Source organism: Miniopterus natalensis, chromosome 10 (assembly GCF_054644295.1).
Source record: "Miniopterus natalensis isolate mMinNat1 chromosome 10, mMinNat1.hap1, whole genome shotgun sequence".
In the NCBI taxonomy this organism is placed as follows: Eukaryota; Metazoa; Chordata; class Mammalia; order Chiroptera; family Miniopteridae; genus Miniopterus; species Miniopterus natalensis.
In genome coordinates, this window is record NC_142090.1 from 33,514,820 (window position 1) to 34,668,252 (window position 1,153,433).

Here is a 1,153,433-nt window from a genome sequence, read left to right on the forward strand (position 1 = left end):
AGAAAGCAGAAAAGAAGGGCATTTTGCAGTGAATTTCAGACGGGCATGTACAAAAAGTCATTTCTATCGGTTGCAGAGTGCAAAAGCGTGATTGCCTTCATGCTCTCGATGAAACCCTTACATTTCCAAGTACCTCAATTAGGACTTTCCCAAAAAGATGTGTTTGAGTGTCTGTTGTGAAAGGAGCTCTAACTTGTGTATTCAGTGCTGGAGAGTGACACACTCTACACAGGCTACAAGGCGTTTTGAGAGCACCAACATGCTTCACACTGAAACTGCTACAAGGTGTGTGTAGCATGCTGAATGAAGGCTTGTCATTTCAAAGAAAGAAGAGGAAACCAAACTCCAGGTAGTGAAACGAGCACACCAGTATGGGAGATGTGCATGTGTACAGTTTCAAGCAGCACCTCTTTGTGGACACTTGGAAACAGCGCTGTGAAAAAATTTCGTACGAAGCGGGATTTGGCCAAAGTTGAAAGACCTTCCAAAACCAACCCTAAAGAACTTAGCCAAACAATGAATGTTGCAATAAGCTCCTCCAGGAAAGGTGCCTCTATGACACAACCCCCGAGCAGGTAGCTACATTCTGCACAGTACAAAAGGCATATGAATTCCAGGCTGAAAACTCACTCCAGAAGGATGAAATGCATGTGTTTCTCTCTGAAAGAACACTCAGCCAGCAGGCTTTTGCTTGCTTCTTCAAGGTCTTTGTAGAAACGTGTGTTTTCACTGTTGGAATACATTTTGGGATGCATTGTTTCTATCTCTTGCAAGCCTCATGTTGTTTCTTACACAATGTGGGAAAACAAGGAGTATGTTTCCCAAATCACTTGAAATCCAGGAAAACACACACTGCATCTCTCTTGCTCAAACACGCTCTCTCAACTAATGCGTTGAGAACATTCAAGAAAGCAGAAAAGAAGGGCATTTTGCAGTGAATTTCAGAGGGGCATGTACAAAAAGTCATTTCTATCGTTTGCAGAGTGCAAAAGCGTGATTGCCTTCATGCTCTCGATGAAACCCTTACATTTCCAAGTACCTCAATTAGGACTTTCCCAAAAAGATGTGTTTGAGTGTCTGTTGTGAAAGGAGCTCTAACTTGTGTATTCAGTGCTGGAGAGTGACACACTCTACACAGGCTACAGGGCGTTTTGAGAGCACCAACATGCTTCACACTGAAACTGCTACAAGGTGTGTGTAGCATGCTGAATGAAGGCTTGTCATTTCAAAGAAAGAAGAGGAAACCAAACTCCAGGTAGTGAAACGAGCACACCAGTATGGGAGATGTGCATGTGTACAGTTTCAAGCAGCACCTCTTTGTGGACACTTGGAAACAGCGCTGTGAAAAATTTCGTACGAAGCGGGATTTGGCCAAAGTTGAAAGACCTTCCAAAACCAACCCTAAAGAACTTAGCCAAACAATGAATGTTGCAATAAGCTCCTCCAGGAAAGGTGCCTCTATGACACAACCCCCGAGCAGGTAGCTACATTCTGCACAGTACAAAAGGCATATGAATTCCAGGCTGAAAACTCACTCCAGAAGGATGAAATGCATGTGTTTCTCTCTGAAAGAACACTCAGCCACCAGGCTTTTGCTTGCTCCTTCAAGGTCTTTCTAGAAACATGTGTTTTCATTGCTGGAATACGTTTTGGGATGCATTGTTTCTATCTCTTGCAAGCCTCATGTTGTTTCCTACACAATGTGGGAAAACAAGGAGTATGTTTCCCAAATCACTTGAAATCCAGGAAACCACACAGTGCATCTTTCTTGCCCAAACACGCTCTCTCACCTAATGCGTTGAGAACATTGAAGAAAGCAGAAAAGAAGGGCATTTAGCACTGAATTTCAGACGGGCATGTACAAAAAGTCATTTCTATTGGTTGCAGAGTGCAAAAGCGTGATTGCCTTCATGCTCTCGATGAAACCCTTACATTTCCAAGTACCTCAATTAGGACTTTCCCAAAAAGATGTGTTTGAGTGTCTGTTGTGAAAGGAGCTCTAACTTGTGTATTCAGTGCTGGAGAGTGACACACTCTACACAGGCTACAGGGCGTTTTGAGAGCACCAACATGCTTCACACTGAAACTGCTACAAGGTGTGTGTAGCATGCTGAATGAAGGCTTGTCATTTCAAAGAAAGAAGAGGAAACCAAACTCCAGGTAGTGAAACGAGCACACCAGTATGGGAGATGTGCATGTGTACAGTTTCAAGCAGCACCTCTTTGTGGACACTTGGAAACAGCGCTGTGAAAAAATTTCGTACGAAGCGGGATTTGGCCAAAGTTGAAAGACCTTCCAAAACCAACCCTAAAGAACTTAGCCAAACAATGAATGTTGCAATAAGCTCCTCCAGGAAAGGTGCCTCTATGACACAACCCCCGAGCAGGTAGCTACATTCTGCACAGTACAAAAGGCATATGAATTCCATCCTGAAAACTCACTCCAGAAGGATGAAATGCATGTGTTTCTCTCTGAAAGAACACTCAGCCACCAGGCTTTTGCTTGCTCCTTCAAGGTCTTTCTAGAAACGTGTGTTTTCATTGCTGGAATACGTTTTGGGATGCATTGTTTCTATCTCTTGCAAGCCTCATGTTGTTTCTTACACAATGTGGGAAAACAAGGATTATGTTTCCCAAATCACTAGAAATTCAGGAAAACACACAGTGCATCTCTCTTGCCCAAACACGCTCTCTCACCTAATGCGTTGAGAACATTCAAGAAAGCAGAAAAGAAGGGCATTTTGCAGTGAATTTCAGACGGGCATGTACAAAAAGTCATTTCTATCGGTTGCAGAGTGCAAAAGCGTGATTGCCTTCATGCTCTCGATGAAACCCTTACATTTCCAAGTACCTCAATTAGGACTTTCCCAAAAAGATGTGTTTGAGTGTCTGTTGTGAAAGGAGCTCTATCTTGTATATTCAGTGCTGGAGAGTGACACACTCTACACAGGCTACAAGGCGTTTTGAGAGCACCAACATGCTTCACACTGAAACTGCTACAAGGTGTGTGTAGCATGCTGAATGAAGGCTTGTCATTTCAAAGAAAGAAGAGGAAACCAAACTCCAGGTAGTGAAACGAGCACACCAGTATGGGAGATGTGCATGTGTACAGTTTCAAGCAGCACCTCTTTGTGGACACTTGGAAACAGCGCTGTGAAAAAATTTCGTACGAAGCGGGATTTGGCCAAAGTTGAAAGACCTTCCAAAACCAACCCTAAAGAACTTAGCCAAACAATGAATGTTGCAATAAGCTCCTCCAGGAAAGGTGCCTCTATGACACAACCCCCGAGCAGGTAGCTACATTCTGCACAGTACAAAAGGCATAGGAATTCCAGGCTGAAAACTCACTCCAGAAGGATGAAATGCATGTGTTTCTCTCTGAAAGAACACTCAGCCACCAGGCTTTTGCTTGCTCCTTCAAGGTCTTTCTAGAAACGTGTGTTTTCATTGCTGGAATACGTTTTGGGATGCATTGTTTCTATCTCTTGCAAGCCTCATGTTGTTTCTTACACAATGTGGGAAAACAAGGACTATGTTTCCCAAATCACTTGAAATTCAGGAAAACACACACTGCATCTCTCTTGCTCAAACACGCTCTCTCAACTAATGCGTTGAGAACATTCAAGAAAGCAGAAAAGAAGGGCATTTTGCAGTGAATTTCAGACGGGCATGTACAAAAAGTCATTTCTATCGGTTGCAGAGTGCAAAAGCGTGATTGCCTTCATGCTCTCGATGAAACCCTTACATTTCCAAGTACCTCAATTAGGACTTTCCCAAAAAGATGTGTTTGAGTGTCTGTTGTGAAAGGAGCTCTAACTTGTGTATTCAGTGCTGGAGAGTGACACACTCTACACAGGCTACAAGGCGTTTTGAGAGCACCAACATGCTTCACACTGAAACTGCTACAAGGTGTGTGTAGCATGCTGAATGAAGGCTTGTCATTTCAAAGAAAGAAGAGGAAACCAAACTCCAGGTAGTGAAACGAGCACACCAGTATGGGAGATGTGCATGTGTACAGTTTCAAGCAGCACCTCTTTGTGGACACTTGGAAACAGCGCTGTGAAAAAATTTCGTACGAAGCGGGATTTGGCCAAAGTTGAAAGACCTTCCAAAACCAACCCTAAAGAACTTAGCCAAACAATGAATGTTGCAATAAGCTCCTCCAGGAAAGGTGCCTCTATGACACAACCCCCGAGCAGGTAGCTACATTCTGCACAGTACAAAAGGCATATGAATTCCAGGCTGAAAACTCACTCCAGAAGGATGAAATGCATGTGTTTCTCTCTGAAAGAACACTCAGCCAGCAGGCTTTTGCTTGCTTCTTCAAGGTCTTTGTAGAAACGTGTGTTTTCACTGTTGGAATACATTTTGGGATGCATTGTTTCTATCTCTTGCAAGCCTCATGTTGTTTCTTACACAATGTGGGAAAACAAGGAGTATGTTTCCCAAATCACTTGAAATCCAGGAAAACACACACTGCATCTCTCTTGCTCAAACACGCTCTCTCAACTAATGCGTTGAGAACATTCAAGAAAGCAGAAAAGAAGGGCATTTTGCAGTGAATTTCAGAGGGGCATGTACAAAAAGTCATTTCTATCGTTTGCAGAGTGCAAAAGCGTGATTGCCTTCATGCTCTCGATGAAACCCTTACATTTCCAAGTACCTCAATTAGGACTTTCCCAAAAAGATGTGTTTGAGTGTCTGTTGTGAAAGGAGCTCTAACTTGTGTATTCAGTGCTGGAGAGTGACACACTCTACACAGGCTACAGGGCGTTTTGAGAGCACCAACATGCTTCACACTGAAACTGCTACAAGGTGTGTGTAGCATGCTGAATGAAGGCTTGTCATTTCAAAGAAAGAAGAGGAAACCAAACTCCAGGTAGTGAAACGAGCACACCAGTATGGGAGATGTGCATGTGTACAGTTTCAAGCAGCACCTCTTTGTGGACACTTGGAAACAGCGCTGTGAAAAATTTCGTACGAAGCGGGATTTGGCCAAAGTTGAAAGACCTTCCAAAACCAACCCTAAAGAACTTAGCCAAACAATGAATGTTGCAATAAGCTCCTCCAGGAAAGGTGCCTCTATGACACAACCCCCGAGCAGGTAGCTACATTCTGCACAGTACAAAAGGCATATGAATTCCAGGCTGAAAACTCACTCCAGAAGGATGAAATGCATGTGTTTCTCTCTGAAAGAACACTCAGCCACCAGGCTTTTGCTTGCTCCTTCAAGGTCTTTCTAGAAACATGTGTTTTCATTGCTGGAATACGTTTTGGGATGCATTGTTTCTATCTCTTGCAAGCCTCATGTTGTTTCCTACACAATGTGGGAAAACAAGGAGTATGTTTCCCAAATCACTTGAAATCCAGGAAACCACACAGTGCATCTTTCTTGCCCAAACACGCTCTCTCACCTAATGCGTTGAGAACATTGAAGAAAGCAGAAAAGAAGGGCATTTAGCACTGAATTTCAGACGGGCATGTACAAAAAGTCATTTCTATTGGTTGCAGAGTGCAAAAGCGTGATTGCCTTCATGCTCTCGATGAAACCCTTACATTTCCAAGTACCTCAATTAGGACTTTCCCAAAAAGATGTGTTTGAGTGTCTGTTGTGAAAGGAGCTCTAACTTGTGTATTCAGTGCTGGAGAGTGACACACTCTACACAGGCTACAGGGCGTTTTGAGAGCACCAACATGCTTCACACTGAAACTGCTACAAGGTGTGTGTAGCATGCTGAATGAAGGCTTGTCATTTCAAAGAAAGAAGAGGAAACCAAACTCCAGGTAGTGAAACGAGCACACCAGTATGGGAGATGTGCATGTGTACAGTTTCAAGCAGCACCTCTTTGTGGACACTTGGAAACAGCGCTGTGAAAAAATTTCGTACGAAGCGGGATTTGGCCAAAGTTGAAAGACCTTCCAAAACCAACCCTAAAGAACTTAGCCAAACAATGAATGTTGCAATAAGCTCCTCCAGGAAAGGTGCCTCTATGACACAACCCCCGAGCAGGTAGCTACATTCTGCACAGTACAAAAGGCATATGAATTCCAGGCTGAAAACTCACTCCAGAAGGATGAAATGCATGTGTTTCTCTCTGAAAGAACACTCAGCCACCAGGCTTTTGCTTGCTCCTTCAAGGTCTTTCTAGAAACGTGTGTTTTCACTGCTGGAATACGTTTTGGGATGCATTGTTTCTATCTCTTACAAGCCTCATGTTGTTTCTTACACAATGTGGGAAAACAAGGAGTATGTTTCCCAAATCACTTGAAATCCAGGAAAACACACAGTGCATCTCTCTTGCCCAAACACGCTCTCTCACCTAATGCGTTGAGAACATTGAAGAAAGCAGAAAAGAAGGGCATTTAGCACTGAATTTCAGACGGTCATGTACAAAAAGTCGTTTCTATTGGTTGCAGAGTGCAAAAGCGTGATTGCCTTCATGCTCTCGATGAAACCCTTACATTTCCAAGTACCTCAATTAGGACTTTCCCAAAAAGATGTGTTTGAGTGTCTGTTGTGAAAGGAGCTCTAACTTGTGTATTCAGTGCTGGAGAGTGACACACTCTACACAGGCTACAGGGCGTTTTGAGAGCACCAACATGCTTCACACTGAAACTGCTACAAGGTGTGTGTAGCATGCTGAATGAAGGCTTGTCATTTCAAAGAAAGAAGAGGAAACCAAACTCCAGGTAGTGAAACGAGCACACCAGTATGGGAGATGTGCATGTGTACAGTTTCAAGCAGCACCTCTTTGTGGACACTTGGAAACAGCGCTGTGAAAAAATTTCGTACGAAGCGGGATTTGGCCAAAGTTGAAAGACCTTCCAAAACCAACCCTAAAGAACTTAGCCAAACAATGAATGTTGCAATAAGCTCCTCCAGGAAAGGTGCCTCTATGACACAACCCCCGAGCAGGTAGCTACATTCTGCACAGTACAAAAGGCATATGAATTCCAGGCTGAAAACTCACTCCAGAAGGATGAAATGCATGTGTTTCTCTCTGAAAGAACACTCAGCCACCAGGCTTTTGCTTGCTCCTTCAAGGTCTTTGTAGAAACGTGTGTTTTCACTGCTGGAATACGTTTTGGGATGCATTGTTTCTATCTCTTGCAAGCCTCATGTTGTTTCTTACACAATGTGGGAAAACAAGGAGTATGTTTCCCAAATCACTTGAAATCCAGGAAAACACACAGTGCATCTCTCTTGCCCAAACACGCTCTCTCACCTAATGCGTTGAGAACATTCAAGAAAGCAGAAAAGAAGGGCATTTTTCACTGAATTTCAGACGGGCATGTACAAAAAGTCATTTCTATCGGTTGCAGAGTGCAAAAGCGTGATTGCCTTCATGCTCTCGATGAAACCCTTACATTTCCAAGTACCTCAATTAGGACTTTCCCAAAAAGATGTGTTTGAGTGTCTGTTGTGAAAGGAGCTCTAACTTGTATATTCAGTGCTGGAGAGTGACACACTCTACACAGGCTACAAGGCGTTTTGAGAGCACCAACATGCTTCACACTGAAACTGCTACAAGGTGTGTGTAGCATGCTGAATGAAGGCTTGTCATTTCAAAGAAAGAAGAGGAAACCAAACTCCAGGTAGTGAAACGAGCACACCAGTATGGGAGATGTGCATGTGTACAGTTTCAAGCAGCACCTCTTTGTGGACACTTGGAAACAGCGCTGTGAAAAAATTTCGTACGAAGCGGGATTTGGCCAAAGTTGAAAGACCTTCCAAAACCAACCCTAAAGAACTTAGCCAAACAATGAATGTTGCAATAAGCTCCTCCAGGAAAGGTGCCTCTATGACACAACCCCCGAGCAGGTAGCTACATTCTGCACAGTACAAAAGGCATATGAATTCCAGGCTGAAAACTCACTCCAGAAGGATGAAATGCATGTGTTTCTCTCTGAAAGAACACTCAGCCACCAGGCTTTTGCTTGCTCCTTCAAGGTCTTTCTAGAAACGTGTGTTTTCACTGCTGGAATACGTTTTGGGATGCATTGTTTCTATCTCTTGCAAGCCTCATGTTGTTTCTTACACAATGTGGGAAAACAAGGAGTATGTTTCCCAAATCACTTGAAATCCAGGAAAACACACACTGCATCTCTCTTGCTCAAACACGCTCTCTCAGCTAATGCGTTGAGAACATTCAAGAAAGCAGAAAAGAAGGGCATTTTGCAGTGAATTTCAGACGGGCATGTACAAAAAGTCATTTCTATCGGTTGCAGAGTGCAAAAGCGTGATTGCCTTCATGCTCTCGATGAAACCCTTACATTTCCAAGTACCTCAATTAGGACTTTCCCAAAAAGATGTGTTTGAGTGTCTGTTGTGAAAGGAGCTCTAACTTGTGTATTCAGTGCTGGAGAGTGACACACTCTACACAGGCTACAAGGCGTTTTGAGAGCACCAACATGCTTCACACTGAAACTGCTACAAGGTGTGTATAGCATGCTGAAGGAAGGCTTGTCATTTCAAAGAAAGAAGAGGTAACCAAACTCCAGGTAGTGAAACGAGCACACCAGTATGGGAGATGTGCATGTGTACAGTTTCAAGCAGCATCTCTTTGTGGACACTTGGAAACAGCGCTGTGAAAAATTTCGTACGAAGCGGGATTTGGCCAAAGTTGAAAGACCTTCCAAAACCAACCCTAAAGAACTTAGCCAAACAATGAATGTTGCAATAAGCTCCTCCAGGAAAGGTGCCTCTATGACACAACCCCCGAGCAGGTAGCTACATTCTGCACAGTACAAAAGGCATATGAATTCCAGGCTGAAAACTCACTCCAGAAGGATGAAATGCATGTGTTTCTCTCTGAAAGAACACTCAGCCACCAGGCTTTTGCTTGCTCCTTCAAGGTCTTTCTAGAAACATGTGTTTTCATTGCTGGAATACGTTTTGGGATGCATTGTTTCTATCTCTTGCAAGCCTCATGTTGTTTCTTACACAATGTGGGAAAACAAGGAGTATGTTTCCCAAATCACTTGAAATCCAGGAAAACACACAGTGCATCTCTCTTGCCCAAACACGCTCTCTCACCTAATGCGTTGAGAACATTGAAGAAAGCAGAAAAGAAGGGCATTTAGCACTGAATTTCAGACGGGCATGTACAAAAAGTCATTTCTATTGGTTGCAGAGTGCAAAAGCGTGATTGCCTTCATGCTCTCTATGAAACCCTTACATTTCCAAGTACCTCAATTAGGACTTTCCCAAAAAGATGTGTTTGAGTGTCTGTTGTGAAAGGAGCTCTAACTTGTGTATTCAGTGCTGGAGAGTGACACACTCTACACAGGCTACAGGGCGTTTTGAGAGCACCAACATGCTTCACACTGAAACTGCTACAAGGTGTGTGTAGCATGCTGAATGAAGGCTTGTCATTTCAAAGAAAGAAGAGGAAACCAAACTCCAGGTAGTGAAACGAGCACACCAGTATGGGAGATGTGCATGTGTACAGTTTCAAGCAGCACCTCTTTGTGGACACTTGGAAACAGCGCTGTGAAAAAATTTCGTACGAAGCGGGATTTGGCCAAAGTTGAAAGACCTTCCAAAACCAACCCTAAAGAACTTAGCCAAACAATGAATGTTGCAATAAGCTCCTCCAGGAAAGGTGCCTCTATGACACAACCCCCGAGCAGGTAGCTACATTCTGCACAGTACAAAAGGCATATGAATTCCAGGCTGAAAGCTCACTCCAGAAGGATGAAATGCATGTGTTTCTCTCTGAAAGAACACTCAGCCACCAGGCTTTTGCTTGCTCCTTCAAGGTCTTTCTAGAAACGTGTGTTTTCACTGCTGGAATACGTTTTGGGATGCATTGTTTCTATCTCTTGCAAGCCTCATGTTGTTTCTTACACAATGTGGGAAAACAAGGAGTATGTTTCCCAAATCACTTGAAATCCAGGAAAACAGACACTGCATCTCTCTTGCCCAAACACGCTCTCTCAACTAATGCGTTGAGAACATTCAAGAAAGCAGAAAAGAAGGGCATTTTGCAGTGAATTTCAGACGGGCATGTACAAAAAGTCATTTCTATCGGTTGCAGAGTGCAAAAGCGTGATTGCCTTCATGCTCTCGATGAAACCCTTACATTTCCAAGTACCTCAATTAGGACTTTCCCAAAAAGATGTGTTTGAGTGTCTGTTGTGAAAGGAGCTCTAACTTGTGTATTCAGTGCTGGAGAGTGACACACTCTACACAGGCTACAAGGCGTTTTGAGAGCACCAACATGCTTCACACTGAAACTGCTACAAGGTGTGTGTAGCATGCTGAATGAAGGCTTGTCATTTCAAAGAAAGAAGAGGAAACCAAACTCCAGGTAGTGAAACGAGCACACCAGTATGGGAGATGTGCATGTGTACAGTTTCAAGCAGCACCTCTTTGTGGACACTTGGAAACAGCGCTGTGAAAAAATTTCGTACGAAGCGGGATTTGGCCAAAGTTGAAAGACCTTCCAAAACCAACCCTAAAGAACTTAGCCAAACAATGAATGTTGCAATAAGCTCCTCCAGGAAAGGTGCCTCTATGACACAACCCCCGAGCAGGTAGCTACATTCTGCACAGTACAAAAGGCATATGAATTCCAGGCTGAAAACTCACTCCAGAAGGATGAAATGCATGTGTTTCTCTCTGAAAGAACACTCAGCCACCAGGCTTTTGCTTGCTCCTTCAAGGTCTTTCTAGAAACGTGTGTTTTCATTGCTGGAATACGTTTTGGGATGCATTGTTTCTATCTCTTGCAAGCCTCATGTTGTTTCTTACACAATGTGGGAAAACAAGGAGTATGTTTCCCAAATCACTTGATATCCAGGAAAACACACAGTGCATCTCTCTTGCCCAAACACGCTCTCTCACCTAATGCGTTGAGAACATTGAAGAAAGCAGAAAAGAAGGGCATTTAGCACTGAATTTCAGACGGGCATGTACAAAAAGTCATTTCTATTGGTTGCAGAGTGCAAAAGCGTGATTGCCTTCATGCTCTCGATGAAACCCTTACATTTCCAAGTACCTCAATTAGGACTTTCCCAAAAAGATGTGTTTGAGTGTCTGTTGTGAAAGGAGCTCTAACTTGTGTATTCAGTGCTGGAGAGTGACACACTCTACACAGGCTACAGGGCGTTTTGAGAGCACCAACATGCTTCACACTGAAACTGCTACAAGGTGTGTGTAGCATGCTGAATGAAGGCTTGTCATTTCAAAGAAAGAAGAGGAAACCAAACTCCAGGTAGTGAAACGAGCACACCAGTATGGGAGATGTGCATGTGTACAGTTTCAAGCAGCATCTCTTTGTGGACACTTGGAAACAGCGCTGTGAAAAATTTCGTACGAAGCGGGATTTGGCCAAAGTTGAAAGACCTTCCAAAACCAACCCTAAAGAACTTAGCCAAACAATGAATGTTGCAATAAGCTCCTCCAGGAAAGGTGCCTCTATGACACAACCCCCGAGCAGGTAGCTACATTCTGCACAGTACAAAAGGCATATGAATTCCAGGCTGAAAACTCACTCCAGAAGGATGAAATGCATGTGTTTCTCTCTGAAAGAACACTCAGCCACCAGGCTTTTGCTTGCTCCTTCAAGGTCTTTCTAGAAACGTGTGTTTTCATTGCTGGAATACGTTTTGGGATGCATTGTTTCTATCTCTTGCAAGCCTCATGTTGTTTCTTACACAATGTGGGAAAACAAGGAGTATGTTTCCCAAATCACTTGAAATCCAGGAAAACACACAGTGCATCTCTCTTGCCCAAACACGCTCTCTCACCTAATGCGTTGAGAACATTGAAGAAAGCAGAAAAGAAGGGCATTTAGCACTGAATTTCAGACGGGCATGTACAAAAAGTCATTTCTATTGGTTGCAGAGTGCAAAAGCGTGATTGCCTTCATGCTCTCGATGAAACCCTTACATTTCCAAGTACCTCAATTAGGACTTTCCCAAAAAGATGTGTTTGAGTGTCTGTTGTGAAAGGAGCTCTAACTTGTGTATTCAGTGCTGGAGAGTGACACACTCTACACAGGCTACAGGGCGTTTTGAGAGCACCAACATGCTTCACACTGAAACTGCTACAAGGTGTGTGTAGCATGCTGAATGAAGGCTTGTCATTTCAAAGAAAGAAGAGGAAACCAAACTCCAGGTAGTGAAACGAGCACACCAGTATGGGAGATGTGCATGTGTACAGTTTCAAGCAGCACCTCTTTGTGGACACTTGGAAACAGCGCTGTGAAAAAATTTCGTACGAAGCGGGATTTGGCCAAAGTTGAAAGACCTTCCAAAACCAACCCTAAAGAACTTAGCCAAACAATGAATGTTGCAATAAGCTCCTCCAGGAAAGGTGCCTCTATGACACAACCCCCGAGCAGGTAGCTACATTCTGCACAGTACAAAAGGCATAGGAATTCCAGGCTGAAAACTCACTCCAGAAGGATGAAATGCATGTGTTTCTCTCTGAAAGAACACTCAGCCACCAGGCTTTTGCTTGCTCCTTCAAGGTCTTTGTAGAAACGTGTGTTTTCATTGCTGGAATACGTTTTGGGATGCATTGTTTCTATCTCTTGCAAGCCTCATGTTGTTTCTTACACAATGTGGGAAAACAAGGAGTATGTTTCCCAAATCACTTGAAATCCAGGAAAACACACAGTGCATCTCTCTTGCCCAAACACGCTCTCTCACCTAATGCGTTGAGAACATTGAAGAAAGCAGAAAAGAAGGGCATTTAGCACTGAATTTCAGACGGGCATGTACAAAAAGTCATTTCTATTGGTTGCAGAGTGCAAAAGCGTGATTGCCTTCATGCTCTCGATGAAACCCTTACATTTCCAAGTACCTCAATTAGGACTTTCCCAAAAAGATGTGTTTGAGTGTCTCTTGTGAAAGGAGCTCTAACTTGTGTATTCAGTGCTGGAGAGTGACACACTCTACACAGGCTACAAGGCGTTTTGAGAGCACCAACATGCTTCACACTGAAACTGCTACAAGGTGTGTGTAGCATGCTGAATGAAGGCTTGTCATTTCAAAGAAAGAAGAGGAAACCAAACTCCAGGTAGTGAAACGAGCACACCAGTATGGGAGATGTGCATGTGTACAGTTTCAAGCAGCACCTCTTTGTGGACACTTGGAAACAGCGCTGTGAAAAAATTTCGTACGAAGCGGGATTTGGCCAAAGTTGAAAGACCTTCCAAAACCAACCCTAAAGAACTTAGCCAAACAATGAATGTTGCAATAAGCTCCTCCAGGAAAGGTGCCTCTATGACACAACCCCCGAGCAGGTAGCTACATTCTGCACAGTACAAAAGGCATATGAATTCCAGGCTGAAAACTCACTCCAGAAGGATGAAATGCATGTGTTTCTCTCTGAAAGAACACTCAGCCACCAGGCTTTTGCTTGCTCCTTCAAGGTCTTTCTAGAAACGTGTGTTTTCATTGCTGGAATACGTTTTGGGATGCATTGTTTCTATCTCTTGCAAGCCTCATGTTGTTTCTTACACAATGTGGGAAAACAAGGAGTATGTTTCCCAAATCACTTGAAATCCAGGAAAACACACAGTGCATCTCTCTTGCCCAAACACGCTCTCTCACCTAATGCGTTGAGAACATTGAAGAAAGCAGAAAAGAAGGGCATTTAGCACTGAATTTCAGACGGGCATGTACAAAAAGTCATTTCTATTGGTTGCAGAGTGCAAAAGCGTGATTGCCTTCATGCTCTCGGTGAAACCCTTACATTTCCAAGTACCTCAATTAGGACTTTCCCAAAAAGATGTGTTTGAGTGTCTGTTGTGAAAGGAGCTCTAACTTGTGTATTCAGTGCTGGAGAGTGACACACTCTACACAGGCTACAGGGCGTTTTGAGAGCACCAACATGCTTCACACTGAAACTGCTACAAGGTGTGTGTAGCATGCTGAATGAAGGGTTGTCATTTCAAAGAAAGAAGAGGAAACCAAACTCCAGGTAGTGAAACGAGCACACCAGTATGGGAGATGTGCATGTGTACAGTTTCAAGCAGCACCTCTTTGTGGACACTTGGAAACAGCGCTGTGAAAAAATTTCGTACGAAGCGGGATTTGGCCAAAGTTGAAAGACCTTCCAAAACCAACCCTAAAGAACTTAGCCAAACAATGAATGTTGCAATAAGCTCCTCCAGGAAAGGTGCCTCTATGACACAACCCCCGAGCAGGTAGCTACATTCTGCACAGTACAAAAGGCATATGAATTCCAGGCTGAAAACTCACTCCAGAAGGATGAAATGCATGTGTTTCTCTCTGAAAGAACACTCAGCCACCAGGCTTTTGCTTGCTCCTTCAAGGTCTTTCTAGAAACGTGTGTTTTCACTGCTGGAATACGTTTTGGGATGCATTGTTTCTATCTCTTGCAAGCCTCATGTTGTTTCTTACACAATGTGGGAAAACAAGGAGTATGTTTCCCAAATCACTTGAAATCCAGGAAAACACACACTGCATCTCTCTTGCTCAAACACGCTCTCTTAACTAATGCGTTGAGAACATTCAAGAAAGCAGAAAAGAAGGGCATTTTGCAGTGAATTTCAGACGGGCATGTACAAAAAGTCATTTCTATCGGTTGCAGAGTGCAAAAGCGTGATTGCCTTCATGCTCTCGATGAAACCCTTACATTTCCAAGTACCTCAATTAGGACTTTCCCAAAAAGATGTGTTTGAGTGTCTGTTGTGAAAGGAGCTCTAACTTGTGTATTCAGTGCTGGAGAGTGACACACTCTACACAGGCTACAAGGCGTTTTGAGAGCACCAACATGCTTCACACTGAAACTGCTACAAGGTGTGTGTAGCATGCTGAATGAAGGCTTGTCATTTCAAAGAAAGAAGAGGAAACCAAACTCCAGGTAGTGAAACGAGCACACCAGTATGGGAGATGTGCATGTGTACAGTTTCAAGCAGCACCTCTTTGTGGACACTTGGAAACAGCGCTGTGAAAAAATTTCGTACGAAGCGGGATTTGGCCAAAGTTGAAAGACCTTCCAAAACCAACCCTAAAGAACTTAGCCAAACAATGAATGTTGCAATAAGCTCCTCCAGGAAAGGTGCCTCTATGACACAACCCCCGAGCAGGTAGCTACATTCTGCACAGTACAAAAGGCATATGAATTCCAGGCTGAAAACTCACTCCAGAAGGATGAAATGCATGTGTTTCTCTCTGAAAGAACACTCAGCCACCAGGCTTTTGCTTGCTCCTTCAAGGTCTTTGTAGAAACGTGTGTTTTCACTGTTGGAATACGTTTTGGGATGCATTGTTTCTATCTCTTGCAAGCCTCATGTTGTTTCTTACACAATGTGGGAAAACAAGGAGTATGTTTCCCAAATCACTTGAAATCCAGGAAAACACACAGTGCATCTCTCTTGCCCAAACACGCTCTCTCACCTAATGCGTTGAGAACATTGAAGAAAGCAGAAAAGAAGGGCATTTAGCACTGAATTTCAGACGGGCATGTACAAAAAGTCATTTCTATTGGTTGCAGAGTGCAAAAGCGTGATTGCCTTCATGCTCTCGATGAAACCCTTACATTTCCAAGTACCTCAATTAGGACTTTCCCAAAAAGATGTGTTTGAGTGTCTGTTGTGAAAGGAGCTCTAACTTGTGTATTCAGTGCTGGAGAGTGACACACTCTACACAGGCTACAAGGCGTTTTGAGAGCACCAACATGCTTCACACTGAAACTGCTACAAGGTGTGTGTAGCATGCTGAATGAAGGCTTGTCATTTCAAAGAAAGAAGAGGAAACCAAACTCCAGGTAGTGAAACGAGCACACCAGTATGGGAGATGTGCATGTGTACAGTTTCAAGCAGCACCTCTTTGTGGACACTTGGAAACAGCGCTGTGAAAAAATTTCGTACGAAGCGGGATTTGGCCAAAGTTGAAAGACCTTCCAAAACCAACCCTAAAGAACTTAGCCAAACAATGAATGTTGCAATAAGCTCCTCCAGGAAAGGTGCCTCTATGACACAACCCCCGAGCAGGTAGCTACATTCTGCACAGTACAAAAGGCATATGAATTCCAGGCTGAAAACTCACTCCAGAAGGATGAAATGCATGTGTTTCTCTCTGAAAGAACACTCAGCCACCAGGCTTTTGCTTGCTCCTTCAAGGTCTTTCTAGAAACGTGTGTTTTCACTGCTGGAATACGTTTTGGGATGCATTGTTTCTTTCTCTTGCAAGCCTCATGTTGTTTCTTACACAATGTGGGAAAACAAGGAGTTTGTTTCCCAAATCACTTGAAATCCAGGAAAACACACACTGCATCTCTCTTGCCCAAACACGCTCTCTCACCTAATGCGTTTTGAACATTCAAGAAAGCAGAAAAGAAGGGCATTTTTCACTGAATTTCAGACGGGCATGTACAAAAAGTCATTTCTATCGGTTGCAGAGTGCAAAAGCGTGATTGCCTTCATGCTCTCGATGAAACCCTTACATTTCCAAGTACCTCAATTAGGACTTTCCCAAAAAGATGTGTTTGAGTGTCTGTTGTGAAAGGAGCTCTAACTTGTATATTCAGTGCTGGAGAGTGACACACTCTGCACAGGCTACAAGGCGTTTTGAGAGCACCAACATGCTTCACACTGAAACTGCTACAAGGTGTGTGTAGCATGCTGAATGAAGGCTTGTCATTTCAAAGAAAGAAGAGGAAACCAAACTCCAGGTAGTGAAACGAGCACACCAGTATGGGAGATGTGCATGTGTACAGTTTCAAGCAGCACCTCTTTGTGGACACTTGGAAACAGCGCTGTGAAAAAATTTCGTACGAAGCGGGATTTGGCCAAAGTTGAAAGGCCTTCCAAAACCAACCCTAAAGAACTTAGACAAACAATGAATGTTGCAATAAGCTCCTCCAGGAAAGGTGCCTCTATGACACAACCCCCGAGCAGGTAGCTACATTCTGCACAGTACAAAAGGCATATGAATTCCAGGCTGAAAACTCACTCCAGAAGGATGAAATGCATGTGTTTCTCTCTGAAAGAACACTCAGCCACCAGGCTTTTGCTTGCTCCTTCAAGGTCTTTGTAGAAACGTGTGTTTTCACTGTTGGAATACGTTTTGGGATGCATTGTTTCTATCTCTTGCAAGCCTCATGTTGTTTCTTACACAATGTGGGAAAACAAAGAGTATGTTTCCCAAATCACTAGAAATTCAGGAAAACACACAGTGCATCTCTCTTGCCCAAACACGCTCTCTCACCTAATGCGTTGAGAACATTCAAGAAAGCAGAAAAGAAGGGCATTTTGCAGTGAATTTCAGACGGGCATGTACAAAAAGTCATTTCTATCGGTTGCAGAGTGCAAAAGCGTGATTGCCTTCATGCTCTCGATGAAACCCTCACATTTCCAAGTACCTCAATTAGGACTTTCCCAAAAAGATGTGTTTGAGTGTCTGTTGTGAAAGGAGCTCTATCTTGTGTATTCAGTGCTGGAGAGTGACACACTCTACACAGGCTACAAGGCGTTTTGAGAGCACCAACATGCTTCACACTGAAACTGCTACAAGGTGTGTGTAGCATGCTGAATGAAGGCTTGTCATTTCAAAGAAAGAAGAGGAAACCAAACTCCAGGTAGTGAAACGAGCACACCAGTATGGGAGATGTGCATGTGTACAGTTTCAAGCAGCACCTCTTTGTGGACACTTGGAAACAGCGCTGTGAAAAAATTTCGTACGAAGCGGGATTTGGCCAAAGTTGAAAGACCTTCCAAAACCAACCCTAAAGAACTTAGCCAAACAATGAATGTTGCAATAAGCTCCTCCAGGAAAGGTGCCTCTATGACACAACCCCCGAGCAGGTAGCTACATTCTGCACAGTACAAAAGGCATATGAATTCCAGGCTGAAAACTCACTCCAGAAGGATGAAATGCATGTGTTTCTCTCTGAAAGAACACTCAGCCACCAGGCTTTTGCTTGCTCCTTCAAGGTCTTTCTAGAAACGTGTGTTTTCATTGCTGGAATACGTTTTGGGATGCATTGTTTCTATCTCTTGCAAGCCTCATGTTGTTTCTTACACAATGTGGGAAAACAAGGACTATGTTTCCCAAATCACTTGAAATTCAGGAAAACACACACTGCATCTCTCTTGCTCAAACACGCTCTCTCAACTAATGCGTTGAGAACATTCAAGAAAGCAGAAAAGAAGGGCATTTTGCAGTGAATTTCAGACGGGCATGTACAAAAAGTCATTTCTATCGGTTGCAGAGTGCAAAAGCGTGATTGCCTTCATGCTCTCGATGAAACCCTTACATTTCCAAGTACCTCAATTAGGACTTTCCCAAAAAGATGTGTTTGAGTGTCTGTTGTGAAAGGAGCTCTAACTTGTGTATTCAGTGCTGGAGAGTGACACACTCTACACAGGCTACAAGGCGTTTTGAGAGCACCAACATGCTTCACACTGAAACTGCTACAAGGTGTGTGTAGCATGCTGAATGAAGGCTTGTCATTTCAAAGAAAGAAGAGGAAACCAAACTCCAGGTAGTGAAACGAGCACACCAGTATGGGAGATGTGCATGTGTACAGTTTCAAGCAGCACCTCTTTGTGGACACTTGGAAACAGCGCTGTGAAAAAATTTCGTACGAAGCGGGATTTGGCCAAAGTTGAAAGACCTTCCAAAACCAACCCTAAAGAACTTAGCCAAACAATGAATGTTGCAATAAGCTCCTCCAGGAAAGGTGCCTCTATGACACAACCCCCGAGCAGGTAGCTACATTCTGCACAGTACAAAAGGCATATGAATTCCAGGCTGAAAACTCACTCCAGAAGGATGAAATGCATGTGTTTCTCTCTGAAAGAACACTCAGCCACCAGGCTTTTGCTTGCTGCTTCAAGGTATTTCTAGAAACGTGTGTTTTCATTGCTGGAATACGTTTTGGGATGCATTGTTTCTATCTCTTGCATGCCTCATGTTGTTTCTTACACAATGTGGGAAAACAAGGAGTATGTTTCCCAAATCACTAGAAATTCAGGAAAACACACAGTGCATCTCTCTTGCCCAAACACGCTCTCTCACCTAATGCGTTGAGAACATTCAAGAAAGCAGAAAAGAAGGGCATTTTGCAGTGAATTTCAGACGGGCATGTACAAAAAGTCATTTCTATCGGTTGCAGAGTGCAAAAGCGTGATTGCCTTCATGCTCTCGATGAAACCCTTACATTTCCAAGTACCTCAATTAGGACTTTCCCAAAAAGATGTGTTTGAGTGTCTGTTGTGAAAGGAGCTCTAACTTGTGTATTCAGTGCTGGAGAGTGACACACTCTACACAGGCTACAAGGCGTTTTGAGAGCACCAACATGCTTCACACTGAAACTGCTACAAGGTGTGTGTAGCATGCTGAATGAAGGCTTGTCATTTCAAAGAAAGAAGAGGAAACCAAACTCCAGGTAGTGAAACGAGCACACCAGTATGGGAGATGTGCATGTGTACAGTTTCAAGCAGCACCTCTTTGTGGACACTTGGAAACAGCGCTGTGAAAAAATTTCTTACGAAGCGGGATTTGGCCAAAGTTGAAAGACCTTCCAAAACCAACCCTAAAGAACTTAGCCAAACAATGAATGTTGCAATAAGCTCCTCCAGGAAAGGTGCCTCTATGACACAACCCCCGAGCAGGTAGCTACATTCTGCACAGTACAAAAGGCATATGAATTCCAGGCTGAAAACTCACTCCAGAAGGATGAAATGCATGTGTTTCTCTCTGAAAGAACACTCAGCCACCAGGCTTTTGCTTGCTTCTTCCAGGTCTTTGTAGAAACGTGTGTTTTCACTGTTGGAATACGTTTTAGGATGCATTGTTTCTATCTCTTGCAAGCCTCATGTTGTTTCTTACACAATGTGGGAAAACAAGGACTATGTTTCCCAAATCACTTGAAATCCAGGAAAACACACACTGCATCTCTCTTGCTCAAACGCTCTCTCAACTAATGCGTTGAGAACATTCAAGAAAGCAGAAAAGAAGGGCATTTTGCAGTGAATTTCAGACGGGCATGTACAAAAAGTCATTTCTATCGGTTGCAGAGTGCAAAAGCGTGATTGCCTTCATGCTCTCGATGAAACCCTTACATTTCCAAGTACCTCAATTAGGACTTTCCCAAAAAGATGTGTTTGAGTGTCTGATGTGAAAGGAGCTCTAACTTGTGTATTCAGTGCTGGAGAGTGACACACTCTACACAGGCTACAAGGCGTTTTGAGAGCACCAACATGCTTCACACTGAAACTGCTACAAGGTGTGTGTAGCATGCTGAATGAAGGCTTGTCATTTCAAAGAAAGAAGAGGAAACCAAACTCCAGGTAGTGAAACGAGCACACCAGTATGGGAGATGTGCATGTGTACAGTTTCAAGCAGCACCTCTTTGTGGACACTTGGAAACAGCGCTGTGAATAAATTTCGTACGAAGCGGGATTTGGCCAAAGTTGAAAGACCTTCCAAAACCAACCCTAAAGAACTTAGCCAAACAATGAATGTTGCAATAAGCTCCTCCAGGAAAGGTGCCTCTATGACACAACCCCCGAGCAGGTAGCTACATTCTGCACAGTACAAAAGGCATATGAATTCCAGGCTGAAAACTCACTCCAGAAGGATGAAATGCATGTGTTTCTCTCTGAAAGAACACTCAGCCACCAGGCTTTTGCTTGCTGCTTCAAGGTCTTTCTAGAAACGTGTGTTTTCATTGCTGGAATACGTTTTGGGATGCATTGTTTCTATCTCTTGCATGCCTCATGTTGTTTCTTACACAATGTGGGAAAACAAGGAGTATGTTTCCCAAATCACTTGAAATTCAGGAAAACACACAGTGCATCTCTCTTGCCCAAACACGCTCTCTCACCTAATGCGTTGAGAACATTCAAGAAAGCAGAAAAGAAGGGCATTTTGCAGTGAATTTCAGACGGGCATGTACAAAAAGTCATTTCTATCGGTTGCAGAGTGCAAAAGCGTGATTGCCTTCATGCTCTCGATGAAACCCTTACATTTCCAAGTACCTCAATTAGGACTTTCCCAAAAAGATGTGTTTGAGTGTCTGTTGTGAAAGGAGCTCTATCTTGTATATTCAGTGCTGGAGAGTGACACACTATACACAGGCTACAAGGCGTTTTGAGAGCACCAACATGCTTCACACTGAAACTGCTACAAGGTGTGTGTAGCATGCTGAATGAAGGCTTGTCATTTCAAAGAAAGAAGAGGAAACCAAACTCCAGGTAGTGAAACGAGCACACCAGTATGGGAGATGTGCATGTGTACAGTTTCAAGCAGCACCTCTTTGTGGACACTTGGAAACAGCGCTGTGAAAAAATTTCGTACGAAGCGGGATTTGGCCAAAGTTGAAAGACCTTCCAAAACCAACCCTAAAGAACTTAGCCAAACAATGAATGTTGCAATAAGCTCCTCCAGGAAAGGTGCCTCTATGACACAACCCCCGAGCAGGTAGCTACATTCTGCACAGTACAAAAGGCATATGAATTCCAGGCTGAAAACTCACTCTAGAAGGATGAAATGCATGTGTTTCTCTCTGAAAGAACACTCAGCCACCAGGCTTTTGCTTGCTCCTTCAAGGTCTTTGTAGAAACGTGTGTTTTCACTGTTGGAATACGTTTTGGGATGCATTGTTTCTATCTCTTGCAAGCCTCATGTTGTTTCTTACACAATGTGGGAAAACAAGGAGTATGTTTCCCAAATCACTTGAAATCCAGGAAAACACACAGTGCATCTCTCTTGCCCAAACACGCTCTCTCAACTAATGCGTTGAGAACATTCAAGAAAGCAGAAAAGAAGGGCATTTTGCAGTGAATTTCAGACGGGCATGTACAAAAAGTCATTTCTATCGGTTGCAGAGTGCAAAAGCGTGATTGCCTTCATGCTCTAGATGAAACCCTTACATTTCCAAGTACCTCAATTAGGACTTTCCCAAAAAGATGTGTTTGAGTGTCTGTTGTGAAAGGAGCTCTAACTTGTGTATTCAGTGCTGGAGAGTGACACACTCTACACAGGCTACAAGGCGTTTCGAGAGCACCAACATGCTTCACACTGAAACTGCTACAAGGTGTGTGTAGCATGCTGAATGAAGACTTGTCATTTCAAAGAAAGAAGAGGAAACCAAACTCCAGGTAGTGAAACGAGCACACCAGAATGGGAGATGTGCATGTGTACAGTTTCAAGCAGCACCTCTTTGTGGACCTTGGAAACAGCGCTGTGAAAAAATTTCGTACGAAGCGGGATTTGGCCAAAGTTGAAAGACCTTCCAAAACCAACCCTAAAGAACTTAGCCAAACAATGAATGTTGCAATAAGCTCCTCCAGGAAAGGTGCCTCTATGACACAACCCCCGAGCAGGTAGCTACATTCTGCACAGTACAAAAGGCATATGAATTCCAGGCTGAAAACTCACTCCAGAAGGATGAAATGCATGTGTTTCTCTCTGAAAGAACACTCAGCCACCAGGCTTTTGCTTGCTCCTTCAAGGTCTTTGTAGAAACGTGTGTTTTCACTGCTGGAATACGTTTTGGGATGCATTGTTTCTATCTCTTGCAAGCCTCATGTTGTTTCTTACACAATGTGGGAAAACAAGGAGTATGTTTCCCAAATCACTAGAAATTCAGGAAAACACACACTGCCTCTCTCTTGCCCAAACACGCTCTCTCACCTAATGCGTTGAGAACATTCAAGAAAGCAGAAAAGAAGGGCATTTTGCAGTGAGTTTCAGACGGGCATGTACAAAAAGTCACTTCTATCGGTTGCAGAATGCAAAAGCGTGATTGCCTTCATGCTCTCGATGAAACCCTTACATTTCCAAGTACCTCAATTAGGACTTTCCCAAAAAGATGTGTTTGTGTGTCTGTGGCGAAAGGAGCTCTATCTTGTATATTCAGTGCTGGAGAGTGACACACTCTACACAGGCTACAAGGCGTTTTGAGAGCACCAACATGCTTCACACTGAAACTGCTACAAGGTGTGTGTAGCATGCTGAATGAAGGCTTGTCATTTCAAAGAAAGAAGAGGAAACCAAACTCCAGGTAGTGAAACGAGCACACCAGTATGGGAGATGTGCATGTGTACAGTTTCAAGCAGCACCTCTTTGTGGACACTTGGAAACAGCGCTTTGAAAAAATTTCGTACGAAGCGGGATTTGGCCAAAGTTGAAAGACCTTCCAAAACCAACCCTAAAGAACTTAGCCAAACAATGAATGTTGCAATAAGCTCCTCCAGGAAAGGTGCCTCTATGACACAACCCCCGAGCAGGTAGCTACATTCTGCACAGTACAAAAGGCATATGAATTCCAGGCTGAAAACTCACTCCAGAAGGATGAAATGCATGTGTTTCTCTCTGAAAGAACACTCAGCCACCAGGCTTTTGCTTGCTCCTTCAAGGTCTTTGTAGAAACGTGTGTTTTCACTGTTGGAATACGTTTTGGGATGCATTGTTTCTATCTCTTGCAAGCCTCATGTTGTTTCTTACACAATGTGGGAAAACAAGGAGTATGTTTCCCAAATCACTTGAAATTCAGGAAAACACACAGTGCATCTCTCTTGCCCAAACACGCTCTCTCACCTAATGCGTTGAGAACATTCAAGAAAGCAGAAAAGAAGGGCATTTTGCAGTGAATTTCAGACGGGCATGTACAAAAAGTCATTTCTATCGGTTGCAGAGTGCAAAAGCGTGATTGCCTTCATGCTCTCGATGAAACCCTTACATTTCCAAGTACCTCAATTAGGACTTTCCCAAAAAGATGTGTTTGAGTGTCTGATGTGAAAGGAGCTCTAACTTGTGTATTCAGTGCTGGAGAGTGACACACTCTACACAGGCTACAAGGCGTTTTGAGAGCACCAACATGCTTCACACTGAAACTGCTACAAGGTGTGTGTAGCATGCTGAATGAAGGCTTGTCATTTCAAAGAAAGAAGAGGAAACCAAACTCCAGGTAGTGAAACGAGCACACCAGTATGGGAGATGTGCATGTGTACAGTTTCAAGCAGCACCTCTTTGTGGACACTTGGAAACAGCGCTGTGAAAAAATTTCGTACGAAGCGGGATTTGGCCAAAGTTGAAAGACCTTCCAAAACCAACCCTAAAGAACTTAGCCAAACAATGAATGTTGCAATAAGCTCCTCCAGGAAAGGTGCCTCTATGACACAACCCCCGAGCAGGTAGCTACATTCTGCACAGTACAAAAGGCATATGAATTCCAGGCTGAAAACTCACTCCAGAAGGATGAAATGCATGTGTTTCTCTCTGAAAGAACACTCAGCCACCAGGCTTTTGCTTGCTCCTTCAAGGTCTTTCTAGAAACGTGTGTTTTCATTGCTGGAATACGTTTTGGGATGCATTGTTTCTATCTCTTGCAAGCCTCATGTTGTTTCTTACACAATGTGGGAAAACAAGGACTATGTTTCCCAAATCACTTGAAATTCAGGAAAACACACACTGCATCTCTCTTGCTCAAACACGCTCTCTTAACTAATGCGTTGAGAACATTCAAGAAAGCAGAAAAGAAGGGCATTTTGCAGTGAATTTCAGACGGGCATGTACAAAAAGTCATTTCTATCGGTTGCAGAGTGCAAAAGCGTGATTGCCTTCATGCTCTCGATGAAACCCTTACATTTCCAAGTACCTCAATTAGGACTTTCCCAAAAAGATGTGTTTGAGTGTCTGTTGTGAAAGGAGCTCTAACTTGTGTATTCAGTGCTGGAGAGTGACACACTCTACACAGGCTACAAGGCGTTTTGAGAGCACCAACATGCTTCACACTGAAACTGCTACAAGGTGTGTGTAGCATGCTGAATGAAGGCTTGTCATTTCAAAGAAAGAAGAGGAAACCAAACTCCAGGTAGTGAAACGAGCACACCAGTATGGGAGATGTGCATGTGTACAGTTTCAAGCAGCACCTCTTTGTGGACACTTGGAAACAGCGCTGTGAAAAAATTTCGTACGAAGCGGGATTTGGCCAAAGTTGAAAGACCTTCCAAAACCAACCCTAAAGAACTTAGCCAAACAATGAATGTTGCAATAAGCTCCTCCAGGAAAGGTGCCTCTATGACACAACCCCCGAGCAGGTAGCTACATTCTGCACAGTACAAAAGGCATATGAATTCCAGGCTGAAAACTCACTCCAGAAGGATGAAATGCATGTGTTTCTCTCTGAAAGAACACTCAGCCACCAGGCTTTTGCTTGCTGCTTCAAGGTCTTTCTAGAAACGTGTGTTTTCATTGCTGGAATACGTTTTGGGATGCATTGTTTCTATCTCTTGCATGCCTCATGTTGTTTCTTACACAATGTGGGAAAACAAGGAGTATGTTTCCCAAATCACTAGAAATTCAGGAAAACACACAGTGCATCTCTCTTGCCCAAACACGCTCTCTCACCTAATGCGTTGAGAACATTCAAGAAAGCAGAAAAGAAGGGCATTTTGCAGTGAATTTCAGACGGGCATGTACAAAAAGTCATTTCTATCGGTTGCAGAGTGCAAAAGCGTGATTGCCTTCATGCTCTCGATGAAACCCTTACATTTCCAAGTACCTCAATTAGGACTTTCCCAAAAAGATGTGTTTGAGTGTCTGTTGTGAAAGGAGCTCTAACTTGTGTATTCAGTGCTGGAGAGTGACACACTCTACACAGGCTACAAGGCGTTTTGAGAGCACCAACATGCTTCACACTGAAACTGCTACAAGGTGTGTGTAGCATGCTGAATGAAGGCTTGTCATTTCAAAGAAAGAAGAGGAAACCAAACTCCAGGTAGTGAAACGAGCACACCAGTATGGGAGATGTGCATGTGTACAGTTTCAAGCAGCACCTCTTTGTGGACACTTGGAAACAGCGCTGTGAAAAAATTTCTTACGAAGCGGGATTTGGCCAAAGTTGAAAGACCTTCCAAAACCAACCCTAAAGAACTTAGCCAAACAATGAATGTTGCAATAAGCTCCTCCAGGAAAGGTGCCTCTATGACACAACCCCCGAGCAGGTAGCTAAATTCTGCACAGTACAAAAGGCATATGAATTCCAGGCTGAAAACTCACTCCAGAAGGATGAAATGCATGTGTTTCTCTCTGAAAGAACACTCAGCCACCAGGCTTTTGCTTGCTTCTTCCAGGTCTTTGTAGAAACGTGTGTTTTCACTGTTGGAATACGTTTTAGGATGCATTGTTTCTATCTCTTGCAAGCCTCATGTTGTTTCTTACACAATGTGGGAAAACAAGGACTATGTTTCCCAAATCACTTGAAATCCAGGAAAACACACACTGCATCTCTCTTGCTCAAACGCTCTCTCAACTAATGCGTTGAGAACATTCAAGAAAGCAGAAAAGAAGGGCATTTTGCAGTGAATTTCAGACGGGCATGTACAAAAAGTCATTTCTATCGGTTGCAGAGTGCAAAAGCGTGATTGCCTTCATGCTCTCGATGAAACCCTTACATTTCCAAGTACCTCAATTAGGACTTTCCCAAAAAGATGTGTTTGAGTGTCTGATGTGAAAGGAGCTCTAACTTGTGTATTCAGTGCTGGAGAGTGACACACTCTACACAGGCTACAAGGCGTTTTGAGAGCACCAACATGCTTCACACTGAAACTGCTACAAGGTGTGTGTAGCATGCTGAATGAAGGCTTGTCATTTCAAAGAAAGAAGAGGAAACCAAACTCCAGGTAGTGAAACGAGCACACCAGTATGGGAGATGTGCATGTGTACAGTTTCAAGCAGCACCTCTTTGTGGACACTTGGAAACAGCGCTGTGAAAAAATTTCGTACGAAGCGGGATTTGGCCAAAGTTGAAAGACCTTCCAAAACCAACCCTAAAGAACTTAGCCAAACAATGAATGTTGCAATAAGCTCCTCCAGGAAAGGTGCCTCTATGACACAACCCCCGAGCAGGTAGCTACATTCTGCACAGTACAAAAGGCATATGAATTCCAGGCTGAAAACTCACTCCAGAAGGATGAAATGCATGTGTTTCTCTCTGAAAGAACACTCAGCCACCAGGCTTTTGCTTGCTGCTTCAAGGTCTTTCTAGAAACGTGTGTTTTCATTGCTGGAATACGTTTTGGGATGCATTGTTTCTATCTCTTGCATGCCTCATGTTGTTTCTTACACAATGTGGGAAAACAAGGAGTATGTTTCCCAAATCACTTGAAATTCAGGAAAACACACAGTGCATCTCTCTTGCCCAAACACGCTCTCTCACCTAATGCGTTGAGAACATTCAAGAAAGCAGAAAAGAAGGGCATTTTGCAGTGAATTTCAGACGGGCATGTACAAAAAGTCATTTCTATCGGTTGCAGAGTGCAAAAGCGTGATTGCCTTCATGCTCTCGATGAAACCCTTACATTTCCAAGTACCTCAATTAGGACTTTCCCAAAAAGATGTGTTTGAGTGTCTGTTGTGAAAGGAGCTCTAACTTGTGTATTCAGTGCTGGAGAGTGACACACTCTACACAGGCTACAAGGCGTTTTGAGAGCACCAACATGCTTCACACTGAAACTGCTACAAGGTGTGTGTAGCATGCTGAATGAAGGCTTGTCATTTCAAAGAAAGAAGAGGAAACCAAACTCCAGGTAGTGAAACGAGCACACCAGTATGGGAGATGTGCATGTGTACAGTTTCAAGCAGCACCTCTTTGTGGACACTTGGAAACAGCGCTGTGAAAAAATTTCTTACGAAGCGGGATTTGGCCAAAGTTGAAAGACCTTCCAAAACCAACCCTAAAGAACTTAGCCAAACAATGAATGTTGCAATAAGCTCCTCCAGGAAAGGTGCCTCTATGACACAACCCCCGAGCAGGTAGCTACATTCTGCACAGTACAAAAGGCATATGAATTCCAGGCTGAAAACTCACTCCAGAAGGATGAAATGCATGTGTTTCTCTCTGAAAGAACACTCAGCCACCAGGCTTTTGCTTGCTTCTTCCAGGTCTTTGTAGAAACGTGTGTTTTCACTGTTGGAATACGTTTTAGGATGCATTGTTTCTATCTCTTGCAAGCCTCATGTTGTTTCTTACACAATGTGGGAAAACAAGGACTATGTTTCCCAAATCACTTGAAATCCAGGAAAACACACACTGCATCTCTCTTGCTCAAACGCTCTCTCAACTAATGCGTTGAGAACATTCAAGAAAGCAGAAAAGAAGGGCATTTTGCAGTGAATTTCAGACGGGCATGTACAAAAAGTCATTTCTATCAGTTGCAGAGTGCAAAAGCGTGATTGCCTTCATGCTCTCGATGAAACCCTTACATTTCCAAGTACCTCAATTAGGACTTTCCCAAAAAGATGTGTTTGAGTGTCTGATGTGAAAGGAGCTCTAACTTGTGTATTCAGTGCTGGAGAGTGACACACTCTACACAGGCTACAAGGCGTTTTGAGAGCACCAACATGCTTCACACTGAAACTGCTACAAGGTGTGTGTAGCATGCTGAATGAAGGCTTGTCATTTCAAAGAAAGAAGAGGAAACCAAACTCCAGGTAGTGAAACGAGCACACCAGTATGGGAGATGTGCATGTGTACAGTTTCAAGCAGCACCTCTTTGTGGACACTTGGAAACAGCGCTGTGAAAAAATTTCGTACGAAGCGGGATTTGGCCAAAGTTGAAAGACCTTCCAAAACCAACCCTAAAGAACTTAGCCAAACAATGAATGTTGCAATAAGCTCCTCCAGGAAAGGTGCCTCTATGACACAACCCCCGAGCAGGTAGCTACATTCTGCACAGTACAAAAGGCATATGAATTCCAGGCTGAAAACTCACTCCAGAAGGATGAAATGCATGTGTTTCTCTCTGAAAGAACACTCAGCCACCAGGCTTTTGCTTGCTGCTTCAAGGTCTTTCTAGAAACGTGTGTTTTCATTGCTGGAATACGTTTTGGGATGCATTGTTTCTATCTCTTGCATGCCTCATGTTGTTTCTTACACAATGTGGGAAAACAAGGAGTATGTTTCCCAAATCACTTGAAATTCAGGAAAACACACAGTGCATCTCTCTTGCCCAAACACGCTCTCTCACCTAATGCGTTGAGAACATTCAAGAAAGCAGAAAAGAAGGGCATTTTGCAGTGAATTTCAGACGGGCATGTACAAAAAGTCATTTCTATCGGTTGCAGAGTGCAAAAGCGTGATTGCCTTCATGCTCTCGATGAAACCCTTACATTTCCAAGTACCTCAATTAGGACTTTCCCAAAAAGATGTGTTTGAGTGTCTGTTGTGAAAGGAGCTCTATCTTGTATATTCAGTGCTGGAGAGTGACACACTATACACAGGCTACAAGGCGTTTTGAGAGCACCAACATGCTTCACACTGAAACTGCTACAAGGTGTGTGTAGCATGCTGAATGAAGGCTTGTCATTTCAAAGAAAGAAGAGGAAACCAAACTCCAGGTAGTGAAACGAGCACACCAGTATGGGAGATGTGCATGTGTACAGTTTCAAGCAGCACCTCTTTGTGGACACTTGGAAACAGCGCTGTGAAAAAATTTCGTACGAAGCGGGATTTGGCCAAAGTTGAAAGACCTTCCAAAACCAACCCTAAAGAACTTAGCCAAACAATGAATGTTGCAATAAGCTCCTCCAGGAAAGGTGCCTCTATGACACAACCCCCGAGCAGGTAGCTACATTCTGCACAGTACAAAAGGCATATGAATTCCAGGCTGAAAACTCACTCTAGAAGGATGAAATGCATGTGTTTCTCTCTGAAAGAACACTCAGCCACCAGGCTTTTGCTTGCTCCTTCAAGGTCTTTGTAGAAACGTGTGTTTTCACTGTTGGAATACGTTTTGGGATGCATTGTTTCTATCTCTTGCAAGCCTCATGTTGTTTCTTACACAATGTGGGAAAACAAGGAGTATGTTTCCCAAATCACTTGAAATCCAGGAAAACACACAGTGCATCTCTCTTGCCCAAACACGCTCTCTCAACTAATGCGTTGAGAACATTCAAGAAAGCAGAAAAGAAGGGCATTTCGCAGTGAATTTCAGACGGTCATGTACAAAAAGTCATTTCTATCGGTTGCAGAGTGCAAAAGCGTGATTGCCTTCATGCTCTCGATGAAACCCTTACATTTCCAAGTACCTCAATTAGGACTTTCCCAAAAAGATGTGTTTGAGTGTCTGTTGTGAAAGGAGCTCTAACTTGTGTATTCAGTGCTGGAGAGTGACACACTCTACACAGGCTACAAGGCGTTTTGAGAGCACCAACATGCTTCACACTGAAACTGCTACAAGGTGTGTGTAGCATGCTGAATGAAGGCTTGTCATTTCAAAGAAAGAAGAGGAAACCAAACTCCAGGTAGTGAAACGAGCACACCAGAATGGGAGATGTGCATGTGTACAGTTTCAAGCAGCACCTCTTTGTGGACCTTGGAAACAGCGCTGTGAAAAAATTTCGTACGAAGCGGGATTTGGCCAAAGTTGAAAGACCTTCCAAAACCAACCCTAAAGAACTTAGCCAAACAATGAATGTTGCAATAAGCTCCTCCAGGAAAGGTGCCTCTATGACACAACCCCCGAGCAGGTAGCTACATTCTGCACAGTACAAAAGGCATATGAATTCCAGGCTGAAAACTCACTCCAGAAGGATGAAATGCATGTGTTTCTCTCTGAAAGAACACTCAGCCACCAGGCTTTTGCTTGCTCCTTCAAGGTCTTTGTAGAAACGTGTGTTTTCACTGCTAGAATACGTTTTGGGATGCATTGTTTCTATCTCTTGCAAGCCTCATGTTGTTTCTTACACAATGTGGGAAAACAAGGAGTATGTTTCCCAAATCACTAGAAATTCAGGAAAACACACACTGCATCTCTCTTGCCCAAACACGCTCTCTCACCTAATGCGTTGAGAACATTCAAGAAAGCAGAAAAGAAGGGCATTTTGCAGTGAATTTCAGACGGGCATGTACAAAAAGTCATTTCTATCGGTTGCAGAGTGCAAAAGCGTGATTGCCTTCATGCTCTCGATGAAACCCTTACATTTCCAAGTACCTCAATTAGGACTTTCCCAAAAAGATGTGTTTGAGTGTCTGTTGTGAAAGGAGCTCTAACTTGTGTATTCAGTGCTGGAGAGTGACACACTCTACACAGGCTACAAGGCGTTTTGAGAGCACCAACATGCTTCACACTGAAACTGCTACAAGGTGTGTGTAGCATGCTGAATGAAGGCTTGTCATTTCAAAGAAAGAAGAGGAAACCAAACTCCAGGTAGTGAAACGAGCACACCAGTATGGGAGATGTGCATGTGTACAGTTTCAAGCAGCACCTCTTTGTGGACACTTGGAAACAGCGCTGTGAAAAAATTTCGTACGAAGCGGGATTTGGCCAAAGTTGAAAGACCTTCCAAAACCAACCCTAAAGAACTTAGCCAAACAATGAATGTTGCAATAAGCTCCTCCAGGAAAGGTGCCTCTATGACACAACCCCCGAGCAGGTAGCTACATTCTGCACAGTACAAAAGGCATATGAATTCCAGGCTGAAAACTCACTCCAGAAGGATGAAATGCATGTGTTTCTCTCTGAAAGAACACTCAGCCACCAGGCTTTTGCTTGCTCCTTCAAGGTCTTTGTAGAAACGTGTGTTTTCACTGCTGGAATACGTTTTGGGATGCATTGTTTCTATCTCTTGCAAGCCTCATGTTGTTTCTTACACAATGTGGGAAAACAAGGAGTATGTTTCCCAAATCACTAGAAATTCAGGAAAACACACACTGCCTCTCTCTTGCCCAAACACGCTCTCTCACCTAATGCGTTGAGAACATTCAAGAAAGCAGAAAAGAAGGGCATTTTGCAGTGAGTTTCAGACGGGCATGTACAAAAAGTCACTTCTATCGGTTGCAGAATGCAAAAGCGTGATTGCCTTCATGCTCTCGATGAAACCCTTACATTTCCAAGTACCTCAATTAGGACTTTCCCAAAAAGATGTGTTTGTGTGTCTGTGGCGAAAGGAGCTCTATCTTGTATATTCAGTGCTGGAGAGTGACACACTCTACACAGGCTACAAGGCGTTTTGAGAGCACCAACATGCTTCACACTGAAACTGCTACAAGGTGTGTGTAGCATGCTGAATGAAGGCTTGTCATTTCAAAGAAAGAAGAGGAAACCAAACTCCAGGTAGTGAAACGAGCACACCAGTATGGGAGATGTGCATGTGTACAGTTTCAAGCAGCACCTCTTTGTGGACACTTGGAAACAGCGCTGTGAAAAAATTTCGTACGAAGCGGGATTTGGCCAAAGTTGAAAGACCTTCCAAAACCAACCCTAAAGAACTTAGCCAAACAATGAATGTTGCAATAAGCTCCTCCAGGAAAGATGCCTCTATGACACAACCCCCGAGCAGGTAGCTACATTCTGCACAGTACAAAAGGCATATGAATTCCAGGCTGAAAACTCACTCCAGAAGGATGAAATGCATGTGTTTCTCTCTGAAAGAACACTCAGCCACCAGGCTTTTGCTTGCTCCTTCAAGGTCTTTGTAGAAACGTGTGTTTTCATTGCTGGAATACGTTTTGGGATGCATTGTTTCTATCTCTTGCAAGCCTCATGTTGTTTCTTACACAATGTGGGAAAACAAGGAGTATGTTTCCCAAATCACTAGAAATTCAGGAAAACACACAGTGCATCTCTCTTGCCCAAACACGCTCTCTCACCTAATGCGTTGAGAACATTCAAGAAAGCAGAAAAGAAGGGCATTTTGCAGTGAATTTCAGACGGGCATGTACAAAAAGTCATTTCTATCGGTTGCAGAGTGCAAAAGCGTGATTGCCTTCATGCTCTCGATGAAACCCTTACATTTCCAAGTACCTCAATTAGGACTTTCCCAAAAAGATGTGTTTGTGTGTCTGTGGCGAAAGGAGCTCTATCTTGTATATTCAGTGCTGGAGAGTGACACACTCTACACAGGCTACAAGGCGTTTTGAGAGCACCAACATGCTTCACACTGAAACTGCTACAAGGTGTGTGTAGCATGCTGAATGAAGGCTTGTCATTTCAAAGAAAGAAGAGGAAACCAAACTCCAGGTAGTGAAACGAGCACACCAGTATGGGAGATGTGCATGTGTACAGTTTCAAGCAGCACCTCTTTGTGGACACTTGGAAACAGCGCTTTGAAAAAATTTCGTACGAAGCGGGATTTGGCCAAAGTTGAAAGACCTTCCAAAACCAACCCTAAAGAACTTAGCCAAACAATGAATGTTGCAATAAGCTCCTCCAGGAAAGGTGCCTCTATGACACAACCCCCGAGCAGGTAGCTACATTCTGCACAGTACAAAAGGCATATGAATTCCAGGCTGAAAACTCACTCCAGAAGGATGAAATGCATGTGTTTCTCTCTGAAAGAACACTCAGCCACCAGGCTTTTGCTTGCTCCTTCAAGGTCTTTGTAGAAACGTGTGTTTTCACTGTTGGAATACGTTTTGGGATGCATTGTTTCTATCTCTTGCAAGCCTCATGTTGTTTCTTACACAATGTGGGAAAACAAGGAGTATGTTTCCCAAATCACTTGAAATCCAGGAAAACACACACTGCATCTCTCTTGCCCAAACACGCTCTCTCAACTAATGCGTTGAGAACATTCAAGAAAGCAGAAAAGAAGGGCATTTTGCAGTGAATTTCAGACGGGCATGTACAAAAAGTCATTTCTATCGGTTGCAGAGTGCAAAAGCGTGATTGCCTTCATGCTCTCGATGAAACCCTTACATTTCCAAGTACCTCAATTAGGACTTTCCCAAAAAGATGTGTTTGAGTGTCTGTTGTGAAAGGAGCTCTAACTTGTGTATTCAGTGCTGGAGAGTGACACACTCTACACAGGCTACAAGGCGTTTTGAGAGCACCAACATGCTTCACACTGAAACTGCTACAAGGTGTGTGTAGCATGCTGAATGAAGGCTTGTCATTTCAAAGAAAGAAGAGGAAACCAAACTCCAGGTAGTGAAACGAGCACACCAGTATGGGAGATGTGCATGTGTACAGTTTCAAGCAGCACCTCTTTGTGGACACTTGGAAACAGCGCTGTGAAAAAATTTCGTACGAAGCGGGATTTGGCCAAAGTTGAAAGACCTTCCAAAACCAACCCTAAAGAACTTAGCCAAACAATGAATGTTGCAATAAGCTCCTCCAGGAAAGATGCCTCTATGACACAACCCCCGAGCAGGTAGCTACATTCTGCACAGTACAAAAGGCATATGATTTCCAGGCTGAAAACTCACTCCAGAAGGATGAAATGCATGTGTTTCTCTCTGAAAGAACACTCAGCCACCAGGCTTTTGCTTGCTCCTTCAAGGTCTTTGTAGAAACGTGTGTTTTCATTGCTGGAATACGTTTTGGGATGCATTGTTTCTATCTCTTGCAAGCCTCATGTTGTTTCTTACACAATGTGGGAAAACAAGGAGTACGTTTCCCAAATCACTAGAAATTCAGGAAAACACACACTGCATCTCTCTTGCCCAAACACGCTCTCTCACCTAATGCGTTGAGAACATTCAAGAAAGCAGAAAAGAAGGGCATTTTGCAGTGAATTTCAGACGGGCATGTACAAAAAGTCATTTCTATCGGTTGCAGAGTGCAAAAGCGTGATTGCCTTCATGCTCTCGATGAAACCCTTACATTTCCAAGTACCTCAATTAGGACTTTCCCAAAAAGATGTGTTTGAGTGTCTGTTGTGAAAGGAGCTCTAACTTGTGTATTCAGTGCTGGAGAGTGACACACTCTACACAGGCTACAAGGCGTTTTGAGAGCACCAACATGCTTCACACTGAAACTGCTACAAGGTGTGTGTAGCATGCTGAATGAAGGCTTGTCATTTCAAAGAAAGAAGAGGAAACCAAACTCCAGGTAGTGAAACGAGCACACCAGTATGGGAGATGTGCATGTGTACAGTTTCAAGCAGCACCTCTTTGTGGACACTTGGAAACAGCGCTGTGAAAAAATTTCGTACGAAGCGGGATTTGGCCAAAGTTGAAAGACCTTCCAAAACCAACCCTAAAGAACTTAGCCAAACAATGAATGTTGCAATAAGCTCCTCCAGGAAAGGTGCCTCTATGACACAACCCCCGAGCAGGTAGCTACATTCTGCACAGTACAAAAGGCATATGAATTCCAGGCTGAAAACTCACTCCAGAAGGATGAAATGCATGTGTTTCTCTCTGAAAGAACACTCAGCCACCAGGCTTTTGCTTGCTGCTTCAAGGTCTTTCTAGAAACGTGTGTTTTCATTGCTGGAATACGTTTTGTGATGCATTGTTTCTATCTCTTGCATGCCTCATATTGTTTCTTACACAATGTGGGAAAACAAGGAGTATGTTTCCCAAATCACTAGAAATTCAGGAAAACACACAGTGCATCTCTCTTGCCCAAACACGCTCTCTCACCTAATGCGTTGAGAACATTCAAGAAAGCAGAAAAGAAGGGCATTTTGCACTGAGTTTCAGACGGGCATGTACAAAAAGTCATTTCTATCGGTTGCAGAGTGCAAAAGCGTGATTGCCTTCATGCTCTCGATGAAACCCTTACATTTCCAAGTACCTCAATTAGGACTTTCCCAAAAAGATGTGTTTGAGTGTCTGTTGTGAAAGGAGCTCTAACTTGTGTATTCAGTGCTGGAGAGTGACACACTCTACACAGGCTACAAGGCGTTTTGAGAGCACCAACATGCTTCACACTGAAACTGCTACAAGGTGTGTGTAGCATGCTGAATGAAGGCTTGTCATTTCAAAGAAAGAAGAGGAAACCAAACTCCAGGTAGTGAAACGAGCACACCAGTATGGGAGATGTGCATGTGTACAGTTTCAAGCAGCACCTCTTTGTGGACACTTGGAAACAGCGCTGTGAAAAAATTTCGTACGAAGCGGGATTTGGCCAAAGTTGAAAGACCTTCCAAAACCAACCCTAAAGAACTTAGCCAAACAATGAATGTTGCAATAAGCTCCTCCAGGAAAGGTGCCTCTATGACACAACCCCCGAGCAGGTAGCTACATTCTGCACAGTACAAAAGGCATATGAATTCCATCCTGAAAACTCACTCCAGAAGGATGAAATGCATGTGTTTCTCTCTGAAAGAACACTCAGCCACCAGGCTTTTGCTTGCTCCTTCAAGGTCTTTGTAGAAACGTGTGTTTTCACTGCTGGAATACGTTTTGGGATGCATTGTTTCTATCTCTTGCAAGCCTCATGTTGTTTCTTACACAATGTGGGAAAACAAGGAGTATGTTTCCCAAATCACTAGACTTTCAGGAAAACACACACTGCCTCTCTCTTGCCCAAACACGCTCTCTCACCTAATGCGTTGAGAACATTCAAGAAAGCAGAAAAGAAGGGCATTTTGCAGTGAGTTTCAGACGGGCATGTACAAAAAGTCACTTCTATCGGTTGCAGAATGCAAAAGCGTGATTGCCTTCATGCTCTCGATGAAACCCTTACATTTCCAAGTACCTCAATTAGGACTTTCCCAAAAAGATGTGTTTGTGTGTCTGTGGCGAAAGGAGCTCTATCTTGTATATTCAGTGCTGGAGAGTGACACACTCTACACAGGCTACAAGGCGTTTTGAGAGCACCAACATGCTTCACACTGAAACTGCTACAAGGTGTGTGTAGCATGCTGAATGAAGGCTTGTCATTTCAAAGAAAGAAGAGGAAACCAAACTCCAGGTAGTGAAACGAGCACACCAGTATGGGAGATGTGCATGTGTACAGTTTCAAGCAGCACCTCTTTGTGGACACTTGGAAACAGCGCTGTGAAAAAATTTCGTACGAAGCGGGATTTGGCCAAAGTTGAAAGACCTTCCAAAACCAACCCTAAAGAACTTAGCCAAACAATGAATGTTGCAATAAGCTCCTCCAGGAAAGATGCCTCTATGACACAACCCCCGAGCAGGTAGCTACATTCTGCACAGTACAAAAGGCATATGAATTCCAGGCTGAAAACTCACTCCAGAAGGATGAAATGCATGTGTTTCTCTCTGAAAGAACACTCAGCCACCAGGCTTTTGCTTGCTCCTTCAAGGTCTTTGTAGAAACGTGTGTTTTCATTGCTGGAATACGTTTTGGGATGCATTGTTTCTATCTCTTGCAAGCCTCATGTTGTTTCTTACACAATGTGGGAAAACAAGGAGTATGTTTCCCAAATCACTAGAAATTCAGGAAAACACACAGTGCATCTCTCTTGCCCAAACACGCTCTCTCACCTAATGCGTTGAGAACATTCAAGAAAGCAGAAAAGAAGGGCATTTTGCAGTGAATTTCAGACGGGCATGTACAAAAAGTCATTTCTATCGGTTGCAGAGTGCAAAAGCGTGATTGCCTTCATGCTCTCGATGAAACCCTTACATTTCCAAGTACCTCAATTAGGACTTTCCCAAAAAGATGTGTTTGTGTGTCTGTGGCGAAAGGAGCTCTATCTTGTATATTCAGTGCTGGAGAGTGACACACTCTACACAGGCTACAAGGCGTTTTGAGAGCACCAACATGCTTCACACTGAAACTGCTACAAGGTGTGTGTAGCATGCTGAATGAAGGCTTGTCATTTCAAAGAAAGAAGAGGAAACCAAACTCCAGGTAGTGAAACGAGCACACCAGTATGGGAGATGTGCATGTGTACAGTTTCAAGCAGCACCTCTTTGTGGACACTTGGAAACAGCTCTTTGAAAAAATTTCGTACGAAGCGGGATTTGGCCAAAGTTGAAAGACCTTCCAAAACCAACCCTAAAGAACTTAGCCAAACAATGAATGTTGCAATAAGCTCCTCCAGGAAAGGTGCCTCTATGACACAACCCCCGAGCAGGTAGCTACATTCTGCACAGTACAAAAGGCATATGAATTCCAGGCTGAAAACTCACTCCAGAAGGATGAAATGCATGTGTTTCTCTCTGAAAGAACACTCAGCCACCAGGCTTTTGCTTGCTCCTTCAAGGTCTTTGTAGAAACGTGTGTTTTCACTGTTGGAATACGTTTTGGGATGCATTGTTTCTATCTCTTGCAAGCCTCATGTTGTTTCTTACACAATGTGGGAAAACAAGGAGTATGTTTCCCAAATCACTTGAAATCCAGGAAAACACACACTGCATCTCTCTTGCCCAAACACGCTCTCTCAACTAATGCGTTGAGAACATTCAAGAAAGCAGAAAAGAAGGGCATTTTGCAGTGAATTTCAGACGGGCATGTACAAAAAGTCATTTCTATCGGTTGCAGAGTGCAAAAGCGTGATTGCCTTCATGCTCTCGATGAAACCCTTACATTTCCAAGTACCTCAATTAGGACTTTCCCAAAAAGATGTGTTTGAGTGTCTGTTGTGAAAGGAGCTCTAACTTGTGTATTCAGTGCTGGAGAGTGACACACTCTACACAGGCTACAAGGCGTTTTGAGAGCACCAACATGCTTCACACTGAAACTGCTACAAGGTGTGTGTAGCATGCTGAATGAAGGCTTGTCATTTCAAAGAAAGAAGAGGAAACCAAACTCCAGGTAGTGAAACGAGCACACCAGTATGGGAGATGTGCATGTGTACAGTTTCAAGCAGCACCTCTTTGTGGACACTTGGAAACAGCGCTGTGAAAAAATTTCGTACGAAGCGGGATTTGGCCAAAGTTGAAAGACCTTCCAAAACCAACCCTAAAGAACTTAGCCAAACAATGAATGTTGCAATAAGCTCCTCCAGGAAAGATGCCTCTATGACACAACCCCCGAGCAGGTAGCTACATTCTGCACAGTACAAAAGGCATATGATTTCCAGGCTGAAAACTCACTCCAGAAGGATGAAATGCATGTGTTTCTCTCTGAAAGAACACTCAGCCACCAGGCTTTTGCTTGCTCCTTCAAGGTCTTTGTAGAAACGTGTGTTTTCATTGCTGGAATACGTTTTGGGATGCATTGTTTCTATCTCTTGCAAGCCTCATGTTGTTTCTTACACAATGTGGGAAAACAAGGAGTATGTTTCCCAAATCACTAGAAATTCAGGAAAACACACACTGCATCTCTCTTGCCCAAACACGCTCTCTCACCTAATGCGTTGAGAACATTCAAGAAAGCAGAAAAGAAGGGCATTTTGCAGTGAATTTCAGACGGGCATGTACAAAAAGTCATTTCTATCGGTTGCAGAGTGCAAAAGCGTGATTGCCTTCATGCTCTCGATGAAACCCTTACATTTCCAAGTACCTCAATTAGGACTTTCCCAAAAAGATGTGTTTGAGTGTCTGTTGTGAAAGGAGCTCTAACTTGTGTATTCAGTGCTGGAGAGTGACACACTCTACACAGGCTACAAGGCGTTTTGAGAGCACCAACATGCTTCACACTGAAACTGCTACAAGGTGTGTGTAGCATGCTGAATGAAGGCTTGTCATTTCAAAGAAAGAAGAGGAAACCAAACTCCAGGTAGTGAAACGAGCACACCAGTATGGGAGATGTGCATGTGTACAGTTTCAAGCAGCACCTCTTTGTGGACACTTGGAAACAGCGCTGTGAAAAAATTTCGTACGAAGCGGGATTTGGCCAAAGTTGAAAGACCTTCCAAAACCAACCCTAAAGAACTTAGCCAAACAATGAATGTTGCAATAAGCTCCTCCAGGAAAGGTGCCTCTATGACACAACCCCCGAGCAGGTAGCTACATTCTGCACAGTACAAAAGGCATATGAATTCCAGGCTGAAAACTCACTCCAGAAGGATGAAATGCATGTGTTTCTCTCTGAAAGAACACTCAGCCACCAGGCTTTTGCTTGCTGCTTCAAGGTCTTTCTAGAAACGTGTGTTTTCATTGCTGGAATACGTTTTGTGATGCATTGTTTCTATCTCTTGCATGCCTCATATTGTTTCTTACACAATGTGGGAAAACAAGGAGTATGTTTCCCAAATCACTAGAAATTCAGGAAAACACACAGTGCATCTCTCTTGCCCAAACACGCTCTCTCACCTAATGCGTTGAGAACATTCAAGAAAGCAGAAAAGAAGGGCATTTTGCACTGAGTTTCAGACGGGCATGTACAAAAAGTAATTTCTATCGGTTGCAGAGTGCAAAAGCGTGATTGCCTTCATGCTCTCGATGAAACCCTTACATTTCCAAGTACCTCAATTAGGACTTTCCCAAAAAGATGTGTTTGAGTGTCTGTTGTGAAAGGAGCTCTATCTTGTGTATTCAGTGCTGGAGAGTGACACACTCTACACAGGCTACAAGGCGTTTGGAGAGCACCAACATGCTTCACACTGAAACTGCTACAAGGTGTGTGTAGCATGCTGAATGAAGGCTTGTCATTTCAAAGAAAGAAGAGGAAACCAAACTCCAGGTAGTGAAACGAGCACACCAGTATGGGAGATGTGCATGTGTACAGTTTCAAGCAGCACCTCTTTGTGGACACTTGGAAACAGCGCTGTGAAAAAATTTCGTACGAAGCGGGATTTGGCCAAAGTTGAAAGACCTTCCAAAACCAACCCTAAAGAACTTAGCCAAACAATGAATGTTGCAATAAGCTCCTCCAGGAAAGGTGCCTCTATGACACAACCCCCGAGCAGGTAGCTACATTCTGCACAGTACAAAAGGCATATGAATTCCATCCTGAAAACTCACTCCAGAAGGATGAAATGCATGTGTTTCTCTCTGAAAGAACACTCAGCCACCAGGCTTTTGCTTGCTCCTTCAAGGTCTTTCTAGAAACGTGTGTTTTCACTGCTGGAATACGTTTTGGGATGCATTGTTTCTATCTCTTGCAAGCCTCATGTTGTTTCTTACACAATGTGGGAAAACAAGGATTATGTTTCCCAAATCACTAGAAATTCAGGAAAACACACAGTGCATCTCTCTTGCCCAAACACGCTCTCTCACCTAATGCGTTGAGAACATTCAAGAAAGCAGAAAAGAAGGGCATTTTGCAGTGAATTTCAGACGGGCATGTACAAAAAGTCATTTCTATCGGTTGCAGAGTGCAAAAGCGTGATTGCCTTCATGCTCTCGATGAAACCCTTACATTTCCAAGTACCTCAATTAGGACTTTCCCAAAAAGATGTGTTTGAGTGTCTGTTGTGAAAGGAGCTCTATCTTGTATATTCAGTGCTGGAGAGTGACACACTCTACACAGGCTACAAGGCGTTTTGAGAGCACCAACATGCTTCACACTGAAACTGCTACAAGGTGTGTGTAGCATGCTGAATGAAGGCTTGTCATTTCAAAGAAAGAAGAGGAAACCAAACTCCAGGTAGTGAAACGAGCACACCAGTATGGGAGATGTGCATGTGTACAGTTTCAAGCAGCACCTCTTTGTGGACACTTGGAAACAGCGCTGTGAAAAAATTTCGTACGAAGCGGGATTTGGCCAAAGTTGAAAGACCTTCCAAAACCAACCCTAAAGAACTTAGCCAAACAATGAATGTTGCAATAAGCTCCTCCAGGAAAGGTGCCTCTATGACACAACCCCCGAGCAGGTAGCTACATTCTGCACAGTACAAAAGGCATATGAATTCCAGGCTGAAAACTCACTCCAGAAGGATGAAATGCATGTGTTTCTCTCTGAAAGAACACTCAGCCACCAGGCTTTTGCTTGCTCCTTCAAGGTCTTTCTAGAAACGTGTGTTTTCATTGCTGGAATACGTTTTGGGATGCATTGTTTCTATCTCTTGCAAGCCTCATGTTGTTTCTTACACAATGTGGGAAAACAAGGACTATGTTTCCCAAATCACTTGAAATTCAGGAAAACACACACTGCATCTCTCTTGCTCAAACACGCTCTCTTAACTAATGCGTTGAGAACATTCAAGAAAGCAGAAAAGAAGGGCATTTTGCAGTGAATTTCAGACGGGCATGTACAAAAAGTCATTTCTATCGGTTGCAGAGTGCAAAAGCGTGATTGCCTTCATGCTCTCGATGAAACCCTTACATTTCCAAGTACCTCAATTAGGACTTTCCCAAAAAGATGTGTTTGAGTGTCTGTTGTGAAAGGAGCTCTAACTTGTGTATTCAGTGCTGGAGAGTGACACACTCTACACAGGCTACAAGGCGTTTTGAGAGCACCAACATGCTTCACACTGAAACTGCTACAAGGTGTGTGTAGCATGCTGAATGAAGGCTTGTCATTTCAAAGAAAGAAGAGGAAACCAAACTCCAGGTAGTGAAACGAGCACACCAGTATGGGAGATGTGCATGTGTACAGTTTCAAGCAGCACCTCTTTGTGGACACTTGGAAACAGCGCTGTGAAAAAATTTCGTACGAAGCGGGATTTGGCCAAAGTTGAAAGACCTTCCAAAACCAACCCTAAAGAACTTAGCCAAACAATGAATGTTGCAATAAGCTCCTCCAGGAAAGGTGCCTCTATGACACAACCCCCGAGCAGGTAGCTACATTCTGCACAGTACAAAAGGCATATGAATTCCAGGCTGAAAACTCACTCCAGAAGGATGAAATGCATGTGTTTCTCTCTGAAAGAACACTCAGCCAGCAGGCTTTTGCTTGCTGCTTCAAGGTCTTTCTAGAAACGTGTGTTTTCATTGCTGGAATACGTTTTGGGATGCATTGTTTCTATCTCTTGCATGCCTCATATTGTTTCTTACACAATGTGGGAAAACAAGGAGTATGTTTCCCAAATCACTAGAAATTCAGGAAAACACACAGTGCATCTCTCTTGCCCAAACAAGCTCTCTCACCTAATGCGTTGAGAACATTCAAGAAAGCAGAAAAGAAGGGCATTTTGCACTGAGTTTCAGACGGGCATGTACAAAAAGTCATTTCTATCGGTTGCAGAGTGCAAAAGCGTGATTGCCTTCATGCTCTCGATGAAACCCTTACATTTCCAAGTACCTCAATTAGGACTTTCCCAAAAAGATGTGTTTGAGTGTCTGTTGTGAAAGGAGCTCTAACTTGTGTATTCAGTGTTGGAGAGTGACACACTCTACACAGGCTACAAGGCGTTTTGAGAGCACCAACATGCTTCACACTGAAACTGCTACAAGGTGTGTGTAGCATGCTGAATGAAGGCTTGTCATTTCAAAGAAAGAAGAGGAAACCAAACTCTAGGTAGTGAAACGAGCACACCAGTATGGGAGATGTGCATGTGTACAGTTTCAAGCAGCACCTCTTTGTGGACACTTGGAAACAGCGCTGTGAAAAAATTTCGTACGAAGCGGGATTTGGCCAAAGTTGAAAGACCTTCCAAAACCAACCCTAAAGAACTTAGCCAAACAATGAATGTTGCAATAAGCTCCTCCAGGAAAGGTGCCTCTATGACACAACCCCTGAGCAGGTAGCTACATTCTGCACAGTACAAAAGGCATATGAATTCCAGGCTGAAAACTCACTCCAGAAGGATGAAATGCATGTGTTTCTCTCTGAAAGAACACTCAGCCACCAGGCTTTTGCTTGCTCCTTCAAGGTCTTTCTAGAAACGTGTGTTTTCATTGCTGGAATACGTTTTGGGATGCATTGTTTCTATCTCTTGCAAGCCTCATGTTGTTTCTTACACAATGTGGGAAAACAAGGACTATGTTTCCCAAATCACTTGAAATTCAGGAAAACACACACTGCATCTCTCTTGCTCAAACACGCTCTCTTAACTAATGCGTTGAGAACATTCAAGAAAGCAGAAAAGAAGGGCATTTTGCAGTGAATTTCAGACGGGCATGTACAAAAAGTCATTTCTATCGGTTGCAGAGTGCAAAAGCGTGATTGCCTTCATGCTCTCGATGAAACCCTTACATTTCCAAGTACCTCAATTAGGACTTTCCCAAAAAGATGTGTTTGAGTGTCTGTTGTGAAAGGAGCTCTAACTTGTGTATTCAGTGCTGGAGAGTGACACACTCTACACAGGCTACAAGGCGTTTTGAGAGCACCAACATGCTTCACACTGAAACTGCTACAAGGTGTGTGTAGCATGCTGAATGAAGGCTTGTCATTTCAAAGAAAGAAGAGGAAACCAAACTCCAGGTAGTGAAACGAGCACACCAGTATGGGAGATGTGCATGTGTACAGTTTCAAGCAGCACCTCTTTGTGGACACTTGGAAACAGCGCTGTGAAAAAATTTCGTACGAAGCGGGATTTGGCCAAAGTTGAAAGACCTTCCAAAACCAACCCTAAAGAACTTAGCCAAACAATGAATGTTGCAATAAGCTCCTCCAGGAAAGGTGCCTCTATGACACAACCCCCGAGCAGGTAGCTACATTCTGCACAGTACAAAAGGCATATGAATTCCAGGCTGAAAACTCACTCCAGAAGGATGAAATGCATGTGTTTCTCTCTGAAAGAACACTCAGCCAGCAGGCTTTTGCTTGCTTCTTCAAGGTCTTTGTAGAAACGTGTGTTTTCACTGTTGGAATACATTTTGGGATGCATTGTTTCTATCTCTTGCAAGCCTCATGTTGTTTCTTACACAATGTGGGAAAACAAGGAGTATGTTTCCCAAATCACTTGAAATCCAGGAAAACACACACTGCATCTCTCTTGCTCAAACACGCTCTCTCAACTAATGCGTTGAGAACATTCAAGAAAGCAGAAAAGAAGGGCATTTTGCAGTGAATTTCAGACGGGCATGTACAAAAAGTCATTTCTATCGGTTGCAGAGTGCAAAAGCGTGATTGCCTTCATGCTCTCGATGAAACCCTTACATTTCCAAGTACCTCAATTAGGACTTTCCCAAAAAGATGTGTTTGAGTGTCTGTTGTGAAAGGAGCTCTAACTTGTGTATTCAGTGCTGGAGAGTGACACACTCTACACAGGCTACAGGGCGTTTTGAGAGCACCAACATGCTTCACACTGAAACTGCTACAAGGTGTGTGTAGCATGCTGAATGAAGGCTTGTCATTTCAAAGAAAGAAGAGGAAACCAAACTCCAGGTAGTGAAACGAGCACACCAGTATGGGAGATGTGCATGTGTACAGTTTCAAGCAGCACCTCTTTGTGGACACTTGGAAACAGCGCTGTGAAAAATTTCGTACGAAGCGGGATTTGGCCAAAGTTGAAAGACCTTCCAAAACCAACCCTAAAGAACTTAGCCAAACAATGAATGTTGCAATAAGCTCCTCCAGGAAAGGTGCCTCTATGACACAACCCCCGAGCAGGTAGCTACATTCTGCACAGTACAAAAGGCATATGAATTCCAGGCTGAAAACTCACTCCAGAAGGATGAAATGCATGTGTTTCTCTCTGAAAGAACACTCAGCCACCAGGCTTTTGCTTGCTCCTTCAAGGTCTTTCTAGAAACATGTGTTTTCATTGCTGGAATACGTTTTGGGATGCATTGTTTCTATCTCTTGCAAGCCTCATGTTGTTTCTTACACAATGTGGGAAAACAAGGAGTATGTTTCCCAAATCACTTGAAATCCAGGAAAACACACAGTGCATCTCTCTTGCCCAAACACGCTCTCTCACCTAATGCGTTGAGAACATTGAAGAAAGCAGAAAAGAAGGGCATTTAGCACTGAATTTCAGACGGGCATGTACAAAAAGTCATTTCTATTGGTTGCAGAGTGCAAAAGCGTGATTGCCTTCATGCTCTCGATGAAACCCTTACTTTTCCAAGTACCTCAATTAGGACTTTCCCAAAAAGATGTGTTTGAGTGTCTGTTGTGAAAGGAGCTCTAACTTGTGTATTCAGTGCTGGAGAGTGACACACTCTACACAGGCTACAGGGCGTTTTGAGAGCACCAACATGCTTCACACTGAAACTGCTACAAGGTGTGTGTAGCATGCTGAATGAAGGCTTGTCATTTCAAAGAAAGAAGAGGAAACCAAACTCCAGGTAGTGAAACGAGCACACCAGTATGGGAGATGTGCATGTGTACAGTTTCAAGCAGCACCTCTTTGTGGACACTTGGAAACAGCGCTGTGAAAAAATTTCGTACGAAGCGGGATTTGGCCAAAGTTGAAAGACCTTCCAAAACCAACCCTAAAGAACTTAGCCAAACAATGAATGTTGCAATAAGCTCCTCCAGGAAAGGTGCCTCTATGACACAACCCCCGAGCAGGTAGCTACATTCTGCACAGTACAAAAGGCATATGAATTCCAGGCTGAAAACTCACTCCAGAAGGATGAAATGCATGTGTTTCTCTCTGAAAGAACACTCAGCCACCAGGCTTTTGCTTGCTCCTTCAAGGTCTTTCTAGAAACGTGTGTTTTCACTGCTGGAATACGTTTTGGGATGCATTGTTTCTATCTCTTGCAAGCCTCATGTTGTTTCTTACACAATGTGGGAAAACAAGGAGTATGTTTCCCAAATCACTTGAAATCCAGGAAAACACACACTGCATCTCTCTTGCTCAAACACGCTCTCTCAACTAATGCGTTGAGAACATTCAAGAAAGCAGAAAAGAAGGGCATTTTGCAGTGAATTTCAGACGGGCATGTACAAAAAGTCATTTCTATCGGTTGCAGAGTGCAAAAGCGTGATTGCCTTCATGCTCTCGATGAAACCCTTACATTTCCAAGTACCTCAATTAGGACTTTCCCAAAAAGATGTGTTTGAGTGTCTGTTGTGAAAGGAGCTCTATCTTGTATATTCAGTGCTGGAGAGTGACACACTCTACACAGGCTACAAGGCGTTTTGAGAGCACCAACATGCTTCACACTGAAACTGCTACAAGGTGTGTGTAGCATGCTGAATGAAGGCTTGTCATTTCAAAGAAAGAAGAGGAAACCAAACTCCAGGTAGTGAAACGAGCACACCAGTATGGGAGATGTGCATGTGTACAGTTTCAAGCAGCACCTCTTTGTGGACACTTGGAAACAGCGCTGTGAAAAAATTTCGTACGAAGCGGGATTTGGCCAAAGTTGAAAGACCTTCCAAAACCAACCCTAAAGAACTTAGCCAAACAATGAATGTTGCAATAAGCTCCTCCAGGAAAGGTGCCTCTATGACACAACCCCCGAGCAGGTAGCTACATTCTGCACAGTACAAAAGGCATATGAATTCCAGGCTGAAAACTCACTCCAGAAGGATGAAATGCATGTGTTTCTCTCTGAAAGAACACTCAGCCACCAGGCTTTTGCTTGCTCCTTCAAGGTCTTTCTAGAAACGTGTGTTTTCATTGCTGGAATACGTTTTGGGATGCATTGTTTCTATCTCTTGCAAGCCTCATGTTGTTTCTTACACAATGTGGGAAAACAAGGACTATGTTTCCCAAATCACTTGAAATTCAGGAAAAAACACACTGCATCTCTCTTGCTCAAACACGCTCTCTTAACTAATGCGTTGAGAACATTCAAGAAAGCAGAAAAGAAGGGCATTTTGCAGTGAATTTCAGACGGGCATGTACAAAAAGTCATTTCTATCGGTTGCAGAGTGCAAAAGCGTGATTGCCTTCATGCTCTCGATGAAACCCTTACATTTCCAAGTACCTCAATTAGGACTTTCCCAAAAAGATGTGTTTGAGTGTCTGTTGTGAAAGGAGCTCTAACTTGTGTATTCAGTGCTGGAGAGTGACACACTCTACACAGGCTACAAGGCGTTTTGAGAGCACCAACATGCTTCACACTGAAACTGCTACAAGGTGTGTGTAGCATGCTGAATGAAGGCTTGTCATTTCAAAGAAAGAAGAGGAAACCAAACTCCAGGTAGTGAAACGAGCACACCAGTATGGGAGATGTGCATGTGTACAGTTTCAAGCAGCACCTCTTTGTGGACACTTGGAAACAGCGCTGTGAAAAAATTTCGTACGAAGCGGGATTTGGCCAAAGTTGAAAGACCTTCCAAAACCAACCCTAAAGAACTTAGCCAAACAATGAATGTTGCAATAAGCTCCTCCAGGAAAGGTGCCTCTATGACACAACCCCCGAGCAGGTAGCTACATTCTGCACAGTACAAAAGGCATATGAATTCCAGGCTGAAAACTCACTCCAGAAGGATGAAATGCATGTGTTTCTCTCTGAAAGAACACTCAGCCACCAGGCTTTTGCTTGCTGCTTCAAGGTCTTTCTAGAAACGTGTGTTTTCATTGCTGGAATACGTTTTGGGATGCATTGTTTCTATCTCTTGCATGCCTCATATTGTTTCTTACACAATGTGGGAAAACAAGGAGTATGTTTCCCAAATCACTAGAAATTCAGGAAAACACACAGTGCATCTCTCTTGCCCAAACACGCTCTCTCACCTAATGCGTTGAGAACATTCAAGAAAGCAGAAAAGAAGGGCATTTTGCACTGAGTTTCAGACGGGCATGTACAAAAAGTCATTTCTATCGGTTGCAGAGTGCAAAAGCGTGATTGCCTTCATGCTCTCGATGAAACCCTTACATTTCCAAGTACCTCAATTAGGACTTTCCCAAAAAGATGTGTTTGTGTGTCTGTGGCGAAAGGAGCTCTATCTTGTATATTCAGTGCTGGAGAGTGACACACTCTACACAGGCTACAAGGCGTTTTGAGAGCACCAACATGCTTCACACTGAAACTGCTACAAGGTGTGTGTAGCATGCTGAATGAAGGCTTGTCATTTCAAAGAAAGAAGAGGAAACCAAACTCCAGGTAGTGAAACGAGCACACCAGTATGGGAGATGTGCATGTGTACAGTTTCAAGCAGCACCTCTTTGTGGACACTTGGAAACAGCGCTTTGAAAAAATTTCGTACGAAGCGGGATTTGGCCAAAGTTGAAAGACCTTCCAAAACCAACCCTAAAGAACTTAGCCAAACAATGAATGTTGCAATAAGCTCCTCCAGGAAAGGTGCCTCTATGACACAACCCCCGAGCAGGTAGCTACATTCTGCACAGTACAAAAGGCATATGAATTCCAGGCTGAAAACTCACTCCAGAAGGATGAAATGCATGTGTTTCTCTCTGAAAGAACACTCAGCCACCAGGCTTTTGCTTGCTCCTTCAAGGTCTTTGTAGAAACGTGTGTTTTCACTGTTGGAATACGTTTTGGGATGCATTGTTTCTATCTCTTGCAAGCCTCATGTTGTTTCTTACACAATGTGGGAAAACAAGGAGTATGTTTCCCAAATCACTTGAAATCCAGGAAAACACACACTGCATCTCTCTTGCCCAAACACGCTCTCTCAACTAATGCGTTGAGAACATTCAAGAAAGCAGAAAAGAAGGGCATTTTGCAGTGAATTTCAGACGGGCATGTACAAAAAGTCATTTCTATCGGTTGCAGAGTGCAAAAGCGTGATTGCCTTCATGCTCTCGATGAAACCCTTACATTTCCAAGTACCTCAATTAGGACTTTCCCAAAAAGATGTGTTTGAGTGTCTGTTGTGAAAGGAGCTCTAACTTGTGTATTCAGTGCTGGAGAGTGACACACTCTACACAGGCTACAAGGCGTTTTGAGAGCACCAACATGCTTCACACTGAAACTGCTACAAGGTGTGTGTAGCATGCTGAATGAAGGCTTGTCATTTCAAAGAAAGAAGAGGAAACCAAACTCCAGGTAGTGAAACGAGCACACCAGTATGGGAGATGTGCATGTGTACAGTTTCAAGCAGCACCTCTTTGTGGACACTTGGAAACAGCGCTGTGAAAAAATTTCGTACGAAGCGGGATTTGGCCAAAGTTGAAAGACCTTCCAAAACCAACCCTAAAGAACTTAGCCAAACAATGAATGTTGCAATAAGCTCCTCCAGGAAAGATGCCTCTATGACACAACCCCCGAGCAGGTAGCTACATTCTGCACAGTACAAAAGGCATATGATTTCCAGGCTGAAAACTCACTCCAGAAGGATGAAATGCATGTGTTTCTCTCTGAAAGAACACTCAGCCACCAGGCTTTTGCTTGCTCCTTCAAGGTCTTTGTAGAAACGTGTTTTCATTGCTGGAATACGTTTTGGGATGCATTGTTTCTATCTCTTGCAAGCCTCATGTTGTTTCTTACACAATGTGGGAAAACAAGGAGTATGTTTCCCAAATCACTAGAAATTCAGGAAAACACACACTGCATCTCTCTTGCCCAAACACGCTCTCTCACCTAATGCGTTGAGAACATTCAAGAAAGCAGAAAAGAAGGGCATTTTGCAGTGAATTTCAGACGGGCATGTACAAAAAGTCATTTCTATCGGTTGCAGAGTGCAAAAGCGTGATTGCCTTCATGCTCTCGATGAAACCCTTACATTTCCAAGTACCTCAATTAGGACTTTCCCAAAAAGATGTGTTTGAGTGTCTGTTGTGAAAGGAGCTCTAACTTGTGTATTCAGTGCTGGAGAGTGACACACTCTACACAGGCTACAAGGCGTTTTGAGAGCACCAACATGCTTCACACTGAAACTGCTACAAGGTGTGTGTAGCATGCTGAATGAAGGCTTGTCATTTCAAAGAAAGAAGAGGAAACCAAACTCCAGGTAGTGAAACGAGCACACCAGTATGGGAGATGTGCATGTGTACAGTTTCAAGCAGCACCTCTTTGTGGACACTTGGAAACAGCGCTGTGAAAAAATTTCGTACGAAGCGGGATTTGGCCAAAGTTGAAAGACCTTCCAAAACCAACCCTAAAGAACTTAGCCAAACAATGAATGTTGCAATAAGCTCCTCCAGGAAAGGTGCCTCTATGACACAACCCCCGAGCAGGTAGCTACATTCTGCACAGTACAAAAGGCATATGAATTCCAGGCTGAAAACTCACTCCAGAAGGATGAAATGCATGTGTTTCTCTCTGAAAGAACACTCAGCCACCAGGCTTTTGCTTGCTGCTTCAAGGTCTTTCTAGAAACGTGTGTTTTCATTGCTGGAATACGTTTTGTGATGCATTGTTTCTATCTCTTGCATGCCTCATATTGTTTCTTACACAATGTGGGAAAACAAGGAGTATGTTTCCCAAATCACTAGAAATTCAGGAAAACACACAGTGCATCTCTCTTGCCCAAACACGCTCTCTCACCTAATGCGTTGAGAACATTCAAGAAAGCAGAAAAGAAGGGCATTTTGCACTGAGTTTCAGACGGGCATGTACAAAAAGTCATTTCTATCGGTTGCAGAGTGCAAAAGCGTGATTGCCTTCATGCTCTCGATGAAACCCTTACATTTCCAAGTACCTCAATTAGGACTTTCCCAAAAAGATGTGTTTGAGTGTCTGTTGTGAAAGGAGCTCTAACTTGTGTATTCAGTGCTGGAGAGTGACACACTCTACACAGGCTACAAGGCGTTTTGAGAGCACCAACATGCTTCACACTGAAACTGCTACAAGGTGTGTGTAGCATGCTGAATGAAGGCTTGTCATTTCAAAGAAAGAAGAGGAAACCAAACTCCAGGTAGTGAAACGAGCACACCAGTATGGGAGATGTGCATGTGTACAGTTTCAAGCAGCACCTCTTTGTGGACACTTGGAAACAGCGCTGTGAAAAAATTTCGTACGAAGCGGGATTTGGCCAAAGTTGAAAGACCTTCCAAAACCAACCCTAAAGAACTTAGCCAAACAATGAATGTTGCAATAAGCTCCTCCAGGAAAGGTGCCTCTATGACACAACCCCCGAGCAGGTAGCTACATTCTGCACAGTACAAAAGGCATATGAATTCCATCCTGAAAACTCACTTCAGAAGGATGAAATGCATGTGTTTCTCTCTGAAAGAACACTCAGCCACCAGGCTTTTGCTTGCTCCTTCAAGGTCTTTGTAGAAACGTGTGTTTTCACTGCTGGAATACGTTTTGGGATGCATTGTTTCTATCTCTTGCAAGCCTCATGTTGTTTCTTACACAATGTGGGAAAACAAGGAGTATGTTTCCCAAATCACTAGAAATTCAGGAAAACACACACTGCCTCTCTCTTGCCCAAACACGCTCTCTCACCTAATGCGTTGAGAACATTCAAGAAAGCAGAAAAGAAGGGCATTTTGCAGTGAGTTTCAGACGGGCATGTACAAAAAGTCACTTCTATCGGTTGCAGAATGCAAAAGCGTGATTGCCTTCATGCTCTCGATGAAACCCTTACATTTCCAAGTACCTCAATTAGGACTTTCCCAAAAAGATGTGTTTGTGTGTCTGTGGCGAAAGGAGCTCTATCTTGTATATTCAGTGCTGGAGAGTGACACACTCTACACAGGCTACAAGGCGTTTTGAGAGCACCAACATGCTTCACACTGAAACTGCTACAAGGTGTGTGTAGCATGCTGAATGAAGGCTTGTCATTTCAAAGAAAGAAGAGGAAACCAAACTCCAGGTAGTGAAACGAGCACACCAGTATGGGAGATGTGCATGTGTACAGTTTCAAGCAGCACCTCTTTGTGGACACTTGGAAACAGCGCTGTGAAAAAATTTCGTACGAAGCGGGATTTGGCCAAAGTTGAAAGACCTTCCAAAACCAACCCTAAAGAACTTAGCCAAACAATGAATGTTGCAATAAGCTCCTCCAGGAAAGATGCCTCTATGACACAACCCCCGAGCAGGTAGCTACATTCTGCACAGTACAAAAGGCATATGAATTCCAGGCTGAAAACTCACTCCAGAAGGATGAAATGCATGTGTTTCTCTCTGAAAGAACACTCAGCCACCAGGCTTTTGCTTGCTCCTTCAAGGTCTTTGTAGAAACGTGTGTTTTCATTGCTGGAATACGTTTTGGGATGCATTGTTTCTATCTCTTGCAAGCCTCATGTTGTTTCTTACACAATGTGGGAAAACAAGGAGTATGTTTCCCAAATCACTAGAAATTCAGGAAAACACACAGTGCATCTCTCTTGCCCAAACACGCTCTCTCACCTAATGCGTTGAGAACATTCAAGAAAGCAGAAAAGAAGGGCATTTTGCAGTGAATTTCAGACGGGCATGTACAAAAAGTCATTTCTATCGGTTGCAGAGTGCAAAAGCGTGATTGCCTTCATGCTCTCGATGAAACCCTTACATTTCCAAGTACCTCAATTAGGACTTTCCCAAAAAGATGTGTTTGTGTGTCTGTGGCGAAAGGAGCTCTATCTTGTATATTCAGTGCTGGAGAGTGACACACTCTACACAGGCTACAAGGCGTTTTGAGAGCACCAACATGCTTCACACTGAAACTGCTACAAGGTGTGTGTAGCATGCTGAATGAAGGCTTGTCATTTCAAAGAAAGAAGAGGAAACCAAACTCCAGGTAGTGAAACGAGCACACCAGTATGGGAGATGTGCATGTGTACAGTTTCAAGCAGCACCTCTTTGTGGACACTTGGAAACAGCGCTTTGAAAAAATTTCGTACGAAGCGGGATTTGGCCAAAGTTGAAAGACCTTCCAAAACCAACCCTAAAGAACTTAGCCAAACAATGAATGTTGCAATAAGCTCCTCCAGGAAAGGTGCCTCTATGACACAACCCCCGAGCAGGTAGCTACATTCTGCACAGTACAAAAGGCATATGAATTCCAGGCTGAAAACTCACTCCAGAAGGATGAAATGCATGTGTTTCTCTCTGAAAGAACACTCAGCCACCAGGCTTTTGCTTGCTCCTTCAAGGTCTTTGTAGAAACGTGTGTTTTCACTGTTGGAATACGTTTTGGGATGCATTGTTTCTATCTCTTGCAAGCCTCATGTTGTTTCTTACACAATGTGGGAAAACAAGGAGTATGTTTCCCAAATCACTTGAAATCCAGGAAAACACACACTGCATCTCTCTTGCCCAAACACGCTCTCTCAACTAATGCGTTGAGAACATTCAAGAAAGCAGAAAAGAAGGGCATTTTGCAGTGAATTTCAGACAGGCATGTACAAAAAGTCATTTCTATCGGTTGCAGAGTGCAAAAGCGTGATTGCCTTCATGCTCTCGATGAAACCCTTACATTTCCAAGTACCTCAATTAGGACTTTCCCAAAAAGATGTGTTTGAGTGTCTGTTGTGAAAGGAGCTCTAACTTGTGTATTCAGTGCTGGAGAGTGACACACTCTACACAGGCTACAAGGCGTTTTGAGAGCACCAACATGCTTCACACTGAAACTGCTACAAGGTGTGTGTAGCATGCTGAATGAAGGCTTGTCATTTCAAAGAAAGAAGAGGAAACCAAACTCCAGGTAGTGAAACGAGCACACCAGTATGGGAGATGTGCATGTGTACAGTTTCAAGCAGCACCTCTTTGTGGACACTTGGAAACAGCGCTGTGAAAAAATTTCGTACGAAGCGGGATTTGGCCAAAGTTGAAAGACCTTCCAAAACCAACCCTAAAGGACTTAGCCAAACAATGAATGTTGCAATAAGCTCCTCCAGGAAAGATGCCTCTATGACACAACCCCCGAGCAGGTAGCTACATTCTGCACAGTACAAAAGGCATATGATTTCCAGGCTGAAAACTCACTCCAGAAGGATGAAATGCATGTGTTTCTCTCTGAAAGAACACTCAGCCACCAGGCTTTTGCTTGCTCCTTCAAGGTCTTTCTAGAAACGTGTGTTTTCACTGCTGGAATACGTTTTGGGATGCATTGTTTCTATCTCTTGCAAGCCTCATGTTGTTTCTTACACAATGTGGGAAAACAAGGAGTATGTTTCCCAAATCACTTGAAATCCAGGAAAACACACACTGCATCTCTCTTGCTCAAACACGCTCTCTCAACTAATGCGTTGAGAACATTCAAGAAAGCAGAAAAGAAGGGCATTTTGCAGTGAATTTCAGACGGGCATGTACAAAAAGTCATTTCTATCGGTTGCAGAGTGCAAAAGCGTGATTGCCTTCATGCTCTCGATGAAACCCTTACATTTCCAAGTACCTCAATTAGGACTTTCCCAAAAAGATGTGTTTGCGTGTCTGTTGTGAAAGGAGCTCTAACTTGTGTATTCAGTGCTGGAGAGTGACACACTCTACACAGGCTACAAGGCGTTTTGAGAGCACCAACATGCTTCACACTGAAACTGCTACAAGGTGTGTATAGCATGCTGAAGGAAGGCTTGTCATTTCAAAGAAAGAAGAGGTAACCAAAATCCAGGTAGTGAAACGAGCACACCAGTATGGGAGATGTGCATGTGTACAGTTTCAAGCAGCATCTCTTTGTGGACACTTGGAAACAGCGCTGTGAAAAATTTCGTACGAAGCGGGATTTGGCCAAAGTTGAAAGACCTTCCAAAACCAACCCTAAAGAACTTAGCCAAACAATGAATGTTGCAATAAGCTCCTCCAGGAAAGGTGCCTCTATGACACAACCCCCGAGCAGGTAGCTACATTCTGCACAGTACAAAAGGCATATGAATTCCAGGCTGAAAACTCACTCCAGAAGGATGAAATGCATGTGTTTCTCTCTGAAAGAACACTCAGCCACCAGGCTTTTGCTTGCTCCTTCAAGGTCTTTCTAGAAACGTGTGTTTTCACTGCTGGAATACGTTTTGGGATGCATTGTTTCTATCTCTTGCAAGCCTCATGTTGTTTCTTACACAATGTGGGAAAACAAGGATTATGTTTCCCAAATCACTAGAAATTCAGGAAAACACACAGTGCATCTCTCTTGCCCAAACACGCTCTCTCACCTAATGCGTTGAGAACATTCAAGAAAGCAGAAAAGAAGGGCATTTTGCAGTGAATTTCAGACGGGCATGTACAAAAAGTCATTTCTATCGGTTGCAGAGTGCAAAAGCGTGATTGCCTTCATGCTCTCGATGAAACCCTTACATTTCCAAGTACCTCAATTAGGACTTTCCCAAAAAGATGTGTTTGAGTGTCTGTTGTGAAAGGAGCTCTATCTTGTATATTCAGTGCTGGAGAGTGACACACTCTACACAGGCTACAAGGCGTTTTGAGAGCACCAACATGCTTCACACTGAAACTGCTACAAGGTGTGTGTAGCATGCTGAATGAAGGCTTGTCATTTCAAAGAAAGAAGAGGAAACCAAACTCCAGGTAGTGAAACGAGCACACCAGTATGGGAGATGTGCATGTGTACAGTTTCAAGCAGCACCTCTTTGTGGACACTTGGAAACAGCGCTGTGAAAAAATTTCGTACGAAGCGGGATTTGGCCAAAGTTGAAAGACCTTCCAAAACCAACCCTAAAGAACTTAGCCAAACAATGAATGTTGCAATAAGCTCCTCCAGGAAAGGTGCCTCTATGACACAACCCCCGAGCAGGTAGCTACATTCTGCACAGTACAAAAGGCATATGAATTCCAGGCTGAAAACTCACTCCAGAAGGATGAAATGCATGTGTTTCTCTCTGAAAGAACACTCAGCCACCAGGCTTTTGCTTGCTCCTTCAAGGTCTTTCTAGAAACGTGTGTTTTCATTGCTGGAATACGTTTTGGGATGCATTGTTTCTATCTCTTGCAAGCCTCATGTTGTTTCTTACACAATGTGGGAAAACAAGGACTATGTTTCCCAAATCACTTGAAATTCAGGAAAAAACACACTGCATCTCTCTTGCTCAAACACGCTCTCTTAACTAATGCGTTGAGAACATTCAAGAAAGCAGAAAAGAAGGGCATTTTGCAGTGAATTTCAGACGGGCATGTACAAAAAGTCATTTCTATCGGTTGCAGAGTGCAAAAGCGTGATTGCCTTCATGCTCTCGATGAAACCCTTACATTTCCAAGTACCTCAATTAGGACTTTCCCAAAAAGATGTGTTTGAGTGTCTGTTGTGAAAGGAGCTCTAACTTGTGTATTCAGTGCTGGAGAGTGACACACTCTACACAGGCTACAAGGCGTTTTGAGAGCACCAACATGCTTCACACTGAAACTGCTACAAGGTGTGTGTAGCATGCTGAATGAAGGCTTGTCATTTCAAAGAAAGAAGAGGAAACCAAACTCCAGGTAGTGAAACGAGCACACCAGTATGGGAGATGTGCATGTGTACAGTTTCAAGCAGCACCTCTTTGTGGACACTTGGAAACAACGCTGTGAAAAAATTTCGTACGAAGCGGGATTTGGCCAAAGTTGAAAGACCTTCCAAAACCAACCCTAAAGAACTTAGCCAAACAATGAATGTTGCAATAAGCTCCTCCAGGAAAGGTGCCTCTATGACACAACCCCCGAGCAGGTAGCTACATTCTGCACAGTACAAAAGGCATATGAATTCCAGGCTGAAAACTCACTCCAGAAGGATGAAATGCATGTGTTTCTCTCTGAAAGAACACTCAGCCACCAGGCTTTTGCTTGCTGCTTCAAGGTCTTTCTAGAAACGTGTGTTTTCATTGCTGGAATACGTTTTGGGATGCATTGTTTCTATCTCTTGCATGCCTCATATTGTTTCTTACACAATGTGGGAAAACAAGGAGTATGTTTCCCAAATCACTAGAAATTCAGGAAAACACACAGTGCATCTCTCTTGCCCAAACACGCTCTCTCACCTAATGCGTTGAGAACATTCAAGAAAGCAGAAAAGAAGGGCATTTTGCACTGAGTTTCAGACGGGCATGTACAAAAAGTCATTTCTATCGGTTGCAGAGTGCAAAAGCGTGATTGCCTTCATGCTCTCGATGAAACCCTTACATTTCCAAGTACCTCAATTAGGACTTTCCCAAAAAGATGTGTTTGAGTGTCTGTTGTGAAAGGAGCTCTATCTTGTATATTCAGTGCTGGAGAGTGACACACTCTACACAGGCTACAAGGCGTTTTGAGAGCACCAACATGCTTCACACTGAAACTGCTACAAGGTGTGTGTAGCATGCTGAATGAAGGCTTGTCATTTCAAAGAAAGAAGAGGAAACCAAACTCCAGGTAGTGAAACGAGCACACCAGTATGGGAGATGTGCATGTGTACAGTTTCAAGCAGCACCTCTTTGTGGACACTTGGAAACAGCGCTGTGAAAAAATTTCGTACGAAGCGGGATTTGGCCAAAGTTGAAAGACCTTCCAAAACCAACCCTAAAGAACTTAGCCAAACAATGAATGTTGCAATAAGCTCCTCCAGGAAAGGTGCCTCTATGACACAACCCCCGAGCAGGTAGCTACATTCTGCACAGTACAAAAGGCATATGAATTCCAGGCTGAAAACTCACTCCAGAAGGATGAAATGCATGTGTTTCTCTCTGAAAGAACACTCAGCCACCAGGCTTTTGCTTGCTGCTTCAAGGTCTTTCTAGAAACGTGTGTTTTCATTGCTGGAATACGTTTTGGGATGCATTGTTTCTATCTCTTGCAAGCCTCATGTTGTTTCTTACACAATGTGGGAAAACAAGGACTATGTTTCCCAAATCACTTGAAATTCAGGAAAAAACACACTGCATCTCTCTTGCTCAAACACGCTCTCTTAACTAATGCGTTGAGAACATTCAAGAAAGCAGAAAAGAAGGGCATTTTGCAGTGAATTTCAGACGGGCATGTACAAAAAGTCATTTCTATCGGTTGCAGAGTGCAAAAGCGTGATTGCCTTCATGCTCTCGATGAAACCCTTACATTTCCAAGTACCTCAATTAGGACTTTCCCAAAAAGATGTGTTTGAGTGTCTGTTGTGAAAGGAGCTCTAACTTGTGTATTCAGTGCTGGAGAGTGACACACTCTACACAGGCTACAAGGCGTTTTGAGAGCACCAACATGCTTCACACTGAAACTGCTACAAGGTGTGTGTAGCATGCTGAATGAAGGCTTGTCATTTCAAAGAAAGAAGAGGAAACCAAACTCCAGGTAGTGAAACGAGCACACCAGTATGGGAGATGTGCATGTGTACAGTTTCAAGCAGCACCTCTTTGTGGACACTTGGAAACAGCGCTGTGAAAAAATTTCGTACGAAGCGGGATTTGGCCAAAGTTGAAAGACCTTCCAAAACCAACCCTAAAGAACTTAGCCAAACAATGAATGTTGCAATAAGCTCCTCCAGGAAAGGTGCCTCTATGACACAACCCCCGAGCAGGTAGCTACATTCTGCACAGTACAAAAGGCATATGAATTCCAGGCTGAAAACTCACTCCAGAAGGATGAAATGCATGTGTTTCTCTCTGAAAGAACACTCAGCCACCAGGCTTTTGCTTGCTGCTTCAAGGTCTTTCTAGAAACGTGTGTTTTCATTGCTGGAATACGTTTTGGGATGCATTGTTTCTATCTCTTGCATGCCTCATATTGTTTCTTACACAATGTGGGAAAACAAGGAGTATGTTTCCCAAATCACTAGAAATTCAGGAAAACACACAGTGCATCTCTCTTGCCCAAACACGCTCTCTCACCTAATGCGTTGAGAACATTCAAGAAAGCAGAAAAGAAGGGCATTTTGCACTGAGTTTCAGACGGGCATGTACAAAAAGTCATTTCTATCGGTTGCAGAGTGCAAAAGCGTGATTGCCTTCATGCTCTCGATGAAACCCTTACATTTCCAAGTACCTCAATTAGGACTTTCCCAAAAAGATGTGTTTGTGTGTCTGTGGCGAAAGGAGCTCTATCTTGTATATTCAGTGCTGGAGAGTGACACACTCTACACAGGCTACAAGGCGTTTTGAGAGCACCAACATGCTTCACACTGAAACTGCTACAAGGTGTGTGTAGCATGCTGAATGAAGGCTTGTCATTTCAAAGAAAGAAGAGGAAACCAAACTCCAGGTAGTGAAACGAGCACACCAGTATGGGAGATGTGCATGTGTACAGTTTCAAGCAGCACCTCTTTGTGGACACTTGGAAACAGCGCTTTGAAAAAATTTCGTACGAAGCGGGATTTGGCCAAAGTTGAAAGACCTTCCAAAACCAACCCTAAAGAACTTAGCCAAACAATGAATGTTGCAATAAGCTCCTCCAGGAAAGGTGCCTCTATGACACAACCCCCGAGCAGGTAGCTACATTCTGCACAGTACAAAAGGCATATGAATTCCAGGCTGAAAACTCACTCCAGAAGGATGAAATGCATGTGTTTCTCTCTGAAAGAACACTCAGCCACCAGGCTTTTGCTTGCTCCTTCAAGGTCTTTCTAGAAACGTGTGTTTTCATTGCTGGAATACGTTTTGGGATGCATTGTTTCTATCTCTTGCAAGCCTCATGTTGTTTCTTACACAATGTGGGAAAACAAGGACTATGTTTCCCAAATCACTTGAAATTCAGGAAAAAACACACTGCATCTCTCTTGCTCAAACACGCTCTCTTAACTAATGCGTTGAGAACATTCAAGAAAGCAGAAAAGAAGGGCATTTTGCAGTGAATTTCAGACGGGCATGTACAAAAAGTCATTTCTATCGGTTGCAGAGTGCAAAAGCGTGATTGCCTTCATGCTCTCGATGAAACCCTTACATTTCCAAGTACCTCAATTAGGACTTTCCCAAAAAGATGTGTTTGAGTGTCTGTTGTGAAAGGAGCTCTAACTTGTGTATTCAGTGCTGGAGAGTGACACACTCTACACAGGCTACAAGGCGTTTTGAGAGCACCAACATGCTTCACACTGAAACTGCTACAAGGTGTGTGTAGCATGCTGAATGAAGGCTTGTCATTTCAAAGAAAGAAGAGGAAACCAAACTCCAGGTAGTGAAACGAGCACACCAGTATGGGAGATGTGCATGTGTACAGTTTCAAGCAGCACCTCTTTGTGGACACTTGGAAACAGCGCTGTGAAAAAATTTCGTACGAAGCGGGATTTGGCCAAAGTTGAAAGACCTTCCAAAACCAACCCTAAAGAACTTAGCCAAACAATGAATGTTGCAATAAGCTCCTCCAGGAAAGATGCCTCTATGACACAACCCCCGAGCAGGTAGCTACATTCTGCACAGTACAAAAGGCATATGATTTCCAGGCTGAAAACTCACTCCAGAAGGATGAAATGCATGTGTTTCTCTCTGAAAGAACACTCAGCCACCAGGCTTTTGCTTGCTCCTTCAAGGTCTTTCTAGAAACGTGTGTTTTCACTGCTGGAATACGTTTTGGGATGCATTGTTTCTATCTCTTGCAAGCCTCATGTTGTTTCTTACACAATGTGGGAAAACAAGGAGTATGTTTCCCAAATCACTTGAAATCCAGGAAAACACACACTGCATCTCTCTTGCTCAAACACGCTCTCTCAACTAATGCGTTGAGAACATTCAAGAAAGCAGAAAAGAAGGGCATTTTGCAGTGAATTTCAGACGGGCATGTACAAAAAGTCATTTCTATCGGTTGCAGAGTGCAAAAGCGTGATTGCCTTCATGCTCTCGATGAAACCCTTATATTTCCAAGTACCTCAATTAGGACTTTCCCAAAAAGATGTGTTTGCGTGTCTGTTGTGAAAGGAGCTCTAACTTGTGTATTCAGTGCTGGAGAGTGACACACTCTACACAGGCTACAAGGCGTTTTGAGAGCACCAACATGCTTCACACTGAAACTGCTACAAGGTGTGTATAGCATGCTGAAGGAAGGCTTGTCATTTCAAAGAAAGAAGAGGTAACCAAAATCCAGGTAGTGAAACGAGCACACCAGTATGGGAGATGTGCATGTGTACAGTTTCAAGCAGCATCTCTTTGTGGACACTTGGAAACAGCGCTGTGAAAAATTTCGTACGAAGCGGGATTTGGCCAAAGTTGAAAGACCTTCCAAAACCAACCCTAAAGAACTTAGCCAAACAATGAATGTTGCAATAAGCTCCTCCAGGAAAGGTGCCTCTATGACACAACCCCCGAGCAGGTAGCTACATTCTGCACAGTACAAAAGGCATATGAATTCCAGGCTGAAAACTCACTCCAGAAGGATGAAATGCATGTGTTTCTCTCTGAAAGAACACTCAGCCACCAGGCTTTTGCTTGCTCCTTCAAGGTCTTTCTAGAAACGTGTGTTTTCACTGCTGGAATACGTTTTGGGATGCATTGTTTCTATCTCTTGCAAGCCTCATGTTGTTTCTTACACAATGTGGGAAAACAAGGATTATGTTTCCCAAATCACTAGAAATTCAGGAAAACACACAGTGCATCTCTCTTGCCCAAACACGCTCTCTCACCTAATGCGTTGAGAACATTCAAGAAAGCAGAAAAGAAGGGCATTTTGCAGTGAATTTCAGACGGGCATGTACAAAAAGTCATTTCTATCGGTTGCAGAGTGCAAAAGCGTGATTGCCTTCATGCTCTCGATGAAACCCTTACATTTCCAAGTACCTCAATTAGGACTTTCCCAAAAAGATGTGTTTGAGTGTCTGTTGTGAAAGGAGCTCTATCTTGTATATTCAGTGCTGGAGAGTGACACACTCTACACAGGCTACAAGGCGTTTTGAGAGCACCAACATGCTTCACACTGAAACTGCTACAAGGTGTGTGTAGCATGCTGAATGAAGGCTTGTCATTTCAAAGAAAGAAGAGGAAACCAAACTCCAGGTAGTGAAACGAGCACACCAGTATGGGAGATGTGCATGTGTACAGTTTCAAGCAGCACCTCTTTGTGGACACTTGGAAACAGCGCTGTGAAAAAATTTCGTACGAAGCGGGATTTGGCCAAAGTTGAAAGACCTTCCAAAACCAACCCTAAAGAACTTAGCCAAACAATGAATGTTGCAATAAGCTCCTCCAGGAAAGGTGCCTCTATGACACAACCCCCGAGCAGGTAGCTACATTCTGCACAGTACAAAAGGCATATGAATTCCAGGCTGAAAACTCACTCCAGAAGGATGAAATGCATGTGTTTCTCTCTGAAAGAACACTCAGCCACCAGGCTTTTGCTTGCTCCTTCAAGGTCTTTCTAGAAACGTGTGTTTTCATTGCTGGAATACGTTTTGGGATGCATTGTTTCTATCTCTTGCAAGCCTCATGTTGTTTCTTACACAATGTGGGAAAACAAGGACTATGTTTCCCAAATCACTTGAAATTCAGGAAAAAACACACTGCATCTCTCTTGCTCAAACACGCTCTCTCACCTAATGCGTTGAGAACATTCAAGAAAGCAGAAAAGAAGGGCATTTTGCAGTGAATTTCAGACGGGCATGTACAAAAAGTCATTTCTATCGGTTGCAGAGTGCAAAAGCGTGATTGCCTTCATGCTCTCGATGAAACCCTTACATTTCCAAGTACCTCAATTAGGACTTTCCCAAAAAGATGTGTTTGAGTGTCTGTTGTGAAAGGAGCTCTAACTTGTGTATTCAGTGCTGGAGAGTGACACACTCTACACAGGCTACAAGGCGTTTTGAGAGCACCAACATGCTTCACACTGAAACTGCTACAAGGTGTGTGTAGCATGCTGAATGAAGGCTTGTCATTTCAAAGAAAGAAGAGGAAACCAAACTCCAGGTAGTGAAACGAGCACACCAGTATGGGAGATGTGCATGTGTACAGTTTCAAGCAGCACCTCTTTGTGGACACTTGGAAACAGCGCTGTGAAAAAATTTCGTACGAAGCGGGATTTGGCCAAAGTTGAAAGACCTTCCAAAACCAACCCTAAAGAACTTAGCCAAACAATGAATGTTGCAATAAGCTCCTCCAGGAAAGGTGCCTCTATGACACAACCCCCGAGCAGGTAGCTACATTCTGCACAGTACAAAAGGCATATGAATTCCAGGCTGAAAACTCACTCCAGAAGGATGAAATGCATGTGTTTCTCTCTGAAAGAACACTCAGCCACCAGGCTTTTGCTTGCTGCTTCAAGGTCTTTCTAGAAACGTGTGTTTTCATTGCTGGAATACGTTTTGGGATGCATTGTTTCTATCTCTTGCATGCCTCATATTGTTTCTTACACAATGTGGGAAAACAAGGAGTATGTTTCCCAAATCACTAGAAATTCAGGAAAACACACAGTGCATCTCTCTTGCCCAAACACGCTCTCTCACCTAATGCGTTGAGAACATTCAAGAAAGCAGAAAAGAAGGGCATTTTGCACTGAGTTTCAGACGGGCATGTACAAAAAGTCATTTCTATCGGTTGCAGAGTGCAAAAGCGTGATTGCCTTCATGCTCTCGATGAAACCCTTACATTTCCAAGTACCTCAATTAGGACTTTCCCAAAAAGATGTGTTTGAGTGTCTGTTGTGAAAGGAGCTCTATCTTGTATATTCAGTGCTGGAGAGTGACACACTCTACACAGGCTACAAGGCGTTTTGAGAGCACCAACATGCTTCACACTGAAACTGCTACAAGGTGTGTGTAGCATGCTGAATGAAGGCTTGTCATTTCAAAGAAAGAAGAGGAAACCAAACTCCAGGTAGTGAAACGAGCACACCAGTATGGGAGATGTGCATGTGTACAGTTTCAAGCAGCACCTCTTTGTGGACACTTGGAAACAGCGCTGTGAAAAAATTTCGTACGAAGCGGGATTTGGCCAAAGTTGAAAGACCTTCCAAAACCAACCCTAAAGAACTTAGCCAAACAATGAATGTTGCAATAAGCTCCTCCAGGAAAGGTGCCTCTATGACACAACCCCCGAGCAGGTAGCTACATTCTGCACAGTACAAAAGGCATATGAATTCCAGGCTGAAAACTCACTCCAGAAGGATGAAATGCATGTGTTTCTCTCTGAAAGAACACTCAGCCACCAGGCTTTTGCTTGCTCCTTCAAGGTCTTTCTAGAAACGTGTGTTTTCATTGCTGGAATACGTTTTGGGATGCATTGTTTCTATCTCTTGCAAGCCTCATGTTGTTTCTTACACAATGTGGGAAAACAAGGACTATGTTTCCCAAATCACTTGAAATTCAGGAAAAAACACACTGCATCTCTCTTGCTCAAACACGCTCTCTTAACTAATGCGTTGAGAACATTCAAGAAAGCAGAAAAGAAGGGCATTTTGCAGTGAATTTCAGACGGGCATGTACAAAAAGTCATTTCTATCGGTTGCAGAGTGCAAAAGCGTGATTGCCTTCATGCTCTCGATGAAACCCTTACATTTCCAAGTACCTCAATTAGGACTTTCCCAAAAAGATGTGTTTGAGTGTCTGTTGTGAAAGGAGCTCTAACTTGTGTATTCAGTGCTGGAGAGTGACACACTCTACACAGGCTACAAGGCGTTTTGAGAGCACCAACATGCTTCACACTGAAACTGCTACAAGGTGTGTGTAGCATGCTGAATGAAGGCTTGTCATTTCAAAGAAAGAAGAGGAAACCAAACTCCAGGTAGTGAAACGAGCACACCAGTATGGGAGATGTGCATGTGTACAGTTTCAAGCAGCACCTCTTTGTGGACACTTGGAAACAGCGCTGTGAAAAAATTTCGTACGAAGCGGGATTTGGCCAAAGTTGAAAGACCTTCCAAAACCAACCCTAAAGAACTTAGCCAAACAATGAATGTTGCAATAAGCTCCTCCAGGAAAGGTGCCTCTATGACACAACCCCTGAGCAGGTAGCTACATTCTGCACAGTACAAAAGGCATATGAATTCCAGGCTGAAAACTCACTCCAGAAGGATGAAATGCATGTGTTTCTCTCTGAAAGAACACTCAGCCACCAGGCTTTTGCTTGCTCCTTCAAGGTCTTTCTAGAAACGTGTGTTTTCATTGCTGGAATACGTTTTGGGATGCATTGTTTCTATCTCTTGCAAGCCTCATGTTGTTTCTTACACAATGTGGGAAAACAAGGACTATGTTTCCCAAATCACTTGAAATTCAGGAAAACACACACTGCATCTCTCTTGCTCAAACACGCTCTCTTAACTAATGCGTTGAGAACATTCAAGAAAGCAGAAAAGAAGGGCATTTTGCAGTGAATTTCAGACGGGCATGTACAAAAAGTCATTTCTATCGGTTGCAGAGTGCAAAAGCGTGATTGCCTTCATGCTCTCGATGAAACCCTTACATTTCCAAGTACCTCAATTAGGACTTTCCCAAAAAGATGTGTTTGAGTGTCTGTTGTGAAAGGAGCTCTAACTTGTGTATTCAGTGCTGGAGAGTGACACACTCTACACAGGCTACAAGGCGTTTTGAGAGCACCAACATGCTTCACACTGAAACTGCTACAAGGTGTGTGTAGCATGCTGAATGAAGGCTTGTCATTTCAAAGAAAGAAGAGGAAACCAAACTCCAGGTAGTGAAACGAGCACACCAGTATGGGAGATGTGCATGTGTACAGTTTCAAGCAGCACCTCTTTGTGGACACTTGGAAACAGCGCTGTGAAAAAATTTCGTACGAAGCGGGATTTGGCCAAAGTTGAAAGACCTTCCAAAACCAACCCTAAAGAACTTAGCCAAACAATGAATGTTGCAATAAGCTCCTCCAGGAAAGGTGCCTCTATGACACAACCCCCGAGCAGGTAGCTACATTCTGCACAGTACAAAAGGCATATGAATTCCAGGCTGAAAACTCACTCCAGAAGGATGAAATGCATGTGTTTCTCTCTGAAAGAACACTCAGCCAGCAGGCTTTTGCTTGCTTCTTCAAGGTCTTTGTAGAAACGTGTGTTTTCACTGTTGGAATACATTTTGGGATGCATTGTTTCTATCTCTTGCAAGCCTCATGTTGTTTCTTACACAATGTGGGAAAACAAGGAGTATGTTTCCCAAATCACTTGAAATCCAGGAAAACACACACTGCATCTCTCTTGCTCAAACACGCTCTCTCAACTAATGTGTTGAGAACATTCAAGAAAGCAGAAAAGAAGGGCATTTTGCAGTGAATTTCAGACGGGCATGTACAAAAAGTCATTTCTATCGGTTGCAGAGTGCAAAAGCGTGATTGCCTTCATGCTCTCGATGAAACCCTTACATTTCCAAGTACCTCAATTAGGACTTTCCCAAAAAGATGTGTTTGAGTGTCTGTTGTGAAAGGAGCTCTAACTTGTGTATTCAGTGCTGGAGAGTGACACACTCTACACAGGCTACAGGGCGTTTTGAGAGCACCAACATGCTTCACACTGAAACTGCTACAAGGTGTGTGTAGCATGCTGAATGAAGGCTTGTCATTTCAAAGAAAGAAGAGGAAACCAAACTCCAGGTAGTGAAACGAGCACACCAGTATGGGAGATGTGCATGTGTACAGTTTCAAGCAGCACCTCTTTGTGGACACTTGGAAACAGCGCTGTGAAAAATTTCGTACGAAGCGGGATTTGGCCAAAGTTGAAAGACCTTCCAAAACCAACCCTAAAGAACTTAGCCAAACAATGAATGTTGCAATAAGCTCCTCCAGGAAAGGTGCCTCTATGACACAACCCCCGAGCAGGTAGCTACATTCTGCACAGTACAAAAGGCATATGAATTCCAGGCTGAAAACTCACTCCAGAAGGATGAAATGCATGTGTTTCTCTCTGAAAGAACACTCAGCCACCAGGCTTTTGCTTGCTCCTTCAAGGTCTTTCTAGAAACGTGTGTTTTCACTGCTGGAATACGTTTTGGGATGCATTGTTTCTATCTCTTACAAGACTCATGTTGTTTCTTACACAATGTGGGAAAACAAGGAGTATGTTTCCCAAATCACTTGAAATCCAGGAAAACACACAGTGCATCTCTCTTGCCCAAACACGCTCTCTCACCTAATGAGTTGAGAACATTGAAGAAAGCAGAAAAGAAGGGCATTTAGCACTGAATTTCAGACGGGCATGTACAAAAAGTCATTTCTATCGGTTGCAGAGTGCAAAAGCGTGATTGCCTTCATGCTCTCGATGAAACCCTTACATTTCCAAGTACCTCAATTAGGACTTTCCCAAAAAGATGTGTTTGAGTGTCTGTTGTGAAAGGAGCTCTAACTTGTATATTCAGTGCTGGAGAGTGACACACTCTACACAGGCTACAAGGCGTTTTGAGAGCACCAACATGCTTCACACTGAAACTGCTACAAGGTGTGTGTAGCATGCTGAATGAAGGCTTGTCATTTCAAAGAAAGAAGAGGAAACCAAACTCCAGGTAGTGAAACGAGCACACCAGTATGGGAGATGTGCATGTGTACAGTTTCAAGCAGCACCTCTTTGTGGACACTTGGAAACAGCGCTGTGAAAAAATTTCGTACGAAGCGGGATTTGGCCAAAGTTGAAAGACCTTCCAAAACCAACCCTAAAGAACTTAGCCAAACAATGAATGTTGCAATAAGCTCCTCCAGGAAAGGTGCCTCTATGACACAACCCCCGAGCAGGTAGCTACATTCTGCACAGTACAAAAGGCATATGAATTCCAGGCTGAAAACTCACTCCAGAAGGATGAAATGCATGTGTTTCTCTCTGAAAGAACACTCAGCCACCAGGCTTTTGCTTGCTCCTTCAAGGTCTTTCTAGAAACGTGTGTTTTCACTGCTGGAATACGTTTTGGGATGCATTGTTTCTATCTCTTGCAAGCCTCATGTTGTTTCTTACACAATGTGGGAAAACAAGGAGTATGTTTCCCAAATCACTTGAAATCCAGGAAAACACACACTGCATCTCTCTTGCTCAAACACGCTCTCTCAGCTAATGCGTTGAGAACATTCAAGAAAGCAGAAAAGAAGGGCATTTTGCAGTGAATTTCAGACGGGCATGTACAAAAAGTCATTTCTATCGGTTGCAGAGTGCAAAAGCGTGATTGCCTTCATGCTCTCGATGAAACCCTTACATTTCCAAGTACCTCAATTAGGACTTTCCCAAAAAGATGTGTTTGAGTGTCTGTTGTGAAAGGAGCTCTAACTTGTGTATTCAGTGCTGGAGAGTGACACACTCTACACAGGCTACAAGGCGTTTTGAGAGCACCAACATGCTTCACACTGAAACTGCTACAAGGTGTGTATAGCATGCTGAAGGAAGGCTTGTCATTTCAAAGAAAGAAGAGGTAACCAAACTCCAGGTAGTGAAACGAGCACACCAGTATGGGAGATGTGCATGTGTACAGTTTCAAGCAGCATCTCTTTGTGGACACTTGGAAACAGCGCTGTGAAAAATTTCGTACGAAGCGGGATTTGGCCAAAGTTGAAAGACCTTCCAAAACCAACCCTAAAGAACTTAGCCAAACAATGAATGTTGCAATAAGCTCCTCCAGGAAAGGTGCCTCTATGACACAACCCCCGAGCAGGTAGCTACATTCTGCACAGTACAAAAGGCATATGAATTCCAGGCTGAAAACTCACTCCAGAAGGATGAAATGCATGTGTTTCTCTCTGAAAGAACACTCAGCCACCAGGCTTTTGCTTGCTCCTTCAAGGTCTTTCTAGAAACGTGTGTTTTCATTGCTGGAATACGTTTTGGGATGCATTGTTTCTATCTCTTGCAAGCCTCATGTTGTTTCTTACACAATGTGGGAAAACAAGGAGTATGTTTCCCAAATCACTTGAAATCCAGGAAAACACACAGTGCATCTCTCTTGCCCAAACACGCTCTCTCACCTAATGCGTTGAGAACATTGAAGAAAGCAGAAAAGAAGGGCATTTAGCACTGAATTTCAGACGGGCATGTACAAAAAGTCATTTCTATTGGTTGCAGAGTGCAAAAGCGTGATTGCCTTCATGCTCTCGATGAAACCCTTACATTTCCAAGTACCTCAATTAGGACTTTCCCAAAAAGATGTGTTTGAGTGTCTGTTGTGAAAGGAGCTCTAACTTGTGTATTCAGTGCTGGAGAGTGACACACTCTACACAGGCTACAGGGCGTTTTGAGAGCACCAACATGCTTCACACTGAAACTGCTACAAGGTGTGTGTAGCATGCTGAATGAAGGCTTGTCATTTCAAAGAAAGAAGAGGAAACCAAACTCCAGGTAGTGAAACGAGCACACCAGTATGGGAGATGTGCATGTGTACAGTTTCAAGCAGCACCTCTTTGTGGACACTTGGAAACAGCGCTGTGAAAAAATTTCGTACGAAGCGGGATTTGGCCAAAGTTGAAAGACCTTCCAAAACCAACCCTAAAGAACTTAGCCAAACAATGAATGTTGCAATAAGCTCCTCCAGGAAAGGTGCCTCTATGACACAACCCCCGAGCAGGTAGCTACATTCTGCACAGTACAAAAGGCATATGAATTCCAGGCTGAAAACTCACTCCAGAAGGATGAAATGCATGTGTTTCTCTCTGAAAGAACACTCAGCCACCAGGCTTTTGCTTGCTCCTTCAAGGTCTTTCTAGAAACGTGTGTTTTCATTGCTGGAATACGTTTTGGGATGCATTGTTTCTATCTCTTGCAAGCCTCATGTTGTTTCTTACACAATGTGGGAAAACAAGGAGTATGTTTCCCAAATCACTTGTAATCCAGGAAAACACACAGTGCATCTCTCTTGCCCAAACACGCTCTCTCACCTAATGCATTGAGAACATTCAAGAAAGCAGAAAAGAAGGGCATTTTTCACTGAATTTCAGACGGGCATGTACAAAAAGTCATTTCTATCGGTTGCAGAGTGCAAAAGCTTGATTGCCTTCATGCTCTCGATGAAACCCTTACATTTCCAAGTACCTCAATTAGGACTTTCCCAAAAAGATGTGTTTGAGTGTCTGTTGTGAAAGGAGCTCTAACTTGTATATTCAGTGCTGGAGAGTGACACACTCTACACAGGCTACAAGGCGTTTTGAGAGCACCAACATGCTTCACACTGAAACTGCTACAAGGTGTGTGTAGCATGCTGAATGAAGGCTTGTCATTTCAAAGAAAGAAGAGGAAACCAAACTCCAGGTAGTGAAACGAGCACACCAGTATGGGAGATGTGCATGTGTACAGTTTCAAGCAGCACCTCTTTGTGGACACTTGGAAACAGCGCTGTGAAAAAATTTCGTACGAAGCGGGATTTGGCCAAAGTTGAAAGACCTTCCAAAACCAACCCTAAAGAACTTAGCCAAACAATGAATGTTGCAATAAGCTCCTCCAGGAAAGGTGCCTCTATGACACAACCCCCGAGCAGGTAGCTACATTCTGCACAGTACAAAAGGCATATGAATTCCAGGCTGAAAACTCACTCCAGAAGGATGAAATGCATGTGTTTCTCTCTGAAAGAACACTCAGCCACCAGGCTTTTGCTTGCTCCTTCAAGGTCTTTCTAGAAACGTGTGTTTTCACTGCTGGAATACGTTTTGGGATGCATTGTTTCTATCTCTTGCAAGCCTCATGTTGTTTCTTACACAATGTGGGAAAACAAGGAGTATGTTTCCCAAATCACTTGAAATCCAGGAAAACACACACTGCATCTCTCTTGCTCAAACACGCTCTCTCAGCTAATGCGTTGAGAACATTCAAGAAAGCAGAAAAGAAGGGCATTTTGCAGTGAATTTCAGACGGGCATGTACAAAAAGTCATTTCTATCGGTTGCAGAGTGCAAAAGCGTGATTGCCTTCATGCTCTCGATGAAACCCTTACATTTCCAAGTACCTCAATTAGGACTTTCCCAAAAAGATGTGTTTGAGTGTCTGTTGTGAAAGGAGCTCTAACTTGTGTATTCAGTGCTGGAGAGTGACACACTCTACACAGGCTACAAGGCGTTTTGAGAGCACCAACATGCTTCACACTGAAACTGCTACAAGGTGTGTGTAGCATGCTGAAGGAAGGCTTGTCATTTCAAAGAAAGAAGAGGAAACCAAACTCCAGGTAGTGAAACGAGCACACCAGTATGGGAGATGTGCATGTGTACAGTTTCAAGCAGCATCTCTTTGTGGACACTTGGAAACAGCGCTGTGAAAAATTTCGTACGAAGCGGGATTTGGCCAAAGTTGAAAGACCTTCCAAAACCAACCCTAAAGAACTTAGCCAAACAATGAATGTTGCAATAAGCTCCTCCAGGAAAGGTGCCTCTATGACACAACCCCCGAGCAGGTAGCTACATTCTGCACAGTACAAAAGGCATATGAATTCCAGGCTGAAAACTCACTCCAGAAGGATGAAATGCATGTGTTTCTCTCTGAAAGAACACTCAGCCACCAGGCTTTTGCTTGCTCCTTCAAGGTCTTTCTAGAAACGTGTGTTTTCATTGCTGGAATACGTTTTGGGATGCATTGTTTCTATCTCTTGCAAGCCTCATGTTGTTTCTTACACAATGTGGGAAAACAAGGAGTATGTTTCCCAAATCACTTGAAATCCAGGAAAACACACAGTGCATCTCTCTTGCCCAAACACGCTCTCTCACCTAATGCGTTGAGAACATTGAAGAAAGCAGAAAAGAAGGGCATTTAGCACTGAATTTCAGACGGGCATGTACAAAAAGTCATTTCTATTGGTTGCAGAGTGCAAAAGCGTGATTGCCTTCATGCTCTCGATGAAACCCTTACATTTCCAAGTACCTCAATTAGGACTTTCCCAAAAAGATGTGTTTGAGTGTCTGTTGTGAAAGGAGCTCTAACTTGTGTATTCAGTGCTGGAGAGTGACACACTCTACACAGGCTACAGGGCGTTTTGAGAGCACCAACATGCTTCACACTGAAACTGCTACAAGGTGTGTGTAGCATGCTGAATGAAGGCTTGTCATTTCAAAGAAAGAAGAGGAAACCAAACTCCAGGTAGTGAAACGAGCACACCAGTATGGGAGATGTGCATGTGTACAGTTTCAAGCAGCACCTCTTTGTGGACACTTGGAAACAGCGCTGTGAAAAAATTTCGTACGAAGCGGGATTTGGCCAAAGTTGAAAGACCTTCCAAAACCAACCCTAAAGAACTTAGCCAAACAATGAATGTTGCAATAAGCTCCTCCAGGAAAGGTGCCTCTATGACACAACCCCCGAGCAGGTAGCTACATTCTGCACAGTACAAAAGGCATATGAATTCCAGGCTGAAAACTCACTCCAGAAGGATGAAATGCATGTGTTTCTCTCTGAAAGAACACTCAGCCACCAGGCTTTTGCTTGCTCCTTCAAGGTCTTTCTAGAAACGTGTGTTTTCACTGCTGGAATACGTTTTGGGATGCATTGTTTCTATCTCTTGCAAGCCTCATGTTGTTTCTTACACAATGTGGGAAAACAAGGAGTATGTTTCCCAAATCACTTGAAATCCAGGAAAACACACAGTGCATCTCTCTTGCCCAAACACGCTCTCTCACCTAATGCGTTGAGAACATTCAAGAAAGCAGAAAAGAAGGGCATTTTTCACTGAATTTCAGACGGGCATGTACAAAAAGTCATTTCTATCGGTTGCAGAGTGCAAAAGCGTGATTGCCTTCATGCTCTCGATGAAACCCTTACATTTCCAAGTACCTCAATTAGGACTTTCCCAAAAAGATGTGTTTGAGTGTCTGTTGTGAAAGGAGCTCTAACTTGTATATTCAGTGCTGGAGAGTGACACACTCTACACAGGCTACAAGGCGTTTTGAGAGCACCAACATGCTTCACACTGAAACTGCTACAAGGTGTGTGTAGCATGCTGAATGAAGGCTTGTCATTTCAAAGAAAGAAGAGGAAACCAAACTCCAGGTAGTGAAACGAGCACACCAGTATGGGAGATGTGCATGTGTACAGTTTCAAGCAGCACCTCTTTGTGGACACTTGGAAACAGCGCTGTGAAAAAATTTCGTATGAAGCGGGATTTGGCCAAAGTTGAAAGGCCTTCCAAAACCAACCCTAAAGAACTTAGCCAAACAATGAATGTTGCAATAAGCTCCTCCAGGAAAGGTGCCTCTATGACACAACCCCCGAGCAGGTAGCTACATTCTGCACAGTACAAAAGGCATATGAATTCCAGGCTGAAAACTCACTCCAGAAGGATGAAATGCATGTGTTTCTCTCTGAAAGAACACTCAGCCACCAGGCTTTTGCTTGCTCCTTCAAGGTCTTTCTAGAAACGTGTGTTTTCACTGCTGGAATACGTTTTGGGATGCATTGTTTCTATCTCTTGCAAGCCTCATGTTGTTTCTTACACAATGTGGGAAAACAAGGAGTATGTTTCCCAAATCACTTGAAATCCAGGAAAACACACACTGCATCTCTCTTGCCCAAACACGCTCTCTCAACTAATGCGTTGAGAACATTCAAGAAAGCAGAAAAGAAGGGCATTTTGCAGTGAATTTCAGACGGGCATGTACAAAAAGTCATTTCTATCGGTTGCAGAGTGCAAAAGCGTGATTGCCTTCATGCTCTCGATGAAACCCTTACATTTCCAAGTACCTCAATTAGGACTTTCCCAAAAAGATGTGTTTGAGTGTCTGTTGTGAAAGGAGCTCTAACTTGTGTATTCAGTGCTGGAGAGTGACACACTCTACACAGGCTACAAGGCGTTTTGAGAGCACCAACATGCTTCACACTGAAACTGCTACAAGGTGTGTGTAGCATGCTGAATGAAGGCTTGTCATTTCAAAGAAAGAAGAGGAAACCAAACTCCAGGTAGTGAAACGAGCACACCAGTATGGGAGATGTGCATGTGTACAGTTTCAAGCAGCACCTCTTTGTGGACACTTGGAAACAGCGCTGTGAAAAAATTTCGTACGAAGCGGGATTTGGCCAAAGTTGAAAGACCTTCCAAAACCAACCCTAAAGAACTTAGCCAAACAATGAATGTTGCAATAAGCTCCTCCAGGAAAGGTGCCTCTATGACACAACCCCCGAGCAGGTAGCTACATTCTGCACAGTACAAAAGGCATATGAATTCCAGGCTGAAAACTCACTCCAGAAGGATGAAATGCATGTGTTTCTCTCTGAAAGAACACTCAGCCACCAGGCTTTTGCTTGCTTCTTCAAGGTCTTTGTAGAAACGTGTGTTTTCACTGCTGGAATACGTTTTGGGATGCATTGTTTCTATCTCTTGCAAGCCTCATGTTGTTTCTTACACAATGTGGGAAAACAAGGAGTATGTTTCCCAAATCACTTGAAATCCAGGAAAACACACACTGCATCTCTCTTGCTCAAACACGCTCTCTCAACTAATGCGTTGAGAACATTCAAGAAAGCAGAAAAGAAGGGCATTTTGCACTGAATTTCAGACGGGCATGTACAAAAAGTCATTTCTATCGGTTGCAGAGTGCAAAAGCGTGATTGCCTTCATGCTCTCGATGAAACCCTTACATTTCCAAGTACCTCAATTAGGACTTTCCCAAAAAGATGTGTTTGAGTGTCTGTTGTGAAAGGAGCTCTAACTTGTGTATTCAGTGCTGGAGAGTGACACACTCTACACAGGCTACAAGGCGTTTTGAGAGCACCAACATGCTTCACACTGAAACTGCTACAAGGTGTGTGTAGCATGCTGAATGAAGGCTTGTCATTTCAAAGAAAGAAGAGGAAACCAAACTCCAGGTAGTGAAACGAGCACACCAGTATGGGAGATGTGCATGTGTACAGTTTCAAGCAGCACCTCTTTGTGGACACTTGGAAACAGCGCTGTGAAAAAATTTCTTTCGAAGCGGGATTTGGCCAAAGTTGAAAGACCTTCCAAAACCAACCCTAAAGAACTTAGCCAAACAATGAATGTTGCAATAAGCTCCTCCAGGAAAGGTGCCTCTATGACACAACCCCCGAGCAGGTAGCTACATTCTGCACAGTACAAAAGGCATATGAATTCCAGGCTGAAAACTCACTCCAGAAGGATGAAATGCATGTGTTTCTCTCTGAAAGAACACTCAGCCACCAGGCTTTTGCTTGCTCCTTCAAGGTCTTTCTAGAAACGTGTGTTTTCATTGCTGGAATACGTTTTGGGATGCATTGTTTCTATCTCTTGCAAGCCTCATGTTGTTTCTTACACAATGTGGGAAAACAAGGAGTATGTTTCCCAAATCACTTGATATCCAGGAAAACACACACTGTCTCTCTCTTGCCCAAACACGCTCTCTCACCTAATGCGTTGAGAACATTGAAGAAAGCAGAAAAGAAGGGCATTTAGCACTGAATTTCAGACGGGCATGTACAAAAAGTCATTTCTATTGGTTGCAGAGTGCAAAAGCGTGATTGCCTTCATGCTCTCGATGAAACCCTTACATTTCCAAGTACCTCAATTAGGACTTTCCCAAAAAGATGTGTTTGAGTGTCTGTTGTGAAAGGAGCTCTAACTTGTGTATTCAGTGCTGGAGAGTGACACACTCTACACAGGCTACAGGGCGTTTTGAGAGCACCAACATGCTTCACACTGAAACTGCTACAAGGTGTGTGTAGCATGCTGAATGAAGGCTTGTCATTTCAAAGAAAGAAGAGGAAACCAAACTCCAGGTAGTGAAACGAGCACACCAGTATGGGAGATGTGCATGTGTACAGTTTCAAGCAGCACCTCTTTGTGGACACTTGGAAACAGCGCTGTGAAAAAATTTCGTACGAAGCGGGATTTGGCCAAAGTTGAAAGACCTTCCAAAACCAACCCTAAAGAACTTAGCCAAACAATGAATGTTGCAATAAGCTCCTCCAGGAAAGGTGCCTCTATGACACAACCCCCGAGCAGGTAGCTACATTCTGCACAGTACAAAAGGCATATGAATTCCAGGCTGAAAACTCACTCCAGAAGGATGAAATGCATGTGTTTCTCTCTGAAAGAACACTCAGCCACCAGGCTTTTGCTTGCTCCTTCAAGGTCTTTCTAGAAACGTGTGTTTTCACTGCTGGAATACGTTTTGGGATGCATTGTTTCTATCTCTTGCAAGCCTCATGTTGTTTCTTACACAATGTGGGAAAACAAGGAGTATGTTTCCCAAATCACTTGAAATCCAGGAAAACACACACTGCATCTCTCTTGCTCAAACACGCTCTCTCAACTAATGCGTTGAGAACATTCAAGAAAGCAGAAAAGAAGGGCAGTTTGCAGTGAATTTCAGACGGGCATGTACAAAAAGTCATTTCTATCGGTTGCAGAGTGCAAAAGCGTGATTGCCTTCATGCTCTCGACGAAACCCTTACATTTCCAAGTACCTCAATTAGGACTTTCCCAAAAAGATGTGTTTGAGTTTCTGTTGTGAAAGGAGCTCTAACTTGTGTATTCAGTGCTGGAGAGTGACACACTCTACACAGGCTACAAGGCGTTTTGAGAGCACCAACATGCTTCACACTGAAACTGCTACAAGGTGTGTGTAGCATGCTGAATGAAGGCTTGTCATTTCAAAGAAAGAAGAGGAAACCAAATTCCAGGTAGTGAAACGAGCACACCAGTATGGGAGATGTGCATGTGTACAGTTTCAAGCAGCACCTCTTTGTGGACACTTGGAAACAGCGCTGTGAAATAATTTCGTACGAAGCGGGATTTGGCCAAAGTTGAAAGACCTTCCAAAACCAACCCTAAAGAACTTAGCCAAACAATGAATGTTGCAATAAGCTCCTCCAGGAAAGGTGCCTCTATGACACAACCCCCGAGCAGGTAGCTACATTCTGCACAGTACAAAAGGCATATGAATTCCAGGCTGAAAACTCACTCCAGAAGGATGAAATGCATGTGTTTCTCTCTGAAAGAACACTCAGCCACCAGGCTTTTGCTTGCTCCTTCAAGGTCTTTCTAGAAACGTGTGTTTTCATTGCTGGAATACGTTTTGGGATGCATTGTTTCTATCTCTTGCAAGCCTCATGTTGTTTCTTACACAATGTGGGAAAACAAGGAGTATGTTTCCCAAATCACTTGAAATCCAGGAAAACACACAGTGCATCTCTCTTGCCCAAACACGCTCTCTCACCTAATGCGTTGAGAACATTGAAGAAAGCAGAAAAGAAGGGCATTTAGCACTGAATTTCAGACGGGCATGTACAAAAAGTCATTTCTATTGGTTGCAGAGTGCAAAAGCGTGATTGCCTTCATGCTCTCGATGAAACCCTTACATTTCCAAGTACCTCAATTAGGACTTTCCCAAAAAGATGTGTTTGAGTGTCTGTTGTGAAAGGAGCTCTAACTTGTGTATTCAGTGCTGGAGAGTGACACACTCTACACAGGCTACAGGGCGTTTTGAGAGCACCAACATGCTTCACACTGAAACTGCTACAAGGTGTGTGTAGCATGCTGAATGAAGGCTTGTCATTTCAAAGAAAGAAGAGGAAACCAAACTCCAGGTAGTGAAACGAGCACACCAGTATGGGAGATGTGCATGTGTACAGTTTCAAGCAGCACCTCTTTGTGGACACTTGGAAACAGCGCTGTGAAAAAATTTCGTACGAAGCGGGATTTGGCCAAAGTTGAAAGACCTTCCAAAACCAACCCTAAAGAACTTAGCCAAACAATGAATGTTGCAATAAGCTCCTCCAGGAAAGGTGCCTCTATGACACAACCCCCGAGCAGGTAGCTACATTCTGCACAGTACAAAAGGCATATGAATTCCAGGCTGAAAACTCACTCCAGAAGGATGAAATGCATGTGTTTCTCTCTGAAAGAACACTCAGCCACCAGGCTTTTGCTTGCTCCTTCAAGGTCTTTCTAGAAACGTGTGTTTTCATTGCTGGAATACGTTTTGGGATGCATTGTTTCTATCTCTTGCAAGCCTCATGTTGTTTCTTACACAATGTGGGAAAACAAGGAGTATGTTTCCCAAATCACTTGAAATCCAGGAAAACACACAGTGCATCTCTCTTGCCCAAACACGCTCTCTCACCTAATGCGTTGAGAACATTGAAGAAAGCAGAAAAGAAGGGCATTTAGCACTGAATTTCAGACGGGCATGTACAAAAAGTCATTTCTATTGGTTGCAGAGTGCAAAAGCGTGATTGCCTTCATGCTCTCGATGAAACCCTTACATTTCCAAGTACCTCAATTAGGACTTTCCCAAAAAGATGTGTTTGAGTGTCTGTTGTGAAAGGAGCTCTAACTTGTGTATTCAGTGCTGGAGAGTGACACACTCTACACAGGCTACAAGGCGTTTTGAGAGCACCAACATGCTTCACACTGAAACTGCTACAAGGTGTGTGTAGCATGCTGAATGAAGGGTTGTCATTTCAAAGAAAGAAGAGGAAACCAAACTCCAGGTAGTGAAACGAGCACACCAGTATGGGAGATGTGCATGTGTACAGTTTCAAGCAGCACCTCTTTGTGGACACTTGGAAACAGCGCTGTGAAAAAATTTCGTACGAAGCGGGATTTGGCCAAAGTTGAAAGACCTTCCAAAACCAACCCTAAAGAACTTAGCCAAACAATGAATGTTGCAATAAGCTCCTCCAGGAAAGGTGCCTCTATGACACAACCCCCGAGCAGGTAGCTACATTCTGCACAGTACAAAAGGCATATGAATTCCAGGCTGAAAACTCACTCCAGAAGGATGAAATGCATGTGTTTCTCTCTGAAAGAACACTCAGCCACCAGGCTTTTGCTTGCTTCTTCAAGGTCTTTGTAGAAACGTGTGTTTTCACTGTTGGAATACATTTTGGGATGCATTGTTTCTATCTCTTGCAAGCCTAATGTTGTTTCTTACACAATGTGGGAAAACAAGGAGTATGTTACCCAAATCACTTGAAATCCAAGAAAACACACACTGCATCTCTCTTGCTCAAACACGCTCTCTCAACTAATGCGTTGAGAACATTCAAGAAAGCAGAAAAGAAGGGCATTTTGCAGTGAATTTCAGACGGGCATGTACAAAAAGTCATTTCTATCGGTTGCAGAGTGCAAAAGCGTGATTGCCTTCATGCTCTCGATGAAACCCTTACATTTCCAAGTACCTCAATTAGGACTTTCCCAAAAAGATGTGTTTGAGTGTCTGTTGTGAAAGGAGCTCTAACTTGTGTATTCAGTGCTGGAGAGTGACACACTCTACACAGGCTACAAGGCGTTTTGAGAGCACCAACATGCTTCACACTGAAACTGCTACAAGGTGTGTGTAGCATGCTGAATGAAGGCTTGTCATTTCAAAGAAAGAAGAGGAAACCAAACTCCAGGTAGTGAAACGAGCACACCAGTATGGGAGATGTGCATGTGTACAGTTTCAAGCAGCACCTCTTTGTGGACACTTGGAAACAGCGCTGTGAAAAAATTTCGTACGAAGCGGGATTTGGCCAAAGTTGAAAGACCTTCCAAAACCAACCCTAAAGAACTTAGCCAAACAATGAATGTTGCAATAAGCTCCTCCAGGAAAGGTGCCTCTATGACACAACCCCCGAGCAGGTAGCTACATTCTGCACAGTACAAAAGGCATATGAATTCCAGGCTGAAAACTCACTCCAGAAGGATGAAATGCATGTGTTTCTCTCTGAAAGAACACTCAGCCACCAGGCTTTTGCTTGCTCCTTCAAGGTCTTTCTAGAAACGTGTGTGTTCACTGCTGGAATACGTTTTGGGATGCATTGTTTCTATCTCTTGCAAGCCTCATGTTGTTTCTTACACAATGTGGGAAAACAAGGAGTATGTTTCCCAAATCACTTGAAATCCAGGAAAACACACACTGCATCTCTCTTGCTCAAACACGCTCTCTCAACTAATGCGTTGAGAACATTCAAGAAAGCAGAAAAGAAGGGCATTTTGCAGTGAATTTCAGACGGGCATGTACAAAAAGTCATTTCTATCTGTTGCAGAGTGCAAAAGCGTGATTGCCTTCATGCTCTCGATGAAACCCTTACATTTCCAAGTACCTCAATTAGGACTTTCCGAAAAAGATGTGTTTGAGTGTCTGTTGTGAAAGGAGCTCTAACTTGTGTATTCAGTGCTGGAGAGTGACACACTCTACACAGGCTACAAGGCGTTTTGAGAGCACCAACATGCTTCACACTGAAACTGCTACAAGGTGTGTGTAGCATGCTGAATGAAGGCTTGTCATTTCAAAGAAAGAAGAGGAAACCAAACTCCAGGTAGTGAAACGAGCACACCAGTATGGGAGATGTGCATGTGTACAGTTTCAAGCAGCACCTCTTTGTGGACACTTGGAAACAGCGCTGTGAAAAAATTTCGTACGAAGCGGGATTTGGCCAAAGTTGAAAGACCTTCCAAAACCAACCCTAAAGAACTTAGCCAAACAATGAATGTTGCAGTAAGCTCCTCCAGGAAAGGTGCCTCTATGACACAACCCCCGAGCAGGTAGCTACATTCTGCACAGTACAAAAGGCATATGAATTCCAGGCTGAAAACTCACTCCAGAAGGATGAAATGCATGTGTTTCTCTCTGAAAGAACACTCAGCCACCAGGCTTTTGCTTGCTCCTTCAAGGTCTTTCTAGAAACGTGTGTTTTCATTGCTGGAATACGTTTTGGGATGCATTGTTTCTATCTCTTGCAAGCCTCATGTTGTTTCTTACACAATGTGGGAAAACAAGGAGTATGTTTCCCAAATCACTTGAAATCCAGGAAAACACACAGTGCATCTCTCTTGCCCAAACACGCTCTCTCACCTAATGCGTTGAGAACATTCAAGAAAGCAGAAAAGAAGGGCATTTTGCAGTGAATTTCAGACGGGCATGTACAAAAAGTCATTTCTATCGGTTGCAGAGTGCAAAAGCGTGATTGCCTTCATGCTCTCGATGAAACCCTTACATTTCCAAGTACCTCAATTAGGACTTTCCGAAAAAGATGTGTTTGAGTGTCTGTTGTGAAAGGAGCTCTAACTTGTGTATTCAGTGCTGGAGAGTGACACACTCTACACAGGCTACAAGGCGTTTTGAGAGCACCAACATGCTTCACACTGAAACTGCTACAAGGTGTGTGTAGCATGCTGAATGAAGGCTTGTCATTTCAAAGAAAGAAGAGGAAACCAAACTCCAGGTAGTGAAACGAGCACACCAGTATGGGAGATGTGCATGTGTACAGTTTCAAGCAGCACGTCTTTGTGGACACTTGGAAACAGCGCTGTGAAAAAATTTCGTACGAAGCGGGATTTGGCCAAAGTTGAAAGACCTTCCAAAACCAACCCTAAAGAACTTAGCCAAACAATGAATGTTGCAGTAAGCTCCTCCAGGAAAGGTGCCTCTATGACACAACCCCCGAGCAGGTAGCTACATTCTGCACAGTACAAAAGGCATATGAATTCCAGGCTGAAAACTCACTCCAGAAGGATGAAATGCATGTGTTTCTCTCTGAAAGAACACTCAGCCACCAGGCTTTTGCTTGCTCCTTCAAGGTCTTTGTAGAAACGTGTGTTTTCACTGCTGGAATACGTTTTGGGATGCATTGTTTCTATCTCTTGCAAGCCTCATGTTGTTTCTTACACAATGTGGGAAAACAAGGAGTATGTTTCCCAAATCACTTGAAATCCAGGAAAACACACACTGCATCTCTCTTGCTCAAACACGCTCTCTCAACTAATGCGTTGAGAACATTCAAGAAAGCAGAAAAGAAGGGCATTTTGCAGTGAATTTCAGACGGGCATGTACAAAAAGTCATTTCTATCGGTTGCAGAGTGCAAAAGCGTGATTGCCTTCATGCTCTCGATGAAACCCTTACATTTCCAAGTACCTCAATTAGGACTTTCCGAAAAAGATGTGTTTGAGTGTCTGTTGTGAAAGGAGCTCTAACTTGTGTATTCAGTGCTGGAGAGTGACACACTCTACACAGGCTACAAGGCGTTTTGAGAGCACCAACATGCTTCACACTGAAACTGCTACAAGGTGTGTGTAGCATGCTGAATGAAGGCTTGTCATTTCAAAGAAAGAAGAGGAAACCAAACTCCAGGTAGTGAAACGAGCACACCAGTATGGGAGATGTGCATGTGTACAGTTTCAAGCAGCACCTCTTTGTGGACACTTGGAAACAGCGCTGTGAAAAAATTTCGTACGAAGCGGGATTTGGCCAAAGTTGAAAGACCTTCCAAAACCAACCCTAAAGAACTTAGCCAAACAATGAATGTTGCAGTAAGCTCCTCCAGGAAAGGTGCCTCTATGACACAACCCCCGAGCAGGTAGCTACATTCTGCACAGTACAAAAGGCATATGAATTCCAGGCTGAAAACTCACTCCAGAAGGATGAAATGCATGTGTTTCTCTCTGAAAGAACACTCAGCCACCAGGCTTTTGCTTGCTCCTTCAAGGTCTTTCTAGAAACGTGTGTTTTCATTGCTGGAATACGTTTTGGGATGCATTGTTTCTATCTCTTGCAAGCCTCATGTTGTTTCTTACACAATGTGGGAAAACAAGGAGTATGTTTCCCAAATCACTTGAAATCCAGGAAAACACACAGTGCATCTCTCTTGCCCAAACACGCTCTCTCACCTAATGCGTTGAGAACATTCAAGAAAGCAGAAAAGAAGGGCATTTTGCAGTGAATTTCAGACGGGCATGTACAAAAAGTCATTTCTATCGGTTGCAGAGTGCAAAAGCGTGATTGCCTTCATGCTCTCGATGAAACCCTTACATTTCCAAGTACCTCAATTAGGACTTTCCCAAAAAGATGTGTTTGAGTGTCTGTTGTGAAAGGAGCTCTAACTTGTATATTCAGTGCTGGAGAGGGACACACTCTACACAGGCTACAAGGCGTTTTGAGAGCACCAACATGCTTCACACTGAAACTGCTACAAGGTGTGTGTAGCATGCTGAATGAAGGCTTGTCATTTCAAAGAAAGAAGAGGAAACCAAACTCCAGGTAGTGAAACGAGCACACCAGTATGGGAGATGTGCATGTGTACAGTTTCAAGCAGCACCTCTTTGTGGACACTTGGAAACAGCGCTGTGAAAAAATTTCGTACGAAGCGGGATTTGGCCAAAGTTGAAAGACCTTCCAAAACCAACCCTAAAGAACTTAGCCAAACAATGAATGTTGCAGTAAGCTCCTCCAGGAAAGGTGCCTCTATGACACAACCCCCGAGCAGGTAGCTACATTCTGCACAGTACAAAAGGCATATGAATTCCAGGCTGAAAACTCACTCCAGAAGGATGAAATGCATGTGTTTCTCTCTGAAAGAACACTCAGCCACCAGGCTTTTGCTTGCTCCTTCAAGGTCTTTCTAGAAACGTGTGTTTTCATTGCTGGAATACGTTTTGGGATGCATTGTTTCTATCTCTTGCAAGCCTCATGTTGTTTCTTACACAATGTGGGAAAACAAGGAGTATGTTTCCCAAATCACTTGAAATCCAGGAAAACACACACTGCATCTCTCTTGCCCAAACACGCTCTCTCAACTAATGCGTTGAGAACATTCAAGAAAGCAGAAAAGAAGGGCATTTTGCAGTGAATTTCAGACGGGCATGTACAAAAAGTCATTTCTATCGGTTGCAGAGTGCAAAAGCGTGATTGCCTTCATGCTCTCGATGAAACCCTTACATTTCCAAGTACCTCAATTAGGACTTTCCCAAAAAGATGTGTTTGAGTGTCTGTTGTGAAAGGAGCTCTAACTTGTGTATTCAGTGCTGGAGAGTGACACACTCTACACAGGCTACAAGGCGTTTTGAGAGCACCAACATGCTTCACACTGAAACTGCTACAAGGTGTGTGTAGCATGCTGAATGAAGGCTTGTCATTTCAAAGAAAGAAGAGGAAACCAAACTCCAGGTAGTGAAACGAGCACACCAGTATGGGAGATGTGCATGTGTACAGTTTCAAGCAGCACCTCTTTGTGGACACTTGGAAACAGCGCTGTGAAAAAATTTCGTACGAAGCGGGATTTGGCCAAAGTTGAAAGACCTTCCAAAACCAACCCTAAAGAACTTAGCCAAACAATGAATGTTGCAGTAAGCTCCTCCAGGAAAGGTGCCTCTATGACACAACCCCCGAGCAGGTAGCTACATTCTGCACAGTACAAAAGGCATATGAATTCCAGGCTGAAAACTCACTCCAGAAGGATGAAATGCATGTGTTTCTCTCTGAAAGAACACTCAGCCACCAGGCTTTTGCTTGCTCCTTCAAGGTCTTTCTAGAAACGTGTGTTTTCATTGCTGGAATACGTTTTGGGATGCATTGTTTCTATCTCTTGCAAGCCTCATGTTGTTTCTTACACAATGTGGGAAAACAAGGAGTATGTTTCCCAAATCACTTGAAATCCAGGAAAACACACAGTGCATCTCTCTTGCCCAAACACGCTCTCTCACCTAATGCGTTGAGAACATTCAAGAAAGCAGAAAAGAAGGGCATTTTGCAGTGAATTTCAGACGGGCATGTACAAAAAGTCATTTCTATCGGTTGCAGAGTGCAAAAGCGTGATTGCCTTCATGCTCTCGATGAAACCCTTACATTTCCAAGTACCTCAATTAGGACTTTCCCAAAAAGATGTGTTTGAGTGTCTGTTGTGAAAGGAGCTCTAACTTGTATATTCAGTGCTGGAGAGGGACACACTCTACACAGGCTACAAGGCGTTTTGAGAGCACCAACATGCTTCACACTGAAACTGCTACAAGGTGTGTGTAGCATGCCGAATGAAGGCTTGTCATTTCAAAGAAAGAAGAGGAAACCAAACTCCAGGTAGTGAAACGAGCACACCAGTATGGGAGATGTGCATGTGTACAGTTTCAAGCAGCACCTCTTTGTGGACACTTGGAAACAGCGCTGTGAAAAAATTTCGTACGAAGCGGGATTTGGCCAAAGTTGAAAGACCTTCCAAAACCAACCCTAAAGAACTTAGCCAAACAATGAATGTTGCAGTAAGCTCCTCCAGGAAAGGTGCCTCTATGACACAACCCCCGAGCAGGTAGCTACATTCTGCACAGTACAAAAGGCATATGAATTCCAGGCTGAAAACTCACTCCAGAAGGATGAAATGCATGTGTTTCTCTCTGAAAGAACACTCAGCCACCAGGCTTTTGCTTGCTCCTTCAAGGTCTTTCTAGAAACGTGTGTTTTCATTGCTGGAATACGTTTTGGGATGCATTGTTTCTATCTCTTGCAAGCCTCATGTTGTTTCTTACACAATGTGGGAAAACAAGGAGTATGTTTCCCAAATCACTTGAAATCCAGGAAAACACACACTGCATCTCTCTTGCCCAAACACGCTCTCTCAACTAATGCGTTGAGAACATTCAAGAAAGCAGAAAAGAAGGGCATTTTGCAGTGAATTTCAGACGGGCATGTACAAAAAGTCATTTCTATCGGTTGCAGAGTGCAAAAGCGTGATTGCCTTCATGCTCTCGATGAAACCCTTACATTTCCAAGTACCTCAATTAGGACTTTCCGAAAAAGATGTGTTTGAGTGTCTGTTGTGAAAGGAGCTCTAACTTGTGTATTCAGTGCTGGAGAGTGACACACTCTACACAGGCTACAAGGCGTTTTGAGAGCACCAACATGCTTCACACTGAAACTGCTACAAGGTGTGTGTAGCATGCTGAATGAAGGCTTGTCATTTCAAAGAAAGAAGAGGAAACCAAACTCCAGGTAGTGAAACGAGCACACCAGTATGGGAGATGTGCATGTGTACAGTTTCAAGCAGCACCTCTTTGTGGACACTTGGAAACAGCGCTGTGAAAAAATTTCGTACGAAGCGGGATTTGGCCAAAGTTGAAAGACCTTCCAAAACCAACCCTAAAGAACTTAGCCAAACAATGAATGTTGCAGTAAGCTCCTCCAGGAAAGGTGCCTCTATGACACAACCCCCGAGCAGGTAGCTACATTCTGCACAGTACAAAAGGCATATGAATTCCAGGCTGAAAACTCACTCCAGAAGGATGAAATGCATGTGTTTCTCTCTGAAAGAACACTCAGCCACCAGGCTTTTGCTTGCTCCTTCAAGGTCTTTCTAGAAACGTGTGTTTTCATTGCTGGAATACGTTTTGGGATGCATTGTTTCTATCTCTTGCAAGCCTCATGTTGTTTCTTACACAATGTGGGAAAACAAGGAGTATGTTTCCCAAATCACTTGAAATCCAGGAAAACACACACTGCATCTCTCTTGCCCAAACACGCTCTCTCAACTAATGCGTTGAGAACATTCAAGAAAGCAGAAAAGAAGGGCATTTTGCAGTGAATTTCAGACGGGCATGTACAAAAAGTCATTTCTATCGGTTGCAGAGTGCAAAAGCGTGATTGCCTTCATGCTCTCGATGAAACCCTTACATTTCCAAGTACCTCAATTAGGACTTTCCCAAAAAGATGTGTTTGAGTGTCTGTTGTGAAAGGAGCTCTAACTTGTGTATTCAGTGCTGGAGAGTGACACACTCTACACAGGCTACAAGGCGTTTTGAGAGCACCAACATGCTTCACACTGAAACTGCTACAAGGTGTGTGTAGCATGCTGAATGAAGGGTTGTCATTTCAAAGAAAGAAGAGGAAACCAAACTCCAGGTAGTGAAACGAGCACACCAGTATGGGAGATGTGCATGTGTACAGTTTCAAGCAGCACCTCTTTGTGGACACTTGGAAACAGCGCTGTGAAAAAATTTCGTACGAAGCGGGATTTGGCCAAAGTTGAAAGACCTTCCAAAACCAACCCTAAAGAACTTAGCCAAACAATGAATGTTGCAATAAGCTCCTCCAGGAAAGGTGCCTCTATGACACAACCCCCGAGCAGGTAGCTACATTCTGCACAGTACAAAAGGCATATGAATTCCAGGCTGAAAACTCACTCCAGAAGGATGAAATGCATGTGTTTCTCTCTGAAAGAACACTCAGCCACCAGGCTTTTGCTTGCTTCTTCAAGGTCTTTGTAGAAACGTGTGTTTTCACTGTTGGAATACATTTTGGGATGCATTGTTTCTATCTCTTGCAAGCCTAATGTTGTTTCTTACAGAATGTGGGAAAACAAGGAGTATGTTACCCAAATCACTTGAAATCCAGGAAAACACACACTGCATCTCTCTTGCTCAAACACGCTCTCTCAACTAATGCGTTGAGAACATTCAAGAAAGCAGAGAAGAAGGGCATTTTGCAGTGAATTTCAGACGGGCATGTACAAAAAGTCATTTCTATCGGTTGCAGAGTGCAAAAGCGTGATTGCCTTCATGCTCTCGATGAAACCCTTACATTTCCAAGTACCTCAATTAGGACTTTCCCAAAAAGATGTGTTTGAGTGTCTGTTGTGAAAGGAGCTCTAACTTGTGTATTCAGTGCTGGAGAGTGACACACTCTACACAGGCTACAAGGCGTTTTGAGAGCACCAACATGCTTCACACTGAAACTGCTACAAGGTGTGTGTAGCATGCTGAATGAAGGCTTGTCATTTCAAAGAAAGAAGAGGAAACCAAACTCCAGGTAGTGAAACGAGCACACCAGTATGGGAGATGTGCATGTGTACAGTTTCAAGCAGCACCTCTTTGTGGACACTTGGAAACAGCCCTGTGAAAAAATTTCGTACGAAGCGGGATTTGGCCAAAGTTGAAAGACCTTCCAAAACCAACCCTAAAGAACTTAGCCAAACAATGAATGTTGCAATAAGCTCCTCCAGGAAAGGTGCCTCTATGACACAACCCCCGAGCAGGTAGCTACATTCTGCACAGTACAAAAGGCATATGAATTCCAGGCTGAAAACTCACTCCAGAAGGATGAAATGCATGTGTTTCTCTCTGAAAGAACACTCAGCCACCAGGCTTTTGCTTGCTCCTTCAAGGTCTTTGTAGAAACGTGTGTTTTCACTGCTGGAATACGTTTTGGGATGCATTGTTTCTATCTCTTGCAAGCCTCATGTTGTTTCTTACACAATGTGGGAAAACAAGGAGTATGTTTCCCAAATCACTTGAAATCCAGGAAAACACACAGTGCATCTCTCTTGCCCAAACACGCTCTCTCAACTAATGCGTTGAGAACATTCAAGAAAGCAGAAAAGAAGGGCATTTTGCAGTGAATTTCAGACGGGCATGTACAAAAAGTCATTTCTATCGGTTGCAGAGTGCAAAAGCGTGATTGCCTTCATGCTCTCGATGAAACCCTTACATTTCCAAGTACCTCAATTAGGACTTTCCCAAAAAGATGTGTTTGAGTGTCTGTTGTGAAAGGAGCTCTAACTTGTATATTCAGTGCTGGAGAGGGACACACTCTACACAGGCTACAAGGCGTTTTGAGAGCACCAACATGCTTCACACTGAAACTGCTACAAGGTGTGTGTAGCATGCTGAATGAAGGCTTGTCATTTCAAAGAAAGAAGAGGAAACCAAACTCCAGGTAGTGAAACGAGCACACCAGTATGGGAGATGTGCATGTGTACAGTTTCAAGCAGCACCTCTTTGTGGACACTGGGAAACAGCGCTGTGAAAAAATTTCGTACGAAGCGGGATTTGGCCAAAGTTGAAAGACCTTCCAAAACCAACCCTAAAGAACTTAGCCAAACAATGAATGTTGCAGTAAGCTCCTCCAGGAAAGGTGCCTCTATGACACAACCCCCGAGCAGGTAGCTACATTCTGCACAGTACAAAAGGCATATGAATTCCAGGCTGAAAACTCACTCCAGAAGGATGAAATGCATGTGTTTCTCTCTGAAAGAACACTCAGCCACCAGGCTTTTGCTTGCTCCTTCAAGGTCTTTCTAGAAACGTGTGTTTTCATTGCTGGAATACGTTTTGGGATGCATTGTTTCTATCTCTTGCAAGCCTCATGTTGTTTCTTACACAATGTGGGAAAACAAGGAGTATGTTTCCCAAATCACTTGAAATTCAGGAAAACACACAGTGCATCTCTCTTGCCCAAACAAGCTCTCTCACCTAATGCGTTGAGAACATTCAAGAAAGCAGAAAAGAAGGGCATTTTGCAGTGAATTTCAGACGGGCATGTACAAAAAGTCATTTCTATCGGTTGCAGAGTGCAAAAGCGTGATTGCCTTCATGCTCTCGATGAAACCCTTACATTTCCAAGTACCTCAATTAGGACTTTCTCAAAAAGATGTGTTTGAGTGTCTGTTGTGAAAGGAGCTCTAACTTGTATATTCAGTGCTGGAGAGGGACACACTCTACACAGGCTACAAGGCGTTTTGAGAGCACCAACATGCTTCACACTGAAACTGCTACAAGGTGTGTGTAGCATGCTGAATGAAGGCTTGTCATTTCAAAGAAAGAAGAGGAAACCAAACTCCAGGTAGTGAAACGAGCACACCAGTATGGGAGATGTGCATGTGTACAGTTTCAAGCAGCACCTCTTTGTGGACACTTGGAAACAGCGCTGTGAAAAAATTTCGTACGAAGCGGGATTTGGCCAAAGTTGAAAGACCTTCCAAAACCAACCCTAAAGAACTTAGCCAAACAATGAATGTTGCAATAAGCTCCTCCAGGAAAGATGCCTCTATGACACAACCCCCGAGCAGGTAGCTACATTCTGCACAGTACAAAAGGCATATGAATTCCAGGCTGAAAACTCACTCCAGAAGGATGAAATGCATGTGTTTCTCTCTGAAAGAACACTCAGCCACCAAGTTTTTGCTTGCTCCTTCAAGGTCTTTGTAGAAACGTGTGTTTTCACTGTTGGAATACGTTTTGGGATGCATTGTTTCTATCTCTTGCAAGCCTCATGTTGTTTCTTACACAATGTGGGAAAACAAGGAGTATGTTTCCCAAATCACTTGAAATCCAGGAAAACACACACTGCATCTCTCTTGCCCAAACACGCTCTCTCAACTAATGCGTTGAGAACATTCAAGAAAGCAGAAAAGAAGGGCATTTTGCAGTGAATTTCAGACGGGCATGTACAAAAAGTCATTTCTATCGGTTGCAGAGTGCAAAAGCGTGATTGCCTTCATGCTCTCGATGAAACCCTTACATTTCCAAGTACCTCAATTAGGACTTTCCCAAAAAGATGTGTTTGAGTGTCTGTTGTGAAAGGAGCTCTAACTTGTGTATTCAGTGCTGGAGAGTGACACACTCTACACAGGCTACAAGGCGTTTTGAGAGCACCAACATGCTTCACACTGAAACTGCTACAAGGTGTGTGTAGCATGCTGAATGAAGGCTTGTCATTTCAAAGAAAGAAGAGGAAACCAAACTCCAGGTAGTGAAACGAGCACACCAGTATGGGAGATGTGCATGTGTACAGTTTCAAGCAGCACCTCTTTGTGGACACTTGGAAACAGCGCTGTGAAAAAATTTCGTACGAAGCGGGATTTGGCCAAAGTTGAAAGACCTTCCAAAACCAACCCTAAAGAACTTAGCCAAACAATGAATGTTGCAGTAAGCTCCTCCAGGAAAGGTGCCTCTATGACACAACCCCCGAGCAGGTAGCTACATTCTGCACAGTACAAAAGGCATATGAATTCCAGGCTGAAAACTCACTCCAGAAGGATGAAATGCATGTGTTTCTCTCTGAAAGAACACTCAGCCACCAGGCTTTTGCTTGCTCCTTCAAGGTCTTTGTAGAAACGTGTGTTTTCACTGCTGGTATACGTTTTGGGATGCATTGTTTCTATCTCTTGCAAGCCTCATGTTGTTTCTTACACAATGTGGGAAAACAAGGAGTATGTTTCCCAAATCACTTGAAATCCAGGAAAACACACAGTGCATCTCTCTTGCCCAAACACGCTCTCTCACCTAATGCGTTGAGAACATTCAAGAAAGCAGAAAAGAAGGGCATTTTGCAGTGAATTTCAGACGGGCATGTACAAAAAGTCATTTCTATCGGTTGCAGAGTGCAAAAGCGTGATTGCCTTCATGCTCTCGATGAAACCCTTACATTTCCAAGTACCTCAATTAGGACTTTCCCAAAAAGATGTGTTTGAGTGTCTGTTATGAAAGGAGCTCTAACTTGTATATTCAGTGCTGGAGAGGGACACACTCTACACAGGCTACAAGGCGTTTTGAGAGCACCAACATGCTTCACACTGAAACTGCTACAAGGTGTGTGTAGCATGCTGAATGAAGGCTTGTCATTTCAAAGAAAGAAGAGGAAACCAAACTCCAGGTAGTGAAACGAGCACACCAGTATGGGAGATGTGCATGTGTACAGTTTCAAGCAGCACCTCTTTGTGGACACTTGGAAACAGCGCTGTGAAAAAATTTCGTACGAAGCGGGATTTGGCCAAAGTTGAAAGACCTTCCAAAACCAACCCTAAAGAACTTAGCCAAACAATGAATGTTGCAGTAAGCTCCTCCAGGAAAGGTGCCTCTATGACACAACCCCCGAGCAGGCAGCTACATTCTGCACAGTACAAAAGGCATATGAATTCCAGGCTGAAAACTCACTCCAGAAGGATGAAATGCATGTGTTTCTCTCTGAAAGAACACTCAGCCACCAGGCTTTTGCTTGCTCCTTCAAGGTCTTTCTAGAAACGTGTGTTTTCATTGCTGGAATACGTTTTGGGATGCATTGTTTCTATCTCTTGCAAGCCTCATGTTGTTTCTTACACAATGTGGGAAAACAAGGAGTATGTTTCCCAAATCACTTGAAATTCAGGAAAACACACAGTGCATCTCTCTTGCCCAAACAAGCTCTCTCACCTAATGCGTTGAGAACATTCAAGAAAGCAGAAAAGAAGGGCATTTTGCAGTGAATTTCAGACGGGCATGTACAAAAAGTCATTTCTATCGGTTGCAGAGTGCAAAAGCGTGATTGCCTTCATGCTCTCGATGAAACCCTTACATTTCCAAGTACCTCAATTAGGACTTTCCCAAAAAGATGTGTTTGAGTGTCTGTTGTGAAAGGAGCTCTAACTTGTATATTCAGTGCTGGAGAGGGACACACTCTACACAGGCTACAAGGCGTTTTGAGAGCACCAACATGCTTCACACTGAAACTGCTACAAGGTGTGTGTAGCATGCTGAATGAAGGGTTGTCATTTCAAAGAAAGAAGAGGAAACCAAACTCCAGGTAGTGAAACGAGCACACCAGTATGGGAGATGTGCATGTGTACAGTTTCAAGCAGCACCTCTTTGTGGACACTTGGAAACAGCGCTGTGAAAAAATTTCGTACGAAGCGGGATTTGGCCAAAGTTGAAAGACCTTCCAAAACCAACCCTAAAGAACTTAGCCAAACAATGAATGTTGCAATAAGCTCCTCCAGGAAAGGTGCCTCTATGACACAACCCCCGAGCAGGTAGCTACATTCTGCACAGTACAAAAGGCATATGAATTCCAGGCTGAAAACTCACTCCAGAAGGATGAAATGCATGTGTTTCTCTCTGAAAGAACAATCAGCCACCAAGTTTTTGCTTGCTCCTTCAAGGTCTTTGTAGAAACGTGTGTTTTCACTGTTGGAATACGTTTTGGGATGCATTGTTTCTATCTCTTGCAAGCCTCATGTTGTTTCTTACACAATGTGGGAAAACAAGGAGTATGTTTCCCAAATCACTTGAAATCCAGGAAAACACACACTGCATCTCTCTTGCCCAAACACGCTCTCTCAACTAATGCGTTGAGAACATTCAAGAAAGCAGAAAAGAAGGGCATTTTGCAGTGAATTTCAGACGGGCATGTACAAAAAGTCATTTCTATCGGTTGCAGAGTGCAAAAGCGTGATTGCCTTCATGCTCTCGATGAAACCCTTACATTTCCAAGTACCTCAATTAGGACTTTCCCAAAAAGATGTGTTTGAGTGTCTGTTGTGAAAGGAGCTCTAACTTGTGTATTCAGTGCTGGAGAGTGACACACTCTACACAGGCTACAAGGCGTTTTGAGAGCACCAACATGCTTCACACTGAAACTGCTACAAGGTGTGTGTAGCATGCTGAATGAAGGGTTGTCATTTCAAAGAAAGAAGAGGAAACCAAACTCCAGGTAGTGAAACGAGCACACCAGTATGGGAGATGTGCATGTGTACAGTTTCAAGCAGCACCTCTTTGTGGACACTTGGAAACAGCGCTGTGAAAAAATTTCGTACGAAGCGGGATTTGGCCAAAGTTGAAAGACCTTCCAAAACCAACCCTAAAGAACTTAGCCAAACAATGAATGTTGCAATAAGCTCCTCCAGGAAAGGTGCCTCTATGACACAACCCCCGAGCAGGTAGCTACATTCTGCACAGTACAAAAGGCATATGAATTCCAGGCTGAAAACTCACTCCAGAAGGATGAAATGCATGTGTTTCTCTCTGAAAGAACACTCAGCCACCAGGCTTTTGCTTGCTCCTTCAAGGTCTTTGTAGAAACGTGTGTTTTCACTGCTGGAATACGTTTTGGGATGCATTGTTTCTATCTCTTGCAAGCCTCATGTTGTTTCTTACACAATGTGGGAAAACAAGGAGTATGTTTCCCAAATCAATTGAAATCCAGGAAAACACACAGTGCATCTCTCTTGCTCAAACACGCTCTCTCAACTAATGCGTTGAGAACATTCAAGAAAGCAGAAAAGAAGGGCATTTTGCAGTGAATTTCAGACGGGCATGTACAAAAAGTCATTTCTATCGGTTGCAGAGTGCAAAAGCGTGATTGCCTTCATGCTCTCGATGAAACCCTTACATTTCCAAGTACCTCAATTAGGACTTTCCCAAAAAGATGTGTTTGAGTGTCTGTTGTGAAAGGAGCTCTAACTTGTATATTCAGTGCTGGAGAGGGACACACTCTACACAGGCTACAAGGCGTTTTGAGAGCACCAACATGCTTCACACTGAAACTGCTACAAGGTGTGTGTAGCATGCTGAATGAAGGCTTGTCATTTCAAAGAAAGAAGAGGAAACCAAACTCCAGGTAGTGAAACGAGCACACCAGTATGGGAGATGTGCATGTGTACAGCTTCAAGCAGCACCTCTTTGTGGACACTTGGAAACAGCGCTGTGAAAAAATTTCGTACGAAGCGGGATTTGGCCAAAGTTGAAAGACCTTCCAAAACCAACCCTAAAGAACTTAGCCAAACAATGAATGTTGCAATAAGCTCCTCCAGGAAAGATGCCTCTATGACACAACCCCCGAGCAGGTAGCTACATTCTGCACAGTACAAAAGGCATATGAATTCCAGGCTGAAAACTCACTCCAGAAGGATGAAATGCATGTGTTTCTCTCTGAAAGAACAATCAGCCACCAAGTTTTTGCTTGCTCCTTCAAGGTCTTTGTAGAAACGTGTGTTTTCACTGTTGGAATACGTTTTGGGATGCATTGTTTCTATCTCTTGCAAGCCTCATGTTGTTTCTTACACAATGTGGGAAAACAAGGAGTATGTTTCCCAAATCACTTGAAATCCAGGAAAACACACACTGCATCTCTCTTGCCCAAACACGCACTCTCAACTAATGCGTTGAGAACATTCAAGAAAGCAGAAAAGAAGGGCATTTTGCAGTGAATTTCAGACGGGCATGTACAAAAAGTCATTTCTATCGGTTGCAGAGTGCAAAAGCGTGATTGCCTTCATGCTCTCGATGAAACCCTTACATTTCCAAGTACCTCAATTAGGACTTTCCCAAAAAGATGTGTTTGAGTGTCTGTTGTGAAAGGAGCTCTAACTTGTGTATTCAGTGCTGGAGAGTGACACACTCTACACAGGCTACAAGGCGTTTTGAGAGCACCAACATGCTTCACACTGAAACTGCTACAAGGTGTGTGTAGCATGCTGAATGAAGGCTTGTCATTTCAAAGAAAGAAGAGGAAACCAAACTCCAGGTAGTGAAACGAGCACACCAGTATGGGAGATGTGCATGTGTACAGTTTCAAGCAGCACCTCTTTGTGGACACTTGGAAACAGCGCTGTGAAAAAATTTCGTACGAAGCGGGATTTGGCCAAAGTTGAAAGACCTTCCAAAACCAACCCTAAAGAACTTAGCCAAACAATGAATGTTGCAATAAGCTCCTCCAGGAAAGGTGCCTCTATGACACAACCCCCGAGCAGGTAGCTACATTCTGCACAGTACAAAAGGCATATGAATTCCAGGCTGAAAACTCACTCCAGAAGGATGAAATGCATGTGTTTCTCTCTGAAAGAACACTCAGCCACCAGGCTTTTGCTTGCTTCTTCAAGGTCTTTGTAGAAACGTGTGTTTTCACTGCTGGAATACGTTTTGGGATGCATTGTTTCTATCTCTTGCAAGCCTCATGTTGTTTCTTACACAATGTGGGAAAACAAGGAGTATGTATCCCAAATCACTTGAAATCCAGGAAAACACACACTGCATCTCTCTTGCTCAAACACGCTCTCTCAACTAATGCGTTGAGAACATTCAAGAAAGCAGAAAAGAAGGGCATTTTGCAGTGAATTTCAGACGGGCATGTACAAAAAGTCATTTCTATCGGTTGCAGAGTGCAAAAGCGTGATTGCCTTCATGCTCTCGATGAAACCCTTACATTTCCAAGTACCTCAATTAGGACTTTCCCAAAAAGATGTGTTTGAGTGTCTGTTGTGAAAGGAGCTCTAACTTGTATATTCAGTGCTGGAGAGTGACACACTCTACACAGGCTACAAGGCGTTTTGAGAGCACCAACATGCTTCACACTGAAACTGCTACAAGGTGTGTGTAGCATGCTGAATGAAGGCTTATCATTTCAAAGAAAGAAGAGGAAACCAAACTCCAGGTAGTGAAACGAGCACACCAGTATGGGAGATGTGCATGTGTACAGTTTCAAGCAGCACCTCTTTGTGGACACTTGGAAACAGCGCTGTGAAAAAATTTCGTACGAAGCTGGATTTGGCCAAAGTTGAAAGACCTTCCAAAACCAACCCTAAAGAACTTAGCCAAACAATGAATGTTGCAATAAGCTCCTCCAGGAAAGGTGCCTCTATGACACAACCCCCGAGCAGGTAGCTACATTCTGCACAGTACAAAAGGCATATGAATTCCAGGCTGAAAACTCACTCCAGAAGGATGAAATGCATGTGTTTCTCTCTGAAAGAACACTCAGCCACCAGGCTTTTGCTTGCTTCTTCAAGGTCTTTGTAGAAACGTGTGTTTTCACTGTTGGAATAGGTTTTGGGATGCATTGTTTCTATCTCTTGCAAGCCTAATGTTGTTTCTTACACAATGAGGGAAAACAAGGAGTATGTTTCCCAAATCACTTGAAATCCAGGAAAACACACACTGCATCTCTCTTGCTCAAACACGCTCTCTCAACTAATGCGTTGAGAACATTCAAGAAAGCAGAAAAGAAGGGCATTTTGCAGTGAATTTCAGACGGGCATGTACAAAAAGTCATTTCTATCGGTTGCAGAGTGCAAAAGCGTGATTGCCTTCATGCTCTCGATGAAACCCTTACATTTCCAAGTACCTCAATTAGGACTTTCCCAAAAAGATGTGTTTGAGTGTCTGTTGTGAAAGGAGCTCTAACTTGTGTATTCAGTGCTGGAGAGTGACACACTCTACACAGGCTACAAGGCGTTTTGAGAGCACCAACATGCTTCACACTGAAACTGCTACAAGGTGTGTGTAGCATGCTGAATGAAGGCTTGTCATTTCAAAGAAAGAAGAGGAAACCAAACTCCAGGTAGTGAAACGAGCACACCAGTATGGGAGATGTGCATGTGTACAGTTTCAAGCAGCACCTCTTTGTGGACACTTGGAAACAGCGCTGTGAAAAAATTTCGTACGAAGCGGGATTTGGCCAAAGTTGAAAGACCTTCCAAAACCAACCCTAAAGAACTTAGCCAAACAATGAATGTTGCAATAAGCTCCTCCAGGAAAGGTGCCTCTATGACACAACCCCCGAGCAGGTAGCTACATTCTGCACAGTACAAAAGGCATATGAATTCCAGGCTGAAAACTCACTCCAGAAGGATGAAATGCATGTGTTTCTCTCTGAAAGAACACTCAGCCACCAGGCTTTTGCTTGCTCCTTCAAGGTCTTTCTAGAAACGTGTGTTTTCACTGTTGGAATACGTTTTGGGATGCATTGTTTCTATCTCTTGCAAGCCTCATGTTGTTTCTTACACAATGTGGGAAAACAAGGAGTATGTTTCCCAAATCACTTGAAATCCAGGAAAACACACACTGCATCTCTCTTGCCCAAACACGCTCTCTCAACTATTGCGTTGAGAACATTCAAGAAAGCATAAAAGAAGGGCATTTTGCAGTGAATTTCAGACGGGCATGTACAAAAAGTCATTTCTATCGGTTGCAGAGTGCAAAAGCGTGATTGCCTTCATGCTCTCGATGAAACCCTTACATTTCCAAGTACCTCAATTAGGACTTTCCCAAAAAGATGTGTTTGAGTGTCTGTTGTGAAAGGAGCTCTAACTTGTGTATTCAGTGCTGGAGAGTGACACACTCTACACAGGCTACAAGGCGTTTTGAGAGCACCAACATGCTTCACACTGAAACTGCTACAAGGTGTGTGTAGCATGCTGAATGAAGGCTTGTCATTTCAAAGAAAGAAGAGGAAACCAAACTCCAGGTAGTGAAACGAGCACACCAGTATGGGAGATGTGCATGTGTACAGTTTCAAGCAGCACCTCTTTGTGGACACTTGGAAACAGCGCTGTGAAAAAATTTCGTACGAAGCGGGATTTGGCCAAAGTTGAAAGACCTTCCAAAACCAACCCTAAAGAACTTAGCCAAACAATGAATGTTGCAATAAGCTCCTCCAGGAAAGGTGCCTCTATGACACAACCCCCGAGCAGGTAGCTACATTCTGCACAGTACAAAAGGCATATGAATTCCAGGCTGAAAACTCACTCCAGAAGGATGAAATGCATGTGTTTCTCTCTGAAAGAACACTCAGCCACCAGGCTTTTGCTTGCTCCTTCAAGGTCTTTGTAGAAACGTGTGTTTTCACTGCTGGAATACGTTTTGGGATGCATTGTTTCTATCTCTTGCAAGCCTCATGTTGTTTCTTACACAATGTGGGAAAACAAGGAGTATGTTTCCCAAATCACTTGAAATCCAGGAAAACACACAGTGCATCTCTCTTGCTCAAACACGCTCTCTCAACTAATGCGTTGAGAACATTCAAGAAAGCAGAAAAGAAGGGCATTTTGCAGTGAATTTCAGACGGGCATGTACAAAAAGTCATTTCTATCGGTTGCAGAGTGCAAAAGCGTGATTGCCTTCATGCTCTCGATGAAACCCTTACATTTCCAAGTACCTCAATTAGGACTTTCCCAAAAAGATGTGTTTGAGTGTCTGTTGTGAAAGGAGCTCTAACTTGTATATTCAGTGCTGGAGAGGGACACACTCTACACAGGCTACAAGGCGTTTTGAGAGCACCAACATGCTTCACACTGAAACTGCTACAAGGTGTGTGTAGCATGCTGAATGAAGGCTTGTCATTTCAAAGAAAGAAGAGGAAACCAAACTCCAGGTAGTGAAACGAGCACACCAGTATGGGAGATGTGCATGTGTACAGCTTCAAGCAGCACCTCTTTGTGGACACTTGGAAACAGCGCTGTGAAAAAATTTCGTACGAAGCGGGATTTGGCCAAAGTTGAAAGACCTTCCAAAACCAACCCTAAAGAACTTAGCCAAACAATGAATGTTGCAATAAGCTCCTCCAGGAAAGATGCCTCTATGACACAACCCCCGAGCAGGTAGCTACATTCTGCACAGTACAAAAGGCATATGAATTCCAGGCTGAAAACTCACTCCAGAAGGATGAAATGCATGTGTTTCTCTCTGAAAGAACACTCAGCCACCAGGCTTTTGCTTGCTCCTTCAAGGTCTTTGTAGAAACGTGTGTTTTCACTGTTGGAATACGTTTTGGGATGCATTGTTTCTATCTCTTGCAAGCCTCATGTTGTTTCTTACACAATGTGGGAAAACAAGGAGTATGTTTCCCAAATCACTTGAAATCCAGGAAAACACACACTGCATCTCTCTTGCCCAAACACGCACTCTCAACTAATGCGTTGAGAACATTCAAGAAAGCAGAAAAGAAGGGCATTTTGCAGTGAATTTCAGACGGGCATGTACAAAAAGTCATTTCTATCGGTTGCAGAGTGCAAAAGCGTGATTGCCTTCATGCTCTCGATGAAACCCTTACATTTCCAAGTACCTCAATTAGGACTTTCCCAAAAAGATGTGTTTGAGTGTCTGTTGTGAAAGGAGCTCTAACTTGTGTATTCAGTGCTGGAGAGTGACACACTCTACACAGGCTACAAGGCGTTTTGAGAGCACCAACATGCTTCACACTGAAACTGCTACAAGGTGTGTGTAGCATGCTGAATGAAGGCTTGTCATTTCAAAGAAAGAAGAGGAAACCAAACTCCAGGTAGTGAAACGAGCACACCAGTATGGGAGATGTGCATGTGTACAGTTTCAAGCAGCACCTCTTTGTGGACACTTGGAAACAGCGCTGTGAAAAAATTTCGTACGAAGCGGGATTTGGCCAAAGTTGAAAGACCTTCCAAAACCAACCCTAAAGAACTTAGCCAAACAATGAATGTTGCAATAAGCTCCTCCAGGAAAGGTGCCTCTATGACACAACCCCCGAGCAGGTAGCTACATTCTGCACAGTACAAAAGGCATATGAATTCCAGGCTGAAAACTCACTCCAGAAGGATGAAATGCATGTGTTTCTCTCTGAAAGAACACTCAGCCACCAGGCTTTTGCTTGCTTCTTCAAGGTCTTTGTAGAAACGTGTGTTTTCACTGTTGGAATACGTTTTGGGATGCATTGTTTCTATCTCTTGCAAGCCTAATGTTGTTTCTTACACAATGAGGGAAAACAAGGAGTATGTTTCCCAAATCACTTGAAATCCAGGAAAACACACACTGCATCTCTCTTGCTCAAACACGCTCTCTCAACTAATGCGTTGAGAACATTCAAGAAAGCAGAAAAGAAGGGCATTTTGCAGTGAATTTCAGACGGGCATGTATAAAAAGTCATTTCTATCGGTTGCAGAGTGCAAAAGCGTGATTGCCTTCATGCTCTCGATGAAACCCTTACATTTCCAAGTACCTCAATTAGGACTTTCCCAAAAAGATGTGTTTGAGTGTCTGTTGTGAAAGGAGCTCTAACTTGTGTATTCAGTGCTGGAGAGTGACACACTCTACACAGGCTACAAGGCGTTTTGAGAGCACCAACATGCTTCACACTGAAACTGCTACAAGGTGTGTGTAGCATGCTGAATGAAGGCTTGTCATTTCAAAGAAAGAAGAGGAAACCAAACTCCAGGTAGTGAAACGAGCACACCAGTATGGGAGATGTGCATGTGTACAGTTTCAAGCAGCACCTCTTTGTGGACACTTGGAAACAGCGCTGTGAAAAAATTTCGTACGAAGCGGGATTTGGCCAAAGTTGAAAGACCTTCCAAAACCAACCCTAAAGAACTTAGCCAAACAATGAATGTTGCAATAAGCTCCTCCAGGAAAGGTGCCTCTATGACACAACCCCCGAGCAGGTAGCTACATTCTGCACAGTACAAAAGGCATATGAATTCCAGGCTGAAAACTCACTCCAGAAGGATGAAATGCATGTGTTTCTCTCTGAAAGAACACTCAGCCACCAGGCTTTTGCTTGCTTCTTCAAGGTCTTTGTAGAAACGTGTGTTTTCACTGCTGGAATACGTTTTGGGATGCATTGTTTCTATCTCTTGCAAGCCTCATGTTGTTTCTTACACAATGTGGGAAAACAAGGAGTATGTATCCCAAATCACTTGAAATCCAGGAAAACACACACTGCATCTCTCTTGCTCAAACACGCTCTCTCAACTAATGCGTTGAGAACATTCAAGAAAGCAGAAAAGAAGGGCATTTTGCAGTGAATTTCAGACGGGCATGTACAAAAAGTCATTTCTATCGGTTGCAGAGTGCAAAAGCGTGATTGCCTTCATGCTCTCGATGAAACCCTTACATTTCCAAGTACCTCAATTAGGACTTTCCCAAAAAGATGTGTTTGAGTGTCTGTTGTGAAAGGAGCTCTAACTTGTATATTCAGTGCTGGAGAGTGACACACTCTACACAGGCTACAAGGCGTTTTGAGAGCACCAACATGCTTCACACTGAAACTGCTACAAGGTGTGTGTAGCATGCTGAATGAAGGCTTATCATTTCAAAGAAAGAAGAGGAAACCAAACTCCAGGTAGTGAAACGAGCACACCAGTATGGGAGATGTGCATGTGTACAGTTTCAAGCAGCACCTCTTTGTGGACACTTGGAAACAGCGCTGTGAAAAAATTTCGTACGAAGCTGGATTTGGCCAAAGTTGAAAGACCTTCCAAAACCAACCCTAAAGAACTTAGCCAAACAATGAATGTTGCAATAAGCTCCTCCAGGAAAGGTGCCTCTATGACACAACCCCCGAGCAGGTAGCTACATTCTGCACAGTACAAAAGGCATATGAATTCCAGGCTGAAAACTCACTCCAGAAGGATGAAATGCATGTGTTTCTCTCTGAAAGAACACTCAGCCACCAGGCTTTTGCTTGCTTCTTCAAGGTCTTTGTAGAAACGTGTGTTTTCACTGTTGGAATAGGTTTTGGGATGCATTGTTTCTATCTCTTGCAAGCCTAATGTTGTTTCTTACACAATGAGGGAAAACAAGGAGTATGTTTCCCAAATCACTTGAAATCCAGGAAAACACACACTGCATCTCTCTTGCTCAAACACGCTCTCTCAACTAATGCGTTGAGAACATTCAAGAAAGCAGAAAAGAAGGGCATTTTGCAGTGAATTTCAGACGGGCATGTACAAAAAGTCATTTCTATCGGTTGCAGAGTGCAAAAGCGTGATTGCCTTCATGCTCTCGATGAAACCCTTACATTTCCAAGTACCTCAATTAGGACTTTCCCAAAAAGATGTGTTTGAGTGTCTGTTGTGAAAGGAGCTCTAACTTGTGTATTCAGTGCTGGAGAGTGACACACTCTACACAGGCTACAAGGCGTTTTGAGAGCACCAACATGCTTCACACTGAAACTGCTACAAGGTGTGTGTAGCATGCTGAATGAAGGCTTGTCATTTCAAAGAAAGAAGAGGAAACCAAACTCCAGGTAGTGAAACGAGCACACCAGTATGGGAGATGTGCATGTGTACAGTTTCAAGCAGCACCTCTTTGTGGACACTTGGAAACAGCGCTGTGAAAAAATTTCGTACGAAGCTGGATTTGGCCAAAGTTGAAAGACCTTCCAAAACCAACCCTAAAGAACTTAGCCAAACAATGAATGTTGCAATAAGCTCCTCCAGGAAAGGTGCCTCTATGACACAACCCCCGAGCAGGTAGCTACATTCTGCACAGTACAAAAGGCATATGAATTCCAGGCTGAAAACTCACTCCAGAAGGATGAAATGCATGTGTTTCTCTCTGAAAGAACACTCAGCCACCAGGCTTTTGCTTGCTCCTTCAAGGTCTTTCTAGAAACGTGTGTTTTCACTGTTGGAATACGTTTTGGGATGCATTGTTTCTATCTCTTGCAAGCCTCATGTTGTTTCTTACACAATGTGGGAAAACAAGGAGTATGTTTCCCAAATCACTTGAAATCCAGGAAAACACACACTGCATCTCTCTTGCCCAAACACGCTCTCTCAACTATTGCGTTGAGAACATTCAAGAAAGCATAAAAGAAGGGCATTTTGCAGTGAATTTCAGACGGGCATGTACAAAAAGTCATTTCTATCGGTTGCAGAGTGCAAAAGCGTGATTGCCTTCATGCTCTCGATGAAACCCTTACATTTCCAAGTACCTCAATTAGGACTTTCCCAAAAAGATGTGTTTGAGTGTCTGTTGTGAAAGGAGCTCTAACTTGTGTATTCAGTGCTGGAGAGTGACACACTCTACACAGGCTACAAGGCGTTTTGAGAGCACCAACATGCTTCACACTGAAACTGCTACAAGGTGTGTGTAGCATGCTGAATGAAGGCTTGTCATTTCAAAGAAAGAAGAGGAAACCAAACTCCAGGTAGTGAAACGAGCACACCAGTATGGGAGATGTGCATGTGTACAGTTTCAAGCAGCACCTCTTTGTGGACACTTGGAAACAGCGCTGTGAAAAAATTTCGTACGAAGCGGGATTTGGCCAAAGTTGAAAGACCTTCCAAAACCAACCCTAAAGAACTTAGCCAAACAATGAATGTTGCAATAAGCTCCTCCAGGAAAGGTGCCTCTATGACACAACCCCCGAGCAGGTAGCTACATTCTGCACAGTACAAAAGGCATATGAATTCCAGGCTGAAAACTCACTCCAGAAGGATGAAATGCATGTGTTTCTCTCTGAAAGAACACTCAGCCACCAGGCTTTTGCTTGCTCCTTCAAGGTCTTTGTAGAAACGTGTGTTTTCACTGCTGGAATACGTTTTGGGATGCATTGTTTCTATCTCTTGCAAGCCTCATGTTGTTTCTTACACAATGTGGGAAAACAAGGAGTATGTTTCCCAAATCACTTGAAATCCAGGAAAACACACAGTGCATCTCTCTTGCTCAAACACGCTCTCTCAACTAATGCGTTGAGAACATTCAAGAAAGCAGAAAAGAAGGGCATTTTGCAGTGAATTTCAGACGGGCATGTACAAAAAGTCATTTCTATCGGTTGCAGAGTGCAAAAGCGTGATTGCCTTCATGCTCTCGATGAAACCCTTACATTTCCAAGTACCTCAATTAGGACTTTCCCAAAAAGATGTGTTTGAGTGTCTGTTGTGAAAGGAGCTCTAACTTGTATATTCAGTGCTGGAGAGGGACACACTCTACACAGGCTACAAGGCGTTTTGAGAGCACCAACATGCTTCACACTGAAACTGCTACAAGGTGTGTGTAGCATGCTGAATGAAGGCTTGTCATTTCAAAGAAAGAAGAGGAAACCAAACTCCAGGTAGTGAAACGAGCACACCAGTATGGGAGATGTGCATGTGTACAGCTTCAAGCAGCACCTCTTTGTGGACACTTGGAAACAGCGCTGTGAAAAAATTTCGTACGAAGCGGGATTTGGCCAAAGTTGAAAGACCTTCCAAAACCAACCCTAAAGAACTTAGCCAAACAATGAATGTTGCAATAAGCTCCTCCAGGAAAGATGCCTCTATGACACAACCCCCGAGCAGGTAGCTACATTCTGCACAGTACAAAAGGCATATGAATTCCAGGCTGAAAACTCACTCCAGAAGGATGAAATGCATGTGTTTCTCTCTGAAAGAACACTCAGCCACCAAGTTTTTGCTTGCTCCTTCAAGGTCTTTGTAGAAACGTGTGTTTTCACTGTTGGAATACGTTTTGGGATGCATTGTTTCTATCTCTTGCAAGCCTCATGTTGTTTCTTACACAATGTGGGAAAACAAGGAGTATGTTTCCCAAATCACTTGAAATCCAGGAAAACACACACTGCATCTCTCTTGCCCAAACACGCTCTCTCAACTAATGCGTTGAGAACATTCAAGAAAGCAGAAAAGAAGGGCATTTTGCAGTGAATTTCAGACGGGCATGTACAAAAAGTCATTTCTATCGGTTGCAGAGTGCAAAAGCGTGATTGCCTTCATGCTCTCGATGAAACCCTTACATTTCCAAGTACCTCAATTAGGACTTTCCCAAAAAGATGTGTTTGAGTGTCTGTTGTGAAAGGAGATCTAACTTGTGTATTCAGTGCTGGAGAGTGACACACTCTACACAGGCTACAAGGCGTTTTGAGAGCACCAACATGCTTCACACTGAAACTGCTACAAGGTGTGTGTAGCATGCTGAATGAAGGCTTGTCATTTCAAAGAAAGAAGAGGAAACCAAACTCCAGGTAGTGAAACGAGCACACCAGTATGGGAGATGTGCATGTGTACAGTTTCAAGCAGCACCTCTTTGTGGACACTTGGAAACAGCGCTGTGAAAAAATTTCGTACGAAGCGGGATTTGGCCAAAGTTGAAAGACCTTCCAAAACCAACCCTAAAGAACTTAGCCAAACAATGAATGTTGCAGTAAGCTCCTCCAGGAAAGGTGCCTCTATGACACAACCCCCGAGCAGGTAGCTACATTCTGCACAGTACAAAAGGCATATGAATTCCAGGCTGAAAACTCACTCCAGAAGGATGAAATGCATGTGTTTCTCTCTGAAAGAACACTCAGCCACCAGGCTTTTGCTTGCTCCTTCAAGGTCTTTCTAGAAACGTGTGTTTTCATTGCTGGAATACGTTTTGGGATGCATTGTTTCTATCTCTTGCAAGCCTCATGTTGTTTCTTACACAATGTGGGAAAACAAGGAGTATGTTTCCCAAATCACTTGAAATCCAGGAAAACACACACTGCATCTCTCTTGCCCAAACACGCTCTCTCAACTAATGCGTTGAGAACATTCAAGAAAGCAGAAAAGAAGGGCATTTTGCAGTGAATTTCAGACGGGCATGTACAAAAAGTCATTTCTATCGGTTGCAGAGTGCAAAAGCGTGATTGCCTTCATGCTCTCGATGAAACCCTTACATTTCCAAGTACCTCAATTAGGACTTTCCCAAAAAGATGTGTTTGAGTGTCTGTTGTGAAAGGAGCTCTAACTTGTATATTCAGTGCTGGAGAGGGACACACTCTACACAGGCTACAAGGCGTTTTGAGAGCACCAACATGCTTCACACTGAAACTGCTACAAGGTGTGTGTAGCATGCTGAATGAAGGCTTGTCATTTCAAAGAAAGAAGAGGAAACCAAACTCCAGGTAGTGAAACGAGCACACCAGTATGGGAGATGTGCATGTGTACAGCTTCAAACAGCACCTCTTTGTGGACACTTGGAAACAGCGCTGTGAAAAAATTTCGTACGAAGCGGGATTTGGCCAAAGTTGAAAGACCTTCCAAAACCAACCCTAAAGAACTTAGCCAAACAATGAATGTTGCAATAAGCTCCTCCAGGAAAGATGCCTCTATGACACAACCCCCGAGCAGGTAGCTACATTCTGCACAGTACAAAAGGCATATGAATTCCAGGCTGAAAACTCACTCCAGAAGGATGAAATGCATGTGTTTCTCTCTGAAAGAACACTCAGCCACCAAGTTTTTGCTTGCTCCTTCAAGGTCTTTGTAGAAACGTGTGTTTTCACTGTTGGAATACGTTTTGGGATGCATTGTTTCTATCTCTTGCAAGCCTCATGTTGTTTCTTACACAATGTGGGAAAACAAGGAGTATGTTTCCCAAATCACTTGAAATCCAGGAAAACACACACTGCATCTCTCTTGCCCAAACACGCTCTCTCAACTAATGCGTTGAGAACATTCAAGAAAGCAGAAAAGAAGGGCATTTTGCAGTGAATTTCAGACGGGCATGTACAAAAAGTCATTTCTATCGGTTGCAGAGTGCAAAAGCGTGATTGCCTTCATGCTCTCGATGAAACCCTTACATTTCCAAGTACCTCAATTAGGACTTTCCCAAAAAGATGTGTTTGAGTGTCTGTTGTGAAAGGAGATCTAACTTGTGTATTCAGTGCTGGAGAGTGACACACTCTACACAGGCTACAAGGCGTTTTGAGAGCACCAACATGCTTCACACTGAAACTGCTACAAGGTGTGTGTAGCATGCTGAATGAAGGCTTGTCATTTCAAAGAAAGAAGAGGAAACCAAACTCCAGGTAGTGAAACGAGCACACCAGTATGGGAGATGTGCATGTGTACAGTTTCAAGCAGCACCTCTTTGTGGACACTTGGAAACAGCGCTGTGAAAAAATTTCGTACGAAGCGGGATTTGGCCAAAGTTGAAAGACCTTCCAAAACCAACCCTAAAGAACTTAGCCAAACAATGAATGTTGCAGTAAGCTCCTCCAGGAAAGGTGCCTCTATGACACAACCCCCGAGCAGGTAGCTACATTCTGCACAGTACAAAAGGCATATGAATTCCAGGCTGAAAACTCACTCCAGAAGGATGAAATGCATGTGTTTCTCTCTGAAAGAACACTCAGCCACCAGGCTTTTGCTTGCTCCTTCAAGGTCTTTCTAGAAACGTGTGTTTTCATTGCTGGAATACGTTTTGGGATGCATTGTTTCTATCTCTTGCAAGCCTCATGTTGTTTCTTACACAATGTGGGAAAACAAGGAGTATGTTTCCCAAATCACTTGAAATCCAGGAAAACACACACTGCATCTCTCTTGCTCAAACACGCTCTCTCAACTAATGCGTTGAGAACATTCAAGAAAGCAGAAAAGAAGGGCATTTTGCAGTGAATTTCAGACGGGCATGTACAAAAAGTCATTTCTATCGGTTGCAGAGTGCAAAAGCGTGATTGCCTTCATGCTCTCGATGAAACCCTTACATTTCCAAGTACCTCAATTAGGACTTTCCCAAAAAGATGTGTTTGAGTGTCTCTTGTGAAAGGAGCTCTAACTTGTATATTCAGTGCTGGAGAGTGACACACTCTACACAGGCTACAAGGCGTTTTGAGAGCACCAACATGCTTCACACTGAAACTGCTACAAGGTGTGTGTAGCATGCTGAATGAAGGCTTGTCATTTCAAAGAAAGAAGAGGAAACCAAACTCCAGGTAGTGAAACGAGCACACCAGTATGGGAGATGTGCATGTGTACAGTTTCAAGCAGCACCTCTTTGTGGACACTTGGAAACAGCGCTGTGAAAAAATTTCGTACGAAGCTGGATTTGGCCAAAGTTGAAAGACCTTCCAAAACCAACCCTAAAGAACTTAGCCAAACAATGAATGTTGCAATAAGCTCCTCCAGGAAAGGTGCCTCTATGACACAACCCCCGAGCAGGTAGCTACATTCTGCACAGTACAAAAGGCATATGAATTCCAGGCTGAAAACTCACTCCAGAAGGATGAAATGCATGTGTTTCTCTCTGAAAGAACACTCAGCCACCAGGCTTTTGCTTGCTCCTTCAAGGTCTTTGTAGAAACGTGTGTTTTCACTGTTGGAATACGTTTTGGGATGCATTGTTTCTATCTCCTGCAAGCCTAATGTTGTTTCTTACACAATGTGGGAAAACAAGGAGTATGTTTCCCAAATCACTTGAAATCCAGGAAAACACACACTGCATCTCTCTTGCCCAAACACGCTCTCTCAACTAATGCGTTGAGAACATTCAAGAAAGCAGAAAAGAAGGGCATTTTGCAGTGAATTTCAGACGGGCATGTACAAAAAGTCATTTCTATCGGTTGCAGAGTGCAAAAGCGTGATTGCCTTCATGCTCTCGATGAAACCCTTACATTTCCAAGTACCTCAATTAGGACTTTCCCAAAAAGATGTGTTTGAGTGTCTGTTGTGAAAGGAGCTCTAACTTGTGTATTCAGTGCTGGAGAGTGACACACTCTACACAGGCTACAAGGCGTTTTGAGAGCACCAACATGCTTCACACTGAAACTGCTACAAGGTGTGTGTAGCATGCTGAATGAAGGCTTGTCATTTCAAAGAAAGAAGAGGAAACCAAACTCCAGGTAGTGAAACGAGCACACCAGTATGGGAGATGTGCATGTGTACAGTTTCAAGCAGCACCTCTTTGTGGACACTTGGAAACAGCGCTGTGAAAAAATTTCGTACGAAGCGGGATTTGGCCAAAGTTGAAAGACCTTCCAAAACCAACCCTAAAGAACTTAGCCAAACAATGAATGTTGCAATAAGCTCCTCCAGGAAAGGTGCCTCTATGACACAACCCCCGAGCAGGTAGCTACATTCTGCACAGTACAAAAGGCATATGAATTCCAGGCTGAAAACTCACTCCAGAAGGATGAAATGCATGTGTTTCTCTCTGAAAGAACACTCAGCCACCAGGCTTTTGCTTGCTTCTTCAAGGTCTTTGTAGAAACGTGTGTTTTCACTGCTGGAATACGTTTTGGGATGCATTGTTTCTATCTCTTGCAAGCCTCATGTTGTTTCTTACACAATGTGGGAAAACAAGGAGTATGTTTCCCAAATCACTTGAAATCCAGGAAAACACACACTGCATCTCTCTTGCTCAAACACGCTCTCTCAACTAATGCGTTGAGAACATTCAAGAAAGCAGAAAAGAAGGGCATTTTGCAGTGAATTTCAGACGGGCATGTACAAAAAGTCATTTCTATCGGTTGCAGAGTGCAAAAGCGTGATTGCCTTCATGCTCTCGATGAAACCCTTACATTTCCAAGTACCTCAATTAGGACTTTCCCAAAAAGATGTGTTTGAGTGTCTGTTGTGAAAGGAGATCTAACTTGTGTATTCAGTGCTGGAGAGTGACACACTCTACACAGGCTACAAGGCGTTTTGAGAGCACCAACATGCTTCACACTGAAACTGCTACAAGGTGTGTGTAGCATGCTGAATGAAGGCTTGTCATTTCAAAGAAAGAAGAGGAAACCAAACTCCAGGTAGTGAAACGAGCACACCAGTATGGGAGATGTGCATGTGTACAGTTTCAAGCAGCACCTCTTTGTGGACACTTGGAAACAGCGCTGTGAAAAAATTTCGTACGAAGCGGGATTTGGCCAAAGTTGAAAGACCTTCCAAAACCAACCCTAAAGAACTTAGCCAAACAATGAATGTTGCAGTAAGCTCCTCCAGGAAAGGTGCCTCTATGACACAACCCCCGAGCAGGTAGCTACATTCTGCACAGTACAAAAGGCATATGAATTCCAGGCTGAAAACTCACTCCAGAAGGATGAAATGCATGTGTTTCTCTCTGAAAGAACACTCAGCCACCAGGCTTTTGCTTGCTCCTTCAAGGTCTTTCTAGAAACGTGTGTTTTCATTGCTGGAATACGTTTTGGGATGCATTGTTTCTATCTCTTGCAAGCCTCATGTTGTTTCTTACACAATGTGGGAAAACAAGGAGTATGTTTCCCAAATCACTTGAAATCCAGGAAAACACACACTGCATCTCTCTTGCCCAAACACGCTCTCTCAACTAATGCGTTGAGAACATTCAAGAAAGCAGAAAAGAAGGGCATTTTGCAGTGAATTTCAGACGGGCATGTACAAAAAGTCATTTCTATCGGTTGCAGAGTGCAAAAGCGTGATTGCCTTCATGCTCTCGATGAAACCCTTACATTTCCAAGTACCTCAATTAGGACTTTCCCAAAAAGATGTGTTTGAGTGTCTGTTGTGAAAGGAGCTCTAACTTGTATATTCAGTGCTGGAGAGGGACACACTCTACACAGGCTACAAGGCGTTTTGAGAGCACCAACATGCTTCACACTGAAACTGCTACAAGGTGTGTGTAGCATGCTGAATGAAGGCTTGTCATTTCAAAGAAAGAAGAGGAAACCAAACTCCAGGTAGTGAAACGAGCACACCAGTATGGGAGATGTGCATGTGTACAGCTTCAAGCAGCACCTCTTTGTGGACACTTGGAAACAGCGCTGTGAAAAAATTTCGTACGAAGCGGGATTTGGCCAAAGTTGAAAGACCTTCCAAAACCAACCCTAAAGAACTTAGCCAAACAATGAATGTTGCAATAAGCTCCTCCAGGAAAGATGCCTCTATGACACAACCCCCGAGCAGGTAGCTACATTCTGCACAGTACAAAAGGCATATGAATTCCAGGCTGAAAACTCACTCCAGAAGGATGAAATGCATGTGTTTCTCTCTGAAAGAACACTCAGCCACCAAGTTTTTGCTTGCTCCTTCAAGGTCTTTGTAGAAACGTGTGTTTTCACTGTTGGAATACGTTTTGGGATGCATTGTTTCTATCTCTTGCAAGCCTCATGTTGTTTCTTACACAATGTGGGAAAACAAGGAGTATGTTTCCCAAATCACTTGAAATCCAGGAAAACACACACTGCATCTCTCTTGCCCAAACACGCTCTCTCAACTAATGCGTTGAGAACATTCAAGAAAGCAGAAAAGAAGGGCATTTTGCAGTGAATTTCAGACGGGCATGTACAAAAAGTCATTTCTATCGGTTGCAGAGTGCAAAAGCGTGATTGCCTTCATGCTCTCGATGAAACCCTTACATTTCCAAGTACCTCAATTAGGACTTTCCCAAAAAGATGTGTTTGAGTGTCTGTTGTGAAAGGAGATCTAACTTGTGTATTCAGTGCTGGAGAGTGACACACTCTACACAGGCTACAAGGCGTTTTGAGAGCACCAACATGCTTCACACTGAAACTGCTACAAGGTGTGTGTAGCATGCTGAATGAAGGCTTGTCATTTCAAAGAAAGAAGAGGAAACCAAACTCCAGGTAGTGAAACGAGCACACCAGTATGGGAGATGTGCATGTGTACAGTTTCAAGCAGCACCTCTTTGTGGACACTTGGAAACAGCGCTGTGAAAAAATTTCGTACGAAGCTGGATTTGGCCAAAGTTGAAAGACCTTCCAAAACCAACCCTAAAGAACTTAGCCAAACAATGAATGTTGCAATAAGCTCCTCCAGGAAAGGTGCCTCTATGACACAACCCCCGAGCAGGTAGCTACATTCTGCACAGTACAAAAGGCATATGAATTCCAGGCTGAAAACTCACTCCAGAAGGATGAAATGCATGTGTTTCTCTCTGAAAGAACACTCAGCCACCAGGCTTTTGCTTGCTCCTTCAAGGTCTTTGTAGAAACGTGTGTTTTCACTGTTGGAATACGTTTTGGGATGCATTGTTTCTATCTCCTGCAAGCCTAATGTTGTTTCTTACACAATGTGGGAAAACAAGGAGTATGTTTCCCAAATCACTTGAAATCCAGGAAAACACACACTGCATCTCTCTTGCCCAAACACGCTCTCTCAACTAATGCGTTGAGAACATTCAAGAAAGCAGAAAAGAAGGGCATTTTGCAGTGAATTTCAGACGGGCATGTACAAAAAGTCATTTCTATCGGTTGCAGAGTGCAAAAGCGTGATTGCCTTCATGCTCTCGATGAAACCCTTACATTTCCAAGTACCTCAATTAGGACTTTCCCAAAAAGATGTGTTTGAGTGTCTGTTGTGAAAGGAGCTCTAACTTGTGTATTCAGTGCTGGAGAGTGACACACTCTACACAGGCTACAAGGCGTTTTGAGAGCACCAACATGCTTCACACTGAAACTGCTACAAGGTGTGTGTAGCATGCTGAATGAAGGCTTGTCATTTCAAAGAAAGAAGAGGAAACCAAACTCCAGGTAGTGAAACGAGCACACCAGTATGGGAGATGTGCATGTGTACAGTTTCAAGCAGCACCTCTTTGTGGACACTTGGAAACAGCGCTGTGAAAAAATTTCGTACGAAGCGGGATTTGGCCAAAGTTGAAAGACCTTCCAAAACCAACCCTAAAGAACTTAGCCAAACAATGAATGTTGCAATAAGCTCCTCCAGGAAAGGTGCCTCTATGACAAAACCCCCGAGCAGGTAGCTACATTCTGCACAGTACAAAAGGCATATGAATTCCAGGCTGAAAACTCACTCCAGAAGGATGAAATGCATGTGTTTCTCTCTGAAAGAACACTCAGCCACCAGGCTTTTGCTTGCTTCTTCAAGGTCTTTGTAGAAACGTGTGTTTTCACTGCTGGAATACGTTTTGGGATGCATTGTTTCTATCTCTTGCAAGCCTCATGTTGTTTCTTACACAATGTGGGAAAACAAGGAGTATGTTTCCCAAATCACTTGAAATCCAGGAAAACACACACTGCATCTCTCTTGCTCAAACACGCTCTCTCAACTAATGCGTTGAGAACATTCAAGAAAGCAGAAAAGAAGGGCATTTTGCAGTGAATTTCAGACGGGCATGTACAAAAAGTCATTTCTATCGGTTGCAGAGTGCAAAAGCGTGATTGCCTTCATGCTCTCGATGAAACCCTTACATTTCCAAGTACCTCAATTAGGACTTTCCCAAAAAGATGTGTTTGAGTGTCTGTTGTGAAAGGAGCTCTAACTTGTATATTCAGTGCTGGAGAGTGACACACTCTACACAGGCTACAAGGCGTTTTGAGAGCACCAACATGCTTCACACTGAAACTGCTACAAGGTGTGTGTAGCATGCTGAATGAAGGCTTGTCATTTCAAAGAAAGAAGAGGAAACCAAACTCCAGGTAGTGAAACGAGCACACCAGTATGGGAGATGTGCATGTGTACAGTTTCAAGCAGCATCTCTTTGTGGACACTTGGAAACAGCGCTGTGAAAAATTTCGTACGAAGCGGGATTTGGCCAAAGTTGAAAGACCTTCCAAAACCAACCCTAAAGAACTTAGCCAAACAATGAATGTTGCAATAAGCTCCTCCAGGAAAGGTGCCTCTATGACACAACCCCCGAGCAGGTAGCTACATTCTGCACAGTACAAAAGGCATATGAATTCCAGGCTGAAAACTCACTCCAGAAGGATGAAATGCATGTGTTTCTCTCTGAAAGAACACTCAGCCACCAGGCTTTTGCTTGCTCCTTCAAGGTCTTTCTAGAAACGTGTGTTTTCATTGCTGGAATATGTTTTGGGATGCATTGTTTCTATCTCTTGCAAGCCTCATGTTGTTTCTTACACAATGTGGGAAAACAAGGAGTATGTTTCCCAAATCACTTGAAATCCAGGAAAACACACACTGCATCTCTCTTGCTCAAACACGCTCTCTCAACTAATGCGTTGAGAACATTCAAGAAAGCAGAAAAGAAGGGCATTTTGCAGTGAATTTCAGACGGGCATGTACAAAAAGTCATTTCTATCGGTTGCAGAGTGCAAAAGCGTGATTGCCTTCATGCTCTCGATGAAACCCTTACATTTCCAAGTACCTCAATTAGGACTTTCCCAAAAAGATGTGTTTGAGTGTCTGTTGTGAAAGGAGCTCTAACTTGTATATTCAGTGCTGGAGAGTGACACACTCTACACAGGCTACAAGGCGTTTTGAGAGCACCAACATGCTTCACACTGAAACTGCTACAAGGTGTGTGTAGCATGCTGAATGAAGGCTTGTCATTTCAAAGAAAGAAGAGGAAACCAAACTCCAGGTAGTGAAACGAGCACACCAGTATGGGAGATGTGCATGTGTACAGTTTCAAGCAGCACCTCTTTGTGGACACTTGGAAACAGCGCTGTGAAAAAATTTCGTACGAAGCTGGATTTGGCCAAAGTTGAAAGACCTTCCAAAACCAACCCTAAAGAACTTAGCCAAACAATGAATGTTGCAATAAGCTCCTCCAGGAAAGGTGCCTCTATGACACAACCCCCGAGCAGGTAGCTACATTCTGCACAGTACAAAAGGCATATGAATTCCAGGCTGAAAACTCACTCCAGAAGGATGAAATGCATGTGTTTCTCTCTGAAAGAACACTCAGCCACCAGGCTTTTGCTTGCTCCTTCAAGGTCTTTGTAGAAACGTGTGTTTTCACTGTTGGAATACGTTTTGGGATGCATTGTTTCTATCTCCTGCAAGCCTAATGTTGTTTCTTACACAATGTGGGAAAACAAGGAGTATGTTTCCCAAATCACTTGAAATCCAGGAAAACACACACTGCATCTCTCTTGCCCAAACACGCTCTCTCAACTAATGCGTTGAGAACATTCAAGAAAGCAGAAAAGAAGGGCATTTTGCAGTGAATTTCAGACGGGCATGTACAAAAAGTCATTTCTATCGGTTGCAGAGTGCAAAAGCGTGATTGCCTTCATGCTCTCGATGAAACCCTTACATTTCCAAGTACCTCAATTAGGACTTTCCCAAAAAGATGTGTTTGAGTGTCTGTTGTGAAAGGAGCTCTAACTTGTGTATTCAGTGCTGGAGAGTGACACACTCTACACAGGCTACAAGGCGTTTTGAGAGCACCAACATGCTTCACACTGAAACTGCTACAAGGTGTGTGTAGCATGCTGAATGAAGGCTTGTCATTTCAAAGAAAGAAGAGGAAACCAAACTCCAGGTAGTGAAACGAGCACACCAGTATGGGAGATGTGCATGTGTACAGTTTCAAGCAGCACCTCTTTGTGGACACTTGGAAACAGCGCTGTGAAAAAATTTCGTACGAAGCGGGATTTGGCCAAAGTTGAAAGACCTTCCAAAACCAACCCTAAAGAACTTAGCCAAACAATGAATGTTGCAATAAGCTCCTCCAGGAAAGGTGCCTCTATGACACAACCCCCGAGCAGGTAGCTACATTCTGCACAGTACAAAAGGCATATGAATTCCAGGCTGAAAACTCACTCCAGAAGGATGAAATGCATGTGTTTCTCTCTGAAAGAACACTCAGCCACCAGGCTTTTGCTTGCTTCTTCAAGGTCTTTGTAGAAACGTGTGTTTTCACTGCTGGAATACGTTTTGGGATGCATTGTTTCTATCTCTTGCAAGCCTCATGTTGTTTCTTACACAATGTGGGAAAACAAGGAGTATGTTTCCCAAATCACTTGAAATCCAGGAAAACACACACTGCATCTCTCTTGCTCAAACACGCTCTCTCAACTAATGCGTTGAGAACATTCAAGAAAGCAGAAAAGAAGGGCATTTTGCAGTGAATTTCAGACGGGCATGTACAAAAAGTCATTTCTATCGGTTGCAGAGTGCAAAAGCGTGATTGCCTTCATGCTCTCGATGAAACCCTTACATTTCCAAGTACCTCAATTAGGACTTTCCCAAAAAGATGTGTTTGAGTGTCTGTTGTGAAAGGAGCTCTAACTTGTGTATTCAGTGCTGGAGAGTGACACACTCTACACAGGCTACAAGGCGTTTTGAGAGCACCAACATGCTTCACACTGAAACTGCTACAAGGTGTGTGTAGCATGCTGAATGAAGGCTTGTCATTTCAAAGAAAGAAGAGGAAACCAAACTCCAGGTAGTGAAACGAGCACACCAGTATGGGAGATGTGCATGTGTACAGTTTCAAGCAGCACCTCTTTGTGGACACTTGGAAACAGCGCTGTGAAAAAATTTCGTACGAAGCGGGATTTGGCCAAAGTTGAAAGACCTTCCAAAACCAACCCTAAAGAACTTAGCCAAACAATGAATGTTGCAGTAAGCTCCTCCAGGAAAGGTGCCTCTATGACACAACCCCCGAGCAGGTAGCTACATTCTGCACAGTACAAAAGGCATATGAATTCCAGGCTGAAAACTCACTCCAGAAGGATGAAATGCATGTGTTTCTCTCTGAAAGAACACTCAGCCACCAGGCTTTTGCTTGCTCCTTCAAGGTCTTTCTATAAACGTGTGTTTTCACTGTTGTAATACGTTTTGGGATGCATTGTTTCTATCTCTTGCAAGCCTCATGTTGTTTCTTACACAATGTGGGAAAACAAGGAGTATGTTTCCCAAATCACTTGAAATCCAGGAAAACACACACTGCATCTCTCTTGCCCAAACACGCTCTCTCAACTAATGCGTTGAGAACATTCAAGACAGCAGAAAAGAAGGGCATTTTGCAGTGAATTTCAGACGGGCATGTACAAAAAGTCATTTCTATCGGTTGCAGAGTGCAAAAGCGTGATTGCCTTCATGCTCTCGATGAAACCCTTACATTTCCAAGTACCTCAATTAGGACTTTCCCAAAAAGATGTGTTTGAGTGTCTGTTGTGAAAGGAGCTCTAACTTGTGTATTCAGTGCTGGAGAGTGACACACTCTACACAGGCTACAAGGCGTTTTGAGAGCACCAACATGCTTCACACTGAAACTGCTACAAGGTGTGTGTAGCATGCTGAATGAAGGCTTGTCATTTCAAAGAAAGAAGAGGAAACCAAACTCCAGGTAGTGAAACGAGCACACCAGTATGGGAGATGTGCATGTGTACAGTTTCAAGCAGCACCTCTTTGTGGACACTTGGAAACAGCGCTGTGAAAAAATTTCGTACGAAGCGGGATTTGGCCAAAGTTGAAAGACCTTCCAAAACCAACCCTAAAGAACTTAGCCAAACAATGAATGTTGCAATAAGCTCCTCCAGGAAAGGTGCCTCTATGACACAACCCCCGAGCAGCTAGCTACATTCTGCACAGTACAAAAGGCATATGAATTCCAGGCTGAAAACTCACTCCAGAAGGATGAAATGCATGTGTTTCTCTCTGAAAGAACACTCAGCCACCAGGCTTTTGCTTGCTCCTTCAAGGTCTTTCTAGAAACGTGTGTTTTCAGTGTTGGAATACGTTTTGGGATGCATTGTTTCTATCTCTTGCAAGCCTCATGTTGTTTCTTACACAATGTGGGAAAACAAGGAGTATGTTTCCCAAATCACTTGAAATCCAGGAAAACACACAGTGCATCTCTCTTGCCCAAACACGCTCTCTCACCTAATGCGTTGAGAACATTCAAGAAAGCAGAAAAGAAGGGCATTTAGCACTGAATTTCAGACGGGCATGTACAAAAAGTCATTTCTATCGGTTGCAGAGTGCAAAAGCGTGATTGCCTTCATGCTCTCGATGAAACCCTTACATTTCCAAGTACCTCAATTAGGACTTTCCCAAAAAGATGTGTTTGAGTGTCTGTTGTGAAAGGAGCTCTAACTTGTGTATTCAGTGCTGGAGAGTGACACACTCTACACAGGCTACAAGGTGTTTTGAGAGCACCAACATGCTTCACACTGAAACTGCTACAAGGTGTGTGTAGCATGCTGAATGAAGGCTTGTCATTTCAAAGAAAGAAGAGGAAACCAAACTCCAGGTAGTGAAACGAGCACACCAGTATGGGAGATGTGCATGTGTACAGTTTCAAGCAGCACCTCTTTGTGGACACTTGGAAACAGCGCTGTGAAAAAATTTCGTACGAAGCGGGATTTGGCCAAAGTTGAAAGACCTTCCAAAACCAACCCTAAAGAACTTAGCCAAACAATGAATGTTGCAATAAGCTCCTCCAGGAAAGGTGCCTCTATGACACAACCCCCGAGCAGCTAGCTACATTCTGCACAGTACAAAAGGCATATGAATTCCAGGCTGAAAACTCACTCCAGAAGGATGAAATGCATGTGTTTCTCTCTGAAAGAACACTCAGCCACCAGGCTTTTGCTTGCTTCTTCAAGGTCTTTGTAGAAACGTGTGTTTTCACTGTTGTAATACGTTTTGGGATGCATTGTTTCTATCTCTTGCAAGCCTCATGTTGTTTCTTACACAATGTGGGAAAACAAGGAGTATGTTTCCCAAATCACTTGAAATCCAGGAAAACACACACTGCATCTCTCTTGCTCAAACACGCTCTCTCAACTAATGCGTTGAGAACATTCAAGAAAGCAGAAAAGAAGGGCATTTTGCAGTGAATTTCAGACGGGCATGTACAAAAAGTCATTTCTATCGGTTGCAGAGTGCAAAAGCGTGATTGCCTTCATGCTCTCGATGAAACCCTTACATTTCCAAGTACCTCAATTAGGACTTTCCCAAAAAGATGTGTTTGAGTGTCTGTTGTGAAAGGAGCTCTAACTTGTGTATTCAGTGCTGGAGAGTGACACACTCTACACAGGCTACAAGGCGTTTTGAGAGCACCAACATGCTTCACACTGAAACTGCTACAAGGTGTGTGTAGCATGCTGAATGAAGGCTTGTCATTTCAAAGAAAGAAGAGGAAACCAAACTCCAGGTAGTGAAACGAGCACACCAGTATGGGAGATGTGCATGTGTACAGTTTCAAGCAGCACCTCTTTGTGGACACTTGGAAACAGCGCTGTGAAAAAATTTCGTACGAAGCGGGATTTGGCCAAAGTTGAAAGACCTTCCAAAACCAACCCTAAAGAACTTAGCCAAACAATGAATGTTGCAATAAGCTCCTCCAGGAAAGGTGCCTCTATGACACAACCCCCGAGCAGGTAGCTACATTCTGCACAGTACAAAAGGCATATGAATTCCAGGCTGAAAACTCACTCCAGAAGGATGAAATGCATGTGTTTCTCTCTGAAAGAACACTCAGCCACCAGGCTTTTGCTTGCTCCTTCAAGGTCTTTGTAGAAACGTGTGTTTTCACTGCTGGAATACGTTTTGGGATGCATTGTTTCTATCTCTTGCAAGCCTCATGCTGTTTCTTACACAATGTGGGAAAACAAGGAGTATGTTTCCCAAATCACTTGAAATCCAGGAAAACACACACTGCATCTCTCTTGCTCAAACACGCTCTCTCAACTAATGCGTTGAGAACATTCAAGAAAGCAGAAAAGAAGGGCATTTTGCAGTGAATTTCAGACGGGCATGTACAAAAAGTCATTTCTATCGGTTGCAGAGTGCAAAAGCGTGATTGCCTTCATGCTCTCGATGAAACCCTTACATTTCCAAGTACCTCAATTAGGACTTTCCCAAAAAGATGTGTTTGAGTGTCTGTTGTGAAAGGAGCTCTAACTTGTGTATTCAGTGCTGGAGAGTGACACACTCTACACAGGCTACAAGGCGTTTTGAGAGCACCAACATGCTTCACACTGAACCTGCTACAAGGTGTGTGTAGCATGCTGAATGAAGGCTTGCCATTTCAAAGAAAGAAGAGGAAACCAAACTCCAGGTAGTGAAACGAGCACACCAGTATGGGAGATGTGCATGTGTACAGTTTCAAGCAGCACCTCTTTGTGGACACTTGGAAACAGCGCTGTGAAAAAATTTCTTTCGAAGCGGGATTTGGCCAAAGTTGAAAGACCTTCCAAAACCAACCCTAAAGAACTTAGCCAAACAATGAATGTTGCAATAAGCTCCTCCAGGAAAGGTGCCTCTATGACACAACCCCCGAGCAGGTAGCTACATTCTGCACAGTACAAAAGGCATATGAATTCCAGGCTGAAAACTCACTCCAGAAGGATGAAATGCATGTGTTTCTCTCTGAAAGAACACTCAGCCACCAGGCTTTTGCTTGCTCCTTCAAGGTCTTTCTAGAAACGTGTGTTTTCACTGTTGGAATACGTTTTGGGATGCATTGTTTCTATCTCTTGCAAGCCTCATGTTGTTTCTTACACAATGTGGGAAAACAAGGAGTATGTTTCCCAAATCACTTGAAATCCAGGAAAACACACAGTGCATCTCTCTTGCCCAAACACGCTCTCTCAACTAATGCGTTGAGAACATTCAAGAAAGCAGAAAAGAAGGGCATTTTGCAGTGAATTTCAGACGGGCATGTATAAAAAGTCATTTCTATCGGTTGCAGAGTGCAAAAGCGTGATTGCCTTCATGCTCTCGATGAAACCCTTACATTTCCAAGTACCTCAATTAGGACTTTCCCAAAAAGATGTGTTTGAGTGTCTGTTGTGAAAGGAGCTCTAACTTGTGTATTCAGTGCTGGAGAGTGACACACTCTACACAGGCTACAAGGCGTTTTGAGAGCACCAACATGCTTCACACTGAAACTGCTACATGGTGTGTGTAGCATGCTGAATGAAGGCTTGTCATTTCAAAGAAAGAAGAGGAAACCAAACTCCAGGTAGTGAAACGAGCACACCAGTATGGGAGATGTGCATGTGTACAGTTTCAAGCAGCACCTCTTTGTGGACACTTGGAAACAGCGCTGTGAAAAAATTTCGTACGAAGCGGGATTTGGCCAAAGTTGAAAGACCTTCCAAAACCAACCCTAAAGAACTTAGCCAAACAATGAATGTTGCAATAAGCTCCTCCAGGAAAGGTGCCTCTATGACACAACCCCCGAGCAGGTAGCTACATTCTGCACAGTACAAAAGGCATATGAATTCCAGGCTGAAAACTCACTCCAGAAGGATGAAATGCATGTGTTTCTCTCTGAAAGAACACTCAGCCACCAGGCTTTTGCTTGCTTCTTCAAGGTCTTTGTAGAAACGTGTGTTTTCACTGTTGGAATACGTTTTGGGATGCATTGTTTCTATCTCTTGCAAGCCTCATGTTGTTTCTTACACAATGTGGGAAAACAAGGAGTATGTTTCCCAAATCACTTGAAATCCAGGAAAACACACAGTGCATCTCTCTTGCCCAAACACGCTCTCTCACCTAATGCGTTGACAACATTGAAGAAAGCAGAAAAGAAGGGCATTTAGCACTGAATTTCAGACGGGCATGTACAAAAAGTCATTTCTATTGGTTGCAGAGTGCAAAAGCGTGATTGCCTTCATGCTCTCGATGAAACCCTTACATTTCCAAGTACCTCAATTAGGACTTTCCCAAAAAGATGTGTTTGAGTGTCTGTTGTGAAAGGAGCTCTAACTTGTGTATTCAGTGCTGGAGAGTGACACACTCTACACAGGCTACAGGGCGTTTTGAGAGCACCAACATGCTTCACACTGAACCTGCTACAAGGTGTGTGTAGCATGCTGAATGAAGGGTTGTCATTTCAAAGAAAGAAGAGGAAACCAAACTCCAGGTAGTGAAACGAGCACACCAGTATGGGAGATGTGCATGTGTACAGTTTCAAGCAGCACCTCTTTGTGGACACTTGGAAACAGCGCTGTGAAAAAATTTCGTACGAAGCGGGATTTGGCCAAAGTTGAAAGACCTTCCAAAACCAACCCTAAAGAACTTAGCCAAACAATGAATGTTGCAATAAGCTCCTCCAGGAAAGGTGCCTCTATGACACAACCCCCGAGCAGGTAGCTACATTCTGCACAGTACAAAAGGCATATGAATTCCAGGCTGAAAACTCACTCCAGAAGGATGAAATGCATGTGTTTCTCTCTGAAAGAACACTCAGCCACCAGGCTTTTGCTTGCTCCTTCAAGGTCTTTGTAGAAACGTGTGTTTTCACTGTTGTAATACGTTTTGGGATGCATTGTTTCTATCTCTTGCAAGCCTCATGTTGTTTCTTACACAATGTGGGAAAACATGGAGTATGTTTCCCAAATCACTTGAAATCCAGGAAAACACACAGTGCATCTCTCTTGCCCAAAAGCGCTCTCTCACCTAATGCGTTGAGAACATTGAAGAAAGCAGAAAAGAAGGGCATTTAGCACTGAATTTCAGACGGGCATGTACAAAAAGTCATTTCTATTGGTTGCAGAGTGCAAAAGCGTGATTGCCTTCATGCTCTCGATGAAACCCTTACATTTCCAAGTACCTCAATTAGGACTTTCCCAAAAAGATGTGTTTGAGTGTCTGTTGTGAAAGGAGCTCTAACTTGTGTATTCAGTGCTGGAGAGTGACACACTCTACACAGGCTACAGGGCGTTTTGAGAGCACCAACATGCTTCACACTGAAACTGCTACAAGGTGTGTGTAGCATGCTGAATGAAGGCTTGTCATTTCAAAGAAAGAAGAGGAAACCAAACTCCAGGTAGTGAACCGAGCACACCAGTATGGGAGATGTGCATCTGTACAGTTTCAAGCAGCACCTCTTTGTGGACACTTGGAAACAGCGCTGTGAAAAAATTTCGTACGAAGCGGGATTTGGCCAAAGTTGAAAGACCTTCCAAAACCAACCCTAAAGAACTTAGCCAAACAATGAATGTTGCAATAAGCTCCTCCAGGAAAGGTGCCTCTATGACACAACCCCCGAGCAGGTAGCTACATTCTGCACAGTACAAAAGGCATATGAATTCCAGGCTGAAAACTCACTCCAGAGGGATGATATGCATGTGTTTCTCTCTGAAAGAACACTCAGCCACCAGGCTTTTGCTTGCTCCTTCAAGGTCTTTCTAGAAACGTGTGTTTTCATTGCTGGAATATGTTTTGGGATGCATTGTTTCTATCTCTTGCAAGCCTCATGTTGTTTCTTACACAATGTGGGAAAACAAGGAGTATGTTTCCCAAATCACTTGAAATCCAGGAAAACACACAGTGCATCTCTCTTGCCCAAACACGCTCTCTCACCTAATGCGTTGAGAACATTGAAGAAAGCAGAAAAGAAGGGCATTTAGCACTGAATTTCAGATGGGCATGTACAAAAAGTCATTTCTATCGGTTGCAGAGTGCAAAAGCGTGATTGCCTTCATGCTCTCGATGAAACCCTTACATTTCCAAGTACCTCAATTAGGACTTTCCCAAAAAGATGTGTTTGAGTGTCTGTTGTGAAAGGAGCTCTAACTTGTGTATTCAGTGCTGGAGAGTGACACACTCTACACAGGCTACAAGGCGTTTTGAGAGCACCAACATGCTTCACACTGAAACTGCTACAAGGTGTGTGTAGCATGCTGAATGAAGGCTTGTCATTTCAAAGAAAGAAGAGGAAACCAAACTCCAGGTAGTGAAACGAGCACACCAGTATGGGAGATGTCCATGTGTACAGTTTCAAGCAGCATCTCTTTGTGGACACTTGGAAACAGCGCTGTGAAAAAATTTCGTACGAAGCGGGATTTGGCCAAAGTTGAAAGACCTTCCAAAACCAACCCTAAAGAACTTAGCCAAACAATGAATGTTGCAATAAGCTCCTCCAGGAAAGGTGCCTCTATGACACAACCCCCGAGCAGGTAGCTACATTCTGCACAGTACAAAAGGCATATGAATTCCAGGCTGAAAACTCACTCCAGAAGGATGAAATGCATGTGTTTCTCTCTGAAAGAACACTCAGCCACCAGGCTTTTGCTTGCTTCTTCAAGGTCTTTGTAGAAACGTGTGTTTTCACTGTTGGAATACGTTTTGGGATGCATTGTTTCTATCTCTTGCAAGCCTCATGTTGTTTCTTACACAATGTGGGAAAACAAGGAGTATGTTTCCCAAATCACTTGAAATCCAGGAAAACACACACTGCATCTCTCTTGCCCAAACACGCTCTCTCAACTAATGCGTTGAGAACATTCAAGAAAGCAGAAAAGAAGGGCATTTTGCAGTGAATTTCAGACGGGCATGTACAAAAAGTCATTTCTATTGGTTGCAGAGTGCAAAAGCGTGATTGCCTTCATGCTCTCGATGAAACCCTTACATTTCCAAGTACCTCAATTAGGACTTTCCCAAAAAGATGTGTTTGAGTGTCTGTTGTGAAAGGAGCTCTAACTTGTGTATTCAGTGCTGGAGAGTGACACACTCTACACAGGCTACAGGGCGTTTTGAGAGCACCAACATGCTTCACACTGAAACTGCTACAAGGTGTGTGTAGCATGCTGAATGAAGGCTTGTCATTTCAAAGAAAGAAGAGGAAACCAAACTCCAGGTAGTGAAACGAGCACACCAGTATGGGAGATGTGCATGTGTACAGTTTCAAGCAGCACCTCTTTGTGGACACTTGGAAACAGCGCTGTGAAAAAATTTCGTACGAAGCGGGATTTGGCCAAAGTTGAAAGACCTTCCAAAACCAACCCTAAAGAACTTAGCCAAACAATGAATGTTGCAATAAGCTCCTCCAGGAAAGGTGCCTCTATGACACAACCCCCGAGCAGGTAGCTACATTCTGCACAGTACAAAAGGCATATGAATTCCAGGCTGAAAACTCACTCCAGAAGGATGAAATGCATGTGTTTCTCTCTGAAAGAACACTCAGCCACCAGGCTTTTGCTTGCTTCTTCAAGGTCTTTCTAGAAACGTGTGTTTTCACTGCTGGAATACGTTTTGGGATGCATTGTTTCTATCTCTTGCAAGCCTCATGTTGTTTCTTACACAATGTGGGAAAACAAGGAGTATGTTTCCCAAATCACTTGAAATCCAGGAAAACACACACTGCATCTCTCTTGCTCAAACACGCTCTCTCAACTAATGCGTTGAGAACATTCAAGAAAGCAGAAAAGAAGGGCATTTTGCAGTGAATTTCAGACGGGCATGTACAAAAAGTCATTTCTATCGGTTGCAGAGTGCAAAAGCGTGATTGCCTTCATGCTCTCGATGAAACCCTTACATTTCCAAGTACCTCAATTAGGACTTTCCCAAAAAGATGTGTTTGAGTGTCTGTTGTGAAAGGAGCTCTAACTTGTGTATTCAGTGCTGGAGAGTGACACACTCTACACAGGCTACAAGGCGTTTTGAGAGCACCAACATGCTTCACACTGAAACTGCTACAAGGTGTGTGTAGCATGCTGAATGAAGGCTTGTCATTTCAAAGAAAGAAGAGGAAACCAAACTCCAGGTAGTGAAACGAGCACACCAGTATGGGAGATGTGCATGTGTACAGTTTTAAGCAGCACCTCTTTGTGGACACTTGGAAACAGCGCTGTGAAAAAATTTCGTACGAAGTGGGATTTGGCCAAAGTTGAAAGACCTTCCAAAACCAACCCTAAAGAACTTAGCCAAACAATGAATGTTTCAATAAGCTCCTCCAGGAAAGGTGCCTCTATGACACAACCCCCGAGCAGGTAGCTACATTCTGCACAGTACAAAAGGCATAGGAATTCCAGGCTGAAAACTCACTCCAGAAGGATGAAATGCATGTGTTTCTCTCTGAAAGAACACTCAGCCACCAGGCTTTTGCTTGCTTCTTCAAGGTCTTTGTAGAAACGTGTGTTTTCACTGTTGGAATACGTTTTGGGATGCATTGTTTCTATCTCTTGCAAGCCTCATGTTGTTTCTTACACAATGTGGGAAAACAAGGAGTATGTTTCCCAAATCACTTGAAATCCAGGAAAACACACAGTGCATCTCTCTTGCCCAAACACGCTCTCTCACCTAATGCGTTGAGAACATTGAAGAAAGCAGAAAAGAAGGGCATTTAGCACTGAATTTCAGACGGGCATGTACAAAAAGTCATTTCTATCGGTTGCAGAGTGCAAAAGCGTGATTGCCTTCATGCTCTCGATGAAACCCTTACATTTCCAAGTACCTCAATTAGGACTTTCCCAAAAAGATGTGTTTGAGTGTCTGTTGTGAAAGGAGCTCTAACTTGTGTATTCAGTGCTGGAGAGTGACACACTCTACACAGGCTACAAGGCGTTTTGAGAGCACCAACATGCTTCACACTGAAACTGCTACAAGGTGTGTGTAGCATGCTGAATGAAGGCTTGTCATTTCAAAGAAAGAAGAGGAAACCAAACTCCAGGTAGTGAAACGAGCACACCAGTATGGGAGATGTCCATGTGTACAGTTTCAAGCAGCATCTCTTTGTGGACACTTGGAAACAGCGCTGTGAAAAAATTTCGTACGAAGCGGGATTTGGCCAAAGTTGAAAGACCTTCCAAAACCAACCCTAAAGAACTTAGCCAAACAATGAATGTTGCAATAAGCTCCTCCAGGAAAGGTGCCTCTATGACACAACCCCCGAGCAGGTAGCTACATTCTGCACAGTACAAAAGGCATATGAATTCCAGGCTGAAAACTCACTCCAGAAGGATGAAATGCATGTGTTTCTCTCTGAAAGAACACTCAGCCACCAGGCTTTTGCTTGCTTCTTCAAGGTCTTTGTAGAAACGTGTGTTTTCACTGTTGGAATACGTTTTGGGATGCATTGTTTCTATCTCTTGCAAGCCTCATGTTGTTTCTTACACAATGTGGGAAAACAAGGAGTATGTTTCCCAAATCACTTGAAATCCAGGAAAACACACACTGCATCTCTCTTGCCCAAACACGCTCTCTCAACTAATGCGTTGAGAACATTCAAGAAAGCAGAAAAGAAGGGCATTTTGCAGTGAATTTCAGACGGGCATGTACAAAAAGTCATTTCTATTGGTTGCAGAGTGCAAAAGCGTGATTGCCTTCATGCTCTCGATGAAACCCTTACATTTCCAAGTACCTCAATTAGGACTTTTCCAAAAAGATGTGTTTGAGTGTCTGTTGTGAAAGGAGCTCTAACTTGTGTATTCAGTGCTGGAGAGTGACACACTCTACACAGGCTACAGGGCGTTTTGAGAGCACCAACATGCTTCACACTGAAACTGCTACAAGGTGTGTGTAGCATGCTGAATGAAGGCTTGTCATTTCAAAGAAAGAAGAGGAAACCAAACTCCAGGTAGTGAAACGAGCACACCAGTATGGGAGATGTGCATGTGTACAGTTTCAAGCAGCACCTCTTTGTGGACACTTGGAAACAGCGCTGTGAAAAAATTTCGTACAAAGCGGGATTTGGCCAAAGTTGAAAGACCTTCCAAAACCAACCCTAAAGAACTTAGCCAAACAATGAATGTTGCAATAAGCTCCTCCAGGAAAGGTGCCTCTATGACACAACCCCCGAGCAGGTAGCTACATTCTGCACAGTACAAAAGGCATATGAATTCCAGGCTGAAAACTCACTCCAGAAGGATGAAATGCATGTGTTTCTCTCTGAAAGAACACTCAGCCACCAGGCTTTTGCTTGCTTCTTCAAGGTCTTTCTAGAAACGTGTGTTTTCACTGCTGGAATACGTTTTGGGATGCATTGTTTCTATCTCTTGCAAGCCTCATGTTGTTTCTTACACAATGTGGGAAAACAAGGAGTATGTTTCCCAAATCACTTGAAATCCAGGAAAACACACACTGCATCTCTCTTGCTCAAACACGCTCTCTCAACTAATGCGTTGAGAACATTCAAGAAAGCAGAAAAGAAGGGCATTTTGCAGTGAATTTCAGACGGGCATGTACAAAAAGTCATTTCTATCGGTTGCAGAGTGCAAAAGCGTGATTGCCTTCATGCTCTCGATGAAACCCTTACATTTCCAAGTACCTCAATTAGGACTTTCCCAAAAAGATGTGTTTGAGTGTCTGTTGTGAAAGGAGCTCTAACTTGTGTATTCAGTGCTGGAGAGTGACACACTCTACACAGGCTACAAGGCGTTTTGAGAGCACCAACATGCTTCACACTGAAACTGCTACAAGGTGTGTGTAGCATGCTGAATGAAGGCTTGTCATTTCAAAGAAAGAAGAGGAAACCAAACTCCAGGTAGTGAAACGAGCACACCAGTATGGGAGATGTGCATGTGTACAGTTTTAAGCAGCACCTCTTTGTGGACACTTGGAAACAGCGCTGTGAAAAAATTTCGTACGAAGTGGGATTAGGCCAAAGTTGAAAGACCTTCCAAAACCAACCCTAAAGAACTTAGCCAAACAATGAATGTTTCAATAAGCTCCTCCAGGAAAGGTGCCTCTATGACACAACCCCCGAGCAGGTAGCTACATTCTGCACAGTACAAAAGGCATAGGAATTCCAGGCTGAAAACTCACTCCAGAAGGATGAAATGCATGTGTTTCTCTCTGAAAGAACACTCAGCCACCAGGCTTTTGCTTGCTTCTTCAAGGTCTTTGTAGAAACGTGTGTTTTCACTGTTGGAATACGTTTTGGGATGCATTGTTTCTATCTCTTGCAAGCCTCATGTTGTTTCTTACACAATGTGGGAAAACAAGGAGTATGTTTCCCAAATCACTTGAAATCCAGGAAAACACACAGTGCATCTCTCTTGCCCAAACACGCTCTCTCACCTAATGCGTTGAGAACATTGAAGAAAGCAGAAAAGAAGGGCATTTAGCACTGAATTTCAGACGGGCATGTACAAAAAGTCATTTCTATCGGTTGCAGAGTGCAAAAGCGTGATTGCCTTCATGCTCTCGATGAAACCCTTACATTTCCAAGTACCTCAATTAGGACTTTCCCAAAAAGATGTGTTTGAGTGTCTGTTGTGAAAGGAGCTCTAACTTGTGTATTCAGTGCTGGAGAGTGACACACTCTACACAGGCTACAGGGCGTTTTGAGAGCACCAACATGCTTCACACTGAAACTGCTACAAGGTGTGTGTAGCATGCTGAATGAAGGCTTGTCATTTCAAAGAAAGAAGAGGAAACCAAACTCCAGGTAGTGAAACGAGCACACCAGTATGGGAGATGTGCATGTGTACAGTTTCAAGCAGCACCTCTTTGTGGACACTTGGAAACAGCGCTGTGAAAAAATTTCGTACGAAGCGGGATTTGGCCAAAGTTGAAAGACCTTCCAAAACCAACCCTAAAGAACTTAGCCAAACAATGAATGTTGCAATAAGCTCCTCCAGGAAAGGTGCCTCTATGACACAACCCCCGAGCAGGTAGCTACATTCTGCACAGTACAAAAGGCATAGGAATTCCAGGCTGAAAACTCACTCCAGAAGGATGAAATGCATGTGTTTCTCTCTGAAAGAACACTCAGCCACCAGGCTTTTGCTTGCTCCTTCAAGGTCTTTCTAGAAACGTGTGTTTTCACTGCTGGAATAAGTTTTGGGATGCATTGTTTCTATCTCTTGCAAGCCTCATGTTGTTTCTTACACAATGTGGGAAAACAAGGAGTATGTTTCCCAAATCACTTGAAATCCAGGAAAACACACAGTGCATCTCTCTTGCCCAAACACGCTCTCTCACCTAATGCGATGAGAACATTGAAGAAAGCAGAAAAGAAGGGCATTTAGCACTGAATTTCAGACGGGCATGTACAAAAAGTCATTTCTATCGGTTGCAGAGTGCAAAAGCGTGATTGCCTTCATGCTCTCGATGAAACCCTTACATTTCCAAGTACCTCAATTAGGAGTTTCCCAAAAAGATGTGTTTGAGTGTCTGTTGTGAAAGGAGCTCTAACTTGTGTATTCAGTGCTGGAGAGTGACACACTCTACACAGGCTACACGGCGTTTTGAGAGCACCAACATGCTTCACACTGAAACTGCTACAAGGTGTGTGTAGCATGCTGAATGAAGGCTTGTCATTTCAAAGAAAGAAGAGGAAACCAAACTCCAGGTAGTGAAACGAGCACACCAGTATGGGAGATGTGCATGTGTACAGTTTCAAGCAGCACCTCTTTGTGGACACTTGGAAACAGCGCTGTGAAAAAATTTCGTACGAAGCGGGATTTGGCCAAAGTTGAAAGACCTTCCAAAACCAACCCTAAAGAACTTAGCCAAACAATGAATGTTGCAATAAGCTCCTCCAGGAAAGGTGCCTCTATGACACAACCCCCGAGCAGGTAGCTACATTCTGCACAGTACAAAAGGCATATGAATTCCAGCCTGAAAACTCACTCCAGAAGGATGAAATGCATGTGTTTCTCTCTGAAAGAACACTCAGCCACCAGGCTTTTGCTTGCTCCTTCAAGGTCTTTCTAGAAACGTGTGTTTTCATTGCTGGAATACGTTTTGGGATGCATTGTTTCTATCTCTTGCAAGCCTCATGTTGTTTCTTACACAATGTGGGAAAACAAGGAGTATGTTTCCCAAATCACTTGAAATCCAGGAAAACACACAGTGCATCTCTCTTGCCCAAACACGCTCTCTCACCTAATGCGTTGAGAACATTCAAGAAAGCAGAAAAGAAGGGCATTTTGCAGTGAATTTCAGACGGGCATGTACAAAAAGTCATTTCTATCGGTTGCAGAGTGCAAAAGCGTGATTGCCTTCATGCTCTCGATGAAACCCTTACATTTCCAAGTACCTCAATTAGGACTTTCCCAAAAAGATGTGTTTGAGTGTCTGTTGTGAAAGGAGCTCTAACTTGTGTATTCAGTGCTGGAGAGTGACACACTCTACACAGGCTACAAGGCGTTTTGAGAGCACCAACATGCTTCACACTGAAACTGCTACAAGGTGTGTGTAGCATGCTGAATGAAGGCTTGTCATTTCAAAGAAAGAAGAGGAAACCAAACTCCAGGTAGTGAAACGAGCACACCAGTATGGGAGATGTGCATGTGTACAGTTTCAAGCAGCACCTCTTTGTGGACACTTGGAAACAGCGCTGTGAAAAAATTTCGTACGAAGCGGGATTTGGCCAAAGTTGAAAGACCTTCCAAAACCAACCCTAAAGAACTTAGCCAAACAATGAATGTTGCAATAAGCTCCTCCAGGAAAGGTGCCTCTATGACACAACCCCCGAGCAGGTAGCTACATTTTGCACAGTACAAAAGGCATATGAATTCCAGGCTGAAAACTCACTCCAGAAGGATGAAATGCATGTGTTTCTCTCTGAAAGAACACTCAGCCACCAGGCTTTTGCTTGCTCCTTCAAGGTCTTTCTAGAAACGTGTGTTCTCATTGCTGGAATACGTTTTGGGATGCATTGTTTCTATCTATTGCAAGCCTCATGTTGTTTCTTACACAATGTGGGAAAACAAGGAGTATGTTTCCCAAATCACTTGAAATCCAGGAAAACACACACTGCATCTCTCTTGCTCAAACACGCTCTCTCAACTAATGCGTTGAGAACATTCAAGAAAGCAGAAAAGAAGGGCATTTTGCAGTGAATTTCAGACGGGCATGTACAAAAAGTCATTTCTATCGGTTGCAGAGTGCAAAAGCGTGATTGCCTTCATGCTCTCGATGAAACCCTTACATTTCCAAGTACCTCAATTAGGACTTTCCCAAAAAGATGTGTTTGAGTGTCTGTTGTGAAAGGAGCTCTAACTTGTGTATTCAGTGCTGGAGAGTGACACACTCTACACAGGCTACAAGGCGTTTTGAGAGCACCAACATGCTTCACACTGAAACTGCTACAAGGTGTGTGTAGCATGCTGAATGAAGGCTTGTCATTTCAAAGAAAGAAGAGGAAACCAAACTCCAGGTAGTGAAACGAGCACACCAGTATGGGAGATGTGCATGTGTACAGTTTCAAGCAGCACCTCTTTGTGGACACTTGGAAACAGCGCTGTGAAAAAATTTCGTACGAAGCGGGATTTGGCCAAAGTTGAAAGACCTTCCAAAACCAACCCTAAAGAACTTAGCCAAACAATGAATGTTGCAATAAGCTCCTCCAGGAAAGGTGCCTCTATGACACCACCCCCGAGCAGGTAGCTACATTCTGCACAGTACAAAAGGCATAGGAATTCCAGGCTGAAAACTCACTCCAGAAGGATGAAATGCATGTGTTTCTCTCTGAAAGAACACTCAGCCACCAGGCTTTTGCTTGCTCCTTCAAGGTCTTTCTAGAAACTTGTGTTTTCACTGCTGGAATAAGTTTTGGGATGCATTGTTTCTATCTCTTGCAAGCCTCATGTTGTTTCTTACACAATGTGGGAAAACAAGGAGTATGTTTCCCAAATCACTTGAAATCCAGGAAAACACACAGTGCATCTCTCTTGCCCAAACACGCTCTCTCACCTAATGCGTTGAGAACATTCAAGAAAGCAGAAAAGAAGGGCATTTTGCAGTGAATTTCAGACGGGCATGTACAAAAAGTCATTTCTATCGGTTGCAGAGTGCAAAAGCGTGATTCCCTTCATGCTCTCGATGAAACCCTTACATTTCCAAGTACCTCAATTAGGACTTTCCCAAAAAGATGTGTTTGAGTGTCTGTTGTGAAAGGAGCTCTAACTTGTGTATTCAGTGCTGGAGAGTGACACACTCTACACAGGCTACAAGGCGTTTTGAGAGCACCAACATGCTTCACACTGAAACTGCTACAAGGTGTGTGTAGCATGCTGAATGAAGGCTTGTCATTTCAAAGAAAGAAGAGGAAACCAAACTCCAGGTAGTGAAACGAGCACACCAGTATGGGAGATGTGCATGTGTACAGTTTCAAGCAGCACCTCTTTGTGGACACTTGGAAACAGCGCTGTGAAAAAATTTCGTACGAAGCGGGATTTGGCCAAAGTTGAAAGACCTTCCAAAACCAACCCTAAAGAACTTAGCCAAACAATGAATGTTGCAATAAGCTCCTCCAGGAAAGGTGCCTCTATGACACAACCCCCGAGCAGGTAGCTACATTCTGCACAGTACAAAAGGCATATGAATTCCAGGCTGAAAACTCACTCCAGAAGGATGAAATGCATGTGTTTCTCTCTGAAAGAACACTCAGCCACCAGGCTTTTGCTTGCTTCTTCAAGGTCTTTGTAGAAACGTGTGTTTTCACTGTTGGAATACGTTTTGGGATGCATTGTTTCTATCTCTTGCAAGCCTCATGTTGTTTCTTACACAATGTGGGAAAACAAGGAGTATGTTTCCCAAATCACTTGAAATCCAGGAAAACACACAGTGCATCTCTCTTGCCCAAACACGCTCTCTCACCTAATGCGTTGAGAACATTGAAGAAAGCAGAAAAGAAGGGCATTTAGCACTGAATTTCAGACGGGCATGTACAAAAAGTCATTTCTATCGGTTGCAGAGTGCAAAAGCGTGATTGCCTTCATGCTCTCGATGAAACCCTTACATTTCCAAGTACCTCAATTAGGACTTTCCCAAAAAGATGTGTTTGAGTGTCTGTTGTGAAAGGAGCTCTAACTTGTGTATTCAGTGCTGGAGAGTGACACACTCTACACAGGCTACAAGGCGTTTTGAGAGCACCAACATGCTTCACACTGAAACTGCTACAAGGTGTGTGTAGCATGCTGAATGAAGGCTTGTCATTTCAAAGAAAGAAGAGGAAACCAAACTCCAGGTAGTGAAACGAGCACACCAGTATGGGAGATGTCCATGTGTACAGTTTCAAGCAGCATCTCTTTGTGGACACTTGGAAACAGCGCTGTGAAAAAATTTCGTACGAAGCGGGATTTGGCCAAAGTTGAAAGACCTTCCAAAACCAACCCTAAAGAACTTAGCCAAACAATGAATGTTGCAATAAGCTCCTCCAGGAAAGGTGCCTCTATGACACAACCCCCGAGCAGGTAGCTACATTCTGCACAGTACAAAAGGCATATGAATTCCAGGCTGAAAACTCACTCCAGAAGGATGAAATGCATGTGTTTCTCTCTGAAAGAACACTCAGCCACCAGGCTTTTGCTTGCTTCTTCAAGGTCTTTGTAGAAACGTGTGTTTTCACTGTTGGAATACGTTTTGGGATGCATTGTTTCTATCTCTTGCAAGCCTCATGTTGTTTCTTACACAATGTGGGAAAACAAGGAGTATGTTTCCCAAATCACTTGAAATCCAGGAAAACACACACTGCATCTCTCTTGCCCAAACACGCTCTCTCAACTAATGCGTTGAGAACATTCAAGAAAGCAGAAAAGAAGGGCATTTTGCAGTGAATTTCAGACGGGCATGTACAAAAAGTCATTTCTATTGGTTGCAGAGTGCAAAAGCGTGATTGCCTTCATGCTCTCGATGAAACCCTTACATTTCCAAGTACCTCAATTAGGACTTTTCCAAAAAGATGTGTTTGAGTGTCTGTTGTGAAAGGAGCTCTAACTTGTGTATTCAGTGCTGGAGAGTGACACACTCTACACAGGCTACAGGGCGTTTTGAGAGCACCAACATGCTTCACACTGAAACTGCTACAAGGTGTGTGTAGCATGCTGAATGAAGGCTTGTCATTTCAAAGAAAGAAGAGGAAACCAAACTCCAGGTAGTGAAACGAGCACACCAGTATGGGAGATGTGCATGTGTACAGTTTCAAGCAGCACCTCTTTGTGGACACTTGGAAACAGCGCTGTGAAAAAATTTCGTACAAAGCGGGATTTGGCCAAAGTTGAAAGACCTTCCAAAACCAACCCTAAAGAACTTAGCCAAACAATGAATGTTGCAATAAGCTCCTCCAGGAAAGGTGCCTCTATGACACAACCCCCGAGCAGGTAGCTACATTCTGCACAGTACAAAAGGCATATGAATTCCAGGCTGAAAACTCACTCCAGAAGGATGAAATGCATGTGTTTCTCTCTGAAAGAACACTCAGCCACCAGGCTTTTGCTTGCTTCTTCAAGGTCTTTCTAGAAACGTGTGTTTTCACTGCTGGAATACGTTTTGGGATGCATTGTTTCTATCTCTTGCAAGCCTCATGTTGTTTCTTACACAATGTGGGAAAACAAGGAGTATGTTTCCCAAATCACTTGAAATCCAGGAAAACACACACTGCATCTCTCTTGCTCAAACACGCTCTCTCAACTAATGCGTTGAGAACATTCAAGAAAGCAGAAAAGAAGGGCATTTTGCAGTGAATTTCAGACGGGCATGTACAAAAAGTCATTTCTATCGGTTGCAGAGTGCAAAAGCGTGATTGCCTTCATGCTCTCGATGAAACCCTTACATTTCCAAGTACCTCAATTAGGACTTTCCCAAAAAGATGTGTTTGAGTGTCTGTTGTGAAAGGAGCTCTAACTTGTGTATTCAGTGCTGGAGAGTGACACACTCTACACAGGCTACAAGGCGTTTTGAGAGCACCAACATGCTTCACACTGAAACTGCTACAAGGTGTGTGTAGCATGCTGAATGAAGGCTTGTCATTTCAAAGAAAGAAGAGGAAACCAAACTCCAGGTAGTGAAACGAGCACACCAGTATGGGAGATGTGCATGTGTACAGTTTTAAGCAGCACCTCTTTGTGGACACTTGGAAACAGCGCTGTGAAAAAATTTCGTACAAAGTGGGATTAGGCCAAAGTTGAAAGACCTTCCAAAACCAACCCTAAAGAACTTAGCCAAACAATGAATGTTTCAATAAGCTCCTCCAGGAAAGGTGCCTCTATGACACAACCCCCGAGCAGGTAGCTACATTCTGCACAGTACAAAAGGCATAGGAATTCCAGGCTGAAAACTCACTCCAGAAGGATGAAATGCATGTGTTTCTCTCTGAAAGAACACTCAGCCACCAGGCTTTTGCTTGCTTCTTCAAGGTCTTTGTAGAAACGTGTGTTTTCACTGTTGGAATACGTTTTGGGATGCATTGTTTCTATCTCTTGCAAGCCTCATGTTGTTTCTTACACAATGTGGGAAAACAAGGAGTATGTTTCCCAAATCACTTGAAATCCAGGAAAACACACACTGCATCTCTCTTGCCCAAACACGCTCTCTCACCTAATGCGTTGAGAACATTGAAGAAAGCAGAAAAGAAGGGCATTTAGCACTGAATTTCAGACGGGCATGTACAAAAAGTCATTTCTATCGGTTGCAGAGTGCAAAAGCGTGATTGCCTTCATGCTCTCGATGAAACCCTTACATTTCCAAGTACCTCAATTAGGACTTTCCCAAAAAGATGTGTTTGAGTGTCTGTTGTGAAAGGAGCTCTAACTTGTGTATTCAGTGCTGGAGAGTGACACACTCTACACAGGCTACAGGGCGTTTTGAGAGCACCAACATGCTTCACACTGAAACTGCTACAAGGTGTGTGTAGCATGCTGAATGAAGGCTTGTCATTTCAAAGAAAGAAGAGGAAACCAAACTCCAGGTAGTGAAACGAGCACACCAGTATGGGAGATGTGCATGTGTACAGTTTCAAGCAGCACCTCTTTGTGGACACTTGGAAACAGCGCTGTGAAAAAATTTCGTACGAAGCGGGATTTGGCCAAAGTTGAAAGACCTTCCAAAACCAACCCTAAAGAACTTAGCCAAACAATGAATGTTGCAATAAGCTCCTCCAGGAAAGGTGCCTCTATGACACAACCCCCGAGCAGGTAGCTACATTCTGCACAGTACAAAAGGCATAGGAATTCCAGGCTGAAAACTCACTCCAGAAGGATGAAATGCATGTGTTTCTCTCTGAAAGAACACTCAGCCACCAGGCTTTTGCTTGCTCCTTCAAGGTCTTTCTAGAAACGTGTGTTTTCACTGCTGGAATAAGTTTTGGGATGCATTGTTTCTATCTCTTGCAAGCCTCATGTTGTTTCTTACACAATGTGGGAAAACAAGGAGTATGTTTCCCAAATCACTTGAAATCCAGGAAAACACACAGTGCATCTCTCTTGCCCAAACACGCTCTCTCACCTAATGCGATGAGAACATTGAAGAAAGCAGAAAAGAAGGGCATTTAGCACTGAATTTCAGACGGGCATGTACAAAAAGTCATTTCTATCGGTTGCAGAGTGCAAAAGCGTGATTGCCTTCATGCTCTCGATGAAACCCTTACATTTCCAAGTACCTCAATTAGGACTTTCCCAAAAAGATGTGTTTGAGTGTCTGTTGTGAAAGGAGCTCTAACTTGTGTATTCAGTGCTGGAGAGTGACACACTCTACACAGGCTACACGGCGTTTTGAGAGCACCAACATGCTTCACACTGAAACTGCTACAAGGTGTGTGTAGCATGCTGAATGAAGGCTTGTCATTTCAAAGAAAGAAGAGGAAACCAAACTCCAGGTAGTGAAACGAGCACACCAGTATGGGAGATGTGCATGTGTACAGTTTCAAGCAGCACCTCTTTGTGGACACTTGGAAACAGCGCTGTGAAAAAATTTCGTACGAAGCGGGATTTGGCCAAAGTTGAAAGACCTTCCAAAACCAACCCTAAAGAACTTAGCCAAACAATGAATGTTGCAATAAGCTCCTCCAGGAAAGGTGCCTCTATGACACAACCCCCGAGCAGGTAGCTACATTCTGCACAGTACAAAAGGCATATGAATTCCAGGCTGAAAACTCACTCCAGAAGGATGAAATGCATGTGTTTCTCTCTGAAAGAACACTCAGCCACCAGGCTTTTGCTTGCTCCTTCAAGGTCTTTCTAGAAACGTGTGTTTTCATTGCTGGAATACGTTTTGGGATGCATTGTTTCTATCTCTTGCAAGCCTCATGTTGTTTCTTACACAATGTGGGAAAACAAGGAGTATGTTTCCCAAATCACTTGAAATCCAGGAAAACACACAGTGCATCTCTCTTGCCCAAACACGCTCTCTCACCTAATGCGTTGAGAACATTCAAGAAAGCAGAAAAGAAGGGCATTTTGCAGTGAATTTCAGACGGGCATGTACAAAAAGTCATTTCTATCGGTTGCAGAGTGCAAAAGCGTGATTGCCTTCATGCTCTCGATGAAACCCTTACATTTCCAAGTACCTCAATTAGGACTTTCCCAAAAAGATGTGTTTGAGTGTCTGTTGTGAAAGGAGCTCTAACTTGTGTATTCAGTGCTGGAGAGTGACACACTCTACACAGGCTACAAGGCGTTTTGAGAGCACCAACATGCTTCACACTGAAACTGCTACAAGGTGTGTGTAGCATGCTGAATGAAGGCTTGTCATTTCAAAGAAAGAAGAGGAAACCAAACTCCAGGTAGTGAAACGAGCACACCAGTATGGGAGATGTGCATGTGTACAGTTTCAAGCAGCACCTCTTTGTGGACACTTGGAAACAGCGCTGTGAAAAAATTTCGTACGAAGCGGGATTTGGCCAAAGTTGAAAGACCTTCCAAAACCAACCCTAAAGAACTTAGCCAAACAATGAATGTTGCAATAAGCTCCTCCAGGAAAGGTGCCTCTATGACACAACCCCCGAGCAGGTAGCTACATTCTGCACAGTACAAAAGGCATATGAATTCCAGGCTGAAAACTCACTCCAGAAGGATGAAATGCATGTGTTTCTCTCTGAAAGAACACTCAGCCACCAGGCTTTTGCTTGCTCCTTCAAGGTCTTTCTAGAAACGTGTGTTCTCATTGCTGGAATACGTTTTGGGATGCATTGTTTCTATCTATTGCAAGCCTCATGTTGTTTCTTACACAATGTGGGAAAACAAGGAGTATGTTTCCCAAATCACTTGAAATCCAGGAAAACACACACTGCATCTCTCTTGCTCAAACACGCTCTCTCAACTAATGCGTTGAGAACATTCAAGAAAGCAGAAAAGAAGGGCATTTTGCAGTGAATTTCAGACGGGCATGTACAAAAAGTCATTTCTATCGGTTGCAGAGTGCAAAAGCGTGATTGCCTTCATGCTCTCGATGAAACCCTTACATTTCCAAGTACCTCAATTAGGACTTTCCCAAAAAGATGTGTTTGAGTGTCTGTTGTGAAAGGAGCTCTAATTTGTGTATTCAGTGCTGGAGAGTGACACACTCTACACAGGCTACAAGGCGTTTTGAGAGCACCAACATGCTTCACACTGAAACTGCTACAAGGTGTGTGTAGCATGCTGAATGAAGGCTTGTCATTTCAAAGAAAGAAGAGGAAACCAAACTCCAGGTAGTGAAACGAGCACACCAGTATGGGAGATGTGCATGTGTACAGTTTCAAGCAGCACCTCTTTGTGGACACTTGGAAACAGCGCTGTGAAAAAATTTCGTACGAAGCGGGATTTGGCCAAAGTTGAAAGACCTTCCAAAACCAACCCTAAAGAACTTAGCCAAACAATGAATGTTGCAATAAGCTCCTCCAGGAAAGGTGCCTCTATGACACCACCCCCGAGCAGGTAGCTACATTCTGCACAGTACAAAAGGCATAGGAATTCCAGGCTGAAAACTCACTCCAGAAGGATGAAATGCATGTGTTTCTCTCTGAAAGAACACTCAGCCACCAGGCTTTTGCTTGCTCCTTCAAGGTCTTTCTAGAAACTTGTGTTTTCACTGCTGGAATAAGTTTTGGGATGCATTGTTTCTATCTCTTGCAAGCCTCATGTTGTTTCTTACACAATGTGGGAAAACAAGGAGTATGTTTCCCAAATCACTTGAAATCCAGGAAAACACACAGTGCATCTCTCTTGCCCAAACACGCTCTCTCACCTAATGCGATGAGAACATTGAAGAAAGCAGAAAAGAAGGGCATTTAGCACTGAATTTCAGACGGGCATGTACAAAAAGTCATTTCTATCGGTTGCAGAGTGCAAAAGCGTGATTGCCTTCATGCTCTCGATGAAACCCTTACATTTCCAAGTACCTCAATTAGGACTTTCCCAAAAAGATGTGTTTGAGTGTCTGTTGTGAAAGGAGCTCTAACTTGTGTATTCAGTGCTGGAGAGTGACACACTCTACACAGGCTACAGGGCGTTTTGAGAGCACCAACATGCTTCACACTGAAACTGCTACAAGGTGTGTGTAGCATGCTGAATGAAGGCTTGTCATTTCAAAGAAAGAAGAGGAAACCAAACTCCAGGTAGTGAAACGAGCACACCAGTATGGGAGATGTGCATGTGTACAGTTTCAAGCAGCACCTCTTTGTGGACACTTGGAAACAGCGCTGTGAAAAAATTTCGTACGAAGCGGGATTTGGCCAAAGTTGAAAGACCTTCCAAAACCAACCCTAAAGAACTTAGCCAAACAATGAATGTTGCAATAAGCTCCTCCAGGAAAGGTGCCTCTATGACACAACCCCCGAGCAGGTAGCTACATTCTGCACAGTACAAAAGGCATATGAATTCCAGGCTGAAAACTCACTCCAGAAGGATGAAATGCATGTGTTTCTCTCTGAAAGAACACTCAGCCACCAGGCTTTTGCTTGCTCCTTCAAGGTCTTTCTAGAAACGTGTGTTTTCATTGCTGGAATACGTTTTGGGATGCATTGTTTCTATCTCTTGCAAGCCTCATGTTGTTTCTTACACAATGTGGGAAAACAAGGAGTATGTTTCCCAAATCACTTGAAATCCAGGAAAACACACAGTGCATCTCTCTTGCCCAAACACGCTCTCTCACCTAATGCGTTGAGAACATTCAAGAAAGCAGAAAAGAAGGGCATTTTGCAGTGAATTTCAGACGGGCATGTACAAAAAGTCATTTCTATCGGTTGCAGAGTGCAAAAGCGTGATTCCCTTCATGCTCTCGATGAAACCCTTACATTTCCAAGTACCTCAATTAGGACTTTCCCAAAAAGATGTGTTTGAGTGTCTGTTGTGAAAGGAGCTCTAACTTGTGTATTCAGTGCTGGAGAGTGACACACTCTACACAGGCTACAAGGCGTTTTGAGAGCACCAACATGCTTCACACTGAAACTGCTACAAGGTGTGTGTAGCATGCTGAATGAAGGCTTGTCATTTCAAAGAAAGAAGAGGAAACCAAACTCCAGGTAGTGAAACGAGCACACCAGTATGGGAGATGTGCATGTGTACAGTTTCAAGCAGCACCTCTTTGTGGACACTTGGAAACAGCGCTGTGAAAAAATTTCGTACGAAGCGGGATTTGGCCAAAGTTGAAAGACCTTCCAAAACCAACCCTAAAGAACTTAGCCAAACAATGAATGTTGCAATAAGCTCCTCCAGGAAAGGTGCCTCTATGACACAACCCCCGAGCAGGTAGCTACATTCTGCACAGTACAAAAGGCATATGAATTCCAGGCTGAAAACTCACTCCAGAAGGATGAAATGCATGTGTTTCTCTCTGAAAGAACACTCAGCCACCAGGCTTTTGCTTGCTTCTTCAAGGTCTTTGTAGAAACGTGTGTTTTCACTGTTGGAATACGTTTTGGGATGCATTGTTTCTATCTCTTGCAAGCCTCATGTTGTTTCTTACACAATGTGGGAAAACAAGGAGTATGTTTCCCAAATCACTTGAAATCCAGGAAAACACACAGTGCATCTCTCTTGCCCAAACACGCTCTCTCACCTAATGCGTTGACAACATTGAAGAAAGCAGAAAAGAAGGGCATTTAGCACTGAATTTCAGACGGGCATGTACAAAAAGTCATTTCTATCGGTTGCAGAGTGCAAAAGCGTGATTGCCTTCATGCTCTCGATGAAACCCTTACATTTCCAAGTACCTCAATTAGGACTTTCCCAAAAAGATGTGTTTGAGTGTCTGTTGTGAAAGGAGCTCTAACTTGTGTATTCAGTGCTGGAGAGTGACACACTCTACACAGGCTACAGGGCGTTTTGAGAGCACCAACATGCTTCACACTGAACCTGCTACAAGGTGTGTGTAGCATGCTGAATGAAGGGTTGTCATTTCAAAGAAAGAAGAGGAAACCAAACTCCAGGTAGTGAAACGAGCACACCAGTATGGGAGATGTGCATGTGTACAGTTTCAAGCAGCACCTCTTTGTGGACACTTGGAAACAGCGCTGTGAAAAAATTTCGTACGAAGCGGGATTTGGCCAAAGTTGAAAGACCTTCCAAAACCAACCCTAAAGAACTTAGCCAAACAATGAATGTTGCAATAAGCTCCTCCAGGAAAGGTGCCTCTATGACACAACCCCCGAGCAGGTAGCTACATTCTGCACAGTACAAAAGGCATATGAATTCCAGGCTGAAAACTCACTCCAGAAGGATGAAATGCATGTGTTTCTCTCTGAAAGAACACTCAGCCACCAGGCTTTTGCTTGCTCCTTCAAGGTCTTTCTAGAAACGTGTGTTTTCACTGTTGGAATACGTTTTGGGATGCATTGTTTCTATCTCTTGCAAGCCTCATGTTGTTTCTTACACAATGTGGGAAAACAAGGAGTATGTTTCCCAAATCACTTGAAATCCAGGAAAACACACAGTGCATCTCTCTTGCCCAAACACGCTCTCTCAACTAATGCGTTGAGAACATTCAAGAAAGCAGAAAAGAAGGGCATTTTGCAGTGAATTTCAGACGGGCATGTATAAAAAGTCATTTCTATCAGTTGCAGAGTGCAAAAGCGTGATTGCCTTCATGCTCTCGATGAAACCCTTACATTTCCAAGTACCTCAATTAGGACTTTCCCAAAAAGATGTGTTTGAGTGTCTGTTGTGAAAGGAGCTCTAACTTGTGTATTCAGTGCTGGAGAGTGACACACTCTACACAGGCTACAGGGCGTTTTGAGAGCACCAACATGCTTCACACTGAAACTGCTACAAGGTGTGTGTAGCATGCTGAATGAAGGCTTGTCATTTCAAAGAAAGAAGAGGAAACCAAACTCCAGGTAGTGAAACGAGCACACCAGTATGGGAGATGTGCATGTGTACAGTTTCAAGCAGCACCTCTTTGTGGACACTTGGAAACAGCGCTGTGAAAAAATTTCGTACGAAGCGGGATTTGGCCAAAGTTGAAAGACCTTCCAAAACCAACCCTAAAGAACTTAGCCAAACAATGAATGTTGCAATAAGCTCCTCCAGGAAAGGTGCCTCTATGACACAACCCCCGAGCAGGTAGCTACATTCTGCACAGTACAAAAGGCATATGAATTCCAGGCTGAAAACTCACTCCAGAAGGATGAAATGCATGTGTTTCTCTCTGAAAGAACACTCAGCCACCAGGCTTTTGCTTGCTCCTTCAAGGTCTTTCTAGAAACGTGTGTTTTCATTGCTGGAATACGTTTTGGGATGCATTGTTTCTATCTCTTGCAAGCCTCATGTTGTTTCTTACACAATGTGGGAAAACAAGGAGTATGTTTCCCAAATCACTTGAAATCCAGGAAAACACACAGTGCATCTCTCTTGCCCAAACACGCTCTCTCACCTAATGCGTTGAGAACATTCAAGAAAGCAGAAAAGAAGGGCATTTTGCAGTGAATTTCAGACGGGCATGTACAAAAAGTCATTTCTATCGGTTGCAGAGTGCAAAAGCGTGATTCCCTTCATGCTCTCGATGAAACCCTTACATTTCCAAGTACCTCAATTAGGACTTTCCCAAAAAGATGTGTTTGAGTGTCTGTTGTGAAAGGAGCTCTAACTTGTGTATTCAGTGCTGGAGAGTGACACACTCTACACAGGCTACAAGGCGTTTTGAGAGCACCAACATGCTTCACACTGAAACTGCTACAAGGTGTGTGTAGCATGCTGAATGAAGGCTTGTCATTTCAAAGAAAGAAGAGGAAACCAAACTCCAGGTAGTGAAACGAGCACACCAGTATGGGAGATGTGCATGTGTACAGTTTCAAGCAGCACCTCTTTGTGGACACTTGGAAACAGCGCTGTGAAAAAATTTCGTACGAAGCGGGATTTGGCCAAAGTTGAAAGACCTTCCAAAACCAACCCTAAAGAACTTAGCCAAACAATGAATGTTGCAATAAGCTCCTCCAGGAAAGGTGCCTCTATGACACAACCCCCGAGCAGGTAGCTACATTCTGCACAGTACAAAAGGCATATGAATTCCAGGCTGAAAACTCACTCCAGAAGGATGAAATGCATGTGTTTCTCTCTGAAAGAACACTCAGCCACCAGGCTTTTGCTTGCTTCTTCAAGGTCTTTGTAGAAACGTGTGTTTTCACTGTTGGAATACGTTTTGGGATGCATTGTTTCTATCTCTTGCAAGCCTCATGTTGTTTCTTACACAATGTGGGAAAACAAGGAGTATGTTTCCCAAATCACTTGAAATCCAGGAAAACACACAGTGCATCTCTCTTGCCCAAACACGCTCTCTCACCTAATGCGTTGACAACATTGAAGAAAGCAGAAAAGAAGGGCATTTAGCACTGAATTTCAGACGGGCATGTACAAAAAGTCATTTCTATCGGTTGCAGAGTGCAAAAGCGTGATTGCCTTCATGCTCTCGATGAAACCCTTACATTTCCAAGTACCTCAATTAGGACTTTCCCAAAAAGATGTGTTTGAGTGTCTGTTGTGAAAGGAGCTCTAACTTGTGTATTCAGTGCTGGAGAGTGACACACTCTACACAGGCTACAGGGCGTTTTGAGAGCACCAACATGCTTCACACTGAACCTGCTACAAGGTGTGTGTAGCATGCTGAATGAAGGGTTGTCATTTCAAAGAAAGAAGAGGAAACCAAACTCCAGGTAGTGAAACGAGCACACCAGTATGGGAGATGTGCATGTGTACAGTTTCAAGCAGCACCTCTTTGTGGACACTTGGAAACAGCGCTGTGAAAAAATTTCGTACGAAGCGGGATTTGGCCAAAGTTGAAAGACCTTCCAAAACCAACCCTAAAGAACTTAGCCAAACAATGAATGTTGCAATAAGCTCCTCCAGGAAAGGTGCCTCTATGACACAACCCCCGAGCAGGTAGCTACATTCTGCACAGTACAAAAGGCATATGAATTCCAGGCTGAAAACTCACTCCAGAAGGATGAAATGCATGTGTTTCTCTCTGAAAGAACACTCAGCCACCAGGCTTTTGCTTGCTCCTTCAAGGTCTTTCTAGAAACGTGTGTTTTCACTGTTGGAATACGTTTTGGGATGCATTGTTTCTATCTCTTGCAAGCCTCATGTTGTTTCTTACACAATGTGGGAAAACAAGGAGTATGTTTCCCAAATCACTTGAAATCCAGGAAAACACACAGTGCATCTCTCTTGCCCAAACACGCTCTCTCAACTAATGCGTTGAGAACATTCAAGAAAGCAGAAAAGAAGGGCATTTTGCAGTGAATTTCAGACGGGCATGTATAAAAAGTCATTTCTATCAGTTGCAGAGTGCAAAAGCGTGATTGCCTTCATGCTCTCGATGAAACCCTTACATTTCCAAGTACCTCAATTAGGACTTTCCCAAAAAGATGTGTTTGAGTGTCTGTTGTGAAAGGAGCTCTAACTTGTGTATTCAGTGCTGGAGAGTGACACACTCTACACAGGCTAGAAGGCGTTTTGAGAGCACCAACATGCTTCACACTGAAACTGCTACAAGGTGTGTGTAGCATGCTGAATGAAGGCTTGTCATTTCAAAGAAAGAAGAGGAAACCAAACTCCAGGTAGTGAAACGAGCACACCAGTATGGGAGATGTGCATGTGTACAGTTTCAAGCAGCACCTCTTTGTGGACACTTGGAAACAGCGCTGTGAAAAAATTTCGTACGAAGCGGGATTTGTCCAAAGTTGAAAGACCTTCCAAAACCAACCCTAAAGAACTTAGCCAAACAATGAATGTTGCAATAAGCTCCTCCAGGAAAGGTGCCTCTATGACACAACCCCCGAGCAGGTAGCTACATTCTGCACAGTACAAAAGGCATATGAATTCCAGGCTGAAAACTCACTCCAGAAGGATGAAATGCATGTGTTTCTCTCTGAAAGAACACTCAGCCACCAGGCTTTTGCTTGCTTCTTCAAGGTCTTTGTAGAAACGTGTGTTTTCACTGTTGGAATATGTTTTGGGATGCATTGTTTCTATCTCTTGCAAGCCTCATGTTGTTTCTTACACAATGTGGGAAAACAAGGAGTATGTTTCCCAAATCACTTGAAATCCAGGAAAACACACAGTGCATCTCTCTTGCCCAAACACGCTCTCTCACCTAATGCGTTGACAACATTGAAGAAAGCAGAAAAGAAGGGCATTTTGCACTGAATTTCAGACGGGCATGTACAAAAAGTCATTTCTATTGGTTGCAGAGTGCAAAAGCGTGATTGCCTTCATGCTCTCGATGAAACCCTTACATTTCCAAGTACCTCAATTAGGACTTTCCCAAAAAGATGTGTTTGAGTGTCTGTTGTGAAAGGAGCTCTAACTTGTGTATTCAGTGCTGGAGAGTGACACACTCTACACAGGCTACAGGGCGTTTTGAGAGCACCAACATGCTTCACACTGAACCTGCTACAAGGTGTGTGTAGCATGCTGAATGAAGGGTTGTCATTTCAAAGAAAGAAGAGGAAACCAAACTCCAGGTAGTGAAACGAGCACACCAGTATGGGAGATGTGCATGTGTACAGTTTCAAGCAGCACCTCTTTTTGGACACTTGGAAACAGCGCTGTGAAAAAATTTCGTACGAAGCGGGATTTGGCCAAAGTTGAAAGACCTTCCAAAACCAACCCTAAAGAACTTAGCCAAACAATGAATGTTGCAATAAGCTCCTCCAGGAAAGGTGCCTCTATGACACAACCCCCGAGCAGGTAGCTACATTCTGCACAGTACAAAAGGCATATGAATTCCAGGCTGAAAACTCACTCCAGAAGGATGAAATGCATGTGTTTCTCTCTGAAAGAACACTCAGCCACCAGGCTTTTGCTTGCTCCTTCAAGGTCTTTCTAGAAACGTGTGTTTTCATTGCTGGAATATGTTTTGGGATGCATTGTTTCTATCTCTTGCAAGCCTCATGTTGTTTCTTACACAATGTGGGAAAACAAGGAGTATGTTTCCCAAATCACTTGAAATCCAGGAAAACACACAGTGCATCTCTCTTGCCCAAAAGCGCTCTCTCACCTAATGCGTTGAGAACATTGAAGAAAGCAGAAAAGAAGGGCATTTAGCACTGAATTTCAGACGGGCATGTACAAAAAGTCATTTCTATTGGTTGCAGAGTGCAAAAGCGTGATTGCCTTCATGCTCTCGATGAAACCCTTACATTTCCAAGTACCTCAATTAGGACTTTCCCAAAAAGATGTGTTTGAGTGTCTGTTGTGAAAGGAGCTCTAACTTGTGTATTCAGTGCTGGAGAGTGACACACTCTACACAGGCTACAGGGCGTTTTGAGAGCACCAACATGCTTCACACTGAAACTGCTACAAGGTGTGTGTAGCATGCTGAATGAAGGCTTGTCATTTCAAAGAAAGAAGAGGAAACCAAACTCCAGGTAGTGAAACGAGCACACCAGTATGGGAGATGTGCATGTGTACAGTTTCAAGCAGCACCTCTTTGTGGACACTTGGAAACAGCGCTGTGAAAAAATTTCGTACGAAGCGGGATTTGGCCAAAGTTGAAAGACCTTCCAAAACCAACCCTAAAGAACTTAGCCAAACAATGAATGTTGCAATAAGCTCCTCCAGGAAAGGTGCCTCTATGACACAACCCCCGAGCAGGTAGCTACATTCTGCACAGTACAAAAGGCATATGAATTCCAGGCTGAAAACTCACTCCAGAAGGATGATATGCATGTGTTTCTCTCTGAAAGAACACTCAGCCACCAGGCTTTTGCTTGCTCCTTCAAGGTCTTTCTAGAAACGTGTGTTTTCATTGCTGGAATATGTTTTGGGATGCATTGTTTCTATCTCTTGCAAGCCTCATGTTGTTTCTTACACAATGTGGGAAAACAAGGAGTATGTTTCCCAAATCACTTGAAATCCAGGAAAACACACAGTGCATCTCTCTTGCCCAAACACGCTCTCTCACCTAATGCGTTGAGAACATTGAAGAAAGCAGAAAAGAAGGGCATTTAGCACTGAATTTCAGATGGGCATGTACAAAAAGTCATTTCTATCGGTTGCAGAGTGCAAAAGCGTGATTGCCTTCATGCTCTCGATGAAACCCTTACATTTCCAAGTACCTCAATTAGGACTTTCCCAAAAAGATGTGTTTGAGTGTCTGTTGTGAAAGGAGCTCTAACTTGTGTATTCAGTGCTGGAGAGTGACACACTCTACACAGGCTACAAGGCGTTTTGAGAGCACCAACATGCTTCACACTGAAACTGCTACAAGGTGTGTGTAGCATGCTGAATGAAGGCTTGTCATTTCAAAGAAAGAAGAGGAAACCAAACTCCAGGTAGTGAAACGAGCACACCAGTATGGGAGATGTCCATGTGTACAGTTTCAAGCAGCATCTCTTTGTGGACACTTGGAAACAGCGCTGTGAAAAAATTTCGTACGAAGCGGGATTTGGCCAAAGTTGAAAGACCTTCCAAAACCAACCCTAAAGAACTTAGCCAAACAATGAATGTTGCAATAAGCTCCTCCAGGAAAGGTGCCTCTATGACACAACCCCCGAGCAGGTAGCTACATTCTGCACAGTACAAAAGGCATATGAATTCCAGGCTGAAAACTCACTCCAGAAGGATGAAATGCATGTGTTTCTCTCTGAAAGAACACTCAGCCACCAGGCTTTTGCTTGCTTCTTCAAGGTCTTTGTAGAAACGTGTGTTTTCACTGTTGGAATACGTTTTGGGATGCATTGTTTCTATCTCTTGCAAGCCTCATGTTGTTTCTTACACAATGTGGGAAAACAAGGAGTATGTTTCCCAAATCACTTGAAATCCAGGAAAACACACACTGCATCTCTCTTGCCCAAACACGCTCTCTCAACTAATGCGTTGAGAACATTCAAGAAAGCAGAAAAGAAGGGCATTTTGCAGTGAATTTCAGACGGGCATGTACAAAAAGTCATTTCTATTGGTTGCAGAGTGCAAAAGCGTGATTGCCTTCATGCTCTCGATGAAACCCTTACATTTCCAAGTACCTCAATTAGGACTTTCCCAAAAAGATGTGTTTGAGTGTCTGTTGTGAAAGGAGCTCTAACTTGTGTATTCAGTGTTGGAGAGTGACACACTCTACACAGGCTACAGGGCGTTTTGAGAGCACCAACATGCTTCACACTGAAACTGCTACAAGGTGTGTGTAGCATGCTGAATGAAGGCTTGTCATTTCAAAGAAAGAAGAGGAAACCAAACTCCAGGTAGTGAAACGAGCACACCAGTATGGGAGATGTGCATGTGTACAGTTTCAAGCAGCACCTCTTTGTGGACACTTGGAAACAGCGCTGTGAAAAAATTTCGTACGAAGCGGGATTTGGCCAAAGTTGAAAGACCTTCCAAAACCAACCCTAAAGAACTTAGCCAAACAATGAATGTTGCAATAAGCTCCTCCAGGAAAGGTGCCTCTATGACACAACCCCCGAGCAGGTAGCTACATTCTGCACAGTACAAAAGGCATATGAATTCCAGGCTGAAAACTCACTCCAGAAGGATGAAATGCATGTGTTTCTCTCTGAAAGAACACTCAGCCACCAGGCTTTTGCTTGCTTCTTCAAGGTCTTTCTAGAAACGTGTGTTTTCACTGCTGGAATACGTTTTGGGATGCATTGTTTCTATCTCTTGCAAGCCTCATGTTGTTTCTTACACAATGTGGGAAAACAAGGAGTATGTTTCCCAAATCACTTGAAATCCAGGAAAACACACACTGCATCTCTCTTGCTCAAACACGCTCTCTCAACTAATGCGTTGAGAACATTCAAGAAAGCAGAAAAGAAGGGCATTTTGCAGTGAATTTCAGACGGGCATGTACAAAAAGTCATTTCTATCGGTTGCAGAGTGCAAAAGCGTGATTGCCTTCATGCTCTCGATGAAACCCTTACATTTCCAAGTACCTCAATTAGGACTTTCCCAAAAAGATGTGTTTGAGTGTCTGTTGTGAAAGGAGCTCTAACTTGTGTATTCAGTGCTGGAGAGTGACACACTCTACACAGGCTACAAGGCGTTTTGAGAGCACCAACATGCTTCACACTGAAACTGCTACAAGGTGTGTGTAGCATGCTGAATGAAGGCTTGTCATTTCAAAGAAAGAAGAGGAAACCAAACTCCAGGTAGTGAAACGAGCACACCAGTATGGGAGATGTGCATGTGTACAGTTTTAAGCAGCACCTCTTTGTGGACACTTGGAAACAGCGCTGTGAAAAAATTTCGTACGAAGTGGGATTTGGCCAAAGTTGAAAGACCTTCCAAAACCAACCCTAAAGAACTTAGCCAAACAATGAATGTTTCAATAAGCTCCTCCAGGAAAGGTGCCTCTATGACACAACCCCCGAGCAGTTAGCTACATTCTGCACAGTACAAAAGGCATAGGAATTCCAGGCTGAAAACTCACTCCAGAAGGATGAAATGCATGTGTTTCTCTCTGAAAGAACACTCAGCCACCAGGCTTTTGCTTGCTTCTTCAAGGTCTTTGTAGAAACGTGTGTTTTCACTGTTGGAATACGTTTTGGGATGCATTGTTTCTATCTCTTGCAAGCCTCATGTTGTTTCTTACACAATGTGGGAAAACAAGGAGTATGTTTCCCAAATCACTTGAAATCCAGGAAAACACACAGTGCATCTCTCTTGCCCAAACACGCTCTCTCACCTAATGCGTTGAGAACATTGAAGAAAGCAGAAAAGAAGGGCATTTAGCACTGAATTTCAGACGGGCATGTACAAAAAGTCATTTCTATCGGTTGCAGAGTGCAAAAGCGTGATTGCCTTTATGCTCTCGATGAAACCCTTACATTTCCAAGTACCTCAATTAGGACTTTCCCAAAAAGATGTGTTTGAGTGTCTGTTGTGAAAGGAGCTCTAACTTGTGTATTCAGTGCTGGAGAGTGACACACTCTACACAGGCTACAAGGCGTTTTGAGAGCACCAACATGCTTCACACTGAAACTGCTACAAGGTGTGTGTAGCATGCTGAATGAAGGCTTGTCATTTCAAAGAAAGAAGAGGAAACCAAACTCCAGGTAGTGAAACGAGCACACCAGTATGGGAGATGTCCATGTGTACAGTTTCAAGCAGCATCTCTTTGTGGACACTTGGAAACAGCGCTGTGAAAAAATTTCGTACGAAGCGGGATTTGGCCAAAGTTGAAAGACCTTCCAAAACCAACCCTAAAGAACTTAGCCAAACAATGAATGTTGCAATAAGCTCCTCCAGGAAAGGTGCCTCTATGACACAACCCCCGAGCAGGTAGCTACATTCTGCACAGTACAAAAGGCATATGAATTCCAGGCTGAAAACTCACTCCAGAAGGATGAAATGCATGTGTTTCTCTCTGAAAGAACACTCAGCCACCAGGCTTTTGCTTGCTTCTTCAAGGTCTTTCTAGAAACGTGTGTTTTCACTGCTGGAATACGTTTTGGGATGCATTGTTTCTATCTCTTGCAAGCCTCATGTTGTTTCTTACACAATGTGGGAAAACAAGGAGTATGTTTCCCAAATCACTTGAAATCCAGGAAAACACACACTGCATCTCTCTTGCTCAAACACGCTCTCTCAACTAATGCGTTGAGAACATTCAAGAAAGCAGAAAAGAAGGGCATTTTGCAGTGAATTTCAGACGGGCATGTACAAAAAGTCATTTCTATCGGTTGCAGAGTGCAAAAGCGTGATTGCCTTCATGCTCTCGATGAAACCCTTACATTTCCAAGTACCTCAATTAGGACTTTCCCAAAAAGATGTGTTTGAGTGTCTGTTGTGAAAGGAGCTCTAACTTGTGTATTCAGTGCTGGAGAGTGACACACTCTACACAGGCTACAAGGCGTTTTGAGAGCACCAACATGCTTCACACTGAAACTGCTACAAGGTGTGTGTAGCATGCTGAATGAAGGCTTGTCATTTCAAAGAAAGAAGAGGAAACCAAACTCCAGGTAGTGAAACGAGCACACCAGTATGGGAGATGTGCATGTGTACAGTTTTAAGCAGCACCTCTTTGTGGACACTTGGAAACAGCGCTGTGAAAAAATTTCGTACGAAGTGGGATTAGGCCAAAGTTGAAAGACCTTCCAAAACCAACCCTAAAGAACTTAGCCAAACAATGAATGTTTCAATAAGCTCCTCCAGGAAAGGTGCCTCTATGACACAACCCCCGAGCAGGTAGCTACATTCTGCACAGTACAAAAGGCATAGGAATTCCAGGCTGAAAACTCACTCCAGAAGGATGAAATGCATGTGTTTCTCTCTGAAAGAACACTCAGCCACCAGGCTTTTGCTTGCTTCTTCAAGGTCTTTGTAGAAACGTGTGTTTTCACTGTTGGAATACGTTTTGGGATGCATTGTTTCTATCTCTTGCAAGCCTCATGTTGTTTCTTACACAATGTGGGAAAACAAGGAGTATGTTTCCCAAATCACTTGAAATCCAGGAAAACACACAGTGCATCTCTCTTGCCCAAACACGCTCTCTCACCTAATGCGTTGAGAACATTGAAGAAAGCAGAAAAGAAGGGCATTTAGCACTGAATTTCAGACGGGCATGTACAAAAAGTCATTTCTATCGGTTGCAGAGTGCAAAAGCGTGATTGCCTTCATGCTCTCGATGAAACCCTTACATTTCCAAGTACCTCAATTAGGACTTTCCCAAAAAGATGTGTTTGAGTGTCTGTTGTGAAAGGAGCTCTAACTTGTGTATTCAGTGCTGGAGAGTGACACACTCTACACAGGCTACAGGGCGTTTTGAGAGCACCAACATGCTTCACACTGAAACTGCTACAAGGTGTGTGTAGCATGCTGAATGAAGGCTTGTCATTTCAAAGAAAGAAGAGGAAACCAAACTCCAGGTAGTGAAACGAGCACACCAGTATGGGAGATGTGCATGTGTACAGTTTCAAGCAGCACCTCTTTGTGGACACTTGGAAACAGCGCTGTGAAAAAATTTCGTACGAAGCGGGATTTGGCCAAAGTTGAAAGACCTTCCAAAACCAACCCTAAAGAACTTAGCCAAACAATGAATGTTGCAATAAGCTCCTCCAGGAAAGGTGCCTCTATGACACAACCCCCGAGCAGGTAGCTACATTCTGCACAGTACAAAAGGCATAGGAATTCCAGGCTGAAAACTCACTCCAGAAGGATGAAATGCATGTGTTTCTCTCTGAAAGAACACTCAGCCACCAGGCTTTTGCTTGCTCCTTCAAGGTCTTTCTAGAAACGTGTGTTTTCACTGCTGGAATAAGTTTTGGGATGCATTGTTTCTATCTCTTGCAAGCCTCATGTTGTTTCTTACACAATGTGGGAAAACAAGGAGTATGTTTCCCAAATCACTTGAAATCCAGGAAAACACACAGTGCATCTCTCTTGCCCAAACACGCTCTCTCACCTAATGCGATGAGAACATTGAAGAAAGCAGAAAAGAAGGGCATTTAGCACTGAATTTCAGACGGGCATGTACAAAAAGTCATTTCTATCGGTTGCAGAGTGCAAAAGCGTGATTGCCTTCATGCTCTCGATGAAACCCTTACATTTCCAAGTACCTCAATTAGGACTTTCCCAAAAAGATGTGTTTGAGTGTCTGTTGTGAAAGGAGCTCTAACTTGTGTATTCAGTGCTGGAGAGTGACACACTCTACACAGGCTACACGGCGTTTTGAGAGCACCAACATGCTTCACACTGAAACTGCTACAAGGTGTGTGTAGCATGCTGAATGAAGGCTTGTCATTTCAAAGAAAGAAGAGGAAACCAAACTCCAGGTAGTGAAACGAGCACACCAGTATGGGAGATGTGCATGTGTACAGTTTCAAGCAGCACCTCTCTGTGGACACTTGGAAACAGCGCTGTGAAAAAATTTCGTACGAAGCGGGATTTGGCCAAAGTTGAAAGACCTTCCAAAACCAACCCTAAAGAACTTAGCCAAACAATGAATGTTGCAATAAGCTCCTCCAGGAAAGGTGCCTCTATGACACAACCCCCGAGCAGGTAGCTACATTCTGCACAGTACAAAAGGCATATGAATTCCAGGCTGAAAACTCACTCCAGAAGGATGAAATGCATGTGTTTCTCTCTGAAAGAACACTCAGCCACCAGGCTTTTGCTTGCTCCTTCAAGGTCTTTCTAGAAACGTGTGTTTTCATTGCTGGAATACGTTTTGGGATGCATTGTTTCTATCTCTTGCAAGCCTCATGTTGTTTCTTACACAATGTGGGAAAACAAGGAGTATGTTTCCCAAATCACTTGAAATCCAGGAAAACACACAGTGCATCTCTCTTGCCCAAACACGCTCTCTCACCTAATGCGTTGAGAACATTCAAGAAAGCAGAAAAGAAGGGCATTTTGCAGTGAATTTCAGACGGGCATGTACAAAAAGTCATTTCTATCGGTTGCAGAGTGCAAAAGCGTGATTGCCTTCATGCTCTCGATGAAACCCTTACATTTCCAAGTACCTCAATTAGGACTTTCCCAAAAAGATGTGTTTGAGTGTCTGTTGTGAAAGGAGCTCTAACTTGTGTATTCAGTGCTGGAGAGTGACACACTCTACACAGGCTACAAGGCGTTTTGAGAGCACCAACATGCTTCACACTGAAACTGCTACAAGGTGTGTGTAGCATGCTGAATGAAGGCTTGTCATTTCAAAGAAAGAAGAGGAAACCAAACTCCAGGTAGTGAAACGAGCACACCAGTATGGGAGATGTGCATGTGTACAGTTTCAAGCAGCACCTCTTTGTGGACACTTGGAAACAGCGCTGTGAAAAAATTTCGTACGAAGCGGGATTTGGCCAAAGTTGAAAGACCTTCCAAAACCAACCCTAAAGAACTTAGCCAAACAATGAATGTTGCAATAAGCTCCTCCAGGAAAGGTGCCTCTATGACACAACCCCCGAGCAGGTAGCCACATTCTGCACAGTACAAAAGGCATATGAATTCCAGGCTGAAAACTCACTCCAGAAGGATGAAATGCATGTGTTTCTCTCTGAAAGAACACTCAGCCACCAGGCTTTTGCTTGCTCCTTCAAGGTCTTTCTAGAAACGTGTGTTCTCATTGCTGGAATACGTTTTGGGATGCATTGTTTCTATCTATTGGAAGCCTCATGTTGTTTCTTACACAATGTGGGAAAACAAGGAGTATGTTTCCCAAATCACTTGAAATCCAGGAAAACACACACTGCATCTCTCTTGCTCAAACACGCTCTCTCAACTAATGCGTTGAGAACATTCAAGAAAGCAGAAAAGAAGGGCATTTTGCAGTGAATTTCAGACGGGCATGTACAAAAAGTCATTTCTATCGGTTGCAGAGTGCAAAAGCGTGATTGCCTTCATGCTCTCGATGAAACCCTTACATTTCCAAGTACCTCAATTAGGACTTTCCCAAAAAGATGTGTTTGAGTGTCTGTTGTGAAAGGAGCTCTAACTTGTGTATTCAGTGCTGGAGAGTGACACACTCTACACAGGCTACAAGGCGTTTTGAGAGCACCAACATGCTTCACACTGAAACTGCTACAAGGTGTGTGTAGCATGCTGAATGAAGGCTTGTCATTTCAAAGAAAGAAGAGGAAACCAAACTCCAGGTAGTGAAACGAGCACACCAGTATGGGAGATGTGCATGTGTACAGTTTCAAGCAGCACCTCTTTGTGGACACTTGGAAACAGCGCTGTGAAAAAATTTCGTACGAAGCGGGATTTGGCCAAAGTTGAAAGACCTTCCAAAACCAACCCTAAAGAACTTAGCCAAACAATGAATGTTGCAATAAGCTCCTCCAGGAAAGGTGCCTCTATGACACAACCCCCGAGCAGGTAGCTACATTCTGCACAGTACAAAAGGCATATGAATTCCAGGCTGAAAACTCACTCCAGAAGGATGAAATGCATGTGTTTCTCTCTGAAAGAACACTCAGCCACCAGGCTTTTGCTTGCTTCTTCAAGGTCTTTGTAGAAACGTGTGTTTTCACTGTTGGAATACGTTTTGGGATGCATTGTTTCTATCTCTTGCAAGCCTAATGTTGTTTCTTACACAATGAGGGAAAACAAGGAGTATGTTTCCCAAATCACTTGAAATCCAGGAAAACAGACACTGCATCTCTCTTGCTCAAACACGCTCTCTCAACTAATGCGTTGAGAACATTCAAGAAAGCAGAAAAGAAGGGCATTTTGCAGTGAATTTCAGACGGGCATGTATAAAAAGTCATTTCTATCGGTTGCAGAGTGCAAAAGCGTGATTGCCTTCATGCTCTCGATGAAACCCTTACATTTCCAAGTACCTCAATTAGGACTTTCCCAAAAAGATGTGTTTGAGTGTCTGTTGTGAAAGGAGCTCTAACTTGTGTATTCAGTGCTGGAGAGTGACACACTCTACACAGGCTACAAGGCGTTTTGAGAGCACCAACATGCTTCACACTGAAACTGCTACAAGGTGTGTGTAGCATGCTGAATGAAGGCTTGTCATTTCAAAGAAAGAAGAGGAAACCAAACTCCAGGTAGTGAAACGAGCACACCAGTATGGGAGATGTGCATGTGTACAGTTTCAAGCAGCACCTCTTTGTGGACACTTGGAAACAGCGCTGTGAAAAAATTTCGTACGAAGCGGGATTTGGCCAAAGTTGAAAGACCTTCCAAAACCAACCCTAAAGAACTTAGCCAAACAATGAATGTTGCAATAAGCTCCTCCAGGAAAGGTGCCTCTATGACACCACCCCCGAGCAGGTAGCTACATTCTGCACAGTACAAAAGGCATAGGAATTCCAGGCTGAAAACTCACTCCAGAAGGATGAAATGCATGTGTTTCTCTCTGAAAGAACACTCAGCCACCAGGCTTTTGCTTGCTCCTTCAAGGTCTTTCTAGAAACTTGTGTTTTCACTGCTGGAATAAGTTTTGGGATGCATTGTTTCTATCTCTTGCAAGCCTCATGTTGTTTCTTACACAATGTGGGAAAACAAGGAGTATGTTTCCCAAATCACTTGAAATCCAGGAAAACACACAGTGCATCTCTCTTGCCCAAACACGCTCTCTCACCTAATGCGATGAGAACATTGAAGAAAGCAGAAAAGAAGGGCATTTAGCACTGAATTTCAGACGGGCATGTACAAAAAGTCATTTCTATCGGTTGCAGAGTGCAAAAGCGTGATTGCCTTCATGCTCTCGATGAAACCCTTACATTTCCAAGTACCTCAATTAGGACTTTCCCAAAAAGATGTGTTTGAGTGTCTGTTGTGAAAGGAGCTCTAACTTGTGTATTCAGTGCTGGAGAGTGACACACTCTACACAGGCTACACGGCGTTTTGAGAGCACCAACATGCTTCACACTGAAACTGCTACAAGGTGTGTGTAGCATGCTGAATGAAGGCTTGTCATTTCAAAGAAAGAAGAGGAAACCAAACTCCAGGTAGTGAAACGAGCACACCAGTATGGGAGATGTGCATGTGTACAGTTTCAAGCAGCACCTCTTTGTGGACACTTGGAAACAGCGCTGTGAAAAAATTTCGTACGAAGCGGGATTTGGCCAAAGTTGAAAGACCTTCCAAAACCAACCCTAAAGAACTTAGCCAAACAATGAATGTTGCAATAAGCTCCTCCAGGAAAGGTGCCTCTATGACACAACCCCCGAGCAGGTAGCTACATTCTGCACAGTACAAAAGGCATATGAATTCCAGGCTGAAAACTCACTCCAGAAGGATGAAATGCATGTGTTTCTCTCTGAAAGAACACTCAGCCACCAGGCTTTTGCTTGCTCCTTCAAGGTCTTTCTAGAAACGTGTGTTTTCATTGCTGGAATACGTTTTGGGATGCATTGTTTCTATCTCTTGCAAGCCTCATGTTGTTTCTTACACAATGTGGGAAAACAAGGAGTATGTTTCCCAAATCACTTGAAATCCAGGAAAACACACAGTGCATCTCTCTTGCCCAAACACGCTCTCTCACCTAATGCGTTGAGAACATTCAAGAAAGCAGAAAAGAAGGGCATTTTGCAGTGAATTTCAGACGGGCATGTACAAAAAGTCATTTCTATCGGTTGCAGAGTGCAAAAGCGTGATTCCCTTCATGCTCTCGATGAAACCCTTACATTTCCAAGTACCTCAATTAGGACTTTCCCAAAAAGATGTGTTTGAGTGTCTGTTGTGAAAGGAGCTCTAACTTGTGTATTCAGTGCTGGAGAGTGACACACTCTACACAGGCTACAAGGCGTTTTGAGAGCACCAACATGCTTCACACTGAAACTGCTACAAGGTGTGTGTAGCATGCTGAATGAAGGCTTGTCATTTCAAAGAAAGAAGAGGAAACCAAACTCCAGGTAGTGAAACGAGCACACCAGTATGGGAGATGTGCATGTGTACAGTTTCAAGCAGCACCTCTTTGTGGACACTTGGAAACAGCGCTGTGAAAAAATTTCGTACGAAGCGGGATTTGGCCAAAGTTGAAAGACCTTCCAAAACCAACCCTAAAGAACTTAGCCAAACAATGAATGTTGCAATAAGCTCCTCCAGGAAAGGTGCCTCTATGACACAACCCCCGAGCAGGTAGCTACATTCTGCACAGTACAAAAGGCATATGAATTCCAGGCTGAAAACTCACTCCAGAAGGATGAAATGCATGTGTTTCTCTCTGAAAGAACACTCAGCCACCAGGCTTTTGCTTGCTCCTTCAAGGTCTTTCTAGAAACGTGTGTTTCATTGCTGGAATACGTTTTGGGATGCATTGTTTCTATCTCTTGCAAGCCTCATGTTGTTTCTTACACAATGTGGGAAAACAAGGAGTATGTTTCCCAAATCACTTGAAATCCAGGAAAACACACAGTGCATCTCTCTTGCCCAAACACGCTCTCTCACCTAATGCGTTGAGAACATTCAAGAAAGCAGAAAAGAAGGGCATTTTGCAGTGAATTTCAGACGGGCATGTACAAAAAGTCATTTCTATCGGTTGCAGAGTGCAAAAGCGTGATTGCCTTCATGCTCTCGATGAAACCCTTACATTTCCAAGTACCTCAATTAGGACTTTCCCAAAAAGATGTGTTTGAGTGTCTGTTGTGAAAGGAGCTCTAACTTGTGTATTCAGTGCTGGAGAGTGACACACTCTACACAGGCTACAAGGCGTTTTGAGAGCACCAACATGCTTCACACTGAAACTGCTACAAGGTGTGTGTAGCATGCTGAATGAAGGCTTGTCATTTCAAAGAAAGAAGAGGAAACCAAACTCCAGGTAGTGAAACGAGCACACCAGTATGGGAGATGTGCATGTGTACAGTTTCAAGCAGCACCTCTTTGTGGACACTTGGAAACAGCGCTGTGAAAAAATTTCGTACGAAGCGGGATTTGGCCAAAGTTGAAAGACCTTCCAAAACCAACCCTAAAGAACTTAGCCAAACAATGAATGTTGCAATAAGCTCCTCCAGGAAAGGTGCCTCTATGACACAACCCCCGAGCAGGTAGCTACATTCTGCACAGTACAAAAGGCATATGAATTCCAGGCTGAAAACTCACTCCAGAAGGATGAAATGCATGTGTTTCTCTCTGAAAGAACACTCAGCCACCAGGCTTTTGCTTGCTCCTTCAAGGTCTTTCTAGAAACGTGTGTTTCATTGCTGGAATACGTTTTGGGATGCATTGTTTCTATCTCTTGCAAGCCTCATGTTGTTTCTTACACAATGTGGGAAAACAAGGAGTATGTTTCCCAAATCACTTGAAATCCAGGAAAACACACAGTGCATCTCTCTTGCCCAAACACGCTCTCTCACCTAATGCGTTGAGAACATTCAAGAAAGCAGAAAAGAAGGGCATTTTGCAGTGAATTTCAGACGGGCATGTACAAAAAGTCATTTCTATCGGTTGCAGAGTGCAAAAGCGTGATTGCCTTCATGCTCTCGATGAAACCCTTACATTTCCAAGTACCTCAATTAGGACTTTCCCAAAAAGATGTGTTTGAGTGTCTGTTGTGAAAGGAGCTCTAACTTGTGTATTCAGTGCTGGAGAGTGACACACTCTACACAGGCTACAAGGCGTTTTGAGAGCACCAACATGCTTCACACTGAAACTGCTACAAGGTGTGTGTAGCATGCTGAATGAAGGCTTGTCATTTCAAAGAAAGAAGAGGAAACCAAACTCCAGGTAGTGAAACGAGCACACCAGTATGGGAGATGTGCATGTGTACAGTTTCAAGCAGCACCTCTTTGTGGACACTTGGAAACAGCGCTGTGAAAAAATTTCGTACGAAGCGGGATTTGGCCAAAGTTGAAAGGCCTTCCAAAACCAACCCTAAAGAACTTAGCCAAACAATGAATGTTGCAATAAGCTCCTCCAGGAAAGGTGCCTGTATGACACAACCCCCGAGCAGGTAGCTACATTCTGCACAGTACAAAAGGCATATGAATTCCAGGCTGAAAACTCACTCCAGAAGGATGAAATGCATGTGTTTCTCTCTGAAAGAACACTCAGCCACCAGGCTTTTGCTTGCTCCTTCAAGGTCTTTCTAGAAACGTGTGTTTTCATTGCTGGAATACGTTTTGGGATGCATTGTTTCTATCTCTTGCAAGCCTCATGTTGTTTCTTACACAATGTGGGAAAACAAGGAGTATGTTTCCCAAATCACTTGAAATCCAGGAAAACACACAGTGCATCTCTCTTGCCCAAACACGCTCTCTCACCTAATGCGTTGAGAACATTCAAGAAAGCAGAAAAGAAGGGCATTTTGCAGTGAATTTCAGACGGGCATGTACAAAAAGTCATTTCTATCGGTTGCAGAGTGCAAAAGCGTGATTCCCTTCATGCTCTCGATGAAACCCTTACATTTCCAAGTACCTCAATTAGGACTTTCCCAAAAAGATGTGTTTGAGTGTCTGTTGTGAAAGGAGCTCTAACTTGTGTATTCAGTGCTGGAGAGTGACACACTCTACCCAGGCTACAAGGCGTTTTGAGAGCACCAACATGCTTCACACTGAAACTGCTACAAGGTGTGTGTAGCATGCTGAATGAAGGCTTGTCATTTCAAAGAAAGAAGAGGAAACCAAACTCCAGGTAGTGAAACGAGCACACCAGTATGGGAGATGTGCATGTGTACAGTTTCAAGCAGCACCTCTTTGTGGACACTTGGAAACAGCGCTGTGAAAAAATTTCGTACGAAGCGGGATTTGGCCAAAGTTGAAAGACCTTCCAAAACCAACCCTAAAGAACTTAGCCAAACAATGAATGTTGCAATAAGCTCCTCCAGGAAAGGTGCCTCTATGACACAACCCCCGAGCAGGTAGCTACATTCTGCACAGTACAAAAAGCATATGAATTCCAGGCTGAAAACTCACTCCAGAAGGATGAAATGCATGTGTTTCTCTCTGAAAGAACACTCAGCCACCAGGCTTTTGCTTGCTTCTTCAAGGTCTTTGTAGAAACGTGTGTTTTCACTGTTGGAATACGTTTTGGGATGCATTGTTTCTATCTCTTGCAAGCCTCATGTTGTTTCTTACACAATGTGGGAAAACAAGGAATATGTTTCCCAAATCACTTGAAATCCAGGAAAACACACACTGCATCTCTCTTGCTCAAACACGCTCTCTCAACTAATGCGTTGAGAACATTCAAGAAAGCAGAAAAGAAGGGCATTTTGCAGTGAATTTCAGACGGGCATGTACAAAAAGTCATTTCTATCGGTTGCAGAGTGCAAAAGCATGATTGCCTTCATGCTCTCGATGAAACCCTTACATTTCCAAGAACCTCAATTAGGACTTTCCCAAAAAGATGTGTTTGAGTGTCTGTTGTGAAAGGAGCTCTAACTTGTGCATTCAGTGCTGGAGAGTGACACACTCTACACAGGCTACAAGGCGTTTTGAGAGCACCAACATGCTTCACACTGAAACTGCTACAGGGTGTGTGTAGCATGCTGAATGAAGGCTTGTCATTTCAAAGAAAGAAGAGGAAACCAAACTCCAGGTAGTGAAACGAGCACACCAGTATGGGAGATGTGCATGTGTACAGTTTCAAGCAGCACCTCTTTGTGGACACTTGGAAACAGCGCTGTGAAAAAATTTCGTACGAAGCGGGATTTGGCCAAAGTTGAAAGACCTTCCAAAACCAACCCTAAAGAACTTAGCCAAACAATGAATGTTGCAATAAGCTCCTCCAGGAAAGGTGCCTCTATGACACAACCCCCGAGCAGGTAGCTACATTCTGCACAGTACAAAAGGCATATGAATTCCAGGCTGAAAACTCACTCCAGAAGGATGAAATGCATGTGTTTCTCTCTGAAAGAACACTCAGCCACCAGGCTTTTGCTTGCTTCTTCAAGGTCTTTGTAGAAACGTGTGTTTTCAGTGTTGGAATACGTTTTGGGATGCATTGTTTCTATCTCTTGCAAGCCTCATGTTGTTCTTACACAATGTGGGAAAACAAGGAGTATGTTTCCCAAATCACTTGAAATCCAGGAAAACACACACTGCATCTCTCTTGCCCAAACACTCTCTCTCACCTAATGCGTTGAGAACATTAAAGAAAGCAGAAAAGAAGGGCATTTAGCACTGAATTTCAGACGGGCATGTACAAAAAGTCATTTCTATTGGTTGCAGAGTGCAAAAGCGTGATTGCCTTCATGCTCTCGATGAAACCCTTACATTTCCAAGTACCTCAATTAGGACTTTCCCAAAAAGATGTGTTTGAGTGTCTGTTGTGAAAGGAGCTCTAACTTGTGTATTCAGTGCTGGAGAGTGACACACTCTACACAGGCTACAGGGCGTTTTGAGAGCACCAACATGCTTCACACTGAAACTGCTACAAGGTGTGTGTAGCATGCTGAATGAAGGCTTGTCATTTCAAAGAAAGAAGAGGAAACCAAACTCCAGGTAGTGAAACGAGCACACCAGTATGGGAGATGTGCATGTGTACAGTTTCAAGCAGCACCTCTTTGTGGACACTTGGAAAACGCGCTGTGAAAAAATTTCGTACGAAGCGGGATTTGGCCAAAGTTGAAAGACCTTCCAAAACCAACCCTAAAGAACTTAGCCAAACAATGAATGTTGCAATAAGCTCCTCCAGGAAAGGTGCCTCTATGACACAACCCCCGAGCAGGTAGCTACATTCTGCACAGTACAAAAGGCATATGAATTCCAGGCTGAAAACTCACTCCAGAAGGATGAAATGCATGTGTTTCTCTCTGAAAGAACACTCAGCCACCAGGCTTTTGCTTGCTCCTTCAAGGTCTTTCTAGAAACGTGTGTTTTCATTGCTGGAATACGTTTTGGGATGCATTGTTTCTATCTCTTGCAAGCCTCATGTTGTTTCTTACACAATGTGGGAAAACAAGGAGTATGTTTCCCAAATCACTTGAAATCCAGGAAAACACACACTGCATCTCTCTTGCCCAAACACTCTCTCTCACCTAATGCGTTGAGAACATTGAAGAAAGCAGAAAAGAAGGGCATTTAGCACTGAATTTCAGACGGGCATGTACAAAAAGTCATTTCTATTGGTTGCAGAGTGCAAAAGCGTGATTGCCTTCATGCTCTCGATGAAACCCTTACATTTCCAAGTACCTCAATTAGGACTTTCCCAAAAAGATGTGTTTGAGTGTCTGTTGTGAAAGGAGCTCTAACTTGTGTATTCAGTGCTGGAGAGTGACACACTCTACACAGGCTACAGGGCGTTTTGAGAGCACCAACATGCTTCACACTGAAACTGCTACAAGGTGTGTGTAGCATGCTGAATGAAGGCTTGTCATTTCAAAGAAAGAAGAGGAAACCAAACTCCAGGTAGTGAAACGAGCACACCAGTATGGGAGATGTGCATGTGTACAGTTTCAAGCAGCACCTCTTTGTGGACACTTGGAAAACGCGCTGTGAAAAAATTTCGTACGAAGCGGGATTTGGCCAAAGTTGAAAGACCTTCCAAAACCAACCCTAAAGAACTTAGCCAAACAATGAATGTTGCAATAAGCTCCTCCAGGAAAGGTGCCTCTATGACACAACCCCCGAGCAGGTAGCTACATTCTGCACAGTACAAAAGGCATATGAATTCCAGGCTGAAAACTCACTCCAGAAGGATGAAATGCATGTGTTTCTCTCTGAAAGAACACTCAGCCACCAGGCTTTTGCTTGCTCCTTCAAGGTCTTTCTAGAAACGTGTGTTTTCACTGCTGGAATACGTTTTGGGATGCATTGTTTCTATCTCTTGCAAGCCTCATGTTGTTTCTTACACAATGTGGGAAAACAAGGAGTATGTTTCCCAAATCACTTGAAATCCAGGAAAACACACAGTGCATCTCTCTTGCCCAAACACGCTTTCTCACCTAATGCGTTGAGAACATTCAAGAAAGCAGAAAAGAAGGGCATTTTTCACTGAATTTCAGACGGGCATGTACAAAAAGTCATTTCTATCGGTTGCAGAGTGCAAAAGCGTGATTGCCTTCATGCTCTCGATGAAACCCTTACATTTCCAAGTACCTCAATTAGGACTTTCCCAAAAAGATGTGTTTGAGTGTCTGTTGTGAAAGGAGCTCTAACTTGTGTATTCAGTGCTGGAGAGTGACACACTCTACACAGGCTACAAGGCGTTTTGAGAGCACCAACATGCTTCACACTGAAACTGCTACAAGGTGTGTGTAGCATGCTGAATGAAGGCTTGTCATTTCAAAGAAAGAAGAGGAAACCAAACTCCAGGTAGTGAAACGAGCACACCAGTATGGGAGATGTGCATGTGTACAGTTTCAAGCAGCACCTCTTTGTGGACACTTGGAAACAGCGCTGTGAAAAAATTTCGTACGAAGCGGGATTTGGCCAAAGTTGAAAGACCTTCCAAAACCAACCCTAAAGAACTTAGCCAAACAATGAATGTTGCAATAAGCTCCTCCAGGAAAGGTGCCTCTATGACACAACCCCCGAGCAGGTAGCTACATTCTGCACAGTACAAAAGGCATATGAATTCCAGGCTGAAAACTCACTCCAGAAGGATGAAATGCATGTGTTTCTCTCTGAAAGAACACTCAGCAACCAGGCTTTTGCTTGCTCCTTCAAGGTCTTTCTAGAAACGTGTGTTTTCACTGCTGGAATACGTTTTGGGATGCATTGTTTCTATCTCTTGCAAGCCTCATGTTGTTTCTTACACAATGTGGGAAAACAAGGAGTATGTTTCCCAAATCACTTGAAATCCAGGAAAACACACACTGCATCTCTCTTGCTCAAACACGCTCTCTCAACTAATGCGTTGAGAACATTCAAGAAAGCAGAAAAGAAGGGCATTTTGCAGTGAATTTCAGACGGGCATGTACAAAAAGTCATTTCTATCGGTTGCAGAGTGCAAAAGCGTGATTGCCTTCATGCTCTCGATGAAACCCTTACATTTCCAAGTACCTCAATTAGGACTTTCCCAAAAAGATGTGTTTGAGTGTCTGTTGTGAAAGGAGCTCTAACTTGTGTATTCAGTGCTGGAGAGTGACACACTCTACACAGGCTACAAGGCGTTTTGAGAGCACCAACATGCTTCACACTGAAACTGCTACAAGGTGTGTGTAGCATGCTGAATGAAGGCTTGTCATTTCAAAGAAAGAAGAGGAAACCAAACTCCAGGTAGTGAAACGAGCACACCAGTATGGGAGATGTGCATGTGTACAGTTTCAAGCAGCACCTCTTTGTGGACACTTGGAAACAGCGCTGTGAAAAAATTTCGTACGAAGCGGGATTTGGCCAAAGTTGAAAGACCTTCCAAAACCAACCCTAAAGAACTTAGCCAAACAATGAATGTTGCAATAAGCTCCTCCAGGAAAGGTGCCTCTATGACACAACCCCCGAGCAGGTAGCTACATTCTGCACAGTACAAAAGGCATATGAATTCCAGGCTGAAAACTCACTCCAGAAGGATGAAATGCATGTGTTTCTCTCTGAAAGAACACTCAGCCACCAGGCTTTTGCTTGCTCCTTCAAGGTCTTTGTAGAAACGTGTGTTTTCACTGCTGGAATACGTTTTGGGATGCATTGTTTCTATCTCTTGCAAGCCTCATGTTGTTTCTTACACAATGTGGGAAAACAAGGAGTATGTTTCCCAAATTACTTGAAATCCAGGAAAACACACACTGCATCTCTCTTGCCCAAACATGCTCTCTCAACTAATGCGTTGAGAACATTCAAGAAAGCAGAAAAGAAGGGCATTTTGCAGTGAATTTCAGACGGGCATGTACAAAAAGTCATTTCTATCGGTTGCAGAGTGCAAAAGCGTGATTGCCTTCATGCTCTCGATGAAACCCTTACATTTCCAAGTACCTCAATTAGGACTTTCCGAAAAAGATGTGTTTGAGTGTCTGTTGTGAAAGGAGCTCTAACTTGTGTATTCAGTGCTGGAGAGTGACACACTCTACACAGGCTACAAGGCGTTTTGAGAGCACCAACATGCTTCACACTGAAACTGCTACAAGGTGTGTGTAGCATGCTGAATGAAGGCTTGTCATTTCAAAGAAAGAAGAGGAAACCAAACTCCAGGTAGTGAAACGAGCACACCAGTATGGGAGATGTGCATGTGTACAGTTTCAAGCAGCACCTTTTGTGGACACTTGGAAACAGCGCTGTGAAAAAATTTCGTACGAAGCGGTATTTGGCCAAAGTTGAAAGACCTTCCAAAACCAACCCTAAAGAACTTAGCCAAACAATGAATGTTGCAATAAGCTCCTCCAGGAAAGGTGCCTCTATGACACAACCCCCGAGCAGGTAGCTACATTTTGCACAGTACAAAAGGCATATGAATTCCAGGCTGAAAACTCACTCCAGAAGGATGAAATGCATGTGTTTCTCTCTGAAAGAACACTCAGCCACCAGGCTTTTGCTTGCTTCTTCAAGGTCTTTGTAGAAACGTGTGTTTTCACTGTTGGAATACGTTTTGGGATGCATTGTTTCTATCTCTTGCAAGCCTCATGTTGTTTCTTACACAATGTGGGAAAACAAGGAGTATGTTTCCCAAATCACTTGAAATCCAGGAAAACACACACTGCATCTCTCTTGCTCAAACACGCTCTCTCAACTAATGCGTTGAGAACATTCAAGAAAGCAGAAAAGAAGGGCATTCTGCAGTGAATTTCAGACGGGCATGTACAAAAAGTCATTTCTATCGGTTGCAGAGTGCAAAAGCGTGATTGCCTTCAGGCTCTCGATGAAACCCTTACATTTCCAAGTACCTCAATTAGGACTTTCCCAAAAAGATGTGTTTGAGTGTCTGTTGTGAAAGGAGCTCTAACTTGTGTATTCAGTGCTGGAGAGTGACACACTCTACAGAGGCTACAAGGCGTTTTGAGAGCACCAACATGCTTCACACTGAAACTGCTACAAGGTGTGTGTAGCATGCTGAATGAAGGCTTGTCATTTCAAAGAAAGAAGAGGAAACCAAACTCCAGGTAGTGAAACGAGCACATCAGTATGGGAGATGTGCATGTGTACAGTTTCAAGCAGCACCTCTTTGTGGACACTTGGAAACAGCGCTGTGAAAAAATTTCGTACGAAGCGGGATTTGGCCAAAGTTGAAAGACCTTCCAAAACCAACCCTAAAGAACTTAGCCAAACAATGAATGTTGCAATAAGCTCCTCCAGGAAAGGTGCCTCTATGACACAACCCCCGAGCAGGTAGCTACATTCTGCACAGTACAAAAGGCATATGAATTCCAGGCTGAAAACTCACTCCAGAAGGATGAAATGCATGTTTTTCTCTCTGAAAGAACACTCAGCCACCAGGCTTTTGCTTGCTCCTTCAAGGTCTTTCTAGATACGTGTGTTTTCACTGCTGGAATACGTTTTGGGATGCATTGTTTCTATCTCTTGCAAGCCTCATGTTGTTTCTTACACAATGTGGGAAAACAAGGAGTATGTTTCCCAAATCACTTGAAATCCAGAAAAAACACAGTGCATCTCTCTTGCCCAAACACGCTCTCTCACCTAATGCGTTGAGAACATTCAAGAAAGCAGAAAAGAAGGGCATTTTGCAGTGAATTTCAGACGGGCATGTACAAAAAGTCATTTCTATCGGTTGCAGAGTGCAAAAGCGTGATTGCCTTCATGCTCTCGATGAAACCCTTACATTTCCAAGTACCTCAATTAGGACTTTCCCAAAAAGATGTGTTTGAGTGTCTGTTGTGAAAGGAGCTCTAACTTGTGTATTCAGTGCTGGAGAGTGACACACTCTACACAGGCTACAAGGCGTTTTGAGAGCACCAACATGCTTCACACTGAAACTGCTACAAGGTGTGTGTAGCATGCTGAATGAAGGCTTGTCATTTCAAAGAAAGAAGAGGAAACCAAACTCCAGGTAGTGAAACGAGCACACCAGTATGGGAGATGTGCATGTGTACAGTTTCAAGCAGCACCTCTTTGTGGACACTTGGAAACAGCGCTGTGAAAAAATTTCGTACGAAGCGGGATTTGGCCAAAGTTGAAAGACCTTCCAAAACCAACCCTAAAGAACTTAGCCAAACAATGAATGTTGCAATAAGCTCCTCCAGGAAAGGTGCCTCTATGACACAACCCCCGAGCAGGTAGCTACATTCTGCACAGTACAAAAGGCATATGAATTCCAGGCTGAAAACTCACTCCAGAAGGATGAAATGCATGTGTTTCTCTCTGAAAGAACACTCAGCCACCAGGCTTTTGCTTGCTCCTTCAAGGTCTTTGTAGAAACGTGTGTTTTCACTGCTGGAATACGTTTTGGGATGCATTGTTTCTATCTCTTGCAAGCCTCATGTTGTTTCTTACACAATGTGGGAAAACAAGGAGTATGTTTCCCAAATTACTTGAAATCCAGGAAAACACACACTGCATCTCTCTTGCCCAAACACGCTCTCTCAACTAATGCGTTGAGAACATTCAAGAAAGCAGAAAAGAAGGGCATTTTGCAGTGAATTTCAGACGGGCATGTACAAAAAGTCATTTCTATCGGTTGCAGAGTGCAAAAGCGTGATTGCCTTCATGCTCTCGATGAAACCCTTACATTTCCAAGTACCTCAATTAGGACTTTCCCAAAAAGATGTGTTTGAGTGTCTGTTGTGAAAGGAGCTCTAACTTGTGTATTCAGTGCTGGAGAGTGACACACTCTACACAGGCTACAAGGCGTTTTGAGAGCACCAACATGCTTCACACTGAAACTGCTACAAGGTGTGTGTAGCATGCTGAATGAAGGCTTGTCATTTCAAAGAAAGAAGAGGAAACCAAACTCCAGGTAGTGAAACGAGCACACCAGTATGGGAGATGTGCATGTGTACAGTTTCAAGCAGCACCTTTTGTGGACACTTGGAAACAGCGCTGTGAAAAAATTTCGTACGAAGCGGTATTTGGCCAAAGTTGAAAGACCTTCCAAAACCAACCCTAAAGAACTTAGCCAAACAATGAATGTTGCAATAAGCTCCTCCAGGAAAGGTGCCTCTATGACACAACCCCCGAGCAGGTAGCTACATTTTGCACAGTACAAAAGGCATATGAATTCCAGGCTGAAAACTCACTCCAGAAGGATGAAATGCATGTGTTTCTCTCTGAAAGAACACTCAGCCACCAGGCTTTTGCTTGCTTCTTCAAGGTCTTTGTAGAAACGTGTGTTTTCACTGTTGGAATACGTTTTGGGATGCATTGTTTCTATCTCTTGCAAGCCTCATGTTGTTTCTTACACAATGTGGGAAAACAAGGAGTATGTTTCCCAAATCACTTGAAATCCAGGAAAAACACAGTGCATCTCTCTTGCCCAAACACGCTCTCTCACCTAATGCGTTGAGAACATTCAAGAAAGCAGAAAAGAAGGGCATTTTGCAGTGAATTTCAGACGGGCATGTACAAAAAGTCATTTCTATCGGTTGCAGAGTGCAAAAGCGTGATTGCCTTCATGCTCTCGATGAAACCCTTACATTTCCAAGTACCTCAATTAGGACTTTCCCAAAAAGATGTGTTTGAGTGTCTGTTGTGAAAGGAGCTCTAACTTGTGTATTCAGTGCTGGAGAGTGACACACTCTACACAGGCTACAAGGCGTTTTGAGAGCACCAACATGCTTCACACTGAAACTGCTACAAGGTGTGTGTAGCATGCTGAATGAAGGCTTGTCATTTCAAAGAAAGAAGAGGAAACCAAACTCCAGGTAGTGAAACGAGCACACCAGTATGGGAGATGTGCATGTGTACAGTTTCAAGCAGCACCTCTTTGTGGACACTTGGAAACAGCGCTGTGAAAAAATTTCGTACGAAGCGGGATTTGGCCAAAGTTGAAAGACCTTCCAAAACCAACCCTAAAGAACTTAGCCAAACAATGAATGTTGCAATAAGCTCCTCCAGGAAAGGTGCCTCTATGACACAACCCCCGAGCAGGTAGCTACATTCTGCACAGTACAAAAGGCATATGAATTCCAGGCTGAAAACTCACTCCAGAAGGATGAAATGCATGTGTTTCTCTCTGAAAGAACACTCAGCCACCAGGCTTTTGCTTGCTCCTTCAAGGTCTTTGTAGAAACGTGTGTTTTCACTGCTGGAATACGTTTTGGGATGCATTGTTTCTATCTCTTGCAAGCCTCATGTTGTTTCTTACACAATGTGGGAAAACAAGGAGTATGTTTCCCAAATTACTTGAAATCCAGGAAAACACACACTGCATCTCTCTTGCCCAAACACGCTCTCTCAACTAATGCGTTGAGAACATTCAAGAAAGCAGAAAAGAAGGGCATTTTGCAGTGAATTTCAGACGGGCATGTACAAAAAGTCATTTCTATCGGTTGCAGAGTGCAAAAGCGTGATTGCCTTCATGCTCTCGATGAAACCCTTACATTTCCAAGTACCTCAATTAGGACTTTCCCAAAAAGATGTGTTTGAGTGTCTGTTGTGAAAGGAGCTCTAACTTGTGTATTCAGTGCTGGAGAGTGACACACTCTACACAGGCTACAAGGCGTTTTGAGAGCACCAACATGCTTCACACTGAAACTGCTACAAGGTGTGTGTAGCATGCTGAATGAAGGCTTGTCATTTCAAAGAAAGAAGAGGAAACCAAACTCCAGGTAGTGAAACGAGCACACCAGTATGGGAGATGTGCATGTGTACAGTTTCAAGCAGCACCTTTTGTGGACACTTGGAAACAGCGCTGTGAAAAAATTTCGTACGAAGCGGTATTTGGCCAAAGTTGAAAGACCTTCCAAAACCAACCCTAAAGAACTTAGCCAAACAATGAATGTTGCAATAAGCTCCTCCAGGAAAGGTGCCTCTATGACACAACCCCCGAGCAGGTAGCTACATTTTGCACAGTACAAAAGGCATATGAATTCCAGGCTGAAAACTCACTCCAGAAGGATGAAATGCATGTGTTTCTCTCTGAAAGAACACTCAGCCACCAGGCTTTTGCTTGCTTCTTCAAGGTCTTTGTAGAAACGTGTGTTTTCACTGTTGGAATACGTTTTGGGATGCATTGTTTCTATCTCTTGCAAGCCTCATGTTGTTTCTTACACAATGTGGGAAAACAAGGAGTATGTTTCCCAAATCACTTGAAATCCAGGAAAAACACAGTGCATCTCTCTTGCCCAAACACGCTCTCTCACCTAATGCGTTGAGAACATTCAAGAAAGCAGAAAAGAAGGGCATTTTGCAGTGAATTTCAGACGGGCATGTACAAAAAGTCATTTCTATCGGTTGCAGAGTGCAAAAGCGTGATTGCCTTCATGCTCTCGATGAAACCCTTACATTTCCAAGTACCTCAATTAGGACTTTCCCAAAAAGATGTGTTTGAGTGTCTGTTGTGAAAGGAGCTCTAACTTGTGTATTCAGTGCTGGAGAGTGACACACTCTACACAGGCTACAAGGCGTTTTGAGAGCACCAACATGCTTCACACTGAAACTGCTACAAGGTGTGTGTAGCATGCTGAATGAAGGCTTGTCATTTCAAAGAAAGAAGAGGAAACCAAACTCCAGGTAGTGAAACGAGCACACCAGTATGGGAGATGTGCATGTGTACAGTTTCAAGCAGCACCTCTTTGTGGACACTTGGAAACAGCGCTGTGAAAAAATTTCGTACGAAGCGGGATTTGGCCAAAGTTGAAAGACCTTCCAAAACCAACCCTAAAGAACTTAGCCAAACAATGAATGTTGCAATAAGCTCCTCCAGGAAAGGTGCCTCTATGACACAACCCCCGAGCAGGTAGCTACATTCTGCACAGTACAAAAGGCATATGAATTCCAGGCTGAAAACTCACTCCAGAAGGATGAAATGCATGTGTTTCTCTCTGAAAGAACACTCAGCCACCAGGCTTTTGCTTGCTCCTTCAAGGTCTTTGTAGAAACGTGTGTTTTCACTGCTGGAATACGTTTTGGGATGCATTGTTTCTATCTCTTGCAAGCCTCATGTTGTTTCTTACACAATGTGGGAAAACAAGGAGTATGTTTCCCAAATTACTTGAAATCCAGGAAAACACACACTGCATCTCTCTTGCCCAAACACGCTCTCTCAACTAATGCGTTGAGAACATTCAAGAAAGCAGAAAAGAAGGGCATTTTGCAGTGAATTTCAGACGGGCATGTACAAAAAGTCATTTCTATCGGTTGCAGAGTGCAAAAGCGTGATTGCCTTCATGCTCTCGATGAAACCCTTACATTTCCAAGTACCTCAATTAGGACTTTCCCAAAAAGATGTGTTTGAGTGTCTGTTGTGAAAGGAGCTCTAACTTGTGTATTCAGTGCTGGAGAGTGACACACTCTACACAGGCTACAAGGCGTTTTGAGAGCACCAACATGCTTCACACTGAAACTGCTACAAGGTGTGTGTAGCATGCTGAATGAAGGCTTGTCATTTCAAAGAAAGAAGAGGAAACCAAACTCCAGGTAGTGAAACGAGCACACCAGTATGGGAGATGTGCATGTGTACAGTTTCAAGCAGCACCTTTTGTGGACACTTGGAAACAGCGCTGTGAAAAAATTTCGTACGAAGCGGGATTTGGCCAAAGTTGAAAGACCTTCCAAAACCAACCCTAAAGAACTTAGCCAAACAATGAATGTTGCAATAAGCTCCTCCAGGAAAGGTGCCTCTATGACACAACCCCCGAGCAGGTAGCTACATTTTGCACAGTACAAAAGGCATATGAATTCCAGGCTGAAAACTCACTCCAGAAGGATGAAATGCATGTGTTTCTCTCTGAAAGAACACTCAGCCACCAGGCTTTTGCTTGCTTCTTCAAGGTCTTTGTAGAAACGTGTGTTTTCACTGTTGGAATACGTTTTGGGATGCATTGTTTCTATCTCTTGCAAGCCTCATGTTGTTTCTTACACAATGTGGGAAAACAAGGAGTATGTTTCCCAAATCACTTGAAATCCAGGAAAACACACACTGCATCTCTCTTGCTCAAACACGCTCTCTCAACTAATGCGTTGAGAACATTCAAGAAAGCAGAAAAGAAGGGCATTCTGCAGTGAATTTCAGACGGGCATGTACAAAAAGTCATTTCTATCGGTTGCAGAGTGCAAAAGCGTGATTGCCTTCAGGCTCTCGATGAAACCCTTACATTTCCAAGTACCTCAATTAGGACTTTCCCAAAAAGATGTGTTTGAGTGTCTGTTGTGAAAGGAGCTCTAACTTGTGTATTCAGTGCTGGAGAGTGACACACTCTACAGAGGCTACAAGGCGTTTTGAGAGCACCAACATGCTTCACACTGAAACTGCTACAAGGTGTGTGTAGCATGCTGAATGAAGGCTTGTCATTTCAAAGAAAGAAGAGGAAACCAAACTCCAGGTAGTGAAACGAGCACATCAGTATGGGAGATGTGCATGTGTACAGTTTCAAGCAGCACCTCTTTGTGGACACTTGGAAACAGCGCTGTGAAAAAATTTCGTACGAAGCGGGATTTGGCCAAAGTTGAAAGACCTTCCAAAACCAACCCTAAAGAACTTAGCCAAACAATGAATGTTGCAATAAGCTCCTCCAGGAAAGGTGCCTCTATGACACAACCCCCGAGCAGGTAGCTACATTCTGCACAGTACAAAAGGCATATGAATTCCAGGCTGAAAACTCACTCCAGAAGGATGAAATGCATGTTTTTCTCTCTGAAAGAACACTCAGCCACCAGGCTTTTGCTTGCTCCTTCAAGGTCTTTCTAGATACGTGTGTTTTCACTGCTGGAATACGTTTTGGGATGCATTGTTTCTATCTCTTGCAAGCCTCATGTTGTTTCTTACACAATGTGGGAAAACAAGGAGTATGTTTCCCAAATCACTTGAAATCCAGGAAAAACACAGTGCATCTCTCTTGCCCAAACACGCTCTCTCACCTAATGCGTTGAGAACATTCAAGAAAGCAGAAAAGAAGGGCATTTTGCACTGAATTTCAGGCGGGCATGTACAAAAAGTCATTTCTATCGGTTGCAGAGTGCAAAAGCGTGATTGCCTTCATGCTCTCGATGAAACCCTTACATTTCCAAGTACCTCAATTAGGACTTTCCCAAAAAGATGTGTTTGAGTGTCTGTTGTGAAAGGAGCTCTAACTTGTGTATTCAGTGCTGGAGAGTGACACACTCTACACAGGCTACAAGGCGTTTTGAGAGCACCAACATGCTTCACACTGAAACTGCTACAAGGTGTGTGTAGCATGCTGAATGAAGGCTTGTCATTTCAAAGAAAGAAGAGGAAACCAAACTCCAGGTAGTGAAACGAGCACACCAGTATGGGAGATGTGCATGTGTACAGTTTCAAGCAGCACCTCTTTGTGGACACTTGGAAACAGCGCTGTGAAAAAATTTCGTACGAAGCGGGATTTGGCCAAAGTTGAAAGACCTTCCAAAACCAACCCTAAAGAACTTAGCCAAACAATGAATGTTGCAATAAGCTCCTCCAGGAAAGGTGCCTCTATGACACAACCCCCGAGCAGGTAGCTACATTCTGCACAGTACAAAAGGCATATGAATTCCAGGCTGAAAACTCACTCCAGAAGGATGAAATGCATGTGTTTCTCTCTGAAAGAACACTCAGCCACCAGGCTTTTGCTTGCTCCTTCAAGGTCTTTCTAGAAACGTGTGTTTTCACTGTTGGAATACGTTTTGGGATGCATTGTTTCTATCTCTTGCAAGCCTCATGTTGTTTCTTACACAATGTGGGAAAACAAGGAGTATGTTTCCCAAATCACTTGAAATCCAGGAAAACACACAGTGCATCTCTCTTGCCCAAACACGCTCTCTCACCTAATGCGTTGAGAACATTCAAGAAAGCAGAAAAGAAGGGCATTTTGCAGTGAATTTCAGACGGGCATGTACAAAAAGTCATTTCTATCGGTTGCAGAGTGCAAAAGCGTGATTGCCTTCATGCTCTCGATGAAACCCTTACATTTCCAAGTACCTCAATTAGGACTTTCCCAAAAAGATGTGTTTGAGTGTCTGTTGTGAAAGGAGCTCTAACTTGTGTATTCAGTGCTGGAGAGTGACACACTCTACACAGGCTACAAGGCGTTTTGAGAGCACCAACATGCTTCACACTGAAACTGCTACAAGGTGTGTGTAGCATGCTGAATGAAGGCTTGTCATTTCAAAGAAAGAAGTGGAAACCAAACTCCAGGTAGTGAAACGAGCACACCAGTATGGGAGATGTGCATGTGTACAGTTTCAAGCAGCACCTCTTTGTGGACACTTGGAAACAGCGCTGTGAAAAAATTTCGTACGAAGCGGGATTTGGCCAAAGTTGAAAGACCTTCCAAAACCAACCCTAAAGAACTTAGCCAAACAATGAATGTTGCAATAAGCTCCTCCAGGAAAGGTGCCTCTATGACACAACCCCCGAGCAGGTAGCTACATTCTGCACAGTACAAAAGGCATATGAATTCCAGGCTGAAAACTCACTCCAGAAGGATGAAATGCATGTGTTTCTCTCTGAAAGAACACTCAGCCACCAGGCTTTTGCTTGCTCCTTCAAGGTCTTTCTAGAAACGTGTGTTTTCACTGTTGGAATACGTTTTGGGATGCATTGTTTCTATCTCTTGCAAGCCTCATGTTGTTTCTTACACAATGTGGGAAAACAAGGAGTATGTTTCCCAAATCACTTGAAATCCAGGAAAACACACAGTGCATCTCTCTTGCCCAAACACGCTCTCTCACCTAATGCGTTGAGAACATTCAAGAAAGCAGAAAAGAAGGGCATTTTGCAGTGAATTTCAGACGGGCATGTACAAAAAGTCATTTCTATCGGTTGGAGAGTGCAAAAGCGTGATTGCCTTCATGCTCTCGATGAAACCCTTACATTTCCAAGTACCTCAATTAGGACTTTCCCAAAAAGATGTGTTTGAGTGTCTGTTGTGAAAGGAGCTCTAACTTGTGTATTCAGTGCTGGAGAGTGACACACTCTACACAGGCTACAAGGCGTTTTGAGAGCACCAACATGCTTCACACTGAAACTGCTACAAGGTGTGTGTAGCATGCTGAATGAAGGCTTGTCATTTCAAAGAAAGAAGAGGAAACCAAACTCCAGGTAGTGAAACGAGCACATCAGTATGGGAGATGTGCATGTGTACAGTTTCAAGCAGCACCTCTTTGTGGACACTTGGAAACAGCGCTGTGAAAAAATTTCGTACGAAGCGGGATTTGGCCAAAGTTGAAAGACCTTCCAAAACCAACCCTAAAGAACTTAGCCAAACAATGAATGTTGCAATAAGCTCCTCCAGGAAAGGTGCCTCTATGACACAACCCCCGAGCAGGTAGCTACATTCTGCACAGTACAAAAGGCATATGAATTCCAGGCTGAAAACTCACTCCAGAAGGATGAAATGCATGTTTTTCTCTCTGAAAGAACACTCAGCCACCAGGCTTTTGCTTGCTCCTTCAAGGTCTTTCTAGATACGTGTGTTTTCACTGCTGGAATACGTTTTGGGATGCATTGTTTCTATCTCTTGCAAGCCTCATGTTGTTTCTTACACAATGTGGGAAAACAAGGAGTATGTTTCCCAAATCACTTGAAATCCAGGAAAAACACAGTGCATCTCTCTTGCCCAAACACGCTCTCTCACCTAATGCGTTCAGAACATTCAAGAAAGCAGAAAAGAAGGGCATTTTGCACTGAATTTCAGACGGGCATGTACAAAAAGTCATTTCTATCGGTTGCAGAGTGCAAAAGCGTGATTGCCTTCATGCTCTCGATGAAACCCTTACATTTCCAAGTACCTCAATTAGGACTTTCCCAAAAAGATGTGTTTGAGTGTCTGTTGTGAAAGGAGCTCTAACTTGTGTATTCAGTGCTGGAGAGTGACACACTCTACACAGGCTACAAGGCGTTTTGAGAGCACCAACATGCTTCACACTGAAACTGCTACAAGGTGTGTGTAGCATGCTGAATGAAGGCTTGTCATTTCAAAGAAAGAAGTGGAAACCAAACTCCAGGTAGTGAAACGAGCACACCAGTATGGGAGATGTGCATGTGTACAGTTTCAAGCAGCACCTCTTTGTGGACACTTGGAAACAGCGCTGTGAAAAAATTTCGTACGAAGCGGGATTTGGCCAAAGTTGAAAGACCTTCCAAAACCAACCCTAAAGAACTTAGCCAAACAATGAATGTTGCAATAAGCTCCTCCAGGAAAGGTGCCTCTATGACACAACCCCCGAGCAGGTAGCTACATTCTGCACAGTACAAAAGGCATATGAATTCCAGGCTGAAAACTCACTCCAGAAGGATGAAATGCATGTGTTTCTCTCTGAAAGAACACTCAGCCACCAGGCTTTTGCTTGCTCCTTCAAGGTCTTTCTAGATACGTGTGTTTTCACTGCTGGAATACGTTTTGGGATGCATTGTTTCTATCTCTTGCAAGCCTCATGTTGTTTCTTACACAATGTGGGAAAACAAGGAGTATGTTTCCCAAATCACTTGAAATCCAGGAAAAACACAGTGCATCTCTCTTGCCCAAACACGCTCTCTCACCTAATGCGTTGAGAACATTCAAGAAAGCAGAAAAGAAGGGCATTTTGCACTGAATTTCAGACGGGCATGTACAAAAAGTCATTTCTATCGGTTGCAGAGTGCAAAAGCGTGATTGCCTTCATGCTCTCGATGAAACCCTTACATTTCCAAGTACCTCAATTAGGACTTTCCCAAAAAGATGTGTTTGAGTGTCTGTTGTGAAAGGAGCTCTAACTTGTGTATTCAGTGCTGGAGAGTGACACACTCTACACAGGCTACAAGGCGTTTTGAGAGCACCAACATGCTTCACACTGAAACTGCTACAAGGTGTGTGTAGCATGCTGAATGAAGGCTTGTCATTTCAAAGAAAGAAGAGGAAACCAAACTCCAGGTAGTGAAACGAGCACACCAGTATGGGAGATGTGCATGTGTACAGTTTCAAGCAGCACCTCTTTGTGGACACTTGGAAACAGCGCTGTGAAAAAATTTCGTACGAAGCGGGATTTGGCCAAAGTTGAAAGACCTTCCAAAACCAACCCTAAAGAACTTAGCCAAACAATGAATGTTGCAATAAGCTCCTCCAGGAAAGGTGCCTCTATGACACAACCCCCGAGCAGGTAGCTACATTCTGCACAGTACAAAAGGCATATGAATTCCAGGCTGAAAACTCACTCCAGAAGGATGAAATGCATGTGTTTCTCTCTGAAAGAACACTCAGCCACCAGGCTTTTGCTTGCTCCTTCAAGGTCTTTCTAGAAACGTGTGTTTTCACTGTTGGAATACGTTTTGGGATGCATTGTTTCTATCTCTTGCAAGCCTCATGTTGTTTCTTACACAATGTGGGAAAACAAGGAGTATGTTTCCCAAACCACTTGAAATCCAGGAAAACACACAGTGCATCTCTCTTGCCCAAACACGCTCTCTCACCTAATGCGTTGAGAACATTCAAGAAAGCAGAAAAGAAGGGCATTTTGCAGTGAATTTCAGACGGGCATGTACAAAAAGTCATTTCTATCGGTTGCAGAGTGCAAAAGCGTGATTGCCTTCATGCTCTCGATGAAACCCTTACATTTCCAAGTACCTCAATTAGGACTTTCCCAAAAAGATGTGTTTGAGTGTCTGTTGTGAAAGGAGCTCTAACTTGTGTATTCAGTGCTGGAGAGTGACACACTCTACACAGGCTACAAGGCGTTTTGAGAGCACCAACATGCTTCACACTGAAACTGCTACAAGGTGTGTGTAGCATGCTGAATGAAGGCTTGTCATTTCAAAGAAAGAAGTGGAAACCAAACTCCAGGTAGTGAAACGAGCACACCAGTATGGGAGATGTGCATGTGTACAGTTTCAAGCAGCACCTCTTTGTGGACACTTGGAAACAGCGCTGTGAAAAAATTTCGTACGAAGCGGGATTTGGCCAAAGTTGAAAGACCTTCCAAAACCAACCCTAAAGAACTTAGCCAAACAATGAATGTTGCAATAAGCTCCTCCAGGAAAGGTGCCTCTATGACACAACCCCCGAGCAGGTAGCTACACTCTGCACAGTACAAAAGGCATATGAATTCCAGGCTGAAAACTCACTCCAGAAGGATGAAATGCATGTGTTTCTCTCTGAAAGAACACTCAGCCACCAGGCTTTTGCTTGCTCCTTCAAGGTCTTTCTAGAAACGTGTGTTTTCATTGCTGGAATACGTTTTGGGATGCATTGTTTCTATCTCTTGCAAGCCTCATGTTGTTTCTTACACAATGTGGGAAAACAAGGAGTATGTTTCCCAAATCACTTGAAATCCAGGAAAACACACAGTGCATCTCTCTTGCCCAAACACGCTCTCTCACCTAATGCGTTGAGAACATTCAAGAAAGCAGAAAAGAAGGGCATTTTGCACTGAATTTCAGACGGGCATGTACAAAAAGTCATTTCTATCGGTTGCAGAGTGCAAAAGCGTGATTGCCTTCATGCTCTCGATGAAACCCTTACATTTCCAAGTACCTCAATTAGGACTTTCCCAAAAAGATGTGTTTGAGTGTCTGTTGTGAAAGGAGCTCTAACTTGTGTATTCAGTGCTGGAGAGTGACACACTCTACACAGGCTACAAGGCGTTTTGAGAGCACCAACATGCTTCACACTGAAACTGCTACAAGGTGTGTGTAGCATGCTGAATGAAGGCTTGTCATTTCAAAGAAAGAAGAGGAAACCAAACTCCAGGTAGTGAAACGAGCACATCAGTATGGGAGATGTGCATGTGTACAGTTTCAAGCAGCACCTCTTTGTGGACACTTGGAAACAGCGCTGTGAAAAAATTTCGTACGAAGCGGGATTTGGCCAAAGTTGAAAGACCTTCCAAAACCAACCCTAAAGAACTTAGCCAAACAATGAATGTTGCAATAAGCTCCTCCAGGAAAGGTGCCTCTATGACACAACCCCCGAGCAGGTAGCTACATTCTGCACAGTACAAAAGGCATATGAATTCCAGGCTGAAAACTCACTCCAGAAGGATGAAATGCATGTTTTTCTCTCTGAAAGAACACTCAGCCACCAGGCTTTTGCTTGCTCCTTCAAGGTCTTTCTAGATACGTGTGTTTTCACTGCTGGAATACGTTTTGGGATGCATTGTTTCTATCTCCTGCAAGCCTCATGTTGTTTCTTACACAATGTGGGAAAACAAGGAGTATGTTTCCCAAATCACTTGAAATCCAGGAAAAACACAGTGCATCTCTCTTGCCCAAACACGCTCTCTCACCTAATGCGTTGAGAACATTCAAGAAAGCAGAAAAGAAGGGCATTTTGCACTGAATTTCAGACGGGCATGTACAAAAAGTCATTTCTATCGGTTGCAGAGTGCAAAAGCGTGATTGCCTTCATGCTCTCGATGAAACCCTTACATTTCCAAGTACCTCAATTAGGACTTTCCCAAAAAGATGTGTTTGAGTGTCTGTTGTGAAAGGAGCTCTAACTTGTGTATTCAGTGCTGGAGAGTGACACACTCTACACAGGCTACAAGGCGTTTTGAGAGCACCAACATGCTTCACACTGAAACTGCTACAAGGTGTGTGTAGCATGCTGAATGAAGGCTTGTCATTTCAAAGAAAGAAGAGGAAACCAAACTCCAGGTAGTGAAACGAGCACACCAGTATGGGAGATGTGCATGTGTACAGTTTCAAGCAGCACCTCTTTGTGGACACTTGGAAACAGCGCTGTGAAAAAATTTCGTACGAAGCGGGATTTGGCCAAAGTTGAAAGACCTTCCAAAACCAACCCTAAAGAACTTAGCCAAACAATGAATGTTGCAATAAGCTCCTCCAGGAAAGGTGCCTCTATGACACAACCCCCGAGCAGGTATCTACATTCTGCACAGTACAAAAGGCATATGAATTCCAGGCTGAAAACTCACTCCAGAAGGATGAAATGCATGTGTTTCTCTCTGAAAGAACACTCAGCCACCAGGCTTTTGCTTGCTCCTTCAAGGTCTTTCTAGAAACGTGTGTTTTCACTGTTGGAATACGTTTTGGGATGCATTGTTTCTATCTCTTGCAAGCCTCATGTTGTTTCTTACACAATGTGGGAAAACAAGGAGTATGTTTCCCAAATCACTTGAAATCCAGGAAAACACACAGTGCATCTCTCTTGCCCAAACACGCTCTCTCACCTAATGCGTTGAGAACATTCAAGAAAGCAGAAAAGAAGGGCATTTTGCAGTGAATTTCAGACGGGCATGTACAAAAAGTCATTTCTATCGGTTGCAGAGTGCAAAAGCGTGATTGCCTTCATGCTCTCGATGAAACCCTTACATTTCCAAGTACCTCAATTAGGACTTTCCCAAAAAGATGTGTTTGAGTGTCTGTTGTGAAAGGAGCTCTAACTTGTGTATTCAGTGCTGGAGAGTGACACACTCTACACAGGCTACAAGGCGTTTTGAGAGCACCAACATGCTTCACACTGAAACTGCTACAAGGTGTGTGTAGCATGCTGAATGAAGGCTTGTCATTTCAAAGAAAGAAGTGGAAACCAAACTCCAGGTAGTGAAACGAGCACACCAGTATGGGAGATGTGCATGTGTACAGTTTCAAGCAGCACCTCTTTGTGGACACTTGGAAACAGCGCTGTGAAAAAATTTCGTACGAAGCGGGATTTGGCCAAAGTTGAAAGACCTTCCAAAACCAACCCTAAAGAACTTAGCCAAACAATGAATGTTGCAATAAGCTCCTCCAGGAAAGGTGCCTCTATGACACAACCCCCGAGCAGGTAGCTACATTCTGCACAGTACAAAAGGCATATGAATTCCAGGCTGAAAACTCACTCCAGAAGGATGAAATGCATGTGTTTCTCTCTGAAAGAACACTCAGCCACCAGGCTTTTGCTTGCTCCTTCAAGGTCTTTCTAGATACGTGTGTTTTCACTGTTGGAATACGTTTTGGGATGCATTGTTTCTATCTCTTGCAAGCCTCATGTTGTTTCTTACACAATGTGGGAAAACAAGGAGTATGTTTCCCAAATCACTTGAAATCCAGGAAAACACACAGTGCATCTCTCTTGCCCAAACACGCTCTCTCACCTAATGCGTTGAGAACATTCAAGAAAGCAGAAAAGAAGGGCATTTTGCAGTGAATTTCAGACGGGCATGTACAAAAAGTCATTTCTATCGGTTGCAGAGTGCAAAAGCGTGATTGCCTTCATGCTCTCGATGAAACCCTTACATTTCCAAGTACCTCAATTAGGACTTTCCCAAAAAGATGTGTTTGAGTGTCTGTTGTGAAAGGAGCTCTAACTTGTGTATTCAGTGCTGGAGAGTGACACACTCTACACAGGCTACAAGGCGTTTTGAGAGCACCAACATGCTTCACACTGAAACTGCTACAAGGTGTGTGTAGCATGCTGAATGAAGGCTTGTCATTTCAAAGAAAGAAGTGGAAACCAAACTCCAGGTAGTGAAACGAGCACACCAGTATGGGAGATGTGCATGTGTACAGTTTCAAGCAGCACCTCTTTGTGGACACTTGGAAACAGCGCTGTGAAAAAATTTCGTACGAAGCGGGATTTGGCCAAAGTTGAAAGACCTTCCAAAACCAACCCTAAAGAACTTAGCCAAACAATGAATGTTGCAATAAGCTCCTCCAGGAAAGGTGCCTCTATGACACAACCCCCGAACAGGTAGCTACATTCTGCACAGTACAAAAGGCATATGAATTCCAGGCTGAAAACTCACTCCAGAAGGATGAAATGCATGTGTTTCTCTCTGAAAGAACACTCAGCCACCAGGCTTTTGCTTGCTTCTTCAAGGTCTTTGTAGAAACGTGTGTTTTCACTGTTGGAATACGTTTTGGGATGCATTGTTTCTATCTCTTGCAAGCCTCATGTTGTTTCTTACACAATGTGGGAAAACAAGGAGTATGTTTCCCAAATCACTTGAAATCCAGGAAAACACACACTGCATCTCTCTTGCCCAAACACGCTCTCTCACCTAATGCGTTGAGAACATTGAAGAAAGCAGAAAAGAAGGGCATTTAGCACTGAATTTCAGACGGGCATGTACAAAAAGTCATTTCTATCGGTTGCAGAGTGCAAAAGCGTGATTGCCTTCATGCTCTCGATGAAACCCTTACATTTCCAAGTACCTCAATTAGGACTTTCCCAAAAAGATGTGTTTGAGTGTCTGTTGTGAAAGGAGCTCTAACTTGTGTATTCAGTGCTGGAGAGTGACACACTCTACACAGGCTACAAGGCGTTTTGAGAGCACCAACATGCTTCACACTGAAACTGCTACAAGGTGTGTGTAGCATGCTGAATGAAGGCTTGTCATTTCAAAGAAAGAAGAGGAAACCAAACTCCAGGTAGTGAAACGAGCACACCAGTATGGGAGATGTGCATGTGTACAGTTTCAAGCAGCACCTCTTTGTGGACACTTGGAAACAGCGCTGTGAAAAAATTTCGTACGAAGCGGGATTTGGCCAAAGTTGAAAGACCTTCCAAAACCAACCCTAAAGAACTTAGCCAAACAATGAATGTTGCAATAAGCTCCTCCAGGAAAGGTGCCTCTATGACACAACCCCCGAGCAGGTAGCTACATTCTGCACAGTACAAAAGGCATATGAATTCCAGGCTGAAAACTCACTCCAGAAGGATGAAATGCATGTGTTTCTCTCTGAAAGAACACTCAGCCACCAGGCTTTTGCTTGCTCCTTCAAGGTCTTTCTAGAAACGTGTGTTTTCACTGTTGGAATACGTTTTGGGATGCATTGTTTCTATCTCTTGCAAGCCTCATGTTGTTTCTTACACAATGTGGGAAAACAAGGAGTATGTTTCCCAAATCACTTGAAATCCAGGAAAACACACAGTGCATCTCTCTTGCCCAAACACGCTCTCTCACCTAATGCGTTGAGAACATTCAAGAAAGCAGAAAAGAAGGGCATTTTGCAGTGAATTTCAGACGGGCATGTACAAAAAGTCATTTCTATCGGTTGCAGAGTGCAAAAGCGTGATTGCCTTCATGCTCTCGATGAAACCCTTACATTTCCAAGTACCTCAATTAGGACTTTCCCAAAAAGATGTGTTTGAGTGTCTGTTGTGAAAGGAGCTCTAACTTGTGTATTCAGTGCTGGAGAGTGACACACTCTACACAGGCTACAAGGCGTTTTGAGAGCACCAACATGCTTCACACTGAAACTGCTACAAGGTGTGTGTAGCATGCTGAATGAAGGCTTGTCATTTCAAAGAAAGAAGTGGAAACCAAACTCCAGGTAGTGAAACGAGCACACCAGTATGGGAGATGTGCATGTGTACAGTTTCAAGCAGCACCTCTTTGTGGACACTTGGAAACAGCGCTGTGAAAAAATTTCGTACGAAGCGGGATTTGGCCAAAGTTGAAAGACCTTCCAAAACCAACCCTAAAGAACTTAGCCAAACAATGAATGTTGCAATAAGCTCCTCCAGGAAAGGTGCCTCTATGACACAACCCCCGAGCAGGTAGCTACATTCTGCACAGTACAAAAGGCATATGAATTCCAGGCTGAAAACTCACTCCAGAAGGATGAAATGCATGTGTTTCTCTCTGAAAGAACACTCAGCCACCAGGCTTTTGCTTGCTCCTTCAAGGTCTTTCTAGATACGTGTGTTTTCACTGTTGGAATACGTTTTGGGATGCATTGTTTCTATCTCTTGCAAGCCTCATGTTGTTTCTTACACAATGTGGGAAAACAAGGAGTATGTTTCCCAAATCACTTGAAATCCAGGAAAACACACAGTGCATCTCTCTTGCCCAAACACGCTCTCTCACCTAATGCGTTGAGAACATTCAAGAAAGCAGAAAAGAAGGGCATTTTGCAGTGAATTTCAGACGGGCATGTACAAAAAGTCATTTCTATCGGTTGCAGAGTGCAAAAGCGTGATTGCCTTCATGCTCTCGATGAAACCCTTACATTTCCAAGTACCTCAATTAGGACTTTCCCAAAAAGATGTGTTTGAGTGTCTGTTGTGAAAGGAGCTCTAACTTGTGTATTCAGTGCTGGAGAGTGACACACTCTACACAGGCTACAAGGCGTTTTGAGAGCACCAACATGCTTCACACTGAAACTGCTACAAGGTGTGTGTAGCATGCTGAATGAAGGCTTGTCATTTCAAAGAAAGAAGTGGAAACCAAACTCCAGGTAGTGAAACGAGCACACCAGTATGGGAGATGTGCATGTGTACAGTTTCAAGCAGCACCTCTTTGTGGACACTTGGAAACAGCGCTGTGAAAAAATTTCGTACGAAGCGGGATTTGGCCAAAGTTGAAAGACCTTCCAAAACCAACCCTAAAGAACTTAGCCAAACAATGAATGTTGCAATAAGCTCCTCCAGGAAAGGTGCCTCTATGACACAACCCCCGAACAGGTAGCTACATTCTGCACAGTACAAAAGGCATATGAATTCCAGGCTGAAAACTCACTCCAGAAGGATGAAATGCATGTGTTTCTCTCTGAAAGAACACTCAGCCACCAGGCTTTTGCTTGCTTCTTCAAGGTCTTTGTAGAAACGTGTGTTTTCACTGTTGGAATACGTTTTGGGATGCATTGTTTCTATCTCTTGCAAGCCTCATGTTGTTTCTTACACAATGTGGGAAAACAAGGAGTATGTTTCCCAAATCACTTGAAATCCAGGAAAACACACACTGCATCTCTCTTGCCCAAACACGCTCTCTCACCTAATGCGTTGAGAACATTGAAGAAAGCAGAAAAGAAGGGCATTTAGCACTGAATTTCAGACGGGCATGTACAAAAAGTCATTTCTATCGGTTGCAGAGTGCAAAAGCGTGATTGCCTTCATGCTCTCGATGAAACCCTTACATTTCCAAGTACCTCAATTAGGACTTTCCCAAAAAGATGTGTTTGAGTGTCTGTTGTGAAAGGAGCTCTAACTTGTGTATTCAGTGCTGGAGAGTGACACACTCTACACAGGCTACAAGGCGTTTTGAGAGCACCAACATGCTTCACACTGAAACTGCTACAAGGTGTGTGTAGCATGCTGAATGAAGGCTTGTCATTTCAAAGAAAGAAGAGGAAACCAAACTCCAGGTAGTGAAACGAGCACACCAGTATGGGAGATGTGCATGTGTACAGTTTCAAGCAGCACCTCTTTGTGGACACTTGGAAACAGCGCTGTGAAAAAATTTCGTACGAAGCGGGATTTGGCCAAAGTTGAAAGACCTTCCAAAACCAACCCTAAAGAACTTAGCCAAACAATGAATGTTGCAATAAGCTCCTCCAGGAAAGGTGCCTCTATGACACAACCCCCGAGCAGGTAGCTACATTCTGCACAGTACAAAAAGCATATGAATTCCAGGCTGAAAACTCACTCCAGAAGGATGAAATGCATGTGTTTCTCTCTGAAAGAACACTCAGCCACCAGGCTTTTGCTTGCTTCTTCAAGGTCTTTGTAGAAACGTGTGTTTTCACTGTTGGAATACGTTTTGGGATGCATTGTTTCTATCTCTTGCAAGCCTCATGTTGTTTCTTACACAATGTGGGAAAACAAGGAATATGTTTCCCAAATCACTTGAAATCCAGGAAAACACACACTGCATCTCTCTTGCTCAAACACGCTCTCTCAACTAATGCGTTGAGAACATTCAAGAAAGCAGAAAAGAAGGGCATTTTGCAGTGAATTTCAGACGGGCATGTACAAAAAGTCATTTCTATCGGTTGCAGAGTGCAAAAGCGTGATTGCCTTCATGCTCTCGATGAAACCCTTACATTTCCAAGTACCTCAATTAGGACTTTCCCAAAAAGATGTGTTTGAGTGTCTGTTGTGAAAGGAGCTCTAACTTGTGCATTCAGTGCTGGAGAGTGACACACTCTACACAGGCTACAAGGCGTTTTGAGAGCACCAACATGCTTCACACTGAAACTGCTACAGGGTGTGTGTAGCATGCTGAATGAAGGCTTGTCATTTCAAAGAAAGAAGAGGAAATCAAACTCCAGGTAGTGAAACGAGCACACCAGTATGGGAGATGTGCATGTGTACAGTTTCAAGCAGCACCTCTTTGTGGACACTTGGAAACAGCGCTGTGAAAAAATTTCGTACGAAGCGGGATTTGGCCAAAGTTGAAAGACCTTCCAAAACCAACCCTAAAGAACTTAGCCAAACAATGAATGTTGCAATAAGCTCCTCCAGGAAAGGTGCCTCTATGACACAACCCCCGAGCAGGTAGCTACATTCTGCACAGTACAAAAGGCATATGAATTCCAGGCTGAAAACTCACTCCAGAAGGATGAAATGCATGTGTTTCTCTCTGAAAGAACACTCAGCCACCAGGCTTTTGCTTGCTTCTTCAAGGTCTTTGTAGAAACGTGTGTTTTCAGTGTTGGAATACGTTTTGGGATGCATTGTTTCTATCTCTTGCAAGCCTCATGTTGTTTCTTACACAATGTGGGAAAACAAGGAGTATGTTTCCCAAATCACTTGAAATCCAGGAAAACACACACTGCATCTCTCTTGCTCAAACACGCTCTCTCAACTAATGCGTTGAGAACATTCAAGAAAGCAGAAAAGAAGGGCATTTTGCAGTGAATTTCAGACGGGCATGTACAAAAAGTCATTTCTATCGGTTGCAGAGTGCAAAAGCGTGATTGCCTTCATGCTCTCGATGAAACCCTTACATTTCCAAGTACCTCAATTAGGACTTTCCCAAAAAGATGTGTTTGAGTGTCTGTTGTGAAAGGAGCTCTAACTTGTGTATTCAGTGCTGGAGAGTGACACACTCTACACAGGCTACAAGGCGTTTTGAGAGCACCAACATGCTTCACACTGAAACTGCTACAAGGTGTGTGTAGCATGCTGAATGAAGGCTTGTCATTTCAAAGAAAGAAGAGGAAACCAAACTCCAGGTAGTGAAACGAGCACACCAGTATGGGAGATGTGCATGTGTACAGTTTCAAGCAGCACCTCTTTGTGGACACTTGGAAACAGCGCTGTGAAAAAATTTCGTACGAAGCGGGATTTGGCCAAAGATGAAAGGCCTTCCAAAACCAACCCTAAAGAACTTAGCCAAACAATGAATGTTGCAATAAGCTCCTCCAGGAAAGGTGCCTCTATGACACAACCCCCGAGCAGGTAGCTACACTCTGCACAGTACAAAAGGCATATGAATTCCAGGCTGAAAACTCACTCCAGAAGGATGAAATGCATGTGTTTCTCTCTGAAAGAACACTCAGCCACCAGGCTTTTGCTTGCTCCTTCAAGGTCTTTCTAGAAACGTGTGTTTTCATTGCTGGAATACGTTTTGGGATGCATTGTTTCTATCTCTTGCAAGCCTCATGTTGTTTCTTACACAATGTGGGAAAACAAGGAGTATGTTTCCCAAATCACTTGAAATCCAGGAAAACACACAGTGCATCTCTCTTGCCCAAACACGCTCTCTCACCTAATGCGTTGAGAACATTCAAGAAAGCAGAAAAGAAGGGCATTTTGCACTGAATTTCAGACGGGCATGTACAAAAAGTCATTTCTATCGGTTGCAGAGTGCAAAAGCGTGATTGCCTTCATGCTCTCGATGAAACCCTTACATTTCCAAGTACCTCAATTAGGACTTTCCGAAAAAGATGTGTTTGAGTGTCTGTTGTGAAAGGAGCTCTAACTTGTGTATTCAGTGCTGGAGAGTGACACACTCTACACAGGCTACAAGGCGTTTTGAGAGCACCAACATGCTTCACACTGAAACTGCTACAAGGTGTGTGTAGCATGCTGAATGAAGGCTTGTCATTTCAAAGAAAGAAGAGGAAACCAAACTCCAGGTAGTGAAACGAGCACACCAGTATGGGAGATGTGCATGTGTACAGTTTCAAGCAGCACCTCTTTGTGGACACTTGGAAACAGCGCTGTGAAAAAATTTCGTACGAAGCGGGATTTGGCCAAAGTTGAAAGACCTTCCAAAACCAACCCTAAAGAACTTAGCCAAACAATGAATGTTGCAATAAGCTCCTCCAGGAAAGGTGCCTCTATGACACAACCCCCGAGCAGGTAGCTACATTCTGCACAGTACAAAAGGCATATGAATTCCAGGCTGAAAACTCACTCCAGAAGGATGAAATGCATGTGTTTCTCTCTGAAAGAACACTCAGCCACCAGGCTTTTGCTTGCTCCTTCAAGGTCTTTCTAGAAACGTGTGTTTTCATTGCTGGAATACGTTTTGGGATGCATTGTTTCTATCTCTTGCAAGCCTCATGTTGTTTCTTACACAATGTGGGAAAACAAGGAGTATGTTTCCCAAATCACTTGAAATCCAGGAAAACACACACTGCATCTCTCTTGCCCAAACACTCTCTCTCACCTAATGCGTTGAGAACATTGAAGAAAGCAGAAAAGAAGGGCATTTAGCACTGAATTTCAGACGGGCATGTACAAAAAGTCATTTCTATTGGTTGCAGAGTGCAAAAGCGTGATTGCCTTCATGCTCTCGATGAAACCCTTACATTTCCAAGTACCTCAATTAGGACTTTCCCAAAAAGATGTGTTTGAGTGTCTGTTGTGAAAGGAGCTCTAACTTGTGTATTCAGTGCTGGAGAGTGACACACTCTACACAGGCTACAGGGCGTTTTGAGAGCACCAACATGCTTCACACTGAAACTGCTACAAGGTGTGTGTAGCATGCTGAATGAAGGCTTGTCATTTCAAAGAAAGAAGAGGAAACCAAACTCCAGGTAGTGAAACGAGCACACCAGTATGGGAGATGTGCATGTGTACAGTTTCAAGCAGCACCTCTTTGTGGACACTTGGAAAACGCGCTGTGAAAAAATTTCGTACGAAGCGGGATTTGGCCAAAGTTGAAAGACCTTCCAAAACCAACCCTAAAGAACTTAGCCAAACAATGAATGTTGCAATAAGCTCCTCCAGGAAAGGTGCCTCTATGACACAACCCCCGAGCAGGTAGCTACATTCTGCACAGTACAAAAGGCATATGAATTCCAGGCTGAAAACTCACTCCAGAAGGATGAAATGCATGTGTTTCTCTCTGAAAGAACACTCAGCCACCAGGCTTTTGCTTGCTCCTTCAAGGTCTTTCTAGAAACGTGTGTTTTCATTGCTGGAATACGTTTTGGGATGCATTGTTTCTATCTCTTGCAAGCCTCATGTTGTTTCTTACACAATGTGGGAAAACAAGGAGTATGTTTCCCAAATCACTTGAAATCCAGGAAAACACACACTGCATCTCTCTTGCCCAAACACTCTCTCTCACCTAATGCGTTGAGAACATTGAAGAAAGCAGAAAAGAAGGGCATTTAGCACTGAATTTCAGACGGGCATGTACAAAAAGTCATTTCTATTGGTTGCAGAGTGCAAAAGCGTGATTGCCTTCATGCTCTCGATGAAACCCTTACATTTCCAAGTACCTCAATTAGGACTTTCCCAAAAAGATGTGTTTGAGTGTCTGTTGTGAAAGGAGCTCTAACTTGTGTATTCAGTGCTGGAGAGTGACACACTCTACACAGGCTACAGGGCGTTTTGAGAGCACCAACATGCTTCACACTGAAACTGCTACAAGGTGTGTGTAGCATGCTGAATGAAGGCTTGTCATTTCAAAGAAAGAAGAGGAAACCAAACTCCAGGTAGTGAAACGAGCACACCAGTATGGGAGATGTGCATGTGTACAGTTTCAAGCAGCACCTCTTTGTGGACACTTGGAAAACGCGCTGTGAAAAAATTTCGTACGAAGCGGGATTTGGCCAAAGTTGAAAGACCTTCCAAAACCAACCCTAAAGAACTTAGCCAAACAATGAATGTTGCAATAAGCTCCTCCAGGAAAGGTGCCTCTATGACACAACCCCCGAGCAGGTAGCTACATTCTGCACAGTACAAAAGGCATATGAATTCCAGGCTGAAAACTCACTCCAGAAGGATGAAATGCATGTGTTTCTCTCTGAAAGAACACTCAGCCACCAGGCTTTTGCTTGCTCCTTCAAGGTCTTTCTAGAAACGTGTGTTTTCACTGCTGGAATACGTTTTGGGATGCATTGTTTCTATCTCTTGCAAGCCTCATGTTGTTTCTTACACAATGTGGGAAAACAAGGAGTATGTTTCCCAAATCACTTGAAATCCAGGAAAACACACAGTGCATCTCTCTTGCCCAAACACGCTTTCTCACCTAATGCGTTGAGAACATTCAAGAAAGCAGAAAAGAAGGGCATTTTTCACTGAATTTCAGACGGGCATGTACAAAAAGTCATTTCTATCGGTTGCAGAGTGCAAAAGCGTGATTGCCTTCATGCTCTCGATGAAACCCTTACATTTCCAAGTACCTCAATTAGGACTTTCCCAAAAAGATGTGTTTGAGTGTCTGTTGTGAAAGGAGCTCTAACTTGTGTATTCAGTGCTGGAGAGTGACACACTCTACACAGGCTACAAGGCGTTTTGAGAGCACCAACATGCTTCACACTGAAACTGCTACAAGGTGTGTGTAGCATGCTGAATGAAGGCTTGTCATTTCAAAGAAAGAAGAGGAAACCAAACTCCAGGTAGTGAAACGAGCACACCAGTATGGGAGATGTGCATGTGTACAGTTTCAAGCAGCACCTCTTTGTGGACACTTGGAAACAGCGCTGTGAAAAAATTTCGTACGAAGCGGGATTTGGCCAAAGTTGAAAGACCTTCCAAAACCAACCCTAAAGAACTTAGCCAAACAATGAATGTTGCAATAAGCTCCTCCAGGAAAGGTGCCTCTATGACACAACCCCCGAGCAGGTAGCTACATTCTGCACAGTACAAAAGGCATATGAATTCCAGGCTGAAAACTCACTCCAGAAGGATGAAATGCATGTGTTTCTCTCTGAAAGAACACTCAGCAACCAGGCTTTTGCTTGCTCCTTCAAGGTCTTTCTAGAAACGTGTGTTTTCACTGCTGGAATACGTTTTGGGATGCATTGTTTCTATCTCTTGCAAGCCTCATGTTGTTTCTTACACAATGTGGGAAAACAAGGAGTATGTTTCCCAAATCACTTGAAATCCAGGAAAACACACACTGCATCTCTCTTGCTCAAACACGCTCTCTCAACTAATGCGTTGAGAACATTCAAGAAAGCAGAAAAGAAGGGCATTTTGCAGTGAATTTCAGACGGGCATGTACAAAAAGTCATTTCTATCGGTTGCAGAGTGCAAAAGCGTGATTGCCTTCATGCTCTCGATGAAACCCTTACATTTCCAAGTACCTCAATTAGGACTTTCCCAAAAAGATGTGTTTGAGTGTCTGTTGTGAAAGGAGCTCTAACTTGTGTATTCAGTGCTGGAGAGTGACACACTCTACACAGGCTACAAGGCGTTTTGAGAGCACCAACATGCTTCACACTGAAACTGCTACAAGGTGTGTGTAGCATGCTGAATGAAGGCTTGTCATTTCAAAGAAAGAAGAGGAAACCAAACTCCAGGTAGTGAAACGAGCACCCCAGTATGGGAGATGTGCATGTGTACAGTTTCAAGCAGCACCTCTTTGTGGACACTTGGAAACAGCGCTGTGAAAAAATTTCGTACGAAGCGGGATTTGGCCAAAGTTGAAAGACCTTCCAAAACCAACCCTAAAGAACTTAGCCAAACAATGAATGTTGCAATAAGCTCCTCCAGGAAAGGTGCCTCTATGACACAACCCCCGAGCAGGTAGCTACATTCTGCACAGTACAAAAGGCATATGAATTCCAGGCTGAAAACTCACTCCAGAAGGATGAAATGCATGTGTTTCTCTCTGAAAGAACACTCAGCCACCAGGCTTTTGCTTGCTCCTTCAAGGTCTTTCTAGAAACGTGTGTTTTCACTGTTGGAATACGTTTTGGGATGCATTGTTTCTATCTCTTGCAAGCCTCATGTTGTTTCTTACACAATGTGGGAAAACAAGGAGTATGTTTCCCAAATTACTTGAAATCCAGGAAAACACACACTGCATCTCTCTTGCCCAAACACGCTCTCTCAACTAATGCGTTGAGAACATTCAAGAAAGCAGAAAAGAAGGGCATTTTGCAGTGAATTTCAGACGGGCATGTACAAAAAGTCATTTCTATCGGTTGCAGAGTGCAAAAGCGTGATTGCCTTCATGCTCTCGATGAAACCCTTACATTTCCAAGTACCTCAATTAGGACTTTCCCAAAAAGATGTGTTTGAGTGTCTGTTGTGAAAGGAGCTCTAACTTGTGTATTCAGTGCTGGAGAGTGACACACTCTACACAGGCTACAAGGCGTTTTGAGAGCACCAACATGCTTCACACTGAAACTGCTACAAGGTGTGTGTAGCATGCTGAATGAAGGCTTGTCATTTCAAAGAAAGAAGAGGAAACCAAACTCCAGGTAGTGAAACGAGCACACCAGTATGGGAGATGTGCATGTGTACAGTTTCAAGCAGCACCTTTTGTGGACACTTGGAAACAGCGCTGTGAAAAAATTTCGTACGAAGCGGTATTTGGCCAAAGTTGAAAGACCTTCCAAAACCAACCCTAAAGAACTTAGCCAAACAATGAATGTTGCAATAAGCTCCTCCAGGAAAGGTGCCTCTATGACACAACCCCCGAGCAGGTAGCTACATTTTGCACAGTACAAAAGGCATATGAATTCCAGGCTGAAAACTCACTCCAGAAGGATGAAATGCATGTGTTTCTCTCTGAAAGAACACTCAGCCACCAGGCTTTTGCTTGCTTCTTCAAGGTCTTTGTAGAAACGTGTGTTTTCACTGTTGGAATACGTTTTGGGATGCATTGTTTCTATCTCTTGCAAGCCTCATGTTGTTTCTTACACAATGTGGGAAAACAAGGAGTATGTTTCCCAAATCACTTGAAATCCAGGAAAAACACAGTGCATCTCTCTTGCCCAAACACGCTCTCTCACCTAATGCGTTGAGAACATTCAAGAAAGCAGAAAAGAAGGGCATTTTGCACTGAATTTCAGACGGGCATGTACAAAAAGTCATTTCTATCGGTTGCAGAGTGCAAAAGCGTGATTGCCTTCATGCTCTCGATGAAACCCTTACATTTCCAAGTACCTCAATTAGGACTTTCCCAAAAAGATGTGTTTGAGTGTCTGTTGTGAAAGGAGCTCTAACTTGTGTATTCAGTGCTGGAGAGTGACACACTCTACACAGGCTACAAGGCGTTTTGAGAGCACCAACATGCTTCACACTGAAACTGCTACAAGGTGTGTGTAGCATGCTGAATGAAGGCTTGTCATTTCAAAGAAAGAAGAGGAAACCAAACTCCAGGTAGTGAAACGAGCACACCAGTATGGGAGATGTGCATGTGTACAGTTTCAAGCAGCACCTCTTTGTGGACACTTGGAAACAGCGCTGTGAAAAAATTTCGTACGAAGCGGGATTTGGCCAAAGTTGAAAGACCTTCCAAAACCAACCCTAAAGAACTTAGCCAAACAATGAATGTTGCAATAAGCTCCTCCAGGAAAGGTGCCTCTATGACACAACCCCCGAGCAGGTAGCTACATTCTGCACAGTACAAAAGGCATATGAATTCCAGGCTGAAAACTCACTCCAGAAGGATGAAATGCATGTGTTTCTCTCTGAAAGAACACTCAGCCACCAGGCTTTTGCTTGCTCCTTCAAGGTCTTTCTAGAAACGTGTGTTTTCACTGTTGGAATACGTTTTGGGATGCATTGTTTCTATCTCTTGCAAGCCTCATGTTGTTTCTTACACAATGTGGGAAAACAAGGAGTATGTTTCCCAAATCACTTGAAATCCAGGAAAACACACAGTGCATCTCTCTTGCCCAAACACGCTCTCTCACCTAATGCGTTGAGAACATTCAAGAAAGCAGAAAAGAAGGGCATTTTGCAGTGAATTTCAGACGGGCATGTACAAAAAGTCATTTCTATCGGTTGCAGAGTGCAAAAGCGTGATTGCCTTCATGCTCTCGATGAAACCCTTACATTTCCAAGTACCTCAATTAGGACTTTCCCAAAAAGATGTGTTTGAGTGTCTGTTGTGAAAGGAGCTCTAACTTGTGTATTCAGTGCTGGAGAGTGACACACTCTACACAGGCTACAAGGCGTTTTGAGAGCACCAACATGCTTCACACTGAAACTGCTACAAGGTGTGTGTAGCATGCTGAATGAAGGCTTGTCATTTCAAAGAAAGAAGTGGAAACCAAACTCCAGGTAGTGAAACGAGCACACCAGTATGGGAGATGTGCATGTGTACAGTTTCAAGCAGCACCTCTTTGTGGACACTTGGAAACAGCGCTGTGAAAAAATTTCGTACGAAGCGGGATTTGGCCAAAGTTGAAAGACCTTCCAAAACCAACCCTAAAGAACTTAGCCAAACAATGAATGTTGCAATAAGCTCCTCCAGGAAAGGTGCCTCTATGACACAACCCCCGAGCAGGTAGCTACATTCTGCACAGTACAAAAGGCATATGAATTCCAGGCTGAAAACTCACTCCAGAAGGATGAAATGCATGTGTTTCTCTCTGAAAGAACACTCAGCCACCAGGCTTTTGCTTGCTCCTTCAAGGTCTTTCTAGAAACGTGTGTTTTCACTGTTGGAATACGTTTTGGGATGCATTGTTTCTATCTCTTGCAAGCCTCATGTTGTTTCTTACACAATGTGGGAAAACAAGGAGTATGTTTCCCAAATCACTTGAAATCCAGGAAAACACACAGTGCATCTCTCTTGCCCAAACACGCTCTCTCACCTAATGCGTTGAGAACATTCAAGAAAGCAGAAAAGAAGGGCATTTTGCAGTGAATTTCAGACGGGCATGTACAAAAAGTCATTTCTATCGGTTGCAGAGTGCAAAAGCGTGATTGCCTTCATGCTCTCGATGAAACCCTTACATTTCCAAGTACCTCAATTAGGACTTTCCCAAAAAGATGTGTTTGAGTGTCTGTTGTGAAAGGAGCTCTAACTTGTGTATTCAGTGCTGGAGAGTGACACACTCTACACAGGCTACAAGGCGTTTTGAGAGCACCAACATGCTTCACACTGAAACTGCTACAAGGTGTGTGTAGCATGCTGAATGAAGGCTTGTCATTTCAAAGAAAGAAGAGGAAACCAAACTCCAGGTAGTGAAACGAGCACACCAGTATGGGAGATGTGCATGTGTACAGTTTCAAGCAGCACCTTTTGTGGACACTTGGAAACAGCGCTGTGAAAAAATTTCGTACGAAGCGGTATTTGGCCAAAGTTGAAAGACCTTCCAAAACCAACCCTAAAGAACTTAGCCAAACAATGAATGTTGCAATAAGCTCCTCCAGGAAAGGTGCCTCTATGACACAACCCCCGAGCAGGTAGCTACATTTTGCACAGTACAAAAGGCATATGAATTCCAGGCTGAAAACTCACTCCAGAAGGATGAAATGCATGTGTTTCTCTCTGAAAGAACACTCAGCCACCAGGCTTTTGCTTGCTTCTTCAAGGTCTTTGTAGAAACGTGTGTTTTCACTGTTGGAATACGTTTTGGGATGCATTGTTTCTATCTCTTGCAAGCCTCATGTTGTTTCTTACACAATGTGGGAAAACAAGGAGTATGTTTCCCAAATCACTTGAAATCCAGGAAAACACACACTGCATCTCTCTTGCTCAAACACGCTCTCTCAACTAATGCGTTGAGAACATTCAAGAAAGCAGAAAAGAAGGGCATTCTGCAGTGAATTTCAGACGGGCATGTACAAAAAGTCATTTCTATCGGTTGCAGAGTGCAAAAGCGTGATTGCCTTCAGGCTCTCGATGAAACCCTTACATTTCCAAGTACCTCAATTAGGACTTTCCGAAAAAGATGTGTTTGAGTGTCTGTTGTGAAAGGAGCTCTAACTTGTGTATTCAGTGCTGGAGAGTGACACACTCTACACAGGCTACAAGGCGTTTTGAGAGCACCAACATGCTTCACACTGAAACTGCTACAAGGTGTGTGTAGCATGCTGAATGAAGGCTTGTCATTTCAAAGAAAGAAGAGGAAACCAAACTCCAGGTAGTGAAACGAGCACACCAGTATGGGAGATGTGCATGTGTACAGTTTCAAGCAGCACCTCTTTGTGGACACTTGGAAACAGCGCTGTGAAAAAATTTCGTACGAAGCGGGATTTGGCCAAAGTTGAAAGACCTTCCAAAACCAACCCTAAAGAACTTAGCCAAACAATGAATGTTGCAATAAGCTCCTCCAGGAAAGGTGCCTCTATGACACAACCCCCGAGCAGGTAGCTACATTCTGCACAGTACAAGAGGCATATGAATTCCAGGCTGAAAACTCACTCCAGAAGGATGAAATGCATGTGTTTCTCTCTGAAAGAACACTCAGCCACCAGGCTTTTGCTTGATTCTTCAAGGTCTTTGTAGAAATGTGTGTTTTCACTGTTGGAATACGTTTTGGGATGCATTGTTTCTATCTCTTGCAAGCCTCATGTTGTTTCTTACACAATGTGGGAAAACAAGGAGTATGTTTCCCAAATCACTTGAAATACAGGAAAACACACAGTGCATCTCTCTTGCCCAAACACGCTCTCTCACCTAATGCGTTGAGAACATTGAAGAAAGCAGAAAAGAAGGGCATTTAGCACTGAATTTCAGATGGGCATGTACAAAAAGTCATTTCTATCGGTTGCAGAGTGCAAAAGCGTGATTGCCTTCATGCTCTCGATGAAACCCTTACATTTCCAAGTACCTCAATTAGGACTTTCCCAAAAAGATGTGTTTGAGTGTCTGTTGTGAAAGGAGCTCTAACTTGTGTATTCAGTGCTGGAGAGTGACACACTCTACACAGGCTACAAGGCGTTTTGAGAGCACCAACATGCTTCACACTGAAACTGCTACAAGGTGTGTGTAGCATGCTGAATGAAGGCTTGTCATTTCAAAGAAAGAAGAGGAAACCAAACTCCAGGTAGTGAAACGAGCACACCAGTATGGGAGATGTGCATGTGTACAGTTTCAAGCAGCACCTCTTTGTGGACACTTGGAAACAGCGCTGTGAAAAAATTTCGTACGAAGCGGGATTTGGCCAAAGTTGAAAGACCTTCCAAAACCAACCCTAAAGAACTTAGCCAAACAATGAATGTTGCAATAAGCTCCTCCAGGAAAGGTGCCTCTATGACACAACCCCCGAGCAGGTAGCTACATTCTGCACAGTACAAAAGGCATATGAATTCCAGGCTGAAAACTCACTCCAGAAGGATGAAATGCATGTGTTTCTCTCTGAAAGAACACTCAGCCACCAGGCTTTTGCTTGATTCTTCAAGGTCTTTGTAGAAATGTGTGTTTTCACTGTTGGAATACGTTTTGGGATGCATTGTTTCTATCTCTTGCAAGCCTCATGTTGTTTCTTACACAATGTGGGAAAACAAGGAGTATGTTTCCCAAATCACTTGAAATACAGGAAAACACACAGTGCATCTCTCTTGCCCAAACACGCTCTCTCACCTAATGCGTTGAGAACATTGAAGAAAGCAGAAAAGAAGGGCATTTAGCACTGAATTTCAGACGGGCATGTACAAAAAGTCATTTCTATCGGTTGCAGAGTGCAAAAGCGTGATTGCCTTCATGCTCTCGATGAAACCCTTACATTTCCAAGTACCTCAATTAGGACTTTCCCAAAAAGATGTGTTTGAGTGTCTGTTGTGAAAGGAGCTCTAACTTGTGTATTCAGTGCTGGAGAGTGACACACTCTACACAGGCTACAAGGCGTTTTGAGAGCACCAACATGCTTCACACTGAAACTGCTACAAGGTGTGTGTAGCATGCTGAATGAAGGCTTGTCATTTCAAAGAAAGAAGAGGAAACCAAACTCCAGGTAGTGAAACGAGCACACCAGTATGGGAGATGTGCATGTGTACAGTTTCAAGCAGCACCTCTTTGTGGACACTTGGAAACAGCGCTGTGAAAAAATTTCGTACGAAGCGGGATTTGGCCAAAGTTGAAAGACCATCCAAAACCAACCCTAAAGAACTTAGCCAAACAATGAATGTTGCAATAAGCTCCTCCAGGAAAGGTGCCTCTATGACACAACCCCCGAGCAGGTAGCTACATTCTGCACAGTACAAGAGGCATATGAATTCCAGGCTGAAAACTCACTCCAGAAGGATGAAATGCATGTGTTTCTCTCTGAAAGAACACTCAGCCACCAGGCTTTTGCTTGATTCTTCAAGGTCTTTGTAGAAATGTGTGTTTTCACTGTTGGAATACGTTTTGGGATGCATTGTTTCTATCTCTTGCAAGCCTCATGTTGTTTCTTACACAATGTGGGAAAACAAGGAGTATGTTTCCCAAATCACTTGAAATCCAGGAAAACACACAGTGCATCTCTCTTGCCCAAACACGCTCTCTCACCTAATGCGTTGAGAACATTGAAGAAAGCAGAAAAGAAGGGCATTTAGCACTGAATTTCAGATGGGCATGTACAAAAAGTCATTTCTATCGGTTGCAGAGTGCAAAAGCGTGATTGCCTTCATGCTCTCGATGAAACCCTTACATTTCCAAGTACCTCAATTAGGACTTTCCCAAAAAGATGTGTTTGAGTGTCTGTTGTGAAAGGAGCTCTAACTTGTGTATTCAGTGCTGGAGAGTGACACACTCTACACAGGCTACAAGGCGTTTTGAGAGCACCAACATGCTTCACACTGAAACTGCTACAAGGTGTGTGTAGCATGCTGAATGAAGGCTTGTCATTTCAAAGAAAGAAGAGGAAACCAAACTCCAGGTAGTGAAACGAGCACACCAGTATGGGAGATGTGCATGTGTACAGTTTCAAGCAGCACCTCTTTGTGGACACTTGGAAACAGCGCTGTGAAAAAATTTCGTACGAAGCGGGATTTGGCCAAAGTTGAAAGACCTTCCAAAACCAACCCTAAAGAACTTAGCCAAACAATGAATGTTGCAATAAGCTCCTCCAGGAAAGGTGCCTCTATGACACAACCCCCGAGCAGGTAGCTACATTCTGCACAGTACAAAAGGCATATGAATTCCAGGCTGAAAACTCACTCCAGAAGGATGAAATGCATGTGTTTCTCTCTGAAAAAACACTCAGCCACCAGGCTTTTGCTTGCTCCTTCAAGGTCTTTCTAGAAAAGTGTGTTTTCACTGTTGGAATACTTTTTGGGATGCATTGTTTCTATCTCTTGCAAGCCTCATGTTGTTTCTTACACAATGTGGGAAAACAAGGAGTATGTTTCCCAAATCACTTGAAATCCAGGAAAACACACAGTGCATCTCTCTTGCCCAAACACGCTCTCTCACCTAATGCGTTGAGAACATTCAAGAAAGCAGAAAAGAAGGGCATTTTGCAGTGAATTTCAGACGGGCATGTACAAAAAGTCATTTCTATCGGTTGCAGAGTGCAAAAGCGTGATTGCCTTCATGCTCTCGATGAAACCCTTACATTTCCAAGTACCTCAATTAGGACTTTCCCAAAAAGATGTGTTTGAGTGTCTGTTGTGAAAGGAGCTCTAACTTGTGTATTCAGTGCTGGAGAGTGACACACTCTACACAGGCTACAAGGCGTTTTGAGAGCACCAACATGCTTCACACTGAAACTGCTACAAGGTGTGTGTAGCATGCTGAATGAAGGCTTGTCATTTCAAAGAAAGAAGTGGAAACCAAACTCCAGGTAGTGAAACGAGCACACCAGTATGGGAGATGTGCATGTGTACAGTTTCAAGCAGCACCTCTTTGTGGACACTTGGAAACAGCGCTGAGAAAAAATTTCGTACGAAGCGGGATTTGGCCAAAGTTGAAAGACCTTCCAAAACCAACCCTAAAGAACTTAGCCAAACAATGAATGTTGCAATAAGCTCCTCCAGGAAAGGTGCCTCTATGACACAACCCCCGAACAGGTAGCTACATTCTGCACAGTACAAAAGGCATAGGAATTCCAGGCTGAAAACTCACTCCAGAAGGATGAAATGCATGTGTTTCTCTCTGAAAGAACACTCAGCCACCAGGCTTTTGCTTGCTTCTTCAAGGTCTTTGTAGAAACGTGTGTTTTCACTGTTGGAATACGTTTTGGGATGCATTGTTTCTATCTCTTGCAAGCCTCATGTTGTTTCTTACACAATGTGGGAAAACAAGGAGTATGTTTCCCAAATCACTTGAAATCCAGGAAAACACACAGTGCATCTCTCTTGCCCAAACACGCTCTCTCACCTAATGCGTTGAGAACATTCAAGAAAGCAGAAAAGAAGGGCATTTTGCAGTGAATTTCAGACGGGCATGTACAAAAAGTCATTTCTATCGGTTGCAGAGTGCAAAAGCGTGATTGCCTTCATGCTCTCGATGAAACCCTTACATTTCCAAGTACCTCAATTAGGACTTTCCGAAAAAGATGTGTTTGAGTGTCTGTTGTGAAAGGAGCTCTAACTTGTGTATTCAGTGCTGGAGAGTGACACACTCTACACAGGCTACAAGGCGTTTTGAGAGCACCAACATGCTTCACACTGAAACTGCTACAAGGTGTGTGTAGCATGCTGAATGAAGGCTTGTCATTTCAAAGAAAGAAGAGGAAACCAAACTCCAGGTAGTGAAACGAGCACACCAGTATGGGAGATGTGCATGTGTACAGTTTCAAGCAGCACCTCTTTGTGGACACTTGGAAACAGCGCTGTGAAAAAATTTCGTACGAAGCGGGATTTGGCCAAAGTTGAAAGACCTTCCAAAACCAACCCTAAAGAACTTAGCCAAACAATGAATGTTGCAATAAGCTCCTCCAGGAAAGGTGCCTCTATGACACAACCCCCGAGCAGGTAGCTACATTCTGCACAGTACAAGAGGCATATGAATTCCAGGCTGAAAACTCACTCCAGAAGGATGAAATGCATGTGTTTCTCTCTGAAAGAACACTCAGCCACCAGGCTTTTGCTTGATTCTTCAAGGTCTTTGTAGAAATGTGTGTTTTCACTGTTGGAATACGTTTTGGGATGCATTGTTTCTATCTCTTGCAAGCCTCATGTTGTTTCTTACACAATGTGGGAAAACAAGGAGTATGTTTCCCAAATCACTTGAAATACAGGAAAACACACAGTGCATCTCTCTTGCCCAAACACGCTCTCTCACCTAATGCGTTGAGAACATTGAAGAAAGCAGAAAAGAAGGGCATTTAGCACTGAATTTCAGATGGGCATGTACAAAAAGTCATTTCTATCGGTTGCAGAGTGCAAAAGCGTGATTGCCTTCATGCTCTCGATGAAACCCTTACATTTCCAAGTACCTCAATTAGGACTTTCCCAAAAAGATGTGTTTGAGTGTCTGTTGTGAAAGGAGCTCTAACTTGTGTATTCAGTGCTGGAGAGTGACACACTCTACACAGGCTACAAGGCGTTTTGAGAGCACCAACATGCTTCACACTGAAACTGCTACAAGGTGTGTGTAGCATGCTGAATGAAGGCTTGTCATTTCAAAGAAAGAAGAGGAAACCAAACTCCAGGTAGTGAAACGAGCACACCAGTATGGGAGATGTGCATGTGTACAGTTTCAAGCAGCACCTCTTTGTGGACACTTGGAAACAGCGCTGAGAAAAAATTTCGTACGAAGCGGGATTTGGCCAAAGTTGAAAGACCTTCCAAAACCAACCCTAAAGAACTTAGCCAAACAATGAATGTTGCAATAAGCTCCTCCAGGAAAGGTGCCTCTATGACACAACCCCCGAACAGGTAGCTACATTCTGCACAGTACAAAAGGCATAGGAATTCCAGGCTGAAAACTCACTCCAGAAGGATGAAATGCATGTGTTTCTCTCTGAAAGAACACTCAGCCACCAGGCTTTTGCTTGATTCTTCAAGGTCTTTGTAGAAATGTGTGTTTTCACTGTTGGAATACGTTTTGGGATGCATTGTTTCTATCTCTTGCAAGCCTCATGTTGTTTCTTACACAATGTGGGAAAACAAGGAGTATGTTTCCCAAATCACTTGAAATCCAGGAAAACACACAGTGCATCTCTCTTGCCCAAACACGCTCTCTCACCTAATGCGTTGAGAACATTGAAGAAAGCAGAAAAGAAGGGCATTTAGCACTGAATTTCAGACGGGCATGTACAAAAAGTCATTTCTATCGGTTGCAGAGTGCAAAAGCGTGATTGCCTTCATGCTCTCGATGAAACCCTTACATTTCCAAGTACCTCAATTAGGACTTTCCCAAAAAGATGTGTTTGAGTGTCTGTTGTGAAAGGAGCTCTAACTTGTGTATTCAGTGCTGGAGAGTGACACACTCTACACAGGCTACAGGGCGTTTTGAGAGCACCAACATGCTTCACACTGAAACTGCTACAAGGTGTGTGTAGCATGCTGAATGAAGGCTTGTCATTTCAAAGAAAGAAGTGGAAACCAAACTCCAGGTAGTGAAACGAGCACACCAGTATGGGAGATGTGCATGTGTACAGTTTCAAGCAGCACGTCTTTGTGGACACTTGGAAACAGCGCTGTGAAAAAATTTCGTACGAAGCGGGATGTGGCCAAAGTTGAAAGACCTTCCAAAACCAACCCTAAAGAACTTAGCCAAACAATGAATGTTGCAATAAGCTCCTCCAGGAAAGGTGCCTCTATGACACAACCCCCGAGCAGGTAGCTACATTCTGCACAGTACAAAAGGTATAGGAATTCCAGGCTGAAAACTCACTCCAGAAGGATGAAATGCATGTGTTTCTCTCTGAAAGAACACTCAGCCACCAGGCTTTTGCTTGCTTCTTCAAGGTCTTTGTAGAAACGTGTGTTTTCACTGTTGGAATACGTTTTGGGATGCATTGTTTCTATCTCTTGCAAGCCTCATGTTGTTTCTTACACAATGTGGGAAAACAAGGAGTATGTTTCCCAAATCACTTGAAATCCAGGAAAACACACACTGCATCTCTCTTGCCCAAACACGCTCTCTCACCTAATGCGTTGAGAACATTGAAGAAAGCAGAAAAGAAGGGCATTTAGCACTGAATTTCAGACGGGCATGTACAAAAAGTCATTTCTATCGGTTGCAGAGTGCAAAAGCGTGATTGCCTTCATGCTCTCGATGAAACCCTTACATTTCCAAGTACCTCAATTAGGACTTTCCCAAAAAGATGTGTTTGAGTGTCTGTTGTGAAAGGAGCTCTAACTTGTGTATTCAGTGCTGGAGAGTGACACACTCTACACAGGCTACAGGGCGTTTTGAGAGCACCAACATGCTTCACACTGAAACTGCTACAAGGTGTGTGTAGCATGCTGAATGAAGGCTTGTCATTTCAAAGAAAGAAGAGGAAACCAAACTCCAGGTAGTGAAACGAGCACACCAGTATGGGAGATGTGCATGTGTACAGTTTCAAGCAGCACCTCTTTGTGGACACTTGGAAACAGCGCTGTGAAAAAATTTCGTACGAAGCGGGATTTGGCCAAAGTTGAAAGACCTTCCAAAACCAACCCTAAAGAACTTAGCCAAACAATGAATGTTGCAATAAGCTCCTCCAGGAAAGGTGCCTCTATGACACAACCCCCGAGCAGGTAGCTACATTCTGCACAGTACAAAAGGCATAGGAATTCCAGGCTGAAAACTCACTCCAGAAGGATGAAATGCATGTGTTTCTCTCTGAAAGAACACTCAGCCACCAGGCTTTTGCTTGCTCCTTCAAGGTCTTTCTAGAAACGTGTGTTTTCATTGCTGGAATACGTTTTGGGATGCATTGTTTCTATCTCTTGCAAGCCTCATGTTGTTTCTTACACAATGTGGGAAAACAAGGAGTATGTTTCCCAAATCACTTGAAATCCAGGAAAACACACAGTGCATCTCTCTTGCTCAAACACGCTCTCTCAACTAATGCGTTGAGAACATTCAAGAAAGCAGAAAAGAAGGGCATTTTGCACTGAATTTCAGACGGGCATGTACAAAAAGTCATTTCTATCGGTTGCAGAGTGCAAAAGCGTGATTGCCTTCATGCTCTCGATGAAACCCTTACATTTCCAAGTACCTCAATTAGGACTTTCCCAAAAAGATGTGTTTGAGTGTCTGTTGTGAAAGGAGCTCTAACTTGTGTATTCAGTGCTGGAGAGTGACACACTCTACACAGGCTACAAGGCGTTTTGAGAGCACCAACATGCTTCACACTGAAACTGCTACAAGGTGTGTGTAGCATGCTGAATGAAGGCTTGTCATTTCAAAGAAAGAAGAGGAAACCAAACTCCAGGCTAGTGAAACGAGCACACCAGTATGGGAGATGTGCATGTGTACAGTTTCAAGCAGCACCTCTTTGTGGACACTTGGAAACAGCGCTGTGAAAAAATTTCGTACGAAGCGGGATTTGGCCAAAGTTGAAAGACCTTCCAAAACCAACCCTAAAGAACTTAGCCAAACAATGAATGTTGCAATAAGCTCCTCCAGGAAAGGTGCCTCTATGACACAACCCCCGAGCAGGTAGCTACATTCTGCACAGTACAAAAGGCATATGAATTCCAGGCTGAAAACTCACTCCAGAAGGATGAAATGCATGTGTTTCTCTCTGAAAGAACACTCAGCCACCAGGCTTTTGCTTGCTCCTTCAAGGTCTTTCTAGAAAAGTGTGTTTTCACTGTTGGAATACGTTTTGGGATGCATTGTTTCTATCTCTTGCAAGCCTCATGTTGTTTCTTACACAATGTGGGAAAACAAGGAGTATGTTTCCCAAATCACTTGAAATCCAGGAAAACACACAGTGCATCTCTCTTGCCCAAACACGCTCTCTCACCTAATGCGTTGAGAACATTCAAGAAAGCAGAAAAGAAGGGCATTTTGCAGTGAATTTCAGACGGGCATGTACAAAAAGTCATTTCTATCGGTTGCAGAGTGCAAAAGCGTGATTGCCTTCATGCTCTCGATGAAACCCTTACATTTCCAAGTACCTCAATTAGGACTTTCCCAAAAAGATGTGTTTGAGTGTCTGTTGTGAAAGGAGCTCTAACTTGTGTATTCAGTGCTGGAGAGTGACACACTCTACACAGGCTACAAGGCGTTTTGAGAGCACCAACATGCTTCACACTGAAACTGCTACAAGGTGTGTGTAGCATGCTGAATGAAGGCTTGTCATTTCAAAGAAAGAAGAGGAAACCAAACTCCAGGTAGTGAAACGAGCACACCAGTATGGGAGATGTGCATGTGTACAGTTTCAAGCAGCACCTCTTTGTGGACACTTGGAAACAGCGCTGTGAAAAAATTTCGTACGAAGCGGGATTTGGCCAAAGTTGAAAGACCTTCCAAAACCAACCCTAAAGAACTTAGCCAAACAATGAATGTTGCAATAAGCTCCTCCAGGAAAGGTGCCTCTATGACACAACCCCCGAGCAGGTAGCTACATTCTGCACAGTACAAGAGGCATATGAATTCCAGGCTGAAAACTCACTCCAGAAGGATGAAATGCATGTGTTTCTCTCTGAAAGAACACTCAGCCACCAGGCTTTTGCTTGATTCTTCAAGGTCTTTGTAGAAATGTGTGTTTTCACTGTTGGAATACGTTTTGGGATGCATTGTTTCTATCTCTTGCAAGCCTCATGTTGTTTCTTACACAATGTGGGAAAACAAGGAGTATGTTTCCCAAATCACTTGAAATACAGGAAAACACACAGTGCATCTCTCTTGCCCAAACACGCTCTCTCACCTAATGCGTTGAGAACATTGAAGAAAGCAGAAAAGAAGGGCATTTAGCACTGAATTTCAGATGGGCATGTACAAAAAGTCATTTCTATCGGTTGCAGAGTGCAAAAGCGTGATTGCCTTCATGCTCTCGATGAAACCCTTACATTTCCAAGTACCTCAATTAGGACTTTCCCAAAAAGATGTGTTTGAGTGTCTGTTGTGAAAGGAGCTCTAACTTGTGTATTCAGTGCTGGAGAGTGACACACTCTACACAGGCTACAAGGCGTTTTGAGAGCACCAACATGCTTCACACTGAAACTGCTACAAGGTGTGTGTAGCATGCTGAATGAAGGCTTGTCATTTCAAAGAAAGAAGAGGAAACCAAACTCCAGGTAGTGAAACGAGCACACCAGTATGGGAGATGTGCATGTGTACAGTTTCAAGCAGCACCTCTTTGTGGACACTTGGAAACAGCGCTGTGAAAAAATTTCGTACGAAGCGGGATTTGGCCAAAGTTGAAAGACCTTCCAAAACCAGCCCTAAAGAACTTAGCCAAACAATGAATGTTGCAATAAGCTCCTCCAGGAAAGGTGCCTCTATGACACAACCCCCGAGCAGGTAGCTACATTCTGCACAGTACAAAAGGCATATGAATTCCAGGCTGAAAACTCACTCCAGAAGGATGAAATGCATGTGTTTCTCTCTGAAAGAACACTCAGCCACCAGGCTTTTGCTTGCTCCTTCAAGGTCTTTCTAGAAAAGTGTGTTTTCACTGTTGGAATACGTTTTGGGATGCATTGTTTCTATCTCTTGCAAGCCTCATGTTGTTTCTTACACAATGTGGGAAAACAAGGAGTATGTTTCCCAAATCACTTGAAATCCAGGAAAACACACAGTGCATCTCTCTTGCCCAAACACGCTCTCTCACCTAATGCGTTGAGAACATTCAAGAAAGCAGAAAAGAAGGGCATTTTGCAGTGAATTTCAGACGGGCATGTACAAAAAGTCATTTCTATCGGTTGCAGAGTGCAAAAGCGTGATTGCCTTCATGCTCTCGATGAAACCCTTACATTTCCAAGTACCTCAATTAGGACTTTCCCAAAAAGATGTGTTTGAGTGTCTGTTGTGAAAGGAGCTCTAACTTGTGTATTCAGTGCTGGAGAGTGACACACTCTACACAGGCTACAAGGCGTTTTGAGAGCACCAACATGCTTCACACTGAAACTGCTACAAGGTGTGTGTAGCATGCTGAATGAAGGCTTGTCATTTCAAAGAAAGAAGTGGAAACCAAACTCCAGGTAGTGAAACGAGCACACCAGTATGGGAGATGTGCATGTGTACAGTTTCAAGCAGCACCTCTTTGTGGACACTTGGAAACAGCGCTGTGAAAAAATTTCGTACGAAGCGGGATTTGGCCAAAGTTGAAAGACCTTCCAAAACCAACCCTAAAGAACTTAGCCAAACAATGAATGTTGCAATAAGCTCCTCCAGGAAAGGTGCCTCTATGACACAACCCCCGAACAGGTAGCTACATTCTGCACAGTACAAAAGGCATAGGAATTCCAGGCTGAAAACTCACTCCAGAAGGATGAAATGCATGTGTTTCTCTCTGAAAGAACACTCAGCCACCAGGCTTTTGCTTGCTTCTTCAAGGTCTTTGTAGAAACGTGTGTTTTCACTGTTGGAATACGTTTTGGGATGCATTGTTTCTATCTCTTGCAAGCCTCATGTTGTTTCTTACACAATGTGGGAAAACAAGGAGTATGTTTCCCAAATCACTTGAAATCCAGGAAAACACACAGTGCATCTCTCTTGCCCAAACACGCTCTCTCACCTAATGCGTTGAGAACATTCAAGAAAGCAGAAAAGAAGGGCATTTTGCAGTGAATTTCAGACGGGCATGTACAAAAAGTCATTTCTATCGGTTGCAGAGTGCAAAAGCGTGATTGCCTTCATGCTCTCGATGAAACCCTTACATTTCCAAGTACCTCAATTAGGACTTTCCGAAAAAGATGTGTTTGAGTGTCTGTTGTGAAAGGAGCTCTAACTTGTGTATTCAGTGCTGGAGAGTGACACACTCTACACAGGCTACAAGGCGTTTTGAGAGCACCAACATGCTTCACACTGAAACTGCTACAAGGTGTGTGTAGCATGCTGAATGAAGGCTTGTCATTTCAAAGAAAGAAGAGGAAACCAAACTCCAGGTAGTGAAACGAGCACACCAGTATGGGAGATGTGCATGTGTACAGTTTCAAGCAGCACCTCTTTGTGGACACTTGGAAACAGCGCTGTGAAAAAATTTCGTACGAAGCGGGATTTGGCCAAAGTTGAAAGACCTTCCAAAACCAACCCTAAAGAACTTAGCCAAACAATGAATGTTGCAATAAGCTCCTCCAGGAAAGGTGCCTCTATGACACAACCCCCGAGCAGGTAGCTACATTCTGCACAGTACAAGAGGCATATGAATTCCAGGCTGAAAACTCACTCCAGAAGGATGAAATGCATGTGTTTCTCTCTGAAAGAACACTCAGCCACCAGGCTTTTGCTTGATTCTTCAAGGTCTTTGTAGAAATGTGTGTTTTCACTGTTGGAATACGTTTTGGGATGCATTGTTTCTATCTCTTGCAAGCCTCATGTTGTTTCTTACACAATGTGGGAAAACAAGGAGTATGTTTCCCAAATCACTTGAAATACAGGAAAACACACAGTGCATCTCTCTTGCCCAAACACGCTCTCTCACCTAATGCTTTGAGAACATTGAAGAAAGCAGAAAAGAAGGGCATTTAGCACTGAATTTCAGATGGGCATGTACAAAAAGTCATTTCTATCGGTTGCAGAGTGCAAAAGCGTGATTGCCTTCATGCTCTCGATGAAACCCTTACATTTCCAAGTACCTCAATTAGGACTTTCCCAAAAAGATGTGTTTGAGTGTCTGTTGTGAAAGGAGCTCTAACTTGTGTATTCAGTGCTGGAGAGTGACACACTCTACACAGGCTACAAGGCGTTTTGAGAGCACCAACATGCTTCACACTGAAACTGCTACAAGGTGTGTGTAGCATGCTGAATGAAGGCTTGTCATTTCAAAGAAAGAAGAGGAAACCAAACTCCAGGTAGTGAAACGAGCACACCAGTATGGGAGATGTGCATGTGTACAGTTTCAAGCAGCACCTCTTTGTGGACACTTGGAAACAGCGCTGTGAAAAAATTTCGTACGAAGCGGGATTTGGCCAAAGTTGAAAGACCTTCCAAAACCAACCCTAAAGAACTTAGCCAAACAATGAATGTTGCAATAAGCTCCTCCAGGAAAGGTGCCTCTATGACACAACCCCCGAGCAGGTAGCTACATTCTGCACAGTACAAAAGGCATATGAATTCCAGGCTGAAAACTCACTCCAGAAGGATGAAATGCATGTGTTTCTCTCTGAAAGAACACTCAGCCACCAGGCTTTTGCTTGATTCTTCAAGGTCTTTGTAGAAATGTGTGTTTTCACTGTTGGAATACGTTTTGGGATGCATTGTTTCTATCTCTTGCAAGCCTCATGTTGTTTCTTACACAATGTGGGAAAACAAGGAGTATGTTTCCCAAATCACTTGAAATACAGGAAAACACACAGTGCATCTCTCTTGCCCAAACACGCTCTCTCACCTAATGCGTTGAGAACATTGAAGAAAGCAGAAATGAAGGGCATTTAGCACTGAATTTCAGACGGGCATGTACAAAAAGTCATTTCTATCGGTTGCAGAGTGCAAAAGCGTGATTGCCTTCATGCTCTCGATGAAACCCTTACATTTCCAAGTACCTCAATTAGGACTTTCCCAAAAAGATGTGTTTGAGTGTCTGTTGTGAAAGGAGCTCTAACTTGTGTATTCAGTGCTGGAGAGTGACACACTCTACACAGGCTACAGGGCGTTTTGAGAGCACCAACATGCTTCACACTGAAACTGCTACAAGGTGTGTGTAGCATGCTGAATGAAGGCTTGTCATTTCAAAGAAAGAAGTGGAAACCAAACTCCAGGTAGTGAAACGAGCACACCAGTATGGGAGATGTGCATGTGTACAGTTTCAAGCAGCACGTCTTTGTGGACACTTGGAAACAGCGCTGTGAAAAAATTTCGTACGAAGCGGGATTTGGCCAAAGTTGAAAGACCTTCCAAAACCAACCCTAAAGAACTTAGCCAAACAATGAATGTTGCAATAAGCTCCTCCAGGAAAGGTGCCTCTATGACACAACCCCCGAGCAGGTAGCTACATTCTGCACAGTACAAAAGGTATAGGAATTCCAGGCTGAAAACTCACTCCAGAAGGATGAAATGCATGTGTTTCTCTCTGAAAGAACACTCAGCCACCAGGCTTTTGCTTGCTTCTTCAAGGTCTTTGTAGAAACGTGTGTTTTCACTGTTGGAATACGTTTTGGGATGCATTGTTTCTATCTCTTGCAAGCCTCATGTTGTTTCTTACACAATGTGGGAAAACAAGGAGTATGTTTCCCAAATCACTTGAAATCCAGGAAAACACACAGTGCATCTCTCTTGCCCAAACACGCTCTCTCACCTAATGCGTTGAGAACATTGAAGAAAGCAGAAAAGAAGGGCATTTAGCACTGAATTTCAGACGGGCATGTACAAAAAGTCATTTCTATCGGTTGCAGAGTGCAAAAGCGTGATTGCCTTCATGCTCTCGATGAAACCCTTACATTTCCAAGTACCTCAATTAGGACTTTCCCAAAAAGATGTGTTTGAGTGTCTGTTGTGAAAGGAGCTCTAACTTGTGTATTCAGTGCTGGAGAGTGACACACTCTACACAGGCTACAGGGCGTTTTGAGAGCACCAACATGCTTCACACTGAAACTGCTACAAGGTGTGTGTAGCATGCTGAATGAAGGCTTGTCATTTCAAAGAAAGAAGAGGAAACCAAACTCCAGGTAGTGAAACGAGCACACCAGTATGTGAGATGTGCATGTGTACAGTTTCAAGCAGCACCTCTTTGTGGACACTTGGAAACAGCGCTGTGAAAAAATTTCGTACGAAGCGGGATTTGGCCAAAGTTGAAAGACCTTCCAAAACCAACCCTAAAGAACTTAGCCAAACAATGAATGTTGCAATAAGCTCCTCCAGGAAAGGTGCCTCTATGACACAACCCACGAGCAGGTAGCTACATTCTGCACAGTACAAAAGGCATATGAATTCCAGGCTGAAAACTCACTCCAGAAGGATGAAATGCATGTGTTTCTCTCTGAAAGAACACTCAGCCACCAGGCTTTTGCTTGCTCCTTCAAGGTCTTTCTAGAAAAGTGTGTTTTCATTGCTGGAATACGTTTTGGGATGCATTGTTTCTATCTCTTGTATGCCTCATATTGTTTCTTACACAATGTGGGAAAACAAGGAGTATGTTTCCCAAATCACTAGAAATTCAGGAAAACACACAGTGCATCTCTCTTGCCCAAACACGCTCTCTCACCTAATGCGTTGAGAACATTCAAGAAAGCAGAAAAGAAGGGCATTTTGCACTGAATTTCAGACGGGCATGTACAAAAAGTCATTTCTATCGGTTGCAGAGTGCAAAAGCGTGATTGCCTTCATGCTCTCGATGAAACCCTTACATTTCCAAGTACCTCAATTAGGACTTTCTCAAAAAGATGTGTTTGAGTGTCTGTTGTGAAAGGAGCTCTAACTTGTGTATTCAGTGCTGGAGAGTGACACACTCTACACAGGCTACAAGGCGTTTTGAGAGCACCAACATGCTTCACACTGAAACTGCTACAAGGTGTGTGTAGCATGCTGAATGAAGGCTTGTCATTTCAAAGAAAGAAGAGGAAACCAAACTCCAGGTAGTGAAACGAGCACACCAGTATGGGAGATGTGCATGTGTACAGTTTCAAGCAGCACCTCTTTGTGGACACTTGGAAACAGCGCTGTGAAAAAATTTCGTACGAAGCGGGATTTGGCCAAAGTTGAAAGACCTTCCAAAACCAACCCTAAAGAACTTAGCCAAACAATGAATGTTGCAATAAGCTCCTCCAGGAAAGGTGCCTCTATGACACAACCCCCGAGCAGGTAGCTACATTCTGCACAGTACAAAAGGCATATGAATTCCAGGCTGAAAACTCACTCCAGAAGGATGAAATGCATGTGTTTCTCTCTGAAAGAACACTCAGCCACCAGGCTTTTGCTTGCTCCTTCAAGGTCTTTCTAGAAACGTGTGTTTTCATTGCTGGAATACGTTTTGGGATGCATTGTTTCTATCACTTGCAAGCCTCATGTTGTTTCTTACACAATGTGGGAAAACAAGGAGTATGTTTCCCAAATCACTTGAAATCCAGGAAAACACACACTGCATCTCTCTTGCCCAAACACGCTCTCTCACCTAATGCGTTGAGAACATTCAAGAAAGCAGAAAAGAAGGGCATTTTTCACTGAATTTCAGACGGGCATGTACAAAAAGTCATTTCTATCGGTTGCAGAGTGCAAAAGCGTGATTGCCTTCATGCTCTCGATGAAACCCTTACATTTCCAAGTACCTCAATTAGGACTTTCCCAAAAAGATGTGTTTGAGTGTCTGTTGTGAAAGAAGCTCTAACTTGTGTATTCAGTGCTGGAGAGTGACACACTCTACACAGGCTACAAGGCGTTTTGAGAGCACCAACATGCTTCACACTGAAACTGCTACAAGGTGTGTGTAGCATGCTGAATGAAGGCTTGTCATTTCAAAGAAAGAAGAGGAAACCAAACTCCAGGTAGTGAAACGAGCACACCAGTATGGGAGATGTGCATGTGTACAGTTTCAAGCAGCACCTCTTTGTGGACACTTGGAAACAGCGCTGTGAAAAAATTTCGTACGAAGCGGGATTTGGCCAAAGTTGAAAGACCTTCCAAAACCAACCCTAAAGAACTTAGCCAAACAATGAATGTTGCAATAAGCTCCTCCAGGAAAGGTGCCTCTATGACACAACCCCCGAGCAGGTGGCTACATTCTGCACAGTACAAAAGGCATATGAATTCCAGGCTGAAAACTCACTCCAGAAGGATGAAATGCATGTGTTTCTCTCTGAAAAAACACTCAGCCACCAGTCTTTTGCTTGCTTCTTCAAGGTCTTTGTAGAAACGTGTGTTTTCACTGTTGGAATACGTTTTGGGATGCATTGTTTCTATCTCTTGCAAGCCTCATGTTGTTTCTTACACAATGTGGGAAAACAAGGAGTATGTTTCCCAAATCACTTGAAATCCAGGAAAACACACACTGCATCTCTCTTGCTCAAACACGCTCTCTCAACTAATGCGTTGAGAACATTCAAGAAAGCAGAAAAGAAGGGCATTTTGCAGTGAATTTCAGACGGGCATGTACAAAAAGTCATTTCTATCGGTTGCAGAGTGCAAAAGCGTGATTGCCTTCATGCTCTCGATGAAACCCTTACATTTCCAAGTACCTCAATTAGGACTTTCCCAAAAAGATGTGTTTGAGTGTCTGTTGTGAAAGGAGCTCTAACTTGTGTATTCAGTGCTGGAGAGTGACACACTCTACACAGGCTACAAGGCGTTTTGAGAGCACCAACATGCTTCACACTGAAACTGCTACAAGGTGTGTGTAGCATGCTGAATGAAGGCTTGTCATTTCAAAGAAAGAAGAGGAAACCAAACTCCAGGTAGTGAAACGAGCACACCAGTATGGGAGATGTGCATGTGTACAGTTTCAAGCAGCACCTCTTTGTGGACACTTGGAAACAGCGCTGTGAAAAAATTTCGTACGAAGCGGGATTTGGCCAAAGTTGAAAGACCTTCCAAAACCAACCCTAAAGAACTTAGCCAAACAATGAATGTTGCAATAAGCTCCTCCAGGAAAGGTGCCTCTATGACACAACCCCTGAGCAGGTAGCTACATTCTGCACAGTACAAAAGGCATATGAATTCCAGGCTGAAAACTCACTCCAGAAGGATGAAATGCATGTGTTTCTCTCTGAAAAAACACTCAGCCACCAGGCTTTTGCTTGCTTCTTCAAGGTCTTTGTAGAAACGTGTGTTTTCACTGTTGGAATACGTTTTGGGATGCATTGTTTCTATCTCTTGCAAGCCTCATGTTGTTTCTTACACAATGTGGGAAAACAAGGAGTATGTTTCCCAAATCACTTGAAATCCAGGAAAACACACACTGCATCTCTCTTGCTCAAACACGCTCTCTCAACTAATGCGTTGAGAACATTCAAGAAAGCAGAAAAGAAGGGCATTTTGCAGTGAATTTCAGACGGGCATGTACAAAAAGTCATTTCTATCGGTTGCAGAGTGCAAAAGCGTGATTGCCTTCATGCTCTCGATGAAACCCTTACATTTCCAAGTACCTCAATTAGGACTTTCCCAAAAAGATGTGTTTGAGTGTCTGTTGTGAAAGGAGCTCTAACTTGTGTATTCAGTGCTGGAGAGTGACACACTCTACACAGGCTACAAGGCGTTTTGAGAGCACCAACATGCTTCACACTGAAACTGCTACAAGGTGTGTGTAGCATGCTGAATGAAGGCTTGTCATTTCAAAGAAAGAAGAGGAAACCAAACTCCAGGTAGTGAAACGAGCACACCAGTATGGGAGATGTGCATGTGTACAGTTTCAAGCAGCACCTCTTTGTGGACACTTGGAAACAGCGCTGTGAAAAAATTTCGTACGAAGCGGGATTTGGCCAAAGTTGAAAGACCTTCCAAAACCAACCCTAAAGAACTTAGCCAAACAATGAATGTTGCAATAAGCTCCTCCAGGAAAGGTGCCTCTATGACACAACCCCCGAGCAGGTAGCTACATTCTGCACAGTACAAAAGGCATATGAATTCCAGGCTGAAAACTCACTCCAGAAGGATGAAATGCATGTGTTTCTCTCTGAAAGAACACTCAGCCACCAGGCTTTTGCTTGCTCCTTCAAGGTCTTTCTAGAAACGTGTGTGTTCACTGTTGGAATACGTTTTGGGATGCATTGTTTCTATCTCTTGCAAGCCTCATGTTGTTTCTTACACAATGTGGGAAAACAAGGAGTATGTTTCCCAAATCACTTGAAATCCAGGAAAACACACAGTGCATCTCTCTTGCCCAAACACGCTCTCTCACCTAATGCGTTGAGAACATTCAAGAAAGCAGAAAAGAAGGGCATTTTGCAGTGAATTTCAGACGGGCATGTACAAAAAGTCATTTCTTTCGGTTGCAGAGTGCAAAAGCGTGATTGCCTTCATGCTCTCGATGAAACCCTTACATTTCCAAGTACCTCAATTAGGACTTTCCCAAAAAGATGTGTTTGAGTGTCTGTTGTGAAAGGAGCTCTAACTTGTGTATTCAGTGCTGGAGAGTGACACACTCTACACAGGCTACAAGGCGTTTTGAGAGCACCAACATGCTTCACACTGAAACTGCTACAAGGTGTGTGTAGCATGCTGAATGAAGGCTTGTCATTTCAAAGAAAGAAGAGGAAACCAAACTCCAGGTAGTGAAACGAGCACACCAGTATGGGAGATGTGCATGTGTACAGTTTCAAGCAGCACCTCTTTGTGGACACTTGGAAACAGCGCTGTGAAAAAATTTCGTACGAAGCGGGATTTGGCCAAAGTTGAAAGACCTTCCAAAACCAACCCTAAAGAACTTAGCCAAACAATGAATGTTGCAATAAGCTCCTCCAGGAAAGGTGCCTCTATGACACAACCCCCGAGCAGGTAGCTACATTCTGCACAGTACAAAAGGCATATGAATTCCAGGCTGAAAACTCACTCCAGAAGGATGAAATGCATGTGTTTCTCTCTGAAAGAACACTCAGCCACCAGGCTTTTGCTTGCTTCTTCAAGGTCTTTGTAGAAACGTGTGTTTTCACTGTTGGAATACGTTTTGGGATGCATTGTTTCTATCTCTTGCAAGCCTCATGTTGTTTCTTACACAATGTGGGAAAACAAGGAGTATGTTTCCCAAATCACTTGAAATCCAGGAAAACACACACTGCATCTCTCTTGCTCAAACACGCTCTCTCAACTAATGCGTTGAGAACATTCAAGAAAGCAGAAAAGAAGGGCATTTTGCAGTGAATTTCAGACGGGCATGTACAAAAAGTCATTTCTATCGGTTGCAGAGTGCAAAAGCGTGATTGCCTTCATGCTCTCGATGAAACCCTTACATTTCCAAGTACCTCAATTAGGACTTTCCCAAAAAGATGTGTTTGAGTGTCTGTTGTGAAAGGAGCTCTAACTTGTGTATTCAGTGCTGGAGAGTGACACACTCTACACAGGCTACAAGGCGTTTTGAGAGCACCAACATGCTTCACACTGAAACTGCTACAAGGTGTGTGTAGCATGCTGAATGAAGGCTTGTCATTTCAAAGAAAGAAGAGGAAACCAAACTCCAGGTAGTGAAACGAGCACACCAGTATGGGAGATGTGCATGTGTACAGTTTCAAGCAGCACCTCTTTGTGGACACTTGGAAACAGCGCTGTGAAAAAATTTCGTACGAAGCGGGATTTGGCCAAAGTTGAAAGACCTTCCAAAACCAACCCTAAAGAACTTAGCCAAACAATGAATGTTGCAATAAGCTCCTCCAGGAAAGGTGCCTCTATGACACAACCCCCGAGCAGGTAGCTACATTCTGCACAGTACAAAAGGCATATGAATTCCAGGCTGAAAACTCACTCCAGAAGGATGAAATGCATGTGTTTCTCTCTGAAAGAACACTCAGCCACCAGGCTTTTGCTTGCTCCTTCAAGGTCTTTCTAGAAACGTGTGTGTTCACTGTTGGAATACGTTTTGGGATGCATTGTTTCTATCTCTTGCAAGCCTCAAGTTGTTTCTTACACAATGTGGGAAAACAAGGAGTATGTTTCCCAAATCACTTGAAATCCAGGAAAACACACAGTGCATCTCTCTTGCCCAAACACGCTCTCTCACCTAATGCGTTGAGAACATTCAAGAAAGCAGAAAAGAAGGGCATTTTGCAGTGAATTTCAGACGGGCATGTACAAAAAGTCATTTCTATCGGTTGCAGAGTGCAAAAGCGTGATTGCCTTCATGCTCTCGATGAAACCCTTACATTTCCAAGTACCTCAATTAGGACTTTCCCAAAAAGATGTGTTTGAGTGTCTGTTGTGAAAGGAGCTCTAACTTGTGTATTCAGTGCTGGAGAGTGACACACTCTACACAGGCTACAAGGCGTTTTGAGAGCACCAACATGCTTCACACTGAAACTGCTACAAGGTGTGTGTAGCATGCTGAATGAAGGCTTGTCATTTCAAAGAAAGAAGAGGAAACCAAACTCCAGGTAGTGAAACGAGCACACCAGTATGGGAGATGTGCATGTGTACAGTTTCAAGCAGCACCTCTTTGTGGACACTTGGAAACAGCGCTGTGAAAAAATTTCGTACGAAGCGGGATTTGGCCAAAGTTGAAAGACCTTCCAAAACCAACCCTAAAGAACTTAGCCAAACAATGAATGTTGCAATAAGCTCCTCCAGGAAAGGTGCCTCTATGACACAACCCCCGAGCAGGTAGCTACATTCTGCACAGTACAAAAGGCATATGAATTCCAGGCTGAAAACTCACTCCAGAAGGATGAAATGCATGTGTTTCTCTCTGAAAGAACACTCAGCCACCAGGCTTTTGCTTGCTTCTTCAAGGTCTTTGTAGAAACGTGTGTTTTCACTGTTGGAATACGTTTTGGGATGCATTGTTTCTATCTCTTGCAAGCCTCATGTTGTTTCTTACACAATGTGGGAAAACAAGGAGTATGTTTCCCAAATCACTTGAAATCCAGGAAAACACACACTGCATCTCTCTTGCTCAAACACGCTCTCTCAACTAATGCGTTGAGAACATTCAAGAAAGCAGAAAAGAAGGGCATTTTGCAGTGAATTTCAGACGGGCATGTACAAAAAGTCATTTCTATCGGTTGCAGAGTGCAAAAGCGTGATTGCCTTCATGCTCTCGATGAAACCCTTACATTTCCAAGTACCTCAATTAGGACTTTCCCAAAAAGATGTGTTTGAGTGTCTGTTGTGAAAGGAGCTCTAACTTGTGTATTCAGTGCTGGAGAGTGACACACTCTACACAGGCTACAAGGCGTTTTGAGAGCACCAACATGCTTCACACTGAAACTGCTACAAGGTGTGTGTAGCATGCTGAATGAAGGCTTGTCATTTCAAAGAAAGAAGAGGAAACCAAACTCCAGGTAGTGAAACGAGCACACCAGTATGGGAGATGTGCATGTGTACAGTTTCAAGCAGCACCTCTTTGTGGACACTTGGAAACAGCCCTGTGAAAAAATTTCTTTCGAAGCGGGATTTGGCCAAAGTTGAAAGACCTTCCAAAACCAACCCTAAAGAACTTAGCCAAACAATGAATGTTGCAATAAGCTCCTCCAGGAAAGGTGCCTCTATGACACAACCCCCGAGCAGGTAGCTACATTCTGCACAGTACAAAAGGCATATGAATTCCAGGCTGAAAACTCACTCCAGAAGGATGAAATGCATGTGTTTCTCTCTGAAAGAACACTCAGCCACCAGGCTTTTGCTTGCTTCTTCAACGTCTTTGTAGAAACGTGTGTTTTAGGTGTTGGAATACGTTTTGGGATGCATTGTTTCTATCTCTTGCAAGCCTCATGTTGTTTCTTACACAATGTGGGAAAACAAGGAGTATGTTTCCCAAATCACTTGAAATCCAGGAAAACACACACTGCATCTCTCTTGCTCAAATACGCTCTCTCAACTAATGCGTTGAGAACATTCAAGAAAGCAGAAAAGAAGGGCATTTTGCAGTGAATTTCAGACGGGCATGTACAAAAAGTCATTTCTATCGGTTGCAGAGTGCAAAAGCGTGATTGCCTTCATGCTCTCGATGAAACCCTTACATTTCCAAGTACCTCAATTAGGACTTTCCCAAAAAGATGTGTTTGAGTGTCTGTTGTGAAAGGAGCTCTAACTTGTGTATTCAGTGCTGGAGAGTGACACACTCTACACAGGCTACAAGGCGTTTTGAGAGCACCAACATGCTTCACACTGAAACTGCTACAAGGTGTGTGTAGCATGCTGAATGAAGGCTTGTCATTTCAAAGAAAGAAGTGGAAACCAAACTCCAGGTAGTGAAACGAGCACACCAGTATGGGAGATGTGCATGTGTACAGTTTCAAGCAGCACCTCTTTGTGGACACTTGGAAACAGCGCTGTGAAAAAATTTCGTACGAAGCGGGATTTGGCCAAAGTTGAAAGACCTTCCAAAACCAACCCTAAAGAACTTAGCCAAACAATGAATGTTGCAATAAGCTCCTCCAGGAAAGGTGCCTCTATGACACAACCCCTGAGCAGGTAGCTACATTCTGCACAGTACAAAAGGCATATGAATTCCAGGCTGAAAACTCACTCCAGAAGGATGAAATGCATGTGTTTCTCTCTGAAAAAACACTCAGCCACCAGGCTTTTGCTTGCTTCTTCAAGGTCTTTGTAGAAACGTGTGTTTTCACTGTTGGAATACGTTTTGGGATGCATTGTTTCTATCTCTTGCAAGCCTCATGTTGTTTCTTACACAATGTGGGAAAACAAGGAGTATGTTTCCCAAATCACTTGAAATCCAGGAAAACACACACTGCATCTCTCTTGCTCAAACACGCTCTCTCAACTAATGCGTTGAGAACATTCAAGAAAGCAGAAAAGAAGGGCATTTTGCAGTGAATTTCAGACGGGCATGTACAAAAAGTCATTTCTATCGGTTGCAGAGTGCAAAAGCGTGATTGCCTTCATGCTCTCGATGAAACCCTTACATTTCCAAGTACCTCAATTAGGACTTTCCCAAAAAGATGTGTTTGAGTGTCTGTTGTGAAAGGAGCTCTAACTTGTGTATTCAGTGCTGGAGAGTGACACACTCTACACAGGCTACAAGGCGTTTTGAGAGCACCAACATGCTTCACACTGAAACTGCTACAAGGTGTGTGTAGCATGCTGAATGAAGGCTTGTCATTTCAAAGAAAGAAGAGGAAACCAAACTCCAGGTAGTGAAACGAGCACACCAGTATGGGAGATGTGCATGTGTACAGTTTCAAGCAGCACCTCTTTGTGGACACTTGGAAACAGCGCTGTGAAAAAATTTCGTACGAAGCGGGATTTGGCCAAAGTTGAAAGACCTTCCAAAACCAACCCTAAAGAACTTAGCCAAACAATGAATGTTGCAATAAGCTCCTCCAGGAAAGGTGCCTCTATGACACAACCCCCGAGCAGGTAGCTACATTCTGCACAGTACAAAAGGCATATGAATTCCAGGCTGAAAACTCACTCCAGAAGGATGAAATGCATGTGTTTCTCTCTGAAAGAACACTCAGCCACCAGGCTTTTGCTTGCTTCTTCAAGGTCTTTGTAGAAACGTGTGTTTTCACTGTTGGAATAGGTTTTGGGATGCATTGTTTCTATCTCTTGCAAGCCTCATGTTGTTTCTTACACAATGTGGGAAAACAAGGAGTATGTTTCCCAAATCACTTGAAATCCAGGAAAACACACACTGCATCTCTCTTGCTCAAACACGCTCTCTCAACTAATGCGTTGAGAACATTCAAGAAAGCAGAAAAGAAGGGCATTTTGCAGTGAATTTCAGACGGGCATGTACAAAAAGTCATTTCTATCGGTTGCAGAGTGCAAAAGCGTGATTGCCTTCATGCTCTCGATGAAACCCTTACATTTCCAAGTACCTCAATTAGGACTTTCCCAAAAAGATGTGTTTGAGTGTCTGTTGTGAAAGGAGCTCTAACTTGTGTATTCAGTGCTGGAGAGTGACACACTCTACACAGGCTACAAGGCGTTTTGAGAGCACCAACATGCTTCACACTGAAACTGCTACAAGGTGTGTGTAGCATGCTGAATGAAGGCTTGTCATTTCAAAGAAAGAAGAGGAAACCAAACTCCAGGTAGTGAAACGAGCACACCAGTATGGGAGATGTGCATGTGTACAGTTTCAAGCAGCACCTCTTTGTGGACACTTGGAAACAGCGCTGTGAAAAAATTTCGTACGAAGCGGGATTTGGCCAAAGTTGAAAGACCTTCCAAAACCAACCCTAAAGAACTTAGCCAAACAATGAATGTTGCAATAAGCTCCTCCAGGAAAGGTGCCTCTATGACACAACCCCCGAGCAGGTAGCTACATTCTGCACAGTACAAAAGGCATATGAATTCCAGGCTGAAAACTCACTCCAGAAGGATGAAATGCATGTGTTTCTCTCTGAAAGAACACTCAGCCACCAGGCTTTTGCTTGCTCCTTCAAGGTCTTTCTAGAAACGTGTGTTTTCACTGCTGGAATACGTTTTGGGATGCATTGTTTCTATCTCTTGCAAGCCTCATGTTGTTTCTTACACAATGTGGGAAAACAAGGAGTATGTTTCCCAAATCACTTGAAATCCAGGAAAACACACAGTGCATCTCTCTTGCCCAAACACGCTCTCTCACCTAATGCGTTGAGAACATTGAAGAAAGCAGAAAAGAAGGGCATTTTGCAGTGAATTTCAGACGGGCATGTACAAAAAGTCATTTCTATCGGTTGCAGAGTGCAAAAGCGTGATTGCCTTCATGCTCTCGATGAAACCCTTACATTTCCAAGTACCTCAATTAGGACTTTCCCAAAAAGATGTGTTTGAGTGTCTGTTGTGAAAGGAGCTCTAACTTGTGTATTCAGTGCTGGAGAGTGACACACTCTACACAGGCTACAAGGCGTTTTGAGAGCACCAACATGCTTCACACTGAAACTGCTACAAGGTGTGTGTAGCATGCTGAATGAAGGCTTGTCATTTCAAAGAAAGAAGAGGAAACCAAACTCCAGGTAGTGAAACGAGCACACCAGTATGGGAGATGTGCATGTGTACAGTTTCAAGCAGCACCTCTTTGTGGACACTTGGAAACAGCGCTGTGAAAAAATTTCGTACGAAGCGGGATTTGGCCAAAGTTGAAAGACCTTCCAAAACCAACCCTAAAGAACTTAGCCAAACAATGAATGTTGCAATAAGCTCCTCCAGGAAAGGTGCCTCTATGACACAACCCCTGAGCAGGTAGCTACATTCTGCACAGTACAAAAGGCATATGAATTCCAGGCTGAAAACTCACTCCAGAAGGATGAAATGCATGTGTTTCTCTCTGAAAGAACACTCAGCCACCAGGCTTTTGCTTGCTTCTTCAAGGTCTTTGTAGAAACGTGTGTGTTCACTGTTGGAATACGTTTTGGGATGCATTGTTTCTATCTCTTGCAAGCCTCATGTTGTTTCTTACACAATGTGGGAAAACAAGGAGTATGTTTCCCAAATCACTTGAAATCCAGGAAAATACACACTGCATCTCTCTTGCTCAAACACGCTCTCTCAACTAATGCGTTGAGAACATTCAAGAAAGCAGAAAAGAAGGGCATTTTGCAGTGAATTTCAGACGGGCATGTACAAAAAGTCATTTCTATCGGTTGCAGAGTGCAAAAGCGTGATTGCCTTCATGCTCTCGATGAAACCCTTACATTTCCAAGTACCTCAATTAGGACTTTCCCAAAAAGACGTGTTTGAGTGTCTGTTGTGAAAGGAGCTCTAACTTGTGTATTCAGTGCTGGAGAGTGACACACTCTACACAGGCTACAAGGCGTTTTGAGAGCACCAACATGCTTCACACTGAAACTGCTACAAGGTGTGTGTAGCATGCTGAATGAAGTCTTGTCATTTCAAAGAAAGAAGAGGAAACCAAACTCCAGGTAGTGAAACGAGCACACCAGTATGGGAGATGTGCATGTGTACAGTTTCAAGCAGCACCTCTTTGTGGACACTTGGAAACAGCGCTGAGAAAAAATTTCGTACGAAGCGGGATTTGGCCAAAGTTGAAAGACCTTCCAAAACCAACCCTAAAGAACTTAGCCAAACAATGAATGTTGCAATAAGCTCCTCCAGGAAAGGTGCCTCTATGACACAACCCCCGAGCAGGTAGCTACATTCTGCACAGTACAAAAGGCATATGAATTCCAGGCTGAAAACTCACTCCAGAAGGATGAAATGCATGTGTTTCTCTCTGAAAGAACACTCAGCCACCAGGCTTTTGCTTGCTCCTTCAAGGTCTTTGTAGAAACGTGTGTTTTCACTGCTGGAATACGTTTTGGGATGCATTGTTTCTATCTCTTGCAAGCCTCATGTTGTTTCTTACACAATGTGGGAAAACAAGGAGTATGTTTCCCAAATCACTTGAAATCCAGGAAAACACACACTGCATCTCTCTTGCTCAAACACGCTCTCTCAACTAATGCGTTGAGAACATTCAAGAAAGCAGAAAAGAAGGGCATTTTGCAGTGAATTTCAGACGGGCATGTACAAAAAGTCATTTCTATCGGTTGCAGAGTGCAAAAGCGTGATTGCCTTCATGCTCTCGATGAAACCCTTACATTTCCAAGTACCTCAATTAGGACTTTCCCAAAAAGATGTGTTTGAGTGTCTGTTGTGAAAGGAGCTCTAACTTGTGTATTCAGTGCTGGAGAGTGACACACTCTACACAGGCTACAAGGCGTTTTGAGAGCACCAACATGCTTCACACTGAAACTGCTACAAGGTGTGTGTAGCATGCTGAATGAAGGCTTGTCATTTCAAAGAAAGAAGAGGAAACCAAACTCCAGGTAGTGAAACGAGCACACCAGTATGGGAGATGTGCATGTGTACAGTTTCAAGCAGCACCTCTTTGTGGACACTTGGAAACAGCGCTGTGAAAAAATTTCGTACGAAGCGGGATTTGGCCAAAGTTGAAAGACCTTCCAAAACCAACCCTAAAGAACTTAGACAAACAATGAATGTTGCAATAAGCTCCTCCAGGAAAGGTGCCTCTATGACACAACCCCCGAGCAGGTACCTACATTCTGCACAGTACAAGAGGCATATGAATTCCAGGCTGAAAACTCACTCCAGAAGGATGAAATGCATGTGTTTCTCTCTGAAAGAACACTCAGCCACCAGGCTTTTGCTTGCTTCTTCAAGGTCTTTGTAGAAACGTGTGTTTTCACTGTTGGAATACGTTTTGGGATGCATTGTTTCTATCTCTTGCAAGCCTCATGTTGTTTCTTACACAATGTGGGAAAACAAGGAGTATGTTTCCCAAATCACTTGAAATCCAGGAAAACACACACTGCATCTCTCTTGCTCAAACACGCTCTCTCAACTAATGCGTTGAGAACATTCAAGAAAGCAGAAAAGAAGGGCATTTTGCAGTGAATTTCAGACGGGCATGTACAAAAAGTCATTTCTATCGGTTGCAGAGTGCAAAAGCGTGATTGCCTTCATGCTCTCGATGAAACCCTTACATTTCCAAGTACCTCAATTAGGACTTTCCCAAAAAGACGTGTTTGAGTGTCTGTTGTGAAAGGAGCTCTAACTTGTGTATTCAGTGCTGGAGAGTGACACACTCTACACAGGCTACAAGGCGTTTTGAGAGCACCAACATGCTTCACACTGAAACTGCTACAAGGTGTGTGTAGCATGCTGAATGAAGGCTTGTCATTTCAAAGAAAGAAGAGGAAACCAAACTCCAGGTAGTGAAACGAGCACACCAGTATGGGAGATGTGCATGTGTACAGTTTCAAGCAGCACCTCTTTGTGGACACTTGGAAACAGCGCTGTGAAAAAATTTCGTACGAAGCGGGATTTGGCCAAAGTTGAAAGACCTTCCAAAACCAACCCTAAAGAACTTAGCCAAACAATGAATGTTGCAATAAGCTCCTCCAGGAAAGGTGCCTCTATGACACAACCCCCGAGCAGGTAGCTACATTCTGCACAGTACAAAAGGCATATGAATTCCAGGCTGAAAACTCACTCCAGAAGGATGAAATGCATGTGTTTCTCTCTGAAAGAACACTCAGCCACCAGGCTTTTGCTTGCTTCTTCAAGGTCTTTGTAGAAACGTGTGTGTTCACTGTTGGAATACGTTTTGGGATGCATTGTTTCTATCTCTTGCAAGCCTCATGTTGTTTCTTACACAATGTGGGAAAACAAGGAGTATGTTTCCCAAATCACTTGAAATCCAGGAAAACACACACTGCATCTCTCTTGCTCAAACACGCTCTCTCAACTAATGCGTTGAGAACATTCAAGAAAGCAGAAAAGAAGGGCATTTTGCAGTGAATTTCAGACGGGCATGTACAAAAAGTCATTTCTATCGGTTGCAGAGTGCAAAAGCGTGATTGCCTTCATGCTCTCGATGAAACCCTTACATTTCCAAGTACCTCAATTAGGACTTTCCCAAAAAGATGTGTTTGAGTGTCTGTTGTGAAAGGAGCTCTAACTTGTGTATTCAGTGCTGGAGAGTGACACACTCTACACAGGCTACAAGGCGTTTTGAGAGCACCAACATGCTTCACACTGAAACTGCTACAAGGTGTGTGTAGCATGCTGAATGAAGGCTTGTCATTTCAAAGAAAGAAGAGGAAACCAAACTCCAGGTAGTGAAACGAGCACACCAGTATGGGAGATGTGCATGTGTACAGTTTCAAGCAGCACCTCTTTGTGGACACTTGGAAACAGCGCTGTGAAAAAATTTCGTACGAAGCGGGATTTGGCCAAAGTTGAAAGACCTTCCAAAACCAACCCTAAAGAACTTAGCCAAACAATGAATGTTGCAATAAGCTCCTCCAGGAAAGGTGCCTCTATGACACAACCCCCGAGCAGGTAGCTACATTCTGCACAGTACAAAAGGCATATGAATTCCAGGCTGAAAACTCACTCCAGAAGGATGAAATGCATGTGTTTCTCTCTGAAAGAACACTCAGCCACCAGGCTTTTGCTTGCTTCTTCAAGGTCTTTCTAGAAACGTGTGTTTTCACTGTTGGAATACGTTTTGGGATGCATTGTTTCTATCTCTTGCAAGCCTCATGTTGTTTCTTACACAATGTGGGAAAACAAGGAGTATGTTTCCCAAATCACTTGAAATCCAGGAAAACACACAGTGCATCTCTCTTGCCCAAACACGCTCTCTCACCTAATGCGTTGAGAACATTCAAGAAAGCAGAAAAGAAGGGCATTTTGCAGTGAATTTCAGACGGGCATGTACAAAAAGTCATTTCTATCGGTTGCAGAGTGCAAAAGCGTGATTGCCTTCATGCTCTCGATGAAACCCTTACATTTCCAAGTACCTCAATTAGGACTTTCCGAAAAAGATGTGTTTGAGTGTCTGTTGTGAAAGGAGCTCTAACTTGTGTATTCAGTGCTGGAGAGTGACACACTCTACACAGGCTACAAGGCGTTTTGAGAGCACCAACATGCTTCACACTGAAACTGCTACAAGGTGTGTGTAGCATGCTGAATGAAGGCTTGTCATTTCAAAGAAAGAAGAGGAAACCAAACTCCAGGTAGTGAAACGAGCACACCAGTATGGGAGATGTGCATGTGTACAGTTTCAAGCAGCACCTCTTTGTGGACACTTGGAAACAGCGCTGTGAAAAAATTTCGTACGAAGCGGGATTTGGCCAAAGTTGAAAGACCTTCCAAAACCAACCCTAAAGAACTTAGCCAAACAATGAATGTTGCAATAAGCTCCTCCAGGAAAGGTGCCTCTATGACACAACCCCCGAGCAGGTAGCTACATTCTTCACAGTACAAGAGGCATATGAATTCCAGGCTGAAAACTCACTCCAGAAGGATGAAATGCATGTGTTTCTCTCTGAAAGAACACTCAGCCACCAGGCTTTTGCTTGATTCTTCAAGGTCTTTGTAGAAATGTGTGTTTTCACTGTTGGAATACGTTTTGGGATGCATTGTTTCTATCTCTTGCAAGCCTCATGTTGTTTCTTACACAATGTGGGAAAACAAGGAGTATGTTTCCCAAATCACTTGAAATACAGGAAAACACACAGTGCATCTCTCTTGCCCAAACACGCTCTCTCACCTAATGCGTTGAGAACATTGAAGAAAGCAGAAAAGAAGGGCATTTAGCACTGAATTTCAGATGGGCATGTACAAAAAGTCATTTCTATCGGTTGCAGAGTGCAAAAGCGTGATTGCCTTCATGCTCTCGATGAAACCCTTACATTTCCAAGTACCTCAATTAGGACTTTCCCAAAAAGATGTGTTTGAGTGTCTGTTGTGAAAGGAGCTCTAACTTGTGTATTCAGTGCTGGAGAGTGACACACTCTACACAGGCTACAAGGCGTTTTGAGAGCACCAACATGCTTCACACTGAAACTGCTACAAGGTGTGTGTAGCATGCTGAATGAAGGCTTGTCATTTCAAAGAAAGAAGAGGAAACCAAACTCCAGGTAGTGAAACGAGCACACCAGTATGGGAGATGTGCATGTGTACAGTTTCAAGCAGCACCTCTTTGTGGACACTTGGAAACAGCGCTGTGAAAAAATTTCGTACGAAGCGGGATTTGGCCAAAGTTGAAAGACCTTCCAAAACCAACCCTAAAGAACTTAGCCAAACAATGAATGTTGCAATAAGCTCCTCCAGGAAAGGTGCCTCTATGACACAACCCCCGAGCAGGTAGCTACATTCTGCACAGTACAAAAGGCATATGAATTCCAGGCTGAAAACTCACTCCAGAAGGATGAAATGCATGTGTTTCTCTCTGAAAGAACACTCAGCCTCCAGGCTTTTGCTTGATTCTTCAAGGTCTTTGTAGAAATGTGTGTTTTCACTGTTGGAATACGTTTTGGGATGCATTGTTTCTATCTCTTGCAAGCCTCATGTTGTTTCTTACACAATGTGGGAAAACAAGGAGTATGTTTCCCAAATCACTTGAAATACAGGAAAACACACAGTGCATCTCTCTTGCCCAAACACGCTCTCTCACCTAATGCGTTGAGAACATTGAAGAAAGCAGAAAAGAAGGGCATTTAGCACTGAATTTCAGACGGGCATGTACAAAAAGTCATTTCTATCGGTTGCAGAGTGCAAAAGCGTGATTGCCTTCATGCTCTCGATGAAACCCTTACATTTCCAAGTACCTCAATTAGGACTTTCCCAAAAAGATGTGTTTGAGTGTCTGTTGTGAAAGGAGCTCTAACTTGTGTATTCAGTGCTGGAGAGTGACACACTCTACACAGGCTACAGGGCGTTTTGAGAGCACCAACATGCTTCACACTGAAACTGCTACAAGGTGTGTGTAGCATGCTGAATGAAGGCTTGTCATTTCAAAGAAAGAAGTGGAAACCAAACTCCAGGTAGTGAAAGGAGCACACCAGTATGGGAGATGTGCATGTGTACAGTTTCAAGCAGCACGTCTTTGTGGACACTTGGAAACAGCGCTGTGAAAAAATTTCGTACGAAGCGGGATTTGGCCAAAGTTGAAAGACCTTCCAAAACCAACCCTAAAGAACTTAGCCAAACAATGAATGTTGCAATAAGCTCCTCCAGGAAAGGTGCCTCTATGACACAACCCCCGAGCAGGTAGCTACATTCTGCACAGTACAAAAGGTATAGGAATTCCAGGCTGAAAACTCACTCCAGAAGGATGAAATGCATGTGTTTCTCTCTGAAAGAACACTCAGCCACCAGGCTTTTGCTTGCTTCTTCAAGGTCTTTGTAGAAACGTGTGTTTTCACTGTTGGAATACGTTTTGGGATGCATTGTTTCTATCTCTTGCAAGCCTCATGTTGTTTCTTACACAATGTGGGAAAACAAGGAGTATGTTTCCCAAATCACTTGAAATCCAGGAAAACACACAGTGCATCTCTCTTGCCCAAACACGCTCTCTCATCTAATGCGTTGAGAACATTGAAGAAAGCAGAAAAGAAGGGCATTTAGCACTGAATTTCAGACGGGCATGTACAAAAAGTCATTTCTATCGGTTGCAGAGTGCAAAAGCGTGATTGCCTTCATGCTCTCGATGAAACCCTTACATTTCCAAGTACCTCAATTAGGACTTTCCCAAAAAGATGTGTTTGAGTGTCTGTTGTGAAAGGAGCTCTAACTTGTGTATTCAGTGCTGGAGAGTGACACACTCTACACAGGCTACAGGGCGTTTTGAGAGCACCAACATGCTTCACACTGAAACTGCTACAAGGTGTGTGTAGCATGCTGAATGAAGGCTTGTCATTTCAAAGAAAGAAGAGGAAACCAAACTCCAGGTAGTGAAACGAGCACACCAGTATGTGAGATGTGCATGTGTACAGTTTCAAGCAGCACCTCTTTGTGGACACTTGGAAACAGCGCTGTGAAAAAATTTCGTACGAAGCGGGATTTGGCCAAAGTTGAAAGACCTTCCAAAACCAACCCTAAAGAACTTAGCCAAACAATGAATGTTGCAATAAGCTCCTCCAGGAAAGGTGCCTCTATGACACAACCCACGAGCAGGTAGCTACATTCTGCACAGTACAAAAGGCATATGAATTCCAGGCTGAAAACTCACTCCAGAAGGATGAAATGCATGTGTTTCTCTCTGAAAGAACACTCAGCCACCAGGCTTTTGCTTGCTCCTTCAAGGTCTTTCTAGAAAAGTGTGTTTTCATTGCTGGAATACGTTTTGGGATGCATTGTTTCTATCTCTTGTATGCCTCATATTGTTTCTTACACAATGTGGGAAAACAAGGAGTATGTTTCCCAAATCACTAGAAATTCAGGAAAACACACAGTGCATCTCTCTTGCCCAAACACGCTCTCTCACCTAATGCGTTGAGAACATTCAAGAAAGCAGAAAAGAAGGGCATTTTGCACTGAATTTCAGACGGGCATGTACAAAAAGTCATTTCTATCGGTTGCAGAGTGCAACAGCGTGATTGCCTTCATGCTCTCGATGAAACCCTTACATTTCCAAGTACCTCAATTAGGACTTTCTCAAAAAGATGTGTTTGAGTGTCTGTTGTGAAAGGAGCTCTAACTTGTGTATTCAGTGCTGGAGAGTGACACACTCTACACAGGCTACAAGGCGTTTTGAGAGCACCAACATGCTTCACACTGAAACTGCTACAAGGTGTGTGTAGCATGCTGAATGAAGGCTTGTCATTTCAAAGAAAGAAGAGGAAACCAAACTCCAGGTAGTGAAACGAGCACACCAGTATGGGAGATGTGCATGTGTACAGTTTCAAGCAGCACCTCTTTGTGGACACTTGGAAACAGCGCTGTGAAAAAATTTCGTACGAAGCGGGATTTGGCCAAAGTTGAAAGACCTTCCAAAACCAACCCTAAAGAACTTAGCCAAACAATGAATGTTGCAATAAGCTCCTCCAGGAAAGGTGCCTCTATGACACAACCCCCGAGCAGGTAGCTACATTCTGCACAGTACAAAAGGCATATGAATTCCAGGCTGAAAACTCACTCCAGAAGGATGAAATGCATGTGTTTCTCTCTGAAAGAACACTCAGCCACCAGGCTTTTGCTTGCTCCTTCAAGGTCTTTCTAGAAACGTGTGTTTTCATTGCTGGAATACGTTTTGGGATGCATTGTTTCTATCACTTGCAAGCCTCATGTTGTTTCTTACACAATGTGGGAAAACAAGGAGTATGTTTCCCAAATCACTTGAAATCCAGGAAAACACACACTGCATCTCTCTTGCCCAAACACGCTCTCTCACCTAATGCGTTGAGAACATTCAAGAAAGCAGAAAAGAAGGGCATTTTTCACTGAATTTCAGACGGGCATGTACAAAAAGTCATTTCTATCGGTTGCAGAGTGCAAAAGCGTGATTGCCTTCATGCTCTCGATGAAACCCTTACATTTCCAAGTACCTCAATTAGGACTTTCCCAAAAAGATGTGTTTGAGTGTCTGTTGTGAAAGAAGCTCTAACTTGTGTATTCAGTGCTGGAGAGTGACACACTCTACACAGGCTACAAGGCGTTTTGAGAGCACCAACATGCTTCACACTGAAACTGCTACAAGGTGTGTGTAGCATGCTGAATGAAGGCTTGTCATTTCAAAGAAAGAAGAGGAAACCAAACTCCAGGTAGTGAAACGAGCACACCAGTATGGGAGATGTGCATGTGTACAGTTTCAAGCAGCACCTCTTTGTGGACACTTGGAAACAGCGCTGTGAAAAAATTTCGTACGAAGCGGGATTTGGCCAAAGTTGAAAGACCTTCCAAAACCAACCCTAAAGAACTTAGCCAAACAATGAATGTTGCAATAAGCTCCTCCAGGAAAGGTGCCTCTATGACACAACCCCCGAGCAGGTAGCTACATTCTGCACAGTACAAAAGGCATATGAATTCCAGGCTGAAAACTCACTCCAGAAGGATGAAATGCATGTGTTTCTCTCTGAAAGAACACTCAGCCACCAGGCTTTTGCTTGCTTCTTCAAGGTCTTTCTAGAAACGTGTGTTTTCACTGCTGGAATACGTTTTGGGATGCATTGTTTCTATCTCTTGCAAGCCTCATGTTGTTTCTTACACAATGTGGGAAAACAAGGAGTATGTTTCCCAAATCACTTGAAATCCAGGAAAACACACAGTGCATCTCTCTTGCCCAAACACGCTCTCTCACCTAATGCGTTGAGAACATTCAAGAAAGCAGAAAAGAAGGGCATTTTGCAGTGAATTTCAGACGGGCATGTACAAAAAGTCATTTCTATCGGTTGCAGAGTGCAAAAGCGTGATTGCCTTCATGCTCTCGATGAAACCCTTACATTTCCAAGTACCTCAATTAGGACTTTCCGAAAAAGATGTGTTTGAGTGTCTGTTGTGAAAGGAGCTCTAACTTGTGTATTCAGTGCTGGAGAGTGACACACTCTACACAGGCTACAAGGCGTTTTGAGAGCACCAACATGCTTCACACTGAAACTGCTACAAGGTGTGTGTAGCATGCTGAATGAAGGCTTGTCATTTCAAAGAAAGAAGAGGAAACCAAACTCCAGGTAGTGAAACGAGCACACCAGTATGGGAGATGTGCATGTGTACAGTTTCAAGCAGCACCTCTTTGTGGACACTTGGAAACAGCGCTGTGAAAAAATTTCGTACGAAGCGGGATTTGGCCAAAGTTGAAAGACCTTCCAAAACCAACCCTAAAGAACTTAGCCAAACAATGAATGTTGCAATAAGCTCCTCCAGGAAAGGTGCCTCTATGACACAACCCCCGAGCAGGTAGCTACATTCTTCACAGTACAAGAGGCATATGAATTCCAGGCTGAAAACTCACTCCAGAAGGATGAAATGCATGTGTTTCTCTCTGAAAGAACACTCAGCCACCAGGCTTTTGCTTGATTCTTCAAGGTCTTTGTAGAAATGTGTGTTTTCACTGTTGGAATACGTTTTGGGATGCATTGTTTCTATCTCTTGCAAGCCTCATGTTGTTTCTTACACAATGTGGGAAAACAAGGAGTATGTTTCCCAAATCACTTGAAATACAGGAAAACACACAGTGCATCTCTCTTGCCCAAACACGCTCTCTCACCTAATGCGTTGAGAACATTGAAGAAAGCAGAAAAGAAGGGCATTTAGCACTGAATTTCAGATGGGCATGTACAAAAAGTCATTTCTATCGGTTGCAGAGTGCAAAAGCGTGATTGCCTTCATGCTCTCGATGAAACCCTTACATTTCCAAGTACCTCAATTAGGACTTTCCCAAAAAGATGTGTTTGAGTGTCTGTTGTGAAAGGAGCTCTAACTTGTGTATTCAGTGCTGGAGAGTGACACACTCTACACAGGCTACAAGGCGTTTTGAGAGCACCAACATGCTTCACACTGAAACTGCTACAAGGTGTGTGTAGCATGCTGAATGAAGGCTTGTCATTTCAAAGAAAGAAGAGGAAACCAAACTCCAGGTAGTGAAACGAGCACACCAGTATGGGAGATGTGCATGTGTACAGTTTCAAGCAGCACCTCTTTGTGGACACTTGGAAACAGCGCTGTGAAAAAATTTCGTACGAAGCGGGATTTGGCCAAAGTTGAAAGACCTTCCAAAACCAACCCTAAAGAACTTAGCCAAACAATGAATGTTGCAATAAGCTCCTCCAGGAAAGGTGCCTCTATGACACAACCCCCGAGCAGGTAGCTACATTCTGCACAGTACAAAAGGCATATGAATTCCAGGCTGAAAACTCACTCCAGAAGGATGAAATGCATGTGTTTCTCTCTGAAAGAACACTCAGCCTCCAGGCTTTTGCTTGATTCTTCAAGGTCTTTGTAGAAATGTGTGTTTTCACTGTTGGAATACGTTTTGGGATGCATTGTTTCTATCTCTTGCAAGCCTCATGTTGTTTCTTACACAATGTGGGAAAACAAGGAGTATGTTTCCCAAATCACTTGAAATACAGGAAAACACACAGTGCATCTCTCTTGCCCAAACACGCTCTCTCACCTAATGCGTTGAGAACATTGAAGAAAGCAGAAAAGAAGGGCATTTAGCACTGAATTTCAGACGGGCATGTACAAAAAGTCATTTCTATCGGTTGCAGAGTGCAAAAGCGTGATTGCCTTCATGCTCTCGATGAAACCCTTACATTTCCAAGTACCTCAATTAGGACTTTCCCAAAAAGATGTGTTTGAGTGTCTGTTGTGAAAGGAGCTCTAACTTGTGTATTCAGTGCTGGAGAGTGACACACTCTACACAGGCTACAGGGCGTTTTGAGAGCACCAACATGCTTCACACTGAAACTGCTACAAGGTGTGTGTAGCATGCTGAATGAAGGCTTGTCATTTCAAAGAAAGAAGTGGAAACCAAACTCCAGGTAGTGAAACGAGCACACCAGTATGGGAGATGTGCATGTGTACAGTTTCAAGCAGCACGTCTTTGTGGACACTTGGAAACAGCGCTGTGAAAAAATTTCGTACGAAGCGGGATTTGGCCAAAGTTGAAAGACCTTCCAAAACCAACCCTAAAGAACTTAGCCAAACAATGAATGTTGCAATAAGCTCCTCCAGGAAAGGTGCCTCTATGACACAACCCCCGAGCAGGTAGCTACATTCTGCACAGTACAAAAGGTATAGGAATTCCAGGCTGAAAACTCACTCCAGAAGGATGAAATGCATGTGTTTCTCTCTGAAAGAACACTCAGCCACCAGGCTTTTGCTTGCTTCTTCAAGGTCTTTGTAGAAACGTGTGTTTTCACTGTTGGAATACGTTTTGGGATGCATTGTTTCTATCTCTTGCAAGCCTCATGTTGTTTCTTACACAATGTGGGAAAACAAGGAGTATGTTTCCCAAATCACTTGAAATCCAGGAAAACACACAGTGCATCTCTCTTGCCCAAACACGCTCTCTCACCTAATGCGTTGAGAACATTGAAGAAAGCAGAAAAGAAGGGCATTTAGCACTGAATTTCAGACGGGCATGTACAAAAAGTCATTTCTATCGGTTGCAGAGTGCAAAAGCGTGATTGCCTTCATGCTCTCGATGAAACCCTTACATTTCCAAGTACCTCAATTAGGACTTTCCCAAAAAGATGTGTTTGAGTGTCTGTTGTGAAAGGAGCTCTAACTTGTGTATTCAGTGCTGGAGAGTGACACACTCTACACAGGCTACAGGGCGTTTTGAGAGCACCAACATGCTTCACACTGAAACTGCTACAAGGTGTGTGTAGCATGCTGAATGAAGGCTTGTCATTTCAAAGAAAGAAGAGGAAACCAAACTCCAGGTAGTGAAACGAGCACACCAGTATGTGAGATGTGCATGTGTACAGTTTCAAGCAGCACCTCTTTGTGGACACTTGGAAACAGCGCTGTGAAAAAATTTCGTACGAAGCGGGATTTGGCCAAAGTTGAAAGACCTTCCAAAACCAACCCTAAAGAACTTAGCCAAACAATGAATGTTGCAATAAGCTCCTCCAGGAAAGGTGCCTCTATGACACAACCCACGAGCAGGTAGCTACATTCTGCACAGTACAAAAGGCATATGAATTCCAGGCTGAAAACTCACTCCAGAAGGATGAAATGCATGTGTTTCTCTCTGAAAGAACACTCAGCCACCAGGCTTTTGCTTGCTCCTTCAAGGTCTTTCTAGAAAAGTGTGTTTTCATTGCTGGAATACGTTTTGGGATGCATTGTTTCTATCTCTTGTATGCCTCATATTGTTTCTTACACAATGTGGGAAAACAAGGAGTATGTTTCCCAAATCACTAGAAATTCAGGAAAACACACAGTGCATCTCTCTTGCCCAAACACGCTCTCTCACCTAATGCGTTGAGAACATTCAAGAAAGCAGAAAAGAAGGGCATTTTGCACTGAATTTCAGACGGGCATGTACAAAAAGTCATTTCTATCGGTTGCAGAGTGCAACAGCGTGATTGCCTTCATGCTCTCGATGAAACCCTTACATTTCCAAGTACCTCAATTAGGACTTTCTCAAAAAGATGTGTTTGAGTGTCTGTTGTGAAAGGAGCTCTAACTTGTGTATTCAGTGCTGGAGAGTGACACACTCTACACAGGCTACAAGGCGTTTTGAGAGCACCAACATGCTTCACACTGAAACTGCTACAAGGTGTGTGTAGCATGCTGAATGAAGGCTTGTCATTTCAAAGAAAGAAGAGGAAACCAAACTCCAGGTAGTGAAACGAGCACACCAGTATGGGAGATGTGCATGTGTACAGTTTCAAGCAGCACCTCTTTGTGGACACTTGGAAACAGCGCTGTGAAAAAATTTCGTACGAAGCGGGATTTGGCCAAAGTTGAAAGACCTTCCAAAACCAACCCTAAAGAACTTAGCCAAACAATGAATGTTGCAATAAGCTCCTCCAGGAAAGGTGCCTCTATGACACAACCCCCGAGCAGGTAGCTACATTCTGCACAGTACAAAAGGCATATGAATTCCAGGCTGAAAACTCACTCCAGAAGGATGAAATGCATGTGTTTCTCTCTGAAAGAACACTCAGCCACCAGGCTTTTGCTTGCTCCTTCAAGGTCTTTCTAGAAACGTGTGTTTTCATTGCTGGAATACGTTTTGGGATGCATTGTTTCTATCACTTGCAAGCCTCATGTTGTTTCTTACACAATGTGGGAAAACAAGGAGTATGTTTCCCAAATCACTTGAAATCCAGGAAAACACACACTGCATCTCTCTTGCCCAAACACGCTCTCTCACCTAATGCGTTGAGAACATTCAAGAAAGCAGAAAAGAAGGGCATTTTTCACTGAATTTCAGACGGGCATGTACAAAAAGTCATTTCTATCGGTTGCAGAGTGCAAAAGCGTGATTGCCTTCATGCTCTCGATGAAACCCTTACATTTCCAAGTACCTCAATTAGGACTTTCCCAAAAAGATGTGTTTGAGTGTCTGTTGTGAAAGAAGCTCTAACTTGTGTATTCAGTGCTGGAGAGTGACACACTCTACACAGGCTACAAGGCGTTTTGAGAGCACCAACATGCTTCACACTGAAACTGCTACAAGGTGTGTGTAGCATGCTGAATGAAGGCTTGTCATTTCAAAGAAAGAAGAGGAAACCAAACTCCAGGTAGTGAAACGAGCACACCAGTATGGGAGATGTGCATGTGTACAGTTTCAAGCAGCACCTCTTTGTGGACACTTGGAAACAGCGCTGTGAAAAAATTTCGTACGAAGCGGGATTTGTCCAAAGTTGAAAGACCTTCCAAAACCAACCCTAAAGAACTTAGCCAAACAATGAATGTTGCAATAAGCTCCTCCAGGAAAGGTGCCTCTATGACACAACCCCCGAGCAGGTGGCTACATTCTGCACAGTACAAAAGGCATATGAATTCCAGGCTGAAAACTCACTCCAGAAGGATGAAATGCATGTGTTTCTCTCTGAAAAAACACTCAGCCACCAGTCTTTTGCTTGCTTCTTCAAGGTCTTTGTAGAAACGTGTGTTTTCACTGTTGGAATACGTTTTGGGATGCATTGTTTCTATCTCTTGCAAGCCTCATGTTGTTTCTTACACAATGTGGGAAAACAAGGAGTATGTTTCCCAAATCACTTGAAATCCAGGAAAACACACACTGCATCTCTCTTGCTCAAACACGCTCTCTCAACTAATGCGTTGAGAACATTCAAGAAAGCAGAAAAGAAGGGCATTTTGCAGTGAATTTCAGACGGGCATGTACAAAAAGTCATTTCTATCGGTTGCAGAGTGCAAAAGCGTGATTGCCTTCATGCTCTCGATGAAACCCTTACATTTCCAAGTACCTCAATTAGGACTTTCCCAAAAAGATGTGTTTGAGTGTCTGTTGTGAAAGGAGCTCTAACTTGTGTATTCAGTGCTGGAGAGTGACACACTCTACACAGGCTACAAGGCGTTTTGAGAGCACCAACATGCTTCACACTGAAACTGCTACAAGGTGTGTGTAGCATGCTGAATGAAGGCTTGTCATTTCAAAGAAAGAAGAGGAAACCAAACTCCAGGTAGTGAAACGAGCACACCAGTATGGGAGATGTGCATGTGTACAGTTTCAAGCAGCACCTCTTTGTGGACACTTGGAAACAGCGCTGTGAAAAAATTTCGTACGAAGCGGGATTTGGCCAAAGTTGAAAGACCTTCCAAAACCAACCCTAAAGAACTTAGCCAAACAATGAATGTTGCAATAAGCTCCTCCAGGAAAGGTGCCTCTATGACACAACCCCCGAGCAGGTAGCTACATTCTGCACAGTACAAAAGGCATATGAATTCCAGGCTGAAAACTCACTCCAGAAGGATGAAATGCATGTGTTTCTCTCTGAAAGAACACTCAGCCACCAGGCTTTTGCTTGCTTCTTCAAGGTCTTTGTAGAAACGTGTGTTTTCACTGTTGGAATACGTTTTGGGATGCATTGTTTCTATCTCTTGCAAGCCTCATGTTGTTTCTTACACAATGTGGGAAAACAAGGAGTATGTTTCCCAAATCACTTGAAATCCAGGAAAACACACACTGCATCTCTCTTGCTCAAACACGCTCTCTCAACTAATGCGTTGAGAACATTCAAGAAAGCAGAAAAGAAGGGCATTTTGCAGTGAATTTCAGACGGGCATGTACAAAAAGTCATTTCTATCGGTTGCAGAGTGCAAAAGCGTGATTGCCTTCATGCTCTCGATGAAACCCTTACATTTCCAAGTACCTCAATTAGGACTTTCCGAAAAAGATGTGTTTGAGTGTCTGTTGTGAAAGGAGCTCTAACTTGTGTATTCAGTGCTGGAGAGTGACACACTCTACACAGGCTACAAGGCGTTTTGAGAGCACCAACATGCTTCACACTGAAACTGCTACAAGGTGTGTGTAGCATGCTGAATGAAGGCTTGTCATTTCAAAGAAAGAAGAGGAAACCAAACTCCAGGTAGTGAAACGAGCACACCAGTATGGGAGATGTGCATGTGTACAGTTTCAAGCAGCACCTCTTTGTGGACACTTGGAAACAGCGCTGTGAAAAAATTTCGTACGAAGCGGGATTTGGCCAAAGTTGAAAGACCTTCCAAAACCAACCCTAAAGAACTTAGCCAAACAATGAATGTTGCAATAAGCTCCTCCAGGAAATGTGCCTCTATGACACAACCCCTGAGCAGGTAGCTACATTCTGCACAGTACAAAAGGCATATGAGTTCCAGGCTGAAAACTCACTCCAGAAGGATGAAATGCATGTGTTTCTCTCTGAAAAAACACTCAGCCACCAGTCTTTTGCTTGCTTCTTCAAGGTCTTTGTAGAAACGTGTGTTTTCACTGTTGGAATACGTTTTGGGATGCATTGTTTCTATCTCTTGCAAGCCTCATGTTGTTTCTTACACAATGTGGGAAAACAAGGAGTATGTTTCCCAAATCACTTGAAATCCAGGAAAACACACACTGCATCTCTCTTGCTCAAACACGCTCTCTCAACTAATGCGTTGAGAACATTCAAGAAAGCAGAAAAGAAGGGCATTTTGCAGTGAATTTCAGACGGGCATGTACAAAAAGTCATTTCTATCGGTTGCAGAGTGCAAAAGCGTGATTGCCTTCATGCTCTCGATGAAACCCTTACATTTCCAAGTACCTCAATTAGGACTTTCCCAAAAAGATGTGTTTGAGTGTCTGTTGTGAAAGGAGCTCTAACTTGTGTATTCAGTGCTGGAGAGTGACACACTCTACACAGGCTACAAGGCGTTTTGAGAGCACCAACATGCTTCACACTGAAACTGCTACAAGGTGTGTGTAGCATGCTGAATGAAGGCTTGTCATTTCAAAGAAAGAAGAGGAAACCAAACTCCAGGTAGTGAAACGAGCACACCAGTATGGGAGATGTGCATGTGTACAGTTTCAAGCAGCACCTCTTTGTGGACACTTGGAAACAGCGCTGTGAAAAAATTTCGTACGAAGCGGGATTTGGCCAAAGTTGAAAGACCTTCCAAAACCAACCCTAAAGAACTTAGCCAAACAATGAATGTTGCAATAAGCTCCTCCAGGAAAGGTGCCTCTATGACACAACCCCCGAGCAGGTAGCTACATTCTGCACAGTACAAAAGGCATATGAATTCCAGGCTGAAAACTCACTCCAGAAGGATGAAATGCATGTGTTTCTCTCTGAAAGAACACTCAGCCACCAGGCTTTTGCTTGCTCCTTCAAGGTCTTTCTAGAAACGTGTGTGTTCACTGTTGGAATACGTTTTGGGATGCATTGTTTCTATCTCTTGCAAGCCTCAAGTTGTTTCTTACACAATGTGGGAAAACAAGGAGTATGTTTCCCAAATCACTTGAAATCCAGGAAAACACACAGTGCATCTCTCTTGCCCAAACACGCTCTCTCACCTAATGCGTTGAGAACATTGAAGAAAGCAGAAAAGAAGGGCATTTTGCAGTGAATTTCAGACGGGCATGTACAAAAAGTCATTTCTATCGGTTGCAGAGTGCAAAAGCGTGATTGCCTTCATGCTCTCGATGAAACCCTTACATTTCCAAGTACCTCAATTAGGACTTTCCCAAAAAGATGTGTTTGAGTGTCTGTTGTGAAAGGAGCTCTAACTTGTGTATTCAGTGCTGGAGAGTGACACACTCTACACAGGCTACAAGGCGTTTTGAGAGCACCAACATGCTTCACACTGAAACTGCTACAAGGTGTGTGTAGCATGCTGAATGAAGGCTTGTCATTTCAAAGAAAGAAGAGGAAACCAAACTCCAGGTAGTGAAACGAGCACACCAGTATGGGAGATGTGCATGTGTACAGTTTCAAGCAGCACCTCTTTGTGGACACTTGGAAACAGCGCTGTGAAAAAATTTCGTACGAAGCGGGATTTGGCCAAAGTTGAAAGACCTTCCAAAACCAACCCTAAAGAACTTAGCCAAACAATGAATGTTGCAATAAGCTCCTCCAGGAAAGGTGCCTCTATGACACAACCCCCGAGCAGGTAGCTACATTCTGCACAGTACAAAAGGCATATGAATTCCAGGCTGAAAACTCACTCCAGAAGGATGAAATGCATGTGTTTCTCTCTGAAAGAACACTCAGCCACCAGGCTTTTGCTTGCTTCTTCAAGGTCTTTGTAGAAACGTGTGTTTTCACTGTTGGAATACGTTTTGGGATGCATTGTTTCTATCTCTTGCAAGCCTCATGTTGTTTCTTACACAATGTGGGAAAACAAGGAGTATGTTTCCCAAATCACTTGAAATCCAGGAAAACACACACTGCATCTCTCTTGCTCAAACACGCTCTCTCAACTAATGCGTTGAGAACATTCAAGAAAGCAGAAAAGAAGGGCATTTTGCAGTGAATTTCAGACGGGCATGTACAAAAAGTCATTTCTATCGGTTGCAGAGTGCAAAAGCGTGATTGCCTTCATGCTCTCGATGAAACCCTTACATTTCCAAGTACCTCAATTAGGACTTTCCCAAAAAGATGTGTTTGAGTGTCTGTTGTGAAAGGAGCTCTAACTTGTGTATTCAGTGCTGGAGAGTGACACACTCTACACAGGCTACAAGGCGTTTTGAGAGCACCAACATGCTTCACACTGAAACTGCTACAAGGTGTGTGTAGCATGCTGAATGAAGGCTTGTCATTTCAAAGAAAGAAGAGGAAACCAAACTCCAGGTAGTGAAACGAGCACACCAGTATGGGAGATGTGCATGTGTACAGTTTCAAGCAGCACCTCTTTGTGGACACTTGGAAACAGCGCTGTGAAAAAATTTCGTACGAAGCGGGATTTGGCCAAAGTTGAAAGACCTTCCAAAACCAACCCTAAAGAACTTAGCCAAACAATGAATGTTGCAATAAGCTCCTCCAGGAAAGGTGCCTCTATGACACAACCCCTGAGCAGGTAGCTACATTCTGCACAGTACAAAAGGCATATGAATTCCAGGCTGAAAACTCACTCCAGAAGGATGAAATGCATGTGTTTCTCTCTGAAAAAACACTCAGCCACCAGGCTTTTGCTTGCTTCTTCAAGGTCTTTGTAGAAACGTGTGTTTTCACTGTTGGAATACGTTTTGGGATGCATTGTTTCTATCTCTTGCAAGCCTCATGTTGTTTCTTACACAATGTGGGAAAACAAGGAGTATGTTTCCCAAATCACTTGAAATCCAGGAAAACACACACTGCATCTCTCTTGCTCAAACACGCTCTCTCAACTAATGCGTTGAGAACATTCAAGAAAGCAGAAAAGAAGGGCATTTTGCAGTGAATTTCAGACGGGCATGTACAAAAAGTCATTTCTATCGGTTGCAGAGTGCAAAAGCGTGATTGCCTTCATGCTCTCGATGAAACCCTTACATTTCCAAGTACCTCAATTAGGACTTTCCCAAAAAGATGTGTTTGAGTGTCTGTTGTGAAAGGAGCTCTAACTTGTGTATTCAGTGCTGGAGAGTGACACACTCTACACAGGCTACAAGGCGTTTTGAGAGCACCAACATGCTTCACACTGAAACTGCTACAAGGTGTGTGTAGCATGCTGAATGAAGGCTTGTCATTTCAAAGAAAGAAGAGGAAACCAAACTCCAGGTAGTGAAACGAGCACACCAGTATGGGAGATGTGCATGTGTACAGTTTCAAGCAGCACCTCTTTGTGGACACTTGGAAACAGCGCTGTGAAAAAATTTCGTACGAAGCGGGATTTGGCCAAAGTTGAAAGACCTTCCAAAACCAACCCTAAAGAACTTAGCCAAACAATGAATGTTGCAATAAGCTCCTCCAGGAAAGGTGCCTCTATGACACAACCCCCGAGCAGGTAGCTACATTCTGCACAGTACAAAAGGCATATGAATTCCAGGCTGAAAACTCACTCCAGAAGGATGAAATGCATGTGTTTCTCTCTGAAAGAACACTCAGCCACCAGGCTTTTGCTTGCTTCTTCAAGGTCTTTGTAGAAACGTGTGTTTTCACTGTTGGAATACGTTTTGGGATGCATTGTTTCTATCTCTTGCAAGCCTCATGTTGTTTCTTACACAATGTGGGAAAACAAGGAGTATGTTTCCCAAATCACTTGAAATCCAGGAAAACACACACTGCATCTCTCTTGCTCAAACACGCTCTCTCAACTAATGCGTTGAGAACATTCAAGAAAGCAGAAAAGAAGGGCATTTTGCAGTGAATTTCAGACGGGCATGTACAAAAAGTCATTTCTATCGGTTGCAGAGTGCAAAAGCGTGATTGCCTTCATGCTCTCGATGAAACCCTTACATTTCCAAGTACCTCAATTAGGACTTTCCCAAAAAGATGTGTTTGAGTGTCTGTTGTGAAAGGAGCTCTAACTTGTGTATTCAGTGCTGGAGAGTGACACACTCTACACAGGCTACAAGGCGTTTTGAGAGCACCAACATGCTTCACACTGAAACTGCTACAAGGTGTGTGTAGCATGCTGAATGAAGGCTTGTCATTTCAAAGAAAGAAGAGGAAACCAAACTCCAGGTAGTGAAACGAGCACACCAGTATGGGAGATGTGCATGTGTACAGTTTCAAGCAGCACCTCTTTGTGGACACTTGGAAACAGCGCTGTGAAAAAATTTCGTACGAAGCGGGATTTGGCCAAAGTTGAAAGACCTTCCAAAACCAACCCTAAAGAACTTAGCCAAACAATGAATGTTGCAATAAGCTCCTCCAGGAAAGGTGCCTCTATGACACAACCCCCGAGCAGGTAGCTACATTCTGCACAGTACAAGAGGCATATGAATTCCAGGCTGAAAACTCACTCCAGAAGGATGAAATGCATGTGTTTCTCTCTGAAAGAACACTCAGCCACCAGGCTTTTGCTTGCTTCTTCAAGGTCTTTGTAGAAACGTGTGTTTTCACTGTTGGAATACGTTTTGGGATGCATTGTTTCTATCTCTTGCAAGCCTAATGTTGTTTCTTACACAATGTGGGAAAACAAGGAGTATGTTTCCCAAATCACTTGAAATCCAGGAAAACACACACTGCATCTCTCTTGCTCAAACACGCTCTCTCAACTAATGCGTTGAGAACATTCAAGAAAGCAGAAAAGAAGGGCATTTTGCAGTGAATTTCAGACGGGCATGTACAAAAAGTCATTTCTATCGGTTGCAGAGTGCAAAAGCGTGATTGCCTTCATGCTCTCGATGAAACCCTTACATTTCCAAGTACCTCAATTAGGACTTTCCCAAAAAGACGTGTTTGAGTGTCTGTTGTGAAAGGAGCTCTAACTTGTGTATTCAGTGCTGGAGAGTGACACACTCTACACAGGCTACAAGGCGTTTTGAGAGCACCAACATGCTTCACACTGAAACTGCTACAAGGTGTGTGTAGCATGCTGAATGAAGGCTTGTCATTTCAAAGAAAGAAGAGGAAACCAAACTCCAGGTAGTGAAACGAGCACACCAGTATGGGAGATGTGCATGTGTACAGTTTCAAGCAGCACCTCTTTGTGGACACTTGGAAACAGCGCTGTGAAAAAATTTCGTACGAAGCGGGATTTGGCCAAAGTTGAAAGACCTTCCAAAACCAACCCTAAAGAACTTAGCCAAACAATGAATGTTGCAATAAGCTCCTCCAGGAAAGGTGCCTCTATGACACAACCCCCGAGCAGGTAGCTACATTCTGCACAGTACAAAAGGCATATGAATTCCAGGCTGAAAACTCACTCCAGAAGGATGAAATGCATGTGTTTCTCTCTGAAAGAACACTCAGCCACCAGGCTTTTGCTTGCTTCTTCAAGGTCTTTGTAGAAACGTGTGTTTTCACTGCTGGAATACGTTTTGGGATGCATTGTTTCTATCTCTTGCAAGCCTCATGTTGTTTCTTACACAATGTGGGAAAACAAGGAGTATGTTTCCCAAATCACTTGAAATCCAGGAAAACACACACTGCATCTCTCTTGCTCAAACACGCTCTCTCAACTAATGCGTTGAGAACATTCAAGAAAGCAGAAAAGAAGGGCATTTTGCAGTGAATTTCAGACGGGCATGTACAAAAAGTCATTTCTATCGGTTGCAGAGTGCAAAAGCGTGATTGCCTTCATGCTCTCGATGAAACCCTTACATTTCCAAGTACCTCAATTAGGACTTTCCCAAAAAGATGTGTTTGAGTGTCTGTTGTGAAAGGAGCTCTAACTTGTGTATTCAGTGCTGGAGAGTGACACACTCTACACAGGCTACAAGGCGTTTTGAGAGCACCAACATGCTTCACACTGAAACTGCTACAAGGTGTGTGTAGCATGCTGAATGAAGGCTTGTCATTTCAAAGAAAGAAGAGGAAACCAAACTCCAGGTAGTGAAACGAGCACACCAGTATGGGAGATGTGCATGTGTACAGTTTCAAGCAGCACCTCTTTGTGGACACTTGGAAACAGCGCTGTGAAAAAATTTCGTACGAAGCGGGATTTGGCCAAAGTTGAAAGACCTTCCAAAACCAACCCTAAAGAACTTAGACAAACAATGAATGTTGCAATAAGCTCCTCCAGGAAAGGTGCCTCTATGACACAACCCCCGAGCAGGTACCTACATTCTGCACAGTACAAGAGGCATATGAATTCCAGGCTGAAAACTCACTCCAGAAGGATGAAATGCATGTGTTTCTCTCTGAAAGAACACTCAGCCACCAGGCTTTTGCTTGCTTCTTCAAGGTCTTTGTAGAAACGTGTGTTTTCACTGTTGGAATACGTTTTGGGATGCATTGTTTCTATCTCTTGCAAGCCTCATGTTGTTTCTTACACAATGTGGGAAAACAAGGAGTATGTTTCCCAAATCACTTGAAATCCAGGAAAACACACACTGCATCTCTCTTGCTCAAACACGCTCTCTCAACTAATGCGTTGAGAACATTCAAGAAAGCAGAAAAGAAGGGCATTTTGCAGTGAATTTCAGACGGGCATGTACAAAAAGTCATTTCTATCGGTTGCAGAGTGCAAAAGCGTGATTGCCTTCATGCTCTCGATGAAACCCTTACATTTCCAAGTACCTCAATTAGGACTTTCCCAAAAAGACGTGTTTGAGTGTCTGTTGTGAAAGGAGCTCTAACTTGTGTATTCAGTGCTGGAGAGTGACACACTCTACACAGGCTACAAGGCGTTTTGAGAGCACCAACATGCTTCACACTGAAACTGCTACAAGGTGTGTGTAGCATGCTGAATGAAGGCTTGTCATTTCAAAGAAAGAAGAGGAAACCAAACTCCAGGTAGTGAAACGAGCACACCAGTATGTGAGATGTGCATGTGTACAGTTTCAAGCAGCACCTCTTTGTGGACACTTGGAAACAGCGCTGTGAAAAAATTTCGTACGAAGCGGGATTTGGCCAAAGTTGAAAGACCTTCCAAAACCAACCCTAAAGAACTTAGCCAAACAATGAATGTTGCAATAAGCTCCTCCAGGAAAGGTGCCTCTATGACACAACCCCCGAGCAGGTAGCTACATTCTGCACAGTACAAAAGGCATATGAATTCCAGGCTGAAAACTCACTCCAGAAGGATGAAATGCATGTGTTTCTCTGTGAAAGAACACTCAGCCACCAGGCTTTTGCTTGCTTCTTCAAGGTCTTTGTAGAAACGTGTGTGTTCACTGTTGGAATACGTTTTGGGATGCATTGTTTCTATCTCTTGCAAGCCTCATGTTGTTTCTTACACAATGTGGGAAAACAAGGAGTATGTTTCCCAAATCACTTGAAATCCAGGAAAACACACACTGCATCTCTCTTGCTCAAACACGCTCTCTCAACTAATGCGTTGAGAACATTCAAGAAAGCAGAAAAGAAGGGCATTTTGCAGTGAATTTCAGACGGGCATGTACAAAAAGTCATTTCTATCGGTTGCAGAGTGCAAAAGCGTGATTGCCTTCATGCTCTCGATGAAACCCTTACATTTCCAAGTACCTCAATTAGGACTTTCCCAAAAAGATGTGTTTGAGTGTCTGTTGTGAAAGGAGCTCTAACTTGTGTATTCAGTGCTGGAGAGTGACACACTCTACACAGGCTACAAGGCGTTTTGAGAGCACCAACATGCTTCACACTGAAACTGCTACAAGGTGTGTGTAGCATGCTGAATGAAGGCTTGTCATTTCAAAGAAAGAAGAGGAAACCAAACTCCAGGTAGTGAAACGAGCACACCAGTATGGGAGATGTGCATGTGTACAGTTTCAAGCAGCACCTCTTTGTGGACACTTGGAAACAGCGCTGTGAAAAAATTTCGTACGAAGCGGGATTTGGCCAAAGTTGAAAGACCTTCCAAAACCAACCCTAAAGAACTTAGCCAAACAATGAATGTTGCAATAAGCTCCTCCAGGAAAGGTGCCTCTATGACACAACCCCCGAGCAGGTAGCTACATTCTGCACAGTACAAAAGGCATATGAATTCCAGGCTGAAAACTCACTCCAGAAGGATGAAATGCATGTGTTTCTCTCTGAAAGAACACTCAGCCACCAGGCTTTTGCTTGCTTCTTCAAGGTCTTTGTAGAAACGTGTGTGTTCACTGTTGGAATACGTTTTGGGATGCATTGTTTCTATCTCTTGCAAGCCTCATGTTGTTTCTTACACAATGTGGGAAAACAAGGAGTATGTTTCCCAAATCACTTGAAATCCAGGAAAACACTCACTGCATCTCTCTTGCTCAAACACGCTCTCTCAACTAATGCGTTGAGAACATTCAAGAAAGCAGAAAAGAAGGGCATTTTGCAGTGAATTTCAGACGGGCATGTACAAAAAGTCATTTCTATCGGTTGCAGAGTGCAAAAGCGTGATTGCCTTCATGCTCTCGATGAAACCCTTACATTTCCAAGTACCTCAATTAGGACTTTCCCAAAAAGACGTGTTTGAGTGTCTGTTGTGAAAGGAGCTCTAACTTGTGTATTCAGTGCTGGAGAGTGACACACTCTACACAGGCTACAAGGCGTTTTGAGAGCACCAACATGCTTCACACTGAAACTGCTACAAGGTGTGTGTAGCATGCTGAATGAAGGCTTGTCATTTCAAAGAAAGAAGAGGAAACCAAACTCCAGGTAGTGAAACGAGCACACCAGTATGGGAGATGTGCATGTGTACAGTTTCAAGCAGCACCTCTTTGTGGACACTTGGAAACAGCGCTGTGAAAAAATTTCGTACGAAGCGGGATTTGGCCAAAGTTGAAAGACCTTCCAAAACCAACCCTAAAGAACTTAGCCAAACAATTAATGTTGCAATAAGCTCCTCCAGGAAAGGTGCCTCTATGACACAACCCCCGAGCAGGTAGCTACATTCTGCACAGTACAAAAGGCATATGAATTCCAGGCTGAAAACTCACTCCAGAAGGATGAAATGCATGTGTTTCTCTCTGAAAGAACACTCAGCCACCAGGCTTTTGCTTGCTTCTTCAAGGTCTTTGTAGAAACGTGTGTTTTCACTGTTGGAATACGTTTTGGGATGCATTGTTTCTATCTCTTGCAAGCCTCATGTTGTTTCTTACACAATGTGGGAAAACAAGGAGTATGTTTCCCAAATCACTTGAAATCCAGGAAAACACACACTGCATCTCTCTTGCTCAAACACGCTCTCTCAACTAATGCGTTGAGAACATTCAAGAAAGCAGAAAAGAAGGGCATTTTGCAGTGAATTTCAGACGGGCATGTACAAAAAGTCATTTCTATCGGTTGCAGAGTGCAAAAGCGTGATTGCCTTCATGCTCTCGATGAAACCCTTACATTTCCAAGTACCTCAATTAGGACTTTCCCAAAAAGATGTGTTTGAGTGTCTGTTGTGAAAGGAGCTCTAACTTGTGTATTCAGTGCTGGAGAGTGACACACTCTACACAGGCTACAAGGCGTTTTGAGAGCACCAACATGCTTCACACTGAAACTGCTACAAGGTGTGTGTAGCATGCTGAATGAAGGCTTGTCATTTCAAAGAAAGAAGAGGAAACCAAACTCCAGGTAGTGAAACGAGCACACCAGTATGGGAGATGTGCATGTGTACAGTTTCAAGCAGCACCTCTTTGTGGACACTTGGAAACAGCGCTGTGAAAAAATTTCGTACGAAGCGGGATTTGGCCAAAGTTGAAAGACCTTCCAAAACCAACCCTAAAGAACTTAGCCAAACAATGAATGTTGCAATAAGCTCCTCCAGGAAAGGTGCCTCTATGACACAACCCCCGAGCAGGTAGCTACATTCTGCACAGTACAAAAGGCATATGAATTCCAGGCTGAAAACTCACTCCAGAAGGATGAAATGCATGTGTTTCTCTCTGAAAGAACACTCAGCCACCAGGCTTTTGCTTGCTCCTTCAAGGTCTTTCTAGAAACGTGTGTTTTCATTGCTGGAATAGGTTTTGGGATGCATTGTTTCTATCTCTTGCAAGCCTCATGTTGTTTCTTACACAATGTGGGAAAACAAGGAGTATGTTTCCCAAATCACTTGAAATCCAGGAAAACACACACTGCATCTCTCTTGCCCAAACACGCTCTCTCACCTAATGCGTTGAGAACATTCAAGAAAGCAGAAAAGAAGGGCATTTTTCACTGAATTTCAGACGGGCATGTACAAAAAGTCATTTCTATCGGTTGCAGAGTGCAAAAGCGTGATTGCCTTCATGCTCTCGATGAAACCCTTACATTTCCAAGTACCTCAATTAGGACTTTCCGAAAAAGATGTGTTTGAGTGTCTGTTGTGAAAGGAGCTCTAACTTGTGTATTCAGTGCTGGAGAGTGACACACTCTACACAGGCTACAAGGCGTTTTGAGAGCACCAACATGCTTCACACTGAAACTGCTACAAGGTGTGTGTAGCATGCTGAATGAAGGCTTGTCATTTCAAAGAAAGAAGAGGAAACCAAACTCCAGGTAGTGAAACGAGCACACCAGTATGGGAGATGTGCATGTGTACAGTTTCAAGCAGCACCTCTTTGTGGACACTTGGAAACAGCGCTGTGAAAAAATTTCGTACGAAGCGGGATTTGGCCAAAGTTGAAAGACCTTCCAAAACCAACCCTAAAGAACTTAGCCAAACAATGAATGTTGCAATAAGCTCCTCCAGGAAAGGTGCCTCTATGACACAACCCCCGAGCAGGTGGCTACATTCTGCACAGTACAAAAGGCATATGAATTCCAGGCTGAAAACTCACTCCAGAAGGATGAAATGCATGTGTTTCTCTCTGAAAGAACACTCAGCCACCAGGCTTTTGCTTGCTTCTTCAAGGTCTTTGTAGAAATGTGTGTTTTCACTGTTGGAATACGTTTTGGGATGCATTGTTTCTATCTCTTGCAAGCCTCATGTTGTTTCTTACACAATGTGGGAAAACAAGGAGTATGTTTCCCAAATCACTTGAAATCCAGGAAAACACACACTGCATCTCTCTTGCTCAAACACGCTCTCTCAACTAATGCGTTGAGAACATTCAAGAAAGCAGAAAAGAAGGGCATTTTGCAGTGAATTTCAGACGGGCATGTACAAAAAGTCATTTCTATCGGTTGCAGAGTGCAAAAGCGTGATTGCCTTCATGCTCTCGATGAAACCCTTACATTTCCAAGTACCTCAATTAGGACTTTCCCAAAAAGATGTGTTTGAGTGTCTGTTGTGAAAGGAGCTCTAACTTGTGTATTCAGTGCTGGAGAGTGACACACTCTACACAGGCTACAAGGCGTTTTGAGAGCACCAACATGCTTCACACTGAAACTGCTACAAGGTGTGTGTAGCATGCTGAATGAAGGCTTGTCATTTCAAAGAAAGAAGAGGAAACCAAACTCCAGGTAGTGAAACGAGCACACCAGTATGGGAGATGTGCATGTGTACAGTTTCAAGCAGCACCTCTTTGTGGACACTTGGAAACAGCGCTGTGAAAAAATTTCGTACGAAGCGGGATTTGGCCAAAGTTGAAAGACCTTCCAAAACCAACCCTAAAGAACTTAGCCAAACAATGAATGTTGCAATAAGCTCCTCCAGGAAAGGTGCCTCTATGACACATCCCCCGAGCAGGTAGCTACATTCTGCACAGTACAAAAGGCATATGAATTCCAGGCTGAAAACTCACTCCAGAAGGATGAAATGCATGTGTTTCTCTCTGAAAGAACACTCAGCCACCAGGCTTTTGCTTGCTCCTTCAAGGTCTTTCTAGAAACGTGTGTTTTCACTGCTGGAATACGTTTTGGGATGCATTGTTTCTATCTCTTGCAAGCCTCATGTTGTTTCTTACACAATGTGGGAAAACAAGGAGTATGTTTCCCAAATCACTTGAAATCCAGGAAAACACACACTGCATCTCTCTTGCCCAAACACGCTCTCTCACCTAATGCGTTGAGAACATTCAAGAAAGCAGAAAAGAAGGGCATTTTTCACTGAATTTCAGACGGGCATGTACAAAAAGTCATTTCTATCGGTTGCAGAGTGCAAAAGCGTGATTGCCTTCATGCTCTCGATGAAACCCTTACATTTCCAAGTACCTCAATTAGGACTTTCCCAAAAAGATGTGTTTGAGTGTCTGTTGTGAAAGGAGCTCTAACTTGTGTATTCAGTGCTGGAGAGTGACACACTCTACACAGGCTACAAGGCGTTTTGAGAGCACCAACATGCTTCACACTGAAACTGCTACAAGGTGTGTGTAGCATGCTGAATGAAGGCTTGTCATTTCAAAGAAAGAAGAGGAAACCAAACTCCAGGTAGTGAAACGAGCACACCAGTATGGGAGATGTGCATGTGTACAGTTTCAAGCAGCACCTCTTTGTGGACACTTGGAAACAGCGCTGTGAAAAAATTTCGTACGAAGCGGGATTTGGCCAAAGTTGAAAGACCTTCCAAAACCAACCCTAAAGAACTTAGCCAAACAATGAATGTTGCAATAAGCTCCTCCAGGAAAGGTGCCTCTATGACACAACCCCCGAGCAGGTAGCTACATTCTGCACAGTACAAAAGGCATATGAATTCCAGGCTGAAAACTCACTCCAGAAGGATGAAATGCATGTGTTTCTCTCTGAAAGAACACTCAGCCACCAGGCTTTTGCTTGCTTCTTCAAGGTCTTTGTAGAAACGTGTGTGTTCACTGTTGGAATACGTTTTGGGATGCATTATTTCTATCTCTTGCAAGCCTCATGTTGTTTCTTACACAATGTGGGAAAACAAGGAGTATGTTTCCCAAATCACTTGAAATCCAGGAAAACACACACTGCATCTCTCTTGCTCAAACACGCTCTCTCAACTAATGCGTTGAGAACATTCAAGAAAGCAGAAAAGAAGGGCATTTTGCAGTGAATTTCAGACGGGCATGTACAAAAAGTCATTTCTATCGGTTGCAGAGTGCAAAAACGTGATTGCCTTCATGCTCTCGATGAAACCCTTACATTTCCAAGTACCTCAATTAAGACTTTCCCAAAAAGACGTGTTTGAGTGTCTGTTGTGAAAGGAGCTCTAACTTGTGTATTCAGTGCTGGAGAGTGACACACTCTACACAGGCTACAAGGCGTTTTGAGAGCACCAACATGCTTCACACTGAAACTGCTACAAGGTGTGTGTAGCATGCTGAATGAAGGCTTGTCATTTCAAAGAAAGAAGAGGAAACCAAACTCCAGGTAGTGAAACGAGCACACCAGTATGGGAGATGTGCATGTGTACAGTTTCAAGCAGCACCTCTTTGTGGACACTTGGAAACAGCGCTGTGAAAAAATTTCGTACGAAGCGGGATTTGGCCAAAGTTGAAAGACCTTCCAAAACCAACCCTAAAGAACTTAGCCAAACAATGAATGTTGCAATAAGCTCCTCCAGGAAAGGTGCCTCTATGACACAACCCCCGAGCAGGTAGCTACATTCTGCACAGTACAAAAGGCATATGAATTCCAGGCTGAAAACTCACTCCAGAAGGATGAAATGCATGTGTTTCTCTCTGAAAGAACACTCAGCCACCAGACGTTTGCTTGCTTCTTCAAGGTCTTTGTAGAAACGTGTGTGTTCACTGTTGGAATACGTTTTGGGATGCATTGTTTCTATCTCTTGCAAGCCTCATGTTGTTTCTTACACAATGTGGGAAAACAAGGAGTATGTTTCCCAAATCACTTGAAATCCAGGAAAACACACACTGCATCTCTCTTGCTCAAACACGCTCTCTCAACTAATGCGTTGAGAACATTCAAGAAAGCAGAAAAGAAGGGCATTTTGCAGTGAATTTCAGACGGGCATGTACAAAAAGTCATTTCTATCGGTTGCAGAGTGCAAAAGCGTGATTGCCGTCATGCTCTCGATGAAACCCTTACATTTCCAAGTACCTCAATTAGGACTTTCCCAAAAAGACGTGTTTGAGTGTCTGTTGTGAAAGGAGCTCTAACTTGTGTATTCAGTGCTGGAGAGTGACACACTCTACACAGGCTACAAGGCGTTTTGAGAGCACCAACATGCTTCACACTGAAACTGCTACAAGGTGTGTGTAGCATGCTGAATGAAGGCTTGTCATTTCAAAGAAAGAAGAGGAAACCAAACTCCAGGTAGTGAAACGAGCACACCAGTATGGGAGATGTGCATGTGTACAGTTTCAAGCAGCACCTCTTTGTGGACACTTGGAAACAGCGCTGTGAAAAAATTTCGTACGAAGCGGGATTTGGCCAAAGTTGAAAGACCTTCCAAAACCAACCCTAAAGAACTTAGCCAAACAATGAATGTTGCAATAAGCTCCTCCAGGAAAGGTGCCTCTATGACACAACCCCCGAGCAGGTAGCTACATTCTGCACAGTACAAAAGGCATATGAATTCCAGGCTGAAAACTCACTCCAGAAGGATGAAATGCATGTGTTTCTCTCTGAAAGAACACTCAGCCACCAGGCTTTTGCTTGCTCCTTCAAGGTCTTTGTAGAAACGTGTGTTTTCACTGCTGGAATACGTTTTGGGATGCATTGTTTCTATCTCTTGCAAGCCTCATGTTGTTTCTTACACAATGTGGGAAAACAAGGAGTATGTTTCCCAAATCACTTGAAATCCAGGAAAACACACACTGCATCTCTCTTGCTCAAACACGCTCTCTCAACTAATGCGTTGAGAACATTCAAGAAAGCAGAAAAGAAGGGCATTTTGCAGTGAATTTCAGACGGGCATGTACAAAAAGTCATTTCTATCGGTTGCAGAGTGCAAAAGCGTGATTGCCTTCATGCTCTCGATGAAACCCTTACATTTCCAAGTACCTCAATTAGGACTTTCCCAAAAAGATGTGTTTGAGTGTCTGTTGTGAAAGGAGCTCTAACTTGTGTATTCAGTGCTGGAGAGTGACACACTCTACACAGGCTACAAGGCGTTTTGAGAGCACCAACATGCTTCACACTGAAACTGCTACAAGGTGTGTGTAGCATGCTGAATGAAGGCTTGTCATTTCAAAGAAAGAAGAGGAAACCAAACTCCAGGTAGTGAAACGAGCACACCAGTATGGGAGATGTGCATGTGTACAGTTTCAAGCAGCATCTCTTTGTGGACACTTGGAAACAGCGCTGTGAAAAATTTCGTACGAAGCGGGATTTGGCCAAAGTTGAAAGACCTTCCAAAACCAACCCTAAAGAACTTAGCCAAACAATGAATGTTGCAATAAGCTCCTCCAGGAAAGGTGCCTCTATGACACAACCCCCGAGCAGGTAGCTACATTCTGCACAGTACAAAAGGCATATGAATTCCAGGCTGAAAACTCACTCCAGAAGGATGAAATGCATGTGTTTCTCTCTGAAAGAACACTCAGCCACCAGGCTTTTGCTTGCTCCTTCAAGGTCTTTCTAGAAACGTGTGTTTTCATTGCTGGAATATGTTTTGGGATGCATTGTTTCTATCTCTTGCAAGCCTCATTTTGTTTCTTACACAATGTGGGAAAACAAGGAGTATGTTTCCCAAATCACTTGAAATCCAGGAAAACACACAGTGCATCTCTCTTGCCCAAACACGCTCTCTCACCTAATGCGTTGAAAACATTGAAGAAAGCAGAAAAGAAGGGCATTTAGCACTGAATTTCAGACGGGCATGTACAAAAAGTCATTTCTATTGGTTGCAGAGTGCAAAAGCGTGATTGCCTTCATGCTCTCGATGAAACCCTTACATTTCCAAGTACCTCAATAGGTCTTTCCCAAAAAGATGTGTTTGAGTGTCTGTTGTGAAAGGAGCTCTAACTTGTGTATTCAGTGCTGGAGAGTGACACACTCTACACAGGCTTCAGGGCGTTTTGAGAGCACCAACATGCTTCACACTGAAACTGCTACAAGGTGTGTGTAGCATGCTGAATGAAGGCTTGTCATTTCAAAGAAAGAAGAGGAAACCAAACTCCAGGTAGTGAAACGAGCACACCAGTATGGGAGATGTGCATGTGTACAGTTTCAAGCAGCACCTCTTTGTGGACACTTGGAAACAGCGCTGTGAAAAAATTTCGTACGAAGCGGGATTTGGCCAAAGTTGAAAGGCCTTCCAAAACCAACCCTAAAGAACTTAGCCAAACAATGAATGTTGCAATAAGCTCCTCCAGGAAAGGTGCCTCTATGACACAACCCCCGAGCAGGTAGCTACATTCTGCACAGTACAAAAGGCATATGAATTCCAGGCTGAAAACTCACTCCAGAAGGATGAAATGCATGTGTTTCTCTCTGAAAGAACACTCAGCCACCAGGCTTTTGCTTGCTCCTTCAAGGTCTTTCTAGAAACGTGTGTTTTCACTGCTGGAATACGTTTTGGGATGCATTGTTTCTATCTCTTGCAAGCCTCATGTTGTTTCTTACACAATGTGGGAAAACAAGGAGTATGTTTCCCAAATCACTTGAAATCCAGGAAAACACACAGTGCAGCTCTCTTGCCCAAACACGCTCTCTCACCTAATGCGTTGAGAACATTCAAGAAAGCAGAAAAGAAGGGCATTTTTCACTGAATTTCAGACGGGCATATACAAAAAGTCATTTCTATCGGTTGCAGAGTGCAAAAGCGTGATTGCCTTCATGCTCTCGATGAAACCCTTACATTTCCAAGTACCTCAATTAGGACTTTCCCAAAAAGATGTGTTTGAGTGTCTGTTTTGAAAGGAGCTCTAACTTGTATATTCAGTGCTGGAGAGTGACACACTCTACACAGGCTACAAGGCGTTTTGAGAGCACCAACATGCTTCACACTGAAACTGCTACAAGGTGTGTGTAGCATGCTGAATGAAGGCTTGTCATTTCAAAGAAAGAAGAGGAAACCAAACTCCAGGTAGTGAAACGAGCACACCAGTATGGGAGATGTGCATGTGTACAGTTTCAAGCAGCACCTCTTTGTGGACACTTGGAAACAGCGCTGTGAAAAAATTTCGTACGAAGCGGGATTTGGCCAAAGTTGAAAGGCCTTCCAAAACCAACCCTAAAGAACTTAGCCAAACAATGAATGTTGCAATAAGCTCCTCCAGGAAAGGTGCCTCTATGACACAATCCCCGAGCAGGTAGCTACATTCTGCACAGTACAAAAGGCATATGAATTCCAGGCTGAAAACTCACTCCAGAAGGATGAAATGCATGTGTTTCTCTCTGAAAGAACACTCAGCCACCAGGCTTTTGCTTGCTCCTTCAAGGTCTTTCTAGAAACGTGTGTTTTCACTGTTGGAATACGTTTTGGGATGCATTGTTTCTCTCTCTTGCAAGCCTCATGTTGTTTCTTACACAATGTGGGAAAACAAGGAGTATGTTTCCCAAATCACTTGAAATCCAGGAAAACACACACTGCATCTCTCTTGCCCAAACACGCTCTCTCAACTAATGCGTTGAGAACATTCAAGAAAGCAGAAAAGAAGGGCATTTTGCAGTGAATTTCAGACGGGCATGTACAAAAAAATCATTTCTATCGGTTGCAGAGTGCAAAAGCGTGATTGCCTTCATGCTCTCGATGAAACCCTTACATTTCCAAGTACCTCAATTAGGACTTTCCGAAAAAGATGTGTTTGAGTGTCTGTTGTGAAAGGAGCTCTAACATGTGTATTCAGTGCTGGAGAGTGACACACTCTACACAGGCTACAGGGCGTTTTGAGAGCACCAACATGCTTCACACTGAAACTGCTACAAGGTGTGTGTAGCATGCTGAATGAAGGCTTGTCATTTCAAAGAAAGAAGAGGAAACCAAACTCCAGGTAGTGAAACGAGCACACCAGTATGGGAGATGTGCATGTGTACAGTTTCAAGCAGCACCTCTTTGTGGACACTTGGAAACAGCGCTGTGAAAAAATTTCGTACGAAGCGGGATTTGGCCAAAGTTGAAAGACCTTCCAAAACCAACCCTAAAGAACATAGCCAAACAATGAATGTTGCAATAAGCTCCTCCAGGAAAGGTGCCTCTATGACACAACCCCCGAGCAGGTAGCTACATTCTGCACAGTACAAAAGGCATATGAATTCCAGGCTGAAAACTCACTCCAGAAGGATGAATTGCATGTGTTTCTCTCTGAAAGAACACTCAGCCACCAGGCTTTTGCTTGCTCCTTCAAGGTCTTTCTAGAAACGTGTGTTTTCACTGCTGGAATACGTTTTGGGATGCATTGTTTCTATCTCTTGCAAGCCTCATGTTGTTTCTTACACAATGTGGGAAAACAAGGAGTATGTTTCCCAAATCACTTGAAATCCAGGAAAACACACAGTGCATCTCTCTTGCCCAAACACGCTCTCTCACCTAATGCGTTGAGAACATTCAAGAAAGCAGAAAAGAAGGGCATTTTTCACTGAATTTCAGACGGGCATGTACAAAAAGTCATTTCTATCGGTTGCAGAGTGCAAAAGCGTGATTGCCTTCATGCTCTCGATGAAACCCTTACATTTCCAAGTACCTCAATTAGGACTTTCCCAAAAAGATGTGTTTGAGTGTCTGTTTTGAAAGGAGCTCTAACTTGTATATTCAGTGCTGGAGAGTGAGACACTCTACACAGGCTACAAGGCGTTTTGAGAGCACCAACATGCTTCACACTGAAACTGCTACAAGGTGTGTGTAGCATGCTGAATGAAGGCTTGTCATTTCAAAGAAAGAAGAGGAAACCAAACTCCAGGTAGTGAAACGAGCACACCAGTATGGGAGATGTGCATGTGTACAGTTTCAAGCAGCACCTCTTTGTGGACACTTGGAAACAGCGCTGTGAAAAAATTTCGTACGAAGCGGGATTTGGCCAAAGTTGAAAGGCCTTCCAAAACCAACCCTAAAGAACTTAGCCAAACAATGAATGTTGCAATAAGCTCCTCCTGGAAAGGTGCCTCTATGACACAATCCCCGAGCAGGTAGCTACATTCTGCACAGTACAAAAGGCATATGAATTCCAGGCTGAAAACTCACTCCAGAAGGATGAAATGCATGTGTTTCTCTCTGAAAGAACACTCAGCCACCAGGCTTTTGCTTGCTCCTTCAAGGTCTTTCTAGAAAAGTGTGTTTTCACTGTTGGAATACGTTTTGGGATGCATTGTTTCTCTCTCTTGCAAGCCTCATGTTGTTTCTTACACAATGTGGGAAAACAAGGAGTATGTTTCCCAAATCACTTGAAATCCAGGAAAAAACACACTCCATCTCTCTTGCCCAAACACGCTCTCTCAACTAATGCGTTGAGAACATTCAAGAAAGGAGATAAGAAGGGCATTTTGCAGTGAATTTCAGACGGGCATGTACAAAAAAATCATTTCTATCGGTTGCAGAGTGCAAAAGCGTGATTGCCTTCATGCTCTCGATGAAACCCTTACATTTCCAAGTACCTCAATTAGGACTTTCCGAAAAAGATGTGTTTGAGTGTCTGTTGTGAAAGGAGCTCTAACTTGTGTATTCAGTGCTGGAGAGTGACACACTCTACACAGGCTACAGGGCGTTTTGAGAGCACCAACATGCTTCACACTGAAACTGCTACAAGGTGTGTGTAGCATGCTGAATGAAGGCTTGTCATTTCAAAGAAAGAAGAGGAAACCAAACTCCAGGTAGTGAAACGAGCACACCAGTATGGGAGATGTGCATGTGTACAGTTTCAAGCAGCACCTCTTTGTGGACACTTGGAAACAGCGCTGTGAAAAAATTTCGTACGAAGCGGGATTTGGCCAAAGTTGAAAGACCTTCCAAAACCAACCCTAAAGAACTTAGCCAAACAATGAATGTTGCAATAAGCTCCTCCAGGAAAGGTGCCTCTATGACACAACCCCCGAGCAGGTAGCTACATTCTGCACAGTACAAAAGGCATATGAATTCCAGGCTGAAAACTCACTCCAGAAGGATGAAATGCATGTGTTTCTCTCTGAAAGAACACTCAGCCACCAGGCTTTTGCTTGCTCCTTCAAGGTCTTTGTAGAAACGTGTGTTTTCACTGTTGGAATACGTTTTGGGATGCATTGTTTCTATCTCTTGCAAGCCTCATGTTGTTTCTTACACAATGTGGGAAAACAAGGAGTATGTTTCCCAAATCACTTGAAATCCAGGAAAACACACAGTGCATCTCTCTTGCCCAAACACGCTCTCTCACCTAATGCGTTGAGAACATTCAAGAAAGCAGAAAAGAAGGGCATTTTTCACTGAATTTCAGACGGGCATGTACAAAAAGTCATTTCTATCGGTTGCAGAGTGCAAAAGCGTGATTGCCTTCATGCTCTCGATGAAACCCTTACATTTCCAAGTACCTCAATTAGGACTTTCCCAAAAAGATGTGTTTGAGTGTCTGTTTTGAAAGGAGCTCTAACTTGTATATTCAGTGCTGGAGAGTGACACACTCTACACAGGCTACAAGGCGTTTTGAGAGCACCAACATGCTTCACACTGAAACTGCTACAAGGTGTGTGTAGCATGCTGAATGAAGGCTTGTCATTTCAAAGAAAGAAGAGGAAACCAAACTCCAGGTAGTGAAACGAGCACACCAGTATGGGAGATGTGCATGTGTACAGTTTCAAGCAGCACCTCTTTGTGGACACTTGGAAACACCGCTGTGAAAAAATTTCGTACGAAGCGGGATTTGGCCAAAGTTGAAAGGCCTTCCAAAACCAACCCTAAAGAACTTAGCCAAACAATGAATGTTGCAATAAGCTCCTCCAGGAAAGGTGCCTCTATGACGCAACCCCCGAGCAGGTAGCTACATTCTGCACAGTACAAAAGGCATATGAATTCCAGGCTGAAAACTCACTCCAGAAGGATGAAATGCATGTGTTTCTCTCTGAAAGAACACTCAGCCACCAGGCTTTTGCTTGCTCCTTCAAGGTCTTTGTAGAAACGTGTGTTTTCACTGTTGGAATACGTTTTGGGATGCATTGTTTCTATCTCTTGCAAGCCTCATGTTGTTTCTTACACAATGTGGGAAAACAAGGAGTATGTTTCCCAAATCACTTGAAATCCAGGAAAACACACACTGCATCTCTCTTGCCCAAACACGCTCTCTCAACTAATGCGTTGAGAACATTCAAGAAAGCAGAAAAGAAGGGCATTTTGCAGTGAATTTCAGACGGGCATGTACAAAAAGTCATTTCTATCGGTTGCAGAGTGCAAAAGCGTGATTGCCTTCATGCTCTCGATGAAACCCTTACATTTCCAAGTACCTCAATTAGGACTTTCCCAAAAAGATGTGTTTGAGTGTCTGTTGTGAAAGGAGCTCTAACTTGTGTATTCAGTGCTGGAGAGTGACACACTCTACACAGGCTACAAGGCGTTTTGAGAGCACCAACATGCTTCACACTGAAACTGCTACAAGGTGTGTGTAGCATGCTGAATGAAGGCTTGTCATTTCAAAGAAAGAAGAGGAAACCAAACTCCAGGTAGTGAAACGAGCACACCAGTATGGGAGATGTGCATGTGTACAGTTTCAAGCAGCACCTCTTTGTGGACACTTGGAAACAGCGCTGTGAAAAAATTTCGTACGAAGCGGGATTTGGCCAAAGTTGAAAGACCTTCCAAAACCAACCCTAAAGAACTTAGCCAAACAATGAATGTTGCAATAAGCTCCTCCAGGAAAGGTGCCTCTATGACACAACCCCCGAGCAGGTAGCTACATTCTGTACAGTACAAAAGGCATATGAATTCCAGGCTGAAAACTCACTCCAGAAGGATGAAATGCATGTGTTTCTCTCTGAAAGAACACTCAGCCACCAGGCTTTTGCTTGCTCCTTCAAGGTCTTTGTAGAAACGTGTGTTTTCACTGTTGGAATACGTTTTGGGATGCATTGTTTCTATCTCTTGCAAGCCTCATGTTGTTTCTTACACAATGTGGGAAAACAAGGAGTATGTTTCCCAAATCAATTGAAATCCAGGAAAACACACACTGCATCTCTCTTGCTCAAACACGCTCTCTCAACTAATGCGTTGAGAACATTCAAGAAAGCAGAAAAGAAGGGCATTTTGCAGTGAATTTCAGACGGGCATGTACAAAAAGTCATTTCTATCGGTTGCAGAGTGCAAAAGCGTGATTGCCTTCATGCTCTCGATGAAACCCTTACATTTCCAAGTACCTCAATTAGGACTTTCCCAAAAAGATGTGTTTGAGTGTCTGTGGCGAAAGGAGCTCTAACTTGTGTATTCAGTGCTGGAGAGTGACACACTCTACACAGGCTACAAGGCGTTTTGAGAGCACCAACATGCTTCACACTGAAACTGCTACAAGGTGTGTGTAGCATGCTGAATGAAGGCTTGTCATTTCAAAGAAAGAAGAGGAAACCAAACTCCACGTAGTGAAACGAGCACACCAGTATGGGAGATGTGCATGTGTACAGTTTCAAGCAGCACCTCTTTGTGGACACTTGGAAACAGCGCTGTGAAAAAATTTCGTACGAAGCGGGATTTGGCCAAAGTTGAAAGACCTTCCAAAACCAACCCTAAAGAACTTAGCCAAACAATGAATGTTGCAATAAGCTCCTCCAGGAAAGGTGCCTCTATGACACAACCCCCGAGCAGGTAGCTACATTCTGCACAGTACAAAAGGCATATGAATTCCAGGTTGAAAACTCACTCCAGAAGGATGAAATGCATGTGTTTCTCTCTGAAAGAACACTCAGCCACCAGGCTTTTGCTTGCTCCTTCAAGGTCTTTCTAGAAACGTGTGTTTTCATTGCTGGAATACGTTTTGGGATGCATTGTTTCTATCTCTTGCAAGCCTCATGTTGTTTCTTACACAATGTGGGAAAACAAGGAGTATGTTTCCCAAATCACTTGAAATCCAGGAAAACACACACTGCATCTCTCTTGCTCAAACACGCTCTCTCAACTAATGCGTTGAGAACATTCAAGAAAGCAGAAAAGAAGGGCATTTTGCACTGAATTTCAGACGGGCATGTACAAAAAGTCATTTCTATCGGTTGCAGAGTGCAAAAGCGTGATTGCCTTCATGCTCTCGATGAAACCCTTACATTTCCAAGTACCTCAATTAGGACTTTCCCGAAAAGATGTGTTTGCGTGTCTGTTGTGAAAGGAGCTCTAACTTGTGTATTCAGTGCTGGAGAGTGACACACTCTACACAGGCTACAAGGCGTTTTGAGAGCACCAACATGCTTCACACTGAAACTGCTACAAGGTGTGTGTAGCATGCTGAATGAAGGCTTGTCATTTCAAAGAAAGAAGAGGAAACCAAACTCCAGGTAGTGAAACGAGCACACCAGTATGGGAGATGTGCATGTGTACAGTTTCAAGCAGCACCTCTTTGTGGACACTTGGAAACAGCGCTGTGAAAAAATTTCGTACGAAGCGGGATTTGGCCAAAGTTGAAAGGCCTTCCAAAACCAACCCTAAAGAACTTAGCCAAACAATGAATGTTGCAATAAGCTCCTCCTGGAAAGGTGCCTCTATGACACAATCCCCGAGCAGGTAGCTACATTCTGCACAGTACAAAAGGCATATGAATTCCAGGCTGAAAACTCACTCCAGAAGGATGAAATGCATGTGTTTCTCTCTGAAAGAACACTCAGCCACCAGGCTTTTGCTTGCTCCTTCAAGGTCTTTCTAGAAAAGTGTGTTTTCACTGTTGGAATACGTTTTGGGATGCATTGTTTCTCTCTCTTGCAAGCCTCATGTTGTTTCTTACACAATGTGGGAAAACAAGGAGTATGTTTCCCAAATCACTTGAAATCCAGGAAAAAACACACTCCATCTCTCTTGCCCAAACACGCTCTCTCAACTAATGCGTTGAGAACATTCAAGAAAGGAGAAAAGAAGGGCATTTTGCAGTGAATTTCAGACGGGCATGTACAAAAAAATCATTTCTATCGGTTGCAGAGTGCAAAAGCGTGATTGCCTTCATGCTCTCGATGAAACCCTTACATTTCCAAGTACCTCAATTAGGACTTTCCGAAAAAGATGTGTTTGAGTGTCTGTTGTGAAAGGAGCTCTAACTTGTGTATTCAGTGCTGGAGAGTGACACACTCTACACAGGCTACAGGGCGTTTTGAGAGCACCAACATGCTTCACACTGAAACTGCTACAAGGTGTGTGTAGCATGCTGAATGAAGGCTTGTCATTTCAAAGAAAGAAGAGGAAACCAAACTCCAGGTAGTGAAACGAGCACACCAGTATGGGAGATGTGCATGTGTACAGTTTCAAGCAGCACCTCTTTGTGGACACTTGGAAACACCGCTGTGAAAAAATTTCGTACGAAGCGGGATTTGGCCAAAGTTGAAAGGCCTTCCAAAACCAACCCTAAAGAACTTAGCCAAACAATGAATGTTGCAATAAGCTCCTCCAGGAAAGGTGCCTCTATGACGCAACCCCCGAGCAGGTAGCTACATTCTGCACAGTACAAAAGGCATATGAATTCCAGGCTGAAAACTCACTCCAGAAGGATGAAATGCATGTGTTTCTCTCTGAAAGAACACTCAGCCACCAGGCTTTTGCTTGCTCCTTCAAGGTCTTTGTAGAAACGTGTGTTTTCACTGTTGGAATACGTTTTGGGATGCATTGTTTCTATCTCTTGCAAGCCTCATGTTGTTTCTTACACAATGTGGGAAAACAAGGAGTATGTTTCCCAAATCACTTGAAATCCAGGAAAACACACACTGCATCTCTCTTGCCCAAACACGCTCTCTCAACTAATGCGTTGAGAACATTCAAGAAAGCAGAAAAGAAGGGCATTTTGCAGTGAATTTCAGACGGGCATGTACAAAAAGTCATTTCTATCGGTTGCAGAGTGCAAAAGCGTGATTGCCTTCATGCTCTCGATGAAACCCTTACATTTCCAAGTACCTCAATTAGGACTTTCCCAAAAAGATGTGTTTGAGTGTCTGTTGTGAAAGGAGCTCTAACTTGTGTATTCAGTGCTGGAGAGTGACACACTCTACACAGGCTACAAGGCGTTTTGAGAGCACCAACATGCTTCACACTGAAACTGCTACAAGGTGTGTGTAGCATGCTGAATGAAGGCTTGTCATTTCAAAGAAAGAAGAGGAAACCAAACTCCAGGTAGTGAAACGAGCACACCAGTATGGGAGATGTGCATGTGTACAGTTTCAAGCAGCACCTCTTTGTGGACACTTGGAAACAGCGCTGTGAAAAAATTTCGTACGAAGCGGGATTTGGCCAAAGTTGAAAGACCTTCCAAAACCAACCCTAAAGAACTTAGCCAAACAATGAATGTTGCAATAAGCTCCTCCAGGAAAGGTGCCTCTATGACACAACCCCCGAGCAGGTAGCTACATTCTGTACAGTACAAAAGGCATATGAATTCCAGGCTGAAAACTCACTCCAGAAGGATGAAATGCATGTGTTTCTCTCTGAAAGAACACTCAGCCACCAGGCTTTTGCTTGCTCCTTCAAGGTCTTTGTAGAAACGTGTGTTTTCACTGTTGGAATACGTTTTGGGATGCATTGTTTCTATCTCTTGCAAGCCTCATGTTGTTTCTTACACAATGTGGGAAAACAAGGAGTATGTTTCCCAAATCAATTGAAATCCAGGAAAACACACACTGCATCTCTCTTGCTCAAACACGCTCTCTCAACTAATGCGTTGAGAACATTCAAGAAAGCAGAAAAGAAGGGCATTTTGCAGTGAATTTCAGACGGGCATGTACAAAAAGTCATTTCTATCGGTTGCAGAGTGCAAAAGCGTGATTGCCTTCATGCTCTCGATGAAACCCTTACATTTCCAAGTACCTCAATTAGGACTTTCCCAAAAAGATGTGTTTGAGTGTCTGTGGCGAAAGGAGCTCTAACTTGTGTATTCAGTGCTGGAGAGTGACACACTCTACACAGGCTACAAGGCGTTTTGAGAGCACCAACATGCTTCACACTGAAACTGCTACAAGGTGTGTGTAGCATGCTGAATGAAGGCTTGTCATTTCAAAGAAAGAAGAGGAAACCAAACTCCACGTAGTGAAACGAGCACACCAGTATGGGAGATGTGCATGTGTACAGTTTCAAGCAGCACCTCTTTGTGGACACTTGGAAACAGCGCTGTGAAAAAATTTCGTACGAAGCGGGATTTGGCCAAAGTTGAAAGACCTTCCAAAACCAACCCTAAAGAACTTAGCCAAACAATGAATGTTGCAATAAGCTCCTCCAGGAAAGGTGCCTCTATGACACAACCCCCGAGCAGGTAGCTACATTCTGCACAGTACAAAAGGCTTATGAATTCCAGGTTGAAAACTCACTCCAGAAGGATGAAATGCATGTGTTTCTCTCTGAAAGAACACTCAGCCACCAGGCTTTTGCTTGCTCCTTCAAGGTCTTTCTAGAAACGTGTGTTTTCATTGCTGGAATACGTTTTGGGATGCATTGTTTCTATCTCTTGCAAGCCTCATGTTGTTTCTTACACAATGTGGGAAAACAAGGAGTATGTTTCCCAAATCACTTGAAATCCAGGAAAACACACACTGCATCTCTCTTGCTCAAACACGCTCTCTCAACTAATGCGTTGAGAACATTCAAGAAAGCAGAAAAGAAGGGCATTTTGCACTGAATTTCAGACGGGCATGTACAAAAAGTCATTTCTATCGGTTGCAGAGTGCAAAAGCGTGATTGCCTTCATGCTCTCGATGAAACCCTTACATTTCCAAGTACCTCAATTAGGACTTTCCCGAAAAGATGTGTTTGCGTGTCTGTTGTGAAAGGAGCTCTAACTTGTGTATTCAGTGCTGGAGAGTGACACACTCTACACAGGCTACAAGGCGTTTTGAGAGCACCAACATGCTTCACACTGAAACTGCTACAAGGTGTGTGTAGCATGCTGAATGAAGGCTTGTCATTTCAAAGAAAGAAGAGGAAACCAAACTCCAGGTAGTGAAACGAGCACACCAGTATGGGAGATGTGCATGTGTACAGTTTCAAGCAGCACCTCTTTGTGGACACTTGGAAACAGCGCTGTGAAAAAATTTCGTACGAAGCGGGATTTGGCCAAAGTTGAAAGACCTTCCAAAACCAACCCTAAAGAACTTAGCCAAACAAAGAATGTTGCAATAAGCTCCTCCAGGAAAGGTGCCTCTATGACACAACCCTCGAGCAGGTAGCTACATTCTGCACAGTACAAAAGGCATATGAATTCCAGGCTGAAAACTCACTCCAGAAGGATGAAATGCATGTGTTTCTCTCTGAAAGAACACTCAGCCACCAGGCTTTTGCTTGCTCCTTCAAGGTCTTTCTAGAAACGTGTGTTTTCATTGCTGGAATACGTTTTGGGATGCATTGTTTCTATCTCTTGCATGCCTCATGTTGTTTCTTACACAATGTGGGAAAACAAGGAGTATGTTTCCCAAATCACTTGAAATCCAGGAAAACACACACTGCATCTCTCTTGCTCAAACACGCTCTCTCAACTAATGCGTTGAGAACATTCAAGAAAGCAGAAAAGAAGGGCATTTTGCAGTGAATTTCAGACGGGCATGTACAAAAAGTCATTTCTATCGGTTGCAGAGTGCAAAAGCGTGATTGCCTTCATGCTCTCGATGAAACCCTTACATTTCCAAGTACCTCAATTAGGACTTTCCCAAAAAGATGTGTTTGAGTGTCTGTTGTGAAAGGAGCTCTAACTTGTGTATTCAGTGCTGGAGAGTGACACACTCTACACAGGCTACAAGGCGTTTTGAGAGCACCAACATGCTTCACACTGAAACTGCTACAAGGTGTGTGTAGCATGCTGAATGAAGGCTTGTCATTTCAAAGAAAGAAGAGGAAACCAAACTCCAGGTAGTGAAACGAGCACACCAGTATGGGAGATGTGCATGTGTACAGTTTCAAGCAGCACCTCTTTGTGGACACTTGGAAACAGCGCTGTGAAAAAATTTCGTACGAAGCGGGATTTGGCCAAAGTTGAAAGACCTTCCAAAACCAACCCTAAAGAACTTAGCCAAACAATGAATGTTGCAATAAGCTCCTCCAGGAAAGGTGCCTCTATGACACAACCCCCGAGCAGGTAGCTACATTCTGCACAGTACAAAAGGCATATGAATTCCAGGCTGAAAACTCACTCCAGAAGGATGAAATGCATGTGTTTCTCTCTGAAAGAACACTCAGCCACCAGACGTTTGCTTGCTTCTTCAAGGTCTTTGTAGAAACGTGTGTGTTCACTGTTGGAATACGTTTTGGGATGCATTGTTTCTATCTCTTGCAAGCCTCATGTTGTTTCTTACACAATGTGGGAAAACAAGGAGTATGTTTCCCAAATCACTTGAAATCCAGGAAAACACACACTGCATCTCTCTTGCTCAAACACGCTCTCTCAACTAATGCGTTGAGAACATTCAAGAAAGCAGAAAAGAAGGGCATTTTGCAGTGAATTTCAGACGGGCATGTACAAAAAGTCATTTCTATCGGTTGCAGAGTGCAAAAGCGTGATTGCCTTCATGCTCTCGATGAAACCCTTACATTTCCAAGTACCTCAATTAGGACTTTCCCAAAAAGACGTGTTTGAGTGTCTGTTGTGAAAGGAGCTCTAACTTGTGTATTCAGTGCTGGAGAGTGACACACTCTACACAGGCTACAAGGCGTTTTGAGAGCACCAACATGCTTCACACTGAAACTGCTACAAGGTGTGTGTAGCATGCTGAATGAAGGCTTGTCATTTCAAAGAAAGAAGAGGAAACCAAACTCCAGGTAGTGAAACGAGCACACCAGTATGGGAGATGTGCATGTGTACAGTTTCAAGCAGCACCTCTTTGTGGACACTTGGAAACAGCGCTGTGAAAAAATTTCGTACGAAGCGGGATTTGGCCAAAGTTGAAAGGCCTTCCAAAACCAACCCTAAAGAACTTAGCCAAACAATGAATGTTGCAATAAGCTCCTCCAGGAAAGGTGCCTCTATGACACAACCCCCGAGCAGGTAGCTACATTCTGCACAGTACAAAAGGCATATGAATTCCAGGCTGAAAACTCACTCCAGAAGGATGAAATGCATGTGTTTCTCTCTGAAAGAACACTCAGCCACCAGGCTTTTGCTTGCTCCTTCAAGGTCTTTCTAGAAACGTGTGTTTTCATTGCTGGAATACGTTTTGGGATGCATTGTTTCTATCTCTTGCAAGCCTCATGTTGTTTCTTACACAATGTGGGAAAACAAGGAGTATGTTTCCCAAATCACTTGAAATCCAGGAAAACACACACTGCATCTCTCTTGCCCAAACACGCTCTCTCACCTAATGCGTTGAGAACATTCAAGAAAGCAGAAAAGAAGGGCATTTTTCACTGAATTTCAGACGGGCATGTACAAAAAGTCATTTCTATCGGTTGCAGAGTGCAAAAGCGTGATTGCCTTCATGCTCTCGATGAAACCCTTACATTTCCAAGTACCTCAATTAGGACTTTCCCAAAAAGATGTGTTTGAGTGTCTGTTGTGAAAGGAGCTCTAACTTGTGTATTCAGTGCTGGAGAGTGACACACTCTACACAGGCTACAAGGCGTTTTGAGAGCACCAACATGCTTCACACTGAAACTGCTACAAGGTGTGTGTAGCATGCTGAATGAAGGCTTGTCATTTCAAAGAAAGAAGAGGAAACCAAACTCCAGGTAGTGAAACGAGCACACCAGTATGGGAGATGTGCATGTGTACAGTTTCAAGCAGCACCTCTTTGTGGACACTTGGAAACAGCGCTGTGAAAAAATTTCGTACGAAGCGGGATTTGGCCAAAGTTGAAAGACCTTCCAAAACCAACCCTAAAGAACTTAGCCAAACAATGAATGTTGCAATAAGCTCCTCCAGGAAAGGTGCCTCTATGACACAACCCCCGAGCAGGTGGCTACATTCTGCACAGTACAAAAGGCATATGAATTCCAGGCTGAAAACTCACTCCAGAAGGATGAAATGCATGTGTTTCTCTCTGAAAAAACACTCAGCCACCAGTCTTTTGCTTGCTTCTTCAAGGTCTTTGTAGAAACGTGTGTTTTCACTGTTGGAATACGTTTTGGGATGCATTGTTTCTATCTCTTGCAAGCCTCATGTTGTTTCTTACACAATGTGGGAAAACAAGGAGTATGTTTCCCAAATCACTTGAAATCCAGGAAAACACACACTGCATCTCTCTTGCTCAAACACGCTCTCTCAACTAATGCGTTGAGAACATTCAAGAAAGCAGAAAAGAAGGGCATTTTGCAGTGAATTTCAGACGGGCATGTACAAAAAGTCATTTCTATCGGTTGCAGAGTGCAAAAGCGTGATTGCCTTCATGCTCTCGATGAAACCCTTACATTTCCAAGTACCTCAATTAGGACTTTCCCAAAAAGATGTGTTTGAGTGTCTGTTGTGAAAGGAGCTCTAACTTGTGTATTCAGTGCTGGAGAGTGACACACTCTACACAGGCTACAAGGCGTTTTGAGAGCACCAACATGCTTCACACTGAAACTGCTACAAGGTGTGTGTAGCATGCTGAATGAAGGCTTGTCATTTCAAAGAAAGAAGAGGAAACCAAACTCCAGGTAGTGAAACGAGCACACCAGTATGGGAGATGTGCATGTGTACAGTTTCAAGCAGCACCTCTTTGTGGACACTTGGAAACAGCGCTGTGAAAAAATTTCGTACGAAGCGGGATTTGGCCAAAGTTGAAAGACCTTCCAAAACCAACCCTAAAGAACTTAGCCAAACAATGAATGTTGCAATAAGCTCCTCCAGGAAAGGTGCCTCTATGACACAACCCCCGAGCAGGTAGCTACATTCTGCACAGTACAAAAGGCATATGAATTCCAGGCTGAAAACTCACTCCAGAAGGATGAAATGCATGTGTTTCTCTCTGAAAGAACACTCAGCCACCAGGCTTTTGCTTGCTCCTTCAAGGTCTTTGTAGAAACGTGTGTTTTCACTGTTGGAATACGTTTTGGGATGCATTGTTTCTATCTCTTGCAAGCCTCATGTTGTTTCTTACACAATGTGGGAAAACAAGGAGTATGTTTCCCAAATCACTTGAAATCCAGGAAAACACACACTGCATCTCTCTTGCTCAAACACGCTCTCTCAACTAATGCGTTGAGAACATTCAAGAAAGCAGAAAAGAAGGGCATTTTGCAGTGAATTTCAGACGGGCATGTACAAAAAGTCATTTCTATCGGTTGCAGAGTGCAAAAGCGTGATTGCCTTCATGCTCTCGATGAAACCCTTACATTTCCAAGTACCTCAATTAGGACTTTCCCAAAAAGATGTGTTTGAGTGTCTGTTGTGAAAGGAGCTCTAACTTGTGTATTCAGTGCTGGAGAGTGACACACTCTACACAGGCTACAAGGCGTTTTGAGAGCACCAACATGCTTCACAGTGAAACTGCTACAAGGTGTGTGTAGCATGCTGAATGAAGGCTTGTCATTTCAAAGAAAGAAGAGGAAACCAAACTCCAGGTAGTGAAACGAGCACACCAGTATGTGAGATGTGCATGTGTACAGTTTCAAGCAGCACCTCTTTGTGGACACTTGGAAACAGCGCTGTGAAAAAATTTCGTACGAAGCGGGATTTGGCCAAAGTTGAAAGACCTTCCAAAACCAACCCTAAAGAACTTAGCCAAACAATGAATGTTGCAATAAGCTCCTCCAGGAAAGGTGCCTCTATGACACAACCCACGAGCAGGTAGCTACATTCTGCACAGTACAAAAGGCATATGAATTCCAGGCTGAAAACTCACTCCAGAAGGATGAAATGCATGTGTTTCTCTCTGAAAGAACACTCAGCCACCAGGCTTTTGCTTGCTCCTTCAAGGTCTTTCTAGAAAAGTGTGTTTTCATTGCTGGAATACGTTTTGGGATGCATTGTTTCTATCTCTTGCATGCCTCATATTGTTTCTTACACAATGTGGGAAAACAAGGAGTATGTTTCCCAAATCACTAGAAATTCAGGAAAACACACAGTGCATCTCTCTTGCCCAAACACGCTCTCTCACCTAATGCGTTGAGAACATTCAAGAAAGCAGAAAAGAAGGGCATTTTGCACTGAATTTCAGACGGGCATGTACAAAAAGTCATTTCTATCGGTTGCAGAGTGCAAAAGCGTGATTGCCTTCATGCTCTCGATGAAACCCTTACATTTCCAAGTACCTCAATTAGGACTTTCTCAAAAAGATGTGTTTGAGTGTCTGTTGCGAAAGGAGCTCTAACTTGTGTATTCAGTGCTGGAGAGTGACACACTCTACACAGGCTACAAGGCGTTTTGAGAGCACCAACATGCTTCACACTGAAACTGCTACAAGGTGTGTGTAGCATGCTGAATGAAGGCTTGTCATTTCAAAGAAAGAAGAGGAAACCAAACTCCAGGTAGTGAAACGAGCACACCAGTATGGGAGATGTGCATGTGTACAGTTTCAAGCAGCACCTCTTTGTGGACACTTGGAAACAGCGCTGTGAAAAAATTTCGTACGAAGCGGGATTTGGCCAAAGTTGAAAGACCTTCCAAAACCAACCCTAAAGAACTTAGCCAAACAATGAATGTTGCAATAAGCTCCTCCAGGAAAGGTGCCTCTATGACACAACCCCCAAGCACGTAGCTACATTCTGCACAGTACAAAAGGCATATGAATTCCAGGCTGAAAACTCACTCCAGAAGGATGAAATGCATGTGTTTCTCTCTGAAAGAACACTCAGCCACCAGGCTTTTGCTTGCTCCTTCAAGGTCTTTCTAGAAACGTGTGTTTTCATTGCTGGAATACGTTTTGGGATGCATTGTTTCTATCTCTTGCAAGCCTCATGTTGTTTCTTACACAATGTGGGAAAACAAGGAGTATGTTTCCCAAATCACTTGAAATCCAGGAAAACACACAGTGCATCTCTCTTGCCCAAACACGCTCTCTCACCTAATGCGTTGAGAACATTCAAGAAAGCAGAAAAGAAGGGCATTTTGCAGTGAATTTCAGACGGGCATGTACAAAAAGTCATTTCTATCGGTTGCAGAGTGCAAAAGCGTGATTGCCTTCATGCTCTCGATGAAACCCTTACATTTCCAAGTACCTCAATTAGGACTTTCCCAAAAAGATGTGTTTGAGTGTCTGTTGTGAAAGGAGCTCTAACTTGTGTATTCAGTGCTGGAGAGTGACACACTCTACACAGGCTACAAGGCGTTTTGAGAGCACCAACATGCTTCACACTGAAACTGCTACAAGGTGTGTGTAGCATGCTGAATGAAGGCTTGTCATTTCAAAGAAAGAAGAGGAAACCAAACTCCAGGTAGTGAAACGAGCACACCAGTATGGGAGATGTGCATGTGTACAGTTTCAAGCAGCACCTCTTTGTGGACACTTGGAAACAGCGCTGTGAAAAAATTTCGTACGAAGCGGGATTTGGCCAAAGTTGAAAGACCTTCCAAAACCAACCCTAAAGAACTTAGCCAAACAATGAATGTTGCAATAAGCTCCTCCAGGAAAGGTGCCTCTATGACACAACCCCCGAGCAGGTAGCTACATTCTGCACAGTACAAAAGGCATATGAATTCCAGGCTGAAAACTCACTCCAGAAGGATGAAATGCATGTGTTTCTCTCTGAAAGAACACTCAGCCACCAGGCTTTTGCTTGCTTCTTCAAGGTCTTTGTAGAAACGTGTGTTTTCACTGTTGGAATACGTTTTGGGATGCATTGTTTCTATCTCTTGCAAGCCTCATGTTGTTTCTTACACAATGTGGGAAAACAAGGAGTATGTTTCCCAAATCACTTGAAATCCAGGAAAACACACACTGCATCTCTCTTGCTCAAACACGCTCTCTCAACTAATGCGTTGAGAACATTCAAGAAAGCAGAAAAGAAGGGCATTTTGCAGTGAATTTCAGACGGGCATGTACAAAAAGTCATTTCTATCGGTTGCAGAGTGCAAAAGCGTGATTGCCTTCATGCTCTCGATGAAACCCTTACATTTCCAAGTACCTCAATTAGGACTTTCCCAAAAAGATGTGTTTGAGTGTCTGTTGTGAAAGGAGCTCTAACTTGTGTATTCAGTGCTGGAGAGTGACACACTCTACACAGGCTACAAGGCGTTTTGAGAGCACCAACATGCTTCACACTGAAACTGCTACAAGGTGTGTGTAGCATGCTGAATGAAGGCTTGTCATTTCAAAGAAAGAAGAGGAAACCAAACTCCAGGTAGTGAAACGAGCACACCAGTATGGGAGATGTGCATGTGTACAGTTTCAAGCAGCACCTCTTTGTGGACACTTGGAAACAGCGCTGTGAAAAAATTTCGTACGAAGCGGGATTTGGCCAAAGTTGAAAGACCTTCCAAAACCAACCCTAAAGAACTTAGCCAAACAATGAATGTTGCAATAAGCTCCTCCAGGAAAGGTGCCTCTATGACACAACCCCTGAGCAGGTAGCTACATTCTGCACAGTACAAAAGGCATATGAATTCCAGGCTGAAAACTCACTCCAGAAGGATGAAATGCATGTGTTTCTCTCTGAAAGAACACTCAGCCACCAGGCTTTTGCTTGCTTCTTCAAGGTCTTTGTAGAAACGTGTGTTTTCACTGTTGGAATACGTTTTGGGATGCATTGTTTCTATCTCTTGCAAGCCTCATGTTGTTTCTTACACAATGTGGGAAAACAAGGAGTATGTTTCCCAAATCACTTGAAATCCAGGAAAACACACACTGCATCTCTCTTGCTCAAACACGCTCTCTCAACTAATGCGTTGAGAACATTCAAGAAAGCAGAAAAGAAGGGCATTTTGCAGTGAATTTCAGACGGGCATGTACAAAAAGTCATTTCTATCGGTTGCAGAGTGCAAAAGCGTGATTGCCTTCATGCTCTCGATGAAACCCTTACATTTCCAAGTACCTCAATTAGGACTTTCCCAAAAAGATGTGTTTGAGTGTCTGTTGTGAAAGGAGCTCTAACTTGTGTATTCAGTGCTGGAGAGTGACACACTCTACACAGGCTACAAGGCGTTTTGAGAGCACCAACATGCTTCACACTGAAACTGCTACAAGGTGTGTGTAGCATGCTGAATGAAGGCTTGTCATTTCAAAGAAAGAAGAGGAAACCAAACTCCAGGTAGTGAAACGAGCACACCAGTATGGGAGATGTGCATGTGTACAGTTTCAAGCAGCACCTCTTTGTGGACACTTGGAAACAGCGCTGTGAAAAAATTTCGTACGAAGCGGGATTTGGCCAAAGTTGAAAGACCTTCCAAAACCAACCCTAAAGAACTTAGCCAAACAATGAATGTTGCAATAAGCTCCTCCAGGAAAGGTGCCTCTATGACACAACCCCCGAGCAGGTAGCTACATTCTGCACAGTACAAAAGGCATATGAATTCCAGGCTGAAAACTCACTCCAGAAGGATGAAATGCATGTGTTTCTCTCTGAAAGAACACTCAGCCACCAGGCTTTTGCTTGCTTCTTCAAGGTCTTTGTAGAAACGTGTGTTTTCACTGTTGGAATACGTTTTGGGATGCATTGTTTCTATCTCTTGCAAGCCTCATGTTGTTTCTTACACAATGTGGGAAAACAAGGAGTATGTTTCCCAAATCACTTGAAATCCAGGAAAACACACACTGCATCTCTCTTGCTCAAACACGCTCTCTCAACTAATGCGTTGAGAACATTCAAGAAAGCAGAAAAGAAGGGCATTTTGCAGTGAATTTCAGACGGGCATGTACAAAAAGTCATTTCTATCGGTTGCAGAGTGCAAAAGCGTGATTGCCTTCATGCTCTCGATGAAACCCTTACATTTCCAAGTACCTCAATTAGGACTTTCCCAAAAAGATGTGTTTGAGTGTCTGTTGTGAAAGGAGCTCTAACTTGTGTATTCAGTGCTGGAGAGTGACACACTCTACACAGGCTACAAGGCGTTTTGAGAGCACCAACATGCTTCACACTGAAACTGCTACAAGGTGTGTGTAGCATGCTGAATGAAGGCTTGTCATTTCAAAGAAAGAAGAGGAAACCAAACTCCAGGTAGTGAAACGAGCACACCAGTATGGGAGATGTGCATGTGTACAGTTTCAAGCAGCACCTCTTTGTGGACACTTGGAAACAGCGCTGTGAAAAAATTTCTTTCGAAGCGGGATTTGGCCAAAGTTGAAAGACCTTCCAAAACCAACCCTAAAGAACTTAGCCAAACAATGAATGTTGCAATAAGCTCCTCCAGGAAAGGTGCCTCTATGACACAACCCCCGAGCAGGTAGCTACATTCTGCACAGTACAAAAGGCATATGAATTCCAGGCTGAAAACTCACTCCAGAAGGATGAAATGCATGTGTTTCTCTCTGAAAGAACACTCAGCCACCAGGCTTTTGCTTGCTTCTTCAAGGTCTTTGTAGAAACGTGTGTTTTCAGTGTTGGAATACGTTTTGGGATGCATTGTTTCTATCTCTTGCAAGCCTCATGTTGTTTCTTACACAATGTGGGAAAACAAGGAGTATGTTTCCCAAATCACTTGAAATCCAGGAAAACACACACTGCATCTCTCTTGCTCAAACACGCTCTCTCAACTAATGCGTTGAGAACATTCAAGAAAGCAGAAAAGAAGGGCATTTTGCAGTGAATTTCAGACGGGCATGTACAAAAAGTCATTTCTATCGGTTGCAGAGTGCAAAAGCGTGATTGCCTTCATGCTCTCGATGAAACCCTTACATTTCCAAGTACCTCAATTAGGACTTTCCCAAAAAGATGTGTTTGAGTGTCTGTTGTGAAAGGAGCTCTAACTTGTGTATTCAGTGCTGGAGAGTGACACACTCTACACAGGCTACAAGGCGTTTTGAGAGCACCAACATGCTTCACACTGAAACTGCTACAAGGTGTGTGTAGCATGCTGAATGAAGGCTTGTCATTTCAAAGAAAGAAGAGGAAACCAAACTCCAGGTAGTGAAACGAGCACACCAGTATGGGAGATGTGCATGTGTACAGTTTCAAGCAGCACCTCTTTGTGGACACTTGGAAACAGCGCTGTGAAAAAATTTCGTACGAAGCGGGATTTGGCCAAAGTTGAAAGACCTTCCAAAACCAACCCTAAAGAACTTAGCCAAACAATGAATGTTGCAATAAGCTCCTCCAGGAAAGGTGCCTCTATGACACAACCCCCGAGCAGGTAGCTACATTCTGCACAGTACAAAAGGCATATGAATTCCAGGCTGAAAACTCACTCCAGAAGGATGAAATGCATGTGTTTCTCTCTGAAAGAACACTCAGCCACCAGGCTTTTGCTTGCTTCTTCAAGGTCTTTGTAGAAACGTGTGTTTTCACTGTTGGAATACGTTTTGGGATGCATTGTTTCTATCTCTTGCAAGCCTCATGTTGTTTCTTACACAATGTGGGAAAACAAGGAGTATGTTTCCCAAATCACTTGAAATCCAGGAAAACACACACTGCATCTCTCTTGCTCAAACACGCTCTCTCAACTAATGCGTTGAGAACATTCAAGAAAGCAGAAAAGAAGGGCATTTTGCAGTGAATTTCAGACGGGCATGTACAAAAAGTCATTTCTATCGGTTGCAGAGTGCAAAAGCGTGATTGCCTTCATGCTCTCGATGAAACCCTTACATTTCCAAGTACCTCAATTAGGACTTTCCCAAAAAGATGTGTTTGAGTGTCTGTTGTGAAAGGAGCTCTAACTTGTGTATTCAGTGCTGGAGAGTGACACACTCTACACAGGCTACAAGGCGTTTTGAGAGCACCAACATGCTTCACACTGAAACTGCTACAAGGTGTGTGTAGCATGCTGAATGAAGGCTTGTCATTTCAAAGAAAGAAGAGGAAACCAAACTCCAGGTAGTGAAACGAGCACACCAGTATGGGAGATGTGCATGTGTACAGTTTCAAGCAGCACCTCTTTGTGGACACTTGGAAACAGCGCTGTGAAAAAATTTCTTTCGAAGCGGGATTTGGCCAAAGTTGAAAGACCTTCCAAAACCAACCCTAAAGAACTTAGCCAAACAATGAATGTTGCAATAAGCTCCTCCAGGAAAGGTGCCTCTATGACACAACCCCCGAGCAGGTAGCTACATTCTGCACAGTACAAAAGGCATATGAATTCCAGGCTGAAAACTCACTCCAGAAGGATGAAATGCATGTGTTTCTCTCTGAAAGAACACTCAGCCACCAGGCTTTTGCTTGCTTCTTCAAGGTCTTTCTAGAAACGTGTGTGTTCACTGTTGGAATACGTTTTGGGATGCATTGTTTCTATCTCTTGCAAGCCTCATGTTGTTTCTTACACAATGTGGGAAAACAAGGAGTATGTTTCCCAAATCACTTGAAATCCAGGAAAACACACACTGCATCTCTCTTGCTCAAAACCGCTCTCTCAACTAATGCGTTGAGAACATTCAAGAAAGCAGAAAAGAAGGGCATTTTGCAGTGAATTTCAGACGGGCATGTACAAAAAGTCATTTCTATCGGTTGCAGAGTGCAAAAGCGTGATTGCCTTCATGCTCTCGATGAAACCCTTACATTTCCAAGTACCTCAATTAGGACTTTCCCAAAAAGATGTGTTTGAGTGTCTGTTGTGAAAGGAGCTCTAACTTGTGTATTCAGTGCTGGAGAGTGACACACTCTACACAGGCTACAAGGCGTTTTGAGAGCACCAACATGCTTCACACTGAAACTGCTACAAGGTGTGTGTAGCATGCTGAATGAAGGCTTGTCATTTCAAAGAAAGAAGAGGAAACCAAACTCCAGGTAGTGAAACGAGCACACCAGTATGGGAGATGTGCATGTGTACAGTTTCAAGCAGCACCTCTTTGTGGACACTTGGAAACAGCGCTGTGAAAAAATTTCGTACGAAGCGGGATTTGGCCAAAGTTGAAAGACCTTCCAAAACCAACCCTAAAGAACTTAGCCAAACAATGAATGTTGCAATAAGCTCCTCCAGGAAAGGTGCCTCTATGACACAACCCCCGAGCAGGTAGCTACATTCTGCACAGTACAAAAGGCATATGAATTCCAGGCTGAAAACTCACTCCAGAAGGATGAAATGCATGTGTTTCTCTCTGAAAGAACACTCAGCCACCAGGCTTTTGCTTGCTCCTTCAAGGTCTTTCTAGAAACGTGTGTGTTCACTGTTGGAATACGTTTTGGGATGCATTGTTTCTATCTCTTGCAAGGCTCATGTTGTTTCTTACACAATGTGGGAAAACAAGGAGTATGTTTCCCAAATCACTAGAAATTCAGGAAAACACACAGTGCATCTCTCTTGCCCAAACACGCTCTCTCACCTAATGCGTTGAGAACATTCAAGAAAGCAGAAAAGAAGGGCATTTTGCACTGAATTTCAGACGGGCATGTACAAAAAGTCATTTCTATCGGTTGCAGAGTGCAACAGCGTGATTGCCTTCATGCTCTCGATGAAACCCTTACATTTCCAAGTACCTCAATTAGGACTTTCTCAAAAAGATGTGTTTGAGTGTCTGTTGTGAAAGGAGCTCTAACTTGTGTATTCAGTGCTGGAGAGTGACACACTCTACACAGGCTACAAGGCGTTTTGAGAGCACCAACATGCTTCACACTGAAACTGCTACAAGGTGTGTGTAGCATGCTGAATGAAGGCTTGTCATTTCAAAGAAAGAAGAGGAAACCAAACTCCAGGTAGTGAAACGAGCACACCAGTATGGGAGATGTGCATGTGTACAGTTTCAAGCAGCACCTCTTTGTGGACACTTGGAAACAGCGCTGTGAAAAAATTTCGTACGAAGCGGGATTTGGCCAAAGTTGAAAGACCTTCCAAAACCAACCCTAAAGAACTTAGCCAAACAATGAATGTTGCAATAAGCTCCTCCAGGAAAGGTGCCTCTATGACACAACCCCCGAGCAGGTAGCTACATTCTGCACAGTACAAAAGGCATATGAATTCCAGGCTGAAAACTCACTCCAGAAGGATGAAATGCATGTGTTTCTCTCTGAAAGAACACTCAGCCACCAGGCTTTTGCTTGCTCCTTCAAGGTCTTTCTAGAAACGTGTGTTTTCATTGCTGGAATACGTTTTGGGATGCATTGTTTCTATCACTTGCAAGCCTCATGTTGTTTCTTACACAATGTGGGAAAACAAGGAGTATGTTTCCCAAATCACTTGAAATCCAGGAAAACACACACTGCATCTCTCTTGCCCAAACACGCTCTCTCACCTAATGCGTTGAGAACATTCAAGAAAGCAGAAAAGAAGGGCATTTTTCACTGAATTTCAGACGGGCATGTACAAAAAGTCATTTCTATCGGTTGCAGAGTGCAAAAGCGTGATTGCCTTCATGCTCTCGATGAAACCCTTACATTTCCAAGTACCTCAATTAGGACTTTCCCAAAAAGATGTGTTTGAGTGTCTGTTGTGAAAGAAGCTCTAACTTGTGTATTCAGTGCTGGAGAGTGACACACTCTACACAGGCTACAAGGCGTTTTGAGAGCACCAACATGCTTCACACTGAAACTGCTACAAGGTGTGTGTAGCATGCTGAATGAAGGCTTGTCATTTCAAAGAAAGAAGAGGAAACCAAACTCCAGGTAGTGAAACGAGCACACCAGTATGGGAGATGTGCATGTGTACAGTTTCAAGCAGCACCTCTTTGTGGACACTTGGAAACAGCGCTGTGAAAAAATTTCTTTCGAAGCGGGATTTGGCCAAAGTTGAAAGACCTTCCAAAACCAACCCTAAAGAACTTAGCCAAACAATGAATGTTGCAATAAGCTCCTCCAGGAAAGGTGCCTCTATGACACAACCCCCGAGCAGGTAGCTACATTCTGCACAGTACAAAAGGCATATGAATTCCAGGCTGAAAACTCACTCCAGAAGGATGAAATGCATGTGTTTCTCTCTGAAAGAACACTCAGCCACCAGGCTTTTGCTTGCTTCTTCAAGGTCTTTGTAGAAACGTGTGTTTTCAGTGTTGGAATACGTTTTGGGATGCATTGTTTCTATCTCTTGCAAGCCTCATGTTGTTTCTTACACAATGTGGGAAAACAAGGAGTATGTTTCCCAAATCACTTGAAATCCAGGAAAACACACACTGCATCTCTCTTGCTCAAACACGCTCTCTCAACTAATGCGTTGAGAACATTCAAGAAAGCAGAAAAGAAGGGCATTTTGCAGTGAATTTCAGACGGGCATGTACAAAAAGTCATTTCTATCGGTTGCAGAGTGCAAAAGCGTGATTGCCTTCATGCTCTCGATGAAACCCTTACATTTCCAAGTACCTCAATTAGGACTTTCCCAAAAAGATGTGTTTGAGTGTCTGTTGTGAAAGGAGCTCTAACTTGTGTATTCAGTGCTGGAGAGTGACACACTCTACACAGGCTACAAGGCGTTTTGAGAGCACCAACATGCTTCACACTGAAACTGCTACAAGGTGTGTGTAGCATGCTGAATGAAGGCTTGTCATTTCAAAGAAAGAAGAGGAAACCAAACTCCAGGTAGTGAAACGAGCACACCAGTATGGGAGATGTGCATGTGTACAGTTTCAAGCAGCACCTCTTTGTGGACACTTGGAAACAGCGCTGTGAAAAAATTTCGTACGAAGCGGGATTTGGCCAAAGTTGAAAGACCTTCCAAAACCAACCCTAAAGAACTTAGCCAAACAATGAATGTTGCAATAAGCTCCTCCAGGAAAGGTGCCTCTATGACACAACCCCCGAGCAGGTAGCTACATTCTGCACAGTACAAAAGGCATATGAATTCCAGGCTGAAAACTCACTCCAGAAGGATGAAATGCATGTGTTTCTCTCTGAAAGAACACTCAGCCACCAGGCTTTTGCTTGCTTCTTCAAGGTCTTTGTAGAAACGTGTGTTTTCACTGTTGGAATACGTTTTGGGATGCATTGTTTCTATCTCTTGCAAGCCTCATGTTGTTTCTTACACAATGTGGGAAAACAAGGAGTATGTTTCCCAAATCACTTGAAATCCAGGAAAACACACACTGCATCTCTCTTGCTCAAACACGCTCTCTCAACTAATGCGTTGAGAACATTCAAGAAAGCAGAAAAGAAGGGCATTTTGCAGTGAATTTCAGACGGGCATGTACAAAAAGTCATTTCTATCGGTTGCAGAGTGCAAAAGCGTGATTGCCTTCATGCTCTCGATGAAACCCTTACATTTCCAAGTACCTCAATTAGGACTTTCCCAAAAAGATGTGTTTGAGTGTCTGTTGTGAAAGGAGCTCTAACTTGTGTATTCAGTGCTGGAGAGTGACACACTCTACACAGGCTACAAGGCGTTTTGAGAGCACCAACATGCTTCACACTGAAACTGCTACAAGGTGTGTGTAGCATGCTGAATGAAGGCTTGTCATTTCAAAGAAAGAAGAGGAAACCAAACTCCAGGTAGTGAAACGAGCACACCAGTATGGGAGATGTGCATGTGTACAGTTTCAAGCAGCACCTCTTTGTGGACACTTGGAAACAGCGCTGTGAAAAAATTTCTTTCGAAGCGGGATTTGGCCAAAGTTGAAAGACCTTCCAAAACCAACCCTAAAGAACTTAGCCAAACAATGAATGTTGCAATAAGCTCCTCCAGGAAAGGTGCCTCTATGACACAACCCCCGAGCAGGTAGCTACATTCTGCACAGTACAAAAGGCATATGAATTCCAGGCTGAAAACTCACTCCAGAAGGATGAAATGCATGTGTTTCTCTCTGAAAGAACACTCAGCCACCAGGCTTTTGCTTGCTTCTTCAAGGTCTTTCTAGAAACGTGTGTGTTCACTGTTGGAATACGTTTTGGGATGCATTGTTTCTATCTCTTGCAAGCCTCATGTTGTTTCTTACACAATGTGGGAAAACAAGGAGTATGTTTCCCAAATCACTTGAAATCCAGGAAAACACACACTGCATCTCTCTTGCTCAAAACCGCTCTCTCAACTAATGCGTTGAGAACATTCAAGAAAGCAGAAAAGAAGGGCATTTTGCAGTGAATTTCAGACGGGCATGTACAAAAAGTCATTTCTATCGGTTGCAGAGTGCAAAAGCGTGATTGCCTTCATGCTCTCGATGAAACCCTTACATTTCCAAGTACCTCAATTAGGACTTTCCCAAAAAGATGTGTTTGAGTGTCTGTTGTGAAAGGAGCTCTAACTTGTGTATTCAGTGCTGGAGAGTGACACACTCTACACAGGCTACAAGGCGTTTTGAGAGCACCAACATGCTTCACACTGAAACTGCTACAAGGTGTGTGTAGCATGCTGAATGAAGGCTTGTCATTTCAAAGAAAGAAGAGGAAACCAAACTCCAGGTAGTGAAACGAGCACACCAGTATGGGAGATGTGCATGTGTACAGTTTCAAGCAGCACCTCTTTGTGGACACTTGGAAACAGCGCTGTGAAAAAATTTCGTACGAAGCGGGATTTGGCCAAAGTTGAAAGACCTTCCAAAACCAACCCTAAAGAACTTAGCCAAACAATGAATGTTGCAATAAGCTCCTCCAGGAAAGGTGCCTCTATGACACAACCCCCGAGCAGGTAGCTACATTCTGCACAGTACAAAAGGCATATGAATTCCAGGCTGAAAACTCACTCCAGAAGGATGAAATGCATGTGTTTCTCTCTGAAAGAACACTCAGCCACCAGGCTTTTGCTTGCTCCTTCAAGGTCTTTCTAGAAACGTGTGTGTTCACTGTTGGAATACGTTTTGGGATGCATTGTTTCTATCTCTTGCAAGGCTCATGTTGTTTCTTACACAATGTGGGAAAACAAGGAGTATGTTTCCCAAATCACTAGAAATTCAGGAAAACACACAGTGCATCTCTCTTGCCCAAACACGCTCTCTCACCTAATGCGTTGAGAACATTCAAGAAAGCAGAAAAGAAGGGCATTTTGCACTGAATTTCAGACGGGCATGTACAAAAAGTCATTTCTATCGGTTGCAGAGTGCAACAGCGTGATTGCCTTCATGCTCTCGATGAAACCCTTACATTTCCAAGTACCTCAATTAGGACTTTCTCAAAAAGATGTGTTTGAGTGTCTGTTGTGAAAGGAGCTCTAACTTGTGTATTCAGTGCTGGAGAGTGACACACTCTACACAGGCTACAAGGCGTTTTGAGAGCACCAACATGCTTCACACTGAAACTGCTACAAGGTGTGTGTAGCATGCTGAATGAAGGCTTGTCATTTCAAAGAAAGAAGAGGAAACCAAACTCCAGGTAGTGAAACGAGCACACCAGTATGGGAGATGTGCATGTGTACAGTTTCAAGCAGCACCTCTTTGTGGACACTTGGAAACAGCGCTGTGAAAAAATTTCGTACGAAGCGGGATTTGGCCAAAGTTGAAAGACCTTCCAAAACCAACCCTAAAGAACTTAGCCAAACAATGAATGTTGCAATAAGCTCCTCCAGGAAAGGTGCCTCTATGACACAACCCCCGAGCAGGTAGCTACATTCTGCACAGTACAAAAGGCATATGAATTCCAGGCTGAAAACTCACTCCAGAAGGATGAAATGCATGTGTTTCTCTCTGAAAGAACACTCAGCCACCAGGCTTTTGCTTGCTCCTTCAAGGTCTTTCTAGAAACGTGTGTTTTCATTGCTGGAATACGTTTTGGGATGCATTGTTTCTATCACTTGCAAGCCTCATGTTGTTTCTTACACAATGTGGGAAAACAAGGAGTATGTTTCCCAAATCACTTGAAATCCAGGAAAACACACACTGCATCTCTCTTGCCCAAACACGCTCTCTCACCTAATGCGTTGAGAACATTCAAGAAAGCAGAAAAGAAGGGCATTTTTCACTGAATTTCAGACGGGCATGTACAAAAAGTCATTTCTATCGGTTGCAGAGTGCAAAAGCGTGATTGCCTTCATGCTCTCGATGAAACCCTTACATTTCCAAGTACCTCAATTAGGACTTTCCCAAAAAGATGTGTTTGAGTGTCTGTTGTGAAAGAAGCTCTAACTTGTGTATTCAGTGCTGGAGAGTGACACACTCTACACAGGCTACAAGGCGTTTTGAGAGCACCAACATGCTTCACACTGAAACTGCTACAAGGTGTGTGTAGCATGCTGAATGAAGGCTTGTCATTTCAAAGAAAGAAGAGGAAACCAAACTCCAGGTAGTGAAACGAGCACACCAGTATGGGAGATGTGCATGTGTACAGTTTCAAGCAGCACCTCTTTGTGGACACTTGGAAACAGCGCTGTGAAAAAATTTCGTACGAAGCGGGATTTGTCCAAAGTTGAAAGACCTTCCAAAACCAACCCTAAAGAACTTAGCCAAACAATGAATGTTGCAATAAGCTCCTCCAGGAAAGGTGCCTCTATGACACAACCCCCGAGCAGGTGGCTACATTCTGCACAGTACAAAAGGCATATGAATTCCAGGCTGAAAACTCACTCCAGAAGGATGAAATGCATGTGTTTCTCTCTGAAAAAACACTCAGCCACCAGTCTTTTGCTTGCTTCTTCAAGGTCTTTGTAGAAACGTGTGTTTTCACTGTTGGAATACGTTTTGGGATGCATTGTTTCTATCTCTTGCAAGCCTCATGTTGTTTCTTACACAATGTGGGAAAACAAGGAGTATGTTTCCCAAATCACTTGAAATCCAGGAAAACACACACTGCATCTCTCTTGCTCAAACACGCTCTCTCAACTAATGCGTTGAGAACATTCAAGAAAGCAGAAAAGAAGGGCATTTTGCAGTGAATTTCAGACGGGCATGTACAAAAAGTCATTTCTATCGGTTGCAGAGTGCAAAAGCGTGATTGCCTTCATGCTCTCGATGAAACCCTTACATTTCCAAGTACCTCAATTAGGACTTTCCCAAAAAGATGTGTTTGAGTGTCTGTTGTGAAAGGAGCTCTAACTTGTGTATTCAGTGCTGGAGAGTGACACACTCTACACAGGCTACAAGGCGTTTTGAGAGCACCAACATGCTTCACACTGAAACTGCTACAAGGTGTGTGTAGCATGCTGAATGAAGGCTTGTCATTTCAAAGAAAGAAGAGGAAACCAAACTCCAGGTAGTGAAACGAGCACACCAGTATGGGAGATGTGCATGTGTACAGTTTCAAGCAGCACCTCTTTGTGGACACTTGGAAACAGCGCTGTGAAAAAATTTCGTACGAAGCGGGATTTGGCCAAAGTTGAAAGACCTTCCAAAACCAACCCTAAAGAACTTAGCCAAACAATGAATGTTGCAATAAGCTCCTCCAGGAAAGGTGCCTCTATGACACAACCCCCGAGCAGGTAGCTACATTCTGCACAGTACAAAAGGCATATGAATTCCAGGCTGAAAACTCACTCCAGAAGGATGAAATGCATGTGTTTCTCTCTGAAAGAACACTCAGCCACCAGGCTTTTGCTTGCTTCTTCAAGGTCTTTGTAGAAACGTGTGTTTTCACTGTTGGAATACGTTTTGGGATGCATTGTTTCTATCTCTTGCAAGCCTCATGTTGTTTCTTACACAATGTGGGAAAACAAGGAGTATGTTTCCCAAATCACTTGAAATCCAGGAAAACACACACTGCATCTCTCTTGCTCAAACACGCTCTCTCAACTAATGCGTTGAGAACATTCAAGAAAGCAGAAAAGAAGGGCATTTTGCAGTGAATTTCAGACGGGCATGTACAAAAAGTCATTTCTATCGGTTGCAGAGTGCAAAAGCGTGATTGCCTTCATGCTCTCGATGAAACCCTTACATTTCCAAGTACCTCAATTAGGACTTTCCCAAAAAGATGTGTTTGAGTGTCTGTTGTGAAAGGAGCTCTAACTTGTGTATTCAGTGCTGGAGAGTGACACACTCTACACAGGCTACAAGGCGTTTTGAGAGCACCAACATGCTTCACACTGAAACTGCTACAAGGTGTGTGTAGCATGCTGAATGAAGGCTTGTCATTTCAAAGAAAGAAGAGGAAACCAAACTCCAGGTAGTGAAACGAGCACACCAGTATGGGAGATGTGCATGTGTACAGTTTCAAGCAGCACCTCTTTGTGGACACTTGGAAACAGCGCTGTGAAAAAATTTCGTACGAAGCGGGATTTGGCCAAAGTTGAAAGACCTTCCAAAACCAACCCTAAAGAACTTAGCCAAACAATGAATGTTGCAATAAGCTCCTCCAGGAAATGTGCCTCTATGACACAACCCCTGAGCAGGTAGCTACATTCTGCACAGTACAAAAGGCATATGAGTTCCAGGCTGAAAACTCACTCCAGAAGGATGAAATGCATGTGTTTCTCTCTGAAAAAACACTCAGCCACCAGTCTTTTGCTTGCTTCTTCAAGGTCTTTGTAGAAACGTGTGTTTTCACTGTTGGAATACGTTTTGGGATGCATTGTTTCTATCTCTTGCAAGCCTCATGTTGTTTCTTACACAATGTGGGAAAACAAGGAGTATGTTTCCCAAATCACTTGAAATCCAGGAAAACACACACTGCATCTCTCTTGCTCAAACACGCTCTCTCAACTAATGCGTTGAGAACATTCAAGAAAGCAGAAAAGAAGGGCATTTTGCAGTGAATTTCAGACGGGCATGTACAAAAAGTCATTTCTATCGGTTGCAGAGTGCAAAAGCGTGATTGCCTTCATGCTCTCGATGAAACCCTTACATTTCCAAGTACCTCAATTAGGACTTTCCCAAAAAGATGTGTTTGAGTGTCTGTTGTGAAAGGAGCTCTAACTTGTGTATTCAGTGCTGGAGAGTGACACACTCTACACAGGCTACAAGGCGTTTTGAGAGCACCAACATGCTTCACACTGAAACTGCTACAAGGTGTGTGTAGCATGCTGAATGAAGGCTTGTCATTTCAAAGAAAGAAGAGGAAACCAAACTCCAGGTAGTGAAACGAGCACACCAGTATGGGAGATGTGCATGTGTACAGTTTCAAGCAGCACCTCTTTGTGGACACTTGGAAACAGCGCTGTGAAAAAATTTCGTACGAAGCGGGATTTGGCCAAAGTTGAAAGACCTTCCAAAACCAACCCTAAAGAACTTAGCCAAACAATGAATGTTGCAATAAGCTCCTCCAGGAAAGGTGCCTCTATGACACAACCCCCGAGCAGGTAGCTACATTCTGCACAGTACAAAAGGCATATGAATTCCAGGCTGAAAACTCACTCCAGAAGGATGAAATGCATGTGTTTCTCTCTGAAAGAACACTCAGCCACCAGGCTTTTGCTTGCTCCTTCAAGGTCTTTCTAGAAACGTGTGTGTTCACTGTTGGAATACGTTTTGGGATGCATTGTTTCTATCTCTTGCAAGCCTCAAGTTGTTTCTTACACAATGTGGGAAAACAAGGAGTATGTTTCCCAAATCACTTGAAATCCAGGAAAACACACAGTGCATCTCTCTTGCCCAAACACGCTCTCTCACCTAATGCGTTGAGAACATTGAAGAAAGCAGAAAAGAAGGGCATTTTGCAGTGAATTTCAGACGGGCATGTACAAAAAGTCATTTCTATCGGTTGCAGAGTGCAAAAGCGTGATTGCCTTCATGCTCTCGATGAAACCCTTACATTTCCAAGTACCTCAATTAGGACTTTCCCAAAAAGATGTGTTTGAGTGTCTGTTGTGAAAGGAGCTCTAACTTGTGTATTCAGTGCTGGAGAGTGACACACTCTACACAGGCTACAAGGCGTTTTGAGAGCACCAACATGCTTCACACTGAAACTGCTACAAGGTGTGTGTAGCATGCTGAATGAAGGCTTGTCATTTCAAAGAAAGAAGAGGAAACCAAACTCCAGGTAGTGAAACGAGCACACCAGTATGGGAGATGTGCATGTGTACAGTTTCAAGCAGCACCTCTTTGTGGACACTTGGAAACAGCGCTGTGAAAAAATTTCGTACGAAGCGGGATTTGGCCAAAGTTGAAAGACCTTCCAAAACCAACCCTAAAGAACTTAGCCAAACAATGAATGTTGCAATAAGCTCCTCCAGGAAAGGTGCCTCTATGACACAACCCCCGAGCAGGTAGCTACATTCTGCACAGTACAAAAGGCATATGAATTCCAGGCTGAAAACTCACTCCAGAAGGATGAAATGCATGTGTTTCTCTCTGAAAGAACACTCAGCCACCAGGCTTTTGCTTGCTTCTTCAAGGTCTTTGTAGAAACGTGTGTTTTCACTGTTGGAATACGTTTTGGGATGCATTGTTTCTATCTCTTGCAAGCCTCATGTTGTTTCTTACACAATGTGGGAAAACAAGGAGTATGTTTCCCAAATCACTTGAAATCCAGGAAAACACACACTGCATCTCTCTTGCTCAAACACGCTCTCTCAACTAATGCGTTGAGAACATTCAAGAAAGCAGAAAAGAAGGGCATTTTGCAGTGAATTTCAGACGGGCATGTACAAAAAGTCATTTCTATCGGTTGCAGAGTGCAAAAGCGTGATTGCCTTCATGCTCTCGATGAAACCCTTACATTTCCAAGTACCTCAATTAGGACTTTCCCAAAAAGATGTGTTTGAGTGTCTGTTGTGAAAGGAGCTCTAACTTGTGTATTCAGTGCTGGAGAGTGACACACTCTACACAGGCTACAAGGCGTTTTGAGAGCACCAACATGCTTCACACTGAAACTGCTACAAGGTGTGTGTAGCATGCTGAATGAAGGCTTGTCATTTCAAAGAAAGAAGAGGAAACCAAACTCCAGGTAGTGAAACGAGCACACCAGTATGGGAGATGTGCATGTGTACAGTTTCAAGCAGCACCTCTTTGTGGACACTTGGAAACAGCGCTGTGAAAAAATTTCGTACGAAGCGGGATTTGGCCAAAGTTGAAAGACCTTCCAAAACCAACCCTAAAGAACTTAGCCAAACAATGAATGTTGCAATAAGCTCCTCCAGGAAAGGTGCCTCTATGACACAACCCCTGAGCAGGTAGCTACATTCTGCACAGTACAAAAGGCATATGAATTCCAGGCTGAAAACTCACTCCAGAAGGATGAAATGCATGTGTTTCTCTCTGAAAAAACACTCAGCCACCAGGCTTTTGCTTGCTTCTTCAAGGTCTTTGTAGAAACGTGTGTTTTCACTGTTGGAATACGTTTTGGGATGCATTGTTTCTATCTCTTGCAAGCCTCATGTTGTTTCTTACACAATGTGGGAAAACAAGGAGTATGTTTCCCAAATCACTTGAAATCCAGGAAAACACACACTGCATCTCTCTTGCTCAAACACGCTCTCTCAACTAATGCGTTGAGAACATTCAAGAAAGCAGAAAAGAAGGGCATTTTGCAGTGAATTTCAGACGGGCATGTACAAAAAGTCATTTCTATCGGTTGCAGAGTGCAAAAGCGTGATTGCCTTCATGCTCTCGATGAAACCCTTACATTTCCAAGTACCTCAATTAGGACTTTCCCAAAAAGATGTGTTTGAGTGTCTGTTGTGAAAGGAGCTCTAACTTGTGTATTCAGTGCTGGAGAGTGACACACTCTACACAGGCTACAAGGCGTTTTGAGAGCACCAACATGCTTCACACTGAAACTGCTACAAGGTGTGTGTAGCATGCTGAATGAAGGCTTGTCATTTCAAAGAAAGAAGAGGAAACCAAACTCCAGGTAGTGAAACGAGCACACCAGTATGGGAGATGTGCATGTGTACAGTTTCAAGCAGCACCTCTTTGTGGACACTTGGAAACAGCGCTGTGAAAAAATTTCGTACGAAGCGGGATTTGGCCAAAGTTGAAAGACCTTCCAAAACCAACCCTAAAGAACTTAGCCAAACAATGAATGTTGCAATAAGCTCCTCCAGGAAAGGTGCCTCTATGACACAACCCCCGAGCAGGTAGCTACATTCTGCACAGTACAAAAGGCATATGAATTCCAGGCTGAAAACTCACTCCAGAAGGATGAAATGCATGTGTTTCTCTCTGAAAGAACACTCAGCCACCAGGCTTTTGCTTGCTTCTTCAAGGTCTTTGTAGAAACGTGTGTTTTCACTGTTGGAATACGTTTTGGGATGCATTGTTTCTATCTCTTGCAAGCCTCATGTTGTTTCTTACACAATGTGGGAAAACAAGGAGTATGTTTCCCAAATCACTTGAAATCCAGGAAAACACACACTGCATCTCTCTTGCTCAAACACGCTCTCTCAACTAATGCGTTGAGAACATTCAAGAAAGCAGAAAAGAAGGGCATTTTGCAGTGAATTTCAGACGGGCATGTACAAAAAGTCATTTCTATCGGTTGCAGAGTGCAAAAGCGTGATTGCCTTCATGCTCTCGATGAAACCCTTACATTTCCAAGTACCTCAATTAGGACTTTCCCAAAAAGATGTGTTTGAGTGTCTGTTGTGAAAGGAGCTCTAACTTGTGTATTCAGTGCTGGAGAGTGACACACTCTACACAGGCTACAAGGCGTTTTGAGAGCACCAACATGCTTCACACTGAAACTGCTACAAGGTGTGTGTAGCATGCTGAATGAAGGCTTGTCATTTCAAAGAAAGAAGAGGAAACCAAACTCCAGGTAGTGAAACGAGCACACCAGTATGGGAGATGTGCATGTGTACAGTTTCAAGCAGCACCTCTTTGTGGACACTTGGAAACAGCGCTGTGAAAAAATTTCGTACGAAGCGGGATTTGGCCAAAGTTGAAAGACCTTCCAAAACCAACCCTAAAGAACTTAGCCAAACAATGAATGTTGCAATAAGCTCCTCCAGGAAAGGTGCCTCTATGACACAACCCCCGAGCAGGTAGCTACATTCTGCACAGTACAAGAGGCATATGAATTCCAGGCTGAAAACTCACTCCAGAAGGATGAAATGCATGTGTTTCTCTCTGAAAGAACACTCAGCCACCAGGCTTTTGCTTGCTTCTTCAAGGTCTTTGTAGAAACGTGTGTTTTCACTGTTGGAATACGTTTTGGGATGCATTGTTTCTATCTCTTGCAAGCCTAATGTTGTTTCTTACACAATGTGGGAAAACAAGGAGTATGTTTCCCAAATCACTTGAAATCCAGGAAAACACACACTGCATCTCTCTTGCTCAAACACGCTCTCTCAACTAATGCGTTGAGAACATTCAAGAAAGCAGAAAAGAAGGGCATTTTGCAGTGAATTTCAGACGGGCATGTACAAAAAGTCATTTCTATCGGTTGCAGAGTGCAAAAGCGTGATTGCCTTCATGCTCTCGATGAAACCCTTACATTTCCAAGTACCTCAATTAGGACTTTCCCAAAAAGACGTGTTTGAGTGTCTGTTGTGAAAGGAGCTCTAACTTGTGTATTCAGTGCTGGAGAGTGACACACTCTACACAGGCTACAAGGCGTTTTGAGAGCACCAACATGCTTCACACTGAAACTGCTACAAGGTGTGTGTAGCATGCTGAATGAAGGCTTGTCATTTCAAAGAAAGAAGAGGAAACCAAACTCCAGGTAGTGAAACGAGCACACCAGTATGGGAGATGTGCATGTGTACAGTTTCAAGCAGCACCTCTTTGTGGACACTTGGAAACAGCGCTGTGAAAAAATTTCGTACGAAGCGGGATTTGGCCAAAGTTGAAAGACCTTCCAAAACCAACCCTAAAGAACTTAGCCAAACAATGAATGTTGCAATAAGCTCCTCCAGGAAAGGTGCCTCTATGACACAACCCCCGAGCAGGTAGCTACATTCTGCACAGTACAAAAGGCATATGAATTCCAGGCTGAAAACTCACTCCAGAAGGATGAAATGCATGTGTTTCTCTCTGAAAGAACACTCAGCCACCAGGCTTTTGCTTGCTTCTTCAAGGTCTTTGTAGAAACGTGTGTTTTCACTGCTGGAATACGTTTTGGGATGCATTGTTTCTATCTCTTGCAAGCCTCATGTTGTTTCTTACACAATGTGGGAAAACAAGGAGTATGTTTCCCAAATCACTTGAAATCCAGGAAAACACACACTGCATCTCTCTTGCTCAAACACGCTCTCTCAACTAATGCGTTGAGAACATTCAAGAAAGCAGAAAAGAAGGGCATTTTGCAGTGAATTTCAGACGGGCATGTACAAAAAGTCATTTCTATCGGTTGCAGAGTGCAAAAGCGTGATTGCCTTCATGCTCTCGATGAAACCCTTACATTTCCAAGTACCTCAATTAGGACTTTCCCAAAAAGATGTGTTTGAGTGTCTGTTGTGAAAGGAGCTCTAACTTGTGTATTCAGTGCTGGAGAGTGACACACTCTACACAGGCTACAAGGCGTTTTGAGAGCACCAACATGCTTCACACTGAAACTGCTACAAGGTGTGTGTAGCATGCTGAATGAAGGCTTGTCATTTCAAAGAAAGAAGAGGAAACCAAACTCCAGGTAGTGAAACGAGCACACCAGTATGGGAGATGTGCATGTGTACAGTTTCAAGCAGCACCTCTTTGTGGACACTTGGAAACAGCGCTGTGAAAAAATTTCGTACGAAGCGGGATTTGGCCAAAGTTGAAAGACCTTCCAAAACCAACCCTAAAGAACTTAGACAAACAATGAATGTTGCAATAAGCTCCTCCAGGAAAGGTGCCTCTATGACACAACCCCCGAGCAGGTACCTACATTCTGCACAGTACAAGAGGCATATGAATTCCAGGCTGAAAACTCACTCCAGAAGGATGAAATGCATGTGTTTCTCTCTGAAAGAACACTCAGCCACCAGGCTTTTGCTTGCTTCTTCAAGGTCTTTGTAGAAACGTGTGTTTTCACTGTTGGAATACGTTTTGGGATGCATTGTTTCTATCTCTTGCAAGCCTCATGTTGTTTCTTACACAATGTGGGAAAACAAGGAGTATGTTTCCCAAATCACTTGAAATCCAGGAAAACACACACTGCATCTCTCTTGCTCAAACACGCTCTCTCAACTAATGCGTTGAGAACATTCAAGAAAGCAGAAAAGAAGGGCATTTTGCAGTGAATTTCAGACGGGCATGTACAAAAAGTCATTTCTATCGGTTGCAGAGTGCAAAAGCGTGATTGCCTTCATGCTCTCGATGAAACCCTTACATTTCCAAGTACCTCAATTAGGACTTTCCCAAAAAGACGTGTTTGAGTGTCTGTTGTGAAAGGAGCTCTAACTTGTGTATTCAGTGCTGGAGAGTGACACACTCTACACAGGCTACAAGGCGTTTTGAGAGCACCAACATGCTTCACACTGAAACTGCTACAAGGTGTGTGTAGCATGCTGAATGAAGGCTTGTCATTTCAAAGAAAGAAGAGGAAACCAAACTCCAGGTAGTGAAACGAGCACACCAGTATGGGAGATGTGCATGTGTACAGTTTCAAGCAGCACCTCTTTGTGGACACTTGGAAACAGCGCTGTGAAAAAATTTCGTACGAAGCGGGATTTGGCCAAAGTTGAAAGACCTTCCAAAACCAACCCTAAAGAACTTAGCCAAACAATGAATGTTGCAATAAGCTCCTCCAGGAAAGGTGCCTCTATGACACAACCCCCGAGCAGGTAGCTACATTCTGCACAGTACAAAAGGCATATGAATTCCAGGCTGAAAACTCACTCCAGAAGGATGAAATGCATGTGTTTCTCTCTGAAAGAACACTCAGCCACCAGGCTTTTGCTTGCTTCTTCAAGGTCTTTGTAGAAACGTGTGTTTTCACTGCTGGAATACGTTTTGGGATGCATTGTTTCTATCTCTTGCAAGCCTCATGTTGTTTCTTACACAATGTGGGAAAACAAGGAGTATGTTTCCCAAATCACTTGAAATCCAGGAAAACACACACTGCATCTCTCTTGCTCAAACACGCTCTCTCAACTAATGCGTTGAGAACATTCAAGAAAGCAGAAAAGAAGGGCATTTTGCAGTGAATTTCAGACGGGCATGTACAAAAAGTCATTTCTATCGGTTGCAGAGTGCAAAAGCGTGATTGCCTTCATGCTCTCGATGAAACCCTTACATTTCCAAGTACCTCAATTAGGACTTTCCCAAAAAGATGTGTTTGAGTGTCTGTTGTGAAAGGAGCTCTAACTTGTGTATTCAGTGCTGGAGAGTGACACACTCTACACAGGCTACAAGGCGTTTTGAGAGCACCAACATGCTTCACACTGAAACTGCTACAAGGTGTGTGTAGCATGCTGAATGAAGGCTTGTCATTTCAAAGAAAGAAGAGGAAACCAAACTCCAGGTAGTGAAACGAGCACACCAGTATGGGAGATGTGCATGTGTACAGTTTCAAGCAGCACCTCTTTGTGGACACTTGGAAACAGCGCTGTGAAAAAATTTCGTACGAAGCGGGATTTGGCCAAAGTTGAAAGACCTTCCAAAACCAACCCTAAAGAACTTAGACAAACAATGAATGTTGCAATAAGCTCCTCCAGGAAAGGTGCCTCTATGACACAACCCCCGAGCAGGTACCTACATTCTGCACAGTACAAGAGGCATATGAATTCCAGGCTGAAAACTCACTCCAGAAGGATGAAATGCATGTGTTTCTCTCTGAAAGAACACTCAGCCACCAGGCTTTTGCTTGCTTCTTCAAGGTCTTTGTAGAAACGTGTGTTTTCACTGTTGGAATACGTTTTGGGATGCATTGTTTCTATCTCTTGCAAGCCTCATGTTGTTTCTTACACAATGTGGGAAAACAAGGAGTATGTTTCCCAAATCACTTGAAATCCAGGAAAACACACACTGCATCTCTCTTGCTCAAACACGCTCTCTCAACTAATGCGTTGAGAACATTCAAGAAAGCAGAAAAGAAGGGCATTTTGCAGTGAATTTCAGACGGGCATGTACAAAAAGTCATTTCTATCGGTTGCAGAGTGCAAAAGCGTGATTGCCTTCATGCTCTCGATGAAACCCTTACATTTCCAAGTACCTCAATTAGGACTTTCCCAAAAAGACGTGTTTGAGTGTCTGTTGTGAAAGGAGCTCTAACTTGTGTATTCAGTGCTGGAGAGTGACACACTCTACACAGGCTACAAGGCGTTTTGAGAGCACCAACATGCTTCACACTGAAACTGCTACAAGGTGTGTGTAGCATGCTGAATGAAGGCTTGTCATTTCAAAGAAAGAAGAGGAAACCAAACTCCAGGTAGTGAAACGAGCACACCAGTATGTGAGATGTGCATGTGTACAGTTTCAAGCAGCACCTCTTTGTGGACACTTGGAAACAGCGCTGTGAAAAAATTTCGTACGAAGCGGGATTTGGCCAAAGTTGAAAGACCTTCCAAAACCAACCCTAAAGAACTTAGCCAAACAATGAATGTTGCAATAAGCTCCTCCAGGAAAGGTGCCTCTATGACACAACCCCCGAGCAGGTAGCTACATTCTGCACAGTACAAAAGGCATATGAATTCCAGGCTGAAAACTCACTCCAGAAGGATGAAATGCATGTGTTTCTCTGTGAAAGAACACTCAGCCACCAGGCTTTTGCTTGCTTCTTCAAGGTCTTTGTAGAAACGTGTGTGTTCACTGTTGGAATACGTTTTGGGATGCATTGTTTCTATCTCTTGCAAGCCTCATGTTGTTTCTTACACAATGTGGGAAAACAAGGAGTATGTTTCCCAAATCACTTGAAATCCAGGAAAACACACACTGCATCTCTCTTGCTCAAACACGCTCTCTCAACTAATGCGTTGAGAACATTCAAGAAAGCAGAAAAGAAGGGCATTTTGCAGTGAATTTCAGACGGGCATGTACAAAAAGTCATTTCTATCGGTTGCAGAGTGCAAAAGCGTGATTGCCTTCATGCTCTCGATGAAACCCTTACATTTCCAAGTACCTCAATTAGGACTTTCCCAAAAAGATGTGTTTGAGTGTCTGTTGTGAAAGGAGCTCTAACTTGTGTATTCAGTGCTGGAGAGTGACACACTCTACACAGGCTACAAGGCGTTTTGAGAGCACCAACATGCTTCACACTGAAACTGCTACAAGGTGTGTGTAGCATGCTGAATGAAGGCTTGTCATTTCAAAGAAAGAAGAGGAAACCAAACTCCAGGTAGTGAAACGAGCACACCAGTATGGGAGATGTGCATGTGTACAGTTTCAAGCAGCACCTCTTTGTGGACACTTGGAAACAGCGCTGTGAAAAAATTTCGTACGAAGCGGGATTTGGCCAAAGTTGAAAGACCTTCCAAAACCAACCCTAAAGAACTTAGCCAAACAATGAATGTTGCAATAAGCTCCTCCAGGAAAGGTGCCTCTATGACACAACCCCCGAGCAGGTAGCTACATTCTGCACAGTACAAAAGGCATATGAATTCCAGGCTGAAAACTCACTCCAGAAGGATGAAATGCATGTGTTTCTCTCTGAAAGAACACTCAGCCACCAGGCTTTTGCTTGCTTCTTCAAGGTCTTTGTAGAAACGTGTGTGTTCACTGTTGGAATACGTTTTGGGATGCATTGTTTCTATCTCTTGCAAGCCTCATGTTGTTTCTTACACAATGTGGGAAAACAAGGAGTATGTTTCCCAAATCACTTGAAATCCAGGAAAACACTCACTGCATCTCTCTTGCTCAAACACGCTCTCTCAACTAATGCGTTGAGAACATTCAAGAAAGCAGAAAAGAAGGGCATTTTGCAGTGAATTTCAGACGGGCATGTACAAAAAGTCATTTCTATCGGTTGCAGAGTGCAAAAGCGTGATTGCCTTCATGCTCTCGATGAAACCCTTACATTTCCAAGTACCTCAATTAGGACTTTCCCAAAAAGACGTGTTTGAGTGTCTGTTGTGAAAGGAGCTCTAACTTGTGTATTCAGTGCTGGAGAGTGACACACTCTACACAGGCTACAAGGCGTTTTGAGAGCACCAACATGCTTCACACTGAAACTGCTACAAGGTGTGTGTAGCATGCTGAATGAAGGCTTGTCATTTCAAAGAAAGAAGAGGAAACCAAACTCCAGGTAGTGAAACGAGCACACCAGTATGGGAGATGTGCATGTGTACAGTTTCAAGCAGCACCTCTTTGTGGACACTTGGAAACAGCGCTGTGAAAAAATTTCGTACGAAGCGGGATTTGGCCAAAGTTGAAAGACCTTCCAAAACCAACCCTAAAGAACTTAGCCAAACAATTAATGTTGCAATAAGCTCCTCCAGGAAAGGTGCCTCTATGACACAACCCCCGAGCAGGTAGCTACATTCTGCACAGTACAAAAGGCATATGAATTCCAGGCTGAAAACTCACTCCAGAAGGATGAAATGCATGTGTTTCTCTCTGAAAGAACACTCAGCCACCAGGCTTTTGCTTGCTTCTTCAAGGTCTTTGTAGAAACGTGTGTTTTCACTGTTGGAATACGTTTTGGGATGCATTGTTTCTATCTCTTGCAAGCCTCATGTTGTTTCTTACACAATGTGGGAAAACAAGGAGTATGTTTCCCAAATCACTTGAAATCCAGGAAAACACACACTGCATCTCTCTTGCTCAAACACGCTCTCTCAACTAATGCGTTGAGAACATTCAAGAAAGCAGAAAAGAAGGGCATTTTGCAGTGAATTTCAGACGGGCATGTACAAAAAGTCATTTCTATCGGTTGCAGAGTGCAAAAGCGTGATTGCCTTCATGCTCTCGATGAAACCCTTACATTTCCAAGTACCTCAATTAGGACTTTCCCAAAAAGATGTGTTTGAGTGTCTGTTGTGAAAGGAGCTCTAACTTGTGTATTCAGTGCTGGAGAGTGACACACTCTACACAGGCTACAAGGCGTTTTGAGAGCACCAACATGCTTCACACTGAAACTGCTACAAGGTGTGTGTAGCATGCTGAATGAAGGCTTGTCATTTCAAAGAAAGAAGAGGAAACCAAACTCCAGGTAGTGAAACGAGCACACCAGTATGGGAGATGTGCATGTGTACAGTTTCAAGCAGCACCTCTTTGTGGACACTTGGAAACAGCGCTGTGAAAAAATTTCGTACGAAGCGGGATTTGGCCAAAGTTGAAAGACCTTCCAAAACCAACCCTAAAGAACTTAGCCAAACAATGAATGTTGCAATAAGCTCCTCCAGGAAAGGTGCCTCTATGACACAACCCCCGAGCAGGTAGCTACATTCTGCACAGTACAAAAGGCATATGAATTCCAGGCTGAAAACTCACTCCAGAAGGATGAAATGCATGTGTTTCTCTCTGAAAGAACACTCAGCCACCAGGCTTTTGCTTGCTCCTTCAAGGTCTTTCTAGAAACGTGTGTTTTCACTGCTGGAATAGGTTTTGGGATGCATTGTTTCTATCTCTTGCAAGCCTCATGTTGTTTCTTACACAATGTGGGAAAACAAGGAGTATGTTTCCCAAATCACTTGAAATCCAGGAAAACACACACTGCATCTCTCTTGCCCAAACATGCTCTCTCACCTAATGCGTTGAGAACATTCAAGAAAGCAGAAAAGAAGGGCATTTTTCACTGAATTTCAGACGGGCATGTACAAAAAGTCATTTCTATCGGTTGCAGAGTGCAAAAGCGTGATTGCCTTCATGCTCTCGATGAAACCCTTACATTTCCAAGTACCTCAATTAGGACTTTCCCAAAAAGATGTGTTTGAGTGTCTGTTGTGAAAGGAGCTCTAACTTGTGTATTCAGTGCTGGAGAGTGACACACTCTACACAGGCTACAAGGCGTTTTGAGAGCACCAACATGCTTCACACTGAAACTGCTACAAGGTGTGTGTAGCATGCTGAATGAAGGCTTGTCATTTCAAAGAAAGAAGAGGAAACCAAACTCCAGGTAGTGAAACGAGCACACCAGTATGGGAGATGTGCATGTGTACAGTTTCAAGCAGCACCTCTTTGTGGACACTTGGAAACAGCGCTGTGAAAAAATTTCGTACGAAGCGGGATTTGGCCAAAGTTGAAAGACCTTCCAAAACCAACCCTAAAGAACTTAGCCAAACAATGAATGTTGCAATAAGCTCCTCCAGGAAAGGTGCCTCTATGACACAACCCCCGAGCAGGTAGCTACATTCTGCACAGTACAAAAGGCATATGAATTCCAGGCTGAAAACTCACTCCAGAAGGATGAAATGCATGTGTTTCTCTCTGAAAGAACACTCAGCCACCAGGCTTTTGCTTGCTTCTTCAAGGTCTTTGTAGAAACGTGTGTGTTCACTGTTGGAATACGTTTTGGGATGCATTGTTTCTATCTCTTGCAAGCCTCATGTTGTTTCTTACACAATGTGGGAAAACAAGGAGTATGTTTCCCAAATCACTTGAAATCCAGGAAAACACACACTGCATCTCTCTTGCTCAAACACGCTCTCTCAACTAATGCGTTGAGAACATTCAAGAAAGCAGAAAAGAAGGGCATTTTGAAGTGAATTTCAGACGGGCATGTACAAAAAGTCATTTCTATCGGTTGCAGAGTGCAAAAGCGTGATTGCCTTCATGCTCTCGATGAAACCCTTACATTTCCAAGTACCTCAATTAGGACTTTCCCAAAAAGACGTGTTTGAGTGTCTGTTGTGAAAGGAGCTCTAACTTGTGTATTCAGTGCTGGAGAGTGACACACTCTACACAGGCTACAAGGCGTTTTGAGAGCACCAACATGCTTCACACTGAAACTGCTACAAGGTGTGTGTAGCATGCTGAATGAAGGCTTGTCATTTCAAAGAAAGAAGAGGAAACCAAACTCCAGGTAGTGAAACGAGCACACCAGTATGGGAGATGTGCATGTGTACAGTTTCAAGCAGCACCTCTTTGTGGACACTTGGAAACAGCGCTGTGAAAAAATTTCGTACGAAGCGGGATTTGGCCAAAGTTGAAAGACCTTCCAAAACCAACCCTAAAGAACTTAGCCAAACAATGAATGTTGCAATAAGCTCCTCCAGGAAAGGTGCCTCTATGACACAACCCCCGAGCAGGTAGCTACATTCTGCACAGTACAAAAGGCATATGAATTCCAGGCTGAAAACTCACTCCAGAAGGATGAAATGCATGTGTTTCTCTCTGAAAGAACACTCAGCCACCAGGCTTTTGCTTGCTCCTTCAAGGTCTTTCTAGAAACGTGTGTTTTCATTGCTGGAATAGGTTTTGGGATGCATTGTTTCTATCTCTTGCAAGCCTCATGTTGTTTCTTACACAATGTGGGAAAACAAGGAGTATGTTTCCCAAATCACTTGAAATCCAGGAAAACACACACTGCATCTCTCTTGCCCAAACACGCTCTCTCACCTAATGCGTTGAGAACATTCAAGAAAGCAGAAAAGAAGGGCATTTTTCACTGAATTTCAGACGGGCATGTACAAAAAGTCATTTCTATCGGTTGCAGAGTGCAAAAGCGTGATTGCCTTCATGCTCTCGATGAAACCCTTACATTTCCAAGTACCTCAATTAGGACTTTCCGAAAAAGATGTGTTTGAGTGTCTGTTGTGAAAGGAGCTCTAACTTGTGTATTCAGTGCTGGAGAGTGACACACTCTACACAGGCTACAAGGCGTTTTGAGAGCACCAACATGCTTCACACTGAAACTGCTACAAGGTGTGTGTAGCATGCTGAATGAAGGCTTGTCATTTCAAAGAAAGAAGAGGAAACCAAACTCCAGGTAGTGAAACGAGCACACCAGTATGGGAGATGTGCATGTGTACAGTTTCAAGCAGCACCTCTTTGTGGACACTTGGAAACAGCGCTGTGAAAAAATTTCGTACGAAGCGGGATTTGGCCAAAGTTGAAAGACCTTCCAAAACCAACCCTAAAGAACTTAGCCAAACAATGAATGTTGCAATAAGCTCCTCCAGGAAAGGTGCCTCTATGACACAACCCCCGAGCAGGTGGCTACATTCTGCACAGTACAAAAGGCATATGAATTCCAGGCTGAAAACTCACTCCAGAAGGATGAAATGCATGTGTTTCTCTCTGAAAGAACACTCAGCCACCAGGCTTTTGCTTGCTTCTTCAAGGTCTTTGTAGAAATGTGTGTTTTCACTGTTGGAATACGTTTTGGGATGCATTGTTTCTATCTCTTGCAAGCCTCATGTTGTTTCTTACACAATGTGGGAAAACAAGGAGTATGTTTCCCAAATCACTTGAAATCCAGGAAAACACACACTGCATCTCTCTTGCTCAAACACGCTCTCTCAACTAATGCGTTGAGAACATTCAAGAAAGCAGAAAAGAAGGGCATTTTGCAGTGAATTTCAGACGGGCATGTACAAAAAGTCATTTCTATCGGTTGCAGAGTGCAAAAGCGTGATTGCCTTCATGCTCTCGATGAAACCCTTACATTTCCAAGTACCTCAATTAGGACTTTCCCAAAAAGATGTGTTTGAGTGTCTGTTGTGAAAGGAGCTCTAACTTGTGTATTCAGTGCTGGAGAGTGACACACTCTACACAGGCTACAAGGCGTTTTGAGAGCACCAACATGCTTCACACTGAAACTGCTACAAGGTGTGTGTAGCATGCTGAATGAAGGCTTGTCATTTCAAAGAAAGAAGAGGAAACCAAACTCCAGGTAGTGAAACGAGCACACCAGTATGGGAGATGTGCATGTGTACAGTTTCAAGCAGCACCTCTTTGTGGACACTTGGAAACAGCGCTGTGAAAAAATTTCGTACGAAGCGGGATTTGGCCAAAGTTGAAAGACCTTCCAAAACCAACCCTAAAGAACTTAGCCAAACAATGAATGTTGCAATAAGCTCCTCCAGGAAAGGTGCCTCTATGACACAACCCCCGAGCAGGTAGCTACATTCTGCACAGTACAAAAGGCATATGAATTCCAGGCTGAAAACTCACTCCAGAAGGATGAAATGCATGTGTTTCTCTCTGAAAGAACACTCAGCCACCAGGCTTTTGCTTGCTTCTTCAAGGTCTTTGTAGAAACGTGTGTGTTCACTGTTGGAATACGTTTTGGGATGCATTGTTTCTATCTCTTGCAAGCCTCATGTTGTTTCTTACACAATGTGGGAAAACAAGGAGTATGTTTCCCAAATCACTTGAAATCCAGGAAAACACTCACTGCATCTCTCTTGCTCAAACACGCTCTCTCAACTAATGCGTTGAGAACATTCAAGAAAGCAGAAAAGAAGGGCATTTTGCAGTGAATTTCAGACGGGCATGTACAAAAAGTCATTTCTATCGGTTGCAGAGTGCAAAAGCGTGATTGCCTTCATGCTCTCGATGAAACCCTTACATTTCCAAGTACCTCAATTAGGACTTTCCCAAAAAGACGTGTTTGAGTGTCTGTTGTGAAAGGAGCTCTAACTTGTGTATTCAGTGCTGGAGAGTGACACACTCTACACAGGCTACAAGGCGTTTTGAGAGCACCAACATGCTTCACACTGAAACTGCTACAAGGTGTGTGTAGCATGCTGAATGAAGGCTTGTCATTTCAAAGAAAGAAGAGGAAACCAAACTCCAGGTAGTGAAACGAGCACACCAGTATGGGAGATGTGCATGTGTACAGTTTCAAGCAGCACCTCTTTGTGGACACTTGGAAACAGCGCTGTGAAAAAATTTCGTACGAAGCGGGATTTGGCCAAAGTTGAAAGACCTTCCAAAACCAACCCTAAAGAACTTAGCCAAACAATTAATGTTGCAATAAGCTCCTCCAGGAAAGGTGCCTCTATGACACAACCCCCGAGCAGGTAGCTACATTCTGCACAGTACAAAAGGCATATGAATTCCAGGCTGAAAACTCACTCCAGAAGGATGAAATGCATGTGTTTCTCTCTGAAAGAACACTCAGCCACCAGGCTTTTGCTTGCTTCTTCAAGGTCTTTGTAGAAACGTGTGTTTTCACTGTTGGAATACGTTTTGGGATGCATTGTTTCTATCTCTTGCAAGCCTCATGTTGTTTCTTACACAATGTGGGAAAACAAGGAGTATGTTTCCCAAATCACTTGAAATCCAGGAAAACACACACTGCATCTCTCTTGCTCAAACACGCTCTCTCAACTAATGCGTTGAGAACATTCAAGAAAGCAGAAAAGAAGGGCATTTTGCAGTGAATTTCAGACGGGCATGTACAAAAAGTCATTTCTATCGGTTGCAGAGTGCAAAAGCGTGATTGCCTTCATGCTCTCGATGAAACCCTTACATTTCCAAGTACCTCAATTAGGACTTTCCCAAAAAGATGTGTTTGAGTGTCTGTTGTGAAAGGAGCTCTAACTTGTGTATTCAGTGCTGGAGAGTGACACACTCTACACAGGCTACAAGGCGTTTTGAGAGCACCAACATGCTTCACACTGAAACTGCTACAAGGTGTGTGTAGCATGCTGAATGAAGGCTTGTCATTTCAAAGAAAGAAGAGGAAACCAAACTCCAGGTAGTGAAACGAGCACACCAGTATGGGAGATGTGCATGTGTACAGTTTCAAGCAGCACCTCTTTGTGGACACTTGGAAACAGCGCTGTGAAAAAATTTCGTACGAAGCGGGATTTGGCCAAAGTTGAAAGACCTTCCAAAACCAACCCTAAAGAACTTAGCCAAACAATGAATGTTGCAATAAGCTCCTCCAGGAAAGGTGCCTCTATGACACAACCCCCGAGCAGGTAGCTACATTCTGCACAGTACAAAAGGCATATGAATTCCAGGCTGAAAACTCACTCCAGAAGGATGAAATGCATGTGTTTCTCTCTGAAAGAACACTCAGCCACCAGGCTTTTGCTTGCTCCTTCAAGGTCTTTCTAGAAACGTGTGTTTTCACTGCTGGAATAGGTTTTGGGATGCATTGTTTCTATCTCTTGCAAGCCTCATGTTGTTTCTTACACAATGTGGGAAAACAAGGAGTATGTTTCCCAAATCACTTGAAATCCAGGAAAACACACACTGCATCTCTCTTGCCCAAACATGCTCTCTCACCTAATGCGTTGAGAACATTCAAGAAAGCAGAAAAGAAGGGCATTTTTCACTGAATTTCAGACGGGCATGTACAAAAAGTCATTTCTATCGGTTGCAGAGTGCAAAAGCGTGATTGCCTTCATGCTCTCGATGAAACCCTTACATTTCCAAGTACCTCAATTAGGACTTTCCCAAAAAGATGTGTTTGAGTGTCTGTTGTGAAAGGAGCTCTAACTTGTGTATTCAGTGCTGGAGAGTGACACACTCTACACAGGCTACAAGGCGTTTTGAGAGCACCAACATGCTTCACACTGAAACTGCTACAAGGTGTGTGTAGCATGCTGAATGAAGGCTTGTCATTTCAAAGAAAGAAGAGGAAACCAAACTCCAGGTAGTGAAACGAGCACACCAGTATGGGAGATGTGCATGTGTACAGTTTCAAGCAGCACCTCTTTGTGGACACTTGGAAACAGCGCTGTGAAAAAATTTCGTACGAAGCGGGATTTGGCCAAAGTTGAAAGACCTTCCAAAACCAACCCTAAAGAACTTAGCCAAACAATGAATGTTGCAATAAGCTCCTCCAGGAAAGGTGCCTCTATGACACAACCCCCGAGCAGGTAGCTACATTCTGCACAGTACAAAAGGCATATGAATTCCAGGCTGAAAACTCACTCCAGAAGGATGAAATGCATGTGTTTCTCTCTGAAAGAACACTCAGCCACCAGGCTTTTGCTTGCTTCTTCAAGGTCTTTGTAGAAACGTGTGTGTTCACTGTTGGAATACGTTTTGGGATGCATTGTTTCTATCTCTTGCAAGCCTCATGTTGTTTCTTACACAATGTGGGAAAACAAGGAGTATGTTTCCCAAATCACTTGAAATCCAGGAAAACACACACTGCATCTCTCTTGCTCAAACACGCTCTCTCAACTAATGCGTTGAGAACATTCAAGAAAGCAGAAAAGAAGGGCATTTTGAAGTGAATTTCAGACGGGCATGTACAAAAAGTCATTTCTATCGGTTGCAGAGTGCAAAAGCGTGATTGCCTTCATGCTCTCGATGAAACCCTTACATTTCCAAGTACCTCAATTAGGACTTTCCCAAAAAGACGTGTTTGAGTGTCTGTTGTGAAAGGAGCTCTAACTTGTGTATTCAGTGCTGGAGAGTGACACACTCTACACAGGCTACAAGGCGTTTTGAGAGCACCAACATGCTTCACACTGAAACTGCTACAAGGTGTGTGTAGCATGCTGAATGAAGGCTTGTCATTTCAAAGAAAGAAGAGGAAACCAAACTCCAGGTAGTGAAACGAGCACACCAGTATGGGAGATGTGCATGTGTACAGTTTCAAGCAGCACCTCTTTGTGGACACTTGGAAACAGCGCTGTGAAAAAATTTCGTACGAAGCGGGATTTGGCCAAAGTTGAAAGACCTTCCAAAACCAACCCTAAAGAACTTAGCCAAACAATGAATGTTGCAATAAGCTCCTCCAGGAAAGGTGCCTCTATGACACAACCCCCGAGCAGGTAGCTACATTCTGCACAGTACAAAAGGCATATGAATTCCAGGCTGAAAACTCACTCCAGAAGGATGAAATGCATGTGTTTCTCTCTGAAAGAACACTCAGCCACCAGGCTTTTGCTTGCTCCTTCAAGGTCTTTCTAGAAACGTGTGTTTTCATTGCTGGAATAGGTTTTGGGATGCATTGTTTCTATCTCTTGCAAGCCTCATGTTGTTTCTTACACAATGTGGGAAAACAAGGAGTATGTTTCCCAAATCACTTGAAATCCAGGAAAACACACACTGCATCTCTCTTGCCCAAACACGCTCTCTCACCTAATGCGTTGAGAACATTCAAGAAAGCAGAAAAGAAGGGCATTTTTCACTGAATTTCAGACGGGCATGTACAAAAAGTCATTTCTATCGGTTGCAGAGTGCAAAAGCGTGATTGCCTTCATGCTCTCGATGAAACCCTTACATTTCCAAGTACCTCAATTAGGACTTTCCGAAAAAGATGTGTTTGAGTGTCTGTTGTGAAAGGAGCTCTAACTTGTGTATTCAGTGCTGGAGAGTGACACACTCTACACAGGCTACAAGGCGTTTTGAGAGCACCAACATGCTTCACACTGAAACTGCTACAAGGTGTGTGTAGCATGCTGAATGAAGGCTTGTCATTTCAAAGAAAGAAGAGGAAACCAAACTCCAGGTAGTGAAACGAGCACACCAGTATGGGAGATGTGCATGTGTACAGTTTCAAGCAGCACCTCTTTGTGGACACTTGGAAACAGCGCTGTGAAAAAATTTCGTACGAAGCGGGATTTGGCCAAAGTTGAAAGACCTTCCAAAACCAACCCTAAAGAACTTAGCCAAACAATGAATGTTGCAATAAGCTCCTCCAGGAAAGGTGCCTCTATGACACAACCCCCGAGCAGGTGGCTACATTCTGCACAGTACAAAAGGCATATGAATTCCAGGCTGAAAACTCACTCCAGAAGGATGAAATGCATGTGTTTCTCTCTGAAAGAACACTCAGCCACCAGGCTTTTGCTTGCTTCTTCAAGGTCTTTGTAGAAATGTGTGTTTTCACTGTTGGAATACGTTTTGGGATGCATTGTTTCTATCTCTTGCAAGCCTCATGTTGTTTCTTACACAATGTGGGAAAACAAGGAGTATGTTTCCCAAATCACTTGAAATCCAGGAAAACACACACTGCATCTCTCTTGCTCAAACACGCTCTCTCAACTAATGCGTTGAGAACATTCAAGAAAGCAGAAAAGAAGGGCATTTTGCAGTGAATTTCAGACGGGCATGTACAAAAAGTCATTTCTATCGGTTGCAGAGTGCAAAAGCGTGATTGCCTTCATGCTCTCGATGAAACCCTTACATTTCCAAGTACCTCAATTAGGACTTTCCCAAAAAGATGTGTTTGAGTGTCTGTTGTGAAAGGAGCTCTAACTTGTGTATTCAGTGCTGGAGAGTGACACACTCTACACAGGCTACAAGGCGTTTTGAGAGCACCAACATGCTTCACACTGAAACTGCTACAAGGTGTGTGTAGCATGCTGAATGAAGGCTTGTCATTTCAAAGAAAGAAGAGGAAACCAAACTCCAGGTAGTGAAACGAGCACACCAGTATGGGAGATGTGCATGTGTACAGTTTCAAGCAGCACCTCTTTGTGGACACTTGGAAACAGCGCTGTGAAAAAATTTCGTACGAAGCGGGATTTGGCCAAAGTTGAAAGACCTTCCAAAACCAACCCTAAAGAACTTAGCCAAACAATGAATGTTGCAATAAGCTCCTCCAGGAAAGGTGCCTCTATGACACATCCCCCGAGCAGGTAGCTACATTCTGCACAGTACAAAAGGCATATGAATTCCAGGCTGAAAACTCACTCCAGAAGGATGAAATGCATGTGTTTCTCTCTGAAAGAACACTCAGCCACCAGGCTTTTGCTTGCTCCTTCAAGGTCTTTCTAGAAACGTGTGTTTTCACTGCTGGAATACGTTTTGGGATGCATTGTTTCTATCTCTTGCAAGCCTCATGTTGTTTCTTACACAATGTGGGAAAACAAGGAGTATGTTTCCCAAATCACTTGAAATCCAGGAAAACACACACTGCATCTCTCTTGCCCAAACACGCTCTCTCACCTAATGCGTTGAGAACATTCAAGAAAGCAGAAAAGAAGGGCATTTTTCACTGAATTTCAGACGGGCATGTACAAAAAGTCATTTCTATCGGTTGCAGAGTGCAAAAGCGTGATTGCCTTCATGCTCTCGATGAAACCCTTACATTTCCAAGTACCTCAATTAGGACTTTCCCAAAAAGATGTGTTTGAGTGTCTGTTGTGAAAGGAGCTCTAACTTGTGTATTCAGTGCTGGAGAGTGACACACTCTACACAGGCTACAAGGCGTTTTGAGAGCACCAACATGCTTCACACTGAAACTGCTACAAGGTGTGTGTAGCATGCTGAATGAAGGCTTGTCATTTCAAAGAAAGAAGAGGAAACCAAACTCCAGGTAGTGAAACGAGCACACCAGTATGGGAGATGTGCATGTGTACAGTTTCAAGCAGCACCTCTTTGTGGACACTTGGAAACAGCGCTGTGAAAAAATTTCGTACGAAGCGGGATTTGGCCAAAGTTGAAAGACCTTCCAAAACCAACCCTAAAGAACTTAGCCAAACAATGAATGTTGCAATAAGCTCCTCCAGGAAAGGTGCCTCTATGACACAACCCCCGAGCAGGTAGCTACATTCTGCACAGTACAAAAGGCATATGAATTCCAGGCTGAAAACTCACTCCAGAAGGATGAAATGCATGTGTTTCTCTCTGAAAGAACACTCAGCCACCAGGCTTTTGCTTGCTTCTTCAAGGTCTTTGTAGAAACGTGTGTGTTCACTGTTGGAATACGTTTTGGGATGCATTATTTCTATCTCTTGCAAGCCTCATGTTGTTTCTTACACAATGTGGGAAAACAAGGAGTATGTTTCCCAAATCACTTGAAATCCAGGAAAACACACACTGCATCTCTCTTGCTCAAACACGCTCTCTCAACTAATGCGTTGAGAACATTCAAGAAAGCAGAAAAGAAGGGCATTTTGCAGTGAATTTCAGACGGGCATGTACAAAAAGTCATTTCTATCGGTTGCAGAGTGCAAAAACGTGATTGCCTTCATGCTCTCGATGAAACCCTTACATTTCCAAGTACCTCAATTAAGACTTTCCCAAAAAGACGTGTTTGAGTGTCTGTTGTGAAAGGAGCTCTAACTTGTGTATTCAGTGCTGGAGAGTGACACACTCTACACAGGCTACAAGGCGTTTTGAGAGCACCAACATGCTTCACACTGAAACTGCTACAAGGTGTGTGTAGCATGCTGAATGAAGGCTTGTCATTTCAAAGAAAGAAGAGGAAACCAAACTCCAGGTAGTGAAACGAGCACACCAGTATGGGAGATGTGCATGTGTACAGTTTCAAGCAGCACCTCTTTGTGGACACTTGGAAACAGCGCTGTGAAAAAATTTCGTACGAAGCGGGATTTGGCCAAAGTTGAAAGACCTTCCAAAACCAACCCTAAAGAACTTAGCCAAACAATGAATGTTGCAATAAGCTCCTCCAGGAAAGGTGCCTCTATGACACAACCCCCGAGCAGGTAGCTACATTCTGCACAGTACAAAAGGCATATGAATTCCAGGCTGAAAACTCACTCCAGAAGGATGAAATGCATGTGTTTCTCTCTGAAAGAACACTCAGCCACCAGACGTTTGCTTGCTTCTTCAAGGTCTTTGTAGAAACGTGTGTGTTCACTGTTGGAATACGTTTTGGGATGCATTGTTTCTATCTCTTGCAAGCCTCATGTTGTTTCTTACACAATGTGGGAAAACAAGGAGTATGTTTCCCAAATCACTTGAAATCCAGGAAAACACACACTGCATCTCTCTTGCTCAAACACGCTCTCTCAACTAATGCGTTGAGAACATTCAAGAAAGCAGAAAAGAAGGGCATTTTGCAGTGAATTTCAGACGGGCATGTACAAAAAGTCATTTCTATCGGTTGCAGAGTGCAAAAGCGTGATTGCCTTCATGCTCTCGATGAAACCCTTACATTTCCAAGTACCTCAATTAGGACTTTCCCAAAAAGACGTGTTTGAGTGTCTGTTGTGAAAGGAGCTCTAACTTGTGTATTCAGTGCTGGAGAGTGACACACTCTACACAGGCTACAAGGCGTTTTGAGAGCACCAACATGCTTCACACTGAAACTGCTACAAGGTGTGTGTAGCATGCTGAATGAAGGCTTGTCATTTCAAAGAAAGAAGAGGAAACCAAACTCCAGGTAGTGAAACGAGCACACCAGTATGGGAGATGTGCATGTGTACAGTTTCAAGCAGCACCTCTTTGTGGACACTTGGAAACAGCGCTGTGAAAAAATTTCGTACGAAGCGGGATTTGGCCAAAGTTGAAAGACCTTCCAAAACCAACCCTAAAGAACTTAGCCAAACAATGAATGTTGCAATAAGCTCCTCCAGGAAAGGTGCCTCTATGACACAACCCCCGAGCAGGTAGCTACATTCTGCACAGTACAAAAGGCATATGAATTCCAGGCTGAAAACTCACTCCAGAAGGATGAAATGCATGTGTTTCTCTCTGAAAGAACACTCAGCCACCAGGCTTTTGCTTGCTCCTTCAAGGTCTTTGTAGAAACGTGTGTTTTCACTGCTGGAATACGTTTTGGGATGCATTGTTTCTATCTCTTGCAAGCCTCATGTTGTTTCTTACACAATGTGGGAAAACAAGGAGTATGTTTCCCAAATCACTTGAAATCCAGGAAAACACACACTGCATCTCTCTTGCTCAAACACGCTCTCTCAACTAATGCGTTGAGAACATTCAAGAAAGCAGAAAAGAAGGGCATTTTGCAGTGAATTTCAGACGGGCATGTACAAAAAGTCATTTCTATCGGTTGCAGAGTGCAAAAGCGTGATTGCCTTCATGCTCTCGATGAAACCCTTACATTTCCAAGTACCTCAATTAGGACTTTCCCAAAAAGATGTGTTTGAGTGTCTGTTGTGAAAGGAGCTCTAACTTGTGTATTCAGTGCTGGAGAGTGACACACTCTACACAGGCTACAAGGCGTTTTGAGAGCACCAACATGCTTCACACTGAAACTGCTACAAGGTGTGTGTAGCATGCTGAATGAAGGCTTGTCATTTCAAAGAAAGAAGAGGAAACCAAACTCCAGGTAGTGAAACGAGCACACCAGTATGGGAGATGTGCATGTGTACAGTTTCAAGCAGCATCTCTTTGTGGACACTTGGAAACAGCGCTGTGAAAAATTTCGTACGAAGCGGGATTTGGCCAAAGTTGAAAGACCTTCCAAAACCAACCCTAAAGAACTTAGCCAAACAATGAATGTTGCAATAAGCTCCTCCAGGAAAGGTGCCTCTATGACACAACCCCCGAGCAGGTAGCTACATTCTGCACAGTACAAAAGGCATATGAATTCCAGGCTGAAAACTCACTCCAGAAGGATGAAATGCATGTGTTTCTCTCTGAAAGAACACTCAGCCACCAGGCTTTTGCTTGCTCCTTCAAGGTCTTTCTAGAAACGTGTGTTTTCATTGCTGGAATATGTTTTGGGATGCATTGTTTCTATCTCTTGCAAGCCTCATTTTGTTTCTTACACAATGTGGGAAAACAAGGAGTATGTTTCCCAAATCACTTGAAATCCAGGAAAACACACAGTGCATCTCTCTTGCCCAAACACGCTCTCTCACCTAATGCGTTGAAAACATTGAAGAAAGCAGAAAAGAAGGGCATTTAGCACTGAATTTCAGACGGGCATGTACAAAAAGTCATTTCTATTGGTTGCAGAGTGCAAAAGCGTGATTGCCTTCATGCTCTCGATGAAACCCTTACATTTCCAAGTACCTCAATAGGTCTTTCCCAAAAAGATGTGTTTGAGTGTCTGTTGTGAAAGGAGCTCTAACTTGTGTATTCAGTGCTGGAGAGTGACACACTCTACACAGGCTTCAGGGCGTTTTGAGAGCACCAACATGCTTCACACTGAAACTGCTACAAGGTGTGTGTAGCATGCTGAATGAAGGCTTGTCATTTCAAAGAAAGAAGAGGAAACCAAACTCCAGGTAGTGAAACGAGCACACCAGTATGGGAGATGTGCATGTGTACAGTTTCAAGCAGCACCTCTTTGTGGACACTTGGAAACAGCGCTGTGAAAAAATTTCGTACGAAGCGGGATTTGGCCAAAGTTGAAAGGCCTTCCAAAACCAACCCTAAAGAACTTAGCCAAACAATGAATGTTGCAATAAGCTCCTCCAGGAAAGGTGCCTCTATGACACAACCCCCGAGCAGGTAGCTACATTCTGCACAGTACAAAAGGCATATGAATTCCAGGCTGAAAACTCACTCCAGAAGGATGAAATGCATGTGTTTCTCTCTGAAAGAACACTCAGCCACCAGGCTTTTGCTTGCTCCTTCAAGGTCTTTCTAGAAACGTGTGTTTTCACTGCTGGAATACGTTTTGGGATGCATTGTTTCTATCTCTTGCAAGCCTCATGTTGTTTCTTACACAATGTGGGAAAACAAGGAGTATGTTTCCCAAATCACTTGAAATCCAGGAAAACACACAGTGCAGCTCTCTTGCCCAAACACGCTCTCTCACCTAATGCGTTGAGAACATTCAAGAAAGCAGAAAAGAAGGGCATTTTTCACTGAATTTCAGACGGGCATATACAAAAAGTCATTTCTATCGGTTGCAGAGTGCAAAAGCGTGATTGCCTTCATGCTCTCGATGAAACCCTTACATTTCCAAGTACCTCAATTAGGACTTTCCCAAAAAGATGTGTTTGAGTGTCTGTTTTGAAAGGAGCTCTAACTTGTATATTCAGTGCTGGAGAGTGACACACTCTACACAGGCTACAAGGCGTTTTGAGAGCACCAACATGCTTCACACTGAAACTGCTACAAGGTGTGTGTAGCATGCTGAATGAAGGCTTGTCATTTCAAAGAAAGAAGAGGAAACCAAACTCCAGGTAGTGAAACGAGCACACCAGTATGGGAGATGTGCATGTGTACAGTTTCAAGCAGCACCTCTTTGTGGACACTTGGAAACAGCGCTGTGAAAAAATTTCGTACGAAGCGGGATTTGGCCAAAGTTGAAAGGCCTTCCAAAACCAACCCTAAAGAACTTAGCCAAACAATGAATGTTGCAATAAGCTCCTCCAGGAAAGGTGCCTCTATGACACAATCCCCGAGCAGGTAGCTACATTCTGCACAGTACAAAAGGCATATGAATTCCAGGCTGAAAACTCACTCCAGAAGGATGAAATGCATGTGTTTCTCTCTGAAAGAACACTCAGCCACCAGGCTTTTGCTTGCTCCTTCAAGGTCTTTCTAGAAACGTGTGTTTTCACTGTTGGAATACGTTTTGGGATGCATTGTTTCTCTCTCTTGCAAGCCTCATGTTGTTTCTTACACAATGTGGGAAAACAAGGAGTATGTTTCCCAAATCACTTGAAATCCAGGAAAACACACACTGCATCTCTCTTGCCCAAACACGCTCTCTCAACTAATGCGTTGAGAACATTCAAGAAAGCAGAAAAGAAGGGCATTTTGCAGTGAATTTCAGACGGGCATGTACAAAAAAATCATTTCTATCGGTTGCAGAGTGCAAAAGCGTGATTGCCTTCATGCTCTCGATGAAACCCTTACATTTCCAAGTACCTCAATTAGGACTTTCCGAAAAAGATGTGTTTGAGTGTCTGTTGTGAAAGGAGCTCTAACATGTGTATTCAGTGCTGGAGAGTGACACACTCTACACAGGCTACAGGGCGTTTTGAGAGCACCAACATGCTTCACACTGAAACTGCTACAAGGTGTGTGTAGCATGCTGAATGAAGGCTTGTCATTTCAAAGAAAGAAGAGGAAACCAAACTCCAGGTAGTGAAACGAGCACACCAGTATGGGAGATGTGCATGTGTACAGTTTCAAGCAGCACCTCTTTGTGGACACTTGGAAACAGCGCTGTGAAAAAATTTCGTACGAAGCGGGATTTGGCCAAAGTTGAAAGACCTTCCAAAACCAACCCTAAAGAACATAGCCAAACAATGAATGTTGCAATAAGCTCCTCCAGGAAAGGTGCCTCTATGACACAACCCCCGAGCAGGTAGCTACATTCTGCACAGTACAAAAGGCATATGAATTCCAGGCTGAAAACTCACTCCAGAAGGATGAATTGCATGTGTTTCTCTCTGAAAGAACACTCAGCCACCAGGCTTTTGCTTGCTCCTTCAAGGTCTTTCTAGAAACGTGTGTTTTCACTGCTGGAATACGTTTTGGGATGCATTGTTTCTATCTCTTGCAAGCCTCATGTTGTTTCTTACACAATGTGGGAAAACAAGGAGTATGTTTCCCAAATCACTTGAAATCCAGGAAAACACACAGTGCATCTCTCTTGCCCAAACACGCTCTCTCACCTAATGCGTTGAGAACATTCAAGAAAGCAGAAAAGAAGGGCATTTTTCACTGAATTTCAGACGGGCATGTACAAAAAGTCATTTCTATCGGTTGCAGAGTGCAAAAGCGTGATTGCCTTCATGCTCTCGATGAAACCCTTACATTTCCAAGTACCTCAATTAGGACTTTCCCAAAAAGATGTGTTTGAGTGTCTGTTTTGAAAGGAGCTCTAACTTGTATATTCAGTGCTGGAGAGTGAGACACTCTACACAGGCTACAAGGCGTTTTGAGAGCACCAACATGCTTCACACTGAAACTGCTACAAGGTGTGTGTAGCATGCTGAATGAAGGCTTGTCATTTCAAAGAAAGAAGAGGAAACCAAACTCCAGGTAGTGAAACGAGCACACCAGTATGGGAGATGTGCATGTGTACAGTTTCAAGCAGCACCTCTTTGTGGACACTTGGAAACAGCGCTGTGAAAAAATTTCGTACGAAGCGGGATTTGGCCAAAGTTGAAAGGCCTTCCAAAACCAACCCTAAAGAACTTAGCCAAACAATGAATGTTGCAATAAGCTCCTCCTGGAAAGGTGCCTCTATGACACAATCCCCGAGCAGGTAGCTACATTCTGCACAGTACAAAAGGCATATGAATTCCAGGCTGAAAACTCACTCCAGAAGGATGAAATGCATGTGTTTCTCTCTGAAAGAACACTCAGCCACCAGGCTTTTGCTTGCTCCTTCAAGGTCTTTCTAGAAAAGTGTGTTTTCACTGTTGGAATACGTTTTGGGATGCATTGTTTCTCTCTCTTGCAAGCCTCATGTTGTTTCTTACACAATGTGGGAAAACAAGGAGTATGTTTCCCAAATCACTTGAAATCCAGGAAAAAACACACTCCATCTCTCTTGCCCAAACACGCTCTCTCAACTAATGCGTTGAGAACATTCAAGAAAGGAGATAAGAAGGGCATTTTGCAGTGAATTTCAGACGGGCATGTACAAAAAAATCATTTCTATCGGTTGCAGAGTGCAAAAGCGTGATTGCCTTCATGCTCTCGATGAAACCCTTACATTTCCAAGTACCTCAATTAGGACTTTCCGAAAAAGATGTGTTTGAGTGTCTGTTGTGAAAGGAGCTCTAACTTGTGTATTCAGTGCTGGAGAGTGACACACTCTACACAGGCTACAGGGCGTTTTGAGAGCACCAACATGCTTCACACTGAAACTGCTACAAGGTGTGTGTAGCATGCTGAATGAAGGCTTGTCATTTCAAAGAAAGAAGAGGAAACCAAACTCCAGGTAGTGAAACGAGCACACCAGTATGGGAGATGTGCATGTGTACAGTTTCAAGCAGCACCTCTTTGTGGACACTTGGAAACAGCGCTGTGAAAAAATTTCGTACGAAGCGGGATTTGGCCAAAGTTGAAAGACCTTCCAAAACCAACCCTAAAGAACTTAGCCAAACAATGAATGTTGCAATAAGCTCCTCCAGGAAAGGTGCCTCTATGACACAACCCCCGAGCAGGTAGCTACATTCTGCACAGTACAAAAGGCATATGAATTCCAGGCTGAAAACTCACTCCAGAAGGATGAAATGCATGTGTTTCTCTCTGAAAGAACACTCAGCCACCAGGCTTTTGCTTGCTCCTTCAAGGTCTTTCTAGAAACGTGTGTTTTCACTGTTGGAATACGTTTTGGGATGCATTGTTTCTATCTCTTGCAAGCCTCATGTTGTTTCTTACACAATGTGGGAAAACAAGGAGTATGTTTCCCAAATCACTTGAAATCCAGGAAAACACACAGTGCATCTCTCTTGCCCAAACACGCTCTCTCACCTAATGCGTTGAGAACATTCAAGAAAGCAGAAAAGAAGGGCATTTTTCACTGAATTTCAGACGGGCATGTACAAAAAGTCATTTCTATCGGTTGCAGAGTGCAAAAGCGTGATTGCCTTCATGCTCTCGATGAAACCCTTACATTTCCAAGTACCTCAATTAGGACTTTCCCAAAAAGATGTGTTTGAGTGTCTGTTTTGAAAGGAGCTCTAACTTGTATATTCAGTGCTGGAGAGTGACACACTCTACACAGGCTACAAGGCGTTTTGAGAGCACCAACATGCTTCACACTGAAACTGCTACAAGGTGTGTGTAGCATGCTGAATGAAGGCTTGTCATTTCAAAGAAAGAAGAGGAAACCAAACTCCAGGTAGTGAAACGAGCACACCAGTATGGGAGATGTGCATGTGTACAGTTTCAAGCAGCACCTCTTTGTGGACACTTGGAAACACCGCTGTGAAAAAATTTCGTACGAAGCGGGATTTGGCCAAAGTTGAAAGGCCTTCCAAAACCAACCCTAAAGAACTTAGCCAAACAATGAATGTTGCAATAAGCTCCTCCAGGAAAGGTGCCTCTATGACGCAACCCCCGAGCAGGTAGCTACATTCTGCACAGTACAAAAGGCATATGAATTCCAGGCTGAAAACTCACTCCAGAAGGATGAAATGCATGTGTTTCTCTCTGAAAGAACACTCAGCCACCAGGCTTTTGCTTGCTCCTTCAAGGTCTTTGTAGAAACGTGTGTTTTCACTGTTGGAATACGTTTTGGGATGCATTGTTTCTATCTCTTGCAAGCCTCATGTTGTTTCTTACACAATGTGGGAAAACAAGGAGTATGTTTCCCAAATCACTTGAAATCCAGGAAAACACACACTGCATCTCTCTTGCCCAAACACGCTCTCTCAACTAATGCGTTGAGAACATTCAAGAAAGCAGAAAAGAAGGGCATTTTGCAGTGAATTTCAGACGGGCATGTACAAAAAGTCATTTCTATCGGTTGCAGAGTGCAAAAGCGTGATTGCCTTCATGCTCTCGATGAAACCCTTACATTTCCAAGTACCTCAATTAGGACTTTCCCAAAAAGATGTGTTTGAGTGTCTGTTGTGAAAGGAGCTCTAACTTGTGTATTCAGTGCTGGAGAGTGACACACTCTACACAGGCTACAAGGCGTTTTGAGAGCACCAACATGCTTCACACTGAAACTGCTACAAGGTGTGTGTAGCATGCTGAATGAAGGCTTGTCATTTCAAAGAAAGAAGAGGAAACCAAACTCCAGGTAGTGAAACGAGCACACCAGTATGGGAGATGTGCATGTGTACAGTTTCAAGCAGCACCTCTTTGTGGACACTTGGAAACAGCGCTGTGAAAAAATTTCGTACGAAGCGGGATTTGGCCAAAGTTGAAAGACCTTCCAAAACCAACCCTAAAGAACTTAGCCAAACAATGAATGTTGCAATAAGCTCCTCCAGGAAAGGTGCCTCTATGACACAACCCCCGAGCAGGTAGCTACATTCTGTACAGTACAAAAGGCATATGAATTCCAGGCTGAAAACTCACTCCAGAAGGATGAAATGCATGTGTTTCTCTCTGAAAGAACACTCAGCCACCAGGCTTTTGCTTGCTCCTTCAAGGTCTTTGTAGAAACGTGTGTTTTCACTGTTGGAATACGTTTTGGGATGCATTGTTTCTATCTCTTGCAAGCCTCATGTTGTTTCTTACACAATGTGGGAAAACAAGGAGTATGTTTCCCAAATCAATTGAAATCCAGGAAAACACACACTGCATCTCTCTTGCTCAAACACGCTCTCTCAACTAATGCGTTGAGAACATTCAAGAAAGCAGAAAAGAAGGGCATTTTGCAGTGAATTTCAGACGGGCATGTACAAAAAGTCATTTCTATCGGTTGCAGAGTGCAAAAGCGTGATTGCCTTCATGCTCTCGATGAAACCCTTACATTTCCAAGTACCTCAATTAGGACTTTCCCAAAAAGATGTGTTTGAGTGTCTGTGGCGAAAGGAGCTCTAACTTGTGTATTCAGTGCTGGAGAGTGACACACTCTACACAGGCTACAAGGCGTTTTGAGAGCACCAACATGCTTCACACTGAAACTGCTACAAGGTGTGTGTAGCATGCTGAATGAAGGCTTGTCATTTCAAAGAAAGAAGAGGAAACCAAACTCCACGTAGTGAAACGAGCACACCAGTATGGGAGATGTGCATGTGTACAGTTTCAAGCAGCACCTCTTTGTGGACACTTGGAAACAGCGCTGTGAAAAAATTTCGTACGAAGCGGGATTTGGCCAAAGTTGAAAGACCTTCCAAAACCAACCCTAAAGAACTTAGCCAAACAATGAATGTTGCAATAAGCTCCTCCAGGAAAGGTGCCTCTATGACACAACCCCCGAGCAGGTAGCTACATTCTGCACAGTACAAAAGGCATATGAATTCCAGGTTGAAAACTCACTCCAGAAGGATGAAATGCATGTGTTTCTCTCTGAAAGAACACTCAGCCACCAGGCTTTTGCTTGCTCCTTCAAGGTCTTTCTAGAAACGTGTGTTTTCATTGCTGGAATACGTTTTGGGATGCATTGTTTCTATCTCTTGCAAGCCTCATGTTGTTTCTTACACAATGTGGGAAAACAAGGAGTATGTTTCCCAAATCACTTGAAATCCAGGAAAACACACACTGCATCTCTCTTGCTCAAACACGCTCTCTCAACTAATGCGTTGAGAACATTCAAGAAAGCAGAAAAGAAGGGCATTTTGCACTGAATTTCAGACGGGCATGTACAAAAAGTCATTTCTATCGGTTGCAGAGTGCAAAAGCGTGATTGCCTTCATGCTCTCGATGAAACCCTTACATTTCCAAGTACCTCAATTAGGACTTTCCCGAAAAGATGTGTTTGCGTGTCTGTTGTGAAAGGAGCTCTAACTTGTGTATTCAGTGCTGGAGAGTGACACACTCTACACAGGCTACAAGGCGTTTTGAGAGCACCAACATGCTTCACACTGAAACTGCTACAAGGTGTGTGTAGCATGCTGAATGAAGGCTTGTCATTTCAAAGAAAGAAGAGGAAACCAAACTCCAGGTAGTGAAACGAGCACACCAGTATGGGAGATGTGCATGTGTACAGTTTCAAGCAGCACCTCTTTGTGGACACTTGGAAACAGCGCTGTGAAAAAATTTCGTACGAAGCGGGATTTGGCCAAAGTTGAAAGGCCTTCCAAAACCAACCCTAAAGAACTTAGCCAAACAATGAATGTTGCAATAAGCTCCTCCTGGAAAGGTGCCTCTATGACACAATCCCCGAGCAGGTAGCTACATTCTGCACAGTACAAAAGGCATATGAATTCCAGGCTGAAAACTCACTCCAGAAGGATGAAATGCATGTGTTTCTCTCTGAAAGAACACTCAGCCACCAGGCTTTTGCTTGCTCCTTCAAGGTCTTTCTAGAAAAGTGTGTTTTCACTGTTGGAATACGTTTTGGGATGCATTGTTTCTCTCTCTTGCAAGCCTCATGTTGTTTCTTACACAATGTGGGAAAACAAGGAGTATGTTTCCCAAATCACTTGAAATCCAGGAAAAAACACACTCCATCTCTCTTGCCCAAACACGCTCTCTCAACTAATGCGTTGAGAACATTCAAGAAAGGAGAAAAGAAGGGCATTTTGCAGTGAATTTCAGACGGGCATGTACAAAAAAATCATTTCTATCGGTTGCAGAGTGCAAAAGCGTGATTGCCTTCATGCTCTCGATGAAACCCTTACATTTCCAAGTACCTCAATTAGGACTTTCCGAAAAAGATGTGTTTGAGTGTCTGTTGTGAAAGGAGCTCTAACTTGTGTATTCAGTGCTGGAGAGTGACACACTCTACACAGGCTACAGGGCGTTTTGAGAGCACCAACATGCTTCACACTGAAACTGCTACAAGGTGTGTGTAGCATGCTGAATGAAGGCTTGTCATTTCAAAGAAAGAAGAGGAAACCAAACTCCAGGTAGTGAAACGAGCACACCAGTATGGGAGATGTGCATGTGTACAGTTTCAAGCAGCACCTCTTTGTGGACACTTGGAAACACCGCTGTGAAAAAATTTCGTACGAAGCGGGATTTGGCCAAAGTTGAAAGGCCTTCCAAAACCAACCCTAAAGAACTTAGCCAAACAATGAATGTTGCAATAAGCTCCTCCAGGAAAGGTGCCTCTATGACGCAACCCCCGAGCAGGTAGCTACATTCTGCACAGTACAAAAGGCATATGAATTCCAGGCTGAAAACTCACTCCAGAAGGATGAAATGCATGTGTTTCTCTCTGAAAGAACACTCAGCCACCAGGCTTTTGCTTGCTCCTTCAAGGTCTTTGTAGAAACGTGTGTTTTCACTGTTGGAATACGTTTTGGGATGCATTGTTTCTATCTCTTGCAAGCCTCATGTTGTTTCTTACACAATGTGGGAAAACAAGGAGTATGTTTCCCAAATCACTTGAAATCCAGGAAAACACACACTGCATCTCTCTTGCCCAAACACGCTCTCTCAACTAATGCGTTGAGAACATTCAAGAAAGCAGAAAAGAAGGGCATTTTGCAGTGAATTTCAGACGGGCATGTACAAAAAGTCATTTCTATCGGTTGCAGAGTGCAAAAGCGTGATTGCCTTCATGCTCTCGATGAAACCCTTACATTTCCAAGTACCTCAATTAGGACTTTCCCAAAAAGATGTGTTTGAGTGTCTGTTGTGAAAGGAGCTCTAACTTGTGTATTCAGTGCTGGAGAGTGACACACTCTACACAGGCTACAAGGCGTTTTGAGAGCACCAACATGCTTCACACTGAAACTGCTACAAGGTGTGTGTAGCATGCTGAATGAAGGCTTGTCATTTCAAAGAAAGAAGAGGAAACCAAACTCCAGGTAGTGAAACGAGCACACCAGTATGGGAGATGTGCATGTGTACAGTTTCAAGCAGCACCTCTTTGTGGACACTTGGAAACAGCGCTGTGAAAAAATTTCGTACGAAGCGGGATTTGGCCAAAGTTGAAAGACCTTCCAAAACCAACCCTAAAGAACTTAGCCAAACAATGAATGTTGCAATAAGCTCCTCCAGGAAAGGTGCCTCTATGACACAACCCCCGAGCAGGTAGCTACATTCTGTACAGTACAAAAGGCATATGAATTCCAGGCTGAAAACTCACTCCAGAAGGATGAAATGCATGTGTTTCTCTCTGAAAGAACACTCAGCCACCAGGCTTTTGCTTGCTCCTTCAAGGTCTTTGTAGAAACGTGTGTTTTCACTGTTGGAATACGTTTTGGGATGCATTGTTTCTATCTCTTGCAAGCCTCATGTTGTTTCTTACACAATGTGGGAAAACAAGGAGTATGTTTCCCAAATCAATTGAAATCCAGGAAAACACACACTGCATCTCTCTTGCTCAAACACGCTCTCTCAACTAATGCGTTGAGAACATTCAAGAAAGCAGAAAAGAAGGGCATTTTGCAGTGAATTTCAGACGGGCATGTACAAAAAGTCATTTCTATCGGTTGCAGAGTGCAAAAGCGTGATTGCCTTCATGCTCTCGATGAAACCCTTACATTTCCAAGTACCTCAATTAGGACTTTCCCAAAAAGATGTGTTTGAGTGTCTGTGGCGAAAGGAGCTCTAACTTGTGTATTCAGTGCTGGAGAGTGACACACTCTACACAGGCTACAAGGCGTTTTGAGAGCACCAACATGCTTCACACTGAAACTGCTACAAGGTGTGTGTAGCATGCTGAATGAAGGCTTGTCATTTCAAAGAAAGAAGAGGAAACCAAACTCCACGTAGTGAAACGAGCACACCAGTATGGGAGATGTGCATGTGTACAGTTTCAAGCAGCACCTCTTTGTGGACACTTGGAAACAGCGCTGTGAAAAAATTTCGTACGAAGCGGGATTTGGCCAAAGTTGAAAGACCTTCCAAAACCAACCCTAAAGAACTTAGCCAAACAATGAATGTTGCAATAAGCTCCTCCAGGAAAGGTGCCTCTATGACACAACCCCCGAGCAGGTAGCTACATTCTGCACAGTACAAAAGGCTTATGAATTCCAGGTTGAAAACTCACTCCAGAAGGATGAAATGCATGTGTTTCTCTCTGAAAGAACACTCAGCCACCAGGCTTTTGCTTGCTCCTTCAAGGTCTTTCTAGAAACGTGTGTTTTCATTGCTGGAATACGTTTTGGGATGCATTGTTTCTATCTCTTGCAAGCCTCATGTTGTTTCTTACACAATGTGGGAAAACAAGGAGTATGTTTCCCAAATCACTTGAAATCCAGGAAAACACACACTGCATCTCTCTTGCTCAAACACGCTCTCTCAACTAATGCGTTGAGAACATTCAAGAAAGCAGAAAAGAAGGGCATTTTGCACTGAATTTCAGACGGGCATGTACAAAAAGTCATTTCTATCGGTTGCAGAGTGCAAAAGCGTGATTGCCTTCATGCTCTCGATGAAACCCTTACATTTCCAAGTACCTCAATTAGGACTTTCCCGAAAAGATGTGTTTGCGTGTCTGTTGTGAAAGGAGCTCTAACTTGTGTATTCAGTGCTGGAGAGTGACACACTCTACACAGGCTACAAGGCGTTTTGAGAGCACCAACATGCTTCACACTGAAACTGCTACAAGGTGTGTGTAGCATGCTGAATGAAGGCTTGTCATTTCAAAGAAAGAAGAGGAAACCAAACTCCAGGTAGTGAAACGAGCACACCAGTATGGGAGATGTGCATGTGTACAGTTTCAAGCAGCACCTCTTTGTGGACACTTGGAAACAGCGCTGTGAAAAAATTTCGTACGAAGCGGGATTTGGCCAAAGTTGAAAGACCTTCCAAAACCAACCCTAAAGAACTTAGCCAAACAATGAATGTTGCAATAAGCTCCTCCAGGAAAGGTGCCTCTATGACACAACCCTCGAGCAGGTAGCTACATTCTGCACAGTACAAAAGGCATATGAATTCCAGGCTGAAAACTCACTCCAGAAGGATGAAATGCATGTGTTTCTCTCTGAAAGAACACTCAGCCACCAGGCTTTTGCTTGCTCCTTCAAGGTCTTTCTAGAAACGTGTGTTTTCATTGCTGGAATACGTTTTGGGATGCATTGTTTCTATCTCTTGCATGCCTCATGTTGTTTCTTACACAATGTGGGAAAACAAGGAGTATGTTTCCCAAATCACTTGAAATCCAGGAAAACACACACTGCATCTCTCTTGCTCAAACACGCTCTCTCAACTAATGCGTTGAGAACATTCAAGAAAGCAGAAAAGAAGGGCATTTTGCAGTGAATTTCAGACGGGCATGTACAAAAAGTCATTTCTATCGGTTGCAGAGTGCAAAAGCGTGATTGCCTTCATGCTCTCGATGAAACCCTTACATTTCCAAGTACCTCAATTAGGACTTTCCCAAAAAGATGTGTTTGAGTGTCTGTTGTGAAAGGAGCTCTAACTTGTGTATTCAGTGCTGGAGAGTGACACACTCTACACAGGCTACAAGGCGTTTTGAGAGCACCAACATGCTTCACACTGAAACTGCTACAAGGTGTGTGTAGCATGCTGAATGAAGGCTTGTCATTTCAAAGAAAGAAGAGGAAACCAAACTCCAGGTAGTGAAACGAGCACACCAGTATGGGAGATGTGCATGTGTACAGTTTCAAGCAGCACCTCTTTGTGGACACTTGGAAACAGCGCTGTGAAAAAATTTCGTACGAAGCGGGATTTGGCCAAAGTTGAAAGACCTTCCAAAACCAACCCTAAAGAACTTAGCCAAACAATGAATGTTGCAATAAGCTCCTCCAGGAAAGGTGCCTCTATGACACAACCCCCGAGCAGGTAGCTACATTCTGCACAGTACAAAAGGCATATGAATTCCAGGCTGAAAACTCACTCCAGAAGGATGAAATGCATGTGTTTCTCTCTGAAAGAACACTCAGCCACCAGACGTTTGCTTGCTTCTTCAAGGTCTTTGTAGAAACGTGTGTGTTCACTGTTGGAATACGTTTTGGGATGCATTGTTTCTATCTCTTGCAAGCCTCATGTTGTTTCTTACACAATGTGGGAAAACAAGGAGTATGTTTCCCAAATCACTTGAAATCCAGGAAAACACACACTGCATCTCTCTTGCTCAAACACGCTCTCTCAACTAATGCGTTGAGAACATTCAAGAAAGCAGAAAAGAAGGGCATTTTGCAGTGAATTTCAGACGGGCATGTACAAAAAGTCATTTCTATCGGTTGCAGAGTGCAAAAGCGTGATTGCCTTCATGCTCTCGATGAAACCCTTACATTTCCAAGTACCTCAATTAGGACTTTCCCAAAAAGACGTGTTTGAGTGTCTGTTGTGAAAGGAGCTCTAACTTGTGTATTCAGTGCTGGAGAGTGACACACTCTACACAGGCTACAAGGCGTTTTGAGAGCACCAACATGCTTCACACTGAAACTGCTACAAGGTGTGTGTAGCATGCTGAATGAAGGCTTGTCATTTCAAAGAAAGAAGAGGAAACCAAACTCCAGGTAGTGAAACGAGCACACCAGTATGGGAGATGTGCATGTGTACAGTTTCAAGCAGCACCTCTTTGTGGACACTTGGAAACAGCGCTGTGAAAAAATTTCGTACGAAGCGGGATTTGGCCAAAGTTGAAAGGCCTTCCAAAACCAACCCTAAAGAACTTAGCCAAACAATGAATGTTGCAATAAGCTCCTCCAGGAAAGGTGCCTCTATGACACAACCCCCGAGCAGGTAGCTACATTCTGCACAGTACAAAAGGCATATGAATTCCAGGCTGAAAACTCACTCCAGAAGGATGAAATGCATGTGTTTCTCTCTGAAAGAACACTCAGCCACCAGGCTTTTGCTTGCTCCTTCAAGGTCTTTGTAGAAACGTGTGTTTTCATTGCTGGAATACGTTTTGGGATGCATTGTTTCTATCTCTTGCAAGCCTCATGTTGTTTCTTACACAATGTGGGAAAACAAGGAGTATGTTTCCCAAATCACTTGAAATCCAGGAAAACACACACTGCATCTCTCTTGCCCAAACACGCTCTCTCACCTAATGCGTTGAGAACATTCAAGAAAGCAGAAAAGAAGGGCATTTTTCACTGAATTTCAGACGGGCATGTACAAAAAGTCATTTCTATCGGTTGCAGAGTGCAAAAGCGTGATTGCCTTCATGCTCTCGATGAAACCCTTACATTTCCAAGTACCTCAATTAGGACTTTCCGAAAAAGATGTGTTTGAGTGTCTGTTGTGAAAGGAGCTCTAACTTGTGTATTCAGTGCTGGAGAGTGACACACTCTACACAGGCTACAAGGCGTTTTGAGAGCACCAACATGCTTCACACTGAAACTGCTACAAGGTGTGTGTAGCATGCTGAATGAAGGCTTGTCATTTCAAAGAAAGAAGAGGAAACCAAACTCCAGGTAGTGAAACGAGCACACCAGTATGGGAGATGTGCATGTGTACAGTTTCAAGCAGCACCTCTTTGTGGACACTTGGAAACAGCGCTGTGAAAAAATTTCGTACGAAGCGGGATTTGGCCAAAGTTGAAAGACCTTCCAAAACCAACCCTAAAGAACTTAGCCAAACAATGAATGTTGCAATAAGCTCCTCCAGGAAAGGTGCCTCTATGACACAACCCCCGAGCAGGTGGCTACATTCTGCACAGTACAAAAGGCATATGAATTCCAGGCTGAAAACTCACTCCAGAAGGATGAAATGCATGTGTTTCTCTCTGAAAAAACACTCAGCCACCAGTCTTTTGCTTGCTTCTTCAAGGTCTTTGTAGAAACGTGTGTTTTCACTGTTGGAATACGTTTTGGGATGCATTGTTTCTATCTCTTGCAAGCCTCATGTTGTTTCTTACACAATGTGGGAAAACAAGGAGTATGTTTCCCAAATCACTTGAAATCCAGGAAAACACACACTGCATCTCTCTTGCTCAAACACGCTCTCTCAACTAATGCGTTGAGAACATTCAAGAAAGCAGAAAAGAAGGGCATTTTGCAGTGAATTTCAGACGGGCATGTACAAAAAGTCATTTCTATCGGTTGCAGAGTGCAAAAGCGTGATTGCCTTCATGCTCTCGATGAAACCCTTACATTTCCAAGTACCTCAATTAGGACTTTCCCAAAAAGATGTGTTTGAGTGTCTGTTGTGAAAGGAGCTCTAACTTGTGTATTCAGTGCTGGAGAGTGACACACTCTACACAGGCTACAAGGCGTTTTGAGAGCACCAACATGCTTCACACTGAAACTGCTACAAGGTGTGTGTAGCATGCTGAATGAAGGCTTGTCATTTCAAAGAAAGAAGAGGAAACCAAACTCCAGGTAGTGAAACGAGCACACCAGTATGGGAGATGTGCATGTGTACAGTTTCAAGCAGCACCTCTTTGTGGACACTTGGAAACAGCGCTGTGAAAAAATTTCGTACGAAGCGGGATTTGGCCAAAGTTGAAAGACCTTCCAAAACCAACCCTAAAGAACTTAGCCAAACAATGAATGTTGCAATAAGCTCCTCCAGGAAAGGTGCCTCTATGACACAACCCCCGAGCAGGTAGCTACATTCTGCACAGTACAAAAGGCATATGAATTCCAGGCTGAAAACTCACTCCAGAAGGATGAAATGCATGTGTTTCTCTCTGAAAGAACACTCAGCCACCAGGCTTTTGCTTGCTCCTTCAAGGTCTTTGTAGAAACGTGTGTTTTCACTGTTGGAATACGTTTTGGGATGCATTGTTTCTATCTCTTGCAAGCCTCATGTTGTTTCTTACACAATGTGGGAAAACAAGGAGTATGTTTCCCAAATCACTTGAAATCCAGGAAAACACACACTGCATCTCTCTTGCTCAAACACGCTCTCTCAACTAATGCGTTGAGAACATTCAAGAAAGCAGAAAAGAAGGGCATTTTGCAGTGAATTTCAGACGGGCATGTACAAAAAGTCATTTCTATCGGTTGCAGAGTGCAAAAGCGTGATTGCCTTCATGCTCTCGATGAAACCCTTACATTTCCAAGTACCTCAATTAGGACTTTCCCAAAAAGATGTGTTTGAGTGTCTGTTGTGAAAGGAGCTCTAACTTGTGTATTCAGTGCTGGAGAGTGACACACTCTACACAGGCTACAAGGCGTTTTGAGAGCACCAACATGCTTCACAGTGAAACTGCTACAAGGTGTGTGTAGCATGCTGAATGAAGGCTTGTCATTTCAAAGAAAGAAGAGGAAACCAAACTCCAGGTAGTGAAACGAGCACACCAGTATGTGAGATGTGCATGTGTACAGTTTCAAGCAGCACCTCTTTGTGGACACTTGGAAACAGCGCTGTGAAAAAATTTCGTACGAAGCGGGATTTGGCCAAAGTTGAAAGACCTTCCAAAACCAACCCTAAAGAACTTAGCCAAACAATGAATGTTGCAATAAGCTCCTCCAGGAAAGGTGCCTCTATGACACAACCCACGAGCAGGTAGCTACATTCTGCACAGTACAAAAGGCATATGAATTCCAGGCTGAAAACTCACTCCAGAAGGATGAAATGCATGTGTTTCTCTCTGAAAGAACACTCAGCCACCAGGCTTTTGCTTGCTCCTTCAAGGTCTTTCTAGAAAAGTGTGTTTTCATTGCTGGAATACGTTTTGGGATGCATTGTTTCTATCTCTTGCATGCCTCATATTGTTTCTTACACAATGTGGGAAAACAAGGAGTATGTTTCCCAAATCACTAGAAATTCAGGAAAACACACAGTGCATCTCTCTTGCCCAAACACGCTCTCTCACCTAATGCGTTGAGAACATTCAAGAAAGCAGAAAAGAAGGGCATTTTGCACTGAATTTCAGACGGGCATGTACAAAAAGTCATTTCTATCGGTTGCAGAGTGCAAAAGCGTGATTGCCTTCATGCTCTCGATGAAACCCTTACATTTCCAAGTACCTCAATTAGGACTTTCTCAAAAAGATGTGTTTGAGTGTCTGTTGCGAAAGGAGCTCTAACTTGTGTATTCAGTGCTGGAGAGTGACACACTCTACACAGGCTACAAGGCGTTTTGAGAGCACCAACATGCTTCACACTGAAACTGCTACAAGGTGTGTGTAGCATGCTGAATGAAGGCTTGTCATTTCAAAGAAAGAAGAGGAAACCAAACTCCAGGTAGTGAAACGAGCACACCAGTATGGGAGATGTGCATGTGTACAGTTTCAAGCAGCACCTCTTTGTGGACACTTGGAAACAGCGCTGTGAAAAAATTTCGTACGAAGCGGGATTTGGCCAAAGTTGAAAGACCTTCCAAAACCAACCCTAAAGAACTTAGCCAAACAATGAATGTTGCAATAAGCTCCTCCAGGAAAGGTGCCTCTATGACACAACCCCCAAGCACGTAGCTACATTCTGCACAGTACAAAAGGCATATGAATTCCAGGCTGAAAACTCACTCCAGAAGGATGAAATGCATGTGTTTCTCTCTGAAAGAACACTCAGCCACCAGGCTTTTGCTTGCTCCTTCAAGGTCTTTCTAGAAACGTGTGTTTTCATTGCTGGAATACGTTTTGGGATGCATTGTTTCTATCTCTTGCAAGCCTCATGTTGTTTCTTACACAATGTGGGAAAACAAGGAGTATGTTTCCCAAATCACTTGAAATCCAGGAAAACACACAGTGCATCTCTCTTGCCCAAACACGCTCTCTCACCTAATGCGTTGAGAACATTCAAGAAAGCAGAAAAGAAGGGCATTTTGCAGTGAATTTCAGACGGGCATGTACAAAAAGTCATTTCTATCGGTTGCAGAGTGCAAAAGCGTGATTGCCTTCATGCTCTCGATGAAACCCTTACATTTCCAAGTACCTCAATTAGGACTTTCCCAAAAAGATGTGTTTGAGTGTCTGTTGTGAAAGGAGCTCTAACTTGTGTATTCAGTGCTGGAGAGTGACACACTCTACACAGGCTACAAGGCGTTTTGAGAGCACCAACATGCTTCACACTGAAACTGCTACAAGGTGTGTGTAGCATGCTGAATGAAGGCTTGTCATTTCAAAGAAAGAAGAGGAAACCAAACTCCAGGTAGTGAAACGAGCACACCAGTATGGGAGATGTGCATGTGTACAGTTTCAAGCAGCACCTCTTTGTGGACACTTGGAAACAGCGCTGTGAAAAAATTTCGTACGAAGCGGGATTTGGCCAAAGTTGAAAGACCTTCCAAAACCAACCCTAAAGAACTTAGCCAAACAATGAATGTTGCAATAAGCTCCTCCAGGAAAGGTGCCTCTATGACACAACCCCCGAGCAGGTAGCTACATTCTGCACAGTACAAAAGGCATATGAATTCCAGGCTGAAAACTCACTCCAGAAGGATGAAATGCATGTGTTTCTCTCTGAAAGAACACTCAGCCACCAGGCTTTTGCTTGCTTCTTCAAGGTCTTTGTAGAAACGTGTGTTTTCACTGTTGGAATACGTTTTGGGATGCATTGTTTCTATCTCTTGCAAGCCTCATGTTGTTTCTTACACAATGTGGGAAAACAAGGAGTATGTTTCCCAAATCACTTGAAATCCAGGAAAACACACACTGCATCTCTCTTGCTCAAACACGCTCTCTCAACTAATGCGTTGAGAACATTCAAGAAAGCAGAAAAGAAGGGCATTTTGCAGTGAATTTCAGACGGGCATGTACAAAAAGTCATTTCTATCGGTTGCAGAGTGCAAAAGCGTGATTGCCTTCATGCTCTCGATGAAACCCTTACATTTCCAAGTACCTCAATTAGGACTTTCCCAAAAAGATGTGTTTGAGTGTCTGTTGTGAAAGGAGCTCTAACTTGTGTATTCAGTGCTGGAGAGTGACACACTCTACACAGGCTACAAGGCGTTTTGAGAGCACCAACATGCTTCACACTGAAACTGCTACAAGGTGTGTGTAGCATGCTGAATGAAGGCTTGTCATTTCAAAGAAAGAAGAGGAAACCAAACTCCAGGTAGTGAAACGAGCACACCAGTATGGGAGATGTGCATGTGTACAGTTTCAAGCAGCACCTCTTTGTGGACACTTGGAAACAGCGCTGTGAAAAAATTTCGTACGAAGCGGGATTTGGCCAAAGTTGAAAGACCTTCCAAAACCAACCCTAAAGAACTTAGCCAAACAATGAATGTTGCAATAAGCTCCTCCAGGAAAGGTGCCTCTATGACACAACCCCTGAGCAGGTAGCTACATTCTGCACAGTACAAAAGGCATATGAATTCCAGGCTGAAAACTCACTCCAGAAGGATGAAATGCATGTGTTTCTCTCTGAAAGAACACTCAGCCACCAGGCTTTTGCTTGCTTCTTCAAGGTCTTTGTAGAAACGTGTGTTTTCACTGTTGGAATACGTTTTGGGATGCATTGTTTCTATCTCTTGCAAGCCTCATGTTGTTTCTTACACAATGTGGGAAAACAAGGAGTATGTTTCCCAAATCACTTGAAATCCAGGAAAACACACACTGCATCTCTCTTGCTCAAACACGCTCTCTCAACTAATGCGTTGAGAACATTCAAGAAAGCAGAAAAGAAGGGCATTTTGCAGTGAATTTCAGACGGGCATGTACAAAAAGTCATTTCTATCGGTTGCAGAGTGCAAAAGCGTGATTGCCTTCATGCTCTCGATGAAACCCTTACATTTCCAAGTACCTCAATTAGGACTTTCCCAAAAAGATGTGTTTGAGTGTCTGTTGTGAAAGGAGCTCTAACTTGTGTATTCAGTGCTGGAGAGTGACACACTCTACACAGGCTACAAGGCGTTTTGAGAGCACCAACATGCTTCACACTGAAACTGCTACAAGGTGTGTGTAGCATGCTGAATGAAGGCTTGTCATTTCAAAGAAAGAAGAGGAAACCAAACTCCAGGTAGTGAAACGAGCACACCAGTATGGGAGATGTGCATGTGTACAGTTTCAAGCAGCACCTCTTTGTGGACACTTGGAAACAGCGCTGTGAAAAAATTTCGTACGAAGCGGGATTTGGCCAAAGTTGAAAGACCTTCCAAAACCAACCCTAAAGAACTTAGCCAAACAATGAATGTTGCAATAAGCTCCTCCAGGAAAGGTGCCTCTATGACACAACCCCCGAGCAGGTAGCTACATTCTGCACAGTACAAAAGGCATATGAATTCCAGGCTGAAAACTCACTCCAGAAGGATGAAATGCATGTGTTTCTCTCTGAAAGAACACTCAGCCACCAGGCTTTTGCTTGCTTCTTCAAGGTCTTTGTAGAAACGTGTGTTTTCACTGTTGGAATACGTTTTGGGATGCATTGTTTCTATCTCTTGCAAGCCTCATGTTGTTTCTTACACAATGTGGGAAAACAAGGAGTATGTTTCCCAAATCACTTGAAATCCAGGAAAACACACACTGCATCTCTCTTGCTCAAACACGCTCTCTCAACTAATGCGTTGAGAACATTCAAGAAAGCAGAAAAGAAGGGCATTTTGCAGTGAATTTCAGACGGGCATGTACAAAAAGTCATTTCTATCGGTTGCAGAGTGCAAAAGCGTGATTGCCTTCATGCTCTCGATGAAACCCTTACATTTCCAAGTACCTCAATTAGGACTTTCCCAAAAAGATGTGTTTGAGTGTCTGTTGTGAAAGGAGCTCTAACTTGTGTATTCAGTGCTGGAGAGTGACACACTCTACACAGGCTACAAGGCGTTTTGAGAGCACCAACATGCTTCACACTGAAACTGCTACAAGGTGTGTGTAGCATGCTGAATGAAGGCTTGTCATTTCAAAGAAAGAAGAGGAAACCAAACTCCAGGTAGTGAAACGAGCACACCAGTATGGGAGATGTGCATGTGTACAGTTTCAAGCAGCACCTCTTTGTGGACACTTGGAAACAGCGCTGTGAAAAAATTTCTTTCGAAGCGGGATTTGGCCAAAGTTGAAAGACCTTCCAAAACCAACCCTAAAGAACTTAGCCAAACAATGAATGTTGCAATAAGCTCCTCCAGGAAAGGTGCCTCTATGACACAACCCCCGAGCAGGTAGCTACATTCTGCACAGTACAAAAGGCATATGAATTCCAGGCTGAAAACTCACTCCAGAAGGATGAAATGCATGTGTTTCTCTCTGAAAGAACACTCAGCCACCAGGCTTTTGCTTGCTTCTTCAAGGTCTTTGTAGAAACGTGTGTTTTCAGTGTTGGAATACGTTTTGGGATGCATTGTTTCTATCTCTTGCAAGCCTCATGTTGTTTCTTACACAATGTGGGAAAACAAGGAGTATGTTTCCCAAATCACTTGAAATCCAGGAAAACACACACTGCATCTCTCTTGCTCAAACACGCTCTCTCAACTAATGCGTTGAGAACATTCAAGAAAGCAGAAAAGAAGGGCATTTTGCAGTGAATTTCAGACGGGCATGTACAAAAAGTCATTTCTATCGGTTGCAGAGTGCAAAAGCGTGATTGCCTTCATGCTCTCGATGAAACCCTTACATTTCCAAGTACCTCAATTAGGACTTTCCCAAAAAGATGTGTTTGAGTGTCTGTTGTGAAAGGAGCTCTAACTTGTGTATTCAGTGCTGGAGAGTGACACACTCTACACAGGCTACAAGGCGTTTTGAGAGCACCAACATGCTTCACACTGAAACTGCTACAAGGTGTGTGTAGCATGCTGAATGAAGGCTTGTCATTTCAAAGAAAGAAGAGGAAACCAAACTCCAGGTAGTGAAACGAGCACACCAGTATGGGAGATGTGCATGTGTACAGTTTCAAGCAGCACCTCTTTGTGGACACTTGGAAACAGCGCTGTGAAAAAATTTCGTACGAAGCGGGATTTGGCCAAAGTTGAAAGACCTTCCAAAACCAACCCTAAAGAACTTAGCCAAACAATGAATGTTGCAATAAGCTCCTCCAGGAAAGGTGCCTCTATGACACAACCCCCGAGCAGGTAGCTACATTCTGCACAGTACAAAAGGCATATGAATTCCAGGCTGAAAACTCACTCCAGAAGGATGAAATGCATGTGTTTCTCTCTGAAAGAACACTCAGCCACCAGGCTTTTGCTTGCTTCTTCAAGGTCTTTGTAGAAACGTGTGTTTTCACTGTTGGAATACGTTTTGGGATGCATTGTTTCTATCTCTTGCAAGCCTCATGTTGTTTCTTACACAATGTGGGAAAACAAGGAGTATGTTTCCCAAATCACTTGAAATCCAGGAAAACACACACTGCATCTCTCTTGCTCAAACACGCTCTCTCAACTAATGCGTTGAGAACATTCAAGAAAGCAGAAAAGAAGGGCATTTTGCAGTGAATTTCAGACGGGCATGTACAAAAAGTCATTTCTATCGGTTGCAGAGTGCAAAAGCGTGATTGCCTTCATGCTCTCGATGAAACCCTTACATTTCCAAGTACCTCAATTAGGACTTTCCCAAAAAGATGTGTTTGAGTGTCTGTTGTGAAAGGAGCTCTAACTTGTGTATTCAGTGCTGGAGAGTGACACACTCTACACAGGCTACAAGGCGTTTTGAGAGCACCAACATGCTTCACACTGAAACTGCTACAAGGTGTGTGTAGCATGCTGAATGAAGGCTTGTCATTTCAAAGAAAGAAGAGGAAACCAAACTCCAGGTAGTGAAACGAGCACACCAGTATGGGAGATGTGCATGTGTACAGTTTCAAGCAGCACCTCTTTGTGGACACTTGGAAACAGCGCTGTGAAAAAATTTCTTTCGAAGCGGGATTTGGCCAAAGTTGAAAGACCTTCCAAAACCAACCCTAAAGAACTTAGCCAAACAATGAATGTTGCAATAAGCTCCTCCAGGAAAGGTGCCTCTATGACACAACCCCCGAGCAGGTAGCTACATTCTGCACAGTACAAAAGGCATATGAATTCCAGGCTGAAAACTCACTCCAGAAGGATGAAATGCATGTGTTTCTCTCTGAAAGAACACTCAGCCACCAGGCTTTTGCTTGCTTCTTCAAGGTCTTTCTAGAAACGTGTGTGTTCACTGTTGGAATACGTTTTGGGATGCATTGTTTCTATCTCTTGCAAGCCTCATGTTGTTTCTTACACAATGTGGGAAAACAAGGAGTATGTTTCCCAAATCACTTGAAATCCAGGAAAACACACACTGCATCTCTCTTGCTCAAAACCGCTCTCTCAACTAATGCGTTGAGAACATTCAAGAAAGCAGAAAAGAAGGGCATTTTGCAGTGAATTTCAGACGGGCATGTACAAAAAGTCATTTCTATCGGTTGCAGAGTGCAAAAGCGTGATTGCCTTCATGCTCTCGATGAAACCCTTACATTTCCAAGTACCTCAATTAGGACTTTCCCAAAAAGATGTGTTTGAGTGTCTGTTGTGAAAGGAGCTCTAACTTGTGTATTCAGTGCTGGAGAGTGACACACTCTACACAGGCTACAAGGCGTTTTGAGAGCACCAACATGCTTCACACTGAAACTGCTACAAGGTGTGTGTAGCATGCTGAATGAAGGCTTGTCATTTCAAAGAAAGAAGAGGAAACCAAACTCCAGGTAGTGAAACGAGCACACCAGTATGGGAGATGTGCATGTGTACAGTTTCAAGCAGCACCTCTTTGTGGACACTTGGAAACAGCGCTGTGAAAAAATTTCGTACGAAGCGGGATTTGGCCAAAGTTGAAAGACCTTCCAAAACCAACCCTAAAGAACTTAGCCAAACAATGAATGTTGCAATAAGCTCCTCCAGGAAAGGTGCCTCTATGACACAACCCCCGAGCAGGTAGCTACATTCTGCACAGTACAAAAGGCATATGAATTCCAGGCTGAAAACTCACTCCAGAAGGATGAAATGCATGTGTTTCTCTCTGAAAGAACACTCAGCCACCAGGCTTTTGCTTGCTCCTTCAAGGTCTTTCTAGAAACGTGTGTGTTCACTGTTGGAATACGTTTTGGGATGCATTGTTTCTATCTCTTGCAAGGCTCATGTTGTTTCTTACACAATGTGGGAAAACAAGGAGTATGTTTCCCAAATCACTTGAAATCCAGGAAAACACACAGTGCATCTCTCTTGCCCAAACACGCTCTCTCACCTAATGCGTTGAGAACATTCAAGAAAGCAGAAAAGAAGGGCATTTTGCAGTGAATTTCAGACGGGCATGTACAAAAAGTCATTTCTATCGGTTGCAGAGTGCAAAAGCGTGATTGCCTTCATGCTCTCGATGAAACCCTTACATTTCCAAGTACCTCAATTAGGACTTTCCCAAAAAGATGTGTTTGAGTGTCTGTTGTGAAAGGAGCTCTAACTTGTGTATTCAGTGCTGGAGAGTGACACACTCTACACAGGCTACAAGGCGTTTTGAGAGCACCAACATGCTTCACACTGAAACTGCTACAAGGTGTGTGTAGCATGCTGAATGAAGGCTTGTCATTTCAAAGAAAGAAGAGGAAACCAAACTCCAGGTAGTGAAACGAGCACACCAGTATGGGAGATGTGCATGTGTACAGTTTCAAGCAGCACCTCTTTGTGGACACTTGGAAACAGCGCTGTGAAAAAATTTCGTACGAAGCGGGATTTGGCCAAAGTTGAAAGACCTTCCAAAACCAACCCTAAAGAACTTAGCCAAACAATGAATGTTGCAATAAGCTCCTCCAGGAAAGGTGCCTCTATGACACAACCCCCGAGCAGGTAGCTACATTCTGCACAGTACAAAAGGCATATGAATTCCAGGCTGAAAACTCACTCCAGAAGGATGAAATGCATGTGTTTCTCTCTGAAAGAACACTCAGCCACCAGGCTTTTGCTTGCTTCTTCAAGGTCTTTGTAGAAACGTGTGTTTTCACTGTTGGAATACGTTTTGGGATGCATTGTTTCTATCTCTTGCAAGCCTCATGTTGTTTCTTACACAATGTGGGAAAACAAGGAGTATGTTTCCCAAATCACTTGAAATCCAGGAAAACACACACTGCATCTCTCTTGCTCAAACACGCTCTCTCAACTAATGCGTTGAGAACATTCAAGAAAGCAGAAAAGAAGGGCATTTTGCAGTGAATTTCAGACGGGCATGTACAAAAAGTCATTTCTATCGGTTGCAGAGTGCAAAAGCGTGATTGCCTTCATGCTCTCGATGAAACCCTTACATTTCCAAGTACCTCAATTAGGACTTTCCCAAAAAGATGTGTTTGAGTGTCTGTTGTGAAAGGAGCTCTAACTTGTGTATTCAGTGCTGGAGAGTGACACACTCTACACAGGCTACAAGGCGTTTTGAGAGCACCAACATGCTTCACACTGAAACTGCTACAAGGTGTGTGTAGCATGCTGAATGAAGGCTTGTCATTTCAAAGAAAGAAGAGGAAACCAAACTCCAGGTAGTGAAACGAGCACACCAGTATGGGAGATGTGCATGTGTACAGTTTCAAGCAGCACCTCTTTGTGGACACTTGGAAACAGCGCTGTGAAAAAATTTCGTACGAAGCGGGATTTGGCCAAAGTTGAAAGACCTTCCAAAACCAACCCTAAAGAACTTAGCCAAACAATGAATGTTGCAATAAGCTCCTCCAGGAAAGGTGCCTCTATGACACAACCCCCGAGCAGGTAGCTACATTCTGCACAGTACAAAAGGCATATGAATTCCAGGCTGAAAACTCACTCCAGAAGGATGAAATGCATGTGTTTCTCTCTGAAAGAACACTCAGCCACCAGGCTTTTGCTTGCTCCTTCAAGGTCTTTCTAGAAACGTGTGTGTTCACTGTTGGAATACGTTTTGGGATGCATTGTTTCTATCTCTTGCAAGGCTCATGTTGTTTCTTACACAATGTGGGAAAACAAGGAGTATGTTTCCCAAATCACTTGAAATCCAGGAAAACACACAGTGCATCTCTCTTGCCCAAACACGCTCTCTCACCTAATGCGTTGAGAACATTCAAGAAAGCAGAAAAGAAGGGCATTTTGCAGTGAATTTCAGACGGGCATGTACAAAAAGTCATTTCTATCGGTTGCAGAGTGCAAAAGCGTGATTGCCTTCATGCTCTCGATGAAACCCTTACATTTCCAAGTACCTCAATTAGGACTTTCCCAAAAAGATGTGTTTGAGTGTCTGTTGTGAAAGGAGCTCTAACTTGTGTATTCAGTGCTGGAGAGTGACACACTCTACACAGGCTACAAGGCGTTTTGAGAGCACCAACATGCTTCACACTGAAACTGCTACAAGGTGTGTGTAGCATGCTGAATGAAGGCTTGTCATTTCAAAGAAAGAAGAGGAAACCAAACTCCAGGTAGTGAAACGAGCACACCAGTATGGGAGATGTGCATGTGTACAGTTTCAAGCAGCACCTCTTTGTGGACACTTGGAAACAGCGCTGTGAAAAAATTTCGTACGAAGCGGGATTTGGCCAAAGTTGAAAGACCTTCCAAAACCAACCCTAAAGAACTTAGCCAAACAATGAATGTTGCAATAAGCTCCTCCAGGAAAGGTGCCTCTATGACACAACCCCCGAGCAGGTAGCTACATTCTGCACAGTACAAAAGGCATATGAATTCCAGGCTGAAAACTCACTCCAGAAGGATGAAATGCATGTGTTTCTCTCTGAAAGAACACTCAGCCACCAGGCTTTTGCTTGCTTCTTCAAGGTCTTTGTAGAAACGTGTGTTTTCACTGTTGGAATACGTTTTGGGATGCATTGTTTCTATCTCTTGCAAGCCTCATGTTGTTTCTTACACAATGTGGGAAAACAAGGAGTATGTTTCCCAAATCACTTGAAATCCAGGAAAACACACACTGCATCTCTCTTGCTCAAACACGCTCTCTCAACTAATGCGTTGAGAACATTCAAGAAAGCAGAAAAGAAGGGCATTTTGCAGTGAATTTCAGACGGGCATGTACAAAAAGTCATTTCTATCGGTTGCAGAGTGCAAAAGCGTGATTGCCTTCATGCTCTCGATGAAACCCTTACATTTCCAAGTACCTCAATTAGGACTTTCCCAAAAAGATGTGTTTGAGTGTCTGTTGTGAAAGGAGCTCTAACTTGTGTATTCAGTGCTGGAGAGTGACACACTCTACACAGGCTACAAGGCGTTTTGAGAGCACCAACATGCTTCACACTGAAACTGCTACAAGGTGTGTGTAGCATGCTGAATGAAGGCTTGTCATTTCAAAGAAAGAAGAGGAAACCAAACTCCAGGTAGTGAAACGAGCACACCAGTATGGGAGATGTGCATGTGTACAGTTTCAAGCAGCACCTCTTTGTGGACACTTGGAAACAGCGCTGTGAAAAAATTTCGTACGAAGCGGGATTTGGCCAAAGTTGAAAGACCTTCCAAAACCAACCCTAAAGAACTTAGCCAAACAATGAATGTTGCAATAAGCTCCTCCAGGAAAGGTGCCTCTATGACACAACCCCCGAGCAGGTAGCTACATTCTGCACAGTACAAAAGGCATATGAATTCCAGGCTGAAAACTCACTCCAGAAGGATGAAATGCATGTGTTTCTCTCTGAAAGAACACTCAGCCACCAGGCTTTTGCTTGCTCCTTCAAGGTCTTTCTAGAAACGTGTGTGTTCACTGTTGGAATACGTTTTGGGATGCATTGTTTCTATCTCTTGCAAGGCTCATGTTGTTTCTTACACAATGTGGGAAAACAAGGAGTATGTTTCCCAAATCACTTGAAATCCAGGAAAACACACAGTGCATCTCTCTTGCCCAAACACGCTCTCTCACCTAATGCGTTGAGAACATTCAAGAAAGCAGAAAAGAAGGGCATTTTGCAGTGAATTTCAGACGGGCATGTACAAAAAGTCATTTCTATCGGTTGCAGAGTGCAAAAGCGTGATTGCCTTCATGCTCTCGATGAAACCCTTACATTTCCAAGTACCTCAATTAGGACTTTCCCAAAAAGATGTGTTTGAGTGTCTGTTGTGAAAGGAGCTCTAACTTGTGTATTCAGTGCTGGAGAGTGACACACTCTACACAGGCTACAAGGCGTTTTGAGAGCACCAACATGCTTCACACTGAAACTGCTACAAGGTGTGTGTAGCATGCTGAATGAAGGCTTGTCATTTCAAAGAAAGAAGAGGAAACCAAACTCCAGGTAGTGAAACGAGCACACCAGTATGGGAGATGTGCATGTGTACAGTTTCAAGCAGCACCTCTTTGTGGACACTTGGAAACAGCGCTGTGAAAAAATTTCGTACGAAGCGGGATTTGGCCAAAGTTGAAAGACCTTCCAAAACCAACCCTAAAGAACTTAGCCAAACAATGAATGTTGCAATAAGCTCCTCCAGGAAAGGTGCCTCTATGACACAACCCCCGAGCAGGTAGCTACATTCTGCACAGTACAAAAGGCATATGAATTCCAGGCTGAAAACTCACTCCAGAAGGATGAAATGCATGTGTTTCTCTCTGAAAGAACACTCAGCCACCAGGCTTTTGCTTGCTTCTTCAAGGTCTTTGTAGAAACGTGTGTTTTCACTGTTGGAATACGTTTTGGGATGCATTGTTTCTATCTCTTGCAAGCCTCATGTTGTTTCTTACACAATGTGGGAAAACAAGGAGTATGTTTCCCAAATCACTTGAAATCCAGGAAAACACACACTGCATCTCTCTTGCTCAAACACGCTCTCTCAACTAATGCGTTGAGAACATTCAAGAAAGCAGAAAAGAAGGGCATTTTGCAGTGAATTTCAGACGGGCATGTACAAAAAGTCATTTCTATCGGTTGCAGAGTGCAAAAGCGTGATTGCCTTCATGCTCTCGATGAAACCCTTACATTTCCAAGTACCTCAATTAGGACTTTCCCAAAAAGATGTGTTTGAGTGTCTGTTGTGAAAGGAGCTCTAACTTGTGTATTCAGTGCTGGAGAGTGACACACTCTACACAGGCTACAAGGCGTTTTGAGAGCACCAACATGCTTCACACTGAAACTGCTACAAGGTGTGTGTAGCATGCTGAATGAAGGCTTGTCATTTCAAAGAAAGAAGAGGAAACCAAACTCCAGGTAGTGAAACGAGCACACCAGTATGGGAGATGTGCATGTGTACAGTTTCAAGCAGCACCTCTTTGTGGACACTTGGAAACAGCGCTGTGAAAAAATTTCGTACGAAGCGGGATTTGGCCAAAGTTGAAAGACCTTCCAAAACCAACCCTAAAGAACTTAGCCAAACAATGAATGTTGCAATAAGCTCCTCCAGGAAAGGTGCCTCTATGACACAACCCCCGAGCAGGTAGCTACATTCTGCACAGTACAAAAGGCATATGAATTCCAGGCTGAAAACTCACTCCAGAAGGATGAAATGCATGTGTTTCTCTCTGAAAGAACACTCAGCCACCAGGCTTTTGCTTGCTCCTTCAAGGTCTTTCTAGAAACGTGTGTGTTCACTGTTGGAATACGTTTTGGGATGCATTGTTTCTATCTCTTGCAAGCCTCATGTTGTTTCTTACACAATGTGGGAAAACAAGGAGTATGTTTCCCAAATCACTTGAAATCCAGGAAAACACACAGTGCATCTCTCTTGCCCAAACACGCTCTCTCACCTAATGCGTTGAGAACATTCAAGAAAGCAGAAAAGAAGGGCATTTTGCAGTGAATTTCAGACGGGCATGTACAAAAAGTCATTTCTATCGGTTGCAGAGTGCAAAAGCGTGATTGCCTTCATGCTCTCGATGAAACCCTTACATTTCCAAGTACCTCAATTAGGACTTTCCCAAAAAGATGTGTTTGAGTGTCTGTTGTGAAAGGAGCTCTAACTTGTGTATTCAGTGCTGGAGAGTGACACACTCTACACAGGCTACAAGGCGTTTTGAGAGCACCAACATGCTTCACACTGAAACTGCTACAAGGTGTGTGTAGCATGCTGAATGAAGGCTTGTCATTTCAAAGAAAGAAGAGGAAACCAAACTCCAGGTAGTGAAACGAGCACACCAGTATGGGAGATGTGCATGTGTACAGTTTCAAGCAGCACCTCTTTGTGGACACTTGGAAACAGCGCTGTGAAAAAATTTCGTACGAAGCGGGATTTGGCCAAAGTTGAAAGACCTTCCAAAACCAACCCTAAAGAACTTAGCCAAACAATGAATGTTGCAATAAGCTCCTCCAGGAAAGGTGCCTCTATGACACAACCCCCGAGCAGGTAGCTACATTCTGCACAGTACAAAAGGCATATGAATTCCAGGCTGAAAACTCACTCCAGAAGGATGAAATGCATGTGTTTCTCTCTGAAAGAACACTCAGCCACCAGGCTTTTGCTTGCTTCTTCAAGGTCTTTGTAGAAACGTGTGTTTTCACTGTTGGAATACGTTTTGGGATGCATTGTTTCTATCTCTTGCAAGCCTCATGTTGTTTCTTACACAATGTGGGAAAACAAGGAGTATGTTTCCCAAATCACTTGAAATCCAGGAAAACACACACTGCATCTCTCTTGCTCAAACACGCTCTCTCAACTAATGCGTTGAGTACATTCAAGAAAGCAGAAAAGAAGGGCATTTTGCAGTGAATTTCAGACGGGCATGTACAAAAAGTCATTTCTATCGGTTGCAGAGTGCAAAAGCGTGATTGCCTTCATGCTCTCGATGAAACCCTTACATTTCCAAGTACCTCAATTAGGACTTTCCCAAAAAGATGTGTTTGAGTGTCTGTTGTGAAAGGAGCTCTAACTTGTGTATTCAGTGCTGGAGAGTGACACACTCTACACAGGCTACAAGGCGTTTTGAGAGCACCAACATGCTTCACACTGAAACTGCTACAAGGTGTGTGTAGCATGCTGAATGAAGGCTTGTCATTTCAAAGAAAGAAGAGGAAACCAAACTCCAGGTAGTGAAACGAGCACACCAGTATGGGAGATGTGCATGTGTACAGTTTCAAGCAGCACCTCTTTGTGGACACTTGGAAACAGCGCTGTGAAAAAATTTCTTTCGAAGCGGGATTTGGCCAAAGTTGAAAGACCTTCCAAAACCAACCCTAAAGAACTTAGCCAAACAATGAATGTTGCAATAAGCTCCTCCAGGAAAGGTGCCTCTATGACACAACCCCCGAGCAGGTAGCTACATTCTGCACAGTACAAAAGGCATATGAATTCCAGGCTGAAAACTCACTCCAGAAGGATGAAATGCATGTGTTTCTCTCTGAAAGAACACTCAGCCACCAGGCTTTTGCTTGCTCCTTCAAGGTCTTTCTAGAAACGTGTGTGTTCACTGTTGGAATACGTTTTGGGATGCATTGTTTCTATCTCTTGCAAGGCTCATGTTGTTTCTTACACAATGTGGGAAAACAAGGAGTATGTTTCCCAAATCACTTGAAATCCAGGAAAACACACAGTGCATCTCTCTTGCCCAAACACGCTCTCTCACCTAATGCGTTGAGAACATTCAAGAAAGCAGAAAAGAAGGGCATTTTGCAGTGAATTTCAGACGGGCATGTACAAAAAGTCATTTCTATCGGTTGCAGAGTGCAAAAGCGTGATTGCCTTCATGCTCTCGATGAAACCCTTACATTTCCAAGTACCTCAATTAGGACTTTCCCAAAAAGATGTGTTTGAGTGTCTGTTGTGAAAGGAGCTCTAACTTGTGTATTCAGTGCTGGAGAGTGACACACTCTACACAGGCTACAAGGCGTTTTGAGAGCACCAACATGCTTCACACTGAAACTGCTACAAGGTGTGTGTAGCATGCTGAATGAAGGCTTGTCATTTCAAAGAAAGAAGAGGAAACCAAACTCCAGGTAGTGAAACGAGCACACCAGTATGGGAGATGTGCATGTGTACAGTTTCAAGCAGCACCTCTTTGTGGACACTTGGAAACAGCGCTGTGAAAAAATTTCGTACGAAGCGGGATTTGGCCAAAGTTGAAAGACCTTCCAAAACCAACCCTAAAGAACTTAGCCAAACAATGAATGTTGCAATAAGCTCCTCCAGGAAAGGTGCCTCTATGACACAACCCCCGAGCAGGTAGCTACATTCTGCACAGTACAAAAGGCATATGAATTCCAGGCTGAAAACTCACTCCAGAAGGATGAAATGCATGTGTTTCTCTCTGAAAGAACACTCAGCCACCAGGCTTTTGCTTGCTTCTTCAAGGTCTTTGTAGAAACGTGTGTTTTCACTGTTGGAATACGTTTTGGGATGCATTGTTTCTATCTCTTGCAAGCCTCATGTTGTTTCTTACACAATGTGGGAAAACAAGGAGTATGTTTCCCAAATCACTTGAAATCCAGGAAAACACACACTGCATCTCTCTTGCTCAAACACGCTCTCTCAACTAATGCGTTGAGTACATTCAAGAAAGCAGAAAAGAAGGGCATTTTGCAGTGAATTTCAGACGGGCATGTACAAAAAGTCATTTCTATCGGTTGCAGAGTGCAAAAGCGTGATTGCCTTCATGCTCTCCATGAAACCCTTACATTTCCAAGTACCTCAATTAGGACTTTCCCAAAAAGATGTGTTTGAGTGTCTGTTGTGAAAGGAGCTCTAACTTGTGTATTCAGTGCTGGAGAGTGACACACTCTACACAGGCTACAAGGCGTTTTGAGAGCACCAACATGCTTCACACTGAAACTGCTACAAGGTGTGTGTAGCATGCTGAATGAAGGCTTGTCATTTCAAAGAAAGAAGAGGAAACCAAACTCCAGGTAGTGAAACGAGCACACCAGTATGGGAGATGTGCATGTGTACAGTTTCAAGCAGCACCTCTTTGTGGACACTTGGAAACAGCGCTGTGAAAAAATTTCGTACGAAGCGGGATTTGGCCAAAGTTGAAAGACCTTCCAAAACCAACCCTAAAGAACTTAGCCAAACAATGAATGTTGCAATAAGCTCCTCCAGGAAAGGTGCCTCTATGACACAACCCCCGAGCAGGTAGCTACATTCTGCACAGTACAAAAGGCATATGAATTCCAGGCTGAAAACTCACTCCAGAAGGATGAAATGCATGTGTTTCTCTCTGAAAGAACACTCAGCCACCAGGCTTTTGCTTGCTTCTTCAAGGTCTTTGTAGAAACGTGTGTTTTCACTGTTGGAATACGTTTTGGGATGCATTGTTTCTATCTCTTGCAAGCCTCATGTTGTTTCTTACACAATGTGGGAAAACAAGGAGTATGTTTCCCAAATCACTTGAAATCCAGGAAAACACACACTGCATCTCTCTTGCTCAAACACGCTCTCTCAACTAATGCGTTGAGAACATTCAAGAAAGCAGAAAAGAAGGGCATTTTGCAGTGAATTTCAGACGGGCATGTACAAAAAGTCATTTCTATCGGTTGCAGAGTGCAAAAGCGTGATTGCCTTCATGCTCTCGATGAAACCCTTACATTTCCAAGTACCTCAATTAGGACTTTCCCAAAAAGATGTGTTTGAGTGTCTGTTGTGAAAGGAGCTCTAACTTGTGTATTCAGTGCTGGAGAGTGACACACTCTACACAGGCTACAAGGCGTTTTGAGAGCACCAACATGCTTCACACTGAAACTGCTACAAGGTGTGTGTAGCATGCTGAATGAAGGCTTGTCATTTCAAAGAAAGAAGAGGAAACCAAACTCCAGGTAGTGAAACGAGCACACCAGTATGGGAGATGTGCATGTGTACAGTTTCAAGCAGCACCTCTTTGTGGACACTTGGAAACAGCGCTGTGAAAAAATTTCGTACGAAGCGGGATTTGGCCAAAGTTGAAAGACCTTCCAAAACCAACCCTAAAGAACTTAGCCAAACAATGAATGTTGCAATAAGCTCCTCCAGGAAAGGTGCCTCTATGACACAACCCCCGAGCAGGTAGCTACATTCTGCACAGTACAAAAGGCATATGAATTCCAGGCTGAAAACTCACTCCAGAAGGATGAAATGCATGTGTTTCTCTCTGAAAAAACACTCAGCCACCAGGCTTTTGCTTGCTTCTTCAAGGTCTTTGTAGAAACGTGTGTTTTCACTGTTGGAATACGTTTTGGGATGCATTGTTTCTATCTCTTGCAAGCCTCATGTTGTTTCTTACACAATGTGGGAAAACAAGGAGTATGTTTCCCAAATCACTTGAAATCCAGGAAAACACACACTGCATCTCTCTTGCTCAAACACGCTCTCTCAACTAATGCGTTGAGAACATTCAAGAAAGCAGAAAAGAAGGGCATTTTGCAGTGAATTTCAGACGGGCATGTACAAAAAGTCATTTCTATCGGTTGCAGAGTGCAAAAGCGTGATTGCCTTCATGCTCTCGATGAAACCCTTACATTTCCAAGTACCTCAATTAGGACTTTCCCAAAAAGATGTGTTTGAGTGTCTGTTGTGAAAGGAGCTCTAACTTGTGTATTCAGTGCTGGAGAGTGACACACTCTACACAGGCTACAAGGCGTTTTGAGAGCACCAACATGCTTCACACTGAAACTGCTACAAGGTGTGTGTAGCATGCTGAATGAAGGCTTGTCATTTCAAAGAAAGAAGAGGAAACCAAACTCCAGGTAGTGAAACGAGCACACCAGTATGGGAGATGTGCATGTGTACAGTTTCAAGCAGCACCTCTTTGTGGACACTTGGAAACAGCGCTGTGAAAAAATTTCGTACGAAGCGGGATTTGGCCAAAGTTGAAAGACCTTCCAAAACCAACCCTAAAGAACTTAGCCAAACAATGAATGTTGCAATAAGCTCCTCCAGGAAAGGTGCCTCTATGACACAACCCCCGAGCAGGTAGCTACATTCTGCACAGTACAAAAGGCATATGAATTCCAGGCTGAAAACTCACTCCAGAAGGATGAAATGCATGTGTTTCTCTCTGAAAGAACACTCAGCCACCAGGCTTTTGCTTGCTCCTTCAAGGTCTTTCTAGAAACGTGTGTGTTCACTGTTGGAATACGTTTTGGGATGCATTGTTTCTATCTCTTGCAAGCCTCATGTTGTTTCTTACACAATGTGGGAAAACAAGGAGTATGTTTCCCAAATCACTTGAAATCCAGGAAAACACACACTGCATCTCTCTTGCCCAAACACGCTCTCTCACCTAATGCGTTGAGAACATTCAAGAAAGCAGAAAAGAAGGGCATTTTGCAGTGAATTTCAGACGGGCATGTACAAAAAGTCATTTCTATCGGTTGCAGAGTGCAAAAGCGTGATTGCCTTCATGCTCTCCATGAAACCCTTACATTTCCAAGTACCTCAATTAGGACTTTCCCAAAAAGATGTGTTTGAGTGTCTGTTGTGAAAGGAGCTCTAACTTGTGTATTCAGTGCTGGAGAGTGACACACTCTACACAGGCTACAAGGCGTTTTGAGAGCACCAACATGCTTCACACTGAAACTGCTACAAGGTGTGTGTAGCATGCTGAATGAAGGCTTGTCATTTCAAAGAAAGAAGAGGAAACCAAACTCCAGGTAGTGAAACGAGCACACCAGTATGGGAGATGTGCATGTGTACAGTTTCAAGCAGCACCTCTTTGTGGACACTTGGAAACAGCGCTGTGAAAAAATTTCGTACGAAGCGGGATTTGGCCAAAGTTGAAAGACCTTCCAAAACCAACCCTAAAGAACTTAGCCAAACAATGAATGTTGCAATAAGCTCCTCCAGGAAAGGTGCCTCTATGACACAACCCCCGAGCAGGTAGCTACATTCTGCACAGTACAAAAGGCATATGAATTCCAGGCTGAAAACTCACTCCAGAAGGATGAAATGCATGTGTTTCTCTCTGAAAGAACACTCAGCCACCAGGCTTTTGCTTGCTTCTTCAAGGTCTTTGTAGAAACGTGTGTTTTCACTGTTGGAATACGTTTTGGGATGCATTGTTTCTATCTCTTGCAAGCCTCATGTTGTTTCTTACACAATGTGGGAAAACAAGGAGTATGTTTCCCAAATCACTTGAAATCCAGGAAAACACACACTGCATCTCTCTTGCTCAAACACGCTCTCTCAACTAATGCGTTGAGAACATTCAAGAAAGCAGAAAAGAAGGGCATTTTGCAGTGAATTTCAGACGGGCATGTACAAAAAGTCATTTCTATCGGTTGCAGAGTGCAAAAGCGTGATTGCCTTCATGCTCTCGATGAAACCCTTACATTTCCAAGTACCTCAATTAGGACTTTCCCAAAAAGATGTGTTTGAGTGTCTGTTGTGAAAGGAGCTCTAACTTGTGTATTCAGTGCTGGAGAGTGACACACTCTACACAGGCTACAAGGCGTTTTGAGAGCACCAACATGCTTCACACTGAAACTGCTACAAGGTGTGTGTAGCATGCTGAATGAAGGCTTGTCATTTCAAAGAAAGAAGAGGAAACCAAACTCCAGGTAGTGAAACGAGCACACCAGTATGGGAGATGTGCATGTGTACAGTTTCAAGCAGCACCTCTTTGTGGACACTTGGAAACAGCGCTGTGAAAAAATTTCTTTCGAAGAGGGATTTGGCCAAAGTTGAAAGACCTTCCAAAACCAACCCTAAAGAACTTAGCCAAACAATGAATGTTGCAATAAGCTCCTCCAGGAAAGGTGCCTCTATGACACAACCCCCGAGCAGGTAGCTACATTCTGCACAGTACAAAAGGCATATGAATTCCAGGCTGAAAACTCACTCCAGAAGGATGAAATGCATGTGTTTCTCTCTGAAAGAACACTCAGCCACCAGGCTTTTGCTTGCTCCTTCAAGGTCTTTCTAGAAACGTGTGTTTTCACTGCTGGAATACGTTTTGGGATGCATTGTTTCTATCTCTTGCAAGCCTCATGTTGTTTCTTACACAATGTGGGAAAACAAGGAGTATGTTTCCCAAATCACTTGAAATCCAGGAAAACACACACTGCATCTCTCTTGCCCAAACACGCTCTCTCACCTAATGCGTTGAGAACATTCAAGAAAGCAGAAAAGAAGGGCATTTTTCACTGAATTTCAGACGGGCATGTACAAAAAGTCATTTCTATCGGTTGCAGAGTGCAAAAGCGTGATTGCCTTCATGCTCTCGATGAAACCCTTACATTTCCAAGTACCTCAATTAGGACTTTCCCAAAAAGATGTGTTTGAGTGTCTGTTGTGAAAGGAGCTCTAACTTGTGTATTCAGTGCTGGAGAGTGACACACTCTACACAGGCTACAAGGCGTTTTGAGAGCACCAACATGCTTCACACTGAAACTGCTACAAGGTGTGTGTAGCATGCTGAATGAAGGCTTGTCATTTCAAAGAAAGAAGAGGAAACCAAACTCCAGGTAGTGAAACGAGCACACCAGTATGGGAGATGTGCATGTGTACAGTTTCAAGCAGCACCTCTTTGTGGACACTTGGAAACAGCGCTGTGAAAAAATTTCGTACGAAGCGGGATTTGGCCAAAGTTGAAAGACCTTCCAAAACCAACCCTAAAGAACTTAGCCAAACAATGAATGTTGCAATAAGCTCCTCCAGGAAAGGTGCCTCTATGACACAACCCCCGAGCAGGTAGCTACATTCTGCACAGTACAAAAGGCATATGAATTCCAGGCTGAAAACTCACTCCAGAAGGATGAAATGCATGTGTTTCTCTCTGAAAGAACACTCAGCCACCAGGCTTTTGCTTGCTTCTTCAAGGTCTTTGTAGAAACGTGTGTTTTCACTGTTGGAATACGTTTTGGGATGCATTGTTTCTATCTCTTGCAAGCCTCATGTTGTTTCTTACACAATGTGGGAAAACAAGGAGTATGTTTCCCAAATCACTTGAAATCCAGGAAAACACACACTGCATCTCTCTTGCTCAAACACGCTCTCTCAACTAATGCGTTGAGAACATTCAAGAAAGCAGAAAAGAAGGGCATTTTGCACTGAATTTCAGACGGGCATGTACAAAAAGTCATTTCTATCGGTTGCAGAGTGCAAAAGCGTGATTGCCTTCATGCTCTCGATGAAACCCTTACATTTCCAAGTACCTCAATTAGGACTTTCCCAAAAAGATGTGTTTGAGTGTCTGTTGTGAAAGGAGCTCTAACTTGTGTATTCAGTGCTGGAGAGTGACACACTCTACACAGGCTACAAGGCGTTTTGAGAGCACCAACATGCTTCACACTGAAACTGCTACAAGGTGTGTGTAGCATGCTGAATGAAGGCTTGTCATTTCAAAGAAAGAAGAGGAAACCAAACTCCAGGTAGTGAAACGAGCACACCAGTATGGGAGATGTGCATGTGTACAGTTTCAAGCAGCACCTCTTTGTGGACACTTGGAAACAGCGCTGTGAAAAAATTTCGTACGAAGCGGGATTTGGCCAAAGTTGAAAGACCTTCCAAAACCAACCCTAAAGAACTTAGCCAAACAATGAATGTTGCAATAAGCTCCTCCAGGAAAGGTGCCTCTATGACACAACCCCCGAGCAGGTAGCTACATTCTGCACAGTACAAAAGGCATATGAATTCCAGGCTGAAAACTCACTCCAGAAGGATGAAATGCATGTGTTTCTCTCTGAAAGAACACTCAGCCACCAGGCTTTTGCTTGCTCCTTCAAGGTCTTTCTAGAAACGTGTGTTTTCACTGCTGGAATACGTTTTGGGATGCATTGTTTCTATCTCTTGCAAGCCTCATATTGTTTCTTACACAATGTGGGAAAACAAGGAGTATGTTTCCCAAATCACTTGAAATCCAGGAAAACACACACTGCATCTCTCTTGCTCAAACAGGCTCTCTCAACTAATGCGTTGAGAACATTCAAGAAAGCAGAAAAGAAGGGCATTTTGCACTGAATTTCAGACGGGCATGTACAAAAAGTCATTTCTATCGGTTGCAGAGTGCAAAAGCGTGATTGCCTTCATGCTCTCGATGAAACCCTTACATTTCCAAGTACCTCAATTAGGACTTTCCCAAAAAGACGTGTTTGAGTGTCTGTTGTGAAAGGAGCTCTAACTTGTGTATTCAGTGCTGGAGAGTGACACACTCTACACAGGCTACAAGGCGTTTTGAGAGCACCAACATGCTTCACACTGAAACTGCTACAAGGTGTGTGTAGCATGCTGAATGAAGGCTTGTCATTTCAAAGAAAGAAGAGGAAACCAAACTCCAGGTAGTGAAACGAGCACACCAGTATGGGAGATGTGCATGTGTACAGTTTCAAGCAGCACCTCTTTGTGGACACTTGGAAACAGCGCTGTGAAAAAATTTCGTACGAAGCGGGATTTGGCCAAAGTTGAAAGACCTTCCAAAACCAACCCTAAAGAACTTAGCCAAACAATGAATGTTGCAATAAGCTCCTCCAGGAAAGGTGCCTCTATGACACAACCCCCGAGCAGGTAGCTACATTCTGCACAGTACAAAAGGCATATGAATTCCAGGCTGAAAACTCACTCCAGAAGGATGAAATGCATGTGTTTCTCTCTGAAAGAACACTCAGCCACCAGGCTTTTGCTTGCTTCTTCAAGGTCTTTGTAGAAACGTGTGTTTTCACTGTTGGAATACGTTTTGGGATGCATTGTTTCTATCTCTTGCAAGCCTCATGTTGTTTCTTACACAATGTGGGAAAACAAGGAGTATGTTTCCCAAATCACTTGAAATCCAGGAAAACACACACTGCATCTCTCTTGCTCAAACACGCTCTCTCAACTAATGCGTTGAGAACATTCAAGAAAGCAGAAAAGAAGGGCATTTTGCAGTGAATTTCAGACGGGCATGTACAAAAAGTCATTTCTATCGGTTGCAGAGTGCAAAAGCGTGATTGCCTTCATGCTCTCGATGAAACCCTTACATTTCCAAGTACCTCAATTAGGACTTTCCCAAAAAGATGTGTTTGAGTGTCTGTTGTGAAAGGAGCTCTAACTTGTGTATTCAGTGCTGGAGAGTGACACACTCTACACAGGCTACAAGGCGTTTTGAGAGCACCAACATGCTTCACACTGAAACTGCTACAAGGTGTGTGTAGCATGCTGAATGAAGGCTTGTCATTTCAAAGAAAGAAGAGGAAACCAAACTCCAGGTAGTGAAACGAGCACACCAGTATGGGAGATGTGCATGTGTACAGTTTCAAGCAGCACCTCTTTGTGGACACTTGGAAACAGCGCTGTGAAAAAATTTCGTACGAAGCGGGATTTGGCCAAAGTTGAAAGACCTTCCAAAACCAACCCTAAAGAACTTAGCCAAACAATGAATGTTGCAATAAGCTCCTCCAGGAAAGGTGCCTCTATGACACAACCCCCGAGCAGGTAGCTACATTCTGCACAGTACAAAAGGCATATGAATTCCAGGCTGAAAACTCACTCCAGAAGGATGAAATGCATGTGTTTCTCTCTGAAAGAACACTCAGCCACCAGGCTTTTGCTTGCTCCTTCAAGGTCTTTGTAGAAACGTGTGTTTTCACTGTTGGAATACGTTTTGGGATGCATTGTTTCTATCTCTTGCAAGCCTCATGTTGTTTCTTACACAATGTGGGAAAACAAGGAGTATTTTTCCCAAATCACTTGAAATCCAGGAAAACACACACTGCATCTCTCTTGCTCAAACACGCTCTCTCAACTAATGCGTTGAGAACATTCAAGAAAGCAGAAAAGAAGGGCATTTTGCAGTGAATTTCAGACGGGCATGTACAAAAAGTCATTTCTATCGGTTGCAGAGTGCAAAAGCGTGATTGCCTTCATGCTCTCGATGAAACCCTTACATTTCCAAGTACCTCAATTAGGACTTTCCCAAAAAGATGTGTTTGAGTGTCTGTTGTGAAAGGAGCTCTAACTTGTGTATTCAGTGCTGGAGAGTGACACACTCTACACAGGCTACAAGGCGTTTTGAGAGCACCAACATGCTTCACACTGAAACTGCTACAAGGTGTGTGTAGCATGCTGAATGAAGGCTTGTCATTTCAAAGAAAGAAGAGGAAACCAAACTCCAGGTAGTGAAACGAGCACACCAGTATGGGAGATGTGCATGTGTACAGTTTCAAGCAGCACCTCTTTGTGGACACTTGGAAACAGCGCTGTGAAAAAATTTCGTACGAAGCGGGATTTGGCCAAAGTTGAAAGACCTTCCAAAACCAACCCTAAAGAACTTAGCCAAACAATGAATGTTGCAATAAGCTCCTCCAGGAAAGGTGCCTCTATGACACAACCCCCGAGCAGGTAGCTACATTCTGCACAGTACAAAAGGCATATGAATTCCAGGCTGAAAACTCACTCCAGAAGGATGAAATGCATGTGTTTCTCTCTGAAAGAACACTCAGCCACCAGGCTTTTGCTTGCTTCTTCAAGGTCTTTGTAGAAACGTGTGTGTTCACTGTTGGAATACGTTTTGGGATGCATTGTTTCTATCTCTTGCAAGCCTCATGTTGTTTCTTACACAATGTGGGAAAACAAGGAGTATGTTTCCCAAATCACTTGAAATCCAGGAAAACACACACTGCATCTCTCTTGCTCAAACACGCTCTCTCAACTAATGCGTTGAGAACATTCAAGAAAGCAGAAAAGAAGGGCATTTTGCAGTGAATTTCAGACGGGCATGTACAAAAAGTCATTTCTATCGGTTGCAGAGTGCAAAAGCGTGATTGCCTTCATGCTCTCGATGAAACCCTTACATTTCCAAGTACCTCAATTAGGACTTTCCCAAAAAGATGTGTTTGAGTGTCTGTTGTGAAAGGAGCTCTAACTTGTGTATTCAGTGCTGGAGAGTGACACACTCTACACAGGCTACAAGGCGTTTTGAGAGCACCAACATGCTTCACACTGAAACTGCTACAAGGTGTGTGTAGCATGCTGAATGAAGGCTTGTCATTTCAAAGAAAGAAGAGGAAACCAAACTCCAGGTAGTGAAACGAGCACACCAGTATGGGAGATGTGCATGTGTACAGTTTCAAGCAGCACCTCTTTGTGGACACTTGGAAACAGCGCTGTGAAAAAATTTCTTTCGAAGAGGGATTTGGCCAAAGTTGAAAGACCTTCCAAAACCAACCCTAAAGAACTTAGCCAAACAATGAATGTTGCAATAAGCTCCTCCAGGAAAGGTGCCTCTATGACACAACCCCCGAGCAGGTAGCTACATTCTGCACAGTACAAAAGGCATATGAATTCCAGGCTGAAAACTCACTCCAGAAGGATGAAATGCATGTGTTTCTCTCTGAAAGAACACTCAGCCACCAGGCTTTTGCTTGCTCCTTCAAGGTCTTTCTAGAAACGTGTGTTTTCACTGCTGGAATACGTTTTGGGATGCATTGTTTCTATCTCTTGCAAGCCTCATGTTGTTTCTTACACAATGTGGGAAAACAAGGAGTATGTTTCCCAAATCACTTGAAATCCAGGAAAACACACACTGCATCTCTCTTGCCCAAACACGCTCTCTCACCTAATGCGTTGAGAACATTCAAGAAAGCAGAAAAGAAGGGCATTTTTCACTGAATTTCAGACGGGCATGTACAAAAAGTCATTTCTATCGGTTGCAGAGTGCAAAAGCGTGATTGCCTTCATGCTCTCGATGAAACCCTTACATTTCCAAGTACCTCAATTAGGACTTTCCCAAAAAGATGTGTTTGAGTGTCTGTTGTGAAAGGAGCTCTAACTTGTGTATTCAGTGCTGGAGAGTGACACACTCTACACAGGCTACAAGGCGTTTTGAGAGCACCAACATGCTTCACACTGAAACTGCTACAAGGTGTGTGTAGCATGCTGAATGAAGGCTTGTCATTTCAAAGAAAGAAGAGGAAACCAAACTCCAGGTAGTGAAACGAGCACACCAGTATGGGAGATGTGCATGTGTACAGTTTCAAGCAGCACCTCTTTGTGGACACTTGGAAACAGCGCTGTGAAAAAATTTCGTACGAAGCGGGATTTGGCCAAAGTTGAAAGACCTTCCAAAACCAACCCTAAAGAACTTAGCCAAACAATGAATGTTGCAATAAGCTCCTCCAGGAAAGGTGCCTCTATGACACAACCCCCGAGCAGGTAGCTACATTCTGCACAGTACAAAAGGCATATGAATTCCAGGCTGAAAACTCACTCCAGAAGGATGAAATGCATGTGTTTCTCTCTGAAAGAACACTCAGCCACCAGGCTTTTGCTTGCTTCTTCAAGGTCTTTGTAGAAACGTGTGTTTTCACTGTTGGAATACGTTTTGGGATGCATTGTTTCTATCTCTTGCAAGCCTCATGTTGTTTCTTACACAATGTGGGAAAACAAGGAGTATGTTTCCCAAATCACTTGAAATCCAGGAAAACACACACTGCATCTCTCTTGCTCAAACACGCTCTCTCAACTAATGCGTTGAGAACATTCAAGAAAGCAGAAAAGAAGGGCATTTTGCACTGAATTTCAGACGGGCATGTACAAAAAGTCATTTCTATCGGTTGCAGAGTGCAAAAGCGTGATTGCCTTCATGCTCTCGATGAAACCCTTACATTTCCAAGTACCTCAATTAGGACTTTCCCAAAAAGATGTGTTTGAGTGTCTGTTGTGAAAGGAGCTCTAACTTGTGTATTCAGTGCTGGAGAGTGACACACTCTACACAGGCTACAAGGCGTTTTGAGAGCACCAACATGCTTCACACTGAAACTGCTACAAGGTGTGTGTAGCATGCTGAATGAAGGCTTGTCATTTCAAAGAAAGAAGAGGAAACCAAACTCCAGGTAGTGAAACGAGCACACCAGTATGGGAGATGTGCATGTGTACAGTTTCAAGCAGCACCTCTTTGTGGACACTTGGAAACAGCGCTGTGAAAAAATTTCGTACGAAGCGGGATTTGGCCAAAGTTGAAAGACCTTCCAAAACCAACCCTAAAGAACTTAGCCAAACAATGAATGTTGCAATAAGCTCCTCCAGGAAAGGTGCCTCTATGACACAACCCCCGAGCAGGTAGCTACATTCTGCACAGTACAAAAGGCATATGAATTCCAGGCTGAAAACTCACTCCAGAAGGATGAAATGCATGTGTTTCTCTCTGAAAGAACACTCAGCCACCAGGCTTTTGCTTGCTCCTTCAAGGTCTTTCTAGAAACGTGTGTTTTCACTGCTGGAATACGTTTTGGGATGCATTGTTTCTATCTCTTGCAAGCCTCATATTGTTTCTTACACAATGTGGGAAAACAAGGAGTATGTTTCCCAAATCACTTGAAATCCAGGAAAACACACACTGCATCTCTCTTGCTCAAACAGGCTCTCTCAACTAATGCGTTGAGAACATTCAAGAAAGCAGAAAAGAAGGGCATTTTGCACTGAATTTCAGACGGGCATGTACAAAAAGTCATTTCTATCGGTTGCAGAGTGCAAAAGCGTGATTGCCTTCATGCTCTCGATGAAACCCTTACATTTCCAAGTACCTCAATTAGGACTTTCCCAAAAAGACGTGTTTGAGTGTCTGTTGTGAAAGGAGCTCTAACTTGTGTATTCAGTGCTGGAGAGTGACACACTCTACACAGGCTACAAGGCGTTTTGAGAGCACCAACATGCTTCACACTGAAACTGCTACAAGGTGTGTGTAGCATGCTGAATGAAGGCTTGTCATTTCAAAGAAAGAAGAGGAAACCAAACTCCAGGTAGTGAAACGAGCACACCAGTATGGGAGATGTGCATGTGTACAGTTTCAAGCAGCACCTCTTTGTGGACACTTGGAAACAGCGCTGTGAAAAAATTTCGTACGAAGCGGGATTTGGCCAAAGTTGAAAGACCTTCCAAAACCAACCCTAAAGAACTTAGCCAAACAATGAATGTTGCAATAAGCTCCTCCAGGAAAGGTGCCTCTATGACACAACCCCCGAGCAGGTAGCTACATTCTGCACAGTACAAAAGGCATATGAATTCCAGGCTGAAAACTCACTCCAGAAGGATGAAATGCATGTGTTTCTCTCTGAAAGAACACTCAGCCACCAGGCTTTTGCTTGCTTCTTCAAGGTCTTTGTAGAAACGTGTGTTTTCACTGTTGGAATACGTTTTGGGATGCATTGTTTCTATCTCTTGCAAGCCTCATGTTGTTTCTTACACAATGTGGGAAAACAAGGAGTATGTTTCCCAAATCACTTGAAATCCAGGAAAACACACACTGCATCTCTCTTGCTCAAACACGCTCTCTCAACTAATGCGTTGAGAACATTCAAGAAAGCAGAAAAGAAGGGCATTTTGCAGTGAATTTCAGACGGGCATGTACAAAAAGTCATTTCTATCGGTTGCAGAGTGCAAAAGCGTGATTGCCTTCATGCTCTCGATGAAACCCTTACATTTCCAAGTACCTCAATTAGGACTTTCCCAAAAAGATGTGTTTGAGTGTCTGTTGTGAAAGGAGCTCTAACTTGTGTATTCAGTGCTGGAGAGTGACACACTCTACACAGGCTACAAGGCGTTTTGAGAGCACCAACATGCTTCACACTGAAACTGCTACAAGGTGTGTGTAGCATGCTGAATGAAGGCTTGTCATTTCAAAGAAAGAAGAGGAAACCAAACTCCAGGTAGTGAAACGAGCACACCAGTATGGGAGATGTGCATGTGTACAGTTTCAAGCAGCACCTCTTTGTGGACACTTGGAAACAGCGCTGTGAAAAAATTTCGTACGAAGCGGGATTTGGCCAAAGTTGAAAGACCTTCCAAAACCAACCCTAAAGAACTTAGCCAAACAATGAATGTTGCAATAAGCTCCTCCAGGAAAGGTGCCTCTATGACACAACCCCCGAGCAGGTAGCTACATTCTGCACAGTACAAAAGGCATATGAATTCCAGGCTGAAAACTCACTCCAGAAGGATGAAATGCATGTGTTTCTCTCTGAAAGAACACTCAGCCACCAGGCTTTTGCTTGCTCCTTCAAGGTCTTTGTAGAAACGTGTGTTTTCACTGTTGGAATACGTTTTGGGATGCATTGTTTCTATCTCTTGCAAGCCTCATGTTGTTTCTTACACAATGTGGGAAAACAAGGAGTATTTTTCCCAAATCACTTGAAATCCAGGAAAACACACACTGCATCTCTCTTGCTCAAACACGCTCTCTCAACTAATGCGTTGAGAACATTCAAGAAAGCAGAAAAGAAGGGCATTTTGCAGTGAATTTCAGACGGGCATGTACAAAAAGTCATTTCTATCGGTTGCAGAGTGCAAAAGCGTGATTGCCTTCATGCTCTCGATGAAACCCTTACATTTCCAAGTACCTCAATTAGGACTTTCCCAAAAAGATGTGTTTGAGTGTCTGTTGTGAAAGGAGCTCTAACTTGTGTATTCAGTGCTGGAGAGTGACACACTCTACACAGGCTACAAGGCGTTTTGAGAGCACCAACATGCTTCACACTGAAACTGCTACAAGGTGTGTGTAGCATGCTGAATGAAGGCTTGTCATTTCAAAGAAAGAAGAGGAAACCAAACTCCAGGTAGTGAAACGAGCACACCAGTATGGGAGATGTGCATGTGTACAGTTTCAAGCAGCACCTCTTTGTGGACACTTGGAAACAGCGCTGTGAAAAAATTTCGTACGAAGCGGGATTTGGCCAAAGTTGAAAGACCTTCCAAAACCAACCCTAAAGAACTTAGCCAAACAATGAATGTTGCAATAAGCTCCTCCAGGAAAGGTGCCTCTATGACACAACCCCCGAGCAGGTAGCTACATTCTGCACAGTACAAAAGGCATATGAATTCCAGGCTGAAAACTCACTCCAGAAGGATGAAATGCATGTGTTTCTCTCTGAAAGAACACTCAGCCACCAGGCTTTTGCTTGCTTCTTCAAGGTCTTTGTAGAAACGTGTGTGTTCACTGTTGGAATACGTTTTGGGATGCATTGTTTCTATCTCTTGCAAGCCTCATGTTGTTTCTTACACAATGTGGGAAAACAAGGAGTATGTTTCCCAAATCACTTGAAATCCAGGAAAACACACACTGCATCTCTCTTGCTCAAACACGCTCTCTCAACTAATGCGTTGAGAACATTCAAGAAAGCAGAAAAGAAGGGCATTTTGCAGTGAATTTCAGACGGGCATGTACAAAAAGTCATTTCTATCGGTTGCAGAGTGCAAAAGCGTGATTGCCTTCATGCTCTCGATGAAACCCTTACATTTCCAAGTACCTCAATTAGGACTTTCCCAAAAAGACGTGTTTGAGTGTCTGTTGTGAAAGGAGCTCTAACTTGTGTATTCAGTGCTGGAGAGTGACACACTCTACACAGGCTACAAGGCGTTTTGAGAGCACCAACATGCTTCACACTGAAACTGCTACAAGGTGTGTGTAGCATGCTGAATGAAGGCTTGTCATTTCAAAGAAAGAAGAGGAAACCAAACTCCAGGTAGTGAAACGAGCACACCAGTATGGGAGATGTGCATGTGTACAGTTTCAAGCAGCACCTCTTTGTGGACACTTGGAATTAGCGCTGTGAAAAAATTTCGTACGAAGCGGGATTTGGCCAAAGTTGAAAGACCTTCCAAAACCAACCCTAAAGAACTTAGCCAAACAATGAATGTTGCAATAAGCTCCTCCAGGAAAGGTGCCTCTATGACACAACCCCCGAGCAGGTAGCTACATTCTGCACAGTACAAAAGGCATATGAATTCCAGGCTGAAAACTCACTCCAGAAGGATGAAATGCATGTGTTTCTCTCTGAAAGAACACTCAGCCACCAGGCTTTTGCTTGCTTCTTCAAGGTCTTTGTAGAAACGTGTGTTTTCACTGTTGGAATACGTTTTGGGATGCATTGTTTCTATCTCTTGCAAGCCTCATGTTGTTTCTTACACAATGTGGGAAAACAAGGAGTATGTTTCCCAAATCACTTGAAATCCAGGAAAACACACACTGCATCTCTCTTGCTCAAACACGCTCTCTCAACTAATGCGTTGAGAACATTCAAGAAAGCAGAAAAGAAGGGCATTTTGCAGTGAATTTCAGACGGGCATGTACAAAAAGTCATTTCTATCGGTTGCAGAGTGCAAAAGCGTGATTGCCTTCATGCTCTCGATGAAACCCTTACATTTCCAAGTACCTCAATTAGGACTTTCCCAAAAAGATGTGTTTGAGTGTCTGTTGTGAAAGGAGCTCTAACTTGTGTATTCAGTGCTGGAGAGTGACACACTCTACACAGGCTACAAGGCGTTTTGAGAGCACCAACATGCTTCACACTGAAACTGCTACAAGGTGTGTGTAGCATGCTGAATGAAGGCTTGTCATTTCAAAGAAAGAAGAGGAAACCAAACTCCAGGTAGTGAAACGAGCACACCAGTATGGGAGATGTGCATGTGTACAGTTTCAAGCAGCACCTCTTTGTGGACACTTGGAAACAGCGCTGTGAAAAAATTTCGTACGAAGCGGGATTTGGCCAAAGTTGAAAGACCTTCCAAAACCAACCCTAAAGAACTTAGCCAAACAATGAATGTTGCAATAAGCTCCTCCAGGAAAGGTGCCTCTATGACACAACCCCCGAGCAGGTAGCTACATTCTGCACAGTACAAAAGGCATATGAATTCCAGGCTGAAAACTCACTCCAGAAGGATGAAATGCATGTGTTTCTCTCTGAAAGAACACTCAGCCACCAGGCTTTTGCTTGCTCCTTCAAGGTCTTTCTAGAAACGTGTTTTTTCACTGCTGGAATACGTTTTGGGATGCATTGTTTCTATCTCTTGCAAGCCTCATGTTGTTTCTTACACAATGTGGGAAAACAAGGAGTATGTTTCCCAAATCACTTGAAATCCAGGAAAACACACACTGCATCTCTCTTGCCCAAACACGCTCTCTCACCTAATGCGTTGAGAACATTCAAGAAAGCAGAAAAGAAGGGCATTTTTCACTGAATTTCAGACGGGCATGTACAAAAAGTCATTTCTATCGGTTGCAGAGTGCAAAAGCGTGATTGCCTTCATGCTCTCGATGAAACCCTTACATTTCCAAGTACCTCAATTAGGACTTTCCCAAAAAGACGTGTTTGAGTGTCTGTTGTGAAAGGAGCTCTAACTTGTGTATTCAGTGCTGGAGAGTGACACACTCTACACAGGCTACAAGGCGTTTTGAGAGCACCAACATGCTTCACACTGAAACTGCTACAAGGTGTGTGTAGCATGCTGAATGAAGGCTTGTCATTTCAAAGAAAGAAGAGGAAACCAAACTCCAGGTAGTGAAACGAGCACACCAGTATGGGAGATGTGCATGTGTACAGTTTCAAGCAGCACCTCTTTGTGGACACTTGGAAACAGCGCTGTGAAAAAATTTCGTACGAAGCGGGATTTGGCCAAAGTTGAAAGACCTTCCAAAACCAACCCTAAAGAACTTAGCCAAACAATGAATGTTGCAATAAGCTCCTCCAGGAAAGGTGCCTCTATGACACAACCCCCGAGCAGGTAGCTACATTCTGCACAGTACAAAAGGCATATGAATTCCAGGCTGAAAACTCACTCCAGAAGGATGAAATGCATGTGTTTCTCTCTGAAAGAACACTCAGCCACCAGGCTTTTGCTTGCTTCTTCAAGGTCTTTGTAGAAACGTGTGTGTTCACTGTTGGAATACGTTTTGGGATGCATTGTTTCTATCTCTTGCAAGCCTCATGTTGTTTCTTACACAATGTGGGAAAACAAGGAGTATGTTTCCCAAATCACTTGAAATCCAGGAAAACACACACTGCATCTCTCTTGCCCAAACACGCTCTCTCACCTAATGCGTTGAGAACATTCAAGAAAGCAGAAAAGAAGGGCATTTTTCACTGAATTTCAGACGGGCATGTACAAAAAGTCATTTCTATCGGTTGCAGAGTGCAAAAGCGTGATTGCCTTCATGCTCTCGATGAAACCCTTACATTTCCAAGTACCTCAATTAGGACTTTCCCAAAAAGATGTGTTTGAGTGTCTGTTGTGAAAGGAGCTCTAACTTGTGTATTCAGTGCTGGAGAGTGACACACTCTACACAGGCTACAAGGCGTTTTGAGAGCACCAACATGCTTCACACTGAAACTGCTACAAGGTGTGTGTAGCATGCTGAATGAAGGCTTGTCATTTCAAAGAAAGAAGAGGAAACCAAACTCCAGGTAGTGAAACGAGCACACCAGTATGGGAGATGTGCATGTGTACAGTTTCAAGCAGCACCTCTTTGTGGACACTTGGAAACAGCGCTGTGAAAAAATTTCGTACGAAGCGGGATTTGGCCAAAGTTGAAAGACCTTCCAAAACCAACCCTAAAGAACTTAGCCAAACAATGAATGTTGCAATAAGCTCCTCCAGGAAAGGTGCCTCTATGACACAACCCCCGAGCAGGTAGCTACATTCTGCACAGTACAAAAGGCATATGAATTCCAGGCTGAAAACTCACTCCAGAAGGATGAAATGCATGTGTTTCTCTCTGAAAGAACACTCAGCCACCAGGCTTTTGCTTGCTTCTTCAAGGTCTTTGTAGAAACGTGTGTTTTCACTGTTGGAATACGTTTTGGGATGCATTGTTTCTATCTCTTGCAAGCCTCATGTTGTTTCTTACACAATGTGGGAAAACAAGGAGTATGTTTCCCAAATCACTTGAAATCCAGGAAAACACACACTGCATCTCTCTTGCTCAAACACGCTCTCTCAACTAATGCGTTGAGAACATTCAAGAAAGCAGAAAAGAAGGGCATTTTGCACTGAATTTCAGACGGGCATGTACAAAAAGTCATTTCTATCGGTTGCAGAGTGCAAAAGCGTGATTGCCTTCATGCTCTCGATGAAACCCTTACATTTCCAAGTACCTCAATTAGGACTTTCCCAAAAAGATGTGTTTGAGTGTCTGTTGTGAAAGGAGCTCTAACTTGTGTATTCAGTGCTGGAGAGTGACACACTCTACACAGGCTACAAGGCGTTTTGAGAGCACCAACATGCTTCACACTGAAACTGCTACAAGGTGTGTGTAGCATGCTGAATGAAGGCTTGTCATTTCAAAGAAAGAAGAGGAAACCAAACTCCAGGTAGTGAAACGAGCACACCAGTATGGGAGATGTGCATGTGTACAGTTTCAAGCAGCACCTCTTTGTGGACACTTGGAAACAGCGCTGTGAAAAAATTTCGTACGAAGCGGGATTTGGCCAAAGTTGAAAGACCTTCCAAAACCAACCCTAAAGAACTTAGCCAAACAATGAATGTTGCAATAAGCTCCTCCAGGAAAGGTGCCTCTATGACACAACCCCCGAGCAGGTAGCTACATTCTGCACAGTACAAAAGGCATATGAATTCCAGGCTGAAAACTCACTCCAGAAGGATGAAATGCATGTGTTTCTCTCTGAAAGAACACTCAGCCACCAGGCTTTTGCTTGCTCCTTCAAGGTCTTTCTAGAAACGTGTGTTTTCACTGCTGGAATACGTTTTGGGATGCATTGTTTCTATCTCTTGCAAGCCTCATATTGTTTCTTACACAATGTGGGAAAACAAGGAGTATGTTTCCCAAATCACTTGAAATCCAGGAAAACACACACTGCATCTCTCTTGCTCAAACAGGCTCTCTCAACTAATGCGTTGAGAACATTCAAGAAAGCAGAAAAGAAGGGCATTTTGCACTGAATTTCAGACGGGCATGTACAAAAAGTCATTTCTATCGGTTGCAGAGTGCAAAAGCGTGATTGCCTTCATGCTCTCGATGAAACCCTTACATTTCCAAGTACCTCAATTAGGACTTTCCCAAAAAGACGTGTTTGAGTGTCTGTTGTGAAAGGAGCTCTAACTTGTGTATTCAGTGCTGGAGAGTGACACACTCTACACAGGCTACAAGGCGTTTTGAGAGCACCAACATGCTTCACACTGAAACTGCTACAAGGTGTGTGTAGCATGCTGAATGAAGGCTTGTCATTTCAAAGAAAGAAGAGGAAACCAAACTCCAGGTAGTGAAACGAGCACACCAGTATGGGAGATGTGCATGTGTACAGTTTCAAGCAGCACCTCTTTGTGGACACTTGGAAACAGCGCTGTGAAAAAATTTCGTACGAAGCGGGATTTGGCCAAAGTTGAAAGACCTTCCAAAACCAACCCTAAAGAACTTAGCCAAACAATGAATGTTGCAATAAGCTCCTCCAGGAAAGGTGCCTCTATGACACAACCCCCGAGCAGGTAGCTACATTCTGCACAGTACAAAAGGCATATGAATTCCAGGCTGAAAACTCACTCCAGAAGGATGAAATGCATGTGTTTCTCTCTGAAAGAACACTCAGCCACCAGGCTTTTGCTTGCTTCTTCAAGGTCTTTGTAGAAACGTGTGTTTTCACTGTTGGAATACGTTTTGGGATGCATTGTTTCTATCTCTTGCAAGCCTCATGTTGTTTCTTACACAATGTGGGAAAACAAGGAGTATGTTTCCCAAATCACTTGAAATCCAGGAAAACACACACTGCATCTCTCTTGCTCAAACACGCTCTCTCAACTAATGCGTTGAGAACATTCAAGAAAGCAGAAAAGAAGGGCATTTTGCAGTGAATTTCAGACGGGCATGTACAAAAAGTCATTTCTATCGGTTGCAGAGTGCAAAAGCGTGATTGCCTTCATGCTCTCGATGAAACCCTTACATTTCCAAGTACCTCAATTAGGACTTTCCCAAAAAGATGTGTTTGAGTGTCTGTTGTGAAAGGAGCTCTAACTTGTGTATTCAGTGCTGGAGAGTGACACACTCTACACAGGCTACAAGGCGTTTTGAGAGCACCAACATGCTTCACACTGAAACTGCTACAAGGTGTGTGTAGCATGCTGAATGAAGGCTTGTCATTTCAAAGAAAGAAGAGGAAACCAAACTCCAGGTAGTGAAACGAGCACACCAGTATGGGAGATGTGCATGTGTACAGTTTCAAGCAGCACCTCTTTGTGGACACTTGGAAACAGCGCTGTGAAAAAATTTCGTACGAAGCGGGATTTGGCCAAAGTTGAAAGACCTTCCAAAACCAACCCTAAAGAACTTAGCCAAACAATGAATGTTGCAATAAGCTCCTCCAGGAAAGGTGCCTCTATGACACAACCCCCGAGCAGGTAGCTACATTCTGCACAGTACAAAAGGCATATGAATTCCAGGCTGAAAACTCACTCCAGAAGGATGAAATGCATGTGTTTCTCTCTGAAAGAACACTCAGCCACCAGGCTTTTGCTTGCTCCTTCAAGGTCTTTGTAGAAACGTGTGTTTTCACTGTTGGAATACGTTTTGGGATGCATTGTTTCTATCTCTTGCAAGCCTCATGTTGTTTCTTACACAATGTGGGAAAACAAGGAGTATTTTTCCCAAATCACTTGAAATCCAGGAAAACACACACTGCATCTCTCTTGCTCAAACACGCTCTCTCAACTAATGCGTTGAGAACATTCAAGAAAGCAGAAAAGAAGGGCATTTTGCAGTGAATTTCAGACGGGCATGTACAAAAAGTCATTTCTATCGGTTGCAGAGTGCAAAAGCGTGATTGCCTTCATGCTCTCGATGAAACCCTTACATTTCCAAGTACCTCAATTAGGACTTTCCCAAAAAGATGTGTTTGAGTGTCTGTTGTGAAAGGAGCTCTAACTTGTGTATTCAGTGCTGGAGAGTGACACACTCTACACAGGCTACAAGGCGTTTTGAGAGCACCAACATGCTTCACACTGAAACTGCTACAAGGTGTGTGTAGCATGCTGAATGAAGGCTTGTCATTTCAAAGAAAGAAGAGGAAACCAAACTCCAGGTAGTGAAACGAGCACACCAGTATGGGAGATGTGCATGTGTACAGTTTCAAGCAGCACCTCTTTGTGGACACTTGGAAACAGCGCTGTGAAAAAATTTCGTACGAAGCGGGATTTGGCCAAAGTTGAAAGACCTTCCAAAACCAACCCTAAAGAACTTAGCCAAACAATGAATGTTGCAATAAGCTCCTCCAGGAAAGGTGCCTCTATGACACAACCCCCGAGCAGGTAGCTACATTCTGCACAGTACAAAAGGCATATGAATTCCAGGCTGAAAACTCACTCCAGAAGGATGAAATGCATGTGTTTCTCTCTGAAAGAACACTCAGCCACCAGGCTTTTGCTTGCTTCTTCAAGGTCTTTGTAGAAACGTGTGTGTTCACTGTTGGAATACGTTTTGGGATGCATTGTTTCTATCTCTTGCAAGCCTCATGTTGTTTCTTACACAATGTGGGAAAACAAGGAGTATGTTTCCCAAATCACTTGAAATCCAGGAAAACACACACTGCATCTCTCTTGCTCAAACACGCTCTCTCAACTAATGCGTTGAGAACATTCAAGAAAGCAGAAAAGAAGGGCATTTTGCAGTGAATTTCAGACGGGCATGTACAAAAAGTCATTTCTATCGGTTGCAGAGTGCAAAAGCGTGATTGCCTTCATGCTCTCGATGAAACCCTTACATTTCCAAGTACCTCAATTAGGACTTTCCCAAAAAGACGTGTTTGAGTGTCTGTTGTGAAAGGAGCTCTAACTTGTGTATTCAGTGCTGGAGAGTGACACACTCTACACAGGCTACAAGGCGTTTTGAGAGCACCAACATGCTTCACACTGAAACTGCTACAAGGTGTGTGTAGCATGCTGAATGAAGGCTTGTCATTTCAAAGAAAGAAGAGGAAACCAAACTCCAGGTAGTGAAACGAGCACACCAGTATGGGAGATGTGCATGTGTACAGTTTCAAGCAGCACCTCTTTGTGGACACTTGGAATTAGCGCTGTGAAAAAATTTCGTACGAAGCGGGATTTGGCCAAAGTTGAAAGACCTTCCAAAACCAACCCTAAAGAACTTAGCCAAACAATGAATGTTGCAATAAGCTCCTCCAGGAAAGGTGCCTCTATGACACAACCCCCGAGCAGGTAGCTACATTCTGCACAGTACAAAAGGCATATGAATTCCAGGCTGAAAACTCACTCCAGAAGGATGAAATGCATGTGTTTCTCTCTGAAAGAACACTCAGCCACCAGGCTTTTGCTTGCTTCTTCAAGGTCTTTGTAGAAACGTGTGTTTTCACTGTTGGAATACGTTTTGGGATGCATTGTTTCTATCTCTTGCAAGCCTCATGTTGTTTCTTACACAATGTGGGAAAACAAGGAGTATGTTTCCCAAATCACTTGAAATCCAGGAAAACACACACTGCATCTCTCTTGCTCAAACACGCTCTCTCAACTAATGCGTTGAGAACATTCAAGAAAGCAGAAAAGAAGGGCATTTTGCAGTGAATTTCAGACGGGCATGTACAAAAAGTCATTTCTATCGGTTGCAGAGTGCAAAAGCGTGATTGCCTTCATGCTCTCGATGAAACCCTTACATTTCCAAGTACCTCAATTAGGACTTTCCCAAAAAGATGTGTTTGAGTGTCTGTTGTGAAAGGAGCTCTAACTTGTGTATTCAGTGCTGGAGAGTGACACACTCTACACAGGCTACAAGGCGTTTTGAGAGCACCAACATGCTTCACACTGAAACTGCTACAAGGTGTGTGTAGCATGCTGAATGAAGGCTTGTCATTTCAAAGAAAGAAGAGGAAACCAAACTCCAGGTAGTGAAACGAGCACACCAGTATGGGAGATGTGCATGTGTACAGTTTCAAGCAGCACCTCTTTGTGGACACTTGGAAACAGCGCTGTGAAAAAATTTCGTACGAAGCGGGATTTGGCCAAAGTTGAAAGACCTTCCAAAACCAACCCTAAAGAACTTAGCCAAACAATGAATGTTGCAATAAGCTCCTCCAGGAAAGGTGCCTCTATGACACAACCCCCGAGCAGGTAGCTACATTCTGCACAGTACAAAAGGCATATGAATTCCAGGCTGAAAACTCACTCCAGAAGGATGAAATGCATGTGTTTCTCTCTGAAAGAACACTCAGCCACCAGGCTTTTGCTTGCTCCTTCAAGGTCTTTCTAGAAACGTGTTTTTTCACTGCTGGAATACGTTTTGGGATGCATTGTTTCTATCTCTTGCAAGCCTCATGTTGTTTCTTACACAATGTGGGAAAACAAGGAGTATGTTTCCCAAATCACTTGAAATCCAGGAAAACACACACTGCATCTCTCTTGCCCAAACACGCTCTCTCACCTAATGCGTTGAGAACATTCAAGAAAGCAGAAAAGAAGGGCATTTTTCACTGAATTTCAGACGGGCATGTACAAAAAGTCATTTCTATCGGTTGCAGAGTGCAAAAGCGTGATTGCCTTCATGCTCTCGATGAAACCCTTACATTTCCAAGTACCTCAATTAGGACTTTCCCAAAAAGACGTGTTTGAGTGTCTGTTGTGAAAGGAGCTCTAACTTGTGTATTCAGTGCTGGAGAGTGACACACTCTACACAGGCTACAAGGCGTTTTGAGAGCACCAACATGCTTCACACTGAAACTGCTACAAGGTGTGTGTAGCATGCTGAATGAAGGCTTGTCATTTCAAAGAAAGAAGAGGAAACCAAACTCCAGGTAGTGAAACGAGCACACCAGTATGGGAGATGTGCATGTGTACAGTTTCAAGCAGCACCTCTTTGTGGACACTTGGAAACAGCGCTGTGAAAAAATTTCGTACGAAGCGGGATTTGGCCAAAGTTGAAAGACCTTCCAAAACCAACCCTAAAGAACTTAGCCAAACAATGAATGTTGCAATAAGCTCCTCCAGGAAAGGTGCCTCTATGACACAACCCCCGAGCAGGTAGCTACATTCTGCACAGTACAAAAGGCATATGAATTCCAGGCTGAAAACTCACTCCAGAAGGATGAAATGCATGTGTTTCTCTCTGAAAGAACACTCAGCCACCAGGCTTTTGCTTGCTCCTTCAAGGTCTTTCTAGAAACGTGTGTTTTCACTGCTGGAATACGTTTTGGGATGCATTGTTTCTATCTCTTGCAAGCCTCATATTGTTTCTTACACAATGTGGGAAAACAAGGAGTATGTTTCCCAAATCACTTGAAATCCAGGAAAACACACACTGCATCTCTCTTGCTCAAACAGGCTCTCTCAACTAATGCGTTGAGAACATTCAAGAAAGCAGAAAAGAAGGGCATTTTGCACTGAATTTCAGACGGGCATGTACAAAAAGTCATTTCTATCGGTTGCAGAGTGCAAAAGCGTGATTGCCTTCATGCTCTCGATGAAACCCTTACATTTCCAAGTACCTCAATTAGGACTTTCCCAAAAAGACGTGTTTGAGTGTCTGTTGTGAAAGGAGCTCTAACTTGTGTATTCAGTGCTGGAGAGTGACACACTCTACACAGGCTACAAGGCGTTTTGAGAGCACCAACATGCTTCACACTGAAACTGCTACAAGGTGTGTGTAGCATGCTGAATGAAGGCTTGTCATTTCAAAGAAAGAAGAGGAAACCAAACTCCAGGTAGTGAAACGAGCACACCAGTATGGGAGATGTGCATGTGTACAGTTTCAAGCAGCACCTCTTTGTGGACACTTGGAAACAGCGCTGTGAAAAAATTTCGTACGAAGCGGGATTTGGCCAAAGTTGAAAGACCTTCCAAAACCAACCCTAAAGAACTTAGCCAAACAATGAATGTTGCAATAAGCTCCTCCAGGAAAGGTGCCTCTATGACACAACCCCCGAGCAGGTAGCTACATTCTGCACAGTACAAAAGGCATATGAATTCCAGGCTGAAAACTCACTCCAGAAGGATGAAATGCATGTGTTTCTCTCTGAAAGAACACTCAGCCACCAGGCTTTTGCTTGCTTCTTCAAGGTCTTTGTAGAAACGTGTGTTTTCACTGTTGGAATACGTTTTGGGATGCATTGTTTCTATCTCTTGCAAGCCTCATGTTGTTTCTTACACAATGTGGGAAAACAAGGAGTATGTTTCCCAAATCACTTGAAATCCAGGAAAACACACACTGCATCTCTCTTGCTCAAACACGCTCTCTCAACTAATGCGTTGAGAACATTCAAGAAAGCAGAAAAGAAGGGCATTTTGCAGTGAATTTCAGACGGGCATGTACAAAAAGTCATTTCTATCGGTTGCAGAGTGCAAAAGCGTGATTGCCTTCATGCTCTCGATGAAACCCTTACATTTCCAAGTACCTCAATTAGGACTTTCCCAAAAAGATGTGTTTGAGTGTCTGTTGTGAAAGGAGCTCTAACTTGTGTATTCAGTGCTGGAGAGTGACACACTCTACACAGGCTACAAGGCGTTTTGAGAGCACCAACATGCTTCACACTGAAACTGCTACAAGGTGTGTGTAGCATGCTGAATGAAGGCTTGTCATTTCAAAGAAAGAAGAGGAAACCAAACTCCAGGTAGTGAAACGAGCACACCAGTATGGGAGATGTGCATGTGTACAGTTTCAAGCAGCACCTCTTTGTGGACACTTGGAAACAGCGCTGTGAAAAAATTTCGTACGAAGCGGGATTTGGCCAAAGTTGAAAGACCTTCCAAAACCAACCCTAAAGAACTTAGCCAAACAATGAATGTTGCAATAAGCTCCTCCAGGAAAGGTGCCTCTATGACACAACCCCCGAGCAGGTAGCTACATTCTGCACAGTACAAAAGGCATATGAATTCCAGGCTGAAAACTCACTCCAGAAGGATGAAATGCATGTGTTTCTCTCTGAAAGAACACTCAGCCACCAGGCTTTTGCTTGCTCCTTCAAGGTCTTTGTAGAAACGTGTGTTTTCACTGTTGGAATACGTTTTGGGATGCATTGTTTCTATCTCTTGCAAGCCTCATGTTGTTTCTTACACAATGTGGGAAAACAAGGAGTATTTTTCCCAAATCACTTGAAATCCAGGAAAACACACACTGCATCTCTCTTGCTCAAACACGCTCTCTCAACTAATGCGTTGAGAACATTCAAGAAAGCAGAAAAGAAGGGCATTTTGCAGTGAATTTCAGACGGGCATGTACAAAAAGTCATTTCTATCGGTTGCAGAGTGCAAAAGCGTGATTGCCTTCATGCTCTCGATGAAACCCTTACATTTCCAAGTACCTCAATTAGGACTTTCCCAAAAAGATGTGTTTGAGTGTCTGTTGTGAAAGGAGCTCTAACTTGTGTATTCAGTGCTGGAGAGTGACACACTCTACACAGGCTACAAGGCGTTTTGAGAGCACCAACATGCTTCACACTGAAACTGCTACAAGGTGTGTGTAGCATGCTGAATGAAGGCTTGTCATTTCAAAGAAAGAAGAGGAAACCAAACTCCAGGTAGTGAAACGAGCACACCAGTATGGGAGATGTGCATGTGTACAGTTTCAAGCAGCACCTCTTTGTGGACACTTGGAAACAGCGCTGTGAAAAAATTTCGTACGAAGCGGGATTTGGCCAAAGTTGAAAGACCTTCCAAAACCAACCCTAAAGAACTTAGCCAAACAATGAATGTTGCAATAAGCTCCTCCAGGAAAGGTGCCTCTATGACACAACCCCCGAGCAGGTAGCTACATTCTGCACAGTACAAAAGGCATATGAATTCCAGGCTGAAAACTCACTCCAGAAGGATGAAATGCATGTGTTTCTCTCTGAAAGAACACTCAGCCACCAGGCTTTTGCTTGCTTCTTCAAGGTCTTTGTAGAAACGTGTGTGTTCACTGTTGGAATACGTTTTGGGATGCATTGTTTCTATCTCTTGCAAGCCTCATGTTGTTTCTTACACAATGTGGGAAAACAAGGAGTATGTTTCCCAAATCACTTGAAATCCAGGAAAACACACACTGCATCTCTCTTGCTCAAACACGCTCTCTCAACTAATGCGTTGAGAACATTCAAGAAAGCAGAAAAGAAGGGCATTTTGCAGTGAATTTCAGACGGGCATGTACAAAAAGTCATTTCTATCGGTTGCAGAGTGCAAAAGCGTGATTGCCTTCATGCTCTCGATGAAACCCTTACATTTCCAAGTACCTCAATTAGGACTTTCCCAAAAAGACGTGTTTGAGTGTCTGTTGTGAAAGGAGCTCTAACTTGTGTATTCAGTGCTGGAGAGTGACACACTCTACACAGGCTACAAGGCGTTTTGAGAGCACCAACATGCTTCACACTGAAACTGCTACAAGGTGTGTGTAGCATGCTGAATGAAGGCTTGTCATTTCAAAGAAAGAAGAGGAAACCAAACTCCAGGTAGTGAAACGAGCACACCAGTATGGGAGATGTGCATGTGTACAGTTTCAAGCAGCACCTCTTTGTGGACACTTGGAATTAGCGCTGTGAAAAAATTTCGTACGAAGCGGGATTTGGCCAAAGTTGAAAGACCTTCCAAAACCAACCCTAAAGAACTTAGCCAAACAATGAATGTTGCAATAAGCTCCTCCAGGAAAGGTGCCTCTATGACACAACCCCCGAGCAGGTAGCTACATTCTGCACAGTACAAAAGGCATATGAATTCCAGGCTGAAAACTCACTCCAGAAGGATGAAATGCATGTGTTTCTCTCTGAAAGAACACTCAGCCACCAGGCTTTTGCTTGCTTCTTCAAGGTCTTTGTAGAAACGTGTGTTTTCACTGTTGGAATACGTTTTGGGATGCATTGTTTCTATCTCTTGCAAGCCTCATGTTGTTTCTTACACAATGTGGGAAAACAAGGAGTATGTTTCCCAAATCACTTGAAATCCAGGAAAACACACACTGCATCTCTCTTGCTCAAACACGCTCTCTCAACTAATGCGTTGAGAACATTCAAGAAAGCAGAAAAGAAGGGCATTTTGCAGTGAATTTCAGACGGGCATGTACAAAAAGTCATTTCTATCGGTTGCAGAGTGCAAAAGCGTGATTGCCTTCATGCTCTCGATGAAACCCTTACATTTCCAAGTACCTCAATTAGGACTTTCCCAAAAAGATGTGTTTGAGTGTCTGTTGTGAAAGGAGCTCTAACTTGTGTATTCAGTGCTGGAGAGTGACACACTCTACACAGGCTACAAGGCGTTTTGAGAGCACCAACATGCTTCACACTGAAACTGCTACAAGGTGTGTGTAGCATGCTGAATGAAGGCTTGTCATTTCAAAGAAAGAAGAGGAAACCAAACTCCAGGTAGTGAAACGAGCACACCAGTATGGGAGATGTGCATGTGTACAGTTTCAAGCAGCACCTCTTTGTGGACACTTGGAAACAGCGCTGTGAAAAAATTTCGTACGAAGCGGGATTTGGCCAAAGTTGAAAGACCTTCCAAAACCAACCCTAAAGAACTTAGCCAAACAATGAATGTTGCAATAAGCTCCTCCAGGAAAGGTGCCTCTATGACACAACCCCCGAGCAGGTAGCTACATTCTGCACAGTACAAAAGGCATATGAATTCCAGGCTGAAAACTCACTCCAGAAGGATGAAATGCATGTGTTTCTCTCTGAAAGAACACTCAGCCACCAGGCTTTTGCTTGCTCCTTCAAGGTCTTTCTAGAAACGTGTTTTTTCACTGCTGGAATACGTTTTGGGATGCATTGTTTCTATCTCTTGCAAGCCTCATGTTGTTTCTTACACAATGTGGGAAAACAAGGAGTATGTTTCCCAAATCACTTGAAATCCAGGAAAACACACACTGCATCTCTCTTGCCCAAACACGCTCTCTCACCTAATGCGTTGAGAACATTCAAGAAAGCAGAAAAGAAGGGCATTTTTCACTGAATTTCAGACGGGCATGTACAAAAAGTCATTTCTATCGGTTGCAGAGTGCAAAAGCGTGATTGCCTTCATGCTCTCGATGAAACCCTTACATTTCCAAGTACCTCAATTAGGACTTTCCCAAAAAGACGTGTTTGAGTGTCTGTTGTGAAAGGAGCTCTAACTTGTGTATTCAGTGCTGGAGAGTGACACACTCTACACAGGCTACAAGGCGTTTTGAGAGCACCAACATGCTTCACACTGAAACTGCTACAAGGTGTGTGTAGCATGCTGAATGAAGGCTTGTCATTTCAAAGAAAGAAGAGGAAACCAAACTCCAGGTAGTGAAACGAGCACACCAGTATGGGAGATGTGCATGTGTACAGTTTCAAGCAGCACCTCTTTGTGGACACTTGGAAACAGCGCTGTGAAAAAATTTCGTACGAAGCGGGATTTGGCCAAAGTTGAAAGACCTTCCAAAACCAACCCTAAAGAACTTAGCCAAACAATGAATGTTGCAATAAGCTCCTCCAGGAAAGGTGCCTCTATGACACAACCCCCGAGCAGGTAGCTACATTCTGCACAGTACAAAAGGCATATGAATTCCAGGCTGAAAACTCACTCCAGAAGGATGAAATGCATGTGTTTCTCTCTGAAAGAACACTCAGCCACCAGGCTTTTGCTTGCTTCTTCAAGGTCTTTGTAGAAACGTGTGTTTTCACTGTTGGAATACGTTTTGGGATGCATTGTTTCTATCTCTTGCAAGCCTCATGTTGTTTCTTACACAATGTGGGAAAACAAGGAGTATGTTTCCCAAATCACTTGAAATCCAGGAAAACACACACTGCATCTCTCTTGCTCAAACACGCTCTCTCAACTAATGCGTTGAGAACATTCAAGAAAGCAGAAAAGAAGGGCATTTTGCAGTGAATTTCAGACGGGCATGTACAAAAAGTCATTTCTATCGGTTGCAGAGTGCAAAAGCGTGATTGCCTTCATGCTCTCGATGAAACCCTTACATTTCCAAGTACCTCAATTAGGACTTTCCCAAAAAGATGTGTTTGAGTGTCTGTTGTGAAAGGAGCTCTAACTTGTGTATTCAGTGCTGGAGAGTGACACACTCTACACAGGCTACAAGGCGTTTTGAGAGCACCAACATGCTTCACACTGAAACTGCTACAAGGTGTGTGTAGCATGCTGAATGAAGGCTTGTCATTTCAAAGAAAGAAGAGGAAACCAAACTCCAGGTAGTGAAACGAGCACACCAGTATGGGAGATGTGCATGTGTACAGTTTCAAGCAGCACCTCTTTGTGGACACTTGGAAACAGCGCTGTGAAAAAATTTCGTACGAAGCGGGATTTGGCCAAAGTTGAAAGACCTTCCAAAACCAACCCTAAAGAACTTAGCCAAACAATGAATGTTGCAATAAGCTCCTCCAGGAAAGGTGCCTCTATGACACAACCCCCGAGCAGGTAGCTACATTCTGCACAGTACAAAAGGCATATGAATTCCAGGCTGAAAACTCACTCCAGAAGGATGAAATGCATGTGTTTCTCTCTGAAAGAACACTCAGCCACCAGGCTTTTGCTTGCTCCTTCAAGGTCTTTGTAGAAACGTGTGTTTTCACTGTTGGAATACGTTTTGGGATGCATTGTTTCTATCTCTTGCAAGCCTCATGTTGTTTCTTACACAATGTGGGAAAACAAGGAGTATTTTTCCCAAATCACTTGAAATCCAGGAAAACACACACTGCATCTCTCTTGCTCAAACACGCTCTCTCAACTAATGCGTTGAGAACATTCAAGAAAGCAGAAAAGAAGGGCATTTTGCAGTGAATTTCAGACGGGCATGTACAAAAAGTCATTTCTATCGGTTGCAGAGTGCAAAAGCGTGATTGCCTTCATGCTCTCGATGAAACCCTTACATTTCCAAGTACCTCAATTAGGACTTTCCCAAAAAGATGTGTTTGAGTGTCTGTTGTGAAAGGAGCTCTAACTTGTGTATTCAGTGCTGGAGAGTGACACACTCTACACAGGCTACAAGGCGTTTTGAGAGCACCAACATGCTTCACACTGAAACTGCTACAAGGTGTGTGTAGCATGCTGAATGAAGGCTTGTCATTTCAAAGAAAGAAGAGGAAACCAAACTCCAGGTAGTGAAACGAGCACACCAGTATGGGAGATGTGCATGTGTACAGTTTCAAGCAGCACCTCTTTGTGGACACTTGGAAACAGCGCTGTGAAAAAATTTCGTACGAAGCGGGATTTGGCCAAAGTTGAAAGACCTTCCAAAACCAACCCTAAAGAACTTAGCCAAACAATGAATGTTGCAATAAGCTCCTCCAGGAAAGGTGCCTCTATGACACAACCCCCGAGCAGGTAGCTACATTCTGCACAGTACAAAAGGCATATGAATTCCAGGCTGAAAACTCACTCCAGAAGGATGAAATGCATGTGTTTCTCTCTGAAAGAACACTCAGCCACCAGGCTTTTGCTTGCTTCTTCAAGGTCTTTGTAGAAACGTGTGTGTTCACTGTTGGAATACGTTTTGGGATGCATTGTTTCTATCTCTTGCAAGCCTCATGTTGTTTCTTACACAATGTGGGAAAACAAGGAGTATGTTTCCCAAATCACTTGAAATCCAGGAAAACACACACTGCATCTCTCTTGCTCAAACACGCTCTCTCAACTAATGCGTTGAGAACATTCAAGAAAGCAGAAAAGAAGGGCATTTTGCAGTGAATTTCAGACGGGCATGTACAAAAAGTCATTTCTATCGGTTGCAGAGTGCAAAAGCGTGATTGCCTTCATGCTCTCGATGAAACCCTTACATTTCCAAGTACCTCAATTAGGACTTTCCCAAAAAGACGTGTTTGAGTGTCTGTTGTGAAAGGAGCTCTAACTTGTGTATTCAGTGCTGGAGAGTGACACACTCTACACAGGCTACAAGGCGTTTTGAGAGCACCAACATGCTTCACACTGAAACTGCTACAAGGTGTGTGTAGCATGCTGAATGAAGGCTTGTCATTTCAAAGAAAGAAGAGGAAACCAAACTCCAGGTAGTGAAACGAGCACACCAGTATGGGAGATGTGCATGTGTACAGTTTCAAGCAGCACCTCTTTGTGGACACTTGGAAACAGCGCTGTGAAAAAATTTCGTACGAAGCGGGATTTGGCCAAAGTTGAAAGACCTTCCAAAACCAACCCTAAAGAACTTAGCCAAACAATGAATGTTGCAATAAGCTCCTCCAGGAAAGGTGCCTCTATGACACAACCCCCGAGCAGGTAGCTACATTCTGCACAGTACAAAAGGCATATGAATTCCAGGCTGAAAACTCACTCCAGAAGGATGAAATGCATGTGTTTCTCTCTGAAAGAACACTCAGCCACCAGGCTTTTGCTTGCTTCTTCAAGGTCTTTGTAGAAACGTGTGTTTTCACTGTTGGAATACGTTTTGGGATGCATTGTTTCTATCTCTTGCAAGCCTCATGTTGTTTCTTACACAATGTGGGAAAACAAGGAGTATGTTTCCCAAATCACTTGAAATCCAGGAAAACACACACTGCATCTCTCTTGCTCAAACACGCTCTCTCAACTAATGCGTTGAGAACATTCAAGAAAGCAGAAAAGAAGGGCATTTTGCAGTGAATTTCAGACGGGCATGTACAAAAAGTCATTTCTATCGGTTGCAGAGTGCAAAAGCGTGATTGCCTTCATGCTCTCGATGAAACCCTTACATTTCCAAGTACCTCAATTAGGACTTTCCCAAAAAGATGTGTTTGAGTGTCTGTTGTGAAAGGAGCTCTAACTTGTGTATTCAGTGCTGGAGAGTGACACACTCTACACAGGCTACAAGGCGTTTTGAGAGCACCAACATGCTTCACACTGAAACTGCTACAAGGTGTGTGTAGCATGCTGAATGAAGGCTTGTCATTTCAAAGAAAGAAGAGGAAACCAAACTCCAGGTAGTGAAACGAGCACACCAGTATGGGAGATGTGCATGTGTACAGTTTCAAGCAGCACCTCTTTGTGGACACTTGGAAACAGCGCTGTGAAAAAATTTCGTACGAAGCGGGATTTGGCCAAAGTTGAAAGACCTTCCAAAACCAACCCTAAAGAACTTAGCCAAACAATGAATGTTGCAATAAGCTCCTCCAGGAAAGGTGCCTCTATGACACAACCCCCGAGCAGGTAGCTACATTCTGCACAGTACAAAAGGCATATGAATTCCAGGCTGAAAACTCACTCCAGAAGGATGAAATGCATGTGTTTCTCTCTGAAAGAACACTCAGCCACCAGGCTTTTGCTTGCTCCTTCAAGGTCTTTCTAGAAACGTGTTTTTTCACTGCTGGAATACGTTTTGGGATGCATTGTTTCTATCTCTTGCAAGCCTCATGTTGTTTCTTACACAATGTGGGAAAACAAGGAGTATGTTTCCCAAATCACTTGAAATCCAGGAAAACACACACTGCATCTCTCTTGCCCAAACACGCTCTCTCACCTAATGCGTTGAGAACATTCAAGAAAGCAGAAAAGAAGGGCATTTTTCACTGAATTTCAGACGGGCATGTACAAAAAGTCATTTCTATCGGTTGCAGAGTGCAAAAGCGTGATTGCCTTCATGCTCTCGATGAAACCCTTACATTTCCAAGTACCTCAATTAGGACTTTCCCAAAAAGACGTGTTTGAGTGTCTGTTGTGAAAGGAGCTCTAACTTGTGTATTCAGTGCTGGAGAGTGACACACTCTACACAGGCTACAAGGCGTTTTGAGAGCACCAACATGCTTCACACTGAAACTGCTACAAGGTGTGTGTAGCATGCTGAATGAAGGCTTGTCATTTCAAAGAAAGAAGAGGAAACCAAACTCCAGGTAGTGAAACGAGCACACCAGTATGGGAGATGTGCATGTGTACAGTTTCAAGCAGCACCTCTTTGTGGACACTTGGAAACAGCGCTGTGAAAAAATTTCGTACGAAGCGGGATTTGGCCAAAGTTGAAAGACCTTCCAAAACCAACCCTAAAGAACTTAGCCAAACAATGAATGTTGCAATAAGCTCCTCCAGGAAAGGTGCCTCTATGACACAACCCCCGAGCAGGTAGCTACATTCTGCACAGTACAAAAGGCATATGAATTCCAGGCTGAAAACTCACTCCAGAAGGATGAAATGCATGTGTTTCTCTCTGAAAGAACACTCAGCCACCAGGCTTTTGCTTGCTTCTTCAAGGTCTTTGTAGAAACGTGTGTGTTCACTGTTGGAATACGTTTTGGGATGCATTGTTTCTATCTCTTGCAAGCCTCATGTTGTTTCTTACACAATGTGGGAAAACAAGGAGTATGTTTCCCAAATCACTTGAAATCCAGGAAAACACACACTGCATCTCTCTTGCCCAAACACGCTCTCTCACCTAATGCGTTGAGAACATTCAAGAAAGCAGAAAAGAAGGGCATTTTTCACTGAATTTCAGACGGGCATGTACAAAAAGTCATTTCTATCGGTTGCAGAGTGCAAAAGCGTGATTGCCTTCATGCTCTCGATGAAACCCTTACATTTCCAAGTACCTCAATTAGGACTTTCCCAAAAAGATGTGTTTGAGTGTCTGTTGTGAAAGGAGCTCTAACTTGTGTATTCAGTGCTGGAGAGTGACACACTCTACACAGGCTACAAGGCGTTTTGAGAGCACCAACATGCTTCACACTGAAACTGCTACAAGGTGTGTGTAGCATGCTGAATGAAGGCTTGTCATTTCAAAGAAAGAAGAGGAAACCAAACTCCAGGTAGTGAAACGAGCACACCAGTATGGGAGATGTGCATGTGTACAGTTTCAAGCAGCACCTCTTTGTGGACACTTGGAAACAGCGCTGTGAAAAAATTTCGTACGAAGCGGGATTTGGCCAAAGTTGAAAGACCTTCCAAAACCAACCCTAAAGAACTTAGCCAAACAATGAATGTTGCAATAAGCTCCTCCAGGAAAGGTGCCTCTATGACACAACCCCCGAGCAGGTAGCTACATTCTGCACAGTACAAAAGGCATATGAATTCCAGGCTGAAAACTCACTCCAGAAGGATGAAATGCATGTGTTTCTCTCTGAAAGAACACTCAGCCACCAGGCTTTTGCTTGCTTCTTCAAGGTCTTTGTAGAAACGTGTGTGTTCACTGTTGGAATACGTTTTGGGATGCATTGTTTCTATCTCTTGCAAGCCTCATGTTGTTTCTTACACAATGTGGGAAAACAAGGAGTATGTTTCCCAAATCACTTGAAATCCAGGAAAACACACACTGCATCTCTCTTGCTCAAACACGCTCTCTCAACTAATGCGTTGAGAACATTCAAGAAAGCAGAAAAGAAGGGCATTTTGCAGTGAATTTCAGACGGGCATGTACAAAAAGTCATTTCTATCGGTTGCAGAGTGCAAAAGCGTGATTGCCTTCATGCTCTCGATGAAACCCTTACATTTCCAAGTACCTCAATTAGGACTTTCCCAAAAAGACGTGTTTGAGTGTCTGTTGTGAAAGGAGCTCTAACTTGTGTATTCAGTGCTGGAGAGTGACACACTCTACACAGGCTACAAGGCGTTTTGAGAGCACCAACATGCTTCACACTGAAACTGCTACAAGGTGTGTGTAGCATGCTGAATGAAGGCTTGTCATTTCAAAGAAAGAAGAGGAAACCAAACTCCAGGTAGTGAAACGAGCACACCAGTATGGGAGATGTGCATGTGTACAGTTTCAAGCAGCACCTCTTTGTGGACACTTGGAAACAGCGCTGTGAAAAAATTTCGTACGAAGCGGGATTTGGCCAAAGTTGAAAGACCTTCCAAAACCAACCCTAAAGAACTTAGCCAAACAATGAATGTTGCAATAAGCTCCTCCAGGAAAGGTGCCTCTATGACACAACCCCCGAGCAGGTAGCTACATTCTGCACAGTACAAAAGGCATATGAATTCCAGGCTGAAAACTCACTCCAGAAGGATGAAATGCATGTGTTTCTCTCTGAAAGAACACTCAGCCACCAGGCTTTTGCTTGCTTCTTCAAGGTCTTTGTAGAAACGTGTGTGTTCACTGTTGGAATACGTTTTGGGATGCATTGTTTCTATCTCTTGCAAGCCTCATATTGTTTCTTACACAATGTGGGAAAACAAGGAGTATGTTTCCCAAATCACTTGAAATCCAGGAAAACACACACTGCATCTCTCTTGCTCAAACACGCTCTCTCAACTAATGCGTTGAGAACATTCAAGAAAGCAGAAAAGAAGGGCATTTTGCAGTGAATTTCAGACGGGCATGTACAAAAAGTCATTTCTATCGGTTGCAGAGTGCAAAAGCGTGATTGCCTTCATGCTCTCGATGAAACCCTTACATTTCCAAGTACCTCAATTAGGACTTTCCCAAAAAGATGTGTTTGAGTGTCTGTTGTGAAAGGAGCTCTAACTTGTGTATTCAGTGCTGGAGAGTGACACACTCTACACAGGCTACAAGGCGTTTTGAGAGCACCAACATGCTTCACACTGAAACTGCTACAAGGTGTGTGTAGCATGCTGAATGAAGGCTTGTCATTTCAAAGAAAGAAGAGGAAACCAAACTCCAGGTAGTGAAACGAGCACACCAGTATGGGAGATGTGCATGTGTACAGTTTCAAGCAGCACCTCTTTGTGGACACTTGGAAACAGCGCTGTGAAAAAATTTCGTACGAAGCGGGATTTGGCCAAAGTTGAAAGACCTTCCAAAACCAACCCTAAAGAACTTAGCCAAACAATGAATGTTGCAATAAGCTCCTCCAGGAAAGGTGCCTCTATGACACAACCCCCGAGCAGGTAGCTACATTCTGCACAGTACAAAAGGCATATGAATTCCAGGCTGAAAACTCACTCCAGAAGGATGAAATGCATGTGTTTCTCTCTGAAAGAACACTCAGCCACCAGGCTTTTGCTTGCTCCTTCAAGGTCTTTCTAGAAACGTGTTTTTTCACTGCTGGAATACGTTTTGGGATGCATTGTTTCTATCTCTTGCAAGCCTCATGTTGTTTCTTACACAATGTGGGAAAACAAGGAGTATGTTTCCCAAATCACTTGAAATCCAGGAAAACACACACTGCATCTCTCTTGCCCAAACACGCTCTCTCACCTAATGCGTTGAGAACATTCAAGAAAGCAGAAAAGAAGGGCATTTTTCACTGAATTTCAGACGGGCATGTACAAAAAGTCATTTCTATCGGTTGCAGAGTGCAAAAGCGTGATTGCCTTCATGCTCTCGATGAAACCCTTACATTTCCAAGTACCTCAATTAGGACTTTCCCAAAAAGACGTGTTTGAGTGTCTGTTGTGAAAGGAGCTCTAACTTGTGTATTCAGTGCTGGAGAGTGACACACTCTACACAGGCTACAAGGCGTTTTGAGAGCACCAACATGCTTCACACTGAAACTGCTACAAGGTGTGTGTAGCATGCTGAATGAAGGCTTGTCATTTCAAAGAAAGAAGAGGAAACCAAACTCCAGGTAGTGAAACGAGCACACCAGTATGGGAGATGTGCATGTGTACAGTTTCAAGCAGCACCTCTTTGTGGACACTTGGAAACAGCGCTGTGAAAAAATTTCGTACGAAGCGGGATTTGGCCAAAGTTGAAAGACCTTCCAAAACCAACCCTAAAGAACTTAGCCAAACAATGAATGTTGCAATAAGCTCCTCCAGGAAAGGTGCCTCTATGACACAACCCCCGAGCAGGTAGCTACATTCTGCACAGTACAAAAGGCATATGAATTCCAGGCTGAAAACTCACTCCAGAAGGATGAAATGCATGTGTTTCTCTCTGAAAGAACACTCAGCCACCAGGCTTTTGCTTGCTTCTTCAAGGTCTTTGTAGAAACGTGTGTGTTCACTGTTGGAATACGTTTTGGGATGCATTGTTTCTATCTCTTGCAAGCCTCATGTTGTTTCTTACACAATGTGGGAAAACAAGGAGTATGTTTCCCAAATCACTTGAAATCCAGGAAAACACACACTGCATCTCTCTTGCCCAAACACGCTCTCTCACCTAATGCGTTGAGAACATTCAAGAAAGCAGAAAAGAAGGGCATTTTTCACTGAATTTCAGACGGGCATGTACAAAAAGTCATTTCTATCGGTTGCAGAGTGCAAAAGCGTGATTGCCTTCATGCTCTCGATGAAACCCTTACATTTCCAAGTACCTCAATTAGGACTTTCCCAAAAAGATGTGTTTGAGTGTCTGTTGTGAAAGGAGCTCTAACTTGTGTATTCAGTGCTGGAGAGTGACACACTCTACACAGGCTACAAGGCGTTTTGAGAGCACCAACATGCTTCACACTGAAACTGCTACAAGGTGTGTGTAGCATGCTGAATGAAGGCTTGTCATTTCAAAGAAAGAAGAGGAAACCAAACTCCAGGTAGTGAAACGAGCACACCAGTATGGGAGATGTGCATGTGTACAGTTTCAAGCAGCACCTCTTTGTGGACACTTGGAAACAGCGCTGTGAAAAAATTTCGTACGAAGCGGGATTTGGCCAAAGTTGAAAGACCTTCCAAAACCAACCCTAAAGAACTTAGCCAAACAATGAATGTTGCAATAAGCTCCTCCAGGAAAGGTGCCTCTATGACACAACCCCCGAGCAGGTAGCTACATTCTGCACAGTACAAAAGGCATATGAATTCCAGGCTGAAAACTCACTCCAGAAGGATGAAATGCATGTGTTTCTCTCTGAAAGAACACTCAGCCACCAGGCTTTTGCTTGCTTCTTCAAGGTCTTTGTAGAAACGTGTGTGTTCACTGTTGGAATACGTTTTGGGATGCATTGTTTCTATCTCTTGCAAGCCTCATGTTGTTTCTTACACAATGTGGGAAAACAAGGAGTATGTTTCCCAAATCACTTGAAATCCAGGAAAACACACACTGCATCTCTCTTGCTCAAACACGCTCTCTCAACTAATGCGTTGAGAACATTCAAGAAAGCAGAAAAGAAGGGCATTTTGCAGTGAATTTCAGACGGGCATGTACAAAAAGTCATTTCTATCGGTTGCAGAGTGCAAAAGCGTGATTGCCTTCATGCTCTCGATGAAACCCTTACATTTCCAAGTACCTCAATTAGGACTTTCCCAAAAAGACGTGTTTGAGTGTCTGTTGTGAAAGGAGCTCTAACTTGTGTATTCAGTGCTGGAGAGTGACACACTCTACACAGGCTACAAGGCGTTTTGAGAGCACCAACATGCTTCACACTGAAACTGCTACAAGGTGTGTGTAGCATGCTGAATGAAGGCTTGTCATTTCAAAGAAAGAAGAGGAAACCAAACTCCAGGTAGTGAAACGAGCACACCAGTATGGGAGATGTGCATGTGTACAGTTTCAAGCAGCACCTCTTTGTGGACACTTGGAAACAGCGCTGTGAAAAAATTTCGTACGAAGCGGGATTTGGCCAAAGTTGAAAGACCTTCCAAAACCAACCCTAAAGAACTTAGCCAAACAATGAATGTTGCAATAAGCTCCTCCAGGAAAGGTGCCTCTATGACACAACCCCCGAGCAGGTAGCTACATTCTGCACAGTACAAAAGGCATATGAATTCCAGGCTGAAAACTCACTCCAGAAGGATGAAATGCATGTGTTTCTCTCTGAAAGAACACTCAGCCACCAGGCTTTTGCTTGCTTCTTCAAGGTCTTTGTAGAAACGTGTGTGTTCACTGTTGGAATACGTTTTGGGATGCATTGTTTCTATCTCTTGCAAGCCTCATATTGTTTCTTACACAATGTGGGAAAACAAGGAGTATGTTTCCCAAATCACTTGAAATCCAGGAAAACACACACTGCATCTCTCTTGCTCAAACACGCTCTCTCAACTAATGCGTTGAGAACATTCAAGAAAGCAGAAAAGAAGGGCATTTTGCACTGAATTTCAGACGGGCATGTACAAAAAGTCATTTCTATCGGTTGCAGAGTGCAAAAGCGTGATTGCCTTCATGCTCTCGATGAAACCCTTACATTTCCAAGTACCTCAATTAGGACTTTCCCAAAAAGACGTGTTTGAGTGTCTGTTGTGAAAGGAGCTCTAACTTGTGTATTCAGTGCTGGAGAGTGACACACTCTACACAGGCTACAAGGCGTTTTGAGAGCACCAACATGCTTCACACTGAAACTGCTACAAGGTGTGTGTAGCATGCTGAATGAAGGCTTGTCATTTCAAAGAAAGAAGAGGAAACCAAACTCCAGGTAGTGAAACGAGCACACCAGTATGGGAGATGTGCATGTGTACAGTTTCAAGCAGCACCTCTTTGTGGACACTTGGAAACAGCGCTGTGAAAAAATTTCGTACGAAGCGGGATTTGGCCAAAGTTGAAAGACCTTCCAAAACCAACCCTAAAGAACTTAGCCAAACAATGAATGTTGCAATAAGCTCCTCCAGGAAAGGTGCCTCTATGACACAACCCCCGAGCAGGTAGCTACATTCTGCACAGTACAAAAGGCATATGAATTCCAGGCTGAAAACTCACTCCAGAAGGATGAAATGCATGTGTTTCTCTCTGAAAGAACACTCAGCCACCAGGCTTTTGCTTGCTTCTTCAAGGTCTTTGTAGAAACGTGTGTGTTCACTGTTGGAATACGTTTTGGGATGCATTGTTTCTATCTCTTGCAAGCCTCATGTTGTTTCTTACACAATGTGGGAAAACAAGGAGTATGTTTCCCAAATCACTTGAAATCCAGGAAAACACACACTGCATCTCTCTTGCCCAAACACGCTCTCTCACCTAATGCGTTGAGAACATTCAAGAAAGCAGAAAAGAAGGGCATTTTTCACTGAATTTCAGACGGGCATGTACAAAAAGTCATTTCTATCGGTTGCAGAGTGCAAAAGCGTGATTGCCTTCATGCTCTCGATGAAACCCTTACATTTCCAAGTACCTCAATTAGGACTTTCCCAAAAAGATGTGTTTGAGTGTCTGTTGTGAAAGGAGCTCTAACTTGTGTATTCAGTGCTGGAGAGTGACACACTCTACACAGGCTACAAGGCGTTTTGAGAGCACCAACATGCTTCACACTGAAACTGCTACAAGGTGTGTGTAGCATGCTGAATGAAGGCTTGTCATTTCAAAGAAAGAAGAGGAAACCAAACTCCAGGTAGTGAAACGAGCACACCAGTATGGGAGATGTGCATGTGTACAGTTTCAAGCAGCACCTCTTTGTGGACACTTGGAAACAGCGCTGTGAAAAAATTTCGTACGAAGCGGGATTTGGCCAAAGTTGAAAGACCTTCCAAAACCAACCCTAAAGAACTTAGCCAAACAATGAATGTTGCAATAAGCTCCTCCAGGAAAGGTGCCTCTATGACACAACCCCCGAGCAGGTAGCTACATTCTGCACAGTACAAAAGGCATATGAATTCCAGGCTGAAAACTCACTCCAGAAGGATGAAATGCATGTGTTTCTCTCTGAAAGAACACTCAGCCACCAGGCTTTTGCTTGCTTCTTCAAGGTCTTTGTAGAAACGTGTGTGTTCACTGTTGGAATACGTTTTGGGATGCATTGTTTCTATCTCTTGCAAGCCTCATGTTGTTTCTTACACAATGTGGGAAAACAAGGAGTATGTTTCCCAAATCACTTGAAATCCAGGAAAACACACACTGCATCTCTCTTGCTCAAACACGCTCTCTCAACTAATGCGTTGAGAACATTCAAGAAAGCAGAAAAGAAGGGCATTTTGCAGTGAATTTCAGACGGGCATGTACAAAAAGTCATTTCTATCGGTTGCAGAGTGCAAAAGCGTGATTGCCTTCATGCTCTCGATGAAACCCTTACATTTCCAAGTACCTCAATTAGGACTTTCCCAAAAAGACGTGTTTGAGTGTCTGTTGTGAAAGGAGCTCTAACTTGTGTATTCAGTGCTGGAGAGTGACACACTCTACACAGGCTACAAGGCGTTTTGAGAGCACCAACATGCTTCACACTGAAACTGCTACAAGGTGTGTGTAGCATGCTGAATGAAGGCTTGTCATTTCAAAGAAAGAAGAGGAAACCAAACTCCAGGTAGTGAAACGAGCACACCAGTATGGGAGATGTGCATGTGTACAGTTTCAAGCAGCACCTCTTTGTGGACACTTGGAAACAGCGCTGTGAAAAAATTTCGTACGAAGCGGGATTTGGCCAAAGTTGAAAGACCTTCCAAAACCAACCCTAAAGAACTTAGCCAAACAATTAATGTTGCAATAAGCTCCTCCAGGAAAGGTGCCTCTATGACACAACCCCCGAGCAGGTAGCTACATTCTGCACAGTACAAAAGGCATATGAATTCCAGGCTGAAAACTCACTCCAGAAGGATGAAATGCATGTGTTTCTCTCTGAAAGAACACTCAGCCACCAGGCTTTTGCTTGCTTCTTCAAGGTCTTTGTAGAAACGTGTGTGTTCACTGTTGGAATACGTTTTGGGATGCATTGTTTCTATCTCTTGCAAGCCTCATATTGTTTCTTACACAATGTGGGAAAACAAGGAGTATGTTTCCCAAATCACTTGAAATCCAGGAAAACACACACTGCATCTCTCTTGCTCAAACACGCTCTCTCAACTAATGCGTTGAGAACATTCAAGAAAGCAGAAAAGAAGGGCATTTTGCACTGAATTTCAGACGGGCATGTACAAAAAGTCATTTCTATCGGTTGCAGAGTGCAAAAGCGTGATTGCCTTCATGCTCTCGATGAAACCCTTACATTTCCAAGTACCTCAATTAGGACTTTCCCAAAAAGACGTGTTTGAGTGTCTGTTGTGAAAGGAGCTCTAACTTGTGTATTCAGTGCTGGAGAGTGACACACTCTACACAGGCTACAAGGCGTTTTGAGAGCACCAACATGCTTCACACTGAAACTGCTACAAGGTGTGTGTAGCATGCTGAATGAAGGCTTGTCATTTCAAAGAAAGAAGAGGAAACCAAACTCCAGGTAGTGAAACGAGCACACCAGTATGGGAGATGTGCATGTGTACAGTTTCAAGCAGCACCTCTTTGTGGACACTTGGAAACAGCGCTGTGAAAAAATTTCGTACGAAGCGGGATTTGGCCAAAGTTGAAAGACCTTCCAAAACCAACCCTAAAGAACTTAGCCAAACAATGAATGTTGCAATAAGCTCCTCCAGGAAAGGTGCCTCTATGACACAACCCCCGAGCAGGTAGCTACATTCTGCACAGTACAAAAGGCATATGAATTCCAGGCTGAAAACTCACTCCAGAAGGATGAAATGCATGTGTTTCTCTCTGAAAGAACACTCAGCCACCAGGCTTTTGCTTGCTTCTTCAAGGTCTTTGTAGAAACGTGTGTTTTCACTGTTGGAATACGTTTTGGGATGCATTGTTTCTATCTCTTGCAAGCCTCATGTTGTTTCTTACACAATGTGGGAAAACAAGGAGTATGTTTCCCAAATCACTTGAAATCCAGGAAAACACACACTGCATCTCTCTTGCTCAAACACGCTCTCTCAACTAATGCGTTGAGAACATTCAAGAAAGCAGAAAAGAAGGGCATTTTGCAGTGAATTTCAGACGGGCATGTACAAAAAGTCATTTCTATCGGTTGCAGAGTGCAAAAGCGTGATTGCCTTCATGCTCTCGATGAAACCCTTACATTTCCAAGTACCTCAATTAGGACTTTCCCAAAAAGATGTGTTTGAGTGTCTGTTGTGAAAGGAGCTCTAACTTGTGTATTCAGTGCTGGAGAGTGACACACTCTACACAGGCTACAAGGCGTTTTGAGAGCACCAACATGCTTCACACTGAAACTGCTACAAGGTGTGTGTAGCATGCTGAATGAAGGCTTGTCATTTCAAAGAAAGAAGAGGAAACCAAACTCCAGGTAGTGAAACGAGCACACCAGTATGGGAGATGTGCATGTGTACAGTTTCAAGCAGCACCTCTTTGTGGACACTTGGAAACAGCGCTGTGAAAAAATTTCGTACGAAGCGGGATTTGGCCAAAGTTGAAAGACCTTCCAAAACCAACCCTAAAGAACTTAGCCAAACAATGAATGTTGCAATAAGCTCCTCCAGGAAAGGTGCCTCTATGACACAACCCCCGAGCAGGTAGCTACATTCTGCACAGTACAAAAGGCATATGAATTCCAGGCTGAAAACTCACTCCAGAAGGATGAAATGCATGTGTTTCTCTCTGAAAGAACACTCAGCCACCAGGCTTTTGCTTGCTCCTTCAAGGTCTTTCTAGAAACGTGTGTTTTCACTGCTGGAATACGTTTTGGGATGCATTGTTTCTATCTCTTGCAAGCCTCATATTGTTTCTTACACAATGTGGGAAAACAAGGAGTATGTTTCCCAAATCACTTGAAATCCAGGAAAACACACACTGCATCTCTCTTGCTCAAACACGCTCTCTCAACTAATGCGTTGAGAACATTCAAGAAAGCAGAAAAGAAGGGCATTTTGCAGTGAATTTCAGACGGGCATGTACAAAAAGTCATTTCTATCGGTTGCAGAGTGCAAAAGCGTGATTGCCTTCATGCTCTCGATGAAACCCTTACATTTCCAAGTACCTCAATTAGGACTTTCCCAAAAAGACGTGTTTGAGTGTCTGTTGTGAAAGGAGCTCTAACTTGTGTATTCAGTGCTGGAGAGTGACACACTCTACACAGGCTACAAGGCGTTTTGAGAGCACCAACATGCTTCACACTGAAACTGCTACAAGGTGTGTGTAGCATGCTGAATGAAGGCTTGTCATTTCAAAGAAAGAAGAGGAAACCAAACTCCAGGTAGTGAAACGAGCACACCAGTATGGGAGATGTGCATGTGTACAGTTTCAAGCAGCACCTCTTTGTGGACACTTGGAAACAGCGCTGTGAAAAAATTTCGTACGAAGCGGGATTTGGCCAAAGTTGAAAGACCTTCCAAAACCAACCCTAAAGAACTTAGCCAAACAATGAATGTTGCAATAAGCTCCTCCAGGAAAGGTGCCTCTATGACACAACCCCCGAGCAGGTAGCTACATTCTGCACAGTACAAAAGGCATATGAATTCCAGGCTGAAAACTCACTCCAGAAGGATGAAATGCATGTGTTTCTCTCTGAAAGAACACTCAGCCACCAGGCTTTTGCTTGCTTCTTCAAGGTCTTTGTAGAAACGTGTGTTTTCACTGTTGGAATACGTTTTGGGATGCATTGTTTCTATCTCTTGCAAGCCTCATGTTGTTTCTTACACAATGTGGGAAAACAAGGAGTATTTTTCCCAAATCACTTGAAATCCAGGAAAACACACACTGCATCTCTCTTGCTCAAACACGCTCTCTCAACTAATGCGTTGAGAACATTCAAGAAAGCAGAAAAGAAGGGCATTTTGCAGTGAATTTCAGACGGGCATGTACAAAAAGTCATTTCTATCGGTTGCAGAGTGCAAAAGCGTGATTGCCTTCATGCTCTCGATGAAACCCTTACATTTCCAAGTACCTCAATTAGGACTTTCCCAAAAAGATGTGTTTGAGTGTCTGTTGTGAAAGGAGCTCTAACTTGTGTATTCAGTGCTGGAGAGTGACACACTCTACACAGGCTACAAGGCGTTTTGAGAGCACCAACATGCTTCACACTGAAACTGCTACAAGGTGTGTGTAGCATGCTGAATGAAGGCTTGTCATTTCAAAGAAAGAAGAGGAAACCAAACTCCAGGTAGTGAAACGAGCACACCAGTATGGGAGATGTGCATGTGTACAGTTTCAAGCAGCACCTCTTTGTGGACACTTGGAAACAGCGCTGTGAAAAAATTTCGTACGAAGCGGGATTTGGCCAAAGTTGAAAGACCTTCCAAAACCAACCCTAAAGAACTTAGCCAAACAATGAATGTTGCAATAAGCTCCTCCAGGAAAGGTGCCTCTATGACACAACCCCCGAGCAGGTAGCTACATTCTGCACAGTACAAAAGGCATATGAATTCCAGGCTGAAAACTCACTCCAGAAGGATGAAATGCATGTGTTTCTCTCTGAAAGAACACTCAGCCACCAGGCTTTTGCTTGCTTCTTCAAGGTCTTTGTAGAAACGTGTGTGTTCACTGTTGGAATACGTTTTGGGATGCATTGTTTCTATCTCTTGCAAGCCTCATGTTGTTTCTTACACAATGTGGGAAAACAAGGAGTATGTTTCCCAAATCACTTGAAATCCAGGAAAACACACACTGCATCTCTCTTGCTCAAACACGCTCTCTCAACTAATGCGTTGAGAACATTCAAGAAAGCAGAAAAGAAGGGCATTTTGCAGTGAATTTCAGACGGGCATGTACAAAAAGTCATTTCTATCGGTTGCAGAGTGCAAAAGCGTGATTGCCTTCATGCTCTCGATGAAACCCTTACATTTCCAAGTACCTCAATTAGGACTTTCCCAAAAAGACGTGTTTGAGTGTCTGTTGTGAAAGGAGCTCTAACTTGTGTATTCAGTGCTGGAGAGTGACACACTCTACACAGGCTACAAGGCGTTTTGAGAGCACCAACATGCTTCACACTGAAACTGCTACAAGGTGTGTGTAGCATGCTGAATGAAGGCTTGTCATTTCAAAGAAAGAAGAGGAAACCAAACTCCAGGTAGTGAAACGAGCACACCAGTATGGGAGATGTGCATGTGTACAGTTTCAAGCAGCACCTCTTTGTGGACACTTGGAAACAGCGCTGTGAAAAAATTTCGTACGAAGCGGGATTTGGCCAAAGTTGAAAGACCTTCCAAAACCAACCCTAAAGAACTTAGCCAAACAATTAATGTTGCAATAAGCTCCTCCAGGAAAGGTGCCTCTATGACACAACCCCCGAGCAGGTAGCTACATTCTGCACAGTACAAAAGGCATATGAATTCCAGGCTGAAAACTCACTCCAGAAGGATGAAATGCATGTGTTTCTCTCTGAAAGAACACTCAGCCACCAGGCTTTTGCTTGCTTCTTCAAGGTCTTTGTAGAAACGTGTGTTTTCACTGTTGGAATACGTTTTGGGATGCATTGTTTCTATCTCTTGCAAGCCTCATGTTGTTTCTTACACAATGTGGGAAAACAAGGAGTATGTTTCCCAAATCACTTGAAATCCAGGAAAACACACACTGCATCTCTCTTGCTCAAACACGCTCTCTCAACTAATGCGTTGAGAACATTCAAGAAAGCAGAAAAGAAGGGCATTTTGCAGTGAATTTCAGACGGGCATGTACAAAAAGTCATTTCTATCGGTTGCAGAGTGCAAAAGCGTGATTGCCTTCATGCTCTCGATGAAACCCTTACATTTCCAAGTACCTCAATTAGGACTTTCCCAAAAAGATGTGTTTGAGTGTCTGCTGTGAAAGGAGCTCTAACTTGTGTATTCAGTGCTGGAGAGTGACACACTCTACACAGGCTACAAGGCGTTTTGAGAGCACCAACATGCTTCACACTGAAACTGCTACAAGGTGTGTGTAGCATGCTGAATGAAGGCTTGTCATTTCAAAGAAAGAAGAGGAAACCAAACTCCAGGTAGTGAAACGAGCACACCAGTATGGGAGATGTGCATGTGTACAGTTTCAAGCAGCACCTCTTTGTGGACACTTGGAAACAGCGCTGTGAAAAAATTTCGTACGAAGCGGGATTTGGCCAAAGTTGAAAGACCTTCCAAAACCAACCCTAAAGAACTTAGCCAAACAATGAATGTTGCAATAAGCTCCTCCAGGAAAGGTGCCTCTATGACACAACCCCCGAGCAGGTAGCTACATTCTGCACAGTACAAAAGGCATATGAATTCCAGGCTGAAAACTCACTCCAGAAGGATGAAATGCATGTGTTTCTCTCTGAAAGAACACTCAGCCACCAGGCTTTTGCTTGCTCCTTCAAGGTCTTTCTAGAAACGTGTTTTTTCACTGCTGGAATACGTTTTGGGATGCATTGTTTCTATCTCTTGCAAGCCTCATGTTGTTTCTTACACAATGTGGGAAAACAAGGAGTATGTTTCCCAAATCACTTGAAATCCAGGAAAACACACACTGCATCTCTCTTGCTCAAACACGCTCTCTCACCTAATGCGTTGAGAACATTCAAGAAAGCAGAAAAGAAGGGCATTTTTCACTGAATTTCAGACGGGCATGTACAAAAAGTCATTTCTATCGGTTGCAGAGTGCAAAAGCGTGATTGCCTTCATGCTCTCGATGAAACCCTTACATTTCCAAGTACCTCAATTAGGACTTTCCCAAAAAGACGTGTTTGAGTGTCTGTTGTGAAAGGAGCTCTAACTTGTGTATTCAGTGCTGGAGAGTGACACACTCTACACAGGCTACAAGGCGTTTTGAGAGCACCAACATGCTTCACACTGAAACTGCTACAAGGTGTGTGTAGCATGCTGAATGAAGGCTTGTCATTTCAAAGAAAGAAGAGGAAACCAAACTCCAGGTAGTGAAACGAGCACACCAGTATGGGAGATGTGCATGTGTACAGTTTCAAGCAGCACCTCTTTGTGGACACTTGGAAACAGCGCTGTGAAAAAATTTCGTACGAAGCGGGATTTGGCCAAAGTTGAAAGACCTTCCAAAACCAACCCTAAAGAACTTAGCCAAACAATGAATGTTGCAATAAGCTCCTCCAGGAAAGGTGCCTCTATGACACAACCCCCGAGCAGGTAGCTACATTCTGCACAGTACAAAAGGCATATGAATTCCAGGCTGAAAACTCACTCCAGAAGGATGAAATGCATGTGTTTCTCTCTGAAAGAACACTCAGCCACCAGGCTTTTGCTTGCTTCTTCAAGGTCTTTGTAGAAACGTGTGTGTTCACTGTTGGAATACGTTTTGGGATGCATTGTTTCTATCTCTTGCAAGCCTCATGTTGTTTCTTACACAATGTGGGAAAACAAGGAGTATGTTTCCCAAATCACTTGAAATCCAGGAAAACACACACTGCATCTCTCTTGCCCAAACACGCTCTCTCACCTAATGCGTTGAGAACATTCAAGAAAGCAGAAAAGAAGGGCATTTTTCACTGAATTTCAGACGGGCATGTACAAAAAGTCATTTCTATCGGTTGCAGAGTGCAAAAGCGTGATTGCCTTCATGCTCTCGATGAAACCCTTACATTTCCAAGTACCTCAATTAGGACTTTCCCAAAAAGATGTGTTTGAGTGTCTGTTGTGAAAGGAGCTCTAACTTGTGTATTCAGTGCTGGAGAGTGACACACTCTACACAGGCTACAAGGCGTTTTGAGAGCACCAACATGCTTCACACTGAAACTGCTACAAGGTGTGTGTAGCATGCTGAATGAAGGCTTGTCATTTCAAAGAAAGAAGAGGAAACCAAACTCCAGGTAGTGAAACGAGCACACCAGTATGGGAGATGTGCATGTGTACAGTTTCAAGCAGCACCTCTTTGTGGACACTTGGAAACAGCGCTGTGAAAAAATTTCGTACGAAGCGGGATTTGGCCAAAGTTGAAAGACCTTCCAAAACCAACCCTAAAGAACTTAGCCAAACAATGAATGTTGCAATAAGCTCCTCCAGGAAAGGTGCCTCTATGACACAACCCCCGAGCAGGTAGCTACATTCTGCACAGTACAAAAGGCATATGAATTCCAGGCTGAAAACTCACTCCAGAAGGATGAAATGCATGTGTTTCTCTCTGAAAGAACACTCAGCCACCAGGCTTTTGCTTGCTTCTTCAAGGTCTTTGTAGAAACGTGTGTGTTCACTGTTGGAATACGTTTTGGGATGCATTGTTTCTATCTCTTGCAAGCCTCATGTTGTTTCTTACACAATGTGGGAAAACAAGGAGTATGTTTCCCAAATCACTTGAAATCCAGGAAAACACACACTGCATCTCTCTTGCTCAAACACGCTCTCTCAACTAATGCGTTGAGAACATTCAAGAAAGCAGAAAAGAAGGGCATTTTGCAGTGAATTTCAGACGGGCATGTACAAAAAGTCATTTCTATCGGTTGCAGAGTGCAAAAGCGTGATTGCCTTCATGCTCTCGATGAAACCCTTACATTTCCAAGTACCTCAATTAGGACTTTCCCAAAAAGACGTGTTTGAGTGTCTGTTGTGAAAGGAGCTCTAACTTGTGTATTCAGTGCTGGAGAGTGACACACTCTACACAGGCTACAAGGCGTTTTGAGAGCACCAACATGCTTCACACTGAAACTGCTACAAGGTGTGTGTAGCATGCTGAATGAAGGCTTGTCATTTCAAAGAAAGAAGAGGAAACCAAACTCCAGGTAGTGAAACGAGCACACCAGTATGGGAGATGTGCATGTGTACAGTTTCAAGCAGCACCTCTTTGTGGACACTTGGAAACAGCGCTGTGAAAAAATTTCGTACGAAGCGGGATTTGGCCAAAGTTGAAAGACCTTCCAAAACCAACCCTAAAGAACTTAGCCAAACATTTAATGTTGCAATAAGCTCCTCCAGGAAAGGTGCCTCTATGACACAACCCCCGAGCAGGTAGCTACATTCTGCACAGTACAAAAGGCATATGAATTCCAGGCTGAAAACTCACTCCAGAAGGATGAAATGCATGTGTTTCTCTCTGAAAGAACACTCAGCCACCAGGCTTTTGCTTGCTTCTTCAAGGTCTTTCTAGAAACGTGTGTTTTCACTGCTGGAATACGTTTTGGGATGCATTGTTTCTATCTCTTGCAAGCCTCATGTTGTTTCTTACACAATGTGGGAAAACAAGGAGTATGTTTCCCAAATCACTTGAAATCCAGGAAAACACACACTGCATCTCTCTTGCCCAAACACGCTCTCTCACCTAATGCGTTGAGAACATTCAAGAAAGCAGAAAAGAAGGGCATTTTTCACTGAATTTCAGACGGGCATGTACAAAAAGTCATTTCTATCGGTTGCAGAGTGCAAAAGCGTGATTGCCTTCATGCTCTCGATGAAACCCTTACATTTCCAAGTACCTCAATTAGGACTTTCCCAAAAAGATGTGTTTGAGTGTCTGTTGTGAAAGGAGCTCTAACTTGTGTATTCAGTGCTGGAGAGTGACACACTCTACACAGGCTACAAGGCGTTTTGAGAGCACCAACATGCTTCACACTGAAACTGCTACAAGGTGTGTGTAGCATGCTGAATGAAGGCTTGTCATTTCAAAGAAAGAAGAGGAAACCAAACTCCAGGTAGTGAAACGAGCACACCAGTATGGGAGATGTGCATGTGTACAGTTTCAAGCAGCACCTCTTTGTGGACACTTGGAAACAGCGCTGTGAAAAAATTTCGTACGAAGCGGGATTTGGCCAAAGTTGAAAGACCTTCCAAAACCAACCCTAAAGAACTTAGCCAAACAATGAATGTTGCAATAAGCTCCTCCAGGAAAGGTGCCTCTATGACACAACCCCCGAGCAGGTAGCTACATTCTGCACAGTACAAAAGGCATATGAATTCCAGGCTGAAAACTCACTCCAGAAGGATGAAATGCATGTGTTTCTCTCTGAAAGAACACTCAGCCACCAGGCTTTTGCTTGCTCCTTCAAGGTCTTTCTAGAAACGTGTGTTTTCACTGCTGGAATACGTTTTGGGATGCATTGTTTCTATCTCTTGCAAGCCTCATGTTGTTTCTTACACAATGTGGGAAAACAAGGAGTATGTTTCCCAAATCACTTGAAATCCAGGAAAACACACACTGCATCTCTCTTGCCCAAACACGCTCTCTCACCTAATGCGTTGAGAACATTCAAGAAAGCAGAAAAGAAGGGCATTTTTCACTGAATTTCAGACGGGCATGTACAAAAAGTCATTTCTATCGGTTGCAGAGTGCAAAAGCGTGATTGCCTTCATGCTCTCGATGAAACCCTTACATTTCCAAGTACCTCAATTAGGACTTTCCCAAAAAGACGTGTTTGAGTGTCTGTTGTGAAAGGAGCTCTAACTTGTGTATTCAGTGCTGGAGAGTGACACACTCTACACAGGCTACAAGGCGTTTTGAGAGCACCAACATGCTTCACACTGAAACTGCTACAAGGTGTGTGTAGCATGCTGAATGAAGGCTTGTCATTTCAAAGAAAGAAGAGGAAACCAAACTCCAGGTAGTGAAACGAGCACACCAGTATGGGAGATGTGCATGTGTACAGTTTCAAGCAGCACCTCTTTGTGGACACTTGGAAACAGCGCTGTGAAAAAATTTCGTACGAAGCGGGATTTGGCCAAAGTTGAAAGACCTTCCAAAACCAACCCTAAAGAACTTAGCCAAACAATGAATGTTGCAATAAGCTCCTCCAGGAAAGGTGCCTCTATGACACAACCCCCGAGCAGGTAGCTACATTCTGCACAGTACAAAAGGCATATGAATTCCAGGCTGAAAACTCACTCCAGAAGGATGAAATGCATGTGTTTCTCTCTGAAAGAACACTCAGCCACCAGGCTTTTGCTTGCTTCTTCAAGGTCTTTGTAGAAACGTGTGTGTTCACTGTTGGAATACGTTTTGGGATGCATTGTTTCTATCTCTTGCAAGCCTCATGTTGTTTCTTACACAATGTGGGAAAACAAGGAGTATGTTTCCCAAATCACTTGAAATCCAGGAAAACACACACTGCATCTCTCTTGCCCAAACACGCTCTCTCACCTAATGCGTTGAGAACATTCAAGAAAGCAGAAAAGAAGGGCATTTTTCACTGAATTTCAGACGGGCATGTACAAAAAGTCATTTCTATCGGTTGCAGAGTGCAAAAGCGTGATTGCCTTCATGCTCTCGATGAAACCCTTACATTTCCAAGTACCTCAATTAGGACTTTCCCAAAAAGATGTGTTTGAGTGTCTGTTGTGAAAGGAGCTCTAACTTGTGTATTCAGTGCTGGAGAGTGACACACTCTACACAGGCTACAAGGCGTTTTGAGAGCACCAACATGCTTCACACTGAAACTGCTACAAGGTGTGTGTAGCATGCTGAATGAAGGCTTGTCATTTCAAAGAAAGAAGAGGAAACCAAACTCCAGGTAGTGAAACGAGCACACCAGTATGGGAGATGTGCATGTGTACAGTTTCAAGCAGCACCTCTTTGTGGACACTTGGAAACAGCGCTGTGAAAAAATTTCGTACGAAGCGGGATTTGGCCAAAGTTGAAAGACCTTCCAAAACCAACCCTAAAGAACTTAGCCAAACAATGAATGTTGCAATAAGCTCCTCCAGGAAAGGTGCCTCTATGACACAACCCCCGAGCAGGTAGCTACATTCTGCACAGTACAAAAGGCATATGAATTCCAGGCTGAAAACTCACTCCAGAAGGATGAAATGCATGTGTTTCTCTGTGAAAGAACACTCAGCCACCAGGCTTTTGCTTGCTTCTTCAAGGTCTTTGTAGAAACGTGTGTGTTCACTGTTGGAATACGTTTTGGGATGCATTGTTTCTATCTCTTGCAAGCCTCATGTTGTTTCTTACACAATGTGGGAAAACAAGGAGTATGTTTCCCAAATCACTTGAAATCCAGGAAAACACACACTGCATCTCTCTTGCTCAAACACGCTCTCTCAACTAATGCGTTGAGAACATTCAAGAAAGCAGAAAAGAAGGGCATTTTGCAGTGAATTTCAGACGGGCATGTACAAAAAGTCATTTCTATCGGTTGCAGAGTGCAAAAGCGTGATTGCCTTCATGCTCTCGATGAAACCCTTACATTTCCAAGTACCTCAATTAGGACTTTCCCAAAAAGACGTGTTTGAGTGTCTGTTGTGAAAGGAGCTCTAACTTGTGTATTCAGTGCTGGAGAGTGACACACTCTACACAGGCTACAAGGCGTTTTGAGAGCACCAACATGCTTCACACTGAAACTGCTACAAGGTGTGTGTAGCATGCTGAATGAAGGCTTGTCATTTCAAAGAAAGAAGAGGAAACCAAACTCCAGGTAGTGAAACGAGCACACCAGTATGGGAGATGTGCATGTGTACAGTTTCAAGCAGCACCTCTTTGTGGACACTTGGAAACAGCGCTGTGAAAAAATTTCGTACGAAGCGGGATTTGGCCAAAGTTGAAAGACCTTCCAAAACCAACCCTAAAGAACTTAGCCAAACAATGAATGTTGCAATAAGCTCCTCCAGGAAAGGTGCCTCTATGACACAACCCCCGAGCAGGTAGCTACATTCTGCACAGTACAAAAGGCATATGAATTCCAGGCTGAAAACTCACTCCAGAAGGATGAAATACATGTGTTTCTCTCTGAAAGAACACTCAGCCACCAGGCTTTTGCTTGCTCCTTCAAGGTCTTTCTAGAAACGTGTGTTTTCACTGCTGGAATACGTTTTGGGATGCATTGTTTCTATCTCTTGCAAGCCTCATGTTGTTTCTTACACAATGTGGGAAAACAAGGAGTATGTTTCCCAAATCACTTGAAATCCAGGAAAACACACACTGCATCTCTCTTGCCCAAACACGCTCTCTCACCTAATGCGTTGAGAACATTCAAGAAAGCAGAAAAGAAGGGCATTTTTCACTGAATTTCAGACGGGCATGTACAAAAAGTCATTTCTATCGGTTGCAGAGTGCAAAAGCGTGATTGCCTTCATGCTCTCGATGAAACCCTTACATTTCCAAGTACCTCAATTAGGACTTTCCCAAAAAGATGTGTTTGAGTGTCTGTTGTGAAAGGAGCTCTAACTTGTGTATTCAGTGCTGGAGAGTGACACACTCTACACAGGCTACAAGGCGTTTTGAGAGCACCAACATGCTTCACACTGAAACTGCTACAAGGTGTGTGTAGCATGCTGAATGAAGGCTTGTCATTTCAAAGAAAGAAGAGGAAACCAAACTCCAGGTAGTGAAACGAGCACACCAGTATGGGAGATGTGCATGTGTACAGTTTCAAGCAGCACCTCTTTGTGGACACTTGGAAACAGCGCTGTGAAAAAATTTCGTACGAAGCGGGATTTGGCCAAAGTTGAAAGACCTTCCAAAACCAACCCTAAAGAACTTAGCCAAACAATGAATGTTGCAATAAGCTCCTCCAGGAAAGGTGCCTCTATGACACAACCCCCGAGCAGGTAGCTACATTCTGCACAGTACAAAAGGCATATGAATTCCAGGCTGAAAACTCACTCCAGAAGGATGAAATGCATGTGTTTCTCTCTGAAAGAACACTCAGCCACCAGGCTTTTGCTTGCTTCTTCAAGGTCTTTGTAGAAACGTGTGTTTTCACTGTTGGAATACGTTTTGGGATGCATTGTTTCTATCTCTTGCAAGCCTCATGTTGTTTCTTACACAATGTGGGAAAACAAGGAGTATGTTTCCCAAATCACTTGAAATCCAGGAAAACACACACTGCATCTCTCTTGCCCAAACACGCTCTCTCACCTAATGCGTTGAGAACATTCAAGAAAGCAGAAAAGAAGGGCATTTTTCACTGAATTTCAGACGGGCATGTACAAAAAGTCATTTCTATCGGTTGCAGAGTGCAAAAGCGTGATTGCCTTCATGCTCTCGATGAAACCCTTACATTTCCAAGTACCTCAATTAGGACTTTCCCAAAAAGATGTGTTTGAGTGTCTGTTGTGAAAGGAGCTCTAACTTGTGTATTCAGTGCTGGAGAGTGACACACTCTACACAGGCTACAAGGCGTTTTGAGAGCACCAACATGCTTCACACTGAAACTGCTACAAGGTGTGTGTAGCATGCTGAATGAAGGCTTGTCATTTCAAAGAAAGAAGAGGAAACCAAACTCCAGGTAGTGAAACGAGCACACCAGTATGGGAGATGTGCATGTGTACAGTTTCAAGCAGCACCTCTTTGTGGACACTTGGAAACAGCGCTGTGAAAAAATTTCGTACGAAGCGGGATTTGGCCAAAGTTGAAAGACCTTCCAAAACCAACCCTAAAGAACTTAGCCAAACAATGAATGTTGCAATAAGCTCCTCCAGGAAAGGTGCCTCTATGACACAACCCCCGAGCAGGTAGCTACATTCTGCACAGTACAAAAGGCATATGAATTCCAGGCTGAAAACTCACTCCAGAAGGATGAAATGCATCTGTTTCTCTCTGAAAGAACACTCAGCCACCAGGCTTTTGCTTGCTTCTTCAAGGTCTTTGTAGAAACGTGTGTGTTCACTGTTGGAATACGTTTTGGGATGCATTGTTTCTATCTCTTGCAAGCCTCATGTTGTTTCTTACACAATGTGGGAAAACAAGGAGTATGTTTCCCAAATCACTTGAAATCCAGGAAAACACACACTGCATCTCTCTTGCTCAAACACGCTCTCTCAACTAATGCGTTGAGAACATTCAAGAAAGCAGAAAGGAAGGGCATTTTGCAGTGAATTTCAGACGGGCATGTACAAAAAGTCATTTCTATCGGTTGCAGAGTGCAAAAGCGTGATTGCCTTCATGCTCTCGATGAAACCCTTACATTTCCAAGTACCTCAATTAGGACTTTCCCAAAAAGACGTGTTTGAGTGTCTGTTGTGAAAGGAGCTCTAACTTGTGTATTCAGTGCTGGAGAGTGACACACTCTACACAGGCTACAAGGCGTTTTGAGAGCACCAACATGCTTCACACTGAAACTGCTACAAGGTGTGTGTAGCATGCTGAATGAAGGCTTGTCATTTCAAAGAAAGAAGAGGAAACCAAACTCCAGGTAGTGAAACGAGCACACCAGTATGGGAGATGTGCATGTGTACAGTTTCAAGCAGCACCTCTTTGTGGACACTTGGAAACAGCGCTGTGAAAAAATTTCGTACGAAGCGGGATTTGGCCAAAGTTGAAAGACCTTCCAAAACCAACCCTAAAGAACTTAGCCAAACAATGAATGTTGCAATAAGCTCCTCCAGGAAAGGTGCCTCTATGACACAACCCCCGAGCAGGTAGCTACATTCTGCACAGTACAAAAGGCATATGAATTCCAGGCTGAAAACTCACTCCAGAAGGATGAAATGCATGTGTTTCTCTCTGAAAGAACACTCAGCCACCAGGCTTTTGCTTGCTTCTTCAAGGTCTTTGTAGAAACGTGTGTTTTCACTGTTGGAATACGTTTTGGGATGCATTGTTTCTATCTCTTGCAAGCCTCATGTTGTTTCTTACACAATGTGGGAAAACAAGGAGTATGTTTCCCAAATCACTTGAAATCCAGGAAAACACACACTGCATCTCTCTTGCCCAAACACGCTCTCTCACCTAATGCGTTGAGAACATTCAAGAAAGCAGAAAAGAAGGGCATTTTTCACTGAATTTCAGACGGGCATGTACAAAAAGTCATTTCTATCGGTTGCAGAGTGCAAAAGCGTGATTGCCTTCATGCTCTCGATGAAACCCTTACATTTCCAAGTACCTCAATTAGGACTTTCCCAAAAAGATGTGTTTGAGTGTCTGTTGTGAAAGGAGCTCTAACTTGTGTATTCAGTGCTGGAGAGTGACACACTCTACACAGGCTACAAGGCGTTTTGAGAGCACCAACATGCTTCACACTGAAACTGCTACAAGGTGTGTGTAGCATGCTGAATGAAGGCTTGTCATTTCAAAGAAAGAAGAGGAAACCAAACTCCAGGTAGTGAAACGAGCACACCAGTATGGGAGATGTGCATGTGTACAGTTTCAAGCAGCACCTCTTTGTGGACACTTGGAAACAGCGCTGTGAAAAAATTTCGTACGAAGCGGGATTTGGCCAAAGTTGAAAGACCTTCCAAAACCAACCCTAAAGAACTTAGCCAAACAATGAATGTTGCAATAAGCTCCTCCAGGAAAGGTGCCTCTATGACACAACCCCCGAGCAGGTAGCTACATTCTGCACAGTACAAAAGGCATATGAATTCCAGGCTGAAAACTCACTCCAGAAGGATGAAATGCATCTGTTTCTCTCTGAAAGAACACTCAGCCACCAGGCTTTTGCTTGCTTCTTCAAGGTCTTTGTAGAAACGTGTGTGTTCACTGTTGGAATACGTTTTGGGATGCATTGTTTCTATCTCTTGCAAGCCTCATGTTGTTTCTTACACAATGTGGGAAAACAAGGAGTATGTTTCCCAAATCACTTGAAATCCAGGAAAACACACACTGCATCTCTCTTGCTCAAACACGCTCTCTCAACTAATGCGTTGAGAACATTCAAGAAAGCAGAAAGGAAGGGCATTTTGCAGTGAATTTCAGACGGGCATGTACAAAAAGTCATTTCTATCGGTTGCAGAGTGCAAAAGCGTGATTGCCTTCATGCTCTCGATGAAACCCTTACATTTCCAAGTACCTCAATTAGGACTTTCCCAAAAAGACGTGTTTGAGTGTCTGTTGTGAAAGGAGCTCTAACTTGTGTATTCAGTGCTGGAGAGTGACACACTCTACACAGGCTACAAGGCGTTTTGAGAGCACCAACATGCTTCACACTGAAACTGCTACAAGGTGTGTGTAGCATGCTGAATGAAGGCTTGTCATTTCAAAGAAAGAAGAGGAAACCAAACTCCAGGTAGTGAAACGAGCACACCAGTATGGGAGATGTGCATGTGTACAGTTTCAAGCAGCACCTCTTTGTGGACACTTGGAAACAGCGCTGTGAAAAAATTTCGTACGAAGCGGGATTTGGCCAAAGTTGAAAGACCTTCCAAAACCAACCCTAAAGAACTTAGCCAAACAATGAATGTTGCAATAAGCTCCTCCAGGAAAGGTGCCTCTATGACACAACCCCCGAGCAGGTAGCTACATTCTGCACAGTACAAAAGGCATATGAATTCCAGGCTGAAAACTCACTCCAGAAGGATGAAATGCATGTGTTTCTCTCTGAAAGAACACTCAGCCACCAGGCTTTTGCTTGCTTCTTCAAGGTCTTTGTAGAAACGTGTGTTTTCACTGTTGGAATACGTTTTGGGATGCATTGTTTCTATCTCTTGCAAGCCTCATGTTGTTTCTTACACAATGTGGGAAAACAAGGAGTATGTTTCCCAAATCACTTGAAATCCAGGAAAACACACACTGCATCTCTCTTGCTCAAACACGCTCTCTCAACTAATGCGTTGAGAACATTCAAGAAAGCAGAAAAGAAGGGCATTTTGCAGTGAATTTCAGACGGGCATGTACAAAAAGTCATTTCTATCGGTTGCAGAGTGCAAAAGCGTGATTGCCTTCATGCTCTCGATGAAACCCTTACATTTCCAAGTACCTCAATTAGGACTTTCCCAAAAAGATGTGTTTGAGTGTCTGTTGTGAAAGGAGCTCTAACTTGTGTATTCAGTGCTGGAGAGTGACACACTCTACACAGGCTACAAGGCGTTTTGAGAGCACCAACATGCTTCACACTGAAACTGCTACAAGGTGTGTGTAGCATGCTGAATGAAGGCTTGTCATTTCAAAGAAAGAAGAGGAAACCAAACTCCAGGTAGTGAAACGAGCACACCAGTATGGGAGATGTGCATGTGTACAGTTTCAAGCAGCACCTCTTTGTGGACACTTGGAAACAGCGCTGTGAAAAAATTTCGTACGAAGCGGGATTTGGCCAAAGTTGAAAGACCTTCCAAAACCAACCCTAAAGAACTTAGCCAAACAATGAATGTTGCAATAAGCTCCTCCAGGAAAGGTGCCTCTATGACACAACCCCCGAGCAGGTAGCTACATTCTGCACAGTACAAAAGGCATATGAATTCCAGGCTGAAAACTCACTCCAGAAGGATGAAATGCATGTGTTTCTCTCTGAAAGAACACTCAGCCACCAGGCTTTTGCTTGCTCCTTCAAGGTCTTTCTAGAAACGTGTGTTTTCACTGCTGGAATACGTTTTGGGATGCATTGTTTCTATCTCTTGCAAGCCTCATGTTGTTTCTTACACAATGTGGGAAAACAAGGAGTATGTTTCCCAAATCACTTGAAATCCAGGAAAACACACAGTGCATCTCTCTTGCCCAAACACGCTCTCTCACCTAATGCGTTGAGAACATTCAAGAAAGCAGAAAAGAAGGGCATTTTGCAGTGAATTTCAGACGGGCATGTACAAAAAGTCATTTCTATCGGTTGCAGAGTGCAAAAGCGTGATTGCCTTCATGCTCTCGATGAAACCCTTACATTTCCAAGTACCTCAATTAGGACTTTCCCAAAAAGATGTGTTTGAGTGTCTGTTGTGAAAGGAGCTCTAACTTGTGTATTCAGTGCTGGAGAGTGACACACTCTACACAGGCTACAAGGCGTTTTGAGAGCACCAACATGCTTCACACTGAAACTGCTACAAGGTGTGTGTAGCATGCTGAATGAAGGCTTGTCATTTCAAAGAAAGAAGAGGAAACCAAACTCCAGGTAGTGAAACGAGCACACCAGTATGGGAGATGTGCATGTGTACAGTTTCAAGCAGCACCTCTTTGTGGACACTTGGAAACAGCGCTGTGAAAAAATTTCGTACGAAGCGGGATTTGGCCAAAGTTGAAAGACCTTCCAAAACCAACCCTAAAGAACTTAGCCAAACAATGAATGTTGCAATAAGCTCCTCCAGGAAAGGTGCCTCTATGACACAACCCCCGAGCAGGTAGCTACATTCTGCACAGTACAAAAGGCATAGGAATTCCAGGCTGAAAACTCACTCCAGAAGGATGAAATGCATGTGTTTCTCTCTGAAAGAACACTCAGCCACCAGGCTTTTGCTTGCTCCTTCAAGGTCTTTCTAGAAACGTGTGTTTTCACTGTTGGAATACGTTTTGGGATGCATTGTTTCTATCTCTTGCAAGCCTCATGTTGTTTCTTACACAATGTGGGAAAACAAGGAGTATGTTTCCCAAATCACTTGAAATCCAGGAAAACACACAGTGCATCTCTCTTGCCCAAACACGCTCTCTCACCTAATGCGTTGAGAACATTGAAGAAAGCAGAAAAGAAGGGCATTTTGCAGTGAATTTCAGACGGGCATGTACAAAAAGTCATTTCTATCGGTTGCAGAGTGCAAAAGCGTGATTGCCTTCATGCTCTCGATGAAACCCTTACATTTCCAAGTACCTCAATTAGGACTTTCCCAAAAAGATGTGTTTGAGTGTCTGTTGTGAAAGGAGCTCTAACTTGTGTATTCAGTGCTGGAGAGTGACACACTCTACACAGGCTACAAGGCGTTTTGAGAGCACCAACATGCTTCACAGTGAAACTGCTACAAGGTGTGTGTAGCATGCTGAATGAAGGCTTGTCATTTCAAAGAAAGAAGAGGAAACCAAACTCCAGGTAGTGAAACGAGCACACCAGTATGGGAGATGTGCATGTGTACAGTTTCAAGCAGCACCTCTTTGTGGACACTTGGAAACAGCGCTGTGAAAAAATTTCGTACGAAGCGGGATTTGGCCAAAGTTGAAAGACCTTCCAAAACCAACCCTAAAGAACTTAGCCAAACAATGAATGTTGCAATAAGCTCCTCCAGGAAAGGTGCCTCTATGACACAACCCCCGAGCAGGTAGCTACATTCTGCACAGTACAAAAGGCATATGAATTCCAGGCTGAAAACTCACTCCAGAAGGATGAAATGCATGTGTTTCTCTCTGAAAGAACACTCAGCCACCAGGCTTTTGCTTTCTCCTTCAAGGTCTTTCTAGAAACGTGTGTTTTCACTGCTGGAATACGTTTTGGGATTCATTGTTTCTATCTCTTGCAAGCCTCATGTTGTTTCTTACACAATGTGGGAAAACAAGGAGTATGTTTCCCAAATCACTTGAAATCCAGGAAAACACACAGTGCATCTCTCTTGCCCAAACACGCTCTCTCACCTAATGCGTTGAGAACATTCAAGAAAGCAGAAAAGAAGGGCATTTTGCAGTGAATTTCAGACGGGCATGTACAAAAAGTCATTTCTATCGGTTGCAGAGTGCAAAAGCGTGATTGCCTTCATGCTCTCGATGAAACCCTTACATTTCCAAGTACCTCAATTAGGACTTTCCCAAAAAGATGTGTTTGAGTGTCTGTTGTGAAAGGAGCTCTAACTTGTGTATTCAGTGCTGGAGAGTGACACACTCTACACAGGCTACAAGGCGTTTTGAGAGCACCAACATGCTTCACACTGAAACTGCTACAAGGTGTGTGTAGCATGCTGAATGAAGGCTTGTCATTTCAAAGAAAGAAGAGGAAACCAAACTCCAGGTAGTGAAACGAGCACACCAGTATGGGAGATGTGCATGTGTACAGTTTCAAGCAGCACCTCTTTGTGGACACTTGGAAACAGCGCTGTGAAAAAATTTCGTACGAAGCGGGATTTGGCCAAAGTTGAAAGACCTTCCAAAACCAACCCTAAAGAACTTAGCCAAACAATGAATGCTGCAATAAGCTCCTCCAGGAAAGGTTCCTCTATGACACAACCCCCGAGCAGGTATCTACATTCTGCACAGTACAAAAGGCATATGAATTCCAGGCTGAAAACTCACTCCAGAAGGATGAAATGCATGTGTTTCTCTCTGAAAGAACACTCAGCCACCAGGCTTTTGCTTGCTCCTTCAAGGTCTTTCTAGAAACGTGTGTTTTCACTGTTGGAATACGTTTTGGGATGCATTGTTTCTATCTCTTGCAAGCCTCATGTTGTTTCTTACACAATGTGGGAAAACAAGGAGTATGTTTTCCAAATCACTTGAAATCCAGGAAAACACACAGTGCATCTCTCTTGCCCAAACACGCTCTCTCACCTAATGCGTTGAGAACATTGAAGAAAGCAGAAAAGAAGGGCATTTTGCAGTGAATTTCAGACGGGCATGTACAAAAAGTCATTTCTATCGGTTGCAGAGTGCAAAAGCGTGATTGCCTTCATGCTCTCGATGAAACCCTTACATTTCCAAGTACCTCAATTAGGACTTTCCCAAAAAGATGTGTTTGAGTGTCTGTTGTGAAAGGAGCTCTAACTTGTGTATTCAGTGCTGGAGAGTGACACACTCTACACAGGCTACAAGGCGTTTTGAGAGCACCAACATGCTTCACACTGAAACTGCTACAAGGTGTGTGTAGCATGCTGAATGAAGGCTTGTCATTTCAAAGAAAGAAGAGGAAACCAAACTCCAGGTAGTGAAACGAGCACACCAGTATGGGAGATGTGCATGTGTACAGTTTCAAGCAGCACCTCTTTGTGGACACTTGGAAACAGCGCTGTGAAAAAATTTCGTACGAAGCGGGATTTGGCCAAAGTTGAAAGACCTTCCAAAACCAACCCTAAAGAACTTAGCCAAACAATGAATGTTGCAATAAGCTCCTCCAGGAAAGGTGCCTCTATGACACAACCCCCGAGCAGGTAGCTACATTCTGCACAGTACAAAAGGCATATGAATTCCAGGCTGAAAACTCACTCCAGAAGGATGAAATGCATGTGTTTCTCTCTGAAAGAACACTCAGCCACCAGGCTTTTGCTTGCTCCTTCAAGGTCTTTCTAGAAACGTGTGTTTTCACTGCTGGAATACGTTTTGGGATGCATTGTTTCTATCTCTTGCAAGCCTCATGTTGTTTCTTACACAATGTGGGAAAACAAGGAGTATGTTTCCCAAATCACTTGAAATCCAGGAAAACACACAGTGCATCTCTCTTGCCCAAACACGCTCTCTCACCTAATGCGTTGAGAACATTCAAGAAAGCAGAAAAGAAGGGCATTTTGCAGTGAATTTCAGACGGGCATGAACAAAAAGTCATTTCTATCGGTTGCAGAGTGCAAAAGCGTGATTGCCTTCATGCTCGCGATGAAACCCTTACATTTCCAAGTACCTCAATTAGGACTTTCCCAAAAAGATGTGTTTGAGTGTCTGTTGTGAAAGGAGCTCTAACTTGTGTATTCAGTGCTGGAGAGTGACACACTCTACACAGGCTACAGGGCGTTTTGAGAGCACCAACATGCTTCACACTGAAACTGCTACAAGGTGTGTGTAGCATGCTGAATGAAGGCTTGTCATTTCAAAGAAAGAAGTGGAAACCAAACTCCAGGTAGTGAAAGGAGCACACCAGTATGGGAGATGTGCATGTGTACAGTTTCAAGCAGCACCTCTTTGTGGACACTTGGAAACAGCGCTGTGAAAAAATTTCGTACGAAGCGGGATTTGGCCAAAGTTGAAAGACCTTCCAAAACCAACCCTAAAGAACTTAGCCAAACAATGAATGTTGCAATAAGCTCCTCCAGGAAAGGTGCCTCTATGACACAACCCCCGAGCAGGTAGCTACATTCTGCACAGTACAAAAGGCATAGGAATTCCAGGCTGAAAACTCACTCCAGAAGGATGAAATGCACGTGTTTCTCTCTGAAAGAACACTCAGCCACCAGGCTTTTGCTTGCTTCTTCAAGGTCTTTGTAGAAACGTGTGTTTTCACTGTTGGAATACGTTTTGGGATGCATTGTTTCTATCTCTTGCAAGCCTCATGTTGTTTCTTACACAATGTGGGAAAACAAGGAGTATGTTTCCCAAATCACTTGAAATCCAGGAAAACACACAGTGCATCTCTCTTGCCCAAACACGCTCTCTCACCTAATGCGTTGAGAACATTGAAGAAAGCAGAAAAGAAGGGCATTTTGCAGTGAATTTCAGACGGGCATGTACAAAAAGTCATTTCTATCGGTTGCAGAGTGCAAAAGCGTGATTGCCTTCATGCTCTCGATGAAACCCTTACATTTCCAAGTACCTCAATTAGGACTTTCCCAAAAAGATGTGTTTGAGTGTCTGTTGTGAAAGGAGCTCTAACTTGTGTATTCAGTGCTGGAGAGTGACACACTCTACACAGGCTACAAGGCGTTTTGAGAGCACCAACATGCTTCACAGTGAAACTGCTACAAGGTGTGTGTAGCATGCTGAATGAAGGCTTGTCATTTCAAAGAAAGAAGAGGAAACCAAACTCCAGGTAGTGAAACGAGCACACCAGTATGGGAGATGTGCATGTGTACAGTTTCAAGCAGCACCTCTTTGTGGACACTTGGAAACAGCGCTGTGAAAAAATTTCGTACGAAGCGGGATTTGGCCAAAGTTGAAAGACCTTCCAAAACCAACCCTAAAGAACTTAGCCAAACAATGAATGTTGCAATAAGCTCCTCCAGGAAAGGTGCCTCTATGACACAACCCCCGAGCAGGTAGCTACATTCTGCACAGTACAAAAGGCATATGAATTCCAGGCTGAAAACTCACTCCAGAAGGATGAAATGCATGTGTTTCTCTCTGAAAGAACACTCAGCCACCAGGCTTTTGCTTTCTCCTTCAAGGTCTTTCTAGAAACGTGTGTTTTCACTGCTGGAATACGTTTTGGGATTCATTGTTTCTATCTCTTGCAAGCCTCATGTTGTTTCTTACACAATGTGGGAAAACAAGGAGTATGTTTCCCAAATCACTTGAAATCCAGGAAAACACACAGTGCATCTCTCTTGCCCAAACACGCTCTCTCACCTAATGCGTTGAGAACATTCAAGAAAGCAGAAAAGAAGGGCATTTTGCAGTGAATTTCAGACGGGCATGTACAAAAAGTCATTTCTATCGGTTGCAGAGTGCAAAAGCGTGATTGCCTTCATGCTCTCGATGAAACCCTTACATTTCCAAGTACCTCAATTAGGACTTTCCCAAAAAGATGTGTTTGAGTGTCTGTTGTGAAAGGAGCTCTAACTTGTGTATTCAGTGCTGGAGAGTGACACACTCTACACAGGCTACAAGGCGTTTTGAGAGCACCAACATGCTTCACACTGAAACTGCTACAAGGTGTGTGTAGCATGCTGAATGAAGGCTTGTCATTTCAAAGAAAGAAGAGGAAACCAAACTCCAGGTAGTGAAACGAGCACACCAGTATGGGAGATGTGCATGTGTACAGTTTCAAGCAGCACCTCTTTGTGGACACTTGGAAACAGCGCTGTGAAAAAATTTCGTACGAAGCGGGATTTGGCCAAAGTTGAAAGACCTTCCAAAACCAACCCTAAAGAACTTAGCCAAACAATGAATGCTGCAATAAGCTCCTCCAGGAAAGGTGCCTCTATGACACAACCCCCGAGCAGGTATCTACATTCTGCACAGTACAAAAGGCATATGAATTCCAGGCTGAAAACTCACTCCAGAAGGATGAAATGCATGTGTTTCTCTCTGAAAGAACACTCAGCCACCAGGCTTTTGCTTGCTCCTTCAAGGTCTTTCTAGAAACGTGTGTTTTCACTGTTGGAATACGTTTTGGGATGCATTGTTTCTATCTCTTGCAAGCCTCATGTTGTTTCTTACACAATGTGGGAAAACAAGGAGTATGTTTCCCAAATCACTTGAAATCCAGGAAAACACACAGTGCATCTCTCTTGCCCAAACACGCTCTCTCACCTAATGCGTTGAGAACATTGAAGAAAGCAGAAAAGAAGGGCATTTTGCAGTGAATTTCAGACGGGCATGTACAAAAAGTCATTTCTATCGGTTGCAGAGTGCAAAAGCGTGATTGCCTTCATGCTCTCGATGAAACCCTTACATTTCCAAGTACCTCAATTAGGACTTTCCCAAAAAGATGTGTTTGAGTGTCTGTTGTGAAAGGAGCTCTAACTTGTGTATTCAGTGCTGGAGAGTGACACACTCTACACAGGCTACAAGGCGTTTTGAGAGCACCAACATGCTTCACACTGAAACTGCTACAAGGTGTGTGTAGCATGCTGAATGAAGGCTTGTCATTTCAAAGAAAGAAGAGGAAACCAAACTCCAGGTAGTGAAACGAGCACACCAGTATGGGAGATGTGCATGTGTACAGTTTCAAGCAGCACCTCTTTGTGGACACTTGGAAACAGCGCTGTGAAAAAATTTCGTACGAAGCGGGATTTGGCCAAAGTTGAAAGACCTTCCAAAACCAACCCTAAAGAACTTAGCCAAACAATGAATGTTGCAATAAGCTCCTCCAGGAAAGGTGCCTCTATGACACAACCCCCGAGCAGGTAGCTACATTCTGCACAGTACAAAAGGCATATGAATTCCAGGCTGAAAACTCACTCCAGAAGGATGAAATGCATGTGTTTCTCTCTGAAAGAACACTCAGCCACCAGGCTTTTGCTTGCTCCTTCAAGGTCTTTCTAGAAACGTGTGTTTTCACTGCTGGAATACGTTTTGGGATGCATTGTTTCTATCTCTTGCAAGCCTCATGTTGTTTCTTACACAATGTGGGAAAACAAGGAGTATGTTTCCCAAATCACTTGAAATCCAGGAAAACACACAGTGCATCTCTCTTGCCCAAACACGCTCTCTCACCTAATGCGTTGAGAACATTCAAGAAAGCAGAAAAGAAGGGCATTTTGCAGTGAATTTCAGACGGGCATGAACAAAAAGTCATTTCTATCGGTTGCAGAGTGCAAAAGCGTGATTGCCTTCATGCTCGCGATGAAACCCTTACATTTCCAAGTACCTCAATTAGGACTTTCCCAAAAAGATGTGTTTGAGTGTCTGTTGTGAAAGGAGCTCTAACTTGTGTATTCAGTGCTGGAGAGTGACACACTCTACACAGGCTACAGGGCGTTTTGAGAGCACCAACATGCTTCACACTGAAACTGCTACAAGGTGTGTGTAGCATGCTGAATGAAGGCTTGTCATTTCAAAGAAAGAAGTGGAAACCAAACTCCAGGTAGTGAAAGGAGCACACCAGTATGGGAGATGTGCATGTGTACAGTTTCAAGCAGCACCTCTTTGTGGACACTTGGAAACAGCGCTGTGAAAAAATTTCGTACGAAGCGGGATTTGGCCAAAGTTGAAAGACCTTCCAAAACCAACCCTAAAGAACTTAGCCAAACAATGAATGTTGCAATAAGCTCCTCCAGGAAAGGTGCCTCTATGACACAACCCCCGAGCAGGTAGCTACATTCTGCACAGTACAAAAGGCATAGGAATTCCAGGCTGAAAACTCACTCCAGAAGGATGAAATGCACGTGTTTCTCTCTGAAAGAACACTCAGCCACCAGGCTTTTGCTTGCTTCTTCAAGGTCTTTGTAGAAACGTGTGTTTTCACTGTTGGAATACGTTTTGGGATGCATTGTTTCTATCTCTTGCAAGCCTCATGTTGTTTCTTACACAATGTGGGAAAACAAGGAGTATGTTTCCCAAATCACTTGAAATCCAGGAAAACACACAGTGCATCTCTCTTGCCCAAACACGCTCTCTCACCTAATGCGTTGAGAACATTGAAGAAAGCAGAAAAGAAGGGCATTTTGCAGTGAATTTCAGACGGGCATGTACAAAAAGTCATTTCTATCGGTTGCAGAGTGCAAAAGCGTGATTGCCTTCATGCTCTCGATGAAACCCTTACATTTCCAAGTACCTCAATTAGGACTTTCCCAAAAAGATGTGTTTGAGTGTCTGTTGTGAAAGGAGCTCTAACTTGTGTATTCAGTGCTGGAGAGTGACACACTCTACACAGGCTACAGGGCGTTTTGAGAGCACCAACATGCTTCACACTGAAACTGCTACAAGGTGTGTGTAGCATGCTGAATGAAGGCTTGTCATTTCAAAGAAAGAAGAGGAAACCAAACTCCAGGTAGTGAAACGAGCACACCAGTATGGGAGATGTGCATGTGTACAGTTTCAAGCAGCACCTCTTTGTGGACACTTGGAAACAGCGCTGTGAAAAAATTTCGTACGAAGCGGGATTTGGCCAAAGTTGAAAGACCTTCCAAAACCAACCCTAAAGAACTTAGCCAAACAATGAATGTTGCAATAAGCTCCTCCAGGAAAGGTGCCTCTATGACACAACCCCCGAGCAGGTAGCTACATTCTGCACAGTACAAAAGGCATAGGAATTCCAGGCTGAAAACTCACTCCAGAAGGATGAAATGCATGTGTTTCTCTCTGAAAGAACACTCAGCCACCAGGCTTTTGCTTGCTCCTTCAAGGTCTTTCTAGAAACGTGTGTTTTCATTGCTGGAATACGTTTTGGGATGCATTGTTTCTATCTCTTGCAAGCCTCATGTTGTTTCTTACACAATGTGGGAAAACAAGGAGTATGTTTCCCAAATCACTTGAAATCCAGGAAAACACACACTGCATCTCTCTTGCTCAAACACGCTCTCTCAACTAATGCGTTGAGAACATTCAAGAAAGCAGAAAAGAAGGGCATTTTGCAGTGAATTTCAGACGGGCATGTACAAAAAGTCATTTCTATCGGTTGCAGAGTGCAAAAGCGTGATTGCCTTCATGCTCTCGATGAAACCCTTACATTTCCAAGTACCTCAATTAGGACTTTCCCAAAAAGATGTGTTTGAGTGTCTGTTGTGAAAGGAGCTCTAACTTGTGTATTCAGTGCTGGAGAGTGACACACTCTACACAGGCTACAAGGCGTTTTGAGAGCACCAACATGCTTCACACTGAAACTGCTACAAGGTGTGTGTAGCATGCTGAATGAAGGCTTGTCATTTCAAAGAAAGAAGAGGAAACCAAACTCCAGGTAGTGAAACGAGCACACCAGTATGGGAGATGTGCATGTGTACAGTTTCAAGCAGCACCTCTTTGTGGACACTTGGAAACAGCGCTGTGAAAAAATTTCGTACGAAGCGGGATTTGGCCAAAGTTGAAAGACCTTCCAAAACCAACCCTAAAGAACTTAGCCAAACAATGAATGTTGCAATAAGCTCCTCCAGGAAAGGTGCCTCTATGACACAACCCCCGAGCAGGTAGCTACATTCTGCACAGTACAAAAGGCATATAAATTCCAGGCTGAAAACTCACTCCAGAAGGATGAAATGCATGTGTTTCTCTCTGAAAGAACACTCAGCCACCAGGCTTTTGCTTGATTCTTCAAGGTCTTTGTAGAAACGTGTGTTTTCACTGTTGGAATACGTTTTGGGATGCATTGTTTCTATCTCTTGCAAGCCTCATGTTGTTTCTTACACAATGTGGGAAAACAAGGAGTATGTTTCCCAAATCACTTGAAATCCAGGAAAACACACACTGCATCTCTCTTGCTCAAACACGCTCTCTCAACTAATGCGTTGAGAACATTCAAGAAAGCAGAAAAGAAGGGCATTTTGCACTGAATTTCAGACGGGCATGTACAAAAAGTCATTTCTATCGGTTGCAGAGTGCAAAAGCGTGATTGCCTTCATGCTCTCGATGAAACCCTTACATTTCCAAGTACCTCAATTAGGACTTTCCCAAAAAGATGTGTTTGAGTGTCTGTTGTGAAAGGAGCTCTAACTTGTGTATTCAGTGCTGGAGAGTGACACACTCTACACAGGCTAAAAGGCGTTTTGAGAGCACCAACATGCTTCACACTGAAACTGCTACAAGGTGTGTGTAGCATGCTGAATGAAGGCTTGTCATTTCAAAGAAAGAAGAGGAAACCAAACTCCAGGTAGTGAAAGGAGCACACCAGTATGGGAGATGTGCATGTGTACAGTTTCAAGCAGCACCTCTTTGTGGACACTTGGAAACAGCGCTGTGAAAAAATTTCGTACGAAGCGGGATTTGGCCAAAGTTGAAAGACCTTCCAAAACCAACCCTAAAGAACTTAGCCAAACAATGAATGTTGCAATAAGCTCCTCCAGGAAAGGTGCCTCTATGACACAACCCCCGAGCAGGTAGCTACATTCTGCACAGTACAAAAGGCATATGAATTCCAGGCTGAAAACTCACTCCAGAAGGATGAAATGCATGTGTTTCTCTCTGAAAGAACACTCAGCCACCAGGCTTTTGCTTGCTCCTTCAAGGTCTTTCTAGAAACGTGTGTTTTCACTGCTGGAATACGTTTTGGGATGCATTGTTTCTATCTCTTGCAAGCCTCATGTTGTTTCTTACACAATGTGGGAAAACAAGGAGTATGTTTCCCAAATCACTTGAAATCCAGGAAAACACACACTGCATCTCTCTTGCCCAAACACGCTCTCTCACCTAATGCGTTGAGAACATTCAAGAAAGCAGAAAAGAAGGGCATTTTTCACTGAATTTCAGAAGGGCATGTACAAAAAGTCATTTCTATCGGTTGCAGAGTGCAAAAGCGTGATTGCCTTCATGCTCTCGATGAAACCCTTACATTTCCAAGTACCTCAATTAGGACCTTCCCAAAAAGATGTGTTTGAGTGTCTGTTGTGAAAGGAGCTCTAACTTGTGTATTCAGTGCTGGAGAGTGACACACTCTACACAGGCTACAAGGCGTTTTGAGAGCACCAACATGCTTCACACTGAAACTGCTACAAGGTGTGTGTAGCATGCTGAATGAAGGCTTGTCATTTCAAACAAAGAAGAGGAAACCAAACTCCAGGTAGTGAAACGAGCACACCAGTATGGGAGATGTGCATGTGTACAGTTTCAAGCAGCACTTCTTTGTGGACACTTGGAAACAGCGCTGTGAAAAAATTTCGTACGAAGCGGGATTTGGCCAAAGTTGAAAGACCTTCCAAAACCAACCCTAAAGAACTTAGCCAAACAATGAATGTTGCAATAAGCTCCTCCAGGAAAGGTGCCTCTATGACACAACCCCCGAGCAGGTAGCTACATTCTGCACAGTACAAAAGGCATATGAATTCCAGGCTGAAAACTCACTCCAGAAGGATGAAATGCATGTGTTTCTCTCTGAAAGAACACTCAGCCACCAGGCTTTTGCTTGCTCCTTCAAGGTCTTTCTAGAAACGTGTGTTTTCACTGCTGGAATACGTTTTGGGATGCATTGTTTCTATCTCTTGCAAGCCTCATGTTGTTTCTTACACAATGTGGGAAAACAAGGAGTATGTTTCCCAAATCACTTGAAATCCAGGAAAACACACACTGCATCTCTCTTGCCCAAACACGCTCTCTCACCTAATGCGTTGAGAACATTCAAGAAAGCAGAAAAGAAGGGCATTTTGCAGTGAATTTCAGACGGGCATGTACAAAAAGTCATTTCTATCGGTTGCAGAGTGCAAAAGCGTGATTGCCTTCATGCTCTCGATGAAACCCTTACATTTCCAAGTACCTCAATTAGGACTTTCCGAAAAAGATGTGTTTGAGTGTCTGTTGTGAAAGGAGCTCTAACTTGTGTATTCAGTGCTGGAGAGTGACACACTCTACACAGGCTACAGGGCGTTTTGAGAGCACCAACATGCTTCACACTGAAACTGCTACAAGGTGTGTGTAGCATGCTGAATGAAGGCTTGTCATTTCAAAGAAAGAAGTGGAAACCAAACTCCAGGTAGTGAAAGGAACACCAGTATGGGAGATGTTCATGTGTACAGTTTCAAGCAGCACCTCTTTGTGGACACTTGGAAACAGCGCTGTGAAAAAATTTCGTACGAAGCGGGATTTGGCCAAAGTTGAAAGACCTTCCAAAACCAACCCTAAAGAACTTAGCCAAACAATGAATGTTGCAATAAGCTCCTCCAGGAAAGGTGCCTCTATGACACAACCCCCGAGCAGGTAGCTACATTCTGCACAGTACAAAAGGCATAGGAATTCCAGGCTGAAAACTCACTCCAGAAGGATGAAATGCATGTGTTTCTCTCTGAAAGAACACTCAGCAACCAGGCTTTTGCTTGCTTCTTCAAGGTCTTTGTAGAAACGTGTGTTTTCACTGTTGGAATACGTTTTGGGATGCATTGTTTCTATCTCTTGCAAGCCTCATGTTGTTTCTTACACAATGTGGGAAAACAAGGAGTATGTTTCCCAAATCACTTGAAATCCAGGAAAACACACAGTGCATCTCTCTTGCCCAAACACGCTCTCTCACCTAATGCGTTGAGAACATTGAAGAAAGCAGAAAAGAAGGGCATTTTGCAGTGAATTTCAGACGGGCATGTACAAAAAGTCATTTCTATCGGTTGCAGAGTGCAAAAGCGTGATTGCCTTCATGCTCTCGATGAAACCCTTACATTTCCAAGTACCTCAATTAGGACTTTCCCAAAAAGATGTGTTTGAGTGTCTGTTGTGAAAGGAGCTCTAACTTGTGTATTCAGTGCTGGAGAGTGACACACTCTACACAGGCTACAGGGCGTTTTGAGAGCACCAACATGCTTCACACTGAAACTGCTACAAGGTGTGTGTAGCATGCTGAATGAAGGCTTGTCATTTCAAAGAAAGAAGAGAAAACCAAAATCCAGGTAGTGAAACGAGCACACCAGTATGGGAGATGTGCATGTGTACAGTTTCAAGCAGCACCTCTTTGTGGACACTTGGAAACAGCGCTGTGAAAAAATTTCGTACGAAGCGGGATTTGGCCAAAGTTGAAAGACCTTCCAAAACCAACCCTAAAGAACTTAGCCAAACAATGAATGTTGCAATAAGCTCCTCCAGGAAAGGTGCCTCTATGACACAACCCCCGAGCAGGTAGCTACATTCTGCACAGTACAAAAGGCATAGGAATTCCAGGCTGAAAACTCACTCCAGAAGGATGAAATGCATGTGTTTCTCTCTGAAAGAACACTCAGCCACCAGGCTTTTGCTTGATTCTTCAAGGTCTTTGTAGAAACGTGTGTTTTCACTGTTGGAATACGTTTTGGGATGCATTGTTTCTATCTCTTGCAAGCCTCATGTTGTTTCTTACACAATGTGGGAAAACAAGGAGTATGTTTTCCAAATCACTTGAAATCCAGGAAAACACACACTGCATCTCTCTTGCTCAAACACGCTCTCTCAACTAATGCTTTGAGAACATTCAAGAAAGCAGAAAAGAAGGGCATTTTGCACTGAATTTCAGACGGGCATGTACAAAAAGTCATTTCTATCGGTTGCAGAGTGCAAAAGCGTGATTGCCTTCATGCTCTCGATGAAACCCTTACATTTCCAAGTACCTCAATTAGGACTTTCCCAAAAAGATGTGTTTGAGTGTCTGTTGTGGAAGGAGCTCTAACTTGTGTATTCAGTGCTGGAGAGTGACACACTCTACACAGGCTACAAGGCGTTTTGAGAGCACCAACATGCTTCACACTGAAACTGCTACAAGGTGTGTGTAGCATGCTGAATGAAGGCTTGTCATTTCAAAGAAAGAAGAGGAAACCAAACTCCAGGTAGTGAAACGAGCACACCAGTATGGGAGATGTGCATGTGTACAGTTTCAAGCAGCACCTCTTTGTGGACACTTGGAAACAGCGCTGTGAAAAAATTTCGTACGAAGCGGGATTTGGCCAAAGTTGAAAGACCTTCCAAAACCAACCCTAAAGAAGTTAGCCAAACAATGAATGTTGCAATAAGCTCCTCCAGGAAAGGTGCCTCTATGACACAACCCCCGAGCAGGTAGCTACATTCTGCACAGTACAAAAGGCATATGAATTCCAGGCTGAAAACTCACTCCAGAAGGATGAAATGCATGTGTTTCTCTCTGAAAGAACACTCAGCCACCAGGCTTTTGCTTGCTCCTTCAAGGTCTTTCTAGAAACGTGTGTTTTCACTGCTGGAATACGTTTTGGGATGCATTGTTTCTATCTCTTGCAAGCCTCATGTTGTTTCTTACACAATGTGGGAAAACAAGGAGTATGTTTCCCAAATCACTTGAAATCCAGGAAAACACACAGTGCATCTCTCTTGCCCAAACACGCTCTCTCACCTAATGCGTTGAGAACATTGAAGAAAGCAGAAAAGAAGGGCATTTTGCAGTGAATTTCAGACGGGCATGTACAAAAAGTCATTTCTATCGGTTGCAGAGTGCAAAAGCGTGATTGCCTTCATGCTCTCGATGAAACCCTTACATTTCCAAGTACCTCAATTAGGACTTTCCCCAAAAGATGTGTTTGAGTGTCTGTTGTGAAAGGAGCTCTAACTTGTGTATTCAGTGCTGGAGAGTGACACACTCTACACAGGCTACAGGGCGTTTTGAGAGCACCAACATGCTTCACACTGAAACTGCTACAAGGTGTGTGTAGCATGCTGAATGAAGGCTTGTCATTTCAAAGAAAGAAGAGGAAACCAAACTCCAGGTAATGAAACGAGCACACCAGTATGGGAGATGTGCATGTGTACAGTTTCAAGCAGCACCTCTTTGTGGACACTTGGAAACAGCGCTGTGAAAAAATTTCGTACGAAGCGGGATTTGGCCAAAGTTGAAAGACCTTCCAAAACCAACCCTAAAGAACTTAGCCAAACAATGAATGTTGCAATAAGCTCCTCCAGGAAAGGTGCCTCTATGACACAACCCCCGAGCAGGTAGCTACATTCTGCACAGTACAAAAGGCATATGAATTCCAGGCTGAAAACTCACTCCAGAAGGATGAAATGCATGTGTTTCTCTCTGAAAGAACACTCAGCCACCAGGCTTTTGCTTGCTCCTTCAAGGTCTTTCTAGAAACGTATGTTTTCACTGCTGGAATACGTTTTGGGATGCATTGTTTCTATCTCTTGCAAGCCTCATGTTGTTTCTTACACAATGTGGGAAAACAAGGAGTATGTTTCCCAAATCACTTGAAATCCAGGAAAACACACACTGCATCTCTCTTGCCCAAACACGCTCTCTCACCTAATGCGTTGAGAACATTCAAGAAAGCAGAAAAGAAGGGCATTTTTCACTGAATTTCAGACGGGCATGTACAGAAAGTCATTTCTATCGGTTGCAGAGTGCAAAAGCGTGATTGCCTTCAAGCTCTCGATGAAACCCTTACATTTCCAAGTACCTCAATTAGGACTTTCCCAAAAAGATGTGTTTGAGTGTCTGTTGTGAAAGGAGCTCTAACTTGTGTATTCAGTGCTGGAGAGTGACACACTCTACACAGGCTACAAGGCGTTTTGAGAGCACCAACATGCTTCACACTGAAACTGCTACAAGGTGTGTGTAGCATGCTGAATGAAGGCTTGTCATTTCAAAGAAAGAAGAGGAAACCAAACTCCAGGTAGTGAAACGAGCACACCAGTATGGGAGATGTGCATGTGTACAGTTTCAAGCAGCACCTCTTTGTGGACACTTGGAAACAGCGCTGTGAAAAAATTTCGTACGAAGCGGGATTTGGCCAAAGTTGAAAGACCTTCCAAAACCAACCCTAAAGAAGTTAGCCAAACAATGAATGTTGCAATAAGCTCCTCCAGGAAAGGTGCCTCTATGACACAACCCCCGAGCAGGTAGCTACATTCTGCACAGTACAAAAGGCATATGAATTCCAGGCTGAAAACTCACTCCAGAAGGATGAAATGCATGTGTTTCTCTCTGAAAGAACACTCAGCCACCAGGCTTTTGCTTGATTCTTCAAGGTCTTTGTAGAAACGTGTGTTTTCACTGTTGGAATACGTTTTGGGATGCATTGTTTCTATCTCTTGCAAGCCTCATGTTGTTTCTTACACAATGTGGGAAAACAAGGAGTATGTTTTCCAAATCACTTGAAATCCAGGAAAACACACACTGCATCTCTCTTGCTCAAACACGCTCTCTCAACTAATGCTTTGAGAACATTCAAGAAAGCAGAAAAGAAGGGCATTTTGCAGTGAATTTCAGACGGGCATGTACAAAAAGTCATTTCTATCGGTTGCAGAGTGCAAAAGCGTGATTGCCTTCATGCTCTCGATGAAACCCTTACATTTCCAAGTACCTCAATTAGGACTTTCCCCAAAAGATGTGTTTGAGTGTCTGTTGTGAAAGGAGCTCTAACTTGTGTATTCAGTGCTGGAGAGTGACACACTCTACACAGGCTACAGGGCGTTTTGAGAGCACCAACATGCTTCACACTGAAACTGCTACAAGGTGTGTGTAGCATGCTGAATGAAGGCTTGTCATTTCAAAGAAAGAAGAGGAAATCAAACTCCAGGTAGTGAAACGAGCACACCAGTATGGGAGATGTGCATGTGTACAGTTTCAAGCAGCACCTCTTTGTGGACACTTGGAAACAGCGCTGTGAAAAAATTTCGTACGAAGCGGGATTTGGCCAAAGTTGAAAGACCTTCCAAAACCAACCCTAAAGAACTTAGCCAAACAATGAATGTTGCAATAAGCTCCTCCAGGAAAGGTGCCTCTATGACACAACCCCCGAGCAGGTAGCTACATTCTGCACAGTACAAAAGGCATATGAATTCCAGGCTGAAAACTCACTCCAGAAGGATGAAATGCATGTGTTTCTCTCTGAAAGAACACTCAGCCACCAGGCTTTTGCTTGCTCCTTCAAGGTCTTTCTAGAAACGTGTGTTTTCACTGCTGGAATACGTTTTGGGATGCATTGTTTCTATCTCTTGCAAGCCTCATGTTGTTTCTTACACAATGTGGGAAAACAAGGAGTATGTTTCCCAAATCACTTGAAATCCAGGAAAACACACACTGCATCTCTCTTGCCCAAACACGCTCTCTCACCTAATGCGTTGAGAACATTCAAGAAAGCAGAAAAGAAGGGCATTTTTCACTGAATTTCAGACGGGCATGTACAGAAAGTCATTTCTATCGGTTGCAGAGTGCAAAAGCGTGATTGCCTTCAAGCTCTCGATGAAACCCTTACATTTCCAAGTACCTCAATTAGGACTTTCCCAAAAAGATGTGTTTGAGTGTCTGTTGTGAAAGGAGCTCTAACTTGTGTATTCAGTGCTGGAGAGTGACACACTCTACACAGGCTACAAGGCGTTTTGAGAGCACCAACATGCTTCACACTGAAACTGCTACAAGGTGTGTGTAGCATGCTGAATGAAGGCTTGTCATTTCAAAGAAAGAAGAGGAAACCAAACTCCAGGTAGTGAAACGAGCACACCAGTATGGGAGATGTGCATGTGTACAGTTTCAAGCAGCACTTCTTTGTGGACACTTGGAAACAGCGCTGTGAAAAAATTTCGTACGAAGCGGGATTTGGCCAAAGTTGAAAGACCTTCCAAAACCAACCCTAAAGAACTTAGCCAAACAATGAATGTTGCAATAAGCTCCTCCAGGAAAGGTGCCTCTATGACACAACCCTCGAGCAGGTAGCTACATTCTGCACAGTACAAAAGGCATATGAATTCCAGGCTGAAAACTCACTCCAGAAGGATGAAATGCATGTGTTTCTCTCTGAAAGAACACTCAGCCACCAGGCTTTTGCTTGCTTCTTCAAGGTCTTTGTAGAAACGTGTGTTTTCACTGTTGGAATACGTTTTGGGATGCATTGTTTCTATCTCTTGCAAGCCTCATGTTGTTTCTTACACAATGTGGGAAAACAAGGAGTGTGTTTCCCAAATCACTTGAAATCCAGGAAAACACACACTGCATCTCTCTTGCTCAAACACGCTCTCTCAACTAATGCGTTGAGAACATTCAAGAAAGCAGAAAAGAAGGGCATTTTGCACTGAATTTCAGACGGGCATGTACAAAAAGTCATTTCTATCGGTTGCAGAGTGCAAAAGCGTGATTGCCTTCATGCTCTCGATGAAACCCTTACATTTCCAAGTACCTCAATTAGGACTTTCCCAAAAAGATGTGTTTGAGTGTCTGTTGTGAAAGGAGCTCTAACTTGTGTATTCAGTGCTGGAGAGTGACACACTCTACACAGGCTACAAGGCGTTTTGAGAGCACCAACATGCTTCACACTGAAACTGCTACAAGGTGTGTGTAGCATGCTGAATGAAGGCTTGTCATTTCAAAGAAAGAAGAGGAAACCAAACTCCAGGTAGTGAAACGAGCACACCAGTATGGGAGATGTGCATGTGTACAGTTTCAAGCAGCACCTCTTTGTGGACACTTGGAAACAGCGCTGTGAAAAAATTTCGTACGAAGCGGGATTTGGCCAAAGTTGAAAGACCTTCCAAAACCAACCCTAAAGAACTTAGCCAAACAATGAATGTTGCAATAAGCTCCTCCAGGAAAGGTGCCTCTATGACACAACCCCCGAGCAGGTAGCTACATTCTGCACAGTACAAAAGGCATATGAATTCCAGGCTGAAAACTCACTCCAGAAGGATGAAATGCATGTGTTTCTCTCTGAAAGAACACTCAGCCACCAGGCTTTTGCTTGCTTCTTCAAGGTCTTTGTAGAAACGTGTGTTTTCACTGTTGGAATACGTTTTGGGATGCATTGTTTCTATCTCTTGCAAGCCTCATGTTGTTTCTTACACAATGTGGGAAAACAAGGAGTATGTTTCCCAAATCACTTGAAATCCAGGAAAACACACACTGCATCTCTCTTGCTCAAACACGCTCTCTCAACTAATGCGTTGAGAACATTCAAGAAAGCAGAAAAGAAGGGCATTTTGCAGTGAATTTCAGACGGGCATGTACAAAAAGTCATTTCTATCGGTTGCAGAGTGCAAAAGCGTGATTGCCTTCATGCTCTCGATGAAACCCTTACATTTCCAAGTACCTCATTAGGACTTTCCCAAAAAGATGTGTTTGAGTGTCTGTTGTGAAAGGAGCTCTAACTTGTGTATTCAGTGCTGGAGAGTGACACACTCTACACAGGCTACAGGGCGTTTTGAGAGCACCAACATGCTTCACACTGAAACTGCTACAAGGTGTGTGTAGCATGCTGAATGAAGGCTTGTCATTTCAAAGAAAGAAGAGGAAACCAAACTCCAGGTAGTGAAACGAGCACACCAGTATGGGAGATGTGCATGTGTACAGTTTCAAGCAGCACCTCTTTGTGGACACTTGGAAACAGCGCTGTGAAAAAATTTCGTACGAAGCGGGATTTGGCCAAAGTTGAAAGACCTTCCAAAACCAACCCTAAAGAACTTAGCCAAACAATGAATGTTGCAATAAGCTCCTCCAGGAAAGGTGCCTCTATGACACAACCCCCGAGCAGGTAGCTACATTCTGCACAGTACAAAAGGCATATGAATTCCAGGCTGAAAACTCACTCCAGAAGGATGAAATGCATGTGTTTCTCTCTGAAAGAACACTCAGCCACCAGGCTTTTGCTTGCTCCTTCAAGATCTTTCTAGAAACGTGTGTTTTCACTGCTGGAATACGTTTTGGGATGCATTGTTTCTATCTCTTGCAAGCCTCATGTTGTTTCTTACACAATGTGGGAAAACAAGGAGTATGTTTCCCAAATCACTTGAAATCCAGGAAAACACACAGTGCATCTCTCTTGCCCAAACACGCTCTCTCACCTAATGCGTTGAGAACATTGAAGAAAGCAGAAAAGAAGGGCATTTTTCACTGAATTTCAGACGGGCATGTACAAAAAGTCATTTCTATCGGTTGCAGAGTGCAAAAGCGTGATTGCCTTCATGCTCTCGATGAAACCCTTACATTTCCAAGTACCTCAATTAGGACTTTCCCAAAAAGATGTGTTTGAGTGTCTGTTGTGAAAGGAGCTCTAACTTGTATATTCAGTGCTGGAGAGTGACACACTCTACACAGGCTACAAGGCGTTTTGAGAGCACCAACATGCTTCACACTGAAACTGCTACAAGGTGTGTGTAGCATGCTGAATGAAGGCTTGTCATTTCAAAGAAAGAAGAGGAAACCAAACTCCAGGTAGTGAAACGAGCACACCAGTATGGGAGATGTGCATGTGTACAGTTTCAAGCAGCACCTCTTTGTGGACACTTGGAAACAGCGCTGTGAAAAAATTTCGTACGAAGCGGGATTTGGCCAAAGTTGAAAGACCTTCCAAAACCAACCCTAAAGAACTTAGCCAAACAATGAATGTTGCAATAAGCTCCTCCAGGAAAGGTGCCTCTATGACACAACCCCCGAGCAGGTAGCTACATTCTGCACAGTACAAAAGGCATATGAATTCCAGGCTGAAAACTCACTCCAGAAGGATGAAATGCATGTGTTTCTCTCTGAAAGAACACTCAGCCACCAGGCTTTTGCTTGCTCCTTCAAGGTCTTTGTAGAAACGTGTGTTTTCACTGCTGGAATACGTTTTGGGATGCATTGTTTCTATCTCTTGCAAGCCTCATGTTGTTTCTTACACAATGTGGGAAAACAAGGAGTATGTTTCCCAAATCACTTGAAATCCAGGAAAACACACACTACATCTCTCTTGCTCAAACACGCTCTCTCAACTAATGCGTTGAGAACATTCAAGAAAGCAGAAAAGAAGGGCATTTTGCAGTGAATTTCAGACGGGCATGTACAAAAAGTCATTTCTATCGGTTGCAGAGTGCAAAAGCGTGATTGCCTTCATGCTCTCGATGAAACCCTTACATTTCCAAGTACCTCAATTAGGACTTTCCCAAAAAGATGTGTTTGAGTGTCTGTTGTGAAAGGAGCTCTAACTTGTGTATTCAGTGCTGGAGAGTGACACACTCTACACAGGCTACAAGGCGTTTTGAGAGCACCAACATGCTTCACACTGAAACTGCTACAAGGTGTGTGTAGCATGCTGAATGAAGGCTTGTCATTTCAAAGAAAGAAGAGGAAACCAAACTCCAGGTAGTGAAACGAGCACACCAGTATGGGAGATGTGCATGTGTACAGTTTCAAGCAGCACCTCTTTGTGGACACTTGGAAACAGCGCTGTGAAAAAATTTCGTACGAAGCGGGATTTGGCCAAAGTTGAAAGACCTTCCAAAACCAACCCTAAAGAACTTAGCCAAACAATGAATGTTGCAATAAGCTCCTCCAGGAAAGGTGCCTCTATGACACAACCCCCGAGCAGGTAGCTACATTCTGCACAGTACAAAAGGCATATGAATTCCAGGCTGAAAACTCACTCCAGAAGGATGAAATGCATGTGTTTCTCTCTGAAAGAACACTCAGCCACCAGGCTTTTGCTTGCTCCTTCAAGGTCTTTCTAGAAACGTGTGTTTTCACTGTTGGAATACGTTTTGGGATGCATTGTTTCTATCTCTTGCAAGCCTCATGTTGTTTCTTACACAATGTGGGAAAACAAGGAGTATGTTTCCCAAATCACTTGAAATCCAGGAAAACACACACTGCATCTCTCTTGCCCAAACACGCTCTCTCAACTAATGCGTTGAGAACATTGAAGAAAGCAGAAAAGAAGGGCATTTTGCAGTGAATTTCAGACGGGCATGTACAAAAAGTCATTTCTATCGGTTGCAGAGTGCAAAAGCGTGATTGCCTTCATGCTCTCGATGAAACCCTTACATTTCCAAGTACCTCAATTAGGACTTTCCCAAAAAGATGTGTTTGAGTGTCTGTTGTGAAAGGAGCTCTAACTTGTGTATTCAGTGCTGGAGAGTGACACACTCTACACAGGCTACAAGGCGTTTTGAGAGCACCAACATGCTTCACACTGAAACTGCTACAAGGTGTGTGTAGCATGCTGAATGAAGGCTTGTCATTTCAAAGAAAGAAGAGGAAACCAAACTCCAGGTAGTGAAACGAGCACACCAGTATGGGAGATGTGCATGTGTACAGTTTCAAGCAGCACCTCTTTGTGGACACTTGGAAACAGCGCTGTGAAAAAATTTCGTACGAAGCGGGATTTGGCCAAAGTTGAAAGACCTTCCAAAACCAACCCTAAAGAACTTAGCCAAACAATGAATGTTGCAATAAGCTCCTCCAGGAAAGGTGCCTCTATGACACAACCCCCGAGCAGGTAGCTACATTCTGCACAGTACAAAAGGCATATGAATTCCAGGCTGAAAACTCACTCCAGAAGGATGAAATGCATGTGTTTCTCTCTGAAAGAACACTCAGCCACCAGGCTTTTGCTTGCTCCTTCAAGGTCTTTCTAGAAACGTGTGTTTTCACTGTTGGAATACGTTTTGGGATGCATTGTTTCTATCTCTTGCAAGCCTCATGTTGTTTCTTACACAATGTGGGAAAACAAGGAGTATGTTTCCCAAATCACTTGAAATCCAGGAAAACACACACTGCATCTCTCTTGCTCAAACACGCTCTCTCAACTAATGCGTTGAGAACATTCAAGAAAGCAGAAAAGAAGGGCATTTTGCACTGAATTTCAGACGGGCATGTACAAAAAGTCATTTCTATCGGTTGCAGAGTGCAAAAGCGTGATTGCCTTCATGCTCTCGATGAAACCCTTACATTTCCAAGTACCTCAATTAGGACTTTCCCAAAAAGATGTGTTTGAGTGTCTGTTGTGGAAGGAGCTCTAACTTGTGTATTCAGTGCTGGAGAGTGACACACTCTACACAGGCTACAAGGCGTTTTGAGAGCACCAACATGCTTCACACTGAAACTGCTACAAGGTGTGTGTAGCATGCTGAATGAAGGCTTGTCATTTCAAAGAAAGAAGAGGAAACCAAACTCCAGGTAGTGAAACGAGCACACCAGTATGGGAGATGTGCATGTGTACAGTTTCAAGCAGCACCTCTTTGTGGACACTTGGAAACAGCGCTGTGAAAAAATTTCGTACGAAGCGGGATTTGGCCAAAGTTGAAAGACCTTCCAAAACCAACCCTAAAGAAGTTAGCCAAACAATGAATGTTGCAATAAGCTCCTCCAGGAAAGGTGCCTCTATGACACAACCCCCGAGCAGGTAGCTACATTCTGCACAGTACAAAAGGCATATGAATTCCAGGCTGAAAACTCACTCCAGAAGGATGAAATGCATGTGTTTCTCTCTGAAAGAACACTCAGCCACCAGGCTTTTGCTTGCTCCTTCAAGGTCTTTCTAGAAACGTGTGTTTTCACTGCTGGAATACGTTTTGGGATGCATTGTTTCTATCTCTTGCAAGCCTCATGTTGTTTCTTACACAATGTGGGAAAACAAGGAGTATGTTTCCCAAATCACTTGAAATCCAGGAAAACACACAGTGCATCTCTCTTGCCCAAACACGCTCTCTCACCTAATGCGTTGAGAACATTGAAGAAAGCAGAAAAGAAGGGCATTTTGCAGTGAATTTCAGACGGGCATGTACAAAAAGTCATTTCTATCGGTTGCAGAGTGCAAAAGCGTGATTGCCTTCATGCTCTCGATGAAACCCTTACATTTCCAAGTACCTCAATTAGGACTTTCCCCAAAAGATGTGTTTGAGTGTCTGTTGTGAAAGGAGCTCTAACTTGTGTATTCAGTGCTGGAGAGTGACACACTCTACACAGGCTACAGGGCGTTTTGAGAGCACCAACATGCTTCACACTGAAACTGCTACAAGGTGTGTGTAGCATGCTGAATGAAGGCTTGTCATTTCAAAGAAAGAAGAGGAAACCAAACTCCAGGTAGTGAAACGAGCACACCAGTATGGGAGATGTGCATGTGTACAGTTTCAAGCAGCACCTCTTTGTGGACACTTGGAAACAGCGCTGTGAAAAAATTTCGTACGAAGCGGGATTTGGCCAAAGTTGAAAGACCTTCCAAAACCAACCCTAAAGAACTTAGCCAAACAATGAATGTTGCAATAAGCTCCTCCAGGAAAGGTGCCTCTATGACACAACCCCCGAGCAGGTAGCTACATTCTGCACAGTACAAAAGGCATATGAATTCCAGGCTGAAAACTCACTCCAGAAGGATGAAATGCATGTGTTTCTCTCTGAAAGAACACTCAGCCACCAGGCTTTTGCTTGCTCCTTCAAGGTCTTTCTAGAAACGTATGTTTTCACTGCTGGAATACGTTTTGGGATGCATTGTTTCTATCTCTTGCAAGCCTCATGTTGTTTCTTACACAATGTGGGAAAACAAGGAGTATGTTTCCCAAATCACTTGAAATCCAGGAAAACACACACTGCATCTCTCTTGCCCAAACACGCTCTCTCACCTAATGCGTTGAGAACATTCAAGAAAGCAGAAAAGAAGGGCATTTTTCACTGAATTTCAGACGGGCATGTACAGAAAGTCATTTCTATCGGTTGCAGAGTGCAAAAGCGTGATTGCCTTCAAGCTCTCGATGAAACCCTTAGATTTCCAAGTACCTCAATTAGGACTTTCCCAAAAAGATGTGTTTGAGTGTCTGTTGTGAAAGGAGCTCTAACTTGTGTATTCAGTGCTGGAGAGTGACACACTCTACACAGGCTACAAGGCGTTTTGAGAGCACCAACATGCTTCACACTGAAACTGCTACAAGGTGTGTGTAGCATGCTGAATGAAGGCTTGTCATTTCAAAGAAAGAAGAGGAAACCAAACTCCAGGTAGTGAAACGAGCACACCAGTATGGGAGATGTGCATGTGTACAGTTTCAAGCAGCACCTCTTTGTGGACACTTGGAAACAGCGCTGTGAAAAAATTTCGTACGAAGCGGGATTTGGCCAAAGTTGAAAGACCTTCCAAAACCAACCCTAAAGAACTTAGCCAAACAATGAATGTTGCAATAAGCTCCTCCAGGAAAGGTGCCTCTATGACACAACCCCCGAGCAGGTAGCTACATTCTGCACAGTACAAAAGGCATATAAATTCCAGGCTGAAAACTCACTCCAGAAGGATGAAATGCATGTGTTTCTCTCTGAAAGAACACTCAGCCACCAGGCTTTTGCTTGATTCTTCAAGGTCTTTGTAGAAACGTGTGTTTTCACTGTTGGAATACGTTTTGGGATGCATTGTTTCTATCTCTTGCAAGCCTCATGTTGTTTCTTACACAATGTGGGAAAACAAGGAGTATGTTTTCCAAATCACTTGAAATCCAGGAAAACACACACTGCATCTCTCTTGCTCAAACACGCTCTCTCAACTAATGCTTTGAGAACATTCAAGAAAGCAGAAAAGAAGGGCATTTTGCAGTGAATTTCAGACGGGCATGTACAAAAAGTCATTTCTATCGGTTGCAGAGTGCAAAAGCGTGATTGCCTTCATGCTCTCGATGAAACCCTTACATTTCCAAGTACCTCAATTAGGACTTTCCCCAAAAGATGTGTTTGAGTGTCTGTTGTGAAAGGAGCTCTAACTTGTGTATTCAGTGCTGGAGAGTGACACACTCTACACAGGCTACAAGGCGTTTTGAGAGCACCAACATGCTTCACACTGAAACTGCTACAAGGTGTGTGTAGCATGCTGAATGAAGGCTTGTCATTTCAAAGAAAGAAGAGGAAACCAAACTCCAGGTAGTGAAACGAGCACACCAGTATGGGAGATGTGCATGTGTACAGTTTCAAGCAGCACCTCTTTGTGGACACTTGGAAACAGCGCTGTGAAAAAATTTCGTACGAAGCGGGATTTGGCCAAAGTTGAAAGACCTTCCAAAACCAACCCTAAAGAACTTAGCCAAACAATGAATGTTGCAATAAGCTCCTCCAGGAAAGGTGCCTCTATGACACAACCCCCGAGCAGGTAGCTACATTCTGCACAGTACAAAAGGCATATGAATTCCAGGCTGAAAACTCACTCCAGAAGGATGAAATGCATGTGTTTCTCTCTGAAAGAACACTCAGCCACCAGGCTTTTGCTTGCTCCTTCAAGGTCTTTCTAGAAACGTGTGTTTTCACTGCTGGAATACGTTTTGGGATGCATTGTTTCTATCTCTTGCAAGCCTCATGTTGTTTCTTACACAATGTGGGAAAACAAGGAGTATGTTTCCCAAATCACTTGAAATCCAGGAAAACACACACTGCATCTCTCTTGCCCAAACACGCTCTCTCACCTAATGCGTTGAGAACATTCAAGAAAGCAGAAAAGAAGGGCATTTTTCACTGAATTTCAGACGGGCATGTACAGAAAGTCATTTCTATCGGTTGCAGAGTGCAAAAGCGTGATTGCCTTCAAGCTCTCGATGAAACCCTTACATTTCCAAGTACCTCAATTAGGACTTTCCCAAAAAGATGTGTTTGAGTGTCTGTTGTGAAAGGAGCTCTAACTTGTGTATTCAGTGCTGGAGAGTGACACACTCTACACAGGCTACAAGGCGTTTTGAGAGCACCAACATGCTTCACACTGAAACTGCTACAAGGTGTGTGTAGCATGCTGAATGAAGGCTTGTCATTTCAAAGAAAGAAGAGGAAACCAAACTCCAGGTAGTGAAACGAGCACACCAGTATGGGAGATGTGCATGTGTACAGTTTCAAGCAGCACTTCTTTGTGGACACTTGGAAACAGCGCTGTGAAAAAATTTCGTACGAAGCGGGATTTGGCCAAAGTTGAAAGACCTTCCAAAACCAACCCTAAAGAACTTAGCCAAACAATGAATGTTGCAATAAGCTCCTCCAGGAAAGGTGCCTCTATGACACAACCCTCGAGCAGGTAGCTACATTCTGCACAGTACAAAAGGCATATGAATTCCAGGCTGAAAACTCACTCCAGAAGGATGAAATGCATGTGTTTCTCTCTGAAAGAACACTCAGCCACCAGGCTTTTGCTTGCTTCTTCAAGGTCTTTGTAGAAACGTGTGTTTTCACTGTTGGAATACGTTTTGGGATGCATTGTTTCTATCTCTTGCAAGCCTCATGTTGTTTCTTACACAATGTGGGAAAACAAGGAGTGTGTTTCCCAAATCACTTGAAATCCAGGAAAACACACACTGCATCTCTCTTGCTCAAACACGCTCTCTCAACTAATGCGTTGAGAACATTCAAGAAAGCAGAAAAGAAGGGCATTTTGCACTGAATTTCAGACGGGCATGTACAAAAAGTCATTTCTATCGGTTGCAGAGTGCAAAAGCGTGATTGCCTTCATGCTCTCGATGAAACCCTTACATTTCCAAGTACCTCAATTAGGACTTTCCCAAAAAGATGTGTTTGAGTGTCTGTTGTGAAAGGAGCTCTAACTTGTGTATTCAGTGCTGGAGAGTGACACACTCTACACAGGCTACAAGGCGTTTTGAGAGCACCAACATGCTTCACACTGAAACTGCTACAAGGTGTGTGTAGCATGCTGAATGAAGGCTTGTCATTTCAAAGAAAGAAGAGGAAACCAAACTCCAGGTAGTGAAACGAGCACACCAGTATGGGAGATGTGCATGTGTACAGTTTCAAGCAGCACCTCTTTGTGGACACTTGGAAACAGCGCTGTGAAAAAATTTCGTACGAAGCGGGATTTGGCCAAAGTTGAAAGACCTTCCAAAACCAACCCTAAAGAACTTAGCCAAACAATGAATGTTGCAATAAGCTCCTCCAGGAAAGGTGCCTCTATGACACAACCCCCGAGCAGGTAGCTACATTCTGCACAGTACAAAAGGCATATGAATTCCAGGCTGAAAACTCACTCCAGAAGGATGAAATGCATGTGTTTCTCTCTGAAAGAACACTCAGCCACCAGGCTTTTGCTTGCTTCTTCAAGGTCTTTGTAGAAACGTGTGTTTTCACTGTTGGAATACGTTTTGGGATGCATTGTTTCTATCTCTTGCAAGCCTCATGTTGTTTCTTACACAATGTGGGAAAACAAGGAGTATGTTTCCCAAATCACTTGAAATCCAGGAAAACACACACTGCATCTCTCTTGCTCAAACACGCTCTCTCAACTAATGCGTTGAGAACATTCAAGAAAGCAGAAAAGAAGGGCATTTTGCAGTGAATTTCAGACGGGCATGTACAAAAAGTCATTTCTATCGGTTGCAGAGTGCAAAAGCGTGATTGCCTTCATGCTCTCGATGAAACCCTTACATTTCCAAGTACCTCATTAGGACTTTCCCAAAAAGATGTGTTTGAGTGTCTGTTGTGAAAGGAGCTCTAACTTGTGTATTCAGTGCTGGAGAGTGACACACTCTACACAGGCTACAGGGCGTTTTGAGAGCACCAACATGCTTCACACTGAAACTGCTACAAGGTGTGTGTAGCATGCTGAATGAAGGCTTGTCATTTCAAAGAAAGAAGAGGAAACCAAACTCCAGGTAGTGAAACGAGCACGCCAGTATGGGAGATGTGCATGTGTACAGTTTCAAGCAGCACCTCTTTGTGGACACTTGGAAACAGCGCTGTGAAAAAATTTCGTACGAAGCGGGATTTGGCCAAAGTTGAAAGACCTTCCAAAACCAACCCTAAAGAACTTAGCCAAACAATGAATGTTGCAATAAGCTCCTCCAGGAAAGGTGCCTCTATGACACAACCCCCGAGCAGGTAGCTACATTCTGCACAGTACAAAAGGCATATGAATTCCAGGCTGAAAACTCACTCCAGAAGGATGAAATGCATGTGTTTCTCTCTGAAAGAACACTCAGCCACCAGGCTTTTGCTTGCTCCTTCAAGATCTTTCTAGAAACGTGTGTTTTCACTGCTGGAATACGTTTTGGGATGCATTGTTTCTATCTCTTGCAAGCCTCATGTTGTTTCTTACACAATGTGGGAAAACAAGGAGTATGTTTCCCAAATCACTTGAAATCCAGGAAAACACACAGTGCATCTCTCTTGCCCAAACACGCTCTCTCACCTAATGCGTTGAGAACATTGAAGAAAGCAGAAAAGAAGGGCATTTTTCACTGAATTTCAGACGGGCATGTACAAAAAGTCATTTCTATCGGTTGCAGAGTGCAAAAGCGTGATTGCCTTCATGCTCTCGATGAAACCCTTACATTTCCAAGTACCTCAATTAGGACTTTCCCAAAAAGATGTGTTTGAGTGTCTGTTGTGAAAGGAGCTCTAACTTGTATATTCAGTGCTGGAGAGTGACACACTCTACACAGGCTACAAGGCGTTTTGAGAGCACCAACATGCTTCACACTGAAACTGCTACAAGGTGTGTGTAGCATGCTGAATGAAGGCTTGTCATTTCAAAGAAAGAAGAGGAAACCAAACTCCAGGTAGTGAAACGAGCACACCAGTATGGGAGATGTGCATGTGTACAGTTTCAAGCAGCACCTCTTTGTGGACACTTGGAAACAGCGCTGTGAAAAAATTTCGTACGAAGCGGGATTTGGCCAAAGTTGAAAGACCTTCCAAAACCAACCCTAAAGAACTTAGCCAAACAATGAATGTTGCAATAAGCTCCTCCAGGAAAGGTGCCTCTATGACACAACCCCCGAGCAGGTAGCTACATTCTGCACAGTACAAAAGGCATATGAATTCCAGGCTGAAAACTCACTCCAGAAGGATGAAATGCATGTGTTTCTCTCTGAAAGAACACTCAGCCACCAGGCTTTTGCTTGCTCCTTCAAGGTCTTTGTAGAAACGTGTGTTTTCACTGCTGGAATACGTTTTGGGATGCATTGTTTCTATCTCTTGCAAGCCTCATGTTGTTTCTTACACAATGTGGGAAAACAAGGAGTATGTTTCCCAAATCACTTGAAATCCAGGAAAACACACACTACATCTCTCTTGCTCAAACACGCTCTCTCAACTAATGCGTTGAGAACATTCAAGAAAGCAGAAAAGAAGGGCATTTTGCAGTGAATTTCAGACGGGCATGTACAAAAAGTCATTTCTATCGGTTGCAGAGTGCAAAAGCGTGATTGCCTTCATGCTCTCGATGAAACCCTTACATTTCCAAGTACCTCAATTAGGACTTTCCCAAAAAGATGTGTTTGAGTGTCTGTTGTGAAAGGAGCTCTAACTTGTGTATTCAGTGCTGGAGAGTGACACACTCTACACAGGCTACAAGGCGTTTTGAGAGCACCAACATGCTTCACACTGAAACTGCTACAAGGTGTGTGTAGCATGCTGAATGAAGGCTTGTCATTTCAAAGAAAGAAGAGGAAACCAAACTCCAGGTAGTGAAACGAGCACACCAGTATGGGAGATGTGCATGTGTACAGTTTCAAGCAGCACCTCTTTGTGGACACTTGGAAACAGCGCTGTGAAAAAATTTCGTACGAAGCGGGATTTGGCCAAAGTTGAAAGACCTTCCAAAACCAACCCTAAAGAACTTAGCCAAACAATGAATGTTGCAATAAGCTCCTCCAGGAAAGGTGCCTCTATGACACAACCCCCGAGCAGGTAGCTACATTCTGCACAGTACAAAAGGCATATGAATTCCAGGCTGAAAACTCACTCCAGAAGGATGAAATGCATGTGTTTCTCTCTGAAAGAACACTCAGCCACCAGGCTTTTGCTTGCTCCTTCAAGGTCTTTCTAGAAACGTGTGTTTTCACTGTTGGAATACGTTTTGGGATGCATTGTTTCTATCTCTTGCAAGCCTCATGTTGTTTCTTACACAATGTGGGAAAACAAGGAGTATGTTTCCCAAATCACTTGAAATCCAGGAAAACACACACTGCATCTCTCTTGCCCAAACACGCTCTCTCAACTAATGCGTTGAGAACATTGAAGAAAGCAGAAAAGAAGGGCATTTTGCAGTGAATTTCAGACGGGCATGTACAAAAAGTCATTTCTATCGGTTGCAGAGTGCAAAAGCGTGATTGCCTTCATGCTCTCGATGAAACCCTTACATTTCCAAGTACCTCAATTAGGACTTTCCCAAAAAGATGTGTTTGAGTGTCTGTTGTGAAAGGAGCTCTAACTTGTGTATTCAGTGCTGGAGAGTGACACACTCTACACAGGCTACAAGGCGTTTTGAGAGCACCAACATGCTTCACACTGAAACTGCTACAAGGTGTGTGTAGCATGCTGAATGAAGGCTTGTCATTTCAAAGAAAGAAGAGGAAACCAAACTCCAGGTAGTGAAACGAGCACACCAGTATGGGAGATGTGCATGTGTACAGTTTCAAGCAGCACCTCTTTGTGGACACTTGGAAACAGCGCTGTGAAAAAATTTCGTACGAAGCGGGATTTGGCCAAAGTTGAAAGACCTTCCAAAACCAACCCTAAAGAACTTAGCCAAACAATGAATGTTGCAATAAGCTCCTCCAGGAAAGGTGCCTCTATGACACAACCCCCGAGCAGGTAGCTACATTCTGCACAGTACAAAAGGCATATGAATTCCAGGCTGAAAACTCACTCCAGAAGGATGAAATGCATGTGTTTCTCTCTGAAAGAACACTCAGCCACCAGGCTTTTGCTTGCTCCTTCAAGGTCTTTCTAGAAACGTGTGTTTTCACTGTTGGAATACGTTTTGGGATGCATTGTTTCTATCTCTTGCAAGCCTCATGTTGTTTCTTACACAATGTGGGAAAACAAGGAGTATGTTTCCCAAATCACTTGAAATCCAGGAAAACACACACTGCATCTCTCTTGCTCAAACACGCTCTCTCAACTAATGCGTTGAGAACATTCAAGAAAGCAGAAAAGAAGGGCATTTTGCAGTGAATTTCAGACGGGCATGTACAAAAAGTCATTTCTATCGGTTGCAGAGTGCAAAAGCGTGATTGCCTTCATGCTCTCGATGAAACCCTTACATTTCCAAGTACCTCATTAGGACTTTCCCAAAAAGATGTGTTTGAGTGTCTGTTGTGAAAGGAGCTCTAACTTGTGTATTCAGTGCTGGAGAGTGACACACTCTACACAGGCTACAGGGCGTTTTGAGAGCACCAACATGCTTCACACTGAAACTGCTACAAGGTGTGTGTAGCATGCTGAATGAAGGCTTGTCATTTCAAAGAAAGAAGAGGAAACCAAACTCCAGGTAGTGAAACGAGCACGCCAGTATGGGAGATGTGCATGTGTACAGTTTCAAGCAGCACCTCTTTGTGGACACTTGGAAACAGCGCTGTGAAAAAATTTCGTACGAAGCGGGATTTGGCCAAAGTTGAAAGACCTTCCAAAACCAACCCTAAAGAACTTAGCCAAACAATGAATGTTGCAATAAGCTCCTCCAGGAAAGGTGCCTCTATGACACAACCCCCGAGCAGGTAGCTACATTCTGCACAGTACAAAAGGCATATGAATTCCAGGCTGAAAACTCACTCCAGAAGGATGAAATGCATGTGTTTCTCTCTGAAAGAACACTCAGCCACCAGGCTTTTGCTTGCTCCTTCAAGATCTTTCTAGAAACGTGTGTTTTCACTGCTGGAATACGTTTTGGGATGCATTGTTTCTATCTCTTGCAAGCCTCATGTTGTTTCTTACACAATGTGGGAAAACAAGGAGTATGTTTCCCAAATCACTTGAAATCCAGGAAAACACACAGTGCATCTCTCTTGCCCAAACACGCTCTCTCACCTAATGCGTTGAGAACATTGAAGAAAGCAGAAAAGAAGGGCATTTTTCACTGAATTTCAGACGGGCATGTACAAAAAGTCATTTCTATCGGTTGCAGAGTGCAAAAGCGTGATTGCCTTCATGCTCTCGATGAAACCCTTACATTTCCAAGTACCTCAATTAGGACTTTCCCAAAAAGATGTGTTTGAGTGTCTGTTGTGAAAGGAGCTCTAACTTGTATATTCAGTGCTGGAGAGTGACACACTCTACACAGGCTACAAGGCGTTTTGAGAGCACCAACATGCTTCACACTGAAACTGCTACAAGGTGTGTGTAGCATGCTGAATGAAGGCTTGTCATTTCAAAGAAAGAAGAGGAAACCAAACTCCAGGTAGTGAAACGAGCACACCAGTATGGGAGATGTGCATGTGTACAGTTTCAAGCAGCACCTCTTTGTGGACACTTGGAAACAGCGCTGTGAAAAAATTTCGTACGAAGCGGGATTTGGCCAAAGTTGAAAGACCTTCCAAAACCAACCCTAAAGAACTTAGCCAAACAATGAATGTTGCAATAAGCTCCTCCAGGAAAGGTGCCTCTATGACACAACCCCCGAGCAGGTAGCTACATTCTGCACAGTACAAAAGGCATATGAATTCCAGGCTGAAAACTCACTCCAGAAGGATGAAATGCATGTGTTTCTCTCTGAAAGAACACTCAGCCACCAGGCTTTTGCTTGCTCCTTCAAGGTCTTTGTAGAAACGTGTGTTTTCACTGCTGGAATACGTTTTGGGATGCATTGTTTCTATCTCTTGCAAGCCTCATGTTGTTTCTTACACAATGTGGGAAAACAAGGAGTATGTTTCCCAAATCACTTGAAATCCAGGAAAACACACACTACATCTCTCTTGCTCAAACACGCTCTCTCAACTAATGCGTTGAGAACATTCAAGAAAGCAGAAAAGAAGGGCATTTTGCAGTGAATTTCAGACGGGCATGTACAAAAAGTCATTTCTATCGGTTGCAGAGTGCAAAAGCGTGATTGCCTTCATGCTCTCGATGAAACCCTTACATTTCCAAGTACCTCAATTAGGACTTTCCCAAAAAGATGTGTTTGAGTGTCTGTTGTGAAAGGAGCTCTAACTTGTGTATTCAGTGCTGGAGAGTGACACACTCTACACAGGCTACAAGGCGTTTTGAGAGCACCAACATGCTTCACACTGAAACTGCTACAAGGTGTGTGTAGCATGCTGAATGAAGGCTTGTCATTTCAAAGAAAGAAGAGGAAACCAAACTCCAGGTAGTGAAACGAGCACACCAGTATGGGAGATGTGCATGTGTACAGTTTCAAGCAGCACCTCTTTGTGGACACTTGGAAACAGCGCTGTGAAAAAATTTCGTACGAAGCGGGATTTGGCCAAAGTTGAAAGACCTTCCAAAACCAACCCTAAAGAACTTAGCCAAACAATGAATGTTGCAATAAGCTCCTCCAGGAAAGGTGCCTCTATGACACAACCCCCGAGCAGGTAGCTACATTCTGCACAGTACAAAAGGCATATGAATTCCAGGCTGAAAACTCACTCCAGAAGGATGAAATGCATGTGTTTCTCTCTGAAAGAACACTCAGCCACCAGGCTTTTGCTTGCTCCTTCAAGGTCTTTCTAGAAACGTGTGTTTTCACTGTTGGAATACGTTTTGGGATGCATTGTTTCTATCTCTTGCAAGCCTCATGTTGTTTCTTACACAATGTGGGAAAACAAGGAGTATGTTTCCCAAATCACTTGAAATCCAGGAAAACACACACTGCATCTCTCTTGCCCAAACACGCTCTCTCAACTAATGCGTTGAGAACATTGAAGAAAGCAGAAAAGAAGGGCATTTTGCAGTGAATTTCAGACGGGCATGTACAAAAAGTCATTTCTATCGGTTGCAGAGTGCAAAAGCGTGATTGCCTTCATGCTCTCGATGAAACCCTTACATTTCCAAGTACCTCAATTAGGACTTTCCCAAAAAGATGTGTTTGAGTGTCTGTTGTGAAAGGAGCTCTAACTTGTGTATTCAGTGCTGGAGAGTGACACACTCTACACAGGCTACAAGGCGTTTTGAGAGCACCAACATGCTTCACACTGAAACTGCTACAAGGTGTGTGTAGCATGCTGAATGAAGGCTTGTCATTTCAAAGAAAGAAGAGGAAACCAAACTCCAGGTAGTGAAACGAGCACACCAGTATGGGAGATGTGCATGTGTACAGTTTCAAGCAGCACCTCTTTGTGGACACTTGGAAACAGCGCTGTGAAAAAATTTCGTACGAAGCGGGATTTGGCCAAAGTTGAAAGACCTTCCAAAACCAACCCTAAAGAACTTAGCCAAACAATGAATGTTGCAATAAGCTCCTCCAGGAAAGGTGCCTCTATGACACAACCCCCGAGCAGGTAGCTACATTCTGCACAGTACAAAAGGCATATGAATTCCAGGCTGAAAACTCACTCCAGAAGGATGAAATGCATGTGTTTCTCTCTGAAAGAACACTCAGCCACCAGGCTTTTGCTTGCTCCTTCAAGGTCTTTCTAGAAACGTGTGTTTTCACTGTTGGAATACGTTTTGGGATGCATTGTTTCTATCTCTTGCAAGCCTCATGTTGTTTCTTACACAATGTGGGAAAACAAGGAGTATGTTTCCCAAATCACTTGAAATCCAGGAAAACACACACTGCATCTCTCTTGCTCAAACACGCTCTCTCAACTAATGCGTTGAGAACATTCAAGAAAGCAGAAAAGAAGGGCATTTTGCAGTGAATTTCAGACGGGCATGTACAAAAAGTCATTTCTATCGGTTGCAGAGTGCAAAAGCGTGATTGCCTTAAGGCTCTCGATGAAACCCTTACATTTCCAAGTACCTCATTAGGACTTTCCCAAAAAGATGTGTTTGAGTGTCTGTTGTGAAAGGAGCTCTAACTTGTGTATTCAGTGCTGGAGAGTGACACACTCTACACAGGCTACAAGGCGTTTTGAGAGCACCAACATGCTTCACACTGAAACTGCTACAAGGTGTGTGTAGCATGCTGAATGAAGGCTTGTCATTTCAAAGAAAGAAGAGGAAACCAAACTCCAGGTAGTGAAACGAGCACATCAGTATGGGAGATGTGCATGTGTACAGTTTCAAGCAGCACCTCTTTGTGGACACTTGGAAACAGCGCTGTGAAAAAATTTCGTACGAAGCGGGATTTGGCCAAAGTTGAAAGACCTTCCAAAACCAACCCTAAAAAACTTAGCCAAACAATGAATGTTGCAATAAGCTCCTCCAGGAAAGGTGCCTCTATGACACAACCCCCGAGCAGGTAGCTACATTCTGCACAGTACAAAAGGCATAGGAATTCCAGGCTGAAAACTCACTCCAGAAGGATGAAATGCATGTGTTTCTCTCTGAAAGAACACTCAGCCACCAGGCTTTTGCTTGCTCCTTCAAGGTCTTTCTAGAAACGTGTGTTTTCATGGCTGGAATACGTTTTGGGATGCATTGTTTCTATCTCTTGCAAGCCTCATGTTGTTTCTTACACAATGTGGGAAAACAAGGAGTATGTTTCCCAAATCACTTGAAATCCAGGAAAACACACAGTGCATCTCTCTTGCCCAAACACGCTCTCTCACCTAATGCGTTGAGAACATTCAAGAAAGCAGAAAAGAAGGGCATTTTGCAGTGAATTTCAGACGGGCATGTACAAAAAGTCGTTTCTATCGGTTGCAGAGTGCAAAAGCGTGATTGCCTTCATGCTCTCGATGAAACCCTTACATTTCCAAGTACCTCAATTAGGACTTTCCCAAAAAGATGTGTTTGAGTGTCTGTTGTGAAAGGAGCTCTAACTTGTGTATTCAGTGCTGGAGAGTGACACACTCTACACAGGCTACAAGGCGTTTTGAGAGCACCAACATGCTTCACACTGAAACTGCTACAAGGTGTGTGTAGCATGCTGAATGAAGGCTTGTCATTTCAAAGAAAGAAGAGGAAACCAAACTCCAGGTAGTGAAACGAGCACACCAGTATGGGAGATGTGCATGTGTACAGTTTCAAGCAGCACCTCTTTGTGGACACTTGGAAACAGCGCTGTGAAAAAATTTCGTACGAAGCGGGATTTGGCCAAAGTTGAAAGACCTTCCAAAACCAACCCTAAAGAACTTAGCCAAACAATGAATGTTGCAATAAGCTCCTCCAGGAAAGGTGCCTCTATGACACAACCCCCGAGCAGGTAGCTACATTCTGCACAGTACAAAAGGCATATGAATTCCAGGCTGAAAACTCACTCCAGAAGGATGAAATGCATGTGTTTCTCTCTGAAAGAACACTCAGCCACCAGGCTTTTGCTTGCTCCTTCAAGGTCTTTCTAGAAACGTGTGTTTTCACTGCTGGAATACGTTTTGGGATGCATTGTTTCTATCTCTTGCAAGCCTCATGTTGTTTCTTACACAATGTGGGAAAACAAGGAGTATGTTTCCCAAATCACTTGAAATCCAGAAAAACACACAGTGCATCTCTCTTGCCCAAACACGCTCTCTCACCTAATGCGTTGAGAACATTGAAGAAAGCAGAAAAGAAGGGCATTTTGCAGTGAATTTCAGACGGGCATGTACAAAAAGTCATTTCTATCGGTTGCAGAGTGCAAAAGCGTGATTGCCTTCATGCTCTCGATGAAACCCTTACATTTCCAAGTACCTCAATTAGGACTTTCCCAAAAAGATGTGTTTGAGTGTCTGTTGTGAAAGGAGCTCTAACTTGTGTATTCAGTGCTGGAGAGTGACACACTCTACACAGGCTACAAGGCGTTTTGAGAGCACCAACATGCTTCACACTGAAACTGCTACAAGGTGTGTGTAGCATGCTGAATGAAGGCTTGTCATTTCAAAGAAAGAAGAGGAAACCAAACTCCAGGTAGTGAAAAGAGCACACCAGTATGGGAGATGTGCATGTGTACAGTTTCAAGCAGCACCTCTTTGTGGACACTTGGAAACAGCGCTGTGAAAAAATTTCGTACGAAGCGGGATTTGGCCAAAGTTGAAAGACCTTCCAAAACCAACCCTAAAGAACTTAGCCAAACAATGAATGTTGCAATAAGCTCCTCCAGGAAAGGTGCCTCTATGACACAACCCCCGAGCAGGTAGCTACATTCTGCACAGTACAAAAGGCATATGAATTCCAGGCTGAAAACTCACTCCAGAAGGATGAAATGCATGTGTTTCTCTCTGAAAGAACACTCAGCCACCAGGCTTTTGCTTGCTCCTTCAAGGTCTTTCTAGAAACGTGTGTTTTCACTGCTGGAATACGTTTTGGGATGCATTGTTTCTATCTCTTGCAAGCCTCATGTTGTTTCTTACACAATGTGGGAAAACAAGGAGTATGTTTCCCAAATCACTTGAAATCCAGGAAAACACACAGTGCATCTCTCTTGCCCAAACACGCTCTCTCACCTAATGCGTTGAGAACATTCAAGAAAGCAGAAAAGAAGGGCATTTTGCAGTGAATTTCAGACGGGCATGTACAAAAAGTCATTTCTATCGGTTGCAGAGTGCAAAAGCGTGATTGCCTTCATGCTCTCGATGAAACCCTTACATTTCCAAGTACCTCAATTAGGACTTTCCCAAAAAGATGTGTTTGAGTGTCTGTTGTGAAAGGAGCTCTAACTTGTGTATTCAGTGCTGGAGAGTGACACACTCTACACAGGCTACAGGGCGTTTTGAGAGCACCAACATGCTTCACACTGAAACTGCTACAAGGTGTGTGTAGCATGCTGAATGAAGGCTTGTCATTTCAAAGAAAGAAGTGGAAACCAAACTCCAGGTAGTGAAAGGAGCACACCAGTATGGGAGATGTGCATGTGTACAGTTTCAAGCAGCACCTCTTTGTGGACACTTGGAAACAGCGCTGTGAAAAAATTTCGTACGAAGCGGGATTTGGCCAAAGTTGAAAGACCTTCCAAAACCAACCCTAAAGAACTTAGCCAAACAATGAATGTTGCAATAAGCTCCTCCAGGAAAGGTGCCTCTATGACACAACCCCCGAGCAGGTAGCTACATTCTGCACAGTACAAAAGGCATAGGAATTCCAGGCTGAAAACTCACTCCAGAAGGATGAAATGCATGTGTTTCTCTCTGAAAGAACACTCAGCCACCAGGCTTTTGCTTGCTTCTTCAAGGTCTTTGTAGAAACGTGTGTTTTCACTGTTGGAATACGTTTTGGGATGCATTGTTTCTATCTCTTGCAAGCCTCATGTTGTTTCTTACACAATGTGGGAAAACAAGGAGTATGTTTCCCAAATCACTTGAAATCCAGGAAAACACACAGTGCATCTCTCTTGCCCAAACACGCTCTCTCACCTAATGCGTTGAGAACATTGAAGAAAGCAGAAAAGAAGGGCATTTTGCAGTGAATTTCAGACGGGCATGTACAAAAAGTCATTTCTATCGGTTGCAGAGTGCAAAAGCGTGATTGCCTTCATGCTCTCGATGAAACCCTTACATTTCCAAGTACCTCAATTAGGACTTTCCCAAAAAGATGTGTTTGAGTGTCTGTTGTGAAAGGAGCTCTAACTTGTGTATTCAGTGCTGGAGAGTGACACACTCTACACAGGCTACAAGGCGTTTTGAGAGCACCAACATGCTTCACACTGAAACTGCTACAAGGTGTGTGTAGCATGCTGAATGAAGGCTTGTCATTTCAAAGAAAGAAGAGGAAACCAAACTCCAGGTAGTGAAACGAGCACACCAGTATGGGAGATGTGCATGTGTACAGTTTCAAGCAGCACCTCTTTGTGGACACTTGGAAACAGCGCTGTGAAAAAATTTCGTACGAAGCGGGATTTGGCCAAAGTTGAAAGACCTTCCAAAACCAACCCTAAAGAACTTAGCCAAACAATGAATGTTGCAATAAGCTCCTCCAGGAAAGGTGCCTCTATGACACAACCCCCGAGCAGGTAGCTACATTCTGCACAGTACAAAAGGCATATGAATTCCAGGCTGAAAACTCACTCCAGAAGGATGAAATGCATGTGTTTCTCTCTGAAAGAACACTCAGCCACCAGGCTTTTGCTTGCTCCTTCAAGGTCTTTCTAGAAACGTGTGTTTTCACTGTTGGAATACGTTTTGGGATGCATTGTTTCTATCTCTTGCAAGCCTCATGTTGTTTCTTACACAATGTGGGAAAACAAGGAGTATGTTTCCCAAATCACTTGAAATCCAGGAAAACACACACTGCATCTCTCTTGCTCAAACACGCTCTCTCAACTAATGCGTTGAGAACATTCAAAAAGCAGAAAAGAAGGGCATTTTGCAGTGAATTTCAGACGGGCATGTACAAAAAGTCATTTCTATCGGTTGCAGAGTGCAAAAGCGTGATTGCCTTAAGGCTCTCGATGAAACCCTTACATTTCCAAGTACCTCAATTAGGACTTTCCCAAAAAGATGTGTTTGAGTGTCTGTTGTGAAAGGAGCTCTAACTTGTGTATTCAGTGCTGGAGAGTGACACACTCTACACAGGCTACAAGGCGTTTTGAGAGCACCAACATGCTTCACACTGAAACTGCTACAAGGTGTGTGTAGCATGCTGAATGAAGGCTTGTCATTTCAAAGAAAGAAGAGGAAACCAAACTCCAGGTAGTGAAACGAGCACATCAGTATGGAAGATGTGCATGTGTACAGTTTCAAGCAGCACCTCTTTGTGGACACTTGGAAACAGCGCTGTGAAAAAATTTCGTACGAAGCGGGATTTGGCCAAAGTTGAAAGACCTTCCAAAACCAACCCTAAAGAACTTAGCCAAACAATGAATGTTGCAATAAGCTCCTCCAGGAAAGGTGCCTCTATGACACAACCCCCGAGCAGGTAGCTACATTCTGCACAGTACAAAAGGCATAGGAATTCCAGGCTGAAAACTCACTCCAGAAGGATGAAATGCATGTGTTTCTCTCTGAAAGAACACTCAGCCACCAGGCTTTTGCTTGCTCCTTCAAGGTCTTTCTAGAAACGTGTGTTTTCATGGCTGGAATACGTTTTGGGATGCATTGTTTCTATCTCTTGCAAGCCTCATGTTGTTTCTTACACAATGTGGGAAAACAAGGAGTATGTTTCCCAAATCACTTGAAATCCAGGAAAACACACAGTGCATCTCTCTTGCCCAAACACGCTCTCTCACCTAATGCGTTGAGAACATTCAAGAAAGCAGAAAAGAAGGGCATTTTGCAGTGAATTTCAGACGGGCATGTACAAAAAGTCATTTCTATCGGTTGCAGAGTGCAAAAGCGTGATTGCCTTCATGCTCTCGATGAAACCCTTACATTTCCAAGTACCTCAACTAAGACTTTCCCAAAAAGATGTGTTTGAGTGTCTGTTGTGAAAGGAGCTCTAACTTGTGTATTCAGTGCTGGAGAGTGACACACTCTACACAGGCTACAAGGCGTTTTGAGAGCACCAACATGCTTCACACTGAAACTGCTACAAGGTGTGTGTAGCATGCTGAATGAAGGCTTGTCATTTCAAAGAAAGAAGAGGAAACCAAACTCCAGGTAGTGAAACGAGCACACCAGTATGGGAGATGTGCATGTGTACAGTTTCAAGCAGCACCTCTTTGTGGACACTTGGAAACAGCGCTGTGAAAAAATTTCGTACGAAGCGGGATTTGGCCAAAGTTGAAAGACCTTCCAAAACCAACCCTAAAGAACTTAGCCAAACAATGAATGTTGCAATAAGCTCCTCCAGGAAAGGTGCCTCTATGACACAACCCCCGAGCAGGTAGCTACATTCTGCACAGTACAAAAGGCATATGAATTCCAGGCTGAAAACTCACTCCAGAAGGATGAAATGCATGTGTTTCTCTCTGAAAGAACACTCAGCCACCAGGCTTTTGCTTGCTCCTTCAAGGTCTTTGTAGAAACGTGTGTTTTCACTGCTGGAATACGTTTTGGGATGCATTGTTTCTATCTCTTGCAAGCCTCATGTTGTTTCTTACACAATGTGGGAAAACAAGGAGTATGTTTCCCAAATCACTTGAAATCCAGGAAAACACACAGTGCATCTCTCTTGCCCAAACACGCTCTCTCACCTAATGCGTTGAGAACATTCAAGAAAGCAGAAAAGAAGGGCATTTTTCACTGAATTTCAGACGGGCATGTACAAAAAGTCATTTCTATCGGTTGCAGAGTGCAAAAGCGTGATTGCCTTCATGCTCTCGATGAAACCCTTACATTTCCAAGTACCTCAATTAGGACTTTCCCAAAAAGATGTGTTTGAGTGTCTGTTGTGAAAGGAGCTCTAACTTGTGTATTCAGTGCTGGAGAGTGACACACTCTACACAGGCTACAGGGCGTTTTGAGAGCACCAACATGCTTCACACTGAAACTGCTACAAGGTGTGTGTAGCATGCTGAATGAAGGCTTGTCATTTCAAAGAAAGAAGTGGAAACCAAACTCCAGGTAGTGAAAGGAGCACACCAGTATGGGAGATGTGCATGTGTACAGTTTCAAGCAGCACCTCTTTGTGGACACTTGGAAACAGCGCTGTGAAAAAATTTCGTACGAAGCGGGATTTGGCCAAAGTTGAAAGACCTTCCAAAACCAACCCTAAAAAACTTAGCCAAACAATGAATGTTGCAATAAGCTCCTCCAGGAAAGGTGCCTCTATGACACAACCCCCGAGCAGGTAGCTACATTCTGCACAGTACAAAAGGCATAGGAATTCCAGGCTGAAAACTCACTCCAGAAGGATGAAATGCATGTGTTTCTCTCTGAAAGAACACTCAGCCACCAGGCTTTTGCTTGCTCCTTCAAGGTCTTTGTAGAAACGTGTGTTTTCACTGCTGGAATACGTTTTGGGATGCATTGTTTCTATCTCTTGCAAGCCTCATGTTGTTTCTTACACAATGTGGGAAAACAAGGAGTATGTTTCCCAAATCACTTGAAATCCAGGAAAACACACAGTGCATCTCTCTTGCCCAAACACGCTCTCTCACCTAATGCGTTGAGAACATTCAAGAAAGCAGAAAAGAAGGGCATTTTTCACTGAATTTCAGACGGGCATGTACAAAAAGTCATTTCTATCGGTTGCAGAGTGCAAAAGCGTGATTGACTTCATGCTCTCGATGAAACCCTTACATTTCCAAGTACCTCAATTAGGACTTTCCCAAAAAGATGTGTTTGAGTGTCTGTTGTGAAAGGAGCTCTAACTTGTGTATTCAGTGCTGGAGAGTGACACACTCTACACAGGCTACAGGGCGTTTTGAGAGCACCAACATGCTTCACACTGAAACTGCTACAAGGTGTGTGTAGCATGCTGAATGAAGGCTTGTCATTTCAAAGAAAGAAGTGGAAACCAAACTCCAGGTAGTGAAAGGAGCACACCAGTATGGGAGATGTGCATGTGTACAGTTTCAAGCAGCACCTCTTTGTGGACACTTGGAAACAGCGCTGTGAAAAAATTTCGTACGAAGCGGGATTTGGCCAAAGTTGAAAGACCTTCCAAAACCAACCCTAAAAAACTTAGCCAAACAATGAATGTTGCAATAAGCTCCTCCAGGAAAGGTGCCTCTATGACACAACCCCCGAGCAGGTAGCTACATTCTGCACAGTACAAAAGGCATAGGAATTCCAGGCTGAAAACTCACTCCAGAAGGATGAAATGCATGTGTTTCTCTCTGAAAGAACACTCAGCCACCAGGCTTTTGCTTGCTCCTTCAAGGTCTTTCTAGAAACGTGTGTTTTCATGGCTGGAATACGTTTTGGGATGCATTGTTTCTATCTCTTGCAAGCCTCATGTTGTTTCTTACACAATGTGGGAAAACAAGGAGTATGTTTCCCAAATCACTTGAAATCCAGGAAAACACACAGTGCATCTCTCTTGCCCAAACACGCTCTCTCACCTAATGCGTTGAGAACATTCAAGAAAGCAGAAAAGAAGGGCATTTTGCAGTGAATTTCAGACGGGCATGTACAAAAAGTCGTTTCTATCGGTTGCAGAGTGCAAAAGCGTGATTGCCTTCATGCTCTTGATGAAACCCTTACATTTCCAAGTACCTCAATTAGGACTTTCCGAAAAAGATGTGTTTGAGTGTCTGTTGTGAAAGGAGCTCTAACTTGTGTATTCAGTGCTGGAGAGTGACACACTCTACACAGGCTACAAGGCGTTTTGAGAGCACCAACATGCTTCACACTGAAACTGCTACAAGGTGTGTGTAGCATGCTGAATGAAGGCTTGTCATTTCAAAGAAAGAAGAGGAAACCAAACTCCAGGTAGTGAAACGAGCACACCAGTATGGGAGATGTGCATGTGTACAGTTTCAAGCAGCACCTCTTTGTGGACACTTGGAAACAGCGCTGTGAAAAAATTTCGTACGAAGCGGGATTTGGCCAAAGTTGAAAGACCTTCCAAAACCAACCCTAAAGAACTTAGCCAAACAATGAATGTTGCAATAAGCTCCTCCAGGAAAGGTGCCTCTATGACACAACCCCCGAGCAGGTAGCTACATTCTGCACAGTACAAAAGGCATATGAATTCCAGGCTGAAAACTCACTCCAGAAGGATGAAATGCATGTGTTTCTCTCTGAAAGAACACTCAGCCACCAGGCTTTTGCTTGCTCCTTCAAGGTCTTTCTAGAAACGTGTGTTTTCACTGCTGGAATACGTTTTGGGATGCATTGTTTCTATCTCTTGCAAGCCTCATGTTGTTTCTTACACAATGTGGGAAAACAAGGAGTATGTTTCCCAAATCACTTGAAATCCAGAAAAACACACAGTGCATCTCTCTTGCCCAAACACGCTCTCTCACCTAATGCGTTGAGAACATTGAAGAAAGCAGAAAAGAAGGGCATTTTGCAGTGAATTTCAGACGGGCATGTACAAAAAGTCATTTCTATCGGTTGCAGAGTGCAAAAGCGTGATTGCCTTCATGCTCTCGATGAAACCCTTACATTTCCAAGTACCTCAACTAGGACTTTCCCAAAAAGATGTGTTTGAGTGTCTGTTGTGAAAGGAGCTCTAACTTGTGTATTCAGTGCTGGAGAGTGACACACTCTACACAGGCTACAAGGCGTTTTGAGAGCACCAACATGCTTCACACTGAAACTGCTACAAGGTGTGTGTAGCATGCTGAATGAAGGCTTGTCATTTCAAAGAAAGAAGAGGAAACCAAACTCCAGGTAGTGAAACGAGCACACCAGTATGGGAGATGTGCATGTGTACAGTTTCAAGCAGCACCTCTTTGTGGACACTTGGAAACAGCGCTGTGAAAAAATTTCGTACGAAGCGGGATTTGGCCAAAGTTGAAAGACCTTCCAAAACCAACCCTAAAGAACTTAGCCAAACAATGAATGTTGCAATAAGCTCCTCCAGGAAAGGTGCCTCTATGACACAACCCCCGAGCAGGTAGCTACATTCTGCACAGTACAAAAGGCATATGAATTCCAGGCTGAAAACTCACTCCAGAAGGATGAAATGCATGTGTTTCTCTCTGAAAGAACACTCAGCCACCAGGCTTTTGCTTGCTCCTTCAAGGTCTTTCTAGAAACGTGTGTTTTCACTGCTGGAATACGTTTTGGGATGCATTGTTTCTATCTCTTGCAAGCCTCATGTTGTTTCTTACACAATGTGGGAAAACAAGGAGTATGTTTCCCAAATCACTTGAAATCCAGGAAAACACACAGTGCATCTCTCTTGCCCAAACACGCTCTCTCACCTAATGCGTTGAGAACATTGAAGAAAGCAGAAAAGAAGGGCATTTTGCAGTGAATTTCAGACGGGCATGTACAAAAAGTCATTTCTATCGGTTGCAGAGTGCAAAAGCGTGATTGCCTTCATGCTCTCGATGAAACCCTTACATTTCCAAGTACCTCAATTAGGACTTTCCCCAAAAGATGTGTTTGAGTGTCTGTTGTGAAAGGAGCTCTAACTTGTGTATTCAGTGCTGGAGAGTGACACACTCTACACAGGCTACAAGGCGTTTTGAGAGCACCAACATGCTTCACACTGAAACTGCTACAAGGTGTGTGTAGCATGCTGAATGAAGGCTTGTCATTTCAAAGAAAGAAGAGGAAACCAAACTCCAGGTAGTGAAACGAGCACACCAGTATGGGAGATGTGCATGTGTACAGTTTCAAGCAGCACCTCTTTGTGGACACTTGGAAACAGCGCTGTGAAAAAATTTCGTACGAATCGGGATTTGGCCAAAGTTGAAAGACCTTCCAAAACCAACCCTAAAGAACTTAGCCAAACAATGAATGTTGCAATAAGCTCCTCCAGGAAAGGTGCCTCTATGACACAACCCCCGAGCAGGTAGCTACATTCTGCACAGTACAAAAGGCATATGAATTCCAGGCTGAAAACTCACTCCAGAAGGATGAAATGCATGTGTTTCTCTCTGAAAGAACACTCAGCCACCAGGCTTTTGCTTGCTCCTTCAAGGTCTTTCTAGAAACGTGTGTTTTCACTGCTGGAATACGTTTTGGGATGCATTGTTTCTATCTCTTGCAAGCCTCATGTTGTTTCTTACACAATGTGGGAAAACAAGGAGTATGTTTCCCAAATCACTTGAAATCCAGGAAAACACACAGTGCATCTCTCTTGCCCAAACACGCTCTCTCACCTAATGCGTTGAGAACATTCAAGAAAGCAGAAAAGAAGGGCATTTTTCACTGAATTTCAGACGGGCATGTACAAAAAGTCATTTCTATCGGTTGCAGAGTGCAAAAGCGTGATTGCCTTCATGCTCTCGATGAAACCCTTACATTTCCAAGTACCTCAATTAGGACTTTCCCAAAAAGATGTGTTTGAGTGTCTGTTGTGAAAGGAGCTCTAACTTGTGTATTCAGTGCTGGAGAGTGACACACTCTACACAGGCTACAGGGCGTTTTGAGAGCACCAACATGCTTCACACTGAAACTGCTACAAGGTGTGTGTAGCATGCTGAATGAAGGCTTGTCATTTCAAAGAAAGAAGTGGAAACCAAACTCCAGGTAGTGAAAGGAGCACACCAGTATGGGAGATGTGCATGTGTACAGTTTCAAGCAGCACCTCTTTGTGGACACTTGGAAACAGCGCTGTGAAAAAATTTCGTACGAAGCGGGATTTGGCCAAAGTTGAAAGACCTTCCAAAACCAACCCTAAAGAACTTAGCCAAACAATGAATGTTGCAATAAGCTCCTCCAGGAAAGGTGCCTCTATGACACAACCCCCGAGCAGGTAGCTACATTCTGCACAGTACAAAAGGCATATGAATTCCAGGCTGAAAACTCACTCCAGAAGGATGAAATGCATGTGTTTCTCTCTGAAAGAACACTCAGCCACCAGGCTTTTGCTTGCTTCTTCAAGGTCTTTGTAGAAACGTGTGTTTTCACTGTTGGAATACGTTTTGGGATGCATTGTTTCTATCTCTTGCAAGCCTCATGTTGTTTCTTACACAATGTGGGAAAACAAGGAGTATGTTTCCCAAATCACTTGAAATCCAGGAAAACACACACTGCATCTCTCTTGCTCAAACACGCTCTCTCAACTAATGCGTTGAGAACATTCAAGAAAGCAGAAAAGAAGGGCATTTTGCAGTGAATTTCAGATGGGCATGTACAAAAAGTCATTTCTATCGGTTGCAGAGTGCAAAAGCGTGATTGCCTTCATGCTCTCGATGAAACCCTTACATTTCCAAGTACCTCAATTAGGACTTTCCCAAAAAGATGTGTTTGAGTGTCTGTTGTGAAAGGAGCTCTAACTTGTGTATTCAGTGCTGGAGAGTGACACACTCTACACAGGCTACAAGGCGTTTTGAGAGCACCAACATGCTTCACACTGAAACTGCTACAAGGTGTGTGTAGCATGCTGAATGAAGGCTTGTCATTTCAAAGAAAGAAGAGGAAACCAAACTCCAGGTAGTGAAACGAGCACACCAGTATGGGAGATGTGCATGTGTACAGTTTCAAGCAGCACCTCTTTGTGGACACTTGGAAACAGCGCTGTGAAAAAATTTCGTACGAAGCGGGATTTGGCCAAAGTTGAAAGACCTTCCAAAACCAACCCTAAAGAACTTAGCCAAACAATGAATGTTGCAATAAGCTCCTCCAGGAAAGGTGCCTCTATGACACAACCCCCGAGCAGGTAGCTACATTCTGCACAGTACAAAAGGCATATGAATTCCAGGCTGAAAACTCACTCCAGAAGGATGAAATGCATGTGTTTCTCTCTGAAAGAACACTCAGCCACCAGGCTTTTGCTTGCTCCTTCAAGGTCTTTCTAGAAACGTGTGTTTTCACTGCTGGAATACGTTTTGGGATGCATTGTTTCTATCTCTTGCAAGCCTCATGTTGTTTCTTACACAATGTGGGAAAACAAGGAGTATGTTTCCCAAATCACTTGAAATCCAGGAAAACACACAGTGCATCTCTCTTGCCCAAACACGCTCTCTCACCTAATGCGTTGAGAACATTCAAGAAAGCAGAAAAGAAGGGCATTTTTCACTGAATTTCAGACGGGCATGTACAAAAAGTCATTTCTATCGGTTGCAGAGTGCAAAAGCGTGATTGCCTTCATGCTCTCGATGAAACCCTTACATTTCCAAGTACCTCAATTAGGACTTTCCCAAAAAGATGTGTTTGAGTGTCTGTTGTGAAAGGAGCTCTAACTTGTGTATTCAGTGCTGGAGAGTGACACACTCTACACAGGCTACAGGGCGTTTTGAGAGCACCAACATGCTTCACACTGAAACTGCTACAAGGTGTGTGTAGCATGCTGAATGAAGGCTTGTCATTTCAAAGAAAGAAGTGGAAACCAAACTCCAGGTAGTGAAAGGAGCACACCAGTATGGGAGATGTGCATGTGTACAGTTTCAAGCAGCATCTCTTTGTGGACACTTGGAAACAGCGCTGTGAAAAAATTTCGTACGAAGCGGGATTTGGCCAAAGTTGAAAGACCTTCCAAAACCAACCCTAAAGAACTTAGCCAAACAATTAATGTTGCAATAAGCTCCTCCAGGAAAGGTGCCTCTATGACACAACCCCCGAGCAGGTAGCTACATTCTGCACAGTACAAAAGGCATAGGAATTCCAGGCTGAAAACTCACTCCAGAAGGATGAAATGCATGTGTTTCTCTCTGAAAGAACACTCAGCCACCAGGCTTTTGCTTGCTTCTTCAAGGTCTTTGTAGAAACGTGTGTTTTCACTGTTGGAATACGTTTTGGGATGCATTGTTTCTATCTCTTGCAAGCCTCATGTTGTTTCTTACACAATGTGGGAAAACAAGGAGTATGTTTCCCAAATCACTTGAAATCCAGGAAAACACACAGTGCATCTCTCTTGCCCAAACACGCTCTCTCACCTAATGCGTTGATAACATTGAAGAAAGCAGAAAAGAAGGGCATTTTGCAGTGAATTTCAGACGGGCATGTACAAAAAGTCATTTCTATCGGTTGCAGAGTGCAAAAGCGTGATTGCCTTCATGCTCTCGATGAAACCCTTACATTTCCAAGTACCTCAATTAGGACTTTCCCAAAAAGATGTGTTTGAGTGTCTGTTGTGAAAGGAGCTCTAACTTGTGTATTCAGTGCTGGAGAGTGACACACTCTACACAGGCTACAAGGCGTTTTGAGAGCACCAACATGCTTCACACTGAAACTGCTACAAGGTGTGTGTAGCATGCTGAATGAAGGCTTGTCATTTCAAAGAAAGAAGAGGAAACCAAACTCCAGGTAGTGAAACGAGCACACCAGTATGGGAGATGTGCATGTGTACAGTTTCAAGCAGCACCTCTTTGTGGACACTTGGAAACAGCGCTGTGAAAAAATTTCGTACGAAGCGGGATTTGGCCAAAGTTGAAAGACCTTCCAAAACCAACCCTAAAGAACTTAGCCAAACAATGAATGTTGCAATAAGCTCCTCCAGGAAAGGTGCCTCTATGACACAACCCCCGAGCAGGTAGCTACATTCTGCACAGTACAAAAGGCATATGAATTCCAGGCTGAAAACTCACTCCAGAAGGATGAAATGCATGTGTTTCTCTCTGAAAGAACACTCAGCCACCAGGCTTTTGCTTGCTCCTTCAAGGTCTTTCTAGAAACGTGTGTTTTCACTGTTGGAATACGTTTTGGGATGCATTGTTTCTATCTCTTGCAAGCCTCATGTTGTTTCTTACACAATGTGGGAAAACAAGGAGTATGTTTCCCAAATCACTTGAAATCCAGGAAAACACACACTGCATCTCTCTTGCTCAAACACGCTCTCTCAACTAATGCGTTGAGAACATTCAAGAAAGCAGAAAAGAAGGGCATTTTGCAGTGAATTTCAGACGGGCATGTACAAAAAGTCATTTCTATCGGTTGCAGAGTGCAAAAGCGTGATTGCCTTAAGGCTCTCGATGAAACCCTTACATTTCCAAGTACCTCAATTAGGACTTTCCCAAAAAGATGTGTTTGAGTGTCTGTTGTGAAAGGAGCTCTAACTTGTGTATTCAGTGCTGGAGAGTGACACACTCTACACAGGCTACAAGGCGTTTTGAGAGCACCAACATGCTTCACACTGAAACTGCTACAAGGTGTGTGTAGCATGCTGAATGAAGGCTTGTCATTTCAAAGAAAGAAGAGGAAACCAAACTCCAGGTAGTGAAACGAGCACATCAGTATGGAAGATGTGCATGTGTACAGTTTCAAGCAGCACCTCTTTGTGGACACTTGGAAACAGCGCTGTGAAAAAATTTCGTACGAAGCGGGATTTGGCCAAAGTTGAAAGACCTTCCAAAACCAACCCTAAAGAACTTAGCCAAACAATGAATGTTGCAATAAGCTCCTCCAGGAAAGGTGCCTCTATGACACAACCCCCGAGCAGGTAGCTACATTCTGCACAGTACAAAAGGCATAGGAATTCCAGGCTGAAAACTCACTCCAGAAGGATGAAATGCATGTGTTTCTCTCTGAAAGAACACTCAGCCACCAGGCTTTTGCTTGCTCCTTCAAGGTCTTTCTAGAAACGTGTGTTTTCATGGCTGGAATACGTTTTGGGATGCATTGTTTCTATCTCTTGCAAGCCTCATGTTGTTTCTTACACAATGTGGGAAAACAAGGAGTATGTTTCCCAAATCACTTGAAATCCAGGAAAACACACAGTGCATCTCTCTTGCCCAAACACGCTCTCTCACCTAATGCGTTGAGAACATTCAAGAAAGCAGAAAAGAAGGGCATTTTGCAGTGAATTTCAGACGGGCATGTACAAAAAGTCATTTCTATCGGTTGCAGAGTGCAAAAGCGTGATTGCCTTCATGCTCTCGATGAAACCCTTACATTTCCAAGTACCTCAACTAGGACTTTCCCAAAAAGATGTGTTTGAGTGTCTGTTGTGAAAGGAGCTCTAACTTGTGTATTCAGTGCTGGAGAGTGACACACTCTACACAGGCTACAAGGCGTTTTGAGAGCACCAACATGCTTCACACTGAAACTGCTACAAGGTGTGTGTAGCATGCTGAATGAAGGCTTGTCATTTCAAAGAAAGAAGAGGAAACCAAACTCCAGGTAGTGAAACGAGCACACCAGTATGGGAGATGTGCATGTGTACAGTTTCAAGCAGCACCTCTTTGTGGACACTTGGAAACAGCGCTGTGAAAAAATTTCGTACGAAGCGGGATTTGGCCAAAGTTGAAAGACCTTCCAAAACCAACCCTAAAGAACTTAGCCAAACAATGAATGTTGCAATAAGCTCCTCCAGGAAAGGTGCCTCTATGACACAACCCCCGAGCAGGTAGCTACATTCTGCACAGTACAAAAGGCATATGAATTCCAGGCTGAAAACTCACTCCAGAAGGATGAAATGCATGTGTTTCTCTCTGAAAGAACACTCAGCCACCAGGCTTTTGCTTGCTCCTTCAAGGTCTTTCTAGAAACGTGTGTTTTCACTGCTGGAATACGTTTTGGGATGCATTGTTTCTATCTCTTGCAAGCCTCATGTTGTTTCTTACACAATGTGGGAAAACAAGGAGTATGTTTCCCAAATCACTTGAAATCCAGGAAAACACACAGTGCATCTCTCTTGCCCAAACACGCTCTCTCACCTAATGCGTTGAGAACATTGAAGAAAGCAGAAAAGAAGGGCATTTTGCAGTGAATTTCAGACGGGCATGTACAAAAAGTCATTTCTATCGGTTGCAGAGTGCAAAAGCGTGATTGCCTTCATGCTCTCGATGAAACCCTTACATTTCCAAGTACCTCAATTAGGACTTTCCCAAAAAGATGTGTTTGAGTGTCTGTTGTGAAAGGAGCTCTAACTTGTGTATTCAGTGCTGGAGAGTGACACACTCTACACAGGCTACAAGGCGTTTGGAGAGCACCAACATGCTTCACACTGAAACTGCTACAAGGTGTGTGTAGCATGCTGAATGAAGGCTTGTCATTTCAAAGAAAGAAGAGGAAACCAAACTCCAGGTAGTGAAACGAGCACACCAGTATGGGAGATGTGCATGTGTACAGTTTCAAGCAGCACCTCTTTGTGGACACTTGGAAACAGCGCTGTGAAAAAATTTCGTACGAAGCGGGATTTGGCCAAAGTTGAAAGACCTTCCAAAACCAACCCTAAAGAACTTAGCCAAACAATGAATGTTGCAATAAGCTCCTCCAGGAAAGGTGCCTCTATGACACAACCCCCGAGCAGGTAGCTACATTCTGCACAGTACAAAAGGCATAGGAATTCCAGGCTGAAAACTCACTCCAGAAGGATGAAATGCATGTGTTTCTCTCTGAAAGAACACTCAGCCACCAGGCTTTTGCTTGCTCCTTCAAGGTCTTTCTAGAAACGTGTGTTTTCACTGCTGGAATACGTTTTGGGATGCATTGTTTCTATCTCTTGCAAGCCTCATGTTGTTTCTTACACAATGTGGGAAAACAAGGAGTATGTTTCCCAAATCACTTGAAATCCAGGAAAACACACAGTGCATCTCTCTTGCCCAAACACGCTCTCTCACCTAATGCGTTGAGAACATTGAAGAAAGCAGAAAAGAAGGGCATTTTGCAGTGAATTTCAGACGGGCATGTACAAAAAGTCATTTCTATCGGTTGCAGAGTGCAAAAGCGTGATTGCCTTCATGCTCTCGATGAAACCCTTACATTTCCAAGTACCTCAATTAGGACTTTCCCAAAAAGATGTGTTTGAGTGTCTGTTGTGAAAGGAGCTCTAACTTGTGTATTCAGTGCTGGAGAGTGACACACTCTACACAGGCTACAGGGCGTTTTGAGAGCACCAACATGCTTCACACTGAAACTGCTACAAGGTGTGTGTAGCATGCTGAATGAAGGCTTGTCATTTCAAAGAAAGAAGTGGAAACCAAACTCCAGGTAGTGAAAGGAGCACACCAGTATGGGAGATGTGCATGTGTACAGTTTCAAGCAGCACCTCTTTGTGGACACTTGGAAACAGCGCTGTGAAAAAATTTCGTACGAAGCGGGATTTGGCCAAAGTTGAAAGACCTTCCAAAACCAACCCTAAAGAACTTAGCCAAACAATGAATGTTGCAATAAGCTCCTCCAGGAAAGGTGCCTCTATGACACAACCCCCGAGCAGGTAGCTACATTCTGCACAGTACAAAAGGCATATGAATTCCAGGCTGAAAACTCACTCCAGAAGGATGAAATGCATGTGTTTCTCTCTGAAAGAACACTCAGCCACCAGGCTTTTGCTTGCTCCTTCAAGGTCTTTCTAGAAACGTGTGTTTTCACTGCTGGAATACGTTTTGGGATGCATTGTTTCTATCTCTTGCAAGCCTCATGTTGTTTCTTACACAATGTGGGAAAACAAGGAGTATGTTTCCCAAATCACTTGAAATCCAGGAAAACACACAGTGCATCTCTCTTGCCCAAACACGCTCTCTCACCTAATGCGTTGAGAACATTCAAGAAAGCAGAAAAGAAGGGCATTTTGCAGTGAATTTCAGACGGGCATGTACAAAAAGTCATTTCTATCGGTTGCAGAGTGCAAAAGCGTGATTGCCTTCATGCTCTCGATGAAACCCTTACATTTCCAAGTACCTCAATTAGGACTTTCCCAAAAAGATGTGTTTGAGTGTCTGTTGTGAAAGGAGCTCTAACTTGTATATTCAGTGCTGGAGAGTGACACACTCTACACAGGCTACAAGGCGTTTTGAGAGCACCAACATGCTTCACACTGAAACTGCTACAAGGTGTGTGTAGCATGCTGAATGAAGGCTTGTCATTTCAAAGAAAGAAGAGGAAACCAAACTCCAGGTAGTGAAACGAGCACACCAGTATGGGAGATGTGCATGTGTACAGTTTCAAGCAGCACCTCTTTGTGGACACTTGGAAACAGCGCTGTGAAAAAATTTCGTACGAAGCGGGATTTGGCCAAAGTTGAAAGACCTTCCAAAACCAACCCTAAAGAACTTAGCCAAACAATGAATGTTGCAATAAGCTCCTCCAGGAAAGGTGCCTCTATGACACAACCCCCGAGCAGGTAGCTACATTCTGCACAGTACAAAAGGCATATGAATTCCAGGCTGAAAACTCACTCCAGAAGGATGAAATGCATGTGTTTCTCTCTGAAAGAACATTCAGCCACCAGGCTTCTGCTTGCTCCTTCAAGGTCTTTGTAAAAACGTGTGTTTTCACTGTTGGAATACGTTTTGGGATGCATTGTTTCTATCTCTTGCAAGCCCCATGTTTCTTACACAATGTGGGAAAACAAGGAGTATGTTTCCCAAATCACTTGAAATCCAGGAAAACACACACTGCATCTCTCTTGCTCAAACACGCTCTCTCAACTAATGCGTTGAGAACATTCAAGAAAGCAGAAAAGAAGGGCATTTTGCAGTGAATTTCAGACGGGCATGTACAAAAAGTCATTTCTATCGGTTGCAGAGTGCAAAAGCGTGATTGCCTTCATGCTCTCGATGAAACCCTTACATTTCCAAGTACCTCAATTAGGACTTTCCCAAAAAGATGTGTTTGAGTGTCTGTTGTGAAAGGAGCTCTAACTTGTGTATTCAGTGCTGGAGAGTGACACACTCTACACAGGCTACAAGGCGTTTTGAGAGCACCAACATGCTTCACACTGAAACTGCTACAAGGTGTGTGTAGCATGCTGAATGAAGGCTTGTCATTTCAAAGAAAGAAGAGGAAACCAAACTCCAGGTAGTGAAACGAGCACACCAGTATGGGAGATGTGCATGTGTACAGTTTCAAGCAGCACCTCTTTGTGGACACTTGGAAACAGCGCTGTGAAAAAATTTCGTACGAAGCGGGATTTGGCCAAAGTTGAAAGACCTTCCAAAACCAACCCTAAAGAACTTAGCCAAACAATGAATGTTGCAATAAGCTCCTCCAGGAAAGGTGCCTCTATGACACAACCCCCGAGCAGGTAGCTACATTCTGCACAGTACAAAAGGCATAGGAATTCCAGGCTGAAAACTCACTCCAGAAGGATGAAATGCATGTGTTTCTCTCTGAAAGAACACTCAGCCACCAGGCTTTTGCTTGCTCCTTCAAGGTCTTTCTAGAAACGTGTGTTTTCACTGCTGGAATACGTTTTGGGATGCATTGTTTCTATCTCTTGCAAGCCTCATGTTGTTTCTTACACAATGTGGGAAAACAAGGAGTATGTTTCCCAAATCACTTGAAATCCAGGAAAACACACAGTGCATCTCTCTTGCCCAAACACGCTCTCTCACCTAATGCGTTGAGAACATTCAAGAAAGCAGAAAAGAAGGGCATTTTGCAGTGAATTTCAGACGGGCATGTACAAAAAGTCATTTCTATCGGTTGCAGAGTGCAAAAGCGTGATTGCCTTCATGCTCTCGATGAAACCCTTACATTTCCAAGTACCTCAATTAGGACTTTCCCAAAAAGATGTGTTTGAGTGTCTGTTGTGAAAGGAGCTCTAACTTGTGTATTCAGTGCTGGAGAGTGACACACTCTACACAGGCTACAGGGCGTTTTGAGAGCACCAACATGCTTCACACTGAAACTGCTACAAGGTGTGTGTAGCATGCTGAATGAAGGCTTGTCATTTCAAAGAAAGAAGAGGAAACCAAACTCCAGGTAGTGAAACGAGCACACCAGTATGGGAGATGTGCATGTGTACAGTTTCAAGCAGCACCTCTTTGTGGACACTTGGAAACAGCGCTGTGAAAAAATTTCGTACGAAGCGGGATTTGGCCAAAGTTGAAAGACCTTCCAAAACCAACCCTAAAGAACTTAGCCAAACAATGAATGTTGCAATAAGCTCCTCCAGGAAAGGTGCCTCTATGACACAACCCCCGAGCAGGTAGCTACATTCTGCACAGTACAAAAGGCATATGAATTCCAGGCTGAAAACTCACTCCAGAAGGATGAAATGCATGTGTTTCTCTCTGAAAGAACACTCAGCCACCAGGCTTTTGCTTGCTCCTTCAAGGTCTTTCTAGAAACGTGTGTTTCACTGCTGGAATACGTTTTGGGATGCATTGTTTCTATCTCTTGCAAGCCTCATGTTGTTTCTTACACAATGTGGGAAAACAAGGAGTATGTTTCCCAAATCACTTGAAATCCAGGAAAACACACAGTGCATCTCTCTTGCCCAAACACGCTCTCTCACCTAATGCGTTGAGAACATTCAAGAAAGCAGAAAAGAAGGGCATTTTGCAGTGAATTTCAGACGGGCATGTACAAAAAGTCATTTCTATCGGTTGCAGAGTGCAAAAGCGTGATTGCCTTCATGCTCTCGATGAAACCCTTACATTTCCAAGTACCTCAATTAGGACTTTCCCAAAAAGATGTGTTTGAGTGTCTGTTGTGAAAGGAGCTCTAACTTGTGTATTCAGTGCTGGAGAGTGACACACTCTACACAGGCTACAGGACGTTTTGAGAGCACCAACATGCTTCACACTGAAACTGCTACAAGGTGTGTGTAGCATGCTGAATGAAGGCTTGTCATTTCAAAGAAAGAAGTGGAAACCAAACTCCAGGTAGTGAAAGGAGCACACCAGTATGGGAGATGTGCATGTGTACAGTTTCAAGCAGCACCTCTTTGTGGACACTTGGAAACAGCGCTGTGAAAAAATTTCGTACGAAGCGGGATTTGGCCAAAGTTGAAAGACCTTCCAAAACCAACCCTAAAGAACTTAGCCAAACAATTAATGTTGCAATAAGCTCCTCCAGGAAAGGTGCCTCTATGACACAACCCCCGAGCAGGTAGCTACATTCTGCACAGTACAAAAGGCATAGGAATTCCAGGCTGAAAACTCACTCCAGAAGGATGAAATGCATGTGTTTCTCTCTGAAAGAACACTCAGCCACCAGGCTTTTGCTTGCTTCTTCAAGGTCTTTGTAGAAACGTGTGTTTTCACTGTTGGAATACGTTTTGGGATGCATTGTTTCTATCTCTTGCAAGCCTCATGTTGTTTCTTACACAATGTGGGAAAACAAGGAGTATGTTTCCCAAATCACTTGAAATCCAGGAAAACACACAGTGCATCTCTCTTGCCCAAACACGCTCTCTCACCTAATGCGTTGAGAACATTGAAGAAAGCAGAAAAGAAGGGCATTTTGCAGTGAATTTCAGACGGGCATGTACAAAAAGTCATTTCTATCGGTTGCAGAGTGCAAAAGCGTGATTGCCTTCATGCTCTCGATGAAACCCTTACATTTCCAAGTACCTCAATTAGGACTTTCCCAAAAAGATGTGTTTGAGTGTCTGTTGTGAAAGGAGCTCTAACTTGTGTATTCAGTGCTGGAGAGTGACACACTCTACACAGGCTACAAGGCGTTTTGAGAGCACCAACATGCTTCACACTGAAACTGCTACAAGGTGTGTGTAGCATGCTGAATGAAGGCTTGTCATTTCAAAGAAAGAAGAGGAAACCAAACTCCAGGTAGTGAAACGAGCACACCAGTATGGGAGATGTGCATGTGTACAGTTTCAAGCAGCACCTCTTTGTGGACACTTGGAAACAGCGCTGTGAAAAAATTTCGTACGAAGCGGGATTTGGCCAAAGTTGAAAGACCTTCCAAAACCAACCCTAAAGAACTTAGCCAAACAATGAATGTTGCAATAAGCTCCTCCAGGAAAGGTGCCTCTATGACACAACCCCCGAGCAGGTAGCTACATTCTGCACAGTACAAAAGGCATATGAATTCCAGGCTGAAAACTCACTCCAGAAGGATGAAATGCATGTGTTTCTCTCTGAAAGAACACTCAGCCACCAGGCTTTTGCTTGCTCCTTCAAGGTCTTTCTAGAAACGTGTGTTTTCACTGTTGGAATACGTTTTGGGATGCATTGTTTCTATCTCTTGCAAGCCTCATGTTGTTTCTTACACAATGTGGGAAAACAAGGAGTATGTTTCCCAAATCACTTGAAATCCAGGAAAACACACACTGCATCTCTCTTGCTCAAACACGCTCTCTCAACTAATGCGTTGAGAACATTCAAGACAGCAGAAAAGAAGGGCATTTTGCAGTGAATTTCAGACGGGCATGTACAAAAAGTCATTTCTATCGGTTGCAGAGTGCAAAAGCGTGATTGCCTTCATGCTCTCGATGAAACCCTTACATTTCCAAGTACCTCAATTAGGACTTTCCCAAAAAGATGTGTTTGAGTGTCTGTTGTGAAAGGAGCTCTAACTTGTGTATTCAGTGCTGGAGAGTGACACACTCTACACAGGCTACAAGGCGTTTTGAGAGCACCAACATGCTTCACACTGAAACTGCTACAAGGTGTGTGTAGCATGCTGAATGAAGGCTTGTCATTTCAAAGAAAGAAGAGGAAACCAAACTCCAGGTAGTGAAACGAGCACATCAGTATGGAAGATGTGCATGTGTACAGTTTCAAGCAGCACCTCTTTGTGGACACTTGGAAACAGCGCTGTGAAAAAATTTCGTACGAAGCGGGATTTGGCCAAAGTTGAAAGACCTTCCAAAACCAACCCTAAAGAACTTAGCCAAACAATGAATGTTGCAATAAGCTCCTCCAGGAAAGGTGCCTCTATGACACAACCCCCGAGCAGGTAGCTACATTCTGCACAGTACAAAAGGCATAGGAATTCCAGGCTGAAAACTCACTCCAGAAGGATGAAATGCATGTGTTTCTCTCTGAAAGAACACTCAGCCACCAGGCTTTTGCTTGCTCCTTCAAGGTCTTTCTAGAAACGTGTGTTTTCATGGCTGGAATACGTTTTGGGATGCATTGTTTCTATCTCTTGCAAGCCTCATGTTGTTTCTTACACAATGTGGGAAAACAAGGAGTATGTTTCCCAAATCACTTGAAATCCAGGAAAACACACAGTGCATCTCTCTTGCCCAAACACGCTCTCTCACCTAATGCGTTGAGAACATTCAAGAAAGCAGAAAAGAAGGGCATTTTGCACTGAATTTCAGACGGGCATGTACAAAAAGTCATTTCTATCGGTTGCAGAGTGCAAAAGCGTGATTGCCTTCATGCTCTCGATGAAACCCTTACATTTCCAAGTACCTCAACTAGGACTTTCCCAAAAAGATGTGTTTGAGTGTCTGTTGTGAAAGGAGCTCTAACTTGTGTATTCAGTGCTGGAGAGTGACACACTCTACACAGGCTACAAGGCGTTTTGAGAGCACCAACATGCTTCACACTGAAACTGCTACAAGGTGTGTGTAGCATGCTGAATGAAGGCTTGTCATTTCAAAGAAAGAAGAGGAAACCAAACTCCAGGTAGTGAAACGAGCACACCAGTATGGGAGATGTGCATGTGTACAGTTTCAAGCAGCACCTCTTTGTGGACACTTGGAAACAGCGCTGTGAAAAAATTTCGTACGAAGCGGGATTTGGCCAAAGTTGAAAGACCTTCCAAAACCAACCCTAAAGAACTTAGCCAAACAATGAATGTTGCAATAAGCTCCTCCAGGAAAGGTGCCTCTATGACACAACCCCCGAGCAGGTAGCTACATTCTGCACAGTACAAAAGGCATATGAATTCCAGGCTGAAAACTCACTCCAGAAGGATGAAATGCATGTGTTTCTCTCTGAAAGAACACTCAGCCACCAGGCTTTTGCTTGCTCCTTCAAGGTCTTTCTAGAAACGTGTGTTTTCACTGCTGGAATACGTTTTGGGATGCATTGTTTCTATCTCTTGCAAGCCTCATGTTGTTTCTTACACAATGTGGGAAAACAAGGAGTATGTTTCCCAAATCACTTGAAATCCAGGAAACACACAGTGCATCTCTCTTGCCCAAACACGCTCTCTCACCTAATGCGTTGAGAACATTGAAGAAAGCAGAAAAGAAGGGCATTTTGCAGTGAATTTCAGACGGGCATGTACAAAAAGTCATTTCTATCGGTTGCAGAGTGCAAAAGCGTGATTGCCTTCATGCTCTCGATGAAACCCTTACATTTCCAAGTACCTCAATTAGGACTTTCCCAAAAAGATGTGTTTGAGTGTCTGTTGTGAAAGGAGCTCTAACTTGTGTATTCAGTGCTGGAGAGTGACACACTCTACACAGGCTACAAGGCGTTTTGAGAGCACCAACATGCTTCACACTGAAACTGCTACAAGGTGTGTGTAGCATGCTGAATGAAGGCTTGTCATTTCAAAGAAAGAAGAGGAAACCAAACTCCAGGTAGTGAAACGAGCACACCAGTATGGGAGATGTGCATGTGTACAGTTTCAAGCAGCACCTCTTTGTGGACACTTGGAAACAGCGCTGTGAAAAAATTTCGTACGAAGCGGGATTTGGCCAAAGTTGAAAGACCTTCCAAAACCAACCCTAAAGAACTTAGCCAAACAATGAATGTTGCAATAAGCTCCTCCAGGAAAGGTGCCTCTATGACACAACCCCCGAGCAGGTAGCTACATTCTGCACAGTACAAAAGGCATATGAATTCCAGGCTGAAAACTCACTCCAGAAGGATGAAATGCATGTGTTTCTCTCTGAAAGAACACTCAGCCACCAGGCTTTTGCTTGCTCCTTCAAGGTCTTTCTAGAAACGTGTGTTTTCACTGCTGGAATACGTTTTGGGATGCATTGTTTCTATCTCTTGCAAGCCTCATGTTGTTTCTTACACAATGTGGGAAAACAAGGAGTATGTTTCCCAAATCACTTGAAATCCAGGAAAACACACAGTGCATCTCTCTTGCCCAAACACGCTCTCTCACCTAATGCGTTGAGAACATTCAAGAAAGCAGAAAAGAAGGGCATTTTGCAGTGAATTTCAGACGGGCATGTACAAAAAGTCATTTCTATCGGTTGCAGAGTGCAAAAGCGTGATTGCCTTCATGCTCTCGATGAAACCCTTACATTTCCAAGTACCTCAATTAGGACTTTCCCAAAAAGATGTGTTTGAGTGTCTGTTGTGAAAGGAGCTCTAACTTGTGTATTCAGTGCTGGAGAGTGACACACTCTACACAGGCTACAGGGCGTTTTGAGAGCACCAACATGCTTCACACTGAAACTGCTACAAGGTGTGTGTAGCATGCTGAATGAAGGCTTGTCATTTCAAAGAAAGAAGTGGAAACCAAACTCCAGGTAGTGAAAGGAGCACACCAGTATGGGAGATGTGCATGTGTACAGTTTCAAGCAGCACCTCTTTGTGGACACTTGGAAACAGCGCTGTGAAAAAATTTCGTACGAAGCGGGATTTGGCCAAAGTTGAAAGACCTTCCAAAACCAACCCTAAAGAACTTAGCCAAACAATGAATGTTGCAATAAGCTCCTCCAGGAAAGGTGCCTCTATGACACAACCCCCGAGCAGGTAGCTACATTCTGCACAGTACAAAAGGCATATGAATTCCAGGCTGAAAACTCACTCCAGAAGGATGAAATGCATGTGTTTCTCTCTGAAAGAACACTCAGCCACCAGGCTTTTGCTTGCTCCTTCAAGGTCTTTCTAGAAACGTGTGTTTTCACTGCTGGAATACGTTTTGGGATGCATTGTTTCTATCTCTTGCAAGCCTCATGTTGTTTCTTACACAATGTGGGAAAACAAGGAGTATGTTTCCCAAATCACTTGAAATCCAGGAAAACACACAGTGCATCTCTCTTGCCCAAACACGCTCTCTCACCTAATGCGTTGAGAACATTCAAGAAAGCAGAAAAGAAGGGCATTTTTCACTGAATTTCAGACGGGCATGTACAAAAAGTCATTTCTATCGGTTGCAGAGTGCAAAAGCGTGATTGCCTTCATGCTCTCGATGAAACCCTTACATTTCCAAGTACCTCAATTAGGACTTTCCCAAAAAGATGTGTTTGAGTGTCTGTTGTGAAAGGAGCTCTAACTTGTGTATTCAGTGCTGGAGAGTGACACACTCTACACAGGCTACAGGGCGTTTTGAGAGCACCAACATGCTTCACACTGAAACTGCTACAAGGTGTGTGTAGCATGCTGAATGAAGGCTTGTCATTTCAAAGAAAGAAGTGGAAACCAAACTCCAGGTAGTGAAAGGAGCACACCAGTATGGGAGATGTGCATGTGTACAGTTTCAAGCAGCACCTCTTTGTGGACACTTGGAAACAGCGCTGTGAAAAAATTTCGTACGAAGCGGGATTTGGCCAAAGTTGAAAGACCTTCCAAAACCAACCCTAAAGAACTTAGCCAAACAATGAATGTTGCAATAAGCTCCTCCAGGAAAGGTGCCTCTATGACACAACCCCCGAGCAGGTAGCTACATTCTGCACAGTACAAAAGGCATATGAATTCCAGGCTGAAAACTCACTCCAGAAGGATGAAATGCATGTGTTTCTCTCTGAAAGAACACTCAGCCACCAGGCTTTTGCTTGCTCCTTCAAGGTCTTTCTAGAAACGTGTGTTTTCACTGCTGGAATACGTTTTGGGATGCATTGTTTCTATCTCTTGCAAGCCTCATGTTGTTTCTTACACAATGTGGGAAAACAAGGAGTATGTTTCCCAAATCACTTGAAATCCAGGAAAACACACAGTGCATCTCTCTTGCCCAAACACGCTCTCTCACCTAATGCGTTGAGAACATTCAAGAAAGCAGAAAAGAAGGGCATTTTTCACTGAATTTCAGACGGGCATGTACAAAAAGTCATTTCTATCGGTTGCAGAGTGCAAAAGCGTGATTGCCTTCATGCTCTCGATGAAACCCTTACATTTCCAAGTACCTCAATTAGGACTTTCCCAAAAAGATGTGTTTGAGTGTCTGTTGTGAAAGGAGCTCTAACTTGTATATTCAGTGCTGGAGAGTGACACACTCTACACAGGCTACAAGGCGTTTTGAGAGCACCAACATGCTTCACACTGAAACTGCTACAAGGTGTGTGTAGCATGCTGAATGAAGGCTTGTCATTTCAAAGAAAGAAGAGGAAACCAAACTCCAGGTAGTGAAACGAGCACACCAGTATGGGAGATGTGCATGTGTACAGTTTCAAGCAGCACCTCTTTGTGGACACTTGGAAACAGCGCTGTGAAAAAATTTCGTACGAAGCGGGATTTGGCCAAAGTTGAAAGACCTTCCAAAACCAACCCTAAAGAACTTAGCCAAACAATGAATGTTGCAATAAGCTCCTCCAGGAAAGGTGCCTCTATGACACAACCCCCGAGCAGGTAGCTACATTCTGCACAGTACAAAAGGCATATGAATTCCAGGCTGAAAACTCACTCCAGAAGGATGAAATGCATGTGTTTCTCTCTGAAAGAACATTCAGCCACCAGGCTTCTGCTTGCTCCTTCAAGGTCTTTGTAGAAACGTGTGTTTTCACTGTTGGAATACGTTTTGGGATGCATTGTTTCTATCTCTTGCAAGCCCCATGTTTCTTACACAATGTGGGAAAACAAGGAGTATGTTTCCCAAATCACTTGAAATCCAGGAAAACACACACTGCATCTCTCTTGCTCAAACACGCTCTCTCAACTAATGCGTTGAGAACATTCAAGAAAGCAGAAAAGAAGGGCATTTTGCAGTGAATTTCAGACGGGCATGTACAAAAAGTCATTTCTATCGGTTGCAGAGTGCAAAAGCGTGATTGCCTTCATGCTCTCGATGAAACCCTTACATTTCCAAGTACCTCAATTAGGACTTTCCCAAAAAGATGTGTTTGAGTGTCTGTTGTGAAAGGAGCTCTAACTTGTGTATTCAGTGCTGGAGAGTGACACACTCTACACAGGCTACAAGGCGTTTTGAGAGCACCAACATGCTTCACACTGAAACTGCTACAAGGTGTGTGTAGCATGCTGAATGAAGGCTTGTCATTTCAAAGAAAGAAGAGGAAACCAAACTCCAGGTAGTGAAACGAGCACACCAGTATGGGAGATGTGCATGTGTACAGTTTCAAGCAGCACCTCTTTGTGGACACTTGGAAACAGCGCTGTGAAAAAATTTCGTACGAAGCGGGATTTGGCCAAAGTTGAAAGACCTTCCAAAACCAACCCTAAAGAACTTAGCCAAACAATGAATGTTGCAATAAGCTCCTCCAGGAAAGGTGCCTCTATGACACAACCCCCGAGCAGGTAGCTACATTCTGCACAGTACAAAAGGCATAGGAATTCCAGGCTGAAAACTCACTCCAGAAGGATGAAATGCATGTGTTTCTCTCTGAAAGAACACTCAGCCACCAGGCTTTTGCTTGCTCCTTCAAGGTCTTTCTAGAAACGTGTGTTTTCACTGCTGGAATACGTTTTGGGATGCATTGTTTCTATCTCTTGCAAGCCTCATGTTGTTTCTTACACAATGTGGGAAAACAAGGAGTATGTTTCCCAAATCACTTGAAATCCAGGAAAACACACAGTGCATCTCTCTTGCCCAAACACGCTCTCTCACCTAATGCGTTGAGAACATTCAAGAAAGCAGAAAAGAAGGGCATTTTGCAGTGAATTTCAGACGGGCATGTACAAAAAGTCATTTCTATCGGTTGCAGAGTGCAAAAGCGTGATTGCCTTCATGCTCTCGATGAAACCCTTACATTTCCAAGTACCTCAATTAGGACTTTCCCAAAAAGATGTGTTTGAGTGTCTGTTGTGAAAGGAGCTCTAACTTGTGTATTCAGTGCTGGAGAGTGACACACTCTACACAGGCTACAGGGCGTTTTGAGAGCACCAACATGCTTCACACTGAAACTGCTACAAGGTGTGTGTAGCATGCTGAATGAAGGCTTGTCATTTCAAAGAAAGAAGTGGAAACCAAACTCCAGGTAGTGAAAGGAGCACACCAGTATGGGAGATGTGCATGTGTACAGTTTCAAGCAGCACCTCTTTGTGGACACTTGGAAACAGCGCTGTGAAAAAATTTCGTACGAAGCGGGATTTGGCCAAAGTTGAAAGACCTTCCAAAACCAACCCTAAAGAACTTAGCCAAACAATGAATGTTGCAATAAGCTCCTCCAGGAAAGGTGCCTCTATGACACAACCCCGGAGCAGGTAGCTACATTCTGCACAGTACAAAAGGCATAGGAATTCCAGGCTGAAAACTCACTCCAGAAGGATGAAATGCATGTGTTTCTCTCTGAAAGAACACTCAGCCACCAGGCTTCTGCTTGCTCCTTCAAGGTCTTTGTAGAAACGTGTGTTTTCACTGTTGGAATACGTTTTGGGATGCATTGTTTCTATCTCTTGCAAGCCTCATGTTTCTTACACAATGTGGGAAAACAAGGAGTATGTTTCCCAAATCACTTGAAATCCAGGAAAACACACACTGCATCTCTCTTGCTCAAACACGCTCTCTCAACTAATGCGTTGAGAACATTCAAGAAAGCAGAAAAGAAGGGCATTTTGCAGTGAATTTCAGACGGGCATGTACAAAAAGTCATTTCTATCGGTTGCAGAGTGCAAAAGCGTGATTGCCTTCATGCTCTCGATGAAACCCTTACATTTCCAAGTACCTCAATTAGGACTTTCCCAAAAAGATGTGTTTGAGTGTCTGTTGTGAAAGGAGCTCTAACTTGTGTATTCAGTGCTGGAGAGTGACACACTCTACACAGGCTACAAGGCGTTTTGAGAGCACCAACATGCTTCACACTGAAACTGCTACAAGGTGTGTGTAGCATGCTGAATGAAGGCTTGTCATTTCAAAGAAAGAAGAGGAAACCAAACTCCAGGTAGTGAAACGAGCACACCAGTATGGGAGATGTGCATGTGTACAGTTTCAAGCAGCACCTCTTTGTGGACACTTGGAAACAGCGCTGTGAAAAAATTTCGTACGAAGCGGGATTTGGCCAAAGTTGAAAGACCTTCCAAAACCAACCCTAAAGAACTTAGCCAAACAATGAATGTTGCAATAAGCTCCTCCAGGAAAGGTGCCTCTATGACACAACCCCCGAGCAGGTAGCTACATTCTGCACAGTACAAAAGGCATATGAATTCCAGGCTGAAAACTCACTCCAGAAGGATGAAATGCATGTGTTTCTCTCTGAAAGAACACTCAGCCACCAGGCTTTTGCTTGCTCCTTCAAGGTCCTTCTAGAAACGTGTGTTTTCACTGCTGGAATACGTTTTGGGATGCATTGTTTCTATCTCTTGCAAGCCTCATGTTGTTTCTTACACAATGTGGGAAAACAAGGAGTATGTTTCCCAAATCACTTGAAATCCAGGAAAACACACAGTGCATCTCTCTTGCCCAAACACGCTCTCTCACCTAATGCGTTGAGAACATTCAAGAAAGCAGAAAAGAAGGGCATTTTGCAGTGAATTTCAGACGGGCATGTACAAAAAGTCATTTCTATCGGTTGCAGAGTGCAAAAGCGTGATTGCCTTCATGCTCGCGATGAAACCCTTACATTTCCAAGTACCTCAATTAGGACTTTCCCAAAAAGATGTGTTTGAGTGTCTGTTGTGAAAGGAGCTCTAACTTGTGTATTCAGTGCTGGAGAGTGACACACTCTACACAGGCTACAGGGCGTTTTGAGAGCACCAACATGCTTCACACTGAAACTGCTACAAGGTGTGTGTAGCATGCTGAATGAAGGCTTGTCATTTCAAAGAAAGAAGTGGAAACCAAACTCCAGGTAGTGAAAGGAGCACACCAGTATGGGAGATGTGCATGTGTACAGTTTCAAGCAGCACCTCTTTGTGGACACTTGGAAACAGCGCTGTGAAAAAATTTCGTACGAAGCGGGATTTGGCCAAAGTTGAAAGACCTTCCAAAACCAACCCTAAAGAACTTAGCCAAACAATGAATGTTGCAATAAGCTCCTCCAGGAAAGGTGCCTCTATGACACAACCCCCGAGCAGGTAGCTACATTCTGCACAGTACAAAAGGCATATGAATTCCAGGCTGAAAACTCACTCCAGAAGGATGAAATGCATGTGTTTCTCTCTGAAAGAACACTCAGCCACCAGGCTTTTGCTTGCTCCTTCAAGGTCTTTCTAGAAACGTGTGTTTTCACTGTTGGAATACGTTTTGGGATGCATTGTTTCTATCTCTTGCAAGCCTCATGTTGTTTCTTACACAATGTGGGAAAACAAGGAGTATGTTTCCCAAATCACTTGAAATCCAGGAAAACACACACTGCATCTCTCTTGCTCAAACACGCTCTCTCAACTAATGCGTTGAGAACATTCAAGAAAGCAGAAAAGAAGGGCATTTTGCAGTGAATTTCAGACGGGCATGTACAAAAAGTCATTTCTATCGGTTGCAGAGTGCAAAAGCGTGATTGCCTTAAGGCTCTCGATGAAACCCTTACATTTCCAAGTACCTCAATTAGGACTTTCCCAAAAAGATGTGTTTGAGTGTCTGTTGTGAAAGGAGCTCTAACTTGTGTATTCAGTGCTGGAGAGTGACACACTCTACACAGGCTACAAGGCGTTTTGAGAGCACCAACATGCTTCACACTGAAACTGCTACAAGGTGTGTGTAGCATGCTGAATGAAGGCTTGTCATTTCAAAGAAAGAAGAGGAAACCAAACTCCAGGGAGTGAAACGAGCACATCAGTATGGAAGATGTGCATGTGTACAGTTTCAAGCAGCACCTCTTTGTGGACACTTGGAAACAGCGCTGTGAAAAAATTTCGTACGAAGCGGGATTTGGCCAAAGTTGAAAGACCTTCCAAAACCAACCCTAAAGAACTTAGCCAAACAATGAATGTTGCAATAAGCTCCTCCAGGAAAGGTGCCTCTATGACACAACCCCCGAGCAGGTAGCTACATTCTGCACAGTACAAAAGGCATAGGAATTCCAGGCTGAAAACTCACTCCAGAAGGATGAAATGCATGTGTTTCTCTCTGAAAGAACACTCAGCCACCAGGCTTTTGCTTGCTCCTTCAAGGTCTTTCTAGAAACGTGTGTTTTCATGGCTGGAATACGTTTTGGGATGCATTGTTTCTATCTCTTGCAAGCCTCATGTTGTTTCTTACACAATGTGGGAAAACAAGGAGTATGTTTCCCAAATCACTTGAAATCCAGGAAAACACACAGTGCATCTCTCTTGCCCAAACACGCTCTCTCACCTAATGCGTTGAGAACATTCAAGAAAGCAGAAAAGAAGGGCATTTTGCAGTGAATTTCAGACGGGCATGTACAAAAAGTCATTTCTATCGGTTGCAGAGTGCAAAAGCGTGATTGCCTTCATGCTCTCGATGAAACCCTTACATTTCCAAGTACCTCAACTAGGACTTTCCCAAAAAGATGTGTTTGAGTGTCTGTTGTGAAAGGAGCTCTAACTTGTGTATTCAGTGCTGGAGAGTGACACACTCTACACAGGCTACAAGGCGTTTTGAGAGCACCAACATGCTTCACACTGAAACTGCTACAAGGTGTGTGTAGCATGCTGAATGAAGGCTTGTCATTTCAAAGAAAGAAGAGGAAACCAAACTCCAGGTAGTGAAACGAGCACACCAGTATGGGAGATGTGCATGTGTACAGTTTCAAGCAGCACCTCTTTGTGGACACTTGGAAACAGCGCTGTGAAAAAATTTCGTACGAAGCGGGATTTGGCCAAAGTTGAAAGACCTTCCAAAACCAACCCTAAAGAACTTAGCCAAACAATGAATGTTGCAATAAGCTCCTCCAGGAAAGGTGCCTCTATGACACAACCCCCGAGCAGGTAGCTACATTCTGCACAGTACAAAAGGCATATGAATTCCAGGCTGAAAACTCACTCCAGAAGGATGAAATGCATGTGTTTCTCTCTGAAAGAACACTCAGCCACCAGGCTTTTGCTTGCTCCTTCAAGGTCTTTCTAGAAACGTGTGTTTTCACTGCTGGAATACGTTTTGGGATGCATTGTTTCTATCTCTTGCAAGCCTCATGTTGTTTCTTACACAATGTGGGAAAACAAGGAGTATGTTTCCCAAATCACTTGAAATCCAGGAAAACACACAGTGCATCTCTCTTGCCCAAACACGCTCTCTCACCTAATGCGTTGAGAACATTGAAGAAAGCAGAAAAGAAGGGCATTTTGCAGTGAATTTCAGACGGGCATATACAAAAAGTCATTTCTATCGGTTGCAGAGTGCAAAAGCGTGATTGCCTTCATGCTCTCGATGAAACCCTTACATTTCCAAGTACCTCAATTAGGACTTTCCCAAAAAGATGTGTTTGAGTGTCTGTTGTGAAAGGAGCTCTAACTTGTGTATTCAGTGCTGGAGAGTGACACACTCTACACAGGCTACAAGGCGTTTTGAGAGCACCAACATGCTTCACACTGAAACTGCTACAAGGTGTGTGTAGCATGCTGAATGAAGGCTTGTCATTTCAAAGAAAGAAGAGGAAACCAAACTCCAGGTAGTGAAACGAGCACACCAGTATGGGAGATGTGCATGTGTACAGTTTCAAGCAGCACCTCTTTGTGGACACTTGGAAACAGCGCTGTGAGAAAATTTCGTACGAAGCGGGATTTGGCCAAAGTTGAAAGACCTTCCAAAACCAACCCTAAAGAACTTAGCCAAACAATGAATGTTGCAATAAGCTCCTCCAGGAAAGGTGCCTCTATGACACAACCCCCGAGCAGGTAGCTACATTCTGCACAGTACAAAAGGCATATGAATTCCAGGCTGAAAACTCACTCCAGAAGGATGAAATGCATGTGTTTCTCTCTGAAAGAACACTCAGCCACCAGGCTTTTGCTTGCTCCTTCAAGGTCTTTCTAGAAACGTGTGTTTTCACTGCTGGAATACGTTTTGGGATGCATTGTTTCTATCTCTTGCAAGCCTCATGTTGTTTCTTACACAATGTGGGAAAACAAGGAGTATGTTTCCCAAATCACTTGAAATCCAGGAAAACACACAGTGCATCTCTCTTGCCCAAACACGCTCTCTCACCTAATGCGTTGAGAACATTCAAGAAAGCAGAAAAGAAGGGCATTTTGCAGTGAATTTCAGACGGGCATGTACAAAAAGTCATTTCTATCGGTTGCAGAGTGCAAAAGCGTGATTGCCTTCATGCTCTCGATGAAACCCTTACATTTCCAAGTACCTCAATTAGGACTTTCCCAAAAAGATGTGTTTGAGTGTCTGTTGTGAAAGGAGCTCTAACTTGTGTATTCAGTGCTGGAGAGTGACACACTCTACACAGGCTACAGGGCGTTTTGAGAGCACCAACATGCTTCACACTGAAACTGCTACAAGGTGTGTGTAGCATGCTGAATGAAGGCTTGTCATTTCAAAGAAAGAAGTGGAAACCAAACTCCAGGTAGTGAAAGGAGCACACCAGTATGGGAGATGTGCATGTGTACAGTTTCAAGCAGCACCTCTTTGTGGACACTTGGAAACAGCGCTGTGAAAAAATTTCGTACGAAGCGGGATTTGGCCAAAGTTGAAAGACCTTCCAAAACCAACCCTAAAGAACTTAGCCAAACAATGAATGTTGCAATAAGCTCCTCCAGGAAAGGTGCCTCTATGACACAACCCCCGAGCAGGTAGCTACATTCTGCACAGTACAAAAGGCATATGAATTCCAGGCTGAAAACTCACTCCAGAAGGATGAAATGCATGTGTTTCTCTCTGAAAGAACACTCAGCCACCAGGCTTTTGCTTGCTCCTTCAAGGTCTTTCTAGAAACGTGTGTTTTCACTGCTGGAATACGTTTTGGGATGCATTGTTTCTATCTCTTGCAAGCCTCATGTTGTTTCTTACACAATGTGGGAAAACAAGGAGTATGTTTCCCAAATCACTTGAAATCCAGGAAAACACACAGTGCATCTCTCTTGCCCAAACACGCTCTCTCACCTAATGCGTTGAGAACATTCAAGAAAGCAGAAAAGAAGGGCATTTTTCACTGAATTTCAGACGGGCATGTACAAAAAGTCATTTCTATCGGTTGCAGAGTGCAAAAGCGTGATTGCCTTCATGCTCTCGATGAAACCCTTACATTTCCAAGTACCTCAATTAGGACTTTCCCAAAAAGATGTGTTTGAGTGTCTGTTGTGAAAGGAGCTCTAACTTGTGTATTCAGTGCTGGAGAGTGACACACTCTACACAGGCTACAGGGCGTTTTGAGAGCACCAACATGCTTCACACTGAAACTGCTACAAGGTGTGTGTAGCATGCTGAATGAAGGCTTGTCATTTCAAAGAAAGAAGTGGAAACCAAACTCCAGGTAGTGAAAGGAGCACACCAGTATGGGAGATGTGCATGTGTACAGTTTCAAGCAGCACCTCTTTGTGGACACTTGGAAACAGCGCTGTGAAAAAATTTCGTACGAAGCGGGATTTGGCCAAAGTTGAAAGACCTTCCAAAACCAACCCTAAAGAACTTAGCCAAACAATGAATGTTGCAATAAGCTCCTCCAGGAAAGGTGCCTCTATGACACAACCCCCGAGCAGGTAGCTACATTCTGCACAGTACAAAAGGCATAGGAATTCCAGGCTGAAAACTCACTCCAGAAGGATGAAATGCATGTGTTTCTCTCTGAAAGAACACTCAGCCACCAGGCTTTTGCTTGCTCCTTCAAGGTCTTTCTAGAAACGTGTGTTTTCATGGCTGGAATACGTTTTGGGATGCATTGTTTCTATCTCTTGCAAGCCTCATGTTGTTTCTTACACAATGTGGGAAAACAAGGAGTATGTTTCCCAAATCACTTGAAATCCAGGAAAACACACAGTGCATCTCTCTTGCCCAAACACGCTCTCTCACCTAATGCGTTGAGAACATTCAAGAAAGCAGAAAAGAAGGGCATTTTGCAGTGAATTTCAGACGGGCATGTACAAAAAGTCATTTCTATCGGTTGCAGAGTGCAAAAGCGTGATTGCCTTCATGCTCTCGATGAAACCCTTACATTTCCAAGTACCTCAACTAGGACTTTCCCAAAAAGATGTGTTTGAGTGTCTGTTGTGAAAGGAGCTCTAACTTGTGTATTCAGTGCTGGAGAGTGACACACTCTACACAGGCTACAAGGCGTTTTGAGAGCACCAACATGCTTCACACTGAAACTGCTACAAGGTGTGTGTAGCATGCTGAATGAAGGCTTGTCATTTCAAAGAAAGAAGAGGAAACCAAACTCCAGGTAGTGAAACGAGCACACCAGTATGGGAGATGTGCATGTGTACAGTTTCAAGCAGCACCTCTTTGTGGACACTTGGAAACAGCGCTGTGAAAAAATTTCGTACGAAGCGGGATTTGGCCAAAGTTGAAAGACCTTCCAAAACCAACCCTAAAGAACTTAGCCAAACAATGAATGTTGCAATAAGCTCCTCCAGGAAAGGTGCCTCTATGACACAACCCCCGAGCAGGTAGCTACATTCTGCACAGTACAAAAGGCATAGGAATTCCAGGCTGAAAACTCACTCCAGAAGGATGAAATGCATGTGTTTCTCTCTGAAAGAACACTCAGCCACCAGGCTTTTGCTTGCTCCTTCAAGGTCTTTCTAGAAACGTGTGTTTTCATGGCTGGAATACGTTTTGGGATGCATTGTTTCTATCTCTTGCAAGCCTCATGTTGTTTCTTACACAATGTGGGAAAACAAGGAGTATGTTTCCCAAATCACTTGAAATCCAGGAAAACACACAGTGCATCTCTCTTGCCCAAACACGCTCTCTCACCTAATGCGTTGAGAACATTCAAGAAAGCAGAAAAGAAGGGCATTTTGCAGTGAATTTCAGACGGGCATGTACAAAAAGTCATTTCTATCGGTTGCAGAGTGCAAAAGCGTGATTGCCTTCATGCTCTCGATGAAACCCTTACATTTCCAAGTACCTCAACTAGGACTTTCCCAAAAAGATGTGTTTGAGTGTCTGTTGTGAAAGGAGCTCTAACTTGTGTATTCAGTGCTGGAGAGTGACACACTCTACACAGGCTACAAGGCGTTTTGAGAGCACCAACATGCTTCACACTGAAACTGCTACAAGGTGTGTGTAGCATGCTGAATGAAGGCTTGTCATTTCAAAGAAAGAAGAGGAAACCAAACTCCAGGTAGTGAAACGAGCACACCAGTATGGGAGATGTGCATGTGTACAGTTTCAAGCAGCACCTCTTTGTGGACACTTGGAAACAGCGCTGTGAAAAAATTTCGTACGAAGCGGGATTTGGCCAAAGTTGAAAGACCTTCCAAAACCAACCCTAAAGAACTTAGCCAAACAATGAATGTTGCAATAAGCTCCTCCAGGAAAGGTGCCTCTATGACACAACCCCCGAGCAGGTAGCTACATTCTGCACAGTACAAAAGGCATATGAATTCCAGGCTGAAAACTCACTCCAGAAGGATGAAATGCATGTGTTTCTCTCTGAAAGAACACTCAGCCACCAGGCTTTTGCTTGCTCCTTCAAGGTCTTTCTAGAAACGTGTGTTTTCACTGCTGGAATACGTTTTGGGATGCATTGTTTCTATCTCTTGCAAGCCTCATGTTGTTTCTTACACAATGTGGGAAAACAAGGAGTATGTTTCCCAAATCACTTGAAATCCAGGAAAACACACAGTGCATCTCTCTTGCCCAAACACGCTCTCTCACCTAATGCGTTGAGAACATTGAAGAAAGCAGAAAAGAAGGGCATTTTGCAGTGAATTTCAGACGGGCATATACAAAAAGTCATTTCTATCGGTTGCAGAGTGCAAAAGCGTGATTGCCTTCATGCTCTCGATGAAACCCTTACATTTCCAAGTACCTCAATTAGGACTTTCCCAAAAAGATGTGTTTGAGTGTCTGTTGTGAAAGGAGCTCTAACTTGTGTATTCAGTGCTGGAGAGTGACACACTCTACACAGGCTACAAGGCGTTTTGAGAGCACCAACATGCTTCACACTGAAACTGCTACAAGGTGTGTGTAGCATGCTGAATGAAGGCTTGTCATTTCAAAGAAAGAAGAGGAAACCAAACTCCAGGTAGTGAAACGAGCACACCAGTATGGGAGATGTGCATGTGTACAGTTTCAAGCAGCACCTCTTTGTGGACACTTGGAAACAGCGCTGTGAGAAAATTTCGTACGAAGCGGGATTTGGCCAAAGTTGAAAGACCTTCCAAAACCAACCCTAAAGAACTTAGCCAAACAATGAATGTTGCAATAAGCTCCTCCAGGAAAGGTGCCTCTATGACACAACCCCCGAGCAGGTAGCTACATTCTGCACAGTACAAAAGGCATATGAATTCCAGGCTGAAAACTCACTCCAGAAGGATGAAATGCATGTGTTTCTCTCTGAAAGAACACTCAGCCACCAGGCTTTTGCTTGCTCCTTCAAGGTCTTTCTAGAAACGTGTGTTTTCACTGCTGGAATACGTTTTGGGATGCATTGTTTCTATCTCTTGCAAGCCTCATGTTGTTTCTTACACAATGTGGGAAAACAAGGAGTATGTTTCCCAAATCACTTGAAATCCAGGAAAACACACAGTGCATCTCTCTTGCCCAAACACGCTCTCTCACCTAATGCGTTGAGAACATTCAAGAAAGCAGAAAAGAAGGGCATTTTGCAGTGAATTTCAGACGGGCATGTACAAAAAGTCATTTCTATCGGTTGCAGAGTGCAAAAGCGTGATTGCCTTCATGCTCTCGATGAAACCCTTACATTTCCAAGTACCTCAATTAGGACTTTCCCAAAAAGATGTGTTTGAGTGTCTGTTGTGAAAGGAGCTCTAACTTGTGTATTCAGTGCTGGAGAGTGACACACTCTACACAGGCTACAGGGCGTTTTGAGAGCACCAACATGCTTCACACTGAAACTGCTACAAGGTGTGTGTAGCATGCTGAATGAAGGCTTGTCATTTCAAAGAAAGAAGTGGAAACCAAACTCCAGGTAGTGAAAGGAGCACACCAGTATGGGAGATGTGCATGTGTACAGTTTCAAGCAGCACCTCTTTGTGGACACTTGGAAACAGCGCTGTGAAAAAATTTCGTACGAAGCGGGATTTGGCCAAAGTTGAAAGACCTTCCAAAACCAACCCTAAAGAACTTAGCCAAACAATGAATGTTGCAATAAGCTCCTCCAGGAAAGGTGCCTCTATGACACAACCCCCGAGCAGGTAGCTACATTCTGCACAGTACAAAAGGCATAGGAATTCCAGGCTGAAAACTCACTCCAGAAGGATGAAATGCATGTGTTTCTCTCTGAAAGAACACTCAGCCACCAGGCTTTTGCTTGCTCCTTCAAGGTCTTTCTAGAAACGTGTGTTTTCATGGCTGGAATACGTTTTGGGATGCATTGTTTCTATCTCTTGCAAGCCTCATGTTGTTTCTTACACAATGTGGGAAAACAAGGAGTATGTTTCCCAAATCACTTGAAATCCAGGAAAACACACAGTGCATCTCTCTTGCCCAAACACGCTCTCTCACCTAATGCGTTGAGAACATTCAAGAAAGCAGAAAAGAAGGGCATTTTGCAGTGAATTTCAGACGGGCATGTACAAAAAGTCATTTCTATCGGTTGCAGAGTGCAAAAGCGTGATTGCCTTCATGCTCTCGATGAAACCCTTACATTTCCAAGTACCTCAACTAGGACTTTCCCAAAAAGATGTGTTTGAGTGTCTGTTGTGAAAGGAGCTCTAACTTGTGTATTCAGTGCTGGAGAGTGACACACTCTACACAGGCTACAAGGCGTTTTGAGAGCACCAACATGCTTCACACTGAAACTGCTACAAGGTGTGTGTAGCATGCTGAATGAAGGCTTGTCATTTCAAAGAAAGAAGAGGAAACCAAACTCCAGGTAGTGAAACGAGCACACCAGTATGGGAGATGTGCATGTGTACAGTTTCAAGCAGCACCTCTTTGTGGACACTTGGAAACAGCGCTGTGAAAAAATTTCGTACGAAGCGGGATTTGGCCAAAGTTGAAAGACCTTCCAAAACCAACCCTAAAGAACTTAGCCAAACAATGAATGTTGCAATAAGCTCCTCCAGGAAAGGTGCCTCTATGACACAACCCCCGAGCAGGTAGCTACATTCTGCACAGTACAAAAGGCATAGGAATTCCAGGCTGAAAACTCACTCCAGAAGGATGAAATGCATGTGTTTCTCTCTGAAAGAACACTCAGCCACCAGGCTTTTGCTTGCTCCTTCAAGGTCTTTCTAGAAACGTGTGTTTTCATGGCTGGAATACGTTTTGGGATGCATTGTTTCTATCTCTTGCAAGCCTCATGTTGTTTCTTACACAATGTGGGAAAACAAGGAGTATGTTTCCCAAATCACTTGAAATCCAGGAAAACACACAGTGCATCTCTCTTGCCCAAACACGCTCTCTCACCTAATGCGTTGAGAACATTCAAGAAAGCAGAAAAGAAGGGCATTTTGCAGTGAATTTCAGACGGGCATGTACAAAAAGTCATTTCTATCGGTTGCAGAGTGCAAAAGCGTGATTGCCTTCATGCTCTCGATGAAACCCTTACATTTCCAAGTACCTCAACTAGGACTTTCCCAAAAAGATGTGTTTGAGTGTCTGTTGTGAAAGGAGCTCTAACTTGTGTATTCAGTGCTGGAGAGTGACACACTCTACACAGGCTACAAGGCGTTTTGAGAGCACCAACATGCTTCACACTGAAACTGCTACAAGGTGTGTGTAGCATGCTGAATGAAGGCTTGTCATTTCAAAGAAAGAAGAGGAAACCAAACTCCAGGTAGTGAAACGAGCACACCAGTATGGGAGATGTGCATGTGTACAGTTTCAAGCAGCACCTCTTTGTGGACACTTGGAAACAGCGCTGTGAAAAAATTTCGTACGAAGCGGGATTTGGCCAAAGTTGAAAGACCTTCCAAAACCAACCCTAAAGAACTTAGCCAAACAATGAATGTTGCAATAAGCTCCTCCAGGAAAGGTGCCTCTATGACACAACCCCCGAGCAGGTAGCTACATTCTGCACAGTACAAAAGGCATATGAATTCCAGGCTGAAAACTCACTCCAGAAGGATGAAATGCATGTGTTTCTCTCTGAAAGAACACTCAGCCACCAGGCTTTTGCTTGCTCCTTCAAGGTCTTTCTAGAAACGTGTGTTTTCACTGCTGGAATACGTTTTGGGATGCATTGTTTCTATCTCTTGCAAGCCTCATGTTGTTTCTTACACAATGTGGGAAAACAAGGAGTATGTTTCCCAAATCACTTGAAATCCAGGAAAACACACAGTGCATCTCTCTTGCCCAAACACGCTCTCTCACCTAATGCGTTGAGAACATTCAAGAAAGCAGAAAAGAAGGGCATTTTGCAGTGAATTTCAGACGGGCATATACAAAAAGTCATTTCTATCGGTTGCAGAGTGCAAAAGCGTGATTGCCTTCATGCTCTCGATGAAACCCTTACATTTCCAAGTACCTCAATTAGGACTTTCCCAAAAAGATGTGTTTGAGTGTCTGTTGTGAAAGGAGCTCTAACTTGTGTATTCAGTGCTGGAGAGTGACACACTCTACACAGGCTACAAGGCGTTTTGAGAGCACCAACATGCTTCACACTGAAACTGCTACAAGGTGTGTGTAGCATGCTGAATGAAGGCTTGTCATTTCAAAGAAAGAAGAGGAAACCAAACTCCAGGTAGTGAAACGAGCACACCAGTATGGGAGATGTGCATGTGTACAGTTTCAAGCAGCACCTCTTTGTGGACACTTGGAAACAGCGCTGTGAAAAAATTTCGTACGAAGCGGGATTTGGCCAAAGTTGAAAGACCTTCCAAAACCAACCCTAAAGAACTTAGCCAAACAATGAATGTTGCAATAAGCTCCTCCAGGAAAGGTGCCTCTATGACACAACCCCCGAGCAGGTAGCTACATTCTGCACAGTACAAAAGGCATATGAATTCCAGGCTGAAAACTCACTCCAGAAGGATGAAATGCATGTGTTTCTCTCTGAAAGAACACTCAGCCACCAGGCTTTTGCTTGCTCCTTCAAGGTCTTTCTAGAAACGTGTGTTTTCACTGCTGGAATACGTTTTGGGATGCATTGTTTCTATCTCTTGCAAGCCTCATGTTGTTTCTTACACAATGTGGGAAAACAAGGAGTATGTTTCCCAAATCACTTGAAATCCAGGAAAACACACAGTGCATCTCTCTTGCCCAAACACGCTCTCTCACCTAATGCGTTGAGAACATTCAAGAAAGCAGAAAAGAAGGGCATTTTGCAGTGAATTTCAGACGGGCATGTACAAAAAGTCATTTCTATCGGTTGCAGAGTGCAAAAGCGTGATTGCCTTCATGCTCTCGATGAAACCCTTACATTTCCAAGTACCTCAATTAGGACTTTCCCAAAAAGATGTGTTTGAGTGTCTGTTGTGAAAGGAGCTCTAACTTGTGTATTCAGTGCTGGAGAGTGACACACTCTACACAGGCTACAGGGCGTTTTGAGAGCACCAACATGCTTCACACTGAAACTGCTACAAGGTGTGTGTAGCATGCTGAATGAAGGCTTGTCATTTCAAAGAAAGAAGTGGAAACCAAACTCCAGGTAGTGAAAGGAGCACACCAGTATGGGAGATGTGCATGTGTACAGTTTCAAGCAGCACCTCTTTGTGGACACTTGGAAACAGCGCTGTGAAAAAATTTCGTACGAAGCGGGATTTGGCCAAAGTTGAAAGACCTTCCAAAACCAACCCTAAAGAACTTAGCCAAACAATGAATGTTGCAATAAGCTCCTCCAGGAAAGGTGCCTCTATGACACAACCCCCGAGCAGGTAGCTACATTCTGCACAGTACAAAAGGCATATGAATTCCAGGCTGAAAACTCACTCCAGAAGGATGAAATGCATGTGTTTCTCTCTGAAAGAACACTCAGCCACCAGGCTTTTGCTTGCTCCTTCAAGGTCTTTCTAGAAACGTGTGTTTTCACTGCTGGAATACGTTTTGGGATGCATTGTTTCTATCTCTTGCAAGCCTCATGTTGTTTCTTACACAATGTGGGAAAACAAGGAGTATGTTTCCCAAATCACTTGAAATCCAGGAAAACACACAGTGCATCTCTCTTGCCCAAACACGCTCTCTCACCTAATGCGTTGAGAACATTCAAGAAAGCAGAAAAGAAGGGCATTTTTCACTGAATTTCAGACGGGCATGTACAAAAAGTCATTTCTATCGGTTGCAGAGTGCAAAAGCGTGATTGCCTTCATGCTCTCGATGAAACCCTTACATTTCCAAGTACCTCAATTAGGACTTTCCCAAAAAGATGTGTTTGAGTGTCTGTTGTGAAAGGAGCTCTAACTTGTGTATTCAGTGCTGGAGAGTGACACACTCTACACAGGCTACAGGGCGTTTTGAGAGCACCAACATGCTTCACACTGAAACTGCTACAAGGTGTGTGTAGCATGCTGAATGAAGGCTTGTCATTTCAAAGAAAGAAGTGGAAACCAAACTCCAGGTAGTGAAAGGAGCACACCAGTATGGGAGATGTGCATGTGTACAGTTTCAAGCAGCACCTCTTTGTGGACACTTGGAAACAGCGCTGTGAAAAAATTTCGTACGAAGCGGGATTTGGCCAAAGTTGAAAGACCTTCCAAAACCAACCCTAAAGAACTTAGCCAAACAATGAATGTTGCAATAAGCTCCTCCAGGAAAGGTGCCTCTATGACACAACCCCCGAGCAGGTAGCTACATTCTGCACAGTACAAAAGGCATAGGAATTCCAGGCTGAAAACTCACTCCAGAAGGATGAAATGCATGTGTTTCTCTCTGAAAGAACACTCAGCCACCAGGCTTTTGCTTGCTCCTTCAAGGTCTTTCTAGAAACGTGTGTTTTCATGGCTGGAATACGTTTTGGGATGCATTGTTTCTATCTCTTGCAAGCCTCATGTTGTTTCTTACACAATGTGGGAAAACAAGGAGTATGTTTCCCAAATCACTTGAAATCCAGGAAAACACACAGTGCATCTCTCTTGCCCAAACACGCTCTCTCACCTAATGCGTTGAGAACATTCAAGAAAGCAGAAAAGAAGGGCATTTTGCAGTGAATTTCAGACGGGCATGTACAAAAAGTCATTTCTATCGGTTGCAGAGTGCAAAAGCGTGATTGCCTTCATGCTCTCGATGAAACCCTTACATTTCCAAGTACCTCAACTAGGACTTTCCCAAAAAGATGTGTTTGAGTGTCTGTTGTGAAAGGAGCTCTAACTTGTGTATTCAGTGCTGGAGAGTGACACACTCTACACAGGCTACAAGGCGTTTTGAGAGCACCAACATGCTTCACACTGAAACTGCTACAAGGTGTGTGTAGCATGCTGAATGAAGGCTTGTCATTTCAAAGAAAGAAGAGGAAACCAAACTCCAGGTAGTGAAAGGAGCACACCAGTATGGGAGATGTGCATGTGTACAGTTTCAAGCAGCACCTCTTTGTGGACACTTGGAAACAGCGCTGTGAAAAAATTTCGTACGAAGCGGGATTTGGCCAAAGTTGAAAGACCTTCCAAAACCAACCCTAAAGAACTTAGCCAAACAATGAATGTTGCAATAAGCTCCTCCAGGAAAGGTGCCTCTATGACACAACCCCCGAGCAGGTAGCTACATTCTGCACAGTACAAAAGGCATATGAATTCCAGGCTGAAAACTCACTCCAGAAGGATGAAATGCATGTGTTTCTCTCTGAAAGAACACTCAGCCACCAGGCTTTTGCTTGCTCCTTCAAGGTCTTTCTAGAAACGTGTGTTTTCACTGCTGGAATACGTTTTGGGATGCATTGTTTCTATCTCTTGCAAGCCTCATGTTGTTTCTTACACAATGTGGGAAAACAAGGAGTATGTTTCCCAAATCACTTGAAATCCAGGAAAACACACAGTGCATCTCTCTTGCCCAAACACGCTCTCTCACCTAATGCGTTGAGAACATTCAAGAAAGCAGAAAAGAAGGGCATTTTGCAGTGAATTTCAGACGGGCATGTACAAAAAGTCATTTCTATCGGTTGCAGAGTGCAAAAGCGTGATTGCCTTCATGCTCTCGATGAAACCCTTACATTTCCAAGTACCTCAATTAGGACTTTCCCAAAAAGATGTGTTTGAGTGTCTGTTGTGAAAGGAGCTCTAACTTGTGTATTCAGTGCTGGAGAGTGACACACTCTACACAGGCTACAAGGCGTTTTGAGAGCACCAACATGCTTCACACTGAAACTGCTACAAGGTGTGTGTAGCATGCTGAATGAAGGCTTGTCATTTCAAAGAAAGAAGAGGAAACCAAACTCCAGGTAGTGAAACGAGCACACCAGTATGGGAGATGTGCATGTGTACAGTTTCAAGCAGCACCTCTTTGTGGACACTTGGAAACAGCGCTGTGAAAAAATTTCGTACGAAGCGGGATTTGGCCAAAGTTGAAAGACCTTCCAAAACCAACCCTAAAGAACTTAGCCAAACAATGAATGTTGCAATAAGCTCCTCCAGGAAAGGTGCCTCTATGACACAACCCCCGAGCAGGTAGCTACATTCTGCACAGTACAAAAGGCATATGAATTCCAGGCTGAAAACTCACTCCAGAAGGATGAAATGCATGTGTTTCTCTCTGAAAGAACACTCAGCCACCAGGCTTTTGCTTGCTCCTTCAAGGTCTTTCTAGAAACGTGTGTTTTCACTGCTGGAATACGTTTTGGGATGCATTGTTTCTATCTCTTGCAAGCCTCATGTTGTTTCTTACACAATGTGGGAAAACAAGGAGTATGTTTCCCAAATCACTTGAAATCCAGGAAAACACACAGTGCATCTCTCTTGCCCAAACACGCTCTCTCACCTAATGCGTTGAGAACATTCAAGAAAGCAGAAAAGAAGGGCATTTTGCAGTGAATTTCAGACGGGCATGTACAAAAAGTCATTTCTATCGGTTGCAGAGTGCAAAAGCGTGATTGCCTTCATGCTCTCGATGAAACCCTTACATTTCCAAGTACCTCAATTAGGACTTTCCCAAAAAGATGTGTTTGAGTGTCTGTTGTGAAAGGAGCTCTAACTTGTGTATTCAGTGCTGGAGAGTGACACACTCTACACAGGCTACAGGGCGTTTTGAGAGCACCAACATGCTTCACACTGAAACTGCTACAAGGTGTGTGTAGCATGCTGAATGAAGGCTTGTCATTTCAAAGAAAGAAGTGGAAACCAAACTCCAGGTAGTGAAAGGAGCACACCAGTATGGGAGATGTGCATGTGTACAGTTTCAAGCAGCACCTCTTTGTGGACACTTGGAAACAGCGCTGTGAAAAAATTTCGTACGAAGCGGGATTTGGCCAAAGTTGAAAGACCTTCCAAAACCAACCCTAAAGAACTTAGCCAAACAATGAATGTTGCAATAAGCTCCTCCAGGAAAGGTGCCTCTATGACACAACCCCCGAGCAGGTAGCTACATTCTGCACAGTACAAAAGGCATATGAATTCCAGGCTGAAAACTCACTCCAGAAGGATGAAATGCATGTGTTTCTCTCTGAAAGAACACTCAGCCACCAGGCTTTTGCTTGCTCCTTCAAGGTCTTTCTAGAAACGTGTGTTTTCACTGCTGGAATACGTTTTGGGATGCATTGTTTCTATCTCTTGCAAGCCTCATGTTGTTTCTTACACAATGTGGGAAAACAAGGAGTATGTTTCCCAAATCACTTGAAATCCAGGAAAACACACAGTGCATCTCTCTTGCCCAAACACGCTCTCTCACCTAATGCGTTGAGAACATTCAAGAAAGCAGAAAAGAAGGGCATTTTTCACTGAATTTCAGACGGGCATGTACAAAAAGTCATTTCTATCGGTTGCAGAGTGCAAAAGCGTGATTGCCTTCATGCTCTCGATGAAACCCTTACATTTCCAAGTACCTCAATTAGGACTTTCCCAAAAAGATGTGTTTGAGTGTCTGTTGTGAAAGGAGCTCTAACTTGTATATTCAGTGCTGGAGAGTGACACACTCTACACAGGCTACAAGGCGTTTTGAGAGCACCAACATGCTTCACACTGAAACTGCTACAAGGTGTGTGTAGCATGCTGAATGAAGGCTTGTCATTTCAAAGAAAGAAGAGGAAACCAAACTCCAGGTAGTGAAACGAGCACACCAGTATGGGAGATGTGCATGTGTACAGTTTCAAGCAGCACCTCTTTGTGGACACTTGGAAACAGCGCTGTGAAAAAATTTCGTACGAAGCGGGATTTGGCCAAAGTTGAAAGACCTTCCAAAACCAACCCTAAAGAACTTAGCCAAACAATGAATGTTGCAATAAGCTCCTCCAGGAAAGGTGCCTCTATGACACAACCCCCGAGCAGGTAGCTACATTCTGCACAGTACAAAAGGCATATGAATTCCAGGCTGAAAACTCACTCCAGAAGGATGAAATGCATGTGTTTCTCTCTGAAAGAACATTCAGCCACCAGGCTTCTGCTTGCTCCTTCAAGGTCTTTGTAGAAACGTGTGTTTTCACTGTTGGAATACGTTTTGGGATGCATTGTTTCTATCTCTTGCAAGCCCCATGTTTCTTACACAATGTGGGAAAACAAGGAGTATGTTTCCCAAATCACTTGAAATCCAGGAAAACACACACTGCATCTCTCTTGCTCAAACACGCTCTCTCAACTAATGCGTTGAGAACATTCAAGAAAGCAGAAAAGAAGGGCATTTTGCAGTGAATTTCAGACGGGCATGTACAAAAAGTCATTTCTATCGGTTGCAGAGTGCAAAAGCGTGATTGCCTTCATGCTCTCGATGAAACCCTTACATTTCCAAGTACCTCAATTAGGACTTTCCCAAAAAGATGTGTTTGAGTGTCTGTTGTGAAAGGAGCTCTAACTTGTGTATTCAGTGCTGGAGAGTGACACACTCTACACAGGCTACAAGGCGTTTTGAGAGCACCAACATGCTTCACACTGAAACTGCTACAAGGTGTGTGTAGCATGCTGAATGAAGGCTTGTCATTTCAAAGAAAGAAGAGGAAACCAAACTCCAGGTAGTGAAACGAGCACACCAGTATGGGAGATGTGCATGTGTACAGTTTCAAGCAGCACCTCTTTGTGGACACTTGGAAACAGCGCTGTGAAAAAATTTCGTACGAAGCGGGATTTGGCCAAAGTTGAAAGACCTTCCAAAACCAACCCTAAAGAACTTAGCCAAACAATGAATGTTGCAATAAGCTCCTCCAGGAAAGGTGCCTCTATGACACAACCCCCGAGCAGGTAGCTACATTCTGCACAGTACAAAAGGCATAGGAATTCCAGGCTGAAAACTCACTCCAGAAGGATGAAATGCATGTGTTTCTCTCTGAAAGAACACTCAGCCACCAGGCTTTTGCTTGCTCCTTCAAGGTCTTTCTAGAAACGTGTGTTTTCACTGCTGGAATACGTTTTGGGATGCATTGTTTCTATCTCTTGCAAGCCTCATGTTGTTTCTTACACAATGTGGGAAAACAAGGAGTATGTTTCCCAAATCACTTGAAATCCAGGAAAACACACAGTGCATCTCTCTTGCCCAAACACGCTCTCTCACCTAATGCGTTGAGAACATTCAAGAAAGCAGAAAAGAAGGGCATTTTGCAGTGAATTTCAGACGGGCATGTACAAAAAGTCATTTCTATCGGTTGCAGAGTGCAAAAGCGTGATTGCCTTCATGCTCTCGATGAAACCCTTACATTTCCAAGTACCTCAATTAGGACTTTCCCAAAAAGATGTGTTTGAGTGTCTGTTGTGAAAGGAGCTCTAACTTGTGTATTCAGTGCTGGAGAGTGACACACTCTACACAGGCTACAGGGCGTTTTGAGAGCACCAACATGCTTCACACTGAAACTGCTACAAGGTGTGTGTAGCATGCTGAATGAAGGCTTGTCATTTCAAAGAAAGAAGTGGAAACCAAACTCCAGGTAGTGAAAGGAGCACACCAGTATGGGAGATGTGCATGTGTACAGTTTCAAGCAGCACCTCTTTGTGGACACTTGGAAACAGCGCTGTGAAAAAATTTCGTACGAAGCGGGATTTGGCCAAAGTTGAAAGACCTTCCAAAACCAACCCTAAAGAACTTAGCCAAACAATGAATGTTGCAATAAGCTCCTCCAGGAAAGGTGCCTCTATGACACAACCCCCGAGCAGGTAGCTACATTCTGCACAGTACAAAAGGCATAGGAATTCCAGGCTGAAAACTCACTCCAGAAGGATGAAATGCATGTGTTTCTCTCTGAAAGAACACTCAGCCACCAGGCTTCTGCTTGCTCCTTCAAGGTCTTTGTAGAAACGTGTGTTTTCACTGTTGGAATACGTTTTGGGATGCATTGTTTCTATCTCTTGCAAGCCTCATGTTTCTTACACAATGTGGGAAAACAAGGAGTATGTTTCCCAAATCACTTGAAATCCAGGAAAACACACACTGCATCTCTCTTGCTCAAACACGCTCTCTCAACTAATGCGTTGAGAACATTCAAGAAAGCAGAAAAGAAGGGCATTTTGCAGTGAATTTCAGACGGGCATGTACAAAAAGTCATTTCTATCGGTTGCAGAGTGCAAAAGCGTGATTGCCTTCATGCTCTCGATGAAACCCTTACATTTCCAAGTACCTCAATTAGGACTTTCCCAAAAAGATGTGTTTGAGTGTCTGTTGTGAAAGGAGCTCTAACTTGTGTATTCAGTGCTGGAGAGTGACACACTCTACACAGGCTACAAGGCGTTTTGAGAGCACCAACATGCTTCACACTGAAACTGCTACAAGGTGTGTGTAGCATGCTGAATGAAGGCTTGTCATTTCAAAGAAAGAAGAGGAAACCAAACTCCAGGTAGTGAAACGAGCACACCAGTATGGGAGATGTGCATGTGTACAGTTTCAAGCAGCACCTCTTTGTGGACACTTGGAAACAGCGCTGTGAAAAAATTTCGTACGAAGCGGGATTTGGCCAAAGTTGAAAGACCTTCCAAAACCAACCCTAAAGAACTTAGCCAAACAATGAATGTTGCAATAAGCTCCTCCAGGAAAGGTGCCTCTATGACACAACCCCCGAGCAGGTAGCTACATTCTGCACAGTACAAAAGGCATATGAATTCCAGGCTGAAAACTCACTCCAGAAGGATGAAATGCATGTGTTTCTCTCTGAAAGAACACTCAGCCACCAGGCTTTTGCTTGCTCCTTCAAGGTCCTTCTAGAAACGTGTGTTTTCACTGCTGGAATACGTTTTGGGATGCATTGTTTCTATCTCTTGCAAGCCTCATGTTGTTTCTTACACAATGTGGGAAAACAAGGAGTATGTTTCCCAAATCACTTGAAATCCAGGAAAACACACAGTGCATCTCTCTTGCCCAAACACGCTCTCTCACCTAATGCGTTGAGAACATTCAAGAAAGCAGAAAAGAAGGGCATTTTGCAGTGAATTTCAGACGGGCATGTACAAAAAGTCATTTCTATCGGTTGCAGAGTGCAAAAGCGTGATTGCCTTCATGCTCGCGATGAAACCCTTACATTTCCAAGTACCTCAATTAGGACTTTCCCAAAAAGATGTGTTTGAGTGTCTGTTGTGAAAGGAGCTCTAACTTGTGTATTCAGTGCTGGAGAGTGACACACTCTACACAGGCTACAGGGCGTTTTGAGAGCACCAACATGCTTCACACTGAAACTGCTACAAGGTGTGTGTAGCATGCTGAATGAAGGCTTGTCATTTCAAAGAAAGAAGTGGAAACCAAACTCCAGGTAGTGAAAGGAGCACACCAGTATGGGAGATGTGCATGTGTACAGTTTCAAGCAGCACCTCTTTGTGGACACTTGGAAACAGCGCTGTGAAAAAATTTCGTACGAAGCGGGATTTGGCCAAAGTTGAAAGACCTTCCAAAACCAACCCTAAAGAACTTAGCCAAACAATGAATGTTGCAATAAGCTCCTCCAGGAAAGGTGCCTCTATGACACAACCCCCGAGCAGGTAGCTACATTCTGCACAGTACAAAAGGCATAGGAATTCCAGGCTGAAAACTCACTCCAGAAGGATGAAATGCACGTGTTTCTCTCTGAAAGAACACTCAGCCACCAGGCTTTTGCTTGCTTCTTCAAGGTCTTTGTAGAAACGTGTGTTTTCACTGTTGGAATACGTTTTGGGATGCATTGTTTCTATCTCTTGCAAGCCTCATGTTGTTTCTTACACAATGTGGGAAAACAAGGAGTATGTTTCCCAAATCACTTGAAATCCAGGAAAACACACACTGCATCTCTCTTGCTCAAACACGCTCTCTCAACTAATGCGTTGAGAACATTCAAGAAAGCAGAAAAGAAGGGCATTTTGCAGTGAATTTCAGACGGGCATGTACAAAAAGTCATTTCTATCGGTTGCAGAGTGCAAAAGCGTGATTGCCTTCATGCTCTCGATGAAACCCTTACATTTCCAAGTACCTCAATTAGGACTTTCCCAAAAAGATGTGTTTGAGTGTCTGTTGTGAAAGGAGCTCTAACTTGTGTATTCAGTGCTGGAGAGTGACACACTCTACACAGGCTACAAGGCGTTTTGAGAGCACCAACATGCTTCACACTGAAACTGCTACAAGGTGTGTGTAGCATGCTGAATGAAGGCTTGTCATTTCAAAGAAAGAAGAGGAAACCAAACTCCAGGTAGTGAAACGAGCACACCAGTATGGGAGATGTGCATGTGTACAGTTTCAAGCAGCACCTCTTTGTGGACACTTGGAAACAGCGCTGTGAAAAAATTTCGTACGAAGCGGGATTTGGCCAAAGTTGAAAGACCTTCCAAAACCAACCCTAAAGAACTTAGCCAAACAATGAATGTTGCAATAAGCTCCTCCAGGAAAGGTGCCTCTATGACACAACCCCCGAGCAGGTAGCTACATTCTGCACAGTACAAAAGGCATAGGAATTCCAGGCTGAAAACTCACTCCAGAAGGATGAAATGCATGTGTTTCTCTCTGAAAGAACACTCAGCCACCAGGCTTTTGCTTGCTCCTTCAAGGTCTTTCTAGAAACGTGTGTTTTCACTGCTGGAATACGTTTTGGGATGCATTGTTTCTATCTCTTGCAAGCCTCATGTTGTTTCTTACACAATGTGGGAAAACAAGGAGTATGTTTCCCAAATCACTTGAAATCCAGGAAAACACACAGTGCATCTCTCTTGCCCAAACACGCTCTCTCACCTAATGCGTTGAGAACATTCAAGAAAGCAGAAAAGAAGGGCATTTTGCAGTGAATTTCAGACGGGCATGTACAAAAAGTCATTTCTATCGGTTGCAGAGTGCAAAAGCGTGATTGCCTTCATGCTCTCGATGAAACCCTTACATTTCCAAGTACCTCAATTAGGACTTTCCCAAAAAGATGTGTTTGAGTGTCTGTTGTGAAAGGAGCTCTAACTTGTGTATTCAGTGCTGGAGAGTGACACACTCTACACAGGCTACAGGGCGTTTTGAGAGCACCAACATGCTTCACACTGAAACTGCTACAAGGTGTGTGTAGCATGCTGAATGAAGGCTTGTCATTTCAAAGAAAGAAGTGGAAACCAAACTCCAGGTAGTGAAAGGAGCACACCAGTATGGGAGATGTGCATGTGTACAGTTTCAAGCAGCACCTCTTTGTGGACACTTGGAAACAGCGCTGTGAAAAAATTTCGTACGAAGCGGGATTTGGCCAAAGTTGAAAGACCTTCCAAAACCAACCCTAAAGAACTTAGCCAAACAATGAATGTTGCAATAAGCTCCTCCAGGAAAGGTGCCTCTATGACACAACCCCCGAGCAGGTAGCTACATTCTGCACAGTACAAAAGGCATAGGAATTCCAGGCTGAAAACTCACTCCAGAAGGATGAAATGCATGTGTTTCTCTCTGAAAGAACACTCAGCCACCAGGCTTCTGCTTGCTCCTTCAAGGTCTTTCTAGAAACGTGTGTTTTCACTGTTGGAATACGTTTTGGGATGCATTGTTTCTATCTCTTGCAAGCCTCATGTTTCTTACACAATGTGGGAAAACAAGGAGTATGTTTCCCAAATCACTTGAAATCCAGGAAAACACACACTGCATCTCTCTTGCTCAAACACGCTCTCTCAACTAATGCGTTGAGAACATTCAAGAAAGCAGAAAAGAAGGGCATTTTGCAGTGAATTTCAGACGGGCATGTACAAAAAGTCATTTCTATCGGTTGCAGAGTGCAAAAGCGTGATTGCCTTCATGCTCTCGATGAAACCCTTACATTTCCAAGTACCTCAATTAGGACTTTCCCAAAAAGATGTGTTTGAGTGTCTGTTGTGAAAGGAGCTCTAACTTGTGTATTCAGTGCTGGAGAGTGACACACTCTACACAGGCTACAAGGCGTTTTGAGAGCACCAACATGCTTCACACTGAAACTGCTACAAGGTGTGTGTAGCATGCTGAATGAAGGCTTGTCATTTCAAAGAAAGAAGAGGAAACCAAACTCCAGGTAGTGAAACGAGCACACCAGTATGGGAGATGTGCATGTGTACAGTTTCAAGCAGCACCTCTTTGTGGACACTTGGAAACAGCGCTGTGAAAAAATTTCGTACGAAGCGGGATTTGGCCAAAGTTGAAAGACCTTCCAAAACCAACCCTAAAGAACTTAGCCAAACAATGAATGTTGCAATAAGCTCCTCCAGGAAAGGTGCCTCTATGACACAACCCCCGAGCAGGTAGCTACATTCTGCACAGTACAAAAGGCATATGAATTCCAGGCTGAAAACTCACTCCAGAAGGATGAAATGCATGTGTTTCTCTCTGAAAGAACACTCAGCCACCAGGCTTTTGCTTGCTCCTTCAAGGTCCTTCTAGAAACGTGTGTTTTCACTGCTGGAATACGTTTTGGGATGCATTGTTTCTATCTCTTGCAAGCCTCATGTTGTTTCTTACACAATGTGGGAAAACAAGGAGTATGTTTCCCAAATCACTTGAAATCCAGGAAAACACACAGTGCATCTCTCTTGCCCAAACACGCTCTCTCACCTAATGCGTTGAGAACATTCAAGAAAGCAGAAAAGAAGGGCATTTTGCAGTGAATTTCAGACGGGCATGTACAAAATGTCATTTCTATCGGTTGCAGAGTGCAAAAGCGTGATTGCCTTCATGCTCGCGATGAAACCCTTACATTTCCAAGTACCTCAATTAGGACTTTCCCAAAAAGATGTGTTTGAGTGTCTGTTGTGAAAGGAGCTCTAACTTGTGTATTCAGTGCTGGAGAGTGACACACTCTACACAGGCTACAGGGCGTTTTGAGAGCACCAACATGCTTCACACTGAAACTGCTACAAGGTGTGTGTAGCATGCTGAATGAAGGCTTGTCATTTCAAAGAAAGAAGTGGAAACCAAACTCCAGGTAGTGAAAGGAGCACACCAGTATGGGAGATGTGCATGTGTACAGTTTCAAGCAGCACCTCTTTGTGGACACTTGGAAACAGCGCTGTGAAAAAATTTCGTACGAAGCGGGATTTGGCCAAAGTTGAAAGACCTTCCAAAACCAACCCTAAAGAACTTAGCCAAACAATGAATGTTGCAATAAGCTCCTCCAGGAAAGGTGCCTCTATGACACAACCCCCGAGCAGGTAGCTACATTCTGCACAGTACAAAAGGCATAGGAATTCCAGGCTGAAAACTCACTCCAGAAGGATGAAATGCACGTGTTTCTCTCTGAAAGAACACTCAGCCACCAGGCTTTTGCTTGCTTCTTCAAGGTCTTTGTAGAAACGTGTGTTTTCACTGTTGGAATACGTTTTGGGATGCATTGTTTCTATCTCTTGCAAGCCTCATGTTGTTTCTTACACAATGTGGGAAAACAAGGAGTATGTTTCCCAAATCACTTGAAATCCAGGAAAACACACAGTGCATCTCTCTTGCCCAAACACGCTCTCTCACCTAATGCGTTGAGAACATTGAAGAAAGCAGAAAAGAAGGGCATTTTGCAGTGAATTTCAGACGGGCATGTACAAAAAGTCATTTCTATCGGTTGCAGAGTGCAAAAGCGTGATTGCCTTCATGCTCTCGATGAAACCCTTACATTTCCAAGTACCTCAATTAGGACTTTCCCAAAAAGATGTGTTTGAGTGTCTGTTGTGAAAGGAGCTCTAACTTGTGTATTCAGTGCTGGAGAGTGACACACTCTACACAGGCTACAGGGCGTTTTGAGAGCACCAACATGCTTCACACTGAAACTGCTACAAGGTGTGTGTAGCATGCTGAATGAAGGCTTGTCATTTCAAAGAAAGAAGAGGAAACCAAACTCCAGGTAGTGAAACGAGCACACCAGTATGGGAGATGTGCATGTGTACAGTTTCAAGCAGCACCTCTTTGTGGACACTTGGAAACAGCGCTGTGAAAAAATTTCGTACGAAGCGGGATTTGGCCAAAGTTGAAAGACCTTCCAAAACCAACCCTAAAGAACTTAGCCAAACAATGAATGTTGCAATAAGCTCCTCCAGGAAAGGTGCCTCTATGACACAACCCCCGAGCAGGTAGCTACATTCTGCACAGTACAAAAGGCATATAAATTCCAGGCTGAAAACTCACTCCAGAAGGATGAAATGCATGTGTTTCTCTCTGAAAGAACACTCAGCCACCAGGCTTTTGCTTGATTCTTCAAGGTCTTTGTAGAAACGTGTGTTTTCACTGTTGGAATACGTTCTGGGATGCATTGTTTCTATCTCTTGCAAGCCTCATGTTGTTTCTTACACAATGTGGGAAAACAAGGAGTATGTTTCCCAAATCACTTGAAATCCAGGAAAACACACACTGCATCTCTCTTGCTCAAACACGCTCTCTCAACTAATGCGTTGAGAACATTCAAGAAAGCAGAAAAGAAGGGCATTTTGCACTGAATTTCAGACGGGCATGTACAAAAAGTCATTTCTATCGGTTGCAGAGTGCAAAAGCGTGATTGCCTTCATGCTCTCGATGAAACCCTTACATTTCCAAGTACCTCAATTAGGACTTTCCCAAAAAGATGTGTTTGAGTGTCTGTTGTGGAAGGAGCTCTAACTTGTGTATTCAGTGCTGGAGAGTGACACACTCTACACAGGCTACAAGGCGTTTTGAGAGCACCAACATGCTTCACACTGAAACTGCTACAAGGTGTGTGTAGCATGCTGAATGAAGGCTTGTCATTTCAAAGAAAGAAGAGGAAACCAAACTCCAGGTAGTGAAACGAGCACACCAGTATGGGAGATGTGCATGTGTACAGTTTCAAGCAGCACCTCTTTGTGGACACTTGGAAACAGCGCTGTGAAAAAATTTCGTACGAAGCGGGATTTGGCCAAAGTTGAAAGACCTTCCAAAACCAACCCTAAAGAACTTAGCCAAACAATGAATGTTGCAATAAGCTCCTCCAGGAAAGGTGCCTCTATGACACAACCCCCGAGCAGGTAGCTACATTCTGCACAGTACAAAAGGCATATGAATTCCAGGCTGAAAACTCACTCCAGAAGGATGAAATGCATGTGTTTTTCTCTGAAAGAACACTCAGCCACCAGGCTTTTGCTTGCTCCTTCAAGGTCTTTCTAGAAACGTGTGTTTTCACTGCTGGAATACGTTTTGGGATGCATTGTTTCTATCTCTTGCAAGCCTCATGTTGTTTCTTACACAATGTGGGAAAACAAGGAGTATGTTTCCCAAATCACTTGAAATCCAGGAAAACACACAGTGCATCTCTCTTGCCCAAACACGCTCTCTCACCTAATGCGTTGAGAACATTCAAGAAAGCAGAAAAGAAGGGCATTTTGCAGTGAATTTCAGACGGGCATGTACAAAAAGTCATTTCTATCGGTTGCAGAGTGCAAAAGCGTGATTGCCTTCATGCTCTCGATGAAACCCTTACATTTCCAAGTACCTCAATTAGGACTTTCCGAAAAAGATGTGTTTGAGTGTCTGTTGTGAAAGGAGCTCTAACTTGTGTATTCAGTGCTGGAGAGTGACACACTCTACACAGGCTACAGGGCGTTTTGAGAGCACCAACATGCTTCACACTGAAACTGCTACAAGGTGTGTGTAGCATGCTGAATGAAGGCTTGTCATTTCAAAGAAAGAAGTGGAAACCAAACTCCAGGTAGTGAAAGGAGCACACCAGTATGGGAGATGTGCATGTGTACAGTTTCAAGCAGCACCTCTTTGTGGACACTTGGAAACAGCGCTGTGAAAAAATTTCGTACGAAGCGGGATTTGGCCAAAGTTGAAAGACCTTCCAAAACCAACCCTAAAGAACTTAGCCAAACAATGAATGTTGCAATAAGCTCCTCCAGGAAAGGTGCCTCTATGACACAACCCCCGAGCAGGTAGCTACATTCTGCACAGTACAAAAGGCATAGGAATTCCAGGCTGAAAACTCACTCCAGAAGGATGAAATGCATGTGTTTCTCTCTGAAAGAACACTCAGCCACCAGGCTTTTGCTTGCTTCTTCAAGGTCTTTGTAGAAACGTGTGTTTTCACTGTTGGAATACGTTTTGGGATGCATTGTTTCTATCTCTTGCAAGCCTCATGTTGTTTCTTACACAATGTGGGAAAACAAGGAGTATGTTTCCCAAATCACTTGAAATCCAGGAAAACACACAGTGCATCTCTCTTGCCCAAACACGCTCTCTCACCTAATGCGTTGAGAACATTGAAGAAAGCAGAAAAGAAGGGCATTTTGCAGTGAATTTCAGACGGGCATGTACAAAAAGTCATTTCTATCGGTTGCAGAGTGCAAAAGCGTGATTGCCTTCATGCTCTCGATGAAACCCTTACATTTCCAAGTACCTCAATTAGGACTTTCCCAAAAAGATGTGTTTGAGTGTCTGTTGTGGAAGGAGCTCTAACTTGTGTATTCAGTGCTGGAGAGTGACACACTCTACACAGGCTACAAGGCGTTTTGAGAGCACCAACATGCTTCACACTGAAACTGCTACAAGGTGTGTGTAGCATGCTGAATGAAGGCTTGTCATTTCAAAGAAAGAAGAGGAAACCAAACTCCAGGTAGTGAAACGAGCACACCAGTATGGGAGATGTGCATGTGTACAGTTTCAAGCAGCACCTCTTTGTGGACACTTGGAAACAGCGCTGTGAAAAAATTTCGTACGAAGCGGGATTTGGCCAAAGTTGAAAGACCTTCCAAAACCAACCCTAAAGAACTTAGCCAAACAATGAATGTTGCAATAAGCTCCTCCAGGAAAGGTGCCTCTATGACACAACCCCCGAGCAGGTAGCTACATTCTGCACAGTACAAAAGGCATATAAATTCCAGGCTGAAAACTCACTCCAGAAGGATGAAATGCATGTGTTTCTCTCTGAAAGAACACTCAGCCACCAGGCTTTTGCTTGATTCTTCAAGGTCTTTGTAGAAACGTGTGTTTTCACTGTTGGAATACGTTTTGGGATGCATTGTTTCTATCTCTTGCAAGCCTCATGTTGTTTCTTACACAATGTGGGAAAACAAGGAGTATGTTTCCCAAATCACTTGAAATCCAGGAAAACACCAACTGCATCTCTCTTGCTCAAACACGCTCTCTCAACTAATGCGTTGAGAACATTCAAGAAAGCAGAAAAGAAGGGCATTTTGCACTGAATTTCAGACGGGCATGTACAAAAAGTCATTTCTATCGGTTGCAGAGTGCAAAAGCGTGATTGCCTTCATGCTCTCGATGAAACCCTTACATTTCCAAGTACCTCAATTAGGACTTTCCCAAAAAGATGTGTTTGAGTGTCTGTTGTGGAAGGAGCTCTAACTTGTGTATTCAGTGCTGGAGAGTGACACACTCTACACAGGCTACAAGGCGTTTTGAGAGCACCAACATGCTTCACACTGAAACTGCTACAAGGTGTGTGTAGCATGCTGAATGAAGGCTTGTCATTTCAAAGAAAGAAGAGGAAACCAAACTCCAGGTAGTGAAACGAGCACACCAGTATGGGAGATGTGCATGTGTACAGTTTCAAGCAGCACCTCTTTGTGGACACTTGGAAACAGCGCTGTGAAAAAATTTCGTACGAAGCGGGATTTGGCCAAAGTTGAAAGACCTTCCAAAACCAACCCTAAAGAACTTAGCCAAACAATGAATGTTGCAATAAGCTCCTCCAGGAAAGGTGCCTCTATGACACAACCCCCGAGCAGGTAGCTACATTCTGCACAGTACAAAAGGCATATGAATTCCAGGCTGAAAACTCACTCCAGAAGGATGAAATGCATGTGTTTCTCTCTGAAAGAACACTCAGCCACCAGGCTTTTGCTTGCTCCTTCAAGGTCTTTCTAGAAACGTGTGTTTTCACTGCTGGAATACGTTTTGGGATGCATTGTTTCTATCTCTTGCAAGCCTCATGTTGTTTCTTACACAATGTGGGAAAACAAGGAGTATGTTTCCCAAATCACTTGAAATCCAGGAAAACACACAGTGCATCTCTCTTGCCCAAACACGCTCTCTCACCTAATGCGTTGAGAACATTCAAGAAAGCAGAAAAGAAGGGCATTTTTCACTGAATTTCAGACGGGCATGTACAAAAAGTCATTTCTATCGGTTGCAGAGTGCAAAAGCGTGATTGCCTTCATGCTCTCGATGAAACCCTTACATTTCCAAGTACCTCAATTAGGACTTTCCCAAAAAGATGTGTTTGAGTGTCTGTTGTGAAAGGAGCTCTAACTTGTGTATTCAGTGCTGGAGAGTGACACACTCTACTCAGGCTACAGGGCGTTTTGAGAGCACCAACATGCTTCACACTGAAACTGCTACAAGGTGTGTGTAGCATGCTGAATGAAGGCTTGTCATTTCAAAGAAAGAAGAGGAAACCAAACTCCAGGTAGTGAAACGAGCACACCAGTATGGGAGATGTGCATGTGTACAGTTTCAAGCAGCACCTCTTTGTGGACACTTGGAAACAGCGCTGTGAAAAAATTTCGTACGAAGCGGGATTTGGCCAAAGTTGAAAGACCTTCCAAAACCAACCCTAAAGAACTTAGCAAACAATGACTGTTGCAATAAGCTCCTCCAGGAAAGGTGCCTCTATGACACAACCCCCGAGCAGGTAGCTACATTCTGCACAGTACAAAAGGCATATGAATTCCAGGCTGAAAACTCACTCCAGAAGGATGAAATGCATGTGTTTCTCTCTGAAAGAACACTCAGCCACCAGGCTTTTGCTTGCTCCTTCAAGGTCTTTCTAGAAACGTGTGTTTTCACTGCTGGAATACGTTTTGGGATGCATTGTTTCTATCTCTTGCAAGCCTCATGTTGTTTCTTACACAATGTGGGAAAACAAGGAGTATGTTTCCCAAATCACTTGAAATCCAGGAAAACACACACTGCATCTCTCTTGCCCAAACACGCTCTCTCACCTAATGCGTTGAGAACATTCAAGAAAGCAGAAAAGAAGGGCATTTTTCACTGAATTTCAGACGGGCATGTACAAAAAGTCATTTCTATCGGTTGCAGAGTGCAAAAGCGTGATTGCCTTCATGCTCTCGATGAAACCCTTACATTTCCAAGTACCTCAATTAGGACTTTCCCAAAAAGATGTGTTTGAGTGTCTGTTGTGAAAGGAGCTCTAACTTGTGTATTCAGTGCTGGAGAGTGACACACTCTACACAGGCTACAAGGCGTTTTGAGAGCACCAACATGCTTCACACTGAAACTGCTACAAGGTGTGTGTAGCATGCTGAATGAAGGCTTGTCATTTCAAAGAAAGAAGAGGAAACCAAACTCCAGGTAGTGAAACGAGCACACCAGTATGGGAGATGTGCATGTGTACAGTTTCAAGCAGCACTTCTTTGTGGACACTTGGAAACAGCGCTGTGAAAAAATTTCGTACGAAGCGGGATTTGGCCAAAGTTGAAAGACCTTCCAAAACCAACCCTAAAGAACTTAGCCAAACAATGAATGTTGCAATAAGCTCCTCCAGGAAAGGTGCCTCTATGACACAACCCTCGAGCAGGTAGCTACATTCTGCACAGTACAAAAGGCATATGAATTCCAGGCTGAAAACTCACTCCAGAAGGATGAAATGCATGTGTTTCTCTCTGAAAGAACACTCAGCCACCAGGCTTTTGCTTGCTTCTTCAAGGTCTTTGTAGAAACGTGTGTTTTCACTGTTGGAATACGTTTTGGGATGCATTGTTTCTATCTCTTGCAAGCCTCATGTTGTTTCTTACACAATGTGGGAAAACAAGGAGTATGTTTCCCAAATCACTTGAAATCCAGGAAAACACACACTGCATCTCTCTTGCTCAAACACGCTCTCTCAACTAATGCGTTGAGAACATTCAAGAAAGCAGAAAAGAAGGGCATTTTGCAGTGAATTTCAGACGGGCATGTACAAAAAGTCATTTCTATCGGTTGCAGAGTGCAAAAGCGTGATTGCCTTCATGCTCTCGATGAAACCCTTACATTTCCAAGTACCTCAATTAGGACTTTCCCAAAAAGATGTGTTTGAGTGTCTGTTGTGAAAGGAGCTCTAACTTGTGTATTCAGTGCTGGAGAGTGACACACTCTACACAGGCTACAAGGCGTTTTGAGAGCACCAACATGCTTCACACTGAAACTGCTACAAGGTGTGTGTAGCATGCTGAATGAAGGCTTGTCATTTCAAAGAAAGAAGAGGAAACCAAACTCCAGGTAGTGAAACGAGCACACCAGTATGGGAGATGTGCATGTGTACAGTTTCAAGCAGCAGCTCTTTGTGGACACTTGGAAACAGCGCTGTGAAAAAATTTCGTACGAAGCGGGATTTGGCCAAAGTTGAAAGACCTTCCAAAACCAACCCTAAAGAACTTAGCCAAACAATGAATGTTGCAATAAGCTCCTCCAGGAAAGGTGCCTCTATGACACAACCCCCGAGCAGGTAGCTACATTCTGCACAGTACAAAAGGCATATGAATTCCAGGCTGAAAACTCACTCCAGAAGGATGAAATGCATGTGTTTCTCTCTGAAAGAACACTCAGCCACCAGGCTTTTGCTTGCTTCTTCAAGGTCTTTCTAGAAACGTGTGTTTTCACTGTTGGAATACGTTTTGGGATGCATTGTTTCTATCTCTTGCAAGCCTCATGTTGTTTCTTACACAATGTGGGAAAACAAGGAGTATGTTTCCCAAATCACTTGAAATCCAGGAAAACACACACTGCATCTCTCTTGCTCAAACACGCTCTCTCAACTAATGCGTTGAGAACATTCAAGAAAGCAGAAAAGAAGGGCATTTTGCAGTGAATTTCAGACGGGCATGTACAAAAAGTCATTTCTATCGGTTGCAGAGTGCAAAAGCGTGATTGCCTTCATGCTCTCGATGAAACCCTTACATTTCCAAGTACCTCAATTAGGACTTTCCGAAAAAGATGAGTTTGAGTGTCTGTTGTGAAAGGAGCTCTAACTTGTGTATTCAGTGCTGGAGAGTGACACACTCTACACAGGCTACAGGGCGTTTTGAGAGCACCAACATGCTTCACACTGAAACTGCTACAAGGTGTGTGTAGCATGCTGAATGAAGGCTTGTCATTTCAAAGAAAGAAGAGGAAACCAAACTCCAGGTAGTGAAACGAGCACACCAGTATGGGAGATGTGCATGTGTACAGTTTCAAGCAGCACCTCTTTGTGGACACTTGGAAACAGCGCTGTGAAAAAATTTCGTACGAAGCGGGATTTGGCCAAAGTTGAAAGACCTTCCAAAACCAACCCTAAAGAACTTAGCCAAACAATGAATGTTGCAATAAGCTCCTCCAGGAAAGGTGCCTCTATGACACAACCCCCGAGCAGGTAGCTACATTCTGCACAGTACAAAAGGCATATGAATTCCAGGCTGAAAACTCACTCCAGAAGGATGAAATGCATGTGTTTCTCTCTGAAAGAACACTCAGCCACCAGGCTTTTGCTTGCTCCTTCAAGATCTTTCTAGAAACGTGTGTTTTCACTGCTGGAATACGTTTTGGGATGCATTGTTTCTATCTCTTGCAAGCCTCATGTTGTTTCTTACACAATGTGGGAAAACAAGGAGTATGTTTCCCAAATCACTTGAAATCCAGGAAAACACACACTGCATCTCTCTTGCCCAAACACGCTCTCTCAACTAATGCGTTGAGAACATTCAAGAAAGCAGAAAAGAAGGGCATTTTGCAGTGAATTTCAGACGGGCATGTACAAAAAGTCATTTCTATCGGTTGCAGAGTGCAAAAGCGTGATTGCCTTAAGGCTCTCGATGAAACCCTTACATTTCCAAGTACCTCAATTAGGACTTTCCCAAAAAGATGTGTTTGAGTGTCTGTTGTGAAAGGAGCTCTAACTTGTGTATTCAGTGCTGGAGAGTGACACACTCTACACAGGCTACAAGGCGTTTTGAGAGCACCAACATGCTTCACACTGAAACTGCTACAAGGTGTGTGTAGCATGCTGAATGAAGGCTTGTCATTTCAAAGAAAGAAGAGGAAACCAAACTCCAGGTAGTGAAACGAGCACATCAGTATGGGAGATGTGCATGTGTACAGTTTCAAGCAGCACCTCTTTGTGGACACTTGGAAACAGCGCTGTGAAAAAATTTCGTACGAAGCGGGATTTGGCCAAAGTTGAAAGACCTTCCAAAACCAACCCTAAAAAACTTAGCCAAACAATGAATGTTGCAATAAGCTCCTCCAGGAAAGGTGCCTCTATGACACAACCCCCGAGCAGGTAGCTACATTCTGCACAGTACAAAAGGCATAGGAATTCCAGGCTGAAAACTCACTCCAGAAGGATGAAATGCATGTGTTTCTCTCTGAAAGAACACTCAGCCACCAGGCTTTTGCTTGCTCCTTCAAGGTCTTTCTAGAAACGTGTGTTTTCATGGCTGGAATACGTTTTGGGATGCATTGTTTCTATCTCTTGCAAGCCTCATGTTGTTTCTTACACAATGTGGGAAAACAAGGAGTATGTTTCCCAAATCACTTGAAATCCAGGAAAACACACAGTGCATCTCTCTTGCCCAAACACGCTCTCTCACCTAATGCGTTGAGAACATTCAAGAAAGCAGAAAAGAAGGGCATTTTGCAGTGAATTTCAGACGGGCATGTACAAAAAGTCGTTTCTATCGGTTGCAGAGTGCAAAAGCGTGATTGCCTTCATGCTCTCGATGAAACCCTTACATTTCCAAGTACCTCAATTAGGACTTTCCGAAAAAGATGTGTTTGAGTGTCTGTTGTGAAAGGAGCTCTAACTTGTGTATTCAGTGCTGGAGAGTGACACACTCTACACAGGCTACAAGGCGTTTTGAGAGCACCAACATGCTTCACACTGAAACTGCTACAAGGTGTGTGTAGCATGCTGAATGAAGGCTTGTCATTTCAAAGAAAGAAGAGGAAACCAAACTCCAGGTAGTGAAACGAGCACACCAGTATGGGAGATGTGCATGTGTACAGTTTCAAGCAGCACCTCTTTGTGGACACTTGGAAACAGCGCTGTGAAAAAATTTCTTTCGAAGCGGGATTTGGCCAAAGTTGAAAGACCTTCCAAAACCAACCCTAAAGAACTTAGCCAAACAATGAATGTTGCAATAAGCTCCTCCAGGAAAGGTGCCTCTATGACACAACCCCCGAGCAGGTAGCTACATTCTGCACAGTACAAAAGGCATATGAATTCCAGGCTGAAAACTCACTCCAGAAGGATGAAATGCATGTGTTTCTCTCTGAAAGAACACTCAGCCACCAGGCTTTTGCTTGCTCCTTCAAGGTCTTTCTAGAAACGTGTGTTTTCACTGCTGGAATACGTTTTGGGATGCATTGTTTCTATCTCTTGCAAGCCTCATGTTGTTTCTTACACAATGTGGGAAAACAAGGAGTATGTTTCCCAAATCACTTGAAATCCAGAAAAACACACAGTGCATCTCTCTTGCCCAAACACGCTCTCTCACCTAATGCGTTGAGAACATTGAAGAAAGCAGAAAAGAAGGGCATTTTGCAGTGAATTTCAGACGGGCATGTACAAAAAGTCATTTCTATTGGTTGCAGAGTGCAAAAGCGTGATTCCCTTCATGCTCTCGATGAAACCCTTACATTTCCAAGTACCTCAATTAGGAATTTCCCAAAAAGATGTGTTTGAGTGTCTGTTGTGAAAGGAGCTCTAACTTGTGTATTCAGTGCTGGAGAGTGACACACTCTACACAGGCTACAAGGCGTTTTGAGAGCACCAACATGCTTCACACTGAAACTGCTACAAGGTGTGTGTAGCATGCTGAATGAAGGCTTGTCATTTCAAAGAAAGAAGAGGAAACCAAACTCCAGGTAGTGAAACGAGCACACCAGTATGGGAGATGTGCATGTGTACAGTTTCAAGCAGCACCTCTTTGTGGACACTTGGAAACAGCGCTGTGAAAAAATTTCGTACGAAGCGGGATTTGGCCAAAGTTGAAAGACCTTCCAAAACCAACCCTAAAGAACTTAGCCAAACAATGAATGTTGCAATAAGCTCCTCCAGGAAAGGTGCCTCTATGACACAACCCCCGAGCAGGTAGCTACATTCTGCACAGTACAAAAGGCATATGAATTCCAGGCTGAAAACTCACTCCAGAAGGATGAAATGCATGTGTTTCTCTCTGAAAGAACACTCAGCCACCAGGCTTTTGCTTGCTCCTTCAAGGTCTTTCTAGAAACGTGTGTTTTCACTGCTGGAATACGTTTTGGGATGCATTGTTTCTATCTCTTGCAAGCCTCATGTTGTTTCTTACACAATGTGGGAAAACAAGGAGTATGTTTCCCAAATCACTTGAAATCCAGGAAAACACACAGTGCATCTCTCTTGCCCAAACACGCTCTCTCACCTAATGCGTTGAGAACATTCAAGAAAGCAGAAAAGAAGGGCATTTTGCAGTGAATTTCAGACGGGCATGTACAAAAAGTCATTTCTATCGGTTGCAGAGTGCAAAAGCGTGATTGCCTTCATGCTCTCGATGAAACCCTTACATTTCCAAGTACCTCAATTAGGACTTTCCCAAAAAGATGTGTTTGAGTGTCTGTTGTGAAAGGAGCTCTAACTTGTGTATTCAGTGCTGGAGAGTGACACACTCTACACAGGCTACAGGGCGTTTTGAGAGCACCAACATGCTTCACACTGAAACTGCTACAAGGTGTGTGTAGCATGCTGAATGAAGGCTTGTCATTTCAAAGAAAGAAGTGGAAACCAAACTCCAGGTAGTGAAAGGAGCACACCAGTATGGGAGATGTGCATGTGTACAGTTTCAAGCAGCACCTCTTTGTGGACACTTGGAAACAGCGCTGTGAAAAAATTTCGTACGAAGCGGGATTTGGCCAAAGTTGAAAGACCTTCCAAAACCAACCCTAAAGAACTTAGCCAAACAATTAATGTTGCAATAAGCTCCTCCAGGAAAGGTGCCTCTATGACACAACCCCCGAGCAGGTAGCTACATTCTGTACAGTACAAAAGGCATAGGAATTCCAGGCTGAAAACTCACTCCAGAAGGATGAAATGCATGTGTTTCTCTCTGAAAGAACACTCAGCCACCAGGCTTTTGCTTGCTTCTTCAAGGTCTTTGTAGAAACGTGTGTTTTCACTGTTGGAATACGTTTTGGGATGCATTGTTTCTATCTCTTGCAAGCCTCATGTTGTTTCTTACACAATGTGGGAAAACAAGGAGTATGTTTCCCAAATCACTTGAAATCCAGGAAAGCACACAGTGCATCTCTCTTGCCCAAACACGCTCTCTCACCTAATGCGTTGAGAACATTGAAGAAAGCAGAAAAGAAGGGCATTTTGCAGTGAATTTCAGACGGGCATGTACAAAAAGTCATTTCTATCGGTTGCAGAGTGCAAAAGCGTGATTGCCTTCATGCTCTCGATGAAACCCTTACATTTCCAAGTACCTCAATTAGGACTTTCCCAAAAAGATGTGTTTGAGTGTCTGTTGTGAAAGGAGCTCTAACTTGTGTATTCAGTGCTGGAGAGTGACACACTCTACACAGGCTACAAGGCGTTTTGAGAGCACCAACATGCTTCACACTGAAACTGCTACAAGGTGTGTGTAGCATGCTGAATGAAGGCTTGTCATTTCAAAGAAAGAAGAGGAAACCAAACTCCAGGTAGTGAAACGAGCACACCAGTATGGGAGATGTGCATGTGTACAGTTTCAAGCAGCACCTCTTTGTGGACACTTGGAAACAGCGCTGTGAAAAAATTTCGTACGAAGCGGGATTTGGCCAAAGTTGAAAGACCTTCCAAAACCAACCCTAAAGAACTTAGCCAAACAATGAATGTTGCAATAAGCTCCTCCAGGAAAGGTGCCTCTATGACACAACCCCCGAGTAGGTAGCTACATTCTGCACAGTACAAAAGGCATATGAATTCCAGGCTGAAAACTCACTCCAGAAGGATGAAATGCATGTGTTTCTCTCTGAAAGAACACTCAGCCACCAGGCTTTTGCTTGCTCCTTCAAGGTCTTTCTAGAAACGTGTGTTTTCACTGTTGGAATACGTTTTGGGATGCATTGTTTCTATCTCTTGCAAGCCTCATGTTGTTTCTTACACAATGTGGGAAAACAAGGAGTATGTTTCCCAAATCACTTGAAATCCAGGAAAACACACACTGCATCTCTCTTGCTCAAACACGCTCTCTCAACTAATGCGTTGAGAACATTCAAGAAAGCAGAAAAGAAGGGCATTTTGCAGTGAATTTCAGACGGGCATGTACAAAAAGTCATTTCTATCGGTTGCAGAGTGCAAAAGCGTGATTGCCTTAAGGCTCTCGATGAAACCCTTACATTTCCAAGTACCTCAATTAGGACTTTCCTAAAAAGATGTGTTTGAGTGTCTGTTGTGAAAGGAGCTCTAACTTGTGTATTCAGTGCTGGAGAGTGACACACTCTACACAGGCTACAAGGCGTTTTGAGAGCACCAACATGCTTCACACTGAAACTGCTACAAGGTGTGTGTAGCATGCTGAATGAAGGCTTGTCATTTCAAAGAAAGAAGAGGAAACCAAACTCCAGGTAGTGAAACGAGCACATCAGTATGGGAGATGTGCATGTGTACAGTTTCAAGCAGCACCTCTTTGTGGACACTTGGAAACAGCGCTGTGAAAAAATTTCGTACGAAGCGGGATTTGGCCAAAGTTGAAAGACCTTCCAAAACCAACCGTAAAAAACTTAGCCAAACAATGAATGTTGCAATAAGCTCCTCCAGGAAAGGTGCCTCTATGACACAACCCCCGAGCAGGTAGCTACATTCTGCACAGTACAAAAGGCATAGGAATTCCAGGCTGAAAACTCACTACTGAAGGATGAAATGCATGTGTTTCTCTCTGAAAGAACACTCAGCCACCAGGCTTTTGCTTGCTCCTTCAAGGTCTTTCTAGAAACGTGTGTTTTCATTGCTGGAATACGTTTTGGGATGCATTGTTTCTATCTCTTGCAAGCCTCATGTTGTTTCTTACACAATGTGGGAAAACAAGGAGTATGTTTCCCAAATCACTTGAAATCCAGGAAAACACACAGTGCATCTCTCTTGCCCAAACACGCTCTCTCACCTAATGCGTTGAGAACATTCAAGAAAGCAGAAAAGAAGGGCATTTTGCAGTGAATTTCAGACGGGCATGTACAAAAAGTCGTTTCTATCGGTTGCAGAGTGCAAAAGCGTGATTGCCTTCATGCTCTCGATGAAACCCTTACATTTCCAAGTACCTCAACTAGGACTTTCCCAAAAAGATGTGTTTGAGTGTCTGTTGTGAAAGGAGCTCTAACTTGTGTATTCAGTGCTGGAGAGTGACACACTCTACACAGGCTACAAGGCGTTTTGAGAGCACCAACATGCTTCACACTGAAACTGCTACAAGGTGTGTGTAGCATGCTGAATGAAGGCTTGTCATTTCAAAGAAAGAAGAGGAAACCAAACTCCAGGTAGTGAAACGAGCACACCAGTATGGGAGATGTGCATGTGTACAGTTTCAAGCAGCACCTCTTTGTGGACACTTGGAAACAGCGCTGTGAAAAAATTTCTTTCGAAGCGGGATTTGGCCAAAGTTGAAAGACCTTCCAAAACCAACCCTAAAGAACTTAGCCAAACAATGAATGTTGCAATAAGCTCCTCCAGGAAAGGTGCCTCTATGACACAACCCCCGAGCAGGTAGCTACATTCTGCACAGTACAAAAGGCATATGAATTCCAGGCTGAAAACTCACTCCAGAAGGATGAAATGCATGTGTTTCTCTCTGAAAGAACACTCAGCCACCAGGCTTTTGCTTGCTCCTTCAAGGTCTTTCTAGAAACGTGTGTTTTCACTGCTGGAATACGTTTTGGGATGCATTGTTTCTATCTCTTGCAAGCCTCATGTTGTTTCTTACACAATGTGGGAAAACAAGGAGTATGTTTCCCAAATCACTTGAAATCCAGGAAAACACACAGTGCATCTCTCTTGCCCAAACACGCTCTCTCACCTAATGCGTTGAGAACATTCAAGAAAGCAGAAAAGAAGGGCATTTTGCAGTGAATTTCAGACGGGCATGTACAAAAAGTCATTTCTATCGGTTGCAGAGTGCAAAAGCGTGATTGCCTTCATGCTCTCGATGAAACCCTTACATTTCCAAGTACCTCAATTAGGACTTTCCCAAAAAGATGTGTTTGAGTGTCTGTTGTGAAAGGAGCTCTAACTTGTGTATTCAGTGCTGGAGAGTGACACACTCTACACAGGCTACAGGGCGTTTTGAGAGCACCAACATGCTTCACACTGAAACTGCTACAAGGTGTGTGTAGCATGCTGAATGAAGGCTTGTCATTTCAAAGAAAGAAGTGGAAACCAAACTCCAGGTAGTGAAAGGAGCACACCAGTATGGAAGATGTGCATGTGTACAGTTTCAAGCAGCACCTCTTTGTGGACACTTGGAAACAGCGCTGTGAAAAAATTTCGTACGAAGCGGGATTTGGCCAAAGTTGAAAGACCTTCCAAAACCAACCCTAAAGAACTTAGCCAAACAATTAATGTTGCAATAAGCTCCTCCAGGAAAGGTGCCTCTATGACACAACCCCCGAGCAGGTAGCTACATTCTGCACAGTACAAAAGGCATAGGAATTCCAGGCTGAAAACTCACTCCAGAAGGATGAAATGCATGTGTTTCTCTCTGAAAGAACACTCAGCCACCAGGCTTTTGCTTGCTTCTTCAAGGTCTTTGTAGAAACTTGTGTTTTCAGTGTTGGAATACGTTTTGGGATGCATTGTTTCTATCTCTTGCAAGCCTCATGTTGTTTCTTACACAATGTGGGAAAACAAGGAGTATGTTTCCCAAATCACTTGAAATCCAGGAAAACACACAGTGCATCTCTCTTGCCCAAACACGCTCTCTCACCTAATGCGTTGAGAACATTGAAGAAAGCAGAAAAGAAGGGCATTTTGCAGTGAATTTCAGACGGGCATGTACAAAAAGTCATTTCTATCGGTTGCAGAGTGCAAAAGCGTGATTGCCTTAAGGCTCTCGATGAAACCCTTACATTTCCAAGTACCTCAATTAGGACTTTCCCAAAAAGATGTGTTTGAGTGTCTGTTGTGAAAGGAGCTCTAACTTGTGTATTCAGTGCTGGAGAGTGACACACTCTACACAGGCTACAAGGCGTTTTGAGAGCACCAACATGCTTCACACTGAAACTGCTACAAGGTGTGTGTAGCATGCTGAATGAAGGCTTGTCATTTCAAAGAAAGAAGAGGAAACCAAACTCCAGGTAGTGAAACGAGCACATCAGTATGGGAGATGTGCATGTGTACAGTTTCAAGCAGCACCTCTTTGTGGACACTTGGAAACAGCGCTGTGAAAAAATTTCGTACGAAGCGGGATTTGGCCAAAGTTGAAAGACCTTCCAAAACCAACCCTAAAAAACTTAGCCAAACAATGAATGTTGCAATAAGCTCCTCCAGGAAAGGTGCCTCTATGACACAACCCCCGAGCAGGTAGCTACATTCTGCACAGTACAAAAGGCATAGGAATTCCAGGCTGAAAACTCACTCCAGAAGGATGAAATGCATGTGTTTCTCTCTGAAAGAACACTCAGCCACCAGGCTTTTGCTTGCTCCTTCAAGGTCTTTCTAGAAACGTGTGTTTTCATGGCTGGAATACGTTTTGGGATGCATTGTTTCTATCTCTTGCAAGCCTCATGTTGTTTCTTACACAATGTGGGAAAACAAGGAGTATGTTTCCCAAATCACTTGAAATCCAGGAAAACACACAGTGCATCTCTCTTGCCCAAACACGCTCTCTCACCTAATGCGTTGAGAACATTCAAGAAAGCAGAAAAGAAGGGCATTTTGCAGTGAATTTCAGACGGGCATGTACAAAAAGTCGTTTCTATCGGTTGCAGAGTGCAAAAGCGTGATTGCCTTCATGCTCTCGATGAAACCCTTACATTTCCAAGTACCTCAATTAGGACTTTCCGAAAAAGATGTGTTTGAGTGTCTGTTGTGAAAGGAGCTCTAACTTGTGTATTCAGTGCTGGAGAGTGACACACTCTACACAGGCTACAAGGCGTTTTGAGAGCACCAACATGCTTCACACTGAAACTGCTACAAGGTGTGTGTAGCATGCTGAATGAAGGCTTGTCATTTCAAAGAAAGAAGAGGAAACCAAACTCCAGGTAGTGAAACGAGCACACCAGTATGGGAGATGTGCATGTGTACAGTTTCAAGCAGCACCTCTTTGTGGACACTTGGAAACAGCGCTGTGAAAAAATTTCGTACGAAGCGGGATTTGGCCAAAGTTGAAAGACCTTCCAAAACCAACCCTAAAGAACTTAGCCAAACAATGAATGTTGCAATAAGCTCCTCCAGGAAAGGTGCCTCTATGACACAACCCCCGAGCAGGTAGCTACATTCTGCACAGTACAAAAGGCATATGAATTCCAGGCTGAAAACTCACTCCAGAAGGATGAAATGCATGTGTTTCTCTCTGAAAGAACACTCAGCCACCAGGCTTTTGCTTGCTCCTTCAAGGTCTTTCTAGAAACGTGTGTTTTCACTGCTGGAATACGTTTTGGGATGCATTGTTTCTATCTCTTGCAAGCCTCATGTTGTTTCTTACACAATGTGGGAAAACAAGGAGTATGTTTCCGAAATCACTTGAAATCCAGAAAAACACACAGTGCATCTCTCTTGCCCAAACACGCTCTCTCACCTAATGCGTTGAGAACATTGAAGAAAGCAGAAAAGAAGGGCATTTTGCAGTGAATTTCAGACGGGCATGTACAAAAAGTCATTTCTATTGGTTGCAGAGTGCAAAAGCGTGATTGCCTTCATGCTCTCGATGAAACCCTTACATTTCCAAGTACCTCAATTAGGAATTTCCCAAAAAGATGTGTTTGAGTGTCTGTTGTGAAAGGAGCTCTAACTTGTGTATTCAGTGCTGGAGAGTGACACACTCTACACAGGCTACAAGGCGTTTTGAGAGCACCAACATGCTTCACACTGAAACTGCTACAAGGTGTGTGTAGCATGCTGAATGAAGGCTTGTCATTTCAAAGAAAGAAGAGGAAACCAAACTCCAGGTAGTGAAACGAGCACACCAGTATGGGAGATGTGCATGTGTACAGTTTCAAGCAGCACCTCTTTGTGGACACTTGGAAACAGCGCTGTGAAAAAATTTCGTACGAAGCGGGATTTGGCCAAAGTTGAAAGACCTTCCAAAACCAACCCTAAAGAACTTAGCCAAACAATGAATGTTGCAATAAGCTCCTCCAGGAAAGGTGCCTCTATGACACAACCCCCGAGCAGGTAGCTACATTCTGCACAGTACAAAAGGCATATGAATTCCAGGCTGAAAACTCACTCCAGAAGGATGAAATGCATGTGTTTCTCTCTGAAAGAACACTCAGCCACCAGGCTTTTGCTTGCTCCTTCAAGGTCTTTCTAGAAACGTGTGTTTTCACTGCTGGAATACGTTTCGGGATGCATTGTTTCTATCTCTTGCAAGCCTCATGTTGTTTCTTACACAATGTGGGAAAACAAGGAGTATGTTTCCGAAATCACTTGAAATCCAGAAAAACACACAGTGCATCTCTCTTGCCCAAACACGCTCTCTCACCTAATGCGTTGAGAACATTCAAGAAAGCAGAAAAGAAGGGCATTTTGCAGTGAATTTCAGACGGGCATGTACAAAAAGTCATTTCTATTGGTTGCAGAGTGCAAAAGCGTGATTGCCTTCATGCTCTCGATGAAACCCTTACATTTCCAAGTACCTCAATTAGGAATTTCCCAAAAAGATGTGTTTGAGTGTCTGTTGTGAAAGGAGCTCTAACTTGTGTATTCAGTGCTGGAGAGTGACACACTCTACACAGGCTACAAGGCGTTTTGAGAGCACCAACATGCTTCACACTGAAACTGCTACAAGGTGTGTGTAGCATGCTGAATGAAGGCTTGTCATTTCAAAGAAAGAAGAGGAAACCAAACTCCAGGTAGTGAAACGAGCACACCAGTATGGGAGATGTGCATGTGTACAGTTTCAAGCAGCACCTCTTTGTGGACACTTGGAAACAGCGCTGTGAAAAAATTTCGTACGAAGCGGGATTTGGCCAAAGTTGAAAGACCTTCCAAAACCAACCCTAAAGAACTTAGCCAAACAATGAATGTTGCAATAAGCTCCTCCAGGAAAGGTGCCTCTATGACACAACCCCCGAGCAGGTAGCTACATTCTGCACAGTACAAAAGGCATATGAATTCCAGGCTGAAAACTCACTCCAGAAGGATGAAATGCATGTGTTTCTCTCTGAAAGAACACTCAGCCACCAGGCTTTTGCTTGCTCCTTCAAGGTCTTTCTAGAAACGTGTGTTTTCACTGCTGGAATACGTTTTGGGATGCATTGTTTCTATCTCTTGCAAGCCTCATGTTGTTTCTTACACAATGTGGGAAAACAAGGAGTATGTTTCCCAAATCACTTGAAATCCAGGAAAACACACAGTGCATCTCTCTTGCCCAAACACGCTCTCTCACCTAATGCGTTGAGAACATTCAAGAAAGCAGAAAAGAAGGGCATTTTGCAGTGAATTTCAGACGGGCATGTACAAAAAGTCATTTCTATCGGTTGCAGAGTGCAAAAGCGTGATTGCCTTCATGCTCTCGATGAAACCCTTACATTTCCAAGTACCTCAATTAGGACTTTCCCAAAAAGATGTGTTTGAGTGTCTGTTGTGAAAGGAGCTCTAACTTGTGTATTCAGTGCTGGAGAGTGACACACTCTACACAGGCTACAGGGCGTTTTGAGAGCACCAACATGCTTCACACTGAAACTGCTACAAGGTGTGTGTAGCATGCTGAATGAAGGCTTGTCATTTCAAAGAAAGAAGTGGAAACCAAACTCCAGGTAGTGAAAGGAGCACACCAGTATGGGAGATGTGCATGTGTACAGTTTCAAGCAGCACCTCTTTGTGGACACTTGGAAACAGCGCTGTGAAAAAATTTCGTACGAAGCGGGATTTGGCCAAAGTTGAAAGACCTTCCAAAACCAACCCTAAAGAACTTAGCCAAACAATGAATGTTGCAATAAGCTCCTCCAGGAAAGGTGCCTCTATGACACAACCCCCGAGCAGGTAGCTACATTCTGTACAGTACAAAAGGCATAGGAATTCCAGGCTGAAAACTCACTCCAGAAGGATGAAATGCATGTGTTTCTCTCTGAAAGAACACTCAGCCACCAGGCTTTTGCTTGCTTCTTCAAGGTCTTTGTAGAAACGTGTGTTTTCACTGTTGGAATACGTTTTGGGATGCATTGTTTCTATCTCTTGCAAGCCTCATGTTGTTTCTTACACAATGTGGGAAAACAAGGAGTATGTTTCCCAAATCACTTGAAATCCAGGAAAACACACAGTGCATCTCTCTTGCCCAAACACGCTCTCTCACCTAATGCGTTGAGAACATTGAAGAAAGCAGAAAAGAAGGGCATTTTGCAGTGAATTTCAGACGGGCATGTACAAAAAGTCATTTCTATCGGTTGCAGAGTGCAAAAGCGTGATTGCCTTCATGCTCTCGATGAAACCCTTACATTTCCAAGTACCTCAATTAGGACTTTCCCAAAAAGATGTTTTGAGTGTCTGTTGTGAAAGGAGCTCTAACTTGTGTATTCAGTGCTGGAGAGTGACACACTCTACACAGGCTACAAGGCGTTTTGAGAGCACCAACATGCTTCACACTGAAACTGCTACAAGGTGTGTGTAGCATGCTGAATGAAGGCTTGTCATTTCAAAGAAAGAAGAGGAAACCAAACTCCAGGTAGTGAAACGAGCACACCAGTATGGGAGATGTGCATGTGTACAGTTTCAAGCAGCACCTCTTTGTGGACACTTGGAAACAGCGCTGTGAAAAAATTTCGTACGAAGCGGGATTTGGCCAAAGTTGAAAGACCTTCCAAAACCAACCCTAAAGAACTTAGCCAAACAATGAATGTTGCAATAAGCTCCTCCAGGAAAGGTGCCTCTATGACACAACCCCCGAGTAGGTAGCTACATTCTGCACAGTACAAAAGGCATATGAATTCCAGGCTGAAAACTCACTCCAGAAGGATGAAATGCATGTGTTTCTCTCTGAAAGAACACTCAGCCACCAGGCTTTTGCTTGCTCCTTCAAGGTCTTTCTAGAAACGTGTGTTTTCACTGTTGGAATACGTTTTGGGATGCATTGTTTCTATCTCTTGCAAGCCTCATGTTGTTTCTTACACAATGTGGGAAAACAAGGAGTATGTTTCCCAAATCACTTGAAATCCAGGAAAACACACACTGCATCTCTCTTGCTCAAACACGCTCTCTCAACTAATGCGTTGAGAACATTCAAGAAAGCAGAAAAGAAGGGCATTTTGCAGTGAATTTCAGACGGGCATGTACAAAAAGTCATTTCTATCGCTTGCAGAGTGCAAAAGCATGATTGCCTTCATGCTCTCGATGAAACCCTTACATTTCCAAGTACCTCAATTAGGACTTTCCCAAAAAGATGTGTTTGAGTGTCTGTTGTGAAAGGAGCTCTAACTTGTGTATTCAGGGCTGGAGAGTGACACACTCTACACAGGCTACAGGGCGTTTTGAGAGCACCAACATGCTTCACACTGAAACTGCTACAAGGTGTGTGTAGCATGCTGAATGAAGGCTTGTCATTTCAAAGAAAGAAGAGGAAACCAAACTCCAGGTAGTGAAACGAGCACACCAGTATGGGAGATGTGCATGTGTACAGTTTCAAGCAGCACCTCTTTGTGGACACTTGGAAACAGCGCTGTGAAAAAATTTCGTACGAAGCAGGATTTGGTCAAAGTTGAAAGACCTTCCAAAACCAACCCTAAAGAACTTAGCCAAACAATGAATGTTGCAATAAGCTCCTCCAGGAAAGGTGCCTCTATGACACAACCCCCGAGCAGGTAGCTACATTCTGCACAGTACAAAAGGCATAGGAATTCCAGGCTGAAAACTCACTCCAGAAGGATGAAATGCATGTGTTTCTCTCTGAAAGAACACTCAGCCACCAGGCTTTTGCTTGCTCCTTCAAGGTCTTTCTAGAAACGTGTGTTTTCATTGCTGGAATACGTATTGGGATGCATTGTTTCTATCTCTTGCAAGCCTCATGTTGTTTCTTACACAATGTGGGAAAACAAGGAGTATGTTTCCCAAATCACTTGAAATCCAGGAAAACACACAGTGCATCTCTCTTGCTCAAACACGCTCTCTCAACTAATTCGTTGAGAACATTCAAGAAAGCAGAAAAGAAGGGCATTTTGCAGTGAATTTCAGACGGGCATGTACAAAAAGTCATTTCTATCGGTTGCAGAGTGCAAAAGCGTGATTGCCTTCATGCTCTCGATGAAACCCTTACATTTCCAAGTACCTCAATTAGGACTTTCCCAAAAAGATGTGTTTGAGTGTCTGTTGTGAAAGGAGCTCTAACTTGTGTATTCAGTGCTGGAGAGTGACACACTCTACACAGGCTACAAGGCGTTTTGAGAGCACCAACATGCTTCACACTGAAACTGCTACAAGGTGTGTGTAGCATGCTGAATGAAGGCTTGTCATTTCAAAGAAAGAAGAGGAAACCAAACTCCAGGTAGTGAAACGAGCACACCAGTATGGGAGATGTGCATGTGTACAGTTTCAAGCAGCACCTCTTTGTGGACACTTGGAAACAGCGCTGTGAAAAAATTTCGTACGAAGCGGGATTTGGCCAAAGTTGAAAGACCTTCCAAAACCAACCCTAAAGAACTTAGCCAAACAATGAATGTTGCAATAAGCTCCTCCAGGAAAGGTGCCTCTATGACACAACCCCCGAGCAGGTAGCTACATTCTGCACAGTACAAAAGGCATATGAATTCCAGGCTGAAAACTCACTCCAGAAGGATGAAATGCATGTGTTTCTCTCTGAAAGAACACTCAGCCACCAGGCTTTTGCTTGCTTCTTCAAGGTCTTTGTAGAAACGTGTGTGTTCACTGTTGGAATACGTTTTGGGATGCATTGTTTCTATCTCTTGCAAGCCTCATGTTGTTTCTTACACAATGTGGGAAAACAAGGAGTATGTTTCCCAAATCACTTGAAATCCAGGAAAACACACACTGCATCTCTCTTGCCCAAACACGCTCTCTCAACTAATGCGTTGAGAACATTCAAGAAAGCAGAAAAGAAGGGCATTTTGCAGTGAATTTCAGACGGGCATGTACAAAAAGTCATTTCTATCGGTTGCAGAGTGCAAAAGCGTGATTGCCTTCATGCTCTCGATGAAACCCTTACATTTCCAAGTACCTCAATTAGGACTTTCCCAAAAAGATGTGTTTGAGTGTCTGTTGTGAAAGGAGCTCTAACTTGTGTATTCAGTGCTGGAGAGTGACACACTCTACACAGGCTACAAGGCGTTTTGAGAGCACCAACATGCTTCACACTGAAACTGCTACAAGGTGTGTGTAGCATGCTGAATGAAGGCTTGTCATTTCAAAGAAAGAAGAGGAAACCAAACTCCAGGTAGTGAAACGAGCACACCAGTATGGGAGATGTGCATGTGTACAGTTTCAAGCAGAACCTCTTTGTGGACACTTGGAAACAGCGCTGTGAAAAAATTTCGTACGAAGCGGGATTTGGCCAAAGTTGAAAGACCTTCCAAAACCAACCCTAAAGAACTTAGCCAAACAATGAATGTTGCAATAAGCTCCTCCAGGAAAGGTGCCTCTATGACACAACCCCCGAGCAGGTAGCTACATTCTGCACAGTACAAAAGGCATATGAATTCCAGGCTGAAAACTCACTCCAGAAGGATGAAATGCATGTGTTTCTCTCTGAAAGAACACTCAGCCACCAGGCTTTTGCTTGCTCCTTCAAGGTCTTTCTAGAAACGTGTGTTTTCATGGCTGGAATACGTTTTGGGATGCATTGTTTCTATCTCTTGCAAGCCTCATGTTGTTTCTTACACAATGTGGGAAAACAAGGAGTATGTTTCCCAAATCACTTGAAATCCAGGAAAACACACAGTGCATCTCTCTTGCCCAAACACGCTCTCTCACCTAATGCGTTGAGAACATTGAAGAAAGCAGAAAAGAAGGGCATTTAGCACTGAATTTCAGACGGGCATGTACAAAAAGTCATTTCTATCGGTTGCAGAGTGCAAAAGCATGATTGCCTTCATGCTCTCGATGAAACCCTTACATTTCCAAGTACCTCAATTAGGACTTTCCCAAAAAGATGTGTTTGAGTGCCTGTTGTGAAAGGAGCTCTAACTTATGTATTCAGTGCTGGAGAGTGACACACTCTACACAGGCTACAGGGCGTTTTGAGAGCACCAACATGCTTCACACTGAAACTGCTACAAGGTGTGTGTAGCATGCTGAATGAAGGCTTGTCATTTCAAAGAAAGAAGAGGAAACCAAACTCCAGGTAGTGAAACGAGCACACCAGTATGGGAGATGTGCATGTGTACAGTTTCAAGCAGCACCTCTTTGTGGACACTTGGAAACAGCGCTGTGAAAAAATTTCGTACGAAGCGGGATTTGGCCAAAGTTGAAAGACCTTCCAAAACCAACCCTAAAGAACTTAGCCAAACAATGAATGTTGCAATAAGCTCCTCCAGGAAAGGTGCCTCTATGACACAACCCCCGAGCAGGTAGCTACATTCTGCACAGTACAAAAGGCATATGAATTCCAGGCTGAAAACTCACTCCAGAAGGATGAAATGCATGTGTTTCTCTCTGAAAGAACACTCAGCCACCAGGCTTTTGCTTGCTCCTTCAAGGTCTTTCTAGAAACGTGTGTTTTCATTGCTGGAATACGTTTTGGGATGCATTGTTTCTATCTCTTGCAAGCCTCATGTTGTTTCTTACACAATGTGGGAAAACAAGGAGTATGTTTCCCAAATCACTTGAAATCCAGGAAAACACACAGTGCATCTCTCTTGCTCAAACACGCTCTCTCAACTAATGCGTTGAGAACATTCAAGAAAGCAGAAAAGAAGGGCATTTTGCAGTGAATTTCAGACGGGCATGTACAAAAAGTCATTTCTATCGGTTGCAGAGTGCAAAAGCGTGATTGCCTTCATGCTCTCGATGAAACCCTTACATTTCCAAGTACCTCAATTAGGACTTTCCCAAAAAGATGTGTTTGAGTGCCTGTTGTGAAAGGAGCTCTAACTTGTGTATTCAGTGCTGGAGAGTGACACACTCTACACAGGCTACAAGGCGTTTTGAGAGCACCAACATGCTTCACACTGAAACTGCTACAAGGTGTGTGTAGCATGCTGAATGAAGGCTTGTCATTTCAAAGAAAGAAGTGGAAACCAAACTCCAGGTAGTGAAACGAGCACACCAGTATGGGAGATGTGCATGTGTACAGTTTCAAGCAGCACCTCTTTGTGGACACTTGGAAACAGCGCTGTGAAAAAATTTCGTACGAAGCGGGATTTGGTCAAAGTTGAAAGACCTTCCAAAACCAACCCTAAAGAACTTAGCCAAACAATGAATGTTGCAATAAGCTCCTCCAGGAAAGGTGCCTCTATGACACAACCCCCGAGCAGGTAGCTACATTCTGCACAGTACAAAAGGCATATGAATTCCAGGCTGAAAACTCACTCCAGAAGGATGAAATGCATGTGTTTCTCTCTGAAAGAACACTCAGCCACCAGGCTTTTGCTTGCTCCTTCAAGGTCTTTCTAGAAACGTGTGTTTTCATTGCTGGAATACGTTTTGGGATGCATTGTTTCTATCTCTTGCAAGCCTCATGTTGTTTCTTACACAATGTGGGAAAACAAGGAGTATGTTTCCCAAATCACTTGAAATCCAGGAAAACACACAGTGCATCTCTCTTGCCCAAACACGCTCTCTCACCTAATGCGTTGAGAACATTCAAGAAAGCAGAAAAGAAGGGCATTTTCCACTGAATTTCAGACGGGCATGTACAAAAAGTCATTTCTATCGGTTGCAGAGTGCAAAAGCGTGATTGCCTTCATGCTCTCGATGAAACCCTTACATTTCCAAGTACCTCAATTAGGACTTTCCCAAAAAGATGTGTTTGAGTGTCTGTTGTGAAAGGAGCTCTAACTTGTGTATTCAGTGCTGGAGAGTGACACACTCTACACAGGCTACAAGGCGTTTTGAGAGCACCAACATGCTTCACACTGAAACTGCTACAAGGTGTGTGTAGCATGCTGAATGAAGGCTTGTCATTTCAAAGAAAGAAGAGGAAACCAAACTCCAGGTAGTGAAACGAGCACACCAGTATGGGAGATGTGCATGTGTACAGTTTCAAGCAGCACCTCTTTGTGGACACTTGGAAACAGCGCTGTGAAAAAATTTCGTACGAAGCGGGATTTGGCCAATGTTGAAAGACCTTCCAAAACCAACCCTAAAGAACTTAGCCAAACAATGAATGTTGCAATAAGCTCCTCCAGGAAAGGTGCCTCTATGACACAACCCCCGAGCAGGTAGCTACATTCTGCACAGTACAAAAGGCATATGAATTCCAGGTTGAAAACTCACTCCAGAAGGATGAAATGCATGTGTTTCTCTCTGAAAGAACACTCAGCCACCAGGCTTTTGCTTGCTTCTTCAAGGTCTTTGTAGAAACGTGTGTTTTCACTGTTGGAATACGTTTTGGGATGCATTGTTTCTATCTCTTGCAAGCCTCATGTTGTTTCTTACACAATGTGGGAAAACAAGGAGTATGTTTCCCAAATCACTTGAAATCCAGGAAAACACACACTGCATCTCTCTTGCTCAAACACGCTCTCTCAACTAATGCGTTGAGAACATTCAAGAAAGCAGAAAAGAAGGGCATTTTGCAGTGAATTTCAGACGGGCATGTACAAAAAGTCATTTCTATCGGTTGCAGAGTGCAAAAGCGTGATTGCCTTCATGCTCTCGATGAAACCCTTACATTTCCAAGTACCTCAATTAGGACTTTCCCAAAAAGATGTGTTTGAGTGTCTGTTGTGAAAGGAGCTCTAACTTGTGTATTCAGTGCTGGAGAGTGACACACTCTACACAGGCTACAAGGCGTTTTGAGAGCACCAACATGCTTCACACTGAAACTGCTACAAGGTGTGTGTAGCATGCTGAATGAAGGCTTGTCATTTCAAAGAAAGAAGAGGAAACCAAACTCCAGGTAGTGAAACGAGCACACCAGTATGGGAGATGTGCATGTGTACAGTTTCAAGCAGCACCTCTTTGTGGACACTTGGAAACAGCGCTGTGAAAAAATTTCGTATGAAGCGGGATTTGGCCAAAGTTGAAAGACCTTCCAAAACCAACCCTAAAGAACTTAGCCAAACAATGAATGTTGCAATAAGCTCCTCCAGGAAAGGTGCCTCTATGACACAACCCCCGAGCAGGTAGCTACATTCTGCACAGTACAAAAGGCATATGAATTCCAGGCTGAAAACTCACTCCAGAAGGATGAAATGCATGTGTTTCTCTCTGAAAGAACACTCAGCCACCAGGCTTTTGCTTGCTCCTTCAAGGTCTTTCTAGAAACGTGTGTTTTCAGTGCTGGAATACGTTTTGGGATGCATTGTTTCTATCTCTTGCAAGCCTCATGTTGTTTCTTACACAATGTGGGAAAACAAGGAGTATGTTTCCCAAATCACTTGAAATCCAGGAAAACACACAGTGCATCTCTCTTGCCCAAACACGCTCTCTCACCTAATGCGTTGAGAACATTCAAGAAAGCAGAAAAGAAGGGCATTTTGCACTGAATTTCAGACGGGCATGTACAAAAAGTCATTTCTATCGGTTGCAGAGTGCAAAAGCGTGATTGCCTTCATGCTCTCGATGAAACCCTTACATTTCCAAGTACCTCAATTAGGACTTTCCCAAAAAGATGTGTTTGAGTGTCTGTTGTGAAAGGAGCTCTAACTTGTGTATTCAGTGCTGGAGAGTGACACACTCTACACAGGCTACAAGGCGTTTTGAGAGCACCAACATGCTTCACACTGAAACTGCTACAAGGTGTGTGTAGCATGCTGAATGAAGGCTTGTCATTTCAAAGAAAGAAGAGGAAACCAAACTCCAGGTAGTGAAACGAGCACACCAGTATGGGAGATGTGCATGTGTACAGTTTCAAGCAGCACCTCTTTGTGGACATTTGGAAACAGCGCTGTGAAAAAATTTCGTACGAAGCGGGATTTGGCCAATGTTGAAAGACCTTCCAAAACCAACCCTAAAGAACTTAGCCAAACAATGAATGTTGCAATAAGCTCCTCCAGGAAAGGTGCCTCTATGACACAACCCCCGAGCAGGTAGCTACATTCTGCACAGTACAAAAGGCATATGAATTCCAGGTTGAAAACTCACTCCAGAAGGATGAAATGCATGTGTTTCTCTCTGAAAGAACACTCAGCCACCAGGCTTTTGCTTGCTTCTTCAAGGTCTTTGTAGAAACGTGTGTTTTCACTGTTGGAATACGTTTTGGGATGCATTGTTTCTATCTCTTGCAAGCCTCATGTTTCTTACACAATGTGGGAAAACAAGGAGTATGTTTCCCAAATCACTTGAAATCCAGGAAAACACACACTGCATCTCTCTTGCTCAAACACGCTCTCTCAACTAATGCGTTGAGAACATTCAAGAAAGCAGAAAAGAAGGGCATTTTGCAGTGAATTTCAGACGGGCATGTACAAAAAGTCATTTCTATCGGTTGCAGAGTGCAAAAGCGTGATTGCCTTCATGCTCTCGATGAAACCCTTACATTTCCAAGTACCTCAATTAGGACTTTATCAAAAAGATGTGTTTGAGTGTCTGTTGTGAAAGGAGCTCTAACTTGTGTATTCAGTGCTGGAGAGTGACACACTCTACACAGGCTACAAGGCGTTTTGAGAGCACCAACATGCTTCACACTGAAACTGCTACAAGGTGTGTGTAGCATGCTGAATGAAGGCTTGTCATTTCAAAGAAAGAAGAGGAAATCAAACTCCAGGTAGTGAAACGAGCACACCAGTATGGGAGATGTGCATGTGTACAGTTTCAAGCAGCACCTCTTTGTGGACACTTGGAAACAGCGCTGTGAAAAAATTTCGTACGAAGCGGGATTTGGCCAAAGTTGAAAGACCTTCCAAAACCAACCCTAAAGAACTTAGCCAAACAATGAATGTTGCAATAAGCTCCTCCAGGAAAGGTGCCTCTATGACACAACCCCCGAGCAGGTAGCTACATTCTGCACAGTACAAAAGGCATATGAATTCCAGGCTGAAAACTCACTCCAGAAGGATGAAATGCATGTGTTTCTCTCTGAAAGAACACTCAGCCACCAGACTTTTGCTTGCTCCTTCAAGGTCTTTCTAGAAAAGTGTGTTTTCATTGCTGGAATACGTTTTGGGATGCATTGTTTCTATCTCTTGCATGCCTCATGTTGTTTCTTACACAATTTGGGAAAACAAGGAGTATGTTTCCCAAATCACTAGAAATTCAGGAAAACACACAGTGCATCTCTCTTGCCCAAACACGCTCTCTCACCTAATGCGTTGAGAACATTCAAGAAAGCAGAAAAGAAGGGCATTTTGCACTGAATTTCAGACGGGCATGTACAAAAAGTCATTTCTATCGGTTGCAGAGTGCAAAAGCGTGATTGCCTTCATGCTCTCGATGAAACCCTTACATTTCCAAGTACCTCAATTAGGACTTTCCCAAAAAGATGTGTTTGAGTGTCTGTTGTGAAAGGAGCTCTAACTTGTGTATTCAGTGCTGGAGAGTGACACACTCTACACAAGCTACAAGGCGTTTTGAGAGCACCAACATGCTTCACACTGAAACTGCTACAAGGTGTGTGTAGCATGCTGAATGAAGGCTTGTCATTTCAAAGAAAGAAGAGGAAACCAAACTCCAGGTAGTGAAACGAGCACACCAGTATGGGAGATGTGCATGTGTACAGTTTCAAGCAGCACCTCTTTGTGGACACTTGGAAACAGCGCTGTGAAAAAATTTCGTACGAAGCGGGATTTGGCCAATGTTGAAAGACCTTCCAAAACCAACCCTAAAGAACTTAGCCAAACAATGAATGTTGCAATAAGCTCCTCCAGGAAAGGTGCCTCTATGACACAACCCCCGAGCAGGTAGCTACATTCTGCACAGTACAAAAGGCATATGAATTCCAGGTTGAAAACTCACTCCAGAAGGATGAAATGCATGTGTTTCTCTCTGAAAGAACACTCAGCCACCAGGCTTTTGCTTGCTTCTTCAAGGTCTTTGTAGAAACGTGTGTTTTCACTGTTGGAATACGTTTTGGGATGCATTGTTTCTATCTCTTGCAAGCCTCATGTTGTTTCTTACACAATGTGGGAAAACAAGGAGTATGTTTCCCAAATCACTTGAAATCCAGGAAAACACACACTGCATCTCTCTTGCTCAAACACGCTCTCTCAACTAATGCGTTGAGAACATTCAAGAAAGCAGAAAAGAAGGGCATTTTGCAGTGAATTTCAGACGGGCATGTACAAAAAGTCATTTCTATCGGTTGCAGAGTGCAAAAGCGTGATTGCCTTCATGCTCTCGATGAAACCCTTACATTTCCAAGTACCTCAATTAGGACTTTCCCAAAAAGATGTGTTTGAGTGTCTGTTGTGAAAGGAGCTCTAACTTGTGTATTCAGTGCTGGAGAGTGACACACTCTACACAGGCTACAAGGCGTTTTGAGAGCACCAACATGCTTCACACTGAAACTGCTACAAGGTGTGTGTAGCATGCTGAATGAAGGCTTGTCATTTCAAAGAAAGAAGAGGAAATCAAACTCCAGGTAGTGAAACGAGCACACCAGTATGGGAGATGTGCATGTGTACAGTTTCAAGCAGCACCTCTTTGTGGACACTTGGAAACAGCGCTGTGAAAAAATTTCGTACGAAGCGGGATTTGGCCAAAGTTGAAAGACCTTCCAAAACCAACCCTAAAGAACTTAGCCAAACAATGAATGTTGCAATAAGCTCCTCCAGGAAAGGTGCCTCTATGACACAACCCCCGAGCAGGTAGCTACATTCTGCACAGTACAAAAGGCATATGAATTCCAGGCTGAAAACTCACTCCAGAAGGATGAAATGCATGTGTTTCTCTCTGAAAGAACACTCAGCCACCAGGCTTTTGCTTGCTCCTTCAAGGTCTTTCTAGAAAAGTGTGTTTTCATTGCTGGAATACGTTTTGGGATGCATTGTTTCTATCTCTTGCATGCCTCATATTGTTTCTTACACAATGTGGGAAAACAAGGAGTATGTTTCCCAAATCACTAGAAATTCAGGAAAACACACAGTGCATCTCTCTTGCCCAAACACGCTCTCTCACCTAATGCGTTGAGAACATTCAAGAAAGCAGAAAAGAAGGGCATTTTGCACTGAATTTCAGACGGGCATGTACAAAAAGTCATTTCTATCGGTTGCAGAGTGCAAAAGCGTGATTGCCTTCATGCTCTCGATGAAACCCTTACATTTCCAAGTACCTCAATTAGGACTTTCCCAAAAAGATGTGTTTGAGTGTCTGTTGTGAAAGGAGCTCTAACTTGTGTATTCAGTGCTGGAGAGTGACACACTCTATACAGGCTACAAGGCGTTTTGAGAGCACCAACATGCTTCACACTGAAACTGCTACAAGGTGTGTGTAGCATGCTGAATGAAGGCTTGTCATTTCAAAGAAAGAAGAGGAAACCAAACTCCAGGTAGTGAAACGAGCACACCAGTATGGGAGATGTGCATGTGTACAGTTTCAAGCAGCACCTCTTTGTGGACACTTGGAAACAGCGCTGTGAAAAAATTTCGTACGAAGCGGGATTTGGCCAAAGTTGAAAGACCTTCCAAAACCAACCCTAAAGAACTTAGCCAAACAATGAATGTTGCAATAAGCTCCTCCAGGAAAGGTGCCTCTATGACACAACCCCCGAGCAGGTAGCTACATTCTGCACAGTACAAAAGGCATATGAATTCCAGGCTGAAAACTCACTCCAGAAGGATGAAATGCATGTGTTTCTCTCTGAAAGAACACTCAGCCACCAGGCTTTTGCTTGCTCCTTCAAGGTCTTTCTAGAAACGTGTGTTTTCATTGCTGGAATACGTTTTGGGATGCATTGTTTCTTTCTCTTGCAAGCCTCATGTTGTTTCTTACACAATGTGGGAAAACAAGGAGTATGTTTCCCAAATCACTTGAAATCCAGGAAAACACACAGTGCATCTCTCTTGCCCAAACACGCTCTCTCACCTAATGCGTTGAGAACATTCAAGAAAGTAGAAAAGAAGGGCATTTTGCACTGAATTTCAGACGGGCATGTAGAAAAAGTCATTTCTATCGGTTGCAGAGTGCAAAAGCGTGATTGCCTTCATGCTCTCGATGAAACCCTTACATTTCCAAGTACCTCAATTAGGACTTTCCCAAAAAGATGTGTTTGAGTGTCTGTTGTGAAAGGAGCTCTAACTTGTGTATTCAGTGCTGGAGAGTGACACACTCTACACAGGCTACAAGGCATTTTGAGAGCACCAACATGCTTCACACTGAAACTGCTACAAGGTGTGTGTAGCATGCTGAATGAAGGCTTGTCATTTCAAAGAAAGAAGAGGAAACCAAACTCCAGGTAGTGAAACGAGCACACCAGTATGGGAGATGTGCATGTGTACAGTTTCAAGCAGCACCTCTTTGTGGACACTTGGAAACAGCGCTGTGAAAAAATTTCGTACGAAGCGGGATTTGGCCAATGTTGAAAGACCTTCCAAAACCAACCCTAAAGAACTTAGCCAAACAATGAATGTTGCAATAAGCTCCTCCAGGAAAGGTGCCTCTATGACACAACCCCCGAGCAGGTAGCTACATTCTGCACAGTACAAAAGGCATATGAATTCCAGGTTGAAAACTCACTCCAGAAGGATGAAATGCATGTGTTTCTCTCTGAAAGAACACTCAGCCACCAGGCTTTTGCTTGCTTCTTCAAGGTCTTTGTAGAAACGTGTGTTTTCACTGTTGGAATACGTTTTGGGATGCATTGTTTCTATCTCTTGCAAGCCTCATGTTGTTTCTTACACAATGTGGGAAAACAAGGAGTATGTTTCCCAAATCACTTGAAATCCAGGAAAACACACAGTGCATCTCTCTTGCCCAAACACGCTCTCTCACCTAATGCGTTGAGAACATTCAAGAAAGCAGAAAAGAAGGGCATTTTGCACTGAATTTCAGACGGGCATGTACAAAAAGTCATTTCTATCGGTTGCAGAGTGCAAAAGCGTGATTGCCTTCATGCTCTCGATGAAACCCTTACATTTCCAAGTACCTCAATTAGGACTTTCCCAAAAAGATGTGTTTGAGTGTCTGTTGTGAAAGGAGCTCTAACTTGTGTATTCAGTGCTGGAGAGTGACACACTCTACACAGGCTACAAGGCGTTTTGAGAGCACCAACATGCTTCACACTGAAACTGCTACAAGGTGTGTGTAGCATGCTGAATGAAGGCTTGTCATTTCAAAGAAAGAAGAGGAAATCAAACTCCAGGTAGTGAAACGAGCACACCAGTATGGGAGATGTGCATGTGTACAGTTTCAAGCAGCACCTCTTTGTGGACACTTGGAAACAGCGCTGTGAAAAAATTTCGTACGAAGCGGGATTTGGCCAAAGTTGAAAGACCTTCCAAAACCAACCCTAAAGAACTTAGCCAAACAATGAATGTTGCAATAAGCTCCTCCAGGAAAGGTGCCTCTATGACACAACCCCCGAGCAGGTAGCTACATTCTGCACAGTACAAAAGGCATATGAATTCCAGGCTGAAAACTCACTCCAGAAGGATGAAATGCATGTGTTTCTCTCTGAAAGAACACTCAGCCACCAGGCTTTTGCTTGCTTCTTCAAGGTCTTTGTAGAAATGTGTGTTTTCACTGTTGGAATACGTTTTGGGATGCATTGTTTCTATCTCTTGCAAGCCTCATGTTGTTTCTTACACAATGTGGGAAAACAAGGAGTATGTTTCCCAAATCACTTGAAATCCAGGAAAACACACACTGCATCTCTCTTGCTCAAACACGCTCTCTCAACTAATGCGTTGAGAACATTCAAGAAAGCAGAAAAGAAGGGCATTTTGCAGTGAATTTCAGACGGGCATGTAGAAAAAGTCATTTCTATCGGTTGCAGAGTCCAAAAGCGTGATTGCCTTCATGCTCTCGATGAAACCCTTACATTTCCAAGTACCTCAATTAGGACTTTCCCAAAAAGATGTGTTTGAGTGTCTGTTGTGAAAGGAGCTCTAACTTGTGTATTCAGTGCTGGAGAGTGACACACTCTACACAGGCTACAAGGCGTTTTGAGAGCACCAACATGCTTCACACTGAAACTGCTACAAGGTGTGTGTAGCATGCTGAATGAAGGCTTGTCATTTCAAAGAAAGAAGAGGAAACCAAACTCCAGGTAGTGAAATGAGCACACCAGTATGGGAGATGTGCATGTGTACAGTTTCAAGCAGCACCTCTTTGTGGACACTTGGAAAGAGCGCTGTGAAAAAATTTCGTACGAAGCGGGATTTGGCCAAAGTTGAAAGACCTTCCAAAACCAACCCTAAAGAACTTAGCCAAACAATGAATGTTGCAATAAGCTCCTCCAGGAAAGGTGCCTCTATGACACAACCCCCGAGCAGGTAGCTACATTCTGCACAGTACAAAAGGCATATGAATTCCAGGCTGAAAACTCACTCCAGAAGGATGAAATGCATGTGTTTCTCTCTGAAAGAACACTCAGCCACCAGGCTTTTGCTTGCTCCTTCAAGGTCTTTCTAGAAACGTGTGTTTTCATTGCTGGAATACGTTTTGGGATGCATTGTTTCTATCTCTTGCATGCCTCATATTGTTTCTTACACAATGTGGGAAAACAAGGAGTATGTTTCCCAAATCACTAGGAATTCAGGAAAACACACAGTGCATCTCTCTTGCCCAAACACGCTCTCTCACCTAATGCGTTGAGAACATTGAAGAAAGCAGAAAAGAAGGGCATTTTGCACTGAATTTCAGACTGGCATGTACAAAAAGTCATTTCTATCGGTTGCAGAGTGCAAAAGCGTGATTGCCTTCATGCTCTCGATGAAACCCTTACATTTCCAAGTACCTCAATTAGGACTTTCCCAAAAAGATGTGTTTGCGTGTCTGTGGCGAAAGGAGCTCTAACTTGTGTATTCTGTGTTGGAGAGTGACACACTCTACACAGGCTACAAGGCGTTTTGAGAGCACCAACATGCTTCACACTGAAACTGCTACAAGGTGTGTGTAGCATGCTGAATGAAGGCTTGTCATTTCAAAGAAAGAAGAGGAAACCAAACTCCAGGTAGTGAAACGAGCACACCAGTATGGGAGATGTGCATGTGTACAGTTTCAAGCAGCACCTCTTTGTGGACACTTGGAAACAGCGCTGTGAAAAAATTTCGTACGAAGCGGGATTTGGCCAAAGTTGAAAGACCTTCCAAAACCAACCCTAAAGAACTTAGCCAAACAATGAATGTTGCAATAAGCTCCTCCAGGAAAGGTGCCTCTATGACACAACCCCCGAGCAGGTAGCTACATTCTGCACAGTACAAAAGGCATATGAATTCCAGGCTGAAAACTCACTCCAGAAGGATGAAATGCATGTGTGTCTCTCTGAAAGAACACTCAGCCACCAGGCTTTTGCTTGCTCCTTCAAGGTCTTTCTAGAAACGTGTGTTTTCATTGCTGGAATACGTTTTGGGATGCACTGTTTCTATCTCTTGCAAGCCTCATGTTGTTTCTTACACAATGTGGGAAAACAAGGAGTATGTTTCCCAAATCACTTGAAATCCAGGAAAACACACACTGCATCTCTCTTGCTCAAACACGCTCTCTCAACTAATGCGTTGAGAACATTCAAGAAAGCAGAAAAGAAGGGCATTTTGCAGTGAATTTCAGACGGGCATGTACAAAAAGTCATTTCTATCGGTTGCAGAGTGCAAAAGCGTGATTGCCTTCATGCTCTCGATGAAACCCTTACATTTCCAAGTACCTCAATTAGGACTTTCCCAAAAAGATGTGTTTGCGTGTCTGTGGCGAAAGGAGCTCTAACTTGTGTATTCAGTGTTGGAGAGTGACACACTCTACACAGGCTACAGGGCGTTTTGAGAGCACCAACATGCTTCACACTGAAACTGCTACAAGGTGTGTGTAGCATGCTGAATGAAGGCTTGTCATTTCAAAGAAAGAAGAGGAAACCAAACTCCAGGTAGTGAAACGAGCACACCAGTATGGGAGATGTGCATGTGTACAGTTTCAAAGAGCACCTCTTTGTGGACACTTGGAAACAGCGCTGTGAAAAAATTTCGTACGAAGCGGGATTTGGCCAAAGTTGAAAGACCTTCCAAAACCAACCCTAAAGAACTTAGCCAAACAATGAATGTTGCAATAAGCTCCTCCAGGAAAGGTGCCTCTATGACACAACCCCCGAGCAGGTAGCTACATTCTGCACAGTACAAAAGGCATATGAATTCCAGGCTGAAAACTCACTCCAGAAGGATGAAATGCATGTGTTTCTCTCTGAAAGAACACTCAGCCACCAGGCTTTTGCTTGCTTCTTCAAGGTCTTTGTAGAAACGTGTGTTTTCACTGTTGGAATACGTTTTGGGATGCATTGTTTCTATCTCTTGCAAGCCTCATGTTGTTTCTTACACAATGTCGGAAAACAAGGAGTATGTTTCCCAAATCACTTGAAATCCAGGAAAACACACAGTGCATCTCTCTTGCCCAAACACGCTCTCTCACCTAATGCGTTGAGAACATTCAAGAAAGCAGAAAAGAAGGGTATTTTGCACTGAATTTCAGACGGGCATGTACAAAAAGTCATTTCTATCGGTTGCAGAGTGCAAAAGCGTGATTGCCTTCATGCTCTCGATGAAACCCTTACATTTCCAAGTACCTCAATTAGGACTTTCCCAAAAAGATGTGTTTGAGTGTCTGTTGTGAAAGGAGCTCTAACTTGTGTATTCAGTGCTGGAGAGTGACACACTCTACACAGGCTACAAGGCGTTTTGAGAGCACCAACATGCTTCACACTGAAACTGCTACAAGGTGTGTGTAGCATGCTGAATGAAGGCTTGTCATTTCAAAGAAAGAAGAGGAAACCAAACTCCAGGTAGTGAAACGAGCACACCAGTATGGGAGATGTGCATGTGTACAGTTTCAAGCAGCACCTCTTTGTGGACACTTGGAAACAGCGCTGTGAAAAAATTTCGTACGAAGCGGGATTTGGCCAAAGTTGAAAGACCTTCCAAAACCAACCCTAAAGAACTTAGCCAAACAATGAATGTTGCAATAAGCTCCTCCAGGAAAGGTGCCTCTATGACACAACCCCCGAGCAGGTAGCTACATTCTGCACAGTACAAAAGGCATATGAATTCCAGGCTGAAAACTCACTCCAGAAGGATGAAATGCATGTGTTTCTCTCTGAAAGAACACTCAGCCACCAGGCTTTTGCTTGCTCCTTCAAGGTCTTTCTAGAAACGTGTGTTTTCATTGCTGGAATACGTTTTGGGATGCATTGTTTCTATCTCTTGCATGCCTCATATTGTTTCTTACACAATGTGGGAAAACAAGGAGTATGTTTCCCAAATCACTAGAAATTCAGGAAAACACACAGTGCATCTCTCTTGCCCAAACACGCTCTCTCACCTAATGCGTTGAGAACATTCAAGAAAGCAGAAAAGAAGGGCATTTTGCACTGAATTTCAGACGGGCATGTACAAAAAGTCATTTCTATCGGTTGCAGAGTGCAAAAGCGTGATTGCCTTCATGCTCTCGATGAAACCCTTACATTTCCAAGTACCTCAATTAGGACTTTCCCAAAAAGATGTGTTTGAGTGTCTGTTGTGAAAGGAGCTCTAACTTGTGTATTCAGTGCTGGAGAGTGACACACTCTACACAGGCTACAAGGCGTTTTGAGAGCACCAACATGCTTCACACTGAAACTGCTACAAGGTGTGTGTAGCATGCTGAATGAAGGCTTGTCATTTCAAAGAAAGAAGAGGAAACCAAACTCCAGGTAGTGAAACGAGCACACCAGTATGGGAGATGTGCATGTGTACAGTTTCAAGCAGCACCTCTTTGTGGACACTTGGAAACAGCGCTGTGAAAAAATTTCGTACGAAGCGGGATTTGGCCAAAGTTGAAAGACCTTCCAAAACCAACCCTAAAGAACTTAGCCAAACAATGAATGTTGCAATAAGCTCCTCCAGGAAAGGTGCCTCTATGACACAACCCCCGAGCAGGTAGCTACATTCTGCACAGTACAAAAGGCATATGAATTCCAGGCTGAAAACTCACTCCAGAAGGATGAAATGCATGTGTGTCTCTCTGAAAGAACACTCAGCCACCAGGCTTTTGCTTGCTCCTTCAAGGTCTTTCTAGAAACGTGTGTTTTCATTGCTGGAATACGTTTTGGGATGCATTGTTTCTATCTCTTGCAAGCCTCATGTTGTTTCTTACACAATGTGGGAAAACAAGGAGTATGTTTCCCAAATCACTTGAAATCCAGGAAAACACACAGTGCATCTCTCTTGCCCAAACACGCTCTCTCACCTAATGCGTTGAGAACATTCAAGAAAGCAGAAAAGAAGGGCATTTTGCACTGAATTTCAGACGGGCATGTACAAAAAGTCATTTCTATCGGTTGCAGAGTGCAAAAGCGTGATTGCCTTCATGCTCTCGATGAAACCCTTACATTTCCAAGTACCTCAATTAGGACTTTCCCAAAAAGATGTGTTTGAGTGTCTGTTGTGAAAGGAGCTCTAACTTGTGTATTCAGTGCTGGAGAGTGACACACTCTACACAGGCTACAAGGCGTTTTGAGAGCACCAACATGCTTCACACTGAAACTGCTACAAGGTGTGTGTAGCATGCTGAATGAAGGCTTGTCATTTCAAAGAAAGAAGAGGAAACCAAACTCCAGGTAGTGAAACGAGCACACCAGTATGGGAGATGTGCATGTGTACAGTTTCAAGCAGCACCTCTTTGTGGACACTTGGAAACAGCGCTGTGAAAAAATTTCGTACGAAGCGGGATTTGGCCAAAGTTGAAAGACCTTCCAAAACCAACCCTAAAGAACTTAGCCAAACAATGAATGTTGCAATAAGCTCCTCCAGGAAAGGTGCCTCTATGACACAACCCCCGAGCAGGTAGCTACATTCTGCACAGTACAAAAGGCATATGAATTCCAGGCTGAAAACTCACTCCAGAAGGATGAAATGCATGTGTTTCTCTCTGAAAGAACACTCAGCCACCAGGCTTTTGCTTGCTTCTTCAAGGTCTTTGTAGAAACGTGTGTTTTCACTGTTGGAATACGTTTTGGGATGCATTGTTTCTATCTCTTGCAAGCCTCATGTTGTTTCTTACACAATGTGGGAAAACAAGGAGTATGTTTCCCAAATCACTTGAAATCCAGGAAAACACACACTGCATCTCTCTTGCTCAAACACGCTCTCTCAACTAATGCGTTGAGAACATTCAAGAAAGCAGAAAAGAAGGGCATTTTGCACTGAATTTCAGACGGGCATGTACAAAAAGTCATTTCTATCGGTTGCAGAGTGCAAAAGCGTGATTGCCTTCATGCTCTCGATGAAACCCTTACATTTCCAAGTACCTCAATTAGGACTTTCCCAAAAAGACGTGTTTGAGTGTCTGTTGTGAAAGGAGCTCTAACTTGTGTATTCAGTGCTGGAGAGTGACACACTCTACACAGGCTACAAGGCGTTTTGAGAGCACCAACATGCTTCACACTGAAACTGCTACAAGGTGTGTGTAGCATGCGGAATGAAGGCTTGTCATTTCAAAGAAAGAAGAGGAAACCAAACTCCAGGTAGTGAAACGAGCACACCAGTATGGGAGATGTGCATGTGTACAGTTTCAAGCAGCACCTCTTTGTGGACACTTGGAAACAGCGCTGTGAAAAAATTTCGTACGAAGCGGGATTTGGCCAAAGTTGAAAGACCTTCCAAAACCAACCCTAAAGAACTTAGCCAAACAATGAATGTTGCAATAAGCTCCTCCAGGAAAGGTGCCTCTATGACACAACCCCCGAGCAGGTAGCTACATTCTGCACAGTACAAAAGGCATATGAATTCCAGGCTGAAAACTCACTCCAGAAGGATGAAATGCATGTGTTTCTCTCTGAAAGAACACTCAGCCACCAGGCTTTTGCTTGCTCCTTCAAGGTCTTTCTAGAAACGTGTGTTTTCATTGCTGGAATACGTTTTGGGATGCATTGTTTCTATCTCTTGCATGCCTCATATTGTTTCTTACACAATGTGGGAAAACAAGGAGTATGTTTCCCAAATCACTAGAAATTCAGGAAAACACACACTGCATCTCTCTTGCCCAAACACGCTCTCTCACCTAATGCGTTGAGAACATTCAAGAAAGCAGAAAAGAAGGGCATTTTGCACTGAATTTCAGACGGGCATGTACAAAAAGTCATTTCTATCGGTTGCAGAGTGCAAAAGCGTGATTGCCTTCATGCTCTCGATGAAACCCTTACATTTCCAAGTACCTCAATTAGTACTTTCCCAAAAAGATGTGTTTGCGTGTCTGTGGCGAAAGGAGCTCTAACTTGTGTATTCAGTGTTGGAGAGTGACACACTCTACATAGGCTACACGGCGTTTTGAGAGCACCAACATGCTTCACACTGAAACTGCTACAAGGTGTGTGTAGCATGCTGAATGAAGGCTTGTCATTTCAAAGAAAGAAGAGGAAACCAAACTCCAGGTAGTGAAACGAGCACACCAGTATGGGAGATGTGCATGTGTACAGTTTCAAGCAGCACCTCTTTGTGGACACTTGGAAACAGCGCTGTGAAAAAATTTCGTACGAAGCGGGATTTGGCCAATGTTGAAAGACCTTCCAAAACCAACCCTAAAGAACTTAGCCAAACAATGAATGTTGCAATAAGCTCCTCCAGGAAAGGTGCCTCTATGACACAACCCCCGAGCAGGTAGCTACATTCTGCACAGTACAAAAGGCATATGAATTCCAGGTTGAAAACTCACTCCAGAAGGATGAAATGCATGTGTTTCTCTCTGAAAGAACACTCAGCCACCAGGCTTTTGCTTGCTTCTTCAAGGTCTTTGTAGAAACGTGTGTTTTCACTGTTGGAATACGTTTTGGGATGCATTGTTTCTATCTCTTGCAAGCCTCATGTTGTTTCTTACACAATGTGGGAAAACAAGGAGTATGTTTCCCAAATCACTTGAAATCCAGGAAAACACACACTGCATCTCTCTTGCTCAAACACGCTCTCTCAACTAATGCGTTGAGAACATTCAAGAAAGCAGAAAAGAAGGGCATTTTGCAGTGAATTTCAGACGGGCATGTACAAAAAGTCATTTCTATCGGTTGCAGAGTGCAAAAGCGTGATTGCCTTCATGCTCTCGATGAAACCCTTACATTTCCAAGTACCTCAATTAGGACTTTCCCAAAAAGATGTGTTTGAGTGTCTGTTGTGAAAGGAGCTCTAACTTGTGTATTCAGTGCTGGAGAGTGACACACTCTACACAGGCTACAAGGCGTTTTGAGAGCACCAACATGCTTCACACTGAAACTGCTACAAGGTGTGTGTAGCATGCTGAATGAAGGCTTGTCATTTCAAAGAAAGAAGAGGAAATCAAACTCCAGGTAGTGAAACGAGCACACCAGTATGGGAGATGTGCATGTGTACAGTTTCAAGCAGCACCTCTTTGTGGACACTTGGAAACAGCGCTGTGAAAAAATTTCGTACGAAGCGGGATTTGGCCAAAGTTGAAAGACCTTCCAAAACCAACCCTAAAGAACTTAGCCAAACAATGAATGTTGCAATAAGCTCCTCCAGGAAAGGTGCCTCTATGACACAACCCCCGAGCAGGTAGCTACATTCTGCACAGTACAAAAGGCATATGAATTCCAGGCTGAAAACTCACTCCAGAAGGATGAAATGCATGTGTTTCTCTCTGAAAGAACACTCAGCCACCAGGCTTTTGCTTGCTCCTTCAAGGTCTTTCTAGAAAAGTGTGTTTTCATTGCTGGAATACGTTTTGGGATGCATTGTTTCTATCTCTTGCATGCCTCATATTGTTTCTTACACAATGTGGGAAAACAAGGAGTATGTTTCCCAAATCACTAGAAATTCAGGAAAACACACAGTGCATCTCTCTTGCCCAAACACGCTCTCTCACCTAATGCGTTGAGAACATTCAAGAAAGCAGAAAAGAAGGGCATTTTGCACTGAATTTCAGACGGGCATGTACAAAAAGTCATTTCTATCGGTTGCAGAGTGCAAAAGCGTGATTGCCTTCATGCTCTCGATGAAACCCTTACATTTCCAAGTACCTCAATTAGGACTTTCCCAAAAAGATGTGTTTGAGTGTCTGTTGTGAAAGGAGCTCTAACTTGTGTATTCAGTGCTGGAGAGTGACACACTCTATACAGGCTACAAGGCGTTTTGAGAGCACCAACATGCTTCACACTGAAACTGCTACAAGGTGTGTGTAGCATGCTGAATGAAGGCTTGTCATTTCAAAGAAAGAAGAGGAAACCAAACTCCAGGTAGTGAAACGAGCACACCAGTATGGGAGATGTGCATGTGTACAGTTTCAAGCAGCACCTCTTTGTGGACACTTGGAAACAGCGCTGTGAAAAAATTTCGTACGAAGCGGGATTTGGCCAAAGTTGAAAGACCTTCCAAAACCAACCCTAAAGAACTTAGCCAAACAATGAATGTTGCAATAAGCTCCTCCAGGAAAGGTGCCTCTATGACACAACCCCCGAGCAGGTAGCTACATTCTGCACAGTACAAAAGGCATATGAATTCCAGGCTGAAAACTCACTCCAGAAGGATGAAATGCATGTGTTTCTCTCTGAAAGAACACTCAGCCACCAGGCTTTTGCTTGCTCCTTCAAGGTCTTTCTAGAAACGTGTGTTTTCATTGCTGGAATACGTTTTGGGATGCATTGTTTCTTTCTCTTGCAAGCCTCATGTTGTTTCTTACACAATGTGGGAAAACAAGGAGTATGTTTCCCAAATCACTTGAAATCCAGGAAAACACACAGTGCATCTCTCTTGCCCAAACACGCTCTCTCACCTAATGCGTTGAGAACATTCAAGAAAGTAGAAAAGAAGGGCATTTTGCACTGAATTTCAGACGGGCATGTAGAAAAAGTCATTTCTATCGGTTGCAGAGTGCAAAAGCGTGATTGCCTTCATGCTCTCGATGAAACCCTTACATTTCCAAGTACCTCAATTAGGACTTTCCCAAAAAGATGTGTTTGAGTGTCTGTTGTGAAAGGAGCTCTAACTTGTGTATTCAGTGCTGGAGAGTGACACACTCTACACAGGCTACAAGGCATTTTGAGAGCACCAACATGCTTCACACTGAAACTGCTACAAGGTGTGTGTAGCATGCTGAATGAAGGCTTGTCATTTCAAAGAAAGAAGAGGAAACCAAACTCCAGGTAGTGAAACGAGCACACCAGTATGGGAGATGTGCATGTGTACAGTTTCAAGCAGCACCTCTTTGTGGACACTTGGAAACAGCGCTGTGAAAAAATTTCGTACGAAGCGGGATTTGGCCAATGTTGAAAGACCTTCCAAAACCAACCCTAAAGAACTTAGCCAAACAATGAATGTTGCAATAAGCTCCTCCAGGAAAGGTGCCTCTATGACACAACCCCCGAGCAGGTAGCTACATTCTGCACAGTACAAAAGGCATATGAATTCCAGGTTGAAAACTCACTCCAGAAGGATGAAATGCATGTGTTTCTCTCTGAAAGAACACTCAGCCACCAGGCTTTTGCTTGCTTCTTCAAGGTCTTTGTAGAAACGTGTGTTTTCACTGTTGGAATACGTTTTGGGATGCATTGTTTCTATCTCTTGCAAGCCTCATGTTGTTTCTTACACAATGTGGGAAAACAAGGAGTATGTTTCCCAAATCACTTGAAATCCAGGAAAACACACAGTGCATCTCTCTTGCCCAAACACGCTCTCTCACCTAATGCGTTGAGAACATTCAAGAAAGCAGAAAAGAAGGGCATTTTGCACTGAATTTCAGACGGGCATGTACAAAAAGTCATTTCTATCGGTTGCAGAGTGCAAAAGCGTGATTGCCTTCATGCTCTCGATGAAACCCTTACATTTCCAAGTACCTCAATTAGGACTTTCCCAAAAAGATGTGTTTGAGTGTCTGTTGTGAAAGGAGCTCTAACTTGTGTATTCAGTGCTGGAGAGTGACACACTCTACACAGGCTACAAGGCGTTTTGAGAGCACCAACATGCTTCACACTGAAACTGCTACAAGGTGTGTGTAGCATGCTGAATGAAGGCTTGTCATTTCAAAGAAAGAAGAGGAAATCAAACTCCAGGTAGTGAAACGAGCACACCAGTATGGGAGATGTGCATGTGTACAGTTTCAAGCAGCACCTCTTTGTGGACACTTGGAAACAGCGCTGTGAAAAAATTTCGTACGAAGCGGGATTTGGCCAAAGTTGAAAGACCTTCCAAAACCAACCCTAAAGAACTTAGCCAAACAATGAATGTTGCAATAAGCTCCTCCAGGAAAGGTGCCTCTATGACACAAACCCCGAGCAGGTAGCTACATTCTGCACAGTACAAAAGGCATATGAATTCCAGGCTGAAAACTCACTCCAGAAGGATGAAATGCATGTGTTTCTCTCTGAAAGAACACTCAGCCACCAGGCTTTTGCTTGCTTCTTCAAGGTCTTTGTAGAAATGTGTGTTTTCACTGTTGGAATACGTTTTGGGATGCATTGTTTCTATCTCTTGCAAGCCTCATGTTGTTTCTTACACAATGTGGGAAAACAAGGAGTATGTTTCCCAAATCACTTGAAATCCAGGAAAACACACACTGCATCTCTCTTGCTCAAACACGCTCTCTCAACTAATGCGTTGAGAACATTCAAGAAAGCAGAAAAGAAGGGCATTTTGCAGTGAATTTCAGACGGGCATGTAGAAAAAGTCATTTCTATCGGTTGCAGAGTCCAAAAGCGTGATTGCCTTCATGCTCTCGATGAAACCCTTACATTTCCAAGTACCTCAATTAGGACTTTCCCAAAAAGATGTGTTTGAGTGTCTGTTGTGAAAGGAGCTCTAACTTGTGTATTCAGTGCTGGAGAGTGACACACTCTACACAGGCTACAAGGCGTTTTGAGAGCACCAACATGCTTCACACTGAAACTGCTACAAGGTGTGTGTAGCATGCTGAATGAAGGCTTGTCATTTCAAAGAAAGAAGAGGAAACCAAACTCCAGGTAGTGAAATGAGCACACCAGTATGGGAGATGTGCATGTGTACAGTTTCAAGCAGCACCTCTTTGTGGACACTTGGAAAGAGCGCTGTGAAAAAATTTCGTACGAAGCGGGATTTGGCCAAAGTTGAAAGACCTTCCAAAACCAACCCTAAAGAACTTAGCCAAACAATGAATGTTGCAATAAGCTCCTCCAGGAAAGGTGCCTCTATGACACAACCCCCGAGCAGGTAGCTACATTCTGCACAGTACAAAAGGCATATGAATTCCAGGCTGAAAACTCACTCCAGAAGGATGAAATGCATGTGTTTCTCTCTGAAAGAACACTCAGCCACCAGGCTTTTGCTTGCTCCTTCAAGGTCTTTCTAGAAACGTGTGTTTTCATTGCTGGAATACGTTTTGGGATGCATTGTTTCTATCTCTTGCATGCCTCATATTGTTTCTTACACAATGTGGGAAAACAAGGAGTATGTTTCCCAAATCACTAGGAATTCAGGAAAACACACAGTGCATCTCTCTTGCCCAAACACGCTCTCTCACCTAATGCGTTGAGAACATTGAAGAAAGCAGAAAAGAAGGGCATTTTGCACTGAATTTCAGACTGGCATGTACAAAAAGTCATTTCTATCGGTTGCAGAGTGCAAAAGCGTGATTGCCTTCATGCTCTCGATGAAACCCTTACATTTCCAAGTACCTCAATTAGGACTTTCCCAAAAAGATGTGTTTGCGTGTCTGTGGCGAAAGGAGCTCTAACTTGTGTATTCTGTGTTGGAGAGTGACACACTCTACACAGGCTACACGGCGTTTTGAGAGCACCAACATGCTTCACACTGAAACTGCTACAAGGTGTGTGTAGCATGCTGAATGAAGGCTTGTCATTTCAAAGAAAGAAGAGGAAACCAAACTCCAGGTAGTGAAACGAGCACACCAGTATGGGAGATGTGCATGTGTACAGTTTCAAGCAGCACCTCTTTGTGGACACTTGGAAACAGCGCTGTGAAAAAATTTCGTACGAAGCGGGATTTGGCCAAAGTTGAAAGACCTTCCAAAACCAACCCTAAAGAACTTAGCCAAACAATGAATGTTGCAATAAGCTCCTCCAGGAAAGGTGCCTCTATGACACAACCCCCGAGCAGGTAGCTACATTCTGCACAGTACAAAAGGCATATGAATTCCAGGCTGAAAACTCACTCCAGAAGGATGAAATGCATGTGTGTCTCTCTGAAAGAACACTCAGCCACCAGGCTTTTGCTTGCTTCTTCAAGGTCTTTGTAGAAACGTGTGTTTTCACTGTTGGAATACGTTTTGGGATGCATTGTTTCTATCTCTTGCAAGCCTCATGTTGTTTCTTACACAATGTGGGAAAACAAGGAGTATGTTTCCCAAATCACTTGAAATCCAGGAAAACACACAGTGCATCTCTCTTGCCCAAACACGCTCTCTCACCTAATGCGTTGAGAACATTCAAGAAAGCAGAAAAGAAGGGTATTTTGCACTGAATTTCAGACGGGCATGTACAAAAAGTCATTTCTATCGGTTGCAGAGTGCAAAAGCGTGATTGCCTTCATGCTCTCGATGAAACCCTTACATTTCCAAGTACCTCAATTAGGACTTTCCCAAAAAGATGTGTTTGAGTGTCTGTTGTGAAAGGAGCTCTAACTTGTGTATTCAGTGCTGGAGAGTGACACACTCTACACAGGCTACAAGGCGTTTTGAGAGCACCAACATGCTTCACACTGAAACTGCTACAAGGTGTGTGTAGCATGCTGAATGAAGGCTTGTCATTTCAAAGAAAGAAGAGGAAACCAAACTCCAGGTAGTGAAACGAGCACACCAGTATGGGAGATGTGCATGTGTACAGTTTCAAGCAGCACCTCTTTGTGGACACTTGGAAACAGCGCTGTGAAAAAATTTCGTACGAAGCGGGATTTGGCCAAAGTTGAAAGACCTTCCAAAACCAACCCTAAAGAACTTAGCCAAACAATGAATGTTGCAATAAGCTCCTCCAGGAAAGGTGCCTCTATGACACAACCCCCGAGCAGGTAGCTACATTCTGCACAGTACAAAAGGCATATGAATTCCAGGCTGAAAACTCACTCCAGAAGGATGAAATGCATGTGTTTCTCTCTGAAAGAACACTCAGCCACCAGGCTTTTGCTTGCTCCTTCAAGGTCTTTCTAGAAACGTGTGTTTTCATTGCTGGAATACGTTTTGGGATGCATTGTTTCTATCTCTTGCATGCCTCATATTGTTTCTTACACAATGTGGGAAAACAAGGAGTATGTTTCCCAAATCACTAGAAATTCAGGAAAACACACAGTGCATCTCTCTTGCCCAAACACGCTCTCTCACCTAATGCGTTGAGAACATTCAAGAAAGCAGAAAAGAAGGGCATTTTGCACTGAATTTCAGACGGGCATGTACAAAAAGTCATTTCTATCGGTTGCAGAGTGCAAAAGCGTGATTGCCTTCATGCTCTCGATGAAACCCTTACATTTCCAAGTACCTCAATTAGGACTTTCCCAAAAAGATGTGTTTGAGTGTCTGTTGTGAAAGGAGCTCTAACTTGTGTATTCAGTGCTGGAGAGTGACACACTCTACACAGGCTACAAGGCGTTTTGAGAGCACCAACATGCTTCACACTGAAACTGCTACAAGGTGTGTGTAGCATGCTGAATGAAGGCTTGTCATTTCAAAGAAAGAAGAGGAAACCAAACTCCAGGTAGTGAAACGAGCACACCAGTATGGGAGATGTGCATGTGTACAGTTTCAAGCAGCACCTCTTTGTGGACACTTGGAAACAGCGCTGTGAAAAAATTTCGTACGAAGCGGGATTTGGCCAAAGTTGAAAGACCTTCCAAAACCAACCCTAAAGAACTTAGCCAAACAATGAATGTTGCAATAAGCTCCTCCAGTAAAGGTGCCTCTATGACACAACCCCCGAGCAGGTAGCTACATTCTGCACAGTACAAAAGGCATATGAATTCCAGGCTGAAAACTCACTCCAGAAGGATGAAATGCATGTGTGTCTCTCTGAAAGAACACTCAGCCACCAGGCTTTTGCTTGCTCCTTCAAGGTCTTTCTAGAAACGTGTGTTTTCATTGCTGGAATACGTTTTGGGATGCATTGTTTCTATCTCTTGCAAGCCTCATGTTGTTTCTTACACAATGTGGGAAAACAAGGAGTATGTTTCCCAAATCACTTGAAATCCAGGAAAACACACAGTGCATCTCTCTTGCCCAAACACGCTCTCTCACCTAATGCGTTGAGAACATTCAAGAAAGCAGAAAAGAAGGGCATTTTGCACTGAATTTCAGACGGGCATGTACAAAAAGTCATTTCTATCGGTTGCAGAGTGCAAAAGCGTGATTGCCTTCATGCTCTCGATGAAACCCTTACATTTCCAAGTACCTCAATTAGGACTTTCCCAAAAAGATGTGTTTGAGTGTCTGTTGTGAAAGGAGCTCTAACTTGTGTATTCAGTGCTGGAGAGTGACACACTCTACACAGGCTACAAGGCGTTTTGAGAGCACCAACATGCTTCACACTGAAACTGCTACAAGGTGTGTGTAGCATGCTGAATGAAGGCTTGTCATTTCAAAGAAAGAAGAGGAAACCAAACTCCAGGTAGTGAAACGAGCACACCAGTATGGGAGATGTGCATGTGTACAGTTTCAAGCAGCACCTCTTTGTGGACACTTGGAAACAGCGCTGTGAAAAAATTTCGTACGAAGCGGGATTTGGCCAAAGTTGAAAGACCTTCCAAAACCAACCCTAAAGAACTTAGCCAAACAATGAATGTTGCAATAAGCTCCTCCAGGAAAGGTGCCTCTATGACACAACCCCTGAGCAGGTAGCTACATTCTGCACAGTACAAAAGGCATATGAATTCCAGGCTGAAAACTCACTCCAGAAGGATGAAATGCATGTGTTTCTCTCTGAAAAAACACTCAGCCACCAGGCTTTTGCTTGCTTCTTCAAGGTCTTTGTAGAAACGTGTGTTTTCACTGTTGGAATACGTTTTGGGATGCATTGTTTCTATCTCTTGCAAGCCTCATGTTGTTTCTTACACAATGTGGGAAAACAAGGAATATGTTTCCCAAATCACTTGAAATCCAGGAAAACACACACTGCATCTCTCTTGCTCAAACACGCTCTCTCAACTAATGCGTTGAGAACATTCAAGAAAGCAGAAAAGAAGGGCATTTTGCAGTGAATTTCAGACGGGCATGTACAAAAAGTCATTTCTATCGGTTGCAGAGTGCAAAAGCGTGATTGCCTTCATGCTCTCGATGAAACCCTTACATTTCCAAGTACCTCAATTAGGACTTTCCCAAAAAGATGTGTTTGAGTGTCTGTTGTGAAAGGAGCTCTAACTTGTGTATTCAGTGCTGGAGAGTGACACACTCTACACAGGCTACAAGGCGTTTTGAGAGCACCAACATGCTTCACACTGAAACTGCTACAAGGTGTGTGTAGCATGCTGAATGAAGGCTTGTCATTTCAAAGAAAGAAGAGGAAACCAAACTCCAGGTAGTGAAACGAGCACACCAGTATGGGAGATGTGCATGTGTACAGTTTCAAGCAGCACCTCTTTGTGGACACTTGGAAACAGCGCTGTGAAAAAATTTCGTACGAAGCGGGATTTGGCCAAAGTTGAAAGACCTTCCAAAACCAACCCTAAAGAACTTAGCCAAACAATGAATGTTGCAATAAGCTCCTCCAGGAAAGGTGCCTCTATGACACAACCCCCGAGCAGGTAGCTACATTCTGCACAGTACAAAAGGCATATGAATTCCAGGCTGAAAACTCACTCCAGAAGGATGAAATGCATGTGTTTCTCTCTGAAAGAACACTCAGCCACCAGGCTTTTGCTTGCTTCTTCAAGGTCTTTGTAGAAACGTGTGTTTTCACTGTTGGAATACGTTTTGGGATGCATTGTTTCTATCTCTTGCAAGCCTCATGTTGTTTCTTACACAATGTGGGAAAACAAGGAGTATGTTTCCCAAATCACTTGAAATCCAGGAAAACACACACTGCATCTCTCTTGCTCAAACACGCTCTCTCAACTAATGCGTTGAGAACATTCAAGAAAGCAGAAAAGAAGGGCATTTTGCACTGAATTTCAGACGGGCATGTACAAAAAGTCATTTCTATCGGTTGCAGAGTGCAAAAGCGTGATTGCCTTCATGCTCTCGATGAAACCCTTACATTTCCAAGTACCTCAATTAGGACTTTCCCAAAAAGACGTGTTTGAGTGTCTGTTGTGAAAGGAGCTCTAACTTGTGTATTCAGTGCTGGAGAGTGACACACTCTACACAGGCTACAAGGCGTTTTGAGAGCACCAACATGCTTCACACTGAAACTGCTACAAGGTGTGTGTAGCATGCGGAATGAAGGCTTGTCATTTCAAAGAAAGAAGAGGAAACCAAACTCCAGGTAGTGAAACGAGCACACCAGTATGGGAGATGTGCATGTGTACAGTTTCAAGCAGCACCTCTTTGTGGACACTTGGAAACAGCGCTGTGAAAAAATTTCGTACGAAGCGGGATTTGGCCAAAGTTGAAAGACCTTCCAAAACCAACCCTAAAGAACTTAGCCAAACAATGAATGTTGCAATAAGCTCCTCCAGGAAAGGTGCCTCTATGACACAACCCCCGAGCAGGTAGCTACATTCTGCACAGTACAAAAGGCATATGAATTCCAGGCTGAAAACTCACTCCAGAAGGATGAAATGCATGTGTTTCTCTCTGAAAGAACACTCAGCCACCAGGCTTTTGCTTGCTCCTTCAAGGTTTTTCTAGAAACGTGTGTTTTCATTGCTGGAATACGTTTTGGGATGCATTGTTTCTATCTCTTGCATGCCTCATATTGTTTCTTACACAATGTGGGAAAACAAGGAGTATGTTTCCCAAATCACTAGAAATTCAGGAAAACACACACTGCATCTCTCTTGCCCAAACACGCTCTCTCACCTAATGCGTTGAGAACATTCAAGAAAGCAGAAAAGAAGGGCATTTTGCACTGAATTTCAGACGGGCATGTACAAAAAGTCATTTCTATCGGTTGCAGAGTGCAAAAGCGTGATTGCCTTCATGCTCTCGATGAAACCCTTACATTTCCAAGTACCTCAATTAGTACTTTCCCAAAAAGATGTGTTTGCGTGTCTGTGGCGAAAGGAGCTCTAACTTGTGTATTCAGTGTTGGAGAGTGACACACTCTACATAGGCTACACGGCGTTTTGAGAGCACCAACATGCTTCACACTGAAGCTGCTACAAGGTGTGTGTAGCATGCTGAATGAAGGCTTGTCATTTCAAAGAAAGAAGAGGAAACCAAACTCCAGGTAGTGAAACGAGCACACCAGTATGGGAGATGTGCATGTGTACAGTTTCAAGCAGCACCTCTTTGTGGACACTTGGAAACAGCGCTGTGAAAAAATTTCGTACGAAGCGGGATTTGGCCAATGTTGAAAGACCTTCCAAAACCAACCCTAAAGAACTTAGCCAAACAATGAATGTTGCAATAAGCTCCTCCAGGAAAGGTGCCTCTATGACACAACCCCCGAGCAGGTAGCTACATTCTGCACAGTACAAAAGGCATATGAATTCCAGGTTGAAAACTCACTCCAGAAGGATGAAATGCATGTGTTTCTCTCTGAAAGAACACTCAGCCACCAGGCTTTTGCTTGCTTCTTCAAGGTCTTTGTAGAAACGTGTGTTTTCACTGTTGGAATACGTTTTGGGATGCATTGTTTCTATCTCTTGCAAGCCTCATGTTGTTTCTTACACAATGTGGGAAAACAAGGAGTATGTTTCCCAAATCACTTGAAATCCAGGAAAACACACACTGCATCTCTCTTGCTCAAACACGCTCTCTCAACTAATGCGTTGAGAACATTCAAGAAAGCAGAAAAGAAGGGCATTTTGCAGTGAATTTCAGACGGGCATGTACAAAAAGTCATTTCTATCGGTTGCAGAGTGCAAAAGCGTGATTGCCTTCATGCTCTCGATGAAACCCTTACATTTCCAAGTACCTCAATTAGGACTTTCCCAAAAAGATGTGTTTGAGTGTCTGTTGTGAAAGGAGCTCTAACTTGTGTATTCAGTGCTGGAGAGTGACACACTCTACACAGGCTACAAGGCGTTTTGAGAGCACCAACATGCTTCACACTGAAACTGCTACAAGGTGTGTGTAGCATGCTGAATGAAGGCTTGTCATTTCAAAGAAAGAAGAGGAAATCAAACTCCAGGTAGTGAAACGAGCACACCAGTATGGGAGATGTGCATGTGTACAGTTTCAAGCAGCACCTCTTTGTGGACACTTGGAAACAGCGCTGTGAAAAAATTTCGTACGAAGCGGGATTTGGCCAAAGTTGAAAGACCTTCCAAAACCAACCCTAAAGAACTTAGCCAAACAATGAATGTTGCAATAAGCTCCTCCAGGAAAGGTGCCTCTATGACACAACCCCCGAGCAGGTAGCTACATTCTGCACAGTACAAAAGGCATATGAATTCCAGGCTGAAAACTCACTCCAGAAGGATGAAATGCATGTGTTTCTCTCTGAAAGAACACTCAGCCACCAGGCTTTTGCTTGCTCCTTCAAGGTCTTTCTAGAAAAGTGTGTTTTCATTGCTGGAATACGTTTTGGGATGCATTGTTTCTATCTCTTGCATGCCTCATATTGTTTCTTACACAATGTGGGAAAACAAGGAGTATGTTTCCCAAATCACTAGAAATTCAGGAAAACACACAGTGCATCTCTCTTGCCCAAACACGCTCTCTCACCTAATGCGTTGAGAACATTCAAGAAAGCAGAAAAGAAGGGCATTTTGCACTGAATTTCAGACGGGCATGTACAAAAAGTCATTTCTATCGGTTGCAGAGTGCAAAAGCGTGATTGCCTTCATGCTCTCGATGAAACCCTTACATTTCCAAGTACCTCAATTAGGACTTTCCCAAAAAGATGTGTTTGAGTGTCTGTTGTGAAAGGAGCTCTAACTTGTGTATTCAGTGCTGGAGAGTGACACACTCTATACAGGCTACAAGGCGTTTTGAGAGCACCAACATGCTTCACACTGAAACTGCTACAAGGTGTGTGTAGCATGCTGAATGAAGGCTTGTCATTTCAAAGAAAGAAGAGGAAACCAAACTCCAGGTAGTGAAACGAGCACACCAGTATGGGAGATGTGCATGTGTACAGTTTCAAGCAGCACCTCTTTGTGGACACTTGGAAACAGCGCTGTGAAAAAATTTCGTACGAAGCGGGATTTGGCCAAAGTTGAAAGACCTTCCAAAACCAACCCTAAAGAACTTAGCCAAACAATGAATGTTGCAATAAGCTCCTCCAGGAAAGGTGCCTCTATGACACAACCCCCGAGCAGGTAGCTACATTCTGCACAGTACAAAAGGCATATGAATTCCAGGCTGAAAACTCACTCCAGAAGGATGAAATGCATGTGTTTCTCTCTGAAAGAACACTCAGCCACCAGGCTTTTGCTTGCTCCTTCAAGGTCTTTCTAGAAACGTGTGTTTTCATTGCTGGAATACGTTTTGGGATGCATTGTTTCTTTCTCTTGCAAGCCTCATGTTGTTTCTTACACAATGTGGGAAAACAAGGAGTATGTTTCCCAAATCACTTGAAATCCAGGAAAACACACAGTGCATCTCTCTTGCCCAAACACGCTCTCTCACCTAATGCGTTGAGAACATTCAAGAAAGTAGAAAAGAAGGGCATTTTGCACTGAATTTCAGACGGGCATGTAGAAAAAGTCATTTCTATCGGTTGCAGAGTGCAAAAGCGTGATTGCCTTCATGCTCTCGATGAAACCCTTACATTTCCAAGTACCTCAATTAGGACTTTCCCAAAAAGATGTGTTTGAGTGTCTGTTGTGAAAGGAGCTCTAACTTGTGTATTCAGTGCTGGAGAGTGACACACTCTACACAGGCTACAAGGCATTTTGAGAGCACCAACATGCTTCACACTGAAACTGCTACAAGGTGTGTGTAGCATGCTGAATGAAGGCTTGTCATTTCAAAGAAAGAAGAGGAAACCAAACTCCAGGTAGTGAAACGAGCACACCAGTATGGGAGATGTGCATGTGTACAGTTTCAAGCAGCACCTCTTTGTGGACACTTGGAAACAGCGCTGTGAAAAAATTTCGTACGAAGCGGGATTTGGCCAATGTTGAAAGACCTTCCAAAACCAACCCTAAAGAACTTAGCCAAACAATGAATGTTGCAATAAGCTCCTCCAGGAAAGGTGCCTCTATGACACAACCCCCGAGCAGGTAGCTACATTCTGCACAGTACAAAAGGCATATGAATTCCAGGTTGAAAACTCACTCCAGAAGGATGAAATGCATGTGTTTCTCTCTGAAAGAACACTCAGCCACCAGGCTTTTGCTTGCTTCTTCAAGGTCTTTGTAGAAACGTGTGTTTTCACTGTTGGAATACGTTTTGGGATGCATTGTTTCTATCTCTTGCAAGCCTCATGTTGTTTCTTACACAATGTGGGAAAACAAGGAGTATGTTTCCCAAATCACTTGAAATCCAGGAAAACACACAGTGCATCTCTCTTGCCCAAACACGCTCTCTCACCTAATGCGTTGAGAACATTCAAGAAAGCAGAAAAGAAGGGCATTTTGCACTGAATTTCAGACGGGCATGTACAAAAAGTCATTTCTATCGGTTGCAGAGTGCAAAAGCGTGATTGCCTTCATGCTCTCGATGAAACCCTTACATTTCCAAGTACCTCAATTAGGACTTTCCCAAAAAGATGTGTTTGAGTGTCTGTTGTGAAAGGAGCTCTAACTTGTGTATTCAGTGCTGGAGAGTGACACACTCTACACAGGCTACAAGGCGTTTTGTGAGCACCAACATGCTTCACACTGAAACTGCTACAAGGTGTGTGTAGCATGCTGAATGAAGGCTTGTCATTTCAAAGAAAGAAGAGGAAATCAAACTCCAGGTAGTGAAACGAGCACACCAGTATGGGAGATGTGCATGTGTACAGTTTCAAGCAGCACCTCTTTGTGGACACTTGGAAACAGCGCTGTGAAAAAATTTCGTACGAAGCGGGATTTGGCCAAAGTTGAAAGACCTTCCAAAACCAACCCTAAAGAACTTAGCCAAACAATGAATGTTGCAATAAGCTCCTCCAGGAAAGGTGCCTCTATGACACAACCCCCGAGCAGGTAGCTACATTCTGCACAGTACAAAAGGCATATGAATTCCAGGCTGAAAACTCACTCCAGAAGGATGAAATGCATGTGTTTCTCTCTGAAAGAACACTCAGCCACCAGGCTTTTGCTTGCTTCTTCAAGGTCTTTGTAGAAATGTGTGTTTTCACTGTTGGAATACGTTTTGGGATGCATTGTTTCTATCTCTTGCAAGCCTCATGTTGTTTCTTACACAATGTGGGAAAACAAGGAGTATGTTTCCCAAATCACTTGAAATCCAGGAAAACACACACTGCATCTCTCTTGCTCAAACACGCTCTCTCAACTAATGCGTTGAGAACATTCAAGAAAGCAGAAAAGAAGGGCATTTTGCAGTGAATTTCAGACGGGCATGTAGAAAAAGTCATTTCTATCGGTTGCAGAGTCCAAAAGCGTGATTGCCTTCATGCTCTCGATGAAACCCTTACATTTCCAAGTACCTCAATTAGGACTTTCCCAAAAAGATGTGTTTGAGTGTCTGTTGTGAAAGGAGCTCTAACTTGTGTATTCAGTGCTGGAGAGTGACACACTCTACACAGGCTACAAGGCGTTTTGAGAGCACCAACATGCTTCACACTGAAACTGCTACAAGGTGTGTGTAGCATGCTGAATGAAGGCTTGTCATTTCAAAGAAAGAAGAGGAAACCAAACTCCAGGTAGTGAAATGAGCACACCAGTATGGGAGATGTGCATGTGTACAGTTTCAAGCAGCACCTCTTTGTGGACACTTGGAAAGAGCGCTGTGAAAAAATTTCGTACGAAGCGGGATTTGGCCAAAGTTGAAAGACCTTCCAAAACCAACCCTAAAGAACTTAGCCAAACAATGAATGTTGCAATAAGCTCCTCCAGGAAAGGTGCCTCTATGACACAACCCCCGAGCAGGTAGCTACATTCTGCACAGTACAAAAGGCATATGAATTCCAGGCTGAAAACTCACTCCAGAAGGATGAAATGCATGTGTTTCTCTCTGAAAGAACACTCAGCCACCAGGCTTTTGCTTGCTCCTTCAAGGTCTTTCTAGAAACGTGTGTTTTCATTGCTGGAATACGTTTTGGGATGCATTGTTTCTATCTCTTGCATGCCTCATATTGTTTCTTACACAATGTGGGAAAACAAGGAGTATGTTTCCCAAATCACTAGGAATTCAGGAAAACACACAGTGCATCTCTCTTGCCCAAACACGCTCTCTCACCTAATGCGTTGAGAACATTGAAGAAAGCAGAAAAGAAGGGCATTTTGCACTGAATTTCAGACTGGCATGTACAAAAAGTCATTTCTATCGGTTGCAGAGTGCAAAAGCGTGATTGCCTTCATGCTCTCGATGAAACCCTTACATTTCCAAGTACCTCAATTAGGACTTTCCCAAAAAGATGTGTTTGCGTGTCTGTGGCGAAAGGAGCTCTAACTTGTGTATTCTGTGTTGGAGAGTGACACACTCTACACAGGCTACACGGCGTTTTGAGAGCACCAACATGCTTCACACTGAAACTGCTACAAGGTGTGTGTAGCATGCTGAATGAAGGCTTGTCATTTCAAAGAAAGAAGAGGAAACCAAACTCCAGGTAGTGAAACGAGCACACCAGTATGGGAGATGTGCATGTGTACAGTTTCAAGCAGCACCTCTTTGTGGACACTTGGAAACAGCGCTGTGAAAAAATTTCGTACGAAGCGGGATTTGGCCAAAGTTGAAAGACCTTCCAAAACCAACCCTAAAGAACTTAGCCAAACAATGAATGTTGCAATAAGCTCCTCCAGGAAAGGTGCCTCTATGACACAACCCCCGAGCAGGTAGCTACATTCTGCACAGTACAAAAGGCATATGAATTCCAGGCTGAAAACTCACTCCAGAAGGATGAAATGCATGTGTGTCTCTCTGAAAGAACACTCAGCCACCAGGCTTTTGCTTGCTCCTTCAAGGTCTTTCTAGAAACGTGTGTTTTCATTGCTGGAATACGTTTTGGGATGCACTGTTTCTATCTCTTGCAAGCCTCATGTTGTTTCTTACACAATGTGGGAAAACAAGGAGTATGTTTCCCAAATCACTTGAAATCCAGGAAAACACACACTGCATCTCTCTTGCTCAAACACGCTCTCTCAACTAATGCGTTGAGAACATTCAAGAAAGCAGAAAAGAAGGGCATTTTGCAGTGAATTTCAGACGGGCATGTACAAAAAGTCATTTCTATCGGTTGCAGAGTGCAAAAGCGTGATTGCCTTCATGCTCTCGATGAAACCCTTACATTTCCAAGTACCTCAATTAGGACTTTCCCAAAAAGATGTGTTTGCGTGTCTGTGGCGAAAGGAGCTCTAACTTGTGTATTCAGTGTTGGAGAGTGACACACTCTACACAGGCTACAGGGCGTTTTGAGAGCACCAACATGCTTCACACTGAAACTGCTACAAGGTGTGTGTAGCATGCTGAATGAAGGCTTGTCATTTCAAAGAAAGAAGAGGAAACCAAACTCCAGGTAGTGAAACGAGCACACCAGTATGGGAGATGTGCATGTGTACAGTTTCAAACAGCACCTCTTTGTGGACACTTGGAAACAGCGCTGTGAAAAAATTTCGTACGAAGCGGGATTTGGCCAAAGTTGAAAGACCTTCCAAAACCAACCCTAAAGAACTTAGCCAAACAATGAATGTTGCAATAAGCTCCTCCAGGAAAGGTGCCTCTATGACACAACCCCCGAGCAGGTAGCTACATTCTGCACAGTACAAAAGGCATATGAATTCCAGGCTGAAAACTCACTCCAGAAGGATGAAATGCATGTGTTTCTCTCTGAAAGAACACTCAGCCACCAGGCTTTTGCTTGCTTCTTCAAGGTCTTTGTAGAAACGTGTGTTTTCACTGTTGGAATACGTTTTGGGATGCATTGTTTCTATCTCTTGCAAGCCTCATGTTGTTTCTTACACAATGTGGGAAAACAAGGAGTATGTTTCCCAAATCACTTGAAATCCAGGAAAACACACAGTGCATCTCTCTTGCCCAAACACGCTCTCTCACCTAATGCGTTGAGAACATTCAAGAAAGCAGAAAAGAAGGGTATTTTGCACTGAATTTCAGACGGGCATGTACAAAAAGTCATTTCTATCGGTTGCAGAGTGCAAAAGCGTGATTGCCTTCATGCTCTCGATGAAACCCTTACATTTCCAAGTACCTCAATTAGGACTTTCCCAAAAAGATGTGTTTGAGTGTCTGTTGTGAAAGGAGCTCTAACTTGTGTATTCAGTGCTGGAGAGTGACACACTCTACACAGGCTACAAGGCGTTTTGAGAGCACCAACATGCTTCACACTGAAACTGCTACAAGGTGTGTGTAGCATGCTGAATGAAGGCTTGTCATTTCAAAGAAAGAAGAGGAAACCAAACTCCAGGTAGTGAAACGAGCACACCAGTATGGGAGATGTGCATGTGTACAGTTTCAAGCAGCACCTCTTTGTGGACACTTGGAAACAGCGCTGTGAAAAAATTTCGTACGAAGCGGGATTTGGCCAAAGTTGAAAGACCTTCCAAAACCAACCCTAAAGAACTTAGCCAAACAATGAATGTTGCAATAAGCTCCTCCAGGAAAGGTGCCTCTATGACACAACCCCCGAGCAGGTAGCTACATTCTGCACAGTACAAAAGGCATATGAATTCCAGGCTGAAAACTCACTCCAGAAGGATGAAATGCATGTGTTTCTCTCTGAAAGAACACTCAGCCACCAGGCTTTTGCTTGCTCCTTCAAGGTCTTTCTAGAAACGTGTGTTTTCATTGCTGGAATACGTTTTGGGATGCATTGTTTCTATCTCTTGCATGCCTCATATTGTTTCTTACACAATGTGGGAAAACAAGGAGTATGTTTCCCAAATCACTAGAAATTCAGGAAAACACACAGTGCATCTCTCTTGCCCAAACACGCTCTCTCACCTAATGCGTTGAGAACATTCAAGAAAGCAGAAAAGAAGGGCATTTTGCACTGAATTTCAGACGGGCATGTACAAAAAGTCATTTCTATCGGTTGCAGAGTGCAAAAGCGTGATTGCCTTCATGCTCTCGATGAAACCCTTACATTTCCAAGTACCTCAATTAGGACTTTCCCAAAAAGATGTGTTTGAGTGTCTGTTGTGAAAGGAGCTCTAACTTGTGTATTCAGTGCTGGAGAGTGACACACTCTACACAGGCTACAAGGCGTTTTGAGAGCACCAACATGCTTCACACTGAAACTGCTACAAGGTGTGTGTAGCATGCTGAATGAAGGCTTGTCATTTCAAAGAAAGAAGAGGAAACCAAACTCCAGGTAGTGAAACGAGCACACCAGTATGGGAGATGTGCATGTGTACAGTTTCAAGCAGCACCTCTTTGTGGACACTTGGAAACAGCGCTGTGAAAAAATTTCGTACGAAGCGGGATTTGGCCAAAGTTGAAAGACCTTCCAAAACCAACCCTAAAGAACTTAGCCAAACAATGAATGTTGCAATAAGCTCCTCCAGGAAAGGTGCCTCTATGACACAACCCCCGAGCAGGTAGCTACATTCTGCACAGTACAAAAGGCATATGAATTCCAGGCTGAAAACTCACTCCAGAAGGATGAAATGCATGTGTGTCTCTCTGAAAGAACACTCAGCCACCAGGCTTTTGCTTGCTCCTTCAAGGTCTTTCTAGAAACGTGTGTTTTCATTGCTGGAATACGTTTTGGGATGCATTGTTTCTATCTCTTGCAAGCCTCATGTTGTTTCTTACACAATGTGGGAAAACAAGGAGTATGTTTCCCAAATCACTTGAAATCCAGGAAAACACACAGTGCATCTCTCTTGCCCAAACACGCTCTCTCACCTAATGCGTTGAGAACATTCAAGAAAGCAGAAAAGAAGGGCATTTTGCACTGAATTTCAGACGGGCATGTACAAAAAGTCATTTCTATCGGTTGCAGAGTGCAAAAGCGTGATTGCCTTCATGCTCTCGATGAAACCCTTACATTTCCAAGTACCTCAATTAGGACTTTCCCAAAAAGATGTGTTTGAGTGTCTGTTGTGAAAGGAGCTCTAACTTGTGTATTCAGTGCTGGAGAGTGACACACTCTACACAGGCTACAAGGCGTTTTGAGAGCACCAACATGCTTCACACTGAAACTGCTACAAGGTGTGTGTAGCATGCTGAATGAAGGCTTGTCATTTCAAAGAAAGAAGAGGAAACCAAACTCCAGGTAGTGAAACGAGCACACCAGTATGGGAGATGTGCATGTGTACAGTTTCAAGCAGCACCTCTTTGTGGACACTTGGAAACAGCGCTGTGAAAAAATTTCGTACGAAGCGGGATTTGGCCAAAGTTGAAAGACCTTCCAAAACCAACCCTAAAGAACTTAGCCAAACAATGAATGTTGCAATAAGCTCCTCCAGGAAAGGTGCCTCTATGACACAACCCCTGAGCAGGTAGCTACATTCTGCACAGTACAAAAGGCATATGAATTCCAGGCTGAAAACTCACTCCAGAAGGATGAAATGCATGTGTTTCTCTCTGAAAAAACACTCAGCCACCAGGCTTTTGCTTGCTTCTTCAAGGTCTTTGTAGAAACGCGTGTTTTCACTGTTGGAATACGTTTTGGGATGCATTGTTTCTATCTCTTGCAAGCCTCATGTTGTTTCTTACACAATGTGGGAAAACAAGGAATATGTTTCCCAAATCACTTGAAATCCAGGAAAACACACACTGCATCTCTCTTGCTCAAACACGCTCTCTCAACTAATGCGTTGAGAACATTCAAGAAAGCAGAAAAGAAGGGCATTTTGCAGTGAATTTCAGACGGGCATGTACAAAAAGTCATTTCTATCGGTTGCAGAGTGCAAAAGCGTGATTGCCTTCATGCTCTCGATGAAACCCTTACATTTCCAAGTACCTCAATTAGGACTTTCCCAAAAAGATGTTTTGAGTGTCTGTTGTGAAAGGAGCTCTAACTTGTGTATTCAGTGCTGGAGAGTGACACACTCTACACAGGCTACAAGGCGTTTTGAGAGCACCAACATGCTTCACACTGAAACTGCTACAAGGTGTGTGTAGCATGCTGAATGAAGGCTTGTCATTTCAAAGAAAGAAGAGGAAACCAAACTCCAGGTAGTGAAACGAGCACACCAGTATGGGAGATGTGCATGTGTACAGTTTCAAGCAGCACCTCTTTGTGGACACTTGGAAACAGCGCTGTGAAAAAATTTCGTACGAAGCGGGATTTGGCCAAAGTTGAAAGACCTTCCAAAACCAACCCTAAAGAACTTAGCCAAACAATGAATGTTGCAATAAGCTCCTCCAGGAAAGGTGCCTCTATGACACAACCCCCGAGCAGGTAGCTACATTCTGCACAGTACAAAAGGCATATGAATTCCAGGCTGAAAACTCACTCCAGAAGGATGAAATGCATGTGTTTCTCTCTGAAAGAACACTCAGCCACCAGGCTTTTGCTTGCTTCTTCAAGGTCTTTGTAGAAACGTGTGTTTTCACTGTTGGAATACGTTTTGGGATGCATTGTTTCTATCTCTTGCAAGCCTCATGTTGTTTCTTACACAATGTGGGAAAACAAGGAGTATGTTTCCCAAATCACTTGAAATCCAGGAAAACACACACTGCATCTCTCTTGCTCAAACACGCTCTCTCAACTAATGCGTTGAGAACATTCAAGAAAGCAGAAAAGAAGGGCATTTTGCACTGAATTTCAGACGGGCATGTACAAAAAGTCATTTCTATCGGTTGCAGAGTGCAAAAGCGTGATTGCCTTCATGCTCTCGATGAAACCCTTACATTTCCAAGTACCTCAATTAGGACTTTCCCAAAAAGACGTGTTTGAGTGTCTGTTGTGAAAGGAGCTCTAACTTGTGTATTCAGTGCTGGAGAGTGACACACTCTACACAGGCTACAAGGCGTTTTGAGAGCACCAACATGCTTCACACTGAAACTGCTACAAGGTGTGTGTAGCATGCGGAATGAAGGCTTGTCATTTCAAAGAAAGAAGAGGAAACCAAACTCCAGGTAGTGAAACGAGCACACCAGTATGGGAGATGTGCATGTGTACAGTTTCAAGCAGCACCTCTTTGTGGACACTTGGAAACAGCGCTGTGAAAAAATTTCGTACGAAGCGGGATTTGGCCAAAGTTGAAAGACCTTCCAAAACCAACCCTAAAGAACTTAGCCAAACAATGAATGTTGCAATAAGCTCCTCCAGGAAAGGTGCCTCTATGACACAACCCCCGAGCAGGTAGCTACATTCTGCACAGTACAAAAGGCATATGAATTCCAGGCTGAAAACTCACTCCAGAAGGATGAAATGCATGTGTTTCTCTCTGAAAGAACACTCAGCCACCAGGCTTTTGCTTGCTCCTTCAAGGTCTTTCTAGAAACGTGTGTTTTCATTGCTGGAATACGTTTTGGGATGCATTGTTTCTATCTCTTGCATGCCTCATATTGTTTCTTACACAATGTGGGAAAACAAGGAGTATGTTTCCCAAATCACTAGAAATTCAGGAAAACACACACTGCATCTCTCTTGCCCAAACACGCTCTCTCACCTAATGCGTTGAGAACATTCAAGAAAGCAGAAAAGAAGGGCATTTTGCACTGAATTTCAGACGGGCATGTACAAAAAGTCATTTCTATCGGTTGCAGAGTGCAAAAGCGTGATTGCCTTCATGCTCTCGATGAAACCCTTACATTTCCAAGTACCTCAATTAGTACTTTCCCAAAAAGATGTGTTTGCGTGTCTGTGGCGAAAGGAGCTCTAACTTGTGTATTCAGTGTTGGAGAGTGACACACTCTACATAGGCTACACGGCGTTTTGAGAGCACCAACATGCTTCACACTGAAACTGCTACAAGGTGTGTGTAGCATGCTGAATGAAGGCTTGTCATTTCAAAGAAAGAAGAGGAAACCAAACTCCAGGTAGTGAAACGAGCACACCAGTATGGGAGATGTGCATGTGTACAGTTTCAAGCAGCACCTCTTTGTGGACACTTGGAAACAGCGCTGTGAAAAAATTTCGTACGAAGCGGGATTTGGCCAAAGTTGAAAGACCTTCCAAAACCAACCCTAAAGAACTTAGCCAAACAATGAATGTTGCAATAAGCTCCTCCAGGAAAGGTGCCTCTATGACACAACCCCCGAGCAGGTAGCTACATTCTGCACAGTACAAAAGGCATATGAATTCCAGGCTGAAAACTCACTCCAGAAGGATGAAATGCATGTGTTTCTCTCTGAAAGAACACTCAGCCACCAGGCTTTTGCTTGCTGCTTCAAGGTCTTTCTAGAAACGTGTGTTTTCATTGCTGGAGTACGTTTTGGGATGCATTGTTTCTATCTCTTGCATGCCTCATGTTGTTTCTTACACATTGTGGGAAAACAAGGAGTATGTTTCCCAAATCACTTGAAATCCAGGAAAACACACACTGCATCTCTATTGCTCAAACACGCTCTCTCAACTAATGCGTTGAGAACATTCAAGAAAGCAGAAAAGAAGGGCATTTTGCACTGAATTTCAGACGGGCATGTACAAAAAGTCATTTCTATCGGTTGCAGAGTGCAAAAGCGTGATTGCCTTCATGCTCTCGATGAAACCCTTACATTTCCAAGTACCTCAATTAGGACTTTCCGAAAAAGATGTGTTTGAGTGTCTGTTGTGAAAGGAGCTCTAACTTGTGTATTCAGTGCTGGAGAGTGACACACTCTACACAGGCTACAAGGCGTTTTGAGAGCACCAACATGCTTCACACTGAAACTGCTACAAGGTGTGTGTAGCATGCTGAATGAAGGCTTGTCATTTCAAAGAAAGAAGAGGAAACCAAACTCCAGGTAGTGAAACGAGCACACCAGTATGGGAGATGTGCATGTGTACAGTTTCAAGCAGCACCTCTTTGTGGACACTTGGAAACAGCGCTGTGAAAAAATTTCGTACGAAGCGGGATTTGGCCAAAGTTGACAGACCTTCCAAAACCAACCCTAAAGAACTTAGCCAAACAATGAATGTTGCAATAAGCTCCTCCAGGAAAGGTGCCTCTATGACACAACCCCCGAGCAGGTAGCTACATTCTGCACAGTACAAAAGGCATATGAATTCCAGGCTGAAAACTCACTCCAGAAGGATGAAATGCATGTGTTTCTCTCTGAAAGAACACTCAGCCACCAGGCTTTTGCTTGCTCCTTCAAGGTCTTTCTAGAAACGTGTGTTTTCATTGCTGGAATACGTTTTGGGATGCATTGTTTCTATCTCTTGCATGCCTCATATTGTTTCTTACACAATGTGGGAAAACAAGGAGTATGTTTCCCAAATCACTAGAAATTCAGGAAAACACACAGTGCATCTCTCTTGCCCAAACACGCTCTCTCACCTAATGCGTTGAGAACATTCAGGAAAGCAGAAAAGAAGGGCATTTTGCACTGAATTTCAGACGGGCATGTACAAAAAGTCATTTCTATCGGTTGCAGAGTGCAAAAGCGTGATTGCCTTCATGCTCTCGATGAAACCCTTACATTTCCAAGTACCTCAATTAGGACTTTCCCAAAAGGATGTGTTTGCGTGTCTGTGGCGAAAGGAGCTCTAACTTGTGTATTCAGTGTTGGAGAGTGACACACTCTACACAGGCTACACGGCGTTTTGAGAGCACCAACATGCTTCACACTGAAACTGCTACAAGGTGTGTGTAGCATGCTGAATGAAGGCTTGTCATTTCAAAGAAAGAAGAGGAAACCAAACTCCAGGTAGTGAAACGAGCACACCAGTATGGGAGATGTGCATGTGTACAGTTTCAAGCAGCACCTCTTTGTGGACACTTGGAAACAGCGCTGTGAAAAAATTTCGTACGAAGAGGGATTTGGCCAAAGTTGAAAGACCTTCCAAAACCAACCCTAAAGAACTTAGCCAAACAATGAATGTTGCAATAAGCTCCTCCATGAAAGGTGCCTCTATGACACAACCCCCGAGCAGGTAGCTACATTCTGCACAGTACAAAAGGCATATGAATTCCAGGCTGAAAACTCACTCCAGAAGGATGAAATGCATGTGTTTCTCTCTGAAAGAACACTCAGCCACCAGGCTTTTGCTTGCTCCTTCAAGGTCTTTCTAGAAACGTGTGTTTTCATTGCTGGAATACGTTTTGGGATGCATTGTTTCTATCTCTTGCATGCCTCATGTTGTTTCTTACACAATGTGGGAAAACAAGGAGTATGTTTCCCAAATCACTTGAAATCCAGGAAAACACACACTGCATCTCTCTTGCCCAAACACGCTCTCTCAACTAATGCGTTGAGAACATTCAAGAAAGCAGAAAAGAAGGGCATTTTGCAGTGAATTTCAGACGGGCATGTACAAAAAGTCATTTCTATCGGTTGCAGAGTGCAAAAGCGTGATTGCCTTCATGCTCTCGATGAAACCCTTACATTTCCAAGTACCTCAATTAGGACTTTCCCAAAAAGATGTGTTTGAGTGTCTGTTGTGAAAGGAGCTCTAACTTGTGTATTCAGTGCTGGAGAGTGACACACTCTACACAGGCTACAAGGCGTTTTGAGAGCACCAACATGCTTCACACTGAAACTGCTACAAGGTGTGTGTAGCATGCTGAATGAAGGCTTGTCATTTCAAAGAAAGAAGAGGAAACCAAACTCCAGGTAGTGAAACGAGCACACCAGTATGGGAGATGTGCATGTGTACAGTTTCAAGCAGCACCTCTTTGTGGACACTTGGAAACAGCGCTGTGAAAAAATTTCGTACGAAGCGGGATTTGGCCAAAGTTGAAAGACCTTCCAAAACCAACCCTAAAGAACTTAGCCAAACAATGAATGTTGCAATAAGCTCCTCCAGGAAAGGTGCCTCTATGACACAACCCCCGAGCAGGTAGCTACATTCTGCACAGTACAAAAGGCATATGAATTCCAGGCTGAAAACTCACTCCAGAAGGATGAAATGCATGTGTTTCTCTCTGAAAGAACACTCAGCCACCAGGCTTTTGCTTGCTCCTTCAAGGTCTTTCTAGAAACGTGTGTTTTCATTGCTGGAATACGTTTTGGGATGCACTGTTTCTATCTCTTGCAAGCCTCATGTTGTTTCTTACACAATGTGGGAAAACAAGGAGTATGTTTCCCAAATCACTTGAAATCCAGGAAAACACACACTGCATCTCTCTTGCTCAAACACGCTCTCTCAACTAATGCGTTGAGAACATTCAAGAAAGCAGAAAAGAAGGGCATTTTGCACTGAATTTCAGACGGGCATGTACAAAAAGTCATTTCTATCGGTTGCAGAGTGCAAAAGCGTGATTGCCTTCATGCTCTCGATGAAACCCTTACATTTCCAAGTACCTCAATTAGGACTTTCCCAAAAAGATGTGTTTGAGTGTCTGTTGTGAAAGGAGCTATAACTTGTGTATTCAGTGCTGGAGAGTGACACACTCTACACAGGCTACAAGGCGTTTTGAGAGCACCAACATGCTTCACACTGAAACTGCTACAAGGTGTGTGTAGCATGCTGAATGAAGGCTTGTCATTTCAAAGAAAGAAGAGGAAACCAAACTCCAGGTTGTGAAACGAGCACACCAGTATGGGAGATGTGCATGTGTACAGTTTCAAGCAGCACCTCTTTGTGGACACTTGGAAACAGCGCTGTGAAAAAATTTCGTACGAAGCGGGATTTGGCCAAAGTTGAAAGACCTTCCAAAACCAACCCTAAAGAACTTAGCCAAACAATGAATGTTGCAATAAGCTCCTCCAGGAAAGGTGCCTCTATGACACAACCCCCGAGCAGGTAGCTACATTCTGCACAGTACAAAAGGCATATGAATTCCAGGCTGAAAACTCACTCCAGAAGGATGAAATGCATGTGTTTCTCTCTGAAAGAACACTCAGCCACCAGGCTTTTGCTTGCTCCTTCAAGGTCTTTCTAGAAACGTGTGTTTTCATTGCTGGAATACGTTTTGGGATGCATTGTTTCTATCTCTTGCATGCCTCATATTGTTTCTTACACAATGTGGGAAAACAAGGAGTATGTTTCCCAAATCACTTGAAATCCAGGAAAACACACACTGCATCTCTCTTGCTCAAACACGCTCTCTCAACTAATGCGTTGAGAACATTCAAGAAAGCAGAAAAGAAGGGCATTTTGCAGTGAATTTCAGACGGGCATGTACAAAAAGTCATTTCTATCGGTTGCAGAGTGCAAAAGCGTGATTGCCTTCATGCTCTCGATGAAACCCTTACATTTCCAAGTACCTCAATTAGGACTTTCCCAAAAAGATGTGTTTGAGTGTCTGTTGTGAAAGGAGCTCTAACTTGTGTATTCAGTGCTGGAGAGTGACACACTCTACACAGGCTACAAGGCGTTTTGAGAGCACCAACATGCTTCACACTGAAACTGCTACAAGGTGTGTGTAGCATGCTGAATGAAGGCTTGTCATTTCAAAGAAAGAAGAGGAAACCAAACTCCAGGTAGTGAAACGAGCACACCAGTATGGGAGATGTGCATGTGTACAGTTTCAAGCAGCACCTCTTTGTGGACACTTGGAAACAGCGCTGTGAAAAAATTTCGTACGAAGCGGGATTTGGCCAAAGTTGAAAGACCTTCCAAAACCAACCCTAAAGAACTTAGCCAAACAATGAATGTTGCAAAAAGCTCCTCCAGGAAAGGTGCCTCTATGACACAACCCCCGAGCAGGTAGCTACATTCTGCACAGTACAAAAGGCATATGAATTCCAGGCTGAAAACTCACTCCAGAAGGATGAAATGCATGTGTTTCTCTCTGAAAGAACACTCAGCCACCAGGCTTTTGCTTGCTCCTTCAAGGTCTTTCTAGAAACGTGTGTTTTCATTGCTGGAATACGTTTTGGGATGCATTGTTTCTATCTCTTGCAAGCCTCATGTTGTTTCTTACACAATGTGGGAAAACAAGGAGTATGTTTCCCAAATCACTTGAAATCCAGGAAAACACACAGTGCATCTCTCTTGCCCAAACACGCTCTCTCACCAAATGCGTTGAGAACATTCAAGAAAGCAGAAAAGAAGGGCATTTTGCACTGAATTTCAGACGGGCATGTACAAAAAGTCATTTCTATCGGTTGCAGAGTGCAAAAGCGTGATTGCCTTCATGCTCTCGATGAAAACCTTACATTTCCAAGTACCTCAATTAGGACTTTCCCAAAAAGACGTGTTTGAGTGTCTGTTGTGAAAGGAGCTCTAACTTGTGTATTCAGTGCTGGAGAGTGACACACTCTACACAGGCTACAAGGCGTTTTGAGAGCACCAACATGCTTCACACTGAAACTGCTACAAGGTGTGTGTAGCATGCTGAATGAAGGCTTGTCATTTCAAAGAAAGAAGAGGAAACCAAACTCCAGGTAGTGAAACGAGCACACCAGTATGGGAGATGTGCATGTGTACAGTTTCAAACAGCACCTCTTTGTGGACACTTGGAAACAGCGCTGTGAAAAAATTTCGTACGAAGCGGGATTTGGCCAAAGTTGAAAGACCTTCCAAAACCAACCCTAAAGAACTTAGCCAAACAATGAATGTTGCAATAAGCTCCTCCAGGAAAGGTGCCTCTATGACACAACCCCCGAGCAGGTAGCTACATTCTGCACAGTACAAAAGGCATATGAATTCCAGGCTGAAAACTCACTCCAGAAGGATGAAATGCATGTGTTTCTCTCTGAAAGAACACTCAGCCACCAGGCTTTTGCTTGCTTCTTCAAGGTCTTTGTAGAAACGTGTGTTTTCACTGTTGGAATACGTTTTGGGATGCATTGTTTCTATCTCTTGCAAGCCTCATGTTGTTTCTTACACAATGTGGGAAAACAAGGAGTATGTTTCCCAAATCACTTGAAAACCAGGAAAACACACACTGCATCTCTCTTGCTCAAACACGCTCTCTCAACTAATGCGTTGAGAACATTCAAGAAAGCAGAAAAGAAGGGCATTTTGCAGTGAATTTCAGACGGGCATGTACAAAAAGTCATTTCTATCGGTTGCAGAGTGCAAAAGCGTGATTGCCTTCATGCTCTCGATGAAACCCTTACATTTCCAAGTACCTCAATTAGGACTTTCCCAAAAAGATGTGTTTGAGTGTCTGTTGTGAAAGGAGCTCTAACTTGTGTATTCAGTGCTGGAGAGTGACACACTCTACACAGGCTACAAGGCGTTTTGAGAGCACCAACATGCTTCACACTGAAACTGCTACAAGGTGTGTGTAGCATGCTGAATGAAGGCTTGTCATTTCAAAGAAAGAAGAGGAAACCAAACTCCAGGTAGTGAAACGAGCACACCAGTATGGGAGATGTGCATGTGTACAGTTTCAAGCAGCACCTCTTTGTGGACACTTGGAAACAGCGCTGTGAAAAAATTTCGTACGAAGCGGGATTTGGCCAAAGTTGAAAGACCTTCCAAAACCAACCCTAAAGAACTTAGCCAAACAATGAATGTTGCAATAAGCTCCTCCAGGAAAGGTGCCTCTATGACACAACCCCCGAGCAGGTAGCTACATTCTGCACAGTACAAAAGGCATATGAATTCCAGGCTGAAAACTCACTCCAGAAGGATGAAATGCATGTGTTTCTCTCTGAAAGAACACTCAGCCACCAGGCTTTTGCTTGTTCCTTCAAGGTCTTTCTAGAAACGTGTGTTTTCATTGCTGGAATACGTTTTGGGTTGCATTGTTTCTATCTCTTGCAAGCCTCATGTTGTTTCTTACACAATGTGGGAAAACAAGGAGTATGTTTCCCAAATCACTTGAAATCCAGGAAAACACACAGTGCATCTCTCTTGCCCAAACACGCTCTCTCACCTAATGCGTTGAGAACATTCAAGAAAGCAGAAAAGAAGGGTATTTTGCACTGAATTTCAGACGGGCATGTACAAAAAGTCATTTCTATCGGTTGCAGAGTGCAAAAGCGTGATTGCCTTCATGCTCTCGATGAAACCCTTACATTTCCAAGTACCTCAATTAGGACTTTCCCAAAAAGATGTGTTTGAGTGTCTGTTGTGAAAGGAGCTCTAACTTGTGTATTCAGTGCTGGAGAGTGACACACTCTACACAGGCTACAAGGCGTTTTGAGAGCACCAACATGCTTCACACTGAAACTGCTACAAGGTGTGTGTAGCATGCTGAATGAAGGCTTGTCATTTCAAAGAAAGAAGAGGAAACCAAACTCCAGGTAGTGAAACGAGCACACCAGTATGGGAGATGTGCATGTGTACAGTTTCAAGCAGCACCTCTTTGTGGACACTTGGAAACAGCGCTGTGAAAAAATTTCGTACGAAGCGGGATTTGGCCAAAGTTGAAAGACCTTCCAAAACCAACCCTAAAGAACTTAGCCAAACAATGAATGTTGCAATAAGCTCCTCCAGGAAAGGTGCCTCTATGACACAACCCCCGAGCAGGTAGCTACATTCTGCACAGTACAAAAGGCATATGAATTCCAGGCTGAAAACTCACTCCAGAAGGATGAAATGCATGTGTTTCTCTCTGAAAGAACACTCAGCCACCAGGCTTTTGCTTGCTCCTTCAAGGTCTTTCTAGAAACGTGTGTTTTCATTGCTGGAATACGTTTTGGGATGCATTGTTTCTATCTCTTGCATGCCTCATATTGTTTCTTACACAATGTGGGAAAACAAGGAGTATGTTTCCCAAATCACTAGAAATTCAGGAAAACACACAGTGCATCTCTCTTGCCCAAACACGCTCTCTCACCTAATGCGTTGAGAACATTCAAGAAAGCAGAAAAGAAGGGCATTTTGCACTGAATTTCAGACGGGCATGTACAAAAAGTCATTTCTATCGGTTGCAGAGTGCAAAAGCGTGATTGCCTTCATGCTCTCGATGAAACCCTTACATTTCCAAGTACCTCAATTAGGACTTTCCCAAAAAGATGTGTTTGAGTGTCTGTTGTGAAAGGAGCTCTAACTTGTGTATTCAGTGCTGGAGAGTGACACACTCTACACAGGCTACAAGGCGTTTTGAGAGCACCAACATGCTTCACACTGAAACTGCTACAAGGTGTGTGTAGCATGCTGAATGAAGGCTTGTCATTTCAAAGAAAGAAGAGGAAACCAAACTCCAGGTAGTGAAACGAGCACACCAGTATGGGAGATGTGCATGTGTACAGTTTCAAGCAGCACCTCTTTGTGGACACTTGGAAACAGCGCTGTGAAAAAATTTCGTACGAAGCGGGATTTGGCCAAAGTTGAAAGACCTTCCAAAACCAACCCTAAAGAACTTAGCCAAACAATGAATGTTGCAATAAGCTCCTCCAGGAAAGGTGCCTCTATGACACAACCCCCGAGCAGGTAGCTACATTCTGCACAGTACAAAAGGCATATGAATTCCAGGCTGAAAACTCACTCCAGAAGGATGAAATGCATGTGTTTCTCTCTGAAAGAACACTCAGCCACCAGGCTTTTGCTTGCTCCTTCAAGGTCTTTCTAGAAACGTGTGTTTTCATTGCTGGAATACGTTTTGGGATGCATTGTTTCTATCTCTTGCATGCCTCATGTTGTTTCTTACACAATGTGGGAAAACAAGGAGTATGTTTCCCAAATCACTTGAAATCCAGGAAAACACACACTGCATCTCTCTTGCCCAAACACGCTCTCTCAACTAATGCGTTGAGAACATTCAAGAAAGCAGAAAAGAAGGGCATTTTGCAGTGAATTTCAGACGGGCATGTACAAAAAGTCATTTCTATCGGTTGCAGAGTGCAAAAGCGTGATTGCCTTCATGCTCTCGATGAAACCCTTACATTTCCAAGTACCTCAATTAGGACTTTCCCAAAAAGATGTGTTTGAGTGTCTGTTGTGAAAGGAGCTCTAACTTGTGTATTCAGTGCTGGAGAGTGACACACTCTACACAGGCTACAAGGCGTTTTGAGAGCACCAACATGCTTCACACTGAAACTGCTACAAGGTGTGTGTAGCATGCTGAATGAAGGCTTGTCATTTCAAAGAAAGAAGAGGAAACCAAACTCCAGGTAGTGAAACGAGCACACCAGTATGGGAGATGTGCATGTGTACAGTTTCAAGCAGCACCTCTTTGTGGACACTTGGAAACAGCGCTGTGAAAAAATTTCGTACAAAGCGGGATTTGGCCAAAGTTGAAAGACCTTCCAAAACCAACCCTAAAGAACTTAGCCAAACAATGAATGTTGCAATAAGCTCCTCCAGGAAAGGTGCCTCTATGACACAACCCCCGAGCAGGTAGCTACATTCTGCACAGTACAAAAGGCATATGAATTCCAGGCTGAAAACTCACTCCAGAAGGATGAAATGCATGTGTTTCTCTCTGAAAGAACACTCAGCCACCAGGCTTTTGCTTGCTCCTTCAAGGTCTTTCTAGAAACGTGTGTTTTCATTGCTGGAATACGTTTTGGGATGCACTGTTTCTATCTCTTGCAAGCCTCATGTTGTTTCTTACACAATGTGGGAAAACAAGGAGTATGTTTCCCAAATCACTTGAAATCCAGGAAAACACACACTGCATCTCTCTTGCTCAAACACGCTCTCTCAACTAATGCGTTGAGAACATTCAAGAAAGCAGAAAAGAAGGGCATTTTGCACTGAATTTCAGACGGGCATGTACAAAAAGTCATTTCTATCGGTTGCAGAGTGCAAAAGCGTGATTGCCTTCATGCTCTCGATGAAACCCTTACATTTCCAAGTACCTCAATTAGGACTTTCCCAAAAAGATGTGTTTGAGTGTCTGTTGTGAAAGGAGCTATAACTTGTGTATTCAGTGCTGGAGAGTGACACACTCTACACAGGCTACAAGGCGTTTTGAGAGCACCAACATGCTTCACACTGAAACTGCTACAAGGTGTGTGTAGCATGCTGAATGAAGGCTTGTCATTTCAAAGAAAGAAGAGGAAACCAAACTCCAGGTTGTGAAACGAGCACACCAGTATGGGAGATGTGCATGTGTACAGTTTCAAGCAGCACCTCTTTGTGGACACTTGGAAACAGCGCTGTGAAAAAATTTCGTACGAAGCGGGATTTGGCCAAAGTTGAAAGACCTTCCAAAACCAACCCTAAAGAACTTAGCCAAACAATGAATGTTGCAATAAGCTCCTCCAGGAAAGGTGCCTCTATGACACAACCCCCGAGCAGGTAGCTACATTCTGCACAGTACAAAAGGCATATGAATTCCAGGCTGAAAACTCACTCCAGAAGGATGAAATGCATGTGTTTCTCTCTGAAAGAACACTCAGCCACCAGGCTTTTGCTTGCTCCTTCAAGGTCTTTCTAGAAACGTGTGTTTTCATTGCTGGAATACGTTTTGGGATGCATTGTTTCTATCTCTTGCATGCCTCATATTGTTTCTTACACAATGTGGGAAAACAAGGAGTATGTTTCCCAAATCACTTGAAATCCAGGAAAACACACACTGCATCTCTCTTGCTCAAACACGCTCTCTCAACTAATGCGTTGAGAACATTCAAGAAAGCAGAAAAGAAGGGCATTTTGCAGTGAATTTCAGACGGGCATGTACAAAAAGTCATTTCTATCGGTTGCAGAGTGCAAAAGCGTGATTGCCTTCATGCTCTCGATGAAACCCTTACATTTCCAAGTACCTCAATTAGGACTTTCCCAAAAAGATGTGTTTGAGTGTCTGTTGTGAAAGGAGCTCTAACTTGTGTATTCAGTGCTGGAGAGTGACACACTCTACACAGGCTACAAGGCGTTTTGAGAGCACCAACATGCTTCACACTGAAACTGCTACAAGGTGTGTGTAGCATGCTGAATGAAGGCTTGTCATTTCAAAGAAAGAAGAGGAAATCAAACTCCAGGTAGTGAAACGAGCACACCAGTATGGGAGATGTGCATGTGTACAGTTTCAAGCAGCACCTCTTTGTGGACACTTGGAAACAGCGCTGTGAAAAAATTTCGTACGAAGCGGGATTTGGCCAAAGTTGAAAGACCTTCCAAAACCAACCCTAAAGAACTTAGCCAAACAATGAATGTTGCAAAAAGCTCCTCCAGGAAAGGTGCCTCTATGACACAACACCCGAGCAGGTAGCTACATTCTGCACAGTACAAAAGGCATATGAATTCCAGGCTTCAAACTCACTCCAGAAGGATGAAATGCATGTGTTTCTCTCTGAAAGAACACTCAGCCACCAGGCTTTTGCTTGCTCCTTCAAGGTCTTTCTAGAAACGTGTGTTTTCATTGCTGGAATACGTTTTGGGATGCATTGTTTCTATCTCTTGCAAGCCTCATGTTGTTTCTTACACAATGTGGGAAAACAAGGAGTATGTTTCCCAAATCACTTGAAATCCAGGAAAACACACAGTGCATCTCTCTTGCCCAAACACGCTCTCTCACCAAATGCGTTGAGAACATTCAAGAAAGCAGAAAAGAAGGGCATTTTGCACTGAATTTCAGACGGGCATGTACAAAAAGTCATTTCTATCGGTTGCAGAGTGCAAAAGCGTGATTGCCTTCATGCTCTCGATGAAAACCTTACATTTCCAAGTACCTCAATTAGGACTTTCCCAAAAAGACGTGTTTGAGTGTCTGTTGTGAAAGGAGCTCTAACTTGTGTATTCAGTGCTGGAGAGTGACACACTCTACACAGGCTACAAGGCGTTTTGAGAGCACCAACATGCTTCACACTGAAACTGCTACAAGGTGTGTGTAGCATGCGGAATGAAGGCTTGTCATTTCAAAGAAAGAAGAGGAAACCAAACTCCAGGTAGTGAAACGAGCACACCAGTATGGGAGATGTGCATGTGTACAGTTTCAAGCAGCACCTCTTTGTGGACACTTGGAAACAGCGCTGTGAAAAAATTTCGTACGAAGCGGGATTTGGCCAAAGTTGAAAGACCTTCCAAAACCAACCCTAAAGAACTTAGCCAAACAATGAATGTTGCAATAAGCTCCTCCAGGAAAGGTGCCTCTATGACACAACCCCCGAGCAGGTAGCTACATTCTGCACAGTACAAAAGGCATATGAATTCCAGGCTGAAAACTCACTCCAGAAGGATGAAATGCATGTGTTTCTCTCTGAAAGAACACTCAGCCACCAGGCTTTTGCTTGCTCCTTCAAGGTCTTTCTAGAAACGTGTGTTTTCATTGCTGGAATACGTTTTGGGATGCATTGTTTCTATCTCTTGCATGCCTCATATTGTTTCTTACACAATGTGGGAAAACAAGGAGTATGTTTCCCAAATCACTAGAAATTCAGGAAAACACACAGTGCATCTCTCTTGCCCAAACACGCTCTCTCACCTAATGCGTTGAGAACATTCAAGAAAGCAGAAAAGAAGGGCATTTTGCACTGAATTTCAGACGGGCATGTACAAAAAGTCATTTCTATCGGTTGCAGAGTGCAAAAGCGTGATTGCCTTCATGCTCTCGATGAAACCCTTACATTTCCAAGTACCTCAATTAGGACTTTCCCAAAAAGATGTGTTTGCGTGTCTGTGGCGAAAGGAGCTCTAACTTGTGTATTCAGTGTTGGAGAGTGACACACTCTACATAGGCTACACGGCGTTTTGAGAGCACCAACATGCTTCACACTGAATCTGCTACAAGGTGTGTGTAGCATGCTGAATGAAGGCTTGTCATTTCAAAGAAAGAAGAGGAAACCAAACTCCAGGTAGTGAAACGAGCACACCAGTATCGGAGATGTGCATGTGTACAGTTTCAAGCAGCACCTCTTTGTGGACACTTGGAAACAGCGCTGTGAAAAAATTTCGTACGAAGCGGGATTTGGCCAAAGTTGAAAGACCTTCCAAAACCAACCCTAAAGAACTTAGGCAAACAATGAATGTTGCAATAAGCTCCTCCAGGAAAGGTGCCTCTATGACACAACCCCCGAGCAGGTAGCTACATTCTGCACAGTACAAAAGGCATATGAATTCCAGGCTGAAAACTCACTCCAGAAGGATGAAATGCATGTGTTTCTCTCTGAAAGAACACTCAGCCACCAGGCTTTTGCTTGCTCCTTCAAGGTCTTTCTAGAAACGTGTGTTTTCATTGCTGGAATACGTTTTGGGATGCATTGTTCCTATCTCTTGCATGCCTCATATTGTTTCTTACACAATGTGGGAAAACAAGGAGTATGTTTCCCAAATCACTAGAAATTCAGGAAAACACACAGTGCATCTCTCTTGCCCAAACACGCTCTCTCACCTAATGCGTTGAGAACATTCAAGAAAGCAGAAAAGAAGGGCATTTTGCACTGAATTTCAGACGGGCATGTACAAAAAGTCATTTCTATCGGTTGCAGAGTGCAAAAGCGTGATTGCCTTCATGCTCTCGATGAAACCCTTACATTTCCAAGTACCTCAATTAGGACTTTCCCAAAAAGATGTGTTTGAGTGTCTGTTGTGAAAGGAGCTCTAACTTGTGTATTCAGTGCTGGAGAGTGACACACTCTACACAGGCTACAAGGCGTTTTGAGAGCACCAACATGCTTCACACTGAAACTGCTACAAGGTGTGTGTAGCATGCTGAATGAAGGCTTGTCATTTCAAAGAAAGAAGAGGAAACCAAACTCCAGGTAGTGAAACGAGCACACCAGTATGGGAGATGTGCATGTGTACAGTTTCAAGCAGCACCTCTTTGTGGACACTTGGAAACAGCGCTGTGAAAAAATTTCGTACGAAGCGGGATTTGGCCAAAGTTGAAAGACCTTCCAAAACCAACCCTAAAGAACTTAGCCAAACAATGAATGTTGCAATAAGCTCCTCCAGGAAAGGTGCCTCTATGACACAACCCCCGAGCAGGTAGCTACATTCTGCACAGTACAAAAGGCATATGAATTCCAGGCTGAAAACTCACTCCAGAAGGATGAAATGCATGTGTTTCTCTCTGAAAGAACACTCAGCCACCAGGCTTTTGCTTGCTCCTTCAAGGTCTTTCTAGAAACGTGTGTTTTCATTGCTGGAATACGTTTTGGGATGCATTGTTTCTATCTCTTGCAAGCCTCATGTTGTTTCTTACACAATGTGGGAAAACAAGGAGTATGTTTCCCAAATCACTTGAAATCCAGGAAAACACACAGTGCATCTCTCTTGCCCAAACACGCTCTCTCACCTAATGCGTTGAGAACATTCAAGAAAGCAGAAAAGAAGGGCATTTTGCACTGAATTTCAGACGGGCATGTACAAAAAGTCATTTCTATCGGTTGCAGAGTGCAAAAGCGTGATTGCCTTCATGCTCTCGATGAAACCCTTACATTTCCAAGTACCTCAATTAGGACTTTCCCAAAAAGATGTGTTTGAGTGTCTGTTGTGAAAGGAGCTCTAACTTGTGTATTCAGTGCTGGAGAGTGACACACTCTACACAGGCTACAAGGCGTTTTGAGAGCACCAACATGCTTCACACTGAAACTGCTACAAGGTGTGTGTAGCATGCTGAATGAAGGCTTGTCATTTCAAAGAAAGAAGAGGAAACCAAACTCCAGGTAGTGAAACGAGCACACCAGTATGGGAGATGTACATGTGTACAGTTTCAAGCAGCACCTCTTTGTGGACACTTGGAAATAGCGCTGTGAAAAAATTTCGTACGAAGCGGGATTTGGCCAAAGTTGAAAGACCTTCCAAAACCAACCCTAAAGAACTTAGCCAAACAATGAATGTTGCAATAAGCTCCTCCAGGAAAGGTGCCTCTATGACACAACCCCCGAGCAGGTAGCTACATTCTGCACAGTACAAAAGGCATATGAATTCCAGGCTGAAAACTCACTCCAGAAGGATGAAATGCATGTGTTTCTCTCTGAAAGAACACTCAGCCACCAGGCTTTTGCTTGCTTCTTCAAGGTCTTTGTAGAAACGTGTGTTTTCACTGTTGGAATACGTTTTGGGATGCATTGTTTCTATCTCTTGCAAGCCTCATGTTGTTTCTTACACAATGTGGGAAAACAAGGAGTATGTTTCCCAAATCACTTGAAATCCAGGAAAACACACACTGCATCTCTCTTGCTCAAACACGCTCTCTCAACTAATGCGTTGAGAACATTCAAGAAAGCAGAAAAGAAGGGCATTTTGCACTGAATTTCAGACGGGCATGTACAAAAAGTCATTTCTATCGGTTGCAGAGTGCAAAAGCGTGATTGCCTTCATGCTCTCGATGAAACCCTTACATTTCCAAGTACCTCAATTAGGACTTTCCCAAAAAGATGTGTTTGAGTGTCTGTTGTGAAAGGAGCTCTAACTTGTGTATTCAGTGCTGGAGAGTGACACACTCTACACAGGCTACAAGGCGTTTTGAGAGCACCAACATGCTTCACACTGAAACTGCTACAAGGTGTGTGTAGCATGCTGAATGAAGGCTTGTCATTTCAAAGAAAGAAGAGGAAACCAAACTCCAGGTAGTGAAACGAGCACACCAGTATGGGAGATGTGCATGTGTACAGTTTCAAGCAGCACCTCTTTGTGGACACTTGGAAACAGCGCTGTGAAAAAATTTCGTACGAAGCGGGATTTGGCCAAAGTTGAAAGACCTTCCAAAACCAACCCTAAAGAACTTAGCCAAACAATGAATGTTGCAATAAGCTCCTCCAGGAAAGGTGCCTCTATGACACAACCCCCGAGCAGGTAGCTACATTCTGCACAGTACAAAAGGCATATGAATTCCAGGCTGAAAACTCACTCCAGAAGGATGAAATGCATGTGTTTCTCTCTGAAAGAACACTCAGCCACCAGGCTTTTGCTTGCTTCTTCAAGGTCTTTGTAGAAACGTGTGTTTTCACTGTTGGAATACGTTTTGGGATGCATTGTTTCTATCTCTTGCAAGCCTCATGTTGTTTCTTACACAATGTGGGAAAACAAGGAGTATGTTTCCCAAATCACTTGAAATCCAGGAAAACACACACTGCATCTCTCTTGCTCAAACACGCTCTCTCACCTAATGCGTTGAGAACATTGAAGAAAGCAGAAAAGAAGGGCATTTTGCAGTGAATTTCAGACGGGCATGTACAAAAAGTCATTTCTATCGGTTGCAGAGTGCAAAAGCGTGATTGCCTTCATGCTCTCGATGAAACCCTTACATTTCCAAGTACCTCAATTAGGACTTTCCCAAAAAGACGTGTTTGAGTGTCTGTTGTGAAAGGAGCTCTAACTTGTGTATTCAGTGCTGGAGAGTGACACACTCTACACAGGCTACAAGGCGTTTTGAGAGCACCAACATGCTTCACACTGAAACTGCTACAAGGTGTGTGTAGCATGCGGAATGAAGGCTTGTCATTTCAAAGAAAGAAGAGGAAACCAAACTCCAGGTAGTGAAACGAGCACACCAGTATGGGAGATGTGCATGTGTACAGTTTCAAGCAGCACCTCTTTGTGGACACTTGGAAACAGCGCTGTGAAAAAATTTCGTACGAAGCGGGATTTGGCCAAAGTTGAAAGACCTTCCAAAACCAACCCTAAAGAACTTAGCCAAACAATGAATGTTGCAATAAGCTCCTCCAGGAAAGGTGCCTCTATGACACAACCCCCGAGCAGGTAGCTACATTCTGCACAGTACAAAAGGCATATGAATTCCAGGCTGAAAACTCACTCCAGAAGGATGAAATGCATGTGTTTCTCTCTGAAAGAACACTCAGCCACCAGGCTTTTGCTTGCTCCTTCAAGGTCTTTCTAGAAACGTGTGTTTTCATTGCTGGAATACGTTTTGGGATGCATTGTTTCTATCTCTTGCATGCCTCATATTGTTTCTTACACAATGTGGGAAAACAAGGAGTATGTTTCCCAAATCACTAGAAATTCAGGAAAACACACAGTGCATCTCTCTTGCCCAAACACGCTCTCTCACCTAATGCGTTGAGAACATTCAAGAAAGCAGAAAAGAAGGGCATTTTGCACTGAATTTCAGACGGGCATGTACAAAAAGTCATTTCTATCGGTTGCAGAGTGCAAAAGCGTGATTGCCTTCATGCTCTCGATGAAACCCTTACATTTCCAAGTACCTCAATTAGTACTTTCCCAAAAAGATGTGTTTGCGTGTCTGTGGCGAAAGGAGCTCTAACTTGTGTATTCAGTGTTGGAGAGTGACACACTCTACATAGGCTACACGGCGTTTTGAGAGCACCAACATGCTTCACACTGAAACTGCTACAAGGTGTGTGTAGCATGCTGAATGAAGGCTTGTCATTTCAAAGAAAGAAGAGGAAACCAAACTCCAGGTAGTGAAACGAGCACACCAGTATGGGAGATGTGCATGTGTACAGTTTCAAGCAGCACCTCTTTGTGGACACTTGGAAACAGCGCTGTGAAAAAATTTCGTACGAAGCGGGATTTGGCCAAAGTTGAAAGACCTTCCAAAACCAACCCTAAAGAACTTAGCCAAACAATGAATGTTGCAATAAGCTCCTCCAGGAAAGGTGCCTCTATGACACAACCCCCGACCAGGTAGCTACATTCTGCACAGTACAAAAGGCATATGAATTCCAGGCTGAAAACTCACTCCAGAAGGATGAAATGCATGTGTTTCTCTCTGAAAGAACACTCAGCCACCAGGCTTTTGCTTGCTGCTTCAAGGTCTTTCTAGAAACGTGTGTTTTCATTGCTGGAGTACGTTTTGGGATGCATTGTTTCTATCTCTTGCATGCCTCATGTTGTTTCTTACACAATGTGGGAAAACAAGGAGTATGTTTCCCAAATCACTTGAAATCCAGGAAAACACACACTGCATCTCTCTTGCTCAAACACGCTCTCTCAACTAATGCGTTGAGAACATTCAAGAAAGCAGAAAAGAAGGGCATTTTGCACTGAATTTCAGACGGGCATGTACAAAAAGTCATTTCTATCGGTTGCAGAGTGCAAAAGCGTGATTGCCTTCATGCTCTCGATGAAACCCTTACATTTCCAAGTACCTCAATTAGGACTTTCCCAAAAAGATGTGTTTGAGTGTCTGTTGTGAAAGGAGCTCTAACTTGTGTATTCAGTGCTGGAGAGTGACACACTCTACACAGGCTACAAGGCGTTTTGAGAGCACCAACATGCTTCACACTGAAACTGCTACAAGGTGTGTGTAGCATGCTGAATGAAGGCTTGTCATTTCAAAGAAAGAAGAGGAAACCAAACTCCAGGTAGTGAAACGAGCACACCAGTATGGGAGATGTGCATGTGTACAGTTTCAAGCAGCACCTCTTTGTGGACACTTGGAAACAGCGCTGTGAAAAAATTTCGTACGAAGCGGGATTTGGCCAAAGTTGAAAGACCTTCCAAAACCAACCCTAAAGAACTTAGCCAAACAATGAATGTTGCAATAAGCTCCTCCAGGAAAGGTGCCTCTATGACACAACCCCCGAGCAGGTAGCTACATTCTGCACAGTACAAAAGGCATATGAATTCCAGGCTGAAAACTCACTCCAGAAGGATGAAATGCATGTGTTTCTCTCTGAAAGAACACTCAGCCACCAGGCTTTTGCTTGCTTCTTCAAGGTCTTTGTAGAAACGTGTGTTTTCACTGTTGGAATACGTTTTGGGATGCATTGTTTCTATCTCTTGCAAGCCTCATGTTGTTTCTTACACAATGTGGGAAAACAAGGAGTATGTTTCCCAAATCACTTGAAATCCAGGAAAACACACACTGCATCTCTCTTGCTCAAACACGCTCTCTCACCTAATGCGTTGAGAACATTGAAGAAAGCAGAAAAGAAGGGCATTTTGCAGTGAATTTCAGACGGGCATGTACAAAAAGTCATTTCTATCGGTTGCAGAGTGCAAAAGCGTGATTGCCTTCATGCTCTCGATGAAACCCTTACATTTCCAAGTACCTCAATTAGGACTTTCCCAAAAAGACGTGTTTGAGTGTCTGTTGTGAAAGGAGCTCTAACTTGTGTATTCAGTGCTGGAGAGTGACACACTCTACACAGGCTACAAGGCGTTTTGAGAGCACCAACATGCTTCACACTGAAACTGCTACAAGGTGTGTGTAGCATGCGGAATGAAGGCTTGTCATTTCAAAGAAAGAAGAGGAAACCAAACTCCAGGTAGTGAAACGAGCACACCAGTATGGGAGATGTGCATGTGTACAGTTTCAAGCAGCACCTCTTTGTGGACACTTGGAAACAGCGCTGTGAAAAAATTTCGTACGAAGCGGGATTTGGCCAAAGTTGAAAGACCTTCCAAAACCAACCCTAAAGAACTTAGCCAAACAATGAATGTTGCAATAAGCTCCTCCAGGAAAGGTGCCTCTATGACACAACCCCCGAGCAGGTAGCTACATTCTGCACAGTACAAAAGGCATATGAATTCCAGGCTGAAAACTCACTCCAGAAGGATGAAATGCATGTGTTTCTCTCTGAAAGAACACTCAGCCACCAGGCTTTTGCTTGCTCCTTCAAGGTCTTTCTAGAAACGTGTGTTTTCATTGCTGGAATACGTTTTGGGATGCATTGTTTCTATCTCTTGCATGCCTCATATTGTTTCTTACACAATGTGGGAAAACAAGGAGTATGTTTCCCAAATCACTAGAAATTCAGGAAAACACACAGTGCATCTCTCTTGCCCAAACACGCTCTCTCACCTAATGCGTTGAGAACATTCAAGAAAGCAGAAAAGAAGGGCATTTTGCACTGAATTTCAGACGGGCATGTACAAAAAGTCATTTCTATCGGTTGCAGAGTGCAAAAGCGTGATTGCCTTCATGCTCTCGATGAAACCCTTACATTTCCAAGTACCTCAATTAGTACTTTCCCAAAAAGATGTGTTTGCGTGTCTGTGGCGAAAGGAGCTCTAACTTGTGTATTCAGTGTTGGAGAGTGACACACTCTACATAGGCTACACGGCGTTTTGAGAGCACCAACATGCTTCACACTGAAACTGCTACAAGGTGTGTGTAGCATGCTGAATGAAGGCTTGTCATTTCAAAGAAAGAAGAGGAAACCAAACTCCAGGTAGTGAAACGAGCACACCAGTATGGGAGATGTGCATGTGTACAGTTTCAAGCAGCACCTCTTTGTGGACACTTGGAAACAGCGCTGTGAAAAAATTTCGTACGAAGCGGGATTTGGCCAAAGTTGAAAGACCTTCCAAAACCAACCCTAAAGAACTTAGCCAAACAATGAATGTTGCAATAAGCTCCTCCAGGAAAGGTGCCTCTATGACACAACCCCCGACCAGGTAGCTACATTCTGCACAGTACAAAAGGCATATGAATTCCAGGCTGAAAACTCACTCCAGAAGGATGAAATGCATGTGTTTCTCTCTGAAAGAACACTCAGCCACCAGGCTTTTGCTTGCTGCTTCAAGGTCTTTCTAGAAACGTGTGTTTTCATTGCTGGAGTACGTTTTGGGATGCATTGTTTCTATCTCTTGCATGCCTCATGTTGTTTCTTACACAATGTGGGAAAACAAGGAGTATGTTTCCCAAATCACTTGAAATCCAGGAAAACACACACTGCATCTCTCTTGCTCAAACACGCTCTCTCAACTAATGCGTTGAGAACATTCAAGAAAGCAGAAAAGAAGGGCATTTTGCACTGAATTTCAGACGGGCATGTACAAAAAGTCATTTCTATCGGTTGCAGAGTGCAAAAGCGTGATTGCCTTCATGCTCTCGATGAAACCCTTACATTTCCAAGTACCTCAATTAGGACTTTCCCAAAAAGACGTGTTTGAGTGTCTGTTGTGAAAGGAGCTCTAACTTGTGTATTCAGTGCTGGAGAGTGACACACTCTACACAGGCTACAAGGCGTTTTGAGAGCACCAACATGCTTCACACTGAAACTGCTACAAGGTGTGTGTAGCATGCGGAATGAAGGCTTGTCATTTCAAAGAAAGAAGAGGAAACCAAACTCCAGGTTGTGAAACGAGCACACCAGTATGGGAGATGTGCATGTGTACAGTTTCAAGCAGCACCTCTTTGTGGACACTTGGAAACAGCGCTGTGAAAAAATTTCGTACGAAGCGGGATTTGGCCAAAGTTGAAAGACCTTCCAAAACCAACCCTAAAGAACTTAGCCAAACAATGAATGTTGCAATAAGCTCCTCCAGGAAAGGTGCCTCTATGACACAACCCCCGAGCAGGTAGCTACATTCTGCACAGTACAAAAGGCATATGAATTCCAGGCTGAAAACTCACTCCAGAAGGATGAAATGCATGTGTTTCTCTCTGAAAGAACACTCAGCCACCAGGCTTTTGCTTGCTCCTTCAAGGTCTTTCTAGAAACGTGTGTTTTCATTGCTGGAATACGTTTTGGGATGCATTGTTTCTATCTCTTGCATGCCTCATATTGTTTCTTACACAATGTGGGAAAACAAGGAGTATGTTTCCCAAATCACTAGAAATTCAGGAAAACACACAGTGCATCTCTCTTGCCCAAACACGCTCTCTCACCTAATGCGTTGAGAACATTCAAGAAAGCAGAAAAGAAGGGCATTTTGCACTGAATTTCAGACGGGCATGTACAAAAAGTCATTTCTATCGGTTGCAGAGTGCAAAAGCGTGATTGCCTTCATGCTCTCGATGAAACCCTTACATTTCCAAGTACCTCAATTAGTACTTTCCCAAAAAGATGTGTTTGCGTGTCTGTGGCGAAAGGAGCTCTAACTTGTGTATTCAGTGTTGGAGAGTGACACACTCTACATAGGCTACACGGCGTTTTGAGAGCACCAACATGCTTCACACTGAAACTGCTACAAGGTGTGTGTAGCATGCTGAATGAAGGCTTGTCATTTCAAAGAAAGAAGAGGAAACCAAACTCCAGGTAGTGAAACGAGCACACCAGTATGGGAGATGTGCATGTGTACAGTTTCAAGCAGCACCTCTTTGTGGACACTTGGAAACAGCGCTGTGAAAAAATTTCGTACGAAGCGGGATTTGGCCAAAGTTGAAAGACCTTCCAAAACCAACCCTAAAGAACTTAGCCAAACAATGAATGTTGCAATAAGCTCCTCCAGGAAAGGTGCCTCTATGACACAACCCCCGAGCAGGTAGCTACATTCTGCACAGTACAAAAGGCATATGAATTCCAGGCTGAAAACTCACTCCAGAAGGATGAAATGCATGTGTTTCTCTCTGAAAGAACACTCAGCCACCAGGCTTTTGCTTGCTGCTTCAAGGTCTTTCTAGAAACGTGTGTTTTCATTGCTGGAGTACGTTTTGGGATGCATTGTTTCTATCTCTTGCATGCCTCATGTTGTTTCTTACACAATGTGGGAAAACAAGGAGTATGTTTCCCAAATCACTTGAAATCCAGGAAAACACACACTGCATCTCTCTTGCTCAAACACGCTCTCTCAACTAATGCGTTGAGAACATTCAAGAAAGCAGAAAAGAAGGGCATTTTGCACTGAATTTCAGACGGGCATGTACAAAAAGTCATTTCTATCGGTTGCAGAGTGCAAAAGCGTGATTGCCTTCATGCTCTCGATGAAACCCTTACATTTCCAAGTACCTCAATTAGGACTTTCCCAAAAAGATGTGTTTGCGTGTCTGTTGTGAAAGGAGCTCTAACTTGTGTATTCAGTGCTGGAGAGTGACACACTCTACACAGGCTACAAGGCGTTTTGAGAGCACCAACATGCTTCACACTGAAACTGCTACAAGGTGTGTGTAGCATGCTGAATGAAGGCTTGTCATTTCAAAGAAAGAAGAGGAAACCAAACTCCAGGTTGTGAAACGAGCACACCAGTATGGGAGATGTGCATGTGTACAGTTTCAAGCAGCACCTCTTTGTGGACACTTGGAAACAGCGCTGTGAAAAAATTTCGTACGAAGCGGGATTTGGCCAAAGTTGAAAGACCTTCCAAAACCAACCCTAAAGAACTTAGCCAAACAATGAATGTTGCAATAAGCTCCTCCAGGAAAGGTGCCTCTATGACACAACCCCCGAGCAGGTAGCTACATTCTGCACAGTACAAAAGGCATATGAATTCCAGGCTGAAAACTCACTCCAGAAGGATGAAATGCATGTGTTTCTCTCTGAAAGAACACTCAGCCACCAGGCTTTTGCTTGCTCCTTCAAGGTCTTTCTAGAAACGTGTGTTTTCATTGCTGGAATACGTTTTGGGATGCATTGTTTCTATCTCTTGCATGCCTCATATTGTTTCTTACACAATGTGGGAAAACAAGGAGTATGTTTCCCAAATCACTTGAAATCCAGGAAAACACACACTGCATCTCTCTTGCTCAAACACGCTCTCTCAACTAATGCGTTGAGAACATTCAAGAAAGCAGAAAAGAAGGGCATTTTGCAGTGAATTTCAGACGGGCATGTACAAAAAGTCATTTCTATCGGTTGCAGAGTGCAAAAGCGTGATTGCCTTCATGCTCTCGATGAAACCCTTACATTTCCAAGTACCTCAATTAGGACTTTCCCAAAAAGATGTGTTTGAGTGTCTGTTGTGAAAGGAGCTCTAACTTGTGTATTCAGTGCTGGAGAGTGACACACTCTACACAGGCTACAAGGCGTTTTGAGAGCACCAACATGCTTCACACTGAAACTGCTACAAGGTGTGTGTAGCATGCTGAATGAAGGCTTGTCATTTCAAAGAAAGAAGAGGAAATCAAACTCCAGGTAGTGAAACGAGCACACCAGTATGGGAGATGTGCATGTGTACAGTTTCAAGCAGCACCTCTTTGTGGACACTTGGAAACAGCGCTGTGAAAAAATTTCGTACGAAGCGGGATTTGGCCAAAGTTGAAAGACCTTCCAAAACCAACCCTAAAGAACTTAGCCAAACAATGAATGTTGCAATAAGCTCCTCCAGGAAAGGTGCCTCTATGACACAACCCCCGAGCAGGTAGCTACATTCTGCACAGTACAAAAGGCATATGAATTCCAGGCTGAAAACTCACTCCAGAAGGATGAAATGCATGTGTTTCTCTCTGAAAGAACACTCAGCCACCAGGCTTTTGCTTGCTGCTTCAAGGTCTTTCTAGAAACGTGTGTTTTCATTGCTGGAGTACGTTTTGGGATGCATTGTTTCTATCTCTTGCATGCCTCATGTTGTTTCTTACACAATGTGGGAAAACAAGGAGTATGTTTCCCAAATCACTTGAAATCCAGGAAAACACACACTGCATCTCTATTGCTCAAACACGCTCTCTCAACTAATGCGTTGAGAACATTCAAGAAAGCAGAAAAGAAGGGCATTTTGCACTGAATTTCAGACGGGCATGTACAAAAAGTCATTTCTATCGGTTGCAGAGTGCAAAAGCGTGATTGCCTTCATGCTCTCGATGAAACCCTTACATTTCCAAGTACCTCAATTAGGACTTTCCCAAAAAGATGTGTTTGAGTGTCTGTTGTGAAAGGAGCTCTAACTTGTGTATTCAGTGCTGGAGAGTGACACACTCTACACAGGCTACAAGGCGTTTTGAGAGCACCAACATGCTTCACACTGAAACTGCTACAAGGTGTGTGTAGCATGCTGAATGAAGGCTTGTCATTTCAAAGAAAGAAGAGGAAACCAAACTCCAGGTAGTGAAACGAGCACACCAGTATGGGAGATGTGCATGTGTACAGTTTCAAGCAGCACCTCTTTGTGGACACTTGGAAACAGCGCTGTGAAAAAATTTCGTACGAAGCGGGATTTGGCCAAAGTTGAAAGACCTTCCAAAACCAACCCTAAAGAACTTAGCCAAACAATGAATGTTGCAATAAGCTCCTCCAGGAAAGGTGCCTCTATGACACAACCCCCGAGCAGGTAGCTACATTCTGCACAGTACAAAAGGCATATGAATTCCAGGCTGAAAACTCACTCCAGAAGGATGAAATGCATGTGTTTCTCTCTGAAAGAACACTCAGCCACCAGGCTTTTGCTTGCTCCTTCAAGGTCTTTCTAGAAACGTGTGTTTTCATTGCTGGAATACGTTTTGGGATGCATTGTTTCTATCTCTTGCATGCCTCATATTGTTTCTTACACAATGTGGGAAAACAAGGAGTATGTTTCCCAAATCACTAGAAATTCAGGAAAACACACAGTGCATCTCTCTTGCCCAAACACGCTCTCTCACCTAATGCGTTGAGAACATTGAAGAAAGCAGAAAAGAAGGGCATTTTGCACTGAATTTCAGACTGGCATGTACAAAAAGTCATTTCTATCGGTTGCAGAGTGCAAAAGCCTGATTGCCTTCATGCTCTCGATGAAACCCTTACATTTCCAAGTACCTCAATTAGGACTTTCCCAAAAAGATGTGTTTGAGTGTCTGTTGTGAAAGGAGCTCTAACTTGTGTATTCAGTGCTGGAGAGTGACACACTCTACACAGGCTACAGGGCGTTTTGAGAGCACCAACATGCTTCACACTGAAACTGCTACAAGGTGTGTGTAGCATGCTGAATGAAGGCTTGTCATTTCAAAGAAAGAAGAGGAAACCAAACTCCAGGTAGTGAAAGGAGCACACCAGTATGGGAGATGTGCATGTGTACAGTTTCAAGCAGCACCTCTTTGTGGACACTTGGAAACAGCGCTGTGAAAAAATTTCGTACGAAGCGGGATTTGGCCAAAGTTGAAAGACCTTCCAAAACCAACCCTAAAGAACTTAGCCAAACAATGAATGTTGCAATAAGCTCCTCCAGGAAAGGTGCCTCTATGACACAACCCCCGAGCAGGTAGCTACATTCTGCACAGTACAAAAGGCATATGAATTCCAGGCTGAAAACTCACTCCAGAAGGATGAAATGCATGTGTGTCTCTCTGAAAGAACACTCAGCCACCAGGCTTTTGCTTGCTCCTTCAAGGTCTTTCTAGAAACGTGTGTTTTCATTGCTGGAATACGTTTTGGGATGCACTGTTTCTATCTCTTGCAAGCCTCATGTTGTTTCTTACACAATGTGGGAAAACAAGGAGTATGTTTCCCAAATCACTTGAAATCCAGGAAAACACACACTGCATCTCTCTTGCTCAAACACGCTCTCTCAACTAATGCGTTGAGAACATTCAAGAAAGCAGAAAAGAAGGGCATTTTGCACTGAATTTCAGACGGGCATGTACAAAAAGTCATTTCTATAGGTTGCAGAGTGCAAAAGCGTGATTGCCTTCATGCTCTCGATGAAACCCTTACATTTCCAAGTACCTCAATTAGGACTTTCCCGAAAAGATGTGTTTGAGTGTCTGTTGTGAAAGGAGCTCTAACTTGTGTATTCAGTGCTGGAGAGTGACACACTCTACACAGGCTACAAGGCGTTTTGAGAGCACCAACATGCTTCACACTGAAACTGCTACAAGGTGTGTGTAGCATGCTGAATGAAGGCTTGTCATTTCAAAGAAAGAAGAGGAAACCAAACTCCAGGTAGTGAAACGAGCACACCAGTATGGGAGATGTGCATGTGTACAGTTTCAAGCAGCACCTCTTTGTGGACACTTGGAAACAGCGCTGTGAAAAAATTTCGTACGAAGCGGGATTTGGCCAAAGTTGAAAGACCTTCCAAAACCAACCCTAAAGAACTTAGCCAAACAATGAATGTTGCAATAAGCTCCTCCAGGAAAGGTGCCTCTATGACACAACCCCCGAGCAGGTAGCTACATTCTGCACAGTACAAAAGGCATATGAATTCCAGGCTGAAAACTCACTCCAGAAGGATGAAATGCATGTGTTTCTCTCTGAAAGAACACTCAGCCACCAGGCTTTTGCTTGCTCCTTCAAGGTCTTTCTAGAAACGTGTGTTTTCATTGCTGGAATACGTTTTGGGATGCATTGTTTCTATCTCTTGCAAGCCTCATGTTGTTTCTTACACAATGTGGGAAAACAAGGAGTATGTTTCCCAAATCACTTGAAATCCAGGAAAACACACAGTGCATCTCTCTTGCCCAAACACGCTCTCTCACCAAATGCGTTGAGAACATTCAAGAAAGCAGAAAAGAAGGGCATTTTGCACTGAATTTCAGACGGGCATGTACAAAAAGTCATTTCTATCGGTTGCAGAGTGCAAAAGCCTGATTGCCTTCATGCTCTCGATGAAACCCTTACATTTCCAAGTACCTCAATTAGGACTTTCCCAAAAAGACGTGTTTGAGTGTCTGTTGTGAAAGGAGCTCTAACTTGTGTATTCAGTGCTGGAGAGTGACACACTCTACACAGGCTACAAGGCGTTTTGAGAGCACCAACATGCTTCACACTGAAACTGCTACAAGGTGTGTGTAGCATGCGGAATGAAGGCTTGTCATTTCAAAGAAAGAAGAGGAAACCAAACTCCAGGTAGTGAAACGAGCACACCAGTATGGGAGATGTGCATGTGTACAGTTTCAAGCAGCACCTCTTTGTGGACACTTGGAAACAGCGCTGTGAAAAAATTTCGTACGAAGCGGGATTTGGCCAAAGTTGAAAGACCTTCCAAAACCAACCCTAAAGAACTTAGCCAAACAATGAATGTTGCAATAAGCTCCTCCAGGAAAGGTGCCTCTATGACACAACCCCCGAGCAGGTAGCTACATTCTGCACAGTACAAAAGGCATATGAATTCCAGGCTGAAAACTCACTCCAGAAGGATGAAATGCATGTGTTTCTCTCTGAAAGAACACTCAGCCACCAGGCTTTTGCTTGCTCCTTCAAGGTCTTTCTAGAAACGTGTGTTTTCATTGCTGGAATACGTTTTGGGATGCATTGTTTCTATCTCTTGCATGCCTCATATTGTTTCTTACACAATGTGGGAAAACAAGGAGTATGTTTCCCAAATCACTAGAAATTCAGGAAAACACACAGTGCATCTCTCTTGCCCAAACACGCTCTCTCACCTAATGCGTTGAGAACATTCAAGAAAGCAGAAAAGAAGGGCATTTTGCACTGAATTTCAGACGGGCATGTACAAAAAGTCATTTCTATCGGTTGCAGAGTGCAAAAGCGTGATTGCCTTCATGCTCTCGATGAAACCCTTACATTTCCAAGTACCTCAATTAGGACTTTCCCAAAAAGATGTGTTTGCGTGTCTGTGGCGAAAGGAGCTCTAACTTGTGTATTCAGTGTTGGAGAGTGACACACTCTACATAGGCTACAAGGCGTTTTGAGAGCACCAACATGCTTCACACTGAAACTGCTACAAGGTGTGTGTAGCATGCTGAATGAAGGCTTGTCATTTCAAAGAAAGAAGAGGAAACCAAACTCCAGGTAGTGAAACGAGCACACCAGTATGGGAGATGTGCATGTGTACAGTTTCAAGCAGCACCTCTTTGTGGACACTTGGAAATAGCGCTGTGAAAAAATTTCGTACGAAGCGGGATTTGGCCAAAGTTGAAAGACCTTCCAAAACCAACCCTAAAGAACTTAGCCAAACAATGAATGTTGCAATAAGCTCCTCCAGGAAAGGTGCCTCTATGACACAACCCCCGAGCAGGTAGCTACATTCTGCACAGTACAAAAGGCATATGAATTCCAGGCTGAAAACTCACTCCAGAAGGATGAAATGCATGTGTTTCTCTCTGAAAGAACACTCAGCCACCAGGCTTTTGCTTGCTGCTTCAAGGTCTTTCTAGAAACGTGTGTTTTCATTGCTGGAGTACGTTTTGGGATGCATTGTTTCTATCTCTTGCATGCCTCATGTTGTTTCTTACACAATGTGGGAAAACAAGGAGTATGTTTCCCAAATCACTTGAAATCCAGGAAAACACACACTGCATCTCTATTGCTCAAACACGCTCTCTCAACTAATGCGTTGAGAACATTCAAGAAAGCAGAAAAGAAGGGCATTTTGCACTGAATTTCAGACGGGCATGTACAAAAAGTCATTTCTATCGGTTGCAGAGTGCAAAAGCGTGATTGCCTTCATGCTCTCGATGAAACCCTTACATTTCCAAGTACCTCAATTAGGACTTTCCCAAAAAGATGTGTTTGAGTGTCTGTTGTGAAAGGAGCTCTAACTTGTGTATTCAGTGCTGGAGAGTGACACACTCTACACAGGCTACAAGGCGTTTTGAGAGCACCAACATGCTTCACACTGAAACTGCTACAAGGTGTGTGTAGCATGCTGAATGAAGGCTTGTCATTTCAAAGAAAGAAGAGGAAACCAAACTCCAGGTAGTGAAACGAGCACACCAGTATGGGAGATGTGCATGTGTACAGTTTCAAGCAGCACCTCTTTGTGGACACTTGGAAACAGCGCTGTGAAAAAATTTCGTACGAAGCGGGATTTGGCCAAAGTTGAAAGACCTTCCAAAACCAACCCTAAAGAACTTAGCCAAACAATGAATGTTGCAATAAGCTCCTCCAGGAAAGGTGCCTCTATGACACAACCCCCGAGCAGGTAGCTACATTCTGCACAGTACAAAAGGCATATGAATTCCAGGCTGAAAACTCACTCCAGAAGGATGAAATGCATGTGTTTCTCTCTGAAAGAACACTCAGCCACCAGGCTTTTGCTTGCTCCTTCAAGGTCTTTCTAGAAACGTGTGTTTTCATTGCTGGAATACGTTTTGGGATGCATTGTTTCTATCTCTTGCATGCCTCATATTGTTTCTTACACAATGTGGGAAAACAAGGAGTATGTTTCCCAAATCACTAGAAATTCAGGAAAACACACAGTGCATCTCTCTTGCCCAAACACGCTCTCTCACCTAATGCGTTGAGAACATTGAAGAAAGCAGAAAAGAAGGGCATTTTGCACTGAATTTCAGACTGGCATGTACAAAAAGTCATTTCTATCGGTTGCAGAGTGCAAAAGCCTGATTGCCTTCATGCTCTCGATGAAACCCTTACATTTCCAAGTACCTCAATTAGGACTTTCCCAAAAAGATGTGTTTGAGTGTCTGTTGTGAAAGGAGCTCTAACTTGTGTATTCAGTGCTGGAGAGTGACACACTCTACACAGGCTACAGGGCGTTTTGAGAGCACCAACATGCTTCACACTGAAACTGCTACAAGGTGTGTGTAGCATGCTGAATGAAGGCTTGTCATTTCAAAGAAAGAAGAGGAAACCAAACTCCAGGTAGTGAAAGGAGCACACCAGTATGGGAGATGTGCATGTGTACAGTTTCAAGCAGCACCTCTTTGTGGACACTTGGAAACAGCGCTGTGAAAAAATTTCGTACGAAGCGGGATTTGGCCAAAGTTGACAGACCTTCCAAAACCAACCCTAAAGAACTTAGCCAAACAATGAATGTTGCAATAAGCTCCTCCAGGAAAGGTGCCTCTATGACACAACCCCCGAGCAGGTAGCTACATTCTGCACAGTACAAAAGGCATATGAATTCCAGGCTGAAAACTCACTCCAGAAGGATGAAATGCATGTGTGTCTCTCTGAAAGAACACTCAGCCACCAGGCTTTTGCTTGCTCCTTCAAGGTCTTTCTAGAAACGTGTGTTTTCATTGCTGGAATACGTTTTGGGATGCACTGTTTCTATCTCTTGCAAGCCTCATGTTGTTTCTTACACAATGTGGGAAAACAAGGAGTATGTTTCCCAAATCACTTGAAATCCAGGAAAACACACACTGCATCTCTCTTGCTCAAACACGCTCTCTCAACTAATGCGTTGAGAACATTCAAGAAAGCAGAAAAGAAGGGCATTTTGCACTGAATTTCAGACGGGCATGTACAAAAAGTCATTTCTATAGGTTGCAGAGTGCAAAAGCGTGATTGCCTTCATGCTCTCGATGAAACCCTTACATTTCCAAGTACCTCAATTAGGACTTTCCCGAAAAGATGTGTTTGAGTGTCTGTTGTGAAAGGAGCTCTAACTTGTGTATTCAGTGCTGGAGAGTGACACACTCTACACAGGCTACAAGGCGTTTTGAGAGCACCAACATGCTTCACACTGAAACTGCTACAAGGTGTGTGTAGCATGCTGAATGAAGGCTTGTCATTTCAAAGAAAGAAGAGGAAACCAAACTCCAGGTAGTGAAACGAGCACACCAGTATGGGAGATGTGCATGTGTACAGTTTCAAGCAGCACCTCTTTGTGGACACTTGGAAACAGCGCTGTGAAAAAATTTCGTACGAAGCGGGATTTGGCCAAAGTTGAAAGACCTTCCAAAACCAACCCTAAAGAACTTAGCCAAACAATGAATGTTGCAATAAGCTCCTCCAGGAAAGGTGCCTCTATGACACAACCCCCGAGCAGGTAGCTACATTCTGCACAGTACAAAAGGCATATGAATTCCAGGCTGAAAACTCACTCCAGAAGGATGAAATGCATGTGTTTCTCTCTGAAAGAACACTCAGCCACCAGGCTTTTGCTTGCTCCTTCAAGGTCTTTCTAGAAACGTGTGTTTTCATTGCTGGAATACGTTTTGGGATGCATTGTTTCTATCTCTTGCATGCCTCATATTGTTTCTTACACAATGTGGGAAAACAAGGAGTATGTTTCCCAAATCACTAGAAATTCAGGAAAACACACAGTGCATCTCTCTTGCCCAAACATGCTCTCTCACCTAATGCGTTGAGAACATTCAGGAAAGCAGAAAAGAAGGGCATTTTGCACTGAATTTCAGACGGGCATGTACAAAAAGTCATTTCTATCGGTTGCAGAGTGCAAAAGCGTGATTGCCTTCATGCTCTCGATGAAACCCTTACATTTCCAAGTACCTCAATTAGGACTTTCCCAAAAAGATGTGTTTGCGTGTCTGTGGCGAAAGGAGCTCTAACTTGTGTATTCAGTGTTGGAGAGTGACACACTCTACACAGGCTACACGGCGTTTTGAGAGCACCAACATGCTTCACACTGAAACTGCTACAAGGTGTGTGTAGCATGCTGAATGAAGGCTTGTCATTTCAAAGAAAGAAGAGGAAACCAAACTCCAGGTAGTGAAACGAGCACACCAGTATGGGAGATGTGCATGTGTACAGTTTCAAGCAGCACCTCTTTGTGGACACTTGGAAACAGCGCTGTGAAAAAATTTCGTACGAAGCGGGATTTGGCCAAAGTTGAAAGACCTTCCAAAACCAACCCTAAAGAACTTAGCCAAACAATGAATGTTGCAATAAGCTCCTCCAGGAAAGGTGCCTCTATGACACAACCCCCGAGCAGGTAGCTACATTCTGCACAGTACAAAAGGCATATGAATTCCAGGCTGAAAACTCACTCCAGAAGGATGAAATGCATGTGTTTCTCTCTGAAAGAACACTCAGCCACCAGGCTTTTGCTTGCTCCTTCAAGGTCTTTCTAGAAACGTGTGTTTTCATTGCTGGAATACGTTTTGGGATGCATTGTTTCTATCTCTTGCATGCCTCATGTTGTTTCTTACACAATGTGGGAAAACAAGGAGTATGTTTCCCAAATCACTTGAAATCCAGGAAAACACACACTGCATCTCTCTTGCTCAAACACGCTCTCTCAACTAATGCGTTGAGAACATTCAAGAAAGCAGAAAAGAAGGGCATTTTGCACTGAATTTCAGACGGGCATGTACAAAAAGTCATTTCTATCGGTTGCAGAGTGCAAAAGCGTGATTGCCTTCATGCTCTCGATGAAACCCTTACATTTCCAAGTACCTCAATTAGGACTTTCCCAAAAAGATGTGTTTGCGTGTCTGTGGCGAAAGGAGCTCTAACTTGTGTATTCAGTGTTGGAGAGTGACACACTCTACACAGGCTACACGGCGTTTTGAGAGCACCAACATGCTTCACACTGAAACTGCTACAAGGTGTGTGTAGCATGCTGAATGAAGGCTTGTCATTTCAAAGAAAGAAGAGGAAACCAAACTCCAGGTAGTGAAACGAGCACACCAGTATGGGAGATGTGCATGTGTACAGTTTCAAGCAGCACCTCTTTGTGGACACTTGGAAACAGCGCTGTGAAAAAATTTCGTACGAAGCGGGATTTGGCCAAAGTTGAAAGACCTTCCAAAACCAACCCTAAAGAACTTAGCCAAACAATGAATGTTGCAATAAGCTCCTCCAGGAAAGGTGCCTCTATGACACAACTCCCGAGCAGGTAGCTACATTCTGCACAGTACAAAAGGCATATGAATTCCAGGCTGAAAACTCACTCCAGAAGGATGAAATGCATGTGTTTCTCTCTGAAAGAACACTCAGCCACCAGGCTTTTGCTTGCTCCTTCAAGGTCTTTCTAGAAACGTGTGTTTTCATTGCTGGAATACGTTTTGGGATGCATTGTTTCTATCTCTTGCATGCCTCATATTGTTTCTTACACAATGTGGGAAAACAAGGAGTATGTTTCCCAAATCACTAGAAATTCAGGAAAACACACAGTGCATCTCTCTTGCCCAAACACGCTCTCTCACCTAATGCGTTGAGAACATTCAGGAAAGCAGAAAAGAAGGGCATTTTGCACTGAATTTCAGACGGGCATGTACAAAAAGTCATTTCTATCGGTTGCAGAGTGCAAAAGCGTGATTGCCTTCATGCTCTCGATGAAACCCTTACATTTCCAAGTACCTCAATTAGGACTTTCCCAAAAAGATGTGTTTGCGTGTCTGTGGCGAAAGGAGCTCTAACTTGTGTATTCAGTGTTGGAGAGTGACACACTCTACACAGGCTACACGGCGTTTTGAGAGCACCAACATGCTTCACACTGAAACTGCTACAAGGTGTGTGTAGCATGCTGAATGAAGGCTTGTCATTTCAAAGAAAGAAGAGGAAACCAAACTCCAGGTAGTGAAACGAGCACACCAGTATGGGAGATGTGCATGTGTACAGTTTCAAGCAGCACCTCTTTGTGGACACTTGGAAACAGCGCTGTGAAAAAATTTCGTACGAAGCGGGATTTGGCCAAAGTTGAAAGACCTTCCAAAACCAACCCTAAAGAACTTAGCCAAACAATGAATGTTGCAATAAGCTCCTCCAGGAAAGGTGCCTCTATGACACAACTCCCGAGCAGGTAGCTACATTCTGCACAGTACAAAAGGCATATGAATTCCAGGCTGAAAACTCACTCCAGAAGGATGAAATGCATGTGTTTCTCTCTGAAAGAACACTCAGCCACCAGGCTTTTGCTTGCTCCTTCAAGGTCTTTCTAGAAACGTGTGTTTTCATTGCTGGAATACGTTTTGGGATGCATTGTTTCTATCTCTTGCATGCCTCATGTTGTTTCTTACACAATGTGGGAAAACAAGGAGTATGTTTCCCAAATCACTTGAAATCCAGGAAAACACACACTGCATCTCTCTTGCTCAAACACGCTCTCAACTAATGCGTTGAGAACATTCAAGAAAGCAGAAAAGAAGGGCATTTTGCAGTGAATTTCAGACGGGCATGTACAAAAAGTCATTTCTATCGGTTGCAGAGTGCAAAAGCGTGATTGCCTTCATGCTCTCGATGAAACCCTTACATTTCCAAGTACCTCAATTAGGACTTTCCCAAAAAGATGTGTTTGAGTGTCTGTTGTGAAAGGAGCTCTAACTTGTGTATTCAGTGCTGGAGAGTGACACACTCTACACAGGCTACAAGGCGTTTTGAGAGCACCAACATGCTTCACACTGAAACTGCTACAAGGTGTGTGTAGCATGCTGAATGAAGGCTTGTCATTTCAAAGAAAGAAGAGGAAACCAAACTCCAGGTAGTGAAACGAGCACACCAGTATGGGAGATGTGCATGTGTACAGTTTCAAGCAGCACCTCTTTGTGGACACTTGGAAACAGCGCTGTGAAAAAATTTCGTACGAAGCGGGATTTGGCCAAAGTTGAAAGACCTTCCAAAACCAACCCTAAAGAACTTAGCCAAACAATGAATGTTGCAATAAGCTCCTCCAGGAAAGGTGCCTCTATGACACAACCCCCGAGCAGGTAGCTACATTCTGCACAGTACAAAAGGCATATGAATTCCAGGCTGAAAACTCACTCCAGAAGGATGAAATGCATGTGTTTCTCTCTGAAAGAACACTCAGCCACCAGGCTTTTGCTTGCTCCTTCAAGGTCTTTCTAGAAACGTGTGTTTTCATTGCTGGAATACGTTTTGGGTTGCATTGTTTCTATCTCTTGCAAGCCTCATGTTGTTTCTTACACAATGTGGGAAAACAAGGAGTATGTTTCCCAAATCACTTGAAATCCAGGAAAACACACAGTGCATCTCTCTTGCCCAAACACGCTCTCTCACCTAATGCGTTGAGAACATTCAAGAAAGCAGAAAAGAAGGGCATTTTGCAGTGAATTTCAGACGGGCATGTACAAAAAGTCATTTCTATCGGTTGCAGAGTGCAAAAGCGTGATTGCCTTCATGCTCTCGATGAAACCCTTACATTTCCAAGTACCTCAATTAGGACTTTCCCAAAAAGATGTGTTTGAGTGTCTGTTGTGAAAGGAGCTCTAACTTGTGTATTCAGTGCTGGAGAGTGACACACTCTACACAGGCTACAAGGCGTTTTGAGAGCACCAACATGCTTCACACTGAAACTGCTACAAGGTGTGTGTAGCATGCTGAATGAAGGCTTGTCATTTCAAAGAAAGAAGAGGAAACCAAACTCCAGGTAGTGAAACGAGCACACCAGTATGGGAGATGTGCATGTGTACAGTTTCAAGCAGCACCTCTTTGTGGACACTTGGAAACAGCGCTGTGAAAAAATTTCGTACGAAGCGGGATTTGGCCAAAGTTGAAAGACCTTCCAAAACCAACCCTAAAGAACTTAGCCAAACAATGAATGTTGCAATAAGCTCCTCCAGGAAAGGTGCCTCTATGACACAACCCCCGAGCAGGTAGCTACATTCTGCACAGTACAAAAGGCATATGAATTCCAGGCTGAAAACTCACTCCAGAAGGATGAAATGCATGTGTTTCTCTCTGAAAGAACACTCAGCCACCAGGCTTTTGCTTGCTCCTTCAAGGTCTTTCTAGAAACGTGTGTTTTCATTGCTGGAATACGTTTTGGGATGCATTGTTTCTATCTCTTGCATGCCTCATATTGTTTCTTACACAATGTGGGAAAACAAGGAGTATGTTTCCCAAATCACTAGAAATTCAGGAAAACACACAGTGCATCTCTCTTGCCCAAACACGCTCTCTCACCTAATGCGTTGAGAACATTCAAGAAAGCAGAAAAGAAGGGCATTTTGCAGTGAATTTCAGACGGGCATGTACAAAAAGTCGTTTCTATCGGTTGCAGAGTGCAAAAGCGTGATTGCCTTCATGCTCTCGATGAAACCCTTACATTTCCAAGTACCTCAACTAGGACTTTCCCAAAAAGATGTGTTTGAGTGTCTGTTGTGAAAGGAGCTCTAACTTGTGTATTCAGTGCTGGAGAGTGACACACTCTACACAGGCTACAAGGCGTTTTGAGAGCACCAACATGCTTCACACTGAAACTGCTACAAGGTGTGTGTAGCATGCTGAATGAAGGCTTGTCATTTCAAAGAAAGAAGAGGAAACCAAACTCCAGGTAGTGAAACGAGCACACCAGTATGGGAGATGTGCATGTGTACAGTTTCAAGCAGCACCTCTTTGTGGACACTTGGAAACAGCGCTGTGAAAAAATTTCGTACGAAGCGGGATTTGGCCAAAGTTGAAAGACCTTCCAAAACCAACCCTAAAGAACTTAGCCAAACAATGAATGTTGCAATAAGCTCCTCCAGGAAAGGTGCCTCTATGACACAACCCCCGAGCAGGTAGCTACATTCTGCACAGTACAAAAGGCATATGAATTCCAGGCTGAAAACTCACTCCAGAAGGATGAAATGCATGTGTTTCTCTCTGAAAGAACACTCAGCCACCAGGCTTTTGCTTGCTCCTTCAAGGTCTTTCTAGAAACGTGTGTTTTCACTGCTGGAATACGTTTTGGGATGCATTGTTTCTATCTCTTGCAAGCCTCATGTTGTTTCTTACACAATGTGGGAAAACAAGGAGTATGTTTCCCAAATCACTTGAAATCCAGGAAAACACACAGTGCATCTCTCTTGCCCAAACACGCTCTCTCACCTAATGCGTTGAGAACATTCAAGAAAGCAGAAAAGAAGGGCATTTTGCAGTGAATTTCAGACGGGCATGTACAAAAAGTCATTTCTATCGGTTGCAGAGTGCAAAAGCGTGATTGCCTTCATGCTCTCGATGAAACCCTTACATTTCCAAGTACCTCAATTAGGACTTTCCCAAAAAGATGTGTTTGAGTGTCTGTTGTGAAAGGAGCTCTAACTTGTGTATTCAGTGCTGGAGAGTGACACACTCTACACAGGCTACAGGGCGTTTTGAGAGCACCAACATGCTTCACACTGAAACTGCTACAAGGTGTGTGTAGCATGCTGAATGAAGGCTTGTCATTTCAAAGAAAGAAGTGGAAACCAAACTCCAGGTAGTGAAAGGAGCACACCAGTATGGAAGATGTGCATGTGTACAGTTTCAAGCAGCACCTCTTTGTGGACACTTGGAAACAGCGCTGTGAAAAAATTTCGTACGAAGCGGGATTTGGCCAAAGTTGAAAGACCTTCCAAAACCAACCCTAAAGAACTTAGCCAAACAATTAATGTTGCAATAAGCTCCTCCAGGAAAGGTGCCTCTATGACACAACCCCCGAGCAGGTAGCTACATTCTGCACAGTACAAAAGGCATAGGAATTCCAGGCTGAAAACTCACTCCAGAAGGATGAAATGCATGTGTTTCTCTCTGAAAGAACACTCAGCCACCAGGCTTTTGCTTGCTTCTTCAAGGTCTTTGTAGAAACTTGTGTTTTCAGTGTTGGAATACGTTTTGGGATGCATTGTTTCTATCTCTTGCAAGCCTCATGTTGTTTCTTACACAATGTGGGAAAACAAGGAGTATGTTTCCCAAATCACTTGAAATCCAGGAAAACACACAGTGCATCTCTCTTGCCCAAACACGCTCTCTCACCTAATGCGTTGAGAACATTGAAGAAAGCAGAAAAGAAGGGCATTTTGCAGTGAATTTCAGACGGGCATGTACAAAAAGTCATTTCTATCGGTTGCAGAGTGCAAAAGCGTGATTGCCTTAAGGCTCTCGATGAAACCCTTACATTTCCAAGTACCTCAATTAGGACTTTCCCAAAAAGATGTGTTTGAGTGTCTGTTGTGAAAGGAGCTCTAACTTGTGTATTCAGTGCTGGAGAGTGACACACTCTACACAGGCTACAAGGCGTTTTGAGAGCACCAACATGCTTCACACTGAAACTGCTACAAGGTGTGTGTAGCATGCTGAATGAAGGCTTGTCATTTCAAAGAAAGAAGAGGAAACCAAACTCCAGGTAGTGAAACGAGCACATCAGTATGGGAGATGTGCATGTGTACAGTTTCAAGCAGCACCTCTTTGTGGACACTTGGAAACAGCGCTGTGAAAAAATTTCGTACGAAGCGGGATTTGGCCAAAGTTGAAAGACCTTCCAAAACCAACCCTAAAAAACTTAGCCAAACAATGAATGTTGCAATAAGCTCCTCCAGGAAAGGTGCCTCTATGACACAACCCCCGAGCAGGTAGCTACATTCTGCACAGTACAAAAGGCATAGGAATTCCAGGCTGAAAACTCACTCCAGAAGGATGAAATGCATGTGTTTCTCTCTGAAAGAACACTCAGCCACCAGGCTTTTGCTTGCTCCTTCAAGGTCTTTCTAGAAACGTGTGTTTTCATGGCTGGAATACGTTTTGGGATGCATTGTTTCTATCTCTTGCAAGCCTCATGTTGTTTCTTACACAATGTGGGAAAACAAGGAGTATGTTTCCCAAATCACTTGAAATCCAGGAAAACACACAGTGCATCTCTCTTGCCCAAACACGCTCTCTCACCTAATGCGTTGAGAACATTCAAGAAAGCAGAAAAGAAGGGCATTTTGCAGTGAATTTCAGACGGGCATGTACAAAAAGTCGTTTCTATCGGTTGCAGAGTGCAAAAGCGTGATTGCCTTCATGCTCTCGATGAAACCCTTACATTTCCAAGTACCTCAATTAGGACTTTCCGAAAAAGATGTGTTTGAGTGTCTGTTGTGAAAGGAGCTCTAACTTGTGTATTCAGTGCTGGAGAGTGACACACTCTACACAGGCTACAAGGCGTTTTGAGAGCACCAACATGCTTCACACTGAAACTGCTACAAGGTGTGTGTAGCATGCTGAATGAAGGCTTGTCATTTCAAAGAAAGAAGAGGAAACCAAACTCCAGGTAGTGAAACGAGCACACCAGTATGGGAGATGTGCATGTGTACAGTTTCAAGCAGCACCTCTTTGTGGACACTTGGAAACAGCGCTGTGAAAAAATTTCGTACGAAGCGGGATTTGGCCAAAGTTGAAAGACCTTCCAAAACCAACCCTAAAGAACTTAGCCAAACAATGAATGTTGCAATAAGCTCCTCCAGGAAAGGTGCCTCTATGACACAACCCCCGAGCAGGTAGCTACATTCTGCACAGTACAAAAGGCATATGAATTCCAGGCTGAAAACTCACTCCAGAAGGATGAAATGCATGTGTTTCTCTCTGAAAGAACACTCAGCCACCAGGCTTTTGCTTGCTCCTTCAAGGTCTTTCTAGAAACGTGTGTTTTCACTGCTGGAATACGTTTTGGGATGCATTGTTTCTATCTCTTGCAAGCCTCATGTTGTTTCTTACACAATGTGGGAAAACAAGGAGTATGTTTCCGAAATCACTTGAAATCCAGAAAAACACACAGTGCATCTCTCTTGCCCAAACACGCTCTCTCACCTAATGCGTTGAGAACATTGAAGAAAGCAGAAAAGAAGGGCATTTTGCAGTGAATTTCAGACGGGCATGTACAAAAAGTCATTTCTATTGGTTGCAGAGTGCAAAAGCGTGATTGCCTTCATGCTCTCGATGAAACCCTTACATTTCCAAGTACCTCAATTAGGACTTTCCCAAAAAGATGTGTTTGAGTGTCTGTTGTGAAAGGAGCTCTAACTTGTGTATTCAGTGCTGGAGAGTGACACACTCTACACAGGCTACAGGGCGTTTTGAGAGCACCAACATGCTTCACACTGAAACTGCTACAAGGTGTGTGTAGCATGCTGAATGAAGACTTGTCATTTCAAAGAAAGAAGTGGAAACCAAACTCCAGGTAGTGAAAGGAGCACACCAGTATGGGAGATGTGCATGTGTACAGTTTCAAGCAGCACCTCTTTGTGGACACTTGGAAACAGCGCTGTGAAAAAATTTCGTACGAAGCGGGATTTGGCCAAAGTTGAAAGACCTTCCAAAACCAACCCTAAAGAACTTAGCCAAACAATGAATGTTGCAATAAGCTCCTCCAGGAAAGGTGCCTCTATGACACAACCCCCGAGCAGGTAGCTACATTCTGTACAGTACAAAAGGCATAGGAATTCCAGGCTGAAAACTCACTCCAGAAGGATGAAATGCATGTGTTTCTCTCTGAAAGAACACTCAGCCACCAGGCTTTTGCTTGCTTCTTCAAGGTCTTTGTAGAAACGTGTGTTTTCACTGTTGGAATACGTTTTGGGATGCATTGTTTCTATCTCTTGCAAGCCTCATGTTGTTTCTTACACAATGTGGGAAAACAAGGAGTATGTTTCCCAAATCACTTGAAATCCAGGAAAACACACAGTGCATCTCTCTTGCCCAAACACGCTCTCTCACCTAATGCGTTGAGAACATTGAAGAAAGCAGAAAAGAAGGGCATTTTGCAGTGAATTTCAGACGGGCATGTACAAAAAGTCATTTCTATCGGTTGCAGAGTGCAAAAGCGTGATTGCCTTCATGCTCTCGATGAAACCCTTACATTTCCAAGTACCTCAATTAGGACTTTCCCAAAAAGATGTGTTTGAGTGTCTGTTGTGAAAGGAGCTCTAACTTGTGTATTCAGTGCTGGAGAGTGACACACTCTACACAGGCTACAAGGCGTTTTGAGAGCACCAACATGCTTCACACTGAAACTGCTACAAGGTGTGTGTAGCATGCTGAATGAAGGCTTGTCATTTCAAAGAAAGAAGAGGAAACCAAACTCCAGGTAGTGAAACGAGCACACCAGTATGGGAGATGTGCATGTGTACAGTTTCAAGCAGCACCTCTTTGTGGACACTTGGAAACAGCGCTGTGAAAAAATTTCGTACGAAGCGGGATTTGGCCAAAGTTGAAAGACCTTCCAAAACCAACCCTAAAGAACTTAGCCAAACAATGAATGTTGCAATAAGCTCCTCCAGGAAAGGTGCCTCTATGACACAACCCCCGAGTAGGTAGCTACATTCTGCACAGTACAAAAGGCATATGAATTCCAGGCTGAAAACTCACTCCAGAAGGATGAAATGCATGTGTTTCTCTCTGAAAGAACACTCAGCCACCAGGCTTTTGCTTGCTCCTTCAAGGTCTTTCTAGAAACGTGTGTTTTCACTGTTGGAATACGTTTTGGGATGCATTGTTTCTATCTCTTGCAAGCCTCATGTTGTTTCTTACACAATGTGGGAAAACAAGGAGTATGTTTCCCAAATCACTTGAAATCCAGGAAAACACACAGTGCATCTCTCTTGCTCAAACACGCTCTCTCAACTAATTCGTTGAGAACATTCAAGAAAGCAGAAAAGAAGGGCATTTTGCAGTGAATTTCAGACGGGCATGTACAAAAAGTCATTTCTATCGGTTGCAGAGTGCAAAAGCGTGATTGCCTTCATGCTCTCGATGAAACCCTTACATTTCCAAGTACCTCAATTAGGACTTTCCCAAAAAGATGTGTTTGAGTGTCTGTTGTGAAAGGAGCTCTAACTTGTGTATTCAGTGCTGGAGAGTGACACACTCTACACAGGCTACAAGGCGTTTTGAGAGCACCAACATGCTTCACACTGAAACTGCTACAAGGTGTGTGTAGCATGCTGAATGAAGGCTTGTCATTTCAAAGAAAGAAGAGGAAACCAAACTCCAGGTAGTGAAACGAGCACACCAGTATGGGAGATGTGCATGTGTACAGTTTCAAGCAGCACCTCTTTGTGGACACTTGGAAACAGCGCTGTGAAAAAATTTCGTACGAAGCGGGATTTGGCCAAAGTTGAAAGACCTTCCAAAACCAACCCTAAAGAACTTAGCCAAACAATGAATGTTGCAATAAGCTCCTCCAGGAAAGGTGCCTCTATGACACAACCCCCGAGCAGGTAGCTGCATTCTGCACAGTACAAAAGGCATATGAATTCCAGGCTGAAAACTCACTCCAGAAGGATGAAATGCATGTGTTTCTCTCTGAAAGAACACTCAGCCACCAGGCTTTTGCTTGCTTCTTCAAGGTCTTTGTAGAAACGTGTGTGTTCACTGTTGGAATACGTTTTGGGATGCATTGTTTCTATCTTTTGCAAGCCTCATGTTGTTTCTTACACAATGTGGGAAAACAAGGAGTATGTTTCCCAAATCACTTGAAATCCAGGAAAACACACACTGCATCTCTCTTGCCCAAACACGCTCTCTCAACTAATGCGTTGAGAACATTCAAGAAAGCAGAAAAGAAGGGCATTTTGCAGTGAATTTCAGACGGGCATGTACAAAAAGTCATTTCTATCGGTTGCAGAGTGCAAAAGCGTGATTGCCTTCATGCTCTCGATGAAACCCTTACATTTCCAAGTACCTCAATTAGGACTTTCCCAAAAAGATGTGTTTGAGTGTCTGTTGTGAAAGGAGCTCTAACTTGTGTATTCAGTGCTGGAGAGTGACACACTCTACACAGGCTACAAGGCGTTTTGAGAGCACCAACATGCTTCACACTGAAACTGCTACAAGGTGTGTGTAGCATGCTGAATGAAGGCTTGTCATTTCAAAGAAAGAAGAGGAAACCAAACTCCAGGTAGTGAAACGAGCACACCAGTATGGGAGATGTGCATGTGTACAGTTTCAAGCAGAACCTCTTTGTGGACACTTGGAAACAGCGCTGTGAAAAAATTTCGTACGAAGCGGGATTTGGCCAAAGTTGAAAGACCTTCCAAAACCAACCCTAAAGAACTTAGCCAAACAATGAATGTTGCAATAAGCTCCTCCAGGAAAGGTGCCTCTATGACACAACCCCCGAGCAGGTAGCTACATTCTGCACAGTACAAAAGGCATATGAATTCCAGGCTGAAAACTCACTCCAGAAGGATGAAATGCATGTGTTTCTCTCTGAAAGAACACTCAGCCACCAGGCTTTTGCTTGCTCCTTCAAGGTCTTTCTAGAAACGTGTGTTTTCATGGCTGGAATACGTTTTGGGATGCATTGTTTCTATCTCTTGCAAGCCTCATGTTGTTTCTTACACAATGTGGGAAAACAAGGAGTATGTTTCCCAAATCACTTGAAATCCAGGAAAACACACAGTGCATCTCTCTTGCCCAAACACGCTCTCTCACCTAATGCGTTGAGAACATTGAAGAAAGCAGAAAAGAAGGGCATTTAGCACTGAATTTCAGACGGGCATGTACAAAAAGTCATTTCTATCGGTTGCAGAGTGCAAAAGCATGATTGCCTTCATGCTCTCGATGAAACCCTTACATTTCCAAGTACCTCAATTAGGACTTTCCCAAAAAGATGTGTTTGAGTGCCTGTTGTGAAAGGAGCTCTAACTTATGTATTCAGTGCTGGAGAGTGACACACTCTACACAGGCTACAGGGCGTTTTGAGAGCACCAACATGCTTCACACTGAAACTGCTACAAGGTGTGTGTAGCATGCTGAATGAAGGCTTGTCATTTCAAAGAAAGAAGAGGAAACCAAACTCCAGGTAGTGAAACGAGCACACCAGTATGGGAGATGTGCATGTGTACAGTTTCAAGCAGCACCTCTTTGTGGACACTTGGAAACAGCGCTGTGAAAAAATTTCGTACGAAGCGGGATTTGGCCAAAGTTGAAAGACCTTCCAAAACCAACCCTAAAGAACTTAGCCAAACAATGAATGTTGCAATAAGCTCCTCCAGGAAAGGTGCCTCTATGACACAACCCCCGAGCAGGTAGCTACATTCTGCACAGTACAAAAGGCATATGAATTCCAGGCTGAAAACTCACTCCAGAAGGATGAAATGCATGTGTTTCTCTCTGAAAGAACACTCAGCCACCAGGCTTTTGCTTGCTCCTTCAAGGTCTTTCTAGAAACGTGTGTTTTCATTGCTGAAATACGCTTTGGGATGCATTGTTTCTATCTCTTGCAAGCCTCATGTTGTTTCTTACACAATGTGGGAAAACAAGGAGTATGTTTCCCAAATCACTTGAAATCCAGGAAAACACACAGTGCATCTCTCTTGCTCAAACACGCTCTCTCAACTAATGCGTTGAGAACATTCAAGAAAGCAGAAAAGAAGGGCATTTTGCAGTGAATTTCAGACGGGCATGTACAAAAAGTCATTTCTATCGGTTGCAGAGTGCAAAAGCGTGATTGCCTTCATGCTCTCGATGAAACCCTTACATTTCCAAGTACCTCAATTAGGACTTTCCCAAAAAGATGTGTTTGAGTGTCTGTTGTGAAAGGAGCTCTAACTTGTGTATTCAGTGCTGGAGAGTGACACACTCTACACAGGCTACAAGGCGTTTTGAGAGCACCAACATGCTTCACACTGAAACTGCTACAAGGTGTGTGTAGCATGCTGAATGAAGGCTTGTCATTTCAAAGAAAGAAGTGGAAACCAAACTCCAGGTAGTGAAACGAGCACACCAGTATGGGAGATGTGCATGTGTACAGTTTCAAGCAGCACCTCTTTGTGGACACTTGGAAACAGCGCTGTGAAAAAATTTCGTACGAAGCGGGATTTGGTCAAAGTTGAAAGACCTTCCAAAACCAACCCTAAAGAACTTAGCCAAACAATGAATGTTGCAATAAGCTCCTCCAGGAAAGGTGCCTCTATGACACAACCCCCGAGCAGGTAGCTACATTCTGCACAGTACAAAAGGCATATGAATTCCAGGCTGAAAACTCACTCCAGAAGGATGAAATGCATGTGTTTCTCTCTGAAAGAACACTCAGCCACCAGGCTTTTGCTTGCTTCTTCAAGGTCTTTGTAGAAACGAGTGTTTTCACTGTTGGAATACGTTTTGGGATGCATTGTTTCTATCTCTTGCAAGCCTCATGTTGTTTCTTACACAATGTGGGAAAACAAGGAGTATGTTTCCCAAATCACTTGAAATCCAGGAAAACACACAGTGCATCTCTCTTGCCCAAACACGCTCTCTCACCTAATACGTTGAGAACATTGAAGAAAGCAGAAAAGAAGGGCATTTAGCACTGAATTTCAGACGGGCATGTAGAAAAAGTCATTTCTATCGGTTGCAGAGTGCAAAAGCGTGATTGCCTTCATGCTCTCGATGAAACCCTTACATTTCCAAGTACCTCAATTAGGACTTTCCCAAAAAGATGTGTTTGAGTGTCTGTTGTGAAAGGAGCTCTAACTTGTGTATTCAGTGCTGGAGAGTGACACACTCTACACAGGCTACAGGGCGTTTTGAGAGCACCAACATGCTTCACACTGAAACTGCTACAAGGTGTGTGTAGCATGCTGAATGAAGGCTTGTCATTTCAAAGAAAGAAGAGGAAACCAAACTCCAGGTAGTGAAACGAGCACACCAGTATGGGAGATGTGCATGTGTACAGTTTCAAGCAGCACCTCTTTGTGGACACTTGGAAACAGCGCTGTGAAAAAATTTCGTACGAAGCGGGATTTGGCCAAAGTTGAAAGACCTTCCAAAACCAACCCTAAAGAACTTAGCCAAACAATGAATGTTGCAATAAGCTCCTCCAGGAAAGGTGCCTCTATGACACAACCCCCGAGCAGGTAGCTACATTCTGCACAGTACAAAAGGCATAGGAATTCCAGGCTGAAAACTCACTCCAGAAGGATGAAATGCATGTGTTTCTCTCTGAAAGAACACTCAGCCACCAGGCTTTTGCTTGCTCCTTCAAGGTCTTTCTAGAAACGTGTGTTTTCATTGCTGGAATACGTTTTGGGATGCATTGTTTCTATCTCTTGCAAGCCTCATGTTGTTTCTTACACAATGTGGGAAAACAAGGAGTATGTTTCCCAAATCACTTGAAATCCAGGAAAACACACACTGCATCTCTCTTGCTCAAACACGCTCTCTCAACTAATGCGTTGAGAACATTCAAGAAAGCAGAAAAGAAGGGCATTTTGCAGTGAATTTCAGACGGGCATGTACAAAAAGTCATTTCTATCGGTTGCAGAGTGCAAAAGCGTGATTGCCTTCATGCTCTCGATGAAACCCTTACATTTCCAAGTACCTCAATTAGGACTTTCCCAAAAAGATGTGTTTGAGTGTCTGTTGTGAAAGGAGCTCTAACTTGTGTATTCAGTGCTGGAGAGTGACACACTCTACACAGGCTACAAGGCGTTTTGAGAGCACCAACATGCTTCACACTGAAACTGCTACAAGGTGTGTGTAGCATGCTGAATGAAGGCTTGTCATTTCAAAGAAAGAAGAGGAAACCAAACTCCAGGTAGTGAAACGAGCACACCAGTATGGGAGATGTGCATGTGTACAGTTTCAAGCAGCACCTCTTTGTGGACACTTGGAAACAGCGCTGTGAAAAAATTTCGTACGAAGCGGGATTTGGCCAAAGTTGAAAGACCTTCCAAAACCAACCCTAAAGAACTTAGCCAAACAATGAATGTTGCAATAAGCTCCTCCAGGAAAGGTGCCTCTATGACACAACCCCCGAGCAGGTAGCTACATTCTGCACAGTACAAAAGGCATATGAATTCCAGGCTGAAAACTCACTCCAGAAGGATGAAATGCATGTGTTTCTCTCTGAAAGAACACTCAGCCACCAGGCTTTTGCTTGCTCCTTCAAGGTCTTTGTAGAAACGTGTGTTTTCACTGTTGGAATACGTTTTGGGATGCATTGTTTCTATCTCTTGCAAGCCTCATGTTGTTTCTTACACAATGTGGGAAAACAAGGAGTATGTTTCCCAAATCACTTGAAATCCAGGAAAACACACACTGCATCTCTCTTGTTCAAACACGCTCTCTCAACTAATGCGTTGAGAACATTCAAGAAAGCAGAAAAGAAGGGCATTTTGCAGTGAATTTCAGACGGGCATGTACAAAAAGTCATTTCTATCGGTTGCAGAGTGCAAAAGCGTGATTGCCTTCATGCTCTCGATGAAACCCTTACATTTCCAAGTACCTCAATTAGGACTTTCCCAAAAAGATGTGTTTGAGTGTCTGTTGTGAAAGGAGCTCTAACTTGTGTATTCAGTGCTGGAGAGTGACACACTCTACACAGGCTACAGGGCGTTTTGAGAGCACCAACATGCTTCACACTGAAACTGCTACAAGGTGTGTGTAGCATGCTGAATGAAGGCTTGTCATTTCAAAGAAAGAAGAGGAAACCAAACTCCAGGTAGTGAAACGAGCACACCAGTATGGGAGATGTGCATGTGTACAGTTTCAAGCAGCACCTCTTTGTGGACACTTGGAAACAGCGCTGTGAAAAAATTTCGTACGAAGCGGGATTTGGCCAAAGTTGAAAGACCTTCCAAAACCAACCCTAAAGAACTTAGCCAAACAATGAATGTTGCAATAAGCTCCTCCAGGAAAGGTGCCTCTATGACACAACCCCCGAGCAGGTAGCTACATTCTGCACAGTACAAAAGGCATATGAATTCCAGGCTGAAAACTCACTCCAGAAGGATGAAATGCATGTGTTTCTCTCTGAAAGAACACTCAGCCACCAGGCTTTTGCTTGCTCCTTCAAGGTCTTTCTAGAAACGTGTGTTTTCATTGCTGGAATACGTTTTGGGATGCATTGTTTCTATCTCTTGCAAGCCTCATGTTGTTTCTTACACAATGTGGGAAAACAAGGAGTATGTTTCCCAAATCACTTGAAATCCAGGAAAACACACAGTGCATCTCTCTTGCCCAAACACGCTCTCTCACCTAATGCGTTGAGAACATTGAAGAAAGCAGAAAAGAAGGGCATTTTGCACTGAATTTCAGACGGGCATGTACAAAAAGTCATTTCTATCGGTTGCAGAGTGCAAAAGCGTGATTGCCTTCATGCTCTCGATGAAACCCTTACATTTCCAAGTACCTCAATTAGGACTTTCCCAAAAAGATGTGTTTGAGTGTCTGTTGTGAAAGGAGCTCTAACTTGTGTATTCAGTGCTGGAGAGTGACACACTCTACACAGGCTACAAGGCGTTTTGAGAGCACCAACATGCTTCACACTGAAACTGCTACAAGGTGTGTGTAGCATGCTGAATGAAGGCTTGTCATTTCAAAGAAAGAAGAGGAAACCAAACTCCAGGTAGTGAAACGAGCACACCAGTATGGGAGATGTGCATGTGTACAGTTTCAAGCAGCACCTCTTTGTGGACACTTGGAAACAGCGCTGTGAAAAAATTTCGTACGAAGCGGGATTTGGCCAATGTTGAAAGACCTTCCAAAACCAACCCTAAAGAACTTAGCCAAACAATGAATGTTGCAATAAGCTCCTCCAGGAAAGGTGCCTCTATGACACAACCCCCGAGCAGGTAGCTACATTCTGCACAGTACAAAAGGCATATGAATTCCAGGTTGAAAACTCACTCCAGAAGGATGAAATGCATGTGTTTCTCTCTGAAAGAACACTCAGCCACCAGGCTTTTGCTTGCTTCTTCAAGGTCTTTGTAGAAACGTGTGTTTTCACTGTTGGAATACGTTTTGGGATGCATTGTTTCTATCTCTTGCAAGCCTCATGTTGTTTCTTACACAATGTGGGAAAACAAGGAGTATGTTTCCCAAATCACTTGAAATCCAGGAAAACACACACTGCATCTCTCTTGCTCAAACACGCTCTCTCAACTAATGCGTTGAGAACATTCAAGAAAGCAGAAAAGAAGGGCATTTTGCAGTGAATTTCAGACGGGCATGTACAAAAAGTCATTTCTATCGGTTGCAGAGTGCAAAAGCGTGATTGCCTTCATGCTCTCGATGAAACCCTTACATTTCCAAGTACCTCAATTAGGACTTTCCCAAAAAGATGTGTTTGAGTGTCTGTTGTGAAAGGAGCTCTAACTTGTGTATTCAGTGCTGGAGAGTGACACACTCTACACAGGCTACAAGGCGTTTTGAGAGCACCAACATGCTTCACACTGAAACTGCTACAAGGTGTGTGTAGCATGCTGAATGAAGGCTTGTCATTTCAAAGAAAGAAGAGGAAACCAAACTCCAGGTAGTGAAACGAGCACACCAGTATGGGAGATGTGCATGTGTACAGTTTCAAGCAGCACCTCTTTGTGGACACTTGGAAACAGCGCTGTGAAAAAATTTCGTACGAAGCGGGATTTGGCCAAAGTTGAAAGACCTTCCAAAACCAACCCTAAAGAACTTAGCCAAACAATGAATGTTGCAATAAGCTCCTCCAGGAAAGGTGCCTCTATGACACAACCCCCGAGCAGGTAGCTACATTCTGCACAGTACAAAAGGCATATGAATTCCAGGCTGAAAACTCACTCCAAAAGGATGAAATGCATGTGTTTCTCTCTGAAAGAACACTCAGCCACCAGGCTTTTGCTTGCTTCTTCAAGGTCTTTGTAGAAATGTGTGTTTTCACTGTTGGAATACGTTTTGGGATGCATTGTTTCTATCTCTTGCAAGCCTCATGTTGTTTCTTACACAATGTGGGAAAACAAGGAGTATGTTTCCCAAATCACTTGAAATCCAGGAAAACACACACTGCATCTCTCTTGCTCAAACACGCTCTCTCAACTAATGCGTTGAGAACATTCAAGAAAGCAGAAAAGAAGGGCATTTTGCAGTGAATTTCAGACGGGCATGTAGAAAAAGTCATTTCTATCGGTTGCAGAGTCCAAAAGCGTGATTGCCTTCATGCTCTCGATGAAACCCTTACATTTCCAAGTACCTCAATTAGGACTTTCCCAAAAAGATGTGTTTGAGTGTCTGTTGTGAAAGGAGCTCTAAATTGTGTATTCAGTGCTGGAGAGTGACACACTCTACACAGGCTACAAGGCGTTTAGAGAGCACCAACATGCTTCACACTGAAACTGCTACAAGGTGTGTGTAGCATGCTGAATGAAGGCTTGTCATTTCAAAGAAAGAAGAGGAAACCAAACTCCAGGTAGTGAAACGAGCACACCAGTATGGGAGATGTGCATGTGTACAGTTTCAAGCAGCACCTCTTTGTGGACACTTGGAAACAGCGCTGTGAAAAAATTTCGTACGAAGCGGGATTTGGCCAAAGTTGAAAGACCTTCCAAAACCAACCCTAAAGAACTTAGCCAAACAATGAATGTTGCAATAAGCTCCTCCAGGAAAGGTGCCTCTATGACACAACCCCCGAGCAGGTAGCTACATTCTGCACAGTACAAAAGGCATATGAATTCCAGGCTGAAAACTCACTCCAGAAGGATGAAATGCATGTGTTTCTCTCTGAAAGAACACTCAGCCACCAGGCTTTTGCTTGCTTCTTCAAGGTCTTTGTAGAAACGTGTGTTTTCACTGTTGGAATACGTTTTGGGATGCATTGTTTCTATCTCTTGCAAGCCTCATTTTGTTTCTTACACAATGTGGGAAAACAAGGAGTATGTTTCCCAAATCACTTGAAATCCAGGAAAACACACACTGCATCTCTCTTGCTCAAACACGCTCTCTCACCTAATGCGTTGAGAACATTCAAGAAAGCAGAAAAGAAGGGCATTTTGCAGTGAATTTCAGACGGGCATGTACAAAAAGTCATTTCTATCGGTTGCAGAGTGCAAAAGCGTGATTGCCTTCATGCTCTCGATGAAACCCTTACATTTCCAAGTACCTCAATAAGGACTTTCCCAAAAAGATGTGTTTGAGTGTCTGTTGTGAAAGGAGCTCTAACTTGTGTATTCAGTGCTGGAGAGTGACACACTCTACACAGGCTACAAGGCGTTTTGAGAGCACCAACATGCTTCACACTGAAACTGCTACAAGGTGTGTGTAGCATGCTGAATGAAGGCTTGTCATTTCAAAGAAAGAAGAGGAAACCAAACTCCAGGTAGTGAAACGAGCACACCAGTATGGGAGATGTGCATGTGTACAGTTTCAAGCAGCACCTCTTTGTGGACACTTGGAAACAGCGCTGTGAAAAAATTTCGTACGAAGCGGGATTTGGCCAATGTTGAAAGACCTTCCAAAACCAACCCTAAAGAACTTAGCCAAACAATGAATGTTGCAATAAGCTCCTCCAGGAAAGGTGCCTCTATGACACAACCCCCGAGCAGGTAGCTACATTCTGCACAGTACAAAAGGCATATGAATTCCAGGTTGAAAACTCACTCCAGAAGGATGAAATGCATGTGTTTCTCTCTGAAAGAACACTCAGCCACCAGGCTTTTGCTTGCTTCTTCAAGGTCTTTGTAGAAACGTGTGTTTTCACTGTTGGAATACGTTTTGGGATGCATTGTTTCTATCTCTTGCAAGCCTCATGTTGTTTCTTACACAATGTGGGAAAACAAGGAGTATGTTTCCCAAATCACTTGAAATCCAGGAAAACACACACTGCATCTCTCTTGCTCAAACACGCTCTCTCAACTAATGCGTTGAGAACATTCAAGAAAGCAGAAAAGAAGGGCATTTTGCAGTGAATTTCAGACGGGCATGTACAAAAAGTCATTTCTATCGGTTGCAGAGTGCAAAAGCGTGATTGCCTTCATGCTCTCGATGAAACCCTTACATTTCCAAGTACCTCAATTAGGACTTTCCCAAAAAGATGTGTTTGAGTGTCTGTTGTGAAAGGAGCTCTAACTTGTGTATTCAGTGCTGGAGAGTGACACACTCTACACAGGCTACAAGGCGTTTTGAGAGCACCAACATGCTTCACACTGAAACTGCTACAAGGTGTGTGTAGCATGCTGAATGAAGGCTTGTCATTTCAAAGAAAGAAGAGGAAATCAAACTCCAGGTAGTGAAACGAGCACACCAGTATGGGAGATGTGCATGTGTACAGTTTCAAGCAGCACCTCTTTGTGGACACTTGGAAACAGCGCTGTGAAAAAATTTCGTACGAAGCGGGATTTGGCCAAAGTTGAAAGACCTTCCAAAACCAACCCTAAAGAACTTAGCCAAACAATGAATGTTGCAATAAGCTCCTCCAGGAAAGGTGCCTCTATGACACAACCCCCGAGCAGGTAGCTACATTCTGCACAGTACAAAAGGCATATGAATTCCAGGCTGAAAACTCACTCCAGAAGGATGAAATGCATGTGTTTCTCTCTGAAAGAACACTCAGCCACCAGGCTTTTGCTTGCTCCTTCAAGGTCTTTCTAGAAAAGTGTGTTTTCACTGTTTGAATACGTTTTGGGATGCATTGTTTCTATCTCTTGCATGCCTCATATTGTTTCTTACACAATGTGGGAAAACAAGGAGTATGTTTCCCAAATCACTAGAAATTCAGGAAAACACACAGTGCATCTCTCTTGCCCAAACACGCTCTCTCACCTAATGCGTTGAGAACATTCAAGAAAGTAGAAAAGAAGGGCATTTTGCACTGAATTTCAGACGGGCATGTACAAAAAGTCATTTCTATCGGTTGCAGAGTGCAAAAGCGTGATTGCCTTCATGCTCTCGATGAAACCCTTACATTTCCAAGTACCTCAATTAGGACTTTCCCAAAAAGATGTGTTTGAGTGTCTGTTGTGAAAGGAGCTCTAACTTGTGTATTCAGTGCTGGAGAGTGACACACTCTACACAGGCTACAAGGCGTTTTGAGAGCACCAACATGCTTCACACTGAAACTGCTACAAGGTGTGTGTAGCATGCTGAATGAAGGCTTGTCATTTCAAAGAAAGAAGAGGAAACCAAACTCCAGGTAGTGAAACGAGCACACCAGTATGGGAGATGTGCATGTGTACAGTTTCAAGCAGCACCTCTTTGTGGACACTTGGAAACAGCGCTGTGAAAAAATTTCGTACGAAGCGGGATTTGGCCAAAGTTGAAAGACCTTCCAAAACCAACCCTAAAGAACTTAGCCAAACAATGAATGTTGCAATAAGCTCCTCCAGGAAAGGTGCCTCTATGACACAACCCCCGAGCAGGTAGCTACATTCTGCACAGTACAAAAGGCATATGAATTCCAGGCTGAAAACTCACTCCAGAAGGATGAAATGCATGTGTTTCTCTCTGAAAAAACACTCAGCCACTAGGCTTTTGCTTGCTTCTTCAAGGTCTTTGTAGAAACGTGTGTTTTCACTGTTGGAATACGTTTTGGGACGCATTGTTTCTATCTCTTGCAAGCCTCATGTTGTTTCTTACACAATGTGGGAAAACAAGGAGTATGTTTCCCAAATCACTTGAAATCCAGGAAAACACACAGTGCATCTCTCTTGCTCAAACACGCTCTCTCAACTAATGCGTTGAGAACATTCAAGAAAGCAGAAAAGAAGGGCATTTTGCAGTGAATTTCAGACGGGCATGTACAAAAAGTCATTTCTATCGGTTGCAGAGTGCAAAAGCGTGATTGCCTTCATGCTCTCGATGAAACCCTTACATTTCCAAGTACCTCAATTAGGACTTTCCCAAAAAGATGTGTTTGAGTGTCTGTTGTGAAAGGAGCTCTAACTTGTGTATTCAGTGCTGGAGAGTGACACACTCTACACAGGCTACAAGGCGTTTTGAGAGCACCAACATGCTTCACACTGAAACTGCTACAAGGTGTGTGTAGCATGCTGAATGAAGGCTTGTCATTTCAAAGAAAGAAGAGGAAACCAAACTCCAGGTAGTGAAACGAGCACACCAGTATGGGAGATGTGCATGTGTACAGTTTCAAGCAGCACCTCTTTGTGGACACTTGGAAACAGCGCTGTGAAAAAATTTCGTACGAAGCGGGATTTGGCCAAAGTTGAAAGACCTTCCAAAACCAACCCTAAAGAACTTAGCCAAACAATGAATGTTGCAATAAGCTCCTCCAGGAAAGGTGCCTCTATGACACAACCCCCGAGTAGGTAGCTACATTCTGCACAGTACAAAAGGCATATGAATTCCAGGCTGAAAACTCACTCCAGAAGGATGAAATGCATGTGTTTCTCTCTGAAAGAACACTCAGCCACCAGGCTTTTGCTTGCTCCTTCAAGGTCTTTCTAGAAACGTGTGTTTTCACTGTTGGAATACGTTTTGGGATGCATTGTTTCTATCTCTTGCAAGCCTCATGTTGTTTCTTACACAATGTGGGAAAACAAGGAGTATGTTTCCCAAATCACTTGAAATCCAGGAAAACACACAGTGCATCTCTCTTGCTCAAACACGCTCTCTCAACTAATTCGTTGAGAACATTCAAGAAAGCAGAAAAGAAGGGCATTTTGCAGTGAATTTCAGACGGGCATGTACAAAAAGTCATTTCTATCGGTTGCAGAGTGCAAAAGCGTGATTGCCTTCATGCTCTCGATGAAACCCTTACATTTCCAAGTACCTCAATTAGGACTTTCCCAAAAAGATGTGTTTGAGTGTCTGTTGTGAAAGGAGCTCTAACTTGTGTATTCAGTGCTGGAGAGTGACACACTCTACACAGGCTACAAGGCGTTTTGAGAGCACCAACATGCTTCACACTGAAACTGCTACAAGGTGTGTGTAGCATGCTGAATGAAGGCTTGTCATTTCAAAGAAAGAAGAGGAAACCAAACTCCAGGTAGTGAAACGAGCACACCAGTATGGGAGATGTGCATGTGTACAGTTTCAAGCAGCACCTCTTTGTGGACACTTGGAAACAGCGCTGTGAAAAAATTTCGTACGAAGCGGGATTTGGCCAAAGTTGAAAGACCTTCCAAAACCAACCCTAAAGAACTTAGCCAAACAATGAATGTTGCAATAAGCTCCTCCAGGAAAGGTGCCTCTATGACACAACCCCCGAGCAGGTAGCTGCATTCTGCACAGTACAAAAGGCATATGAATTCCAGGCTGAAAACTCACTCCAGAAGGATGAAATGCATGTGTTTCTCTCTGAAAGAACACTCAGCCACCAGGCTTTTGCTTGCTTCTTCAAGGTCTTTGTAGAAACGTGTGTGTTCACTGTTGGAATACGTTTTGGGATGCATTGTTTCTATCTTTTGCAAGCCTCATGTTGTTTCTTACACAATGTGGGAAAACAAGGAGTATGTTTCCCAAATCACTTGAAATCCAGGAAAACACACACTGCATCTCTCTTGCCCAAACACGCTCTCTCAACTAATGCGTTGAGAACATTCAAGAAAGCAGAAAAGAAGGGCATTTTGCAGTGAATTTCAGACGGGCATGTACAAAAAGTCATTTCTATCGGTTGCAGAGTGCAAAAGCGTGATTGCCTTCATGCTCTCGATGAAACCCTTACATTTCCAAGTACCTCAATTAGGACTTTCCCAAAAAGATGTGTTTGAGTGTCTGTTGTGAAAGGAGCTCTAACTTGTGTATTCAGTGCTGGAGAGTGACACACTCTACACAGGCTACAAGGCGTTTTGAGAGCACCAACATGCTTCACACTGAAACTGCTACAAGGTGTGTGTAGCATGCTGAATGAAGGCTTGTCATTTCAAAGAAAGAAGAGGAAACCAAACTCCAGGTAGTGAAACGAGCACACCAGTATGGGAGATGTGCATGTGTACAGTTTCAAGCAGAACCTCTTTGTGGACACTTGGAAACAGCGCTGTGAAAAAATTTCGTACGAAGCGGGATTTGGCCAAAGTTGAAAGACCTTCCAAAACCAACCCTAAAGAACTTAGCCAAACAATGAATGTTGCAATAAGCTCCTCCAGGAAAGGTGCCTCTATGACACAACCCCCGAGCAGGTAGCTACATTCTGCACAGTACAAAAGGCATATGAATTCCAGGCTGAAAACTCACTCCAGAAGGATGAAATGCATGTGTTTCTCTCTGAAAGAACACTCAGCCACCAGGCTTTTGCTTGCTCCTTCAAGGTCTTTCTAGAAACGTGTGTTTTCATGGCTGGAATACGTTTTGGGATGCATTGTTTCTATCTCTTGCAAGCCTCATGTTGTTTCTTACACAATGTGGGAAAACAAGGAGTATGTTTCCCAAATCACTTGAAATCCAGGAAAACACACAGTGCATCTCTCTTGCCCAAACACGCTCTCTCACCTAATGCGTTGAGAACATTGAAGAAAGCAGAAAAGAAGGGCATTTAGCACTGAATTTCAGACGGGCATGTACAAAAAGTCATTTCTATCGGTTGCAGAGTGCAAAAGCATGATTGCCTTCATGCTCTCGATGAAACCCTTACATTTCCAAGTACCTCAATTAGGACTTTCCCAAAAAGATGTGTTTGAGTGCCTGTTGTGAAAGGAGCTCTAACTTATGTATTCAGTGCTGGAGAGTGACACACTCTACACAGGCTACAGGGCGTTTTGAGAGCACCAACATGCTTCACACTGAAACTGCTACAAGGTGTGTGTAGCATGCTGAATGAAGGCTTGTCATTTCAAAGAAAGAAGAGGAAACCAAACTCCAGGTAGTGAAACGAGCACACCAGTATGGGAGATGTGCATGTGTACAGTTTCAAGCAGCACCTCTTTGTGGACACTTGGAAACAGCGCTGTGAAAAAATTTCGTACGAAGCGGGATTTGGCCAAAGTTGAAAGACCTTCCAAAACCAACCCTAAAGAACTTAGCCAAACAATGAATGTTGCAATAAGCTCCTCCAGGAAAGGTGCCTCTATGACACAACCCCCGAGCAGGTAGCTACATTCTGCACAGTACAAAAGGCATATGAATTCCAGGCTGAAAACTCACTCCAGAAGGATGAAATGCATGTGTTTCTCTCTGAAAGAACACTCAGCCACCAGGCTTTTGCTTGCTCCTTCAAGGTCTTTCTAGAAACGTGTGTTTTCATTGCTGAAATACGCTTTGGGATGCATTGTTTCTATCTCTTGCAAGCCTCATGTTGTTTCTTACACAATGTGGGAAAACAAGGAGTATGTTTCCCAAATCACTTGAAATCCAGGAAAACACACAGTGCATCTCTCTTGCTCAAACACGCTCTCTCAACTAATGCGTTGAGAACATTCAAGAAAGCAGAAAAGAAGGGCATTTTGCAGTGAATTTCAGACGGGCATGTACAAAAAGTCATTTCTATCGGTTGCAGAGTGCAAAAGCGTGATTGCCTTCATGCTCTCGATGAAACCCTTACATTTCCAAGTACCTCAATTAGGACTTTCCCAAAAAGATGTGTTTGAGTGTCTGTTGTGAAAGGAGCTCTAACTTGTGTATTCAGTGCTGGAGAGTGACACACTCTACACAGGCTACAAGGCGTTTTGAGAGCACCAACATGCTTCACACTGAAACTGCTACAAGGTGTGTGTAGCATGCTGAATGAAGGCTTGTCATTTCAAAGAAAGAAGTGGAAACCAAACTCCAGGTAGTGAAACGAGCACACCAGTATGGGAGATGTGCATGTGTACAGTTTCAAGCAGCACCTCTTTGTGGACACTTGGAAACAGCGCTGTGAAAAAATTTCGTACGAAGCGGGATTTGGTCAAAGTTGAAAGACCTTCCAAAACCAACCCTAAAGAACTTAGCCAAACAATGAATGTTGCAATAAGCTCCTCCAGGAAAGGTGCCTCTATGACACAACCCCCGAGCAGGTAGCTACATTCTGCACAGTACAAAAGGCATATGAATTCCAGGCTGAAAACTCACTCCAGAAGGATGAAATGCATGTGTTTCTCTCTGAAAGAACACTCAGCCACCAGGCTTTTGCTTGCTTCTTCAAGGTCTTTGTAGAAACGAGTGTTTTCACTGTTGGAATACGTTTTGGGATGCATTGTTTCTATCTCTTGCAAGCCTCATGTTGTTTCTTACACAATGTGGGAAAACAAGGAGTATGTTTCCCAAATCACTTGAAATCCAGGAAAACACACAGTGCATCTCTCTTGCCCAAACACGCTCTCTCACCTAATACGTTGAGAACATTGAAGAAAGCAGAAAAGAAGGGCATTTAGCACTGAATTTCAGACGGGCATGTAGAAAAAGTCATTTCTATCGGTTGCAGAGTGCAAAAGCGTGATTGCCTTCATGCTCTCGATGAAACCCTTACATTTCCAAGTACCTCAATTAGGACTTTCCCAAAAAGATGTGTTTGAGTGTCTGTTGTGAAAGGAGCTCTAACTTGTGTATTCAGTGCTGGAGAGTGACACACTCTACACAGGCTACAGGGCGTTTTGAGAGCACCAACATGCTTCACACTGAAACTGCTACAAGGTGTGTGTAGCATGCTGAATGAAGGCTTGTCATTTCAAAGAAAGAAGAGGAAACCAAACTCCAGGTAGTGAAACGAGCACACCAGTATGGGAGATGTGCATGTGTACAGTTTCAAGCAGCACCTCTTTGTGGACACTTGGAAACAGCGCTGTGAAAAAATTTCGTACGAAGCGGGATTTGGCCAAAGTTGAAAGACCTTCCAAAACCAACCCTAAAGAACTTAGCCAAACAATGAATGTTGCAATAAGCTCCTCCAGGAAAGGTGCCTCTATGACACAACCCCCGAGCAGGTAGCTACATTCTGCACAGTACAAAAGGCATAGGAATTCCAGGCTGAAAACTCACTCCAGAAGGATGAAATGCATGTGTTTCTCTCTGAAAGAACACTCAGCCACCAGGCTTTTGCTTGCTCCTTCAAGGTCTTTCTAGAAACGTGTGTTTTCATTGCTGGAATACGTTTTGGGATGCATTGTTTCTATCTCTTGCAAGCCTCATGTTGTTTCTTACACAATGTGGGAAAACAAGGAGTATGTTTCCCAAATCACTTGAAATCCAGGAAAACACACACTGCATCTCTCTTGCTCAAACACGCTCTCTCAACTAATGCGTTGAGAACATTCAAGAAAGCAGAAAAGAAGGGCATTTTGCAGTGAATTTCAGACGGGCATGTACAAAAAGTCATTTCTATCGGTTGCAGAGTGCAAAAGCGTGATTGCCTTCATGCTCTCGATGAAACCCTTACATTTCCAAGTACCTCAATTAGGACTTTCCCAAAAAGATGTGTTTGAGTGTCTGTTGTGAAAGGAGCTCTAACTTGTGTATTCAGTGCTGGAGAGTGACACACTCTACACAGGCTACAAGGCGTTTTGAGAGCACCAACATGCTTCACACTGAAACTGCTACAAGGTGTGTGTAGCATGCTGAATGAAGGCTTGTCATTTCAAAGAAAGAAGAGGAAACCAAACTCCAGGTAGTGAAACGAGCACACCAGTATGGGAGATGTGCATGTGTACAGTTTCAAGCAGCACCTCTTTGTGGACACTTGGAAACAGCGCTGTGAAAAAATTTCGTACGAAGCGGGATTTGGCCAAAGTTGAAAGACCTTCCAAAACCAACCCTAAAGAACTTAGCCAAACAATGAATGTTGCAATAAGCTCCTCCAGGAAAGGTGCCTCTATGACACAACCCCCGAGCAGGTAGCTACATTCTGCACAGTACAAAAGGCATATGAATTCCAGGCTGAAAACTCACTCCAGAAGGATGAAATGCATGTGTTTCTCTCTGAAAGAACACTCAGCCACCAGGCTTTTGCTTGCTCCTTCAAGGTCTTTGTAGAAACGTGTGTTTTCACTGTTGGAATACGTTTTGGGATGCATTGTTTCTATCTCTTGCAAGCCTCATGTTGTTTCTTACACAATGTGGGAAAACAAGGAGTATGTTTCCCAAATCACTTGAAATCCAGGAAAACACACACTGCATCTCTCTTGTTCAAACACGCTCTCTCAACTAATGCGTTGAGAACATTCAAGAAAGCAGAAAAGAAGGGCATTTTGCAGTGAATTTCAGACGGGCATGTACAAAAAGTCATTTCTATCGGTTGCAGAGTGCAAAAGCGTGATTGCCTTCATGCTCTCGATGAAACCCTTACATTTCCAAGTACCTCAATTAGGACTTTCCCAAAAAGATGTGTTTGAGTGTCTGTTGTGAAAGGAGCTCTAACTTGTGTATTCAGTGCTGGAGAGTGACACACTCTACACAGGCTACAGGGCGTTTTGAGAGCACCAACATGCTTCACACTGAAACTGCTACAAGGTGTGTGTAGCATGCTGAATGAAGGCTTGTCATTTCAAAGAAAGAAGAGGAAACCAAACTCCAGGTAGTGAAACGAGCACACCAGTATGGGAGATGTGCATGTGTACAGTTTCAAGCAGCACCTCTTTGTGGACACTTGGAAACAGCGCTGTGAAAAAATTTCGTACGAAGCGGGATTTGGCCAAAGTTGAAAGACCTTCCAAAACCAACCCTAAAGAACTTAGCCAAACAATGAATGTTGCAATAAGCTCCTCCAGGAAAGGTGCCTCTATGACACAACCCCCGAGCAGGTAGCTACATTCTGCACAGTACAAAAGGCATATGAATTCCAGGCTGAAAACTCACTCCAGAAGGATGAAATGCATGTGTTTCTCTCTGAAAGAACACTCAGCCACCAGGCTTTTGCTTGCTCCTTCAAGGTCTTTCTAGAAACGTGTGTTTTCATTGCTGGAATACGTTTTGGGATGCATTGTTTCTATCTCTTGCAAGCCTCATGTTGTTTCTTACACAATGTGGGAAAACAAGGAGTATGTTTCCCAAATCACTTGAAATCCAGGAAAACACACAGTGCATCTCTCTTGCCCAAACACGCTCTCTCACCTAATGCGTTGAGAACATTGAAGAAAGCAGAAAAGAAGGGCATTTTGCACTGAATTTCAGACGGGCATGTACAAAAAGTCATTTCTATCGGTTGCAGAGTGCAAAAGCGTGATTGCCTTCATGCTCTCGATGAAACCCTTACATTTCCAAGTACCTCAATTAGGACTTTCCCAAAAAGATGTGTTTGAGTGTCTGTTGTGAAAGGAGCTCTAACTTGTGTATTCAGTGCTGGAGAGTGACACACTCTACACAGGCTACAAGGCGTTTTGAGAGCACCAACATGCTTCACACTGAAACTGCTACAAGGTGTGTGTAGCATGCTGAATGAAGGCTTGTCATTTCAAAGAAAGAAGAGGAAACCAAACTCCAGGTAGTGAAACGAGCACACCAGTATGGGAGATGTGCATGTGTACAGTTTCAAGCAGCACCTCTTTGTGGACACTTGGAAACAGCGCTGTGAAAAAATTTCGTACGAAGCGGGATTTGGCCAATGTTGAAAGACCTTCCAAAACCAACCCTAAAGAACTTAGCCAAACAATGAATGTTGCAATAAGCTCCTCCAGGAAAGGTGCCTCTATGACACAACCCCCGAGCAGGTAGCTACATTCTGCACAGTACAAAAGGCATATGAATTCCAGGTTGAAAACTCACTCCAGAAGGATGAAATGCATGTGTTTCTCTCTGAAAGAACACTCAGCCACCAGGCTTTTGCTTGCTTCTTCAAGGTCTTTGTAGAAACGTGTGTTTTCACTGTTGGAATACGTTTTGGGATGCATTGTTTCTATCTCTTGCAAGCCTCATGTTGTTTCTTACACAATGTGGGAAAACAAGGAGTATGTTTCCCAAATCACTTGAAATCCAGGAAAACACACACTGCATCTCTCTTGCTCAAACACGCTCTCTCAACTAATGCGTTGAGAACATTCAAGAAAGCAGAAAAGAAGGGCATTTTGCAGTGAATTTCAGACGGGCATGTACAAAAAGTCATTTCTATCGGTTGCAGAGTGCAAAAGCGTGATTGCCTTCATGCTCTCGATGAAACCCTTACATTTCCAAGTACCTCAATTAGGACTTTCCCAAAAAGATGTGTTTGAGTGTCTGTTGTGAAAGGAGCTCTAACTTGTGTATTCAGTGCTGGAGAGTGACACACTCTACACAGGCTACAAGGCGTTTTGAGAGCACCAACATGCTTCACACTGAAACTGCTACAAGGTGTGTGTAGCATGCTGAATGAAGGCTTGTCATTTCAAAGAAAGAAGAGGAAACCAAACTCCAGGTAGTGAAACGAGCACACCAGTATGGGAGATGTGCATGTGTACAGTTTCAAGCAGCACCTCTTTGTGGACACTTGGAAACAGCGCTGTGAAAAAATTTCGTACGAAGCGGGATTTGGCCAAAGTTGAAAGACCTTCCAAAACCAACCCTAAAGAACTTAGCCAAACAATGAATGTTGCAATAAGCTCCTCCAGGAAAGGTGCCTCTATGACACAACCCCCGAGCAGGTAGCTACATTCTGCACAGTACAAAAGGCATATGAATTCCAGGCTGAAAACTCACTCCAAAAGGATGAAATGCATGTGTTTCTCTCTGAAAGAACACTCAGCCACCAGGCTTTTGCTTGCTTCTTCAAGGTCTTTGTAGAAATGTGTGTTTTCACTGTTGGAATACGTTTTGGGATGCATTGTTTCTATCTCTTGCAAGCCTCATGTTGTTTCTTACACAATGTGGGAAAACAAGGAGTATGTTTCCCAAATCACTTGAAATCCAGGAAAACACACACTGCATCTCTCTTGCTCAAACACGCTCTCTCAACTAATGCGTTGAGAACATTCAAGAAAGCAGAAAAGAAGGGCATTTTGCAGTGAATTTCAGACGGGCATGTAGAAAAAGTCATTTCTATCGGTTGCAGAGTCCAAAAGCGTGATTGCCTTCATGCTCTCGATGAAACCCTTACATTTCCAAGTACCTCAATTAGGACTTTCCCAAAAAGATGTGTTTGAGTGTCTGTTGTGAAAGGAGCTCTAAATTGTGTATTCAGTGCTGGAGAGTGACACACTCTACACAGGCTACAAGGCGTTTAGAGAGCACCAACATGCTTCACACTGAAACTGCTACAAGGTGTGTGTAGCATGCTGAATGAAGGCTTGTCATTTCAAAGAAAGAAGAGGAAACCAAACTCCAGGTAGTGAAACGAGCACACCAGTATGGGAGATGTGCATGTGTACAGTTTCAAGCAGCACCTCTTTGTGGACACTTGGAAACAGCGCTGTGAAAAAATTTCGTACGAAGCGGGATTTGGCCAAAGTTGAAAGACCTTCCAAAACCAACCCTAAAGAACTTAGCCAAACAATGAATGTTGCAATAAGCTCCTCCAGGAAAGGTGCCTCTATGACACAACCCCCGAGCAGGTAGCTACATTCTGCACAGTACAAAAGGCATATGAATTCCAGGCTGAAAACTCACTCCAGAAGGATGAAATGCATGTGTTTCTCTCTGAAAGAACACTCAGCCACCAGGCTTTTGCTTGCTTCTTCAAGGTCTTTGTAGAAACGTGTGTTTTCACTGTTGGAATACGTTTTGGGATGCATTGTTTCTATCTCTTGCAAGCCTCATTTTGTTTCTTACACAATGTGGGAAAACAAGGAGTATGTTTCCCAAATCACTTGAAATCCAGGAAAACACACACTGCATCTCTCTTGCTCAAACACGCTCTCTCACCTAATGCGTTGAGAACATTCAAGAAAGCAGAAAAGAAGGGCATTTTGCAGTGAATTTCAGACGGGCATGTACAAAAAGTCATTTCTATCGGTTGCAGAGTGCAAAAGCGTGATTGCCTTCATGCTCTCGATGAAACCCTTACATTTCCAAGTACCTCAATAAGGACTTTCCCAAAAAGATGTGTTTGAGTGTCTGTTGTGAAAGGAGCTCTAACTTGTGTATTCAGTGCTGGAGAGTGACACACTCTACACAGGCTACAAGGCGTTTTGAGAGCACCAACATGCTTCACACTGAAACTGCTACAAGGTGTGTGTAGCATGCTGAATGAAGGCTTGTCATTTCAAAGAAAGAAGAGGAAACCAAACTCCAGGTAGTGAAACGAGCACACCAGTATGGGAGATGTGCATGTGTACAGTTTCAAGCAGCACCTCTTTGTGGACACTTGGAAACAGCGCTGTGAAAAAATTTCGTACGAAGCGGGATTTGGCCAATGTTGAAAGACCTTCCAAAACCAACCCTAAAGAACTTAGCCAAACAATGAATGTTGCAATAAGCTCCTCCAGGAAAGGTGCCTCTATGACACAACCCCCGAGCAGGTAGCTACATTCTGCACAGTACAAAAGGCATATGAATTCCAGGTTGAAAACTCACTCCAGAAGGATGAAATGCATGTGTTTCTCTCTGAAAGAACACTCAGCCACCAGGCTTTTGCTTGCTTCTTCAAGGTCTTTGTAGAAACGTGTGTTTTCACTGTTGGAATACGTTTTGGGATGCATTGTTTCTATCTCTTGCAAGCCTCATGTTGTTTCTTACACAATGTGGGAAAACAAGGAGTATGTTTCCCAAATCACTTGAAATCCAGGAAAACACACACTGCATCTCTCTTGCTCAAACACGCTCTCTCAACTAATGCGTTGAGAACATTCAAGAAAGCAGAAAAGAAGGGCATTTTGCAGTGAATTTCAGACGGGCATGTACAAAAAGTCATTTCTATCGGTTGCAGAGTGCAAAAGCGTGATTGCCTTCATGCTCTCGATGAAACCCTTACATTTCCAAGTACCTCAATTAGGACTTTCCCAAAAAGATGTGTTTGAGTGTCTGTTGTGAAAGGAGCTCTAACTTGTGTATTCAGTGCTGGAGAGTGACACACTCTACACAGGCTACAAGGCGTTTTGAGAGCACCAACATGCTTCACACTGAAACTGCTACAAGGTGTGTGTAGCATGCTGAATGAAGGCTTGTCATTTCAAAGAAAGAAGAGGAAATCAAACTCCAGGTAGTGAAACGAGCACACCAGTATGGGAGATGTGCATGTGTACAGTTTCAAGCAGCACCTCTTTGTGGACACTTGGAAACAGCGCTGTGAAAAAATTTCGTACGAAGCGGGATTTGGCCAAAGTTGAAAGACCTTCCAAAACCAACCCTAAAGAACTTAGCCAAACAATGAATGTTGCAATAAGCTCCTCCAGGAAAGGTGCCTCTATGACACAACCCCCGAGCAGGTAGCTACATTCTGCACAGTACAAAAGGCATATGAATTCCAGGCTGAAAACTCACTCCAGAAGGATGAAATGCATGTGTTTCTCTCTGAAAGAACACTCAGCCACCAGGCTTTTGCTTGCTCCTTCAAGGTCTTTCTAGAAAAGTGTGTTTTCACTGTTTGAATACGTTTTGGGATGCATTGTTTCTATCTCTTGCATGCCTCATATTGTTTCTTACACAATGTGGGAAAACAAGGAGTATGTTTCCCAAATCACTAGAAATTCAGGAAAACACACAGTGCATCTCTCTTGCCCAAACACGCTCTCTCACCTAATGCGTTGAGAACATTCAAGAAAGTAGAAAAGAAGGGCATTTTGCACTGAATTTCAGACGGGCATGTACAAAAAGTCATTTCTATCGGTTGCAGAGTGCAAAAGCGTGATTGCCTTCATGCTCTCGATGAAACCCTTACATTTCCAAGTACCTCAATTAGGACTTTCCCAAAAAGATGTGTTTGAGTGTCTGTTGTGAAAGGAGCTCTAACTTGTGTATTCAGTGCTGGAGAGTGACACACTCTACACAGGCTACAAGGCGTTTTGAGAGCACCAACATGCTTCACACTGAAACTGCTACAAGGTGTGTGTAGCATGCTGAATGAAGGCTTGTCATTTCAAAGAAAGAAGAGGAAACCAAACTCCAGGTAGTGAAACGAGCACACCAGTATGGGAGATGTGCATGTGTACAGTTTCAAGCAGCACCTCTTTGTGGACACTTGGAAACAGCGCTGTGAAAAAATTTCGTACGAAGCGGGATTTGGCCAAAGTTGAAAGACCTTCCAAAACCAACCCTAAAGAACTTAGCCAAACAATGAATGTTGCAATAAGCTCCTCCAGGAAAGGTGCCTCTATGACACAACCCCCGAGCAGGTAGCTACATTCTGCACAGTACAAAAGGCATATGAATTCCAGGCTGAAAACTCACTCCAGAAGGATGAAATGCATGTGTTTCTCTCTGAAAAAACACTCAGCCACTAGGCTTTTGCTTGCTTCTTCAAGGTCTTTGTAGAAACGTGTGTTTTCACTGTTGGAATACGTTTTGGGACGCATTGTTTCTATCTCTTGCAAGCCTCATGTTGTTTCTTACACAATGTGGGAAAACAAGGAGTATGTTTCCCAAATCACTTGAAATCCAGGAAAACACACAGTGCATCTCTCTTGCTCAAACACGCTCTCTCAACTAATGCGTTGAGAACATTCAAGAAAGCAGAAAAGAAGGGCATTTTGCAGTGAATTTCAGACGGGCATGTACAAAAAGTCATTTCTATCGGTTGCAGAGTGCAAAAGCGTGATTGCCTTCATGCTCTCGATGAAACCCTTACATTTCCAAGTACCTCAATTAGGACTTTCCGAAAAAGATGTGTTTGAGTGTCTGTTGGAAAGGAGCTCTAACTTGTGTATTCAGTGCTGGAGAGTGACACACTCTACACAGGCTACAAGGCGTTTTGAGAGCACCAACATGCTTCACACTGAAACTGCTACAAGGTGTGTGTAGCATGCTGAATGAAGGCTTGTCATTTCAAAGAAAGAAGAGGAAACCAAACTCCAGGTAGTGAAACGAGCACACCAGTATGGGAGATGTGCATGTGTACAGTTTCAAGCAGCACCTCTTTGTGGACACTTGGAAACAGCGCTGTGAAAAAATTTCGTACGAAGCGGGATTTGGCCAAAGTTGAAAGACCTTCCAAAACCAACCCTAAAGAACTTAGCCAAACAATGAATGTTGCAATAAGCTCCTCCAGGAAAGGTGCCTCTATGACACAACCCCCGAGCAGGTAGCTACATTCTGCACAGTACAAAAGGCATATGAATTCCAGGCTGAAAACTCACTCCAGAAGGATGAAATGCATGTGTTTCTCTCTGAAAGAACACTCAGCCACCAGGCTTTTGCTTGCTTCTTCAAGGTCTTTCTAGAAACGTGTGTTTTCATTGCTGGAATACGTTTTGGGATGCGTTGTTTCTATCTCTTGCAAGCCTCATGTTGTTTCTTACACAATGTGGGAAAACAAGGAGTATGTTTCCCAAATCACTTGAAATCCAGGAAAACACACAGTGCATCTCTCTTGCCCAAACACGCTCTCTCACCTAATGCGTTGAGAACATTCAAGAAAGCAGAAAAGAAGGGCATTTTGCACTGAATTTCAGACGGGCATGTACAAAAAGTCATTTCTATCGGTTGCAGAGTGCAAAAGCGTGATTGCCTTCATGCTCTCGATGAAACCCTTACATTTCCAAGTACCTCAATTAGGACTTTCCCAAAAAGATGTGTTTGAGTGTCTGTTGTGAAAGGAGCTCTAACTTGTGTATTCAGTGCTGGAGAGTGACACACTCTACACAGGCTACAAGGCGTTTTGAGAGCACCAACATGCTTCACACTGAAACTGCTACAAGGTGTGTGTAGCATGCTGAATGAAGGCTTGTCATTTCAAAGAAAGAAGAGGAAACCAAACTCCAGGTAGTGAAACGAGCACACCAGTATGGGAGATGTGCATGTGTACAGTTTCAAGCAGCACCTCTTTGTGGACACTTGGAAACAGCGCTGTGAAAAAATTTCGTACGAAGCGGGATTTGGCCAATGTTGAAAGACGTTCCAAAACCAACCCTAAAGAACTTAGCCAAACAATGAATGTTGCAATAAGCTCCTCCAGGAAAGGTGCCTCTATGACACAACCCCCGAGCAGGTAGCTACATTCTGCACAGTACAAAAGGCATATGAATTCCAGGTTGAAAACTCACTCCAGAAGGATGAAATGCATGTGTTTCTCTCTGAAAGAACACTCAGCCACCGGGCTTTTGCTTGCTTCCTCAAGGTCTTTGTAGAAACGTGTGTTTTCACTGTTGGAATACGTTTTGGGATGCATTGTTTCTATCTCTTGCAAGCCTCATGTTGTTTCTTACACAATGTGGGAAAACAAGGAGTATGTTTCCCAAATCACTTGAAATCCAGGAAAACACACACTGCATCTCTCTTGCTCAAACACGCTCTCTCAACTAATGCGTTGAGAACATTCAAGAAAGCAGAAAAGAAGGGCATTTTGCAGTGAATTTCAGACGGGCATGTACAAAAAGTCATTTCTATCGGTTGCAGAGTGCAAAAGCGTGATTGCCTTCATGCTCTCGATGAAACCCTTACATTTCCAAGTACCTCAATTAGGACTTTCCCAAAAAGATGTGTTTGAGTGTCTGTTGTGAAAGGAGCTCTAACTTGTGTATTCAGTGCTGGAGAGTGACACACTCTACACAGGCTACAAGGCGTTTTGAGAGCACCAACATGCTTCACACTGAAACTGCTACAAGGTGTGTGTAGCATGCTGAATGAAGGCTTGTCATTTCAAAGAAAGAAGAGGAAATCAAACTCCAGGTAGTGAAACGAGCACACCAGTATGGGAGATGTGCATGTGTACAGTTTCAAGCAGCACCTCTTTGTGGACACTTGGAAACAGCGCTGTGAAAAAATTTCGTACGAAGCGGGATTTGGCCAAAGTTGAAAGACCTTCCAAAACCAACCCTAAAGAACTTAGCCAAACAATGAATGTTGCAATAAGCTCCTCCAGGAAAGGTGCCTCTATGACACAACCCCCGAGCAGGTAGCTACATTCTGCACAGTACAAAAGGCATATGAATTCCAGGCTGAAAACTCACTCCAGAAGGATGAAATGCATGTGTTTCTCTCTGAAAGAACACTCAGCCACCAGGCTTTTGCTTGCTCCTTCAAGGTCTTTCTAGAAACGTGTGTTTTCATTGCTGGAATACGTTTTGGGATGCATTGTTTCTATCTCTTGCAAGCCTCATGTTGTTTCTTACACAATGTGGGAAAACAAGGAGTATGTTTCCCAAATCACTTGAAATCCAGGAAAACACACAGTGCATCTCTCTTGCCCAAACACGCTCTCTCACCTAATGCGTTGAGAACATTCAAGAAAGCAGAAAAGAAGGGCATTTTGCACTGAATTTCAGACGGGCATGTACAAAAAGTCATTTCTATCGGTTGCAGAGTGCAAAAGCGTGATTGCCTTCATGCTCTCGATGAAACCCTTACATTTCCAAGTACCTCAATTAGGACTTTCCCAAAAAGATGTGTTTGAGTGTCTGTTGTGAAAGGAGCTCTAACTTGTGTATTCAGTGCTGGAGAGTGACACACTCTACACAGGCTACAAGGCGTTTTGAGAGCACCAACATGCTTCACACTGAAACTGCTACAAGGTGTGTGTAGCATGCTGAATGAAGGCTTGTCATTTCAAAGAAAGAAGAGGAAACCAAACTCCAGGTAGTGAAACGAGCACACCAGTATGGGAGATGTGCATGTGTACAGTTTCAAGCAGCACCTCTTTGTGGACACTTGGAAACAGCGCTGTGAAAAAATTTCGTACGAAGCGGGATTTGGCCAATGTTGAAAGACCTTCCAAAACCAACCCTAAAGAACTTAGCCAAACAATGAATGTTGCAATAAGCTCCTCCAGGAAAGGTGCCTCTATGACACAACCCCCGAGCAGGTAGCTACATTCTGCACAGTACAAAAGGCATATGAATTCCAGGTTGAAAACTCACTCCAGAAGGATGAAATGCATGTGTTTCTCTCTGAAAGAACACTCAGCCACCAGGCTTTTGCTTGCTTCTTCAAGGTCTTTGTAGAAACGTGTGTTTTCACTGTTGGAACACGTTTTGGGATGCATTGTTTCTATCTCTTGCAAGCCTCATGTTGTTTCTTACACAATGTGGGAAAACAAGGAGTATGTTTCCCAAATCACTTGAAATCCAGGAAAACACACACTGCATCTCTCTTGCTCAAACACGCTCTCTCAACTAATGCGTTGAGAACATTCAAGAAAGCAGAAAAGAAGGGCATTTTGCAGTGAATTTCAGACGGGCATGTACAAAAAGTCATTTCTATCGGTTGCAGAGTGCAAAAGCGTGATTGCCTTCATGCTCTCGATGAAACCCTTACATTTCCAAGTACCTCAATTAGGACTTTCCCAAAAAGATGTGTTTGAGTGTCTGTTGTGAAAGGAGCTCTAACTTGTGTATTCAGTGCTGGAGAGTGACACACTCTACACAGGCTACAAGGCGTTTTGAGAGCACCAACATGCTTCACACTGAAACTGCTACAAGGTGTGTGTAGCATGCTGAATGAAGGCTTGTCATTTCAAAGAAAGAAGAGGAAACCAAACTCCAGGTAGTGAAACGAGCACACCAGTATGGGAGATGTGCATGTGTACAGTTTCAAGCAGCACCTCTTTGTGGACACTTGGAAACAGCGCTGTGAAAAAATTTCGTATGAAGCGGGATTTGGCCAAAGTTGAAAGACCTTCCAAAACCAACCCTAAAGAACTTAGCCAAACAATGAATGTTGCAATAAGCTCCTCCAGGAAAGGTGCCTCTATGACACAACCCCCGAGCAGGTAGCTACATTCTGCACAGTACAAAAGGCATATGAATTCCAGGCTGAAAACTCACTCCAGAAGGATGAAATGCATGTGTTTCTCTCTGAAAGAACACTCAGCCACCAGGCTTTTGCTTGCTCCTTCAAGGTCTTTCTAGAAAAGTGTGTTTTCATTGCTGGAATACGTTTTGGGATGCATTGTTTCTATCTCTTGCATGCCTCATGTTGTTTCTTACACAATGTGGGAAAACAAGGAGTATGTTTCCCAAATCACTAGAAATTCAGGAAAACACACAGTGCATCTCTCTTGCCCAAACACGCTCTCTCACCTAATGCGTTGAGAACATTCAAGAAAGCAGAAAAGAAGGGCATTTTGCACTGAATTTCAGACGGGCATGTACAAAAAGTCATTTCTATCGGTTGCAGAGTGCAAAAGCGTGATTGCCTTCATGCTCTCGATGAAACCCTTACATTTCCAAGTACCTCAATTAGGACTTTCCCAAAAAGATGTGTTTGAGTGTCTGTTGTGAAAGGAGCTCTAACTTGTGTATTCAGTGCTGGAGAGTGACACACTCTACACAGGCTACAAGGCGTTTTGAGAGCACCAACATGCTTCACACTGAAACTGCTACAAGGTGTGTGTAGCATGCTGAATGAAGGCTTGTCATTTCAAAGAAAGAAGAGGAAACCAAACTCCAGGTAGTGAAACGAGCACACCAGTATGGGAGATGTGCATGTGTACAGTTTCAAGCAGCACCTCTTTGTGGACACTTGGAAACAGCGCTGTGAAAAAATTTCGTACGAAGCGGGATTTGGCCAATGTTGAAAGACCTTCCAAAACCAACCCTAAAGAACTTAGCCAAACAATGAATGTTGCAATAAGCTCCTCCAGGAAAGGTGCCTCTATGACACAACCCCCGAGCAGGTAGCTACATTCTGCACAGTACAAAAGGCATATGAATTCCAGGTTGAAAACTCACTCCAGAAGGATGAAATGCATGTGTTTCTCTCTGAAAGAACACTCAGCCACCAGGCTTTTGCTTGCTTCTTCAAGGTCTTTGTAGAAACGTGTGTTTTCACTGTTGGAATACGTTTTGGGATGCATTGTTTCTATCTCTTGCAAGCCTCATGTTGTTTCTTACACAATGTGGGAAAACAAGGAGTATGTTTCCCAAATCACTTGAAATCCAGGAAAACACACACTGCATCTCTCTTGCTCAAACACGCTCTCTCAACTAATGCGTTGAGAACATTCAAGAAAGCAGAAAAGAAGGGCATTTTGCAGTGAATTTCAGACGGGCATGTACAAAAAGTCATTTCTATCGGTTGCAGAGTGCAAAAGCGTGATTGCCTTCATGCTCTCGATGAAACCCTTACATTTCCAAGTACCTCAATTAGGACTTTCCCAAAAAGATGTGTTTGAGTGTCTGTTGTGAAAGGAGCTCTAACTTGTGTATTCAGTGCTGGAGAGTGACACACTCTACACAGGCTACAAGGCGTTTTGAGAGCACCAACATGCTTCACACTGAAACTGCTACAAGGTGTGTGTAGCATGCTGAATGAAGGCTTGTCATTTCAAAGAAAGAAGAGGAAATCAAACTCCAGGTAGTGAAACGAGCACACCAGTATGGGAGATGTGCATGTGTACAGTTTCAAGCAGCACCTCTTTGTGGACACTTGGAAACAGCGCTGTGAAAAAATTTCGTACGAAGCGGGATTTGGCCAAAGTTGAAAGACCTTCCAAAACCAACCCTAAAGAACTTAGCCAAACAATGAATGTTGCAATAAGCTCCTCCAGGAAAGGTGCCTCTATGACACAACCCCCGAGCAGGTAGCTACATTCTGCACAGTACAAAAGGCATATGAATTCCAGGCTGAAAACTCACTCCAGAAGGATGAAATGCATGTGTTTCTCTCTGAAAGAACACTCAGCCACCAGGCTTTTGCTTGCTCCTTCAAGGTCTTTCTAGAAAAGTGTGTTTTCATTGCTGGAATACGTTTTGGGATGCATTGTTTCTATCTCTTGCATGCCTCATATTGTTTCTTACACAATGTGGGAAAACAAGGAGTATGTTTCCCAAATCACTAGAAATTCAGGAAAACACACAGTGCATCTCTCTTGCCCAAACACGCTCTCTCACCTAATGCGTTGAGAACATTCAAGAAAGCAGAAAAGAAGGGCATTTTGCACTGAATTTCAGACGGGCATGTACAAAAAGTCATTTCTATCGGTTGCAGAGTGCAAAAGCGTGATTGCCTTCATGCTCTCGATGAAACCCTTACATTTCCAAGTACCTCAATTAGGACTTTCCCAAAAAGATGTGTTTGAGTGTCTGTTGTGAAAGGAGCTCTAACTTGTGTATTCAGTGCTGGAGAGTGACACACTCTATACAGGCTACAAGGCGTTTTGAGAGCACCAACATGCTTCACACTGAAACTGCTACAAGGTGTGTGTAGCATGCTGAATGAAGGCTTGTCATTTCAAAGAAAGAAGAGGAAACCAAACTCCAGGTAGTGAAACGAGCACACCAGTATGGGAGATGTGCATGTGTACAGTTTCAAGCAGCACCTCTTTGTGGACACTTGGAAACAGCGCTGTGAAAAAATTTCGTACGAAGCGGGATTTGGCCAAAGTTGAAAGACCTTCCAAAACCAACCCTAAAGAACTTAGCCAAACAATGAATGTTGCAATAAGCTCCTCCAGGAAAGGTGCCTCTATGACACAACCCCCGAGCAGGTAGCTACATTCTGCACAGTACAAAAGGCATATGAATTCCAGGCTGAAAACTCACTCCAGAAGGATGAAATGCATGTGTTTCTCTCTGAAAGAACACTCAGCCACCAGGCTTTTGCTTGCTCCTTCAAGGTCTTTCTAGAAACGTGTGTTTTCATTGCTGGAATACGTTTTGGGATGCATTGTTTCTTTCTCTTGCAAGCCTCATGTTGTTTCTTACACAATGTGGGAAAACAAGGAGTATGTTTCCCAAATCACTTGAAATCCAGGAAAACACACAGTGCATCTCTCTTGCCCAAACACGCTCTCTCACCTAATGCGTTGAGAACATTCAAGAAAGTAGAAAAGAAGGGCATTTTGCACTGAATTTCAGACGGGCATGTACAAAAAGTCATTTCTATCGGTTGCAGAGTGCAAAAGCGTGATTGCCTTCATGCTCTCGATGAAACCCTTACATTTCCAAGTACCTCAATTAGGACTTTCCCAAAAAGATGTGTTTGAGTGTCTGTTGTGAAAGGAGCTCTAACTTGTGTATTCAGTGCTGGAGAGTGACACACTCTACACAGGCTACAAGGCATTTTGAGAGCACCAACATGCTTCACACTGAAACTGCTACAAGGTGTGTGTAGCATGCTGAATGAAGGCTTGTCATTTCAAAGAAAGAAGAGGAAACCAAACTCCAGGTAGTGAAACGAGCACACCAGTATGGGAGATGTGCATGTGTACAGTTTCAAGCAGCACCTCTTTGTGGACACTTGGAAACAGCGCTGTGAAAAAATTTCGTACGAAGCGGGATTTGGCCAATGTTGAAAGACCTTCCAAAACCAACCCTAAAGAACTTAGCCAAACAATGAATGTTGCAATAAGCTCCTCCAGGAAAGGTGCCTCTATGACACAACCCCCGAGCAGGTAGCTACATTCTGCACAGTACAAAAGGCATATGAATTCCAGGTTGAAAACTCACTCCAGAAGGATGAAATGCATGTGTTTCTCTCTGAAAGAACACTCAGCCACCAGGCTTTTGCTTGCTTCTTCAAGGTCTTTGTAGAAACGTGTGTTTTCACTGTTGGAATACGTTTTGGGATGCATTGTTTCTATCTCTTGCAAGCCTCATGTTGTTTCTTACACAATGTGGGAAAACAAGGAGTATGTTTCCCAAATCACCTGAAATCCAGGAAAACACACAGTGCATCTCTCTTGCCCAAACACGCTCTCTCACCTAATGCGTTGAGAACATTCAAGAAAGCAGAAAAGAAGGGCATTTTGCACTGAATTTCAGACGGGCATGTACAAAAAGTCATTTCTATCGGTTGCAGAGTGCAAAAGCGTGATTGCCTTCATGCTCTCGATGAAACCCTTACATTTCCAAGTACCTCAATTAGGACTTTCCCAAAAAGATGTGTTTGAGTGTCTGTTGTGAAAGGAGCTCTAACTTGTGTATTCAGTGCTGGAGAGTGACACACTCTACACAGGCTACAAGGCGTTTTGAGAGCACCAACATGCTTCACACTGAAACTGCTACAAGGTGTGTGTAGCATGCTGAATGAAGGCTTGTCATTTCAAAGAAAGAAGAGGAAATCAAACTCCAGGTAGTGAAACGAGCACACCAGTATGGGAGATGTGCATGTGTACAGTTTCAAGCAGCACCTCTTTGTGGACACTTGGAAACAGCGCTGTGAAAAAATTTCGTACGAAGCGGGATTTGGCCAAAGTTGAAAGACCTTCCAAAACCAACCCTAAAGAACTTAGCCAAACAATGAATGTTGCAATAAGCTCCTCCAGGAAAGGTGCCTCTATGACACAACCCCCGAGCAGGTAGCTACATTCTGCACAGTACAAAAGGCATATGAATTCCAGGCTGAAAACTCACTCCAGAAGGATGAAATGCATGTGTTTCTCTCTGAAAGAACACTCAGCCACCAGGCTTTTGCTTGCTTCTTCAAGGTCTTTGTAGAAATGTGTGTTTTCACTGTTGGAATACGTTTTGGGATGCATTGTTTCTATCTCTTGCAAGCCTCATGTTGTTTCTTACACAATGTGGGAAAACAAGGAGTATGTTTCCCAAATCACTTGAAATCCAGGAAAACACACACTGCATCTCTCTTGCTCAAACACGCTCTCTCAACTAATGCGTTGAGAACATTCAAGAAAGCAGAAAAGAAGGGCATTTTGCAGTGAATTTCAGACGGGCATGTAGAAAAAGTCATTTCTATCGGTTGCAGAGTCCAAAAGCGTGATTGCCTTCATGCTCTCGATGAAACCCTTACATTTCCAAGTACCTCAATTAGGACTTTCCCAAAAAGATGTGTTTGAGTGTCTGTTGTGAAAGGAGCTCTAACTTGTGTATTCAGTGCTGGAGAGTGACACACTCTACACAGGCTACAAGGCGTTTAGAGAGCACCAACATGCTTCACACTGAAACTGCTACAAGGTGTGTGTAGCATGCTGAATGAAGGCTTGTCATTTCAAAGAAAGAAGAGGAAACCAAACTCCAGGTAGTGAAACGAGCACACCAGTATGGGAGATGTGCATGTGTACAGTTTCAAGCAGCACCTCTTTGTGGACACTTGGAAACAGCGCTGTGAAAAAATTTCGTACAAAGCGGGATTTGGCCAAAGTTGAAAGACCTTCCAAAACCAACCCTAAAGAACTTAGCCAAACAATGAATGTTGCAATAAGCTCCTCCAGGAAAGGTGCCTCTATGACACAACCCCCGAGCAGGTAGCTACATTCTGCACAGTACAAAAGGCATATGAATTCCAGGCTGAAAACTCACTCCAGAAGGATGAAATGCATGTGTTTCTCTCTGAAAGAACACTCAGCCACCAGGCTTTTGCTTGCTTCTTCAAGGTCTTTGTAGAAACGTGTGTTTTCACTGTTGGAATACGTTTTGGGATGCATTGTTTCTATCTCTTGCAAGCCTCATGTTGTTTCTTACACAATGTGGGAAAACAAGGAGTATGTTTCCCAAATCACTTGAAATCCAGGAAAACACACACTGCATCTCTCTTGCTCAAACACGCTCTCTCACCTAATGCGTTGAGAACATTCAAGAAAGCAGAAAAGAAGGGCATTTTGCAGTGAATTTCAGACGGGCATGTACAAAAAGTCATTTCTATCGGTTGCAGAGTGCAAAAGCGTGATTGCCTTCATGCTCTCGATGAAACCCTTACATTTCCAAGTACCTCAATAAGGACTTTCCCAAAAAGATGTGTTTGAGTGTCTGTTGTGAAAGGAGCTCTAACTTGTGTATTCAGTGCTGGAGAGTGACACACTCTACACAGGCTACAAGGCGTTTTGAGAGCACCAATATGCTTCACACTGAAACTGCTACAAGGTGTGTGTAGCATGCTGAATGAAGGCTTGTCATTTCAAAGAAAGAAGAGGAAACCAAACTCCAGGTAGTGAAATGAGCACACCAGTATGGGAGATGTGCATGTGTACAGTTTCAAGCAGCACCTCTTTGTGGACACTTGGAAACAGCGCTGTGAAAAAATTTCGTACGAAGCGGGATTTGGCCAAAGTTGAAAGACCTTCCAAAACCAACCCTAAAGAACTTAGCCAAACAATGAATGTTGCAATAAGCTCCTCCAGGAAAGGTGCCTCTATGACACAACCCCCGAGCAGGTAGCTACATTCTGCACAGTACAAAAGGCATATGAATTCCAGGCTGAAAACTCACTCCAGAAGGATGAAATGCATGTGTTTCTCTCTGAAAGAACACTCAGCCACCAGGCTTTTGCTTGCTCCTTCAAGGTCTTTCTAGAAACGTGTGTTTTCATTGCTGGAATACGTTTTGGGATGCATTGTTTCTATCTCTTGCATGCCTCATATTGTTTCTTACACAATGTGGGAAAACAAGGAGTATGTTTCCCAAATCACTAGGAATTCAGGAAAACACACAGTGCATCTCTCTTGCCCAAACACGCTCTCTCACCTAATGCGTTGAGAACATTGAAGAAAGCAGAAAAGAAGGGCATTTTGCACTGAATTTCAGACTGGCATGTACAAAAAGTCATTTCTATCGGTTGCAGAGTGCAAAAGCGTGATTGCCTTCATGCTCTCGATGAAACCCTTACATTTCCAAGTACCTCAATTAGGACTTTCCCAAAAAGATGTGTTTGCGTGTCTGTGGCGAAAGGAGCTCTAACTTGTGTATTCTGTGTTGGAGAGTGACACACTCTACACAGGCTACACGGCGTTTTGAGAGCACCAACATGCTTCACACTGAAACTGCTACAAGGTGTGTGTAGCATGCTGAATGAAGGCTTGTCATTTCAAAGAAAGAAGAGGAAACCAAACTCCAGGTAGTGAAACGAGCACACCAGTATGGGAGATGTGCATGTGTACAGTTTCAAGCAGCACCTCTTTGTGGACACTTGGAAACAGCGCTGTGAAAAAATTTCGTACGAAGCGGGATTTGGCCAAAGTTGAAAGACCTTCCAAAACCAACCCTAAAGAACTTAGCCAAACAATGAATGTTGCAATAAGCTCCTCCAGGAAAGGTGCCTCTATGACACAACCCCCGAGCAGGTAGCTACATTCTGCACAGTACAAAAGGCATATGAATTCCAGGCTGAAAACTCACTCCAGAAGGATGAAATGCATGTGTGTCTCTCTGAAAGAACACTCAGCCACCAGGCTTTTGCTTGCTCCTTCAAGGTCTTTCTAGAAACGTGTGTTTTCATTGCTGGAATACGTTTTGGGATGCACTGTTTCTATCTCTTGCAAGCCTCATGTTGTTTCTTACACAATGTGGGAAAACAAGGAGTATGTTTCCCAAATCACTTGAAATCCAGGAAAACACACACTGCATCTCTCTTGCTCAAACACGCTCTCTCAACTAATGCGTTGAGAACATTCAAGAAAGCAGAAAAGAAGGGCATTTTGCACTGAATTTCAGACGGGCATGTACAAAAAGTCATTTCTATCGGTTGCAGAGTGCAAAAGCGTGATTGCCTTCATGCTCTCGATGAAACCCTTACATTTCCAAGTACCTCAATTAGGACTTTCCCAAAAAGATGTGTTTGCGTGTCTGTGGCGAAAGGAGCTCTAACTTGTGTATTCAGTGTTGGAGAGTGACACACTCTACACAGGCTACAGGGCGTTTTGAGAGCACCAACATGCTTCACACTGAAACTGCTACAAGGTGTGTGTAGCATGCTGAATGAAGGCTTGTCATTTCAAAGAAAGAAGAGGAAACCAAACTCCAGGTAGTGAAACGAGCACACCAGTATGGGAGATGTGCATGTGTACAGTTTCAAACAGCACCTCTTTGTGGACACTTGGAAACAGCGCTGTGAAAAAATTTCGTACGAAGCGGGATTTGGCCAAAGTTGAAAGACCTTCCAAAACCAACCCTAAAGAACTTAGCCAAACAATGAATGTTGCAATAAGCTCCTCCAGGAAAGGTGCCTCTATGACACAACCCCCGAGCAGGTAGCTACATTCTGCACAGTACAAAAGGCATATGAATTCCAGGCTGAAAACTCACTCCAGAAGGATGAAATGCATGTGTTTCTCTCTGAAAGAACACTCAGCCACCAGGCTTTTGCTTGCTTCTTCAAGGTCTTTGTAGAAACGTGTGTTTTCACTGTTGGAATACGTTTTGGGATGCATTGTTTCTATCTCTTGCAAGCCTCATGTTGTTTCTTACACAATGTGGGAAAACAAGGAGTATGTTTCCCAAATCACTTGAAATCCAGGAAAACACACAGTGCATCTCTCTTGCCCAAACACGCTCTCTCACCTAATGCGTTGAGAACATTCAAGAAAGCAGAAAAGAAGGGTATTTTGCACTGAATTTCAGACGGGCATGTACAAAAAGTCATTTCTATCGGTTGCAGAGTGCAAAAGCGTGATTGCCTTCATGCTCTCGATGAAACCCTTACATTTCCAAGTACCTCAATTAGGACTTTCCCAAAAAGATGTGTTTGAGTGTCTGTTGTGAAAGGAGCTCTAACTTGTGTATTCAGTGCTGGAGAGTGACACACTCTACACAGGCTACAAGGCGTTTTGAGAGCACCAACATGCTTCACACTGAAACTGCTACAAGGTGTGTGTAGCATGCTGAATGAAGGCTTGTCATTTCAAAGAAAGAAGAGGAAACCAAACTCCAGGTAGTGAAACGAGCACACCAGTATGGGAGATGTGCATGTGTACAGTTTCAAGCAGCACCTCTTTGTGGACACTTGGAAACAGCGCTGTGAAAAAATTTCGTACGAAGCGGGATTTGGCCAAAGTTGAAAGACCTTCCAAAACCAACCCTAAAGAACTTAGCCAAACAATGAATGTTGCAATAAGCTCCTCCAGGAAAGGTGCCTCTATGACACAACCCCCGAGCAGGTAGCTACATTCTGCACAGTACAAAAGGCATATGAATTCCAGGCTGAAAACTCACTCCAGAAGGATGAAATGCATGTGTTTCTCTCTGAAAGAACACTCAGCCACCAGGCTTTTGCTTGCTCCTTCAAGGTCTTTCTAGAAACGTGTGTTTTCATTGCTGGAATACGTTTTGGGATGCATTGTTTCTATCTCTTGCATGCCTCATATTGTTTCTTACACAATGTGGGAAAACATGGAGTATGTTTCCGAAATCACTAGAAATTCAGGAAAACACACAGTGCATCTCTCTTGCCCAAACACGCTCTCTCACCTAATGCGTTGAGAACATTCAAGAAAGCAGAAAAGAAGGGCATTTTGCACTGAATTTCAGACGGGCATGTACAAAAAGTCATTTCTATCGGTTGCAGAGTGCAAAAGCGTGATTGCCTTCATGCTCTCGATGAAACCCTTACATTTCCAAGTACCTCAATTAGGACTTTCCCAAAAAGACGTGTTTGAGTGTCTGTTGTGAAAGGAGCTCTAACTTGTGTATTCAGTGCTGGAGAGTGACACACTCTACACAGGCTACAAGGCGTTTTGAGAGCACCAACATGCTTCACACTGAAACTGCTACAAGGTGTGTGTAGCATGCTGAATGAAGGCTTGTCATTTCAAAGAAAGAAGAGGAAACCAAACTCCAGGTAGTGAAACGAGCACACCAGTATGGGAGATGTGCATGTGTACAGTTTCAAGCAGCACCTCTTTGTGGACACTTGGAAACAGCGCTGTGAAAAAATTTCGTACGAAGCGGGATTTGGCCAAAGTTGAAAGACCTTCCAAAACCAACCCTAAAGAACTTAGCCAAACAATGAATGTTGCAATAAGCTCCTCCAGGAAAGGTGCCTCTATGACACAACCCCCGAGCAGGTAGCTACATTCTGCACAGTACAAAAGGCATATGAATTCCAGGCTGAAAACTCACTCCAGAAGGATGAAATGCATGTGTGTCTCTCTGAAAGAACACTCAGCCACCAGGCTTTTGCTTGCTCCTTCAAGGTCTTTCTAGAAACGTGTGTTTTCATTGCTGGAATACGTTTTGGGATGCATTGTTTCTATCTCTTGCAAGCCTCATGTTGTTTCTTACACAATGTGGGAAAACAAGGAGTATGTTTCCCAAATCACTTGAAATCCAGGAAAACACACAGTGCATCTCTCTTGCCCAAACACGCTCTCTCACCTAATGCGTTGAGAACATTCAAGAAAGCAGAAAAGAAGGGCATTTTGCACTGAATTTCAGACGGGCATGTACAAAAAGTCATTTCTATCGGTTGCAGAGTGCAAAAGCGTGATTGCCTTCATGCTCTCGATGAAACCCTTACATTTCCAAGTACCTCAATTAGGACTTTCCCAAAAAGATGTGTTTGAGTGTCTGTTGTGAAAGGAGCTCTAACTTGTGTATTCAGTGCTGGAGAGTGACACACTCTACACAGGCTACAAGGCGTTTTGAGAGCACCAACATGCTTCACACTGAAACTGCTACAAGGTGTGTGTAGCATGCTGAATGAAGGCTTGTCATTTCAAAGAAAGAAGAGGAAACCAAACTCCAGGTAGTGAAACGAGCACACCAGTATGGGAGATGTGCATGTGTACAGTTTCAAGCAGCACCTCTTTGTGGACACTTGGAAACAGCGCTGTGAAAAAATTTCGTACGAAGCGGGATTTGGCCAAAGTTGAAAGACCTTCCAAAACCAACCCTAAAGAACTTAGCCAAACAATGAATGTTGCAATAAGCTCCTCCAGGAAAGGTGCCTCTATGACACAACCCCTGAGCAGGTAGCTACATTCTGCACAGTACAAAAGGCATATGAATTCCAGGCTGAAAACTCACTCCAGAAGGATGAAATGCATGTGTTTCTCTCTGAAAAAACACTCAGCCACCAGGCTTTTGCTTGCTTCTTCAAGGTCTTTGTAGAAACGTGTGTTTTCACTGTTGGAATACGTTTTGGGATGCATTGTTTCTATCTCTTGCAAGCCTCATGTTGTTTCTTACACAATGTGGGAAAACAAGGAATATGTTTCCCAAATCACTTGAAATCCAGGAAAACACACACTGCATCTCTCTTGCTCAAACACGCTCGCTCAACTAATGCGTTGAGAACATTCAAGAAAGCAGAAAAGAAGGGCATTTTGCAGTGAATTTCAGACGGGCATGTACAAAAAGTCATTTCTATCGGTTGCAGAGTGCAAAAGCGTGATTGCCTTCATGCTCTCGATGAAACCCTTACATTTCCAAGTACCTCAATTAGGACTTTCCCAAAAAGATGTGTTTGAGTGTCTGTTGTGAAAGGAGCTCTAACTTGTGTATTCAGTGCTGGAGAGTGACACACTCTACACAGGCTACAAGGCGTTTTGAGAGCACCAACATGCTTCACACTGAAACTGCTACAAGGTGTGTGTAGCATGCTGAATGAAGGCTTGTCATTTCAAAGAAAGAAGAGGAAACCAAACTCCAGGTAGTGAAACGAGCACACCAGTATGGGAGATGTGCATGTGTACAGTTTCAAGCAGCACCTCTTTGTGGACACTTGGAAACAGCGCTGTGAAAAAATTTCGTACGAAGCGGGATTTGGCCAAAGTTGAAAGACCTTCCAAAACCAACCCTAAAGAACTTAGCCAAACAATGAATGTTGCAATAAGCTCCTCCAGGAAAGGTGCCTCTATGACACAACCCCCGAGCAGGTAGCTACATTCTGCACAGTACAAAAGGCATATGAATTCCAGGCTGAAAACTCACTCCAGAAGGATGAAATGCATGTGTTTCTCTCTGAAAGAACACTCAGCCACCAGGCTTTTGCTTGCTCCTTCAAGGTCTTTCTAGAAACGTGTGTTTTCATTGCTGGAATACGTTTTGGGATGCATTGTTTCTATCTCTTGCATGCCTCATGTTGTTTCTTACACAATGTGGGAAAACAAGGAGTATGTTTCCCAAATCACTTGAAATCCAGGAAAACACACACTGCATCTCTCTTGCCCAAACACGCTCTCTCAACTAATGCGTTGAGAACATTCAAGAAAGCAGAAAAGAAGGGCATTTTGCAGTGAATTTCAGACGGGCATGTACAAAAAGTCATTTCTATCGGTTGCAGAGTGCAAAAGCGTGATTGCCTTCATGCTCTCGATGAAACCCTTACATTTCCAAGTACCTCAATTAGGACTTTCCCAAAAAGATGTGTTTGAGTGTCTGTTGTGAAAGGAGCTCTAACTTGTGTATTCAGTGCTGGAGAGTGACACACTCTACACAGGCTACAAGGCGTTTTGAGAGCACCAACATGCTTCACACTGAAACTGCTACAAGGTGTGTGTAGCATGCTGAATGAAGGCTTGTCATTTCAAAGAAAGAAGAGGAAACCAAACTCCAGGTAGTGAAACGAGCACACCAGTATGGGAGATGTGCATGTGTACAGTTTCAAGCAGCACCTCTTTGTGGACACTTGGAAACAGCGCTGTGAAAAAATTTCGTACAAAGCGGGATTTGGCCAAAGTTGAAAGACCTTCCAAAACCAACCCTAAAGAACTTAGCCAAACAATGAATGTTGCAATAAGCTCCTCCAGGAAAGGTGCCTCTATGACACAACCCCCGAGCAGGTAGCTACATTCTGCACAGTACAAAAGGCATATGAATTCCAGGCTGAAAACTCACTCCAGAAGGATGAAATGCATGTGTTTCTCTCTGAAAGAACACTCAGCCACCAGGCTTTTGCTTGCTCCTTCAAGGTCTTTCTAGAAACGTGTGTTTTCATTGCTGGAATACGTTTTGGGATGCACTGTTTCTATCTCTTGCAAGCCTCATGTTGTTTCTTACACAATGTGGGAAAACAAGGAGTATGTTTCCCAAATCACTTGAAATCCAGGAAAACACACACTGCATCTCTCTTGCTCAAACACGCTCTCTCAACTAATGCGTTGAGAACATTCAAGAAAGCAGAAAAGAAGGGCATTTTGCACTGAATTTCAGACGGGCATGTACAAAAAGTCATTTCTATCGGTTGCAGAGTGCAAAAGCGTGATTGCCTTCATGCTCTCGATGAAACCCTTACATTTCCAAGTACCTCAATTAGGACTTTCCCAAAAAGATGTGTTTGAGTGTCTGTTGTGAAAGGAGCTATAACTTGTGTATTCAGTGCTGGAGAGTGACACACTCTACACAGGCTACAAGGCGTTTTGAGAGCACCAACATGCTTCACACTGAAACTGCTACAAGGTGTGTGTAGCATGCTGAATGAAGGCTTGTCATTTCAAAGAAAGAAGAGGAAACCAAACTCCAGGTTGTGAAACGAGCACACCAGTATGGGAGATGTGCATGTGTACAGTTTCAAGCAGCACCTCTTTGTGGACACTTGGAAACAGCGCTGTGAAAAAATTTCGTACGAAGCGGGATTTGGCCAAAGTTGAAAGACCTTCCAAAACCAACCCTAAAGAACTTAGCCAAACAATGAATGTTGCAATAAGCTCCTCCAGGAAAGGTGCCTCTATGACACAACCCCCGAGCAGGTAGCTACATTCTGCACAGTACAAAAGGCATATGAATTCCAGGCTGAAAACTCACTCCAGAAGGATGAAATGCATGTGTTTCTCTCTGAAAGAACACTCAGCCACCAGGCTTTTGCTTGCTCCTTCAAGGTCTTTCTAGAAACGTGTGTTTTCATTGCTGGAATACGTTTTGGGATGCATTGTTTCTATCTCTTGCATGCCTCATATTGTTTCTTACACAATGTGGGAAAACAAGGAGTATGTTTCCCAAATCACTTGAAATCCAGGAAAACACACACTGCATCTCTCTTGCTCAAACACGCTCTCTCAACTAATGCGTTGAGAACATTCAAGAAAGCAGAAAAGAAGGGCATTTTGCAGTGAATTTCAGACGGGCATGTACAAAAAGTCATTTCTATCGGTTGCAGAGTGCAAAAGCGTGATTGCCTTCATGCTCTCGATGAAACCCTTACATTTCCAAGTACCTCAATTAGGACTTTCCCAAAAAGATGTGTTTGAGTGTCTGTTGTGAAAGGAGCTCTAACTTGTGTATTCAGTGCTGGAGAGTGACACACTCTACACAGGCTACAAGGCGTTTTGAGAGCACCAACATGCTTCACACTGAAACTGCTACAAGGTGTGTGTAGCATGCTGAATGAAGGCTTGTCATTTCAAAGAAAGAAGAGGAAACCAAACTCCAGGTAGTGAAACGAGCACACCAGTATGGGAGATGTGCATGTGTACAGTTTCAAGCAGCACCTCTTTGTGGACACTTGGAAACAGCGCTGTGAAAAAATTTCGTACGAAGCGGGATTTGGCCAAAGTTGAAAGACCTTCCAAAACCAACCCTAAAGAACTTAGCCAAACAATGAATGTTGCAAAAAGCTCCTCCAGGAAAGGTGCCTCTATGACACAACCCCCGAGCAGGTAGCTACATTCTGCACAGTACAAAAGGCATATGAATTCCAGGCTGAAAACTCACTCCAGAAGGATGAAATGCATGTGTTTCTCTCTGAAAGAACACTCAGCCACCAGGCTTTTGCTTGCTCCTTCAAGGTCTTTCTAGAAACGTGTGTTTTCATTGCTGGAATACGTTTTGGGATGCATTGTTTCTATCTCTTGCAAGCCTCATGTTGTTTCTTACACAATGTGGGAAAACAAGGAGTATGTTTCCCAAATCACTTGAAATCCAGGAAAACACACAGTGCATCTCTCTTGCCCAAACACGCTCTCTCACCAAATGCGTTGAGAACATTCAAGAAAGCAGAAAAGAAGGGCATTTTGCACTGAATTTCAGACGGGCATGTACAAAAAGTCATTTCTATCGGTTGCAGAGTGCAAAAGCGTGATTGCCTTCATGCTCTCGATGAAAACCTTACATTTCCAAGTACCTCAATTAGGACTTTCCCAAAAAGACGTGTTTGAGTGTCTGTTGTGAAAGGAGCTCTAACTTGTGTATTCAGTGCTGGAGAGTGACACACTCTACACAGGCTACAAGGCGTTTTGAGAGCACCAACATGCTTCACACTGAAACTGCTACAAGGTGTGTGTAGCATGCTGAATGAAGGCTTGTCATTTCAAAGAAAGAAGAGGAAACCAAACTCCAGGTAGTGAAACGAGCACACCAGTATGGGAGATGTGCATGTGTACAGTTTCAAATAGCACCTCTTTGTGGACACTTGGAAACAGCGCTGTGAAAAAATTTCGTACGAAGCGGGATTTGGCCAAAGTTGAAAGACCTTCCAAAACCAACCCTAAAGAACTTAGCCAAACAATGAATGTTGCAATAAGCTCCTCCAGGAAAGGTGCCTCTATGACACAACCCCCGAGCAGGTAGCTACATTCTGCACAGTACAAAAGGCATATGAATTCCAGGCTGAAAACTCACTCCAGAAGGATGAAATGCATGTGTTTCTCTCTGAAAGAACACTCAGCCACCAGGCTTTTGCTTGCTTCTTCAAGGTCTTTGTAGAAACGTGTGTTTTCACTGTTGGAATACGTTTTGGGATGCATTGTTTCTATCTCTTGCAAGCCTCATGTTGTTTCTTACACAATGTGGGAAAACAAGGAGTATGTTTCCCAAATCACTTGAAAACCAGGAAAACACACACTGCATCTCTCTTGCTCAAACACGCTCTCTCAACTAATGCGTTGAGAACATTCAAGAAAGCAGAAAAGAAGGGCATTTTGCAGTGAATTTCAGACGGGCATGTACAAAAAGTCATTTCTATCGGTTGCAGAGTGCAAAAGCGTGATTGCCTTCATGCTCTCGATGAAACCCTTACATTTCCAAGTACCTCAATTAGGACTTTCCCAAAAAGATGTGTTTGAGTGTCTGTTGTGAAAGGAGCTCTAACTTGTGTATTCAGTGCTGGAGAGTGACACACTCTACACAGGCTACAAGGCGTTTTGAGAGCACCAACATGCTTCACACTGAAACTGCTACAAGGTGTGTGTAGCATGCTGAATGAAGGCTTGTCATTTCAAAGAAAGAAGAGGAAACCAAACTCCAGGTAGTGAAACGAGCACACCAGTATGGGAGATGTGCATGTGTACAGTTTCAAGCAGCACCTCTTTGTGGACACTTGGAAACAGCGCTGTGAAAAAATTTCGTACGAAGCGGGATTTGGCCAAAGTTGAAAGACCTTCCAAAACCAACCCTAAAGAACTTAGCCAAACAATGAATGTTGCAATAAGCTCCTCCAGGAAAGGTGCCTCTATGACACAACCCCCGAGCAGGTAGCTACATTCTGCACAGTACAAAAGGCATATGAATTCCAGGCTGAAAACTCACTCCAGAAGGATGAAATGCATGTGTTTCTCTCTGAAAGAACACTCAGCCACCAGGCTTTTGCTTGCTCCTTCAAGGTCTTTCTAGAAACGTGTGTTTTCATTGCTGGAATACGTTTTGGGATGCATTGTTTCTATCTCTTGCATGCCTCATATTGTTTCTTACACAATGTGGGAAAACAAGGAGTATGTTTCCCAAATCACTAGAAATTCAGGAAAACACACAGTGCATCTCTCTTGCCCAAACACGCTCTCTCACCTAATGCGTTGAGAACATTCAAGAAAGCAGAAAAGAAGGGCATTTTGCACTGAATTTCAGACGGGCATGTACAAAAAGTCATTTCTATCGGTTGCAGAGTGCAAAAGCGTGATTGCCTTCATGCTCTCGATGAAACCCTTACATTTCCAAGTACCTCAATTAGGACTTTCCCAAAAAGATGTGTTTGAGTGTCTGTTGTGAAAGGAGCTCTAACTTGTGTATTCAGTGCTGGAGAGTGACACACTCTACACAGGCTACAAGGCGTTTTGAGAGCACCAACATGCTTCACACTGAAACTGCTACAAGGTGTGTGTAGCATGCTGAATGAAGGCTTGTCATTTCAAAGAAAGAAGAGGAAACCAAACTCCAGGTAGTGAAACGAGCACACCAGTATGGGAGATGTGCATGTGTACAGTTTCAAGCAGCACCTCTTTGTGGACACTTGGAAACAGCGCTGTGAAAAAATTTCGTACGAAGCGGGATTTGGCCAAAGTTGAAAGACCTTCCAAAACCAACCCTAAAGAACTTAGCCAAACAATGAATGTTGCAATAAGCTCCTCCAGGAAAGGTGCCTCTATGACACAACCCCCGAGCAGGTAGCTACATTCTGCACAGTACAAAAGGCATATGAATTCCAGGCTGAAAACTCACTCCAGAAGGATGAAATGCATGTGTGTCTCTCTGAAAGAACACTCAGCCACCAGGCTTTTGCTTGCTCCTTCAAGGTCTTTCTAGAAACGTGTGTTTTCATTGCTGGAATACGTTTTGGGATGCATTGTTTCTATCTCTTGCAAGCCTCATGTTGTTTCTTACACAATGTGGGAAAACAAGGAGTATGTTTCCCAAATCACTTGAAATCCAGGAAAACACACAGTGCATCTCTCTTGCCCAAACACGCTCTCTCACCTAATGCGTTGAGAACATTCAAGAAAGCAGAAAAGAAGGGCATTTTGCACTGAATTTCAGACGGGCATGTACAAAAAGTCATTTCTATCGGTTGCAGAGTGCAAAAGCGTGATTGCCTTCATGCTCTCGATGAAACCCTTACATTTCCAAGTACCTCAATTAGGACTTTCCCAAAAAGATGTGTTTGAGTGTCTGTTGTGAAAGGAGCTCTAACTTGTGTATTCAGTGCTGGAGAGTGACACACTCTACACAGGCTACAAGGCGTTTTGAGAGCACCAACATGCTTCACACTGAAACTGCTACAAGGTGTGTGTAGCATGCTGAATGAAGGCTTGTCATTTCAAAGAAAGAAGAGGAAACCAAACTCCAGGTAGTGAAACGAGCACACCAGTATGGGAGATGTGCATGTGTACAGTTTCAAGCAGCACCTCTTTGTGGACACTTGGAAACAGCGCTGTGAAAAAATTTCGTACGAAGCGGGATTTGGCCAAAGTTGAAAGACCTTCCAAAACCAACCCTAAAGAACTTAGCCAAACAATGAATGTTGCAATAAGCTCCTCCAGGAAAGGTGCCTCTATGACACAACCCCTGAGCAGGTAGCTACATTCTGCACAGTACAAAAGGCATATGAATTCCAGGCTGAAAACTCACTCCAGAAGGATGAAATGCATGTGTTTCTCTCTGAAAAAACACTCAGCCACCAGGCTTTTGCTTGCTTCTTCAAGGTCTTTGTAGAAACGTGTGTTTTCACTGTTGGAATACGTTTTGGGATGCATTGTTTCTATCTCTTGCAAGCCTCATGTTGTTTCTTACACAATGTGGGAAAACAAGGAATATGTTTCCCAAATCACTTGAAATCCAGGAAAACACACACTGCATCTCTCTTGCTCAAACACGCTCTCTCAACTAATGCGTTGAGAACATTCAAGAAAGCAGAAAAGAAGGGCATTTTGCAGTGAATTTCAGACGGGCATGTACAAAAAGTCATTTCTATCGGTTGCAGAGTGCAAAAGCGTGATTGCCTTCATGCTCTCGATGAAACCCTTACATTTCCAAGTACCTCAATTAGGACTTTCCCAAAAAGATGTGTTTGAGTGTCTGTTGTGAAAGGAGCTCTAACTTGTGTATTCAGTGCTGGAGAGTGACACACTCTACACAGGCTACAAGGCGTTTTGAGAGCACCAACATGCTTCACACTGAAACTGCTACAAGGTGTGTGTAGCATGCTGAATGAAGGCTTGTCATTTCAAAGAAAGAAGAGGAAACCAAACTCCAGGTAGTGAAACGAGCACACCAGTATGGGAGATGTGCATGTGTACAGTTTCAAGCAGCACCTCTTTGTGGACACTTGGAAACAGCGCTGTGAAAAAATTTCGTACGAAGCGGGATTTGGCCAAAGTTGAAAGACCTTCCAAAACCAACCCTAAAGAACTTAGCCAAACAATGAATGTTGCAATAAGCTCCTCCAGGAAAGGTGCCTCTATGACACAACCCCCGAGCAGGTAGCTACATTCTGCACAGTACAAAAGGCATATGAATTCCAGGCTGAAAACTCACTCCAGAAGGATGAAATGCATGTGTTTCTCTCTGAAAGAACACTCAGCCACCAGGCTTTTGCTTGCTTCTTCAAGGTCTTTGTAGAAACGTGTGTTTTCACTGTTGGAATACGTTTTGGGATGCATTGTTTCTATCTCTTGCAAGCCTCATGTTGTTTCTTACACAATGTGGGAAAACAAGGAGTATGTTTCCCAAATCACTTGAAATCCAGGAAAACACACACTGCATCTCTCTTGCTCAAACACGCTCTCTCAACTAATGCGTTGAGAACATTCAAGAAAGCAGAAAAGAAGGGCATTTTGCACTGAATTTCAGACGGGCATGTACAAAAAGTCATTTCTATCGGTTGCAGAGTGCAAAAGCGTGATTGCCTTCATGCTCTCGATGAAACCCTTACATTTCCAAGTACCTCAATTAGGACTTTCCCAAAAAGACGTGTTTGAGTGTCTGTTGTGAAAGGAGCTCTAACTTGTGTATTCAGTGCTGGAGAGTGACACACTCTACACAGGCTACAAGGCGTTTTGAGAGCACCAACATGCTTCACACTGAAACTGCTACAAGGTGTGTGTAGCATGCGGAATGAAGGCTTGTCATTTCAAAGAAAGAAGAGGAAACCAAACTCCAGGTAGTGAAACGAGCACACCAGTATGGGAGATGTGCATGTGTACAGTTTCAAGCAGCACCTCTTTGTGGACACTTGGAAACAGCGCTGTGAAAAAATTTCGTACGAAGCGGGATTTGGCCAAAGTTGAAAGACCTTCCAAAACCAACCCTAAAGAACTTAGCCAAACAATGAATGTTGCAATAAGCTCCTCCAGGAAAGGTGCCTCTATGACACAACCCCCGAGCAGGTAGCTACATTCTGCACAGTACAAAAGGCATATGAATTCCAGGCTGAAAACTCACTCCAGAAGGATGAAATGCATGTGTTTCTCTCTGAAAGAACACTCAGCCACCAGGCTTTTGCTTGCTCCTTCAAGGTCTTTCTAGAAACGTGTGTTTTCATTGCTGGAATACGTTTTGGGATGCATTGTTTCTATCTCTTGCATGCCTCATATTGTTTCTTACACAATGTGGGAAAACAAGGAGTATGTTTCCCAAATCACTAGAAATTCAGGAAAACACACAGTGCATCCCTCTTGCCCAAACACGCTCTCTCACCTAATGCGTTGAGAACATTCAAGAAAGCAGAAAAGAAGGGCATTTTGCACTGAATTTCAGACGGGCATGTACAAAAAGTCATTTCTATCGGTTGCAGAGTGCAAAAGCGTGATTGCCTTCATGCTCTCGATGAAACCCTTACATTTCCAAGTACCTCAATTAGTACTTTCCCAAAAAGATGTGTTTGCGTGTCTGTGGCGAAAGGAGCTCTAACTTGTGTATTCAGTGTTGGAGAGTGACACACTCTACATAGGCTACACGGCGTTTTGAGAGCACCAACATGCTTCACACTGAAACTGCTACAAGGTGTGTGTAGCATGCTGAATGAAGGCTTGTCATTTGAAAGAAAGAAGAGGAAACCAAACTCCAGGTTGTGAAACGAGCACACCAGTATGGGAGATGTGCATGTGTACAGTTTCAAGCAGCACCTCTTTGTGGACACTTGGAAACAGCGCTGTGAAAAAATTTCGTACGAAGCGGGATTTGGCCAAAGTTGAAAGACCTTCCAAAACCAACCCTAAAGAACTTAGCCAAACAATGAATGTTGCAATAAGCTCCTCCAGGAAAGGTGCCTCTATGACACAACCCCCGAGCAGGTAGCTACATTCTGCACAGTACAAAAGGCATATGAATTCCAGGCTGAAAACTCACTCCAGAAGGATGAAATGCATGTGTTTCTCTCTGAAAGAACACTCAGCCACCAGGCTTTTGCTTGCTCCTTCAAGGTCTTTCTAGAAACGTGTGTTTTCATTGCTGGAATACGTTTTGGGATGCATTGTTTCTATCTCTTGCATGCCTCATATTGTTTCTTACACAATGTGGGAAAACAAGGAGTATGTTTCCCAAATCACTTGAAATCCAGGAAAACACACACTGCATCTCTCTTGCTCAAACACGCTCTCTCAACTAATGCGTTGAGAACATTCAAGAAAGCAGAAAAGAAGGGCATTTTGCAGTGAATTTCAGACGGGCATGTACAAAAAGTCATTTCTATCGGTTGCAGAGTGCAAAAGCGTGATTGCCTTCATGCTCTCGATGAAACCCTTACATTTCCAAGTACCTCAATTAGGACTTTCCCAAAAAGATGTGTTTGAGTGTCTGTTGTGAAAGGAGCTCTAACTTGTGTATTCAGTGCTGGAGAGTGACACACTCTACACAGGCTACAAGGCGTTTTGAGAGCACCAACATGCTTCACACTGAAACTGCTACAAGGTGTGTGTAGCATGCTGAATGAAGGCTTGTCATTTCAAAGAAAGAAGAGGAAATCAAACTCCAGGTAGTGAAACGAGCACACCAGTATGGGAGATGTGCATGTGTACAGTTTCAAGCAGCACCTCTTTGTGGACACTTGGAAACAGCGCTGTGAAAAAATTTCGTACGAAGCGGGATTTGGCCAAAGTTGAAAGACCTTCCAAAACCAACCCTAAAGAACTTAGCCAAACAATGAATGTTGCAAAAAGCTCCTCCAGGAAAGGTGCCTCTATGACACAACCCCCGAGCAGGTAGCTACATTCTGCACAGTACAAAAGGCATATGAATTCCAGGCTGAAAACTCACTCCAGAAGGATGAAATGCATGTGTTTCTCTCTGAAAGAACACTCAGCCACCAGGCTTTTGCTTGCTCCTTCAAGGTCTTTCTAGAAACGTGTGTTTTCATTGCTGGAATACGTTTTGGGATGCATTGTTTCTATCTCTTGCAAGCCTCATGTTGTTTCTTACACAATGTGGGAAAACAAGGAGTATGTTTCCCAAATCACTTGAAATCCAGGAAAACACACAGTGCATCTCTCTTGCCCAAACACGCTCTCTCACCAAATGCGTTGAGAACATTCAAGAAAGCAGAAAAGAAGGGCATTTTGCACTGAATTTCAGACGGGCATGTACAAAAAGTCATTTCTATCGGTTGCAGAGTGCAAAAGCGTGATTGCCTTCATGCTCTCGATGAAAACCTTACATTTCCAAGTACCTCAATTAGGACTTTCCCAAAAAGACGTGTTTGAGTGTCTGTTGTGAAAGGAGCTCTAACTTGTGTATTCAGTGCTGGAGAGTGACACACTCTACACAGGCTACAAGGCGTTTTGAGAGCACCAACATGCTTCACACTGAAACTGCTACAAGGTGTGTGTAGCATGCGGAATGAAGGCTTGTCATTTCAAAGAAAGAAGAGGAAACCAAACTCCAGGTAGTGAAACGAGCACACCAGTATGGGAGATGTGCATGTGTACAGTTTCAAGCAGCACCTCTTTGTGGACACTTGGAAACAGCGCTGTGAAAAAATTTCGTACGAAGCGGGATTTGGCCAAAGTTGAAAGACCTTCCAAAACCAACCCTAAAGAACTTAGCCAAACAATGAATGTTGCAATAAGCTCCTCCAGGAAAGGTGCCTCTATGACACAACCCCCGAGCAGGTAGCTACATTCTGCACAGTACAAAAGGCATATGAATTCCAGGCTGAAAACTCACTCCAGAAGGATGAAATGCATGTGTTTCTCTCTGAAAGAACACTCAGCCACCAGGCTTTTGCTTGCTCCTTCAAGGTCTTTCTAGAAACGTGTGTTTTCATTGCTGGAATACGTTTTGGGATGCATTGTTTCTATCTCTTGCATGCCTCATATTGTTTCTTACACAATGTGGGAAAACAAGGAGTATGTTTCCCAAATCACTAGAAATTCAGGAAAACACACAGTGCATCTCTCTTGCCCAAACACGCTCTCTCACCTAATGCGTTGAGAACATTCAAGAAAGCAGAAAAGAAGGGCATTTTGCACTGAATTTCAGACGGGCATGTACAAAAAGTCATTTCTATCGGTTGCAGAGTGCAAAAGCGTGATTGCCTTCATGCTCTCGATGAAACCCTTACATTTCCAAGTACCTCAATTAGGACTTTCCCAAAAAGATGTGTTTGCGTGTCTGTGGCGAAAGGAGCTCTAACTTGTGTATTCAGTGTTGGAGAGTGACACACTCTACATAGGCTACACGGCGTTTTGAGAGCACCAACATGCTTCACACTGAATCTGCTACAAGGTGTGTGTAGCATGCTGAATGAAGGCTTGTCATTTCAAAGAAAGAAGAGGAAACCAAACTCCAGGTAGTGAAACGAGCACACCAGTATCGGAGATGTGCATGTGTACAGTTTCAAGCAGCACCTCTTTGTGGACACTTGGAAACAGCGCTGTGAAAAAATTTCGTACGAAGCGGGATTTGGCCAAAGTTGAAAGACCTTCCAAAACCAACCCTAAAGAACTTAGGCAAACAATGAATGTTGCAATAAGCTCCTCCAGGAAAGGTGCCTCTATGACACAACCCCCGAGCAGGTAGCTACATTCTGCACAGTACAAAAGGCATATGAATTCCAGGCTGAAAACTCACTCCAGAAGGATGAAATGCATGTGTTTCTCTCTGAAAGAACACTCAGCCACCAGGCTTTTGCTTGCTCCTTCAAGGTCTTTCTAGAAACGTGTGTTTTCATTGCTGGAATACGTTTTGGGATGCATTGTTCCTATCTCTTGCATGCCTCATATTGTTTCTTACACAATGTGGGAAAACAAGGAGTATGTTTCCCAAATCACTAGAAATTCAGGAAAACACACAGTGCATCTCTCTTGCCCAAACACGCTCTCTCACCTAATGCGTTGAGAACATTCAAGAAAGCAGAAAAGAAGGGCATTTTGCACTGAATTTCAGACGGGCATGTACAAAAAGTCATTTCTATCGGTTGCAGAGTGCAAAAGCGTGATTGCCTTCATGCTCTCGATGAAACCCTTACATTTCCAAGTACCTCAATTAGGACTTTCCCAAAAAGATGTGTTTGAGTGTCTGTTGTGAAAGGAGCTCTAACTTGTGTATTCAGTGCTGGAGAGTGACACACTCTACACAGGCTACAAGGCGTTTTGAGAGCACCAACATGCTTCACACTGAAACTGCTACAAGGTGTGTGTAGCATGCTGAATGAAGGCTTGTCATTTCAAAGAAAGAAGAGGAAATCAAACTCCAGGTAGTGAAACGAGCACACCAGTATGGGAGATGTGCATGTGTACAGTTTCAAGCAGCACCTCTTTGTGGACACTTGGAAACAGCGCTGTGAAAAAATTTCGTACGAAGCGGGATTTGGCCAAAGTTGAAAGACCTTCCAAAACCAACCCTAAAGAACTTAGCCAAACAATGAATGTTGCAAAAAGCTCCTCCAGGAAAGGTGCCTCTATGACACAACCCCCGAGCAGGTAGCTACATTCTGCACAGTACAAAAGGCATATGAATTCCAGGCTGAAAACTCACTCCAGAAGGATGAAATGCATGTGTTTCTCTCTGAAAGAACACTCAGCCACCAGGCTTTTGCTTGCTCCTTCAAGGTCTTTCTAGAAACGTGTGTTTTCATTGCTGGAATACGTTTTGGGATGCATTGTTTCTATCTCTTGCAAGCCTCATGTTGTTTCTTACACAATGTGGGAAAACAAGGAGTATGTTTCCCAAATCACTTGAAATCCAGGAAAACACACAGTGCATCTCTCTTGCCCAAACACGCTCTCTCACCAAATGCGTTGAGAACATTCAAGAAAGCAGAAAAGAAGGGCATTTTGCACTGAATTTCAGACGGGCATGTACAAAAAGTCATTTCTATCGGTTGCAGAGTGCAAAAGCGTGATTGCCTTCATGCTCTCGATGAAAACCTTACATTTCCAAGTACCTCAATTAGGACTTTCCCAAAAAGACGTGTTTGAGTGTCTGTTGTGAAAGGAGCTCTAACTTGTGTATTCAGTGCTGGAGAGTGACACACTCTACACAGGCTACAAGGCGTTTTGAGAGCACCAACATGCTTCACACTGAAACTGCTACAAGGTGTGTGTAGCATGCGGAATGAAGGCTTGTCATTTCAAAGAAAGAAGAGGAAACCAAACTCCAGGTAGTGAAACGAGCACACCAGTATGGGAGATGTGCATGTGTACAGTTTCAAGCAGCACCTCTTTGTGGACACTTGGAAACAGCGCTGTGAAAAAATTTCGTACGAAGCGGGATTTGGCCAAAGTTGAAAGACCTTCCAAAACCAACCCTAAAGAACTTAGCCAAACAATGAATGTTGCAATAAGCTCCTCCAGGAAAGGTGCCTCTATGACACAACCCCCGAGCAGGTAGCTACATTCTGCACAGTACAAAAGGCATATGAATTCCAGGCTGAAAACTCACTCCAGAAGGATGAAATGCATGTGTTTCTCTCTGAAAGAACACTCAGCCACCAGGCTTTTGCTTGCTCCTTCAAGGTCTTTCTAGAAACGTGTGTTTTCATTGCTGGAATACGTTTTGGGATGCATTGTTTCTATCTCTTGCATGCCTCATATTGTTTCTTACACAATGTGGGAAAACAAGGAGTATGTTTCCCAAATCACTAGAAATTCAGGAAAACACACAGTGCATCTCTCTTGCCCAAACACGCTCTCTCACCTAATGCGTTGAGAACATTCAAGAAAGCAGAAAAGAAGGGCATTTTGCACTGAATTTCAGACGGGCATGTACAAAAAGTCATTTCTATCGGTTGCAGAGTGCAAAAGCGTGATTGCCTTCATGCTCTCGATGAAACCCTTACATTTCCAAGTACCTCAATTAGGACTTTCCCAAAAAGATGTGTTTGCGTGTCTGTGGCGAAAGGAGCTCTAACTTGTGTATTCAGTGTTGGAGAGTGACACACTCTACATAGGCTACACGGCGTTTTGAGAGCACCAACATGCTTCACACTGAATCTGCTACAAGGTGTGTGTAGCATGCTGAATGAAGGCTTGTCATTTCAAAGAAAGAAGAGGAAACCAAACTCCAGGTAGTGAAACGAGCACACCAGTATCGGAGATGTGCATGTGTACAGTTTCAAGCAGCACCTCTTTGTGGACACTTGGAAACAGCGCTGTGAAAAAATTTCGTACGAAGCGGGATTTGGCCAAAGTTGAAAGACCTTCCAAAACCAACCCTAAAGAACTTAGGCAAACAATGAATGTTGCAATAAGCTCCTCCAGGAAAGGTGCCTCTATGACACAACCCCCGAGCAGGTAGCTACATTCTGCACAGTACAAAAGGCATATGAATTCCAGGCTGAAAACTCACTCCAGAAGGATGAAATGCATGTGTTTCTCTCTGAAAGAACACTCAGCCACCAGGCTTTTGCTTGCTCCTTCAAGGTCTTTCTAGAAACGTGTGTTTTCATTGCTGGAATACGTTTTGGGATGCATTGTTCCTATCTCTTGCATGCCTCATATTGTTTCTTACACAATGTGGGAAAACAAGGAGTATGTTTCCCAAATCACTAGAAATTCAGGAAAACACACAGTGCATCTCTCTTGCCCAAACACGCTCTCTCACCTAATGCGTTGAGAACATTCAAGAAAGCAGAAAAGAAGGGCATTTTGCACTGAATTTCAGACGGGCATGTACAAAAAGTCATTTCTATCGGTTGCAGAGTGCAAAAGCGTGATTGCCTTCATGCTCTCGATGAAACCCTTACATTTCCAAGTACCTCAATTAGGACTTTCCCAAAAAGATGTGTTTGAGTGTCTGTTGTGAAAGGAGCTCTAACTTGTGTATTCAGTGCTGGAGAGTGACACACTCTACACAGGCTACAAGGCGTTTTGAGAGCACCAACATGCTTCACACTGAAACTGCTACAAGGTGTGTGTAGCATGCTGAATGAAGGCTTGTCATTTCAAAGAAAGAAGAGGAAACCAAACTCCAGGTAGTGAAACGAGCACACCAGTATGGGAGATGTGCATGTGTACAGTTTCAAGCAGCACCTCTTTGTGGACACTTGGAAACAGCGCTGTGAAAAAATTTCGTACGAAGCGGGATTTGGCCAAAGTTGAAAGACCTTCCAAAACCAACCCTAAAGAACTTAGCCAAACAATGAATGTTGCAATAAGCTCCTCCAGGAAAGGTGCCTCTATGACACAACCCCCGAGCAGGTAGCTACATTCTGCACAGTACAAAAGGCATATGAATTCCAGGCTGAAAACTCACTCCAGAAGGATGAAATGCATGTGTTTCTCTCTGAAAGAACACTCAGCCACCAGGCTTTTGCTTGCTCCTTCAAGGTCTTTCTAGAAACGTGTGTTTTCATTGCTGGAATACGTTTTGGGATGCATTGTTTCTATCTCTTGCAAGCCTCATGTTGTTTCTTACACAATGTGGGAAAACAAGGAGTATGTTTCCCAAATCACTTGAAATCCAGGAAAACACACAGTGCATCTCTCTTGCCCAAACACGCTCTCTCACCTAATGCGTTGAGAACATTCAAGAAAGCAGAAAAGAAGGGCATTTTGCACTGAATTTCAGACGGGCATGTACAAAAAGTCATTTCTATCGGTTGCAGAGTGCAAAAGCGTGATTGCCTTCATGCTCTCGATGAAACCCTTACATTTCCAAGTACCTCAATTAGGACTTTCCCAAAAAGATGTGTTTGAGTGTCTGTTGTGAAAGGAGCTCTAACTTGTGTATCCAGTGCTGGAGAGTGACACACTCTACACAGGCTACAAGGCGTTTTGAGAGCACCAACATGCTTCACACTGAAACTGCTACAAGGTGTGTGTAGCATGCTGAATGAAGGCTTGTCATTTCAAGGAAAGAAGAGGAAACCAAACTCCAGGTAGTGAAACGAGCACACCAGTATGGGAGATGTACATGTGTACAGTTTCAAGCAGCACCTCTTTGTGGACACTTGGAAACAGCGCTGTGAAAAAATTTCGTACGAAGCGGGATTTGGCCAAAGTTGAAAGACCTTCCAAAACCAACCCTAAAGAACTTAGCCAAACAATGAATGTTGCAATAAGCTCCTCCAGGAAAGGTGCCTCTATGACACAACCCCCGAGCAGGTAGCTACATTCTGCACAGTACAAAAGGCATATGAATTCCAGGCTGAAAACTCACTCCAGAAGGATGAAATGCATGTGTTTCTCTCTGAAAGAACACTCAGCCACCAGGCTTTTGCTTGCTTCTTCAAGGTCTTTGTAGAAACGTGTGTTTTCACTGTTGGAATACGTTTTGGGATGCATTGTTTCTATCTCTTGCAAGCCTCATGTTGTTTCTTACACAATGTGGGAAAACAAGGAGTATGTTTCCCAAATCACTTGAAATCCAGGAAAACACACACTGCATCTCTCTTGCTCAAACACGCTCTCTCAACTAATGCGTTGAGAACATTCAAGAAAGCAGAAAAGAAGGGCATTTTGCAGTGAATTTCAGACGGGCATGTACAAAAAGTCATTTCTATCGGTTGCAGAGTGCAAAAGCGTGATTGCCTTCATGCTCTCGATGAAACCCTTACATTTCCAAGTACCTCAATTAGGACTTTCCCAAAAAGATGTGTTTGAGTGTCTGTTGTGAAAGGAGCTCTAACTTGTGTATTCAGTGCTGGAGAGTGACACACTCTACACAGGCTACAAGGCGTTTTGAGAGCACCAACATGCTTCACACTGAAACTGCTACAAGGTGTGTGTAGCATGCTGAATGAAGGCTTGTCATTTCAAAGAAAGAAGAGGAAACCAAACTCCAGGTAGTGAAACGAGCACACCAGTATGGGAGATGTGCATGTGTACAGTTTCAAGCAGCACCTCTTTGTGGACACTTGGAAACAGCGCTGTGAAAAAATTTCGTACGAAGCGGGATTTGGCCAAAGTTGAAAGACCTTCCAAAACCAACCCTAAAGAACTTAGCCAAACAATGAATGTTGCAATAAGCTCCTCCAGGAAAGGTGCCTCTATGACACAACCCCCGAGCAGGTAGCTACATTCTGCACAGTACAAAAGGCATATGAATTCCAGGCTGAAAACTCACTCCAGAAGGATGAAATGCATGTGTTTCTCTCTGAAAGAACACTCAGCCACCAGGCTTTTGCTTGCCTCTTCAAGGTCTTTGTAGAAACGTGTGTTTTCACTGTTGGAATACGTTTTGGGATGCATTGTTTCTATCTCTTGCAAGCCTCATGTTGTTTCTTACACAATGTGGGAAAACAAGGAGTATGTTTCCCAAATCACTTGAAATCCAGGAAAACACACACTGCATCTCTCTTGCTCAAACACGCTCTCTCAACTAATGCGTTGAGAACATTCAAGAAAGCAGAAAAGAAGGGCATTTTGCACTGAATTTCAGACGGGCATGTACAAAAAGTCATTTCTATCGGTTGCAGAGTGCAAAAGCGTGATTGCCTTCATGCTCTCGATGAAACCCTTACATTTCCAAGTACCTCAATTAGGACTTTCCCAAAAAGACGTGTTTGAGTGTCTGTTGTGAAAGGAGCTCTAACTTGTGTATTCAGTGCTGGAGAGTGACACACTCTACACAGGCTACAAGGCGTTTTGAGAGCACCAACATGCTTCACACTGAAACTGCTACAAGGTGTGTGTAGCATGCGGAATGAAGGCTTGTCATTTCAAAGAAAGAAGAGGAAACCAAACTCCAGGTAGTGAAACGAGCACACCAGTATGGGAGATGTGCATGTGTACAGTTTCAAGCAGCACCTCTTTGTGGACACTTGGAAACAGCGCTGTGAAAAAATTTCGTACGAAGCGGGATTTGGCCAAAGTTGAAAGACCTTCCAAAACCAACCCTAAAGAACTTAGCCAAACAATGAATGTTGCAATAAGCTCCTCCAGGAAAGGTGCCTCTATGACACAACCCCCGACCAGGTAGCTACATTCTGCACAGTACAAAAGGCATATGAATTCCAGGCTGAAAACTCACTCCAGAAGGATGAAATGCATGTGTTTCTCTCTGAAAGAACACTCAGCCACCAGGCTTTTGCTTGCTCCTTCAAGGTCTTTCTAGAAACGTGTGTTTTCATTGCTGGAATACGTTTTGGGATGCATTGTTTCTATCTCTTGCATGCCTCATATTGTTTCTTACACAATGTGGGAAAACAAGGAGTATGTTTCCCAAATCACTTGAAATCCAGGAAAACACACACTGCATCTCTCTTGCTCAAACACGCTCTCTCAACTAATGCGTTGAGAACATTCAAGAAAGCAGAAAAGAAGGGCATTTTGCAGTGAATTTCAGACGGGCATGTACAAAAAGTCATTTCTATCGGTTGCAGAGTGCAAAAGCGTGATTGCCTTCATGCTCTCGATGAAACCCTTACATTTCCAAGTACCTCAATTAGGACTTTCCCAAAAAGATGTGTTTGAGTGTCTGTTGTGAAAGGAGCTCTAACTTGTGTATTCAGTGCTGGAGAGTGACACACTCTACACAGGCTACAAGGCGTTTTGAGAGCACCAACATGCTTCACACTGAAACTGCTACAAGGTGTGTGTAGCATGCTGAATGAAGGCTTGTCATTTCAAAGAAAGAAGAGGAAATCAAACTCCAGGTAGTGAAACGAGCACACCAGTATGGGAGATGTGCATGTGTACAGTTTCAAGCAGCACCTCTTTGTGGACACTTGGAAACAGCGCTGTGAAAAAATTTCGTACGAAGCGGGATTTGGCCAAAGTTGAAAGACCTTCCAAAACCAACCCTAAAGAACTTAGCCAAACAATGAATGTTGCAATAAGCTCCTCCAGGAAAGGTGCCTCTATGACACAACCCCCGAGCAGGTAGCTACATTCTGCACAGTACAAAAGGCATATGAATTCCAGGCTGAAAACTCACTCCAGAAGGATGAAATGCATGTGTTTCTCTCTGAAAGAACACTCAGCCACCAGGCTTTTGCTTGCTCCTTCAAGGTCTTTCTAGAAACGTGTGTTTTCATTGCTGGAATACGTTTTGGGATGCATTGTTTCTATCTCTTGCAAGCCTCATGTTGTTTCTTACACAATGTGGGAAAACAAGGAGTATGTTTCCCAAATCACTTGAAATCCAGGAAAACACACAGTGCATCTCTCTTGCCCAAACACGCTCTCTCACCAAATGCGTTGAGAACATTCAAGAAAGCAGAAAAGAAGGGCATTTTGCACTGAATTTCAGACGGGCATGTACAAAAAGTCATTTCTATCGGTTGCAGAGTGCAAAAGCGTGATTGCCTTCATGCTCTCGATGAAACCCTTACATTTCCAAGTACCTCAATTAGGACTTTCCCAAAAAGACGTGTTTGAGTGTCTGTTGTGAAAGGAGCTCTAACTTGTGTATTCAGTGCTGGAGAGTGACACACTCTACACAGGCTACAAGGCGTTTTGAGAGCACCAACATGCTTCACACTGAAACTGCTACAAGGTGTGTGTAGCATGCGGAATGAAGGCTTGTCATTTCAAAGAAAGAAGAGGAAACCAAACTCCAGGTAGTGAAACGAGCACACCAGTATGGGAGATGTGCATGTGTACAGTTTCAAGCAGCACCTCTTTGTGGACACTTGGAAACAGCGCTGTGAAAAAATTTCGTACGAAGCGGGATTTGGCCAAAGTTGAAAGACCTTCCAAAACCAACCCTAAAGAACTTAGCCAAACAATGAATGTTGCAATAAGCTCCTCCAGGAAAGGTGCCTCTATGACACAACCCCCGAGCAGGTAGCTACATTCTGCACAGTACAAAAGGCATATGAATTCCAGGCTGAAAACTCACTCCAGAAGGATGAAATGCATGTGTTTCTCTCTGAAAGAACACTCAGCCACCAGGCTTTTGCTTGCTCCTTCAAGGTCTTTCTAGAAACGTGTGTTTTCATTGCTGGAATACGTTTTGGGATGCATTGTTTCTATCTCTTGCATGCCTCATATTGTTTCTTACACAATGTGGGAAAACAAGGAGTATGTTTCCCAAATCACTAGAAATTCAGGAAAACACACAGTGCATCTCTCTTGCCCAAACACGCTCTCTCACCTAATGCGTTGAGAACATTCAAGAAAGCAGAAAAGAAGGGCATTTTGCACTGAATTTCAGACGGGCATGTACAAAAAGTCATTTCTATCGGTTGCAGAGTGCAAAAGCGTGATTGCCTTCATGCTCTCGATGAAACCCTTACATTTCCAAGTACCTCAATTAGGACTTTCCCAAAAAGATGTGTTTGCGTGTCTGTGGCGAAAGGAGCTCTAACTTGTGTATTCAGTGTTGGAGAGTGACACACTCTACATAGGCTACACGGCGTTTTGAGAGCACCAACATGCTTCACACTGAAACTGCTACAAGGTGTGTGTAGCATGCTGAATGAAGGCTTGTCATTTCAAAGAAAGAAGAGGAAACCAAACTCCAGGTAGTGAAACGAGCACACCAGTATGGGAGATGTGCATGTGTACAGTTTCAAGCAGCACCTCTTTGTGGACACTTGGAAATAGCGCTGTGAAAAAATTTCGTACGAAGCGGGATTTGGCCAAAGTTGAAAGACCTTCCAAAACCAACCCTAAAGAACTTAGCCAAACAATGAATGTTGCAATAAGCTCCTCCAGGAAAGGTGCCTCTATGACACAACCCCCGAGCAGGTAGCTACATTCTGCACAGTACAAAAGGCATATGAATTCCAGGCTGAAAACTCACTCCAGAAGGATGAAATGCATGTGTTTCTCTCTGAAAGAACACTCAGCCACCAGGCTTTTGCTTGCTGCTTCAAGGTCTTTCTAGAAACGTGTGTTTTCATTGCTGGAGTACGTTTTGGGATGCATTGTTTCTATCTCTTGCATGCCTCATGTTGTTTCTTACACAATGTGGGAAAACAAGGAGTATGTTTCCCAAATCACTTGAAATCCAGGAAAACACACACTGCATCTCTATTGCTCAAACACGCTCTCTCAACTAATGCGTTGAGAACATTCAAGAAAGCAGAAAAGAAGGGCATTTTGCACTGAATTTCAGACGGGCATGTACAAAAAGTCATTTCTATCGGTTGCAGAGTGCAAAAGCGTGATTGCCTTCATGCTCTCGATGAAACCCTTACATTTCCAAGTACCTCAATTAGGACTTTCCCAAAAAGATGTGTTTGAGTGTCTGTTGTGAAAGGAGCTCTAACTTGTGTATTCAGTGCTGGAGAGTGACACACTCTACACAGGCTACAAGGCGTTTTGAGAGCACCAACATGCTTCACACTGAAACTGCTACAAGGTGTGTGTAGCATGCTGAATGAAGGCTTGTCATTTCAAAGAAAGAAGAGGAAACCAAACTCCAGGTAGTGAAACGAGCACACCAGTATGGGAGATGTGCATGTGTACAGTTTCAAGCAGCACCTCTTTGTGGACACTTGGAAACAGCGCTGTGAAAAAATTTCGTACGAAGCGGGATTTGGCCAAAGTTGAAAGACCTTCCAAAACCAACCCTAAAGAACTTAGCCAAACAATGAATGTTGCAATAAGCTCCTCCAGGAAAGGTGCCTCTATGACACAACCCCCGAGCAGGTAGCTACATTCTGCACAGTACAAAAGGCATATGAATTCCAGGCTGAAAACTCACTCCAGAAGGATGAAATGCATGTGTTTCTCTCTGAAAGAACACTCAGCCACCAGGCTTTTGCTTGCTCCTTCAAGGTCTTTCTAGAAACGTGTGTTTTCATTGCTGGAATACGTTTTGGGATGCATTGTTTCTATCTCTTGCATGCCTCATATTGTTTCTTACACAATGTGGGAAAACAAGGAGTATGTTTCCCAAATCACTAGAAATTCAGGAAAACACACAGTGCATCTCTCTTGCCCAAACACGCTCTCTCACCTAATGCGTTGAGAACATTGAAGAAAGCAGAAAAGAAGGGCATTTTGCACTGAATTTCAGACTGGCATGTACAAAAAGTCATTTCTATCGGTTGCAGAGTGCAAAAGCCTGATTGCCTTCATGCTCTCGATGAAACCCTTACATTTCCAAGTACCTCAATTAGGACTTTCCCAAAAAGATGTGTTTGAGTGTCTGTTGTGAAAGGAGCTCTAACTTGTGTATTCAGTGCTGGAGAGTGACACACTCTACACAGGCTACAGGGCGTTTTGAGAGCACCAACATGCTTCACACTGAAACTGCTACAAGGTGTGTGTAGCATGCTGAATGAAGGCTTGTCATTTCAAAGAAAGAAGAGGAAACCAAACTCCAGGTAGTGAAAGGAGCACACCAGTATGGGAGATGTGCATGTGTACAGTTTCAAGCAGCACCTCTTTGTGGACACTTGGAAACAGCGCTGTGAAAAAATTTCGTACGAAGCGGGATTTGGCCAAAGTTGACAGACCTTCCAAAACCAACCCTAAAGAACTTAGCCAAACAATGAATGTTGCAATAAGCTCCTCCAGGAAAGGTGCCTCTATGACACAACCCCCGAGCAGGTAGCTACATTCTGCACAGTACAAAAGGCATATGAATTCCAGGCTGAAAACTAACTCCAGAAGGATGAAATGCATGTGTGTCTCTCTGAAAGAACACTCAGCCACCAGGCTTTTGCTTGCTCCTTCAAGGTCTTTCTAGAAACGTGTGTTTTCATTGCTGGAATACGTTTTGGGATGCACTGTTTCTATCTCTTGCAAGCCTCATGTTGTTTCTTACACAATGTGGGAAAACAAGGAGTATGTTTCCCAAATCACTTGAAATCCAGGAAAACACACACTGCATCTCTCTTGCTCAAACACGCTCTCTCAACTAATGCGTTGAGAACATTCAAGAAAGCAGAAAAGAAGGGCATTTTGCACTGAATTTCAGACGGGCATGTACAAAAAGTCATTTCTATAGGTTGCAGAGTGCAAAAGCGTGATTGCCTTCATGCTCTCGATGAAACCCTTACATTTCCAAGTACCTCAATTAGGACTTTCCCGAAAAGATGTGTTTGAGTGTCTGTTGTGAAAGGAGCTCTAACTTGTGTATTCAGTGCTGGAGAGTGACACACTCTACACAGGCTACAAGGCGTTTTGAGAGCACCAACATGCTTCACACTGAAACTGCTACAAGGTGTGTGTAGCATGCTGAATGAAGGCTTGTCATTTCAAAGAAAGAAGAGGAAACCAAACTCCAGGTAGTGAAACGAGCACACCAGTATGGGAGATGTGCATGTGTACAGTTTCAAGCAGCACCTCTTTGTGGACACTTGGAAACAGCGCTGTGAAAAAATTTCGTACGAAGCGGGATTTGGCCAAAGTTGAAAGACCTTCCAAAACCAACCCTAAAGAACTTAGCCAAACAATGAATGTTGCAATAAGCTCCTCCAGGAAAGGTGCCTCTATGACACAACCCCCGAGCAGGTAGCTACATTCTGCACAGTACAAAAGGCATATGAATTCCAGGCTGAAAACTCACTCCAGAAGGATGAAATGCATGTGTTTCTCTCTGAAAGAACACTCAGCCACCAGGCTTTTGCTTGCTCCTTCAAGGTCTTTCTAGAAACGTGTGTTTTCATTGCTGGAATACGTTTTGGGATGCATTGTTTCTATCTCTTGCATGCCTCATATTGTTTCTTACACAATGTGGGAAAACAAGGAGTATGTTTCCCAAATCACTAGAAATTCAGGAAAACACACAGTGCATCTCTCTTGCCCAAACATGCTCTCTCACCTAATGCGTTGAGAACATTCAGGAAAGCAGAAAAGAAGGGCATTTTGCACTAAATTTCAGACGGGCATGTACAAAAAGTCATTTCTATCGGTTGCAGAGTGCAAAAGCGTGATTGCCTTCATGCTCTCGATGAAACCCTTACATTTCCAAGTACCTCAATTAGGACTTTCCCAAAAAGATGTGTTTGCGTGTCTGTGGCGAAAGGAGCTCTAACTTGTGTATTCAGTGTTGGAGAGTGACACACTCTACACAGGCTACACGGCGTTTTGAGAGCACCAACATGCTTCACACTGAAACTGCTACAAGGTGTGTGTAGCATGCTGAATGAAGGCTTGTCATTTCAAAGAAAGAAGAGGAAACCAAACTCCAGGTAGTGAAACGAGCACACCAGTATGGGAGATGTGCATGTGTACAGTTTCAAGCAGCACCTCTTTGTGGACACTTGGAAACAGCGCTGTGAAAAAATTTCGTACGAAGCGGGATTTGGCCAAAGTTGAAAGACCTTCCAAAACCAACCCTAAAGAACTTAGCCAAACAATGAATGTTGCAATAAGCTCCTCCAGGAAAGGTGCCTCTATGACACAACCCCCGAGCAGGTAGCTACATTCTGCACAGTACAAAAGGCATATGAATTCCAGGCTGAAAACTCACTCCAGAAGGATGAAATGCATGTGTTTCTCTCTGAAAGAACACTCAGCCACCAGGCTTTTGCTTGCTCCTTCAAGGTCTTTCTAGAAACGTGTGTTTTCATTGCTGGAATACGTTTTGGGATGCATTGTTTCTATCTCTTGCATGCCTCATGTTGTTTCTTACACAATGTGGGAAAACAAGGAGTATGTTTCCCAAATCACTTGAAATCCAGGAAAACACACACTGCATCTCTCTTGCTCAAACACGCTCTCTCAACTAATGCGTTGAGAACATTCAAGAAAGCAGAAAAGAAGGGCATTTTGCACTGAATTTCAGACGGGCATGTACAAAAAGTCATTTCTATCGGTTGCAGAGTGCAAAAGCGTGATTGCCTTCATGCTCTCGATGAAACCCTTACATTTCCAAGTACCTCAATTAGGACTTTCCCAAAAAGATGTGTTTGCGTGTCTGTGGCGAAAGGAGCTCTAACTTGTGTATTCAGTGTTGGAGAGTGACACACTCTACACAGGCTACACGGCGTTTTGAGAGCACCAACATGCTTCACACTGAAACTGCTACAAGGTGTGTGTAGCATGCTGAATGAAGGCTTGTCATTTCAAAGAAAGAAGAGGAAACCAAACTCCAGGTAGTGAAACGAGCACACCAGTATGGGAGATGTGCATGTGTACAGTTTCAAGCAGCACCTCTTTGTGGACACTTGGAAACAGCGCTGTGAAAAAATTTCGTACGAAGCGGGATTTGGCCAAAGTTGAAAGACCTTCCAAAACCAACCCTAAAGAACTTAGCCAAACAATGAATGTTGCAATAAGCTCCTCCAGGAAAGGTGCCTCTATGACACAACTCCCGAGCAGGTAGCTACATTCTGCACAGTACAAAAGGCATATGAATTCCAGGCTGAAAACTCACTCCAGAAGGATGAAATGCATGTGTTTCTCTCTGAAAGAACACTCAGCCACCAGGCTTTTGCTTGCTCCTTCAAGGTCTTTCTAGAAACGTGTGTTTTCATTGCTGGAATACGTTTTGGGATGCATTGTTTCTATCTCTTGCATGCCTCATATTGTTTCTTACACAATGTGGGAAAACAAGGAGTATGTTTCCCAAATCACTAGAAATTCAGGAAAACACACAGTGCATCTCTCTTGCCCAAACACGCTCTCTCACCTAATGCGTTGAGAACATTCAGGAAAGCAGAAAAGAAGGGCATTTTGCACTGAATTTCAGACGGGCATGTACAAAAAGTCATTTCTATCGGTTGCAGAGTGCAAAAGCGTGATTGCCTTCATGCTCTCGATGAAACCCTTACATTTCCAAGTACCTCAATTAGGACTTTCCCAGAAAGATGTGTTTGCGTGTCTGTGGCGAAAGGAGCTCTAACTTGTGTATTCAGTGTTGGAGAGTGACACACTCTACACAGGCTACACGGCGTTTTGAGAGCACCAACATGCTTCACACTGAAACTGCTACAAGGTGTGTGTAGCATGCTGAATGAAGGCTTGTCATTTCAAAGAAAGAAGAGGAAACCAAACTCCAGGTAGTGAAACGAGCACACCAGTATGGGAGATGTGCATGTGTACAGTTTCAAGCAGCACCTCTTTGTGGACACTTGGAAACAGCGCTGTGAAAAAATTTCGTACGAAGCGGGATTTGGCCAAAGTTGAAAGACCTTCCAAAACCAACCCTAAAGAACTTAGCCAAACAATGAATGTTGCAATAAGCTCCTCCAGGAAAGGTGCCTCTATGACACAACTCCCGAGCAGGTAGCTACATTCTGCACAGTACAAAAGGCATATGAATTCCAGGCTGAAAACTCACTCCAGAAGGATGAAATGCATGTGTTTCTCTCTGAAAGAACACTCAGCCACCAGGCTTTTGCTTGCTCCTTCAAGGTCTTTCTAGAAACGTGTGTTTTCATTGCTGGAATACGTTTTGGGATGCATTGTTTCTATCTCTTGCATGCCTCATGTTGTTTCTTACACAATGTGGGAAAACAAGGAGTATGTTTCCCAAATCACTTGAAATCCAGGAAAACACACACTGCATCTCTCTTGCTCAAACACGCTCTCTCAACTAATGCGTTGAGAACATTCAAGAAAGCAGAAAAGAAGGGCATTTTGCACTGAATTTCAGACGGGCATGTACAAAAAGTCATTTCTATCGGTTGCAGAGTGCAAAAGCGTGATTGCCTTCATGCTCTCGATGAAACCCTTACATTTCCAAGTACCTCAATTAGGACTTTCCCAAAAAGATGTGTTTGCGTGTCTGTGGCGAAAGGAGCTCTAACTTGTGTATTCAGTGTTGGAGAGTGACACACTCTACACAGGCTACACGGCGTTTTGAGAGCACCAACATGCTTCACACTGAAACTGCTACAAGGTGTGTGTAGCATGCTGAATGAAGGCTTGTCATTTCAAAGAAAGAAGAGGAAACCAAACTCCAGGTAGTGAAACGAGCACACCAGTATGGGAGATGTGCATGTGTACAGTTTCAAGCAGCACCTCTTTGTGGACACTTGGAAACAGCGCTGTGAAAAAATTTCGTACGAAGCGGGATTTGGCCAAAGTTGAAAGACCTTCCAAAACCAACCCTAAAGAACTTAGCCAAACAATGAATGTTGCAATAAGCTCCTCCAGGAAAGGTGCCTCTATGACACAACTCCCGAGCAGGTAGCTACATTCTGCACAGTACAAAAGGCATATGAATTCCAGGCTGAAAACTCACTCCAGAAGGATGAAATGCATGTGTTTCTCTCTGAAAGAACACTCAGCCACCAGGCTTTTGCTTGCTCCTTCAAGGTCTTTCTAGAAACGTGTGTTTTCATTGCTGGAATACGTTTTGGGATGCATTGTTTCTATCTCTTGCATGCCTCATATTGTTTCTTACACAATGTGGGAAAACAAGGAGTATGTTTCCCAAATCACTAGAAATTCAGGAAAACACACAGTGCATCTCTCTTGCCCAAACACGCTCTCTCACCTAATGCGTTGAGAACATTCAGGAAAGCAGAAAAGAAGGGCATTTTGCACTGAATTTCAGACGGGCATGTACAAAAAGTCATTTCTATCGGTTGCAGAGTGCAAAAGCGTGATTGCCTTCATGCTCTCGATGAAACCCTTACATTTCCAAGTACCTCAATTAGGACTTTCCCAGAAAGATGTGTTTGCGTGTCTGTGGCGAAAGGAGCTCTAACTTGTGTATTCAGTGTTGGAGAGTGACACACTCTACACAGGCTACACGGCGTTTTGAGAGCACCAACATGCTTCACACTGAAACTGCTACAAGGTGTGTGTAGCATGCTGAATGAAGGCTTGTCATTTCAAAGAAAGAAGAGGAAACCAAACTCCAGGTAGTGAAACGAGCACACCAGTATGGGAGATGTGCATGTGTACAGTTTCAAGCAGCACCTCTTTGTGGACACTTGGAAACAGCGCTGTGAAAAAATTTCGTACGAAGCGGGATTTGGCCAAAGTTGAAAGACCTTCCAAAACCAACCCTAAAGAACTTAGCCAAACAATGAATGTTGCAATAAGCTCCTCCAGGAAAGGTGCCTCTATGACACAACCCCCGAGCAGGTAGCTACATTCTGCACAGTACAAAAGGCATATGAATTCCAGGCTGAAAACTCACTCCAGAAGGATGAAATGCATGTGTTTCTCTCTGAAAGAACACTCAGCCACCAGGCTTTTGCTTGCTCCTTCAAGGTCTTTCTAGAAACGTGTGTTTTCATTGCTGGAATACGTTTTGGGATGCATTGTTTCTATCTCTTGCATGCCTCATATTGTTTCTTACACAATGTGGGAAAACAAGGAGTATGTTTCCCAAATCACTAGAAATTCAGGAAAACACACAGTGCATCTCTCTTGCCCAAACACGCTCTCTCACCTAATGCGTTGAGAACATTCAGGAAAGCAGAAAAGAAGGGCATTTTGCACTGAATTTCAGACGGGCATGTACAAAAAGTCATTTCTATCGGTTGCAGAGTGCAAAAGCGTGATTGCCTTCATGCTCTCGATGAAACCCTTACATTTCCAAGTACCTCAATTAGGACTTTCCCAGAAAGATGTGTTTGCGTGTCTGTGGCGAAAGGAGCTCTAACTTGTGTATTCAGTGTTGGAGAGTGACACACTCTACACAGGCTACACGGCGTTTTGAGAGCACCAACATGCTTCACACTGAAACTGCTACAAGGTGTGTGTAGCATGCTGAATGAAGGCTTGTCATTTCAAAGAAAGAAGAGGAAACCAAACTCCAGGTAGTGAAACGAGCACACCAGTATGGGAGATGTGCATGTGTACAGTTTCAAGCAGCACCTCTTTGTGGACACTTGGAAACAGCGCTGTGAAAAAATTTCGTACGAAGCGGGATTTGGCCAAAGTTGAAAGACCTTCCAAAACCAACCCTAAAGAACTTAGCCAAACAATGAATGTTGCAATAAGCTCCTCCAGGAAAGGTGCCTCTATGACACAACTCCCGAGCAGGTAGCTACATTCTGCACAGTACAAAAGGCATATGAATTCCAGGCTGAAAACTCACTCCAGAAGGATGAAATGCATGTGTTTCTCTCTGAAAGAACACTCAGCCACCAGGCTTTTGCTTGCTCCTTCAAGGTCTTTCTAGAAACGTGTGTTTTCATTGCTGGAATACGTTTTGGGATGCATTGTTTCTATCTCTTGCATGCCTCATGTTGTTTCTTACACAATGTGGGAAAACAAGGAGTATGTTTCCCAAATCACTTGAAATCCAGGAAAACACACACTGCATCTCTCTTGCTCAAACACGCTCTCTCAACTAATGCGTTGAGAACATTCAAGAAAGCAGAAAAGAAGGGCATTTTGCACTGAATTTCAGACGGGCATGTACAAAAAGTCATTTCTATCGGTTGCAGAGTGCAAAAGCGTGATTGCCTTCATGCTCTCGATGAAACCCTTACATTTCCAAGTACCTCAATTAGGACTTTCCCAAAAAGATGTGTTTGCGTGTCTGTGGCGAAAGGAGCTCTAACTTGTGTATTCAGTGTTGGAGAGTGACACACTCTACACAGGCTACACGGCGTTTTGAGAGCACCAACATGCTTCACACTGAAACTGCTACAAGGTGTGTGTAGCATGCTGAATGAAGGCTTGTCATTTCAAAGAAAGAAGAGGAAACCAAACTCCAGGTAGTGAAACGAGCACACCAGTATGGGAGATGTGCATGTGTACAGTTTCAAGCAGCACCTCTTTGTGGACACTTGGAAACAGCGCTGTGAAAAAATTTCGTACGAAGCGGGATTTGGCCAAAGTTGAAAGACCTTCCAAAACCAACCCTAAAGAACTTAGCCAAACAATGAATGTTGCAATAAGCTCCTCCAGGAAAGGTGCCTCTATGACACAACTCCCGAGCAGGTAGCTACATTCTGCACAGTACAAAAGGCATATGAATTCCAGGCTGAAAACTCACTCCAGAAGGATGAAATGCATGTGTTTCTCTCTGAAAGAACACTCAGCCACCAGGCTTTTGCTTGCTCCTTCAAGGTCTTTCTAGAAACGTGTGTTTTCATTGCTGGAATACGTTTTGGGATGCATTGTTTCTATCTCTTGCATGCCTCATATTGTTTCTTACACAATGTGGGAAAACAAGGAGTATGTTTCCCAAATCACTAGAAATTCAGGAAAACACACAGTGCATCTCTCTTGCCCAAACACGCTCTCTCACCTAATGCGTTGAGAACATTCAGGAAAGCAGAAAAGAAGGGCATTTTGCACTGAATTTCAGACGGGCATGTACAAAAAGTCATTTCTATCGGTTGCAGAGTGCAAAAGCGTGATTGCCTTCATGCTCTCGATGAAACCCTTACATTTCCAAGTACCTCAATTAGGACTTTCCCAGAAAGATGTGTTTGCGTGTCTGTGGCGAAAGGAGCTCTAACTTGTGTATTCAGTGTTGGAGAGTGACACACTCTACACAGGCTACACGGCGTTTTGAGAGCACCAACATGCTTCACACTGAAACTGCTACAAGGTGTGTGTAGCATGCTGAATGAAGGCTTGTCATTTCAAAGAAAGAAGAGGAAACCAAACTCCAGGTAGTGAAACGAGCACACCAGTATGGGAGATGTGCATGTGTACAGTTTCAAGCAGCACCTCTTTGTGGACACTTGGAAACAGCGCTGTGAAAAAATTTCGTACGAAGCGGGATTTGGCCAAAGTTGAAAGACCTTCCAAAACCAACCCTAAAGAACTTAGCCAAACAATGAATGTTGCAATAAGCTCCTCCAGGAAAGGTGCCTCTATGACACAACTCCCGAGCAGGTAGCTACATTCTGCACAGTACAAAAGGCATATGAATTCCAGGCTGAAAACTCACTCCAGAAGGATGAAATGCATGTGTTTCTCTCTGAAAGAACACTCAGCCACCAGGCTTTTGCTTGCTCCTTCAAGGTCTTTCTAGAAACGTGTGTTTTCATTGCTGGAATACGTTTTGGGATGCATTGTTTCTATCTCTTGCATGCCTCATGTTGTTTCTTACACAATGTGGGAAAACAAGGAGTATGTTTCCCAAATCACTTGAAATCCAGGAAAACACACACTGCATCTCTCTTGCTCAAACACGCTCTCTCAACTAATGCGTTGAGAACATTCAAGAAAGCAGAAAAGAAGGGCATTTTGCACTGAATTTCAGACGGGCATGTACAAAAAGTCATTTCTATCGGTTGCAGAGTGCAAAAGCGTGATTGCCTTCATGCTCTCGATGAAACCCTTACATTTCCAAGTACCTCAATTAGGACTTTCCCAAAAAGATGTGTTTGAGTGTCTGTTGTGAAAGGAGCTCTAACTTGTGTATTCAGTGCTGGAGAGTGACACACTCTACACAGGCTACAAGGCGTTTTGAGAGCACCAACATGCTTCACACTGAAACTGCTACAAGGTGTGTGTAGCATGCTGAATGAAGGCTTGTCATTTCAAAGAAAGAAGAGGAAACCAAACTCCAGGTAGTGAAACGAGCACACCAGTATGGGAGATGTGCATGTGTACAGTTTCAAGCAGCACCTCTTTGTGGACACTTGGAAACAGCGCTGTGAAAAAATTTCGTACAAAGCGGGATTTGGCCAAAGTTGAAAGACCTTCCAAAACCAACCCTAAAGAACTTAGCCAAACAATGAATGTTGCAATAAGTTCCTCCAGGAAAGGTGCCTCTATGACACAACCCCCGAGCAGGTAGCTACATTCTGCACAGTACAAAAGGCATAGGAATTCCAGGCTGAAAACTCACTCCAGAAGGATGAAATGCATGTGTTTCTCTCTGAAAGAACACTCAGCCACCAGGCTTTTGCTTGCTCCTTCAAGGTCTTTCTAGAAACGTGTGTTTTCATTGCTGGAATACGTTTTGGGATGCACTGTTTCTATCTCTTGCAAGCCTCATGTTGTTTCTTACACAATGTGGGAAAACAAGGAGTATGTTTCCCAAATCACTTGAAATCCAGGAAAACACACACTGCATCTCTCTTGCTCAAACACGCTCTCAACTAATGCGTTGAGAACATTCAAGAAAGCAGAAAAGAAGGGCATTTTGCAGTGAATTTCAGACGGGCATGTACAAAAAGTCATTTCTATCGGTTGCAGAGTGCAAAAGCGTGATTGCCTTCATGCTCTCGATGAAACCCTTACATTTCCAAGTACCTCAATTAGGACTTTCCCAAAAAGATGTGTTTGAGTGTCTGTTGTGAAAGGAGCTCTAACTTGTGTATTCAGTGCTGGAGAGTGACACACTCTACACAGGCTACAAGGCGTTTTGAGAGCACCAACATGCTTCACACTGAAACTGCTACAAGGTGTGTGTAGCATGCTGAATGAAGGCTTGTCATTTCAAAGAAAGAAGAGGAAACCAAACTCCAGGTAGTGAAACGAGCACACCAGTATGGGAGATGTGCATGTGTACAGTTTCAAGCAGCACCTCTTTGTGGACACTTGGAAACAGCGCTGTGAAAAAATTTCGTACGAAGCGGGATTTGGCCAAAGTTGAAAGACCTTCCAAAACCAACCCTAAAGAACTTAGCCAAACAATGAATGTTGCAATAAGCTCCTCCAGGAAAGGTGCCTCTATGACACAACCCCCGAGCAGGTAGCTACATTCTGCACAGTACAAAAGGCATATGAATTCCAGGCTGAAAACTCACTCCAGAAGGATGAAATGCATGTGTTTCTCTCTGAAAGAACACTCAGCCACCAGGCTTTTGCTTGCTCCTTCAAGGTCTTTCTAGAAACGTGTGTTTTCATTGCTGGAATACGTTTTGGGTTGCATTGTTTCTATCTCTTGCAAGCCTCATGTTGTTTCTTACACAATGTGGGAAAACAAGGAGTATGTTTCCCAAATCACTTGAAATCCAGGAAAACACACAGTGCATCTCTCTTGCCCAAACACGCTCTCTCACCTAATGCGTTGAGAACATTCAAGAAAGCAGAAAAGAAGGGCATTTTGCAGTGAATTTCAGACGGGCATGTACAAAAAGTCATTTCTATCGGTTGCAGAGTGCAAAAGCGTGATTGCCTTCATGCTCTCGATGAAACCCTTACATTTCCAAGTACCTCAATTAGGACTTTCCCAAAAAGATGTGTTTGAGTGTCTGTTGTGAAAGGAGCTCTAACTTGTGTATTCAGTGCTGGAGAGTGACACACTCTACACAGGCTACAAGGCGTTTTGAGAGCACCAACATGCTTCACACTGAAACTGCTACAAGGTGTGTGTAGCATGCTGAATGAAGGCTTGTCATTTCAAAGAAAGAAGAGGAAACCAAACTCCAGGTAGTGAAACGAGCACACCAGTATGGGAGATGTGCATGTGTACAGTTTCAAGCAGCACCTCTTTGTGGACACTTGGAAACAGCGCTGTGAAAAAATTTCGTACGAAGCGGGATTTGGCCAAAGTTGAAAGACCTTCCAAAACCAACCCTAAAGAACTTAGCCAAACAATGAATGTTGCAATAAGCTCCTCCAGGAAAGGTGCCTCTATGACACAACCCCCGAGCAGGTAGCTACATTCTGCACAGTACAAAAGGCATATGAATTCCAGGCTGAAAACTCACTCCAGAAGGATGAAATGCATGTGTTTCTCTCTGAAAGAACACTCAGCCACCAGGCTTTTGCTTGCTCCTTCAAGGTCTTTCTAGAAACGTGTGTTTTCATTGCTGGAATACGTTTTGGGATGCATTGTTTCTATCTCTTGCAAGCCTCATGTTGTTTCTTACACAATGTGGGAAAACAAGGAGTATGTTTCCCAAATCACTTGAAATCCAGGAAAACACACAGTGCATCTCCCTTGCCCAAACACGCTCTCTCACCTAATGCGTTGAGAACATTCAAGAAAGCAGAAAAGAAGGGCATTTTGCACTGAATTTCAGACGGGCATGTACAAAAAGTCATTTCTATCGGTTGCAGAGTGCAAAAGCGTGATTGCCTTCATGCTCTCGATGAAACCCTTACATTTCCAAGTACCTCAATTAGGACTTTCCCAAAAAGATGTGTTTGAGTGTCTGTTGTGAAAGGAGCTCTAACTTGTGTATTCAGTGCTGGAGAGTGACACACTCTACACAGGCTACAAGGCGTTTTGAGAGCACCAACATGCTTCACACTGAAACTGCTACAAGGTGTGTGTAGCATGCTGAATGAAGGCTTGTCATTTCAAAGAAAGAAGAGGAAACCAAACTCCAGGTAGTGAAACGAGCACACCAGTATGGGAGATGTGCATGTGTACAGTTTCAAGCAGCACCTCTTTGTGGACACTTGGAAACAGCGCTGTGAAAAAATTTCGTACGAAGCGGGATTTGGCCAAAGTTGAAAGACCTTCCAAAACCAACCCTAAAGATCTTAGCCAAACAATGAATGTTGCAATAAGCTCCTCCAGGAAAGGTGCCTCTATGACACAACCCCTGAGCAGGTAGCTACATTCTGCACAGTACAAAAGGCATATGAATTCCAGGCTGAAAACTCACTCCAGAAGGATGAAATGCATGTGTTTCTCTCTGAAAAAACACTCAGCCACCAGGCTTTTGCTTGCTTCTTCAAGGTCTTTGTAGAAACGTGTGTTTTCACTGTTGGAATACGTTTTGGGATGCATTGTTTCTATCTCTTGCAAGCCTCATGTTGTTTCTTACACAATGTGGGAAAACAAGGAGTATGTTTCCCAAATCACTTGAAATCCAGGAAAACACACACTGCATCTCTCTTGCTCAAACACGCTCTCTCAACTAATGCGTTGAGAACATTCAAGAAAGCAGAAAAGAAGGGCATTTTGCAGTGAATTTCAGACGGGCATGTACAAAAAGTCATTTCTATCGGTTGCAGAGTGCAAAAGCGTGATTGCCTTCATGCTCTCGATGAAACCCTTACATTTCCAAGTACCTCAATTAGGACTTTCCCAAAAAGATGTGTTTGAGTGTCTGTTGTGAAAGGAGCTCTAACTTGTGTATTCAGTGCTGGAGAGTGACACACTCTACACAGGCTACAAGGCGTTTTGAGAGCACCAACATGCTTCACACTGAAACTGCTACAAGGTGTGTGTAGCATGCTGAATGAAGGCTTGTCATTTCAAAGAAAGAAGAGGAAACCAAACTCCAGGTAGTGAAACGAGCACACCAGTATGGGAGATGTGCATGTGTACAGTTTCAAGCAGCACCTCTTTGTGGACACTTGGAAACAGCGCTGTGAAAAAATTTCGTACGAAGCGGGATTTGGCCAAAGTTGAAAGACCTTCCAAAACCAACCCTAAAGAACTTAGCCAAACAATGAATGTTGCAATAAGCTCCTCCAGGAAAGGTGCCTCTATGACACAACCCCCGAGCAGGTAGCTACATTCTGCACAGTACAAAAGGCATATGAATTCCAGGCTGAAAACTCACTCCAGAAGGATGAAATGCATGTGTTTCTCTCTGAAAGAACACTCAGCCACCAGACTTTTGCTTGCTCCTTCAAGGTCTTTCTAGAAAAGTGTGTTTTCATTGCTGGAATACGTTTTGGGATGCATTGTTTCTATCTCTTGCATGCCTCATGTTGTTTCTTACACAATGTGGGAAAACAAGGAGTATGTTTCCCAAATCACTAGAAATTCAGGAAAACACACAGTGCATCTCTCTTGCCCAAACACGCTCTCTCACCTAATGCGTTGAGAACATTCAAGAAAGCAGAAAAGAAGGGCATTTTGCACTGAATTTCAGACGGGCATGTACAAAAAGTCATTTCTATCGGTTGCAGAGTGCAAAAGCGTGATTGCCTTCATGCTCTCGATGAAACCCTTACATTTCCAAGTACCTCAATTAGGACTTTCCCAAAAAGATGTGTTTGAGTGTCTGTTGTGAAAGGAGCTCTAACTTGTGTATTCAGTGCTGGAGAGTGACACACTCTACACAGGCTACAAGGCGTTTTGAGAGCACCAACATGCTTCACACTGAAACTGCTACAAGGTGTGTGTAGCATGCTGAATGAAGGCTTGTCATTTCAAAGAAAGAAGAGGAAACCAAACTCCAGGTAGTGAAACGAGCACACCAGTATGGGAGATGTGCATGTGTACAGTTTCAAGCAGCACCTCTTTGTGGACACTTGGAAACAGCGCTGTGAAAAAATTTCGTACGAAGCGGGATTTGGCCAATGTTGAAAGACCTTCCAAAACCAACCCTAAAGAACTTAGCCAAACAATGAATGTTGCAATAAGCTCCTCCAGGAAAGGTGCCTCTATGACACAACCCCCGAGCAGGTAGCTACATTCTGCACAGTACAAAAGGCATATGAATTCCAGGTTGAAAACTCACTCCAGAAGGATGAAATGCATGTGTTTCTCTCTGAAAGAACACTCAGCCACCAGGCTTTTGCTTGCTTCTTCAAGGTCTTTGTAGAAACGTGTGTTTTCACTGTTGGAATACGTTTTGGGATGCATTGTTTCTATCTCTTGCAAGCCTCATGTTGTTTCTTACACAATGTGGGAAAACAAGGAGTATGTTTCCCAAATCACTTGAAATCCAGGAAAACACACACTGCATCTCTCTTGCTCAAACACGCTCTCTCAACTAATGCGTTGAGAACATTCAAGAAAGCAGAAAAGAAGGGCATTTTGCAGTGAATTTCAGACGGGCATGTACAAAAAGTCATTTCTATCGGTTGCAGAGTGCAAAAGCGTGATTGCCTTCATGCTCTCGATGAAACCCTTACATTTCCAAGTACCTCAATTAGGACTTTCCCAAAAAGATGTGTTTGAGTGTCTGTTGTGAAAGGAGCTCTAACTTGTGTATTCAGTGCTGGAGAGTGACACACTCTACACAGGCTACAAGGCGTTTTGAGAGCACCAACATGCTTCACACTGAAACTGCTACAAGGTGTGTGTAGCATGCTGAATGAAGGCTTGTCATTTCAAAGAAAGAAGAGGAAATCAAACTCCAGGTAGTGAAACGAGCACACCAGTATGGGAGATGTGCATGTGTACAGTTTCAAGCAGCACCTCTTTGTGGACACTTGGAAACAGCGCTGTGAAAAAATTTCGTACGAAGCGGGATTTGGCCAAAGTTGAAAGACCTTCCAAAACCAACCCTAAAGAACTTAGCCAAACAATGAATGTTGCAATAAGCTCCTCCAGGAAAGGTGCCTCTATGACACAACCCCCGAGCAGGTAGCTACATTCTGCACAGTACAAAAGGCATATGAATTCCAGGCTGAAAACTCACTCCAGAAGGATGAAATGCATGTGTTTCTCTCTGAAAGAACACTCAGCCACCAGGCTTTTGCTTGCTCCTTCAAGGTCTTTCTAGAAAAGTGTGTTTTCATTGCTGGAATACGTTTTGGGATGCATTGTTTCTATCTCTTGCATGCCTCATATTGTTTCTTACACAATGTGGGAAAACAAGGAGTATGTTTCCCAAATCACTAGAAATTCAGGAAAACACACAGTGCATCTCTCTTGCCCAAACACGCTCTCTCACCTAATGCGTTGAGAACATTCAAGAAAGCAGAAAAGAAGGGCATTTTGCACTGAATTTCAGACGGGCATGTACAAAAAGTCATTTCTATCGGTTGCAGAGTGCAAAAGCGTGATTGCCTTCATGCTCTCGATGAAACCCTTACATTTCCAAGTACCTCAATTAGGACTTTCCCAAAAAGATGTGTTTGAGTGTCTGTTGTGAAAGGAGCTCTAACTTGTGTATTCAGTGCTGGAGAGTGACACACTCTATACAGGCTACAAGGCGTTTTGAGAGCACCAACATGCTTCACACTGAAACTGCTACAAGGTGTGTGTAGCATGCTGAATGAAGGCTTGTCATTTCAAAGAAAGAAGAGGAAACCAAACTCCAGGTAGTGAAACGAGCACACCAGTATGGGAGATGTGCATGTGTACAGTTTCAAGCAGCACCTCTTTGTGGACACTTGGAAACAGCGCTGTGAAAAAATTTCGTACGAAGCGGGATTTGGCCAAAGATGAAAGACCTTCCAAAACCAACCCTAAAGAACTTAGCCAAACAATGAATGTTGCAATAAGCTCCTCCAGGAAAGGTGCCTCTATGACACAACCCCCGAGCAGGTAGCTACATTCTGCACAGTACAAAAGGCATATGAATTCCAGGCTGAAAACTCACTCCAGAAGGATGAAATGCATGTGTTTCTCTCTGAAAGAACACTCAGCCACCAGGCTTTTGCTTGCTCCTTCAAGGTCTTTCTAGAAACGTGTGTTTTCATTGCTGGAATACGTTTTGGGATGCATTGTTTCTATCTCTTGCAAGCCTCATGTTGTTTCTTACACAATGTGGGAAAACAAGGAGTATGTTTCCCAAATCACTTGAAATCCAGGAAAACACACAGTGCATCTCTCTTGCCCAAACACGCTCTCTCACCTAATGCGTTGAGAACATTCAAGAAAGTAGAAAAGAAGGGCATTTTGCACTGAATTTCAGACGGGCATGTACAAAAAGTCATTTCTATCGGTTGCAGAGTGCAAAAGCGTGATTGCCTTCATGCTCTCGATGAAACCCTTACATTTCCAAGTACCTCAATTAGGACTTTCCCAAAAAGATGTGTTTGAGTGTCTGTTGTGAAAGGAGCTCTAACTTGTGTATTCAGTGCTGGAGAGTGACACACTCTACACAGGCTACAAGGCATTTTGAGAGCACCAACATGCTTCACACTGAAACTGCTACAAGGTGTGTGTAGCATGCTGAATGAAGGCTTGTCATTTCAAAGAAAGAAGAGGAAACCAAACTCCAGGTAGTGAAACGAGCACACCAGTATGGGAGATGTGCATGTGTACAGTTTCAAGCAGCACCTCTTTGTGGACACTTGGAAACAGCGCTGTGAAAAAATTTCGTACGAAGCGGGATTTGGCCAATGTTGAAAGACCTTCCAAAACCAACCCTAAAGAACTTAGCCAAACAATGAATGTTGCAATAAGCTCCTCCAGGAAAGGTGCCTCTATGACACAACCCCCGAGCAGGTAGCTACATTCTGCACAGTACAAAAGGCATATGAATTCCAGGTTGAAAACTCACTCCAGAAGGATGAAATGCATGTGTTTCTCTCTGAAAGAACACTCAGCCACCAGGCTTTTGCTTGCTTCTTCAAGGTCTTTGTAGAAACGTGTGTTTTCACTGTTGGAATACGTTTTGGGATGCATTGTTTCTATCTCTTGCAAGCCTCATGTTGTTTCTTACACAATGTGGGAAAACAAGGAGTATGTTTCCCAAATCACTTGAAATCCAGGAAAACACACAGTGCATCTCTCTTGCCCAAACACGCTCTCTCACCTAATGCGTTGAGAACATTCAAGAAAGCAGAAAAGAAGGGCATTTTGCACTGAATTTCAGACGGGCATGTACAAAAAGTCATTTCTATCGGTTGCAGAGTGCAAAAGCGTGATTGCCTTCATGCTCTCGATGAAACCCTTACATTTCCAAGTACCTCAATTAGGACTTTCCCAAAAAGATGTGTTTGAGTGTCTGTTGTGAAAGGAGCTCTAACTTGTGTATTCAGTGCTGGAGAGTGACACACTCTACACAGGCTACAAGGCGTTTTGAGAGCACCAACATGCTTCACACTGAAACTGCTACAAGGTGTGTGTAGCATGCTGAATGAAGGCTTGTCATTTCAAAGAAAGAAGAGGAAACCAAACTCCAGGTAGTGAAACGAGCACACCAGTATGGGAGATGTGCATGTGTACAGTTTCAAGCAGCACCTCTTTGTGGACACTTGGAAACAGCGCTGTGAAAAAATTTCGTACGAAGCGGGATTTGGCCAATGTTGAAAGACCTTCCAAAACCAACCCTAAAGAACTTAGCCAAACAATGAATGTTGCAATAAGCTCCTCCAGGAAAGGTGCCTCTATGACACAACCCCCGAGCAGGTAGCTACATTCTGCACAGTACAAAAGGCATATGAATTCCAGGTTGAAAACTCACTCCAGAAGGATGAAATGCATGTGTTTCTCTCTGAAAGAACACTCAGCCACCAGGCTTTTGCTTGCTTCTTCAAGGTCTTTGTAGAAACGTGTGTTTTCACTGTTGGAATACGTTTTGGGATGCATTGTTTCTATCTCTTGCAAGCCTCATGTTGTTTCTTACACAATGTGGGAAAACAAGGAGTATGTTTCCCAAATCACTTGAAATCCAGGAAAACACACAGTGCATCTCTCTTGCCCAAACACGCTCTCTCACCTAATGCGTTGAGAACATTCAAGAAAGCAGAAAAGAAGGGCATTTTGCAGTGAATTTCAGACGGGCATGTACAAAAAGTCATTTCTATCGGTTGCAGAGTGCAAAAGCGTGATTGCCTTCATGCTCTCGATGAAACCCTTACATTTCCAAGTACCTCAATTAGGACTTTCCCAAAAAGATGTGTTTGAGTGTCTGTTGTGAAAGGAGCTCTAACTTGTGTATTCAGTGCTGGAGAGTGACACACTCTACACAGGCTACAAGGCGTTTTGAGAGCACCAACATGCTTCACACTGAAACTGCTACAAGGTGTGTGTAGCATGCTGAATGAAGGCTTGTCATTTCAAAGAAAGAAGAGGAAATCAAACTCCAGGTAGTGAAACGAGCACACCAGTATGGGAGATGTGCATGTGTACAGTTTCAAGCAGCACCTCTTTGTGGACACTTGGAAACAGCGCTGTGAAAAAATTTCGTACGAAGCGGGATTTGGCCAAAGTTGAAAGACCTTCCAAAACCAACCCTAAAGAACTTAGCCAAACAATGAATGTTGCAATAAGCTCCTCCAGGAAAGGTGCCTCTATGACACAACCCCCGAGCAGGTAGCTACATTCTGCACAGTACAAAAGGCATATGAATTCCAGGCTGAAAACTCACTCCAGAAGGATGAAATGCATGTGTTTCTCTCTGAAAGAACACTCAGCCACCAGGCTTTTGCTTGCTCCTTCAAGGTCTTTCTAGAAAAGTGTGTTTTCATTGCTGGAATACGTTTTGGGATGCATTGTTTCTATCTCTTGCATGCCTCATATTGTTTCTTACACAATGTGGGAAAACAAGGAGTATGTTTCCCAAATCACTAGAAATTCAGGAAAACACACAGTGCATCTCTCTTGCCCAAACACGCTCTCTCACCTAATGCGTTGAGAACATTCAAGAAAGCAGAAAAGAAGGGCATTTTGCACTGAATTTCAGACGGGCATGTACAAAAAGTCATTTCTATCGGTTGCAGAGTGCAAAAGCGTGATTGCCTTCATGCTCTCGATGAAACCCTTACATTTCCAAGTACCTCAATTAGGACTTTCCCAAAAAGATGTGTTTGAGTGTCTGTTGTGAAAGGAGCTCTAACTTGTGTATTCAGTGCTGGAGAGTGACACACTCTATACAGGCTACAAGGCGTTTTGAGAGCACCAACATGCTTCACACTGAAACTGCTACAAGGTGTGTGTAGCATGCTGAATGAAGGCTTGTCATTTCAAAGAAAGAAGAGGAAACCAAACTCCAGGTAGTGAAACGAGCACACCAGTATGGGAGATGTGCATGTGTACAGTTTCAAGCAGCACCTCTTTGTGGACACTTGGAAACAGCGCTGTGAAAAAATTTCGTACGAAGCGGGATTTGGCCAAAGTTGAAAGACCTTCCAAAACCAACCCTAAAGAACTTAGCCAAACAATGAATGTTGCAATAAGCTCCTCCAGGAAAGGTGCCTCTATGACACAACCCCCGAGCAGGTAGCTACATTCTGCACAGTACAAAAGGCATATGAATTCCAGGCTGAAAACTCACTCCAGAAGGATGAAATGCATGTGTTTCTCTCTGAAAGAACACTCAGCCACCAGGCTTTTGCTTGCTCCTTCAAGGTCTTTCTAGAAACGTGTGTTTTCATTGCTGGAATACGTTTTGGGATGCATTGTTTCTATCTCTTGCAAGCCTCATGTTGTTTCTTACACAATGTGGGAAAACAAGGAGTATGTTTCCCAAATCACTTGAAATCCAGGAAAACACACAGTGCATCTCTCTTGCCCAAACACGCTCTCTCACCTAATGCGTTGAGAACATTCAAGAAAGTAGAAAAGAAGGGCATTTTGCACTGAATTTCAGACGGGCATGTACAAAAAGTCATTTCTATCGGTTGCAGAGTGCAAAAGCGTGATTGCCTTCATGCTCTCGATGAAACCCTTACATTTCCAAGTACCTCAATTAGGACTTTCCCAAAAAGATGTGTTTGAGTGTCTGTTGTGAAAGGAGCTCTAACTTGTGTATTCAGTGCTGGAGAGTGACACACTCTACACAGGCTACAAGGCATTTTGAGAGCACCAACATGCTTCACACTGAAACTGCTACAAGGTGTGTGTAGCATGCTGAATGAAGGCTTGTCATTTCAAAGAAAGAAGAGGAAACCAAACTCCAGGTAGTGAAACGAGCACACCAGTATGGGAGATGTGCATGTTTACAGTTTTAAGCAGCACCTCTTTGTGGACACTTGGAAACAGCGCTGTGAAAAAATTTCGTACGAAGCGGGATTTGGCCAATGTTGAAAGACCTTCCAAAACCAACCCTAAAGAACTTAGCCAAACAATGAATGTTGCAATAAGCTCCTCCAGGAAAGGTGCCTCTATGACACAACCCCCGAGCAGGTAGCTACATTCTGCACAGTAGAAAAGGCATATGAATTCCAGGTTGAAAACTCACTCCAGAAGGATGAAATGCATGTGTTTCTCTCTGAAAGAACACTCAGCCACCAGGCTTTTGCTTGCTTCTTCAAGGTCTTTGTAGAAACGTGTGTTTTCACTGTTGGAATACGTTTTGGGATGCATTGTTTCTATCTCTTGCAAGCCTCATGTTGTTTCTTACACAATGTGGGAAAACAAGGAGTATGTTTCCCAAATCACTTGAAATCCAGGAAAACACACAGTGCATCTCTCTTGCCCAAACACGCTCTCTCACCTAATGCGTTGAGAACATTCAAGAAAGCAGAAAAGAAGGGCATTTTGCACTGAATTTCAGACGGGCATGTACAAAAAGTCATTTCTATCGGTTGCAGAGTGCAAAAGCGTGATTGCCTTCATGCTCTCGATGAAACCCTTACATTTCCAAGTACCTCAATTAGGACTTTCCCAAAAAGATGTGTTTGAGTGTCTGTTGTGAAAGGAGCTCTATCTTGTGTATTCAGTGCTGGAGAGTGACACACTCTACACAGGCTACAAGGCGTTTTGAGAGCACCAACATGCTTCACACTGAAACTGCTACAAGGTGTGTGTAGCATGCTGAATGAAGGCTTGTCATTTCAAAGAAAGAAGAGGAAACCAAACTCCAGGTAGTGAAACGAGCACACCAGTATGGGAGATGTGCATGTGTACAGTTTCAAGCAGCACCTCTTTGTGGACACTTGGAAACAGCGCTGTGAAAAAATTTCGTACGAAGCGGGATTTGGCCAATGTTGAAAGACCTTCCAAAACCAACCCTAAAGAACTTAGCCAAACAATGAATGTTGCAATAAGCTCCTCCAGGAAAGGTGCCTCTATGACACAACCCCCGAGCAGGTAGCTACATTCTGCACAGTACAAAAGGCATATGAATTCCAGGTTGAAAACTCACTCCAGAAGGATGAAATGCATGTGTTTCTCTCTGAAAGAACACTCAGCCACCAGGCTTTTGCTTGCTTCTTCAAGGTCTTTGTAGAAACGTGTGTTTTCACTGTTGGAATACGTTTTGGGATGCATTGTTTCTATCTCTTGCAAGCCTCATGTTGTTTCTTACACAATGTGGGAAAACAAGGAGTATGTTTCCCAAATCACTTGAAATCCAGGAAAACACACAGTGCATCTCTCTTGCCCAAACACGCTCTCTCACCTAATGCGTTGAGAACATTCAAGAAAGCAGAAAAGAAGGGCATTTTGCACTGAATTTCAGACGGGCATGTACAAAAAGTCATTTCTATCGGTTGCAGAGTGCAAAAGCGTGATTGCCTTCATGCTCTCGATGAAACCCTTACATTTCCAAGTACCTCAATTAGGACTTTCCCAAAAAGATGTGTTTGAGTGTCTGTTGTGAAAGGAGCTCTAACTTGTGTATTCAGTGCTGGAGAGTGACACACTCTACACAGGCTACAAGGCGTTTTGAGAGCACCAACATGCTTCACACTGAAACTGCTACAAGGTGTGTGTAGCATGCTGAATGAAGGCTTGTCATTTCAAAGAAAGAAGAGGAAACCAAACTCCAGGTAGTGAAACGAGCACACCAGTATGGGAGATGTGCATGTGTACAGTTTCAAGCAGCACCTCTTTGTGGACACTTGGAAACAGCGCTGTGAAAAAATTTCGTACGAAGCGGGATTTGGCCAATGTTGAAAGACCTTCCAAAACCAACCCTAAAGAACTTAGCCAAACAATGAATGTTGCAATAAGCTCCTCCAGGAAAGGTGCCTCTATGACACAACCCCCGAGCAGGTAGCTACATTCTGCACAGTACAAAAGGCATATGAATTCCAGGTTGAAAACTCACTCCAGAAGGATGAAATGCATGTGTTTCTCTCTGAAAGAACACTCAGCCACCAGGCTTTTGCTTGCTTCTTCAAGGTCTTTGTAGAAACGTGTGTTTTCACTGTTGGAATACGTTTTGGGATGCATTGTTTCTATCTCTTGCAAGCCTCATGTTGTTTCTTACACAATGTGGGAAAACAAGGAGTATGTTTCCCAAATCACTTGAAATCCAGGAAAACACACACTGCATCTCTCTTGCTCAAACACGCTCTCTCAACTAATGCGTTGAGAACATTCAAGAAAGCAGAAAAGAAGGGCATTTTGCAGTGAATTTCAGACGGGCATGTACAAAAAGTCATTTCTATCGGTTGCAGAGTGCAAAAGCGTGATTGCCTTCATGCTCTCGATGAAACCCTTACATTTCCAAGTACCTCAATTAGGACTTTCCCAAAAAGATGTGTTTGAGTGTCTGTTGTGAAAGGAGCTCTAACTTGTGTATTCAGTGCTGGAGAGTGACACACTCTACACAGGCTACAAGGCGTTTTGAGAGCACCAACATGCTTCACACTGAAACTGCTACAAGGTGTGTGTAGCATGCTGAATGAAGGCTTGTCATTTCAAAGAAAGAAGAGGAAATCAAACTCCAGGTAGTGAAACGAGCACACCAGTATGGGAGATGTGCATGTGTACAGTTTCAAGCAGCACCTCTTTGTGGACACTTGGAAACAGCGCTGTGAAAAAATTTCGTACGAAGCGGGATTTGGCCAAAGTTGAAAGACCTTCCAAAACCAACCCTAAAGAACTTAGCCAAACAATGAATGTTGCAATAAGCTCCTCCAGGAAAGGTGCCTCTATGACACAACCCCCGAGCAGGTAGCTACATTCTGCACAGTACAAAAGGCATATGAATTCCAGGCTGAAAACTCACTCCAGAAGGATGAAATGCATGTGTTTCTCTCTGAAAGAACACTCAGCCACCAGGCTTTTGCTTGCTTCTTCAAGGTCTTTGTAGAAATGTGTGTTTTCACTGTTGGAATACGTTTTGGGATGCATTGTTTCTATCTCTTGCAAGCCTCATGTTGTTTCTTACACAATGTGGGAAAACAAGGAGTATGTTTCCCAAATCACTTGAAATCCAGGAAAACACACACTGCATCTCTCTTGCTCAAACACGCTCTCTCAACTAATGCGTTGAGAACATTCAAGAAAGCAGAAAAGAAGGGCATTTTGCAGTGAATTTCAGACGGGCATGTAGAAAAAGTCATTTCTATCGGTTGCAGAGTCCAAAAGCGTGATTGCCTTCATGCTCTCGATGAAACCCTTACATTTCCAAGTACCTCAATTAGGACTTTCCCAAAAAGATGTGTTTGAGTGTCTGTTGTGAAAGGAGCTCTAACTTGTGTATTCAGTGCTGGAGAGTGACACACTCTACACAGGCTACAAGGCGTTTAGAGAGCACCAACATGCTTCACACTGAAACTGCTACAAGGTGTGTGTAGCATGCGGAATGAAGGCTTGTCATTTCAAAGAAAGAAGAGGAAACCAAACTCCAGGTAGTGAAACGAGCACACCAGTATGGGAGATGTGCATGTGTACAGTTTCAAGCAGCACCTCTTTGTGGACACTTGGAAACAGCGCTGTGAAAAAATTTCGTACGAAGCGGGATTTGGCCAAAGTTGAAAGACCTTCCAAAACCAACCCTAAAGAACTTAGCCAAACAATGAATGTTGCAATAAGCTCCTCCAGGAAAGGTGCCTCTATGACACAACCCCCGAGCAGGTAGCTACATTCTGCACAGTACAAAAGGCATATGAATTCCAGGCTGAAAACTCACTCCAGAAGGATGAAATGCATGTGTTTCTCTCTGAAAGAACACTCAGCCACCAGGCTTTTGCTTGCTTCTTCAAGGTCTTTGTAGAAACGTGTGTTTTCACTGTTGGAATACGTTTTGGGATGCATTGTTTCTATCTCTTGCAAGCCTCATGTTGTTTCTTACACAATGTGGGAAAACAAGGAGTATGTTTCCCAAATCACTTGAAATCCAGGAAAACACACACTGCATCTCTCTTGCTCAAACACGCTCTCTCACCTAATGCGTTGAGAACATTCAAGAAAGCAGAAAAGAAGGGCATTTTGCAGTGAATTTCAGACGGGCATGTACAAAAAGTCATTTCTATCGGTTGCAGAGTGCAAAAGCGTGATTGCCTTCATGCTCTCGATGAAACCCTTACATTTCCAAGTACCTCAATAAGGACTTTCCCAAAAAGATGTGTTTGAGTGTCTGTTGTGAAAGGAGCTCTAACTTGTGTATTCAGTGCTGGAGAGTGACACACTCTACCCAGGCTACAAGGCGTTTTGAGAGCACCAACATGCTTCACACTGAAACTGCTACAAGGTGTGTGTAGCATGCTGAATGAAGGCTTGTCATTTCAAAGAAAGAAGAGGAAACCAAACTCCAGGTAGTGAAATGAGCACACCAGTATGGGAGATGTGCATGTGTACAGTTTCAAGCAGCACCTCTTTGTGGACACTTGGAAACAGCGCTGTGAAAAAATTTCGTACGAAGCGGGATTTGGCCAAAGTTGAAAGACCTTCCAAAACCAACCCTAAAGAACTTAGCCAAACAATGAATGTTGCAATAAGCTCCTCCAGGAAAGGTGCCTCTATGACACAACCCCCGAGCAGGTAGCTACATTCTGCACAGTACAAAAGGCATATGAATTCCAGGCTGAAAACTCACTCCAGAAGGATGAAATGCATGTGTTTCTCTCTGAAAGAACACTCAGCCACCAGGCTTTTGCTTGCTCCTTCAAGGTCTTTCTAGAAACGTGTGTTTTCATTGCTGGAATACGTTTTGGGATGCATTGTTTCTATCTCTTGCATGCCTCATATTGTTTCTTACACAATGTGGGAAAACAAGGAGTATGTTTCCCAAATCACTAGGAATTCAGGAAAACACACAGTGCATCTCTCTTGCCCAAACACGCTCTCTCACCTAATGCGTTGAGAACATTGAAGAAAGCAGAAAAGAAGGGCATTTTGCACTGAATTTCAGACTGACATGTACAAAAAGTCATTTCTATCGGTTGCAGAGTGCAAAAGCGTGATTGCCTTCATGCTCTCGATGAAACCCTTACATTTCCAAGTACCTCAATTAGGACTTTCCCAAAAAGATGTGTTTGCGTGTCTGTGGCGAAAGGAGCTCTAACTTGTGTATTCTGTGTTGGAGAGTGACACACTCTACACAGGCTACACGGCGTTTTGAGAGCACCAACATGCTTCACACTGAAACTGCTACAAGGTGTGTGTAGCATGCTGAATGAAGGCTTGTCATTTCAAAGAAAGAAGAGGAAACCAAACTCCAGGTAGTGAAACGAGCACACCAGTATGGGAGATGTGCATGTGTACAGTTTCAAGCAGCACCTCTTTGTGGACACTTGGAAACAGCGCTGTGAAAAAATTTCGTACGAAGCGGGATTTGGCCAAAGTTGAAAGACCTTCCAAAACCAACCCTAAAGAACTTAGCCAAACAATGAATGTTGCAATAAGCTCCTCCAGGAAAGGTGCCTCTATGACACAACCCCCGAGCAGGTAGCTACATTCTGCACAGTACAAAAGGCATATGAATTCCAGGCTGAAAACTCACTCCAGAAGGATGAAATGCATGTGTGTCTCTCTGAAAGAACACTCAGCCACCAGGCTTTTGCTTGCTCCTTCAAGGTCTTTCTAGAAACGTGTGTTTTCATTGCTGGAATACGTTTTGGGATGCACTGTTTCTATCTCTTGCAAGCCTCATGTTGTTTCTTACACAATGTGGGAAAACAAGGAGTATGTTTCCCAAATCACTTGAAATCCAGGAAAACACACACTGCATCTCTCTTGCTCAAACACGCTCTCTCAACTAATGCGTTGAGAACATTCAAGAAAGCAGAAAAGAAGGGCATTTTGCAGTGAATTTCAGACGGGCATGTACAAAAAGTCATTTCTATCGGTTGCAGAGTGCAAAAGCGTGATTGCCTTCATGCTCTCGATGAAACCCTTACATTTCCAAGTACCTCAATTAGGACTTTCCCAAAAAGATGTGTTTGCGTGTCTGTGGCGAAAGGAGCTCTAACTTGTGTATTCAGTGTTGGAGAGTGACACACTCTACACAGGCTACAGGGCGTTTTGAGAGCACCAACATGCTTCACACTGAAACTGCTACAAGGTGTGTGTAGCATGCTGAATGAAGGCTTGTCATTTCAAAGAAAGAAGAGGAAACCAAACTCCAGGTAGTGAAACGAGCACACCAGTATGGGAGATGTGCATGTGTACAGTTTCAAACAGCACCTCTTTGTGGACACTTGGAAACAGCGCTGTGAAAAAATTTCGTACGAAGCGGGATTTGGCCAAAGTTGAAAGACCTTCCAAAACCAACCCTAAAGAACTTAGCCAAACAATGAATGTTGCAATAAGCTCCTCCAGGAAAGGTGCCTCTATGACACAACCCCCGAGCAGGTAGCTACATTCTGCACAGTACAAAAGGCATATGAATTCCAGGCTGAAAACTCACTCCAGAAGGATGAAATGCATGTGTTTCTCTCTGAAAGAACACTCAGCCACCAGGCTTTTGCTTGCTTCTTCAAGGTCTTTGTAGAAACGTGTGTTTTCACTGTTGGAATACGTTTTGGGATGCATTGTTTCTATCTCTTGCAAGCCTCATGTTGTTTCTTACACAATGTGGGAAAACAAGGAGTATGTTTCCCAAATCACTTGAAATCCAGGAAAACACACACTGCATCTCTCTTGCTCAAACACGCTCTCTCAACTAATGCGTTGAGAACATTCAAGAAAGCAGAAAAGAAGGGCATTTTGCAGTGAATTTCAGACGGGCATGTACAAAAAGTCATTTCTATCGGTTGCAGAGTGCAAAAGCGTGATTGCCTTCATGCTCTCGATGAAACCCTTACATTTCCAAGTACCTCAATTAGGACTTTCCCAAAAAGATGTGTTTGAGTGTCTGTTGTGAAAGGAGCTCTAACTTGTGTATTCAGTGCTGGAGAGTGACACACTCTACACAGGCTACAAGGCGTTTTGAGAGCACCAACATGCTTCACACTGAAACTGCTACAAGGTGTGTGTAGCATGCTGAATGAAGGCTTGTCATTTCAAAGAAAGAAGAGGAAACCAATCTCCAGGTAGTGAAACGAGCACACCAGTATGGGAGATGTGCATGTGTACAGTTTCAAGCAGCACCTCTTTGTGGACACTTGGAAACAGCGCTGTGAAAAAATTTCGTACGAAGCGGGATTTGGCCAAAGTTGAAAGACCTTCCAAAACCAACCCTAAAGAACTTAGCCAAACAATGAATGTTGCAATAAGCTCCTCCAGGAAAGGTGCCTCTATGACACAACCCCCGAGCAGGTAGCTACATTCTGCACAGTACAAAAGGCATATGAATTCCAGGCTGAAAACTCACTCCAGAAGGATGAAATGCATGTGTTTCTCTCTGAAAGAACACTCAGCCACCAGGCTTTTGCTTGTTCCTTCAAGGTCTTTCTAGAAACGTGTGTTTTCATTGCTGGAATACGTTTTGGGTTGCATTGTTTCTATCTCTTGCAAGCCTCATGTTGTTTCTTACACAATGTGGGAAAACAAGGAGTATGTTTCCCAAATCACTTGAAATCCAGGAAAACACACAGTGCATCTCTCTTGCCCAAACACGCTCTCTCACCTAATGCGTTGAGAACATTCAAGAAAGCAGAAAAGAAGGGCATTTTGCACTGAATTTCAGACGGGCATGTACAAAAAGTCATTTCTATCGGTTGCAGAGTGCAAAAGCGTGATTGCCTTCATGCTCTCGATGAAACCCTTACATTTCCAAGTACCTCAATTAGGACTTTCCCAAAAAGATGTGTTTGAGTGTCTGTTGTGAAAGGAGCTCTAACTTGTGTATTCAGTGCTGGAGAGTGACACACTCTACACAGGCTACAAGGCGTTTTGAGAGCACCAACATGCTTCACACTGAAACTGCTACAAGGTGTGTGTAGCATGCTGAATGAAGGCTTGTCATTTCAAAGAAAGAAGAGGAAACCAAACTCCAGGTAGTGAAACGAGCACACCAGTATGGGAGATGTGCATGTGTACAGTTTCAAGCAGCACCTCTTTGTGGACACTTGGAAACAGCGCTGTGAAAAAATTTCGTACGAAGCGGGATTTGGCCAAAGTTGAAAGACCTTCCAAAACCAACCCTAAAGAACTTAGCCAAACAATGAATGTTGCAATAAGCTCCTCCAGGAAAGGTGCCTCTATGACACAACCCCCGAGCAGGTAGCTACATTCTGCACAGTACAAAAGGCATATGAATTCCAGGCTGAAAACTCACTCCAGAAGGATGAAATGCATGTGTTTCTCTCTGAAAGAACACTCAGCCACCAGGCTTTTGCTTGCTCCTTCAAGGTCTTTCTAGAAACGTGTGTTTTCATTGCTGGAATACGTTTTGGGATGCATTGTTTCTATCTCTTGCATGCCTCATGTTGTTTCTTACACAATGTGGGAAAACAAGGAGTATGTTTCCCAAATCACTAGAAATTCAGGAAAACACACAGTGCATCTCTCTTGCCCAAACACGCTCTCTCACCTAATGCGTTGAGAACATTCAAGAAAGCAGAAAAGAAGGGCATTTTGCACTGAATTTCAGACGGGCATGTACAAAAAGTCATTTCTATCGGTTGCAGAGTGCAAAAGCGTGATTGCCTTCATGCTCTCGATGAAACCCTTACATTTCCAAGTACCTCAATTAGGACTTTCCCAAAAAGATGTGTTTGAGTGTCTGTTGTGAAAGGAGCTCTAACTTGTGTATTCAGTGCTGGAGAGTGACACACTCTACACAGGCTACAAGGCGTTTTGAGAGCACCAACATGCTTCACACTGAAACTGCTACAAGGTGTGTGTAGCATGCTGAATGAAGGCTTGTCATTTCAAAGAAAGAAGAGGAAACCAAACTCCAGGTAGTGAAACGAGCACACCAGTATGGGAGATGTGCATGTGTACAGTTTCAAGCAGCACCTCTTTGTGGACACTTGGAAACAGCGCTGTGAAAAAATTTCGTACGAAGCGGGATTTGGCCAAAGTTGAAAGACCTTCCAAAACCAACCCTAAAGAACTTAGCCAAACAATGAATGTTGCAATAAGCTCCTCCAGGAAAGGTGCCTCTATGACACAACCCCCGAGCAGGTAGCTACATTCTGCACAGTACAAAAGGCATATGAATTCCAGGCTGAAAACTCACTCCAGAAGGATGAAATGCATGTGTGTCTCTCTGAAAGAACACTCAGCCACCAGGCTTTTGCTTGCTCCTTCAAGGTCTTTCTAGAAACGTGTGTTTTCATTGCTGGAATACGTTTTGGGATGCATTGTTTCTATCTCTTGCAAGCCTCATGTTGTTTCTTACACAATGTGGGAAAACAAGGAGTATGTTTCCCAAATCACTTGAAATCCAGGAAAACACACAGTGCATCTCTCTTGCCCAAACACGCTCTCTCACCTAATGCGTTGAGAACATTCAAGAAAGCAGAAAAGAAGGGCATTTTGCACTGAATTTCAGACGGGCATGTACAAAAAGTCATTTCTATCGGTTGCAGAGTGCAAAAGCGTGATTGCCTTCATGCTCTCGATGAAACCCTTACATTTCCAAGTACCTCAATTAGGACTTTCCCAAAAAGATGTGTTTGAGTGTCTGTTGTGAAAGGAGCTCTAACTTGTGTATTCAGTGCTGGAGAGTGACACACTCTACACAGGCTACAAGGCGTTTTGAGAGCACCAACATGCTTCACACTGAAACTGCTACAAGGTGTGTGTAGCATGCTGAATGAAGGCTTGTCATTTCAAAGAAAGAAGAGGAAACCAAACTCCAGGTAGTGAAACGAGCACACCAGTATGGGAGATGTGCATGTGTACAGTTTCAAGCAGCACCTCTTTGTGGACACTTGGAAACAGCGCTGTGAAAAAATTTCGTACGAAGCGGGATTTGGCCAAAGTTGAAAGACCTTCCAAAACCAACCCTAAAGAACTTAGCCAAACAATGAATGTTGCAATAAGCTCCTCCAGGAAAGGTGCCTCTATGACACAACCCCTGAGCAGGTAGCTACATTCTGCACAGTACAAAAGGCATATGAATTCCAGGCTGAAAACTCACTCCAGAAGGATGAAATGCATGTGTTTCTCTCTGAAAAAACACTCAGCCACCAGGCTTTTGCTTGCTTCTTCAAGGTCTTTGTAGAAACGTGTGTTTTCACTGTTGGAATACGTTTTGGGATGCATTGTTTCTATCTCTTGCAAGCCTCATGTTGTTTCTTACACAATGTGGGAAAACAAGGAGTATGTTTCCCAAATCACTTGAAATCCAGGAAAACACACACTGCATCTCTCTTGCTCAAACACGCTCTCTCAACTAATGCGTTGAGAACATTCAAGAAAGCAGAAAAGAAGGGCATTTTGCAGTGAATTTCAGACGGGCATGTACAAAAAGTCATTTCTATCGGTTGCAGTGTGCAAAAGCGTGATTGCCTTCATGCTCTCGATGAAACCCTTACATTTCCAAGTACCTCAATTAGGACTTTCCCAAAAAGATGTGTTTGAGTGTCTGTTGTGAAAGGAGCTCTAACTTGTGTATTCAGTGCTGGAGAGTGACACACTCTACACAGGCTACAAGGCGTTTTGAGAGCACCAACATGCTTCACACTGAAACTGCTACAAGGTGTGTGTAGCATGCTGAATGAAGGCTTGTCATTTCAAAGAAAGAAGAGGAAACCAAACTCCAGGTAGTGAAACGAGCACACCAGTATGGGAGATGTGCATGTGTACAGTTTCAAGCAGCACCTCTTTGTGGACACTTGGAAACAGCGCTGTGAAAAAATTTCGTACGAAGCGGGATTTGGCCAAAGTTGAAAGACCTTCCAAAACCAACCCTAAAGAACTTAGCCAAACAATGAATGTTGCAATAAGCTCCTCCAGGAAAGGTGCCTCTATGACACAACCCCCGAGCAGGTAGCTACATTCTGCACAGTACAAAAGGCATATGAATTCCAGGCTGAAAACTCACTCCAGAAGGATGAAATGCATGTGTTTCTCTCTGAAAGAACACTCAGCCACCAGGCTTTTGCTTGCTTCTTCAAGGTCTTTGTAGAAACGTGTGTTTTCACTGTTGGAATACGTTTTGGGATGCATTGTTTCTATCTCTTGCAAGCCTCATGTTGTTTCTTACACAATGTGGGAAAACAAGGAGTATGTTTCCCAAATCACTTGAAATCCAGGAAAACACACACTGCATCTCTCTTGCTCAAACACGCTCTCTCAACTAATGCGTTGAGAACATTCAAGAAAGCAGAAAAGAAGGGCATTTTGCACTGAATTTCAGACGGGCATGTACAAAAAGTCATTTCTATCGGTTGCAGAGTGCAAAAGCGTGATTGCCTTCATGCTCTCGATGAAACCCTTACATTTCCAAGTACCTCAATTAGGACTTTCCCAAAAAGACGTGTTTGAGTGTCTGTTGTGAAAGGAGCTCTAACTTGTGTATTCAGTGCTGGAGAGTGACACACTCTACACAGGCTACAAGGCGTTTTGAGAGCACCAACATGCTTCACACTGAAACTGCTACAAGGTGTGTGTAGCATGCGGAATGAAGGCTTGTCATTTCAAAGAAAGAAGAGGAAACCAAACTCCAGGTAGTGAAACGAGCACACCAGTATGGGAGATGTGCATGTGTACAGTTTCAAGCAGCACCTCTTTGTGGACACTTGGAAACAGCGCTGTGAAAAAATTTCGTACGAAGCGGGATTTGGCCAAAGTTGAAAGACCTTCCAAAACCAACCCTAAAGAACTTAGCCAAACAATGAATGTTGCAATAAGCTCCTCCAGGAAAGGTGCCTCTATGACACAACCCCCGAGCAGGTAGCTACATTCTGCACAGTACAAAAGGCATATGAATTCCAGGCTGAAAACTCACTCCAGAAGGATGAAATGCATGTGTTTCTCTCTGAAAGAACACTCAGCCACCAGGCTTTTGCTTGCTCCTTCAAGGTCTTTCTAGAAACGTGTGTTTTCATTGCTGGAATACGTTTTGGGATGCATTGTTTCTATCTCTTGCATGCCTCATATTGTTTCTTACACAATGTGGGAAAACAAGGAGTATGTTTCCCAAATCACTAGAAATTCAGGAAAACACACAGTGCATCTCTCTTGCCCAAACACGCTCTCTCACCTAATGCGTTGAGAACATTCAAGAAAGCAGAAAAGAAGGGCATTTTGCACTGAATTTCAGACGGGCATGTACAAAAAGTCATTTCTATCGGTTGCAGAGTGCAAAAGCGTGATTGCCTTCATGCTCTCGATGAAACCCTTACATTTCCAAGTACCTCAATTAGTACTTTCCCAAAAAGATGTGTTTGCGTGTCTGTGGCGAAAGGAGCTCTAACTTGTGTATTCAGTGTTGGAGAGTGACACACTCTACATAGGCTACACGGCGTTTTGAGAGCACCAACATGCTTCACACTGAAACTGCTACAAGGTGTGTGTAGCATGCTGAATGAAGGCTTGTCATTTCAAAGAAAGAAGAGGAAACCAAACTCCAGGTAGTGAAACGAGCACACCAGTATGGGAGATGTGCATGTGTACAGTTTCAAGCAGCACCTCTTTGTGGACACTTGGAAACAGCGCTGTGAAAAAATTTCGTACGAAGCGGGATTTGGCCAAAGTTGAAAGACCTTCCAAAACCAACCCTAAAGAACTTAGCCAAACAATGAATGTTGCAATAAGCTCCTCCAGGAAAGGTGCCTCTATGACACAACCCCCGAGCAGGTAGCTACATTCTGCACAGTACAAAAGGCATATGAATTCCAGGCTGAAAACTCACTCCAGAAGGATGAAATGCATGTGTTTCTCTCTGAAAGAACACTCAGCCACCAGGCTTTTGCTTGCTGCTTCAAGGTCTTTCTAGAAACGTGTGTTTTCATTGCTGGAGTACGTTTTGGGATGCATTGTTTCTATCTCTTGCATGCCTCATGTTGTTTCTTACACAATGTGGGAAAACAAGGAGTATGTTTCCCAAATCACTTGAAATCCAGGAAAACACACACTGCATCTCTATTGCTCAAACACGCTCTCTCAACTAATGCGTTGAGAACATTCAAGAAAGCAGAAAAGAAGGGCATTTTGCACTGAATTTCAGACGGGCATGTACAAAAAGTCATTTCTATCGGTTGCAGAGTGCAAAAGCGTGATTGCCTTCATGCTCTCGATGAAACCCTTACATTTCCAAGTACCTCAATTAGGACTTTCCGAAAAAGATGTGTTTGAGTGTCTGTTGTGAAAGGAGCTCTAACTTGTGTATTCAGTGCTGGAGAGTGACACACTCTACACAGGCTACAAGGCGTTTTGAGAGCACCAACATGCTTCACACTGAAACTGCTACAAGGTGTGTGTAGCATGCTGAATGAAGGCTTGTCATTTCAAAGAAAGAAGAGGAAACCAAACTCCAGGTAGTGAAACGAGCACACCAGTATGGGAGATGTGCATGTGTACAGTTTCAAGCAGCACCTCTTTGTGGACACTTGGAAACAGCGCTGTGAAAAAATTTCGTACGAAGCGGGATTTGGCCAAAGTTGACAGACCTTCAAAAACCAACCCTAAAGAACTTAGCCAAACAATGAATGTTGCAATAAGCTCCTCCAGGAAAGGTGCCTCTATGACACAACCCCCGAGCAGGTAGCTACATTCTGCACAGTACAAAAGGCATATGAATTCCAGGCTGAAAACTCACTCCAGAAGGATGAAATGCATGTGTTTCTCTCTGAAAGAACACTCAGCCACCAGGCTTTTGCTTGCTCCTTCAAGGTCTTTCTAGAAACGTGTGTTTTCATTGCTGGAATACGTTTTGGGATGCATTGTTTCTATCTCTTGCATGCCTCATATTGTTTCTTACACAATGTGGGAAAACAAGGAGTATGTTTCCCAAATCACTAGAAATTCAGGAAAACACACAGTGCATCTCTCTTGCCCAAACACGCTCTCTCACCTAATGCGTTGAGAACATTCAGGAAAGCAGAAAAGAAGGGCATTTTGCACTGAATTTCAGACGGGCATGTACAAAAAGTCATTTCTATCGGTTGCAGAGTGCAAAAGCGTGATTGCCTTCATGCTCTCGATGAAACCCTTACATTTCCAAGTACCTCAATTAGGACTTTCCCAAAAGGATGTGTTTGCGTGTCTGTGGCGAAAGGAGCTCTAACTTGTGTATTCAGTGTTGGAGAGTGACACACTCTACACAGGCTACACGGCGTTTTGAGAGCACCAACATGCTTCACACTGAAACTGCTACAAGGTGTGTGTAGCATGCTGAATGAAGGCTTGTCATTTCAAAGAAAGAAGAGGAAACCAAACTCCAGGTAGTGAAACGAGCACACCAGTATGGGAGATGTGCATGTGTACAGTTTCAAGCAGCACCTCTTTGTGGACACTTGGAAACAGCGCTGTGAAAAAATTTCGTACGAAGAGGGATTTGGCCAAAGTTGAAAGACCTTCCAAAACCAACCCTAAAGAACTTAGCCAAACAATGAATGTTGCAATAAGCTCCTCCATGAAAGGTGCCTCTATGACACAACCCCCGAGCAGGTAGCTACATTCTGCACAGTACAAAAGGCATATGAATTCCAGGCTGAAAACTCACTCCAGAAGGATGAAATGCATGTGTTTCTCTCTGAAAGAACACTCAGCCACCAGGCTTTTGCTTGCTCCTTCAAGGTCTTTCTAGAAACGTGTGTTTTCATTGCTGGAATACGTTTTGGGATGCATTGTTTCTATCTCTTGCATGCCTCATGTTGTTTCTTACACAATGTGGGAAAACAAGGAGTATGTTTCCCAAATCACTTGAAATCCAGGAAAACACACACTGCATCTCTCTTGCCCAAACACGCTCTCTCACCTAATGCGTTGAGAACATTCAGGAAAGCAGAAAAGAAGGGCATTTTGCACTGAATTTCAGACGGGCATGTACAAAAAGTCATTTCTATCGGTTGCAGAGTGCAAAAGCGTGATTGCCTTCATGCTCTCGATGAAACCCTTACATTTCCAAGTACCTCAATTAGGACTTTCCCAAAAAGATGTGTTTGCGTGTCTGTGGCGAAAGGAGCTCTAACTTGTGTATTCAGTGTTGGAGAGTGACACACTCTACACAGGCTACACGGCGTTTTGAGAGCACCAACATGCTTCACACTGAAACTGCTACAAGGTGTGTGTAGCATGCTGAATGAAGGCTTGTCATTTCAAAGAAAGAAGAGGAAACCAAACTCCAGGTAGTGAAACGAGCACACCAGTATGGGAGATGTGCATGTGTACAGTTTCAAGCAGCACCTCTTTGTGGACACTTGGAAACAGCGCTGTGAAAAAATTTCGTACGAAGCGGGATTTGGCCAAAGTTGAAAGACCTTCCAAAACCAACCCTAAAGAACTTAGCCAAACAATGAATGTTGCAATAAGCTCCTCCAGGAAAGGTGCCTCTATGACACAACTCCCGAGCAGGTAGCTACATTCTGCACAGTACAAAAGGCATATGAATTCCAGGCTGAAAACTCACTCCAGAAGGATGAAATGCATGTGTTTCTCTCTGAAAGAACACTCAGCCACCAGGCTTTTGCTTGCTCCTTCAAGGTCTTTCTAGAAACGTGTGTTTTCCTTGCTGGAATACGTTTTGGGATGCATTGTTTCTATCTCTTGCATGCCTCATGTTGTTTCTTACACAATGTGGGAAAACAAGGAGTATGTTTCCCAAATCACTTGAAATCCAGGAAAACACACACTGCATCTCTCTTGCTCAAACACGCTCTCTCAACTAATGCGTTGAGAACATTCAAGAAAGCAGAAAAGAAGGGCATTTTGCACTGAATTTCAGACGGGCATGTACAAAAAGTCATTTCTATCGGTTGCAGAGTGCAAAAGCGTGATTGCCTTCATGCTCTCGATGAAACCCTTACATTTCCAAGTACCTCAATTAGGACTTTCCCAAAAAGATGTGTTTGAGTGTCTGTTGTGAAAGGAGCTCTAACTTGTGTATTCAGTGCTGGAGAGTGACACACTCTACACAGGCTACAAGGCGTTTTGAGAGCACCAACATGCTTCACACTGAAACTGCTACAAGGTGTGTGTAGCATGCTGAATGAAGGCTTGTCATTTCAAAGAAAGAAGAGGAAACCAAACTCCAGGTAGTGAAACGAGCACACCAGTATGGGAGATGTGCATGTGTACAGTTTCAAGCAGCACCTCTTTGTGGACACTTGGAAACAGCGCTGTGAAAAAATTTCGTACAAAGCGGGATTTGGCCAAAGTTGAAAGACCTTCCAAAACCAACCCTAAAGAACTTAGCCAAACAATGAATGTTGCAATAAGCTCCTCCAGGAAAGGTGCCTCTATGACACAACCCCCGAGCAGGTAGCTACATTCTGCACAGTACAAAAGGCATAGGAATTCCAGGCTGAAAACTCACTCCAGAAGGATGAAATGCATGTGTTTCTCTCTGAAAGAACACTCAGCCACCAGGCTTTTGCTTGCTCCTTCAAGGTCTTTCTAGAAACGTGTGTTTTCCTTGCTGGAATACGTTTTGGGATGCATTGTTTCTATCTCTTGCATGCCTCATGTTGTTTCTTACACAATGTGGGAAAACAAGGAGTATGTTTCCCAAATCACTTGAAATCCAGGAAAACACACACTGCATCTCTCTTGCCCAAACACGCTCTCTCACCTAATGCGTTGAGAACATTCAGGAAAGCAGAAAAGAAGGGCATTTTGCACTGAATTTCAGACGGGCATGTACAAAAAGTCATTTCTATCGGTTGCAGAGTGCAAAAGCGTGATTGCCTTCATGCTCTCGATGAAACCCTTACATTTCCAAGTACCTCAATTAGGACTTTCCCAAAAAGATGTGTTTGCGTGTCTGTGGCGAAAGGAGCTCTAACTTGTGTATTCAGTGTTGGAGAGTGACACACTCTACACAGGCTACACGGCGTTTTGAGAGCACCAACATGCTTCACACTGAAACTGCTACAAGGTGTGTGTAGCATGCTGAATGAAGGCTTGTCATTTCAAAGAAAGAAGAGGAAACCAAACTCCAGGTAGTGAAACGAGCACACCAGTATGGGAGATGTGCATGTGTACAGTTTCAAGCAGCACCTCTTTGTGGACACTTGGAAACAGCGCTGTGAAAAAATTTCGTACGAAGCGGGATTTGGCCAAAGTTGAAAGACCTTCCAAAACCAACCCTAAAGAACTTAGCCAAACAATGAATGTTGCAATAAGCTCCTCCAGGAAAGGTGCCTCTATGACACAACTCCCGAGCAGGTAGCTACATTCTGCACAGTACAAAAGGCATATGAATTCCAGGCTGAAAACTCACTCCAGAAGGATGAAATGCATGTGTTTCTCTCTGAAAGAACACTCAGCCACCAGGCTTTTGCTTGCTCCTTCAAGGTCTTTCTAGAAACGTGTGTTTTCCTTGCTGGAATACGTTTTGGGATGCATTGTTTCTATCTCTTGCATGCCTCATGTTGTTTCTTACACAATGTGGGAAAACAAGGAGTATGTTTCCCAAATCACTTGAAATCCAGGAAAACACACACTGCATCTCTCTTGCTCAAACACGCTCTCTCAACTAATGCGTTGAGAACATTCAAGAAAGCAGAAAAGAAGGGCATTTTGCACTGAATTTCAGACGGGCATGTACAAAAAGTCATTTCTATCGGTTGCAGAGTGCAAAAGCGTGATTGCCTTCATGCTCTCGATGAAACCCTTACATTTCCAAGTACCTCAATTAGGACTTTCCCAAAAAGATGTGTTTGAGTGTCTGTTGTGAAAGGAGCTCTAACTTGTGTATTCAGTGCTGGAGAGTGACACACTCTACACAGGCTACAAGGCGTTTTGAGAGCACCAACATGCTTCACACTGAAACTGCTACAAGGTGTGTGTAGCATGCTGAATGAAGGCTTGTCATTTCAAAGAAAGAAGAGGAAACCAAACTCCAGGTAGTGAAACGAGCACACCAGTATGGGAGATGTGCATGTGTACAGTTTCAAGCAGCACCTCTTTGTGGACACTTGGAAACAGCGCTGTGAAAAAATTTCGTACAAAGCGGGATTTGGCCAAAGTTGAAAGACCTTCCAAAACCAACCCTAAAGAACTTAGCCAAACAATGAATGTTGCAATAAGCTCCTCCAGGAAAGGTGCCTCTATGACACAACCCCCGAGCAGGTAGCTACATTCTGCACAGTACAAAAGGCATAGGAATTCCAGGCTGAAAACTCACTCCAGAAGGATGAAATGCATGTGTTTCTCTCTGAAAGAACACTCAGCCACCAGGCTTTTGCTTGCTCCTTCAAGGTCTTTCTAGAAACGTGTGTTTTCATTGCTGGAATACGTTTTGGGATGCATTGTTTCTATCTCTTGCATGCCTCATGTTGTTTCTTACACAATGTGGGAAAACAAGGAGTATGTTTCCCAAATCACTTGAAATCCAGGAAAACACACACTGCATCTCTCTTGCTCAAACACGTTCTCTCAACTAATGCGTTGAGAACATTCAAGAAAGCAGAAAAGAAGGGCATTTTGCAGTGAATTTCAGACGGGCATGTACAAAAAGTCATTTCTATCGGTTGCAGAGTGCAAAAGCGTGATTGCCTTCATGCTCTCGATGAAACCCTTACATTTCCAAGTACCTCAATTAGGACTTTCCCAAAAAGATGTGTTTGAGTGTCTGTTGTGAAAGGAGCTCTAACTTGTGTATTCAGTGCTGGAGAGTGACACACTCTACACAGGCTACAAGGCGTTTTGAGAGCACCAACATGCTTCACACTGAAACTGCTACAAGGTGTGTGTAGCATGCTGAATGAAGGCTTGTCATTTCAAAGAAAGAAGAGGAAACCAAACTCCAGGTAGTGAAACGAGCACACCAGTATGGGAGATGTGCATGTGTACAGTTTCAAGCAGCACCTCTTTGTGGACACTTGGAAACAGCGCTGTGAAAAAATTTCGTACAAAGCGGGATTTGGCCAAAGTTGAAAGACCTTCCAAAACCAACCCTAAAGAACTTAGCCAAACAATGAATGTTGCAATAAGCTCCTCCAGGAAAGGTGCCTCTATGACACAACCCCCGAGCAGGTAGCTACATTCTGCACAGTACAAAAGGCATATGAATTCCAGGCTGAAAACTCACTCCAGAAGGATGAAATGCATGTGTTTCTCTCTGAAAGAACACTCAGCCACCAGGCTTTTGCTTGCTCCTTCAAGGTCTTTCTAGAAACGTGTGTTTTCATTGCTGGAATACGTTTTGGGATGCACTGTTTCTATCTCTTGCAAGCCTCATGTTGTTTCTTACACAATGTGGGAAAACAAGGAGTATGTTTCCCAAATCACTTGAAATCCAGGAAAACACACACTGCATCTCTCTTGCTCAAACACGCTCTCTCAACTAATGCGTTGAGAACATTCAGGAAAGCAGAAAAGAAGGGCATTTTGCACTGAATTTCAGACGGGCATGTACAAAAAGTCATTTCTATCGGTTGCAGAGTGCAAAAGCGTGATTGCCTTCATGCTCTCGATGAAACCCTTACATTTCCAAGTACCTCAATTAGGACTTTCCCAAAAAGATGTGTTTGAGTGTCTGTTGTGAAAGGAGCTATAACTTGTGTATTCAGTGCTGGAGAGTGACACACTCTACACAGGCTACAAGGCGTTTTGAGAGCACCAACATGCTTCACACTGAAACTGCTACAAGGTGTGTGTAGCATGCTGAATGAAGGCTTGTCATTTCAAAGAAAGAAGAGGAAACCAAACTCCAGGTTGTGAAACGAGCACACCAGTATGGGAGATGTGCATGTGTACAGTTTCAAGCAGCACCTCTTTGTGGACACTTGGAAACAGCGCTGTGAAAAAATTTCGTACGAAGCGGGATTTGGCCAAAGTTGAAAGACCTTCCAAAACCAACCCTAAAGAACTTAGCCAAACAATGAATGTTGCAATAAGCTCCTCCAGGAAAGGTGCCTCTATGACACAACCCCCGAGCAGGTAGCTACATTCTGCACAGTACAAAAGGCATATGAATTCCAGGCTGAAAACTCACTCCAGAAGGATGAAATGCATGTGTTTCTCTCTGAAAGAACACTCAGCCACCAGGCTTTTGCTTGCTCCTTCAAGGTCTTTCTAGAAACGTGTGTTTTCATTGCTGGAATACGTTTTGGGATGCATTGTTTCTATCTCTTGCATGCCTCATATTGTTTCTTACACAATGTGGGAAAACAAGGAGTATGTTTCCCAAATCACTTGAAATCCAGGAAAACACACACTGCATCTCTCTTGCTCAAACACGCTCTCTCAACTAATGCGTTGAGAACATTCAAGAAAGCAGAAAAGAAGGGCATTTTGCACTGAATTTCAGACGGGCATGTACAAAAAGTCATTTCTATCGGTTGCAGAGTGCAAAAGCGTGATTGCCTTCATGCTCTCGATGAAACCCTTACATTTCCAAGTACCTCAATTAGGACTTTCCCAAAAAGATGTGTTTGAGTGTCTGTTGTGAAAGGAGCTCTAACTTGTGTATTCAGTGCTGGAGAGTGACACACTCTACACAGGCTACAAGGCGTTTTGAGAGCACCAACATGCTTCACACTGAAACTGCTACAAGGTGTGTGTAGCATGCTGAATGAAGGCTTGTCATTTCAAAGAAAGAAGAGGAAATCAAACTCCAGGTAGTGAAACGAGCACACCAGTATGGGAGATGTGCATGTGTACAGTTTCAAGCAGCACCTCTTTGTGGACACTTGGAAACAGCGCTGTGAAAAAATTTCGTACGAAGCGGGATTGGCCAAAGTTGAAAGACCTTCCAAAACCAACCCTAAAGAACTTAGCCAAACAATGAATGTTGCAAAAAGCTCCTCCAGGAAAGGTGCCTCTATGACACAACCCCCGAGCAGGTAGCTACATTCTGCACAGTACAAAAGGCATATGAATTCCAGGCTGAAAACTCACTCCAGAAGGATGAAATGCATGTGTTTCTCTCTGAAAGAACACTCAGCCACCAGGCTTTTGCTTGCTCCTTCAAGGTCTTTCTAGAAACGTGTGTTTTCATTGCTGGAATACGTTTTGGGATGCATTGTTTCTATCTCTTGCAAGCCTCATGTTGTTTCTTACACAATGTGGGAAAACAAGGAGTATGTTTCCCAAATCACTTGAAATCCAGGAAAACACACAGTGCATCTCTCTTGCCCAAACACGCTCTCTCACCAAATGCGTTGAGAACATTGAAGAAAGCAGAAAAGAAGGGCATTTTGCACTGAATTTCAGACGGGCATGTACAAAAAGTCATTTCTATCGGTTGCAGAGTGCAAAAGCGTGATTGCCTTCATGCTCTCGATGAAAACCTTACATTTCCAAGTACCTCAATTAGGACTTTCCCAAAAAGACGTGTTTGAGTGTCTGTTGTGAAAGGAGCTCTAACTTGTGTATTCAGTGCTGGAGAGTGACACACTCTACACAGGCTACAAGGCGTTTTGAGAGCACCAACATGCTTCACACTGAAACTGCTACAAGGTGTGTGTAGCATGCGGAATGAAGGCTTGTCATTTCAAAGAAAGAAGAGGAAACCAAACTCCAGGTAGTGAAACGAGCACACCAGTATGGGAGATGTGCATGTGTACAGTTTCAAGCAGCACCTCTTTGTGGACACTTGGAAACAGCGCTGTGAAAAAATTTCGTACGAAGCGGGATTTGGCCAAAGTTGAAAGACCTTCCAAAACCAACCCTAAAGAACTTAGCCAAACAATGAATGTTGCAATAAGCTCCTCCAGGAAAGGTGCCTCTATGACACAACCCCCGAGCAGGTAGCTACATTCTGCACAGTACAAAAGGCATATGAATTCCAGGCTGAAAACTCACTCCAGAAGGATGAAATGCATGTGTTTCTCTCTGAAAGAACACTCAGCCACCAGGCTTTTGCTTGCTCCTTCAAGGTCTTTCTAGAAACGTGTGTTTTCATTGCTGGAATACGTTTTGGGATGCATTGTTTCTATCTCTTGCATGCCTCATATTGTTTCTTACACAATGTGGGAAAACAAGGAGTATGTTTCCCAAATCACTAGAAATTCAGGAAAACACACAGTGCATCTCTCTTGCCCAAACACGCTCTCTCACCTAATGCGTTGAGAACATTCAAGAAAGCAGAAAAGAAGGGCATTTTGCACTGAATTTCAGACGGGCATGTACAAAAAGTCATTTCTATCGGTTGCAGAGTGCAAAAGCGTGATTGCCTTCATGCTCTCGATGAAACCCTTACATTTCCAAGTACCTCAATTAGGACTTTCCCAAAAAGATGTGTTTGTGTGTCTGTGGCGAAAGGAGCTCTAACTTGTGTATTCAGTGTTGGAGAGTGACACACTCTACATAGGCTACACGGCGTTTTGAGAGCACCAACATGCTTCACACTGAATCTGCTACAAGGTGTGTGTAGCATGCTGAATGAAGGCTTGTCATTTCAAAGAAAGAAGAGGAAACCAAACTCCAGGTAGTGAAACGAGCACACCAGTATGGGAGATGTGCATGTGTACAGTTTCAAGCAGCACCTCTTTGTGGACACTTGGAAACAGCGCTGTGAAAAAATTTCGTACGAAGCGGGATTTGGCCAAAGTTGAAAGACCTTCCAAAACCAACCCTAAAGAACTTAGGCAAACAATGAATGTTGCAATAAGCTCCTCCAGGAAAGGTGCCTCTATGACACAACCCCCGAGCAGGTAGCTACATTCTGCACAGTACAAAAGGCATATGAATTCCAGGCTGAAAACTCACTCCAGAAGGATGAAATGCATGTGTTTCTCTCTGAAAGAACACTCAGCCACCAGGCTTTTGCTTGCTCCTTCAAGGTCTTTCTAGAAACGTGTGTTTTCATTGCTGGAATACGTTTTGGGATGCATTGTTTCTATCTCTTGCATGCCTCATATTGTTTCTTACACAATGTGGGAAAACAAGGAGTATGTTTCCCAAATCACTAGAAATTCAGGAAAACACACAGTGCATCTCTCTTGCCCAAACACGCTCTCTCACCTAATGCGTTGAGAACATTCAAGAAAGCAGAAAAGAAGGGCATTTTGCACTGAATTTCAGACGGGCATGTACAAAAAGTCATTTCTATCGGTTGCAGAGTGCAAAAGCGTGATTGCCTTCATGCTCTCGATGAAACCCTTACATTTCCAAGTACCTCAATTAGGACTTTCCCAAAAAGATGTGTTTGAGTGTCTGTTGTGAAAGGAGCTCTAACTTGTGTATTCAGTGCTGGAGAGTGACACACTCTACACAGGCTACAAGGCGTTTTGAGAGCACCAACATGCTTCACACTGAAACTGCTACAAGGTGTGTGTAGCATGCTGAATGAAGGCTTGTCATTTCAAAGAAAGAAGAGGAAACCAAACTCCAGGTAGTGAAACGAGCACACCAGTATGGGAGATGTGCATGTGTACAGTTTCAAGCAGCACCTCTTTGTGGACACTTGGAAACAGCGCTGTGAAAAAATTTCGTACGAAGCGGGATTTGGCCAAAGTTGAAAGACCTTCCAAAACCAACCCTAAAGAACTTAGCCAAACAATGAATGTTGCAATAAGCTCCTCCAGGAAAGGTGCCTCTATGACACAACCCCCGAGCAGGTAGCTACATTCTGCACAGTACAAAAGGCATATGAATTCCAGGCTGAAAACTCACTCCAGAAGGATGAAATGCATGTGTTTCTCTCTGAAAGAACACTCAGCCACCAGGCTTTTGCTTGCTCCTTCAAGGTCTTTCTAGAAACGTGTGTTTTCATTGCTGGAATACGTTTTGGGATGCATTGTTTCTATCTCTTGCAAGCCTCATGTTGTTTCTTACACAATGTGGGAAAACAAGGAGTATGTTTCCCAAATCACTTGAAATCCAGGAAAACACACAGTGCATCTCTCTTGCCCAAACACGCTCTCTCACCTAATGCGTTGAGAACATTCAAGAAAGCAGAAAAGAAGGGCATTTTGCACTGAATTTCAGACGGGCATGTACAAAAAGTCATTTCTATCGGTTGCAGAGTGCAAAAGCGTGATTGCCTTCATGCTCTCGATGAAACCCTTACATTTCCAAGTACCTCAATTAGGACTTTCCCAAAAAGATGTGTTTGAGTGTCTGTTGTGAAAGGAGCTCTAACTTGTGTATTCAGTGCTGGAGAGTGACACACTCTACACAGGCTACAAGGCGTTTTGAGAGCACCAACATGCTTCACACTGAAACTGCTACAAGGTGTGTGTAGCATGCTGAATGAAGGCTTGTCATTTCAAAGAAAGAAGAGGAAACCAAACTCCAGGTAGTGAAACGAGCACACCAGTATGGGAGATGTACATGTGTACAGTTTCAAGCAGCACCTCTTTGTGGACACTTGGAAACAGCGCTGTGAAAAAATTTCGTACGAAGCGGGATTTGGCCAAAGTTGAAAGACCTTCCAAAACCAACCCTAAAGAACTTAGCCAAACAGTGAATGTTGCAATAAGCTCCTCCAGGAAAGGTGCCTCTATGACACAACCCCCGAGCAGGTAGCTACATTCTGCACAGTACAAAAGGCATATGAATTCCAGGCTGAAAACTCACTCCAGAAGGATGAAATGCATGTGTTTCTCTCTGAAAGAACACTCAGCCACCAGGCTTTTGCTTGCTTCTTCAAGGTCTTTGTAGAAACGTGTGTTTTCACTGTTGGAATACGTTTTGGGATGCATTGTTTCTATCTCTTGCAAGCCTCATGTTGTTTCTTACACAATGTGGGAAAACAAGGAGTATGTTTCCCAAATCACTTGAAATCCAGGAAAACACACACTGCATCTCTCTTGCTCAAACACGCTCTCTCAACTAATGCGTTGAGAACATTCAAGAAAGCAGAAAAGAAGGGCATTTTGCACTGAATTTCAGACGGGCATGTACAAAAAGTCATTTCTATCGGTTGCAGAGTGCAAAAGCGTGATTGCCTTCATGCTCTCGATGAAACCCTTACATTTCCAAGTACCTCAATTAGGACTTTCCCAAAAAGATGTGTTTGAGTGTCTGTTGTGAAAGGAGCTCTAACTTGTGTATTCAGTGCTGGAGAGTGACACACTCTACACAGGCTACAAGGCGTTTTGAGAGCACCAACATGCTTCACACTGAAACTGCTACAAGGTGTGTGTAGCATGCTGAATGAAGGCTTGTCATTTCAAAGAAAGAAGAGGAAACCAAACTCCAGGTAGTGAAACGAGCACACCAGTATGGGAGATGTGCATGTGTACAGTTTCAAGCAGCACCTCTTTGTGGACACTTGGAAACAGCGCTGTGAAAAAATTTCGTACGAAGCGGGATTTGGCCAAAGTTGAAAGACCTTCCAAAACCAACCCTAAAGAACTTAGCCAAACAATGAATGTTGCAATAAGCTCCTCCAGGAAAGGTGCCTCTATGACACAACCCCCGAGCAGGTAGCTACATTCTGCACAGTACAAAAGGCATATGAATTCCAGGCTGAAAACTCACTCCAGAAGGATGAAATGCATGTGTTTCTCTCTGAAAGAACACTCAGCCACCAGGCTTTTGCTTGCTTCTTCAAGGTCTTTGTAGAAACGTGTGTTTTCACTGTTGGAATACGTTTTGGGATGCATTGTTTCTATCTCTTGCAAGCCTCATGTTGTTTCTTACACAATGTGGGAAAACAAGGAGTATGTTTCCCAAATCACTTGAAATCCAGGAAAACACACACTGCATCTCTCTTGCTCAAACACGCTCTCTCAACTAATGCGTTGAGAACATTCAAGAAAGCAGAAAAGAAGGGCATTTTGCACTGAATTTCAGACGGGCATGTACAAAAAGTCATTTCTATCGGTTGCAGAGTGCAAAAGCGTGATTGCCTTCATGCTCTCGATGAAACCCTTACATTTCCAAGTACCTCAATTAGGACTTTCCCAAAAAGACGTGTTTGAGTGTCTGTTGTGAAAGGAGCTCTAACTTGTGTATTCAGTGCTGGAGAGTGACACACTCTACACAGGCTACAAGGCGTTTTGAGAGCACCAACATGCTTCACACTGAAACTGCTACAAGGTGTGTGTAGCATGCGGAATGAAGGCTTGTCATTTCAAAGAAAGAAGAGGAAACCAAACTCCAGGTAGTGAAACGAGCACACCAGTATGGGAGATGTGCATGTGTACAGTTTCAAGCAGCACCTCTTTGTGGACACTTGGAAACAGCGCTGTGAAAAAATTTCGTACGAAGCGGGATTTGGCCAAAGTTGAAAGACCTTCCAAAACCAACCCTAAAGAACTTAGCCAAACAATGAATGTTGCAATAAGCTCCTCCAGGAAAGGTGCCTCTATGACACAACCCCCGAGCAGGTAGCTACATTCTGCACAGTACAAAAGGCATATGAATTCCAGGCTGAAAACTCACTCCAGAAGGATGAAATGCATGTGTTTCTCTCTGAAAGAACACTCAGCCACCAGGCTTTTGCTTGCTCCTTCAAGGTCTTTCTAGAAACGTGTGTTTTCATTGCTGGAATACGTTTTGGGATGCATTGTTTCTATCTCTTGCATGCCTCATATTGTTTCTTACACAATGTGGGAAAACAAGGAGTATGTTTCCCAAATCACTAGAAATTCAGGAAAACACACAGTGCATCTCTCTTGCCCAAACACGCTCTCTCACCTAATGCGTTGAGAACATTCAAGAAAGCAGAAAAGAAGGGCATTTTGCACTGAATTTCAGACGGGCATGTACAAAAAGTCATTTCTATCGGTTGCAGAGTGCAAAAGCGTGATTGCCTTCATGCTCTCGATGAAACCCTTACATTTCCAAGTACCTCAATTAGTACTTTCCCAAAAAGATGTGTTTGCGTGTCTGTGGCGAAAGGAGCTCTAACTTGTGTATTCAGTGTTGGAGAGTGACACACTCTACATAGGCTACACGGCGTTTTGAGAGCACCAACATGCTTCACACTGAAACTGCTACAAGGTGTGTGTAGCATGCTGAATGAAGGCTTGTCATTTCAAAGAAAGAAGAGGAAACCAAACTCCAGGTAGTGAAACGAGCACACCAGTATGGGAGATGTGCATGTGTACAGTTTCAAGCAGCACCTCTTTGTGGACACTTGGAAACAGCGCTGTGAAAAAATTTCGTACGAAGCGGGATTTGGCCAAAGTTGAAAGACCTTCCAAAACCAACCCTAAAGAACTTAGCCAAACAATGAATGTTGCAATAAGCTCCTCCAGGAAAGGTGCCTCTATGACACAACCCCCGACCAGGTAGCTACATTCTGCACAGTACAAAAGGCATATGAATTCCAGGCTGAAAACTCACTCCAGAAGGATGAAATGCATGTGTTTCTCTCTGAAAGAACACTCAGCCACCAGGCTTTTGCTTGCTGCTTCAAGGTCTTTCTAGAAACGTGTGTTTTCATTGCTGGAGTACGTTTTGGGATGCATTGTTTCTATCTCTTGCATGCCTCATGTTGTTTCTTACACAATGTGGGAAAACAAGGAGTATGTTTCCCAAATCACTTGAAATCCAGGAAAACACACACTGCATCTCTCTTGCTCAAACACGCTCTCTCAACTAATGCGTTGAGAACATTCAAGAAAGCAGAAAAGAAGGGCATTTTGCACTGAATTTCAGACGGGCATGTACAAAAAGTCATTTCTATCGGTTGCAGAGTGCAAAAGCGTGATTGCCTTCATGCTCTCGATGAAACCCTTACATTTCCAAGTACCTCAATTAGGACTTTCCCAAAAAGATGTGTTTGCGTGTCTGTGGCGAAAGGAGCTCTAACTTGTGTATTCAGTGTTGGAGAGTGACACACTCTACACAGGCTACACGGCGTTTTGAGAGCACCAACATGCTTCACACTGAAACTGCTACAAGGTGTGTGTAGCATGCTGAATGAAGGCTTGTCATTTCAAAGAAAGAAGAGGAAACCAAACTCCAGGTAGTGAAACGAGCACACCAGTATGGGAGATGTGCATGTGTACAGTTTCAAGCAGCACCTCTTTGTGGACACTTGGAAACAGCGCTGTGAAAAAATTTCGTACGAAGCGGGATTTGGCCAAAGTTGAAAGACCTTCCAAAACCAACCCTAAAGAACTTAGCCAAACAATGAATGTTGCAATAAGCTCCTCCAGGAAAGGTGCCTCTATGACACAACCCCCGAGCAGGTAGCTACATTCTGCACAGTACAAAAGGCATATGAATTCCAGGCTGAAAACTCACTCCAGAAGGATGAAATGCATGTGTTTCTCTCTGAAAGAACACTCAGCCACCAGGCTTTTGCTTGCTCCTTCAAGGTCTTTCTAGAAACGTGTGTTTTCATTGCTGAAATACGTTTTGGGATGCACTGTTTCTATCTCTTGCAAGCCTCATGTTGTTTCTTACACAATGTGGGAAAACAAGGAGTATGTTTCCCAAATCACTTGAAATCCAGGAAAACACACACTGCATCTCTCTTGCTCAAACACGCTCTCTCAACTAATGCGTTGAGAACATTCAAGAAAGCAGAAAAGAAGGGCATTTTGCACTGAATTTCAGACGGGCATGTACAAAAAGTCATTTCTATCGGTTGCAGAGTGCAAAAGCGTGATTGCCTTCATGCTCTCGATGAAACCCTTACATTTCCAAGTACCTCAATTAGGACTTTCCCAAAAAGATGTGTTTGAGTGTCTGTTGTGAAAGGAGCTCTAACTTGTGTATTCAGTGCTGGAGAGTGACACACTCTACACAGGCTACAAGGCGTTTTGAGAGCACCAACATGCTTCACACTGAAACTGCTACAAGGTGTGTGTAGCATGCTGAATGAAGGCTTGTCATTTCAAAGAAAGAAGAGGAAACCAAACTCCAGGTTGTGAAACGAGCACACCAGTATGGGAGATGTGCATGTGTACAGTTTCAAGCAGCACCTCTTTGTGGACACTTGGAAACAGCGCTGTGAAAAAATTTCGTACGAAGCGGGATTTGGCCAAAGTTGAAAGACCTTCCAAAACCAACCCTAAAGAACTTAGCCAAACAATGAATGTTGCAATAAGCTCCTCCAGGAAAGGTGCCTCTATGACACAACCCCCGAGCAGGTAGCTACATTCTGCACAGTACAAAAGGCATATGAATTCCAGGCTGAAAACTCACTCCAGAAGGATGAAATGCATGTGTTTCTCTCTGAAAGAACACTCAGCCACCAGGCTTTTGCTTGCTCCTTCAAGGTCTTTCTAGAAACGTGTGTTTTCATTGCTGGAATACGTTTTGGGATGCATTGTTTCTATCTCTTGCATGCCTCATATTGTTTCTTACACAATGTGGGAAAACAAGGAGTATGTTTCCCAAATCACTTGAAATCCAGGAAAACACACACTGCATCTCTCTTGCTCAAACACGCTCTCTCAACTAATGCGTTGAGAACATTCAAGAAAGCAGAAAAGAAGGGCATTTTGCAGTGAATTTCAGACGGGCATGTACAAAAAGTCATTTCTATCGGTTGCAGAGTGCAAAAGCGTGATTGCCTTCATGCTCTCGATGAAACCCTTACATTTCCAAGTACCTCAATTAGGACTTTCCCAAAAAGATGTGTTTGAGTGTCTGTTGTGAAAGGAGCTCTAACTTGTGTATTCAGTGCTGGAGAGTGACACACTCTACACAGGCTACAAGGCGTTTTGAGAGCACCAACATGCTTCACACTGAAACTGCTACAAGGTGTGTGTAGCATGCTGAATGAAGGCTTGTCATTTCAAAGAAAGAAGAGGAAACCAAACTCCAGGTTGTGAAACGAGCACACCAGTATGGGAGATGTGCATGTGTACAGTTTCAAGCAGCACCTCTTTGTGGACACTTGGAAACAGCGCTGTGAAAAAATTTCGTACGAAGCGGGATTTGGCCAAAGTTGAAAGACCTTCCAAAACCAACCCTAAAGAACTTAGCCAAACAATGAATGTTGCAATAAGCTCCTCCAGGAAAGGTGCCTCTATGACACAACCCCCGAGCAGGTAGCTACATTCTGCACAGTACAAAAGGCATATGAATTCCAGGCTGAAAACTCACTCCAGAAGGATGAAATGCATGTGTTTCTCTCTGAAAGAACACTCAGCCACCAGGCTTTTGCTTGCTCCTTCAAGGTCTTTCTAGAAACGTGTGTTTTCATTGCTGGAATACGTTTTGGGATGCATTGTTTCTATCTCTTGCATGCCTCATATTGTTTCTTACACAATGTGGGAAAACAAGGAGTATGTTTCCCAAATCACTTGAAATCCAGGAAAACACACACTGCATCTCTCTTGCTCAAACACGCTCTCTCAACTAATGCGTTGAGAACATTCAAGAAAGCAGAAAAGAAGGGCATTTTGCAGTGAATTTCAGACGGGCATGTACAAAAAGTCATTTCTATCGGTTGCAGAGTGCAAAAGCGTGATTGCCTTCATGCTCTCGATGAAACCCTTACATTTCCAAGTACCTCAATTAGGACTTTCCCAAAAAGATGTGTTTGAGTGTCTGTTGTGAAAGGAGCTCTAACTTGTGTATTCAGTGCTGGAGAGTGACACACTCTACACAGGCTACAAGGCGTTTTGAGAGCACCAACATGCTTCACACTGAAACTGCTACAAGGTGTGTGTAGCATGCTGAATGAAGGCTTGTCATTTCAAAGAAAGAAGAGGAAATCAAACTCCAGGTAGTGAAACGAGCACACCAGTATGGGAGATGTGCATGTGTACAGTTTCAAGCAGCACCTCTTTGTGGACACTTGGAAACAGCGCTGTGAAAAAATTTCGTACGAAGCGGGATTTGGCCAAAGTTGAAAGACCTTCCAAAACCAACCCTAAAGAACTTAGCCAAACAATGAATGTTGCAATAAGCTCCTCCAGGAAAGGTGCCTCTATGACACAACCCCCGAGCAGGTAGCTACATTCTGCACAGTACAAAAGGCATATGAATTCCAGGCTGAAAACTCACTCCAGAAGGATGAAATGCATGTGTTTCTCTCTGAAAGAACACTCAGCCACCAGGCTTTTGCTTGCTCCTTCAAGGTCTTTCTAGAAACGTGTGTTTTCATTGCTGGAATACGTTTTGGGATGCATTGTTTCTATCTCTTGCAAGCCTCATGTTGTTTCTTACACAATGTGGGAAAACAAGGAGTATGTTTCCCAAATCACTTGAAATCCAGGAAAACACACAGTGCATCTCTCTTGCCCAAACACGCTCTCTCACCAAATGCGTTGAGAACATTCAAGAAAGCAGAAAAGAAGGGCATTTTGCACTGAATTTCAGACGGGCATGTACAAAAAGTCATTTCTATCGGTTGCAGAGTGCAAAAGCGTGATTGCCTTCATGCTCTCGATGAAACCCTTACATTTCCAAGTACCTCAATTAGGACTTTCCCAAAAAGACGTGTTTGAGTGTCTGTTGTGAAAGGAGCTCTAACTTGTGTATTCAGTGCTGGAGAGTGACACACTCTACACAGGCTACAAGGCGTTTTGAGAGCACCAACATGCTTCACACTGAAACTGCTACAAGGTGTGTGTAGCATGCGGAATGAAGGCTTGTCATTTCAAAGAAAGAAGAGGAAACCAAACTCCAGGTAGTGAAACGAGCACACCAGTATGGGAGATGTGCATGTGTACAGTTTCAAGCAGCACCTCTTTGTGGACACTTGGAAACAGCGCTGTGAAAAAATTTCGTACGAAGCGGGATTTGGCCAAAGTTGAAAGACCTTCCAAAACCAACCCTAAAGAACTTAGCCAAACAATGAATGTTGCAATAAGCTCCTCCAGGAAAGGTGCCTCTATGACACAACCCCCGAGCAGGTAGCTACATTCTGCACAGTACAAAAGGCATATGAATTCCAGGCTGAAAACTCACTCCAGAAGGATGAAATGCATGTGTTTCTCTCTGAAAGAACACTCAGCCACCAGGCTTTTGCTTGCTCCTTCAAGGTCTTTCTAGAAACGTGTGTTTTCATTGCTGGAATACGTTTTGGGATGCATTGTTTCTATCTCTTGCATGCCTCATATTGTTTCTTACACAATGTGGGAAAACAAGGAGTATGTTTCCCAAATCACTAGAAATTCAGGAAAACACACAGTGCATCTCTCTTGCCCAAACACGCTCTCTCACCTAATGCGTTGAGAACATTCAAGAAAGCAGAAAAGAAGGGCATTTTGCACTGAATTTCAGACGGGCATGTACAAAAAGTCATTTCTATCGGTTGCAGAGTGCAAAAGCGTGATTGCCTTCATGCTCTCGATGAAACCCTTACATTTCCAAGTACCTCAATTAGGACTTTCCCAAAAAGATGTGTTTGCGTGTCTGTGGCGAAAGGAGCTCTAACTTGTGTATTCAGTGTTGGAGAGTGACACACTCTACATAGGCTACACGGCGTTTTGAGAGCACCAACATGCTTCACACTGAAACTGCTACAAGGTGTGTGTAGCATGCTGAATGAAGGCTTGTCATTTCAAAGAAAGAAGAGGAAACCAAACTCCAGGTAGTGAAACGAGCACACCAGTATGGGAGATGTGCATGTGTACAGTTTCAAGCAGCACCTCTTTGTGGACACTTGGAAATAGCGCTGTGAAAAAATTTCGTACGAAGCGGGATTTGGCCAAAGTTGAAAGACCTTCCAAAACCAACCCTAAAGAACTTAGCCAAACAATGAATGTTGCAATAAGCTCCTCCAGGAAAGGTGCCTCTATGACACAACCCCCGAGCAGGTAGCTACATTCTGCACAGTACAAAAGGCATATGAATTCCAGGCTGAAAACTCACTCCAGAAGGATGAAATGCATGTGTTTCTCTCTGAAAGAACACTCAGCCACCAGGCTTTTGCTTGCTGCTTCAAGGTCTTTCTAGAAACGTGTGTTTTCATTGCTGGAGTACGTTTTGGGATGCATTGTTTCTATCTCTTGCATGCCTCATGTTGTTTCTTACACAATGTGGGAAAACAAGGAGTATGTTTCCCAAATCACTTGAAATCCAGGAAAACACACACTGCATCTCTATTGCTCAAACACGCTCTCTCAACTAATGCGTTGAGAACATTCAAGAAAGCAGAAAAGAAGGGCATTTTGCACTGAATTTCAGACGGGCATGTACAAAAAGTCATTTCTATCGGTTGCAGAGTGCAAAAGCGTGATTGCCTTCATGCTCTCGATGAAACCCTTACATTTCCAAGTACCTCAATTAGGACTTTCCCAAAAAGATGTGTTTGAGTGTCTGTTGTGAAAGGAGCTCTAACTTGTGTATTCAGTGCTGGAGAGTGACACACTCTACACAGGCTACAAGGCGTTTTGAGAGCACCAACATGCTTCACACTGAAACTGCTACAAGGTGTGTGTAGCATGCTGAATGAAGGCTTGTCATTTCAAAGAAAGAAGAGGAAACCAAACTCCAGGTAGTGAAACGAGCACACCAGTATGGGAGATGTGCATGTGTACAGTTTCAAGCAGCACCTCTTTGTGGACACTTGGAAACAGCGCTGTGAAAAAATTTCGTACGAAGCGGGATTTGGCCAAAGTTGAAAGACCTTCCAAAACCAACCCTAAAGAACTTAGCCAAACAATGAATGTTGCAATAAGCTCCTCCAGGAAAGGTGCCTCTATGACACAACCCCCGAGCAGGTAGCTACATTCTGCACAGTACAAAAGGCATATGAATTCCAGGCTGAAAACTCACTCCAGAAGGATGAAATGCATGTGTTTCTCTCTGAAAGAACACTCAGCCACCAGGCTTTTGCTTGCTCCTTCAAGGTCTTTCTAGAAACGTGTGTTTTCATTGCTGGAATACGTTTTGGGATGCATTGTTTCTATCTCTTGCATGCCTCATATTGTTTCTTACACAATGTGGGAAAACAAGGAGTATGTTTCCCAAATCACTAGAAATTCAGGAAAACACACAGTGCATCTCTCTTGCCCAAACACGCTCTCTCACCTAATGCGTTGAGAACATTGAAGAAAGCAGAAAAGAAGGGCATTTTGCACTGAATTTCAGACTGGCATGTACAAAAAGTCATTTCTATCGGTTGCAGAGTGCAAAAGCCTGATTGCCTTCATGCTCTCGATGAAACCCTTACATTTCCAAGTACCTCAATTAGGACTTTCCCAAAAAGATGTGTTTGAGTGTCTGTTGTGAAAGGAGCTCTAACTTGTGTATTCAGTGCTGGAGAGTGACACACTCTACACAGGCTACAGGGCGTTTTGAGAGCACCAACATGCTTCACACTGCAACTGCTACAAGGTGTGTGCAGCATGCTGAATGAAGGCTTGTCATTTCAAAGAAAGAAGAGGAAACCAAACTCCAGGTAGTGAAAGGAGCACACCAGTATGGGAGATGTGCATGTGTACAGTTTCAAGCAGCACCTCTTTGTGGACACTTGGAAACAGCGCTGTGAAAAAATTTCGTACGAAGCGGGATTTGGTCAAAGTTGACAGACCTTCCAAAACCAACCCTAAAGAACTTAGCCAAACAATGAATGTTGCAATAAGCTCCTCCAGGAAAGGTGCCTCTATGACACAACCCCCGAGCAGGTAGCTACATTCTGCACAGTACAAAAGGCATATGAATTCCAGGCTGAAAACTCACTCCAGAAGGATGAAATGCATGTGTGTCTCTCTGAAAGAACACTCAGCCACCAGGCTTTTGCTTGCTCCTTCAAGGTCTTTCTAGAAACGTGTGTTTTCATTGCTGGAATACGTTTTGGGATGCACTGTTTCTATCTCTTGCAAGCCTCATGTTGTTTCTTACACAATGTGGGAAAACAAGGAGTATGTTTCCCAAATCACTTGAAATCCAGGAAAACACACACTGCAGCTCTCTTGCTCAAACACGCTCTCTCAACTAATGCGTTGAGAACATTCAAGAAAGCAGAAAAGAAGGGCATTTTGCACTGAATTTCAGACGGGCATGTACAAAAAGTCATTTCTATAGGTTGCAGAGTGCAAAAGCGTGATTGCCTTCATGCTCTCGATGAAACCCTTACATTTCCAAGTACCTCAATTAGGACTTTCCCGAAAAGATGTGTTTGAGTGTCTGTTGTGAAAGGAGCTCTAACTTGTGTATTCAGTGCTGGAGAGTGACACACTCTACACAGGCTACAAGGCGTTTTGAGAGCACCAACATGCTTCACACTGAAACTGCTACAAGGTGTGTGTAGCATGCTGAATGAAGGCTTGTCATTTCAAAGAAAGAAGAGGAAACCAAACTCCAGGTAGTGAAACGAGCACACCAGTATGGGAGATGTGCATGTGTACAGTTTCAAGCAGCACCTCTTTGTGGACACTTGGAAACAGCGCTGTGAAAAAATTTCGTACGAAGCGGGATTTGGCCAAAGTTGAAAGACCTTCCAAAACCAACCCTAAAGAACTTAGCCAAACAATGAATGTTGCAATAAGCTCCTCCAGGAAAGGTGCCTCTATGACACAACCCCCGAGCAGGTAGCTACATTCTGCACAGTACAAAAGGCATATGAATTCCAGGCTGAAAACTCACTCCAGAAGGATGAAATGCATGTGTTTCTCTCTGAAAGAACACTCAGCCACCAGGCTTTTGCTTGCTCCTTCAAGGTCTTTCTAGAAACGTGTGTTTTCATTGCTGGAATACGTTTTGGGATGCATTGTTTCTATCTCTTGCATGCCTCATATTGTTTCTTACACAATGTGGGAAAACAAGGAGTATGTTTCCCAAATCACTAGAAATTCAGGAAAACACACAGTGCATCTCTCTTGCCCAAACATGCTCTCTCACCTAATGCGTTGAGAACATTCAGGAAAGCAGAAAAGAAGGGCATTTTGCACTGAATTTCAGACGGGCATGTACAAAAAGTCATTTCTATCGGTTGCAGAGTGCAAAAGCGTGATTGCCTTCATGCTCTCGATGAAACCCTTACATTTCCAAGTACCTCAATTAGGACTTTCCCAAAAAGATGTGTTTGCGTGTCTGTGGCGAAAGGAGCTCTAACTTGTGTATTCAGTGCTGGAGAGTGACACACTCTACACAGGCTACACGGCGTTTTGAGAGCACCAACATGCTTCACACTGAAACTGCTACAAGGTGTGTGTAGCATGCTGAATGAAGGCTTGTCATTTCAAAGAAAGAAGAGGAAACCAAACTCCAGGTAGTGAAACGAGCACACCAGTATGGGAGATGTGCATGTGTACAGTTTCAAGCAGCACCTCTTTGTGGACACTTGGAAACAGCGCTGTGAAAAAATTTCGTACGAAGCGGGATTTGGCCAAAGTTGAAAGACCTTCCAAAACCAACCCTAAAGAACTTAGCCAAACAATGAATGTTGCAATAAGCTCCTCCAGGAAAGGTGCCTCTATGACACAACCCCCGAGCAGGTAGCTACATTCTGCACAGTACAAAAGGCATATGAATTCCAGGCTGAAAACTCACTCCAGAAGGATGAAATGCATGTGTTTCTCTCTGAAAGAACACTCAGCCACCAGGCTTTTGCTTGCTCCTTCAAGGTCTTTCTAGAAACGTGTGTTTTCATTGCTGGAATACGTTTTGGGATGCATTGTTTCTATCTCTTGCATGCCTCATGTTGTTTCTTACACAATGTGGGAAAACAAGGAGTATGTTTCCCAAATCACTTGAAATCCAGGAAAACACACACTGCATCTCTCTTGCTCAAACACGCTCTCTCAACTAATGCGTTGAGAACATTCAAGAAAGCAGAAAAGAAGGGCATTTTGCACTGAATTTCAGACGGGCATGTACAAAAAGTCATTTCTATCGGTTGCAGAGTGCAAAAGCGTGATTGCCTTCATGCTCTCGATGAAACCCTTACATTTCCAAGTACCTCAATTAGGACTTTCCCAAAAAGATGTGTTTGAGTGTCTGTTGTGAAAGGAGCTCTAACTTGTGTATTCAGTGCTGGAGAGTGACACACTCTACACAGGCTACAAGGCGTTTTGAGAGCACCAACATGCTTCACACTGAAACTGCTACAAGGTGTGTGTAGCATGCTGAATGAAGGCTTGTCATTTTAAAGAAAGAAGAGGAAACCAAACTCCAGGTAGTGAAACGAGCACACCAGTATGGGAGATGTGCATGTGTACAGTTTCAAGCAGCACCTCTTTGTGGACACTTGGAAACAGCGCTGTGAAAAAATTTCGTACGAAGCGGGATTTGGCCAAAGTTGAAAGACCTTCCAAAACCAACCCTAAAGAACTTAGCCAAACAATGAATGTTGCAATAAGCTCCTCCAGGAAAGGTGCCTCTATGACACAACCCCCGAGCAGGTAGCTACATTCTGCACAGTACAAAAGGCATATGAATTCCAGGCTGAAAACTCACTCCAGAAGGATGAAATGCATGTGTTTCTCTCTGAAAGAACACTCAGCCACCAGGCTTTTGCTTGCTCCTTCAAGGTCTTTCTAGAAACGTGTGTTTTCATTGCTGGAATACGTTTTGGGATGCATTGTTTCTATCTCTTGCATGCCTCATATTGTTTCTTACACAATGTGGGAAAACAAGGAGTATGTTTCCCAAATCACTAGAAATTCAGGAAAACACACAGTGCATCTCTCTTGCCCAAACACGCTCTCTCACCTAATGCGTTGAGAACATTCAGGAAAGCAGAAAAGAAGGGCATTTTGCACTGAATTTCAGACGGGCATGTACAAAAAGTCATTTCTATCGGTTGCAGAGTGCAAAAGCGTGATTGCCTTCATGCTCTCGATGAAACCCTTACATTTCCAAGTACCTCAATTAGGACTTTCCCAAAAAGATGTGTTTGCGTGTCTGTGGCGAAAGGAGCTCTAACTTGTGTATTCAGTGTTGGAGAGTGACACACTCTACACAGGCTACACGGCGTTTTGAGAGCACCAACATGCTTCACACTGAAACTGCTACAAGGTGTGTGTAGCATGCTGAATGAAGGCTTGTCATTTCAAAGAAAGAAGAGGAAACCAAACTCCAGGTAGTGAAACGAGCACACCAGTATGGGAGATGTGCATGTGTACAGTTTCAAGCAGCACCTCTTTGTGGACACTTGGAAACAGCGCTGTGAAAAAATTTCGTACGAAGCGGGATTTGGCCAAAGTTGAAAGACCTTCCAAAACCAACCCTAAAGAACTTAGCCAAACAATGAATGTTGCAATAAGCTCCTCCAGGAAAGGTGCCTCTATGACACAACTCCCGAGCAGGTAGCTACATTCTGCACAGTACAAAAGGCATATGAATTCCAGGCTGAAAACTCACTCCAGAAGTATGAAATGCATGTGTTTCTCTCTGAAAGAACACTCAGCCACCAGGCTTTTGCTTGCTCCTTCAAGGTCTTTCTAGAAACGTGTGTTTTCATTGCTGGAATACGTTTTGGGATGCATTGTTTCTATCTCTTGCATGCCTCATATTGTTTCTTACACAATGTGGGAAAACAAGGAGTATGTTTCCCAAATCACTAGAAATTCAGGAAAACACACAGTGCATCTCTCTTGCCCAAACACGCTCTCTCACCTAATGCGTTGAGAACATTCAGGAAAGCAGAAAAGAAGGGCATTTTGCACTGAATTTCAGACGGGCATGTACAAAAAGTCATTTCTATCGGTTGCAGAGTGCAAAAGCGTGATTGCCTTCATGCTCTCGATGAAACCCTTACATTTCCAAGTACCTCAATTAGGACTTTCCCAAAAAGATGTGTTTGCGTGTCTGTGGCGAAAGGAGCTCTAACTTGTGTATTCAGTGTTGGAGAGTGACACACTCTACACAGGCTACACGGCGTTTTGAGAGCACCAACATGCTTCACACTGAAACTGCTACAAGGTGTGTGTAGCATGCTGAATGAAGGCTTGTCATTTCAAAGAAAGAAGAGGAAACCAAACTCCAGGTAGTGAAACGAGCACACCAGTATGGGAGATGTGCATGTGTACAGTTTCAAGCAGCACCTCTTTGTGGACACTTGGAAACAGCGCTGTGAAAAAATTTCGTACGAAGCGGGATTTGGCCAAAGTTGAAAGACCTTCCAAAACCAACCCTAAAGAACTTAGCCAAACAATGAATGTTGCAATAAGCTCCTCCAGGAAAGGTGCCTCTATGACACAACTCCCGAGCAGGTAGCTACATTCTGCACAGTACAAAAGGCATATGAATTCCAGGCTGAAAACTCACTCCAGAAGGATGAAATGCATGTGTTTCTCTCTGAAAGAACACTCAGCCACCAGGCTTTTGCTTGCTCCTTCAAGGTCTTTCTAGAAACGTGTGTTTTCATTGCTGGAATACGTTTTGGGATGCATTGTTTCTATCTCTTGCATGCCTCATGTTGTTTCTTACACAATGTGGGAAAACAAGGAGTATGTTTCCCAAATCACTTGAAATCCAGGAAAACACACACTGCATCTCTCTTGCTCAAACACGCTCTCTCAACTAATGCGTTGAGAACATTCAAGAAAGCAGAAAAGAAGGGCATTTTGCACTGAATTTCAGACGGGCATGTACAAAAAGTCATTTCTATCGGTTGCAGAGTGCAAAAGCGTGATTGCCTTCATGCTCTCGATGAAACCCTTACATTTCCAAGTACCTCAATTAGGACTTTCCCAAAAAGATGTGTTTGAGTGTCTGTTGTGAAAGGAGCTCTAACTTGTGTATTCAGTGCTGGAGAGTGACACACTCTACACAGGCTACAAGGCGTTTTGAGAGCACCAACATGCTTCACACTGAAACTGCTACAAGGTGTGTGTAGCATGCTGAATGAAGGCTTGTCATTTCAAAGAAAGAAGAGGAAACCAAACTCCAGGTAGTGAAACGAGCACACCAGTATGGGAGATGTGCATGTGTACAGTTTCAAGCAGCACCTCTTTGTGGACACTTGGAAACAGCGCTGTGAAAAAATTTCGTACAAAGCGGGATTTGGCCAAAGTTGAAAGACCTTCCAAAACCAACCCTAAAGAACTTAGCCAAACAATGAATGTTGCAATAAGCTCCTCCAGGAAAGGTGCCTCTATGACACAACCCCCGAGCAGGTAGCTACATTCTGCACAGTACAAAAGGCATAGGAATTCCAGGCTGAAAACTCACTCCAGAAGGATGAAATGCATGTGTTTCTCTCTGAAAGAACACTCAGCCACCAGGCTTTTGCTTGCTCCTTCAAGGTCTTTCTAGAAACGTGTGTTTTCATTGCTGGAATACGTTTTGGGATGCACTGTTTCTATCTCTTGCAAGCCTCATGTTGTTTCTTACACAATGTGGGAAAACAAGGAGTATGTTTCCCAAATCACTTGAAATCCAGGAAAACACACACTGCATCTCTCTTGCTCAAACACGCTCTCAACTAATGCGTTGAGAACATTCAAGAAAGCAGAAAAGAAGGGCATTTTGCAGTGAATTTCAGACGGGCATGTACAAAAAGTCATTTCTATCGGTTGCAGAGTGCAAAAGCGTGATTGCCTTCATGCTCTCGATGAAACCCTTACATTTCCAAGTACCTCAATTAGGACTTTCCCAAAAAGATGTGTTTGAGTGTCTGTTGTGAAAGGAGCTCTAACTTGTGTATTCAGTGCTGGAGAGTGACACACTCTACACAGGCTACAAGGCGTTTTGAGAGCACCAACATGCTTCACACTGAAACTGCTACAAGGTGTGTGTAGCATGCTGAATGAAGGCTTGTCATTTCAAAGAAAGAAGAGGAAACCAAACTCCAGGTAGTGAAATGAGCACACCAGTATGGGAGATGTGCATGTGTACAGTTTCAAGCAGCACCTCTTTGTGGACACTTGGAAACAGCGCTGTGAAAAAATTTCGTACGAAGCGGGATTTGGCCAAAGTTGAAAGACCTTCCAAAACCAACCCTAAAGAACTTAGCCAAACAATGAATGTTGCAATAAGCTCCTCCAGGAAAGGTGCCTCTATGACACAACCCCCGAGCAGGTAGCTACATTCTGCACAGTACAAAAGGCATATGAATTCCAGGCTGAAAACTCACTCCAGAAGGATGAAATGCATGTGTTTCTCTCTGAAAGAACACTCAGCCACCAGGCTTTTGCTTGCTCCTTCAAGGTCTTTCTAGAAACGTGTGTTTTCATTGCTGGAATACGTTTTGGGTTGCATTGTTTCTATCTCTTGCAAGCCTCATGTTGTTTCTTACACAATGTGGGAAAACAAGGAGTATGTTTCCCAAATCACTTGAAATCCAGGAAAACACACAGTGCATCTCTCTTGCCCAAACACGCTCTCTCACCTAATGCGTTGAGAACATTCAAGAAAGCAGAAAAGAAGGGCATTTTGCAGTGAATTTCAGACGGGCATGTACAAAAAGTCATTTCTATCGGTTGCAGAGTGCAAAAGCGTGATTGCCTTCATGCTCTCGATGAAACCCTTACATTTCCAAGTACCTCAATTAGGACTTTCCCAAAAAGATGTGTTTGAGTGTCTGTTGTGAAAGGAGCTCTAACTTGTGTATTCAGTGCTGGAGAGTGACACACTCTACACAGGCTACAAGGCGTTTTGAGAGCACCAACATGCTTCACACTGAAACTGCTACAAGGTGTGTGTAGCATGCTGAATGAAGGCTTGTCATTTCAAAGAAAGAAGAGGAAACCAAACTCCAGGTAGTGAAACGAGCACACCAGTATGGGAGATGTGCATGTGTACAGTTTCAAGCAGCACCTCTTTGTGGACACTTGGAAACAGCGCTGTGAAAAAATTTCGTACGAAGCGGGATTTGGCCAAAGTTGAAAGACCTTCCAAAACCAACCCTAAAGAACTTAGCCAAACAATGAATGTTGCAATAAGCTCCTCCAGGAAAGGTGCCTCTATGACACAACCCCCGAGCAGGTAGCTACATTCTGCACAGTACAAAAGGCATATGAATTCCAGGCTGAAAACTCACTCCAGAAGGATGAAATGCATGTGTTTCTCTCTGAAAGAACACTCAGCCACCAGGCTTTTGCTTGCTCCTTCAAGGTCTTTCTAGAAACGTGTGTTTTCATTGCTGGAATACGTTTTGGGATGCATTGTTTCTATCTCTTGCATGCCTCATATTGTTTCTTACACAATGTGGGAAAACAAGGAGTATGTTTCCCAAATCACTAGAAATTCAGGAAAACACACAGTGCATCTCTCTTGCCCAAACACGCTCTCTCACCTAATGCGTTGAGAACATTCAAGAAAGCAGAAAAGAAGGGCATTTTGCACTGAATTTCAGACGGGCATGTACAAAAAGTCATTTCTATCGGTTGCAGAGTGCAAAAGCGTGATTGCCTTCATGCTCTCGATGAAACCCTTACATTTCCAAGTACCTCAATTAGGACTTTCCCAAAAAGATGTGTTTGAGTGTCTGTTGTGAAAGGAGCTCTAACTTGTGTATTCAGTGCTGGAGAGTGACACACTCTACACAGGCTACAAGGCGTTTTGAGAGCACCAACATGCTTCACACTGAAACTGCTACAAGGTGTGTGTAGCATGCTGAATGAAGGCTTGTCATTTCAAAGAAAGAAGAGGAAACCAAACTCCAGGTAGTGAAACGAGCACACCAGTATGGGAGATGTGCATGTGTACAGTTTCAAGCAGCACCTCTTTGTGGACACTTGGAAACAGCGCTGTGAAAAAATTTCGTACGAAGCGGGATTTGGCCAAAGTTGAAAGACCTTCCAAAACCAACCCTAAAGAACTTAGCCAAACAATGAATGTTGCAATAAGCTCCTCCAGGAAAGGTGCCTCTATGACACAACCCCCGAGCAGGTAGCTACATTCTGCACAGTACAAAAGGCATATGAATTCCAGGCTGAAAACTCACTCCAGAAGGATGAAATGCATGTGTTTCTCTCTGAAAGAACACTCAGCCACCAGGCTTTTGCTTGCTGCTTCAAGGTCTTTCTAGAAACGTGTGTTTTCATTGCTGGAGTACGTTTTGGGATGCATTGTTTCTATCTCTTGCATGCCTCATGTTGTTTCTTACACAATGTGGGAAAACAAGGAGTATGTTTCCCAAATCACTTGAAATCCAGGAAAACACACACTGCATCTCTCTTGCTCAAACACGCTCTCTCAACTAATGCGTTGAGAACATTCAAGAAAGCAGAAAAGAAGGGCATTTTGCACTGAATTTCAGACGGGCATGTACAAAAAGTCATTTCTATCGGTTGCAGAGTGCAAAAGCGTGATTGCCTTCATGCTCTCGATGAAACCCTTACATTTCCAAGTACCTCAATTAGGACTTTCCCAAAAAGATGTGTTTGAGTGTCTGTTGTGAAAGGAGCTCTAACTTGTGTATTCAGTGCTGGAGAGTGACACACTCTACACAGGCTACAAGGCGTTTTGAGAGCACCAACATGCTTCACACTGAAACTGCTACAAGGTGTGTGTAGCATGCTGAATGAAGGCTTGTCATTTCAAAGAAAGAAGAGGAAACCAAACTCCAGGTAGTGAAACGAGCACACCAGTATGGGAGATGTGCATGTGTACAGTTTCAAGCAGCACCTCTTTGTGGACACTTGGAAACAGCGCTGTGAAAAAATTTCGTACGAAGCGGGATTTGGCCAAAGTTGAAAGACCTTCCAAAACCAACCCTAAAGAACTTAGCCAAACAATGAATGTTGCAATAAGCTCCTCCAGGAAAGGTGCCTCTATGACACAACCCCCGAGCAGGTAGCTACATTCTGCACAGTACAAAAGGCATATGAATTCCAGGCTGAAAACTCACTCCAGAAAGATGAAATGCATGTGTTTCTCTCTGAAAGAACACTCAGCCACCAGGCTTTTGCTTGCTCCTTCAAGGTCTTTCTAGAAACGTGTGTTTTCATTGCTGGAATACGTTTTGGGATGCATTGTTTCTATCTCTTGCATGCCTCATATTGTTTCTTACACAATGTGGGAAAACAAGGAGTATGTTTCCCAAATCACTAGAAATTCAGGAAAACACACAGTGCATCTCTCTTGCCCAAACACGCTCTCTCACCTAATGCGTTGAGAACATTGAAGAAAGCAGAAAAGAAGGGCATTTTGCACTGAATTTCAGACTGGCATGTACAAAAAGTCATTTCTATCGGTTGCAGAGTGCAAAAGCGTGATTGCCTTCATGCTCTCGATGAAACCCTTACATTTCCAAGTACCTCAATTAGGACTTTCCCAAAAAGATGTGTTTGAGTGTCTGTTGTGAAAGGAGCTCTAACTTGTGTATTCAGTGCTGGAGAGTGACACACTCTACACAGGCTACAGGGCGTTTTGAGAGCACCAACATGCTTCACACTGAAACTGCTACAAGGTGTGTGTAGCATGCTGAATGAAGGCTTGTCATTTCAAAGAAAGAAGTGGAAACCAAACTCCAGGTAGTGAAAGGAGCACACCAGTATGGGAGATGTGCATGTGTACAGTTTCAAGCAGCACCTCTTTGTGGACACTTGGAAACAGCGCTGTGAAAAAATTTCGTACGAAGCGGGATTTGGCCAAAGTTGACAGACCTTCCAAAACCAACCCTAAAGAACTTAGCCAAACAATGAATGTTGCAATAAGCTCCTCCAGGAAAGGTGCCTCTATGACACAACCCCCGAGCAGGTAGCTACATTCTGCACAGTACAAAAGGCATATGAATTCCAGGCTGAAAACTCACTCCAGAAGGATGAAATGCATGTGTGTCTCTCTGAAAGAACACTCAGCCACCAGGCTTTTGCTTGCTCCTTCAAGGTCTTTCTAGAAACGTGTGTTTTCATTGCTGGAATACGTTTTGGGATGAACTATTTCTATCTCTTGCAAGCCTCATGTTGTTTCTTACACAATGTGGGAAAACAAGGAGTATGTTTCCCAAATCACTTGAAATCCAGGAAAACACACACTGCATCTCTCTTGCTCAAACACGCTCTCTCAACTAATGCGTTGAGAACATTCAAAAAAGCAGAAAAGAAGGGCATTTTGCACTGAATTTCAGACGGGCATGTACAAAAAGTCATTTCTATCGGTTGCAGAGTGCAAAAGCGTGATTGCCTTCATGCTCTCGATGAAACCCTTACATTTCCAAGTACCTCAATTAGGACTTTCCCGAAAAGATGTGTTTGAGTGTCTGTTGTGAAAGGAGCTCTAACTTGTGTATTCAGTGCTGGAGAGTGACACACTCTACACAGGCTACAAGGCGTTTTGAGAGCACCAACATGCTTCACACTGAAACTGCTACAAGGTGTGTGTAGCATGCTGAATGAAGGCTTGTCATTTCAAAGAAAGAAGAGGAAACCAAACTCCAGGTAGTGAAACGAGCACACCAGTATGGGAGATGTGCATGTGTACAGTTTCAAGCAGCACCTCTTTGTGGACACTTGGAAACAGCGCTGTGAAAAAATTTCGTACGAAGCGGGATTTGGCCAAAGTTGAAAGACCTTCCAAAACCAACCCTAAAGAACTTAGCCAAACAATGAATGTTGCAATAAGCTCCTCCAGGAAAGGTGCCTCTATGACACAACCCCCGAGCAGGTAGCTACATTCTGCACAGTACAAAAGGCATATGAATTCCAGGCTGAAAACTCATTCCAGAAGGATGAAATGCATGTGTTTCTCTCTGAAAGAACACTCAGCCACCAGGCTTTTGCTTGCTCCTTCAAGGTCTTTCTAGAAACGTGTGTTTTCATTGCTGGAATACGTTTTGGGATGCATTGTTTCTATCTCTTGCATGCCTCATATTGTTTCTTACACAATGTGGGAAAACAAGGAGTATGTTTCCCAAATCACTAGAAATTCAGGAAAACACACAGTGCATCTCTCTTGCCCAAACACGCTCTCTCACCTAATGCGTTGAGAACATTCAGGAAAGCAGAAAAGAAGGGCATTTTGCACTGAATTTCAGACGGGCATGTACAAAAAGTCATTTCTATCGGTTGCAGAGTGCAAAAGCGTGATTGCCTTCATGCTCTCGATGAAACCCTTACATTTCCAAGTACCTCAATTAGGACTTTCCCAAAAAGATGTGTTTGCGTGTCTGTGGCGAAAGGAGCTCTAACTTGTGTATTCAGTGTTGGAGAGTGACACACTCTACACAGGCTACACGGCGTTTTGAGAGCACCAACATGCTTCACACTGAAACTGCTACAAGGTGTGTGTAGCATGCTGAATGAAGGCTTGTCATTTCAAAGAAAGAAGAGGAAACCAAACTCCAGGTAGTGAAACGAGCACACCAGTATGGGAGATGTGCATGTGTACAGTTTCAAGCAGCACCTCTTTGTGGACACTTGGAAACAGCGCTGTGAAAAAATTTCGTACGAAGCGGGATTTGGCCAAAGTTGAAAGACCTTCCAAAACCAACCCTAAAGAACTTAGCCAAACAATGAATGTTGCAATAAGCTCCTCCAGGAAAGGTGCCTCTATGACACAACCCCCGAGCAGGTAGCTACATTCTGCACAGTACAAAAGGCATAGGAATTCCAGGCTGAAAACTCACTCCAGAAGGATGAAATGCATGTGTTTCTCTCTGAAAGAACACTCAGCCACCAGGCTTTTGCTTGCTCCTTCAAGGTCTTTCTAGAAACGTGTGTTTTCATTGCTGGAATACGTTTTGGGATGCATTGTTTCTATCTCTTGCATGCCTCATGTTGTTTCTTACACAATGTGGGAAAACAAGGAGTATGTTTCCCAAATCACTTGAAATCCAGGAAAACACACACTGCATCTCTCTTGCTCAAACACGCTCTCTCAACTAATGCGTTGAGAACATTCAAGAAAGCAGAAAAGAAGGGCATTTTGCACTGAATTTCAGACGGGCATGTACAAAAAGTCATTTCTATCGGTTGCAGAGTGCAAAAGCGTGATTGCCTTCATGCTCTCGATGAAACCCTTACATTTCCAAGTACCTCAATTAGGACTTTCCCAAAAAGATGTGTTTGAGTGTCTGTTGTGAAAGGAGCTCTAACTTGTGTATTCAGTGCTGGAGAGTGACACACTCTACACAGGCTACAAGGCGTTTTGAGAGCACCAACATGCTTCACACTGAAACTGCTACAAGGTGTGTGTAGCATGCTGAATGAAGGCTTGTCATTTCAAAGAAAGAAGAGGAAACCAAACTCCAGGTAGTGAAACGAGCACACCAGTATGGGAGATGTGCATGTGTACAGTTTCAAGCAGCACCTCTTTGTGGACACTTGGAAACAGCGCTGTGAAAAAATTTCGTACGAAGCGGGATTTGGCCAAAGTTGAAAGACCTTCCAAAACCAACCCTAAAGAACTTAGCCAAACAATGAATGTTGCAATAAGCTCCTCCAGGAAAGGTGCCTCTATGACACAACCCCCGAGCAGGTAGCTACATTCTGCACAGTACAAAAGGCATATGAATTCCAGGCTGAAAACTCACTCCAGAAGGATGAAATGCATGTGTTTCTCTCTGAAAGAACACTCAGCCACCAGGCTTTTGCTTGCTCCTTCAAGGTCTTTCTAGAAACGTGTGTTTTCATTGCTGGAATACGTTTTGGGATGCATTGTTTCTATCTCTTGCATGCCTCATATTGTTTCTTACACAATGTGGGAAAACAAGGAGTATGTTTCCCAAATCACTAGAAATTCAGGAAAACACACAGTGCATCTCTCTTGCCCAAACACGCTCTCTCACCTAATGCGTTGAGAACATTCAGGAAAGCAGAAAAGAAGGGCATTTTGCACTGAATTTCAGACGGGCATGTACAAAAAGTCATTTCTATCGGTTGCAGAGTGCAAAAGCGTGATTGCCTTCATGCTCTCGATGAAACCCTTACATTTCCAAGTACCTCAATTAGGACTTTCCCAAAAAGATGTGTTTGCGTGTCTGTGGCGAAAGGAGCTCTAACTTGTGTATTCAGTGTTGGAGAGTGACACACTCTACACAGGCTACACGGCGTTTTGAGAGCACCAACATGCTTCACACTGAAACTGCTACAAGGTGTGTGTAGCATGCTGAATGAAGGCTTGTCATTTCAAAGAAAGAAGAGGAAACCAAACTCCAGGTAGTGAAACGAGCACACCAGTATGGGAGATGTGCATGTGTACAGTTTCAAGCAGCACCTCTTTGTGGACACTTGGAAACAGCGCTGTGAAAAAATTTCGTACGAAGCGGGATTTGGCCAAAGTTGAAAGACCTTCCAAAACCAACCCTAAAGAACTTAGCCAAACAATGAATGTTGCAATAAGCTCCTCCAGGAAAGGTGCCTCTATGACACAACCCCCGAGCAGGTAGCTACATTCTGCACAGTACAAAAGGCATAGGAATTCCAGGCTGAAAACTCACTCCAGAAGGATGAAATGCATGTGTTTCTCTCTGAAAGAACACTCAGCCACCAGGCTTTTGCTTGCTCCTTCAAGGTCTTTCTAGAAACGTGTGTTTTCATTGCTGGAATACGTTTTGGGATGCACTGTTTCTATCTCTTGCAAGCCTCATGTTGTTTCTTACACAATGTGGGAAAACAAGGAGTATGTTTCCCAAATCACTTGAAATCCAGGAAAACACACACTGCATCTCTCTTGCTCAAACACGCTCTCTCAACTAATGCGTTGAGAACATTCAAGAAAGCAGAAAAGAAGGGCATTTTGCACTGAATTTCAGACGGGCATGTACAAAAAGTCATTTCTATCGGTTGCAGAGTGCAAAAGCGTGATTGCCTTCATGCTCTCGATGAAACCCTTACATTTCCAAGTACCTCAATTAGGACTTTCCCAAAAAGATGTGTTTGAGTGTCTGTTGTGAAAGGAGCTCTAACTTGTGTATTCAGTGCTGGAGAGTGACACACTCTACACAGGCTACAAGGCGTTTTGAGAGCACCAACATGCTTCACACTGAAACTGCTACAAGGTGTGTGTAGCATGCTGAATGAAGGCTTGTCATTTCAAAGAAAGAAGAGGAAACCAAACTCCAGGTTGTGAAACGAGCACACCAGTATGGGAGATGTGCATGTGTACAGTTTCAAGCAGCACCTCTTTGTGGACACTTGGAAACAGCGCTGTGAAAAAATTTCGTACGAAGCGGGATTTGGCCAAAGTTGAAAGACCTTCCAAAACCAACCCTAAAGAACTTAGCCAAACAATGAATGTTGCAATAAGCTCCTCCAGGAAAGGTGCCTCTATGACACAACCCCCGAGCAGGTAGCTACATTCTGCACAGTACAAAAGGCATATGAATTCCAGGCTGAAAACTCACTCCAGAAGGATGAAATGCATGTGTTTCTCTCTGAAAGAACACTCAGCCACCAGGCTTTTGCTTGCTCCTTCAAGGTCTTTCTAGAAACGTGTGTTTTCATTGCTGGAATACGTTTTGGGATGCATTGTTTCTATCTCTTGCATGCCTCATATTGTTTCTTACACAATGTGGGAAAACAAGGAGTATGTTTCCCAAATCACTAGAAATTCAGGAAAACACACAGTGCATCTCTCTTGCCCAAACACGCTCTCTCACCTAATGCGTTGAGAACATTCAAGAAAGCAGAAAAGAAGGGCATTTTGCACTGAATTTCAGACGGGCATGTACAAAAAGTCATTTCTATCGGTTGCAGAGTGCAAAAGCGTGATTGCCTTCATGCTCTCGATGAAACCCTTACATTTCCAAGTACCTCAATTAGGACTTTCCCAAAAAGATGTGTTTGCGTGTCTGTGGCGAAAGGAGCTCTAACTTGTGTATTCAGTGTTGGAGAGTGACACACTCTACACAGGCTACACGGCGTTTTGAGAGCACCAACATGCTTCACACTGAAACTGCTACAAGGTGTGTGTAGCATGCTGAATGAAGGCTTGTCATTTCAAAGAAAGAAGAGGAAACCAAACTCCAGGTAGTGAAACGAGCACACCAGTATGGGAGATGTGCATGTGTACAGTTTCAAGCAGCACCTCTTTGTGGATACTTGGAAACAGCGCTGTGAAAAAATTTCGTACAAAGCGGGATTTGGCCAAAGTTGAAAGACCTTCCAAAACCAACCCTAAAGAACTTAGCCAAACAATGAATGTTGCAATAAGCTCCTCCAGGAAAGGTGCCTCTATGACACAACCCCCTAGCAGGTAGCTACATTCTGCACAGTACAAAAGGCATATGAATTCCAGGCTGAAAACTCACTCCAGAAGGATGAAATGCATGTGTTTCTCTCTGAAAGAACACTCAGCCACCAGGCTTTTGCTTGCTCCTTCAAGGTCTTTCTAGAAACGTGTGTTTTCATTGCTGGAATACGTTTTGGGATGCATTGTTTCTATCTCTTGCATGCCTCATGTTGTTTCTTACACAATGTGGGAAAACAAGGAGTATGTTTCCCAAATCACTTGAAATCCAGGAAAACACACACTGCATCTCTCTTGCTCAAACACGCTCTCTCAACTAATGCGTTGAGAACATTCAAGAAAGCAGAAAAGAAGGGCATTTTGCACTGAATTTCAGACGGGCATGTACAAAAAGTCATTTCTATCGGTTGCAGAGTGCAAAAGCGTGATTGCCTTCATGCTCTCGATGAAACCCTTACATTTCCAAGTACCTCAATTAGGACTTTCCCAAAAAGATGTGTTTGAGTGTCTGTTGTGAAAGGAGCTCTAACTTGTGTATTCAGTGCTGGAGAGTGACACACTCTACACAGGCTACAAGGCGTTTTGAGAGCACCAACATGCTTCACACTGAAACTGCTACAAGGTGTGTGTAGCATGCTGAATGAAGGCTTGTCATTTCAAAGAAAGAAGAGGAAACCAAACTCCAGGTAGTGAAACGAGCACACCAGTATGGGAGATGTGCATGTGTACAGTTTCAAGCAGCACCTCTTTGTGGACACTTGGAAACAGCGCTGTGAAAAAATTTCGTACGAAGCGGGATTTGGCCAAAGTTGAAAGACCTTCCAAAACCAACCCTAAAGAACTTAGCCAAACAATGAATGTTGCAATAAGCTCCTCCAGGAAAGGTGCCTCTATGACACAACCCCCGAGCAGGTAGCTACATTCTGCACAGTACAAAAGGCATATGAATTCCAGGCTGAAAACTCACTCCAGAAGGATGAAATGCATGTGTTTCTCTCTGAAAGAACACTCAGCCACCAGGCTTTTGCTTGCTCCTTCAAGGTCTTTCTAGAAACGTGTGTTTTCATTGCTGGAATACGTTTTGGGATGCACTGTTTCTATCTCTTGCAAGCCTCATGTTGTTTCTTACACAATGTGGGAAAACAAGGAGTATGTTTCCCAAATCACTTGAAATCCAGGAAAACACACACTGCATCTCTCTTGCTCAAACACGCTCTCTCAACTAATGCGTTGAGAACATTCAAGAAAGCAGAAAAGAAGGGCATTTTGCACTGAATTTCAGACGGGCATGTACAAAAAGTCATTTCTATCGGTTGCAGAGTGCAAAAGCGTGATTGCCTTCATGCTCTCGATGAAACCCTTACATTTCCAAGTACCTCAATTAGGACTTTCCCAAAAAGATGTGTTTGAGTGTCTGTTGTGAAAGGAGCTCTAACTTGTGTATTCAGTGCTGGAGAGTGACACACTCTACACAGGCTACAAGGCGTTTTGAGAGCACCAACATGCTTCACACTGAAACTGCTACAAGGTGTGTGTAGCATGCTGAATGAAGGCTTGTCATTTCAAAGAAAGAAGAGGAAACCAAACTCCAGGTAGTGAAACGAGCACACCAGTATGGGAGATGTGCATGTGTACAGTTTCAAGCAGCACCTCTTTGTGGACACTTGGAAACAGCGCTGTGAAAAAATTTCGTACGAAGCGGGATTTGGCCAAAGTTGAAAGACCTTCCAAAACCAACCCTAAAGAACTTAGCCAAACAATGAATGTTGCAATAAGCTCCTCCAGGAAAGGTGCCTCTATGACACAACCCCCGAGCAGGTAGCTACATTCTGCACAGTACAAAAGGCATATGAATTCCAGGCTGAAAACTCACTCCAGAAGGATGAAATGCATGTGTTTCTCTCTGAAAGAACACTCAGCCACCAGGCTTTTGCTTGCTCCTTCAAGGTCTTTCTAGAAACGTGTGTTTTCATTGCTGGAATACGTTTTGGGATGCACTGTTTCTATCTCTTGCAAGCCTCATGTTGTTTCTTACACAATGTGGGAAAACAAGGAGTATGTTTCCCAAATCACTTGAAATCCAGGAAAACACACACTGCATCTCTCTTGCTCAAACACGCTCTCTCAACTAATGCGTTGAGAACATTCAAGAAAGCAGAAAAGAAGGGCATTTTGCACTGAATTTCAGACGGGCATGTACAAAAAGTCATTTCTATCGGTTGCAGAGTGCAAAAGCGTGATTGCCTTCATGCTCTCGATGAAACCCTTACATTTCCAAGTACCTCAATTAGGACTTTCCCAAAAAGATGTGTTTGAGTGTCTGTTGTGAAAGGAGCTCTAACTTGTGTATTCAGTGCTGGAGAGTGACACACTCTACACAGGCTACAAGGCGTTTTGAGAGCACCAACATGCTTCACACTGAAACTGCTACAAGGTGTGTGTAGCATGCTGAATGAAGGCTTGTCATTTCAAAGAAAGAAGAGGAAACCAAAGTCCAGGTTGTGAAACGAGCACACCAGTATGGGAGATGTGCATGTGTACAGTTTCAAGCAGCACCTCTTTGTGGACACTTGGAAACAGCGCTGTGAAAAAATTTCGTACGAAGCGGGATTTGGCCAAAGTTGAAAGACCTTCCAAAACCAACCCTAAAGAACTTAGCCAAACAATGAATGTTGCAATAAGCTCCTCCAGGAAAGGTGCCTCTATGACACAACCCCCGAGCAGGTAGCTACATTCTGCACAGTACAAAAGGCATATGAATTCCAGGCTGAAAACTCACTCCAGAAGGATGAAATGCATGTGTTTCTCTCTGAAAGAACACTCAGCCACCAGGCTTTTGCTTGCTCCTTCAAGGTCTTTCTAGAAACGTGTGTTTTCATTGCTGGAATACGTTTTGGGATGCATTGTTTCTATCTCTTGCATGCCTCATGTTGTTTCTTACACAATGTGGGAAAACAAGGAGTATGTTTCCCAAATCACTTGAAATCCAGGAAAACACACACTGCATCTCTCTTGCTCAAACACGCTCTCTCAACTAATGCGTTGAGAACATTCAAGAAAGCAGAAAAGAAGGGCATTTTGCACTGAATTTCAGACGGGCATGTACAAAAAGTCATTTCTATCGGTTGCAGAGTGCAAAAGCGTGATTGCCTTCATGCTCTCGATGAAACCCTTACATTTCCAAGTACCTCAATTAGGACTTTCCCAAAAAGATGTGTTTGAGTGTCTGTTGTGAAAGGAGCTCTAACTTGTGTATTCAGTGCTGGAGAGTGACACACTCTACACAGGCTACAAGGCGTTTTGAGAGCACCAACATGCTTCACACTGAAACTGCTACAAGGTGTGTGTAGCATGCTGAATGAAGGCTTGTCATTTCAAAGAAAGAAGAGGAAACCAAACTCCAGGTTGTGAAACGAGCACACCAGTATGGGAGATGTGCATGTGTACAGTTTCAAGCAGCACCTCTTTGTGGACACTTGGAAACAGCGCTGTGAAAAAATTTCGTACGAAGCGGGATTTGGCCAAAGTTGAAAGACCTTCCAAAACCAACCCTAAAGAACTTAGCCAAACAATGAATGTTGCAATAAGCTCCTCCAGGAAGGTGCCTCTATGACACAACCCCCGAGCAGGTAGCTACATTCTGCACAGTACAAAAGGCATATGAATTCCAGGCTGAAAACTCACTCCAGAAGGATGAAATGCATGTGTTTCTCTCTGAAAGAACAATCAGCCACCAGGCTTTTGCTTGCTCCTTCAAGGTCTTTCTAGAAACGTGTGTTTTCATTGCTGGAATACGTTTTGGGATGCATTGTTTCTATCTCTTGCATGCCTCATATTGTTTCTTACACAATGTGGGAAAACAAGGAGTATGTTTCCCAAATCACTAGAAATTCAGGAAAACACACAGTGCATCTCTCTTGCCCAAACACGCTCTCTCACCTAATGCGTTGAGAACATTCAAGAAAGCAGAAAAGAAGGGCATTTTGCACTGAATTTCAGACGGGCATGTACAAAAAGTCATTTCTATCGGTTGCAGAGTGCAAAAGCGTGATTGCCTTCATGCTCTCGATGAAACCCTTACATTTCCAAGTACCTCAATTAGGACTTTCCCAAAAAGATGTGTTTGCGTGTCTGTGGCGAAAGGAGCTCTAACTTGTGTATTCAGTGTTGGAGAGTGACACACTCTACACAGGCTACACGGCGTTTTGAGAGCACCAACATGCTTCACACTGAAACTGCTACAAGGTGTGTGTAGCATGCTGAATGAAGGCTTGTCATTTCAAAGAAAGAAGAGGAAACCAAACTCCAGGTAGTGAAACGAGCACACCAGTATGGGAGATGTACATGTGTACAATTTCAAGCAGCACCTCTTTGTGGACACTTGGAAACAGCGCTGTGAAAAAATTTCGTACGAAGCGGGATTTGGCCAAAGTTGAAAGACCTTCCAAAACCAACCCTAAAGAACTTAGCCAAACAATGAATGTTGCAATAAGCTCCTCCAGGAAAGGTGCCTCTATGACACAACCCCCGAGCAGGTAGCTACATTCTGCACAGTACAAAAGGCATATGAATTCCAGGCTGAAAACTCACTCCAGAAGGATGAAATGCATGTGTTTCTCTCTGAAAGAACACTCAGCCACCAGGCTTTTGCTTGCTCCTTCAAGGTCTTTCTAGAAACGTGTGTTTTCATTGCTGGAATACGTTTTGGGATGCATTGTTTCTATCTCTTGCATGCCTCATGTTGTTTCTTACACAATGTGGGAAAACAAGGAGTATGTTTCCCAAATCACTTGAAATCCAGGAAAACACACACTGCATCTCTCTTGCTCAAACACGCTCTCTCAACTAATGCGTTGAGAACATTCAAGAAAGCAGAAAAGAAGGGCATTTTGCAGTGAATTTCAGACGGGCATGTACAAAAAGTCATTTCTATCGGTTGCAGAGTGCAAAAGCGTGATTGCCTTCATGCTCTCGATGAAACCCTTACATTTCCAAGCACCTCAATTAGGACTTTCCCAAAAAGATGTGTTTGAGTGTCTGTTGTGAAAGGAGCTCTAACTTGTGTATTCAGTGCTGGAGAGTGACACACTCTACACAGGCTACAAGGCGTTTTGAGAGCACCAACATGCTTCACACTGAAACTGCTACAAGGTGTGTGTAGCATGCTGAATGAAGGCTTGTCATTTCAAAGAAAGAAGAGGAAACCAAACTCCAGGTTGTGAAACGAGCACACCAGTATGGAAGATGTGCATGTGTACAGTTTCAAGCAGCACCTCTTTGTGGACACTTGGAAACAGCGCTGTGAAAAAATTTCGTACGAAGCGGGATTTGGCCAAAGTTGAAAGACCTTCCAAAACCAACCCTAAAGAACTTAGCCAAACAATGAATGTTGCAATAAGCTCCTCCAGGAAAGGTGCCTCTATGACACAACCCCCGAGCAGGTAGCTACATTCTGCACAGTACAAAAGGCATATGAATTCCAGGCTGAAAACTCACTCCAGAAGGATGAAATGCATGTGTTTCTCTCTGAAAGAACACTCAGCCACCAGGCTTTTGCTTGCTCCTTCAAGGTCTTTCTAGAAACGTGTGTTTTCATTGCTGGAATACGTTTTGGGATGCATTGTTTCTATCTCTTGCATGCCTCATATTGTTTCTTACACAATGTGGGAAAACAAGGAGTATGTTTCCCAAATCAGTAGAAATTCAGGAAAACACACAGTGCATCTCTCTTGCCCAAACACGCTCTCTCACCTAATGCGTTGAGAACATTCAAGAAAGCAGAAAAGAAGGGCATTTTGCACTGAATTTCAGACGGGCATGTACAAAAAGTCATTTCTATCGGTTGCAGAGTGCAAAAGCGTGATTGCCTTCATGCTCTCGATGAAACCCTTACATTTCCAAGTACCTCAATTAGGACTTTCCCAAAAAGATGTGTTTGCGTGTCTGTGGCGAAAGGAGCTCTAACTTGTGTATTCAGTGTTGGAGAGTGACACACTCTACACAGGCTACACGGCGTTTTGAGTGCACCAACATGCTTCACACTGAAACTGCTACAAGGTGTGTGTAGCATGCTGAATGAAGGCTTGTCATTTCAAAGAAAGAAGAGGAAACCAAACTCCAGGTAGTGAAACGAGCACACCAGTATGGGAGATGTACATGTGTACAGTTTCAAGCAGCACCTCTTTGTGGACACTTGGAAACAGCGCTGTGAAAAAATTTCGTACGAAGCGGGATTTGGCCAAAGTTGAAAGACCTTCCAAAACCAACCCTAAAGAACTTAGCCAAACAATGAATGTTGCAATAAGCTCCTCCAGGAAAGGTGCCTCTATGACACAACCCCCGAGCAGGTAGCTACATTCTGCACAGTACAAAAGGCATATGAATTCCAGGCTGAAAACTCACTCCAGAAGGATGAAATGCATGTGTTTCTCTCTGAAAGAACACTCAGCCACCAGGCTTTTGCTTGCTCCTTCAAGGTCTTTCTAGAAACGTGTGTTTTCATTGCTGGAATACGTTTTGGGATGCATTGTTTCTATCTCTTGCATGCCTCATATTGTTTCTTACACAATGTGGGAAAACAAGGAGTATGTTTCCCAAATCACTAGAAATTCAGGAAAACACACAGTGCATCTCTCTTGCCCAAACACGCTCTCTCACCTAATGCGTTGAGAACATTCAAGAAAGCAGAAAAGAAGGGCATTTTGCACTGAATTTCAGACGGGCATGTACAAAAAGTCATTTCTATCGGTTGCAGAGTGCAAAAGCGTGATTGCCTTCATGCTCTCGATGAAACCCTTACATTTCCAAGTACCTCAATTAGGACTTTCCCAAAAAGATGTGTTTGCGTGTCTGTGGCGAAAGGAGCTCTAACTTGTGTATTCAGTGTTGGAGAGTGACACACTCTACACAGGCTACACGGCGTTTTGAGAGCACCAACATGCTTCACACTGAAACTGCTACAAGGTGTGTGTAGCATGCTGAATGAAGGCTTGTCATTTCAAAGAAAGAAGAGGAAACCAAACTCCAGGTAGTGAAACGAGCACACCAGTATGGGAGATGTGCATGTGTACAGTTTCAAGCAGCACCTCTTTGTGGACACTTGGAAACAGCGCTGTGAAAAAATTTCGTACGAAGCGGGATTTGGCCAAAGTTGAAAGACCTTCCAAAACCAACCCTAAAGAACTTAGCCAAACAATGAATGTTGCAATAAGCTCCTCCAGGAAAGGTGCCTCTATGACACAACCCCCGAGCAGGTAGCTACATTCTGCACAGTACAAAAGGCATATGAATTCCAGGCTGAAAACTCACTCCAGAAGGATGAAATGCATGTGTTTCTCTCTGAAAGAACACTCAGCCACCAGGCTTTTGCTTGCTGCTTCAAGGTCTTTCTAGAAACGTGTGTTTTCATTGCTGGAATACGTTTTGGGATGCATTGTTTCTATCTCTTGCATGCCTCATGTTGTTTCTTACACAATGTGGGAAAACAAGGAGTATGTTTCCCAAATCACTTGAAATCCAGGAAAACACACACTGCATCTCTCTTGCTCAAACACGCTCTCTCAACTAATGCGTTGAGAACATTCAAGAAAGCAGAAAAGAAGGGCATTTTGCAGTGAATTTCAGACGGGCATGTACAAAAAGTCATTTCTATCGGTTGCAGAGTGCAAAAGCGTGATTGCCTTCATGCTCTCGATGAAACCCTTACATTTCCAAGTACCTCAATTAGGACTTTCCCAAAAAGATGTGTTTGAGTGTCTGTTGTGAAAGGAGCTCTAACTTGTGTATTCAGTGCTGGAGAGTGACACACTCTACACAGGCTACAAGGCGTTTTGAGTGCACCAACATGCTTCACACTGAAACTGCTACAAGGTGTGTGTAGCATGCTGAATGAAGGCTTGTCATTTCAAAGAAAGAAGAGGAAACCAAACTCCAGGTAGTGAAATGAGCACACCAGTATGGGAGATGTGCATGTGTACAGTTTCAAGCAGCACCTCTTTGTGGACACTTGGAAACAGCGCTGTGAAAAAATTTCGTACGAAGCGGGATTTGGCCAAAGTTGAAAGACCTTCCAAAACCAACCCTAAAGAACTTAGCCAAACAATGAATGTTGCAATAAGCTCCTCCAGGAAAGGTGCCTCTATGACACAACCCCCGAGCAGGTAGCTACATTCTGCACAGTACAAAAGGCATATGAATTCCAGGCTGAAAACTCACTCCAGAAGGATGAAATGCATGTGTTTCTCTCTGAAAGAACACTCAGCCACCAGGCTTTTGCTTGCTCCTTCAAGGTCTTTCTAGAAACGTGTGTTTTCATTGCTGGAATACGTTTTGGGATGCATTGTTTCTATCTCTTGCATGCCTCATATTGTTTCTTACACAATGTGGGAAAACAAGGAGTATGTTTCCCAAATCACTAGAAATTCAGGAAAACACACAGTGCATCTCTCTTGCCCAAACACGCTCTCTCACCTAATGCGTTGAGAACATTCAAGAAAGCAGAAAAGAAGGGCATTTTGCACTGAATTTCAGACGGGCATGTACAAAAAGTCATTTCTATCGGTTGCAGAGTGCAAAAGCGTGATTGCCTTCATGCTCTCGATGAAACCCTTACATTTCCAAGTACCTCAATTAGGACTTTCCCAAAAAGATGTGTTTGCGTGTCTGTGGCGAAAGGAGCTCTAACTTGTGTATTCAGTGTTGGAGAGTGACACACTCTACACAGGCTACACGGCGTTTTGAGAGCACCAACATGCTTCACACTGAAACTGCTACAAGGTGTGTGTAGCATGCTGAATGAAGGCTTGTCATTTCAAAGAAAGAAGAGGAAACCAAACTCCAGGTAGTGAAACGAGCACACCAGTATGGGAGATGTGCATGTGTACAGTTTCAAGCAGCACCTCTTTGTGGACACTTGGAAACAGCGCTGTGAAAAAATTTCGTACGAAGCGGGATTTGGCCAAAGTTGAAAGACCTTCCAAAACCAACCCTAAAGAACTTAGCCAAACAATGAATGTTGCAATAAGCTCCTCCAGGAAAGGTGCCTCTATGACACAACCCCCGAGCAGGTAGCTACATTCTGCACAGTACAAAAGGCATATGAATTCCAGGCTGAAAACTCACTCCAGAAGGATGAAATGCATGTGTTTCTCTCTGAAAGAACACTCAGCCACCAGGCTTTTGCTTGCTGCTTCAAGGTCTTTCTAGAAACGTGTGTTTTCATTGCTGGAATACGTTTTGGGATGCATTGTTTCTATCTCTTGCATGCCTCATGTTGTTTCTTACACAATGTGGGAAAACAAGGAGTATGTTTCCCAAATCACTTGAAATCCAGGAAAACACACACTGCATCTCTCTTGCTCAAACACGCTCTCTCAACTAATGCGTTGAGAACATTCAAGAAAGCAGAAAAGAAGGGCATTTTGCAGTGAATTTCAGACGGGCATGTACAAAAAGTCATTTCTATCGGTTGCAGAGTGCAAAAGCGTGATTGCCTTCATGCTCTCGATGAAACCCTTACATTTCCAAGTACCTCAATTAGGACTTTCCCAAAAAGATGTGTTTGAGTGTCTGTTGTGAAAGGAGCTCTAACTTGTGTATTCAGTGCTGGAGAGTGACACACTCTACACAGGCTACAAGGCGTTTTGAGTGCACCAACATGCTTCACACTGAAACTGCTACAAGGTGTGTGTAGCATGCTGAATGAAGGCTTGTCATTTCAAAGAAAGAAGAGGAAACCAAACTCCAGGTAGTGAAATGAGCACACCAGTATGGGAGATGTGCATGTGTACAGTTTCAAGCAGCACCTCTTTGTGGACACTTGGAAACAGCGCTGTGAAAAAATTTCGTACGAAGCGGGATTTGGCCAAAGTTGAAAGACCTTCCAAAACCAACCCTAAAGAACTTAGCCAAACAATGAATGTTGCAATAAGCTCCTCCAGGAAAGGTGCCTCTATGACACAACCCCCGAGCAGGTAGCTACATTCTGCACAGTACAAAAGGCATATGAATTCCAGGCTGAAAACTCACTCCAGAAGGATGAAATGCATGTGTTTCTCTCTGAAAGAACACTCAGCCACCAGGCTTTTGCTTGCTCCTTCAAGGTCTTTCTAGAAACGTGTGTTTTCATTGCTGGAATACGTTTTGGGATGCATTGTTTCTATCTCTTGCATGCCTCATATTGTTTCTTACACAATGTGGGAAAACAAGGAGTATGTTTCCCAAATCACTAGAAATTCAGGAAAACACACAGTGCATCTCTCTTGCCCAAACACGCTCTCTCACCTAATGCGTTGAGAACATTCAAGAAAGCAGAAAAGAAGGGCATTTTGCACTGAATTTCAGACGGGCATGTACAAAAAGTCATTTCTATCGGTTGCAGAGTGCAAAAGCGTGATTGCCTTCATGCTCTCGATGAAACCCTTACATTTCCAAGTACCTCAATTAGGACTTTCCCAAAAAGATGTGTTTGCGTGTCTGTGGCGAAAGGAGCTCTAACTTGTGTATTCAGTGTTGGAGAGTGACACACTCTACACAGGCTACACGGCGTTTTGAGAGCACCAACATGCTTCACACTGAAACTGCTACAAGGTGTGTGTAGCATGCTGAATGAAGGCTTGTCATTTCAAAGAAAGAAGAGGAAACCAAACTCCAGGTAGTGAAACGAGCACACCAGTATGGGAGATGTGCATGTGTACAGTTTCAAGCAGCACCTCTTTGTGGACACTTGGAAACAGCGCTGTGAAAAAATTTCGTACGAAGCGGGATTTGGCCAAAGTTGAAAGACCTTCCAAAACCAACCCTAAAGAACTTAGCCAAACAATGAATGTTGCAATAAGCTCCTCCAGGAAAGGTGCCTCTATGACACAACCCCCGAGCAGGTAGCTACATTCTGCACAGTACAAAAGGCATATGAATTCCAGGCTGAAAACTCACTCCAGAAGGATGAAATGCATGTGTTTCTCTCTGAAAGAACACTCAGCCACCAGGCTTTTGCTTGCTGCTTCAAGGTCTTTCTAGAAACGTGTGTTTTCATTGCTGGAATACGTTTTGGGATGCATTGTTTCTATCTCTTGCATGCCTCATGTTGTTTCTTACACAATGTGGGAAAACAAGGAGTATGTTTCCCAAATCACTTGAAATCCAGGAAAACACACACTGCATCTCTCTTGCTCAAACACGCTCTCTCAACTAATGCGTTGAGAACATTCAAGAAAGCAGAAAAGAAGGGCATTTTGCAGTGAATTTCAGACGGGCATGTACAAAAAGTCATTTCTATCGGTTGCAGAGTGCAAAAGCGTGATTGCCTTCATGCTCTCGATGAAACCCTTACATTTCCAAGTACCTCAATTAGGACTTTCCCAAAAAGATGTGTTTGAGTGTCTGTTGTGAAAGGAGCTCTAACTTGTGTATTCAGTGCTGGAGAGTGACACACTCTACACAGGCTACAAGGCGTTTTGAGTGCACCAACATGCTTCACACTGAAACTGCTACAAGGTGTGTGTAGCATGCTGAATGAAGGCTTGTCATTTCAAAGAAAGAAGAGGAAACCAAACTCCAGGTAGTGAAATGAGCACACCAGTATGGGAGATGTGCATGTGTACAGTTTCAAGCAGCACCTCTTTGTGGACACTTGGAAACAGCGCTGTGAAAAAATTTCGTACGAAGCGGGATTTGGCCAAAGTTGAAAGACCTTCCAAAACCAACCCTAAAGAACTTAGCCAAACAATGAATGTTGCAATAAGCTCCTCCAGGAAAGGTGCCTCTATGACACAACCCCCGAGCAGGTAGCTACATTCTGCACAGTACAAAAGGCATATGAATTCCAGGCTGAAAACTCACTCCAGAAGGATGAAATGCATGTGTTTCTCTCTGAAAGAACACTCAGCCACCAGGCTTTTGCTTGCTCCTTCAAGGTCTTTCTAGAAACGTGTGTTTTCATTGCTGGAATACATTTTGGGATGCATTGTTTCTATCTCTTGCATGCCTCATGTTGTTTCTTACACAATGTGGGAAAACAAGGAGTATGTTTCCCAAATCACTAGAAATTCAGGAAAACACACAGTGCATCTCTCTTGCCCAAACACGCTCTCTCACCTAATGCGTTGAGAACATTGAAGAAAGCAGAAAAGAAGGGCATTTTGCACTGAATTTCAGACTGGCATGTACAAAAAGTCATTTCTATCGGTTGCAGAGTGCAAAAGCGTGATTGCCTTCATGCTCTCGATGAAACCCTTACATTTCCAAGTACCTCAATTAGGACTTTCCCAAAAAGATGTGTTTGCGTGTCTGTGGCGAAAGGAGCTCTAACTTGTGTATTCAGTGTTGGAGAGTGACACACTCTACACAGGCTACATGGCGTTTTGAGAGCACCAACATGCTTCACACTGAAACTGCTACAAGGTGTGTGTAGCATGCTGAATGAAGGCTTGTCATTTCAAAGAAAGAAGAGGAAACCAAACTCCAGGTAGTGAAACGAGCACACCAGTATGGGAGATGTGCATGTGTACAGTTTCAAGCAGCACCTCTTTGTGGACACTTGGAAACAGCGCTGTGAAAAAATTTCGTACGAAGCGGGATTTGGCCAAAGTTGAAAGACCTTCCAAAACCAACCCTAAAGAACTTAGCCAAACAATGAATGTTGCAATAAGCTCCTCCAGGAAAGGTGCCTCTATGACACAACCCCCGAGCAGGTAGCTACATTCTGCACAGTACAAAAGGCATATGAATTCCAGGCTGAAAACTCACTCCAGAAGGATGAAATGCATGTGTTTCTCTCTGAAAGAACACTCAGCCACCAGGCTTTTGCTTGCTCCTTCAAGGTCTTTCTAGAAACGTGTGTTTTCATTGCTGGAATACGTTTTGGGATGCATTGTTTCTATCTCTTGCATGCCTCATATTGTTTCTTACACAATGTGGGAAAACAAGGAGTATGTTTCCCAAATCACTAGAAATTCAGGAAAACACACAGTGCATCTCTCTTGCCCAAACACGCTCTCTCACCTAATGCGTTGAGAACATTCTAGAAAGCAGAAAAGAAGGGCATTTTGCACTGAATTTCAGACGGGCATGTACAAAAAGTCATTTCTATCGGTTGCAGAGTGCAAAAGCGTGATTGCCTTCATGCTCTCGATGAAACCCTTACATTTCCAAGTACCTCAATTAGGACTTTCCCAAAAAGATGTGTTTGCGTGTCTGTGGCGAAAGGAGCTCTAACTTGTGTATTCAGTGTTGGAGAGTGACACACTCTACACAGGCTACACGGCGTTTTGAGAGCACCAACATGCTTCACACTGAAACTGCTACAAGGTGTGTGTAGCATGCTGAATGAAGGCTTGTCATTTCAAAGAAAGAAGAGGAAACCAAACTCCAGGTAGTGAAACGAGCACACCAGTATGGGAGATGTGCATGTGTACAGTTTCAAGCAGCACCTCTTTGTGGACACTTGGAAACAGCGCTGTGAAAAAATTTCGTACGAAGCGGGATTTGGCCAAAGTTGAAAGACCTTCCAAAACCAACCCTAAAGAACTTAGCCAAACAATGAATGTTGCAATAAGCTCCTCCAGGAAAGGTGCCTCTATGACACAACCCCCGAGCAGGTAGCTACATTCTGCACAGTACAAAAGGCATATGAATTCCAGGCTGAAAACTCACTCCAGAAGGATGAAATGCATGTGTTTCTCTCTGAAAGAACACTCAGCCACCAGGCTTTTGCTTGCTCCTTCAAGGTCTTTCTAGAAACTTGTGTTTTCATTGCTGGAATACGTTTTGGGATGCACTGTTTCTATCTCTTGCAAGCCTCATGTTGTTTCTTACACAATGTGGGAAAACAAGGAGTATGTTTCCCAAATCACTTGAAATCCAGGAAAACACACACTGCATCTCTCTTGCTCAAACACGCTCTCTCAACTAATGCGTTGAGAACATTCAAGAAAGCAGAAAAGAAGGGCATTTTGCACTGAATTTCAGACGGGCATGTACAAAAAGTCATTTCTATCGGTTGCAGAGTGCAAAAGCGTGATTGCCTTCATGCTCTCGATGAAACCCTTACATTTCCAAGTACCTCAATTAGGACTTTCCCGAAAAGATGTGTTTGAGTGTCTGTTGTGAAAGGAGCTCTAACTTGTGTATTCAGTGCTGGAGAGTGACACACTCTACACAGGCTACAAGGCGTTTTGAGAGCACCAACATGCTTCACACTGAAACTGCTACAAGGTGTGTGTAGCATGCTGAATGAAGGCTTGTCATTTCAAAGAAAGAAGAGGAAACCAAACTCCAGGTAGTGAAACGAGCACACCAGTATGGGAGATGTACATGTGTACAGTTTCAAGCAGCACCTCTTTGTGGACACTTGGAAACAGCGCTGTGAAAAAATTTCGTACGAAGCGGGATTTGGCCAAAGTTGAAAGACCTTCCAAAACCAACCCTAAAGAACTTAGCCAAACAATGAATGTTGCAATAAGCTCCTCCAGGAAAGGTGCCTCTATGACACAACCCCCGAGCAGGTAGCTACATTCTGCACAGTACAAAAGGCATATGAATTCCAGGCTGAAAACTCACTCCAGAAGGATGAAATGCATGTGTTTCTCTCTGAAAGAACACTCAGCCACCAGGCTTTTGCTTGCTCCTTCAAGGTCTTTCTAGAAACGTGTGTTTTCATTGCTGGAATACGTTTTGGGATGCATTGTTTCTATCTCTTGCATGCCTCATATTGTTTCTTACACAATGTGGGAAAACAAGGAGTATGTTTCCCAAATCACTAGAAATTCAGGAAAACACACAGTGCATCTCTCTTGCCCAAACACGCTCTCTCACCTAATGCGTTGAGAACATTCAAGAAAGCAGAAAAGAAGGGCATTTTGCACTGAATTTCAGACGGGCATGTACAAAAAGTCATTTCTATCGGTTGCAGAGTGCAAAAGCGTGATTGCCTTCATGCTCTCGATGAAACCCTTACATTTCCAAGTACCTCAATTAGGACTTTCCCAAAAAGATGTGTTTGCGTGTCTGTGGCGAAAGGAGCTCTAACTTGTGTATTCAGTGTTGGAGAGTGACACACTCTACACAGGCTACACGGCGTTTTGAGAGCACCAACATGCTTCACACTGAAACTGCTACAAGGTGTGTGTAGCATGCTGAATGAAGGCTTGTCATTTCAAAGAAAGAAGAGGAAACCAAACTCCAGGTAGTGAAACGAGCACACCAGTATGGGAGATGTGCATGTGTACAGTTTCAAGCAGCACCTCTTTGTGGACACTTGGAAACAGCGCTGTGAAAAAATTTCGTACGAAGCGGGATTTGGCCAAAGTTGAAAGACCTTCCAAAACCAACCCTAAAGAACTTAGCCAAACAATGAATGTTGCAATAAGCTCCTCCAGGAAAGGTGCCTCTATGACACAACCCCCGAGCAGGTAGCTACATTCTGCACAGTACAAAAGGCATATGAATTCCAGGCTGAAAACTCACTCCAGAAGGATGAAATGCATGTGTTTCTCTCTGAAAGAACACTCAGCCACCAGGCTTTTGCTTGCTGCTTCAAGGTCTTTCTAGAAACGTGTGTTTTCATTGCTGGAATACGTTTTGGGATGCATTGTTTCTATCTCTTGCATGCCTCATGTTGTTTCTTACACAATGTGGGAAAACAAGGAGTATGTTTCCCAAATCACTTGAAATCCAGGAAAACACACACTGCATCTCTCTTGCTCAAACACGCTCTCTCAACTAATGCGTTGAGAACATTCAAGAAAGCAGAAAAGAAGGGCATTTTGCAGTGAATTTCAGACGGGCATGTACAAAAAGTCATTTCTATCGGTTGCAGAGTGCAAAAGCGTGATTGCCTTCATGCTCTCGATGAAACCCTTACATTTCCAAGTACCTCAATTAGGACTTTCCCAAAAAGATGTGTTTGAGTGTCTGTTGTGAAAGGAGCTCTAACTTGTGTATTCAGTGCTGGAGAGTGACACACTCTACACAGGCTACAAGGCGTTTTGAGTGCACCAACATGCTTCACACTGAAACTGCTACAAGGTGTGTGTAGCATGCTGAATGAAGGCTTGTCATTTCAAAGAAAGAAGAGGAAACCAAACTCCAGGTAGTGAAATGAGCACACCAGTATGGGAGATGTGCATGTGTACAGTTTCAAGCAGCACCTCTTTGTGGACACTTGGAAACAGCGCTGTGAAAAAATTTCGTACGAAGCGGGATTTGGCCAAAGTTGAAAGACCTTCCAAAACCAACCCTAAAGAACTTAGCCAAACAATGAATGTTGCAATAAGCTCCTCCAGGAAAGGTGCCTCTATGACACAACCCCCGAGCAGGTAGCTACATTCTGCACAGTACAAAAGGCATATGAATTCCAGGCTGAAAACTCACTCCAGAAGGATGAAATGCATGTGTTTCTCTCTGAAAGAACACTCAGCCACCAGGCTTTTGCTTGCTCCTTCAAGGTCTTTCTAGAAACGTGTGTTTTCATTGCTGGAATACATTTTGGGATGCATTGTTTCTATCTCTTGCATGCCTCATATTGTTTCTTACACAATGTGGGAAAACAAGGAGTATGTTTCCCAAATCACTAGAAATTCAGGAAAACACACAGTGCATCTCTCTTGCCCAAACACGCTCTCTCACCTAATGCGTTGAGAACATTGAAGAAAGCAGAAAAGAAGGGCATTTTGCACTGAATTTCAGACTGGCATGTACAAAAAGTCATTTCTATCGGTTGCAGAGTGCAAAAGCGTGATTGCCTTCATGCTCTCGATGAAACCCTTACATTTCCAAGTACCTCAATTAGGACTTTCCCAAAAAGATGTGTTTGCGTGTCTGTGGCGAAAGGAGCTCTAACTTGTGTATTCAGTGTTGGAGAGTGACACACTCTACACAGGCTACATGGCGTTTTGAGAGCACCAACATGCTTCACACTGAAACTGCTACAAGGTGTGTGTAGCATGCTGAATGAAGGCTTGTCATTTCAAAGAAAGAAGAGGAAACCAAACTCCAGGTAGTGAAACGAGCACACCAGTATGGGAGATGTGCATGTGTACAGTTTCAAGCAGCACCTCTTTGTGGACACTTGGAAACAGCGCTGTGAAAAAATTTCGTACGAAGCGGGATTTGGCCAAAGTTGAAAGACCTTCCAAAACCAACCCTAAAGAACTTAGCCAAACAATGAATGTTGCAATAAGCTCCTCCAGGAAAGGTGCCTCTATGACACAACCCCCGAGCAGGTAGCTACATTCTGCACAGTACAAAAGGCATATGAATTCCAGGCTGAAAACTCACTCCAGAAGGATGAAATGCATGTGTTTCTCTCTGAAAGAACACTCAGCCACCAGGCTTTTGCTTGCTCCTTCAAGGTCTTTCTAGAAACGTGTGTTTTCATTGCTGGAATACGTTTTGGGATGCATTGTTTCTATCTCTTGCATGCCTCATATTGTTTCTTACACAATGTGGGAAAACAAGGAGTATGTTTCCCAAATCACTAGAAATTCAGGAAAACACACAGTGCATCTCTCTTGCCCAAACACGCTCTCTCACCTAATGCGTTGAGAACATTCTAGAAAGCAGAAAAGAAGGGCATTTTGCACTGAATTTCAGACGGGCATGTACAAAAAGTCATTTCTATCGGTTGCAGAGTGCAAAAGCGTGATTGCCTTCATGCTCTCGATGAAACCCTTACATTTCCAAGTACCTCAATTAGGACTTTCCCAAAAAGATGTGTTTGCGTGTCTGTGGCGAAAGGAGCTCTAACTTGTGTATTCAGTGTTGGAGAGTGACACACTCTACACAGGCTACACGGCGTTTTGAGAGCACCAACATGCTTCACACTGAAACTGCTACAAGGTGTGTGTAGCATGCTGAATGAAGGCTTGTCATTTCAAAGAAAGAAGAGGAAACCAAACTCCAGGTAGTGAAACGAGCACACCAGTATGGGAGATGTGCATGTGTACAGTTTCAAGCAGCACCTCTTTGTGGACACTTGGAAACAGCGCTGTGAAAAAATTTCGTACGAAGCGGGATTTGGCCAAAGTTGAAAGACCTTCCAAAACCAACCCTAAAGAACTTAGCCAAACAATGAATGTTGCAATAAGCTCCTCCAGGAAAGGTGCCTCTATGACACAACCCCCGAGCAGGTAGCTACATTCTGCACAGTACAAAAGGCATATGAATTCCAGGCTGAAAACTCACTCCAGAAGGATGAAATGCATGTGTTTCTCTCTGAAAGAACACTCAGCCACCAGGCTTTTGCTTGCTCCTTCAAGGTCTTTCTAGAAACTTGTGTTTTCATTGCTGGAATACGTTTTGGGATGCACTGTTTCTATCTCTTGCAAGCCTCATGTTGTTTCTTACACAATGTGGGAAAACAAGGAGTATGTTTCCCAAATCACTTGAAATCCAGGAAAACACACACTGCATCTCTCTTGCTCAAACACGCTCTCTCAACTAATGCGTTGAGAACATTCAAGAAAGCAGAAAAGAAGGGCATTTTGCACTGAATTTCAGACGGGCATGTACAAAAAGTCATTTCTATCGGTTGCAGAGTGCAAAAGCGTGATTGCCTTCATGCTCTCGATGAAACCCTTACATTTCCAAGTACCTCAATTAGGACTTTCCCGAAAAGATGTGTTTGAGTGTCTGTTGTGAAAGGAGCTCTAACTTGTGTATTCAGTGCTGGAGAGTGACACACTCTACACAGGCTACAAGGCGTTTTGAGAGCACCAACATGCTTCACACTGAAACTGCTACAAGGTGTGTGTAGCATGCTGAATGAAGGCTTGTCATTTCAAAGAAAGAAGAGGAAACCAAACTCCAGGTAGTGAAACGAGCACACCAGTATGGGAGATGTGCATGTGTACAGTTTCAAGCAGCACCTCTTTGTGGACACTTGGAAACAGCGCTGTGAAAAAATTTCGTACGAAGCGGGATTTGGCCAAAGTTGAAAGACTTTCCAAAACCAACCCTAGGAACTTAGCTAAACAATGAATGTTGCAATAAGCTCCTCCAGGAAAGGTGCCTCTATGACACAACCCCCGAGCAGGTAGCTACATTCTGCACAGTACAAAAGGCATATGAATTCCAGGCTGAAAACTCACTCCAGAAGGATGAAATGCATGTGTTTCTCTCTGAAAGAACACTCAGCCACCAGGCTTTTGCTTGCTCCTTCAAGGTCTTTCTAGAAACGTGTGTTTTCATTGCTGGAATACGTTTTGGGATGCATTGTTTCTATCTCTTGCATGCCTCATATTGTTTCTTACACAATGTGGGAAAACAAGGAGTATGTTTCCCAAATCACTAGAAATTCAGGAAAACACACAGTGCATCTCTCTTGCCCAAACACGCTCTCTCACCTAATGCGTTGAGAACATTGAAGAAAGCAGAAAAGAAGGGCATTTTGCACTGAATTTCAGACTGGCATGTACAAAAAGTCATTTCTATCGGTTGCAGAGTGCAAAAGCGTGATTGCCTTCATGCTCTCGATGAAACCCTTACATTTCCAAGTACCTCAATTAGGACTTTCCCAAAAAGATGTGTTTGCGTGTCTGTGGCGAAAGGAGCTCTAACTTGTGTATTCAGTGTTGGAGAGTGACACACTCTACACAGGCTACATGGCGTTTTGAGAGCACCAACATGCTTCACACTGAAACTGCTACAAGGTGTGTGTAGCATGCTGAATGAAGGCTTGTCATTTCAAAGAAAGAAGAGGAAACCAAACTCCAGGTAGTGAAACGAGCACACCAGTATGGGAGATGTGCATGTGTACAGTTTCAAGCAGCACCTCTTTGTGGACACTTGGAAACAGCGCTGTGAAAAAATTTCGTACGAAGCGGGATTTGGCCAAAGTTGAAAGACCTTCCAAAACCAACCCTAAAGAACTTAGCCAAACAATGAATGTTGCAATAAGCTCCTCCAGGAAAGGTGCCTCTATGACACAACCCCCGAGCAGGTAGCTACATTCTGCACAGTACAAAAGGCATATGAATTCCAGGCTGAAAACTCACTCCAGAAGGATGAAATGCATGTGTTTCTCTCTGAAAGAACACTCAGCCACCAGGCTTTTGCTTGCTCCTTCAAGGTCTTTCTAGAAACGTGTGTTTTCATTGCTGGAATACATTTTGGGATGCATTGTTTCTATCTCTTGCATGCCTCATATTGTTTCTTACACAATGTGGGAAAACAAGGAGTATGTTTCCCAAATCACTAGAAATTCAGGAAAACACACAGGGCATCTCTCTTGCCCAAACACGCTCTCTCACCTAATGCGTTGAGAACATTGAAGAAAGCAGAAAAGAAGGGCATTTTGCACTGAATTTCAGACTGGCATGTACAAAAAGTCATTTCTATCGGTTGCAGAGTGCAAAAGCGTGATTGCCTTCATGCTCTCGATGAAACCCTTACATTTCCAAGTACCTCAATTAGGACTTTCCCAAAAAGATGTGTTTGCGTGTCTGTGGCGAAAGGAGCTCTAACTTGTGTATTCAGTGTTGGAGAGTGACACACTCTACACAGGCTACATGGCGTTTTGAGAGCACCAACATGCTTCACACTGAAACTGCTACAAGGTGTGTGTAGCATGCTGAATGAAGGCTTGTCATTTCAAAGAAAGAAGAGGAAACCAAACTCCAGGTAGTGAAACGAGCACACCAGTATGGGAGATGTGCATGTGTACAGTTTCAAGCAGCACCTCTTTGTGGACACTTGGAAACAGCGCTGTGAAAAAATTTCGTACGAAGCGGGATTTGGCCAAAGTTGAAAGACCTTCCAAAACCAACCCTAAAGAACTTAGCCAAACAATGAATGTTGCAATAAGCTCCTCCAGGAAAGGTGCCTCTATGACACAACCCCCGAGCAGGTAGCTACATTCTGCACAGTACAAAAGGCATATGAATTCCAGGCTGAAAACTCACTCCAGAAGGATGAAATGCATGTGTTTCTCTCTGAAAGAACACTCAGCCACCAGGCTTTTGCTTGCTCCTTCAAGGTCTTTCTAGAAACGTGTGTTTTCATTGCTGGAATACGTTTTGGGATGCATTGTTTCTATCTCTTGCAAGCCTCATGTTGTTTCTTACACAATGTGGGAAAACAAGGAGTATGTTTCCCAAATCACTTGAAATCCAGGAAAACACACACTGCATCTCTCTTGCTCAAACACGCTCTCTCAACTAATGCGTTGAGAACATTCAAGAAAGCAGAAAAGAAGGGCATTTTGCACTGAATTTCAGACGGGCATGTACAAAAAGTCATTTCTATCGGTTGCAGAGTGCAAAAGCGTGATTGCCTTCATGCTCTCGATGAAACCCTTACATTTCCAAGTACCTCAATTAGGACTTTCCCAAAAAGATGTGTTTGAGTGTCTGTTGTGAAAGGAGCTCTAACTTGTGTATTCAGTGCTGGAGAGTGACACACTCTACACAGGCTACAAGGCGTTTTGAGAGCACCAACATGCTTCACACTGAAACTGCTACAAGGTGTGTGTAGCATGCTGAATGAAGGCTTGTCATTTCAAAGAAAGAAGAGGAAACCAAACTCCAGGTTGTGAAACGAGCACACCAGTATGGGAGATGTGCATGTGTACAGTTTCAAGCAGCACCTCTTTGTGGACACTTGGAAACAGCGCTGTGAAAAAATTTCGTACGAAGCGGGATTTGGCCAAAGTTGAAAGACCTTCCAAAACCAACCCTAAAGAACTTAGCCAAACAATGAATGTTGCAATAAGCTCCTCCAGGAAAGGTGCCTCTATGACACAACCCCCGAGCAGGTAGCTACATTCTGCACAGTACAAAAGGCATATGAATTCCAGGCTGAAAACTCACTCCAGAAGGATGAAATGCATGTGTTTCTCTCTGAAAGAACACTCAGCCACCAGGCTTTTGCTTGCTCCTTCAAGGTCTTTCTAGAAACGTGTGTTTTCATTGCTGGAATACGTTTTGGGATGCATTGTTTCTATCTCTTGCATGCCTCATATTGTTTCTTACACAATGTGGGAAAACAAGGAGTATGTTTCCCAAATCACTAGAAATTCAGGAAAACACACAGTGCATCTCTCTTGCCCAAACACGCTCTCTCACCTAATGCGTTGAGAACATTCAAGAAAGCAGAAAAGAAGGGCATTTTGCACTGAATTTCAGACGGGCATGTACAAAAAGTCATTTCTATCGGTTGCAGAGTGCAAAAGCGTGATTGCCTTCATGCTCTCGATGAAACCCTTACATTTCCAAGTACCTCAATTAGGACTTTCCCAAAAAGATGTGTTTGCGTGTCTGTGGCGAAAGGAGCTCTAACTTGTGTATTCAGTGTTGGAGAGTGACACACTCTACACAGGCTACACGGCGTTTTGAGAGCACCAACATGCTTCACACTGAAACTGCTACAAGGTGTGTGTAGCATGCTGAATGAAGGCTTGTCATTTCAAAGAAAGAAGAGGAAACCAAACTCCAGGTAGTTAAACGAGCACACCAGTATGGGAGATGTGCATGTGTACAGTTTCAAGCAGCACCTCTTTGTGGACACTTGGAAACAGCGCTGTGAAAAAATTTCGTACGAAGCGGGATTTGGCCAAAGTTGAAAGACCTTCCAAAACCAACCCTAAAGAACTTAGCCAAACAATGAATGTTGCAATAAGCTCCTCCAGGAAAGGTGCCTCTATGACACAACCCCCGAGCAGGTAGCTACATTCTGCACAGTACAAAAGGCATATGAATTCCAGGCTGAAAACTCACTCCAGAAGGATGAAATGCATGTGTTTCTCTCTGAAAGAACACTCAGCCACCAGGCTTTTGCTTGCTCCTTCAAGGTCTTTCTAGAAACGTGTGTTTTCATTGCTGGAATACGTTTTGGGATGCATTGTTTCTATCTCTTGCAAGCCTCATGTTGTTTCTTACACAATGTGGGAAAACAAGGAGTATGTTTCCCAAATCACTTGAAATCCAGGAAAACACACACTGCATCTCTCTTGCTCAAACACGCTCTCTCAACTAATGCGTTGAGAACATTCAAGAAAGCAGAAAAGAAGGGCATTTTGCACTGAATTTCAGACGGGCATGTACAAAAAGTCATTTCTATCGGTTGCAGAGTGCAAAAGCGTGATTGCCTTCATGCTCTCGATGAAACCCTTACATTTCCAAGTACCTCAATTAGGACTTTCCCAAAAAGATGTGTTTGAGTGTCTGTTGTGAAAGGAGCTCTAACTTGTGTATTCAGTGCTGGAGAGTGACACACTCTACACAGGCTACAAGGCGTTTTGAGAGCACCAACATGCTTCACACTGAAACTGCTACAAGGTGTGTGTAGCATGCTGAATGAAGGCTTGTCATTTCAAAGAAAGAAGAGGAAACCAAACTCCAGGTTGTGAAACGAGCACACCAGTATGGGAGATGTGCATGTGTACAGTTTCAAGCAGCACCTCTTTGTGGACACTTGGAAACAGCGCTGTGAAAAAATTTCGTACGAAGCGGGATTTGGCCAAAGTTGAAAGACCTTCCAAAACCAACCCTAAAGAACTTAGCCAAACAATGAATGTTGCAATAAGCTCCTCCAGGAAAGGTGCCTCTATGACACAACCCCCGAGCAGGTAGCTACATTCTGCACAGTACAAAAGGCATATGAATTCCAGGCTGAAAACTCACTCCAGAAGGATGAAATGCATGTGTTTCTCTCTGAAAGAACACTCAGCCACCAGGCTTTTGCTTGCTCCTTCAAGGTCTTTCTAGAAACGTGTGTTTTCATTGCTGGAATACGTTTTGGGATGCATTGTTTCTATCTCTTGCATGACTCATATTGTTTCTTACACAATGTGGGAAAACAAGGAGTATGTTTCCCAAATCACTAGAAATTCAGGAAAACACACAGTGCATCTCTCTTGCCCAAACACGCTCTCTCACCTAATGCGTTGAGAACATTCAAGAAAGCAGAAAAGAAGGGCATTTTGCACTGAATTTCAGACGGGCATGTACAAAAAGTCATTTCTATCGGTTGCAGAGTGCAAAAGCGTGATTGTCTTCATGCTCTCGATGAAACCCTTACATTTCCAAGTACCTCAATTAGGACTTTCCCAAAAAGATGTGTTTGCGTGTCTGTGGCGAAAGGAGCTCTAACTTGTGTATTCAGTGTTGGAGAGTGACACACTCTACACAGGCTACACGGCGTTTTGAGAGCACCAACATGCTTCACACTGAAACTGCTACAAGGTGTGTGTAGCATGCTGAATGAAGGCTTGTCATTTCAAAGAAAGAAGAGGAAACCAAACTCCAGGTAGTGAAACGAGCACACCAGTATGGGAGATGTGCATGTGTACAGTTTCAAGCAGCACCTCTTTGTGGACACTTGGAAACAGCGCTGTGAAAAAATTTCGTACGAAGCGGGATTTGGCCAAAGTTGAAAGACCTTCCAAAACCAACCCTAAAGAACTTAGCCAAACAATGAATGTTGCAATAAGCTCCTCCAGGAAAGGTGCCTCTATGACACAACCCCCGAGCAGGTAGCTACATTCTGCACAGTACAAAAGGCATATGAATTCCAGGCTGAAAACTCACTCCAGAAGGATGAAATGCATGTGTTTCTCTCTGAAAGAACACTCAGCCACCAGGCTTTTGCTTGCTCCTTCAAGGTCTTTCTAGAAACGTGTGTTTTCATTGCTGGAATACATTTTGGGATGCATTGTTTCTATCTCTTGCATGCCTCATATTGTTTCTTACACAATGTGGGAAAACAAGGAGTATGTTTCCCAAATCACTTGAAATCCAGGAAAACACACAGTGCATCTCTCTTGCCCAAACACGCTCTCTCACCTAATGCGTTGAGAACATTGAAGAAAGCAGAAAAGAAGGGCATTTAGCACTGAATTTCAGACGGGCATGTACAAAAAGTCATTTCTATCGGTTGCAGAGTGCAAAAGCGTGATTGCCTTCATGCTCTCGATGAAACCCTTACATTTCCAAGTACCTCAATTAGGACTTTCCCAAAAAGATGTGTTTGAGTGTCTGTTGTGAAAGGAGCTCTAACTTGTGTATTCAGTGCTGGAGAGTGACACACTCTACACAGGCTACAGGGCGTTTTGAGAGCACCAACATGCTTCACACTGAAACTGCTACAAGGTGTGTGTAGCATGCTGAATGAAGGCTTGTCATTTCAAAGAAAGAAGAGGAAACCAAACTCCAGGTAGTGAAACGAGCACACCAGTATGGGAGATGTGCATGTGTAGAGTTTCAAGCAGCACCTCTTTGTGGACACTTGGAAACAGCGCTGTGAAAAAATTTCGTACGAAGCGGGATTTGGTCAAAGTTGAAAGACCTTCCAAAACCAACCCTAAAGAACTTAGCCAAACAATGAATGTTGCAATAAGCTCCTCCAGGAAAGGTGCCTCTATGACACAACCCCCGAGCAGGTAGCTACATTCTGCACAGTACAAAAGGCATATGAATTCCAGGCTGAAAACTCACTCCAGAAGGATGAAATGCATGTGTTTCTCTCTGAAAGAACACTCAGCCACCAGGCTTTTGCTTGCTTCTTCAAGGTCTTTGTAGAAACGAGTGTTTTCACTGTTGGAATACGTTTTGGGATGCATTGTTTCTATCTCTTGCAAGCCTCATGTTGTTTCTTACACAATGTGGGAAAACAAGGAGTATGTTTCCCAAATCACTTGAAATCCAGGAAAACACACAGTGCATCTCTCTTGCCCAAACACGCTCTCTCACCTAATACGTTGAGAACATTGAAGAAAGCAGAAAAGAAGGGCATTTAGCACTGAATTTCAGACGGGCATGTACAAAAAGTCATTTCTATCGGTTGCAGAGTGCAAAAGCGTGATTGCCTTCATGCTCTCGATGAAACCCTTACATTTCCAAGTACCTCAATTAGGACTTTCCCAAAAAGATGTGTTTGAGTGTCTGTTGTGAAAGGAGCTCTAACTTGTGTATTCAGTGCTGGAGAGTGACACACTCTACACAGGCTACAGGGCGTTTTGAGAGCACCAACATGCTTCACACTGAAACTGCTACAAGGTGTGTGTAGCATGCTGAATGAAGGCTTGTCATTTCAAAGAAAGAAGAGGAAACCAAACTCCAGGTAGTGAAACGAGCACACCAGTATGGGAGATGTGCATGTGTACAGTTTCAAGCAGCACCTCTTTGTGGACACTTGGAAACAGCGCTGTGAAAAAATTTCGTACGAAGCGGGATTTGGCCAAAGTTGAAAGACCTTCCAAAACCAACCCTAAAGAACTTAGCCAAACAATGAATGTTGCAATAAGCTCCTCCAGGAAAGGTGCCTCTATGACACAACCCCCGAGCAGGTAGCTACATTCTGCACAGTACAAAAGGCATAGGAATTCCAGGCTGAAAACTCACTCCAGAAGGATGAAATGCATGTGTTTCTCTCTGAAAGAACACTCAGCCACCAGGCTTTTGCTTGCTCCTTCAAGGTCTTTCTAGAAACGTGTGTTTTCATTGCTGGAATACGTTTTGGGATGCATTGTTTCTATCTCTTGCAAGCCTCATGTTGTTTCTTACACAATGTGGGAAAACAAGGAGTATGTTTCCCAAATCACTTGAAATCCAGGAAAACACACACTGCATCTCTCTTGCTCAAACACGCTCTCTCAACTAATGCGTTGAGAACATTCAAGAAAGCAGAAAAGAAGGGCATTTTGCAGTGAATTTCAGACGGGCATGTACAAAAAGTCATTTCTATCGGTTGCAGAGTGCAAAAGCGTGATTGCCTTCATGCTCTCGATGAAACCCTTACATTTCCAAGTACCTCAATTAGGACTTTCCCAAAAAGATGTGTTTGAGTGTCTGTTGTGAAAGGAGCTCTAACTTGTGTATTCAGTGCTGGAGAGTGACACACTCTACACAGGCTACAAGGCGTTTTGAGAGCACCAACATGCTTCACACTGAAACTGCTACAAGGTGTGTGTAGCATGCTGAATGAAGGCTTGTCATTTCAAAGAAAGAAGAGGAAACCAAACTCCAGGTAGTGAAACGAGCACACCAGTATGGGAGATGTGCATGTGTACAGTTTCAAGCAGCACCTCTTTGTGGACACTTGGAAACAGCGCTGTGAAAAAATTTCGTACGAAGCGGGATTTGGCCAAAGTTGAAAGACCTTCCAAAACCAACCCTAAAGAACTTAGCCAAACAATGAATGTTGCAATAAGCTCCTCCAGGAAAGGTGCCTCTATGACACAACCCCCGAGCAGGTAGCTACATTCTGCACAGTACAAAAGGCATATGAATTCCAGGCTGAAAACTCACTCCAGAAGGATGAAATGCATGTGTTTCTCTCTGAAAGAACACTCAGCCACCAGGCTTTTGCTTGCTCCTTCAAGGTCTTTGTAGAAACGTGTGTTTTCACTGTTGGAATACGTTTTGGGATGCATTGTTTCTATCTCTTGCAAGCCTCATGTTGTTTCTTACACAATGTGGGAAAACAAGGAGTATGTTTCCCAAATCACTTGAAATCCAGGAAAACACACACTGCATCTCTCTTGTTCAAACAGGCTCTCTCAACTAATGCGTTGAGAACATTCAAGAAAGCAGAAAAGAAGGGCATTTTGCAGTGAATTTCAGACGGGCATGTACAAAAAGTCATTTCTATCGGTTGCAGAGTGCAAAAGCGTGATTGCCTTCATGCTCTCGATGAAACCCTTACATTTCCAAGTACCTCAATTAGGACTTTCCCAAAAAGATGTGTTTGAGTGTCTGTTGTGAAAGGAGCTCTAACTTGTGTATTCAGTGCTGGAGAGTGACACACTCTACACAGGCTACAGGGCGTTTTGAGAGCACCAACATGCTTCACACTGAAACTGCTACAAGGTGTGTGTAGCATGCTGAATGAAGGCTTGTCATTTCAAAGAAAGAAGAGGAAACCAAACTCCAGGTAGTGAAACGAGCACACCAGTATGGGAGATGTGCATGTGTACAGTTTCAAGCAGCACCTCTTTGTGGACACTTGGAAACAGCGCTGTGAAAAAATTTCGTACGAAGCGGGATTTGGCCAAAGTTGAAAGACCTTCCAAAACCAACCCTAAAGAACTTAGCCAAACAATGAATGTTGCAATAAGCTCCTCCAGGAAAGGTGCCTCTATGACACAACCCCCGAGCAGGTAGCTACATTCTGCACAGTACAAAAGGCATATGAATTCCAGGCTGAAAACTCACTCCAGAAGGATGAAATGCATGTGTTTCTCTCTGAAAGAACACTCAGCCACCAGGCTTTTGCTTGCTCCTTCAAGGTCTTTGTAGAAACGTGTGTTTTCATTGCTGGAATACGTTTTGGGATGCATTGTTTCTATCTCTTGCAAGCCTCATGTTGTTTCTTACACAATGTGGGAAAACAAGGAGTATGTTTCCCAAATCACTTGAAATCCAGGAAAACACACAGTGCATCTCTCTTGCCCAAACACGCTCTCTCACCTAATGCGTTGAGAACATTGAAGAAAGCAGAAAAGAAGGGCATTTTGCACTGAATTTCAGACGGGCATGTACAAAAAGTCATTTCTATCGGTTGCAGAGTGCAAAAGCGTGATTGCCTTCATGCTCTCGATGAAACCCTTACATTTCCAAGTACCTCAATTAGGACTTTCCCAAAAAGATGTGTTTGAGTGTCTGTTGTGAAAGGAGCTCTAACTTGTGTATTCAGTGCTGGAGAGTGACACACTCTACACAGGCTACAAGGCGTTTTGAGAGCACCAACATGCTTCACACTGAAACTGCTACAAGGTGTGTGTAGCATGCTGAATGAAGGCTTGTCATTTCAAAGAAAGAAGAGGAAACCAAACTCCAGGTAGTGAAACGAGCACACCAGTATGGGAGATGTGCATGTGTACAGTTTCAAGCAGCACCTCTTTGTGGACACTTGGAAACAGCGCTGTGAAAAAATTTCGTACGAAGCGGGATTTGGCCAATGCTGAAAGACGTTCCAAAACCAACCCTAAAGAACTTAGCCAAACAATGAATGTTGCAATAAGCTCCTCCAGGAAAGGTGCCTCTATGACACAACCCCCGAGCAGGTAGCTACATTCTGCACAGTACAAAAGGCATATGAATTCCAGGTTGAAAACTCACTCCAGAAGGATGAAATGCATGTGTTTCTCTCTGAAAGAACACTCAGCCACCAGGCTTTTGCTTGCTTCTTCAAGGTCTTTGTAGAAACGTGTGTTTTCACTGTTGGAATACGTTTTGGGATGCATTGTTTCTATCTCTTGCAAGCCTCATGTTGTTTCTTACACAATGTGGGAAAACAAGGAGTATGTTTCCCAAATCACTTGAAATCCAGGAAAACACACACTGCATCTCTCTTGCTCAAACACGCTCTCTCAACTAATGCGTTGAGAACATTCAAGAAAGCAGAAAAGAAGGGCATTTTGCAGTGAATTTCAGACGGGCATGTACAAAAAGTCATTTCTATCGGTTGCAGAGTGCAAAAGCGTGATTGCCTTCATGCTCTCGATGAAACCCTTACATTTCCAAGTACCTCAATTAGGACTTTCCCAAAAAGATGTGTTTGAGTGTCTGTTGTGAAAGGAGCTCTAACTTGTGTATTCAGTGCTGGAGAGTGACACACTCTACACAGGCTACAAGGCGTTTTGAGAGCACCAACATGCTTCACACTGAAACTGCTACAAGGTGTGTGTAGCATGCTGAATGAAGGCTTGTCATTTCAAAGAAAGAAGAGGAAATCAAACTCCAGGTAGTGAAACGAGCACACCAGTATGGGAGATGTGCATGTGTACAGTTTCAAGCAGCACCTCTTTGTGGACACTTGGAAACAGCGCTGTGAAAAAATTTCGTACGAAGCGGGATTTGGCCAAAGTTGAAAGACCTTCCAAAACCAACCCTAAAGAACTTAGCCAAACAATGAATGTTGCAATAAGCTCCTCCAGGAAAGGTGCCTCTATGACACAACCCCCGAGCAGGTAGCTACATTCTGCACAGTACAAAAGGCATATGAATTCCAGGCTGAAAACTCACTCCAGAAGGATGAAATGCATGTGTTTCTCTCTGAAAGAACACTCAGCCACCAGGCTTTTGCTTGCTCCTTCAAGGTCTTTCTAGAAAAGTGTGTTTTCACTGTTGGAATACGTTTTGGGATGCATTGTTTCTATCTCTTGCATGCCTCATATTGTTTCTTACACAATGTGGGAAAACAAGGAGTATGTTTCCCAAATCACTTGAAATCCAGGAAAACACACAGTGCATCTCTCTTGCTCAAACACGCTCTCTCAACTAATGCGTTGAGAACATTCAAGAAAGCAGAAAAGAAGGGCATTTTGCAGTGAATTTCAGACGGGCATGTACAAAAAGTCATTTCTATCGGTTGCAGAGTGCAAAAGCGTGATTGCCTTCATGCTCTCGATGAAACCCTTACATTTCCAAGTACCTCAATTAGGACTTTCCGAAAAAGATGTGTTTGAGTGTCTGTTGTGAAAGGAGCTCTAACTTGTGTATTCAGTGCTGGAGAGTGACACACTCTACACAGGCTACAAGGCGTTTTGAGAGCACCAACATGCTTCACACTGAAACTGCTACAAGGTGTGTGTAGCATGCTGAATGAAGGCTTGTCATTTCAAAGAAAGAAGAGGAAACCAAACTCCAGGTAGTGAAACGAGCACACCAGTATGGGAGATGTGCATGTGTACAGTTTCAAGCAGCACCTCTTTGTGGACACTTGGAAACAGCGCTGTGAAAAAATTTCGTACGAAGCGGGATTTGGCCAAAGTTGAAAGACCTTCCAAAACCAACCCTAAAGAACTTAGCCAAACAATGAATGTTGCAATAAGCTCCTCCAGGAAAGGTGCCTCTATGACACAACCCCCGAGCAGGTAGCTACATTCTGCACAGTACAAAAGGCATATGAATTCCAGGCTGAAAACTCACTCCAGAAGGATGAAATGCATGTGTTTCTCTCTGAAAGAACACTCAGCCACCAGGCTTTTGCTTGCTCCTTCAAGGTCTTTCTAGAAACGTGTGTTTTCATTGCTGGAATACGTTTTGGGATGCGTTGTTTCTATCTCTTGCAAGCCTCATGTTGTTTCTTACACAATGTGGGAAAACAAGGAGTATGTTTCCCAAATCACTTGAAATCCAGGAAAACACACAGTGCATCTCTCTTGCCCAAACACGCTCTCTCACCTAATGCGTTGAGAACATTCAAGAAAGCAGAAAAGAAGGGCATTTTGCACTGAATTTCAGACGGGCATGTACAAAAAGTCATTTCTATCGGTTGCAGAGTGCAAAAGCGTGATTGCCTTCATGCTCTCGATGAAACCCTTACATTTCCAAGTACCTCAATTAGGACTTTCCCAAAAAGATGTGTTTGAGTGTCTGTTGTGAAAGGAGCTCTAACTTGTGTATTCAGTGCTGGAGAGTGACACACTCTACACAGGCTACAAGGCGTTTTGAGAGCACCAACATGCTTCACACTGAAACTGCTACAAGGTGTGTGTAGCATGCTGAATGAAGGCTTGTCATTTCAAAGAAAGAAGAGGAAACCAAACTCCAGGTAGTGAAACGAGCACACCAGTATGGGAGATGTGCATGTGTACAGTTTCAAGCAGCACCTCTTTGTGGACACTTGGAAACAGCGCTGTGAAAAAATTTCGTACGAAGCGGGATTTGGCCAATGTTGAAAGACCTTCCAAAACCAACCCTAAAGAACTTAGCCAAACAATGAATGTTGCAATAAGCTCCTCCAGGAAAGGTGCCTCTATGACACAACCCCCGAGCAGGTAGCTACATTCTGCACAGTACAAAAGGCATATGAATTCCAGGTTGAAAACTCACTCCAGAAGGATGAAATGCATGTGTTTCTCTCTGAAAGAACACTCAGCCACCAGGCTTTTGCTTGCTTCCTCAAGGTCTTTGTAGAAACGTGTGTTTTCACTGTTGGAATACGTTTTGGGATGCATTGTTTCTATCTCTTGCAAGCCTCATGTTGTTTCTTACACAATGTGGGAAAACAAGGAGTATGTTTCCCAAATCACTTGAAATCCAGGAAAACACACACTGCATCTCTCTTGCTCAAACACGCTCTCTCAACTAATGCGTTGAGAACATTCAAGAAAGCAGAAAAGAAGGGCATTTTGCAGTGAATTTCAGACGGGCATGTACAAAAAGTCATTTCTATCGGTTGCAGAGTGCAAAAGCGTGATTGCCTTCATGCTCTCGATGAAACCCTTACATTTCCAAGTACCTCAATTAGGACTTTCCCAAAAAGATGTGTTTGAGTGTCTGTTGTGAAAGGAGCTCTAACTTGTGTATTCAGTGCTGGAGAGTGACACACTCTACACAGGCTACAAGGCGTTTTGAGAGCACCAACATGCTTCACACTGAAACTGCTACAAGGTGTGTGTAGCATGCTGAATGAAGGCTTGTCATTTCAAAGAAAGAAGAGGAAACCAAACTCCAGGTAGTGAAACGAGCACACCAGTATGGGAGATGTGCATGTGTACAGTTTCAAGCAGCACCTCTTTGTGGACACTTGGAAACAGCGCTGTGAAAAAATTTCGTACGAAGCGGGATTTGGCCAATGTTGAAAGACCTTCCAAAACCAACCCTAAAGAACTTAGCCAAACAATGAATGTTGCAATAAGCTCCTCCAGGAAAGGTGCCTCTATGACACAACCCCCGAGCAGGTAGCTACATTCTGCACAGTACAAAAGGCATATGAATTCCAGGTTGAAAACTCACTCCAGAAGGATGAAATGCATGTGTTTCTCTCTGAAAGAACACTCAGCCACCAGGCTTTTGCTTGCTTCCTCAAGGTCTTTGTAGAAACGTGTGTTTTCACTGTTGGAATACGTTTTGGGATGCATTGTTTCTATCTCTTGCAAGCCTCATGTTGTTTCTTACACAATGTGGGAAAACAAGGAGTATGTTTCCCAAATCACTTGAAATCCAGGAAAACACACACTGCATCTCTCTTGCTCAAACACGCTCTCTCAACTAATGCGTTGAGAACATTCAAGAAAGCAGAAAAGAAGGGCATTTTGCAGTGAATTTCAGACGGGCATGTACAAAAAGTCATTTCTATCGGTTGCAGAGTGCAAAAGCGTGATTGCCTTCATGCTCTCGATGAAACCCTTACATTTCCAAGTACCTCAATTAGGACTTTCCCAAAAAGATGTGTTTGAGTGTCTGTTGTGAAAGGAGCTCTAACTTGTGTATTCAGTGGTGGAGAGTGACACACTCTACACAGGCTACAAGGCGTTTTGAGAGCACCAACATGCTTCACACTGAAACTGCTACAAGGTGTGTGTAGCATGCTGAATGAAGGCTTGTCATTTCAAAGAAAGAAGAGGAAATCAAACTCCAGGTAGTGAAACGAGCACACCAGTATGGGAGATGTGCATGTGTACAGTTTCAAGCAGCACCTCTTTGTGGACACTTGGAAACAGCGCTGTGAAAAAATTTCGTACGAAGCGGGATTTGGCCAAAGTTGAAAGACCTTTCAAAACCAACCCTAAAGAACTTAGCCAAACAATGAATGTTGCAATAAGCTCCTCCAGGAAAGGTGCCTCTATGACACAACCCCCGAGCAGGTAGCTACATTCTGCACAGTACAAAAGGCATATGAATTCCAGGCTGAAAACTCACTCCAGAAGGATGAAATGCATGTGTTTCTCTCTGAAAGAACACTCAGCCACCAGGCTTTTGCTTGCTCCTTCAAGGTCTTTCTAGAAACGTGTGTTTTCATTGCTGGAATACGTTTTGGGATGCATTGTTTCTATCTCTTGCAAGGCTCATGTTGTTTCTTACACAATGTGGGAAAACAAGGAGTATGTTTCCCAAATCACTTGAAATCCAGGAAAACACACAGTGCATCTCTCTTGCCCAAACACGCTCTCTCACCTAATGCGTTGAGAACATTCAAGAAAGCAGAAAAGAAGGGCATTTTGCAGTGAATTTCAGACGGGCATGTACAAAAAGTCATTTCTATCGGTTGCAGAGTGCAAAAGCGTGATTGCCTTCATGCTCTCGATGAAACCCTTACATTTCCAAGTACCTCAATTAGGACTTTCCCAAAAAGATGTGTTTGAGTGTCTGTTGTGAAAGGAGCTCTAACTTGTGTATTCAGTGCTGGAGAGTGACACACTCTACACAGGCTACAAGGCGTTTTGAGAGCACCAACATGCTTCACACTGAAACTGCTACAAGGTGTGTGTAGCATGCTGAATGAAGGCTTGTCATTTCAAAGAAAGAAGAGGAAACCAAACTCCAGGTAGTGAAACGAGCACACCAGTATGGGAGATGTGCATGTGTACAGTTTCAAGCAGCACCTCTTTGTGGACACTTGGAAACAGCGCTGTGAAAAAATTTCGTACGAAGCGGGATTTGGCCAATGTTGAAAGACCTTCCAAAACCAACCCTAAAGAACTTAGCCAAACAATGAATGTTGCAATAAGCTCCTCCAGGAAAGGTGCCTCTATGACACAACCCCCGAGCAGGTAGCTACATTCTGCACAGTACAAAAGGCATATGAATTCCAGGTTGAAAACTCACTCCAGAAGGATGAAATGCATGTGTTTCTCTCTGAAAGAACACTCAGCCACCAGGCTTTTGCTTGCTTCCTCAAGGTCTTTGTAGAAACGTGTGTTTTCACTGTTGGAATACGTTTTGGGATGCATTGTTTCTATCTCTTGCAAGCCTCATGTTGTTTCTTACACAATGTGGGAAAACAAGGAGTATGTTTCCCAAATCACTTGAAATCCAGGAAAACACACACTGCATCTCTCTTGCTCAAACACGCTCTCTCAACTAATGCGTTGAGAACATTCAAGAAAGCAGAAAAGAAGGGCATTTTGCAGTGAATTTCAGACGGGCATGTACAAAAAGTCATTTCTATCGGTTGCAGAGTGCAAAAGCGTGATTGCCTTCATGCTCTCGATGAAACCCTTACATTTCCAAGTACCTCAATTAGGACTTTCCCAAAAAGATGTGTTTGAGTGTCTGTTGTGAAAGGAGCTCTAACTTGTGTATTCAGTGGTGGAGAGTGACACACTCTACACAGGCTACAAGGCGTTTTGAGAGCACCAACATGCTTCACACTGAAACTGCTACAAGGTGTGTGTAGCATGCTGAATGAAGGCTTGTCATTTCAAAGAAAGAAGAGGAAATCAAACTCCAGGTAGTGAAACGAGCACACCAGTATGGGAGATGTGCATGTGTACAGTTTCAAGCAGCACCTCTTTGTGGACACTTGGAAACAGCGCTGTGAAAAAATTTCGTACGAAGCGGGATTTGGCCAAAGTTGAAAGACCTTTCAAAACCAACCCTAAAGAACTTAGCCAAACAATGAATGTTGCAATAAGCTCCTCCAGGAAAGGTGCCTCTATGACACAACCCCCGAGCAGGTAGCTACATTCTGCACAGTACAAAAGGCATATGAATTCCAGGCTGAAAACTCACTCCAGAAGGATGAAATGCATGTGTTTCTCTCTGAAAGAACACTCAGCCACCAGGCTTTTGCTTGCTCCTTCAAGGTCTTTCTAGAAACGTGTGTTTTCATTGCTGGAATACGTTTTGGGATGCATTGTTTCTATCTCTTGCAAGCCTCATGTTGTTTCTTACACAATGTGGGAAAACAAGGAGTATGTTTCCCAAATCACTTGAAATCCAGGAAAACACACAGTGCATCTCTCTTGCCCAAACACGCTCTCTCACCTAATGCGTTGAGAACATTCAAGAAAGCAGAAAAGAAGGGCATTTTGCACTGAATTTCAGACGGGCATGTACAAAAAGTCATTTCTATCGGTTGCAGAGTGCAAAAGCGTGATTGCCTTCATGCTCTCGATGAAACCCTTACATTTCCAAGTACCTCAATTAGGACTTTCCCAAAAAGATGTGTTTGAGTGTCTGTTGTGAAAGGAGCTCTAACTTGTGTATTCAGTGCTGGAGAGTGACACACTCTACACAGGCTACAAGGCGTTTTGAGAGCACCAACATGCTTCACACTGAAACTGCTACAAGGTGTGTGTAGCATGCTGAATGAAGGCTTGTCATTTCAAAGAAAGAAGAGGAAACCAAACTCCAGGTAGTGAAACGAGCACACCAGTATGGGAGATGTGCATGTGTACAGTTTCAAGCAGCACCTCTTTGTGGACACTTGGAAACAGCGCTGTGAAAAAATTTCGTACGAAGCGGGATTTGGCCAATGTTGAAAGACCTTCCAAAACCAACCCTAAAGAACTTAGCCAAACAATGAATGTTGCAATAAGCTCCTCCAGGAAAGGTGCCTCTATGACACAACCCCCGAGCAGGTAGCTACATTCTGCACAGTACAAAAGGCATATGAATTCCAGGTTGAAAACTCACTCCAGAAGGATGAAATGCATGTGTTTCTCTCTGAAAGAACACTCAGCCACCAGGCTTTTGCTTGCTTCTTCAAGGTCTTTGTAGAAACGTGTGTTTTCACTGTTGGAATACGTTTTGGGATGCATTGTTTCTATCTCTTGCAAGCCTCATGTTGTTTCTTACACAATGTGGGAAAACAAGGAGTATGTTTCCCAAATCACTTGAAATCCAGGAAAACACACACTGCATCTCTCTTGCTCAAACACGCTCTCTCAACTAATGCGTTGAGAACATTCAAGAAAGCAGAAAAGAAGGGCATTTTGCAGTGAATTTCAGACGGGCATGTACAAAAAGTCATTTCTATCGGTTGCAGAGTGCAAAAGCGTGATTGCCTTCATGCTCTCGATGAAACCCTTACATTTCCAAGTACCTCAATTAGGACTTTCCCAAAAAGATGTGTTTGAGTGTCTGTTGTGAAAGGAGCTCTAACTTGTGTATTCAGTGCTGGAGAGTGACACACTCTACACAGGCTACAAGGCGTTTTGAGAGCACCAACATGCTTCACACTGAAACTGCTACAAGGTGTGTGTAGCATGCTGAATGAAGGCTTGTCATTTCAAAGAAAGAAGAGGAAATCAAACTCCAGGTAGTGAAACGAGCACACCAGTATGGGAGATGTGCATGTGTTCAGTTTCAAGCAGCACCTCTTTGTGGACACTTGGAAACAGCGCTGTGAAAAAATTTCGTACGAAGCGGGATTTGGCCAAAGTTGAAAGACCTTCCAAAACCAACCCTAAAGAACTTAGCCAAACAATGAATGTTGCAATAAGCTCCTCCAGGAAAGGTGCCTCTATGACACAACCCCCGAGCAGGTAGCTACATTCTGCACAGTACAAAAGGCATATGAATTCCAGGCTGAAAACTCACTCCAGAAGGATGAAATGCATGTGTTTCTCTCTGAAAGAACACTCAGCCACCAGGCTTTTGCTTGCTTCTTCAAGGTCTTTGTAGAAATGTGTGTTTTCACTGTTGGAATACGTTTTGGGATGCATTGTTTCTATCTCTTGCAAGCCTCATGTTGTTTCTTACACAATGTGGGAAAACAAGGAGTATGTTTCCCAAATCACTTGAAATCCAGGAAAACACACACTGCATCTCTCTTGCTCAAACACGCTCTCTCAACTAATGCGTTGAGAACATTCAAGAAAGCAGAAAAGAAGGGCATTTTGCAGTGAATTTCAGACGGGCATGTAGAAAAAGTCATTTCTATCGGTTGCAGAGTCCAAAAGCGTGATTGCCTTCATGCTCTCGATGAAACCCTTACATTTCCAAGTACCTCAATTAGGACTTTCCCAAAAAGATGTGTTTGAGTGTCTGTTGTGAAAGGAGCTCTAAATTGTGTATTCAGTGCTGGAGAGTGACACACTCTACACAGGCTACAAGGCGTTTAGAGAGCACCAACATGCTTCACACTGAAACTGCTACAAGGTGTGTGTAGCATGCTGAATGAAGGCTTGTCATTTCAAAGAAAGAAGAGGAAACCAAACTCCAGGTAGTGAAACGAGCACACCAGTATGGGAGATGTGCATGTGTACAGTTTCAAGCAGCACCTCTTTGTGGACACTTGGAAACAGCGCTGTGAAAAAATTTCGTACGAAGCGGGATTTGGCCAAAGTTGAAAGACCTTCCAAAACCAACCCTAAAGAACTTAGCCAAACAATGAATGTTGCAATAAGCTCCTCCAGGAAAGGTGCCTCTATGACACAACCCCCGAGCAGGTAGCTACATTCTGCACAGTACAAAAGGCATATGAATTCCAGGCTGAAAACTCACTCCAGAAGGATGAAATGCATGTGTTTCTCTCTGAAAGAACACTCAGCCACCAGGCTTTTGCTTGCTTCTTCAAGGTCTTTGTAGAAACGTGTGTTTTCACTGTTGGAATACGTTTTGGGATGCATTGTTTCTATCTCTTGCAAGCCTCATGTTGTTTCTTACACAATGTGGGAAAACAAGGAGTATGTTTCCCAAATCACTTGAAATCCAGGAAAACACACACTGCATCTCTCTTGCTCAAACACGCTCTCTCACCTAATGCGTTGAGAACATTCAAGAAAGCAGAAAAGAAGGGCATTTTGCAGTGAATTTCAGACGGGCATGTACAAAAAGTCATTTCTATCGGTTGCAGAGTGCAAAAGCGTGATTGCCTTCATGCTCTCGATGAAACCCTTACATTTCCAAGTACCTCAATAAGGACTTTCCCAAAAAGATGTGTTTGAGTGTCTGTTGTGAAAGGAGCTCTAACTTGTGTATTCAGTGCTGGAGAGTGACACACTCTACACAGGCTACAAGGCGTTTTGAGAGCACCAACATGCTTCACACTGAAACTGCTACAAGGTGTGTGTAGCATGCTGAATGAAGGCTTGTCATTTCAAAGAAAGAAGAGGAAACCAAACTCCAGGTAGTGAAACGAGCACACCAGTATGGGAGATGTGCATGTGTACAGTTTCAAGCAGCACCTCTTTGTGGACACTTGGAAACAGCGCTGTGAAAAAATTTCGTACGAAGCGGGATTTGGCCAATGTTGAAAGACCTTCCAAAACCAACCCTAAAGAACTTAGCCAAACAATGAATGTTGCAATAAGCTCCTCCAGGAAAGGTGCCTCTATGACACAACCCCCGAGCAGGTAGCTACATTCTGCACAGTACAAAAGGCATATGAATTCCAGGTTGAAAACTCACTCCAGAAGGATGAAATGCATGTGTTTCTCTCTGAAAGAACACTCAGCCACCAGGCTTTTGCTTGCTTCTTCAAGGTCTTTGTAGAAACGTGTGTTTTCACTGTTGGAATACGTTTTGGGATGCATTGTTTCTATCTCTTGCAAGCCTCATGTTGTTTCTTACACAATGTGGGAAAACAAGGAGTATGTTTCCCAAATCACTTGAAATCCAGGAAAACACACACTGCATCTCTCTTGCTCAAACACGCTCTCTCAACTAATGCGTTGAGAACATTCAAGAAAGCAGAAAAGAAGGGCATTTTGCAGTGAATTTCAGACGGGCATGTACAAAAAGTCATTTCTATCGGTTGCAGAGTGCAAAAGCGTGATTGCCTTCATGCTCTCGATGAAACCCTTACATTTCCAAGTACCTCAATTAGGACTTTCCCAAAAAGATGTGTTTGAGTGTCTGTTGTGAAAGGAGCTCTAACTTGTGTATTCAGTGCTGGAGAGTGACACACTCTACACAGGCTACAAGGCGTTTTGAGAGCACCAACATGCTTCACACTGAAACTGCTACAAGGTGTGTGTAGCATGCTGAATGAAGGCTTGTCATTTCAAAGAAAGAAGAGGAAATCAAACTCCAGGTAGTGAAACGAGCACACCAGTATGGGAGATGTGCATGTGTACAGTTTCAAGCAGCACCTCTTTGTGGACACTTGGAAACAGCGCTGTGAAAAAATTTCGTACGAAGCGGGATTTGGCCAAAGTTGAAAGACCTTCCAAAACCAACCCTAAAGAACTTAGCCAAACAATGAATGTTGCAATAAGCTCCTCCAGGAAAGGTGCCTCTATGACACAACCCCCGAGCAGGTAGCTACATTCTGCACAGTACAAAAGGCATATGAATTCCAGGCTGAAAACTCACTCCAGAAGGATGAAATGCATGTGTTTCTCTCTGAAAGAACACTCAGCCACCAGGCTTTTGCTTGCTCCTTCAAGGTCTTTCTAGAAACGTGTGTTTTCATTGCTGGAATACGTTTTGGGATGCATTGTTTCTATCTCTTGCAAGGCTCATGTTGTTTCTTACACAATGTGGGAAAACAAGGAGTATGTTTCCCAAATCACTTGAAATCCAGGAAAACACACAGTGCATCTCTCTTGCCCAAACACGCTCTCTCACCTAATGCGTTGAGAACATCCAAGAAAGCAGAAAAGAAGGGCATTTTGCACTGAATTTCAGACGGGCATGTACAAAAAGTCATTTCTATCGGTTGCAGAGTGCAAAAGCGTGATTGCCTTCATGCTCTCGATGAAACCCTTACATTTCCAAGTACCTCAATTAGGACTTTCCCAAAAAGATGTGTTTGAGTGTCTGTTGTGAAAGGAGCTCTAACTTGTGTATTCAGTGCTGGAGAGTGACACACTCTACACAGGCTACAAGGCGTTTTGAGAGCACCAACATGCTTCACACTGAAACTGCTACAAGGTGTGTGTAGCATGCTGAATGAAGGCTTGTCATTTCAAAGAAAGAAGAGGAAACCAAACTCCAGGTAGTGAAACGAGCACACCAGTATGGGAGATGTGCATGTGTACAGTTTCAAGCAGCACCTCTTTGTGGACACTTGGAAACAGCGCTGTGAAAAAATTTCGTACGAAGCGGGATTTGGCCAATGTTGAAAGACCTTCCAAAACCAACCCTAAAGAACTTAGCCAAACAATGAATGTTGCAATAAGCTCCTCCAGGAAAGGTGCCTCTATGACACAACCCCCGAGCAGGTAGCTACATTCTGCACAGTACAAAAGGCATATGAATTCCAGGTTGAAAACTCACTCCAGAAGGATGAAATGCATGTGTTTCTCTCTGAAAGAACACTCAGCCACCAGGCTTTTGCTTGCTTCTTCAAGGTCTTTGTAGAAACGTGTGTTTTCACTGTTGGAATACGTTTTGGGATGCATTGTTTCTATCTCTTGCAAGCCTCATGTTGTTTCTTACACAATGTGGGAAAACAAGGAGTATGTTTCCCAAATCACTTGAAATCCAGGAAAACACACACTGCATCTCTCTTGCTCAAACACGCTCTCTCAACTAATGCGTTGAGAACATTCAAGAAAGCAGAAAAGAAGGGCATTTTGCAGTGAATTTCAGACGGGCATGTACAAAAAGTCATTTCTATCGGTTGCAGAGTGCAAAAGCGTGATTGCCTTCATGCTCTCGATGAAACCCTTACATTTCCAAGTACCTCAATTAGGACTTTCCCAAAAAGATGTGTTTGAGTGTCTGTTGTGAAAGGAGCTCTAACTTGTGTATTCAGTGCTGGAGAGTGACACACTCTACACAGGCTACAAGGCGTTTTGAGAGCACCAACATGCTTCACACTGAAACTGCTACAAGGTGTGTGTAGCATGCTGAATGAAGGCTTGTCATTTCAAAGAAAGAAGAGGAAACCAAACTCCAGGTAGTGAAACGAGCACACCAGTATGGGAGATGTGCATGTGTACAGTTTCAAGCAGCACCTCTTTGTGGACACTTGGAAACAGCGCTGTGAAAAAATTTCGTACGAAGCGGGATTTGGCCAAAGTTGAAAGACCTTCCAAAACCAACCCTAAAGAACTTAGCCAAACAATGAATGTTGCAATAAGCTCCTCCAGGAAAGGTGCCTCTATGACACAACCCCCGAGCAGGTAGCTACATTCTGCACAGTACAAAAGGCATATGAATTCCAGGCTGAAAACTCACTCCAGAAGGATGAAATGCATGTGTTTCTCTCTGAAAGAACACTCAGCCACCAGGCTTTTGCTTGCTCCTTCAAGGTCTTTCTAGAAACGTGTGTTTTCATTGCTGGAATACGTTTTGGGATGCATTGTTTCTATCTCTTGCAAGCCTCATGTTGTTTCTTACACAATGTGGGAAAACAAGGAGTATGTTTCCCAAATCACTTGAAATCCAGGAAAACACACAGTGCATCTCTCTTGCCCAAACACGCTCTCTCACCTAATGCGTTGAGAACATTCAAGAAAGCAGAAAAGAAGGGCATTTTGCACTGAATTTCAGACGGGCATGTACAAAAAGTCATTTCTATCGGTTGCAGAGTGCAAAAGCGTGATTGCCTTCATGCTCTCGATGAAACCCTTACATTTCCAAGTACCTCAATTAGGACTTTCCCAAAAAGATGTGTTTGAGTGTCTGTTGTGAAAGGAGCTCTAACTTGTGTATTCAGTGCTGGAGAGTGACACACTCTACACAGGCTACAAGGCGTTTTGAGAGCACCAACATGCTTCACACTGAAACTGCTACAAGGTGTGTGTAGCATGCTGAATGAAGGCTTGTCATTTCAAAGAAAGAAGAGGAAACCAAACTCCAGGTAGTGAAACGAGCACACCAGTATGGGAGATGTGCATGTGTACAGTTTCAAGCAGCACCTCTTTGTGGACACTTGGAAACAGCGCTGTGAAAAAATTTCGTACGAAGCGGGATTTGGCCAATGTTGAAAGACCTTCCAAAACCAACCCTAAAGAACTTAGCCAAACAATGAATGTTGCAATAAGCTCCTCCAGGAAAGGTGCCTCTATGACACAACCCCCGAGCAGGTAGCTACATTCTGCACAGTACAAAAGGCATATGAATTCCAGGTTGAAAACTCACTCCAGAAGGATGAAATGCATGTGTTTCTCTCTGAAAGAACACTCAGCCACCAGGCTTTTGCTTGCTTCTTCAAGGTCTTTGTAGAAACGTGTGTTTTCACTGTTGGAATACGTTTTGGGATGCATTGTTTCTATCTCTTGCAAGCCTCATGTTGTTTCTTACACAATGTGGGAAAACAAGGAGTATGTTTCCCAAATCACTTGAAATCCAGGAAAACACACACTGCATCTCTCTTGCTCAAACACGCTCTCTCAACTAATGCGTTGAGAACATTCAAGAAAGCAGAAAAGAAGGGCATTTTGCAGTGAATTTCAGACGGGCATGTACAAAAAGTCATTTCTATCGGTTGCAGAGTGCAAAAGCGTGATTGCCTTCATGCTCTCGATGAAACCCTTACATTTCCAAGTACCTCAATTAGGACTTTCCCAAAAAGATGTGTTTGAGTGTCTGTTGTGAAAGGAGCTCTAACTTGTGTATTCAGTGCTGGAGAGTGACACACTCTACACAGGCTACAAGGCGTTTTGAGAGCACCAACATGCTTCACACTGAAACTGCTACAAGGTGTGTGTAGCATGCTGAATGAAGGCTTGTCATTTCAAAGAAAGAAGAGGAAATCAAACTCCAGGTAGTGAAACGAGCACACCAGTATGGGAGATGTGCATGTGTACAGTTTCAAGCAGCACCTCTTTGTGGACACTTGGAAACAGCGCTGTGAAAAAATTTCGTACGAAGCGGGATTTGGCCAAAGTTGAAAGACCTTCCAAAACCAACCCTAAAGAACTTAGCCAAACAATGAATGTTGCAATAAGCTCCTCCAGGAAAGGTGCCTCTATGACACAACCCCCGAGCAGGTAGCTACATTCTGCACAGTACAAAAGGCATATGAATTCCAGGCTGAAAACTCACTCCAGAAGGATGAAATGCATGTGTTTCTCTCTGAAAGAACACTCAGCCACCAGGCTTTTGCTTGCTTCTTCAAGGTCTTTGTAGAAATGTGTGTTTTCACTGTTGGAATACGTTTTGGGATGCATTGTTTCTATCTCTTGCAAGCCTCATGTTGTTTCTTACACAATGTGGGAAAACAAGGAGTATGTTTCCCAAATCACTTGAAATCCAGGAAAACACACACTGCATCTCTCTTGCTCAAACACGCTCTCTCAACTAATGCGTTGAGAACATTCAAGAAAGCAGAAAAGAAGGGCATTTTGCAGTGAATTTCAGACGGGCATGTAGAAAAAGTCATTTCTATCGGTTGCAGAGTCCAAAAGCGTGATTGCCTTCATGCTCTCGATGAAACCCTTACATTTCCAAGTACCTCAATTAGGACTTTCCCAAAAAGATGTGTTTGAGTGTCTGTTGTGAAAGGAGCTCTAAATTGTGTATTCAGTGCTGGAGAGTGACACACTCTACACAGGCTACAAGGCGTTTAGAGAGCACCAACATGCTTCACACTGAAACTGCTACAAGGTGTGTGTAGCATGCTGAATGAAGGCTTGTCATTTCAAAGAAAGAAGAGGAAACCAAACTCCAGGTAGTGAAACGAGCACACCAGTATGGGAGATGTGCATGTGTACAGTTTCAAGCAGCACCTCTTTGTGGACACTTGGAAACAGCGCTGTGAAAAAATTTCGTACGAAGCGGGATTTGGCCAAAGTTGAAAGACCTTCCAAAACCAACCCTAAAGAACTTAGCCAAACAATGAATGTTGCAATAAGCTCCTCCAGGAAAGGTGCCTCTATGACACAACCCCCGAGCAGGTAGCTACATTCTGCACAGTACAAAAGGCATATGAATTCCAGGCTGAAAACTCACTCCAGAAGGATGAAATGCATGTGTTTCTCTCTGAAAGAACACTCAGCCACCAGGCTTTTGCTTGCTTCTTCAAGGTCTTTGTAGAAACGTGTGTTTTCACTGTTGGAATACGTTTTGGGATGCATTGTTTCTATCTCTTGCAAGCCTCATGTTGTTTCTTACACAATGTGGGAAAACAAGGAGTATGTTTCCCAAATCACTTGAAATCCAGGAAAACACACACTGCATCTCTCTTGCTCAAACACGCTCTCTCACCTAATGCGTTGAGAACATTCAAGAAAGCAGAAAAGAAGGGCATTTTGCAGTGAATTTCAGACGGGCATGTACAAAAAGTCATTTCTATCGGTTGCAGAGTGCAAAAGCGTGATTGCCTTCATGCTCTCGATGAAACCCTTACATTTCCAAGTACCTCAATAAGGACTTTCCCTAAAAGATGTGTTTGAGTGTCTGTTGTGAAAGGAGCTCTAACTTGTGTATTCAGTGCTGGAGAGTGACACACTCTACACAGGCTACAAGGCGTTTTGAGAGCACCAACATGCTTCACACTGAAACTGCTACAAGGTGTGTGTAGCATGCTGAATGAAGGCTTGTCATTTCAAAGAAAGAAGAGGAAACCAAACTCCAGGTAGTGAAACGAGCACACCAGTATGGGAGATGTGCATGTGTACAGTTTCAAGCAGCACCTCTTTGTGGACACTTGGAAACAGCGCTGTGAAAAAATTTCGTACGAAGCGGGATTTGGCCAATGTTGAAAGACCTTCCAAAACCAACCCTAAAGAACTTAGCCAAACAATGAATGTTGCAATAAGCTCCTCCAGGAAAGGTGCCTCTATGACACAACCCCCGAGCAGGTAGCTACATTCTGCACAGTACAAAAGGCATATGAATTCCAGGTTGAAAACTCACTCCAGAAGGATGAAATGCATGTGTTTCTCTCTGAAAGAACACTCAGCCACCAGGCTTTTGCTTGCTTCTTCAAGGTCTTTGTAGAAACGTGTGTTTTCACTGTTGGAATACGTTTTGGGATGCATTGTTTCTATCTCTTGCAAGCCTCATGTTGTTTCTTACACAATGTGGGAAAACAAGGAGTATGTTTCCCAAATCACTTGAAATCCAGGAAAACACACACTGCATCTCTCTTGCTCAAACACGCTCTCTCAACTAATGCGTTGAGAACATTCAAGAAAGCAGAAAAGAAGGGCATTTTGCAGTGAATTTCAGACGGGCATGTACAAAAAGTCATTTCTATCGGTTGCAGAGTGCAAAAGCGTGATTGCCTTCATGCTCTCTATGAAACCCTTACATTTCCAAGTACCTCAATTAGGACTTTCCCAAAAAGATGTGTTTGAGTGTCTGTTGTGAAAGGAGCTCTAACTTGTGTATTCAGTGCTGGAGAGTGACACACTCTACACAGGCTACAAGGCGTTTTGAGAGCACCAACATGCTTCACACTGAAACTGCTACAAGGTGTGTGTAGCATGCTGAATGAAGGCTTGTCATTTCAAAGAAAGAAGAGGAAATCAAACTCCAGGTAGTGAAACGAGCACACCAGTATGGGAGATGTGCATGTGTACAGTTTCAAGCAGCACCTCTTTGTGGACACTTGGAAACAGCGCTGTGAAAAAATTTCGTACGAAGCGGGATTTGGCCAAAGTTGAAAGACCTTCCAAAACCAACCCTAAAGAACTTAGCCAAACAATGAATGTTGCAATAAGCTCCTCCAGGAAAGGTGCCTCTATGACACAACCCCCGAGCAGGTAGCTACATTCTGCACAGTACAAAAGGCATATGAATTCCAGGCTGAAAACTCACTCCAGAAGGATGAAATGCATGTGTTTCTCTCTGAAAGAACACTCAGCCACCAGGCTTTTGCTTGCTCCTTCAAGGTCTTTCTAGAAAAGTGTGTTTTCACTGTTTGAATACGTTTTGGGATGCATTGTTTCTATCTCTTGCATGCCTCATATTGTTTCTTACACAATGTGGGAAAACAAGGAGTATGTTTCCCAAATCACTAGAAATTCAGGAAAACACACAGTGCATCTCTCTTGCCCAAACACGCTCTCTCACCTAATGCGTTGAGAACATTCAAGAAAGCAGAAAAGAAGGGCATTTTGCACTGAATTTCAGACGGGCATGTACAAAAAGTCATTTCTATCGGTTGCAGAGTGCAAAAGCGTGATTGCCTTCATGCTCTCGATGAAACCCTTACATTTCCAAGTACCTCAATTAGGACTTTCCCAAAAAGATGTGTTTGAGTGTCTGTTGTGAAAGGAGCTCTAACTTGTGTATTCAGTGCTGGAGAGTGACACACTCTACACAGGCTACAAGGCGTTTTGAGAGCACCAACATGCTTCACACTGAAACTGCTACAAGGTGTGTGTAGCATGCTGAATGAAGGCTTGTCATTTCAAAGAAAGAAGAGGAAACCAAACTCCAGGTAGTGAAACGAGCACACCAGTATGGGAGATGTGCATGTGTACAGTTTCAAGCAGCACCTCTTTGTGGACACTTGGAAACAGCGCTGTGAAAAAATTTCGTACGAAGCGGGATTTGGCCAAAGTTGAAAGACCTTCCAAAACCAACCCTAAAGAACTTAGCCAAACAATGAATGTTGCAATAAGCTCCTCCAGGAAAGGTGCCTCTATGACACAACCCCCGAGCAGGTAGCTACATTCTGCACAGTACAAAAGGCATATGAATTCCAGGCTGAAAACTCACTCCAGAAGGATGAAATGCATGTGTTTCTCTCTGAAAAAACACTCAGCCACTAGGCTTTTGCTTGCTTCTTCAAGGTCTTTGTAGAAACGTGTGTTTTCACTGTTGGAATACGTTTTGGGACGCATTGTTTCTATCTCTTGCAAGCCTCATGTTGTTTCTTACACAATGTGGGAAAACAAGGAGTATGTTTCCCAAATCACTTGAAATCCAGGAAAACACACAGTGCATCTCTCTTGCCCAAACACGCTCTCTCACCTAATGCGTTGAGAACATTCAAGAAAGCAGAAAAGAAGGGCATTTTGCACTGAATTTCAGACGGGCATGTACAAAAAGTCATTTCTATCGGTTGCAGAGTGCAAAAGCGTGATTGCCTTCATGCTCTCGATGAAACCCTTACATTTCCAAGTACCTCAATTAGGACTTTCCCAAAAAGATGTGTTTGAGTGTCTGTTGTGAAAGGAGCTCTAACTTGTGTATTCAGTGCTGGAGAGTGACACACTCTACACAGGCTACAAGGCGTTTTGAGAGCACCAACATGCTTCACACTGAAACTGCTACAAGGTGTGTGTAGCATGCTGAATGAAGGCTTGTCATTTCAAAGAAAGAAGAGGAAACCAAACTCCAGGTAGTGAAACGAGCACACCAGTATGGGAGATGTGCATGTGTACAGTTTCAAGCAGCACCTCTTTGTGGACACTTGGAAACAGCGCTGTGAAAAAATTTCGTACGAAGCGGGATTTGGCCAATGTTGAAAGACGTTCCAAAACCAACCCTAAAGAACTTAGCCAAACAATGAATGTTGCAATAAGCTCCTCCAGGAAAGGTGCCTCTATGACACAACCCCCGAGCAGGTAGCTACATTCTGCACAGTACAAAAGGCATATGAATTCCAGGTTGAAAACTCACTCCAGAAGGATGAAATGCATGTGTTTCTCTCTGAAAGAACACTCAGCCACCAGGCTTTTGCTTGCTTCCTCAAGGTCTTTGTAGAAACGTGTGTTTTCACTGTTGGAATACGTTTTGGGATGCATTGTTTCTATCTCTTGCAAGCCTCATGTTGTTTCTTACACAATGTGGGAAAACAAGGAGTATGTTTCCCAAATCACTTGAAATCCAGGAAAACACACACTGCATCTCTCTTGCTCAAACACGCTCTCTCAACTAATGCGTTGAGAACATTCAAGAAAGCAGAAAAGAAGGGCATTTTGCAGTGAATTTCAGACGGGCATGTACAAAAAGTCATTTCTATCGGTTGCAGAGTGCAAAAGCGTGATTGCCTTCATGCTCTCGATGAAACCCTTACATTTCCAAGTACCTCAATTAGGACTTTCCCAAAAAGATGTGTTTGAGTGTCTGTTGTGAAAGGAGCTCTAACTTGTGTATTCAGTGCTGGAGAGTGACACACTCTACACAGGCTACAAGGCGTTTTGAGAGCACCAACATGCTTCACACTGAAACTGCTACAAGGTGTGTGTAGCATGCTGAATGAAGGCTTGTCATTTCAAAGAAAGAAGAGGAAATCAAACTCCAGGTAGTGAAACGAGCACACCAGTATGGGAGATGTGCATGTGTACAGTTTCAAGCAGCACCTCTTTGTGGACACTTGGAAACAGCGCTGTGAAAAAATTTCGTACGAAGCGGGATTTGGCCAAAGTTGAAAGACCTTCCAAAACCAACCCTAAAGAACTTAGCCAAACAATGAATGTTGCAATAAGCTCCTCCAGGAAAGGTGCCTCTATGACACAACCCCCGAGCAGGTAGCTACATTCTGCACAGTACAAAAGGCATATGAATTCCAGGCTGAAAACTCACTCCAGAAGGATGAAATGCATGTGTTTCTCTCTGAAAGAACACTCAGCCACCAGGCTTTTGCTTGCTCCTTCAAGGTCTTTCTAGAAACGTGTGTTTTCATTGCTGGAATACGTTTTGGGATGCATTGTTTCTATCTCTTGCAAGCCTCATGTTGTTTCTTACACAATGTGGGAAAACAAGGAGTATGTTTCCCAAATCACTTGAAATCCAGGAAAACACACACTGCATCTCTCTTGCCCAAACACGCTCTCTCACCTAATGCGTTGAGAACATTCAAGAAAGCAGAAAAGAAGGGCATTTTGCACTGAATTTCAGACGGGCATGTACAAAAAGTCATTTCTATCGGTTGCAGAGTGCAAAAGCGTGATTGCCTTCATGCTCTCGATGAAACCCTTACATTTCCAAGTACCTCAATTAGGACTTTCCCAAAAAGATGTGTTTGAGTGTCTGTTGTGAAAGGAGCTCTAACTTGTGTATTCAGTGCTGGAGAGTGACACACTCTACACAGGCTACAAGGCGTTTTGAGAGCACCAACATGCTTCACACTGAAACTGCTACAAGGTGTGTGTAGCATGCTGAATGAAGGCTTGTCATTTCAAAGAAAGAAGAGGAAACCAAACTCCAGGTAGTGAAACGAGCACACCAGTATGGGAGATGTGCATGTGTACAGTTTCAAGCAGCACCTCTTTGTGGACACTTGGAAACAGCGCTGTGAAAAAATTTCGTACGAAGCGGGATTTGGCCAATGTTGAAAGACCTTCCAAAACCAACCCTAAAGAACTTAGCCAAACAATGAATGTTGCAATAAGCTCCTCCAGGAAAGGTGCCTCTATGACACAACCCCCGAGCAGGTAGCTACATTCTGCACAGTACAAAAGGCATATGAATTCCAGGTTGAAAACTCACTCCAGAAGGATGAAATGCATGTGTTTCTCTCTGAAAGAACACTCAGCCACCAGGCTTTTGCTTGCTTCTTCAAGGTCTTTGTAGAAACGTGTGTTTTCACTGTTGGAATACGTTTTGGGATGCATTGTTTCTATCTCTTGCAAGCCTCATGTTGTTTCTTACACAATGTGGGAAAACAAGGAGTATGTTTCCCAAATCACTTGAAATCCAGGAAAACACACACTGCATCTCTCTTGCTCAAACACGCTCTCTCAACTAATGCGTTGAGAACATTCAAGAAAGCAGAAAAGAAGGGCATTTTGCACTGAATTTCAGACGGGCATGTACAAAAAGTCATTTCTATCGGTTGCAGAGTGCAAAAGCGTGATTGCCTTCATGCTCTCGATGAAACCCTTACATTTCCAAGTACCTCAATTAGGACTTTCCCAAAAAGATGTGTTTGAGTGTCTGTTGTGAAAGGAGCTCTAACTTGTGTATTCAGTGCTGGAGAGTGACACACTCTACACAGGCTACAAGGCGTTTTGAGAGCACCAACATGCTTCACACTGAAACTGCTACAAGGTGTGTGTAGCATGCTGAATGAAGGCTTGTCATTTCAAAGAAAGAAGAGGAAACCAAACTCCAGGTAGTGAAACGAGCACACCAGTATGGGAGATGTGCATGTGTACAGTTTCAAGCAGCACCTCTTTGTGGACACTTGGAAACAGCGCTGTGAAAAAATTTCGTATGAAGCGGGATTTGGCCAAAGTTGAAAGACCTTCCAAAACCAACCCTAAAGAACTTAGCCAAACAATGAATGTTGCAATAAGCTCCTCCAGGAAAGGTGCCTCTATGACACAACCCCCGAGCAGGTAGCTACATTCTGCACAGTACAAAAGGCATATGAATTCCAGGCTGAAAACTCACTCCAGAAGGATGAAATGCATGTGTTTCTCTCTGAAAGAACACTCAGCCACCAGGCTTTTGCTTGCTCCTTCAAGGTCTTTCTAGAAACGTGTGTTTTCATTGCTGGAATACGTTTTGGGATGCATTGTTTCTATCTCTTGCAAGCCTCATGTTGTTTCTTACACAATGTGGGAAAACAAGGAGTATGTTTCCCAAATCACTTGAAATCCAGGAAAACACACAGTGCATCTCTCTTGCCCAAACACGCTCTCTCACCTAATGCGTTGAGAACATTCAAGAAAGCAGAAAAGAAGGGCATTTTGCACTGAATTTCAGACGGGCATGTACAAAAAGTCATTTCTATCGGTTGCAGAGTGCAAAAGCGTGATTGCCTTCATGCTCTCGATGAAACCCTTACATTTCCAAGTACCTCAATTAGGACTTTCCCAAAAAGATGTGTTTGAGTGTCTGTTGTGAAAGGAGCTCTAACTTGTGTATTCAGTGCTGGAGAGTGACACACTCTACACAGGCTACAAGGCGTTTTGAGAGCACCAACATGCTTCACACTGAAACTGCTACAAGGTGTGTGTAGCATGCTGAATGAAGGCTTGTCATTTCAAAGAAAGAAGAGGAAACCAAACTCCAGGTAGTGAAACGAGCACACCAGTATGGGAGATGTGCATGTGTACAGTTTCAAGCAGCACCTCTTTGTGGACACTTGGAAACAGCGCTGTGAAAAAATTTCGTACGAAGCGGGATTTGGCCAATGTTGAAAGACCTTCCAAAACCAACCCTAAAGAACTTAGCCAAACAATGAATGTTGCAATAAGCTCCTCCAGGAAAGGTGCCTCTATGACACAACCCCCGAGCAGGTAGCTACATTCTGCACAGTACAAAAGGCATATGAATTCCAGGTTGAAAACTCACTCCAGAAGGATGAAATGCATGTGTTTCTCTCTGAAAGAACACTCAGCCACCAGGCTTTTGCTTGCTTCTTCAAGGTCTTTGTAGAAACGTGTGTTTTCACTGTTGGAATACGTTTTGGGATGCATTGTTTCTATCTCTTGCAAGCCTCATGTTGTTTCTTACACAATGTGGGAAAACAAGGAGTATGTTTCCCAAATCACTTGAAATCCAGGAAAACACACACTGCATCTCTCTTGCTCAAACACGCTCTCTCAACTAATGCGTTGAGAACATTCAAGAAAGCAGAAAAGAAGGGCATTTTGCAGTGAATTTCAGACGGGCATGTACAAAAAGTCATTTCTATCGGTTGCAGAGTGCAAAAGCGTGATTGCCTTCATGCTCTCGATGAAACCCTTACATTTCCAAGTACCTCAATTAGGACTTTCCCAAAAAGATGTGTTTGAGTGTCTGTTGTGAAAGGAGCTCTAACTTGTGTATTCAGTGCTGGAGAGTGACACACTCTACACAGGCTACAAGGCGTTTTGAGAGCACCAACATGCTTCACACTGAAACTGCTACAAGGTGTGTGTAGCATGCTGAATGAAGGCTTGTCATTTCAAAGAAAGAAGAGGAAATCAAACTCCAGGTAGTGAAACGAGCACACCAGTATGGGAGATGTGCATGTGTACAGTTTCAAGCAGCACCTCTTTGTGGACACTTGGAAACAGCGCTGTGAAAAAATTTCGTACGAAGCGGGATTTGGCCAAAGTTGAAAGACCTTCCAAAACCAACCCTAAAGAACTTAGCCAAACAATGAATGTTGCAATAAGCTCCTCCAGGAAAGGTGCCTCTATGACACAACCCCCGAGCAGGTAGCTACATTCTGCACAGTACAAAAGGCATATGAATTCCAGGCTGAAAACTCACTCCAGAAGGATGAAATGCATGTGTTTCTCTCTGAAAGAACACTCAGCCACCAGACTTTTGCTTGCTCCTTCAAGGTCTTTCTAGAAAAGTGTGTTTTCATTGCTGGAATACGTTTTGGGATGCATTGTTTCTATCTCTTGCATGCCTCATGTTGTTTCTTACACAATGTGGGAAAACAAGGAGTATGTTTCCCAAATCACTAGAAATTCAGGAAAACACACAGTGCATCTCTCTTGCCCAAACACGCTCTCTCACCTAATGCGTTGAGAACATTCAAGAAAGCAGAAAAGAAGGGCATTTTGCACTGAATTTCAGACGGGCATGTACAAAAAGTCATTTCTATCGGTTGCAGAGTGCAAAAGCGTGATTGCCTTCATGCTCTCGATGAAACCCTTACATTTCCAAGTACCTCAATTAGGACTTTCCCAAAAAGATGTGTTTGAGTGTCTGTTGTGAAAGGAGCTCTAACTTGTGTATTCAGTGCTGGAGAGTGACACACTCTACACAGGCTACAAGGCGTTTTGAGAGCACCAACATGCTTCACACTGAAACTGCTACAAGGTGTGTGTAGCATGCTGAATGAAGGCTTGTCATTTCAAAGAAAGAAGAGGAAACCAAACTCCAGGTAGTGAAACGAGCACACCAGTATGGGAGATGTGCATGTGTACAGTTTCAAGCAGCACCTCTTTGTGGACACTTGGAAACAGCGCTGTGAAAAAATTTCGTACGAAGCGGGATTTGGCCAAAGTTGAAAGACCTTCCAAAACCAACCCTAAAGAACTTAGCCAAACAATGAATGTTGCAATAAGCTCCTCCAGGAAAGGTGCCTCTATGACACAACCCCCGAGCAGGTAGCTACATTCTGCACAGTACAAAAGGCATATGAATTCCAGGCTGAAAACTCACTCCAGAAGGATGAAATGCATGTGTTTCTCTCTGAAAGAACACTCAGCCACCAGGCTTTTGCTTGCTCCTTCAAGGTCTTTCTAGAAACGTGTGTTTTCATTGCTGGAATACGTTTTGGGATGCATTGTTTCTATCTCTTGCAAGCCTCATGTTGTTTCTTACACAATGTGGGAAAACAAGGAGTATGTTTCCCAAATCACTTGAAATCCAGGAAAACACACAGTGCATCTCTCTTGCCCAAACACGCTCTCTCACCTAATGCGTTGAGAACATTCAAGAAAGTAGAAAAGAAGGGCATTTTGCACTGAATTTCAGACGGGCATGTACAAAAAGTCATTTCTATCGGTTGCAGAGTGCAAAAGCGTGATTGCCTTCATGCTCTCGATGAAACCCTTACATTTCCAAGTACCTCAATTAGTACTTTCCCAAAAAGATGTGTTTGAGTGTCTGTTGTGAAAGGAGCTCTAACTTGTGTATTCAGTGCTGGAGAGTGACACACTCTACACAGGCTACAAGGCATTTTGAGAGCACCAACATGCTTCACACTGAAACTGCTACAAGGTGTGTGTAGCATGCTGAATGAAGGCTTGTCATTTCAAAGAAAGAAGAGGAAACCAAACTCCAGGTAGTGAAACGAGCACACCAGTATGGGAGATGTGCATGTGTACAGTTTCAAGCAGCACCTCTTTGTGGACACTTGGAAACAGCGCTGTGAAAAAATTTCGTACGAAGCGGGATTTGGCCAATGTTGAAAGACCTTCCAAAACCAACCCTAAAGAACTTAGCCAAACAATGAATGTTGCAATAAGCTCCTCCAGGAAAGGTGCCTCTATGACACAACCCCCGAGCAGGTAGCTACATTCTGCACAGTACAAAAGGCATATGAATTCCAGGTTGAAAACTCACTCCAGAAGGATGAAATGCATGTGTTTCTCTCTGAAAGAACACTCAGCCACCAGGCTTTTGCTTGCTTCTTCAAGGTCTTTGTAGAAACGTGTGTTTTCACTGTTGGAATACGTTTTGGGATGCATTGTTTCTATCTCTTGCAAGCCTCATGTTGTTTCTTACACAATGTGGGAAAACAAGGAGTATGTTTCCCAAATCACTTGAAATCCAGGAAAACACACAGTGCATCTCTCTTGCCCAAACACGCTCTCTCACCTAATGCGTTGAGAACATTCAAGAAAGCAGAAAAGAAGGGCATTTTGCACTGAATTTCAGACGGGCATGTACAAAAAGTCATTTCTATCGGTTGCAGAGTGCAAAAGCGTGATTGCCTTCATGCTCTCGATGAAACCCTTACATTTCCAAGTACCTCAATTAGGACTTTCCCAAAAAGATGTGTTTGAGTGTCTGTTGTGAAAGGAGCTCTAACTTGTGTATTCAGTGCTGGAGAGTGACACACTCTACACAGGCTACAAGGCGTTTTGAGAGCACCAACATGCTTCACACTGAAACTGCTACAAGGTGTGTGTAGCATGCTGAATGAAGGCTTGTCATTTCAAAGAAAGAAGAGGAAACCAAACTCCAGGTAGTGAAACGAGCACACCAGTATGGGAGATGTGCATGTGTACAGTTTCAAGCAGCACCTCTTTGTGGACACTTGGAAACAGCGCTGTGAAAAAATTTCGTACGAAGCGGGATTTGGCCAATGTTGAAAGACCTTCCAAAACCAACAATAAAGAACTTAGCCAAACAATGAATGTTGCAATAAGCTCCTCCAGGAAAGGTGCCTCTATGACACAACCCCCGAGCAGGTAGCTACATTCTGCACAGTACAAAAGGCATATGAATTCCAGGTTGAAAACTCACTCCAGAAGGATGAAATGCATGTGTTTCTCTCTGAAAGAACACTCAGCCACCAGGCTTTTGCTTGCTTCTTCAAGGTCTTTGTAGAAACGTGTGTTTTCACTGTTGGAATACGTTTTGGGATGCATTGTTTCTATCTCTTGCAAGCCTCATGTTGTTTCTTACACAATGTGGGAAAACAAGGAGTATGTTTCCCAAATCACTTGAAATCCAGGAAAACACACACTGCATCTCTCTTGCTCAAACACGCTCTCTCAACTAATGCGTTGAGAACATTCAAGAAAGCAGAAAAGAAGGGCATTTTGCAGTGAATTTCAGACGGGCATGTACAAAAAGTCATTTCTATCGGTTGCAGAGTGCAAAAGCGTGATTGCCTTCATGCTCTCGATGAAACCCTTACATTTCCAAGTACCTCAATTAGGACTTTCCCAAAAAGATGTGTTTGAGTGTCTGTTGTGAAAGGAGCTCTAACTTGTGTATTCAGTGCTGGAGAGTGACACACTCTACACAGGCTACAAGGCGTTTTGAGAGCACCAACATGCTTCACACTGAAACTGCTACAAGGTGTGTGTAGCATGCTGAATGAAGGCTTGTCATTTCAAAGAAAGAAGAGGAAATCAAACTCCAGGTAGTGAAACGAGCACACCAGTATGGGAGATGTGCATGTGTACAGTTTCAAGCAGCACCGCTTTGTGGACACTTGGAAACAGCGCTGTGAAAAAATTTCGTACGAAGCGGGATTTGGCCAAAGTTGAAAGACCTTCCAAAACCAACCCTAAAGAACTTAGGCAAACAATGAATGTTGCAATAAGCTCCTCCAGGAAAGGTGCCTCTATGACACAACCCCCGAGCAGGTAGCTACATTCTGCACAGTACAAAAGGCATATGAATTCCAGGCTGAAAACTCACTCCAGAAGGATGAAATGCATGTGTTTCTCTCTGAAAGAACACTCAGCCACCAGGCTTTTGCTTGGTTCTTCAAGGTCTTTGTAGAAATGTGTGTTTTCACTGTTGGAATACGTTTTGGGATGCATTGTTTCTATCTCTTGCAAGCCTCATGTTGTTTCTTACACAATGTGGGAAAACAAGGAGTATGTTTCCCAAATCACTTGAAATCCAGGAAAACACACACTGCATCTCTCTTGCTCAAACACGCTCTCTCAACTAATGCGTTGAGAACATTCAAGAAAGCAGAAAAGAAGGGCATTTTGCAGTGAATTTCAGACGGGCATGTAGAAAAAGTCATTTCTATCGGTTGCAGAGTCCAAAAGCGTGATTGCCTTCATGCTCTCGATGAAACCCTTACATTTCCAAGTACCTCAATTAGGACTTTCCCAAAAAGATGTGTTTGAGTGTCTGTTGTGAAAGGAGCTCTAACTTGTGTATTCAGTGCTGGAGAGTGACACACTCTACACAGGCTACAAGGCGTTTAGAGAGCACCAACATGCTTCACACTGAAACTGCTACAAGGTGTGTGTAGCATGCTGAATGAAGGCTTGTCATTTCAAAGAAAGAAGAGGAAACCAAACTCCAGGTAGTGAAACGAGCACACCAGTATGGGAGATGTGCATGTGTACAGTTTCAAGCAGCACCTCTTTGTGGACACTTGGAAACAGCGCTGTGAAAAAATTTCGTACGAAGCGGGATTTGGCCAAAGTTGAAAGACCTTCCAAAACCAACCCTAAAGAACTTAGCCAAACAATGAATGTTGCAATAAGCTCCTCCAGGAAAGGTGCCTCTATGACACAACCCCCGAGCAGGTAGCTACATTCTGCACAGTACAAAAGGCATATGAATTCCAGGCTGAAAACTCACTCCAGAAGGATGAAATGCATGTGTTTCTCTCTGAAAGAACACTCAGCCACCAGGCTTTTGCTTGCTTCTTCAAGGTCTTTGTAGAAACGTGTGTTTTCACTGTTGGAATACGTTTTGGGATGCATTGTTTCTATCTCTTGCAAGCCTCATGTTGTTTCTTACACAATGTGGGAAAACAAGGAGTATGTTTCCCAAATCACTTGAAATCCAGGAAAACACACACTGCATCTCTCTTGCTCAAACACGCTCTCTCACCTAATGCGTTGAGAACATTCAAGAAAGCAGAAAAGAAGGGCATTTTGCAGTGAATTTCAGACGGGCATGTACAAAAAGTCATTTCTATCGGTTGCAGAGTCCAAAAGCGTGATTGCCTTCATGCTCTCGATGAAACCCTTACATTTCCAAGTACCTCAATAAGGACTTTCCCAAAAAGATGTGTTTGAGTGTCTGTTGTGAAAGGAGCTCTAACTTGTGTATTCAGTGCTGGAGAGTGACACACTCTACACAGGCTACAAGGCGTTTTGAGAGCACCAACATGCTTCACACTGAAACTGCTACAAGGTGTGTGTAGCATGCTGAATGAAGGCTTGTCATTTCAAAGAAAGAAGAGGAAACCAAACTCCAGGTAGTGAAATGAGCACACCAGTATGGGAGATGTGCATGTGTACAGTTTCAAGCAGCACCTCTTTGTGGACACTTGGAAACAGCGCTGTGAAAAAATTTCGTACGAAGCGGGATTTGGCCAAAGTTGAAAGACCTTCCAAAACCAACCCTAAAGAACTTAGCCAAACAATGAATGTTGCAATAAGCTCCTCCAGGAAAGGTGCCTCTATGACACAACCCCCGAGCAGGTAGCTACATTCTGCACAGTACAAAAGGCATATGAATTCCAGGCTGAAAACTCACTCCAGAAGGATGAAATGCATGTGTTTCTCTCTGAAAGAACACTCAGCCACCAGGCTTTTGCTTGCTCCTTCAAGGTCTTTCTAGAAACGTGTGTTTTCATTGCTGGAATACGTTTTGGGATGCATTGTTTCTATCTCTTGCATGCCTCATATTGTTTCTTACACAATGTGGGAAAACAAGGAGTATGTTTCCCAAATCACTAGGAATTCAGGAAAACACACAGTGCATCTCTCTTGCTCAAAAACGCTCTCTGACCTATTGCGTTGAGAACATTCAAGAAAGCAGAAAAGAAGGGCATTTTGCAGTGAATTTCAGACTGGCATGTACAAAAAGTCATTTCTATCGGTTGCAGAGTGCAAAAGCGTGATTGCCTTCATGCTCTCGATGAAACCCTTACATTTCCAAGTACCTCAATTAGGACTTTCCCAAAAAGATGTGTTTGCGTGTCTGTGGCGAAAGGAGCTCTAACTTGTGTATTCTGTGTTGGAGAGTGACACACTCTACACAGGCTACACGGCGTTTTGAGAGCACCAACATGCTTCACACTGAAACTGCTACAAGGTGTGTGTAGCATGCTGAATGAAGGCTTGTCATTTCAAAGAAAGAAGAGGAAACCAAACTCCAGGTAGTGAAACGAGCACACCAGTATGGGAGATGTGCATGTGTACAGTTTCAAACAGCACCTCTTTGTGGACACTTGGAAACAGCGCTGTGAAAAAATTTCGTACGAAGCGGGATTTGGCCAAAGTTGAAAGACCTTCCAAAACCAACCCTAAAGAACTTAGCCAAACAATGAATGTTGCAATAAGCTCCTCCAGGAAAGGTGCCTCTATGACACAACCCCCGAGCAGGTAGCTACATTCTGCACAGTACAAAAGGCATATGAATTCCAGGCTGAAAACTCACTCCAGAAGGATGAAATGCATGTGTTTCTCTCTGAAAGAACACTCAGCCACCAGGCTTTTGCTTGCTTCTTCAAGGTCTTTGTAGAAACGTGTGTTTTCACTGTTGGAATACGTTTTGGGATGCATTGTTTCTATCTCTTGCAAGCCTCATGTTGTTTCTTACACAATGTGGGAAAACAAGGAGTATGTTTCCCAAATCACTTGAAATCCAGGAAAACACACACTGCATCTCTCTTGCTCAAACACGCTCTCTCAACTAATGCGTTGAGAACATTCAAGAAAGCAGAAAAGAAGGGCATTTTGCAGTGAATTTCAGACGGGCATGTACAAAAAGTCATTTCTATCGGTTGCAGAGTGCAAAAGCGTGATTGCCTTCATGCTCTCGATGAAACCCTTACATTTCCAAGTACCTCAATTAGGACTTTCCCAAAAAGATGTGTTTGAGTGTCTGTTGTGAAAGGAGCTCTAACTTGTGTATTCAGTGCTGGAGAGTGACACACTCTACACAGGCTACAAGGCGTTTTGAGAGCACCAACATGCTTCACACTGAAACTGCTACAAGGTGTGTGTAGCATGCTGAATGAAGGCTTGTCATTTCAAAGAAAGAAGAGGAAACCAAACTCCAGGTAGTGAAACGAGCACACCAGTATGGGAGATGTGCATGTGTACAGTTTCAAGCAGCACCTCTTTGTGGACACTTGGAAACAGCGCTGTGAAAAAATTTCGTACGAAGCGGGATTTGGCCAAAGTTGAAAGACCTTCCAAAACCAACCCTAAAGAACTTAGCCAAACAATGAATGTTGCAATAAGCTCCTCCAGGAAAGGTGCCTCTATGACACAACCCCTGAGCAGGTAGCTACATTCTGCACAGTACAAAAGGCATATGAATTCCAGGTTGAAAACTCACTCCAGAAGGATGAAATGCATGTGTTTCTCTCTGAAAAAACACTCAGCCACCAGGCTTTTGCTTGCTTCTTCAAGGTCTTTGTAGAAACGTGTGTTTTCACTGTTGGAATACGTTTTGGGATGCATTGTTTCTATCTCTTGCAAGCCTCATGTTGTTTCTTACACAATGTGGGAAAACAAGGAGTATGTTTCCCAAATCACTTGAAATCCAGGAAAACACACACTGCATCTCTCTTGCTCAAACACGCTCTCTCAACTAATGCGTTGAGAACATTCAAGAAAGCAGAAAAGAAGGGCATTTTGCAGTGAATTTCAGACGGGCATGTACAAAAAGTCATTTCTATCGGTTGCAGAGTGCAAAAGCGTGATTGCCTTCATGCTCTCGATGAAACCCTTACATTTCCAAGTACCTCAATTAGGACTTTCCCAAAAAGATGTGTTTGAGTGTCTGTTGTGAAAGGAGCTCTAACTTGTGTATTCAGTGCTGGAGAGTGACACACTCTACACAGGCTACAAGGCGTTTTGAGAGCACCAACATGCTTCACACTGAAACTGCTACAAGGTGTGTGTAGCATGCTGAATGAAGGCTTGTCATTTCAAAGAAAGAAGAGGAAACCAAACTCCAGGTAGTGAAACGAGCACACCAGTATGGGAGATGTGCATGTGTACAGTTTCAAGCAGCACCTCTTTGTGGACACTTGGAAACAGCGCTGTGAAAAAATTTCGTACGAAGCGGGATTTGGCCAAAGTTGAAAGACCTTCCAAAACCAACCCTAAAGAACTTAGCCAAACAATGAATGTTGCAATAAGCTCCTCCAGGAAAGGTGCCTCTATGACACAACCCCCGAGCAGGTAGCTACATTCTGCACAGTACAAAAGGCATATGAATTCCAGGCTGAAAACTCACTCCAGAAGGATGAAATGCATGTGTTTCTCTCTGAAAGAACACTCAGCCACCAGGCTTTTGCTTGCTTCTTCAAGGTCTTTGTAGAAACGTGTGTTTTCACTGTTGGAATACGTTTTGGGATGCATTGTTTCTATCTCTTGCAAGCCTCATGTTGTTTCTTACACAATGTGGGAAAACAAGGAGTATGTTTCCCAAATCACTTGAAATCCAGGAAAACACACACTGCATCTCTCTTGCTCAAACACGCTCTCTCAACTAATGCGTTGAGAACATTCAAGAAAGCAGAAAAGAAGGGCATTTTGCACTGAATTTCAGACGGGCATGTACAAAAAGTCATTTCTATCGGTTGCAGAGTGCAAAAGCGTGATTGCCTTCATGCTCTCGATGAAACCCTTACATTTCCAAGTACCTCAATTAGGACTTTCCCAAAAAGACGTGTTTGAGTGTCTGTTGTGAAAGGAGCTCTAACTTGTGTATTCAGTGCTGGAGAGTGACACACTCTACACAGGCTACAAGGCGTTTTGAGAGCACCAACATGCTTCACACTGAAACTGCTACAAGGTGTGTGTAGCATGCGGAATGAAGGCTTGTCATTTCAAAGAAAGAAGAGGAAACCAAACTCCAGGTAGTGAAAGGAGCACACCAGTATGGGAGATGTGCATGTGTACAGTTTCAAGCAGCACCTCTTTGTGGACACTTGGAAACAGCGCTGTGAAAAAATTTCGTACGAAGCGGGATTTGGCCAAAGTTGAAAGACCTTCCAAAACCAACCCTAAAGAACTTAGCCAAACAATGAATGTTGCAATAAGCTCCTCCAGGAAAGGTGCCTCTATGACACAACCCCCGAGCAGGTAGCTACATTCTGCACAGTACAAAAGGCATATGAATTCCAGGCTGAAAACTCACTCCAGAAGGATGAAATGCATGTGTTTCTCTCTGAAAGAACACTCAGCCACCAGGCTTTTGCTTGCTCCTTCAAGGTCTTTCTAGAAACGTGTGTTTTCATTGCTGGAATACGTTTTGGGATGCATTGTTTCTATCTCTTGCATGCCTCATATTGTTTCTTACACAATGTGGGAAAACAAGGAGTATGTTTCCCAAATCACTAGAAATTCAGGAAAACACACAGTGCATCTCTCTTGCCCAAACACGCTCTCTCACCTAATGCGTTGAGAACATTCAAGAAAGCAGAAAAGAAGGGCATTTTGCACTGAATTTCAGACGGGCATGTACAAAAAGTCATTTCTATCGGTTGCAGAGTGCAAAAGCGTGATTGCCTTCATGCTCTCGATGAAACCCTTACATTTCCAAGTACCTCAATTAGTACTTTCCCAAAAAGATGTGTTTGCGTGTCTGTGGCGAAAGGAGCTCTAACTTGTGTATTCAGTGTTGGAGAGTGACACACTCTACATAGGCTACACGGCGTTTTGAGAGCACCAACATGCTTCACACTGAAACTGCTACAAGGTGTGTGTAGCATGCTGAATGAAGGCTTGTCATTTCAAAGAAAGAAGAGGAAACCAAACTCCAGGTAGTGAAACGAGCACACCAGTATGGGAGATGTGCATGTGTACAGTTTCAAGCAGCACCTCTTTGTGGACACTTGGAAACAGCGCTGTGAAAAAATTTCGTACGAAGCGGGATTTGGCCAAAGTTGAAAGACCTTCCAAAACCAACCCTAAAGAACTTAGCCAAACAATGAATGTTGCAATAAGCTCCTCCAGGAAAGGTGCCTCTATGACACAACCCCCGAGCAGGTAGCTACATTCTGCACAGTACAAAAGGCATATGAATTCCAGGCTGAAAACTCACTCCAGAAGGATGAAATGCATGTGTTTCTCTCTGAAAGAACACTCAGCCACCAGGCTTTTGCTTGCTGCTTCAAGGTCTTTCTAGAAACGTGTGTTTTCATTGCTGGAGTACGTTTTGGGATGCATTGTTTCTATCTCTTGCATGCCTCATGTTGTTTCTTACACAATGTGGGAAAACAAGGAGTATGTTTCCCAAATCACTTGAAATCCAGGAAAACACACACTGCATCTCTATTGCTCAAACACGCTCTCTCAACTAATGCGTTGAGAACATTCAAGAAAGCAGAAAAGAAGGGCATTTTGCACTGAATTTCAGACGGGCATGTACAAAAAGTCATTTCTATCGGTTGCAGAGTGCAAAAGCGTGATTGCCTTCATGCTCTCGATGAAACCCTTACATTTCCAAGTACCTCAATTAGGACTTTCCCAAAAAGATGTGTTTGCGTGTCTGTGGCGAAAGGAGCTCTAACTTGTGTATTCAGTGTTGGAGAGTGACACACTCTACACAGGCTACACGGCGTTTTGAGAGCACCAACATGCTTCACACTGAAACTGCTACAAGGTGTGTGTAGCATGCTGAATGAAGGCTTGTCATTTCAAAGAAAGAAGAGGAAACCAAACTCCAGGTAGTGAAACGAGCACACCAGTATGGGAGATGTGCATGTGTACAGTTTCAAGCAGCACCTCTTTGTGGACACTTGGAAACAGCGCTGTGAAAAAATTTCGTACGAAGCGGGATTTGGCCAAAGTTGAAAGACCTTCCAAAACCAACCCTAAAGAACTTAGCCAAACAATGAATGTTGCAATAAGCTCCTCCAGGAAAGGTGCCTCTATGACACAACTCCCGAGCAGGTAGCTACATTCTGCACAGTACAAAAGGCATATGAATTCCAGGCTGAAAACTCACTCCAGAAGGATGAAATGCATGTGTTTCTCTCTGAAAGAACACTCAGCCACCAGGCTTTTGCTTGCTCCTTCAAGGTCTTTCTAGAAACGTGTGTTTTCATTGCTGGAATACGTTTTGGGATGCATTGTTTCTATCTCTTGCATGCCTCATGTTGTTTCTTACACAATGTGGGAAAACAAGGAGTATGTTTCCCAAATCACTTGAAATCCAGGAAAACACACACTGCATCTCTCTTGCTCAAACACGCTCTCTCAACTAATGCGTTGAGAACATTCAAGAAAGCAGAAAAGAAGGGCATTTTGCACTGAATTTCAGACGGGCATGTACAAAAAGTCATTTCTATCGGTTGCAGAGTGCAAAAGCGTGATTGCCTTCATGCTCTCGATGAAACCCTTACATTTCCAAGTACCTCAATTAGGACTTTCCCAAAAAGATGTGTTTGAGTGTCTGTTGTGAAAGGAGCTCTAACTTGTGTATTCAGTGCTGGAGAGTGACACACTCTACACAGGCTACAAGGCGTTTTGAGAGCACCAACATGCTTCACACTGAAACTGCTACAAGGTGTGTGTAGCATGCTGAATGAAGGCTTGTCATTTCAAAGAAAGAAGAGGAAACCAAACTCCAGGTAGTGAAACGAGCACACCAGTATGGGAGATGTGCATGTGTACAGTTTCAAGCAGCACCTCTTTGTGGACACTTGGAAACAGCGCTGTGAAAAAATTTCGTACAAAGCGGGATTTGGCCAAAGTTGAAAGACCTTCCAAAACCAACCCTAAAGAACTTAGCCAAACAATGAATGTTGCAATAAGCTCCTCCAGGAAAGGTGCCTCTATGACACAACCCCCGAGCAGGTAGCTACATTCTGCACAGTACAAAAGGCATAGGAATTCCAGGCTGAAAACTCACTCCAGAAGGATGAAATGCATGTGTTTCTCTCTGAAAGAACACTCAGCCACCAGGCTTTTGCTTGCTCCTTCAAGGTCTTTCTAGAAACGTGTGTTTTCATTGCTGGAATACGTTTTGGGATGCATTGTTTCTATCTCTTGCATGCCTCATGTTGTTTCTTACACAATGTGGGAAAACAAGGAGTATGTTTCCCAAATCACTTGAAATCCAGGAAAACACACACTGCATCTCTCTTGCTCAAACACGCTCTCTCAACTAATGCGTTGAGAACATTCAAGAAAGCAGAAAAGAAGGGCATTTTGCAGTGAATTTCAGACGGGCATGTACAAAAAGTCATTTCTATCGGTTGCAGAGTGCAAAAGCGTGATTGCCTTCATGCTCTCGATGAAACCCTTACATTTCCAAGTACCTCAATTAGGACTTTCCCAAAAAGATGTGTTTGAGTGTCTGTTGTGAAAGGAGCTCTAACTTGTGTATTCAGTGCTGGAGAGTGACACACTCTACACAGGCTACAAGGCGTTTTGAGAGCACCAACATGCTTCACACTGAAACTGCTACAAGGTGTGTGTAGCATGCTGAATGAAGGCTTGTCATTTCAAAGAAAGAAGAGGAAACCAAACTCCAGGTAGTGAAACGAGCACACCAGTATGGGAGATGTGCATGTGTACAGTTTCAAGCAGCACCTCTTTGTGGACACTTGGAAACAGCGCTGTGAAAAAATTTCGTACAAAGCGGGATTTGGCCAAAGTTGAAAGACCTTCCAAAACCAACCCTAAAGAACTTAGCCAAACAATGAATGTTGCAATAAGCTCCTCCAGGAAAGGTGCCTCTATGACACAACCCCCGAGCAGGTAGCTACATTCTGCACAGTACAAAAGGCATATGAATTCCAGGCTGAAAACTCACTCCAGAAGGATGAAATGCATGTGTTTCTCTCTGAAAGAACACTCAGCCACCAGGCTTTTGCTTGCTCCTTCAAGGTCTTTCTAGAAACGTGTGTTTTCATTGCTGGAATACGTTTTGGGATGCACTGTTTCTATCTCTTGCAAGCCTCATGTTGTTTCTTACACAATGTGGGAAAACAAGGAGTATGTTTCCCAAATCACTTGAAATCCAGGAAAACACACACTGCATCTCTCTTGCTCAAACACGCTCTCTCAACTAATGCGTTGAGAACATTCAAGAAAGCAGAAAAGAAGGGCATTTTGCACTGAATTTCAGACGGGCATGTACAAAAAGTCATTTCTATCGGTTGCAGAGTGCAAAAGCGTGATTGCCTTCATGCTCTCGATGAAACCCTTACATTTCCAAGTACCTCAATTAGGACTTTCCCAAAAAGATGTGTTTGAGTGTCTGTTGTGAAAGGAGCTCTAACTTGTGTATTCAGTGCTGGAGAGTGACACACTCTACACAGGCTACAAGGCGTTTTGAGAGCACCAACATGCTTCACACTGAAACTGCTACAAGGTGTGTGTAGCATGCTGAATGAAGGCTTGTCATTTCAAAGAAAGAAGAGGAAACCAAACTCCAGGTTGTGAAACGAGCACACCAGTATGGGAGATGTGCATGTGTACAGTTTCAAGCAGCACCTCTTTGTGGACACTTGGAAACAGCGCTGTGAAAAAATTTCGTACGAAGCGGGATTTGGCCAAAGTTGAAAGACCTTCCAAAACCAACCCTAAAGAACTTAGCCAAACAATGAATGTTGCAATAAGCTCCTCCAGGAAAGGTGCCTCTATGACACAACCCCCGAGCAGGTAGCTACATTCTGCACAGTACAAAAGGCATATGAATTCCAGGCTGAAAACTCACTCCAGAAGGATGAAATGCATGTGTTTCTCTCTGAAAGAACACTCAGCCACCAGGCTTTTGCTTGCTCCTTCAAGGTCTTTCTAGAAACGTGTGTTTTCATTGCTGGAATACGTTTTGGGATGCATTGTTTCTATCTCTTGCATGCCTCATATTGTTTCTTACACAATGTGGGAAAACAAGGAGTATGTTTCCCAAATCACTTGAAATCCAGGAAAACACACACTGCATCTCTCTTGCTCAAACACGCTCTCTCAACTAATGCGTTGAGAACATTCAAGAAAGCAGAAAAGAAGGGCATTTTGCAGTGAATTTCAGACGGGCATGTACAAAAAGTCATTTCTATCGGTTGCAGAGTGCAAAAGCGTGATTGCCTTCATGCTCTCGATGAAACCCTTACATTTCCAAGTACCTCAATTAGGACTTTCCCAAAAAGATGTGTTTGAGTGTCTGTTGTGAAAGGAGCTCTAACTTGTGTATTCAGTGCTGGAGAGTGACACACTCTACACAGGCTACAAGGCGTTTTGAGAGCACCAACATGCTTCACACTGAAACTGCTACAAGGTGTGTGTAGCATGCTGAATGAAGGCTTGTCATTTCAAAGAAAGAAGAGGAAATCAAACTCCAGGTAGTGAAACGAGCACACCAGTATGGGAGATGTGCATGTGTACAGTTTCAAGCAGCACCTCTTTGTGGACACTTGGAAACAGCGCTGTGAAAAAATTTCGTACGAAGCGGGATTTGGCCAAAGTTGAAAGACCTTCCAAAACCAACCCTAAAGAACTTAGCCAAACAATGAATGTTGCAAAAAGCTCCTCCAGGAAAGGTGCCTCTATGACACAACCCCCGAGCAGGTAGCTACATTCTGCACAGTACAAAAGGCATATGAATTCCAGGCTGAAAACTCACTCCAGAAGGATGAAATGCATGTGTTTCTCTCTGAAAGAACACTCAGCCACCAGGCTTTTGCTTGCTCCTTCAAGGTCTTTCTAGAAACGTGTGTTTTCATTGCTGGAATACGTTTTGGGATGCATTGTTTCTATCTCTTGCAAGCCTCATGTTGTTTCTTACACAATGTGGGAAAACAAGGAGTATGTTTCCCAAATCACTTGAAATCCAGGAAAACACACAGTGCATCTCTCTTGCCCAAACACGCTCTCTCACCAAATGCGTTGAGAACATTCAAGAAAGCAGAAAAGAAGGGCATTTTGCACTGAATTTCAGACGGGCATGTACAAAAAGTCATTTCTATCGGTTGCAGAGTGCAAAAGCGTGATTGCCTTCATGCTCTCGATGAAAACCTTACATTTCCAAGTACCTCAATTAGGACTTTCCCAAAAAGACGTGTTTGAGTGTCTGTTGTGAAAGGAGCTCTAACTTGTGTATTCAGTGCTGGAGAGTGACACACTCTACACAGGCTACAAGGCGTTTTGAGAGCACCAACATGCTTCACACTGAAACTGCTACAAGGTGTGTGTAGCATGCTGAATGAAGGCTTGTCATTTCAAAGAAAGAAGAGGAAACCAAACTCCAGGTAGTGAAACGAGCACACCAGTATGGGAGATGTGCATGTGTACAGTTTCAAGCAGCACCTCTTTGTGGACACTTGGAAACAGCGCTGTGAAAAAATTTCGTACGAAGCGGGATTTGGCCAAAGTTGAAAGACCTTCCAAAACCAACCCTAAAGAACTTAGCCAAACAATGAATGTTGCAATAAGCTCCTCCAGGAAAGGTGCCTCTATGACACAACCCCCGAGCAGGTAGCTACATTCTGCACAGTACAAAAGGCATATGAATTCCAGGCTGAAAACTCACTCCAGAAGGATGAAATGCATGTGTTTCTCTCTGAAAGAACACTCAGCCACCAGGCTTTTGCTTGCTCCTTCAAGGTCTTTCTAGAAACGTGTGTTTTCATTGCTGGAATACGTTTTGGGATGCACTGTTTCTATCTCTTGCAAGCCTCATGTTGTTTCTTACACAATGTGGGAAAACAAGGAGTATGTTTCCCAAATCACTTGAAATCCAGGAAAACACACACTGCATCTCTCTTGCTCAAACACGCTCTCTCAACTAATGCGTTGAGAACATTCAAGAAAGCAGAAAAGAAGGGCATTTTGCACTGAATTTCAGACGGGCATGTACAAAAAGTCATTTCTATCGGTTGCAGAGTGCAAAAGCGTGATTGCCTTCATGCTCTCGATGAAACCCTTACATTTCCAAGTACCTCAATTAGGACTTTCCCAAAAAGATGTGTTTGAGTGTCTGTTGTGAAAGGAGCTATAACTTGTGTATTCAGTGCTGGAGAGTGACACACTCTACACAGGCTACAAGGCGTTTTGAGAGCACCAACATGCTTCACACTGAAACTGCTACAAGGTGTGTGTAGCATGCTGAATGAAGGCTTGTCATTTCAAAGAAAGAAGAGGAAACCAAACTCCAGGTTGTGAAACGAGCACACCAGTATGGGAGATGTGCATGTGTACAGTTTCAAGCAGCACCTCTTTGTGGACACTTGGAAACAGCGCTGTGAAAAAATTTCGTACGAAGCGGGATTTGGCCAAAGTTGAAAGACCTTCCAAAACCAACCCTAAAGAACTTAGCCAAACAATGAATGTTGCAATAAGCTCCTCCAGGAAAGGTGCCTCTATGACACAACCCCCGAGCAGGTAGCTACATTCTGCACAGTACAAAAGGCATATGAATTCCAGGCTGAAAACTCACTCCAGAAGGATGAAATGCATGTGTTTCTCTCTGAAAGAACACTCAGCCACCAGGCTTTTGCTTGCTCCTTCAAGGTCTTTCTAGAAACGTGTGTTTTCATTGCTGGAATACGTTTTGGGATGCATTGTTTCTATCTCTTGCATGCCTCATATTGTTTCTTACACAATGTGGGAAAACAAGGAGTATGTTTCCCAAATCACTTGAAATCCAGGAAAACACACACTGCATCTCTCTTGCTCAAACACGCTCTCTCAACTAATGCGTTGAGAACATTCAAGAAAGCAGAAAAGAAGGGCATTTTGCAGTGAATTTCAGACGGGCATGTACAAAAAGTCATTTCTATCGGTTGCAGAGTGCAAAAGCGTGATTGCCTTCATGCTCTCGATGAAACCCTTACATTTCCAAGTACCTCAATTAGGACTTTCCCAAAAAGATGTGTTTGAGTGTCTGTTGTGAAAGGAGCTCTAACTTGTGTATTCAGTGCTGGAGAGTGACACACTCTACACAGGCTACAAGGCGTTTTGAGAGCACCAACATGCTTCACACTGAAACTGCTACAAGGTGTGTGTAGCATGCTGAATGAAGGCTTGTCATTTCAAAGAAAGAAGAGGAAATCAAACTCCAGGTAGTGAAACGAGCACACCAGTATGGGAGATGTGCATGTGTACAGTTTCAAGCAGCACCTCTTTGTGGACACTTGGAAACAGCGCTGTGAAAAAATTTCGTACGAAGCGGGATTTGGCCAAAGTTGAAAGACCTTCCAAAACCAACCCTAAAGAACTTAGCCAAACAATGAATGTTGCAAAAAGCTCCTCCAGGAAAGGTGCCTCTATGACACAACCCCCGAGCAGGTAGCTACATTCTGCACAGTACAAAAGGCATATGAATTCCAGGCTGAAAACTCACTCCAGAAGGATGAAATGCATGTGTTTCTCTCTGAAAGAACACTCAGCCACCAGGCTTTTGCTTGCTCCTTCAAGGTCTTTCTAGAAACGTGTGTTTTCATTGCTGGAATACGTTTTGGGATGCATTGTTTCTATCTCTTGCAAGCCTCATGTTGTTTCTTACACAATGTGGGAAAACAAGGAGTATGTTTCCCAAATCACTTGAAATCCAGGAAAACACACAGTGCATCTCTCTTGCCCAAACACGCTCTCTCACCAAATGCGTTGAGAACATTCAAGAAAGCAGAAAAGAAGGGCATTTTGCACTGAATTTCAGACGGGCATGTACAAAAAGTCATTTCTATCGGTTGCAGAGTGCAAAAGCGTGATTGCCTTCATGCTCTCGATGAAAACCTTACATTTCCAAGTACCTCAATTAGGACTTTCCCAAAAAGACGTGTTTGAGTGTCTGTTGTGAAAGGAGCTCTAACTTGTGTATTCAGTGCTGGAGAGTGACACACTCTACACAGGCTACAAGGCGTTTTGAGAGCACCAACATGCTTCACACTGAAACTGCTACAAGGTGTGTGTAGCATGCGGAATGAAGGCTTGTCATTTCAAAGAAAGAAGAGGAAACCAAACTCCAGGTAGTGAAACGAGCACACCAGTATGGGAGATGTGCATGTGTACAGTTTCAAGCAGCACGTCTTTGTGGACACTTGGAAACAGCGCTGTGAAAAAATTTCGTACGAAGCGGGATTTGGCCAAAGTTGAAAGACCTTCCAAAACCAACCCTAAAGAACTTAGCCAAACAATGAATGTTGCAATAAGCTCCTCCAGGAAAGGTGCCTCTATGACACAACCCCCGAGCAGGTAGCTACATTCTGCACAGTACAAAAGGCATATGAATTCCAGGCTGAAAACTCACTCCAGAAGGATGAAATGCATGTGTTTCTCTCTGAAAGAACACTCAGCCACCAGGCTTTTGCTTGCTCCTTCAAGGTCTTTCTAGAAACGTGTGTTTTCATTGCTGGAATACGTTTTGGGATGCATTGTTTCTATCTCTTGCAAGCCTCATGTTGTTTCTTACACAATGTGGGAAAACAAGGAGTATGTTTCCCAAATCACTTGAAATCCAGGAAAACACACAGTGCATCTCTCTTGCCCAAACACGCTCTCTCACCAAATGCGTTGAGAACATTCAAGAAAGCAGAAAAGAAGGGCATTTTGCACTGAATTTCAGACGGGCATGTACAAAAAGTCATTTCTATCGGTTGCAGAGTGCAAAAGCGTGATTGCCTTCATGCTCTCGATGAAAACCTTACATTTCCAAGTACCTCAATTAGGACTTTCCCAAAAAGACGTGTTTGAGTGTCTGTTGTGAAAGGAGCTCTAACTTGTGTATTCAGTGCTGGAGAGTGACACACTCTACACAGGCTACAAGGCGTTTTGAGAGCACCAACATGCTTCACACTGAAACTGCTACAAGGTGTGTGTAGCATGCGGAATGAAGGCTTGTCATTTCAAAGAAAGAAGAGGAAACCAAACTCCAGGTAGTGAAACGAGCACACCAGTATGGGAGATGTGCATGTGTACAGTTTCAAGCAGCACCTCTTTGTGGACACTTGGAAACAGCGCTGTGAAAAAATTTCGTACGAAGCGGGATTTGGCCAAAGTTGAAAGACCTTCCAAAACCAACCCTAAAGAACTTAGCCAAACAATGAATGTTGCAATAAGCTCCTCCAGGAAAGGTGCCTCTATGACACAACCCCCGAGCAGGTAGCTACATTCTGCACAGTACAAAAGGCATATGAATTCCAGGCTGAAAACTCACTCCAGAAGGATGAAATGCATGTGTTTCTCTCTGAAAGAACACTCAGCCACCAGGCTTTTGCTTGCTCCTTCAAGGTCTTTCTAGAAACGTGTGTTTTCATTGCTGGAATACGTTTTGGGATGCACTGTTTCTATCTCTTGCAAGCCTCATGTTGTTTCTTACACAATGTGGGAAAACAAGGAGTATGTTTCCCAAATCACTTGAAATCCAGGAAAACACACACTGCATCTCTCTTGCTCAAACACGCTCTCTCAACTAATGCGTTGAGAACATTCAAGAAAGCAGAAAAGAAGGGCATTTTGCACTGAATTTCAGACGGGCATGTACAAAAAGTCATTTCTATCGGTTGCAGAGTGCAAAAGCGTGATTGCCTTCATGCTCTCGATGAAACCCTTACATTTCCAAGTACCTCAATTAGGACTTTCCCAAAAAGATGTGTTTGAGTGTCTGTTGTGAAAGGAGCTCTAACTTGTGTATTCAGTGCTGGAGAGTGACACACTCTACACAGGCTACAAGGCGTTTTGAGAGCACCAACATGCTTCACACTGAAACTGCTACAAGGTGTGTGTAGCATGCTGAATGAAGGCTTGTCATTTCAAAGAAAGAAGAGGAAACCAAACTCCAGGTTGTGAAACGAGCACACCAGTATGGGAGATGTGCATGTGTACAGTTTCAAGCAGCACCTCTTTGTGGACACTTGGAAACAGCGCTGTGAAAAAATTTCGTACGAAGCGGGATTTGGCCAAAGTTGAAAGACCTTCCAAAACCAACCCTAAAGAACTTAGCCAAACAATGAATGTTGCAATAAGCTCCTCCAGGAAAGGTGCCTCTATGACACAACCCCCGAGCAGGTAGCTACATTCTGCACAGTACAAAAGGCATATGAATTCCAGGCTGAAAACTCACTCCAGAAGGATGAAATGCATGTGTTTCTCTCTGAAAGAACACTCAGCCACCAGGCTTTTGCTTGCTCCTTCAAGGTCTTTCTAGAAACGTGTGTTTTCATTGCTGGAATACGTTTTGGGATGCATTGTTTCTATCTCTTGCATGCCTCATATTGTTTCTTACACAATGTGGGAAAACAAGGAGTATGTTTCCCAAATCACTTGAAATCCAGGAAAACACACACTGCATCTCTCTTGCTCAAACACGCTCTCTCAACTAATGCGTTGAGAACATTCAAGAAAGCAGAAAAGAAGGGCATTTTGCAGTGAATTTCAGACGGGCATGTACAAAAAGTCATTTCTATCGGTTGCAGAGTGCAAAAGCGTGATTGCCTTCATGCTCTCGATGAAACCCTTACATTTCCAAGTACCTCAATTAGGACTTTCCCAAAAAGATGTGTTTGAGTGTCTGTTGTGAAAGGAGCTCTAACTTGTGTATTCAGTGCTGGAGAGTGACACACTCTACACAGGCTACAAGGCGTTTTGAGAGCACCAACATGCTTCACACTGAAACTGCTACAAGGTGTGTGTAGCATGCTGAATGAAGGCTTGTCATTTCAAAGAAAGAAGAGGAAATCAAACTCCAGGTAGTGAAACGAGCACACCAGTATGGGAGATGTGCATGTGTACAGTTTCAAGCAGCACCTCTTTGTGGACACTTGGAAACAGCGCTGTGAAAAAATTTCGTACGAAGCGGGATTTGGCCAAAGTTGAAAGACCTTCCAAAACCAACCCTAAAGAACTTAGCCAAACAATGAATGTTGCAAAAAGCTCCTCCAGGAAAGGTGCCTCTATGACACAACCCCCGAGCAGGTAGCTACATTCTGCACAGTACAAAAGGCATATGAATTCCAGGCTGAAAACTCACTCCAGAAGGATGAAATGCATGTGTTTCTCTCTGAAAGAACACTCAGCCACCAGGCTTTTGCTTGCTCCTTCAAGGTCTTTCTAGAAACGTGTGTTTTCATTGCTGGAATACGTTTTGGGATGCATTGTTTCTATCTCTTGCAAGCCTCATGTTGTTTCTTACACAATGTGGGAAAACAAGGAGTATGTTTCCCAAATCACTTGAAATCCAGGAAAACACACAGTGCATCTCTCTTGCCCAAACACGCTCTCTCACCAAATGCGTTGAGAACATTCAAGAAAGCAGAAAAGAAGGGCATTTTGCACTGAATTTCAGACGGGCATGTACAAAAAGTCATTTCTATCGGTTGCAGAGTGCAACAGCGTGATTGCCTTCATGCTCTCGATGAAAACCTTACATTTCCAAGTACCTCAATTAGGACTTTCCCAAAAAGACGTGTTTGAGTGTCTGTTGTGAAAGGAGCTCTAACTTGTGTATTCAGTGCTGGAGAGTGACACACTCTACACAGGCTACAAGGCGTTTTGAGAGCACCAACATGCTTCACACTGAAACTGCTACAAGGTGTGTGTAGCATGCGGAATGAAGGCTTGTCATTTCAAAGAAAGAAGAGGAAACCAAACTCCAGGTAGTGAAACGAGCACACCAGTATGGGAGATGTGCATGTGTACAGTTTCAAGCAGCACCTCTTTGTGGACACTTGGAAACAGCGCTGTGAAAAAATTTCGTACGAAGCGGGATTTGGCCAAAGTTGAAAGACCTTCCAAAACCAACCCTAAAGAACTTAGCCAAACAATGAATGTTGCAATAAGCTCCTCCAGGAAAGGTGCCTCTATGACACAACCCCCGAGCAGGTAGCTACATTCTGCACAGTACAAAAGGCATATGAATTCCAGGCTGAAAACTCACTCCAGAAGGATGAAATGCATGTGTTTCTCTCTGAAAGAACACTCAGCCACCAGGCTTTTGCTTGCTCCTTCAAGGTCTTTCTAGAAACGTGTGTTTTCATTGCTGGAATACGTTTTGGGATGCACTGTTTCTATCTCTTGCAAGCCTCATGTTGTTTCTTACACAATGTGGGAAAACAAGGAGTATGTTTCCCAAATCACTTGAAATCCAGGAAAACACACACTGCATCTCTCTTGCTCAAACACGCTCTCTCAACTAATGCGTTGAGAACATTCAAGAAAGCAGAAAAGAAGGGCATTTTGCACTGAATTTCAGACGGGCATGTACAAAAAGTCATTTCTATCGGTTGCAGAGTGCAAAAGCGTGATTGCCTTCATGCTCTCGATGAAACCCTTACATTTCCAAGTACCTCAATTAGGACTTTCCCAAAAAGATGTGTTTGAGTGTCTGTTGTGAAAGGAGCTATAACTTGTGTATTCAGTGCTGGAGAGTGACACACTCTACACAGGCTACAAGGCGTTTTGAGAGCACCAACATGCTTCACACTGAAACTGCTACAAGGTGTGTGTAGCATGCTGAATGAAGGCTTGTCATTTCAAAGAAAGAAGAGGAAACCAAACTCCAGGTTGTGAAACGAGCACACCAGTATGGGAGATGTGCATGTGTACAGTTTCAAGCAGCACCTCTTTGTGGACACTTGGAAACAGCGCTGTGAAAAAATTTCGTACGAAGCGGGATTTGGCCAAAGTTGAAAGACCTTCCAAAACCAACCCTAAAGAACTTAGCCAAACAATGAATGTTGCAATAAGCTCCTCCAGGAAAGGTGCCTCTATGACACAACCCCCGAGCAGGTAGCTACATTCTGCACAGTACAAAAGGCATATGAATTCCAGGCTGAAAACTCACTCCAGAAGGATGAAATGCATGTGTTTCTCTCTGAAAGAACACTCAGCCACCAGGCTTTTGCTTGCTCCTTCAAGGTCTTTCTAGAAACGTGTGTTTTCATTGCTGGAATACGTTTTGGGATGCATTGTTTCTATCTCTTGCATGCCTCATATTGTTTCTTACACAATGTGGGAAAACAAGGAGTATGTTTCCCAAATCACTTGAAATCCAGGAAAACACACACTGCATCTCTCTTGCTCAAACACGCTCTCTCAACTAATGCGTTGAGAACATTCAAGAAAGCAGAAAAGAAGGGCATTTTGCAGTGAATTTCAGACGGGCATGTACAAAAAGTCATTTCTATCGGTTGCAGAGTGCAAAAGCGTGATTGCCTTCATGCTCTCGATGAAACCCTTACATTTCCAAGTACCTCAATTAGGACTTTCCCAAAAAGATGTGTTTGAGTGTCTGTTGTGAAAGGAGCTCTAACTTGTGTATTCAGTGCTGGAGAGTGACACACTCTACACAGGCTACAAGGCGTTTTGAGAGCACCAACATGCTTCACACTGAAACTGCTACAAGGTGTGTGTAGCATGCTGAATGAAGGCTTGTCATTTCAAAGAAAGAAGAGGAAATCAAACTCCAGGTAGTGAAACGAGCACACCAGTATGGGAGATGTGCATGTGTACAGTTTCAAGCAGCACCTCTTTGTGGACACTTGGAAACAGCGCTGTGAAAAAATTTCGTACGAAGCGGGATTTGGCCAAAGTTGAAAGACCTTCCAAAACCAACCCTAAAGAACTTAGCCAAACAATGAATGTTGCAAAAAGCTCCTCCAGGAAAGGTGCCTCTATGACACAACCCCCGAGCAGGTAGCTACATTCTGCACAGTACAAAAGGCATATGAATTCCAGGCTGAAAACTCACTCCAGAAGGATGAAATGCATGTGTTTCTCTCTGAAAGAACACTCAGCCACCAGGCTTTTGCTTGCTCCTTCAAGGTCTTTCTAGAAACGTGTGTTTTCATTGCTGGAATACGTTTTGGGATGCATTGTTTCTATCTCTTGCAAGCCTCATGTTGTTTCTTACACAATGTGGGAAAACAAGGAGTATGTTTCCCAAATCACTTGAAATCCAGGAAAACACACAGTGCATCTCTCTTGCCCAAACACGCTCTCTCACCAAATGCGTTGAGAACATTCAAGAAAGCAGAAAAGAAGGGCATTTTGCACTGAATTTCAGACGGGCATGTACAAAAAGTCATTTCTATCGGTTGCAGAGTGCAAAAGCGTGATTGCCTTCATGCTCTCGATGAAAACCTTACATTTCCAAGTACCTCAATTAGGACTTTCCCAAAAAGACGTGTTTGAGTGTCTGTTGTGAAAGGAGCTCTAACTTGTGTATTCAGTGCTGGAGAGTGACACACTCTACACAGGCTACAAGGCGTTTTGAGAGCACCAACATGGTTCACACTGAAACTGCTACAAGGTGTGTGTAGCATGCGGAATGAAGGCTTGTCATTTCAAAGAAAGAAGAGGAAACCAAACTCCAGGTAGTGAAACGAGCACACCAGTATGGGAGATGTGCATGTGTACAGTTTCAAGCAGCACGTCTTTGTGGACACTTGGAAACAGCGCTGTGAAAAAATTTCGTACGAAGCGGGATTTGGCCAAAGTTGAAAGACCTTCCAAAACCAACCCTAAAGAACTTAGCCAAACAATGAATGTTGCAATAAGCTCCTCCAGGAAAGGTGCCTCTATGACACAACCCCCGAGCAGGTAGCTACATTCTGCACAGTACAAAAGGCATATGAATTCCAGGCTGAAAACTCACTCCAGAAGGATGAAATGCATGTGTTTCTCTCTGAAAGAACACTCAGCCACCAGGCTTTTGCTTGCTCCTTCAAGGTCTTTCTAGAAACGTGTGTTTTCATTGCTGGAATACGTTTTGGGATGCATTGTTTCTATCTCTTGCATGCCTCATATTGTTTCTTACACAATGTGGGAAAACAAGGAGTATGTTTCCCAAATCACTAGAAATTCAGGAAAACACACAGTGCATCTCTCTTGCCCAAACACGCTCTCTCACCTAATGCGTTGAGAACATTCAAGAAAGCAGAAAAGAAGGGCATTTTGCACTGAATTTCAGACGGGCATGTACAAAAAGTCATTTCTATCGGTTGCAGAGTGCAAAAGCGTGATTGCCTTCATGCTCTCGATGAAACCCTTACATTTCCAAGTACCTCAATTAGGACTTTCCCAAAAAGATGTGTTTGCGTGTCTGTGGCGAAAGGAGCTCTAACTTGTGTATTCAGTGTTGGAGAGTGACACACTCTACATAGGCTACACGGCGTTTTGAGAGCACCAACATGCTTCACACTGAATCTGCTACAAGGTGTGTGTAGCATGCTGAATGAAGGCTTGTCATTTCAAAGAAAGAAGAGGAAACCAAACTCCAGGTAGTGAAACGAGCACACCAGTATGGGAGATGTGCATGTGTACAGTTTCAAGCAGCACCTCTTTGTGGACACTTGGAAACAGCGCTGTGAAAAAATTTCGTACGAAGCGGGATTTGGCCAAAGTTGAAAGACCTTCCAAAACCAACCCTAAAGAACTTAGGCAAACAATGAATGTTGCAATAAGCTCCTCCAGGAAAGGTGCCTCTATGACACAACCCCCGAGCAGGTAGCTACATTCTGCACAGTACAAAAGGCATATGAATTCCAGGCTGAAAACTCACTCCAGAAGGATGAAATGCATGTGTTTCTCTCTGAAAGAACACTCAGCCACCAGGCTTTTGCTTGCTTCTTCAAGGTCTTTGTAGAAACGTGTGTTTTCACTGTTGGAATACGTTTTGGGATGCATTGTTTCTATCTCTTGCAAGCCTCATGTTGTTTCTTTCACAATGTGGGAAAACAAGGAGTATGTTTCCCAAATCACTTGAAATCCAGGAAAACACACACTGCATCTCTCTTGCTCAAACACGCTCTCTCAACTAATGCGTTGAGAACATTCAAGAAAGCAGAAAAGAAGGGCATTTTGCAGTGAATTTCAGACGGGCATGTACAAAAAGTCATTTCTATCGGTTGCAGAGTGCAAAAGCGTGATTGCCTTCATGCTCTCGATGAAACCCTTACATTTCCAAGTACCTCAATTAGGACTTTCCCAAAAAGATGTGTTTGAGTGTCTGTTGTGAAAGGAGCTCTAACTTGTGTATTCAGTGCTGGAGAGTGACACACTCTACACAGGCTACAAGGCGTTTTGAGAGCACCAACATGCTTCACACTGAAACTGCTACAAGGTGTGTGTAGCATGCTGAATGAAGGCTTGTCATTTCAAAGAAAGAAGAGGAAACCAAACTCCAGGTAGTGAAACGAGCACACCAGTATGGGAGATGTGCATGTGTACAGTTTCAAGCAGCACCTCTTTGTGGACACTTGGAAACAGCGCTGTGAAAAAATTTCGTACGAAGCGGGATTTGGTCAAAGTTGAAAGACCTTCCAAAACCAACCCTAAAGAACTTAGCCAAACAATGAATGTTGCAATAAGCTCCTCCAGGAAAGGTGCCTCTATGACACAACCCCCGAGCAGGTAGCTACATTCTGCACAGTACAAAAGGCATATGAATTCCAGGCTGAAAACTCACTCCAGAAGGATGAAATGCATGTGTTTCTCTCTGAAAGAACACTCAGCCACCAGGCTTTTGCTTGCTCCTTCAAGGTCTTTCTAGAAACGTGTGTTTTCATTGCTGGAATACGTTTTGGGATGCATTGTTTCTATCTCTTGCATGCCTCATATTGTTTCTTACACAATGTGGGAAAACAAGGAGTATGTTTCCCAAATCACTTGAAATCCAGGAAAACACACACTGCATCTCTCTTGCTCAAACACGCTCTCTCAACTAATGCATTGAGAACATTCAAGAAAGCAGAAAAGAAGGGCATTTTGCAGTGAATTTCAGACGGGCATGTACAAAAAGTCATTTCTATCGGTTGCAGAGTGCAAAAGCGTGATTGCCTTCATGCTCTCGATGAAACCCTTACATTTCCAAGTACCTCAATTAGGACTTTCCCAAAAAGATGTGTTTGAGTGTCTGTTGTGAAAGGAGCTCTAACTTGTGTATTCAGTGCTGGAGAGTGACACACTCTACACAGGCTACAAGGCGTTTTGAGAGCACCAACATGCTTCACACTGAAACTGCTACAAGGTGTGTGTAGCATGCTGAATGAAGGCTTGTCATTTCAAAGAAAGAAGAGGAAATCAAACTCCAGGTAGTGAAACGAGCACACCAGTATGGGAGATGTGCATGTGTACAGTTTCAAGCAGCACCTCTTTGTGGACACTTGGAAACAGCGCTGTGAAAAAATTTCGTACGAAGCGGGATTTGGCCAAAGTTGAAAGACCTTCCAAAACCAACCCTAAAGAACTTAGCCAAACAATGAATGTTGCAAAAAGCTCCTCCAGGAAAGGTGCCTCTATGACACAACCCCCGAGCAGGTAGCTACATTCTGCACAGTACAAAAGGCATATGAATTCCAGGCTGAAAACTCACTCCAGAAGGATGAAATGCATGTGTTTCTCTCTGAAAGAACACTCAGCCACCAGGCTTTTGCTTGCTCCTTCAAGGTCTTTCTAGAAACGTGTGTTTTCATTGCTGGAATACGTTTTGGGATGCATTGTTTCTATCTCTTGCAAGCCTCATGTTGTTTCTTACACAATGTGGGAAAACAAGGAGTATGTTTCCCAAATCACTTGAAATCCAGGAAAACACACAGTGCATCTCTCTTGCCCAAACACGCTCTCTCACCAAATGCGTTGAGAACATTCAAGAAAGCAGAAAAGAAGGGCATTTTGCACTGAATTTCAGACGGGCATGTACAAAAAGTCATTTCTATCGGTTGCAGAGTGCAAAAGCGTGATTGCCTTCATGCTCTCGATGAAAACCTTACATTTCCAAGTACCTCAATTAGGACTTTCCCAAAAAGACGTGTTTGAGTGTCTGTTGTGAAAGGAGCTCTAACTTGTGTATTCAGTGCTGGAGAGTGACACACTCTACACAGGCTACAAGGCGTTTTGAGAGCACCAACATGCTTCACACTGAAACTGCTACAAGGTGTGTGTAGCATGCGGAATGAAGGCTTGTCATTTCAAAGAAAGAAGAGGAAACCAAACTCCAGGTAGTGAAACGAGCACACCAGTATGGGAGATGTGCATGTGTACAGTTTCAAGCAGCACCTCTTTGTGGACACTTGGAAACAGCGCTGTGAAAAAATTTCGTACGAAGCGGGATTTGGCCAAAGTTGAAAGACCTTCCAAAACCAACCCTAAAGAACTTAGCCAAACAATGAATGTTGCAATAAGCTCCTCCAGGAAAGGTGCCTCTATGACACAACCCCCGAGCAGGTAGCTACATTCTGCACAGTACAAAAGGCATATGAATTCCAGGCTGAAAACTCACTCCAGAAGGATGAAATGCATGTGTTTCTCTCTGAAAGAACACTCAGCCACCAGGCTTTTGCTTGCTCCTTCAAGGTCTTTCTAGAAACGTGTGTTTTCATTGCTGGAATACGTTTTGGGATGCACTGTTTCTATCTCTTGCAAGCCTCATGTTGTTTCTTACACAATGTGGGAAAACAAGGAGTATGTTTCCCAAATCACTTGAAATCCAGGAAAACACACACTGCATCTCTCTTGCTCAAACACGCTCTCTCAACTAATGCGTTGAGAACATTCAAGAAAGCAGAAAAGAAGGGCATTTTGCACTGAATTTCAGACGGGCATGTACAAAAAGTCATTTCTATCGGTTGCAGAGTGCAAAAGCGTGATTGCCTTCATGCTCTCGATGAAACCCTTACATTTCCAAGTACCTCAATTAGGACTTTCCCAAAAAGATGTGTTTGAGTGTCTGTTGTGAAAGGAGCTATAACTTGTGTATTCAGTGCTGGAGAGTGACACACTCTACACAGGCTACAAGGCGTTTTGAGAGCACCAACATGCTTCACACTGAAACTGCTACAAGGTGTGTGTAGCATGCTGAATGAAGGCTTGTCATTTCAAAGGAAGAAGAGGAAACCAAACTCCAGGTTGTGAAACGAGCACACCAGTATGGGAGATGTGCATGTGTACAGTTTCAAGCAGCACCTCTTTGTGGACACTTGGAAACAGCGCTGTGAAAAAATTTCGTACGAAGCGGGATTTGGCCAAAGTTGAAAGACCTTCCAAAACCAACCCTAAAGAACTTAGCCAAACAATGAATGTTGCAATAAGCTCCTCCAGGAAAGGTGCCTCTATGACACAACCCCCGAGCAGGTAGCTACATTCTGCACAGTACAAAAGGCATATGAATTCCAGGCTGAAAACTCACTCCAGAAGGATGAAATGCATGTGTTTCTCTCTGAAAGAACACTCAGCCACCAGGCTTTTGCTTGCTCCTTCAAGGTCTTTCTAGAAACGTGTGTTTTCATTGCTGGAATACGTTTTGGGATGCATTGTTTCTATCTCTTGCATGCCTCATATTGTTTCTTACACAATGTGGGAAAACAAGGAGTATGTTTCCCAAATCACTTGAAATCCAGGAAAACACACACTGCATCTCTCTTGCTCAAACACGCTCTCTCAACTAATGCGTTGAGAACATTCAAGAAAGCAGAAAAGAAGGGCATTTTGCAGTGAATTTCAGACGGGCATGTACAAAAAGTCATTTCTATCGGTTGCAGAGTGCAAAAGCGTGATTGCCTTCATGCTCTCGATGAAACCCTTACATTTCCAAGTACCTCAATTAGGACTTTCCCAAAAAGATGTGTTTGAGTGTCTGTTGTGAAAGGAGCTCTAACTTGTGTATTCAGTGCTGGAGAGTGACACACTCTACACAGGCTACAAGGCGTTTTGAGAGCACCAACATGCTTCACACTGAAACTGCTACAAGGTGTGTGTAGCATGCTGAATGAAGGCTTGTCATTTCAAAGAAAGAAGAGGAAATCAAACTCCAGGTAGTGAAACGAGCACACCAGTATGGGAGATGTGCATGTGTACAGTTTCAAGCAGCACCTCTTTGTGGACACTTGGAAACAGCGCTGTGAAAAAATTTCGTACGAAGCGGGATTTGGCCAAAGTTGAAAGACCTTCCAAAACCAACCCTAAAGAACTTAGCCAAACAATGAATGTTGCAAAAAGCTCCTCCAGGAAAGGTGCCTCTATGACACAACCCCCGAGCAGGTAGCTACATTCTGCACAGTACAAAAGGCATATGAATTCCAGGCTGAAAACTCACTCCAGAAGGATGAAATGCATGTGTTTCTCTCTGAAAGAACACTCAGCCACCAGGCTTTTGCTTGCTCCTTCAAGGTCTTTCTAGAAACGTGTGTTTTCATTGCTGGAATACGTTTTGGGATGCATTGTTTCTATCTCTTGCAAGCCTCATGTTGTTTCTTACACAATGTGGGAAAACAAGGAGTATATTTCCCAAATCACTTGAAATCCAGGAAAACACACAGTGCATCTCTCTTGCCCAAACACGCTCTCTCACCTAATGCGTTGAGAACATTCAAGAAAGCAGAAAAGAAGGGCATTTTGCACTGAATTTCAGACGGGCATGTACAAAAAGTCATTTCTATCGGTTGCAGAGTGCAAAAGCGTGATTGCCTTCATGCTCTCGATGAAACCCTTACATTTCCAAGTACCTCAATTAGGACTTTCCCAAAAAGATGTGTTTGAGTGTCTGTTGTGAAAGGAGCTCTAACTTGTGTATTCAGTGCTGGAGAGTGACACACTCTACACAGGCTACAAGGCGTTTTGAGAGCACCAACATGCTTCACACTGAAACTGCTACAAGGTGTGTGTAGCATGCTGAATGAAGGCTTGTCATTTCAAAGAAAGAAGAGGAAACCAAACTCCAGGTAGTGAAACGAGCACACCAGTATGGGAGATGTACATGTGTACAGTTTCAAGCAGCACCTCTTTGTGGACACTTGGAAACAGCGCTGTGAAAAAATTTCGTACGAAGCGGGATTTGGCCAAAGTTGAAAGACCTTCCAAAACCAACCCTAAAGAACTTAGCCAAACAATGAATGTTGCAATAAGCTCCTCCAGGAAAGGTGCCTCTATGACACAACCCCCGAGCAGGTAGCTACATTCTGCACAGTACAAAAGGCATATGAATTCCAGGCTGAAAACTCACTCCAGAAGGATGAAATGCATGTGTTTCTCTCTGAAAGAACACTCAGCCACCAGGCTTTTGCTTGCTTCTTCAAGGTCTTTGTAGAAACGTGTGTTTTCACTGTTGGAATACGTTTTGGGATGCATTGTTTCTATCTCTTGCAAGCCTCATGTTGTTTCTTACACAATGTGGGAAAACAAGGAGTATGTTTCCCAAATCACTTGAAATCCAGGAAAACACACACTGCATCTCTCTTGCTCAAACACGCTCTCTCAACTAATGCGTTGAGAACATTCAAGAAAGCAGAAAAGAAGGGCATTTTGCAGTGAATTTCAGACGGGCATGTACAAAAAGTCATTTCTATCGGTTGCAGAGTGCAAAAGCGTGATTGCCTTCATGCTCTCGATGAAACCCTTACATTTCCAAGTACCTCAATTAGGACTTTCCCAAAAAGATGTGTTTGAGTGTCTGTTGTGAAAGGAGCTCTAACTTGTGTATTCAGTGCTGGAGAGTGACACACTCTACACAGGCTACAAGGCGTTTTGAGAGCACCAACATGCTTCACACTGAAACTGCTACAAGGTGTGTGTAGCATGCTGAATGAAGGCTTGTCATTTCAAAGAAAGAAGAGGAAACCAAACTCCAGGTAGTGAAACGAGCACACCAGTATGGGAGATGTGCATGTGTACAGTTTCAAGCAGCACCTCTTTGTGGACACTTGGAAACAGCGCTGTGAAAAAATTTCGTACGAAGCGGGATTTGGCCAAAGTTGAAACACCTTCCAAAACCAACCCTAAAGAACTTAGCCAAACAATGAATGTTGCAATAAGCTCCTCCAGGAAAGGTGCCTCTATGACACAACCCCCGAGCAGGTAGCTACATTCTGCACAGTACAAAAGGCATATGAATTCCAGGCTGAAAACTCACTCCAGAAGGATGAAATGCATGTGTTTCTCTCTGAAAGAACACTCAGCCACCAGGCTTTTGCTTGCTTCTTCAAGGTCTTTGTAGAAACGTGTGTTTTCACTGTTGGAATACGTTTTGGGATGCATTGTTTCTATCTCTTGCAAGCCTCATGTTGTTTCTTACACAATGTGGGAAAACAAGGAGTATGTTTCCCAAATCACTTGAAATCCAGGAAAACACACACTGCATCTCTCTTGCTCAAACACGCTCTCTCAACTAATGCGTTGAGAACATTCAAGAAAGCAGAAAAGAAGGGCATTTTGCACTGAATTTCAGACGGGCATGTACAAAAAGTCATTTCTATCGGTTGCAGAGTGCAAAAGCGTGATTGCCTTCATGCTCTCGATGAAACCCTTACATTTCCAAGTACCTCAATTAGGACTTTCCCAAAAAGACGTGTTTGAGTGTCTGTTGTGAAAGGAGCTCTAACTTGTGTATTCAGTGCTGGAGAGTGACACACTCTACACAGGCTACAAGGCGTTTTGAGAGCACCAACATGCTTCACACTGAAACTGCTACAAGGTGTGTGTAGCATGCGGAATGAAGGCTTGTCATTTCAAAGAAAGAAGAGGAAACCAAACTCCAGGTAGTGAAACGAGCACACCAGTATGGGAGATGTGCATGTGTACAGTTTCAAGCAGCACCTCTTTGTGGACACTTGGAAACAGCGCTGTGAAAAAATTTCGTACGAAGCGGGATTTGGCCAAAGTTGAAAGACCTTCCAAAACCAACCCTAAAGAACTTAGCCAAACAATGAATGTTGCAATAAGCTCCTCCAGGAAAGGTGCCTCTATGACACAACCCCCGAGCAGGTAGCTACATTCTGCACAGTACAAAAGGCATATGAATTCCAGGCTGAAAACTCACTCCAGAAGGATGAAATGCATGTGTTTCTCTCTGAAAGAACACTCAGCCACCAGGCTTTTGCTTGCTCCTTCAAGGTCTTTCTAGAAACGTGTGTTTTCATTGCTGGAATACGTTTTGGGATGCATTGTTTCTATCTCTTGCATGCCTCATATTGTTTCTTACACAATGTGGGAAAACAAGGAGTATGTTTCCCAAATCACTAGAAATTCAGGAAAACACACAGTGCATCTCTCTTGCCCAAACACGCTCTCTCACCTAATGCGTTGAGAACATTCAAGAAAGCAGAAAAGAAGGGCATTTTGCACTGAATTTCAGACGGGCATGTACAAAAAGTCATTTCTATCGGTTGCAGAGTGCAAAAGCGTGATTGCCTTCATGCTCTCGATGAAACCCTTACATTTCCAAGTACCTCAATTAGTACTTTCCCAAAAAGATGTGTTTGCGTGTCTGTGGCGAAAGGAGCTCTAACTTGTGTATTCAGTGTTGGAGAGTGACACACTCTACATAGGCTACACGGCGTTTTGAGAGCACCAACATGCTTCACACTGAAACTGCTACAAGGTGTGTGTAGCATGCTGAATGAAGGCTTGTCATTTCAAAGAAAGAAGAGGAAACCAAACTCCAGGTAGTGAAACGAGCACACCAGTATGGGAGATGTGCATGTGTACAGTTTCAAGCAGCACCTCTTTGTGGACACTTGGAAACAGCGCTGTGAAAAAATTTCGTACGAAGCGGGATTTGGCCAAAGTTGAAAGACCTTCCAAAACCAACCCTAAAGAACTTAGCCAAACAATGAATGTTGCAATAAGCTCCTCCAGGAAAGGTGCCTCTATGACACAACCCCCGACCAGGTAGCTACATTCTGCACAGTACAAAAGGCATATGAATTCCAGGCTGAAAACTCACTCCAGAAGGATGAAATGCATGTGTTTCTCTCTGAAAGAACACTCAGCCACCAGGCTTTTGCTTGCTGCTTCAAGGTCTTTCTAGAAACGTGTGTTTTCATTGCTGGAGTACGTTTTGGGATGCATTGTTTCTATCTCTTGCATGCCTCATGTTGTTTCTTACACAATGTGGGAAAACAAGGAGTAGGTTTCCCAAATCACTTGAAATCCAGGAAAACACACACTGCATCTCTCTTGCTCAAACACGCTCTCTCAACTAATGCGTTGAGAACATTCAAGAAAGCAGAAAAGAAGGGCATTTTGCACTGAATTTCAGACGGGCATGTACAAAAAGTCATTTCTATCGGTTGCAGAGTGCAAAAGCGTGATTGCCTTCATGCTCTCGATGAAACCCTTACATTTCCAAGTACCTCAATTAGGACTTTCCCAAAAAGATGTGTTTGCGTGTCTGTGGCGAAAGGAGCTCTAACTTGTGTATTCAGTGTTGGAGAGTGACACACTCTACACAGGCTACACGGCGTTTTGAGAGCACCAACATGCTTCACACTGAAACTGCTACAAGGTGTGTGTAGCATGCTGAATGAAGGCTTGTCATTTCAAAGAAAGAAGAGGAAACCAAACTCCAGGTAGTGAAACGAGCACACCAGTATGGGAGATGTGCATGTGTACAGTTTCAAGCAGCACCTCTTTGTGGACACTTGGAAACAGCGCTGTGAAAAAATTTCGTACGAAGCGGGATTTGGCCAAAGTTGAAAGACCTTCCAAAACCAACCCTAAAGAACTTAGCCAAACAATGAATGTTGCAATAAGCTCCTCCAGGAAAGGTGCCTCTATGACACAACCCCCGAGCAGGTAGCTACATTCTGCACAGTACAAAAGGCATATGAATTCCAGGCTGAAAACTCACTCCAGAAGGATGAAATGCATGTGTTTCTCTCTGAAAGAACACTCAGCCACCAGGCTTTTGCTTGCTCCTTCAAGGTCTTTCTAGAAACGTGTGTTTTCATTGCTGGAATACGTTTTGGGATGCACTGTTTCTATCTCTTGCAAGCCTTATGTTGTTTCTTACACAATGTGGGAAAACAAGGAGTATGTTTCCCAAATCACTTGAAATCCAGGAAAACACACACTGCATCTCTCTTGCTCAAACACGCTCTCTCAACTAATGCGTTGAGAACATTCAAGAAAGCAGAAAAGAAGGGCATTTTGCACTGAATTTCAGACGGGCATGTACAAAAAGTCATTTCTATCGGTTGCAGAGTGCAAAAGCGTGATTGCCTTCATGCTCTCGATGAAACCCTTACATTTCCAAGTACCTCAATTAGGACTTTCCCAAAAAGATGTGTTTGAGTGTCTGTTGTGAAAGGAGCTCTAACTTGTGTATTCAGTGCTGGAGAGTGACACACTCTACACAGGCTACAAGGCGTTTTGAGAGCACCAACATGCTTCACACTGAAACTGCTACAAGGTGTGTGTAGCATGCTGAATGAAGGCTTGTCATTTCAAAGAAAGAAGAGGAAACCAAACTCCAGGTTGTGAAACGAGCACACCAGTATGGGAGATGTGCATGTGTACAGTTTCAAGCAGCACCTCTTTGTGGACACTTGGAAACAGCGCTGTGAAAAAATTTCGTACAAAGCGGGATTTGGCCAAAGTTGAAAGACCTTCCAAAACCAACCCTAAAGAACTTAGCCAAACAATGAATGTTGCAATAAGCTCCTCCAGGAAAGGTGCCTCTATGACACAACCCCCGAGCAGGTAGCTACATTCTGCACAGTACAAAAGGCATATGAATTCCAGGCTGAAAACTCACTCCAGAAGGATGAAATGCATGTGTTTCTCTCTGAAAGAACACTCAGCCACCAGGCTTTTGCTTGCTCCTTCAAGGTCTTTCTAGAAACGTGTGTTTTCATTGCTGGAATAGGTTTTGGGATGCATTGTTTCTATCTCTTGCATGCCTCATATTGTTTCTTACACAATGTGGGAAAACAAGGAGTATGTTTCCCAAATCACTTGAAATCCAGGAAAACACACACTGCATCTCTCTTGCTCAAACACGCTCTCTCAACTAATGCGTTGAGAACATTCAAGAAAGCAGAAAAGAAGGGCATTTTGCAGTGAATTTCAGACGGGCATGTACAAAAAGTCATTTCTATCGGTTGCAGAGTGCAAAAGCGTGATTGCCTTCATGCTCTCGATGAAACCCTTACATTTCCAAGTACCTCAATTAGGACTTTCCCAAAAAGATGTGTTTGAGTGTCTGTTGTGAAAGGAGCTCTAACTTGTGTATTCAGTGCTGGAGAGTGACACACTCTACACAGGCTACAAGGCGTTTTGAGAGCACCAACATGCTTCACACTGAAACTGCTACAAGGTGTGTGTAGCATGCTGAATGAAGGCTTGTCATTTCAAAGAAAGAAGAGGAAATCAAACTCCAGGTAGTGAAACGAGCACACCAGTATGGGAGATGTGCATGTGTACAGTTTCAAGCAGCACCTCTTTGTGGACACTTGGAAACAGCGCTGTGAAAAAATTTCGTACGAAGCGGGATTTGGCCAAAGTTGAAAGACCTTCCAAAACCAACCCTAAAGAACTTAGCCAAACAATGAATGTTGCAATAAGCTCCTCCAGGAAAGGTGCCTCTATGACACAACCCCCGAGCAGGTAGCTACATTCTGCACAGTACAAAAGGCATATGAATTCCAGGCTGAAAACTCACTCCAGAAGGATGAAATGCATGTGTTTCTCTCTGAAAGAACACTCAGCCACCAGGCTTTTGCTTGCTCCTTCAAGGTCTTTCTAGAAACGTGTGTTTTCATTGCTGGAATACGTTTTGGGATGCATTGTTTCTATCTCTTGCAAGCCTCATGTTGTTTCTTACACAATGTGGGAAAACAAGGAGTATGTTTCCCAAATCACTTGAAATCCAGGAAAACACACAGTGCATCTCTCTTGCCCAAACACGCTCTCTCAACTAATGCGTTGAGAACATTCAAGAAAGCAGAAAAGAAGGGCATTTTGCACTGAATTTCAGACGGGCATGTACAAAAAGTCATTTCTATAGGTTGCAGAGTGCAAAAGCGTGATTGCCTTCATGCTCTCGATGAAACCCTTACATTTCCAAGTACCTCAATTAGGACTTTCCCGAAAAGATGTGTTTGAGTGTCTGTTGTGAAAGGAGCTCTAACTTGTGTATTCAGTGCTGGAGAGTGACACACTCTACACAGGCTACAAGGCGTTTTGAGAGCACCAACATGCTTCACACTGAAACTGCTACAAGGTGTGTGTAGCATGCTGAATGAAGGCTTGTCATTTCAAAGAAAGAAGAGGAAACCAAACTCCAGGTAGTGAAACGAGCACACCAGTATGGGAGATGTGCATGTGTACAGTTTCAAGCAGCACCTCTTTGTGGACACTTGGAAACAGCGCTGTGAAAAAATTTCGTACGAAGCGGGATTTGGCCAAAGTTGAAAGACCTTCCAAAACCAACCCTAAAGAACTTAGCCAAACAATGAATGTTGCAATAAGCTCCTCCAGGAAAGGTGCCTCTATGACACAACCCCCGAGCAGGTAGCTACATTCTGCACAGTACAAAAGGCATATGAATTCCAGGCTGAAAACTCACTCCAGAAGGATGAAATGCATGTGTTTCTCTCTGAAAGAACACTCAGCCACCAGGCTTTTGCTTGCTCCTTCAAGGTCTTTCTAGAAACGTGTGTTTTCATTGCTGGAATACGTTTTGGGATGCATTGTTTCTATCTCTTGCATGCCTCATATTGTTTCTTACACAATGTGGGAAAACAAGGAGTATGTTTCCCAAATCACTAGAAATTCAGGAAAACACACAGTGCATCTCTCTTGCCCAAACATGCTCTCTCACCTAATGCGTTGAGAACATTCAGGAAAGCAGAAAAGAAGGGCATTTTGCACTGAATTTCAGACGGGCATGTACAAAAAGTCATTTCTATCGGTTGCAGAGTGCAAAAGCGTGATTGCCTTCATGCTCTCGATGAAACCCTTACATTTCCAAGTACCTCAATTAGGACTTTCCCAAAAAGATGTGTTTGCGTGTCTGTGGCGAAAGGAGCTCTAACTTGTGTATTCAGTGTTGGAGAGTGACACACTCTACACAGGCTACAAGGCGTTTTGAGAGCACCAACATGCTTCACACTGAAACTGCTACAAGGTGTGTGTAGCATGCTGAATGAAGGCTTGTCATTTCAAAGAAAGAAGAGGAAACCAAACTCCAGGTAGTGAAACGAGCACACCAGTATGGGAGATGTGCATGTGTACAGTTTCAAGCAGCACCTCTTTGTGGACACTTGGAAACAGCGCTGTGAAAAAATTTCGTACGAAGCGGGATTTGGCCAAAGTTGAAAGACCTTCCAAAACCAACCCTAAAGAACTTAGCCAAACAATGAATGTTGCAATAAGCTCCTCCAGGAAAGGTGCCTCTATGACACAACCCCCGAGCAGGTAGCTACATTCTGCACAGTACAAAAGGCATATGAATTCCAGGCTGAAAACTCACTCCAGAAGGATGAAATGCATGTGTTTCTCTCTGAAAGAACACTCAGCCACCAGGCTTTTGCTTGCTGCTTCAAGGTCTTTCTAGAAACGTGTGTTTTCATTGCTGGAGTACGTTTTGGGATGCATTGTTTCTATCTCTTGCATGCCTCATGTTGTTTCTTACACAATGTGGGAAAACAAGGAGTATGTTTCCCAAATCACTTGAAATCCAGGAAAACACACACTGCATCTCTATTGCTCAAACACGCTCTCTCAACTAATGCGTTGAGAACATTCAAGAAAGCAGAAAAGAAGGGCATTTTGCACTGAATTTCAGACGGGCATGTACAAAAAGTCATTTCTATCGGTTGCAGAGTGCAAAAGCGTGATTGCCTTCATGCTCTCGATGAAACCCTTACATTTCCAAGTACCTCAATTAGGACTTTCCCAAAAAGATGTGTTTGAGTGTCTGTTGTGAAAGGAGCTCTAACTTGTGTATTCAGTGCTGGAGAGTGACACACTCTACACAGGCTACAAGGCGTTTTGAGAGCACCAACATGCTTCACACTGAAACTGCTACAAGGTGTGTGTAGCATGCTGAATGAAGGCTTGTCATTTCAAAGAAAGAAGAGGAAACCAAACTCCAGGTAGTGAAACGAGCACACCAGTATGGGAGATGTGCATGTGTACAGTTTCAAGCAGCACCTCTTTGTGGACACTTGGAAACAGCGCTGTGAAAAAATTTCGTACGAAGCGGGATTTGGCCAAAGTTGAAAGACCTTCCAAAACCAACCCTAAAGAACTTAGCCAAACAATGAATGTTGCAATAAGCTCCTCCAGGAAAGGTGCCTCTATGACACAACCCCCGAGCAGGTAGCTACATTCTGCACAGTACAAAAGGCATATGAATTCCAGGCTGAAAACTCACTCCAGAAGGATGAAATGCATGTGTTTCTCTCTGAAAGAACACTCAGCCACCAGGCTTTTGCTTGCTCCTTCAAGGTCTTTCTAGAAACGTGTGTTTTCATTGCTGGAATACGTTTTGGGATGCATTGTTTCTATCTCTTGCATGCCTCATATTGTTTCTTACACAATGTGGGAAAACAAGGAGTATGTTTCCCAAATCACTAGAAATTCAGGAAAACACACAGTGCATCTCTCTTGCCCAAACACGCTCTCTCACCTAATGCGTTGAGAACATTGAAGAAAGCAGAAAAGAAGGGCATTTTGCACTGAATTTCAGACTGGCATGTACAAAAAGTCATTTCTATCGGTTGCAGAGTGCAAAAGCCTGATTGCCTTCATGCTCTCGATGAAACCCTTACATTTCCAAGTACCTCAATTAGGACTTTCCCAAAAAGATGTGTTTGAGTGTCTGTTGTGAAAGGAGCTCTAACTTGTGTATTCAGTGCTGGAGAGTGACACACTCTACACAGGCTACAGGGCGTTTTGAGAGCACCAACATGCTTCACACTGAAACTGCTACAAGGTGTGTGTAGCATGCTGAATGAAGGCTTGTCATTTCAAAGAAAGAAGAGGAAACCAAACTCCAGGTAGTGAAAGGAGCACACCAGTATGGGAGATGTGCATGTGTACAGTTTCAAGCAGCACCTCTTTGTGGACACTTGGAAACAGCGCTGTGAAAAAATTTCGTACGAAGCGGGATTTGGCCAAAGTTGACAGACCTTCCAAAACCAACCCTAAAGAACTTAGCCAAACAATGAATGTTGCAATAAGCTCCTCCAGGAAAGGTGCCTCTATGACACAACCCCCGAGCAGGTAGCTACATTCTGCACAGTACAAAAGGCATATGAATTCCAGGCTGAAAACTCACTCCAGAAGGATGAAATGCATGTGTGTCTCTCTGAAAGAACACTCAGCCACCAGGCTTTTGCTTGCTCCTTCAAGGTCTTTCTAGAAAAGGGTGTTTTCATTGCTGGAATACGTTTTGGGATGCACTGTTTCTATCTCTTGCAAGCCTCATGTTGTTTCTTACACAATGTGGGAAAACAAGGAGTATGTTTCCCAAATCACTTGAAATCCAGGAAAACACACACTGCATCTCTCTTGCTCAAACACGCTCTCTCAACTAATGCGTTGAGAACATTCAAGAAAGCAGAAAAGAAGGGCATTTTGCACTGAATTTCAGACGGGCATGTACAAAAAGTCATTTCTATAGGTTGCAGAGTGCAAAAGCGTGATTGCCTTCATGCTCTCGATGAAACCCTTACATTTCCAAGTACCTCAATTAGGACTTTCCCGAAAAGATGTGTTTGAGTGTCTGTTGTGAAAGGAGCTCTAACTTGTGTATTCAGTGCTGGAGAGTGACACACTCTACACAGGCTACAAGGCGTTTTGAGAGCACCAACATGCTTCACACTGAAACTGCTACAAGGTGTGTGTAGCATGCTGAATGAAGGCTTGTCATTTCAAAGAAAGAAGAGGAAACCAAACTCCAGGTAGTGAAACGAGCACACCAGTATGGGAGATGTGCATGTGTACAGTTTCAAGCAGCACCTCTTTGTGGACACTTGGAAACAGCGCTGTGAAAAAATTTCGTACGAAGCGGGATTTGGCCAAAGTTGAAAGACCTTCCAAAACCAACCCTAAAGAACTTAGCCAAACAATGAATGTTGCAATAAGCTCCTCCAGGAAAGGTGCCTCTATGACACAACCCCCGAGCAGGTAGCTACATTCTGCACAGTACAAAAGGCATATGAATTCCAGGCTGAAAACTCACTCCAGAAGGATGAAATGCATGTGTTTCTCTCTGAAAGAACACTCAGCCACCAGGCTTTTGCTTGCTCCTTCAAGGTCTTTCTAGAAACGTGTGTTTTCATTGCTGGAATACGTTTTGGGATGCATTGTTTCTATCTCTTGCATGCCTCATATTGTTTCTTACACAATGTGGGAAAACAAGGAGTATGTTTCCCAAATCACTAGAAATTCAGGAAAACACACAGTGCATCTCTCTTGCCCAAACATGCTCTCTCACCTAATGCGTTGAGAACATTCAGGAAAGCAGAAAAGAAGGGCATTTTGCACTGAATTTCAGACGGGCATGTACAAAAAGTCATTTCTATCGGTTGCAGAGTGCAAAAGCGTGATTGCCTTCATGCTCTCGATGAAACCCTTACATTTCCAAGTACCTCAATTAGGACTTTCCCAAAAAGATGTGTTTGCGTGTCTGTGGCGAAAGGAGCTCTAACTTGTGTATTCAGTGTTGGAGAGTGACACACTCTACACAGGCTACACGGCGTTTTGAGAGCACCAACATGCTTCACACTGAAACTGCTACAAGGTGTGTGTAGCATGCTGAATGAAGGCTTGTCATTTCAAAGAAAGAAGAGGAAACCAAACTCCAGGTAGTGAAACGAGCACACCAGTATGGGAGATGTGCATGTGTACAGTTTCAAGCAGCACCTCTTTGTGGACACTTGGAAACAGCGCTGTGAAAAAATTTCGTACGAAGCGGGATTTGGCCAAAGTTGAAAGACCTTCCAAAACCAACCCTAAAGAACTTAGCCAAACAATGAATGTTGCAATAAGCTCCTCCAGGAAAGGTGCCTCTATGACACAACCCCCGAGCAGGTAGCTACATTCTGCACAGTACAAAAGGCATATGAATTCCAGGCTGAAAACTCACTCCAGAAGGATGAAATGCATGTGTTTCTCTCTGAAAGAACACTCAGCCACCAGGCTTTTGCTTGCTGCTTCAAGGTCTTTCTAGAAACGTGTGTTTTCATTGCTGGAGTACGTTTTGGGATGCATTGTTTCTATCTCTTGCATGCCTCATGTTGTTTCTTACACAATGTGGGAAAACAAGGAGTATGTTTCCCAAATCACTTGAAATCCAGGAAAACACACACTGCATCTCTATTGCTCAAACACGCTCTCTCAACTAATGCGTTGAGAACATTCAAGAAAGCAGAAAAGAAGGGCATTTTGCACTGAATTTCAGACGGGCATGTACAAAAAGTCATTTCTATCGGTTGCAGAGTGCAAAAGCGTGATTGCCTTCATGCTCTCGATGAAACCCTTACATTTCCAAGTACCTCAATTAGGACTTTCCCAAAAAGATGTGTTTGAGTGTCTGTTGTGAAAGGAGCTCTAACTTGTGTATTCAGTGCTGGAGAGTGACACACTCTACACAGGCTACAAGGCGTTTTGAGAGCACCAACATGCTTCACACTGAAACTGCTACAAGGTGTGTGTAGCATGCTGAATGAAGGCTTGTCATTTCAAAGAAAGAAGAGGAAACCAAACTCCAGGTAGTGAAACGAGCACACCAGTATGGGAGATGTGCATGTGTACAGTTTCAAGCAGCACCTCTTTGTGGACACTTGGAAACAGCGCTGTGAAAAAATTTCGTACGAAGCGGGATTTGGCCAAAGTTGAAAGACCTTCCAAAACCAACCCTAAAGAACTTAGCCAAACAATGAATGTTGCAATAAGCTCCTCCAGGAAAGGTGCCTCTATGACACAACCCCCGAGCAGGTAGCTACATTCTGCACAGTACAAAAGGCATATGAATTCCAGGCTGAAAACTCACTCCAGAAGGATGAAATGCATGTGTTTCTCTCTGAAAGAACACTCAGCCACCAGGCTTTTGCTTGCTCCTTCAAGGTCTTTCTAGAAACGTGTGTTTTCATTGCTGGAATACGTTTTGGGATGCATTGTTTCTATCTCTTGCATGCCTCATATTGTTTCTTACACAATGTGGGAAAACAAGGAGTATGTTTCCCAAATCACTAGAAATTCAGGAAAACACACAGTGCATCTCTCTTGCCCAAACACGCTCTCTCACCTAATGCGTTGAGAACATTGAAGAAAGCAGAAAAGAAGGGCATTTTGCACTGAATTTCAGACGGGCATGTACAAAAAGTCATTTCTATCGGTTGCAGAGTGCAAAAGCCTGATTGCCTTCATGCTCTCGATGAAACCCTTACATTTCCAAGTACCTCAATTAGGACTTTCCCAAAAAGATGTGTTTGAGTGTCTGTTGTGAAAGGAGCTCTAACTTGTGTATTCAGTGCTGGAGAGTGACACACTCTACACAGGCTACAGGGCGTTTTGAGAGCACCAACATGCTTCACACTGAAACTGCTACAAGGTGTGTGTAGCATGCTGAATGAAGGCTTGTCATTTCAAAGAAAGAAGAGGAAACCAAACTCCAGGTAGTGAAAGGAGCACACCAGTATGGGAGATGTGCATGTGTACAGTTTCAAGCAGCACCTCTTTGTGGACACTTGGAAACAGCGCTGTGAAAAAATTTCGTACGAAGCGGGATTTGGCCAAAGTTGACAGACCTTCCAAAACCAACCCTAAAGAACTTAGCCAAACAATGAATGTTGCAATAAGCTCCTCCAGGAAAGGTGCCTCTATGACACAACCCCCGAGCAGGTAGCTACATTCTGCACAGTACAAAAGGCATATGAATTCCAGGCTGAAAACTCACTCCAGAAGGATGAAATGCATGTGTGTCTCTCTGAAAGAACACTCAGCCACCAGGCTTTTGCTTGCTCCTTCAAGGTCTTTCTAGAAACGTGTGTTTTCATTGCTGGAATACGTTTTGGGATGCACTGTTTCTATCTCTTGCAAGCCTCATGTTGTTTCTTACACAATGTGGGAAAACAAGGAGTATGTTTCCCAAATCACTTGAAATCCAGGAAAACACACACTGCATCTCTCTTGCTCAAACACGCTCTCTCAACTAATGCGTTGAGAACATTCAAGAAAGCAGAAAAGAAGGGCATTTTGCACTGAATTTCAGACGGGCATGTACAAAAAGTCATTTCTATAGGTTGCAGAGTGCAAAAGCGTGATTGCCTTCATGCTCTCGATGAAACCCTTACATTTCCAAGTACCTCAATTAGGACTTTCCCGAAAAGATGTGTTTGAGTGTCTGTTGTGAAAGGAGCTCTAACTTGTGTATTCAGTGCTGGAGAGTGACACACTCTACACAGGCTACAAGGCGTTTTGAGAGCACCAACATGCTTCACACTGAAACTGCTACAAGGTGTGTGTAGCATGCTGAATGAAGGCTTGTCATTTCAAAGAAAGAAGAGGAAACCAAACTCCAGGTAGTGAAACGAGCACACCAGTATGGGAGATGTGCATGTGTACAGTTTCAAGCAGCACCTCTTTGTGGACACTTGGAAACAGCGCTGTGAAAAAATTTCGTACGAAGCGGGATTTGGCCAAAGTTGAAAGACCTTCCAAAACCAACCCTAAAGAACTTAGCCAAACAATGAATGTTGCAATAAGCTCCTCCAGGAAAGGTGCCTCTATGACACAACCCCCGAGCAGGTAGCTACATTCTGCACAGTACAAAAGGCATATGAATTCCAGGCTGAAAACTCACTCCAGAAGGATGAAATGCATGTGTTTCTCTCTGAAAGAACACTCAGCCACCAGGCTTTTGCTTGCTCCTTCAAGGTCTTTCTAGAAACGTGTGTTTTCATTGCTGGAATACGTTTTGGGATGCATTGTTTCTATCTCTTGCATGCCTCATATTGTTTCTTACACAATGTGGGAAAACAAGGAGTATGTTTCCCAAATCACTAGAAATTCAGGAAAACACACAGTGCATCTCTCTTGCCCAAACATGCTCTCTCACCTAATGCGTTGAGAACATTCAGGAAAGCAGAAAAGAAGGGCATTTTGCACTGAATTTCAGACGGGCATGTACAAAAAGTCATTTCTATCGGTTGCAGAGTGCAAAAGCGTGATTGCCTTCATGCTCTCGATGAAACCCTTACATTTCCAAGTACCTCAATTAGGACTTTCCCAAAAAGATGTGTTTGCGTGTCTGTGGCGAAAGGAGCTCTAACTTGTGTATTCAGTGTTGGAGAGTGACACACTCTACACAGGCTACACGGCGTTTTGAGAGCACCAACATGCTTCACACTGAAACTGCTACAAGGTGTGTGTAGCATGCTGAATGAAGGCTTGTCATTTCAAAGAAAGAAGAGGAAACCAAACTCCAGGTAGTGAAACGAGCACACCAGTATGGGAGATGTGCATGTGTACAGTTTCAAGCAGCACCTCTTTGTGGACACTTGGAAACAGCGCTGTGAAAAAATTTCGTACGAAGCGGGATTTGGCCAAAGTTGAAAGACCTTCCAAAACCAACCCTAAAGAACTTAGCCAAACAATGAATGTTGCAATAAGCTCCTCCAGGAAAGGTGCCTCTATGACACAACCCCCGAGCAGGTAGCTACATTCTGCACAGTACAAAAGGCATATGAATTCCAGGCTGAAAACTCACTCCAGAAGGATGAAATGCATGTGTTTCTCTCTGAAAGAACACTCAGCCACCAGGCTTTTGCTTGCTCCTTCAAGGTCTTTCTAGAAACGTGTGTTTTCATTGCTGGAATACGTTTTGGGATGCATTGTTTCTATCTCTTGCATGCCTCATGTTGTTTCTTACACAATGTGGGAAAACAAGGAGTATGTTTCCCAAATCACTAGAAATTCAGGAAAACACACAGTGCATCTCTCTTGCCCAAACACGCTCTCTCACCTAATGCGTTGAGAACATTCAAGAAAGCAGAAAAGAAGGGCATTTTGCACTGAATTTCAGACGGGCATGTACAAAAAGTCATTTCTATCGGTTGCAGAGTGCAAAAGCGTGATTGCCTTCATGCTCTCGATGAAACCCTTACATTTCCAAGTACCTCAATTAGGACTTTCCCAAAAAGATGTGTTTGAGTGTCTGTTGTGAAAGGAGCTCTAACTTGTGTATTCAGTGCTGGAGAGTGACACACTCTACACAGGCTACAAGGCGTTTTGAGAGCACCAACATGCTTCACACTGAAACTGCTACAAGGTGTGTGTAGCATGCTGAATGAAGGCTTGTCATTTCAAAGAAAGAAGAGGAAACCAAACTCCAGGTAGTGAAACGAGCACACCAGTATGGGAGATGTGCATGTGTACAGTTTCAAGCAGCACCTCTTTGTGGACACTTGGAAACAGCGCTGTGAAAAAATTTCGTACGAAGCGGGATTTGGCCAAAGTTGAAAGACCTTCCAAAACCAACCCTAAAGAACTTAGCCAAACAATGAATGTTGCAATAAGCTCCTCCAGGAAAGGTGCCTCTATGACACAACCCCCGAGCAGGTAGCTACATTCTGCACAGTACAAAAGGCATATGAATTCCAGGCTGAAAACTCACTCCAGAAGGATGAAATGCATGTGTTTCTCTCTGAAAGAACACTCAGCCACCAGGCTTTTGCTTGCTCCTTCAAGGTCTTTCTAGAAACGTGTGTTTTCATTGCTGGAATACGTTTTGGGATGCACTGTTTCTATCTCTTGCAAGCCTCATGTTGTTTCTTACACAATGTGGGAAAACAAGGAGTATGTTTCCCAAATCACTTGAAATCCAGGAAAACACACACTGCATCTCTCTTGCTCAAACACGCTCTCTCAACTAATGCGTTGAGAACATTCAAGAAAGCAGAAAAGAAGGGCATTTTGCACTGAATTTCAGACGGGCATGTACAAAAAGTCATTTCTATCGGTTGCAGAGTGCAAAAGCGTGATTGCCTTCATGCTCTCGATGAAACCCTTACATTTCCAAGTACCTCAATTAGGACTTTCCCAAAAAGATGTGTTTGAGTGTCTGTTGTGAAAGGAGCTCTAACTTGTGTATTCAGTGCTGGAGAGTGACACACTCTACACAGGCTACAAGGCGTTTTGAGAGCACCAACATGCTTCACACTGAAACTGCTACAAGGTGTGTGTAGCATGCTGAATGAAGGCTTGTCATTTCAAAGAAAGAAGAGGAAACCAAACTCCAGGTTGTGAAACGAGCACACCAGTATGGGAGATGTGCATGTGTACAGTTTCAAGCAGCACCTCTTTGTGGACACTTGGAAACAGCGCTGTGAAAAAATTTCGTACAAAGCGGGATTTGGCCAAAGTTGAAAGACCTTCCAAAACCAACCCTAAAGAACTTAGCCAAACAATGAATGTTGCAATAAGCTCCTCCAGGAAAGGTGCCTCTATGACACAACCCCCGAGCAGGTAGCTACATTCTGCACAGTACAAAAGGCATATGAATTCCAGGCTGAAAACTCACTCCAGAAGGATGAAATGCATGTGTTTCTCTCTGAAAGAACACTCAGCCACCAGGCTTTTGCTTGCTCCTTCAAGGTCTTTCTAGAAACGTGTGTTTTCATTGCTGGAATACGTTTTGGGATGCATTGTTTCTATCTCTTGCATGCCTCATATTGTTTCTTACACAATGTGGGAAAACAAGGAGTATGTTTCCCAAATCACTTGAAATCCAGGAAAACACACACTGCATCTCTCTTGCTCAAACACGCTCTCTCAACTAATGCGTTGAGAACATTCAAGAAAGCAGAAAAGAAGGGCATTTTGCAGTGAATTTCAGACGGGCATGTACAAAAAGTCATTTCTATCGGTTGCAGAGTGCAAAAGCGTGATTGCCTTCATGCTCTCGATGAAACCCTTACATTTCCAAGTACCTCAATTAGGACTTTCCCAAAAAGATGTGTTTGAGTGTCTGTTGTGAAAGGAGCTCTAACTTGTGTATTCAGTGCTGGAGAGTGACACACTCTACACAGGCTACAAGGCGTTTTGAGAGCACCAACATGCTTCACACTGAAACTGCTACAAGGTGTGTGTAGCATGCTGAATGAAGGCTTGTCATTTCAAAGAAAGAAGAGGAAATCAAACTCCAGGTAGTGAAACGAGCACACCAGTATGGGAGATGTGCATGTGTACAGTTTCAAGCAGCACCTCTTTGTGGACACTTGGAAACAGCGCTGTGAAAAAATTTCGTACGAAGCGGGATTTGGCCAAAGTTGAAAGACCTTCCAAAACCAACCCTAAAGAACTTAGCCAAACAATGAATGTTGCAATAAGCTCCTCCAGGAAAGGTGCCTCTATGACACAACCCCCGAGCAGGTAGCTACATTCTGCACAGTACAAAAGGCATATGAATTCCAGGCTGAAAACTCACTCCAGAAGGATGAAATGCATGTGTTTCTCTCTGAAAGAACACTCAGCCACCAGGCTTTTGCTTGCTCCTTCAAGGTCTTTCTAGAAACGTGTGTTTTCATTGCTGGAATACGTTTTGGGATGCATTGTTTCTATCTCTTGCAAGCCTCATGTTGTTTCTTACACAATGTGGGAAAACAAGGAGTATGTTTCCCAAATCACTTGAAATCCAGGAAAACACACAGTGCATCTCTCTTGCCCAAACACGCTCTCTCACCAAATGCGTTGAGAACATTCAAGAAAGCAGAAAAGAAGGGCATTTTGCACTGAATTTCAGACGGGCATGTACAAAAAGTCATTTCTATCGGTTGCAGAGTGCAAAAGCGTGATTGCCTTCATGCTCTCGATGAAACCCTTACATTTCCAAGTACCTCAATTAGGACTTTCCCAAAAAGACGTGTTTGAGTGTCTGTTGTGAAAGGAGCTCTAACTTGTGTATTCAGTGCTGGAGAGTGACACACTCTACACAGGCTACAAGGCGTTTTGAGAGCACCAACATGCTTCACACTGAAACTGCTACAAGGTGTGTGTAGCATGCGGAATGAAGGCTTGTCATTTCAAAGAAAGAAGAGGAAACCAAACTCCAGGTAGTGAAACGAGCACACCAGTATGGGAGATGTGCATGTGTACAGTTTCAAGCAGCACCTCTTTGTGGACACTTGGAAACAGCGCTGTGAAAAAATTTCGTACGAAGCGGGATTTGGCCAAAGTTGAAAGACCTTCCAAAACCAACCCTAAAGAACTTAGCCAAACAATGAATGTTGCAATAAGCTCCTCCAGGAAAGGTGCCTCTATGACACAACCCCCGAGCAGGTAGCTACATTCTGCACAGTACAAAAGGCATATGAATTCCAGGCTGAAAACTCACTCCAGAAGGATGAAATGCATGTGTTTCTCTCTGAAAGAACACTCAGCCACCAGGCTTTTGCTTGCTCCTTCAAGGTCTTTCTAGAAACGTGTGTTTTCATTGCTGGAATACGTTTTGGGATGCATTGTTTCTATCTCTTGCATGCCTCATATTGTTTCTTACACAATGTGGGAAAACAAGGAGTATGTTTCCCAAATCACTAGAAATTCAGGAAAACACACAGTGCATCTCTCTTGCCCAAACACGCTCTCTCACCTAATGCGTTGAGAACATTCAAGAAAGCAGAAAAGAAGGGCATTTTGCAGTGAATTTCAGACGGGCATGTACAAAAAGTCATTTCTATCGGTTGCAGAGTGCAAAAGCGTGATTGCCTTCATGCTCTCGATGAAACCCTTACATTTCCAAGTACCTCAATTAGGACTTTCCCAAAAAGATGTGTTTGCGTGTCTGTGGCGAAAGGAGCTCTAACTTGTGTATTCAGTGTTGGAGAGTGACACACTCTACATAGGCTACACGGCGTTTTGAGAGCACCAACATGCTTCACACTGAAACTGCTACAAGGTGTGTGTAGCATGCTGAATGAAGGCTTGTCATTTCAAAGAAAGAAGAGGAAACCAAACTCCAGGTAGTGAAACGAGCACACCAGTATGGGAGATGTGCATGTGTACAGTTTCAAGCAGCACCTCTTTGTGGACACTTGGAAATAGCGCTGTGAAAAAATTTCGTACGAAGCGGGATTTGGCCAAAGTTGAAAGACCTTCCAAAACCAACCCTAAAGAACTTAGCCAAACAATGAATGTTGCAATAAGCTCCTCCAGGAAAGGTGCCTCTATGACACAACCCCCGAGCAGGTAGCTACATTCTGCACAGTACAAAAGGCATATGAATTCCAGGCTGAAAACTCACTCCAGAAGGATGAAATGCATGTGTTTCTCTCTGAAAGAACACTCAGCCACCAGGCTTTTGCTTGCTGCTTCAAGGTCTTTCTAGAAACGTGTGTTTTCATTGCTGGAGTACGTTTTGGGATGCATTGTTTCTATCTCTTGCATGCCTCATGTTGTTTCTTACACAATGTGGGAAAACAAGGAGTATGTTTCCCAAATCACTTGAAATCCAGGAAAACACACACTGCATCTCTATTGCTCAAACACGCTCTCTCAACTAATGCGTTGAGAACATTCAAGAAAGCAGAAAAGAAGGGCATTTTGCACTGAATTTCAGACGGGCATGTACAAAAAGTCATTTCTATCGGTTGCAGAGTGCAAAAGCGTGATTGCCTTCATGCTCTCGATGAAACCCTTACATTTCCAAGTACCTCAATTAGGACTTTCCCAAAAAGATGTGTTTGAGTGTCTGTTGTGAAAGGAGCTCTAACTTGTGTATTCAGTGCTGGAGAGTGACACACTCTACACAGGCTACAAGGCGTTTTGAGAGCACCAACATGCTTCACACTGAAACTGCTACAAGGTGTGTGTAGCATGCTGAATGAAGGCTTGTCATTTCAAAGAAAGAAGAGGAAACCAAACTCCAGGTAGTGAAACGAGCACACCAGTATGGGAGATGTGCATGTGTACAGTTTCAAGCAGCACCTCTTTGTGGACACTTGGAAACAGCGCTGTGAAAAAATTTCGTACGAAGCGGGATTTGGCCAAAGTTGAAAGACCTTCCAAAACCAACCCTAAAGAACTTAGCCAAACAATGAATGTTGCAATAAGCTCCTCCAGGAAAGGTGCCTCTATGACACAACCCCCGAGCAGGTAGCTACATTCTGCACAGTACAAAAGGCATATGAATTCCAGGCTGAAAACTCACTCCAGAAGGATGAAATGCATGTGTTTCTCTCTGAAAGAACACTCAGCCACCAGGCTTTTGCTTGCTCCTTCAAGGTCTTTCTAGAAACGTGTGTTTTCATTGCTGGAATACGTTTTGGGATGCATTGTTTCTATCTCTTGCATGCCTCATATTGTTTCTTACACAATGTGGGAAAACAAGGAGTATGTTTCCCAAATCACTAGAAATTCAGGAAAACACACAGTGCATCTCTCTTGCCCAAACACGCTCTCTCACCTAATGCGTTGAGAACATTGAAGAAAGCAGAAAAGAAGGGCATTTTGCACTGAATTTCAGACTGGCATGTACAAAAAGTCATTTCTATCGGTTGCAGAGTGCAAAAGCCTGATTGCCTTCATGCTCTCGATGAAACCCTTACATTTCCAAGTACCTCAATTAGGACTTTCCCAAAAAGATGTGTTTGAGTGTCTGTTGTGAAAGGAGCTCTAACTTGTGTATTCAGTGCTGGAGAGTGACACACTCTACACAGGCTACAGGGCGTTTTGAGAGCACCAACATGCTTCACACTGAAACTGCTACAAGGTGTGTGTAGCATGCTGAATGAAGGCTTGTCATTTCAAAGAAAGAAGAGGAAACCAAACTCCAGGTAGTGAAAGGAGCACACCAGTATGGGAGATGTGCATGTGTACAGTTTCAAGCAGCACCTCTTTGTGGACACTTGGAAACAGCGCTGTGAAAAAATTTCGTACGAAGCGGGATTTGGCCAAAGTTGACAGACCTTCCAAAACCAACCCTAAAGAACTTAGCCAAACAATGAATGTTGCAATAAGCTCCTCCAGGAAAGGTGCCTCTATGACACAACCCCCGAGCAGGTAGCTACATTCTGCACAGTACAAAAGGCATATGAATTCCAGGCTGAAAACTCACTCCAGAAGGATGAAATGCATGTGTGTCTCTCTGAAAGAACACTCAGCCACCAGGCTTTTGCTTGCTCCTTCAAGGTCTTTCTAGAAACGTGTGTTTTCATTGCTGGAATACGTTTTGGGATGCACTGTTTCTATCTCTTGCAAGCCTCATGTTGTTTCTTACACAATGTGGGAAAACAAGGAGTATGTTTCCCAAATCACTTGAAATCCAGGAAAACACACACTGCATCTCTCTTGCTCAAACACGCTCTCTCAACTAATGCGTTGAGAACATTCAAGAAAGCAGAAAAGAAGGGCATTTTGCACTGAATTTCAGACGGGCATGTACAAAAAGTCATTTCTATAGGTTGCAGAGTGCAAAAGCGTGATTGCCTTCATGCTCTCGATGAAACCCTTACATTTCCAAGTACCTCAATTAGGACTTTCCCGAAAAGATGTGTTTGAGTGTCTGTTGTGAAAGGAGCTCTAACTTGTGTATTCAGTGCTGGAGAGTGACACACTCTACACAGGCTACAAGGCGTTTTGAGAGCACCAACATGCTTCACACTGAAACTGCTACAAGGTGTGTGTAGCATGCTGAATGAAGGCTTGTCATTTCAAAGAAAGAAGAGGAAACCAAACTCCAGGTAGTGAAACGAGCACACCAGTATGGGAGATGTGCATGTGTACAGTTTCAAGCAGCACCTCTTTGTGGACACTTGGAAACAGCGCTGTGAAAAAATTTCGTACGAAGCGGGATTTGGCCAAAGTTGAAAGACCTTCCAAAACCAACCCTAAAGAACTTAGCCAAACAATGAATGTTGCAATAAGCTCCTCCAGGAAAGGTGCCTCTATGACACAACCCCCGAGCAGGTAGCTACATTCTGCACAGTACAAAAGGCATATGAATTCCAGGCTGAAAACTCACTCCAGAAGGATGAAATGCATGTGTTTCTCTCTGAAAGAACACTCAGCCACCAGGCTTTTGCTTGCTCCTTCAAGGTCTTTCTAGAAACGTGTGTTTTCATTGCTGGAATACGTTTTGGGATGCATTGTTTCTATCTCTTGCATGCCTCATATTGTTTCTTACACAATGTGGGAAAACAAGGAGTATGTTTCCCAAATCACTAGAAATTCAGGAAAACACACAGTGCATCTCTCTTGCCCAAACATGCTCTCTCACCTAATGCGTTGAGAACATTCAGGAAAGCAGAAAAGAAGGGCATTTTGCACTGAATTTCAGACGGGCATGTACAAAAAGTCATTTCTATCGGTTGCAGAGTGCAAAAGCGTGATTGCCTTCATGCTCTCGATGAAACCCTTACATTTCCAAGTACCTCAATTAGGACTTTCCCAAAAAGATGTGTTTGCGTGTCTGTGGCGAAAGGAGCTCTAACTTGTGTATTCAGTGTTGGAGAGTGACACACTCTACACAGGCTACACGGCGTTTTGAGAGCACCAACATGCTTCACACTGAAACTGCTACAAGGTGTGTGTAGCATGCTGAATGAAGGCTTGTCATTTCAAAGAAAGAAGAGGAAACCAAACTCCAGGTAGTGAAACGAGCACACCAGTATGGGAGATGTGCATGTGTACAGTTTCAAGCAGCACCTCTTTGTGGACACTTGGAAACAGCGCTGTGAAAAAATTTCGTACGAAGCGGGATTTGGCCAAAGTTGAAAGACCTTCCAAAACCAACCCTAAAGAACTTAGCCAAACAATGAATGTTGCAATAAGCTCCTCCAGGAAAGGTGCCTCTATGACACAACCCCCGAGCAGGTAGCTACATTCTGCACAGTACAAAAGGCATATGAATTCCAGGCTGAAAACTCACTCCAGAAGGATGAAATGCATGTGTTTCTCTCTGAAAGAACACTCAGCCACCAGGCTTTTGCTTGCTGCTTCAAGGTCTTTCTAGAAACGTGTGTTTTCATTGCTGGAGTACGTTTTGGGATGCATTGTTTCTATCTCTTGCATGCCTCATGTTGTTTCTTACACAATGTGGGAAAACAAGGAGTATGTTTCCCAAATCACTTGAAATCCAGGAAAACACACACTGCATCTCTATTGCTCAAACACGCTCTCTCAACTAATGCGTTGAGAACATTCAAGAAAGCAGAAAAGAAGGGCATTTTGCACTGAATTTCAGACGGGCATGTACAAAAAGTCATTTCTATCGGTTGCAGAGTGCAAAAGCGTGATTGCCTTCATGCTCTCGATGAAACCCTTACATTTCCAAGTACCTCAATTAGGACTTTCCCAAAAAGATGTGTTTGAGTGTCTGTTGTGAAAGGAGCTCTAACTTGTGTATTCAGTGCTGGAGAGTGACACACTCTACACAGGCTACAAGGCGTTTTGAGAGCACCAACATGCTTCACACTGAAACTGCTACAAGGTGTGTGTAGCATGCTGAATGAAGGCTTGTCATTTCAAAGAAAGAAGAGGAAACCAAACTCCAGGTAGTGAAACGAGCACACCAGTATGGGAGATGTGCATGTGTACAGTTTCAAGCAGCACCTCTTTGTGGACACTTGGAAACAGCGCTGTGAAAAAATTTCGTACGAAGCGGGATTTGGCCAAAGTTGAAAGACCTTCCAAAACCAACCCTAAAGAACTTAGCCAAACAATGAATGTTGCAATAAGCTCCTCCAGGAAAGGTGCCTCTATGACACAACCCCCGAGCAGGTAGCTACATTCTGCACAGTACAAAAGGCATATGAATTCCAGGCTGAAAACTCACTCCAGAAGGATGAAATGCATGTGTTTCTCTCTGAAAGAACACTCAGCCACCAGGCTTTTGCTTGCTCCTTCAAGGTCTTTCTAGAAACGTGTGTTTTCATTGCTGGAATACGTTTTGGGATGCATTGTTTCTATCTCTTGCATGCCTCATATTGTTTCTTACACAATGTGGGAAAACAAGGAGTATGTTTCCCAAATCACTAGAAATTCAGGAAAACACACAGTGCATCTCTCTTGCCCAAACACGCTCTCTCACCTAATGCGTTGAGAACATTGAAGAAAGCAGAAAAGAAGGGCATTTTGCACTGAATTTCAGACTGGCATGTACAAAAAGTCATTTCTATCGGTTGCAGAGTGCAAAAGCCTGATTGCCTTCATGCTCTCGATGAAACCCTTACATTTCCAAGTACCTCAATTAGGACTTTCCCAAAAAGATGTGTTTGAGTGTCTGTTGTGAAAGGAGCTCTAACTTGTGTATTCAGTGCTGGAGAGTGACACACTCTACACAGGCTACAGGGCGTTTTGAGAGCACCAACATGCTTCACACTGAAACTGCTACAAGGTGTGTGTAGCATGCTGAATGAAGGCTTGTCATTTCAAAGAAAGAAGAGGAAACCAAACTCCAGGTAGTGAAAGGAGCACACCAGTATGGGAGATGTGCATGTGTACAGTTTCAAGCAGCACCTCTTTGTGGACACTTGGAAACAGCGCTGTGAAAAAATTTCGTACGAAGCGGGATTTGGCCAAAGTTGACAGACCTTCCAAAACCAACCCTAAAGAACTTAGCCAAACAATGAATGTTGCAATAAGCTCCTCCAGGAAAGGTGCCTCTATGACACAACCCCCGAGCAGGTAGCTACATTCTGCACAGTACAAAAGGCATATGAATTCCAGGCTGAAAACTCACTCCAGAAGGATGAAATGCATGTGTGTCTCTCTGAAAGAACACTCAGCCACCAGGCTTTTGCTTGCTCCTTCAAGGTCTTTCTAGAAACGTGTGTTTTCATTGCTGGAATACGTTTTGGGATGCACTGTTTCTATCTCTTGCATGCCTCATGTTGTTTCTTACACAATGTGGGAAAACAAGGAGTATGTTTCCCAAATCACTTGAAATCCAGGAAAACACACACTGCATCTCTCTTGCTCAAACACGCTCTCTCAACTAATGCGTTGAGAACATTCAAGAAAGCAGAAAAGAAGGGCATTTTGCACTGAATTTCAGACGGGCATGTACAAAAAGTCATTTCTATAGGTTGCAGAGTGCAAAAGCGTGATTGCCTTCATGCTCTCGATGAAACCCTTACATTTCCAAGTACCTCAATTAGGACTTTCCCGAAAAGATGTGTTTGAGTGTCTGTTGTGAAAGGAGCTCTAACTTGTGTATTCAGTGCTGGAGAGTGACACACTCTACACAGGCTACAAGGCGTTTTGAGAGCACCAACATGCTTCACACTGAAACTGCTACAAGGTGTGTGTAGCATGCTGAATGAAGGCTTGTCATTTCAAAGAAAGAAGAGGAAACCAAACTCCAGGTAGTGAAACGAGCACACCAGTATGGGAGATGTGCATGTGTACAGTTTCAAGCAGCACCTCTTTGTGGACACTTGGAAACAGCGCTGTGAAAAAATTTCGTACGAAGCGGGATTTGGCCAAAGTTGAAAGACCTTCCAAAACCAACCCTAAAGAACTTAGCCAAACAATGAATGTTGCAATAAGCTCCTCCAGGAAAGGTGCCTCTATGACACAACCCCCGAGCAGGTAGCTACATTCTGCACAGTACAAAAGGCATATGAATTCCAGGCTGAAAACTCACTCCAGAAGGATGAAATGCATGTGTTTCTCTCTGAAAGAACACTCAGCCACCAGGCTTTTGCTTGCTCCTTCAAGGTCTTTCTAGAAACGTGTGTTTTCATTGCTGGAATACGTTTTGGGATGCATTGTTTCTATCTCTTGCATGCCTCATATTGTTTCTTACACAATGTGGGAAAACAAGGAGTATGTTTCCCAAATCACTAGAAATTCAGGAAAACACACAGTGCATCTCTCTTGCCCAAACATGCTCTCTCACCTAATGCGTTGAGAACATTCAGGAAAGCAGAAAAGAAGGGCATTTTGCACTGAATTTCAGACGGGCATGTACAAAAAGTCATTTCTATCGGTTGCAGAGTGCAAAAGCGTGATTGCCTTCATGCTCTCGATGAAACCCTTACATTTCCAAGTACCTCAATTAGGACTTTCCCAAAAAGATGTGTTTGCGTGTCTGTGGCGAAAGGAGCTCTAACTTGTGTATTCAGTGTTGGAGAGTGACACACTCTACACAGGCTACACGGCGTTTTGAGAGCACCAACATGCTTCACACTGAAACTGCTACAAGGTGTGTGTAGCATGCTGAATGAAGGCTTGTCATTTCAAAGAAAGAAGAGGAAACCAAACTCCAGGTAGTGAAACGAGCACACCAGTATGGGAGATGTGCATGTGTACAGTTTCAAGCAGCACCTCTTTGTGGACACTTGGAAACAGCGCTGTGAAAAAATTTCGTACGAAGCGGGATTTGGCCAAAGTTGAAAGACCTTCCAAAACCAACCCTAAAGAACTTAGCCAAACAATGAATGTTGCAATAAGCTCCTCCAGGAAAGGTGCCTCTATGACACAACCCCCGAGCAGGTAGCTACATTCTGCACAGTACAAAAGGCATATGAATTCCAGGCTGAAAACTCACTCCAGAAGGATGAAATGCATGTGTTTCTCTCTGAAAGAACACTCAGCCACCAGGCTTTTGCTTGCTCCTTCAAGGTCTTTCTAGAAACGTGTGTTTTCATTGCTGGAATACGTTTTGGGATGCATTGTTTCTATCTCTTGCATGCCTCATGTTGTTTCTTACACAATGTGGGAAAACAAGGAGTATGTTTCCCAAATCACTAGAAATTCAGGAAAACACACAGTGCATCTCTCTTGCCCAAACACGCTCTCTCACCTAATGCGTTGAGAACATTCAAGAAAGCAGAAAAGAAGGGCATTTTGCACTGAATTTCAGACGGGCATGTACAAAAAGTCATTTCTATCGGTTGCAGAGTGCAAAAGCGTGATTGCCTTCATGCTCTCGATGAAACCCTTACATTTCCAAGTACCTCAATTAGGACTTTCCCAAAAAGATGTGTTTGAGTGTCTGTTGTGAAAGGAGCTCTAACTTGTGTATTCAGTGCTGGAGAGTGACACACTCTACACAGGCTACAAGGCGTTTTGAGAGCACCAACATGCTTCACACTGAAACTGCTACAAGGTGTGTGTAGCATGCTGAATGAAGGCTTGTCATTTCAAAGAAAGAAGAGGAAACCAAACTCCAGGTAGTGAAACGAGCACACCAGTATGGGAGATGTGCATGTGTACAGTTTCAAGCAGCACCTCTTTGTGGACACTTGGAAACAGCGCTGTGAAAAAATTTCGTACGAAGCGGGATTTGGCCAAAGTTGAAAGACCTTCCAAAACCAACCCTAAAGAACTTAGCCAAACAATGAATGTTGCAATAAGCTCCTCCAGGAAAGGTGCCTCTATGACACAACCCCCGAGCAGGTAGCTACATTCTGCACAGTACAAAAGGCATATGAATTCCAGGCTGAAAACTCACTCCAGAAGGATGAAATGCATGTGTTTCTCTCTGAAAGAACACTCAGCCACCAGGCTTTTGCTTGCTCCTTCAAGGTCTTTCTAGAAACGTGTGTTTTCATTGCTGGAATACGTTTTGGGATGCATTGTTTCTATCTCTTGCAAGCCTCATGTTGTTTCTTACACAATGTGGGAAAACAAGGAGTATGTTTCCCAAATCACTTGAAATCCAGGAAAACACACAGTGCATCTCCCTTGCCCAAACACGCTCTCTCACCTAATGCGTTGAGAACATTCAAGAAAGCAGAAAAGAAGGGCATTTTGCAGTGAATTTCAGACGGGCATGTACAAAAAGTCATTTCTATCGGTTGCAGAGTGCAAAAGCGTGATTGCCTTCATGCTCTCGATGAAACCCTTACATTTCCAAGTACCTCAATTAGGACTTTCCCAAAAAGATGTGTTTGAGTGTCTGTTGTGAAAGGAGCTCTAACTTGTGTATTCAGTGCTGGAGAGTGACACACTCTACACAGGCTACAAGGCGTTTTGAGAGCACCAACATGCTTCACACTGAAACTGCTACAAGGTGTGTGTAGCATGCTGAATGAAGGCTTGTCATTTCAAAGAAAGAAGAGGAAACCAAACTCCAGGTAGTGAAACGAGCACACCAGTATGGGAGATGTGCATGTGTACAGTTTCAAGCAGCACCTCTTTGTGGACACTTGGAAACAGCGCTGTGAAAAAATTTCGTACGAAGCGGATTTGGCCAAAGTTGAAAGACCTTCCAAAACCAACCCTAAAGATCTTAGCCAAACAATGAATGTTGCAATAAGCTCCTCCAGGAAAGGTGCCTCTATGACACAACCCCTGAGCAGGTAGCTACATTCTGCACAGTACAAAAGGCATATGAATTCCAGGCTGAAAACTTACTCCAGAAGGATGAAATGCATGTGTTTCTCTCTGAAAAAACACTCAGCCACCAGGCTTTTGCTTGCTTCTTCAAGGTCTTTGTAGAAACGTGTGTTTTCACTGTTGGAATACGTTTTGGGATGCATTGTTTCTATCTCTTGCAAGCCTCATGTTGTTTCTTACACAATGTGGGAAAACAAGGAGTATGTTTCCCAAATCACTTGAAATTCAGGAAAACACACACTGCATCTCTCTTGCTCAAACACGCTCTCTCAACTAATGCGTTGAGAACATTCAAGAAAGCAGAAAAGAAGGGCATTTTGCAGTGAATTTCAGACGGGCATGTACAAAAAGTCATTTCTATCGGTTGCAGAGTGCAAAAGCGTGATTGCCTTCATGCTCTCGATGAAACCCTTACATTTCCAAGTACCTCAATTAGGACTTTCCCAAAAAGATGTGTTTGAGTGTCTGTTGTGAAAGGAGCTCTAACTTGTGTATTCAGTGCTGGAGAGTGACACACTCTACACAGGCTACAAGGCGTTTTGAGAGCACCAACATGCTTCACACTGAAACTGCTACAAGGTGTGTGTAGCATGCTGAATGAAGGCTTGTCATTTCAAAGAAAGAAGAGGAAACCAAACTCCAGGTAGTGAAACGAGCACACCAGTATGGGAGATGTGCATGTGTACAGTTTCAAGCAGCACCTCTTTGTGGACACTTGGAAACAGCGCTGTGAAAAAATTTCGTACGAAGCGGGATTTGGCCAAAGTTGAAAGACCTTCCAAAACCAACCCTAAAGAACTTAGCCAAACAATGAATGTTGCAATAAGCTCCTCCAGGAAAGGTGCCTCTATGACACAACCCCCGAGCAGGTAGCTACATTCTGCACAGTACAAAAGGCATATGAATTCCAGGCTGAAAACTCACTCCAGAAGGATGAAATGCATGTGTTTCTCTCTGAAAGAACACTCAGCCACCAGGCTTTTGCTTGCTTCTTCAAGGTCTTTCTAGAAACGTGTGTTTTCACTGTTGGAATACGTTTTGGGACGCATTGTTTCTATCTCTTGCAAGCCTCATGTTGTTTCTTACACAATGTGGGAAAACAAGGAGTATGTTTCCCAAATCACTTGAAATCCAGGAAAACACACACTGCATCTCTCTTGCTCAAACACGCTCTCTCAACTAATGCGTTGAGAACATTCAAGAAAGCAGAAAAGAAGGGCATTTTGCACTGAATTTCAGACGGGCATGTACAAAAAGTCATTTCTATCGGTTGCAGAGTGCAAAAGCGTGATTGCCTTCATGCTCTCGATGAAACCCTTACATTTCCAAGTACCTCAATTAGGACTTTCCCAAAAAGACGTGTTTGAGTGTCTGTTGTGAAAGGAGCTCTAACTTGTGTATTCAGTGCTGGAGAGTGACACACTCTACACAGGCTACAAGGCGTTTTGAGAGCACCAACATGCTTCACACTGAAACTGCTACAAGGTGTGTGTAGCATGCGGAATGAAGGCTTGTCATTTCAAAGAAAGAAGAGGAAACCAAACTCCAGGTAGTGAAACGAGCACACCAGTATGGGAGATGTGCATGTGTACAGTTTCAAGCAGCACCTCTTTGTGGACACTTGGAAACAGCGCTGTGAAAAAATTTCGTACGAAGCGGGATTTGGCCAAAGTTGAAAGACCTTCCAAAACCAACCCTAAAGAACTTAGCCAAACAATGAATGTTGCAATAAGCTCCTCCAGGAAAGGTGCCTCTATGACACAACCCCCGAGAAGGTAGCTACATTCTGCACAGTACAAAAGGCATATGAATTCCAGGCTGAAAACTCACTCCAGAAGGATGAAATGCATGTGTTTCTCTCTGAAAGAACACTCAGCCACCAGGCTTTTGCTTGCTTCTTCAAGGTCTTTCTAGAAACGTGTGTTTTCACTGTTGGAATACGTTTTGGGACGCATTGTTTCTATCTCTTGCAAGCCTCATGTTGTTTCTTACACAATGTGGGAAAACAAGGAGTATGTTTCCCAAATCACTTGAAATCCAGGAAAACACACACTGCATCTCTCTTGCTCAAACACGCTCTCTCAACTAATGCGTTGAGAACATTCAAGAAAGCAGAAAAGAAGGGCATTTTGCACTGAATTTCAGACGGGCATGTACAAAAAGTCATTTCTATCGGTTGCAGAGTGCAAAAGCGTGATTGCCTTCATGCTCTCGATGAAACCCTTACATTTCCAAGTACCTCAATTAGGACTTTCCCAAAAAGACGTGTTTGAGTGTCTGTTGTGAAAGGAGCTCTAACTTGTGTATTCAGTGCTGGAGAGTGACACACTCTACACAGGCTACAAGGCGTTTTGAGAGCACCAACATGCTTCACACTGAAACTGCTACAAGGTGTGTGTAGCATGCGGAATGAAGGCTTGTCATTTCAAAGAAAGAAGAGGAAACCAAACTCCAGGTAGTGAAACGAGCACACCAGTATGGGAGATGTGCATGTGTACAGTTTCAAGCAGCACCTCTTTGTGGACACTTGGAAACAGCGCTGTGAAAAAATTTCGTACGAAGCGGGATTTGGCCAAAGTTGAAAGACCTTCCAAAACCAACCCTAAAGAACTTAGCCAAACAATGAATGTTGCAATAAGCTCCTCCAGGAAAGGTGCCTCTATGACACAACCCCCGAGCAGGTAGCTACATTCTGCACAGTACAAAAGGCATATGAATTCCAGGCTGAAAACTCACTCCAGAAGGATGAAATGCATGTGTTTCTCTCTGAAAGAACACTCAGCCACCAGGCTTTTGCTTGCTGCTTCAAGGTCTTTCTAGAAACGTGTGTTTTCATTGCTGGAGTACGTTTTGGGATGCATTGTTTCTATCTCTTGCATGCCTCATGTTGTTTCTTACACAATGTGGGAAAACAAGGAGTATGTTTCCCAAATCACTTGAAATCCAGGAAAACACACACTGCATCTCTCTTGCTCAAACACGCTCTCTCAACTAATGCGTTGAGAACATTCAAGAAAGCAGAAAAGAAGGGCATTTTGCACTGAATTTCAGACGGGCATGTACAAAAAGTCATTTCTATCGGTTGCAGAGTGCAAAAGCGTGATTGCCTTCATGCTCTCGATGAAACCCTTACATTTCCAAGTACCTCAATTAGGACTTTCCCAAAAAGATGTGTTTGAGTGTCTGTTGTGAAAGGAGCTCTAACTTGTGTATTCAGTGCTGGAGAGTGACACACTCTACACAGGCTACAAGGCGTTTTGAGAGCACCAACATGCTTCACACTGAAACTGCTACAAGGTGTGTGTAGCATGCTGAATGAAGGCTTGTCATTTCAAAGAAAGAAGAGGAAACCAAACTCCAGGTAGTGAAACGAGCACACCAGTATGGGAGATGTGCATGTGTACAGTTTCAAGCAGCACCTCTTTGTGGACACTTGGAAACAGCGCTGTGAAAAAATTTCGTACGAAGCGGGATTTGGCCAAAGTTGAAAGACCTTCCAAAACCAACCCTAAAGAACTTAGCCAAACAATGAATGTTGCAATAAGCTCCTCCAGGAAAGGTGCCTCTATGACACAACCCCCGAGCAGGTAGCTACATTCTGCACAGTACAAAAGGCATATGAATTCCAGGCTGAAAACTCACTCCAGAAGGATGAAATGCATGTGTTTCTCTCTGAAAGAACACTCAGCCACCAGGCTTTTGCTTGCTCCTTCAAGGTCTTTCTAGAAACGTGTGTTTTCATTGCTGGAATACGTTTTGGGATGCATTGTTTCTATCTCTTGCATGCCTCATATTGTTTCTTACACAATGTGGGAAAACAAGGAGTATGTTTCCCAAATCACTAGAAATTCAGGAAAACACACAGTGCATCTCTCTTGCCCAAACACGCTCTCTCACCTAATGCGTTGAGAACATTCAAGAAAGCAGAAAAGAAGGGCATTTTGCACTGAATTTCAGACTGGCATGTACAAAAAGTCATTTCTATCGGTTGCAGAGTGCAAAAGCGTGATTGCCTTCATGCTCTCGATGAAACCCTTACATTTCCAAGTACCTCAATTAGGACTTTCCCAAAAAGATGTGTTTGAGTGTCTGTTGTGAAAGGAGCTCTAACTTGTGTATTCAGTGCTGGAGAGTGACACACTCTACACAGGCTACAGGGCGTTTTGAGAGCACCAACATGCTTCACACTGAAACTGCTACAAGGTGTGTGTAGCATGCTGAATGAAGGCTTGTCATTTCAAAGAAAGAAGTGGAAACCAAACTCCAGGTAGTGAAAGGAGCACACCAGTATGGGAGATGTGCATGTGTACAGTTTCAAGCAGCACCTCTTTGTGGACACTTGGAAACAGCGCTGTGAAAAAATTTCGTACGAAGCGGGATTTGGCCAAAGTTGACAGACCTTCCAAAACCAACCCTAAAGAACTTAGCCAAACAATGAATGTTGCAATAAGCTCCTCCAGGAAAGGTGCCTCTATGACACAACCCCCGAGCAGGTAGCTACATTCTGCACAGTACAAAAGGCATATGAATTCCAGGCTGAAAACTCACTCCAGAAGGATGAAATGCATGTGTGTCTCTCTGAAAGAACACTCAGCCACCAGGCTTTTGCTTGCTCCTTCAAGGTCTTTCTAGAAACGTGTGTTTTCATTGCTGGAATACGTTTTGGGATGAACTATTTCTATCTCTTGCAAGCCTCATGTTGTTTCTTACACAATGTGGGAAAACAAGGAGTATGTTTCCCAAATCACTTGAAATCCAGGAAAACACACACTGCATCTCTCTTGCTCAAACACGCTCTCTCAACTAATGCGTTGAGAACATTCAAAAAAGCAGAAAAGAAGGGCATTTTGCACTGAATTTCAGACGGGCATGTACAAAAAGTCATTTCTATCGGTTGCAGAGTGCAAAAGCGTGATTGCCTTCATGCTCTCGATGAAACCCTTACATTTCCAAGTACCTCAATTAGGACTTTCCCGAAAAGATGTGTTTGAGTGTCTGTTGTGAAAGGAGCTCTAACTTGTGTATTCAGTGCTGGAGAGTGACACACTCTACACAGGCTACAAGGCGTTTTGAGAGCACCAACATGCTTCACACTGAAACTGCTACAAGGTGTGTGTAGCATGCTGAATGAAGGCTTGTCATTTCAAAGAAAGAAGAGGAAACCAAACTCCAGGTAGTGAAACGAGCACACCAGTATGGGAGATGTGCATGTGTACAGTTTCAAGCAGCACCTCTTTGTGGACACTTGGAAACAGCGCTGTGAAAAAATTTCGTACGAAGCGGGATTTGGCCAAAGTTGAAAGACCTTCCAAAACCAACCCTAAAGAACTTAGCCAAACAATGAATGTTGCAATAAGCTCCTCCAGGAAAGGTGCCTCTATGACACAACCCCCGAGCAGGTAGCTACATTCTGCACAGTACAAAAGGCATATGAATTCCAGGCTGAAAACTCACTCCAGAAGGATGAAATGCATGTGTTTCTCTCTGAAAGAACACTCAGCCACCAGGCTTTTGCTTGCTCCTTCAAGGTCTTTCTAGAAACGTGTGTTTTCATTGCTGGAATACGTTTTGGGATGCATTGTTTCTATCTCTTGCATGCCTCATATTGTTTCTTACACAATGTGGGAAAACAAGGAGTATGTTTCCCAAATCACTAGAAATTCAGGAAAACACACAGTGCATCTCTCTTGCCCAAACACGCTCTCTCACCTAATGCGTTGAGAACATTCAGGAAAGCAGAAAAGAAGGGCATTTTGCACTGAATTTCAGACGGGCATGTACAAAAAGTCATTTCTATCGGTTGCAGAGTGCAAAAGCGTGATTGCCTTCATGCTCTCGATGAAACCCTTACATTTCCAAGTACCTCAATTAGGACTTTCCCAAAAAGATGTGTTTGCGTGTCTGTGGCGAAAGGAGCTCTAACTTGTGTATTCAGTGTTGGAGAGTGACACACTCTACACAGGCTACACGGCGTTTTGAGAGCACCAACATGCTTCACACTGAAACTGCTACAAGGTGTGTGTAGCATGCTGAATGAAGGCTTGTCATTTCAAAGAAAGAAGAGGAAACCAAACTCCAGGTAGTGAAACGAGCACACCAGTATGGGAGATGTGCATGTGTACAGTTTCAAGCAGCACCTCTTTGTGGACACTTGGAAACAGCGCTGTGAAAAAATTTCGTACGAAGCGGGATTTGGCCAAAGTTGACAGACCTTCCAAAACCAACCCTAAAGAACTTAGCCAAACAATGAATGTTGCAATAAGCTCCTCCAGGAAAGGTGCCTCTATGACACAACCCCCGAGCAGGTAGCTACATTCTGCACAGTACAAAAGGCATAGGAATTCCAGGCTGAAAACTCACTCCAGAAGGATGAAATGCATGTGTTTCTCTCTGAAAGAACACTCAGCCACCAGGCTTTTGCTTGCTCCTTCAAGGTCTTTCTAGAAACGTGTGTTTTCATTGCTGGAATACGTTTTGGGATGCATTGTTTCTATCTCTTGCATGCCTCATGTTGTTTCTTACACAATGTGGGAAAACAAGGAGTATGTTTCCCAAATCACTTGAAATCCAGGAAAACACACACTGCATCTCTCTTGCTCAAACACGCTCTCTCAACTAATGCGTTGAGAACATTCAAGAAAGCAGAAAAGAAGGGCATTTTGCACTGAATTTCAGACGGGCATGTACAAAAAGTCATTTCTATCGGTTGCAGAGTGCAAAAGCGTGATTGCCTTCATGCTCTCGATGAAACCCTTACATTTCCAAGTACCTCAATTAGGACTTTCCCAAAAAGATGTGTTTGAGTGTCTGTTGTGAAAGGAGCTCTAACTTGTGTATTCAGTGCTGGAGAGTGACACACTCTACACAGGCTACAAGGCGTTTTGAGAGCACCAACATGCTTCACACTGAAACTGCTACAAGGTGTGTGTAGCATGCTGAATGAAGGCTTGTCATTTCAAAGAAAGAAGAGGAAACCAAACTCCAGGTAGTGAAACGAGCACACCAGTATGGGAGATGTGCATGTGTACAGTTTCAAGCAGCACCTCTTTGTGGACACTTGGAAACAGCGCTGTGAAAAAATTTCGTACGAAGCGGGATTTGGCCAAAGTTGAAAGACCTTCCAAAACCAACCCTAAAGAACTTAGCCAAACAATGAATGTTGCAATAAGCTCCTCCAGGAAAGGTGCCTCTATGACACAACCCCCGAGCAGGTAGCTACATTCTGCACAGTACAAAAGGCATATGAATTCCAGGCTGAAAACTCACTCCAGAAGGATGAAATGCATGTGTTTCTCTCTGAAAGAACACTCAGCCACCAGGCTTTTGCTTGCTCCTTCAAGGTCTTTCTAGAAACGTGTGTTTTCATTGCTGGAATACGTTTTGGGATGCATTGTTTCTATCTCTTGCATGCCTCATATTGTTTCTTACACAATGTGGGAAAACAAGGAGTATGTTTCCCAAATCACTAGAAATTCAGGAAAACACACAGTGCATCTCTCTTGCCCAAACACGCTCTCTCACCTAATGCGTTGAGAACATTCAGGAAAGCAGAAAAGAAGGGCATTTTGCACTGAATTTCAGACGGGCATGTACAAAAAGTCATTTCTATCGGTTGCAGAGTGCAAAAGCGTGATTGCCTTCATGCTCTCGATGAAACCCTTACATTTCCAAGTACCTCAATTAGGACTTTCCCAAAAAGATGTGTTTGCGTGTCTGTGGCGAAAGGAGCTCTAACTTGTGTATTCAGTGTTGGAGAGTGACACACTCTACACAGGCTACACGGCGTTTTGAGAGCACCAACATGCTTCACACTGAAACTGCTACAAGGTGTGTGTAGCATGCTGAATGAAGGCTTGTCATTTCAAAGAAAGAAGAGGAAACCAAACTCCAGGTAGTGAAACGAGCACACCAGTATGGGAGATGTGCATGTGTACAGTTTCAAGCAGCACCTCTTTGTGGACACTTGGAAACAGCGCTGTGAAAAAATTTCGTACGAAGCGGGATTTGGCCAAAGTTGAAAGACCTTCCAAAACCAACCCTAAAGAACTTAGCCAAACAATGAATGTTGCAATAAGCTCCTCCAGGAAAGGTGCCTCTATGACACAACCCCCGAGCAGGTAGCTACATTCTGCACAGTACAAAAGGCATAGGAATTCCAGGCTGAAAACTCACTCCAGAAGGATGAAATGCATGTGTTTCTCTCTGAAAGAACACTCAGCCACCAGGCTTTTGCTTGCTCCTTCAAGGTCTTTCTAGAAACGTGTGTTTTCATTGCTGGAATACGTTTTGGGATGCATTGTTTCTATCTCTTGCATGCCTCATGTTGTTTCTTACACAATGTGGGAAAACAAGGAGTATGTTTCCCAAATCACTTGAAATCCAGGAAAACACACACTGCATCTCTCTTGCTCAAACACGCTCTCTCAACTAATGCATTGAGAACATTCAAGAAAGCAGAAAAGAAGGGCATTTTGCAGTGAATTTCAGACGGGCATGTACAAAAAGTCATTTCTATCGGTTGCAGAGTGCAAAAGCGTGATTGCCTTCGTGCTCTCGATGAAACCCTTACATTTCCAAGTACCTCAATTAGGACTTTCCCAAAAAGATGTGTTTGAGTGTCTGTTGTGAAAGGAGCTCTAACTTGTGTATTCAGTGCTGGAGAGTGACACACTCTACACAGGCTACAAGGCGTTTTGAGAGCACCAACATGCTTCACACTGAAACTGCTACAAGGTGTGTGTAGCATGCTGAATGAAGGCTTGTCATTTCAAAGAAAGAAGAGGAAACCAAACTCCAGGTAGTGAAACGAGCACACCAGTATGGGAGATGTGCATGTGTACAGTTTCAAGCAGCACCTCTTTGTGGACACTTGGAAACAGCGCTGTGAAAAAATTTCGTACGAAGCGGGATTTGGCCAAAGTTGAAAGACCTTCCAAAACCAACCCTAAAGAACTTAGCCAAACAATGAATGTTGCAATAAGCTCCTCCAGGAAAGGTGCCTCTATGACACAACCCCCGAGCAGGTAGCTACATTCTGCACAGTACAAAAGGCATATGAATTCCAGGCTGAAAACTCACTCCAGAAGGATGAAATGCATGTGTTTCTCTCTGAAAGAACACTCAGCCACCAGGCTTTTGCTTGCTCCTTCAAGGTCTTTCTAGAAACGTGTGTTTTCATTGCTGGAATACGTTTTGGGATGCATTGTTTCTATCTCTTGCATGCCTCATGTTGTTTCTTACACAATGTGGGAAAACAAGGAGTATGTTTCCCAAATCACTTGAAATTCAGGAAAACACACAGTGCATCTCTCTTGCCCAAACACGCTCTCTCAACTAATGCGTTGAGAACATTCAGGAAAGCAGAAAAGAAGGGCATTTTGCACTGAATTTCAGACGGGCATGTACAAAAAGTCATTTCTATCGGTTGCAGAGTGCAAAAGCGTGATTGCCTTCATGCTCTCGATGAAACCCTTACATTTCCAAGTACCTCAATTAGGACTTTCCCAAAAAGATGTGTTTGAGTGTCTGTGGCGAAAGGAGCTCTAACTTGTGTATTCAGTGCTGGAGAGTGACACACTCTACACAGGCTACAAGGCGTTTTGAGAGCACCAACATGCTTCACACTGAAACTGCTACAAGGTGTGTGTAGCATGCTGAATGAAGGCTTGTCATTTCAAAGAAAGAAGAGGAAACCAAACTCCAGGTTGTGAAACGAGCACACCAGTATGGGAGATGTGCATGTGTACAGTTTCAAGCAGCACCTCTTTGTGGACACTTGGAAACAGCGCTGTGAAAAAATTTCGTACGAAGCGGGATTTGGCCAAAGTTGAAAGACCTTCCAAAACCAACCCTAAAGAACTTAGCCAAACAATGAATGTTGCAATAAGCTCCTCCAGGAAAGGTGCCTCTATGACACAACCCCCGAGCAGGTAGCTACATTCTGCACAGTACAAAAGGCATATGAATTCCAGGCTGAAAACTCACTCCAGAAGGATGAAATGCATGTGTTTCTCTCTGAAAGAACACTCAGCCACCAGGCTTTTGCTTGCTCCTTCAAGGTCTTTCTAGAAACGTGTGTTTTCATTGCAGGAATACGTTTTGGGATGCATTGTTTCTATCTCTTGCATGCCTCATGTTGTTTCTTACACAATGTGGGAAAACAAGGAGTATGTTTCCCAAATCACTTGAAATCCAGGAAAACACACACTGCATCTCTCTTGCTCAAACACGCTCTCTCAACTAATGCGTTGAGAACATTCAAGAAAGCAGAAAAGAAGGGCATTTTGCACTGAATTTCAGACGGGCATGTACAAAAAGTCATTTCTATCGGTTGCAGAGTGCAAAAGCGTGATTGCCTTCATGCTCTCGATGAAACCCTTACATTTCCAAGTACCTCAATTAGGACTTTCCCAAAAAGATGTGTTTGAGTGTCTGTTGTGAAAGGAGCTCTAACTTGTGTATTCAGTGCTGGAGAGTGACACACTCTACACAGGCTACAAGGCGTTTTGAGAGCACCAACATGCTTCACACTGAAACTGCTACAAGGTGTGTGTAGCATGCTGAATGAAGGCTTGTCATTTCAAAGAAAGAAGAGGAAACCAAACTCCAGGTAGTGAAACGAGCACACCAGTATGGGAGATGTGCATGTGTACAGTTTCAAGCAGCACCTCTTTGTGGACACTTGGAAACAGCGCTGTGAAAAAATTTCGTACGAAGCGGGATTTGGCCAAAGTTGAAAGACCTTCCAAAACCAACCCTAAAGAACTTAGCCAAACAATGAATGTTGCAATAAGCTCCTCCAGGAAAGGTGCCTCTATGACACAACCCCCGAGCAGGTAGCTACATTCTGCACAGTACAAAAGGCATATGAATTCCAGGCTGAAAACTCACTCCAGAAGGATGAAATGCATGTGTTTCTCTCTGAAAGAACACTCAGCCACCAGGCTTTTGCTTGCTCCTTCAAGGTCTTTCTAGAAACGTGTGTTTTCATTGCTGGAATACGTTTTGGGATGCATTGTTTCTATCTCTTGCATGCCTCATGTTGTTTCTTACACAATGTGGGAAAACAAGGAGTATGTTTCCCAAATCACTAGAAATTCAGGAAAACACACACTGCATCTCTCTTGCCCAAACACGCTCTCTCACCTAATGCGTTGAGAACATTCAGGAAAGCAGAAAAGAAGGGCATTTTGCACTGAATTTCAGACGGGCATGTACAAAAAGTCATTTCTATCGGTTGCAGAGTGCAAAAGCGTGATTGCCTTCATGCTCTCGATGAAACCCTTACATTTCCAAGTACCTCAATTAGGACTTTCCCAAAAAGATGTGTTTGCGTGTCTGTGGCGAAAGGAGCTCTAACTTGTGTATTCAGTGTTGGAGAGTGACACACTCTACACAGGCTACACGGCGTTTTGAGAGCACCAACATGCTTCACACTGAAACTGCTACAAGGTGTGTGTAGCATGCTGAATGAAGGCTTGTCATTTCAAAGAAAGAAGAGGAAACCAAACTCCAGGTAGTGAAACGAGCACACCAGTATGGGAGATGTGCATGTGTACAGTTTCAAGCAGCACCTCTTTGTGGACACTTGGAAACAGCGCTGTGAAAAAATTTCGTACGAAGCGGGATTTGGCCAAAGTTGAAAGACCTTCCAAAACCAACCCTAAAGAACTTAGCCAAACAATGAATGTTGCAATAAGCTCCTCCAGGAAAGGTGCCTCTATGACACAACCCCCGAGCAGGTAGCTACATTCTGCACAGTACAAAAGGCATATGAATTCCAGGCTGAAAACTCACTCCAGAAGGATGAAATGCATGTGTTTCTCTCTGAAAGAACACTCAGCCACCAGGCTTTTGCTTGCTCCTTCAAGGTCTTTCTAGAAACGTGTGTTTTCATTGCTGGAATACGTTTTGGGATGCATTGTTTCTATCTCTTGCATGCCTCATGTTGTTTCTTACACAATGTGGGAAAACAAGGAGTATGTTTCCCAAATCACTTGAAATCCAGGAAAACACACACTGCATCTCTCTTGCTCAAACACGCTCTCTCAACTAATGCGTTGAGAACATTCAAGAAAGCAGAAAAGAAGGGCATTTTGCACTGAATTTCAGACGGGCATGTACAAAAAGTCATTTCTATCGGTTGCAGAGTGCAAAAGCGTGATTGCCTTCATGCTCTCGATGAAACCCTTACATTTCCAAGTACCTCAATTAGGACTTTCCCAAAAAGATGTGTTTGAGTGTCTGTTGTGAAAGGAGCTCTAACTTGTGTATTCAGTGCTGGAGAGTGACACACTCTACACAGGCTACAAGGCGTTTTGAGAGCACCAACATGCTTCACACTGAAACTGCTACAAGGTGTGTGTAGCATGCTGAATGAAGGCTTGTCATTTCAAAGAAAGAAGAGGAAACCAAACTCCAGGTAGTGAAACGAGCACACCAGTATGGGAGATGTGCATGTGTACAGTTTCAAGCAGCACCTCTTTGTGGACACTTGGAAACAGCGCTGTGAAAAAATTTCGTACGAAGCGGGATTTGGCCAAAGTTGAAAGACCTTCCAAAACCAACCCTAAAGAACTTAGCCAAACAATGAATGTTGCAATAAGCTCCTCCAGGAAAGGTTCCTCTATGACACAACCCCCGAGCAGGTAGCTACATTCTGCACAGTACAAAAGGCATATGAATTCCAGGCTGAAAACTCACTCCAGAAGGATGAAATGCATGTGTTTCTCTCTGAAAGAACACTCAGCCACCAGGCTTTTGCTTGCTCCTTCAAGGTCTTTCTAGAAACGTGTGTTTTCATTGCTGGAATACGTTTTGGGATGCATTGTTTCTATCTCTTGCATGCCTCATGTTGTTTCTTACACAATGTGGGAAAACAAGGAGTATGTTTCCCAAATCACTTGAAATCCAGGAAAACACACACTGCATCTCTCTTGCTCAAACACGCTCTCTCAACTAATGCGTTGAGAACATTCAAGAAAGCAGAAAAGAAGGGCATTTTGCACTGAATTTCAGACGGGCATGTACAAAAAGTCATTTCTATCGGTTGCAGAGTGCAAAAGCGTGATTGCCTTCATGCTCTCGATGAAACCCTTACATTTCCAAGTACCTCAATTAGGACTTTCCCAAAAAGATGTGTTTGAGTGTCTGTTGTGAAAGGAGCTCTAACTTGTGTATTCAGTGCTGGAGAGTGACACACTCTACACAGGCTACAAGGCGTTTTGAGAGCACCAACATGCTTCACACTGAAACTGCTACAAGGTGTGTGTAGCATGCTGAATGAAGGCTTGTCATTTCAAAGAAAGAAGAGGAAACCAAACTCCAGGTTGTGAAACGAGCACACCAGTATGGGAGATGTGCATGTGTACAGTTTCAAGCAGCACCTCTTTGTGGACACTTGGAAACAGCGCTGTGAAAAAATTTCGTACGAAGCGGGATTTGGCCAAAGTTGAAAGACCTTCCAAAACCAACCCTAAAGAACTTAGCCAAACAATGAATGTTGCAATAAGCTCCTCCAGGAAAGGTGCCTCTATGACACAACCCCCGAGCAGGTAGCTACATTCTGCACAGTACAAAAGGCATATGAATTCCAGGCTGAAAACTCACTCCAGAAGGATGAAATGCATGTGTTTCTCTCTGAAAGAACACTCAGCCACCAGGCTTTTGCTTGCTCCTTCAAGGTCTTTCTAGAAACGTGTGTTTTCATTGCTGGAATACGTTTTGGGATGCATTGTTTCTATCTCTTGCATGCCTCATATTGTTTCTTACACAATGTGGGAAAACAAGGAGTATGTTTCCCAAATCACTAGAAATTCAGGAAAACACACAGTGCATCTCTCTTGCCCAAACACGCTCTCTCACCTAATGCGTTGAGAACATTCAAGAAAGCAGAAAAGAAGGGCATTTTGCACTGAATTTCAGACGGGCATGTACAAAAAGTCATTTCTATCGGTTGCAGAGTGCAAAAGCGTGATTGCCTTCATGCTCTCGATGAAACCCTTACATTTCCAAGTACCTCAATTAGGACTTTCCCAAAAAGATGTGTTTGCGTGTCTGTGGCGAAAGGAGCTCTAACTTGTGTATTCAGTGTTGGAGAGTGACACACTCTACACAGGCTACACGGCGTTTTGAGAGCACCAACATGCTTCACACTGAAACTGCTACAAGGTGTGTGTAGCATGCTGAATGAAGGCTTGTCATTTCAAAGAAAGAAGAGGAAACCAAACTCCAGGTAGTGAAACGAGCACACCAGTATGGGAGATGTGCATGTGTACAGTTTCAAGCAGCACCTCTTTGTGGACACTTGGAAACAGCGCTGTGAAAAAATTTCGTACGAAGCGGGATTTGGCCAAAGTTGAAAGACCTTCCAAAACCAACCCTAAAGAACTTAGCCAAACAATGAATGTTGCAATAAGCTCCTCCAGGAAAGGTGCCTCTATGACACAACCCCCTAGCAGGTAGCTACATTCTGCACAGTATAAAAGGCATATGAATTCCAGGCTGAAAACTCACTCCAGAAGGATGAAATGCATGTGTTTCTCTCTGAAAGAACACTCAGCCACCAGGCTTTTGCTTGCTCCTTCAAGGTCTTTCTAGAAACGTGTGTTTTCATTGCTGGAATACGTTTTGGGATGCATTGTTTCTATCTCTTGCATGCCTCATGTTGTTTCTTACACAATGTGGGAAAACAAGGAGTATGTTTCCCAAATCACTTGAAATCCAGGAAAACACACACTGCATCTCTCTTGCTCAAACACGCTCTCTCAACTAATCCGTTGAGAACATTCAAGAAAGCAGAAAAGAAGGGCATTTTGCAGTGAATTTCAGACGGGCATGTACAAAAAGTCTTTCTATCGGTTGCAGAGTGCAAAAGCGTGATTGCCTTCATGCTCTCGATGAAACCCTTACATTTCCAAGTACCTCAATTAGGACTTTCCCAAAAAGATGTGTTTGAGTGTCTGTTGTGAAAGGAGCTCTAACTTGTGTATTCAGTGCTGGAGAGTGACACACTCTACACAGGCTACAAGGCGTTTTGAGAGCACCAACATGCTTCACACTGAAACTGCTACAAGGTGTGTGTAGCATGCTGAATGAAGGCTTGTCATTTCAAAGAAAGAAGAGGAAACCAAACTCCAGGTAGTGAAACGAGCACACCAGTATGGGAGATGTGCATGTGTACAGTTTCAAGCAGCACCTCTTTGTGGACACTTGGAAACAGCGCTGTGAAAAAATTTCGTACGAAGCGGGATTTGGCCAAAGTTGAAAGACCTTCCAAAACCAACCCTAAAGAACTTAGCCAAACAATGAATGTTGCAATAAGCTCCTCCAGGAAAGGTGCCTCTATGACACAACCCCCGAGCAGGTAGCTACATTCTGCACAGTACAAAAGGCATATGAATTCCAGGCTGAAAACTCACTCCAGAAGGATGAAATGCATGTGTTTCTCTCTGAAAGAACACTCAGCCACCAGGCTTTTGCTTGCTCCTTCAAGGTCTTTCTAGAAACGTGTGTTTTCATTGCTGGAATACGTTTTGGGATGCATTGTTTCTATCTCTTGCATGCCTCATGTTGTTTCTTACACAATGTGGGAAAACAAGGAGTATGTTTCCCAAATCACTTGAAATCCAGGAAAACACACACTGCATCTCTCTTGCTCAAACACGCTCTCTCAACTAATGCGTTGAGAACATTCAAGAAAGCAGAAAAGAAGGGCATTTTGCACTGAATTTCAGACGGGCATGTACAAAAAGTCATTTCTATCGGTTGCAGAGTGCAAAAGCGTGATTGCCTTCATGCTCTCGATGAAACCCTTACATTTCCAAGTACCTCAATTAGGACTTTCCCAAAAAGATGTGTTTGAGTGTCTGTTGTGAAAGGAGCTCTAACTTGTGTATTCAGTGCTGGAGAGTGACACACTCTACACAGGCTACAAGGCGTTTTGAGAGCACCAACATGCTTCACACTGAAACTGCTACAAGGTGTGTGTAGCATGCTGAATGAAGGCTTGTCATTTCAAAGAAAGAAGAGGAAACCAAACTCCAGGTTGTGAAACGAGCACACCAGTATGGGAGATGTGCATGTGTACAGTTTCAAGCAGCACCTCTTTGTGGACACTTGGAAACAGCGCTGTGAAAAAATTTCGTACGAAGCGGGATTTGGCCAAAGTTGAAAGACCTTCCAAAACCAACCCTAAAGAACTTAGCCAAACAATGAATGTTGCAATAAGCTCCTCCAGGAAAGGTGCCTCTATGACACAACCCCCGAGCAGGTAGCTACATTCTGCACAGTACAAAAGGCATATGAATTCCAGGCTGAAAACTCACTCCAGAAGGATGAAATGCATGTGTTTCTCTCTGAAAGAACACTCAGCCACCAGGCTTTTGCTTGCTCCTTCAAGGTCTTTCTAGAAACGTGTGTTTTCATTGCTGGAATACGTTTTGGGATGCATTGTTTCTATCTCTTGCATGCCTCATGTTGTTTCTTACACAATGTGGGAAAACAAGGAGTATGTTTCCCAAATCACTTGAAATCCAGGAAAACACACACTGCATCTCTCTTGCTCAAACACGCTCTCTCAACTAATGCGTTGAGAACATTCAAGAAAGCAGAAAAGAAGGGCATTTTGCACTGAATTTCAGACGGGCATGTACAAAAAGTCATTTCTATCGGTTGCAGAGTGCAAAAGCGTGATTGCCTTCATGCTCTCGATGAAACCCTTACATTTCCAAGTACCTCAATTAGGACTTTCCCAAAAAGATGTGTTTGAGTGTCTGTTGTGAAAGGAGCTCTAACTTGTGTATTCAGTGCTGGAGAGTGACACACTCTACACAGGCTACAAGGCGTTTTGAGAGCACCAACATGCTTCACACTGAAACTGCTACAAGGTGTGTGTAGCATGCTGAATGAAGGCTTGTCATTTCAAAGAAAGAAGAGGAAACCAAACTCCAGGTAGTGAAACGAGCACACCAGTATGGGAGATGTGCATGTGTACAGTTTCAAGCAGCACCTCTTTGTGGACACTTGGAAACAGCGCTGTGAAAAAATTTCGTACGAAGCGGGATTTGGCCAAAGTTGAAAGACCTTCCAAAACCAACCCTAAAGAACTTAGCCAAACAATGAATGTTGCAATAAGCTCCTCCAGGAAAGGTGCCTCTATGACACAACCCCCGAGCAGGTAGCTACATTCTGCACAGTACAAAAGGCATATGAATTCCAGGCTGAAAACTCACTCCAGAAGGATGAAATGCATGTGTTTCTCTCTGAAAGAACACTCAGCCACCAGGCTTTTGCTTGCTCCTTCAAGGTCTTTCTAGAAACGTGTGTTTTCATTGCTGGAATACGTTTTGGGATGCATTGTTTCTATCTCTTGCATGCCTCATGTTGTTTCTTACACAATGTGGGAAAACAAGGAGTATGTTTCCCAAATCACTTGAAATCCAGGAAAACACACACTGCATCTCTCTTGCTCAAACACGCTCTCTCAACTAATGCGTTGAGAACATTCAAGAAAGCAGAAAAGAAGGGCATTTTGCACTGAATTTCAGACGGGCATGTACAAAAAGTCATTTCTATCGGTTGCAGAGTGCAAAAGCGTGATTGCCTTCATGCTCTCGATGAAACCCTTACATTTCCAAGTACCTCAATTAGGACTTTCCCAAAAAGATGTGTTTGAGTGTCTGTTGTGAAAGGAGCTCTAACTTGTGTATTCAGTGCTGGAGAGTGACACACTCTACACAGGCTACAAGGCGTTTTGAGAGCACCAACATGCTTCACACTGAAACTGCTACAAGGTGTGTGTAGCATGCTGAATGAAGGCTTGTCATTTCAAAGAAAGAAGAGGAAACCAAACTCCAGGTTGTGAAACGAGCACACCAGTATGGGAGATGTGCATGTGTACAGTTTCAAGCAGCACCTCTTTGTGGACACTTGGAAACAGCGCTGTGAAAAAATTTCGTACGAAGCGGGATTTGGCCAAAGTTGAAAGACCTTCCAAAACCAACCCTAAAGAACTTAGCCAAACAATGAATGTTGCAATAAGCTCCTCCAGGAAAGGTGCCTCTATGACACAACCCCCGAGCAGGTAGCTACATTCTGCACAGTACAAAAGGCATATGAATTCCAGGCTGAAAACTCACTCCAGAAGGATGAAATGCATGTGTTTCTCTCTGAAAGAACACTCAGCCACCAGGCTTTTGCTTGCTCCTTCAAGGTCTTTCTAGAAACGTGTGTTTTCATTGCTGGAATACGTTTTGGGATGCATTGTTTCTATCTCTTGCATGCCTCATATTGTTTCTTACACAATGTGGGAAAACAAGGAGTATGTTTCCCAAATCACTAGAAATTCAGGAAAACACACAGTGCATCTCTCTTGCCCAAACACGCTCTCTCACCTAATGCGTTGAGAACATTCAAGAAAGCAGAAAAGAAGGGCATTTTGCACTGAATTTCAGACGGGCATGTACAAAAAGTCATTTCTATCGGTTGCAGAGTGCAAAAGCGTGATTGCCTTCATGCTCTCGATGAAACCCTTACATTTCCAAGTACCTCAATTAGGACTTTCCCAAAAAGATGTGTTTGCGTGTCTGTGGCGAAAGGAGCTCTAACTTGTGTATTCAGTGTTGGAGAGTGACACACTCTACACAGGCTACACGGCGTTTTGAGAGCACCAACATGCTTCACACTGAAACTGCTACAAGGTGTGTGTAGCATGCTGAATGAAGGCTTGTCATTTCAAAGAAAGAAGAGGAAACCAAACTCCAGGTAGTGAAACGAGCACACCAGTATGGGAGATGTGCATGTGTACAGTTTCAAGCAGCACCTCTTTGTGGACACTTGGAAACAGCGCTGTGAAAAAATTTCGTACGAAGCGGGATTTGGCCAAAGTTGAAAGACCTTCCAAAACCAACCCTAAAGAACTTAGCCAAACAATGAATGTTGCAATAAGCTCCTCCAGGAAAGGTGCCTCTATGACACAACCCCCTAGCAGGTAGCTACATTCTGCACAGTACAAAAGGCATATGAATTCCAGGCTGAAAACTCACTCCAGAAGGATGAAATGCATGTGTTTCTCTCTGAAAGAACACTCAGCCACCAGGCTTTTGCTTGCTCCTTCAAGGTCTTTCTAGAAACGTGTGTTTTCATTGCTGGAATACGTTTTGGGATGCATTGTTTCTATCTCTTGCATGCCTCATGTTGTTTCTTACACAATGTGGGAAAACAAGGAGTATGTTTCCCAAATCACTTGAAATCCAGGAAAACACACACTGCATCTCTCTTGCTCAAACACGCTCTCTCAACTAATCCGTTGAGAACATTCAAGAAAGCAGAAAAGAAGGGCATTTTGCAGTGAATTTCAGACGGGCATGTACAAAAAGTCTTTCTATCGGTTGCAGAGTGCAAAAGCGTGATTGCCTTCATGCTCTCGATGAAACCCTTACATTTCCAAGTACCTCAATTAGGACTTTCCCAAAAAGATGTGTTTGAGTGTCTGTTGTGAAAGGAGCTCTAACTTGTGTATTCAGTGCTGGAGAGTGACACACTCTACACAGGCTACAAGGCGTTTTGAGAGCACCAACATGCTTCACACTGAAACTGCTACAAGGTGTGTGTAGCATGCTGAATGAAGGCTTGTCATTTCAAAGAAAGAAGAGGAAACCAAACTCCAGGTAGTGAAACGAGCACACCAGTATGGGAGATGTGCATGTGTACAGTTTCAAGCAGCACCTCTTTGTGGACACTTGGAAACAGCGCTGTGAAAAAATTTCGTACGAAGCGGGATTTGGCCAAAGTTGAAAGACCTTCCAAAACCAACCCTAAAGAACTTAGCCAAACAATGAATGTTGCAATAAGCTCCTCCAGGAAAGGTGCCTCTATGACACAACCCCCGAGCAGGTAGCTACATTCTGCACAGTACAAAAGGCATATGAATTCCAGGCTGAAAACTCACTCCAGAAGGATGAAATGCATGTGTTTCTCTCTGAAAGAACACTCAGCCACCAGGCTTTTGCTTGCTCCTTCAAGGTCTTTCTAGAAACGTGTGTTTTCATTGCTGGAATACGTTTTGGGATGCATTGTTTCTATCTCTTGCATGCCTCATGTTGTTTCTTACACAATGTGGGAAAACAAGGAGTATGTTTCCCAAATCACTTGAAATCCAGGAAAACACACACTGCATCTCTCTTGCTCAAACACGCTCTCTCAACTAATGCGTTGAGAACATTCAAGAAAGCAGAAAAGAAGGGCATTTTGCACTGAATTTCAGACGGGCATGTACAAAAAGTCATTTCTATCGGTTGCAGAGTGCAAAAGCGTGATTGCCTTCATGCTCTCGATGAAACCCTTACATTTCCAAGTACCTCAATTAGGACTTTCCCAAAAAGATGTGTTTGAGTGTCTGTTGTGAAAGGAGCTCTAACTTGTGTATTCAGTGCTGGAGAGTGACACACTCTACACAGGCTACAAGGCGTTTTGAGAGCACCAACATGCTTCACACTGAAACTGCTACAAGGTGTGTGTAGCATGCTGAATGAAGGCTTGTCATTTCAAAGAAAGAAGAGGAAACCAAACTCCAGGTTGTGAAACGAGCACACCAGTATGGGAGATGTGCATGTGTACAGTTTCAAGCAGCACCTCTTTGTGGACACTTGGAAACAGCGCTGTGAAAAAATTTCGTACGAAGCGGGATTTGGCCAAAGTTGAAAGACCTTCCAAAACCAACCCTAAAGAACTTAGCCAAACAATGAATGTTGCAATAAGCTCCTCCAGGAAAGGTGCCTCTATGACACAACCCCCGAGCAGGTAGCTACATTCTGCACAGTACAAAAGGCATATGAATTCCAGGCTGAAAACTCACTCCAGAAGGATGAAATGCATGTGTTTCTCTCTGAAAGAACACTCAGCCACCAGGCTTTTGCTTGCTCCTTCAAGGTCTTTCTAGAAACGTGTGTTTTCATTGCTGGAATACGTTTTGGGATGCATTGTTTCTATCTCTTGCATGCCTCATATTGTTTCTTACACAATGTGGGAAAACAAGGAGTATGTTTCCCAAATCACTAGAAATTCAGGAAAACACACAGTGCATCTCTCTTGCCCAAACACGCTCTCTCACCTAATGCGTTGAGAACATTCAAGAAAGCAGAAAAGAAGGGCATTTTGCACTGAATTTCAGACGGGCATGTACAAAAAGTCATTTCTATCGGTTGCAGAGTGCAAAAGCGTGATTGCCTTCATGCTCTCGATGAAACCCTTACATTTCCAAGTACCTCAATTAGGACTTTCCCAAAAAGATGTGTTTGCGTGTCTGTGGCGAAAGGAGCTCTAACTTGTGTATTCAGTGTTGGAGAGTGACACACTCTACACAGGCTACACGGCGTTTTGAGAGCACCAACATGCTTCACACTGAAACTGCTACAAGGTGTGTGTAGCATGCTGAATGAAGGCTTGTCATTTCAAAGAAAGAAGAGGAAACCAAACTCCAGGTAGTGAAACGAGCACACCAGTATGGGAGATGTGCATGTGTACAGTTTCAAGCAGCACCTCTTTGTGGACACTTGGAAACAGCGCTGTGAAAAAATTTCGTACGAAGCGGGATTTGGCCAAAGTTGAAAGACCTTCCAAAACCAACCCTAAAGAACTTAGCCAAACAATGAATGTTGCAATAAGCTCCTCCAGGAAAGGTGCCTCTATGACACAACCCCCTAGCAGGTAGCTACATTCTGCACAGTACAAAAGGCATATGAATTCCAGGCTGAAAACTCACTCCAGAAGGATGAAATGCATGTGTTTCTCTCTGAAAGAACACTCAGCCACCAGGCTTTTGCTTGCTCCTTCAAGGTCTTTCTAGAAACGTGTGTTTTCATTGCTGGAATACGTTTTGGGATGCATTGTTTCTATCTCTTGCATGCCTCATGTTGTTTCTTACACAATGTGGGAAAACAAGGAGTATGTTTCCCAAATCACTTGAAATCCAGGAAAACACACACTGCATCTCTCTTGCTCAAACACGCTCTCTCAACTAATCCGTTGAGAACATTCAAGAAAGCAGAAAAGAAGGGCATTTTGCAGTGAATTTCAGACGGGCATGTACAAAAAGTCTTTCTATCGGTTGCAGAGTGCAAAAGCGTGATTGCCTTCATGCTCTCGATGAAACCCTTACATTTCCAAGTACCTCAATTAGGACTTTCCCAAAAAGATGTGTTTGAGTGTCTGTTGTGAAAGGAGCTCTAACTTGTGTATTCAGTGCTGGAGAGTGACACACTCTACACAGGCTACAAGGCGTTTTGAGAGCACCAACATGCTTCACACTGAAACTGCTACAAGGTGTGTGTAGCATGCTGAATGAAGGCTTGTCATTTCAAAGAAAGAAGAGGAAACCAAACTCCAGGTAGTGAAACGAGCACACCAGTATGGGAGATGTGCATGTGTACAGTTTCAAGCAGCACCTCTTTGTGGACACTTGGAAACAGCGCTGTGAAAAAATTTCGTACGAAGCGGGATTTGGCCAAAGTTGAAAGACCTTCCAAAACCAACCCTAAAGAACTTAGCCAAACAATGAATGTTGCAATAAGCTCCTCCAGGAAAGGTGCCTCTATGACACAACCCCCGAGCAGGTAGCTACATTCTGCACAGTACAAAAGGCATATGAATTCCAGGCTGAAAACTCACTCCAGAAGGATGAAATGCATGTGTTTCTCTCTGAAAGAACACTCAGCCACCAGGCTTTTGCTTGCTCCTTCAAGGTCTTTCTAGAAACGTGTGTTTTCATTGCTGGAATACGTTTTGGGATGCATTGTTTCTATCTCTTGCATGCCTCATGTTGTTTCTTACACAATGTGGGAAAACAAGGAGTATGTTTCCCAAATCACTTGAAATCCAGGAAAACACACACTGCATCTCTCTTGCTCAAACACGCTCTCTCAACTAATGCGTTGAGAACATTCAAGAAAGCAGAAAAGAAGGGCATTTTGCACTGAATTTCAGACGGGCATGTACAAAAAGTCATTTCTATCGGTTGCAGAGTGCAAAAGCGTGATTGCCTTCATGCTCTCGATGAAACCCTTACATTTCCAAGTACCTCAATTAGGACTTTCCCAAAAAGATGTGTTTGAGTGTCTGTTGTGAAAGGAGCTCTAACTTGTGTATTCAGTGCTGGAGAGTGACACACTCTACACAGGCTACAAGGCGTTTTGAGAGCTCCAACATGCTTCACACTGAAACTGCTACAAGGTGTGTGTAGCATGCTGAATGAAGGCTTGTCATTTCAAAGAAAGAAGAGGAAACCAAACTCCAGGTTGTGAAACGAGCACACCAGTATGGGAGATGTGCATGTGTACAGTTTCAAGCAGCACCTCTTTGTGGACACTTGGAAACAGCGCTGTGAAAAAATTTCGTACGAAGCGGGATTTGGCCAAAGTTGAAAGACCTTCCAAAACCAACCCTAAAGAACTTAGCCAAACAATGAATGTTGCAATAAGCTCCTCCAGGAAAGGTGCCTCTATGACACAACCCCCGAGCAGGTAGCTACATTCTGCACAGTACAAAAGGCATATGAATTCCAGGCTGAAAACTCACTCCAGAAGGATGAAATGCATGTGTTTCTCTCTGAAAGAACACTCAGCCACCAGGCTTTTGCTTGCTCCTTCAAGGTCTTTCTAGAAACGTGTGTTTTCATTGCTGGAATACGTTTTGGGATGCATTGTTTCTATCTCTTGCATGCCTCATATTGTTTCTTACACAATGTGGGAAAACAAGGAGTATGTTTCCCAAATCACTAGAAATTCAGGAAAACACACAGTGCATCTCTCTTGCCCAAACACGCTCTCTCACCTAATGCGTTGAGAACATTCAAGAAAGCAGAAAAGAAGGGCATTTTGCACTGAATTTCAGACGGGCATGTACAAAAAGTCATTTCTATCGGTTGCAGAGTGCAAAAGCGTGATTGCCTTCATGCTCTCGATGAAACCCTTACATTTCCAAGTACCTCAATTAGGACTTTCCCAAAAAGATGTGTTTGCGTGTCTGTGGCGAAAGGAGCTCTAACTTGTGTATTCAGTGTTGGAGAGTGACACACTCTACACAGGCTACACGGCGTTTTGAGAGCACCAACATGCTTCACACTGAAACTGCTACAAGGTGTGTGTAGCATGCTGAATGAAGGCTTGTCATTTCAAAGAAAGAAGAGGAAACCAAACTCCAGGTAGTGAAACGAGCACACCAGTATGGGAGATGTACATGTGTACAGTTTCAAGCAGCACCTCTTTGTGGACACTTGGAAACAGCGCTGTGAAAAAATTTCGTACGAAGCGGGATTTGGCCAAAGTTGAAAGACCTTCCAAAACCAACCCTAAAGAACTTAGCCAAACAATGAATGTTGCAATAAGCTCCTCCAGGAAAGGTGCCTCTATGACACAACCCCCGAGCAGGTAGCTACATTCTGCACAGTACAAAAGGCATATGAATTCCAGGCTGAAAACTCACTCCAGAAGGATGAAATGCATGTGTTTCTCTCTGAAAGAACACTCAGCCACCAGGCTTTTGCTTGCTCCTTCAAGGTCTTTCTAGAAACGTGTGTTTTCATTGCTGGAATACGTTTTGGGATGCATTGTTTCTATCTCTTGCATGCCTCATGTTGTTTCTTACACAATGTGGGAAAACAAGGAGTATGTTTCCCAAATCACTTGAAATCCAGGAAAACACACACTGCATCTCTCTTGCTCAAACACGCTCTCTCAACTAATGCGTTGAGAACATTCAAGAAAGCAGAAAAGAAGGGCATTTTGCAGTGAATTTCAGACGGGCATGTACAAAAAGTCATTTCTATCGGTTGCAGAGTGCAAAAGCGTGATTGCCTTCATGCTCTCGATGAAACCCTTACATTTCCAAGTACCTCAATTAGGACTTTCCCAAAAAGATGTGTTTGAGTGTCTGTTGTGAAAGGAGCTCTAACTTGTGTATTCAGTGCTGGAGAGTGACACACTCTACACAGGCTACAAGGCGTTTTGAGAGCACCAACATGCTTCACACTGAAACTGCTACAAGGTGTGTGTAGCATGCTGAATGAAGGCTTGTCATTTCAAAGAAAGAAGAGGAAACCAAACTCCAGGTTGTGAAACGAGCACACCAGTATGGAAGATGTGCATGTGTACAGTTTCAAGCAGCACCTCTTTGTGGACACTTGGAAACAGCGCTGTGAAAAAATTTCGTACGAAGCGGGATTTGGCCAAAGTTGAAAGACCTTCCAAAACCAACCCTAAAGAACTTAGCCAAACAATGAATGTTGCAATAAGCTCCTCCAGGAAAGGTGCCTCTATGACACAACCCCCGAGCAGGTAGCTACATTCTGCACAGTACAAAAGGCATATGAATTCCAGGCTGAAAACTCACTCCAGAAGGATGAAATGCATGTGTTTCTCTCTGAAAGAACACTCAGCCACCAGGCTTTTGCTTGCTCCTTCAAGGTCTTTCTAGAAACGTGTGTTTTCATTGCTGGAATACGTTTTGGGATGCATTGTTTCTATCTCTTGCATGCCTCATATTGTTTCTTACACAATGTGGGAAAACAAGGAGTATGTTTCCCAAATCAGTAGAAATTCAGGAAAACACACAGTGCATCTCTCTTGCCCAAACACGCTCTCTCACCTAATGCGTTGAGAACATTCAAGAAAGCAGAAAAGAAGGGCATTTTGCACTGAATTTCAGACGGGCATGTACAAAAAGTCATTTCTATCGGTTGCAGAGTGCAAAAGCGTGATTGCCTTCATGCTCTCGATGAAACCCTTACATTTCCAAGTACCTCAATTAGGACTTTCCCAAAAAGATGTGTTTGCGTGTCTGTGGCGAAAGGAGCTCTAACTTGTGTATTCAGTGTTGGAGAGTGACACACTCTACACAGGCTACACGGCGTTTTGAGAGCACCAACATGCTTCACACTGAAACTGCTACAAGGTGTGTGTAGCATGCTGAATGAAGGCTTGTCATTTCAAAGAAAGAAGAGGAAACCAAACTCCAGGTAGTGAAACGAGCACACCAGTATGGGAGATGTACATGTGTACAGTTTCAAGCAGCACCTCTTTGTGGACACTTGGAAACAGCGCTGTGAAAAAATTTCTTTCGAAGCGGGATTTGGCCAAAGTTGAAAGACCTTCCAAAACCAACCCTAAAGAACTTAGCCAAACAATGAATGTTGCAATAAGCTCCTCCAGGAAAGGTGCCTCTATGACACAACCCCCGAGCAGGTAGCTACATTCTGCACAGTACAAAAGGCATATGAATTCCAGGCTGAAAACTCACTCCAGAAGGATGAAATGCATGTGTTTCTCTCTGAAAGAACACTCAGCCACCAGGCTTTTGCTTGCTCCTTCAAGGTCTTTCTAGAAACGTGTGTTTTCATTGCTGGAATACGTTTTGGGATGCATTGTTTCTATCTCTTGCATGCCTCATATTGTTTCTTACACAATGTGGGAAAACAAGGAGTATGTTTCCCAAATCACTAGAAATTCAGGAAAACACACAGTGCATCTCTCTTGCCCAAACACGCTCTCTCACCTAATGCGTTGAGAACATTCAAGAAAGCAGAAAAGAAGGGCATTTTGCACTGAATTTCAGACGGGCATGTACAAAAAGTCATTTCTATCGGTTGCAGAGTGCAAAAGCGTGATTGCCTTCATGCTCTCGATGAAACCCTTACATTTCCAAGTACCTCAATTAGGACTTTCCCAAAAAGATGTGTTTGCGTGTCTGTGGCGAAAGGAGCTCTAACTTGTGTATTCAGTGTTGGAGAGTGACACACTCTACACAGGCTACACGGCGTTTTGAGAGCACCAACATGCTTCACACTGAAACTGCTACAAGGTGTGTGTAGCATGCTGAATGAAGGCTTGTCATTTCAAAGAAAGAAGAGGAAACCAAACTCCAGGTAGTGAAACGAGCACACCAGTATGGGAGATGTGCATGTGTACAGTTTCAAGCAGCACCTCTTTGTGGACACTTGGAAACAGCGCTGTGAAAAAATTTCGTACGAAGCGGGATTTGGCCAAAGTTGAAAGACCTTCCAAAACCAACCCTAAAGAACTTAGCCAAACAATGAATGTTGCAATAAGCTCCTCCAGGAAAGGTGCCTCTATGACACAACCCCTGAGCAGGTAGCTACATTCTGCACAGTACAAAAGGCATATGAATTCCAGGCTGAAAACTCACTCCAGAAGGATGAAATGCATGTGTTTCTCTCTGAAAGAACACTCAGCCACCAGGCTTTTGCTTGCTGCTTCAAGGTCTTTCTAGAAACGTGTGTTTTCATTGCTGGAATACGTTTTGGGATGCATTGTTTCTATCTCTTGCATGCCTCATGTTGTTTCTTACACAATGTGGGAAAACAAGGAGTATGTTTCCCAAATCACTAGAAATTCAGGAAAACACACAGTGCATCTCTCTTGCCCAAACACGCTCTCTCACCTAATGCGTTGAGAACATTGAAGAAAGCAGAAAAGAAGGGCATTTTGCACTGAATTTCAGACTGGCATGTACAAAAAGTCATTTCTATCGGTTGCAGAGTGCAAAAGCGTGATTGCCTTCATGCTCTCGATGAAACCCTTACATTTCCAAGTACCTCAATTAGGACTTTCCCAAAAAGATGTGTTTGCGTGTCTGTGGCGAAAGGAGCTCTAACTTGTGTATTCAGTGTTGGAGAGTGACACACTCTACACAGGCTACATGGCGTTTTGAGAGCACCAACATGCTTCACACTGAAACTGCTACAAGGTGTGTGTAGCATGCTGAATGAAGGCTTGTCATTTCAAAGAAAGAAGAGGAAACCAAACTCCAGGTAGTGAAACGAGCACACCAGTATGGGAGATGTGCATGTGTACAGTTTCAAGCAGCACCTCTTTGTGGACACTTGGAAACAGCGCTGTGAAAAAATTTCGTACGAAGCGGGATTTGGCCAAAGTTGAAAGACCTTCCAAAACCAACCCTAAAGAACTTAGCCAAACAATGAATGTTGCAATAAGCTCCTCCAGGAAAGGTGCCTCTATGACACAACCCCCGAGCAGGTAGCTACATTCTGCACAGTACAAAAGGCATATGAATTCCAGGCTGAAAACTCACTCCAGAAGGATGAAATGCATGTGTTTCTCTCTGAAAGAACACTCAGCCACCAGGCTTTTGCTTGCTCCTTCAAGGTCTTTCTAGAAACGTGTGTTTTCATTGCTGGAATACGTTTTGGGATGCATTGTTTCTATCTCTTGCAAGCCTCATGTTGTTTCTTACACAATGTGGGAAAACAAGGAGTATGTTTCCCAAATCACTTGAAATCCAGGAAAACACACACTGCATCTCTCTTGCTCAAACACGCTCTCTCAACTAATGCGTTGAGAACATTCAAGAAAGCAGAAAAGAAGGGCATTTTGCAGTGAATTTCAGACGGGCATGTACAAAAAGTCATTTCTATCGGTTGCAGAGTGCAAAAGCGTGATTGCCTTCATGCTCTCGATGAAACCCTTACATTTCCAAGTACCTCAATTAGGACTTTCCCAAAAAGATGTGTTTGAGTGTCTGTTGTGAAAGGAGCTCTAACTTGTGTATTCAGTGCTGGAGAGTGACACACTCTACACAGGCTACAAGGCGTTTTGAGAGCACCAACATGCTTCACACTGAAACTGCTACAAGGTGTGTGTAGCATGCTGAATGAAGGCTTGTCATTTCAAAGAAAGAAGAGGAAACCAAACTCCAGGTTGTGAAACGAGCACACCAGTATGGGAGATGTGCATGTGTACAGTTTCAAGCAGCACCTCTTTGTGGACACTTGGAAACAGCGCTGTGAAAAAATTTCGTACGAAGCGGGATTTGGCCAAAGTTGAAAGACCTTCCAAAACCAACCCTAAAGAACTTAGCCAAACAATGAATGTTGCAATAAGCTCCTCCAGGAAAGGTGCCTCTATGACACAACCCCCGAGCAGGTAGCTACATTCTGCACAGTACAAAAGGCATATGAATTCCAGGCTGAAAACTCACTCCAGAAGGATGAAATGCATGTGTTTCTCTCTGAAAGAACACTCAGCCACCAGGCTTTTGCTTGCTCCTTCAAGGTCTTTCTAGAAACGTGTGTTTTCATTGCTGGAATACGTTTTGGGATGCATTGTTTCTATCTCTTGCATGCCTCATATTGTTTCTTACACAATGTGGGAAAACAAGGAGTATGTTTCCCAAATCACTAGAAATTCAGGAAAACACACAGTGCATCTCTCTTGCCCAAACACGCTCTCTCACCTAATGCGTTGAGAACATTCTAGAAAGCAGAAAAGAAGGGCATTTTGCACTGAATTTCAGACGGGCATGTACAAAAAGTCATTTCTATCGGTTGCAGAGTGCAAAAGCGTGATTGCCTTCATGCTCTCGATGAAACCCTTACATTTCCAAGTACCTCAATTAGGACTTTCCCAAAAAGATGTGTTTGCGTGTCTGTGGCGAAAGGAGCTCTAACTTGTGTATTCAGTGTTGGAGAGTGACACACTCTACACAGGCTACACGGCGTTTTGAGAGCACCAACATGCTTCACACTGAAACTGCTACAAGGTGTGTGTAGCATGCTGAATGAAGGCTTGTCATTTCAAAGAAAGAAGAGGAAACCAAACTCCAGGTAGTGAAACGAGCACACCAGTATGGGAGATGTGCATGTGTACAGTTTCAAGCAGCACCTCTTTGTGGACACTTGGAAACAGCGCTGTGAAAAAATTTCGTACGAAGCGGGATTTGGCCAAAGTTGAAAGACCTTCCAAAACCAACCCTAAAGAACTTAGCCAAACAATGAATGTTGCAATAAGCTCCTCCAGGAAAGGTGCCTCTATGACACAACCCCCGAGCAGGTAGCTACATTCTGCACAGTACAAAAGGCATATGAATTCCAGGCTGAAAACTCACTCCAGAAGGATGAAATGCATGTGTTTCTCTCTGAAAGAACACTCAGCCACCAGGCTTTTGCTTGCTCCTTCAAGGTCTTTCTAGAAACTTGTGTTTTCATTGCTGGAATACGTTTTGGGATGCACTGTTTCTATCTCTTGCAAGCCTCATGTTGTTTCTTACACAATGTGGGAAAACAAGGAGTATGTTTCCCAAATCACTTGAAATCCAGGAAAACACACACTGCATCTCTCTTGCTCAAACACGCTCTCTCAACTAATGCGTTGAGAACATTCAAGAAAGCAGAAAAGAAGGGCATTTTGCACTGAATTTCAGACGGGCATGTACAAAAAGTCATTTCTATCGGTTGCAGAGTGCAAAAGCGTGATTGCCTTCATGCTCTCGATGAAACCCTTACATTTCCAAGTACCTCAATTAGGACTTTCCCGAAAAGATGTGTTTGAGTGTCTGTTGTGAAAGGAGCTCTAACTTGTGTATTCAGTGCTGGAGAGTGACACACTCTACACAGGCTACAAGGCGTTTTGAGAGCACCAACATGCTTCACACTGAAACTGCTACAAGGTGTGTGTAGCATGCTGAATGAAGGCTTGTCATTTCAAAGAAAGAAGAGGAAACCAAACTCCAGGTAGTGAAACGAGCACACCAGTATGGGAGATGTGCATGTGTACAGTTTCAAGCAGCACCTCTTTGTGGACACTTGGAAACAGCGCTGTGAAAAAATTTCGTACGAAGCGGGATTTGGCCAAAGTTGAAAGACCTTCCAAAACCAACCCTAGGAACTTAGCTAAACAATGAATGTTGCAATAAGCTCCTCCAGGAAAGGTGCCTCTATGACACAACCCCCGAGCAGGTAGCTACATTCTGCACAGTACAAAAGGCATATGAATTCCAGGCTGAAAACTCACTCCAGAAGGATGAAATGCATGTGTTTCTCTCTGAAAGAACACTCAGCCACCAGGCTTTTGCTTGCTCCTTCAAGGTCTTTCTAGAAACGTGTGTTTTCATTGCTGGAATACGTTTTGGGATGCATTGTTTCTATCTCTTGCATGCCTCATATTGTTTCTTACACAATGTGGGAAAACAAGGAGTATGTTTCCCAAATCACTAGAAATTCAGGAAAACACACAGTGCATCTCTCTTGCCCAAACACGCTCTCTCACCTAATGCGTTGAGAACATTGAAGAAAGCAGAAAAGAAGGGCATTTTGCACTGAATTTCAGACTGGCATGTACAAAAAGTCATTTCTATCGGTTGCAGAGTGCAAAAGCGTGATTGCCTTCATGCTCTCGATGAAACCCTTACATTTCCAAGTACCTCAATTAGGACTTTCCCAAAAAGATGTGTTTGCGTGTCTGTGGCGAAAGGAGCTCTAACTTGTGTATTCAGTGTTGGAGAGTGACACACTCTACACAGGCTACATGGCGTTTTGAGAGCACCAACATGCTTCACACTGAAACTGCTACAAGGTGTGTGTAGCATGCTGAATGAAGGCTTGTCATTTCAAAGAAAGAAGAGGAAACCAAACTCCAGGTAGTGAAACGAGCACACCAGTATGGGAGATGTGCATGTGTACAGTTTCAAGCAGCACCTCTTTGTGGACACTTGGAAACAGCGCTGTGAAAAAATTTCTTTCGAAGCGGGATTTGGCCAAAGTTGAAAGACCTTCCAAAACCAACCCTAAAGAACTTAGCCAAACAATGAATGTTGCAATAAGCTCCTCCAGGAAAGGTGCCTCTATGACACAACCCCCGAGCAGGTAGCTACATTCTGCACAGTACAAAAGGCATATGAATTCCAGGCTGAAAACTCACTCCAGAAGGATGAAATGCATGTGTTTCTCTCTGAAAGAACACTCAGCCACCAGGCTTTTGCTTGCTCCTTCAAGGTCTTTCTAGAAACGTGTGTTTTCATTGCTGGAATACGTTTTGGGATGCATTGTTTCTATCTCTTGCATGCCTCATATTGTTTCTTACACAATGTGGGAAAACAAGGAGTATGTTTCCCAAATCACTAGAAATTCAGGAAAACACACAGTGCATCTCTCTTGCCCAAACACGCTCTCTCACCTAATGCGTTGAGAACATTGAAGAAAGCAGAAAAGAAGGGCATTTTGCACTGAATTTCAGACTGGCATGTACAAAAAGTCATTTCTATCGGTTGCAGAGTGCAAAAGCGTGATTGCCTTCATGCTCTCGATGAAACCCTTACATTTCCAAGTACCTCAATTAGGACTTTCCCAAAAAGATGTGTTTGCGTGTCTGTGGCGAAAGGAGCTCTAACTTGTGTATTCAGTGTTGGAGAGTGACACACTCTACACAGGCTACATGGCGTTTTGAGAGCACCAACATGCTTCACACTGAAACTGCTACAAGGTGTGTGTAGCATGCTGAATGAAGGCTTGTCATTTCAAAGAAAGAAGAGGAAACCAAACTCCAGGTTGTGAAACGAGCACACCAGTATGGGAGATGTGCATGTGTACAGTTTCAAGCAGCACCTCTTTGTGGACACTTGGAAACAGCGCTGTGAAAAAATTTCGTACGAAGCGGGATTTGGCCAAAGTTGAAAGACCTTCCAAAACCAACCCTAAAGAACTTAGCCAAACAATGAATGTTGCAATAAGCTCCTCCAGGAAAGGTGCCTCTATGACACAACCCCCGAGCAGGTAGCTACATTCTGCACAGTACAAAAGGCATATGAATTCCAGGCTGAAAACTCACTCCAGAAGGATGAAATGCATGTGTTTCTCTCTGAAAGAACACTCAGCCACCAGGCTTTTGCTTGCTCCTTCAAGGTCTTTCTAGAAACGTGTGTTTTCATTGCTGGAATACGTTTTGGGATGCATTGTTTCTATCTCTTGCATGCCTCATATTGTTTCTTACACAATGTGGGAAAACAAGGAGTATGTTTCCCAAATCACTAGAAATTCAGGAAAACACACAGTGCATCTCTCTTGCCCAAACACGCTCTCTCACCTAATGCGTTGAGAACATTCAAGAAAGCAGAAAAGAAGGGCATTTTGCACTGAATTTCAGACGGGCATGTACAAAAAGTCATTTCTATCGGTTGCAGAGTGCAAAAGCGTGATTGCCTTCATGCTCTCGATGAAACCCTTACATTTCCAAGTACCTCAATTAGGACTTTCCCAAAAAGATGTGTTTGCGTGTCTGTGGCGAAAGGAGCTCTAACTTGTGTATTCAGTGTTGGAGAGTGACACACTCTACACAGGCTACACGGCGTTTTGAGAGCACCAACATGCTTCACACTGAAACTGCTACAAGGTGTGTGTAGCATGCTGAATGAAGGCTTGTCATTTCAAAGAAAGAAGAGGAAACCAAACTCCAGGTAGTGAAACGAGCACACCAGTATGGGAGATGTGCATGTGTACAGTTTCAAGCAGCACCTCTTTGTGGACACTTGGAAACAGCGCTGTGAAAAAATTTCGTACGAAGCGGGATTTGGCCAAAGTTGAAAGACCTTCCAAAACCAACCCTAAAGAACTTAGCCAAACAATGAATGTTGCAATAAGCTCCTCCAGGAAAGGTGCCTCTATGACACAACCCCCGAGCAGGTAGCTACATTCTGCACAGTACAAAAGGCATATGAATTCCAGGCTGAAAACTCACTCCAGAAGGATGAAATGCATGTGTTTCTCTCTGAAAGAACACTCAGCCACCAGGCTTTTGCTTGCTCCTTCAAGGTCTTTCTAGAAACGTGTGTTTTCATTGCTGGAATACATTTTGGGATGCATTGTTTCTATCTCTTGCATGCCTCATATTGTTTCTTACACAATGTGGGAAAACAAGGAGTATGTTTCCCAAATCACTAGAAATTCAGGAAAACACACAGGGCATCTCTCTTGCCCAAACACGCTCTCTCACCTAATGCGTTGAGAACATTGAAGAAAGCAGAAAAGAAGGGCATTTTGCACTGAATTTCAGACTGGCATGTACAAAAAGTCATTTCTATCGGTTGCAGAGTGCAAAAGCGTGATTGCCTTCATGCTCTCGATGAAACCCTTACATTTCCAAGTACCTCAATTAGGACTTTCCCAAAAAGATGTGTTTGCGTGTCTGTGGCGAAAGGAGCTCTAACTTGTGTATTCAGTGTTGGAGAGTGACACACTCTACACAGGCTACATGGCGTTTTGAGAGCACCAACATGCTTCACACTGAAACTGCTACAAGGTGTGTGTAGCATGCTGAATGAAGGCTTGTCATTTCAAAGAAAGAAGAGGAAACCAAACTCCAGGTAGTGAAACGAGCACACCAGTATGGGAGATGTGCATGTGTACAGTTTCAAGCAGCACCTCTTTGTGGACACTTGGAAACAGCGCTGTGAAAAAATTTCGTACGAAGCGGGATTTGGCCAAAGTTGAAAGACCTTCCAAAACCAACCCTAAAGAACTTAGCCAAACAATGAATGTTGCAATAAGCTCCTCCAGGAAAGGTGCCTCTATGACACAACCCCCGAGCAGGTAGCTACATTCTGCACAGTACAAAAGGCATATGAATTCCAGGCTGAAAACTCACTCCAGAAGGATGAAATGCATGTGTTTCTCTCTGAAAGAACACTCAGCCACCAGGCTTTTGCTTGCTCCTTCAAGGTCTTTCTAGAAACGTGTGTTTTCATTGCTGGAATACGTTTTGGGATGCATTGTTTCTATCTCTTGCAAGCCTCATGTTGTTTCTTACACAATGTGGGAAAACAAGGAGTATGTTTCCCAAATCACTTGAAATCCAGGAAAACACACACTGCATCTCTCTTGCTCAAACACGCTCTCTCAACTAATGCGTTGAGAACATTCAAGAAAGCAGAAAAGAAGGGCATTTTGCACTGAATTTCAGACGGGCATGTACAAAAAGTCATTTCTATCGGTTGCAGAGTGCAAAAGCGTGATTGCCTTCATGCTCTCGATGAAACCCTTACATTTCCAAGTACCTCAATTAGGACTTTCCCAAAAAGATGTGTTTGAGTGTCTGTTGTGAAAGGAGCTCTAACTTGTGTATTCAGTGCTGGAGAGTGACACACTCTACACAGGCTACAAGGCGTTTTGAGAGCACCAACATGCTTCACACTGAAACTGCTACAAGGTGTGTGTAGCATGCTGAATGAAGGCTTGTCATTTCAAAGAAAGAAGAGGAAACCAAACTCCAGGTTGTGAAACGAGCACACCAGTATGGGAGATGTGCATGTGTACAGTTTCAAGCAGCACCTCTTTGTGGACACTTGGAAACAGCGCTGTGAAAAAATTTCGTACGAAGCGGGATTTGGCCAAAGTTGAAAGACCTTCCAAAACCAACCCTAAAGAACTTAGCCAAACAATGAATGTTGCAATAAGCTCCTCCAGGAAAGGTGCCTCTATGACACAACCCCCGAGCAGGTAGCTACATTCTGCACAGTACAAAAGGCATATGAATTCCAGGCTGAAAACTCACTCCAGAAGGATGAAATGCATGTGTTTCTCTCTGAAAGAACACTCAGCCACCAGGCTTTTGCTTGCTCCTTCAAGGTCTTTCTAGAAACGTGTGTTTTCATTGCTGGAATACGTTTTGGGATGCATTGTTTCTATCTCTTGCATGCCTCATATTGTTTCTTACACAATGTGGGAAAACAAGGAGTATGTTTCCCAAATCACTAGAAATTCAGGAAAACACACAGTGCATCTCTCTTGCCCAAACACGCTCTCTCACCTAATGCGTTGAGAACATTCAAGAAAGCAGAAAAGAAGGGCATTTTGCACTGAATTTCAGACGGGCATGTACAAAAAGTCATTTCTATCGGTTGCAGAGTGCAAAAGCGTGATTGCCTTCATGCTCTCGATGAAACCCTTACATTTCCAAGTACCTCAATTAGGACTTTCCCAAAAAGATGTGTTTGCGTGTCTGTGGCGAAAGGAGCTCTAACTTGTGTATTCAGTGTTGGAGAGTGACACACTCTACACAGGCTACACGGCGTTTTGAGAGCACCAACATGCTTCACAGTGAAACTGCTACAAGGTGTGTGTAGCATGCTGAATGAAGGCTTGTCATTTCAAAGAAAGAAGAGGAAACCAAACTCCAGGTAGTGAAACGAGCACACCAGTATGGGAGATGTGCATGTGTACAGTTTCAAGCAGCACCTCTTTGTGGACACTTGGAAACAGCGCTGTGAAAAAATTTCGTACGAAGCGGGATTTGGCCAAAGTCGAAAGACCTTCCAAAACCAACCCTAAAGAACTTAGCCAAACAATGAATGTTGCAATAAGCTCCTCCAGGAAAGGTGCCTCTATGACACAACCCCCGAGCAGGTAGCTACATTCTGCACAGTACAAAAGGCATATGAATTCCAGGCTGAAAACTCACTCCAGAAGGATGAAATGCATGTGTTTCTCTCTGAAAGAACACTCAGCCACCAGGCTTTTGCTTGCTCCTTCAAGGTCTTTCTAGAAACGTGTGTTTTCATTGCTGGAATACGTTTTGGGATGCATTGTTTCTATCTCTTGCAAGCCTCATGTTGTTTCTTACACAATGTGGGAAAACAAGGAGTATGTTTCCCAAATCACTTGAAATCCAGGAAAACACACACTGCATCTCTCTTGCTCAAACACGCTCTCTCAACTAATGCGTTGAGAACATTCAAGAAAGCAGAAAAGAAGGGCATTTTGCACTGAATTTCAGACGGGCATGTACAAAAAGTCATTTCTATCGGTTGCAGAGTGCAAAAGCGTGATTGCCTTCATGCTCTCGATGAAACCCTTACATTTCCAAGTACCTCAATTAGGACTTTCCCAAAAAGATGTGTTTGAGTGTCTGTTGTGAAAGGAGCTCTAACTTGTGTATTCAGTGCTGGAGAGTGACACACTCTACACAGGCTACAAGGCGTTTTGAGAGCACCAACATGCTTCACACTGAAACTGCTACAAGGTGTGTGTAGCATGCTGAATGAAGGCTTGTCATTTCAAAGAAAGAAGAGGAAACCAAACTCCAGGTTGTGAAACGAGCACACCAGTATGGGAGATGTGCATGTGTACAGTTTCAAGCAGCACCTCTTTGTGGACACTTGGAAACAGCGCTGTGAAAAAATTTCGTACGAAGCGGGATTTGGCCAAAGTTGAAAGACCTTCCAAAACCAACCCTAAAGAACTTAGCCAAACAATGAATGTTGCAATAAGCTCCTCCAGGAAAGGTGCCTCTATGACACAACCCCCGAGCAGGTAGCTACATTCTGCACAGTACAAAAGGCATATGAATTCCAGGCTGAAAACTCACTCCAGAAGGATGAAATGCATGTGTTTCTCTCTGAAAGAACACTCAGCCACCAGGCTTTTGCTTGCTCCTTCAAGGTCTTTCTAGAAACGTGTGTTTTCATTGCTGGAATACGTTTTGGGATGCATTGTTTCTATCTCTTGCATGACTCATATTGTTTCTTACACAATGTGGGAAAACAAGGAGTATGTTTCCCAAATCACTAGAAATTCAGGAAAACACACAGTGCATCTCTCTTGCCCAAACACGCTCTCTCACCTAATGCGTTGAGAACATTCAAGAAAGCAGAAAAGAAGGGCATTTTGCACTGAATTTCAGACCGGCATGTACAAAAAGTCATTTCTATCGGTTGCAGAGTGCAAAAGCGTGATTGCCTTCATGCTCTCGATGAAACCCTTACATTTCCAAGTACCTCAATTAGGACTTTCCCAAAAAGATGTGTTTGCGTGTCTGTGGCGAAAGGAGCTCTAACTTGTGTATTCAGTGTTGGAGAGTGACACACTCTACACAGGCTACACGGCGTTTTGAGAGCACCAACATGCTTCACACTGAAACTGCTACAAGGTGTGTGTAGCATGCTGAATGAAGGCTTGTCATTTCAAAGAAAGAAGAGGAAACCAAACTCCAGGTAGTGAAACGAGCACACCAGTATGGGAGATGTGCATGTGTACAGTTTCAAGCAGCACCTCTTTGTGGACACTTGGAAACAGCGCTGTGAAAAAATTTCGTACGAAGCGGGATTTGGCCAAAGTTGAAAGACCTTCCAAAACCAACCCTAAAGAACTTAGCCAAACAATGAATGTTGCAATAAGCTCCTCCAGGAAAGGTGCCTCTATGACACAACCCCCGAGCAGGTAGCTACATTCTGCACAGTACAAAAGGCATATGAATTCCAGGCTGAAAACTCACTCCAGAAGGATGAAATGCATGTGTTTCTCTCTGAAAGAACACTCAGCCACCAGGCTTTTGCTTGCTCCTTCAAGGTCTTTCTAGAAACGTGTGTTTTCATTGCTGGAATACGTTTTGGGATGCATTGTTTCTATCTCTTGCATGCCTCATATTGTTTCTTACACAATGTGGGAAAACAAGGAGTATGTTTCCCAAATCACTAGAAATTCAGGAAAACACACAGTGCATCTCTCTTGCCCAAACACGCTCTCTCACCTAATGCGTTGAGAACATTCAAGAAAGCAGAAAAGAAGGGCATTTTGCACTGAATTTCAGACGGGCATGTACAAAAAGTCATTTCTATCGGTTGCAGAGTGCAAAAGCGTGATTGCCTTCATGCTCTCGATGAAACCCTTACATTTCCAAGTACCTCAATTAGGACTTTCCCAAAAAGATGTGTTTGCGTGTCTGTGGCGAAAGGAGCTCTAACTTGTGTATTCAGTGTTGGAGAGTGACACACTCTACACAGGCTACACGGCGTTTTGAGAGCACCAACATGCTTCACACTGAAACTGCTACAAGGTGTGTGTAGCATGCTGAATGAAGGCTTGTCATTTCAAAGAAAGAAGAGGAAACCAAACTCCAGGTAGTGAAACGAGCACACCAGTATGGGAGATGTGCATGTGTACAGTTTCAAGCAGCACCTCTTTGTGGACACTTGGAAACAGCGCTGTGAAAAAATTTCGTACGAAGCGGGATTTGGCCAAAGTTGAAAGACCTTCCAAAACCAACCCTAAAGAACTTAGCCAAACAATGAATGTTGCAATAAGCTCCTCCAGGAAAGGTGCCTCTATGACACAACCCCCGAGCAGGTAGCTACATTCTGCACAGTACAAAAGGCATATGAATTCCAGGCTGAAAACTCACTCCAGAAGGATGAAATGCATGTGTTTCTCTCTGAAAGAACACTCAGCCACCAGGCTTTTGCTTGCTCCTTCAAGGTCTTTCTAGAAACGTGTGTTTTCATTGCTGGAATACGTTTTGGGATGCATTGTTTCTATCTCTTGCAAGCCTCATGTTGTTTCTTACACAATGTGGGAAAACAAGGAGTATGTTTCCCAAATCACTTGAAATCCAGGAAAACACACACTGCATCTCTCTTGCTCAAACACGCTCTCTCAACTAATGCGTTGAGAACATTCAAGAAAGCAGAAAAGAAGGGCATTTTGCACTGAATTTCAGACGGGCATGTACAAAAAGTCATTTCTATCGGTTGCAGAGTGCAAAAGCGTGATTGCCTTCATGCTCTCGATGAAACCCTTACATTTCCAAGTACCTCAATTAGGACTTTCCCAAAAAGATGTGTTTGAGTGTCTGTTGTGAAAGGAGCTCTAACTTGTGTATTCAGTGCTGGAGAGTGACACACTCTACACAGGCTACAAGGCGTTTTGAGAGCACCAACATGCTTCACACTGAAACTGCTACAAGGTGTGTGTAGCATGCTGAATGAAGGCTTGTCATTTCAAAGAAAGAAGAGGAAAACCAAACTCCAGGTTGTGAAACGAGCACACCAGTATGGGAGATGTGCATGTGTACAGTTTCAAGCAGCACCTCTTTGTGGACACTTGGAAACAGCGCTGTGAAAAAATTTCGTACGAAGCGGGATTTGGCCAAAGTTGAAAGACCTTCCAAAACCAACCCTAAAGAACTTAGCCAAACAATGAATGTTGCAATAAGCTCCTCCAGGAAAGGTGCCTCTATGACACAACCCCCGAGCAGGTAGCTACATTCTGCACAGTACAAAAGGCATATGAATTCCAGGCTGAAAACTCACTCCAGAAGGATGAAATGCATGTGTTTCTCTCTGAAAGAACACTCAGCCACCAGGCTTTTGCTTGCTCCTTCAAGGTCTTTCTAGAAACGTGTGTTTTCATTGCTGCAATACGTTTTGGGATGCATTGTTTCTATCTCTTGCATGCCTCATGTTGTTTCTTACACAATGTGGGAAAACAAGGAGTATGTTTCCCAAATCACTAGAAATTCAGGAAAACACACAGTGCATCTCTCTTGCCCAAACACGCTCTCTCACCTAATGCGTTGAGAACATTCAAGAAAGCAGAAAAGAAGGGCATTTTGCACTGAATTTCAGACGGGCATGTACAAAAAGTCATTTCTATCGGTTGCAGAGTGCAAAAGCGTGATTGCCTTCATGCTCTCGATGAAACCCTTACATTTCCAAGTACCTCAATTAGGACTTTCCCAAAAAGATGTGTTTGCGTGTCTGTGGCGAAAGGAGCTCTAACTTGTGTATTCAGTGTTGGAGAGTGACACACTCTACACAGGCTACACGGCGTTTTGAGAGCACCAACATGCTTCACACTGAAACTGCTACAAGGTGTGTGTAGCATGCTGAATGAAGGCTTGTCATTTCAAAGAAAGAAGAGGAAACCAAACTCCAGGTAGTGAAACGAGCACACCAGTATGGGAGATGTGCATGTGTACAGTTTCAAGCAGCACCTCTTTGTGGACACTTGGAAACAGCGCTGTGAAAAAATTTCGTACGAAGCGGGATTTGGCCAAAGTTGAAAGACCTTCCAAAACCAACCCTAAAGAACTTAGCCAAACAATGAATGTTGCAATAAGCTCCTCCAGGAAAGGTGCCTCTATGACACAACCCCCGAGCAGGTAGCTACATTCTGCACAGTACAAAAGGCATATGAATTCCAGGCTGAAAACTCACTCCAGAAGGATGAAATGCATGTGTTTCTCTCTGAAAGAACACTCAGCCACCAGGCTTTTGCTTGCTGCTTCAAGGTCTTTCTAGAAACGTGTGTTTTCATTGCTGGAATACGTTTTGGGATGCATTGTTTCTATCTCTTGCATGCCTCATGTTGTTTCTTACACAATGTGGGAAAACAAGGAGTATGTTTCCCAAATCACTTGAAATCCAGGAAAACACACACTGCATCTCTCTTGCTCAAACACGCTCTCTCAACTAATGCGTTGAGAACATTCAAGAAAGCAGAAAAGAAGGGCATTTTGCACTGAATTTCAGACGGGCATGTACAAAAAGTCATTTCTATCGGTTGCAGAGTGCAAAAGCGTGATTGCCTTCATGCTCTCGATGAAACCCTTACATTTCCAAGTACCTCAATTAGGACTTTCCCAAAAAGATGTGTTTGAGTGTCTGTTGTGAAAGGAGCTCTAACTTGTGTATTCAGTGCTGGAGAGTGACACACTCTACACAGGCTACAAGGCGTTTTGAGAGCACCAACATGCTTCACACTGAAACTGCTACAAGGTGTGTGTAGCATGCTGAATGAAGGCTTGTCATTTCAAAGAAAGAAGAGGAAACCAAACTCCAGGTAGTGAAATGAGCACACCAGTATGGGAGATGTGCATGTGTACAGTTTCAAGCAGCACCTCTTTGTGGACACTTGGAAACAGCGCTGTGAAAAAATTTCGTACGAAGCGGGATTTGGCCAAAGTTGAAAGACCTTCCAAAACCAACCCTAAAGAACTTAGCCAAACAATGAATGTTGCAATAAGCTCCTCCAGGAAAGGTGCCTCTATGACACAACCCCCGAGCAGGTAGCTACATTCTGCACAGTACAAAAGGCGTATGAATTCCAGGCTGAAAACTCACTCCAGAAGGATGAAATGCATGTGTTTCTCTCTGAAAGAACACTCAGCCACCAGGCTTTTGCTTGCTCCTTCAAGGTCTTTCTAGAAACGTGTGTTTTCATTGCTGGAATACGTTTTGGGATGCATTGTTTCTATCTCTTGCATGCCTCATATTGTTTCTTACACAATGTGGGAAAACAAGGAGTATGTTTCCCAAATCACTAGAAATTCAGGAAAACACACAGTGCATCTCTCTTGCCCAAACACGCTCTCTCAACTAATGCGTTGAGAACATTCAAGAAAGCAGAAAAGAAGGGCATTTTGTACTGAATTTCAGACTGGCATGTACAAAAAGTCATTTCTATCGGTTGCAGAGTGCAAAAGCGTGATTGCCTTCATGCTCTCGATGAAACCCTTACATTTCCAAGTACCTCAATTAGGACTTTCCCAAAAAGATGTGTTTGCGTGTCTGTGACGAAAGGAGCTCTAACTTGTGTATTCAGTGTTGGAGAGTGACACACTCTACACAGGCTACACGGCGTTTTGAGAGCACCAACATGCTTCACACTGAAACTGCTACAAGGTGTGTGTAGCATGCTGAATGAAGGCTTGTCATTTCAAAGAAAGAAGAGGAAACCAAACTCCAGGTAGTGAAACGAGCACACCAGTATGGGAGATGTGCATGTGTACACTTTCAAGCAGCACCTCTTTGTGGACACTTGGAAACAGCGCTGTGAAAAAATTTCGTACGAAGCGGGATTTGGCCAAAGTTGAAAGACCTTCCAAAACCAACCCTAAAGAACTTAGCCAAACAATGAATGTTGCAATAAGCTCCTCCAGGAAAGGTGCCTCTATGACACAACCCCCGAGCAGGTAGCTACATTCTGCACAGTACAAAAGGCATATGAATTCCAGGCTGAAAACTCACTCCAGAAGGATGAAATGCATGTGTTTCTCTCTGAAAGAACACTCAGCCACCAGGCTTTTGCTTGCTCCTTCAAGGTCTTTCTAGAAACTTGTGTTTTCATTGCTGGAATACGTTTTGGGATCCACTGTTTCTATCTCTTGCAAGTCTCATGTTGTTTCTTACACAATGTGGGAAAACAAGGAGTATGTTTCCCAAATCACTTGAAATCCAGGAAAACACACACTGCATCTCTCTTGCTCAAACACGCTCTCTCAACTAATGCGTTGAGAACATTCAAGAAAGCAGAAAAGAAGGGCATTTTGCACTGAATTTCAGACGGGCATGTACAAAAAGTCATTTCTATCGGTTGCAGAGTGCAAAAGCGTGATTGCCTTCATGCTCTCGATGAAACCCTTACATTTCCAAGTACCTCAATTAGGACTTTCCCGAAAAGATGTGTTTGAGTGTCTGTTGTGAAAGGAGCTCTAACTTGTGTATTCAGTGCTGGAGAGTGACACACTCTACACAGGCTACAAGGCGTTTTGAGAGCACCAACATGCTTCACACTGAAACTGCTACAAGGTGTGTGTAGCATGCTGAATGAAGGCTTGTCATTTCAAAGAAAGAAGAGGAAACCAAACTCCAGGTAGTGAAACGAGCACACCAGTATGGGAGATGTGCATGTGTACAGTTTCAAGCAGCACCTCTTTGTGGACACTTGGAAACAGCGCTGTGAAAAAATTTCTTTCGAAGCGGGATTTGGCCAAAGTTGAAAGACCTTCCAAAACCAACCCTAAAGAACTTAGCCTAACAATGAATGTTGCAATAAGCTCCTCCAGGAAAGGTGCCTCTATGACACAACCCCCGAGCAGGTAGCTACATTCTGCACAGTACAAAAGGCATATGAATTCCAGGCTGAAAACTCACTCCAGAAGGATGAAATGCATGTGTTTCTCTCTGAAAGAACACTCAGCCACCAGGCTTTTGCTTGCTCCTTCAAGGTCTTTCTAGAAACGTGTGTTTTCATTGCTGGAATACGTTTTGGGATGCATTGTTTCTATCTCTTGCATGCCTCATATTGTTTCTTACACAATGTGGGAAAACAAGGAGTATGTTTCCCAAATCACTAGAAATTCAGGAAAACACACAGTGCATCTCTCTTGCCCAAACACGCTCTCTCACCTAATGCGTTGAGAACATTCAAGAAAGCAGAAAAGAAGGGCATTTTGCACTGAATTTCAGACGGGCATGTACAAAAAGTCATTTCTATCGGTTGCAGAGTGCAAAAGCGTGATTGCCTTCATGCTCTCGATGAAACCCTTACATTTCCAAGTACCTCAATTAGGACTTTCCCAAAAAGATGTGTTTGCGTGTCTGTGGCGAAAGGAGCTCTAACTTGTGTATTCAGTGTTGGAGAGTGACACACTCTACACAGGCTACACGGCGTTTTGAGAGCACCAACATGCTTCACACTGAAACTGCTACAAGGTGTGTGTAGCATGCTGAATGAAGGCTTGTCATTTCAAAGAAAGAAGAGGAAACCAAACTCCAGGTAGTGAAACGAGCACACCAGTATGGGAGATGTGCATGTGTACAGTTTCAAGCAGCACCTCTTTGTGGACACTTGGAAACAGCGCTGTGAAAAAATTTCGTACGAAGCGGGATTTGGCCAAAGTTGAAAGACCTTCCAAAACCAACCCTAAAGAACTTAGCCAAACAATGAATGTTGCAATAAGCTCCTCCAGGAAAGGTGCCTCTATGACACAACCCCCGAGCAGGTAGCTACATTCTGCACAGTACAAAAGGCATATGAATTCCAGGCTGAAAACTCACTCCAGAAGGATGAAATGCATGTGTTTCTCTCTGAAAGAACACTCAGCCACCAGGCTTTTGCTTGCTGCTTCAAGGTCTTTCTAGAAACGTGTGTTTTCATTGCTGGAATACGTTTTGGGATGCATTGTTTCTATCTCTTGCATGCCTCATGTTGTTTCTTACACAATGTGGGAAAACAAGGAGTATGTTTCCCAAATCACTTGAAATCCAGGAAAACACACACTGCATCTCTCTTGCTCAAACACGCTCTCTCAACTAATGCGTTGAGAACATTCAAGAAAGCAGAAAAGAAGGGCATTTTGCACTGAATTTCAGACGGGCATGTACAAAAAGTCATTTCTATCGGTTGCAGAGTGCAAAAGCGTGATTGCCTTCATGCTCTCGATGAAACCCTTACATTTCCAAGTACCTCAATTAGGACTTTCCCAAAAAGATGTGTTTGAGTGTCTGTTGTGAAAGGAGCTCTAACTTGTGTATTCAGTGCTGGAGAGTGACACACTCTACACAGGCTACAAGGCGTTTTGAGAGCACCAACATGCTTCACACTGAAACTGCTACAAGGTGTGTGTAGCATGCTGAATGAAGGCTTGTCATTTCAAAGAAAGAAGAGGAAACCAAACTCCAGGTAGTGAAACGAGCACACCAGTATGGGAGATGTGCATGTGTACAGTTTCAAGCAGCACCTCTTTGTGGACACTTGGAAACAGCGCTGTGAAAAAATTTCGTACGAAGCGGGATTTGGCCAAAGTTGAAAGACCTTCCAAAACCAACCCTAAAGAACTTAGCCAAACAATGAATGTTGCAATAAGCTCCTCCAGGAAAGGTGCCTCTATGACACAACCCCCGAGCAGGTAGCTACATTCTGCACAGTACAAAAGGCATATGAATTCCAGGCTGAAAACTCACTCCAGAAGGATGAAATGCATGTGTTTCTCTCTGAAAGAACACTCAGCCACCAGGCTTTTGCTTGCTCCTTCAAGGTCTTTCTAGAAACGTGTGTTTTCATTGCTGGAATAGGTTTTGGGATGCATTGTTTCTATCTCTTGCAAGCCTCATGTTGTTTCTTACACAATGTGGGAAAACAAGGAGTATGTTTCCCAAATCACTTGAAATCCAGGAAAACACACACTGCATCTCTCTTGCTCAAACACGCTCTCTCAACTAATGCGTTGAGAACATTCAAGAAAGCAGAAAAGAAGGGCATTTTGCACTGAATTTCAGACGGGCATGTACAAAAAGTCTTTCTATCGGTTGCAGAGTGCAAAAGCGTGATTGCCTTCATGCTGTCGATGAAACCCTTACATTTCCAAGTACCTCAATTAGGACTTTCCCAAAAAATTGTGTTTGAGTGTCTGTTGTGAAAGGAGCTATAACTTGTGTATTCAGTGCTGGAGAGTGACACACTCTACACAGGCTACAAGGCGTTTTGAGAGCACCAACATGCTTCACACTGAAACTGCTACAAGGTGTGTGTAGCATGCTGAATGAAGGCTTGTCATTTCAAAGAAAGAAGAGGAAACCAAACTCCAGGTAGTGAAACGAGCACACCAGTATGGGAGATGTGCATGTGTACAGTTTCAAGCAGCACGTCTTTGTGGACACTTGGAAACAGCGCTGTGAAAAAATTTCGTACGAAGCGGGATTTGGCCAAAGTTGAAAGACCTTCCAAAACCAACCCTAAAGAACTTAGCCAAACAATGAATGTTGCAATAAGCTCCTCCAGGAAAGGTGCCTCTATGACACAACCCCCGAGCAGGTAGCTACATTCTGCACAGTACAAAAGGCATATGAATTCCAGGCTGAAAAACTCACTCCAGAAGGATGAAATGCATGTGTTTCTCTCTGAAAGAACACTCAGCCACCAGGCTTTTGCTTGCTCCTTCAAGGTCTTTCTAGAAACGTGTGTTTTCATTGCTGGAATACGTTTTGGGATGCATTGTTTCTATCTCTTGCATGCCTCATATTGTTTCTTACACAATGTGGGAAAACAAGGAGTATGTTTCCCAAATCACTAGAAATTCAGGAAAACACACAGTGCATCTCTCTTGCCCAAACACGCTCTCTCACCTAATGTGTTGAGAACATTGAAGAAAGCAGAAAAGAAGGGCATTTTGCACTGAATTTCAGACGGGCATGTACAAAAAGTCATTTCTATCGATTGCAGAGTGCAAAAGCGTGATTCCCTTCATGCTCTCGATGAAACCCTTACATTTCCAAGTACCTCAATTAGGACTTTCCCGAAAAGATGTGTTTGAGTGTCTGTTGTGAAAGGAGCTCTAGCTTGTGTATTCAGTGCTGGAGAGTGACACACTCTACACAGGCTACATGGCGTTTTGAGAGCACCAACATGCTTCACACTGAAACTGCTACAAGGTGTGTGTAGCATGCTGAATGAAGGCTTGTCATTTCAAAGAAAGAAGAGGAAACCAAACTCCAGGTAGTGAAACGAGCACACCAGTATGGGAGATGTGCATGTGTACAGTTTCAAGCAGCACCTCTTTGTGGACACTTGGAAACAGCGCTGTGAAAAAATTTCTTTCGAAGCGGGATTTGGCCAAAGTTGAAAGACCTTCCAAAACCAACCCTAAAGAACTTAGCCAAACAATGAATGTTGCAATAAGCTCCTCCAGGAAAGGTGCCTCTATGACACAACCCCCGAGCAGGTAGCTACATTCTGCACAGTACAAAAGGCATATGAATTCCAGGCTGAAAACTCACTCCAGAAGGATGAAATGCATGTGTTTCTCTCTGAAAGAACACTCAGCCACCAGGCTTTTGCTTGCTCCTTCAAGGTCTTTCTAGAAACGTGTGTTTTCATTGCTGGAATACGTTTTGGGATGCATTGTTTCTATCTCTTGCATGCCTCATATTGTTTCTTACACAATGTGGGAAAACAAGGAGTATGTTTCCCAAATCACTAGAAATTCAGGAAAACACACAGTGCATCTCTCTTGCCCAAACACGCTCTCTCACCTAATGCGTTGAGAACTTTCAGGAAAGCAGAAAAGAAGGGCATTTTGCACTGAATTTCAGACGGGCATGTACAAAAAGTCATTTCTATCGGTTGCAGAGTGCAAAAGCGTGATTGCCTTCATGCTCTCGATGAAACCCCTACATTTCCAAGTACCTCAATTAGGACTTTCCCAAAAAGATGTGTTTGCGTGTCTGTGGCGAAAGGAGCTCTAACTTGTGTATTCAGTGTTGGAGAGTGACACACTCTACACAGGCTACACGGCGTTTTGAGAGCACCAACATGCTTCACACTGAAACTGCTACAAGGTGTGTGTAGCATGCTGAATGAAGGCTTGTCATTTCAAAGAAAGAAGAGGAAACCAAACTCCAGGTAGTGAAACGAGCACACCAGTATGGGAGATGTGCATGTGTACAGTTTCAAGCAGCACCTCTTTGTGGACACTTGGAAACAGCGCTGTGAAAAAATTTCGTACAAAGCGGGATTTGGCCAAAGTTGAAAGACCTTCCAAAACCAACCCTAAAGAACTTAGCCAAACAATGAATGTTGCAATAAGCTCCTCCAGGAAAGGTGCCTCTATGACACAACCCCCGAGCAGGTAGCTACATTCTGCACAGTACAAAAGGCATATGAATTCCAGGCTGAAAACTCACTCCAGAAGGATGAAATGCATGTGTGTCTCTCTGAAAGAACACTCAGCCACCAGGCTTTTGCTTGCTCCTTCAAGGTCTTTCTAGAAACGTGTGTTTTCATTGCTGGAATACGTTTTGGGATGCACTGTTTCTATCTCTTGCAAGCCTCATGTTGTTTCTTACACAATGTGGGAAAACAAGGAGTATGTTTCCCAAATCACTTGAAATCCAGGAAAACACACACTGCATCTCTCTTGCTCAAACACGCTCTCTCAACTAATGCGTTGAGAACATTCAAGAAAGCAGAAAAGAAGGGCATTTTGCACTGAATTTCAGACGGGCATGTACAAAAAGTCATTTCTATCGGTTGCAGAGTGCAAAAGCGTGATTGCCTTCATGCTCTCGATGAAACCCTTACATTTCCAAGTACCTCAATTAGGACTTTCCCGAAAAGATGTGTTTGAGTGTCTGTTGTGAAAGGAGCTCTAACTTGTGTATTCAGTGCTGGAGAGTGACACACTCTACACAGGCTACAAGGCGTTTTGAGAGCACCAACATGCTTCACACTGAAACTGCTACAAGGTGTGTGTAGCATGCTGAATGAAGGCTTGTCATTTCAAAGAAAGAAGAGGAAACCAAACTCCAGGTAGTGAAACGAGCACACCAGTATGGGAGATGTGCATGTGTACAGTTTCAAGCAGCACCTCTTTGTGGACACTTGGAAACAGCGCTGTGAAAAAATTTCTTTCGAAGCGGGATTTGGCCAAAGTTGAAAGACCTTCCAAAACCAACCCTAAAGAACTTAGCCAAACAATGAATGTTGCAATAAGCTCCTCCAGGAAAGGTGCCTCTATGACACAACCCCCGAGCAGGTAGCTACATTCTGCACAGTACAAAAGGCATATGAATTCCAGGCTGAAAACTCACTCCAGAAGGATGAAATGCATGTGTTTCTCTCTGAAAGAACACTCAGCCACCAGGCTTTTGCTTGCTCCTTCAAGGTCTTTCTAGAAACGTGTGTTTTCATTGCTGGAATACGTTTTGGGATGCATTGTTTCTATCTCTTGCATGCCTCATATTGTTTCTTACACAATGTGGGAAAACAAGGAGTATGTTTCCCAAATCACTAGAAATTCAGGAAAACACACAGTGCATCTCTCTTGCCCAAACACGCTCTCTCACGTAATGCGTTGAGAACATTCAAGAAAGCAGAAAAGAAGGGCATTTTGCACTGAATTTCAGACGGGCATGTACAAAAAGTCATTTCTATCGGTTGCAGAGTGCAAAAGCGTGATTGCCTTCATGCTCTCGATGAAACCCTTACATTTCCAAGTACCTCAATTAGGACTTTCCCGAAAAGATCTGTTTGAGTGTCTGTTGTGAAAGGAGCTCTAACTTGTGTATTCAGTGCTGGAGAGTGACACACTCTACACAGGCTACAAGGCGTTTTGAGAGCACCAACATGCTTCACACTGAAACTGCTACAAGGTGTGTGTAGCATGCTGAATGAAGGCTTGTCATTTCAAAGAAAGAAGAGGAAACCAAACTCCAGGTAGTGAAACGAGCACACCAGTATGGGAGATGTGCATGTGTACAGTTTCAAGCAGCACCTCTTTGTGGACACTTGGAAACAGCGCTGTGAAAAAATTTCTTTCGAAGCGGGATTTGGCCAAAGTTGAAAGACCTTCCAAAACCAACCCTAAAGAACTTAGCCAAACAATGAATGTTGCAATAAGCTCCTCCAGGAAAGGTGCCTCTATGACACAACCCCCGAGCAGGTAGCTACATTCTGCACAGTACAAAAGGCATATGAATTCCAGGCTGAAAACTCACTCCAGAAGGATGAAATGCATGTGTTTCTCTCTGAAAGAACACTCAGCCACCAGGCTTTTGCTTGCTCCTTCAAGGTCTTTCTAGAAACGTGTGTTTTCATTGCTGGAATACGTTTTGGGATGCATTGTTTCTATCTCTTGCATGCCTCATATTGTTTCTTACACAATGTGGGAAAACAAGGAGTATGTTTCCCAAATCACTAGAAATTCAGGAAAACACACAGTGCATCTCTCTTGCCCAAACACGCTCTCTCACCTAATGCGTTGAGAACATTCAAGAAAGCAGAAAAGAAGGGCATTTTGCACTGAATTTCAGACGGGCATGTACAAAAAGTCATTTCTATCGGTTGCAGAGTGCAAAAGCGTGATTGCCTTCATGCTCTCGATGAAACCCTTACATTTCCAAGTACCTCAATTAGGACTTTCCCAAAAAGATGTGTTTGCGTGTCTGTGGCGAAAGGAGCTCTAACTTGTGTATTCAGTGTTGGAGAGTGACACACTCTACACAGGCTACACGGCGTTTTGAGAGCACCAACATGCTTCACACTGAAACTGCTACAAGGTGTGTGTAGCATGCTGAATGAAGGCTTGTCATTTCAAAGAAAGAAGAGGAAACCAAACTCCAGGTAGTGAAACGAGCACACCAGTATGGGAGATGTGCATGTGTACAGTTTCAAGCAGCACCTCTTTGTGGACACTTGGAAACAGCGCTGTGAAAAAATTTCGTACGAAGCGGGATTTGGCCAAAGTTGAAAGACCTTCCAAAACCAACCCTAAAGAACTTAGCCAAACAATGAATGTTGCAATAAGCTCCTCCAGGAAAGGTGCCTCTATGACACAACCCCCGAGCAGGTAGCTACATTCTGCACAGTACAAAAGGCATATGAATTCCAGGCTGAAAACTCACTCCAGAAGGATGAAATGCATGTGTTTCTCTCTGAAAGAACACTCAGCCACCAGGCTTTTGCTTGCTGCTTCATGGTCTTTCTAGAAACGTGTGTTTTCATTGCTGGAATACGTTTTGGGATGCATTGTTTCTATCTCTTGCATGCCTCATGTTGTTTCTTACACAATGTGGGAAAACAAGGAGTATGTTTACCAAATCACTTGAAATCCAGGAAAACACACACTGCATCTCTCTTGCTCAAACACGCTCTCTCAACTAATGCGTTGAGAACATTCAAGAAAGCAGAAAAGAAGGGCATTTTGCACTGAATTTCAGACGGGCATGTACAAAAAGTCATTTCTATCGGTTGCAGAGTGCAAAAGCGTGATTGCCTTCATGCTCTCGATGAAACCCTTACATTTCCAAGTACCTCAATTAGGACTTTCCCAAAAAGATGTGTTTGCGTGTCTGTGGCGAAAGGAGCTCTAACTTGTGTATTCAGTGTTGGAGAGTGACACACTCTACACAGGCTACACGGCGTTTTGAGAGCACCAACATGCTTCACACTGAAACTGCTACCAGGTGTGTGTAGCATGCTGAATGAAGGCTTGTCATTTCAAAGAAAGAAGAGGAAACCAAACTCCAGGTAGTGAAATGAGCACACCAGTATGGGAGATGTGCATGTGTACAGTTTCAAGCAGCACCTCTTTGTGGACACTTGGAAACAGCGCTGTGAAAAAATTTCGTACGAAGCGGGATTTGGCCAAAGTTGAAAGACCTTCCAAAACCAACCCTAAAGAACTTAGCCAAACAATGAATGTTGCAATAAGCTCCTCCAGGAAAGGTGCCTCTATGACACAACCCCCGAGCAGGTAGCTACATTCTGCACAGTACAAAAGGCATATGAATTCCAGGCTGAAAACTCACTCCAGAAGGATGAAATGCATGTGTGTCTCTCTGAAAGAACACTCAGCCACCAGGCTTTTGCTTGCTCCTTCAAGGTCTTTCTAGAAACGTGTGTTTTCATTGCTGGAATACGTTTTGGGATGCACTGTTTCTATCTCTTGCAAGCCTCATGTTGTTTCTTACACAATGTGGGAAAACAAGGAGTATGTTTCCCAAATCACTTGAAATCCAGGAAAACACACACTGCATCTCTCTTGCTCAAACACGCTCTCTCAACTAATGCGTTGAGAACATTCAAGAAAGCAGAAAAGAAGGGCATTTTGCACTGAATTTCAGACGGGCATGTACAAAAAGTCATTTCTATCGGTTGCAGAGTGCAAAAGCGTGATTGCCTTCATGCTCTCGATGAAACCCTTACATTTCCAAGTACCTCAATTAGGACTTTCCCGAAAAGATGTGTTTGAGTGTCTGTTGTGAAAGGAGCTCTAACTTGTGTATTCAGTGCTGGAGAGTGACACACTCTACACAGGCTACAAGGCGTTTTGAGAGCACCAACATGCTTCACACTGAAACTGCTACAAGGTGTGTGTAGCATGCTGAATGAAGGCTTGTCATTTCAAAGAAAGAAGAGGAAACCAAACTCCAGGTAGTGAAACGAGCACACCAGTATGGGAGATGTGCATGTGTACAGTTTCAAGCAGCACCTCTTTGTGGACACTTGGAAACAGCGCTGTGAAAAAATTTCTTTCGAAGCGGGATTTGGCCAAAGTTGAAAGACCTTCCAAAACCAACCCTAAAGAACTTAGCCAAACAATGAATGTTGCAATAAGCTCCTCCAGGAAAGGTGCCTCTATGACACAACCCCCGAGCAGGTAGCTACATTCTGCACAGTACAAAAGGCATATGAATTCCAGGCTGAAAACTCACTCCAGAAGGATGAAATGCATGTGTTTCTCTCTGAAAGAACACTCAGCCACCAGGCTTTTGCTTGCTCCTTCAAGGTCTTTCTAGAAACGTGTGTTTTCATTGCTGGAATACGTTTTGGGATGCATTGTTTCTATCTCTTGCATGCCTCATATTGTTTCTTACACAATGTGGGAAAACAAGGAGTATGTTTCCCAAATCACTAGAAATTCAGGAAAACACACAGTGCATCTCTCTTGCCCAAACACGCTCTCTCACCTAATGCGTTGAGAACATTCAAGAAAGCAGAAAAGAAGGGCATTTTGCACTGAATTTCAGACGGGCATGTACAAAAAGTCATTTCTATCGGTTGCAGAGTGCAAAAGCGTGATTGCCTTCATGCTCTCGATGAAACCCTTACATTTCCAAGTACCTCAATTAGGACTTTCCCAAAAAGATGTGTTTGCGTGTCTGTGGCGAAAGGAGCTCTAACTTGTGTATTCAGTGTTGGAGAGTGACACACTCTACACAGGCTACACGGCGTTTTGAGAGCACCAACATGCTTCACACTGAAACTGCTACAAGGTGTGTGTAGCATGCTGAATGAAGGCTTGTCATTTCAAAGAAAGAAGAGGAAACCAAACTCCAGGTAGTGAAACGAGCACACCAGTATGGGAGATGTGCATGTGTACAGTTTCAAGCAGCACCTCTTTGTGGACACTTGGAAACAGCGCTGTGAAAAAATTTCGTACGAAGCGGGATTTGGCCAAAGTTGAAAGACCTTCCAAAACCAACCCTAAAGAACTTAGCCAAACAATGAATGTTGCAATAAGCTCCTCCAGGAAAGGTGCCTCTATGACACAAACCCCGAGCAGGTAGCTACATTCTGCACAGTACAAAAGGCATATGTATTCCAGGCTGAAAACTCACTCCAGAAGGATGAAATGCATGTGTTTCTCTCTGAAAGAACACTCAGCCACCAGGCTTTTGCTTGCTGCTTCATGGTCTTTCTAGAAACGTGTGTTTTCATTGCTGGAATACGTTTTGGGATGCATTGTTTCTATCTCTTGCATGCCTCATGTTGTTTCTTACACAATGTGGGAAAACAAGGAGTATGTTTACCAAATCACTTGAAATCCAGGAAAACACACACTGCATCGCTCTTGCTCAAACACGCTCTCTCAACTAATGCGTTGAGAACATTCAAGAAAGCAGAAAAGAAGGGCATTTTGCACTGAATTTCAGACGGGCATGTACAAAAAGTCATTTCTATCGGTTGCAGAGTGCAAAAGCGTGATTGCCTTCATGCTCTCGATGAAACCCTTACATTTCCAAGTACCTCAATTAGGACTTTCCCAAAAAGATGTGTTTGAGTGTCTGTGGCGAAAGGAGCTCTAACTTGTGTATTCAGTGTTGGAGAGTGACACACTCTACACAGGCTACACGGCGTTTTGAGAGCACCAACATGCTTCACACTGAAACTGCTACCAGGTGTGTGTAGCATGCTGAATGAAGGCTTGTCATTTCAAAGAAAGAAGAGGAAACCAAACTCCAGGTAGTGAAATGAGCACACCAGTATGGGAGATGTGCATGTGTACAGTTTCAAGCAGCACCTCTTTGTGGACACTTGGAAACAGCGCTGTGAAAAAATTTCGTACGAAGCGGGATTTGGCCAAAGTTGAAAGACCTTCCAAAACCAACCCTAAAGAACTTAGCCAAACAATGAATGTTGCAATAAGCTCCTCCAGGAAAGGTGCCTCTATGACACAACCCCCGAGCAGGTAGCTACATTCTGCACAGTACAAAAGGCATATGAATTCCAGGCTGAAAACTCACTCCAGAAGGATGAAATGCATGTGTGCCTCTCTGAAAGAACACTCAGCCACCAGGCTTTTGCTTGCTCCTTCAAGGTCTTTCTAGAAACGTGTGTTTTCATTGCTGGAATACGTTTTGGGATGCACTGTTTCTATCTCTTGCAAGCCTCATGTTGTTTCTTACACAATGTGGGAAAACAAGGAGTATGTTTCCCAAATCACTTGAAATCCAGGAAAACACACACTGCATCTCTCTTGCTCAAACACGCTCTCTCAACTAATGCGTTGAGAACATTCAAGAAAGCAGAAAAGAAGGGCATTTTGCACTGAATTTCAGACGGGCATGTACAAAAAGTCATTTCTATCGGTTGCAGAGTGCAAAAGCGTGATTGCCTTCATGCTCTCGATGAAACCCTTACATTTCCAAGTACCTCAATTAGGACTTTCCCGAAAAGATGTGTTTGAGTGTCTGTTGTGAAAGGAGCTCTAACTTGTGTATTCAGTGCTGGAGAGTGACACACTCTACACAGGCTACAAGGCGTTTTGAGAGCACCAACATGCTTCACACTGAAACTGCTACAAGGTGTGTGTAGCATGCTGAATGAAGGCTTGTCATTTCAAAGAAAGAAGAGGAAACCAAACTCCAGGTAGTGAAACGAGCACACCAGTATGGGAGATGTGCATGTGTACAGTTTCAAGCAGCACCTCTTTGTGGACACTTGGAAACAGCGCTGTGAAAAAATTTCTTTCGAAGCGGGATTTGGCCAAAGTTGAAAGACCTTCCAAAACCAACCCTAAAGAACTTAGCCAAACAATGAATGTTGCAATAAGCTCCTCCAGGAAAGGTGCCTCTATGACACAACCCCCGAGCAGGTAGCTACATTCTGCACAGTACAAAAGGCATATGAATTCCAGGCTGAAAACTCACTCCAGAAGGATGAAATGCATGTGTTTCTCTCTGAAAGAACACTCAGCCACCAGGCTTTTGCTTGCTCCTTCAAGGTCTTTCTAGAAACGTGTGTTTTCATTGCTGGAATACGTTTTGGGATGCATTGTTTCTATCTCTTGCATGCCTCATATTGTTTCTTACACAATGTGGGAAAACAAGGAGTATGTTTCCCAAATCACTAGAAATTCAGGAAAACACACAGTGCATCTTTCTTGCCCAAACACGCTCTCTCACCTAATGCGTTGAGAACATTCAAGAAAGCAGAAAAGAAGGGCATTTTGCACTGAATTTCAGACGGGCATGTACAAAAAGTCATTTCTATCGGTTGCAGAGTGCAAAAGCGTGATTGCCTTCATGCTCTCGATGAAACCCTTACATTTCCAAGTACCTCAATTAGGACTTTCCCAAAAAGATGTGTTTGCGTGTCTGTGGCGAAAGGAGCTCTAACTTGTGTATTCAGTGTTGGAGAGTGACACACTCTACACAGGCTACACGGCGTTTTGAGAGCACCAACATGCTTCACACTGAAACTGCTACAAGGTGTGTGTAGCATGCTGAATGAAGGCTTGTCATTTCAAAGAAAGAAGAGGAAACCAAACTCCAGGTAGTGAAACGAGCACACCAGTATGGGAGATGTGCATGTGTACAGTTTCAAGCAGCACCTCTTTGTGGACACTTGGAAACAGCGCTGTGAAAAAATTTCGTACGAAGCGGGATTTGGCCAAAGTTGAAAGACCTTCCAAAACCAACCCTAAAGAACTTAGCCAAACAATGAATGTTGCAATAAGCTCCTCCAGGAAAGGTGCCTCTATGACACAACCCCCGAGCAGGTAGCTACATTCTGCACAGTACAAAAGGCATATGAATTCCAGGCTGAAAACTCACTCCAGAAGGATGAAATGCATGTGTTTCTCTCTGAAAGAACACTCAGCCACCAGGCTTTTGCTTGCTGCTTCATGGTCTTTCTAGAAACGTGTGTTTTCATTGCTGGAATACGTTTTGGGATGCATTGTTTCTATCTCTTGCATGCCTCATGTTGTTTCTTACACAATGTGGGAAAACAAGGAGTATGTTTACCAAATCACTTGAAATCCAGGAAAACACACACTGCATCTCTCTTGCTCAAACACGCTCTCTCAACTAATGCGTTGAGAACATTCAAGAAAGCAGAAAAGAAGGGCATTTTGCACTGAATTTCAGACGGGCATGTACAAAAAGTCATTTCTATCGGTTGCAGAGTGCAAAAGCGTGATTGCCTTCATGCTCTCGATGAAACCCTTACATTTCCAAGTACCTCAATTAGGACTTTCCCAAAAAGATGTGTTTGCGTGTCTGTGGCGAAAGGAGCTCTAACTTGTGTATTCAGTGTTGGAGAGTGACACACTCTACACAGGCTACACGGCGTTTTGAGAGCACCAACATGCTTCACACTGAAACTGCTACAAGGTGTGTGTAGCATGCTGAATGAAGGCTTGTCATTTCAAAGAAAGAAGAGGAAACCAAACTCCAGGTAGTGAAACGAGCACACCAGTATGGGAGATGTGCATGTGTACAGTTTCAAGCAGCACCTCTTTGTGGACACTTGGAAACAGCGCTGTGAAAAAATTTCGTACGAAGCGGGATTTGGCCAAAGTTGAAAGACCTTCCAAAACCAACCCTAAAGAACTTAGCCAAACAATGAATGTTGCAATAAGCTCCTCCAGGAAAGGTGCCTCTATGACACAACCCCCGAGCAGGTAGCTACATTCTGCACAGTACAAAAGGCATATGAATTCCAGGCTGAAAACTCACTCCAGAAGGATGAAATGCATGTGTTTCTCTCTGAAAGAACACTCAGCCACCAGGCTTTTGCTTGCTCCTTCAAGGTCTTTCTAGAAACGTGTGTTTTCATTGCTGGAATACGTTTTGGGATGCATTGTTTCTATCTCTTGCATGCCTCATGTGGTTTCTTACACAATGTGGGAAAACAAGGAGTATGTTTACCAAATCACTTGAAATCTAGGAAAACACACACTGCATCTCTCTTGCTCAAACACGCTCTCTCACCTAATGCGTTGAGAACATTCAAGAAAGCAGAAAAGAAGGGCATTTTGCACTGAATTTCAGACTGGCATGTACAAAAAGTCATTTCTATCGGTTGCAGAGTGCAAAAGCGTGATTGCCTTCATGCTCTCGATGAAACCCTTACATTTCCAAGTACCTCAATTAGGACTTTCCCAAAAAGATGTGTTTGCGTGTCTGTGGCGAAAGGAGCTCTAACTTGTGTATTCAGTGTTGGAGAGTGACACACTCTACACAGGCTACACGGCGTTTTGAGAGCACCAACATGCTTCACACTGAAACTGCTACAAGGTGTGTGTAGCATGCTGAATGAAGGCTTGTCATTTCAAAGAAAGAAGAGGAAACCAAACTCCAGGTAGTGAAACGAGCACACCAGTATGGGAGATGTGCATGTGTACAGTTTCAAGCAGCACCTCTTTGTGGACACTTGGAAACAGCGCTGTGAAAAAATTTCGTACGAAGCGGGATTTGGCCAAAGTTGAAAGACCTTCCAAAACCAACCCTAAAGAACTTAGCCAAACAATGAATGTTGCAATAAGCTCCTCCAGGAAAGGTGCCTCTATGACACAACCCCCGAGCAGGTAGCTACATTCTGCACAGTACAAAAGGCATATGAATTCCAGGCTGAAAACTCACTCCAGAAGGATGAAATGCATGTGTGTCTCTCTGAAAGAACACTCAGCCACCAGGCTTTTGCTTGCTCCTTCAAGGTCTTTCTAGAAACGTGTGTTTTCACTGCTGGAATACGTTTTGGGATGCACTGTTTCTATCTCTTGCAAGCCTCATGTTGTTTCTTACACAATGTGGGAAAACAAGGAGTATGTTTCCCAAATCACTTGAAATCCAGGAAAACACACACTGCATCTCTCTTGCTCAAACACGCTCTCTCAACTAATGCGTTGAGAACATTCAAGAAAGCAGAAAAGAAGGGCATTTTGCAGTGAATTTCAGACGGGCATGTACAAAAAGTCATTTCTATCGGTTGCAGAGTGCAAAAGCGTGATTGCCTTCATGCTCTCGATGAAACCCTTACATTTCCAAGTACCTCAATTAGGACTTTCCCGAAAAGATGTGTTTGAGTGTCTGTTGTGAAAGGAGCTCTAACTTGTGTATTCAGTGCTGGAGAGTGACACACTCTACACAGGCTACAAGGCGTTTTGAGAGCACCAACATGCTTCACACTGAAACTGCTACAAGGTGTGTGTAGCATGCTGAATGAAGGCTTGTCATTTCAAAGAAAGAAGAGGAAACCAAACTCCAGGTAGTGAAACGAGCACACCAGTATGGGAGATGTGCATGTGTACAGTTTCAAGCAGCACCTCTTTGTGGACACTTGGAAACAGCGCTGTGAAAAAATTTCTTTCGAAGCGGGATTTGGCCAAAGTTGAAAGACCTTCCAAAACCAACCCTAAAGAACTTAGCCAAACAATGAATGTTGCAATAAGCTCCTCCAGGAAAGGTGCCTCTATGACACAACCCCCGAGCAGGTAGCTACATTCTGCACAGTACAAAAGGCATATGAATTCCAGGCTGAAAACTCACTCCAGAAGGATGAAATGCATGTGTTTCTCTCTGAAAGAACACTCAGCCACCAGGCTTTTGCTTGCTCCTTCAAGGTCTTTCTAGAAACGTGTGTTTTCATTGCTGGAATACGTTTTGGGATGCATTGTTTCTATCTCTTGCATGCCTCATATTGTTTCTTACACAATGTGGGAAAACAAGGAGTATGTTTCCCAAATCACTAAAAATTCAGGAAAACACACAGTGCATCTCTCTTGCCCAAACACGCTCTCTCACCTAATGCGTTGAGAACATTCAAGAAAGCAGAAAAGAAGGGCATTTTGCACTGAATTTCAGACCGGCATGTACAAAAAGTCATTTCTATCGGTTGCAGAGTGCAAAAGCGTGATTGCCTTCATGCTCTCGATGAAACCCTTACATTTCCAAGTACCTCAATTAGGACTTTCCCAAAAAGATGTGTTTGCGTGTCTGTGGCGAAAGGAGCTCTAACTTGTGTATTCAGTGTTGGAGAGTGACACACTCTACACAGGCTACACGGCGTTTTGAGAGCACCAACATGCTTCACACTGAAACTGCTACAAGGTGTGTGTAGCATGCTGAATGAAGGCTTGTCATTTCAAAGAAAGAAGAGGAAACCAAACTCCAGGTAGTGAAACGAGCACACCAGTATGGGAGATGTGCATGTGTACAGTTTCAAGCAGCACCTCTTTGTGGACACTTGGAAACAGCGCTGTGAAAAAATTTCGTACGAAGCGGGATTTGGCCAAAGTTGAAAGACCTTCCAAAACCAACCCTAAAGAACTTAGCCAAACAATGAATGTTGCAATAAGCTCCTCCAGGAAAGGTGCCTCTATGACACAACCCCCGAGCAGGTAGCTACATTCTGCACAGTACAAAAGGCATATGAATTCCAGGCTGAAAACTCACTCCAGAAGGATGAAATGCATGTGTTTCTCTCTGAAAGAACACTCAGCCACCAGGCTTTTGCTTGCTGCTTCATGGTCTTTCTAGAAACGTGTGTTTTCATTGCTGGAATACGTTTTGGGATGCATTGTTTCTATCTCTTGCATGCCTCATGTTGTTTCTTACACAATGTGGGAAAACAAGGAGTATGTTTACCAAATCACTTGAAATCCAGGAAAACACACACTGCATCTCTCTTGCTCAAACACGCTCTCTCAACTAATGCGTTGAGAACATTCAAGAAAGCAGAAAAGAAGGGCATTTTGCACTGAATTTCAGACGGGCATGTACAAAAAGTCATTTCTATCGGTTGCAGAGTGCAAAAGCGTGATTGCCTTCATGCTCTCGATGAAACCCTTACATTTCCAAGTACCTCAATTAGGACTTTCCCAAAAAGATGTGTTTGCGTGTCTGTGGCGAAAGGAGCTCTAACTTGTGTATTCAGTGTTGGAGAGTGACACACTCTACACAGGCTACACGGCGTTTTGAGAGCACCAACATGCTTCACACTGAAACTGCTACAAGGTGTGTGTAGCATGCTGAATGAAGGCTTGTCATTTCAAAGAAAGAAGAGGAAACCAAACTCCAGGTAGTGAAACGAGCACACCAGTATGGGAGATGTGCATGTGTACAGTTTCAAGCAGCACCTCTTTGTGGACACTTGGAAACAGCGCTGTGAAAAAATTTCGTACGAAGCGGGATTTGGCCAAAGTTGAAAGACCTTCCAAAACCAACCCTAAAGAACTTAGCCAAACAATGAATGTTGCAATAAGCTCCTCCAGGAAAGGTGCCTCTATGACACAACCCCCGAGCAGGTAGCTACATTCTGCACAGTACAAAAGGCATATGAATTCCAGGCTGAAAACTCACTCCAGAAGGATGAAATGCATGTGTTTCTCTCTGAAAGAACACTCAGCCACCAGGCTTTTGCTTGCTCCTTCAAGGTCTTTCTAGAAACGTGTGTTTTCATTGCTGGAATACGTTTTGGGATGCATTGTTTCTATCTCTTGCATGCCTCATGTGGTTTCTTACACAATGTGGGAAAACAAGGAGTATGTTTACCAAATCACTTGAAATCCAGGAAAACACACACTGCATCTCTCTTGCTCAAACACGCTCTCTCACCTAATGCGTTGAGAACATTCAAGAAAGCAGAAAAGAAGGGCATTTTGCACTGAATTTCAGACTGGCATGTACAAAAAGTCATTTCTATCGGTTGCAGAGTGCAAAAGCGTGATTGCCTTCATGCTCTCGATGAAACCCTTACATTTCCAAGTACCTCAATTAGGACTTTCCCAAAAAGATGTGTTTGCGTGTCTGTGGCGAAAGGAGCTCTAACTTGTGTATTCAGTGTTGGAGAGTGACACACTCTACACAGGCTACACGGCGTTTTGAGAGCACCAACATGCTTCACACTGAAACTGCTACAAGGTGTGTGTAGCATGCTGAATGAAGGCTTGTCATTTCAAAGAAAGAAGAGGAAACCAAACTCCAGGTAGTGAAACGAGCACACCAGTATGGGAGATGTGCATGTGTACAGTTTCAAGCAGCACCTCTTTGTGGACACTTGGAAACAGCGCTGTGAAAAAATTTCGTACGAAGCGGGATTTGGCCAAAGTTGAAAGACCTTCCAAAACCAACCCTAAAGAACTTAGCCAAACAATGAATGTTGCAATAAGCTCCTCCAGGAAAGGTGCCTCTATGACACAACCCCCGAGCAGGTAGCTACATTCTGCACAGTACAAAAGGCATATGAATTCCAGGCTGAAAACTCACTCCAGAAGGATGAAATGCATGTGTGTCTCTCTGAAAGAACACTCAGCCACCAGGCTTTTGCTTGCTCCTTCAAGGTCTTTCTAGAAACGTGTGTTTTCACTGCTGGAATACGTTTTGGGATGCACTGTTTCTATCTCTTGCAAGCCTCATGTTGTTTCTTACACAATGTGGGAAAACAAGGAGTATGTTTCCCAAATCACTTGAAATCCAGGAAAACACACACTGCATCTCTCTTGCTCAAACACGCTCTCTCAACTAATGCGTTGAGAACATTCAAGAAAGCAGAAAAGAAGGGCATTTTGCACTGAATTTCAGACGGGCATGTACAAAAAGTCATTTCTATCGGTTGCAGAGTGCAAAAGCGTGATTGCCTTCATGCTCTCGATGAAACCCTTACATTTCCAAGTACCTTAATTAGGACTTTCCCGAAAAGATGTGTTTGAGTGTCTGTTGTGAAAGGAGCTCTAACTTGTGTATTCAGTGCTGGAGAGTGACACACTCTACACAGGCTACAAGGCGTTTTGAGAGCACCAACATGCTTCACACTGAAACTGCTACAAGGTGTGTGTAGCATGCTGAATGAAGGCTTGTCATTTCAAAGAAAGAAGAGGAAACCAAACTCCAGGTAGTGAAACGAGCACACCAGTATGGGAGATGTGCATGTGTACAGTTTCAAGCAGCACCTCTTTGTGGACACTTGGAAACAGCGCTGTGAAAAAATTTCTTTCGAAGCGGGATTTGGCCAAAGTTGAAAGACCTTCCAAAACCAACCCTAAAGAACTTAGCCAAACAATGAATGTTGCAATAAGCTCCTCCAGGAAAGGTGCCTCTATGACACAACCCCCGAGCAGGTAGCTACATTCTGCACAGTACAAAAGGCATATGAATTCCAGGCTGAAAACTCACTCCAGAAGGATGAAATGCATGTGTTTCTCTCTGAAAGAACACTCAGCCACCAGGCTTTTGCTTGCTCCTTCAAGGTCTTTCTAGAAACGTGTGTTTTCATTGCTGGAATACGTTTTGGGATGCATTGTTTCTATCTCTTGCATGCCTCATATTGTTTCTTACACAATGTGGGAAAACAAGGAGTATGTTTCCCAAATCACTAGAAATTCAGGAAAACACACAGTGCATCTCTCTTGCCCAAACACGCTCTCTCACCTAATGCGTTGAGAACATTCAAGAAAGCAGAAAAGAAGGGCATTTTGCACTGAATTTCAGACCGGCATGTACAAAAAGTCATTTCTATCGGTTGCAGAGTGCAAAAGCGTGATTGCCTTCATGCTCTCGATGAAACCCTTACATTTCCAAGTACCTCAATTAGGACTTTCCCAAAAAGATGTGTTTGCGTGTCTGTGGCGAAAGGAGCTCTAACTTGTGTATTCAGTGTTGGAGAGTGACACACTCTACACAGGCTACACGGCGTTTTGAGAGCACCAACATGCTTCACACTGAAACTGCTACAAGGTGTGTGTAGCATGCTGAATGAAGGCTTGTCATTTCAAAGAAAGAAGAGGAAACCAAACTCCAGGTAGTGAAACGAGCACACCAGTATGGGAGATGTGCATGTGTACAGTTTCAAGCAGCACCTCTTTGTGGACACTTGGAAACAGCGCTGTGAAAAAATTTCGTACGAAGCGGGATTTGGCCAAAGTTGAAAGACCTTCCAAAACCAACCCTAAAGAACTTAGCCAAACAATGAATGTTGCAATAAGCTCCTCCAGGAAAGGTGCCTCTATGACACAACCCCCGAGCAGGTAGCTACATTCTGCACAGTACAAAAGGCATATGAATTCCAGGCTGAAAACTCACTCCAGAAGGATGAAATGCATGTGTTTCTCTCTGAAAGAACACTCAGCCACCAGGCTTTTGCTTGCTGCTTCATGGTCTTTCTAGAAACGTGTGTTTTCATTGCTGGAATACGTTTTGGGATGCATTGTTTCTATCTCTTGCATGCCTCATATTGTTTCTTACACAATGTGGGAAAACAAGGAGTATGTTTACCAAATCACTTGAAATCCAGGAAAACACACACTGCATCTCTCTTGCTCAAACACGCTCTCTCAACTAATGCGTTGAGAACATTCAAGAAAGCAGAAAAGAAGGGCATTTTGCACTGAATTTCAGACGGGCATGTACAAAAAGTCATTTCTATCGGTTGCAGAGTGCAAAAGCGTGATTGCCTTCATGCTCTCGATGAAACCCTTACATTTCCAAGTACCTCAATTAGGACTTTCCCAAAAAGATGTGTTTGAGTGTCTGTTGTGAAAGGAGCTCTAACTTGTGTATTCAGTGCTGGAGAGTGACACACTCTACACAGGCTACAAGGCGTTTTGAGAGCACCAACATGCTTCACACTGAAACTGCTACAAGGTGTGTGTAGCATGCTGAATGAAGGCTTGTCATTTCAAAGAAAGAAGAGGAAACCAAACTCCAGGTAGTGAAACGAGCACACCAGTATGGGAGATTTGCATGTGTACAGTTTCAAGCAGCACCTCTTTGTGGACACTTGGAAACAGCGCTGTGAAAAAATTTCGTACGAAGCGGGATTTGGCCAAAGTTGAAAGACCTTCCAAAACCAACCCTAAAGAACTTAGCCAAACAATGAATGTTGCAATAAGCTCCTCCAGGAAAGGTGCCTCTATGACACAACCCCCGAGCAGGTAGCTACATTCTGCACAGTACAAAAGGCATATGAATTCCAGGCTGAAAACTCACTCCAGAAGGATGAAATGCATGTGTTTCTCTCTGAAAGAACACTCAGCCACCAGGCTTTTGCTTGCTCCTTCAAGGTCTTTCTAGAAACGTGTGTTTTCATTGCTGGAATAGGTTTTGGGATGCATTGTTTCTATCTCTTGCAAGCCTCATGTTGTTTCTTACACAATGTGGGAAAACAAGGAGTATGTTTCCCAAATCACTTGAAATCCAGGAAAACACACACTGCATCTCTCTTGCTCAAACACGCTCTCTCAACTAATGCGTTGAGAACATTCAAGAAAGCAGAAAAGAAGGGCATTTTGCACTGAATTTCAGACGGGCATGTACAAAAAGTCATTTCTATCGGTTGCAGAGTGCAAAAGCGTGATTGCCTTCATGCTCTCGATGAAACCCTTACATTTCCAAGTACCTCAATTAGGACTTTCCCAAAAAGATGTGTTTGAGTGTCTGTTGTGAAAGGAGCTATAACTTGTGTATTCAGTGCTGGAGAGTGACACACTCTACACAGGCTACAAGGCGTTTTGAGAGCACCAACATGCTTCACACTGAAACTGCTACAAGGTGTGTGTAGCATGCTGAATGAAGGCTTGTCATTTCAAAGAAAGAAGAGGAAACCAAACTCCAGGTTGTGAAACGAGCACACCAGTATGGGAGATGTGCATGTGTACAGTTTCAAGCAGCACGTCTTTGTGGACACTTGGAAACAGCGCTGTGAAAAAATTTCGTACGAAGCGGGATTTGGCCAAAGTTGAAAGACCTTCCAAAACCAACCCTAAAGAACTTAGCCAAACAATGAATGTTGCAATAAGCTCCTCCAGGAAAGGTGCCTCTATGACACAACCCCCGAGCAGGTAGCTACATTCTGCACAGTACAAAAGGCATATGAATTCCAGGCTGAAAACTCACTCCAGAAGGATGAAATGCATGTGTTTCTCTCTGAAAGAACACTCAGCCACCAGGCTTTTGCTTGCTCCTTCAAGGTCTTTCTAGAAACGTGTGTTTTCATTGCTGGAATACGTTTTGGGATGCATTGTTTCTATCTCTTGCATGCCTCATATTGTTTCTTACACAATGTGGGAAAACAAGGAGTATGTTTACCAAATCACTTGAAATCCAGGAAAACACACACTGCATCTCTCTTGCTCAAACACGCTCTCTCAACTAATGCGTTGAGAACATTCAAGAAAGCAGAAAAGAAGGGCATTTTGCACTGAATTTCAGACGGGCATGTACAAAAAGTCATTTCTATCGGTTGCAGAGTGCAAAAGCGTGATTGCCTTCATGCTCTCGATGAAACCCTTACATTTCCAAGTACCTCAATTAGGACTTTCCCAAAAAGATGTGTTTGAGTGTCTGTTGTGAAAGGAGCTCTAACTTGTGTATTCAGTGCTGGAGAGTGACACACTCTACACAGGCTACAAGGCGTTTTGAGAGCACCAACATGCTTCACACTGAAACTGCTACAAGGTGTGTGTAGCATGCTGAATGAAGGCTTGTCATTTCAAAGAAAGAAGAGGAAACCAAACTCCAGGTAGTGAAACGAGCACACCAGTATGGGAGATTTGCATGTGTACAGTTTCAAGCAGCACCTCTTTGTGGACACTTGGAAACAGCGCTGTGAAAAAATTTCGTACGAAGCGGGATTTGGCCAAAGTTGAAAGACCTTCCAAAACCAACCCTAAAGAACTTAGCCAAACAATGAATGTTGCAATAAGCTCCTCCAGGAAAGGTGCCTCTATGACACAACCCCCGAGCAGGTAGCTACATTCTGCACAGTACAAAAGGCATATGAATTCCAGGCTGAAAACTCACTCCAGAAGGATGAAATGCATGTGTTTCTCTCTGAAAGAACACTCAGCCACCAGGCTTTTGCTTGCTCCTTCAAGGTCTTTCTAGAAACGTGTGTTTTCATTGCTGGAATAGGTTTTGGGATGCATTGTTTCTATCTCTTGCAAGCCTCATGTTGTTTCTTACACAATGTGGGAAAACAAGGAGTATGTTTCCCAAATCACTTGAAATCCAGGAAAACACACACTGCATCTCTCTTGCTCAAACACGCTCTCTCAACTAATGCGTTGAGAACATTCAAGAAAGCAGAAAAGAAGGGCATTTTGCACTGAATTTCAGACGGGCATGTACAAAAAGTCATTTCTATCGGTTGCAGAGTGCAAAAGCGTGATTGCCTTCATGCTCTCGATGAAACCCTTACATTTCCAAGTACCTCAATTAGGACTTTCCCAAAAAGATGTGTTTGAGTGTCTGTTGTGAAAGGAGCTATAACTTGTGTATTCAGTGCTGGAGAGTGACACACTCTACACAGGCTACAAGGCGTTTTGAGAGCACCAACATGCTTCACACTGAAACTGCTACAAGGTGTGTGTAGCATGCTGAATGAAGGCTTGTCATTTCAAAGAAAGAAGAGGAAACCAAACTCCAGGTTGTGAAACGAGCACACCAGTATGGGAGATGTGCATGTGTACAGTTTCAAGCAGCACGTCTTTGTGGACACTTGGAAACAGCGCTGTGAAAAAATTTCGTACGAAGCGGGATTTGGCCAAAGTTGAAAGACCTTCCAAAACCAACCCTAAAGAACTTAGCCAAACAATGAATGTTGCAATAAGCTCCTCCAGGAAAGGTGCCTCTATGACACAACCCCCGAGCAGGTAGCTACATTCTGCACAGTACAAAAGGCATATGAATTCCAGGCTGAAAACTCACTCCAGAAGGATGAAATGCATGTGTTTCTCTCTGAAAGAACACTCAGCCACCAGGCTTTTGCTTGCTCCTTCAAGGTCTTTCTAGAAACGTGTGTTTTCATTGCTGGAATACGTTTTGGGATGCATTGTTTCTATCTCTTGCATGCCTCATATTGTTTCTTACACAATGTGGGAAAACAAGGAGTATGTTTCCCAAATCACTAGAAATTCAGGAAAACACACAGTGCATCTCTCTTGCCCAAACACGCTCTCTCACCTAATGCGTTGAGAACATTGAAGAAAGCAGAAAAGAAGGGCATTTTGCACTGAATTTCAGACGGGCATGTACAAAAAGTCATTTCTATCGGTTGCAGAGTGCAAAAGCGTGATTGCCTTCATGCTCTCGATGAAACCCTTACATTTCCAAGTACCTCAATTAGGACTTTCCCAAAAAGATGTGTTTGCGTGTCTGTGGCGAAAGGAGCTCTAACTTGTGTATTCAGTGTTGGAGAGTGACACACTCTACACAGGCTACACGGCGTTTTGAGAGCACCAACATGCTTCACACTGAAACTGCTACAAGGTGTGTGTAGCATGCTGAATGAAGGCTTGTCATTTCAAAGAAAGAAGAGGAAACCAAACTCCAGGTAGTGAAACGAGCACACCAGTATGGGAGATGTGCATGTGTACAGTTTCAAGCAGCACCTCTTTGTGGACACTTGGAAACAGCGCTGTGAAAAAATTTCGTACGAAGCGGGATTTGGCCAAAGTTGAAAGACCTTCCAAAACCAACCCTAAAGAACTTAGCCAAACAATGAATGTTGCAATAAGCTCCTCCAGGAAAGGTGCCTCTATGACACAACCCCCGAGCAGGTAGCTACATTCTGCACAGTACAAAAGGCATATGAATTCCAGGCTGAAAACTCACTCCAGAAGGATGAAATGCATGTGTGTCTCTCTGAAAGAACACTCAGCCACCAGGCTTTTGCTTGCTCCTTCAAGGTTTTTCTAGAAACGTGTGTTTTCATTGCTGGAATACGTTTTGGGATGCACTGTTTCTATCTCTTGCAAGCCTCATGTTGTTTCTTACACAATGTGGGAAAACAAGGAGTATGTTTCCCAAATCACTTGAAATCCAGGAAAACACACACTGCATCTCTCTTGCTCAAACACGCTCTCTCAACTAATGCGTTGAGAACATTCAAGAAAGCAGAAAAGAAGGGCATTTTGCACTGAATTTCAGACGGGCATGTACAAAAAGTCATTTCTATCGGTTGCAGAGTGCAAAAGCGTGATTGCCTTCATGCTCTCGATGAAACCCTTACATTTCCAAGTACCTCAATTAGGGCTTTCCCGAAAAGATGTGTTTGAGTGTCTGTTGTGAAAGGAGCTCTAACTTGTGTATTCAGTGCTGGAGAGTGACACACTCTACACAGGCTACAAGGCGTTTTGAGAGCACCAACATGCTTCACACTGAAACTGCTACAAGGTGTGTGTAGCATGCTGAATGAAGGCTTGTCATTTCAAAGAAAGAAGAGGAAACCAAACTCCAGGTAGTGAAACGAGCACACCAGTATGGGAGATGTGCATGTGTACAGTTTCAAGCAGCACCTCTTTGTGGACACTTGGAAACAGCGCTGTGAAAAAATTTCTTTCGAAGCGGGATTTGGCCAAAGTTGAAAGACCTTCCAAAACCAACCCTAAAGAACTTAGCCAAACAATGAATGTTGCAATAAGCTCCTCCAGGAAAGGTGCCTCTATGACACAACCCCCGAGCAGGTAGCTACATTCTGCACAGTACAAAAGGCATATGAATTCCAGGCTGAAAACTCACTCCAGAAGGATGAAATGCATGTGTTTCTCTCTGAAAGAACACTCAGCCACCAGGCTTTTGCTTGCTCCTTCAAGGTCTTTCTAGAAACGTGTGTTTTCATTGCTGGAATACGTTTTGGGATGCATTGTTTCTATCTCTTGCATGCCTCATATTGTTTCTTACACAATGTGGGAAAACAAGGAGTATGTTTCCCAAATCACTAGAAATTCAGGAAAACACACAGTGCATCTCTCTTGCCCAAACACGCTCTCTCACCTAATGCGTTGAGAACATTCAGGAAAGCAGAAAAGAAGGGCATTTAGCACTGAATTTCAGACGGGCATGTACAAAAAGTCATTTCTATCGGTTGCAGAGTGCAAAAGCGTGATTGCCTTCATGCTCTCGATGAAACCCTTACATTTCCAAGTACCTCAATTAGGACTTTCCCAAAAAGATGTGTTTGCGTGTCTGTGGCGAAAGGAGCTCTAACTTGTGTATTCAGTGTTGGAGAGTGACACACTCTACACAGGCTACACGGCGTTTTGAGAGCACCAACATGCTTCACACTGAAACTGCTACAAGGTGTGTGTAGCATGCTGAATGAAGGCTTGTCATTTCAAAGAAAGAAGAGGAAACCAAACTCCAGGTAGTGAAACGAGCACACCAGTATGGGAGATGTGCATGTGTACAGTTTCAAGCAGCACCTCTTTGTGGACACTTGGAAACAGCGCTGTGAAAAAATTTCGTACGAAGCGGGATTTGGCCAAAGTTGAAAGACCTTCCAAAACCAACCCTAAAGAACTTAGCCAAACAATGAATGTTGCAATAAGCTCCTCCAGGAAAGGTGCCTCTATGACACAACCCCCGAGCAGGTAGCTACATTCTGCACAGTACAAAAGGCATATGAATTCCAGGCTGAAAACTCACTCCAGAAGGATGAAATGCATGTGTTTCTCTCTGAAAGAACACTCAGCCACCAGGCTTTTGCTTGCTGCTTCAAGGTCTTTCTAGAAACGTGTGTTTTCATTGCTGGAATACGTTTTGGGATGCATTGTTTCTATCTCTTGCATGCCTCATGTTGTTTCTTACACAATGTGGGAAAACAAGGAGTATGTTTCCCAAATCACTTGAAATCCAGGAAAACACACACTGCATCTCTCTTGCTCAAACACGCTCTCTCAACTAATGCGTTGAGAACATTCAAGAAAGCAGAAAAGAAGGGCATTTTGCACTGAATTTCAGACGGGCATGTACAAAAAGTCATTTCTATCGGTTGCAGAGTGCAAAAGCGTGATTGCCTTCATGCTCTCGATGAAACCCTTACATTTCCAAGTACCTCAATTAGGACTTTCCCAAAAAGATGTGTTTGAGTGTCTGTTGTGAAAGGAGCTCTAACTTGTGTATTCAGTGCTGGAGAGTGACACACTCTACAGAGGCTACAAGGCGTTTTGAGAGCACCAACATGCTTCACACTGAAACTGCTACAAGGTGTGTGTAGCATGCTGAATGAAGGCTTGTCATTTCAAAGAAAGAAGAGGAAACCAAACTCCAGGTAGTGAAACGAGCACACCAGTATGGGAGATGTGCATGTGTACAGTTTCAAGCAGCACCTCTTTGTGGACACTTGGAAACAGCTCTGTGAAAAAATTTCGTACGAAGCGGGATTTGGCCAAAGTTGAAAGACCTTCCAAAACCAACCCTAAAGAACTTAGCCAAACAATGAATGTTGCAATAAGCTCCTCCAGGAAAGGTGCCTCTATGACACAACCCCCGAGCAGGTAGCTACATTCTGCACAGTACAAAAGGCATATGAATTCCAGGCGGAAAACTCACTCCAGAAGGATGAAATGCATGTGTTTCTCTCTGAAAGAACACTCAGCCACCAGGCATTTGCTTGCTCCTTCAAGGTCTTTCTAGAAACGTGTGTTTTCATTGCTGGAATACGTTTTGGGATGCATTGTTTCTATCTCTTGCAAGCCTCATGTTGTTTCTTACACAATGTGGGAAAACAAGGAGTATGTTTCCCAAATCACTTGAAATCCAGGAAAACACACACTGCATCTCTCTTGCTCAAACACGCTCTCTCAACTAATGCGTTGAGAACATTCAAGAAAGCAGAAAAGAAGGGCATTTTGCACTGAATTTCAGACGGGCATGTACAAAAAGTCATTTCTATCGGTTGCAGAGTGCAAAAGCGTGATTGCCTTCATGCTCTCGATGAAACCCTTACATTTCCAAGTACCTCAATTAGGACTTTCCCAAAAAGATGTGTTTGAGTGTCTGTTGTGAAAGGAGCTATAACTTGTGTATTCAGTGCTGGAGAGTGACACACTCTACACAGGCTACAAGGCGTTTTGAGAGAACCAACATGCTTCACACTGAAACTGCTACAAGGTGTGTGTAGCATGCTGAATGAAGGCTTGTCATTTCAAAGAAAGAAGAGGAAACCAAACTCCAGGTAGTGAAACGAGCACACCAGTATGGGAGATGTGCATGTGTACAGTTTCAAGCAGCACCTCTTTGTGGACACTTGGAAACAGCGCTGTGAAAAAATTTCGTACGAAGCGGGATTTGGCCAAAGTTGAAAGACCTTCCAAAACCAACCCTAAAGAACTTAGCCAAACAATGAATGTTGCAATAAGCTCCTCCAGGAAAGGTGCCTCTATGACACAACCCCCGAGCAGGTAGCTACATTCTGCACAGTACAAAAGGCATATGAATTCCAGGCTGAAAACTCACTCCAGAAGGATGAAATGCATGTGTTTCTCTCTGAAAGAACACTCAGCCACCAGGCTTTTGCTTGCTCCTTCAAGGTCTTTCTAGAAACGTGTGTTTTCATTGCTGGAATACGTTTTGGGATGCATTGTTTCTATCTCTTGCATGCCTCATATTGTTTCTTACACAATGTGGGAAAACAAGGAGTATGTTTCCCAAATCACTAGAAATTCAGGAAAACACACAGTGCATCTCTCTTGCCCAAACACGCTCTCTCACCTAATGCGTTGAGAACATTCAAGAAAGCAGAAAAGAAGGGCATTTTGCACTGAATTTCAGACGGGCATGTACAAAAAGTCATTTCTATCGGTTGCAGAGTGCAAAAGCGTGATTGCCTTCATGCTCTCGATGAAACCCTTACATTTCCAAGTACCTCAATTAGGACTTTCCCAAAAAGATGTGTTTGCGTGTCTGTGGCGAAAGGAGCTCTAACTTGTGTATTCAGTGTTGGAGAGTGACACACTCTACACAGGCTACACGGCGTTTTGAGAGCACCAACATGCTTCACACTGAAACTGCTACAAGGTGTGTGTAGCATGCTGAATGAAGGCTTGTCATTTCAAAGAAAGAAGAGGAAACCAAACTCCAGGTAGTGAAACGAGCACACCAGTATGGGAGATGTGCATGTGTACAGTTTCAAGCAGCACCTCTTTGTGGACACTTGGAAACAGCGCTGTGAAAAAATTTCGTACGAAGCGGGATTTGGCCAAAGTTGAAAGACCTTCCAAAACCAACCCTAAAGAACTTAGCCAAACAATGAATGTTGCAATAAGCTCCTCCAGGAAAGGTGCCTCTATGACACAACCCCCGAGCAGGTAGCTACATTCTGCACAGTACAAAAGGCATATGAATTCCAGGCTGAAAACTCACTCCAGAAGGATGAAATGCATGTGTTTCTCTCTGAAAGAACACTCAGCCACCAGGCTTTTGCTTGCTCCTTCAAGGTCTTTCTAGAAACGTGTGTTTTCATTGCTGGAATACGTTTTGGGATGCATTGTTTCTATCTCTTGCATGCCTCATGTTGTTTCTTACACAATGTGGGAAAACAAGGAGTATGTTTCCCAAATCACTTGAAATCCAGGAAAACACACTCTGCATCTCTCTTGCTCAAACACGCTCTCTTAACTAATGCGTTGAGAATATTCAAGAAAGCAGAAAAGAAGGGCATTTTGCACTGAATTTCAGACGGGCATGTACAAAAAGTCATTTCTATCGGTTGCAGAGTGCAAAAGCGTGATTGCCTTCATGCTCTCGATGAAACCCTTACATTTCCAAACACCTCAATTAGGACTTTCCCAAAAAGATGTGTTTGCGTGTCTGTTGTGAAAGGAGCTCTAACTTGTGTATTCAGTGCTGGAGAGTGACACACTCTACACAGGCTACAAGGCGTTTTGAGAGCACCAACATGCTTCACACTGAAACTGCTACAAGGTGTGTGTAGCATGCTGAATGAAGGCTTGTCATTTCAAAGAAAGAAGAGGAAACCAAACTCCAGGTTGTGAAACGAGCACACCAGTATGGGAGATGTGCATGTGTACAGTTTCAAGCAGCACCTCTTTGTGGACACTTGGAAACAGCGCTGTGAAAAAATTTCGTACGAAGCGGGATTTGGCCAAAGTTGAAAGACCTTCCAAAACCAACCCTAAAGAACTTAGCCAAACAATGAATGTTGCAATAAGCTCCTCCAGGAAAGGTGCCTCTATGACACAACCCCCGAGCAGGTAGCTACATTCTGCACAGTACAAAAGGCAGATGAATTCCAGGCTGAAAACTCACTCCAGAAGGATGAAATGCATGTGTTTCTCTCTGAAAGAACACTCAGCCACCAGGCTTTTGCTTGCTCCTTCAAGGTCTTTCTAGAAACGTGTGTTTTCATTGCTGGAATACGTTTTGGGATGCATTGTTTCTATCTCTTGCATGCCTCATATTGTTTCTTACACAATGTGGGAAAACAAGGAGTATGTTTCCCAAATCACTAGAAATTCAGGAAAACACACAGTGCATCTCTCTTGCCCAAACACGCTCTCTCACCTAATGCGCTGAGAACATTCAAGAAAGCAGAAAAGAAGGGCATTTTGCACTGAATTTCAGACGGGCATGTACAAAAAGTCATTTCTATCGGTTGCAGAGTGCAAAAGCGTGATTGCCTTCATGCTCTCGATGAAACCCTTACATTTCCAAGTACCTCAATTAGGACTTTCCCAAAAAGATGTGTTTGAGTGTCTGTGGTGAAAGGAGCTCTAACTTGTGTATTCAGTGCTGGAGAGTGACACACTCTACACAGGCTACACGGCGTTTTGAGAGCACCAACATGCTTCACACTGAAACTGCTACAAGGTGTGTGTAGCATGCTGAATGAAGGCTTGTCATTTCAAAGAAAGAAGAGGAAACCAAACTCCAGGTAGTGAAACGAGCACACCAGTATGGGAGATGTGCATGTGTACAGTTTCAAGCAGCACCTCTTTGTGGACACTTGGAAACAGCGCTGTGAAAAAATTTCGTACGAAGCGGGATTTGGCCAAAGTTGAAAGACCTTCCAAAACCAACCCTAAAGAACTTAGCCAAACAATGAATGTTGCAATAAGCTCCTCCAGGAAAGGTGCCTCTATGACACAACCCCCGAGCAGGTAGCTACATTCTGCACAGTACAAAAGGCATATGAATTCCAGGCTGAAAACTCACTCCAGAAGGATGAAATGCATGTGTTTCTCTCTGAAAGAACATTCAGCCACCAGGCTTTTGCTTGCTCCTTCAAGCTCTTTCTAGAAACGTGTGTTTTCACTGTTGGAATACGTTTTGGGATGCATTGTTTCTATCTCTTGCAAGCCTCATGTTGTTTCTTACACAATGTGGGAAAACAACGAGTATGTTTCCCAAATCACTTGAAATCCAGGAAAACACACACTGCATCTCTCTTGCTCAAACACGCTCTCTCAACTAATGCGTTGAGAACATTCAAGAAAGCAGAAAAGAAGGGCATTTTGCAGTGAATTTCAGACGGGCATGTACAAAAAGTCATTTCTATCGGTTGCAGAGTGCAAAAGCGTGTTTGCCTTCATGCTCTCGATGAAACCCTTACATTTCCAAGTACCTCAATTAGGACTTTCCCAAAAAGATGTGTTTGAGTGTCTGTTGTGAAAGGAGCTCTAACTTGTGTATTCAGTGCTGGAGAGTGACACACTCTACACAGGCTACAAGGCGTTTTGAGAGCACCAACATGCTTCACACTGAAACTGCTACAAGGTGTGTGTAGCATGCTGAATGAAGGCTTGTCATTTCAAAGAAAGAAGAGGAAACCAAACTCCAGGTAGTGAAATGAGCACACCAGTATGGGAGATGTGCATGTGTACAGTTTCAAGCAGCACCTCTTTGTGGACACTTGGAAACAGCGCTGTGAAAAAATTTCGTACGAAGCGGGATTTGGCCAAAGTTGAAAGACCTTCCAAAACCAACCCTAAAGAACTTAGCCAAACAATGAATGTTGCAATAAGCTCCTCCAGGAAAGGTGCCTCTATGACACAACCCCCGAGCAGGTAGCTACATTCTGCACAGTACAAAAGGCATATGAATTCCAGGCTGAAAACTCACTCCAGAAGGATGAAATGCATGTGTTTCTCTCTGAAAGAACACTCAGCCACCAGGCTTTTGCTTGCTCCTTCAAGCTCTTTCTAGAAACGTGTGTTTTCATTGCTGGAATACGTTTTGGGATGCATTGTTTCTATCTCTTGCATGCCTCATATTGTTTCTTACACAATGTGGGAAAACAAGGAGTATGTTTCCCAAATCACTAGAAATTCAGGAAAACACACAGTGCATCTCTCTTGCCCAAACACGCTCTCTCACCTAATGCGTTGAGAACATTCAAGAAAGCAGAAAAGAAGGGCATTTTGCACTGAATTTCAGACGGGCATGTACAAAAAGTCATTTCTATCGGTTGCAGAGTGCAAAAGCGTGATTGCCTTCATGCTCTCGATGAAACCCTTACATTTCCAAGTACCTCAATTAGGACTTTCCCAAAAAGATGTGTTTGAGTGTCTGTGGCGAAAGGAGCTCTAACTTGTGTATTCAGTGCTGGAGAGTGACACACTCTACACAGGCTACAAGGCGTTTTGAGAGCACCAACATGCTTCACACTGAAACTGCTACAAGGTGTGTGTAGCATGCTGAATGAAGGCTTGTCATTTCAAAGAAAGAAGAGGAAACCAAACTCCAGGTAGTGAAACGAGCACACCAGTATGGGAGATGTGCATGTGTACAGTTTCAAGCAGCACCTCTTTGTGGACACTTGGAAACAGCGCTGTGAAAAAATTTCGTACGAAGCGGGATTTGGCCAAAGTTGAAAGACCTTCCAAAACCAACCCTAAAGAACTTAGCCAAACAATGAATGTTGCAATAAGCTCCTCCAGGAAAGGTGCCTCTATGACACAACCCCCGAGCAGGTAGCTACATTCTGCACAGTACAAAAGGCATATGAATTCCAGGTTGAAAACTCACTCCAGAAGGATGAAATGCATGTGTTTCTCTCTGAAAGAACACTCAGCCACCAGGCTTTTGCTTGCTCCTTCAAGGTCTTTCTAGAAACGTGTGTTTTCATTGCTGGAATACGTTTTGGGATGCATTGTTTCTATCTCTTGCAAGCCTCATGTTGTTTCTTACACAATGTGGGAAAACAAGGAGTATGTTTCCCAAATCACTTGAAATCCAGGAAAACACACACTGCATCTCTCTTGCTCAAACACGCTCTCTCAACTAATGCGTTGAGAACATTCAAGAAAGCAGAAAAGAAGGGCATTTTGCACTAAATTTCAGACGGGCATGTACAAAAAGTCATTTCTATCGGTTGCAGAGTGCAAAAGCGTGATTGCCTTCATGCTCTCGATGAAACCCTTACATTTCCAAGTACCTCAATTAGGACTTTCCCGAAAAGATGTGTTTGCGTGTCTGTTGTGAAAGGAGCTCTAACTTGTGTATTCAGTGCTGGAGAGTGACACACTCTACACAGGCTACAAGGCGTTTTGAGAGCACCAACATGCTTCACACTGAAACTGCTACAAGGTGTGTGTAGCATGCTGAATGAAGGCTTGTCATTTCAAAGAAAGAAGAGCAAACCAAACTCCAGGTAGTGAAACGAGCACACCAGTATGGGAGATGTGCATGTGTACAGTTTCAAGCAGCACCTCTTTGTGGACACTTGGAAACAGCGCTGTGAAAAAATTTCGTACGAAGCGGGATTTGGCCAAAGTTGAAAGACCTTCCAAAACCAACCCTAAAGAACTTAGCCAAACAATGAATGTTGCAATAAGCTCCTCCAGGAAAGGTGCCTCTATGACACAACCCCCGAGCAGGTAGCTACATTCTGCACAGTACAAAAGGCATATGAATTCCAGGCTGAAAACTCACTCCAGAAGGATGAAATGCATGTGTTTCTCTCTGAAAGAACACTCAGCCACCAGGCTTTTGCTTGCTCTTTCAAGCTCTTTCTAGAAACGTGTGTTTTCATTGCTGGAATACGTTTTGGGATGCATTGTTTCTACCTCTTGCATGCCTCATATTGTTTCTTACACAATGTGGGAAAACAAGGAGTATGTTTCCCAAATCACTAGAAATTCAGGAAAACACACAGTGCATCTCTCTTGCCCAAACACGCTCTCTCACCTAATGCGTTGAGAACATTCAAGAAAGCAGAAAAGAAGGGCATTTTGCACTGAATTTCAGACGGGCATGTACAAAAAGTCATTTCTATCGGTTGCAGAGTGCAAAAGCGTGATTGCCTTCATGCTCTCGATGAAACCCTTACATTTCCAAGTACCTCAATTAGGACTTTCCCAAAAAGATGTGTTTGAGTGTCTGTGGCGAAAGGAGCTCTAACTTGTGTATTCAGTGCTGGAGAGTGACACACTCTACACAGGCTACAAGGCGTTTTGAGAGCACCAACATGCTTCACACTGAAACTGCTACAAGGTGTGTGTAGCATGCTGAATGAAGGCTTGTCATTTCAAAGAAAGAAGAGGAAACCAAACTCCAGGTAGTGAAACGAGCACACCAGTATGGGAGATGTGCATGTGTACAGTTTCAAGCAGCACCTCTTTGTGGACACTTGGAAACAGCGCTGTGAAAAAATTTCGTACGAAGCGGGATTTGGCCAAAGTTGAAAGACCTTCCAAAACCAACCCTAAAGAACTTAGCCAAACAATGAATGTTGCAATAAGCTCCTCCAGGAAAGGTGCCTCTATGACACAACCCCCGAGCAGGTAGCTACATTCTGCACAGTACAAAAGGCATATGAATTCCAGGTTGAAAACTCACTCCAGAAGGATGAAATGCATGTGTTTCTCTCTGAAAGAACACTCAGCCACCAGGCTTTTGCTTGCTCCTTCAAGGTCTTTCTAGAAACGTGTGTTTTCATTGCTGGAATACGTTTTGGGATGCATTGTTTCTATCTCTTGCAAGCCTCATGTTGTTTCTTACACAATGTGGGAAAACAAGGAGTATGTTTCCCAAATCACTTGAAATCCAGGAAAACACACACTGCATCTCTCTTGCTCAAACACGCTCTCTCAACTAATGCGTTGAGAACATTCAAGAAAGCAGAAAAGAAGGGCATTTTGCACTAAATTTCAGACGGGCATGTACAAAAAGTCATTTCTATCGGTTGCAGAGTGCAAAAGCGTGATTGCCTTCATGCTCTCGATGAAACCCTTACATTTCCAAGTACCTCAATTAGGACTTTCCCGAAAAGATGTGTTTGCGTGTCTGTTGTGAAAGGAGCTCTAACTTGTGTATTCAGTGCTGGAGAGTGACACACTCTACACAGGCTACAAGGCGTTTTGAGAGCACCAACATGCTTCACACTGAAACTGCTACAAGGTGTGTGTAGCATGCTGAATGAAGGCTTGTCATTTCAAAGAAAGAAGAGGAAACCAAACTCCAGGTAGTGAAACGAGCACACCAGTATGGGAGATGTGCATGTGTACAGTTTCAAGCAGCACCTCTTTGTGGACACTTGGAAACAGCGCTGTGAAAAAATTTCGTACGAAGCAGGATTTGGCCAAAGTTGAAAGACCTTCCAAAACCAACCCTAAAGAACTTAGCCAAACAATGAATGTTGCAATAAGCTCCTCCAGGAAAGGTGCCTCTATGACACAACCCCCGAGCAGGTAGCTACATTCTGCACAGTACAAAAGGCATATGAATTCCAGGCTGAAAACTCACTCCAGAAGGATGAAATGCATGTGTTTCTCTCTGAAAGAACACTCAGCCACCAGGCTTTTGCTTGCTCCTTCAAGGTCTTTCTAGAAACGTGTGTTTTCATTGCTGGAATACGTTTTGGGATGCATTGTTTCTATCTCTTGCAAGCCTCATGTTGTTTCTTACACAATGTGGGAAAACAAGGAGTATGTTTCCCAAATCACTTGAAATCCAGGAAAACACACACTGCATCTCTCTTGCTCAAACACGCTCTCTCAACTAATGCGTTGAGAACATTCAAGAAAGCAGAAAAGAAGGGCATTTTGCACTGAATTTCAGACGGGCATGTACAAAAAGTCATTTCTATCGGTTGCAGAGTGCAAAAGCGTGATTGCCTTCATGCTCTCGATGAAACCCTTACATTTCCAAGTACCTCAATTAGGACTTTCCCAAAAAGATGTGTTTGAGTGTCTGTTGTGAAAGGAGCTCTAACTTGTGTATTCAGTGCTGGAGAGTGACACACTCTACACAGGCTACAAGGCGTTTTGAGAGCACCAACATGCTTCACACTGAAACTGCTACAAGGTGTGTGTAGCATGCTGAATGAAGGCTTGTCATTTCAAAGAAAGAAGAGGAAACCAAACTCCAGGTTGTGAAACGAGAACACCAGTATGGGAGATGTGCATGTGTACAGTTTCAAGCAGCACCTCTTTGTGGACACTTGGAAACAGCGCTGTGAAGAAATTTCGTACGAAGCGGGATTTGGCCAAAGTTGAAAGACCTTCCAAAACCAACCCTAAAGAACTTAGCCAAACAATGAATGTTGCAATAAGCTCCTCCAGGAAAGGTGCCTCTATGACACAACCCCCGAGCAGGTAGCTACATTCTGCACAGTACAAAAGGCATATGAATTCCAGGCTGAAAACTCACTCCAGAAGGATGAAATGCATGTGTTTCTCTCTGAAAGAACACTCAGCCACCAGGCTTTTGCTTGCTCCTTCAAGCTCTTTCTAGAAACGTGTGTTTTCATTGCTGGAATACGTTTTGGGATGCATTGTTTCTATCTCTTGCATGCCTCATATTGTTTCTTACACAATGTGGGAAAACAAGGAGTATGTTTCCCAAATCACTAGAAATTCAGGAAAACACACAGTGCATCTCTCTTGCCCAAACACGCTCTCTCACCTAATGCGTTGAGAACATTCAAGAAAGCAGAAAAGAAGGGCATTTTGCACTGAATTTCAGACGGGCATGTACAAAAAGTCATTTCTATCGGTTGCAGAGTGCAAAAGCGTGATTGCCTTCATGCTCTCGATGAAACCCTTACATTTCCAAGTACCTCAATTAGGACTTTCCCAAAAAGATGTGTTTGAGTGTCTGTGGCGAAAGGAGCTCTAACTTGTGTATTCAGTGCTGGAGAGTGACACACTCTACACAGGCTACAAGGCGTTTTGAGAGCACCAACATGCTTCACACTGAAACTGCTACAAGGTGTGTGTAGCATGCTGAATGAAGGCTTGTCATTTCAAAGAAAGAAGAGGAAACCAAACTCCAGGTAGTGAAACGAGCACACCAGTATGGGAGATGTGCATGTGTACAGTTTCAAGCAGCACCTCTTTGTGGACACTTGGAAACAGCGCTGTGAAAAAATTTCGTACGAAGCGGGATTTGGCCAAAGTTGAAAGACCTTCCAAAACCAACCCTAAAGAACTTAGCCAAACAATGAATGTTGCAATAAGCTCCTCCAGGAAAGGTGCCTCTATGACACAACCCCCGAGCAGGTAGCTACATTCTGCACAGTACAAAAGGCATATGAATTCCAGGCTGAAAACTCACTCCAGAAGGATGAAATGCATGTGTTTCTCTCTGAAAGAACACTCAGCCACCAGGCTTTTGCTTGCTCCTTCAAGCTCTTTCTAGAAACGTGTGTTTTCACTGTTGGAATACGTTTTGGGATGCATTGTTTCTATCTCTTGCAAGCCTCATGTTGTTTCTTACACAATGTGGGAAAACAAGGAGTATGTTTCCCAAATCACTTGAAATCCAGGAAAACACACACTGCATCTCTCTTGCTCAAACACGCTCTCTCAACTAATGCGTTGAGAACATTCAAGAAAGCAGAAAAGAAGGGCATTTTGCAGTGAATTTCAGACGGGCATGTACAAAAAGTCATTTCTATCGGTTGCAGAGTGCAAAAGCGTGTTTGCCTTCATGCTCTCGATGAAACCCTTACATTTCCAAGTACCTCAATTAGGACTTTCCCAAAAAGATGTGTTTGAGTGTCTGTTGTGAAAGGAGCTCTAACTTGTGTATTCAGTGCTGGAGAGTGACACACTCTACACAGGCTACAAGGCGTTTTGAGAGCACCAACATGCTTCACACTGAAACTGCTACAAGGTGTGTGTAGCATGCTGAATGAAGGCTTGTCATTTCAAAGAAAGAAGAGGAAACCAAACTCCAGGTAGTGAAACGAGCACACCAGTATGGGAGATGTGCATGTGTACAGTTTCAAGCAGCACCTCTTTGTGGACACTTGGAAACAGCGCTGTGAAAAAATTTCGTACGAAGCGGGATTTGGCCAAAGTTGAAAGACCTTCCAAAACCAACCCTAAAGAACTTAGCCAAACAATGAATGTTGCAATAAGCTCCTCCAGGAAAGGTGCCTCTATGACACAACCCCCGAGCAGGTAGCTACATTCTGCACAGTACAAAAGGCATATGAATTCCAGGTTGAAAACTCACTCCAGAAGGATGAAATGCATGTGTTTCTCTCTGAAAGAACACTCAGCCACCAGGCTTTTGCTTGCTCGTTCAAGGTCTTTCTAGAAACGTGTGTTTTCATTGCTGGAATACGTTTTGGGATGCATTGTTTCTATCTCTTGCAAGCCTCATGTTGTTTCTTACACAATGTGGGAAAACAAGGAGTATGTTTCCCAAATCACTTGAAATCCAGGAAAACACACACTGCATCTCTCTTGCTCAAACACGCTCTCTCAACTAATGCGTTGAGAACATTCAAGAAAGCAGAAAAGAAGGGCATTTTGCACTAAATTTCAGACGGGCATGTACAAAAAGTCATTTCTATCGGTTGCAGAGTGCAAAAGCGTGATTGCCTTCATGCTCTCGATGAAACCCTTACATTTCCAAGTACCTCAATTAGGACTTTCCCGAAAAGATGTGTTTGCGTGTCTGTTGTGAAAGGAGCTCTAACTTGTGTATTCAGTGCTGGAGAGTGACACACTCTACACAGGCTACAAGGCGTTTTGAGAGCACCAACATGCTTCACACTGAAACTGCTACAAGGTGTGTGTAGCATGCTGAATGAAGGCTTGTCATTTCAAAGAAAGAAGAGGAAACCAAACTCCAGGTAGTGAAACGAGCACACCAGTATGGGAGATGTGCATGTGTACAGTTTCAAGCAGCACCTCTTTGTGGACACTTGGAAACAGCGCTGTGAAAAAATTTCGTACGAAGCGGGATTTGGCCAAAGTTGAAAGACCTTCCAAAACCAACCCTAAAGAACTTAGCCAAACAATGAATGTTGCAGTAAGCTCCTCCAGGAAAGGTGCCTCTATGACACAACCCCCGAGCAGGTAGCTACATTCTGCACAGTACAAAAGGCATATGAATTCCAGGCTGAAAACTCACTCCAGAAGGATGAAATGCATGTGTTTCTCTCTGAAAGAACACTCAGCCACCAGGCTTTTGCTTGCTCCTTCAAGGTCTTTCTAGAAACGTGTGTTTTCATTGCTGGAATACGTTTTGGGATGCATTGTTTCTATCTCTTGCATGTCTCATATTGTTTCTTACACAATGTGGGAAAACAAGGAGTATGTTTCCCAAATCACTAGAAATTCAGGAAAACACACAGTGCATCTCTCTTGCCCAAACACGCTCTCTCACCTAATGCGTTGAGAACATTCAAGAAAGCAGAAAAGAAGGGCATTTTGCACTGAATTTCAGACGGGCATGTACAAAAAGTCATTTCTATCGGTTGCAGAGTGCAAAAGCGTGATTGCCTTCATGCTCTCGATGAAACCCTTACATTTCCAAGTACCTCAATTAGGACTTTCCCAAAAAGATGTGTTTGCGTGTCTGTGGCGAAAGGAGCTCTAACTTGTGTATTCAGTGCTGGAGAGTGACACACTCTACACAGGCTACAAGGCGTTTTGAGAGCACCAACATGCTTCACACTGAAACTGCTACAAGGTGTGTGTAGCATGCTGAATGAAGGCTTGTCATTTCAAAGAAAGAAGAGGAAACCAAACTCCAGGTAGTGAAACGAGCACACCAGTATGGGAGATGTGCATGTGTACAGTTTCAAGCAGCACCTCTTTGTGGACACTTGGAAACAGCGCTGTGAAAAAATTTCGTACGAAGCGGGATTTGGCCAAAGTTGAAAGACCTTCCAAAACCAACCCTAAAGAACTTAGCCAAACAATGAATGTTGCAATAAGCTCCTCCAGGAAAGGTGCCTCTATGACACAACCCCCGAGCAGGTAGCTACATTCTGCACAGTACAAAAGGCATATGAATTCCAGGTTGAAAACTCACTCCAGAAGGATGAAATGCATGTGTTTCTCTCTGAAAGAACACTCAGCCACCAGGCTTTTGCTTGCTCCTTCAAGGTCTTTCTAGAAACGTGTGTTTTCATTGCTGGAATACGTTTTGGGATGCATTGTTTCTATCTCTTGCAAGCCTCATGTTGTTTCTTACACAATGTGGGAAAACAAGGAGTATGTTTCCCAAATCACTTGAAATCCAGGAAAACACACACTGCATCTCTCTTGCTCAAACACGCTCTCTCAACTAATGCGTTGAGAACATTCAAGAAAGCAGAAAAGAAGGGCATTTTGCACTAAATTTCAGACGGGCATGTACAAAAAGTCATTTCTATCGGTTGCAGAGTGCAAAAGCGTGATTGCCTTCATGCTCTCGATGAAACCCTTACATTTCCAAGTACCTCAATTAGGACTTTCCCGAAAAGATGTGTTTGCGTGTCTGTTGTGAAAGGAGCTCTAACTTGTGTATTCAGTGCTGGAGAGTGACACACTCTACACAGGCTACAAGGCGTTTTGAGAGCACCAACATGCTTCACACTGAAACTGCTACAAGGTGTGTGTAGCATGCTGAATGAAGGCTTGTCATTTCAAAGAAAGAAGAGGAAACCAAACTCCAGGTAGTGAAACGAGCACACCAGTACGGGAGATGTGCATGTGTACAGTTTCAAGCAGCACCTCTTTGTGGACACTTGGAAACAGCGCTGTGAAAAAATTTCGTACGAAGCGGGATTTGGCCAAAGTTGAAAGACCTTCCAAAACCAACCCTAAAGAGCTTAGCCAAACAATGAATGTTGCAGTAAGCTCCTCCAGGAAAGGTGCCTCTGTGACACAACCCCCGAGCAGGTAGCTACATTCTGCACAGTACAAAAGGCATATGAATTCCAGGCTGAAAACTCACTCCAGAAGGATGAAATGCATGTGTTTCTCTCTGAAAGAACACTCAGCCACCAGGCTTTTGCTTGCTCCTTCAAGGTCTTTCTAGAAACGTGTGTTTTCATTGCTGGAATACGTTTTGGGATGCATTGTTTCTATCTCTTGCATGTCTCATATTGTTTCTTACACAATGTGGGAAAACAAGGAGTATGTTTCCCAAATCACTAGAAATTCAGGAAAACACACAGTGCATCTCTCTTGCCCAAACACGCTCTCTCACCTAATGCGTTGAGAACATTCAAGAAAGCAGAAAAGAAGGGCATTTTGCACTGAATTTCAGACGGGCATGTACAAAAAGTCATTTCTATCGGTTGCAGAGTGCAAAAGCGTGATTGCCTTCATGCTCTCGATGAAACCCTTACATTTCCAAGTACCTCAATTAGGACTTTCCCAAAAAGATGTGTTTGCGTGTCTGTGGCGAAAGGAGCTCTAACTTGTGTATTCAGTGTTGGAGAGTGACACACTCTACACAAGCTACACGGCGTTTTGAGAGCACCAACATGCTTCACACTGAAACTGCTACAAGGTGTGTGTAGCATGCTGAATGAAGGCTTGTCATTTCAAAGAAAGAAGAGGAAACCAAACTCCAGGTAGTGAAACGAGCACACCAGTATGGGAGATGTGCATGTGTACAGTTTCAAGCAGCACCTCTTTGTGGACACTTGGAAACAGCGCTGTGAAAAAATTTCTTTCGAAGCGGGATTTGGCCAAAGTTGAAAGACCTTCCAAAACCAACCCTAAAGAACTTAGCCAAACAATGAATGTTGCAATAAGCTCCTCCAGGAAAGGTGCCTCTATGACACAACCCCCGAGCAGGTAGCTACATTCTGCACAGTACAAAAGGCATATGAATTCCAGGCTGAAAACTCACTCCAGAAGGATGAAATGCATGTGTTTCTCTCTGAAAGAACACTCAGCCACCAGGCTTTTGCTTGCTCCTTCAAGGTCTTTCTAGAAACGTGTGTTTTCATTGCTGGAATACGTTTTGGGATGCATTGTTTCTATCTCTTGCAAGCCTCATGTTGTTTCTTACACAATGTGGGAAAACAAGGAGTATGTTTCCCAAATCACTTGAAATCCAGGAAAACACACACTGCATCTCTCTTGCTCAAACACGCTCTCTCAACTAATGCGTTGAGAACATTCAAGAAAGCAGAAAAGAAGGGCATTTTGCACTAAATTTCAGACGGGCATGTACAAAAAGTCATTTCTATCGGTTGCAGAGTGCAAAAGCGTGATTGCCTTCATGCTCTCGATGAAACCCTTACATTTCCAAGTACCTCAATTAGGACTTTCCCGAAAAGATGTGTTTGCGTGTCTGTTGTGAAAGGAGCTCTAACTTGTGTATTCAGTGCTGGAGAGTGACACACTCTACACAGGCTACAAGGCGTTTTGAGAGCACCAACATGCTTCACACTGAAACTGCTACAAGGTGTGTGTAGCATGCTGAATGAAGGCTTGTCATTTCAAAGAAAGAAGAGGAAACCAAACTCCAGGTAGTGAAACGAGCACACCAGTATGGGAGATGTGCATGTGTACAGTTTCAAGCAGCACCTCTTTGTGGACACTTGGAAACAGCGCTGTGAAAAAATTTCGTACGAAGCGGGATTTGGCCAAAGTTGAAAGACCTTCCAAAACCAACCCTAAAGAACTTAGCCAAACAATGAATGTTGCAATAAGCTCCTCCAGGAAAGGTGCCTCTATGACACAACCCCCGAGCAGGTAGCTACATTCTGCACAGTACAAAAGGCATATGAATTCCAGGTTGAAAACTCACTCCAGAAGGATGAAATGCATGTGTTTCTCTCTGAAAGAACACTCAGCCACCAGGCTTTTGCTTGCTCCTTCAAGGTCTTTCTAGAAACGTGTGTTTTCATTGCTGGAATACGTTTTGGGATGCATTGTTTCTATCTCTTGCAAGCCTCATGTTGTTTCTTACACAATGTGGGAAAACAAGGAGTATGTTTCCCAAATCACTTGAAATCCAGGAAAACACACACTGCATCTCTCTTGCTCAAACACGCTCTCTCAACTAATGCGTTGAGAACATTCAAGAAAGCAGAAAAGAAGGGCATTTTGCACTAAATTTCAGACGGGCATGTACAAAAAGTCATTTCTATCGGTTGCAGAGTGCAAAAGCGTGATTGCCTTCATGCTCTCGATGAAACCCTTACATTTCCAAGTACCTCAATTAGGACTTTCCCGAAAAGATGTGTTTGCGTGTCTGTTGTGAAAGGAGCTCTAACTTGTGTATTCAGTGCTGGAGAGTGACACACTCTACACAGGCTACAAGGCGTTTTGAGAGCACCAACATGCTTCACACTGAAACTGCTACAAGGTGTGTGTAGCATGCTGAATGAAGGCTTGTCATTTCAAAGAAAGAAGAGGAAACCAAACTCCAGGTAGTGAAACGAGCACACCAGTACGGGAGATGTGCATGTGTACAGTTTCAAGCAGCACCTCTTTGTGGACACTTGGAAACAGCGCTGTGAAAAAATTTCGTACGAAGCGGGATTTGGCCAAAGTTGAAAGACCTTCCAAAACCAACCCTAAAGAACTTAGCCAAACAATGAATGTTGCAGTAAGCTCCTCCAGGAAAGGTGCCTCTGTGACACAACCCCCGAGCAGGTAGCTACATTCTGCACAGTACAAAAGGCATATGAATTCCAGGCTGAAAACTCACTCCAGAAGGATGAAATGCATGTGTTTCTCTCTGAAAGAACACTCAGCCACCAGGCTTTTGCTTGCTCCTTCAAGGTCTTTCTAGAAACGTGTGTTTTCATTGCTGGAATACGTTTTGGGATGCATTGTTTCTATCTCTTGCATGTCTCATATTGTTTCTTACACAATGTGGGAAAACAAGGAGTATGTTTCCCAAATCACTAGAAATTCAGGAAAACACACAGTGCATCTCTCTTGCCCAAACACGCTCTCTCACCTAATGCGTTGAGAACATTCAAGAAAGCAGAAAAGAAGGGCATTTTGCACTGAATTTCAGACGGGCATGTACAAAAAGTCATTTCTATCGGTTGCAGAGTGCAAAAGCGTGATTGCCTTCATGCTCTCGATGAAACCCTTACATTTCCAAGTACCTCAATTAGGACTTTCCCAAAAAGATGTGTTTGCGTGTCTGTGGCGAAAGGAGCTCTAACTTGTGTATTCAGTGTTGGAGAGTGACACACTCTACACAAGCTACACGGCGTTTTGAGAGCACCAACATGCTTCACACTGAAACTGCTACAAGGTGTGTGTAGCATGCTGAATGAAGGCTTGTCATTTCAAAGAAAGAAGAGGAAACCAAACTCCAGGTAGTGAAACGAGCACACCAGTATGGGAGATGTGCATGTGTACAGTTTCAAGCAGCACCTCTTTGTGGACACTTGGAAACAGCGCTGTGAAAAAATTTCTTTCGAAGCGGGATTTGGCCAAAGTTGAAAGACCTTCCAAAACCAACCCTAAAGAACTTAGCCAAACAATGAATGTTGCAATAAGCTCCTCCAGGAAAGGTGCCTCTATGACACAACCCCCGAGCAGGTAGCTACATTCTGCACAGTACAAAAGGCATATGAATTCCAGGCTGAAAACTCACTCCAGAAGGATGAAATGCATGTGTTTCTCTCTGAAAGAACACTCAGCCACCAGGCTTTTGCTTGCTCCTTCAAGGTCTTTCTAGAAACGTGTGTTTTCATTGCTGGAATACGTTTTGGGATGCATTGTTTCTATCTCTTGCATGCCTCATGTTGTTTCTTACACAATGTGGGAAAACAAGGAGTATGTTTCCCAAATCACTTGAAATCCAGGAAAACACACACTGCATCTCTCTTGCTCAAACACGCTCTCTTAACTAATGCGTTGAGAACATTCAAGAAAGCAGAAAAGAAGGGCATTTTGCACTGAATTTCAGACGGGCATGTACAAAAAGTCATTTCTATCGGTTGCAGAGTGCAAAAGCGTGATTGCCTTCATGCTCTCGATGAAACCCTTACATTTCCAAGTACCTCAATTAGGACTTTCCCAAAAAGATGTGTTTGCGTGTCTGTGGCGAAAGGAGCTCTAACTTGTGTATTCAGTGTTGGAGAGTGACACACTCTACACAGGCTACACGGCGTTTTGAGAGCACCAACATGCTTCACACTGAAACTGCTACAAGGTGTGTGTAGCATGCTGAATGAAGGCTTGTCATTTCAAAGAAAGAAGAGGAAACCAAACTCCAGGTAGTGAAACGAGCACACCAGTATGGGAGATGTGCATGTGTACAGTTTCAAGCAGCACCTCTTTGTGGACACTTGGAAACAGCGCTGTGAAAAAATTTCGTACGAAGCGGGATTTGGCCAAAGTTGAAAGACCTTCCAAAACCAACCCTAAAGAACTTAGCCAAACAATGAATGTTGCAATAAGCTCCTCCAGGAAAGGTGCCTCTATGACACAACCCCCGAGCAGGTAGCTACATTCTGCACAGTACAAAAGGCATATGAATTCCAGGCTGAAAACTCACTCCAGAAGGATGAAATGCATGTGTTTCTCTCTGAAAGAACACTCAGCCACCAGGCTTTTGCTTGCTCCTTCAAGGTCTTTCTAGAAACGTGTGTTTTCATTGCTGGAATAGGTTTTGGGATGCATTGTTTCTATCTCTTGCAAGCCTCATGTTGTTTCTTACACAATGTGGGAAAACAAGGAGTATGTTTCCCAAATCACTTGAAATCCAGGAAAACACACAGTGCATCTCTCTTGCCCAAACACGCTCTCTCACCTAATGCGTTGAGAACATTCAAGAAAGCAGAAAAGAAGGGCATTTTGCAGTGAATTTCAGACGGGCATGTACAAAAAGTCATTTCTATCGGTTGCAGAGTGCAAAAGCGTGATTGCCTTCATGCTCTCGATGAAACCCTTACATTTCCAAGTACCTCAATTAGGACTTTCCCAAAAAGATGTGTTTGCGTGTCTGTGGCGAAAGGAGCTCTAACTTGTGTATTCAGTGTTGGAGAGTGACACACTCTACACAAGCTACACGGCGTTTTGAGAGCACCAACATGCTTCACACTGAAACTGCTACAAGGTGTGTGTAGCATGCTGAATGAAGGCTTGTCATTTCAAAGAAAGAAGAGGAAACCAAACTCCAGGTAGTGAAACGAGCACACCAGTATGGGAGATGTGCATGTGTACAGTTTCAAGCAGCACCTCTTTGTGGACACTTGGAAACAGCGCTGTGAAAAAATTTCTTTCGAAGCGGGATTTGGCCAAAGTTGAAAGACCTTCCAAAACCAACCCTAAAGAACTTAGCCAAACAATGAATGTTGCAATAAGCTCCTCCAGGAAAGGTGCCTCTATGACACAACCCTCGAGCAGGTAGCTACATTCTGCACAGTACAAAAGGCATATGAATTCCAGGCTGAAAACTCACTCCAGAAGGATGAAATGCATGTGTTTCTCTCTGAAAGAACACTCAGCCACCAGGCTTTTGCTTGCTCCTTCAAGGTCTTTCTAGAAACGTGTGTTTTCATTGCTGGAATACGTTTTGGGATGCATTGTTTCTATCTCTTGCATGCCTCATGTTGTTTCTTACACAATGTGGGAAAACAAGGAGTATGTTTCCCAAATCACTTGAAATCCAGGAAAACACACACTGCATCTCTCTTGCTCAAACACGCTCTCTTAACTAATGCGTTGAGAACATTCAAGAAAGCAGAAAAGAAGGGCATTTTGCACTGAATTTCAGACGGGCATGTACAAAAAGTCATTTCTATCGGTTGCAGAGTGCAAAAGCGTGATTGCCTTCATGCTCTCGATGAAACTCTTACATTTCCAAGTACCTCAATTAGGACTTTCCCAAAAAGATGTGTTTGAGTGTCTGTTGTGAAAGGAGCTCTAACTTGTGTATTCAGTGCTGGAGAGTGACACACTCTACACAGGCTACAAGGCGTTTTGAGAGCACCAACATGCTTCACACTGAAACTGCTACAAGGTGTGTGTAGCATGCTGAATGAAGGCTTGTCATTTCAAAGAAAGAAGAGGAAACCAAACTCCAGGTAGTGAAACGAGCACACCAGTATGGGAGATGTGCATGTGTACAGTTTCAAGCAGCACCTCTTTGTGGACACTTGGAAACAGCGCTGTGAAAAAATTTCTTTTGAAGCGGGATTTGGCCAAAGTTGAAAGACCTTCCAAAACCAACCCTAAAGAACTTAGCCAAACAATGAATGTTGCAATAAGCTCCTCCAGGAAAGGTGCCTCTATGACACAACCCCCGAGCAGGTAGCTACATTCTGCACAGTACAAAAGGCATATGAATTCCAGGCTGAAAACTCACTCCAGAAGGATGAAATGCATGTGTTTCTCTCTGAAAGAACATTCAGCCACCAGGCTTTTGCTTGCTCCTTCAAGGTCTTTCTAGAAACGTGTGTTTTCATTGCTGGAATACGTTTTGGGATGCATTGTTTCTATCTCTTGCATCCTCATATTGTTTCTTACACAATGTGGGAAAACAAGGAGTATGTTTCCCAAATCACTAGAAATTCAGGAAAACACACAGTGCATCTCTCTTGCCCAAACACGCTCTCTCACCTAATGCGTTGAGAACATTCAAGAAAGCAGAAAAGAAGGGCATTTTGCACTGAATTTCAGACGGGCATGTACAAAAAGTCATTTCTATCGGTTGCAGAGTGCAAAAGCGTGATTGCCTTCATGCTCTCGATGAAACCCTTACATTTCCAAGTACCTCAATTAGGACTTTTCCAAAAAGATGTGTTTGCGTGTCTGTGGCGAAAGGAGCTCTAACTTGTGTATTCAGTGTTGGAGAGTGACACACTCTACACAGGCTACACGGCGTTTTGAGAGCACCAACATGCTTCACACTGAAACTGCTACAAGGTGTGTGTAGCATGCTGAATGAAGGCTTGTCATTTCAAAGAAAGAAGAGGAAACCAAACTCCAGGTAGTGAAACGAGCACACCAGTATGGGAGATGTGCATGTGTACAGTTTCAAGCAGCACCTCTTTGTGGACACTTGGAAACAGCGCTGTGAAAAAATTTCTTTCGAAGCGGGATTTGGCCAAAGTTGAAAGACCTTCCAAAACCAACCCTAAAGAACTTAGCCAAACAATGAATGTTGCAATAAGCTCCTCCAGGAAAGGTGCCTCTATGACACAACCCCCGAGCAGGTAGCTACATTCTGCACAGTACAAAAGGCATATGAATTCCAGGCTGAAAACTCACTCCAGAAGGATGAAATGCATGTGTTTCTCTCTGAAAGAACATTCAGCCACCAGGCTTTTGCTTGCTCCTTCAAGGTCTTTCTAGAAACGTGTGTTTTCATTGCTGGAATACGTTTTGGGATGCATTGTTTCTATCTCTTGCATCCTCATATTGTTTCTTACACAATGTGGGAAAACAAGGAGTATGTTTCCCAAATCACTAGAAATTCAGGAAAACACACAGTGCATCTCTCTTGCCCAAACACGCTCTCTCACCTAATGCGTTGAGAACATTCAAGAAAGCAGAAAAGAAGGGCATTTTGCACTGAATTTCAGACGGGCATGTACAAAAAGTCATTTCTATCGGTTGCAGAGTGCAAAAGCGTGATTGCCTTCATGCTCTCGATGAAACCCTTACATTTCCAAGTACCTCAATTAGGACTTTCCCAAAAAGATGTGTTTGAGTGTCTGTTGTGAAAGGAGCTCTAACTTGTGTATTCAGTGCTGGAGAGTGACACACTCTACACAGGCTACAAGGCGTTTTGTGAGCACCAACATGCTTCACACTGAAACTGCTACAAGGTGTGTGTAGCATGCTGAATGAAGGCTTGTCATTTCAAAGAAAGAAGAGGAAACCAAACTCCAGGTAGTGAAACGAGCACACCAGTATGGGAGATGTGCATGTGTACAGTTTCAAGCAGCACCTCTTTGTGGACACTTGGAAACAGCGCTGTGAAAAAATTTCGTACGAAGCGGGATTTGGCCAAAGTTGAAAGACCTTCCAAAACCAACCCTAAAGAACTTAGCCAAACAATGAATGTTGCAATAAGCTCCTCCAGGAAAGGTGCCTCTATGACACAACCCCCGAGCAGGTGGCTACATTCTGCACAGTACAAAAGGCATATGAATTCCAGGCTGAAAACTCACTCCAGAAGGATGAAATGCATGTGTTTCTCTCTGAAAAAACACTCAGCCACTAGGCTTTTGCTTGCTTCTTCAAGGTCTTTGTAGAAACGTGTGTTTTCACTGTTGGAATACGTTTTGGGATGCATTGTTTCTATCTCTTGCAAGCCTCATGTTGTTTCTTACACAATGTGGGAAAACAAGGAGTATGTTTCCCAAATCACTTGAAATCCAGGAAAACACACAGTGCATCTCTCTTGCTCAAACACGCTCTCTCAACTAATGCGTTGAGAACATTCAAGAAAGCAGAAAAGAAGGGCATTTTGCAGTGAATTTCAGACGGGCATGTACAAAAAGTCATTTTTATCGGTTGCAGAGTGCAAAAGCGTGATTGCCTTCATGCTCTCGATGAAACCCTTACATTTCCAAGTACCTCAATTAGGACTTTCCCAAAAAGATGTGTTTGAGTGTCTGTTGTGAAAGGAGCTCTAACTTGTGTATTCAGTGCTGGAGAGTGACACACTCTACACAGGCTACAAGGCGTTTTGAGAGCACCAACATGCTTCACACTGAAACTGCTACAAGGTGTGTGTAGCATGCTGAATGAAGGCTTGTCATTTCAAAGAAAGAAGAGGAAACCAAACTCCAGGTAGTGAAACGAGCACACCAGTATGGGAGATGTGCATGTGTACAGTTTCAAGCAGCACCTCTTTGTGGACACTTGGAAACAGCGCTGTGAAAAAATTTCGTACGAAGCGGGATTTGGCCAAAGTTGAAAGACCTTCCAAAACCAACCCTAAAGAACTTAGCCAAACAATGAATGTTGCAATAAGCTCCTCCAGGAAAGGTGCCTCTATGACACAACCCCCGAGCAGGTAGCTACATTCTGCACAGTACAAAAGGCATATGAATTCCAGGCTGAAAACTCACTCCAGAAGGATGAAATGCATGTGTTTCTCTCTGAAAGAACACTCAGCCACCAGGCTTTTGCTTGCTTCTTCAAGGTCTTTGTAGAAACGTGTGTTTTCACTGTTGGAATAAGTTTTGGGATGCATTGTTTCTATCTCTTGCAAGCCTCATGTTGTTTCTTACACAATGTGGGAAAACAAGGAGTATGTTTCCCAAATCACTTGAAATCCAGGAAAACACACACTGCATCTCTCTTGCTCAAACACGCTCTCTCAACTAATGCGTTGAGAACATTCAAGAAAGCAGAAAAGAAGGGCATTTTGCAGTGAATTTCAGACGGGCATGTACAAAAAGTCATTTCTATCGGTTGCAGAGTGCAAAAGCGTGATTGCCTTCATGCTCTCGATGAAACCCTTACATTTCCAAGTACCTCAATTAGGACTTTCCCAAAAAGATGTGTTTGAGTGTCTGTTGTGAAAGGAGCTCTAACTTGTGTATTCAGTGCTGGAGAGTGACACACTCTACACAGGCTACAAGGCGTTTTGAGAGCACCAACATGCTTCACACTGAAACTGCTACAAGGTGTGTGTAGCATGCGGAATGAAGGCTTGTCATTTCAAAGAAAGAAGAGGAAACCAAACTCCAGGTAGTGAAACGAGCACACCAGTATGGGAGATGTGCATGTGTACAGTTTCAAGCAGCACCTCTTTGTGGACACTTGGAAACAGCGCTGTGAAAAAATTTCGTACGAAGCGGGATTTGGCCAAAGTTGAAAGACCTTCCAAAACCAACCCTAAAGAACTTAGCCAAACAATGAATGTTGCAATAAGCTCCTCCAGGAAAGGTGCCTCTATGACACAACCCCCGAGCAGGTAGCTACATTCTGCACAGTACAAAACGCATATGAATTCCAGGCTGAAAACTCACTCCAGAAGGATGAAATGCATGTGTTTCTCTCTGAAAGAACACTCAGCCACCAGGCTTTTGCTTGCTGCTTCAAGGTCTTTCTAGAAACGTGTGTTTTCATTGCTGGAGTACGTTTTGGGATGCATTGTTTCTATGTCTTGCATGCCTCATGTTGTTTCTTACACAATGTGGGAAAACAAGGAGTATGTTTCCCAAATCACTTGAAATCCAGGAAAACACACACTGCATCTCTCTTGCTCAAACACGCTCTCTCAACTAATGCGTTGAGAACATTCAAGAAAGCAGAAAAGAAGGGCATTTTGCACTGAATTTCAGACGGGCATGTACAAAAAGTCATTTCTATCGGTTGCAGAGTGCAAAAGCGTGATTGCCTTCATGCTCTCGATGAAACCCTTACATTTCCAAGTACCTCAATTAGGACTTTCCCAAAAAGATGTGTTTGAGTGTCTGTTGTGAAAGGAGCTCTAACTTGTGTATTCAGTGCTGGAGAGTGACACACTCTACACAGGCTACAAGGCGTTTTGAGAGCACCAACATGCTTCACACTGAAACTGCTACAAGGTGTGTGTAGCATGCTGAATGAAGGCTTGTCATTTCAAAGAAAGAAGAGGAAACCAAACTCCAGGTAGTGAAACGAGCACACCAGTATGGGAGATGTGCATGTGTACAGTTTCAAGCAGCACCTCTTTGTGGACACTTGGAAACAGCGCTGTGAAAAAATTTCGTAGGAAGCGGGATTTGGCCAAAGTTGAAAGACCTTCCAAAACCAACCCTAAAGATCTTAGCCAAACAATGAATGTTGCAGTAAGCTCCTCCAGGAAAGGTGCCTCTATGACACAACCCCCGAGCAGGTAGCTACATTCTGCACAGTACAAAAGGCATATGAATTCCAGGCTGAAAACTCACTCCAGAAGGATGAAATGCATGTGTTTCTCTCTGAAAGAACACTCAGCCACCAGGCTTTTGCTTGCTCCTTCAAGGTCTTTCTAGAAACGTGTGTTTTCATTGCTGGAATACGTTTTGGGATGCATTGTTTCTATCTCTTGCATGCCTCATATTGTTTCTTACACAATGTGGGAAAACAAGGAGTATGTTTCCCAAATCACTAGAAATTCAGGAAAACACACAGTGCATCTCTCTTGCCCAAACACGCTCTCTCACCTAATGCGTTGAGAACATTCAAGAAAGCAGAAAAGAAGGGCATTTTGCACTGAATTTCAGACGGGTATGTACAAAAAGTCATTTCTATCGGTTGCAGAGTGCAAAAGCGTGATTGCCTTCATGCTCTTGATGAAACCCTTACATTTCCAAGTACCTCAATTAGGACTTTCCCGAAAAGATGTGTTTGAGTGTCTGTTGTGAAAGGAGCTCTAACTTGTGTATTCAGTGCTGGAGAGTGACACACTCTACACAGGCTACAAGGCGTTTTGAGAGCACCAACATGCTTCACACTGAAACTGCTACAAGGTGTGTGTAGCATGCTGAATGAAGGCTTGTCATTTCAAAGAAAGAAGAGGAAACCAAACTCCAGGTAGTGAAACGAGCACACCAGTATGGGAGATGTGCATGTGTACAGTTTCAAGCAGCACCTCTTTGTGGACACTTGGAAACAGCGCTGTGAAAAAATTTCTTTCGAAGCGGGATTTGGCCAAAGTTGAAAGACCTTCCAAAACCAACCCTAAAGAACTTAGCCAAACAATGAATGTTGCAATAAGCTCCTCCAGGAAAGGTGCCTCTATGACACAACCCCCGAGCAGGTAGCTACATTCTGCACAGTACAAAAGGCATATGAATTCCAGGCTGAAAACTCACTCCAGAAGGATGAAATGCATGTGTTTCTCTCTGAAAGAACACTCAGCCACCAGGCTTTTGCTTGCTCCTTCAAGGTCTTTCTAGAAACGTGTGTTTTCATTGCTGGAATACGTTTTGGGATGCATTGTTTCTATCTCTTGCATGCCTCATATTGTTTCTTACACAATGTGGGAAAACAAGGAGTATGTTTCCCAAATCACTAGAAATTCAGGAAAACACACAGTGCATCTCTCTTGCCCAAACACGCTCTCTCACCTAATGCGTTGAGAACATTCAGGAAAGCAGAAAAGAAGGGCATTTTGCACTGAATTTCAGACGGGCATGTACAAAAAGTCATTTCTATCGGTTGCAGAGTGCAAAAGCGTGATTGCCTTCATGCTCTCGATGAAACCCTTACATTTCCAAGTACCTCAATTAGGACTTTCCCAAAAAGATGTGTTTGCGTGTCTGTGGCGAAAGGAGCTCTAACTTGTGTATTCAGTGTTGGAGAGTGACACACACTACACAGGCTACACGGCGTTTTGAGAGCACCAACATGCTTCACACTGAAACTGCTACAAGGTGTGTGTAGCATGCTGAATGAAGGCTTGTCATTTCAAAGAAAGAAGAGGAAACCAAACTCCAGGTAGTGAAACGAGCACACCAGTATGGGAGATGTGCATGTGTACAGTTTCAAGCAGCACCTCTTTGTGGACACTTGGAAACAGCGCTGTGAAAAAATTTCGTACGAAGCGGGATATGGCCAAAGTTGAAAGACCTTCCAAAACCAACCCTAAAGAACTTAGCCAAACAATGAATGTTGCAATAAGCTCCTCCAGGAAAGGTGCCTCTATGACACAACCCCCGAGCAGGTAGCTACATTCTGCACAGTACAAAAGGCATATGAATTCCAGGCTGAAAACTCACTCCAGAAGGATGAAATGCATGTGTTTCTCTCTGAAAGAACACTCAGCCACCAGGCTTTTGCTTGCTCCTTCAAGGTCTTTCTAGAAACGTGTGTTTTCATTGCTGGAATACGTTTTGGGATGCATTGTTTCTATCTCTTGCATGCCTCATGTTGTTTCTTACACAATGTGGGAAAACAAGGAGTATGTTTCCCAAATCACTTGAAATCCAGGAAAACACACACTGCATCTCTCTTGCTCAAACACGCTCTCTCAACTAATGCGTTGAGAACATTCAAGAAAGCAGAAAAGAAGGGCATTTTGCACTGAATTTCAGACGGGCATGTACAAAAAGTCATTTCTATCGGTTGCAGAGTGCAAAAGCGTGATTGCCTTCATGCTCTCGATGAAACCCTTACATTTCCAAGTACCTCAATTAGGACTTTCCCAAAAAGATGTGTTTGAGTGTCTGTTGTGAAAGGAGCTCTAACTTGTGTATTCAGTTCTGGAGAGTGACACACTCTACACAGGCTACAAGGCGTTTTGAGAGCACCAACATGCTTCACACTGAAACTGCTACAAGGTGTGTGTAGCATGCTGAATGAAGGCTTGTCATTTCAAAGAAAGAAGAGGAAACCAAACTCCAGGTAGTGAAAGGAGCACACCAGTATGGGAGATGTGCATGTGTACAGTTTCAAGCAGCACCTCTTTGTGGACACTTGGAAACAGCGCTGTGAAAAAATTTCGTACGAAGCGGGATTTGGCCAAAGTTGAAAGACCTTCCAAAACCAACCCTAAAGAACTTAGCCAAACAATGAATGTTGCAATAAGCTCCTCCAGGAAAGGTGCCTCTATGACACAACCCCCGAGCAGGTAGCTACATTCTGCACAGTACAAAAGGCATATGAATTCCAGGCTGAAAACTCACTCCAGAAGGATGAAATGCATGTGTGTCTCTCTGAAAGAACACTCAGCCACCAGGCTTTTGCTTGCTCCTTCAAGGTCTTTCTAGAAACGTGTGTTTTCATTGCTGGAATACGTTTTGGGATGCACTGTTTCTATCTCTTGCAAGCCTCATTGTGTTTCTTACACAATGTGGGAAAACAAGGAGTATGTTTCCCAAATCACTTGAAATCCAGGAAAACACACACTGCATCTCTCTTGCTCAAACACGCTCTCTCAACTAATGCGTTGAGAACATTCAAGAAAGCAGAAAAGAAGGGCATTTTGCACTGAATTTCAGACGGGCATGTACAAAAAGTCATTTCTATCGGTTGCAGAGTGCAAAAGCGTGATTGCCTTCATGCTCTCGATGAAACCCTTACATTTCCAAGTACCTCAATTAGGACTTTCCCAAAAAGATGTGTTTGCGTGTCTGTGGCGAAAGGAGCTCTAACTTGTGTATTCAGTGTTGGAGAGTGACACACACTACACAGGCTACACGGCGTTTTGAGAGCACCAACATGCTTCACACTGAAACTGCTACAAGGTGTGTGTAGCATGCTGAATGAAGGCTTGTCATTTCAAAGAAAGAAGAGGAAACCAAACTCCAGGTAGTGAAACGAGCACACCAGTATGGGAGATGTGCATGTGTACAGTTTCAAGCAGCACCTCTTTGTGGACACTTGGAAACAGCGCTGTGAAAAAATTTCGTACGAAGCGGGATTTGGCCAAAGTTGAAAGACCTTCCAAAACCAACCCTAGAGAACTTAGCCAAACAATGAATGTTGCAATAAGCTCCTCCAGGAAAGGTGCCTCTATGACACAACCCCCGAGCAGGTAGCTACATTCTGCACAGTACAAAAGGCATATGAATTCCAGGCTGAAAACTCACTCCAGAAGGATGAAATGCATGTGTTTCTCTCTGAAAGAACACTCAGCCACCAGGCTTTTGCTTGCTCCTTCAAGGTCTTTCTAGAAACGTGTGTTTTCATTGCTGGAATACGTTTTGGGATGCATTGTTTCTATCTCTTGCATGCCTCATGTTGTTTCTTACACAATGTGGGAAAACAAGGAGTATGTTTCCCAAATCACTTGAAATCCAGGAAAACACACACTGCATCTCTCTTGCTCAAACACGCTCTCTCAACTAATGCGTTGAGAACATTCAAGAAAGCAGAAAAGAAGGGCATTTTGCACTGAATTTCAGACGGGCATGTACAAAAAGTCATTTCTATCGGTTGCAGAGTGCAAAAGCGTGATTGCCTTCATGCTCTCGATGAAACCCTTACATTTCCAAGTACCTCAATTAGGACTTTCCCAAAAAGATGTGTTTGAGTGTCTGTTGTGAAAGGAGCTCTAACTTGTGTATTCAGTTCTGGAGAGTGACACACTCTACACAGGCTACAAGGCGTTTTGAGAGCACCAACATGCTTCACACTGAAACTGCTACAAGGTTTGTGTAGCATGCTGAATGAAGGCTTGTCATTTCAAAGAAAGAAGAGGAAACCAAACTCCAGGTAGTGAAACGAGCACACCAGTATGGGAGATGTGCATGTGTACAGTTTCAAGCAGCACCTCTTTGTGGACACTTGGAAACAGCGCTGTGAAAAAATTTCGTACGAAGCGGGATTTGGCCAAAGTTGAAAGACCTTCCAAAACCAACCCTAAAGAACTTAGCCAAACAATGAATGTTGCAATAAGCTCCTCCAGGAAAGGTGCCTCTATGACACAACCCCCGAGCAGGTAGCTACATTCTGCACAGTATAAAAGGCATATGAATTCCAGGCTGAAAACTCACTCCAGAAGGATGAAATGCATGTGTTTCTCTCTGAAAGAACACTCAGCCACCAGGCTTTTGCTTGCTCCTTCAAGGTCTTTCTAGAAACGTGTGTTTTCATTGCTGGAATACGTTTTGGGATGCATTGTTTCTATCTCTTGCATGCCTCATATTGTTTCTTACACAATGTGGGAAAACAAGGAGTATGTTTCCCAAATCACTAGAAATTCAGGAAAACACACAGTGCATCTCTCTTGCCCAAACACGCTCTCTCACCTAATGCGTTGAGAACATTCAAGAAAGCAGAAAAGAAGGGCATTTTGCACTGAATTTCAGACGGGCATGTACAAAAAGTCATTTCTATCGGTTGCAGAGTGCAAAAGCGTGATTGCCTTCATGCTCTCGATGAAACCCTTACATTTCCAAGTACCTCAATTAGGACTTTCCCAAAAAGATGTGTTTGCGTGTCTGTGGCGAAAGGAGCTCTAACTTGTGTATTCAGTGTTGGAGAGTGACACACTCTACACAGGCTACAAGGCGTTTTGAGAGCACCAACATGCTTCACACTGAAACTGCTACAAGGTGTGTGTAGCATGCTGAATGAAGGCTTGTCATTTCAAAGAAAGAAGAGGAAACCAAACTCCAGGTAGTGAAACGAGCACACCAGTATGGGAGATGTGCATGTGTACAGTTTCAAGCAGCACCTCTTTGTGGACACTTGGAAACAGCGCTGTGAAAAAATTTCGTACGAAGCGGGATTTGGCCAAAGTTGAAAGACCTTCCAAAACCAACCCTAAAGAACTTAGCCAAACAATGAATGTTGCAATAAGCTCCTCCACTAAAGGTGCCTCTATGACACAACCCCCGAGCAGGTAGCTACATTCTGCACAGTACAAAAGGCATATGAATTCCAGGCTGAAAACTCACTCCAGAAGGATGAAATGCATGTGTTTCTCTCTGAAAGAACACTCAGCCACCAGGCTTTTGCTTGCTCCTTCAAGGTCTTTCTAGAAACGTGTGTTTTCATTGCTGGAATACGTTTTGGGATGCATTGTTTCTATCTCTTGCATGCCTCATGTTGTTTCTTACACAATGTGGGAAAACAAGGAGTATGTTTCCCAAATCACTTGAAATCCAGGAAAACACACACTGCATCTCTCTTGCTCAAACACGCTCTCTCAACTAATGCGTTGAGAACATTCAAGAAAGCAGAAAAGAAGGGCATTTTGCACTGAATTTCAGACGGGCATGTACAAAAAGTCATTTCTATCGGTTGCAGAGTGCAAAAGCGTGATTGCCTTCATGCTCTCGATGAAACCCTTACATTTCCAAGTACCTCAATTAGGACTTTCCCAAAAAGACGTGTTTGAGTGTCTGTTGTGAAAGGAGCTCTAACTTGTGTATTCAGTGCTGGAGAGTGACACACTCTACACAGGCTACAAGGCGTTTTGAGAGCACCAACATGCTTCACACTGAAACTGCTACAAGGTGTGTGTAGCATGCTGAATGAAGGCTTGTCATTTCAAAGAAAGAAGAGGAAACCAAACTCCAGGTTGTGAAACGAGCACACCAGTATGGGAGATGTGCATGTGTACAGTTTCAAGCAGCACCTCTTTGTGGACACTTGGAAACAGCGCTGTGAAAAAATTTCGTACGAAGCGGGATTTGGCCAAAGTTGAAAGACCTTCCAAAACCAACCCTAAAGAACTTAGCCAAACAATGAATGTTGCAATAAGCTCCTCCAGGAAAGGTGCCTCTATGACACAACCCCCGAGCAGGTAGCTACATTCTGCACAGTACAAAAGGCATATGAATTCCAGGCTGAAAACTCACTCCAGAAGGATGAAATGCATGTGTTTCTCTCTGAAAGAACACTCAGCCACCAGGCTTTTGCTTGCTCCTTCAAGGTCTTTCTAGAAACGTGTGTTTTCATTGCTGGAATACGTTTTGGGATGCATTGTTTCTATCTCTTGCATGCCTCATATTGTTTCTTACACAATGTGGGAAAACAAGGAGTATGTTTCCCAAATCACTAGAAATTCAGGAAAACACACAGTGCATCTCTCTTGCCCAAACACGCTCTCTCACCTAATGCGTTGAGAACATTCAAGAAAGCAGAAAAGAAGGGCATTTTGCACTGAATTTCAGACGGGCATGTACAAAAAGTCATTTCTATCGGTTGCAGAGTGCAAAAGCGTGATTGCCTTCATGCTCTCGATGAAACCCTTACATTTCCAAGTACCTCAATTAGGACTTTCCCAAAAAGATGTGTTTGCGTGTCTGTGGCGAAAGGAGCTCTAACTTGTGTATTCAGTGTTGGAGAGTGACACACTCTACACAGGCTACACGGCGTTTTGAGAGCACCAACATGCTTCACACTGAAACTGCTACAAGGTGTGTGTAGCATGCTGAATGAAGGCTTGTCATTTCAAAGAAAGAAGAGGAAACCAAACTCCAGGTAGTGAAACGAGCACACCAGTATGGGAGATGTACATGTGTACAGTTTCAAGCAGCACCTCTTTGTGGACACTTGGAAACAGCGCTGTGAAAAAATTTCGTACGAAGCGGGATTTGGCCAAAGTTGAAAGACCTTCCAAAACCAACCCTAAAGAACTTAGCCAAACAATGAATGTTGCAATAAGCTCCTCCAGGAAAGGTGCCTCTATGACACAACCCCCGAGCAGGTAGCTACATTCTGCACAGTACAAAAGGCATATGAATTCCAGGCTGAAAACTCACTCCAGAAGGATGAAATGCATGTGTTTCTCTCTGAAAGAACACTCAGCCACCAGGCTTTTGCTTGCTCCTTCAAGGTCTTTCTAGAAACGTGTGTTTTCATTGCTGGAATACGTTTTGGGATGCATTGTTTCTATCTCATGCATGCCTCATGTTGTTTCTTACACAATGTGGGAAAACAAGGAGTATGTTTCCCAAATCACTTGAAATCCAGGAAAACACACACTGCATCTCTCTTGCTCAAACACGCTCTCTCAGCTAATGCGTTGAGAACATTCAAGAAAGCAGAAAAGAAGGGCATTTTGCAGTGAATTTCAGACGGGCATGTACAAAAAGTCATTTCTATCGGTTGCAGAGTGCAAAAGCGTGATTGCCTTCATGCTCTCGATGAAACCCTTACATTTCCAAGTACCTCAATTAGGACTTTCCCAAAAAGATGTGTTTGAGTGTCTGTTGTGAAAGGAGCTCTAACTTGTGTATTCAGTGCTGGAGAGTGACACACTCTACACAGGCTACAAGGTGTTTTGAGAGCACCAACATGCTTCACACTGAAACTGCTACAAGGTGTGTGTAGCATGCTGAATGAAGGCTTGTCATTTCAAAGAAAGAAGAGGAAACCAAACTCCAGGTAGTGAAACGAGCACACCAGTATGGGAGATGTGCATGTGTACAGTTTCAAGCAGCACCTCTTTGTGGACACTTGGAAACAGCGCTGTGAAAAAATTTCGTACGAAGCGGGATTTGGCCAAAGTTGAAAGACCTTCCAAAACCAACCCTAAAGAACTTAGCCAAACAATGAATGTTGCAATAAGCTCCTCCAGGAAAGGTGCCTCTATGACACAACCCCTGAGCAGGTAGCTACATTCTGCACAGTACAAAAGGCATATGAATTCCAGGCTGAAAACTCACTCCAGAAGGATGAAATGCATGTGTTTCTCTCTGAAAGAACACTCAGCCACCAGGCTTTTGCTTGCTCCTTCAAGGTCTTTCTAGAAACGTGTGTTTTCATTGCTGGAATACGTTTTGGGATGCATTGTTTCTATCTCTTGCAAGCCTCATGTTGTTTCTTACACAATGTGGGAAAACAAGGAGTATGTTTCCCAAATCACTTGAAATCCAGGAAAACACACACTGCATCTCTCTTGCTCAAACACGCTCTCTCAACTAATGCGTTGAGAACATTCAAGAAAGCAGAAAAGAAGGGCATTTTGCACTGAATTTCAGACGGGCATATACAAAAAGTCATTTCTATCGGTTGCAGAGTGCAAAAGCGTGATTGCCTTCATGCTCTCGATGAAACCCTTACATTTCCAAGTACCTCAATTAGGACTTTCCCAAAAAGATGTGTTTGAGTGTCTGTTGTGAAAGGAGCTCTAACTTGTGTATTCAGTGCTGGAGAGTGACACACTCTACGCAGGCTACAAGGCCTTTTGAGAGCACCAACATGCTTCACACTGAAACTGCTACAAGGTGTGTGTAGCATGCTGAATGAAGGCTTGTCATTTCAAAGAAAGAAGAGGAAACCAAACTCCAGGTTGTGAAACGAGCACACCAGTATGGGAGATGTGCATGTGTACAGTTTCAAGCAGCACCTCTTTGTGGACACTTGGAAACAGCGCTGTGAAAAAATTTCGTACGAAGCGGGATTTGGCCAAAGTTGAAAGACCTTCCAAAACCAACCCTAAAGAACTTAGCCAAACAATGAATGTTGCAATAAGCTCCTCCAGGAAAGGTGCCTCTATGACACAACCCCCGAGCAGGTAGCTACATTCTGCACAGTACAAAAGGCATATGAATTCCAGGCTGAAAACTCACTCCAGAAGGATGAAATGCATGTATTTCTCTCTGAAAGAACACTCAGTCACCAGGCTTTTGCATGCTCCTTCAAGGTCTTTCTAGAAACGTGTGTTTTCATTGCTGGAATACGTTTTGGGATGCATTGTTTCTATCTCTTGCATGCCTCATATTGTTTCTTACACAATGTGGGAAAACAAGGAGTATGTTTCCCAAATCACTAGAAATTCAGGAAAACACACAGTGCATCTCTCTTGCCCAAACACGCTCTCTCACCTAATGCGTTGAGAACATTCAAGAAAGCAGAAAAGAAGGGCATTTTGCACTGAATTTCAGACGGGCATGTACAAAAAGTCATTTCTATCGGTTGCAGAGTGCAAAAGCGTGATTGCCTTCATGCTCTCGATGAAACCCTTACATTTCCAAGTACCTCAATTAGGACTTTCCCAAAAAGATGTGTTTGCGTGTCTGTGGCGAAAGGAGCTCTAACTTGTGTATTCAGTGTTGGAGAGTGACACACTCTACACAGGCTACACGGCGTTTTGAGAGCACCAACATGCTTCACACTGAAACTGCTACAAGGTGTGTGTAGCATGCTGAATGAAGGCTTGTCATTTCAAAGAAAGAAGAGGAAACCAAACTCCAGGTAGTGAAACGAGCACACCAGTATGGGAGATGTGCATGTGTACAGTTTCAAGCAGCACCTCTTTGTGGACACTTGGAAACAGCGCTGTGAAAAAATTTCGTACGAAGCGGGATTTGGCCAAAGTTGAAAGACCTTCCAAAACCAACCCTAAAGAACTTAGCCAAACAATGAATGTTGCAATAAGCTCCTCCAGGAAAGGTGCCTCTATGACACAACCCCCGAGCAGGTAGCTACATTCTGCACAGTACAAAAGGCATATGAATTCCAGGCTGAAAACTCACTCCAGAAGGATGAAATGCATGTGTTTCTCTCTGAAAGAACACTCAGCCACCAGGCTTTTGCTTGCTGCTTCAAGGTCTTTCTAGAAACGTGTGTTTTCATTGCTGGAATACGTTTTGGGATGCATTGTTTCTATCTCTTGCATGCCTCATGTTGTTTCTTACACAATGTGGGAAAACAAGGAGTATGTTTCCCAAATCACTTGAAATCCAGGAAAACACACACTGCATCTCTCTTGCTCAAACACGCTCTCTCAACTAATGCGTTGAGAACATTCAAGAAAGCAGAAAAGAAGGGCATTTTGCAGTGAATTTCAGACGGGCATGTACAAAAAGTCATTTCTATCGGTTGCAGAGTGCAAAAGCGTGATTGCCTTCATGCTCTCGATGAAACCCTTACATTTCCAAGTACCTCAATTAGGACTTTCCCAAAAAGATGTGTTTGAGTGTCTGTTGTGAAAGGAGCTCTAACTTGTGTATTCAGTGCTGGAGAGTGACACACTCTACACAGGCTACAAGGCGTTTTGAGTGCACCAACATGCTTCACACTGAAACTGCTACAAGGTGTGTGTAGCATGCTGAATGAAGGCTTGTCATTTCAAAGAAAGAAGAGGAAACCAAACTCCAGGTAGTGAAATGAGCACACCAGTATGGGAGATGTGCATGTGTACAGTTTCAAGCAGCACCTCTTTGTGGACACTTGGAAACAGCGCTGTGAAAAAATTTCGTACGAAGCGGGATTTGGCCAAAGTTGAAAGACCTTCCAAAACCAACCCTAAAGAACTTAGCCAAACAATGAATGTTGCAATAAGCTCCTCCAGGAAAGGTGCCTCTATGACACAACCCCCGAGCAGGTAGCTACATTCTGCACAGTACAAAAGGCATATGAATTCCAGGCTGAAAACTCACTCCAGAAGGATGAAATGCATGTGTTTCTCTCTGAAAGAACACTCAGCCACCAGGCTTTTGCTTGCTCCTTCAAGGTCTTTCTAGAAACGTGTGTTTTCATTGCTGGAATACGTTTTGGGATGCATTGTTTCTATCTCTTGCATGCCTCATATTGTTTCTTACACAATGTGGGAAAACAAGGAGTATGTTTCCCAAATCACTAGAAATTCAGGAAAACACACAGTGCATCTCTCTTCCCAAACACGCTCTCTCACCTAATGCGTTGAGAACATTGAAGAAAGCAGAAAAGAAGGGCATTTTGCACTGAATTTCAGACTGGCATGTACAAAAAGTCATTTCTATCGGTTGCAGAGTGCAAAAGCGTGATTGCCTTCATGCTCTCGATGAAACCCTTACATTTCCAAGTACCTCAATTAGGACTTTCCCAAAAAGATGTGTTTGCGTGTCTGTGGCGAAAGGAGCTCTAACTTGTGTATTCAGTGTTGGAGAGTGACACACTCTACACAGGCTACACGGCGTTTTGAGAGCACCAACATGCTTCACACTGAAACTGCTACAAGGTGTGTGTAGCATGCTGAATGAAGGCTTGTCATTTCAAAGAAAGAAGAGGAAACCAAACTCCAGGTAGTGGAACGAGCACACCAGTATGGGAGATGTGCATGTGTACAGTTTCAAGCAGCACCTCTTTGTGGACACTTGGAAACAGCGCTGTGAAAAAATTTCGTACGAAGCGGGATTTGGCCAAAGTTGAAAGACCTTCCAAAACCAACCCTAAAGAACTTAGCCAAACAATGAATGTTGCAATAAGCTCCTCCAGGAAAGGTGCCTCTATGACACAACCCCCGAGCAGGTAGCTACATTCTGCACAGTACAAAAGGCATATGAATTCCAGGCTGAAAACTCACTCCAGAAGGATGAAATGCATGTGTTTCTCTCTGAAAGAACACTCAGCCACCAGGCTCTTGCTTGCTCCTTCAAGGTCTTTCTAGAAACGTGTGTTTTCATTGCTGGAATACGTTTTGGGATGCATTGTTTCTATCTCTTGCATGCCTCATGTTGTTTCTTACACAATGTGGGAAAACAAGGAGTATGTTTCCCAAATCACTTGAAATCCAGGAAAACACACACTGCATCTCTCTTGCTCAAACACGCTCTCTCAACTAATGCGTTGAGAACATTCAAGAAAGCAGAAAAGAAGGGCATTTTGCACTGAATTTCAGACGGGCATGTACAAAAAGTCATTTCTATCGGTTGCAGAGTGCAAAAGCGTGATTGCCTTCATGCTCTCGATGAAACCCTTACATTTCCAAGTACCTCAATTAGGACTTTCCCAAAAAGATGTGTTTGAGTGTCTGTTGTGAAAGGAGCTCTAACTTGTGTATTCAGTGCTGGAGAGTGACACACTCTACACAGGCTACAAGGCGTTTTGAGAGCACCAACATGCTTCACACTGAAACTGCTACAAGGTGTGTGTAGCATGCTGAATGAAGGCTTGTCATTTCAAAGAAAGAAGAGGAAACCAAACTCCAGGTAGTGAAACGAGCACACCAGTATGGGAGATGTGCATGTGTACAGTTTCAAGCAGCACCTCTTTGTGGACACTTGGAAACAGCGCTGTGAAAAAATTTCGTACGAAGCGGGATTTGGCCAAAGTTGAAAGACCTTCCAAAACCAACCCTAAAGAACTTAGCCAAACAATGAATGTTGCAATAAGCTCCTCCAGGAAAGGTGCCTCTATGACACAACCCCCGAGCAGGTAGCTACATTCTGCACAGTACAAAAGGCATATGAATTCCAGGCTGAAAACTCACTCCAGAAGGATGAAATGCATGTGTTTCTCTCTGAAAGAACACTCAGCCACCAGGCTTTTGCTTGCTCCTTCAAGGTCTTTCTAGAAACGTGTGTTTTCATTGCTGGAATACGTTTTGGGATGCATTGTTTCTATCTCTTGCATGCCTCATATTGTTTCTTACACAATGTGGGAAAACAAGGAGTATGTTTCCCAAATCACTAGAAATTCAGGAAAACACACAGTGCATCTCTCTTCCCAAACACGCTCTCTCACCTAATGCGTTGAGAACATTGAAGAAAGCAGAAAAGAAGGGCATTTTGCACTGAATTTCAGACTGGCATGTACAAAAAGTCATTTCTATCGGTTGCAGAGTGCAAAAGCGTGATTGCCTTCATGCTCTCGATGAAACCCTTACATTTCCAAGTACCTCAATTAGGACTTTCCCAAAAAGATGTGTTTGCGTGTCTGTGGCGAAAGGAGCTCTAACTTGTGTATTCAGTGTTGGAGAGTGACACACTCTACACAGGCTACACGGCGTTTTGAGAGCACCAACATGCTTCACACTGAAACTGCTACAAGGTGTGTGTAGCATGCTGAATGAAGGCTTGTCATTTCAAAGAAAGAAGAGGAAACCAAACTCCAGGTAGTGAAACGAGCACACCAGTATGGGAGATGTGCATGTGTACAGTTTCAAGCAGCACCTCTTTGTGGACACTTGGAAACAGCGCTGTGAAAAAATTTCGTACGAAGCGGGATTTGGCCAAAGTTGAAAGACCTTCCAAAACCAACCCTAAAGAACTTAGCCAAACAATGAATGTTGCAATAAGCTCCTCCAGGAAAGGTGCCTCTATGACACAACCCCCGAGCAGGTAGCTACATTCTGCACAGTACAAAAGGCATATGAATTCCAGGCTGAAAACTCACTCCAGAAGGATGAAATGCATGTGTTTCTCTCTGAAAGAACACTCAGCCACCAGGCTCTTGCTTGCTCCTTCAAGGTCTTTCTAGAAACGTGTGTTTTCATTGCTGGAATACGTTTTGGGATGCATTGTTTCTATCTCTTGCATGCCTCATGTTGTTTCTTACACAATGTGGGAAAACAAGGAGTATGTTTCCCAAATCACTTGAAATCCAGGAAAACACACACTGCATCTCTCTTGCTCAAACACGCTCTCTCAACTAATGCGTTGAGAACATTCAAGAAAGCAGAAAAGAAGGGCATTTTGCACTGAATTTCAGACGGGCATGTACAAAAAGTCATTTCTATCGGTTGCAGAGTGCAAAAGCGTGATTGCCTTCATGCTCTCGATGAAACCCTTACATTTCCAAGTACCTCAATTAGGACTTTCCCAAAAAGATGTGTTTGAGTGTCTGTTGTGAAAGGAGCTCTAACTTGTGTATTCAGTGCTGGAGAGTGACACACTCTACACAGGCTACAAGGCGTTTTGAGAGCACCAACATGCTTCACACTGAAACTGCTACAAGGTGTGTGTAGCATGCTGAATGAAGGCTTGTCATTTCAAAGAAAGAAGAGGAAACCAAACTCCAGGTAGTGAAACGAGCACACCAGTATGGGAGATGTGCATGTGTACAGTTTCAAGCAGCACCTCTTTGTGGACACTTGGAAACAGCGCTGTGAAAAAATTTCGTACGAAGCGGGATTTGGCCAAAGTTGAAAGACCTTCCAAAACCAACCCTAAAGAACTTAGCCAAACAATGAATGTTGCAATAAGCTCCTCCAGGAAAGGTGCCTCTATGACACAACCCCCGAGCAGGTAGCTACATTCTGCACAGTACAAAAGGCATATGAATTCCAGGCTGAAAACTCACTCCAGAAGGATGAAATGCATGTGTTTCTCTCTGAAAGAACACTCAGCCACCAGGCTTTTGCTTGCTCCTTCAAGGTCTTTCTAGAAACGTGTGTTTTCATTGCTGGAATACGTTTTGGGATGCATTGTTTCTATCTCTTGCAAGCCTCATGTTGTTTCTTACACAATGTGGGAAAACAAGGAGTATGTTTCCCAAATCACTTGAAATCCAGGAAAACACACACTGCATCTCTCTTGCTCAAACACGCTCTCTCAACTAATGCGTTGAGAACATTCAAGAAAGCAGAAAAGAAGGGCATTTTGCACTGAATTTCAGACGGGCATATACAAAAAGTCATTTCTATCGGTTGCAGAGTGCAAAAGCGTGATTGCCTTCATGCTCTCGATGAAACCCTTACATTTCCAAGTACCTCAATTAGGACTTTCCCAAAAAGAAGTGTTTGAGTGTCTGTTGTGAAAGGAGCTCTAACTTGTGTATTCAGTGCTGGAGAGTGACACACTCTACGCAGGCTACAAGGCCTTTTGAGAGCACCAACATGCTTCACACTGAAACTGTTACAAGGTGTGTGTAGCATGCTGAATGAAGGCTTGTCATTTCAAAGAAAGAAGAGGAAACCAAACTCCAGGTAGTGAAACGAGCACACCAGTATGGGAGATGTGCATGTGTACAGTTTCAAGCAGCACCTCTTTGTGGACACTTGGAAACAGTGCTGTGAAAAAATTTCGTACGAAGCGGGATTTGGCCAAAGTTGAAAGACCTTCCAAAACCAACCCTAAAGAACTTAGCCAAACAATGAATGTTGCAATAAGCTCCTCCAGGAAAGGTGCCTCTATGACACAACCCCCGAGCAGGTAGCTACATTCTGCACAGTACAAAAGGCATATGAATTCCTGGCTGAAAACTCACTCCAGAAGGATGAAATGCATGTGTTTCTCTCTGAAAGAACACTCAGCCACCAGGCTTTTGCTTGCTTCTTCAAGGTCTTTCTAGAAACGTGTGTTTTCATTGCTGGAATACGTTTTGGGATGCATTGTTTCTATCTCTTGCATGCCTCATGTTGTTTCTTACACAATGTGGGAAAACAAGGAGTATGTTTCCCAAATCACTTGAAATCCAGGAAAACACACACTGCATCTCTCTTGCTCAAACACGCTCTCTCAACTAATGCGTTGATAACATTCAAGAAAGCAGAAAAGAAGGGCATTTTGCACTGAATTTCAGACTGGCATGTACAAAAAGTCATTTCTATCGGTTGCAGAGTGCAAAAGCGTGATTGCCTTCATGTTCTCGATGAAACCCTTACATTTCCAAGTACCTCAATTAGGACTTTCCCAAAAAGATGTGTTTGCGTGTCTGTGGCGAAAGGAGCTCTAACTTGTGTATTCAGTGTTGGAGAGTGACACACTCTACACAGGCTACACGGCGTTTTGAGAGCACCAACATGCTTCACACTGAAACTGCTACAAGGTGTGTGTAGCATGCTGAATGAAGGCTTGTCATTTCAAAGAAAGAAGAGGAAACCAAACTCCAGGTAGTGGAACGAGCACACCAGTATGGGAGATGTGCATGTGTACAGTTTCAAGCAGCACCTCTTTGTGGACACTTGGAAACAGCGCTGTGAAAAAATTTCGTACGAAGCGGGATTTGGCCAAAGTTGAAAGACCTTCCAAAACCAACCCTAAAGAACTTAGCCAAACAATGAATGTTGCAATAAGCTCCTCCAGGAAAGGTGCCTCTATGACACAACCTCCGAGCAGGTAGCTACATTCTGCACAGTACAAAAGGCATATGAATTCCAGGCTGAAAACTCACTCCAGAAGGATGAAATGCATGTGTGTCTCTCTGAAAGAACACTCAGCCACCAGGCTTTTGCTTGCTCCTTCAAGGTCTTTCTAGAAACGTGTGTTTTCATTGCTGGAATAGGTTTTGGGATGCATTGTTTCTATCTCTTGCAAGCCTCATGTTGTTTCTTACACAATGTGGGAAAACAAGGAGTATGTTTCCCAAATCACTTGAAATCCAGGAAAACACACACTGCATCTCTCTTGCTCAAACACGCTCTCTCAACTAATGCGTTGAGAACATTCAAGAAAGCAGAAAAGAAGGGCATTTTGCACTGAATTTCAGACGGGCATGTACAAAAAGTCATTTCTATCGGTTGCAGAGTGCAAAAGCGTGATTGCCTTCATGCTCTCGATGAAACCCTTACATTTCCAAGTACCTCAATTAGGACTTTCCCAAAAAGATGTGTTTGAGTGTCTGTTGTGAAAGGAGCTCTAACTTGTGTATTCAGTGCTGGAGAGTGACACACTCTACACAGGCTACAAGGCGTTTTGAGAGCACCAACATGCTTCACACTGAAACTGCTACAAGGTGTGTGTAGCATGCTGAATGAAGGCTTGTCATTTCAAAGAAAGAAGAGGAAACCAAACTCCAGGTAGTGAAACGAGCACACCAGTATGGGAGATGTGCATGTGTACAGTTTCAAGCAGCACCTCTTTGTGGACACTTGGAAACAGCGCTGTGAAAAAATTTCGTACGAAGCGGGATTTGGCCAAAGTTGAAAGACCTTCCAAAACCAACCCTAAAGAACTTAGCCAAACAATGAATGTTGCAATAAGCTCCTCCAGGAAAGGTGCCTCTATGACACAACCCCCGAGCAGGTAGCTACATTCTGCACAGTACAAAAGGCATATGAATTCCAGGCTGAAAACTCACTCCAGAAGGATGAAATGCATGTGTTTCTCTCTGAAAGAACACTCAGCCACCAGGCTTTTGCTTGCTCCTTCAAGGTCTTTCTAGAAACGTGTGTTTTCATTGCTGGAATACGTTTTGGGATGCATTGTTTCTATCTCTTGCAAGCCTCATGTTGCTTCTTACACAATGTGGGAAAACAAGGAGTATGTTTCCCAAATCACTTGAAATCCAGGAAAACACACACTGCATCTCTCTTGCTCAAACACGCTCTCTCACCTAATGCGTTGAGAACATTCAAGAAAGCAGAAAAGAAGGGCATTTTGCACTGAATTTCAGACGGGCATGTACAAAAAGTCATTTCTATCGGTTGCAGAGTGCAAAAGCGTGATTGCCTTCATGCTCTCGATGAAACCCTTACATTTCCAAGTACCTCAATTAGGACTTTCCCAAAAAGATGTGTTTGAGTGTCTGTTGTGAAAGGAGCTCTAACTTGTGTATTCAGTGCTGGAGAGTGACACACTCTACACAGGCTACAAGGCGTTTTGAGAGCACCAACATGCTTCACACTGAAACTGCTACAAGGTGTGTGTAGCATGCTGAATGAAGGCTTGTCATTTCAAAGAAAGAAGAGGAAACCAAACTCCAGGTAGTGAAACGAGCACACCAGTATGGGAGATGTGCATGTGTACAGTTTCAAGCAGCACCTCTTTGTGGACACTTGGAAACAGCGCTGTGAAAAAATTTCGTACGAAGCGGGATTTGGCCAAAGTTGAAAGACCTTCCAAAACCAACCCTAAAGAACTTAGCCAAACAATGAATGTTGCAATAAGCTCCTCCAGGAAAGGTGCCTCTATGACACAACCCCCGAGCAGGTAGCTACATTCTGCACAGTACAAAAGGCATATGAATTCCAGGCTGAAAACTCACTCCAGAAGGATGAAATGCATGTGTTTCTCTCTGAAAGAACACTCAGTCACCAGGCTTTTGCTTGCTCCTTCAAGGTCTTTCTAGAAACGTGTGTTTTCATTGCTGGAATAGGTTTTGGGATGCATTGTTTCTATCTCTTGCAAGCCTCATGTTGTTTCTTACACAATGTGGGAAAACAAGGAGTATGTTTCCCAAATCACTTGAAATCCAGGAAAACACACACTGCATCTCTCTTGCTCAAACACGCTCTCTCAACTAATGCGTTGAGAACATTCAAGAAAGCAGAAAAGAAGGGCATTTTGCACTGAATTTCAGACGGGCATGTACAAAAAGTCATTTCTATCGGTTGCAGAGTGCAAAAGCGTGATTGCCTTCATGCTCTCGATGAAACCCTTACATTTCCAAGTACCTCAATTAGGACTTTCCCAAAAAGATGTGTTTGAGTGTCTGTTGTGAAAGGAGCTATAACTTGTGTATTCAGTGCTGGAGAGTGACACACTCTACACAGGCTACAAGGCGTTTTGAGAGCACCAACATGCTTCACACTGAAACTGCTACAAGGTGTGTGTAGCATGCTGAATGAAGGCTTGTCATTTCAAAGAAAGAAGAGGAAACCAAACTCCAGGTTGTGAAACGAGCACACCAGTATGGGAGATGTGCATGTGTACAGTTTCAAGCAGCACGTCTTTGTGGACACTTGGAAACAGCGCTGTGAAAAAATTTCGTACGAAGCGGGATTTGGCCAAAGTTGAAAGACCTTCCAAAACCAACCCTAAAGAACTTAGCCAAACAATGAATGTTGCAATAAGCTCCTCCAGGAAAGGTGCCTCTATGACACAACCCCCGAGCAGGTAGCTACATTCTGCACAGTACAAAAGGCATATGAATTCCAGGCTGAAAACTCACTCCAGAAGGATGAAATGCATGTGTTTCTCTCTGAAAGAACACTCAGCCACCAGGCTTTTGCTTGCTCCTTCAAGGTCTTTCTAGAAACGTGTGTTTTCATTGCTGGAATACGTTTTGGGATGCATTGTTTCTATCTCTTGCATGCCTCATATTGTTTCTTACACAATGTGGGAAAACAAGGAGTATGTTTCCCAAATCACTAGAAATTCAGGAAAACACACAGTGCATCTCTCTTGCCCAAACACGCTCTCTCACCTAATGCGTTGAGAACATTCAGGAAAGCAGAAAAGAAGGGCATTTTGCACTGAATTTCAGACGGGCATGTACAAAAAGTCATTTCTATCGGTTGCAGAGTGCAAAAGCGTGATTGCCTTCATGCTCTCGATGAAACCCTTACATTTCCAAGTACCTCAATTAGGACTTTCCCAAAAAGATGTGTTTGCGTGTCTGTGGCGAAAGGAGCTCTAACTTGTGTAGTCAGTGTTGGAGAGTGACACACTCTACACAGGCTACACGGCGTTTTGAGAGCACCAACATGCTTCACACTGAAACTGCTACAAGGTGTGTGTAGCATGCTGAATGAAGGCTTGTGATTTCAAAGAAAGAAGAGGAAACCAAACTCCAGGTAGTGAAAGGAGCACACCAGTATGGGAGATGTGCATGTGTACAGTTTCAAGCAGCACCTCTTTGTGGACACTTGGAAACAGCGCTGTGAAAAAATTTCGTACGAAGCGGGATTTGGCCAAAGTTGAAAGACCTTCCAAAACCAACCCTAAAGAACTTAGCCAAACAATGAATGTTGCAATAAGCTCCTCCAGGAAAGGTGCCTCTATGACACAACCCCCGAGCAGGTAGCTACATTCTGCACAGTACAAAAGGCATATGAATTCCAGGCTGAAAACTCACTCCAGAAGGATGAAATGCATGTGTTTCTCTCTGAAAGAACACTCAGCCACCAGGCTTTTGCTTGCTCCTTCAAGGTCTTTCTAGAAATGTGTGTTTTCATTGCTGGAATACGTTTTGGGATGCATTGTTTCTATCTCTTGCATGCCTCATGTTGTTTCTTACACAATGTGGGAAAACAAGGAGTATGTTTCCCAAATCACTTGAAATCCAGGAAAACACACACTGCATCTCTCTTGCTCAAACACGCTCTCTCAACTAATGCGTTGAGAACATTCAAGAAAGCAGAAAAGAAGGGCATTTTGCACTGAATTTCAGACTGGCATGTACAAAAAGTCATTTCTATCGGTTGCAGAGTGCAAAAGCGTGATTGCCTTCATGCTCTCGATGAAACCCTTACATTTCCAAGTACCTCAATTAGGACTTTCCCAAAAAGATGTGTTTGCGTGTCTGTGGCGAAAGGAGCTCTAACTTGTGTATTCAGTGTTGGAGAGTGACACACTCTACACAGGCTACACGGCGTTTTGAGAGCACCAACATGCTTCACACTGAAACTGCTACAAGGTGTGTGTAGCATGCTGAATGAAGGCTTGTCATTTCAAAGAAAGAAGAGGAAACCAAACTCCAGGTTGTGAAACGAGCACACCAGTATGGGAGATGTGCATGTGTACAGTTTCAAGCAGCACCTCTTTGTGGACACTTGGAAACAGCGCTGTGAAAATATTTCGTACGAAGCGGGATTTGGCCAAAGTTGAAAGACCTTCCAAAACCAACCCTAAAGAACTTAGCCAAACAATGAATGTTGCAATAAGCTCCTCCAGGAAAGGTGCCTCTATGACACAACCCCCGAGCAGGTAGCTACATTCTGCACAGTACAAAAGGCATATGAATTCCAGGCTGAAAACTCACTCCAGAAGGATGAAATGCATGTGTTTCTCTCTGAAAGAACACTCAGCCACCAGGCTTTTGCTTGCTCCTTCAAGGTCTTTCTAGAAACGTGTGTTTTCATTGCTGGAATACGTTTTGGGATGCATTGTTTCTATCTCTTGCATGCCTCATATTGTTTCTTACACAATGTGGGAAAACAAGGAGTATGTTTCCCAAATCACTAGAAATTCAGGAAAACACACAGTGCATCTCTCTTGCCCAAACACGCTCTCTCACCTAATGCGTTGAGAACATTCAAGAAAGCAGAAAAGAAGGGCATTTTGCAGTGAATTTCAGACGGGCATGTACAAAAAGTCATTTCTATCGGTTGCAGAGTGCAAAAGCGTGATTGCCTTCATGCTCTCGATGAAACCCTTACATTTCCAAGTACCTCAATTAGGACTTTCCCAAAAAGATGTGTTTGCGTGTCTGTGGCGAAAGGAGCTCTAACTTGTGTATTCAGTGTTGGAGAGTGACACACTCTACACAGGCTACACGGCGTTTTGAGAGCACCAACATGCTTCACACTGAAACTGCTACAAGGTGTGTGTAGCATGCTGAATGAAGGCTTGTCATTTCAAAGAAAGAAGAGGAAACCAAACTCCAGGTAGTGAAACGAGCACACCAGTATGGGAGATGTGCATGTGTACAGTTTCAAGCAGCACCTCTTTGTGGACACTTGGAAACAGCGCTGTGAAAAAATTTCGTACGAAGCGGGATTTGGCCAAAGTTGAAAGACCTTCCAAAACCAACCCTAAAGAACTTAGCCAAACAATGAATGTTGCAATAAGCTCCTCCAGGAAAGGTGCCTCTATGACACAACCCCCGAGCAGGTAGCTACATTCTGCACAGTACAAAAGGCATATGAATTCCAGGCTGAAAACTCACTCCAGAAGGATGAAATGCATGTGTTTCTCTCTGAAAGAACACTCAGCCACCAGGCTTTTGCTTGCTCCTTCAAGGTCTTTCTAGAAACGTGTGTTTTCATTGCTGGAATACGTTTTGGGATGCATTGTTTCTATCTCTTGCATGCCTCATGTTGTTTCTTACACAATGTGGGAAAACAAGGAGTATGTTTCCCAAATCACTTGAAATCCAGGAAAACACACACTGCATCTCTCTTGCTCAAACACGCTCTCTCAACTAATGCGTTGAGAACATTCAAGAAAGCAGAAAAGAAGGGCATTTTGCACTGAATTTCAGACGGGCATGTACAAAAAGTCATTTCTATCGGTTGCAGAGTGCAAAAGCGTGATTGCCTTCATGCTCTCGATGAAACCCTTACATTTCCAAGTACCTCAATTAGGACTTTCCCAAAAAGATGTGTTTGCGTGTCTGTGGCGAAAGGAGCTCTAACTTGTGTATTCAGTGTTGGAGAGTGACACACTCTACACAGGCTACACGGCGTTTTGAGAGCACCAACATGCTTCACACTGAAACTGCTACAAGATGTGTGTAGCATGCTGAATGAAGGCTTGTGATTTCAAAGAAAGAAGAGGAAACCAAACTCCAGGTAGTGAAAGGAGCACACCAGTATGGGAGATGTGCATGTGTACAGTTTCAAGCAGCACCTCTTTGTGGACACTTGGAAACAGCGCTGTGAAAAAATTTCGTACGAAGCGGGATTTGGCCAAAGTTGAAAGACCTTCCAAAACCAACCCTAAAGAACTTAGCCAAACAATGAATGTTGCAATAAGCTCCTCCAGGAAAGGTGCCTCTATGACACAACCCCCGAGCAGGTAGCTACATTCTGCACAGTACAAAAGGCATATGAATTCCAGGCTGAAAACTCACTCCAGAAGGATGAAATGCATGTGTTTCTCTCTGAAAGAACACTCAGCCACCAGGCTTTTGCTTGCTCCTTCAAGGTCTTTCTAGAAACGTGTGTTTTCATTGCTGGAATAGGTTTTGGGATGCATTGTTTCTATCTCTTGCAAGCCTCATGTTGTTTCTTACACAATGTGGGAAAACAAGGAGTATGTTTCCCAAATCACTTGAAATCCAGGAAAACACACACTGCATCTCTCTTGCTCAAACACGCTCTCTCAACTAATGCGTTGAGAACATTCAAGAAAGCAGAAAAGAAGGGCATTTTGCACTGAATTTCAGACTGGCATGTACAAAAAGTCATTTCTATCGGTTGCAGAGTGCAAAAGCGTGATTGCCTTCATGCTCTCGATGAAACCCTTACATTTCCAAGTACCTCAATTAGGACTTTCCCAAAAAGATGTGTTTGAGTGTCTGTTGTGAAAGGAGCTATAACTTGTGTATTCAGTGCTGGAGAGTGACACACTCTACACAGGCTACAAGGCGTTTTGAGAGCACCAACATGCTTCACACTGAAACTGCTACAAGGTGTGTGTAGCATGCTGAATGAAGGCTTGTCATTTCAAAGAAAGAAGAGGAAACCAAACTCCAGGTTGTGAAACGAGCACACCAGTATGGGAGATGTGCATGTGTACAGTTTCAAGCAGCACGTCTTTGTGGACACTTGGAAACAGCGCTGTGAAAAAATTTCGTACGAAGCGGGATTTGGCCAAAGTTGAAAGACCTTCCAAAACCAACCCTAAAGAACTTAGCCAAACAATGAATGTTGCAATAAGCTCCTCCAGGAAAGGTGCCTCTATGACACAACCCCCGAGCAGGTAGCTACATTCTGCACAGTACAAAAGGCATATGAATTCCAGGCTGAAAACTCACTCCAGAAGGATGAAATGCATGTGTTTCTCTCTGAAAGAACACTCAGCCACCAGGCTTTTGCTTGCTCCTTCAAGGTCTTTCTAGAAACGTGTGTTTTCATTGCTGGAATACGTTTTGGGATGCATTGTTTCTATCTCTTGCATGCCTCATATTGTTTCTTACACAATGTGGGAAAACAAGGAGTATGTTTCCCAAATCACTATAAATTCAGGAAAACACACAGTGCATCTCTCTTGCCCAAACACGCTCTCTCACCTAATGCGTTGAGAACATTCAGGAAAGCAGAAAAGAAGGGCATTTTGCACTGAATTTCAGACGGGCATGTACAAAAAGTCATTTCTATCGGTTGCAGAGTGCAAAAGCGTGATTGCCTTCATGCTCTCGATGAAACCCTTACATTTCCAAGTACCTCAATTAGGACTTTCCCAAAAAGATGTGTTTGCGTGTCTGTGGCGAAAGGAGCTCTAACTTGTGTATTCAGTGTTGGAGAGTGACACACTCTACACAGGCTACACGGCGTTTTGAGAGCACCAACATGCTTCACACTGAAACTGCTACAAGATGTGTGTAGCATGCTGAATGAAGGCTTGTGATTTCAAAGAAAGAAGAGGAAACCAAACTCCAGGTAGTGAAAGGAGCACACCAGTATGGGAGATGTGCATGTGTACAGTTTCAAGCAGCACCTCTTTGTGGACACTTGGAAACAGCGCTGTGAAAAAATTTCGTACGAAGCGGGATTTGGCCAAAGTTGAAAGACCTTCCAAAACCAACCCTAAAGAACTTAGCCAAACAATGAATGTTGCAATAAGCTCCTCCAGGAAAGGTGCCTCTATGACACAACCCCCGAGCAGGTAGCTACATTCTGCACAGTACAAAAGGCATATGAATTCCAGGCTGAAAACTCACTCCAGAAGGATGAAATGCATGTGTTTCTCTCTGAAAGAACACTCAGCCACCAGGCTTTTGCTTGCTCCTTCAAGGTCTTTCGAGAAACGTGTGTTTTCATTGCTGGAATACGTTTTGGGATGCATTGTTTCTATCTCGCATGCCTCATGTTGTTTCTTACACAATGTGGGAAAACAAGGAGTATGTTTCCCAAATCACTTGAAATCCAGGAAAACACACACTGCATCTCTCTTGCTCAAACACGCTCTCTCAACTAATGCGTTGAGAACATTCAAGAAAGCAGAAAAGAAGGGCATTTTGCACTGAATTTCAGACGGGCATGTACAAAAAGTCATTTCTATCGGTTGCAGAGTGCAAAAGCGTGATTGCCTTCATGCTCTCGATGAAACCCTTACATTTCCAAGTACCTCAATTAGGACTTTCCCAAAAAGATGTGTTTGAGTGTCTGTTGTGAAAGGAGCTCTAACTTGTGTATTCAGTGCTGGAGAGTGACACACTCTACACAGGCTACAAGGCGTTTTGAGAGCACCAACATGCTTCACACTGAAACTGCTACAAGGTGTGTGTAGCATGCTGAATGAAGGCTTGTCATTTCAAAGAAAGAAGAGGAAACCAAACTCCAGGTAGTGAAACGAGCACACCAGTATGGGAGATGTGCATGTGTACAGTTTCAAGCAGCACGTCTTTGTGGACACTTGGAAACAGCGCTGTGAAAAAATTTCGTACGAAGCGGGATTTGGCCAAAGTTGAAAGACCTTCCAAAACCAACCCTAAAGAACTTAGCCAAACAATGAATGTTGCAATAAGCTCCTCCAGGAAAGGTGCCTCTATGACACAACCCCCGGGCAGGTAGCTACATTCTGCACAGTACAAAAGGCATATGAATTCCAGGCTGAAAACTCACTCCAGAAGGATGAAATGCATGTGTTTCTCTCTGAAAGAACACTCAGCCACCAGGCTTTTGCTTGCTCCTTCAAGGTCTTTCTAGAAACGTGTGTTTTCATTGCTGGAATAGGTTTTGGGATGCATTGTTTCTATCTCTTGCAAGCCTCATGTTGTTTCTTACACAATGTGGGAAAACAAGGAGTATGTTTCCCAAATCACTTGAAATCCAGGAAAACACACACTGCATCTCTCTTGCTCAAACACGCTCTCTCAACTAATGCGTTGAGAACATTCAAGAAAGCAGAAAAGAAGGGCATTTTGCACTGAATTTCAGACGGGCATGTACAAAAAGTCATTTCTATCGGTTGCAGAGTGCAAAAGCGTGATTGCCTTCATGCTCTCGATGAAACCCTTACATTTCCAAGTACCTCAATTAGGACTTTCCCAAAAAGATGTGTTTGAGTGTCTGTTGTGAAAGGAGCTATAACTTGTGTATTCAGTGCTGGAGAGTGACACACTCTACACAGGCTACAAGGCGTTTTGAGAGCACCAACATGCTTCACACTGAAACTGCTACAAGGTGTGTGTAGCATGCTGAATGAAGGCTTGTCATTTCAAAGAAAGAAGAGGAAACCAAACTCCAGGTTGTGAAACGAGCACACCAGTATGGGAGATGTGCATCTGTACAGTTTCAAGCAGCACGTCTTTGTGGACACTTGGAAACAGCGCTGTGAAAAAATTTCGTACGAAGCGGGATTTGGCCAAAGTTGAAAGACCTTCCAAAACCAACCCTAAAGAACTTAGCCAAACAATGAATGTTGCAATAAGCTCCTCCAGGAAAGGTGCCTCTATGACACAACCCCCGAGCAGGTAGCTACATTCTGCACAGTACAAAAGGCATATGAATTCCAGGCTGAAAACTCACTCCAGAAGGATGAAATGCATGTGTTTCTCTCTGAAAGAACACTCAGCCACCAGGCTTTTGCTTGCTCCTTCAAGGTCTTTCTAGAAACGTGTGTTTTCATTGCTGGAATACGTTTTGGGATGCATTGTTTCTATCTCTTGCATGCCTCATGTTGTTTCTTACACAATGTGGGAAAACAAGGAGTATGTTTCCCAAATCACTTGAAATCCAGGAAAACACACACTGCATCTCTCTTGCTCAAACACGCTCTCTCAACTAATGCGTTGAGAACATTCAAGAAAGCAGAAAAGAAGGGCATTTTGCACTGAATTTCAGACGGGCATGTACAAAAAGTCATTTCTATCGGTTGCAGAGTGCAAAAGCGTGATTGCCTTCATGCTCTCGATGAAACCCTTACATTTCCAAGTACCTCAATTAGGACTTTCCCAAAAAGATGTGTTTGAGTGTCTGTTGTGAAAGGAGCTCTAACTTGTGTATTCAGTGCTGGAGAGTGACACACTCTACACAGGCTACAAGGCGTTTTGAGAGCACCAACATGCTTCACACTGAAACTGCTACAAGGTGTGTGTAGCATGCTGAATGAAGGCTTGTCATTTCAAAGAAAGAAGAGGAAACCAAACTCCAGGTAGTGAAACGAGCACACTAGTATGGGAGATGTGCATGTGTACAGTTTCAAGCAGCACCTCTTTGTGGACACTTGGAAACAGCGCTGTGAAAAAATTTCGTACGAAGCGGGATTTGGCCAAAGTTGAAAGACCTTCCAAAACCAACCCTAAAGAACTTAGCCAAACAATGAATGTTGCAATAAGCTCCTCCAGGAAAGGTGCCTCTATGACACAACCCCCGAGCAGGTAGCTACATTCTGCACAGTACAAAAGGCATATGAATTCCAGGCTGAAAACTCACTCCAGAAGGATGAAATGCATGTGTTTCTCTCTGAAAGAACACTCAGCCACCAGGCTTTTGCTTGCTCCTTCAAGGTCTTTCCAGAAACGTGTGTTTTCATTGCTGGAATACGTTTTGGGATGCATTGTTTCTATCTCTTGCAAGCCTCATGTTGTTTCTTACACAATGTGGGAAAACAAGGAGTATGTTTCCCAAATCACTAGAAATTCAGGAAAACACACAGTGCATCTCTCTTGCCCAAACACGCTCTCTCACCTAATGCGTTGAGAACATTCAAGAAAGCAGAAAAGAAGGGCATTTTGCACTGAATTTCAGACGGGCATGTACAAAAAGTCTTTTCTATCGGTTGCAGAGTGCAAAAGCGTGATTGCCTTCATGCTCTCGATGAAACCCTTACATTTCCAAGTACCTCAATTAGGACTTTCCCAAAAAGATGTGTTTGCGTGTCTGTGGCGAAAGGAGCTCTAACTTGTGTATTCAGTGTTGGAGAGTGACACACTCTACACAGGCTACAAGGCGTTTTGAGAGCACCAACATGCTTCACACTGAAACTGCTACAAGGTGTGTGTAGCATGCTGAATGAAGGCTTGTCATTTCAAAGAAAGAAGAGGAAACCAAACTCCAGGTAGTGAAACGAGCACACCAGTATGGGAGATGTGCATGTGTACAGTTTCAAGCAGCACGTCTTTGTGGACACTTGGAAACAGCGCTGTGAAAAAATTTCGTACGAAGCGGGATTTGGCCAAAGTTGAAAGACCTTCCAAAACCAACCCTAAAGAACTTAGCCAAACAATGAATGTTGCAATAAGCTCCTCCAGGAAAGGTGCCTCTATGACACAACCCCCGGGCAGGTAGCTACATTCTGCACAGTACAAAAGGCATATGAATTCCAGGCTGAAAACTCACTCCAGAAGGATGAAATGCATGTGTTTCTCTCTGAAAGAACACTCAGCCACCAGGCTTTTGCTTGCTCCTTCAAGGTCTTTCTAGAAACGTGTGTTTTCATTGCTGGAATAGGTTTTGGGATGCATTGTTTCTATCTCTTGCAAGCCTCATGTTGTTTCTTACACAATGTGGGAAAACAAGGAGTATGTTTCCCAAATCACTTGAAATCCAGGAAAACACACACTGCATCTCTCTTGCTCAAACACGCTCTCTCAACTAATGCGTTGAGAACATTCAAGAAAGCAGAAAAGAAGGGCATTTTGCACTGAATTTCAGACGGGCATGTACAAAAAGTCATTTCTATCGGTTGCAGAGTGCAAAAGCGTGATTGCCTTCATGCTCTCGATGAAACCCTTACATTTCCAAGTACCTCAATTAGGACTTTCCCAAAAAGATGTGTTTGAGTGTCTGTTGTGAAAGGAGCTATAACTTGTGTATTCAGTGCTGGAGAGTGACACACTCTACACAGGCTACAAGGCGTTTTGAGAGCACCAACATGCTTCACACTGAAACTGCTACAAGGTGTGTGTAGCATGCTGAATGAAGGCTTGTCATTTCAAAGAAAGAAGAGGAAACCAAACTCCAGGTTGTGAAACGAGCACACCAGTATGGGAGATGTGCATCTGTACAGTTTCAAGCAGCACGTCTTTGTGGACACTTGGAAACAGCGCTGTGAAAAAATTTCGTACGAAGCGGGATTTGGCCAAAGTTGAAAGACCTTCCAAAACCAACCCTAAAGAACTTAGCCAAACAATGAATGTTGCAATAAGCTCCTCCAGGAAAGGTGCCTCTATGACACAACCCCCGAGCAGGTAGCTACATTCTGCACAGTACAAAAGGCATATGAATTCCAGGCTGAAAACTCACTCCAGAAGGATGAAATGCATGTGTTTCTCTCTGAAAGAACACTCAGCCACCAGGCTTTTGCTTGCTCCTTCAAGGTCTTTCGAGAAACGTGTGTTTTCATTGCTGGAATACGTTTTGGGATGCATTGTTTCTATCTCTTGCATGCCTCATGTTGTTTCTTACACAATGTGGGAAAACAAGGAGTATGTTTCCCAAATCACTTGAAATCCAGGAAAACACACACTGCATCTCTCTTGCTCAAACACGCTCTCTCAACTAATGCGTTGAGAACATTCAAGAAAGCAGAAAAGAAGGGCATTTTGCACTGAATTTCAGACGGGCATGTACAAAAAGTCATTTCTATCGGTTGCAGAGTGCAAAAGCGTGATTGCCTTCATGCTCTCGATGAAACCCTTACATTTCCAAGTACCTCAATTAGGACTTTCCCAAAAAGATGTGTTTGCGTGTCTGTGGCGAAAGGAGCTCTAACTTGTGTATTCAGTGTTGGAGAGTGACACACTCTACACAGGCTACAAGGCGTTTTGAGAGCACCAACATGCTTCACACTGAAACTGCTACAAGGTGTGTGTAGCATGCTGAATGAAGGCTTGTCATTTCAAAGAAAGAAGAGGAAACCAAACTCCAGGTAGTGAAACGAGCACACCAGTATGGGAGATGTGCATGTGTACAGTTTCAAGCAGCACCTCTTTGTGGACACTTGGAAACAGCGCTGTGAAAAAATTTCGTACGAAGCGGGATTTGGCCAAAGTTGAAAGACCTTCCAAAACCAACCCTAAAGAACTTAGCCAAACAATGAATGTTGCAATAAGCTCCTCCAGGAAAGGTGCCTCTATGACACAACCCCCGAGCAGGTAGCTACATTCTGCACAGTACAAAAGGCATATGAATTCCAGGCTGAAAACTCACTCCAGAAGGATGAAATGCATGTGTTTCTCTCTGAAAGAACACTCAGCCACCAGGCTTTTGCTTGCTCCTTCAAGGTCTTTCTAGAAACGTGTGTTTTCATTGCTGGAATACGTTTTGGGATGCATTGTTTCTATCTCTTGCATGCCTCATGTTGTTTCTTACACAATGTGGGAAAACAAGGAGTATGTTTCCCAAATCACTTGAAATCCAGGAAAACACACACTGCATCTCTCTTGCTCAAACACGCTCTCTCAACTAATGCGTTGAGAACATTCAAGAAAGCAGAAAAGAAGGGCATTTTGCACTGAATTTCAGACGGGCATGTACAAAAAGTCATTTCTATCGGTTGCAGAGTGCAAAAGCGTGATTGCCTTCATGCTCTCGATGAAACCCTTACATTTCCAAGTACCTCAATTAGGACTTTCCCAAAAAGATGTGTTTGAGTGTCTGTTGTGAAAGGAGCTATAACTTGTGTATTCAGTGCTGGAGAGTGACACACTCTACACAGGCTACAAGGCGTTTTGAGAGCACCAACATGCTTCACACTGAAACTGCTACAAGGTGTGTGTAGCATGCTGAATGAAGGCTTGTCATTTCAAAGAAAGAAGAGGAAACCAAACTCCAGGTAGTGAAACGAGCACACTAGTATGGGAGATGTGCATGTGTACAGTTTCAAGCAGCACCTCTTTGTGGACACTTGGAAACAGCGCTGTGAAAAAATTTCGTACGAAGCGGGATTTGGCCAAAGTTGAAAGACCTTCCAAAACCAACCCTAAAGAACTTAGCCAAACAATGAATGTTGCAATAAGCTCCTCCAGGAAAGGTGCCTCTATGACACAACCCCCGAGCAGGTAGCTACATTCTGCACAGTACAAAAGGCATATGAATTCCAGGCTGAAAACTCACTCCAGAAGGATGAAATGCATGTGTTTCTCTCTGAAAGAACACTCAGCCACCAGGCTTTTGCTTGCTCCTTCAAGGTCTTTCCAGAAACGTGTGTTTTCATTGCTGGAATACGTTTTGGGATGCATTGTTTCTATCTCTTGCAAGCCTCATGTTGTTTCTTACACAATGTGGGAAAACAAGGAGTATGTTTCCCAAATCACTAGAAATTCAGGAAAACACACAGTGCATCTCTCTTGCCCAAACACGCTCTCTCACCTAATGCGTTGAGAACATTCAAGAAAGCAGAAAAGAAGGGCATTTTGCACTGAATTTCAGACGGGCATGTACAAAAAGTCTTTTCTATCGGTTGCAGAGTGCAAAAGCGTGATTGCCTTCATGCTCTCGATGAAACCCTTACATTTCCAAGTACCTCAATTAGGACTTTCCCAAAAAGATGTGTTTGCGTGTCTGTGGCGAAAGGAGCTCTAACTTGTGTATTCAGTGTTGGAGAGTGACACACTCTACACAGGCTACAAGGCGTTTTGAGAGCACCAACATGCTTCACACTGAAACTGCTACAAGGTGTGTGTAGCATGCTGAATGAAGGCTTGTCATTTCAAAGAAAGAAGAGGAAACCAAACTCCAGGTAGTGAAACGAGCACACCAGTATGGGAGATGTGCATGTGTACAGTTTCAAGCAGCACCTCTTTGTGGACACTTGGAAACAGCGCTGTGAAAAAATTTCGTACGAAGCGGGATTTGGCCAAAGTTGAAAGACCTTCCAAAACCAACCCTAAAGAACTTAGCCAAACAATGAATGTTGCAATAAGCTCCTCCAGGAAAGGTGCCTCTATGACACAACCCCCGAGCAGGTAGCTACATTCTGCACAGTACAAAAGGCATATGAATTCCAGGCTGAAAACTCACTCCAGAAGGATGAAATGCATGTGTTTCTCTCTGAAAGAACACTCAGCCACCAGGCTTTTGCTTGCTCCTTCAAGGTCTTTCTAGAAACGTGTGTTTTCATTGCTGGAATACGTTTTGGGATGCATTGTTTCTATCTCTTGCATGCCTCATGTTGTTTCTTACACAATGTGGGAAAACAAGGAGTATGTTTCCCAAATCACTTGAAATCCAGGAAAACACACACTGCATCTCTCTTGCTCAAACACGCTCTCTCAACTAATGCGTTGAGAACATTCAAGAAAGCAGAAAAGAAGGGCATTTTGCACTGAATTTCAGACGGGCATGTACAAAAAGTCATTTCTATCGGTTGCAGAGTGCAAAAGCGTGATTGCCTTCATGCTCTCGATGAAACCCTTACATTTCCAAGTACCTCAATTAGGACTTTCCCAAAAAGATGTGTTTGAGTGTCTGTTGTGAAAGGAGCTATAACTTGTGTATTCAGTGCTGGAGAGTGACACACTCTACACAGGCTACAAGGCGTTTTGAGAGCACCAACATGCTTCACACTGAAACTGCTACAAGGTGTGTGTAGCATGCTGAATGAAGGCTTGTCATTTCAAAGAAAGAAGAGGAAACCAAACTCCAGGTAGTGAAACGAGCACACTAGTATGGGAGATGTGCATGTGTACAGTTTCAAGCAGCACCTCTTTGTGGACACTTGGAAACAGCGCTGTGAAAAAATTTCGTACGAAGCGGGATTTGGCCAAAGTTGAAAGACCTTCCAAAACCAACCCTAAAGAACTTAGCCAAACAATGAATGTTGCAATAAGCTCCTCCAGGAAAGGTGCCTCTATGACACAACCCCCGAGCAGGTAGCTACATTCTGCACAGTACAAAAGGCATATGAATTCCAGGCTGAAAACTCATTCCAGAAGGATGAAATGCATGTGTTTCTCTCTGAAAGAACACTCAGCCACCAGGCTTTTGCTTGCTCCTTCAAGGTCTTTCTAGAAACGTGTGTTTTCATTGCTGGAATACGTTTTGGGATGCATTGTTTCTATCTCTTGCAAGCCTCATGTTGTTTCTTACACAATGTGGGAAAACAAGGAGTATGTTTCCCAAATCACTTGAAATCCAGGAAAACACACACTGCATCTCTCTTGCTCAAACACGCTCTCTCAACTAATGCGTTGAGAACATTCAAGAAAGCAGAAAAGAAGGGCATTTTGCACTGAATTTCAGACGGGCATGTACAAAAAGTCATTTCTATCGGTTGCAGAGTGCAAAAGCGTGATTGCCTTCATGCTCTCGATGAAACCCTTACATTTCCAAGTACCTCAATTAGGACTTTCCCAAAAAGATGTGTTTGAGTGTCTGTTGTGAAAGGAGCTATAACTTGTGTATTCAGTGCTGGAGAGTGACACACTCTACACAGGCTACAAGGCGTTTTGAGAGCACCAACATGCTTCACACTGAAACTGCTACAAGGTGTGTGTAGCATGCTGAATGAAGGCTTGTCATTTCAAAGAAAGAAGAGGAAACCAAACTCCAGGTAGTGAAACGAGCACACCAGTATGGGAGATGTGCATGTGTACAGTTTCAAGCAGCACCTCTTTGTGGACACTTGGAAACAGCGCTGTGAAAAAATTTCGTACGAAGCGGGATTTGGCCAAAGTTGAAAGACCTTCCAAAACCAACCCTAAAGAACTTAGCCAAACAATGAATGTTGCAATAAGCTCCTCCAGGAAAGGTGCCTCTATGACACAACCCCCGAGCAGGTAGCTACATTCTGCACAGTACAAAAGGCATATGAATTCCAGGCTGAAAACTCACTCCAGAAGGATGAAATGCATGTGTTTCTCTCTGAAAGAACACTCAGCCACCAGGCTTTTGCTTGCTCCTTCAAGGTCTTTCTAGAAACGTGTGTTTTCATTGCTGGAATAGGTTTTGGGATGCATTGTTTCTATCTCTTGCAAGCCTCATGTTGTTTCTTACACAATGTGGGAAAACAAGGAGTATGTTTCCCAAATCACTTGAAATCCAGGAAAACACACACTGCATCTCTCTTGCTCAAACACGCTCTCTCAACTAATGCGTTGAGAACATTCAAGAAAGCAGAAAAGAAGGGCATTTTGCACTGAATTTCAGACGGGCATGTACAAAAAGTCATTTCTATCGGTTGCAGAGTGCAAAAGCGTGATTGCCTTCATGCTCTCGATGAAACCCTTACATTTCCAAGTACCTCAATTAGGACTTTCCCAAAAAGATGTGTTTGAGTGTCTGTTGTGAAAGGAGCTATAACTTGTGTATTCAGTGCTGGAGAGTGACACACTCTACACAGGCTACAAGGCGTTTTGAGAGCACCAACATGCTTCACACTGAAACTGCTACAAGGTGTGTGTAGCATGCTGAATGAAGGCTTGTCATTTCAAAGAAAGAAGAGGAAACCAAACTCCAGGTTGTGAAACGAGCACACCAGTATGGGAGATGTGCATGTGTACAGTTTCAAGCAGCACCTCTTTGTGGACACTTGGAAACAGCGCTGTGAAAAAATTTCGTACGAAGCGGGATTTGGCCAAAGTTGAAAGACCTTCCAAAACCAACCCTAAAGAACTTAGCCAAACAATGAATGTTGCAATAAGCTCCTCCAGGAAAGGTGCCTCTATGACACAACCCCCGAGCAGGTAGCTACATTCTGCACAGTACAAAAGGCATATGAATTCCAGGCTGAAAACTCACTCCAGAAGGATGAAATGCATGTGTTTCTCTCTGAAAGAACACTCAGCCACCAGGCTTTTGCTTGCTCCTTCAAGGTCTTTCTAGAAACGTGTGTTTTCATTGCTGGAATACGTTTTGGGATGCATTGTTTCTATCTCTTGCATGCCTCATATTGTTTCTTACACAATGTGGGAAAACAAGGAGTATGTTTCCCAAATCACTAGAAATTCAGGAAAACACACAGTGCATCTCTCTTGCCCAAACACGCTCTCTCACCTAATGCGTTGAGAACATTCAGGAAAGCAGAAAAGAAGGGCATTTTGCACTGAATTTCAGACGGGCATGTACAAAAAGTCATTTCTATCGGTTGCAGAGTGCAAAAGCGTGATTGCCTTCATGCTCTCGATGAAACCCTTACATTTCCAAGTACCTCAATTAGGACTTTCCCAAAAAGATGTGTTTGCGTGTCTGTGGCGAAAGGAGCTCTAACTTGTGTATTCAGTGTTGGAGAGTGACACACTCTACACAGGCTACACGGCGTTTTGAGAGCACCAACATGCTTCACACTGAAACTGCTACAAGGTGTGTGTAGCATGCTGAATGAAGGCTTGTGATTTCAAAGAAAGAAGAGGAAACCAAACTCCAGGTAGTGAAAGGAGCACACCAGTATGGGAGATGTGCATGTGTACAGTTTCAAGCAGCACCTCTTTGTGGACACTTGGAAACAGCGCTGTGAAAAAATTTCGTACGAAGCGGGATTTGGCCAAAGTTGAAAGACCTTCCAAAACCAACCCTAAAGAACTTAGCCAAACAATGAATGTTGCAATAAGCTCCTCCAGGAAAGGTGCCTCTATGACACAACCCCCGAGCAGGTAGCTACATTCTGCACAGTACAAAAGGCATATGAATTCCAGGCTGAAAACTCACTCCAGAAGGATGAAATGCATGTGTTTCTCTCTGAAAGAACACTCAGCCACCAGGCTTTTGCTTGCTCCTTCAAGGTCTTTCTAGAAACGTGTGTTTTCATTGCTGGAATACGTTTTGGGATGCATTGTTTCTATCTCTTGCATGCCTCATGTTGTTTCTTACACAATGTGGGAAAACAAGGAGTATGTTTCCCAAATCACTTGAAATCCAGGAAAACACACACTGCATCTCTCTTGCTCAAACACGCTCTCTCAACTAATGCGTTGATAACATTCAAGAAAGCAGAAAAGAAGGGCATTTTGCACTGAATTTCAGACTGGCATGTACAAAAAGTCATTTCTATCGGTTGCAGAGTGCAAAAGCGTGATTGCCTTCATGTTCTCGATGAAACCCTTACATTTCCAAGTACCTCAATTAGGACTTTCCCAAAAAGATGTGTTTGCGTGTCTGTGGCGAAAGGAGCTCTAACTTGTGTATTCAGTGTTGGAGAGTGACACACTCTACACAGGCTACACGGCGTTTTGAGAGCACCAACATGCTTCACACTGAAACTGCTACAAGGTGTGTGTAGCATGCTGAATGAAGGCTTGTCATTTCAAAGAAAGAAGAGGAAACCAAACTCCAGGTTGTGAAACGAGCACACCAGTATGGGAGATGTGCATGTGTACAGTTTCAAGCAACACCTCTTTGTGGACACTTGGAAACAGCGCTGTGAAAATATTTCGTACGAAGCGGGATTTGGCCAAAGTTGAAAGACCTTCCAAAACCAACCCTAAAGAACTTAGCCAAACAATGAATGTTGCAATAAGCTCCTCCAGGAAAGGTGCCTCTATGACACAACCCCCGAGCAGGTAGCTACATTCTGCACAGTACAAAAGGCATATGAATTCCAGGCTGAAAACTCACTCCAGAAGGATGAAATGCATGTGTTTCTCTCTGAAAGAACACTCAGCCACCAGGCTTTTGCTTGCTCCTTCAAGGTCTTTCTAGAAACGTGTGTTTTCATTGCTGGAATACGTTTTGGGATGCATTGTTTCTATCTCTTGCATGCCTCATATTGTTTCTTACACAATGTGGGAAAACAAGGAGTATGTTTCCCAAATCACTAGAAATTCAGGAAAACACACAGTGCATCTCTCTTGCCCAAACACGCTCTCTCACCTAATGCGTTGAGAACATTCAAGAAAGCAGAAAAGAAGGGCATTTTGCAGTGAATTTCAGACGGGCATGTACAAAAAGTCATTTCTATCGGTTGCAGAGTGCAAAAGCGTGATTGCCTTCATGCTCTCGATGAAACCCTTACATTTCCAAGTACCTCAATTAGGACTTTCCCAAAAAGATGTGTTTGCGTGTCTGTGGCGAAAGGAGCTCTAACTTGTGTATTCAGTGTTGGAGAGTGACACACTCTACACAGGCTACAGGGCGTTTTGAGAGCACCAACATGCTTCACACTGAAACTGCTACAAGGTGTGTGTAGCATGCTGAATGAAGGCTTGTCATTTCAAAGAAAGAAGAGGAAACCAAACTCCAGGTAGTGAAACGAGCACACCAGTATGGGAGATGTGCATGTGTACAGTTTCAAGCAGCACCTCTTTGTGGACACTTGGAAACAGCGCTGTGAAAAAATTTCGTACGAAGCGGGATTTGGCCAAAGTTGAAAGACCTTCCAAAACCAACCCTAAAGAACTTAGCCAAACAATGAATGTTGCAATAAGCTCCTCCAGGAAAGGTGCCTCTATGACACAACCCCCGAGCAGGTAGCTACATTCTGCACAGTACAAAAGGCATATGAATTCCAGGCTGAAAACTCACTCCAGAAGGATGAAATGCATGTGTTTCTCTCTGAAAGAACACTCAGCCACCAGGCTTTTGCTTGCTCCTTCAAGGTCTTTCTAGAAACGTGTGTTTTCATTGCTGGAATACGTTTTGGGATGCATTGTTTCTATCTCTTGCATGCCTCATATTGTTTCTTACACAATGTGGGAAAACAAGGAGTATGTTTCCCAAATCACTAGAAATTCAGGAAAACACACAGTGCATCTCTCTTGCCCAAACACGCTCTCTCACCTAATGCGTTGAGAACATTCAGGAAAGCAGAAAAGAAGGGCATTTTGCACTGAATTTCAGACGGGCATGTACAAAAAGTCATTTCTATCGGTTGCATAGTGCAAAAGCGTGATTGCCTTCATGCTCTCGATGAAACCCTTACATTTCCAAGTACCTCAATTAGGACTTTCCCAAAAAGATGTGTTTGCGTGTCTGTGGCGAAAGGAGCTCTAACTTGTGTATTCAGTGTTGGAGAGTGACACACTCTACACAGGCTACACGGCGTTTTGAGAGCACCAACATGCTTCACACTGAAACTGCTACAAGGTGTGTGTAGCATGCTGAATGAAGGCTTGTGATTTCAAAGAAAGAAGAGGAAACCAAACTCCAGGTAGTGAAAGGAGCACACCAGTATGGGAGATGTGCATGTGTACAGTTTCAAGCAGCACCTCTTTGTGGACACTTGGAAACAGCGCTGTGAAAAAATTTCGTACGAAGCGGGATTTGGCCAAAGTTGAAAGACCTTCCAAAACCAACCCTAAAGAACTTAGCCAAACAATGAATGTTGCAATAAGCTCCTCCAGGAAAGGTGCCTCTATGACACAACCCCCGAGCAGGTAGCTACATTCTGCACAGTACAAAAGGCATATGAATTCCAGGCTGAAAACTCACTCCAGAAGGATGAAATGCATGTGTTTCTCTCTGAAAGAACACTCAGCCACCAGGCTTTTGCTTGCTCCTTCAAGGTCTTTCTAGAAATGTGTGTTTTCATTGCTGGAATACGTTTTGGGATGCATTGTTTCTATCTCTTGCATGCCTCATGTTGTTTCTTACACAATGTGGGAAAACAAGGAGTATGTTTCCCAAATCACTTGAAATCCAGGAAAACACACACTGCATCTCTCTTGCTCAAACACGCTCTCTCAACTAATGCGTTGAGAACATTCAAGAAAGCAGAAAAGAAGGGCATTTTGCACTGAATTTCAGACTGGCATGTACAAAAAGTCATTTCTATCGGTTGCAGAGTGCAAAAGCGTGATTGCCTTCATGCTCTCGATGAAACCCTTACATTTCCAAGTACCTCAATTAGGACTTTCCCAAAAAGATGTGTTTGCGTGTCTGTGGCGAAAGGAGCTCTAACTTGTGTATTCAGTGTTGGAGAGTGACACACTCTACACAGGCTACACGGCGTTTTGAGAGCACCAACATGCTTCACACTGAAACTGCTACAAGGTGTGTGTAGCATGCTGAATGAAGGCTTGTCATTTCAAAGAAAGAAGAGGAAACCAAACTCCAGGTTGTGAAACGAGCACACCAGTATGGGAGATGTGCATGTGTACAGTTTCAAGCAGCACCTCTTTGTGGACACTTGGAAACAGCGCTGTGAAAATATTTCGTACGAAGCGGGATTTGGCCAAAGTTGAAAGACCTTCCAAAACCAACCCTAAAGAACTTAGCCAAACAATGAATGTTGCAATAAGCTCCTCCAGGAAAGGTGCCTCTATGACACAACCCCCGAGCAGGTAGCTACATTCTGCACAGTACAAAAGGCATATGAATTCCAGGCTGAAAACTCACTCCAGAAGGATGAAATGCATGTGTTTCTCTCTGAAAGAACACTCAGCCACCAGGCTTTTGCTTGCTCCTTCAAGGTCTTTCTAGAAACGTGTGTTTTCATTGCTGGAATACGTTTTGGGATGCATTGTTTCTATCTCTTGCATGCCTCATATTGTTTCTTACACAATGTGGGAAAACAAGGAGTATGTTTCCCAAATCACTAGAAATTCAGGAAAACACACAGTGCATCTCTCTTGCCCAAACACGCTCTCTCACCTAATGCGTTGAGAACATTCAAGAAAGCAGAAAAGAAGGGCATTTTGCAGTGAATTTCAGACGGGCATGTACAAAAAGTCATTTCTATCGGTTGCAGAGTGCAAAAGCGTGATTGCCTTCATGCTCTCGATGAAACCCTTACATTTCCAAGTACCTCAATTAGGACTTTCCCAAAAAGATGTGTTTGCGTGTCTGTGGCGAAAGGAGCTCTAACTTGTGTATTCAGTGTTGGAGAGTGACACACTCTACACAGGCTACACGGCGTTTTGAGAGCACCAACATGCTTCACACTGAAACTGCTACAAGGTGTGTGTAGCATGCTGAATGAAGGCTTGTGATTTCAAAGAAAGAAGAGGAAACCAAACTCCAGGTAGTGAAAGGAGCACACCAGTATGGGAGATGTGCATGTGTACAGTTTCAAGCAGCACCTCTTTGTGGACACTTGGAAACAGCGCTGTGAAAAAATTTCGTACGAAGCGGGATTTGGCCAAAGTTGAAAGACCTTCCAAAACCAACCCTAAAGAACTTAGCCAAACAATGAATGTTGCAATAAGCTCCTCCAGGAAAGGTGCCTCTATGACACAACCCCCGAGCAGGTAGCTACATTCTGCACAGTACAAAAGGCATATGAATTCCAGGCTGAAAACTCACTCCAGAAGGATGAAATGCATGTGTTTCTCTCTGAAAGAACACTCAGCCACCAGGCTTTTGCTTGCTCCTTCAAGGTCTTTCTAGAAACGTGTGTTTTCATTGCTGGAATACGTTTTGGGATGCATTGTTTCTATCTCTTGCATGCCTCATGTTGTTTCTTACACAATGTGGGAAAACAAGGAGTATGTTTCCCAAATCACTTGAAATCCAGGAAAACACACACTGCATCTCTCTTGCTCAAACACGCTCTCTCAACTAATGCGTTGATAACATTCAAGAAAGCAGAAAAGAAGGGCATTTTGCACTGAATTTCAGACTGGCATGTACAAAAAGTCATTTCTATCGGTTGCAGAGTGCAAAAGCGTGATTGCCTTCATGTTCTCGATGAAACCCTTACATTTCCAAGTACCTCAATTAGGACTTTCCCAAAAAGATGTGTTTGCGTGTCTGTGGCGAAAGGAGCTCTAACTTGTGTATTCAGTGTTGGAGAGTGACACACTCTACACAGGCTACACGGCGTTTTGAGAGCACCAACATGCTTCACACTGAAACTGCTACAAGGTGTGTGTAGCATGCTGAATGAAGGCTTGTCATTTCAAAGAAAGAAGAGGAAACCAAACTCCAGGTTGTGAAACGAGCACACCAGTATGGGAGATGTGCATGTGTACAGTTTCAAGCAACACCTCTTTGTGGACACTTGGAAACAGCGCTGTGAAAATATTTCGTACGAAGCGGGATTTGGCCAAAGTTGAAAGACCTTCCAAAACCAACCCTAAAGAACTTAGCCAAACAATGAATGTTGCAATAAGCTCCTCCAGGAAAGGTGCCTCTATGACACAACCCCCGAGCAGGTAGCTACATTCTGCACAGTACAAAAGGCATATGAATTCCAGGCTGAAAACTCACTCCAGAAGGATGAAATGCATGTGTTTCTCTCTGAAAGAACACTCAGCCACCAGGCTTTTGCTTGCTCCTTCAAGGTCTTTCTAGAAACGTGTGTTTTCATTGCTGGAATACGTTTTGGGATGCATTGTTTCTATCTCTTGCATGCCTCATATTGTTTCTTACACAATGTGGGAAAACAAGGAGTATGTTTCCCAAATCACTAGAAATTCAGGAAAACACACAGTGCATCTCTCTTGCCCAAACACGCTCTCTCACCTAATGCGTTGAGAACATTCAGGAAAGCAGAAAAGAAGGGCATTTTGCACTGAATTTCAGACGGGCATGTACAAAAAGTCATTTCTATCGGTTGCAGAGTGCAAAAGCGTGATTGCCTTCATGCTCTCGATGAAACCCTTACATTTCCAAGTACCTCAATTAGGACTTTCCCAAAAAGATGTGTTTGCGTGTCTGTGGCGAAAGGAGCTCTAACTTGTGTATTCAGTGTTGGAGAGTGACACACTCTACACAGGCTACACGGCGTTTTGAGAGCACCAACATGCTTCACACTGAAACTGCTACAAGGTGTGTGTAGCATGCTGAATGAAGGCTTGTGATTTCAAAGAAAGAAGAGGAAACCAAACTCCAGGTAGTGAAAGGAGCACACCAGTATGGGAGATGTGCATGTGTACAGTTTCAAGCAGCACCTCTTTGTGGACACTTGGAAACAGCGCTGTGAAAAAATTTCGTACGAAGCGGGATTTGGCCAAAGTTGAAAGACCTTCCAAAACCAACCCTAAAGAACTTAGCCAAACAATGAATGTTGCAATAAGCTCCTCCAGGAAAGGTGCCTCTATGACACAACCCCCGAGCAGGTAGCTACATTCTGCACAGTACAAAAGGCATATGAATTCCAGGCTGAAAACTCACTCCAGAAGGATGAAATGCATGTGTTTCTCTCTGAAAGAACACTCAGCCACCAGGCTTTTGCTTGCTCCTTCAAGGTCTTTCTAGAAATGTGTGTTTTCATTGCTGGAATACGTTTTGGGATGCATTGTTTCTATCTCTTGCATGCCTCATGTTGTTTCTTACACAATGTGGGAAAACAAGGAGTATGTTTCCCAAATCACTTGAAATCCAGGAAAACACACACTGCATCTCTCTTGCTCAAACACGCTCTCTCAACTAATGCGTTGAGAACATTCAAGAAAGCAGAAAAGAAGGGCATTTTGCACTGAATTTCAGACTGGCATGTACAAAAAGTCATTTCTATCGGTTGCAGAGTGCAAAAGCGTGATTGCCTTCATGCTCTCGATGAAACCCTTACATTTCCAAGTACCTCAATTAGGACTTTCCCAAAAAGATGTGTTTGCGTGTCTGTGGCGAAAGGAGCTCTAACTTGTGTATTCAGTGTTGGAGAGTGACACACTCTACACAGGCTACACGGCGTTTTGAGAGCACCAACATGCTTCACACTGAAACTGCTACAAGGTGTGTGTAGCATGCTGAATGAAGGCTTGTCATTTCAAAGAAAGAAGAGGAAACCAAACTCCAGGTTGTGAAACGAGCACACCAGTATGGGAGATGTGCATGTGTACAGTTTCAAGCAGCACCTCTTTGTGGACACTTGGAAACAGCGCTGTGAAAATATTTCGTACGAAGCGGGATTTGGCCAAAGTTGAAAGACCTTCCAAAACCAACCCTAAAGAACTTAGCCAAACAATGAATGTTGCAATAAGCTCCTCCAGGAAAGGTGCCTCTATGACACAACCCCCGAGCAGGTAGCTACATTCTGCACAGTACAAAAGGCATATGAATTCCAGGCTGAAAACTCACTCCAGAAGGATGAAATGCATGTGTTTCTCTCTGAAAGAACACTCAGCCACCAGGCTTTTGCTTGCTCCTTCAAGGTCTTTCTAGAAACGTGTGTTTTCATTGCTGGAATACGTTTTGGGATGCATTGTTTCTATCTCTTGCATGCCTCATATTGTTTCTTACACAATGTGGGAAAACAAGGAGTATGTTTCCCAAATCACTAGAAATTCAGGAAAACACACAGTGCATCTCTCTTGCCCAAACACGCTCTCTCACCTAATGCGTTGAGAACATTCAAGAAAGCAGAAAAGAAGGGCATTTTGCAGTGAATTTCAGACGGGCATGTACAAAAAGTCATTTCTATCGGTTGCAGAGTGCAAAAGCGTGATTGCCTTCATGCTCTCGATGAAACCCTTACATTTCCAAGTACCTCAATTAGGACTTTCCCAAAAAGATGTGTTTGCGTGTCTGTGGCGAAAGGAGCTCTAACTTGTGTATTCAGTGTTGGAGAGTGACACACTCTACACAGGCTACACGGCGTTTTGAGAGCACCAACATGCTTCACACTGAAACTGCTACAAGGTGTGTGTAGCATGCTGAATGAAGGCTTGTCATTTCAAAGAAAGAAGAGGAAACCAAACTCCAGGTAGTGAAACGAGCACACCAGTATGGGAGATGTGCATGTGTACAGTTTCAAGCAGCACCTCTTTGTGGACACTTGGAAACAGCGCTGTGAAAAAATTTCGTACGAAGCGGGATTTGGCCAAAGTTGAAAGACCTTCCAAAACCAACCCTAAAGAACTTAGCCAAACAATGAATGTTGCAATAAGCTCCTCCAGGAAAGGTGCCTCTATGACACAACCCCCGAGCAGGTAGCTACATTCTGCACAGTACAAAAGGCATATGAATTCCAGGCTGAAAACTCACTCCAGAAGGATGAAATGCATGTGTTTCTCTCTGAAAGAACACTCAGCCACCAGGCTTTTGCTTGCTCCTTCAAGGTCTTTCTAGAAACGTGTGTTTTCATTGCTGGAATACGTTTTGGGATGCATTGTTTCTATCTCTTGCATGCCTCATGTTGTTTCTTACACAATGTGGGAAAACAAGGAGTATGTTTCCCAAATCACTTGAAATCCAGGAAAACACACACTGCATCTCTCTTGCTCAAACACGCTCTCTCAACTAATGCGTTGAGAACATTCAAGAAAGCAGAAAAGAAGGGCATTTTGCACTGAATTTCAGACGGGCATGTACAAAAAGTCATTTCTATCGGTTGCAGAGTGCAAAAGCGTGATTGCCTTCATGCTCTCGATGAAACCCTTACATTTCCAAGTACCTCAATTAGGACTTTCCCAAAAAGATGTGTTTGCGTGTCTGTGGCGAAAGGAGCTCTAACTTGTGTATTCAGTGTTGGAGAGTGACACACTCTACACAGGCTACACGGCGTTTTGAGAGCACCAACATGCTTCACACTGAAACTGCTACAAGATGTGTGTAGCATGCTGAATGAAGGCTTGTGATTTCAAAGAAAGAAGAGGAAACCAAACTCCAGGTAGTGAAAGGAGCACACCAGTATGGGAGATGTGCATGTGTACAGTTTCAAGCAGCACCTCTTTGTGGACACTTGGAAACAGCGCTGTGAAAAAATTTCGTACGAAGCGGGATTTGGCCAAAGTTGAAAGACCTTCCAAAACCAACCCTAAAGAACTTAGCCAAACAATGAATGTTGCAATAAGCTCCTCCAGGAAAGGTGCCTCTATGACACAACCCCCGAGCAGGTAGCTACATTCTGCACAGTACAAAAGGCATATGAATTCCAGGCTGAAAACTCACTCCAGAAGGATGAAATGCATGTGTTTCTCTCTGAAAGAACACTCAGCCACCAGGCTTTTGCTTGCTCCTTCAAGGTCTTTCTAGAAACGTGTGTTTTCATTGCTGGAATAGGTTTTGGGATGCATTGTTTCTATCTCTTGCAAGCCTCATGTTGTTTCTTACACAATGTGGGAAAACAAGGAGTATGTTTCCCAAATCACTTGAAATCCAGGAAAACACACACTGCATCTCTCTTGCTCAAACACGCTCTCTCAACTAATGCGTTGAGAACATTCAAGAAAGCAGAAAAGAAGGGCATTTTGCACTGAATTTCAGACTGGCATGTACAAAAAGTCATTTCTATCGGTTGCAGAGTGCAAAAGCGTGATTGCCTTCATGCTCTCGATGAAACCCTTACATTTCCAAGTACCTCAATTAGGACTTTCCCAAAAAGATGTGTTTGAGTGTCTGTTGTGAAAGGAGCTATAACTTGTGTATTCAGTGCTGGAGAGTGACACACTCTACACAGGCTACAAGGCGTTTTGAGAGCACCAACATGCTTCACACTGAAACTGCTACAAGGTGTGTGTACCATGCTGAATGAAGGCTTGTCATTTCAAAGAAAGAAGAGGAAACCAAACTCCAGGTTGTGAAACGAGCACACCAGTATGGGAGATGTGCATGTGTACAGTTTCAAGCAGCACGTCTTTGTGGACACTTGGAAACAGCGCTGTGAAAAAATTTCGTACGAAGCGGGATTTGGCCAAAGTTGAAAGACCTTCCAAAACCAACCCTAAAGAACTTAGCCAAACAATGAATGTTGCAATAAGCTCCTCCAGGAAAGGTGCCTCTATGACACAACCCCCGAGCAGGTAGCTACATTCTGCACAGTACAAAAGGCATATGAATTCCAGGCTGAAAACTCACTCCAGAAGGATGAAATGCATGTGTTTCTCTCTGAAAGAACACTCAGCCACCAGGCTTTTGCTTGCTCCTTCAAGGTCTTTCTAGAAACGTGTGTTTTCATTGCTGGAATACGTTTTGGGATGCATTGTTTCTATCTCTTGCATGCCTCATATTGTTTCTTACACAATGTGGGAAAACAAGGAGTATGTTTCCCAAATCACTAGAAATTCAGGAAAACACACAGTGCATCTCTCTTGCCCAAACACGCTCTCTCACCTAATGCGTTGAGAACATTCAGGAAAGCAGAAAAGAAGGGCATTTTGCACTGAATTTCAGACGGGCATGTACAAAAAGTCATTTCTATCGGTTGCAGAGTGCAAAAGCGTGATTGCCTTCATGCTCTCGATGAAACCCTTACATTTCCAAGTACCTCAATTAGGACTTTCCCAAAAAGATGTGTTTGCGTGTCTGTGGCGAAAGGAGCTCTAACTTGTGTATTCAGTGTTGGAGAGTGACACACTCTACACAGGCTACACGGCGTTTTGAGAGCACCAACATGCTTCACACTGAAACTGCTACAAGATGTGTGTAGCATGCTGAATGAAGGCTTGTGATTTCAAAGAAAGAAGAGGAAACCAAACTCCAGGTAGTGAAAGGAGCACACCAGTATGGGAGATGTGCATGTGTACAGTTTCAAGCAGCACCTCTTTGTGGACACTTGGAAACAGCGCTGTGAAAAAATTTCGTACGAAGCGGGATTTGGCCAAAGTTGAAAGACCTTCCAAAACCAACCCTAAAGAACTTAGCCAAACAATGAATGTTGCAATAAGCTCCTCCAGGAAAGGTGCCTCTATGACACAACCCCCGAGCAGGTAGCTACATTCTGCACAGTACAAAAGGCATATGAATCCCAGGCTGAAAACTCACTCCAGAAGGATGAAATGCATGTGTTTCTCTCTGAAAGAACACTCAGCCACCAGGCTTTTGCTTGCTCCTTCAAGGTCTTTCTAGAAACGTGTGTTTTCATTGCTGGAATACGTTTTGGGATGCATTGTTTCTATCTCTTGCATGCCTCATGTTGTTTCTTACACAATGTGGGAAAACAAGGAGTATGTTTCCCAAATCACTTGAAATCCAGGAAAACACACACTGCATCTCTCTTGCTCAAACACGCTCTCTCAACTAATGCGTTGAGAACATTCAAGAAAGCAGAAAAGAAGGGCATTTTGCACTGAATTTCAGACGGGCATGTACAAAATGTCATTTCTATCGGTTGCAGAGTGCAAAAGCGTGATTGCCTTCATGCTCTCGATGAAACCCTTACATTTCCAAGTACCTCAATTAGGACTTTCCCAAAAAGATGTGTTTGAGTGTCTGTTGTGAAAGGAGCTATAACTTGTGTATTCAGTGCTGGAGAGTGACACACTCTACACAGGCTACAAGGCGTTTTGAGAGCACCAACATGCTTCACACTGAAACTGCTACAAGGTGTGTGTAGCATGCTGAATGAAGGCTTGTCATTTCAAAGAAAGAAGAGGAAACCAAACTCCAGGTTGTGAAACGAGCACACCAGTATGGGAGATGTGCATGTGTACAGTTTCAAGCAGCACGTCTTTGTGGACACTTGGAAACAGCGCTGTGAAAAAATTTCGTACGAAGCGGGATTTGGCCAAAGTTGAAAGACCTTCCAAAACCAACCCTAAAGAACTTAGCCAAACAATGAATGTTGCAATAAGCTCCTCCAGGAAAGGTGCCTCTATGACACAACCCCCGAGCAGGTAGCTACATTCTGCACAGTACAAAAGGCATATGAATTCCAGGCTGAAAACTCACTCCAGAAGGATGAAATGCATGTGTTTCTCTCTGAAAGAACACTCAGCCACCAGGCTTTTGCTTGCTCCTTCAAGGTCTTTCTAGAAACGTGTGTTTTCATTGCTGGAATACGTTTTGGGATGCATTGTTTCTATCTCTTGCATGCCTCATATTGTTTCTTACACAATGTGGGAAAACAAGGAGTATGTTTCCCAAATCACTAGAAATTCAGGAAAACACACAGTGCATCTCTCTTGCCCAAACACGCTCTCTCACCTAATGCGTTGAGAACATTCAAGAAAGCAGAAAAGAAGGGCATTTTGCACTGAATTTCAGACTGGCATGTACAAAAAGTCATTTCTATCGGTTGCAGAGTGCAAAAGCGTGATTGCCTTCATGCTCTCGATGAAACCCTTACATTTCCAAGTACCTCAATTAGGACTTTCCCAAAAAGATGTGTTTGCGTGTCTGTGGCGAAAGGAGCTCTAACTTGTGTATTCAGTGTTGGAGAGTGACACACTCTACACAGGCTACACGGCGTTTTGAGAGCACCAACATGCTTCACACTGAAACTGCTACAAGGTGTGTGTAGCATGCTGAATGAAGGCTTGTCATTTCAAAGAAAGAAGAGGAAACCAAACTCCAGGTAGTGGAACGAGCACACCAGTATGGGAGATGTGCATGTGTACAGTTTCAAGCAGCACCTCTTTGTGGACACTTGGAAACAGCGCTGTGAAAAAATTTCGTACGAAGCGGGATTTGGCCAAAGTTGAAAGACCTTCCAAAACCAACCCTAAAGAACTTAGCCAAACAATGAATGTTGCAATAAGCTCCTCCAGGAAAGGTGCCTCTATGACACAACCCCCGAGCAGGTAGCTACATTCTGCACAGTACAAAAGGCATATGAATTCCAGGCTGAAAACTCACTCCAGAAGGATGAAATGCATGTGTTTCTCTCTGAAAGAACACTCAGCCACCAGGCTTTTGCTTGCTCCTTCAAGGTCTTTCTAGAAACGTGTGTTTTCATTGCTGGAATACGTTTTGGGATGCATTGTTTCTATCTCTTGCATGCCTCATGTTGTTTCTTACACAATGTGGGAAAACAAGGAGTATGTTTCCCAAATCACTTGAAATCCAGGAAAACACACACTGCATCTCTCTTGCTCAAACACGCTCTCTCAACTAATGCGTTGAGAACATTCAAGAAAGCAGAAAAGAAGGGCATTTTGCACTGAATTTCAGACGGGCATGTACAAAAAGTCATTTCTATCGGTTGCAGAGTGCAAAAGCGTGATTGCCTTCATGCTCTCGATGAAACCCTTACATTTCCAAGTACCTCAATTAGGACTTTCCCAAAAAGATGTGTTTGAGTGTCTGTTGTGAAAGGAGCTCTAACTTGTGTATTCAGTGCTGGAGAGTGACACACTCTACACAGGCTACAAGGCGTTTTGAGAGCACCAACATGCTTCACACTGAAACTGCTACAAGGTGTGTGTAGCATGCTGAATGAAGGCTTGTCATTTCAAAGAAAGAAGAGGAAACCAAACTCCAGGTAGTGAAACGAGCACACCAGTATGGGAGATGTGCATGTGTACAGTTTCAAGCAGCACGTCTTTGTGGACACTTGGAAACAGCGCTGTGAAAAAATTTCGTACGAAGCGGGATTTGGCCAAAGTTGAAAGACCTTCCAAAACCAACCCTAAAGAACTTAGCCAAACAATGAATGTTGCAATAAGCTCCTCCAGGAAAGGTGCCTCTATGACACAACCCCCGGGCAGGTAGCTACATTCTGCACAGTACAAAAGGCATATGAATTCCAGGCTGAAAACTCACTCCAGAAGGATGAAATGCATGTGTTTCTCTCTGAAAGAACACTCAGCCACCAGGCTTTTGCTTGCTCCTTCAAGGTCTTTCTAGAAACGTGTGTTTTCATTGCTGGAATAGGTTTTGGGATGCATTGTTTCTATCTCTTGCAAGCCTCATGTTGTTTCTTACACAATGTGGGAAAACAAGGAGTATGTTTCCCAAATCACTTGAAATCCAGGAAAACACACACTGCATCTCTCTTGCTCAAACACGCTCTCTCAACTAATGCGTTGAGAACATTCAAGAAAGCAGAAAAGAAGGGCATTTTGCACTGAATTTCAGACGGGCATGTACAAAAAGTCATTTCTATCGGTTGCAGAGTGCAAAAGCGTGATTGCCTTCATGCTCTCGATGAAACCCTTACATTTCCAAGTACCTCAATTAGGACTTTCCCAAAAAGATGTGTTTGAGTGTCTGTTGTGAAAGGAGCTCTAACTTGTGTATTCAGTGCTGGAGAGTGACACACTCTACACAGGCTACAAGGCGTTTTGAGAGCACCAACATGCTTCACACTGAAACTGCTACAAGGTGTGTGTAGCATGCTGAATGAAGGCTTGTCATTTCAAAGAAAGAAGAGGAAACCAAACTCCAGGTAGTGAAACGAGCACACTAGTATGGGAGATGTGCATGTGTACAGTTTCAAGCAGCACCTCTTTGTGGACACTTGGAAACAGCGCTGTGAAAAAATTTCGTACGAAGCGGGATTTGGCCAAAGTTGAAAGACCTTCCAAAACCAACCCTAAAGAACTTAGCCAAACAATGAATGTTGCAATAAGCTCCTCCAGGAAAGGTGCCTCTATGACACAACCCCCGAGCAGGTAGCTACATTCTGCACAGTACAAAAGGCATATGAATTCCAGGCTGAAAACTCACTCCAGAAGGATGAAATGCATGTGTTTCTCTCTGAAAGAACACTCAGCCACCAGGCTTTTGCTTGCTCCTTCAAGGTCTTTCCAGAAACGTGTGTTTTCATTGCTGGAATACGTTTTGGGATGCATTGTTTCTATCTCTTGCAAGCCTCATGTTGTTTCTTACACAATGTGGGAAAACAAGGAGTATGTTTCCCAAATCACTAGAAATTCAGGAAAACACACAGTGCATCTCTCTTGCCCAAACACGCTCTCTCACCTAATGCGTTGAGAACATTCAAGAAAGCAGAAAAGAAGGGCATTTTGCACTGAATTTCAGACGGGCATGTACAAAAAGTCTTTTCTATCGGTTGCAGAGTGCAAAAGCGTGATTGCCTTCATGCTCTCGATGAAACCCTTACATTTCCAAGTACCTCAATTAGGACTTTCCCAAAAAGATGTGTTTGCGTGTCTGTGGCGAAAGGAGCTCTAACTTGTGTATTCAGTGTTGGAGAGTGACACACTCTACACAGGCTACAAGGCGTTTTGAGAGCACCAACATGCTTCACACTGAAACTGCTACAAGGTGTGTGTAGCATGCTGAATGAAGGCTTGTCATTTCAAAGAAAGAAGAGGAAACCAAACTCCAGGTAGTGAAACGAGCACACCAGTATGGGAGATGTGCATGTGTACAGTTTCAAGCAGCACCTCTTTGTGGACACTTGGAAACAGCGCTGTGAAAAAATTTCGTACGAAGCGGGATTTGGCCAAAGTTGAAAGACCTTCCAAAACCAACCCTAAAGAACTTAGCCAAACAATGAATGTTGCAATAAGCTCCTCCAGGAAAGGTGCCTCTATGACACAACCCCCGAGCAGGTAGCTACATTCTGCACAGTACAAAAGGCATATGAATTCCAGGCTGAAAACTCACTCCAGAAGGATGAAATGCATGTGTTTCTCTCTGAAAGAACACTCAGCCACCAGGCTTTTGCTTGCTCCTTCAAGGTCTTTCTAGAAACGTGTGTTTTCATTGCTGGAATACGTTTTGGGATGCATTGTTTCTATCTCTTGCATGCCTCATGTTGTTTCTTACACAATGTGGGAAAACAAGGAGTATGTTTCCCAAATCACTTGAAATCCAGGAAAACACACACTGCATCTCTCTTGCTCAAACACGCTCTCTCAACTAATGCGTTGAGAACATTCAAGAAAGCAGAAAAGAAGGGCATTTTGCACTGAATTTCAGACGGGCATGTACAAAAAGTCATTTCTATCGGTTGCAGAGTGCAAAAGCGTGATTGCCTTCATGCTCTCGATGAAACCCTTACATTTCCAAGTACCTCAATTAGGACTTTCCCAAAAAGATGTGTTTGAGTGTCTGTTGTGAAAGGAGCTATAACTTGTGTATTCAGTGCTGGAGAGTGACACACTCTACACAGGCTACAAGGCGTTTTGAGAGCACCAACATGCTTCACACTGAAACTGCTACAAGGTGTGTGTAGCATGCTGAATGAAGGCTTGTCATTTCAAAGAAAGAAGAGGAAACCAAACTCCAGGTAGTGAAACGAGCACACTAGTATGGGAGATGTGCATGTGTACAGTTTCAAGCAGCACCTCTTTGTGGACACTTGGAAACAGCGCTGTGAAAAAATTTCGTACGAAGCGGGATTTGGCCAAAGTTGAAAGACCTTCCAAAACCAACCCTAAAGAACTTAGCCAAACAATGAATGTTGCAATAAGCTCCTCCAGGAAAGGTGCCTCTATGACACAACCCCCGAGCAGGTAGCTACATTCTGCACAGTACAAAAGGCATATGAATTCCAGGCTGAAAACTCATTCCAGAAGGATGAAATGCATGTGTTTCTCTCTGAAAGAACACTCAGCCACCAGGCTTTTGCTTGCTCCTTCAAGGTCTTTCTAGAAACGTGTGTTTTCATTGCTGGAATACGTTTTGGGATGCATTGTTTCTATCTCTTGCAAGCCTCATGTTGTTTCTTACACAATGTGGGAAAACAAGGAGTATGTTTCCCAAATCACTTGAAATCCAGGAAAACACACACTGCATCTCTCTTGCTCAAACACGCTCTCTCAACTAATGCGTTGAGAACATTCAAGAAAGCAGAAAAGACGGGCATTTTGCACTGAATTTCAGACGGGCATGTACAAAAAGTCATTTCTATCGGTTGCAGAGTGCAAAAGCGTGATTGCCTTCATGCTCTCGATGAAACCCTTACATTTCCAAGTACCTCAATTAGGACTTTCCCAAAAAGATGTGTTTGAGTGTCTGTTGTGAAAGGAGCTATAACTTGTGTATTCAGTGCTGGAGAGTGACACACTCTACACAGGCTACAAGGCGTTTTGAGAGCACCAACATGCTTCACACTGAAACTGCTACAAGGTGTGTGTAGCATGCTGAATGAAGGCTTGTCATTTCAAAGAAAGAAGAGGAAACCAAACTCCAGGTAGTGAAACGAGCACACCAGTATGGGAGATGTGCATGTGTACAGTTTCAAGCAGCACCTCTTTGTGGACACTTGGAAACAGCGCTGTGAAAAAATTTCGTACGAAGCGGGATTTGGCCAAAGTTGAAAGACCTTCCAAAACCAACCCTAAAGAACTTAGCCAAACAATGAATGTTGCAATAAGCTCCTCCAGGAAAGGTGCCTCTATGACACAACCCCCGAGCAGGTAGCTACATTCTGCACAGTACAAAAGGCATATGAATTCCAGGCTGAAAACTCACTCCAGAAGGATGAAATGCATGTGTTTCTCTCTGAAAGAACACTCAGCCACCAGGCTTTTGCTTGCTCCTTCAAGGTCTTTCTAGAAACGTGTGTTTTCATTGCTGGAATACGTTTTGGGATGCATTGTTTCTATCTCTTGCATGCCTCATGTTGTTTCTTACACAATGTGGGAAAACAAGGAGTATGTTTCCCAAATCACTTGAAATCCAGGAAAACACACACTGCATCTCTCTTGCTCAAACACGCTCTCTCAACTAATGCGTTGAGAACATTCAGGAAAGCAGAAAAGAAGGGCATTTTGCACTGAATTTCAGACGGGCATGTACAAAAAGTCATTTCTATCGGTTGCAGAGTGCAAAAGCGTGATTGCCTTCATGCTCTCGATGAAACCCTTACATTTCCAAGTACCTCAATTAGGACTTTCCCAAAAAGATGTGTTTGCGTGTCTGTGGCGAAAGGAGCTCTAACTTGTGTATTCAGTGTTGGAGAGTGACACACTCTACACAGGCTACACGGCGTTTTGAGAGCACCAACATGCTTCACACTGAAACTGCTACAAGGTGTGTGTAGCATGCTGAATGAAGGCTTGTGATTTCAAAGAAAGAAGAGGAAACCAAACTCCAGGTAGTGAAAGGAGCACACCAGTATGGGAGATGTGCATGTGTACAGTTTCAAGCAGCACCTCTTTGTGGACACTTGGAAACAGCGCTGTGAAAAAATTTCGTACGAAGCGGGATTTGGCCAAAGTTGAAAGACCTTCCAAAACCAACCCTAAAGAACTTAGCCAAACAATGAATGTTGCAATAAGCTCCTCCAGGAAAGGTGCCTCTATGACACAACCCCCGAGCAGGTAGCTACATTCTGCACAGTACAAAAGGCATATGAATTCCAGGCTGAAAACTCACTCCAGAAGGATGAAATGCATGTGTTTCTCTCTGAAAGAACACTCAGCCACCAGGCTTTTGCTTGCTCCTTCAAGGTCTTTCTAGAAACGTGTGTTTTCATTGCTGGAATACGTTTTGGGATGCATTGTTTCTATCTCTTGCATGCCTCATGTTGTTTCTTACACAATGTGGGAAAACAAGGAGTATGTTTCCCAAATCACTTGAAATCCAGGAAAACACACACTGCATCTCTCTTGCTCAAACACGCTCTCTCAACTAATGCGTTGATAACATTCAAGAAAGCAGAAAAGAAGGGCATTTTGCACTGAATTTCAGACTGGCATGTACAAAAAGTCATTTCTATCGGTTGCAGAGTGCAAAAGCGTGATTGCCTTCATGTTCTCGATGAAACCCTTACATTTCCAAGTACCTCAATTAGGACTTTCCCAAAAAGATGTGTTTGCGTGTCTGTGGCGAAAGGAGCTCTAACTTGTGTATTCAGTGTTGGAGAGTGACACACTCTACACAGGCTACACGGCGTTTTGAGAGCACCAACATGCTTCACACTGAAACTGCTACAAGGTGTGTGTAGCATGCTGAATGAAGGCTTGTCATTTCAAAGAAAGAAGAGGAAACCAAACTCCAGGTTGTGAAACGAGCACACCAGTATGGGAGATGTGCATGTGTACAGTTTCAAGCAACACCTCTTTGTGGACACTTGGAAACAGCGCTGTGAAAATATTTCGTACGAAGCGGGATTTGGCCAAAGTTGAAAGACCTTCCAAAACCAACCCTAAAGAACTTAGCCAAACAATGAATGTTGCAATAAGCTCCTCCAGGAAAGGTGCCTCTATGACACAACCCCCGAGCAGGTAGCTACATTCTGCACAGTACAAAAGGCATATGAATTCCAGGCTGAAAACTCACTCCAGAAGGATGAAATGCATGTGTTTCTCTCTGAAAGAACACTCAGCCACCAGGCTTTTGCTTGCTCCTTCAAGGTCTTTCTAGAAACGTGTGTTTTCATTGCTGGAATACGTTTTGGGATGCATTGTTTCTATCTCTTGCATGCCTCATATTGTTTCTTACACAATGTGGGAAAACAAGGAGTATGTTTCCCAAATCACTAGAAATTCAGGAAAACACACAGTGCATCTCTCTTGCCCAAACACGCTCTCTCACCTAATGCGTTGAGAACATTCAAGAAAGCAGAAAAGAAGGGCATTTTGCAGTGAATTTCAGACGGGCATGTACAAAAAGTCATTTCTATCGGTTGCAGAGTGCAAAAGCGTGATTGCCTTCATGCTCTCGATGAAACCCTTACATTTCCAAGTACCTCAATTAGGACTTTCCCAAAAAGATGTGTTTGCGTGTCTGTGGCGAAAGGAGCTCTAACTTGTGTATTCAGTGTTGGAGAGTGACACACTCTACACAGGCTACAGGGCGTTTTGAGAGCACCAACATGCTTCACACTGAAACTGCTACAAGGTGTGTGTAGCATGCTGAATGAAGGCTTGTCATTTCAAAGAAAGAAGAGGAAACCAAACTCCAGGTAGTGAAACGAGCACACCAGTATGGGAGATGTGCATGTGTACAGTTTCAAGCAGCACCTCTTTGTGGACACTTGGAAACAGCGCTGTGAAAAAATTTCGTACGAAGCGGGATTTGGCCAAAGTTGAAAGACCTTCCAAAACCAACCCTAAAGAACTTAGCCAAACAATGAATGTTGCAATAAGCTCCTCCAGGAAAGGTGCCTCTATGACACAACCCCCGAGCAGGTAGCTACATTCTGCACAGTACAAAAGGCATATGAATTCCAGGCTGAAAACTCACTCCAGAAGGATGAAATGCATGTGTTTCTCTCTGAAAGAACACTCAGCCACCAGGCTTTTGCTTGCTCCTTCAAGGTCTTTCCAGAAACGTGTGTTTTCATTGCTGGAATACGTTTTGGGATGCATTGTTTCTATCTCTTGCAAGCCTCATGTTGTTTCTTACACAATGTGGGAAAACAAGGAGTATGTTTCCCAAATCACTTGAAATCCAGGAAAACACACACTGCATCTCTCTTGCTCAAACACGCTCTCTCAACTAATGCGTTGAGAACATTCAAGAAAGCAGAAAAGAAGGGCATTTTGCACTGAATTTCAGACGGGCATGTACAAAAAGTCATTTCTATCGGTTGCAGAGTGCAAAAGCGTGATTGCCTTCATGCTCTCGATGAAACCCTTACATTTCCAAGTACCTCAATTAGGACTTTCCCAAAAAGATGTGTTTGAGTGTCTGTTGTGAAAGGAGCTATAACTTGTGTATTCAGTGCTGGAGAGTGACACACTCTACACAGGCTACAAGGCGTTTTGAGAGCACCAACATGCTTCACACTGAAACTGCTACAAGGTGTGTGTAGCATGCTGAATGAAGGCTTGTCATTTCAAAGAAAGAAGAGGAAACCAAACTCCAGGTTGTGAAACGAGCACACCAGTATGGGAGATGTGCATGTGTACAGTTTCAAGCAGCACGTCTTTGTGGACACTTGGAAACAGCGCTGTGAAAAAATTTCGTACGAAGCGGGATTTGGCCAAAGTTGAAAGACCTTCCAAAACCAACCCTAAAGAACTTAGCCAAACAATGAATGTTGCAATAAGCTCCTCCAGGAAAGGTGCCTCTATGACACAACCCCCGAGCAGGTAGCTACATTCTGCACAGTACAAAAGGCATATGAATTCCAGGCTGAAAACTCACTCCAGAAGGATGAAATGCATGTGTTTCTCTCTGAAAGAACACTCAGCCACCAGGCTTTTGCTTGCTCCTTCAAGGTCTTTCTAGAAACGTGTGTTTTCATTGCTGGAATACGTTTTGGGATGCATTGTTTCTATCTCTTGCATGCCTCATATTGTTTCTTACACAATGTGGGAAAACAAGGAGTATGTTTCCCAAATCACTAGAAATTCAGGAAAACACACAGTGCATCTCTCTTGCCCAAACACGCTCTCTCACCTAATGCGTTGTGAACATTCAGGAAAGCAGAAAAGAAGGGCATTTTGCACTGAATTTCAGACGGGCATGTACAAAAAGTCATTTCTATCGGTTGCAGAGTGCAAAAGCGTGATTGCCTTCATGCTCTCGATGAAACCCTTACATTTCCAAGTACCTCAATTAGGACTTTCCCAAAAAGATGTGTTTGCGTGTCTGTGGCGAAAGGAGCTCTAACTTGTGTATTCAGTGTTGGAGAGTGACACACTCTACACAGGCTACACGGCGTTTTGAGAGCACCAACATGCTTCACACTGAAACTGCTACAAGGTGTGTGTAGCATGCTGAATGAAGGCTTGTGATTTCAAAGAAAGAAGAGGAAACCAAACTCCAGGTAGTGAAAGGAGCACACCAGTATGGGAGATGTGCATGTGTACAGTTTCAAGCAGCACCTCTTTGTGGACACTTGGAAACAGCGCTGTGAAAAAATTTCGTACGAAGCGGGATTTGGCCAAAGTTGAAAGACCTTCCAAAACCAACCCTAAAGAACTTAGCCAAACAATGAATGTTGCAATAAGCTCCTCCAGGAAAGGTGCCTCTATGACACAACCCCCGAGCAGGTAGCTACATTCTGCACAGTACAAAAGGCATATGAATTCCAGGCTGAAAACTCACTCCAGAAGGATGAAATGCATGTGTTTCTCTCTGAAAGAACACTCAGCCACCAGGCTTTTGCTTGCTCCTTCAAGGTCTTTCTAGAAACGTGTGTTTTCATTGCTGGAATACGTTTTGGGATGCATTGTTTCTATCTCTTGCATGCCTCATGTTGTTTCTTACACAATGTGGGAAAACAAGGAGTATGTTTCCCAAATCACTTGAAATCCAGGAAAACACACACTGCATCTCTCTTGCTCAAACACGCTCTCTCAACTAATGCGTTGATAACATTCAAGAAAGCAGAAAAGAAGGGCATTTTGCACTGAATTTCAGACTGGCATGTACAAAAAGTCATTTCTATCGGTTGCAGAGTGCAAAAGCGTGATTGCCTTCATGCTCTCGATGAAACCCTTACATTTCCAAGTACCTCAATTAGGACTTTCCCAAAAAGATGTGTTTGCGTGTCTGTGGCGAAAGGAGCTCTAACTTGTGTATTCAGTGTTGGAGAGTGACACACTCTACACAGGCTACACGGCGTTTTGAGAGCACCAACATGCTTCACACTGAAACTGCTACAAGGTGTGTGTAGCATGCTGAATGAAGGCTTGTGATTTCAAAGAAAGAAGAGGAAACCAAACTCCAGGTAGTGAAACGAGCACACCAGTATGGGAGATGTGCATGTGTACAGTTTCAAGCAGCACCTCTTTGTGGACACTTGGAAACAGCGCTGTGAAAAAATTTCGTACGAAGCGGGATTTGGCCAAAGTTGAAAGACCTTCCAAAACCAACCCTAAAGAACTTAGCCAAACAATGAATGTTGCAATAAGCTCCTCCAGGAAAGGTGCCTCTATGACACAACCCCCGAGCAGGTAGCTACATTCTGCACAGTACAAAAGGCATATGAATTCCAGGCTGAAAACTCACTCCAGAAGGATGAAATGCATGTGTGTCTCTCTGAAAGAACACTCAGCCACCAGGCTTTTGCTTGCTCCTTCAAGGTCTTTCTAGAAACGTGTGTTTTCATTGCTGGAATACGTTTTGGGATGCACTGTTTCTATCTCTTGCAAGCCTCATGTTGTTTCTTACACAATGTGGGAAAACAAGGAGTATGTTTCCCAAATCACTTGAAATCCAGGAAAACACACACTGCATCTCTCTTGCTCAAACACGCTCTCTCAACTAATGCGTTGAGAACATTCAAGAAAGCAGAAAAGAAGGGCATTTTGCACTGAATTTCAGACGGGCATGTACAAAAAGTCATTTCTATCGGTTGCAGAGTGCAAAAGCGTGATTGCCTTCATGCTCTCGATGAAACCCTTACATTTCCAAGTACCTCAATTAGGACTTTCCCGAAAAGATGTGTTTGAGTGTCTGTTGTGAAAGGAGCTCTAACTTGTGTATTCAGTGCTGGAGAGTGACACACTCTACACAGGCTACAAGGCGTTTTGAGAGCACCAACATGCTTCACACTGAAACTGCTACAAGGTGTGTGTAGCATGCTGAATGAAGGCTTGTCATTTCAAAGAAAGAAGAGGAAACCAAACTCCAGGTAGTGAAACGAGCACACCAGTATGGGAGATGTGCATGTGTACAGTTTCAAGCAGCACCTCTTTGTGGACACTTGGAAACAGCGCTGTGAAAAAATTTCTTTCGAAGCGGGATTTGGCCAAAGTTGAAAGACCTTCCAAAACCAACCCTAAAGAACTTAGCCAAACAATGAATGTTGCAATAAGCTCCTCCAGGAAAGGTGCCTCTATGACACAACCCCCGAGCAGGTAGCTACATTCTGCACAGTACAAAAGGCATATGAATTCCAGGCTGAAAACTCACTCCAGAAGGATGAAATGCATGTGTTTCTCTCTGAAAGAACACTCAGCCACCAGGCTTTTGCTTGCTCCTTCAAGGTCTTTCTAGAAACGTGTGTTTTCATTGCTGGAATACGTTTTGGGATGCATTGTTTCTATCTCTTGCATGCCTCATGTTGTTTCTTACACAATGTGGGAAAACAAGGAGTATGTTTCCCAAATCACTTGAAATCCAGGAAAACACACACTGCATCTCTCTTGCTCAAACACGCTCTCTCAACTAATGCGTTGAGAACATTCAAGAAAGCAGAAAAGAAGGGCATTTTGCACTGAATTTCAGACGGGCATGTACAAAAAGTCATTTCTATCGGTTGCAGAGTGCAAAAGCGTGATTGCCTTCATGCTCTCGATGAAACCCTTACATTTCCAAGTACCTCAATTAGGACTTTCCCAAAAAGATGTGTTTGAGTGTCTGTTGTGAAAGGAGCTCTAACTTGTGTATTCAGTGCTGGAGAGTGACACACTCTACACAGGCTACAAGGCGTTTTGAGAGCACCAACATGCTTCACACTGAAACTGCTACAAGGTGTGTGTAGCATGCTGAATGAAGGCTTGTCATTTCAAAGAAAGAAGAGGAAACCAAACTCCAGGTAGTGAAACGAGCACACCAGTATGGGAGATGTGCATGTGTACAGTTTCAAGCAGCACCTCTTTGTGGACACTTGGAAACAGCGCTGTGAAAAAATTTCGTACGAAGCGGGATTTGGCCAAAGTTGAAAGACCTTCCAAAACCAACCCTAAAGAACTTAGCCAAACAATGAATGTTGCAATAAGCTCCTCCAGGAAAGGTGCCTCTATGACACAACCCCCGAGCAGGTAGCTACATTCTGCACAGTACAAAAGGCATATGAATTCCAGGCTGAAAACTCACTCCAGAAGGATGAAATGCATGTGTTTCTCTCTGAAAGAACACTCAGCCACCAGGCTTTTGCTTGCTCCTTCAAGGTCTTTCTAGAAACGTGTGTTTTCATTGCTGGAATAGGTTTTGGGATGCATTGTTTCTATCTCTTGCAAGCCTCATGTTGTTTCTTACACAATGTGGGAAAACAAGGAGTATGTTTCCCAAATCACTTGAAATCCAGGAAAACACACACTGCATCTCTCTTGCTCAAACACGCTCTCTCAACTAATGCGTTGAGAACATTCAAGAAAGCAGAAAAGAAGGGCATTTTGCACTGAATTTCAGACGGGCATGTACAAAAAGTCATTTCTATCGGTTGCAGAGTGCAAAAGCGTGATTGCCTTCATGCTCTCGATGAAACCCTTACATTTCCAAGTACCTCAATTAGGACTTTCCCGAAAAGATGTGTTTGAGTGTCTGTTGTGAAAGGAGCTATAACTTGTGTATTCAGTGCTGGAGAGTGACACACTCTACACAGGCTACAAGGCGTTTTGAGAGCACCAACATGCTTCACACTGAAACTGCTACAAGGTGTGTGTAGCATGCTGAATGAAGGCTTGTCATTTCAAAGAAAGAAGAGGAAACCAAACTCCAGGTAGTGAAACGAGCACACCAGTATGGGAGATGTGCATGTGTACAGTTTCAAGCAGCACGTCTTTGTGGACACTTGGAAACAGCGCTGTGAAAAAATTTCGTACGAAGCGGGATTTGGCCAAAGTTGAAAGACCTTCCAAAACCAACCCTAAAGAACTTAGCCAAACAATGAATGTTGCAATAAGCTCCTCCAGGAAAGGTGCCTCTATGACACAACCCCCGAGCAGGTAGCTACATTCTGCACAGTACAAAAGGCATATGAATTCCAGGCTGAAAACTCACTCCAGAAGGATGAAATGCATGTGTTTCTCTCTGAAAGAACACTCAGCCACCAGGCTTTTGCTTGCTCCTTCAAGGTCTTTCTAGAAACGTGTGTTTTCATTGCTGGAATACGTTTTGGGATGCATTGTTTCTATCTCTTGCATGCCTCATGTTGTTTCTTACACAATGTGGGAAAACAAGGAGTATGTTTCCCAAATCACTTGAAATCCAGGAAAACACACACTGCATCTCTCTTGCTCAAACACGCTCTCTCAACTAATGCGTTGAGAACATTCAAGAAAGCAGAAAAGAAGGGCATTTTGCACTGAATTTCAGACGGGCATGTACAAAAAGTCATTTCTATCGGTTGCAGAGTGCAAAAGCGTGATTGCCTTCATGCTCTCGATGAAACCCTTACATTTCCAAGTACCTCAATTAGGACTTTCCCAAAAAGATGTGTTTGAGTGTCTGTTGTGAAAGGAGCTCTAACTTGTGTATTCAGTGCTGGAGAGTGACACACTCTACACAGGCTACAAGGCGTTTTGAGAGCACCAACATGCTTCACACTGAAACTGCTACAAGGTGTGTGTAGCATGCTGAATGAAGGCTTGTCATTTCAAAGAAAGAAGAGGAAACCAAACTCCAGGTAGTGAAACGAGCACACTAGTATGGGAGATGTGCATGTGTACAGTTTCAAGCAGCACCTCTTTGTGGACACTTGGAAACAGCGCTGTAAAAAAATTTCGTACGAAGCGGGATTTGGCCAAAGTTGAAAGACCTTCCAAAACCAACCCTAAAGAACTTAGCCAAACAATGAATGTTGCAATAAGCTCCTCCAGGAAAGGTGCCTCTATGACACAACCCCCGAGCAGGTAGCTACATTCTGCACAGTACAAAAGGCATATGAATTCCAGGCTGAAAACTCACTCCAGAAGGATGAAATGCATGTGTTTCTCTCTGAAAGAACACTCAGCCACCAGGCTTTTGCTTGCTCCTTCAAGGTCTTTCTAGAAACGTGTGTTTTCATTGCTGGAATACGTTTTGGGATGCATTGTTTCTATCTCTTGCAAGCCTCATGTTGTTTCTTACACAATGTGGGAAAACAAGGAGTATGTTTCCCAAATCACTTGAAATCCAGGAAAACACACACTGCATCTCTCTTGCTCAAACACGCTCTCTCAACTAATGCGTTGAGAACATTCAAGAAAGCAGAAAAGAAGGGCATTTTGCACTGAATTTCAGACGGGCATGTAGAAAAAGTCATTTCTATCGGTTGCAGAGTGCAAAAGCGTGATTGCCTTCATGCTCTCGATGAAACCCTTACATTTCCAAGTACCTCAATTAGGACTTTCCCAAAAAGATGTGTTTGAGTGTCTGTTGTGAAAGGAGCTATAACTTGTGTATTCAGTGCTGGAGAGTGACACACTCTACACAGGCTACAAGGCGTTTTGAGAGCACCAACATGCTTCACACTGAAACTGCTACAAGGTGTGTGTAGCATGCTGAATGAAGGCTTGTCATTTCAAAGAAAGAAGAGGAAACCAAACTCCAGGTTGTGAAACGAGCACACCAGTATGGGAGATGTGCATGTGTACAGTTTCAAGCAGCACCTCTTTGTGGACACTTGGAAACAGCGCTGTGAAAATATTTCGTACGAAGCGGGATTTGGCCAAAGTTGAAAGACCTTCCAAAACCAACCCTAAAGAACTTAGCCAAACAATGAATGTTGCAATAAGCTCCTCCAGGAAAGGTGCCTCTATGACACAACCCCCGAGCAGGTAGCTACATTCTGCACAGTACAAAAGGCATATGAATTCCAGGCTGAAAACTCACTCCAGAAGGATGAAATGCATGTGTTTCTCTCTGAAAGAACACTCAGCCACCAGGCTTTTGCTTGCTCCTTCAAGGTCTTTCTAGAAACGTGTGTTTTCATTGCTGGAATACGTTTTGGGATGCATTGTTTCTATCTCTTGCATGCCTCATATTGTTTCTTACACAATGTGGGAAAACAAGGAGTATGTTTCCCAAATCACTAGAAATTCAGGAAAACACACAGTGCATCTCTCTTGCCCAAACACGCTCTCTCACCTAATGCGTTGAGAACATTCAAGAAAGCAGAAAAGAAGGGCATTTTGCAGTGAATTTCAGACGGGCATGTACAAAAAGTCATTTCTATCGGTTGCAGAGTGCAAAAGCGTGATTGCCTTCATGCTCTCGATGAAACCCTTACATTTCCAAGTACCTCAATTAGGACTTTCCCAAAAAGATGTGTTTGCGTGTCTGTGGCGAAAGGAGCTCTAACTTGTGTATTCAGTGTTGGAGAGTGACACACTCTACACAGGCTACACGGCGTTTTGAGAGCACCAACATGCTTCACACTGAAACTGCTACAAGGTGTGTGTAGCATGCTGAATGAAGGCTTGTCATTTCAAAGAAAGAAGAGGAAACCAAACTCCAGGTAGTGAAACGAGCACACCAGTATGGGAGATGTGCATGTGTACAGTTTCAAGCAGCACCTCTTTGTGGACACTTGGAAACAGCGCTGTGAAAAAATTTCGTACGAAGCGGGATTTGGCCAAAGTTGAAAGACCTTCCAAAACCAACCCTAAAGAACTTAGCCAAACAATGAATGTTGCAATAAGCTCCTCCAGGAAAGGTGCCTCTATGACACAACCCCCGAGCAGGTAGCTACATTCTGCACAGTACAAAAGGCATATGAATTCCAGGCTGAAAACTCACTCCAGAAGGATGAAATGCATGTGTTTCTCTCTGAAAGAACACTCAGCCACCAGGCTTTTGCTTGCTGCTTCAAGGTCTTTCTAGAAACGTGTGTTTTCATTGCTGGAATACGTTTTGGGATGCATTGTTTCTATCTCTTGCATGCCTCATGTTGTTTCTTACACAATGTGGGAAAACAAGGAGTATGTTTCCCAAATCACTTGAAATCCAGGAAAACACACACTGCATCTCTCTTGCTCAAACACGCTCTCTCAACTAATGCGTTGAGAACATTCAACAAAGCAGAAAAGAAGGGCATTTTGCACTGAATTTCAGACGGGCATGTACAAAAAGTCATTTCTATCGGTTGCAGAGTGCAAAAGCGTGATTGCCTTCATGCTCTCGATGAAACCCTTACATTTCCAAGTACCTCAATTAGGACTTTCCCAAAAAGATGTGTTTGAGTGTCTGTTGTGAAAGGAGCTCTAACTTGTGTATTCAGTGCTGGAGAGTGACACACTCTACACAGGCTACAAGGCGTTTTGAGAGCACCAACATGCTTCACACTGAAACTGCTACAAGGTGTGTGTAGCATGCTGAATGAAGGCTTGTCATTTCAAAGAAAGAAGAGGAAACCAAACTCCAGGTAGTGAAACGAGCACACCAGTATGGGAGATGTGCATGTGTACAGTTTCAAGCAGCACCTCTTTGTGGACACTTGGAAACAGCGCTGTGAAAAAATTTCGTACGAAGCGGGATTTGGCCAAAGTTGAAAGACCTTCCAAAACCAACCCTAAAGAACTTAGCCAAACAATGAATGTTGCAATAAGCTCCTCCAGGAAAGGTGCCTCTATGACACAACCCCCGAGCAGGTAGCTACATTCTGCACAGTACAAAAGGCATATGAATTCCAGGCTGAAAACTCACTCCAGAAGGATGAAATGCATGTGTTTCTCTCTGAAAGAACACTCAGCCACCAGGCTTTTGCTTGCTCCTTCAAGGTCTTTCTAGAAACGTGTGTTTTCATTGCTGGAATACGTTTTGGGATGCATTGTTTCTATCTCTTGCAAGCCTCATGTTGTTTCTTACACAATGTGGGAAAACAAGGAGTATGTTTCCCAAATCACTTGAAATCCAGGAAAACACACACTGCATCTCTCTTGCTCAAACACGCTCTCTCAACTAATGCGTTGAGAACATTCAAGAAAGCAGAAAAGAAGGGCATTTTGCACTGAATTTCAGACGGGCATGTACAAAAAGTCATTTCTATCGGTTGCAGAGTGCAAAAGCGTGATTGCCTTCATGCTCTCGATGAAACCCTTACATTTCCAAGTACCTCAATTAGGACTTTCCCAAAAAGATGTGTTTGAGTGTCTGTTGTGAAAGGAGCTCTAACTTGTGTATTCAGTGCTGGAGAGTGACACACTCTACACAGGCTACAAGGCGTTTTGAGAGCACCAACATGCTTCACACTGAAACTGCTACAAGGTGTGTGTAGCATGCTGAATGAAGGCTTGTCATTTCAAAGAAAGAAGAGGAAACCAAACTCCAGGTTGTGAAACGAGCACACCAGTATGGGAGATGTGCATGTGTACAGTTTCAAGCAGCACCTCTTTGTGGACACTTGGAAACAGCGCTGTGAAAAAATTTCGTACGAAGCGGGATTTGGCCAAAGTTGAAAGACCTTCCAAAACCAACCCTAAAGAACTTAGCCAAACAATGAATGTTGCAATAAGCTCCTCCAGGAAAGGTGCCTCTATGACACAACCCCCGAGCAGGTAGCTACATTCTGCACAGTACAAAAGGCATATGAATTCCAGGCTGAAAACTCACTCCAGAAGGATGAAATGCATGTGTTTCTCTCTGAAAGAACACTCAGCCACCAGGCTTTTGCTTGCTCCTTCAAGGTCTTTCTAGAAACGTGTGTTTTCATTGCTGGAATACGTTTTGGGATGCATTGTTTCTATCTCTTGCATGCCTCATATTGTTTCTTACACAATGTGGGAAAACAAGGAGTATGTTTCCCAAATCACTAGAAATTCAGGAAAACACACAGTGCATCTCTCTTGCCCAAACACGCTCTCTCACCTAATGCGTTGAGAACATTCAAGAAAGCAGAAAAGAAGGGCATTTTGCACTGAATTTCAGACGGGCATGTACAAAAAGTCATTTCTATCGGTTGCAGAGTGCAAAAGCGTGATTGCCTTCATGCTCTCGATGAAACCCTTACATTTCCAAGTACCTCAATTAGGACTTTCTCAAAAAGATGTGTTTGCGTGTCTGTGGCGAAAGCAGCTCTAACTTGTGTATTCAGTGTTGGAGAGTGACACACTCTACACAGGCTACACGGCGTTTGGAGAGCACCAACATGCTTCACACTGAAACTGCTACAAGGTGTGTGTAGCATGCTGAATGAAGGCTTGTCATTTCAAAGAAAGAAGAGGAAACCAAACTCCAGGTAGTGAAACGAGCACACCAGTATGGGAGGTGTGCATGTGTACAGTTTCAAGCAGCACCTCTTTGTGGACACTTGGAAACAGCGCTGTGAAAAAATTTCGTACGAAGCGGGATTTGGCCAAAGTTGAAAGACCTTCCAAAACCAACCCTAAAGAACTTAGCCAAACAATGAATGTTGCAATAAGCTCCTCCAGGAAAGGTGCCTCTATGACACAACCCCCGAGCAGGTAGCTACATTCTGCACAGTACAAAAGGCATATGAATTCCAGGCTGAAAACTCACTCCAGAAGGATGAAATGCATGTGTTTCTCTCTGAAAGAACACTCAGCCACCAGGCTTTTGCTTGCTCCTTCAAGGTCTTTCTAGAAACGTGTGTTTTCATTGCTGGAATACGTTTTGGGATGCATTGTTTCTATCTCTTGCAAGCCTCATGTTGTTTCTTACACAATGTGGGAAAACAAGGAGTATGTTTCCCAAATCACTTGAAATCCAGGAAAACACACAGTGCATCTCTCTTGCCCAAACACGCTCTCTCACCTAATGCGTTGAGAACATTGAAGAAAGCAGAAAAGAAGGGCATTTTGCAGTGAATTTCAGACGGGCATGTACAAAAAGTCATTTCTATCGGTTGCAGAGTGCAAAAGCGTGATTGCCTTCATGCTCTCGATGAAACCCTTACATTTCCAAGTACCTCAATTAGGACTTTCCCAAAAAGATGTGTTTGAGTGTCTGTTGTGAAAGGAGCTCTAACTTGTATATTCAGTGCTGGAGAGGGACACACTCTACACAGGCTACAAGGCGTTTTGAGAGCACCAACATGCTTCACACTGAAACTGCTACAAGGTGTGTGTAGCATGCTGAATGAAGGCTTGTCATTTCAAAGAAAGAAGAGGAAACCAAACTCCAGGTAGTGAAACGAGCACACCAGTATGGGAGATGTGCATGTGTACAGTTTCAAGCAGCACCTCTTTGTGGACACTTGGAAACAGCGCTGTGAAAAAATTTCGTACGAAGCGGGATTTGGCCAAAGTTGAAAGACCTTCCAAAACCAACCCTAAAGAACTTAGCCAAACAATGAATGTTGCAATAAGCTCCTCCAGGAAAGGTGCCTCTATGACACAACCCCGGAGCAGGTAGCTACATTCTGCACAGTACAAAAGGCATATGAATTCCAGGCTGAAAACTCACTCCAGAAGGATGAAATGCATGTGTTTCTCTCTGAAAGAACACTCAGCCACCAGGCTTTTGCTTGCTCCTTCAAGGTCTTTGTAGAAACGTGTGTTTTCACTGTTGGAATACGTTTTGGGATGCATTGTTTCTATCTCTTGCAAGCCTCATGTTGTTTCTTACACAATGTGGGAAAACAAGGAGTATGTTTCCCAAATCACTTGAAATCCAGGAAAACACACACTGCATCTCTCTTGCCCAAACACGCTCTCTCAACTAATGCGTTGAGAACATTCAAGAAAGCAGAAAAGAAGGGCATTTTGCAGTGAATTTCAGACGGGCATGTACAAAAAGTCATTTCTATCGGTTGCAGAGTGCAAAAGCGTGATTGCCTTCATGCTCTCGATGAAACCCTTACATTTCCAAGAACCTCAATTAGGACTTTCCCAAAAAGATGTGTTTGAGTGTCTGTTGTGAAAGGAGCTCTAACTTGTATATTCAGTGCTGGAGAGTGACACACTCTGCACAGGCTACAAGGCGTTTTGAGAGCACCAACATGCTTCACACTGAAACTGCTACAAGGTGTGTGTAGCATGCTGAATGAAGGCTTGTCATTTCAAAGAAAGAAGAGGAAACCAAACTCCAGGTAGTGAAACGAGCATACCAGTATGGGAGATGTGCATGTGTACAGTTTCAAGCAGCACCTCTTTGTGGACACTTGGAAACAGCGCTGTGAAAAAATTTCGTACGAAGCGGGATTTGGCCAAAGTTGGAAGGCCTTCCAAAACCAACCCTAAAGAACTTAGCCAAACAATGAATGTTGCAATAAGCTCCTCCAGGAAAGGTGCCTCTATGACACAACCCCCGAGCAGGTAGCTACATTCTGCACAGTACAAAAGGCATATGAATTCCAGGCTGAAAACTCACTCCAGAAGGATGAAATGCATGTGTTTCTCTCTGAAAGAACACTCAGCCACCAGGCTTTTGCTTGCTCCTTCAAGGTCTTTCTAGAAACGTGTGTTTTCATTGCTGGAATACGTTTTGGGATGCATTGTTTCTATCTCTTGCAAGCCTCATGTTGTTTCTTACACAATGTGGGAAAACAAGGAGTATGTTTCCCAAATCACTTGAAATCCAGGAAAACACACAGTGCATCTCTCTTGCCCAAACACGCTCTCTCACCTAATGCGTTGAGAACATTCAAGAAAGCAGAAAAGAAGGGCATTTTGCACTGAATTTCAGACGGGCATGTACAAAAAGTCATTTCTATCGGTTGCAGAGTGCAAAAGCGTGATTGCCTTCATGCTCTCGATGAAACCCTTACATTTCCAAGTACCTCAATTAGGACTTTCCCAAAAAGATGTGTTTGAGTGTCTGTTGTGAAAGGAGCTCTAACTTGTGTATTCAGTGCTGGAGAGTGACACACTCTACACAGGCTACAAGGCGTTTTGAGAGCACCAACATGCTTCACACTGAAACTGCTACAAGGTGTGTGTAGCATGCTGAATGAAGGCTTGTCATTTCAAAGAAAGAAGAGGAAACCAAACTCCAGGTAGTGAAACGAGCACACCAGTATGGGAGATGTGCATGTGTACAGTTTCAAGCAGCACCTCTTTGTGGACACTTGGAAACAGCGCTGTGAAAAAATTTCGTACGAAGCGGGATTTGGCCAAAGTTGAAAGACCTTCCAAAACCAACCCTAAAGAACTTAGCCAAACAATGAATGTTGCAATAAGCTCCTCCAGGAAAGGTGCCTCTATGACACAACCCCGAGCAGGTAGCTACATTCTGCACAGTACAAAAGGCATATGAATTCCAGGCTGAAAACTCACTCCAGAAGGATGAAATGCATGTGTTTCTCTCTGAAAGAACACTCAGCCACCAGGCTTTTGCTTGCTCCTTCAAGGTCTTTCTAGAAACGTGTGTTTTCACTGTTGGAATACGTTTTGGGATGCATTGTTTCTATCTCTTGCAAGCCTCATGTTGTTTCTTACACAATGTGGGAAAACAAGGAGTATGTTTCCCAAATCACTTGAAATCCAGGAAAACACACAGTGCATCTCTCTTGCCCAAACACGCTCTCTCACCTAATGCGTTGAGAACATTCAAGAAAGCAGAAAAGAAGGGCATTTTGCAGTGAATTTCAGACGGGCATGTACAAAAAGTCATTTCTATCGGTTGCAGAGTGCAAAAGCGTGATTGCCTTCATGCTCTCGATGAAACCCTTACATTTCCAAGTACCTCAATTAGGACTTTCCCAAAAAGATGTGTTTGAGTGTCTGTTGTGAAAGGAGCTCTAACTTGTATATTCAGTGCTGGAGAGTGACACACTCTGCACAGGCTACAAGGCGTTTTGAGAGCACCAATATGCTTCACACTGAAACTGCTACAAGGTGTGTGTAGCATGCTGAATGAAGGCTTGTCATTTCAAAGAAAGAAGAGGAAACCAAACTCCAGGTAGTGAAACGAGCATACCAGTATGGGAGATGTGCATGTGTACAGTTTCAAGCAGCACCTCTTTGTGGACACTTGGAAACAGCGCTGTGAAAAAATTTCGTACGAAGCGGGATTTGGCCAAAGTTGGAAGGCCTTCCAAAACCAACCCTAAAGAACTTAGCCAAACAATGAATGTTGCAATAAGCTCCTCCAGGAAAGGTGCCTCTATGACACAACCCCCGAGCAGGTAGCTACATTCTGCACAGTACAAAAGGCATATGAATTCCAGGCTGAAAACTCACTCCAGAAGGATGAAATGCATGTGTTTCTCTCTGAAAGAACACTCAGCCACCAGGCTTTTGCTTGCTCCTTCAAGGTCTTTCTAGAAACGTGTGTTTTCATTGCTGGAATACGTTTTGGGATGCATTGTTTCTATCTCTTGCAAGCCTCATGTTGTTTCTTACACAATGTGGGAAAACAAGGAGTATGTTTCCCAAATCACTTGAAATCCAGGAAAACACACAGTGCATCTCTCTTGCCCAAACACGCTCTCTCACCTAATGCGTTGAGAACATTCAAGAAAGCAGAAAAGAAGGGCATTTTGCACTGAATTTCAGACGGGCATGTACAAAAAGTCATTTCTATCGGTTGCAGAGTGCAAAAGCGTGATTGCCTTCATGCTCTCGATGAAACCCTTACATTTCCAAGTACCTCAATTAGGACTTTCCCAAAAAGATGTGTTTGAGTGTCTGTTGTGAAAGGAGCTCTAACTTGTGTATTCAGTGCTGGAGAGTGACACACTCTACACAGGCTACAAGGCGTTTTGAGAGCACCAACATGCTTCACACTGAAACTGCTACAAGGTGTGTGTAGCATGCTGAATGAAGGCTTGTCATTTCAAAGAAAGAAGAGGAAACCAAACTCCAGGTAGTGAAACGAGCACACCAGTATGGGAGATGTGCATGTGTACAGTTTCAAGCAGCACCTCTTTGTGGACACTTGGAAACAGCGCTGTGAAAAAATTTCGTACGAAGCGGGATTTGGCCAAAGTTGAAAGACCTTCCAAAACCAACCCTAAAGAACTTAGCCAAACAATGAATGTTGCAATAAGCTCCTCCAGGAAAGGTGCCTCTATGACACAACCCCGAGCAGGTAGCTACATTCTGCACAGTACAAAAGGCATATGAATTCCAGGCTGAAAACTCACTCCAGAAGGATGAAATGCATGTGTTTCTCTCTGAAAGAACACTCAGCCACCAGGCTTTTGCTTGCTCCTTCAAGGTCTTTCTAGAAACGTGTGTTTTCATTGCTGGAATACGTTTTGGGATGCATTGTTTCTATCTCTTGCAAGCCTCATGTTGTTTCTTACACAATGTGGGAAAACAAGGAGTATGTTTCCCAAATCACTTGAAATCCAGGAAAACACACACTGCATCTCTCTTGCTCAAACACGCTCTCTCAACTAATGCGTTGAGAACATTCAAGAAAGCAGAAAAGAAGGGCATTTTGCAGTGAATTTCAGACGGGCATGTACAAAAAGTCATTTCTATCGGTTGCAGAGTGCAAAAGCGTGATTGCCTTCATGCTCTCGATGAAACCCTTACATTTCCAAGTACCTCAATTAGGACTTTCCCAAAAAGATGTGTTTGAGTGTCTGTTGTGAAAGGAGCTCTAACTTGTATATTCAGTGCTGGAGAGTGACACACTCTACACAGGCTACAAGGCGTTTTGAGAGCACCAACATGCTTCACACTGAAACTGCTACAAGGTGTGTGTAGCATGCTGAATGAAGGCTTGTCATTTCAAAGAAAGAAGAGGAAACCAAACTCCAGGTAGTGAAACGAGCACACCAGTATGGGAGATGTGCATGTGTACAGTTTCAAGCAGCACCTCTTTGTGGACACTTGGAAACAGCGCTGTGAAAAAATTTCGTACGAAGCGGGATTTGGCCAAAGTTGAAAGACCTTCCAAAACCAACCCTAAAGAACTTAGCCAAACAATGAATGTTGCAATAAGCTCCTCCAGGAAAGGTGCCTCTATGACACAACCCCCGAGCAGGTAGCTACATTCTGCACAGTACAAAAGGCATATGAATTCCAGGCTGAAAACTCACTCCAGAAGGATGAAATGCATGTGTTTCTCTCTGAAAGAACACTCAGCCACCAGGCTTTTGCTTGCTTCTTCAAGGTCTTTGTAGAAACGTGTGTTTTCACTGTTGGAATACGTTTTGGGATGCATTGTTTCTATCTCTTGCAAGCCTAATGTTGTTTCTTACACAATGTGGGAAAACAAGGAGTATGTTTCCCAAATCACTTGAAATCCAGGAAAACACACACTGCATCTCTCTTGCTCAAACACGCTCTCTCAACTAATGCGTTGAGAACATTCAAGAAAGCAGAAAAGAAGGGCATTTTGCAGTGAATTTCAGACGGGCATGTACAAAAAGTCATTTCTATCGGTTGCAGAGTGCAAAAGCGTGATTGCCTTCATGCTCTCGATGAAACCCTTACATTTCCAAGTACCTCAATTAGGACTTTCCGAAAAAGATGTGTTTGAGTGTCTGTTGTGAAAGCAGCTCTAACTTGTGTATTCAGTGCTGGAGAGTGACACACTCTACACAGGCTACAAGGCGTTTTGAGAGCACCAACATGCTTCACACTGAAACTGCTACAAGGTGTGTGTAGCATGCTGAATGAAGGCTTGTCATTTCAAAGAAAGAAGAGGAAACCAAACTCCAGGTAGTGAAACGAGCACACCAGTATGGGAGATGTGCATGTGTACAGTTTCAAGCAGCACCTCTTTGTGGACACTTGGAAACAGCGCTGTGAAAAAATTTCGTACGAAGCGGGATTTGGCCAAAGTTGAAAGGCCTTCCAAAACCAACCCTAAAGAACTTAGCCAAACAATGAATGTTGCAATAAGCTCCTCCAGGAAAGGTGCCTCTATGACACAACCCCCGAGCAGGTAGCTACATTCTGCACAGTACAAAAGGCATATGAATTCCAGGCTGAAAACTCACTCCAGAAGGATGAAATGCATGTGTTTCTCTCTGAAAGAACACTCAGCCACCAGGCTTTTGCTTGCTCCTTCAAGGTCTTTGTAGAAACGTGTGTTTTCACTGTTGGAATACGTTTTGGGATGCATTGTTTCTATCTCTTGCAAGCCTCATGTTGTTTCTTACACAATGTGGGAAAACAAGGAGTATGTTTCCCAAATCACTTGAAATCCAGGAAAACACACACTGCATCTCTCTTGCTCAAACACGCTCTCTCAACTAATGCGTTGAGAACATTCAAGAAAGCAGAAAAGAAGGGCATTTTGCAGTGAATTTCAGACGGGCATGTACAAAAAGTCATTTCTATCGGTTGCAGAGTGCAAAAGCGTGATTGCCTTCATGCTCTCGATGAAACCCTTACATTTCCAAGTACCTCAATTAGGACTTTCCCAAAAAGATGTGTTTGAGTGTCTGTTGTGAAAGGAGCTCTAACTTGTGTATTCAGTGCTGGAGAGTGACACACTCTACACAGGCTACAGGGCGTTTTGAGAGCACCAACATGCTTCACACTGAAACTGCTACAAGGTGTGTGTAGCATGCTGAATGAAGGCTTGTCATTTCAAAGAAAGAAGAGGAAACCAAACTCCAGGTAGTGAAACGAGCACACCAGTATGGGAGATGTGCATGTGTACAGTTTCAAGCAGCACCTCTTTGTGGACACTTGGAAACAGCGCTGTGAAAAAATTTCGTACGAAGCGGGATTTGGCCAAAGTTGAAACACCTTCCAAAACCACCCCTAAAGAACTTAGCCAAACAATGAATGTTGCAATAAGCTCCTGCAGGAAAGGTGCCTCTATGACACAACCCCCGAGCAGGTAGCTACATTCTGCACAGTACAAAAGGCATATGAATTCCAGGCTGAAAACTCACTCCAGAAGGATGAAATGCATGTGTTTCTCTCTGAAAGAACACTCAGCCACCAGGCTTTTGCTTGCTCCTTCAAGGTCTTTGTAGAAACGTGTGTTTTCACTGCTGGAATACGTTTTGGGATGCATTGTTTCTATCTCTTGCAAGCCTCATGTTGTTTCTTACACAATGTGGGAAAACAAGGAGTATGTTTCCCAAATCACTTGAAATCCAGGAAAACACACACTGCATCTCTCTTGCTCAAACACGCTCTCTCAACTAATGCGTTGAGAACATTCAAGAAAGCAGAAAAGAAGGGCATTTTGCAGTGAATTTCAGACGGGCATGTACAAAAAGTCATTTCTATCGGTTGCAGAGTGCAAAAGCGTGATTGCCTTCATGCTCTCGATGAAACCCTTACATTTCCAAGTACCTCAATTAGGACTTTCCCAAAAAGATGTGTTTGAGTGTCTGTTGTGAAAGGAGCTCTAACTTGTGTATTCAGTGCTGGAGAGTGACACACTCTACACAGGCTACAAGGCGTTTTGAGAGCACCAACATGCTTCACACTGAAACTGCTACAAGGTGTGTGTAGCATGCTGAATGAAGGCTTGTCATTTCAAAGAAAGAAGAGGAAACCAAACTCCAGGTAGTGAAACGAGCACACCAGTATGGGAGATGTGCATGTGTACAGTTTCAAGCAGCATCTCTTTGTGGACACTTGGAAACAGCGCTGTGAAAAATTTCGTACGAAGCGGGATTTGGCCAAAGTTGAAAGACCTTCCAAAACCAACCCTAAAGAACTTAGCCAAACAATGAATGTTGCAATAAGCTCCTCCAGGAAAGGTGCCTCTATGACACAACCCCCGAGCAGGTAGCTACATTCTGCACAGTACAAAAGGCATATGAATTCCAGGCTGAAAACTCACTCCAGAAGGATGAAATGCATGTGTTTCTCTCTGAAAGAACACTCAGCCACCAGGCTTTTGCTTGCTCCTTCAAGGTCTTTCTAGAAACGTGTGTTTTCATTGCTGGAATATGTTTTGGGATGCATTGTTTCTATCTCTTGCAAGCCTCATTTTGTTTCTTACACAATGTGGGAAAACAAGGAGTATGTTTCCCAAATCACTTGAAATCCAGGAAAACACACAGTGCATCTCTCTTGCCCAAACACGCTCTCTCACCTAATGCGTTGAAAACATTGAAGAAAGCAGAAAAGAAGGGCATTTAGCACTGAATTTCAGACGGGCATGTACAAAAAGTCATTTCTATTGGTTGCAGAGTGCAAAAGCGTGATTGCCTTCATGCTCTCGATGAAACCCTTACATTTCCAAGTACCTCAATTAGGTCTTTCCCAAAAAGATGTGTTTGAGTGTCTGTTGTGAAAGGAGCTCTAACTTGTGTATTCAGTGCTGGAGAGTGACACACTCTACACAGGCTTCAGGGCGTTTTGAGAGCACCAACATGCTTCACACTGAAACTGCTACAAGGTGTGTGTAGCATGCTGAATGAAGGCTTGTCATTTCAAAGAAAGAAGAGGAAACCAAACTCCAGGTAGTGAAACGAGCACACCAGTATGGGAGATGTGCATGTGTACAGTTTCAAGCAGCACCTCTTTGTGGACACTTGGAAACAGCGCTGTGAAAAAATTTCGTACGAAGCGGGATTTGGCCAAAGTTGAAAGGCCTTCCAAAACCAACCCTAAAGAACTTAGCCAAACAATGAATGTTGCAATAAGCTCCTCCAGGAAAGGTGCCTCTATGACACAACCCCCGAGCAGGTAGCTACATTCTGCACAGTACAAAAGGCATATGAATTCCAGGCTGAAAACTCACTCCAGAAGGATGAAATGCATGTGTTTCTCTCTGAAAGAACACTCAGCCACCAGGCTTTTGCTTACTCCTTCAAGGTCTTTCTAGAAACGTGTGTTTTCACTGCTGGAATACGTTTTGGGATGCATTGTTTCTATCTCTTGCAAGCCTCATGTTGTTTCTTACACAATGTGGGAAAACAAGGAGTATGTTTCCCAAATCACTTGAAATCCAGGAAAACACACAGTGCATCTCTCTTGCCCAAACACGCTCTCTCACCTAATGCGTTGAGAACATTCAAGAAAGCAGAAAAGAAGGGCATTTTTCACTGAATTTCAGACGGGCATATACAAAAAGTCATTTCTATCGGTTGCAGAGTGCAAAAGCGTGATTGCCTTCATGCTCTCGATGAAACCCTTACATTTCCAAGTACCTCAATTAGGACTTTCCCAAAAAGATGTGTTTGAGTGTCTGTTTTGAAAGGAGCTCTAACTTGTATATTCAGTGCTGGAGAGTGACACACTCTACACAGGCTACAAGGCGTTTTGAGAGCACCAACATGCTTCACACTGAAACTGCTACAAGGTGTGTGTAGCATGCTGAATGAAGGCTTGTCATTTCAAAGAAAGAAGAGGAAACCAAACTCCAGGTAGTGAAACGAGCACACCAGTATGGGAGATGTGCATGTGTACAGTTTCAAGCAGCACCTCTTTGTGGACACTTGGAAACAGCGCTGTGAAAAAATTTCGTACGAAGCGGGATTTGGCCAAAGTTGAAAGGCCTTCCAAAACCAACCCTAAAGAACTTAGCCAAACAATGAATGTTGCAATAAGCTCCTCCAGGAAAGGTGCCTCTATGACACAATCCCCGAGCAGGTAGCTACATTCTGCACAGTACAAAAGGCATATGAATTCCAGGCTGAAAACTCACTCCAGAAGGATGAAATGCATGTGTTTCTCTCTGAAAGAACACTCAGCCACCAGGCTTTTGCTTGCTCCTTCAAGGTCTTTCTAGAAACGTGTGTTTTCACTGTTGGAATACGTTTTGGGATGCATTGTTTCTCTCTCTTGCAAGCCTCATGTTGTTTCTTACACAATGTGGGAAAACAAGGAGTATGTTTCCCAAATCACTTGAAATCCAGGAAAACACACACTGCATCTCTCTTGCCCAAACACGCTCTCTCAACTAATGCGTTGAGAACATTCAAGAAAGCAGAAAAGAAGGGCATTTTGCAGTGAATTTCAGACGGGCATGTACAAAAAAATCATTTCTATCGGTTGCAGAGTGCAAAAGCGTGATTGCCTTCATGCTCTCGATGAAACCCTTACATTTCCAAGTACCTCAATTAGGACTTTCCGAAAAAGATGTGTTTGAGTGTCTGTTGTGAAAGGAGCTCTAACTTGTGTATTCAGTGCTGGAGAGTGACACACTCTACACAGGCTACAGGGCGTTTTGAGAGCACCAACATGCTTCACACTGAAACTGCTACAAGGTGTGTGTAGCATGCTGAATGAAGGCTTGTCATTTCAAAGAAAGAAGAGGAAACCAAACTCCAGGTAGTGAAACGAGCACACCAGTATGGGAGATGTGCATGTGTACAGTTTCAAGCAGCACCTCTTTGTGGACACTTGGAAACAGCGCTGTGAAAAAATTTCGTACGAAGCGGGATTTGGCCAAAGTTGAAAGACCTTCCAAAACCAACCCTAAAGAACTTAGCCAAACAATGAATGTTGCAATAAGCTCCTCCAGGAAAGGTGCCTCTATGACACAACCCCCGAGCAGGTAGCTACATTCTGCACAGTACAAAAGGCATATGAATTCCAGGCTGAAAACTCACTCCAGAAGGATGAAATGCATGTGTTTCTCTCTGAAAGAACACTCAGCCACCAGGCTTTTGCTTGCTCCTTCAAGGTCTTTCTAGAAACGTGTGTTTTCACTGCTGGAATACGTTTTGGGATGCATTGTTTCTATCTCTTGCAAGCCTCATGTTGTTTCTTACACAATGTGGGAAAACAAGGAGTATGTTTCCCAAATCACTTGAAATCCAGGAAAACACACAGTGCATCTCTCTTGCCCAAACACGCTCTCTCACCTAATGCGTTGAGAACATTCAAGAAAGCAGAAAAGAAGGGCATTTTTCACTGAATTTCAGACGGGCATGTACAAAAAGTCATTTCTATCGGTTGCAGAGTGCAAAAGCGTGATTGCCTTCATGCTCTCGATGAAACCCTTACATTTCCAAGTACCTCAATTAGGACTTTCCCAAAAAGATGTGTTTGAGTGTCTGTTTTGAAAGGAGCTCTAACTTGTATATTCAGTGCTGGAGAGTGAGACACTCTACACAGGCTACAAGGTGTTTTGAGAGCACCAACATGCTTCACACTGAAACTGCTACAAGGTGTGTGTAGCATGCTGAATGAAGGCTTGTCATTTCAAAGAAAGAAGAGGAAACCAAACTCCAGGTAGTGAAACGAGCACACCAGTATGGGAGATGTGCATGTGTACAGTTTCAAGCAGCACCTCTTTGTGGACACTTGGAAACAGCGCTGTGAAAAAATTTCGTACGAAGCGGGATTTGGCCAAAGTTGAAAGGCCTTCCAAAACCAACCCTAAAGAACTTAGCCAAACAATGAATGTTGCAATAAGCTCCTCCTGGAAAGGTGCCTCTATGACACAATCCCCGAGCAGGTAGCTACATTCTGCACAGTACAAAAGGCATATGAATTCCAGGCTGAAAACTCACTCCAGAAGGATGAAATGCATGTGTTTCTCTCTGAAAGAACACTCAGCCACCAGGCTTTTGCTTGCTCCTTCAAGGTCTTTCTAGAAAAGTGTGTTTTCACTGTTGGAATACGTTTTGGGATGCATTGTTTCTCTCTCTTGCAAGCCTCATGTTGTTTCTTACACAATGTGGGAAAACAAGGAGTATGTTTCCCAAATCACTTGAAATCCAGGAAAAAACACACTCCATCTCTCTTGCCCAAACACGCTCTCTCAACTAATGCGTTGAGAACATTCAAGAAAGGAGAAAAGAAGGGCATTTTGCAGTGAATTTCAGACGGGCATGTACAAAAAAATCATTTCTATCGGTTGCAGAGTGCAAAAGCGTGATTGCCTTCATGCTCTCGATGAAACCCTTACATTTCCAAGTACCTCAATTAGGACTTTCCGAAAAAGATGTGTTTGAGTGTCTGTTGTGAAAGGAGCTCTAACTTGTGTATTCAGTGCTGGAGAGTGACACACTCTACACAGGCTACAGGGCGTTTTGAGAGCACCAACATGCTTCACACTGAAACTGCTACAAGGTGTGTGTAGCATGCTGAATGAAGGCTTGTCATTTCAAAGAAAGAAGAGGAAACCAAACTCCAGGTAGTGAAACGAGCACACCAGTATGGGAGATGTGCATGTGTACAGTTTCAAGCAGCACCTCTTTGTGGACACTTGGAAACAGCGCTGTGAAAAAATTTCGTACGAAGCGGGATTTGGCCAAAGTTGAAAGACCTTCCAAAACCAACCCTAAAGAACTTAGCCAAACAATGAATGTTGCAATAAGCTCCTCCAGGAAAGGTGCCTCTATGACACAACCCCCGAGCAGGTAGCTACATTCTGCACAGTACAAAAGGCATATGAATTCCAGGCTGAAAACTCACTCCAGAAGGATGAAATGCATGTGTTTCTCTCTGAAAGAACACTCAGCCACCAGGCTTTTGCTTGCTCCTTCAAGGTCTTTCTAGAAACGTGTGTTTTCACTGTTGGAATACGTTTTGGGATGCATTGTTTCTATCTCTTGCAAGCCTCATGTTGTTTCTTACACAATGTGGGAAAACAAGGAGTATGTTTCCCAAATCACTTGAAATCCAGGAAAACACACAGTGCATCTCTCTTGCCCAAACACGCTCTCTCACCTAATGCGTTGAGAACATTCAAGAAAGCAGAAAAGAAGGGCATTTTTCACTGAATTTCAGACGGGCATGTACAAAAAGTCATTTCTATCGGTTGCAGAGTGCAAAAGCGTGATTGCCTTCATGCTCTCGATGAAACCCTTACATTTCCAAGTACCTCAATTAGGACTTTCCCAAAAAGATGTGTTTGAGTGTCTGTTTTGAAAGGAGCTCTAACTTGTATATTCAGTGCTGGAGAGTGAGACACTCTACACAGGCTACAAGGTGTTTTGAGAGCACCAACATGCTTCACACTGAAACTGCTACAAGGTGTGTGTAGCATGCTGAATGAAGGCTTGTCATTTCAAAGAAAGAAGAGGAAACCAAACTCCAGGTAGTGAAACGAGCACACCAGTATGGGAGATGTGCATGTGTACAGTTTCAAGCAGCACCTCTTTGTGGACACTTGGAAACACCGCTGTGAAAAAATTTCGTACGAAGCGGGATTTGGCCAAAGTTGAAAGGCCTTCCAAAACCAACCCTAAAGAACTTAGCCAAACAATGAATGTTGCAATAAGCTCCTCCAGGAAAGGTGCCTCTATGACGCAACCCCCGAGCAGGTAGCTACATTCTGCACAGTACAAAAGGCATATGAATTCCAGGCTGAAAACTCACTCCAGAAGGATGAAATGCATGTGTTTCTCTCTGAAAGAACACTCAGCCACCAGGCTTTTGCTTGCTCCTTCAAGGTCTTTGTAGAAACGTGTGTTTTCACTGTTGGAATACGTTTTGGGATGCATTGTTTCTATCTCTTGCAAGCCTCATGTTGTTTCTTACACAATGTGGGAAAACAAGGAGTATGTTTCCCAAATCACTTGAAATCCAGGAAAACACACACTGCATCTCTCTTGCCCAAACACGCTCTCTCAACTAATGCGTTGAGAACATTCAAGAAAGCAGAAAAGAAGGGCATTTTGCAGTGAATTTCAGACGGGCATGTACAAAAAGTCATTTCTATCGGTTGCAGAGTGCAAAAGCGTGATTGCCTTCATGCTCTCGATGAAACCCTTACATTTCCAAGTACCTCAATTAGGACTTTCCCAAAAAGATGTGTTTGAGTGTCTGTTGTGAAAGGAGCTCTAACTTGTGTATTCAGTGCTGGAGAGTGACACACTCTACACAGGCTACAAGGCGTTTTGAGAGCACCAACATGCTTCACACTGAAACTGCTACAAGGTGTGTGTAGCATGCTGAATGAAGGCTTGTCATTTCAAAGAAAGAAGAGGAAACCAAACTCCAGGTAGTGAAACGAGCACACCAGTATGGGAGATGTGCATGTGTACAGTTTCAAGCAGCACCTCTTTGTGGACACTTGGAAACAGCGCTGTGAAAAAATTTCGTACGAAGCGGGATTTGGCCAAAGTTGAAAGACCTTCCAAAACCAACCCTAAAGAACTTAGCCAAACAATGAATGTTGCAATAAGCTCCTCCAGGAAAGGTGCCTCTATGACACAACCCCCGAGCAGGTAGCTACATTCTGTACAGTACAAAAGGCATATGAATTCCAGGCTGAAAACTCACTCCAGAAGGATGAAATGCATGTGTTTCTCTCTGAAAGAACACTCAGCCACCAGGCTTTTGCTTGCTCCTTCAAGGTCTTTGTAGAAACGTGTGTTTTCACTGTTGGAATACGTTTTGGGATGCATTGTTTCTATCTCTTGCAAGCCTCATGTTGTTTCTTACACAATGTGGGAAAACAAGGAGTATGTTTCCCAAATCACTTGAAATCCAGGAAAACACACACTGCATCTCTCTTGCTCAAACACGCTCTCTCAACTAATGCGTTGAGAACATTCAAGAAAGCAGAAAAGAAGGGCATTTTGCAGTGAATTTCAGACGGGCATGTACAAAAAGTCATTTCTATCGGTTGCAGAGTGCAAAAGCGTGATTGCCTTCATGCTCTCGATGAAACCCTTACATTTCCAAGTACCTCAATTAGGACTTTCCCAAAAAGATGTGTTTGAGTGTCTGTGGCGAAAGGAGCTCTAACTTGTGTATTCAGTGCTGGAGAGTGACACACTCTACACAGGCTACAAGGCGTTTTGAGAGCACCAACATGCTTCACACTGAAACTGCTACAAGGTGTGTGTAGCATGCTGAATGAAGGCTTGTCATTTCAAAGAAAGAAGAGGAAACCAAACTCCAGGTAGTGAAACGAGCACACCAGTATGGGAGATGTGCATGTGTACAGTTTCAAGCAGCACCTCTTTGTGGACACTTGGAAACAGCGCTGTGAAAAAATTTCGTACGAAGCGGGATTTGGCCAAAGTTGAAAGACCTTCCAAAACCAACCCTAAAGAACTTAGCCAAACAATGAATGTTGCAATAAGCTCCTCCAGGAAAGGTGCCTCTATGACACAACCCCCGAGCAGGTAGCTACATTCTGCACAGTACAAAAGGCATATGAATTCCAGGCTGAAAACTCACTCCAGAAGGATGAAATGCATGTGTTTCTCTCTGAAAGAACACTCAGCCACCAGGCTTTTGCTTGCTCCTTCAAGGTCTTTCTAGAAACGTGTGTTTTCATTGCTGGAATACGTTTTGGGATGCATTGTTTCTATCTCTTGCAAGCCTCATGTTGTTTCTTACACAATGTGGGAAAACAAGGAGTATGTTTCCCAAATCACTTGAAATCCAGGAAAACACACACTGCATCTCTCTTGCTCAAACACGCTCTCTCAACTAATGCGTTGAGAACATTCAAGAAAGCAGAAAAGAAGGGCATTTTGCACTGAATTTCAGACGGGCATGTACAAAAAGTCATTTCTATCGGTTGCAGAGTGCAAAAGCGTGATTGCCTTCATGCTCTCGATGAAACCCTTACATTTCCAAGTACCTCAATTAGGACTTTCCCGAAAAGATGTGTTTGCGTGTCTGTTGTGAAAGGAGCTCTAACTTGTGTATTCAGTGCTGGAGAGTGACACACTCTACACAGGCTACAAGGCGTTTTGAGAGCACCAACATGCTTCACACTGAAACTGCTACAAGGTGTGTGTAGCATGCTGAATGAAGGCTTGTCATTTCAAAGAAAGAAGAGGAAACCAAACTCCAGGTAGTGAAACGAGCACACCAGTATGGGAGATGTGCATGTGTACAGTTTCAAGCAGCACCTCTTTGTGGACACTTGGAAACAGCGCTGTGAAAAAATTTCGTACGAAGCGGGATTTGGCCAAAGTTGAAAGACCTTCCAAAACCAACCCTAAAGAACTTAGCCAAACAATGAATGTTGCAATAAGCTCCTCCAGGAAAGGTGCCTCTATGACACAACCCTCGAGCAGGTAGCTACATTCTGCACAGTACAAAAGGCATATGAATTCCAGGCTGAAAACTCACTCCAGAAGGATGAAATGCATGTGTTTCTCTCTGAAAGAACACTCAGCCACCAGGCTTTTGCTTGCTCCTTCAAGGTCTTTCTAGAAACGTGTGTTTTCATTGCTGGAATACGTTTTGGGATGCATTGTTTCTATCTCTTGCATGCCTCATGTTGTTTCTTACACAATGTGGGAAAACAAGGAGTATGTTTCCCAAATCACTTGAAATCCAGGAAAACACACACTGCATCTCTCTTGCTCAAACACGCTCTCTCAACTAATGCGTTGAGAACATTCAAGAAAGCAGAAAAGAAGGGCATTTTGCAGTGAATTTCAGACGGGCATGTACAAAAAGTCATTTCTATCGGTTGCAGAGTGCAAAAGCGTGATTGCCTTCATGCTCTCGATGAAACCCTTACATTTCCAAGTACCTCAATTAGGACTTTCCCGAAAAGATGTGTTTGCGTGTCTGTTGTGAAAGGAGCTCTAACTTGTGTATTCAGTGCTGGAGAGTGACACACTCTACACAGGCTACAAGGCGTTTTGAGAGCACCAACATGCTTCACACTGAAACTGCTACAAGGTGTGTGTAGCATGCTGAATGAAGGCTTGTCATTTCAAAGAAAGAAGAGGAAACCAAACTCCAGGTAGTGAAACGAGCACACCAGTATGGGAGATGTGCATGTGTACAGTTTCAAGCAGCACCTCTTTGTGGACACTTGGAAACAGCGCTGTGAAAAAATTTCGTACGAAGCGGGATTTGGCCAAAGTTGAAAGACCTTCCAAAACCAACCCTAAAGAACTTAGCCAAACAATGAATGTTGCAATAAGCTCCTCCAGGAAAGGTGCCTCTATGACACAACCCTCGAGCAGGTAGCTACATTCTGCACAGTACAAAAGGCATATGAATTCCAGGCTGAAAACTCACTCCAGAAGGATGAAATGCATGTGTTTCTCTCTGAAAGAACACTCAGCCACCAGGCTTTTGCTTGCTCCTTCAAGGTCTTTCTAGAAACGTGTGTTTTCATTGCTGGAATACGTTTTGGGATGCATTGTTTCTATCTCTTGCATGCCTCATGTTGTTTCTTACACAATGTGGGAAAACAAGGAGTATGTTTCCCAAATCACTTGAAATCCAGGAAAACACACACTGCATCTCTCTTGCTCAAACACGCTCTCTCAACTAATGCGTTGAGAACATTCAAGAAAGCAGAAAAGAAGGGCATTTTGCAGTGAATTTCAGACGGGCATGTACAAAAAGTCATTTCTATCGGTTGCAGAGTGCAAAAGCGTGATTGCCTTCATGCTCTCGATGAAACCCTTACATTTCCAAGTACCTCAATTAGGACTTTCCCAAAAAGATGTGTTTGAGTGTCTGTTGTGAAAGGAGCTCTAACTTGTGTATTCAGTGCTGGAGAGTGACACACTCTACACAGGCTACAAGGCGTTTTGAGAGCACCAACATGCTTCACACTGAAACTGCTACAAGGTGTGTGTAGCATGCTGAATGAAGGCTTGTCATTTCAAAGAAAGAAGAGGAAACCAAACTCCAGGTAGTGAAATGAGCACACCAGTATGGGAGATGTGCATGTGTACAGTTTCAAGCAGCACCTCTTTGTGGACACTTGGAAACAGCGCTGTGAAAAAATTTCGTACGAAGCGGGATTTGGCCAAAGTTGAAAGACCTTCCAAAACCAACCCTAAAGAACTTAGCCAAACAATGAATGTTGCAATAAGCTCCTCCAGGAAAGGTGCCTCTATGACACAACCCCCGAGCAGGTAGCTACATTCTGCACAGTACAAAAGGCATATGAATTCCAGGCTGAAAACTCACTCCAGAAGGATGAAATGCATGTGTTTCTCTCTGAAAGAACACTCAGCCACCAGGCTTTTGCTTGCTCCTTCAAGGTCTTTCTAGAAACGTGTGTTTTCATTGCTGGAATACGTTTTGGGATGCATTGTTTCTATCTCTTGCATGCCTCATATTGTTTCTTACACAATGTGGGAAAACAAGGAGTATGTTTCCCAAATCACTAGAAATTCAGGAAAACACACAGTGCATCTCTCTTGCCCAAACACGCTCTCTCACCTAATGCGTTGAGAACATTCAAGAAAGCAGAAAAGAAGGGCATTTTGCACTGAATTTCAGACGGGCATGTACAAAAAGTCATTTCTATCGGTTGCAGAGTGCAAAAGCGTGATTGCCTTCATGCTCTCGATGAAACCCTTACATTTCCAAGTACCTCAATTAGGACTTTCCCAAAAAGATGTGTTTGAGTGTCTGTGGTGAAAGGAGCTCTAACTTGTGTATTCAGTGCTGGAGAGTGACACACTCTACACAGGCTACAAGGCGTTTTGAGAGCACCAACATGCTTCACACTGAAACTGCTACAAGGTGTGTGTAGCATGCTGAATGAAGGCTTGTCATTTCAAAGAAAGAAGAGGAAACCAAACTCCAGGTAGTGAAACGAGCACACCAGTATGGGAGATGTGCATGTGTACAGTTTCAAGCAGCACCTCTTTGTGGACACTTGGAAACAGCGCTGTGAAAAAATTTCGTACGAAGCGGGATTTGGCCAAAGTTGAAAGACCTTCCAAAACCAACCCTAAAGAACTTAGCCAAACAATGAATGTTGCAATAAGCTCCTCCAGGAAAGGTGCCTCTATGACACAACCCCCGAGCAGGTAGCTACATTCTGCACAGTACAAAAGGCATATGAATTCCAGGCTGAAAACTCACTCCAGAAGGATGAAATGCATGTGTGTCTCTCTGAAAGAACACTCAGCCACCAGGCTTTTGCTTGCTCCTTCAAGGTCTTTCTAGAAACGTGTGTTTTCATTGCTGGAATACGTTTTGGGATGCATTGTTTCTATCTCTTGCAAGCCTCATATTGTTTCTTACACAATGTGGGAAAACAAGGAGTATGTTTCCCAAATCACTAGAAATTCAGGAAAACACACAGTGCATCTCTCTTGCCCAAACACGCTCTCTCACCTAATGCGTTGAGAACATTCAAGAAAGCAGAAAAGAAGGGCATTTTGCACTGAATTTCAGACGGGCATGTACAAAAAGTCATTTCTATCGGTTGCAGAGTGCAAAAGCGTGATTGCCTTCATGCTCTCGATGAAACCCTTACATTTCCAAGTACCTCAATTAGGACTTTCCCAAAAAGATGTGTTTGCGTGTCTGTGGCGAAAGGAGCTCTAACTTGTGTATTCAGTGTTGGAGAGTGACACACTCTACACAGGCTACACGGCGTTTTGAGAGCACCAACATGCTTCACACTGAAACTGCTACAAGGTGTGTGTAGCATGCTGAATGAAGGCTTGTCATTTCAAAGAAAGAAGAGGAAACCAAACTCCAGGTAGTGAAACGAGCACACCAGTATGGGAGATGTGCATGTGTACAGTTTCAAGCAGCACCTCTTTGTGGACACTTGGAAACAGCGCTGTGAAAAAATTTCGTACGAAGCGGGATTTGGCCAAAGTTGAAAGACCTTCCAAAACCAACCCTAAAGAACTTAGCCAAACAATGAATGTTGCAATAAGCTCCTCCAGGAAAGGTGCCTCTATGACACAACCCCCGAGCAGGTAGCTACATTCTGCACAGTACAAAAGGCATATGAATTCCAGGCTGAAAACTCACTCCAGAAGGATGAAATGCATGTGTTTCTCTCTGAAAGAACACTCAGCCACCAGGCTTTTGCTTGCTGCTTCAAGGTCTTTCTAGAAACGTGTGTTTTCATTGCTGGAATACGTTTTGGGATGCATTGTTTCTATCTCTTGCATGCCTCATATTGTTTCTTACACAATGTGGGAAAACAAGGAGTATGTTTCCCAAATCACTTGAAATTCAGGAAAACACACAGTGCATCTCTCTTGCCCAAACACGCTCTCTCACCTAATGCGTTGAGAACATTCAAGAAAGCAGAAAAGAAGGGCATTTTGCAGTGAATTTCAGACGGGCATGTACAAAAAGTCATTTCTATCGGTTGCAGAGTGCAAAAGCGTGATTGCCTTCATGCTCTCGATGAAACCCTTACATTTCCAAGTACCTCAATTAGGACTTTCCCAAAAAGATGTGTTTGAGTGTCTGTTGTGAAAGGAGCTCTAACTTGTGTATTCAGTGCTGGAGAGTGACACACTCTACACAGGCTACAAGGCGTTTTGAGAGCACCAACATGCTTCACACTGAAACTGCTACAAGGTGTGTGTAGCATGCTGAATGAAGGCTTGTCATTTCAAAGAAAGAAGAGGAAACCAAACTCCAGGTAGTGAAACGAGCACACCAGTATGGGAGATGTGCATGTGTACAGTTTCAAGCAGCACCTCTTTGTGGACACTTGGAAACAGCGCTGTGAAAAAATTTCTTTCGAAGCGGGATTTGGCCAAAGTTGAAAGACCTTCCAAAACCAACCCTAAAGAACTTAGCCAAACAATGAATGTTGCAATAAGCTCCTCCAGGAAAGGTGCCTCTATGACACAACCCCCGAGCAGGTAGCTACATTCTGCACAGTACAAAAGGCATATGAATTCCAGGCTGAAAACTCACTCCAGAAGGATGAAATGCATGTGTTTCTCTCTGAAAGAACACTCAGCCACCAGGCTTTTGCTTGCTCCTTCAAGGTCTTTCTAGAAACGTGTGTTTTCATTGCTGGAATACGTTTTGGGATGCATTGTTTCTATCTCTTGCATGCCTCATGTTGTTTCTTACACAATGTGGGAAAACAAGGAGTATGTTTCCCAAATCACTTGAAATCCAGGAAAACACACACTGCATCTCTCTTGCTCAACACGCTCTCTTAACTAATGCGTTGAGAACATTCAAGAAAGCAGAAAAGAAGGGCATTTTGCACTGAATTTCAGACGGGCATGTACAAAAAGTCATTTCTATCGGTTGCAGAGTGCAAAAGCGTGATTGCCTTCATGCTCTCGATGAAACTCTTACATTTCCAAGTACCTCAATTAGGACTTTCCCAAAAAGATGTGTTTGAGTGTCTGTTGTGAAAGGAGCTCTAACTTGTGTATTCAGTGCTGGAGAGTGACACACTCTACACAGGCTACAAGGCGTTTTGAGAGCACCAACATGCTTCACACTGAAACTGCTACAAGGTGTGTGTAGCATGCTGAATGAAGGCTTGTCATTTCAAAGAAAGAAGAGGAAACCAAACTCCAGGTAGTGAAACGAGCACACCAGTATGGGAGATGTGCATGTGTACAGTTTCAAGCAGCACCTCTTTGTGGACACTTGGAAACAGCGCTGTGAAAAAATTTCTTTCGAAGCGGGATTTGGCCAAAGTTGAAAGACCTTCCAAAACCAACCCTAAAGAACTTAGCCAAACAATGAATGTTGCAATAAGCTCCTCCAGGAAAGGTGCCTCTATGACACAACCCCCGAGCAGGTAGCTACATTCTGCACAGTACAAAAGGCATATGAATTCCAGGCTGAAAACTCACTCCAGAAGGATGAAATGCATGTGTTTCTCTCTGAAAGAACATTCAGCCACCAGGCTTTTGCTTGCTCCTTCAAGGTCTTTCTAGAAACGTGTGTTTTCATTGCTGGAATACGTTTTGGGATGCATTGTTTCTATCTCTTGCATCCTCATATTGTTTCTTACACAATGTGGGAAAACAAGGAGTATGTTTCCCAAATCACTAGAAATTCAGGAAAACACACAGTGCATCTCTCTTGCCCAAACACGCTCTCTCACCTAATGCGTTGAGAACATTCAAGAAAGCAGAAAAGAAGGGCATTTTGCACTGAATTTCAGACGGGCATGTACAAAAAGTCATTTCTATCGGTTGCAGAGTGCAAAAGCGTGATTGCCTTCATGCTCTCGATGAAACCCTTACATTTCCAAGTACCTCAATTAGGACTTTCCCAAAAAGATGTGTTTGCGTGTCTGTGGCGAAAGGAGCTCTAACTTGTGTATTCAGTGTTGGAGAGTGACACACTCTACACAGGCTACACGGCGTTTTGAGAGCACCAACATGCTTCACACTGAAACTGCTACAAGGTGTGTGTAGCATGCTGAATGAAGGCTTGTCATTTCAAAGAAAGAAGAGGAAACCAAACTCCAGGTAGTGAAACGAGCACACCAGTATGGGAGATGTGCATGTGTACAGTTTCAAGCAGCACCTCTTTGTGGACAATTGGAAACAGCGCTGTGAAAAAATTTCTTTCGAAGCGGGATTTGGCCAAAGTTGAAAGACCTTCCAAAACCAACCCTAAAGAACTTAGCCAAACAATGAATGTTGCAATAAGCTCCTCCAGGAAAGGTGCCTCTATGACACAACCCCCGAGCAGGTAGCTACATTCTGCACAGTACAAAAGGCATATGAATTCCAGGCTGAAAACTCACTCCAGAAGGATGAAATGCATGTGTTTCTCTCTGAAAGAACACTCAGCCACCAGGCTTTTGCTTGCTCCTTCAAGGTCTTTCTAGAAACGTGTGTTTTCATTGCTGGAATACGTTTTGGGATGCATTGTTTCTATCTCTTGCATGCCTCATGTTGTTTCTTACACAATGTGGGAAAACAAGGAGTATGTTTCCCAAATCACTTGAAATCCAGGAAAACACACACTGCATCTCTCTTGCTCAAACACGCTCTCTTAACTAATGCGTTGAGAACATTCAAGAAAGCAGAAAAGAAGGGCATTTTGCACTGAATTTCAGACGGGCATGTACAAAAAGTCATTTCTATCGGTTGCAGAGTGCAAAAGCGTGATTGCCTTCATGCTCTCGATGAAACTCTTACATTTCCAAGTACCTCAATTAGGACTTTCCCAAAAAGATGTGTTTGAGTGTCTGTTGTGAAAGGAGCTCTAACTTGTGTATTCAGTGCTGGAGAGTGACACACTCTACACAGGCTACAAGGCGTTTTGAGAGCACCAACATGCTTCACACTGAAACTGCTACAAGGTGTGTGTAGCATGCTGAATGAAGGCTTGTCATTTCAAAGAAAGAAGAGGAAACCAAACTCCAGGTAGTGAAACGAGCACACCAGTATGGGAGATGTGCATGTGTACAGTTTCAAGCAGCACCTCTTTGTGGACACTTGGAAACAGCGCTGTGAAAAAATTTCTTTCGAAGCGGGATTTGGCCAAAGTTGAAAGACCTTCCAAAACCAACCCTAAAGAACTTAGCCAAACAATGAATGTTGCAATAAGCTCCTCCAGGAAAGGTGCCTCTATGACACAACCCCCGAGCAGGTAGCTACATTCTGCACAGTACAAAAGGCATATGAATTCCAGGCTGAAAACTCACTCCAGAAGGATGAAATGCATGTGTTTCTCTCTGAAAGAACATTCAGCCACCAGGCTTTTGCTTGCTCCTTCAAGGTCTTTCTAGAAAAGTGTGTTTTCATTGCTGGAATACGTTTTGGGATGCATTGTTTCTATCTCTTGCATCCTCATATTGTTTCTTACACAATGTGGGAAAACAAGGAGTATGTTTCCCAAATCACTAGAAATTCAGGAAAACACACAGTGCATCTCTCTTGCCCAAACACGCTCTCTCACCTAATGCGTTGAGAACATTCAAGAAAGCAGAAAAGAAGGGCATTTTGCACTGAATTTCAGACGGGCATGTACAAAAAGTCATTTCTATCGGTTGCAGAGTGCAAAAGCGTGATTGCCTTCATGCTCTCGATGAAACCCTTACATTTCCAAGTACCTCAATTAGGACTTTCCCAAAAAGATGTGTTTGCGTGTCTGTGGCGAAAGGAGCTCTAACTTGTGTATTCAGTGTTGGAGAGTGACACACTCTACACAGGCTACACGGCGTTTTGAGAGCACCAACATGCTTCACACTGAAACTGCTACAAGGTGTGTGTAGCATGCTGAATGAAGGCTTGTCATTTCAAAGAAAGAAGAGGAAACCAAACTCCAGGTAGTGAAACGAGCACACCAGTATGGGAGGTGTGCATGTGTACAGTTTCAAGCAGCACCTCTTTGTGGACACTTGGAAACAGCGCTGTGAAAAAATTTCGTACGAAGCGGGATTTGGCCAAAGTTGAAAGACCTTCCAAAACCAACCCTAAAGAACTTAGCCAAACAATGAATGTTGCAATAAGCTCCTCCAGGAAAGGTGCCTCTATGACACAACCCCCGAGCAGGTAGCTACATTCTGCACAGTACAAAAGGCATATGAATTCCAGGCTGAAAACTCACTCCAGAAGGATGAAATGCATGTGTTTCTCTCTGAAAGAACACTCAGCCACCAGGCTTTTGCTTGCTCCTTCAAGGTCTTTCTAGAAACGTGTGTTTTCATTGCTGGAATACGTTTTGGGATGCATTGTTTCTATCTCTTGCATGCCTCATATTGTTTCTTACACAATGTGGGAAAACAAGGAGTATGTTTCCCAAATCACTAGAAATTCAGGAAAACACACAGTGCATCTCTCTTGCCCAAACACGCTCTCTCACCTAATGCGTTGAGAACATTCAAGAAAGCAGAAAAGAAGGGCATTTTGCAGTGAATTTCAGACGAGCATGTACAAAAAGTCATTTCTATCGGTTGCAGAGTGCAAAAGCGTGATTGCCTTCATGCTCTCGATGAAACCCTTACATTTCCAAGTACCTTAATTAGGACTTTCCCAAAAAGATGTGTTTGAGTGTCTGTTGTGAAAGGAGCTCTAACTTGTGTATTCAGTGCTGGAGAGTGACACACTCTACACAGGCTACAAGGCGTTTTGAGAGCACCAACATGCTTCACACTGAAACTGCTACAAGGTGTGTGTAGCATGCTGAATGAAGGCTTGTCATTTCAAAGAAAGAAGAGGAAACCAAACTCCAGGTAGTGAAACGAGCACACCAGTATGGGAGATGTGCATGTGTACAGTTTCAAGCAGCACCTCTTTGTGGACACTTGGAAACAGCGCTGTGAAAAAATTTCGTACGAAGCGGGATTTGGCCAAAGTTGAAAGACCTTCCAAAACCAACCCTAAAGAACTTAGCCAAACAATGAATGTTGCAATAAGCTCCTCCAGGAAAGGTGCCTCTATGACACAACCCCCGAGCAGGTAGCTACATTCTGCACAGTACAAAAGGCATATGAATTCCAGGCTGAAAACTCACTCCAGAAGGATGAAATGCATGTGTTTCTCTCTGAAAGAACACTCAGCCACCAGGCTTTTGCTTGCTCCTTCAAGGTCTTTCTAGAAACGTGTGTTTTCATTGCTGGAATACGTTTTGGGATGCATTGTTTCTATCTCTTGCATGCCTCATATTGTTTCTTACACAATGTGGGAAAACAAGGAGTATGTTTCCCAAATCACTAGAAATTCAGGAAAACACACAGTGCATCTCTCTTGCCCAAACACGCTCTCTCACCTAATGCGTTGAGAACATTCAAGAAAGCAGAAAAGAAGGGCATTTTGCACTGAATTTCAGACGGGCATGTACAAAAAGTCATTTCTATCGGTTGCAGAGTGCAAAAGCGTGATTGCCTTCATGCTCTCGATGAAACCCTTACATTTCCAAGTACCTCAATTAGGACTTTCCCAAAAAGATGTGTTTGCGTGTCTGTGGCGAAAGGAGCTCTAACTTGTGTATTCAGTGTTGGAGAGTGACACACTCTACACAGGCTACACGGCGTTTTGAGAGCACCAACATGCTTCACACTGAAACTGCTACAAGGTGTGTGTAGCATGCTGAATGAAGGCTTGTCATTTCAAAGAAAGAAGAGGAAACCAAACTCCAGGTAGTGAAACGAGCACACCAGTATGGGAGATGTGCATGTGTACAGTTTCAAGCAGCACCTCTTTGTGGACACTTGGAAACAGCGCTGTGAAAAAATTTCGTACGAAGCGGGATTTGGCCAAAGTTGAAAGACCTTCCAAAACCAACCCTAAAGAACTTAGCCAAACAATGAATGTTGCAATAAGCTCCTCCAGGAAAGGTGCCTCTATGACACAACCCCCGAGCAGGTAGCTACATTCTGCACAGTACAAAAGGCATATGAATTCCAGGCTGAAAACTCACTCCAGAAGGATGAAATGCATGTGTTTCTCTCTGAAAGAACACTCAGCCACCAGGCTTTTGCTTGCTCCTTCAAGGTCTTTCTAGAAACGTGTGTTTTCATTGCTGGAATACGTTTTGGGATGCATTGTTTCTATCTCTTGCATGCCTCATGTTGTTTCTTACACAATGTGGGAAAACAAGGAGTATGTTTCCCAAATCACTTGAAATCCAGGAAAACACACACTGCATCTCTCTTGCTCAAACACGCTCTCTTAACTAATGCGTTGAGAACATTCAAGAAAGCAGAAAAGAAGGGCATTTTGCACTGAATTTCAGACGGGCATGTACAAAAAGTCATTTCTATCGGTTGCAGAGTGCAAAAGCGTGATTGCCTTCATGCTCTCGATGAAACTCTTACATTTCCAAGTACCTCAATTAGGACTTTCCCAAAAAGATGTGTTTGAGTGTCTGTTGTGAAAGGAGCTCTAACTTGTGTATTCAGTGCTGGAGAGTGACACACTCTACACAGGCTACAAGGCGTTTTGAGAGCACCAACATGCTTCACACTGAAACTGCTACAAGGTGTGTGTAGCATGCTGAATGAAGGCTTGTCATTTCAAAGAAAGAAGAGGAAACCAAACTCCAGGTAGTGAAACGAGCACACCAGTATGGGAGATGTGCATGTGTACAGTTTCAAGCAGCACCTCTTTGTGGACACTTGGAAACAGCGCTGTGAAAAAATTTCTTTCGAAGCGGGATTTGGCCAAAGTTGAAAGACCTTCCAAAACCAACCCTAAAGAACTTAGCCAAACAATGAATGTTGCAATAAGCTCCTCCAGGAAAGGTGCCTCTATGACACAACCCCCGAGCAGGTAGCTACATTCTGCACAGTACAAAAGGCATATGAATTCCAGGCTGAAAACTCACTCCAGAAGGATGAAATGCATGTGTTTCTCTCTGAAAGAACATTCAGCCACCAGGCTTTTGCTTGCTCCTTCAAGGTCTTTCTAGAAACGTGTGTTTTCATTGCTGGAATACGTTTTGGGATGCATTGTTTCTATCTCTTGCATGCCTCATATTGTTTCTTACACAATGTGGGAAAACAAGGAGTATGTTTCCCAAATCACTAGAAATTCAGGAAAACACACAGTGCATCTCTCTTGCCCAAACACGCTCTCTCACCTAATGCGTTGAGAACATTCAAGAAAGCAGAAAAGAAGGGCATTTTGCACTGAATTTCAGACGGGCATGTACAAAAAGTCATTTCTATCGGTTGCAGAGTGCAAAAGCGTGATTGCCTTCATGCTCTCGATGAAACCCTTACATTTCCAAGTACCTCAATTAGGACTTTCCCAAAAAGATGTGTTTGCGTGTCTGTGGCGAAAGGAGCTCTAACTTGTGTATTCAGTGTTGGAGAGTGACACACTCTACACAGGCTACACGGCGTTTTGAGAGCACCAACATGCTTCACACTGAAACTGCTACAAGGTGTGTGTAGCATGCTGAATGAAGGCTTGTCATTTCAAAGAAAGAAGAGGAAACCAAACTCCAGGTAGTGAAACGAGCACACCAGTATGGGAGATGTGCATGTGTACAGTTTCAAGCAGCACCTCTTTGTGGACACTTGGAAACAGCGCTGTGAAAAAATTTCTTTCGAAGCGGGATTTGGCCAAAGTTGAAAGACCTTCCAAAACCAACCCTAAAGAACTTAGCCAAACAATGAATGTTGCAATAAGCTCCTCCAGGAAAGGTGCCTCTATGACACAACCCCCGAGCAGGTAGCTACATTCTGCACAGTACAAAAGGCATATGAATTCCAGGCTGAAAACTCACTCCAGAAGGATGAAATGCATGTGTTTCTCTCTGAAAGAACACTCAGCCACCAGGCTTTTGCTTGCTCCTTCAAGGTCTTTCTAGAAACGTGTGTTTTCATTGCTGGAATACGTTTTGGGATGCATTGTTTCTATCTCTTTCATGCCTCATATTGTTTCTTACACAATGTGGGAAAACAAGGAGTATGTTTCCCAAATCACTAGAAATTCAGGAAAACACACAGTGCATCTCTCTTGCCCAAACACGCTCTCTCACCTAATGCGTTGAGAACATTCAAGAAAGCAGAAAAGAAGGGCATTTTGCACTGAATTTCAGACGGGCATGTACAAAAAGTCATTTCTATCGGTTGCAGAGTGCAAAAGCGTGATTGCCTTCATGCTCTCGATGAAACCCTTACATTTCCAAGTACCTCAATTAGGACTTTCGCAAAAAGATGTGTTTGCGTGTCTGTGGCGAAAGGAGCTCTAACTTGTGTATTCAGTGTTGGAGAGTGACACACTCTACACAGGCTACAAGGCGTTTTGAGAGCACCAACATGCTTCACACTGAAACTGCTACAAGGTGTGTGTAGCATGCTGAATGAAGGCTTGTCATTTCAAAGAAAGAAGAGGAAACCAAACTCCAGGTAGTGAAACGAGCACACCAGTATGGGAGATGTGCATGTGTACAGTTTCAAGCAGCACCTCTTTGTGGACACTTGGAAACAGCGCTGTGAAAAAATTTCGTACGAAGCGGGATTTGGCCAAAGTTGAAAGACCTTCCAAAACCAACCCTAAAGAACTTAGCCAAACAATGAATGTTGCAATAAGCTCCTCCAGGAAAGGTGCCTCTATGACACAACCCCCGAGCAGGTAGCTACATTCTGCACAGTACAAAAGGCATATGAATTCCAGGCTGAAAACTCACTCCAGAAGGATGAAATGCATGTGTTTCTCTCTGAAAGAACACTCAGCCACCAGGCTTTTGCTTGCTCCTTCAAGGTCTTTCTAGAAACGTGTGTTTTCATTGCTGGAATACGTTTTGGGATGCATTGTTTCTATCTCTTGCATGCCTCATATTGTTTCTTACACAATGTGGGAAAACAAGGAGTATGTTTCCCAAATCACTAGAAATTCAGGAAAACACACAGTGCATCTCTCTTGCCCAAACACGCTCTCTCACCTAATGCGTTGAGAACATTCAAGAAAGCAGAAAAGAAGAGCATTTTGCACTGAATTTCAGACGGGCATGTACAAAAAGTCATTTCTATCGGTTGCAGAGTGCAAAAGCGTGATTGCCTTCATGCTCTCGATGAAACCCTTACATTTCCAAGTACCTCAATTAGGACTTTCCCAAAAAGATGTGTTTGCGTGTCTGTGGCGAAAGGAGCTCTAACTTGTGTATTCAGTGTTGGAGAGTGACACACTCTACACAGGCTACACGGCGTTTTGAGAGCACCAACATGCTTCACACTGAAACTGCTACAAGGTGTGTGTAGCATGCTGAATGAAGGCTTGTCATTTCAAAGAAAGAAGAGGAAACCAAACTCCAGGTAGTGAAACGAGCACACCAGTATGGGAGATGTGCATGTGTACAGTTTCAAGCAGCACCTCTTTGTGGACACTTGGAAACAGCGCTGTGAAAAAATTTCGTACGAAGCGGGATTTGGCCAAAGTTGAAAGACCTTCCAAAACCAACCCTAAAGAACTTAGCCAAACAATGAATGTTGCAATAAGCTCCTCCAGGAAAGGTGCCTCTATGACACAACCCCCGAGCAGGTAGCTACATTCTGCACAGTACAAAAGGCATATGAATTCCAGGCTGAAAACTCACTCCAGAAGGATGAAATGCATGTGTTTCTCTCTGAAAGAACACTCAGCCACCAGGCTTTTGCTTGCTCCTTCAAGGTCTTTCTAGAAACGTGTGTTTTCATTGCTGGAATACGTTTTGGGATGCATTGTTTCTATCTCTTGCATGCCTCATATTGTTTCTTACACAATGTGGGAAAACAAGGAGTATGTTTCCCAAATCACTAGAAATTCAGGAAAACACACAGTGCATCTCTCTTGCCCAAACACGCTCTCTCACCTAATGCGTTGAGAACATTCAAGAAAGCAGAAAAGAAGGGCATTTTGCACTGAATTTCAGACGGGCATGTACAAAAAGTCATTTCTATCGGTTGCAGAGTGCAAAAGCGTGATTGCCTTCATGCTCTCGATGAAACCCTTACATTTCCAAGTACCTCAATTAGGACTTTCCCAAAAAGATGTGTTTGCGTGTCTGTGGCGAAAGGAGCTCTAACTTGTGTATTCAGTGTTGGAGAGTGACACACTCTACACAGGCTACACGGCGTTTTGAGAGCACCAACATGCTTCACACTGAAACTGCTACAAGGTGTGTGTAGCATGCTGAATGAAGGCTTGTCATTTCAAAGAAAGAAGAGGAAACCAAACTCCAGGTAGTGAAACGAGCACACCAGTATGGGAGATGTGCATGTGTACAGTTTCAAGCAGCACCTCTTTGTGGACACTTGGAAACAGCGCTGTGAAAAAATTTCGTACGAAGCGGGATTTGGCCAAAGTTGAAAGACCTTCCAAAACCAACCCTAAAGAACTTAGCCAAACAATGAATGTTGCAATAAGCTCCTCCAGGAAAGGTGCCTCTATGACACAACCCCCGAGCAGGTAGCTACATTCTGCACAGTACAAAAGGCATATGAATTCCAGGCTGAAAACTCACTCCAGAAGGATGAAATGCATGTGTTTCTCTCTGAAAGAACACTCAGCCACCAGGCTTTTGCTTGCTCCTTCAAGGTCTTTCTAGAAACGTGTGTTTTCATTGCTGGAATACGTTTTGGGATGCATTGTTTCTATCTCTTGCATGCCTCATATTGTTTCTTACACAATGTGGGAAAACAAGGAGTATGTTTCCCAAATCACTAGAAATTCAGGAAAACACACAGTGCATCTCTCTTGCCCAAACACGCTCTCTCACCTAATGCGTTGAGAACATTCAAGAAAGCAGAAAAGAAGGGCATTTTGCACTGAATTTCAGACGGGCATGTACAAAAAGTCATTTCTATCGGTTGCAGAGTGCAAAAGCGTGATTGCCTTCATGCTCTCGATGAAACCCTTACATTTCCAAGTACCTCAATTAGGACTTTCGCAAAAAGATGTGTTTGCGTGTCTGTGGCGAAAGGAGCTCTAACTTGTGTATTCAGTGTTGGAGAGTGACACACTCTACACAGGCTACACGGCGTTTTGAGAGCACCAACATGCTTCACACTGAAACTGCTACAAGGTGTGTGTAGCATGCTGAATGAAGGCTTGTCATTTCAAAGAAAGAAGAGGAAACCAAACTCCAGGTAGTGAAACGAGCACACCAGTATGGGAGATGTGCATGTGTACAGTTTCAAGCAGCACCTCTTTGTGGACACTTGGAAACAGCGCTGTGAAAAAATTTCGTACGAAGCGGGATTTGGCCAAAGTTGAAAGACCTTCCAAAACCAACCCTAAAGAACTTAGCCAAACAATGAATGTTGCAATAAGCTCCTCCAGGAAAGGTGCCTCTATGACACAACCCCCGAGCAGGTAGCTACATTCTGCACAGTACAAAAGGCATATGAATTCCAGGCTGAAAACTCACTCCAGAAGGATGAAATGCATGTGTTTCTCTCTGAAAGAACACTCAGCCACCAGGCTTTTGCTTGCTCCTTCAAGGTCTTTCTAGAAACGTGTGTTTTCATTGCTGGAATACGTTTTGGGATGCATTGTTTCTATCTCTTGCATGCCTCATGTTGTTTCTTACACAATGTGGGAAAACAAGGAGTATGTTTCCCAAATCACTTGAAATCCAGGAAAACACACAGTGCATCTCTCTTGCCCAAACACGCTCTCTCACCTAATGCGTTGAGAACATTCAAGAAAGCAGAAAAGAAGGGCATTTTGCACTGAATTTCAGACGGGCATGTACAAAAAGTCATTTCTATCGGTTGCAGAGTGCAAAAGCGTGATTGCCTTCATGCTCTCGATGAAACCCTGACATTTCCAAGTACCTCAATTAGGACTTTCCCAAAAAGATGTGTTTGCGTGTCTGTGGCGAAAGGAGCTCTAACTTGTGTATTCAGTGTTGGAGAGTGACACACTCTACACAGGCTACACGGCGTTTTGAGAGCACCAACATGCTTCACACTGAAACTGCTACAAGGTGTGTGTAGCATGCTGAATGAAGGCTTGTCATTTCAAAGAAAGAAGAGGAAACCAAACTCCAGGTAGTGAAACGAGCACACCAGTATGGGAGATGTGCATGTGTACAGTTTCAAGCAGCACCTCTTTGTGGACACTTGGAAACAGCGCTGTGAAAAAATTTCGTACGAAGCGGGATTTGGCCAAAGTTGAAAGACCTTCCAAAACCAACCCTAAAGAACTTAGCCAAACAATGAATGTTGCAATAAGCTCCTCCAGGAAAGGTGCCTCTATGACACAACCCCCGAGCAGGTAGCTACATTCTGCACAGTACAAAAGGCATATGAATTCCAGGCTGAAAACTCACTCCAGAAGGATGAAATGCATGTGTTTCTCTCTGAAAGAACACTCAGCCACCAGGCTTTTGCTTGCTCCTTCAAGGACTTTCTAGAAACGTGTGTTTTCATTGCTGGAATACGTTTTGGGATGCATTGTTTCTATCTCTTGCATGCCTCATATTGTTTCTTACACAATGTGGGAAAACAAGGAGTATGTTTCCCAAATCACTAGAAATTCAGGAAAACACACAGTGCATCTCTCTTGCCCAAACACGCTCTCTCACCTAATGCGTTGAGAACATTCAAGAAAGCAGAAAAGAAGGGCATTTTGCACTGAATTTCAGACGGGCATGTACAAAAAGTCATTTCTATCGGTTGCAGAGTGCAAAAGCGTGATTGCCTTCATGCTCTCGATGAAACCCTGACATTTCCAAGTACCTCAATTAGGACTTTCCCAAAAAGATGTGTTTGCGTGTCTGTGGCGAAAGGAGCTCTAACTTGTGTATTCAGTGTTGGAGAGTGACACACTCTACACAGGCTACACGGCGTTTTGAGAGCACCAACATGCTTCACACTGAAACTGCTACAAGGTGTGTGTAGCATGCTGAATGAAGGCTTGTCATTTCAAAGAAAGAAGAGGAAACCAAACTCCAGGTAGTGAAACGAGCACACCACTATGGGAGATGTGCATGTGTACAGTTTCAAGCAGCACCTCTTTGTGGACACTTGGAAACAGCGCTGTGAAAAAATTTCGTACGAAGCGGGATTTGGCCAAAGTTGAAAGACCTTCCAAAACCAACCCTAAAGAACTTAGCCAAACAATGAATGTTGCAATAAGCTCCTCCAGGAAAGGTGCCTCTATGACACAACCCCCGAGCAGGTAGCTACATTCTGCACAGTACAAAAGGCATATGAATTCCAGGCTGAAAACTCACTCCAGAAGGATGAAATGCATGTGTTTCTCTCTGAAAGAACACTCAGCCACCAGGCTTTTGCTTGCTCCTTCAAGGTCTTTCTAGAAACGTGTGTTTTCATTGCTGGAATACGTTTTGGGATGCATTGTTTCTATCTCTTGCATGCCTCATATTGTTTCTTACACAATGTGGGAAAACAAGGAGTATGTTTCCCAAATCACTAGAAATTCAGGAAAACACACAGTGCATCTCTCTTGCCCAAACACGCTCTCTCACCTAATGCGTTGAGAACATTCAAGAAAGCAGAAAAGAAGGGCATTTTGCACTGAATTTCAGACGGGCATGTACAAAAAGTCATTTCTATCGGTTGCAGAGTGCAAAAGCGTGATTGCCTTCATGCTCTCGATGAAACCCTTACATTTCCAAGTACCTCAATTAGGACTTTCCCAAAAAGATGTGTTTGCGTGTCTGTGGCGAAAGGAGCTCTAACTTGTGTATTCAGTGTTGGAGAGTGACACACTCTACACAGGCTACACGGCGTTTTGAGAGCACCAACATGCTTCACACTGAAACTGCTACAAGGTGTGTGTAGCATGCTGAATGAAGGCTTGTCATTTCAAAGAAAGAAGAGGAAACCAAACTCCAGGTAGTGAAACGAGCACACCAGTATGGGAGATGTGCATGTGTACAGTTTCAAGCAGCACCTCTTTGTGGACACTTGGAAACAGCGCTGTGAAAAAATTTCGTACGAAGCGGGATTTGGCCAAAGTTGAAAGACCTTCCAAAACCAACCCTAAAGAACTTAGCCAAACAATGAATGTTGCAATAAGCTCCTCCAGGAAAGGTGCCTCTATGACACAACCCCCGAGCAGGTAGCTACATTCTGCACAGTACAAAAGGCATATGAATTCCAGGCTGAAAACTCACTCCAGAAGGATGAAATGCATGTGTTTCTCTCTGAAAGAACACTCAGCCACCAGGCTTTTGCTTGCTCCTTCAAGGTCTTTCTAGAAACGTGTGTTTTCATTGCTGGAATACGTTTTGGGATGCATTGTTTCTATCTCTTGCATGCCTCATGTTGTTTCTTACACAATGTGGGAAAACAAGGAGTATGTTTCCCAAATCACTTGAAATCCAGGAAAACACACAGTGCATCTCTCTTGCCCAAACACGCTCTCTCACCTAATGCGTTGAGAACATTCAAGAAAGCAGAAAAGAAGGGCATTTTGCACTGAATTTCAGACGGGCATGTACAAAAAGTCATTTCTATCGGTTGCAGAGTGCAAAAGCGTGATTGCCTTCATGCTCTCGATGAAACCCTGACATTTCCAAGTACCTCAATTAGGACTTTCCCAAAAAGATGTGTTTGCGTGTCTGTGGCGAAAGGAGCTCTAACTTGTGTATTCAGTGTTGGAGAGTGACACACTCTACACAGGCTACACGGCGTTTTGAGAGCACCAACATGCTTCACACTGAAACTGCTACAAGGTGTGTGTAGCATGCTGAATGAAGGCTTGTCATTTCAAAGAAAGAAGAGGAAACCAAACTCCAGGTAGTGAAACGAGCACACCAGTATGGGAGATGTGCATGTGTACAGTTTCAAGCAGCACCTCTTTGTGGACACTTGGAAACAGCGCTGTGAAAAAATTTCGTACGAAGCGGGATTTGGCCAAAGTTGAAAGACCTTCCAAAACCAACCCTAAAGAACTTAGCCAAACAATGAATGTTGCAATAAGCTCCTCCAGGAAAGGTGCCTCTATGACACAACCCCCGAGCAGGTAGCTACATTCTGCACAGTACAAAAGGCATATGAATTCCAGGCTGAAAACTCACTCCAGAAGGATGAAATGCATGTGTTTCTCTCTGAAAGAACACTCAGCCACCAGGCTTTTGCTTGCTCCTTCAAGGACTTTCTAGAAACGTGTGTTTTCATTGCTGGAATACGTTTTGGGATGCATTGTTTCTATCTCTTGCATGCCTCATATTGTTTCTTACACAATGTGGGAAAACAAGGAGTATGTTTCCCAAATCACTAGAAATTCAGGAAAACACACAGTGCATCTCTCTTGCCCAAACACGCTCTCTCACCTAATGCGTTGAGAACATTCAAGAAAGCAGAAAAGAAGGGCATTTTGCACTGAATTTCAGACGGGCATGTACAAAAAGTCATTTCTATCGGTTGCAGAGTGCAAAAGCGTGATTGCCTTCATGCTCTCGATGAAACCCTTACATTTCCAAGTACCTCAATTAGGACTTTCCCAAAAAGATGTGTTTGCGTGTCTGTGGCGAAAGGAGCTCTAACTTGTGTATTCAGTGTTGGAGAGTGACACACTCTACACAGGCTACACGGCGTTTTGAGAGCACCAACATGCTTCACACTGAAACTGCTACAAGGTGTGTGTAGCATGCTGAATGAAGGCTTGTCATTTCAAAGAAAGAAGAGGAAACCAAACTCCAGGTAGTGAAACGAGCACACCAGTATGGGAGATGTGCATGTGTACAGTTTCAAGCAGCACCTCTTTGTGGACACTTGGAAACAGCGCTGTGAAAAAATTTCTTTCGAAGCGGGATTTGGCCAAAGTTGAAAGACCTTCCAAAACCAACCCTAAAGAACTTAGCCAAACAATGAATGTTGCAATAAGCTCCTCCAGGAAAGGTGCCTCTATGACACAACCCCCGAGCAGGTAGCTACATTCTGCACAGTACAAAAGGCATATGAATTCCAGGCTGAAAACTCACTCCAGAAGGATGAAATGCATGTGTTTCTCTCTGAAAGAACATTCAGCCACCAGGCTTTTGCTTGCTCCTTCAAGGTCTTTCTAGAAACGTGTGTTTTCATTGCTGGAATACGTTTTGGGATGCATTGTTTCTATCTCTTGCATCCTCATATTGTTTCTTACACAATGTGGGAAAACAAGGAGTATGTTTCCCAAATCACTAGAAATTCAGGAAAACACACAGTGCATCTCTCTTGCCCAAACACGCTCTCTCACCTAATGCGTTGAGAACATTCAAGAAAGCAGAAAAGAAGGGCATTTTGCACTGAATTTCAGATGGGCATGTACAAAAAGTCATTTCTATCGGTTGCAGAGTGCAAAAGCGTGATTGCCTTCATGCTCTCGATGAAACCCTGACATTTCCAAGTACCTCAATTAGGACTTTCCCAAAAAGATGTGTTTGCGTGTCTGTGGCGAAAGGAGCTCTAACTTGTGTATTCAGTGTTGGAGAGTGACACACTCTACACAGGCTACACGGCGTTTTGAGAGCACCAACATGCTTCACACTGAAACTGCTACAAGGTGTGTGTAGCATGCTGAATGAAGGCTTGTCATTTCAAAGAAAGAAGAGGAAACCAAACTCCAGGTAGTGAAACGAGCACACCACTATGGGAGATGTGCATGTGTACAGTTTCAAGCAGCACCTCTTTGTGGACACTTGGAAACAGCGCTGTGAAAAAATTTCGTACGAAGCGGGATTTGGCCAAAGTTGAAAGACCTTCCAAAACCAACCCTAAATAACTTAGCCAAACAATGAATGTTGCAATAAGCTCCTCCAGGAAAGGTGCCTCTATGACACAACCCCCGAGCAGGTAGCTACATTCTGCACAGTACAAAAGGCATATGAATTCCAGGCTGAAAACTCACTCCAGAAGGATGAAATGCATGTGTTTCTCTCTGAAAGAACACTCAGCCACCAGGCTTTTGCTTGCTCCTTCAAGGTCTTTCTAGAAACGTGTGTTTTCATTGCTGGAATACGTTTTGGGATGCATTGTTTCTATCTCTTGCATGCCTCATATTGTTTCTTACACAATGTGGGAAAACAAGGAGTATGTTTCCCAAATCACTAGAAATTCAGGAAAACACACAGTGCATCTCTCTTGCCCAAACACGCTCTCTCACCTAATGCGTTGAGAACATTCAAGAAAGCAGAAAAGAAGGGCATTTTGCAGTGAATTTCAGACGGGCATGTACAAAAAGTCATTTCTATCGGTTGCAGAGTGCAAAAGCGTGATTGCCTTCATGCTCTCGATGAAACCCTTACATTTCCAAGTACCTCAATTAGGACTTTCCCAAAAAGATGTGTTTGAGTGTCTGTTGTGAAAGGAGCTCTAACTTGTGTATTCAGTGCTGGAGAGTGACACACTCTACACAGGCTCCAAGGCGTTTTGAGAGCACCAACATGCTTCACACTGAAACTGCTACAAGGTGTGTGTAGCATGCTGAATGAAGGCTTGTCATTTCAAAGAAAGAAGAGGAAACCAAACTCCAGGTAGTGAAACGAGCACACCAGTATGGGAGATGTGCATGTGTACAGTTTCAAGCAGCACCTCTTTGTGGACACTTGGAAACAGCGCTGTGAAAAAATTTCGTACGAAGCGGGATTTGGCCAAAGTTGAAAGACCTTCCAAAACCAACCCTAAAGAACTTAGCCAAACAATGAATGTTGCAATAAGCTCCTCCAGGAAAGGTGCCTCTATGACACAACCCCCGAGCAGGTAGCTACATTCTGCACAGTACAAAAGGCATATGAATTCCAGGCTGAAAACTCACTCCAGAAGGATGAAATGCATGTGTTTCTCTCTGAAAGAACACTCAGCCACCAGGCTTTTGCTTGCTCCTTCAAGGTCTTTCTAGAAACGTGTGTTTTCATTGCTGGAATACGTTTTGGGATGCATTGTTTCTATCTCTTGCATGCCTCATATTGTTTCTTACACAATGTGGGAAAACAAGGAGTATGTTTCCCAAATCACTAGAAATTCAGGAAAACACACAGTGCATCTCTCTTGCCCAAACACGCTCTCTCACCTAATGCGTTGAGAACATTCAAGAAAGCAGAAAAGAAGGGCATTTTGCACTGAATTTCAGACGGGCATGTACAAAAAGTCATTTCTATCGGTTGCAGAGTGCAAAAGCGTGATTGCCTTCATGCTCTCGATGAAACCCTTACATTTCCAAGTACCTCAATTAGGACTTTCCCAAAAAGATGTGTTTGCGTGTCTGTGGCGAAAGGAGCTCTAACTTGTGTATTCAGTGTTGGAGAGTGACACACTCTACATAGGCTACACGGCGTTTTGAGAGCACCAACATGCTTCACACTGAAACTGCTACAAGGTGTGTGTAGCATGCTGAATGAAGGCTTGTCATTTCAAAGAAAGAAGAGGAAACCAAACTCCAGGTAGTGAAACGAGCACACCAGTATGGGAGATGTGCATGTGTACAGTTTCAAGCAGCACCTCTTTGTGGACACTTGGAAACAGCGCTGTGAAAAAATTTCGTACGAAGCGGGATTTGGCCAAAGTTGAAAGACCTTCCAAAACCAACCCTAAAGAACTTAGCCAAACAATGAATGTTGCAATAAGCTCCTCCAGGAAAGGTGCCTCTATGACACAACCCCCGAGCAGGTAGCTACATTCTGCACAGTACAAAAGGCATATGAATTCCAGGCTGAAAACTCACTCCAGAAGGATGAAATGCATGTGTTTCTCTCTGAAAGAACACTCAGCCACCAGGCTTTTGCTTGCTCCTTCAAGGTCTTTCTAGAAACGTGTGTTTTCATTGCTGGAATACGTTTTGGGATGCATTGTTTCTATCTCTTGCATGCCTCATATTGTTTCTTACACAATGTGGGAAAACAAGGAGTATGTTTCCCAAATCACTAGAAATTCAGGAAAACACACAGTGCATCTCTCTTGCCCAAACACGCTCTCTCACCTAATGCGTTGAGAACATTCAAGAAAGCAGAAAAGAAGGGCATTTTGCACTGAATTTCAGACGGGCATGTACAAAAAGTCATTTCTATCGGTTGCAGAGTGCAAAAGCGTGATTGCCTTCATGCTCTCGATGAAACCCTGACATTTCCAAGTACCTCAATTAGGACTTTCCCAAAAAGATGTGTTTGCGTGTCTGTGGCGAAAGGAGCTCTAACTTGTGTATTCAGTGTTGGAGAGTGACACACTCTACACAGGCTACACGGCGTTTTGAGAGCACCAACATGCTTCACACTGAAACTGCTACAAGGTGTGTGTAGCATGCTGAATGAAGGCTTGTCATTTCAAAGAAAGAAGAGGAAACCAAACTCCAGGTAGTGAAACGAGCACACCAGTATGGGAGATGTGCATGTGTACAGTTTCAAGCAGCACCTCTTTGTGGACACTTGGAAACAGCGCTGTGAAAAAATTTCTTTCGAAGCGGGATTTGGCCAAAGTTGAAAGACCTTCCAAAACCAACCCTAAAGAACTTAGCCAAACAATGAATGTTGCAATAAGCTCCTCCAGGAAAGGTGCCTCTATGACACAACCCCCGAGCAGGTAGCTACATTCTGCACAGTACAAAAGGCATATGAATTCCAGGCTGAAAACTCACTCCAGAAGGATGAAATGCATGTGTTTCTCTCTGAAAGAACACTCAGGAACCAGGCTTTTGCTTGCTCCTTCAAGGTCTTTCTAGAAACGTGTGTTTTCATTGCTGGAATACGTTTTGGGATGCATTGTTTCTATCTCTTGCATGCCTCATGTTGTTTCTTACACAATGTGGGAAAACAAGGAGTATGTTTCCCAAATCACTTGAAATCCAGGAAAACACACACTGCATCTCTCTTGCTCAAACACGCTCTCTTAACTAATGCGTTGAGAACATTCAAGAAAGCAGAAAAGAAGGGCATTTTGCACTGAATTTCAGACGGGCATGTACAAAAAGTCATTTCTATCGGTTGCAGAGTGCAAAAGCGTGATTGCCTTCATGCTCTCGATGAAACCCTTACATTTCCAAGTACCTCAATTAGGACTTTCCCAAAAAGATGTGTTTGAGTGTCTGTTGTGAAAGGAGCTCTAACTTGTGTATTCAGTGCTGGAGAGTGACACACTCTACACAGGCTACAAGGCGTTTTGAGAGCACCAACATGCTTCACACTGAAACTGCTACAAGGTGTGTGTAGCATGCTGAATGAAGGCTTGTCATTTCAAAGAAAGAAGAGGAAACCAAACTCCAGGTAGTGAAACGAGCACACCAGTATGGGAGATGTGCATGTGTACAGTTTCAAGCAGCACCTCTTTGTGGACACTTGGAAACAGCGCTGTGAAAAAATTTCGTACGAAGCGGGATTTGGCCAAAGTTGAAAGACCTTCCAAAACCAACCCTAAAGAACTTAGCCAAACAATGAATGTTGCAATAAGCTCCTCCAGGAAAGGTGCCTCTATGACACAACCCCCGAGCAGGTAGCTACATTCTGCACAGTACAAAAGGCATATGAATTCCAGGCTGAAAACTCACTCCAGAAGGATGAAATGCATGTGTTTCTCTCTGAAAGAACACTCAGCCACCAGGCTTTTGCTTGCTCCTTCAAGGTCTTTCTAGAAACGTGTGTTTTCATTGCTGGAATACGTTTTGGGATGCATTGTTTCTATCTCTTGCATGCCTCATATTGTTTCTTACACAATGTGGGAAAACAAGGAGTATGTTTCCCAAATCACTAGAAATTCAGGAAAACACACAGTGCATCTCTCTTGCCCAAACACGCTCTCTCACCTAATGCGTTGAGAACATTCAAGAAAGCAGAAAAGAAGGGCATTTTGCACTGAATTTCAGACGGGCATGTACAAAAAGTCATTTCTATCGGTTGCAGAGTGCAAAAGCGTGATTGCCTTCATGCTCTCGATGAAACCCTTACATTTCCAAGTACCTCAATTAGGACTTTCCCAAAAAGATGTGTTTGCGTGTCTGTGGCGAAAGGAGCTCTAACTTGTGTATTCAGTGTTGGAGAGTGACACACTCTACACAGGCTACACGGCGTTTTGAGAGCACCAACATGCTTCACACTGAAACTGCTACAAGGTGTGTGTAGCATGCTGAATGAAGGCTTGTCATTTCAAAGAAAGAAGAGGAAACCAAACTCCAGGTAGTGAAACGAGCACACCAGTATGGGAGATGTGCATGTGTACAGTTTCAAGCAGCACCTCTTTGTGGACACTTGGAAACAGCGCTGTGAAAAAATTTCTTTCGAAGCGGGATTTGGCCAAAGTTGAAAGACCTTCCAAAACCAACCCTAAAGAACTTAGCCAAACAATGAATGTTGCAATAAGCTCCTCCAGGAAAGGTGCCTCTATGACACAACCCCCGAGCAGGTAGCTACATTCTGCACAGTACAAAAGGCATATGAATTCCAGGCTGAAAACTCACTCCAGAAGGATGAAATGCATGTGTTTCTCTCTGAAAGAACACTCAGCCACCAGGCTTTTGCTTGCTGCTTCAAGGTCTTTCTAGAAACGTGTGTTTTCATTGCTGGAATACGTTTTGGGATGCATTGTTTCTATCTCTTGCATGCCTCATATTGTTTCTTACACAATGTGGGAAAACAAGGAGTATGTTTCCCAAATCGCTAGAAATTCAGGAAAACACACAGTGCATCTCTCTTGCCCAAACACGCTCTCTCACCTAATGCGTTGAGAACATTCAAGAAAGCAGAAAAGAAGGGCATTTTGCACTGAATTTCAGACGGACATGTACAAAAAGTCATTTCTATCGGTTGCAGAGTGCAAAAGCGTGATTGCCTTCATGCTCTAGATGAAACCCTTACATTTCCAAGTACCTCAATTAGGACTTTCCCAAAAAGATGTGTTTGCGTGTCTGTGGCGAAAGGAGCTCTAACTTGTGTATTCAGTGTTGGAGAGTGACACACTCTACACAGGCTACAAGGCGTTTTGAGAGCACCAACATGCTTCACACTGAAACTGCTACAAGGTGTGTGTAGCATGCTGAATGAAGGCTTGTCATTTCAAAGAAAGAAGAGGAAACCAAACTCCAGGTAGTGAAACGAGCACACCAGTATGGGAGATGTGCATGTGTACAGTTTCAAGCAGCACCTCTTTGTGGACACTTGGAAACAGCGCTGTGAAAAAATTTCTTTCGAAGCGGGATTTGGCCAAAGTTGAAAGACCTTCCAAAACCAACCCTAAAGAACTTAGCCAAACAATGAATGTTGCAATAAGCTCCTCCAGGAAAGGTGCCTCTATGACACAACCCCCGAGCAGGTAGCTACATTCTGCACAGTACAAAAGGCATATGAATTCCAGGCTGAAAACTCACTCCAGAAGGATGAAATGCATGTGTTTCTCTCTGAAAGAACACTCAGCCACCAGGCTTTTGCTTGCTCCTTCAAGGTCTTTCTAGAAACGTGTGTTTTCATTGCTGGAATACGTTTTGGGATGCATTGTTTCTATCTCTTGCATGCCTCATGTTGTTTCTTACACAATGTGGGAAAACAAGGAGTATGTTTCCCAAATCACTTGAAATCCAGGAAAACACACACTGCATCTCTCTTGCTCAAACACGCTCTCTTAACTAATGCGTTGAGAACATTCAAGAAAGCAGAAAAGAAGGGCATTTTGCACTGAATTTCAGACGGGCATGTACAAAAAGTCATTTCTATCGGTTGCAGAGTGCAAAAGCGTGATTGCCTTCATGCTCTCGATGAAACCCTTACATTTCCAAGTACCTCAATTAGGACTTTCCCAAAAAGATGTGTTTGAGTGTCTGTTGTGAAAGGAGCTCTAACTTGTGTATTCAGTGCTGGAGAGTGACACACTCTACACAGGCTACAAGGCGTTTTGAGAGCACCAACATGCTTCACACTGAAACTGCTACAAGGTGTGTGTAGCATGCTGAATGAAGGCTTGTCATTTCAAAGAAAGAAGAGGAAACCAAACTCCAGGTAGTGAAATGAGCACACCAGTATGGGAGATGTGCATGTGTACAGTTTCAAGCAGCACCTCTTTGTGGACACTTGGAAACAGCGCTGTGAAAAAATTTCGTACGAAGCGGGATTTGGCCAAAGTTGAAAGACCTTCCAAAACCAACCCTAAAGAACTTAGCCAAACAATGAATGTTGCAATAAGCTCCTCCAGGAAAGGTGCCTCTATGACACAACCCCCGAGCAGGTAGCTACATTCTGCACAGTACAAAAGGCATATGAATTCCAGGCTGAAAACTCACTCCAGAAGGATGAAATGCATGTGTGTCTCTCTGAAAGAACACTCAGCCACCAGGCTTTTGCTTGCTCCTTCAAGGTCTTTCTAGAAACGTGTGTTTTCATTGCTGGAATACGTTTTGGGATGCATTGTTTCTATCTCTTGCAAGCCTCATATTGTTTCTTACACAATGTGGGAAAACAAGGAGTATGTTTCCCAAATCACTAGAAATTCAGGAAAACACACAGTGCATCTCTCTTGCCCAAACACGCTCTCTCACCTAATGCGTTGAGAACATTCAAGAAAGCAGAAAAGAAGGGCATTTTGCACTGAATTTCAGACGGGCATGTACAAAAAGTCATTTCTATCGGTTGCAGAGTGCAAAAGCGTGATTGCCTTCATGCTCTCGATGAAACCCTTACATTTCCAAGTACCTCAATTAGGACTTTCCCAAAAAGATGTGTTTGCGTGTCTGTGGCGAAAGGAGCTCTAACTTGTGTATTCAGTGTTGGAGAGTGACACACTCTACACAGGCTACACGGCGTTTTGAGAGCACCAACATGCTTCACACTGAAACTGCTACAAGGTGTGTGTAGCATGCTGAATGAAGGCTTGTCATTTCAAAGAAAGAAGAGGAAACCAAACTCCAGGTAGTGAAACGAGCACACCAGTATGGGAGATGTGCATGTGTACAGTTTCAAGCAGCACCTCTTTGTGGACACTTGGAAACAGCGCTGTGAAAAAATTTCGTACGAAGCGGGATTTGGCCAAAGTTGAAAGACCTTCCAAAACCAACCCTAAAGAACTTAGCCAAACAATGAATGTTGCAATAAGCTCCTCCAGGAAAGGTGCCTCTATGACACAACCCCCGAGCAGGTAGCTACATTCTGCACAGTACAAAAGGCATATGAATTCCAGGCTGAAAACTCACTCCAGAAGGATGAAATGCATGTGTTTCTCTCTGAAAGAACACTCAGCCACCAGGCTTTTGCTTGCTGCTTCAAGGTCTTTCTAGAAACGTGTGTTTTCATTGCTGGAATACGTTTTGGGATGCATTGTTTCTATCTCTTGCATGCCTCATATTGTTTCTTACACAATGTGGGAAAACAAGGAGTATGTTTCCCAAATCACTTGAAATTCAGGAAAACACACAGTGCATCTCTCTTGCCCAAACACGCTCTCTCACCTAATGCGTTGAGAACATTCAAGAAAGCAGAAAAGAAGGGCATTTTGCAGTGAATTTCAGACGGGCATGTACAAAAAGTCATTTCTATCGGTTGCAGAGTGCAAAAGCGTGATTGCCTTCATGCTCTCGATGAAACCCTTACATTTCCAAGTACCTCAATTAGGACTTTCCCAAAAAGATGTGTTTGAGTGTCTGTTGTGAAAGGAGCTCTAACTTGTGTATTCAGTGCTGGAGAGTGACACACTCTACACAGGCTACAAGGCGTTTTGAGAGCACCAACATGCTTCACACTGAAACTGCTACAAGGTGTGTGTAGCATGCTGAATGAAGGCTTGTCATTTCAAAGAAAGAAGAGGAAACCAAACTCCAGGTAGTGAAACGAGCACACCAGTATGGGAGATGTGCATGTGTACAGTTTCAAGCAGCACCTCTTTGTGGACACTTGGAAACAGCGCTGTGAAAAAATTTCGTACGAAGCGGGATTTGGCCAAAGTTGAAAGACCTTCCAAAACCAACCCTAAAGAACTTAGCCAAACAATGAATGTTGCAATAAGCTCCTCCAGGAAAGGTGCCTCTATGACACAACCCCCGAGCAGGAAGCTACATTCTGCACAGTACAAAAGGCATATGAATTCCAGGCTGAAAACTCACTCCAGAAGGATGAAATGCATGTGTTTCTCTCTGAAAGAACATTCAGCCACCAGGCTTTTGCTTGCTCCTTCAAGGTCTTTCTAGAAACGTGTGTTTTCATTGCTGGAATACGTTTTGGGATGCATTGTTTCTATCTCTTGCATGCCTCATATTGTTTCTTACACAATGTGGGAAAACAAGGAGTATGTTTCCCAAATCACTAGAAATTCAGGAAAACACACAGTGCATCTCTCTTGCCCAAACACGCTCTCTCACCTAATGCGTTGAGAACATTCAAGAAAGCAGAAAAGAAGGGCATTTTGCACTGAATTTCAGACGGGCATGTACAAAAAGTCATTTCTATCGGTTGCAGAGTGCAAAAGCGTGATTGCCTTCATGCTCTCGATGAAACCCTTACATTTCCAAGTACCTCAATTAGGACTTTCCCAAAAAGATGTGTTTGTGTGTCTGTGGCGAAAGGAGCTCTAACTTGTGTATTCAGTGTTGGAGAGTGACACACTCTACACAGGCTACACGGCGTTTTGAGAGCACCAACATGCTTCACACTGAAACTGCTACAAGGTGTGTGTAGCATGCTGAATGAAGGCTTGTCATTTCAAAGAAAGAAGAGGAAACCAAACTCCAGGTAGTGAAACGAGCACACCAGTATGGGAGATGTGCATGTGTACAGTTTCAAGCAGCACCTCTTTGTGGACACTTGGAAACAGCGCTGTGAAAAAATTTCTTTCGAAGCGGGATTTGGCCAAAGTTGAAAGACCTTCCAAAACCAACCCTAAAGAACTTAGCCAAACAATGAATGTTGCAATAAGCTCCTCCAGGAAAGGTGCCTCTATGACACAACCCCCGAGCAGGTAGCTACATTCTGCACAGTACAAAAGGCATATGAATTCCAGGCTGAAAACTCACTCCAGAAGGATGAAATGCATGTGTTTCTCTCTGAAAGAACACTCAGCCACCAGGCTTTTGCTTGCTCCTTCAAGGTCTTTCTAGAAACGTGTGTTTTCATTGCTGGAATACGTTTTGGGATGCATTGTTTCTATCTCTTGCATGCCTCATGTTGTTTCTTACACAATGTGGGAAAACAAGGAGTATGTTTCCCAAATCACTTGAAATCCAGGAAAACACACACTGCATCTCTCTTGCTCAAACACGCTCTCTTAACTAATGCGTTGAGAACATTCAAGAAAGCAGAAAAGAAGGGCATTTTGCACTGAATTTCAGACGGGCATGTACAAAAAGTCATTTCTATCGGTTGCAGAGTGCAAAAGCGTGATTGCCTTCATGCTCTCGATGAAACTCTTACATTTCCAAGTACCTCAATTAGGACTTTCCCAAAAAGATGTGTTTGAGTGTCTGTTGTGAAAGGAGCTCTAACTTGTGTATTCAGTGCTGGAGAGTGACACACTCTACACAGGCTACAAGGCGTTTTGAGAGCACCAACATGCTTCACACTGAAACTGCTACAAGGTGTGTGTAGCATGCTGAATGAAGGCTTGTCATTTCAAAGAAAGAAGAGGAAACCAAACTCCAGGTAGTGAAACGAGCACACCAGTATGGGAGATGTGCATGTGTACAGTTTCAAGCAGCACCTCTTTGTGGACACTTGGAAACAGCGCTGTGAAAAAATTTCTTTCGAAGCGGGATTTGGCCAAAGTTGAAAGACCTTCCAAAACCAACCCTAAAGAACTTAGCCAAACAATGAATGTTGCAATAAGCTCCTCCAGGAAAGGTGCCTCTATGACACAACCCCCGAGCAGGTAGCTACATTCTGCACAGTACAAAAGGCATATGAATTCCAGGCTGAAAACTCACTCCAGAAGGATGAAATGCATGTGTTTCTCTCTGAAAGAACATTCAGCCACCAGGCTTTTGCTTGCTCCTTCAAGGTCTTTCTAGAAACGTGTGTTTTCATTGCTGGAATACGTTTTGGGATGCATTGTTTCTATCTCTTGCATCCTCATATTGTTTCTTACACAATGTGGGAAAACAAGGAGTATGTTTCCCAAATCACTAGAAATTCAGGAAAACACACAGTGCATCTCTCTTGCCCAAACACGCTCTCTCACCTAATGCGTTGAGAACATTCAAGAAAGCAGAAAAGAAGGGCATTTTGCACTGAATTTCAGACGGGCATGTACAAAAAGTCATTTCTATCGGTTGCAGAGTGCAAAAGCGTGATTGCCTTCATGCTCTCGATGAAACCCTTACATTTCCAAGTACCTCAATTAGGACTTTCCCAAAAAGATGTGTTTGCGTGTCTGTGGCGAAAGGAGCTCTAACTTGTGTATTCAGTGTTGGAGAGTGACACACTCTACACAGGCTACACGGCGTTTTGAGAGCACCAACATGCTTCACACTGAAACTGCTACAAGGTGTGTGTAGCATGCTGAATGAAGGCTTGTCATTTCAAAGAAAGAAGAGGAAACCAAACTCCAGGTAGTGAAACGAGCACACCAGTATGGGAGATGTGCATGTGTACAGTTTCAAGCAGCACCTCTTTGTGGACAATTGGAAACAGCGCTGTGAAAAAATTTCTTTCGAAGCGGGATTTGGCCAAAGTTGAAAGACCTTCCAAAACCAACCCTAAAGAACTTAGCCAAACAATGAATGTTGCAATAAGCTCCTCCAGGAAAGGTGCCTCTATGACACAACCCCCGAGCAGGTAGCTACATTCTGCACAGTACAAAAGGCATATGAATTCCAGGCTGAAAACTCACTCCAGAAGGATGAAATGCATGTGTTTCTCTCTGAAAGAACATTCAGCCACCAGGCTTTTGCTTGCTCCTTCAAGGTCTTTCTAGAAACGTGTGTTTTCATTGCTGGAATACGTTTTGGGATGCATTGTTTCTATCTCTTGCATCCTCATATTGTTTCTTACACAATGTGGGAAAACAAGGAGTATGTTTCCCAAATCACTAGAAATTCAGGAAAACACACAGTGCATCTCTCTTGCCCAAACACGCTCTCTCACCTAATGCGTTGAGAACATTCAAGAAAGCAGAAAAGAAGGGCATTTTGCACTGAATTTCAGACGGGCATGTACAAAAAGTCATTTCTATCGGTTGCAGAGTGCAAAAGCGTGATTGCCTTCATGCTCTCGATGAAACCCTTACATTTCCAAGTACCTCAATTAGGACTTTCCCAAAAAGATGTGTTTGCGTGTCTGTGGCGAAAGGAGCTCTAACTTGTGTATTCAGTGTTGGAGAGTGACACACTCTACACAGGCTACACGGCGTTTTGAGAGCACCAACATGCTTCACACTGAAACTGCTACAAGGTGTGTGTAGCATGCTGAATGAAGGCTTGTCATTTCAAAGAAAGAAGAGGAAACCAAACTCCAGGTAGTGAAACGAGCACACCAGTATGGGAGATGTGCATGTGTACAGTTTCAAGCAGCACCTCTTTGTGGACAATTGGAAACAGCGCTGTGAAAAAATTTCTTTCGAAGCGGGATTTGGCCAAAGTTGAAAGACCTTCCAAAACCAACCCTAAAGAACTTAGCCAAACAATGAATGTTGCAATAAGCTCCTCCAGGAAAGGTGCCTCTATGACACAACCCCCGAGCAGGTAGCTACATTCTGCACAGTACAAAAGGCATATGAATTCCAGGCTGAAAACTCACTCCAGAAGGATGAAATGCATGTGTTTCTCTCTGAAAGAACACTCAGCCACCAGGCTTTTGCTTGCTCCTTTAAGGTCTTTCTAGAAACGTGTGTTTTCATTGCTGGAATACGTTTTGGGATGCATTGTTTCTATCTCTTGCATGCCTCATGTTGTTTCTTACACAATGTGGGAAAACAAGGAGTATGTTTCCCAAATCACTTGAAATCCAGGAAAACACACACTGCATCTCTCTTGCTCAAACACGCTCTCTTAACTAATGCGTTGAGAACATTCAAGAAAGCAGAAAAGAAGGGCATTTTGCACTGAATTTCAGACGGGCATGTACAAAAAGTCATTTCTATCGGTTGCAGAGTGCAAAAGCGTGATTGCCTTCATGCTCTCGATGAAACTCTTACATTTCCAAGTACCTCAATTAGGACTTTCCCAAAAAGATGTGTTTGAGTGTCTGTTGTGAAAGGAGCTCTAACTTGTGTATTCAGTGCTGGAGAGTGACACACTCTACACAGGCTACAAGGCGTTTTGAGAGCACCAACATGCTTCACACTGAAACTGCTACAAGGTGTGTGTAGCATGCTGAATGAAGGCTTGTCATTTCAAAGAAAGAAGAGGAAACCAAACTCCAGGTAGTGAAACGAGCACACCAGTATGGGAGATGTGCATGTGTACAGTTTCAAGCAGCACCTCTTTGTGGACACTTGGAAACAGCGCTGTGAAAAAATTTCTTTCGAAGCGGGATTTGGCCAAAGTTGAAAGACCTTCCAAAACCAACCCTAAAGAACTTAGCCAAACAATGAATGTTGCAATAAGCTCCTCCAGGAAAGGTGCCTCTATGACACAACCCCCGAGCAGGTAGCTACATTCTGCACAGTACAAAAGGCATATGAATTCCAGGCTGAAAACTCACTCCAGAAGGATGAAATGCATGTGTTTCTCTCTGAAAGAACACTCAGCCACCAGGCTTTTGCTTGCTCCTTCAAGGTCTTTCTAGAAACGTGTGTTTTCATTGCTGGAATACGTTTTGGGATGCATTGTTTCTATCTCTTGCATCCTCATATTGTTTCTTACACAATGTGGGAAAACAAGGAGTATGTTTCCCAAATCACTAGAAATTCAGGAAAACACACAGTGCATCTCTCTTGCCCAAACACGCTCTCTCACCTAATGTGTTGAGAACATTCAAGAAAGCAGAAAAGAAGGGCATTTTGCACTGAATTTCAGACGGGCATGTACAAAAAGTCATTTCTATCGGTTGCAGAGTGCAAAAGCGTGATTGCCTTCATGCTCTCGATGAAACCCTTACATTTCCAAGTACCTCAATTAGGACTTTCCCAAAAAGATGTGTTTGCGTGTCTGTGGCGAAAGGAGCTCTAACTTGTGTATTCAGTGTTGGAGAGTGACACACTCTACACAGGCTACACGGCGTTTTGAGAGCACCAACATGCTTCACACTGAAACTGCTACAAGGTGTGTGTAGCATGCTGAATGAAGGCTTGTCATTTCAAAGAAAGAAGAGGAAACCAAACTCCAGGTAGTGAAACGAGCACACCAGTATGGGAGGTGTGCATGTGTACAGTTTCAAGCAGCACCTCTTTGTGGACACTTGGAAACAGCGCTGTGAAAAAATTTCGTACGAAGCGGGATTTGGCCAAAGTTGAAAGACCTTCCAAAACCAACCCTAAAGAACTTAGCCAAACAATGAATGTTGCAATAAGCTCCTCCAGGAAAGGTGCCTCTATGACACAACCCCCGAGCAGGTAGCTACATTCTGCACAGTACAAAAGGCATATGAATTCCAGGCTGAAAACTCACTCCAGAAGGATGAAATGCATGTGTTTCTCTCTGAAAGAACACTCAGCCACCAGGCTTTTGCTTGCTCCTTCAAGGTCTTTCTAGAAACGTGTGTTTTCATTGCTGGAATACGTTTTGGGATGCATTGTTTCTATCTCTTGCATGCCTCATATTGTTTCTTACACAATGTGGGAAAACAAGGAGTATGTTTCCCAAATCACTAGAAATTCAGGAAAACACACAGTGCATCTCTCTTGCCCAAACACGCTCTCTCACCTAATGCGTTGAGAACATTCAAGAAAGCAGAAAAGAAGGGCATTTTGCAGTGAATTTCAGACGAGCATGTACAAAAAGTCATTTCTATCGGTTGCAGAGTGCAAAAGCGTGATTGCCTTCATGCTCTCGATGAAACCCTTACATTTCCAAGTACCTTAATTAGGACTTTCCCAAAAAGATGTGTTTGAGTGTCTGTTGTGAAAGGAGCTCTAACTTGTGTATTCAGTGCTGGAGAGTGACACACTCTACACAGGCTACAAGGCGTTTTGAGAGCACCAACATGCTTCACACTGAAACTGCTACAAGGTGTGTGTAGCATGCTGAATGAAGGCTTGTCATTTCAAAGAAAGAAGAGGAAACCAAACTCCAGGTAGTGAAACGAGCACACCAGTATGGGAGATGTGCATGTGTACAGTTTCAAGCAGCACCTCTTTGTGGACACTTGGAAACAGCGCTGTGAAAAAATTTCGTACGAAGCGGGATTTGGCCAAAGTTGAAAGACCTTCCAAAACCAACCCTAAAGAACTTAGCCAAACAATGAATGTTGCAATAAGCTCCTCCAGGAAAGGTGCCTCTATGACACAACCCCCGAGCAGGTAGCTACATTCTGCACAGTACAAAAGGCATATGAATTCCAGGCTGAAAACTCACTCCAGAAGGATGAAATGCATGTGTTTCTCTCTGAAAGAACACTCAGCCACCAGGCTTTTGCTTGCTCCTTCAAGGTCTTTCTAGAAACGTGTGTTTTCATTGCTGGAATACGTTTTGGGATGCATTGTTTCTATCTCTTGCATGCCTCATATTGTTTCTTACACAATGTGGGAAAACAAGGAGTATGTTTCCCAAATCACTAGAAATTCAGGAAAACACACAGTGCATCTCTCTTGCCCAAACACGCTCTCTCACCTAATGCGTTGAGAACATTCAAGAAAGCAGAAAAGAAGGGCATTTTGCACTGAATTTCAGACGGGCATGTACAAAAAGTCATTTCTATCGGTTGCAGAGTGCAAAAGCGTGATTGCCTTCATGCTCTCGATGAAACCCTTACATTTCCAAGTACCTCAATTAGGACTTTCCCAAAAAGATGTGTTTGCGTGTCTGTGGCGAAAGGAGCTCTAACTTGTGTATTCAGTGTTGGAGAGTGACACACTCTACACAGGCTACACGGCGTTTTGAGAGCACCAACATGCTTCACACTGAAACTGCTACAAGGTGTGTGTAGCATGCTGAATGAAGGCTTGTCATTTCAAAGAAAGAAGAGGAAACCAAACTCCAGGTAGTGAAACGAGCACACCAGTATGGGAGATGTGCATGTGTACAGTTTCAAGCAGCACCTCTTTGTGGACACTTGGAAACAGCGCTGTGAAAAAATTTCGTACGAAGCGGGATTTGGCCAAAGTTGAAAGACCTTCCAAAACCAACCCTAAAGAACTTAGCCAAACAATGAATGTTGCAATAAGCTCCTCCAGGAAAGGTGCCTCTATGACACAACCCCCGAGCAGGTAGCTACATTCTGCACAGTACAAAAGGCATATGAATTCCAGGCTGAAAACTCACTCCAGAAGGATGAAATGCATGTGTTTCTCTCTGAAAGAACACTCAGCCACCAGGCTTTTGCTTGCTCCTTCAAGGTCTTTCTAGAAACGTGTGTTTTCATTGCTGGAATACGTTTTGGGATGCATTGTTTCTATCTCTTGCATGCCTCATGTTGTTTCTTACACAATGTGGGAAAACAAGGAGTATGTTTCCCAAATCACTTGAAATCCAGGAAAACACACACTGCATCTCTCTTGCTCAAACACGCTCTCTTAACTAATGCGTTGAGAACATTCAAGAAAGCAGAAAAGAAGGGCATTTTGCACTGAATTTCAGACGGGCATGTACAAAAAGTCATTTCTATCGGTTGCAGAGTGCAAAAGCGTGATTGCCTTCATGCTCTCGATGAAACTCTTACATTTCCAAGTACCTCAATTAGGACTTTCCCAAAAAGATGTGTTTGAGTGTCTGTTGTGAAAGGAGCTCTAACTTGTGTATTCAGTGCTGGAGAGTGACACACTCTACACAGGCTACAAGGCGTTTTGAGAGCACCAACATGCTTCACACTGAAACTGCTACAAGGTGTGTGTAGCATGCTGAATGAAGGCTTGTCATTTCAAAGAAAGAAGAGGAAACCAAACTCCAGGTAGTGAAACGAGCACACCAGTATGGGAGATGTGCATGTGTACAGTTTCAAGCAGCACCTCTTTGTGGACACTTGGAAACAGCGCTGTGAAAAAATTTCTTTCGAAGCGGGATTTGGCCAAAGTTGAAAGACCTTCCAAAACCAACCCTAAAGAACTTAGCCAAACAATGAATGTTGCAATAAGCTCCTCCAGGAAAGGTGCCTCTATGACACAACCCCCGAGCAGGTAGCTACATTCTGCACAGTACAAAAGGCATATGAATTCCAGGCTGAAAACTCACTCCAGAAGGATGAAATGCATGTGTTTCTCTCTGAAAGAACATTCAGCCACCAGGCTTTTGCTTGCTCCTTCAAGGTCTTTCTAGAAACGTGTGTTTTCATTGCTGGAATACGTTTTGGGATGCATTGTTTCTATCTCTTGCATGCCTCATATTGTTTCTTACACAATGTGGGAAAACAAGGAGTATGTTTCCCAAATCACTAGAAATTCAGGAAAACACACAGTGCATCTCTCTTGCCCAAACACGCTCTCTCACCTAATGCGTTGAGAACATTCAAGAAAGCAGAAAAGAAGGGCATTTTGCACTGAATTTCAGACGGGCATGTACAAAAAGTCATTTCTATCGGTTGCAGAGTGCAAAAGCGTGATTGCCTTCATGCTCTCGATGAAACCCTTACATTTCCAAGTACCTCAATTAGGACTTTCCCAAAAAGATGTGTTTGCGTGTCTGTGGCGAAAGGAGCTCTAACTTGTGTATTCAGTGTTGGAGAGTGACACACTCTACACAGGCTACACGGCGTTTTGAGAGCACCAACATGCTTCACACTGAAACTGCTACAAGGTGTGTGTAGCATGCTGAATGAAGGCTTGTCATTTCAAAGAAAGAAGAGGAAACCAAACTCCAGGTAGTGAAACGAGCACACCAGTATGGGAGATGTGCATGTGTACAGTTTCAAGCAGCACCTCTTTGTGGACACTTGGAAACAGCGCTGTGAAAAAATTTCGTACGAAGCGGGATTTGGCCAAAGTTGAAAGACCTTCCAAAACCAACCCTAAAGAACTTAGCCAAACAATGAATGTTGCAATAAGCTCCTCCAGGAAAGGTGCCTCTATGACACAACCCCCGAGCAGGTAGCTACATTCTGCACAGTACAAAAGGCATATGAATTCCAGGCTGAAAACTCACTCCAGAAGGATGAAATGCATGTGTTTCTCTCTGAAAGAACACTCAGCCACCAGGCTTTTGCTTGCTCCTTCAAGGTCTTTCTAGAAACGTGTGTTTTCATTGCTGGAATACGTTTTGGGATGCATTGTTTCTATCTCTTGCATGCCTCATATTGTTTCTTACACAATGTGGGAAAACAAGGAGTATGTTTCCCAAATCACTAGAAATTCAGGAAAACACACAGTGCATCTCTCTTGCCCAAACACGCTCTCTCACCTAATGCGTTGAGAACATTCAAGAAAGCAGAAAAGAAGGGCATTTTGCACTGAATTTCAGACGGGCATGTACAAAAAGTCATTTCTATCGGTTGCAGAGTGCAAAAGCGTGATTGCCTTCATGCTCTCGATGAAACCCTTACATTTCCAAGTACCTCAATTAGGACTTTCCCAAAAAGATGTGTTTGCGTGTCTGTGGCGAAAGGAGCTCTAACTTGTGTATTCAGTGTTGGAGAGTGACACACTCTACACAGGCTACACGGCGTTTTGAGAGCACCAACATGCTTCACACTGAAACTGCTACAAGGTGTGTGTAGCATGCTGAATGAAGGCTTGTCATTTCAAAGAAAGAAGAGGAAACCAAACTCCAGGTAGTGAAACGAGCACACCAGTATGGGAGATGTGCATGTGTACAGTTTCAAGCAGCACCTCTTTGTGGACACTTGGAAACAGCGCTGTGAAAAAATTTCGTACGAAGCGGGATTTGGCCAAAGTTGAAAGACCTTCCAAAACCAACCCTAAAGAACTTAGCCAAACAATGAATGTTGCAATAAGCTCCTCCAGGAAAGGTGCCTCTATGACACAACCCCCGAGCAGGTAGCTACATTCTGCACAGTACAAAAGGCATATGAATTCCAGGCTGAAAACTCACTCCAGAAGGATGAAATGCATGTGTTTCTCTCTGAAAGAACACTCAGCCACCAGGCTTTTGCTTGCACCTTCAAGGTCTTTCTAGAAACGTGTGTTTTCATTGCTGGAATACGTTTTGGGATGCATTGTTTCTATCTCTTGCATGCCTCATATTGTTTCTTACACAATGTGGGAAAACAAGGAGTATGTTTCCCAAATCACTAGAAATTCAGGAAAACACACAGTGCATCTCTCTTGCCCAAACACGCTCTCTCACCTAATGCGTTGAGAACATTCAAGAAAGCAGAAAAGAAGGGCATTTTGCACTGAATTTCAGACGGGCATGTACAAAAAGTCATTTCTATCGGTTGCAGAGTGCAAAAGCGTGATTGCCTTCATGCTCTCGATGAAACCCTTACATTTCCAAGTACCTCAATTAGGACTTTCCCAAAAAGATGTGTTTGCGTGTCTGTGGCGAAAGGAGCTCTAACTTGTGTATTCAGTGTTGGAGAGTGACACACTCTACACAGGCTACACGGCGTTTTGAGAGCACCAACATGCTTCACACTGAAACTGCTACAAGGTGTGTGTAGCATGCTGAATGAAGGCTTGTCATTTCAAAGAAAGAAGAGGAAACCAAACTCCAGGTAGTGAAACGAGCACACCAGTATGGGAGATGTGCATGTGTACAGTTTCAAGCAGCACCTCTTTGTGGACACTTGGAAACAGCGCTGTGAAAAAATTTCGTACGAAGCGGGATTTGGCCAAAGTTGAAAGACCTTCCAAAACCAACCCTAAAGAACTTAGCCAAACAATGAATGTTGCAATAAGCTCCTCCAGGAAAGGTGCCTCTATGACACAACCCCCGAGCAGGTAGCTACATTCTGCACAGTACAAAAGGCATATGAATTCCAGGCTGAAAACTCACTCCAGAAGGATGAAATGCATGTGTTTCTCTCTGAAAGAACACTCAGCCACCAGGCTTTTGCTTGCTCCTTCAAGGTCTTTCTAGAAACGTGTGTTTTCATTGCTGGAATACGTTTTGGGATGCATTGTTTCTATCTCTTGCATGCCTCATGTTGTTTCTTACACAATGTGGGAAAACAAGGAGTATGTTTCCCAAATCACTTGAAATCCAGGAAAACACACAGTGCATCTCTCTTGCCCAAACACGCTCTCTCACCTAATGCGTTGAGAACATTCAAGAAAGCAGAAAAGAAGGGCATTTTGCACTGAATTTCAGACGGGCATGTACAAAAAGTCATTTCTATCGGTTGCAGAGTGCAAAAGCGTGATTGCCTTCATGCTCTCGATGAAACCCTGACATTTCCAAGTACCTCAATTAGGACTTTCCCAAAAAGATGTGTTTGCGTGTCTGTGGCGAAAGGAGCTCTAACTTGTGTATTCAGTGTTGGAGAGTGACACACTCTACACAGGCTACACGGCGTTTTGAGAGCACCAACATGCTTCACACTGAAACTGCTACAAGGTGTGTGTAGCATGCTGAATGAAGGCTTGTCATTTCAAAGAAAGAAGAGGAAACCAAACTCCAGGTAGTGAAACGAGCACACCAGTATGGGAGATGTGCATGTGTACAGTTTCAAGCAGCACCTCTTTGTGGACACTTGGAAACAGCGCTGTGAAAAAATTTCGTACGAAGCGGGATTTGGCCAAAGTTGAAAGACCTTCCAAAACCAACCCTAAAGAACTTAGCCAAACAATGAATGTTGCAATAAGCTCCTCCAGGAAAGGTGCCTCTATGACACAACCCCCGAGCAGGTAGCTACATTCTGCACAGTACAAAAGGCATATGAATTCCAGGCTGAAAACTCACTCCAGAAGGATGAAATGCATGTGTTTCTCTCTGAAAGAACACTCAGCCACCAGGCTTTTGCTTGCTCCTTCAAGGACTTTCTAGAAACGTGTATTTTCATTGCTGGAATACGTTTTGGGATGCATTGTTTCTATCTCTTGCATGCCTCATATTGTTTCTTACACAATGTGGGAAAACAAGGAGTATGTTTCCCAAATCACTAGAAATTCAGGAAAACACACAGTGCATCTCTCTTGCCCAAACACGCTCTCTCACCTAATGCGTTGAGAACATTCAAGAAAGCAGAAAAGAAGGGCATTTTGCACTGAATTTCAGACGGGCATGTACAAAAAGTCATTTCTATCGGTTGCAGAGTGCAAAAGCGTGATTGCCTTCATGCTCTCGATGAAACCCTTACATTTCCAAGTACCTCAATTAGGACTTTCCCAAAAAGATGTGTTTGCGTGTCTGTGGCGAAAGGAGCTCTAACTTGTGTATTCAGTGTTGGAGAGTGACACACTCTACACAGGCTACACGGCGTTTTGAGAGCACCAACATGCTTCACACTGAAACTGCTACAAGGTGTGTGTAGCATGCTGAATGAAGGCTTGTCATTTCAAAGAAAGAAGAGGAAACCAAACTCCAGGTAGTGAAACGAGCACACCAGTATGGGAGATGTGCATGTGTACAGTTTCAAGCAGCACCTCTTTGTGGACACTTGGAAACAGCGCTGTGAAAAAATTTCGTACGAAGCGGGATTTGGCCAAAGTTGAAAGACCTTCCAAAACCAACCCTAAAGAACTTAGCCAAACAATGAATGTTGCAATAAGCTCCTCCAGGAAAGGTGCCTCTATGACACAACCCCCGAGCAGGTAGCTACATTCTGCACAGTACAAAAGGCATATGAATTCCAGGCTGAAAACTCACTCCAGAAGGATGAAATGCATGTGTTTCTCTCTGAAAGAACACTCAGCCACCAGGCTTTTGCTTGCTCCTTCAAGGTCTTTCTAGAAACGTGTGTTTTCATTGCTGGAATACGTTTTGGGATGCATTGTTTCTATCTCTTGCATGCCTCATATTGTTTCTTACACAATGTGGGAAAACAAGGAGTATGTTTCCCAAATCACTAGAAATTCAGGAAAACACACAGTGCATCTCTCTTGCCCAAACACGCTCTCTCACCTAATGCGTTGAGAACATTCAAGAAAGCAGAAAAGAAGGGCATTTTGCACTGAATTTCAGACGGGCATGTACAAAAAGTCATTTCTATCGGTTGCAGAGTGCAAAAGCGTGATTGCCTTCATGCTCTCGATGAAACCCTTACATTTCCAAGTACCTCAATTAGGACTTTCCCAAAAAGATGTGTTTGCGTGTCTGTGGCGAAAGGAGCTCTAACTTGTGTATTCAGTGTTGGAGAGTGACACACTCTACACAGGCTACACGGCGTTTTGAGAGCACCAACATGCTTCACACTGAAACTGCTACAAGGTGTGTGTAGCATGCTGAATGAAGGCTTGTCATTTCAAAGAAAGAAGAGGAAACCAAACTCCAGGTAGTGAAACGAGCACACCAGTATGGGAGATGTGCATGTGTACAGTTTCAAGCAGCACCTCTTTGTGGACACTTGGAAACAGCGCTGTGAAAAAATTTCGTACGAAGCGGGATTTGGCCAAAGTTGAAAGACCTTCCAAAACCAACCCTAAAGAACTTAGCCAAACAATGAATGTTGCAATAAGCTCCTCCAGGAAAGGTGCCTCTATGACACAACCCCCGAGCAGGTAGCTACATTCTGCACAGTACAAAAGGCATATGAATTCCAGGCTGAAAACTCACTCCAGAAGGATGAAATGCATGTGTTTCTCTCTGAAAGAACACTCAGCCACCAGGCTTTTGCTTGCTCCTTCAAGGTCTTTCTAGAAACGTGTGTTTTCATTGCTGGAATACGTTTTGGGATGCATTGTTTCTATCTCTTGCATGCCTCATGTTGTTTCTTACACAATGTGGGAAAACAAGGAGTATGTTTCCCAAATCACTTGAAATCCAGGAAAACACACAGTGCATCTCTCTTGCCCAAACACGCTCTCTCACCTAATGCGTTGAGAACATTCAAGAAAGCAGAAAAGAAGGGCATTTTGCACTGAATTTCAGACGGGCATGTACAAAAAGTCATTTCTATCGGTTGCAGAGTGCAAAAGCGTGATTGCCTTCATGCTCTCGATGAAACCCTGACATTTCCAAGTACCTCAATTAGGACTTTCCCAAAAAGATGTGTTTGCGTGTCTGTGGCGAAAGGAGCTCTAACTTGTGTATTCAGTGTTGGAGAGTGACACACTCTACACAGGCTACACGGCGTTTTGAGAGCACCAACATGCTTCACACTGAAACTGCTACAAGGTGTGTGTAGCATGCTGAATGAAGGCTTGTCATTTCAAAGAAAGAAGAGGAAACCAAACTCCAGGTAGTGAAACGAGCACACCAGTATGGGAGATGTGCATGTGTACAGTTTCAAGCAGCACCTCTTTGTGGACACTTGGAAACAGCGCTGTGAAAAAATTTCGTACGAAGCGGGATTTGGCCAAAGTTGAAAGACCTTCCAAAACCAACCCTAAAGAACTTAGCCAAACAATGAATGTTGCAATAAGCTCCTCCAGGAAAGGTGCCTCTATGACACAACCCCCGAGCAGGTAGCTACATTCTGCACAGTACAAAAGGCATATGAATTCCAGGCTGAAAACTCACTCCAGAAGGATGAAATGCATGTGTTTCTCTCTGAAAGAACACTCAGCCACCAGGCTTTTGCTTGCTCCTTCAAGGACTTTCTAGAAACGTGTGTTTTCATTGCTGGAATACGTTTTGGGATGCATTGTTTCTATCTCTTGCATGCCTCATATTGTTTCTTACACAATGTGGGAAAACAAGGAGTATGTTTCCCAAATCACTAGAAATTCAGGAAAACACACAGTGCATCTCTCTTGCCCAAACACGCTCTCTCACCTAATGCGTTGAGAACATTCAAGAAAGCAGAAAAGAAGGGCATTTTGCACTGAATTTCAGACGGGCATGTACAAAAAGTCATTTCTATCGGTTGCAGAGTGCAAAAGCGTGATTGCCTTCATGCTCTCGATGAAACCCTTACATTTCCAAGTACCTCAATTAGGACTTTCCCAAAAAGATGTGTTTGCGTGTCTGTGGCGAAAGGAGCTCTAACTTGTGTATTCAGTGTTGGAGAGTGACACACTCTACACAGGCTACACGGCGTTTTGAGAGCACCAACATGCTTCACACTGAAACTGCTACAAGGTGTGTGTAGCATGCTGAATGAAGGCTTGTCATTTCAAAGAAAGAAGAGGAAACCAAACTCCAGGTAGTGAAACGAGCACACCAGTATGGGAGATGTGCATGTGTACAGTTTCAAGCAGCACCTCTTTGTGGACACTTGGAAACAGCGCTGTGAAAAAATTTCTTTCGAAGCGGGATTTGGCCAAAGTTGAAAGACCTTCCAAAACCAACCCTAAAGAACTTAGCCAAACAATGAATGTTGCAATAAGCTCCTCCAGGAAAGGTGCCTCTATGACACAACCCCCGAGCAGGTAGCTACATTCTGCACAGTACAAAAGGCATATGAATTCCAGGCTGAAAACTCACTCCAGAAGGATGAAATGCATGTGTTTCTCTCTGAAAGAACATTCAGCCACCAGGCTTTTGCTTGCTCCTTCAAGGTCTTTCTAGAAACGTGTGTTTTCATTGCTGGAATACGTTTTGGGATGCATTGTTTCTATCTCTTGCATCCTCATATTGTTTCTTACACAATGTGGGAAAACAAGGAGTATGTTTCCCAAATCACTAGAAATTCAGGAAAACACACAGTGCATCTCTCTTGCCCAAACACGCTCTCTCACCTAATGCGTTGAGAACATTCAAGAAAGCAGAAAAGAAGGGCATTTTGCACTGAATTTCAGATGGGCATGTACAAAAAGTCATTTCTATCGGTTGCAGAGTGCAAAAGCGTGATTGCCTTCATGCTCTCGATGAAACCCTGACATTTCCAAGTACCTCAATTAGGACTTTCCCAAAAAGATGTGTTTGCGTGTCTGTGGCGAAAGGAGCTCTAACTTGTGTATTCAGTGTTGGAGAGTGACACACTCTACACAGGCTACACGGCGTTTTGAGAGCACCAACATGCTTCACACTGAAACTGCTACAAGGTGTGTGTAGCATGCTGAATGAAGGCTTGTCATTTCAAAGAAAGAAGAGGAAACCAAACTCCAGGTAGTGAAACGAGCACACCACTATGGGAGATGTGCATGTGTACAGTTTCAAGCAGCACCTCTTTGTGGACACTTGGAAACAGCGCTGTGAAAAAATTTCGTACGAAGCGGGATTTGGCCAAAGTTGAAAGACCTTCCAAAACCAACCCTAAAGAACTTAGCCAAACAATGAATGTTGCAATAAGCTCCTCCAGGAAAGGTGCCTCTATGACACAACCCCCGAGCAGGTAGCTACATTCTGCACAGTACAAAAGGCATATGAATTCCAGGCTGAAAACTCACTCCAGAAGGATGAAATGCATGTGTTTCTCTCTGAAAGAACACTCAGCCACCAGGCTTTTGCTTGCTCCTTCAAGGTCTTTCTAGAAACGTGTGTTTTCATTGCTGGAATACGTTTTGGGATGCATTGTTTCTATCTCTTGCATGCCTCATATTGTTTCTTACACAATGTGGGAAAACAAGGAGTATGTTTCCCAAATCACTAGAAATTCAGGAAAACACACAGTGCATCTCTCTTGCCCAAACACGCTCTCTCACCTAATGCGTTGAGAACATTCAAGAAAGCAGAAAAGAAGGGCATTTTGCAGTGAATTTCAGACGGGCATGTACAAAAAGTCATTTCTATCGGTTGCAGAGTGCAAAAGCGTGATTGCCTTCATGCTCTCGATGAAACCCTTACATTTCCAAGTACCTCAATTAGGACTTTCCCAAAAAGATGTGTTTGAGTGTCTGTTGTGAAAGGAGCTCTAACTTGTGTATTCAGTGCTGGAGAGTGACACACTCTACACAGGCTCCAAGGCGTTTTGAGAGCACCAACATGCTTCACACTGAAACTGCTACAAGGTGTGTGTAGCATGCTGAATGAAGGCTTGTCATTTCAAAGAAAGAAGAGGAAACCAAACTCCAGGTAGTGAAACGAGCACACCAGTATGGGAGATGTGCATGTGTACAGTTTCAAGCAGCACCTCTTTGTGGACACTTGGAAACAGCGCTGTGAAAAAATTTCGTACGAAGCGGGATTTGGCCAAAGTTGAAAGACCTTCCAAAACCAACCCTAAAGAACTTAGCCAAACAATGAATGTTGCAATAAGCTCCTCCAGGAAAGGTGCCTCTATGACACAACCCCCGAGCAGGTAGCTACATTCTGCACAGTACAAAAGGCATATGAATTCCAGGCTGAAAACTCACTCCAGAAGGATGAAATGCATGTGTTTCTCTCTGAAAGAACACTCAGCCACCAGGCTTTTGCTTGCTCCTTCAAGGTCTTTCTAGAAACGTGTGTTTTCATTGCTGGAATACGTTTTGGGATGCATTGTTTCTATCTCTTGCATGCCTCATATTGTTTCTTACACAATGTGGGAAAACAAGGAGTATGTTTCCCAAATCACTAGAAATTCAGGAAAACACACAGTGCATCTCTCTTGCCCAAACACGCTCTCTCACCTAATGCGTTGAGAACATTCAAGAAAGCAGAAAAGAAGGGCATTTTGCACTGAATTTCAGACGGGCATGTACAAAAAGTCATTTCTATCGGTTGCAGAGTGCAAAAGCGTGATTGCCTTCATGCTCTCGATGAAACCCTTACATTTCCAAGTACCTCAATTAGGACTTTCCCAAAAAGATGTGTTTGCGTGTCTGTGGCGAAAGGAGCTCTAACTTGTGTATTCAGTGTTGGAGAGTGACACACTCTACATAGGCTACACGGCGTTTTGAGAGCACCAACATGCTTCACACTGAAACTGCTACAAGGTGTGTGTAGCATGCTGAATGAAGGCTTGTCATTTCAAAGAAAGAAGAGGAAACCAAACTCCAGGTAGTGAAACGAGCACACCAGTATGGGAGATGTGCATGTGTACAGTTTCAAGCAGCACCTCTTTGTGGACACTTGGAAACAGCGCTGTGAAAAAATTTCTTTCGAAGCGGGATTTGGCCAAAGTTGAAAGACCTTCCAAAACCAACCCTAAAGAACTTAGCCAAACAATGAATGTTGCAATAAGCTCCTCCAGGAAAGGTGCCTCTATGACACAACCCCCGAGCAGGTAGCTACATTCTGCACAGTACAAAAGGCATATGAATTCCAGGCTGAAAACTCACTCCAGAAGGATGAAATGCATGTGTTTCTCTCTGAAAGAACATTCAGCCACCAGGCTTTTGCTTGCTCCTTCAAGGTCTTTCTAGAAACGTGTGTTTTCATTGCTGGAATACGTTTTGGGATGCATTGTTTCTATCTCTTGCATCCTCATATTGTTTCTTACACAATGTGGGAAAACAAGGAGTATGTTTCCCAAATCACTAGAAATTCAGGAAAACACACAGTGCATCTCTCTTGCCCAAACACGCTCTCTCACCTAATGCGTTGAGAACATTCAAGAAAGCAGAAAAGAAGGGCATTTTGCACTGAATTTCAGATGGGCATGTACAAAAAGTCATTTCTATCGGTTGCAGAGTGCAAAAGCGTGATTGCCTTCATGCTCTCGATGAAACCCTGACATTTCCAAGTACCTCAATTAGGACTTTCCCAAAAAGATGTGTTTGCGTGTCTGTGGCGAAAGGAGCTCTAACTTGTGTATTCAGTGTTGGAGAGTGACACACTCTACACAGGCTACACGGCGTTTTGAGAGCACCAACATGCTTCACACTGAAACTGCTACAAGGTGTGTGTAGCATGCTGAATGAAGGCTTGTCATTTCAAAGAAAGAAGAGGAAACCAAACTCCAGGTAGTGAAACGAGCACACCACTATGGGAGATGTGCATGTGTACAGTTTCAAGCAGCACCTCTTTGTGGACACTTGGAAACAGCGCTGTGAAAAAATTTCGTACGAAGCGGGATTTGGCCAAAGTTGAAAGACCTTCCAAAACCAACCCTAAAGAACTTAGCCAAACAATGAATGTTGCAATAAGCTCCTCCAGGAAAGGTGCCTCTATGACACAACCCCCGAGCAGGTAGCTACATTCTGCACAGTACAAAAGGCATATGAATTCCAGGCTGAAAACTCACTCCAGAAGGATGAAATGCATGTGTTTCTCTCTGAAAGAACACTCAGCCACCAGGCTTTTGCTTGCTCCTTCAAGGTCTTTCTAGAAACGTGTGTTTTCATTGCTGGAATACGTTTTGGGATGCATTGTTTCTATCTCTTGCATGCCTCATATTGTTTCTTACACAATGTGGGAAAACAAGGAGTATGTTTCCCAAATCACTAGAAATTCAGGAAAACACACAGTGCATCTCTCTTGCCCAAACACGCTCTCTCACCTAATGCGTTGAGAACATTCAAGAAAGCAGAAAAGAAGGGCATTTTGCAGTGAATTTCAGACGGGCATGTACAAAAAGTCATTTCTATCGGTTGCAGAGTGCAAAAGCGTGATTGCCTTCATGCTCTCGATGAAACCCTTACATTTCCAAGTACCTCAATTAGGACTTTCCCAAAAAGATGTGTTTGAGTGTCTGTTGTGAAAGGAGCTCTAACTTGTGTATTCAGTGCTGGAGAGTGACACACTCTACACAGGCTCCAAGGCGTTTTGAGAGCACCAACATGCTTCACACTGAAACTGCTACAAGGTGTGTGTAGCATGCTGAATGAAGGCTTGTCATTTCAAAGAAAGAAGAGGAAACCAAACTCCAGGTAGTGAAACGAGCACACCAGTATGGGAGATGTGCATGTGTACAGTTTCAAGCAGCACCTCTTTGTGGACACTTGGAAACAGCGCTGTGAAAAAATTTCGTACGAAGCGGGATTTGGCCAAAGTTGAAAGACCTTCCAAAACCAACCCTAAAGAACTTAGCCAAACAATGAATGTTGCAATAAGCTCCTCCAGGAAAGGTGCCTCTATGACACAACCCCCGAGCAGGTAGCTACATTCTGCACAGTACAAAAGGCATATGAATTCCAGGCTGAAAACTCACTCCAGAAGGATGAAATGCATGTGTTTCTCTCTGAAAGAACACTCAGCCACCAGGCTTTTGCTTGCTCCTTCAAGGTCTTTCTAGAAACGTGTGTTTTCATTGCTGGAATACGTTTTGGGATGCATTGTTTCTATCTCTTGCATGCCTCATATTGTTTCTTACACAATGTGGGAAAACAAGGAGTATGTTTCCCAAATCACTAGAAATTCAGGAAAACACACAGTGCATCTCTCTTGCCCAAACACGCTCTCTCACCTAATGCGTTGAGAACATTCAAGAAAGCAGAAAAGAAGGGCATTTTGCACTGAATTTCAGACGGGCATGTACAAAAAGTCATTTCTATCGGTTGCAGAGTGCAAAAGCGTGATTGCCTTCATGCTCTCGATGAAACCCTTACATTTCCAAGTACCTCAATTAGGACTTTCCCAAAAAGATGTGTTTGCGTGTCTGTGGCGAAAGGAGCTCTAACTTGTGTATTCAGTGTTGGAGAGTGACACACTCTACATAGGCTACACGGCGTTTTGAGAGCACCAACATGCTTCACACTGAAACTGCTACAAGGTGTGTGTAGCATGCTGAATGAAGGCTTGTCATTTCAAAGAAAGAAGAGGAAACCAAACTCCAGGTAGTGAAACGAGCACACCAGTATGGGAGATGTGCATGTGTACAGTTTCAAGCAGCACCTCTTTGTGGACACTTGGAAACAGCGCTGTGAAAAAATTTCGTACGAAGCGGGATTTGGCCAAAGTTGAAAGACCTTCCAAAACCAACCCTAAAGAACTTAGCCAAACAATGAATGTTGCAATAAGCTCCTCCAGGAAAGGTGCCTCTATGACACAACCCCCGAGCAGGTAGCTACATTCTGCACAGTACAAAAGGCATATGAATTCCAGGCTGAAAACTCACTCCAGAAGGATGAAATGCATGTGTTTCTCTCTGAAAGAACACTCAGCCACCAGGCTTTTGCTTGCTCCTTCAAGGTCTTTCTAGAAACGTGTGTTTTCATTGCTGGAATACGTTTTGGGATGCATTGTTTCTATCTCTTGCATGCCTCATATTGTTTCTTACACAATGTGGGAAAACAAGGAGTATGTTTCCCAAATCACTAGAAATTCAGGAAAACACACAGTGCATCTCTCTTGCCCAAACACGCTCTCTCACCTAATGCGTTGAGAACATTCAAGAAAGCAGAAAAGAAGGGCATTTTGCACTGAATTTCAGACGGGCATGTACAAAAAGTCATTTCTATCGGTTGCAGAGTGCAAAAGCGTGATTGCCTTCATGCTCTCGATGAAACCCTGACATTTCCAAGTACCTCAATTAGGACTTTCCCAAAAAGATGTGTTTGCGTGTCTGTGGCGAAAGGAGCTCTAACTTGTGTATTCAGTGTTGGAGAGTGACACACTCTACACAGGCTACACGGCGTTTTGAGAGCACCAACATGCTTCACACTGAAACTGCTACAAGGTGTGTGTAGCATGCTGAATGAAGGCTTGTCATTTCAAAGAAAGAAGAGGAAACCAAACTCCAGGTAGTGAAACGAGCACACCAGTATGGGAGATGTGCATGTGTACAGTTTCAAGCAGCACCTCTTTGTGGACACTTGGAAACAGCGCTGTGAAAAAATTTCTTTCGAAGCGGGATTTGGCCAAAGTTGAAAGACCTTCCAAAACCAACCCTAAAGAACTTAGCCAAACAATGAATGTTGCAATAAGCTCCTCCAGGAAAGGTGCCTCTATGACACAACCCCCGAGCAGGTAGCTACATTCTGCACAGTACAAAAGGCATATGAATTCCAGGCTGAAAACTCACTCCAGAAGGATGAAATGCATGTGTTTCTCTCTGAAAGAACACTCAGGAACCAGGCTTTTGCTTGCTCCTTCAAGGTCTTTCTAGAAACGTGTGTTTTCATTGCTGGAATACGTTTTGGGATGCATTGTTTCTATCTCTTGCATGCCTCATGTTGTTTCTTACACAATGTGGGAAAACAAGGAGTATGTTTCCCAAATCACTTGAAATCCAGGAAAACACACACTGCATCTCTCTTGCTCAAACACGCTCTCTTAACTAATGCGTTGAGAACATTCAAGAAAGCAGAAAAGAAGGGCATTTTGCACTGAATTTCAGACGGGCATGTACAAAAAGTCATTTCTATCGGTTGCAGAGTGCAAAAGCGTGATTGCCTTCATGCTCTCGATGAAACCCTTACATTTCCAAGTACCTCAATTAGGACTTTCCCAAAAAGATGTGTTTGAGTGTCTGTTGTGAAAGGAGCTCTAACTTGTGTATTCAGTGCTGGAGAGTGACACACTCTACACAGGCTACAAGGCGTTTTGAGAGCACCAACATGCTTCACACTGAAACTGCTACAAGGTGTGTGTAGCATGCTGAATGAAGGCTTGTCATTTCAAAGAAAGAAGAGGAAACCAAACTCCAGGTAGTGAAACGAGCACACCAGTATGGGAGATGTGCATGTGTACAGTTTCAAGCAGCACCTCTTTGTGGACACTTGGAAACAGCGCTGTGAAAAAATTTCGTACGAAGCGGGATTTGGCCAAAGTTGAAAGACCTTCCAAAACCAACCCTAAAGAACTTAGCCAAACAATGAATGTTGCAATAAGCTCCTCCAGGAAAGGTGCCTCTATGACACAACCCCCGAGCAGGTAGCTACATTCTGCACAGTACAAAAGGCATATGAATTCCAGGCTGAAAACTCACTCCAGAAGGATGAAATGCATGTGTTTCTCTCTGAAAGAACACTCAGCCACCAGGCTTTTGCTTGCTCCTTCAAGGTCTTTCTAGAAACGTGTGTTTTCATTGCTGGAATACGTTTTGGGATGCATTGTTTCTATCTCTTGCATGCCTCATATTGTTTCTTACACAATGTGGGAAAACAAGGAGTATGTTTCCCAAATCACTAGAAATTCAGGAAAACACACAGTGCATCTCTCTTGCCCAAACACGCTCTCTCACCTAATGCGTTGAGAACATTCAAGAAAGCAGAAAAGAAGGGCATTTTGCACTGAATTTCAGATGAGCATGTACAAAAAGTCATTTCTATCGGTTGCAGAGTGCAAAAGCGTGATTGCCTTCATGCTCTCGATGAAACCCTTACATTTCCAAGTACCTCAATTAGGACTTTCCCAAAAAGATGTGTTTGCGTGTCTGTGGCGAAAGGAGCTCTAACTTGTGTATTCAGTGTTGGAGAGTGACACACTCTACACAGGCTACACGGCGTTTTGAGAGCACCAACATGCTTCACACTGAAACTGCTACAAGGTGTGTGTAGCATGCTGAATGAAGGCTTGTCATTTCAAAGAAAGAAGAGGAAACCAAACTCCAGGTAGTGAAACGAGCACACCAGTATGGGAGATGTGCATGTGTACAGTTTCAAGCAGCACCTCTTTGTGGACACTTGGAAACAGCGCTGTGAAAAAATTTCTTTCGAAGCGGGATTTGGCCAAAGTTGAAAGACCTTCCAAAACCAACCCTAAAGAACTTAGCCAAACAATGAATGTTGCAATAAGCTCCTCCAGGAAAGGTGCCTCTATGACACAACCCCCGAGCAGGTAGCTACATTCTGCACAGTACAAAAGGCATATGAATTCCAGGCTGAAAACTCACTCCAGAAGGATGAAATGCATGTGTTTCTCTCTGAAAGAACACTCAGCCACCAGGCTTTTGCTTGCTGCTTCAAGGTCTTTCTAGAAACGTGTGTTTTCATTGCTGGAATACGTTTTGGGATGCATTGTTTCTATCTCTTGCATGCCTCATATTGTTTCTTACACAATGTGGGAAAACAAGGAGTATGTTTCCCAAATCGCTAGAAATTCAGGAAAACACACAGTGCATCTCTCTTGCCCAAACACGCTCTCTCACCTAATGCGTTGAGAACATTCAAGAAAGCAGAAAAGAAGGGCATTTTGCACTGAATTTCAGACGGACATGTACAAAAAGTCATTTCTATCGGTTGCAGAGTGCAAAAGCGTGATTGCCTTCATGCTCTAGATGAAACCCTTACATTTCCAAGTACCTCAATTAGGACTTTCCCAAAAAGATGTGTTTGCGTGTCTGTGGCGAAAGGAGCTCTAACTTGTGTATTCAGTGTTGGAGAGTGACACACTCTACACAGGCTACAAGGCGTTTTGAGAGCACCAACATGCTTCACACTGAAACTGCTACAAGGTGTGTGTAGCATGCTGAATGAAGGCTTGTCATTTCAAAGAAAGAAGAGGAAACCAAACTCCAGGTAGTGAAACGAGCACACCAGTATGGGAGATGTGCATGTGTACAGTTTCAAGCAGCACCTCTTTGTGGACACTTGGAAACAGCGCTGTGAAAAAATTTCTTTCGAAGCGGGATTTGGCCAAAGTTGAAAGACCTTCCAAAACCAACCCTAAAGAACTTAGCCAAACAATGAATGTTGCAATAAGCTCCTCCAGGAAAGGTGCCTCTATGACACAACCCCCGAGCAGGTAGCTACATTCTGCACAGTACAAAAGGCATATGAATTCCAGGCTGAAAACTCACTCCAGAAGGATGAAATGCATGTGTTTCTCTCTGAAAGAACACTCAGCCACCAGGCTTTTGCTTGCTCCTTCAAGGTCTTTCTAGAAACGTGTGTTTTCATTGCTGGAATACGTTTTGGGATGCATTGTTTCTATCTCTTGCATGCCTCATGTTGTTTCTTACACAATGTGGGAAAACAAGGAGTATGTTTCCCAAATCACTTGAAATCCAGGAAAACACACACTGCATCTCTCTTGCTCAAACACGCTCTCTTAACTAATGCGTTGAGAACATTCAAGAAAGCAGAAAAGAAGGGCATTTTGCACTGAATTTCAGACGGGCATGTACAAAAAGTCATTTCTATCGGTTGCAGAGTGCAAAAGCGTGATTGCCTTCATGCTCTCGATGAAACCCTTACATTTCCAAGTACCTCAATTAGGACTTTCCCAAAAAGATGTGTTTGAGTGTCTGTTGTGAAAGGAGCTCTAACTTGTGTATTCAGTGCTGGAGAGTGACACACTCTACACAGGCTACAAGGCGTTTTGAGAGCACCAACATGCTTCACACTGAAACTGCTACAAGGTGTGTGTAGCATGCTGAATGAAGGCTTGTCATTTCAAAGAAAGAAGAGGAAACCAAACTCCAGGTAGTGAAACGAGCACACCAGTATGGGAGATGTGCATGTGTACAGTTTCAAGCAGCACCTCTTTGTGGACACTTGGAAACAGCGCTGTGAAAAAATTTCGTACGAAGCGGGATTTGGCCAAAGTTGAAAGACCTTCCAAAACCAACCCTAAAGAACTTAGCCAAACAATGAATGTTGCAATAAGCTCCTCCAGGAAAGGTGCCTCTATGACACAACCCCCGAGCAGGTAGCTACATTCTGCACAGTACAAAAGGCATATGAATTCCAGGCTGAAAACTCACTCCAGAAGGATGAAATGCATGTGTTTCTCTCTGAAAGAACACTCAGCCACCAGGCTTTTGCTTGCTCCTTCAAGGTCTTTCTAGAAACGTGTGTTTTCATTGCTGGAATACGTTTTGGGATGCATTGTTTCTATCTCTTGCATGCCTCATATTGTTTCTTACACAATGTGGGAAAACAAGGAGTATGTTTCCCAAATCACTAGAAATTCAGGAAAACACACAGTGCATCTCTCTTGCCCAAACACGCTCTCTCACCTAATGCGTTGAGAACATTCAAGAAAGCAGAAAAGAAGGGCATTTTGCACTGAATTTCAGACGGGCATGTACAAAAAGTCATTTCTATCGGTTGCAGAGTGCAAAAGCGTGATTGCCTTCATGCTCTCGATGAAACCCTTACATTTCCAAGTACCTCAATTAGGACTTTCCCAAAAAGATGTGTTTGCGTGTCTGTGGCGAAAGGAGCTCTAACTTGTGTATTCAGTGTTGGAGAGTGACACACTCTACACAGGCTACACGGCGTTTTGAGAGCACCAACATGCTTCACACTGAAACTGCTACAAGGTGTGTGTAGCATGCTGAATGAAGGCTTGTCATTTCAAAGAAAGAAGAGGAAACCAAACTCCAGGTAGTGAAACGAGCACACCAGTATGGGAGATGTGCATGTGTACAGTTTCAAGCAGCACCTCTTTGTGGACACTTGGAAACAGCGCTGTGAAAAAATTTCTTTCGAAGCGGGATTTGGCCAAAGTTGAAAGACCTTCCAAAACCAACCCTAAAGAACTTAGCCAAACAATGAATGTTGCAATAAGCTCCTCCAGGAAAGGTGCCTCTATGACACAACCCCCGAGCAGGTAGCTACATTCTGCACAGTACAAAAGGCATATGAATTCCAGGCTGAAAACTCACTCCAGAAGGATGAAATGCATGTGTTTCTCTCTGAAAGAACACTCAGCCACCAGGCTTTTGCTTGCTCCTTCAAGGTCTTTCTAGAAACGTGTGTTTTCATTGCTGGAATACGTTTTGGGATGCATTGTTTCTATCTCTTGCATGCCTCATGTTGTTTCTTACACAATGTGGGAAAACAAGGAGTATGTTTCCCAAATCACTTGAAATCCAGGAAAACACACACTGCATCTCTCTTGCTCAAACACGCTCTCTTAACTAATGCGTTGAGAACATTCAAGAAAGCAGAAAAGAAAGGCATTTTGCAGTGAATTTCAGACGGGCATGTACAAAAAGTCATTTCTATCGGTTGCAGAGTGCAAAAGCGTGATTGCCTTCATGCTCTCGATGAAACCCTTACATTTCCAAGTACCTCAATTAGGACTTTCCCAAAAAGATGTGTTTGAGTGTCTGTTGTGAAAGGAGCTCTAACTTGTGTATTCAGTGCTGGAGAGTGACACACTCTACACAGGCTACAAGGCGTTTTGAGAGCACCAACATGCTTCACACTGAAACTGCTACAAGGTGTGTGTAGCATGCTGAATGAAGGCTTGTCATTTCAAAGAAAGAAGAGGAAACCAAACTCCAGGTAGTGAAACGAGCACACCAGTATGGGAGATGTGCATGTGTACAGTTTCAAGCAGCACCTCTTTGTGGACACTTGGAAACAGCGCTGTGAAAAAATTTCTTTCGAAGCGGGATTTGGCCAAAGTTGAAAGACCTTCCAAAACCAACCCTAAAGAACTTAGCCAAACAATGAATGTTGCAATAAGCTCCTCCAGGAAAGGTGCCTCTATGACACAACCCCCGAGCAGGTAGCTACATTCTGCACAGTACAAAAGGCATATGAATTCCAGGCTGAAAACTCACTCCAGAAGGATGAAATGCATGTGTTTCTCTCTGAAAGAACACTCAGCCACCAGGCTTTTGCTTGCTCCTTCAAGGTCTTTCTAGAAACGTGTGTTTTCATTGCTGGAATACGCTTTGGGATGCATTGTTTCTATCTCTTGCATGCCTCATGTTGTTTCTTACACAATGTGGGAAAACAAGGAGTATGTTTCCCAAATCACTTGAAATCCAGGAAAACACACACTGCATCTCTCTTGCTCAAACACGCTCTCTTAACTAATGCGTTGAGAACATTCAAGAAAGCAGAAAAGAAGGGCATTTTGCACTGAATTTCAGACGGGCATGTACAAAAAGTCATTTCTATCGGTTGCAGAGTGCAAAAGCGTGATTGCCTTCATGCTCTCGATGAAACCCTTACATTTCCAAGCACCTCAATTAGGACTTTCCCAAAAAGATGTGTTTGAGTGTCTGTTGTGAAAGGAGCTCTAACTTGTGTATTCAGTGCTGGAGAGTGACACACTCTACACAGGCTACAAGGCGTTTTGAGAGCACCAACATGCTTCACACTGAAACTGCTACAAGGTGTGTGTAGCATGCTGAATGAAGGCTTGTCATTTCAAAGAAAGAAGAGGAAACCAAACTCCAGGTAGTGAAACGAGCACACCAGTATGGGAGATGTGCATGTGTACAGTTTCAAGCAGCACCTCTTTGTGGACACTTGGAAACAGCGCTGTGAAAAAATTTCGTACGAAGAGGGATTTGGCCAAAGTTGAAAGACCTTCCAAAACCAACCCTAAAGAACTTAGCCAAACAATGAATGTTGCAATAAGCTCCTCCAGGAAAGGTGCCTCTATGACACAACCCCCGAGCAGGTAGCTACATTCTGCACAGTACAAAAGGCATATGAATTCCAGGCTGAAAACTCACTCCAGAAGGATGAAATGCATGTGTTTCTCTCTGAAAGAACACTCAGCCACCAGGCTTTTGCTTGCTCCTTCAAGGTCTTTCTAGAAACGTGTGTTTTCATTGCTGGAATACGTTTTGGGATGCATTGTTTCTATCTCTTGCATGCCTCATATTGTTTCTTACACAATGTGGGAAAACAAGGAGTATGTTTCCCAAATCACTAGAAATTCAGGAAAACACACAGTGCATCTCTCTTGCCCAAACACGCTCTCTCACCTAATGCGTTGAGAACATTCAAGAAAGCATAAAAGAAGGGCATTTAGCACTGAATTTCAGACGGGCATGTACAAAAAGTCATTTATATCGGTTGCAGAGTGCAAAAGCGTGATTGCCTTCATGCTCTCGATGAAACCCTTACATTTCCAAGTACCTCAATTAGGACTTTCCCAAAAAGATGTGTTTGCGTGTCTGTGGCGAAAGGAGCTCTAACTTGTGTATTCAGTGTTGGAGAGTGACACACTCTACACAGGCTACACGGCGTTTTGAGAGCACCAACATGCTTCACACTGAAACTGCTACAAGGTGTGTGTAGCATGCTGAATGAAGGCTTGTCATTTCAAAGAAAGAAGAGGAAACCAAACTCCAGGTAGTGAAACGAGCACACCAGTATGGGAGATGTGCATGTGTACAGTTTCAAGCAGCACCTCTTTGTGGACAGTTGGAAACAGCGCTGTGAAAAAATTTCTTTCGAAGCGGGATTTGGCCAAAGTTGAAAGACCTTCCAAAACCAACCCTAAAGAACTTAGCCAAACAATGAATGTTGCAATAAGCTCCTCCAGGAAAGGTGCCTCTATGACACAACCCCCGAGCAGGTAGCTACATTCTGCACAGTACAAAAGGCATATGAATTCCAGGCTGAAAACTCACTCCAGAAGGATGAAATGCATGTGTTTCTCTCTGAAAGAACACTCAGCCACCAGGCTTTTGCTTGCTCCTTCAAGGTCTTTCTAGAAACGTGTGTTTTCATTGCTGGAATACGTTTTGGGATGCATTGTTTCTATCTCTTGCATGCCTCATATTGTTTCTTACACAATGTGGGAAAACAAGGAGTATGTTTCCCAAATCACTAGAAATTCAGGAAAACACACAGTGCATCTCTCTTGCCCAAACACGCTCTCTCACCTAATGCGTTGAGAACATTCAAGAAAGCAGAAAAGAAGGGCATTTTGCACTGAATTTCAGACGGGCATGTACAAAAAGTCATTTCTATCGGTTGCAGAGTGCAAAAGCGTGATTGCCTTCATGCTCTCGATGAAACCCTTACATTTCCAAGTACCTCAATTAGGACTTTCCCAAAAAGATGTGTTTGCGTGTCTGTGGCGAAAGGAGCTCTAACTTGTGTATTCAGTGTTGGAGAGTGACACACTCTACACAGGCTACACGGCGTTTTGAGAGCACCAACATGCTTCACACTGAAACTGCTACAAGGTGTGTGTAGCATGCTGAATGAAGGCTTGTCATTTCAAAGAAAGAAGAGGAAACCAAACTCCAGGTAGTGAAACGAGCACACCAGTATGGGAGATGTGCATGTGTACAGTTTCAAGCAGCACCTCTTTGTGGACACTTGGAAACAGCGCTGTGAAAAAATTTCGTACGAAGCGGGATATGGCCAAAGTTGAAAGACCTTCCAAAACCAACCCTAAAGAACTTAGCCAAACAATGAATGTTGCAATAAGCTCCTCCAGGAAAGGTGCCTCTATGACACAACCCCCGAGCAGGTAGCTACATTCTGCACAGTACAAAAGGCATATGAATTCCAGGCTGAAAACTCACTCCAGAAGGATGAAATGCATGTGTTTCTCTCTGAAAGAACACTCAGCCACCAGGCTTTTGCTTGCTCCTTCAAGGTCTTTCTAGAAACGTGTGTTTTCATTGCTGGAATACGTTTTGGGATGCATTGTTTCTATCTCTTGCATGCCTCATATTGTTTCTTACACAATGTGGGAAAACAAGGAGTATGTTTCCCAAATCACTAGAAATTCAGGAAAACACACAGTGCATCTCTCTTGCCCAAACACGCTCTCTCACCTAATGCGTTGAGAACATTCAAGAAAGCAGAAAAGAAGGGCATTTAGCACTGAATTTCAGACGGGCATGTACAAAAAGTCATTTCTATCGGTTGCAGAGTGCAAAAGCGTGATTGCCTTCATGCTCTCGATGAAACCCTTACATTTCCAAGTACCTCAATGAGGACTTTCCCAAAAAGATGTGTTTGCGTGTCTGTGGCGAAAGGAGCTCTAACTTGTGTATTCAGTGTTGGAGAGTGACACACTCTACACAGGCTACACGGCGTTTTGAGAGCACCAATATGCTTCACACTGAAACTGCTACAAGGTGTGTGTAGCATGCTGAATGAAGGCTTGTCATTTCAAAGAAAGAAGAGGAAACCAAACTCCAGGTAGTGAAACGAGCACACCAGTATGGGAGATGTGCATGTGTACAGTTTCAAGCAGCACCTCTTTGTGGACACTTGGAAACAGCGCTGTGAAAAAATTTCGTACGAAGCGGGATTTGGCCAAAGTTGAAAGACCTTCCTAAACCAACCCTAAAGAACTTAGCCAAACAATGAATGTTGCAATAAGCTCCTCCAGGAAAGGTGCCTCTATGACACAACCCCCGAGCAGGTAGCTACATTCTGCACAGTACAAAAGGCATATGAATTCCAGGCTGAAAACTCACTCCAGAAGGATGAAATGCATGTGTTTCTCTCTGAAAGAACACTCAGCCACCAGGCTTTTGCTTGCTCCTTCAAGGTCTTTCTAGAAACGTGTGTTTTCATTGCTGGAATACGTTTTGGGATGCATTGTTTCTATCTCTTGCATGCCTCATGTTGTTTCTTACACAATGTGGGAAAACAAGGAGTATGTTTCCCAAATCACTTGAAATCCAGGAAAACACACACTGCATCTCTCTTGCTCAAACACGCTCTCTTAACTAATGCGTTGAGAACATTCAAGAAAGCAGAAAAGAAGGGCATTTTGCACTGAATTTCAGACGGGCATGTACAAAAAGTCATTTCTATCGGTTGCAGAGTGCAAAAGCGTGATTGCCTTCATGCTCTCGATGAAACCCTTACATTTCCAAGTACCTCAATTAGGACTTTCCCAAAAAGATGTGTTTGCGTGTCTGTGGCGAAAGGAGCTCTAACTTGTGTATTCAGTGTTGGAGAGTGACACACTCTACACAGGCTACACGGCGTTTTGAGAGCACCAACATGCTTCACACTGAAACTGCTACAAGGTGTGTGTAGCATGCTGAATGAAGGCTTGTCATTTCAAAGAAAGAAGAGGAAACCAAACTCCAGGTAGTGAAACGAGCACACCAGTATGGGAGATGTGCATGTGTACAGTTTCAAGCAGCACCTCTTTGTGGACACTTGGAAACAGCGCTGTGAATAAATTTCGTACGAAGCGGGATTTGGCCAAAGTTGAAAGACCTTCCAAAACCAACCCTAAAGAACTTAGCCAAACAATGAATGTTGCAATAAGCTCCTCCAGGAAAGGTGCCTCTATGACACAACCCCCGAGCAGGTAGCTACATTCTGCACAGTACAAAAGGCATATGAATTCCAGGCTGAAAACTCACTCCAGAAGGATGAAATGCATGTGTTTCTCTCTGAAAGAACACTCAGCCACCAGGCTTTTGCTTGCTCCTTCAAGGTCTTTCTAGAAACGTGTGTTTTCATTGCTGGAATACGTTTTGGGATGCATTGTTTCTATCTCTTGCATGCCTCATATTGTTTCTTACACAATGTGGGAAAACAAGGAGTATGTTTCCCAAATCACTAGAAATCCAGGAAAACACACAGTGCATCTCTCTTGCCCAAACACGCTCTCTCACCTAATGCGTTGAGAACATTCAAGAAAGCAGAAAAGAAGGGCATTTTGCAGTGAATTTCAGACGGGCATGTACAAAAAGTCATTTCTATCGGTTGCAGAGTGCAAAAGCGTGATTGCCTTCATGCTCTCGATGAAACCCTTACATTTCCAAGTACCTCAATTAGGACTTTCCCAAAAAGATGTGTTTGCGTGTCTGTGGCGAAAGGAGCTCTAACTTGTGTATTCAGTGTTGGAGAGTGACACACTCTACACAGGCTACACGGCGTTTTGAGAGCACCAACATGCTTCACACTGAAACTGCTACAAGGTGTGTGTAGCATGCTGAATGAAGGCTTGTCATTTCAAAGAAAGAAGAGGAAACCAAACTCCAGGTAGTGAAACGAGCACACCAGTATGGGAGATGTGCATGTGTACAGTTTCAAGCAGCACCTCTTTGTGGACACTTGGAAACAGCGCTGTGAAAAAATTTCGTACGAAGCGGGATTTGGCCAAAGTTGAAAGACCTTCCAAAACCAACCCTAAAGAACTTAGCCAAACAATGAATGTTGCAATAAGCTCCTCCAGGAAAGGTGCCTCTATGACACAACCCCCGAGCAGGTAGCTACATTCTGCACAGTACAAAAGGCATATGAATTCCAGGCTGAAAACTCACTCCAGAAGGATGAAATGCATGTGTTTCTCTCTGAAAGAACACTCAGCCACCAGGCTTTTGCTTGCTCCTTCAAGGTCTTTCTAGAAACGTGTGTTTTCATTGCTGGAATACGTTTTGGGATGCATTGTTTCTATCTCTTGCATGCCTCATGTTGTTTCTTACACAATGTGGGAAAACAAGGAGTATGTTTCCCAAATCACTTGAAATCCAGGAAAACACACACTGCATCTCTCTTGCTCAAACACGCTCTCTTAACTAATGCGTTGAGAACATTCAAGAAAGCAGAAAAGAAGGGCATTTTGCACTGAATTTCAGACGGGCATGTACAAAAAGTCATTTCTATCGGTTGCAGAGTGCAAAAGCGTGATTGCCTTCATGCTCTCGATGAAACCCTTACATTTCCAAGTACCTCAATGAGGACTTTCCCAAAAAGATGTGTTTGCGTGTCTGTGGCGAAAGGAGCTCTAACTTGTGTATTCAGTGTTGGAGAGTGACACACTCTACACAGGCTACACGGCGTTTTGAGAGCACCAACATGCTTCACACTGAAACTGCTACAAGGTGTGTGTAGCATGCTGAATGAAGGCTTGTCATTTCAAAGAAAGAAGAGGAAACCAAACTCCAGGTAGTGAAACGAGCACACCAGTATGGGAGATGTGCATGTGTACAGTTTCAAGCAGCACCTCTTTGTGGACACTTGGAAACAGCGCTGTGAATAAATTTCGTACGAAGCGGGATTTGGCCAAAGTTGAAAGACCTTCCAAAACCAACCCTAAAGAACTTAGCCAAACAATGAATGTTGCAATAAGCTCCTCCAGGAAAGGTGCCTCTATGACACAACCCCCGAGCAGGTAGCTACATTCTGCACAGTACAAAAGGCATATGAATTCCAGGCTGAAAACTCACTCCAGAAGGATGAAATGCATGTGTTTCTCTCTGAAAGAACACTCAGCCACCAGGCTTTTGCTTGCTCCTTCAAGGTCTTTCTAGAAACGTGTGTTTTCATTGCTGGAATACGTTTTGGGATGCATTGTTTCTATCTCTTGCATGCCTCATATTGTTTCTTACACAATGTGGGAAAACAAGGAGTATGTTTCCCAAATCACTAGAAATCCAGGAAAACACACAGTGCATCTCTCTTGCCCAAACACGCTCTCTCACCTAATGCGTTGAGAACATTCAAGAAAGCAGAAAAGAAGGGCATTTTGCAGTGAATTTCAGACGGGCATGTACAAAAAGTCATTTCTATCGGTTGCAGAGTGCAAAAGCGTGATTGCCTTCATGCTCTCGATGAAACCCTTACATTTCCAAGTACCTCAATTAGGACTTTCCCAAAAAGATGTGTTTGCGTGTCTGTGGCGAAAGGAGCTCTAACTTGTGTATTCAGTGTTGGAGAGTGACACACTCTACACAGGCTACACGGCGTTTTGAGAGCACCAACATGCTTCACACTGAAACTGCTACAAGGTGTGTGTAGCATGCTGAATGAAGGCTTGTCATTTCAAAGAAAGAAGAGGAAACCAAACTCCAGGTAGTGAAACGAGCACACCACTATGGGAGATGTGCATGTGTACAGTTTCAAGCAGCACCTCTTTGTGGACACTTGGAAACAGCGCTGTGAAAAAATTTCGTACGAAGCGGGATTTGGCCAAAGTTGAAAGACCTTCCAAAACCAACCCTAAAGAACTTAGCCAAACAATGAATGTTGCAATAAGCTCCTCCAGGAAAGGTGCCTCTATGACACAACCCCCGAGCAGGTAGCTACATTCTGCACAGTACAAAAGGCATATGAATTCCAGGCTGAAAACTCACTCCAGAAGGATGAAATGCATGTGTTTCTCTCTGAAAGAACACTCAGCCACCAGGCTTTTGCTTGCTCCTTCAAGGTCTTTCTAGAAACGTGTGTTTTCATTGCTGGAATACGTTTTGGGATGCATTGTTTCTATCTCTTGCATGCCTCATGTTGTTTCTTACACCATGTGGGAAAACAAGGAGTATGTTTCCCAAATCACTAGAAATTCAGGAAAACACACAGTGCATCTCTCTTGCCCAAACACGCTCTCTCACCTAATGCGTTGAGAACATTCAAGAAAGCAGAAAAGAAGGGCATTTTGCACTGAATTTCAGACGGGCATGTACAAAAAGTCATTTCTATCGGTTGCAGAGTGCAAAAGCGTGATTGCCTTCATGCTCTAGATGAAACCCTTACATTTCCAAGTACCTCAATGAGGACTTTCCCAAAAAGATGTGTTTGCGTGTCTGTGGCGAAAGGAGCTCTAACTTGTGTATTCAGTGTTGGAGAGTGACACACTCTACACAGGCTACACGGCGTTTTGAGAGCACCAACATGCTTCACACTGAAACTGCTACAAGGTGTGTGTAGCATGCTGAATGAAGGCTTGTCATTTCAAAGAAAGAAGAGGAAACCAAACTCCAGGTAGTGAAACGAGCACACCAGTATGGGAGATGTGCATGTGTACAGTTTCAAGCAGCACCTCTTTGTGGACACTTGGAAACAGCGCTGTGAAAAAATTTCGTACGAAGCGGGATTTGGCCAAAGTTGAAAGACCTTCCAAAACCAACCCTAAAGAACTTAGCCAAACAATGAATGTTGCAATAAGCTCCTCCAGGAAAGGTGCCTCTATGACACAACCCCCGAGCAGGTAGCTACATTCTGCACAGTACAAAAGGCATATGAATTCCAGGCTGAAAACTCACTCCAGAAGGATGAAATGCATGTGTTTCTCTCTGAAAGAACACTCAGCCACCAGGCTTTTGCTTGCTCCTTCAAGCTCTTTCTAGAAACGTGTGTTTTCATTGCTGGAATACGTTTTGGGATGCATTGTTTCTATCTCTTGCATGCCTCATATTGTTTCTTACACAATGTGGGAAAACAAGGAGTATGTTTCCCAAATCACTAGAAATTCAGGAAAACACACAGTGCATCTCTCTTGCCCAAACACGCTCTCTCACCTAATGCGTTGAGAACATTCAAGAAAGCAGAAAAGAAGGGCATTTTGCACTGAATTTCAGACGGGCATGTACAAAAAGTCATTTCTATCGGTTGCAGAGTGCAAAAGCGTGATTGCCTTCATGCTCTCGATGAAACCCTTACATTTCCAAGTACCTCAATTAGGACTTTCCCAAAAAGATGTGTTTGCGTGTCTGTGGCGAAAGGAGCTCTAACTTGTGTATTCAGTGTTGGAGAGTGACACACTCTACACAGGCTACACGGCGTTTTGAGAGCACCAACATGCTTCACACTGAAACTGCTACAAGGTGTGTGTAGCATGCTGAATGAAGGCTTGTCATTTCAAAGAAAGAAGAGGAAACCAAACTCCAGGTAGTGAAACGAGCACACCAGTATGGGAGATGTGCATGTGTACAGTTTCAAGCAGCACCTCTTTGTGGACACTTGGAAACAGCGCTGTGAAAAAATTTCGTACGAAGCGGGATTTGGCCAAAGTTGAAAGACCTTCCAAAACCAACCCTAAAGAACTTAGCCAAACAATGAATGTTGCAATAAGCTCCTCCAGGAAAGGTGCCTCTATGACACAACCCCCGAGCAGGTAGCTACATTCTGCACAGTACAAAAGGCATATGAATTCCAGGCTGAAAACTCACTCCAGAAGGATGAAATGCATGTGTTTCTCTCTGAAAGAACACTCAGCCACCAGGCTTTTGCTTGCTCCTTCAAGCTCTTTCTAGAAACGTGTGTTTTCATTGCTGGAATACGTTTTGGGATGCATTGTTTCTATCTCTTGCATGCCTCATATTGTTTCTTACACAATGTGGGAAAACAAGGAGTATGTTTCCCAAATCACTAGAAATTCAGGAAAACACACAGTGCATCTCTCTTGCCCAAACACGCTCTCTCACCTAATGCGTTGAGAACATTCAAGAAAGCAGAAAAGAAGGGCATTTTGCACTGAATTTCAGACGGGCATGTACAAAAAGTCATTTCTATCGGTTGCAGAGTGCAAAAGCGTGATTGCCTTCATGCTCTCGATGAAACCCTTACATTTCCAAGTACCTCAATTAGGACTTTCCCAAAAAGATGTGTTTGCGTGTCTGTGGCGAAAGGAGCTCTAACTTGTGTATTCAGTGTTGGAGAGTGACACACTCTACACAGGCTACACGGCGTTTTGAGAGCACCAACATGCTTCACACTGAAACTGCTACAAGGTGTGTGTAGCATGCTGAATGAAGGCTTGTCATTTCAAAGAAAGAAGAGGAAACCAAACTCCAGGTAGTGAAACGAGCACACCAGTATGGGAGATGTGCATGTGTACAGTTTCAAGCAGCACCTCTTTGTGGACACTTGGAAACAGCGCTGTGAAAAAATTTCGTACGAAGCGGGATTTGGCCAAAGTTGAAAGACCTTCCAAAACCAACCCTAAAGAACTTAGCCAAACAATGAATGTTGCAATAAGCTCCTCCAGGAAAGGTGCCTCTATGACACAACCCCCGAGCAGGTAGCTACATTCTGCACAGTACAAAAGGCATATGAATTCCAGGCTGAAAACTCACTCCAGAAGGATGAAATGCATGTGTTTCTCTCTGAAAGAACACTCAGCCACCAGGCTTTTGCTTGCTCCTTCAAGGTCTTTCTAGAAACGTGTGTTTTCATTGCTGGAATACGTTTTGGGATGCATTGTTTCTATCTCTTGCATGCCTCATGTTGTTTCTTACACAATGTGGGAAAACAAGGAGTATGTTTCCCAAATCACTTGAAATCCAGGAAAACACACACTGCATCTCTCTTGCTCAAACACGCTCTCTCAACTAATGCGTTGAGAACATTCAAGAAAGCAGAAAAGAAGGGCATTTTGCACTGAATTTCAGACGGGCATGTACAAAAAGTCATTTCTATCGGTTGCAGAGTGCAAAAGCGTGATTGCCTTCATGCTCTAGATGAAACCCTTACATTTCCAAGTACCTCAATGAGGACTTTCCCAAAAAGATGTGTTTGCGTGTCTGTGGCGAAAGGAGCTCTAACTTGTGTATTCAGTGTTGGAGAGTGACACACTCTACACAGGCTACACGGTGTTTTGAGAGCACCAACATGCTTCACACTGAAACTGCTACAAGGTGTGTGTAGCATGCTGAATGAAGGCTTGTCATTTCAAAGAAAGAAGAGGAAACCAAACTCCAGGTAGTGAAACGAGCACACCAGTATGGGAGATGTGCATGTGTACAGTTTCAAGCAGCACCTCTTTGTGGACACTTGGAAACAGCGCTGTGAAAAAATTTCTTTCGAAGCGGGATTTGGCCAAAGTTGAAAGACCTTCCAAAACCAACCCTAAAGAACTTAGCCAAACAATGAATGTTGCAATAAGCTCCTCCAGGAAAGGTGCCTCTATGACACAACCCCCGAGCAGGTAGCTACATTCTGCACAGGACAAAAGGCATATGAATTCCAGGCTGAAAACTCACTCCAGAAGGATGAAATGCATGTGTTTCTCTCTGAAAGAACACTCAGCCACCAGGCTTTTGCTTGCTCCTTCAAGCTCTTTCTAGAAACGTGTGTTTTCATTGCTGGAATACGTTTTGGGATGCATTGTTTCTATCTCTTGCATGCCTCATATTGTTTCTTACACAATGTGGGAAAACAAGGAGTATGTTTCCCAAATCACTAGAAATTCAGGAAAACACACAGTGCATCTCTCTTGCCCAAACACGCTCTCTCACCTAATGCGTTGAGAACATTCAAGAAAGCAGAAAAGAAGGGCATTTTGCACTGAATTTCAGACGGGCATGTACAAAAAGTCATTTCTATCGGTTGCAGAGTGCAAAAGCGTGATTGCCTTCATGCTCTCGATGAAACCCTTACATTTCCAAGTACCTCAATTAGGACTTTCCCAAAAAGATGTGTTTGCGTGTCTGTGGCGAAAGGAGCTCTAACTTGTGTATTCAGTGTTGGAGAGTGACACACTCTACACAGGCTACACGGCGTTTTGAGAGCACCAACATGCTTCACACTGAAACTGCTACAAGGTGTGTGTAGCATGCTGAATGAAGGCTTGTCATTTCAAAGAAAGAAGAGGAAACCAAACTCCAGGTAGTGAAACGAGCACACCAGTATGGGAGATGTGCATGTGTACAGTTTCAAGCAGCACCTCTTTGTGGACACTTGGAAACAGCGCTGTGAAAAAATTTCGTACGAAGCGGGATTTGGCCAAAGTTGAAAGACCTTCCAAAACCAACCCTAAAGAACTTAGCCAAACAATGAATGTTGCAATAAGCTCCTCCAGGAAAGGTGCCTCTATGACACAACCCCCGAGCAGGTAGCTACATTCTGCACAGTACAAAAGGCATATGAATTCCAGGCTGAAAACTCACTCCAGAAGGATGAAATGCATGTGTTTCTCTCTGAAAGAACACTCAGCCACCAGGCTTTTGCTTGCTCCTTCAAGGTCTTTCTAGAAACGTGTGTTTTCATTGCTGGAATACGTTTTGGGATGCATTGTTTCTATCTCTTGCAAGCCTCATGTTGTTTCTTACACAATGTGGGAAAACAAGGAGTATGTTTCCCAAATCACTTGAAATCCAGGAAAACACACACTGCATCTCTCTTGCTCAAACACGCTCTCTCAACTAATGCGTTGAGAACATTCAAGAAAGCAGAAAAGAAGGGCATTTTGCACTGAATTTCAGACGGGCATGTACAAAAAGTCATTTCTATCGGTTGCAGAGTGCAAAAGCGTGATTGCCTTCATGCTCTCGATGAAACCCTTACATTTCCAAGTACCTCAATTAGGACTTTCCCAAAAAGATGTGTTTGCGTGTCTGTTGTGAAAGGAGCTCTAACTTGTGTATTCAGTGCTGGAGAGTGACACACTCTACACAGGCTACACGGCGTTTTGAGAGCACCAACATGCTTCACACTGAAACTGCTACAAGGTGTGTGTAGCATGCTGAATGAAGGCTTGTCATTTCAAAGAAAGAAGAGGAAACCAAACTCCAGGTTGTGAAACGTGCACACCAGTATGGGAGATGTGCATGTGTACAGTTTCAAGCAGCACCTCTTTGTGGACACTTGGAAACAGCGCTGTGAAAAAATTTCGGACGAAGCGGGATTTGGCCAAAGTTGAAAGACCTTCCAAAACCAACCCTAAAGAACTTAGCCAAACAATGAATGTTGCAATAAGCTCCTCCAGGAAAGGTGCCTCTATGACACAACCTCCGAGCAGGTAGCTACATTCTGCACAGGACAAAAGGCATATGAATTCCAGGCTGAAAACTCACTCCAGAAGGATGAAATGCATGTGTTTCTCTCTGAAAGAACACTCAGCCACCAGGCTTTTGCTTGCTCCTTCAAGGTCTTTCTAGAAACGTGTGTTTTCATTGCTGGAATACGTTTTGGGATGCATTGTTTCTATCTCTTGCATGCCTCATATTGTTTCTTACACAATGTGGGAAAACAAGGAGTATGTTTCCCAAATCACTAGAAATTCAGGAAAACACACAGTGCATCTCTCTTGCCCAAACACGCTCTCTCACCTAATGCGTTGAGAACATTCAAGAAAGCAGAAAAGAAGGGCATTTTGCACTGAATTTCAGATGGGCATGTACAAAAAGTCATTTCTATCGGTTGCAGAGTGCAAAAGCGTGATTGCCTTCATGCTCTCGATGAAACCCTTACATTTCCAAGTACCTCAATGAGGACTTTCCCAAAAAGATGTGTTTGCGTGTCTGTGGCGAAAGGAGCTCTAACTTGTGTATTCAGTGTTGGAGAGTGACACACTCTACACAGGCTACACGGCGTTTTGAGAGCACCAACATGCTTCACACTGAAACTGCTACAAGGTGTGTGTAGCATGCTGAATGAAGGCTTGTCATTTCAAAGAAAGAAGAGGAAACCAAACTCCAGGTAGTGAAACGAGCACACCAGTATGGGAGATGTGCATGTGTACAGTTTCAAGCAGCACCTCTTTGTGGACACTTGGAAACAGCGCTGTGAAAAAATTTCGTACGAAGCGGGATTTGGCCAAAGTTGAAAGACCTTCCAAAACCAACCCTAAAGAACTTAGCCAAACAATGAATGTTGCAATAAGCTCCTCCAGGAAAGGTGCCTCTATGACACAACCCCCGAGCAGGTAGCTACATTCTGCACAGTACAAAAGGCATATGAATTCCAGGCTGAAAACTCACTCCAGAAGGATGAAATGCATGTGTTTCTCTCTGAAAGAACACTCAGCCACCAGGCTTTTGCTTGCTCCTTCAAGGTCTTTCTAGAAACGTGTGTTTTCATTGCTGGAATACGTTTTGGGATGCATTGTTTCTATCTCTTGCATGCCTCATATTGTTTCTTACACAATGTGGGAAAACAAGGAGTATGTTTCCCAAATCACTAGAAATCCAGGAAAACACACAGTGCATCTCTCTTGCCCAAACACGCTCTCTCACCTAATGCGTTGAGAACATTCAAGAAAGCAGAAAAGAAGGGCATTTTGCACTGAATTTCAGACGGGCATGTACAAAAAGTCATTTCTATCGGTTGCAGAGTGCAAAAGCGTGATTGCCTTCATGCTCTCGATGAAACCCTTACATTTCCAAGTACCTCAATGAGGACTTTCCCAAAAAGATGTGTTTGCGTGTCTGTGGCGAAAGGAGCTCTAACTTGTGTATTCAGTGTTGGAGAGTGACACACTCTACACAGGCTACACGGCGTTTTGAGAGCACCAACATGCTTCACACTGAAACTGCTACAAGGTGTGTGTAGCATGCTGAATGAAGGCTTGTCATTTCAAAGAAAGAAGAGGAAACCAAACTCCAGGTAGTGAAACGAGCACACCACTATGGGAGATGTGCATGTGTACAGTTTCAAGCAGCACCTCTTTGTGGACACTTGGAAACAGCGCTGTGAAAAAATTTCGTACGAAGCGGGATTTGGCCAAAGTTGAAAGACCTTCCAAAACCAACCCTAAAGAACTTAGCCAAACAATGAATGTTGCAATAAGCTCCTCCAGGAAAGGTGCCTCTATGACACAACCCCCGAGCATGTAGCTACATTCTGCACAGTACAAAAGGCATATGAATTCCAGGCTGAAAACTCACTCCAGAAGGATGAAATGCATGTGTTTCTCTCTGAAAGAACACTCAGCCACCAGGCTTTTGCTTGCTCCTTCAAGGTCTTTCTAGAAACGTGTGTTTTCATTGCCGGAATACGTTTTGGGATGCATTGTTTCTATCTCTTGCATGCCTCATATTGTTTCTTACACCATGTGGGAAAACAAGGAGTATGTTTCCCAAATCACTAGAAATTCAGGAAAACACACAGTGCATCTCTCTTGCCCAAACACGCTCTCTCACCTAATGCGTTGAGAACATTCAAGAAAGCAGAAAAGAAGGGCATTTTGCACTGAATTTCAGACGGGCATGTACAAAAAGTCATTTCTATCGGTTGCAGAGTGCAAAAGCGTGATTGCCTTCATGCTCTCGATGAAACCCTTACATTTCCAAGTACCTCAATGAGGACTTTCCCAAAAAGATGTGTTTGCGTGTCTGTGGCGAAAGGAGCTCTAACTTGTGTATTCAGTGTTGGAGAGTGACACACTCTACACAGGCTACACGGCGTTTTGAGAGCACCAACATGCTTCACACTGAAACTGCTACAAGGTGTGTGTAGCATGCTGAATGAAGGCTTGTCATTTCAAAGAAAGAAGAGGAAACCAAACTCCAGGTAGTGAAACGAGCACACCAGTATGGGAGATGTGCATGTGTACAGTTTCAAGCAGCACCTCTTTGTGGACACTTGGAAACAGCGCTGTGAAAAAATTTCGTACGAAGCGGGATTTGGCCAAAGTTGAAAGACCTTCCAAAACCAACCCTAAAGAACTTAGCCAAACAATGAATGTTGCAATAAGCTCCTCCAGGAAAGGTGCCTCTATGACACAACCCCCGAGCAGGTAGCTACATTCTGCACAGTACAAAAGGCATATGAATTCCAGGCTGAAAACTCACTCCAGAAGGATGAAATGCATGTGTTTCTCTCTGAAAGAACACTCAGCCACCAGGCTTTTGCTTGCTCCTTCAAGGTCTTTCTAGAAACGTGTGTTTTCATTGCTGGAATACGTTTTGGGATGCATTGTTTCTATCTCTTGCAAGCCTCATGTTGTTTCTTACACAATGTGGGAAAACAAGGAGTATGTTTCCCAAATCACTAGAAATTCAGGAAAACACACAGTGCATCTCTCTTGCACAAACACGCTCTCTCACCTAATGCGTTGAGAACATTCAAGAAAGCAGAAAAGAAGGGCATTTTGCACTGAATTTCAGACGGGCATGTACAAAAAGTCATTTCTATCGGTTGCAGAGTGCAAAAGCGTGATTGCCTTCATGCTCTCGATGAAACCCTTACATTTCCAAGTACCTCAATTAGGACTTTCCCAAAAAGATGTGTTTGCGTGTCTGTGGCGAAAGGAGCTCTAACTTGTGTATTCAGTGTTGGAGAGTGACACACTCTACACAGGCTACACGGCGTTTTGAGAGCACCAACATGCTTCACACTGAAACTGCTACAAGGTGTGTGTAGCATGCTGAATGAAGGCTTGTCATTTCAAAGAAAGAAGAGGAAACCAAACTCCAGGTAGTGAAACGAGCACACCAGTATGGGAGATGTGCATGTGTACAGTTTCAAGCAGCACCTCTTTGTGGACACTTGGAAACAGCGCTGTGAAAAAATTTCGTACGAAGCGGGATTTGGCCAAAGTTGAAAGACCTTCCAAAACCAACCCTAAAGAACTTAGCCAAACAATGAATGTTGCAATAAGCTCCTCCAGGAAAGGTGCCTCTATGACACAACCCCCGAGCAGGTAGCTACATTCTGCACAGTACAAAAGGCATATGAATTCCAGGCTGAAAACTCACTCCAGAAGGATGAAATGCATGTGTTTCTCTCTGAAAGAACACTCAGCCACCAGGCTTTTGCTTGCTCCTTCAAGGTCTTTCTAGAAACGTGTGTTTTCATTGCTGGAATACGTTTTGGGATGCATTGTTTCTATCTCTTGCAAGCCTCATGTTGTTTCTTACACAATGTGGGAAAACAAGGAGTATGTTTCCCAAATCACTTGAAATCCAGGAAAACACACACTGCATCTCTCTTGCTCAAACACGCTCTCTCAACTAATGCGTTGAGAACATTCAAGAAAGCAGAAAAGAAGGGCATTTTGCACTGAATTTCAGACGGGCATGTACAAAAAGTCATTTCTATCGGTTGCAGAGTGCAAAAGCGTGATTGCCTTCATGCTCTCGATGAAACCCTTACATTTCCAAGTACCTCAATTAGGACTTTCCCAAAAAGATGTGTTTGAGTGTCTGTTGTGAAAGGAGCTCTAACTTGTGTATTCAGTGCTGGAGAGTGACACACTCTACACAGGCTACAAGGCGTTTTGAGAGCACCAACATGCTTCACACTGAAACTGCTACAAGGTGTGTGTAGCATGCTGAATGAAGGCTTGTCATTTCAAAGAAAGAAGAGGAAACCAAACTCCAGGTAGTGAAACGAGCACACCAGTATGGGAGATGTGCATGTGTACAGTTTCAAGCAGCACCTCTTTGTGGACACTTGGAAACAGCGCTGTGAAAAAATTTCGTACGAAGCGGGATTTGGCCAAAGTTGAAAGACCTTCCAAAACCAACCCTAAAGAACTTAGCCAAACAATGAATGTTGCAATAAGCTCCTCCAGGAAAGGTGCCTCTATGACACAACCCCCGAGCAGGTAGCTACATTCTGCACAGTACAAAAGGCATATGAATTCCAGGCTGAAAACTCACTCCAGAAGGATGAAATGCATGTGTTTCTCTCTGAAAGAACACTCAGCCACCAGGCTTTTGCTTGCTCCTTCAAGGTCTTTCTAGAAACGTGTGTTTTCATTGCTGGAATACGTTTTGGGATGCATTGTTTCTATCTCTTGCATGCCTCATATTGTTTCTTACACAATGTGGGAATACAAGGAGTATGTTTCCCAAATCACTAGAAATTCAGGAAAACACACAGTGCATCTCTCTTGCCGAAACACGCTCTCTCACCTAATGCGTTGAGAACATTCAAGAAAGCAGAAAAGAAGGGCATTTTGCACTGAATTTCAGACGGGCATGTACAAAAAGTCATTTCTATCGGTTGCAGAGTGCAAAAGCGTGATTGCCTTCATGCTCTCGATGAAACCCTTACATTTCCAAGTACCTCAATGAGGTCTTTCCCAAAAAGATGTGTTTGCGTGTCTGTGGCGAAACGAGCTCTAACTTGTGTATTCAGTGTTGGAGAGTGACACACTCTACACAGGCTACACGGCGTTTTGAGAGCACCAACATGCTTCACACTGAAACTGCTACAAGGTGTGTGTAGCATGCTGAATGAAGGCTTGCCATTTCAAAGAAAGAAGAGGAAACCAAACTCCAGGTAGTGAAACTAGCACACCAGTATGGGAGATGTGCATGTGTACAGTTTCAAGCAGCACCTCTTTGTGGACACTTGGAAACAGCGCTGTGAAAAAATTTCGTACGAAGCGGGATTTGGCCAAAGTTGAAAGACCTTCCAAAACCAACCGTAAAGAACTTAGCCAAACAATGAATGTTGCAATAAGCTCCTCCAGGAAAGGTGCCTCTATGACACAACCCCCGAGCAGGTAGCTACATTCTGCACAGTACAAAAGGCATATGAATTCCAGGCTGAAAACTCACTCCAGAAGGATGAAATGCATGTGTTTCTCTCTGAAAGAACACTCAGCCACCAGGCTTTTGCTTGCTCCTTCAAGGTCTTTCTAGAAACGTGTGTTTTCACTGCTGGAATACGTTTTGGGATGCATTGTTTCTATCTCTTGCAAGCCTCATGTTGTTTCTTACACAATGTGGGAAAACAAGGAGTATGTTTCCCAAATCACTTGAAATCCAGGAAAACACACACTGCATCTCTCTTGCTCAAACACGCTCTCTCAACTAATGCGTTGAGAACATTCAAGAAAGCAGAAAAGAAGGGCATTTTGCAGTGAATTTCAGACGGGCATGTACAAAAAGTCATTTCTATCGGTTGCAGAGTGCAAAAGCGTGATTGCCTTCATGCTCTCGATGAAACCCTTACATTTCCAAGTACCTCAATTAGGACTTTCCCAAAAAGATGTGTTTGAGTGTCTGTTGTGAAAGGAGCTCTAACTTGTGTATTCAGTGCTGGAGAGTGACACACTCTACACAGGCTACAAGGCGTTTTGAGAGCACCAACATGCTTCACACTGAAACTGCTACAAGGTGTGTGTAGCATGCTGAATGAAGGCTTGTCATTTCAAAGAAAGAAGAGGAAACCAAACTCCAGGTAGTGAAACGAGCACACCAGTATGGGAGATGTGCATGTGTACAGTTTCAAGCAGCACCTCTTTGTGGACACTTGGAAACAGCGCTGTGAAAAAATTTCGTACGAAGCGGGATTTGGCCAAAGTTGAAAGACCTTCCAAAACCAACCCTAAAGAACTTAGCCAAACAATGAATGTTGCAATAAGCTCCTCCAGGAAAGGTGCCTCTATGACACAACCCCCGAGCAGGTAGCTACATTCTGCACAGTACAAAAGGCATATGAATTCCAGGCTGAAAACTCACTCCAGAAGGATGAAATGCATGTGTTTCTCTCTGAAAGAACACTCAGCCACCAGGCTTTTGCTTGCTTCTTCAAGGTCTTTCTAGAAACGTGTGTTTTCACTGTTGGAATACGTTTTGGGATGCATTGTTTCTATCTCTTGCAAGCCTCATGTTGTTTCTTACACAATGTGGGAAAACAAGGAGTATGTTTCCCAAATCACTTGAAATCCAGGAAAACACACACTGCATCTCTCTTGCTCAAACACGCTCTCTCAACTAATGCGTTGAGAACATTCAAGAAAGCAGAAAAGAAGGGCATTTTGCACTGAATTTCAGACGGGCATGTACAAAAAGTCATTTCTATCGGTTGCAGAGTGCAAAAGCGTGATTGCCTTCATGCTCTCGATGAAACCCTTACATTTCCAAGTACCTCAATTAGGACTTTCCCAAAAAGATGTGTTTGAGTGTCTGTTGTGAAAGGAGCTCTAACTTGTGTATTCAGTGCTGGAGAGTGACACACTCTACACAGGCTACAAGGCGTTTTGAGAGCACCAACATGCTTCACACTGAAACTGCTACAAGGTGTGTGTAGCATGCTGAATGAAGGCTTGTCATTTCAAAGAAAGAAGAGGAAACCAAACTCCAGGTAGTGAAACGAGCACACCAGTATGGGAGATGTGCATGTGTACAGTTTCAAGCAGCACCTCTTTGTGGACACTTGGAAACAGCGCTGTGAAAAAATTTCGTACGAAGCGGGATTTGGCCAAAGTTGAAAGACCTTCCAAAACCAACCCTAAAGAACTTAGCCAAACAATGAATGTTGCAATAAGCTCCTCCAGGAAAGGTGCCTCTATGACACAACCCCCGAGCAGGTAGCTACATTCTGCACAGTACAAAAGGCATATGAATTCCAGGCTGAAAACTCACTCCAGAAGGATGAAATGCATGTGTTTCTCTCTGAAAGAACACTCAGCCACCAGGCTTTTGCTTGCTCCTTCAAGGTCTTTCTAGAAACGTGTGTTTTCATTGCTGGAATACGTTTTGGGATGCATTGTTTCTATCTCTTGCATGCCTCATATTGTTTCTTACACAATGTGGGAATACAAGGAGTATGTTTCCCAAATCACTAGAAATTCAGGAAAACACACAGTGCATCTCTCTTGCCGAAACACGCTCTCTCACCTAATGCGTTGAGAACATTCAAGAAAGCAGAAAAGAAGGGCATTTTGCACTGAATTTCAGACGGGCATGTACAAAAAGTCATTTCTATCGGTTGCAGAGTGCAAAAGCGTGATTGCCTTCATGCTCTCGATGAAACCCTTACATTTCCAAGTACCTCAATGAGGTCTTTCCCAAAAAGATGTGTTTGCGTGTCTGTGGCGAAACGAGCTCTAACTTGTGTATTCAGTGTTGGAGAGTGACACACTCTACACAGGCTACACGGCGTTTTGAGAGCACCAACATGCTTCACACTGAAACTGCTACAAGGTGTGTGTAGCATGCTGAATGAAGGCTTGTCATTTCAAAGAAAGAAGAGGAAACCAAACTCCAGGTAGTGAAACTAGCACACCAGTATGGGAGATGTGCATGTGTACAGTTTCAAGCAGCACCTCTTTGTGGACACTTGGAAACAGCGCTGTGAAAAAATTTCGTACGAAGCGGGATTTGGCCAAAGTTGAAAGACCTTCCAAAACCAACCGTAAAGAACTTAGCCAAACAATGAATGTTGCAATAAGCTCCTCCAGGAAAGGTGCCTCTATGACACAACCCCCGAGCAGGTAGCTACATTCTGCACAGTACAAAAGGCATATGAATTCCAGGCTGAAAACTCACTCCAGAAGGATGAAATGCATGTGTTTCTCTCTGAAAGAACACTCAGCCACCAGGCTTTTGCTTGCTCCTTCAAGGTCTTTCTAGAAACGTGTGTTTTCACTGCTGGAATACGTTTTGGGATGCATTGTTTCTATCTCTTGCAAGCCTCATGTTGTTTCTTACACAATGTGGGAAAACAAGGAGTATGTTTCCCAAATCACTTGAAATCCAGGAAAACACACACTGCATCTCTCTTGCTCAAACACGCTCTCTCAACTAATGCGTTGAGAACATTCAAGAAAGCAGAAAAGAAGGGCATTTTGCAGTGAATTTCAGACGGGCATGTACAAAAAGTCATTTCTATCGGTTGCAGAGTGCAAAAGCGTGATTGCCTTCATGCTCTCGATGAAACCCTTACATTTCCAAGTACCTCAATTAGGACTTTCCCAAAAAGATGTGTTTGAGTGTCTGTTGTGAAAGGAGCTCTAACTTGTGTATTCAGTGCTGGAGAGTGACACACTCTACACAGGCTACAAGGCGTTTTGAGAGCACCAACATGCTTCACACTGAAACTGCTACAAGGTGTGTGTAGCATGCTGAATGAAGGCTTGTCATTTCAAAGAAAGAAGAGGAAACCAAACTCCAGGTAGTGAAACGAGCACACCAGTATGGGAGATGTGCATGTGTACAGTTTCAAGCAGCACCTCTTTGTGGACACTTGGAAACAGCGCTGTGAAAAAATTTCGTACGAAGCGGGATTTGGCCAAAGTTGAAAGACCTTCCAAAACCAACCCTAAAGAACTTAGCCAAACAATGAATGTTGCAATAAGCTCCTCCAGGAAAGGTGCCTCTATGACACAACCCCCGAGCAGGTAGCTACATTCTGCACAGTACAAAAGGCATATGAATTCCAGGCTGAAAACTCACTCCAGAAGGATGAAATGCATGTGTTTCTCTCTGAAAGAACACTCAGCCACCAGGCTTTTGCTTGCTTCTTCAAGGTCTTTCTAGAAACGTGTGTTTTCACTGTTGGAATACGTTTTGGGATGCATTGTTTCTATCTCTTGCAAGCCTCATGTTGTTTCTTACACAATGTGGGAAAACAAGGAGTATGTTTAACAAATCACTTGAAATTCAGGAAAACACACAGTGCATCTCTCTTGCTCAAACACGCTCTCTCAACTAATGCGTTGAGAACATTCAAGAAAGCAGAAAAGAAGGGCATTTTACAATGAATTTCAGACGGGCATGTACAAAAAGTCATTCCTATCCTTTGCAGAGTGCAAAAGCATGATTGCCTTCATGTTCTCGATGAAACCCTTACATTTCCAAGTACCTCAATTAGGACTTTCCCAAAAAGATGTGTTTGAGTGTCTGTTGTGAAAGGAGCTCTAACTTGTGTATTCAGTGCTGGAGAGTGACACACTCTACACAGGCTACAAGGCGTTTTGAGAGCACCAACATGCTTCACACTGAAACTGCTACAAGGTGTGTGTAGCATGCTGAATGAAGGCTTGTCATTTCAAAGAAAGAAGAGGAAACCAAACTCCAGGTAGTGAAACGAGCACACCAGTATGGGAGATGTGCATGTGTACAGTTTCAAGCAGCACCTCTTTGTGGACACTTGGAAACAGCGCTGTGAAAAAATTTCGTACGAAGCGGGATTTGGCCAAAGTTGAAAGACCTTCCAAAACCAACCCTAAAGAACTTAGCCAAACAATGAATGTTGCAATAAGCTCCTCCAGGAAAGGTGCCTCTATGACACAACCTCCGAGCAGGTAGCTACATTCTGCACAGTACAAAAGGCATATGAATTCCAGGCTGAAAACTCTCTCCAGAAGGATGAAATGCATGTGTTTCTCTCTGAAAGAACACTCAGCCACCAGGCTTTTGCTTGCTCCTTCAAGGTCTTTCTAGAAACGTGTGTTTTCATTGCTGGAATACGTTTTGGGATGCATTGTTTCTATCTCTTGCATGCCTCATATTGTTTCTTACACAATGTGGGAAAACAAGGAGTATGTTTCCCAAATCACTAGAAATTCAGGAAAACACACAGTGCATCTCTCTTGCCCAAACACGCTCTCTCACCTAATGCGTTGAGAACATTCAAGAAAGCAGAAAAGAAGGGCATTTTGCACTGAATTTCAGACGGGCATGTACAAAAAGTCATTTCTATCGGTTGCAGAGTGCAAAAGCGTGATTGCCTTCATGCTCTCGATGAAACCCTTACATTTCCAAGTACCTCAATGAGGAATTTCCCAAAAAGATGTGTTTGCGTGTCTGTGGCGAAAGGAGCTCTAACTTGTGTATTCAGTGTTGGAGAGTGACACACTCTACACAGGCTACACGGCGTTTTGAGAGCACCAACATGCTTCACACTGAAACTGCTACAAGGTGTGTGTAGCATGCTGAATGAAGGCTTGTCATTTCAAAGAAAGAAGAGGAAACCAAACTCCAGGTAGTGAAACGAGCACACCAGTATGGGAGATGTGCATGTGTACAGTTTCAAGCAGCACCTCTTTGTGGACACTTGGAAACAGCGCTGTGAAAAAATTTCGTACGAAGCGGGATTTGGCCAAAGTTGAAAGACCTTCCAAAACCAACCCTAAAGAACTTAGCCAAACAATGAATGTTGCAATAAGCTCCTCCAGGAAAGGTGCCTCTATGACACAACCCCCGAGCAGGTAGCTACATTCTGCACAGTACAAAAGGCATATGAATTCCAGGCTGAAAACTCACTCCAGAAGGATGAAATGCATGTGTTTCTCTCTGAAAGAACACTCAGCCACCAGGCTTTTGCTTGCTTCTTCAAGGTCTTTCTAGAAACGTGTGTTTTCACTGTTGGAATACGTTTTGGGATGCATTGTTTCTATCTCTTGCAAGCCTCATGTTGTTTCTTACACAATGTGGGAAAACAAGGAGTATGTTTAACAAATCACTTGAAATTCAGGAAAACACACAGTGCATCTCTCTTGCTCAAACACGCTCTCTCAACTAATGCGTTGAGAACATTCAAGAAAGCAGAAAAGAAGGGCATTTTGCAGTGAATTTCAGACGGGCATGTACAAAAAGTCATTCCTATCCGTTGCAGAGTGCAAAAGCATGATTGCCTTCATGTTCTCGATGAAACCCTTACATTTCCAAGTACCTCAATTAGGACTTTCCCAAAAAGATGTGTTTGAGTGTCTGTTGTGAAAGGAACTCTAACTTGTGTATTCAGTGCTGGAGAGTGACACACTCTACACAGGCTACAAGGCGTTTTGAGAGCACCAACATGCTTCACACTGAAACTGCTACAAGGTGTGTGTAGCATGCTGAATGAAGGCTTGTCATTTCAAAGAAAGAAGAGGAAACCAAACTCCAGGTAGTGAAACGAGCACACCAGTATGGGAGATGTGCATGTGTACAGTTTCAAGCAGCACCTCTTTGTGGACACTTGGAAACAGCGCTGTGAAAAAATTTCGTACGAAGCGGGATTTGGCCAAAGTTGAAAGACCTTCCAAAACCAACCCTAAAGAACTTAGCCAAACAATGAATGTTGCAATAAGCTCCTCCAGGAAAGGTGCCTCTATGACACAACCTCCGAGCAGGTAGCTACATTCTGCACAGTACAAAAGGCATATGAATTCCAGGCTGAAAACTCTCTCCAGAAGGATGAAATGCATGTGTTTCTCTCTGAAAGAACACTCAGCCACCAGGCTTTTGCTTGCTCCTTCAAGGTCTTTCTAGAAACGTGTGTTTTCATTGCTGTAATACGTTTTGGGATGCATTGTTTCTATCTCTTGCATGCCTCATATTGTTTCTTACACAATGTGGGAAAACAAGGAGTATGTTTCCCAAATCACTAGAAATTCAGGAAAACACACAGTGCATCTCTCTTGCCCAAACACGCTCTCTCACCTAATGCGTTGAGAACATTCAAGAAAGCAGAAAAGAAGGGCATTTTGCACTGAATTTCAGACGGGCATGTACAAAAAGTCATTTCTATCGGTTGCAGAGTGCAAAAGCGTGATTGCCTTCATGCTCTCGATGAAACCCTTACATTTCCAAGTACCTCAATGAGGAATTTCCCAAAAAGATGTGTTTGCGTGTCTGTGGCGAAAGGAGCTCTAACTTGTGTATTCAGTGTTGGAGAGTGACACACTCTACACAGGCTACACGGCGTTTTGAGAGCACCAACATGCTTCACACTGAAACTGCTACAAGGTGTGTGTAGCATGCTGAATGAAGGCTTGTCATTTCAAAGAAAGAAGAGGAAACCAAACTCCAGGTAGTGAAACGAGCACACCAGTATGGGAGATGTGCATGTGTACAGTTTCAAGCAGCACCTCTTTGTGGACACTTGGAAACAGCGCTGTGAAAAAATTTCGTACGAAGCGGGATTTGGCCAAAGTTGAAAGACCTTCCAAAACCAACCCTAAAGAACTTAGCCAAACAATGAATGTTGCAATAAGCTCCTCCAGGAAAGGTGCCTCTATGACACAACCCCCGAGCAGGTAGCTACATTCTGCACAGTACAAAAGGCATATGATTCCAGGCTGAAAACTCACTCCAGAAGGATGAAATGCATGTGTTTCTCTCTGAAAGAACACTCAGCCACCAGGCTTTTGCTTGCTCCTTCAAGGTCTTTCTAGAAACGTGTGTTTTCATTGCTCGAATACGTTTTGGGATGCATTGTTTCTATCTCTTGCAAGCCTCATGTTGTTTCTTACACAATGTGGGAAAACAAGGAGTATGTTTCCCAAATCACTTGAAATCCAGGAAAACACACACTGCATCTCTCTTGCTCAAACACGCTCTCTCAACTAATGCATTGAGAACATTCAAGAAAGCAGAAAAGAAGGGCATTTTGCAGTGAATTTCAGACGGGCATGTACAAAAAGTCATTTCTATCGGTTGCAGAGTGCAAAAGCGTGATTGCCTTCATGCTCTCGATGAAACCCTTACATTTCCAAGTACCTCAATTAGGACTTTCCCAAAAAGATGTGTTTGAGTGTCTGTTGTGAAAGGAGCTCTAACTTGTGTATTCAGTGCTGGAGAGTGACACACTCTACACAGGCTACAAGGCGTTTTGAGAGCACCAACATGCTTCACACTGAAACTGCTACAAGGTGTGTGTAGCATGCTGAATGAAGGCTTGTCATTTCAAAGAAAGAAGAGGAAACCAAACTCCAGGTAGTGAAACGAGCACACCAGTATGGGAGATGTGCATGTGTACAGTTTCAAGCAGCACCTCTTTGTGGACACTTGGAAACAGCGCTGTGAAAAAATTTCGTACGAAGCGGGATTTGGCCAAAGTTGAAAGACCTTCCAAAACCAACCCTAAAGAACTTAGCCAAACAATGAATGTTGCAATAAGCTCCTCCAGGAAAGGTGCCTCTATGACACAACCCCCGAGCAGGTAGCTACATTCTGCACAGTACAAAAGGCATATGAATTCCAGGCTGAAAACTCACTCCAGAAGGATGAAATGCATGTGTTTCTCTCTGAAAGAACACTCAGCCACCAGGCTTTTGCTTGCTCCTTCAAGGTCTTTCTAGAAACGTGTGTTTTCATTGCTGGAATACGTTTTGGGATGCATTGTTTCTATCTCTTGCAAGCCTCATGTTGTTTCTTACACAATGTGGGAAAACAAGGGGTATGTTTCCCAAATCACTTGAAATCCAGGAAAACACACAGTGCATCTCTCTTGCCCAAACACGCTCTCTCACCTAATGCGTTGAGAACATTCAAGAAAGCAGAAAAGAAGGGCATTTTGCACTGAATTTCAGACGGGCATGTACAAAAAGTCATTTCTATCGGTTGCAGAGTGCAAAAGCGTGATTGCCTTCGTGCTCTCGATGAAACCCTTACATTTCCAAGTACCTCAATTAGGACTTTCCCAAAAAGATGTGTTTGAGTGTCTGTTGTGAAAGGAGCTCTAACTTGTGTATTCAGTGCTGGAGAGTGACACACTCTACACAGGCTACAAGGCGTTTTGAGAGCACCAACATGCTTCACACTGAAACTGCTACAAGGTGTGTGTAGCATGCTGAATGAAGGCTTGTCATTTCAAAGAAAGAAGAGGAAACCAAACTCCAGGTAGTGAAACGAGCACACCAGTATGGGAGATGTGCATGTGTACAGTTTCAAGCAGCACCTCTTTGTGGACACTTGGAAACAGCGCTGTGAAAAAATTTCGTACGAAGCGGGATTTGGCCAAAGTTGAAAGACCTTCCAAAACCAACCCTAAAGAACTTAGCCAAACAATGAATGTTGCAATAAGCTCCTCCAGGAAAGGTGCCTCTATGACACAACCCCCGAGCAGGTAGCTACATTCTGCACAGTACAAAAGGCATATGAATTCCAGGCTGAAAACTCACTCCAGAAGGATGAAATGCATGTGTTTCTCTCTGAAAGAACACTCAGCCACCAGGCTTTTGCTTGCTTCTTCAAGGTCTTTCTAGAAACGTGTGTTTTCACTGTTGGAATACGTTTTGGGATGCATTGTTTCTATCTCTTGCAAGCCTCATGTTGTTTCTTACACAATGTGGGAAAACAAGGAGTATGTTTAACAAATCACTTGAAATTCAGGAAAACACACAGTGCATCTCTCTTGCTCAAACACGCTCTCTCAACTAATGCGTTGAGAACATTCAAGAAAGCAGAAAAGAAGGGCATTTTGCAGTGAATTTCAGACGGGCATGTACAAAAAGTCATTTCTATCGGTTGCAGAGTGCAAAAGCATGATTGCCTTCATGCTCTCGATGAAACCCTTACATTTCCAAGTACCTCAATGAGGAATTTCCCAAAAAGATGTGTTTGCGTGTCTGTGGCGAAAGGAGCTCTAACTTGTGTATTCAGTGTTGGAGAGTGACACACTCTACACAGGCTACACGGCGTTTTGAGAGCACCAACATGCTTCACACTGAAACTGCTACAAGGTGTGTGTAGCATGCTGAATGAAGGCTTGTCATTTCAAAGAAAGAAGAGGAAACCAAACTCCAGGTAGTGAAACGAGCACACCAGTATGGGAGATGTGCATGTGTACAGTTTCAAGCAGCACCTCTTTGTGGACACTTGGAAACAGCGCTGTGAAAAAATTTCGTACGAAGCGGGATTTGGCCAAAGTTGAAAGACCTTCCAAAACCAACCCTAAAGAACTTAGCCAAACAATGAATGTTGCAATAAGCTCCTCCAGGAAAGGTGCCTCTATGACACAACCCCCGAGCAGGTAGCTACATTCTGCACAGTACAAAAGGCATATGAATTCCAGGCTGAAAACTCACTCTAGAAGGATGAAATGCATGTGTTTCTCTCTGAAAGAACACTCAGCCACCAGGCTTTTGCTTGCTCCTTCAAGGTCTTTCTAGAAACGTGTGTTTTCATTGCTGGAATACGTTTTGGGATGCATTGTTTCTATCTCTTGCATGCCTCATATTGTTTCTTACACAATGTGGGAAATCAAGGAGTATGTTTCCCAAATCACTAGAAATTCAGGAAAACACACAGTGCATCTCTCTTGCCCAAACACGCTCTCTCACCTAATGCGTTGAGAACATTCAAGAAAACAGAAAAGAAGGGCATTTTGCACTGAATTTCAGACGGGCATGTACAAAAAGTCATTTCAATCGGTTGCAGAGTGCAAAAGCGTGATTGCCTTCATGCTCTCGATGAAACCCTTACATTTCCAAGTACCTCAATGAGTAATTTCCCAAAAAGATTTGTTTGCGTGTCTGTGGCGAAAGGAGCTCTAACTTGTGTATTCAGTGTTGGAGAGTGACACACTCTACACAGGCTACAGGCGTTTTGAGAGCACCAACATGCTTCACACTGAAACTGCTACAAGGTGTGTGTAGCATGCTGAATGAAGGCTTGTCATTTCAAAGAAAGAAGAGGAAACCAAACTCCAGGTAGTGAAACGAGCACACCAGTATGGGAGATGTGCATGTGTACAGTTTCAAGCAGCACCTCTTTGTGGACACTTGGAAACAGCGCTGTGAAAAAATTTCGTACGAAGCGGGGTTTGGCCAAAGTTGAAAGACCTTCCAAAACCAACCCTAAAGAACTTAGCCAAACAATGAATGTTGCAATAAGCTCCTCCAGGAAAGGTGCCTCTATGACACAACCCCCGAGCAGGTAGCTACATTCTGCACAGTACAAAAGGCATATGAATTCCAGGCTGAAAACTCACTCCAGAAGGAAGAAATGCATGTGTTTCTCTCTGAAAGAACACTCAGCCACCAGGCTTTTGCTTGCTTCTTCAAGGTCTTTGTAGAAACGTGTGTTTTCACTGTTGGAATACGTTTTGGGATGCATTGTTTCTATCTCTTGCAAGCCTCATGTTGTTTCTTACACAATGTGGGAAAACAAGGAGCATGTTTCCCAAATCACTTGAAATCCAGGAAAACACACACTGCATCTCTCTTGCTCAAACACGCTCTCTCAACTAATGTGTTGAGAACATTCAAGAAAGCAGAAAAGAAGGGCATTTTGCAGTGAATTTCAGACGGGCATGTACAAAAAGTCATTTCTATCGGTTGCAGAGTGCAAAAGCGTGATTGCCTTCATGCTCTCGATGAAACCCTTACATTTCCAAGTACCTCAATTAGGACTTTCCCAAAAAGATGTGTTTGAGTGTCTGTTGTGAAAGGAGCTCTAACTTGTGTATTCAGTGTTGGAGAGTGACACACTCTACACAGGCTACACGGCGTTTTGAGAGCACCAACATGCTTCACACTGAAACTGCTACAAGGTGTGTGTAGCATGCTGAATGAAGGCTTGTCATTTCAAAGAAAGAAGAGGAAACCAAACTCCAGGTAGTGAAACGAGCACACCAGTATGGGAGATGTGCATGTGTACAGTTTCAAGCAGCACCTCTTTGTGGACGCTTGGAAACAGCGCTGTGAAAAAATTTCGTACGAAGCGGGATTTGGCCAAAGTTGAAAGACCTTCCAAAACCAACCCTAAAGAACTTAGCCAAACAATGAATGTTGCAATAAGCTCCTCCAGGAAAGGTGCCTCTATGACACAACCCCCGAGCAGGTAGCTACATTCTGCACAGTACAAAAGGCATATGAATTCCAGGCTGAAAACTCACTCCAGAAGGATGAAATGCATGTGTTTCTCTCTGAAAGAACACTCAGCCACCAGGCTTTTGCTTGCTCCTTCAAGGTCTTTCTAGAAACGTGTGTTTTCATTGCTGGAATACGTTTTGGGATGCATTGTCTCTATCTCTTGCAAGCCTCATGTTGTTTATTACACAATGTGGGAAAACAAGGAGTATGTTTCCCAAATCAGTTGAAATCCAGGAAAACACACACTGCATCTCTCTTGCTCAAACACGCTCTCTCAACTAATGCGTTGAGAACATTCAAGAAAGCAGAAAAGAAGGGCATTTTGCACTGAATTTCAGACGGGCATGTACAAAAAGTCATTTCTATCGGTTGCAGAGTGCAAAAGCGTGATTGCCTTCATGCTCTCGATGAAACCCTTACATTTCCAAGTACCTCAATTAGGACTTTCCCAAAAAGATGTGTTTGAGTGTCTGTTGTGAAAGGAGCTCTAACTTGTGTATTCAGTGCTGGAGAGTGACACACTCTACACAGGCTACAAGGCGTTTTGAGAGCACCAACATGCTTCACACTGAAACTGCTACAAGGTGTGTGTAGCATGCTGAATGAAGGCTTGTCATTTCAAAGAAAGAAGAGGAAACCAAACTCCAGGTAGTGAAACGAGCACACCAGTATGGGAGATGTGCATGTGTACAGTTTCAAGCAGCACCTCTTTGTGGACACTTGGAAACAGCGCTGTGAAAAAATTTCGTACGAAGCGGGATTTGGCCAAAGTTGAAAGACCTTCCAAAACCAACCCTAAAGAACTTAGCCAAACAATGAATGTTGCAATAAGCTCCTCCAGGAAAGGTGCCTCTATGACACAACCCCCGAGCAGGTAGCTACATTCTGCACAGTACAAAAGGCATATGAATTCCAGGCTGAAAACTCACTCCAGAAGGATGAAATGCATGTGTTTCTCTCTGAAAGAACACTCAGCCACCAGGCTTTTGCTTGCTCCTTCAAGGTCTTTCTAGAAACGTGTGTTTTCATTGCTGGAATACGTTTTGGGATGCATTGTTTCTATCTCTTGCAAGCCTCATGTTGTTTCTTACACAATGTGGGAAAACAAGGAGTATGTTTCCCAAATCACTTGAAATCCAGGAAAACACACAGTGCATCTCTCTTGCCCAAACACGCTCTCTCACCTAATGCGTTGAGAACATTCAAGAAAGCAGAAAAGAAGGGCATTTTGCACTGAATTTCAGACGGGCATGTACAAAAAGTCATTTCTATCGGTTGCAGAGTGCAAAAGCGTGATTCCCTTCATGCTCTCGATGAAACCCTTACATTTCCAAGTACCTCAATTAGGACTTTCCCAAAAAGATGTGTTTGAGTGTCTATTGTGAAAGGAGCTCTAACTTGTGTATTCAGTGCTGGAGAGTGACACGCTCTACACAGGCTACAAGGCGTTTTGAGAGCACCAACATGCTTCACACTGAAACTGCTACAAGGTGTGTGTAGCATGCTGAATGAAGGCTTGTCATTTCAAAGAAAGAAGAGGAAACCAAACTCCAGGTAGTGAAACGAGCACACCAGTATGGGAGATGTGCATGTGTACAGTTTCAAGCAGCACCTCTTTGTGGACACTTGGAAACAGCGCTGTGAAAAAATTTCGTACGAAGCGGGATTTGGCCAAAGTTGAAAGACCTTCCAAAACCAACCCTAAAGAACTTAGCCAAACAATGAATGTTGCAATAAGCTCCTCCAGGAAAGGTGCCTCTATGACACAACCCCCGAGCAGGTAGCTACATTCTGCACAGTACAAAAGGCATATGAATTCCAGGCTGAAAACTCACTCCAGAAGGATGAAATGCATGTGTTTCTCTCTGAAAGAACACTCAGCCACCAGGCTTTTGCTTGATTCTTCAAGGTCTTTGTAGAAACGTGTGTTTTCACTGTTGGAATACGTTTTGGGATGCATTGTTTCTATCTCTTGCAAGCCTCATGTTGTTTCTTACACAATGTGGGAAAACAAGGAGTATGTTTCCCAAATCACTTGAAATCCAGGAAAACACACACTGCATCTCTCTTGCTCAAACACGCTCTCTCAACTAATGCGTTGAGAACATTCAAGAAAGCAGAAAAGAAGGGCATTTTGCAGTGAATTTCAGACGGGCATGTACAAAAAGTCATTTCTATCGGTTGCAGAGTGCAAAAGCGTGATTGCCTTCATGCTCTCGATGAAACCCTTACATTTCCAAGTACCTCAATTAGGACTTTCCCAAAAAGATGTGTTTGAGTGTCTGTTGTGAAAGGAGCTCTAACTTGTGTATTCAGTGCTGGAGAGTGCCACGCTCTACACAGGCTACAAGGCGTTTTGAGAGCACCAACATGCTTCACACTGAAACTGCTACAAGGTGTGTGTAGCATGCTGAATGAAGGCTTGTCATTTCAAAGAAAGAAGAGGAAACCAAACTCCAGGTAGTGAAACGAGCACACCAGTATGGGAGATGTGCATGTGTACAGTTTCAAGCAGCACCTCTTTGTGGACACTTGGAAACAGCGCTGTGAAAAAATTTCGTACGAAGCGGGATTTGGCCAAAGTTGAAAGACCTTCCAAAACCAACCCTAAAGAACTTAGCCAAACAATGAATGTTGCAATAAGCTCCTCCAGGAAAGGTGCCTCTATGACACAACCCCCGAGCAGGTAGCTACATTCTGCACAGTACAAAAGGCATATGAATTCCAGGCTGAAAACTCACTCCAGAAGGATGAAATGCATGTGTTTCTCTCTGAAAGAACACTCAGCCACCAGGCTTTTGCTTGCTTCTTCCAGGTCTTTGTAGAAACGTGTGTTTTCACTGTTGGAATACGTTTTGGGATGCATTGTTTCTATCTCTTGCAAGCCTCATGTTGTTTCTTACACAATGTGGGAAAACAAGGGGTATGTTTCCCAAATCACTTGAAATCCAGGAAAACACACAGTGCATCTCTCTTGCTCAAACACGCTCTCTCAACTAATGCGTTGAGAACATTCAAGAAAGCAGAAAAGAAGGGCATTTTGCACTGAATTTCAGACGGGCATGTACAAAAAGTCATTTCTATCGGTTGCAGAGTGCAAAAGCGTGATTGCCTTCATGCTCTCGATGAAACCCTTACATTTCCAAGTACCTCAATTAGGACTTTCCCAAAAAGATGTGTTTGAGTGTCTGTTGTGAAAGGAGCTCTAACTTGTGTATTCAGTGCTGGAGAGTGACACACTCTACACAGGCTACAAGGCGTTTTGAGAGCACCAACATGCTTCACACTGAAACTGCTACAAGGTGTGTGTAGCATGCTGAATGAAGGCTTGTCATTTCAAAGGAAGAAGAGGAAACCAAACTCCAGGTAGTGAAACGAGCACACCAGTATGGGAGATGTGCATGTGTACAGTTTCAAGCAGCACCTCTTTGTGGACACTTGGAAACAATGCTGTGAAAAAATTTCGTACGAAGCGGGATTTGGCCAAAGATGAAAGACCTTCCAAAACCAACCCTAAAGAACATAGCCAAACAATGAATGTTGCAATAAGCTCCTCCAGGAAAGGTGCCTCTATGACACAACCCCCGAGCAGGTAGCTACATTCTGCACAGTACAAAAGGCATATGAATTCCAGGCTGAAAACTCACTCCAGAAGGATGAAATGCATGTGTTTCTCTCTGAAAGAACACTCAGCCACCAGGCTTTTGCTTGCTCCTTCAAGGTCTTTCTAGAAACGTGTGTTTTCATTGCTGGAATACGTTTTGGGATGCATTGTTTCTATCTCTTGCAAGCCTCATGTTGTTTCTTACACAATGTGGGAAAACAAGGGGTATGTTTCCCAAATCACTTGAAATCCAGGAAAACACACAGTGCATCTCTCTTGCCCAAACACGCTCTCTCACCTAATGCGTTGAGAACATTCAAGAAAGCAGAAAAGAAGGGCATTTTGCACTGAATTTCAGACGGGCATGTACAAAAAGTCATTTCTATCGGTTGCAGAGTGCAAAAGCGTGATTGCCTTCGTGCTCTCGATGAAACCCTTACATTTCCAAGTACCTCAATTAGGACTTTCCCAAAAAGATGTGTTTGAGTGTCTGTTGTGAAAGGAGCTCTAACTTGTGTATTCAGTGCTGGAGAGTGACACACTCTACACAGGCTACAAGGCGTTTTGAGAGCACCAACATGCTTCACACTGAAACTGCTACAAGGTGTGTGTAGCATGCTGAATGAAGGCTTGTCATTTCAAAGGAAGAAGAGGAAACCAAACTCCAGGTAGTGAAACGAGCACACCAGTATGGGAGATGTGCATGTGTACAGTTTCAAGCAGCACCTCTTTGTGGACACTTGGAAACAGCGCTGTGAAAAAATTTCTTTCGAAGCGGGATTTGGCCAAAGTTGAAAGACCTTCCAAAACCAACCCTAAAGAACTTAGCCAAACAATGAATGTTGCAATAAGCTCCTCCAGGAAAGGTGCCTCTATGACACAACCCCCGAGCAGGTCGCTACATTCTGCACAGTACAAAAGGCATATGAATTCCAGGCTGAAAACTCACTCCAGAAGGATGAAATGCATGTGTTTCTCTCTGAAAGAACACTCAGCCACCAGGCTTTTGCTTGCTCCTTCAAGGTCTTTCTAGAAACGTGTGTTTTCATTGCTGGAATACGTTTTGGGATCCATTGTTTCTATCTCTTGCAAGCCTCATGTTGTTTCTTACACAATGTGGGAAAACAAGGAGTATGTTTCCCAAATCACTTGAAATCCAGGAAAACACACACTGCATCTCTCTTGCTCAAACACGCTCTCTCAACTAATGCGTTGAGAACATTCAAGAAAGCAGAAAAGAAGGGCATTTTGCACTGAATTTCAGACGGGCATGTACAAAAAGTCATTTCTATCGGTTGCAGAGTGCAAAAGCGTGATTGCCTACATGCTCTCGATGAAACCCTTACATTTCCAAGTACCTCAATTAGGACTTTCCCAAAAAGATGTGTTTGAGTGTCTGTTGTGAAAGGAGCTCTAACTTGTGTATTCAGTGCTGGAGAGTGACACACTCTACACAGGCTACAAGGCGTTTTGAGAGCACCAACATGCTTCAGACTGAAACTGCTACAAGGTGTGTGTAGCATGCTGAATGAAGGCTTGTCATTTCAAAGAAAGAAGAGGAAACCAAACTCCAGGTAGTGAAACGAGCACACCAGTATGGGAGATGTGCATGTGTACAGTTTCAAGCAGCACCTCTTTGTGGACACTTGGAAACAGCGCTGTGAAAAAATTTCTTTCGAAGCGGGATTTGGCCAAAGTTGAAAGACCTTCCAAAACCAACCCTAAAGAACTTAGCCAAACAATGAATGTTGCAATAAGCTCCTCCAGGAAAGGTGCCTCTATAACACAACCCCCGAGCAGGTAGCTACATTCTGCACAGTACAAAAGGCATATGAATTCCAGGCTGAAAACTCACTCCAGAAGGATGAAATGCATGTGTTTCTCTCTGAAAGAACACTCAGCCACCAGGCTTTTGCTTGCTCCTTCAAGGTCTTTCTAGAAACGTGTGTTTTCATTGCTGGAATACGTTTTGGGATGCATTGTTTCTATCTCTTGCATGCCTCATGTTGTTTCTTACACAATGTGGGAAAACAAGGAGTATGTTTCCCAAATCACTTGAAATCCAGGAAAACACACACTGCATCTCTCTTGCTCAAACACGCTCTCTCAACTAATGCGTTGAGAACATTCAAGAAAGCAGAAAAGAAGGGCATTTTGCAGTGAATTTCAGACGGGCATGTACAAAAAGTCATTTCTATCGGTTGCAGAGTGCAAAAGCGTGATTGCCTTCATGCTCTCGATGAAACCCTTACATTTCCAAGTACCTCAATTAGGACTTTCCCAAAAAGATGTGTTTGCGTGTCTGTGGCGAAAGGAGCTCTAACTTGTGTATTCAGTGTTGGAGAGTGACACACTCTACACAGGCTACACGGCGTTTTGAGAGCACCAACATGCTTCACACTGAAACTGCTACAAGGTGTGTGTAGCATGCTGAATGAAGGCTTGTCATTTCAAAGAAAGAAGAGGAAACCAAACTCCAGGTAGTGAAACGAGCACACCAGTATGGGAGATGTGCATGTGTACAGTTTCAAGCAGCACCTCTTTGTGGACACTTGGAAACAACGCTGTGAAAAAATTTCGTACGAAGCGGGATTTGGCCAAAGTTGAAAGACCTTCCAAAACCAACCCTAAAGAACTTAGCCAAACAATGAATGTTGCAATAAGCTCCTCCAGGAAAGGTGCCTCTATGACACAACCCCCGAGCAGGTAGCTACATTCTGCACAGTACAAAAGGCATATGAATTCCAGGCTGAAAACTCACTCCAGAAGGATGAAATGCATGTGTTTCTCTCTGAAAGAACACTCAGCCACCAGGCTTTTGCTTGCTCCTTCAAGGTCTTTCTAGAAACGTGTGTTTTCATTGCTGGAATACGTTTTGGGATGCATTGTTTCTATCTCTTGCAAGCCTCATGTTGTTTCTTACACAATGTGGGAAAACAAGGGGTATGTTTCCCAAATCACTTGAAATCCAGGAAAACACACAGTGCATCTCTCTTGCCCAAACACGCTCTCTCACCTAATGCGTTGAGAACATTCAAGAAAGCAGAAAAGAAGGGCATTTTGCACTGAATTTCAGACGGGCATGTACAAAAAGTCATTTCTATCGGTTGCAGAGTGCAAAAGCGTGATTGCCTTCGTGCTCTCGATGAAACCCTTACATTTCCAAGTACCTCAATTAGGACTTTCCCAAAAAGATGTGTTTGAGTGTCTGTTGTGAAAGGAGCTCTAACTTGTGTATTCAGTGCTGGAGAGTGACACACTCTACACAGGCTACAAGGCGTTTTGAGAGCACCAACATGCTTCACACTGAAACTGCTACAAGGTGTGTGTAGCATGCTGAATGAAGGCTTGTCATTTCAAAGGAAGAAGAGGAAACCAAACTCCAGGTAGTGAAACGAGCACACCAGTATGGGAGATGTGCATGTGTACAGTTTCAAGCAGCACCTCTTTGTGGACACTTGGAAACAGCGCTGTGAAAAAATTTCTTTCGAAGCGGGATTTGGCCAAAGTTGAAAGACCTTCCAAAACCAACCCTAAAGAACTTAGCCAAACAATGAATGTTGCAATAAGCTCCTCCAGGAAAGGTGCCTCTATGACACAACCCCCGAGCAGGTAGCTACATTCTGCACAGTACAAAAGGCATATGAATTCCAGGCTGAAAACTCACTCCAGAATGATGAAATGCATGTGTTTCTCTCTGAAAGAACACTCAGCCACCAGGCTTTTGCTTGCTCCTTCAAGGTCTTTCTAGAAACGTGTGTTTTCATTGCTGGAATACGTTTTGGGATCCATTGTTTCTATCTCTTGCAAGCCTCATGTTGTTTCTTACACAATGTGGGAAAACAAGGAGTATGTTTCCCAAATCACTTGAAATCCAGGAAAACACACACTGCATCTCTCTTGCCCAAACACGCTCTCTCAACTAATGCGTTGAGAACATTCAAGAAAGCAGAAAAGAAGGGCATTTTGCACTGAATTTCAGACGGGCATGTACAAAAAGTCATTTCTATCGGTTGCAGAGTGCAAAAGCGTGATTGCCTTCATGCTCTCGATGAAACCCTTACATTTCCAAGTACCTCAATTAGGACTTTCCCAAAAAGATGTGTTTGAGTGTCTGTTGTGAAAGGAGCTCTAACTTGTGTATTCAGTGCTGGAGAGTGACACACTCTACACAGGCTACAAGGCGTTTTGAGAGCACCAACATGCTTCAGACTGAAACTGCTACAAGGTGTGTGTAGCATGCTGAATGAAGGCTTGTCATTTCAAAGAAAGAAGAGGAAACCAAACTCCAGGTAGTGAAACGAGCACACCAGTATGGGAGATGTGCATGTGTACAGTTTCAAGCAGCACCTCTTTGTGGACACTTGGAAACAGCGCTGTGAAAAAATTTCTTTCGAAGCGGGATTTGGCCAAAGTTGAAAGACCTTCCAAAACCAACCCTAAAGAACTTAGCCAAACAATGAATGTTGCAATAAGCTCCTCCAGGAAAGGTGCCTCTATAACACAACCCCCGAGCAGGTAGCTACATTCTGCACAGTACAAAAGGCATATGAATTCCAGGCTGAAAACTCACTCCAGAAGGATGAAATGCATGTGTTTCTCTCTGAAAGAACACTCAGCCACCAGGCTTTTGCTTGCTCCTTCAAGGTCTTTCTAGAAACGTGTGTTTTCATTGCTGGAATACGTTTTGGGATGCATTGTTTCTATCTCTTGCATGCCTCATGTTGTTTCTTACACAATGTGGGAAAACAAGGAGTATGTTTCCCAAATCACTTGAAATCCAGGAAAACACACACTGCATCTCTCTTGCTCAAACACGCTCTCTCAACTAATGCGTTGAGAACATTCAAGAAAGCAGAAAAGAAGGGCATTTTGCAGTGAATTTCAGACGGGCATGTACAAAAAGTCATTTCTATCGGTTGCAGAGTGCAAAAGCGTGATTGCCTTCATGCTCTCGATGAAACCCTTACATTTCCAAGTACCTCAATTAGGACTTTCCCAAAAAGATGTGTTTGAGTGTCTGTTGTGAAAGGAGCTCTAACTTGTGTATTCAGTGCTGGAGAGTGACACACTCTACACAGGCTACAAGGCGTTTTGAGAGCACCAACATGCTTCACACTGAAACTGCTACAAGGTGTGTGTAGCATGCTGAATGAAGGCTTGTCATTTCAAAGAAAGAAGAGGAAACCAAACTCCAGGTAGTGAAACGAGCACACCAGTATGGGAGATGTGCATGTGTAGAGTTTCAAGCAGCACCTCTTTGTGGACACTTGGAAACAGCGCTGTGAACAAATTTCGTACGAAGCGGGATTTGGCCAAAGTTGAAAGACCTTCCAAAACCAACCCTAAAGAACTTAGCCAAACAATGAATGTTGCAATAAGCTCCTCCAGGAAAGGTGCCTCTATGACACAACCCCCGAGCAGGTAGCTACATTCTGCACAGTACAAAAGGCATATGAATTCCAGGCTGAAAACTCACTCCAGAAGGATGAAATGCATGTGTTTCTCTCTGAAAGAACACTCAGCCACCAGGCTTTTGCTTGCTCCTTCAAGGTCTTTCTAGAAACGTGTGTTTTCATTGCTGGAATACGTTTTGGGATGCATTGTTTCTATCTCTTGCATGCCTCATATTGTTTCTTACACAATGTGGGAAAACAAGGAGTATGTTTCCCAAATCACTAGAAATCCAGGAAAACACACAGTGCATCTCTCTTGCCCAAACACGCTCTCTCACCTAATGCGTTGAGAACATTCAAGAAAGCAGAAAAGAAGTGCATTTTGCAGTGAATTTCAGACTGGCATGTACAAAAAGTCATTTCTATCGGTTGCAGAGTGCAAAAGCGTGATTGCCTTCATGCTCTCGATGAAACCCTTACATTTCCAAGTACCTCAATTAGGACTTTCCCAAAAAGATGTGTTTGCGTGTCTGTGGCGAAAGGAGCTCTAACTTGTGTATTCAGTGTTGGAGAGTGACACACTCTACACAGGCTACACGGCGTTTTGAGAGCACCAACATGCTTCACACTGAAACTGCTACAAGGTGTGTGTAGCATGCTGAATGAAGGCTTGTCATTTCAAAGAAAGAAGAGGAAACCAAACTCCAGGTAGTGAAACGAGCACACCAGTATGGGAGATGTGCATGTGTACAGTTTCAAGCAGCACCTCTTTGTGGACACTTGGAAACAACGCTGTGAAAAAATTTCGTACGAAGCGGGATTTGGCCAAAGTTGAAAGACCTTCCAAAACCAACCCTAAAGAACTTAGCCAAACAATGAATGTTGCAATAAGCTCCTCCAGGAAAGGTGCCTCTATGACACAACCCCCGAGCAGGTAGCTACATTCTGCACAGTACAAAAGGCATATGAATTCCAGGCTGAAAACTCACTCCAGAAGGATGAAATGCATGTGTTTCTCTCTGAAAGAACACTCAGCCACCAGGCTTTTGCTTGCTCCTTCAAGGTCTTTCTAGAAACGTGTGTTTTCATTGCTGGAATACGTTTTGGGATGCATTGTTTCTATCTCTTGCAAGCCTCATGTTGTTTCTTACACAATGTGGGAAAACAAGGAGTATGTTTCCCAAATCACTTGAAATCCAGGAAAACACACACTGCATCTCTCTTGCCCAAACACGCTCTCTCAACTAATGCGTTGAGAACATTCAAGAAAGCAGAAAAGAAGGGCATTTTGCACTGAATTTCAGACGGGCATGTACAAAAAGTCATTTCTATCGGTTGCAGAGTGCAAAAGCGTGATTGCCTTCATGCTCTCGATGAAACCCTTACATTTCCAAGTACCTCAATTAGGACTTTCCCAAAAAGATGTGTTTGAGTGTCTGTTGTGAAAGGAGCTATAACTTGTGTATTCAGTGCTGGAGAGTGACACACTCTACACAGGCTACACGGCGTTTTGAGAGCACCAACATGCTTCACACTGAAACTGCTACAAGGTGTGTGTAGCATGCTGAATGAAGGCTTGTCATTTCAAAGAAAGAAGAGGAAACCAAACTCCAGGTAGTGAAACGAGCACACCAGTATGGGAGATGTGCATGTGTACAGTTTCAAGCAGCACCTCTTTGTGGACACTTGGAAACAGCGCTGTGAAAAAATTTCGTACGAAGCGGGATTTGGCCAAAGTTGAAAGACCTTCCAAAACCAACCGTAAAGAACTTAGCCAAACAATGAATGTTGCAATAAGCTCCTCCAGGAAAGGTGCCTCTATGACACAACCCCCGAGCAGGTAGCTACATTCTGCACAGTACAAAAGGCATATGAATTCCAGGCTGAAAACTCACTCCAGAAGGATGAAATGCATGTGTTTCTCTCTGAAAGAACACTCAGCCACCAGGCTTTTGCTTGCTCCTTCAAGGTCTTTCTAGAAACGTGTGTTTTCACTGCTGGAATACGTTTTGGGATGCATTGTTTCTATCTCTTGCAAGCCTCATGTTGTTTCTTACACAATGTGGGAAAACAAGGAGTATGTTTCCCAAATCACTTGAAATCCAGGAAAACACACACTGCATCTCTCTTGCTCAAACACGCTCTCTCAACTAATGCGTTGAGAACATTCAAGAAAGCAGAAAAGAAGGGCATTTTGCAGTGAATTTCAGACGGGCATGTACAAAAAGTCATTTCTATCGGTTGCAGAGTGCAAAAGCGTGATTGCCTTCATGCTCTCGATGAAACCCTTACATTTCCAAGTACCTCAATTAGGACTTTCCCAAAAAGATGTGTTTGAGTGTCTGTTGTGAAAGGAGCTCTAACTTGTGTATTCAGTGCTGGAGAGTGACACACTCTACACAGGCTACAAGGCGTTTTGAGAGCACCAACATGCTTCAGACTGAAACTGCTACAAGGTGTGTGTAGCATGCTGAATGAAGGCTTGTCATTTCAAAGAAAGAAGAGGAAACCAAACTCCAGGTAGTGAAACGAGCACACCAGTATGGGAGATGTGCATGTGTACAGTTTCAAGCAGCACCTCTTTGTGGACACTTGGAAACAGCGCTGTGAAAAAATTTCGTACGAAGCGGGATTTGGCCAAAGTTGAAAGACCTTCCAAAACCAACCCTAAAGAACTTAGCCAAACAATGAATGTTGCAATAAGCTCCTCCAGGAAAGGTGCCTCTATAACACAACCCCCGAGCAGGTAGCTACATTCTGCACAGTACAAAAGGCATATGAATTCCAGGCTGAAAACTCACTCCAGAAGGATGAAATGCATGTGTTTCTCTCTGAAAGAACACTCAGCCACCAGGCTTTTGCTTGCTCCTTCAAGGTCTTTCTAGAAACGTGTGTTTTCATTGCTGGAATACGTTTTGGGATGCATTGTTTCTATCTCTTGCATGCCTCATGTTGTTTCTTACACAATGTGGAAAAACAAGGAGTATGTTTCCCAAATCACTTGAAATCCAGGAAAACACACACTGCATCTCTCTTGCTCAAACACGCTCTCTCAACTAATGCGTTGAGAACATTCAAGAAAGCAGAAAAGAAGGGCATTTTGCAGTGAATTTCAGACGGGCATGTACAAAAAGTCATTTCTATCGGTTGCAGAGTGCAAAAGCGTGATTGCCTTCATGCTCTCGATGAAACCCTTACATTTCCAAGTACCTCAATTAGGACTTTCCCAAAAAGATGTGTTTGAGTGTCTGTTGTGAAAGGAGCTCTAACTTGTGTATTCAGTGCTGGAGAGTGACACACTCTACACAGGCTACAAGGCGTTTTGAGAGCACCAACATGCTTCACACTGAAACTGCTACAAGGTGTGTGTAGCATGCTGAATGAAGGCTTGTCATTTCAAAGAAAGAAGAGGAAACCAAACTCCAGGTAGTGAAACGAGCACACCAGTATGGGAGATGTGCATGTGTACAGTTTCAAGCAGCACCTCTTTGTGGACACTTGGAAACAGCGCTGTGAAAAAATTTCGTACGAAGCGGGATTTGGCCAAAGTTGAAAGACCTTCCAAAACCAACCCTAAAGAACTTAGCCAAACAATGAATGTTGCAATAAGCTCCTCCAGGAAAGGTGCCTCTATGACACAACCCCCGAGCAGGTAGCTACATTCTGCACAGTACAAAAGGCATATGAATTCCAGGCTGAAAACTCACTCCAGAAGGATGAAATGCATGTGTTTCTCTCTGAAAGAACACTCAGCCACCAGGCTTTTGCTTGCTCCTTCAAGGTCTTTCTAGAAACGTGTGTTTTCATTGCTGGAATACGTTTTGGGATGCATTGTTTCTATCTCTTGCATGCCTCATATTGTTTCTTACACAATGTGGGAAAACAAGGGGTATGTTTCCCAAATCACTAGAAATTCAGGAAAACACACAGTGCATCTCTCTTGCCCAAACACGCTCTCTCACCTAATGCGTTGAGAACATTCAAGAAAGCAGAAAAGAAGTGCATTTTGCAGTGAATTTCAGACTGGCATGTACAAAAAGTCATTTCTATCGGTTGCAGAGTGCAAAAGCGTGATTGCCTTCGTGCTCTCGATGAAACCCTTACATTTCCAAGTACCTCAATTAGGACTTTCCCAAAAAGATGTGTTTGCGTGTCTGTGGCGAAAGGAGCTCTAACTTGTGTATTCAGTGTTGGAGAGTGACACACTCTACACAGGCTACAAGGCGTTTTGAGAGCACCAACATGCTTCACACTGAAACTGCTACAAGGTGTGTGTAGCATGCTGAATGAAGGCTCGTCATTTCAAAGGAAGAAGAGGAAACCAAACTCCAGGTAGTGAAACGAGCACACCAGTATGGGAGATGTGCATGTGTACAGTTTCAAGCAGCACCTCTTTGTGGACACTTGGAAACAACGCTGTGAAAAAATTTCTTTCGAAGCGGGATTTGGCCAAAGTTGAAAGACCTTCCAAAACCAACCCTAAAGAACTTAGCCAAACAATGAATGTTGCAATAAGCTCCTCCAGGAAAGGTGCCTCTATGACACAACCCCCGAGCAGGTAGCTACATTCTGCACAGTACAAAAGGCATATGAATTCCAGGCTGAAAACTCACTCCAGAAGGATGAAATGCATGTGTTTCTCTCTGAAAGAACACTCAGCCACCAGGCTTTTGCTTGCTCCTTCAAGGTCTTTCTAGAAACGTGTGTTTTCATTGCTGGAATACGTTTTGGGATCCATTGTTTCTATCTCTTGCAAGCCTCATGTTGTTTCTTACACAATGTGGGAAAACAAGGAGTATGTTTCCCAAATCACTTGAAATCCAGGAAAACACACACTGCATCTCTCTTGCTCAAACACGCTCTCTCAACTAATGCGTTGAGAACATTCAAGAAAGCAGAAAAGAAGGGCATTTTGCACTGAATTTCAGACGGGCATGTACAAAAAGTCATTTCTATCGGTTGCAGAGTGCAAAAGCGTGATTGCCTTCATGCTCTCGATGAAACCCTTACATTTCCAAGTACCTCAATTAGGACTTTCCCAAAAAGATGTGTTTGAGTGTCTGTTGTGAAAGGAGCTCTAACTTGTGTATTCAGTGCTGGAGAGTGACACACTCTACACAGGCTACAAGGCGTTTTGAGAGCACCAACATGCTTCAGACTGAAACTGCTACAAGGTGTGTGTAGCATGCTGAATGAAGGCTTGTCATTTCAAAGAAAGAAGAGGAAACCAAACTCCAGGTAGTGAAACGAGCACACCAGTATGGGAGATGTGCATGTGTACAGTTTCAAGCAGCACCTCTTTGTGGACACTTGGAAACAGCGCTGTGAAAAAATTTCTTTCGAAGCGGGATTTGGCCAAAGTTGAAAGACCTTCCAAAACCAACCCTAAAGAACTTAGCCAAACAATGAATGTTGCAATAAGCTCCTCCAGGAAAGGTGCCTCTATAACACAACCCCCGAGCAGGTAGCTACATTCTGCACAGTACAAAAGGCATATGAATTCCAGGCTGAAAACTCACTCCAGAAGGATGAAATGCATGTGTTTCTCTCTGAAAGAACACTCAGCCACCAGGCTTTTGCTTGCTCCTTCAAGGTCTTTCTAGAAACGTGTGTTTTCACTGCTGGAATACGTTTTGGGATGCATTGTTTCTATCTCTTGCATGCCTCATGTTGTTTCTTACACAATGTGGGAAAACAAGGAGTATGTTTCCCAAATCACTTGAAATCCAGGAAAACACACACTGCATCTCTCTTGCTCAAACACGCTCTCTCAACTAATGCGTTGAGAACATTCAAGAAAGCAGAAAAGAAGGGCATTTTGCAGTGAATTTCAGACGGGCATGTACAAAAAGTCATTTCTATCGGTTGCAGAGTGCAAAAGCGTGATTGCCTTCATGCTCTCGATGAAACCCTTACATTTCCAAGTACCTCAATTAGGACTTTCCCAAAAAGATGTGTTTGAGTGTCTGTTGTGAAAGGAGCTCTAACTTGTGTATTCAGTGCTGGAGAGTGACACACTCTACACAGGCTACAAGGCGTTTTGAGAGCACCAACATGCTTTACACTGAAACTGCTACAAGGTGTGTGTAGCATGCTGAATGAAGGCTTGTCATTTCAAAGAAAGAAGAGGAAACCAAACTCCAGGTAGTGAAACGAGCACACCAGTATGGGAGATGTGCATGTGTACAGTTTCAAGCAGCACCTCTTTGTGGACACTTGGAAACAGCGCTGTGAAAAAATTTCGTACGAAGCGGGATTTGGCCAAAGTTGAAAGACCTTCCAAAACCAACCCTAAAGAACTTAGCCAAACAATGAATGTTGCAATAAGCTCCTCCAGGAAAGGTGCCTCTATGACACAACCCCCGAGCAGGTAGCTACATTCTGCACAGTACAAAAGGCATATGAATTCCAGGCTGAAAACTCACTCCAGAAGGATGAAATGCATGTGTTTCTCTCTGAAAGAACACTCAGCCACCAGGCTTTTGCTTGCTCCTTCAAGGTCTTTCTAGAAACGTGTGTTTTCACTGTTGGAATACGTTTTGGGATGCATTGTTTCTATCTCTTGCAAGCCTCATGTTGTTTCTTACACAATGTGGGAAAACAAGGAGTATGTTTAACAAATCACTTGAAATTCAGGAAAACACACAGTGCATCTCTCTTGCTCAAACACGCTCTCTCAACTAATGCGTTGAGAACATTCAAGAAAGCAGAAAAGAAGGGCATTTTACAATGAATTTCAGACGGGCATGTACAAAAAGTCATTCCTATCCTTTGCAGAGTGCAAAAGCGTGATTGCCTTCATGTTCTCGATGAAACCCTTACATTTCCAAGTACCTCAATTAGGACTTTCCCAAAAAGATGTGTTTGAGTGTCTGTTGTGAAAGGAGCTCTAACTTGTGTATTCAGTGCTGGAGAGTGACACACTCTACACAGGCTACAAGGCGTTTTGAGAGCACCAACATGCTTCACACTGAAACTGCTACAAGGTGTGTGTAGCATGCTGAATGAAGGCTTGTCATTTCAAACAAAGAAGAGGAAACCAAACTCCAGGTAGTGAAACGAGCACACCAGTATGGGAGATGTGCATGTGTACAGTTTCAAGCAGCACCTCTTTGTGGACACTTGGAAACAGCGCTGTGAAAAAATTTCGTACGAAGCGGGATTTGGCCAAAGTTGAAAGACCTTCCAAAACCAACCCTAAAGAACTTAGCCAAACAATGAATGTTGCAATAAGCTCCTCCAGGAAAGGTGCCTCTATGACACAACCCCCGAGCAGGTAGCTACATTCTGCACAGTACAAAAGGCATATGAATTCCAGGCTGAAAACTCACTCCAGAAGGATGAAATGCATGTGTTTCTCTCTGAAAGAACACTCAGCCACCAGGCTTTTGCTTGCTCCTTCAAGGTCTTTCTAGAAACGTGTGTTTTCATTGCTGGAATACGTTTTGGGATGCATTGTTTCTATCTCTTGCAAGCCTCATGTTGTTTCTTACACAATGTGGGAAAACAAGGGGTATGTTTCCCAAATCACTTGAAATCCAGGAAAACACACAGTGCATCTCTCTTGCCCAAACACGCTCTCTCACCTAATGCGTTGAGAACATTCAAGAAAGCAGAAAAGAAGGGCATTTTGCACTGAATTTCAGACGGGCATGTACAAAAAGTCATTTCTATCGGTTGCAGAGTGCAAAAGCGTGATTGCCTTCGTGCTCTCGATGAAACCCTTACATTTCCAAGTACCTCAATTAGGACTTTCCCAAAAAGATGTGTTTGAGTGTCTGTTGTGAAAGGAGCTCTAACTTGTGTATTCAGTGCTGGAGAGTGACACACTCTACACAGGCTACAAGGCGTTTTGAGAGCACCAACATGCTTCACACTGAAACTGCTACAAGGTGTGTGTAGCATGCTGAATGAAGGCTTGTCATTTCAAAGGAAGAAGAGGAAACCAAACTCCAGGTAGTGAAACGAGCACACCAGTATGGGAGATGTGCATGTGTACAGTTTCAAGCAGCACCTCTTTGTGGACACTTGGAAACAGCGCTGTGAAAAAATTTCGTACGAAGCGGGATTTGGCCAAAGTTGAAAGACCTTCCAAAACCAACCCTAAAGAACTTAGCCAAACAATGAATGTTGCAATAAGCTCCTCCAGGAAAGGTGCCTCTATGACACAACCCCCGAGCAGGTAGCTACATTCTGCACAGTACAAAAGGCATATGAATTCCAGGCTGAAAACTCACTCCAGAAGGATGAAATGCATGTGTTTCTCTCTGAAAGAACACTCAGCCACCAGGCTTTTGCTTGCTCCTTCAAGGTCTTTCTAGAAACGTGTGTTTTCATTGCTGGAATACGTTTTGGGATCCATTGTTTCTATCTCTTGCAAGCCTCATGTTGTTTCTTACACAATGTGGGAAAACAAGGAGTATGTTTCCCAAATCACTTGAAATCCAGGAAAACACACACTGCATCTCTCTTGCTCAAACACGCTCTCTCAACTAATGCGTTGAGAACATTCAAGAAAGCAGAAAAGAAGGGCATTTTGCACTGAATTTCAGACGGGCATGTACAAAAAGTCATTTCTATCGGTTGCAGAGTGCAAAAGCGTGATTGCCTTCATGCTCTCGATGAAACCCTTACATTTCCAAGTACCTCAATTAGGACTTTCCCAAAAAGATGTGTTTGAGTGTCTGTTGTGAAAGGAGCTCTAACTTGTGTATTCAGTGCTGGAGAGTGACACACTCTACACAGGCTACACGGCGTTTTGAGAGCACCAACATGCTTCACACTGAAACTGCTACAAGGTGTGTGTAGCATGCTGAATGAAGGCTTGTCATTTCAAAGAAAGAAGAGGAAACCAAACTCCAGGTAGTGAAACGAGCACACCAGTATGGGAGATGTGCATGTGTACAGTTTCAAGCAGCACCTCTTTGTGGACACTTGGAAACAGCGCTGTGAAAAAATTTCTTTCGAAGCGGGATTTGGCCAAAGTTGAAAGACCTTCCAAAACCAACCCTAAAGAACTTAGCCAAACAATGAATGTTGCAATAAGCTCCTCCAGGAAAGGTGCCTCTATGACACAACCCCCGAGCAGGTAGCTACATTCTGCACAGTACAAAAGGCATATGAATTCCAGGCTGAAAACTCACTCCAGAAGGATGAAATGCATGTGTTTCTCTCTGAAAGAACACTCAGCCACCAGGCTTTTGCTTGCTCCTTCAAGGTCTTTCTAGAAACGTGTGTTTTCATTGCTGGAATACGTTTTGGGATGCATTGTTTCTATCTCTTGCATGCCTCATGTTGTTTCTTACACAATGTGGGAAAACAAGGAGTATGTTTCCCAAATCACTTGAAATCCAGGAAAACACACAGTGCATCTCTCTTGCCCAAACACGCTCTCTCAACTAATGCGTTGAGAACATTCAAGAAAGCAGAAAAGAAGGGCATTTTGCAGTGAATTTCAGACGGGCATGTACAAAAAGTCATTTCTATCGGTTGCAGAGTGCAAAAGCGTGATTGCCTTCATGCTCTCGATGAAACCCTTACATTTCCAAGTACCTCAATTAGGACTTTCCCAAAAAGATGTGTTTGAGTGTCTGTTGTGAAAGGAGCTCTAACTTGTGTATTCAGTGCTGGAGAGTGACACACTCTACACAGGCTACAAGGCGTTTTGAGAGCACCAACATGCTTCACACTGAAACTGCTACAAGGTGTGTGTAGCATGCTGAATGAAGGCTTGTCATTTCAAAGGAAGAAGAGGAAACCAAACTCCAGGTAGTGAAACGAGCACACCAGTATGGGAGATGTGCATGTGTACAGTTTCAAGCAGCACCTCTTTGTGGACACTTGGAAACAGCGCTGTGAAAAAATTTCGTACGAAGCGGGATTTGGCCAAAGTTGAAAGACCTTCCAAAACCAACCCTAAAGAACTTAGCCAAACAATGAATGTTGCAATAAGCTCCTCCAGGAAAGGTGCCTCTATGACACAACCCCCGAGCAGGTAGCTACATTCTGCACAGTACAAAAGGCATATGAATTCCAGGCTGAAAACTCACTCCAGAAGGATGAAATGCATGTGTTTCTCTCTGAAAGAACACTCAGCCACCAGGCTTTTGCTTGCTCCTTCAAGGTCTTTCTAGAAACGTGTGTTTTCACTGCTGGAATACGTTTTGGGATGCATTGTTTCTATCTCTTGCAAGCCTCATGTTGTTTCTTACACAATGTGGGAAAACAAGGAGTGTGTTTCCCAAATCACTTGAAATCCAGGAAAACACACACTGCATCTCTCTTGCCCAAACACGCTCTCTCACCTAATGCGTTGAGAACATTCAAGAAAGCAGAAAAGAAGGGCATTTTTCACTGAATTTCAGAAGGGCATGTACAAAAAGTCATTTCTATCGGTTGCAGAGTGCAAAAGCGTGATTGCCTTCATGCTCTCGATGAAACCCTTACATTTCCAAGTACCTCAATTAGGACCTTCCCAAAAAGATGTGTTTGAGTGTCTGTTGTGAAAGGAGCTCTAACTTGTGTATTCAGTGCTGGAGAGTGACACACTCTACACAGGCTACAAGGCGTTTTGAGAGCACCAACATGCTTCACACTGAAACTGCTACAAGGTGTGTGTAGCATGCTGAATGAAGGCTTGTCATTTCAAACAAAGAAGAGGAAACCAAACTCCAGGTAGTGAAACGAGCACACCAGTATGGGAGATGTGCATGTGTACAGTTTCAAGCAGCACCTCTTTGTGGACACTTGGAAACAGCGCTGCGAAAAAATTTCGTACGAAGCGGGATTTGGCCAAAGTTGAAAGACCTTCCAAAACCAACCCTAAAGAACTTAGCCAAACAATGAATGTTGCAATAAGCTCCTCCAGGAAAGGTGCCTCTATGACACAACCCCCGAGCAGGTAGCTACATTCTGCACAGTACAAAAGGCATATGAATTCCAGGCTGAAAACTCACTCCAGAAGGATGAAATGCATGTGTTTCTCTCTGAAAGAACACTCAGCCACCAGGCTTTTGCTTGCTCCTTCAAGGTCTTTCTAGAAACGTGTGTTTTCATTGCTGGAATACGTTTTGGGATCCATTGTTTCTATCTCTTGCAAGCCTCATGTTGTTTCTTACACAATGTGGGAAAACAAGGAGTATGTTTCCCAAATCACTTGAAATCCAGGAAAACACACACTGCATCTCTCTTGCCCAAACACGCTCTCTCAACTAATGCGTTGAGAACATTCAAGAAAGCAGAAAAGAAGGGCATTTTGCACTGAATTTCAGACGGGCATGTACAAAAAGTCATTTCTATCGGTTGCAGAGTGCAAAAGCGTGATTGCCTTCATGCTCTCGATGAAACCCTTACATTTCCAAGTACCTCAATTAGGACTTTCCCAAAAAGATGTGTTTGAGTGTCTGTTGTGAAAGGAGCTCTAACTTGTGTATTCAGTGCTGGAGAGTGACACACTCTACACAGGCTACAAGGCGTTTTGAGAGCACCAACATGCTTCAGACTGAAACTGCTACAAGGTGTGTGTAGCATGCTGAATGAAGGCTTGTCATTTCAAAGAAAGAAGAGGAAACCAAACTCCAGGTAGTGAAACGAGCACACCAGTATGGGAGATGTGCATGTGTACAGTTTCAAGCAGCACCTCTTTGTGGACACTTGGAAACAGCGCTGTGAAAAAATTTCTTTCGAAGCGGGATTTGGCCAAAGTTGAAAGACCTTCCAAAACCAACCCTAAAGAACTTAGCCAAACAATGAATGTTGCAATAAGCTCCTCCAGGAAAGGTGCCTCTATAACACAACCCCCGAGCAGGTAGCTACATTCTGCACAGTACAAAAGGCATATGAATTCCAGGCTGAAAACTCACTCCAGAAGGATGAAATGCATGTGTTTCTCTCTGAAAGAACACTCAGCCACCAGGCTTTTGCTTGCTCCTTCAAGGTCTTTCTAGAAACGTGTGTTTTCATTGCTGGAATACGTTTTGGGATGCATTGTTTCTATCTCTTGCATGCCTCATGTTGTTTCTTACACAATGTGGGAAAACAAGGAGTATGTTTCCCAAATCACTTGAAATCCAGGAAAACACACACTGCATCTCTCTTGCTCAAACACGCTCTCTCAACTAATGCGTTGAGAACATTCAAGAAAGCAGAAAAGAAGGGCATTTTGCAGTGAATTTCAGACGGGCATGTACAAAAAGTCATTTCTATCGGTTGCAGAGTGCAAAAGCGTGATTGCCTTCATGCTCTCGATGAAACCCTTACATTTCCAAGTACCTCAATTAGGACTTTCCCAAAAAGATGTGTTTGAGTGTCTGTTGTGAAAGGAGCTCTAACTTGTGTATTCAGTGCTGGAGAGTGACACACTCTACACAGGCTACAAGGCGTTTTGAGAGCACCAACATGCTTCACACTGAAACTGCTACAAGGTGTGTGTAGCATGCTGAATGAAGGCTTGTCATTTCAAAGAAAGAAGAGGAAACCAAACTCCAGGTAGTGAAACGAGCACACCAGTATGGGAGATGTGCATGTGTAGAGTTTCAAGCAGCACCTCTTTGTGGACACTTGGAAACAGCGCTGTGAAAAAATTTCGTACGAAGCGGGATTTGGCCAAAGTTGAAAGACCTTCCAAAACCAACCCTAAAGAACTTAGCCAAACAATGAATGTTGCAATAAGCTCCTCCAGGAAAGGTGCCTCTATGACACAACCCCCGAGCAGGTAGCTACATTCTGCACAGTACAAAAGGCATATGAATTCCAGGCTGAAAACTCACTCCAGAAGGATGAAATGCATGTGTTTCTCTCTGAAAGAACACTCAGCCACCAGGCTTTTGCTTGCTCCTTCAAGGTCTTTCTAGAAACGTGTGTTTTCATTGCTGGAATACGTTTTGGGATGCATTGTTTCTATCTCTTGCATGCCTCATATTGTTTCTTACACAATGTGGGAAAACAAGGAGTATGTTTCCCAAATCACTAGAAATCCAGGAAAACACACAGTGCATCTCTCTTGCCCAAACACGCTCTCTCACCTAATGCGTTGAGAACATTCAAGAAAGCAGAAAAGAAGTGCATTTTGCAGTGAATTTCAGACTGGCATGTACAAAAAGTCATTTCTATCGGTTGCAGAGTGCAAAAGCGTGATTGCCTTCATGCTCTCGATGAAACCCTTACATTTCCAAGTACCTCAATTAGGACTTTCCCAAAAAGATGTGTTTGCGTGTCTGTGGCGAAAGGAGCTCTAACTTGTGTATTCAGTGTTGGAGAGTGACACACTCTACACAGGCTACACGGCGTTTTGAGAGCACCAACATGCTTCACACTGAAACTGCTACAAGGTGTGTGTAGCATGCTGAATGAAGGCTTGTCATTTCAAAGAAAGAAGAGGAAACCAAACTCCAGGTAGTGAAACGAGCACACCAGTATGGGAGATGTGCATGTGTACAGTTTCAAGCAGCACCTCTTTGTGGACACTTGGAAACAGCGCTGTGAAAAAATTTCGTACGAAGCGGGATTTGGCCAAAGTTGAAAGACCTTCCAAAACCAACCGTAAAGAACTTAGCCAAACAATGAATGTTGCAATAAGCTCCTCCAGGAAAGGTGCCTCTATGACACAACCCCCGAGCAGGTAGCTACATTCTGCACAGTACAAAAGGCATATGAATTCCAGGCTGAAAACTCACTCCAGAAGGATGAAATGCATGTGTTTCTCTCTGAAAGAACACTCAGCCACCAGGCTTTTGCTTGCTCCTTCAAGGTCTTTCTAGAAACGTGTGTTTTCACTGCTGGAATACGTTTTGGGATGCATTGTTTCTATCTCTTGCAAGCCTCATGTTGTTTCTTACACAATGTGGGAAAACAAGGAGTATGTTTCCCAAATCACTTGAAATCCAGGAAAACACACACTGCATCTCTCTTGCTCAAACACGCTCTCTCAACTAATGCGTTGAGAACATTCAAGAAAGCAGAAAAGAAGGGCATTTTGCAGTGAATTTCAGACGGGCATGTACAAAAAGTCATTTCTATCGGTTGCAGAGTGCAAAAGCGTGATTGCCTTCATGCTCTCGATGAAACCCTTACATTTCCAAGTACCTCAATTAGGACTTTCCCAAAAAGATGTGTTTGAGTGTCTGTTGTGAAAGGAGCTCTAACTTGTGTATTCAGTGCTGGAGAGTGACACACTCTACACAGGCTACAAGGCGTTTTGAGAGCACCAACATGCTTCAGACTGAAACTGCTACAAGGTGTGTGTAGCATGCTGAATGAAGGCTTGTCATTTCAAAGAAAGAAGAGGAAACCAAACTCCAGGTAGTGAAACGAGCACACCAGTATGGGAGATGTGCATGTGTACAGTTTCAAGCAGCACCTCTTTGTGGACACTTGGAAACAGCGCTGTGAAAAAATTTCGTACGAAGCGGGATTTGGCCAAAGTTGAAAGACCTTCCAAAACCAACCCTAAAGAACTTAGCCAAACAATGAATGTTGCAATAAGCTCCTCCAGGAAAGGTGCCTCTATAACACAACCCCCGAGCAGGTAGCTACATTCTGCACAGTACAAAAGGCATATGAATTCCAGGCTGAAAACTCACTCCAGAAGGATGAAATGCATGTGTTTCTCTCTGAAAGAACACTCAGCCACCAGGCTTTTGCTTGCTCCTTCAAGGTCTTTCTAGAAACGTGTGTTTTCATTGCTGGAATACGTTTTGGGATGCATTGTTTCTATCTCTTGCATGCCTCATGTTGTTTCTTACACAATGTGGGAAAACAAGGAGTATGTTTCCCAAATCACTTGAAATCCAGGAAAACACACACTGCATCTCTCTTGCTCAAACACGCTCTCTCAACTAATGCGTTGAGAACATTCAAGAAAGCAGAAAAGAAGGGCATTTTGCAGTGAATTTCAGACGGGCATGTACAAAAAGTCATTTCTATCGGTTGCAGAGTGCAAAAGCGTGATTGCCTTCATGCTCTCGATGAAACCCTTACATTTCCAAGTACCTCAATTAGGACTTTCCCAAAAAGATGTGTTTGAGTGTCTGTTGTGAAAGGAGCTCTAACTTGTGTATTCAGTGCTGGAGAGTGACACACTCTACACAGGCTACAAGGCGTTTTGAGAGCACCAACATGCTTCACACTGAAACTGCTACAAGGTGTGTGTAGCATGCTGAATGAAGGCTTGTCATTTCAAAGAAAGAAGAGGAAACCAAACTCCAGGTAGTGAAACGAGCACACCAGTATGGGAGATGTGCATGTGTACAGTTTCAAGCAGCACCTCTTTGTGGACACTTGGAAACAGCGCTGTGAAAAAATTTCGTACGAAGCGGGATTTGGCCAAAGTTGAAAGACCTTCCAAAACCAACCCTAAAGAACTTAGCCAAACAATGAATGTTGCAATAAGCTCCTCCAGGAAAGGTGCCTCTATGACACAACCCCCGAGCAGGTAGCTACATTCTGCACAGTACAAAAGGCATATGAATTCCAGGCTGAAAACTCACTCCAGAAGGATGAAATGCATGTGTTTCTCTCTGAAAGAACACTCAGCCACCAGGCTTTTGCTTGCTCCTTCAAGGTCTTTCTAGAAACGTGTGTTTTCATTGCTGGAATACGTTTTGGGATGCATTGTTTCTATCTCTTGCATGCCTCATATTGTTTCTTACACAATGTGGGAAAACAAGGGGTATGTTTCCCAAATCACTAGAAATTCAGGAAAACACACAGTGCATCTCTCTTGCCCAAACACGCTCTCTCACCTAATGCGTTGAGAACATTCAAGAAAGCAGAAAAGAAGTGCATTTTGCAGTGAATTTCAGACTGGCATGTACAAAAAGTCATTTCTATCGGTTGCAGAGTGCAAAAGCGTGATTGCCTTCGTGCTCTCGATGAAACCCTTACATTTCCAAGTACCTCAATTAGGACTTTCCCAAAAAGATGTGTTTGCGTGTCTGTGGCGAAAGGAGCTCTAACTTGTGTATTCAGTGTTGGAGAGTGACACACTCTACACAGGCTACACGGCGTTTTGAGAGCACCAACATGCTTCACACTGAAACTGCTACAAGGTGTGTGTAGCATGCTGAATGAAGGCTTGTCATTTCAAAGGAAGAAGAGGAAACCAAACTCCAGGTAGTGAAACGAGCACACCAGTATGGGAGATGTGCATGTGTACAGTTTCAAGCAGCACCTCTTTGTGGACACTTGGAAACAACGCTGTGAAAAAATTTCTTTCGAAGCGGGATTTGGCCAAAGTTGAAAGACCTTCCAAAACCAACCCTAAAGAACTTAGCCAAACAATGAATGTTGCAATAAGCTCCTCCAGGAAAGGTGCCTCTATGACACAACCCCCGAGCAGGTAGCTACATTCTGCACAGTACAAAAGGCATATGAATTCCAGGCTGAAAACTCACTCCAGAAGGATGAAATGCATGTGTTTCTCTCTGAAAGAACACTCAGCCACCAGGCTTTTGCTTGCTCCTTCAAGGTCTTTCTAGAAACGTGTGTTTTCATTGCTGGAATACGTTTTGGGATCCATTGTTTCTATCTCTTGCAAGCCTCATGTTGTTTCTTACACAATGTGGGAAAACAAGGAGTATGTTTCCCAAATCACTTGAAATCCAGGAAAACACACACTGCATCTCTCTTGCTCAAACACGCTCTCTCAACTAATGCGTTGAGAACATTCAAGAAAGCAGAAAAGAAGGGCATTTTGCACTGAATTTCAGACGGGCATGTACAAAAAGTCATTTCTATCGGTTGCAGAGTGCAAAAGCGTGATTGCCTTCATGCTCTCGATGAAACCCTTACATTTCCAAGTACCTCAATTAGGACTTTCCCAAAAAGATGTGTTTGAGTGTCTGTTGTGAAAGGAGCTCTAACTTGTGTATTCAGTGCTGGAGAGTGACACACTCTACACAGGCTACAAGGCGTTTTGAGAGCACCAACATGCTTCAGACTGAAACTGCTACAAGGTGTGTGTAGCATGCTGAATGAAGGCTTGTCATTTCAAAGAAAGAAGAGGAAACCAAACTCCAGGTAGTGAAACGAGCACACCAGTATGGGAGATGTGCATGTGTACAGTTTCAAGCAGCACCTCTTTGTGGACACTTGGAAACAGCGCTGTGAAAAAATTTCTTTCGAAGCGGGATTTGGCCAAAGTTGAAAGACCTTCCAAAACCAACCCTAAAGAACTTAGCCAAACAATGAATGTTGCAATAAGCTCCTCCAGGAAAGGTGCCTCTATAACACAACCCCCGAGCAGGTAGCTACATTCTGCACAGTACAAAAGGCATATGAATTCCAGGCTGAAAACTCACTCCAGAAGGATGAAATGCATGTGTTTCTCTCTGAAAGAACACTCAGCCACCAGGCTTTTGCTTGCTCCTTCAAGGTCTTTCTAGAAACGTGTGTTTTCACTGCTGGAATACGTTTTGGGATGCATTGTTTCTATCTCTTGCATGCCTCATGTTGTTTCTTACACAATGTGGGAAAACAAGGAGTATGTTTCCCAAATCACTTGAAATCCAGGAAAACACACACTGCATCTCTCTTGCTCAAACACGCTCTCTCAACTAATGCGTTGAGAACATTCAAGAAAGCAGAAAAGAAGGGCATTTTGCAGTGAATTTCAGACGGGCATGTACAAAAAGTCATTTCTATCGGTTGCAGAGTGCAAAAGCGTGATTGCCTTCATGCTCTCGATGAAACCCTTACATTTCCAAGTACCTCAATTAGGACTTTCCCAAAAAGATGTGTTTGAGTGTCTGTTGTGAAAGGAGCTCTAACTTGTGTATTCAGTGCTGGAGAGTGACACACTCTACACAGGCTACAAGGCGTTTTGAGAGCACCAACATGCTTTACACTGAAACTGCTACAAGGTGTGTGTAGCATGCTGAATGAAGGCTTGTCATTTCAAAGAAAGAAGAGGAAACCAAACTCCAGGTAGTGAAACGAGCACACCAGTATGGGAGATGTGCATGTGTACAGTTTCAAGCAGCACCTCTTTGTGGACACTTGGAAACAGCGCTGTGAAAAAATTTCGTACGAAGCGGGATTTGGCCAAAGTTGAAAGACCTTCCAAAACCAACCCTAAAGAACTTAGCCAAACAATGAATGTTGCAATAAGCTCCTCCAGGAAAGGTGCCTCTATGACACAACCCCCGAGCAGGTAGCTACATTCTGCACAGTACAAAAGGCATATGAATTCCAGGCTGAAAACTCACTCCAGAAGGATGAAATGCATGTGTTTCTCTCTGAAAGAACACTCAGCCACCAGGCTTTTGCTTGCTCCTTCAAGGTCTTTCTAGAAACGTGTGTTTTCACTGTTGGAATACGTTTTGGGATGCATTGTTTCTATCTCTTGCAAGCCTCATGTTGTTTCTTACACAATGTGGGAAAACAAGGAGTATGTTTAACAAATCACTTGAAATTCAGGAAAACACACAGTGCATCTCTCTTGCTCAAACACGCTCTCTCAACTAATGCGTTGAGAACATTCAAGAAAGCAGAAAAGAAGGGCATTTTACAATGAATTTCAGACGGGCATGTACAAAAAGTCATTCCTATCCTTTGCAGAGTGCAAAAGCGTGATTGCCTTCATGTTCTCGATGAAACCCTTACATTTCCAAGTACCTCAATTAGGACTTTCCCAAAAAGATGTGTTTGAGTGTCTGTTGTGAAAGGAGCTCTAACTTGTGTATTCAGTGCTGGAGAGTGACACACTCTACACAGGCTACAAGGCGTTTTGAGAGCACCAACATGCTTCACACTGAAACTGCTACAAGGTGTGTGTAGCATGCTGAATGAAGGCTTGTCATTTCAAACAAAGAAGAGGAAACCAAACTCCAGGTAGTGAAACGAGCACACCAGTATGGGAGATGTGCATGTGTACAGTTTCAAGCAGCACCTCTTTGTGGACACTTGGAAACAGCGCTGTGAAAAAATTTCGTACGAAGCGGGATTTGGCCAAAGTTGAAAGACCTTCCAAAACCAACCCTAAAGAACTTAGCCAAACAATGAATGTTGCAATAAGCTCCTCCAGGAAAGGTGCCTCTATGACACAACCCCCGAGCAGGTAGCTACATTCTGCACAGTACAAAAGGCATATGAATTCCAGGCTGAAAACTCACTCCAGAAGGATGAAATGCATGTGTTTCTCTCTGAAAGAACACTCAGCCACCAGGCTTTTGCTTGCTCCTTCAAGGTCTTTCTAGAAACGTGTGTTTTCATTGCTGGAATACGTTTTGGGATGCATTGTTTCTATCTCTTGCAAGCCTCATGTTGTTTCTTACACAATGTGGGAAAACAAGGGGTATGTTTCCCAAATCACTTGAAATCCAGGAAAACACACAGTGCATCTCTCTTGCCCAAACACGCTCTCTCACCTAATGCGTTGAGAACATTCAAGAAAGCAGAAAAGAAGGGCATTTTGCACTGAATTTCAGACGGGCATGTACAAAAAGTCATTTCTATCGGTTGCAGAGTGCAAAAGCGTGATTGCCTTCGTGCTCTCGATGAAACCCTTACATTTCCAAGTACCTCAATTAGGACTTTCCCAAAAAGATGTGTTTGAGTGTCTGTTGTGAAAGGAGCTCTAACTTGTGTATTCAGTGCTGGAGAGTGACACACTCTACACAGGCTACAAGGCGTTTTGAGAGCACCAACATGCTTCACACTGAAACTGCTACAAGGTGTGTGTAGCATGCTGAATGAAGGCTTGTCATTTCAAAGGAAGAAGAGGAAACCAAACTCCAGGTAGTGAAACGAGCACACCAGTATGGGAGATGTGCATGTGTACAGTTTCAAGCAGCACCTCTTTGTGGACACTTGGAAACAGCGCTGTGAAAAAATTTCGTACGAAGCGGGATTTGGCCAAAGTTGAAAGACCTTCCAAAACCAACCCTAAAGAACTTAGCCAAACAATGAATGTTGCAATAAGCTCCTCCAGGAAAGGTGCCTCTATGACACAACCCCCGAGCAGGTAGCTACATTCTGCACAGTACAAAAGGCATATGAATTCCAGGCTGAAAACTCACTCCAGAAGGATGAAATGCATGTGTTTCTCTCTGAAAGAACACTCAGCCACCAGGCTTTTGCTTGCTCCTTCAAGGTCTTTCTAGAAACGTGTGTTTTCATTGCTGGAATACGTTTTGGGATCCATTGTTTCTATCTCTTGCAAGCCTCATGTTGTTTCTTACACAATGTGGGAAAACAAGGAGTATGTTTCCCAAATCACTTGAAATCCAGGAAAACACACACTGCATCTCTCTTGCTCAAACACGCTCTCTCAACTAATGCGTTGAGAACATTCAAGAAAGCAGAAAAGAAGGGCATTTTGCACTGAATTTCAGACGGGCATGTACAAAAAGTCATTTCTATCGGTTGCAGAGTGCAAAAGCGTGATTGCCTTCATGCTCTCGATGAAACCCTTACATTTCCAAGTACCTCAATTAGGACTTTCCCAAAAAGATGTGTTTGAGTGTCTGTTGTGAAAGGAGCTCTAACTTGTGTATTCAGTGCTGGAGAGTGACACACTCTACACAGGCTACACGGCGTTTTGAGAGCACCAACATGCTTCACACTGAAACTGCTACAAGGTGTGTGTAGCATGCTGAATGAAGGCTTGTCATTTCAAAGAAAGAAGAGGAAACCAAACTCCAGGTAGTGAAACGAGCACACCAGTATGGGAGATGTGCATGTGTACAGTTTCAAGCAGCACCTCTTTGTGGACACTTGGAAACAGCGCTGTGAAAAAATTTCTTTCGAAGCGGGATTTGGCCAAAGTTGAAAGACCTTCCAAAACCAACCCTAAAGAACTTAGCCAAACAATGAATGTTGCAATAAGCTCCTCCAGGAAAGGTGCCTCTATGACACAACCCCCGAGCAGGTAGCTACATTCTGCACAGTACAAAAGGCATATGAATTCCAGGCTGAAAACTCACTCCAGAAGGATGAAATGCATGTGTTTCTCTCTGAAAGAACACTCAGCCACCAGGCTTTTGCTTGCTCCTTCAAGGTCTTTCTAGAAACGTGTGTTTTCATTGCTGGAATACGTTTTGGGATGCATTGTTTCTATCTCTTGCATGCCTCATGTTGTTTCTTACACAATGTGGGAAAACAAGGAGTATGTTTCCCAAATCACTTGAAATCCAGGAAAACACACAGTGCATCTCTCTTGCTCAAACACGCTCTCTCAACTAATGCGTTGAGAACATTCAAGAAAGCAGAAAAGAAGGGCATTTTGCAGTGAATTTCAGACGGGCATGTACAAAAAGTCATTTCTATCGGTTGCAGAGTGCAAAAGCGTGATTGCCTTCATGCTCTCGATGAAACCCTTACATTTCCAAGTACCTCAATTAGGACTTTCCCAAAAAGATGTGTTTGAGTGTCTGTTGTGAAAGGAGCTCTAACTTGTGTATTCAGTGCTGGAGAGTGACACACTCTACACAGGCTACAAGGCGTTTTGAGAGCACCAACATGCTTCACACTGAAACTGCTACAAGGTGTGTGTAGCATGCTGAATGAAGGCTTGTCATTTCAAAGGAAGAAGAGGAAACCAAACTCCAGGTAGTGAAACGAGCACACCAGTATGGGAGATGTGCATGTGTACAGTTTCAAGCAGCACCTCTTTGTGGACACTTGGAAACAGCGCTGTGAAAAAATTTCGTACGAAGCGGGATTTGGCCAAAGTTGAAAGACCTTCCAAAACCAACCCTAAAGAACTTAGCCAAACAATGAATGTTGCAATAAGCTCCTCCAGGAAAGGTGCCTCTATGACACAACCCCCGAGCAGGTAGCTACATTCTGCACAGTACAAAAGGCATATGAATTCCAGGCTGAAAACTCACTCCAGAAGGATGAAATGCATGTGTTTCTCTCTGAAAGAACACTCAGCCACCAGGCTTTTGCTTGCTCCTTCAAGGTCTTTCTAGAAACGTGTGTTTTCACTGCTGGAATACGTTTTGGGATGCATTGTTTCTATCTCTTGCAAGCCTCATGTTGTTTCTTACACAATGTGGGAAAACAAGGAGTGTGTTTCCCAAATCACTTGAAATCCAGGAAAACACACACTGCATCTCTCTTGCCCAAACACGCTCTCTCACCTAATGCGTTGAGAACATTCAAGAAAGCAGAAAAGAAGGGCATTTTTCACTGAATTTCAGAAGGGCATGTACAAAAAGTCATTTCTATCGGTTGCAGAGTGCAAAAGCGTGATTGCCTTCATGCTCTCGATGAAACCCTTACATTTCCAAGTACCTCAATTAGGACCTTCCCAAAAAGATGTGTTTGAGTGTCTGTTGTGAAAGGAGCTCTAACTTGTGTATTCAGTGCTGGAGAGTGACACACTCTACACAGGCTACAAGGCGTTTTGAGAGCACCAACATGCTTCACACTGAAACTGCTACAAGGTGTGTGTAGCATGCTGAATGAAGGCTTGTCATTTCAAACAAAGAAGAGGAAACCAAACTCCAGGTAGTGAAACGAGCACACCAGTATGGGAGATGTGCATGTGTACAGTTTCAAGCAGCACCTCTTTGTGGACACTTGGAAACAGCGCTGTGAAAAAATTTCGTACGAAGCGGGATTTGGCCAAAGTTGAAAGACCTTCCAAAACCAACCCTAAAGAACTTAGCCAAACAATGAATGTTGCAATAAGCTCCTCCAGGAAAGGTGCCTCTATGACACAACCCCCGAGCAGGTAGCTACATTCTGCACAGTACAAAAGGCATATGAATTCCAGGCTGAAAACTCACTCCAGAAGGATGAAATGCATGTGTTTCTCTCTGAAAGAACACTCAGCCACCAGGCTTTTGCTTGCTCCTTCAAGGTCTTTCTAGAAACGTGTGTTTTCATTGCTGGAATACGTTTTGGGATGCATTGTTTCTATCTCTTGCAAGCCTCATGTTGTTTCTTACACAATGTGGGAAAACAAGGGGTATGTTTCCCAAATCACTTGAAATCCAGGAAAACACACAGTGCATCTCTCTTGCCCAAACACGCTCTCTCACCTAATGCGTTGAGAACATTCAAGAAAGCAGAAAAGAAGGGCATTTTGCACTGAATTTCAGACGGGCATGTACAAAAAGTCATTTCTATCGGTTGCAGAGTGCAAAAGCGTGATTGCCTTCGTGCTCTCGATGAAACCCTTACATTTCCAAGTACCTCAATTAGGACTTTCCCAAAAAGATGTGTTTGAGTGTCTGTTGTGAAAGGAGCTCTAACTTGTGTATTCAGTGCTGGAGAGTGACACACTCTACACAGGCTACAAGGCGTTTTGAGAGCACCAACATGCTTCACACTGAAACTGCTACAAGGTGTGTGTAGCATGCTGAATGAAGGCTTGTCATTTCAAAGGAAGAAGAGGAAACCAAACTCCAGGTAGTGAAACGAGCACACCAGTATGGGAGATGTGCATGTGTACAGTTTCAAGCAGCACCTCTTTGTGGACACTTGGAAACAGCGCTGTGAAAAAATTTCGTACGAAGCGGGATTTGGCCAAAGTTGAAAGACCTTCCAAAACCAACCCTAAAGAACTTAGCCAAACAATGAATGTTGCAATAAGCTCCTCCAGGAAAGGTGCCTCTATGACACAACCCCCGAGCAGGTAGCTACATTCTGCACAGTACAAAAGGCATATGAATTCCAGGCTGAAAACTCACTCCAGAAGGATGAAATGCATGTGTTTCTCTCTGAAAGAACACTCAGCCACCAGGCTTTTGCTTGCTCCTTCAAGGTCTTTCTAGAAACGTGTGTTTTCATTGCTGGAATACGTTTTGGGATCCATTGTTTCTATCTCTTGCAAGCCTCATGTTGTTTCTTACACAATGTGGGAAAACAAGGAGTATGTTTCCCAAATCACTTGAAATCCAGGAAAACACACACTGCATCTCTCTTGCTCAAACACGCTCTCTCAACTAATGCGTTGAGAACATTCAAGAAAGCAGAAAAGAAGGGCATTTTGCACTGAATTTCAGAAGGGCATGTACAAAAAGTCATTTCTATCGGTTGCAGAGTGCAAAAGCGTGATTGCCTTCATGCTCTCGATGAAACCCTTACATTTCCAAGTACCTCAATTAGGACCTTCCCAAAAAGATGTGTTTGAGTGTCTGTTGTGAAAGGAGCTCTAACTTGTGTATTCAGTGCTGGAGAGTGACACACTCTACACAGGCTACAAGGCGTTTTGAGAGCACCAACATGCTTCACACTGAAACTGCTACAAGGTGTGTGTAGCATGCTGAATGAAGGCTTGTCATTTCAAACAAAGAAGAGGAAACCAAACTCCAGGTAGTGAAACGAGCACACCAGTATGGGAGATGTGCATGTGTACAGTTTCAAGCAGCACCTCTTTGTGGACACTTGGAAACAGCGCTGTGAAAAAATTTCGTACGAAGCGGGATTTGGCCAAAGTTGAAAGACCTTCCAAAACCAACCCTAAAGAACTTAGCCAAACAATGAATGTTGCAATAAGCTCCTCCAGGAAAGGTGCCTCTATGACACAACCCCCGAGCAGGTAGCTACATTCTGCACAGTACAAAAGGCATATGAATTCCAGGCTGAAAACTCACTCCAGAAGGATGAAATGCATGTGTTTCTCTCTGAAAGAACACTCAGCCACCAGGCTTTTGCTTGCTCCTTCAAGGTCTTTCTAGAAACGTGTGTTTTCATTGCTGGAATACGTTTTGGGATGCATTGTTTCTATCTCTTGCAAGCCTCATGTTGTTTCTTACACAATGTGGGAAAACAAGGGGTATGTTTCCCAAATCACTTGAAATCCAGGAAAACACACAGTGCATCTCTCTTGCCCAAACACGCTCTCTCACCTAATGCGTTGAGAACATTCAAGAAAGCAGAAAAGAAGGGCATTTTGCACTGAATTTCAGACGGGCATGTACAAAAAGTCATTTCTATCGGTTGCAGAGTGCAAAAGCGTGATTGCCTTCGTGCTCTCGATGAAACCCTTACATTTCCAAGTACCTCAATTAGGACTTTCCCAAAAAGATGTGTTTGAGTGTCTGTTGTGAAAGGAGCTCTAACTTGTGTATTCAGTGCTGGAGAGTGACACACTCTACACAGGCTACAAGGCGTTTTGAGAGCACCAACATGCTTCACACTGAAACTGCTACAAGGTGTGTGTAGCATGCTGAATGAAGGCTTGTCATTTCAAAGGAAGAAGAGGAAACCAAACTCCAGGTAGTGAAACGAGCACACCAGTATGGGAGATGTGCATGTGTACAGTTTCAAGCAGCACCTCTTTGTGGACACTTGGAAACAGCGCTGTGAAAAAATTTCGTACGAAGCGGGATTTGGCCAAAGTTGAAAGACCTTCCAAAACCAACCCTAAAGAACTTAGCCAAACAATGAATGTTGCAATAAGCTCCTCCAGGAAAGGTGCCTCTATGACACAACCCCCGAGCAGGTAGCTACATTCTGCACAGTACAAAAGGCATATGAATTCCAGGCTGAAAACTCACTCCAGAAGGATGAAATGCATGTGTTTCTCTCTGAAAGAACACTCAGCCACCAGGCTTTTGCTTGCTCCTTCAAGGTCTTTCTAGAAACGTGTGTTTTCATTGCTGGAATACGTTTTGGGATCCATTGTTTCTATCTCTTGCAAGCCTCATGTTGTTTCTTACACAATGTGGGAAAACAAGGAGTATGTTTCCCAAATCACTTGAAATCCAGGAAAACACACACTGCATCTCTCTTGCTCAAACACGCTCTCTCAACTAATGCGTTGAGAACATTCAAGAAAGCAGAAAAGAAGGGCATTTTGCACTGAATTTCAGACGGGCATGTACAAAAAGTCATTTCTATCGGTTGCAGAGTGCAAAAGCGTGATTGCCTTCATGCTCTCGATGAAACCCTTACATTTCCAAGTACCTCAATTAGGACTTTCCCAAAAAGATGTGTTTGAGTGTCTGTTGTGAAAGGAGCTCTAACTTGTGTATTCAGTGCTGGAGAGTGACACACTCTACACAGGCTACACGGCGTTTTGAGAGCACCAACATGCTTCACACTGAAACTGCTACAAGGTGTGTGTAGCATGCTGAATGAAGGCTTGTCATTTCAAAGAAAGAAGAGGAAACCAAACTCCAGGTAGTGAAACGAGCACACCAGTATGGGAGATGTGCATGTGTACAGTTTCAAGCAGCACCTCTTTGTGGACACTTGGAAACAGCGCTGTGAAAAAATTTCTTTCGAAGCGGGATTTGGCCAAAGTTGAAAGACCTTCCAAAACCAACCCTAAAGAACTTAGCCAAACAATGAATGTTGCAATAAGCTCCTCCAGGAAAGGTGCCTCTATGACACAACCCCCGAGCAGGTAGCTACATTCTGCACAGTACAAAAGGCATATGAATTCCAGGCTGAAAACTCACTCCAGAAGGATGAAATGCATGTGTTTCTCTCTGAAAGAACACTCAGCCACCAGGCTTTTGCTTGCTCCTTCAAGGTCTTTCTAGAAACGTGTGTTTTCATTGCTGGAATACGTTTTGGGATGCATTGTTTCTATCTCTTGCATGCCTCATGTTGTTTCTTACACAATGTGGGAAAACAAGGAGTATGTTTCCCAAATCACTTGAAATCCAGGAAAACACACAGTGCATCTCTCTTGCCCAAACACGCTCTCTCAACTAATGCGTTGAGAACATTCAAGAAAGCAGAAAAGAAGGGCATTTTGCAGTGAATTTCAGACGGGCATGTACAAAAAGTCATTTCTATCGGTTGCAGAGTGCAAAAGCGTGATTGCCTTCATGCTCTCGATGAAACCCTTACATTTCCAAGTACCTCAATTAGGACTTTCCCAAAAAGATGTGTTTGAGTGTCTGTTGTGAAAGGAGCTCTAACTTGTGTATTCAGTGCTGGAGAGTGACACACTCTACACAGGCTACAAGGCGTTTTGAGAGCACCAACATGCTTCACACTGAAACTGCTACAAGGTGTGTGTAGCATGCTGAATGAAGGCTTGTCATTTCAAAGGAAGAAGAGGAAACCAAACTCCAGGTAGTGAAACGAGCACACCAGTATGGGAGATGTGCATGTGTACAGTTTCAAGCAGCACCTCTTTGTGGACACTTGGAAACAGCGCTGTGAAAAAATTTCGTACGAAGCGGGATTTGGCCAAAGTTGAAAGACCTTCCAAAACCAACCCTAAAGAACTTAGCCAAACAATGAATGTTGCAATAAGCTCCTCCAGGAAAGGTGCCTCTATGACACAACCCCCGAGCAGGTAGCTACATTCTGCACAGTACAAAAGGCATATGAATTCCAGGCTGAAAACTCACTCCAGAAGGATGAAATGCATGTGTTTCTCTCTGAAAGAACACTCAGCCACCAGGCTTTTGCTTGCTCCTTCAAGGTCTTTCTAGAAACGTGTGTTTTCACTGCTGGAATACGTTTTGGGATGCATTGTTTCTATCTCTTGCAAGCCTCATGTTGTTTCTTACACAATGTGGGAAAACAAGGAGTGTGTTTCCCAAATCACTTGAAATCCAGGAAAACACACACTGCATCTCTCTTGCCCAAACACGCTCTCTCACCTAATGCGTTGAGAACATTCAAGAAAGCAGAAAAGAAGGGCATTTTTCACTGAATTTCAGAAGGGCATGTACAAAAAGTCATTTCTATCGGTTGCAGAGTGCAAAAGCGTGATTGCCTTCATGCTCTCGATGAAACCCTTACATTTCCAAGTACCTCAATTAGGACCTTCCCAAAAAGATGTGTTTGAGTGTCTGTTGTGAAAGGAGCTCTAACTTGTGTATTCAGTGCTGGAGAGTGACACACTCTACACAGGCTACAAGGCGTTTTGAGAGCACCAACATGCTTCACACTGAAACTGCTACAAGGTGTGTGTAGCATGCTGAATGAAGGCTTGTCATTTCAAAGAAAGAAGAGGAAACCAAACTCCAGGTAGTGAAACGAGCACACCAGTATGGGAGATGTGCATGTGTACAGTTTCAAGCAGCACCTCTTTGTGGACACTTGGAAACAGCGCTGTGAAAAAATTTCGTACGAAGCGGGATTTGGCCAAAGTTGAAAGACCTTCCAAAACCAACCCTAAAGAACTTAGCCAAACAATGAATGTTGCAATAAGCTCCTCCAGGAAAGGTGCCTCTATGACACAACCCCCGAGCAGGTAGCTACATTCTGCACAGTACAAAAGGCATATGAATTCCAGGCTGAAAACTCACTCCAGAAGGATGAAATGCATGTGTTTCTCTCTGAAAGAACACTCAGCCACCAGGCTTTTGCTTGCTCCTTCAAGGTCTTTCTAGAAACGTGTGTTTTCATTGCTGGAATACGTTTTGGGATGCATTGTTTCTATCTCTTGCAAGCCTCATGTTGTTTCTTACACAATGTGGGAAAACAAGGGGTATGTTTCCCAAATCACTTGAAATCCAGGAAAACACACAGTGCATCTCTCTTGCCCAAACACGCTCTCTCAACTAATGCGTTGAGAACATTCAAGAAAGCAGAAAAGAAGGGCATTTTGCACTGAATTTCAGACGGGCATGTACAAAAAGTCATTTCTATCAGTTGCAGAGTGCAAAAGCGTGATTGCCTTCGTGCTCTCGATGAAACCCTTACATTTCCAAGTACCTCAATTAGGACTTTCCCAAAAAGATGTGTTTGAGTGTCTGTTGTGAAAGGAGCTCTAACTTGTGTATTCAGTGCTGGAGAGTGACACACTCTACACAGGCTACAAGGCGTTTTGAGAGCACCAACATGCTTCACACTGAAACTGCTACAAGGTGTGTGTAGCATGCTGAATGAAGGCTTGTCATTTCAAAGAAAGAAGAGGAAACCAAACTCCAGGTAGTGAAACGAGCACACCAGTATGGGAGATGTGCATGTGTACAGTTTCAAGCAGCACCTCTTTGTGGACACTTGGAAACAGCGCTGTGAAAAAATTTCGTACGAAGCGGGATTTGGCCAAAGTTGAAAGACCTTCCAAAACCAACCCTAAAGAACTTAGCCAAACAATGAATGTTGCAATAAGCTCCTCCAGGAAAGGTGCCTCTATGACACAACCCCCGAGCAGGTAGCTACATTCTGCACAGTACAAAAGGCATATGAATTCCAGGCTGAAAACTCACTCCAGAAGGATGAAATGCATGTGTTTCTCTCTGAAAGAACACTCAGCCACCAGGCTTTTGCTTGCTTCGTCAAGGTCTTTCTAGAAACGTGTGTTTTCACTGTTGGAATACGTTTTGGGATGCATTGTTTCTATCTCTTGCAAGCCTCATGTTGTTTCTTACACAATGTGGGAAAACAAGGAGTATGTTTAACAAATCACTTGAAATTCAGGAAAACACACAGTGCATCTCTCTTGCTCAAACACGCTCTCTCAACTAATGCGTTGAGAACATTCAAGAAAGCAGAAAAGAAGGGCATTTTACAATGAATTTCAGACGGGCATGTACAAAAAGTCATTCCTATTCTTTGCAGAGTGCAAAAGCATGATTGCCTTCATGCTCTCGATGAAACCCTTACATTTCCAAGTACCTCAATTAGGACTTTCCCAAAAAGATGTGTTTGAGTGTCTGTTGTGAAAGGAGCTCTAACTTGTGTATTCAGTGCTGGAGAGTGACACACTCTACACAGGCTACAAGGCGTTTTGAGAGCACCAACATGCTTCACACTGAAACTGCTACAAGGTGTGTGTAGCATGCTGAATGAAGGCTTGTCATTTCAAAGAAAGAAGAGGAAACCAAACTCCAGGTAGTGAAACGAGCACACCAGTATGGGAGATGTGCATGTGTACAGTTTCAAGCAGCACCTCTTTGTGGACACTTGGAAACAGCGCTGTGAAAAAATTTCGTACGAAGCGGGATTTGGCCAAAGTTGAAAGACCTTCCAAAACCAACCCTAAAGAACTTAGCCAAACAATGAATGTTGCAATAAGCTCCTCCAGGAAAGGTGCCTCTATGACACAACCCCCGAGCAGGTAGCTACATTCTGCACAGTACAAAAGGCATATGAATTCCAGGCTGAAAACTCACTCCAGAAGGATGAAATGCATGTGTTTCTCTCTGAAAGAACACTCAGCCACCAGGCTTTTGCTTGCTCCTTCAAGGTCTTTCTAGAAACGTGTGTTTTCATTGCTGGAATACGTTTTGGGATGCATTGTTTCTATCTCTTGCATGCCTCATATTGTTTCTTACACAATGTGGGAAAACAAGGAGTATGTTTCCCAAATCACTAGAAATTCAGGAAAACACACAGTGCATCTCTCTTGCCCAAACACGCTCTCTCACCTAATGCGTTGAGAACATTCAAGAAAGCAGAAAAGAAGGGCATTTTGCACTGAATTTCAGACGGGCATGTACAAAAAGTCATTTCTATTGGTTGCAGAGTGCAAAAGCGTGATTGCCTTCATGCTCTCGATGAAACCCTTACATTTCCAAGTACCTCAATGAGGAATTTCCCAAAAAGATGTGTTTGCGTGTCTGTGGCGAAAGGAGCTCTAACTTGTGTATTCAGTGTTGGAGAGTGACACACTCTACACAGGCTACACGGCGTTTTGAGAGCACCAACATGCTTCACACTGAAACTGCTACAAGGTGTGTGTAGCATGCTGAATGAAGGCTTGTCATTTCAAAGAAAGAAGAGGAAACCAAACTCCAGGTAGTGAAACGAGCACACCAGTATGGGAGATGTGCATGTGTACAGTTTCAAGCAGCACCTCTTTGTGGACACTTGGAAACAGCGCTGTGAAAAAATTTCGTACGAAGCGGGATTTGGCCAAAGTTGAAAGACCTTCCAAAACCAACCCTAAAGAACTTAGCCAAACAATGAATGTTGCAATAAGCTCCTCCAGGAAAGGTGCCTCTATGACACAACCCCCGAGCAGGTAGCTACATTCTGCACAGTACAAAAGGCATATGATTCCAGGCTGAAAACTCACTCCAGAAGGATGAAATGCATGTGTTTCTCTCTGAAAGAACACTCAGCCACCAGGCTTTTGCTTGCTCCTTCAAGGTCTTTCTAGAAACGTGTGTTTTCATTGCTCGAATACGTTTTGGGATGCATTGTTTCTATCTCTTGCAAGCCTCATGTTGTTTCTTACACAATGTGGGAAAACAAGGAGTGTGTTTCCCAAATCACTTGAAATCCAGGAAAACACACACTGCATCTCTCTTGCTCAAACACGCTCTCTCAACTAATGCGTTGAGAACATTCAAGAAAGCAGAAAAGAAGGGCATTTTGCACTGAATTTCAGACGGGCATGTACAAAAAGTCATTTCTATTGGTTGCAGAGTGCAAAAGCGTGATTGCCTTCATGCTCTCGATGAAACCCTTACATTTCCAAGTACCTCAATGAGGAATTTCCCAAAAAGATGTGTTTGCGTGTCTGTGGCGAAAGGAGCTCTAACTTGTGTATTCAGTGTTGGAGAGTGACACACTCTACACAGGCTACACGGCGTTTTGAGAGCACCAACATGCTTCAAACTGAAACTGCTACAAGGTGTGTGTAGCATGCTGAATGAAGGCTTGTCATTTCAAAGAAAGAAGAGGAAACCAAACTCCAGGTAGTGAAACGAGCACACCAGTATGGGAGATGTGCATGTGTACAGTTTCAAGCAGCACCTCTTTGTGGACACTTGGAAACAGCGCTGTGAAAAAATTTCGTACGAAGCGGGATTTGGCCAAAGTTGAAAGACCTTCCAAAACCAACCCTAAAGAACTTAGCCAAACAATGAATGTTGCAATAAGCTCCTCCAGGAAAGGTGCCTCTATGACACAACCCCCGAGCAGGTAGCTACATTCTGCACAGTACAAAAGGCATATGATTCCAGGCTGAAAACTCACTCCAGAAGGATGAAATGCATGTGTTTCTCTCTGAAAGAACACTCAGCCACCAGGCTTTTGCTTGCTCCTTCAAGGTCTTTCTAGAAACGTGTGTTTTCATTGCTGGAATACGTTTCGGGATGCATTGTTTCTATCTCTTGCAAGCCTCATGTTGTTTCTTACACAATGTGGGAAAACAAGGAGTATGTTTCCCAAATCACTTGAAATCCAGGAAAACACACACTGCATCTCTCTTGCTCAAACACGCTCTCTCAACTAATGCGTTGAGAACATTCAAGAAAGCAGAAAAGAAGGGCATTTTGCAGTGAATTTCAGACGGGCATGTACAAAAAGTCATTTCTATCGGTTGCAGAGTGCAAAAGCGTGATTGCCTTCATGCTCTCGATGAAACCCTTACATTTCCAAGTACCACAATTAGGACTTTCCCAAAAAGATGTGTTTGAGTGTCTGTTGTGAAAGGAGCTCTAACTTGTGTATTCAGTGCTGGAGAGTGACACACTCTACACAGGCTACAAGGCGTTTTGAGAGCACCAACATGCTTCACACTGAAACTGCTACAAGGTGTGTGTAGCATGCTGAATGAAGGCTTGTCATTTCAAAGAAAGAAGAGGAAACCAAACTCCAGGTAGTGAAACGAGCACACCAGTATGGGAGATGTGCATGTGTACAGTTTCAAGCAGCACCTCTTTGTGGACACTTGGAAACAGCGCTGTGAAAAAATTTCGTACGAAGCGGGATTTGGCCAAAGTTGAAAGACCTTCCAAAACCAACCCTAAAGAACTTAGCCAAACAATGAATGTTGCAATAAGCTCCTCCAGGAAAGGTGCCTCTATGACACAACCCCCGAGCAGGTAGCTACATTCTGCACAGTACAAAAGGCATATGAATTCCAGGCTGAAAACTCACTCCAGAAGGATGAAATGCATGTGTTTCTCTCTGAAAGAACACTCAGCCACCAGGCTTTTGCTTGCTTCTTCAAGGTCTTTCTAGAAACGTGTGTTTTCACTGTTGGAATACGTTTTGGGATGCATTGTTTCTATCTCTTGCAAGCCTCATGTTGTTTCTTACACAATGTGGGAAAACAAAGAGTATGTTTAACAAATCACTTGAAATTCAGGAAAACACACAGTGCATCTCTCTTGCTCAAACACGCTCTCTCAACTAATGCGTTGAGAACATTCAAGAAAGCAGAAAAGAAGGGCATTTTGCAGTGAATTTCAGACGGGCATGTACAAAAAGTCATTCCTATCCGTTGCAGAGTGCAAAAGCATGATTGCCTTCATGTTCTCGATGAAACCCTTACATTTCCAAGTACCTCAATTAGGACTTTCCCAAAAAGATGTGTTTGAGTGTCTGTTGTGAAAGGAGCTCTAACTTGTGTATTCAGTGCTGGAGAGTGACACACTCTACACAGGCTACAAGGCGTTTTGAGAGCACCAACATGCTTCACACTGAAACTGCTACAAGGTGTGTGTAGCATGCTGAATGAAGGCTTGTCATTTCAAAGAAAGAAGAGGAAACCAAACTCCAGGTAGTGAAACGAGCACACCAGTATGGGAGATGTGCATGTGTACAGTTTCAAGCAGCACCTCTTTGTGGACACTTGGAAACAGCGCTGTGAAAAAATTTCGTACGAAGCGGGATTTGGCCAAAGTTGAAAGACCTTCCAAAACCAACCCTAAAGAACTTAGCCAAACAATGAATGTTGCAATAAGCTCCTCCAGGAAAGGTGCCTCTATGACACAACCCCCGAGCAGGTAGCTACATTCTGCACAGTACAAAAGGCATATGAATTCCAGGCTGAAAACTCACTCCAGAAGGATGAAATGCATGTGTTTCTCTCTGAAAGAACACTCAGCCACCAGGCTTTTGCTTGCTTCTTCAAGGTCTTTCTAGAAACGTGTGTTTTCACTGTTGGAATACGTTTTGGGATGCATTGTTTCTATCTCTTGCAAGCCTCATGTTGTTTCTTACACAATGTGGGAAAACAAAGAGTATGTTTAACAAATCACTTGAAATTCAGGAAAACACACAGTGCATCTCTCTTGCTCAAACACGCTCTCTCAACTAATGCGTTGAGAACATTCAAGAAAGCAGAAAAGAAGGGCATTTTGCAGTGAATTTCAGACGGGCATGTACAAAAAGTCATTTCAATCGGTTGCAGAGTGCAAAAGCGTGATTGCCTTCATGCTCTCGATGAAACCCTTACATTTCCAAGTACCTCAATGAGGAATTTCCCAAAAAGATTTGTTTGCGTGTCTGTGGCGAAAGGAGCTCTAACTTGTGTATTCAGTGTTGGAGAGTGACACACTCTACACAGGCTACAGGCGTTTTGAGAGCACCAACATGCTTCACACTGAAACTGCTACAAGGTGTGTGTAGCATGCTGAATGAAGGCTTGTCATTTCAAAGAAAGAAGAGGAAACCAAACTCCAGGTAGTGAAACGAGCACACCAGTATGGGAGATGTGCATGTGTACAGTTTCAAGCAGCACCTCTTTGTGGACACTTGGAAACAGCGCTGTGAAAAAATTTCGTACGAAGCGGGGTTTGGCCAAAGTTGAAAGACCTTCCAAAACCAACCCTAAAGAACTTAGCCAAACAATGAATGTTGCAATAAGCTCCTCCAGGAAAGGTGCCTCTATGACACAACCCCCGAGCAGGTAGCTACATTCTGCACAGTACAAAAGGCATATGAATTCCAGGCTGAAAACTCACTCCAGAAGGATGAAATGCATGTGTTTCTCTCTGAAAGAACACTCAGCCACCAGGCTTTTGCTTGGTTCTTCAAGGTCTTTGTAGAAACGTGTGTTTTCACTGTTGGAATACGTTTTGGGATGCATTGTTTCTATCTCTTGCAAGCCTCATGTTGTTTCTTACACAATGTGGGAAAACAAGGAGTATGTTTAACAAATCACTTGAAATTCAGGAAAACACACAGTGCATCTCTCTTGCTCAAACACGCTCTCTCAACTAATGCGTTGAGAACATTCAAGAAAGCAGAAAAGAAGGGCATTTTGCAGTGAATTTCAGACGGGCATGTACAAAAAGTCATTTCTATCGGTTGCAGAGTGCAAAAGCGTGATTGCCTTCATGCTCTCGATGAAACCCTTGCATTTCCAAGTACCTCAATTAGGACTTTCCCAAAAAGATGTGTTTGAGTGTCTGTTGTGAAAGGAGCTCTAACTTGTGTATTCAGTGCTGGAGAGTGACACACTCTACACAGGCTACAAGGTGTTTTGAGAGCACCAACATGCTTCACACTGAAACTGCTACAAGGTGTGTGTAGCATGCTGAATGAAGGCTTGTCATTTCAAAGAAAGAAGAGGAAACCAAACTCCAGGTAGTGAAACGAGCACACCAGTATGGGAGATGTGCATGTGTACAGTTTCAAGCAGCACCTCTTTGTGGACACTTGGAAACAGCGCTGTGAAAAAATTTCGTACGAAGCGGGATTTGGCCAAAGTTGAAAGACCTTCCAAAACCAACCCTAAAGAACTTAGCCAAACAATGAATGTTGCAATAAGCTCCTCCAGGAAAGGTGCCTCTATGACACAACCTCCGAGCAGGTAGCTACATTCTGCACAGTACAAAAGGCATATGAATTCCAGGCTGAAAACTCACTCCAGAAGGATGAAATGCATGTGTTTCTCTCTGAAAGAACACTCAGCCACCAGGCTTTTGCTTGCTCCTTCAAGGTCTTTCTAGAAACGTGTGTTTTCATTGCTGGAATACGTTTTGGGATGCATTGTTTCTATCTCTTGCATGCCTCATATTGTTTCTTACACAATGTGGGAAAACAAGGAGTATGTTTCCCAAATCACTAGAAATTCAGGAAAACACACAGTGCATCTCTCTTGCCCAAACACGCTCTCTCACCTAATGCGTTGAGAACATTCAAGAAAGCAGAAAAGAAGGGCATTTTGCACTGAATTTCAGACGGGCATGTACAAAAAGTCATTTCAATCGGTTGCAGAGTGCAAAAGCGTGATTGCCTTCATGCTCTCGATGAAACCCTTGCATTTCCAAGTACCTCAATTAGGACTTTCCCAAAAAGATGTGTTTGAGTGTCTGTTGTGAAAGGAGCTCTAACTTGTGTATTCAGTGCTGGAGAGTGACACACTCTACACAGGCTACAAGGTGTTTTGAGAGCACCAACATGCTTCACACTGAAACTGCTACAAGGTGTGTGTAGCATGCTGAATGAAGGCTTGTCATTTCAAAGAAAGAAGAGGAAACCAAACTCCAGGTAGTGAAACGAGCACACCAGTATGGGAGATGTGCATGTGTACAGTTTCAAGCAGCACCTCTTTGTGGACACTTGGAAACAGCGCTGTGAAAAAATTTCGTACGAAGCGGGATTTGGCCAAAGTTGAAAGACCTTCCAAAACCAACCCTAAAGAACTTAGCCAAACAATGAATGTTGCAATAAGCTCCTCCAGGAAAGGTGCCTCTATGACACAACCTCCGAGCAGGTAGCTACATTCTGCACAGTACAAAAGGCATATGAATTCCAGGCTGAAAACTCACTCCAGAAGGATGAAATGCATGTGTTTCTCTCTGAAAGAACACTCAGCCACCAGGCTTTTGCTTGCTCCTTCAAGGTCTTTCTAGAAACGTGTGTTTTCATTGCTGGAATACGTTTTGGGATGCATTGTTTCTATCTCTTGCATGCCTCATATTGTTTCTTACACAATGTGGGAAAACAAGGAGTATGTTTCCCAAATCACTAGAAATTCAGGAAAACACACAGTGCATCTCTCTTGCCCAAACACGCTCTCTCACCTAATGCGTTGAGAACATTCAAGAAAGCAGAAAAGAAGGGCATTTTGCACTGAATTTCAGACGGGCATGTACAAAAAGTCATTTCAATCGGTTGCAGAGTGCAAAAGCGTGATTGCCTTCATGCTCTCGATGAAACCCTTACATTTCCAAGTACCTCAATGAGGAATTTCCCAAAAAGATGTGTTTGCGTGTCTGTGGCGAAAGGAGCTCTAACTTGTGTATTCAGTGTTGGAGAGTGACACACTCTACACAGGCTACACGGCGTTTTGAGAGCACCAACATGCTTCACACTGAAACTGCTACAAGGTGTGTGTAGCATGCTGAATGAAGGCTTGTCATTTCAAAGAAAGAAGAGGAAACCAAACTCCAGGTAGTGAAACGAGCACACCAGTATGGGAGATGTGCATGTGTACAGTTTCAAGCAGCACCTCTTTGTGGACACTTGGAAACAGCGCTGTGAAAAAATTTCGTACGAAGCGGGATTTGGCCAAAGTTGAAAGACCTTCCAAAACCAACCCTAAAGAACTTAGCCAAACAATGAATGTTGCAATAAACTCCTCCAGGAAAGATGCCTCTATGACACAACCCCCGAGCAGGTAGCTACATTCTGCACAGTACAAAAGGCATAGGAATTCCAGGCTGAAAACTCACTCCAGAAGGATGAAATGCATGTGTTTCTCTCTGAAAGAACACTCAGCCACCAGGCTTTTGCTTGCTTCTTCAAGGTCTTTGTAGAAACGTGTGTTTTCACTGTTGGAATACGTTTTGGGATGCATTGTTTCTATCTCTTGCAAGCCTCATGTTGTTTCTTACACAATGTGGGAAAACAAGGAGTATGTTTAACAAATCACTTGAAATTCAGGAAAACACACAGTGCATCTCTCTTGCTCAAACACGCTCTCTCAACTAATGCGTTGAGAACATTCAAGAAAGCAGAAAAGAAGGGCATTTTGCAGTGAATTTCAGACGGGCATGTACAAAAAGTCATTTCTGTCGGTTGCAGAGTGCAAAAGCGTGATTGCCTTCATGCTCTCGATGAAACCCTTGCATTTCCAAGTACCTCAATTAGGACTTTCCCAAAAAGATGTGTTTGAGTGTCTGTTGTGAAAGGAGCTCTAACTTGTGTATTCAGTGCTGGAGAGTGATACACTCTACACAGGCTACAAGGTGTTTTGAGAGCACCAACATGCTTCACACTGAAACTGCTACAAGGTGTGTGTAGCATGCTGAATGAAGGTTTGTCATTTCAAAGAAAGAAGAGGAAACCAAACTCCAGGTAGTGAAACGAGCACACCAGTATGGGAGATGTGCATGTGTACAGTTTCAAGCAGCACCTCTTTGTGGACACTTGGAAACAGCGCTGTGAAAAAATTTCGTACGAAGCGGGATTTGGCCAAAGTTGAAAGACCTTCCAAAACCAACCCTAAAGAACTTAGCCAAACAATGAATGTTGCAATAAGCTCCTCCAGGAAAGGTGCCTCTATGACACAATCCCCGAGCAGGTAGCTACATTCTGCACAGTACAAAAGGCATATGAATTCCAGGCTGAAAACTCACTCCAGAAGGATGAAATGCATGTGTTTCTCTCTGAAAGAACACTCAGCCACCAGGCTTTTGCTTGCTTCTTCAAGGTCTTTGTAGAAACGTGTGTTTTCACTGTTGGAATACGTTTTGGGATGCATTGTTTCTATCTCTTGCAAGCCTCATGTTGTTTCTTACACAATGTGGGAAAACAAGGAGCATGTTTCCCAAATCACTTGAAATCCAGGAAAACACACACTGCATCTCTCTTGCTCAAACACGCTCTCTCAACTAATGTGTTGAGAACATTCAAGAAAGCAGAAAAGAAGGGCATTTTGCAGTGAATTTCAGACGGGCATGTACAAAAAGTCATTTCTATCGGTTGCAGAGTGCAAAAGCGTGATTGCCTTCATGCTCTCGATGAAACCCTTACATTTCCAAGTACCTCAATTAGGACTTTCCCAAAAAGATGTGTTTGAGTGTCTGTTGTGAAAGGAGCTCTAACTTGTGTATTCAGTGTTGGAGAGTGACACACTCTACACAGGCTACACGGCGTTTTGAGAGCACCAACATGCTTCACACTGAAACTGCTACAAGGTGTGTGTAGCATGCTGAATGAAGGCTTGTCATTTCAAAGAAAGAAGAGGAAACCAAACTCCAGGTAGTGAAACGAGCACACCAGTATGGGAGATGTGCATGTGTACAGTTTCAAGCAGCACCTCTTTGTGGACACTTGGAAACAGCGCTGTGAAAAAATTTCGTACGAAGCGGGATTTGGCCAAAGTTGAAAGACCTTCCAAAACCAACCCTAAAGAACTTAGCCAAACAATGAATGTTGCAATAAGCTCCTCCAGGAAAGGTGCCTCTATGACACAACCCCCGAGCAGGTAGCTACATTCTGCACAGTACAAAAGGCATATGATTCCAGGCTGAAAACTCACTCCAGAAGGATGAAATGCATGTGTTTCTCTCTGAAAGAACACTCAGCCACCAGGCTTTTGCTTGCTCCTTCAAGGTCTTTCTAGAAACGTGTGTTTTCATTGCTGGAATACGTTTTGGGATGCATTGTTTCTATCTCTTGCAAGCCTCATGTTGTTTCTTACACAATGTGGGAAAACAAGGAGTATGTTTCCCAAATCACTTGAAATCCAGGAAAACACACACTGCATCTCTCTTGCTCAAACACGCTCTCTCAACTAATGCGTTGAGAACATTCAAGAAAGCAGAAAAGAAGGGCATTTTGCAGTGAATTTCAGACGGGCATGTACAAAAAGTCATTTCTATCGGTTGCAGAGTGCAAAAGCGTGATTGCCTTCATGCTCTCGATGAAACCCTTACATTTCCAAGTACCTCAATTAGGACTTTCCCAAAAAGATGTGTTTGAGTGTCTGTTGTGAAAGGAGCTCTAACTTGTGTATTCAGTGCTGGAGAGTGACACACTCTACACAGGCTACAAGGCGTTTTGAGAGCACCAACATGCTTCACACTGAAACTGCTACAAGGTGTGTGTAGCATGCTGAATGAAGGCTTGTCATTTCAAAGAAAGAAGAGGAAACCAAACTCCAGGTAGTGAAACGAGCACACCAGTATGGGAGATGTGCATGTGTACAGTTTCAAGCAGCACCTCTTTGTGGACACTTGGAAACAGCGCTGTGAAAAAATTTCGTACGAAGCGGGATTTGGCCAAAGTTGAAAGACCTTCCAAAACCAACCCTAAAGAACTTAGCCAAACAATGAATGTTGCAATAAGCTCCTCCAGGAAAGGTGCCTCTATGACACAACCCCCGAGCAGGTAGCTACATTCTGCACAGTACAAAAGGCATATGAATTCCAGGCTGAAAACTCACTCCAGAAGGATGAAATGCATGTGTTTCTCTCTGAAAGAACACTCAGCCACCAGGCTTTTGCTTGCTTCTTCAAGGTCTTTCTAGAAACGTGTGTTTTCACTGTTGGAATACGTTTTGGGATGCATTGTTTCTATCTCTTGCAAGCCTCATGTTGTTTCTTACACAATGTGGGAAAACAAGGAGTATGTTTAACAAATCACTTGAAATTCAGGAAAACACACAGTGCATCTCTCTTGCTCAAACACGCTCTCTCAACTAATGCGTTGAGAACATTCAAGAAAGCAGAAAAGAAGGGCATTTTGCAGTGAATTTCAGACGGGCATGTACAAAAAGTCATTCCTATCCGTTGCAGAGTGCAAAAGCATGATTGCCTTCATGTTCTCGATGAAACCCTTACATTTCCAAGTACCTCAATTAGGACTTTCCCAAAAAGATGTGTTTGAGTGTCTGTTGTGAAAGGAGCTCTAACTTGTGT